At 54.3% G+C, this 1009374-nt stretch overlaps 383 protein-coding genes and 1 non-coding gene across 384 annotated transcripts; 200 read left to right on the top strand and 184 right to left on the bottom strand.

Annotated features, from left to right (window-relative positions):
- Positions 1-2079: 2079 nt before the first annotated feature.
- Positions 2080-4260, top strand: BGZ61DRAFT_350357 (putative glucoamylase GMY1; the record flags this gene model as incomplete). The annotated part of the gene is made up of 6 exons (XM_046240219.1): positions 2080-2317; positions 2368-2589; positions 2652-2799; positions 2850-2923; positions 2990-3109; positions 3158-4260. 6 exons carry the CDS (start codon positions 2080-2082, stop codon positions 4258-4260), a joined length of 1905 nt encoding a protein of 634 aa, XP_046105588.1.
- A 569-nt stretch (positions 4261-4829) lies between these two features.
- Positions 4830-6542, bottom strand: BGZ61DRAFT_419002 (alpha-soluble NSF attachment protein). The gene is made up of 4 exons (XM_046243452.1): positions 6357-6542; positions 6126-6249; positions 5721-6027; positions 4830-5654 (listed from the first exon to the last, which is right to left on the bottom strand). The coding sequence occupies exons 1-4, from the start codon at positions 6387-6389 to the stop codon at positions 5234-5236; spliced, it is 885 nt and encodes a 294-aa protein (XP_046105587.1). The 5' UTR covers positions 6390-6542; the 3' UTR covers positions 4830-5233.
- Positions 6543-6765: 223 nt separating this feature from the next.
- Positions 6766-7820, top strand: BGZ61DRAFT_225722 (uncharacterized protein). Its single transcript, XM_046238162.1, has one exon. It carries the CDS (start codon positions 6921-6923, stop codon positions 7497-7499), a length of 579 nt encoding a protein of 192 aa, XP_046105586.1. The 5' UTR covers positions 6766-6920; the 3' UTR covers positions 7500-7820.
- Positions 7821-7833: 13 nt separating this feature from the next.
- Positions 7834-8377, bottom strand: BGZ61DRAFT_477302 (phosphatase inhibitor-domain-containing protein; the record flags this gene model as incomplete). Its single annotated transcript, XM_046248878.1, has 2 exons — positions 7834-8108; positions 8170-8377. The coding sequence occupies 2 exons, from the start codon at positions 8375-8377 to the stop codon at positions 7834-7836; spliced, it is 483 nt and encodes a 160-aa protein (XP_046105585.1).
- A 666-nt stretch (positions 8378-9043) lies between these two features.
- Positions 9044-11307, bottom strand: BGZ61DRAFT_531835 (uncharacterized protein; the record flags this gene model as incomplete). The annotated part of the gene is made up of 2 exons (XM_046253779.1): positions 9044-10713; positions 10770-11307. The coding sequence occupies 2 exons, from the start codon at positions 11305-11307 to the stop codon at positions 9044-9046; spliced, it is 2208 nt and encodes a 735-aa protein (XP_046105584.1).
- A 166-nt stretch (positions 11308-11473) lies between these two features.
- Positions 11474-12566, top strand: BGZ61DRAFT_450319 (uncharacterized protein). Its single transcript, XM_046245722.1, has 3 exons — positions 11474-11662; positions 11788-11894; positions 11954-12566. The coding sequence occupies exons 1-3, from the start codon at positions 11624-11626 to the stop codon at positions 12414-12416; spliced, it is 609 nt and encodes a 202-aa protein (XP_046105583.1). The 5' UTR covers positions 11474-11623; the 3' UTR covers positions 12417-12566.
- Positions 12567-12786: 220 nt separating this feature from the next.
- BGZ61DRAFT_350034 (uncharacterized protein) lies at positions 12787-16522 on the bottom strand (the record flags this gene model as incomplete). The annotated part of the gene is made up of 3 exons (XM_046240195.1): positions 12787-13709; positions 13763-15874; positions 15925-16522. 3 exons carry the CDS (start codon positions 16520-16522, stop codon positions 12787-12789), a joined length of 3633 nt encoding a protein of 1210 aa, XP_046105582.1.
- Positions 16523-18413: 1891 nt separating this feature from the next.
- BGZ61DRAFT_531832 (uncharacterized protein) lies at positions 18414-19317 on the bottom strand (the record flags this gene model as incomplete). Its single annotated transcript, XM_046253778.1, has 2 exons — positions 18414-19086; positions 19142-19317. 2 exons carry the CDS (start codon positions 19315-19317, stop codon positions 18414-18416), a joined length of 849 nt encoding a protein of 282 aa, XP_046105581.1.
- A 2297-nt stretch (positions 19318-21614) lies between these two features.
- BGZ61DRAFT_477297 (chaperonin 10-like protein) lies at positions 21615-23317 on the bottom strand (the record flags this gene model as incomplete). The annotated part of the gene is made up of 8 exons (XM_046248877.1): positions 21615-22072; positions 22126-22223; positions 22284-22365; positions 22414-22597; positions 22654-22857; positions 22912-23016; positions 23067-23150; positions 23273-23317. 8 exons carry the CDS (start codon positions 23315-23317, stop codon positions 21615-21617), a joined length of 1260 nt encoding a protein of 419 aa, XP_046105580.1.
- Positions 23318-23641: 324 nt separating this feature from the next.
- BGZ61DRAFT_477296 (uncharacterized protein) lies at positions 23642-24214 on the top strand (the record flags this gene model as incomplete). Its single annotated transcript, XM_046248876.1, has 2 exons — positions 23642-23661; positions 23785-24214. The coding sequence occupies 2 exons, from the start codon at positions 23642-23644 to the stop codon at positions 24212-24214; spliced, it is 450 nt and encodes a 149-aa protein (XP_046105579.1).
- A 2033-nt stretch (positions 24215-26247) lies between these two features.
- On the bottom strand, positions 26248-26592 carry BGZ61DRAFT_309705 (Plectin/S10; the record flags this gene model as incomplete). Its single annotated transcript, XM_046238795.1, has 2 exons — positions 26248-26499; positions 26554-26592. Coding segments are annotated over 2 exons (291 nt in total), but the record flags the coding sequence as incomplete, so codon positions are not given.
- A 351-nt stretch (positions 26593-26943) lies between these two features.
- On the top strand, positions 26944-27780 carry BGZ61DRAFT_531829 (telomere stability and silencing-domain-containing protein; the record flags this gene model as incomplete). Its single annotated transcript, XM_046253777.1, has 1 exon — positions 26944-27780. The coding sequence occupies one exon, from the start codon at positions 26944-26946 to the stop codon at positions 27778-27780; it is 837 nt and encodes a 278-aa protein (XP_046105577.1).
- A 389-nt stretch (positions 27781-28169) lies between these two features.
- Positions 28170-28722, bottom strand: BGZ61DRAFT_531828 (cytochrome c oxidase, subunit VIb; the record flags this gene model as incomplete). The annotated part of the gene is made up of 4 exons (XM_046253776.1): positions 28170-28204; positions 28262-28325; positions 28383-28495; positions 28671-28722. The coding sequence occupies 4 exons, from the start codon at positions 28720-28722 to the stop codon at positions 28170-28172; spliced, it is 264 nt and encodes an 87-aa protein (XP_046105576.1).
- Positions 28723-28897: 175 nt separating this feature from the next.
- BGZ61DRAFT_450303 (uncharacterized protein) lies at positions 28898-29627 on the top strand. The gene is made up of 3 exons (XM_046245721.1): positions 28898-29103; positions 29174-29189; positions 29286-29627. The coding sequence occupies exons 1-3, from the start codon at positions 29041-29043 to the stop codon at positions 29519-29521; spliced, it is 315 nt and encodes a 104-aa protein (XP_046105575.1). The 5' UTR covers positions 28898-29040; the 3' UTR covers positions 29522-29627.
- BGZ61DRAFT_450299 (uncharacterized protein) lies at positions 29628-30340 on the bottom strand. Its single transcript, XM_046245720.1, has 2 exons — positions 29938-30340; positions 29628-29887 (listed from the first exon to the last, which is right to left on the bottom strand). Exons 1-2 carry the CDS (start codon positions 30256-30258, stop codon positions 29759-29761), a joined length of 450 nt encoding a protein of 149 aa, XP_046105574.1. The 5' UTR covers positions 30259-30340; the 3' UTR covers positions 29628-29758.
- Positions 30341-31049: 709 nt separating this feature from the next.
- On the top strand, positions 31050-35425 carry BGZ61DRAFT_418987 (uncharacterized protein). Its single transcript, XM_046243451.1, has 3 exons — positions 31050-31481; positions 31538-35075; positions 35128-35425. The coding sequence occupies exons 1-3, from the start codon at positions 31273-31275 to the stop codon at positions 35170-35172; spliced, it is 3792 nt and encodes a 1263-aa protein (XP_046105573.1). The 5' UTR covers positions 31050-31272; the 3' UTR covers positions 35173-35425.
- Positions 35426-35492: 67 nt separating this feature from the next.
- On the top strand, positions 35493-37048 carry BGZ61DRAFT_225371 (uncharacterized protein). Its single transcript, XM_046238159.1, has 2 exons — positions 35493-35847; positions 35927-37048. The coding sequence occupies exons 1-2, from the start codon at positions 35694-35696 to the stop codon at positions 36781-36783; spliced, it is 1011 nt and encodes a 336-aa protein (XP_046105572.1). The 5' UTR covers positions 35493-35693; the 3' UTR covers positions 36784-37048.
- BGZ61DRAFT_225377 (uncharacterized protein) lies at positions 37048-39177 on the bottom strand. Its single transcript, XM_046238160.1, has 3 exons — positions 38752-39177; positions 38536-38597; positions 37048-38477 (listed from the first exon to the last, which is right to left on the bottom strand). The coding sequence occupies exons 1-3, from the start codon at positions 39043-39045 to the stop codon at positions 37313-37315; spliced, it is 1521 nt and encodes a 506-aa protein (XP_046105571.1). The 5' UTR covers positions 39046-39177; the 3' UTR covers positions 37048-37312.
- Positions 39178-40642: 1465 nt separating this feature from the next.
- On the top strand, positions 40643-40971 carry BGZ61DRAFT_450294 (uncharacterized protein). Its single transcript, XM_046245719.1, has one exon. The coding sequence runs from the start codon at positions 40762-40764 to the stop codon at positions 40936-40938; it is 177 nt and encodes a 58-aa protein (XP_046105570.1). The 5' UTR covers positions 40643-40761; the 3' UTR covers positions 40939-40971.
- On the top strand, positions 40643-42461 carry BGZ61DRAFT_576308 (uncharacterized protein). Its single transcript, XM_046256219.1, has 3 exons — positions 40643-41063; positions 41110-41417; positions 41525-42461. Exons 1-3 carry the CDS (start codon positions 40960-40962, stop codon positions 42298-42300), a joined length of 1188 nt encoding a protein of 395 aa, XP_046105569.1. The 5' UTR covers positions 40643-40959; the 3' UTR covers positions 42301-42461.
- A 160-nt stretch (positions 42462-42621) lies between these two features.
- BGZ61DRAFT_350513 (uncharacterized protein) lies at positions 42622-44070 on the top strand (the record flags this gene model as incomplete). The annotated part of the gene is made up of 2 exons (XM_046240240.1): positions 42622-42694; positions 42779-44070. The coding sequence occupies 2 exons, from the start codon at positions 42622-42624 to the stop codon at positions 44068-44070; spliced, it is 1365 nt and encodes a 454-aa protein (XP_046105568.1).
- Positions 44071-46077: 2007 nt separating this feature from the next.
- Positions 46078-47194, top strand: BGZ61DRAFT_505735 (class I glutamine amidotransferase-like protein; the record flags this gene model as incomplete). Its single annotated transcript, XM_046251842.1, has 2 exons — positions 46078-46728; positions 46799-47194. 2 exons carry the CDS (start codon positions 46078-46080, stop codon positions 46973-46975), a joined length of 828 nt encoding a protein of 275 aa, XP_046105567.1. The 3' UTR covers positions 46976-47194.
- A 1268-nt stretch (positions 47195-48462) lies between these two features.
- On the top strand, positions 48463-50433 carry BGZ61DRAFT_225341 (uncharacterized protein). The gene is made up of 3 exons (XM_046238158.1): positions 48463-48654; positions 48733-49837; positions 49954-50433. Exons 1-3 carry the CDS (start codon positions 48652-48654, stop codon positions 50271-50273), a joined length of 1428 nt encoding a protein of 475 aa, XP_046105566.1. The 5' UTR covers positions 48463-48651; the 3' UTR covers positions 50274-50433.
- Positions 50434-50592: 159 nt separating this feature from the next.
- BGZ61DRAFT_493441 (TIP49 C-terminus-domain-containing protein) lies at positions 50593-52137 on the bottom strand (the record flags this gene model as incomplete). The annotated part of the gene is made up of 3 exons (XM_046250652.1): positions 50593-51796; positions 51847-52073; positions 52129-52137. 3 exons carry the CDS (start codon positions 52135-52137, stop codon positions 50593-50595), a joined length of 1440 nt encoding a protein of 479 aa, XP_046105565.1.
- A 1316-nt stretch (positions 52138-53453) lies between these two features.
- Positions 53454-56334, top strand: BGZ61DRAFT_225315 (uncharacterized protein). The gene is made up of 2 exons (XM_046238157.1): positions 53454-53765; positions 53831-56334. Exons 1-2 carry the CDS (start codon positions 53646-53648, stop codon positions 56207-56209), a joined length of 2499 nt encoding a protein of 832 aa, XP_046105564.1. The 5' UTR covers positions 53454-53645; the 3' UTR covers positions 56210-56334.
- Positions 56335-58559: 2225 nt separating this feature from the next.
- On the top strand, positions 58560-61465 carry BGZ61DRAFT_225289 (uncharacterized protein). Its single transcript, XM_046238156.1, has 2 exons — positions 58560-59269; positions 59327-61465. The coding sequence occupies exons 1-2, from the start codon at positions 58755-58757 to the stop codon at positions 61194-61196; spliced, it is 2385 nt and encodes a 794-aa protein (XP_046105563.1). The 5' UTR covers positions 58560-58754; the 3' UTR covers positions 61197-61465.
- A 2412-nt stretch (positions 61466-63877) lies between these two features.
- Positions 63878-65283, bottom strand: BGZ61DRAFT_350642 (glyceraldehyde-3-phosphate dehydrogenase; the record flags this gene model as incomplete). The annotated part of the gene is made up of 3 exons (XM_046240253.1): positions 63878-64080; positions 64142-64826; positions 65155-65283. 3 exons carry the CDS (start codon positions 65281-65283, stop codon positions 63878-63880), a joined length of 1017 nt encoding a protein of 338 aa, XP_046105562.1.
- Positions 65284-65923: 640 nt separating this feature from the next.
- BGZ61DRAFT_450279 (uncharacterized protein) lies at positions 65924-66849 on the bottom strand. The gene has a single exon (XM_046245718.1). The coding sequence runs from the start codon at positions 66518-66520 to the stop codon at positions 66044-66046; it is 477 nt and encodes a 158-aa protein (XP_046105561.1). The 5' UTR covers positions 66521-66849; the 3' UTR covers positions 65924-66043.
- A 2666-nt stretch (positions 66850-69515) lies between these two features.
- Positions 69516-71375, bottom strand: BGZ61DRAFT_225213 (uncharacterized protein). Its single transcript, XM_046238155.1, has one exon. The coding sequence runs from the start codon at positions 71124-71126 to the stop codon at positions 69723-69725; it is 1404 nt and encodes a 467-aa protein (XP_046105560.1). The 5' UTR covers positions 71127-71375; the 3' UTR covers positions 69516-69722.
- A 5-nt stretch (positions 71376-71380) lies between these two features.
- Positions 71381-73253, top strand: BGZ61DRAFT_389076 (ubiquitin fusion degradation protein UFD1-domain-containing protein). Its single transcript, XM_046242795.1, has 3 exons — positions 71381-71681; positions 71742-72068; positions 72123-73253. Exons 1-3 carry the CDS (start codon positions 71679-71681, stop codon positions 72939-72941), a joined length of 1149 nt encoding a protein of 382 aa, XP_046105559.1. The 5' UTR covers positions 71381-71678; the 3' UTR covers positions 72942-73253.
- Positions 73254-73436: 183 nt separating this feature from the next.
- BGZ61DRAFT_477279 (uncharacterized protein) lies at positions 73437-74081 on the bottom strand (the record flags this gene model as incomplete). The annotated part of the gene is made up of 3 exons (XM_046248875.1): positions 73437-73506; positions 73563-73844; positions 73921-74081. The coding sequence occupies 3 exons, from the start codon at positions 74079-74081 to the stop codon at positions 73437-73439; spliced, it is 513 nt and encodes a 170-aa protein (XP_046105558.1).
- An 809-nt stretch (positions 74082-74890) lies between these two features.
- BGZ61DRAFT_531813 (uncharacterized protein) lies at positions 74891-75495 on the bottom strand (the record flags this gene model as incomplete). Its single annotated transcript, XM_046253775.1, has 3 exons — positions 74891-74945; positions 75004-75270; positions 75341-75495. 3 exons carry the CDS (start codon positions 75493-75495, stop codon positions 74891-74893), a joined length of 477 nt encoding a protein of 158 aa, XP_046105557.1.
- Positions 75496-75725: 230 nt separating this feature from the next.
- BGZ61DRAFT_587799 (uncharacterized protein) lies at positions 75726-76676 on the bottom strand (the record flags this gene model as incomplete). Its single annotated transcript, XM_046256504.1, has 2 exons — positions 76307-76676; positions 75726-75873 (listed from the first exon to the last, which is right to left on the bottom strand). The coding sequence occupies exons 1-2, from the start codon at positions 76480-76482 to the stop codon at positions 75726-75728; spliced, it is 324 nt and encodes a 107-aa protein (XP_046105556.1). The 5' UTR covers positions 76483-76676.
- Positions 76665-78340, bottom strand: BGZ61DRAFT_450271 (uncharacterized protein). The gene is made up of 3 exons (XM_046245717.1): positions 78056-78340; positions 77080-77763; positions 76665-77025 (listed from the first exon to the last, which is right to left on the bottom strand). The coding sequence occupies exons 1-3, from the start codon at positions 78208-78210 to the stop codon at positions 77004-77006; spliced, it is 861 nt and encodes a 286-aa protein (XP_046105555.1). The 5' UTR covers positions 78211-78340; the 3' UTR covers positions 76665-77003.
- Positions 78341-78798: 458 nt separating this feature from the next.
- On the bottom strand, positions 78799-79287 carry BGZ61DRAFT_477276 (uncharacterized protein; the record flags this gene model as incomplete). Its single annotated transcript, XM_046248874.1, has 1 exon — positions 78799-79287. The coding sequence occupies one exon, from the start codon at positions 79285-79287 to the stop codon at positions 78799-78801; it is 489 nt and encodes a 162-aa protein (XP_046105554.1).
- Positions 79288-80851: 1564 nt separating this feature from the next.
- BGZ61DRAFT_225128 (uncharacterized protein) lies at positions 80852-81979 on the top strand. Its single transcript, XM_046238153.1, has 3 exons — positions 80852-81116; positions 81169-81402; positions 81466-81979. The coding sequence occupies exons 1-3, from the start codon at positions 81045-81047 to the stop codon at positions 81841-81843; spliced, it is 684 nt and encodes a 227-aa protein (XP_046105553.1). The 5' UTR covers positions 80852-81044; the 3' UTR covers positions 81844-81979.
- Positions 81980-83949: 1970 nt separating this feature from the next.
- BGZ61DRAFT_450266 (uncharacterized protein) lies at positions 83950-84917 on the top strand. Its single transcript, XM_046245716.1, has 3 exons — positions 83950-84115; positions 84173-84341; positions 84413-84917. Exons 2-3 carry the CDS (start codon positions 84201-84203, stop codon positions 84707-84709), a joined length of 438 nt encoding a protein of 145 aa, XP_046105552.1. The 5' UTR covers positions 83950-84115; positions 84173-84200; the 3' UTR covers positions 84710-84917.
- Positions 84918-85569: 652 nt separating this feature from the next.
- BGZ61DRAFT_450265 (uncharacterized protein) lies at positions 85570-86084 on the top strand. Its single transcript, XM_046245715.1, has one exon. The coding sequence runs from the start codon at positions 85612-85614 to the stop codon at positions 85945-85947; it is 336 nt and encodes a 111-aa protein (XP_046105551.1). The 5' UTR covers positions 85570-85611; the 3' UTR covers positions 85948-86084.
- Positions 86085-87088: 1004 nt separating this feature from the next.
- BGZ61DRAFT_531807 (uncharacterized protein) lies at positions 87089-87702 on the top strand (the record flags this gene model as incomplete). Its single annotated transcript, XM_046253774.1, has 4 exons — positions 87089-87160; positions 87209-87261; positions 87319-87608; positions 87671-87702. 4 exons carry the CDS (start codon positions 87089-87091, stop codon positions 87700-87702), a joined length of 447 nt encoding a protein of 148 aa, XP_046105550.1.
- A 908-nt stretch (positions 87703-88610) lies between these two features.
- Positions 88611-89938, top strand: BGZ61DRAFT_517264 (uncharacterized protein; the record flags this gene model as incomplete). The annotated part of the gene is made up of 1 exon (XM_046252325.1): positions 88611-89938. The coding sequence occupies exon 1, from the start codon at positions 88724-88726 to the stop codon at positions 89936-89938; it is 1215 nt and encodes a 404-aa protein (XP_046105549.1). The 5' UTR covers positions 88611-88723.
- A 1047-nt stretch (positions 89939-90985) lies between these two features.
- Positions 90986-92512, top strand: BGZ61DRAFT_587793 (uncharacterized protein; the record flags this gene model as incomplete). The annotated part of the gene is made up of 4 exons (XM_046256503.1): positions 90986-91217; positions 91278-91837; positions 91886-92347; positions 92401-92512. The coding sequence occupies 4 exons, from the start codon at positions 90986-90988 to the stop codon at positions 92452-92454; spliced, it is 1308 nt and encodes a 435-aa protein (XP_046105548.1). The 3' UTR covers positions 92455-92512.
- A 1058-nt stretch (positions 92513-93570) lies between these two features.
- On the top strand, positions 93571-95445 carry BGZ61DRAFT_493435 (chaperonin Cpn60/TCP-1 family; the record flags this gene model as incomplete). The annotated part of the gene is made up of 3 exons (XM_046250651.1): positions 93571-93678; positions 93734-93875; positions 93929-95445. 3 exons carry the CDS (start codon positions 93571-93573, stop codon positions 95443-95445), a joined length of 1767 nt encoding a protein of 588 aa, XP_046105547.1.
- Positions 95446-96515: 1070 nt separating this feature from the next.
- BGZ61DRAFT_450259 (uncharacterized protein) lies at positions 96516-98016 on the top strand. The gene is made up of 7 exons (XM_046245714.1): positions 96516-96639; positions 96781-96829; positions 96922-96932; positions 97123-97306; positions 97368-97441; positions 97496-97544; positions 97600-98016. The coding sequence occupies exons 2-7, from the start codon at positions 96827-96829 to the stop codon at positions 97738-97740; spliced, it is 462 nt and encodes a 153-aa protein (XP_046105546.1). The 5' UTR covers positions 96516-96639; positions 96781-96826; the 3' UTR covers positions 97741-98016.
- A 1-nt stretch (position 98017) lies between these two features.
- On the bottom strand, positions 98018-98827 carry BGZ61DRAFT_225041 (cell-cycle control medial ring component-domain-containing protein). The gene is made up of 2 exons (XM_046238152.1): positions 98625-98827; positions 98018-98564 (listed from the first exon to the last, which is right to left on the bottom strand). Exons 1-2 carry the CDS (start codon positions 98733-98735, stop codon positions 98064-98066), a joined length of 612 nt encoding a protein of 203 aa, XP_046105545.1. The 5' UTR covers positions 98736-98827; the 3' UTR covers positions 98018-98063.
- A 344-nt stretch (positions 98828-99171) lies between these two features.
- On the top strand, positions 99172-101187 carry BGZ61DRAFT_350435 (NOL1/NOP2/sun family-domain-containing protein; the record flags this gene model as incomplete). Its single annotated transcript, XM_046240229.1, has 1 exon — positions 99172-101187. The coding sequence occupies one exon, from the start codon at positions 99172-99174 to the stop codon at positions 101185-101187; it is 2016 nt and encodes a 671-aa protein (XP_046105544.1).
- A 579-nt stretch (positions 101188-101766) lies between these two features.
- On the bottom strand, positions 101767-104802 carry BGZ61DRAFT_493432 (uncharacterized protein; the record flags this gene model as incomplete). The annotated part of the gene is made up of 2 exons (XM_046250650.1): positions 101767-102344; positions 102396-104802. The coding sequence occupies 2 exons, from the start codon at positions 104800-104802 to the stop codon at positions 101767-101769; spliced, it is 2985 nt and encodes a 994-aa protein (XP_046105543.1).
- A 1871-nt stretch (positions 104803-106673) lies between these two features.
- On the top strand, positions 106674-108168 carry BGZ61DRAFT_450252 (uncharacterized protein). The gene is made up of 3 exons (XM_046245713.1): positions 106674-107016; positions 107121-107302; positions 107357-108168. Exons 1-3 carry the CDS (start codon positions 106875-106877, stop codon positions 108110-108112), a joined length of 1080 nt encoding a protein of 359 aa, XP_046105542.1. The 5' UTR covers positions 106674-106874; the 3' UTR covers positions 108113-108168.
- Positions 108169-109683, bottom strand: BGZ61DRAFT_450249 (NADP-dependent oxidoreductase domain-containing protein). Its single transcript, XM_046245712.1, has 3 exons — positions 109257-109683; positions 109027-109150; positions 108169-108976 (listed from the first exon to the last, which is right to left on the bottom strand). Exons 1-3 carry the CDS (start codon positions 109317-109319, stop codon positions 108264-108266), a joined length of 900 nt encoding a protein of 299 aa, XP_046105541.1. The 5' UTR covers positions 109320-109683; the 3' UTR covers positions 108169-108263.
- A 724-nt stretch (positions 109684-110407) lies between these two features.
- BGZ61DRAFT_493430 (uncharacterized protein) lies at positions 110408-112391 on the top strand (the record flags this gene model as incomplete). Its single annotated transcript, XM_046250649.1, has 2 exons — positions 110408-111406; positions 111465-112391. 2 exons carry the CDS (start codon positions 110408-110410, stop codon positions 112389-112391), a joined length of 1926 nt encoding a protein of 641 aa, XP_046105540.1.
- Positions 112392-112911: 520 nt separating this feature from the next.
- BGZ61DRAFT_350429 (uncharacterized protein) lies at positions 112912-115417 on the top strand (the record flags this gene model as incomplete). Its single annotated transcript, XM_046240228.1, has 6 exons — positions 112912-113026; positions 113086-113109; positions 113161-113212; positions 113267-113281; positions 113338-115242; positions 115300-115417. 6 exons carry the CDS (start codon positions 112912-112914, stop codon positions 115415-115417), a joined length of 2229 nt encoding a protein of 742 aa, XP_046105539.1.
- Positions 115220-116564, bottom strand: BGZ61DRAFT_450246 (uncharacterized protein). The gene has a single exon (XM_046245711.1). The coding sequence runs from the start codon at positions 116328-116330 to the stop codon at positions 115689-115691; it is 642 nt and encodes a 213-aa protein (XP_046105538.1). The 5' UTR covers positions 116331-116564; the 3' UTR covers positions 115220-115688.
- A 794-nt stretch (positions 116565-117358) lies between these two features.
- BGZ61DRAFT_477259 (acyl CoA binding family protein) lies at positions 117359-118351 on the bottom strand (the record flags this gene model as incomplete). Its single annotated transcript, XM_046248873.1, has 3 exons — positions 117359-117914; positions 117973-118270; positions 118336-118351. 3 exons carry the CDS (start codon positions 118349-118351, stop codon positions 117359-117361), a joined length of 870 nt encoding a protein of 289 aa, XP_046105537.1.
- Positions 118352-119326: 975 nt separating this feature from the next.
- On the bottom strand, positions 119327-120536 carry BGZ61DRAFT_450244 (ribonuclease III domain-containing protein; the record flags this gene model as incomplete). Its single annotated transcript, XM_046245710.1, has 1 exon — positions 119327-120536. A coding segment is annotated over one exon (1075 nt), but the record flags the coding sequence as incomplete, so codon positions are not given.
- A 94-nt stretch (positions 120537-120630) lies between these two features.
- BGZ61DRAFT_531792 (mitochondrial ribosomal subunit S27-domain-containing protein) lies at positions 120631-121194 on the top strand (the record flags this gene model as incomplete). Its single annotated transcript, XM_046253773.1, has 4 exons — positions 120631-120756; positions 120806-121011; positions 121071-121120; positions 121172-121194. The coding sequence occupies 4 exons, from the start codon at positions 120631-120633 to the stop codon at positions 121192-121194; spliced, it is 405 nt and encodes a 134-aa protein (XP_046105535.1).
- Positions 121195-122594: 1400 nt separating this feature from the next.
- On the top strand, positions 122595-125187 carry BGZ61DRAFT_477256 (armadillo-type protein; the record flags this gene model as incomplete). Its single annotated transcript, XM_046248872.1, has 4 exons — positions 122595-122717; positions 122982-123932; positions 123985-124611; positions 124660-125187. The coding sequence occupies 4 exons, from the start codon at positions 122595-122597 to the stop codon at positions 125185-125187; spliced, it is 2229 nt and encodes a 742-aa protein (XP_046105534.1).
- Positions 125188-125648: 461 nt separating this feature from the next.
- Positions 125649-127142, bottom strand: BGZ61DRAFT_450235 (uncharacterized protein). The gene is made up of 3 exons (XM_046245709.1): positions 126763-127142; positions 126214-126627; positions 125649-126161 (listed from the first exon to the last, which is right to left on the bottom strand). The coding sequence occupies exons 1-3, from the start codon at positions 126880-126882 to the stop codon at positions 126000-126002; spliced, it is 696 nt and encodes a 231-aa protein (XP_046105533.1). The 5' UTR covers positions 126883-127142; the 3' UTR covers positions 125649-125999.
- A 400-nt stretch (positions 127143-127542) lies between these two features.
- Positions 127543-129850, top strand: BGZ61DRAFT_418947 (phosphatase 2C-like domain-containing protein). The gene is made up of 3 exons (XM_046243450.1): positions 127543-128365; positions 128463-129470; positions 129532-129850. Exons 1-3 carry the CDS (start codon positions 127668-127670, stop codon positions 129638-129640), a joined length of 1815 nt encoding a protein of 604 aa, XP_046105532.1. The 5' UTR covers positions 127543-127667; the 3' UTR covers positions 129641-129850.
- Positions 129851-132323, bottom strand: BGZ61DRAFT_418946 (voltage-dependent anion channel-domain-containing protein; the record flags this gene model as incomplete). The annotated part of the gene is made up of 10 exons (XM_046243449.1): positions 129851-130286; positions 130355-130584; positions 130639-130681; positions 130741-130999; positions 131103-131252; positions 131320-131327; positions 131398-131567; positions 131625-131664; positions 131722-131821; positions 132127-132323. 10 exons carry the CDS (start codon positions 132321-132323, stop codon positions 130122-130124), a joined length of 1362 nt encoding a protein of 453 aa, XP_046105531.1. The 3' UTR covers positions 129851-130121.
- A 1191-nt stretch (positions 132324-133514) lies between these two features.
- On the top strand, positions 133515-134419 carry BGZ61DRAFT_477252 (uncharacterized protein; the record flags this gene model as incomplete). Its single annotated transcript, XM_046248871.1, has 2 exons — positions 133515-133769; positions 133853-134419. The coding sequence occupies 2 exons, from the start codon at positions 133515-133517 to the stop codon at positions 134417-134419; spliced, it is 822 nt and encodes a 273-aa protein (XP_046105530.1).
- A 1301-nt stretch (positions 134420-135720) lies between these two features.
- BGZ61DRAFT_531786 (Up-regulated during septation-domain-containing protein) lies at positions 135721-138890 on the top strand (the record flags this gene model as incomplete). The annotated part of the gene is made up of 3 exons (XM_046253772.1): positions 135721-135876; positions 135941-138736; positions 138795-138890. The coding sequence occupies 3 exons, from the start codon at positions 135721-135723 to the stop codon at positions 138888-138890; spliced, it is 3048 nt and encodes a 1015-aa protein (XP_046105529.1).
- A 3334-nt stretch (positions 138891-142224) lies between these two features.
- On the bottom strand, positions 142225-144772 carry BGZ61DRAFT_224709 (T-complex protein 11-domain-containing protein). The gene is made up of 2 exons (XM_046238151.1): positions 144688-144772; positions 142225-144457 (listed from the first exon to the last, which is right to left on the bottom strand). The coding sequence occupies exon 2, from the start codon at positions 144280-144282 to the stop codon at positions 142333-142335; it is 1950 nt and encodes a 649-aa protein (XP_046105528.1). The 5' UTR covers positions 144283-144457; positions 144688-144772; the 3' UTR covers positions 142225-142332.
- Positions 144773-148070: 3298 nt separating this feature from the next.
- BGZ61DRAFT_224686 (uncharacterized protein) lies at positions 148071-149201 on the top strand. The gene is made up of 2 exons (XM_046238150.1): positions 148071-148709; positions 148839-149201. Exons 1-2 carry the CDS (start codon positions 148239-148241, stop codon positions 149043-149045), a joined length of 678 nt encoding a protein of 225 aa, XP_046105527.1. The 5' UTR covers positions 148071-148238; the 3' UTR covers positions 149046-149201.
- Positions 149202-153044: 3843 nt separating this feature from the next.
- On the bottom strand, positions 153045-153656 carry BGZ61DRAFT_224612 (uncharacterized protein). The gene is made up of 3 exons (XM_046238149.1): positions 153500-153656; positions 153337-153446; positions 153045-153283 (listed from the first exon to the last, which is right to left on the bottom strand). Exons 1-3 carry the CDS (start codon positions 153500-153502, stop codon positions 153130-153132), a joined length of 267 nt encoding a protein of 88 aa, XP_046105526.1. The 5' UTR covers positions 153503-153656; the 3' UTR covers positions 153045-153129.
- An 86-nt stretch (positions 153657-153742) lies between these two features.
- BGZ61DRAFT_450222 (transcription initiation factor IID, 18kD subunit-domain-containing protein) lies at positions 153743-154699 on the top strand. The gene is made up of 2 exons (XM_046245708.1): positions 153743-153954; positions 154016-154699. The coding sequence occupies exons 1-2, from the start codon at positions 153894-153896 to the stop codon at positions 154420-154422; spliced, it is 468 nt and encodes a 155-aa protein (XP_046105525.1). The 5' UTR covers positions 153743-153893; the 3' UTR covers positions 154423-154699.
- A 351-nt stretch (positions 154700-155050) lies between these two features.
- Positions 155051-156154, bottom strand: BGZ61DRAFT_350499 (orotidine-5'-phosphate decarboxylase; the record flags this gene model as incomplete). The annotated part of the gene is made up of 1 exon (XM_046240239.1): positions 155051-156154. One exon carries the CDS (start codon positions 156152-156154, stop codon positions 155051-155053), a length of 1104 nt encoding a protein of 367 aa, XP_046105524.1.
- A 2493-nt stretch (positions 156155-158647) lies between these two features.
- BGZ61DRAFT_450219 (uncharacterized protein) lies at positions 158648-160449 on the top strand. Its single transcript, XM_046245707.1, has one exon. It carries the CDS (start codon positions 158884-158886, stop codon positions 160273-160275), a length of 1392 nt encoding a protein of 463 aa, XP_046105523.1. The 5' UTR covers positions 158648-158883; the 3' UTR covers positions 160276-160449.
- Positions 160450-160907: 458 nt separating this feature from the next.
- On the top strand, positions 160908-162474 carry BGZ61DRAFT_477244 (TIP49 C-terminus-domain-containing protein; the record flags this gene model as incomplete). The annotated part of the gene is made up of 4 exons (XM_046248870.1): positions 160908-161051; positions 161107-161874; positions 161938-162269; positions 162342-162474. The coding sequence occupies 4 exons, from the start codon at positions 160908-160910 to the stop codon at positions 162472-162474; spliced, it is 1377 nt and encodes a 458-aa protein (XP_046105522.1).
- Positions 162289-163296, bottom strand: BGZ61DRAFT_224539 (uncharacterized protein). The gene has a single exon (XM_046238148.1). It carries the CDS (start codon positions 163000-163002, stop codon positions 162496-162498), a length of 507 nt encoding a protein of 168 aa, XP_046105521.1. The 5' UTR covers positions 163003-163296; the 3' UTR covers positions 162289-162495.
- Positions 163297-164007: 711 nt separating this feature from the next.
- On the top strand, positions 164008-166168 carry BGZ61DRAFT_531779 (uncharacterized protein; the record flags this gene model as incomplete). The annotated part of the gene is made up of 2 exons (XM_046253771.1): positions 164008-164314; positions 164475-166168. The coding sequence occupies 2 exons, from the start codon at positions 164008-164010 to the stop codon at positions 166166-166168; spliced, it is 2001 nt and encodes a 666-aa protein (XP_046105520.1).
- Positions 166169-166997: 829 nt separating this feature from the next.
- BGZ61DRAFT_350393 (dynein associated protein-domain-containing protein) lies at positions 166998-171022 on the top strand (the record flags this gene model as incomplete). The annotated part of the gene is made up of 2 exons (XM_046240223.1): positions 166998-167393; positions 167447-171022. 2 exons carry the CDS (start codon positions 166998-167000, stop codon positions 171020-171022), a joined length of 3972 nt encoding a protein of 1323 aa, XP_046105519.1.
- Positions 171023-171438: 416 nt separating this feature from the next.
- On the bottom strand, positions 171439-172272 carry BGZ61DRAFT_531777 (signal recognition particle, SRP19 subunit; the record flags this gene model as incomplete). Its single annotated transcript, XM_046253770.1, has 1 exon — positions 171439-172272. One exon carries the CDS (start codon positions 172270-172272, stop codon positions 171439-171441), a length of 834 nt encoding a protein of 277 aa, XP_046105518.1.
- Positions 172273-173016: 744 nt separating this feature from the next.
- On the bottom strand, positions 173017-175333 carry BGZ61DRAFT_224404 (uncharacterized protein). Its single transcript, XM_046238146.1, has 6 exons — positions 175091-175333; positions 174605-174814; positions 174503-174550; positions 174156-174441; positions 173283-174052; positions 173017-173223 (listed from the first exon to the last, which is right to left on the bottom strand). The coding sequence occupies exons 1-6, from the start codon at positions 175169-175171 to the stop codon at positions 173116-173118; spliced, it is 1503 nt and encodes a 500-aa protein (XP_046105517.1). The 5' UTR covers positions 175172-175333; the 3' UTR covers positions 173017-173115.
- Positions 175085-175995, bottom strand: BGZ61DRAFT_224454 (uncharacterized protein). The gene has a single exon (XM_046238147.1). It carries the CDS (start codon positions 175871-175873, stop codon positions 175298-175300), a length of 576 nt encoding a protein of 191 aa, XP_046105516.1. The 5' UTR covers positions 175874-175995; the 3' UTR covers positions 175085-175297.
- A 1294-nt stretch (positions 175996-177289) lies between these two features.
- Positions 177290-179754, bottom strand: BGZ61DRAFT_493416 (uncharacterized protein; the record flags this gene model as incomplete). Its single annotated transcript, XM_046250648.1, has 5 exons — positions 177290-177932; positions 177998-178525; positions 178590-178747; positions 178794-179567; positions 179644-179754. The coding sequence occupies 5 exons, from the start codon at positions 179752-179754 to the stop codon at positions 177290-177292; spliced, it is 2214 nt and encodes a 737-aa protein (XP_046105515.1).
- Positions 179755-181435: 1681 nt separating this feature from the next.
- On the top strand, positions 181436-182487 carry BGZ61DRAFT_531774 (CDP-alcohol phosphatidyltransferase-domain-containing protein; the record flags this gene model as incomplete). Its single annotated transcript, XM_046253769.1, has 3 exons — positions 181436-181607; positions 181668-182044; positions 182095-182487. 3 exons carry the CDS (start codon positions 181436-181438, stop codon positions 182485-182487), a joined length of 942 nt encoding a protein of 313 aa, XP_046105514.1.
- Positions 182488-183184: 697 nt separating this feature from the next.
- BGZ61DRAFT_493415 (Cupredoxin) lies at positions 183185-185379 on the bottom strand (the record flags this gene model as incomplete). The annotated part of the gene is made up of 6 exons (XM_046250647.1): positions 183185-183419; positions 183486-183711; positions 183777-184353; positions 184413-184910; positions 184974-185153; positions 185212-185379. The coding sequence occupies 6 exons, from the start codon at positions 185377-185379 to the stop codon at positions 183185-183187; spliced, it is 1884 nt and encodes a 627-aa protein (XP_046105513.1).
- Positions 185380-186880: 1501 nt separating this feature from the next.
- BGZ61DRAFT_576240 (uncharacterized protein) lies at positions 186881-187818 on the bottom strand. The gene has a single exon (XM_046256218.1). It carries the CDS (start codon positions 187477-187479, stop codon positions 186967-186969), a length of 513 nt encoding a protein of 170 aa, XP_046105512.1. The 5' UTR covers positions 187480-187818; the 3' UTR covers positions 186881-186966.
- Positions 187819-188562: 744 nt separating this feature from the next.
- BGZ61DRAFT_350598 (putative iron transferase) lies at positions 188563-189816 on the top strand (the record flags this gene model as incomplete). Its single annotated transcript, XM_046240247.1, has 4 exons — positions 188563-188718; positions 188782-189221; positions 189278-189476; positions 189529-189816. The coding sequence occupies 4 exons, from the start codon at positions 188563-188565 to the stop codon at positions 189814-189816; spliced, it is 1083 nt and encodes a 360-aa protein (XP_046105511.1).
- Positions 189817-191442: 1626 nt separating this feature from the next.
- On the bottom strand, positions 191443-193239 carry BGZ61DRAFT_517230 (uncharacterized protein). Its single transcript, XM_046252324.1, has 2 exons — positions 192251-193239; positions 191443-192200 (listed from the first exon to the last, which is right to left on the bottom strand). The coding sequence occupies exons 1-2, from the start codon at positions 193119-193121 to the stop codon at positions 191602-191604; spliced, it is 1470 nt and encodes a 489-aa protein (XP_046105510.1). The 5' UTR covers positions 193122-193239; the 3' UTR covers positions 191443-191601.
- Positions 193240-193581: 342 nt separating this feature from the next.
- BGZ61DRAFT_450203 (phosphatase 2C-like domain-containing protein) lies at positions 193582-196408 on the top strand. The gene has a single exon (XM_046245706.1). It carries the CDS (start codon positions 194045-194047, stop codon positions 196010-196012), a length of 1968 nt encoding a protein of 655 aa, XP_046105509.1. The 5' UTR covers positions 193582-194044; the 3' UTR covers positions 196013-196408.
- Positions 196409-196547: 139 nt separating this feature from the next.
- On the bottom strand, positions 196548-199241 carry BGZ61DRAFT_350125 (heterokaryon incompatibility protein Het-C-domain-containing protein; the record flags this gene model as incomplete). The annotated part of the gene is made up of 5 exons (XM_046240202.1): positions 196548-197439; positions 197497-198716; positions 198782-198942; positions 199034-199061; positions 199125-199241. 5 exons carry the CDS (start codon positions 199239-199241, stop codon positions 196548-196550), a joined length of 2418 nt encoding a protein of 805 aa, XP_046105508.1.
- A 2002-nt stretch (positions 199242-201243) lies between these two features.
- Positions 201244-202451, top strand: BGZ61DRAFT_477231 (uncharacterized protein; the record flags this gene model as incomplete). Its single annotated transcript, XM_046248869.1, has 2 exons — positions 201244-202010; positions 202061-202451. The coding sequence occupies 2 exons, from the start codon at positions 201244-201246 to the stop codon at positions 202449-202451; spliced, it is 1158 nt and encodes a 385-aa protein (XP_046105507.1).
- A 344-nt stretch (positions 202452-202795) lies between these two features.
- On the top strand, positions 202796-205300 carry BGZ61DRAFT_389009 (uncharacterized protein). Its single transcript, XM_046242794.1, has 4 exons — positions 202796-203653; positions 203707-204015; positions 204070-204537; positions 204589-205300. The coding sequence occupies exons 1-4, from the start codon at positions 203004-203006 to the stop codon at positions 204845-204847; spliced, it is 1686 nt and encodes a 561-aa protein (XP_046105506.1). The 5' UTR covers positions 202796-203003; the 3' UTR covers positions 204848-205300.
- Positions 205301-206508: 1208 nt separating this feature from the next.
- Positions 206509-208760, top strand: BGZ61DRAFT_493408 (uncharacterized protein; the record flags this gene model as incomplete). Its single annotated transcript, XM_046250646.1, has 4 exons — positions 206509-206586; positions 206668-207114; positions 207172-208243; positions 208306-208760. The coding sequence occupies 4 exons, from the start codon at positions 206509-206511 to the stop codon at positions 208758-208760; spliced, it is 2052 nt and encodes a 683-aa protein (XP_046105505.1).
- Positions 208761-209424: 664 nt separating this feature from the next.
- Positions 209425-211075, bottom strand: BGZ61DRAFT_450195 (uncharacterized protein). The gene has a single exon (XM_046245705.1). It carries the CDS (start codon positions 210754-210756, stop codon positions 209692-209694), a length of 1065 nt encoding a protein of 354 aa, XP_046105504.1. The 5' UTR covers positions 210757-211075; the 3' UTR covers positions 209425-209691.
- A 1791-nt stretch (positions 211076-212866) lies between these two features.
- On the bottom strand, positions 212867-214022 carry BGZ61DRAFT_477227 (uncharacterized protein; the record flags this gene model as incomplete). The annotated part of the gene is made up of 3 exons (XM_046248868.1): positions 212867-213101; positions 213160-213426; positions 213733-214022. The coding sequence occupies 3 exons, from the start codon at positions 214020-214022 to the stop codon at positions 212867-212869; spliced, it is 792 nt and encodes a 263-aa protein (XP_046105503.1).
- On the top strand, positions 214017-217127 carry BGZ61DRAFT_450190 (pyridoxal phosphate-dependent transferase). The gene is made up of 8 exons (XM_046245704.1): positions 214017-214543; positions 215139-215614; positions 215688-216051; positions 216113-216125; positions 216179-216302; positions 216357-216436; positions 216496-216726; positions 216793-217127. Exons 1-8 carry the CDS (start codon positions 214447-214449, stop codon positions 216809-216811), a joined length of 1404 nt encoding a protein of 467 aa, XP_046105502.1. The 5' UTR covers positions 214017-214446; the 3' UTR covers positions 216812-217127.
- Positions 217128-217206: 79 nt separating this feature from the next.
- On the top strand, positions 217207-218356 carry BGZ61DRAFT_450187 (uncharacterized protein). The gene has a single exon (XM_046245703.1). The coding sequence runs from the start codon at positions 217662-217664 to the stop codon at positions 218148-218150; it is 489 nt and encodes a 162-aa protein (XP_046105501.1). The 5' UTR covers positions 217207-217661; the 3' UTR covers positions 218151-218356.
- A 52-nt stretch (positions 218357-218408) lies between these two features.
- Positions 218409-220315, bottom strand: BGZ61DRAFT_224196 (uncharacterized protein). The gene is made up of 2 exons (XM_046238145.1): positions 219932-220315; positions 218409-219245 (listed from the first exon to the last, which is right to left on the bottom strand). Exons 1-2 carry the CDS (start codon positions 220221-220223, stop codon positions 218668-218670), a joined length of 870 nt encoding a protein of 289 aa, XP_046105500.1. The 5' UTR covers positions 220224-220315; the 3' UTR covers positions 218409-218667.
- A 3185-nt stretch (positions 220316-223500) lies between these two features.
- BGZ61DRAFT_350932 (centromere protein Chl4/mis15/CENP-N) lies at positions 223501-225033 on the top strand (the record flags this gene model as incomplete). Its single annotated transcript, XM_046240284.1, has 2 exons — positions 223501-224886; positions 224917-225033. 2 exons carry the CDS (start codon positions 223501-223503, stop codon positions 225031-225033), a joined length of 1503 nt encoding a protein of 500 aa, XP_046105499.1.
- An 84-nt stretch (positions 225034-225117) lies between these two features.
- Positions 225118-226450, bottom strand: BGZ61DRAFT_531760 (uncharacterized protein; the record flags this gene model as incomplete). The annotated part of the gene is made up of 3 exons (XM_046253768.1): positions 225118-226070; positions 226132-226309; positions 226385-226450. The coding sequence occupies 3 exons, from the start codon at positions 226448-226450 to the stop codon at positions 225118-225120; spliced, it is 1197 nt and encodes a 398-aa protein (XP_046105498.1).
- Positions 226451-227217: 767 nt separating this feature from the next.
- BGZ61DRAFT_224159 (ribonucleoside-diphosphate reductase large chain) lies at positions 227218-230252 on the top strand. Its single transcript, XM_046238143.1, has 3 exons — positions 227218-227331; positions 227384-227541; positions 227597-230252. The coding sequence occupies exons 1-3, from the start codon at positions 227313-227315 to the stop codon at positions 230090-230092; spliced, it is 2673 nt and encodes an 890-aa protein (XP_046105497.1). The 5' UTR covers positions 227218-227312; the 3' UTR covers positions 230093-230252.
- A 2286-nt stretch (positions 230253-232538) lies between these two features.
- Positions 232539-233357, bottom strand: BGZ61DRAFT_224149 (uncharacterized protein). The gene has a single exon (XM_046238142.1). It carries the CDS (start codon positions 233254-233256, stop codon positions 232771-232773), a length of 486 nt encoding a protein of 161 aa, XP_046105496.1. The 5' UTR covers positions 233257-233357; the 3' UTR covers positions 232539-232770.
- A 1235-nt stretch (positions 233358-234592) lies between these two features.
- On the top strand, positions 234593-235837 carry BGZ61DRAFT_531758 (uncharacterized protein; the record flags this gene model as incomplete). Its single annotated transcript, XM_046253767.1, has 6 exons — positions 234593-234673; positions 234721-234904; positions 234964-235001; positions 235055-235087; positions 235138-235713; positions 235766-235837. 6 exons carry the CDS (start codon positions 234593-234595, stop codon positions 235835-235837), a joined length of 984 nt encoding a protein of 327 aa, XP_046105495.1.
- A 775-nt stretch (positions 235838-236612) lies between these two features.
- On the bottom strand, positions 236613-237588 carry BGZ61DRAFT_350545 (RmlC-like cupin domain-containing protein; the record flags this gene model as incomplete). The annotated part of the gene is made up of 2 exons (XM_046240242.1): positions 236613-237354; positions 237422-237588. 2 exons carry the CDS (start codon positions 237586-237588, stop codon positions 236613-236615), a joined length of 909 nt encoding a protein of 302 aa, XP_046105494.1.
- A 5752-nt stretch (positions 237589-243340) lies between these two features.
- BGZ61DRAFT_493400 (uncharacterized protein) lies at positions 243341-243962 on the top strand (the record flags this gene model as incomplete). Its single annotated transcript, XM_046250645.1, has 2 exons — positions 243341-243400; positions 243471-243962. 2 exons carry the CDS (start codon positions 243341-243343, stop codon positions 243960-243962), a joined length of 552 nt encoding a protein of 183 aa, XP_046105493.1.
- A 2233-nt stretch (positions 243963-246195) lies between these two features.
- On the bottom strand, positions 246196-246689 carry BGZ61DRAFT_450167 (uncharacterized protein). The gene has a single exon (XM_046245702.1). It carries the CDS (start codon positions 246670-246672, stop codon positions 246439-246441), a length of 234 nt encoding a protein of 77 aa, XP_046105492.1. The 5' UTR covers positions 246673-246689; the 3' UTR covers positions 246196-246438.
- Positions 246690-249411: 2722 nt separating this feature from the next.
- On the bottom strand, positions 249412-250193 carry BGZ61DRAFT_224026 (uncharacterized protein). Its single transcript, XM_046238141.1, has one exon. The coding sequence runs from the start codon at positions 249916-249918 to the stop codon at positions 249451-249453; it is 468 nt and encodes a 155-aa protein (XP_046105491.1). The 5' UTR covers positions 249919-250193; the 3' UTR covers positions 249412-249450.
- A 2232-nt stretch (positions 250194-252425) lies between these two features.
- On the top strand, positions 252426-255194 carry BGZ61DRAFT_350845 (AEX-3 domain-containing protein; the record flags this gene model as incomplete). The annotated part of the gene is made up of 2 exons (XM_046240275.1): positions 252426-252818; positions 252879-255194. The coding sequence occupies 2 exons, from the start codon at positions 252426-252428 to the stop codon at positions 255192-255194; spliced, it is 2709 nt and encodes a 902-aa protein (XP_046105490.1).
- A 1058-nt stretch (positions 255195-256252) lies between these two features.
- Positions 256253-257822, top strand: BGZ61DRAFT_450162 (uncharacterized protein; the record flags this gene model as incomplete). The annotated part of the gene is made up of 1 exon (XM_046245701.1): positions 256253-257822. A coding segment is annotated over exon 1 (1337 nt), but the record flags the coding sequence as incomplete, so codon positions are not given.
- Positions 257823-258032: 210 nt separating this feature from the next.
- Positions 258033-260762, top strand: BGZ61DRAFT_223987 (exocyst complex component Sec6-domain-containing protein). The gene has a single exon (XM_046238140.1). It carries the CDS (start codon positions 258239-258241, stop codon positions 260495-260497), a length of 2259 nt encoding a protein of 752 aa, XP_046105488.1. The 5' UTR covers positions 258033-258238; the 3' UTR covers positions 260498-260762.
- On the bottom strand, positions 260658-265352 carry BGZ61DRAFT_450160 (uncharacterized protein). Its single transcript, XM_046245700.1, has 5 exons — positions 265059-265352; positions 264838-264989; positions 261789-264778; positions 261127-261733; positions 260658-261057 (listed from the first exon to the last, which is right to left on the bottom strand). Exons 1-5 carry the CDS (start codon positions 265084-265086, stop codon positions 261028-261030), a joined length of 3807 nt encoding a protein of 1268 aa, XP_046105487.1. The 5' UTR covers positions 265087-265352; the 3' UTR covers positions 260658-261027.
- A 798-nt stretch (positions 265353-266150) lies between these two features.
- BGZ61DRAFT_223957 (uncharacterized protein) lies at positions 266151-266836 on the bottom strand. Its single transcript, XM_046238139.1, has one exon. The coding sequence runs from the start codon at positions 266667-266669 to the stop codon at positions 266319-266321; it is 351 nt and encodes a 116-aa protein (XP_046105486.1). The 5' UTR covers positions 266670-266836; the 3' UTR covers positions 266151-266318.
- A 278-nt stretch (positions 266837-267114) lies between these two features.
- On the top strand, positions 267115-268637 carry BGZ61DRAFT_531751 (uncharacterized protein; the record flags this gene model as incomplete). The annotated part of the gene is made up of 2 exons (XM_046253766.1): positions 267115-267263; positions 267377-268637. 2 exons carry the CDS (start codon positions 267115-267117, stop codon positions 268635-268637), a joined length of 1410 nt encoding a protein of 469 aa, XP_046105485.1.
- A 5000-nt stretch (positions 268638-273637) lies between these two features.
- On the top strand, positions 273638-274374 carry BGZ61DRAFT_223944 (uncharacterized protein). The gene has a single exon (XM_046238138.1). It carries the CDS (start codon positions 273797-273799, stop codon positions 274250-274252), a length of 456 nt encoding a protein of 151 aa, XP_046105484.1. The 5' UTR covers positions 273638-273796; the 3' UTR covers positions 274253-274374.
- A 1215-nt stretch (positions 274375-275589) lies between these two features.
- Positions 275590-276449, bottom strand: BGZ61DRAFT_531750 (uncharacterized protein; the record flags this gene model as incomplete). Its single annotated transcript, XM_046253765.1, has 3 exons — positions 275590-275811; positions 275880-276135; positions 276286-276449. The coding sequence occupies 3 exons, from the start codon at positions 276447-276449 to the stop codon at positions 275590-275592; spliced, it is 642 nt and encodes a 213-aa protein (XP_046105483.1).
- Positions 276450-276453: 4 nt separating this feature from the next.
- On the top strand, positions 276454-277009 carry BGZ61DRAFT_223927 (uncharacterized protein). Its single transcript, XM_046238137.1, has one exon. It carries the CDS (start codon positions 276625-276627, stop codon positions 276934-276936), a length of 312 nt encoding a protein of 103 aa, XP_046105482.1. The 5' UTR covers positions 276454-276624; the 3' UTR covers positions 276937-277009.
- Positions 277010-277698, bottom strand: BGZ61DRAFT_223926 (uncharacterized protein). The gene has a single exon (XM_046238136.1). It carries the CDS (start codon positions 277548-277550, stop codon positions 277083-277085), a length of 468 nt encoding a protein of 155 aa, XP_046105481.1. The 5' UTR covers positions 277551-277698; the 3' UTR covers positions 277010-277082.
- Positions 277699-278199: 501 nt separating this feature from the next.
- On the top strand, positions 278200-279098 carry BGZ61DRAFT_450152 (uncharacterized protein). Its single transcript, XM_046245699.1, has 2 exons — positions 278200-278456; positions 278512-279098. Exons 1-2 carry the CDS (start codon positions 278384-278386, stop codon positions 278973-278975), a joined length of 537 nt encoding a protein of 178 aa, XP_046105480.1. The 5' UTR covers positions 278200-278383; the 3' UTR covers positions 278976-279098.
- Positions 279099-279660: 562 nt separating this feature from the next.
- BGZ61DRAFT_477209 (uncharacterized protein) lies at positions 279661-280398 on the top strand (the record flags this gene model as incomplete). Its single annotated transcript, XM_046248867.1, has 1 exon — positions 279661-280398. One exon carries the CDS (start codon positions 279661-279663, stop codon positions 280396-280398), a length of 738 nt encoding a protein of 245 aa, XP_046105479.1.
- Positions 280399-281551: 1153 nt separating this feature from the next.
- On the top strand, positions 281552-282007 carry BGZ61DRAFT_531749 (uncharacterized protein; the record flags this gene model as incomplete). The annotated part of the gene is made up of 1 exon (XM_046253764.1): positions 281552-282007. The coding sequence occupies one exon, from the start codon at positions 281552-281554 to the stop codon at positions 282005-282007; it is 456 nt and encodes a 151-aa protein (XP_046105478.1).
- Positions 282008-283155: 1148 nt separating this feature from the next.
- BGZ61DRAFT_450147 (uncharacterized protein) lies at positions 283156-284100 on the top strand. Its single transcript, XM_046245698.1, has one exon. The coding sequence runs from the start codon at positions 283329-283331 to the stop codon at positions 283800-283802; it is 474 nt and encodes a 157-aa protein (XP_046105477.1). The 5' UTR covers positions 283156-283328; the 3' UTR covers positions 283803-284100.
- BGZ61DRAFT_223879 (uncharacterized protein) lies at positions 283842-284230 on the bottom strand. The gene has a single exon (XM_046238133.1). It carries the CDS (start codon positions 284128-284130, stop codon positions 283882-283884), a length of 249 nt encoding a protein of 82 aa, XP_046105476.1. The 5' UTR covers positions 284131-284230; the 3' UTR covers positions 283842-283881.
- A 512-nt stretch (positions 284231-284742) lies between these two features.
- Positions 284743-285277, top strand: BGZ61DRAFT_223892 (uncharacterized protein). The gene has a single exon (XM_046238134.1). The coding sequence runs from the start codon at positions 284850-284852 to the stop codon at positions 285159-285161; it is 312 nt and encodes a 103-aa protein (XP_046105475.1). The 5' UTR covers positions 284743-284849; the 3' UTR covers positions 285162-285277.
- A 1452-nt stretch (positions 285278-286729) lies between these two features.
- On the bottom strand, positions 286730-287449 carry BGZ61DRAFT_477206 (uncharacterized protein; the record flags this gene model as incomplete). The annotated part of the gene is made up of 2 exons (XM_046248866.1): positions 286730-287360; positions 287427-287449. The coding sequence occupies 2 exons, from the start codon at positions 287447-287449 to the stop codon at positions 286730-286732; spliced, it is 654 nt and encodes a 217-aa protein (XP_046105474.1).
- Positions 287450-287618: 169 nt separating this feature from the next.
- Positions 287619-288697, bottom strand: BGZ61DRAFT_223902 (uncharacterized protein). The gene is made up of 2 exons (XM_046238135.1): positions 288246-288697; positions 287619-288131 (listed from the first exon to the last, which is right to left on the bottom strand). The coding sequence occupies exons 1-2, from the start codon at positions 288489-288491 to the stop codon at positions 287793-287795; spliced, it is 585 nt and encodes a 194-aa protein (XP_046105473.1). The 5' UTR covers positions 288492-288697; the 3' UTR covers positions 287619-287792.
- A 1624-nt stretch (positions 288698-290321) lies between these two features.
- Positions 290322-291606, top strand: BGZ61DRAFT_477204 (uncharacterized protein; the record flags this gene model as incomplete). Its single annotated transcript, XM_046248865.1, has 3 exons — positions 290322-290923; positions 290979-291386; positions 291441-291606. The coding sequence occupies 3 exons, from the start codon at positions 290322-290324 to the stop codon at positions 291604-291606; spliced, it is 1176 nt and encodes a 391-aa protein (XP_046105472.1).
- A 1560-nt stretch (positions 291607-293166) lies between these two features.
- Positions 293167-295785, top strand: BGZ61DRAFT_450140 (uncharacterized protein). The gene is made up of 5 exons (XM_046245697.1): positions 293167-293317; positions 293365-294740; positions 294828-295280; positions 295333-295449; positions 295521-295785. Exons 1-5 carry the CDS (start codon positions 293239-293241, stop codon positions 295590-295592), a joined length of 2097 nt encoding a protein of 698 aa, XP_046105471.1. The 5' UTR covers positions 293167-293238; the 3' UTR covers positions 295593-295785.
- Positions 295786-296424: 639 nt separating this feature from the next.
- Positions 296425-298735, top strand: BGZ61DRAFT_223751 (chaperonin Cpn60/TCP-1 family). The gene is made up of 6 exons (XM_046238131.1): positions 296425-296604; positions 296720-296786; positions 296852-297060; positions 297125-297715; positions 297771-298408; positions 298491-298735. Exons 1-6 carry the CDS (start codon positions 296580-296582, stop codon positions 298581-298583), a joined length of 1623 nt encoding a protein of 540 aa, XP_046105470.1. The 5' UTR covers positions 296425-296579; the 3' UTR covers positions 298584-298735.
- BGZ61DRAFT_223769 (uncharacterized protein) lies at positions 298568-299612 on the bottom strand. The gene has a single exon (XM_046238132.1). It carries the CDS (start codon positions 299521-299523, stop codon positions 298888-298890), a length of 636 nt encoding a protein of 211 aa, XP_046105469.1. The 5' UTR covers positions 299524-299612; the 3' UTR covers positions 298568-298887.
- A 1677-nt stretch (positions 299613-301289) lies between these two features.
- Positions 301290-303315, top strand: BGZ61DRAFT_223723 (histidine phosphatase superfamily). Its single transcript, XM_046238130.1, has 3 exons — positions 301290-301509; positions 301602-302057; positions 302117-303315. Exons 1-3 carry the CDS (start codon positions 301455-301457, stop codon positions 303022-303024), a joined length of 1419 nt encoding a protein of 472 aa, XP_046105468.1. The 5' UTR covers positions 301290-301454; the 3' UTR covers positions 303025-303315.
- Positions 303316-304070: 755 nt separating this feature from the next.
- Positions 304071-309952, bottom strand: BGZ61DRAFT_350889 (uncharacterized protein; the record flags this gene model as incomplete). The annotated part of the gene is made up of 2 exons (XM_046240280.1): positions 304071-304289; positions 304358-309952. 2 exons carry the CDS (start codon positions 309950-309952, stop codon positions 304071-304073), a joined length of 5814 nt encoding a protein of 1937 aa, XP_046105467.1.
- Positions 309953-311553: 1601 nt separating this feature from the next.
- On the top strand, positions 311554-313382 carry BGZ61DRAFT_517197 (uncharacterized protein; the record flags this gene model as incomplete). The annotated part of the gene is made up of 4 exons (XM_046252323.1): positions 311554-311828; positions 311941-312044; positions 312523-312843; positions 312900-313382. The coding sequence occupies 4 exons, from the start codon at positions 311554-311556 to the stop codon at positions 312950-312952; spliced, it is 753 nt and encodes a 250-aa protein (XP_046105466.1). The 3' UTR covers positions 312953-313382.
- An 851-nt stretch (positions 313383-314233) lies between these two features.
- Positions 314234-316986, bottom strand: BGZ61DRAFT_517196 (uncharacterized protein; the record flags this gene model as incomplete). The annotated part of the gene is made up of 6 exons (XM_046252322.1): positions 316970-316986; positions 316556-316915; positions 316261-316497; positions 315915-316202; positions 315610-315861; positions 314234-315556 (listed from the first exon to the last, which is right to left on the bottom strand). The coding sequence occupies exons 2-6, from the start codon at positions 316865-316867 to the stop codon at positions 314234-314236; spliced, it is 2412 nt and encodes an 803-aa protein (XP_046105465.1). The 5' UTR covers positions 316868-316915; positions 316970-316986.
- An 803-nt stretch (positions 316987-317789) lies between these two features.
- Positions 317790-318613, bottom strand: BGZ61DRAFT_477195 (eukaryotic cytochrome b561-domain-containing protein; the record flags this gene model as incomplete). Its single annotated transcript, XM_046248864.1, has 2 exons — positions 317790-318403; positions 318466-318613. 2 exons carry the CDS (start codon positions 318611-318613, stop codon positions 317790-317792), a joined length of 762 nt encoding a protein of 253 aa, XP_046105464.1.
- A 1131-nt stretch (positions 318614-319744) lies between these two features.
- Positions 319745-324088, top strand: BGZ61DRAFT_350659 (uncharacterized protein; the record flags this gene model as incomplete). Its single annotated transcript, XM_046240254.1, has 7 exons — positions 319745-319847; positions 319920-320635; positions 320690-320887; positions 321279-321612; positions 321678-322054; positions 322106-322507; positions 322562-324088. The coding sequence occupies 7 exons, from the start codon at positions 319745-319747 to the stop codon at positions 324086-324088; spliced, it is 3657 nt and encodes a 1218-aa protein (XP_046105463.1).
- Positions 324089-324557: 469 nt separating this feature from the next.
- Positions 324558-325693, top strand: BGZ61DRAFT_450128 (uncharacterized protein). The gene has a single exon (XM_046245696.1). It carries the CDS (start codon positions 324572-324574, stop codon positions 325208-325210), a length of 639 nt encoding a protein of 212 aa, XP_046105462.1. The 5' UTR covers positions 324558-324571; the 3' UTR covers positions 325211-325693.
- A 3663-nt stretch (positions 325694-329356) lies between these two features.
- Positions 329357-332689, top strand: BGZ61DRAFT_531738 (uncharacterized protein; the record flags this gene model as incomplete). The annotated part of the gene is made up of 3 exons (XM_046253763.1): positions 329357-331086; positions 331157-332255; positions 332312-332689. The coding sequence occupies 3 exons, from the start codon at positions 329357-329359 to the stop codon at positions 332687-332689; spliced, it is 3207 nt and encodes a 1068-aa protein (XP_046105461.1).
- Positions 332690-337108: 4419 nt separating this feature from the next.
- On the bottom strand, positions 337109-338382 carry BGZ61DRAFT_223571 (uncharacterized protein). The gene has a single exon (XM_046238129.1). The coding sequence runs from the start codon at positions 338267-338269 to the stop codon at positions 337214-337216; it is 1056 nt and encodes a 351-aa protein (XP_046105460.1). The 5' UTR covers positions 338270-338382; the 3' UTR covers positions 337109-337213.
- An 11209-nt stretch (positions 338383-349591) lies between these two features.
- BGZ61DRAFT_350691 (uncharacterized protein) lies at positions 349592-357498 on the bottom strand (the record flags this gene model as incomplete). Its single annotated transcript, XM_046240258.1, has 4 exons — positions 349592-350242; positions 350294-354870; positions 354923-357252; positions 357368-357498. 4 exons carry the CDS (start codon positions 357496-357498, stop codon positions 349592-349594), a joined length of 7689 nt encoding a protein of 2562 aa, XP_046105459.1.
- Positions 357499-359353: 1855 nt separating this feature from the next.
- BGZ61DRAFT_418848 (uncharacterized protein) lies at positions 359354-361734 on the bottom strand. The gene is made up of 6 exons (XM_046243448.1): positions 361529-361734; positions 361344-361413; positions 361205-361285; positions 360789-361139; positions 360302-360727; positions 359354-360244 (listed from the first exon to the last, which is right to left on the bottom strand). Exons 1-6 carry the CDS (start codon positions 361537-361539, stop codon positions 359645-359647), a joined length of 1539 nt encoding a protein of 512 aa, XP_046105458.1. The 5' UTR covers positions 361540-361734; the 3' UTR covers positions 359354-359644.
- Positions 361735-363494: 1760 nt separating this feature from the next.
- Positions 363495-364339, bottom strand: BGZ61DRAFT_223455 (uncharacterized protein). The gene has a single exon (XM_046238127.1). It carries the CDS (start codon positions 364115-364117, stop codon positions 363668-363670), a length of 450 nt encoding a protein of 149 aa, XP_046105457.1. The 5' UTR covers positions 364118-364339; the 3' UTR covers positions 363495-363667.
- Positions 364340-365856: 1517 nt separating this feature from the next.
- BGZ61DRAFT_576182 (triose-phosphate transporter family-domain-containing protein) lies at positions 365857-367736 on the top strand (the record flags this gene model as incomplete). The annotated part of the gene is made up of 4 exons (XM_046256217.1): positions 365857-365987; positions 366046-366113; positions 366169-366800; positions 366865-367736. 4 exons carry the CDS (start codon positions 365857-365859, stop codon positions 367249-367251), a joined length of 1218 nt encoding a protein of 405 aa, XP_046105456.1. The 3' UTR covers positions 367252-367736.
- Positions 367737-367954: 218 nt separating this feature from the next.
- On the bottom strand, positions 367955-368592 carry BGZ61DRAFT_493385 (ribosomal L27e protein family-domain-containing protein; the record flags this gene model as incomplete). The annotated part of the gene is made up of 3 exons (XM_046250644.1): positions 367955-367980; positions 368026-368362; positions 368530-368592. The coding sequence occupies 3 exons, from the start codon at positions 368590-368592 to the stop codon at positions 367955-367957; spliced, it is 426 nt and encodes a 141-aa protein (XP_046105455.1).
- A 311-nt stretch (positions 368593-368903) lies between these two features.
- On the top strand, positions 368904-369154 carry BGZ61DRAFT_531732 (uncharacterized protein; the record flags this gene model as incomplete). Its single annotated transcript, XM_046253762.1, has 2 exons — positions 368904-369052; positions 369124-369154. The coding sequence occupies 2 exons, from the start codon at positions 368904-368906 to the stop codon at positions 369152-369154; spliced, it is 180 nt and encodes a 59-aa protein (XP_046105454.1).
- Positions 369042-370179, bottom strand: BGZ61DRAFT_223294 (uncharacterized protein). The gene has a single exon (XM_046238126.1). The coding sequence runs from the start codon at positions 370077-370079 to the stop codon at positions 369282-369284; it is 798 nt and encodes a 265-aa protein (XP_046105453.1). The 5' UTR covers positions 370080-370179; the 3' UTR covers positions 369042-369281.
- A 930-nt stretch (positions 370180-371109) lies between these two features.
- BGZ61DRAFT_531730 (4-hydroxyphenylpyruvate dioxygenase) lies at positions 371110-372366 on the top strand (the record flags this gene model as incomplete). Its single annotated transcript, XM_046253761.1, has 1 exon — positions 371110-372366. The coding sequence occupies one exon, from the start codon at positions 371110-371112 to the stop codon at positions 372364-372366; it is 1257 nt and encodes a 418-aa protein (XP_046105452.1).
- A 396-nt stretch (positions 372367-372762) lies between these two features.
- On the bottom strand, positions 372763-374227 carry BGZ61DRAFT_350030 (Ssl1-like-domain-containing protein; the record flags this gene model as incomplete). The annotated part of the gene is made up of 2 exons (XM_046240194.1): positions 372763-373591; positions 373656-374227. 2 exons carry the CDS (start codon positions 374225-374227, stop codon positions 372763-372765), a joined length of 1401 nt encoding a protein of 466 aa, XP_046105451.1.
- Positions 374228-374972: 745 nt separating this feature from the next.
- Positions 374973-376369, bottom strand: BGZ61DRAFT_223249 (chitin synthase III catalytic subunit). Its single transcript, XM_046238125.1, has 5 exons — positions 376177-376369; positions 376074-376109; positions 375808-375992; positions 375659-375752; positions 374973-375603 (listed from the first exon to the last, which is right to left on the bottom strand). Exons 1-5 carry the CDS (start codon positions 376204-376206, stop codon positions 375061-375063), a joined length of 888 nt encoding a protein of 295 aa, XP_046105450.1. The 5' UTR covers positions 376207-376369; the 3' UTR covers positions 374973-375060.
- Positions 376370-378035: 1666 nt separating this feature from the next.
- On the top strand, positions 378036-378937 carry BGZ61DRAFT_223239 (uncharacterized protein). Its single transcript, XM_046238124.1, has one exon. The coding sequence runs from the start codon at positions 378356-378358 to the stop codon at positions 378842-378844; it is 489 nt and encodes a 162-aa protein (XP_046105449.1). The 5' UTR covers positions 378036-378355; the 3' UTR covers positions 378845-378937.
- A 4484-nt stretch (positions 378938-383421) lies between these two features.
- Positions 383422-384157, bottom strand: BGZ61DRAFT_477183 (uncharacterized protein; the record flags this gene model as incomplete). The annotated part of the gene is made up of 2 exons (XM_046248863.1): positions 383422-383911; positions 384072-384157. 2 exons carry the CDS (start codon positions 384155-384157, stop codon positions 383422-383424), a joined length of 576 nt encoding a protein of 191 aa, XP_046105448.1.
- Positions 384158-384796: 639 nt separating this feature from the next.
- BGZ61DRAFT_350405 (uncharacterized protein) lies at positions 384797-386719 on the top strand (the record flags this gene model as incomplete). Its single annotated transcript, XM_046240227.1, has 5 exons — positions 384797-384846; positions 384927-384992; positions 385045-385527; positions 385581-386293; positions 386349-386719. 5 exons carry the CDS (start codon positions 384797-384799, stop codon positions 386717-386719), a joined length of 1683 nt encoding a protein of 560 aa, XP_046105447.1.
- A 350-nt stretch (positions 386720-387069) lies between these two features.
- BGZ61DRAFT_223168 (uncharacterized protein) lies at positions 387070-388091 on the top strand. Its single transcript, XM_046238123.1, has 3 exons — positions 387070-387202; positions 387271-387594; positions 387731-388091. The coding sequence occupies exons 1-3, from the start codon at positions 387162-387164 to the stop codon at positions 387822-387824; spliced, it is 459 nt and encodes a 152-aa protein (XP_046105446.1). The 5' UTR covers positions 387070-387161; the 3' UTR covers positions 387825-388091.
- Positions 388092-388189: 98 nt separating this feature from the next.
- BGZ61DRAFT_223131 (uncharacterized protein) lies at positions 388190-389336 on the bottom strand. Its single transcript, XM_046238122.1, has 2 exons — positions 388676-389336; positions 388190-388613 (listed from the first exon to the last, which is right to left on the bottom strand). The coding sequence occupies exons 1-2, from the start codon at positions 389036-389038 to the stop codon at positions 388359-388361; spliced, it is 618 nt and encodes a 205-aa protein (XP_046105445.1). The 5' UTR covers positions 389039-389336; the 3' UTR covers positions 388190-388358.
- A 125-nt stretch (positions 389337-389461) lies between these two features.
- Positions 389462-390109, top strand: BGZ61DRAFT_350789 (AP complex, mu/sigma subunit; the record flags this gene model as incomplete). The annotated part of the gene is made up of 2 exons (XM_046240267.1): positions 389462-389530; positions 389609-390109. 2 exons carry the CDS (start codon positions 389462-389464, stop codon positions 390107-390109), a joined length of 570 nt encoding a protein of 189 aa, XP_046105444.1.
- Positions 390110-390253: 144 nt separating this feature from the next.
- Positions 390254-390926, bottom strand: BGZ61DRAFT_450084 (uncharacterized protein; the record flags this gene model as incomplete). The annotated part of the gene is made up of 3 exons (XM_046245695.1): positions 390553-390926; positions 390423-390493; positions 390254-390370 (listed from the first exon to the last, which is right to left on the bottom strand). Exons 1-3 carry the CDS (start codon positions 390794-390796, stop codon positions 390257-390259), a joined length of 429 nt encoding a protein of 142 aa, XP_046105443.1. The 5' UTR covers positions 390797-390926.
- A 288-nt stretch (positions 390927-391214) lies between these two features.
- On the top strand, positions 391215-394634 carry BGZ61DRAFT_477178 (uncharacterized protein; the record flags this gene model as incomplete). Its single annotated transcript, XM_046248862.1, has 2 exons — positions 391215-391286; positions 391344-394634. 2 exons carry the CDS (start codon positions 391215-391217, stop codon positions 394632-394634), a joined length of 3363 nt encoding a protein of 1120 aa, XP_046105442.1.
- Positions 394635-395997: 1363 nt separating this feature from the next.
- Positions 395998-396724, top strand: BGZ61DRAFT_450079 (uncharacterized protein). Its single transcript, XM_046245694.1, has one exon. It carries the CDS (start codon positions 396192-396194, stop codon positions 396513-396515), a length of 324 nt encoding a protein of 107 aa, XP_046105441.1. The 5' UTR covers positions 395998-396191; the 3' UTR covers positions 396516-396724.
- A 653-nt stretch (positions 396725-397377) lies between these two features.
- BGZ61DRAFT_531720 (diphthamide biosynthesis protein 3) lies at positions 397378-397687 on the bottom strand (the record flags this gene model as incomplete). The annotated part of the gene is made up of 2 exons (XM_046253760.1): positions 397378-397440; positions 397490-397687. The coding sequence occupies 2 exons, from the start codon at positions 397685-397687 to the stop codon at positions 397378-397380; spliced, it is 261 nt and encodes an 86-aa protein (XP_046105440.1).
- Positions 397688-398373: 686 nt separating this feature from the next.
- Positions 398374-400658, top strand: BGZ61DRAFT_493379 (ABC transporter transmembrane region 2-domain-containing protein; the record flags this gene model as incomplete). The annotated part of the gene is made up of 4 exons (XM_046250643.1): positions 398374-398886; positions 398941-399156; positions 399206-399879; positions 399932-400658. 4 exons carry the CDS (start codon positions 398374-398376, stop codon positions 400656-400658), a joined length of 2130 nt encoding a protein of 709 aa, XP_046105439.1.
- Positions 400659-400957: 299 nt separating this feature from the next.
- BGZ61DRAFT_223080 (uncharacterized protein) lies at positions 400958-404050 on the bottom strand. The gene is made up of 5 exons (XM_046238121.1): positions 402764-404050; positions 402138-402452; positions 401578-402087; positions 401510-401523; positions 400958-401237 (listed from the first exon to the last, which is right to left on the bottom strand). Exons 1-5 carry the CDS (start codon positions 403693-403695, stop codon positions 401107-401109), a joined length of 1902 nt encoding a protein of 633 aa, XP_046105438.1. The 5' UTR covers positions 403696-404050; the 3' UTR covers positions 400958-401106.
- Positions 404051-405251: 1201 nt separating this feature from the next.
- On the top strand, positions 405252-407215 carry BGZ61DRAFT_450071 (Alpha/Beta hydrolase protein). Its single transcript, XM_046245693.1, has one exon. It carries the CDS (start codon positions 405375-405377, stop codon positions 407085-407087), a length of 1713 nt encoding a protein of 570 aa, XP_046105437.1. The 5' UTR covers positions 405252-405374; the 3' UTR covers positions 407088-407215.
- A 316-nt stretch (positions 407216-407531) lies between these two features.
- Positions 407532-408984, top strand: BGZ61DRAFT_531716 (cryptococcal mannosyltransferase 1-domain-containing protein; the record flags this gene model as incomplete). The annotated part of the gene is made up of 2 exons (XM_046253759.1): positions 407532-407823; positions 407876-408984. 2 exons carry the CDS (start codon positions 407532-407534, stop codon positions 408982-408984), a joined length of 1401 nt encoding a protein of 466 aa, XP_046105436.1.
- A 399-nt stretch (positions 408985-409383) lies between these two features.
- Positions 409384-411007, bottom strand: BGZ61DRAFT_350793 (uncharacterized protein; the record flags this gene model as incomplete). The annotated part of the gene is made up of 3 exons (XM_046240269.1): positions 409384-410027; positions 410092-410428; positions 410498-411007. 3 exons carry the CDS (start codon positions 411005-411007, stop codon positions 409384-409386), a joined length of 1491 nt encoding a protein of 496 aa, XP_046105435.1.
- A 1662-nt stretch (positions 411008-412669) lies between these two features.
- Positions 412670-414634, top strand: BGZ61DRAFT_531714 (uncharacterized protein; the record flags this gene model as incomplete). The annotated part of the gene is made up of 5 exons (XM_046253758.1): positions 412670-412938; positions 412997-413594; positions 413649-414182; positions 414235-414538; positions 414597-414634. 5 exons carry the CDS (start codon positions 412670-412672, stop codon positions 414632-414634), a joined length of 1743 nt encoding a protein of 580 aa, XP_046105434.1.
- A 954-nt stretch (positions 414635-415588) lies between these two features.
- Positions 415589-421732, bottom strand: BGZ61DRAFT_349951 (uncharacterized protein; the record flags this gene model as incomplete). The annotated part of the gene is made up of 2 exons (XM_046240184.1): positions 415589-416160; positions 416212-421732. 2 exons carry the CDS (start codon positions 421730-421732, stop codon positions 415589-415591), a joined length of 6093 nt encoding a protein of 2030 aa, XP_046105433.1.
- Positions 421733-425146: 3414 nt separating this feature from the next.
- On the top strand, positions 425147-425905 carry BGZ61DRAFT_493374 (necrosis inducing protein; the record flags this gene model as incomplete). The annotated part of the gene is made up of 2 exons (XM_046250642.1): positions 425147-425373; positions 425422-425905. 2 exons carry the CDS (start codon positions 425147-425149, stop codon positions 425903-425905), a joined length of 711 nt encoding a protein of 236 aa, XP_046105432.1.
- A 762-nt stretch (positions 425906-426667) lies between these two features.
- On the top strand, positions 426668-428008 carry BGZ61DRAFT_450061 (acyl-CoA N-acyltransferase). Its single transcript, XM_046245692.1, has one exon. The coding sequence runs from the start codon at positions 427034-427036 to the stop codon at positions 427865-427867; it is 834 nt and encodes a 277-aa protein (XP_046105431.1). The 5' UTR covers positions 426668-427033; the 3' UTR covers positions 427868-428008.
- An 80-nt stretch (positions 428009-428088) lies between these two features.
- Positions 428089-429195, bottom strand: BGZ61DRAFT_450059 (ribosomal protein S7 domain-containing protein). Its single transcript, XM_046245691.1, has 3 exons — positions 428897-429195; positions 428650-428833; positions 428089-428587 (listed from the first exon to the last, which is right to left on the bottom strand). Exons 1-3 carry the CDS (start codon positions 429034-429036, stop codon positions 428270-428272), a joined length of 642 nt encoding a protein of 213 aa, XP_046105430.1. The 5' UTR covers positions 429037-429195; the 3' UTR covers positions 428089-428269.
- A 142-nt stretch (positions 429196-429337) lies between these two features.
- Positions 429338-429804, top strand: BGZ61DRAFT_531709 (S25 ribosomal protein-domain-containing protein; the record flags this gene model as incomplete). The annotated part of the gene is made up of 3 exons (XM_046253757.1): positions 429338-429368; positions 429402-429716; positions 429779-429804. The coding sequence occupies 3 exons, from the start codon at positions 429338-429340 to the stop codon at positions 429802-429804; spliced, it is 372 nt and encodes a 123-aa protein (XP_046105429.1).
- Positions 429805-432059: 2255 nt separating this feature from the next.
- BGZ61DRAFT_450054 (uncharacterized protein) lies at positions 432060-432824 on the bottom strand. Its single transcript, XM_046245690.1, has 2 exons — positions 432630-432824; positions 432060-432562 (listed from the first exon to the last, which is right to left on the bottom strand). The coding sequence occupies exons 1-2, from the start codon at positions 432780-432782 to the stop codon at positions 432425-432427; spliced, it is 291 nt and encodes a 96-aa protein (XP_046105428.1). The 5' UTR covers positions 432783-432824; the 3' UTR covers positions 432060-432424.
- A 1247-nt stretch (positions 432825-434071) lies between these two features.
- BGZ61DRAFT_450051 (mitochondrial carrier domain-containing protein) lies at positions 434072-436162 on the top strand. The gene is made up of 4 exons (XM_046245689.1): positions 434072-434452; positions 434709-434730; positions 434846-434922; positions 435083-436162. Exons 1-4 carry the CDS (start codon positions 434417-434419, stop codon positions 435878-435880), a joined length of 933 nt encoding a protein of 310 aa, XP_046105427.1. The 5' UTR covers positions 434072-434416; the 3' UTR covers positions 435881-436162.
- A 104-nt stretch (positions 436163-436266) lies between these two features.
- On the top strand, positions 436267-436862 carry BGZ61DRAFT_517168 (uncharacterized protein). The gene has a single exon (XM_046252321.1). The coding sequence runs from the start codon at positions 436464-436466 to the stop codon at positions 436824-436826; it is 363 nt and encodes a 120-aa protein (XP_046105426.1). The 5' UTR covers positions 436267-436463; the 3' UTR covers positions 436827-436862.
- A 2162-nt stretch (positions 436863-439024) lies between these two features.
- On the top strand, positions 439025-440047 carry BGZ61DRAFT_222750 (uncharacterized protein). The gene is made up of 3 exons (XM_046238119.1): positions 439025-439224; positions 439281-439629; positions 439691-440047. The coding sequence occupies exons 1-3, from the start codon at positions 439173-439175 to the stop codon at positions 440031-440033; spliced, it is 744 nt and encodes a 247-aa protein (XP_046105425.1). The 5' UTR covers positions 439025-439172; the 3' UTR covers positions 440034-440047.
- A 443-nt stretch (positions 440048-440490) lies between these two features.
- Positions 440491-441377, bottom strand: BGZ61DRAFT_531705 (uncharacterized protein; the record flags this gene model as incomplete). The annotated part of the gene is made up of 2 exons (XM_046253756.1): positions 440491-440988; positions 441057-441377. 2 exons carry the CDS (start codon positions 441375-441377, stop codon positions 440491-440493), a joined length of 819 nt encoding a protein of 272 aa, XP_046105424.1.
- A 535-nt stretch (positions 441378-441912) lies between these two features.
- Positions 441913-443897, top strand: BGZ61DRAFT_531704 (uncharacterized protein; the record flags this gene model as incomplete). The annotated part of the gene is made up of 2 exons (XM_046253755.1): positions 441913-442263; positions 442323-443897. The coding sequence occupies 2 exons, from the start codon at positions 441913-441915 to the stop codon at positions 443895-443897; spliced, it is 1926 nt and encodes a 641-aa protein (XP_046105423.1).
- Positions 443898-444566: 669 nt separating this feature from the next.
- On the bottom strand, positions 444567-451005 carry BGZ61DRAFT_493367 (uncharacterized protein; the record flags this gene model as incomplete). The annotated part of the gene is made up of 9 exons (XM_046250641.1): positions 444567-445631; positions 445747-445922; positions 446092-446383; positions 446994-447346; positions 447397-448043; positions 448095-448320; positions 449165-450423; positions 450545-450761; positions 450855-451005. The coding sequence occupies 9 exons, from the start codon at positions 451003-451005 to the stop codon at positions 444567-444569; spliced, it is 4386 nt and encodes a 1461-aa protein (XP_046105422.1).
- A 1367-nt stretch (positions 451006-452372) lies between these two features.
- Positions 452373-453530, top strand: BGZ61DRAFT_531700 (3-ketoacyl-reductase; the record flags this gene model as incomplete). Its single annotated transcript, XM_046253754.1, has 5 exons — positions 452373-452711; positions 452771-452936; positions 452994-453080; positions 453182-453274; positions 453373-453530. The coding sequence occupies 5 exons, from the start codon at positions 452373-452375 to the stop codon at positions 453528-453530; spliced, it is 843 nt and encodes a 280-aa protein (XP_046105421.1).
- Positions 453438-456298, bottom strand: BGZ61DRAFT_222642 (uncharacterized protein). Its single transcript, XM_046238118.1, has 8 exons — positions 455867-456298; positions 455536-455706; positions 455121-455482; positions 455003-455064; positions 454372-454952; positions 454053-454314; positions 453915-453999; positions 453438-453864 (listed from the first exon to the last, which is right to left on the bottom strand). Exons 1-8 carry the CDS (start codon positions 456092-456094, stop codon positions 453579-453581), a joined length of 2037 nt encoding a protein of 678 aa, XP_046105420.1. The 5' UTR covers positions 456095-456298; the 3' UTR covers positions 453438-453578.
- Positions 456299-456530: 232 nt separating this feature from the next.
- On the top strand, positions 456531-458310 carry BGZ61DRAFT_587693 (UPF0553 protein c). The gene is made up of 4 exons (XM_046256501.1): positions 456531-457335; positions 457402-457556; positions 457609-457966; positions 458020-458310. Exons 1-4 carry the CDS (start codon positions 456924-456926, stop codon positions 458190-458192), a joined length of 1098 nt encoding a protein of 365 aa, XP_046105419.1. The 5' UTR covers positions 456531-456923; the 3' UTR covers positions 458193-458310.
- On the bottom strand, positions 458311-459297 carry BGZ61DRAFT_450033 (DNA polymerase delta, subunit 4-domain-containing protein). Its single transcript, XM_046245688.1, has 2 exons — positions 458625-459297; positions 458311-458575 (listed from the first exon to the last, which is right to left on the bottom strand). The coding sequence occupies exons 1-2, from the start codon at positions 459069-459071 to the stop codon at positions 458405-458407; spliced, it is 618 nt and encodes a 205-aa protein (XP_046105418.1). The 5' UTR covers positions 459072-459297; the 3' UTR covers positions 458311-458404.
- Positions 459298-460667, bottom strand: BGZ61DRAFT_505662 (WD40-repeat-containing domain protein). The gene is made up of 4 exons (XM_046251841.1): positions 460611-460667; positions 460523-460559; positions 459905-460450; positions 459298-459847 (listed from the first exon to the last, which is right to left on the bottom strand). Exons 1-4 carry the CDS (start codon positions 460611-460613, stop codon positions 459477-459479), a joined length of 957 nt encoding a protein of 318 aa, XP_046105417.1. The 5' UTR covers positions 460614-460667; the 3' UTR covers positions 459298-459476.
- A 268-nt stretch (positions 460668-460935) lies between these two features.
- BGZ61DRAFT_450029 (uncharacterized protein) lies at positions 460936-461757 on the bottom strand. Its single transcript, XM_046245687.1, has 2 exons — positions 461203-461757; positions 460936-461141 (listed from the first exon to the last, which is right to left on the bottom strand). Exons 1-2 carry the CDS (start codon positions 461532-461534, stop codon positions 461090-461092), a joined length of 384 nt encoding a protein of 127 aa, XP_046105416.1. The 5' UTR covers positions 461535-461757; the 3' UTR covers positions 460936-461089.
- A 427-nt stretch (positions 461758-462184) lies between these two features.
- Positions 462185-463357, top strand: BGZ61DRAFT_349940 (Septin-type guanine nucleotide-binding (G) domain-containing protein; the record flags this gene model as incomplete). The annotated part of the gene is made up of 3 exons (XM_046240183.1): positions 462185-462305; positions 462410-462972; positions 463025-463357. 3 exons carry the CDS (start codon positions 462185-462187, stop codon positions 463355-463357), a joined length of 1017 nt encoding a protein of 338 aa, XP_046105415.1.
- A 3624-nt stretch (positions 463358-466981) lies between these two features.
- Positions 466982-468492, top strand: BGZ61DRAFT_493366 (family 72 glycoside hydrolase; the record flags this gene model as incomplete). The annotated part of the gene is made up of 2 exons (XM_046250640.1): positions 466982-467266; positions 467338-468492. The coding sequence occupies 2 exons, from the start codon at positions 466982-466984 to the stop codon at positions 468490-468492; spliced, it is 1440 nt and encodes a 479-aa protein (XP_046105414.1).
- A 169-nt stretch (positions 468493-468661) lies between these two features.
- Positions 468662-469649, bottom strand: BGZ61DRAFT_450023 (uncharacterized protein). Its single transcript, XM_046245686.1, has 2 exons — positions 469092-469649; positions 468662-469039 (listed from the first exon to the last, which is right to left on the bottom strand). Exon 1 carries the CDS (start codon positions 469634-469636, stop codon positions 469352-469354), a length of 285 nt encoding a protein of 94 aa, XP_046105413.1. The 5' UTR covers positions 469637-469649; the 3' UTR covers positions 468662-469039; positions 469092-469351.
- A 1129-nt stretch (positions 469650-470778) lies between these two features.
- BGZ61DRAFT_222459 (uncharacterized protein) lies at positions 470779-472975 on the bottom strand. The gene is made up of 2 exons (XM_046238117.1): positions 472342-472975; positions 470779-471935 (listed from the first exon to the last, which is right to left on the bottom strand). The coding sequence occupies exons 1-2, from the start codon at positions 472780-472782 to the stop codon at positions 470910-470912; spliced, it is 1467 nt and encodes a 488-aa protein (XP_046105412.1). The 5' UTR covers positions 472783-472975; the 3' UTR covers positions 470779-470909.
- Positions 472976-473077: 102 nt separating this feature from the next.
- On the top strand, positions 473078-474241 carry BGZ61DRAFT_477149 (uncharacterized protein; the record flags this gene model as incomplete). The annotated part of the gene is made up of 2 exons (XM_046248861.1): positions 473078-473531; positions 473799-474241. The coding sequence occupies 2 exons, from the start codon at positions 473078-473080 to the stop codon at positions 474239-474241; spliced, it is 897 nt and encodes a 298-aa protein (XP_046105411.1).
- A 2153-nt stretch (positions 474242-476394) lies between these two features.
- BGZ61DRAFT_350739 (citrate synthase-like protein) lies at positions 476395-478440 on the top strand (the record flags this gene model as incomplete). The annotated part of the gene is made up of 2 exons (XM_046240264.1): positions 476395-476826; positions 476908-478440. The coding sequence occupies 2 exons, from the start codon at positions 476395-476397 to the stop codon at positions 478438-478440; spliced, it is 1965 nt and encodes a 654-aa protein (XP_046105410.1).
- A 377-nt stretch (positions 478441-478817) lies between these two features.
- Positions 478818-479711, top strand: BGZ61DRAFT_531691 (uncharacterized protein; the record flags this gene model as incomplete). The annotated part of the gene is made up of 2 exons (XM_046253753.1): positions 478818-478889; positions 479358-479711. 2 exons carry the CDS (start codon positions 478818-478820, stop codon positions 479709-479711), a joined length of 426 nt encoding a protein of 141 aa, XP_046105409.1.
- Positions 479712-479949: 238 nt separating this feature from the next.
- BGZ61DRAFT_450011 (MRG-domain-containing protein) lies at positions 479950-482656 on the bottom strand. The gene is made up of 4 exons (XM_046245685.1): positions 481956-482656; positions 480666-480937; positions 480496-480611; positions 479950-480446 (listed from the first exon to the last, which is right to left on the bottom strand). The coding sequence occupies exons 1-4, from the start codon at positions 482358-482360 to the stop codon at positions 480274-480276; spliced, it is 966 nt and encodes a 321-aa protein (XP_046105408.1). The 5' UTR covers positions 482361-482656; the 3' UTR covers positions 479950-480273.
- Positions 482657-483737: 1081 nt separating this feature from the next.
- BGZ61DRAFT_222322 (uncharacterized protein) lies at positions 483738-484532 on the top strand. The gene has a single exon (XM_046238116.1). The coding sequence runs from the start codon at positions 483830-483832 to the stop codon at positions 484370-484372; it is 543 nt and encodes a 180-aa protein (XP_046105407.1). The 5' UTR covers positions 483738-483829; the 3' UTR covers positions 484373-484532.
- Positions 484533-484651: 119 nt separating this feature from the next.
- On the top strand, positions 484652-485692 carry BGZ61DRAFT_222317 (Cnl2/NKP2 family protein-domain-containing protein). Its single transcript, XM_046238115.1, has 3 exons — positions 484652-485193; positions 485254-485549; positions 485619-485692. Exons 1-2 carry the CDS (start codon positions 484897-484899, stop codon positions 485512-485514), a joined length of 558 nt encoding a protein of 185 aa, XP_046105406.1. The 5' UTR covers positions 484652-484896; the 3' UTR covers positions 485515-485549; positions 485619-485692.
- On the bottom strand, positions 485503-487061 carry BGZ61DRAFT_450003 (uncharacterized protein). Its single transcript, XM_046245684.1, has 3 exons — positions 486316-487061; positions 485805-486222; positions 485503-485753 (listed from the first exon to the last, which is right to left on the bottom strand). Exons 1-3 carry the CDS (start codon positions 486614-486616, stop codon positions 485705-485707), a joined length of 768 nt encoding a protein of 255 aa, XP_046105405.1. The 5' UTR covers positions 486617-487061; the 3' UTR covers positions 485503-485704.
- Positions 487062-488053: 992 nt separating this feature from the next.
- BGZ61DRAFT_350822 (guanylate kinase) lies at positions 488054-488696 on the bottom strand (the record flags this gene model as incomplete). The annotated part of the gene is made up of 2 exons (XM_046240271.1): positions 488054-488317; positions 488370-488696. 2 exons carry the CDS (start codon positions 488694-488696, stop codon positions 488054-488056), a joined length of 591 nt encoding a protein of 196 aa, XP_046105404.1.
- A 636-nt stretch (positions 488697-489332) lies between these two features.
- On the top strand, positions 489333-491523 carry BGZ61DRAFT_531685 (transcription initiation factor TFIID subunit A-domain-containing protein; the record flags this gene model as incomplete). Its single annotated transcript, XM_046253752.1, has 2 exons — positions 489333-491213; positions 491269-491523. The coding sequence occupies 2 exons, from the start codon at positions 489333-489335 to the stop codon at positions 491521-491523; spliced, it is 2136 nt and encodes a 711-aa protein (XP_046105403.1).
- A 998-nt stretch (positions 491524-492521) lies between these two features.
- Positions 492522-495107, top strand: BGZ61DRAFT_449998 (26S proteasome non-ATPase regulatory subunit 3). The gene is made up of 3 exons (XM_046245683.1): positions 492522-493191; positions 493261-494591; positions 494649-495107. Exons 1-3 carry the CDS (start codon positions 492921-492923, stop codon positions 494790-494792), a joined length of 1746 nt encoding a protein of 581 aa, XP_046105402.1. The 5' UTR covers positions 492522-492920; the 3' UTR covers positions 494793-495107.
- A 1132-nt stretch (positions 495108-496239) lies between these two features.
- Positions 496240-498297, top strand: BGZ61DRAFT_531683 (uncharacterized protein; the record flags this gene model as incomplete). The annotated part of the gene is made up of 1 exon (XM_046253751.1): positions 496240-498297. The coding sequence occupies one exon, from the start codon at positions 496240-496242 to the stop codon at positions 498295-498297; it is 2058 nt and encodes a 685-aa protein (XP_046105401.1).
- Positions 498298-499116: 819 nt separating this feature from the next.
- On the top strand, positions 499117-500906 carry BGZ61DRAFT_449995 (acyl-CoA N-acyltransferase). The gene is made up of 2 exons (XM_046245682.1): positions 499117-499925; positions 500008-500906. Exons 1-2 carry the CDS (start codon positions 499206-499208, stop codon positions 500800-500802), a joined length of 1515 nt encoding a protein of 504 aa, XP_046105400.1. The 5' UTR covers positions 499117-499205; the 3' UTR covers positions 500803-500906.
- A 44-nt stretch (positions 500907-500950) lies between these two features.
- Positions 500951-502127, top strand: BGZ61DRAFT_221862 (uncharacterized protein). The gene has a single exon (XM_046238112.1). The coding sequence runs from the start codon at positions 501098-501100 to the stop codon at positions 501941-501943; it is 846 nt and encodes a 281-aa protein (XP_046105399.1). The 5' UTR covers positions 500951-501097; the 3' UTR covers positions 501944-502127.
- Positions 502128-503771: 1644 nt separating this feature from the next.
- BGZ61DRAFT_477138 (ATP synthase protein 9 mitochondrial precursor) lies at positions 503772-504391 on the top strand (the record flags this gene model as incomplete). The annotated part of the gene is made up of 3 exons (XM_046248860.1): positions 503772-503883; positions 503999-504318; positions 504386-504391. 3 exons carry the CDS (start codon positions 503772-503774, stop codon positions 504389-504391), a joined length of 438 nt encoding a protein of 145 aa, XP_046105398.1.
- Positions 504392-505919: 1528 nt separating this feature from the next.
- Positions 505920-507144, bottom strand: BGZ61DRAFT_222129 (uncharacterized protein). The gene is made up of 2 exons (XM_046238114.1): positions 506182-507144; positions 505920-506122 (listed from the first exon to the last, which is right to left on the bottom strand). Exon 1 carries the CDS (start codon positions 506923-506925, stop codon positions 506203-506205), a length of 723 nt encoding a protein of 240 aa, XP_046105397.1. The 5' UTR covers positions 506926-507144; the 3' UTR covers positions 505920-506122; positions 506182-506202.
- Positions 507145-507836: 692 nt separating this feature from the next.
- Positions 507837-510799, bottom strand: BGZ61DRAFT_388851 (ribonuclease H-like domain-containing protein). Its single transcript, XM_046242793.1, has 5 exons — positions 510333-510799; positions 510082-510281; positions 509673-510006; positions 509434-509621; positions 507837-509380 (listed from the first exon to the last, which is right to left on the bottom strand). Exons 1-5 carry the CDS (start codon positions 510693-510695, stop codon positions 508039-508041), a joined length of 2427 nt encoding a protein of 808 aa, XP_046105396.1. The 5' UTR covers positions 510696-510799; the 3' UTR covers positions 507837-508038.
- Positions 510800-513155: 2356 nt separating this feature from the next.
- On the top strand, positions 513156-514851 carry BGZ61DRAFT_350849 (glycosyl transferase; the record flags this gene model as incomplete). Its single annotated transcript, XM_046240277.1, has 2 exons — positions 513156-513465; positions 513527-514851. The coding sequence occupies 2 exons, from the start codon at positions 513156-513158 to the stop codon at positions 514849-514851; spliced, it is 1635 nt and encodes a 544-aa protein (XP_046105395.1).
- Positions 514852-515664: 813 nt separating this feature from the next.
- On the bottom strand, positions 515665-518584 carry BGZ61DRAFT_221799 (VID27 cytoplasmic protein-domain-containing protein). Its single transcript, XM_046238111.1, has 3 exons — positions 518424-518584; positions 517014-518134; positions 515665-516962 (listed from the first exon to the last, which is right to left on the bottom strand). The coding sequence occupies exons 1-3, from the start codon at positions 518440-518442 to the stop codon at positions 515712-515714; spliced, it is 2391 nt and encodes a 796-aa protein (XP_046105394.1). The 5' UTR covers positions 518443-518584; the 3' UTR covers positions 515665-515711.
- A 458-nt stretch (positions 518585-519042) lies between these two features.
- Positions 519043-521287, bottom strand: BGZ61DRAFT_418735 (uncharacterized protein). Its single transcript, XM_046243447.1, has 4 exons — positions 521109-521287; positions 520412-520935; positions 520263-520355; positions 519043-520214 (listed from the first exon to the last, which is right to left on the bottom strand). The coding sequence occupies exons 1-4, from the start codon at positions 521203-521205 to the stop codon at positions 519291-519293; spliced, it is 1638 nt and encodes a 545-aa protein (XP_046105393.1). The 5' UTR covers positions 521206-521287; the 3' UTR covers positions 519043-519290.
- Positions 521288-522571: 1284 nt separating this feature from the next.
- On the bottom strand, positions 522572-525619 carry BGZ61DRAFT_350559 (frequency clock protein; the record flags this gene model as incomplete). The annotated part of the gene is made up of 2 exons (XM_046240244.1): positions 522572-525261; positions 525319-525619. The coding sequence occupies 2 exons, from the start codon at positions 525617-525619 to the stop codon at positions 522572-522574; spliced, it is 2991 nt and encodes a 996-aa protein (XP_046105392.1).
- A 252-nt stretch (positions 525620-525871) lies between these two features.
- On the bottom strand, positions 525872-527149 carry BGZ61DRAFT_221741 (uncharacterized protein). The gene is made up of 2 exons (XM_046238110.1): positions 525987-527149; positions 525872-525937 (listed from the first exon to the last, which is right to left on the bottom strand). Exon 1 carries the CDS (start codon positions 526881-526883, stop codon positions 526173-526175), a length of 711 nt encoding a protein of 236 aa, XP_046105391.1. The 5' UTR covers positions 526884-527149; the 3' UTR covers positions 525872-525937; positions 525987-526172.
- A 2814-nt stretch (positions 527150-529963) lies between these two features.
- On the bottom strand, positions 529964-532644 carry BGZ61DRAFT_221646 (BPG-independent). The gene is made up of 4 exons (XM_046238109.1): positions 532402-532644; positions 531779-532131; positions 531332-531713; positions 529964-531277 (listed from the first exon to the last, which is right to left on the bottom strand). The coding sequence occupies exons 1-4, from the start codon at positions 532430-532432 to the stop codon at positions 530451-530453; spliced, it is 1593 nt and encodes a 530-aa protein (XP_046105390.1). The 5' UTR covers positions 532433-532644; the 3' UTR covers positions 529964-530450.
- A 446-nt stretch (positions 532645-533090) lies between these two features.
- BGZ61DRAFT_531674 (RNA polymerase II transcription mediator complex subunit 9-domain-containing protein) lies at positions 533091-533513 on the top strand (the record flags this gene model as incomplete). The annotated part of the gene is made up of 1 exon (XM_046253750.1): positions 533091-533513. One exon carries the CDS (start codon positions 533091-533093, stop codon positions 533511-533513), a length of 423 nt encoding a protein of 140 aa, XP_046105389.1.
- A 235-nt stretch (positions 533514-533748) lies between these two features.
- On the bottom strand, positions 533749-535055 carry BGZ61DRAFT_350561 (tubulin binding cofactor C-domain-containing protein; the record flags this gene model as incomplete). Its single annotated transcript, XM_046240245.1, has 4 exons — positions 533749-533952; positions 534018-534680; positions 534758-534918; positions 535007-535055. The coding sequence occupies 4 exons, from the start codon at positions 535053-535055 to the stop codon at positions 533749-533751; spliced, it is 1077 nt and encodes a 358-aa protein (XP_046105388.1).
- Positions 535056-536234: 1179 nt separating this feature from the next.
- BGZ61DRAFT_221606 (uncharacterized protein) lies at positions 536235-536711 on the top strand. Its single transcript, XM_046238108.1, has 2 exons — positions 536235-536440; positions 536496-536711. The coding sequence occupies exons 1-2, from the start codon at positions 536340-536342 to the stop codon at positions 536629-536631; spliced, it is 237 nt and encodes a 78-aa protein (XP_046105387.1). The 5' UTR covers positions 536235-536339; the 3' UTR covers positions 536632-536711.
- BGZ61DRAFT_221550 (uncharacterized protein) lies at positions 536643-537387 on the top strand. Its single transcript, XM_046238107.1, has one exon. It carries the CDS (start codon positions 536792-536794, stop codon positions 537341-537343), a length of 552 nt encoding a protein of 183 aa, XP_046105386.1. The 5' UTR covers positions 536643-536791; the 3' UTR covers positions 537344-537387.
- Positions 537388-537431: 44 nt separating this feature from the next.
- On the bottom strand, positions 537432-538043 carry BGZ61DRAFT_531672 (uncharacterized protein; the record flags this gene model as incomplete). The annotated part of the gene is made up of 1 exon (XM_046253749.1): positions 537432-538043. One exon carries the CDS (start codon positions 538041-538043, stop codon positions 537432-537434), a length of 612 nt encoding a protein of 203 aa, XP_046105385.1.
- A 493-nt stretch (positions 538044-538536) lies between these two features.
- BGZ61DRAFT_477128 (glycosylphosphatidylinositol-N-acetylglucosaminyltransferase complex, subunit PIG-Q/GPI1) lies at positions 538537-540868 on the bottom strand (the record flags this gene model as incomplete). Its single annotated transcript, XM_046248859.1, has 5 exons — positions 538537-538845; positions 538906-539000; positions 539047-539508; positions 539559-540684; positions 540734-540868. The coding sequence occupies 5 exons, from the start codon at positions 540866-540868 to the stop codon at positions 538537-538539; spliced, it is 2127 nt and encodes a 708-aa protein (XP_046105384.1).
- Positions 540869-541760: 892 nt separating this feature from the next.
- Positions 541761-542633, bottom strand: BGZ61DRAFT_449962 (mitochondrial distribution/morphology family 35/apoptosis). Its single transcript, XM_046245681.1, has 5 exons — positions 542374-542633; positions 542283-542320; positions 542156-542229; positions 542012-542102; positions 541761-541957 (listed from the first exon to the last, which is right to left on the bottom strand). Exons 1-5 carry the CDS (start codon positions 542412-542414, stop codon positions 541953-541955), a joined length of 249 nt encoding a protein of 82 aa, XP_046105383.1. The 5' UTR covers positions 542415-542633; the 3' UTR covers positions 541761-541952.
- A 160-nt stretch (positions 542634-542793) lies between these two features.
- BGZ61DRAFT_587666 (uncharacterized protein) lies at positions 542794-544416 on the top strand. The gene is made up of 2 exons (XM_046256500.1): positions 542794-543127; positions 543181-544416. The coding sequence occupies exons 1-2, from the start codon at positions 542936-542938 to the stop codon at positions 544288-544290; spliced, it is 1302 nt and encodes a 433-aa protein (XP_046105382.1). The 5' UTR covers positions 542794-542935; the 3' UTR covers positions 544291-544416.
- On the bottom strand, positions 544396-545694 carry BGZ61DRAFT_449960 (galactose mutarotase-like domain-containing protein). Its single transcript, XM_046245680.1, has one exon. The coding sequence runs from the start codon at positions 545478-545480 to the stop codon at positions 544458-544460; it is 1023 nt and encodes a 340-aa protein (XP_046105381.1). The 5' UTR covers positions 545481-545694; the 3' UTR covers positions 544396-544457.
- Positions 545695-546376, bottom strand: BGZ61DRAFT_449958 (uncharacterized protein). The gene is made up of 2 exons (XM_046245679.1): positions 546186-546376; positions 545695-546112 (listed from the first exon to the last, which is right to left on the bottom strand). The coding sequence occupies exons 1-2, from the start codon at positions 546209-546211 to the stop codon at positions 545770-545772; spliced, it is 369 nt and encodes a 122-aa protein (XP_046105380.1). The 5' UTR covers positions 546212-546376; the 3' UTR covers positions 545695-545769.
- A 138-nt stretch (positions 546377-546514) lies between these two features.
- On the bottom strand, positions 546515-549090 carry BGZ61DRAFT_449957 (ferric reductase like transmembrane component-domain-containing protein). Its single transcript, XM_046245678.1, has one exon. It carries the CDS (start codon positions 548592-548594, stop codon positions 546639-546641), a length of 1956 nt encoding a protein of 651 aa, XP_046105379.1. The 5' UTR covers positions 548595-549090; the 3' UTR covers positions 546515-546638.
- A 683-nt stretch (positions 549091-549773) lies between these two features.
- On the top strand, positions 549774-550378 carry BGZ61DRAFT_531667 (Ctr copper transporter family-domain-containing protein; the record flags this gene model as incomplete). The annotated part of the gene is made up of 2 exons (XM_046253748.1): positions 549774-549818; positions 549875-550378. The coding sequence occupies 2 exons, from the start codon at positions 549774-549776 to the stop codon at positions 550376-550378; spliced, it is 549 nt and encodes a 182-aa protein (XP_046105378.1).
- A 1417-nt stretch (positions 550379-551795) lies between these two features.
- On the top strand, positions 551796-552279 carry BGZ61DRAFT_531666 (uncharacterized protein; the record flags this gene model as incomplete). Its single annotated transcript, XM_046253747.1, has 2 exons — positions 551796-552185; positions 552262-552279. 2 exons carry the CDS (start codon positions 551796-551798, stop codon positions 552277-552279), a joined length of 408 nt encoding a protein of 135 aa, XP_046105377.1.
- A 277-nt stretch (positions 552280-552556) lies between these two features.
- On the bottom strand, positions 552557-554159 carry BGZ61DRAFT_517127 (CDP-alcohol phosphatidyltransferase-domain-containing protein). The gene is made up of 3 exons (XM_046252320.1): positions 553619-554159; positions 553179-553555; positions 552557-553118 (listed from the first exon to the last, which is right to left on the bottom strand). Exons 1-3 carry the CDS (start codon positions 553743-553745, stop codon positions 552723-552725), a joined length of 900 nt encoding a protein of 299 aa, XP_046105376.1. The 5' UTR covers positions 553746-554159; the 3' UTR covers positions 552557-552722.
- Positions 554160-554652: 493 nt separating this feature from the next.
- BGZ61DRAFT_221444 (uncharacterized protein) lies at positions 554653-555867 on the top strand. Its single transcript, XM_046238106.1, has one exon. It carries the CDS (start codon positions 554784-554786, stop codon positions 555636-555638), a length of 855 nt encoding a protein of 284 aa, XP_046105375.1. The 5' UTR covers positions 554653-554783; the 3' UTR covers positions 555639-555867.
- A 71-nt stretch (positions 555868-555938) lies between these two features.
- Positions 555939-556790, bottom strand: BGZ61DRAFT_449950 (uncharacterized protein). The gene is made up of 2 exons (XM_046245677.1): positions 556393-556790; positions 555939-556335 (listed from the first exon to the last, which is right to left on the bottom strand). Exons 1-2 carry the CDS (start codon positions 556679-556681, stop codon positions 556097-556099), a joined length of 528 nt encoding a protein of 175 aa, XP_046105374.1. The 5' UTR covers positions 556682-556790; the 3' UTR covers positions 555939-556096.
- Positions 556791-557198: 408 nt separating this feature from the next.
- On the top strand, positions 557199-563943 carry BGZ61DRAFT_531662 (uncharacterized protein; the record flags this gene model as incomplete). The annotated part of the gene is made up of 3 exons (XM_046253746.1): positions 557199-557806; positions 557858-558003; positions 558056-563943. The coding sequence occupies 3 exons, from the start codon at positions 557199-557201 to the stop codon at positions 563941-563943; spliced, it is 6642 nt and encodes a 2213-aa protein (XP_046105373.1).
- Positions 563944-564041: 98 nt separating this feature from the next.
- BGZ61DRAFT_587657 (heterokaryon incompatibility protein-domain-containing protein) lies at positions 564042-566406 on the bottom strand (the record flags this gene model as incomplete). Its single annotated transcript, XM_046256499.1, has 1 exon — positions 564042-566406. The coding sequence occupies one exon, from the start codon at positions 566404-566406 to the stop codon at positions 564085-564087; it is 2322 nt and encodes a 773-aa protein (XP_046105372.1). The 3' UTR covers positions 564042-564084.
- Positions 566407-567552: 1146 nt separating this feature from the next.
- Positions 567553-570158, top strand: BGZ61DRAFT_350398 (uncharacterized protein; the record flags this gene model as incomplete). Its single annotated transcript, XM_046240225.1, has 2 exons — positions 567553-568405; positions 568519-570158. The coding sequence occupies 2 exons, from the start codon at positions 567553-567555 to the stop codon at positions 570156-570158; spliced, it is 2493 nt and encodes an 830-aa protein (XP_046105371.1).
- A 2-nt stretch (positions 570159-570160) lies between these two features.
- BGZ61DRAFT_350200 (uncharacterized protein) lies at positions 570161-572185 on the bottom strand (the record flags this gene model as incomplete). The annotated part of the gene is made up of 2 exons (XM_046240208.1): positions 570161-570962; positions 571020-572185. 2 exons carry the CDS (start codon positions 572183-572185, stop codon positions 570161-570163), a joined length of 1968 nt encoding a protein of 655 aa, XP_046105370.1.
- Positions 572186-572891: 706 nt separating this feature from the next.
- BGZ61DRAFT_449938 (40S ribosomal protein S20) lies at positions 572892-573597 on the top strand. The gene is made up of 3 exons (XM_046245676.1): positions 572892-573022; positions 573121-573344; positions 573413-573597. The coding sequence occupies exons 1-3, from the start codon at positions 572981-572983 to the stop codon at positions 573495-573497; spliced, it is 351 nt and encodes a 116-aa protein (XP_046105369.1). The 5' UTR covers positions 572892-572980; the 3' UTR covers positions 573498-573597.
- A 197-nt stretch (positions 573598-573794) lies between these two features.
- BGZ61DRAFT_221384 (uncharacterized protein) lies at positions 573795-575962 on the bottom strand. Its single transcript, XM_046238105.1, has 4 exons — positions 575821-575962; positions 575613-575753; positions 575360-575553; positions 573795-575309 (listed from the first exon to the last, which is right to left on the bottom strand). The coding sequence occupies exons 1-4, from the start codon at positions 575864-575866 to the stop codon at positions 573951-573953; spliced, it is 1740 nt and encodes a 579-aa protein (XP_046105368.1). The 5' UTR covers positions 575867-575962; the 3' UTR covers positions 573795-573950.
- A 1368-nt stretch (positions 575963-577330) lies between these two features.
- BGZ61DRAFT_587652 (uncharacterized protein) lies at positions 577331-578460 on the top strand (the record flags this gene model as incomplete). The annotated part of the gene is made up of 5 exons (XM_046256498.1): positions 577331-577520; positions 577699-577934; positions 578033-578107; positions 578218-578359; positions 578419-578460. The coding sequence occupies 4 exons, from the start codon at positions 577331-577333 to the stop codon at positions 578323-578325; spliced, it is 609 nt and encodes a 202-aa protein (XP_046105367.1). The 3' UTR covers positions 578326-578359; positions 578419-578460.
- Positions 578461-579798: 1338 nt separating this feature from the next.
- Positions 579799-581671, bottom strand: BGZ61DRAFT_531655 (cytochrome P450 family protein; the record flags this gene model as incomplete). The annotated part of the gene is made up of 5 exons (XM_046253745.1): positions 579799-580480; positions 580535-580767; positions 580819-581270; positions 581322-581472; positions 581606-581671. 5 exons carry the CDS (start codon positions 581669-581671, stop codon positions 579799-579801), a joined length of 1584 nt encoding a protein of 527 aa, XP_046105366.1.
- Positions 581672-583222: 1551 nt separating this feature from the next.
- BGZ61DRAFT_418702 (Frag1/DRAM/Sfk1 family-domain-containing protein) lies at positions 583223-587050 on the bottom strand. The gene is made up of 8 exons (XM_046243446.1): positions 586713-587050; positions 586429-586596; positions 586049-586381; positions 585854-585980; positions 585688-585729; positions 585543-585627; positions 585439-585484; positions 583223-585388 (listed from the first exon to the last, which is right to left on the bottom strand). The coding sequence occupies exons 1-8, from the start codon at positions 586801-586803 to the stop codon at positions 583392-583394; spliced, it is 2889 nt and encodes a 962-aa protein (XP_046105365.1). The 5' UTR covers positions 586804-587050; the 3' UTR covers positions 583223-583391.
- Positions 587051-587097: 47 nt separating this feature from the next.
- Positions 587098-588926, top strand: BGZ61DRAFT_517116 (U3 small nucleolar RNA-associated protein 6-domain-containing protein). Its single transcript, XM_046252319.1, has 2 exons — positions 587098-587388; positions 587463-588926. Exons 1-2 carry the CDS (start codon positions 587299-587301, stop codon positions 588558-588560), a joined length of 1188 nt encoding a protein of 395 aa, XP_046105364.1. The 5' UTR covers positions 587098-587298; the 3' UTR covers positions 588561-588926.
- A 5136-nt stretch (positions 588927-594062) lies between these two features.
- Positions 594063-597536, top strand: BGZ61DRAFT_350799 (uncharacterized protein; the record flags this gene model as incomplete). Its single annotated transcript, XM_046240270.1, has 2 exons — positions 594063-595412; positions 595596-597536. The coding sequence occupies 2 exons, from the start codon at positions 594063-594065 to the stop codon at positions 597534-597536; spliced, it is 3291 nt and encodes a 1096-aa protein (XP_046105363.1).
- A 412-nt stretch (positions 597537-597948) lies between these two features.
- On the bottom strand, positions 597949-598526 carry BGZ61DRAFT_531651 (mitochondrial large subunit ribosomal protein-domain-containing protein; the record flags this gene model as incomplete). The annotated part of the gene is made up of 2 exons (XM_046253744.1): positions 597949-597999; positions 598053-598526. The coding sequence occupies 2 exons, from the start codon at positions 598524-598526 to the stop codon at positions 597949-597951; spliced, it is 525 nt and encodes a 174-aa protein (XP_046105362.1).
- A 452-nt stretch (positions 598527-598978) lies between these two features.
- Positions 598979-600358, top strand: BGZ61DRAFT_349836 (eukaryotic translation initiation factor 3 subunit 6; the record flags this gene model as incomplete). The annotated part of the gene is made up of 2 exons (XM_046240179.1): positions 598979-599383; positions 599444-600358. The coding sequence occupies 2 exons, from the start codon at positions 598979-598981 to the stop codon at positions 600356-600358; spliced, it is 1320 nt and encodes a 439-aa protein (XP_046105361.1).
- Positions 600359-600954: 596 nt separating this feature from the next.
- On the bottom strand, positions 600955-606887 carry BGZ61DRAFT_531649 (putative 20S cyclosome subunit; the record flags this gene model as incomplete). The annotated part of the gene is made up of 3 exons (XM_046253743.1): positions 600955-603489; positions 603541-604001; positions 604049-606887. The coding sequence occupies 3 exons, from the start codon at positions 606885-606887 to the stop codon at positions 600955-600957; spliced, it is 5835 nt and encodes a 1944-aa protein (XP_046105360.1).
- Positions 606888-607165: 278 nt separating this feature from the next.
- BGZ61DRAFT_418692 (uncharacterized protein) lies at positions 607166-611806 on the top strand. Its single transcript, XM_046243445.1, has 5 exons — positions 607166-607843; positions 607896-607922; positions 607973-608961; positions 609014-610766; positions 610820-611806. The coding sequence occupies exons 1-5, from the start codon at positions 607274-607276 to the stop codon at positions 611621-611623; spliced, it is 4143 nt and encodes a 1380-aa protein (XP_046105359.1). The 5' UTR covers positions 607166-607273; the 3' UTR covers positions 611624-611806.
- A 183-nt stretch (positions 611807-611989) lies between these two features.
- BGZ61DRAFT_531647 (uncharacterized protein) lies at positions 611990-612792 on the bottom strand (the record flags this gene model as incomplete). The annotated part of the gene is made up of 3 exons (XM_046253742.1): positions 611990-612540; positions 612593-612652; positions 612705-612792. 3 exons carry the CDS (start codon positions 612790-612792, stop codon positions 611990-611992), a joined length of 699 nt encoding a protein of 232 aa, XP_046105358.1.
- A 2020-nt stretch (positions 612793-614812) lies between these two features.
- On the bottom strand, positions 614813-614901 carry BGZ61DRAFT_t106. Its single transcript has one exon. It is a non-coding gene; the product is annotated as a tRNA-Ala (tRNA).
- Positions 614902-615341: 440 nt separating this feature from the next.
- BGZ61DRAFT_531646 (uncharacterized protein) lies at positions 615342-616824 on the bottom strand (the record flags this gene model as incomplete). The annotated part of the gene is made up of 2 exons (XM_046253741.1): positions 615342-615877; positions 615924-616824. The coding sequence occupies 2 exons, from the start codon at positions 616822-616824 to the stop codon at positions 615342-615344; spliced, it is 1437 nt and encodes a 478-aa protein (XP_046105357.1).
- A 1559-nt stretch (positions 616825-618383) lies between these two features.
- On the top strand, positions 618384-620240 carry BGZ61DRAFT_350978 (GatB/GatE catalytic domain-containing protein; the record flags this gene model as incomplete). The annotated part of the gene is made up of 1 exon (XM_046240292.1): positions 618384-620240. One exon carries the CDS (start codon positions 618384-618386, stop codon positions 620238-620240), a length of 1857 nt encoding a protein of 618 aa, XP_046105356.1.
- Positions 620241-620714: 474 nt separating this feature from the next.
- On the top strand, positions 620715-621416 carry BGZ61DRAFT_477102 (uncharacterized protein; the record flags this gene model as incomplete). Its single annotated transcript, XM_046248858.1, has 1 exon — positions 620715-621416. The coding sequence occupies one exon, from the start codon at positions 620715-620717 to the stop codon at positions 621414-621416; it is 702 nt and encodes a 233-aa protein (XP_046105355.1).
- Positions 621417-621813: 397 nt separating this feature from the next.
- Positions 621814-623043, top strand: BGZ61DRAFT_531644 (uncharacterized protein; the record flags this gene model as incomplete). Its single annotated transcript, XM_046253740.1, has 1 exon — positions 621814-623043. The coding sequence occupies one exon, from the start codon at positions 621814-621816 to the stop codon at positions 623041-623043; it is 1230 nt and encodes a 409-aa protein (XP_046105354.1).
- A 206-nt stretch (positions 623044-623249) lies between these two features.
- BGZ61DRAFT_531643 (uncharacterized protein) lies at positions 623250-624209 on the bottom strand (the record flags this gene model as incomplete). Its single annotated transcript, XM_046253739.1, has 1 exon — positions 623250-624209. One exon carries the CDS (start codon positions 624207-624209, stop codon positions 623250-623252), a length of 960 nt encoding a protein of 319 aa, XP_046105353.1.
- A 1146-nt stretch (positions 624210-625355) lies between these two features.
- Positions 625356-626982, bottom strand: BGZ61DRAFT_587640 (uncharacterized protein; the record flags this gene model as incomplete). Its single annotated transcript, XM_046256497.1, has 2 exons — positions 625356-625991; positions 626314-626982. The coding sequence occupies 2 exons, from the start codon at positions 626980-626982 to the stop codon at positions 625431-625433; spliced, it is 1230 nt and encodes a 409-aa protein (XP_046105352.1). The 3' UTR covers positions 625356-625430.
- Positions 626983-627534: 552 nt separating this feature from the next.
- On the bottom strand, positions 627535-628054 carry BGZ61DRAFT_531641 (cytochrome P450; the record flags this gene model as incomplete). Its single annotated transcript, XM_046253738.1, has 2 exons — positions 627535-627950; positions 628024-628054. 2 exons carry the CDS (start codon positions 628052-628054, stop codon positions 627535-627537), a joined length of 447 nt encoding a protein of 148 aa, XP_046105351.1.
- Positions 628055-628522: 468 nt separating this feature from the next.
- Positions 628523-629711, bottom strand: BGZ61DRAFT_576072 (uncharacterized protein; the record flags this gene model as incomplete). The annotated part of the gene is made up of 2 exons (XM_046256216.1): positions 628523-629280; positions 629345-629711. 2 exons carry the CDS (start codon positions 629709-629711, stop codon positions 628523-628525), a joined length of 1125 nt encoding a protein of 374 aa, XP_046105350.1.
- Positions 629712-630647: 936 nt separating this feature from the next.
- BGZ61DRAFT_493330 (Tannase/feruloyl esterase) lies at positions 630648-632246 on the bottom strand (the record flags this gene model as incomplete). The annotated part of the gene is made up of 2 exons (XM_046250639.1): positions 630648-632180; positions 632217-632246. 2 exons carry the CDS (start codon positions 632244-632246, stop codon positions 630648-630650), a joined length of 1563 nt encoding a protein of 520 aa, XP_046105349.1.
- Positions 632247-633705: 1459 nt separating this feature from the next.
- On the bottom strand, positions 633706-636556 carry BGZ61DRAFT_221128 (uncharacterized protein). The gene is made up of 7 exons (XM_046238104.1): positions 636340-636556; positions 636071-636269; positions 635929-636002; positions 635776-635856; positions 635297-635631; positions 634265-635181; positions 633706-634199 (listed from the first exon to the last, which is right to left on the bottom strand). Exons 1-7 carry the CDS (start codon positions 636387-636389, stop codon positions 633813-633815), a joined length of 2043 nt encoding a protein of 680 aa, XP_046105348.1. The 5' UTR covers positions 636390-636556; the 3' UTR covers positions 633706-633812.
- An 859-nt stretch (positions 636557-637415) lies between these two features.
- BGZ61DRAFT_449914 (NADP-dependent oxidoreductase domain-containing protein) lies at positions 637416-639027 on the top strand. The gene is made up of 6 exons (XM_046245675.1): positions 637416-637731; positions 637789-637867; positions 637922-638065; positions 638131-638244; positions 638307-638501; positions 638585-639027. Exons 1-6 carry the CDS (start codon positions 637573-637575, stop codon positions 638878-638880), a joined length of 987 nt encoding a protein of 328 aa, XP_046105347.1. The 5' UTR covers positions 637416-637572; the 3' UTR covers positions 638881-639027.
- A 693-nt stretch (positions 639028-639720) lies between these two features.
- BGZ61DRAFT_576066 (uncharacterized protein) lies at positions 639721-640464 on the top strand (the record flags this gene model as incomplete). Its single annotated transcript, XM_046256215.1, has 4 exons — positions 639721-639875; positions 639936-640098; positions 640157-640269; positions 640335-640464. The coding sequence occupies exons 1-4, from the start codon at positions 639754-639756 to the stop codon at positions 640462-640464; spliced, it is 528 nt and encodes a 175-aa protein (XP_046105346.1). The 5' UTR covers positions 639721-639753.
- Positions 640465-641770: 1306 nt separating this feature from the next.
- BGZ61DRAFT_587637 (major facilitator superfamily transporter) lies at positions 641771-643570 on the top strand (the record flags this gene model as incomplete). Its single annotated transcript, XM_046256496.1, has 6 exons — positions 641771-642255; positions 642317-642501; positions 642574-642749; positions 642807-643015; positions 643068-643237; positions 643295-643570. 6 exons carry the CDS (start codon positions 641771-641773, stop codon positions 643552-643554), a joined length of 1485 nt encoding a protein of 494 aa, XP_046105345.1. The 3' UTR covers positions 643555-643570.
- A 565-nt stretch (positions 643571-644135) lies between these two features.
- BGZ61DRAFT_576060 (uncharacterized protein) lies at positions 644136-645723 on the top strand (the record flags this gene model as incomplete). Its single annotated transcript, XM_046256214.1, has 3 exons — positions 644136-644234; positions 644306-644548; positions 644716-645723. The coding sequence occupies 3 exons, from the start codon at positions 644136-644138 to the stop codon at positions 645721-645723; spliced, it is 1350 nt and encodes a 449-aa protein (XP_046105344.1).
- A 1546-nt stretch (positions 645724-647269) lies between these two features.
- Positions 647270-648490, top strand: BGZ61DRAFT_449911 (GPR1/FUN34/yaaH family-domain-containing protein). The gene is made up of 2 exons (XM_046245674.1): positions 647270-647591; positions 647647-648490. Exons 1-2 carry the CDS (start codon positions 647338-647340, stop codon positions 648206-648208), a joined length of 816 nt encoding a protein of 271 aa, XP_046105343.1. The 5' UTR covers positions 647270-647337; the 3' UTR covers positions 648209-648490.
- Positions 648491-648601: 111 nt separating this feature from the next.
- Positions 648602-649041, bottom strand: BGZ61DRAFT_477089 (uncharacterized protein; the record flags this gene model as incomplete). The annotated part of the gene is made up of 2 exons (XM_046248857.1): positions 648602-648792; positions 648852-649041. The coding sequence occupies 2 exons, from the start codon at positions 649039-649041 to the stop codon at positions 648602-648604; spliced, it is 381 nt and encodes a 126-aa protein (XP_046105342.1).
- Positions 649042-649741: 700 nt separating this feature from the next.
- BGZ61DRAFT_493325 (uncharacterized protein) lies at positions 649742-651680 on the bottom strand (the record flags this gene model as incomplete). Its single annotated transcript, XM_046250638.1, has 3 exons — positions 649742-649953; positions 650009-650981; positions 651045-651680. The coding sequence occupies 3 exons, from the start codon at positions 651678-651680 to the stop codon at positions 649742-649744; spliced, it is 1821 nt and encodes a 606-aa protein (XP_046105341.1).
- A 980-nt stretch (positions 651681-652660) lies between these two features.
- On the top strand, positions 652661-653730 carry BGZ61DRAFT_531629 (ClpP/crotonase-like domain-containing protein; the record flags this gene model as incomplete). The annotated part of the gene is made up of 2 exons (XM_046253737.1): positions 652661-653040; positions 653154-653730. The coding sequence occupies 2 exons, from the start codon at positions 652661-652663 to the stop codon at positions 653728-653730; spliced, it is 957 nt and encodes a 318-aa protein (XP_046105340.1).
- A 661-nt stretch (positions 653731-654391) lies between these two features.
- Positions 654392-658391, bottom strand: BGZ61DRAFT_493323 (uncharacterized protein; the record flags this gene model as incomplete). Its single annotated transcript, XM_046250637.1, has 4 exons — positions 654392-656199; positions 656276-656639; positions 656714-658191; positions 658247-658391. The coding sequence occupies 4 exons, from the start codon at positions 658389-658391 to the stop codon at positions 654392-654394; spliced, it is 3795 nt and encodes a 1264-aa protein (XP_046105339.1).
- Positions 658392-659121: 730 nt separating this feature from the next.
- BGZ61DRAFT_449906 (heterokaryon incompatibility protein-domain-containing protein) lies at positions 659122-661409 on the bottom strand. The gene has a single exon (XM_046245673.1). The coding sequence runs from the start codon at positions 661311-661313 to the stop codon at positions 659214-659216; it is 2100 nt and encodes a 699-aa protein (XP_046105338.1). The 5' UTR covers positions 661314-661409; the 3' UTR covers positions 659122-659213.
- Positions 661410-662075: 666 nt separating this feature from the next.
- On the top strand, positions 662076-665121 carry BGZ61DRAFT_349954 (uncharacterized protein; the record flags this gene model as incomplete). Its single annotated transcript, XM_046240185.1, has 2 exons — positions 662076-663635; positions 663691-665121. The coding sequence occupies 2 exons, from the start codon at positions 662076-662078 to the stop codon at positions 665119-665121; spliced, it is 2991 nt and encodes a 996-aa protein (XP_046105337.1).
- A 298-nt stretch (positions 665122-665419) lies between these two features.
- Positions 665420-665851, top strand: BGZ61DRAFT_349992 (mitosis protein DIM1-domain-containing protein; the record flags this gene model as incomplete). Its single annotated transcript, XM_046240191.1, has 1 exon — positions 665420-665851. One exon carries the CDS (start codon positions 665420-665422, stop codon positions 665849-665851), a length of 432 nt encoding a protein of 143 aa, XP_046105336.1.
- Positions 665852-667485: 1634 nt separating this feature from the next.
- On the bottom strand, positions 667486-668002 carry BGZ61DRAFT_531624 (uncharacterized protein; the record flags this gene model as incomplete). The annotated part of the gene is made up of 2 exons (XM_046253736.1): positions 667486-667922; positions 667990-668002. The coding sequence occupies 2 exons, from the start codon at positions 668000-668002 to the stop codon at positions 667486-667488; spliced, it is 450 nt and encodes a 149-aa protein (XP_046105335.1).
- Positions 668003-668775: 773 nt separating this feature from the next.
- On the bottom strand, positions 668776-669831 carry BGZ61DRAFT_477083 (uncharacterized protein; the record flags this gene model as incomplete). The annotated part of the gene is made up of 5 exons (XM_046248856.1): positions 668776-669002; positions 669062-669152; positions 669377-669579; positions 669650-669762; positions 669803-669831. 5 exons carry the CDS (start codon positions 669829-669831, stop codon positions 668776-668778), a joined length of 663 nt encoding a protein of 220 aa, XP_046105334.1.
- Positions 669832-671327: 1496 nt separating this feature from the next.
- On the top strand, positions 671328-672984 carry BGZ61DRAFT_576056 (ankyrin repeat-containing domain protein; the record flags this gene model as incomplete). Its single annotated transcript, XM_046256213.1, has 1 exon — positions 671328-672984. The coding sequence occupies one exon, from the start codon at positions 671328-671330 to the stop codon at positions 672843-672845; it is 1518 nt and encodes a 505-aa protein (XP_046105333.1). The 3' UTR covers positions 672846-672984.
- A 3707-nt stretch (positions 672985-676691) lies between these two features.
- Positions 676692-678498, bottom strand: BGZ61DRAFT_449900 (uncharacterized protein). Its single transcript, XM_046245672.1, has one exon. The coding sequence runs from the start codon at positions 678417-678419 to the stop codon at positions 676854-676856; it is 1566 nt and encodes a 521-aa protein (XP_046105332.1). The 5' UTR covers positions 678420-678498; the 3' UTR covers positions 676692-676853.
- A 373-nt stretch (positions 678499-678871) lies between these two features.
- Positions 678872-680437, bottom strand: BGZ61DRAFT_350203 (lignostilbene dioxygenase; the record flags this gene model as incomplete). The annotated part of the gene is made up of 1 exon (XM_046240209.1): positions 678872-680437. One exon carries the CDS (start codon positions 680435-680437, stop codon positions 678872-678874), a length of 1566 nt encoding a protein of 521 aa, XP_046105331.1.
- A 585-nt stretch (positions 680438-681022) lies between these two features.
- Positions 681023-683439, top strand: BGZ61DRAFT_576055 (uncharacterized protein; the record flags this gene model as incomplete). The annotated part of the gene is made up of 5 exons (XM_046256212.1): positions 681023-681110; positions 681271-682549; positions 682608-682891; positions 682971-683255; positions 683402-683439. 5 exons carry the CDS (start codon positions 681023-681025, stop codon positions 683437-683439), a joined length of 1974 nt encoding a protein of 657 aa, XP_046105330.1.
- BGZ61DRAFT_493319 (cytochrome P450 monooxygenase) lies at positions 683417-685201 on the bottom strand (the record flags this gene model as incomplete). The annotated part of the gene is made up of 6 exons (XM_046250636.1): positions 683417-683609; positions 683671-683837; positions 683895-684005; positions 684056-684409; positions 684449-684906; positions 684970-685201. 6 exons carry the CDS (start codon positions 685199-685201, stop codon positions 683417-683419), a joined length of 1515 nt encoding a protein of 504 aa, XP_046105329.1.
- Positions 685202-686640: 1439 nt separating this feature from the next.
- BGZ61DRAFT_531617 (isoprenoid synthase domain-containing protein) lies at positions 686641-688118 on the top strand (the record flags this gene model as incomplete). Its single annotated transcript, XM_046253735.1, has 6 exons — positions 686641-686798; positions 686862-686927; positions 686997-687346; positions 687410-687656; positions 687717-687750; positions 687819-688118. The coding sequence occupies 6 exons, from the start codon at positions 686641-686643 to the stop codon at positions 688116-688118; spliced, it is 1155 nt and encodes a 384-aa protein (XP_046105328.1).
- Positions 688119-688728: 610 nt separating this feature from the next.
- Positions 688729-689280, bottom strand: BGZ61DRAFT_587625 (uncharacterized protein; the record flags this gene model as incomplete). Its single annotated transcript, XM_046256495.1, has 1 exon — positions 688729-689280. The coding sequence occupies one exon, from the start codon at positions 689278-689280 to the stop codon at positions 688759-688761; it is 522 nt and encodes a 173-aa protein (XP_046105327.1). The 3' UTR covers positions 688729-688758.
- A 62-nt stretch (positions 689281-689342) lies between these two features.
- BGZ61DRAFT_531615 (uncharacterized protein) lies at positions 689343-691415 on the bottom strand (the record flags this gene model as incomplete). The annotated part of the gene is made up of 1 exon (XM_046253734.1): positions 689343-691415. One exon carries the CDS (start codon positions 691413-691415, stop codon positions 689343-689345), a length of 2073 nt encoding a protein of 690 aa, XP_046105326.1.
- Positions 691416-693916: 2501 nt separating this feature from the next.
- BGZ61DRAFT_349896 (cytochrome P450) lies at positions 693917-695216 on the bottom strand (the record flags this gene model as incomplete). The annotated part of the gene is made up of 2 exons (XM_046240181.1): positions 693917-694153; positions 694206-695216. The coding sequence occupies 2 exons, from the start codon at positions 695214-695216 to the stop codon at positions 693917-693919; spliced, it is 1248 nt and encodes a 415-aa protein (XP_046105325.1).
- A 1822-nt stretch (positions 695217-697038) lies between these two features.
- Positions 697039-699164, top strand: BGZ61DRAFT_477074 (uncharacterized protein; the record flags this gene model as incomplete). Its single annotated transcript, XM_046248855.1, has 2 exons — positions 697039-698695; positions 698779-699164. 2 exons carry the CDS (start codon positions 697039-697041, stop codon positions 699162-699164), a joined length of 2043 nt encoding a protein of 680 aa, XP_046105324.1.
- Positions 699165-700240: 1076 nt separating this feature from the next.
- On the top strand, positions 700241-701328 carry BGZ61DRAFT_449895 (Mss4-like protein). Its single transcript, XM_046245671.1, has 3 exons — positions 700241-700600; positions 700666-700826; positions 700878-701328. The coding sequence occupies exons 1-3, from the start codon at positions 700444-700446 to the stop codon at positions 701016-701018; spliced, it is 459 nt and encodes a 152-aa protein (XP_046105323.1). The 5' UTR covers positions 700241-700443; the 3' UTR covers positions 701019-701328.
- A 412-nt stretch (positions 701329-701740) lies between these two features.
- Positions 701741-705739, top strand: BGZ61DRAFT_587622 (uncharacterized protein). The gene is made up of 3 exons (XM_046256494.1): positions 701741-702147; positions 702213-702724; positions 702776-705739. Exons 1-3 carry the CDS (start codon positions 701854-701856, stop codon positions 705567-705569), a joined length of 3600 nt encoding a protein of 1199 aa, XP_046105322.1. The 5' UTR covers positions 701741-701853; the 3' UTR covers positions 705570-705739.
- A 1-nt stretch (position 705740) lies between these two features.
- On the bottom strand, positions 705741-709856 carry BGZ61DRAFT_449892 (CHAT domain-containing protein). The gene has a single exon (XM_046245670.1). It carries the CDS (start codon positions 709789-709791, stop codon positions 705901-705903), a length of 3891 nt encoding a protein of 1296 aa, XP_046105321.1. The 5' UTR covers positions 709792-709856; the 3' UTR covers positions 705741-705900.
- Positions 709857-711289: 1433 nt separating this feature from the next.
- Positions 711290-712674, top strand: BGZ61DRAFT_449890 (uncharacterized protein). The gene has a single exon (XM_046245669.1). The coding sequence runs from the start codon at positions 711433-711435 to the stop codon at positions 712528-712530; it is 1098 nt and encodes a 365-aa protein (XP_046105320.1). The 5' UTR covers positions 711290-711432; the 3' UTR covers positions 712531-712674.
- A 307-nt stretch (positions 712675-712981) lies between these two features.
- BGZ61DRAFT_531609 (short-chain dehydrogenase/reductase SDR) lies at positions 712982-714063 on the bottom strand (the record flags this gene model as incomplete). The annotated part of the gene is made up of 3 exons (XM_046253733.1): positions 712982-713471; positions 713534-713942; positions 713991-714063. The coding sequence occupies 3 exons, from the start codon at positions 714061-714063 to the stop codon at positions 712982-712984; spliced, it is 972 nt and encodes a 323-aa protein (XP_046105319.1).
- Positions 714064-715142: 1079 nt separating this feature from the next.
- Positions 715143-716410, bottom strand: BGZ61DRAFT_477068 (uncharacterized protein; the record flags this gene model as incomplete). The annotated part of the gene is made up of 6 exons (XM_046248854.1): positions 715143-715231; positions 715296-715395; positions 715466-715858; positions 715933-716021; positions 716076-716258; positions 716329-716410. 6 exons carry the CDS (start codon positions 716408-716410, stop codon positions 715143-715145), a joined length of 936 nt encoding a protein of 311 aa, XP_046105318.1.
- Positions 716411-718131: 1721 nt separating this feature from the next.
- On the top strand, positions 718132-720192 carry BGZ61DRAFT_531607 (uncharacterized protein; the record flags this gene model as incomplete). Its single annotated transcript, XM_046253732.1, has 5 exons — positions 718132-718304; positions 718361-718430; positions 718483-719384; positions 719437-719621; positions 719681-720192. 5 exons carry the CDS (start codon positions 718132-718134, stop codon positions 720190-720192), a joined length of 1842 nt encoding a protein of 613 aa, XP_046105317.1.
- Positions 720193-720303: 111 nt separating this feature from the next.
- BGZ61DRAFT_449889 (uncharacterized protein) lies at positions 720304-721903 on the bottom strand. The gene is made up of 3 exons (XM_046245668.1): positions 721420-721903; positions 720985-721360; positions 720304-720936 (listed from the first exon to the last, which is right to left on the bottom strand). The coding sequence occupies exons 1-3, from the start codon at positions 721466-721468 to the stop codon at positions 720354-720356; spliced, it is 1008 nt and encodes a 335-aa protein (XP_046105316.1). The 5' UTR covers positions 721469-721903; the 3' UTR covers positions 720304-720353.
- Positions 721904-722740: 837 nt separating this feature from the next.
- Positions 722741-723386, top strand: BGZ61DRAFT_531606 (uncharacterized protein; the record flags this gene model as incomplete). Its single annotated transcript, XM_046253731.1, has 3 exons — positions 722741-722914; positions 722968-723096; positions 723153-723386. The coding sequence occupies 3 exons, from the start codon at positions 722741-722743 to the stop codon at positions 723384-723386; spliced, it is 537 nt and encodes a 178-aa protein (XP_046105315.1).
- Positions 723387-723961: 575 nt separating this feature from the next.
- On the top strand, positions 723962-724306 carry BGZ61DRAFT_449886 (uncharacterized protein). Its single transcript, XM_046245667.1, has one exon. The coding sequence runs from the start codon at positions 724129-724131 to the stop codon at positions 724291-724293; it is 165 nt and encodes a 54-aa protein (XP_046105314.1). The 5' UTR covers positions 723962-724128; the 3' UTR covers positions 724294-724306.
- An 81-nt stretch (positions 724307-724387) lies between these two features.
- Positions 724388-725988, bottom strand: BGZ61DRAFT_388757 (uncharacterized protein). Its single transcript, XM_046242792.1, has 3 exons — positions 725611-725988; positions 725076-725552; positions 724388-725026 (listed from the first exon to the last, which is right to left on the bottom strand). Exons 1-3 carry the CDS (start codon positions 725908-725910, stop codon positions 724541-724543), a joined length of 1263 nt encoding a protein of 420 aa, XP_046105313.1. The 5' UTR covers positions 725911-725988; the 3' UTR covers positions 724388-724540.
- Positions 725989-725990: 2 nt separating this feature from the next.
- On the bottom strand, positions 725991-728099 carry BGZ61DRAFT_587616 (uncharacterized protein; the record flags this gene model as incomplete). Its single annotated transcript, XM_046256493.1, has 3 exons — positions 725991-726678; positions 726741-727779; positions 727835-728099. 3 exons carry the CDS (start codon positions 728097-728099, stop codon positions 726429-726431), a joined length of 1554 nt encoding a protein of 517 aa, XP_046105312.1. The 3' UTR covers positions 725991-726428.
- A 1982-nt stretch (positions 728100-730081) lies between these two features.
- On the bottom strand, positions 730082-731575 carry BGZ61DRAFT_493311 (peptidase S8/S53 domain-containing protein; the record flags this gene model as incomplete). Its single annotated transcript, XM_046250635.1, has 5 exons — positions 730082-730341; positions 730411-730611; positions 730666-730801; positions 730893-731228; positions 731282-731575. The coding sequence occupies 5 exons, from the start codon at positions 731573-731575 to the stop codon at positions 730082-730084; spliced, it is 1227 nt and encodes a 408-aa protein (XP_046105311.1).
- A 2824-nt stretch (positions 731576-734399) lies between these two features.
- BGZ61DRAFT_531602 (uncharacterized protein) lies at positions 734400-734788 on the bottom strand (the record flags this gene model as incomplete). Its single annotated transcript, XM_046253730.1, has 2 exons — positions 734400-734629; positions 734680-734788. 2 exons carry the CDS (start codon positions 734786-734788, stop codon positions 734400-734402), a joined length of 339 nt encoding a protein of 112 aa, XP_046105310.1.
- Positions 734789-736441: 1653 nt separating this feature from the next.
- Positions 736442-737535, top strand: BGZ61DRAFT_493310 (uncharacterized protein; the record flags this gene model as incomplete). The annotated part of the gene is made up of 4 exons (XM_046250634.1): positions 736442-736525; positions 736595-736824; positions 736882-737228; positions 737291-737535. 4 exons carry the CDS (start codon positions 736442-736444, stop codon positions 737533-737535), a joined length of 906 nt encoding a protein of 301 aa, XP_046105309.1.
- Positions 737536-738117: 582 nt separating this feature from the next.
- Positions 738118-738769, top strand: BGZ61DRAFT_449882 (uncharacterized protein). The gene is made up of 2 exons (XM_046245666.1): positions 738118-738183; positions 738262-738769. The coding sequence occupies exon 2, from the start codon at positions 738394-738396 to the stop codon at positions 738628-738630; it is 237 nt and encodes a 78-aa protein (XP_046105308.1). The 5' UTR covers positions 738118-738183; positions 738262-738393; the 3' UTR covers positions 738631-738769.
- Positions 738770-739018: 249 nt separating this feature from the next.
- BGZ61DRAFT_449880 (S-adenosyl-L-methionine-dependent methyltransferase) lies at positions 739019-740900 on the bottom strand. The gene is made up of 11 exons (XM_046245665.1): positions 740777-740900; positions 740657-740692; positions 740487-740583; positions 740380-740402; positions 740296-740314; positions 740118-740240; positions 740038-740060; positions 739937-739974; positions 739746-739883; positions 739271-739690; positions 739019-739218 (listed from the first exon to the last, which is right to left on the bottom strand). The coding sequence occupies exons 1-11, from the start codon at positions 740807-740809 to the stop codon at positions 739188-739190; spliced, it is 981 nt and encodes a 326-aa protein (XP_046105307.1). The 5' UTR covers positions 740810-740900; the 3' UTR covers positions 739019-739187.
- A 532-nt stretch (positions 740901-741432) lies between these two features.
- BGZ61DRAFT_220854 (uncharacterized protein) lies at positions 741433-742126 on the top strand. Its single transcript, XM_046238103.1, has one exon. It carries the CDS (start codon positions 741540-741542, stop codon positions 742008-742010), a length of 471 nt encoding a protein of 156 aa, XP_046105306.1. The 5' UTR covers positions 741433-741539; the 3' UTR covers positions 742011-742126.
- A 667-nt stretch (positions 742127-742793) lies between these two features.
- Positions 742794-744848, top strand: BGZ61DRAFT_349868 (kinase-like domain-containing protein; the record flags this gene model as incomplete). The annotated part of the gene is made up of 4 exons (XM_046240180.1): positions 742794-743622; positions 743675-743974; positions 744028-744409; positions 744461-744848. 4 exons carry the CDS (start codon positions 742794-742796, stop codon positions 744846-744848), a joined length of 1899 nt encoding a protein of 632 aa, XP_046105305.1.
- A 921-nt stretch (positions 744849-745769) lies between these two features.
- Positions 745770-747245, top strand: BGZ61DRAFT_531598 (uncharacterized protein; the record flags this gene model as incomplete). The annotated part of the gene is made up of 1 exon (XM_046253729.1): positions 745770-747245. One exon carries the CDS (start codon positions 745770-745772, stop codon positions 747243-747245), a length of 1476 nt encoding a protein of 491 aa, XP_046105304.1.
- BGZ61DRAFT_449871 (uncharacterized protein) lies at positions 747076-749246 on the bottom strand. Its single transcript, XM_046245664.1, has one exon. It carries the CDS (start codon positions 749054-749056, stop codon positions 747557-747559), a length of 1500 nt encoding a protein of 499 aa, XP_046105303.1. The 5' UTR covers positions 749057-749246; the 3' UTR covers positions 747076-747556.
- Positions 749247-751286, bottom strand: BGZ61DRAFT_449870 (uncharacterized protein). Its single transcript, XM_046245663.1, has 2 exons — positions 750779-751286; positions 749247-750727 (listed from the first exon to the last, which is right to left on the bottom strand). The coding sequence occupies exons 1-2, from the start codon at positions 751189-751191 to the stop codon at positions 749467-749469; spliced, it is 1674 nt and encodes a 557-aa protein (XP_046105302.1). The 5' UTR covers positions 751192-751286; the 3' UTR covers positions 749247-749466.
- A 237-nt stretch (positions 751287-751523) lies between these two features.
- BGZ61DRAFT_531595 (uncharacterized protein) lies at positions 751524-754044 on the top strand (the record flags this gene model as incomplete). Its single annotated transcript, XM_046253728.1, has 3 exons — positions 751524-751537; positions 751585-751721; positions 751775-754044. The coding sequence occupies 3 exons, from the start codon at positions 751524-751526 to the stop codon at positions 754042-754044; spliced, it is 2421 nt and encodes an 806-aa protein (XP_046105301.1).
- A 316-nt stretch (positions 754045-754360) lies between these two features.
- On the bottom strand, positions 754361-759119 carry BGZ61DRAFT_349831 (DNA replication ATPase; the record flags this gene model as incomplete). Its single annotated transcript, XM_046240178.1, has 7 exons — positions 754361-756136; positions 756569-756653; positions 756841-757217; positions 757271-757466; positions 757516-758369; positions 758419-758850; positions 758958-759119. The coding sequence occupies 7 exons, from the start codon at positions 759117-759119 to the stop codon at positions 754361-754363; spliced, it is 3882 nt and encodes a 1293-aa protein (XP_046105300.1).
- A 1026-nt stretch (positions 759120-760145) lies between these two features.
- Positions 760146-761006, bottom strand: BGZ61DRAFT_477053 (uncharacterized protein; the record flags this gene model as incomplete). Its single annotated transcript, XM_046248853.1, has 1 exon — positions 760146-761006. The coding sequence occupies one exon, from the start codon at positions 761004-761006 to the stop codon at positions 760146-760148; it is 861 nt and encodes a 286-aa protein (XP_046105299.1).
- Positions 761007-763691: 2685 nt separating this feature from the next.
- BGZ61DRAFT_449858 (uncharacterized protein) lies at positions 763692-764778 on the top strand. Its single transcript, XM_046245662.1, has 3 exons — positions 763692-764049; positions 764149-764233; positions 764313-764778. Exons 1-3 carry the CDS (start codon positions 763987-763989, stop codon positions 764345-764347), a joined length of 183 nt encoding a protein of 60 aa, XP_046105298.1. The 5' UTR covers positions 763692-763986; the 3' UTR covers positions 764348-764778.
- Positions 764779-766580, bottom strand: BGZ61DRAFT_449856 (uncharacterized protein). Its single transcript, XM_046245661.1, has 3 exons — positions 765504-766580; positions 765074-765454; positions 764779-765016 (listed from the first exon to the last, which is right to left on the bottom strand). The coding sequence occupies exons 1-3, from the start codon at positions 766126-766128 to the stop codon at positions 764985-764987; spliced, it is 1038 nt and encodes a 345-aa protein (XP_046105297.1). The 5' UTR covers positions 766129-766580; the 3' UTR covers positions 764779-764984.
- A 1038-nt stretch (positions 766581-767618) lies between these two features.
- BGZ61DRAFT_220484 (uncharacterized protein) lies at positions 767619-768722 on the bottom strand. The gene is made up of 5 exons (XM_046238102.1): positions 768434-768722; positions 768324-768382; positions 768157-768265; positions 767983-768070; positions 767619-767912 (listed from the first exon to the last, which is right to left on the bottom strand). Exons 1-5 carry the CDS (start codon positions 768524-768526, stop codon positions 767806-767808), a joined length of 456 nt encoding a protein of 151 aa, XP_046105296.1. The 5' UTR covers positions 768527-768722; the 3' UTR covers positions 767619-767805.
- Positions 768723-768846: 124 nt separating this feature from the next.
- BGZ61DRAFT_388736 (uncharacterized protein) lies at positions 768847-770558 on the top strand. Its single transcript, XM_046242791.1, has 3 exons — positions 768847-769062; positions 769110-769193; positions 769248-770558. The coding sequence occupies exons 1-3, from the start codon at positions 769035-769037 to the stop codon at positions 770294-770296; spliced, it is 1161 nt and encodes a 386-aa protein (XP_046105295.1). The 5' UTR covers positions 768847-769034; the 3' UTR covers positions 770297-770558.
- Positions 770559-770980: 422 nt separating this feature from the next.
- Positions 770981-773420, top strand: BGZ61DRAFT_517068 (uncharacterized protein). Its single transcript, XM_046252318.1, has 4 exons — positions 770981-771361; positions 771431-771564; positions 771622-772694; positions 772748-773420. The coding sequence occupies exons 1-4, from the start codon at positions 771316-771318 to the stop codon at positions 773127-773129; spliced, it is 1635 nt and encodes a 544-aa protein (XP_046105294.1). The 5' UTR covers positions 770981-771315; the 3' UTR covers positions 773130-773420.
- Positions 773380-774547, bottom strand: BGZ61DRAFT_350558 (uncharacterized protein; the record flags this gene model as incomplete). The annotated part of the gene is made up of 2 exons (XM_046240243.1): positions 773380-774427; positions 774528-774547. The coding sequence occupies 2 exons, from the start codon at positions 774545-774547 to the stop codon at positions 773380-773382; spliced, it is 1068 nt and encodes a 355-aa protein (XP_046105293.1).
- A 678-nt stretch (positions 774548-775225) lies between these two features.
- On the bottom strand, positions 775226-776251 carry BGZ61DRAFT_449850 (CHD5-like protein-domain-containing protein). The gene is made up of 3 exons (XM_046245660.1): positions 775963-776251; positions 775728-775914; positions 775226-775662 (listed from the first exon to the last, which is right to left on the bottom strand). The coding sequence occupies exons 1-3, from the start codon at positions 776047-776049 to the stop codon at positions 775292-775294; spliced, it is 645 nt and encodes a 214-aa protein (XP_046105292.1). The 5' UTR covers positions 776050-776251; the 3' UTR covers positions 775226-775291.
- Positions 776008-777502, top strand: BGZ61DRAFT_220436 (uncharacterized protein). The gene has a single exon (XM_046238101.1). It carries the CDS (start codon positions 776340-776342, stop codon positions 777369-777371), a length of 1032 nt encoding a protein of 343 aa, XP_046105291.1. The 5' UTR covers positions 776008-776339; the 3' UTR covers positions 777372-777502.
- Positions 777503-778566: 1064 nt separating this feature from the next.
- On the bottom strand, positions 778567-781360 carry BGZ61DRAFT_576022 (uncharacterized protein). The gene is made up of 5 exons (XM_046256211.1): positions 780720-781360; positions 780309-780611; positions 779875-780249; positions 779529-779605; positions 778567-779482 (listed from the first exon to the last, which is right to left on the bottom strand). Exons 1-5 carry the CDS (start codon positions 781002-781004, stop codon positions 779044-779046), a joined length of 1479 nt encoding a protein of 492 aa, XP_046105290.1. The 5' UTR covers positions 781005-781360; the 3' UTR covers positions 778567-779043.
- A 201-nt stretch (positions 781361-781561) lies between these two features.
- Positions 781562-783292, top strand: BGZ61DRAFT_493296 (aspartic peptidase domain-containing protein; the record flags this gene model as incomplete). The annotated part of the gene is made up of 3 exons (XM_046250633.1): positions 781562-781747; positions 781810-782905; positions 782961-783292. 3 exons carry the CDS (start codon positions 781562-781564, stop codon positions 783290-783292), a joined length of 1614 nt encoding a protein of 537 aa, XP_046105289.1.
- Positions 783293-786199: 2907 nt separating this feature from the next.
- BGZ61DRAFT_350625 (transmembrane amino acid transporter protein-domain-containing protein) lies at positions 786200-788276 on the top strand (the record flags this gene model as incomplete). Its single annotated transcript, XM_046240251.1, has 3 exons — positions 786200-787105; positions 787268-787430; positions 787519-788276. 3 exons carry the CDS (start codon positions 786200-786202, stop codon positions 788274-788276), a joined length of 1827 nt encoding a protein of 608 aa, XP_046105288.1.
- Positions 788277-791517: 3241 nt separating this feature from the next.
- Positions 791518-793058, bottom strand: BGZ61DRAFT_220181 (GTP-binding protein rhoA). The gene is made up of 5 exons (XM_046238099.1): positions 792695-793058; positions 792517-792544; positions 792139-792336; positions 791921-792055; positions 791518-791785 (listed from the first exon to the last, which is right to left on the bottom strand). The coding sequence occupies exons 1-5, from the start codon at positions 792760-792762 to the stop codon at positions 791624-791626; spliced, it is 591 nt and encodes a 196-aa protein (XP_046105287.1). The 5' UTR covers positions 792763-793058; the 3' UTR covers positions 791518-791623.
- Positions 793059-796592: 3534 nt separating this feature from the next.
- On the top strand, positions 796593-797775 carry BGZ61DRAFT_493293 (uncharacterized protein; the record flags this gene model as incomplete). Its single annotated transcript, XM_046250632.1, has 2 exons — positions 796593-797048; positions 797098-797775. 2 exons carry the CDS (start codon positions 796593-796595, stop codon positions 797773-797775), a joined length of 1134 nt encoding a protein of 377 aa, XP_046105286.1.
- Positions 797776-801339: 3564 nt separating this feature from the next.
- On the bottom strand, positions 801340-801977 carry BGZ61DRAFT_220164 (uncharacterized protein). Its single transcript, XM_046238098.1, has 2 exons — positions 801482-801977; positions 801340-801425 (listed from the first exon to the last, which is right to left on the bottom strand). The coding sequence occupies exon 1, from the start codon at positions 801938-801940 to the stop codon at positions 801605-801607; it is 336 nt and encodes a 111-aa protein (XP_046105285.1). The 5' UTR covers positions 801941-801977; the 3' UTR covers positions 801340-801425; positions 801482-801604.
- Positions 801978-805033: 3056 nt separating this feature from the next.
- On the top strand, positions 805034-806040 carry BGZ61DRAFT_517059 (uncharacterized protein; the record flags this gene model as incomplete). Its single annotated transcript, XM_046252317.1, has 3 exons — positions 805034-805401; positions 805620-805762; positions 805856-806040. The coding sequence occupies exons 1-3, from the start codon at positions 805130-805132 to the stop codon at positions 806038-806040; spliced, it is 600 nt and encodes a 199-aa protein (XP_046105284.1). The 5' UTR covers positions 805034-805129.
- A 422-nt stretch (positions 806041-806462) lies between these two features.
- BGZ61DRAFT_531578 (CobW/HypB/UreG, nucleotide-binding domain-containing protein) lies at positions 806463-807338 on the top strand (the record flags this gene model as incomplete). The annotated part of the gene is made up of 2 exons (XM_046253727.1): positions 806463-806632; positions 806690-807338. 2 exons carry the CDS (start codon positions 806463-806465, stop codon positions 807336-807338), a joined length of 819 nt encoding a protein of 272 aa, XP_046105283.1.
- Positions 807339-807397: 59 nt separating this feature from the next.
- On the bottom strand, positions 807398-810043 carry BGZ61DRAFT_418608 (uncharacterized protein). The gene is made up of 2 exons (XM_046243444.1): positions 809825-810043; positions 807398-809769 (listed from the first exon to the last, which is right to left on the bottom strand). The coding sequence occupies exons 1-2, from the start codon at positions 809928-809930 to the stop codon at positions 807446-807448; spliced, it is 2430 nt and encodes an 809-aa protein (XP_046105282.1). The 5' UTR covers positions 809931-810043; the 3' UTR covers positions 807398-807445.
- A 61-nt stretch (positions 810044-810104) lies between these two features.
- BGZ61DRAFT_418605 (WD40-repeat-containing domain protein) lies at positions 810105-812022 on the top strand. The gene is made up of 2 exons (XM_046243443.1): positions 810105-810943; positions 810994-812022. The coding sequence occupies exons 1-2, from the start codon at positions 810257-810259 to the stop codon at positions 811963-811965; spliced, it is 1659 nt and encodes a 552-aa protein (XP_046105281.1). The 5' UTR covers positions 810105-810256; the 3' UTR covers positions 811966-812022.
- Positions 812023-812033: 11 nt separating this feature from the next.
- BGZ61DRAFT_220111 (peptidyl-tRNA hydrolase PTH2-domain-containing protein) lies at positions 812034-812995 on the bottom strand. Its single transcript, XM_046238096.1, has 2 exons — positions 812616-812995; positions 812034-812544 (listed from the first exon to the last, which is right to left on the bottom strand). Exons 1-2 carry the CDS (start codon positions 812953-812955, stop codon positions 812228-812230), a joined length of 657 nt encoding a protein of 218 aa, XP_046105280.1. The 5' UTR covers positions 812956-812995; the 3' UTR covers positions 812034-812227.
- Positions 812996-813407: 412 nt separating this feature from the next.
- Positions 813408-814569, bottom strand: BGZ61DRAFT_531574 (glycosyl transferase family 64 domain-containing protein; the record flags this gene model as incomplete). Its single annotated transcript, XM_046253726.1, has 2 exons — positions 813408-814161; positions 814280-814569. The coding sequence occupies 2 exons, from the start codon at positions 814567-814569 to the stop codon at positions 813408-813410; spliced, it is 1044 nt and encodes a 347-aa protein (XP_046105279.1).
- Positions 814570-816113: 1544 nt separating this feature from the next.
- Positions 816114-817160, top strand: BGZ61DRAFT_449826 (P-loop containing nucleoside triphosphate hydrolase protein). The gene is made up of 3 exons (XM_046245659.1): positions 816114-816359; positions 816457-816562; positions 816632-817160. Exons 1-3 carry the CDS (start codon positions 816220-816222, stop codon positions 817136-817138), a joined length of 753 nt encoding a protein of 250 aa, XP_046105278.1. The 5' UTR covers positions 816114-816219; the 3' UTR covers positions 817139-817160.
- A 161-nt stretch (positions 817161-817321) lies between these two features.
- Positions 817322-821666, bottom strand: BGZ61DRAFT_350043 (uncharacterized protein; the record flags this gene model as incomplete). The annotated part of the gene is made up of 6 exons (XM_046240197.1): positions 817322-818565; positions 818617-821070; positions 821120-821369; positions 821416-821464; positions 821518-821546; positions 821601-821666. 6 exons carry the CDS (start codon positions 821664-821666, stop codon positions 817322-817324), a joined length of 4092 nt encoding a protein of 1363 aa, XP_046105277.1.
- Positions 821667-825285: 3619 nt separating this feature from the next.
- Positions 825286-826403, bottom strand: BGZ61DRAFT_493287 (uncharacterized protein; the record flags this gene model as incomplete). The annotated part of the gene is made up of 4 exons (XM_046250631.1): positions 825286-825546; positions 825619-825897; positions 826036-826248; positions 826308-826403. 4 exons carry the CDS (start codon positions 826401-826403, stop codon positions 825286-825288), a joined length of 849 nt encoding a protein of 282 aa, XP_046105276.1.
- A 765-nt stretch (positions 826404-827168) lies between these two features.
- On the top strand, positions 827169-828080 carry BGZ61DRAFT_531569 (uncharacterized protein; the record flags this gene model as incomplete). Its single annotated transcript, XM_046253725.1, has 1 exon — positions 827169-828080. The coding sequence occupies one exon, from the start codon at positions 827169-827171 to the stop codon at positions 828078-828080; it is 912 nt and encodes a 303-aa protein (XP_046105275.1).
- A 573-nt stretch (positions 828081-828653) lies between these two features.
- On the bottom strand, positions 828654-829474 carry BGZ61DRAFT_493285 (uncharacterized protein; the record flags this gene model as incomplete). Its single annotated transcript, XM_046250630.1, has 2 exons — positions 828654-828849; positions 828909-829474. 2 exons carry the CDS (start codon positions 829472-829474, stop codon positions 828654-828656), a joined length of 762 nt encoding a protein of 253 aa, XP_046105274.1.
- A 2213-nt stretch (positions 829475-831687) lies between these two features.
- Positions 831688-834256, top strand: BGZ61DRAFT_517051 (uncharacterized protein). Its single transcript, XM_046252316.1, has 4 exons — positions 831688-832054; positions 832127-832236; positions 832293-833377; positions 833449-834256. The coding sequence occupies exons 1-4, from the start codon at positions 831908-831910 to the stop codon at positions 834126-834128; spliced, it is 2022 nt and encodes a 673-aa protein (XP_046105273.1). The 5' UTR covers positions 831688-831907; the 3' UTR covers positions 834129-834256.
- A 48-nt stretch (positions 834257-834304) lies between these two features.
- On the bottom strand, positions 834305-836301 carry BGZ61DRAFT_388701 (cytochrome b2). Its single transcript, XM_046242790.1, has 5 exons — positions 836028-836301; positions 835425-835969; positions 834899-835359; positions 834621-834829; positions 834305-834567 (listed from the first exon to the last, which is right to left on the bottom strand). Exons 1-5 carry the CDS (start codon positions 836173-836175, stop codon positions 834404-834406), a joined length of 1527 nt encoding a protein of 508 aa, XP_046105272.1. The 5' UTR covers positions 836176-836301; the 3' UTR covers positions 834305-834403.
- A 222-nt stretch (positions 836302-836523) lies between these two features.
- On the top strand, positions 836524-837754 carry BGZ61DRAFT_449819 (dihydrodipicolinate synthase). Its single transcript, XM_046245658.1, has one exon. It carries the CDS (start codon positions 836598-836600, stop codon positions 837732-837734), a length of 1137 nt encoding a protein of 378 aa, XP_046105271.1. The 5' UTR covers positions 836524-836597; the 3' UTR covers positions 837735-837754.
- A 639-nt stretch (positions 837755-838393) lies between these two features.
- On the top strand, positions 838394-840142 carry BGZ61DRAFT_418590 (major facilitator superfamily domain-containing protein; the record flags this gene model as incomplete). The annotated part of the gene is made up of 5 exons (XM_046243442.1): positions 838394-838596; positions 838654-838757; positions 838811-839274; positions 839336-839668; positions 839723-840142. The coding sequence occupies 5 exons, from the start codon at positions 838394-838396 to the stop codon at positions 840140-840142; spliced, it is 1524 nt and encodes a 507-aa protein (XP_046105270.1).
- Positions 840143-840613: 471 nt separating this feature from the next.
- On the bottom strand, positions 840614-841885 carry BGZ61DRAFT_477024 (uncharacterized protein; the record flags this gene model as incomplete). The annotated part of the gene is made up of 3 exons (XM_046248852.1): positions 840614-840722; positions 840883-841288; positions 841375-841885. The coding sequence occupies 3 exons, from the start codon at positions 841883-841885 to the stop codon at positions 840614-840616; spliced, it is 1026 nt and encodes a 341-aa protein (XP_046105269.1).
- A 661-nt stretch (positions 841886-842546) lies between these two features.
- BGZ61DRAFT_517046 (uncharacterized protein) lies at positions 842547-844524 on the top strand (the record flags this gene model as incomplete). Its single annotated transcript, XM_046252315.1, has 2 exons — positions 842547-844318; positions 844384-844524. The coding sequence occupies 2 exons, from the start codon at positions 842547-842549 to the stop codon at positions 844496-844498; spliced, it is 1887 nt and encodes a 628-aa protein (XP_046105268.1). The 3' UTR covers positions 844499-844524.
- Positions 844525-845055: 531 nt separating this feature from the next.
- Positions 845056-846322, top strand: BGZ61DRAFT_219953 (regulator of chromosome condensation 1/beta-lactamase-inhibitor protein II). Its single transcript, XM_046238095.1, has 3 exons — positions 845056-845293; positions 845349-845697; positions 845750-846322. Exons 1-3 carry the CDS (start codon positions 845101-845103, stop codon positions 846195-846197), a joined length of 990 nt encoding a protein of 329 aa, XP_046105267.1. The 5' UTR covers positions 845056-845100; the 3' UTR covers positions 846198-846322.
- BGZ61DRAFT_477022 (nucleophile aminohydrolase) lies at positions 846306-847401 on the bottom strand (the record flags this gene model as incomplete). The annotated part of the gene is made up of 5 exons (XM_046248851.1): positions 846306-846424; positions 846476-847081; positions 847133-847183; positions 847281-847300; positions 847358-847401. The coding sequence occupies 5 exons, from the start codon at positions 847399-847401 to the stop codon at positions 846306-846308; spliced, it is 840 nt and encodes a 279-aa protein (XP_046105266.1).
- Positions 847402-847682: 281 nt separating this feature from the next.
- BGZ61DRAFT_449813 (uncharacterized protein) lies at positions 847683-849408 on the top strand. Its single transcript, XM_046245657.1, has one exon. It carries the CDS (start codon positions 847973-847975, stop codon positions 848915-848917), a length of 945 nt encoding a protein of 314 aa, XP_046105265.1. The 5' UTR covers positions 847683-847972; the 3' UTR covers positions 848918-849408.
- Positions 849409-849613: 205 nt separating this feature from the next.
- On the top strand, positions 849614-851413 carry BGZ61DRAFT_449811 (galactosyl transferase GMA12/MNN10 family-domain-containing protein). The gene is made up of 3 exons (XM_046245656.1): positions 849614-850242; positions 850302-850729; positions 850779-851413. Exons 1-3 carry the CDS (start codon positions 849948-849950, stop codon positions 851007-851009), a joined length of 954 nt encoding a protein of 317 aa, XP_046105264.1. The 5' UTR covers positions 849614-849947; the 3' UTR covers positions 851010-851413.
- A 1109-nt stretch (positions 851414-852522) lies between these two features.
- BGZ61DRAFT_531558 (uncharacterized protein) lies at positions 852523-853409 on the top strand (the record flags this gene model as incomplete). Its single annotated transcript, XM_046253724.1, has 2 exons — positions 852523-852776; positions 852836-853409. The coding sequence occupies 2 exons, from the start codon at positions 852523-852525 to the stop codon at positions 853407-853409; spliced, it is 828 nt and encodes a 275-aa protein (XP_046105263.1).
- A 2133-nt stretch (positions 853410-855542) lies between these two features.
- BGZ61DRAFT_493279 (uncharacterized protein) lies at positions 855543-856205 on the bottom strand (the record flags this gene model as incomplete). The annotated part of the gene is made up of 1 exon (XM_046250629.1): positions 855543-856205. One exon carries the CDS (start codon positions 856203-856205, stop codon positions 855543-855545), a length of 663 nt encoding a protein of 220 aa, XP_046105262.1.
- A 120-nt stretch (positions 856206-856325) lies between these two features.
- On the top strand, positions 856326-857229 carry BGZ61DRAFT_219887 (uncharacterized protein). The gene has a single exon (XM_046238094.1). It carries the CDS (start codon positions 856447-856449, stop codon positions 856900-856902), a length of 456 nt encoding a protein of 151 aa, XP_046105261.1. The 5' UTR covers positions 856326-856446; the 3' UTR covers positions 856903-857229.
- A 1289-nt stretch (positions 857230-858518) lies between these two features.
- BGZ61DRAFT_449805 (uncharacterized protein) lies at positions 858519-858998 on the bottom strand. The gene has a single exon (XM_046245655.1). It carries the CDS (start codon positions 858739-858741, stop codon positions 858547-858549), a length of 195 nt encoding a protein of 64 aa, XP_046105260.1. The 5' UTR covers positions 858742-858998; the 3' UTR covers positions 858519-858546.
- Positions 858999-861454: 2456 nt separating this feature from the next.
- Positions 861455-862798, top strand: BGZ61DRAFT_349955 (uncharacterized protein; the record flags this gene model as incomplete). The annotated part of the gene is made up of 1 exon (XM_046240186.1): positions 861455-862798. The coding sequence occupies one exon, from the start codon at positions 861455-861457 to the stop codon at positions 862796-862798; it is 1344 nt and encodes a 447-aa protein (XP_046105259.1).
- Positions 862799-862927: 129 nt separating this feature from the next.
- Positions 862928-863932, bottom strand: BGZ61DRAFT_219873 (uncharacterized protein). The gene has a single exon (XM_046238093.1). It carries the CDS (start codon positions 863792-863794, stop codon positions 863057-863059), a length of 738 nt encoding a protein of 245 aa, XP_046105258.1. The 5' UTR covers positions 863795-863932; the 3' UTR covers positions 862928-863056.
- Positions 863933-864445: 513 nt separating this feature from the next.
- Positions 864446-866887, bottom strand: BGZ61DRAFT_449801 (ASST-domain-containing protein). The gene is made up of 2 exons (XM_046245654.1): positions 865915-866887; positions 864446-865866 (listed from the first exon to the last, which is right to left on the bottom strand). The coding sequence occupies exons 1-2, from the start codon at positions 866537-866539 to the stop codon at positions 864911-864913; spliced, it is 1581 nt and encodes a 526-aa protein (XP_046105257.1). The 5' UTR covers positions 866540-866887; the 3' UTR covers positions 864446-864910.
- Positions 866888-867067: 180 nt separating this feature from the next.
- BGZ61DRAFT_219729 (alkaline-phosphatase-like protein) lies at positions 867068-869385 on the top strand. The gene is made up of 5 exons (XM_046238091.1): positions 867068-867678; positions 867742-868214; positions 868266-868755; positions 868809-868930; positions 868983-869385. The coding sequence occupies exons 1-5, from the start codon at positions 867288-867290 to the stop codon at positions 869331-869333; spliced, it is 1827 nt and encodes a 608-aa protein (XP_046105256.1). The 5' UTR covers positions 867068-867287; the 3' UTR covers positions 869334-869385.
- Positions 869386-870489: 1104 nt separating this feature from the next.
- BGZ61DRAFT_531552 (NADH-ubiquinone oxidoreductase B18 subunit) lies at positions 870490-870913 on the top strand (the record flags this gene model as incomplete). Its single annotated transcript, XM_046253723.1, has 3 exons — positions 870490-870520; positions 870591-870715; positions 870794-870913. 3 exons carry the CDS (start codon positions 870490-870492, stop codon positions 870911-870913), a joined length of 276 nt encoding a protein of 91 aa, XP_046105255.1.
- A 1992-nt stretch (positions 870914-872905) lies between these two features.
- BGZ61DRAFT_219794 (transmembrane amino acid transporter protein-domain-containing protein) lies at positions 872906-874996 on the bottom strand. The gene is made up of 3 exons (XM_046238092.1): positions 874670-874996; positions 873055-874612; positions 872906-872982 (listed from the first exon to the last, which is right to left on the bottom strand). The coding sequence occupies exons 1-2, from the start codon at positions 874874-874876 to the stop codon at positions 873368-873370; spliced, it is 1452 nt and encodes a 483-aa protein (XP_046105254.1). The 5' UTR covers positions 874877-874996; the 3' UTR covers positions 872906-872982; positions 873055-873367.
- A 5898-nt stretch (positions 874997-880894) lies between these two features.
- BGZ61DRAFT_219710 (uncharacterized protein) lies at positions 880895-882551 on the top strand. The gene is made up of 2 exons (XM_046238090.1): positions 880895-881581; positions 881943-882551. The coding sequence occupies exons 1-2, from the start codon at positions 881004-881006 to the stop codon at positions 882184-882186; spliced, it is 822 nt and encodes a 273-aa protein (XP_046105253.1). The 5' UTR covers positions 880895-881003; the 3' UTR covers positions 882187-882551.
- A 3404-nt stretch (positions 882552-885955) lies between these two features.
- BGZ61DRAFT_449783 (uncharacterized protein) lies at positions 885956-886409 on the top strand (the record flags this gene model as incomplete). The annotated part of the gene is made up of 1 exon (XM_046245653.1): positions 885956-886409. A coding segment is annotated over exon 1 (254 nt), but the record flags the coding sequence as incomplete, so codon positions are not given.
- Positions 886410-887642: 1233 nt separating this feature from the next.
- On the bottom strand, positions 887643-889318 carry BGZ61DRAFT_517032 (uncharacterized protein; the record flags this gene model as incomplete). The annotated part of the gene is made up of 4 exons (XM_046252314.1): positions 888827-889318; positions 888629-888759; positions 888470-888537; positions 887643-888137 (listed from the first exon to the last, which is right to left on the bottom strand). The coding sequence occupies exons 1-4, from the start codon at positions 889129-889131 to the stop codon at positions 887643-887645; spliced, it is 999 nt and encodes a 332-aa protein (XP_046105251.1). The 5' UTR covers positions 889132-889318.
- Positions 889319-890285: 967 nt separating this feature from the next.
- Positions 890286-891093, bottom strand: BGZ61DRAFT_219642 (uncharacterized protein). Its single transcript, XM_046238089.1, has one exon. It carries the CDS (start codon positions 890919-890921, stop codon positions 890451-890453), a length of 471 nt encoding a protein of 156 aa, XP_046105250.1. The 5' UTR covers positions 890922-891093; the 3' UTR covers positions 890286-890450.
- A 552-nt stretch (positions 891094-891645) lies between these two features.
- On the bottom strand, positions 891646-892419 carry BGZ61DRAFT_219640 (uncharacterized protein). Its single transcript, XM_046238088.1, has 4 exons — positions 892300-892419; positions 892093-892199; positions 891988-892004; positions 891646-891913 (listed from the first exon to the last, which is right to left on the bottom strand). Exons 1-4 carry the CDS (start codon positions 892315-892317, stop codon positions 891810-891812), a joined length of 246 nt encoding a protein of 81 aa, XP_046105249.1. The 5' UTR covers positions 892318-892419; the 3' UTR covers positions 891646-891809.
- Positions 892420-896729: 4310 nt separating this feature from the next.
- On the top strand, positions 896730-897245 carry BGZ61DRAFT_477007 (uncharacterized protein; the record flags this gene model as incomplete). The annotated part of the gene is made up of 1 exon (XM_046248850.1): positions 896730-897245. One exon carries the CDS (start codon positions 896730-896732, stop codon positions 897243-897245), a length of 516 nt encoding a protein of 171 aa, XP_046105248.1.
- Positions 897246-897757: 512 nt separating this feature from the next.
- Positions 897758-898781, bottom strand: BGZ61DRAFT_219593 (uncharacterized protein). Its single transcript, XM_046238086.1, has one exon. The coding sequence runs from the start codon at positions 898625-898627 to the stop codon at positions 898157-898159; it is 471 nt and encodes a 156-aa protein (XP_046105247.1). The 5' UTR covers positions 898628-898781; the 3' UTR covers positions 897758-898156.
- A 1655-nt stretch (positions 898782-900436) lies between these two features.
- On the bottom strand, positions 900437-901690 carry BGZ61DRAFT_219602 (uncharacterized protein). Its single transcript, XM_046238087.1, has 2 exons — positions 901019-901690; positions 900437-900962 (listed from the first exon to the last, which is right to left on the bottom strand). Exons 1-2 carry the CDS (start codon positions 901506-901508, stop codon positions 900673-900675), a joined length of 780 nt encoding a protein of 259 aa, XP_046105246.1. The 5' UTR covers positions 901509-901690; the 3' UTR covers positions 900437-900672.
- A 538-nt stretch (positions 901691-902228) lies between these two features.
- On the bottom strand, positions 902229-904164 carry BGZ61DRAFT_587566 (uncharacterized protein). Its single transcript, XM_046256492.1, has 2 exons — positions 903593-904164; positions 902229-903490 (listed from the first exon to the last, which is right to left on the bottom strand). Exons 1-2 carry the CDS (start codon positions 903912-903914, stop codon positions 902367-902369), a joined length of 1446 nt encoding a protein of 481 aa, XP_046105245.1. The 5' UTR covers positions 903915-904164; the 3' UTR covers positions 902229-902366.
- On the bottom strand, positions 903812-904525 carry BGZ61DRAFT_587565 (uncharacterized protein; the record flags this gene model as incomplete). Its single annotated transcript, XM_046256491.1, has 1 exon — positions 903812-904525. The coding sequence occupies one exon, from the start codon at positions 904523-904525 to the stop codon at positions 904052-904054; it is 474 nt and encodes a 157-aa protein (XP_046105244.1). The 3' UTR covers positions 903812-904051.
- A 209-nt stretch (positions 904526-904734) lies between these two features.
- Positions 904735-904963, top strand: BGZ61DRAFT_449757 (uncharacterized protein). Its single transcript, XM_046245652.1, has one exon. The coding sequence runs from the start codon at positions 904785-904787 to the stop codon at positions 904944-904946; it is 162 nt and encodes a 53-aa protein (XP_046105243.1). The 5' UTR covers positions 904735-904784; the 3' UTR covers positions 904947-904963.
- Positions 904964-905483: 520 nt separating this feature from the next.
- On the bottom strand, positions 905484-906985 carry BGZ61DRAFT_449756 (globin-like protein). The gene has a single exon (XM_046245651.1). It carries the CDS (start codon positions 906938-906940, stop codon positions 905675-905677), a length of 1266 nt encoding a protein of 421 aa, XP_046105242.1. The 5' UTR covers positions 906941-906985; the 3' UTR covers positions 905484-905674.
- Positions 906986-909179: 2194 nt separating this feature from the next.
- Positions 909180-912212, top strand: BGZ61DRAFT_531544 (uncharacterized protein; the record flags this gene model as incomplete). The annotated part of the gene is made up of 4 exons (XM_046253722.1): positions 909180-909350; positions 909532-909766; positions 909820-910243; positions 910295-912212. 4 exons carry the CDS (start codon positions 909180-909182, stop codon positions 912210-912212), a joined length of 2748 nt encoding a protein of 915 aa, XP_046105241.1.
- Positions 912213-912523: 311 nt separating this feature from the next.
- On the top strand, positions 912524-913870 carry BGZ61DRAFT_587562 (uncharacterized protein; the record flags this gene model as incomplete). Its single annotated transcript, XM_046256490.1, has 4 exons — positions 912524-912602; positions 912736-912943; positions 913001-913178; positions 913370-913870. 4 exons carry the CDS (start codon positions 912524-912526, stop codon positions 913868-913870), a joined length of 966 nt encoding a protein of 321 aa, XP_046105240.1.
- Positions 913871-914712: 842 nt separating this feature from the next.
- On the top strand, positions 914713-918254 carry BGZ61DRAFT_575992 (uncharacterized protein). Its single transcript, XM_046256210.1, has 3 exons — positions 914713-916243; positions 916292-917088; positions 917173-918254. Exons 1-3 carry the CDS (start codon positions 914802-914804, stop codon positions 917865-917867), a joined length of 2934 nt encoding a protein of 977 aa, XP_046105239.1. The 5' UTR covers positions 914713-914801; the 3' UTR covers positions 917868-918254.
- A 1735-nt stretch (positions 918255-919989) lies between these two features.
- On the top strand, positions 919990-920675 carry BGZ61DRAFT_449749 (uncharacterized protein). Its single transcript, XM_046245650.1, has 2 exons — positions 919990-920226; positions 920278-920675. The coding sequence occupies exons 1-2, from the start codon at positions 920002-920004 to the stop codon at positions 920506-920508; spliced, it is 456 nt and encodes a 151-aa protein (XP_046105238.1). The 5' UTR covers positions 919990-920001; the 3' UTR covers positions 920509-920675.
- Positions 920676-920779: 104 nt separating this feature from the next.
- On the bottom strand, positions 920780-922582 carry BGZ61DRAFT_531539 (uncharacterized protein; the record flags this gene model as incomplete). Its single annotated transcript, XM_046253721.1, has 1 exon — positions 920780-922582. One exon carries the CDS (start codon positions 922580-922582, stop codon positions 920780-920782), a length of 1803 nt encoding a protein of 600 aa, XP_046105237.1.
- Positions 922583-925770: 3188 nt separating this feature from the next.
- On the top strand, positions 925771-928348 carry BGZ61DRAFT_531538 (family 4 glycosyltransferase; the record flags this gene model as incomplete). The annotated part of the gene is made up of 8 exons (XM_046253720.1): positions 925771-925878; positions 926001-926386; positions 926435-926715; positions 926768-926970; positions 927076-927419; positions 927469-927491; positions 927542-927668; positions 927715-928348. 8 exons carry the CDS (start codon positions 925771-925773, stop codon positions 928346-928348), a joined length of 2106 nt encoding a protein of 701 aa, XP_046105236.1.
- A 1780-nt stretch (positions 928349-930128) lies between these two features.
- On the top strand, positions 930129-931443 carry BGZ61DRAFT_350304 (uncharacterized protein; the record flags this gene model as incomplete). The annotated part of the gene is made up of 3 exons (XM_046240216.1): positions 930129-930374; positions 930504-930603; positions 930650-931443. Coding segments are annotated over 3 exons (1140 nt in total), but the record flags the coding sequence as incomplete, so codon positions are not given.
- Positions 931444-933680: 2237 nt separating this feature from the next.
- BGZ61DRAFT_350616 (Psf3 protein) lies at positions 933681-934276 on the top strand (the record flags this gene model as incomplete). Its single annotated transcript, XM_046240249.1, has 2 exons — positions 933681-933722; positions 933779-934276. 2 exons carry the CDS (start codon positions 933681-933683, stop codon positions 934274-934276), a joined length of 540 nt encoding a protein of 179 aa, XP_046105234.1.
- Positions 934277-934474: 198 nt separating this feature from the next.
- Positions 934475-935387, bottom strand: BGZ61DRAFT_219522 (uncharacterized protein). The gene has a single exon (XM_046238085.1). The coding sequence runs from the start codon at positions 935276-935278 to the stop codon at positions 934781-934783; it is 498 nt and encodes a 165-aa protein (XP_046105233.1). The 5' UTR covers positions 935279-935387; the 3' UTR covers positions 934475-934780.
- A 109-nt stretch (positions 935388-935496) lies between these two features.
- On the bottom strand, positions 935497-937539 carry BGZ61DRAFT_531534 (uncharacterized protein; the record flags this gene model as incomplete). Its single annotated transcript, XM_046253719.1, has 2 exons — positions 935497-937209; positions 937276-937539. 2 exons carry the CDS (start codon positions 937537-937539, stop codon positions 935497-935499), a joined length of 1977 nt encoding a protein of 658 aa, XP_046105232.1.
- A 1479-nt stretch (positions 937540-939018) lies between these two features.
- On the top strand, positions 939019-939739 carry BGZ61DRAFT_449734 (uncharacterized protein). Its single transcript, XM_046245649.1, has one exon. The coding sequence runs from the start codon at positions 939196-939198 to the stop codon at positions 939499-939501; it is 306 nt and encodes a 101-aa protein (XP_046105231.1). The 5' UTR covers positions 939019-939195; the 3' UTR covers positions 939502-939739.
- A 558-nt stretch (positions 939740-940297) lies between these two features.
- Positions 940298-941939, top strand: BGZ61DRAFT_575972 (uncharacterized protein; the record flags this gene model as incomplete). Its single annotated transcript, XM_046256209.1, has 4 exons — positions 940298-940499; positions 940652-940933; positions 941048-941200; positions 941253-941939. The coding sequence occupies 4 exons, from the start codon at positions 940298-940300 to the stop codon at positions 941855-941857; spliced, it is 1242 nt and encodes a 413-aa protein (XP_046105230.1). The 3' UTR covers positions 941858-941939.
- A 1464-nt stretch (positions 941940-943403) lies between these two features.
- On the top strand, positions 943404-945051 carry BGZ61DRAFT_531533 (glucosidase II beta subunit-like protein-domain-containing protein; the record flags this gene model as incomplete). Its single annotated transcript, XM_046253718.1, has 2 exons — positions 943404-943502; positions 943567-945051. The coding sequence occupies 2 exons, from the start codon at positions 943404-943406 to the stop codon at positions 945049-945051; spliced, it is 1584 nt and encodes a 527-aa protein (XP_046105229.1).
- A 695-nt stretch (positions 945052-945746) lies between these two features.
- Positions 945747-946143, bottom strand: BGZ61DRAFT_476989 (uncharacterized protein; the record flags this gene model as incomplete). Its single annotated transcript, XM_046248849.1, has 2 exons — positions 945747-946091; positions 946141-946143. 2 exons carry the CDS (start codon positions 946141-946143, stop codon positions 945747-945749), a joined length of 348 nt encoding a protein of 115 aa, XP_046105228.1.
- Positions 946144-947562: 1419 nt separating this feature from the next.
- On the bottom strand, positions 947563-948829 carry BGZ61DRAFT_449729 (uncharacterized protein). Its single transcript, XM_046245648.1, has one exon. The coding sequence runs from the start codon at positions 948745-948747 to the stop codon at positions 947638-947640; it is 1110 nt and encodes a 369-aa protein (XP_046105227.1). The 5' UTR covers positions 948748-948829; the 3' UTR covers positions 947563-947637.
- Positions 948830-951506: 2677 nt separating this feature from the next.
- BGZ61DRAFT_531531 (uncharacterized protein) lies at positions 951507-954288 on the top strand (the record flags this gene model as incomplete). The annotated part of the gene is made up of 2 exons (XM_046253717.1): positions 951507-952010; positions 952057-954288. 2 exons carry the CDS (start codon positions 951507-951509, stop codon positions 954286-954288), a joined length of 2736 nt encoding a protein of 911 aa, XP_046105226.1.
- Positions 954289-954704: 416 nt separating this feature from the next.
- On the bottom strand, positions 954705-955082 carry BGZ61DRAFT_531530 (RlpA-like double-psi beta-barrel-protein domain-containing protein-containing protein; the record flags this gene model as incomplete). Its single annotated transcript, XM_046253716.1, has 1 exon — positions 954705-955082. The coding sequence occupies one exon, from the start codon at positions 955080-955082 to the stop codon at positions 954705-954707; it is 378 nt and encodes a 125-aa protein (XP_046105225.1).
- Positions 955083-957729: 2647 nt separating this feature from the next.
- BGZ61DRAFT_531529 (uncharacterized protein) lies at positions 957730-959314 on the top strand (the record flags this gene model as incomplete). Its single annotated transcript, XM_046253715.1, has 3 exons — positions 957730-958217; positions 958261-958792; positions 958838-959314. The coding sequence occupies 3 exons, from the start codon at positions 957730-957732 to the stop codon at positions 959312-959314; spliced, it is 1497 nt and encodes a 498-aa protein (XP_046105224.1).
- Positions 959315-959697: 383 nt separating this feature from the next.
- On the top strand, positions 959698-961108 carry BGZ61DRAFT_505576 (P-loop containing nucleoside triphosphate hydrolase protein; the record flags this gene model as incomplete). Its single annotated transcript, XM_046251840.1, has 2 exons — positions 959698-959838; positions 959885-961108. 2 exons carry the CDS (start codon positions 959698-959700, stop codon positions 960707-960709), a joined length of 966 nt encoding a protein of 321 aa, XP_046105223.1. The 3' UTR covers positions 960710-961108.
- A 566-nt stretch (positions 961109-961674) lies between these two features.
- On the top strand, positions 961675-962154 carry BGZ61DRAFT_476983 (uncharacterized protein; the record flags this gene model as incomplete). The annotated part of the gene is made up of 1 exon (XM_046248848.1): positions 961675-962154. One exon carries the CDS (start codon positions 961675-961677, stop codon positions 962152-962154), a length of 480 nt encoding a protein of 159 aa, XP_046105222.1.
- A 469-nt stretch (positions 962155-962623) lies between these two features.
- Positions 962624-963040, top strand: BGZ61DRAFT_531527 (uncharacterized protein; the record flags this gene model as incomplete). The annotated part of the gene is made up of 1 exon (XM_046253714.1): positions 962624-963040. One exon carries the CDS (start codon positions 962624-962626, stop codon positions 963038-963040), a length of 417 nt encoding a protein of 138 aa, XP_046105221.1.
- Positions 963041-963185: 145 nt separating this feature from the next.
- On the bottom strand, positions 963186-965182 carry BGZ61DRAFT_219395 (major facilitator superfamily domain-containing protein). Its single transcript, XM_046238084.1, has 6 exons — positions 964787-965182; positions 964517-964737; positions 964278-964462; positions 963846-964230; positions 963617-963791; positions 963186-963567 (listed from the first exon to the last, which is right to left on the bottom strand). The coding sequence occupies exons 1-6, from the start codon at positions 965060-965062 to the stop codon at positions 963313-963315; spliced, it is 1497 nt and encodes a 498-aa protein (XP_046105220.1). The 5' UTR covers positions 965063-965182; the 3' UTR covers positions 963186-963312.
- A 5268-nt stretch (positions 965183-970450) lies between these two features.
- BGZ61DRAFT_476981 (uncharacterized protein) lies at positions 970451-970819 on the top strand (the record flags this gene model as incomplete). Its single annotated transcript, XM_046248847.1, has 1 exon — positions 970451-970819. One exon carries the CDS (start codon positions 970451-970453, stop codon positions 970817-970819), a length of 369 nt encoding a protein of 122 aa, XP_046105219.1.
- A 962-nt stretch (positions 970820-971781) lies between these two features.
- On the top strand, positions 971782-973705 carry BGZ61DRAFT_449721 (uncharacterized protein). The gene is made up of 3 exons (XM_046245647.1): positions 971782-972219; positions 972269-972370; positions 972417-973705. Exons 1-3 carry the CDS (start codon positions 971859-971861, stop codon positions 973376-973378), a joined length of 1425 nt encoding a protein of 474 aa, XP_046105218.1. The 5' UTR covers positions 971782-971858; the 3' UTR covers positions 973379-973705.
- A 443-nt stretch (positions 973706-974148) lies between these two features.
- Positions 974149-975488, top strand: BGZ61DRAFT_493260 (xylitol dehydrogenase; the record flags this gene model as incomplete). The annotated part of the gene is made up of 5 exons (XM_046250628.1): positions 974149-974438; positions 974512-974742; positions 974811-975115; positions 975171-975248; positions 975421-975488. 5 exons carry the CDS (start codon positions 974149-974151, stop codon positions 975486-975488), a joined length of 972 nt encoding a protein of 323 aa, XP_046105217.1.
- A 1267-nt stretch (positions 975489-976755) lies between these two features.
- Positions 976756-978286, top strand: BGZ61DRAFT_388644 (pyridine nucleotide-disulfide oxidoreductase-domain-containing protein). The gene is made up of 2 exons (XM_046242789.1): positions 976756-977291; positions 977351-978286. Exons 1-2 carry the CDS (start codon positions 976869-976871, stop codon positions 978173-978175), a joined length of 1248 nt encoding a protein of 415 aa, XP_046105216.1. The 5' UTR covers positions 976756-976868; the 3' UTR covers positions 978176-978286.
- Positions 978287-979055: 769 nt separating this feature from the next.
- Positions 979056-980842, top strand: BGZ61DRAFT_350372 (major facilitator superfamily domain-containing protein; the record flags this gene model as incomplete). The annotated part of the gene is made up of 6 exons (XM_046240221.1): positions 979056-979649; positions 979705-979912; positions 980001-980207; positions 980255-980389; positions 980438-980647; positions 980703-980842. The coding sequence occupies 6 exons, from the start codon at positions 979056-979058 to the stop codon at positions 980840-980842; spliced, it is 1494 nt and encodes a 497-aa protein (XP_046105215.1).
- A 452-nt stretch (positions 980843-981294) lies between these two features.
- Positions 981295-983032, bottom strand: BGZ61DRAFT_493257 (Alpha/Beta hydrolase protein; the record flags this gene model as incomplete). Its single annotated transcript, XM_046250627.1, has 3 exons — positions 981295-981520; positions 981568-981754; positions 981829-983032. The coding sequence occupies 3 exons, from the start codon at positions 983030-983032 to the stop codon at positions 981295-981297; spliced, it is 1617 nt and encodes a 538-aa protein (XP_046105214.1).
- Positions 983033-983507: 475 nt separating this feature from the next.
- BGZ61DRAFT_350699 (pyridoxal phosphate-dependent transferase) lies at positions 983508-985311 on the top strand (the record flags this gene model as incomplete). Its single annotated transcript, XM_046240259.1, has 6 exons — positions 983508-983616; positions 983666-983842; positions 983898-984219; positions 984273-984364; positions 984412-985190; positions 985249-985311. 6 exons carry the CDS (start codon positions 983508-983510, stop codon positions 985309-985311), a joined length of 1542 nt encoding a protein of 513 aa, XP_046105213.1.
- Positions 985312-985363: 52 nt separating this feature from the next.
- BGZ61DRAFT_517008 (fungal-specific transcription factor domain-containing protein) lies at positions 985364-988293 on the bottom strand. Its single transcript, XM_046252313.1, has 9 exons — positions 988115-988293; positions 987946-988043; positions 987477-987893; positions 986795-987425; positions 986649-986746; positions 986257-986598; positions 986092-986172; positions 985862-986032; positions 985364-985802 (listed from the first exon to the last, which is right to left on the bottom strand). Exons 1-9 carry the CDS (start codon positions 988184-988186, stop codon positions 985532-985534), a joined length of 2181 nt encoding a protein of 726 aa, XP_046105212.1. The 5' UTR covers positions 988187-988293; the 3' UTR covers positions 985364-985531.
- Positions 988294-989114: 821 nt separating this feature from the next.
- Positions 989115-990465, top strand: BGZ61DRAFT_388629 (Pyruvate/Phosphoenolpyruvate kinase-like domain-containing protein). Its single transcript, XM_046242788.1, has 4 exons — positions 989115-989467; positions 989525-989924; positions 989989-990150; positions 990212-990465. The coding sequence occupies exons 1-4, from the start codon at positions 989306-989308 to the stop codon at positions 990412-990414; spliced, it is 927 nt and encodes a 308-aa protein (XP_046105211.1). The 5' UTR covers positions 989115-989305; the 3' UTR covers positions 990415-990465.
- Positions 990466-991497: 1032 nt separating this feature from the next.
- On the bottom strand, positions 991498-995602 carry BGZ61DRAFT_575938 (uncharacterized protein; the record flags this gene model as incomplete). Its single annotated transcript, XM_046256207.1, has 8 exons — positions 991498-993670; positions 993719-994336; positions 994386-994584; positions 994630-994734; positions 994784-994897; positions 994943-995156; positions 995207-995513; positions 995571-995602. The coding sequence occupies 8 exons, from the start codon at positions 995600-995602 to the stop codon at positions 991588-991590; spliced, it is 3672 nt and encodes a 1223-aa protein (XP_046105210.1). The 3' UTR covers positions 991498-991587.
- Positions 995603-996651: 1049 nt separating this feature from the next.
- Positions 996652-997874, top strand: BGZ61DRAFT_531516 (uncharacterized protein; the record flags this gene model as incomplete). The annotated part of the gene is made up of 3 exons (XM_046253713.1): positions 996652-997155; positions 997211-997381; positions 997443-997874. The coding sequence occupies 3 exons, from the start codon at positions 996652-996654 to the stop codon at positions 997872-997874; spliced, it is 1107 nt and encodes a 368-aa protein (XP_046105209.1).
- A 643-nt stretch (positions 997875-998517) lies between these two features.
- Positions 998518-1001181, top strand: BGZ61DRAFT_575936 (kinase-like domain-containing protein; the record flags this gene model as incomplete). Its single annotated transcript, XM_046256206.1, has 1 exon — positions 998518-1001181. One exon carries the CDS (start codon positions 998518-998520, stop codon positions 1001179-1001181), a length of 2664 nt encoding a protein of 887 aa, XP_046105208.1.
- A 514-nt stretch (positions 1001182-1001695) lies between these two features.
- Positions 1001696-1002890, bottom strand: BGZ61DRAFT_418523 (uncharacterized protein). The gene is made up of 2 exons (XM_046243441.1): positions 1002319-1002890; positions 1001696-1002197 (listed from the first exon to the last, which is right to left on the bottom strand). Exons 1-2 carry the CDS (start codon positions 1002769-1002771, stop codon positions 1001838-1001840), a joined length of 813 nt encoding a protein of 270 aa, XP_046105207.1. The 5' UTR covers positions 1002772-1002890; the 3' UTR covers positions 1001696-1001837.
- A 950-nt stretch (positions 1002891-1003840) lies between these two features.
- Positions 1003841-1005756, bottom strand: BGZ61DRAFT_350971 (cytochrome P450; the record flags this gene model as incomplete). The annotated part of the gene is made up of 8 exons (XM_046240291.1): positions 1003841-1003891; positions 1003946-1004331; positions 1004379-1004545; positions 1004597-1005104; positions 1005168-1005252; positions 1005303-1005394; positions 1005445-1005481; positions 1005535-1005756. The coding sequence occupies 8 exons, from the start codon at positions 1005754-1005756 to the stop codon at positions 1003841-1003843; spliced, it is 1548 nt and encodes a 515-aa protein (XP_046105206.1).
- Between the last annotated feature and the right edge of the window lie 3618 nt (positions 1005757-1009374).

Genomic DNA, 1009374 nt, shown 5'->3' with positions numbered 1-1009374 from the left:
AATCGACAAGATGCAATCGGCAAGATGCAATCGACAAGCGAACAGGATTCTGAGCACGGATCACCTTGAGCGCGATGTTGCCTGGCGGACGCCTGGGTGGCGTTGGATTTACCCGGCGTTAGACCGAAAAGCACGTGACATCGCGTTCTGATTTCCTTTATTAAGGCCGCGCCGAAAATTCTCTGCATTCCTCTTTTCTTAACATATCACGGATCTGTGCTCTGCGATCCTCTGCTTAATTGTCAGGGTCGATTGCTTTGCAACTCGATAACTCCATGGAGCCATCAACTTGTTATGGTGTCAATCATCCTATCGACAGGTCCAAGAACAACGGGTCCTTTGGCTGCCTCATTCGTCGTCGCAAGACGGCTTGAGTGTCCGTAGCTGGAGGTACTAGAGACGCTATATTCCACCCCCCTTTTCCGAGACCGTCGGTTGGTGAGGTTGGGGAAAACCATGGTCTGCCTACATTCCTAGTATCGTGATGAAAATTTTTATGTTAGAATGAGCGTGTTGGTGTTTAAGCGAGGGACGACGCAACCTCCAAAGTCAAAATGGGGTGAAATCTTTGCTCTTGTCGGCTAAGCAGCCGAAGGTATTCGGGCCTATCTCTTTCCGGTCATGTCTTCTCCGTGTCATGATGCATCGCTCTTCTGCTGGCCTCAGCCTCGGGAGCACGATGTCACCCATCGCATATCAGAGGCTTGCCAGATCGCACGATCTGCGGGCCGTTTTCTGGCCAGGGGAGACTCGAGTGCGGAGGCTAGCGGAGTCTTGCAGAAACATACTGCTGAGCACGGCCGTGACGGATGTGATGGGCTCTGCATTGAGCCAGCATTTGCGTCGGTCGCTAAAGACTTACATGCTGGCGAATAGCGTCCCTGGTAGTCCCTGTGAACCTTGCTTTCGGCTACTTTTCGTAGCATCATCACGAGGTTGAGCAGCAAGAAGGAGTTAGTTGCTTGGTCGGTTGCATAACTTTCATTCCGCTCAGACTCGCATGTGCTAAAAGTTGGAAGTGCTGGAAGCGATGGAAGCGCTGGAAGCGCTGGGCCAGTACGGTTAAAGGCACCTGCATTCGGTACTACTACCCTTTAATTAGTTGTAAGCCAATTGCCATTCATGAACAGAACAATGAGGTTCTGCTGAAGACAAGCTGGCTCATGCCCCTATCCCTGCCTGTCAGTGTCATCTTGTGTTGTGTTGTGTTGCGTTGTGTTGCAGTCGGTGATTTTGCACGCATCCATCCGTCCACGAGTTGAGGTTGACTTAAGGAACCAACCGCGAATGTGGGGAGAGCGTCGGCGGGAGGATGCTCTTGCATCGGCATGTGAAGGGAGGCTTCCCCCACACTTCCGCACTTCGACACTTCCGCACTTCGACACTTCGACACTTCGACACTTCCGCAGCCGAACATGGATGTACTTGGTACCTTCCCTTCAAATGCTCCCTGCATCTAGGTACATGCTACCTAACTTACGTGCTACTGCCTTATACAGGCTGCTATAGCCCTCTGCAGCTAAGCCGGTGCTCCCATTGCCGTACCATTCACCCCGGCACTCCCATCATCACCTGGCTTCCTTTGCGCTAGTGCCTTCTTCACCACGAGGCGCCAGGCACGAGACCCAAAGAGTAAACACTCCGAGTAAAACATCGGCCCGAGACGACGGGAGAAGACGGTGCACCAACGACGAGGGTTTCTATGCCCACGATGCCCCAGAACCTGTATTAACGACGCCGACACGAGCCTTCCTCGTTACGACAACCCCGGGAATTCGCCAGACGCCATACCCTTCGGCCTCTTCTTCCCTGGTTCCAGCTCGGTGGCTCTTCGCTCATTCGGCCCTTTGGACCACACCTTCCTGGTCCCCCATGGGGCCTCCGCGATTTCCTCATTAGGCTGTCACGACGACCGGAGCCGAGCTCTTTCCTAGGCCTCTCCGCCAAGGGCAAAGGATATAAAGCGCCATCATGGAGCTCCTCAGCCATGCAGTATCATCCCTCTCGCACAACTCCTCCTCCTCCTCCTCCTCCTCCTCCTCCTCCTCCTCCTCCTCCTCCTCCTTGATTCAACCGATCATGTACTTCTTCTCGTCGGCTCTGCTGCTTGGCTCTGTCGCTCTTCAGAGCGTCATGGGCCTGCCAAGTTTCAACCAAGAAAGAGACTTGACTAAGAGGGCTGTGGATGACTTCATCAACTTTGAAACCCCCATTGCCCTTCAGCAACTCTTGTGCAATATCGGGGCCAGCGGCTGTCACTCGTCGGGTGTTGCCTCCGGCATCGTCATCGCTTCTCCAGACAAGCAGGACCCAGACTGTAAGTAATAACTCGCTAGGGAAGCGTGCTATTTAGCTAACAACCCGCAGACTTTTATACTTGGACCCGAGACAGTGCCCTCGTCTTCAAGTGTATCGTCGAGAGATTCACCAATCAATACGATGCTGGTTTGCAGACACATATTCAAGAGTACATCGTGTCCCAAGCTAAACTCCAGGGTGTTTCCAACCCGTCTGGATCTCTGTCAGATGGGTCGGGTCTGGGGGAGGCCAAGTACAACGTTGATATGAGTGCCTTTACTGGAGGCTGGGGTGAGTTTGTTCTCTTACCGCCTTTTCTGCTTCATGAAGGATAAATACTGATGTCATTCAAGGTCGCCCCCAGCGAGATGGTCCCGCCCTTCGAGCCATTGCCATGATTGGTTATGCCAAGTGGCTGGTGAACAATGGCTACACTGCCACAGCTTCAAATGTTCTATGGCCAATTATTCGCAACGATCTCAACTACGTGACCCAGTACTGGTAGGTTACTGCCCTTCCTAATCGGCCGAGCACTCGTCTTACTTTGATAGGAACCGAACGGGATTTGACTTGTGGGAAGAAGTCAATGGCAGTTCATTCTTCACCATCGCTAGTCAATATCGAGGTAAGTCTCACCCAACGCGTAACATAGAACCATATAATCTGATTACTCTGTTAGCCCTTATCGAAGGCAACACAATAGCTGTGCAGCTTGGAAAGTCTGGCGACTCGTATTCTGCAATTGCGCCTCAGGTTTTGTGCTTCTTGCAAAAATTCTGGTTACCCTCTAGCAATTATATTGATGCTAACAGTAAGTCTTGTTCTATTGGCTCCCCTAAACCATGTCTGACCATCACAGTCAACGTCAACGACGGGCGGACAGGCAAGGACGCAAACACTGTCCTTGCATCCATTCATAACTTTGACCCAAGCCTCAACTGTGACGACGCTACGTTCCAACCATGCAGTCAGAGGTCACTCGCCAACCTCAAGCAAGTCGTCGACTCCTTTCGTTTCTACACCATCAACCAGGGCATCTCGGCAGGAACAGCCATCTCTATTGGCAGGTATTCCGAGGATGTTTACTACAACGGCAACCCATGGTATCTGAATACTCTCGCCGTTGCGGAACAACTCTACGATGCCATCTACGTGTGGAAGAAGGCTGGCTCCATCACTGTGTCGGACACATCGCTGGCTTTCTTCAAGGATCTGTCCAGCAGTGTTTCAACAGGTACATACAGCAGCAGTTCGGCCACATACACGACTTTGATAAACGCCGTCTCGACTTATGCAGATGGATTTGTCAACATTGTCTCCAAGTATGCCGCAACAAACGGGTCCTTGGCTGAGCAATTCTCAAAGAGCAACGGCACGCCCCTTTCTGCAGACGATTTGACCTGGTCCTACGCTGCATTTCTCACCGCGGCAGCTCGCCGAGCGGGCATCGTACCTCCTTCATGGGCTAGCGGCGCCCCATCGGTGCCTGGGACCTGCCAGTCGACCTCGATTGTTGGGTCCTACTCGTCAGCCACTTCCACATCGTTTCCTACATCCCAAACGCCCATCTCTGGAACAGTGACCATTCCATCACCAACAGGAACGGGATCCTCAACGTCTTCCTCTGCTACCAGCTGCGCCACTGCGTCTACAGTTGCTGTGACCTTCGACTCCCTCACCGAGACCCAGTATGGGGACACCATCAAGATCGTCGGCAGCATCGCTGCTCTTGGCAGCTGGAACACCAACAACGCCATTTCGCTCAGTGCCTCGGACTATACGTCCGCGAATCCCTTGTGGAAGGTCACGATCTCACTCCCCGCTGGCCAGTCGTTTGAGTATAAGTACATCAACATCAAGGCAAGCGGTACTCTAGTGTGGGAAAAGGACCCAAACCGCAGCTACACGGTCCCCAAGACGTGTGCCACAACCGCAACCAAGAACGACAAGTGGCAGTCTTAAGTTCCAGGCTGGGGGTCCGACGAGGTTCTTGTCTTGTCTCTTGATTTAGCCTTTCCTTGTCCATGACCTTCAACCTTGACGGTTCAGACCCGCTACAGCTTCTTGACGTAATTTACTGCAGCCCTCTCCTAGGGGAAGCAGAGAAGCGCCGTGGTCCATCGGTCAGGTCGCTCTGTTTCCCTGAGGAGGAGTCTTGGGTTCGATTCGATGCTCGACATAATTTCCCTCGCCGAACGATGCCGCACGACGCCGACCGACGCCGAACTACGAGTTGCAACCGACCGACCGTCTGATCCACCGATACGACAAAAAAAGAACACTTGGATGCTATGGGGAATCATATATTGGCTTAAATACTGAATCTGAATAAAGATAACCACTATTTTTTTCTTGCTGTTCTTGTTCTCAGTTGGTGGTTGGTTCTACTGTTTCTTTTCTTGTGTCTCACCTTGGGATGATGAAGTTGGTTGGTGGAATAGTTCCCTCTTTAGGATTTGGGATTCATCTGGGAGCATGTATTTAGCCACCATCTTGAGCTCTAAAATGATTTTTGTGATTTCAATACCATTGTTCGTTGCAGTATTGCGCGTTGTTGACGAGGTTGCTTTGGCTGCCCTTGGGGCTATTGGTCCCCAATTATCCTGAGCTGTCACGATGCTTCTAAGTTTATTCAACCCGCAGTTCCTTGGCAACGTGGATAAAAATATTAAATCACTGAACGATTTCATTGTTGTTCATAATGTGATTTATCTATGTGCGACCCATCTTCCGATCCTAAGGGGATCAATCATTGATGGGCAACTTCAGTTCTCTCTGCTCGGCCCTTCTCTTGACCATCAAGACAACGAACAACCTCCCAAAAAGGCAATTCCAATACTTTGCTTGCGTGTGATATATTCCAGTTCCTTTGAGCCATCCATTCATTCACTCATGCAATAACTCCTCCCAACATAGCCCCACCGCTGACACTCGTTTACGCAAACTCGTCGTCGTCCTCGGCCGCCTCGATGGAGTTCTTGATGCGCACCAGGATCGTCGTCTTCCACTTATCGAGCTTGCTGACCTGATCGAACTGGAACAAGCGGTCGGCGAAATCCTCTTGAGACCTAGCCTCGATAGTCTCGCACAGGTCGACGAGCAGCTTATGCTCGCGCTGGGTGGCGAACGAGGGGTCGATGTCCCTGTACTTTTCGAGGGCGCGCTGGGTGGCCACCTGGTCGCCGTTGGCGAGGTGGCAGATGCCGGCCTTGAGGAGGTAGTCCTTGACGCTATACTTCATGAGGTTGTTGCTGATGGACTGCTCGGCGACCTTTTCGTAGTTTTCGATGGCCTTGTAGTAATCACCGTCGATTGCAGCGAGGTCGGCGACCTTGAGCCAGAGCTTGTTGGCTAGGCTAGAATCGAGCGCGTCATGTCAGCCACGTCTGCAATTTGTCAGGTCCCAGGGTAAATCAACTCACGCTGCGGCATTGTCGCCCTCGTACCAGCCAGCAGCGGCCTCGTAGCACTCGAGAGCGGCCTTGTTGTCGCCGAGGTCGACCTCGTACAGCTCGCCGAGGTTCTCCTTGTGGGAAGCGGCGCGGCGGAAGTTGCCCTTGGCGCAGTAGCGGTCGATGGCGACGTTGAGGCAGCGGGCCGCAGCCGGAGGGTCGTCCTTTCGGTAGGCTTTGAAGGCGTCGACGAGGCTGTTGGCGGCGTCATCAGGCTCCTTGAGATTCTGGGTCTGGACCTGAGCGGCCTGCTCAAAGGCCTTGCCAGCTTCGACGTCTGTGGTTGCAAGGCGTGGTCAGCTCCGCTCCGCTCGGTGGGAGGACAGCGCGACAGAGAGGCGGCGGAAGGGGGGGTGATTAGACCATCTCACGTACTCTGCTTCTGCATCTTGAAGGCGTTGGCGGCCTGGATGTAGAGGTCGGCGGCATCCTGATACTTCTCCTCTCGGCCGCCGAAGAAGCTGAAGCCGCTGCCGGCGCCTTGCAGCGTCTTCTGGGCCTGCAGACGGGGCTGTCAGTCGCCGTAGGTCATGGCCGGAATCCATAAGCTGGCGGGAGAACGTGGAATGCCAAGGTGGGGGAGGGGTTGGAGGGGGGCAAACGGACCTTCTGGAGCAGGGCACGAGGATCTTGAGCCATGATTGCTGTGTCTAGGCTGGTGTTGTAGGTGATGGAGGGCGAGGAGATGTGGAATTAGGGGCGGCGCAGAGGCGACGGTGTTGTTTTGGGTGATGTCTCGACCACGTCGGATAACTTCGCAGGGGAGTGTTGGCGGGCTGAGGTATGACGACGAGCGCCGCCTGAGCCACGCTTGGATCTGGCTGGCAGGCCAGGCGGCTATGGTGGGGTTGAGGGCGGTTGGCGCGGAGGGAGGCGGAGGTACCAGGGCCTGAGTTAGGGGGCTTGGGCGGCTTCTTCAGTGAGGCACCCGCTGTAGCACCGCTAACCACCCGCCCGCCACAGTGACCAACCCCGCCTTGCAGCTTGCCAGGGAAGAATAGAATCCATCGTCAACTCTAAATCATAGCATCACATCGCCATCGCCATCGCCAACACTACACTCTCGCTCAGACCCACGACCGTCTCCTTATTTGAAGGTGGGGGATACTAACTGGCGCTCTCACCGCAATATCCCATTCACGGGTATCCGCCGCCGCAAACTCGCCCACAATGGCACTCTGTACATCCTGCCGCCTCGCCCTCCGCCGCTCCATCACCAACATCTCACGCACGCCCCAACACACCACCACCCGAACCCTCACCACCAAGCCCCTGGCCGCCTCCATCCTCTCCAAACCCTCGTGGTCCATCCGCAGCCTGCTCCCCTCGTCGTCCTCGGCCGCGCCAGAGCCCATCACGCCCGCGCAACTGCACCACCTCCTGCGCCTCTCCGCCCTCCCGCTCCCCGCCACGCCCGAGGCCGAAGCCGCCATGATCTCCACCTTGCAAAGCCAGCTGCAGTTCGTCCGCGCGGTCCAGCGCGTCGACACCAGCGGTGTAGAGCCCCTGCGCGCCATCCGTGACGAGACGCCCGAGGCGCAGGCGGAGAATACGGTTGGCTTGGCGGATCTCGAGGACGTACTTGGGCGGGAGGCCCGCGTGGGCCATTACCAACGGCCAAAGAGGGTACGGGACAAGGTTGAGTCGGAGGCGGAGAAGTGGGATGCGCTAGGGACGGCCTCGCGGAAGGCGGGTAGGTATTTTGTTGTTCAGAGCGGGAAAAAGCAGGCGGCCGAGGGATCGGATTGAGTCGGACGACTTTGTTTGTGGGATACATCACTTGTAGAAGGCGTCGACGATCCGAATGCATGGATATTCAGGATTCCGGGAACACGGATTATACCCCATTGTACAACAGCTGCCGTGGAAACACTCCCTATGCCGAATATCGAATTGTATCTATCTATAGTCATGATGCTCGCTCGAGTCCTCGTCTGCAATGGTATAAACCGCCTGTCGCCTGTAGCCTGTCCAAACACCTCAACAAAACCGTCCAGCAACACTTTATGCTTGATTATAATCATTAATTCCCCTCTTTTCAGTCTTTACTTTTTTGGTCCGAGTCCGTCAATCCTGATACCTCCTAAGACTTGGTCCCCCCAGCCCCATCTCTTGGTTTAGGCTTGGGCACCTTCTCGTAAGCATTCGGGCTCGGTGCTCTCTTTTCCTTTCCCTTCTCGCTCTTCCGTCCTCGTCGGTGATCGTGGTTATGACCATGTCCGCAGTCTCGTCCCTTGTCGCCCGCTGGTCGCGCACCGTCGGGCTGGGCGTCGGAGTCGGAATCAGAGTCGGATGAGTCTGACGAGGACTCGTCGCTCGACTCGCCTACTGCCTTGGGTCGGTGGTAGATGCAGCATACTATGTTCCAAATCAGATTAGAATCCTGCTGGCTAACTGCAGGGTAGCAATCGTCGCTCACCTTTGGAACTCTTCCGCCCGAGGCCCTCGTTGTCTACCACGTCCTCGGCCCACTGCACCGCTCGGCCATTGGATTGGTTCGCACCGCGCAGACGAAGAACTCGCGGCGCCGGTGTGCTCGCCTCGGGCTCAGGGGCTTTCGTCGCCTGCTCCGTCTGGGTCTGAGACGGTGCCGGTGCACTCTGTTGTTGCTGCTGTCGTTGGGACATGACGGATCGGTGAATCCCTACGGCCCTGTGGAGAGGAGGGAGGAATGGCTGTGTTGGCGGTCGGTTGGCCTGCTCCGTACTGTAATTCCTGTCGCTATTTTCGAATGCTCGGAGCCGGTGCTGTCTAAAACCACACTCGTGATGATAAATCAGACGCAAAAGGGCAAAAGAGTGTCGTCTGAAGTTGCAGTCGGTTTGGTTGGGTTTGGAGGGGCAGAAATTCTGGGGTCGCTAAAGCTGCTAAATAAGTTGCCCCGCGTATCATGACCTGTCGGTAACCTGACATGCAGGCAGGCACCAGTGGCGATCTCACATGGGACAAAGTCGCCACGGAATCTGGGAATAGAGATAGTCCTTTCCATTTCTGAGCAACTTGTAAGCGGTATCTATATAAGTCTAGGCACTTCTATGCTCCCTCTTCCATTCCCGAATTGCCTCTGCATTGTGGCACATCTTGTCAATCAGCCGTCTGGCTTGTGTGGTTGGACCACCGAAACAATGTCAGGCCAGACGAATAGTCGTGTGTTGGTTGAATGGGACAAAAAGACGATTCGGAAATATTCATGAGTAGTTTTTGTCTTTCGTCACAGGGTTGTTCGTACAGTCTATCTCTATATAGTACATAAGTGTCGTTTACATTGATCGGTTAGTACATGTCCAACATCCTCAGTCCGAAGCTGAGCGTCGCTCCTCCTTGGCCTTCTTCTTCTCTCCCTTCATGCTCTTACGCGGACGGCTTCTCTTGTGTTGCGCCAGCACCCGCGGCTTATTATTCAGCCACCCGTTGATGGGCATGCGTGAATCGATAAACCGGCCTTCGGGACTGAAGACGTCGACAGCTGGCCAGTTGGGCTGCGCAGATTCCACAGGCTCTTCGACAATCGTCTCGTACCTTGGCTTGTCCACCGTCTTCTTCTTCGTCTCCTTTGAGTCCCTTCGCTCGCTGATGAGGGCGGCAAAGGGATCAGAGCTTTTGCGTGGTTCTTCCCACTTCTCCTCGACGAATCTGACTCGGCGCACTCGGCGCACAGGGGCCGCGGGAACATCGACATCTCGGGCTCGCACCTGGGCGACCAACTCGACATATCCAACACCCTCAATCAGGATGTCGGTCGACAGAACCCTGAATGGCAGGCGATCAACCTGCAGCCCAACTGCACTCTTCCTCGTCAAGGGCCCTGCCCTCCTCCTCGTCACGTCGTGGTTCAGCTTAAACGTCCCGGCGTGCTTCATTTTCTCGCCAATGCCATCCAGGGCGATGCTCGGGACACCAGGCGACTGCCGTATCTGCTGCTGGAAATCGATAGCTTTTTCCGTCTGGGTGAGGTGCTCTTCCAGAGGCGTAAAGTTGTAGGCCAGGAATACCATGTCGGGTGTTTTGGGGGTGATGCGAATCAGTCCTCCGCCGAGAATCAGGGACTTGCCCGGCTTCAGTGAGATTTGCTCAGGCACTATTCGCTTCTTCATGATCAGAGACTGTTGGTGCTCCTCCTTGACGAATAGCTCCAGGTCGCTCCGAGCCAGGCCCGGCAAGTCGATTAGCTCACCCTTGCCATTGCCAAAGGGAACTCGGATTGGCGATGCGGTTGTGCCAGGCAGTGACGAGACGAGCGGCATATCGGGATAGTTCTTTGCAGGTTGGAGAGGCGGCAGCAGATCCCCAACATCCACATCCTCCCAAGGGTCGGCTTCGTCCTCTTGTGCTGCGGCCAACTCTGACTTGATGGCGCCCCGGAAAGAGGTCTGCTCCGCATCCTTAATAGTGCCCATCCTACCCTTCGGGAAGACAGCCTCAAACAGCTGACTCTTCCCAACGTTGACCTTGCCAACCATCCAGCCCGCGCCTCCCCGCTTCCAGATATTGTCCTTTATATCCTTGGTCCACCACGCTCGCTTTGCACTGACGCAGCTGACGTTGCCCAGACGCACCCGCCCACCAAGACGTCCCAGCGAATCTCGCAGCACCTCCCGCAGGTACGGCATCATCGAATCGACAATTTCCTTAGTCGGGCCGAGCAGGTCGCTCCGCGTGATGATGAAGCTCAGCTCCGTCTTGCGATCCTTTATGTACTTGCCCGCCCGCGAGCGTCGGTTGCGAGTTCGCATAGGGATGTCGCCCAGCAGCACGTTCAGCCGCGGCAGTAGCGACATGGGGAAGTCGGCGGCGTCGATGATGTGGTAGATGTGGTTGTACTTGTGCGGCGACTCCTCAATCGTCTCGCGCAGCGACTCGACGGTTGGGTGGTGCATAGGTACCTTGGCTGTGCTGCTGGTCGTGCTATAGTTCTGCAGGTTATGACATCGGTCGCATATAGGCTGCTTATCGGGTACAAGTGCTGCAATTGCGATAATTAGTTGGCGTCATGTCTGTCATGCCTCGAACAGAACTTACCAGCCATGGCAGCACCCTCCGACTCTCCAGTCGGCAGCAGGATCGAAGGGTCAAGTCCCAGCTCTTGCAGCTTGCTGGGGTCCATAGACTTGAGCGCCTCGTCCACGACTCCATCTTCCTCGCTCTCGTTGAGCTTAATTTCAGAGACGCGGGGATTCAGCCATTTCCTCACCCTCTTGCTCTCCAAGTCGAAGTATCCGAGCAGCTCCGGGTCGCTGGTCTGCGCAAAGGCACCACAGCCGGTGCAGTTCATTGGGAGTCTCCTCTGGGGCAGAGCATCTTTGGACGTAGCCTCTTCTAGGCTGGGCGTAGGCGTCGGCGTAGACGTGGGAACAGGCGCATCGTTTGTCGTCGCTTCGGTGTGGTTCAGTCGCGGAGAGTAGACGGCCGGCCGCGGGGACGCAGCTAAAAGAGATGTCCTCCAGCGGGCAGAAGCTCCCACGGCGGGACACAGAAACAGGGGCACGCCAGTAGAGGCAGAAGCCTCGCCGATGCTCAATGCTCGGTTGAGCCACCGCGCTGTCAAAGCCCGATGCATTGCGTTTTCGTTGTCGCAACGGAGACGCTTCAACTCGAAAGTCTGGTCGCTAAAAAAGTGTCGGTCCAAAAATTTCCCACTTACATGGAAGTACCTGGACTCCACGGCGCGGGACGCGACAAGGCCCCTCCATCGAGGGCTCCACTCCCACCGAGCCCGGGTCAACGTTCGGCCCGCTAAACCTCACGCAGCGGTCTAGCGGATTTTCTGGGTCCCCGGCTCGACTTTTCGAGGCGTTGCGACTGACGAAGAACGGCCAGAGCCTCAGATCGGGAGAATTGGCAACGCCGCTTGGATTGGCGCTCAGCTTCTCAAAATGAGGTCTCTCGGAGAACGGCTAAATTTGCTTCGCAAGGTACGTCAATTGACTCGCCAACAGAACCGTTGCCCCCGCGTAGAGCAATGCTAACAGGTCCCACAGAAGGTAGAAACTCCTCGACACCAGGCCATCACCAGCTCCGTCATGCTCACGCCTCACAGCTAATCAACGTACGATGCGGCCCCGGTGCTGCAATCCTCCCCGCCGAGGTTACTAGAATCCACCTCGACTTCGCCCGGACCTTAAATGGAGGCCACATGGGCGCCAGGTCAGTCCAATATCGCCCCACGATATCCAACCTACAAGTCTAACACCGCCGAACCACAGGAAGTTCTGGCTCGAGAACCTCCCCCGACTAAAGTACCACAACCCCTCGATCCCCATGATCGTCAACCGCCACACGCAAAACTCCCAAAAGCCCACCCTGTCCATCTTTCTGCGCAAGCCCGACGCCGGCGCCGCCCCCGAGCTCCGCAGCCAGCCGGCCTCGTCACGCGACAACCTCTCGCAGGTGCCCACGCCGGACGCCGACGAGCGTGTCGTCACCATCGACATGACCAAGAAGCACTCGTCGCACATCCTCGAGTTCATCCTGGCTGAGACAAAGGCTGTGGTCATTCACCCCACCACCGAGGAGATCCGCGAGCTACAGGAGCTCGAGGCCATGCGCAAGCAGGCCGACGTCGACCGCGACCGTGTGAAGCGCTTGCGCGAAGAGAAGAAGCGTGAGGAGGAGATGCTCAAGCGCGCCCGAGCTGCGGGCGGCGTTGCTGAGGAGGAAGAGGTGTAAAAGAGGAAGTGAGGCGAGGCTGTACAATAGACCTGTATTACTCGGTGCCATATATCTGGCAGTGTACCAGTTGGGAACATGAAACCAATACCATCTACATTGATATGTTTCACACATCATGCGGTTTTAAACGTCCCTGAGAGGCCGCACGTTGAATCCTCTTTCATCTCAAGTCTAGCATTGAAACTCTTACACGATGCTACAAACATCCCTTCGCAATATACTCTCGCCAATGGGTATCAAGCTAACCCATGAAGTTGTCCGCACAGCCCGAATATCGGATGCATATCTATCTATATCTGCAGCCCACGGCCACCCGGTCAAAACTCCAATAAAATAATGCCAAGTCGTCATGTCGTCAAGAAAACAGTTATTTTAGTCCAAACCCTTCGCTCTCGTGAACAGCTGTCCACAGCATCTTCTCCAGCTTCTCCTTGGACTCATATCGCGACAGAGACAAGAAATTAAAACACGTTCTAGCCATAGGAAACCTGGTCGTGTCATCCCCAAGGCAGGAGATCTTGATAGGCAAGAGTGCGGTACCCATGGCAGGGATTCGGTCGCTGCCAGTGATGAAAAGGAGCAGCTTTCGCTGGTCCTCGGGGGTAGCGGCCTGGAATGTCTCCCAGAACCAACTGATAACAGGTTCAGAACCATCTGGGTTCTTGCTACCCCAGTTATCATACTCGGCTACACCTCGCAGAGAGGTGATGTCGAGTTCTTCGTCGGAGCCTCGTACAAGGAGTTCAATCTCCTCGGGCCGGAACAGAGACAGTGCATTGCCTCCGCAAACGGTGTAGAATCCCCGTTTGAACGGCTCGAATTGTCGCGTCACAGCAACATCAAGAATGTACCTCGTGTAAAGGTCCACGTACTCTCGTCGATTGCTATTCGTTACCGGTATGCGCTCACCCCCAGGGCAGAGGGGAATTTGGACATTGGTGCCGTACTTTTCCGTTTCAATGACAAAGTCGAGACAAAAGGTTACCTCTACATCTCCCTCGAATTCCAATAGTTGTCGTAACCCACGAGCCAATCTTGGACGGTATTCGGCCAGATCTTCGAGGTTATAGCGCATCGCTGGCCTAGGATGGGCGGATGCGCCCGTGCCATGCGTAGGGGCAGACGCAATGAGCTTGCGGAAGGCAAATGGTGGGAGAGCCACATCGAGAATGGTTGAGTTGTAAATGGCCAATCCCATGACTACACCAACCAAGAAGAATTGATCCGAGGTCTCGAATGCGTTCGGGTTGAAGTAACAGTACTGCGAGTCCTCGTCATACAGAAACATCCCTAAATAAAGGGTTAGTAACAGCCTCAGCACTTCTTCAAAACTCTGTTCTTACCATGATCGGGATTGAAAACCTCTCTGACGAGGAGGAGGAACCATTCCTTTCGCAAACCGCCAGCATCTACACCCTCTTCGCCCTTGAAGACGATACGAAGTCCTTTCTTGATGTCCTCACTACCGCTGCCTATAACTTCACTCACAGCCTGGAGACTGTCATCAACCAAGCAATCTCGTCGCACGTCGAGCACCAGAAACTGGTTGACACTTCTACGACTCATGATACTGTCAAAGAAAGCATCACGTGCTTTGCTCTGCATCTGACGACGAGCATCATACTCCAGGATACGGTTCTTGGCCCAGATGCTCAAAAGGAAGGGGTATTGGCAGAAGGAGAACTTGCCCCTCCTTGCCTCCCAGTTCTCAAAGTCAGCCACGAGGTCAGCGTAGTCGATCATCGAGTTGTAGAAATCGCTCGTTGGAAGCATCTGCCCCTGGGCATAAACCCCATCTCGAACGGCACCAAGATTATCATTGGCGCTCGACGACCCCTCGTCTCCACGTCGCACATGAGGCAGATTGTTTGCCGCGAACAGCAATGCCAGGAGCCGAGACGACGCCTTGATCTGCCAGTCTTCACTATACGCAATCTTCTTGACAGATTCCTTGGGCTTCTTTGACGAGCTTGTTGGGCCAATTTCGTCATATAGGTATGCCCCTGACCGACCCTCTTGCATCTGTGGGACAAGACCAGCAGTTATGTCCACCTTGACAACTTCTGGTTTCTTCTCACTTTGACGCAACAGACGGTATGTGAGAAAATCCGATGCCAACTCTTTGGTCTTCGCAAAGCGTGCCAATTGATACTTTGCAAACCAGGTAATCAGTTGGTTGTGGCACTCGATTGACGAGTTCGACATCAAGCCGAGGATGCGCTTGATGATTCCTGAGTGTTGGCCAGATAAGGGGCCGGATTCCGGCTTAGTGGATTTCTTTGACTGGGAGGCTTCCTTCTCTGCGGCAGAGGACTCGGTGTCAAGTTGAAGTACTCCGCGGAAGTGTTGATGATCTCGATGTAGGAGGGGGTTTTCCAGAATAATAAGGAGGAAGCGCAAATCCGCTGCGTCTTTCAAGGGTCGTCCTGGTCGCTTAAGGAGCAGTTCCGTTGCCTTGAGTAAAACCCTTCGGCAATGGTCCTGCGCGTGCAACAAGTCGCGCTCAACCATCTGCAGTTCTTGGTCGGTTGAGCCTTTGAAGTCCTCTCCTCGAGACAGCTCCTCGTAAACATTAAACCACCCTTCTGCAACATTGGTGACCACGGAATACCAGCTGATTACGTCACTCCAGTTAATCTGAGGAGACCTGGTGCTGACAGATGGCTTAACAGGACCAGTTTCGCTGCGAATTGGTGGTGTCTTTATAGGAGGCGCGACTTCTTCCTGCCCGCCAGTCCACCAAGTACCATTCTCGGCAAAATCACCCAGAAGCAGTAGCTTGGGGTCAAGATCCCACGCTACAGCATCTGGATTGGGTTGTTCTCGCTGGTCGCGCGGCTCTCGAGATTCATGTACATCTTGGGGGACTCGAGGTGGTTCACGCTGTGGAACCGGTGGAACAGATGGAACCGGTTTCCTTCGAACCGGTTCGCTTCCTACCCTCGAAGTGTGTCGAAGATGATGAGCCATAAAGGACGAATTAACACACTCGAATGTACCGAAACAGGCAATTATGTAATCCTCCAGTGGCTTGAAGATCCTCTTAGGGCCGTCGTCGGGACTCCTCGAGAGTGATCTCTGGTGTGCTCTCGGCTTGTCATCGAATGATCCATATTGTACCAAAGGTCTTTCCGGGTATGACGTCGAGTGCGGTCGTCTCACAGGCTCCGAATTCATGCGCAAAGGGTTGGCTCGCAGGGTTGGCTCTTCGTCGAATAAGTGCTGAGATATATGTATGGAAGGCGATGTGCCGTACGTGACACCGTTTTGGCCTGCATCTGAAGGTCTGAGCCCATGGTCATTGGCTTGTATTCGGCTGCCAAAAGAGAGCATGTTTCGTGGAGCGGTCGGGTTCTCGGGGGCACGTGCCGGCGTGGAGCCAAGTTTCCTGGTCAAGTGTGAATGGATGCATTGATGGACCAGTCTTCTCGTATGTTCGACCGAAATGTATTGAACTGGGTTTGACATTAGTAACAGATCTTCACTTATAATGAGAGAAGCGTACCTCGTGATGGAGCTGGTTGGGCGCCGTTCGACGGACCCTGGGACGCATCACGGCGCCATCTCGACCCTCCACTCCCTTGACTATCGGCGGTCTGCCGTTCCAAGTCATTGACGGTCATACAAATGGTGCACTTGAAGACCTTGAGGTCCCTCGGCCACCGCACGAGCGACCCGCACGTCATGCAGTTCCCAGTCGCGAAGTCCTTGCTCCCAGCGGGGCCTCCACGGGTGTGCGTCTTGGTGGTCGGTCGCGGCGGCGGCGGCAGAACGGCGTCATCGTCGACGAAGCCCAGGTCGGGCGGCAGCCCGCCGACGGAGCTCTGCCTCTTCTTCTTCTTGCCGCTGAAGAGCGAGGGAAAGGGCTGGCTCATAGAGCGCGAGTGTTGCGGACGGCGGGCCTTGAGGCGCGAGTGTTCGGCGTGGAAGTCGGCGTCGGAATCGCTGGAATCGGCGTGGGCATTGGAGATGTCGAAGCGGCTGCCGAGGGATGGGGACAGCGTCGCGGATGTATTCAGGGCGGAGTGGTGAATGCGACTGATGAGGTCACTGGAGGAGTGGTTGCTGGGTTGGGACCCACGACGACTGGACCAGGGAGCCATTGCCACTGATCAGGACCTACGTCACGGGACGCTCCTGGCCTTTGGTGTTTTGACTTTGGTCTCGGCTTCGCTTTCGCGATGCTCGGGTTGAGAGTTGGTGATGGCGATGGCGACAGCGGCAGCGGTGGCAACTGCACCGGGCAGGGCTCCCTAGATAAAATAAAATTGCCCAAAATTTATCCAAGACCAATTCCGCCTCGTCAACGATTCAGCTGTTGAATAAGCCGAAGCTGACGCCCGGGGGGCAATGAAAGAAACAGCAACGCCAAAGACGAACGCAGGGACAGCTGTGGCTGCGGTGGTGAAACACAGCCCGAATGCTGGAACTGGTAATAATGGTCGTGTGCGACAGACGTAGTCTCACACTGGCAGCACGCTGTCAACCGTACACCACTAATAGGACGCAGTATGTACAGAGTACGCAACGCGAGTCGAACACGTCAAATATCATGTGGCCGGGGGGGGGGGGCTTTGGGAAGTTATCTGGCTCCCTCCCGTTCACTCCCCTGCACTTCCCAGATCAGCCCAGGCGCTGGGCATACGAATCGAGACTTGGCGATGCGGTGGCGGACGAGCCTGGAGCCGTCAGTACTGATTACACCGCCAACAAGGGGGGCCCGGGAGTTCCAGTGGCGCCGCAGGAGGAATGGCGTAGCGGCAATGGACAGTTGGGGATCCGGATGAACCAAAGACGGCAAGTCGTGGCACGACAGAGACGAAGCGGCCGATAAAGAACGAAAGAACGAGCCGTCGACTGGAGATGGAGATGGAGATAGTGCCAAAATAGAGGTCGCTGTGACGTCGCATCTCGTATTCACGCTGGCCTCTTCCCATGTTGCTCACTAACGCAACCAGGGCTCTGTTAGCTGATACCGGGAGGGCGAATCACGGCCAAGGGGGACTACATATGTGGCCGCCGTGTAGGGAGCATCGTCGAGTACCTACGGAGCACAGTATCTCTGGCTGAAATGCACATCTCCATGGGTACCTGATAATGGATTCAGGTCACGGCGAGAGAAGAGCGGCGGACAGCGGGTCCCCTACCCCTTGGACACGGCCGTCAATGCCAGAAAATGCCTAAGAAAATGCCAATACCAATGGAATCTCATGGCCAATGCAATCAATACCAGCGGCCGAAGTTGGCGGCTGCGTGCCCGAACCCAAATGAACCAAACGGCGGGAGACGAATGCAACCCACACGGCTATGTATTAATTAACTTATTAGTTTGCTGCACGGCTTACCGTCCATGATTGTGCCTTGCCTGAGTACCGGTACCTGATGCTAATCCTAATCCAACTTCCCACCCAAGTCCCGAGTCCCGAACAGCGCTCCAGCTACCATGTAGCCCCCGCAATCCCCCAAGTTGCCGGGCTGCCGGGCGAGTGCCAAACACGCCAAAATGGTACCTTGCTGCCAATGGTACTGGCCTGCAGCAGGCTGTCACCCAAGTTTAGCCCCGCCGCGGCGCCAATGGAACGGTTGGTGGTTAATTAGCTCCCGTCTCCAAGGTACCCATTGTTGCTGGTGCGGCTACCCTATACCGTTCGGGTTTTCCGGAATCGACGTTGGATTGCGGAAGCATTCATCGTATCGATGCACAATATCCTGTTAAACCTCGTATCGGCTACTTAAGTATTGCTAGTTGTCTAGTTTATTTTTTTAAACCTCGTGGCGTGTGGCATCTCATGTCTCAATGAAGCGTGTGCTTAGCTGAGAACGTAAAAAATCGGGATTGCTCGCAATTGATTCCCAGAGATATATCATTTGTACCTTACAACGCCTCTAGTCGAAAACAACATTCCAAGGCCAAAAAAAAGGGTAAACACTAAAAGGTAAAGAAAACCTGCCCCAATCCCAAATCGTCCGAGTCATATCAATCGTCATATCATCTCATCCCCGGAGCAGCCCCGCAAACTTGGGCCTCATGTCCATGACAGCATCAAAGTCGTTGCACCACGAGCTCCCGTCTACACCGACTCCTACCAACCTGACCTTGTCAGATGGCGCCACCCCCGTCCGCGTCGTCCCATGCAGACACAAGTCGAACTGGCCCCGGGCGATTTTCAACTCTCCCCTCAGCTCTGCCATGCGCTGGCCCTTGTCGTTGCGCAGCTCAAATGTGCAGACGCCGTGGTCGAGCTCCACGGGGCTGGGGTTGTGCATCCGAAACGTTACCGCGATGCCGTCGTCGCCCGAGCGCGACAGCTCCCGCAGAGTCACCCGCGGGCCCTTCATCGCCTGGATCGCTATGTCGAGGTTGTAGTTGCAGTGCGCCGTGAGGCCCAGGGCCCGGATAGTGCACGACCCGTTCTCGAGCTGGAAGTTGGTGTCATCGTCAACCATGATGCTCCGCACAAAGGCCCGATAGATGGCCATGTCTGTGATGGCGATCCTCTGTTCCTGTACTACTATCTTGGTCCCCCAGAACCCCGTTCGAACCTCGGGAAGTGGCAGCTTGCCGAACGCGAAGCCATTGAAGGTGAGGTCGAGGACCATTGGACTGATGGTGCTGTTGATAGGTCCGGTGCCGGTCACGCGGCTCTCGATGGTGAGGATGAAGGCTCTACAAACACAATCAGCCTACGATGTTGGCCGTCGAACCGAATCACCGTGCTTACCCATCTGAAACATAGGCAATGCTGATCCTCGAAACCTCGAGCTTGGAGGGTTTGACCAGGCGTTGGAGGACGGAAGACATGATGCCGGGCGGTGAGTGGCCAGGAATACTACTGGTTTCGGGTCGAAGGACTGGCCGAGCATATTCCTTGAAGAGGGCTGAGTCGGCGACGTTCATGATGATAATGCTGCTGCCCTACTCGAGGGCCGTTTCTCGGCGATTCCTTGCGATAGGCTCAAGGCAAGGCGCCGGGATGCCAATTGTACGAGTAAGATAAAGGAGATGAGGAGACTGCGGTTGGAAGGCTGGTGGCTCTTGAGCGTAGCATATGCGTGACAAAGTGACCTGAAATAGAAACAAGAGCAGGCAGCGAGGCGGTGGAAGGGCGAGATGTAGGTGCGAGAGCGAGCAAGAGAGCAAACAATCGAGCACGCCAAGTTAGAGTGAGATTCAATGTAGGATCATCTCAGGAGGATCTGAGCTGAGCTCGTGCTGATGGCCGTCTTGATATATGCCCTGCCTCAATCCCCCGATACCCCAGCCTGCAGGCAATCATCATCCACAAACCCACACACACACACGCAGATCACAGCGACTAACAGGCCGCGGGAGACTGCTCACGCGGATCATCTTCCGTCGGGGCGGCGCGGACCAAGAACGGCTGTGCCAACGGGCGCACTGCACATGGCATGGTGCATCGTACGCCCAGGCGCGGCACCATGCCGCACATGACAGCGACATTTCCCGGTAGCTTGAGGTTCATCATGCACCTCGGGCGGTAAGGAGACGATAATCAGTGCCCGAGGCCTCAGGATGCGCCTTGCGTGCAACGGCTGGCGGCCGCGGGAATGCAGGATGCTGGAGCGCTGAATGTGGTGCAATTCCCATGGAACCAACAAGACATGGCGGCTGGCATGGGCCAAGATTCGCGTGCAGGTTGATGGTGGGGCTGACTGTGTTGGACTTTGGTCCAACTGCAAATAAATGTGTCCGGCTGGACTGAGAACAAATGTGATCATCTCGTCTCATGTCAGCTCCATGGCGGCTTAGACGTTGGATTAAAAGAGGTGGGCATCGAATCGACATGTCGCTGCAGTGAGACTGAGGCTGAGTTGAGTCCCACAAAGCCAAGCCCATCGGGTTACTACCTAATAACAGACCGCATCATCTAGCATTTGCATCATTCTCACAAGTCTGATTCGTCGCCTGGTGTCTGACGGAGGCTTGATACCATTCGAGTTTGTGCTAGGACTCTTATGGTAAAATGCTTGCAACCTGTGGTACCCGTATGTGGATTTAACTGCTTATCTGTCCTATTAATATTAAACCGCCACCTGTACACCTGCTATACCGAAAAGGCCATCGAAATGGCGGACTGATGTGCAGCGTCGGTGCAACGTCAGATGTATCCCATTCATACTGGCCAAGCCTAGACTTCATATAATCAAAACGAACTATTCCTGGCAATCTCAACACTGCTGCAAGACGCTGGGTGGGGGCTGTATCATGAAACCAACAATTACAATTCAGGAATCAAAATGCGGACTGACATGACCTCTATACCGATGCAGGTTACTATAGGCTGGGAGGCCATTTAAATGGAGGACATCCCTTCGTACGATTTCTCCCTCATCCTATTACCACCATTAATCTCCTTTCCCCCCTTTAGCAATAATGCCTCTTACCAAATGAAAAATAGCAGAACATACTACTGCTCAAGGCTATATTAAAAATAATGGCAATGGACCCTCCACAGTTTATCTCGAACGATCCCGCTTCCTGGCCTTTGCCGCAACCTGGGTCTCGAAGGCACTAATACAGCGCGTCTCCACTTTTGACGGCTCCGTGATCAAGGATCCGTCACGGAGGTCGAGGAGTTCCGGCCCCGCCTTTCGGGCAACCCTAGCCTTTGGTATAGCGGCTTGTGGCTAACTCTCAAGTTAATTGCAGGCTGGCCATCCGCAAAGGGACCACACTTGCAATATACCCGCTAACTAGTTCCAACGTGTTTCCTCCCAATCTTCATCCTAAAGATCACTAGGTCACATTTGAAGAGGAGCATGAACCGGGTGCCACCTCTCAGCGACTATGACAATTTTCCTTGCCTTTATTTCCTTTCCCGGTGATGGCGGGATGCCTATTCCGTTACTGCTTTTATTGTCAGGTCTCAAGGAGAAAAGCTGCACAAACCCGTATAGAATGACTTGACCTGTTTGGTGTCACGATTGCGTTCAACTGTGGAGCATAATACGCATTTCATCCCAATACCATTCATGTCCAATCTAAAAATACTCTGTAGTCTACCTCATAACCCTCGTGCATGTACATGAACCATCGCCGCTGAGATTCGATTGTTGTACGGTAAAACCGTGGCAGGCTGCTTCTAGTCAAGGCAGCCATCAGTGTGTGTAGTAGCCACCAAACACCATGAATGAAGGTAGGTGAGTGGCCAGGTTGTTGCAGGCTGATAGCCCTTATTCGGTCTTCTCGGCGGCCTTCTCCTCTGCCTTGGATTCGGGAGCGGGTGCATCCTCAACCTTCTCCTCAGCAACCGGAGCATCCTCAAGCTTCTCCGCTGCGACTGGGACTTCCTCAAACTTCTCCTCTGCGGCTGGAACTTCCTCGACCTTCTCCTCGGGAACAGAAACGCCGTTGACAGGCTCCTCAGTGACAGAAGTGCCATTAGTCTCAGCCTCAGGGGCAGAAATGCCGTTGGTCTCAGCCTCAGGGACAGAAACGCCATTGGTCTCGACCTCGGGGACAGAAACGCCGTTGGTCTCAGGAGTCTCGTCCTCAAAGACAATAGCGGCCTTGATGGCAGTCTTGTCCTTGATGCTCTGCAGGGCCTCGCCGAACTGCTCGAGCTTGAATGTCTTGTTCACAATGCCCGCCGTCTTCACCTTGCCGGAGTCGAGGTAGTCAATAGTGGCAGCTACGTATCGCAGTTAGCACCAGAATAATACGGGGAGATTATTTACGACTTACGGAACATGTATGTCTCTGAGAATGACCCCAGAATGGTAATCTCGTCACCAAAGATCTTGGATGGGGGCCAGGATACCCGGTCGGCGTTGGAATAGACACTAGAGTGGAATCAATGAGCACACGGGCGCTACCATCATGAATGCGAAGCCAAGACATACCCGTAGACGACCAGAGTGCCGCCTCGTCGGACATAGTTGATGGAGTCCTCAAGGATACCGACCGAGCCAGTGGCCTCAACAACTAGGATATGTCAGCACCGAGCCAGCAATTTTCACCTTTAGAACTCACCGATATCGAATCCATAGGGGTTCTCCGCTCTCAACTTGGCAAACTGCTTCGCGGGGTCAGATCGAGAGAGTTCCAGATATTCATCCGCGGCTTCAAGGCTCTTGGCCAAGTCCATCTTCAGACCGCCAGGAGCAGCAATGGTGACCTTGCAGCCACCATTCTGTCGCAGGAGCTGGGCAAGCATCTGGAGTCTTGTTAGCGAAGGGCGACGTGGACGAAGAGTCAAGAGCAAAGACATACCAGACCAGTGGGACCAGCACCAAACATGAGAACGTGTGAGCCCAGCTTAGGGCGAATCTTCTCAAGACCGTGACACGCACAAGATGCGGGCTCAAGGAGAGTGGCATCCACCCATGAGAGGTTGTGGATCTTGAAGACCTTGGCCGCGGGATAGGCACAGTATTCGGCGAAGCCGCCGTTCATGGTGACACCGTGGGCATTGAACTAAAAATGTCAATATTGTCACTCGGAACTCCGAAGTGGAGATAGATTACTGACGTTCTCGCAGAGCAAAGGCTGTCCGCGTCTGCAGTAGAAGCACTCATTGCAGAGCTCACTGTTGTCGGCAGCGACACGGTCACCAACGGCGAAACCCTTGACATCCTATACAGTTGAGTTAGAGACGGAAGTGAGAAGCACATCAGAGCACCAACCTTGCCAACGGCAGCGACCACACCGACAGTCTCGTGTCCGGGGATCAACGGGAACTTAGCGATGAATTCACCCTCGTGGATGTGCTAGTAGCACTGTCAGCCCCTGGCTTCCAAAACGTGATCAATTTAATGAGTAATCACCAGATCTACCGTCACGGGTTAGCTACTTAAACACCTTGCTTGCCCGAGAGACAGTTTCAACTTACCAGTTCCACACACACCACAAGCCTTAACCTGAACGAGAACATCATTGTCTCGCATCGACGGCAAGGGGACTGTCACGATGGAGAAATCTTCAGGCTTCTCATACCTGGACACGTGGAGACGATGTCAGCAACCCAAGCACGCAAAGGACTAAGTGGTCTTATCTGTCGAAGCGGAGCGGTCATGGGAATACAAACGTGGGGCGACCCTGATAGATAGGTCGGCCACGTTTGTATATCTAGGGTGGCCAGTGCCTACTAGAAGGGCAGACGTACCGGAGAGCCTTCATTTCTGTGGGAAGAGAGACCATCTTTGGCGGTTGCTTTTTGCTTAGGAGGGATGGCTTGGGGTTAAGAGGTGGAGGAGAGGGGATGGAAGAGAGAAGAGATGCGTAAGTGAGGACGGATACGAGAGGGTGATGTTATGACAGATGCTGACGATGAGTGTTAGACGGCAAGAGACGAAGTATCACAGGGCTATAGAAAGCCGAGAGTCCAAGCTTACTGTGTCTTAGAGGAGGGAAGCCGGAGATGAATGAGAAGAAGCGAGAACGAGAGGGTTTGGTCGAGGAGAGAAACGGAGAGGGAAGGAAGATGACTGAAAGGGAGCGGGTATTTCAACACATGGGAACCCAAGCCGTCCCGAGGGGAAAAGGAAGCAGATGGACCAGGACCCAACCCAGGGGCTCCCGCTCTGCCCACGCTGCGACGTCCACCGGGCCACCGAGCCACCGAAGGCGACAAGACGACATGCCGGGATTCCCAACAGGTGAAGAAGCCTCGATCTGCCTGCTCCAGACCGTCCCAAGCGAGGGGTTCGTGCTGCTCCCCCCACCCACGGACAGCCTCCGGGAGACAGCTACACCAGTAGCAGGTCAGCGATCAAAAAGCTGCCCAATCTTGGCATCCGCAGCGGGTGCTGGAAGCGGACATGTCACCTCATGAGAAGCTCAGGCCTTCTTCCCCAGGCCACCATGGCCCTATCCCCTGATCCCGTCGTAGCCCTCGGTCCTTTCGACCGTCGTCATGGGCACAAAAGGGGGAAGGGGTTTGCCGGCAACCAAAGATTACGGGTATTCGTACTGTACCCGTCGACTCAACAACATTATGCTTCTGGGGCTGTAGTCGCCTTCAAGAGCCGGCGTCTGTTTTGTCTGGGCTGCCGCACTTGCATGGGAAAGGCGAACCTCCCGCCTCTGCCCCCCGCATCAATGACGATGTAGCTACATGGAGGTGGGTGGCGGATGGGTACGACTGCAGCTCATCGACCGTCCCATGGGGAAATCCTTGGCTCGGATTCACCGAGAGGGAATAAGGGAAAACGGCAACGGGCAACGGGCAATGCAGAAGCGTCACCAACAAAGCCAGGAATCCCAAGCCAGGAATCCCAGGCCAGCGAACCCAAGCCACCATACACACACACTTCCCCCGGCCACTCCAAAAGCGGCTGCGCCTACATCAACACCCGAGCGGCCGTCGACCGTTGCCCGTTTGCTCCCAAATAACCGGCCGATTCGACCTGGGTTTGCTGCTCCCCGGCGCTGTGAGTGGACCGGGACGCCGCACCGCCATCCGGGAGCTGGCCTCAGCTGGGTCGACGATATAAACCCGGGCGAGGTGAGCGTCTTGGGCCACGGTACGTATCAAACAGTGCTTCTCCTTTTACCGAATTTACGTGCATTGGCGACGTAGCCTCAGCTTGTCCATGTCAAGTTGCCCTGGTCGGTGGCGCTGCAGGGGTCGGACTCCTCTCACCGAGAAACTTGCCGGCATCCCATCATCCATTTTGTAACCTGACCAAAACTGTGTCGAGGTGAGCTGTCGCCCGTTTTGCGCATTTGTTGCTGCGTCTGCATTATCACCGAGCAGCAGACTTACGCTGCGGCCGCCTGCGCCTGAAGTACAGCTCAACGAGCTGCAAGTCCGGCCAACAATTCACCGTCGACACACCTTGCCAGACCTTGGATGGCTCCCCAGCTCCCCCAGATCCTTGGCCGTAGAACATGCCGACGGCATGGTGATGAAACCGTCGCTCCCCGAATCTCGAAAATCAGATGTAAAATACGGTCCCGGAACGGATCCGCGTCTTATCTCACACGGTCGTGGCTCCGCGAAAAGAACGTGTTTGAACAGAGCATCTGACGTAAGAGTCAAACCACCCGCTCGATATCCATACTGTATTTGGATGTGGTCAATTTGCGTTGAATTACCCCGAGCTTCACCACCACCTGGAGCCTATCAATCGGGACCCTCAATGCAACCCCGTCACCTTGTTTATCACCCGACATCACTTCCAGAATATTCTCGCTCGCGAACCCTGTCGCTGCGAGCCTCAACAAGTACACAAGTACTGGACCATACAGGTTTACGGACGGACAGGTTCCGAGATGAGTGGCATCACGCATGGGCTTCTCCGATGGTAAAGTGGGTTCCCCGAAATGGCACAGACATGTTTGGCATGCCATTCACATATAGCTCGACTTTCACGCGATTCCAGAGCAATTATTCTCGTTGACGGCAAAATTGACCTTTGATGCAAATGATTTCCGAGGATCTAACCCTCAAACTCCCACGGTGTCTCCCACGTAACCTCTCTTACGAGCTGAACCATGGTGAAAATTTGCCCTCCGTTTTTAGAGTACATGTCGATACCGTTTCGCCATGCATCTCAATTGTGCGACCACCTAAAGGAAATGGATTCGTTTAAGAAGGGGGGGCAGCGCCACGGCCACGGCCGAATCCACCACGGCTGTTGAAGGTGTTAGCATCTCGCACTTACACAACTCATGTATTTTCCAGGATAGGGAAACTCACAACTGAGGAGCAAACTCGCCGGGAGCACCACCCTCCTTGCCCTCGCCAGCCTCACGTCTTCGGTAACCGCCCTCGCGGTCACCACGGTCGCCACCACGGCCACGGCCGCCAAAGGGCCTTCGCTCGCGCTCACCCTCGCCGAGCATGCCACGGGGAGGAGCGTGCGATCGTTGTTGCTTGATGTGGGTGGCAGGAACGATCTCAGCGGGAAGGTGGAGCCATTCGCGGAGGTAGTCGAGGCCCTCGGGGGTCAGGGTGTAGTAGTAGTATTGCCACGAGAACTGAGTCTTGACATAGCCGCGGGAGTTGAGCGACTGGCAAGCCTTGATGACGAACAAGTTCTTGGTGTCGATATCGGGGTGCTTGGGAAGGTTGAAGTCCTTCTGGGCAACGAGGACACCCTCTCGGAAGAGGTACTGGCGGGATTGTCAGTCTCAGGCAATTCGTCACGTTCGTCGTTCGGTATTTACCTCGTGGATCTTCTTGCGGTCGGCCTTGGGGATCAACATCGTGGCGGTTGTGCTGCTCGAGGGTCGATGTTGGAAGGTGGCAGTTTTCGGAGGGACGAAGTCAGATCTCGAAATGGATAACTTTTGTGGGCGGAAACCCTACATTGAAATTCGGCGTAGCGAAGTGGGGTGGCTTGTGCGGGCTGTGGCGGGCTTGTCACGTGCCGATAAGAGACAACAAGGTATCTTGCCTTTGTGTGGCTGGTACCTTGTAGGCATCCGATGAGGACCCGGTGGGTTACCCGTGCTACTTAAGCGCGAACCCCCCAGCAGAAGGAACTTCGTCGCGCTCCAGCTCAAACATTTCAAACCAGATCATCTTCCCTCGAATACCCACGGTCCCGCGAAATAATGTCTCCACGCAACTTGAACGTGCTGGTTACCAGCTTTGCGGGTCTTGGCCTGCCCCCTACCTTGGTCCTCCCGCTTCCCTCATCAACAACCATCAACCAGCTGCGAACTCATATCGACGAGCGATTGCCAACTACCCAGTCAAGACTCATCATCACGACTATTTCAAACAAACAACTGCCTGCAGAATCAGAGATCCCCATTTCAGACTACCTATCGACCGCCGAAGATGACTTCTTGTCGTTGCGACTTGCCGTGCCGCTCTGTGGTGGCAAAGGTGGTTTCGGATCCCAACTGCGAGCCGCTGGTGGCCGTATGTCATCAAGGAAGAAGAAGAACCAGGAGGATCATGGTTCAAGCCGAAACCTTGATGGCCGACGCCTGCGTACAGTGAACGAAGCCAAGGCGCTGGCGGAATATCTCGCCATCAAACCCGAGATGGAAAAGAAGGAGAAGGAGAAGCGACGTGAGCGATGGGAACAAATCGTTCAACTATCGGAGCAAAAAGAAGCCGAAATCAAGTCTGGCAGCAAGGGGCGCATTGACGGCAAGTGGGTTGAAGACAAGGAGGAGAGCAGCGAGCGGACGCGGGATGCGGTTCTGGCCGCCATGAAGGCCGGCAAATACAAGGACAACCTTTTAAGCACATCTCACGACTCCAATTCTACGCAACCAAGCAACAACCAGTCTGGCTCCGATGAGGAGAAGGGCACTTCATCTCATGAGTCGACACCTCCACCAGAGGAGAAGAAGGTGGGAAAGGGCAAGGCGAGGTCATTTTTCGGATTTGACGAAGACGATGAGTTTATGAGTTCAGATGACGATGCCGAAAACTAGTGGTGGATGGAGCATTCTGACCGTGTCGGGATTTCGTTCATAATGAGAGGGCGGGTCAAACCGGCGACAGGACAAGTCGGCCAATCGCGACGGTCATTTTTGGGATTACGGCGCAAGGGACCCTGGGTGTTTTTAACAGTATGGATTGCCAGCGCTTCCGAGGAATAGTTCACATGATACCAAAACATGTTTTTACAGAGCACACATGACCCGATGCATCCACTTTAGGCTCACAGTCAGGCGGCTTTTGAGGCACAGTAACACAGGCGATAACGTAGCCAATCTGGTTGGGGGGTTGTCTACAGTTGGTTATGCAAGTGGTACAATTGCAGCGCGTCTGCTCTGTCTCATCTAAACTCCACTACTCCTCCAAGCGCTACATACCCATCTTAAGCGTCCAACTTGACGGGGAAGCTACCAGCCTCTGCATATTGCGTTAGTAATCGTCCTAAGAGGGGAGTGAGTTCAGAGGGGTCCATACCGCGCTGCTCGTCCCATCGTGTGTACCAGCCGGAGGGGCACAGAGATCGGTAAGCGTGCCAGAACTAGGTCTCAATTAGCGACCAGTGGGTCAATTGGCGATAGTTGTAGTCGTCGCGTACCTGGCGGCAAGGAGCAAAGTCCTCACCCTTGGCGATGATGCACTTGTGGTAGTCGACGTAGTTTTGCCAGCAGTGCTTGGTCTGGTTCTGGTTCGGGAAGCGGGCGTCGGTGCCTAGGAGAGGTTAGAATGGGCGATTCCAGGCGACGAGAGTGCAATTGAGCGTCGCTCGGGCGGCGGGTCGTCGTTGACGGTCGGTGTCGTGGGATGGGCTTACCAGCTGCGCGGAATTGTTAGCCTCGGGTTCAAGATCAGGTCATTTTTTTGACAGAGGGATTATCAGCCATACCAGTGACGAACTTGAAGGGCTTGGTGACAAGCTCCTGACCGTCGTCCGACATTGTGAATTGATTGAAGAGTTGGACTTGAAGAGGGGAGATTTCTCTGGGAAATGACGGCGCGAGATGGAGCTCGGTGCGTTGGATGGGAGGTTGATGCGTCGACGTTGTCGGCTCGAATCAGGTGGTTCGATTCCGGAAGCTGGATGGGTGCCTGAGGCCGTCACGGGCCAATGGGGTAAGGCACCCACCGCAATTGGTGGGTCTGATTGCAATTGCACATCAGATGTTCGGCCAACTCCAAACACTCCCTCCAAGGCCGACAATTTCCAATTGAATCATCACCTCTGGACCTCACACAGACCCTCCCCACTCATCAAGATGCGTTCTACCGCCGCCCTCCGAATGTTCAGGCAGACGCCTCGCATGCTGCGACCCGTTCCCGTAAGTACACTCCCATGACCCTTCGAGCCTCGCCCTTGGCCGAGCACCGCGCTGACCGGATATCTTGCAGAAGGAGGACCAGGCTGGTACGTAGCCCAGAGCCCCATCGACGCTCATCGAACGATTCGAAACACGACGACAGACAAGGCCACTCAATGGAAAGCTAGCTAACCCGCGTCAAGGCCACACCGTCTCTCAGCGACTCCGAAAGCTCAAGCAGATCCCCCCGGAGCTGTACCCCCTCGGTAATGCGACCCGCCGCTCCATTGAGCCTTTTCTTGTGCTAATTGCCTTCTCAGCCGTCGTCGTGGCCTTTGCTCTGGGCGCCGCCACCTACTCCATCAGCCGCAAGTTCCTTGTCGACAAGAACCTCCGTCTTGCGCGACAGGGCCCGTCTGCCCGTGCTGAGGAGCACTAAGCTTGTGCGCGGGGTTTCGGGAACCTGCTGGGATTGTCTGTCCATTAGCCGTCAGGGAGCAGTGTTGTATATGTCAAAGAAGAAGAGCAGGGTGTTCAATCAAGCATAACTCTTGAAAATTTCCAGTGATGTGTTTATAGCTCATGTCCAACCCCCCAGTAAACGTGATTTCAATGCCTCAAAACGCCCTCGCTATGCCAACGTACAAGTTAACACGAAGCCCCAATTCCCATTCCATCACTCAGGTTTCGGTCCCGCAACATCCAATCCCTCTAGTCCTTGCATGGGGTCAGGGCCAATATCTACCATGACCTTTGCGTCATCGTGACCATTGTCCTCGGCGGCGTGTTCGGCCAACCACCCCTCCTGTAACTCTGTCAGTACTGAGCGCATCCGCTTAAAACGAGCAAATGTACCTTCTCCCAGACAGCAGTCTTGCTACCCAAGCCCTCGTCGGCACTCTTTGGTGCCTTAGCTTGTGAGACTTTGAGGACTCTCCCGAAAAGCTCCGACTGATCCATATTGTTGATTGCCTCCTTAGCATCCGCCGCATCTTCGTACTCGACATATGCAAAACCGCGATGAGGCTCTGCAGAATTCGGCTTGTCCTGCTTTGGGACCTTGACTTCAACGATCTCTCCGAATGGGATGAACGCATCAAGGACATGGCTTTGCGTCGCCGTTTGAGAGAGTCCACCCACGTAGACCGTGGCTTTCCAGCGATTGGCGTCTGTCATTGTCGTGTAAAAAGTGATCCGAATACGGTTAATAAGAAGGTCGTTATTTGGTTTGTTGGCCGCAGAGAATCGTCCTCCAACTCATTGTAACTCTACCATGAGCTCTCAGGCTCCAAGCAGTGAAATGTTCCGTGCGAGTTCACGTGACCCTGTAGCCAGCGCCACCTCCGAACCACACCAGAAGTTAGCTCTCCATGTAAGTCACGTATTTAGCTTTGAAGTCCAGTCTTTTGATGAAATATATTACCTAATTAACTTTTGTATTAATTTCAATTGACAGGTTTATATCGAACATGAGGCGCCAAGGCACCTTGATTGAAAGCTACTGCCAAGAATCCCTCTGAGGCAGTAGTACCTACCTACCTATAGAGTCTATAGGACACCAGGAGATGCAACAACTGATATTTCCCCGCATATATTGAATCATGGAGGTGCAATTGAGATCATACAAGTGTGGCAATTGCACTGAGCTCCAAAATGGCAATCTACTTCTCGAGGTGGATGTCTTCACCTATCTGAGAGTACATGCTTGGCAACGATCAATGACAATACCGAGCAGAAATCCCGGGTATTTTACCCATGCCAACTCCTCGAAATCCCCAAGCAGAAATCTCTCTCAATCAGCCCATTAAGAGAAGACCGAAGCAACTTAATCAACAGGAGGAGAATATCGACAGACGACAAGACACGATACCCAATCACGTGATGCATGCCCCACCCTCCCTTGTCACTCAGGGGGCACGGACATGTTGGCGTCGATAGCTCAGGAGTGTGGGAGGATAGCCTGCAATCTGGCATCATACCTCTCGGCTCAAGACACCTTTCGCCCTCGCCCTGCTTCGCTCAACATTGAAGCTTCTTCTCCCGGGCAGAGGTAAGAAGCTTCATAATCTTGCCTGGCCGTCCTTGAGTCAGCGCTGTTGGATTTAATCTTCACCAAGCTCACCGCCATACGCCAAAACCTCCCCCAATACTTGGCCACTTCGTCGCACCAATCCCCCCGCCATCACCATAATGGTGCGCCTTCGAGATATCCCCCGAACGGCCGCTTTCGCCTGGTCGCCGGACGCCGGGAAGCCTTTGTTGGTAACCGGAACCCGTGCCGGTGCTGTTGATGTCGACTTCTCCGACGAGAGCAAGCTGGAAATCTGGGATCTGGCTCTCGATGACCAGCAACAAGGCCTAGAGCTCCAACCCATTATCAGCATTACCACCGAGTCCAGGTAGACATTCAACGCAATCGCATAGCTTTAGGACTGCCTATTAATCCATGCCCCAGGTTCTACGACGTCGCCTGGAGCCCTCCCGACGATGACCACCCGAACGGCATAATTGCCGGTGCCCTTGAGAACGGATCCCTGGACATGTGGGACGCCGAGAAACTCATCGATGGAGACTCCGATGCCTTGATCTCCCAAACTGTGAAACACACTGGTGCGATAAAGGCTCTACAATTCAACCCCATAAAGCCCCAGATCCTCGCCACTGCCGGCGCCAAGGGCGAGCTCTTCATCTACGACGTCAACGATGTCGCGAACCCCTTCCGGCTAGGAAATGCTCAGGCCCGTTCCGATGACATCGAGTGCCTCGCATGGAACCAGAAGGTTTCTCACATTCTCGCAACCGGTGGATCAGGAGGATTTGTTACGGTGTGGGACTTGAAAACTAAGAAGGCTTCCCTGACGCTCAACAACAACCGCAAGGCCGTCAGTGCCATCGCTTGGGATCCCAACAATTCGACAAAGCTTTTGACCGCAACTCCAGATGATAACACCCCCATCATCATGCTTTGGAACCTTCGAAACTCAAACGCTCCCGAGAAGACCCTTCAGGGCCATGAGCAAGGTGTTCTGTCGTTGTCCTGGTGCCAACAAGACAGTGAACTCCTCCTCTCTTCTGGCAAGGACAACCGAACAATTGTATGGAACCCTCTGACTGGAGAGCGTTATGGAGAATTGCCCGAGGTTACGAACTGGACTTTCCTCACCCGTTTCAACCCCCACAACCCCAACCTGTCGGCAACAGCCAGCTTTGACGGTAAAATCACTGTGCAGACACTACAAAACACCAACCCCGATACTTCGAAGGCTGCGGCAGAGAAGAACCTGGATGACGAGGACTTCTTCCGAGCTGCCCAGGATCAACCCCAGGATGCTTCATGGTCATTAAGCAAGGCACCCAACTGGTTCGAGCGACCCATTGGTGCGTCTTTCGGTTTTGGAGGCAAGCTTGTGGTTTTCAAGGCGTCTCCTTCCCAGGCTGGCCAGAAGCGGTCGTCCAAGATTCTGATTTCCAATTTCTCTGTTGATACTGAGGTTTCCTCGGCCACCGAGAAGTTCCAGGAGGCCATGGTCTCCGGTAATGTGTCTGCCATTTGCTCGGAGCGAGTTGAGCAGTCCAAAACTGAGGAGGAGAAGGCTGACTGGAAGGTCATGGAAACTCTTGTTGGAGACAACCCTCGGGCCAAGATTGTTGATTATCTTGGCTTCAGCGAGGAGGAGCTCGCCAATGGAGCTAAGGAGACAAGCGACGACGAGGAAGAGGAGGAGGATGACGACGATGATGATGACGAAGAAGATGATGATGATGAGGCTAAGCCCGAGGTTAAGGCTGAGGAGAAGAAGAAAAAGCGCCTCTCCAACTTCTTCAGTGGAACTGAGAATGACGATGGTGATGACTTCCTTTCCGAGCTCTCCGCCACCAAGGGCGCCAAGACCGACAACCCTTTCCACCTACTCAGCGACAGTGATACTTCTATCGAGAAGACCATCACAAAGGCGTTGATGTTGGGTAACTTTGCCAAGGCCACCGATATCTGTCTGAAGCAGAACCGGATGGCCGACGCATTCCTTATTGCCAACTGCGGCGGTCAGGAGCTTATAGACAAGGTTCAGGCCGCCTACCTCGCCCGCAAGAGTGGTATGCCCAGCTACATGCGTCTCCTTGGGTCCGTCATCAACAAGAACCTCTGGGATGTCGTCTACAATGCCGACTTGGAGAACTGGAAGGAGACCATGGCCATCGTCTGCACCTTCTCTGACCCTACCGAGTTCCCAGACCTATGTGAGGCGCTGGGCGACAGAATCAACGAGCAAGGACTGCGAAAAGACGCCTCTTTCTGTTACCTCGTGGGCTCCAAGCTCGAGAAGGTTGTGTCCATCTGGGTTGCTGAGCTGGAAGAGGCAGAGCAGGCTGGCATTCAAGAGCCCTCTGATGACTCGACCTTTTCTGTTCACGCCAAGTCGCTGCAAAACTTCATTGAAAAAGTCACCGTCTTCCGCCACGTCACCAAGTTTGATGATGGCGAAAAGGGGCTGACCTCGGATTGGAAGCTGGCGACTCTCTACGACAAGTACACCGAGTATGCCGATATTCTTGCTGCCCATGGTCAGTTGGAGGTTGCTCAAAAGTATCTTGATCTTCTGCCGTCCACCTATCCCGCAGCTGAGCTCTCCCGGAACCGCGTCCGGTTGGCGACCAAGAAGCCTGCCCCCCAAGCCAGTGCCAGAGTGCCTGCATCGTCCACCCGGACAACATCGAGGGTTGCACCCACGATGGGATACCAAGCTCCTCAGCCTGCCCCAATTGCGGCTGCTCCCAACCCATACAGTGCCCTCAGCCAAACCCCCGCTCAGCGTGTGACCACCGCATCGCCGGCGCAGCAGTACATGCCCCCTGCAAACCCTTACCAACCCCAGGGTGGCTACTCGCCGCAAATCGGTTACCACCCCCCTGCTCAGCCTGGGTTCATCCCCACTGGGCCTCCGCCGATGGCTGGACCTCCTCGGAACTCGACTCCCCTGGCGCCACCACCGCCCAAGGCCAAGAGCACTGAGAACTGGAATGATGTGCCTCTCGTGACCAAGGTGCCGTCTAGGAAAGCGACTCCCAGCGTCGCTCCCATCACCAACCCTTTCCCGGGCCAGCCTCAGGGTTCGTCTCTGCCTCCGCCCCCGGGCTCGGGTCCTTACGGTCAGCGAACTGGCTCCACGCCGCCGCCGCCGCCGCCCAAGGGACCGGCGCCTCCTCGAGTCCAGTCTCCCTTGGCTGGCCCTCCCCAGACGTTCCAGGCACCTCCTCAGTCGTTCCAGCCTCCACCTCAGCCGACAGCTGCCCACAACCCCTACGCACCTCCTCCTCCCGCTGTTGGGGCCGGCCCCGGCGTTATGCCGCGAACGGCCTCGCCGTACAACGCTCCTCCGGCCGGGGCTCCGCCTTCCAACAGATACGCGCCGGCCCCCTCGGCACAGGCCCAGTTCAATCAACCATCGTCAATGCCGCCACCTGGGAACCGACCTCCTCCTGGAGGCTCATTCGGTGCTCCTCCCCAGCCGTCCGCTCCTCATAACCCGTACGCGCCAAACCCGTATGCCGCTCCTCATAGTCAGCCCACTGCGCCGCCAACTGGACCTCCTACCGGTCCTCCCCCTGTGAACCGGACCGGTCCTCCCCCTGCCGCACCCTCACAGTCAGTGCCGCCACCACAACCAGCTGTTCCCCCACCCAAGGCGAGGCACCCGGCTGGCGATCGATCACACATCCCCGCCAATGCCCAGGGGTTGGTCGATGTTCTGAGCCAAGATATGCAGCGTGTGGCTTCCAAGGCACCTGCTACCTTTGCGCCCCAGGTCAAGGACACACAGAAGCGTCTCAACCTGCTCTTTGACCACCTCAACAACGAGGAGTTGGTTCAGCCTAACACGGTCGAGCAGCTGACACAACTGGCCTTGGCACTTCAGTCCAAGAACTACGATGTGGCCCACAGGCTGCAAGTTGAAATCCAGCGGGACAAGACGGAAGAGTGCGGTAACTGGATGGTAAGAAATGTGCCCTTTTCCGATAATACATGGTTACTAACCCGAGATATAGGTTGGTGTGAAGCGATTGGTCAGCATGAGCAAGGCTACTCCGTAGACGGGTGTCATGTCATGTCACAGTATGTCGTAATTTGAAGTGGCAAATGGAAGCATTTCCGTAGCCATAGGAGTGTTGAATAGTGTAGCTCAGGCAGTATGACAAGGGATGACTCACGAAGCACACCTATGCTGAATGACAACTAGACTAGAAAATTATATGATGAAATGTGTTCGCCCGTGGGTTCGTACTGTTATCGTGCGTATTGTGTCGTGGGTGTATCGTGGCAAGGTTCGAAAACAGAGTCAACCCGTGTATACAGAAATGCCGCATGAAACCATTGTCAATGGCTATTCTCATGAGATCAGGGGGCTCAGGCTATTTATTTGTCTATTCTTTTCTGTGCCGAGGTGGTGGTGCCGTCGAAGCCAAATTCATGTCTAGGGTAGGTGGTTTGCGGCGAAGTACAGAACGCACAGGTTCAACGCTTGGACCAGCTGTCAATCCCACCCCGGCATTAAACACCACATCATCGTCACTCTGAGGTGCAAGGTCAATCGCCAACACCAACACCACCCACCATGACCGAGACCACCCTCAGCCCCGAAGATGCCGCTGCCCAGCGCGCCTCGGAACAGGCTCGTCTGCGCAAGGAGCGTCGTGAAGCTAAGATCAAGGCTGGCGGCTCTGCACGCCTGAACAAGATCACTGGCGCCAGCGGCGGTGTCCCTCGTGGTAGGTTGCCCCATCCCCCCAAGATCCAGATTCGCTGGATAGCTTCAAATGTAGCGGTCTCTAATATCTGTTGAAATAGACTCAGAGCCTGCGCCCGCATCCTCGGCAGCGGCGTCTCCGGCCTCTACCCCTGCCCCCAAGCCCGCTGCGGCCTCGCCGTCAGGACACGCAGACCCCGACGAGGTCGACATCTCGGAGCATTTCTACGAGCCCAAGAAGGCGGCCGCACGCAGCGCCCCCGCCGGCGGCCCGGCCATGTCGGAGGACGAACTCCGCCAGATGATGCTCGGCTTTGAACGTGGCACCCCCGGCGGACCCAGCCCCGGCCCGGGCACGCCTGGCAACCTCGAAGAAGATCCCATGATGAAGATGATGTCCCAGTTCATGTCCGGCGCCGGCCTTCCCCCCGGCTCAGCACCTCCATTCCCCGGCATGCCTGGTATGCCCGGTATGCCCGGTATGGGTGCGAACCCCTTCCAGCCCCAAGCTGCGCAGTCCTCGACCTCTACCAACATCTGGCGCCTGCTACATGCCCTCGTTGCCCTCGGTTTGGGCTTTTACATTGTCCTCCTGACGCCTTTCAGCGGTTCTAAGATTGAGCGCGAGCGCGACGCCCTCCCCATCACCACACCGGACGACCCCTTCAGCACCCCCGTTGGCGCCACTGACATCAAATCCGAGCTCGACCAGCGCAAGCGCCTCTTCTTCTGGACCTTTGCCACTGCTGAGACGCTGCTCCTGACGACACGCTTCTTCCTGGACAAGCGTGGCCCGCCGCCCACGGGCATCCTTGGCACGGTTATGGGTTTCCTACCCCAGCCGATCAAGGGATACATCGAAATTGCGTTGCGATATGCGAGCATCTTCACGACGGTGCGGGGCGATATGCTGGCGTGCATTTTTGTGCTGGGCGCGTGTTCGTGGTTCAGAGGATAAGGGGATAGACAGGGAACGGAAGCATCATAGCAATGGAGTTATGGGTTGGAATTTGCGTATTTGGTGTCCACGAGATCCTTGTCGTGCATGTGAATGTAATATGATACATTCATTACGCCCCGAGTCTGGATTGCCTACGTTGGTGGATTTCTATGAATTAAATGTCAGAGATTCCAAGCCCGCAGTGGATGGCATGAAACGCCAGACTAAGATGAGAACAATAAAGCAACTTTTATAAGGGTATGATGGTCATCTCGAAGACTCGACAACAACAATTGTGAACCCCAGGCGTTGGGTTATAAATCTAGGACTAGCTGATTTGAAAGGGCTATTATGATAACGCCTCGCGAATATGTCGAGACAACTACGATTCGCACAGCGAATAACAACACTTATTAGTGTTATGAATTACACCTCTAAAAAATCTCGCTACATCTTCCTCTACAAATGACAATGGGTATCCACGGTTATCTAATAAATGGCGACCCAACTCCTCCGAGATTTATGCTTCCTTCTAAATGTATCCCATCTATTTATCCATGACCATCTTTAACAACCGCCCAAACACCCCCCTTACCCGGTCTGGATTCTCCTTGACGCACGTAAAGACAACGGCCGTGCTGGCAGCAAACACCACCGTCTCCCGCCACTGCTTGTCGAGTGGATACTTCCGTGGTAGGAAGGTAGCCATGGCGCGAGGGGCCATGAACATGGCAATGTCCTTGCGGCGGCTTGGCGTCTCGATGAGCATGCTCCAACCGCAAAGGAAGCATCCGGTGCCGACGCACAATCCACTGTCAATGCGCTGGCGCCAGGGGATGGAGTCCCCGAGGAGGAGGGGCCCAAGGCGCGTGCGGGTTAGGCAGACGCCGTAGTAGAAGAGCGTAATGAAGGTGCCGAGGAAGGTGGCGGAGCGGCAGGATGAGATGATGGCACGGATGATGGCTTTGCGGGAGGGGTTCCGCAGAGCGAAGGCGAGGGTTAGAGGAAGGTATGTGGCCATGGACCACTTCCAGGCGCGGAAGAAGCGGCTCACAGCGTGATACTCGCATGAAGGACCACATCCCATATGGACCATCTCGCAGGGGAAAGGGATCGACGCTGCAGGATCGCCCCAGGCTAGGGGCCATTTGAAGTCGGCACACATGGCCTGCAGCAGGGGCGCCTGTCCTGTGTCTTTGCCATACTGCAGCTCTCCACTTCGACAGCGGCGGAGCGCCTCAATTAGACGCGAGTCGACGGAAGCAGCCGAGGTGATCCATTTGTTGTAGGTACGAGGAAGGGTTTCAGGGGCGTAGAACCAGGCCCACATGGCGAGGCCAGAGGAGGCAGCAAAGGCAAGGGGGTCGATGAGTCTAGACACGCATTGTTCGGTCCGAAGGGAAGTCAGCGGATTGTCGTGTAGAGTGATGCCAGGGATGACTAAAAAGCTTACACTGGTCCACTTGTGTGCAGCCTGGCGAAGGGCTTTACGCCGAGCCCAGAGATCACCAACGACAACGTCGAGGGCTCGAGCAAGGGCGAATAACGTCAGGTCCAGAGTCCGGCCAGCGAGCTTGATCGTCTGCGGCCGGGCATCTGGAAGCGAGTCTGGCTTGACAGGCAATGTTTCTGTGTATGCCCGGCTCTCATATGTGTGGAGGAGGCGAATGCCATACCACGCGGCAATGAAGGTTGATAACCATCTTGCAAGTCTGATGGAGCAGCTGTCAATACGAGGCGGAGTGAAGCTATTACAGTGGGAGATCTTACCTTAGTCGGGCTGCCTCACTGAGGCTTTTTGCAGCCTTGTCAATGATGCTCTTCAGAGGTTCCTTTTGAGGCAGGTTAGCATGGGAGACCTGTCAAAGTGAGAGCTAGTGTCCTGCAGTGCCGCACCGGCATCCGGAAGACTGCCGAACCAGGCGGGGTGGCGCATGTGACAGGAGTCCATGATGGATTCTCGAAAGGGGGGGAGGATGTAGTTACCTGTAGAATGGTGCTTCCACCGGCCAAGACGGCGCAGAAGGTTGGGAACCGTTGTAAGTTGAAGCCCATCCGCACAATGTGTTTGGCGGACTTGGCGAAGGAACCGTCCTCGGGATCCGGAGATAGTTGGGCCCGACGCCTCTTTGCAACATACTGAAGGACCAAGGTCAAAAGCCGTGGGCCAACCGCAGTGGCATATCCCAAGAGGTATGCTCGGATGAGCGGGCGGAGGATTTCGGGGACAGCGTCGAGACTCAGGGGTCCTCTGCGGGAAGGACGCACAGCGAGAGCCATGACGAACTACCTCATGCGGTGGTGGCCACGAGCAGGACTACGGGCCTGCGGCCGGCGGGAAAGGGGCCAGGTGATGGTAGAATGGGAAGCAATGGACAGCGTTGGGCTGATGTTGAGAGTGGTTCCTGAATAAGGCGGAGCAGTCAATAAAACACGGACGCCCTTGTCGACGGATGGGTGAAGAGGGTGTGAAGGCAAGGACAAAAGGAAGTCTGTAGGGGTCGTGGCAGCAACGGGATACGACAGCATGGCTGCAGTGGCAGATCAGACAGGGATGTGCCTGAGGAACTGGATGCAGTGGATGGAGGTGGCCGCGAGCAGCAGCATCATCAGAGAGACAAGCACAGTGGGACGATGGAGGATGGACAATGGGCGATTCCAAGGCGATTCCGGCTCTGCCCTGGCTGGGCTGCAAGTGAGTGACAGACAGCCCGGGAGTTGGCGCAGAGGAGTTTGGTTCGGGACGGGAGTTGTGGGGACTAATGCCACGAGCCTCGGCATGGCTCCAAGGTTGCGAGACGGCGCGTGAAAGTCAACATGACTCCAAATCCACAGGACCACAACGACATGGGGATGGGATTTTCGTATGCGGGACGACGCGGGAGACGGATCATCTAAGCGGGCAGGGGGAGGAGATCGTTGGCCACCCCCGCGAAAGGTGCCCCGCGGGATGCGACAGCCCGGCCGCATCGATGAGGCACGTCTGGGGTAGACGGGGACGGTGGCGATGGTGGTTTGATGCGGACATGACGGAACTCGCGAATCGGCCGAGGGAGGGACGAACAAGTGGAGAACGAGTGGACTGACCTACGATGTATCTGTAGGATCTGAAGAAACTGGAGAAACTGGAGAAACTGGGTGTCCTAATTTCGGACGGGAAAAGATGGTGGAGGGGTGGGATGAGATGAGATGAGGCTATAGCAGAGAACAAAGTTAATAGGAGCAGGCGGTGGGAGGCACGAGACTCGGGCGAGACGCGGATGATGACCGAGTTGACGATGCGCTGCGTTGATCAGGGGGCCCCGGGGCAAATCTGGCAGGGCGTCTGGGGTCGGCAAGGGTGTGTAAGTGTGTAAAGGAGCGAGCGATGTTGGTGTCGGTGTTGGTGAAGGCGTGTGAGTGAATGTGCAGATGGTAAATGGGAATGAATGAATGAGTGAGGCGAATGCGGATAGTGGACGCGTGCTATCTCAGCTGGTTGTTTCTTGGTCCGGGGAACCAGACGGCGACCCATCATCCCACTTCTACTTCTGGGGCTCACTAAGACGGGCGGGCAAGTTCCGCTGGAGAAATACCGAGCTGCAGGAATTAAATCAACGCAGAAAGGAACAATGCAGGAAATCAATTAGAAGTTAGAGAACAGACAGGGCCCCACGTCGAATTTCGGTGCTTGCACGATATTCGGCTCGTTCTCCTTGTCGTGGCGGCGCACCAACTTGGATTGTTCCCAGGTACCTGACTTTGCTGGATGCCCCCCCCTGGTTCGTCTTGAACCGTAGCGGGCCGAAGTCGTTGGTCACGAGCGGGTCACGAGATGAAAGGGCGTCCATGAGACGGTCGGTCTAGAAACCAGGTAGACGCTGCAGCTTGACCAAGGGATTATCTGTTTCTTACGCGTGGACTTCAAATTCTGCATCGGGGTTCTGCAGTCTGCGTTCTGCGGTCTGCGTGGCAATGCTACCCGAGTCTTTCTGACTGTCATGCCTCTCATCTTCAATGCTACGGAATGACCTGGACTTGGAGGCTTGGACCCATCAGCATCAGCATCAGCATCCCTTGGCCGCCTCCACATGCACGGATCGCACGTCCACTCCTGCCTGGTCGGCCTCTAGAGCTGCAGTCCTCTCTGTAAGAAGGCAAGCAAGGGAAAAAGCTGGACTGGGACACTCGTAAACTGGAGATGGCTATGCCGCCATGGTGGCGGATGGACGTGCGCCGGAGCTAGATGGTAGTCGCAGCAGGTTGTTGGTTGTTGGTTGTTTGGATTCCATGACAGCTGAGTCGCAAAGTTTCGCGCTGTGTGTCGACTCGCAAGCATGTGATAGCCCACTAGACGCATATCAGGGTTTTGGTGCAATCCACCGTTAGAGCCTCCATGCCAGTATCGGGCGACCCGGCAGGGCGTGGCTGCCAATCACAGGCGGCGCTGGGGCCCAATGACAGATGGACCAGACGACCTGGTGCAGCCTGCGTTGCACTCTGTCCTGACCGGCGATGCAATCGATCAGGACCACGACCAAGAGGGGCGGCGTCTTGCAGGACGGAGGTCTGGGGGGGGGTCTCGCTGAACGATGCAGGTGACCCAGGCGGGACAAGGGCTTTGGGCAAGGTGCATCATGGCCTGCGTACCGTGTACACGAGACCAGGTACCGGTACATGGACACATGGCCGGTTGGCGCTGGAGAGCGCTGGAGCCGCCCCCGTCACTCCCCTGTGGACTGCCCCGTTCCGCATTCTAGCGCGGATTAGCGTGCTGCAGCGCCGCGTCCCGAGGTACAGTACCTGCTCCCCACCTTGTTCCAACGTCGCCCTGCGGTGCTGCAACGTCCCTGTCCCGCTGTGGCTCTTCCACCGTCGCCGCCGTCGCCGCCTCCTCCACAACTCACACCTCGCCCACCACTACCACGACCATTACCACGACCACTCGGCCATCTCGACCACACACACACTCTTCTCGCACGCACTCCCGGGCTTGACCTTGACCTTGAATCTCCCCGACACCTCCTCCTCCGCCTCCAACGGGCCCCTCCAGCCGTACTCCGTACTCCGTACCCAGCAAAAAGAACCCGCCCCGAAGCGCAGCCTTGCCATTTGCCTAGGGATGCGGACGCGGGCACAGGCAGACCTGGGCGTGATGTGAATGCACACACCTGCCTCTGCGCATGCGCCTCAAGCCCCGACTCCCTCCTCCTCTTATTCTCGACGCTGGAGCCCTACCTGCGTATCCCCCTCTCACATTCTCCCAACTACCGCTGCGGCTACTGCTTCTTCTCCTGCACGTCACCTCGTTCGAACACTCCTCTTTCTTCTGAGCCCTCCTTCTCCCCGCATCGAGCTCGTGCCCTTGCTCTTTCGCTTCTTGTTGTCGCTCGAGGTGCCCGGTCCTCCAGCAGCCTAAAAGAGTCCCCCGTCGCCAAGAGGCCAGGACGACCCCACGAACCGCGAACCACGTCCCACGCCTCCCGCCAACTTCGACTTCTTTCAGCCTCCCCCCCAACAAACTCGTCTTCAAGTCCCGCCATCTTCCCCAGTTGACTCCTGCTCGGGGCTTGTGGCCTGTCTACCGTTTCTTGCCATTGCGTGCGCCCACGTCGGTGCTTTGTCGCTCCCACGGATTCTACCCCAGTCACGGTTTCGCAATGTGCTAGAAGCACCAAGCTCCCTCAACGAATCTTCGTGTTTGTGGTATTAGCATCTTCAATCACGACTCCAACAAAGCCGACAACGCCGTCGACAAATTCTCCGCTTCGAACTGCTGTCGCTGGTGTCAGCATCGCCAAATACAACGTCTAAGCCAACCCTTGACTCCCTAAACCACGCCGTCCTACGAGACTTCAAAATCCCAAAGACGCCCCCATGCTCGCCGTACAACAGGCTCCGAGGATGGGTTCGTCGCAGCCGCCATCCGATCCCTTCTTGGCCTTTGGCTGTATGTACCTGCTTTTCCACTCCCTATACTTTCTAGACCCTCCTTTCCCGTTCGATCCGAAACTAACATGAAGTGCAACTCCAGTGTCGGTTGATCCAAATCAAGAACCTCCCCTCCTTGACCCCCCGGAGCCCGCTCCTGGCGCTCCCCTCCTGTCCGACAATGACAACAAACTCTTGTCGTCCTTTTTCGAGGACATGACCGCCGACCAATATAACATGCCCTCCTTCGGCGAGGGCCTCAACTTCACCGACACCTGGCTTGACTTGCCGCCCCAGTTCATGGGTTCTACTACCTCGTTTGGCCAGCAGCCCGGTCCTTCGCTGGCCTCACCTCCTAGCCATGCCCTGACCAACGGCTTGGGTGATTTCCACGGCCTGATGCCCATGGGCTCCAGCATGATGCCACCGCCGCCACCGCCGCCTCTAAGTCTACCACATTTGGAACATAGCCACACTCCCGACGACGTCCTCAACGCCGCAGCTACTCTCCTCCAGAACGGATCCGCTCAGCGACACACGGCTAATGGTATCGACCCCACGTATTCTCGAAGAACGATCGGCCCTCCCGTCGGCCATCTTCGACACCAGCCTCTAGAAGAGTTCCGAGAAGATAACCGGCGAAGTCTTGGAGGCAACGAGGTTGAAAACACATTTACGGAATGGGTGTTTGGGTCACAAGAGAGGACGCAGGCCCAGGTGCCGCCCCCGCCTGAGTATCAATGGGGCTCCGATTCCAACTTCAACCACATCCAAGGCTACACTACACACTCGGACAAGGAAACCTCCGAGTCGATTGCGAAGGAACAGCTCAAATACCTCGAATGCTTCGAACCTAGCGCGAGCGCGGATAACACGAGACCCAGCAGTCCCAATCATGGGCAAACGACATCTCAAAGTCGTAACCGTCCAGCGAACGTAGTCAAGTTGCAACAAGAAGCCGATGCCCCGCCACGAAAGAGACGGAAGAGCAGGACCGGGAAGGAAATCCCCGATGATGAGGTCGAAGAAGACACAGCTACACCTAAAACTAGCAGACGAAGAAAACCCAAGGCCGAACGTGGGGGCTCCACCTCTTCGCCACCTGTCGACGAAACGACGACTGGGAAGCGACGCAAATCAACTGTGAATGGATCCAAGACGGCACGAGAGAACCTCTCAGAGGAACAAAAGCGGGAGAACCACATCCGGAGCGAGCAGAAGCGAAGGACACTGATCAAAGAGGGCTTTGACGACCTTTGCGAGCTGGTTCCCGGGCTCCGAGGCGGCGGGTTCAGTAAGAGCACGATGTTGTCGATGGCTGCAGAGTGGCTGGATGAGCTGCTCAAGGGCAACGAAACCTTGGCCGCCCAGCTCGCTTCGTTAGAGGGCCGGTGAGGAGTCGACTGTCAAGTGCATCGGTTTGGTAATGATGTCTTGTAACCTATTATATACCTCTCTCGGCGATCTTGGAACGGGTTTGATTTGGTCGGACGGAAATTCCCCGGGGATGGCAAAGGCGTTGATGGATTTGATTTTGACGAGATGGACACAAGCTGCCACAGTCATGGATGAGAAGTTGCTGGAATCATTGGATCCCGGAACAACAGACACGCGATGTAATGATGGGACTGACCTCTTGTGGGACTAGAGGTGGTGGGTATGTCGGATGCCACGGATTGGTGTATGCCGTAGCAAATAGCGATACGAGAAAATGCGAGAATGACTGATTGGAGATGTAAGATTTTATTGAGCGAGGTGTTTGCGGGGCAGGCTTGCTTGACGATTGGAAGCCACTGAAGCAAGCAAAGTGAGACATTGATCTGTTGGATCTTTGCTGTTGGGTGTGTTGGCTGTCAGTAGTGCTGACTGACTACTGACTGGTAGTGCTCCTCGACGACTGTAGGCGCTCTGTGTTGTCTCGAGTGGCGGTTTTGGTGGTTGGTGAGCTGCTGGCTGACGGCTGATGAATCGTGAAACGGCCACACGGCTAGCCAACCTCAGAGCCAAGCCCATGCACTCCGAGAGTATGATGGCATCAAATCCTCCAGTCTTGTCAAGGGGTGAATGTGGCTTTTGACTGCTTGTCGTCCGGTGTCAATCGGCTACGGACAGAAAAAGTCTTGGCCGACCCCTGTCATTGAGCTTATAAGGGATATACTACATATTCATCCGAACCCTAGGTACCTAGGTAGGTAGCCAAGTTTGGCTGTCTATCCCACCTCGTCTTCTGCATTCGTGATACGGCTCACCAGAAGCCCCAAAAGCCCCACGACGACCCGCCATCCAGAAACTCGGGAAGCAGGGCACGGCATCCATGGCTTGTTTCGAGTTTGGCCATCAATTTCGTCTCATGTTCCTCCAACCGCCCTTTCCCCCATTAATGTGACACTGAACCCTTGTGACGTCGGGGAACATCCTGCGCCTTGTCCTGCGCCGCCAGCACCTGCGAACCTACCGATGAGAACTCTCAGGGCTCTAGTAAATCCCGGCGAACAGGCGCACCGGCCACGGCCAGAGAAGTGACCTTTCGCGCGCGGCAACTCTCGCTGTCCACCCGAAGGCCGAGCGGCTTCGTCGCACCCCCGAGACCCGGGTCTCGGAGAGTGGAGCCCGGGACGGGACGTGGCTGCTGGGCTCACTCTACATGTGAATACAGAGCTGCGACCCTTGTTAATTAACGTGACGACGGGGGACGGGGCGAGGATTGGCGAGCCGCAATACCGGATTGGACATGGTTACGCGGGCGAGGAGGGATTGATAATCTGCCGCGTCCCTCATTGGACGTGTTTACGCCTGCGAGCGAGTTTCGAGTCCTGTCCTGTACTTGCTTAGCCGTGCGGAGAGGCGCAGTAGTACGCCGGGACGAGGCGTTTGAGCACGTTTTTGAGCACGTCTTTGAGCATGTTTTTGAAGTGGAAAGCGATCAGTTGGCTGGCTCTTGGCCTGGTCGGCTTCGCGGAGTAGGGATGATGAAGGGGGTTGAGGAATCGGGACTGGGAATTGGCAATTCGCCGTCAGTTGGATTGCGGTGGCGGATGAAACTACGGCGCATATATAAGAGACGCCGGGTATGTGGTGGTGACGTGAGTCGGTTCTTGAACGACAAGAGCTTTGACAGTTTTCGATTTGAGTTGTCGTTGTTGTGGTTGACTGGTCCCGCCTTTGTTCATCTCTTTCTTGGCTTGTTCTTGAGAGAGCCTTTGAGATCTGATCACATAGGGATTGAGTTCCTCTGTTCCTCTGTTCCTCTTAGACAGGCGTTCATTCCTTGTCCCATTCCACCATCCAGTCACTCCTTTAAAACCCTCGACGCTGGTCGTTAAGCTCGCTCTTTCCCGTCTTCATCAAACCATCAACACCATCGCCAGAAGCAACCCTCAACCTCAATACAAAACCAACAAGATGCAGTTCTCGGCTCGCTCCCTCGTCAGCACCATCGCACTCATCACGAAAACCTTCGCGTCCGCAATCACGCCTCGCAGCGATGACGGTATCACGGCGTACAACAGCACGTGCGTAACGCCGGGAGCCGTTCCGGACATTCAGGGCTCAGACATTCGCAACGTCGGCATGATGCTGTTCCGGGCCTTCGACATGGTTGACGTCTTTGGCACGCTGGACCCCCTGCAGCTGCTGGCCTTGACGGGCCAGCAGTTGAACCTGTACCTCATCGCGGCGAGCCTCGATCCCGTCACCACGCAGCCGTTGACCATGAACCCCTTCAACTCGAGCTTCTTCCCCGTCATCCAGCCGACCAACACCTTTGACGACGACCTCGACCTGGACGTCCTCATCATCCCCGGAGGCCCCGGTGCGCGCAGCAGTGACCTCCAGGCCGAGGTCGCCTACATCAAGAAGATGTTCCCCAAGGTCAAGATCTTCATGACCGTCTGCACGGGAGCTGGCGTTGCGGCTCAGGCGGGCGTGCTGGATGGCCACATGGCCACGACCAACAAGAAGGCGTGGGCCACGATGACGGCCAAGGGGCCCAACGTCAACTGGATCACGCCGGCGCGTTATGTCATTGACGGCAAGATCTGGACCTCGTCAGGTGTAAGTCAATCTTTTCTTCTTCCCTATTGCTCCTCGCTAGTGATAAAAACACGATGCTAATAGCCACTAGGTCACGTCCGCCCTGGACCTTGTATTCAAGTTTATCGGGACCTACTGGGGTTCCGAGCAGTCGGAGACGATTGCCACCATGATGGAGCATGTGCCGTTGGCGGCCGATGAGGACCCGTTCTCTGAGATGTTGGACATTGAGCCTTCGGCTGTCAAGCCTTGCAAGCAGTCCTGCTGAGCGATGGACTAAGACGAGTACATGTCGCTTTGCTGCCCCGTATGCCACGATGGAGGTATCTGTAAGGAGCCACGAGACCGCTTCCCGCTTGTTCGCTGTACATTATTCACATTATCGAGACGCGCGGATCGTGCCGGGGTCGTAGAACATTTAGACGTAGAAACAAAGATCCTTGATGGAATTGAATAGACTTTTTCCCCCAGGCGGGACCAAATTTCCAGAAACCCCCGGTGAGGTGTCATGAGATGTGGACCAGCCGTCGTGTACACGGACTTGGCAATCCACTCAGTCAAGAATACTCCGCCTCTTCTGGCGGCTGGGCAAAACCAATAACTGGACTTGGGAAGCGAGGCCAAGAAACTACTGAAGAAACATGAGAGTCATAGCCCACGTGCCGAGAGAGAGTGAGGGACCGTTGGTTGCCCGTCTGAGCGATGCTAATTCTTTCGATTCTTGCGCTGGGAGCTGAGTAGAAGGCAGCGAGGCGTCTATGATATTGCTCATCTTGTAACCTTGCCATTTACTGACCGAATAAACAACAGCCACTCGTTTCGCTGTCGACCATGGATGGTGAGAGAATCTGTTAGTCAGACAAAGGCATTGGCTGGATTATCCTTGCCTGTCTTGCGTCATGTTGAGTGGAAACTAGCCCAGCAAAGCACCATGAGGACTGCCCTCCATGTTTCGGTCCCGGGCCCAGATGGAGACATGGAACATGCGACATGCGGACTTGCAGAATATGTCACTGCTCAGCCTCATTGCTGTCGACCATGTCCGCTGAAATGTGGTGATAGCCCGACTTGCGTGATTAGGAGATTTGGATGACCGGGTTCGTTATTTTTAGGGGCTTGAGCGGTTTCAGTCTTATTATTTAAGGTTTTAGCGCTATTGCTCTGTAGATTGCGGCCAAGATATATCGCCACTCTTTCATCAACCACTGAGACTGATACTTCATTATGTGTTGATGAGAGAGGGCCACCCTCTAGAGACAAGCAGCATCAGCAGCCACCTACGGAATCGACAACTCGCTCGCTCCCAAGCTGGAGATGGCAAAAGCTGGGACGAACCAGAATTGCTTTGACGCCTCCACCCACGACACGGCCGCTGCGCCAAGCAAGACGCCGTCGTCACCTCCAAGCGATCGTCGCACCACCCGCCCAACCATAATCGCCCCCTTGTTCTCCCACGTCCCACGCCAGCATCGGCCCTGTGCTTCGCCCCGTGGCGAGGGAATCCTGGCTAGAGAAGCCGCCCGAGTTCTACTCGTGGCCGTTCTCCCAGCGGGCGGTGACTACTAAGAATGGCGCTGTGTGTATCCGTCCTTTCCGTGTATTCGGCGTCATTCCCGCCGGGGGTCAACACCACTGATGATCGACCAGGTACGCGTTAGACTTGTGGACATGTCCACTTTGTCAACCTGGGGGGACTAGGGTTCCTCGGGAGTGCCCAGTAGGCGTTATTTCAGCCCAGCTTGATTTGCTTCGAGGGAATTGCGGCCATGGCTTCTTTTCGAGCGTCCAATTCTTCTCTGTCAAGGGTCCATCTTCCTCTCACCCGAGTCCCGTTTGATATCGCCGGTAATGATACTCCTTGACTGAGATCCTCACAACAATCCCGATAGTATCTCGTCTCATCCTACATACCTGAGACCTCTGGGTTGACGTTGGGACTTTACCATGGTAGGATCTAGTCTTCTCTTCTCTCCCTTTCACCTCCCAAAACATCCCACTGAGCTTCGCTAACACGCAGCCTTCCAGCGTGATGATGAAAGGTATCCCACCCTGGTCAGCGGCCCAGAAGGTGCGAATGCGCCCGAGGTTATCACGACACCACAGCCTGACTTGGAGGGACGCGACAAGGTCGTGATCGAGACGTCGCCTGCCGGCCTGATTCCCAAATTCGACGATGCTCAGAAGGAGGTTGTTGTGAACATGGATGCTGGAGGAGACATCAGAGGCGGCGAGGCTTCAATAGTCACCACCACCACTACCACCGCCGCCAAGTCGCGCACATGCTGTGGCATGAAGCGCCGTAACTTCTTTATCGCCCTCGCCGTGCTCGCTGCCGTACTGGTAGCCGCTATCGTGGGCGGCCTCGTCGGTGGTCTACGCTCCAACTCGGGCTCAGACGACAGCAACGATAGCTCATCACCGACCTCGACAAGCACCGGAGCCGTGCCGAGGAAAACGGGACCGATTGACGCCGATGAGCGGTGCATGGCCGCTTCCATTGTCACCGACGATGACAACCAGAATTCGCAGGTCTTCTACAACGACCTCAACTCTACCGACATCTACTACCGGCGCATCCACGACGACGAAGGCACCGACGCCTACGCCCTCGATCTTGACATTGAGCCCAACTGGGGCGCGCCCATGGCCGCTGCGGCTGGGCTCTCCTCGTCGTCCATCGAAACTCGCCTGTACTATGTCATAACATCAGACAACGAGACCCAGATTGCCCAGGCCGTCCTGAATTGCGGCAGCCTCGATGCCGACGACGACGAAGACGGAGATGATGATGATAGCAGTAGCACCAGCGGCCCTTGCTCCGTCACCTCCAACTCCATCATCTCGACCAACGTGACCAACGGCGTCCACCCGGACACCAGGCTGGCGGCGCTGCGTCTCAGCAACGACTCAATGCGTATTTATTTCCAGGCCGGCGGCGCCAACATCTGGGTTCTGCACGACGACGACGACGGTACGTGGACTGGGTCGAATCTCATCGGCAATGTTCGCGAGGGTTCGTCCATTGCGGCGTCGGCGGCCAACGCGACGGCCCTGCACGTATTCTACGTGTCTAATTCGACCCAGCGATTGCGCTACATTGGGTACTCTGATATTCTCGGCGCCGATAATGGTATGTACACGGTTCTCCCCGCAATGCTTCCTATACCTAAACTCCCTCCTTACTCCCTGGGGCGTAAGAATTGGTATGAGGCAATGAATGAACTCCAAGTCACTAACCCCTTGCAGCGGAAGATATCGACGAGAGCCCTGGCTCGGGATGGTCAGCCAGCGCTGCATTCGCGACTACTTATGTCCCCCAGTTCGAGTCCTATCGCCTCTACTACACCAACCCCTCAACTGGCACCATTGTGTCCTACTTCCAGAACACTACCACGCCCTGGAGCGTCAACCACAACGACAACTGGGGTGAACCAGACAGCAGCATCGCTGCCGTGGCGTTCGAGAACCAGGTCCGCCTCATGTACTTCCAAAACAGCACCCTCGTCATGTCGTCGCAAGATGCCACCTCTTGGGACACGCCCGAGGAGGTGGGCGGCGAGGCATGATGTCAGTTATTAGTTGTGCAGTATGTTGGGACAAAAATAATGGGCGTTATTTGGCTGGGCCTTCTTTTTGGCAGTACCAAAGTGGTGAGAAGACCACTGTTTGATGTCATGAGCATGGAGCAGCGACTTGCATAACGGGACTACCCAGACATAAGACATGTACAAGCTTTTGATATCCATAGAAGAAGAAGAATCACTGGTTCTGTGTTTTAGTTTTGACGGACCGTCTACGCCACTATTTCGTATGGTACAAATATCCATCACGTCCGCCATTGACCATATATCCGTTTCCCAAACGCCAGGCCTGCTCGCCGATTATTTAACTAAGATCCATCTTCTCCTCGCCGTTGCCGTTGGCCGCCGCCGCCGCCGCTTTGCCCGCCACCGTAAAGTCTACCACGCCGCTGTTGCTAATCAGTCGGTTCTCTGAATCGGTGACAAACTTGACGCTTCGGGCCGGGTCGTAGAAGAGCTTGAAGCTGCGCTGCACATCATCGACGGTTACCTGCTTGGCTTTCCGCTTGGCCGAGACGAGCTGCGAGGTGCTGATGAGATTGCTGGCGTACCGGAGGCCGGCCTCCTGGCCAATCTTGGTGAGAAGGGCGAGGGCGTCTGCGTTGACGTCAATCTCCTCCTCCTGGGCTCGGATCGAGAGAATCTGCTTGATCTCCTCGGGGTTGTAGGAGTGTGTGTTGATGATGACAACACGGTCCAGGAAGTCGAGCGGCAGACCGTGCGGGCTGCGGTAGTCGGTACCGCGGATGCGCGAGTTGCCCCGGTTGCTGGCCATGATGACCACGGGAGCTAGGTCGTCCTCGAGGGCGCGGTTGATGTACGAGAAGCATTCGATGTCGAGCATGTGCACCTCGTCGATGAATAGCACGCCGGGAACGATCTCGGCCTTGCCTTCCTCCTTCCACTCGCCAACCTTGGTGTTGATCTGGTCACGGATCTCGCTGCGAATCTCTCCCGTGTCACCTGAGAAGAGAGCCAGGAAGCCCTGGGTCCTCGAGTTGATAACATCAATCTCGTGCAGGGTGACGGTATGGACCACCTCCTTGCGCTTCTGCAGCTCGCCGTCGGGGCACTGGAGGAACTTGGTGTCGACGCCCATGGCATCGTAGTCGCGCGACCGGGCGTAGGATCGGCCGAGCTTGGTAATCTTGCCCGAAGACTTGTCAATCGAGATGATATCGCCGGCCATGACGCGCTCCTTGGTCATGGCGTCAATCATCTTGCTGCCCATGTCGTAGACGGCTTCCATGTCGGTCGTTTTGATGGTGAGCTTGCCCTGCTTGGCGCTGCCTGTGACGCTGCGGTCAATCTGAATCTCCACAACCTCTCCCTCCATAATCTCGCTCTCCTCCTTTATTCGGACGCCGATGGATTTGCGGAAAGCTTGGGTGAGGGCTTCGGTCTTGGACATCTCGAGGGAGAAGATTTCGGAGGACGCGAGGGATGTGAAGGGGACGTCGGGGCCGAGAGACTGGGACATACCCATGGCAATTGCAGTCTTTCCGGTGCTTGGAAACGATCAGCGCACGTTGAATTGGCACAATGGCGATGAACATACCTGGGAGGGCCGGCGATGAGGACGGCTCGGCCCGCAATCTTGCCATCCTTGATCATCTGCAGGATGACGGCGGCAGCCTTTCGCGCCTTCTCTTGTCCGACGAGGCCTTGAGAGGCGGCCCTAGGTTCTAGGGTTGTAGCATCGACGCCGAGTCCACGGATGTGAGAATGGGCGGCGATGAGGTTCAGACCTCGAAGGTCCTTAGACTCGGACACGGTCATCACGGGCTGGGGGGCGCATCATCAGTGGGTAGTCGCGCGCAGGGGAGGATGCGATACTTACAGCAGCCATCTTGTCGCGTGTTGCGCTCACAGGTTGGCCGATATTTGAACGTTGGGGAGCGAGGCTGTGGCAGTTGTAGGAATGCCAACGGAGAATGAGGCTGGAGTTTCGAGCTCCCTGCTTAGGTATGCGTACCTGCCTTGGTCGAAAAAAACATGCGCGCGCGCCTAGCGCCTCTTTATGAATCTGCCTGCGCCACACGTCAAGCGCGCACACCGCCTTTGAAGTGGGGCGTTGAGAGCTTGGGGTACTTGCTGCGTGGTACCCTGGGCGTAGAACTGGGGAGAGCTGAAACACCCTGTAGTGGTTGCGCCTTGGATAGAGGCACCTGGTACCAGCTTACTCACAGCTGACTCTGAGTCCGTGTGTCCAACAAACTTATGGTACCTATTCATGAATGTGCGATTGCACCCTATCGCGAATCGTGCGCATCAATTTGCTAGGCGACCAGGTACGAGAGCGATGCAGGGCGACGCCCTACTGCGAGGCTGTAAGAGATGGTTGCGGTTGTATTGCATCGTATCCATTATATCGTACGCATCATGATGGCAGGTGCAACTAGCCTTGGGCCTTTCCCGCGGTGTACCGAAGCTGTTTCTCAACCCACGCGCGCGCTCTGAGCCCATCTTGGTTGGCTGTGAGATTCATACTAGCAAGGAAGGCGGGGCTTAATAATGGACCCTTCCTTCCAATGTTGTTGAACCAACGCCCAATCTTACCGCCTTCCATTGCTAGTGATCCAAGCTGCGTCAATCGAGATCCATTATTTGGTTTTCGTTTGCAGCTGCCTGACAGGTGTACAGGCAGAGCCAGCAACCAGCGGGCATTGTTCAGCGGCTCGCGGGAAGCCGCATTTCCGTTGTTTGCTATCTGCAAACCACAACCAAACGCTCTGTGTGTCGTTCACTCGTTGCTTTTTTCCCTCCTTTCAATCCGCTCCCATCCACCCTCCACCCTCCACCCTCTACCCTCCACCCTCTACCCTCTACCCTCTACCCTCTACCCTCTGCCCTCTGCCCTCTGCCCTCTCCCCGAGTCTCCTGCAAACACGCGTTCTGCATCTTCCTCCTTCCATCGCTCCTACCGCTACCGCTACCGCATCCATCGCGGGCTTTCCCTCCCTACCTACCTAGCTTGAGGTAGTTGCGCTAGGCTGTCCGGTCGCGCCCAAGGTATCAACGGTCTTAGGGTCTCAGGGTCTCAGGCTTGAGCGAGGCAACTGATTCCTTCCTCCCGTGCGAACGCCTCTTGATGGCACTTGGCCCAGGATTGGTCCCCTACTCCATATCTTGTCTCACAGTTCCCCTCACTCGCGCATGCTTTCGCGCTCATCTGTGCTGCTAGTGCCGTGATGGCAGGCCAGAGTAGGCGCAACAACGACTACGGTCGGCAAAATACAGGTTTCTACGAACGCCAAGAACGCCGCGAAGACCGCGACCGACCCTATCCCGAACGTAGCCCATATCACAGCCGCTCCCCGCAGAATCCATATCCCCGCCGGAGCTCAGATTACCGGAATGATCGAAATCGCTCCCGAGAAAGGGACATACCCCCGAATGCGCCACGGGAGCCATCCCACAGATCTCCCTCAAGGGGAACACCTACAAAACCTGGCAAGGGCAATATGTCGGGACATGGTGGGTAGCAGAATTCTCGTGCTAGAATATCCAATAACCGAGAACTAACAGCACCAGGAACACAGAACACACCCAATGCAGACGCGGCCGCACCACGCAACACCGGGATTGGGGGTATCAACCCCCTGACGAATTTGATATGCGAGAAAGTGTCTTGGATGCAAAAGAAAGAAGAGGCACAAAGGAGACTTACGAAACTGCGAGCCGACCATGCACGGTCGAGCATGAAACATGTGGACTTTCCGTCCGTCATGGACATGTTCCAAAACCAGATCAAGACGGCCACTAATGAGCTGGCCCAGTGCAACAAGTCGATAAAGGGAGTCGATGAAAAGCTACAGTCCCAGTTTGGCCATCTGTCCACAAACCAGATACTGTCAAGTCTAGCTGGTCAAGCCGATGCTCAACACAAGCAGGAGCTAACTAGGGTCGAGTCAATCAGAAGAGACTCAACAAGGAGCGAGCCCACTCAGAGAGACTCAACACACAACGAGTTAACTAGGAGAGACTCCACAAGGAGCGAGCCAACTATGAACGAGCCTACCAAGAACCAACCTCCCGAGAACCAGCCTACCGTAAGCGAGCCAACCAAGAGCCAACCAACCGAGAGCCAGGTCACGGACGTCGAGAAGCAGCCGGTGCAGTCGGGAACATCCACCTCTGAGTTGCTCAATCTTCAGCTAGATAATAAGCTCAATGAACTCAAACGCAAGTTTGACAGTGATTTGCAGGAGCTGAAGACTCAGTTTGAAGCCACTGGTAATGAGAGGAAACGCCTTGAGTCTGAGAACCAAGAATTAAGAAAGAGTCATGATGAAATGACTGAGAAACTTCAGCAATTGGAAGGGAATGTCGACCAAATTGAGCGCAAGACTGATGGTGGCGTCGCCGCCGTGAATCTGCGAGTCACGGCAATGTGCGAGCAAGTTAATAGACAACTGGACGGCATGACGACTGAGCATCAGCCTAAATCTGAGCATCGGCCCGAGTTTAAGCATCAACCTGAGTCCGAGCACAGTGTGTCCGATACTCAACTCAAGGAAGCTATCGAACAGCAGGATGGCAAGATCGCAGCTGTCTACACGCGAATAGGCTCTGCTCTCATGGACATCGCCGATTTTAAACAGGGATTGCTAAGCCAACTTGAGGAATTGAGAGAATCTGATCTGAAGCTGGCAGGGAAAATCCCCGATATCTCAGGGTTGAACTCGTCTGTTTCGGACCACGGGAAACGCATCTCAAACCAGAAGACCACGCTAGACACCATGATGGCACAGATTTCCTCATTAAAGTCACTTGTGTCAGAAAGTCCTCGTGACAGGATACAGCAACTGTTTGAGGATGTCTCGGCAATTCAAAAACGCTTGGACGAGGACAGTGCCACCACAAACGCCAATCCTATGACAGAGGAAAAGGTGCATGATATTCTCAAGTCAGAACTCGCCAACGCAGTGGAAAGACTGAGCGACCCGAATCCGATGACGGAGCAAAAAGTTCGCGACATCTTGAAACCGGAACTTGCCAACGCAGTCAAAAACCTGCCCAAGCAGCACACTCCTAGCGCCGAGTCAAACAACATGACCGAGGAAAGAGTACGCCAGATTCTGAAGCCGGAACTCGCCAGTGCGATGGAAGAGTTTTCCAAGGAAACCGCCAGTCCAGGGTCAAATTCTGTCTCAGAGGAAATCGTGCGTGAGATCTTGAGACAGGGACTCGCCGACGTAAATGAAAGGTTGCTCAAGAAGGAAGTGACTGGCGCTGGTGCTGGCCCCGGTGCTGGCGCTGGGTCAAACGTTATGACCGAGGACAAAGTGCGCGAGATCTTGAAGCCCGAGCTTGTCAGCGCAGCGAAGAAGCTGCATGAGTCGGTCAACGGGCGCTTAACCACCGTCGCTGATGGATTGGGCAAATTTATCGATAAAGAGAGACAGGCAAGACTGGAAACTGATGGCAAAGTTAGCACTCTGGCCGACAGCATGTCGTCACTCCAGAAAGCAAGAGATGAGAGCAAGTCGTCGACTGACGATGTCTCGTTATTCCGGAAAGCAGTTGATGAGGCCAAGGCGGACCAGGAAACGTGGAAGAATTATACCAGTAACCAGATTCATGAGTATGGCAGGGAAGTTGAGGGGCATAGAAATAGTCTCTCAACCATAAACAGCCAGGTGGAAGAGCTTCGCGACGAGCTCAGACGAGGATACGAAGGTCACCAGATGCAGCTCGTGCACCTCAGCTCATGGATGAACACGTTCAACACGAGGCGGATGTACAATGAGATTGTAGCGCATCTGAACGCAGCGCAGCCGACAGGAGCTCATCTTAATGCCCAGTTGAGGACGCTCTCGGAACGAATAGATGGGCTGGAAAACCGGGAGGATGAGGGTGGTGTGAAGAAACGCAAGGGACTGAACGGAAACACAGTGGTGGTTAACAATAGCCGCTGAACGGAGAGGGTAATATAGGGGGCTTGTCTTGAAGGTGGAGCTAATAGACTTGCTCTGGCGATGGTATATTTGAGAAAGCAATCCGAGATGGAATTCGAGATGGACGTATACGATGGAGAGCTTGAGTTGGGGTTGGCGTTGGCTTGACAGTAAGTCTCTTGGTGGCTCTGTTGAGAAAAAGTTGAGGAATGGAATGGACGGACGGATTTGGCAGGCATGGGATATACCCCCAGGACGAAGGCCATGGACATCAAGGCGTCTCGTATGTTTGTAAGACTGACCTGGCGGAGTTTTGTATTTCGGTGTCACGATCTGTGCATACGGTGGTGATGTACGGAGTAGGATGAAGGGGGGTTCGGGCATTAAAGGCGAGGTTTGGAAGCACCAAGTACTGTAAGAGGGGCAAGCTGTACTTTGCTACCCGGTAAAGCATTGCGTTTTCCAAGACAAGTCCCCAACTTGAAAGAGTCGCATGCGTGACTGCTGCACGTTTCGGAAAGAGGCAGTGGGCGATTCCTTGAAGCGATGGATTGTTTGTGAGATACGTAGATGCTGTGAATGGCAACACCCGAGGGAGCTGCGCGAATGAAGTTTGATAAGAGAGTTTCCGGTGCAGACCCAGCACAGAGTGAAAGTACAGCATGGCACGTGGGGACACGGGGCATGTCAGGGTGAAGCCGGGGTGAATGGTGAGGGGTTCGTGGCAAAGTGGTTGTGATTTATAGACTAGGGCGGGCTGAGTGAGAGAGAGGTGAGACGGGAGAAGATGACGATTGGGAGAGGCGGATCACGAGTGATGGAGGTGAGGACAAAGCCGTGGGGGACGAATACTTAATGAACAGCGCACGACTGAAATGGCGGTGTTCTATCATCTCAGGAAGAGACAAGGGTATCAGGAGGAATAGAGTTATCTGTAGGACGATGGCAGAGCAGAGAGTGAGTTAGTCTTTGTAGTTTTTCTTTCTTTGGTTTGGAAGAATGATTGAACAAGCAATGATATCGAATGGATGCACACGGAGCGACGAGCCCAAAGTTCCTCTCACCGGTTCCTTCAACACAATCTCTTTGTCACTCCAAACCTAATCGCGGAGGCGGTTTACGGTGCACCCCGGCCAGTTCGGACAATTGGCATTATACATGGGTGGGATGCATTGTTGCGGATTGCTTTGTACAACAAACAGACAGACAGACAGACAGATAGATAGACAGACAAACAAACAAACAAACAATCGCTGCATGGGCTGGAAGTGTGCTGCAGCGAGCAGCCAAAATGGGCATCGCGTAAAAGTGACGTGACAATAAGGCCGTCCCCAGCGGCGCGCGCCGCATCCGAGGGAAATGGGGTAGAAATGGGTATGGAACTGGCGTGGAAAATGGTGGTGGAAACAGACGTGGAAACGGAATCCATGGGCAAATAAAACACCTTACGTACTGTCCGTGGATCGATGGATTCGACGAGGGCCGCTAAAACCCGCCAAAACCCGCCGCCACTGTACCAACTCACTAAGTGCCATGGCAGTTCGGGGACAGATGTTTGGGAATCTGGTAATAGTCCGGAGGTCCAAGGTCCAAAGGGCAGATCCACCGGCATACAGTAACTACCGCGACGGACGTATCCCCACTGCAGCGCTGGCTGGCATCGCTGGAGTATACCACTACGTAGGCCGGAGTTTGCCCCTGTAGCCCGCCGTAGAGCCCTGCCAAGTCTGCTGTGCTTATGCTTATCCCCCTTGTTCCCGTCGCAGTCTCCAGGGAACATAGGTACCTACCAGCACGCTACTACCACTCAGCCAGGCCAGGCCCAGTCAACCACAACAGCACAACACCACCACCGCCGCAAACACACGCCTACGCACGCACGCACGCACGCACGCACGCACGCCCTCACTGCCCCGTCTCCCTCCCTCAGGCTTCGGTTCCCTTGGCTTGCTCCACGCCCACTCCTCCCACTCCCCTACTCCCACTACTCCCAATCGCACTCCCTCGCCCACACGCCGACACGCCGTTCCTCCGCAAACGAGCCTCCATCTCCCGCCTCCTCTGCCCGTCGCACATCGCCATTGTCGGGCCTCGGACAGAGCTTTTGGGCTCTGATCCACTGCCTCCTCTCGGCGTCTTTCAGCGCCCTCCGCGACCCAAGCCCGACTCTCATTGACGACGTGCCGGTGTCCCTCCGCGGTTCGCGCTCCGCTTCTTTGTTCCGCCAGCTGCCCTCACTCTCTTCTCACCATCGCCATCACCTTCGACATCAACCATCTCTGGCGCGTCCGCCCCTGCGACTTTCTCGATCATACTTCCTCCTCCTCCATCTCCAACACATCGCGTCTCCGCCTTCGCGTTTCCCCCCTCCCTATCGCGCCATCGCCACCGCCTCACCACCGCCCTCGTCGCCAAGTCGCCAGTCGCCTGCGGCATCCTCGCCCATTGTCGTCGCGTCCCGGCATCCCTGGCTGCTCTGCGTCCCCCGCCGCGTCGCTTGCCTCACCCAACAGCCCGATCAGTCACACCCGTCCTCGTCCTCCCGGCATGCCCACGTCCACGAACAATGGAAGCTGCGGCGAAAAAGGTCCAGTTGCTCACCCAGCGCATCTTGCCCGAGAAGCCCCATCACCTGTCGTACTCCCCCGACTGGCGATACCGCATCCCTGCCGACGACCACAAATCCAAACACTTTGAGGAATGGGAAAACCCCCGTTTGCAATACACCACCCTCGTTTCAGAGGCAGATCGTGGTGTCCTCCTTACCAGATCCTACTACGACATGCGTGTCGAACCCCACAAGCCTGTCCCGAGAGAGGTCAACATCCTCTCCAAGGCCGGTGGCGAGAAGAAGAAGCTGTCTCTCAGCGACTACAAGAATAAAAAGACCCCTGGTGTCACCTCCGAGACCACCCCGGAGCCCCCAAGTTCCAAGAAGCGGGATCGAGATGTTGATCGCGCATATGGAGACTTGAAGCCCCTGTCCGAGATGAGGAAGTCAGACGCCTACCGTGGAAGGGAAAACTCCCATTCCATCGATCCAAAGCCACTAAAACCTCGCGAGAACATTGTTGATATGAGGTACGCCAAATCAATCATGCTCCAAGCCCAGGAGCCTCCCTCGCTGACCAGCAGTAGGCTCCCTCCGAAACCACCCACGAAAGCGTCCCTCCCTCCCCGACCCATGTCGCCGCCAGACAGCAGGAAGCGCATGGCCGACCCCGATGATGATCACCGATCGCAGAAACGTTCACGACCAGACCCCAGTCGGACTTCCGACGACCGGTCGCGATCGCGCGACGAACCCCCACGTCGCAAGGACCGAGATTCGCTCGCGCCTTCAGATTATCCTTCTCAGCGGGACTCCAAACCCTCCGCATCGTCGTCGCTCCTTAACGGCCGGTCCAGTCTGAAGGGCTCGACAGCCACCGCCCGTAACCCCTCGCCCGCGGGACGCGCGCGCGGCGATTCGCTCAATGGATCTCGCCCCAACGCCTCGGGCACCGCAAAGAACACCCCCACCAAGCCCGACGCATCTTCACGGCCATCAGTCCCACCCTTGTTATCGCCGCTGCACTTGAATCTGGATGGCCGCGACGGCGCAGATCGGGTGGAGAGGAGAAAGGCACGCGAAGACGCCGTGGACGGCACAAGGCCAACAAAGCCCAAGAAGCAAGAAGAGCCTCCTCGGATTAAGAGAGAGAAGTCTCCATTGCCGGCTCGAATGCCCCCGCTGCTATCACCCACACTCCCACCTCTGTTGGAGGCCGAACTGTCCAAACGAGTGAAACTGGACGCCAAGTTGGAAGCCAAGCTGGACACCAAGCTGGATACCAAGTCAGACGCCAAACCCCGGGACGACAAAGATAGGGAGGAGCGAACCGAGCGACGGAGTGAAGAACGCCTTAAGGAGGAAAGAACCGCCTCCGCGACGGCTAGGAAGGCGCCTGTGGAGCAGGATGAGGATGATTCGGGCGGGAAGGAGAAACGGAAGAGTCTGATTGTGACGCTATACATCTCCAAGCGCATCAGACAATCGGTCAAACGCTACCTTGCATTGCCACCGCGAAAGGAACCATCACGACGAGAACGATCCGTCAGCATAGAGCCACCACCTGCGCAGGCAAAGAAGCGTCCCGTCAGCACGACCGAAACGATAGTGGATTCAATATCCGTCAAACGACCGCGAACATCGTCCATGTCTGCATCATCTCGACTCCCACCCCCTCCCTCGACCCCTTCCAAGAAGGGCACCACGGCGATGTCGCGAGTCAGCTCCAACAACTCCCAGGTCCATACTCCTGGCGATCCAGTCACGGCGACTCCCTCAGCGCCTGCATCTTCAGAGCGGCCTCTGGTTAATGGCACAGATGCCCCCCGGGCGGACAAGGCCGAGATCCGGGCCAACTTCGATAAACAGAACCGATACTCTAACATGGGTCGGCGCCTCAAACATAACGGGGACGTGGCGATGAAGCGGTCCAGCCAAGCTAATGGCAGCGCACAACACCGTGAATCGGGCGTAAAGCTGGGCTATGTTCTCACTGTGGAGAGTATCATCGCCTTCATGACAAGCTTCCAGGCACTCAATGTGGGCCGTGGCCTTTCTGGAAAGGCATGCGACCCGGCGAGTTGGGAGAGTCTGTTCCCGTTGATGGAATTCCTGCAAAAGGAGATGCGGCGACTTGACATGCGGCGGTACCAGCCGCTGTACGCCCTGATTCTGATGCTGCAAGCTGTGTCCGTTGAGGAAGTGGTCAAATGCTACGGTACCTTTGAGAACCCAGCTGCCCACATCTCCATCCAGGATCTCATTCGTCATGAACGCAACCGAGCTCGTCTCTGGCCTCTCGTCCGCGAGGCCAACGACAACATCGAATCATCTTCCCTCCGCGCTTCGATAAGCCCATGGTCTTCCCTCGACGAGATCTCCGGTGCCTCCATGCGCATTCTCCGCCACTGGTGCGCCGACGAGAACGTGGACTGGTCCCCCGAAGTTACCCTCTAGAATCGCGGCGATGACGGTGGCTCGGAAAGCCACACAAACTAGACGGGGCCCTCCCTGTCGGGGCGTGTCCCGGTGTTCTACTAGCTCACACACACTATCACGACGAAAGAAGACGAAAGAGGCTTCACATCCATGTATTATGACTACTACTGCTACCAACACCATACCGCAGCCACATCCTCGTCGATGCCGAGAGCATCTCGGAGGAATCAAGCAGCTCGCCGACCCAATCGATCTCCACCCTGGCTGTCAAACGCTGGCAACAGTCCAACGATATCCAGGTCTCAGATGCAACAGGGTTACCACATGAGAGCTTGGAAGGTAGTGGTTGGAACCAGGACGCAGGACCCGGCTCATACTGACCGGAGGCGTTTTTTATTCAATTTTTGTCTTTTGCTTACCATCGACATCATCAATTGTGCTTTGATTTTTTTCTCGACATTTGTTGTCCGGCTTTAGCCACGAGACGTTGTACAATGATATCCCCGGATCAAACGGAAACCGTTTATTCGTTTTGCTTTTAGGGGACAGGGGAAAATGAGACAGGGGGCTCGGAAGGGCAAACTAGGATCCAGGAAGGGAATATTGGTATATGGTTATCCAGTAGGGCCGCTGACGGGAGGATGGGAAAGGATTCCGAATTCAGGAGACAGGTACCGACAGAGAGAGGGGCAGAGAGAAAGAGAGAGAGAGGCAGAGAGAAAGGAAAAAGAAGAGGTCGAAAGAAGCAAATGTGAACATGATCATATTCATCCACGTGGAGTCCAAGAGTTACTCGAACGTGATCCGGCCAGAGTATTCCCATTAATGAAGGCAAACCTTGTCACCAGGGGCTGGAACCTGAGACACAGTGCTGCTTCTTACTTTAGCTTGGCTCATAATAATCGATGAGCTGAGCAGGGTTGGCGAATGGCAGTTGGGGTTGAATTGAGAAGGCCGTCTTTTAGTTCTGACAAGAGTCCGTTCCGTGAGTGTCTACAGTCTGTATCGAATCGAATGTGTCTGCTCAAAACCAGTCATCAAGATCTGTTTCTCCCTCCTTAAAGCCAATGACCCAACAAGACGATCGAGGAATGATGTGTCTGGATAGTGCTATACTCCGCCGCCGACAATGAGATGTGTGTTCTATTTGCATTGGATACACGACAGAGAGATTGGACTATACCAACAAGTAGTTTTCTTACGCAAACAAACAACATGCCGTATTATAAACAATAAGAGGTAATCTTTTGTAAAGTAACACAAGGCAAGAAAAGCCACCCACCAGCTACACAAGGATTGCTAGATCTCACCTTGATAACCACACGAAGTCACATTCATGCTTTCTTAGCACTTTCTTCTTCCGTATCTAATCTCCTACAAACAGGTATAGTAAGATAAATGTAACCTTGGAAAAAAGGTTAACATTTAGTGGTTGCAAACAACCTCCTTCTCGACTTTACCGATGCACTCGCAATGTCACTCTACAATTGCAAAAACATGACCAATCCAACAAGTAGACAAGATACGAGGTTGTAACGGCTTCCCACACAGGGCACATCAAAGAAAGAGAAAGGTACAGTGAACTCATACAATATCCAGTCTTCTAAATGTGGGTAGCTCGCCGCGAGCCTGTGCAAGATTTACCATTACGTGGCGGTAGCAAGGTTCTCCGGTGAGGGCTATTAAAGCGACTACCCAATGACTTGCAAACTCCGCAGTAATAATGAGCGCACCATAGACCAGATGGGGCGGACCTATCTTGGCTGTGATAAGGTCGCTCGTTGCTCTTACAAATGGCTGGCGCGATACTTATCTTATGCCATGATGGGCTGAGTAGCCAGAGTTTTTGAAACCAATGAACAGTGTTGCAGAGAAGGCAGGGATAAGGAGTATGCGTTGAAGATCCCATTTGTGGCAGAGCTTGTAAGCAGTTCTACCAAGGTCGAGTTTCTTGAGGCAATTAGACGCTTTCTCATCGCGAGGAAGGATAATGAGAGGTTTTAGTGCCAATCTATACCACCAGTCTTGTTCGTATGCACTACGGTGTAGGCAAAGCGGTACGAGACGCGAGGATGGGCGATGGTAGAAAGGGAGATGGGCTGTGGCGAGGAATTGGAGATAAAAGCAGAAGTGGAAGTGAAAGCCATATAAAAGGACGGGTGCAAGAAGTGATTGTGATATAAGACGAAGGAATCAAAAGCATTTATTGTACAATCACATCTGTTTTAAGTGGTATCATTGGGGGCTTTAGAAGTGCTGTCGATTTCTACATGCTCCCCGTGCATGTTGGGAACGTGAGGAGGCATGGGAGCTCACAGCCTTGCCTATCATCCACGTCACAGGAAGCTTAGTCTACATCTACAATAGAGCGCAACACAGTCAGGCACGGACAAAGCCGCCATGTCACAAAATACATAGGACAAAGTCTCATATAGGAGGGATGGATCTATTTTTTGTCCACGGCTAGACTAACAGCACTATGCCTAGCATGGAGGCCGACGTAGCTAGGAGAAGCAAGAACTCGTTACACCCTCCTCCGGACAATCTCCCAAGGTGAGGATTTGGTATTTTTTTTTATCTTGGTCATTAACAACGCACGCAGCCAATGTATGGTGGCATTCGGCGGCGGCGAATTAGGCGTTTTGCTTTCTTGGTGGTGGGTTGGTAGGTGAGTGTAGAGCCCCGTAAGCTATTTGCATTTACAGGGAAGCATCGACCTTGGCAACGTGGGCCAGGAGGTCGAGGACACGGCGGGAGTAACCCCACTCGTTGTCGTACCAGCTGACCAGCTTGACGAAGTTGTCGTTGAGGGCAATACCGGCCTTGGCATCGAAGATGGAGGAGTTGCTGTTGCCGTTCAAGTCAGAGGAGACAACATCGTCCTCAGTGTAGGCCAAGACGCCTGAGAGAAGCAGTTAGTATAATGTTCCAAATAATAGTGATGGGAAGCTGGGGAGACTAACCCTTGAGGTCGCCCTCAGCAGCCTCCTTGATGGTGGCCTTGATGTCGCTGTAAGAAGCACCCTTCTCAATGCGGACAGTCAGGTCGACAACGGAGACGTTGGCGGTAGGGACACGCATGGACATGCCAGTGAGCTTGCCGTTGAGCTCGGGAATGACCTTGCCGACAGCCTTGGCGGCACCGGTGCTGGAGGGGATGATGTTCTGGGCAGCGCCACGGCCACCTCGCCAGTCCTTGGAGGAGGGACCATCGACGGTCTTCTGGGTGGCGGTGTAGGAGTGGACAGTGGTCATGAGACCCTCAATGATGGTGTACTTGTCGTTGATGACCTTGGCGAGGGGAGCCAGGCAGTTGGTGGTGCAAGAGGCGTTGGAGATGATGTCGGCGCTGCCGTCGTACTTCTCGTGGTTGACACCCATCACGTACATGGGGGCATCGGCAGAAGGAGCGGAGATGACAACCTTCTTGGCGCCACCGACGAGATGGGCCTTGGCCTTCTCGATGGTGGTGAAAACACCAGTGGACTCGACGACGTACTCGGCGCCGGCCTCAGCCCAGGGGATCTCCGAGGGGTCGCGCTTGGAGTAGAACTTGACGGTCTTGCCGTTGACGACCAGGTCGGTGCCGTCGTTGGCGACGGTACCCTTGAAGACACCGTGGGAAGAGTCATACTTGAGCATGTACTCCTGCGAAGGGGGAAGATGATGCGTTAGCGTCGACGATCTAGCCAAGAGCTTGTCATGGAGGGGCAATTGGAGCGGGGATGGAGGGGCAGCAGCGTGATTGCAATTGCACTCGAGGCATCGTGCCACGCGTGACAAAGGCCATCAGAAACTTGTCCCACCTCGTGTAACGAGATGAATATGCGGTCGGGGAGTGGCGTGGTGCCAGGTGGCAGGGTGGGAAGTGGTGGTGTGATGATATGACATGTAGGCAGGAGAATGGAGGGTCGGAGACGTCGGGGTTCGCGTCGATCGGGCTCCAGGCGGGAGAGTTCGTTGGGAGAAGACTTACAGCGTAGTGAGGCTCAATGAAGGGGTCGTTGACGGCGACGACCTCGATGTTCTCGAGCTCGGCGGCGTTGCGGAAGACGATTCGGCCAATGCGACCGAATCCGTTGATGCCGACCTTGATGGGAGCCATTTTGACGATTGTAGCGAGGATGGTTGGGACTAGAAGCGAGGAGGCAAGAGTTAGATTTCCCGATTGACCTGATTGATTTGATTGATTTGGTTCAATGTGATGACGATGGAGGTCCGAGGGGGGCCAGAAAAAGCAAGGTGAAGTGGTGAGGGGGTGGGGTAGTCAATATTCATGATGCTGAGCTGGGAAGGAGGGGGACCTCGCCGAAAGGAGGGGCAATCGGTGTCATGGCGTTTTGGCGTCTGGCGTTCTTGGTGGGGATGCAACGCAGCGCTGCGTTAGGTAGGTAGCGTAGCGTTGCGTAGCTTGGTCGCCAACAAAACCCAAACAGAGCGAGTGGGATGCCATTGGGGATAGACACAGTGGGATAGTGGTGGTGATAAGGGCAGAGAGGGGGTGCAGGTGCAGGTGCAGGTGCAGAGATGGCAGCGAGGGAGAGAGTGAGGGAGAGCGGGATAATGGCAAGCTCGCATCGTTCTTCTGTCCATCCATCTATCTATCCCTCTTTAGAGGAGAGAGAGACAGAGGAGGACCAAGACAGACACAAAACCAGGCAGTGACGTACCAGAAAGGATGATTTGTTTTGGATGATGAGTTGGTATGAGGAGGGAAAGAAGAAAAGAAGAAGAGAGTTGGACGAGGAGGAGGGGAGAAGAAGTACATATTTCATTTCCACGGCCGGATTATCAGCCAAGGCCAATCGCCCGCTGTTCTCCCGTCACCCCGTCACCCCGTCACCTCGTCACCCTTGGCCACTCCGTCACCCTTGACCACTCCGTTGCTCCCGTGTCTTGTCGTCTCGTCCCAGCGGCGCCTCAGCCCAGGCGAGGGGGGGAGAAAGAGGTGAGGAGTGGAGCTTTGCGCCGGACGGGGGGGTATGTGAATGAGACAGATGAGGGAGCAAGCTACCTAGCTCGCAACCAGGACCAGAGAGCAAACGGATCGGCCGAGGGAGGGGAGGGTGTGAGAGGGTGTGAGGCACATAACAATCTGGATGAAGTGAAGCTAAGGCGGCTGCTTGTATAATTCTCAGTGGCATTGGCAGCAGCGTCAAGGAGCAAGCCAGCCAGCCAGCCAGCCGGCATGGGCTCCGTATCTTTCGGTGGACTCTCTGCCTCTCTCTGCCAGTCTCCTGTTGGCAATCAAACGGGTCTGGGCCTTGCTGCGTGGACGTGTTACCATTCTGTATTACTCGACGATGGACCGTGTGCAATCTCAACAAGGCAAACGGCGACATCCAACGTCAACAATCCCGCTCACCCGCTGTACGTGCCGCGTCTAGTTGCCCTTCGCCCAGAGAGCTCCCAAAACCCGTCCGTCCATCCCCCTCAATGCACATGTATAATACCGTAAATAAAAACACACACGCAGCACAAAAAAAACGGGCCGGGGGAGGGCGTGTGAATCCCTTCCGTCGTCATCACCATTGCCCCTCCTCCTCCTCGTCTCGTCTTCTCATACAAAATGCACTGACGCGCTGCTGCTTGTGCTCTGACATGGCCCTATCCCATCCCATGCAATGCGCCGATGGATTGCCCCTCCTTTGCCAGCCCCGCCGTCGCCATAGGGGGGGGGGGGGGGGGGGCTCGAGAAAGTGGGCGGGAACATTGGTGGGGTGACTTGGCAGGCCAAAGCAGAAGATAGTACATACCTCACGCATCTCAAGCCCCGCCACCGCCGCGACAGGTACCTGTGGCAATCCCTGTCCGGTTGGGAGGCGTCAAGCTGGAAACGGGAGCGACAAGAGCCCGAGGGGCAGCGGGATATTGATGAGTCGCATCGACGTGGGTGGCCAGTGGACAATCAGCGTGGTTGGTTGGAACTTGGTGGCCGCATCATGGCAGCATCAAGGTCGATAGATCCACTGGACCAGAGCGCTCAAGGTCCAGCAGTCAAGTTCCGCAAAACCTAACATCATCGACTTTATCAGCCCAGTTCTGTCAGTTCAGTTTCGACTCCGTGCTCCGTAGCAGTCCCAGGGATCCTGCCAACACCCTAGTAGAGCATGCTCCCTCCTTCTCCTGGTCCTGGTCTCAAGTCTTCACGAGCCCCGGAACCTTCGCCGACTGGACCGCCCGCGCTCCGATGCGTCGGTCAACAGATCTCAAATCTGCGCCTCACTTCCTGACTTCCTCACCTCCTCCCGCCTTGCCTGATGTTCGTTTTCTGACCGTCTCGACCTCGTCTGTGCTCAGCCCTTTATGCCTGCCCTTCCCGCCCGCGCCCGCTGCCCGCGCCAGCGCGCCAAAATCTTCCCTCGACGGGGATCCAGGCCCGCAGGTCCCCCCATCCCCGGAGCTTTCGCGGGACTATCGTAATCCGCACATTGTTCGCAATCCGTACAGTCACAGCTCTTACGTGTCGTTGAGGCAGTAACAAGTAATGGAGGGGATAGCAGATGGGGGGGAGGCTTTTCTTTGGATGCTACCTCCTCTACCGTCCTTACCGTCCTTGCCGCCCATGAAATTTTGCATTTTTTTACGTTTGCGCTCTTATATCAGGGAATCATCACGGCGGCCCGTAGCTCCTTGGGTCATAGGTGTGTATCTCTCTTAGTGAAATCCGGCCTGGCCTATCTCGACCTAGCTTGCGTTGCTCATGTTTGTTGCGTCTTTTTACGCAATGCCAAAAAGATGGGCGGGGCAAGCCTCGTCCGCGGGGGTGGTCTAAAGCCACAAGCTAACGGTACCCTCACCTCTCACCTCGCCTCGCCTCCAACAAAGTGCAAGTTGGGTCAAGCTAACACCGGTGGGCTCCGTCAGATTTTCCAAGCTTGTCTCTGCAGTTCCAGCTCGAGCTCGAGCTCCAACAAGTGAGGGGGCGTTGATATTCGCTAGCGAGCCGAGCGTCTCTTTTTTTTCACTGGCGTATCACTTGGCAAACTGGGTGGGTGTACGGAGCAGAGCCCAGCAAGGTACCTTCCATCAACTTAGCTCCTCACCTGTAGCCTGATCAAGGCAAATGGTGAGGCAGTGAAGATGCAGGGAGGGGAGTGAGCAGTAAAGTGAGGCGGCTATAATTGCTGGGCTCTGATGCGATGACTCTTTCGCCTCTGCTGAGAAATCGAATGGCGAAAGCGAAATAAACAGAGCAACTTCCCAGCCGGGCCGACACAGGCTCGTTGACCAGGCACGGGCTCTGACGGACCGACTGTATTCGCAGGCCTTTGTCCGGACTTGTACCAACCAAGAATAGTAGTCTCCGCGTTGGTGACGAACATTTCCAATCGACTCATCCCTCAATTCGATTCGCACGGGAGAACATGTCCAGAACGAATCTCAGCTCATCCGCTTATCTGGCGTGGTTTTCAAGGGCCCCCAGTCCCAGATCGAAGCCCCCGGCCGATTCCCCCTACACGCCTGGTCCGTGGTTTTGGCGATGGCCTCATGGCAATCTCACCGATCCTCACCTGAGCGACTGGCCTGACCTGACCTCACCTCGTCTCACCTCCCCGGTCTTGACCGGGTCTGACCGACTCTGGTCTGATATTGACCGCTTCGCATCAAGCAGAGCCTCCTAGCTTTTGTTCATTTTTATTTTTATTTTTATTTTTACCAGGTACTTACCAGGTATCTGTTGCGTTACTCGATTGATTGGTGGCCGTCATGCGTTGCCTGCGACCGTCCTCTTCTCCAAAAACCGAAACCACGATCCTGACCACCCATTCTACTATACACCTTACACTTACACCCAGTTACATAGTAGTTGCAGCCCTGTACGGGCGCCGCCTATGCGTTTTTCCCCATTCTCCAACTCCCCCAGCCATTCAATCCGTCCATCCCTGTCGCCTTCTCCGATTCAGCCCGCTTGCCGCCTCCCACGGTAACCGTTCGGCTACGGGCCACCCGTGCCCCGGTCCCCGCTTCACGCTCCCGGAGCATCACGGGTCACGGGCTTGGGCCGGCTCAAGCCTCGCCTATGAAGTTGCTTCTCCAGCCTTCCCCGGCTTCTCAGCCTCCTCCCCATCGCCCGGCCTTGCCCGGCCCCAGCGGGATCGGGATCCCCAGGAACCAGATGGCGACTAAGTGCCCGCTGGTGCCACCTTGTCGGCTCCCTAGCTCCCCTCGTCATCCACGAGGATCCTCCCGCGGCACCATCATGCAGCATCGTGACCTTGCTGCACCCGAGCCGCCCAACGGCCGTCCAAGGGTCGCAGCCATCTGTGTCATGCATTCACTCTCTGTCGTTGTTCTGTGGGTTCTGGACGCGACCGGCTCCACACGCCGTCCAGAGTCGCGTCTCCAGCTTGTCCTGCTTCAGCCACTTGCCTTCTGGCCGTCCATGTACACATACACTGGTTGGCCGAGCACCCATGCTCCAGGGCCACAGCCAGACATTGTTAGAACACCGTTACACCGTTTCCGGCCGTCTCACGACCAAACCCGGCCAATCCCTCCACCGCCCGCACCATTGCTTCTCCGTTGGCTGGTCTCGTGTGCTCACACAAAGGCCCCAGCCCGCGGCGTCCACTCCCGTCCCTCCTCCACAGCTCGGAACTCGACCGACCCCTCTGCAAAATACCCGGCTTCCTGCCAGGCCTTCATCGCCGCCCCATCAAACGGTCCCTGCTTGGCGCCCTCGTCACGCCCGTCTGTCCACCGGAACTCCCACATAGTTCCCGGCTTCACCGCAATCTGGTCGGCATCCGCATGCACTGTTTCCGGTTCGACCCATTCCTCCCCGGTCTCTTTGCGATATTCCCGGACAAGCAGTTCCCGTTCTTGATCGTAAATGTCTTCGTAGTCCCGGCTGAGCAGTTTGTCGGCGGCTTCTGTGATGGCGTCGATCGATTCCTTTACCCGTGCCTGTTCCGGAGTCTGGCTGCTTTCGCCATCCACCTCCATTCCCTCGGCACCCTTGTTCATCTTCTTGAGCTTCCACTTAGGGATCTTCTTGGTTTTGGGTTGGCTCTTGCCAAGCCGGGCCAGCGCCTCGAGAGGTGTCTCGGTCCTCTCCAAGCGGAGTATTAGCGTCTTGAGAAGCTCCGACACCAAGACTTCGTCGTCTTGCATGCGTTGCTTCCGTGCCTCTGCCTCACGTTTTGCGTGCGCATCTGCCGCCTTCTTCATCTCCTTTTTGCTGAGTCCCTCCAACCAGCTGTCGTGAACCGCATCGGGATCTCCTGCCTTGCGCACGTAGTTGCCTTGCTGATCAAATTGGCCTTCCTCCATTTCTGCCTTCAAATTGAAGGCTTCCACCTTAGGGGCATTCCTCTTGAGTCCACCTGCGCCAACCTCTTCATCCAAACCCTCCTCTTGGAGCGCGAGGTCAACACCCACCTCGTCGTCACTGCTGCCCAGTTCGTCTAGTCGGATTTGGCCTCCGGTTTTGCTGCCGAGATCTTGACCGTCAATATCCTCGACATCGAGGAAGCGCACATCCTTCTTTTTGCGGCCAGACTTATCAAAGTCGCCATTCTCAGAGGCTGCCTTGCCTCCCTCATCATCGTCATCCACCGCAAACATGTCGTCGTCGTCGTCATTATCATCGCCACCAGCCGCTTTTCCAGAGGAGACATTGTTGGCGTTGTAGTTGTCCAGTTGATCCATAATGTTCACGTTGCCCTTCTTACGACCCTGAGCGCGAGCATTGATGTTCTCATTGTCTGAATCACTGTCGTAGCCGTCGAGGTTCACAGCACCTCGCTTCGTAGCGCCGGTACCGCCAATGACATCGGCATCGAGAATCGCGTCGTCTTCTCGAGCATCGGGGGCCAAGATCGAGGGGTTGCGGACGTCGAACTTGGCCCGCTTGAGGTCGGTCATCTCGTCGTCGTTGTGATGGGTGCGCGCAAAGTTCTCTCCGGCTCGCTTGGGCCGCGCCGCAGAGTGCCGTGAAGCCATGTTCTGCGTGGAGCTCTGTGAGATTGTAGATCTCGGTTTCCTTTGGGTGAGTCGAATTCTCGTCGATGTTGATGCTTTGATTCACCAGCGCATTTGGATTTCGTGACGGAGCTAGGTTTGCCTCGAGGAGCTTGGACGTCAACTGTGGGTAAATGCGCTGCGCTGGTTGGACCAACCCTTTTTTTAGGCGGTCACCCTCTGTAGCCTAGGGACTCATCCCCTGAGGCGACTTATTAGCTTCCAGGCCTGCCAAACTGCGTCATCCAAGAGCTGCCTTTTGCCTGCCTCCACCCCCCACGTCGACCTCTCTGGACAACTTCAACCTGCATCGCTGGAGCTCTCTCCATCCAACACTGTACAACCACCCACCACCAACGACCAACACCCCGCATCTCAGCCAAATCACAGTATCCAGGACCATCGCTGTACCTGTCTACAGCATCGCACACAGCATCCACAGCCCAGGTCCTCTGCAGACCGCTAACGCATCCACGGATCTCACCCCGCGATACCACACGATCATCCACTCTACACCCATAGGTCGCCGTCAACATGGTTCGTCGCCATGCCGCTATCCCATAGACTCCTGGACAAAGCTAACTCGTGAAAATGCAGTACTCCGGCTTTGGCGGCGGCGGGTTCGATCCGTCTAACCCGGATCACCTCTACAACATGGCTCGCCACGGACGACGACCCATCGTGCAACGCTTCGACGAGTACTACCGATGCTACCCCCTCATCATGGCCCCTGGGTCCGAGCGACCAGAGCTAAACTACGGCTCTAAAATCATTCTCCCTCCCTCCGCCCTCGATAAGGTGTCGAAGCTCCATGTCCAGTGGCCTTTGTTGATGGAGATGATCAACGGGGAGAAGGGGAAGCACTCACACGCCGGTGTGTTGGAGTTCATTGCCGAGGAGGGCCGAGCGTATATTCCGCAATGGGTGCGTGTGGTCCCTCACATACCCGAAGAAGCTCTTCCGACTGACACTCGATAGATGATGGTGACGTTGGGCATGGATGTCGGAGACATGATTCAAATCCGAACCACCTCTTTGGAACTTGCCAAGATGGTCAAACTTCAGCCACAATCCGTCAACTTCCTTGATATTAGCGATCCCAAGGCTGTCCTCGAAAAGGCCTTCCGCAACTTTGCCACCCTCACCAAGGGTGATATCTTCAACTTTGAGTACAACGACGAAGTGTACGAAGTTGCTGTCCTGGACGTCAAGCCAGAGACAGAAAAGATGGGTGTGAGCATGATTGAGACCGATGTTTCGGTTGACTTTGCCGCCCCAGTAGGCTACGTCGAACCTGAGAGGAAGAGTGGCACGAGCACTCCCAGAAGCACCCGCGGCGGCGTCCCTGCCGGAGGTCTCCTCCACAACCAAGGCACCATGGCCCAGTCCATCAACTACAACGCCATTGCCCCCTCGGTCACCAGCAACGTGACTAACTTCCTTGGCGGTGGACAGAAGCTCGCCAAGAAGGGCAGCAAGAACTCGACCCCCAAACCCGCCACCCCCGTGCCAGCATCCGAAGACACTCCCAAGGTCCCTCAACGACGAACTGGTGCCCCTGCAGCGCTACGCCTGCCCCCCAACAAACTGTTCTTTGGCTATGAGATCAAGCCAGTCAAGACAGATGCGGACAAGGAGAAGGAGAAAGAGAATGCCAACCGACCAAAGTTTGATGGGCAAGGCCAGACGCTCCGCGGCGCTGTCAAGAGAAAGGGCGACGGAGAGGACAAGTCAAAGGCACCAGAGAAGAAGGGCACAAGCGATGGGAATCGGCTGGACGGCCGGCGGCCTCGGTAATGGGTGACTCTTTTCTGGTTTCGATTGGCGTTAGGGAGACATGGGAGATCAGTGGGTTCTAGTATGGCAGATAGGCACGATCAACAGCAAAGGGTAGGCTCCGGTTGGCAGTTTGCTCAATACATTTCATCCGCGATTAAGAAACAAGGGCTTACGATTTGAATATCTGTAACTACAATAGTGAGAGGGTAGCACAAATTAGAAATGTATAATCAAGACTCCGGCTAGGTCTCTAGGGTAGGTAGTTTAGACGCAGGCAAAGGTTCACAAGCCAGCAGCTGGAGTAGGTAGTCAAGGTTAACAACCGAAGGATAAAATACGTCTTTATACGTAACATTCTTCTTGGTCACTTTTGAGATTCTGTTGGTCTCTGTGAATCAAGTTGGCTTCATCTGGGCTCTACTATGGAGCTACCCCACGCCTCTACTGATCTTGTGTTTAAGTCCGTTCATCGTCAACTCAGCACACAGAGGACTGGGTTCCATCTAGTGTGGTTTAAAGCATAGCCTCATCATCCGTAGCCAACCAAGCCTGAAACTCCTCCCCGTTGTTCTGAACCGTAGCACTGTCATCAAGTCAGCAGGCTTCTTCACTCTCAAACAGCCGTGAGGGAATGCATACCTTCGCTCGCGGCCAAGAGCGTTGGCGTTCTCAGTCTTGACAGGGAGAAGAGCTTTCGTGTCCAAGTCAAGCTTGATCTTCTTAGTTGGAGTCTCGAGAACCTCATCTTCCTCAGTTCCCTCGTCGTCCTGATCGACAAAGGCCTTGGACTTGGCTTGCTTCGCAGGCGTGCGGCGCTTCTGAGGGGCAGCCTTCTTAGGGGTCGAGGCAGGGGTGCCCTGGGACTCGGCTTTGCCATGGCGGACTTTGAAGTCGCGCATGACGGTCTTGGTGAAGTGCTGCCTGTACCGGTATTGATTAGGTACCTTGTACAATGCAGGCTGGAGAACAAGCAGTCAGAACACAAGGGGGGACTCACGAGATGGCATCCTGAGTGAAGTGGTAGTTGAGATCATTCATGATTGCGTGAACCTTGGGCCAGTTGTGGCGCGCGCGGTCAGTCTCTTGGTTGCCGAGGATAATGGCGAGACAGAGGTCGCGCTCGGCGTTGGCGTGCCATCGCTTTTCGTTACCAGGCATGGTGATGGTTTGATGAGTTAATCAGCGTACTGAGAAAGGGAAATGGGTAAAGCGAAGTCGAGTTGGAAAGTGTGTGTTGTAGTAGGAAGACGTTTGAGGTGTGTGGTGGGTTTGTGAAAGTTGGAAAGATAGAGGTGTAGGCAGGGAGCCAAGATTAGGTGTAGGTAAACTTAGGGCTGGGGGTAAACAAGCCGAGAAAGAGAGAGCAGGGTGAGGGTGAACTGAGAGTGAAGTGAACGGGGGGAAACAAACAGCATTGCTAGAAATGTGGTTGCCTGCTGATTAGGGTAAGTTAACAACAGGTTGCGTGCAGCATGTCTACGTTGCTAGGAGACGAGGGGATGAGGTGCAGCCACTTAGGCCTAAGAAAATAGCATTCATTATGTCTGGGATTTCAACTGTACTCCAGGCTCGATATTCTGCCTTGATCGATCTTATCAAGGAGCTGAAGAGTGAATCTATCGAGAGTTGGTGGTTCTAGGGACGCCTACTTCTCCTCCAGGGTTCTACAATATCCAACTTCACATGGCACTCGGAGCTATTGGGGTTTAAGTAATCACGGTGGCATTCTCTCAATCCCTCAAATATCGTAGACCACACACTATGGTTCCGTTCGTAGCAAGTAAGCAACACATCGAAGACCAGGCCAAGATGTGATATCTGGCTGTCCTCATGTCCACGGTAACCGTATGTTAATCCCACTCTCCCGTAGTCTCTCTCCATCGATGCCATATTTGTCCCGTGAAAATGTGATGTGGATCTCCACCTTCAGTCGTAAACGGAGGGTAGGTAATCAAGTCGACTGGGACTTAGATCTCAGCCTCCATTTCCACGTACTCCTCGGCCTCCATCTCAGGCTCGACCCTGTCCACCATGAGATAAGCAAGCGACCTCAACACGAGAACCAAAAATAGAAACTTACTTGGGGGTCTTCTTGGCGCGCTTAGCAGGGCGCTTTGGAGTAGCAACCTGCTCCTCGTCCGAGTCGACCTCCTTCTTGAGGTTTTGCTTCTCGTCTTCCTCGTTATCAGCCTCGGGAGAAGCCATCGCCTTGCCCTTCTTGGCAGGAGTGGCGCGCTTGCGAGGGGTGGCGGTCTTGCGAGGAGTAGAAGTAGCGGAACGAGGTCCACCAACAGCGGCCTCGAAGCCGGTGACGTCCCGAGCCCGTCGCAGCTTCTGAACGTGCTGGCTGAAACCGGAGTTAGTGGGTGTTTACAATCGCCATGATCGTGAAATAAACAAGACAGAGGATGAAGTACTTGACAGCGTCATAGGAGTATGTGTATCCCTTCTTGCGAAGCTTCTCAGTCACACTTGTGATGGTCGCCTTAGTTGCAGTGGCCTCCTCGATGAAAGCAAGGAGGAGGTCGCCATGGGCGGCGGAGTCCCAACCACGACTTGGCTTTGCAGACATGATGGTTGGTAGAGCGTGCAAAGTAAAAGGGTTCAGTGGATGGGAAGGTTTGATGAAATATGTGAGGTGTGAAGATGTGTGGAGATGAAGTTGGAGTGTGTGTGGGTGAAGGTTGAAGTGAAGGGGAGAGAGGTAGTGGAGGTGGACGCGAAGGTGAATAGGTAAACAAGATCTGCTGGTGACTGGCCAGTGACAAATAACAATCTGAAAAACAAAACGCATCGAGCAAATCAAACATGACCATACCGAAGGGCAGACTCAGTAAACGTGTAATTCATGGCCTGGAGGTCCTGCATAACGTTGACCCAATCCTGAGTGCTCGGCTTGATGTGCTGAAACAAACAGATGAGGATATCCTCATGGACGTTGGCGTCCCACCTCATAGTTTGACGGCCAGCCATGGCGTGTTTGGTGAAGGAAGTGATGGTATTGCAGGTGATCCGATAACAAGGGAATGAGGTGGATGAAGAAGTGAGGGTTGTGATTGACTTTGCGGATGATGGAGGATGAAGCTGAGGAAAAGGGAGGAAAGCAGAGACGAAAGATGAAAGGGAAATGGCTTAGGGTGTGTATTGAGGGTCAAATGTTTGTGTTAAAAAACAGAGAAGCTGAGAAATGAGCGAGGAGTGACGAATGAGAACAGAAACATCCAGGCAGTCAACTGCCAGTTGCCAGCCAAGCACGGCGCGCGTCGCGCCGCAACAACACAGGAAGACTTCCCAGCTGCCTAGGAGACCTGCAGAACTCGCAGGGCGGAAGAAGAGATACACGAGCAAAACAAAACCACAGGAATATGAGAGTCTCGACATACCGGATCGCCTCCCAAGTGACGTTGAACCCCTGCTTCTCGAGGTGGTCGATGATGGCATCCCGCATCTCCTGGCTTAGACCTCCGCTCGCCTGCGCGGCCGAAAAGAAGCCGATTCCAAGCTCCATGAGGAACTCGGGCTTGTCCCAGACAGTGCTGCCGCCGGGTCTTCCAGGCATGATGAAGTCGTTGAAGTGGTTGCGTTGTGCGGTTTGGGTTTGTGGTTAAGGGGTGGATGGTGCTGAGGAAGGGATGAAGTGGTGTTGATGAGGAATGAAAGGTGCAAGGCAGCCGGTGAAAGAAGATGATCGGGGTGAGTTTTGCTGAGTTTGGAGTTGAGGGTCACCATGTTACTGAGTGCTCTGAGTGTTTGTCGCCTGGACTGTTTGTTTGCCAGTGCCAATAAGGTCATTGCTAGCTTCTATCAACCCCATGCACAAAAACATCTGCACTAATACCACTCGTCCAACCCGCTGCCTCGTTACCTAAATCTGTGAACTCCAAACAAAGACCATTGTTGTTGATACAACCCGCTCCAAAAGGGCCCAAAATATCGCCCAGAATCTCACAGCATATACGACGAGGGCCTCTTGCTCCGTGCGCCAACTAATTGCTACAGCAAGAACAAGTGATGTACCTGGCTCAAGTTCAGACATCAACACCCACTCCCAGGGATTGGAATTCCATCAAACTGCTGGAATTACGCCTCTCCATATGAGAAACTAGAAGAAGTCAGAACGTTTGGTCTTCCAACCCATAATGAGCATAGTACTTACTCGGAAGGAAATGGATCTGTTGGGCCACTGTGTGCAGCAAGTGCTAAAACAGCCTCATCATCCAGTTCCTCCTTTGTGTCGTCCGGCGATGAAAGTCGTTGTCGTTTCGCATCAGGTTCCTCGCCTTCGGCATCAAGATCATGCACTCGGCTTAGAGACTCTGGAGGAGCCGCAGACACATCGATTGGCTCAACAGACTCTTCGCTTGGCGGTTGACCTGAAATGAGTTTCGGATCTTCTTGTAGGGGTTGTGCAGGTTGTTGAGGATCCTGAGGTTGCTGACCCTGGAGAGGATGAAGATGGGGAGGATGCTGAGGCAGCTCAGGTTCATGAGGCGGGCTGGGGAATGTCATAGGCGGGCCAGCTAACGGCTGGACCATCGGCTCAGCGGTCAAAGATACCGGAAGTGAGAGAGCAGTGCCAGGCGGAGGGATGGGCATCAGAGATCCAGGATCGCCAGAGATATGAGCGCCAGGATGATTGGTGTCGGGGATCTCGGGGTCAAGGCCACCCATTATGAGCGCACCCTCTACTGGAACCGGTGGTTGCTTCCTAGGCCGGCCTCGCCCAGGACCAGGGCGACGTGTGATGGGGTTCATCGTTGGATCGTTCTTCCGTGAACTTTCGCCGGTGCCATTAATCTCGGCCTTGTTCTGGGCCCGGCGGAGGCCTTGGAAGTGTTGACTGATCCCATGTTAGTCAAATGTTCATTACATCCAAGTGAGAGCTGAAAAATTAATAGAAATAGGTGACGACTTGTGAGTCGGGTTGTTGTCGGGTTGGGGTTGATCCGGGCATGAGGTCACGGATAGTGAAGATCAACAACACTTTGAGGTAATCTGACAATGCTCCGGTTTAGGTTTCCCAGTCTCTCGCCAGCTGGGGATAAGAAGGTAACATGGGCAAGAAGACGGAACATCCAGTTGTGTCTGAGAAAAATAACAAGATCGACCTAAGAGAGGATAGAACAACTTACCGACATCCTTCATTAGTGAAGCCATATCCCAGAGTTCTCATGTGATTGCCGATGGTGGTCCATTCCGCGCCACTGATGATACCAATGTTTTTCACCGACAAAATGGTAAAAAAGAGATCTTTGTCTGCCCTGTCATTCCAATTCTTGTTATTCATGATGATGGATGCTGGTGGGGTCGACACGGAGAAGAGGCACGAGACCCAAGGCGGGACGAGGTTAGAAGCTGTTAAGTCGACGGCTCGATCAATGGGAAAATTGGTAGTGAGAAATTGTTAAGGGAGCCGCTGCGGTGGGAGGTTGGGGACATTGAGGCGCCAGGTGGCTCGAGCGTTTCACTGCCTGGGGAAGGATTCGGGGGACGGAAAAAGTATGGGTCCGGTTGTCTGGTTGCACCATCGTTTCCTTGCCTGGAACATGGTAGTTCCAGCAGCTTCTGGCTCGGCTGTGGTCAATTACACCATGGCCGGTCCCGTAGGATTTGTCCCGGAACTCAAAGGCAAAGGTTGGCTTTAATTATGACTCTCCGACATTGGCCATTCGCCTTCGATTTACACACGGAGGGAAGATGTCTCGACTTAGCCGAGGGTATGCCATGGATTACCCGGCAGGGGCGAGTGAGTTGGACTACAGATTCAGGGCCAAGAGAACGGCGAGAAGTGGAGACCCATAACAGACGGTGTAGAAACGGGCCCCCAAACGGCAACTAAACGGAATGACGACGGTGACTCGTCAGTGGAGCATCATTAGCAAACGCCAGGTCGTAAGCAAGGGGGCGCCGGGCCAAAGAAAAACCGGGGCGCAGCATCCGAGGGCCAGGGCGCGGCAGGGAGACAGGGAGGGAAGCAATTTACGAGGCTCACGTGCTTTCGTGGTGACTTGGCGGAGACCAGGCAACACAGTGTCCCACCAAGCTTCGCGCCCGTCGCGTCTCCCGCCCACTTCGCCCACTTCATGTCATCCCCTCCATAATCGCCTCCGGGCTTGGGGGGCATGCGGCGACCATAGATGCGGCCGCGATGCATCTCAATGCGTGTAATGACTCGTCTAATCCAGGCTACGAATTTTCCTGGCGTTCGGGACTCGTCTGGTGGTTGAATTGCTGCTCGTCGCTCCAGCCCATCACCGCCTCCATGGTTCGGACAGCAGCCCATTCGACATGCTTCAGAGCCACCCCTCAGCTGAGGGTCAGAAGCAAACCTCGGCGGATCGGCTGCATGGCGTAATCTCTTCATTCTTGAGACTGATTTAGCGTCGTGTCCTACCACCACGTCCTTGCACTCGTTGCCTCTTGTCTCCTTGCGATTGAGGCAGACATGGTTATGATCCGTCACAGGGCTTTGGCTTGCTGCATTGTCCCAACAGACGCAGGGACGTTTGACCGCCCCTCCAGCCTTGTGATTGAAAAAAGTCCCGTCGGCCTCCTTTCAGCTTGAGCTCAATCGCAAAGCTCGAATTAGCTGGGCCAATAGGTGGTGTCGGGCTTTCAAAGTGAAGCCATGAGGCCAGGTGTGGCATATCGCTTTGGCTGCCAACGAGTCCACCCACCCACCATCTTCTGGCCTGCCTTTTGCAGCGTTCAATACCCGGCCGCCCATGTAGGTAATTCGTCGGTGGCCCGCGAATGAGTCACACGGGTTTCACTCCATTCCAGGCTTGCCATCCCTGTCGAAGCCCGCCTTAGCTGCCATGCTCCGCCAAAATATTCTTTGCAAGCTTTCGTCGGCGCAACTGAGCGACGTGGGCTCGGGAAGCTCGGGGCGCTTTGGTTGGATTTCGGCAATGTCCCAGAGAGAGTGTCTGATCCCGCGGCCGCTTCATTCCATCGCTGGCAGCCCCTTGCGACGATTGAGTCTGGCCATGTCTCAATGGCTTGACAAGTCATCCCCATTGAGACTTTTGCAGCGCAACGCATGCAATGATGGCCCTGCGGAGCGGACCTGCGGCGAGCCGCTGTAGTGGTTGCAGCATCTCAACTCCCTAGCGAGCGGCAGGGGGGGCGGTACAGTGGGCCTATGGGCCGCTGGAACCCCCGTGGATGGTGCATGGTGGAGGGTTTTAGCGGGTTTTAGCGGCGGGGGCGAAACCTCTTTACGCGGTTCTCGCGCCCGCCGCAGCCCCTCGTCGCGCCCCATTTCTCATCCGTCATGGGAGGGATCTCCCAAAAGCCAACAAAAAAGTCGGTAGCACCAGGCAACCACAGGCATCATCGCCATCCACCTCAGACATCTGGCTGGCTGGCGATGCCAAATGGGGAGTTTGGCGAGTTTCTCGGAGGCCCAGGCCCTTGTAAACGCCGTCCACACTGTCCCTACACCCCTGCCACTCCCCCACAGACGGTGACAGGAACCGGCGATGCGTATGGTGGCAGGAGCAAACATGCTCACATATAATGCGAGGCCACCCCCCTTTGGGCCTTGAGACTATTCCTCCGTGCTCGTCCGACTCTCCTTTTCCCACTTGCATCTCCCCTCGTATCACTCTCGGTCTCGGAGCCTTTCACACATCCATCCTGCCTACCTATATAAATCCCTGGCGTGCTCCCGACGCCCTCCCGCCAAACAAAAGGCCCTTGTTCAGCTCCTCGTCCGCCTCATCCTTCTAGCCAACAACGCAACGAGCCACATCCCTCTCTCTACACAGACTCCTATTCATCCATTCAACCCTCCCGCTATCCGCCATCCGCCATCCATCCATCTCGGCTGATCCACACCAAAACGACCTTCGACCGTGTTCCACCTTGTCGCCCAACGCCTGCCTTGCCTGAATTCACGCTGATTCACAATATTCAAAACCTACTCCACCGTCTCGGGCCGCTATTTCATCTCCCCCCCTCCGCTGAGGCATCCCCAGTTGCCTAGGGCTCTATGCGTATTTAAATCGCATCATCCCCTCTTCTGCCTGCTTCTTCAGCCTCGTGTCATTCTTCCTATCATCCTCTCCCGCCAGCCACCTCCATCTTCGTCAACTCAAAGCCTCGTCTGCCATCATCATGACTCCCAACAGTGAGAACGCCATGGCTCGCTTCCTTCTGGCCATCTTGAACCAGAAAAACCTCAAAGACGTGAGTCCTCTTACGTCTTGACTGCACCTGACCTCTTCTCACTCTGCTCTAGATCGACTGGAACCAAGTCGCAGCGGATCCTGTCCTTATGCAGCCCATCACAAACGGCCACGCTGCGAGAATGCGTTTTGCTAGATTCCGCACTGCCGTCAACGGCCACGAGCCGCAGAAGAGAAACCGCACCGCCGACAAGTCTCGGGTTACCAAGTCCAAGAAGCCCTCTCAAGCCAAGAGGGACAGCCTTGTCAAATCAGAGTCGGGCATGAGTCTTTCTTCTTATGCAAATGTTCGTCCGGGATCTCCTCCCAAGATCAAGCAGGAGCATAACCAACCTGCTTATCTTGCGCAGTTCTCTCCCGCCTCGACCACTTCTCCTTACCTCACCGACAACCGAGACGACATCAACCCTCGATTTCTCACACCCTGCAGCGATGACATGGCTCATGGCCTGTCAGTGAACCCTGCTACTCTCGAAGACCTCCGACTCCGAAACGGCTTCGGTCCTTCGATGGAGTGTAACCAAGACTTGATGCCTCAGCCTGGCCACGACCACATTAGCTTGGCTCAGTCTCCCTTTCATACGTTTGAGAACGCCTACGACCTGAGCAGCTACAAGACTGCAGGCGATTCCCAGAGCCCGGCTGCTCTGGACCTGACTGGCGTCCATTCTCTCGCAGACTTCAGCCCAGAGTGGGCTGATCACTTCGCCGATAACCACCCATTTTGATACCCAACAAAAAGACCACGAATAGAGGATGGATAATGTAAAAAACCGGGGATATGTTTAGAACGTTTTGCTGTTATGACTTAATGACTACGGTTCTGAAGCTGGGGTTTGCTTGCTTCTTGTTATCTCTTGGTTGATTTCTACTTTACTTTCTGATCTCGACGATGAGTCTCACCCGTCTGTGTGGTTTAAGAGCTCTCGAAACAGGGATATGGCACCGAGTTTTCTATGGACGTACTGCACGCTGCAGATTGTACACTACATAAGCTATTTCAATGTCCCAATCTCGTCTTCCTACTGTCGTGGCTCATTCGATACATCGCTCGTTTGTTGATATCAAATACCAATCCTATTGCGTGATAGAAGGGAGACGTTGGAACCATTGAGATAGGCCTCGTGAAGATGAAATGGCCATGGTGACATACTCCTTGGAAGGGGGCGGCGGACGCTTAGAGGTAACATTTCCGTCATCTGCCGAAACAAGCAAGCTATCAGCAGTTCAATGTCCTCCTAGATCGGGCACTGTTGGCTTTGGGCTCACATCCTCTGCTGTGGGAGTTGGTGGTCATATCTGCTTCAGGTCCAGGAACGAGGCAAAATGCAAAGTCATTGCTCACGAAGTGCAGGGTATCTCCTATTAGAGTAGCTCCTCTGGCCTGCTGGGCACCACTCCTTGCTTTCACGAATCGGAAACATTCCTCTTTGGGAAGGGGGTGTGGTTCGCCTATGGTTCGCGTGGTTTGCCCATGGTCACATGTACTCCTGAAGGCAATGAAGAAGGAATACTGGGTCATTGGATAGTTAGGCAGAATATTCGCTATGCTTGATTCCATGTAGAGTCAAGATGACTACCATGGATCATAGTTGAGACGAAGCAAGAATTAGTAAATCTTGAGGGCTGTTAGAGTTGGTCATGAAACTCCTGGAACTCTGCCCTTGCTCTATGGCTCAACCCAGGATCTGGAAATAGCATTTGGTATGAGACCTAGTTAGAGACTAATACGCATCATAGAGTATCTTGATCTGTGTTTTTCTCACTCGCTTCGCCCTTTTCTCGCCACCCCGCTTTAGGCAGCACGGCGACACGGCCCCACTGCGGCCCCACCCACAGGTTTCCACCCCGAAAACGGATGGGTCCGTATTATCCATTCGGGCCGCCGAATGGCGTAGCCTCTGCCCTACAGCCATTACAAGTAGACTTGTCTCAATGTTCTCTAAGGTTTTAATTACGCAGGCTCTTAAACGAGTCGAAGTCTTGCAAAAACCGAATGTGGAGAGGCTAAAGGTGGTCTTGACCTTGTTGTCATTTATCGGGGTCCATTTGTCTAGCTGTGCCTTAATTTTGGCTGAGTCTAAGAATTCGTCTACTTTACCTTGGTAAAGATAGTTTGCACATGTTCATGGTTGATTCAAAATTGCTCTTCTGCTTTGGGAAGGTCTTCGGGCTGGGGAATATTAAAAGTACATGGAAACCCCTGCCAGAGGCCTGGAGTTGACGGTGGGTCATGGTCCAATACACTGCGCTCACCAAATGCAGCTTCGTCAAAGAGCTACCAGTTAAGCCCTTGGGACTCTCACTCAGGGTGGTAGGAGGCATTTGGTACAATGTGTTGAATGGTTTGGTAGTTCAGAGTTGGCTGTTTGCCTTGGATTTTGCCCATTGACATGGTGTCCCTGAAGCAAGAAGAAGCTGCAAGAAACTTAGCCAATGATAATTACGAAATCGAGCAAAGATTCAATAAAATTTCAAGTTAATGGCTCAATCCCTTTACAAAATGATTTCGTTTAGTCCTGGCCAACTGAATGGAGCAGTTTGAAACTCCTGGGAAGGTGACTGGCACTGGCAGCAGCTGTGCGAGAACAGGAGACCATACACTCGCTCGCACTGGCACAAACGCGGGGCGCTTTTTTTGTTTTATTTCAATGAGGACAATGTCCCATCCTTTCAAGAAGTGAGAACCCCCCCGATTGGTCTCAAGCAAACAGTCAAAGGGGCGCGTTGCTGCCGTCAGGCACCCACTCGCCGTTTTCATGCCAAACTAGGCGTTAACTAGCCCTTTGCAGTCCATGGCAGCATGAATTATTCACTGCAGCTTGAAATCCCCCGCTTCCTTCATCTTTTTCGCCTCGCACTTAAAACCCAACCATTCGATTTGTGAGCTGCAACCCAACTTCCCTCCGCTTTCACCATTCATCGCACATCACTCGCCACTCGCACCCGCCAAGACTGCACTTTTTCAATCCCAATACAATTGTTGCTCCTTGCTGGCAGGTCCGTTTCTTTTTCGTTCCACTCACCTCCACGCAAGCTTTCTGACATCTTCTCCAGTTAACGACTTGAAACCACCCTGAACATCATGTCTGAGCCCAAGAAGGAGCCTACCGCCGCCGAGGCTATGCTGTTCTTCAGCATCGTCAAGAACACCAAGAACAAGGCGGACGTTGACTGGGAGGCCGTTGCCACGGAGCAGGGTTTCAAGAACTCTGAAGTTGCCAAGGTACGCACACATGTTTTCGCATTCTCCTGGTCAACCACCTCCCACATACTAACTCCTCGCTTTCTATTCAGGTCCGCTTCGGACAGGTCAAGCGCAAGCTGGGAATCTCTAGCGACGCATCTACTCCGGCCCGTACTCCTACCAAGAAGGGCGCCGCCTCGTCGACTTTGACTACGCCATCCAAGGTCGCAAAGACCCCTCGGGGCAAGGGCAAGCCCCGCTCCAAGGTCAAGAAGGAGGAGCCTCAGTATGAGGACGCTGACGATGCTGAAAAGTCCTATGTCAAGGCAGAGCATCAGAACGAGAGTGATGGGGAGGCTGACGAGCAGCTTCGCTCTGAGATGTATGCCAAGGTGGATCCATTCTAAAGTCTAGAACCGAGGCGTGGGCTACGTACGGGGTGTGCTGTATTGACTACCTCGGGACAACGCATGTTTTCTGGGCTTGATGCCGTGGATGCTTGAGCCTTAAGAGCGGCGGGCAGTTGGGCATTTCGGATACAAACACATCCACAGGCACAATGACTAGATATCTCACGGTATTAAAATCGATATCGACGACAGGTTAATTGCTGAACTATGTGGTTCCCATTTTGCGTATTCTGTTCTGTGAAAAGTTCCCCAAGTTTGTCGAGAGAATCGCAGCGTGTGGCGGCCCTGCCAAGGATGCATGCGCCTTGAGGGCTTTCTGAGCTTTCACAGTGCTCCAGGATTCTGATGCCAGACTTCAACTGCCCTCAGGTATGGGGAGTTTGTCGTGGCGGTTACCTGGCTCTCTCTCATTTTCATCTCACCTGCTCCGTCAAACGGCCATTCATCCCAGGCACTAGTGCCAACACTTCACTCACTCACTCTCCATTCACCGAAACCGCAGGCCACTGCAGTCTTCTTTCGGCGTGAAACAAAAACGGATTCTGGGAAGCGAGCTCCCTGTTTGCATTCGCCACATTTGCTCTCATTACTCTCCACCTCTTAAACCTCTTTTCTGCGCTCCCCCATCTCTCTTCTCTTCTCCCACCCACAACCTCCACATCCTCAGGTCACTCAACCATCAGAGTTACCAAGACTCACTGTCACCCATCTCATTCCATCTTCGTCATCTATCTTGAACATATCGAGTATGTCCTGGCTTCCCCTGTCGCCCACTCGAAGCTAATCATCTCCAGTTCACCATGCCTGCCAAGAAGGCCGCCACTGCTTCCGCCGACGGCGAGGCCCCCATCGGTCTCACCGATGGTGAACTTCGCTTCATCAAGGCCATCTTCGACAACATGACCCAGAAGCCTGACGCCAACTGGGACGCTGTCGCCGCTACCCTCACTCTCAAGGACGCCAAGTGTGCCAAGGAGCGTTTCCGCCAGATGTCTGTCCGTCACGGCTGGCGCGAGCAGAACGCCACCGGTGCCAGCCCTCGCAAGGGCAAGGCCGCTTCTGCTGCCGGAGGCGACGCAAAGGTCGCCAAGAAACCTCGCACCCCACGCAAGAAGGTCGTCAAGAAGGATGACGACGAGGACACTGACGTCAAGTCCGAGGCTGAGGAGGAGGTCAAGAAGGAGGTCAAGTCCGAGGACAAGGATGCCACCATGGACGAGAGCGAGGAGTCTTAGGCTTGTACACGTGGGATATCTATGCAGGACTCTGTTCCCTAATGTGGTTGGGGTGGACGACCTAGTTATGAACATCTGGTTCATCTAAGCATGGAGGATCGCGATCGTATTCATCACGCATAACATCAGAAGACGAGAACAAAATGAGACTTGTGGACCTCTAAACCATTCTTCTAATATTTCCACTAGTGCCTGGGTGTGCTCATGGTGGCCAAGGCCAGTCCAGGGAGAAGGTAGAGCATCGCCGCCACCAGCTGGGGCACCGCCTAAACAAACGAATAGCCTCTAAATCCCGGGAACAGGCCACAGGCCAGTAAGAACTTTCCTATTCTGCCTGATCAAATCCCGAGTCTCCGTGCCTGCTCTTCAAGTAGGGCTAGGGCATTACTGAACATCAGAACCGTCTCAGGTTCCTGCGAACAGATGACGCATCCCTCCTCTGAGGTGGCCATCAACAAAGCCTTTGTCCCCATAACCGTGACTGCCTGGAAGCAAACAGCGACGCCGACTTGGTCTTCGAGCGGGTTCACTATTATTAGCTCCTTTGCTTGAGAACCAGCCTCAAGTATGTCCAGAGCACCTCTCCCTTGCCTCTTTTACAGCACAACACCACTGCAACACTGCCCAGGAACAGCACACAGAATATCCGGTCCATTCATCTGAGCAACTGGTGAGTAGTAAATTTCCGTCTCCGTCTTTTCATCTCTTCTCAAGTCCATTTTCCCGCTCATTGGTCGAGGTCGCCTGTCTTTGGCGCTGAGTGTTTGGCCTAGTCCTCGCTTCCCCGGCAGTGACCACACGGTCCCGTTTGCTTCTCCTTCACCTGCAGCTCAGTCTCAGCCAGCCCTGTGGAATTAAAACGCCCGTGTTTTCTTCCTCGCGCACACATTTTCTTTTTTCTATCCCAAGTCCCCTTTCGTCTTCCACCCTACTTCCTCCTCATTCATCCACACCCACCTCACTGTGATCACTTCCTGACATCCTTCCAGCTCCCGACGCACACAACTCATCACAGTAAGTAACCTTACCTTTACTGACTACCTTCGACCTACACTGTTTGGCTTTTGCTCTTTCTCTTTTTTATCTCCAGTTCGACTAACTCCTCAGTCACTCATCCATCCAGTCTCAGACATCAACCAAAATGTCTAAGCAAGAGCCTGCCGACCAGGTCAAGTTCCTTGTGTCTTGCATCGGGCATACCAACAATGGCCGAGTAAGCCAAGGCGCCCTCACCTTTCCTGGGTTCTGCTAACCAGGTCAGCCCGACTTTCAGGCCGTCGCTGATAACCTTGGCATCGTCTCCAAGGCAGCCGCGTAAGTACCACTCTGCCCATCTCTATCCCAGATATCATACTGACACAATCCAAATAGCCAGAAGCGATACGAAAGAATGCTGAAGGCCCATGGCATCAAGGCCGGCGGCCGCACCAACACAGCTGCCAAGGAAGAGTCCACAACCGGGTCCAGCAACGGGGAAACTGTGTCCCCTGCGAAGCGCAAGGCCAAGGCTCCCGCCGCATCGCCTGCAAAGAGGCGAGCCCGAACTACTCGCGTCGCCAAGAAGGAGGACTCCGATGAGGAACCCAAGCCCATTGCCAAGGCAAAGGGCTTGAAGCAAGAGGAAGATGTGACTCCTGCATCTCCTACATCATCTCTGAGTGGTATGTACTCATGGCTGTTATCCAAGGTGTCTTTGCCACTAACAATTGTTGCTCTCGTACAGATGCGCCTCCTTCCGACGAGGAGGAATCCTAAATGGCCAAGCCGGCGTCTTGTGCAGAACGACACCAAGGGCCCAAGGATTCCAGCACAGCAAGCAGGAAGGGCCACACTGCATCTCACGCAAAACCTAGCGTGAACAACACGATGTCTCTGGGTGTCTACGGATATTCATGGTTTATTAGCTCATGATCAGGTCGCGACGTAATCAGCTGGTGACGCTTGGGGATGGTCGCACGACTCGCAGTTCATACTTCTACGAGATAGCACTGAGATTTGATTTGAAGAATTTGCATCACAGAATCATGGCTAGCCTTTATTCGTCTCGTGAAACACCCTCCTCAGCCGTGATCATTGTAGCCTTAGCCATCCCACACAAATAGCTCCCATAGAGGTGAGAAGATTTGCCCTAGTACATTTCTAGCAAGATCCGGGGAACCAACGGTCACATTCGTCATTCCTCTCATATGGCTGGTCGACCGCCAGATCTCCAAGAAAGGAAACATTCTTCCCCCTTCATCCGCTCGGCTCCACAGTCATTCAACATCTTCCTATTGTCGGGCGCTGGGGTTGCCTAGAATGGTTGGCGCACGCGTCTGACTCCTATTCTTAACGCTCGATTCAGAACGCCCCGAAACTCACACGCAGCTCTGTGTATTTATGCCTGCAGCGCGTGGCTCATTGTGGCTATTGAACAATGGACCTGTCAACTAGCTACAGGCGCCAACGTCTATTGTCAACAAGATGCAATCAACTTGGCTTCATGGTATTTCTACATTACCGGCCTTGAGAGTCAGTATATATTCTTCCTCGTCACTGCATCACAGTCAGGCCGAATTACCAAGTAGCATCTCATCACAAACATCTCTCATCTCTTGATCCCCTCATCACCGCATTACTTCTTCTATTCCATCCTAGTCTCCTTCTTGTCAGTAACGCAGACTGTCCCTGTCATTGTCGATCACCGACCTGCTTCATCCAGCACTCATTGCAGCACTGCATCACGGACTCATCGTGGGAGGTTATTTAATCTGCCGATCTCCCAAGACCATTAATCATGCCTTTTCCACATACGCCCACCTTGCCTGCAGGTCATTTTAAGGAGAACATCCCGCATATCCCCGTCTCCGGCTTGATCACTCCTCCCGACTCTCCCATTGAAGAATTCATCCCCAGATGCGAAAAGAAGCATGCGGACTCCAGCATTCATGTCGCAGCCTCTGGCCCCAGTATCGTCATCGAATGTGGCACTGCCTACCCCGTCAGTCAAATTCGCGTAATGGCGACTGAACTGGAGTGTGCTCGCGACAACGGAGAGTTCCCCAGCACGACAGCATCGGCCATGGACACTCAAGCTGTGATTGAAGACTACGGGCGTCTCATGCGACTCCGGCAATCACGTGGTAACCAGTCTCTTCCCGCTCCCGAGTCTTACAAGCAACTTCGAGTTGAGATCGCCCGCCGAATCAAGGATCGTGATGCCTCCCAAGAAGACACGAAGACCGATGCAGAAGCAGCCCGAAGGGTCAGCTCCTACCTCCGCTCCGTACAACAAGAACAACGTTACTTCGATGCTGCCAATACGATGCTCCAGCGACGAGGTGTCTCAAATCCAACACAACTCGATCTTGATAACGTCAGCGAAGAGCTATGTTCGATCGTGGAGCAGACCATCGAGCAAACGATTTCGGATGCCACTGGCCCCCTTCGGTTAAACGTGGGTAACCTTCACAACGAAAATGCCGACTTCAGGGACCAGAATAACGCTCTCGGTCGCCAAATCGACATGCACTATCGTGTTCTTGAACAACAAACCAGGACCAACTCTGCTTTGCTTTCCATGTTCGAGCCCCAGTCCAAGAACATCACCTTGACTACTGAGAATATCCAAGCCTCGGAAAGACAGCTCGCAATCGCCACCAAGAACAGCCAAGCCATGGAAGAGCAGCTCACCGTGGCTGCCGGACTCACGAATGTCCTCTCGCAGGTTGTCATGAACCTACCAGGAGCAATCAACCAGGTCGTCTACACGGCTGTCCAACACCAAACCCAGGATTCATTCAAGGACATCTTAGAGGCCCAGCAAAAGGTCATTCTTGACCTCGAGACAAGATCACGAAAAATTCAAGCGCTGGCTCGAGAAGTGGAAGCCAGCAGGATTCAGATGGCTGGTCGGGGGCAGGACCTTGGAGCAAGGTCACAAAGACTCGGGCGAAAGAGCAAAGGAAAGATGAGGAATATGGTGAACAGGGTATTTGGTTCTCAGCGATGATTTGAGTTGGGTGGATAGCATAGCGTTGCTTTCAAAAGCGAGCCTTCAGAAATACAGCATGATTATTCCCGTGGCCGGTTGTCCAGACACCTGCAAATGCTGACTTGATGTGATGCGAAGTGGCGACAATTCACATGCATCATTGGATGGAGACCTACAAAGGCGGTTGTTGCTATCAGTCTCGAGTTGTCAATGCTGGGCTAGTGGGACAGCTATTACAACCTAGGCAGATGGCTATCACAAAGGGCTGCAGGGGGATGCAAGAACACTATGTTCGGAGAACATCTCTTTAGTCAACCAGCCAAATGAGAACAGTGGCTATGTGCGGACTGCTTCTGGATTTGCTCTTTGGAAGGTTTTAGAGCCTAAGGAAGCAAAGGCAGCCAAGTGTTGCGGAGTGTCGTCAACACCAAGGCGTCCCCAATCCCCGAGCCTCACTTCCTCTCGGGCGTGTGCAGTCCAGCTCGAGAAAACCCTGCACCAAGCCCTACCCGAGCACACTTTTCAGCGCCACAAGATGCTTCATTTTTGTGTTTGTGGTGGTCGGCGAAAAAAAATCTGCACTGGTGCGTTGACAGTCGGCGGCCAGTTGCCAGCTGTCAACGGTCCGAACGCCCCTGATTTGCACCGCGACTACAGCTGCCAGTTTCTGTTCCGGGCGATTACCACATTCTGAACGGCCAATACAAGTGCAGAAGCGAGAAAACGCCGTTTGCTCGATCTCCCAGCCCCCTCCCGCGTGCCAATTGCGCTCTCAAGTCCCGTTCACTTTATGGTGTTTCTTGAATCTCACTTCTGCCCGCTGTGATTCTCCCCACCTTCACACTCACAACACTCTTCTTGTGAACACATTTTTCATCAACCGCACACAATCACCGTCTTGAACACTCAAGTCGTTGATATCAAACTCCCTCAAACAATCTCAGTAAGTACCTCCCTCTCGCTCAACTCACTTGGCCCGGCCAAGACCGGCCAAGTGAGTGAGATTGGCATGTATCAGACTGACCGTTTCTCAGTCTCATCACTTAACCACTTTCTACCGTGAAGATGGTTGCTGGGTCTGCTAAAAAGACTCCTTCGAAGGGCAGCCGCTCGACTGCCCAGGTCAGACGTTCAGCTTCCAAAGCTCTCAAGAACGATGGATCTCCCGTCAAGACTCCCGGCTCCCGATCCGCCAAGAAGGCTTCTCGCGAGTACAATTACACCAGCCGCCTCCCCACTGAGCAGCAGCGTCGTGAGAATGGCCGAGTTCCCGGACGCAACTTGATCGTCTGGGGTCGTGAGTTCTCCCCTTCTTTGCCGCCCTTAAAAGCCCTGCATCCAAGCTAACACGGCCCAGGTCCTCGCATGGCGGAGAAGCTTTTGCTCCATCTTCAGTATGAGTGCTCTCGTCACAAGATTGAACTGCCCTGGGACAGCATTGCGCATCGTCTGCATCCCGGGTCCACTGGTGCCGCTGTGTCCCAGCATCTTGGCCGCCTCCGTCGCGAGCTCACCGCCGAGGGCCATCTGGTTCCTCCCATGCTCCAGCGTCCTGGAATCAGCGGTGCTGTCGATCCGGATATCCGAGGCTTCGTCCGAAAGGATGATCAAGGTGAAGACAAATTTGCTACCCGACCTGTCCGGTTTTCTGAGAAGCATGATGACCGACGCTTCAACCTCCCTGATGCGTTCGATGTTCAAGATCATCTCCCGACCGCCTCCTTTGAGGAAGAAGTTAAGTCAGATGGTGAAGATCTTCCTGAGTCACCTACTCCTCAGCAACGCCGCTCTCGGGTCCCAACTGGTGGCCTTTATCAGTACACAGAACAGTCGTCTCCAACCCATGACCAAGACTATGAGGCCAATGAGTTCAATGACCGTGTCTTCGCAGTGCAATACAATGGCATGGACATTGATGTAAGTGGCCCTCTTTCTGACAAATGATCGGACACTAATCAAGAGCAGGGTAACAACAAGAGCGAGACGGAAGATGAGAACATCTTCACCAGCCCAACTGCCCGCCGACACCATAACGTCGTCGACCCCAACTTTCAGGCTTTCTCTCAAACTTCCATGTGCACTCATTTCAATTCCATCCCTCAAATGGGCACCCAGGAAGTTACCCCTCAGCCTTTTCCAATGGCGTGCCCCTCTTCGATTCAGCTCCCCCAATCTCACGATCCCGCAACACTGTCCAAGTCCATCTTGCAGATGAACAACATTGGCGCGTACCAACTCAGTCCTTGGAGTATGTCTAACGCCGCCTACCAAAGCCCTTCTTTGGAAGCACTACAGACCCACATGATGTTCCAAGGCCAAATGTATCCGTCCACCACATCTGAGAGTTCATCCGACCGTCCCTCAGCAGAGGAGAGCATGCTTAACGAGGCACTGGCTTCGACTGGAGCCCATTTCAACGATCTCATGGTTTGTTCAGTCACCCCTTCCAGAAGTTCACCATCTCACTTTTTTTTTTTCAGATCCACCATGCTGCGGACGATCTTCTCCCTGATATCTTTGGCACCATGGCTTGAACTCTTTGAGTTCCATGTCCTTTCATGGACATCTTGCGACATCGTGTTTCCGTATCACTTAGCCTGAACGAGGCATGTATAGATTGGTAAAGTTACCCAAAAAGAAACACACAACACCCCTAGCACCATCATTTTTGTATGGTAGCTATCATGCATCACCATAACACCCAAAAAAAGAGAAAAAAGTAAAAGTAAAAAAAAAATAAAAAAAAATATCACGCTTTGGCTCAGACAAAGGAGCTGCAAGCACACTTGGCTTTTGACTTCACAACAGGTTCGGTAGGTGTTTGACAAGGCGCTGGAGGCGTTGGGGAAACCAAAAGGCTGCTTCATGTTTTATTAGACAATCCAGAGTATCAGACCAGGTGGTCGTGACGCAGGGTCTTGGTTTTGAGGCTTGGAATCATTGGAACTAAAAACCCAGATCGAGATCTGGATGGAAACGAGCGTTGGACAGGGACATTAGGACAGGGATGGTTTGTGCGTTGATGTTTTCGTTTTCTTCTCGGACTGGACTTGGACTGGACTTTGCTATCATAGAACGAGCCGTGCACAAGACGCTGGCCAAAATAAACCAATCCATCTACTTCATGAAGCTGTCTCCAGATCGGATCGAGCCAGCGATGCAGTCGGCAATGGAGTTCCTGCACGTTAAAGCATGCTGATGCGCACGACCAGGGCTAATGCCTCCGAACCCGGTGCATCGGACGCAAGCAACGAACCCCAAATGGGGCATTTGTCAGACGGACCCACGCAGAGCGACGCTGGAGAGGCTGGACGACGGCGGTGTCAAGCAGTGAACTTCGTCCTCGGCTATGGCGACGGTAATATGCTCCATCACGCAGATGTCGTTGGAAAGGAGTAGAAGTGGTCGGGGCCGAGACCACGATGCTTTAGGACTAGCGTCGCTTCTGGGTGGATGTTTTGCCGACGCTCCGGCAACAATTTTTTTGGGGCGGGAGCTTTCTCCAGTTTTGCCATCATATCAACTTCCTCCCTCTCGCCCACCTCCCACGGTATACTTCCGCCTTTGTCCTCCTCCCAAAGACGAAAGCACGCGAGTGTTCTCCTTTCGTTTTTGTAATTCCACCCCTTATACCCCCATAATTCACAATCATGCAGCGTGCATTGAGCTCCCGGGCGAGGGCCTCTGTCCTCTCATCGGCTGCCACTAAGTACCGGGCCGGAGCTGGCCTCGGTCAGCAGCTCCGATTCGCGCACAAGGTAAATTCTCTAGCAATGCAATTTTTATTCAATCGGCCTCTAACATGCTTTACAGGAGCTCAAGTTTGGTGTTGAGGGCCGTGCCGCTCTCCTCGCTGGTGTCGATACCCTCGCCAAGGCCGTTGCCACCACCCTCGGACCCAAGGGCCGAAACGTCCTCATTGAGTCCAGCTTTGGCTCCCCCAAGATCACCAAGGGTTCGTACAAGTGCTCTAATATTCCATGGGCGAGGTTTCCTAACTGGTAATAGATGGTGTAACCGTCGCCCGTGCCGTGACCCTCAAGGACAAGTTCGAGAACCTCGGAGCCAAGCTCCTCCAGGATGTGGCCTCCAAGACCAACGAGGTCGCCGGTGACGGTACCACCACCGCCACTATCCTCGCCCGTGCCATCTTCTCCGAGACCGTCAAGAACGTTGCCGCCGGCTGCAACCCCATGGATCTCCGCCGCGGTATCCAGGCTTCCGTTGAGGCCGTCGTCGAGTACCTCCAGAAGAACAAGCGTGACATCACCACCAGCGCCGAGATTGCTCAGGTTGCTACCATTTCCGCCAACAGCGACGTACACATTGGTGCCATGATTGCCAACGCCATGGAGAAGGTTGGCAAGGAGGGTGTCATCACCGTCAAGGAGGGCAAGACTGTTCTGGACGAGCTTGAGGTTACCGAGGGTATGCGATTCGACCGTGGCTTCGTCTCCCCCTACTTCATCACCGACACCAAGTCCCAGAAGGTTGAGTTCGAGAACCCCCTGATCCTCCTGTCTGAGAAGAAGATCTCCGCCGTCCAGGACATCATCCCCGCTCTTGAGGTCTCCACCCAGCAGCGACGACCTCTCGTCATCATTGCTGAGGACATTGAGGGTGAGGCCCTCGCTGTCTGCATCCTGAACAAGCTCCGTGGTCAGCTCCAGGTTGCTGCCGTCAAGGCCCCCGGCTTCGGTGACAACCGCAAGTCCATCCTCGGCGATCTTGCCGTTCTCACCAACGGTACCGTCTTCACCGATGAGCTCGACATCAAGCTTGAGAAGGCTACCCCCGACATGTTCGGTTCCACTGGCTCCATCACCATCACCAAGGAGGACACCATCCTCCTCAACGGAAACGGTGCCAAGGACAGCATTTCTCAGCGCTGCGAGCAGATCCGTGGTGTCATTACCGACCCCACCACCTCTGAGTACGAGAAGGAGAAGCTCCAGGAGCGTCTAGCCAAGCTCTCTGGCGGTGTCGCCGTCATCAAGGTCGGTGGCTCCTCCGAGGTCGAGGTCGGCGAGAAGAAGGACCGATTCGTCGATGCCCTGAACGCCACCCGCGCCGCCGTCGAGGAGGGTATCCTCCCCGGTGGTGGTACTGCCCTGATCAAGGCCTCCGTCAACGCCCTGAACGACGTTAAGACTTCCAACTTTGACCAGCAGCTCGGTGTCAACATTGTCAAGAGCGCCATCACCCGCCCTGCCCGCACCATCATTGAGAATGCTGGTCTTGAGGGCTCCGTGATCGTCGGCAAGCTCTCTGATGAGCACGCTGCCGACTTCAACAGGGGCTTCGACAGCGCCAAGGGCGAGTACGTCGACATGATTGCTACCGGTATCCTGGACCCCTTCAAGGTTGTCCGTACCGGTCTCATTGACGCCAGCGGCATTGCCTCTCTGCTGGGCACCACCGAGGTCACCATTGTCGACGCCCCTGAGGAGAAGGGCCCCGGCGGCCCTCCCATGGGTGGCATGGGCGGTATGGGCGGCATGGGTGGCATGGGTGGCATGATGTAAAACATGACAATGAATGATATGGACAATGTATAAAAACCGCTGGACTGGGTAGCGGCGCACATGGTGTTGCGTGTTCTAACGGGACGGATCAAGTGGCCTCACAATCTCCCCTCTACCACTTCTTTACGACCTTGTCTTCATACCCTTTGCAGATTTTGGCCGCTTGAGCCCTGTATAGTAGCACTAACGGTGTAGCACTAGAAAGGAAAAAAAAAGATGAAAGGAAAAAAGAACCTTGTACAAGATTAACAAACATGATTTCCTGTTTGAGGGTGATGGGGGTTAATGTGAGCGTGAGCGTGCGTGGGTAGTGTGATTATGATGACGATAGCGATGGCGATGATCGCCGTGTGCCTTGTTTATTATTTGTTTTGGAGTATTACCATTCGCACAACCCCAAATCTCCAATTCCACAGCCTGAATGATATAATTCTATCACTAGATCAACTTTACAGACAGAAGAGAACAATAAATAGCAAGTACATTTATGAGCTATTTGATAATATAAAATCTTAGGCACCGTCGCTGTAGCTGCTGCTTCAGTCTTTTTTTCTGGTGTCATCACGTTGTGGTTCCTCAGCCCCTTCGACTTGGGCGGCCCTGCAATCTCTACGACAACCCGCAGAATTTCTCAACAACCCTTGTTCAATCTCCAATCGCATCAGGGTCCCTCTTATGGTATAATTGAGGCAGATAGATGCAATAGTGCCTGCAGCGGCTAGATCGGGTTACCTGACAACGGTTGTGCTATTAGAATAGTAATATTTCTTGTTTTTTATATTGGTGCCTCCCAGGCAACGGCAACGGGAACAGTGCAAGCCAGTGGTTCGCAGCGGTGCTTGCATTGCATACGCTGCCTGACTGACTGATTGATTGATCGATGCCTTGCATTAATCAACTGATGCCTTGCAGACCGACCCAGAATGCTCCCTCCGAGAATGACACTTTGTCAACCTAGGACGAGCCACACTTGACACGCACGCTTGGAGAGTCACGTGGGGCATCTCACGGCCAACCCCACCATCAGGAGTGGTGTTTTTCTCCCGCAAAAAGGCCCCGCCTCTCTCATAGCACCGCCTAATCCGCCCAACCAACCCCCAACCAAGATACATCCACCACATCCACCTCCACCACCTCGTCCTTGCTCCCTCATCGCGAACCTCTCCAGGCATCCTCTCTCAGCCTTTAATTCCGGTACGTCCCCGCCTCGCTCCCGTCCCGTTCCCTCTTCTTTCCCTTTCGTCTGCACACGTCTCGGTTCTGTCCGAACTATATTGTCCCGCCTTATCTTCCCCTCCTGCCGCTGCGACAGCTAATAACAAGCTCCCGCTACAGCCCACCCCTCATCCCCAAGATCCGTCTCCTGACGTAGACCGCAACCATGGTAAGCTCAGCACCACCGCCACCCGCGATCCTTTCTCGTCCCCTACCCCCTATCTCCTATTCCGCTGTTTCTCCGTCTAACACTCGTCACAGTCTCAATCCGGGTTCGTCCTCCCCGCTTCCTTTTCCTCCTCCTCCTCCCCCCTCCTCCCCCTCCTCCTGCACCTCCGACGGTTCCCCCTCCTCTCGCCAGCCTCGACGATGACGGCGCCGCGGGGCATCCAACTACTAATGGACCACGTCCATGGCCACGGCCACCGTGGATCGGCGCGCTAACCCGCCGGCGCTCTCCAGTGCCACCGTTTCCCAGGAGTGTCTCACTGCCTACAACGACCTGAAGCTCGCCAAGAAGCTCAAGTACATCATCTTCAAGCTGTCGGACAACTACAAGGAGATTGAGGTCGAGCACTCTTCTGAAGAGCCCGACTGGGAGGAGTTCCGCAACAAGCTCATCACGGCCACCTCCAAGAGCCGATCGGTATGTCTGCCAACAACACTCATAATCGCCATGCACCGCCATTTCTAACCCCCCACAATAGGGCGCCGTTGGCAAAGGTCCCCGATACGCCGTCTACGATTTCGAGTACGAGCTAGCCTCTGGTGACGGTATCCGGTATACAACCCCCTCTTACTCGCCAAACAATTACAGCACCTAACCATCTGGTAGAAACAAGATCGCCTTCATTGCCTGGTCCCCCGATGATGCCGGTGTTCAGGTAAGTCGCCCGCGAACCAGTGATTACGCAGCAACCGACTGACCCGCCGCTACAGCCCAAGATGATCTACGCCTCTTCCAAGGAAGCTCTCAGGCGATCACTCACCGGTATCGCTACCGAGCTGCAGGCCAACGACCCCGATGACATCGAATACGATACCATCGTCAAGACCATCAGCAAGGGCCTTGCTGCTTAAATGCACCATCACACAACTCTCCAGACCGTCGTTTTCAAGATGGCATGGAACTGAACATACTTTGGGTCACCTCCGGCGTCAAGCTTGGGGGGCCAACACGAATGATGTAGTGATGGCTGTGGAGAAAGAAAGGGGGGAGGATGGACGTCCTTCCGGGGTGTGTCTATCGGGGTTTCTTCTCGGGCGGATACGTAAATTTCCAGATTTGCCAGCCCTTGACCATGTACCGTAACCAGGGAAATAAATACACATACGGGTATGTGGAACTTATTGGCAACCTGTGTCGTCTATTGTATTCTTCATCGTGATGCTTGCGTTTATCATTATGGGCTTGCCTGGCTTGATTGCCAACTTGACTTGAAGAGGGTCGACAGCTCCTCCGCCTGCGCCTGGTCCTTCAATCGCTGCATCAAGAAGCCCTTGAGATCGGACCAGAACTCTTCCGTCTCCAACGCCGCCGGTCCAGTAGCCGGGGCTGTCGGTGCCGCCTCAGACTCCTCTGGCGGGATGGCCGCCGCTCCCCCAATCACCATGACCGAAAAGTCGATGGCCATGTCTGTGTCCCCCAATAGATCCTTGAGGACTTTGCTGTCCGGTACCGGCTTCTTGTTGTGCAGCAGCTTCATCTTTGCGACAGGGATTCTCGTCTGGGCCAACACCTTGGACTTGATGTCCAGGACGGATGTGTCGAGGGGTTGGGAAGTGAGCTTGATGTCGAGGGGCGGGTTACGTAGGGACTTGAGGGTCACCGTGACACTTCGTTCTTGGCCGGGGGCGAGCTTCGAGGGCTTGCTCATGGGCTTTGGCATCCGGGGGAGGATATACTAGATCATACATGTCAGAATAGGAGGACAGGGCAGCGGGATGGGGCAAGAGCGTCATACCGGTGGCCGAGCGGGGAAGGACTTGGGGTCTTCCACATGATTCGCAGAGAGCTTTACGGGTCGCGGGTCGAGCGACGACAGGAAGGTCTTTGCGAAGCCGACCTCAGCCATTATGGACAATGTTGCGGGAGCTTGGTGGAGGCGGGGTTGTACAGGAGGAACAGCGTGGCGTAAGTCCAAGTAGCAAGAAAGACTTGGGTTGAAAGTCGACAAGAGCTGTCTATATGTATAAAGACCACGACGAAATAGCTATTAGGAGGCGCTAAACGATTGCTTCCGAGACACAAACCTTTGTCATGGAGCTTCACGGTCGAAGCATTGGCGTAGCTCCACGCTGCGGCGGGCGGGACGCGGGTGGTCACGTGTGGCGGGGCCCGATACGGAGTTCTACCGGCTTATCGGGCCGCTGCAGGCCTCGCTCGAAGAAAAAAAGTTTCGGCGGGGCGCCTCTTCTTTTCCTAGGCCAGAGACAAAGTCGAGTCGGGCAAGTTTGTTGCTTGATCTTTTTATACAACTCCCACGAGTCGCCTCAATCCATTCGTTCACAATGGGTGTCGGACGACGCATGAAGAAGCAGGGGCCTCCCCAACCCCTGTCAGAAGAGCACTTTGCCAAGCTCAAGCGCAAGGCCGGTCTGCCTGCCGATCCTGTTGTCGCAGCACCCGAGAGGAAGAAGCGGAAAACCAACAAGTCCCAGGAGGCCAAGAGCAATGGCGCCGCTACGAAGAAGTCTGCGACCAAGAAGACGAACGGCGCAAAGCCCGTAAAGGACGAGAAGGCGACGACCGCGCCCAAGGCGAATGGCAGGTCGAAGAAGGCCAAGGCCCCGGTTGTCCTGGAGGATGTCTCCGACGAAGAGATGGACGATGAGTTTGACATTGAGGATCTGGAGGACGCCGATCTGTCCGACGGTGGTGCGGGCCTAAAGGACGATTTCCTCGAGTCTGATAACGAGGACTCAGTGTTCGATTCGGACGAGGAGGGCGGCAAGGGAAGGGCCATGTTCTCTGAGGACGAGGACGAGTCGGACGCCGAGGAGAAGCTCACAGCCGCCAACATCGCCGGTCTCACAAGAAAACTAGATGCCCAATTGGCAGAGGAGGCCGCTGAAGCTGAGGCTGAGTTGGCCGAGGCCGCGCTGCAGACCAACATCGACGGCGACAAGCCCCATATTCTACAAGACGACGATGAGGACGACGAGCTCAACGCCACAGCCAGCGCCCTCCTCGCCCCCGACCTACAACTCCTCCGAACTCGAATCACCGAAAACATCCGCGTGCTCGACGACTTCGCTAAGCTCTCCGAGGACGGCCGCTCCAGGGCCGAGTACACAGCGCAGCTAATCAAGGACATCTGCGCCTACTACGGCTACTCCGAGTACCTGGCCGAGAAGCTCTTCAACCTCTTCACGCCCCGCGAGGCGTTTGCCTTCTTCGAGGCCAACGAGTCGGCCCGCCCCGTCGTCATCCGAACCAACACGCTGCGCACCCATCGCCGCGATCTCGCCCAGGCCCTCATCAACCGCGGTGTCACCCTCGAGCCCGTCGGCAAGTGGTCCAAGGTCGGTCTCCAGGTCTTCGAGAGCAACGTGCCTCTCGGTGCCACGCCCGAGTACCTCGCCGGCCACTACATCCTCCAGGCCGCCTCCTCCTTCCTGCCTTGCATGGCCCTCGACCCCCAGGAGAACGAGCGCGTGCTAGATATGGCCGCCGCCCCTGGCGGTAAGACAACTTACATGGCCGCCATGATGAAGAACACTGGCTTCATCATGGCCAACGATCCCAACAAGGCCCGAGCCAAGGGTCTGATCGGTAACATCCACCGCCTCGGCGCCCGCAACGTCATCGTCTCCAACTACGACGCCCGAGAGTTTCCCAAGCCCATGGGCGGCTTCGATCGCGTCCTGCTCGATGCCCCTTGCTCAGGAACCGGCGTCATCGCCAAGGATCCCAGCGTCAAGACCAACAAGACCGAGCGTGACTTCATGCAACTCCCCCACATCCAGAAGCAGCTTCTCCTCGCCGCCATCGACTCCGTCAACCACGCCTCCAAGACCGGAGGCTACATCGTCTACTCGACCTGTTCCGTCACCATCGAGGAGAACGAGTCCGTCGTCCAGTACGCCCTCAGCCGCCGCCCCAACGTCCGCCTCGTCGACTCCGGCCTCGCCTTCGGCAAGGAGGGCTTCACCAGCTTCATGGGCAAGAACTTCGACCCTTCCGTCCGCCACACCCGCCGCTACTACCCGCACACCTACAACGTCGACGGCTTCTTCGTCGCAAAGTTCCAGAAGTTCGCCGCCACCAGCGCAAAGGCTGCTGCCGCCCGCGACAGCTCCGGCTCTTATGTCAACAACAACGCCGCCGAGGTCGTCGACCGCACCCCCATCACCGACGACGAGGATGGTGCGACCGGCGATGACTTTGGTGGCTGGGACGATGATGAGGACAAGGAGTACATGGAGAAGGGACGACGAAACGCCATGCGCCGGAGAGGTCTGGATCCCAGGAGTAACGACAAGAAGGCCAAGGCCGCCAAGAGCAAGAAGCCGAGTAAAAAGTAGACAAGTAGATACCAACCGGGATGTCATCATGGGTCTGTTTTATGTCGTTTTTTGTCACCGAAATGTCGAATAATAGAAAGGAAATTCAAAAGCACATCTTACGCCGCACAATGCCCAAAAACGCCGAGAGAAGTAGATGTGAGGAAAATACCGTCTTTGCTTGCAAGTCATAAAACATTTCGTTCATCTCGTCATTAGGCTCCCTTTCCTCCTGGAGCTGTGTTGCCGCGTCCCTCCTTTTTATCTATAATCGCGAGTCCCAAACCCAGTTCCTGGCCCGTCTTTCATAGAATACATACATGATCACATCATAAAACCGATGCCGGTAGCCCAAACAATAAAAACACAGAACATAAAACCCCGTCCATGCCATGGCGTATACCGCACAAAAGGCCAAAACATAACCACTACCCTTTGGTATCCAGCCGTGGTATCTCCATAACGACTGTTGCTGGTGACTGACATATGTGACGTATTGTTTATCCACAAAAGTTCCGATCCGGTGGTTGGCGTATTACAAAAAGATTCGCAGGTAAAACAAGGTTGTGAACAGAAGAAAGAATGTTGAGTGTTGCCGGCTCACACGGCCAAGTCGTCGAATTGCGAGACGAGTTCGCGGATTGTCCATCGCCAGGCTTCGCGATCTCTGGATCCTCGCCCGACCCATTTCTCGCACTTCTTCCGCCATCTGTCTTCTTCTTCGCGCTGTCTCCTGACAAACTCAGGACCAACGTCGAACTCTTCTCCGACAAGCCAGTCATCCTTGACGTCGCTGACTCGTCCTTGCACGCCATCGTCGTCGGCGGCGTTCTCCTCGAGGTCGGGGATATCCTTAAAAACGTCTTCATCTGACTCGAGCGCATCGAAGCCATCCATAGGGTCGCTCAGATCAGACTTGGGCTTGGCAGGTGGGTCAAGCTTCAGCCAGCACATGTTTTGAGGGTCAAAGACCATCCCGCCAACAACTTGAACTCCCTTAGTTGCGCTGATGTTGGTAATTAATGCAGGTCGAGGAGTCGATGCAGCCTCCTTCTCGCGCATCACGTTCGAGACCGGTGTCTGGGTAGGTGTTGAGACGGCAGCATCAAAAAGATTCAATGCATTCTCATTGCCTTCCCAGCGAAACGTTTCGGCGTTGTAGTACATCCCATTCACCACTATGAGATTGTTAGTATGAGCGTGATCAATATCTTCCATGGGAGACTTACTCTTTGACTCCTTTCCGCTATTGAGATTCGCGATAAGGTGGGGCTTCAACTGCTGCGATCGCTTGTGCTTTTTTGAACGTACAGTCGCTTGAGGGAGTGAGGTGTTTAGATTATTGCGGATAGAAAGCTGAGCGACGCGCTGGCTAGTGAGAGGAGCAAGCGGGCCACTGCTAGGGACTCGTTGCGCCAGGGACGTCTCGCGGGCAATTCGGCTCGCTGCGGTATCGCGGGCAAAATGGGGAGTGTAGCTTATAGGCCGAGCAGGAGTCTGAGGTGTTATTGGTGATACAGTCGAGGCTCGATCGGGAAGCACATTTTGGTACAGCTTATTTCGCAAGGCAGCCTTAGGCCCGGTAGTGATAGGCTGCTTCAAGAATTTGGTCTCGCTCTCCTTGGAAGTAGGGAGATCATCAAAGGCGTCCAGCTCATGGCCATCACCAAAGTTCTTCTTGTTCTTCGGCTTGCTCAATCGTTCCCAAGTGTCTGCGGCCACTCGGTATCGGTGGGGACTAGGGGATCGCATGGTTGATCTTGAGATAGTACGCGAGTTCGGTCGAAGATCAATGGAGTTATCAGAGTCATGACGACGGAATTGACGCAGAGTCTTGGAGGCTACGTGTTGTGATTGCGATTGAGATGCTCCAGCTGGTAGGAATGGCAGCGGCGGCTTCCTGGATGTTGCTGGGCTGTCCGTCGTAGATGGTCGTTGACGCTCGACTGGTGTCTTCGGCCGCACACCAGAGAGCGGTCGGTTGCTTTCCGACCTGGAGGGCGGACGCTCATTGCGGAAAGGGATCTGCTTGGCAGGAGAGTTCATTGCCCGGATAGCTGGCAACGAGCGCTTCTGTTTCAGAAGCTGAGCGCTAGTTGTAGTAGGCTCAGTGCGAAGGGAGCTGGTGGACGTCCTAAGACCAATCTCCCTCCGCCGAGGCGTTATCGGAGGCAGGCTGTGGGATGGTGAGGGTGTGGTAGGAGTAGGAAGGCTCGTCACCGACGACTGAGTTGAATGGCCCAGTCGTGATTGTGAGCGTCGGCTTTTGGTCATGGGGCCGCCACTCTCATACACAGGCTCAAGAGATGTCGAGTGTGTCCTCTCATGATGATTGAGCCGAGGTATCCGTGTTGAGTTGACTGGTTTGTTGGTAAAAGTAAGAGACACAGCCGCCTTGGGTCTTGCCGGACTAGCCGGTCGCGTTTCCTTAACCTTGACATTTCGATGAAGAGTAAGCTTGCCCGAGTCGAATACCTCGCCATCGCCAAGGTCAAGTCCGTCAAGGAAGTCCGGTTTATCGGCTTCGGCAGGTTCGGCCTTCGTTTGGGGGACCAAGGGTTCCTCAGAGATTCGTCGTGGAGACCTGCTCTTTCGTCGATGCTGGAGTCTCTCCGAGAAGTTGACGGGCCCAGTGGGGAGCACGAGTCCTTCAAAGGTTTCGTCTTCACTTTCGGCTGTTATCGAGCTCGAGACACTGGGGCTGAGAGCGGAGGCTGATGAACTTCTGTTAGATCGGCCATCACGTCGCGTACCACCATATCTCGTACCAAGGCTGCCCTCTCCCCAGTCCAAGTCGTCGGTGTGTGTCGATGGGGTCTTGGGGATGTCTTTTCTCGTAGATAACTTGAGTTTCCCATCTGATGGGAGTTCCAGGTCCATTTCAAAGTCGTCCTCGGTGTTGGCGGTTTTGGTGTCCCTGGACGGAGTGGGAGGGGTTATGAATGACACCGGTTTGGGAGGTTGGCGGCTTTTGGAGACCTTGATAGTATCGCCGCCATCGCCGAAGAAGTCATCGTCATCATCCATATCCTTGAAGCGGTCCAGGTTGATGGCTGCAGAAAGGGTGCTAATGGTACTTGTCGTAGATTGAGTCGACTCCCTTCGGTTGTCCTGGGAAAGGGAGGCTGATTTGATGACCTTTGTCGGACTGGCCTGGATAGAACCACCACTAACCTGTCGCAGGCTTTCGGGAAATTCGGTGTGGTGCTTCTTGATCTTGAAGCCCTGGGAAATGTCGGGCAGCTCCATGTCGTTCTCCCAGTCGTCTTGAATGATTTTCCTGATCTTTCTTCCACCCAACCGCTTGATGGTACCGCCCATAAGGGCAGATGTGGGGACATTTCTAGGTAAAGGGATGCCAGCATTCTGCGCAGCAGCGATGGCGTCCAGTGTGGATTTCTCGTCATCTCCTGGGATATGGACCTGTCTCTCCTCCTCGCCTTCGAGCTCAGATCGCAGAGACAAGTGCGAGGAAACGGAATCTCGGCGTCTTGAGGGTGGTCTGGACGAGACATTGGTAGCACCTGTTGGGCTCCGGAAACTGAGGTCGCTACCGTCCACCACGAAATCGTCGTCGTCCCAGTTCTCAATATCATCCTCCACCGGCTGCCTAGGTTTTAATCGTAGAGGCTCCATGGTAATTTGTGTGTTTGGTGTCGCGTGTGCGGTTTATTGTTCAAGTCCAAGAGGCTGCAAGGGGTTTCGATATAGACACCACTGGTTGGACGTGATGTCAATTGCGAACAGTCATTATTGTCAACGTTGACAGTTCCCCACATACACCAGCATCTCCCCCAGGCGTGAAACCGGCGTGGGTGGGCAAGGCTTTGGCGGTTGCAGAGACAAGAGAGTGTAAAGTGTTCCGGTTGGAGATTTTCGATCCTGCAGCTCGTGGTGGTTCGCGGTGGGTGTAGTGGTTTGGTGCGGAGAAGCGACTCCAGTAGGGCGTGTGTGTTGTCGCGGCGTCGCGGGAACAGCGTAATGTCGGGCAGCAACGAAGAAAAGCAGAGCGAGCGCGATGTCTTACAGGCGAAGTCTTACAGGCGATAGCAATTGCGTCTGGGAGCAAGGAGCAAGGAGCAAGATTTTTTCCACGCTGGGTGTTTGTGTGTGTGTGGGAGAGAAGTGACGTGCGAGATTGATTGCGAGGTCAGGAATGCGGTCGGCGGATTTGGATGGAGGTTGGTGAATGGTGGATGTGGATGGTGGGTGGTGGGTGGGTTGGTTGGGTTGGGAAAAGAAAGGCTGGGGTGGTAGTGCGCGTGGCTGGTGGCGGTTCCTGCTAACTAATAAGGGACAGGTCGCGGCCATGTACCTAGCCAACGAGCCCTGTAGGCCTACGAACAGCGGCCACTGCAGGTGCACAGGGCCCTGGTCGCACCGCTAGTACCGCTAGTCTGCTCCTCGTCCTGCAGGGAAAAAACTCGGAGGCCGGGATAGCGACCGCCCGCACGTGACGTCGTCTCACCTCATGGCACTCTAGCTTTCTAGTGTGTCGACAATGTTTGCTTCAGGGGAGCTGCCCGATTGGCTGGCCGCCCTAAATATCGCGCCAGTCTTTACCACGCGTCATAGTCGCGACGGGGTACGAGCTTTTTGTCCATCAGCCCTCCGCGGGCCGACGCTTGTTTCAAGGAGGACGGGAGGAGGACGGGAGGAAGAAGACGGGAAGAGGAAGCGCAAGAGTGGGAGAGGTTGGTTCTTTTTAGGCCGTTTTATTCATTTCCAAGTTGCCAATTTTCCTGTCAGCTACTCATGAAGTGCAAGTTGGGGTTGGCCTTCTAGTTGTATTCCTTGAACTCGCTTGTCGGGGTGCATTTTCGTCCGTATAATTGCCACGTTATTGAGATATGCGGGTTCGCGTTTGCATTGTTCATGCGAGTGCCATATCTGTAGGGATCCCCGCTGCGAGTGAACCGGCCGTCCATGGATAGCCCAGCAGACGATCTGTCCTGCACGCTCGTATCCATCGATCAGACTCATCCAAGAGCCCGAGCCAGGATTTTGGGTGGATGATTCTACTGTTAGGCGAGCCCCAACCCACTGTAGCCACTCTGTACTCGGCCAGCGTGCTGCGCGAGCCACTGAAGTGCCTCTAACCGGGCCGCTATGTGGGTGTCTGCAGGCTGCAGCTGCCAGCACTTACACACTGGACCCTTGTGCACAGGGTGCGTGAATGTGCCTGAGTGCCTGCCTGCCTGGTGCTCTCGCAGCTGCTGCCTCAGCTCTGCCCATATTCAAACTCCATCAGATCACTTCATTAAAAGACGACGCCTCACTTCATCAAACCCGACGAGCGTCTTTTCCCTCGAGGCTCCATACCAACAACATCACCTCATCCTCCTAGCCTCTTTCTGCGCCCAACCCACTGAGACCCTGCGGATCAATCGGAACCCACATCGATCACCACGGCCCTCACGCTCACGGCCCTCGCGGCTCACACCCCTCCTGTTTCTCTATTTACACTGCCTGAACCCTGTTAAATCAACATTCATTCCTTCCAACTCTCGGTGTCCATCCTTCCAGGCCCTGCTCCCGACGCCCATCCTCCCTGCTTCTTTGGTCGCTCTGATTATTCCGTCATTGATCCGTAGATCTGTCATCATCCCTCGCCGCCAGGCTGAATCCGTCGTCTCATCCAAATCATTACAATCCTTTGCCGCCGCCCTTGGTCATCAACCGGGGCAAATCAACAAAAGCATATCCCAATGGCCCCAACAAGGATCTTGCGATTCGCTCGCACAGATGACACGTCTGCATTCGTGCTTCTGCAAGTCACACCCAAGGGCTCACGGGCCTTGGACCTCAAGCTGGTGGGCACTGAGGGGGAGGCGCCATATACCGTTTCATGCAAGTCATCCCCCCTCCATCACGACGCAATATCAGATCCCGGTCCGCAATTTGCGGCACGCACTGACGTACACTCTCCGGCTTCAATCTAACCTCTCGTGTAGTGAAACAAGATCGAGTATCTTCACTCAGAGTCCAGAATTGTCCTGCTTCAGAGTCGGAATGGCAAGCAATTCTCGAGTCGTTGTTCAAGCAGGAACCGCTCCCAGATATCCAAGCGACGGCGACAGTCCAAAGTGAAGCGTCGATATCAATCACCATCCGGAAGGAGACCCAGGGTATTACAGTAAGAACACGATGCCATCTTTCTGAAACTCAGCTCAGGTACTAACCGTTTTAGCAACGCCTGGGCGCCATTGCTCTGGAGCACGATCCCGATGAGGCCATCGAATTGTTCGAGTGGTGCGGGGCCGCCGTTGAGGCTTCGGCCGCGGGCAAACAGGACGTCGCCGACTTGAGAGTCAAATCGCATGACTCGGAGGCTGCTGTAGCCCAACTCAAGTCCCAGCTCGAGGAACTGATCCAAGCTAAGGACAAAGATGAGACAGTGTTGCTACAGAAGTTCCGGGATCTTCTAAATGAGAAGAAAGTCAAGATTCGCGAGCAGCAGCAGGTTCTAGCAACTAGTTCTTTCAATGCTAGTCATCCGGGCTCCTCCCAACCATCTCAGCCCCCTGCACCGACTCGGGCTGCTGAGCCAGCAAAACCAGCTCGGAAAGCTGGTCAGTCTAGAACTACGAAAAGAAAAACGCCGCCGTCGAAGATGGTCAAAGAGGAGTCTGAGGATGATGCTGGTGTTCAGGCAATGGACGTCGACGTCAAAGAAGAGGTGGAGGACACTGATCCTGGAAACACTACGGAGGCCACCGCATCCGGAGCAAGTGATGAGGATGAGGATGATAATAATGATGATGATGACGACGATGATCCTCCGACAAATACCATGGAATCAACTTCCCAGCGTCGGGCAGAACCCCAAAAGCTACCCGCTAAAAAGGGAACAGATGCGCCTCCGCCGAGGAGAGACCTACCTTTTAACAATAAGCCGGCTCTAGCTCCTGCGGGAAGCGAAACCGATTCCGACGATGAGCTATAAGCTGCATATTTCACATTTTCAGCCGTTAAGCGGGCATTAGTCATTTTTATGGGATGTGTTGTATATCAATATATTTTGCGGTGAATCCTAGTATCACAGCCCCCGACTCAGGTGCTTGTCATAATGCATTACATCGAGTTTGGCCAGACATTTAGCTCCTGTCATCCTCGGCAAACTTGTCCTTCCAGAACCCACGGAAGTGATGCTGGTCACCCAACTTGGAGATCTCAGCAATCTCCTCCTCAGTCAGCTTGAACTTGGGCAAGTTGGCAAGATATCCTTCGAGTCTCGACGACTTGGAGCTCGTTGTAAGAGCCACAACGCCCTGGTCAATGATCCATCGCAGACCGACATCAGAATCCGTAACTCCATACTTCTCTGCCAACTTCTTCCAGTAGGCATCAACGGGTCCGGAGCCCTTGGCGGTCACAATCGGGGTTAGGGGACCGTAGGACGAGACAGCGATGTTGTGCTTCTTGTGAAAGGCGACAAGGTCACCGTGCTGGAGATAGGGGTGATACTCGATCTGGTTAATGGCAGGGGGGATCTTGGCAGTCTTGAGGACAGTCTCGAGCTGCCCCTGGAGGAAGTTGGAGACGCCGATGGACTTGGCGCGGCCAGACTCCTTGATGGCCTCCAGGTCAGCCCACTTGGCTTGGAGCTCCTCGTCGGTGTCGGCAAACCAGCCGCCGTGGATCAAGTAGAGATCCACATATTCAAGATCGAGCTTCTTGAGGGAGAGGTTGAAAGCTTCCAGCGTGTTCTTCTTTTGGGTGGCGCTGATCTTGGTGGTGACAAAGAGCTGGTCCCGAGGGACTCCAGCAGCCTTGATGGCGGCTCCAAGCTCTTCCTCGTTACCGTAGACTAGGAACAAAATCAGTGTGCGTTTCTCAGTTACACTTCGGTCAGCGGACCTTCTGCGCCGTCCAAGTGACGGTATCCAAGCTCAATTGCCTTCTTGGTGAGCTCGATGATCTCGTTATCGAGGGGAGCAGAAGCGTCGTCCTTGTATCGGGCAGTTCCGAGACCGTATGCAAGCTATGAATACATCCCAGTTAGCTTGATTCCGATATCTCAATTTAATTTGCTTGTGGTGTCTCATGTCGTGTTGGTTTAGCATTTCATTTCGAGGGGGAGACCTTACCACGGGGATCTCGTTGCCGTCATTGAGCTTGACGTGGGGGATATCTAGCGGGGTTCCGGCCATGGTAACGGAATTCGAATATTAAACTGGAGAGGTCACACAAATATTTCTCTCGATCTGTGAGAGGTAAAAGTTTGGTCCCTAGGCGGAGTTTTATCGAGGCAAGTTTGAGAATAGAGTAGAAGTAATGCAGCGCAAGAGTGGGATGTTGCGTCGTTTTAAGCAGACCCGCTGGCATTGATGGGGTAGCTAACTTGCAGCTTGCGAAGCCGGGCGGGACAATGCGGTGATTTGTCACCGAGATCGGGCAATGGACGTCGGAAACGGGACGAGCTCTCGGAAGCGTTGCTTCTTCTTGAGCTATACCCTGGACCAATCGTGAAATAGTTTATCCACAGCCAGCAGTCATTCAGCGACATAACATTGCCTCCCCTCATGAACAATTATGTGCATAGTATGGTAAAGCTACCACCACTACAGCGCGGATGAGAATTAACCTTCCAATCCTGTCCTGTAAATTCGCTTATCTGGAGATCTAGTAAGAGTTCGATGCGAGAATAGTTCAGCACAGATTCGGGAATCCTTCGGAGCTCCGGCCGGCTTCACCCACCCCTCCATCCCACTTCCGACGTCATTGTCTAGGGTAGGAAGCACGCAAACGGCTTGCATGCCGAGGTAAAGGTGGTGACGACATCAACCATCAAGATGGCGACCCGATTAAAACAACATCTTGAAAGCCCAAGAAATATGCGAGATCCCGATTGTATATGCAGGTGTTCATGTAGGCATCATGTGTCGTTGTTCTCCTATTTTAGCAAACTACTTGGACAGGAAGTGCGCGGCCCGGTACCGTCTGACATGCATGAATCCAGTTACCGGGGGACCGCCGGAGAACCGAAGTGGGGTTGATGGAACCTCCGAAGAAGTGATGTCGAAGACGGCGATGCTAACCGTTGTAATGCGACACCGTGAACTTTCCGCGTGCTAGAGTATGTAGCGCGGCACGGAGTGCTTGGTCATCTTCGTCATCCATCACCAATATATTCCACATGCTTCCCTAAACATATCTCCCGCCTATAAACTCGCCGTTGATGCTCTGCCGTGCAGCGCTCCGTCGAGCTGTCCCGCGTTCTCCGAAGATCCGATTCACAATGGCCGCTCATCTCTCCAACAGCGCATCGGCGCCCTCGTCTTCATACGAAGGCGCATCGCTTGCAGACTTGCCCAAGTCGTGGCACTTCACCGAATCGCTCCCTGCGGACGCTCGCTTTCCGACACCGGCCGACTCTCACAAGACCCCCCGAGACCAGATCAGACCCCGACAAGTCCATGATGCAATGTTCTCATGGGTGCGCCCCGAAGAGCAGCAGAATCCCGACCTCCTCGGGGTCAGTCCGGCTGCAATGCGCGACCTGGGAATAAAGGCTGGCGAAGAGAAGACAGAGGATTTCCGACAGTTGGTAGCTGGCAACAAACTATATGGGTGGGACGAGGAGAAGCTTGAGGGCGGGTATCCTTGGGCGCAATGCTATGGAGGCTTTCAGTTTGGTCAATGGGCTGGCCAGCTGGGCGATGGACGAGCCATTTCACTGTTTGAGACTACAAACCCTGAGTCGGGAGATCGTTACGAGCTGCAGTTGAAAGGCGCGGGTTTGACGCCGTACTCTCGCTTCGCAGATGGGAAAGCTGTGCTGCGATCCAGCATCAGAGAATTCGTTGTCTCCGAAGCTCTCAACGCCTTACGCATACCTACCACCCGAGCATTGTCGCTCACCCAACTGCCGCACTCCAAAGTTCTGCGCGAGAGGGTCGAGCCGGGTGCCATCGTCCTACGGTTTGCGCAGACCTGGCTTCGACTGGGTAGCTTCGATATCCTCCGCGCTAGACAAGACCGTCCTATGATTAGGAAGCTGGCCACCTACATTGCCGAGGATGTCTTCGGCGGCTGGGACAAGCTGCCCGGCCGACTAGAGGACCCGGAGAACCCGACGACCTCGCCTCTTCCGAAGCGTGGCCTGGCCGCTGCCGAAACCGAGGGCCCCGATGAGGTTGCAGAAAATAGATTCACCCGACTCTACCGGGAGATTGTGAGGCGCAATGCCAAGGTGGTTGCCAACTGGCAAGCGTATGGCTTCATGAATGGTGTGCTGGTAAGTTTCCCCGAGGTGCTAGGGCCTAGAGATAGAATACTGACTGGACACGGCATAGAATACGGACAACACTTCCATTTATGGATTGTCGATAGACTTCGGCCCGTTTGCCTTCATGGATAACTTCGACCCAACGTACACGCCGAACCACGACGATTACGCACTCCGATATAGCTATAAGAACCAACCTACGATCATCTGGTGGAATCTTGTTCGCCTGGGAGAGGCTCTGGGAGAGCTGTTTGGCATGGGCGCAGACGTTGACGATCCGACCTACATCAAGGAAGGTGTCAAGGAAGGCCAGGAGACAGAGATTGTTGCCAGGGCAGAGAAGATCATTGCGCGAGTCGGCGAGGAGTACAAGGCCACGTTCTTGGCAGAATACAAGAAACTGATGACCGCACGACTGGGACTGCAGAACTTCCAGGACTCTGACTTCGATGTCCTCTTCAGCGAAGCACTCGATACCATGGAGGCCCTTGAGTTGGACTTCCACCACTTTTTCCGTCGCCTGAGCTCAATTAAGCTGGGGGAGCTGGCTACTGCGGAGGCAAGGGAGCAGACGGCATCTGTTTTCTTTCACAAGGAAGGGCCACCCAAGACGGTCGACGAGAACAACGCGAGACAGCGACTGGCCAAGTGGCTGGCGAGCTGGCGAGAGCGAGTCATTGAGGATTGGAGCGAAGCTGACAACATCGTGTCGGAGGCTCGGGAGAACGAGAGGATCCAAGCTATGAAGCAGGTGAACCCTAACTTCATTCCCCGAGGCTGGATCATGGATGAGGTTATACGACGCGTGGAGAAGGAGGACGACACAGAGGTGCTGGACCGTGTCATGCACCTTGCCCTTCACCCCTTTGAGGATTCGTGGGACGGCCAGACGATCGACGGCGTTCGATATGACGGCGACAGCGAGGAGGAGACTCGGTGGACGGCCGATCCTCCCAAAACCGAGAGGGCCATGCAGTGCAGCTGTAGCTCTTAGAGCAGATACACATCACAAGAATAGAGAAGCTCTCCGCTACTCGAATGCTTCCCTCAGGAATGGAAAGTCTACATGCTTAATGACTGGTGAAATGTAACGACCGGCGGTAAGAGGCAGCGGTCATGGAGATTGTGTCTCTTCCATGCTTCCATAATCGGCGTTTGGTTTCTCTGGAGCACAAGATAGAGGAAGACTCGACTGAAGCAACAGACCTGCCGAAGCAGACCTGCGCGCAAGCTCACCTACAATAAAATGTGCCCGATACAATTTAATTGAAGAAGAAAGAAAAAACTCAAGCTCGGTCGATCCGCAAATTGCAGCAAAGACTCTGGTGGAATGCGGTGTGGCCTCAGGCATCGAGAATTTGATCCTGACCAATGGGAGATGATGTAAATTAATCGCGGACTAGCGCCACTAAATCCATCACCCGAACAGCAGTTCCCTTCGAGACGTCAACGATTGAGCACATATTCGCCGCACGGCAAGCTACGTCCATCTCCTTCACCGTCGAGGCGACACGATGCTCCGACAATCTCTAGCTCGTTCGGCTTGGCGGACGAGCCGGCGGGCAGCCAATGTCTCGCGGGCATTCGCGACGACGATCCAGCGACCGGCCGAGGTGGAGTTGACAATTGGTGAGCATCTTTGTGTACCCAGCCATTGACCGTCCGACGGGGGGCTAACTCGACGGCAGATGGAAAGAAGGTGTCGATTGAAGGTATGATTCGATGATTAGAGTGTTTGGAAGCGGCTTCTGACTCCATTGCAGCCGGCTCAGCCCTCATCCAGGCCTGCGAGAAGGCGGGATCAACAGTCCCGAGGTACGTGGAGATTGCTCCGACGTGTTTTTGACGCCCTAGCTAACGAATGTCTAGATACTGCTACCATGAGTACGATACCTCCGACCGTTTTTTTCCGACCGAAATATCGCTAACCCTGCCCCCAGGAAGCTCATGATTGCCGGTAACTGCCGAATGTGCCTGGTCGAAGTCGAGAAGGCCCCGAAGCCTGTGGCCTCGTGTGCCTGGCCCGTCCAACCCGGAATGGTCGTCAAGACCAACTCTCCCCTCACTCACAAGGCTCGAGAGGGCGTGATGGAGTTTCTCCTCGCGAACCACCCCCTCGATTGCCCCATCTGTGACCAGGGAGGTGAGTGTGATCTTCAGGACCAGTCCATGCGCTATGGCGCCGACCGAGGCCGATTCCACGAAGTTGGCGGCAAGCGTGCCGTCGAGGACAAGAACATTGGCCCCCTCATCAAGACGTCGATGAACCGATGCATTCACTGCACCCGATGTATTCGATTTGCCAACGATATCGCCGGAGCACCGGAGCTCGGCTCCACCGGCCGTGGAAACGACATCCAGATTGGTACCTACCTCGAGCAGAACCTCGACTCGGAGATGTCTGGTAACGTTATCGACCTTTGCCCCGTCGGTGCCCTGACCTCCAAGCCCTACGCGTTCCGAGCCCGCCCCTGGGAGCTGAAGCACACTGAGTCAATTGACGTCCTCGACGGTCTCGGCTCCAACATCCGTGTCGACTCTCGAGGTCTTGAGGTTATGCGTATCCTACCCCGCCTCAACGACGATGTCAATGAGGAGTGGATCAACGACAAGTCCCGATTCGCCTGTGACGGTCTGAAGACTCAACGATTGACCATGCCCCTGGTTCGCCGGGAGGGTCGATTTGAGGCTGCTGACTGGGAGGAGGCTCTGGGTGAGATCTCTCGTGCCTGGCAGGTGAAGAACCCCCAGGGCAACGAGTTCAAGATCATTTCCGGTGCCCTGACCGATATTGAGTCTCTGGTTGTCGCGAAGGATATGGCCAACAAGCTCGGATCCGAGAACCTGGCCCTGGACACCCCCACTGGTAGCCAGCCTATTGCTCACGGTATCGACGTTCGATCTAACTACCTCTTCAACTCTACCATCTGGGGTATTGAGGAGGCCGACGCTATCCTGATTGTTGGTAGCAACACCCGACACGAGGCTGCTGTCCTCAACGCCCGTATCCGAAAGCACTGGCTCCGATCCGACCTCGAGATTGGCGTTGTTGGCGAGACCTGGGACTCCACCTTTGAGTTCGAGCATTTCGGTGCTGACCACGCCTCCCTCAAGAAGGCTCTGGCTGGTCCCTTCGGCAAGAAGCTCGAGGCCGCTAAGCGCCCCATGATTATTGTTGGTTCCGGTGTCACGGACCACGCTGATGCCAAGGCATTTTACGAGACTGTTGGTGCCTTCGTCGAGAAGAACGCTGCCAACTTCCGAACTCAAGAGTGGGATGGTTATAACGTTCTCCAGCGTGAGGCCTCGCGTGCCGGTGCTTTCGAGGTCGGTTTCACCACCCCCTCAGCCGAGGTTGCCGAGACCAAGCCCAAGTTCGTCTGGCTCCTTGGTGCCGATGAGGTTAACGAAGCCGACATTCCCAAGGATGCCTTCGTCATCTACCAGGGCCACCACGGTGACAAGGGCGCCCAGATCGCCGACATTATCCTCCCCGGCGCTGCCTACACCGAGAAGGCCGGTACCTACATCAACACTGAGGGCCGAGTGCAGATGACCCGTGCTGCTACCTCCCTGCCCGGTGCTGCCCGAACTGACTGGAAGATCCTCCGCGCTGTCAGTGAGTTCTTGGGCGCTCCTCTGCCTTATGACGATGTCGCCATGGTTCGGGACCGCATGGTTGAGATCAGCCCTGCCCTGGCCGCCTACGATGTTATCGAGCCTGTTGCTCTTCCCGAGCTCAGCAAGGTGCAGCTTGTGGATCAGAACAAGGGCGCCAAGGTCAGCGGCGAGCCCTTGAAAAAGGTTATCGAGAACTTCTATTTTACAGACGTTATATCGAGGAGGTATGCTACATTCTATATACATCTCTCATCTAATTACACTGCTAACCCCCTACCCAGCTCACCGACCATGGCACGCTGCTCGGCCGCCAAGGCTACTGGCGACCCCCGAACGAACTTTATGGCCCCCGGTATGGAGGAGGATAGGCCCATGGGCCAAGTCGAGTACGGGGCGTGAAGAGGGGGCTGTAAAAGAATAGAAAGATTTCCTTTTTGCGTCTGGGATGTTCGTAGTGCTTGTACATATAGGACGTCGGGCTGGAGGGTGAAGGTAAATAAGTTGACATGCTGGTCCCCCCCTCGCGGCGTGAACGTCTTTAAATCAACGCATTTTTACATCATCTTGTTCTCTTTCGACCATTGGTGTTATTCCAGCCTGGTAGGAAGTACCGTCTCTTCTTTGGGGGCGTCTGATACTTATGGGGCGCGCCGGATTGCTTGGCGAGTTCCTACTCAGCCTCGCGCTCCAGCTCTTTCTTGAGCGCTTGCTGGTAGAATTCACGGCTCTCCTCGATAAATTTATCGTAGCTTTCCAGCTTATCGGCGCCTGCCTGCGCGGCCCGGAATAGCTCGTTGGCTGCCCATTCGCGTGGTGAGCGGGCGATGATACCGGTGACGAAGTCGGGTTCCGGGATGAGGGTGATGTTGTAGTCTTGGGCGGGATTGTGCGGCGCCGTCATGTTGTTGATCATCTCGTCGAGGTCCTTGCGTTCCAGGCCGGGAGGAGGGTCCTGTATCGTGCCTGCGGGAGGCAGGGCCTCCTGGCGACGACCATTCTGGGCGATGCGAGCACTGTCGCGAACAAACAGTTTCAGGAGGTTTGACCGGACAGCAGTGGAGTGGGAGTCTAGCAGAGCCAGGATCTCGCGCAGCCGGGCGATGCGGGTGGCCGGTGGGGTGTATGGCGCGGCGAGATCGGACTCGATGGGGACGAAGAGGCCGCCGGCGAGGAATAGGTCGGGGATGATATCGTGGCCGGCCGGATCATGTTCCGTGCCGGGAAGACCACCCGCGAGGATGACCGCCGGAGGAGCGGCTGCTGCGGTGGTGGGAGCCTCAGAGTCCGGGATTTGTGGTTGAGGCTGCGCCATGGCTGCCTTTGCCGAGAAGGGATGCTGGCGGTTCCTCTCTGTAGCGGGACGACTACGCGCGAGGCATGGAGCAGACGGGACGGAAAGAGGGCTGACGAAGCACTAAAACACTGCGCCTAAGCCCTGCCGCCTTTGAATGATCGTCAGGCGTGGTGGCGGGTGGCGGGTGGCTTGTCTTGAGGTTGTGTCGCGTTGCAGATTGATTTCCTGTTTCATGCAAGTGCGGCGTTGAGCGATGGTCGTGCAGGTGGTGGTGGGTGGGCGAGTCGATGAGAGTAGACGAAGCGCCCCCGGCTGACCGCATTGGTACCTGCATTTGCCCTGTGGCTCAGTGGCATGTGGACGAGGCCGATCACGGGAGGCGTTGGGTTTTATGGCTGAGGCAGAGAACGATGGTTCGGAATTGAGGCGCGTTTGGCTGAACTGTTTGGCGTTGGGAGGCGCGTCGTTGACTGCTGCTTCACGGTGCCTGGAAACATGAATCGACATCACTACGCCAGGCAAGCATGACAGAACAAGTGTATTGTACATGAGATCTAAAAATAAGTAGGTGAGTGCTATCATGGTATGTACCATCATGTCACTATGCAAAAAAATTGGCCCCCTTGCCTCTAAATCATGAACTGTAATCCCTTACTCCGAAAGCGCCGTGGCCAAGTCAATGCTGCGGTCCCCCACTGGAGTTATTGGGTGTATTGTAACGACCAGTTGTCAGTTGGTACTGACCTGGCCGGGGCACCGTCCCCAAAGTGCTGGCAGCCCTTCCATCTGTTGTATATCAGGGTTAGATGGAGAATAATACGTGAGGCGCATGCGGTAGTATGTTGCGATTTAGCCTTTCCTCTGGTAGCTGGCACGGCCAGAAGAATCGTGGGGGAAGGGATGGGAAGGCCATCAAGGGATGTGGCAGTTTGCCATTATCTCTGTCGACGATGCCCCCTTGAGACGGATTATCCCCCCATTGCCTCCGTCTCGGGGTTTCGCAATCTCTTGCGGGTAGGCGGCCGTTATATCGTGCCGGAAGCTCATCATCGGGATGGGAGAATATTCCGGATGTACTCTCTCACAAGCTTGACGGCGGCCCTCACCAGGTCCTCCAGCCGTCGGTCTTTGCGCTTTCGCATCCATATTAGAACAATGGCGAGGATGACGAGGTCGGCAAGGAGGTGCTTCATCACAAGCCATGCCAACCAGTTGGCCCAGGCAGGGAAGCTGCGTTCCTTCTTGGCGCGCCACTCGCGACCTGTAGTGATTTGTTCCCGCAGCGCTGCCACCTCGGCCGACATGGTAGTGAGCGCCCGTTCCACCTTGCGTTGCCAGCGGCTACCCCTCTGGATTGGGTTCTGTCCTTCTAGCTCATCCTCCAGGTCCATCTGTCGTTGGGATTGCAGCTCAGCCTCGTCGTGCTCGCTCATCGGACTGATAATTTTCATGGGGCCTTCGGGGTCGCTTGCGTTGTCTTGATAGTGGTGTGATGCGGCCGTGGAGCGGTTAGCTTTGGGGGAGGACATGGAGGAACTGGGGCTGTTGTGTTTGATCTGGTTCCAGACGAATTCGAGCTCATCGACGAGCTCCCTCGCGTCCCTATGACAAGAAGACATGTTAGTTACCGGTCACTAAAGATCGGAACAAGTCTGCTCACGGTGTTGTCGCATATCGATGCATGGTGTCTATTAGGGCCTCGATATATCTCCTCTTGGATTCTGTCCGACTGAGGCCCTTCTGCATATTCCACGCATCCCACTTGTCCTTCTCGCGTTGGAGATCGTCTGGGGTCATTCCGGAGGCGGAATTCGGGCGTTCCATGACACCATCGACGTCGCCCTCCATAGCCTGCTTGTAGAGTCCATAGAGACGGAGTCGGTCGGAAGGAGGCGGTCGTGAGGCGCCGGTCTTGGGAATCTTCTTGACGGTGTTGAGGGCGTGGACGAACACGCGATCTGGTGGTCAGACGTCAGCAATGGCCGGCACGGCGAGGGAGGCTGAGATGATTAATTAGACTTACCAACTGAGTCGGCCATCTTGAATGATGTGACGAGCCAACACCCCGCGGCTCCTCAGATGTAGTCGACGAGTTGTGGCGACACTCGTTGGATCCGGATACCCTTTATCGGGCCCTGGGCCGTCCGAACCGCGGCTTGGTGGCCGAGACACCCCACTGGCCGAGCTATCGCAGGGGGATTGATTAGGCGCTGCGAAGATGCCGGAAACAACAACAAAGACAATGCAGTTATCCCGTGCGCCTGGCTGAGCGGACCTGCAACTCCATGGAAAAGCGCTAAATTAAGGTCCAACTGAGGTGCCGGCGAGAGAGCAGAGAAGGTGGCGATGATGATGATGATGGTGGATGATGGAGACTAGACGGGCGACGACGGGGGTTGCCAATGGGCATTGCGGAGGCCGTGTCCGCTCATCGGCAAATCAATCGACTTTGACCTCGGCGCGGCGCTGGAATTCGGCGCGGTCCAGGCCAGGGCAACTAACTTATGTAGGCCGGGGAGCTGCACCACACTCGGTAATTACACGCGACAGCCACTGTAGCTTCCGCTGGAAACGTCGCTGTCATCGCTGTCATCGCCCTGGATGCTACCCACCACCACCACCTCCACCACCACCTCCACCAGCTTAGCACATCCCCTTGCGCGGTGACGTCCCGAGACACGTGAAGCCGTGACAGACGATGAAAAACAACCCGACCCCTGCCATTTCTCCATGCTTAATTTCCAGAATGCCAATTCTGGTGCATCATCGTTTATTCCCCCGCATTTTTTTCTTGACTCGCTCGACCGAGGTGTTTTGAAGAAACCTTATGTCGGTTGTGGCATATGACAGATCTTCATAGACATATGGGTTGCTTCTGTTCTTGGGATGTGTCATGTTGCATTGCATTTGAAATGAGGTCGCAGATAACTCGGCATTCCTCAAGGAAACACTCGAAGAAAACACTATTCTACGGATACGAGATTTGAGTTTAAATAATTTAATGCACGTGGTCAAATTGCTGTTAATGCACTATTCAGTGAGGCACACGCCTAGACACCGAAAATTCGGGTATCAATTGCAGCCAGTATTCTAGTGTACATGCATGGTTTCTCGCAATGCTCGTTCCCTAGGACCAACCATTGACGACCTCATTTTGAGACATGGTTCCCCTTTGCTTCCTCCAATGCCTTCTGCGTCTCCACAAACGCTCGTTTTTTATCCCCATACAGCGTCATCAGCTTCTTGTTCTGCAATGCCATCTCCGCCGCTTTCTGGCCCGCCTCCTTCTTCTTCAGCGCCGTGCCCACGCCTAGATACTTGTCCTTCTCTCCCCATCCGTCAAGATAAACGCCCACCGAGTACAATGGCAAACCGAGATTCTTATCCTTTTTGTCTTTGTTCGGCATGTCTTCGTAACGTAGGTGGATTCCCTTAACCACCAGAATTTGTGCAAGGCGTTCCTTGGGTGTCACGTCCTTAACGCCAGTTCCCCCAGGTGCCATAGGCATATTCCATCCGCCTAAAGGAGCCGACTTGTTGGCTTTCTCTGCTTGCTTGATTTGATCCTTGATTGTCCTGCCCCAGAGCGACTTGAGCCAGGAAATGACAGTGGGGAGGCCATTGATAGGGTCAGAGAGAACGACTGCAGCAACGAATGCTTCAAAAATATCGCCTTGGATTTTGGTGATCTCCTTTTCTTTCATTTTTGACAGAATCAGCTCCTCCATGTTACCCATATCCGCAGGTAGGCGTGCTCGTTTCTCCATCTTGTACTGCCTAAAGTATCCTGCCAGCGTGATGTTGCGCACAAGTTGCTCTCGGACCTGGGAGCTTCGTCCCGGCGAGGCGAGGCCAAACGTCTGAAAAATTAGGGCCGTTGCAATCATCTCGATGTATGCGTCGCCAAGCCACTCCAGGCGCTCATAGTTGGGGCCATGGCCAATTCCAGGGTGACTGAATACTGCAAGCTCGAGCTCCGGGTTTGAGATCTGAGGTAGTGGTGGTAATTCAGAGGAGATATCGGAGGATGACCACGGCGTTGCTGTGCTCAGGTCTGGAATTGGGAGTGATCTTGAGCTGGGTTCACCATGGTGCCGTTTTCGTTGACCCTGGTCTTCGTCTGCACTTGAGCTCGGGCGCTTGCTCATTTTAAAGGTTGGGTGTAAATGATGTACTGGTGTGGTATAAGACCTGGTTGGCAGATTTGAGGTTGCAGAATTCATGAGATTTTGGACTGAGGCTCACCCGCTTCCGAGATCTTCGGCTGGCGTTGAGGGTCGCGACCCACCAGGAAACAGCATGACCAATCAGGACCCGCATGCGCGACGTCGGCCCAGATGCTTCAAACGTCAATCCGACGTCGAAAAAAGTTGACGGAAGCACATTTCATGTCGACAATGCTAAGATGAGTGTCCCACGAGCGCGAGTACTGGATTTGATGAAGGTGATACGCCCTAGACCCGTTCTGTGATGCATTTTCTGACTGCTCCAAGGCGCAATGCCAGGTCTTCGCGACATCATACAACCCCCAGGGTGTCCGAATGGGCAATAAGATCCTGCGACAGCGATTGAAGGGCCCGGCGATGGCTGCATACTACCCGCGGAAGACGGCGACGATCAAGGACCTGAAGCGCGAGTTCGGCCCCGTCCTGGCAACCTGGGATGAGGGTGAGGAGGATCGATTCGAGTACATTGAGGAGTAAGCGTGGATACAGCGGATCTTTGCAGAACGCCGACAAGCTGACCGTTTGACAATAGACTCAAGCTCCGTGGAAAGAGTGCACCCAAGAAGAAGACGGGTCCCCCAGGTATGTCCAGCAGCTTTCGAGGGCCAAGGCCAAGATCTAACAGCCCCGCAGCTCCCACTACCAAGAGGCGTTGAGGCAACCAACACCCACGGCGATGTGCCTGATTCGAACGATTGGTTCTTCGACAATACCTATTGCATGCGAGAAGCGAAAAATGACTTGGGAATCGTGCCGTTTTGTGGATGTACGAGGACGAAAGGGGAAGCCTGGAAGCAAGAGACGCTCCCAGCGTGGTTTTCCATCTGTGCATGTAAAACTATTTGTACCATCACTCAGCACCTAGCTCTACATGATGTCAATATACCGGGAATCTGTGATTCGAATTGCATCGTGTTTGAGCAACGACTAGGTTGAACTGCTCGCGTGATGATGGAGGGATCAGCCGTGGTGTGTTCGGTTGATTTGCACCACCTTGGTGATGAATCCCCGGAGAGCACCCACATGATTAAAGTGACACGGAATTCTCATCGCGAGCGCTGTTTAAGCGCATGATTCTCAAGCGGAGAGACATAGCCCTAGCCCAGGTAATTACCTTAGGTATTGAGAAGCAAGTAATGCCCCTGGATGGGACAGAAAGGATGGGAAGGAGTCGATCAAATGTGGTTCGCCAGTCTTTAACCAATCCCGTTTTGGATTCTTTCCCTTTCGAACACTCGGTCACTTAAATGCTTGCGCCGTTGCTTTGGAAGTGCTTGACGGACGCTGGATTCTTGCCCTTTCGTTGCACATCTCGAGTGGCCCTGTTCTTTCTTGCCACCTCGGAGTGAAGTTTTAGCCACCTACCTAGGTAGGTAGGTAAGGTACACAAATAGCCTATGTAGGTATAATTTGCAGGAAGCTCGGCTCGCGTGCTCTCGTCGTACTGTCCGTACGGCGTTGCTTAGCACCTCCCACGTACCTTACCTAGGTTGTGTACGTGAATCAACCCTTAGGTGCCTACCTAGGCAGGGCACCAAGAACACCATTTCCAGTTAAAAAGGAAAAAGGTGGAACCTGAAAGACCCCTAGGATCATTGTATTTGTTGCGACTGTCTACCTAGGTACTCATGGTAGTAAAGCAACTAGGAACGCAGCTGTACCACACTGCAAAAGGAGCAAACGCATTCTCAGCCGTTGCTCACTTGCTTGCCAGTTGCCCGCTCCGTCAGATGCAGCTGATGCATTAGCGCATGTGCCTGTCGGTCTTGCTGCACCTGGTTCGCGGTTCCTTCCCCTCGTTTTTTCTTGCTTGTTCCTGCATTGGTGCGTGTCAGTGAATAACTCTCGCCTCGGCCGCCAACCTCTCCCACTTCAACCCTCCACTCTCCATCTCCTCGTTTTTCTCTCTCTTCCACCCAACTTCACGGATTTCACTCCAACCACACTCACTCTTGTTGACCAAATCGATTCCTTCTTTACGTCGAGCCTCGATCATCTTATTCTCTTTCCAAACCTAATCTTTGGTTCTCCCGTTTCCTCGACTTGGTGCCTGACCATGTCAGCTTCCGAGGCCACTGGGTCCCCTCCGCCAAGGGTCATCCCCATCCCAACCTGTGTTCTTCAGGAGGACAACCCCAAGGCGATCGAAGATTCGCCATTGTCATCTGCATCTACTGGCGTAAGTAACCCGCATATTTCCTTCTGGTTTTCACTCGATGAAACCTCTTCATTCGCTACCCTGATGCCCTCCACGGCTTTCCCTTGCCCCAGCAAACCCTACAAGGAGAAACGCTCACCATAATAAAAGCAGGATTCTAGAGCCAGTACCTCGATGAAAAAGAACGTCACTGCTCTGGCAACCTCGAAGCTGGCTAACCAAGGATTGCCAAAGGTTGACCTTACCCTTTCTAGTCCCTTTCTAGTTTGCTGATCCTGATAGAAGATGAAGATAAGTCATGAGACATCGGCCGCCGAAAATCGCTACCCGATGGACAAACTTCTTGCCAAGCTTTCAGAGCAACAAGCCGTTCTGAACCAACAGAATGAGGCCTTGAAGTCGGGAGACGACGACAACTTGTACACGAGGGTCCTGGACCATGCATCCTCGAGCAACTCCCTTCCCATTACGCCTGCTACGGATGTCTTTCCAAGCACTACCCCAACGACGCGTCCAGCAAGTGCCACACTCGAAGAAACTCGCTGTGACAACGACGAGGTCCTCCGCCTCAAGCTCCAGCTCGCACAGGCTCAGAACGAAATTTCTAAGCTTGACCAAGAGCTTGCCCAAACTCGGTCTGTCAAGGCAGATTCCGAATGCGGCTTTGGACTGCGGGGTGCAGCACCAATCTCGCGCGACAGTGCTTGGGGACCGCCCGAGGATGCTCAGTCAGATACTAGTGATGCTATGTCGTCCACCACGTTCAATCGCACCAGGGGCATCTGGGGAAACCCAAAAGGCTCGTTTGCCAACATCACACTACAAGCTCCAGTGCCCGAGCCATCTCCGGGCAACTGGTTGGGAGGCCGTGGGTTTAACCAAGCCTACTCAGAGCCCAATGGGGCACCCTACCAAATGATGGATGGGTATCGAGGTGAGCGCCTCACACCTGATCCTGACATGGTGCGTTCCAACGGCGGTCGTCGTGGAAACCGCTATGAAAGCCGTTTCAACTCCCCTCAGCCGTTCAACAGTGGATACGGAGGTAGTTACAACAACGCCGCCGGTCAGTCAGAGTTCATGGGGAATCCCATGCCTAGTGGACCCATGAATGTCCCCCAGGGAGTTGGACCGATGGGAATGGGCATGTACTCACCTTACCAGCCTCAGCCCGTTGGGACGCCTCTGTCTCCCCACGCGTCTGAGTTCACTTCTAAGGTTGCCTGGAAGAATGAGGTGAGCACGATTCCAAAACCCAGGACATGGACTTTCCACTAATGAAGAACAGGCCGGAGCCCCTGAGGGACAGACCTACCTTCCACCAACGGAGCCACTCAACTACCGCCGTCTGCTGGACCGCAATGTCAACTGCAACTGGAAGTACATCGTTGACAAGATCGTCTGCAACAATGACCAGCAGGCATCCATCTTTCTGCAGCAGAAGTTGAAGGTTGGTACTCCTGAACAAAAGTACGAAATCGTGGAGGCCATCGTGGCCCAAGCCTATCCTTTGATGGTCAATCGCTTCGGTAACTTCCTGGTGCAGCGTTGCTTTGAACACGGCACTCCCGAACAGGTCATCAAGATTGCTGAGGCTATTCGTGGAAACACTCTGAGTCTCTCTATGGACCCTTTTGGCTGCCATGTCGTTCAGAAAGCCTTTGACTCGGTCCCAGAGAACTACAAGGCAATCATGGTCCATGAACTTTTGCGTCGAATCCCCGAGACAGTGATCCACCGCTACGCTTGCCACGTTTGGCAGAAGCTCTTTGAACTCCGTTGGACAGAGTCTCCACCGCAGATTATGAAGTACGTCAATGATGCGCTCCGGGGCATGTGGCACGAGGTGGCCTTGGGAGAGACTGGCAGTTTGGTCGTGCAAAACATCTTTGAGAACTGCTTGGAAGATGACAAGGTATGCTTTCTTGTTCCTGCCAAATTTCAAAACTAATCCGTCTTCTAGCGTCCTTGCATCGAGGAAGTACTCGCCAACATCGACATTGTCGCTCACGGGCAGTTTGGAAACTGGTGCATCCAGCATGTCTGCGAACATGGAGGCCCCCCCGACCGTAGTCGAGCCATTGACCATGTCATCCGGTACGCTGCCGAGTACAGCACCGACCAGTTCGCCTCCAAGGTAGTTGAGAAGTGCCTCAAGATTGGCGGTGCTGAGTTCCTGAGTCGCTACCTCGACCGAGTCTGCGAGGGACGCCGAGATCGTACTCGCATTCCGCTGATCGATATTGCAAGCGACCAGTACGGCAACTACCTAATCCAGTGGATTCTCAACAACGCAGCCCCACAGCACCGCGAGATTGTTGCTGCGCACATTCGGAAGCACATGGTGTCTCTCCGAGGATCCAAGTTTGGGTCCCGAGTTGGTATGCTCTGCACCAACCACGCGGTTACCACTCGCCCCGGTCCAGGTGCTGGGCCTAGCATGAGTGCGCGCATGGCTCCTGGGCCTCGCTACGGTGCCAGCTACCGTTGATTTTCTGGACTATTGACGGTTCAAGTCCAGGGCCTTTCAAGCTCCCGCGTGAAATGGCAACCAACCCTCTCGACCTTTGTGCCTCTATCCTTTGTCACCATCCCATATTGTCGGGGACTCCCTATCTGAATTCGCCAATCGTTCGTTCGTCAAGATCACACAGAACAAACCAGAATTTGTCGGCCTTTCTTAGAAACATTTTCCCACGCAAGTAATTTACAGATCACACGTCATCCTACGCTCAGCTGGCTACTGCTTGTTTGGGTGCATTGGACACATCATGGTTATGGATTTTGCAATATGGAGGAGGCAGCAGACACTAATCACCACAAGGAGGATTCTCTCTGGAGGAAACACAGTTTGCATCTCACACCCCATGAACCATTAATCTCATTAACCGAGGAGGCATCCCTTTCCAGGACCAACTTCAGTTAGCCCGCGGGCATTAGTGTTTTTGATTCTCGGGGATGGATGGGAGGATTGAATCACAGGAAACGTGTATGTTGTTTTGGGGCACGGCGGCGGAGAGTAGGTTAGGGAAGTTGTTTTGTTATTTAGCCACGACGCATTAATACAAGTTTTGCTTCTTTTTCCAATATCTCATTCTGACGGGTGATTAATTTTGTGATATCCATTATCAGGCTCGGGTTGATGGTGAGGTGGTATTCGGGAAGGGCAGAACGATTGTGTATGTGCCAAGTCTACAACATCATGAGCCGACCGAACAACCCAAACGCCATTTACGCCACTGATTCAAATATCTAGTCACCAAGTCCTTCGTAGGACTGATCCTTCGCGGAACTGGGATCTGCTCAGGCAGCTCCGGCGTGGGAGGAAGTAGGGGCATCGTCATCGACGGGGGGAAACTCGCTATCCAGAGCCTTGGGAACATCGGGAAGGACTGGAGCAGATGCAGCAAGATCCTTTTCCCAAGGCTTCCTCGGTACAGCTCTCGCACCGACGGGTTTCACGGCCTAAAGCAGAATTAGAGCTGCAAGTGTACTACGAGGATGGTCGGGAACTGACAGGATCTCTGATAATGGTGTTGGGAATCTGGCGGATGCCTGGGACGGGCTTCCCCTCTTGCAGCAGCTTGAGCATTTCGGCGAAGCCCATGGGGTAGTTGGGTTGGTCCCCAGCAGATTGGGCAGCAGCCTTGCGATCAACGTATAGGTCAGCCTTAGGGGCGGCCTGTTGCCAGTCGAGAGCCTCAGCTTGGGGTCCTTGGGTGGAGCTGCCTCGGCGGTGATATTCCTCCGGGAGGACATCCGGAGGCTGGCGATCCGGTTGCTGAGCGACCCAGGCCTGGTAACGGGTAAAGTCGATGGGGACGCCGATGCGCTGGGCGTAATAGAAGACTCGGGCGTGGATGGCCATGTCGGCGAGAGAGGCGCCGGGGTTCTGCTTGCCGGGTTCACCGAGGATGGCGTAGAGACCGGACTATGGATGGCGGGGTGATGAGTACGAGGACTGGGATTGGCGAGGATGAGGGTGAGGGCGAGAGGAAGGGCGAGAGGGAGGGCGAGAGGGAGGGTGAGGCATGAGGATTGTTGCTGAGAGTTGAGTCGTTCTCACCATGAACATCTTGTCCTTTGTCCAAGGGTACGCATCGAAAGCTTCAAAGACGGCACCTTCATCCTTGAGGGCGCGGATGCGGTCTGCGCCGGAGAGGGCGGCCGGTGGGGGTTGGGCCATTTCGGGGGTCTGGGTATATACTTGTTGTTGGGATGATTAGGAATAGAAGCACATTGCCGACGTCTTTTGTCTCAATGAGAGCTGGATGACTGAGTTGGCTAGTTGGATGTGTGACTTGAGCGACTGTGAGTGACTGAGTGACTGGGGGGTGTGAGGGGTGTGTGCCGGGTGTGAATGGAGCTCCGAGCAGCATGTGAGAATCTGGGGAGACAGCTGCATGGAGCATGGAGGGGAAAACCTCGGTAGCGGCACGACGCAGGATGCAGGACGGGAGGCTCTGGCAGTCAGAGGACGCAATCATTTTGACCGTGTCGGCGGGCTCACGTGCGACAACGGAACGGGAACGGGAACGACGAGGGATTCCGTGATCAAGTGAGCGCGGGCGTGTGGTAGAAGGATCGGGATTTCTCGGTGTAAGCTTAGAAGCTTACACGGCTGGCTTTATATATATATATTTTCACGCCGCTCCTCGCTCTGATTGTCGCGATAATGCTTCCCGCCGTGATGAACAGAGCTGCGATGGCACGGCACCAAACTCCCTGCAGCTCCAGTGTCTTTTTAAGTGCCGGCCACTAACAAGCCGCCTGGACTTTCAAAGCTTTCCCGCTGTAGCACACGCCATAGGCCGGCCGGCGCCCCACCTGCGTCCTGGTCGCAATCAACGGTCAGTGCAGCCACCTGCTTCTCCGACTGCCCCATGTCATCGCCGTCCCGCCGTCGTAGCAGCTTGGACTTCTCACCACCGGTCTATAGGTCTTGGTCCTGCGTCCCAAGCCCTCGCCCCGATGAATCGAGCCGCAGTACGGGCTTTCCGGACGACGTCGCTCTCCACCATCCGCGCCCTCTCCCGCACGACATCTCGCCGCGGCTTCTCCATCTCCCTCTCGCTCGCCCAGGCCAAGGCCAGCGCTCACGTCAACGCCAACACCAAAGCTCACGCCCAGGCCCAGGCCACCGCCCGTCGTCACCTCGCCTCGGGCCATGCGCCGCTGAGGTCCTCCATGTACTTCCGTCGCCTCCCCGTCGCCCTTGTCTCTAGCATCGTCGTTGGCTACGGCGCCTGGTACTCGTACAACACCGCCGCCGGTGTCGCCCCCAGTCCCGCTGCTGTCTCGCGCAGCCTCACGTCGACCGCCGCGGATGGCCTGCCCACCCGCACCGTTCTCGTTGTCGGCGCAGACGAGCTGAGGCAGGGCACCATCGTTGGCGAGGGCCCCATCTCCAAGACCACCAGCGACGACGGCCGCCGCATCGTCGAGATGCTCACCCCCGATCAGGCTGATCACAAGCTGCGCAAGCTGGAGCAGTCATACTCGGTCAACCGTGGCCAGGGCGTCACCCGTTACGATATTGTCCAATTGCCCAGCAACGACCCCATCGAAGACGATCATGCCGAGAAGATTGTTCAGGTCCCCAGCCGCGCTGCTGGCGCCGAGACTGACAACAGCGATTGGATGTTCTGGGGTGTCTTTGACGGTCACTCGTGAGTATACCCTTACTTGTTACCCATGTGGTATCTACAAAGAAATATAGATACTGGTGGTATCTAGAAAGAAACATATATACTGACCCAATCGTAGGGGATGGACCACCTCTGCTACATTGAGAGAGAGTCTCATCAGCTACGTCGCTCGGGAGCTAAACGACACATATAAGAAGGCCAAGGGCGCCGTTCCTTCCGAGGAGGACGTCAATGTGGCCATCAAGACTGGCTTCAACAATCTGGACAACGAGATTGTCCACAAGAGCGTAGAGAAGGTTTTCAAGGCGAGTTCCAAGACCGTCGCCGCCGAGCTGCTCCAGCCTGCGCTATCTGGATCCTGCGCCCTGCTGTCATTCTACGACAGCCGGAGCAAGCTTCTGAGGGTAGCCTGTACTGGCGACTCTCGTGCCGTCCTTGGACGTCGATCAGAGTCTGGAAAATGGACCGCCACCGCCCTCTCGGAGGACCAGACCGGTAGCAGCCCCTCAGAAGCTGCTCGTATGCGCAAGGAACATCCCGGCGAGGATCATGTGGTCCGCAACGGCCGTGTTCTTGGAGGTTTGGAGCCAACTCGTGCTTTTGGTGATGCAGTCTACAAGTGGAGCAGAGATACCGCCTGGAAGTTGCGCGAGAGCTTCTTCGGACGAAGCCCCTCGCCTCTACTGAAGACTCCCCCTTATGTCACAGCCGAGCCGGTTGTGACCACAACCAAGATCCAGCCCGAGAACGGCGACTTCCTCGTCCTGGCTACCGACGGCCTGTGGGAGATGTTGACTAACGAGGAGGTTGTTGGACTCGTGGGTAAGTGGATCGAGACACAGGCCAACGCCGCAGCTGGCTCCCAGTTTGATGCGGCGTGGTCTAAGATCTTTGGCTCAGCAAAATCCCCTCTCCCCGTCGAGGAGCGCAAGGAGGCGAGCCCCGATGGAAACAAGACCCCCATCCGCCTTGCGCAGTGGGGTATCGACCCTCAAGCCAAGGATCGCTTCTTGGTCAAGGACAAGAACGTGGCCACTCACCTTGTGCGCAACGCTCTTGGTGGTACCAATGACGAGCAGGTCTGCGCCCTGCTCACTCTACCGTCTCCCTTCTCGAGGCGTTATCGGTAAGCCTATTCCCTTCGCAACTACTTGTGTTGCCATTGCTAATGTTGACATCTTCCCCAGTGATGACCTGACAGTTCAAGTCATCTTCTTCGGCCACGGCGAGAAGACAGGCGAGGTAACGGTAAACCTAGATGCGACGGCCGCCGAAGACTTGAGAGCCAAGCTATAACTGAGAAGCAGTCGCCATTCGGCAAGTAATTGGTCAGCGAGGTTAGTTTCGAGGCGTTGTGGGGAAACATGATTTCTCTCTGTACGAATAGACGGCAAAGACGACGTGGACCGGCTTATACTAGACAAACTTGTGTGTTTGTGTTCCTGAAGAACAGTTGATTATCTGGCGACTTCGTGGTGGGACCGGGTTCTGGACTAAGATACGAACTTATTTTTATACTTCCAATGTGCAATGCTGCTGCGTATGCTTCCATTTCAGGCTATGCTGAACTTCTATATGCTCGCAAAATGTCTCAACGATTAATCCTCAACGCCACCGTGAATGCGACCTAGTATCTAAATCCATCACATCTTGCCTCGGTCTTCCAAGCCACCGTAGAAAACCTAGTATGTACATGAAGTTGCTGTGAAAGTGCAGATGAGTTCCCTGCGATGCACGCAATCCACGTGCAAAACCAAATGGAAAGGAACAAACAAGTCTAAATGTCGTTTTTCGGCCAGAGAAGCTTCTTCGTCTTGAGGCTCCACAGCATCCTCACGAAGACGCCAATCCATACACAGATAATGCCGATGGTCATGACGCACGCGAATATGTGCAGGCCATTACTTTCGAAGATGTCGCCCATGACACCAGTTGCTGTGACCTGAGTGGATGCTGTCAGCGAACGAATTACAATATCAAAGTAGAAAAATGTTGGAGGCCAGTACATACCAGGGCGGTGTTGGGAAAGACAAAGGACCACCAAGTCATCTGGAAGGGCATCCTGCTGCCGGGTCGGGTGTACTTCCAGAGGGAGCCGACACAAACAATGAAGAACCACATAGCGAGACCCCAGAGCCAGAGGCTGACGAGGACGCAAACAACCTTAATGATTGCGGCTACGTGAGGGGTTCCCAAAAAGGCCGGTGGCATAATGGACTCGGCTTGGCTGCCAAGTTGCGCTAGGGAGGGTTAGCTGTGAGATGTTGACGAGGTGGATGTGTGTGTTGACGGACCTATGCCGGCAGCAGTGAAGCCGTATGGCCCTATTGACATGAACTATTGATTTCGTTAGTGATGCTGGCATGGCATTGAGTAGGCTTCTAGAGTGAGCTTACAATGCCTGGTCTCTGCGTATCACGGGGAAGCTTCTGCGTCATGAGACGGTAGATGAAGGCGGCAGAGATCATGAAGGCAATGAGACATCCAGTGCCCTGGAGAGTGGCGGCGCCTAGGGCCATGGCCGTGGGGTCGAGTGAGAGGGTCCGTCCGGATCTTTGGGCGGCGGAGATGAGATTCGCGGCGAAGGGTGCATTAAGAAGGAGAGGATAAGCGGGAAAGACCCAAGTTGGAGTCATCGTGTGGACGGGGAAGACGCTGTTGATGGATGTTAGCGGTTATGGTCGTTAGAGCAGTCATGATGACAGTAGCAAAGTGCTACCAGGGACCGAGGGGAATAGTGAATGTGGACACGACGTACAGCGTTGACCAGAGAATGAGGTAGAGACCAGCACTGGCGCAGACGCTCACAGCAGCATGGATCCAGAACATGATCTCCATGGTGCGGAGGAGCCAGGGGCCGGAGCTGGGGATCCCGTACTGACAAGTGTTGATCATGATGACGGCGATGCTGGAATGCACGTCAGCTTACTGGGACCAACCAATCATATTCATTAGTTATATAGACAAGGACTCACGATACGAACTAGAATGAAGGGACATATTAGTACCTGTCTAACCGAAGACTAGCAATTATGAAGCGGGGCGAGACTTACAAAGGCTGGGATGAAGAGAGATTCGAATTGGTCGGTGAAAGAGCGGGTGAAGGTACCGGGGCGTAAGCGGAATCGGATGGAGAGCAGCACACAATTTCCAATGAAGAGGACGGCGTTGAGGAGGACAAAGAAGACGCCAATGCCGTGGATCCATGGGTATTTCCATTTCACTGGGCGAGGCTCGGTTAGTTTGGAGGAGAGGATGGGATGGCAAAGGGCGATCTTACATGCATGAAGGATGTTGGCAATGCCACCCGTGGACATGGTCTGTAAGAGTTGACAGTTAGCCACGGGGATCTGGTCAGACCTAGTTTGAGAGCTCACCATGGTGAAGTAGGTCCACTGGTAACACGCAATGCGGTCTCTGATGCCAATCCTGTGATTGGGAGACGCCTTCTCGGCGCTGGCCATGACATGATTTAGACTAGACGACAGGCTATGCCCATGATTCAAGCCATTGGGTGTCCGGGAGCCGTTCTCAGGGAGAGGAGGTCCCGTGGCGACGATGTACGAGGGCCGTTGGACGAAGATTGGACGGCGCGTGGCGGCCACCAGCGCGGGGGGAGCTGCAGGCGTAGTGGCTGTTGTAGCGGCTGCCGTAGCACCGGAAGATGACGCGAAGAACGGCGGGAGGTTGTCCTCAGACGGCGACTCGTAGCCATTCCCAGCTCCGGCGCCGACGCCAACGCCGACGTCCACACCGGCGTCGGGGCCGAACTCCGGCTTCACCAGTCTATGGCGGGCGGGGGCCATTCCGGCGGCGGGCCGTCAATGTCCTCGAAGCGGCGGGCGAGCAGCTTGCAGACGCAGTACAAGGCCACGAGCGCAGCCTCCTCCATATGCGAGAAGGCAATGTGGAAGTAGACCAAGTACGTGACGAAGATGATGTGATGGAGGATGAGGGTGCCAAAGTCGGAGAGCGGCATGGCTGCGTTAGCCGGGGCTGCGTCTCTGGGGGCCCTAATCTGCCCGGGGGCCGGAGTAGGACGGGCGGAACGGCAGCGAAAGCGGGCGCCAAGGTGGATTCTGCTATGGAAGGGTGGGAGCGGACGAATGCCGGTTGACGTGTGTATGTCGCAGTGGTGGTGGTGGTGGAGGTGAGAGGCGAGAGGCGAGAGGCGGGATGGAGGCGAGCGATGCGTGCGTGAGAATGGAAGGATGAATGGCGATAGGAGGTTACGGCGCTGTTGGCGCGGGAAGGACCATGAAGCGAGAGATGCTGTGTCTACCCCTCATGCCCCTGTAGACCCCTAAAATCCTCCCTAGCAGCCCGCGGTTCTGTCTGTCTTCGACTGCGAAAAAGCCTTGGTTCTGTTCACAACTTGAACGTACATCGGTCTCTCCGCCTCTCAGCCCGGCACTAAAACCTCCCCTCGGTCCGCAACTCCAGCGTCCCGACCACCGGTGTATTGGCCGGGATAATAACGCCAACGGTCCCCCCACTCCCGCCTGCAGCACCAAGAACCCAAGAACCGCGGTGACGTCTTTGCTGGGGCTAAATTGCCCCAGGCTAGGCCAGGGATGGAGCCGGCATCTTTGAATTACAGCAGAGGCGGCCGCCAGTGCTCAGAGCTCCGCGGCCCACCCGTGTTTATATTGTGTAAACACCAAGCCAACGGTGTACGCCCATCCGTCTCTACCTAGCAAAAATACCCAGGCATATTTGACCTTTTTTTCTCTCCGATTTTGCCCCTTGTCGATCCTAACCGCAACGTGTCGTACCCCGGCCCATCAAAGTAACATGGAGATTGAACCCCACCGCCCCCCCAAATCCCCACCATTATCCGCATTCACGTGATTTCCATAATGCCACCTTTGAGATGCGTATACGGGTTTCCACGGATGAACGCGACACGTAGAGCAGGGAGATCTCACCAACACCAATTGGATCAACGCTGAGTCGTAGCTTCTGCGTCGCCGCTAGGTTACTCCAAGGCTCGAAACGAGCCCCTTGCGCCGTCCCTCGCCGACCGGAGCTCCCTCAGCGCGGCTGGACCACGTTGACATAAACCGACACCACCGGGGAGATACCGCGACCCAACCCGACAACCCATCCTCAGCTCCTAGCAGCATGAACCGATAGAAACGGACCCCCAGCTACCGTCGCACCTCCCGAAATGTCCTTCACACACGCGCCCGTGACCCGGCTTGCGGTCATGGGTCTCGTCGCGGGCTCCATCCTGGCCAGCATCCTCGACGTCAAGCACTACTTCTACATCCTCATCGACACCCACATCTGGCGCTACCGGCAGTTCTGGCGGCTGATGACCTACCAGCTGTGCTATGCCAACTCGTCCGAGGTGCTCTTTGCTGCCATGACCATCTACAACTTGCGCATCATCGAGCGCATGTGGGGTTCTCGCAAGTTTGCTGTAAGCTGCTCCCGCGGTGTTTCACTTGACAACCAGCTCCTGCAGTTTCTGACCAAACGTGTCGCTAACAACTGTGTTCCTAGTCTTTCCTCATTGTCTCATATCTCCTCACCGCCAGTCTCCCCCCGCTTGTCATGGTTGTCCTGCGGCCTCTGACTGCTGGATGGTTCAACTACATGCCGGCAGGTCCGACTCCCATCATCTTTGCGATGCTGGCGCAGTACCACGCCATGGTGCCGCACATGTACAAGTACCGCGTTGCCACGTCCGAGGCACCGCCAACAAACGAGCCATTTGTCGGGCTGACCTTCTCGGACAAGTCTTACAAGTATGCCATCGCCGTCCACCTAGCGCTGCTACAGTGGCCGGGCTCGCTACTGGGGGCCGTCATTGGCTGGGTGGTGGGATACTCGTGGCGGGAGGGACTCCTGCCGGCAGCGTTGGTACGCTGGCGAGTGCCGGGCTGGGTGGTGGGGCTGAGCGCACAGAGGCGCAGCGCCGAGTTCGAGGGACTGAGGCGGCGACTCGAGGGAGAGAGCTCGGCCGTGACGACGGGCGCGCAGGGAGCCCAAGGCGCGGGTGATGGACAAGCTGAGCGGAGGAGGACCATGGGGCAGCAGATTTACGACCAGATGCGAGAGGTGCTCTAGCTGGAGCTTGTGCGGAAAGATAACGAGGACGAAGTACGTATACTTACTCCCCATCGACGGTCCGTCACATAGCGGGAACCAAACTGCACGGGATGCGCAGTGTGTCCAACCGCAAGACTCTGAGATAGGAGGACGTATGAACTGTCTTGACCGACAAAGTCAGATGTCGAGATCAACAGGTCCGGACCCTCCAAACCGCACAAACGCGGGCGGTCGGCTGGACTCAACGAATTCAAAACTTGGTTGTTTATAGCTGGTGGCGTTCAGCCTTGTCACGCTCAATGGTCTTCACCTGCGTCTGCGTCTCTGCGAATTGAATTTGGACGCGAATCTGGGTCTGGTGCTGCATGTATGTGAGATGACGGGGGGACGCAATGCCAAATGCCGGTCATGGGGGGTTGTCATGGCAAGCCACGGCACCGCCCACTCCTCGCAGTTGGACGTCAGCTGAATCGACAGCACGCACAGAAACTGGCGGTGGATGTCAAGAAGGACTGAGCCGCACGGGCTATAAATAATAACTTCCAAATTGAAAGCACGCTTAGGAGTTTATGGAGGGTATGGAATCAGCACCATTCGTCTGATGTCGGCCGGTGCAAAATAGTTGACAGGCTCCGCCACGAGGAGGAATCTTAGGCCCCTAATTTGGGCTAGCCGGCTGCCGCAGTGCCGCCCATTTCGAACCATGCCAGCGGGATTTGCGCAACCAGTTAGGCGTCGTGGAGTCGTGGACGCACCCGTCCAGGGCAGTTCCCCCCAGCCTCCAGCGGTGGGGCCCACTAATCACATAGAGCTGATGCACACTGCAGCACCCTGCACGCGCTGAAGTAGACGCCGCCCATCTCGACCTCCACGAACTTGGGGATCCACTATCCCAAATGGACTTGTCGATGGACCTCCTTTTCCCTTTTACTTTCCTCCTCCCTTTCCTATCCGGCTTTCCACTCTCGTCTGCACCCGACCTCTCGCGCTTCACCTAGATTACGTGCTTCCGCCGCAGCTGTTCACCCTCTGTTCTACTTGAAAAGGACCGTCGCCGCGCAATACCGTCACCTCCCAAGGCCCCCCCCCCCTGCGCGGCCCTCGTGGGCATCCCAGCGCCTACCCGCCTCCTTTGTTCAACCCACACCCCCCCGGTCCCTCGAAGCCAGCGCGAAGCCCACCAGACATCCAGAGTCTCATCCTCCGACCTGCCCCCGTCACCTATGGCCCCTGGAGCGAGTTCCTGAGCCGACAACTGCATTCTTTTCCTTGTGTGATGTGTTGATGACTACGATAACGCGACATTGAGCTCCGCAGTCATGAATGTCTACGCGACGGCCGACGCGGGCCCCTACGACTATGCCGACCCCAGGCTGTCGCCCACTGCTCCGAGTCCCAACGGCAAAACGCTCGTCGAGGGCTACCGAAAGGACATCCTCACGGGCTTCGAGCAGGACCCTCCGCGATTCAATCCAGTATGTTCGAGCCTGCGCCGTCGAAGCACACGAGCCGCCGAAGCAGCACTGACAGCCTTTCTAGATGAATCCCGATCGCACCCAAAGTTCGGCCCTCGTCGACCTCACGGACCCCATCCAGGTGCATCTGCTCACCGAGACGGCCCTCTCCGACAGCAAGCAGTATGAGATCCTGTCGCAGGAGGAGGTGGATGATTTGAAGAAGCAGTCCCAGTCCCTCAGCCAGCGGGTGGACTCGACCCGAGCCAACCTGACGATCCAATCGAAATACCGCGATGCCGCCATCTCCATGGCCAGGCTGTACTCCCCCGGCCGTATCGATGGAAAGCGAAGGAGCTTACTTGGGCGGCACAGCGGCGACCAGACCCGTGCCAGGGAAGCAGAGGCCGAGAGGGTGGCTAGCGAACGAAAGTGCGAGGAGCTTGCGTCCGAGCTATTCAACCTCGAGAAGCGCTTGATGGAACCTCAGCGTCGCCTGCTTGAGCACACTGCCGGTATCCTTCAATTGACACACAAGGCTCCCAAGAAGAAGGGAGCCCCTCCGCTAGGCCAACAGCCCCCCAACGGTATGCCCGGTAGTCCCGAGAGCCTCTACACCTACAGCCGCAACAGCATGGACCAGGCCGCCGAGGGCAACTACTTGGACGAAAGCCCGTACCAATTCGACCCACTGGACGGTCTACAGACGCGGCAGCCTCACCAGAACCCCCTTGAGATCCCGATCAAGTCGCCAATCCGGGAACAAAATAACCAACTTCGAGAGGAGATGGAGCGGGTGCGCGAAGAGAACAATCATCTTCGTAACGAGACGGATACTCTAGTCCGGTCCATCTCAGATATGGAGGTCCGGCTAGAAAACTTGAACGGCTCGTTGCGGGACGCCATTGTCCGATTCAACCCTGCCAAGAACGATGACTACTTGGATCCCCCTTACGGAATGACGGAGAACATGGAACCAGGCGATTTACTCAAGAGCCATATGGACTACCTCGAGACTGGTCTCTTTGCTATTCAGGCTGAGCAACAGGAATCTGCCAGTGGCCAAAACGGTAGCGAAAAGTTTGGCCAACGTATCGAGTCATTGAACAGACATATCCGAGAGGTTCTCCTCACCGTCGACCCGGGTTACCCCGCTGCTCCCCATTCGTCAGAAGCCGATATCGAGGACCAGTTTGCTTACTTGGAGGACTCGGTGCGCGCAGTGGACTCGGAGTTGGAGCGGGCTTTGGACGCCACCAACATGGGCTCTCTGCGGAACCAGGACAGCGACCAGGTGGAAACGGTCTTGAGAGGCCTATGGGATATTATCCAATCAGGCTTTGCAAGCATCAAGCAGCAAAAGGACGAGCGCCGAAGAGCTCGCATGGAGAAGGGTCTCGATGATGAGGAGGGCTCTGACGATGAGTTCGATACCGACGAGCCATACACCCTGAGCGGCTTCTCTACCCGAGTTCAGTGGCTGTACCGACAAGCCACCACGCTCAAGGACCAGAAGATCGTGCTGAAGCGACAAATCAAGCAACAGCGAGAGCTGAACAACAAATCCGATGCGGAGAAGGACGAAGAGCTTGCCAGAAAGCAGGAGGAGATAGAGGAAAGCCGAGTACTTGTCTCCCGGGCCGAGAAGGACGCCATGGACGCCCAGACTATGCTCTCCGAGGCACTTGAGGATCTCGAGCATGCTCGAGAGGCGGCCGGTGCTTCGAATTCTGCCCACGAAGCGATTGAAGCTCGCAATATCCAAATTCAGGAGCGCAATGCCCAGATCGACAAGCACTCTGCTCTTCTCCAGGAGCGCGATGCTCAGCTCCAAGAGCGCAATGCTCAGATTGACGAGCACGCTGCTCTGCTTCAGGAACGCGATATTCAAATTATTGAGCACACGGCTTTGATCCAGCAGCGTGATGCTCAGATTAATGAGCACACGGTTCTGATTCAACTACGTGATGCCCAAATCGACGAACACACGGCTCTGCTCCAAGAGCGTGATGCTGAACTTCAGCAGCGCGATGCTCAGATTAACGAGCATACTGCTCTGCTCCAGCAGCGCGATGCTCAGATCAACGACCACAGTGCTCAAGTTGAGGAGCGCAATGCCAAGATTGCCGCTCTAGAGTCTGATTTACAGGAGTTGCAGGCACACGTGGCGTCAGCAGAGTCTAGCACTAAGAGCAGCCGGGCTATGTTGGCGGATGTCGATTCTACGATTGCGGCCCTCAACGCGGAATTGGACGAGGCTTCCCGATCAAGGTCGGCGGCTGAGGCATCTATGCAGAAGCTCCAGAAGACGGTGGACGCTCAGAAGGCAGAATTAGCCGAGAAGAAGAAGATGATGAAGGTGAAGGAGGATGAACTGGAGCTTCTTAACATGAACCTTGCGGAGATCAAGACAGAACTCACCATCGCTCAGGCCGAGCTGGACGCCGCTTTCGGAACCAGAGCAGAGCGTGCTGCTGACGTCGCCGCCATCAAGACAAGCGGCGAGATTGTCAAACTCCAAAACCAGATCACCAGGCTCAAGAATGAGCTCTCTGGAACTGTCCAGGAGCTAGAGGACGTCACCAAGGAGACGCTGGGTGCCGAGCGGGAGAAGATCGAGCTGGAAAGCAAGCTGGACGATGCCTTGGCAACTAAGAGCTCGCTTGAGGGCGAGGTGAATGGTCTGCGCGAGCGTTTCGAGGAGGAGATGAGCAAGTCCCACGAACGCATCACAAAGCTACAGGAGGAGCTAGACAACGAGCGCCTCAGGGCCGTGCCCGGCCACGGTGGTGGCCGGATCGGAGCTGGCGCGTCGTTGCTCAGCGAGCAGTTCAGATCCACCATGAGAGAGGAGAGGAAGAAGTTCCAGGAGGAGATCAAGGTATGTTTTGTCCCCAAACTCAACTGGAGCACGACAGATGTGCTAACAACGATTGCAGGAGGAGCGTTCCCGAACCCGCAAACTCGAGGAAGAGCTTACTCGGATGAAGCGTGGTCAAGGTGCTCCCGCCAAAAGCCCCTTGAGTCCTCGATAAGTAATGACGGCGCAATTTGCTTGGTCCTATTTTGGTCACTGACCCTAGGGGCGAGGAGATTCCTTGAGGACTGTACACTATTTCTTCTTCCTCCAGTTGTTGGTGCTCTTTATTTCTTGTTCTTCTCTTCTTTGGAGCTGCGTGAGATATCATATACATGGGAAGGCCGCCTGATCCAGCATCTTGACGTCAAGACCGGACGGTAGCCGGGGGGAGTTGGTTTTTTTTTTTTTTTTACTTCAACTTGTTGTACTTGGGGGTACATACCAGCCACATTGCGGGAGCTTTTGTACATGGGCGATGGACCACCAAAAAAGACTCAGGGAAATGGGAGTCGAAGAGATATGTTCCAGGATGGACGAGAATGATGAGTGTTAGTTCTGATGGGCATGGCATGCACGGTGGGGAATAGACATGACGCATTATTATTTTTGGATTCCTTAGAGCCAGGGTTTGTTCAGAGGTACTATTACCAAATGCAAACATTGCCAAATAATAACAACGAAAACTTATACGCCATCGCTTGAGTCTCTTTTGACTTTTAACTCTGTCGTAACTCAAAGGTTCTGCACTCTTAACCAACGTGGCTCCATTTGACCGAGCGACGTTTCTCCAGGGAGTCTTGAAGCAAGGATCCAGGATATTTTCTGTAGATGTCTTGTGATGTGCTCCCCTTTCCCTTTTTCTAGACCAGAGGCAATGTTCAGCGGTTGCTCAATGGTGACTCTTCGTTTAGGGAAGGGCCTCTACAGCCTTCGTAGCTAGGTTTCGACACCCTCTAAGTTTCCACATCTCACTTACCCGTCCCTTTATTTTGGATGTCGGGTGAAGATTTATCTTCTTGTTAGAAGATGATGAAATTGTGATGTATTGATGATTTAGAAGACAGAAAACTGATTTCTCTTTTCCGGATCACTTCATGTCGTTGTCTCCCCTGGCCGTGTCTCGGTTGCACTTTGGGAAAGGTCACAGAAAGTTCACGAACAAAATTTAACTAGAAAGCTCAGACCAGGAGCCATTGATTGATCAAAACACATATAAAGTACATCACGTTATTTTGAAGGTCTCGAAGTGATAAAAAGCCAGCTTCATTCGGCCATGGGAGTTCTCATTGACTTTGTGGTTACTCATAAAATAATGATACCTTGATGAACCGGAGAGACACTATGACCATAGCAACGCAACTGCAAATAATGCAGGTAAGCCAGCATACAAACCTCAGCGCTACCGCCTATTAGGGCTCTTTTAGCTTTACTCAATTCTGTCACAACTCAGTTCACAGCTGGAGCCTTTGGCGAGCAGAGAAGTCCAGGCCGAGCCAAACCTTTAGCCTCGAGGCGTGCTTGAGTCACAAGGTAACATTCTTTGGTGACCGCTTCCTAGGACGAAAGCCTCCGCCTATCCGGGTGCGCACGCCAAAGGGAGAGGGAAAAGAAAATTAGGCGGCAAGTAGGCAAACCTCAACCCAAAAGGCATGGCGCAGCTCAGCTGAAAGGGGTTCACTTCTGAAAAGGTACAAGTGTGTGTTACTGTGACTGCAGGTGCAAGCATCCTGTACGAACGCAGCGCTATGCAGTGGACGCAAGGCGTGTCATGCATGGTGAACTCAGCTCGGCCATGTTAAAAAGCAATGAGCCGCGCTTACTCGGTGTGGGTTGTGAAACAAACACCCACCCACCCCGTGGAGAGAAACTTGTCAGTGACTTGGCGATGTGATGTGTCGTAGAAAAGTAACCTTGGTGAGAGTCGAAGAGGAAAAAGAAAAGAAAGTGCTGAGATACGCATTGACGGGGGGGGAGGGGTGTTTATCTTTACGCACTGGTGAGATATCTCTTGCACGGCATCCGCCTGCATACGAAGTACCGATTACATGATGACAACACTCAATCCCTCATTTCAAAGAGCACAAAATCCCACGAGGCTGAGACTGAAAACACCCCCAACCTTCCTAAAACAGCGACGTCGCACGAACCATCGGTGTGCGTGCCCATCACCGAGAGATCGTCAGGGCTTTGCACCGTATTCGGGTGACGTCAGGGAAACCCCCGGCTGCCTTCGGATGCGGACCGGCCGGTCGGTGCAAATGACGCTGCATCGGCAAAGATGAGGTCTATTTTTTTTGGGGGGGAGCTGCGTTCGTCTTACCTAAACAGAAAATGCTGGTGGGCGGGCGATGCTTCGCCGTCCCCCTTGCCGGAGACGCCGGTGCGCGCCGGCCGGGCCGGGAAAAGTGGATGCGGCGTGTTGGGGCGGTGCCACATCACGGCGCCGAGTCGAGCTAAGGAGGGGAATCACAGCCAACACCTGCACACCGTAGTAGCACTACTGTAGCAAACCAGTCACATATCATGTGTGTGTGCGTATGTATGGACTACATTTGGGCCGAACGGCGGGCGGGCGGAAGTCCCATATGCAGAGCCAAGGTGGTTGGTTGGTTGCGACAGCAGCACTCGAGACGCGTCTCGAATCACCAGTAAAAACATTAAGAAGCCGAAGTGGGTAGCAGTAGCGGTGGAAGTAGTGGTAATGGTAATGGTAATAGTTTAGTTAGTCTAATTCCGATCTCTAATGGCGCCCCATGTATGTACAGAGTTGCGTGTGCATGCGTGTGTATGTGCGTGTGATAATGTTGAGTGTGACGGACGGGTGCTAGTGTGATGCATGTCTGCCCGCGTGTGCGATGGTGATGTGAAGTGGGTGTGCCCAAAAAAGCCCAAAAACCCTAATTCTTCACTCCACAGCAGCCCAATCCCAATCACCCAAAGGAAAAAAAAAGGTCTCGGTCATGACTCAAATCTTACAACGCAAAAATACCCTGCGCCATGTATCAGGGGGTTTCATTCTCCTGCCGTCCCCAACCATCCATCCTGAACGCCGCCGAGGGACAAAAAACAAAAAGGCAGCCAAGTCGGTAAGAAAAAGCAACAAGATGTGACGCGGCAGAGGATGAGTGAACCAGTTAAAAAAGCAAACCCAACCAACAAACAAATAATCGAAAAAAGACACCGAAAATGCAAAGCTATGAATGCAGGGTTTGATCCTGTCCCAGCCTGTCTAATAATCTCCGCCCCTCCTTTTGACTCTGGTTGCGAGAACGGACGAGGTGTTCAAAAAAAAAAAAAAAGGGGCGGTGTGTGTGTGAGAGTGTGAGTGGTGCGTGTGAGGTTGTAGTTCGATCCAGCCCGGTAGATGTGTCTCTAGGATCGAGTCCGACGTCGCGATCCATGCGAAAGATAGGCCAGCTGGGGTATTCTGCCGATGACAAGGAAATGACGATTCTTCCGAGGAGGTCGCCACGTGGTGCCGATATCCCATTCGTATTGTAGAGTCGATATTAGAAGAGTGTAGTAGAGGTGAAGTGGAGGTTGCGAAGTGTAGTTGTTGGTGAGTCGCTGGACGTGCTGCCATGCCTGATGTAACGCAGCCCGATGAGATGCCCAGTTTAGTCCATCGACATGTCGTCCTCATCCACATAGGCCATGCGAGCCCAGATTCTCCAGTGCACAACGCCCACGTGGGCAATGCGAGTAGCAATGTCTTCGATTCCGCCCTCCTGCTGCCCCACGCGAATGGCGGCATCCAAGTCTCGATCTCGTCCAGCATCCAGGCCACGGTTGTTGCTCGGCACGCGGTTGCCTGTGGCGATCGAAAACAGACACACGCCCGAGAGCGACTTGAAGTAACGGACCCGCGTGGCCAGTTCCGCAACGAGTCGGATGCGATAAGCCTCCTCGACCTCCTCGAAGATGGGCGATGTGATCTTGGAAACGTTCTGGGTGAGCTTCTCTTCGAATGCGGGAAGCATCTCGGAAGGTGCGTTGGTAAATCGGAAGATCTGGAGTGCCATCGATGGTGCCATGGCGCGCCAGCGGTCGAGGTTGTGGAGGTCATGAGGAGCCTGCTGGAGAAGAGCCACGAGCGAGTCGCGCAGATTGCGTGCCTTTGTCTTGGACTCGTTCATGTCGGGAACCATGTAAGAAGGCATAATCAGAGAGGATCGGGGGGACGAAGAAGCGGAGCCAGCGGAGCTCAGGGCAAGGCTCGCCGGCCTGGAGTGCGAAGGAGGAGTGTTGAAGTTGAACTCGTTGTTGATCATCGACGGCATCAGGGGCTCGTCCTCCGAGGCGTGGTTAGAGAACGCAGGCGTCGTGTTGAACCGGGCTATCCTCTCCAAGTCTTCGTACATACGCATGCAAACATCCAGATTAATAGCGTCGAGGATATCAGACCTCACTCGGCTCATTCGGTCTTCGTCGAAGAAGAAAGTGCCAGGAAGGGGCTTATCGCCTGCTGAAGGCAGCATCGATCGTGAGAGACCCTCGAAGAAGATACCCATGTCTCCAAAAGCCGATGAGGTCGTGCCTCCATTGCCGGAGTACGTCCTGGCGGCGTCACGGTACCAGGGCTTCGCATCCCCGATATCCATCTTGCGGTTCCGTAGTTTCTTCATCAGGAACTTCTGCTCAAAAGCAGTCGTCTCCTCGATCAGAGCAGGCCGCAGGCATCGAATCTGGTGGTTCGCAACGTCCAATTTCATCGCCTCCAGCACACTCAGCAGACTGCGCATACCATTGACCAGCTCATCAACGTCGTTGTTGCGGTTGCCGCTGCTTAATTGGTTGTACATGGAATCCACCCACTCGTCCCGCATAGGTGCGCAGTGTGATTTGAGCACACGCGAGAGCCACAGGGCCAGCTTCTCCAGGTCGGCGATCCCTTTGTGGAACTGCTGCATCAGAAGCTCGACATTAAGACCCTCGTCGAGAAATTGTCGGTCCCGCTGGGGTACCAGAGTCTGAATAATGTCCTTGACGGCCTTGAGAAGTTTAGGAAGGCACCAATCATCTTCCATGCCGTGCTTCTCGTAAAAGCTGGATCGGTCCACGATAAACTCTACCAACTGCTCCTTCAGGGCGGTCCAAAAGATGCTGGCCCGGTCGTGTTTCCTTCGGCCCTTGTCGCCCTCCACATTCGGTCTAAAGTGCAGCTCAGGGTCAAAGTTAATATCGTGTCGGAGTTTGGGGTTGTTGATAATCTTGGAGACTTCCAGTTCACTCAGGCTTGACCTGGTTACTGGGGGCTCTAGGGGTTGATAAGGGGCGGGAGATTTGCGGCCCTCAGGGGCAGGGCTCGGTGTTGATAAGCCATCAGCGGAAGGCTCCCTTGAGAGTGGTGCGGCCACGGGGCCAGTGGTGGTTTGTGATGGGTCGTCGCACCGGCGCGGTGAAACTTGTGATGTCTGTACTGTCTCGTCCTTTTCATCCTCGGTGGGTTTTCTCTTGACCTCCTTCTCAGGTCTAGTCGCGTCACCCTCTCCATTAGGTCCTGGAGCCGAAGTGGACAAATTCCTCGATCTCTCGACCGGTCCACCAAACCCCTGATCCGCCGTCATTTTGCAAGTAGCGACTCGGTGTTGACGATGTCTGTGAAAAGTCCGGACAACTGAAACAGTGATTTGAGTGTGAGATTGGGTTCTCGTTAGGCAGGTGGGAAGAAAGAAGTAGGTTCCCAAGTGGAGGAGACAGAAGGTTTACTCGTCAAAGGCAACTCGAGGGAGTAAACTAAGTCTATTGAGCAACAGTCAGCAAACGGGGAGGGTTCTAGCATGGACCAAGGCAAACTTGAAATTTGAGGGGTGCGACATGGCAGAAGTCACGAGCGGGCGGCCAGCTGCATGAGCAGTCGGTTATGGACTGCTGCGTTGCGCCTGTGCGGGTACGCAGTGGCGGGATGGATTGACCATCCGGGGCTTGTGCGATGGGGGGCGAGATGTAGGGAAGCGTCAGGGCTTGCTTACATGAATGCAATGCGAGGAAGCGTGTCCAAGGAATTGCAGCAATTAGCGGGCGGGACAGGCGGAAAGCGTCGTGTTCGCCGTGGTTTCTATTGCGAGAGCCGGGAACAAGGGAAGTCGGGTGTTCGCCGTCGATGTTAGCCCGAGGGTAGGGGCGCCGAGACTTGTTTGCCTGCAGGAGAAAGCCGATGAGGCTAGGTCCGGAGTCGTGCTTGCGGTGGAGAAGGGTTCGCGTGGTTCCTTAGTGGCAATGGGTGGTGTTGAGGTACAGCGCGATGCGTGAATCCGGAGTTCGTGGTTCGTGGTTGGCGGTTGTGGTTGGCGGTTGGCGGTGTTGTTGGTGTATTATTATACTCGGGAGCCGGGGGGAAGGGCGGCGAATGCAGTGCAGTGTGGTGCGAGAGCGAGAGTGCACGACCGAAGCAGATGGCGAAAGAGGACGGTCAATCTAAGAGCCCAGACACGAAAACCAAAACCGGGAAAGGAGAGGAGATGTATGAGAGAGCAATGAAAGAGGAGGGTAACTGTCGCAAAGATCTTTTTCCAAGAGGGAGTGGAAGGAGGGAAGAGGAAGGAAGGGAGTGGGAAGGCGAGGGAAAGGGGGCAGGATGGTCTAAGCAGGAGCGCGGAAGTTAGATGGATGGATGACCGTCCCTCAAACACCACACTGACACCGACGCAGACCAAGGCCCGAGGCGAGTAAGGGCCCTTCCACACTTGGGCTTGGGAGCAAAAAAAAAAATTAGGGACGCCGAGCCCGGCATAGTCGTGGCATGACACACAGTACGTACTCTGTAGCTAAATCCCATGGATGGGTAAGGTATAGCGCGGGCCCTGCGACGAGCGAGAGACCCCGTCCAGGGCCCGCGCCGGGCTGATCGCCAGGTACCTCGGGGGTACTCGGTACGCCCAGCATCGTCGCTTTTGCAGTGCACTACACTACACGGACACGCATGCAGCGATTGAATGATGGTGGATGGGAGGGCCCTGAAAGGGGGTGTGAGGGCGTGGGTGGGCGTGTGGGCAGTCTGTGTTTTAGTGGGTTATGGTGGTGTGTGGGGGGGCGGTGGGTGGGTTACAGGGCGTCCCGGGTACCTTGAGTAGTGGTTTCTAGCACAGGCGTGACCTGCAAAATCCAGGGCGATGCGTGTCGCTGGTGTGCGCTGGTGGTAGCCGCTGGCCGCTGGCCGCTGGCAGTTTGCCGGGCAGTTGCCCATCCCGCCCGCTGCCCCCCCCCCCGGGAACCCCAGGGACCCGTCGCCAGATTTTAGTCTGTTCTTCTGTCTTCTGGGTCCCGGTCACTTTCGATGGCGCCGAAGGAGACAAGGCGAAGGAGCCCAGCGAAAGTAGGTGGCCACCAATACCACCAAAACCACCGCCACCCGGGGCGTACGGTAATGAGTAATCTAACAGTGCAGCACGCAGCGGGAGCGGCAGCGACAAGCAGCAGGAATAGCGGGTAGCTAGCGATGAGGGAGTCACTCACTACTCACTTCACTGACTCCTTTCTTGCTCCCGCATTGCATCGCAGGGCAGCAGAGGCGGAGAGAGGGAGCATCGTGGGCTTGGTCTGGTCTGCCAAGGGAACGGACCAACCGAGGCATTGCGTTGTCTTGACCCTGCCCTGTACGTATTGCGTATCTGGCGGGACAGCAACCGAGAAAGAGCACATACCCTACCTTACGTATGCCCTTTGGGATCAAGCGGACAGGCGGGCATGCAAATGTCCTTGTGATAAGCACGTGTCTCCCATCGAATGGGGTCAGCATTAATGGCATGTCGATGAGCGATGGGCGATGGACGATGGCGATGGGCATCTCCACATTGTGGCCCCAGCTTGTCCCAGCTTGTCCCAGCTCGTCCCAGCTTGTCCACAGTTGGAGTCGTCCCCAGCAAGTTCCCCCCCGAAAAGCACGCCGCCAGTCGGTGCGGCATGGCATGGTTTAAGCTTGCCCTTGCATACCTCCAATTCAACAGAGGGACAGCCGACAGACAGCAGGTACCTGGCTCGGCGAGGCGTCAAGGTCTCAAGCGGAAGTACCCCGCGGGTACCTTTTTCGGCTCCATCACGTTGGGGGCCAAGACCACCGGCCGGGTTCAGATCCGTCACATTCACGGTACAGTGGCATTGGGTGGCACTCCAGCCCGGCAATGGGCTACGGACGAGATTTGGTTGTGGCGGCGGCATCAGCGACAGCATTAGCAGGATGCAGTAGCAGCAGTAGTCGCAGCAGCAGTAGACGAGACGCCACGGAGAGGAGCAGGATGGAATGGACCAGAAACCAATAAACTCAGAAGCCCAGAAACACGACAACCCAGCACCCTCCATAGGAACGGACGGCACCTTGGACCTTAGACCTTTTCGGGGCTTCCCTCAAGAGCCAAACCCTTCATCCTCATCCAATCCATCTCCAAGGGATCCCACAGGATCCAGGGACCTCCCCAGGGCGTCCAGGATTACCAGGGATGGACCCAGCGGTGCCAGGGGTGAGAACCGTCAGGGGGGGGAGGCGACTTTGAGGACCCATCAGCCGGCGCCGCTGATCTAGAAGCGGGCCAGAAGCGTGCAGAGAGCGGAGTTGTCGCGACTAATGAGCCGCCCCAGGCTTCGGCCGCTACGAGCTACTTATTGCCCACCTGTGAGGTCACTTGGGCGGACAACCCAAAAGTCTCGAAACGAGATTGGCGATGACGCTGGCTGGCAAAACCCGTCCGTGGGGCCTAACCCGTCCCAAGGCCGCGTGCATTGCCCGAACGGGGGCGGCGATGGGGGCGGCGGCGCAAGACGCAAGACGACGTAACAGCGGCTCCGGGGTGGAATGAGATCTCGCCTCCTCAAAGCTGCAAGAGGCCGCTCGGTTCTCCTTCCCAGCGTGCCACCTGTGGGCATCCGATTCCGCCACCACCACCACCACCACCACCACCTCCTCCGCCATCACCACCACCTCCTCCGCCATCACCACCAGCCGTCGCCCAAATACATCATCAGCTTGTCCGGTGTACCTGCCCTAAGGAACGCGGAGCACGCTGCCTTTCGCCACGGCGCATAGGTTCAGCGGTCGTCTTCCGATGGGAGGAAGCATGGGGACATGATCCCGGGCCCCGGAGAGGAGCGAGGGGGACGGGGGCGTTGGCATGTTCAGTGTGTCGTGCCACTTTGCTCCCGAGACGAGACGCACCCAAGCAACACCAGATCGCAGCTTCGAATGAAGGGTAAAAGTCTGGCCACCCACGGTCGGACCCAAACAAGCGTAAGATGGTGCCCTGTGGCGCTCCGACCGATGGACGAGAGGCCGAACCCGCCCATCGCTGGCGGGCCAGATCCCGGCCGCGTGGGAACTGGGAGCTGGGCGCTGGGAACTGGTTTGGCAGAAACGACCGCCGGACCCAGTTCGACCCAGTTCGACCCAGTTCGACCCAGTTTACTACGCACGTATCGCGCCTCATGCCTCAATGCTTCATGCCTTCACGCCTCACGCCTCACACCTCGTGCCTCACGCCTCGTGCTGACGAGGGTCCTCACGATCTCGTGCTGGTAGGTCGGCGCCAGGTGTATGGTGTGGAGCCCTTTTCGGCCGGGCCGGTCCCCTGTAGTTGGCAACGGCAGCGTCGCAGCCATCCAGGTGAGCGGTGCAACGCGGTGGCGGGATGTGGGAAGGGCATCCCCCGATGGGATGGAGAGCGAAATGTCCAGGGCGGCGAGAGTCAGGCTCAGGATGTTCGGTGTCAGGGTGAACGGTGTCAGGGTGATCCAGGCTCGGCCACGCCTCGCCCATCCATCAGCGCTGGCCCCTCCATGCGCGTGCTGGCCCGGGTCCAGGTCCAGGTCCAGGTCCAGGTATAGTTGCAGTGACAGCGAGAGCGGCGACAGCAACCCGACGTCAGACGGTGGTGGTGTCGTGGTGGTGTGGTTTTTCGGTGCTTTGGCGCTTGGGTTCTGTAAGTGCTGTGGCCCTCAAGGAGTCAAGTTGGGGGCCCTGTCTGTCAGGTGCAAGGCAGGGAGGGACGAATCGAGCCTCGCCAAAGTGGGTTTTGTCTCTGTCGGTCCTCTTGTGAGGCTTGACTGTCTTGTCTCTGGTGGTTTTGTTTTGTTGTTGTCTCTCGCCGCTCGTTCTGGGTCGAATGCTGGTCAGTAACTTGGCTAATTAAGTTAGTTAGTGGCAGGTCACCGACTCATCAGGGAAATGCCCTCGCTTGCCATCCCCCATCCTGTCCATGTGGCGCTCCCACGTCCATCCCCCCAGCTGTCCACAATGCCTTGGCCCCTCCACACCATCGTCGACAAGACCGACCTCACCGTCTCTCATGAGTCCCATCCAGGAACAGCCAACGCATCGCTGCGACTTTGGATCTGCACCTAACTTGGGCCGTAATTGTTTTTTGCTGCACTGCGCTACGGTGCACCTGCTGCACTGCCCAAAATGAGCGTCATTCGAGGCCCTCTCGGCCCTTGGCTATGACTCTTCTGGCCGCCGTAACCGCAGTGCCAGCCGCATCAGCACCGCATTGGATCGTACGCTCACGACGCTATCACCCACTCACGCCTCATGTCATATGCCAGCACTGGCCAGCTCAAGCCAGCTCAAGCCGTGGTCCATCCACACATACATTTGGTCGGTACACCTCATCCCAACCCATCCATCCTTCCGTGGCTGAGGTGGACGTCGCATCGTCATCGCCCTCCCTCCATGCTCGTAGTCCAGCACCAGACCGACCTTAGTCTAACTATTCGTCTTGCATACATACGTAGTACGCATACACGGGGGCACAAAGAGACAAAGAGGATTCTAGGCGCATGGTTGCAAGCAGGCCTCCTCGAAACTGTATGCAGCACAGCCAGACAGCAGAAGTAGCTAGCATCTGCGCCTCTGTCTATACGCTCTGTCTTTATCCACGCCTCCTGCATCCTCAACAATAATAACAGACATACATGCACACATGCACACACTACGCAAGCGCGCACGCACGCACGCACGCACACTCGTACGTCAGTTCTACGCTGTATCGGGAGGTATGCTGCCATTTAGCCTGGTTCCTATAATGTAGGGCACATACTTTGTAAACAATGGTGCATGAGTAACTCCCACCCCCGAACTTCAGCGCTGATGACTCTGTCCTGTTTTGGTTTCACCTTGTGATAAACCTGGAACCCAAACCAACTAAGGATGGCTCCCAGTAGCGACGGGAACAATCCCCCATTCTGGCTCAGTCTGGCTCAGGCTTCAGCGTAGCTTCAGCCGTAGCTTCAGTCGTAGCTTCGGGGCTTCAAAACACAGACCCCATCCCCCGGTGCCTCCCTCGCTGGCCCCGTCGCCGCCTGGAATGTTCCAAAAGCTGCAATGTGCAATGATGACAGCCCATCCACCGCGGCCAAGATTCATCCGCCCTTTCGCCTCGTCCGTTCAGCTGGAGCTGGAACTGGAGCTGGAACTGGAGCTGGAGCTGGAGCTTCGCCGCTGGGACGGGAACCTCCTTTCAGCTCGGACTCCCCAGCCACACACGATCGGGGCTGCGGGCAATCAGACTCAGACTCAGACTCGCAAGCTCACGCTCACGCTCGCATTGACATGCCCGGAAACCCTCTTCTCGGACTACGCTGAGGTCATTCTTGAACCTTCGGATCCGCCCAGAAACAATAAAGTCACCCGCCCACTGAGCGACTGACCCAACCGCTGCTGACACACTCTGTGCGACGCCTCATCTCCATCTGCATCTCCATGATCCCACACGACCGGCATATTCCCATGCCAGATTGGACCCCAGAATGTGGAGATAACGCCGTAGCATTGCGACTTCGCCCTCTTCTATTTTTGCCCCGAGCCTCACGCTCGCCACCAGCTAGCTAACTTCAGCCCCAAAGCCTTCGCTCGCTCGGTGAGGTTCATGACTGGATACCCGAAAGTCCCAAGGTTAAACGGTCAGGAGGCCACCCTTTATTATTCACCATGCTGCCCTGTGCTGGCTGGGTACCAGGTAATAAAACAAAAAGGCTACTGGCCCAACCATGCGGCCGGGGCCGGGGCGGAATGGCGATAGCGCCATGCAAGGCCCCAATACGAACGGGTCCCTTTTTTTATGATTTACTGGCAACCCTACCTCGCAATGCTGGCGCCTCGTCTACCGAGTGAGTATGGAGCACTACCAGAGCGTGTTTTCGATAACGTCGTTACTGCTGGGTCTGGGGTCCGGCCGGTCTATTTACTAAAAGGTCGCTCGGAAAACAGGGCGAGAGTGTGATGAGACAGAGCAAAAAGGGCCGCTTGCCACATTCGTCTCCATTCCTAGTCCTTGCTCCCCTAATGTTAGTATTTACCAGTGCCATGCTGGTGCTGAGGCTGATGCTGATGCTGATACTTCGGCGAACCCTTCCGTCATCCTTCGATCCATCGATCCATCTAGCAATACCCCGGGCGCCTTATCACTTGCGGGCTCTCTGCCTCTTCCCCGACGCACATTCGCATCCTTCCATCGGGGGCCACAATTCGTGTACCTAACCTACTACCTACTGTACGGAGCAATTGGTAAGTTACGGATCCCACCACCCGAAAAGGTTCCCTCGCCTTTCCCCCTGCCTTCATCCGCCATCCGTGCATCCGTGCCGTTCGTTCACCTGAGTCAACCACACCTCATCTGTGGTTCGCCGCCGGCCGAGGCGCTTAGCTTTTGCATCCTCTGTCTCCGAAACTTGCCTTTTCATGTCAATTTAACTTAGAGCCGTTGCGAGTCAGAAGACCGCCAAAAGAGGGGCGAGAAACTCAGTGCCGTCGGTGCCCCACGATGCGGGTTTACGGATGGACCCTCGTTGCGTCCACTCTCCAGGAGTCCAGCTCCCCTTGCGCCAACACCAGGCCGCTTGCCAAGACCAACACCCGGCTTTCGGCTGGCAACACTCGCTGATGGCTCGGAGCAGAGTCAGTACACCCTCTACCACGGGGTATGTGGGCTGCCGATTGTTGCTCCTCGTGTAAGTGTGTGTCTGTGTGCCGTCCGCCAATCAATGTGCGCATCCAACTTCGTTCGAAAGGGTAAGAAGACGGATCCCTGAGGCCTTCTAGTGTGTGACAGCGTCGACTTGCGCCCAAAGCACTTGGACTTGGTCGCTTAGTTTCTTGGCTGCTCTTCCTCATTCCAACGTCCATCCCGTCCCGTCGGGTTCCCATTGGTATGAAATACGAGTTTGAGGACGGAGCAAGCTAAGGAGGGTTACACATGGGAGGAATATCTACAAGCCATTCGGGAACCATGCGATCGATCCGTTTGTGAACCCCCAAATTTCTCGCATAGACTGTTGTCTACCACCCTGAGCGCCGCAACTATCCTCACTTGAAACACCCAATGTTGTTGCATCCCTCGCCCAAACCAACACCTCCAGAGCTATTCCCACGAGTGATCCGTGAGGAGAGGGTCCAATGGCCCCTTCCGTGGTTTCATGACATTCTATTTGGGGCTGCATCAATAGATGCAAAGGAGAAAGACGTCGAGTAGCCCCATCCCTTCACTCCTTCATTCCCTTCAATAGCTTCAGCTTGTTTGCGGTTTCGCCGCATAATAGCTCTGTGTACAATGTAGGCACACCCTTGCAATGTATTTCAGTCAATGTCAAAGTGGTCCCTTTATTACATGCTTGACACGAATCGTATAGCCTGGGTTACCTAACCTGCCTGTAACATGCTCAAGACTCGCAGGTAATATCAAGGGAGCCACGAACAACAGTATTATGAGACGGTGTGGGAGACACACTTCCCATGATCAAGTCGCATTGATCCAAGACACAACTCACGGGCACTGGTTTCGGCAAAACATCGAATACATATTATTAGTGGTGAGGTACACTCGTCCTTTGACATGTAATATTCCCATGCATCGCTGCTTGTTCGTCCAATATCGATTGCGGGTGCAATTCGTCATTGTCAAACCGCATTCGGGCTTCCCGGCTTGACACCCTATCCCTTGGATCCCTTGGCCTACTGGTCACAAATGATATTCATCAAACGACCATGGGTATCGTATTTACCCCTCCAACGGAGTCCAATCGTATCGGCCCTCCAGGCAGCAACCAGCAGAACAACGCACATCACTCGGGCGTCTCGGCCAGCCGTCGGAGAGCAAAGCGCAGACACGCACATCGAGCCGAACCAGATAGCTTTTCGATATTGGTTCGTGGGACGTCGGGTCGAGGCGCTTCCGCTTTGGGATCGCGGCAGGTCGAGTGTGACGCAAACACAGCTCGCGGGCCGTCGTTTCTAAAGACGCAGCTTGTTAAGCCGACATCCTAGCATGCTCCCGCACCTACACCTCAGCCGAAATGAGGGCCTCGGTTATGAAAACAAATCTTCGTGAACCATGTCGCATACGCCTAGCAATCGCCGCCGCCGTCGCAAGTCGGCCACCTAACTCCCGTCTGTCGCGATATCTTAGGGAAACGTTTCGTAGGGGTCGCGGAATCTAGTTAAGGAGGATGGAGACCTGGATTTTGTCAGCAACTAGAATACGACATGGATACGAGGCCGGACATACAGCCATGAGGACACAGCATATGCTTATGAAGGGACTTAATCGTTCCCCTATCCTTGCGCATTTCCAGAAGATTCCCATCGCACTAGACCAGTTAGCTATTTGCGATGCATCGTGGGCGAGGTCAGCATAGCATACCCATCCTTCCTGTTGTCCATAATGCTCGGGGCGAAGTGGTGGACGTAAGAGCTTGTGCAGATGAGCAGCAAGAGGACGAGGAGGAGCGACTGGAAGTTGAAGAGGGCCGACTGCGGGAGCTTGTCAGAGCTTTTTGTCTAATCGGTAACAGCAGGGAGCATACCATATTGGCAACCAACGGGGGGATCAGTCAGTTGGAGAATTATCGGCGTCGATTTCGTTCGTGGAAGACAGCTTGTCGTCGCGGAAGTCGAGGCGGCGCGCGCAAGACAGCTGGTCTAGGACCTCGCTAGCCTTCCACCACGGGCAGGCAAGGTGTGCTTAGGGGTAAAGATTCGCCGAGCCGGGACGTGCAAGGGGTGACGTCTGGCCCCCCACAGGCACATGCCGCCCCCACCAAGCCGGTTGAACCTCAACCGTCACACTGAACGTCGGTCCATTTCAGCCATCCAAACCACACCTTGCACCGGGTTTAGAGCCATCCAAAGCCCCTCACCCGAATTGATTCTTCTTACGGATTGCACGCGCCGCTCTTGCGACGCCCCGGTCGAGTCAAGATGGAGCCTCGAGCACGTGCCGGCAAGAATGTCGGCAAGATGAACTTTAGCCACAACGAGCGTATGCTTGCTCCTCCCGCGATTCCATCCCAGAAGCCCCATTGATCTGACAACTACCGCAGTGGCGCAGCTGCTCTACGCTCACGGCGACGTGCAAAACCCCCTCCCCGAGACGGTGCGAGTCCTCGACGAGATCCTCACCGACTTCATGCAATCAATCGCGTTCGAGGCGACGCGCGCGGCCAACTACTCCGGGCGGCAGAAGATCAAGTACGAGGACTTTGAGTTCGCGTTCCGCAAAAACCCCGCGTTCCTGGGCAAGGTGCAGGAGGTCTTTGAGAAGCAAAAGGAGATCAAGAAGGCGCGTGAGATTCTGCGTGACGGCGAGGACGAAATCATGAAGGATGCCGCCGACGAAGAGAAGCGCCGCGACAAGCCCGATTCCCGGGCACCGAGGGTCGAGGAGGAGCTAGGCGAGGCCGATGACGATGTGGAAGCGGAGGCGGATGCCCTGGGAAAGAAGCGTTAAGCGTTGGGACTATTTGTTTCTGTTTCTCGGGTGTTTTAGGCGGTGGACATGGCTCAGGCGTTCTGGATCTTGGTTTTCGGGCAGGGCACAACATCTAGCCCTCAGTGGCATGGAGTCACAAGTTACGGAAATTGCATCGGCATTCATAAATCATAGAGTTTAAAACGACATGATCGATCCCCTACGGCAGCAACTCCTCATAATTCGTCCCCATGTGGGTGGAGTCTCTACCGAGTTGATCTACCGCCAAAGGAACCGGCCCTGGCCAGGGCCGGTTCCTATGCGTCCAAGCGCAGTCAGAAACTGCGGGGAAGACTGCAGCTTGTTAAATCGGGTTGGGACTTTGGCGATCAAAACGAGGCAAGGGGAATGGTATCACCAAGAGCAGCGAGCAGTTTGACTTTGACCCAGTAAAGGGACAAGCATGCTAATACATGCGGGTATATTGGTATATTCCCAACGCTGCGCAAAATACGGAGGACCAAAGTGATTTGAATACCATACCGAATCTTCGAGTCTTCTTCCTCTCCCTCTTAGTGTGCTACTTCCCATCACACTCCCGCGTAAATCATGAAATTCCGCTAGACAATTCGCCGCCCCCATCTCTTAATGTCACCAAACCTGCAAATCACCGAACACGCTCCGTGTAAGCCTTCCACGCCGCGGAACGATACCTCTCGGCCTCCTCCTCCGGGTCGCTGGCCTTGATGATGCCGCGTCCGACAATAGCAATATCGGCGCCAGCAACACCAATGATCTTCTGCGGGGTGTTGTACTGCTGACCCTTTCCGTCTCCCTGAATGGCGGCGTCCTGATCCTCACCCTCGGGGGGCAGTTGGCAGCCAGGGGTCATGTGGATGAAAGCATCATCGGGTTGAGTGTTGAGGGTCTCCTGGGAGATGAAGCCCATGACAAAGTCCTTGTGCTCTCTTGCAGCCTCGACACAGGCCTGGGTGTACTCCTTGTTCATAAAGTTGCCCTGGCTGGACATTTGTGCTAGGATGAGGAGACCCCTCTCGATGGGAGCTTCTTCGATGCCGGGGAACAGAGAGTCATCGCCCTCGATAATAGTCTTGACGAGTCGTGGTGAGTCGGCCGCCTCGTATTGCTGAGTGACAGTAGTGGTAGAAACGATACTGCCCTTGCGCCCGTTGTTATCAAAAAGAGGAACATCCGGGGTCCCATCCGTCCTTTCAGCATCGGACTGCTCGCTGTCCTCATCGGCGTTGCTTATCGTAGGAGTTCCGACAGTGACAGAAGTCTTGACCTCGTAATTGCGGCGCTGGAGCCACCTGCTAGCAGCGTTTTGGAGAGAGGTGACAGAAGCCTTGCCAGGAACCATGTTGACGTTGGTGATGTGGGCCCACTCGATGATGCGGGCAGCGCCGCTGGTGTACTGCAGTTCAACGGTGTTTCCAATGTCGCCAAACTTGCGATCCTCAAAGATGAGGAAACCATGCTTTCGCGCCAAGGAGGCCAGCTTGGCACCGGTACCGGTCTGGGGGTGGAAGTCCCAGCCGGAGACCATGTCGTAGTGGGTCTTGAGGACGACGATGCAGGGGCCGATCTTGTCGGCGAAGTAGAGCAGTTCGCGAGCGGTGGCAACATCAGCGCTGAGGCAGAGGTTTGATGCCTTAAGGTCCATGAGCTTGAACAGGTAGTTGTTAAGGGGGTGGGTGGCCGTCTCGGAGCGGCTGGCGAAGGTCGCCTTGAGGGTGGGATGAGGCGTCATGGCGGGAGCGGATGGGGGACGATGGCAGAGAGGATGAGCAGAGAGGAGAGGCGGAAATATATAGAGAGCGCGAGCGCGAGTCAACAAGGGGAGGACGGTCGAGCGGCGGATGGATGTCGCACTCGTCGGGCTAGTTTCAAACCCGAACGAGGACACGAAGTGGCGGGAGGTCACAAGCGGAGGAGGGGTAGACGGACGGTAGCTGAGCTGAAGAGGGCGAAGGTTGAGACAAGACGAGACAAGACAAGACAGCAGAGTCTGTCCTCGTGCCGCGACAAGCTCGATATCGATGGGGAACGGAAAGGAGGATACCGAGAGCGGCGACAGCAATGGGAATGGAGAGGGACGGCGAAGGACGGCCTCGGATCAGGACGCTGGCGGAGATGGCGAGGGCGAGGATGAAACCCGGCGGCGCGCGCAGGACCGGGGGAAAATGGTGAAAAAGTGAGAAGTGACGCTCCACTGGCCCGCGAATGGTTCCGGATGGTCCTGAATGGTCCCGGGTGGTCCTGAATGGCCCGGCCGGCTTAGAGGCGACAAGGCTAGACGGCGAGGCGCTGGCAAAGACTCAAAAAGCAGCAAATCCGCAGGGGTGGCGCTTTATTAGAGCTTTTGCGAGGAGGAGTTACGTGGGTTATGTGGGAGGTGAACCCCGCCAAGGGGAGAAAACCCACACTGAATCCCAGCAATCCCAGTAATCCCAGCAATCCCAGCACGGTGACGACGTGATGGTCGCACTTTCGGCAGGCCAGGGTAGCGGTCCGTCCCCGATGGGGGACACAAAAGCCGCAATTGGACCCCCGAGGCATCCACAAATCCCACTTTCAGGTAGCCTGCGGCCGGCAGACAACTCACGCCTGCGAGACCGCCGCCTGGGATATCCTCAGATTGTGGGTTGGGGGGGCGGGGAGCCTTTGGAGAGGACCGCTCAGTCACGTGTGTCCCTGTAAGTGGTTGCTTCTTCACCTCACCACCACTGTCACTGCTTGTCACTACCTTACTCACTCCTCTTGATACTGCCCTCCTGCACGCCGCGCACCAGACGCACATACAACACGCGCACGAGTAAACAACTATTGCCGAAAGCCGTACCCAACGAGTGTTGCTCCAGCCCACTGCAGCAGTCGGAGGCGCCGTTTCTGTCTGATATCACTTTTTGCCCATTGTTTTTTTTGGTTGTTTTTTTTTGCTTCTCTCCATCCACTATCGTTTTGAATTGGGCCAAGTAAGCCTCACCCTGGCCATTTCTGGACATGATCATCATGTATGTCATTCGTACTTGCAAGTGCAGAGGCGGACTTCGCATCGTATCGTGTCGTGTCCTGAGTCGCCGTGTTCCATCGCGCTCACGGGAAATGCAGCACTCACGGGTCAGCAGCCTCTGACACGCCTCTTGACTTCTGCCAGCTAGAGTTGTCAATCCATGACATGGCCCTGCCAGTCTGATATAAAGTTATGCGGGAGCTCCCGTTTGATGTTTGCGCTGCCGTGTTCACTTCTCTGACGGTGACTGGATCTGCTCGGATCCGCATTGACTACCTATTATTATATCCCCGGTCACCCTGGTGCGGGTACCTTGCTTCTAAAGGTGGGATGGATGTGGGATTGCCGGATGTTGGTGCATTTTCCACACTGCTTACCGCTAAGCTCATGACCCCTACCAACCTGCATGGTTACAAAGGCGCTATGTATGTATGTTCGTCTGCGCCGTCCCAGCCATGAGGTTTTCGATTGCGGTGAGGTTTGGTGCGTTTTGCTAGCTTGCCGGCGACTCAGGTCATTTTTTTCAAGCCGCCGGGCTCATGATAGTATAATTCGGATTACCCTCCAACGAGATACTCTCCAAGGCCACTCACACAGCCAGTTGCCTCACCCAGACTCTGTTGTCTCGCAATTAACACGGCTCACAGCTCGAAAAAGATTGGACGAAAGCCAGGCCCGGGGGTGGCTGGGCTCGGGAAATAACACGGAGATGGGCCTCGCCACTGGTTCGGAGGTCGCGGCGGAACCGGCAGTGCGAGTTCGGAAGGTCGGAGGGCGCACTACACACCACCACGCACCACTTCGCACCACTACGCACTTTTCTCTCACTGCGAAAAACACGGCCCAGTGAGCCAAGAGCTGCACCTTTGGTCCCTCCAGTCACACCTTAACCCACCCTTCCCACCTTTTTTCGCGCCCACCAAACAATGCGCCGTTTCCATTGGTGTCGTCAGCCTTCTCCCCGGCCCTCCAACTGGTCAGCAGACGGCCGGGCATAGCGAAACCGGGGGTCAGGAGCTCGACATGGTTTAGAGGCTCTGGGAGTTCCCTCAGAGCCTCTCAGATTCCTCCCAGCTGGCTGAACGGGGTCCACCCCCACTGGCCTTTTGCCTTCGATAGGAGGGTTCCCATCAGTTCTTGCTTCCTGTGAGCCTGTGAAATGATCGCCGCCTAGCCGGCTAACGATTCCACCGGCTGCGGCTGCGGGGTCCACGCAGATGGTGTTGGTGGTTGCTCGTCGGTTGCTACTGGTGCTCCTCTTCTACCAAAGCTCTCACTCTTCTGCATTTTTCTTCCGTTGCTTAGCTCCAGTTCATTCGTGTCGTCGATTCAGTCTTGTTCGCTGTGACGAGTCTCCAAGTCCTCTTGCGCTCTGGTGATATTGATATCCTTGTAGATCAGTCAATCACCCCCATCCACACATTTCACTGCAACGACAAAAGCCCTCCCAGAACAACGCGGAAACCATGGCTCGGGAGCCCGAAACCCCAACGCCTTACAATGACACCCCCCAGACTCCCCTTGCAAAACTCGCCCCTTGGGAGTCTGTTGAAGAGTCTCGAGATCACCTGTCACTTCCAAATGCTCGGTCCCCCAACATGGGGGCGTCAAAACTGAACGAGCCGAGTTTTGACGACTTCCGTCGCCTATCTTTAAGTCCTGCTGCGAGCCCGCTTCTCGAACCCATACCTTCGGGGCGTTTTGTTAGCCCCGGCACGGATGCACAAATACAAGAACAACCTTCCGGGTGGAAGAAGTTCTGGATCAGAAACAAGCCCGCCATCTGCGTTGCGCTGTCACAATTATTCGGGTCCTTGATGAACCTAAGCGCTCGCCTCGTCGAGCTCGAGGGCAATGGCATGCACCCCGTCCAAGTTCTCCTCCTCAGACAGCTCATTACCTCAATATGTTGTTCGATATACATGTGGTGGATGAAGACGCCCGGCTTCCCTTTTGGTCCCAGGAGTATTCAACATCTCCTGGTGTTCCGAGGCGTGTCTGGCTTCTTTGGTATTTTTGGTGTTTGGTATTCGATGATGTACATCCCTCTGGCAGATGCTACCGTCATTACCTTCCTTGCGCCGGGAGTTGCGGGACTCATTTGCTATTTCGTCCTCAAGGAACCCTTCACTCGACTCGAACAGCTTGCGACTCTAGTGGCCCTCATGGGTGTGGTGCTGATTGCAAAGCCAGTCTCCTTCTTCTCACGTTCGACGGACGAGGAGGCAAGTGAAACTCCTGATTCAGGAATTCCAGGTGGCGACCATGTTGCAACGGCCGAGGAACGCTTGATCGCCGTCAGTGTTGCCCTCTTTGGTGTACTGGGAGCCGCTGGTGCTTTCACAGCTCTTCGAACGATTGGAAAGCGAGCGCATCCCTTGATTTCCGTCAACTACTTTGGCGTCATCTCCACCATTATCTCGATAACCGCCCTGACCCTCGCACCTGTTCTCAACGTTGATCAGCCCGGACTCAAATGGATCACCCCGTCTACCGCCAAGCAGTGGTTGCTTCTTCTACCCCTGGGTCTGATGGGCTTCATCATGCAGTACCTGCTGACAACGGGACTTGGGTCAGACAAGTCCAACCGGGCCAATGCCATGATTTACACTCACATGTTGTTCGCCGTCAGCTTCGATAGGTGGGTGTTTGGACACCGGATGGACCTAATGAGTGGCGCGGGATGCACTTTGATCCTGGGGAGTGCTGTTGGTGTTGTGCTGATGAAGAAGTCTCCGCCAACGAAACCTCCGTCTGACGATGAAGAAATGCTTGGAAATCTATTAGGTGAGTCTGAAGGCTCACCAATGCTTTTGGATGCAACTGGGTCACCTGAGGAATTGCGCATTTCTCGATAGAGGATAGATAGATATTGGGCATAGGATTCATAAATGGAGTCTGGGTTGGTTTACATCGGGATAATATATGGGCCATTCTGAGGCTATGAGTACAGTCGTTTGCTTTCTTCTCAAAATATCTTGTGAAGCCTGTAATCTATCATTCGCGCCCGCCATTTAATAGCGTGTCTCACCAGGTGGTACAGGAAATACTGACTTTCGGACCACCTAAAAATTCCAGTCGCTGCTCAACCTACTGGGCGGGAAACAAGATATCCAGGAAAATTGAAAATAAACCAGGCACCAAGTACACAATAATAATAGGAACAAGACTAGAAACGTCCCTATACTGCGAAAGCTTTGAGTTACTACTCGATTTGGCCGGATCTATAGGGTAGTTGAGGCGAAATTTGGGAATTTCCTCCGCGTCACGTGAGGCGCAACGTAGCGCGAAGACGCGCATGGCGAGGCGACTGCAAGCAGGCGGACTAAGCTACGATCGCAAATCTTTGGGAGTTCAAAAGCTGCAATTTCAACAACAACAACCCATCCTCCAACGTTCGATCCCCGAGAATCGCCGAAACCTATCGCATCCCCGAATCCGACCAGATACACACCCTCGTTTTCGACGACATCGGCAGCCTACCGACAAGATGGTCCAGATCAGCGAAGTCAAAGGCAACAAGCGAGACAATCGCACAGCTGCCCATAGCCACATCAAGGGCCTGGGCCTCAAATCAGATGGATACGCAGAGAAGCAATCCGGCGGCTTCGTCGGCCAAGCAGGTGCTCGAGAGGTAAGGTTGGAAGCGCTATTGGCTGCTTGTTGGTGTGCTAACTCGACCCGACCAGTCCTGCGGTGTTGTCGTGGATTTGATTCGAGCTCAGAAGATGGCCGGCCGAGGTGTCCTGCTGGCTGGAGGTCCCGGAACTGGAAAGACGGCGCTTGCACTTGCGATCAGCCAAGAATTGGGAACCAAGATCCCCTTCTGCCCCATCGTCGGTAGCGAAATTTACTCGACCGAAGTCAAGAAGACGGAGATGTTGATGGAGAACTTCCGAAGAGCAATTGGCCTTAAGGTGCGGGAGACGAAGGAGGTCTACGAGGGAGAGGTTACAGAGCTTACACCCGAGGAGGCCGAGAACCCCCTCGGTGGCTACGGCAAGACCATCAGCACGCTGCTGATCGGCTTGAAGAGCGCAAAGGGCCAGAAGAAGCTTCGCCTGGACCCCAGCATCTACGAGGCCATCCAGAAGGAGCGCGTCTCCGTCGGCGACGTCATCTACATCGAGGCAAACACCGGTGCATGCAAACGAGTCGGACGATCGGACGCATATGCCACAGAATTCGACCTCGAGGCGGAGGAGTACGTGCCCATCCCCAAGGGCGAGGTCCACAAGAAGAAGGAGATCGTGCAAGACGTCACGTTGCACGACCTGGATGTGGCCAACTCTCGACCCCAGGGTGGCCAGGATATCATGAGCATGATGGGCCAGCTGATGAAGCCCAAGATGACGGAGATCACAGAGAAGCTGCGCGGGGAGATTAACAAGGTCGTTAGCAAGTACATCGACCAAGGTGTGGCAGAGCTGGTTCCCGGCGTTTTGTTCATTGATGAGGTAATGTCACACTGTTTCACGGCGAGACGGCAAACCATGGCTAACCAACCCTCTGTTTGATAGGCACACATGCTTGATGTGGAGTGCTTCACCTACTTGAACCGAGCCCTGGAATCGCCAATTTCCCCCATTGTTGTCCTGGCCTCCAACCGGGGAATGTGCACAATCAGGGGCACCGACGATATTGTCGCGGCCCACGGTATCCCCACCGACTTCCTCGCGCGCTTGCTCATCATCCCCACCACCCCGTACGACGCCGAGGAGATTAAGCGCATCGTGCGGATACGCGTCTCGACTGAGAGCGTTGCCATTACGGATGCTGCCATCGACAAAATCGCGGAGCACGGCGTCCGCATTAGCCTTCGATACTGCCTGCAGCTATTGACCCCCGCAAGGTAAGCCCCGTAGCCCAAGGGCGAACCCCCTGAATATCCTCCGAGACACGGCCACTAACGAGGCGGAAACAGCATTCTTGCAAAGGCCAACGGCCGTTCGCAGATTGACATCCAGGACGTCGCGGAGTGCGAGGACCTGTTCCTTGACGCCGGCCGCAGCGCCGCACTTCTTAGCACCGAGGCTGGGCGAGGCTACCTCTCCTGAATGGAGCGGTGATAGGTCAGGTCATACAATGGATGTTGGTCCGGTCCAGGCGGCGCTAGGGGGGGAGAGACGTGTCATAATTACCATTTTAAAGGCTGCGAAAGGGACTTTGAGTGACAAAAAGTGTTGTGTAATTTTGTTAGGAATACTACAGAGAGGTTCGGCGTCGGGCTGGGAGCTAGCTGTCTTCGTTGAAGCAGCAAGAAATGCCATTGCAAGCTCCATCTCTTTGGTTGATCGATGTCCCTTGCCAGCGTCTCTAATAGGTATCTGTGGCCGGGGTCTCATGCTTCTCTTGGTGGATTTCTCTTGTCTCCCTCTACGCGCTGCTGCACGCCCCGCAAGAGTCAAACCTCCGGCTTGTTGTCTCCCCCAGATATGACGATGCAATCCACATCCCGCGTCCCATTTCCCATCTCCCACGGCCCACACGGGGAAAACCAACCACCACCGCACCCCGTCCGCCTTCCGCAACGCCCATCTAGATTGCTGGCCCGTCCATACTTGAAAGAAAAGTCTGGTTTGCATCACGTGAGAAGTGTTAGCCCCAATTTCGCCGCGGTCATTGTCTTTGTCCCAGCGCGCCGAGCATTCCAGCACTGGCACCCTTCAGCATTCCGGCGGGCATTGTCGTCGTTGTGAGAGGCTGGTCAGCGAGGGCGGCCCAGGCAAGACGCGAGCGCTCCAAGAGAAACAAAAGAGCCGATGGGGACCGCGAGGGTCGGACGATCATATATCATGGCCAGTGTGTTACTTTGTTTTCGTTAGCTTCTGTCTTCCTCTCGCCTTGTTCCCCTCTGGTCCCGGTGTCGGCCATCGCTGCTGTCTTTTGTTGTTGTTTTGCTGTTCGCCACTTAATTAGTTGCTGCGGACGGGCGGACGGATCAGCGAACGGTGCAACCACCAACAAAGCCCCTTGCCCAGTGGCTGCTGCGACTCTGCCAGCAGACTCCCGAGACATGTAAGGGCGTTCTCCACGGTCCAACCTTCAATCAACCCCGACCGACCGACTGCGTTTCCGGGCACGGCAAGTGGATGTGAGTGAAAGAGGCGGAGTAGGAGGACGTGAAAGAGAGAAACAAAGGCAGAGAGAGACGAAAGACGGCCACAAAGGAAAGAGGCAAAGGAAGAAAGAAGACGAAACACCCTCCGGGGATGGACGGGCCTTCATGCGCTGTCACAGGATATGCTTGACATACAGCATTCTTTCATTGTCCTCTGTCAGCTTGTGAATGGGGAGCCAGCTTCATCACAAAGCCCACCGCAGCAATCCAGGACTCACCGCGAATATCGCCACGGAGCGAACTTCAGCTCCCACTTTCTTTCACCAAGGCTTTGTCCGGCACGGCGCTGTTTGGCTTGGCCTTCATATCACCCCCATTGGATCCACGCCCACCCAAGCTCTTTCTTTTTCCCTCCACTCGCACTTATCACTCCCGTCGATAGCCTACTCTGCACACCGACCGGGGTGTAGTGTAAGTTGGCGTTCGCCCCTGTCGATTCGCTTTTGAATTCGTTTGCCCGCCGTTCAAAATGACACAGGTCATCTCCTTGGTTGCGCCCCCCAAGGCAATAACCCCGGCCCACTCCTCTCCCATGGAGCTCGACGACCATGACGGGCCCAGGGCCTTTCGAGCCGCGACCGACACGCCCGACTCTCCAAGTCCTCGCACCGTCGACCTTGCTCGAAAACGTGCTGCTTCCATCAACACGGCCGAAGCCAATTATGCCAGGTTCGAGCACCTCAGGCTCAATACACCTACCAACATGAATAAGGACAGCCCCCGAGATCACATCTGTCTCTGCACCCCCGCTCCCAAGATCCCTAGGCCTCGAAACGGTGAGTCCAGAATATTCTTTGTTGTTATTGTTTTTGTCGTGGTCGTTATCGGTGCCCCCGCCTCATGCGTCGTGAAGACCCAAACAGCTCGATTTGAGCGACCTTTGATGTCGCGACAGCAGCTCTCCAAACTATGCTTCCAGGACTGACACTATTGCAGCCTTCATCCTCTATCGTCAGCATCACCAGGCTCAAGTTGTTGCGCAGAACCCCAACCTTTCTAACCCCGAGATTTCCAAAATCATTGGGGAGCAGTGGAAGGAGGAGTCTGACGAAATCAAAAACAATTGGAAGGGCTTGGCCGACGAGGAGAAACAACGCCATCAACGTCAATATCCTGATTACCGATACCAGCCCCGACGCGGTTCTCGTGCCCAGGCGAACCGGCCAGGGTCGTCTCCCGCCGACGACGGGGGACGTTGTCCAAAGTGCAACGGGCGCTCCATCGCGACCCCCCGAACGCCCTCCGCATCGTTTTCTACCCCAACGGCAGCAAAGCCAACAATGAACCCATACGGCCCTACCGCCAGAGGGGACGAGCCCGAAATGGCCCACCGGGAAAGCACCGGCAGCATGCCTCCAGCTCGACTGCGATATCCTCCCCAACGGCAGAGCCCCTATGAGGTGGATGAATATGAACTCGAGTCGCCAGAAATGAAAAGGCGTCGTTTCAACAGCGGGAGCTATCATTCGGTGTCATCGCCGGGTATGACGCCAGGGCAAGTAACGCGTACGAGTTCCATGGGAGGTCCGTCAGGCGCCATGCGGCACTACGCAGCTGCTCCCTTCCCCGAGCCAGGCAACCTGCCGAGATCCAAGTCTGGTCCTATGCCTCCTCCTCCGCGACCATCTATGTCGGGGCCATGGCCTGAGCAGGGCCATCACGCCGGCCGGCACCACTCATTTGACGAGTCGCTCCGCCTCCCCCCTCTACAGACATCGGTTCCAATGTCTCCGTCGGTAGCGGGAGAGGTCGATATCCGGCAAATCGGAACACCTGTCGCTGGCCTTGGCGGACCGAACACACGCGACCCTCAAGCTAGAAGCGTTGAGGCCATGGTCATGTCCATTCCTTTCACTCGAAAGCTGGCAGTGCTAGCTAGAATCAGTCAGCCCCTGGCTCCGCCCAGACCCGGGAGCCCTGGAGTTGAGACCCGTGGGGCCGTCATTGCAGTTGAAGGGCCCAAGTCCAAAATGGTCCAACAAGTCGGACAGGCTGTCGAAAAAGCTCTCCTGGCATGCGACCAGTATAACGTGAAGACGTGGACGAATCACTCGACTCAGGAGCTGCACGGCGATGAGCCCCATTCCGACCCAGAGGGGGCATCGTCGGAATCGCAGAGCTTCTTTATGTCGTACTTTCGGACAATGTTGCGCTGGCATGAGAAGTCACGAGAAATTGTCAAGCACATTATTGGACCGAAGAATAATGATGCTGGCGACATTCCCCGGCGAGGCTCTGGAGAGTCGAATTCCCCGGCAGAGTCTCTTGGAAACCCGGCATCGAACATCCCCGTGGCGCTGCTCAAGGAAGGATTCAGTCTGACACTGTCAGACGTGTTCGCTTGCACCACGCCAATTGCCGATGCATATGCCCCGGTTGACCACTGGCAGTGGATGGCGACTCTATGGCGAGGGGTCATAGGCCCGGATATGGTGGTTTATGTCAAGCCCAGCGTAGAGGATGAGATTGCCAAGCATGGAGCCGTCCATGTTCAGAAGCGTCCAGGGTTGATGGTTGTCCGGGTGCCGGTTGGAAGCGACCTGGACGAAGCTACAGAGCGCAGAGTCGCTTTCGAGGTTGTCGAATGGCTCCGAGGAGGGTCATATAACGAGGGATTTGGCAAGACGTGATGACGATTGGAACGAGAAACTAACCAGGGAGGCGTTGGGGAGCTCATGCTATCATGTACAGTACGTTCGGACGTTGGCGAAATTGCTTTTTGTATTTGAGGATCTGGCGACAGTGAAGATGGGAGTTTTAAGGCAAACCTGACATTGGATAATGCTTCATATGCCGAAATGAGACACACATATATCAATATCATGGAATTGGGTATGATACCTGGCTGTGGTTCGGAGTGGATGGATGATTGATGACTTGGATGACTTTGATGGCTCTGGATGACAGGGGTGGAGGAAGACGCAATATGAAGGGTTGGGAATCATGACTCTTCCAAGATTTCCAGATAGGTACTAGAAATTTCATGAATAAAGAAGAGAATTGGTGGCATTCTGATCCCCAAAAGGCTGTCTTGAAGGTAAATGATTGTCGCATTGACGGAAACGCGTCGTCGTGAGTTGCACCTTGTCCATATTTGCCTTGGATATGAGGCTCAAAGAGCCGCTTCAGTCCCCACTCGTTGCACTGCAGGAGCGCCGAGCACGGTACCTAATAATTAAGGGATTCAGCGCCCCCGCCCCCAGCTAATTGACGGGATGACAGCCTGGAGCTAGAGGGAGCCAGTGCCGCCGTCGCGTTTATCCGAAAAGGGAACGCGTTGACGGGGTCAAGACAACAGCACTACCGATGGGGCTCAGGAGCTAAGCTCAGATCACAGGGGACACAACGCTTCATCCGCCAACAAAGACAACCACGACAAACCGCGACCGCCACAAATACCATCTTTATCCCAACTGCCGACGTCGGCACGATGCCCTACGACCTCGACCGTTGCTCATAATGCCGGATTTCAAGCCTGGCCAGACGGTCCAGCTCTCCGATGGCCGCAAAGGCACCGTCCGCTTCGCGGGCCCTACCCACTTCCAAGTCGGCGAGTGGGTGGGCATTGAGCTCGACGAGAAGACGGGGAAGAACGATGGCAGTGTCCAGGGCGAGCGATACTTCGATTGTCCCACGGGCTATGGCATGTTTGTGAAGCCCATGATGGCCACAATCCTTGCCCAGGCCCCGACACCGAGGCCTGCAGCGGCGAGGAAGCCCGCTCGACCGTCGAGCTTCAATCCCGCGGGTGGCAGGACGTCGAGTGCAGGGGATACGGCATTGAACAGGCGGAAGAGTTTGAATGCGCCGAGCCCGAGTCCGGTGCCTAGAGCGCGCCCGACGAGCATAGCAAGAGTAAGGGGCAACTCTTTGTCTCGCAACCTGAGTTCATGCTAACTCCTGAATAGTCTCCTACGAAATCGCCTACGAAACAGCTCAGTGGACCCCCAAGTGCTACTGTTTCTCGAACAGGAACACCCTCCAATGTCCGTGTACCATCTGCTGGCTCCAAAACTCGCCCAAGTTCGAGTGTCCGGACGTCCATGGGCCCCCCAGCTGCACCAGCTTCTCGCACACGACAGGCCTCAACGTCATCAGTAGCATCGAGATCAGGCACGACAATGACTCGAACTGCAAGTGGCCGCATGTCTCTGAGTGGGCCACGGTCAGCGCCCCGGCCGGAATCCGTCTCCAGACGACCTTCAGCGGATTCAGGCGGTGGTCCCGGCTCATCTGATAAGGACGAGAACGAGATCCTATCACCTCAACCAAGAAGCCCTGTTCTCGCAAGGACGAAGGCGTTGGAGAGACTCACAGCTGGCCCTCCATCGCGTTCAGCCACGCCAGCTGCGAAGAAGCCCGCTGCGCCCACCACCACTCGCACCACCGGAAGTACAGCCGCGAGCCGAGAGATCGAGGACCTAAAAGCGAAACTAAAAGTGCTGGAACGGAAACGAACGGAAGACCGGGACAAAGTCAAGCAGCTTGAGAAGGTTCAAGGGGAGAGGGACAAATTCGAAGGCATCATCCAGAAGCTCCAGCTGAAATACCAACCTCAGCAGCAAGAGAATAACGAACTTCGAAAAATGCTGAAGGAGGCCGAGCAAAGGCTGGAGTCAATCGAGGAGATCCAAGCTGAGCACGATACTGCATTGGAACTGGCCACTCTGGACCGTGAAATGGCCGAGGAGACTGCCGAAGTTCTCAAGGTTGAGCTTGAAGCACTACAGGAAAAGACAACAGAGTTGGATCTGGAAGTTGAGATTCTCAGAGAGGAGAACGAAGAATACAGCAAGGGTATGTCCCCCGAGGAACGGGCTAGCACTGGATGGCTGCAGATGGAACGCACAAACGAGCGGTTACGAGAGGCGCTCTTGCGACTGCGGGACTTGACACAAGAGACGGAAGAGGAACTCAAGGACGAGATCAAAGGACTGGAGGATGAGCTGAAGGAGTTCAATGCCATCAAAGAGGAGTACACTGCCGCCAAAGAGAAGCTGGAGCAATCGGAAACGGCTGTCGAAGATCTCCGTCAGCAACTCGACAACGCACTCGGGGCCGAGGACATGATTGAGGACCTCACAGAGCGGAATATGAGCATGGCTGAACAGATTGAAGAGCTGAAGGCCGTTATTGACGACCTCGAGAGCCTGAAGGAAATCAACGACGAGCTTGAAATCAACCACGTTCAGCATGAGAAGGAAATGCAGGAGGACCTCGACTTCAAGGACGCTGTCATCACGGAGCAAGTTCGACGAGCTGGCCAACAAGAGGAGACACTCGAGGACATGGAATATACTCTGTCAAGATTCCGTGAACTCGTGACGAGCCTGCAGAGCGACCTGGACGACATGAGGGCATCTCAGGCTGTCACTGAGGGAGAGTCGGAGAAGCTCAACGACCGGTCGCGTGCCATGATGGATCTTAACATGAAGCTTCAAATCTCGGCTTCCAAGGCGCAGGTCAAGACGATTGACCTTGAGCTGCGACGACTGGAGGCTCAGGAAGCAGAGCAGCATCTTGACATTGTCAAGCTGTTCTTGCCCGACACCTACAAGGAAGATCAGGACTCCGTTCTTGCTCTGCTTCGCTTCCGCCGGCTGGCTTTCAAGGCAACCCTCCTGAATGGCTTCATCCGAGAGCGAATCAACGGACAGCCCCATCCTGGACATGAAGACGACGTCTTTGCTGGATGCGACGCTGTGGACAAGCTTGTCTGGGTATCCAACATGTGCGACCGCTTCGTCAACGACATGAGCCATTGCTCAATCGAGCAATTCTCTAAGTACCAGAATGCACTGCATGAGCTTGAGCCAGTCGAGCGTGCATTGAATGTATGGATCGACGGCTTGCGCCGAGATGAGCTCAAGGAGAAGAAGTGCGCAGACGAACTCCAGCGCACCATCGCGTTGCTGTCTCATCTCGCCGAGGTTCACATCTCAGGCGACTTGTCCAACTACGCTGATGATGTGTATATGAGGATGTTGGTTATGCAGAGTCACCTTGACTCAGCGGCGTCCACATTCAACACTCTGCGAGGTCTCGTGCAGCGAGTGGTTCCTTGCGAGGGCGAGGAGGAAGAGCTCGCGCAGCACTTTGTGAAGAAGACGGACCTGGTTATTACCCAGACTAGGGGCACCAAGGTCATCGCCGGCAAGGCTGTGCGTGCGCTTGAAGACCTTAGGACTCGGTCTCTCTCGTTGCTGCCGGAGACCATGGATGCATTCGAGCAATGTGGCAATGCGACACAGGAGCTTGCACACTTGGCACGACAAATTGGTCTTGGCTTGCACGATCTTCTCACCTCGGACGAGAGCAGAACCGAGCCCTTCAATTTTGGTGAGGTGGCCAACGCGATCCAGAAGTCTGTTCTTGCCACCAGCTCGTTGAACGAATCCGACCTCTTCTCTACCTATCTTTCCAAACTACGAGCCCTTACAACTCAAATCACCGACCTGGCTTCGCTGGCCACGGATCTCGACCAGACCCAAGAGTTCGACGTTAACCCAGCGCCTTGGAAGATGCGATCCCGGGAACTCAAGGCCCTCAAGACTGTCCCCATCGACGCGGAAGACGAGCTCCGTCGCGTTAAGGAGGAGCATAGTGAGGCTCGCCGCGCGATTGCTCAGCGCGATGAGCATCTCAGCACGGCTGTTCTCAAGATTGAGACGCTCGAGTCCAGGATGCGGGATGCCCAGGCCAACATTGAGCGCATCACCGAACTCCAGAGCCAGCTGGAGGCCACGGGCCAGCAGATTGGCAGCCTCAAGGAGGATATCGAGAAGCAAGACCGTGAGCTCAAGACGCTCGAGTCGGAGCGCGACAAGTGGAAGAAGGTTGCCAGCGACAGCCGTGCCTTTGCCGACGGTGCGGACCAGGCCGGAGCCAAGGCTGGCCAGGAGCGCGCTGTCGCCACGGCACGGGAGATGGACGCCCTCAAGGACGACATCGAGAGCCTGCAGTCGGCGGTGCGGTACCTCCGCGAGGACAACCGCCGGGCGCGAACATTGGAGCAGCACAACTACGACTGGCTCGCCGAGCCGCTCAAGAAGCCTGTCAATATCACGGAGCAGCGCAAGGCTCTCATCGCCACTGAGGGCAAGGATGTCCTTGGCGAGCTCCTCAAGATGGCTTCCTCAGCCTCGGTCTACGACTACTCCTCGATGCCGCTGGACAAGCTCGCCTGGAAGCCCGCCCGCTCCACGCCACAGTACCACGCCGCGAAGCAGGCCGAGGACTACGCTGCCTGGGCTGGCTGGAAGGACTCGGTCCTCCAGAAGGTCGACGTGCTGCGTCACCAGGCCGGCGCAGACCGGCGCAAGGCCACCGGTCGCAGCAACCCGGCTGCAGCAGCGGCGGCGCGCCTCCGCATCAGACTGGCCGGCGTAGACGGAAAGGTGGTGCCGGGGAGCGGCCGGGATGTGCAGATTGTTGGATCGCGCGAGTGGGAGGCTCTTCAGGGTCGCCGGGTGCAGGCTGTATGATGATGGAAAGACACGGGCGAAGACCAAGCGCAGCGAGCGTAGTAGCTACACATACCCCATTTTGGTCGACTTGTACTTATGGTGCTTGTTTGTTCTCTTTTCACTTCCTTCCCCTACCTAAGTAGATGTCGTTTGTTGCACGAAAGCGAACAGTATCAATCCGCAGCAGAACAAAGCTTGTCAAAATACCCTCCGCAGATGGGGGCTCTTTTTGTTAAATTTCTTAATTCAACGTCTCCCTGTGCTTCCCCCGTGAGTGGTCATGCCCGATCCATGGTATCTCTTGGTTCCAGAACCCTTTCATGCCCGATGCCGGAAATGCGTCACGATGTTTCCACCTTGGGTGCTGATATTTGCATGTGTGAATGAACAACAGCACCCATGTAACATTATCAACGTCCTAATCCTAGAGTTCCCTATGCCCGGGCCTTGCCCTTCTTCTCCTTCTTCTTCTTGCCGCCGCCGCCGCCTCCGCTGCTGGTCTCCTCGGCACCACCGCCGGCCTGGGCGCCCATGAGCGCGGCCATGGGGTCGGCGCCGCCCTGCATCTCCTTCATCATGTCCTTGAAGAGGTTCTCGGAGACGCCGCCGCCGGTCATGGCAGCGCTGAGGTAGGGCACCAGCTCGCCCATCTTCCAGCCGCGGGGCACGGCGGGCTTGGGGTAGGGCTTGGACGGGTCGGGCTGCAGCTGGCCGCCCATGCGGACGCGCAGGCCGGGGCTGTCGACCGTCGTCGGGTTCTCGCGCAGGTGCTCGGCGACGAGGCGGTACAGGTGATGCTTGTTGTTGATCAGTGTGCCGGGCGTCTTCTTCAGGCCGACCTTGACGCGGCCCGGGTTGGCCCAGTCCTTGGGGTGCACCTTTTCCGGCTCGAAGAGCGTGGGCAGGCGCAGGCGCGAGCAGGCGTTTGCGATCTCGCGGGCGAGCGGATCCTTGACGGCGAGCGAGGCGGGCACGCGGCGGCCCTCAGCGCGGGAGCGTGCGGCGTCAAAGTAGACGGGGTAGAGGCACTGGAAGTCGGCGTAGGCGGTGCGGTCGACGGCGGGCGGGAGAGTTGACGTCTGGGGCATGCTGGCCGGGTTGAGGATGTGGGACGCGGCGGAGGGAGTTGGAGTGGACACGGCCTTGGCAATAGCGACGGGATCCGGGATGCGGCGCATGATGTCGGCCTCGTCAAAGTCATCAATGTCAGCCTCCTCGGGGTCGGAGAGGTCGCTGTCCGAGACCTCCTCTATCCGTGGGTGGGACATGATGATGTGGGTGGAGGAGGCGAGGCAGGGCGGTCTTGGATTGCGGGCGTATGTTTCGTGGCAGAGGTCGAAACACGAGGGCGGCAGTGAGGTCGTCGAATGGAAGGAGATTGAGGTGAAGTCAAGGTGGAGGGTTGGCTTGAGTGAGGCTCAAGATGGGACGGGCCAGGTATTGGATTTCCCGTGAGGATGGTGGGGTTGGTGGGTTGGCACAATAGGATGGAAGGTGGAGGGTGGTGGGGGTTGGCAGGAATCTGTCAAATTGTGGGGTATGTCAACCCATCTTAACTAGATGATGCCATATATATTTATGCATCAGATCCAATACAGCCATCATGGACGCATCGAGAGCCGCTCACATCGAGTTGGCAGTCAAGAAATCAATTACAAGCGAGCTATTTTTCAGCTCCCCTGGTCGACGCCTGGTCGACGCCTGGTCGACGTCTGGCCGACCGAGCCTGAGTAATGAATGGATTGGCGTGGGACTTTGATCGTCCCAACCATAATAAATCAACCACGCAACACGGACGACTTCCTACTCCCCTCGATATTCGCCAACGCCCTTAGATCAGCTCAATTTGATCCTCCTCGCATGTCATCTCCTCTCATGTCTGTCATAGATGACCAGCCAATTCTCTTCTGTTAGCGAAACCACCACTTGCACCCTCAGATCTCTAACGCGCTCTGCCTCCTCTCCTCCTCTCCTCCAAGATGGAGACGTGGTCCCAGTCTCGAGGCAAGGCAAACCCGCTCGACTCTTACAAAAATGCAACCACCTATACTAAAGCTATGTTTTAAAATGTTCAAGGAGGTCATTGGACGTTTGGGTGTCCCGCTCCACGATTAGTTCTCGCGAATTAGGGAGTTCTTAAATTTGGTTCCCGGCGGATGAGCATCTACCGGGAACCTGCAATACGGGTGGCCGCACACACCGTCCCGGAAACTAGGGCACTGTAATTCTTGTTAGCAAAGCTGCCAGGACGTAACTACATGCATTAACATCGACTTACATGGTGGCCGTAAATGCAGTCCTCCACTTCGCAGTCCTGGCCCCGTGTGCACGGGTTGAGTCGAGATAGCATCGCCAATGCGCGGATTTCTTCACGTGTGGGCTTGTAGTTGTGTACGAAACAGCAAGTGTCGATCTTGGTACACGGGCCACGGAGATAATGGTTGTTGCACAGTTTGTTCTGTTCCTTGCGTCGTTTTATACCCTCCATCACTTGCTGGCCCACCGAGATTGATTCGTCAAGGCCTCGCGGGCCAGGGCTCCACGCTGGTGCCGCGGGCGGGACCGGGGCTGCCTTCTTTGCGGGTTTCGGTGCTAGGGGGATGACCATTCGAGGCGGTGGGCTGGCGGTAGCCATGACGTTGGCATAAGAGGACGAGCTGGCCGCCGGAGTCGAAGCGGCAGTGGTCGCCGGGGTGGCCGTAGTCGCCGTGGTCGCCGAGGCGAGCGGCGGGGATAGGGAAGCGTTGCTCGCGGCGGGCGTTAACATACCTGGGGCCGGATTCATCACCGCGGGTTTAGGGAGCGATATTGTTGTCGATCTATCCACAAGCTTGTTTTGGCGAAACAGGTCGCTGCTAAATCTTTCAATGTTGACATTGGTCTCCTTGAGCTCACGCACTGTTGGGTAGCCCTCGAGCACTGAGACTCTCTGACGGGAAGCCTCATCCGTCAGGATCTCGTCCAAGAAGGGTGCATACCCGGCATCGTGCGAAATACCCAAGAGGATCTGTTTACAGTTGTGGTTCTGCAAATGCCATCGGGTGGTTTCTACAATTCTGCGTCAGCATTCCAATTCCCCTCATGCTCGGGCACCGTCGACAGGTGGGTGATTGGATAACAGCCATCTCAGAATAGCTTCCTTGGTACACACCTTTGATTTTGGAGTCGGCTCGTTCCTTGCCGTAGCCGACGTCAATAAAGTCAAACGAGGCCTTGGCCTGAGTAAATCCTAACGTAAAGTCCTTGAAGTCGTTTGAGGTATCCACGGAGAGATCGCGGACCATGGCCTTGCCTAGGCCTGTGACGTTGGCGACTACTCGGGCCACAATCTCCAGCTCACCGGCGCGCTCGCCAACATGCTTAGCTACTGCGGCCCGGAGGGCATAGGCGGCCCTTTTGCCACCCTCCACTCGATCTTTGATCAAATGTTCCTCAAACTGTTTTGGAAATCGGTCAGTCAGACAGCTGGTAGCCTGAGCTGCAACGACGAGAACGTACCAGGAGGCCATCGCCATCTATCAAGATCAAGACGTAGGGGTTACGGTTCTGGTACGCTTAGTCTTCTGATGCCAACAGGGCAGGATAAAGACCCAAGTCTACCTTCAGACCATCAATGTCTAACTTCAGACCGTCATTCTGGTTCGTCATGTATTGAATCTGAGATTCGTATTTCTGAATGCGCTGCTGGAGCTCTCGTCTTGACGTCGTTGCATCTTCTAGGTCGAGCTCGGTATCGCGCAGGCGCTCGTTTAGGCGCACGTTTTCTTGTCGAAGGCCGGTCTCGACATCTTGAGCGTAGACTAGAATATCCTGGAAGGTGGCGAGCGGGTCATGTTAGCAGCTGACATTGCCATGGATCGCGAGGCATCGACGTCGATGGATGGACATGGATAGAGAGAGATAGAGACAAGATGGACAATATGGAGAGACAAGGGCAAGACATGGAGCTGGGAAGGAGCCGCGGACAGACCAACATGCCGTCCGGGCGTGTGGGTGTGGGTGTGTGGCTGCGGGAGTGGGCGTGTGCGAGCGGCGCATGTTTATGAAGCCGGAAACAGAAAGGAAGCGTGAAGCCTGCAAACGTACCTTGATCAATTCGCTGCTGCTATCCTGGTACACTTGCAGCGCTCGATAGCGCTGGATCAAGTCCACGAAGTTGGCCGTCATGATGGGGGCCAACTAAGTTGGGGATCAAAGCTAAGTGTGGTTCGTGGTGGTGCGTGGTGGTGCGGATGCGTGTGCGTCGAGCGCCGTGGAATGCGTGGGTGGGCGGGCGGCGTGCTCCTGGATAGCTTAATCAAGCAAAACCTCGTCGGAGATGATGAATAAGAAGGGTAGGATAGAGAACCAGAGGAACCAGTCGGCGGCGAGGCGGGAAGGCAATATAACACGCGCCGCGTTTGCTTGGAGCGACGCCTGGGGAGATTCAGGTTCAGGTTCCAGGTTTAGGTGCAGTAGGTGTAGGTGCAGGTTTAGGTCCAGTCCAGGCCGATGGCGCCCGGGGGGGGGGGGGGGGGGGTTATTTGGTTGCGTCCAGTTCCAGTCCAGTGTAATCTGCGGGCGGCGTTGCTTAGGTGGCGTTGGCGCTGGCGCTGGTTCCCTGCCAAAATCTCGTGGGCGCAAAAGAACCCTTTCAAGCTTGAGAACACAACAAAAGAGCGCTCTCTGCCTGCTGGGAGGGGAAAGCCTCAAGACGGGCTGACCAAGAGAGAGAGAAAGAGTCGTCCGTATCCGGAGAAAGCCCGGCGCTGCACTGTGCTTGATGTTTTCAGCCACGAACGCACAAAATAACTGCGTGCAGGAAGTGTACCTATGGAGAGAAGAGTATGTGTCAAACGGTGGGAGTGCAAGACATGCGAAGCCGAGCATGTAAAACAAGGGTCTCTTTCTCGTCGTGTCGGTGAGTCTCCAGCTTTTTTTTCTCTCGTCTTTTTTTTTTAGTCCCTCTTTCGAGGCGGACCAGGGGTTAGTTACACGAGGTATCTTCCAGGTACCAATTTCCAAGTGCCGACGTTCCACGGCCTGCTGAGTGGATCAATCAATTGGCGGGAATCTGTGAATCAGACACGGCAATGGGCAACGGACTCTTGCATTCAGTGACACGGAAAGGCCTCACTTTTTATGCAAGACAAGCGGCGCGATGTGAGGATTGGCAAAACATAATTTTAAAAGACTAAAATTAAAAACTAAAATACGTCTTCTGAGAATTAAAACAAGCCGGTTGAATGACATGGGGAGATGTGAAGCAAACCTGGGCGCTTGCGCAGTACATCCGCAATACATGCAGCATGGCCTGCTGGCTTGGCGCTCTAAAATTGATGATCGTCTCAATTAAAAGAAAAAGAAAGATCCCTGGATCCACCAGTCCGTTTTCAGCAGCAGCATGGATTTCAATCTAGACTAGAAGCACTGGATTTCTCGTGGCAAGGGGAAGGGCCAGGGAGAGACAAAAATAGTCGCGTCAGGGCCATGGGCCTGAGGCTATGGGACCTTTCTAATGCTTGCATATGAGTACGTAGTACAGAGAACCACGTAAACACTTGTAGATGCCTGACGGCAGTTGGGCACGTGTTGAGTCCCAAACATGAACCCTCTGTCTTTCTCATGCCGATCGGCGCGGGGAGCACAGGCAGAAGCGACAGAAGTGACAAAAGCGACACGCTCTCTGCGTACGTCTCCCAACATCAGATGATAATGATGCCGGGTGGTTTCGCTGGGTGCCAACGCCAGCAATGCGCCTCGGGCCCCTCCGCCGCTGTGGTTCGTCCCCCACAGCCCCTGTTGTCTCAAGCAGTCTCAGCGGCCTCGGCGCCAAGCTCCCTGTCGCTAGCCCTGGGGAAGCGTCTCAGCAGAGCCACTCAGCGGCCTCATGGCGCCAGGCTCGTCTCGACCGTGCCTCGACCCGTCTGGGCTTGGCTTCCATCATTGATGCGAAATATCTCAAACGACGCACATCAACACGGCGGCAGGGCTGTCGGCTCTTTCTTTGCCAGGATGATCGGGCGTGAGCTCCGTAACAGATGGACACGAAGTGACGAGTGTGACCGTTTCTCTCTCACCCTCCCGCTGCCACCAACCACCGCCAGCCACAACAGCGCGACGGCCGTCATTTGGCGTTGCTTGGTTACATCACCTTGCACAGCTTCGCTGGCTGCCCGACTCGCTACCGCCGACTATTTGCTGAGGCCAAGCACATGCAGGCAGTCATCATTCACCCATTGGAGCGAGTTGTTGCATCCGAGCCCAGTGCTCCAAGCGCTGCCTCATTCCAGCCTCAATCCAGCCTCAGAGTACTCCCACTCGCCCATCCATGTCCCCCGCTTGTTGGTACTGGTTCAACATCTGCCACACAGTGTCATCCAAGTCCCCTCCGAAGAGCCACCCGAAATCATTGTCTGTCCCCGTCCCGACTGCGCCCTCCATCTCCCCTCCCATTGCTGGTGGCGGAGCCATGTCGTCTTGTACTGCGTTTAGATCATTGTAGATGAGGTCTCCCGTGGGAAACATTGGTGCCAGCATCGCCAGATTGTCTGCCGACGGCATCATCCCCGCTGCCATGTTTGACGACGGAGCCTGGGCGTACCCAAACGTGCCTCTCGATTCCAACGAAAAGGTTTCCGGCGTAGAATCCGTAGTGATTGATACGCTGCTGTCGGTACCGGGCTTCATGCCAGTCGAGGGCGTGTGGGAGCTTCCGCTGTCTGCGGGATTAGAAATGGCCGTTTTGAACCGCGCCACTATGGCTCTGAGCACTCCTTGCGCAGCCCTTGCTAAAGGATTACGCTCCTGCATTGCCGAAAACCGCTCAATCGTCCACTGGAAATGCTGTAAAACGCTCCCCGTAAGCTCGGGGTGCTCGTGCGGAAATAATATGTAGATTGACGCAATCAACACGATGGCATCAAAACTCCCAAAGAAGAGCAAGTAACTACGAGCCGAAGTTAGTAAAACTAAATCCTTCACGTTTACGGATCTTAGTTCACAATGACTCACTTTCTCCATGTATCGGGAGGCAGGCCTTGATACGTCATCTTCTGGATCTCGAGCATTCGCAGACTGGCCTGAATCGCCTCCGCCCGGCTCCCCTTCCGGTGAAAGACATATGACCGATGTAGCGCCATCAGTCCGAACTGGTGCAACTGAGCAAAGTAAAATCTAGACGCCTGGAGCCAATGCATGTCTGGCTCGTCGTCCCATTGTGTGTCAGGTTCATCCAGTCGGAACGCAGAGGGGATCTTGTCGTGGAGGTCTAGAATACTCTGATGAAGCTTATCGACTTTGTCGAAGTCCTTAGGCCCAGGTATATCATTTTCTAGGTTCCGGATGGCCTGTAAAGGCTTGGAGAGCTGGACATTCCAGAGGATCCGCGTAATTGGTGTCGGCCGTTCTGTCTCACCACGAGGAACCACCGGCGTCTTGGAGCGACACGTTGGTATTGGTGCGTCGATAGGGGGCGTAGGTAGTACTTGATTCCAATCCACAGTTCCTGGGCGTCCAAGGATAAGAGCACAATTGATGTCCCTACCAGTTACGTTAGAAGGTCTTAACACAATTGGACGAGTATCGCTATCGACGGGGAGCTTACCAGATGGCAAGGAGAGTGTACATCTTCCTCCGCCGTTGAATCAACCACTGATTCTCAAGGATGCTCTCCACACTTGAGTCTTTGGGTTCGGGGTCGAAGTTATCCCGGTGCATTCCTAAGTCTTGGGCGTCACGTATCGCCACAGAAATTGTATGCCACTGATAAAAGTTAACGAGAGCTTTCAGCTCATGAGGCCCAACTTACCGCCTCGGTAACTCTAGCTGTATACTTGAAGAACGTTGCCCTCAAGAACTGCGCCTGGACGGTTTCCAGTGACATATGTTTCTTTCCGAGGAGGTCGACGATGGCCGCCCCCGTGTCACTGTACTCGGCCGCCAAGTCCTCAAACTTCATGCTTCCCATGTACTTGAGTGAATCAAATACCGGGTCCGGCCGCTCTGGTAGTAGCAGCAGCGCCGAAGCGATCATCTGGAATAGCACCGCGGGAAACACCCTGAGGTCCGGCGAAAGTCCTCGCGGTCCAGTGGTCGACAAAACTGCAAATGGGAGATTGGTCCACTTATCGAGTTGCTGGCGGAAAACGTCGGGGTCAATGGAGGAGTACTGCCAGTTGAGGCCGCGCATATAAATCTCGACGAGTTTGTCGATGTAGATCTTAGCTGGCAGTTGACGAATGAGGCTCTTGTACTTTTCCCTCAGCGTGAAATCATCGCCAAGTGAGTTGTGAGTAGAGGGTTTAGCACTGGCGGAGGAGAGAATATCCCCGTTAGCCGTCTCAATCTGCTTAAGGAAGCCCATAGTCGAGACGTCATTTTGGCCGTAGCCCCAATCTGCAGCCCTGGTCGAAAAAGGCTCGTGACTTTCGCCGCCAGGAGAACCCTCTGAGGATGTTACCGGATGATTCCTGACCTGCTGCTCCTGAGGTTGTTGATGCTCCCGAGCTGTTGGAGCGGAGGTCTCGTAGGTGCATGCCTTGTTCCTTGACCTGCAGTTCTGACATGGCAGCTCGCGATCACACTGGAGGGATGGAAATCAGCAAGCAACCTTGGTATGCACAGGGCTATTTAACGCGGGTGCATTCCGCCTCACGAACCTTTTGTTTCCGCCGATGACACTCTGTGCAAGATATCACGATCCGCCGCCTCTTTCTTGGGGGCTGAGCACGAACGTCTTGGCCGTCGCCAAGCTGACGTTCGGTGACCATAACTGCCGTGTGTTTGTGGAACTTCTCGAAAGACAAAGGTGGGGACTCTTTACATAATGGGGTAATTGATCGATGAACCGTGGACCAGTTTGGGACTGAGAACTGGCCAGCTTTGCGCCGTTCTTGGTTGTGAAAGTGTCGTAGCCTTTGGATGAAGTCTGCACGCGGAGATATCGGAGTTGACGGTGATTGGGTGGCAAGGGACAGAAGGAAGCCTAGCAGGGGATTGGTCTGGACAGCCCTGCCGCAGTGACGTCGGCCTGAGCTGCAGATGGATCACATCAGCTTAGACAGGGAATACGAAAATACATCTTCAACGCGCAATCTAGCTTACAATAGGCGAGGATGAAAAGAGATGGGGAATTTGAATATAGTGCTTCAGGCAACGTCACTGAAAACAAAAACCCGACGTTTCCACCACCATCCTGCCCTTGCTACGACCATCACCTGGGATAAGAAGACTTTCATCCTGCCGTGTGGACCGGACTGTTGGTCCCCCGTAGCAGTCCACGAGACGGACACAAAAATGGAAGCAATGGAGAGAAGGGGTTCATGGCGTGGTGTGGTGTTGTTTCCATACAGGGTGATTAAGCTGGTGACTTAATGGGCCAACTTTCTGTGCAACTTGGAAACACATGCTTCTCGTAGAAGGCCGCGAACAACGCTTAGATCCATCCGGGACACCGAGGTTATGTTGGTCTCGTGAGTCGATATCGCCCCCATTCTCAGACGCAAGTTGCCCGAGATCAACTGAAAGGGAGGTAGATGGTCTGTTATCTTGCTCGGCGGCCGCTAATGCCTATCAATCAAGCTGTGGTCGCTTTATCTCTGCGATCGACTGGACTCGGCAGGTGGGTTAGCTTGAACGTATTGACGCCAAGTCCACGGTATTAGTGTGCACCAGTTCATTGCTCAATCAATCTACACTAACGACGTACACACATCTGTCCGCGTACTCCGTGCCCATTCCCAGTCATCTCCCAGCATCCATCGTGTGCCATGTCCCAATCGTACGTGGCGCCTCCAGGTGCATGCTGGCATTTGGAACAAAATCAGCCTCCCGAGTGGAGTCGTCCCGCGGTGATCCTGGTTGACAATTTGCCCCAATCCAAGGGGTGAAGAGTAGACCGGGTCCCAAATTTCCGCTGACAGCGTGCTGCTCCAGTGACAATTCGCACCTGGACACCCCATAACTCACACAGGCCAACTCCCTGAGGCGGGCCGCTAGTCGTCCCGATTCTACCGAGCGCGATGCCCCTGCCATTCTTGGCGGAGGCACCACGCAATAGAAATGCGAAAGGGCAGGCGCGCTCAGCAAGCCAGGCTCCTGCTGTCCAGCTATCGCTCACTCTCAAGGCCAGCGTCATCTCGGAACTTTAACCCACCACCTCCGCCTCCACATTGCGCACACTCAGCTGCTTCTCCCCGTCCCTTTTCTTCCTTCTTATCCGCTCCTTCGCATCCCACGTGTTGTTCCCTTTCTTCCCTCTCGCCCGACGCCTTCACTCCTTCTCTCGCCTCGCCGCCTCTACCTCCGTCTAAACGACACCCTAGCAGCCACCACCGAGCCCCTGACCCTACGCTGACAGCTCGCGACTATCTCAGCCAGAGGTCCATGATAAGACTGATTAGCTATCGCGACACCTGAACACCATCCACGACCCCTCAGTCCTCGTGCAATATGCCTCAGCGACAGACCAGAAGACAGGCCTCCAAGGCCCGCGACACGCCAGTTTCGTCCGATGAAGAGCACGACATGAAGCTCAACGGCAACGGCACCGCGCACCACGCCTCGGATGCCTCGGGCGACGACGAACGCGAGAACATCTTCCTCTTCTGGCCAAATATCATCGGTATGCCTCAACCGTATCTTCATTGCGCCGTTTGCATTCGCTAATGACATGTGTCCCCAGGCTACTTCCGAATCGTTCTCGCCATCGCGTCCCTCTACTACATGCCCCTCCACCCACGCACGTGCACTGTCCTCTACAGCGTCTCATGCCTTCTCGACGCCCTCGACGGCTATGTCGCCCGTGTCTTTGAGCAATCCACTCGCTTCGGCGCTGTTCTCGACATGGTGACCGATCGCTGCACCACTGCATGCCTCCTCGTCTTCTTGTCGTCTGCCTTTCCCCGCTGGGCCATCATCTTCCAGGGCCTGATTGCCCTCGACCTGGCCAGCCACTACATGCACATGTATGCCACTCTCGTCGTTTCGGGTTCGGATTCGAGCCACAAGAACATCGACAAGAGCAAGAGCTTCGTCCTGAACTTGTACTACACCAACAAGGTACGTCTGATTCCTTTCGAGCGTCCCCGCGGGTATCTAACAACGTGTAGATCGTCCTTTTCGTTTTCTGCGCCCTGAACGAGGTCTTCTTTATCGCTCTCTACCTTCTCTCCTTCTCATCCCCTCTCCTGTCTCCCCACCTGATCAAGACGGTCGAGAAAACCAGCGGGGAGGCTCTCCAGCCTGGTGTTCAGGTCAACACCTCGATTCTGCGACAAATTTTCCCTGACCCCTTCAGCGCCGCTGCTCTCGAACTCGCCCGTGCCAACAAGATGGATTCTTTCTGGCCCTGGGTCATTGCTGGAATTAGCTTCCCCATCATGTTTGGCAAGCAGATCATCAACGTTGTCCAGCTCATCAACGCCAGCAAAGGCCTTGCCGATGTCGACATTAAGGCTCGCAAGGCGCAGGGTCTTCCCAGGCCTAAGCCCAAGAAGGCTTAAATGCCCCGGATTTGCTTGATCCATAGGCAACATGCTTCACAATTCGCAGCATTCAGGAAGTGAGGCAGCCACAGTTCAGTGACCCCTATCTCGGTCATATTCCTCGAAGCTACACCTCAGTGGCAGGTTGAAGGCATGCAAAATTGCCAATTTTAATTTAAACCAATTTTCGACCAAGTCCCTTCTTCGACAGGACGCAACAACTAGGGACTTTGTTTGGGTGGATTTGGATCCCCTGGCTGCATGGAACGGCGCAAAGGGGCGAACTCTATGGGTAGGGTAGGGGAGATGATGAAAATAACCGCAACTGGTTGATGGCGACATCCCCGGATAATGGAGAAGGATGTACTGGGATGGAGGGTTATTAATCATGGAAATCTTTCATCGGATTTAGCGGGTGACTTAGACTTCAGTGTACAACATAGCTTTGGTTCTTTTGTCTATATCTTATTTAATTGTAGACGACGGATGTCGGACACTCGCTGGAATTGAACAAAACTTCTTATGCCTTTTAGCAGCTCACACGGAGGCTTAATTAGGATATGATGAAATCAAATGTGGTAAAGTTACAAACAAAATATTATTATTAGAGGACCAAACTAATCATGATGAGCTCCAGATAATAAATCCAGAGCCGTCCTTTTCATCCTAGCGACATTCCTTATCCCGTCACATCTCCCTCGTTCACATGTTTCCCTTACAATCGCGCTGCATTCGTACCAGTGCCATCTGTCGTAGTGACAGTCTCATTCTGGCCAGTTTGGGTCTGCTCCTGAGTCTCAGGACCGGAGTCGGTATCAATGATTCCACGGCCAAGGAGGCCGGGACCGTCGTCCACAACGGTGGCCATGCCGTACCAAGCGACGACGCAGACACCGAGAATACCAGCGACGCAACTGAAGACAAGGGCAACAATTCCGCGGGGAGTAAAACTGCAAAACAAAAGGGTCAGCGCCATGCGTCAAGGATGTGGAAAGGAGTTGAGGGATGTTACGAACCCAGCAGGGAGTCTAGGCGGGGGGACGTTCTCGCCGGTGAGATCGAGGTAGTCCTTTGTGTTGCCGGCAGCGTTGCCCGTGGTGGCCACACCGGCGGCTTTGCATGCCTCAAGATGGTTGTCGGGGATCGTGAGCGTCTTCTGTAGCTCAAGCGGGTTCTCGACGAAGGTGGCGATGAGACCAGAGACGACATGCCACTCGATATGGCAATGGAACAGCCAGATACCTAGAGTGAGGGGCGGTTGGTTAGCAATGAACAAGGGGCAGCGGGATAGGACTGGCTCCACAAACCTGGGTTGTCGGCCTTGAAGCGCAGGACAATGTTGCCATTGGGATAGATGACGAGGGTGTCGCGGCGCATGGGGGTGCTGGGGAGATCCTTCTCGGTGATGCCGGAATCCTCCCAGATGCCGGCCTCCTCCTCGGAGCGGTAGACGGCCTGGAAGGCGTGGCCGTGGAGATGGAAGGGATGGCGGCCAGAGTCAAGGTTGTTGACAACGAGCTGGACGATTTCGTCCTTCTTCAAGACAAAGGAGTGGGTGTAGGTTCCGTAGACGGCTGGGTTGGTGGCGTCGTCGCCAGCAGAGAGGGCTGTGTACAGCGTGGGGACATCGGCGGGCCTGTAGGTGATGTTATTGAAGAAGGCATAATTCTGGCCGTCGTGGAGGTTGTCCATCATGACGTCGAGCTCAACGATGCGATCGGGCTCGCCAAGAAGCTCCATCTTGTCGTAGGGAACCAGCGTCATGTCGTCGAATGGGTCTAGGCTGTCCACGGTGGCGGCCGCAGGGAGGTCCTTGCTGTCATCGTAGACGAGCCAGCCGGTGGAGTTGTAGTTGAGGTCATCGGGGAGGACGTCGAAGAGGGTCTGGAGTGAATTATTAATATTGCCCAGCGCATTGAATGGAGTATGTTTTGGTCACTTACAGTGTCCATGCTGGCGACAATGGGGAAGTTCTTGGACGTGGACTTCTTGGTAGTCAGGAGGAAACTAACTCGCTGAGCAGCAGAGATGTAGATCATGTCGGCCTCAGCTTCCTTCGTATAGATACCATCAACTTCAACAATGCGCATAGTGTGGTCCTCGAACCAGAGATATTGGCCAGCAAAGGCTCCCATATTAATAACGCGGAACAGGTAGGTGGTGTCCGGTTTGATAGAGATAGTGTGGTTCATGGTCTCGTTCATGAGGGCATTCTTAGGCACAGGTTCGGCACCAGAGGGGTTAGACTTGACCATGAAGAGCTTGTGGATGAGGTAGGTCATCTCGTCGTGGTACCAGTCGGAGAGGGTCAGGACCAGCTCCTCGTCGACCTTGTCTTTATAAGGGAAGTCCTTGTCATGGATGATCAGAGGACCGCGCAGACCGTCGGGGTACTGCGCGCTGGTGTGGGAGTGATACCAGTATGTGCCAGGCTGGGTGATCTAGATGAGAGAGTCAGAACGGCTGAAACCTCGAAACTCGGCGTAGTATCAAGGTCGGCTTACGGTGAAGTTGTAAGTGAAGGAAGAGCCCGGAGCAATTGGGCACTGGGTGACTCCAGCAGGGCCATCCATGTGGTTGGTGCCATTCATGTAGAGGCCGTGGAAGTGCAACGAGGTGGATTGGTTGCCCAGGTTGTTGTGGGCATGGATAATGACTTGATCACCAACATTGGCCTCGATGGTCTGCAGAAGCTGTCAGTCGCAATGCAATGGAGAGCAGCAAATTCAAGTAGGCGCCTACTTCGATGGGCCATTTCCCGTTTATTCCAATGACTGGACGTTCAAATGCTCCGTCTGGGTTGGCTCGAACCCAGCCGATTTTGAAGTCATATGTGACGGTGGCGGCGGCGACGAGCTGTGGGAGTGCGAGCAGCGAGGCTGCCACGCAGGGCAGGAAGCTCGGGAGCATGGCGTTGAGGTGCAATTGAAGGGCGGGGGACGTCAGGGAGAGCAAAGCAAAGCTGAGCAGAGCAAGGCAGAGCTACGTCGACCTCATCAACACAGATGGGAGAATGGGAGGACAAAAACAAGATGGGAGAAGGCCGGATCAGATAAGACTGAGAGGAGCGGGATGAAGGAGGCGGAACTAAAAGATGGTGGCGAGCAACGAGCTAGCGGGCAGGGGATTTCTGTAGACCGGTAGCCAGCCTCTCTCTTCGCCTATGGAAAACCGAGGATCAGGTAGGGCGAGAGCGAGAATGAGATGGAGGGATGGGACAGGACTGGACAGCACGGGACAGAACAAGGTGGGACGATGAAGCGAGAAGAGCGATGGTCCGGCGGCCAACAAGTCACGAAGGCGGGCTGGTGTACATGGATTTTGCACTTCAGATGTACCGGTTACTTTGCAGATTTGATTGATAAAAAAGAAGCCATGCCGAGGAAAGCGCCCGATGGAGCCCCCATGTTCCAGGTCATGGTTCATTCTAGTGCGAATAGCTACTTGGAGTTATAGCTGAGGTGGGAGTGGGAGCTGAAGGGTGTGCAGGGGGGGGGGGGGGGGGAGCGCGATGCCGGCGTACGAGGTGAAAGCCGAGAGAGAGAGAAGAGAGTCAGTCAAGAGTCAAGAGTCAAGAGTCGAGAACTTCAACGCCACGCGCCATTAATGCCTGGGTAGGTACCTACACGAGTAGCTTCGATACGGTTTCCAGAGGTGGAAAAGATGTTCAAGCTGTTGCGCCGTGGCTAGCTTGCAACACCTCAGTCGAGCCCCGCGGTAGGCGACGAGCGTGTGTGGTCCCACGGCATCTTTTCATCTTATCAATCGCAACCTCTGGGGGCGTGTGATGCAGGGTGCTTTTGGCGAACGGGAGGGAGGTGGTGCCATAATCACGAAGCTGAGCTATGCTAATTAGGTATCGTGGCTGCTCTTGGTGATGGTGGTTGTAGGTGTCGTCGTCGGTGTCGCATCACAGTCTGTCTCTGCCCTGTTCTAAAGCTTGCCGTCTAAAGATTGTCATCTGAAGCTTCCCATCCATCTAGAGCTTGCCGCCTAGAGCTTGCCGTCCCCAGAACTCTCGCTCCATGCCGGTCTCGACGTTGAACCAGTCCCGTGCCAAGCCGGGACACCCACCGAAAGCGAGATGCAATGAGATGCCCAGGCGTCATCCAGGTCTGGGCGATCACCGGCGACGGGCCCCAAAGAAGTGGATGTTTCGGGGGATGATGGTGGGAGGGACCCTGCAGCTCGAAACCTTCCAGGGCGTTTTCGGGGCGTTTTCGGGGCGGTTGCAGAGGGTCCTCACGGCACGTTAGAGCCGAGCAGTGCCCACTTCCATGGGTCTAGTGGGGGGCTCCATCAGCAGCATCACCACTAACAGAACCGTTATGACAAAGGTACTTGTCGACGTGCAGGTGTGCGCAGCGCTCCCGTACGAGTTAATTCGTGATAGCCTTCAACCTTTAGAGTAAGGTTTGCGCATACCGTAGAAGGTTGTCGGGTGGGACTTGAAGCGGTTTGAGATTGATTTGCAGGGGAAAACAAACACGAGACAATTCATCTCCGACGGTTGCTGCGGTGGTGTGGGCCGAACTGCTCAAGCTCGCTCAATGTTGCACGGCATGTGTGCAAGCCCAACTCGTAAATCCGATGAATCCGACGACGTGAACGACACACAGAAACAAATATCAAGACGAAGACGACCGACCGACCCAGACAGAAAAGTGCACAACTTGAAGGGAACGAGGTGGTGGTCTCAGTGGGTGGTCTCGGCCGGTCCCCTCCACTTTCACCCCGTCTCGCGGTCCACTGGGGGGCACGCACGAGCCTCCCCGCAAATACCTCGAACCAGAACGTGAGTGGCTGTAGCGAAAGCCCCGATATCCCGATATGCGCTGCGGCTGAACCGCCTGCTCGTCGCATCCTTGATTCCCTTCCTACGCCTGGATTTGCTGCACTTTTGCAACTACCGGTCTCCGAGCCAGCATGGCGACCAGGGCGACCAGGGCGGCTCGACGTTACCCTGGCTTCCTCCACTCTGGCTCCATTCCTGCTCGTTTTGTGTGGCATTTGTTCCCTCCTCAAACCACCTCGGCCGAGGACGCCTCTACCTCCGCATCCACTAACGAGGCGGGACGGTGTCACTCCCTCTGCTCCACGCTTGGACGACAACTGGGAGACTCAAGGTGTTGCCGGCCGCGAGGGAAGCAGCCTCAAGCTTGTATTAAACACAGCCCGCCTTAGCTCTCTCTTCCGCCCTCTCTTCCGCTGCCCATCCATGCCGTCTGTGGCTTTTTTCCTCACTAGGCTAACAATGCTCCCAAATCAATCTCGTCCGCGTCGCATGACCACTCGGTGATCCTGGAGTCGTTCGATCGGCGCGCCTGTTGGGCTCCATCCGCCGTCTCGTCTCGTCTCGTTTACGACATAGCATGTGCGCCACATCGGTCGTTTCTCTGTTACGCACTGCCCGTTTTGTCCTTCTCGACGATCCAACTACTACCGAGTAGGTTAAACACGGTGGTGCGGCCTGGGTCCTTGCCTGCTTCGGCTGCTCTTTTACATGTGCTATCCTCAGCTCCGGTCCCGTTCTCGCGACCCGCCTTTCCAAACCCCGTCAACCATGACACAGATATTGCCGTGCGGGAAATAAACAATAAGAAAATTGTCCCCGTTGCGAACATCTCAGCAAATGCATCCCACGTCGCCGGCAATTCCTTGCCGAGCGCTGCCCTTGCTAGCGGTTGACTTGAAAGCCACATCCAATCCCTCGCAGCTGAGCGTTGATCGGCCGCTTCCCAAGACCTGGTCCGTCGGGGTCACCCTAGCAGTAGCGGTCCTTGTGCTTCATGTTTAGTCTGATAGTCTGATGTACTGGTACCGACGAGATGTACTCGGTACCAGCGAGATGGGTCGTCACCGCACACCCTCTGGAGCTTGCTCCGATTATCTGATCCGCCGGCTGCGCTTCTCCTGCTCCATTATCAGATCCGGGATAGCTCGCCATCAGGCAAAAGCATCTTCATCCTGCCATTCCCCCATCCCTCCGTTCTTCCAGAGCTTGTAATCGCATCCTCGCTGCATTTCGCATTCGACCGAATACCTCTCTTGTCAAGGCATTGAGCCAAGTCGACAACCGCAACACCCTTCGCCATGGCTGTCGATGTCTTTGCGGTGCCCGTCTTCCTGGTCGTCTTCCGAGAGACCATTGAGACCGTCATTATTGTCTCCGTCCTGCTCGCCTTCCTGAAGCAGACCCTCGATGGCCCCAATGGCGACGTCAAGACTTACAACCGTCTGAGGCGCCAGGTAAGCTTCCTCCCTTCTCCCTCTCATCAAGCGCCTGTGGACTGATCAATTATCCGTCACCAGATCTGGCTCGGCGTCGGTATCGGATTGTTCATCTGCTTGGTCGCTGCCGCCGCCCTCATTGGCGTCTTCTACACCGTTGGCACCGACCACTGGGGTCGGAAGGAGTTCTACTACGAGGGCGCCTTCAGCCTCTTCGCCGCCCTCATCATCACAGTCATGGGCGCCGCCCTCCTGCGCATCGGCAAGATGCAGAACAAATGGCGCCTCAAGCTCGCCAAGGCCCTCGAGTCGCCCATGAAGCTTGGCTCGCAGGGCTGGTTTAAGAACTTCTGTGAGCGCTATGCCATGTTCGTCTTGCCCTTCATCACCGTCCTTCGTGAGGGCATCGAGGCTGTAGTATTTGTGGCTGGTGTCTCATTCTCCGCCTCGGCCAAGGCCATCCCGCTGCCTACGGTTGTCGGCCTCATTTGCGGCTGTCTCATCGGTTACCTCTTGTACAAGTAAGTGACACAAGTTCCCAACCAACTCGTCAATCCGTCGCTGATAACACCATTAGGGGTGGTTCCACCGCCAAGCTCCAGCTCTTCCTCGTCGCCTCCACTTGCCTCCTGTACCTCGTCGCCGCCGGTCTCTTCTCCCGCTCCGTCTGGTATTTCGAGAACCAGAAGTGGAACGAGTACGTTGGTGGTGAGGCTGCCGAGTTCGGAGCCGGCGCTGGCTCGTATGATATCGACCAGAGCGTTTGGCACGTCAACGTATGTGACCCTTTCCAACTCCCAGCTCGCCGTCAAATCTAACCTAGAAAAGTGCTGCTCTCCCAACGTTCCCAACAACGGCGGCTGGGGCATCTTCAACGCCATCCTTGGCTGGACCAACTCGGCCACCTACGGCTCTGTCATCTCGTACAACCTGTACTGGCTCTGCGTCATGATTGGCTTCATCGTTATGCGATTCCACGAGGTCCATGGCCACTATCCCTTGATGAAGGCAAAGGCTGCTGCCCCTCCTCCCGCCCATGCCGACGACAGCAGTGAGAGCCAGGTCGCTGCGCAGACCGACAAGAATACCACCAACGAGAAGACGACTACGGTTTAAATTGTAGGACGACGCAATGACAACGGGGTGGTGGGAAAGGGAAGTTGAGGGAAGAAAAGTGCGTGAAGCGCAAACGTCTAGGGTGGCCGCTTTCTACATCTTCATGAGTCCATCTAGTTTATTTTGAATAATGCACTGACAAGCAAGTCTTGTTTTATATCACGTCTCATTTACGCCACATCGAACATGACTCTAGTGATATTTTTAGTATTCATCAAGGCGAAAATGTGACGATTTCATTGATACACAATCTTGCTTTCAAAGACCACACAACTTTCTCGGCACCAGGCCAAAAAAACCCAAGTGTTCAAGGAATACAGGCCACCGAACGCGAGCAGTTCAAAGTTTTCCAGCTTACTGATCGGATTTAATATCCACGGCGCTCAACATGGTCCCCGAACGACCACTATTTGAGATTGGAAATCAAGAACAACTGATTCCGCCAAAACCCAAAATCATATTTTGTGTTCTAGGTGCCCAGACAGTAAACTGCAAAGTCTCGGAAAACACCTTCAATTCAACTCGATCTTCTTTTCCCGGTTCATTCATCTGGATTGTGCTGACTTAATTGTATGACTAGAAGCGCCGTTTCTTCCACATTAGTCGACCTCGAGCACGATACATGTCATGTAGTGGGCTTTTCTTTCAGCAATTCATCATCTTGGGTGGCAAGCTCCAGACTGCAATCTACAAGGAAGTATTAAACGGTACCGCATGACCTTGCTCTCTGTAGGCAATGAGGAATAACCTTGCCCTGAACCATTACCTATATAAAGGACGTTTCCCCGTCACATTGGGAGGCCAGTATCCAATCCTGGAAAATGTCTTCCTACCACCACACTTCAATACATCATGACTTCGGTGATGTCAATTATCTGCCAAATTCTCCGCAATGCAGCGCTCCCGTAGCAGAAGCTGCAGGTGATACAGAACAAGTTGCCACCACAATATAGAGCATCCCCATGGCATCATACATGGAACCGGGGTCGACGAGGGCACTGTGCGTTCGTAATTTCTTCTACTAAATGGGTTGCTGGGCCTCGCTTGGTTACAATCCACCAGGATTGGATAGCCGACCACGAGCCAAAGGATCGCACTGGCCATTGTTGGCAACAACCTTGTCCAGAACTAGAGGGTGTAAAGACCCGTTTCTTCGTCAAGTCGAGAGGCCATTCTCTAATCCTGGAAAACGACATCTTCTAACCGCCGCAACACTTCAAGGCATTCTGGCCTCGGTGGTGCCTGGCCCCATTATCCGCGAGGTCCTCCATAAAGCAAAGAATTGCCCGAGCTATATGCCGAAAGAAAAAAAACTGGCGTCACAATATTGAATGGGTATACGATGTCATGTCGGCAGAAGTGCTCATGAGCCCTAGCTTATTTCGGTGTTGTGATAAAAGGCTTGACGGACAACGGGAGGGGACATCATTGGGAAATTTACAATGTATTCGATTATTGTGGTTCGAAGATCTTTTCTAGAATTGGAAGTCGGCCTCTTGATGATGAGAGATATCAGTCTCTCTTGTATTACATAGCTCAATATGAGGTCATTCTCTGCAGGAAGCAAGGTTATGTTAATCATGTTGAAGCTGGAAGTGTAATTGAAAGCGTTACGTCAAAGTAAGTGTGCAGCAACCGTACTGTGCGACCTACTATATGCTCTGGTTCTATGTGTAGCGTTAAAATGTGTGATCCTATTGTTGTAACTACCACATGGCTTTGATCTATCTGATAATATTGAGCAAGTTTAAAAACCAAATATCGACAGGCAAGTCTTAGGTTATATCACGCCTCAGGGGTCCAATCCCAGGCTTCAGCCATGAACATGGCTTTGGCCATCTTATCCACGTACATTGCCCCTTCGTACCGAAGCCGCTGGTCGTTGGCAATGGCCCTTGTAAATTCAAAAGCCTTGCCCGGGCTCTTGTCGTCATTGACGTCACTATTCTCCCTTGCAGTTACCCACGAGACCTCAATCCGGCGTCGCTCCCAGTCAGCATGGGGCAGTGCAATGACATTGGCTGACAGCATGGTGCGCATGTACCCCATAATAGGCTCCAATCGTACTCTCAGGCCACAGTTTGTGTGGTTCTTATCGATTTGGTAGTTAGGACACTGTTGAAGTGTCGATAACAGCTCTTCGACCTCGACCATGGCCGTATCTGGGACGGAGTCGAGGGATGTGGGACCAAAGTCGACAAGGAAGAGAAGGTTCTTGGCGAGGAAGAACTTGAGCATCTGGCCTAGTTGGAAGGAGTCACATGCAGCACTGGTATCGTAACCCAGTTTACATTGTCTCTCTCGAGACGAGAAAAGTGCAAGAAAGTGACGTTGTACTGACGCGATAGTGTTTAGGATACACTCACGCCGGTACCGTAGCTCTTCTGTACTCATGTCAACACGTTGTTACCTGCCAAGGACCACCGATTCTTACCCTCAATCCCATCTGGTAGATTCCACCAGACAGCGGTCAAATCCGAGTCGGCACCGGCATCGTGGAACTCACTCCACAGACTGGACCCTCGCAAGATCAACTCCCGCGTGGCCTGGTGAAACCGCAGAGGCTGTCCCAGGAGCCACGCGACGAGGGCCTTTTGGCGAAGCGCTTGCTCCGTGTCAGTGGGCTTGCCGTCTTCACCTCGAAGCGGTTTCCCCGTTGTCAGAGGCCACTTGAACTTGAAGTCTGTGTTGAGGGCGCGGCCGACACCGCTGACGCAGTCGAAGCGGTCAGCCACAATAGCAAGCGTTGTGACATGCGATATGGTCGCCCGCGCTGTCTTGGGCGGCCGCTGGTGCATAATGTTCAAGATATCCTCCATGACGTTCTCACGGCTAGCCGCCTTGGTGGCCTCATCGTCGTCAGCGATGGGGATCCAGGGCAGGTCCCTTATATCCGCCTCGCTGGGCTTGATCTTCCTCTCAGCAAGCTTGTCATGGGCATCCGAGATGAGCCTAGCCTCTCGGAACTGCGAGTTTGAGAGCAAGTTTGAAAAATACTTGGAGTGCTTCCTGAGTATCGCTAGACTCGTGCGATACGCCACCCGGATCTTGGGCTTCAATGCCGACGCAGGAGGCGGCTGAGTACCGGCTTTCCTGCTGGCAGCGAGCTGCGCCTTGCGGGTCCTGTTCAGGGTAGCGGCGGAGGTTTCAAACGTCACGTCCAGGACGATATCGCCGGTAGGGTCGACGTCTATGGTCCGGGGTAGGTTGCTCGCAATGGGCAGATTGCTTGTAGAGGGCAGATCGCTCGTAGAAGGCTCAGACGCATCCGCATCGGCGGGTGCAGCAGCTGCAGACTCGCCCATTTTCCAGGAGAGGAGACTTCATAGACATGGAAGATCAGCCCAGACGCCGGCCACGGTGGTTCTCTGTATGTCGCGGGTTCCCGTTTGCTACGGCTGGTATTAGGAGGCGGCTGATGTTGGAATCGAGAGCATCATCACCGCCTGTGCCACGACCACGAAGTCCACATCGGATGGAATGGATTCTCCACAGCGCGCGGGGGTACGTACCCCCGCGGCCCGCGGGGCATGGAACGGGGCGGAGGGCGATCAGGCAGTGGGTCGTTGTCCCCTACAGGCTTCTGCGTAGCATTGTAAGTGTAAGTTGTAGGGCTATAGGGCTTACAGAGGGTACCTGCACCCGCTGCACGTCGCTGTAAGGCTCCCGCCAGCTGTCCACTAACTGCTGCGGCAGCCTGCAGTACAGACGTCGGCTTGAGCTTCAGCGACTACGCCGAGAAGTCGGGCCCCTGAGTCCCGGACCCCGCGCCGTAAAATCACCGTTGGTTGCGCAAGCGGCGCTCATTGGCTGCGATGCCGGCCTCATGAGCCTAGCTACGGCTCCACCAAGGAAATCGTTGTCCATTGTCGTCACCGTCAACCTCCAAGCGCCGCCAACCTCTTCTCCTCCACGGCGCTGCTCAGAGTGCTTCACGAGGACCGTCGCAGCGTTTGCAGAGGCCCCGAGGCGCCTCGATTGACCCGTGACCCGTCTCTCACCGTCTTCGGTCTTCGCTCCCGCAGCTTCGCCCCGACGCCCGTCCGCTTTCCCGCATCGCACATCGATCCGACGGCGACACCCTTGCCGATTCTCCCCTCACACTCCTCACTTAACAACTTGCCCTATGGCTCTGGACAGCGGCATCTGTGCAGCGCTTCCGTTTTGTCAGGGTCGCTGATGCCCGAGGCCACGGCTCTCCTGCTGCACGAAGCATTCACCCTCGACCATGGCCCCGTTCGCGCGTCCCTCGGTAGGATTCGCGACCATCCTTGCGGCTCGGATTCCGAACCGGACCTCTCAACTTTGTGCGGCCTCTAGTTCTCTCAACGCCCGTTTGGGCCGACCCAATGCCAGTCTCTGTGCGATCCGCCGGTTGCAAACCGTCTCAAAAGCGAGCCTGCTCCCGCCATCCGCGATAACCCGTGCGACACTCACAGACTCGTCTGTTGGGCCATCTTCGTCACGAAGCCGCAAACGACCGCTCTGTCTGACCAACAGGCTCACCCCGCGATGCATCGCGGTGCACACGCGGCGGAATTTCCACACCTATTTCGTCACCCATCTTCCGTCATCTTCCGTCCACCCCGATTCTCGTCTATCGCGAGGCCCCGGCCACAAGTTGCCGCGCGATGCCTCGACCCCTCACACTCCGAGTCCCGGGTCCGCTCCCGCCGTCGCCCCACCCTATATTCCGTCCACTCGAGACCTGACCGTTGTGCGCATTCCCATGCGCCGCGCCAAGCACCACCTTGGCGTTGCAACAGATCGAGGAAGGCGTCCATACAATGAGGACAGGGACCAGGCCGGCACAATCAGCCTCCCGGCCTTCGCCAAGAGAGCTCCCCGGAGTGTGCAGCAGAAGCCCGGAGAGGCCACCCCTGCGGACAGCGCCCTGGGGGACCCCCAGGTCTTCTACTTTGGCGTCTTTGATGGCCATGGAGGAACACAGTGTGCTGAATTTATCCGGGAGGAGCTGCCTGGCTATATTGAGAATGCCTCAAAGGAATTTGGTCTCCAAAGCAGCTTGCGCAAGACGAAACCTGGCCGAGAGCACTCCCAATACCGATCACCACCCAAGGCCCCATCTACAAAGGACACCCCCGAACCCGTGCAAATGAAGGGCCCCGAGGAGGTAAAGAAATCCATGCCACCGACGAATCCTAGCGCCATCGTAGAGAAGCCAGTCCACGGAGAACCAATCCACAGCGCAGTCTCACCACCCGCCGAGGTCACGGATCACGCGAAAGCGATCCAGCTCGAGAAGGACTTGGTCAAGGAGTATAAAGACACCATTGGCGGCTACTTTAGGCGCTTCTACCCTGAGCACTTCGTCCTGTCGAAAGACGGTCCCAAAGAAGACGGCGACATCACGATCGAATCCGTCCTTACCTATGCCTTCCTGCGTGCCGACCTTGATTTTGTGTCGGCCCAGGCCCAAAAGGTAGACCCCGACGACTCCCGGGTGAGCGATATCCCGCTGAACAACGACGAGATCCTAGGTGTTCCCCACGCGACACCCTCGGGACATGGAATCGGCGGCAACACGCGCTTCAAGGGCGGCTCGACAGCGTCCATCGCCCTCATCTCCACGCCGACCGCCGCGCCCTTCTGGCACCCGGCCGCGCAATCCACCCTCCTCTGCGCCCACGTCGGCGATAGTCGCATCCTCCTTTGTGACACGGCCACCGGCCTCGCACAGCCGCTCACGTCGGACCACCACCCGAGTAATCCCACCGAGACGCGCCGTCTCCGCCGATACGCCCCCGCCGGGTCCATGGTGTCGGGCGACAGCTTCGGCGAGGAGCGCATAGCCGGCCTCGCCAACAGCCGCGCCTTTGGCGACATGAAGAGCAAGCGCATCGGCGTCTCCGCCGAACCCGAAATCACCCGCGTTGAAATGGGCCCGGCCCAGTACTCGTTCCTTGTCCTCATGTCCGACGGCATTTCCGGCACCCTCAGCGACCAGGAGATCGTCGACGTCGTCAAGGAGGCCCGAACCCCGGAGGAGGGCGCCCGCAGCGTCGTTGCTTATGCCACCGAGGTCTCTTCCGACGGCGACAACGCGACGTGCCAAGTCGTCCGCCTCGGTGGCTGGGAGCGCCGCTCTGAAGGCGGCCTCGGCAGTTTGGGCACCAAGGAACTTCGCGATATGCGTAGAACCGAGTCGTTGGATCCCAGACGTGGGAAGCAGTGATGGGATGGCCATCGCCGCAGCAGAAGCAGTTGAAAGACGCCGAACCCCCCCCAAAAAAAAACAAAAAAAAAACAAACACAACTATATCCTTTCTAGATCGGGCATTGGGTCTCCTCTGGACAACAAACCCGGGGATTCCCACACGAGCGTATAGCGTGTGTCGTATATTCTAGCATTTTCTTTTATTTGCCTATACTTGTCTGTACAGCATGGGATCGGGAGTTAGGAGCGAAAACCACAGCGTGCGGCTCAGGAGAGGGTCGATAGCTTTCAGAGAAACATATCTGCCTGTTCAGATTTTGGAGAGCCATTCACCGGGTTGAGCTTGTGACATTTTATCATGTACGAGGTGTGACTTATTGGTTTTCATAGACAAACTTGACAATTGAATACCCTCTGGAAATTTCTCTTTGTGCTGGGTATCGTAGAAGCCGTTTACTCATCATCCAAGACCCGATACCAACCTGACGATCCTGATACTCCCATGTCCACAATGTCAAGACGAACTGACGCACTTTACACGAAGCCTATGTACTTAGTATCGGCGTCCCTGGCCAGGATACTGGTTCCAGGACGGGGGATCCTGGTTGGGAGGTTGTTGCCCGTATGGGGGCTGTTGCCCGTATGGAGGCTGCTGTCCGTATGGAGGCTGCTGCCCATATGGAGGCTGTTGTCCATACGGAGGTTGTTGTCCATACGGAGGCTGTTGTCCATACGACTGCTGCCCATACGGAGGACTCTGGGGAGGAGGGGCTCCATATTCTGGGCCTCCATATCCTGGTCCTCCGTATCCCGGCCCGCCGTACTGTTGAGGAGGAGGAGGTCCCTGGGGGGCCCATTGTCCGGGCGAGGGCGCACCGTAACCTTGAGGTGGGCCTTGGGGACGGCCGCCGTAGCCACCGTATTGGGACTGCTGTGGAGGAGCGTTGTGCCCGCCTTGGGAGGGGCCTTGTTGCGAGTAGCCGCCGTCAGAAGAACCATACGAAGGGTTTTGGCCGTATTCGAAGGACGCGTTGCTGGGAGGCGCGGGCTTGCTTGATAGGTATCCCGAGGAAGGGTCGCCGTCCTTGCCCTCCATGGCACTGAGGTCGCGGGTGCTGATCTGAGACCACAGCCCGCCAGCAACCTTGCCATGACCGCCAAAGCTGGTGTGGGAATGACCACAAGCGCCACCAGCGTCGACACTTCGCTTGTCACCCGATTTAAGGATGTGGTTCTTGTGGTTCTTGACAGACTCGGAGGAGAGGAGGTGGGCGAGCTCGTGGCGGCGAGGGTGCTCGTCGGCCCACTTCTTGACAGTGGCGTACATGTCACGCTGGATCTCAATATTGTTGCTTCGAGCAGCCGGGTGGTGAAATGCGCGGATCACATCGTTGACGACTTCGTCAACGGGGACCGACGGGTTCTCCCAAGCATAGAGAATTCGACTAGTGCTGGTCAGCAAATACTTTTTTCTGTACAGGTGATATCCGTGTAAAACTCACGGGACAACGTATTGAAGAATCGTGGCGGCGATGCGACCAGCACACGAGTTCAGGATATTTGTGAAGTGGTCCTTGGACAGCATGGAGTGAGTTGGATCAGAGCATCGAGGGTTCTCCCAGGGCTCCAACTGAGACTTGGCACTGGCGGTGATCACGCCGGAAGAGCCATCCTTCAAGGCCTTGGAGACTTGTGTAATGATGGGCCTGATGAAAGGGGCGAGGAGGCCGAGGATAAAGGCCGTCAGAGTCTCACTGATTTTCTCCAGAAGGCTCTCTAGACCGGGAACCTTGGCGATGCCCCGGCTGATGGCCTTGACGACCTTGTCTCGGAACTCGAGGATGGGGTAGATTTGGCCTGATACCTTGACGGGGTCAAAGTTGGGGCTCATACCAGGAACAACGTTCGCATTGTCGCGGCTAAGGTCGCGGCTCGCTTGGCGGTTGTTCTGCCGTTCCTGAGCTTCAGAAGCAGCCTGAAGGCTCCTTGCCTGAGAAGCGAATCCGTCGCCGACACCGGGCAGGTTGCCGACTAGAGAGATGAAGTTGGTTGGTGCGGAGAATCCGAAGAAGCCTCGGGAAGAAGAGGCGCCGCCGGAAGAGCCTTCGGCGTTCTTGAGGGCGATGTCGACCTCATCGACTTCAGCCTGGGTGAAGGCGTCTGTCGCTTCTCCAATGACGGAGTGCAGGAAATCTACGGCTCCGAAAGTGCCAGTGACGAGAGGGTAGACGTGCTTGCCGTTGAGATTGATCTCGGTCCTTGTTCCACAATGAGTAAAGACGGAGTTGTAGCCAAGCTCGCGCAGGGCAAGCTCGCAATAGTTGCTATGGGCACTGAAATCCTCCATGCAGTGCAGAGCTTGTCCCAAGCATCGAAGGGCTTCACAGAGGTCCTCTTCCCGCCCCTGTTTGGAGCCGCTGGTGTAGAGTCGACCAAAGTGGATGGATCTAGCGAAGCTGTAACGGAGATAACTGGTGCTAGTTGCCCACTGGCCACTCTCGTTGGCAATGTAGTTCTTCATTCCTGTTCGAGGATCGATCTCCGTCTCGATTGGTTCAACAGGACCGCGAAGTCGAGGATCGAAGGTACGGGCATCGAGGCCGTCTCCGTAGCCGAGGGGGTTGTCGATGTGTTCCTCTGGGCGATAGACACCCAGACGCTCTTCGGTCACTTCAAATTCCTCGGTAGCATAGCCAAAGGCCATGAAGGACATGACCCAAACCTTCGCCTGGTCAACTTGACTGAAAGATCGAGGGCGTGCCAGGAAGGGGGGGACAAGGGCCTTACCAAGATACGAATGGTTGCGGCATTGACGCCCTTCAGACTGCCGACGTCGACAGCCTGGGAGTAGTCTCGCAGCCAATTGCCAAAGTAGGTGCGCTTAATTAACATGGAAGTCCATTTCTTGCCGTGAAGAAACGCGATGGTCTCGAGAATATCTTCGATATCTATCGCGGCGCGATCGATGTCAGCATGGTGCGTTTTTGGGCGCTTGGAGAGGAGGGGGAGAGGAGGGGGGTAGATTGTTGAGATACGGACCTCCATGACGCCAATTGTGACCTTCAACCTAAATCGCGCGCGCGTCAGCAACGAGAAGAGCTCTGAGCGAGCACTGTAGAGCAAGACGGACCTGAGAGATGGAGGGGATATTTCCGGCGCCAAAGGCTGAGGCTTGACCGGGAAGCAGGATGAGGCACACTGCGAATAGCAGCAGCCAGGAACCCCGCGGTAAGGAAAATGACGGCATGACGCAGCCCTATAGCACGGACGGCGGCAGATGGGCAGCAAGCAAGCGGGGTTCGAGTCCAGTAAATCAGCGGTCGCAGTGGTCGCAGACAACGCAGCGCAGCGCAGCGGAAGGGGATCGGAATGCGAAAGGGAGGGAGGGAAGACGTCCGGAGGTAAGAATCGGGAGGGAGAGGAAAAGGGACAACAAAAGTAGTCAGTCGCGCGAGCGAGGGCTTCAGCTAGACTGGGTACCACTTGATGACGGGATTGTTGTGGCTGACCTGCACCGCGCCCAGATTTGCTTTATTAGTTTGGGCTGCATAGTAAGAGGAGTGCCCCGCCAGGCCTCCAAGGCTCAGAGGTTCACAGGGCACAGGGCCAAGACAGCTCAAGCGTTCAGGCGTAGTAACTTAGGTTGCAGCGCATCGCAGTAGCAGTCTCAGCTAAGCCAAGAAAAGACGGGTTTGGTCATCTCTGCCGTTGGGTTGCCTTGGGCTAATAAGTTACTTGGTTACCAAGGGAGCTGCCAGTTTGAGCACTCCATCAACCGAGGCACTATGGTCAGAATCCGGGATGCTCGTCATCGGCGACTTATTCTTTGTGAGATCAGTATACAGTGAGGCATGATCTGGAGTCGACGGGGATCCATTGCCTTGACTCTCAGTGGTGGATGCGATCTGGTGATTACTTGCACCCACCGCCCTCGACTGCCATTAACTTCAAGGTCAATCGCTGAGAGATTGGCTGCTGACTTGACCGCGGTGAGTGGCGACATCACAAGCTTACGAGCTCCCTCCTCTGGCACACACAGGAACATGTTTCCACCAAGGTTACTAAGCATCTAATTAGACCAGGCCGTCTGGTTGGCGGGAAACTAGCATATGCCTGTTGCCTGTGTCACAACGCTTGCCAAGCAGCTCGGCCATGGTGGCTTGGAGTGATGCGGTGCAAGTCAAGGCGAGCTGCGCCGATAGACCGACAGCATCAGCCAATGTAGGCGTCCGCTGCGGCCTGCCAGGTACGCGGTGGGCTGACGACGGCCTAGGATCCGACCCCGAGTATCAAGTCACTGCAGGATACTTGCGCAGATCTCCTTGCAACAAATTTCGTGGCATGGAGTCTTTGACCGTTGGAGGTTGAAGACCGACCCGGCACCTCCGAGAACCCCGGCACCGACGCACGTTCCCACGCCTTGTTGTCAGTAGGTATTCCTTATTACTCACAGCTCCGCTCGGGACTTGGACTTTCCGATGGGGCCAGTTTTTGATTTTGTTTACCTAAGTTACGTAGTAGGTAATCTAGGTAATCACGTCAAAACCCGCTGGGCCTTCTGGATTCGCTGACGCATGAATTGATGATTGATTAATTACAGTCGCAAGGCCGCCAAGTTCCAACACAGGCCCCAAACCCTAGCTAAAGAGGCACCTAAACGCAAGTGCGCGCGGCCTCCCGAAGCCCCCTTTCACCGTGTCGTAGCCTAAACCATCAGATTAGACCACCCCCGAGGCTGCCATTTCTCTGCGACAAGGGCCATGGGCTGTAGATGCCATGAGGCCATGAGACTAATCGCCGTTCTCTCATTGGGATATCTGTCAATCATCCTGCTGCTCTTTCCGGCAATTCCCATACTCCCGGACCTTTCCAACCCGTAGATACCATCCGTGTGGCCTGTTCTGTGGTCATTATAGCGCCACCTGGTCGCTAACACGGAAGCGGAGGATCCTCATTAAAAAAAATCCCCCCAAACCCCTGCCGGCCGTCCCGCCCTTCCGCTCCTTCATGCCCATCCATTGTCATTATAACTTCCCAAGAGCTGGCGCCCAACTCTTTTCTTCTGTTTCAATCGCTGTCTGCCCAGCGTTCTTCTGTCCCTCCTCCCCCGTGCTTGCATCGTCCTTTCCCCGGCGCCGAAGTGCCAGCTTCTCCCGGTCGCGTCCTGTTTCAACGTCGCATGCAATTGCTTCCGCGTCCATCTCCGTCCGACTGCTCCGACTGACGCCCCTCCCACCGCTATCTCAACCATGCCTGCCAGAACGCTGCCAACCTTCACTCGCGCTGAGGTCGAGTCGCACAACTCCAAGAAGTCCTGCTACGTCACCATCGGCTCCAAGGTCTTCGATGTCACCGACTTCGCCGAGGACCACCCCGGTGGCGCCGACCTCGTCTACGACTACGCCGGTCGCGACATCGAAGACATTCTGAAGGACTCGACATCCCACTCTCACTCCGAAGCCGCATATGAGGTCCTGGACGACTCCATCGTCGGGTTCGTCATCTCCGAAAAGGCCGTCACTGCAAATGGAAATGGCAAGGCCAACGGCAATGGCAACGGAGCTGCCAAGCAGGCCAACGGCGATGCCGCCATCGACGACGAGAACAAAACTGTCCACCCTCGAACTGGCATGTCTTGCGAAGAAGACTTGAGCAAGGACACCGACTATGACAACGACTACAAGAGGCACAAGTTCCTTGACCTGAGCCGTCCTCTCTTCCCTCAAATCTGGTTCGGCGGCTTCAGCAAAGAGTTCTACCTCGACCAGGTCCACCGTCCTCGCCACTACAAGGGCGGCCAGTCTGCGCCTCTGTTCGGCAATTTCCTCGAGCCTCTTTCCAAGACCCCATGGTGGTTGATTCCCACCGCCTGGCTGCCTTGCGTTACGTATGGCCTCTACCTGTCCTCACAGGCCTATGACAACCAGATGTACCCCTTTATGTATTGGGTATGCGGCATCCTCATCTGGACCATTGTCGAATACGGCCTGCACCGGTTCCTTTTCCACCTCGACTAGTAAGCATCATTCTCTGTTCTCGTGCGAACTTTATGCTGACCCACTGTAGCTATCTCCCTGACAACCGTGTCGGTATCACCCTTCACTTCCTGCTCCATGGCATCCATCACTACCTACCCATGGACAAGTACCGACTCGTCATGCCCCCGACCCTCTTCGTCGTGCTTGCGACCCCGTTCTGGTACCTTGCCCACACCATCATTCCCTACAGCTGGCATGCTGCCACCGCTGTCTACTGCGGCGGCATCTTCGGTTACGTCTGCTATGATCTTACACACTACTTCCTTCACCACCAGAACCTCCCCTTGTGGTACAAGGAGCTCAAGAAGCATCACCTTGCTCACCACTTCCTCGATTATGAGCTCGGCTTTGGCGTTACCAGCAAGTTCTGGGATAGCATCTTTGGCACCGAGCTTGATTACAGTGTGAAGAAGAACTGAGACTACCTGGATATCTCGCACGGACTCGGTTTTGGCACCAATGAGCTTTAATTTGGAGATAGGGTACATATTTGTTTCATCGTTAGGGTGCTTGAAATTGATGGGAGTTGGGGGCACCAGAGCAGTCATGATTAAGGAAGGTAACGAGCTTATGCCGGGCGCAGGGCATTTATGACCACAAATCACTATCATAGTTTTAATGCTCTAGATTGTACGCGTGGCGGGACAGCTACTTTTGGAGAGATCTACATAATAATCCCAACTTCTTTCCTCAATTACATTACTCCGTGCATCGGCCTCCTTTATCGTTATGCACATGCTAGCTGGTTGGTGATGGTCTGAGTGTCTGTGGCGCATCACGTGATATCACTTGTGGCTTAGCCTAAAACCTTGTCGCGCATCAGGCATCATCCATAAAACCCCGACACTCTGCTCGGAACATCCCCATCGCCGCTCAACTCGAGTGAAACATCACACTTAGGCTAACTCGGAAGCCCTGCCAGGTGATTCCAGCTTTGAGGATCCCAGAACTCACGCGACGGCATAGACACTATGGCTACTCTCGATGTGGAGGCGCTCCTTGACGCCACGGCGAAGGATACCGAGCAGAAGATCAAGAGTCCCACCGATGATCAAACGAAAGACGACAAGTCCGACCGACGGGACAAGGACCGAGAACGTGACCGCGGTCGAGATCGCGACCACGACCGTCGACGCCGTGACCGCCGAGAGACCAGCCAAACCCGAAGCCGACGAGGCACACCCGATGTAGGAACTCCTCGAAGCGACGCTGGCAGCCACAGAAGTAGAAGGAGAAGCAGAAGCCGCGATGACGAGCGCCGTCACTCACGTCGAAACAGAGACGGCGATTATTACAGAGGCGGACGTCGGCGTTCGAGATCCCGATCTCGGTCGCCGCACGGCCACTACCGCCCTCGGGAGGACCGCGACCACCGCGACCGACGAGATCGCCCGGACCGCCGCCCCCGCGAATATGGCCGCGGCCGGGATGAGGATCGCCGAGATCCAAAGCGTGAGGCCACACCCCAGCTTACTGAAGACGAACGGGATCGTCGCACTGTGTTTGTCCAGCAACTTGCAGCGCGCTTGCGAACTCGCGAGCTGAAGGAGTTCTTCGAGAAGGTCGGCCCCGTCAACGAGGCTCAGATCGTGAAGGACCGTATCAGTCAGAGATCCAAGGGGTAAGTCTATTCGTAAACATGGCATCCTGATTTCTTGCTAACAAGTCACCTAGAGTTGGTTACGTCGAGTTCAAGAACGAAGAATCCGTTACCCAGGCCCTTCAACTCACTGGACAGAAACTCCTAGGTATTCCTGTCATTGTTCAGGTGACAGAGGCAGAGAAAAACCGACAGGCACGCAACCCAGAGGCTGCTGGGCCTCACCCCAACTCCATCCCATTCCATCGCCTTTACGTTGGCAACATTCATTTCAACGTCACCGAGCAGGACCTGCAAGCCGTGTTCGAGCCCTTTGGCGAGCTCGAGTTTGTACAGCTGCAGAAGGACGAAAACAACCGAAGCCGCGGTTATGGCTTTGTCCAGTACGTCTTACAGGACCCACCCACCTTTTGCTGTCCCAGCTAACATGACAATAGGTTCCGTGATGCAACCCAGGCACGAGAGGCGCTAGAGAAGATGAATGGCTTTGATTTAGCCGGTCGTCCTATCCGCGTCGGCCTTGGAAACGATAAGTTCACCCCTGAGAGCACTGCCAACCTGTTGCAGAGATTTTCCGGCCAGAACCAACAGTTCCAGGGCTCCGCCTTTTCTGGCTCTGGTGGACGTGGCCCTCAATCCTCCGCCTTCGACCGGGCCGGAGGACGAGACAGTGAGAAGACTGGTGGCGCCAGCGCCCTTGATGACACCGATGTCGCTGGGGTCAACTTTAACAACTATAGTCGCGATGCATTGATGAGAAAACTTGCCAGGACCGACGATAGCAACACCAATGGCAATGACGAGCGACAAGTCCTCAAACCCAAGACAGAGACCAAGCCGCTCCCCGTCAATGTCAACATGGCAAGCCGCTGTGTTGTGCTCCACAACATGTTTGAACCCGAAGAGTAAGTTGCCAGATAACACGCTTTGAAGAACACTACTGACGCGGATTCTAGGGAAGAAGGTGACGAATGGGTTAAAGAGCTCGAGGATGACGTTCGTCAAGAGGCCGAGACGAAGTATGGACATGTCGTCCATATTTCGGTCGACCCAAACTCTACGGGAGACATCTATCTCAAGTTTGACAAAGTCCAGGGCGGCGAAAATGCTATCAAGGGCCTCAACGGCCGATACTTTGGAGGACGAATGATCGACGCGGCGCCTGTTGTAGATGCCGTCTACAGCAGTTTGTTCTCTCGTACTCGGGCAATCTAAGCTAATGCTGGCTTGTCGACACTGCTATTTAGGACCCTTCCAGGTTAGCAGTGTCTGTCCCAACTGGCGGAGGCGCCTGACTAAGACCGTGGTTCAACAGGCATGAAGCCTTTGCTTCCTCCGAGAGTACGCAATCTCTCATCACGACTCACCAACAGAACCGACAAGACTCGGCCCTCATCCCGCTACACGGAAACAGCCGAGCATCCCCTTCTTAACCCTAGGTGTCGCAGGTTCACTCACCCGTCACACTGGACGCCGCACACGTATACCTGGATTCACCTTCGAACACTCAGGTCCAGCACTCGTTAAGTGCAAGTTCCCCCTGCTGATATATGTACCATAGGATGGCCCTCCTCCCCTTCTGGGGAAATATGTGGCAATATCCCATAGTTCTACCACTCTGTCTAGATAGTCATGTCACTTTGTGCAAAATAGATTGTGTTGAGCGAGCGTCGCAATGTTCTTGATGATGTGGTGCTTGTATTGTCTATGATTGTAGAATCTGGGTCATGTTACTAAGGCCCCGCCAAATTGATGACGGTACTAGGGCATCTGGGTACACTGTGACGAGTCCCCAAACGGCGAAGCCTTTGAACACTCTGTAAGTTCAACGCCCCTTTTGTTATGAATCGGGCGCAGGGTTAAACACTGACATATCTATGGACTCAGCCACATGGCTGCAACTGGACAATGTCCTGGTAGCTAGCAAAGTATTGATGAACAAGGCGATGCAAGTTTGAGAAAAAAGTTCAGTTGAGAAAAAGGGTTAGATTTTAGCTGTCTCTTGCTTTGACAAAGGGGTCCTCGATGACAAATATTACAGATGGAAGAGCAATTGCCTGGTTGGCGAGTTTTTGGCCTCCATTCATCTCTCTTTCAGATACTTCTCACCTTGAGCAACCACGTGCGTGTGTGTTGGTTGACTCATGGTGAGGGCGAAGTGAAGTGGATGCGCCGTGGACCAGTTGGCACAATATGTGCTCCCCTTTCGCCTCCTCCTCCGTTGTTTAAATGCCCATCATTACTTGTGTACTCGGAGAAGTGTACTGTATCCTGTTCTTGAATCTAGAGTATCAATAGTGTCTTTCTTTGTCCTGGATCCTGCTCAGGGGCTCTCGCGGGGAATTTGGCATTTAAGGCATGTCTTGTTTGCATTCAACTGCTTCGAGTTATTCGATCTTGTTCTCGAAGACAGATTATAAGTGACTGTTTGTAAGAGTTTATCCAATAAAGCCGAGCCCTGCTCAAACGCACAACTCCTGAGCCCCAAACGAACGCCCGTTTGCTGTCCGCCTAAACCGATTTGGTCGATTTCTCAGTGTTTCTGTTTGCGCAACTGGCCCAGTGGATTTTTGACTAGCCGGCAGTGGTATTTCGAATCCATCGCACAGAAAAGGGCCCTTTGATTTCTGCTTCTCATAAGCACATCTCGCACTTCTCACCTCCCCCTCACCCACTCTCCCTCTTCACCAACCACCCACCCTTAGTCCTTTTAATTTACCCCCCCTTCACGCAGCTGCCTCTGGCGTCTTTTATCCGGGACTAGAATGAGTGAGAGCCATCACGACTTCACTGAAAGCGATTCTAGAAACCATCAACTTCGGTCGCGGTGGTCCTCGAGTCCCGACTACAGCGAGAGCACCAGCTCGCCGGACAGCATGTTGTCCATCAACTTCTCAACCCCTTTAGCAGGGGCTGCTCGCTCCGAGAGAATCAAGCAGATGACCAACAACCATGTAAGTGCTCTCGCCGTAGTGCCCTTTCTCAGGCAGAAGCATCTCTCTTCTCAAGAACCTCTCAAGCTGACTCTCCAACAGCCCGCCTTCGCCAAGGCCCGAGTCTCGCAGGAGATCCTCGTCAAGCTACAGACCTCGCTCCGTCGCATGCCCGGCGTCTCATCCAAGGAGTCTAACGAGATCATCTCGCAGCTCCAAGAAGTTGGCCAGATTATTAGCCAGGAGACTAGCCAGCTTGTTGATGCGCTGATGAACCTGACTCTCGACCAGGAGGACACTGACAAGGCCATCGCGCGCATGAGCATCGAGGCCAACCTCACCAAGGCCGAAGCAGACGACCAGGCGCAGACTATTAGCAACCTTCGCGTCGAGCTCTCATCGGAGCGGGACAAGCGCAAGGAGGCCGAAGCTGAGGTTGGCAAGGTCATGGAAGACCTTCAGACTCTTACTCGCGACTTTAAGTCGTACAAAGAGAAGGATGCCAAGTCCGAGGATGGCAAGTCTCCAAGACGCGAGGAGATGATCAAGGTCAGTGGCAATCCTTGTGTGCGAGCACCCTCCACAGAAGCTAATGATGGTCTACAGCATCTCGAAGACACCATTAATCACCTGGAAGGGCAGGTGAACAACCGCCGCTCGCTCTGGGTCATGAAGCACTCGAGTGCCGAGTCTGTTGCCCGCGCCATCGGGACCATTGCCGATTCCTGTAAGGACAAGGAGGTTGTCCAGAAGACCATCATGTCGCTGCGACCTGACGCTCGAGACGAACCCGAGCCACGAGACTCCAAGAACCTCTCGCATGTCTTCACTGACATGGCCGCTCAGCCTCCTCGTCCTCCTACCGGCTTTCAGCCCACCCGCGCCGCAGCCTATGCTCCTCCACGATTTGGACCCTTGGCTTCTGGGCCTCCTCGAGCCGCCTCGACGATCCCTTCCGATCGACGACACCCAGTCCACTGGGCGCCACCTACTCCCGCTCAGTCTCGCTTCGGAAACCACCCAGGCAATGGAGTCGGGCCAGTTGGCGGCTTTGGGCGAGCTCCTTCGCGTCGGGGCTTCCAGCACAATGGAACATACCGTGCCAATATCCCGGATCAATACTCTCAGCACATGCCTCCCACCGACAAGGGCTTTGGCCGTCCTGAGAGTGCATTCGGACAGCGCCGAGAGTACTATCCCACAACTCCATCTGCGACCCGCGGCAAGTACGGCCGCTTCCGCGATCCTATTTCCCCTGACTACGCCAAGGCACAGTCCACGGCGCTCGCTAGCCGCGGTGCCTTTCCCGGCCCTCTCATCCACATCACGGAGATGACTGTAGCTGCTTGGAACGAGCAGATCATGGAGCTCTACACGGTCATTCGCACCTTTGTCGAGAACAACGCCAATGAGCCCAGCTACACAGTGCCCTCTGAGCTCTCCCAGACTCGTCTTTGGCCCGTTCTCCTGGCGACCTACTACCCTCTTTCAGAGGCCGAGGCAGTCTCCTACCTCGAGTTCCACCTCAAGGATGAGAGTTCCAAGTCGTGCCTTGTCACCCGAGTCCTTGTCGACTTCATTGTCAACCGCGTCTGGGTCCCTCGTGCCTGGTGCGGCGCCGACACTGAGGCAACCTATGGCCTCATGGACATTGAGAAGGACCTGGAGCGAACTCAAGGTTTGCATGACTCCTAACCCTTTCGAATCATCTTTAGTTAATTGCTAACACCGTATCTCTAGGTCAACCATCTTCCCACCGCCAGCCAATCCTCGACCGCCAAGCCGGAGTCATCGACTCCATCCTGAAGCTCGACCAGTACACGCCGTTCAGCAAGATGCGCATCGAAGAGATCACCGAAATGATACTGAACATGATCCAGCCGCTTTTGAACGAGGCCGCCAACCCGACTGGAACATACCACGACCTGGAGCTGGTCTCCGCCACGGCATGGGCGTTGTCGTCTCGCATCCTCAGCAGCCGCCTGACATTCGACTTCCGCTTCCCCGAGGTTGGCTGTCGCTTCTCGTGCCAGTCCATGATCCCCATCTGGCCCAACATGGATCCCATGGAGCTGCAGGCCAAGCACTGGCGAGTTGCCCTCGTCACGACACCAGTTGTTACCTGCCGCAACGACACAGGCGCCAACATTTCCGCCCACTCAGTCGCCCTCGCGGATGTGGTCTGCATGCAGTAATGTGGGTCATTGATATGGCATGCTTCAGCCATTTCGGCTGTCCTCAGACTCATATAGTCGGTTGTATCTTCAAGTCCACGTACCCGATCAAGCAAGCGGACTTGGCGGCCACACAAGTTTACCTGGGACCAGATTCACTGATATGCTAGGCCACAGCGATTTTCGGGATCGGGTTTCTCATTCTACATCGAATTCTCCACGACACTCCATCCGAGTCAGCCAGGAGAAATGGGCACAGGCGTTTTTTGTCTTTCGCATTTGCGTGTCGCGCCTCATCCCATCTTGTATCTGGCTCAAGCGAGGTTAATTAGGACCAGGAAAGGGGTCGACAGTTTCGCATCTACACATCATTGGTTTTTTCTTTTTATTGTTTTATGCTTGGGGATATGGATAAACCAACCCACCAAGCAAACTCGCCAGGAAAGAACACATCTTTCGCTTTTATCTTCGCCAATGGGGATAAAGAGGGCAGGGGTTCACTGGACGAGAGGATACTAAACAAACAAAAAGGCAGGGCTTTTAGGAGCTCCTTGGTAGTTATGACAATCTCTCTTTGATAGAGATAGGAGCTCTCTTCTTCTGCTCGGGGGATCAGCAAGGATAACTAGTCAAGCCTAATAAATGAGGTTATTCAATGAACAGTCACTTCTTGGCGATGGTAACGTTGTTTAATGGTTTTCAAATGAAGTATCTATCTTCTTCGCGATTCTGTTTAACTCGCGAGGTCGGTTTCCCGTTTCCTGTGAAGGAAGTCCCGTGAGGGAGTGTCTACTGTAACTGAGTCCAAGTCCCTTGAGAAGTGCTAATTGCGCAGTGCCAAGAGCCTTGAGCAATTGAGTCCGTGAACGCCAATCCACCATTACAAGCCCCTCATAGTAATACAAAGAAAATAAGGAACAAAAGTAGGATAATACATGCCGCCTCATGTGGTTTAGTTGCGGGAATGGCTGCGAGATGCCGAGCGGCTTACCGTCTTGCGGTCGAGGCGGCGCACCACAGCGCCTAGGACAACCTTGAGGATGCCGTCAGCTGACAAGGACTTGCTCCTATCAGAGGCCGTAGAACTCCAGGTGACGGTGTCAACCATATCGCGGATGCCAAGATCGGCGAGGTCATCATCGAGTTCCTTCAGGGCGGCGCTAGCTCCAAACTCGGTGCCAACCTGGAAGAATTGGATGCCGACCTGGTGAGGAGGCGCCTCGAGCTGGTCTAGCTTGCGGGCATGGTGGACAATGATGCTCTCAGGGTCATCAGTCGGGCAGCCATCGGTGATAACGATGATGTTGACTGGTTTGACCGTATCCATGCTGTCCGGGCGACGGGCGATGCTGGCGAGATAGGGCTTGAGGATGCTCTGTAGACGGTTGCCGGTGGGCGTGGCACCGCTAGGCCTGACAGACTCGAAGAGACGTTGGACTTGGGCCGGATCGCGGATGTTTGTGTAGCCATTGGGAGCCGTGTAGGCGGAGCCGGCGGCACCAGACTTGTGGTTCAAGAAGTAGATGTCGATGCCGTCGGGATCGTGCGAAGTGCAGATCGGGGCGATGGCTTTGAGGGCATCGCGGACCTCGCGCCACGAGCGGCCAGCCATGGAGCCCGAGTCATCGATGACGAAGACGGTATCAAAGGTAGAGAGGAAGGCGTACTTGTCCTCGGCGGACGTGATGCTGGCGAGACTTGGCGAAGGTGAGGCTCCGCGGCGGCCAACGGAGAGGTGGCTAGCTGAGGCTGAGGGGCTAGGACCGGCAGAATATGCGGGAGGGGCTTCATTGGCTGGAAGTTTGAGTGTTGGTAAGTCAAGAACCGAAGCAGAAGCTGCGAGGTCAGACTTACGAGTTGCGGACGATGGGTCTAGGAAGGGGTTGTTGAGGTTCCAGGAAGCGCTGTCGGTGTTGACATTTCTAGAGTCGATCCGAGAGGGTCTCTCTGTAGCCTTGGAAGATGCTGGACTCTTGCTGCGGGAGAACTTGCCCCTGAGGCTGCCAAACATTGACATGATTGATGGTGATGAAGTTGAGGTTGAGTTGTATGAGCTGCGAATCTGTGGATGTTAGGCAAGAGATTCTTCCCGTGCCTGCTGCTTTATGTATGTGATGTTCTTTCGGAATGTGCGTGTGACAAAGACGGCGGGGGTAGTGTTTCGTGATCAACGGACGCCGAACCTTGATCGTTTGTGTGACTGTGGCGAGGCGAGACTTTGTTTGACAAATACAATAAACGAGAAAGTTGTTTGCGTGGCGGCTTTTCTGTGGTTAGAGTTGCCGAGTGTAGGTCTAGTGGAGATGGCTCTTTGTGTTGTGTTTTGAGACACATTGAATCGATCCCTTGTGATGTCTTATATTCATTCGTACAAACTATGTCGGCTAGGATCGGTAGAGAGCCCGCCCTGGGCGAATTTAATAAGGCATTCTTATGGCTGATTTTCAGTCATGAGGCTAAAACGCTGTGGTATGTCCACTTTGTTGATACTTGAGAAGGATGACTTCGACAAGAGATGATACATTCCGCGTGTGGGGGCCAAAAGGGGCGGTTCGCATTTCGCCCGTAAGGCGGACTAGACTGCGGTACAGTAAGAGTGCCCCTGCTAAGCCTCCGCCGCCTTGCGCCCCCGCATCGCCGCCTTCTAGCCACAATATTTTTCTCCAAGCGCCGGCTGTGGCTGGAATCAACCAATTAAACCAAGGTACGATCCAAGGCAAACCGCACCGCCCCAATGCGAGCTGGAGTGAACAACGGACCGAATGAGAACGTTGTTTGGTGATAGAGCCCAGTTCGATCATCTGAGGGGATGCAGCCCTTTATATGGTGGCCATGCTATGATGTGTACCTACCACATTTCGACACAACGGAAGACCAGAGGCAGCCATCGCTGAAAGGTCATGACCTCGCCTCTTTGAAAGTTGAGGCCACCAGCCGCTGGCATTGTGGCGAGAGGCGAAACTATGCGCCAGAGACTCGCCCAGAGACCCTGCCCGCTTATTGCCTCATGCGACGTCGTCTCGGTTTCGTCTGAGGCATAATATGTGTACATGCCTGGTAAGAGCAACGCGTCAAGGTTTAATAGCACGAAAGGAAGGACCTTGCTGCATCCGTACGTAGTCATGTAAACTAAGAAAAAGGCTTGGGACTGTGCCTTTGTCCTCTTTTCGTGGTACTGCATGGAGAATGCGCCGCTATGTGGATGCGGATGGAGTTCATGTGAACAAAGTGGATTGAATTTGGATTTTCCTGGGGCGTCTAGTCCGGGCGCAATGGAGAAACCCAGGATTCAACTTCGGTGTGTCGTTTAGGTCACAATGGTGACAGTTAGGCCGACCTTGAAAGTGGCCTTGGTCTATCCTGCTCACCCTCTCACCTTCTCAGCCTCCCTCAAGTCTCCCCACAACTTTCCCTTCAACTGGAGACCAACGGGTGACGGACAGGTCGGAGTGGAATGGTGGATCGCAGCCCAACACCGAGTCTCCCAGGTGTAATTTCGCATGCGCGAATAAAAGACGACCGTGGGACCCCGGGCCCGGAGACACCGTTGCGGCTTTTTAAGGTGAGCACGGCGAGCCTGGCTTCTGGAAACATTCCACCTGGGCGTCGATGTGACGCCATCGCCAACACGACCAGGCACCGCAGCGTCCGTGAGTCTGATGATTTGTTGCCCCCGTCAGCACGTCGGACCCCCGTCTGGTCCGCGACATCGGGTCCAACCGGGCTGCGTGTCATCTTGCTCCAGCAGCCTGCGGGCCGTTTCGTCGTTTGCTCCAGGTCTAGCCCAGGTCTACGCAAGGGCTGTTCCAGAAATCAGAAATCCCAGCGTCAGATATATCTCCACCTTGGGGGAGGCGGCTCGCCATACGAGGGCCAGCAATTGCTAGTTCGGGGCATTCATTCGCCAGGACTGCTTCCGCGGGTCGTCCAAGGGCCTTCCAAGGGCCTTCCAAGCTCGTCCAAGCATCCAATAGACGGATCACTGCGAACGGAGGCGCCCCTCAATGGATCCCAAAGTTGGGGCCAAAAGGGGTCGTCGCGTCCGCCGGCGAGAGACGGGAAGAGAAGGACGAGAAAGAGGCATGGCATTTATTTCCATGCATCATGGATTGCTTGCTTCGAGCCTTCTAGAGGTTCGTGCGGTTTCCTAGAACGGTCAAGGGGCCGGGCCGGCACCTAGATCCGGGCATGGCCCTGCCGCCGGGTTGGTTTATGCGAGTTATCGTGGGATAATAGCTCCACCTGGGAACGTCCACCGAGTGGACTAGGCCACTTTGTGGGTTTTGAAGGTTTCGGGCACAGCGAGTCGTGTAGCTCTGTTGTTGGCCGGGAGCTTGGGGCCAGCGCTGGGTTGGGTAACAACTAAACAACAGGTGAAGACGAAGGTGAGAAGTCAGCAAAATGCTCAATATCGTCCTACCCCTTCGGGTTATGCAGTGGCGATGGGCGCGGGCGTTTTTGCATTACGGCTGTGGATTGGTGCTGCCGTGTATCCGCACACGTTTGTTGTAAAAGGTCATTCGCTGGCTGGCCATTGACAACCAGAAGCGCAGCTAAGGAGCCACCATGTCGTGCCCGGATGTGATTGATGGGGCCGCGCACGCAAAGACCAGCCCGCACGTCACTTGGTTGCCCTCCCGCAGGTCCCAGGTGAGACATATGGATAGATACAGGCGAAGGTGTAACCCTGTGAGACAAAATCAGGAAGTTGCGGCATCTTTAGGGGAGGAATCCCAGCTGACTTGGTAATTGCCAAGAAGGAGAAGAAGAAAAAATCATGTCTCGTCACTGGCTATAGTCGTCGTGGCCGGTTTCGGGCAGCTAGATACGAACGACGAGTAACATGTCGAAATCCGATGTACGGTGAGGCGGGAAAAAAGGATCAACGTTGGTCCCTCCCCCCACCCCACACTCACACCCCAAAAGGAAGCAGAATGGTCTCGGTCACCAACAAAGCCGTGGGCGGCCTGTGACAATCGGACCAGATAGGTACCTGGGCTGAGATATCCAGGGGATATGCCCCAGGATTGCCGCTGCAGAAGTGAGCGGGAGAGTGGACGGTGGGTGGAAGCATCGGAATAGCGGCGTGTTCTGGGCGTGTTCTGGGGCGTCTGTGCTGGGCCTAGATTCCATCGCCATCCCGTCAGCCCAGCCCAATGTCATGGAACATGGGAAAAGCTCGCCGCTGGTGAATCCGGAATCGTCATGCCGTCCAATGCAATCCAATAACAACCAGTCAGTGCTGGGATCGCTGCTGCTCCCAGCTCGCCGCTCATTGCTCATTGCTCACTGCAGAAACACTCACAGACCACGTAACAAATCCCAGCGCTTCTGCACTTCTGCGCTCTGCGGCGCCGTCCCGGCCCCATCCCCGTGCAACGCCCCCGACAAGCCCATTTTGCACTTATATCCAAGGCCCCTTTCGACCATCCCAGAAGCTTTTTCCCTTCTCCCTCTCCTTCTCTCTGTGAACTTCCCCTGGTTCTATCCCGTTCCTCTATATCTTCATCTCCGATCAAAGCCTCGTCTGGCATGATCACCAGTCCCCGCTCCTGCTCCTCTCTGTCTCCCACCGAGCATCTTATCTAAACCATCTCTTGTCCTCAAGATACGCGAGGCAGGATTTTTTATTTTAAACACGTCGCCGACGACAACTCCACCTCACTACATCCCGCCTTTTCAAGCTTGGCCTTGACCCCTCTTCATCATGTTCGGTGGCCGCAAGTTCTCCATCAACCGCCATACCGGTGCCCCTAAGACGTTGGGTGCTCGTCGCTTCAGCTCTGGCGAGCCCTCATCAAGCGGTCAGCCTCACCTTTCCTGCAGTTTTGGGTCCCTCTCCCGCTCTTCTTCCAGCTTGGCGTTTACTGTGCTCTTCCTGTCCCTCCTGTCTCACCTCCTTCCCGCGACATTCCCCCTCCCCCACTCTCCCGCTAGCGGATTTCGTCGAATCCTTGGGCATCATGAGACGCCTGGGGAGGGATCTTCGACGCCCAACTGACCCCGAATTTTCCTTTCGGTCAGCTTTTCGCTCTCCGCCTTTTCGGCCTGCCCGCTCCTGCCCTTACCCAGCTCCAGCCTGGCTACCACCCATGGCTCCTGCCCAGGGCTACGGCTACCACCCAGTGCCAGCTTTCTGGGGCGGCGCACCTGCACACTTCCCCTGCACCACCTTCCTACCCTGGCAAGCCGCTGCACAAACCCCTCCAGCTCCCCCCCAGCTCTTTCCTTCTCCATCCAACGAGCTGTAGAGCTCCCTTGACATAACGTCATCGTCGGCATTCAGCCCTCAGCCGCATCACACGCATGCCCGCCGGTCAACACCACAACTGCACTTCACATCCTAAATACGTAGCTTAACCATTTTCCACACCGAGCGGTACTAATGCTTTTCAACAGAGGTCCAGTCCAAGGTCCATCGCCAGTTCCGTAACGCCCACGAGGGTCACCAGCCCCACGCCGGCCTCGACGCCTCCCGATCATCCACTGGTGTCATCTGGTGCACTGAGCGCGCCTCCGAGTATGGCTTCCTTGAGGAGCCCGATCTGTGGGCCAACCTGGGCCAGGGTGCCCCCGAGGTTGAGGACGAGATTGCCGGCTGCTTCCCCCGCCCCACGACCGTCGATGTCTCCATGGCCGGCCGAGAGTACGGCCCCACTGCCGGTATCAAGCCCTTGAGAGAGGCTGTTGCCCACCTCTATAATGAGATGCACCGAAAGGGCAAGGACAGCCAGTACACCTGGGAGAACGTCGCCATTGTCCCCGGTGGCCGTGCTGGTCTCATCCGAATCGCCGCCGTCCTCGGCAACTCATACCTGAGTTTCTTCTTGCCCGACTACACAGCTTACAACGAAATGCTGAGTCTCTTCAAGAACGTGGGTTTGAGACTTGGCTGAACATGCCGGGGAGATTTCCCCCTGCGACTAGAGTACTAATCAAACCACACAGTTCGCCGCCATTCCCGTCCCGCTGAACGAGAGCGACGGATACCACATCCACCCCGACAAGATTGCCGAGGAAATTGCTCGTGGTACTTCGGTCATCCTGACCTCCAACCCCCGCAACCCTACCGGCCGTGTTGTCGCCAACCCTGAGCTCGCCGAGATCCAGGACATCTGCCGTGGCCGCGCCACCTTCATCAGCGACGAGTTTTACTCCGGCTACAACTACACCAGCAACTGCGATGGTTCCACCATTTCTGCTGCCGAGAACGTCGAGGACGTCGACGAGGATGATGTCCTCATCATTGACGGTCTCACCAAGCGCTTCCGCCTTCCCGGATGGCGAATTGCCTGGATCTTAGGCCCCAAGGGTAAGCTTGCACAGCCCAAATGTCATTATAGAAGAGTTTCACGCTAACAGTATCTGAACAGAGTACATCAATGCGTATGTCGTCGAGTTTCCCCTGGTTAACATTAATGTAACTAACAATTGTGAAGTATTGGCTCCTGCGGCAGCTACCTCGATGGTGGTGCCTGCCATCCCTTCCAGGAGGCCGCTATTCCCATGCTTGACCCTAGTCTGGTGGCCACTGAGATGGCTCACCTCCAGGCTCATTTCCGGGTACGTGCTTACTCGAAGTTTCCTAGTGAGAAGGCGTGACTAACTGTTTCATAGGATAAGCGTGACTACGTCGTTCGACGCCTGCGCGAGATGGGTTTCGTCATCAAGTACGTGCCCGACTCGACCTTCTACCTGTAAGTTTACTCGCCCCTGGACGTCTGTGATGCAAGTGGCAGAGCTAACCATGTCGTAGTTGGTTGAACCTGGAGGGTCTTCCCGAGTCTATTGCCGACGGTCTCAACTTCTTCCAAGCTTGTCTCGAGGAGAAGGTCATCGTTGTGCCCGGTATCTTCTTCGACCTGAACCCCTCGCGCCGTCGTGATCTCTTCGACAGCCCCTGCCACCACTTCGTACGTCTGTCGTATGGTCCCAGAATGGACGTACTGAAGATGGGTCTGGACGGAATTGAGCGTGTTGTCCACAAGTAAGTTTTCTACCCTGGCGACTTGCGAACCACGGCAAGGCAGAACAGCAGCTGACTCCCGCGTAGGCACAAGAAGACCCTGTAGGCGAGATTACACTTGACCCGTTGTTTCCAAGCGCGAACCGACACTTGCCTGAGAGAGCTGGGAGACACGGTCCCCAAATTTCAGCCACCGGTTGTCGTGATGGAAGTGTAAAGGTGTAGATGTGAAAGGGGAGTTTGTTTATAGGCAGAATCTATGGCGATGTAGACCGGGGAAGACGGGATAGCAGCTTTTTTGCAAGCTGATCCCCCCGGGATAACTCACTCGAGCTAGATGATGTTTGATGGCTCTTTCGTTTTAGCCGCATTGCAGCGCAGGGAACACGGCGGGATTACGAATTAAACCGACTATTACTCCATTTTTCTATGTTCTTGCCTTTCTCGTCGTACAAGTTCCCGTGATAGGTATTTGTCCGTAGTCATCATTGACCCCTGCTCATCTCGCCATCGCCCCGGATCGTGCTGGGCAGCCCTAGATGCATCCCATTACGAGAACTGAGACTATGCACCTATCAAAGCTGTCCATTGCTAACGCCCGGCGATGGCATCATCCATCCCGCACCGTAGATCTGGCCTTGCATCCCGCGTCGATGCCACGGCTCCCACTCCATCCCCCAATATCCCTCCGCATCGTGCATATGTAATCACCCGTCGGCAGGGTCTTTTCCGAATTGGGCGTGGGGTTTTTTTTTCTCCCACTCAGTTCTCCCACTCAGTCTCGCTCTCCACACGCGCCGTTTGTGAATTACCACATCTGGATCTTTTCTCAGCGTCATTTTAACCTACCAGCAGGGGCTTGCGGCTTTGGACGGGAGGAATTGAAAGTCCAATTGGGTGGTATCTGGGCTCAGATCCGTGGGTCGGAAACGGAGATATTGGCCAGACGCTCAAATATGCTCGCGCGCATCCCACGCTGCTCTGTCACTCTCAGGCGGCTCATGAGCACATCACACACCGCACCACCACATCCAGCAGCTTCCGCTTCGGGCTCGCCAACCGCCAATATGGCCGATCAGGGCGCAGCAGACAAGGCCCAAACCGCCGGCCACGCCGCAGCTAGTCAGCAGGAAAAGGTGCTCCCGCTGCCTTTGCCGCTGGAGAATGGCAGCAGCAGTAGCAGCAGCGCAGACGACAGCGGCAAGGGCGATGGCGTGACGACGCTACGCGTGGGAGAGTCACTCCGCCTGGACGCGATGGGCCCGCTTGTCGTTAACAGAGATGGGTCCATGGCGAGAGTGGCAAACTGGACTGGCATGACGGAGAACGAGCGCGAGGCCACGCTGCGGCTACTAGGGAAGCGGAACCAGCAGCGGCTTGAGGCCCTGAGGGCAAAGCGGGATGCCGAGGAGCCAGCTGGCAACGGGAGTGTGGGGAAGGACTGAGGATCGCCATGGTCAAGGACGGTGCGACGAGGTTGATGAAGCGCTGCGCTACACCATCGAACCTGTATCGTAAGGGACGTGAGGTGAAGATGAAAGTATTGGCCGAGTTGAGCAGCCTGTTGACGGCTCGGTTCGACATAGAACTACTAAATTGTACGATATATCGTATACCCATTGATATCATTGCAAACAACCAAAAAAAAAAAAAAAAGACAAGAACCTGCCGTGTTACCTGTCCCACCACTCCGAGAACTGTTTCTATCGGTCGCTCTCGTAATGCATTTATCCCCATCCGCCACACCAGATGATTCCCATCGCCTTCCTCATCTATGCATGATATGGGCAGCCTTCAAGGCCAACCCGGAGCACATCCGCCTGGGGTTATCCAGGTCTTGGAATTCAATCAAACGCCCCGGCCCCCCCCCCGACCACAACCCATACAGAAGAACGCCAACCCCCCTCCCCCGTCACAACACATTGTCGTCCATATATTTCGCGGGCCAACCGTCAAAGGGCATCATAGATCCTCCTTCAGCGGCTCCGGTTCCGAGGCGGCCTTGGCCTTGGCCTTGGCCTTTTCGACAGTCTGCTTGGACGCAGCGAACTCCTTCCACATGGTAACGATCTCATCGTTTCCTTCGTTCTTTTCCACGAGGAGGTTCTTAAGCCACTTGTTCTCCATCTCAAGTTGCTGGACCTTGCTCTCGAGAGCGGAGACCTTGTCGGTCATCTCCTTGGCGGACTTCTCCAGGGCCTGCTCTCGCTGCTTCTTCTTAATGCGGAAGCGGGCGGAAGCGGCGGTGTTGCGCCTCCGCTTGTCCTCCTCGGCGGCATGGCGGGAGGCATCCTCAAAGTTCAACGCTCCGGAGCCGGAGCCGGAGCTGACACTGGCGCCACTCTCGGACTTGCGCTTCTCGGCAGGTTGAGGAGCGGTAGACGGGGCATAGTGAGCCTGGTGATGCTGGGTTTGGGGCACCTGGGGATAGGCAGACGACGGGTTGGCCTGCATGGACTGGAAGTTCTGGGCGCTGTCCGGGAAGGCATTCAAGGGGGTAGAAGGATAGGCGTTGGCAAAGTCGGGGAAGTTGAAGTCGCCTGCCATCGTGGGGTGGTTAGCGAGGGTCTTGAAGACACAACAGTCATGACAAGAAGTGAGACTGGTAGAGTTGACAATAGGGAACTAAAGAATAGTCGACGTCGAGGTAGCGGGCCTGGAGAATGGAGACTGGGGAAGATTTGGCCCATCTTGGGAAGCGGAGCTGGTAGAGGACAGGGGGGGCTCCCGATGTCGTGATCGGTGTCGGCAAATCACGAGATATTGCACCATAGGCACCATCCCCCCATCCAGCCATTTAGGTTCATCCTGCTGCCCCAGCCGGGCCACACTTGAGCGAGCCTGCATACTGAGACAACTCTGTCCCAATAATATAGGCCCCCGGCGCACATAAACGAACAGGGTAAATCCATGGGTGGGGGATGGGGTGAGTTGAAGGAGTGGTGCAGTTCATTGCACTGTAGACCAGCCCAATATGCATGTTCCCCTACATGTCCCTCGGCCGTCCACTTGAGCGGCATTGGGCATGTTGGTAGATGGCAAGACGCGAAGCAGACCGCCAAAGCGAACTCGCTCGTGTCAATGCATTGCAGCTCAGGCAATCTCATGATGAATCAATCATCCAGAGAACCTTTCATGACCTTTGTTGATCATGTTTCTGTGCAGGAGGGGCCAAGATGCATCGAGTGTGACTGTGAGTTTGAAGGGAACCAGGAACCTAACTTACCCTGAATGAAATCGAGGCTGGAGAGATCTCCCATAACCGATTGAGCGGGAGTCATGTCCTCGGTGGGAGAAGCGCTCGCAGGAGCAGTCTCGCCCTCGACCTTGGCGGCATGGGCCTGGTAGTCGGTGTTTTGACCAGTCTCAAAGTCGAAGAACTGGGTGTTGGTGAACAGGGCGAGATCCTCCTCCATGTTGAAAGGCTCCTCCTGGCCGGACTCCTGGCGGTTGATGGCGTTGAGGTCCCGGAGGTACTGCGACACGTTGGGGCCGCGGCGGCCGTTGTAGCTGGCCATGATGAGATGAAAGGGTTGTCGTGAGCGAAAATTCGACTAGTCGGCGGTGACAATAATTCCCCCCAGCAGAAAAAACCCAAGTCGGTCCTCCTCTTGTTGGCGAGGTGAAGATTCAAAGACCTCGTAGCAGGTCGACGGTAGTTGAAGCCGGATGCGGCACCTGGGCAATCACTCACGCCGTCACTCAATAGCGAGGGAGCGGGGTTTGTATGGTCCTTCGCGGGACAAAATTTGTTACTGGGTCAGAGGCGAAAAGGCGTGACTCGAAGGGCGACGTCAGCAACAGCGGGCGATGGGCGGCACTGCGGAAGTCGTCGAGGTCCGTGGAAGTCGTCGAAGTCGATGGGCGATTGATTCTCTGCGGATGAGAAAGGTCGAGATGGGCGTTGCGAGAAGTGGAGGAAGAAAGAAACGTCCACGGCGAGTACTGGGGCGGGTTTTCAGACAGTGGATGCTTGTGTCGAGACTCGCGAGCCGATTGCCGCCGAAGCCATGGGGCAGTGGTACATGCTACAGTGGGCAGTGGGCAGTGGGGTTCTTTTAGCGGGTAGGGCGCGTCGTGGTAGCGTTGCGTGGGTGGCTTTGCGATGAGCAGTGGATGGCCACCACGGCGGTGCGGCTGTAGCGGATTTAGTGGTCGGGTGCGCGTAGTCATCCCAACATAGGTAGGTTTGCCCACGTACCTAGGTAGGTAGTGCCACCCAGTGTCATCACAGTGCACCGTCCCACGTCCCCAGCGAGGAGGAGGGGAACGCCCGAAAAACAAACCACGAGAAAACAAGCGCAGAAGACACATCCGACCCAGAGCCGGCGAAAGCTACCCAATCAGTGTCTGGCCGGCTCAGGAGCAGTGCTGATGCCAGTGAGCGTCAGTGGGGTACGCCCCTCCCACCATAGAGGGAAATACCGCTGACTGGCCCCGAACCGGCCTCGCATCCAGCGCTGCTTAACAATCAGCCCATGGAATCGTGGAATTCCCGGGATCCCCTCCATTGCTCCTCCATGCTCCTCCATCGTCCCCCACGTCCATGGCACACAGGTCCCTGTGAGTTGTAGCTACGTAGTACTCCTCCCTGTACCTCTCCAAAAGCAGTAGAAAAGTTATTCCCTGTCGACGTCAACTTGCTGCAAGATGCGACTCTAGACCTGGCCGCCGACCGTACCCGGACCACTCGTACGGACAGTGTGAGCCAGATGCGACGTAGCAGCGCGTCTGGCTGGCTCCATCTCTTCCTATTGTCGGTGTTCTTCCGAGGGACGATCGTGAACAAAGGGGAGCTCCACTTGGCTCCCAAGTTAGGTCATGCACAGTATGGAAAGGTCACTCAGCCAAGGTCCTTTGACAGCCGATCTGCGACCCGCGCTGAGTTGACGCTGTGATGTCTGTCTGCAACCGCATGCTCACTAATCAAGGCGGCAAAATGGTCGGAGCGAGTATCTAAATAAGACTTTACGCGAAGATTCTAAATAAGCATTCCCAATTGCCCATATTTACTTTCGTGTTACAACCCATTTACATTTACGAGAAAACGCTTTGCCAGTGCAGCGAGTGTAAACAGCCGTGGCTCAGAGGGAGTCTAGCCGCGATGCCAAGACTCGGCGGTAGCGTGAATCCAGTGCCCGTGGCGAATTCCTTCGGCGTCGCCAAACTTTACCTCTAACGCAATAACGTTGGGATTTCCGAGATTCCGGGCCGGCCACCAGCCCTGAATCGTGCAGCCGATAATTCTCGCACACACAACTTTCGGGATATTCTCACCGTCATTTGAAGTGCAAATGTCCGGACGATGTAAATTATATCGCACCAAGACACACCTTGTAGTACGAGGGAGAAAATGTCACAACGGTGACGGCTGACACCTCGCACAGTGTGAAGTACTTAGCCGTCAACAGCACACTTCCAGAAAGAGTCACCAGACCATCGCTGGTGAATCACAATGAAATTAGGCCAGCCCATGCACGCATGTATGTCCGTGACACCAGCCCCCTTGTACCAGGCGCATGCAAAGCCGCCATGAGGAACTCTTCGTGGTGGGCAGTTAACCAGAAGAGGCGTGGTTGCGTGGGCGGTGGCTTCGTCGTGCGTCGCTGTGCGCTTCAATCCCCCGACTGATTAAGAGACCGCATGACAAAATCTCACCCCACTGGCCAATAGCCATCGCCTGAGCCCTCCAACTCCCCGAGAAAACGGGGCCCCAGCCTCGGCGTGGATGGACGCGGGCGCTGATGCCAAAAGCAAAGTCTCCCCGGCCTGTGGTTCCTCGCTTATTAGTCTGGGGGCCCGCCTCAGCTCGCGAACTCCCCGGCTCGTTTTCTGTATATTGTACGTACAATATTGCAACCTCACCAGAGCATCTGCTCGCTCCAGGAAATGTCATTCGTATGCATCCCACGGTTTCCGTCACCAGTTAACAGTAGCCTGTCACCCGCTATTCACACCACTAGCACACCACCCCCACCCAATTTTCTGCCTACCGTCCAGACCAGTCGGTATTCGCGCATCTGCCGGCCGAGATCTGCACCTGAGTTGAGAACGTCATCGCCCCTGTTATACCACTGCGTGGGGGGTGGACCGAAGTTCTCCCCGAAGTCTCGCTCGATGCAAAATCAATACCCTGTGCAGTCGTGGGCTTGTCAACGAGTCGGCCTCGTCATCGGGGAGTTCATCACCAACAGCAGATGGAGCTGTTGGGCCCTGGATAACTTAGGCGTCTCAGATATTTCCCCTGGACGTCTCCGCCCAACCGTCTCGTCTTTCCAAAGGTAGCATTTGATTGCCATCAGAGTGGGGTCACTGACGACCAGGAAATTCAGGATTAATCAAGTGCATGGAACGGCCGAGTCATACCATACCTGAACCCAAGTCGTCCCACAGCTAAAATGGGGTAAAACGGCGTGGCCTTCCTCGTCACTGTTTACGTCTACAGAGCCCTCGGGGAGATCCTCATCGAGAGCTTGAAGCGACAATACGCACGGGGAAGGCGGCTGATCACATGACTAGCCGCTACTCCACCGAGTGTGGCCTGTGCATTAAATCCGTAGCGCCCCTCGGGTCAAGTGCGGCTCAACTACAACGCGTCTCCCGCAATTAGAAGTGTCGCGTGTAAACAGTGTGAAACCAGAGGGACGTAATTACTCTCTGTCCAAGACGTCAAGCCGACTCTCGACACCCGCCCAGCGGGATATTCCTGTGGATTGCCATCTCAGCCTTGCCAATCACGCTTTGTTACCCTCCACGCTTTTTGATTGATTTTGCCATCGCGGCCAGCTCTCAACAATGGCGCGTATTTCTGTCCCCACCACAGCCAGGTTGCCGTCTACACTTCGTGTCGACTCTGCGAACCCAGCAGTGCAGAAAAGCCTTAATCGTCTATCTCGTGAATCACTTATCACGCTCGCGCTGGATTGGCTCGATGATGGGAGTCTCCCCAGTGCCATCCCCTATCTTCAAAGGGCAGGCGATGAGGACGAGGATCCAGATGACATCTACCCCCCATGCCAGTCTCCTGACGAACTTCATCAACTATACCTGGAAATGCAGCAGCAGAAAGGCTCAAAACGCGATGTAATTAGCCGCATACTCGAAGGCGACTGGCGACATGGCTTGACGCTGTACCAACTGGCCATGGCCGATCTCGCCTACTTTGAGCAGAATCCCACCTCCCAAAAGTGGTCAGCGTATCAGATTCTGCCTCTATTGCCGCCATCCAGGAATGCCGACGACGAGGAAATTCTCAAAGTTGATCGAAAGAGTCTCGCCATCCCCCGGTTTCACCCGTCGACATTTCTCCAGAACCTCCAAGACCAGGTTTTGCCCGATGTGAAGACCCATTATCAATTTCACCGACCTAAGGATCTACCTGTTCTGATCCTGCGAATTTTTGTCATCGACTCACCATACGCCACTAATTTGGCCTTGTCAAGCCGAGACGGATCTGGCACTGCTGCAAACTTTGATTCATCCCGGACCGTCTACGTTGCGTTCCCGGATGGCGCCCCTGCTCTTTATGTCACGAAGTCTCAAAATACCGGTTCCACCAGTTCGGGCGAGTCCAGGAGTCTGCAAAGTCTGATCGTGGATGGAGTTCCCAAGGCCCTCTCTCGTCCTCGGGAACGGTACACTCTCAAAAGTAGCAACCTCGTGAGTCGGAATTTGGAGGCCATCCTTGAGAAGAAGGGATCGGGGCGCACGAATTGCGCAGGTGGAGGTTGGAGCATCTACAGCGATGAGAAGAAGAAAGAATCGCCCCTGGATACAGTGCTCCCTACGCCGCCGCTCTCCAGAGAATCATCAGATTCAGGTATTGGCCAAAAGCGGGTGGCGGAGTTGACGCCAGTACAGCGGGCTGCAAAGCGCGCAAAAGTGATGGCCAAAGCACGATTTGGAGACGCCGGCATTGTTACAGATGGAAAGGGTGTTGAGAGGGTCGACATTGTGTTGCAGGACCCCTTTCCCTTACTGCGAACGCTTGTGGAGAGTGATGATGAGAGGAATGCCGATCAAGCCAAGGACGGTAACAAAAAGGCAAAACGCCGACGAAGCAAGATCGACGCAGTCATTCAAGAGGCAAATACCTCCGGCGATGATGATGCTGCGATGGAGGACGCAGAGGGGTTGCATGCATGGACACCAACTGTCAAAATCTCGTTTCAGGGCACCCACGTGTGGGCTGGTGTGCGGCAACTCGTAGAGGCCGGGATAGTCGACGGTGAACGAATGCCCGGATGGATGACAGGGGAGGATGGAGTAACAACAGGAATTGTCAGGCATGGCAGGATACACGGTCACAAGGGCTCCGGGATGACATGATGGGTATCGGATCTAAAATGGCGTCTATTCTGTCTCCTTTTCTCTTATTGATACCCCGTGACGGAACGTACTCCCGTCCAAATGTCAGTTATCTTCTACTCCAAATACCGCCACCGTGTTCCGCCATGACGCCTCACACACCTCCTCGACGCTGACCTCCTTAATGCCCGCCACAATCTTGGCCACGCGCTCGATGCTGCATGGCTCGTTGCGGCCCTTGACCATGGCTCCCTCCTCCCACTTTTCCTTCTTGACCACCTTGAAGCGGTCAGGAACTTCGGGCGCCCTCTTCTGATTCTTGGGCTGCTTCTGCTTCTGCTTCTGCTGTTTCGGCGCTGTCTCAGGGGCAACAGCAGATCCGTTCTGCTCTGTTTCTCCTACGGGCTTGTCCTTCTTCTCAATCAAGTACTTCCAGCCCTCGTGGCTCGGTCTGACCTCACACCAGGGCCCGTCCGTCTCAATCATGAGCCGGTCGAGACTAACCTCCTTGACGACGGCACAGTTGTCACCCGTCTTGAAGCTGCAGCCGTTGATACCGATGTACAGTCCCAGGTCCATCAACTCCCGCATCTCCTCGGCTGTCCCAGTGAAACTGTGAACAACGCCACCCTTGTCGAGCTTCTCCAGCTTCTCACCGAATGCTTCCTTGAGCAACCGCACGAAGTCGGCATGTGCAGCTCTCGAGTGTAGGAACAGGGGCAACTGGGGGCTCAAAGAGGCGGCGACTTTGAGCTGAGCGGCGAACGAGTGCAGCTGGATGGCCTTGGAGCAATAGTGCAGACGGTCGTAATCGAGGCCGAATTCGCCTATGGCGACTAGGTGCTTCTTATCTAAAGTCCGCGCTTCGAAAATCAAAGTGTTGAGGCCGGCAATGAGCTTCTCTGTCTTTTCAGCGTCAGGGGGATGCTCTTCGGAGACTGGCGCTTCTGGGTCTGGGTCGCACGGGGTTGTATGTTCAGACTCGTGGGAAGGACCGACAGTACTGAAGACTGCACTGCTACAGGGGTGAATGCCGGCAGTCGCAAAGACAGTCCCGGCTAGGTTTGTAGGTGTCAGTCGACAATCGTATGCCGGAATAAGTAACCGGAATAAACTCACGATATTCGTCTGCGAGCTGGAGAGCATCGCGAGAGTTGCCTAGGTCAGAGCCCGTGACTATGAGTTTCGAGCAGCCGACTTCGCGGGCTCTGCTGATGACACCAGCGAGGTCGTCGGGGTGCCGTTGTTTGCCGTGATATCGGCCTCGAAAGATGGGATCTGACAAGTTTATGCCAATCTACCAGACGCATCTCTTGTGTAAGTCAAGGAAAGTCTCCACATTTGGGGTTGGGTCATAGACGTAGGCACGCACATCGATGTATCTGGGCTTGTAGCTTGAGGCACTCTCAGGCTCAGAGCCCGACGGCACTGAAGCCATGGTCATGGATCTCAGATTTGCAGTTTGGGATCTGAAGCAAAGATTGTGGGTTGGGGCTCGCAGGAGAAGCCTTCTCAAGACCATGGGTTCAGCTTGCAACAAAGGCGCTTGAGTGGCTAACAGGCAGCAGAACCATCGGATTGTAAGAGTCACACAGGCCCTGTTCGCATTGTTCGCATTGCTCGCTTATTGGTTGTCCCTCCAGGCACGTCTCCATCCGTTCTCAGTCACGATTACGAGTGGTTGGCCCGTGGATTCACCGCCAAGCCTGGACAATTAATAATTGCATCTCCACTCACGTGACTGCGCGCGCCAGTCCCATGCCAGACCCCGCCACGATCCATGCCCATTGACCAGGGGACGCGGCGACGCGATATCGGAGCAGATTGTTGAGGATCGCGGTTTCCATGGCGGAAAGAAGGAGTTACGACGAAATCCGATGCTCTCACCGAGTTCTAGAGCGTAGAACGAACCCGAACGAACCCGTCTGGAGCCACTGTCGGGAGATTGTTGCATGGGCGGGCGGGCGTTGCCTGAGGTTGCGGGCTTGGGACTTTAATGGATTTCCTAATGCGCTTGGATGTTGTCGCGCTAAAAATTGGCGTCGCGTTCAGAAGACGCGCCTCCCATAAAACCTCCCTCGACCATCCTGTCAAACCTGCATCCCACATCCCCTCGACAAACTACTGCAAACCACCTTGGACAACCCCCCATCTTGTCTCAAGAGCCTCAGATCTTCCTTTGGAAGCCGCTTTGTCTTCCAGCTACTCCTTTTAGTAGGGAAGAGAGCCTTGCATCAACCTGCATCCGGTTCATCCCGTCCTCCCCACCTCCCTATCAATCAACCCTCACATCCTCCGCCATGTTCGTCAGAAAGCGCGGTATGTATCTCCTTAACCCGAGTGCGCTTATTTAATGCTGACAGCCGTCTAGATGGACGCCAGGAGCGTGTCCAGTTCGACAAGATCACTGCCCGTGTCTCCAGGCTGTGTTACGGCCTGGACGTTGACCACGTTGACCCCGTCGCCATCACCCAGAAGGTCATCTCAGGTGTCTATGGTGGTGTAACCACTGTCCAATTAGACGATCTCGTAAGTCCCAGACGGCCTCTAAGGCTCCCTCAGTTGACTGACATGGATGCTACAGGCCGCAGAGACTGCTGCGTACATGACCGTTACGCACCCCGACTACGCCATCCTTGCGGCCCGCATTGCCGTCTCCAACCTCCATAAGCAGACTAAGAAGCAGTGGTCCGCTGTTGTCAGCGACCTCTACCACTATGTCAACGAAAAGAACGGTCGATTGTCGCCCATGATCTCCAAGGAGACCTATGAGTGCGTCATGCGACACAAGGAGGAGCTCGACTCCGCGATTGTGTATGACCGCGACTTCAACTACCAATACTTCGGTTTCAAGACTCTGGAGCGATCTTATCTCCTCAAGATTGACGGCAAGATTGTTGAGCGACCGCAGCACATGATCATGCGTGTGTCTGTTGGCATCTGGGGCGATGACATTGAGCGTGTCCTGGAGACCTACAACCTCATGTCCAGCAAGCTGTTTACCCATGCTTCGCCCACCCTTTTCAACGCTGGTACCCCTCAGCCCCAGCTGTCTTCCTGCTTCCTGGTTGACATGAAGGAGGATAGCATCGAGGGTATCTATGACACTCTCAAGACGTGTGCCATGATCTCCAAGATGGCTGGCGGTATCGGTCTCAACGCTCACCGTATCCGTGCCACTGGCTCTTACATTGCCGGTACCAACGGTACCTCCAACGGTGTCATTCCCATGCTCCGTGTCTTCAACAACACTGCTCGATACGTCGACCAGGGTGGCAACAAGCGACCGGGTGCTTTCGCCATCTACCTCGAGCCCTGGCACGCGGATGTCTTCGAGTTCCTGGACCTGCGCAAGAACCACGGCAAGGAAGAGGTCCGCGCCCGCGATCTTTTCCTAGCCCTTTGGATCCCTGATCTCTTCATGAAGCGGGTTGAGAAGAACGGCGATTGGACTCTGATGTGCCCCAACGAGTGCCCTGGCCTTGCCGACTGCTACGGCGAGGAGTTCGAGGCCTTATACGAGAAGTACGAGAAGCTTGGCAAGGGTCGCAAGACCATGAAGGCTCAGAAGTTGTGGTACGCCATCCTCGAGGCTCAAACTGAGACCGGCAACCCCTTCATGCTGTACAAGGACGCATGCAACCGCAAGAGCAACCAGAAGAACCTGGGCACCATCCGCAGCTCCAACCTCTGCACTGAGATCATTGAGTACTGTGCCCCTGATGAGGTCGCTGTCTGTAACCTTGCCTCCCTGGCTCTGCCTTCGTTTGTCGACTACAACGAGGGCTGCTACGACTTCAAGAAGCTGCACGAAGTCACCCAGGTCGTTGTCCGCAACTTGAACAAGATCATCGACGTCAACCACTACCCCGTCATTGAGGCTCGCAACAGCAACATGCGCCACAGACCCATTGGCGTTGGTGTCCAGGGTCTTGCCGATGCCTTCCTCGCTCTTCGCATGCCCTTCGAGTCCCCTGAGGCTCGTGAGCTGAACAAGCAGATATTTGAGACCATCTACCACGCTGCCCTGACTGCCTCCGTGCAGCTCGCCAAGGAGCAGGGCCCCTACTCCACCTTTAAGGGCTCTCCCGCTTCTGAGGGCATCCTTCAGTTTGACATGTGGAACGTGAAGCCCTCTGACCTTTGGGACTGGGAGACTCTCCGTGAGCAGGTCAAGGAGCATGGCCTTCGCAACAGCTTGCTCCTCGCCCCCATGCCTACGGCCAGTACTTCGCAGATCCTAGGCAACAACGAATGCTTTGAGCCCTATACCTCAAACATTTACCAGCGCCGTGTCCTGGCTGGTGAGTTCCAGGTTGTCAACCCCTGGCTCCTCAAGGACCTAGTCGATATGGGCTTGTGGTCTGATGCCATGAAGAACCGAATCATTGCCGAGGGTGGTTCCATCCAGAACATCCCCAACATTCCCGCTGATATCAAGTCTCTGTACAAGACTGTGTGGGAGATTTCCCAGCGTCAAGTCATCCAGATGTCTGCCGACCGAGGTGCCTTCATTGATCAGTCCCAGTCCCTCAACATCCACATGAAGGACCCTACCATGGGTAAGATTACCAGCATGCACTTTGCTGGCTGGAAGCTCGGTCTCAAGACTGGCATGTACTACCTACGCACCCAGGCTGCTGCCGCTCCCATCCAGTTCACTGTTGATCAGGAGGCACTTAAGGTTGCCGACAGCAACGTGGGACAGGCCCGAACCTTGAAGAAGCGAGCTCCTCCTTCCGGAACGAGCTACATGTCCTCCCCATCTGCGGTTCCCCGCGGCGTGGCTGCTGGCAGGAAGGACGGCGTCTCTGGCAACTCTCTCAACCCCAGCGGGATGCCTACTCCTACCCCCACGCCTCCCCCGGGCAAGGCGCCTTCCATGAAAGCCGATGTCGAGGAGGGTGACAGCCCCAAGACTCTCCCGACTGAGCCCACCGAAAAGATCAAGGATGAGGAGCTGAGCCTCAAGAAGAGCAACCAATCCGAGGACCAGGACGAGGACAGTGAGGAGCGTGAGCGCGACATCTACTCGGATGCTGTGCTGGCCTGTAAGTTGCCAAAATCCCGTTTGATATGAGACGACAAACGCTAACCAGGTTTGACAGGCTCCATTGAGAACCCTGAGTCCTGCGTTATGTGCAGCGGTTAAGTCGCAATATGTTATCCAGGCAGAGAATGTGTATAATGATGGTCGATGAGATGAACACGACGACATGGGTCAGAAAGCATGGTATGATTAGGTACAGAATGGTAATGTGGTCTGGTCTTTTGTTTTGCTATTGAGGGCATATCGGGGGTTTGGCATTGATTCCCTTTCGGCATGCCTGTGATGGAGTATTTTGTGAGGACAAACCTGGCCGTTTGCTGGGTTGATTGGTTTTGTGACATTTCTGAACGTCAGGCTACTTTAGATATTTGATTAGTATTGATGCTTAAGCGTCTCCCAAAAAGACAACGGTTGTTCAAGTCTATTGTGTCAGTCAGTGAGCAGTCGCGGTGGTTGGGATGGATGTGCAAGTGTAGTGGGCTGCCTCCGCTAAGATCTAGAACAGTGAATTCCCAGCCTCTGGACCGCAGCGGAAGAGCGAAGGCATGAACGCCAAAGCCGTGACGTGGTCGAGATTTTGGGAAGAGTTGAGGGGGTGAGACACGCATTAGCCAACGGCAGCCCGTCGGGTGTAAGGCCTCGGCCGTTCTTTTGGCGCGGTGTGGACCTGGACGTTCTCTGGGCGCCATTTGGGTGCAGCAATCTATTGAGGCTGGTGCAGAGCCGAACTGGACCTGTCGAGCTGAAAAGGACGATCCAACCTGGGGCTAGCCTTGCGTGCACTCTAAGTCCGGCTCCCTCAATTGCCCCTTGCCTAGACCTAGTTAGACGGCCAGGCACAGATTTCCACTTTCAGAACGAACGGCGGCTTGTGTCAAATGAGAGGATCATAGGCAATGGGCGGTGTCGCCAAGCAGAAGCAGCGCTGTCAAGAGGCTGGTAGTTGAAGGGAGGACAGATGTGCAGGTTGGTGAGACATGGCAAACAGATGGAGATGGCCGGAGAGCGTGGATAGGTGGATAAGTGCAGCAGTGAGAGTGATGGCCCGGCTGGCTTGGATGGAGGTTGCACAGGTGAGGCCCACGACAGGAAATGGTGGCACAATTGCGTCTCGAGTTAAGTGGACGCAGTTCGTGCAACAATAAGATGGCCGTTCTGTTTCAAAGCAAGCGTCCGATCTTTGTCGAGGTTACGTCGCAGTGGCGAGTAAGTGAAGGGAGTCAAGAAAAGAACCCAGCCACATTGATTGAGCTGAGTGGGCTATCAACTCGCTTGGGACCGATGTGGCGGTCGCCAGTTACACCCATGACAGCATGCGAAGTACTCCGTACTTGCTGCGTGACATATGAGGTAGCTCGGATGACTTGACGGTAGAATGACGACGGGATACGCGAAAGTTTATGACCAACAACAAAGTTTTTAATTAAACTTGGTGGGTTTAGTAAACAGCAAAAAGATGAAGCCGTTCACGGCGGACAGCATGTAGTGGTGTAGATCGGAATCATGGTCAGCGGAAGAAGTAGACCAAAACAGGTAGCTCAGGGGCACTGGACTTGGCGTCACTTACCGGCCGGGCTGTACATACAATGATTGCGGTGCGAGTCCAGAACCTTTCGGTCTCGTAGCGCTGTCGCGTCTAGGTCCAAGTCGGTCTGGCCTTTCGACATGATTATGATGAGGGAGAATGGGGCCATTCACCTGTGGGCGATCCTATGACATCAACTCCCGCCAGGTGGTCGGGCCCCAAATCCCTGTATTCCGTGGCTTCAGTGGCTCTCAGCGCCTCTCAGTGGCTCCCTTGCCCTGGCGAAGCCACCCGCCACCAGCTGAGCAGGGGGACGAAGGCCAAAGGCCCAAGGGAGGAGGGGTAGAGTGAGTGTGTGTGGGGTGCTGCGTAGTGGGCGGAAGTCCAGCGCATCTAGTTTCGAGCAGATGAGGATGCAGACCTCATTCAGGCTGGTATGACCTCCACTTGCGGGGCTGGTTAATGGAGAAAGCAGGTACTACGTAGGTACGTACGCAGTGAGCAAGCAAGAAAAACAAGTGACGAGGGCCGCCAAGCGCCGTTGCAACCGAGAAGCAGCTGTGCATCCATCAATTACGTCGGAGGTTGGCTCGAGATGGGACACAAGCATGGATGGAATCTTGGATCGAGAAGTGTGCCAGTCGCATCGGGAGGTCGGTGGCCAGGGAACCGGAAGAGGTGGGTCTGCAAAAGCAAGCTCAGTAGAGGGGAGTGGGGTAAGCGCATCCAGACACCCAGATGTCCAAGGAAGGGAAAGTTGAAAACTGGTCCATTGTCCAATCGGACAACGCCGTGCGATCATCGGCCGACAACAACTGAGGTCATCATTGAACCTCGCTGCAGCTAGGCGTTGTTGGTGCTGGCTTCCAACTGGGGCCCTGGGCTCTGGGCCCGGATTGATCGACCTTCATCAATGCACTCACTGGTTTACTTTGCTCTTGGCTACTCCAACTCGTGGCCATACACGTGTTTACGGCTGGGAGAGGCCGGGAAGCGGGCGGGTTAGTGGGCAGGGCTGGCAACAATCAGGTTAGTATTGCCTGCTGTTACTGGGCTGGAGAATGGTTGCTGCGGCAGGAATCACACGCTCGTCATACCATTCCTTCGTGCCTGCTTTGTGGTCGTTGTCGAGCGGCAAACGAACTAGGTTTCTAGGAGTAGGTACTCTTGTCTTCCTACCTACCTACCTACCCAGGTAGCGACGTTGAATTAGCAGCCCAGTGGTGTGCATGCAGCCATCCCCGGCGGCCTCACCCGCTGCAATGGGCAATCGCCAGCTTGCTCTTTGGGTCTTACACCGCCCACAAGCCGTCTTTTTGGTCCAGGCTAAGCTCCGAAGCTTCTCAGGACGCTCCTCAATGAGAATTTTCCGCCAGACTCCGTGATAGATTGGGACCGAGAGACCAAGCGCTCCAGAACAGGCAAGGACTGGTGTTCCGTAGCGGCCCATCGTCCGATGGCCCTGGACAATTCTCCCTAGCGTCCGGTGGCTAGTGGGGTCTCCGATTTGGCGATCTAGTGTGGTAGTATCAAAGCCGTAGGTGCATGAGGTATCGATCCAGCTTGCTTCTGCTTCTGTCTCTGCTTTTGCTTTTGCTTCTCGCTGCCGGCTAGCTTCCTCGACAGCCAGGCATTGACAAACGTGCATGCGTTGCGTGGCTTTCTGCATGGCCTTTCACATGGCCTTTCACATGGCCGTTCGCGTGGCAAGAGAAAGAGGCCGCCTGCGTCATATCATAGAACGCATACCACTTCGCGCAGAGAGCTCTGACGATTGTTTGTAGGACGAACTGCTTACACTACTTGACGGTGTATTACTGCTAGTAGAGCTTAGTTTGAAGGCTCCAAGCGGGCCCTCGATCGCGGCTCTTTTGCTTTCCACGCCTTGATCTCATCCTAGACACCCCCATCTACTATCCCCGATCCCCAGACACCATCCACACCAGCCCCTGCGCTCATCCATTTTCCCCGTAGCCGAACTACGTAGTAAGTACATGGCCTTAGTACCCTTCCGCAGCTGGGCAGGCATCGTCCACTCCCATCATGTCATACCTAGCCAGCGTGGTGGGTATGCAACTCTAGCGTGTGGCTCTCCAAGGATGTCTTGCTACCTGAGCGACGGGCTGCTCCCGCACCTCCCTGCCACTACACGCAGATGGCAGAGATGATGTAGATGCAGATGAGCATGGCGGTCCATCCCATGTCGTACCTTCCCTGGCAGACCGCAAAACCTAAGGTATCCCGGCTTGCCTCCACGCGCAGTTGGCAACTGGCAGTTGGCAGCTGGCAACCAGCCGCCGCTAAGCCCTCCCGGCCGGTTGCTGTGCTCCTTCCCTCACGCCTTTAAAACACCTCGCCCACCCTGATTCACCACCGCCTCTGCCTTCAAGATTTCTTCTCTACACCTTCATAACTCACCTCATCCACTCCAAGCCTCGTCCCCAACCAGCCTCGCTCCGTCTCACTCTCACGAAAGGACCTCCCTCGTTCGGTCGCCTATCAATACCAGGTAAGCTTCTGCCGCCCACCCACATTCCTCCTCCTCCTCCTCTCCCTCGACTTCGTCCCGCCCTTTCCCCTCACTCTCCCTCGGAGCCCAACCCGTTTCTTGTTGAGCCTTGGCACAGGGATGTTGGTACTCATATCTCATGGTTCACATCGTGTTCCCGATCACTGGGCGACCGTCTGTTGCGCTCTTCGTCGCTCGGCACCTCCGTGCTACGTGTGGAACCGGGCTTTGGTGTGTCTCACGCAAACACCATGTGCCTGCAATTTTCATGCCTCCTGTATTTGGCCTTCTTTTATTCCTAGGCCTTCTCCTCTCTTCTGGCCTTGAATCACTCTCTCCCACCAACTCCCCTACCTACCCAGTTCGACCTGTCGTCTCGCTCATTACTCAACCTTCCACCCACATTCTTTACTCGCCAAGACTCCCACCCTCAAGACTAACATAACCACCCAGATTTCGAATCATCTACGAGTTGTGAACGAACCCATCCTTCAAAATGAAGTCCATTCTGTTCGTCGTTGCCAGCATGGCTACCGCCGCCATGGCCCAGAGCCTCAGTGACCTTCCCGCGTGTGGTGTAAGTTCCTCGCCTGATATTCATCATCGCCCCTAACCATCGTCCAGCAAACTTGCGCCAACAACATGCTCGGCGCCGATAAATCCAGCGAGCTTGGTTGCGACACTGGTGACATTGCCTGCCTCTGCACCAACAAGAACTTCGTCTACGGACTCCGAGACTGCTCCGGTGCTATCTGCAGCGAGAGTGAGGCTTCTCAGGTTGTCAAGTATGGCATCGCGATTTGCTCCAGTGAGACCACAGCTTTCCCCAGTAATGTCACCATGCCACATGACTAACGCCCATGACAGGCGGTGGTGTCTCCATCACCACCAAGAGCGGCTCCACTGTAAGTTTAGTCCGACAACTAACGACCAACACATTCTAACCTAGACTGTTCAGAAGACTGAATCCGGCAACTCTAAGGGTGCCTCGGTGAGTATCCCGAGTGTCCTCTTCTGCACTATCTCTAACCCAAAAAACAGGCCACTGTTTCCACTATCTTCAGTACCATCACTTCAGATGGTTCCACCATCACCAGTGCCGTTTCCACCACCACCCTTGGCGGTGGCAGCGGAAATGACGACAAGAACTCCAAGTCTGGAGCTGAGGGTTCCGGCAAGGTCTCTACTTTCACCAGCGTCTTCACCAACAGTGCTGGCGAAGCTGTCACCACGACTGGCGAGACTACTCTCGGCGGCTCTGGCTCTGGCAAGGTCTCTACTTTCACCAGTGTCTTCACCAACAGTGCTGGCGATGCTGTTACCACGACCGGCGAGACTACTATTGGCGGCTCCGGTTCCGGCTCCAAGTCGGGTGTCATCACCACCACTGTGACCTCTGATGGCTCCGAGATTGTCAAGACTCTCACCCAGACCGGCTCTACTAAGACCAAGTCGTCTGGCTCCGAGGCTTCGGCGACCGGTAGTGGGTCTGCTTCCGGATCTGGCACCGGATCTGGCACCGGATCTGGCAGCGAATCCACCGCTACCGCCTCTGCTGGCTCCAGCTCCACCGAGTCTGGCAACTCTGGCTCGGCCAGCACCACTTCTGACAACGCTGTAAGTTAAAATTTCCCGATTATCTTATAATCCGTCACTTACACATTTCTAGGGTATTCCTCAGATGACTGCGGCTCCTGTTGGCGTCTTTGCCGCTGCCGGTCTCGCTCTTCTCCTCCTCTAAATGAGGCCGTGGTCACCCACATTTGATGTTTTTAAGTTGCACATGTTTGATACATAATACCCGCCTGTACCTCCAATATTTGGAACCCTTTTATCATATTCCTTAGTGCAGGGGCCCGGCATCCGGACAATCTTCAGCGCAAGGAACGCGGAAAATGAGGTGAATGAACATGGAAAGGTCAGGTCTTTTGAGGGTTAATGATGCATATGGTTTATCTCTCGTCTTTCTAATGGAAAATGATGAAATTCATGACAGTGGATGGGGATCTTTTGGAAGGACTTTTATGTGGTGTGGAGGCATTGACATGGTGAGGATGAAGAGGCAACTCTCGTGATGTCTTTCTGGCATCGCATCATTTTCATGTGCTCTGGAAGGGACGTTATACCCGTCCTACGGCCTGGCCTCGGTGGGCGACTCTACTTCTTCGCTCTCCTTGGAGAACATTAATAGATAATTTTGGCACACAACCTGTATAACTTCCTGGTGCCATTGGTGAAATTGAAATGAGCAACGATGCAGAATTGACATATGAAACCGCTCGATATACAGCACGCCCCGCCGTCCCGTCTGGCAAGTTTCACTGGAGGCGAGCAAGTTTCCAGAGATTATCTTGTGATGTGTTTTATTCTTCTAGATAGCTAGGCACAAGCTCAAGCTCGCCGCGCCTGTGCAGAATTCCCAATAATCAACGCTCCTGTTAATATAAAAGCTAATCAAGCACATTTTCCCACCCGATTTCAACGCCGACGGTACACAGGCACAAACTATTCAGTGTTTAATTCATCATAGACTTGCCAATCTCACTCTCCCAGTTCTTGGCGCGCTCGAATCCATTGGCGTGGCTTTGGTAGTCGTAGAGGGCCTTGGCCACCTCCTCCTTAGAGTTGAGGACGAAGGGACCATACTGGACGATGGGTTGGTCGAGAGGAGTACCGGCAATGAGAGCAAGTCGGGCGGGCTTGGAGGCACCAGCGTCAACTTCAAAGTGGACAACCTCGCCCTCGGGCTCAAAGACAATGTTGTGGAACTGCTCGACAACACGGCTCTGACCGTCCTTGCCAACGATGACATCGCCCTCGAGGGTGTAGGCGAAGGCATTCCAATTCTTGGGAAGGGGTTGAGTGATCTTGCCACCAGGGCGAATGGTAATATCGAGGATCCAAACGGGGGTATAGGCAAGGTCCTTTACTGAGTCGATTCCGTGGCTCTGACCGGAGATGACCTTAACGGTGACGCGGGAGTCGTCGACGTCGACGGTGGGGATCTCCGAGGCACGGAGGTCACGGTAGCGAGGTTCGCAGGCCTTGAGCTCCTGGGGGAGGTCGACCCAGAGCTGCAGGCCGACGTTGGCGCTGCCGTCGGGGTTCTGGCGGGGCATCTCGGCGTGGACGATACCGCGGCCGGCTGTCATGAATTGCAAGTCACCAGCGGACAGGGAGCCCTTGTTGCCGGCGAAATCTTCATGGTCGACACCACCCTCGAGGAGGTAGGTGATGGTCTCCTGGCCACGGTGGGGGCTGTGCAAAGGTACGGTTAGCCTCTAGTTCACAATTAAGGGGGGAGAGTGGTTCAAGGAGGACATACTGGTCAGGGAAGCCAGCGCCAGGCTTAATAGAGAAGTGGTCGAGCATGAGGAAGGGCGAGAAGTTGCGCAGCTGCGGCGTGCCAATGGAGCGGCGGACGCGAGCACCAGCGCCTTCGGCCTGCTCGATGGCCAGGATGACCTTGCGGATAGCTCGCTGGGAAGACATTTCGGTTGCGAAGAGGTGATAAGCTGGGTGCTGATCTTGGTTCGGGTGGTTGGTGTTGTCGGCCTGGGTGGCGAAGGGGAAGAGGTTGTTTGCGATGGTGTAGTTCTTTACAAGCTCAATGGCAGTAGTCGCGGTGTCTTGAAGTTGATGCTGGAAGAGGAGTGCGGCAGCCAAAGCAACGAAGACTGGGATGAAGATGTTTCTGAAAAGCGACATGGGAAATGTGACGGTGGGGACAATCGGGTATTATATATTGATGGGGGACTGGCAATGGAGGGTGTGAGGGGTTGAGGGGTTGGCGTGATGCAAGGCTGTTGCTACTGGATGGGAGAGAGTTCTGGAAGAGAAAACCTGGCGTTAGAAATACGACGAAGCCGGCCGGGCGTCGCCAGCGCCAGCGCCAACGCGCGCGGCCATGTTTGAGGGGCCACAATTTGGTGACGATGATGGCGGGGTGGAGGTTTAGTCACAGTTACATCAGCAGCGCTGACAGTGCAAACAGGAGAGGGTGGCCCGAGCTTCGTGCTGCTTTGGGCGGCCCAGAGGCTGATTCAACCGAGTCAACCGTTGCGTAAGGCGGCGCTAGCGACGGAACAGGCATGCTCGTGGGGAATTACTAAGGGTGACGAGATGGTTGGCTGCGGGTGCTTACCGTCCATTGAGACTGGAACTAGGGGGAAATGCTTTGAGGGGAATTTGTCAAGGTTGACTTGGGGCTATGGGTCCATGGGTGGTCGTGGTCCCTGGAAAGTGTGTGTGCAATGACGTCGTTGTTCCGGGACACTGAAGGGTTCTTTTCAAGAATGATTCTCAAGAATGATAGCTGTATATTCCAACCATGACATTTGTGAGTTGAGATTGAGACGGTACTCACTTTACTTGTTGACACGATGAGCCACACACTTACAACTCCATTTACCCAAGGATAAGACATCCGAGTGGACAACGAATTTCGACCGCCAGCTAAAAGTATTGGGGTCGAAGAGGGTGTAAGCACCACGCATTGACTTATCGTTATCCGACCTGGGAGCTACCAGCCGAGAAGTGCTAGCCGGGTTGGATGAGAAGGCACAATTACAGTCCCGACGTCAGAGATTTGAGCTCTGTTGAATATCCACACTCCTTCAACACCACATTCCTCGAGCGTCCTTCCGTCGTCGTCTACTCCCAATCCCTATTTTCGTTCCAACAATGCACCCATCTACACCCCAAGGTTATCGTTTAGAGCTCTCTCTCTCAATCGCCCTCCTTTGGAACTCCTCTCATTGGCTTCCATAGTTCCCTCACACAACCCAACCGAGATGCGTCTAGTCCAACTAGCATCCGATTCACGGGTGAAGAAATTCCAATTCATACGTCAGAAATACCACGTACTCAGCACACAAAAGCGAATAATCGGATGCTTATATACGAGAACGAGCACCAGCGGCTACTCTGGCACGATGTGTCCCATTCATCCGGCAAGCCTCGGGATGCGCCACCATGCACTAATCATTGGAACATCGAACATCATCCGTGCGTGCAGTAACATGTGCTGAGGCGCTCTCTGAGTGTTGAACAAGCAAACCTCGGTCCAGTCGATGGGTCTGCTATAAGTAAATACCGGGAGCCACTCCCGAGATCATTTCGCCGGAATACGTCGCATTGCACAATCCAAGGAAGCAGGGGTGCTTCCCTTAAATGGTAACGCCCAGCTTGCCCCCGATGAAAGCTGCCGAAGAAGCCATCACCGGAAGCACACGCGTCCGGAGACACGACCATAGATGTGCCCCTTGGACCCTCCATCACGCGGCCCCAGATACTCGCTACCAGAGACCCAAAAGAGAACCAGCCCGGATATTAAAAGGGGTGGTTAGAAAGAATGTCACCCCATCGCCAGGCGAGCATCACTCGCCTATTCGATGGCCCAGGGGTACCCTTCGGTTGCCTGTGAGCGTTGATCAACACCATGATAGCCCCAGGATCGCCAAATCTAAAGATCACGACAAGAGAGATGGTTCTCGCGAGCGATTTTTGTCAACGGCTGAAACCCAAGCAGGCAAATTGCAACCGCATGCGTAGTTGATCTAAGCTGCTTATCGAGGGACAAGTCAGCTAAGCCCCGTTTCGACTACGACTGCAACTGAGCAACAACGGCGATGTTGCTCACGGTTGCATGGTCCCAGCGTCATGGTGGCCGCACTTCCGGTGTGAATCAAACCTCATCAAGATTCTAGTCGGAACATATCACGGCTGCCTCGATTGCATTGAACTCAATGCTACCATACGGCCCCACGGGAATCATCCAGTTCCATCCAGATTCGATGCCGTAGATATGAGGAGGGAGGCTTAATCAAATTGTCAAGCCTACTAGATCACACATATGATCCTGCAACACTCGTCAATGCAGCTTCTTCAAGTCTGCGGTAGGTGAGACATCGAAGCCTCCTCGGAGATTCATCCGAGCGTAACATGGCACAGAGTCAAAACACCATGGTTCTCACATCAATGTTCCGGACACTGGAGCAGGCGACGTGGTGCTGGTTTATGGTTGAAAATCCCCCTCGGTGACGATAGAAAGGGTGCTTGGTCTCATTACCAAGCATGGCGACTCGAAGGCTTCCCCAAATGTGTCACCTCTGCACAGCGACCAGAGCCAAGACAATTCTCTACTCGGCGGCTCTTTTCTCAGGGTCAAGATTTCGGAGATGAGGAATGCTAGCGCCTCAAAGATGCGCGAGATCTAGATGAAGCTAATCTCTCATCAATCCAGCAAGTCAGCTTAATCCAGACCGGCTGTGATATCGACTTTGACTCAAGAAGATGCATACGGCGGGTGAAGGAGGTGTATCCGATATGGACGGTCTCGGATCGGGCCCATCCTGTTCGAAACGGATGCGGTTATCAAACCAACAAGCTCGGGACGGCCCTCGACACTCTTCAGCGGGCCTTTTGTTGAGTCCCATCGCATCATTGCTATATGTCGCGGATGCAACCCAAGGAGCCACGAGCCAATGCGCGAGGCGGAAACTAGCGGAGAGCAGTGGCGAGCTCCATATCTGGCGAGCGAAGGCGGGATGGATGTGTGGATGAGGTGACGGCACGTCGCCCAACATGCCACTACGTATTATTATCTGATCCAAGTCGGGTCTGTTGCATCGGCATGAAGGATCCAACGTTGAGGGTCGGGCATTGAGCGGCTCGGAGATGCCCAATTGGCTTCATCAGGGAGCTTTGGAGGGGACGTGTTTGATCCCTTGTCATGGCGATCGAGTCTCGAGTCTCGAGTCTTGAGTCTCTGACATGTGAATGTGGCTGGTGAGTGGGACCGGGATTGACACGGCAGGGAACATTAGGTGCGTCTGCCACGCTAACACGCTAACAGGGGAAGACGATCCGCACGCCGGCTGACGGGCATCATGGCCCTTGCGGTCAATGGAGCGATTCGATGAACGTGATGGGGCAAAAAGAAACCCCATTGAACGGGAGTTCGCTGCCCTAGACCAACGAGATCCAGAGGAACGCGACGCTCCGGGGGGGAGGTTCTTTTTTTTTCGCTTGGCTTCCGAGGCCATGTGTTGAGCTCGTGTTTTCTCGTCCATGTTAACCGCGGCAGAAAGCCTGCGCCAAGTCGGCAAGGGGCAATTCTCTTATCAGTGGTTTAGACTCCCTCGCCTCCAGAGTATGTGCCCAAGCCAGCGAATGCGGGTGGTTCTCGATGCTATACGGCGCAAGCACGGGCCGGCAGGAAAACGATGGATGGACAAGAGGAATCCGGCCGGTTTTCGTGCTCTCTGATACCCGACAGGTTTAGCCAGGCGCGCGACAAGAGGTTGATCGGCAGGTTGAGAAGCAGGTGGCGCAAGCTCTCATCTCATTCATGCCGCTATTATCATGGATCCCCTCGTTCCCCTTAGCCAACTTGGTCATCAGGGTGTGAACGCTACAGTACGACGTACAGTACAATCCATGCATGATATGCGCTATATACTATCCGATCCCATCCAGCATGGACCGGCGAGGGAATGTCTTTGAGACGAACCGGTGCGTGCGGGCTGCATGGAAGATAAGCCGTATTAACCTGGAGACGCACTGACAGCCACTTACAGCCACCGATCTTACTCTGCGCACACGCGCAGGCGCACGAGCATCCGGAGACACATTCTTGGAATTGTAATAATGACGATCGATGAGGAGGAGACGCGGATGCTGCAGCCAGACCGCCTTGGGTACCCTCCACGAGCCATCCGACCAGGGGGCGTCGAGGGAGGCCACGGCATGTAGGAGTATTACGGGACACCGAACCATGGCAGATGGATGGTGTTATCCTCCAATTGACAAACCGGCGCCACCCTGGATCAGGACAAGAAAGTAAGAGGCGGCGGCCAAGTCCCGTCCACATTACTCGAAGGGAAATCCGACAACCAGGTAGGGCTAGGCTGGTGTGTGGTGCGCCAAGGGCCAAGGCGCGGCCAGGGCATGGAGGCTCTACAATCTACAATGTACAGTGAAGGGTGATCCCGTGCTTTTGGACATGGCTCCGAGAGCGCGGTGAGACGCGGACCAGGTCAAGCAACAGGCGAGGCGAAGGTCAGGAGGCACAATATGAGGCAGAGTCAACATGGTGATGGGATGCGATGTAGGAAGCAAAGCCCACTCGAGAGCTACATGGAGCTACCTGGAGCCACTGAGAGCCACTGGAAGCAACTAAAGAAAGCAGTGGGAGCCACTTTCACATGCCAGATCAACAGGGCCCTCTTCTGTACGCCCTGGAATGGTGCGGCTGAGTGGGCCCACGCGCTCCAGCGCCGATGGTGTCACGGCAGGCCAACAGCACCCCACCACCATCAACATCACCATCTTCATCATGATGATCCATGGGAGAAGATGCTGTGGCTGCTGTGGATGCTGTGGATAATGTCTTTTCTCACTCCTTCGCCATCCCCCACCCTCTCTCCTTCCCTCTCTCTCTCACAAGCACAAGCCAAAAAGCGACAAGAGGCACAGCCGCTGTCACAGGCACAAGGCACAGGCACACACAGGTACCGACTCCGACACCCACTCCGACCTTGACGCCGACACATGCACATCCAAGGATTCACATGCACATGCCAGCGGCCAAGCTCTAGAGCACGGCCTGGCCTCCCTCCTAGATGCCCACGGCATGCCCCAAGGCGACTGTTGCGACGGCATCCGCGCGGACCACGCCCACTCACGCCCACTCCCGTCCAAGGTTTCCCTGATAAAAAATGTACGTAGATAAATACGTAGATTCCCATCCGGGTCCGGGCAGCCGGTCAGGCTGTGGCGTCCCACCACCTCACTTCAAACACACCTTCCCAACTCTCGTTCCCTTTTTAGCCTCTGCTGGACCCCATCTCTCCCGTTCTCTCTTCTACTCCCACTGCTCCTGCTCCTACTCCTGCTCCTGCTCCTGCTCTGTCTTCTTCTCTTCTATCCTACCTCCTCCTGCTCCCCGCCTCATTCAGCCAACACCATCATCATCTACTCCCTCCTCCACCACATCGAGCCTTCCCCCTTCCATCGACTACTTCATCTGCCCACCTCTATCAACCTACCTACCGATCCTAGGGTACCTTGCTATCTCCGCACACCCATCTCTCCTCCCGTCATCTTGTCGTCATCCATCACAGCCCGACAGCCCGGCAATCCGACAGCTCCTCACTCAGCTTATCCCAAGCTCCTCTCGTCTCCGAGATCAACCCTCTTCTCTCCCCCGCAACTCCGTCACAAACCACAGCAAACATTTATCATGGCCTCTCCCCAAGTCAATGGCGATATCCCGAGCTCTGTCTCTTCCGCCTTCCTCCAGGTACACCCCTCCCAGCTATCGCGCGCGCGAGAAATGGACATCCCAATGCTAACCCAGCACGTTGCTCTAGCACCTTCTGAACTACCCCGTCATTAGCGACAGTGTCGACACCTTCAAGTCCAACGAGTACGGCCAAAAGTCCATCAAGCTCGGCGACGCTGCCTACCAGACCTTTGCTGCTCCCGTCATTCCCTGGTTCGCCAAGCCTTACCAGTATGTCTCGCCTTACGTTCAGAAAGCCGACACCCTCGGCGACAAGACCCTCGACCGCATTGATGAGAAGTTCCCCGTCGTCAAGAAGCCCACCACCGACCTCTACAATGACACCAAGGGCCTGATCCTCATGCCCTACACCAAGGGCCTTGAGGGCAAGGAGCACGTCCTACAAGTTTACACCAGCGAGTACAAGAAGAACGAGCAGGCCGGACTTGTCGCACACGGCAAAGCTGCTGTCACTACGGTCCTTGTCGTCAGCAACGAGACCCTGTCCTGGCTCAGCAGCTTCCTCCACGCGAAGAAGACCGAGGCCACTCAGACCGTCAACGACAAGATCAACCAGTAAACGGGCTACCCTATCTATCGGTTACGCATAAGTTGACGACGGCACCCATTGAAAGATATATATATACCCTCCCTTTTCTTTGGTTTCTTTGGACTTTTCTGGCCCTCTACCCATCTCTCTCTGTGTGCTCCCCGCCAGGGGTTTCTTTTGGTTTACGGCGACGTCGCGAACGGGCCCTTCTACAATGGAGGGCAGCGGGCCTGTCTATATATTCAAGCGTCCAGGAGGGCCTCCCTTCTCCTGAAACGTTGCGTTTCTGTGGCTTGTCTTCCGCTCATAGCGTTCGAGATCCTTATCTGCTCCCGCCGAGCACTCTACTGCCAATCTCACCTCACGGCGTGACGTCATCCGCATCTTCGCGGGCAGCGACGGCGCATTTGGGGGCGCGCATCTTGGAGTCTTGTGTGCATGCAGGTGCGGCGACGAATTTTGGTTTTCTAAGGAGAGTTGGTTCCAACCGTGTTTGGTGAAAGATGTGTGACAAAAGGCGCTGTGTTTTCTCTTTTCTAGCTCTTTTGTGGCTGCATTATTGGATGCGCTGAAGATAGGAGCTGAGATTGGCAGACGATGCGGATGACGAAAGACTTAAAAACGAGAGTTAATAGATTTCTTGAATTGTTTTGTGAGCCTTTTTGTTGTTATGTTTTGTCTCTAGATGCGTTTACTGTGCGACATAATGAAGTCTCTCCAATAGTGACTTGATGGAACATGACCGTCATGTCGAGAGCAACATCTCAAAGTGGGGTATTGAGTTTGCTAATACTAGCATGTAAGCTCCCCAACTACATCTAGTGATAATTGCGAAATCTTAAGGAGTGTTTGGCCAGTCATGCTGGGTTTGGGAAAACCTGAGTTACACTGGGCAATGGTCCCGTCGCCACATTCCTCTTCGTCCCCCATCAAGCCGCTTCGTCGAAACCCTGTGTGTTGATGTGTTGGTGGATGATCTAGCCAGGTCTTGCTCGCATGTTCTAACTTTTCTTGAAATTCCATTTCAAGCAGACTAGTTTCATCCGTCGATGTCATTGTTGACTGGCGCTTTGTTTCTCTCTTCGCAAATCGTCCGTGGCGCACAGAGAAGAGGCCGGGTTCGGTCGTTATCTCGTTCTATTTTGGTCTATGGCTGTGTAACATGAAGCAATGAGCTATTTAACTTTAGTTCTAGATATCATGAGGGTTGTAAGGTCGGTCGGGACGTCAGAGTCATCAGCCATCCATACCTGTGCTTGATGGAGCGGTGTTGTTCGGTCTTCGGAACTCGGCCACCATCGGGATGGTGATTTGCTTTACAGCCCTCATGCATTTACCTCATCTGTGCTTTCTTTTCCAGTGGGAGCACTAAATAGCGTATTTGCTTGTCCCATCCTGTCATGAGTCTCCACGGAATATCTAGTCACAGTACCGAGTGTCATGTTTTATGACAATATTATCAACGTTGTGGGGATACAATTGCCTGCTTCTCTTTTATACCGCCGGGGCGATATCTTCATGTGAATAAAACACCTAGCGTATTCCTAAATTGTCTTGGGAGACTTTTACGGATAAGTGGCGATAGACAGTTAAGTCGCGCTATAGGGTACTTGATGTGAACATGGTCTTTAGCACGTATTCTGACGTTTGTGCCATGTCACATATATTACAATCGTGTATTGATAACTCCGTATAGCTAGAAGTGCTAGCCTCTGTGTTGTGTCTTTTCTTTTCATATGGTCTCCAGTGATAGTGGTGTTGTTCCTGGGTAATATGTTGGATTGGCGTGCCAACATACCACGACAACATCTAGTCAATGACGCAATGGGGTTAATAAAGAACCTATCGCCTTTTATTGAGCATGGCGGAACTATTGGGGAAACTATCAGCACTGGATCGTGTTGGAATGACGCATTATGGTGAGACAAGTAACCACAAAACCTGGGTGGAAACACTCATTATGTGGAAGGGTCTCGATATCATCCCAAACAGTCAACATCCGTGACACCGTCAACGATACAAAAAGCAACGTGCCAGTTCTAACCAGGTAGATGAAACCCAAAGCATCGCCACACTTCCACGGGCTACGCGGAACAGGGATACTGCACGTACATAGTTACTATCATATTGGTGGGCTGGTTTGAATATCAATAAATGCACACCATATAGCGCACCGACCAGCTCGCCAGGTTATCCTGTCATCGTGGCAATCAACCAGCATGTGGGACATGGCATCAGTTGTTTAGTAACCCCAGATCGATAACTGGCAACCGCTTTATTTACATACAGGGGCTGGGCAATATCGGATGACTATAGGGCATGGAATTATCTGGGGTGGTGCTTCAGCCATAACAAGATGTGCGACATGCTACGTTGGACGATCCCGTTTGCGTAAGGACAAGGAGACGGAACAGCTTGAGTGCCGGAAGCGTACAGGGCCGAGATCATAACTAGTGAACGGCAGAGCAGAGACTTTATTTGGAGCACATTAAAGACACGGACAAAGTCAATCGGTGACACACGTTGTGTTGTCGGTATGGGCTGGGAGCCGGATGTAAGACAAGGGGGATGAGTCGCGACTCGCGAGACATGGAGGGATGACTCTCGGATGGCTGGTGCCTGGTTCGACGACTTGACTTGTCAAATGCAAACGGCCCAACAGCCAAGACGATCCAAGCGTTATCTGGGCCACGAGGACCGAGACTCGGGTTGTAGCATATAGAGAGAGAGCGGAACGCATGCAAGGAGTCGAAGAGGAGAAAGAGGAGAGTGAGGAGGGGAGAAGGGGTCCGGGCGTTATGTTAATTACTTTTAAGGCCAGGGAAGGCATCGGACATCTGAGGAGATATCGGAGGGAGCGCCGAAGAAAGGAGGATCGACGGATGACAATGACAAACCCGGCACAGCAAGCGAGGTGTTGAGATAGGGACGGGCGCGGATTGGACGCTTCTGGACGAACAAGGCCCGATGTATCGATACGGGCACAACGTAGTGAATAGGCTTGACTGTGTCGAGCGAGCAGTGTAACGCTGAGTATGGGTTGGGTGTCATGGGGTGCTTGTTCTGTCAAATCCCTGCAAGCCGTTTAATTAAGACGCGGATCACTGGGCTCTCCGGACCGACGAGGCAAGATCCTACGACGCATGTAAGCTGGGCTGGGAGTGGTACGTAGTACGGCGTAGAATGCGGCGTTTTTCTTCTTCTTAGTTTCTTCCCCCTGTATTCGACAGGCAGAGTGGCAGATACCAAGAGCCCGATGGTGCCTTGTCTCATCGACACCCTCGCCGAGTGCCAGAACGTACAATTCTCGGATGGAGTCTCCGTAACAATAAGCAGGCCCCAATACGAACGGACGACAGAGACAGAGACAGAGACAGAGAGACACGGCTAGTAAGAAGAAAAAGAAAGAAAGAAAAAGAAAAAGAAAATGGGGGAATTAGCGGCGGAGGCGGATCGTGAAACCGCCCGTGTGGCTTTCGGAGCCCCGATTTAATGTCTTTCTGTCAAACGAGAGGTCTGAATTCTTCAGCCCGATGGCGATCCCTCGGGGGAGCGAGGTCTCAGAGGAGCCACTCAGGTTGACGGGATCGGAGGGAATGGAGGAGGCTGGTGGTTGGGCGTGCTGGTGACATGGAGATGGTGGTGATGGGATGTGGATGTGATGGAGAATTCTGGAGACGCGCGGGCGCCATCTCACTTCTGAAACGCCGAGGCGAGGGAATATCGAACTGCGTTTGGGTGTGGCCGCCCTCCTGTTGGTTGTTGGCTGTTGGTACATGATGCATGGTACAGTACCGACAGCATGGTGGTGTGGCCGGACAATTTTGCAGCTTCTGATTAGTTGTGCAGAGTGCATTGCAGAGTGCAGCAAAACACAGTGATCATCACATCCCGGATGCCTCCTTGCGTACGGATGGCGCCCGACGTGCCTTCAGATGACGGTACTGTATGGCTTAACAATCAACTCAACGGGACGCCGGCATGGATCATGGGTTGGAACGGGAGACAATCCCCTCCGTGAGTTGAGAGTAAGGCAGTAGGGCTTGATGATCTTGGGGGATCCCTCCCCGACTTACAGGGGAACCCATCGATGAACTGGTGGCGCTGGCGTTGGCGTTGTCAGGCTACTGCGTGTTGATGCACTCACTCTACGCAGTGCAACGCGCGCACTCTGATGGCCCTCAGCGGGCCAAATTACCGAGGCGAGGCGGCAAATAGGCTCGACTGGCCGTCGGCTGCGCTATAGATTCGCCAATTATTGATGACGAAGCCAGCCACGACGCGGCTCCAGAAGTCGAGATACGAGATAATTAGATATCATTGTTTTGTGTGTTGGACGATGCGTGTCCATACTACACAGTCATGCACTTGCATACCTACAAGTGCCTACCTAGGTACTACCTAATGCAGGGAAGGATAATGCACCCGCGCACGGATCTTCGACTTTGCCGATCCGTCCAGTCCGTCATTCCCTCCATCGCATCCCATCTCCTCTCGTCTCCTTTCCCCTCCCAGCTCGCCATGCCACGGCAATAAACGTCACTCCACTGCAATATCAAGACCCTGGGCTCCTGGGGCCCCTGTAACGGGAACATGTCACTCGTCAAGAGGTGTCACATCCCACTCGTGGAACTTTTCACCTTCCACCATGTAATCGCGGGACGGATACGGAACAACACATGGTAGAACGCCCACGGTAGAACATCCATGACAACCTTAGTCCTTCTTCTGCACCGAGAAGACTACCTACTACGTAGTAGGTTTGTACAGTACATAGAAGAAATGCACCGACCTCCAATAGCGCCCCACGCAGGAACGACTCGGTCGTTCCCCTCTCAAGCCATGATCCGATTCTCGACGGATGGCGCACCTTCTGCAGTGTTTATCCCACAAATAGTCACAATGGTGCCTCCCCTGACCCCCATCGGTGCACCGCGATGGGCCTGTGGCTCGCCCAACTTCCAAGGCCTTCACACCGGCTTAAATGGGCATTGGACTGTTTCTCCGTCTCTTTTCCTAGGCCCTCGGTGACGGCTGGCGGGCTGGCGGGCTGGCGCGCAGGCTTGGAAGTCTCCCGGCGCACGGCCAATCGACCGCGGGCGATGTCGTGCTGATGATGCTGAGCCAGTGCATATACATGCATGCATAAGCCAGGGTGGGAGTGAGCGGCCTAAGTCCTGCATCTTCCTGTCCTGTTCCGTCTTGTCTGGTGTCCAGTGTCGTGCATTCGGATGAATGGCAGCCATTGCCTCTTCACGACTGTCACCTCAAATCATGCGCTCTTGGCTGAGATCCTTTGGGCGAGGGGACATGCAAGGAGAGCACGTTGGTTGCGCACTCTTCCTGTTTCGTTTCGTCACGGCCAAGGGACCCTCGTCGATCGTATCCGACAAGAGACCAGGACGGTAAGCCGACGACTGTTATTATCACATCTTAGGTAGTAGCACAGCGTAGTTAAGCAGGGGGAGACGGGACCGCTTTGGTCATATTTTTGACAATGAGAGAGAGTCTCCATGTCTCACATGAGGAGAGCACTTCTGACAAACGTGACATACCTCTCAGCACAAGCACAGTTGGCACAATAGTGGCTACGGCAGCTTGCCGGGAAGTCCGATAAAGCCGAACAAAGAACGGGTTTAGAAATGCGGCCACGTTCTGGACGGTTTCTGTCAATCTCGTTTGCGCGTTTCTTTTTTGTTTCTCCTCGGCTCTCGTGTTCGGTGGAAGTTGATGGCGTTCCTGACTCGGCTTCACCGCCAATGTAGAAGCTGAATCTAGCCCAGTAGCCCTTGTGCAGAGACAAGTTGAATATGCGGCTTTTCTTCTTTCTCGTCACCCGCAAGCCGACGCCCAACCATAATGATGATGCTTTCTTTTTTCCTCCTTGCTTCAGCGTGTGGTGGTGTGTCTGAGATGCTGGTTTGTCACAGAACCAACACAGGTCTCTCTGTTTTGGACCCACCACCGGCTCACCTGGATGCATCATCGGCAGAGACAATTTCCCCCGTTGGGACCGGGTCTTGGTTTCCGGGATGGTGATTGGCTGCGGTGGGACCACAATTTTGCGGCCGGGGTCAGGAGGTGGGGGCTAGCACAAGCATCCCCTGTAGCTTGCCATGCGATGGAGGATGGAGGAAGGGCACGCAGGCAAAACAAGTCGTGACGATGGGCGACGAGATGGAGAGAGAGTTGCGATAAGGCCAAGAAGAGAGAAGCAGAGGTTGGCGGAAACGGGAGAGACTTAAGCTTAAGGGATGGGCCGTGTAAGTTTACAGAGTTACCAATCTGAGCTACATGGATTTGCCTCTGTCCCAATTCTGGCGATGTTTTCGTAGTACGGTAGGACCTATCCAAATGCAAAGCCAAAGCCAAAGCCAGAGCCAGAGCCAAAGCCAAAGCCGGAAGCTTGGAGGTACTTGCTTGGTGCTTGGTGCTCCGAGCTGAGGTCTAGATGTACTGTACCTACCATAGAAAACGTGGCTCGGGAAAAGGGTCCCAATCCCCGCCCCCGGTTACAGAACTCCTTGGCTCCGACTGAAGCCGCCCAACCAGCGACGCCCAATCGTCGCAAATGGCCGCAGAAGGACCCAGTAAAAAGCCGTGCTTCAGAGGCCCCCGGCACAGGGGCGGGTGCGGCGGGTGCATGGACCCCCGGCTAGGACCTGAAGGGTAAGTACCTCTCCGACTGGAGGCCAATGCAGCTTGTGCCTGGGTACCTACGGGTATCGGGGACCATGCCGCATGCGGGATCAGCGTGCATGGCGTTGTGTACCCGCTACTTTTTTCGCCTCCCCGCTGTGCCATTTCCCCTGAGATGGGTTTGGGACTCCTCTTTCCCCTCCACCCACGTTCGTTCCCGGTGGACACACAGCGGGCATTCAGCTTCCCACCGTCAAGCCCCCGGGCACCACAAGCACCGCAAGCACTTTCAGTTCGCCTCTGCATCTCGGCGTGTCCGGCGCCTGGCTTGTTGATATGTGATTTTCGGTTGTTTCCCAGTTAGTTACCCAGGTGGAGAGGCGCGGGCACCGTCTATCTCGTTGTGCAATGTGTGCATGTTAGCTCTCTGTAGCGCGTCTCCTCCAAAGCCCGCGCCCCCGCCAGACCGTTGGACTACTGTTGTAATTTATCCGTAGGTAGCACTATGCACTAAGTGGTAAATATTTACTACGTAGTAGCACAAGTCGAGGACTCCCCGGGCTCGCTCTCACTCTACTGCTACGTACGTAGTACTGTGCTTTGGTCACCCACCAATTTGGGCCATCCGCCCCCGGTAAATGCGCAATGTGCCCCTGATGGCCCTGGGCGCAAGACCCCTGAGCCAGAGATACGTATCCATATGATTTGGGTGCAGTGACGCTGTACTAGTAGTATGTACGCCTGGGCACCTAGTGAAAGATTACGGGGCCCTGCGTCTGTCTGTCGGTATTTAGGTCTGTCTAGTCCGGAGGTGGGCCAGCTCTCTAAGATACCTGAGGTAGGGAGGGAGCTGCTAATGTAGGTACCTGCGCCCTGGCCCCGGTTGCTAATACATACTAGGTACTCATGTAGCTAGCACCCCTCGCCTCTGCTCGCCCGCATCAGGTTCTCTTTTCAGAGGCTTCACCAGTCGACAAATTGCCCGAAGACTGCGCCAGCTCGAGCCGACTCGTGTCGCGCGTGGCCACCCCCTCAATCCTTCACAATTCTCCCAGGCCCAGACCCAACGTAGACCTAGCAGGGATCGAGCAGGGCCCAGGATCCATGACCCAAGCCCTGGGGAACAAGCGTCCTGCAAGGGTCACGCCCCCGGCATTCCCTATCGTCCAGGTACCTACCTCCTACCATGTACGTACTGTAGGTGTTAATTGTATCTCGCCCGGCGCCCGTCTCACCTTGTCGCAAGCCTGGCCTGTCCGTCCGTTCTGGTGGTTCCGTCCCTGGTTCTTCACTCATTGTCTCATTGTCCACTGCCTGCTCCGTCGTTCATGCCTACCTATACCTAACTTTCGCTAGGCCCTCTCAGCCAACTTGCGCCGAGACGACAAGTACCCCAGTACCCTGAGCTTAGTCCGTCCCTACCTTAGGTTAGGTAGGTACCTACTTACACTCGCCTTCCTTGCCTTGCGCCTGTCTCATCTTGTCTCGCTTTTCTTGCTGCCGCATCCTCTTCCTGTCTCCACTCCCCTCCTCCACCTCATCCCCTTCCCCCTTCACCTTCGCTTTTACTACTACCTTCTTTCTTCCCCTCACTCCCACCTACTTGCTTTCATTCTCTTCCTTTCCCTGTTCGAGGTCGGTCGAGTTGCGAATGGGCCCCTTGAGAGAAGTGTGAATGATTTGCACATTCGCCTGAAGAAGCAAACGCCTACAGCTGCAAGAGTGCGACACCCAGCTCAGCTCCTCCAGGAGACGACGCCTCCGCCGCCAGTAACTGCGGTCCCCTGACGATTCACAGCCAACTGCTGCCACGACGAAACCGACGACGAGCCAGCTTGCTCCCAGTTGCCCAACATGCCTCCTTCTCTGAACACCCATCCCTCCTTCACCCGTCCTCGGACCAGCGATCGTGATGGCCGGCCCAGCACCCGCGACCAGGGCGCTGACCAGAACCTCCTGATTCCTAGCCGCACCTCTTCGCTGCACTCGCGCATTACACAGCCCATTCCCTCCACCCTCAACATCAAGCCCCAGGCTCGCACGCCCAAGACTCTCACCCATGCTTACATGGTGTGTGGTGTTGGCCGCGAGCCCTCGCAATGGGTCAAGGCTCCCGCTCCCGCTCAGGGAAAGATTGGCCACATGAAGGGTGCCGTGGGACAGTTCTGGCTCCCTGAGATTTTGGGAAGCAGCCCTCGTCTTGAGCAGGACAACGAAATTGCGCGTGCTCTTCACGCCGCCATGCGCGTATGTTTTTACTCGCACCGTTGATTCTCTGATAAAGTCACTGACCCGAGCTTCCTCTAGGCATGCTTCCCCCACGACGTCGAGATTTGCACTGGTCGAAGCCAGCCTCATTGTGTCCACCACGCCTTCGTGCTTCAGCAAGATTCTTCCCATACCCTCTATGGCATCTGCCTCCGCGTCTGGTCTCGAGCCGACGAGAAGAGGGCCGAGACTATTCGTGACCTGCGCAAGCGCACCGAGAGCGACTTTTACGATAACCCTGATGAGACCTACTGGATTCCCTACTGCTTGTCCTTCCTATCCCGGTACCCTCTCTACAACCTTCTGGGTGATTACCTGCGAGGCATGTGGATTCACTGGAACAAGGCTACCAATCTCTTCCACGCTGAGGAGGTCTCACGTATCCTGAGCTTCCCAGCTCCCCGCCTTAACGACTTGGTTCGAATTGACATGAAGGACTATGCTCTTTGCTACCAGTTCCCTTCATCGCCCACCGGGTTTCAGAACTTTGCCATGTGGCCACTGTTCAACTGTCTGTCAATCCCCAACATTGTCGGTGTCATTGAGGCCGCCATCTCTCCCACTCGCCGAATCATCTTCGTCAGCCACTACCCGGCTATGCTGACCATGGCCGCCGAGACCGTTCGATACTGCGTCCGAGTGTATGAGTGGAGCGGTCTCTACGTTCCCGTTGTCCATGCCCGCCATGCCAAAGAGCTGGTTCAGGAGCCTGGCCCATACATCCTCGGTATTACTGTCGAGTGCCGCTCTCTCTTTACCGCGCCTACCGATGCTCTTGTTGTCGATCTCGACCGCAACTTCGTCCTGACCTCCAGTCCTCCTACCGCCCTGACCCCCGGCCAGCGCAACAAGTTCGTCACCCGTCTTACCCAGGCTCTCAATGGCGATGTTACCCCATCGGGTGTTCCCCCTCACCTCCGATCTGCCTACGGCGGTGGCAAGCTTGTCCCTGCTGGCCAGATCATCGTCATGCGTGGCGAGGTTGAGTCTACTCAGGACCCCGAGTGGTGGAACCAGGACTCCGTCATGGCTGTCATGGATCACGTTTGCGAGAAGCTAGGACGTAACACCGGCATCAAGGCTGTCTTTGGTGGATCCGTCAAGAAGCCTCTCATGACCAAGGTCTCGATGCGTCACCTCAATGAGATTGTTCGCGAGAGGAACCAGTACTCTCGGGATGCTCTCGAGGCTTGGCAGGACTTTATCAACCTCAAGGGTCGCATGGACACAGAGCTCAACAAGGTCACCAAGCGCAACAACTACCTTGTCGAGGAGTTGGAGAGCTGGAAGCAGCAATTCCTCAAGTTCCAGGCCTTCGCTGAGCAGCTCACCAAAGAGACTCAGGACCTCAAGGTCAAGATCGAGAACCACAAGAGAGAGAACCGTCGCCTTGCGGGTCTCATCGACCAGCAGAAGGATGACAACGCCCGTCTTTCTGTCCGCCTCACTGGCACCGAGAAGCAGCGTGATGACGCCCTTGAGGCTCTTGTCCTGCAGCAGGAGATTGCCGAGGAGCTCGAGCGTGAGCGCAAGAGAAACAAGAAGGAACTTTCTCAGCTCCAGCACACCAACGTCACCATTCTCCGACAGCGTGATGAGGCTCGTCGTGTTGTTCTGCATCTCCGTAGCCTCATTGGTGGTCAGAGCCACCACATGGAGCACCTCATCCACTCCCTCACTAAGCCTGATGACTTGGTTCAGGAGATTGAGGAGGGCTACGAGGAGGGTGAGGGTGATGCCGAGATGGACGAGGAGATCGCCCCCGAGAACGACAACCGCATGCTCAAGGCCTCCACAGGCCGGAACAGCAGCAACAAGCGATACTCGGCGTCGAGCTTCCGAGATGTTGCCGACCGTCATCTGAAGGACAAGACTGATGCTATTGCCCACATTGTGCGCAACATTGCAGAGCAGTGCCAAGCTGCTGTTGAGGGCCTTCAGCTGGCACAAGATGCGGAGTTGAGGGGGAGTAGACGGAATTCTAGCCTCTCCACCGCCCAGAGCGATGACGGCCACTCCGTCGCAACGTCCGAAACTGGTGATGACAGTCTCCTCCAGCCTGCGTCCGGGAGGGCGTCCAGTATCCCTCCCACCCCGGATCTCATCCCCAACCGGAGCAGCACGGCGATGTCTTACGCCTCCACTGCCACTACGCCTGAGCGTTCCAGTCAGCAGTACAACCTCCGAGACGAGATTCCTACAAAGATCGTCGAGGATGATGAAGAGGACTTCGAGGATGGTCGAAGTGACAACGGACGCATCACGCACGAGACCAGTGTCGTTTCCAAGCATGCCGAGTCCCTCATGCACCGACCGTCCGGCGCCAGGATCAGCGCCCTCGGAGGCACCCGCTAAGGTCGTGCTTGCACAAACCATGACGGGAGGACCCATCCCAAAGACTTACGACGATGTCATAGACGGCATCCCCATACCCTTCCGAAATCATGACTGTTGAAGCGGTCAATCTACGTCCTGGGCACGACGTCCTGCATCACTATTTTGTTTCATCTTTCTGTATCTTGTCTTCGGCGGTGGCTTGGATTAAAATCTGCGGACTAAGGCGTTCATCTGTCTCCTTTTTGTCTTATCATTACCATTTCTCGAAGTGTCATTGTGGGCAGGCTCGCTCATATTCGCCTCAAGCCAGGCACACTATTCCCCATCATGTTAGTATATTCTGTTGAGAAGATATGTGGTTCAATTCACGTCCCTCCTTTGCTCGGCTTGAAGAGCAGTGAGTCAAAAGAACTCTTGTTAAAACTAATATGTCCATCTTGTACTGTGCAAAGTGATGGTCACCATTTACGACTTAGATGTTGTAGATTCTAAGTCAGATATCTTTGCGGCGAGTTAGGGTCTGATCAGAGAGCATCACTAGAAAATCATCATGTTCACTCTGTATCAAAGTTACTATTGATTTAACATACTCGGAGGTGCATTCTTGGTCGTAATTTTCCACTATCGTTTTATTCTTATACGGAGGGCCCTTTTAAAAGTCTTATTCATAAGAAGTAAGTTCTAATCATTAGGTTAGATAATAAGTACACTAAGTACTTTCTGATTTCTATAGGCCCTAAAGGATAGCAGGCTACAGCACACAGCAACCGCTATATCCTGATTAGCAGCGTACTACTCCTGAAGTTACAGCGGCCGTTTAACGAGACTGTGACAGCTTCATGTATCTCAGGTAACCGACAGGGATAAATAGATATGATGTTACTAGTGCTTGGACAAGACTTTTGAAAGGGCCTCCGTACTTGGTCGAAAACAGTGGTGCCGTTTGAGCATCATGCACCACCGTGCGAACAGTACCTATGCCTGTACTCCGCACTTGTTCGATAAGATAAGCAGCACGCGCCACGGCCCCAGAAAAAAGTTGAGAGCGCGGGTCGCAAGAAATGGCAGCGCAACTCCTCCCACTCCAATCCAACACCAACATCGATATCATAAATACGTTTCTTATCAATCTTTATCCAACATGGCCGACCCATTATTGACGTCACTTTGCGCCATCTGCCACATCTCGGCACCCAAGTACAAATGCCCCCGTTGCGACATCCGTACCTGCTCTCTTGCCTGCATCAAGAAGCACAAAGCCTGGTCCGAATGCACAGGCGAGCGCGACGCCACGGCCTACGTTCGTTCCTCGAAGCTTCGAACACCCGCGGGCATCGACCACGACTATAACTTCCTCCACGGCATCGAGCTGTCTGTGGAGCGCGCCGAGAAGCTCCTCGTTGGAGAGCGCGCGCTGGTGCAGCAGGAGGAGCTGCGGCCGTTGACTGTCCAGGAGATTAAGTGGAAGCCTGGGCACGATGGGCGCAAACGCAAGGTCCTTGTGACGAGGGTACTGAAAGAGGCGAAGGGGAGGGTGTTCGAGAGGTTCCTGTCGCAGCGGCTGAAAAAGCTGAACATCAACATTGTGTGTGCGCCAATGGGAATGGGAAGGCAGAAGGAGAACCATACTACGCTGAATCGACGAAGCGGGCGCATCAATTGGCAGGTGGAATGGATGAGCTTTGAGGCCAAGGGTGAGACCAAAGACGGAGTCAAGGAGGATGATATGGACGAAGATGACGAGGAAGAGGGACCGGGCAAGGTGCGATGTCTGTCCAAAGTCATGGATGACGTCCCATTGTACCAGGCATATCATGCAGCGCTGGAGGAACAGCAGAGGGTCAAAGGCCAGCACCCGAGGCGGTTGACGCGAGGCGGGCAAGACCATGCACAGGACCCATCAGACTCGGCATGGCCCAGCGCATCATACGCGTTACAGGACCCATTGACTCGCACCTGGGCAACCTGCCAGGGCGCCGGCATCGAAATGTGGCCGTCAGAGAAAGACGAGGCTCAAAAACGTCGCTTCCAATTTTTCCTGGCCAAGGCGCGGACACGGTCGGACCTCCCGTTGAGCGTAACACCCCTCCAGTCAGAGGACTGCTTCCGCGATATTCTCACCAACACCCGAGTCCTCGAATTCCCGACCGTCTACGTGCTGAACGAAAACGAGACGCTGCCTTCAGGCTTTGTGCTAGGGCCTAAGGACGCTGTCGCTCCGCAGGGACCTAATAAGAGGAAGAACCCACCTGGCAGGAATAACACCGGCAAGTCGGCCAAGAGGAGGAAGAATGGCGGAAATAATCTTGAAGAGGGCGAAGTTAACAGCGACGAGGAGGGAGGACAGTCGGGTGAGGAGGATTACGGCGGCTCTAAGGGTGTTGCGCTGGAGGCAGGAGATGTGATTGCGGAACAAAGCCTGGGCGAAGATGACGACGATGACGATGACACTACGAGCAGCTCGGGGAGCGATAGTGAGTGAGTTGAATCAAGGGATGCGAGAGATACGGAACCAGTGCCACGAGTATTGGCTTGGTGAAGAACAAGGAGCTGGCTGTATGATGAAGCAAACAACCTGTATAGAATGTAATATGATACCCATAGAGTCAGGGATAGAATTAAAAGAAGAAAGTCTCGATGATCAAATGTGTTTATTTGTTATTCCTACTATGGTGATAGTGTCTTTTCAATGACCCTCTTTTCGTTGCTGAAGATGGCTGTATGCGAGCGTGTGAAGTAGATCCGGTGGCTGTGCTAAACTGTGCTGGTGGGGAAGGTTGGGCTGGAGCTGCATCAGCCACAAGTCTCGGGACGACCTCCCTGATACTCCCAGTGTCCCTGCATCCTCATCCGACCACAGCATGTTCCATTCCCCAACAAGACTCGCTACACTCGACGACGCTTCCTCTCCTACGACGATCCGAATCTACCTCCTGGGAGACGCATTATATCCGAGGCACCGCCACACCATGGTCTGATTGGGGCTCCCTTTTCCACCGTCGCATGGTTCACGATTCCCCGCCGCCGACGCCGCCGACGCCGCCGACGCCGCCGCCGCTACGATGGACGACACACCCGTGCCTAAGCTCGCGGAGCTGCTGCGGCACCCCGAAGACCTCGACAAGATCCCCGCGCTGAAGCTGGAATTCTCGCGCAAGAAGGGTGCCGTCGACAGCCAGCTGCGCAGCGGCCTGCGCGAGCAGCTCGAGACGACCCAGTCGGGCATGACGGGGCTGAGTGACGGCCAGAAGACGGTCCAGGCGATCAAGGATGAGATGATGAAGATCGACAAGCTGTGCTCCGAGTCCCAGAACATGATCAAGGACTTTGCCAGTATCAACCTCGTCTCCCAGGCCCACCGCAACTTCGGTGCCGTCGAGACGATGCGCCTTAACCTCGAGACCTTTGACGAGCGCGTGTCCGTCGTCGAGAACATGCTGAGGCAGGACGACGAGGACAACGAGAACATGCCGAATCTGCTGCCCTGCCATTACGAGCTCACCCAGCTGCGGAATATCAGAGACGACGCCATGGAGCAGATCCAGCGAGCCGATGACGACAGCCTAGAGTCGACGCTCGAGGACTATTTCTCGCGCCTCGACGAGACCATCGACTGGTTCGACGAGCACGTGGGCATCCTGGCACTGAACCTCATTAACCTCGTTGTCAATGACAACAACGGCCTGGTGGTGCGGTTTGCCGTGGTGATGGAGGCCGAGGAGAAGAGCGATCTCAGGGTGTTGGCTCTGCAGGATGCGCTCAAGGACCACAAGGAGATGGCAACACGTTTTCAGAGCATCACGGACGGCGCCAAGAAGGTCCGCGGCTACAAGGAGAAGTTCCTCCAGGCCATCAAGCTTAGCGCCGAGCAGCAGTTTGACCAGGCGCGCGAAGAATTCCTCGACGACCCTAGCAAGCTTGAGAAGATTATGAAATGGTACTTTAACGACCTCAATGCCGTCAAGATTGGCATGACGCCCCTGATGCCCAAGAAGTGGCACATCGGCAAGACATACGCCGACGTGTACCACCAGCTCATGCACGACTTCCTCATTGACATGGTGGACGGCTCCGAGGCGTCGTCAGCACACACGCTCGAGATCGTCGGCTTCCCCGACAAATACTACCGCAAGATGGGCAAGATGGGCTTCCGCCAGGAGGAGCTGGTGCCGCACGTTGTAGACAACCGCGAGGCGGAGCTGGTGCGCGACTTCCGCGAGCTCATCATCAAGTTCCTCGACGAGTGGATCGACCGCATCTTCGCCCAGGAGACGAAGGACTTTACCGACCGCAACATCGAGGGCTCCAACCTGGACCAGGACGAGTACGGCTACTTCCGCACCAGGAACCTGGTGGCCCTCTGGCGCATGCTGCGCGAGCAGGTCGATGCGGCCGCCAACTCGCAGCGCGCCGACGTGGTCGAGGGTGTCATCGACGCCATGTTCACGCGCCTGCGCAGCCGCCAACAAGCGTGGCAGCGCATGCTCGAGGATGAGGCGGAGCGCTACGAGACGAACAAGGTGACGGAGCTCGACGGCTTCCAGGCGCTGCAGGACTGGCTCGTCGCCACGGCCAACGACCAGATCGCCTGTATCGACGACAACGAGGACGAGGGCCGCCTCGCATATCTCTCCAGCTTCCGCCGTATGTACGAGGCCAGCGTCACGCCCGCCTACATCGACCGCGCCGACAACGAGGTGAACGCCCTGCGCGATGGCTATGTCGACTTTAGCACCTGGTGCATCAACCGCTTCGCCCAGCTCATTTTCACCGTCGACTTCGGCACCGTCATGCCCGACTTCTTTACCCCCAAGTGGTACACCAGCACCGCCATGAAGCAGATGGTCGTCACCTTTGAGGAGTACGTCAACGACTACCGCCACGTGCTGCACCACTCGCTCGTCGACATCTTCATTGAAATCTTTGCCGACGAGCTGCTCGTGCGCTACCTCTCCGCCGTCCGCAACAAGGGCGTCAAGTTCCGCCGCACCGACCCCTTCCAGGACAAGCTATTCAACGACATCGCTACCGCCTTCGAGCTCTTCGGCAGCCTGCCCTCGCCCGAGATCGGCGCCTCCATCAAGGAGACCTGGCGTGTCACCGAGAATTTCCTACGCCTGCTCACCGCCGATCGCGACGCCGTCGCCGACACCTTCGCCTCTTTCAAGCTGACTTACTGGGACCTGCAGATCAGCTGGGTCGAGGCCGTCCTCCGGTCGCGAGACGACTTTGAGCGCAGCATGCTAAATGCCGTCAAGGCAAGGGCCGCCCAGATGGATGTGGTCCGCGGACCAGAGACCATCATGGGACGAGTCAAGTAGACCATGATTTAAAAGACGGAGAGATGACGGATGACCAGAGGAGACGAGAGGGACAGAGGCATGAAAGGTATAACGGAGAAATGGTGACATGTATGATACGCCAATGCGTCTCTTTAGCGACTAGAAAGAAGTCTTGAAATTTATCCAAAAACATTGAAACATTCTACTATGTCGTCTTAATCCCCTTCTAATCTCACGGGCGCCGTTTCTGGTCCCAGAGAGGGTGCTCGACTATAATTACCAACATTTCTCTCACCCGCACCTTTCTCAAGTGCAAGAATCGGATTACATACAACATGCAGAGTGAAAGAGTTCCTCCCACAATAAAACAACAAGGACACAGGGGCCGTGGCAAAGAGGGGCTTTAATAGTGAAACAAAAAGAAAGGGTGGTTTCGCTGCCCCAAGACTATCGAACAAGGTGGCCTTCATCGAGATGCAGACAAGACAGGGTAAGGAAATGGATGAGATATGTAATGGTGGTCCTGCCTTTTCCTCCAAGGTGACGGGGCTTCCAAAGGCAATGGTTCATTAAGATTGACTAGCCAAGTAGTTTGCAGCCTGCACGGGGAAATAACAGTTAGCTTCGGTCGGAATAGCGGGAACCAAAACGGTCGAGGGGCCACAAACCTTGTTAACATCATAGTCGTACTTCTCCAGCGCGTCCAAAGCACTGTCTCGCTCGTAGCCCATGCTGGTGAGTCGCTTCAGAATGGGATCATCCTTCTGGAACTCGTCCTCCTTTGGCTGCGCAGGGGTGGTCGCCTGGTTGTCGGTGGTCGCAGCAGCTGCGGCCGGGGCGCTTCCGGAGTCAAATCCCGAGAAGATGGCATCCCAGTCGTGTGCCTCGGCGGTCTTAGGCTGGGGGCCGGTTGCAGGGGCCGCCGGAGCAGCGCCGGTTGAGCTTGCCGAGACAAAGTCGAAGCTGCTCTCATTGCCAAATGCTGTCGACTCGCTCTTAGCCTGGCTGGCAGGGGGGCTGCTATCAAAGACGGGGTTGAAGTCTTCCAGGCCAGATCGAGAAATGTTGGCAAATTCTTCATCTCCAGAGCCCTCCTTGGCATCCTCAAGGCCCTCGAAATCCGAATCGAAGTTATCAAAGGCGCCCTTGGATTGAGAAGCGTTTGAGGGAACTGTCTGTTTAGGGGCGACCGCGGGTTCGACCGATCCAAAGATGTCATCAACGGCCGTCCTCTGAGTGTCAGTCACCGTTGCTGGCGATGCTGGTTGTTCGGTGCTGGCTGACGTTAGTCGTCGCTTCGGTGAGCCTTCAGGAGTAAATGTTCACATACCTCTCCTTGGGATCAGATGGGAAGGTTGACTCCTTGGTTGGCGCGAAAGGAATCGGCTTCGTTTCTTCAGCGCCCAATCTAGCTCCACCTTCAGATGTATCCGTCTCGCCGCTGAGCTTGGTAGGGGGCGACACGGGGGCAAAATCGTCTTCGAATCCTCCTTGGTCGCTGGCTGAGTCGGAGTCGGAGTCTTCACGTTCAAGCTCTGAAATAGGAGGGAACTCGGAATCGAAAGCGGAAGCGGCCTTTGTGGTATCAGGGGTTGGCTTAGTCTGAGTCTTGGCTGTGGTGAAGGCAGCAAAGGCATTCTCGAAATCCGCCTTGGCCTTGGCCTCGTCGACAGTTCCGAAAGGATCAGCAGACTCGTCGGCATTAGTAGCCCCTGTTGCGGGGTTTGGCGCACTGTTGCCGTGAGCCTCGCGCAAAGCATCAGCTGGGGCGACATTTCCAGTCTTAATTTCAGGCTTCTCTACATCATCGCCAGATTGAACACTCAAGGGGCTGTTCATAGAAGCAGCGAGATCGCCAGGAATGGGGGTTGATGAGCCATGAAGCGGGTCATCAATACGAGATGCAGGAGGTGACACCTGACGGGAGGACGACAGCGACTCCGTGTTGTCCCCGAAAGGCAGGAAACTGGAGCTGATCTGTCTCGACTCTGGGGGGGCGGGAGGGTCAATAGAGACGGTTGGCTGACGGCTGATAACAGGGGACGAGGTAGGAGGAGTCGAGTACGAGCCGACACTGGCAGAGGAGGCGCCAGTGTTCTGCGGCTTGAACAAGGCTGGGGGCGGGGGAGTGCCAGAGGTGCTGCCCGAGAACGAAGGACCAAAGACGTCGTCGAACGACTTGTCCGAGATGTTCTTGACCGGAGGAGATGCGAATGCTCCCATGATGTCGGTGCTGGCTGTGCGCCGGAAGAAAGGGTTGTTTCCACTAGCAGTCGAGGCCGCAGGGCTTGCGACTTGGGCTGACGTGGAAGCCGGGGAGCTGGTGTTGACCTGACGAGACAGATCCTCGTTGCTCTTGACGAGTTCCTCGGACTCTGTCTTCAATTTGTCACGCTCACCCTCAGTTGTAGACAGCTGCTTCTTGTTGATAGCGACAAGTCCCTTCTGCTGCCGGGCTTCCAGTTTCAACTTCTCGATCTGAGGCTTGAGTTGGGCGATCTCTCCATTGACAACCCGGATGCGCTCCTTCAGATTCGAGTTCTCCTGCTGGTCTTCCTGCAGGGATGCAAGAACCTGCTGGTGCTGGGTCTGGGTGTCCCGATAGGTACCATCAAGAGCCATGCATTCGGATTGCAACTTCTGGGTCTCAGCACGGGCAGTCTTAAGCTGCTCTTCGAGAGCGCGAGTATCTTGTGCCTCCTTTTCGTACAGGGTCCGAAGCTGGGCAAGTCGCTGCTCAAAGTTTTGCTTCTGGGACGTGGCCTGTGTCAGTTCGTTCTGCGTAGTAGTCCGCTTAGCTTGGACATCCTGCATCTGCGTTGACAGCGAGCTAATCTGATTTGAGAGATTAGCAAGCTCCGTAGTCTCCCCAGACAAGTTTCTGCTAGCCTCGGGGTCATTATCTGCGAGAAGATCCTCAGATGCAGATGTCGGTTGCGGCTGCCTTGTGCCTGAGCCACCCGACCCTCCTGTAGGCGTCGTGGTCAAGCCTCGGCCAAACGAGGATGACGGGATAAAGGGCTTGAATGAAGAACCACCAGCAGATGCTGCCCGAACGGGAGAGGATGGGGTGAGCACATTCGAGCCAGCGCCGAATGGATCATTGGCGTTGGATCCTCCAGTCGACATGGGGGCTAGGGCCGGAGCTGAGGGCACCGGGCTCGGTGTGGAAGATTCCAGGCCAAACAAGTCGTCAAGAGCAGACTTGGGCTGTGGAGGGGGCGGTTGTGCCACGAGCGGCGGAGCGTCGAAGGCCGAGGTTGCGGTTGCGGTGGGTGGGCGAGCCTGGTTTCGGAGGCTGGGGGGGATCAAGTTGAGTGGAAGGGTGCTTGGCAAGGGCACTGAGCGACCTCCCCTTTGTTGTCGGATCAAGTACATTGCAATGGCGAACTGGTCACGAGTAAGGTGTCCCTGAGAGTTGGTGTCTGAGAGATCCCAGATCTGGGCCAGGGTGTCTTCGGGTAGACTTGACTGGCTGAGAAAGGGAACCGCTTCCTCGCCGGTAATAAAGCCCTTGTTCGTCTTGTCCAGGTCGGCATAGATCTGGTCGAACCTTGCCTTGTCGGCCGCGGTCACTACCCAGTCGTTCGCTCCGGTAGATTGGGGAGACATAGTAGGGGGTCCAAGAGGGACCACTCCGGTGCCTTGGGGAGACATGGGAGGACGTCCGAGAGGGCTGCCAGTGCGCATCTGGGCGGAGCCGCTGACTTGGCGTGGAATAGCAGAGATGGTAGGACCAGTTGAGGATTGACGGGATGCGGGGCGTCGGGCGGCGGCTTCGTAGAGCCCGGCTGGGAGAATGCTGGGCAGAGCTCGAAGAGCACCAGTCTTCATGGAGGTGAGCAAGTGCATAGCAATGACAAACTCGGTAAGAGCCAGAGCACCACGCTGCTCAGTATCAGCAAGCTGCCAAATCCGTCCAAGGATTTCGTTGGGCAGGCCTGATTTCTCGAAGATCTGTCTGGCCTGGTCGCCGGGTAGGTGTGCTCCGCCTTGGAAGCCCTGACGCTCGAAGAGGCCGGCATACTGAGCGACCTTCTCTGGGGTCAGCGGCGGGATTCGGATGGGGCCACCGGTGCTTTGGGCCTGAAGGGCGGCGGGGGGAGGCGGCGAGCTGATGGGCACTGGTGGAGGAGGAGGAATGCCTGCGGCCGGGAGAGGGGGGGCGAAGCCATCGAATCGCGGAAGGGGGCCTTGCTGGAGAGCTATTTCGCGTGTGGGTTCGCGGCCGGCTTGGGCATGGCCGATGAGTCGGAGGACGATGCCAAAGCCAGCTGGGGTAAGGAAGCCCCGATTCTCCCGGTCAGCAATCTGCCAGATCTATAGCAAGTCGGTTAGTTCGGGGAGGCTAGAGTGTACGAGTTATAACGTAGACGAACCTCGCCGAGGACGTGGGAGTTTAACCGCGTCTTGTCGAAGAATTTCACGGCGACCTCGCCGGTGACGACGCCAACATTATCGGTGTCGGCTTGTCGGAAGAGTTGGCCATAAGCTCGCTTCTCCTCGGAGGAGAGGTTTAGGTTCGGCGCAGCTGGAAGAATTCATAGTTAGGCACGGTGATGAGAGAGATGGATCGATGAGAGGAGAGAGTGTGAAATACCAGGCTCAGTAACTGCATCGGCCGCCATTGTCGCGCATACGAGCTCCACGTAGCTCTGGACAAGGAGATTGGGCCTGGCGGCGTCTGGCGGGAGGACGGGTAGATACGCAGCAAGTCTCGGTCAAGGGGAGAGGTCGCCGGTGGTGGGAGATGGGCGACGCTGGAACGGCGCTGGAGAGGGACGAGAGGCGAAGCGGCACGTGGAGCTGTGATGGTGCAAGATGGCGATAAAGTCAGGTCTCAAGAATGGAGATCACCAGCCTGGTCGTTTGGGGGGGGTTGGTGTTGTTACCTGGAGACGCCAATGGACCAACCAGGAGCTGGAACCGGGGCGGATGGCGGACGGCGAGTGGGCCTCTACGCTGGGGCCTGCTGGGGGCCGAGCTCGACGCTGCAGCAGTCCGCCCGCTGAAGCATCGCTGAGAGATCACTGGACTGGCGCTGGGAAGCACAGTAGCAGCCCGGGGAGCTCCTGAAGCTCGCTAGACGTCCGGGCGTTCCTGTCAGTTCGTGCCCCCTTTCCCCAACCCTCAGGCGCCAGAGGTCAAGAACAAGCCACAGAACAGCGTCTCCGAGCGGGATCTCCACAATCCCGCGGCGGCAACCTTGTTCAGGCACGTCAACGTCATCATCCATCAAATGTCTTAGAGCTACATCTACCTAGGTAGGTACCTATCAACCGGGGAACGCAGGTATAGGATGACTGCGTCGTGGATGATCACTTTATTGAAGCGTCCTCGGCATTCCGGGGAAGGAGACGGCAGGTGACAGATGCAGGAACTGACACAACCTGCAAGGTCTCGTTGATGTCCAGCCACGCACGTCTGGTCCGTGTCACACTGCTCAGACATATCACTCTTTGCCACACCTTTGATCATGACGACTGCGTGCAGAGGGGCTAGTCCGTGCTATATTTGGGCAGCTAATTGACCTCCGATCTGTAATCAAAGAGACATGAATACACATCGGCAGCCCTTGGAGAGTAATTCCAAATAATGCGGTAGAACCCGCTCGAGACAATGGGGATCATAGGGTCAGGTTATTAAGGAGAAATAGCCCGGCCAGCGCTCAATTCGTGACATAATCAATAAGGTTGGTCTTACAGCCGGGAAAACATCATGTGCACTGAGTGCAAATATTCCGTACACACATCATCGGCCACCATCCATGTGACTTTTGATCCTCCACAGATGAGACCAACGGCAAGGACAAAGTACATATTGCAAATAAATGTTTTTTACTGTCTCCTCATTCCGATTTTCAATAAAATATCACAGCATGTATTTTTTTCCCATCCCTGGGAAATTTCAATCGTTGAATATTAGTTGCAAGCACCTTCGGCGGCGATGGCGAGGTTGCCTCGCTCGCGGTCGCCGCACTCGGGCTTTTGGGAGCTTGCGGGCGCCCAACATTCAAGGATTCCAGGGGACATGGAATGATTCGATAGGTTGCTGATGAATATAACATGATTCCATGCAATGCTTCACACAATACCACGTGCTTCACACCCAGCAGTGGATCTGGACCCTTTGCACTTGTGGCTCGGCAACCAGCAACCCTCCATCGCCCACCCAAAAAGACCCAAAACGGAAAAGAACCAAAACTCCCCATCCCCGAGGTGGATTTGAAATCGTCTCTGCAGCTCTCGTTCGCGGCGCTTGATTACACAATCGTCTCAATCCCCTCAAGGTCCAATCTCCTCGCTCTATCTCTGCCTCACGTCTATCCGCGCGCTCCAAATTAGGACACCGGACCGCTCCCGACGTCGGATTCGCCGGCCTGCCCCTCCAAACTCCTTCCCATCCGCCCTCGCCAGCACGCATTGCAGAGCTCCGTCGTCACCGTCTGCAGGATACGCCGCACATAAAAAGACGTCATCTTCCCCCTCCCCCGCCAACGCGCCCTCTCCTCCGCTCGTAGCACATACATAAACGAGGCTTTGTCCATGCAAGCCCTCGCCCGCCTCTCGCGCACATCCTCCTTGTCGCCGACTTCGAGAACTGCCCCGCTGCGAATAGCTTCCCTGTCCCGCCATCTCTCAGTATCTGCGCGCAACATGGCTCCCATTATCAAGGAAACCGACTACCTGGTCATTGGCGGCGGCAGCGGTGGCCTCGGCTCCGCGCGCATGGCCAGCGGCAAGTACGGCACCAAAGCCATGATTATCGAGAACAAGCGACTCGGCGGAACCTGTGTAAACGTTGGGTAAGTCCACGACCACACCCCGCTCCCGTGAAACCTCCTGTGAAGCGTCTACGGGCGTCAACACCTTGACGTGCATAAGGGTCTCGCTGACTCACACCGCTTTCGTAATTTAGTTGCGTGCCCAAGAAGGTGACCTACAACGCCGCCGCCCTCGCCGAGGCCATCCACGACTCCAAGGCCTACGGCTTCTCCGTCCAGGAGACAGCTCCCTTCGACTGGTCGACCTTCAAGACCAAGCGCGACGCCTACATTAAGCGCCTCAATGGCATCTACGAGCGCAACCTGGGCAATGACAATGTCGAATACCTGCACGGATGGGCTCGCCTGCTTTCCAAGGACCAGGCTGAGGTCACTCTCGATGACGGCTCCAAGGTCGTTGTCAACGCAAAGAAGATCCTCATTGCCGTCGGCGGCAAGCCCACCCCTCCTCCCCAGATCCCCGGCGCCGAACTCGGAATAAACAGCGATGGCTTCTTCGACATCGACACGCAGCCCAAGAAGGTTGCCATCATTGGTGCTGGTTACATCGCCGTCGAGTTCGCCGGCATGTTTAACGCCCTCGGCACGGAGACTCACCTTTTCATCCGCCACGATACCTTCCTCCGCAGCTTCGACCCCATGATCCAGGAGTCTGTCACAAATGAGTACGAGAGGATCGGCGTGAACCTGCACAAGCGCTCTCAGGCCACCAAGGTCGAGAAGGACGCCAACGGCAAGCTCACCGTCACCTACCGCGACGATAGCGGCAACGAGAGTGTCGTCTCTGACGTTGACCACCTCATCTGGGCCATTGGCCGCACCCCCGAGACCAGCGGCATTGGCTTGGAGGAGGCCGGCGTCAAGCTCCGCGAGTCGGGCCACATCGTTGTCGATGAGTACCAAAACACCGCCGTCGATAACATCTACGCCCTCGGCGATGTCACTGGCGAGGCCGAGCTCACCCCCGTTGCCATCGCCGCTGGTCGTCGCCTGGCCCATCGCCTCTTCGGACCCGCCGAGTTCTCTTCCCTCAAGCTCAGCTACGACAATATCCCGTCAGTCGTCTTCTCCCACCCCGAGGTTGGCAGCGTCGGCATGACGGAGCCACAGGCCATTGAGAAGTACGGCAAGGACAACATCAAGGTCTACAAGACCGGCTTCACTGCCATGTACTACGCCATGATGGAGCCCGATCAGAAGGGTCCCACCAACTACAAGCTCATCACCACCGGCCCCGAAGAGAAGGTCGTCGGCCTGCACATCATGGGCCAGGGCAGCGGCGAGATGCTGCAGGGCTTCGGTGTCGCCGTCAAGATGGGTGCCACCAAGGCCGACTTTGACAGCTGCGTAGCCATCCATCCCACGAGCGCTGAGGAGTTGGTGACGTTGAAATAGAAAAATGGAAAAGAAGAGATGGATAGAGGGAGTTTGTTGGTTGGTCATTGGTAAAATCATGTTTCGGGAGGGACGGTGGCATTATGAAGACGATGGCAGTAGGGCGAGGACCATATGTCTAGATTCACGGCTAGAATAATGCTATATTGATCACATACCACGTCTCAACAGCTCTTGGCTGGAATGAATTGGGGCACAGCAAATATCTCCAGGATCAAGGGTATCGTCGGAACGCGTGAATCTCCAACTGTAATATTATGGATATAACCATGGAAACACTACCGCATCCGTGGTCACTCGTGTTCTGCCATGCATGCCACTCTCGATGTCGAAAATGAGTGTGCTCTGATTATTTCAATGCGGAGCCCAACCGTCGTTCGATGGCCAGGGAATGTAGTGAGCGTTGCAGCACGACGCAGCCAAGCAACGGACTTCAGTGTTAGGAGGTGGTAGCATATCCTCTATGTCACTCGATTGCAATGTATATAACTTACTTTTTATGAGTATTGTAAAGTATTGCCTGCGATGGGATCCTGTCAATGAAGCTCCTCTGTTGCTGCTGCTTTATCGTCGCTCGTCCAAGGCTGACGGTCATCGAAGGTCTCACTAGTAATTGAAGCGATCAGGATGCCATTCAGCTCCTACCAATCTAACACAACAACTCCATATCCATCTCGCACGCATGGATCCCTCAGACAACTCCATTCTCACATCACATCATGCCCGCCAACCTTGAGCTTCGCTATCGTCCAATTCCATACCCATTCTAAGACGTGCAAGGTCTCACTATGTCCCCTCTTACAACATGCCACTCCCTGTCCTTATCATCACACAAGCCTTCCTGCCACCCTCTGCAACCGTCCCAGAGCGGCAATGCCTAAAGGCGCATCTACCCGCGCTTTTCCGAGCGACTGCATTCCACCGTCTCGGACAGCCACATGTGTTCACCTCCTGGATGATCACAGAGACGCTCTATCGGGGCCGACGTGCAGGCTCTGGCCCAAGCGTCGGTGATACAGATGTTGTGTCAAGCAGGTACTCGTGCATGGGAAGACGGGTGACGACGTGCGGCGGGGTTTGTGGATAGCAAGAGCCGTGTACGCCGCTTTCCATCGGGAGTGAATTCACACATTGAGCTATGACGATAGGGAGGATATTCGTGGGGGTTAGCTAGAGTCTCGGCGGCTTCGCGGGTGTTGGGTTGAGGTGCAGATTAGCCTGCCGCGACGACTACCGTGTCTGTTGGTATGGATAACACAGCATTGGATGTTTCATGGATAATGCCGTTTTTTCGTAATGCTTGCTGTATACTTGGGGGTCAGTAACGCAAATATCGGAGAGGTTATCGTCGGAAGTTGTGGAGCACCACTGAACCGCGATTGTTGCTGATGACCTGTTTAGCAAAAGTCACAATGAACCAGCACCTACACGATCCACGATCCAAACGTGCCCTACGTTGTGTAACCCAAAAGAAACCGTACGAAAAAAACACTCCAGTCATATGAGCCTGGTTGGTAGGTTGGTTGGAAGAGGAGACATCTGTCGATTAGGCCAACTTACCTACCCTGGAACACATAAATCTCGCGCAACTCACGTGAGCGAAGATAAAATATGTGGTCTCTCTGGTTGGTAGTCCCACACTCAACATCATCACCAAGGTCCCGTGAGCCATCACGCCGCTCAACACCCAAACTCAAAGTTCCAACGAAGAGAGACAGTATCGTGGGAGGAGGGGGGCGTGTGCAACCAACGTTCGGCGATTTGCATGTCATCAAAACCCTGGTCCCCTTGAGCACTAGAAGGCTGGGCTCACGAGTTCCTGCAGGAGCTGCCTGTCTGGGTCAAAAGACTGGTCACATGGAGAAGCAGCGCCCACAACCGAGACATTTAGCGCAACACTCAGACGCCACCTCCGCATTTTCTCCAGGAAACCCAAGACCCGAAGACCCAAAGAGTCCCGCTGCCATGGCCCCAGGCGGAGAAGTCAATGGCCTCGCTGGGGAACTGCTGGGCTACGCCAACTAGACGCTGCTGCCAATCACACAGATCACCCGTGACCCCCAGGACCGACGAAATGAGATTGCCGACACGGCTGGTAAGTGAGGGGGAAGGCGATGCCAGAGGAGCAGCAGCACAGCACAGGATGGGGGGACAGCTGCACGGCGTAAGATGCCGTCACAGAGCAGGGCGGACAGGCAGGCTGGCTGGCTTTGGGGTCTAGACTACCACCCAGGAGGATCGTGTCCGCAGCAGATGTTGCTCGCTACGCTGCGTGGGCGACAGGCGACTTGGCGCTGACTACAGATGTGACGACGGGACATTGGCAGTTAAGCGCCGCAGGACAACAGAGCTGGGTCGGTTCCGCGTCGCCGGGTCGGTACCACGAACCTAAATGAGAGAATTGTCCATGTTTGGTCTGCGAGACATTGGCCAGGTAGTTCAAAAGACCGAAGAGAGGCCCCGTGGCCCTCTCGTCCAGAGTAAAACGCCGTCGCGTTGGAGGTGGCAATGGCCGAACAGACGGGAGACAAGCCACCACCGAGACACCCGGCGCTATTCAAAAACCCGAGGCCGTGGTCCATTGGACCCCAAGACCCCGAACAAAGAGAGTTCCGCGGCGTCGCTGCTAATGTCGTGCGCCACGCAGGCTAGGCAGCTCAGGTAGGGGATCTGACGGCACGCAAATGAGCCCTTGGGATTTGGGGATTTTTGCATGCTTCGTTTACACGCCGCGTCTCCAGGTGTGCCACCAACCCCACGGCGATGCTGCAGACGCGAGGAGACAGGTCAGGTCGGCGGTCGGCGGCCACTGTCCAAACCTCAGTCTAGCGTCGGTTCCAGTGGGGTTCTAGGGTTGGTCAATCCGGGGTACACGGTTGCAGCCCGTGATTGGCTGAGCGGCCCGTTGAGAGCCGACGGCCTAAAATACTTGCCTGCGAGGGACAAAAAGCCCTGTACATTGCACGTAGCACAGTGTAGCAGTGCCGCTTGGTTGCAGCTAGAGCCTAGACCGCGAGCGAGCTGCGATGCAACGATAGCGCTGCGGCGTTGCCTGTTGAAGTCCTGCTCGCCAAGGCGGGTTGGCCAAACGAGGCGGTTGTGCAACCTGACGAGTCTTCTTTCAGCCGCTGAACCCCCTCTTCGAGGCTGATTGTCTACTTGGCTGCTTGGTGCAGCGTCATGGGAGTGGCATCTCGGAAGCGGCCCTTCAGGTTGCATGCTGATCAGCCGACCCAAGCCACCACGCACAACGACTTTTGGGGACTGTACAGTGCCTCATTTGGAGAAGCAAGGTCGATAGTGTCGACGGTTGACGGTGACGGTGGTTATCAGCTCTGAGGCGAACCCCGACAAGGAACATGTACAGGCGGCAAGCCCCTGAGAGCCTCTCCTCCGTACGGACAACGGACATCGGACATCGGCCAACGGACTACACATCACGGGCTACGGACGACAGATTACACACTACGAGAGCACCGCACGCCCTCTTTTCCCCAGAGCGCGCAGCTGCAGCAAACATTTCCAGGCCCAGGTCGCGCACAGACAGACCTGAAGCCTCTAGCGCCTAGGGAAGCCGAACAGCATCGGCCTCGGCCTCGCCCTTGTCATCACCCATTGTGCCATACCCATGCAGGGTCCCCTGCGACCACAGGAGGTTTTGTTTGTCCAGCGTCAAGGACCCCCCCTTCCCCCATCTCGAATCCCTCGCGCCCCTTTTAGACGAGGATGTGCCTGCGCAGGAGGGGCCAGCAAGCGTCGTTTCGGCCGGCAGCCTGCACGATGTGCTCAGCGGCACTGACGCCCGCCGCGGTTTGGACAGATAAAGGCAGCCCCCCGTTGCAGTTGCACCGTTGCGAGAAATGCGGGGGAGGATTGTGACATGTCGAATCGGCTAAGCAGGACAGCGTGGGTAGAAATGACACGATGCTACGATGCTACTCCACGCCCGGCAAGAGGCAAAGCGTCGGCAGCGGCAGGAACAGAGATAGGAAGAAGTAAAAAAAAGAATCCCCCCCTTTGGCTGACACTAACAGTGGACTGCGCCTGCGCCTGAAGCCCCGAGCCCCCAGCAAGCCCCCGGTGAGGCTGCACCAAAGTGTAAGTCAAGGCAGCCGTCAGTGTAAGTGTAAGTAAAAGTAAGCGTACCTAGGGAGGTGCTTGGCAAGTGTACTTTGTAAGTGTACTTTGTAAGTGCAACCAACCGCCGCAATACTGCAGATGCAAGGACCACTGCAGAATCTGCAGAATCTGCAGTCCAGAGCCTAGAGCCTCGAGCTTCGGAACCATTGACCAACCCTCGTCCCCTGTTGCGATGCACCTGCCTCAGATAGGCACCGTCATCCATGGCCTTGATCCCGCCCGTCGTTAGCCCGTCGTGGGTCGCCCGCGTTCGCCAGTCCCCTGGTGGAATCCTCCCCTGGACCGAGAAGCTCAGGGCAGCCCGGAGATCAAGGTGTAGACAGCAGCGCGGCCCGGTCAGTGGCCTGCACACCAGGTCAGAGCCGGGCGTTTAGGTCCACAGCGCGCCCAGCGTACGTAGGAGGTTGCATTGCACCCAGCTGTGGCTCTTCAGTGTTGGCTTGTTCTGCCCTGCCCTGCCTGCCGCTGTGGCGAAGCGAAACGGAGCGGAGCGATGGGATGGGCGAGAGGCGAGAGGCGAGCGTCTCCATCCCTCCCGCTCCTACGCTACCGTTACCGGCCGGCTATCTATCTCAGGGGCCATCAGTCGAGGGTGACCTTGGATACGGGCGGCCGCGAAGGCAAGCAAAGAGATCCGATCCAGGCGGCAACGGTGGATGCAGGACCCTGATCTTCCGAATTTTCCTTTCGCTTTTCGTCTAGTGACTCAGCCCAAGGCCGCGAACGCAGCGGAGCCATGAGGAGGCAAAATATGGCTTTTAAACAAGTCAAACCTACAGAAGGAATACCCACCTAAAAAACCTTCTCAACTTTGTGGCTCATCCCTCAAGTCGATGATGTCGTCCGTGTCCGGGGGCCCAATCCTCGTATGACACGGCACTTGGAGGCGCATGTAAGCCAATCAACCTCCCATGCACCCGCCCAGGCGGCTTCGTCGGAACCATGCGGCTGCTGAAGACAAGACGCGAGGGCAAGAGATGAAAACTTGGATAGAGATAGTGGGTGGATGGATGTAAGGCATGGGCTCTCGAAACGTGCTCTCGGCGACCCGAGCCCGTCAATCAATCACTCAATCAAACGCAATGCGAGACAATCATCCCGGGCCACCCGACGACCACGGCGTCAGCGCTTCGCCTCATTGCGTGAGGATACAATCGCCAACCAGGATGGCTATTCGCCGCTGGGATGATGAAAAATCTCATCGCCATGGCATGATGCTGCATGCTCGTGTGAGATGCCCCACTGCGATTGAATTTACTCCCCATAACACAACCCAATCTCACGATGGCATCAACTCGCCGAATCTTGGTGTCACCTCAACCTTTGACCTCAGCTCCCCACCCGCCTGCAGAACCACCTCCGCCTCTCAGCTCTCAGTCCCCTGGATACGTGTTAGCTTGGCCCTGTCAATGTCGTCACTCCAATCGGCCGATCCGTCTCCGGGCTCCATCTGTTCTCTATCGCTCCACGCCTAAAACCGAAATGAAGCTTGGCTTTTGCTGGCGTCCTCAAGCTTTGGGGCAAGCGTAGTTGAGGACGACAGGGGGGAAGCTGAGAAAGAAAAAAAAAATTCCCAGCCGGCGGCCTGAAAGCCTGTCAGAGAGCTAAGAACGAAACGGGAGGGTGTGCCATTAGATTAGGAAGCACTAGGCCCCAGTGGAAGGCCCCGGACAAGACCACAGGAGACTATTTGTCGATCATACCAAATTGGGCGTAACGCTAGTCCATCCATGGGTCGACAACCATGGGCTGAGCCCTGTCCAGGAGGCACTCTGGGGATATCTCTTGGCACCCTCGATAACGGCAGGGCCAATTGTTGGCTGTGGGCCTTTGTTGAACAAGGGGACTACGGAGGTTAAAAAAAAAAAGGAAGATTTTTTTTGTTGGCCCTGTCTGGATCTCACTGTCAGATCATGGATGTCGTGCAGCGAATGAGGACACGAGGCCAACACAGGCGACCACACCACTACCTCCCAGATCAGGCTGTGAACCGTTGTCTTGTCCAAAGCGGCTGGCTGACAGGTTTGCTTACTGGTCCAGGGCTCTGCAGCAGGCTCTGCAGCAGGCAGGCTGGTTGGTTGCCTCTTGCCTCCTGGCGAAATCTATTCCTCGCCGTGTGACTTGCATGAGCCGCCTTGCCGACGTTGAAAATCTTCATGGATTGTAGTTGGCTATGCAAGGTACCAGCAAGCGAAGAGACCGAGCCCGACCAGAGAGTTTGTTTCTTCATGTCGACCTGACATGTACAGTAAAAGGACCCGCTAGCTTCGATGACAGCTGGACATGCCCTGCTAGTGGCATGCTGGATTTCTGTCAATGACGATGTTCTGCGGAGCGGAATCGCACCGATCTGCTTTGGCTCCTGGTTTTTTTTTTTTTTGCTTATTTGTCACTTTGCTTTTGCGGCATCTTTCAACCTACATACAGTAGCGCAAGTGACGAAGATGGACTAAATTTGGTAGCTCAGTTGTCTGCTAGCGCAGTTGACTACCGCCAGCCAGCCAGCTAACCAGCTAACCAGCCCGTTTCGGCGCGTCCCTGTATGGCGTTCATTACGACCCGTCCAGGCCTTTGTCCATCTTGACCTTAAAGCCGCCACCTCGTTGCCGCACGGGCGTCGCAACGAATAGGGGCTGGGGCCAAGGTGCCACGGGTGCTTGGGCGGGAGGGTGAGGTGATCAGTGAGCCCACCACCACCAGACGTCCAGCTGCCTCTCACAGCCCACCAGACGAGCCCCGCATATCGTGTCCAGGCCTTTCCCGCGCCTCGAACCCTCCCGCTTGCACTGGTTCGTCTCGGTGCATGCGCCTCTCAATAATCTGTTGTTTGAGGGTGTTGTCCATCGGTCAGCCCGGGATGAAACCCCGTTTGCCAGCTCTGTAAGCGCAGCTGAGAATCTTTTCCCGTTGCGATGGTTCTGACGGACGCCCAGGGATCAACAAGCGACGAAAAGTCTTTCTCGCCGTGTGCCTCGTCATCTCCTTTGGGAATTACAGGCTCGCAACTGTGGACGAATCCAGTTCCAGAGGTCGCCTGCTGAGGTCAGCTTGCCCATCCACACCACCAAGTAGTTCGCGTGCCTGGTGGTGGTTTCGTATCACCGATGCAGTCAGCTGCTGCAGGTTCACCAGATCGTCCTGAGATATGCCCGCCGTGTTCCCAGCTGCAAACCCTTCCGCACCCGCACTAAGGCAAGAAGCGAGGCCGATGCTCCCGAACTCATCATCGAGACCGTAATCCGTAATCAAACCAGTTCCTGACCGGACCTGGGGGAATGGATCCAAGCCATGGCCGCCGACCACAGTGTAGTAGGGCTTGCCGACGAGGGAGCTCCCTGGTTCCCGCGTGGCCAGTGCACTGGGCTAGCTTGAGATATCCCCTGCCAGCTTCTTTCGCCTGTTCGTGACTTGCAAGCCATGGAGCCATGGAGCCACCAACCAACAACGATGTGCTTTCCCGTCCTGGGAAGAAGCAGCCCATGGTTCGCAATTTTTGACCCCGGCATACCAGCCAACCTGGGCTGCAAAACGAGGCTTGACTTGGTCCAGACTTTCCAACCTGACCACGCGCGGTCTGGTTAGAGATGCTATAATAGTTTGTCCATAGTCTGGTGCGAAGAGGTCGCACAGACTATAATGGCTTCGGCCGAGGACCCTGCCGAGCTTCGCCATGGCCCATGGGATGACTTCCTATCTGGGCCGTCCGTCCGAGAAGGAACCACCCTATTCCCGAAGTGAGATGCACATATCTGAGAATTCCTGATGACTGATCAGGGAGCGTGGGGGGCTTCTCACCTATCCGGCTGTCTAACCGATAAGTCCTGGGCCTCCTGGCTGATATTAGCCGATGCGCACCATATCTCTCCGTCTCGCTTGCGGGCGCAGTGGTAGAGTGCAAACCCACATACTGGCTTTGGGGGTCACGCTGATGCTAGACCTAACACCTTGGTCTTGGGCGATTGACTCGGGTGTGGGGGGCAAATCCGGCTCCGTCTCCCCTTCGGGAGCGGGACCAATTCAACGTTCCTCAACCATGATGGTGATGCCTACTAGCATCGGTTTCTATCAACGGCAATCCCGTCTCACGTTGCCGTCCCGGCTCAGCCTTGCACGGCATTCCTCTCAAACCTATCTCGGAGATGTATCCTATCCGGACTAGTCCAGACATCAAATGCTCACCAAGATCACTAGACAGGCTCAGGGTCTCAGAGTCTCAGGGTAAGGATCGGCAGCTGGGCGAGCTCATGGCTGGAGAACACGAAGCTCTTGCAGCTCTTATCGTCCGGCACCAGCAATTCGTGGAGGTTATGGATGCTTTATCTCGGGCATACGCGGTTTATTCGCGGCGGCGCTTGTGAACTCCGCCGTAGCGTCGATAGCACCCGGGGGATCTTGGACTTCGGCAGAACGCCGCATCAATGCAGTCTGCCTCCCGTTTCGGTGTTGATAGAGCCCAGGTGAAACCCGGGTTTGGCGCCCGCGGTGGTGGAAGGCACTTGACTGCAGCGTTGGTGATGCCATTGGCCTAGTCTTGCATCTGTACCCGTCGTTCGTCAATCCAACCCGCCCCTCCTCCCGAGAGCGTGGTTGGTAGAATGATTTATGGGGATCTCGGCGAGTTGCGTTCCAGATGACGTTACATGGTAGGTAGCTCTTATTTTTGAATACCCGTGATGGCCTGGGGTGACACGAACACCCTGCCTCAGACATTTTGGCGTGGGCGGCCGCTCCAAAGGCGTGATGTTCAGTCACACCCTGTGCAACAAACGCCATTTGGGGTAATGATAATGCCTTTGGGGAGGCCCTCTGCGTCGCCAAGCGCACACGTCTCAAGTTGTAAGGCGACGAGTCCGTCTCCGCACCAGCTCGGTAGAGGGCATGTTGGTTGTGTCCTGGCCATGACAAGGCACGGGGCGCCTTGCTGCAATGCCATGCAGCTTGATCCTCCCACGTACGCTATCTGGCCCCTGGCAGGGGATGATGTAGGATGATGGTGTGCTCTGAAAGGTCGACGTAAAGTCGTTTCGATGCTGGCCGGCATAGCAGACTCTTGCCTGCCTGGACAACCCAATGCTCACAACAAGCTGCAGTGTGATGGGTGCAAACCAACCTTCCAGGTTGATTAGTTGCTTGAAGAGGTTGGAACTTGAGGTCAGGTGGCAGTGTTTAGGACCAGAGGGAGTTGTGAGGGTGTGGAGAGGCGAAGGCCTCTATCATTTGCTTAGCGCCTTTCCTACCCCCGCCTCCGAAGCAGGTAAAAGTGGAAGAAGACTAGCTCGGTTGGCTAGCCTCTCGGAAAAGCAGCACCACATGGCTCGTCATGCGGTCGTTGTCGTCGTGATAGAGACAGAGCCTTCGCTTTCCCATGCCATGGAAGTGGTGGGTCTGAAGTCTGATGCACAATATTGTCCGGTCGAGCAGGGGCTGAGGGGATTGGTATTCTACCTGACACACGAATCGAGGTGGCGTGTAGTTGCTAGTTGAGATGATCCATCCATTGATCCCTTGCAGCTGAGCTCTTGAAGCACGGCAACGGTGCGCAACCATACGAACCGAATCCTGGGCCGTTGGCCGTTGATGTCACGGACATTCGTGTCCTGGTTGCCATGTCTCAATTATGTGGTGAGGCTTGGAAAGGGCTCATGGGGTCCAGACCATCAGATGCTGGAGGCATTCTGCCTTTGATGTCATGTCAGGCCATATTTGCTTTATCCAGGGGACATGTAAAACTGACTGTCTCATCCATGGGAAAAGTATGATTCTCACGGGGGAGGACGAAGTGGCAATGTTGAAGAAAATTCCGTCGATGATCACCAGAGAGTCAAACCAAAATCCAGTCTCCTGGCCGCGCGTGTTGCTGATCTTTCCGACGGATCGTCAAGAAATCCCTCTGGTGGCGAGGATAGCTGTAAGTCGGCCTTGGTTGTCAACTTGGTAGGTAGTACGGTGCATATTGAGGGTGCAATGGTTGCTACTAAGGGATGGTGGCTGGCGTTGCGGACCATCTTGGCAGGTCGATTGTTTACAGGACATTGGTTATTTGGTTTGGGGTGCAGGACGGCCACCAATGAAGTGACGGAGCTGGTGCAGGAAGAGGCAAAGGGCTGTACTGCATCTACATTAGGCGGTTTGATCTTGCCCCCTCTCGGAATTCCCTTCTGGGGAGGGGTCCACACAGCCCCCGGGCCGTGTACCTGATATGATGAAAGGAAGTATGCAATTCGGCTGCGCAGTTGCGAAAGATGGCGTCACTGAGACGTTCTTCGCTTCAGTCTTGGATTCCGCGCGTGCTTGCTTTTGGGGGCGTAAAGCTTCCAGAACCGTCACTGGGGGCTGAGCTGGCTGCAGGCCAAAACTGCCAATGAGAGTCCTATCTTGGCTGTGTTGAAAGGTTGCAGTTGGATGTCTTTGGATGGCGGCAATGCAGCAAAGACAAGTGATGGCTGGCATGGGTCTTGAAACCCGGAGACACACACACGCCGGGTCTTGGAGCTGAGCACGATGCCGTGTGAGGCACGGGTTCGCTCTCGTATCCCCGCTGGGCCTCGCTCTAAATGTTTTACGGCATCCGGATCGGCATTCGCCCTTGCACTGAGATGTGCAAATTCGTCAGACAGAGACTGGTTTTCAGGCTCCGGCTGGGGCGACGAAGACTGATGACGGTGGCCTCAAGACAACTCAAGACGCAGCACCTGGCCGCAGTGGACACTCCGCAGTGGACACTTGCGTGCAGTTGTGGAGTGGCGAGAGTGGGGTCCCTCCAGGATGAATGGTGGAGGTTGACAGGGAGGGGGCTAGTGGGGGTTAGGGGGATGGAGCAACCAACCATTCCACAAAGCGTCTAGCTTTACTGGAGAGACACACTAAACCTGATGCGTTCCGGATGTGCCGCCCCCTGTGCTGCGTTTCTGCCTCAGGCTCACTGTCTCAACCAGTGAGCCGCCCCGTGCTGTGGCAGGCTCCGATCGGCGTCCATTCCATCTTCCAGGCGAGCAGAAGCTTGGGCTGCAATGAGTGGGTACCTAGCGAGCGAGGAGAGAGGAGCAGCACAGCGCAGTGCAGCACAGCACAGCACAGCACAGTACAGCGGCACAACCAAGCGCCCGTACATCAATCATACCAGACTCCTGAGCGAGGGAATTGGACTACGGCTGCTGGTGGGTGTGCGCCGCTCGTCGCCGGGCCCCAGGCAGAGGAGAAGGTCACACTCACTGAAGAAATGCAAGCAGCAGGTCCGGTCCGACGAGGAACAATTGACAGTGGACACAGGAGCAGGCCACCAGCGAGCGAGGCTCACACCACGACCCGTGAGGAGCGTGGGAGCGTGGGAGAAGACACGGGGAGGCACGGGGAGGCACGGAGAGGCACGGGGAACGACACGCCCTCTGTGCAGTGCGCGGTGCAGCGCTGTGCGGACACTGCCGTACAGAGGTGCAGAATTGCACGGGCGAGGGAGGCAGCGGAGGCAAATATCTGCCCACCACCGATGTCGCTGTGGTGTTCATCAGCCCAGGCCCCAGCCAGAATCTCGGCTGATGCCCTCGCGGTGGAATCCGGGACCCTCATGGCGCTCAGGGCCCTCAGTCAGCTCCCGTCTGAGTCACCTCATCCGCTCGCTTGAAATGGGCGAGTCGTCGTAGACTATGAGCAGAGAGGGTCGAAGGGCCAGCAAATTTTTCTTTTCATCTCGGAGTTCGTACTATGACGCCCAGTGAGCCAAGCCGCGCAGCCAGCGGGCCTAGAGGGAAAAAAAAATCACACGCCAATGTCTGGTGTCTGGTGTCTTGAGCCGTCTGTCTGGCTGTCTTGCCTATGGCCCTCTGGTTAGCTGGGCTCTCTCGCTGCTGGCCCTCTCAGCGTCCAGCGTCGGCCTCTGGGGGGCTGCTTCTACTGGCTGCTGCTACTGGCTGCTGCTGATCCTCACACGCCTTCGCCCACGCCTTTCACGTCTTGGATTCAATCCACGCCTCATCCCATGTCCTCGCACCCTCCCTCCAGTACCCCCACCCCCCTTGGATGCCTGAGACACCCAGGCGTGCTTGGTGGCACGCCCTCCCATCCTGCTCATGCACCCACCGGGCGCCCCCCATGAGCCATCCAGAGGGCGTGAAGGCGTCAACAGGCGTGGGCGCTGGTGGACGGCGTGGACGGCGTGGAGGGGGGTACGTACCTTACACACAAAGAAGATCCTTGCTGGCGCTAGTATCGCTGCAGGGCATGGGCGGGGCTAGGCCCATCCTTGCCGCCCTCACCCTGCTCCGGCTATGGAGCTACTCTGGTTTGGGCGGGCGTGGGTGACCGTGGTACCCTCCTCCACATTTTATTAGGCAATGTACAACTAGCGCCATGGCCGTCTTGCAACTGATCATCAACCAGGCTGTGCGTGCCCGGTGGGTGAGCAGAATATACATAACCCTCCTCTGCCCTCGACCTCCATCCTGCTCCTCTCCACCATCACCACCTTGACTCCTTCTTGCCTCTGCAACTACCTCTTTCTCTTTTCGAGCTGCTGGCCTGCCTGGATACGAGACTGTCTTCAGCTTTGCAACACTGCCTCTACACTTGTAATCTCTTCACTCTCGTCCCCCACCTGTCTGCCTCTTCGCCTCGCCCGACGAGACGAACAACTCTGCCTCGAACCCACCACCTGATCAACTGTCTACCTTGGCTTTGCCTGGGTCTTCGACTTGATAAGGGACGCAAGAGATTTCTTCGTCTCTGACTCACCCTCACTCTTCACCACCACCAACAACCAACATCCACCCGACGCCGCCATGGATGACTGGACTCACTCCTTCTGCCTCGCTTGCGACAAGCAGGTTCACACTGCCAGCGATGCCTACTGCTCCGAGTCGTGCAGACTAGCCGACTTTGAGAAGACGTCGACCCCGAACTCCCAGGCCAGCTCCCCTGGCTTCACTCCTCCTGGCTACCCGTGGACGACTCGGTCCGCCTCCAACGCCGGCTTCTTCCTCTCCCCCGCCTACGACTTCACCAACGCAAAGCCTTATGGCAATGCTTCTGTACAGCACCAATCCTCCAAGCCGACTGGCACCGAACAGTCGACCCGAGTCCTCACTCCGTCGAGCTCACACAGCAGCCTCTGCTCCATGCAGAGCACCTCTACAACCGGCGAGCCGGGTCAACTGTCCGACAAGACGAGACAAGAACTCCGAGCCTACGCCGTCTCCTTCGAGCAAGTAAGGCTGCAGCGAAGACGATCATACTAGAGGTCACACTGCTCCATCACACCTCGATCGAATCACAACACTCATATACCCCGCGTCACACTCGACCGACTTGATTTTTTAAGACTACACAACTCACTTGGCCCATGACACATGGACACCACACCACACATTACACATCCACTTTTCTTTTGAACAATCTGTTTGTACTAAGAAGGGCATTACACCGGAGCACTGCATACCAAAAAAAGTTTGTTTTTCTATTTTTCATTACGACTCCTATCTGTCGACTCGCTGGGATCATCTGGGCGGCTTTTTTTGTCCATCATCATGGATTGACGGGATACGGGAGCCACAATGGGCATCTTGTACCAAATACAGGCTGGAGTTGACATCGCATGCTGTTTCAGAGCATGGATTACGGGAGCAATTGGAGCTATGGGAGGGAACATCATGATATCTGGGATACGACATCGTCTAATCCGCCGAGGGCGGGACGGATGCACACATTTTTGGGAAACTTGCGACTATGGCGCACGGGACGACTAGGCACAGCAGCCGGTCTTTGGGATGTCTTTGGGAGGCAATGCTGCACTGCTTTGGGGCCAACGCCTATGGGTGATTGGCCATGTTGACAGGAACCACGGAAGACTGCATAGCATAGCATAGCATTAGCATAGCATACTATAACCAAAGACTTTTTTTACCCTCAGACCAGACAATGATGATCTCGCACGCTCCATCGCCCCCTTCTCTCGCTTGCTCCCTCGCTCCATGGCTGCACGGCTCCAAGTAACCCCATACTAGCTTAGCCTCCATGCACCTTAGCTAGCCGTGGGATTTTTCAGAAACTGTCAAGGCACTTGGGGGGCATCGCTTTCCGACGGAGAGTGTGACTGGGATGGGCCTCGCCGGGGTCGGAGGACACTCACGCCGGACCCAGCGGCAGCAGCCAGCCGCTGTGGCTCCACGACCCGCGGCCTGCGGACTGAGGCAGGCGGAGGGCAGGAAAGTTCCACCTCCCCCGTCAAGCGTTCGGCCTGGACGACGGGCTAGCGATGCGATGCGAGCTACGACGGAGGAGACGGAGGAGACGGAGGAGACGCGGCTTGAAACTTAGTTTCGCAATCCGTCTCTAGATGAGGCAAACCCACAGCCTGAGCACGACAGCATGAACAATGCAGCATAATTTGTAATTACCAACCTAATTAGCAGGCATTCTCTGCACTCTACCTAATTAGCTCGTGGATGCTCAGCCCATTCACGCCTGTGAACCACATTCACAGTTACGTACGGAGTAGCAGCCAAACTACCTACTCACTCTGGTGTTCGGCCACCTGACACAGAAGGCCCATGGCGATTGATGGGCCATTGCACCACCAGCCGCGGGCAATGGGCCCACGACAATTCCCGCAGCACCACCAGGACATGCCATGATGCCACCAGGCACAACGATAACCGTCGCCCCCCCACAGGTCCCTGGTCTCTGGAAACTCCGGCCGGCACTGCATGCAACCTGGGGCCGGGCCTGGGCCGCCCCCAAGTCGCCCTCTCGGGCGACAACTTTGCATCTGGTTTCCCCATCATTATCATCTGTCCCGTTGCCCGAATTGGAAGGCCGGCGTTACTGGGGATGCAGCGACTGCAGCGACTGCGACCACGGGTATCGTCTTCCTGGTGGATCCCCCCCCCAAGGCACGCTAATTCCCAGGCACACATCTGCACTGGGAGTGTGAAGTACCGATATTATACCATCATGCTAATAAGAGGGGCCGTCGTCGTCTCCTCTGCTGCCAGCGCATCTTTGTTTGGGAGATCAGCAATGCTGACTTGGTGACTTGGTGACTTGTTTGGTAATAAATGTGGATATCGCTGCCCCCCTGGCGAACCACAGACTCGGCACGCTGGGCGGGTGTCTAAAACACTGACACTGACACGGCAAAATTTTCGCTGGCAACGCTACCGCAATACGCATTGGATGAGCGCGGGAATGGAGGCGGAAATTGGGCATCCGATGTTGCGTTCTGGCGACCCGGCGACAATCGCTCATGCGACGCTGTTATGCAATCACGACAGTGACCATGATTGATCCCGCCGCAAGCGTGGGCATGGCGTGCCGGTAGCTCTGGATGGTCGGCCGAGAACGATGTCATCGTCGGCGGCATCCGTCACTCGGAGAAAAAAAAGGTAACTACCCCAACAACACGACCTTATTCGCAGCCTGGGGCGCTAAGCAGCCCCCCAGAGACACAATGGCAGTTTCGGCAGATCCTCAGAGCTCGCTCGGCAGTGATTATTAGGAACTCAAGTGGGCTGTTTCAGCGAGAGGGGCCCCGGCAAGAGACGAATATCTGCCCATGGATCGATGAGATCGAGGTGGCTGCTTGCAACTGTCCATCCCGAGACGGCTTTGGCAGGGCGCTCCCGTCTTCCCTCGACAATTACTGTCGGGACTGCCGGGCTCCGGACGTCGCGAGCCATGCATAGGGGTCGCTGGGTGACTCTGGCGAAGGGGCTTGCTCGGCCTGCTCCGTGTCTTTGTCTTGGAGAGTCTATCGTCATCTCCCTAACGCTATGCAATCATGGCACGGCACTTCGATCAGGGGATTCTTACTCTGATCGTGTGCGTTGTTCTTTGTCACCTTGGACTGGCATCATCGATTTTGGATGACCGACTCATCTGCACCTGTCTGTTCCGGTTGGACACGACGTTTCGTCATCGAAAGACCAATGTTCCAGATCCTGGCATGGAGAAGAAGAAAAAAACGAAGTCTCTTCCGACACTCATTCCAGGACAGCCCGCCACTGCCACGAAAAGTCTCACGTACCCACTGGCAGCAAGACTTGGTTTCTAACTATTGATGGGCTTTCGTTGCTTCTGTGTATGGCAAACACAGGCAGGTTCTTCACAAGTCGTGTAACCAACACATCCCAGATCTACAAGGGAGCCCAAAACCGGGACACCCGTGGATGGTTTCGAAACAGAGCACGCCCCACGGCATGTCCCCAGCTCTCCCTTCTCGGGCGCTTTGAAGGATTGATTGTTTGGCAGCTCGCCCCCTCCCGACAGCAATCTCAAATGCATTGGCGAGCCTCGGCTCCCCTGCACCACCAGCAAGGGAGCTTTGCCTGGCTCATTGGCTTTGGGCGTGGTTTCACCACGTGGATCATCCCCTCCACCATTTTCCGCGGCTGACGGTCCGAATGGTCAAGGTTAACGCCTTCTTACCTCAGAACTTGCTCTGCACTTGGTGAACAAAGCATGATACTGTGTACAGTACTACCTAAGCCCAGTTAGGTTTCTCTTTGTCCTGGGATCGAATGCAATACCCACTTTGATAGTTGGGAACCTGATGCATGGAGCCGTCTAAAACCGGACCCTCTGGCATACGCAAAAGCTCTTACAGCTCAGTGCCAGTGACGACGGCATGTTGTCCCCCCTTTGGACAGTCCAATGGCAACGCACTCATCGACGGCTTTTGCCCCTCTCTCTCGACCCATTGCGGAGCGGCAGGTTGCCAATTACAACACATGCCGCGTGCTGGGTGAGGTCCATTGACTCAGTGCCGCTCCTCTCACTTCGCTGGCACAATTGGCCCAACGCAAGTGCGACAATCGCCTCGCTCTCTTGGATCATCATCGGTGCTTGATCCCGAACCGTGAAAAATCAGAAACCCTTCGCCTACTCGCGGAAATTCGTCACACTCGATGTCTCGAACCATTCTGCGAGGGATGCTTGCCTCAAAGCCGAGAGTCCTCGGGATGTGTCAGCCACGATGTCCTTTGGCCATACAGGACAGAGTCCACGGCGTTCGCGACCAGCCTCGAAAATTCCTGTCAGCAGTTGTTCCACTTGGGCGGTCCAATAGCATTGCTTTGAGAGGACGCAGGTGTCGTCAGCCCAGAGTTAGAGCTGTCAACATCGCTCGTGGCGGAGCCGGCCACGTTGTATTCACTCATGTACGAAAGTTCCAACACCACACAGCCTGATGCTAAAAGAGGAGGGCGGTTGGATCGGTAAAGATGGCGTCCATTGACAGGCGTCCATTGACAGGCGTCGATAGACGAGTGCCACCAAAAACATTGGCCTCCTTGCTTCCGCCTTTTCTTTCGCACGTACCGGTTTTGGAACGATTGTGCCTTTGTTGCTTTGTTTCGAGAGTTGGCCACAGTACTGACCCGCCCGCTCGCGTCTTCCCGGCATCAGGGAGCCGAGGGAGAGCTGTCCAATGCAGGCGTTGAGAGCTTGGCAGCGGTCCCTGGGATTGGAGTATCATCCTGGAGCCTGGTGCTACACGATCTAGAACCCAGCAAATGAGCAGGCCAGCCTGTGCTCGTAGATCTTGCTGCACGTCTATGCTTTTTCTAACCTTAGGGACCAACTAACAAAGGCTCATGTTTCGAGACTCGTGTTACCCTTACAGGAGTTTGAGGACCCACTCCACTTGGTGAGCACTGAAAAAAACAAATAATTGTAAGACGAATTGCATAAGGAGGCAGCAAGGCAGAAGAGAATCTCATTTCGGCTCTGCTGGTTTCCATGTCTTGCGGGCGAGCGTTGTCTCATCAGGCATGGGAATCCGCACAAGGCTGACTTTGGGTACGGCGTGGCTCTCCGTTTGACAAGCAGGAGCAAATTGCGATGTTGTTTTTTAAACTGGGGTATTGGGATCCGCTACTTACCCTGTCGGATTCCAGATGCCAAAGGCAAATGTTTCTTTTTATGACGCCTTGTTTCTTTTTCATGCGTGTTGACGCATTGTCTCATATGTGTATTGATGTAGGTCCCGCATTGTCCTGGGTCGGGTAAAGGTCAAAGCCGACCGACCACCACACCCGGGGAGCCGGAGGGCCGTGAACCGGGAAATGGCCTTTTGAGACGTGATTCACAGCGGCTACTGACCAGATTACGGCTGATTCATTCTGCCTAAGAATGGCCTGACATGGGAAGAGAGACGGTAGCAGGCTCAAAGCTGAAGACACGGGAGGTCTTGTGGAGTTCGCACGTAGAGCACTCGGACAGCTGAGAGAGGGAATGCAACGCCTCGTCACGCCTCGCACGGAGCGAGAGACCGCCAATTGGTCTTTCTTCGCCTTGTTGGGCACCACCGTTGTCGTCGCTCGGTGATCTGGGTGGTGCGACGGAGCAATTGGGATCGCGATGGGATCAGCGATGCCCCGGCCGAACGGCGCCGACTGGGGACACGAAGCGGACGCTGCGGTGCTGCCCGGCCCTTTTCCTTTGACGGATCCTCTGACGGACCGTGGACCGCAAGCCGTGGTCAAAGACGGGGGGACAATAGGGCATCGTCTACCCCACGGAGGCGAATTGGGGCGTTTCACTCCGGGGGGGGGGCGGGCGTCCGTTGTGTTGACGAGGAAGGGGGGCGTCCGTCTTGATTCATTCACCTCGAGGTGTCTTCGCCGACCGATGGGCTGTTCATACGTGGACGCCCCTCACCGGAACCGGGCGAAGTGAGCCATTCTTAGGGTGGCAGCAGTGAGACGGTTTCTGAGCCGGAGAGACTCAATGTCGCACCAGCGCCAGGGACGACGAATTTTTTTTCGCTTCACGCCGCTGGCTTCCTGGGCCGTCCCATCCCCAGGTTCCTAGTCCCGGGGCGCGGCGGCACCGGGCGGGAATCACTTCGGAGGGAAATGCACCAAGTGGTTACCGCAATTGGTTACGATCGGAGAGGGAGGCGAAAAAGGATGTGGAAAGTAAGATGTCAAGCGCCGTTGGGGCGGTTGTTGAGCACCATCCGTCCATCCCAGGCGGTTTAGGGTTTGACGGCAGAGGCCTGGACCCGGGACTCTGAGACTGACTTTATTTACTAGCCGGTGATTGAAGGCTGTGGCGACAATCTGATTCTTCCCGACCTGCATGATGAGAGTTGAGGCCGATACTCCGTAGGGCCTGAGTGGATGGTGTCTGTGATGTTCCTGGTTCTGGCATTGAATCTTGGAGGTTGGCAGCCGGCGTCCGCTGGTTCACCTCGCTTCCAAGAGATTCCAGCGCCATGCTCTCTGACGAGATGCAGCATGCAGCCCAGCCGCCCCTGGCTCGCAAATGTAAACAGAGGCTTGATGGATGTGTATCGCGATCAACCTGCATTGACAGGCTGCAGGCTAAAACTCGTCTTGATTCGCCCCCCTCCACCCCGGCCTGCTCATTCGCTGATCAGCGAGGATGCCCAATGTTCCGCGGCGATGGTAGCCGTGGGTCAACTAAGGCAAGCCGGCAAGCACAAGTGCCTGAAAAGAAAAAAAGGCCTCGTACATTGTGCACTGCCGTCAGCACCAGCAGCACTGAGGAGGGGTTGCAGAAGTGTAAGTTGCGTACGTAGTAGTGGTACACGCACACGCAAGCCCGTTCACGACAGGCCAGCAGGGAGGATCCTCGATGGAATGGCACGGAGCGATTCAGGGCGAAGCAGATTGGTAGCTGTTCACCTGCGAGGAACCAGATAGAACAATGCCGTTTCACGATGGGCGCTGACGTGGACGTGACGGTATCCAACAGCATGAGCGTCGGGCAATGGAAGAGTGGAGAGGGGGAGGACGTCGTCGAGGTGTGTCGACGTGCGATTCGAGGACGAAGAGTGGACGAAGAGAGTGGAGAGAGTGGACAAAGGAAGAGAAGGGGTGTGTGGACTGCGATTGGCAACCTCCATGGAGTAGGAGGGAAATCTCTGCGTCCTTGGCCTGGCACGGGCTGCCTCAGCTGGCGAACCGGGATTTTCTCTTGCGGATAGAGTACTCTAGCCAGCAAATGGATCGTGAAGCTGGGTTCGGCCCCGTCAAGGACGGCAAGGACGGCCAGGCACCCGTTGAGATGGGCGAGATGGGCGAGATGGATCCTCTAGGATCCTCCAGAATCATGGAGGAGCCTGGTTGTATTCGCGGGAGCCGGGGCCGGGAATCCGATTGGATTTGCTGTTAGCGGGATCTACCCGTGCGGTCCGCCCGGTTGGATTCACCCATCACGTCGTAGTAGGATGGCACCTCCAACTCAGTTTGCACCAAGCGCACAATCGGTGGGTGCTGGCACGCAGTAGTCGTCGGCACAATCATCAGGATGCGGGCAAGTCTTGGCTTGGGCCTGATGGGTCTGATGCGCCAAGTTGGTCGGGTTTGGGATGGGGACGCTTGCGCTGCGTTGCGATGGAGAGTGGACTTTCCGGGGAATCGAGCCGACAGCGCGGATAATAGCACCATGTGGACTTCACCTGTGTCCGTTTCAGTGGATGCCAAAGGCCAAAGAAAAAAAAAGGACCAAAAAAAAACATTAAATTTGCCGAGCTGTAATGTGACACTCTCCTCCACTCCCCCTTCAGCTCTTAGTTGGAGCTTTGCGAGACAGAGACAGCCTTTGTTCACAAGTGCTGAAACGCCGGTCAGAAAGCTCCGCTCCGATCACGGCGGCATCCAACACCATCACGGGCCTCTTTGCGGATCGATCTAACGCTGGTGGTCCGGTGCACCGTAGCTAGCAGGGCTGTGACTTTTGGCGAAACGGCCCAAGAATCGCTGGTAAAGCTCGCAGGGTCCAGAGGATGCGCCGTAGCGATGGAGTGAATCTACGTGCAGACTAGACGTCCGCTGTGGCAAAGAATGACTGCAGCGAGTTCAGGTGAGTTGACTGGAGATGGCTTTGGCGTGTTTGGGAATTCGCATGGACATGATAGGAAGTCAGGGTTTTGTTACGTAGTCAATGTTCCGACTGTGTGTAGTCGATTCAGGATCTGTTGATTTCAGTTCATTGAGGTCGTGCATGAGGAAGAATAGGAGGGGATAATAGTAGAGAAGAACAATACAGAAGAATACTATGCATGAGTGCAACGCCCAAGTTGTGAAATGCATCACAAAGTTATGGCCAAACTTGGGCTTTGAGGTTCAATGAAGCATCCCCGTGTGAAATGGTGATCAGACGTGCCTCCTCTCCGCGCCGAGTGAATCATGCAGCTTCATTGCTTTGAATAGCGTAGACATCAGCTGAATACAGGGGCGCTGCAGGGGCGTTGAGTAGTGAATTCTCCGAAAATGAAAACATTGCCTTGAATCTTGGTGCTTGTTGTGAGTGCGTTGTGAGAGCGTTGTGTCCCTGTTGGGCGGCGTTTGCAACGCAACACGCCTCGCTGCAAACGTCGATGGATTTTGCTGCCTTCTATTGACAAGCCCACGGCTTCTGCAAACGCAAGCCTGCAAGTGTTTGAAATGCCCTGAGGCAGGTAAAACCCACAAACTAGGAGAATTTCCCAAACGCACATCGAAAAGGCAACGCAGGTGCAGCTCCTAGCTCTCCCTTCCCACAATACCCAACATCGTTACCTTGATTGCGGCATTCTTCGGCAACATGTCAGAACAAACCATGGACGGCAAACGCGCCCTCGACCACGACCGAGACACCGAGTCCAGTGACGCCAAAAGAAGCAGAGTTATCTATGTTGTCGAGTCGCCAGGAGGGACACTTCGGGAAACCAGTCCTTCCAGAGTCCGCCGAACATGCGCTGAGCCGATCAGCGTCGACTCCAACCCACCGCACCAAGCTGTCAATAGCAGCATCGCTGTCCGCTCTCAGCTCCGCGATGAGCTCAGCCTGCTGTCTATTGAGGAGAAGCTCCGCAAGGGCATCGCCATGAGCTTGGAGAGAGAACGAGCATATGAGAGAGCCATTATCAAAGGCATTGAGCGTAACCCCAGACTCAAGTTCAAGGATGTCCAAGATCTCGAGGGGAGCCTGTTGACCATAACTGGAATGCAGAAGGTTGCAGACCTTGCCTCTCACCTGGACTTGCCCATTCATCCCGGGCTCCTCACAGCAGCCGGAGCCACAAAAAAAGACGACGTGAATGAGGTGACCGTGGACGAGTCGATGGAAATCTATCCTGGGAGATTTGATGGGGTCTCGATGCGCAAGGCAGTTATGGGCTTAAAATTTCAACAGAGGCTCATCATGTAAGGCCGATTTCTACCACCATGGCCTTGAGCCCAATGCTGACATTGAGATCAGGAAACGATCGAGCGAGCGCCTTCAAGCGATCACAGGGATCTCCAATAGTAACGCGTTTACGCCTTTTGACACCACATTCAAACCTGGGCGCATGATCATGCCGGCTGAGGAACCAAACCCAAAGAAGTTTTTCTTGGGGCTCAACTCTCCTCTACCCCGACTCTCCCCGCAAGAAGGCCTGCTCGCCTTCCTCGAACATGCATCTCGCAAGAACGGATACAAGAAGCTTGAACTGAGCTCGCTAGTTTTCAAGAAGCTAGAGCAACATCACATGCAGAGTCTGGATGACCTCGACCATCCAATATTTGGAGCCAACAGAAGGGGACTGCGGGCACCATCGGACACTGGTGATATACTCATGAGCCTTGACGACAAGATCGGGTCCATTTCCTTGTATGAGACCAATCTGTACGTTTAGTGAATCATGGCACGAGATGACGGAACTTGCTTACATATGAATAGAATCGATGAGTCGACGGGTCATTCTGGCACATGGATCTGGTTTAAGATCACGAAGCCATTGTTCTCGATCAAAGGGAAAGCGCCTCCTCAGCTGAGACCGATGCCACAGTCTTGGGTCGTTTTTGCTATCCCAACGTTGCAAGTTATGAAGACCAAGGACGAATAGGATCCTCCTCTCCTCATTTCAACTCCCGGACACGGAACCAACAAGCAGAAGCCAGTACCAACAGCCAGCCTGGGAAACTTTGAAAAGCTGAAGCTCCAAAACTTTCTGGGCCCGACTCGCCAGCTCGCCCTCTCGTTCATGTTCAGTAAAGACGGCACCCCGAGCTTCTCGTGCTCGGCCAAACCGAAAATAGTTACCCAGTGGATACCAAGGAACTTTCTATGGCTCGATGATGTTGAGTGCTATGTACGTTCGGACAGGTCTCCGGAATCGTGGTGGTCCTCGTTGGACACGCCTGCAGAGCGGAACCAGTCTCAATGGAGTGAGATTCAGCGGGCCATGACCAAGTTCTGCTGCTCGGTAGAAGTCAAGTCGAAACCTGGAGTTGGGTGGGTTGAAATCCCTGGGATGGAGGCGGGTGGGCCGACAACCAGGGCTGGATCTGGGCTTCGATTTGAGGTCCCGAACAACTAGCAGCAGTGCGAAGGCGAACGCAATTTGGGAGACCTGAAAGGTGACCAGGACTTAACATCTGCATCTGCAGTCGAGGCTAGGGGGCTGGTGGCTTCGCTCCTGTCCGCTTCTTCGCATTATGTTACGCTGTGCCATTCAATGACATACTGCTCGGGTTTTTTTTTTCAAGGAGTCAAAAGTGCCATAGAAAGGAACGGTGGCCATCAAATCACTAGAAAATTAGATACTCTTCAGTTGGCGAGGTAGTTGAAGGTTTCGTAGAAAGGAATCCAGTTTCAACCTCCCAGTGTTTTACATGCAATCTCCCTTGACGCGTTAAACAGATAGAAGATGCATAAGGCGGGATGGAACACAGCCCACAGTTCGTACATGGCGATTTTGGACATTGTGGAATGGGTGGAGGCTGAAGTTGTACCCAATTGATCCGAACTCAACATACTCAGCCTAGCTTTATGGCACTACGAAGCTTCGCAATGGTCAAGTATCCTTTGTTTCTGGCCATCGAAGTCGCCCCTGTACGTGACTTAAACATATTGGATCGTATGCAAGTTTTCATCGCTACTCCTGGGAATGATCCCTCATTCCAACCAGAGGAAGTGACACATTTCCAACCGCAGCATTCCATCCCCCCCCCCCCGGGTGCATGTCACCACACTCATGCTTCTGTTACTTAACCATGTTCCTAGCGCCAGATCGATTCTCCACCTCGAATGATTGCACTCGATAAATAAAGGTTGCTCCTCAACGCTCATCTACATGCGCTAAGTTGCAAAGTCTATGTTTATATAGACGCGATATTTAGAGCGCGACTAGTGCCGCTGGCGGACTCACGACAACCCCGTCATCTAAATGAATACTTGGAACATGGGAAATTTCATGTCCGCCTTTTTGTCACACTGTGGCGCTTTGCATGCTCGAGACGGTGAGGTGGCCGCTCACTACCACCTAAGACATACACTGTACTACACTGTACGTCTGGTACGTACCTCCTCAAGACGGTGTAGACCCGAGAAGTTGTCTCTGTGCAGCCTTCTTCGTACATGTCCCGAGTCACTTTGCTTCTCCTCCCCCCCCCCCCCCCCCCCCAAAAAAACTCTGCATCCGTCATCTTCCAGCCAGGCTTCCTTTGCATCGCGCCCATCAAGCGACGTCGCAGACATGCGAGTCTATTGTGTCCTTTGTGGCAGCGTTGTTGAGACCGAGACTTCAGATACTTGGATGGGAGAATTCCGGGCTCGTATGCTTTCGATCCACGCCGCCAGAACATTTCTCACTCGTTAACAGTGTACACCGAGACCAACAAATATGACCAAGTACGAATATCTGGAGTCGGAACACTCGACACGAACCAAACAACAGTCCCAGCGGATCCCAACCGGCGCTATGATGATCGAAGCCCCGATCGGGGCGCGATCATCGATGTCAAGTTGTGTGTTTCGCAGCACCACCACACCGAGCGTATGAGTCTGAGAGAAAACAATATCGCTTTCTGGGGATTCGGATTCCATGCCGCTTGTTGGGATCTTCTAACGACGGTTCGCCAGCCCTCTTTCGGAGATCTTTTCTATACGTGCTTGTCTATGCCAGTCTCATCATTCGGCCTCTTAGACTGGGGTCATTCCTACGGCGGAGCCGCCATCCGTTTGACAGATGGATTCTCGACATTCCACACGCACCTAGAATCTCGAATGTTGCAAGAGCCGGTAAGCTCTGGCATTCGATTTGATCCTATGAACATCCCTGGTCTCTGTCGTCTTCTAGAAACCTTGGCTCCTCCCAGTCGTCAAGAGCGTGCCCGTCTCACGATGCCAAGAAATTCGAGAACACGTCTCGCAGGCAGTGATCTGTTTAACTCTCTCCCCGCAGAGATTCTTTGTAAAATCATCATCGACTTGCGATCGCAAGATGTCCACGCTTTGAGGCTTGCTTCGCGAGCGTGTGCCAATGTTTGGCTTCCTGAGGCGTTTTGGGCGTCAAGGTTTCTCGAAGATGGAGAGTGCCATCACATATTCGAGGCTCAACATATCAACTTCAAATCCTGGGAACAACTGCACTTTACCGTCAGAATGGTGTCGCAAATTTGCCCAAATTTGAAGAATAGGAAACGAATTTGGGAACTGGCAACACGTCTTCACGACCAGCTGGCCGACATGCCGCATGTTCCCTGCATGGGCCGTCCTCTACACGGATACTTCGAGCGGGCTGATGAACGTGATAAACTGGCGTGGCTTACCGCTAGTCGCGGGCTAAGAGGCCCCGGCGAGCCTTTCCAAGATGGTTGTCGGGCCCTGCGAAGTCGGAAGGTCCATATCCAGACGCGCTCTAGGGTTACGAAGGTATTCGTCTCGTTTTGTCGTCTTCTCGGCGGCGATTTTATCTGCGGACTCCGATTCGAACAAGAATACGGACAGAACACAAGTCTAGGCTATATTCGTGCCGACCGAGAGGTTCCGATAACCTTTCCAGCGTCACAGCCACGCGGATCGGCTTTCACCATTTCCGAATTTCAATTGGCGCTTCACTTGGAGGGAGTCAAGGCAATCTCTGTGTTGACAGACGATGGGGCTTCCTCTTCTTGGGTTGGCGACCACGAAGGCATTCCAAAATGGTGTTTGGCAGATGTTCGAGGGACCATCTCGACTCTGAAAGGAGAATTTGACGTCGGTTTCCCTTTCTCGTTCCACCCCCTGTCCTAGTTTCTTTAAGGGAGTCGCTTATGCATAGGACTAACACTCAATGACCTGTAGGCTTTCAAACTGCTGTCTCTCAGCATTTCCACCCATGCGATGTCGCGTGGGGATACCGTTGGAGATTTTCCCTTCCGCAACATTTGCAATTGGAGCCACAGTGTTCCCCCAAAGCATTTTCTATTCAGTAGAGCCGACTACGAAGACGAGTCCATAATGTATATGGAGAGCTGCAAACACCTCTCAGCGATTACCTTTGGGGGTTCAGATGGACAAGACCTTTCCAAGCTTGTCGAAATTGCAATGTGCTCCTTTGGTGTTGGTTCTGTTGCCGGATTCGAGTTCGTTTATAACGATTCCAGCCGTCGATCGTTTGGCCGCCTAGAACCACTTCCCCTTGGATTTAACCTTCAACAAATACCATCTGAACCGGAAAGAGTTGTGCTCTCCATCGATGGCCCTGGTGGAGAAAGGATTGATAATATCCAGATTCAACGAGGCGTGGCGGTAAAGGTAAACGGATGCCGTGTCAATCTGTCACTTCGATAGACTAACGATAGCGCAGATGCGAACTAATCGAGGGAAAGTGGTATTGTTTCCGCCACCTCCCTCTACCCATGCCGATTCTTGGGAGCCGATTGAGTCTCCAGGTCGTGTTATCACAGGGTTTTATGGAACGGAAGTAAGTTTTTTCGCCTTTGTTAAGATATGAGCGTGGGCTGCGAACTGCACTGACAATAAGCCAATCTCAAGGGAAACTACTTGGACAGTTTCGGCACAATCTCTATCAACCCGGGGGTAATGGATGTGACAATGTTGGTATGATTTAAGGGGTAGTTTGCGGATGGAGAGGACATGTATCTAGTCTTTGGTGGGATGAACAGTCTCGACGATAGAAGCAACCAGAAAGAAATTCTCGGAATGAGAAGCTAGTGGATAACTTGACTGAAGTGATGTGAAGTGGTACCACTACGTGGGTGGCGAGATGGAGTAAGCGTTGATTGTGGGTGCCTAGACGGGTTTAGTTGGAAACAGGCTTCCATTTCTATGTTTACGGCATGGGACAAGATGGTGAGACGATGAATGGGGTCACTCGGGGAGCACTCGGGGAGTAAGACGGAGAGAAAGACGGAGAGAAAGAAAGACGGAGAGGAGAGAAAGCCAGTGAGACTGAAAGCTCGGTGTGCGGGATCCGAAGTGCTGCGGAGGAGGCGCGGAGGAGCTGGGAGCTCGGGACCCGAAAGCTAAGCTAAAACCCTCCGCCCGCCATATCGCGGAGATGGGAAATCTGGCTCTGCTCAAACCACGGCGGGCATTGGCACACAATTACCCCGTATTCGGCACATTGCGAGGTGTTGATCAAGTTATTAGGTGCCGTCTAAGTTGGGTGCTTAGCATCCCCTTCGGACTCCGTGAACAGCGTCGTCTCTGTGGGGGACCGCAGCTACAGTGGGAGGTGTACGTGCCCTTTCCCTCTGCTGTGCCTAATTGGCCGAACTAGGTAAGCGGCGGTCATGGGGTGCTCACCTCCGGGCGGCGGCGGGGCGGGTTAACATTCCACCAGCCAAAGCCAGCAGGGCCAGCACTTTGAGCCTCCCCGCCAAAAATCCCCCAAAAATCCCATCCACCACTGAACTTTTCTGGTGCGCGCCCCTCAACGGTCCCTCTCCACGCCCCCCGAAATCTGAATATCCGAAATCTCGTCCATTCTCGCCCTGACTGCCTTGTGGCCCAAGTCGCCATTGCGTTGCCCATCTCCCGGTCAAGGTCCATCTCCCTCGAGCCGAAATCTCCAACGCGACTTCGCCCATCATGCAGGCTCCGGTGGTGGTTATGAGTGCGTCCATCCCCCCCCCCCCCTGCGCCCCTGCGTCTGCTCCTCCAAGCTCCCGCCTCGGGGCCTCCGAGCCCAACCCGATGACAACCTCGAATACTGACGCATTCCCCCACAGACACAGGCGGTGGTGAGAGACAGACCGGCCGGAAAGCTCAGCTGTCCAACATCGCCGCTGCCAAAACGTGCGTCGTCCTGCCCTCCTTTTCTACCCCTCTCGTCGCGTGCCTAGCAGCTAACGAGCTTCCAGAGTCGCCGATATCATTCGATCATGCCTCGGCCCCAAGGCCATGCTCAAGATGCTGCTCGACCCCATGGGCGGCATCGTCCTCACAAACGATGGCCACGCCATTCTCCGAGAAATTGAGGTGTCGCACCCCGCCGCTAAGAGCATGATCGAGCTCAGCCGGACACAGGACGAGGAAGTCGGTGACGGAACTACCACCGTAATTATCCTAGGTTAGAGACACCTCCGTTCCCCCTCTCGCCTCCAAACCCAGCATGTCATGTTAACAGCTCCCAGCTGGTGAGATCTTGGCACAAGCTCTGCCCCAACTCGACCGCAACATCCACCCCGTCGTCATCATCTCCGCTTTCAAGCGCGCCCTAAAAGACGCCCTCGTCATCATCGACGAGATCTCCCAACCCATCGATGTCGACGACGACAAGGCCATGTACCAACTCATCTCTTCGTCCATCGGCACCAAGTTTGTTTCGCGGTGGATGGATCAGATGTGCTCCCTTGCCCTCAAGGCCGTCCGAACGGTGACATGGGAGGCTGGCAACGGCAAGACTGAGGTCGACATCAAGCGGTATGCCCGAGTTGAGAAGGTTCCTGGTGGCGAGATCGAGGACAGCCAAGTCCTTGACGGCCTGATGCTGAACAAGGACATCACACACCCCAAGATGCGCCGGCGCATCGAAAACCCCAGAATCGTGCTCTTGGACTGCCCCCTGGAGTACAAGAAGGGCGAGTCGCAGACCAACATTGAGATCACAAAGGAGGACGACTGGAACCGCATTCTTCAGATCGAAGAGGAGCAGGTCAAGGCCCTGTGCGAAGCCATCATCGCCGTGAAGCCCGATCTCGTCATCACCGAGAAGGGTGTCTCCGGTGAGTTCTCCCACCATAACCCCCTGTCCATGGTCCGATTACTAATTTGACGCAGATCTGGCTCAGCACTACTTCATGAAGGCCAACATCACAGCTCTCCGCCGAGTGCGAAAGACCGACAACAACAGGATAGCCCGTGCAACTGGTGCCACCATTGTAAACCGTGTCGATGACCTCCAGGACTCGGATGTCGGCACCCAATGCGGTCTATTCGAGATTGAGAAGATCGGCGACGAGTACTTCACCTTCCTCACCAAGTGCAAGGACCCCAAGGCCTGCACGATCCTCCTCCGAGGTCCCTCCAAGGACGTGCTCAACGAGATTGAGCGAAATCTCCAAGATGCCATGGGTGTGGCGCGAAACGTCATGTTCTCCCCCCGGTTATCCCCCGGTGGTGGCGCTACGGAGATGGCCGTCTCTGTGAGGTTGAGCCAGCTGGCCAAGAGCATCGAGGGTGTGCAGCAGTGGCCCTACAAGGCCGTAGCGGAAGCCCTCGAGGTCATCCCCCGCACCCTGGTTCAGAACGCCGGCAAGAGCCCCGTCCGTGTGTTGACGGATCTGCGTGCCAAGCAAGCTGAGGGCAAGAGCTCGTGGGGTGTCAACGGTGACACCGGTGCCATTGCCGACATGAAGGAGTACGGAGTCTGGGAGCCCCAGGCCATCAAGCTGCAGAGTCTGAAGACGGCGATCGAGGTATGTTTTCCGCCCTAACCCAGGATCAACCCCCACATTCTGGTTCTTGTCTGGAACTACGGTATACTAACCGAAGTCTTAGGCCGCCTGCCTGCTTCTCCGAGTAGATGACATCTGCAGCGCCAAAAAGATGCAGGGCGGTGCGCCTGGCGTCGGTGGTGGCGGCGATGAATAAAGAGAGACGAGAATGAGGGGAGCTAAGCATGGTGGCAAGCATAGGAGCATCGGGATGGTTTAGATTTGTGTTGGGACCAGTCATACCCCCTGTACTAGCCGAAGAACCAGAACATAGACAAAAGGGCCTGGGGCGACTGCCCTGGGGTTTTCATCTGCCAGGATGAAGAAATGGGTATCATTGAAATTACCTCCCGAATCAATGGTTGCCTAATCGGCACAGTCTCCTCCTCATGGCCTGTTTTACAAATATTCTAGTGGTGACCTTTTTGTGGGCGTATGCGTGAGTGTGAATCGGTGTGTCTCTAGTCATCGTCATCATGAATAACGAGACCTGCTGGTACCGCGGTCGCCGTCGGCTTCTCCTCGCCTTCCTTTGTCTTGTGGTCCGTCACGGCGGTGTCCGCCTCTTTTGTGTCACCTCCGACACTACTATCTGGCTGTTCACCGACGGGGAATGCTGTGGACGCCTTCTTGTCAGCACCAGGGGCAGGACCTTTTCCCTTCTTAGCCTTGCGAGCCTTCATCTTTTCTCGCTTCTCACGGTTCTTCCTCGTGCGCTCTTCGTCCCTGCGCTCGCGGTCGGTCTTGTCTTTTTCAAACTGGACATGGTCCTTGTCGCGCTGGAGGTCCTGATCCATCTCGCGCAGGCGCTCATACTCGCGACGGCGACTGGCCTTGTAGACGTGGAACTCGCCGGAGCCGGCGCCAGCGGAGGATCCCTGGACGTTGGTGACGATCTCGGGGGGTGGAGCGCGGCCGGCGCCGACGAGAGCGCCAGAGGATGAGTCGGGGACACGGATGTACTGCTCGGGCTTCGCGAAGAGGGCGTCGACGTTGGCGGCCTGGGCGGATACGGGAGTGAGGGCGCGCTTCTTGGTGGGACGGTGCGAGCGAGGGTCGGCCGAGGTGGGGACGGATTCCGGGCCCGGGGCGGACATGGTGTGAGGCGGGCGGGCCGGGAGGGCGGCTACGGAATGAGCGGAGGAGAATCGAGGAACTGGTGAGGATGGGCTGAGGGACGCGTGAGGCCGGGAGCGGGAGTGGGCGCGGATCAGTTAGATGGGCCGGGGATGGCTGAGCGGATGGGCACGCGGGGGGTGCAACGCGTGACGGGGTTTATCTAAGGAGGTGCAGAGTTAAAGGCGTGTACTGTGCGCGAACACGGAGTTGTATCGAGGTTGGTTGCGGCGAGTTGCGTTGGACAGTCGGCAGATGTGGTGTTGAGAGGGTTGCACGTGAAGGGAAGGAGGGAGGAGGATAAAAAGATGATATGTGATGGGCGCGGCGGAAGGAGGGTGGCATAGGGCGACTAAGCGCGCGGCAGTTAAAGTTAGTGCCAGGCACAAGTCAACTTGCCAAGTTCCGGGATGAGCCACAGCCATCGCCACAGCCACAGCCACAGCATCACAGGGGACTGGTCAAATCAGGGTTGAGACCCCCTGGGACGAAACAAATGACGTGCGCCGAGATGTTTTGTTTCCCAGTATTAGGCGAGGAATTAAGATGGTGGTTTCAATATGTGTGTGTAGTATGTACCAACTAGGAGTGGGATTGTCGGGTACAGGAGATTCTTCGGGAAACGTCGGCCAGATAGATGCCAAAGCAGCGAATCACTTCGAAATCACACTACGCACAACAGTCAGGAACTGCAACGGGTAAAGAGATGCGGAGGCGGAGAAGCATCTGGAGAGAGCGGCCAGAGAAGAGGAAAAGAGACAACGGCACGGAGGTGTTGCTGGTTTAGGCGCTGCTGCACCCCAGGATTGGACAAGTGCCATGATGGGATTTGCTCGTTGGGCCCGGAATGGCATGATTCTCGCCCACCATCCTCGCTCTCTCGTGGCTTGGCCGGGAGAGAGAATGCACGGTGGACATCCATGTCCGAAGCTATCGCCCAGATCGCCAGATGGACCGTCAGGCGACGGACGTTTGGAGGGCCGGGATGTACAGATGGGCCCATGAACGGATGGGCCCATGACAGATGCGAGTGTGAGCGAGTGTGAGCGAGTGTGAGTGAGTGTTCGCGTGTGTCCCCCATACATATGTAGATTCCCCCCTGGCCTGGTGGCCCCATGTTATAGGCCCATTGCCCCATACCAGCCATACACACGGAGCACTCCCATGCCATGCGACACCACCGCCAGATGCGATTGCAGATTTTTTGTTTTTTTGTTCGAGCCAGACGGATGGCGGTCGACGACGCCATTGGCTGCGTTATCACGCCCCTAGCAAAGCGCCGGGGGCAAGGAGAGAGCTGAGGTGGACGATTCCGGAAACATGGGTGTTTGCGTCAAGGCGACAATCTGCACAGTGTGGATTCTCCGTGCAGCGGATTCGTCGAGCGATCAAGGGTGGCCAACGAGCGACGTCGGGATTACACAAGCAGCCGTGCGCGCGTGCCTGCACTTTGCGCCTGCGCTTCACCACTAATAAATCCATCCCGCCTTTGGACTCGTCTTATTTCCACTTACTTGGACAAGCTACTTACCTACCTACATATTACGGCAATAATTACGCGGCATTGATGGCCGCTGACTGACCCAACTACCACGCGCACCCGCGATTGCCACCACTAAAAGAAACACCCTGAACACCCTGAACCGTCCGCTCATCATCCGCTCTCTTCTTTGCGTATTGATTGATTGCTTTGTCAAATACCACCTACCCCGCCACTACTCCCACTACTCCCACTGTTCCCAACACACTCTCGACAATCCACATACCTACATAAGGTACCTCTACAGTGCTGCCGCTGCGTCACCTCTACCAAGCAAGAGAAACACCACTCGCTACAAACAAACGCCTGCAAACAGCCCTCTACAAAACAACCCTCTACAGCAAGAAACCGCCCACACGCATTCCGCCCAGCATGACAAAACCGCGGCTGATCATATTAATCCGCCATGGACAATCCGAAGGAAACAGTACGCCTCGCTCTCCCTTCCCACTCTTCCCTCTTTGCCTCCCCTCGATCCTCCCCGAACCTAACCTCTAACCTCTCGCCTCTCCTCTACAGAAAACAAAGACATCCACCAGACCATCCCCGATCACCGGGTGAAACTCACCCCCGAAGGCTGGAACCAAGCCCACGACGCTGGACGCCGACTTCGCAAACTCCTCCGCCCCGATGACACCCTTCAAATCTTCACTTCTCCCTACCGCCGCACCCGCGAAACCACCGAAGGCATCCTCTCCACCCTGACCTCTGACGATCCCGGCCCCTCTCCGTTCCGCCGCTCCAGCATCAAGGTCTATGAAGAGCCCCGCCTCCGCGAGCAGGACTTTGGCAACTTTCAGCCCTGCAGCGCCGAAATGGAACGCATGTGGCAGGAACGTGCTGACTACGGCCACTTCTTCTACCGCATCCCCAACGGCGAGAGCGCTGCCGACGCTTACGACCGCGTCAGCGGCTTCAACGAGAGTCTCTGGCGCCAGTTTGGCGAGGACGACTTTGCCAGCGTCTGTGTTCTCGGCAAGTACCCTCTTCCCCCGTGCCTCTTTCTCACATTCTAACCAGAGACCCTTTCACAGTCACTCACGGCCTCATGTCCCGTGTATTCCTCATGAAATGGTACCATTTCACAGTCGAATACTTCGAAGATCTCCGCAACATCAATCACTGCGAGTTCCTTAACATGCGCAAACAGGACAACGGCAAATATATCCTCGAGAATAAGCTTCGCACCTGGTCTGAACTGCGTCGCGAACGCAAGGACAAGGAAGAGAAGGACAAAGACAAGGAGAAGGACAAGTCAAACCTCCCACGCACAAAGACTTTCGTCGTCACCCGGCGCTGGGGTGGCTGTCCGAACGGGTGCAACCACAACGGCCACTACGTCAAACGTGATGACCTCGAGGTCCTACGCCAGAAGGACAATGAGACGGCTGCTCCTGGTAACACGGATGTCGCTCTCATGCGGGTTCGGAGGTCACGACTGCACCAGTCCACGACCATTGAAGCCCAAGCCAACGGCGAGCAAGACGGCGTCAAGGGAGCTCCCGAAATAGATGTCAGCCAGCTTCACAATGGACAGGCCTGCTCCTTTCTCAACGGCAGATCCTCGTCTGTAGATCTTGAGCAGAACACTGAGCCCCCCTTCCTCCACACTGGCCGCGATGGAGGCGGTACCTACTCCGGTCACACCTCCGCCGCTGAAACCGACACCGACCTCTCCGAGGACGACGAGCTGAACCTCCACCGCGTTGCCTCCCTCAATGCCCACCACAAGAGCATCAAGGACACCGCGGTCCAGGAGTCCAACGGCACCACACCAAACCACTACATGGACAAGCTGGCGTACGCAGACGAGAATGGTACCGGCGAGCCCCGTCGGTCTAACCGCCTCGGCGACGCTTCCCCGGAATCCTCCGAAGGCGATCCCGACGACATCGACCAAGCCGAGAAGGAGGACCGGAGCATCCAGGGCAGCGTCTACTGACATGTCGCTCGCTCTCTAATGAATAATGGATTCCTTGCAGGAATATGCTGACGACTCTCCTTCTTTTTTTCGGTTCGTTTTTGTTCTGCTTCAACGAGGAAAAGGAATCTACTTGGACGACTCTCTCAAAATGGAATATGAGATAGACTGTGCAGGCATGGTTTTGGGGGTAGCATGTTACCAGGTACCCAATCGGCGTTTATTGTCTTCACTCTACGAAAATGGCAACATACCTAGATCATGACCATAGACATTTGATGACATTCACGAGTGTACTTCCCTTGATTCTTTGCAAAGCATTATTTGTTTTTGGGTGAAATAACCAACCGGTAATCCATTTCACCGCCGCTCCCTTCCGCGGCGTCTATCTAGACGAGATAACCCTATCCCATTGCCGTTTCCACTGCCAAGTCCAGCAGAGTGCGTTCCTCTCCAACCAGCCTTTCATTCAAGAGGCAAAATGCCTCCGCCGCTCATAAACATATGCAAAAGTAACTCCGAAAACCCCTTCCTATTCCACGATGGCCGTGTCCTACCGTAAACAAAGCATAGTCCAAAAGACATGATGCTACAGAATAAATAATAAAATCGATTGTTGCCCAACGGCATCGACATAGTTCCCATCCCTGGGACCTTCGTTCTCCTCAATGTGCAAATTCAACAATAAAACACCGGATCAGATCAAAGGGATTGGAAATGAAGAGAAGAGAAGAGGTGGGTAAAAGGGGCCAAGATAAGATGTGTATCGTAGCGCATGAGAGGATAATTAACCGCATTAAAGCCCACGGGAGTCTGGTAAACGGGGTGACTTGCACATCCGCTCAATGCTGGTCTTTCCTGTGATCGTCGTTCCTCGCCTGTTCGTGATCCGTTCAAATCTATTCTAACATTGCGTCTTCCAAAAAGAAACCTGGGGGTTGTAGGGCTGGGTATAATGGTGTCGAGGGAGAAAACAACCCACCAAACAAAAACGAGGATTAGAAAAGCTGAAAGAAGGGAATATCGCATGAGGGTGCAGGTCTAGACATAGTTCGCGAATAGTCCCCTTAAAAGAATTTGGACATTGCCCTGCTGAGGTCGATAAAATCGACCGGTTTCGTGACATAGTCGCTAAATCCCGCTGCAACACACTTGTCTTGCACGTCCGACATGACGTTGGCGGACAACGCGATAATGGGCATCTTGGGGAACCGGGCGGCTTGCTCCCACTGCCTGATTTCGCGGCAAGCTTGGTAACCATCTTTGCGAGGCATGTGGAGATCACACTGAAAGGAATAGTCATTAGTATACTCCATCTTTGCAGTGAAATACAAGGCGGGAGGGGGATACTCACCAGAATGAGCGAGTAGTTTTGATGCGGCTTGGATAGAACCATGTTGGTGCACTCAGCCCCATCTTCCGCGATCTCCACATCAACGCCAATCTTCTTGAGGTACTTCATAAGCACCTTTTGGTTGACAGGGTTGTCCTCGACCAGCAGCACCCTGTAGCCCTTGTTGCCCATGCGTCGCTCAATCTCCAGGTAGCTAGCCTTCTGGTTCTCGACCATCTGCTGCGCCGTCGAGCGGTTTCGGTCGATGCTCAGGTCTCGCATCTTGTTGGGGTCGAAGATGACAGCAAACCGGGACGGCTTAACCGGCTTGTAAATGAAGGTTACCATGTTCTCGGAGAGAAGCCGCTCGTCTTTGGCGTCGGCCGCCAGCTTCAAGACAGATTGCCGCTGCACGGAGTCAGAGAGAACCACGATTGTTGTCTTGTCAATAGTTTGCGTCTTGGTGATTTCGTGCATCAGCGAGATGATGGCTTCGGCCGAGGGCAGGTTAATGACAATGTGCGTGAACCTAATAGGGTCGTCGCCCCCAATCAACGTCTGAGCCTCCTCCACAGTCGCGAGTGCCGTGAGTTGATGCGGTACATCCTTCGGTAGGGTCATCTCAATGTGTGCAGTTGTGGCTTCGCGGCTATGGAACTGGGGGCAGATAATCAGGATCGAATACATTGGCGGTCGGAAGTCTTCGGGTGACAATTGGTCTGAGAGCGCAACATTCGTGCCAGGGGAGCTTCGGCCTGAAGGCATCTCCAGTTTCATCTGAGACAAGTCTTGCCCACTAGCCTTGGCAGCCTCGCTAAATCGAGCCAGGCCTGTAGCCACTGATGTTGCGGATGACCGTTCAGTAGCCTGTGATCGACTAGAACGCACAGATGGGTTCGAGCTCCCCGTCGATATAACAGGCGAGACGAACTCGGTATCGGGGCTTGGAGTTGAGGTCTCGGTGGCAAGCAGGTGCTTGGGCGGGGGCAGCGGCTTGATGTTTCCGGGCACGTTCCCTACCATCTCTGGCCTCGGAGTGAATACTGAAGTGTGCTGAGGGCTGTTGGGGAGATTTGGTCGATCATCTGTTGTTGGAAGCGCAAACTTTGCCGTGAAGGTAAATGTCGATCCCTTGCCGGGGATAGCTTTGCCTTCCATTTTGCCGCCATGAAGCTCGGCGAGTTGTCTTGAGATGACCAGACCGAGACCACTACCACCATGCTGGCGGGTACTGCTTCCGTCAATTTGGCTAAATGGCTTGAACATTAGTTCAGCTTCTTCTTCGGAGAATCCACGACCGGTGTCCGTGATTGCAAACTCGAGCATAATTTCGTCTTCGTCCACGTTCGTTCCCTCCTCAGTGTACACCCTGCACCGACTGAAGACCTCGCCCTCCGTGGTGAATTTGATGGCGTTTCCAATAACGTTCAATAACACTTGACGCACTCGGACCTTGTCACCCTTGACCCAAGCAGGCACATCTGCTTCCACAAGGTAATTGAGCTCCAACCGTTTGGCAATCGCCATGGTCGAAACAAGCTCGTTGACATCCTCAATGAGGGATCGTGTGTGGAACCACTCATATTTCAGTTTCATCATGCCGGCATCAACCTTTGACAGATCGAGAATGTCATTAATGATCATGATCAAACTGTTGGCGCTCGTCTGAATGGTGTTCGTGTAATCGAGTTGCTCTTCGTTCAATATAGTATCTTGGAGGAAGCTGACCATGCCCGAGATACCAATGAGAGGCGTTCGAATTTCGTGAGACATGTTGCTGAGAAACCTGCTCTTCGTCTCCATGGCTTCTTTCAATTTTGTCTCGAGAAGCTTATGGTCATTGATGTCCGTTGCCGAGCCAAAATAGGAACTGGCGCCTCGGCCAAAATCAATTGTGTCGATCTCTACACATCGAATAAGGTGCCATCTGTACTCCCCAGCCTTCGACAGCAGCCGGACTTCGGTGGTGTACGAAACTCTCCCGGCACTGTCTTTCGCAACTTTGATCACGCCCTTCCGAGCTAGTTCGGTGAGATCAGCCGGCCATTCGTACACAGAACTGCTACCAGAGCTGCTGTTCCGAGAGAGTGACTGGTGGATGGAGGGTAGAGTGTCTTGGGTTGTATTCTGCACATGAACTGTGCTGGTCGAGGTCGCTTCGGAAGACACAGATTCTCGGTAGACGCTATTTCTCTCACGCCTGCGACTCGGAGAGATGGGTTGGGTTGTGGGGATTCTACACTTTGCCAAATCATCAGGATGTACATAATCCATGAATCCGAGGCCGAGTGAGTCTGGAAAGCTTTGGCCCGTGTATGAAAGCCACTGCTCATTGGCAAATGTAATGCCCTCGTCCTCGGTCGCAGTGAAAATGATCTGTGGGATCAAGTTTGCCAACAAACGATGCTTAGCCTCTGAGGCCTCGATTTCTTCTTGGCGCGCCGCCTTCAGCTCCGCAATGTGTTGATCGTGGATGTCCATGTATGATCCGAGGAACTGCATAATAACGCCCCTTTTATCCTTTGATGCGACCGCTCTGGCATAAAACCAACGGTACGTGCCATCAAAGCGTTTGATGCGAACGGTCCTAGAAAATTGCTCTCCAGTGCGGACGGAATGGCTCCATGCTTTCAAATAATCGTCACGGTCATCGATATGAAGACTGCCCCAAGGGTCTGCAGCCAGATCGGTTACCGTTTGTCCTCGATAGGATAGATAGCGACTATTAACCCAGACGATCTCGCCCGTTTGCGGCAGGGCAACAAAGACGTGGGCCGGGAGCGAATCCAGAATAAGACCCTTCAACTTATCGGATGGAGGGGGCATATCGACTGCTCCAGTTGTAATTGAGCCGCTCCTAGATGGCTGAGGGAGAGGTGGGGGTCTATTGTTGAGTGTAGAATTTGGAGGCAGAGATTGGAAGGTAGAGGCGAAATCTGCTCCGTACGAGTGCAACATTGTGTGTCCGTGGCGAGAGAGTTCTTGTCCAGACTTCGCTGAATCGGTCGAGTTCCTGGCAGCTTCGTCGATGCTGATGGCGCCTGATGCTTTGATGCTGACTTCTTGAGCATCTGGTTGCGCCGACCTCTTTATCGAAGCTCCGGCAGGATCATCGATATTGCGGGCGGTCTTGTCAACAGAAATCGCAGTATCAGACACGTCTGGGAATGATGAAGCGCTAACCAAACGAGATTGCCGCTTTTCAACGGGCGAGTTCTCTTTGGACCCTCTCCGAGATCGTTGAACTCCTGGACCAAAGGATTCCTGTCGAGCAGGTATCGCCCTTTGTCTGGCACTGAAATACCCCTCCCCTTGCGAGATGCCACCTGGGCTCGGAGTTGGATGTTGTCGCTTATCGGCAAGGTAATTCATCGAGCCTTGTTCCCACCCAGGTGTACCAAGAGGAGACACGGTTGCGCTCTTAGATACGGCCGAGTAATCACTCGGGCTTGTCATGCTCCCAGCGAGGGATTGGTGAGGTACAGGGTCATCGGGAGATAGGAATGCCATGTTCTCCAGCGCACGTCCATCAGCGGCGACTGCACCAAACCCGGCCGTCTGTGGTCTTTTACGCTGCATTCCCGCCAGTTCCGTCTCCAAGTTGGTGTAATGACGGCAAAGGGAAAAGCTTGTTGCCATGTGTGGTGCCAGGTGCTCGAGGGAATGCCGTAGGTTTGACGGATATGGGATAATCGGGCTCAGGATAGATAAAATGGCGATTGGAGCAGGTCTGTCTTTCTTGACACTATCAGGCGTGTGACGACCACCTTCTCCCGTGCCAGGGGGGCATTCGTACTTGGCCCAAGAGTTGGATTTTTGCTCAATCACAGTGTTGTCAAGTTTAAAGAAATGAGTTGGTTTCGACAAGAGGACATGAGACAACGGGATGTGAAGCACAGTCCATGAATTGTCAACTCCAATTGCTTCTGGGGGAGGCATCCCGCTGTAGTCACTCGTGCCTGGGCCGGGATTAAAGGACTCTTCGTCAACCATGGCGTCTGTAAAAAATGGGTTCTCTTTCGGGTCGGCGCGGACGGCGGGCGAAGGGGCCGGGGATTGTGACCAGGGCGACGGGGGTGCCTGTTCGAATTCTTCGTACTTCGGGGTCGGGGGCCTCGGCCTATCTTCTTCCAGTCGGCTCTCCAGGCGCGAAGCTATTGCCCTTGCTCTTTCTCCTGAGTGAGTTTTGCTCCGAGTGGGCACACGAGAGGCGGTGGCCACGCTGAAAATAGACGATAGTTTCGAAAACGATTCGGACCGCGGCCTACTAGTCTGCTTACTCGATGAGTCGGAAGCGTTGTCTTTCGAAGTAGACTTTTGTTGGTTGACCTGCTCGGAAACTTGGTCGGCAAGATATGGGTAAGTTCGTGTGAGTGCAATCGTCTTTCCACGTTCAAGCACTCGCATAACGCCGCTATGGTCGATAAGGGGGTCTGCTTCATAGTCAAGGGCCTGCAAAACAGGTAGCATACGGCCCTCCCCTTCCTTCTCGGCCCTGAGAGGGGCTTCCCAGCTCGGGATGTGTTGTTCATTAGCATCGTGCTCATCAAGAGATGTCTTGTTAAGCGGGGCATAATCATCCGATGACGCTTTCACGAAGCGGCTCGGTGGCAAGTTACTCTGGCTCCTTGTGAGGTAAGAAGGCCGGCGAGAGGGCGCGGGTGACCGATCCTGGGATTTCTCCTTGTTCTCTTCATAGGAGGTGAAGGAGTGGCGACTCAATAATCCGGGCCGAGCAGCAGAACTAACCTTGAGCGTGTCATCGGGGTTTGACATGATGCCCTCGGACCGACCCTGGTCGCTGCTGAGGATGACACTATCATGACCCTGCTTTGCCATGTATCCGAGGCTCAAGTCATCTTCCTTGTGCTCGTTGTAAGTGGCTTTCTGGCCCCATGGGACATTTTCGATGTCTGTTGTATCCGCTGGTACTGCCAATGTAACACGCTCAGCCTTGTAGACATCCTTCATAATCTGAACAACCGTGTTCCACCACGCATCTAAGCCAGGCTCAGCAGTGAGCATCAGGGACAGATCGTAGAGGTTGGGATTAGGGAAATCAATGTTGTCGGGTTGCGGCGACATGAAGGATGGATTGAAGGTGAAGTTGGAGGCGGGTGTCGAGTTTCCAGAAAGCACCTTGTCTTGGGCACCCATAACCATGGACTCAAACGAGGGGAAATTCGAGGGACGTGGGGCGCCAGTCGGAGAGAGTGTGGTGAAGGGTTTGTGCAGATACGAAGGTATGAAGCCGGCGGGAGCCATCCTAGGGAAGGGGTATGATGGAGTGCCAGCAATAGCTGCAGGAGTCGTGGGACCACGGATGGTAGCGCCAGACTCCGTGGATGTGGTAGTCAACATGGAGGTTTGAGGAGGTGGACTCGACAGTCCTTCCTCGGGGATGGGTGACACTCGAGACTTGTCTCCTGGACGCGGCAATAATCCTCTCGCAGATAATTCCCGTCGCTCTAGGTCCCTGGCCAGTCTTTCTCGATACTCATTGAGCTGCTGCTGCGAAGATGTTAGACCCGGGCCTGCATCGCTTCCAAGGTCTGACCGTCGGGGACTTGACGGGGTCTCATATGAAGCTGCAACGGGCACCGTTTCCGGGGGCATGATCCATTCTCCTTCCTGGAGGGCGGGCGGAGGGCTGTGGTCGACAGGCCGTGTCTCCATTGTCCTCATGTCGAGCGGTGAAATTACTGGAGCATCTAGAGGCGTCGTCGGGAGGGGACTCGGGAGGGGACTCGAGTGGCGATCCATCATTGCGTCACGCGCCATGGCCGTCGCATTCGGAGTCGCAGTCGCAGGCGCAGGCGAAATCGAAGTCGGCCCTGGCACTACACCTCCATCTCTGACAGCAATCGAGGACAGCTTCTGGGCGGTTAGGAACAACGGCTCGGCGGCGTTGTGGTTAGCGAGGCGGATCGGCAAGCAGAACTGGCGCGTCGTCGAGGGCGGAGTCGAAGAAGCCGTGTAGTCGTCGGCAGGCGAGATGGGACTTGGCATGCCTCATTCAGAGAAAGCGAGCGCGGTGGCTGAGAGACGGGAGGAGGAGTATGAAGACCGGCCGCATGCGCAGCGGGACGTGGGAGGAATACGGACGTCAGGCGTTGGGCGAGGGATGGAAAACGAAGGCGGGCGAGACGGGGCAAGCAAACGGGGCAAAGCAGTGGCAGGCTCTTTCCCTTTCGCCTTCCCTTCCGCTTTTCTTTTGGGCGGAGGAAGGTTAAAACGCGGACGTGGGCGTGTACTTTGGTTCGCTGGAGGAGGTGGCGGCAGACACGGCAGACAACGGCCACGGAGACTGTTGAAGCGTAAGAATCGGAAATGTTCGGTTTCGACAACTGGGCTCTGATCCGCTTGTATCTATCCCTGATGTCCCTTTTGGGAGGGGGCCGGAGAATGAGATGGTAGTGGTGGTGGTAGTAGACGTGGTGGTGGATGTGGTGGTGGGTGAGAGTTGGCTGGCTTAGGTTAAGGTAAAGCCAGCCCTGTCCAGTGGTTGTTTCTGCTGGGCCGGGGATCACACAGGGGGCTCTTGGAGGCTCTTGGAGGGCTCACAGAAGGCACAGAGGCAGGAGACAGTTGGGGTGCAGTCAAGCGTCAAGTTACTTTGGCAGCAGAGGGTCACGCAGAGGGACGCAGAGAGACACAGAGACAGGCCAATCTTGGATGGCCCGTTTGTTAGAGCGGTCCCCGTTGCCCCCGTTGCCCCCCATAATGGTAAAAAGGCCCATGCTCGTGGGAAAAGTGGACATGGACGGCCACAGAAATGGTAGGACAGGACGAGGGCTGGATGGCGATGGTCTGCGATGACGTAGGTGAAGGGGGCCACCGAAAAAGCCACCCCGGGCCAAAAAAGCACCCTTGGCTCGTTAGCCAGGTTTAGCCATCCCAGTAGTCGCCAACCCAGTCGCCGACCCAGTCGCCAACCCAGTTCCAGCAAGTTCAGCTACACACTGTCGCCGTCACGCACGTCATTCTGCTCTGACTGTGCCTCACGCCTGCAACGGAGGCGTCGTGGTGTCGCGATCCCGAGTCGTACAATAAAGGGGGCCCATCGCCCTTTCGCCATCACTCGCTTTGTCTCTCTCGCCGCGAGCCAAACAACACGGCGGCTACGAGGAGCAGAAATACACCCCGGCTTGGTGGAACAACAAAAACACTGTATTGGACATTAGCCTGCAGATTCGACGGCTCCCTGACGTAGGTCGATGGCTCCCCTCCCCTGCCTGGCAGGTTCTGCCAACCCGGTTGCCCCCCCTCGAACGCCTCCTTTGCAACGCATCGGGTTCCATGCCAACTCCACCAAAACCCGCCCTATTACCCTACGATGTGTTACTGTACCAGCATGCCGCAATGCATCAGCGCCGGCCTGGTCCAAGTGCTGCGCGGCCGTCCCTAGCATGCCGTTCCTTCGCCCGGTCTATAATTACAAAATTACGAACTGGGCCAACGGTGACTGCTCCGTCTTTGCTACCGGCACTACGTAAGTACATGGCACGGGTCGCACAATGTGTCCCATGTACAATGTCCGTTCCTCGTGCATTCGGCTTCTGCACGCATTCGGTCGTAGTCCCGGAACTTCTTTGTTGCCGCAGAAGCCAAGGCAGTGATCGGCAGACGGGCTGCACCGCTGGATACTCCGCTCGCTCATCCCATCCACCATCCACCTGCCAAGCTACGGACCTTCCTAGGTTCCCCGGTATTCGTGCCTCGTTTCCGTTTTCTTCCAGCCTGCTCTCGGCCGTGGTAATTATAGCTTCGTTGATATTAACCACAAAACATCCCTCCGAGCACAGCCAACCCAGGGCGAATCCTCGTGCTCACCTCCTCCTCCTCACCATGGGACTCCCCTGCTACGCGGGACACTGCGCGCTAGACCCTAGAGCCCGCTGAGGAGTGCCAGTCCACCTTCTGACCTTCCCTTCAAGATCGGCGATCTCTCTCTCTCAGGGTCTTCACACCACCCACCGCAACTCAGATTTCGATGGGCAAAGACTCTGAGGCGCATCGCAATATGATATGCTCTCAGGTGCAATGGCACGGATCTCCGCCGCTTGATCATGAACGTCATGACTGGCATTGACGCCAGCCGCCAGCTTCCTCATTCGTCCCCGGCTCTGCCAAGCTGGGTCGGGCTACTCTCGACGCCCAATTGACATCATGCTGACTCCTCTCAGCATCTGGGGGCCATCGCCATCTGTTTTTCGTCAAATCAAATTACATCCTGGCCCCGGCGGCTTTGACCTGGGCAGAGATTAACTGCGCGTGCCCTCCTCTCCCTAACCCTTCACCCCTTCGTCCTCACCGACAGCAGAGCAGTGCGATTTTGGCATGGCATCCAGTGGGGAAGTCTTTCCTGGGGTCAGCCCTCAATTTCATTTTCCAAAGTACGGACGTAGCACAGATTGGGTCTCGGCGTCTCGGCATGCCACGCGCCGTCATGGACAAGACGGAATGGGGCCGGGGAAGCGACCAGCCCCTGCTCGCTATCCAACCCAGTTTGTTCTAATTTGCTTCCCTGCTTCCCTGCTACTCACTTACATACCATACCTAGCATCTGTTATTGCCACCGCTCCACCGTCACCCGCGGCCCTACTACGTGCGTAGTACCGGCTGTCTACGTTGTTGGATCCAGCGCTCTCGAGTTCCAAGCTGTCAAAAAGGCTTGATGTTGGTCGACACCGGCTACGCAACAATGGGTCGAGTCAAAGCGCGCGCGCTGGCGTCCGTTCCGCGACGGGCACACTGCACTGACGATAGAGGGATTTCTCTCCCCGCCGCCCCCCCACTCTGACGGGCCCTCGAGTAAACACGTTTCGGTCCTGCTCAGGCACCGGGCTGTATTCGTACATGCGCAGTATTATTGACTAGCACGTAGACAGAAAAAAGTGCTGCTGACGAGCTACTACGTCAAGTCAGACATCAACGGGGTGAAACACTTCATCGCACTGACTGCTGTCAGTAACGGGTTTCGGTTTCAATGTCTCGCGTCGTGCCCTCACCGTCGCCTGAAGCAGCGGCCAGTTTTGAAGTTTCGCCCCCCATGCATGACGTCTTTGCGTCCTTGATACGCGCCGTGACGTCAGCGGCGCGCCACCGAGATCCTGGCCAGATCCAGGTTGGGAAGCGGTCACGCAGGGCGACACGTGTCCAGCCTTGCCTCTAAAAAGGAGGGCGGATGACCCGAGAGCGGACCCGGCTTCGGTGTAGGGTAAGTTGGAAGTGGGGACGGCACCGCACCGACAAAGTCCAACAAATTGCTTCTCGTCATCTTCAGGCCCTGCTATTCGAGAAGCACTCTAGATGGCAGGGATCGTCGCCTCCGACCTGCCCTACGCGGCTCTGCTCGCAGGCATCTTCCCGGAAACTGTGGCTGGAAAGGGGCCGGAAGGCAATCTGTTAGGGCGGGGTCTGTGTTCGCCCACCCTTGATGCTCGTCAAGCCTGGCCGAGACTAACAAACTCACACGACGTTCCGAAGAAACCGTGATTTGCTGACCTGGAGCTTCCAAGCCCCCGCATTCGGCGCCCGCCCGCCCTGGAATGGCGATTGCCGGGTTTAGGGATGGATTATCGACGGGCCGTTGTTCACATAGCAGCCCCGGTGAATATGGAATCCCGACTTAGAAATACATGGGCATACAGAAGGTTGACTGAGGAAATTTGAAAACTGCAATGGAATCTAAGTAGCACCCTACACAGTACACTCTCTAACCGACCAAATAGTGAAGGTAAGTAATAACGGCCTCATAGGAGCTTTCGCCTAGAATTTGTTCAATAGTATTCATTGAAGTGTATATTAGGAAAATAGTAGCTGAAGCATGATTTGTAGGAGTATAAGAACTAAACTAAAGTAGATCCCTTAAGTACTAAATGATAGCGAAGGGCTTTAGAGCTTCTCATTCTCATCACCGGCCTGCACGAAGTCCTGGCTTTTCATCTGGTTCGCCTTGACCTCCTCCTTGGTGGGCTTTTTCTCCTTGGTGAGCTTGCCCTGCTCCTTAGTCGGCTTGCCCTGCTGCTTGGCTGGCTTGTCTTGCTGCTTGGCTGGCTTGCCCTGCTCCTTAGTCGGCTTGTCCTGCTGCTTGGCCGGCTTGCCCTGCTGCTTGGCTGGCTTGTCCTGCTGCTTGGCTGGCTTGTCTTGCTGCTTGGCCGGCTTGCCCTGCTCCTTAGTCGGCTTGCCCTGCTGCTTGGTCGGCTTGCTATCCTCCTCCTTCTTGTTCTCTTCGACCTTTTTCTTGTCCACCACCTTCTCCTTCTCCTTCTCCTCTCCCTTCTCCTTGGGCCCTCCCTCTGTCACCTTGCTGCTGCTTTTCGTCTTATCCTCCGCCTCATTCTTCTTGCCGGACTCGGCAGCCGCCTTGTCGCCTGTCTTTTGATGCTGATCGTTGCCCCAGAGTTGGCATAGAATTTCCTTCTTCTTCGGCTTACAGCCAAAAGATTCCCTCCACCCCAACGAGTCTGTCAGGGGCGCCCAGGATTCGATGCGATTGGGTGGGTTCGGACTCGTGTTGAGCTCTTGGAGCAACGTTTCATCTTGTTCTAAGGAACAGTATTGCTTGGACCGCATCAGCCAGAACATCTGGTCGTCGGTGAACTGATGGTATCCCCGCAGCATATTTTCCTCGCGGCCATTCACCCGGGTCTTCCAAGCTCTGTATGCCATTTCGTGTCCGTAAGTATCTGCGATGACCTCATCCGCAACCTGCTTGCCGTTGAGATTGTAGACCTCGCCATTGACGTCAGTCACATTGATGAAGTTGTACTTTTCCTGGAAACAAAGCTGGCGGTAATCAAACTGGACTAGGTCTCCCTTAGTCATCCAGCTTTCGAGCTTGCCGGTCGACGAGAACATTCTGCCCTGAGCGTCAAAGGCATGTGCCATCTTTTGAGCCATGATGGTGCCGAGGCTCCCATAGTTGACGTAAGCGGGCATTCCTGGATCCATCATGGGCTTCTGTAGAATGCCCGCTGGGACGACTAATTTGTTTAGTTCCTGCGAGTAGTAAATGTCGACGTCGAAGGTGTTCTTGAACCACTTGAACTTGTTCGGTGGTCGGTGAAGCTCCTTGCGCCAGCTCTCTCGAGTATGCAACGCCTCCAGCTCAAGGTAGTCGTCCGCATTGGACCATAGAGAGTCATTCCGAGTAGGCTGGACTAGAGCCCCGACGTAGAAGTTCTTGATATCGGACCAGTCCCGCAAGTTGGGGTTCTATCCATAGATGATTAGCAACAGTGAGATGAGGGGCTTAACCGGAGACTTACCTCTTTTGAGAATCCAGCCATGATGTCCATGCTCTTGGCCTTTTCGATAGCCCTCTCCTTGGACTTGGGATCCATCCATTGTGTCTCCTCAAACAATTTGATGTACTGCTCCTTGATGTTCTGGAAAATACTCTCGGCAAGCGTCTCGGCCTCCTTGGAGTAAAACTCTTGGGCGTACATACTGCTCATAACGTGACCGAAATGCTTCGCCGCCCTCTCGGTACATTGTTCATTTCTCGTTGAGGGAGACTTCTGCCGATATAGTTAGCAGCATTTCGTAACAAGAGGGGACACATTCCACATACCGTGCCATCGATTTCTCTCAAGATGTTGCGGTAATCCTCTACGGTCCAATGCTCGAGGAGGTGTTGAGTCTGAAGGAAGATTTGCCAGACAAGGTAGGCTCTCACAGCGCTCTTCGATGAGGTTTTGACGATGCCTTGCAGGTCTGTCCAATAATGAGGGAACATAACCTCGGTGTTCTTGAGGGATGGGCGAGACACCGTGCCTGCCTGGTCACGAATAACGTCCCCAATCATAAGCTCCGGGGCTAACTCCGATAAACGGTCGACTGACATCTGGGCAGTGGTTCCCTTGACCAAATGTTAGTGGGTTCTAGTCAAGATAGAGAGATGGGAGATGATAATATACCTTGCCCCTCTGCCAGGCTTGAACAGTAGGTGCTATGTCAAGAATCCGGCGCTCCATCTTGAAGACCTGCTCAGCTAGATCATTATAGTGATGGGCCCGCCATTGCGACCTGTACGCCCGCTTGAGGACCGCAGCAATGATGCGTTTGTACTCGTAGGCAATTGGCTCAGAGTCATAGAGCTCCTTTCGTGGTAATCCATTGCTGATATAGGGCTCCACACCGATTGCCATGGCGGACTATTACAATATGTCAGCAGTAATTCGCCAATATTTAGTTAGTTTGATATTGACTCACGGTGTTGAAGACTGATTGCTGAGGCGCGAACTTCGCGAACCCCCAGATCTGGTAGCGGGCCATAGCGAGAGTTGCGTTCCGAACGATTCTACCGTCAGAAATATCTAAAGGAAGGGATCCGTTCACCATCGGCTCAGGGTTAGTTTCGATATCCTTCCCAAACTCCTTCTTCTTCTTCATCTTCTTCTCGTCGTGTGGAGGATCATATCTGCTGAAGGCGGCGTGAACTTTATCGGCAATCCTCACTGCGGGCTTCAGCTGGTATGTTTCAGGAGGATTATCGTGCATGCATGTTTTATAGTATCGTCTCATGAGGTCAATGGTGAACCTGTCTGAGTATTTTGGTGGCGGAATCTCAGACTTAGGCGCGTTAGTATGAATGTTTCCAACTTTGACGGGGGAGGGGTGTCCTACTCCGGGTTGTCCACCCAATATATCGTTCAAGGTGAGTCCGATGCTCCTTTTCATCATTGCCGTCGAGTTCACTTTCTGCATAGAGTCGAATAACTTCACTACGTCCTCATTTGGGTACATTTCTTGAGTTCTCTTGCCGTAATGTCCGCATGCAACTTCACACAACACTGGTAAGCAACATGTCGAGACAGTGCGACAGAAGGGAGGGACGCGACTTACATTCATGCCAATTTTCGCACGGATCAATGTCTTGGAAGTTCTCAGCCATGTTATCGTAGAGATTCATGGCGGCACTATCGCATTGGCTTGTAAGACAGTATTCCTTCCCATCAAAGGTGCTGCTCTGCCCTTCGGCCACTAAGGCCATGAAGGGGAGGAGCGGCAGCGCTCGGACAAGAGCCTTGCCGTGCATAGTGGTTGGTTTGTTTAACGTGAACTGGAGTTGGAGAAGATGCGAGGGGTGGAATAGAGTTGGAGAAAAAAGTGAGTGGTATGTTGTGGGTTGGAGATGGTGAGTTGTAGATGAGTGAAGGTTGGAAAATAATTCAGGAAGGCCAAGAGCGCCTTGTATTTATATAGAAGAGGAAATCAAGATTTTTTCCTGGGCCAGATGTATCTCCGATAGATGGCCTACCACCTTGAAAGCTATGAACCTTCACGACCCTTTTAAACAGCAAAGCATCAAAGCAAGAAAACTAAGAAGGTCCGGGAGATAATTTAGCGACCCTTGCGTCACACACCCTTCAATCAAATAACGAACTTTCCGGTTTATAAACTGTACGAGAAGGACCTTGGTGTCTCTCTCGTGGTCAGTTGAAAATCACGTTAGCGATGGCGCCTTGAACCCGAGCTTTTGTTTCTGAATGCGTGGGATGATCCCCACGAGAACCAAGAGAGACAGCGATCCAGTAGCCCATAACTTCAGCTTAAGGACGTTTTTGTTGTAGTCAGTGTCGACAGCGCTGACGACTGTCGCCAGGAGCAAAACAAGGACCACGTACCCGCTATAGCGGTGGTACTTCCAAATGGACTTGGCGTTGTGCTCGCCGCCGTAAAGCGCTGGGGTTGCCCACATGGTGAAGCCGACAAGGTACTGCAGCAGGAGGACGATGCAGGAGGTGACGCCAAGGTACCCGTGTAGCGAGTGGAAGTGGGCGCCATGGCTAGCAAACTTGTTGTACTCGATTATGGTGACGCCAGCCACCAAGAGGAGAAACGCGACCAAGTTGAGCGAGGCGTGAATGCGCTGGCCGATTCGCTTCTGTTCGGCAGTGTGGGTGGGCTGTAGGGTCAGGATGGACTGGACCAGCGTGAGGATTGCTAGAGACTGCGCGAGCGGGTGGCCGGAGAAGAGTATCAAGGGCTTGGTCAGCACGCTGGCCCAGATGAGAACGACGAGAAACAGAATGCCCATCTGGGCGAGGATGCCCGTTCCTACACACGGGGGACATTAGCTCTGAGGGGTCTTGGCGTATATCACGACGGTATGAGCGTACCGAGAACTAGGTTCCTGAACATCGGGACGCCTTCCTCTTGGGCAGCATCGCCGGGTCGACCGAGGAGCGGTTCAGTCTCGCGCTGCTCGGCGCCGTCAGACTCGATGTCTGAGTATCGACGCTCGGGGACGCCCGTCGCGCTCGCCATCTTGAACGTAGTAGTGAGGGGGGGAGCTCCTCGAGCTGGGTGGTTGAATGTTACGAATCTCGCCCTGCAGCGATGAGGCTTAGGCCGACAGACAAGGCGCACGGGCAAAACAGAAGCTGGATTTCGGAGGTATTCGCAGGGCAATCAGATGGTGATCGCGTACTAGGAGCGAGAGGTGGAAGCGGCCCGAAGGTGTAGCGGCCCGTATGTGTTTGCAGAGACGGATTTTGGGACAGAAGAAGGGAGTCGTACCAAGATTACAAATTCACCCACCGGCAATTGTCATGCTAATAAGACGCCCACTTCTCTCCCGTATCAATCGCATCCCCAAATCTTCCGTCAGGTACGTCAGAGATGACCGGAGAAACCTGAGAGCTTCAGCCTATCAGGAGCCGCCTTTTGCAATCCGAAGCGCGAAGCGCGGGGTAGCGTCGAAAACAGGCATTCACCATGACGCCGGACAATTGCGCCACAGATCGAGGCGGAATATCTATTACTCGATGGCATCGAGCACATCCATTGTCCGTATCGATAAGATCCCGTTCGGCGTTCGGGGCTCGGGAGAGGGTCACGCGAGTCGATGCATGCCATTGCAGGTGGCTCATTGCCATGGTCGTCTCTCGCCCATCTGTTGCCCGCGGGGCTCCGACAAATGCCGCAGCTCAACCACCAACAGGTTGCTCAAACCACATTTCCCCAGCTTTTCTTCCTCGTCTGGAATCCTTGGGAGGACCCCAAGGTAGCATTTATACTTCAACAACCTCTATGGCACCCAATAGCAACGGCAATGTACGGCCCATCCGAATTAGCGCCTGTCATGAAAACTGTCCGTCGTGGTCACGACACGGCGGGATTGGCAGCGGCCCTGCGCCGGTTGGTCGTAGGCGCCGCCGGCCACCGGAAGTGGCCGAGATGACCCCTCCTCTCCGGCGCCGGCCTTTCAGGTGATGCTCGCGAGTAATAGTTATGTGATAAAAGATAAGGATTCGTCAATGAAGCCCGTGGTTTACTCGCGCGTTGTTACACTACACGCTTGGCTAGACTGTTTAAGAGTAGACTGACACCCTGTTTTCTGAAAAACCTAAACCTCATTATTGATCCGAATATCCTCACCGTTCGCACTCACTCACTATGGCTTCAATTGCAGACGAGATTGAGTACAAGCTTGACGCTGTCAAGGCGTCGTCGCTTGCTCCTGACGAGATTGACCCGACGTTCCGATCAACATGTATTGGTGAGCCCCCTCCATTTCTACCCCACGTTGGATGTTGAGTCACTAGTACTGACGGGGGGTTGTCATTTATAGATCTGATTTCTGGTACACTGGGAGGCAAGATCCTCGGCTTCTCAGATCAATGGTTCGCCGAGGCCGCAAACCTCTTGACTCCTACCCCGCCTATCCGGCAACCGGGTAAGATGGTCTTCACAGGTGCTTGGTACGATGGCTGGGAGACCCGACGACACAACTCCGAGCCCTTCGACTGGGTCATCATTCGGTTGGGCGTGGCCTCCGGTACAGTCGAGGGAATCGAGGTCGACACGGCCTTCTTCTCGGGGAACCATGCACCGGCAATTTCAGTCGAGGGCGTCTTTAGCCAGGACGATGACGAGGTTGTCTCATGGCAAGGAGGCCGGGGGAAGTGGGAGACCATTCTCGGGGTTCAAGAGGGCGGCCCGTCACAGCGTTTCGGCTGGAAGCTCGATGCGCCAACCCGACAGCAGTACACGCACGTGAGGCTAAACATGTATCCCGACGGCGGTATTGCGCGGTTCCGCCTGTTCGGACACGCAGTGCCCGTCTTCCCCGACAACAAGGACGCCGTCTTTGACCTCGCGGCAGCGCAGAACGGCGGCGTTGCTGTCTCCTGTAGTGACCAGCACTTTGGCACCAAGGATAACCTCCTGCTGCCGGGACGGGGCAAGGACATGGGCGACGGTTGGGAGACGGCACGGTCCCGCACCAAGGGCCACGTCGACTGGACCATCATCAAGCTCGGGGCGCCTGGCTACGTCGAGAAATTCGTGGTGGACACGGCGCATTTCAGAGGCAACTTTCCGCAAAAGGTGGCCATCGAGGCTATTGAGTGGAAGGGCGAGGGAAACCCGTCCGCCGAGGCCGAGGGCTGGGGCGAGGTGGTACCGCCCAGTAAGACGGGCCCAGACCAAGAGCATGATTTCACCAGCTCGGCCAAGGACGCTGTGGGAACGCATGTCAAGCTCATCATGATTCCCGACGGTGGAGTCAAGAGATTGAGGGCATTTGGCAAGCGAGCCGTATAGGTCAGACTCGGTGCCTGGCAGTAGCTAGTACTGTAGCATATTAGGCAGCCAAAATACGGTGGTCTGGTGGGCTGGTTCGCCTTGAACGGAGACCCATTGCGTCACATACAGCTAAATCCCTTGATCATGTTCCCGTGCCTCGTCATCAACCCCAAACCAGCCATGTCAGCAATTTAATCTTGACGACACGAGGCCGCATTTGAAGGGAGCCTGGATCACCGCCGGTCAATGGGCTGGTCAATGGCTGAACCGGAAGGGAGATGACGGCTGGGTGTGGCGAGCACGGGCCCATTGTGGCTTTACTGCGCCCAGCATTCGTCCCAGGGAGGCGCCAGCTCCAAGCAACACCCAACGCCGGAACGTCTATTTCTCCATATCAGACAAGTGGGTAGGACGCCCTCCACGACCACCACCTCGCACGATACCACCGCGGCCTTCGTTTCCTCCACGAGACAACACATCGCGAGCCGCATACCCCCGTCTCCAACGTCACTCCGCCCGCGACCCCCGAAAACTCCCCTCACGCGCGAAATTCCATGAGCCAGATCCGGTGTCTGGCTGTGCCCCTCCTTCCAGCATGGATCTAGGAGATTCCACCAGCGACGACGGCTTCCCGAAGCCCCGCGTCCTGCCGTCGGATCTTCCCAAGTCTTTGGACGACCGCCGACATGTTCCAGTCGATCTCATCCCCGAGACGGAGATGTACGATGGTTGGCAGGGTTAGTGCGGCATCGCCACTCCACCCATTGCTTGCGAACATCCACTGACGTAGCCGGTTGCCCAGGCCAGTCGCAGTTCCTCACAACGCCCGCTCCGGCGAAGCCCCTAAACTTTGGCAACCTATCGCTCAACGACAACAACTTTGATGATGACGTTCCAGCGGGACCCAAAGATAGCGACACGCGATTACTGGAAATGCTTGCTGCCCAAGCTGCGCACCAAGCCGGTCCCGGCTTTGACGACGAGGACGAGATCGCCAACAGTGAAACCCTGACCGACTCGGAGAAGAAGGATAAGCTTCAAAAAGCCCTGAACATGGCTGCTAGCAATGGTGATGTTGAACGGATAAAAAGGCTCTTGGGCGGACGGGGCAAGGAGTACATTGATATCAATGCCGAGGACGAGGATGGAACGCCACCCCTCATCTATGCTAGCTGCTTTGTTAGTTCTTCCGTTTTCACCCCCTAGGCCATACGCTGATATTTCGAGTAGGGCCACGAGACCGTTGTACATGCGTTGATCAACGCTGGCGCAGATGTCAACAAGCAGGATCGGAATCAATGGACCGCTCTTATGTGGGCCATGACGAATCGACACAAGGGCATTGCGAAGCTACTTTTGGATAACAACGCATCTTCAGATCAAAAGACGTCATCAGGGCGGACGGCTTTTGATTTTGTTCCTCCGGATAGCGAAATGTCATACTACCTCCACGACAACGGCTATAATATTGGAAACGCGGGTGTCGTTGATGACTTCTACAACCCTGGCTTCTCCCAGGACCGATTTGAGGAGGAGATGGCAGAAAACGAGATGCGAAGGCGCTTGATGATGGAGAGCGCCCGAGATCTCGAGGTTGACTTGGGCAATGTGGGCATGGACGATCAGCCCGAGGTGCGTGCCAGACCCTTTGCCTTTCTTCCTGACAGGTTGTACTAACATGACCAGCCGGTTGATGATTTCGAGGAGGAGCAACAAGAATTTGACTGGAGCCGGTGCTTGCACGACCAAATGTTTGTCTTCCAGGAACACGAACTGAATCGGATCCTGGACATTATCATCACCAAAATGACACCCCAAAGATCACCATCGCAAAAGCCTGTGCCCGCAAACATGATTTTCTTGAGTGCGAGGTACGCGCATTATCATTCAAGTCCAGAGTTATTGGAGAGACTCTTAGTTTCAGCCATGGACTATATCAATGATGTGGTCGAAAGATTCCAGTGGGATATGACAATACTGGCTTTCTGGATATCAAACGCAACTCTCCTACTACACTATCTTAAGAAAGACTCCGGACTTCTTGAGGCGACCTCTGAGTTCCAGGCACAGCTCGCCGAGCTGATCAACGAAATCTTTATCCTGATCGTCCGAGATGCAGAGCGACGTCTGGATAAGGTGCTAGATGTGGCTATGCTGGACCACGAGACAATTCCTGGATTCGAGGATATTACGTTCCAGAATGAGTGGAAGCTGTTTAAGCGAAAGGCACAAGTCAAGGAGGAGCCGATAGAGAAGCGATTCCGTCCTCCATCGCCAAAGCAGCGAGCGAAGCCTGCACCGCGAAACGTTACCTCTCTCCTCTCCTCCACCTTGTTCGTGCTGGACTTGTACGACATCCACTCGGTGATTACGACCCAAATCATATCTCAGCTTCTCTACTGGATCGGGGCTGAGCTCTTCAACCGAATCATGTCAAACCGGAAGTATCTAGCGAGGACCAAAGCCATGCAAATCCGCATGAATATTTCAATACTGGAGGATTGGGCCCGTACGAACAACAGGCAAGCGGAGCATTTTGAGGGAGGAGAGACGCGTTCATCAGGGGAGACAACGATGGAGGCTGCTCGGAGACACCTGGCACCTGTCATCCAACTGTTACAGTGGCTCCAATGTTTCTCGTCCCTAGACGCGGACGATCTAGAGGCGTTAGTGGGCACACTTCAGCAGCTGAAGAGGCTCAGTCCACAACAGCTGATGCACACGGCCAATCACTACAGGCCCGAGGTGGGCGAGAAGGGGCTTCCGAAGAGCGCAATGAAATACCTCGTCGCCATTCAAAAGGAGGCAACACTTAAGCGAGATCGACGACGCAGTGGAATGGTGACACCGCTGCCAAAGTCGGGTCAGGACAGCAGTCCGGTTACGCCCGTCAAGAGTCGGTCAAACGGCAACGGTCTAGAGACGCCTGGGAGCGTTCCCGGCTCAGGAAGCCCTCAGCAAGACGACTACTCAGACGACGACGATGCACCGGAGCACCTACTACTGGATCCCGCGCTGATGCTGCCTTTTACACTGCCATCGGTGACTGACATGCTCGTGTCATACGGAGCCGGGTTTGGAGGCATGAATCGAGAGCGGGAGCGGAAATATATTCCGACGGTACCCCCGGAGTTTCTGGAGAAGCTCGAGGTGACGGGGACACGGAAAGGGCCTATGTTTGGAGAGGCCGACTGGGAGAATGAGGAGGTGTGACAAGGAGCCGTGACAAGGAAGCTAGATAGTGGCCATGGGAGGTTGCCCGATTCAGGGGGCCTCGAGAGACGGCGCTGGAAAAGACGGGAATCGGCTTGACACCTGACAGCCTCCACCAAACCGGGACCCGAGTCACTGCCAGCCACGAGCACAGGGTAAAAGTGGACATGCATGAGGCAGGGCGGACTCCTGGGCGCCACCACAGTGAGGCGATTCGAGAGGCCTGATAATATTACGATGCAAGCTGCAAGGGACCAAGGCTTGGGGCAGCCGGAAAGCCGGGCCAGCTGGGGGATGCAAAAGCAAAATTGACGGGGCGGCAGGGCGCCGCCGGGACGGAAGCGCAGGTCCGAGGCAGATGGGATTGGACAGCTGGAGAGGCGGAGAGGCACGGACGAAGAGAAAGCAGACGAGATAGACAGAGGTTAGCGTTGAGATTGAATAGCTCAGCATGAGCGTATTGAGGGGAATATCTGGCCCACGATGCCATTCCCATACGCACCCAGGCCACCTTGGTGCGTCCCAACGATGCTTTTTTGTGACGGCGATGCAGTAGTGAGTTTAGGAGCGGCGCCCCGGGAGGGAGAAAAGACGTGGTGGGAAGCACATTGTTGGATGATTCGCACCGCGCCCGCCGAGGACGCGATATCCGGCCGCCAATGCATGCACTCAACAGTTGGCGTGTTCCAGCTGGGGCACAACGCACCGGGAGACAACGGCGTTGCTTCTGGCGGGTGCCGTCTTCCCTCCTCCCGAGGTCCCCTGATCCATGCCGCTTTCTCCCCCAGCGACTCTCCCAAGTGGTTGGTACACAGCGTCCCAGAAGGGGCTCGCTGGCTTGTGATGGTATGGGGGAAAGAGGAAAAAAAGAGAGATCTCACCGCCCCTCCCACCCCTTTCAAACGAGAAAAAAAATCCACTTCCACGCGATGGGTGGATGAACGGGGGAGAACCGGGGGCGGCACCAATCCCGGGGCATTTTCACGACGATGTGCTGGCGTTGAGCTGCCACGTCAGGGCATTGGCTGGGGTTTTCGCAGAGACCCTGGACCTAATACGACATCTGGGGAGGAGCGGGAAGTGCCAAGTTTGAGGCATTCGGAGTTGTGCTGTACCGTGTAGCAGCCCAACACGAAGGATTACACCGGGAGCCGGGGGGTCGTGGTGGCAGCGGTGGTAGGCATGTGCTCCTGGCGTCTGTCTCCTGATGGCTTCATGGCTTAGACGAGCTGAGGGCTTTTCGGTTGATTTTTTTTCTTTCTTTTTTGGCTTCCATTGGCATCTCTGGTGGTCCCTGGTCTCTTCCCTGGTCTAGTCCATTTATCCCAGCTCTGGAACCGGGGACGGGGAACCGGTCTGGGGCTTTTGTGGCTTCCTCGTTTCTTCTTTCACATTCCGCCACTTCATCGTGTTAATACTTGGAGGAATGATGGGAATGATGGTGGCTAAGGCACCGACGCTCAACATGGTAAGGCGCTTGCGATTAGGGCAGATCCTTTGCCAGGCCGGTCACAAGGCGGAATGCGGACCACTAGTTCCCATCATTTAGTGTCAACAGATGCCCGCCCTACACACTGCGCGTCCAAGGTCTCGTGATGAAGACAGTGAGACAAGCAGAAGGGGAGCAGGGGTTTTCCGTGCGGTTGCGGCATGAACTATACCGATTGAGATCCCCCTACTTATACCTACCCTATGTGTGTTTTTTTAATCTGCCCAGCCTTGCGGGGGAGATCGCGATCAACATGGCAGATAAATTGAGGAGGAAGATCGGAGAGAAAATCTGTTGGGGATCTGGACCAGTTCGTTCACCACGGCATGAACATATTTAGGGTTCCTGACCAAACATCGGTTCGGTAGTTAGGTTACCACGGACAAGCGAAGTCGAGATAGGAAGACTCCAAGTGGGGCGTCAAGACTCCCGTAATCTCATAAAGAGAACGGAAAGAGTACGATGATGACGAGGAAATAATGCTACAGTAGCACCAGCTAAAAAGGAAAATGCCATGAGGTCAGAGACAATACAGAAGCGGCAAGAATGAAACAAAGCGTAGGAAACTTTGGGCTTGGTAAATGGCAAGATCCCGGTAATGGCGTTGACAGAGACTTTTTTTACCAGCCTGGAATGGCGGCGAAAGTAACCCAATGAAAAGGTAAACAAAGAGCTTGCCTAGGCGATGTGGTTAGGTTCTCCCTGCCACGCTGACAGGAAGCATCTCGATGTACCCCGGCCGGCTAGACATACATGTAAACATTACACGCAGGCAATGGGCTGTCGTACGTGCATAAGACGGACAAACAATTCATGTAAACACGAGGAATTATGTACTCTTCCCCCAGCTCTGTCTCACCCCCTCGATTTGCTTGTCATGCCGCAACTGGAGCGAGCTCATGTACGTCTGCATGTGTGTGATTGTCCCGCGTTTTGTGTGCGCAGCGTGTGTGAGTGGTGGTCTCTTCTGGTTCGAAGATGGTGTGTCCAAGGTGCGGGTACCTTGCAGACCTTCCCGGCCTCCCCCCCGCCCCCCCTTCAGGGCCCATGTGCCACAGCTGCGGGGCGTCCCCTCCATCGCTTAGAGAGTCATGATAGGCCGCGAATGTGGCAAAAGCGGGCGTCTTAAGCTGAATGAAGGGATGCGAGGGAAAACATGGGAAAAAAACTGCCATGGACTAATAAAGTTAAGGCAAGGCGGAAGATACGCCAACAAAGAAAAAACTAGGACGGGGTGGGTTGGTGGAGGAGGGGCCCTTAAAGGTAGTGGCGCCGAATAGAATGGTGGACAGCCCTGAATGAGCACATATATACTTTCCAATAGAATACAAAGGAAAAGTAAAAATAGAAGCAAAAAAATCCCGCTTCCTATAGGGTTTTTTTTCTATTCAGATTAAATTTCACAAACAATTTTACGAGGAAGCTTCTGATATTTCGACGTGTCGGTGATTTTTTAGGCGTGCCCGCGATGCTCAAGACCCACGACCCACAAGGCCAGGGCCAAGGCGGGAGACGCCCGCTTTTTTTGCTCGGCCTCTCTTAACAACTCGGTTATCTAGCTGTGAAGGCTTTTCCTCTCCCTTGCAGAGCCGGAGGTGACGGGAGCAGACAATTTACAAGTTTTTCTAGTGCCGGTATTTGTGTGGTGTGGTTGGATCGTCTAAGTGCAATGATGTATTTAGCGAACTAAACAGGCCGTAGGCGCTCTTTGTCAGGTTAGTCCAGTATCGCCACATGCTGTGTGATGTTTGTGTGCGTGCCTTGCATCTATCTATCCGTCCACCTGAGATGGCGATATGCGGCAGGGACATGACAGTCGCATTAACATTCGATAGAGTCGTCCCGTCTCTCTACGTGTTCCTGCTGTGCGTCTCCCTCATCCCATGCGAATTGTATTTCTTTTTTTCCCCCTTTCTTTTATTCAGGTGACTCAGGCTTCCCCCCTGGTTGGGTGCCGATGCGGTCCGCTGTGTGCTGAGCTGTTCTGTGCTGTGTCGTGTCCGATGGTGTGTGAGTGGTGGTCTGGAGTGGGGACCCGGCTGCGCTACGGTCTACGTACAGGCCGGCTACACTTGGTACATGGTTGGTTTCCTCTAGATGCAAATGCCTCTCGGCCGCCGGTATGCCACCGTACGTATGTATCAAGGCGGGCGAGTGCGTGCCCATTGACCGGCCTGAGGATGGTACCTGGGAAACTCTGACCGGGTAGTGACGCGTGCGTTGCGTTGCGTTGCGTGCGTGCGTGCGTCGATGTGTTGTAACTGACACCAGCCAACTCGCGGTGGGCGTGATCCAATTGTGAGGTTGCGAGCGGCCTGTGCAGCCCCAGCCCGACGTGCTCCTGTTCTGGATGGACGGACGCACCTATTTTCTGGTAACATTGCGGAGCGGTGCGGGTTGCGGGTTGTACTATGTAGGTGCGGTGAGAGAAGAGAAGGGACCCAGACGTCACCTGTCAGGCTCGCAAGCAGCCATAACGGCCTCAATGGCCAAGATATCCCCGGCTGCACTGTGATTGCACGTTGTTTGTGTGGGCGTTGTGCCAGTTTGCCAATCTGTCAGTTTGTCAAACGACTCACCGCGAGGGCTCTTTCACCGTCTGTCTTGGCTCATGTCTTCCCATCGGCGCCGCATTTTCGCCTCTACCCACTCGCACGCCGCCGCTGGCCAACTGGGCCGCGGTCCTGGGCCAGACTAACAACCAAGACCCATGTCAACCCATCGACGTCGGGAGCGGTGGGTGATGTGGCTGTTGCTGGATGGGCACGTCTCGTTCGTCACGCTCGGGTTTCCGTCTGCCAGTCCACACTTCCGCATCCACATCCGCATCCACCTCGCTCGGCCTTGTGGGTTGGGGGGCACGGGGATGGGGGGCCGGACTAAGCTGGCCTGGGCCTCTGCAGCTTTACAGCCTTGCAATTGGCATCCCTAATAAAGCAAAGTAAATCAGGTAGCAAAGTGGTGGTGCTTGGTATATGTATAAGGCACGCTCGGCGGTCGCACGCTCCACCACTTTCTTGGACCCCGTCTCTACCAGTCTTCCTTTCCTGCCGCATCTTTCTTGCCTCATCTTTCTTGTCTCACCTTACTTTTGGCGTGCCTGGCTTTGATTCCCCATCTAGAAGCGCCTGCTGCGACTGGTGTTAATGTTGCCTCGGTTCTTTGATTCAGATTCACTTTCAGATTCGCTTCCCGACCCTCCTCCATTGCTTTGCTCGCCAAACTGCCCCATCAGCCGCGCCGCCTCGCCTATCGTTCTGGTTCCCGGCCGAGCACCACAAGATTGCCTTGTCTCATCCCACACCATATTGGGCCGGTGCGAGAGACCTGACAGCACGCTTGTCCGCGAGTCCCGTCCTCGGCCTGAGTCCACTCACGCCACTGCCCCCGACTCTCCGCCCTTCAGCTCCTTCCGATAAAGAGAGGAGCCACCAGTTCTTTGTTCCAGGCCCCTTGGTTCAGAGACTGCCCCGAGTGACTCAGGTTCTCATCAACCTCCCTCGGGCTCGCTTTCTCTATTTCTTTCGCCAATCCCTCCCCTTTCTCCTCGTCTATTCTTGGTTCCGTGTCATTGTGTGTGGCATTGTTGCATTCCTCCCTTTCAACTTGGCTTTTGCAACACCTACCAGGGTCTCACCGTCTCACTTACACGACCATCACGACGCCTCAACCACGACTACGAACAACACCACTGGCCATTCAGTCCGCATTCGACCGCTCTTGGTCCATTATCGGTCCACCGACCCCATTCACACCACATACACAACTAAAGAGACATTATGTTGCCCAACAAGTTCCCCAGTTCCCGACGAGGGAGCCAGTCAACGGTACGCAGAGCCACCTTTGGCAGCGATACAAGTCTAGTGGCGCTGCGATACGAGAAGACGGTGCAAGCTGAACCTCCCATCCCCTTTGTCTCGCGAAACTCGATCCGCTCATCACGCCGGCCCTCGACCTCATCGGCCTCTTCTCACCATTCACACCATTCACACCACCCCATTGTCGTGGCGCCTCCCATGTCCGCGGTCTCACCGCCCACCGAGGAGCACCCAGCCCTGCGCACCTCCACCTCGGCGCCGCCCTCGCCCTCGCCCTCGCCCTCGCTCTCGGTTTCACCCTCACCACGGGTGTCGCCCACGATTACCGAGGAGTGGAAGCGCGACTCGGGCGTTGCACGAACCAATTCGACATCGACGTCGACAATCCACGAGGAGGACGACGAGGACGAGTGCCGCGAGCCAGCTGGCGGCAAGCCCTGTAAAAATGCGAGCGCAGCGACCCTGGTCATGATGCCGTCCCCCGTATCGCCTACGGGGCGACAAATTAACCACCAAATGGAGGACCCGTTTATGGACGAGAATAGCATCACAGCGGCACTGACGTCTGTGTGCTCCATGTCGACTGTGTCATCCATCGTGGCCAGCGCTCGCTGTCCCACGCCGCCGCAAGCGTCCCTCTCACCAACCGCGGCGACGCCTCCTCAGCCTATTCCCACGTCTGCGCCCAAGGCCAAAACCCCGTGCACCCCGTGCTCGTCGGCCGCCGCATCGCCGCCGTCCTCCTCACCGTCATCGCCGCGGTCGTCGTTTTCGTCTTCCCCCCGCAAACTTAAGGGTATCAGCTTGCGGTCAGTGTCGCGCTTCAGGGCACCGAGTTTGACGCAGGTCCTAGCGCCCATGCAGCCCCTGTGGCGGGGCTCCGAGCCCCAGTCGCCAGCGTCCCCAGCGTTTCCAGCGGGCTCACAGGCGACGGCCACAGAGGGCTCAGGGGCCCCAACCGCCCCCACCGCCGTCCCCGGCACCTCGAGCGCTAGCGCCGCCTTTGCTAGTGAGGAGGCTCCCACTACCGCGCCTGCTACCGCCACAACTCGGTCCAAGCTCACCAAACAGAAGCAGAAGCACGCGCTATCGTCGTCTCCCAAATCTCCTTCCCGCTTCTGGCACAGGCGTGATTCGGCCTCCACCTCAACTACCACCCACTCAGCGGACCTCCAACCCTTTATCCCCCTCGACATCTCCATCCCTAGCGACAGCCTCCTCGACGATGATTATTTCCTAACCTCCGTCTCCTTCTCCAACCGCGGCAGCATTATGTTTGGTGCCCACGACGCCCCGGCCATCGACGCCAAAACTCCTACTGAGACTCACGATACCTCTTCCCCTGACCACCACGACGGACGCACCACGCCCACGGTCGCTGCCCTGTCGCTCACGCCCACTCCTACAACTCCCGCTACTCCCGCGTCGCAATCGCTGGCGCGCCCCAGCGTCGACACGGTCGACACCGACAACGATGAGAAATATACCGAGGCCGCTGCGTCTCATGGCGGCTTGATGTCGCCTCCCGACATTCGCGTCTTGGCCGCCGACGTGGAGAAGGAATCTCAAAAGGTGAGATCGCTCTATGATGTTGGCGATGGCTCCTTTGGCGAGCCTGGCTCTAGACGCTCGTACTGCGAGCGCCTCGAACCGACTCCCGAGGCGCCGTCTGAGGACTTCGACAATGACCCGTATGATTTCCTTGATGTCCCGTGTTGCATCCCCGAACCGTATTTAATGCTGACTTGTTCTTCTCTGTAGCGCTCCAGAAAGTCTAGCCGCTCAGGCTGTTCCCGTATCTGGAAGTTCTTCGTCCCTTCACTACGATCTGCCCAAGTCGCAGCTTGAATACAATGATGGCCTGGAGGACTGGGAAGACCTGGAGGGCGCTCGCATCGATCGATATGGCTTCATTACACTGCCCCCGCCTCCTGCTCCGAGAGATTCAGCCTCGGAATCTAGGTCGTTGCCAGGCTCGCCAAGAAAGAAGCGCAGCGTCCTCCAGAGGCGAGACCACACCGGCCTCTCGGTGCGGCGCATCCCCTCCAGGAAGATGTCTGCTCGATCACTCAACACGCAGGCATCCGAGATGTCGGTGTCGCCGTCGCTGAGGTCGTCCAGATCCGTTATTCGCCAGGCCAGCAACCTATTGCCACACAACCGTGATCGGCGATGGATGGATGAGGCGGGAGAGATGCTCAACACAACTCCCAGCCTGCAAGATATTGTGGATGAGGTTAAGACCGAGAGGCTTAACGACGTTATGAAACGAAAGGAATTAGAGAGATCTGAAAAATGGAGGAGGATGGCCAAGGTCGTCAACAAGGACGGCCAAGGTCAAGGAATGGGATTCGAGTTCGACGTTCAGAACCCGAAGCTCATTGAGAGAACGTGGAAAGGCATTCCCGACCGATGGCGGGGAGCTGCTTGGTGGTCTTTTCTTGCCACGAGTGCCAAGGAAAACAAGGATTCTGCAACCGAGGAGGAGATCGTCGCCGACTTTCACAAGCTTCAGCTACGGAGTTCACCAGACGACGTCCAGATCGATCTGGACGTCCCCCGGACAATCAGCCGGCACATTATGTTCCGACGACGATACCGTGGAGGCCAGCGACTCATGTTTCGCGTCCTTCACGCCATCTCTATATATTATCCGGAGACGGGCTACGTCCAGGGAATGGCATCTCTGGTAGCGACGCTCCTGTGCTACTTTGATGAGGAGAAATGTTTTGTCATGGTCGTGCGCTTGTGGCAACTCCGTGGGCTTGCTCGTCTCTACCGGCCGGGTTTCGAGGAGCTCATGGCTGCCATGAAAGACTTCAACGACAATTGGCTCAACAAGGATGTCTCCAAAAAGCTGGTATGTGTGACGTTCTGTACAATGACACCGAATCAGAAATGCTAACACACCCACAGGAAGAGTTGTGTATCGACACTACTGCGTACGGGACCCGATGGTACCTCACGCTCTTTAACTTGTCGATTCCCTTCGCAGCCCAGCTACGAGTGTGGGATGTGTTTCTGTTAATTGGAAATGACTCCTCCACTCCCGACGACTCCTCTTTAGAGCCTTCAAAGTCCGACGCTACTATGGCTCCGAAAGTGGGCGAGTACGACGTCCTGCACGCAACGAGTGCAGCACTCGCCCAAGCACTACGCGAGGTGCTGGTAGATTCGGATTTTGAATACGCCATGAAGGCATTGACCTCATCGATTCCGATCAAGGACGAGGATCTCCTATTAAAGGTGATGAAGGCAGAGTGGAAGATCCACCACGGCAAGAAGAAGGGCTAGCAAGCCTTCCTGCCATCTACTACACCCTGACGGGCACGACTTTTATTTGTCGATTGATTCCGATTCCATTTGTACATGATACACGAAGCAGCTTCACGAAAGGGATAACCCTGTGAGTTGCTTTGTTGTTGTTTTGCGAACCGCTCGATACCGCCATACCCCCCTTATCCCTCCCTCAAGCTACGGCCTCTGAGGAACCACTTGCCTCGACAGGCGCTCTTTTTCTTTTGTTAGCTGGCTCAAGGCTACATCATGGATGCGAGAGTGAAGGAGTTGTCTTTTTTGTTTGGTGGTTTTCGTTTGGGGCCATGGAACTTAATTCTATATACCCCCCTCCTGGCAAGATGATTTTATTTGTTTCCCCCCTTATCATTTGGTCTTTTTGGGCTTTGCGAGTTGGGACGAGATGATGCGGCGGACTAGTGCATAATGCGCAGTGCACGTGTCGATGTTCAATGAGATGGAATCGAGGAATTGTTGATAGTAGCGCTCGATTCTGATGACGAAGTCGAAAATACCCGGGGTGTACTGTGTTGTTGGGAGTCGAGAGAGCCAGCCAACTTGGCCTGGAGTACATGAATGTACATAGTGCATATCGCATACCTACCACCCTACCTATTTACCTACCTGCCGACCTCCTTACCGAGGTATAATACCACCAAAGTCGCGATTCGTCGATCATGGCTCAACTCATAAGTTCCCGATTTCCGTGATGAACTCGCCATGCTGATTTCGTGAACTGGGTCGGAGTTTCGGATGATCTAACGAACTGTTGGGGTGTCAACAAAGAAGGCGAAGTAACATCGTTTAGAGAATGGCTTAAGATGCAACGCAAGAAATGGCTCGATCGAGGTTGGAGTCGGCGAGGGGAAAACAGCCTCATATACTCGGCACTTGTTAAAATGGCACACTCGGGAGGGAGGATGGCCAGGGGTCTCCAGACCGAGGTACCAACGGCAGATAGGAAGCCGGATGGAGTCTTGGCGAGTTTGTCTGCAATTGCCACTTTCGGCAGGTCTCCGGAGCCGCAGGCGTTTGTTATCCTTTGGCCCCGTGCTCCGGAGGCCCGCTTTGCCGACCGGGGCCCGGACGACGCGGGAGAGCGAAAGCATCCCGGCCGTTGTGGCGTGACGAGGTGCACGGCGACTGGTTGGTTTCGGTGCATGCATGGCGCTCCAGCGGGCTTGTGGTTAGATTGAGTTTTCGGGTTTCCTTTCTCTTTGTCGTTTCTGTCATCGTGTTTGCCTATTCGAGACAGCCCGCCAGTTCACCGTCCGGGATCCTGTGGGCGTGGGGTGTGGCACGAGCAGGGGGAGGGGGGGGGGCGCGAGAGGAGAGAGGGAAGAGGCGAGAGGAGTAGACGTGCGGCGTGCTTGGTTTCTGATGCGCTTGCATCTGCGTATGCGTATGCGGCTGGGTGTCGCGTATGCGATGTGACGGCTTGGCGATGGACGTGATAAGTGAGTGAGTGATTGTTTGTGGCGCTCTGGCGCTCCGGCGCACACCCCGGTTTCGGGGCGACGTTCCAGTTTGGGAAAGCATGTGCTGCGAGGGACGGCATCGGCGAGAGGGGAAAATTGGACAATATTGTTAATAATGCGCGTGGTATTACTTGGCTTGCGGTAGTTCTGTCGTCCCAGCCCGGGATACGGACAAAGGCTTTTTGGTGTGGTGGTACCTGGATTGCCGGCCTGGGGTCGGATGGGTTGGGTTCCGGCGGATGAAACTTCCCATGACGTGGTCCTGACAGTGGTCCTGATAGTGGTCCTGATAGTGGTCCTGATAGTGGTCGTCTTGGCTGTGGGTTTATCCTTCTACGAGGTTGTACAGAGAGAGAGGTACAGAGAGGATTTGACTTGGCCCCGATCCCAGGCGTACAGGTTGATACCCTGGTCCCTCCAGTAGTTCGTTCGTTCACCATCTATCCGTACATGTCGTTCATACACAGTAAGTTACACACTTGCACACTTACACACTGACATACATATTCGTACATCCAGAATGCCTGCAACCGTCATCCAGATTCACACACATTGGCCATGCCATATCCATCTCCCGGCATCAAAACCTCGCAGTAAGCCTCGCCTACACGCCACACTCACACCATCCCTCCACTCGCACACACACACACCCACACGCATCCATCCACCCTCATTCATTCATCCATCCCGTCTCCGTCTGCACCCACATGCCGAGTAAGAGGGGGGTAGGAAAACTCGGTAGCCGTCTGCTCTCGGGGGTCTGAAACGACGCCCACCTCATTTCCCTCTTCCTGCTCCCATCCTGGCTGGCCACTCCCTTGTCGTTCAAACACATGCGCATACAGCCCTATATCCAGCCAGGAGCCGTCTGATTGTTCTTGTCTCTCGGTTTAGTAGAGCTTGGCATACAAGTATACAACACCAGCTAGGGCTGAGTACTTCGTGTAGAGTACGGACTAATTAATCACCCACAACCCCAACAAAGATTCGTCGTTGGTTGGTCTCTACCCGTGGACCATTGCCGGCATCCCATCCCATCCCATCCCAGCCCCTTCGTATCTGTACTTCACCAGTCGAACAAGGGCGTCGGGCTTTGGCTTTGGCCTTGGCCTTGCTACAGTACCAGCATCATGACGCCTCCCGCGTGGCTTCTTACTCATGGCCCTTTTGTAGATGCACCATTGCCATGTGTGTGTGTGTATGAAAGTGTGTGTGTGGACTGGCGTCCCGAGCGCGTGTACGTAAAAGCCGAAACCCACTCCAAATGCCACCATCCACGACGCCATATCCATATGCACAACATGCAGAGCCGACACTCTCTCCATCACACCGACCCATTTCGATCCCCCCCTCCTCCGGCCTCCCGGTCCAGCTGGCTTTCTGCCGCCCCAGCCACCTCTGCGCCTGTCTGAAGACGGCAACTCCAGCACACTCTCTCTGCATGGGATTCGATCCGGCCACTGTGGCTTGCGCGCCGTGGGCTGGCCTCCTGCTACCACGAAGAGTCATTGGATGGAAGCGCACATACAACTGCAATGGCTGTCCAAAACTAGCAGCTGCCGATGCAACCTGGCCGACGGCCTCGAAACAGACCGGTTTCCATGACCCTCTCGACGAATAGGCCTAGGGACATGTGGCAGCCATCCATTCCGCATTGGCTGGCCACTCCAGATGCTCTCATCCTTTCCTCTGCGAGGCTCTAGAGTACACACACACACACACCTGTCTCTAGCAGCTAGTAAGTCCAGACATTTATACAGATAGCGCATCTTATAGATGGGTGGGGGTTCAACTCGTAGGCATACACAACAGGGTCTGATTATCATTTGTTTCCAAAGCTGTGACGCCTTTTTTCAGGTATGCCCATTCAGGTCTTGCCCGCAGGGTATCTTGTCCTAGTTATCCAGGGAACCGTTCCAGCCGACTCTCTTCCCACCCCCCTCTCTCTCTAACCCTGTCTTTGTCCAGTTCCCCTCAGCTGCTCTTCCTGTCATATCACATGTCCAAATCCGTGTCCATGGCTCTTTGTTGTTCCTGCTTCCAATAGATTTCCTTGATGGTTAGACATATATGTAAAATAAAAGCAACCCTTCGCACTTGCTCGCCGACTTCTAGTCCTCCAGTCGAGTTATAGGACCGTCCCAAATGAATAAAAAATCAATCCGTTTCCCCAGATATGCGCCCACCAGCTCTAGCTTTTAAGTAAAACGGCCAATAGCAATACAGATCAGATTCAGAATCGAAGTTTGGTGTCAACCTGCGAAAACTCGCTTGCCCCGGGGGTTCAGATGAACCGCACCGAGCGTCGTCCCTGGTGCTGTAAATCCCAGGATGTGACCCCCACATGGCTCATAATGTTCCACTGCAAACCACATGGTCTTGATGAATATCCGAGACATGATCTCTCCCTCTGCGATGAAATAAGATTCCGTCATAGTTGGGCACGGAGGTCTCAGATGGTTGCCGACATTTCTTGCGAAGTCAAGTGGTCGCGTGGGGCTGAGTAATGACCGGGACGCGTCCATAAATTACGCCCCTGAGCCCTCCCCTGCGCCCTCACGCGGTGGCGCCGTTCCCTCAACTCCAACCGGCGCTTTGGACTCGGCCGGGGGTGTCCGTCGAAGTCGATGCTCACCTTCGTCGGTGGCGTGTGCAGGAAGCGAGTGTCGCGATGGCGGTCGGGGCTCCTCCGACAGCATTGACGAGACCGAGTGCTTCTGAGATTCGCTTCGGTCACTGCCCACCCTGTCCTGCAGCAACCCTGGGGTTGAGCTACGTATCGGCGACATGCGGCGCAGGGGGCCTCCGAAGCTCTCTCGGCGAGCGCGCCCCGGCCCGGAAGATCGATAGGGCGAGAAGTCGCTCCTTTGGCGTGTGTGGCCGCGCCGTCCGCGCTGGGCAGGATTCGAGAGTCCGCTCTGGACAAACGGCGGAGGGGATCGAAGTCGGGACTCGCCTCGAGGTGGAGAAGGAGCTGGCTGGTGTTGCCCCGTGGCCTTGCGCTTTCTGGGAGTCTCCCCTATAGTCACGGAGCCACGTTAGCCTACAGAGAATCTCGCTTTCTCTTTGTCTTGGACGAACCGGTAGGGCTTCCCGGTCGGTTTGAGCTGTTGCCGGCCTGCGATGTTGGTGGCTGCCAGTGGTGGAAGTATATTGACGGACTTGCTTGAGACTCCGGTTGAGGAGGTTGAGCCTGTTGCATGTGCGGATGTGTTGCCATTGCCGGGACTCCGCCGTGTGCGGGTTGTGGCACATTAGTGTTGAGGCTTGGGAGGTTCGAGGCTACTCCTACAGGACGTCCCATGGTCCCGACCACCGTCTGGCCTCTTGGTCTCGTCGGCGGCGATCCAGGATACGCGTATCCGGGCGGTGCAGGTGGGGGTACCGGAGGGAGGTTGTGGTACTGGCCGGGGGCTGCGGGCTGGACCTCTCGCTGGTGCTCTGGAGACATGGCTCCTTGGGGAGGCATGAGTTGAGCCCGGGGGGGTTGCGATTGGGGCATGAATTGCTGTGTCCATTCGAGGGCGACCTGTGAAAGGGCTCCCCCGCTGCCACCCATTCCGGCGAAGACCAAGGGGACCATTGCGGGAGGGATACCACCGGACAGAGAGGTTCGCAGCATGTCCATCTCAACCTTTCGCTGCTCCAGACGCAGGCTCTCCTGCCTCGTACGCTCCTCCTCCTGTTTCCGCTTGTCCTCCTCGGCTCTGGCTTGGAGCCAATGCTTCATCGGTTCCTCGGCGCCCTGCCATTGGGGGGGCGGGGCTGGGAGTTGAGCCCAGGAATCTCTCTGCTGGTGACTAGGGCCCAGTGAAGGAGGCGGCGGAGGCGGAGGCGGTGCATGATGCGCCGGCGGAGGAACGCCGGTGTTCGGAGGCTGCTGTGGAGGTAGTGTCATGGCTGCCGGGGGAGGCAAACCACGGTGAGGAGCCGACATGGGCTGGGTTGGCGGGCTATGGCTCCGATATGTGACCGGCAACGACTTGGAGATTGACTCTTGGTAGATCAAGGGGGGAGAAGGTCGAGAGGTGGATGGCGGAGTCGGCAGGTCATGGACGGACTTGTAGCCGTAAGTTGGTGGCTGCTTGACGGTAAGCATCGTTGTGTGGCAGCTGGGCTACACCAGTGGGGACATGTGTGGCGAGTAGGAATTAATGTTTTATCTCAGGGTGCGTTATGGGGTTCGCGATGAAGTCTCTTTCTGCTCGGTGAAGGCAAACAGATTCAACAGAACAGGTTGGGGAGAGGATGACAGTTCAAGATGAGAAGAAGTGTGGTGGGAGGCGGAGGGTTGTGTTGGGGTGAGAAACGGAAAGAATGATGAGTCAGGGTGTTGAAGATGTTGGTGGATAAAAGGAAGGAGGAGCAAGGCAGGTAGGGGGAAGGAGGGAGGAAGAGGGAAGGGGGAGAGCATACGAGGTGGATGCGGACGCAAGCTTTGTATAAGACGAGAGGATGCGAGCTAGATGTGACGGCCAGCTCGAGAGTTGTGACGGTCGAAACAGGCGGGGCGGATGGAACCAGTTGACAAGCAAGGTCAAGCTCATTTCATGGATGCCTTTGCCACATGGCACGGAACATGGGCGACGGAAGTGAGCGTGGGCGAGGAGGTAGGTGAGCGGGAACGAAAAGAACCAGCCACAGAAGCAGGGACGGAACAGAGAGGTATAGTGGCAGAGTATAGTGGCAGAGCGGCGGAGAAAGAAGTGGCAGTGGTGGTAGTGACAAAAGAGGCACACCTCACACCTCAGACAAGAGGCACAGACACACAGGCACCCACTCCAACGCAGGTACCGCCGGCGTGTATAAACGGGCGTCTGTGATGTCGATGGAGACGCAAGCCTGTCCCAGAATGGACGAGTCCTGGGCCCAGTTCCTCGCCTGAGCCGGGACGGTGACGGAGACGGAGACGGGGATGGCTGCGGAGCCCAGGGCTGAGCCGTCGACCTACAGCTCGGGGGCCAGACGAACGAATGAGGTGGAGGAGAAGGAGGAGGAGGGATGTATGGAGTATATGTGGGAAGAAGGAGGGAGGAGGAAGAGGGAAGGAAAAAGACTGGGGAGGAAGCTGAGGATCAGCAGAAGTACTATGTGAGGTGTATGGAGTACACGCACTCACTCGCAGACGCCCACACACGCCCACATGCATCATCAAGGGCCGCCGGCGGCCGAGACGTCTCCGCTTGGGTCTTGTCTGGGTCTTGACAAAGGCCAGCCAGCCAGGCCCGGGGCCGGGGAACATGAGAACAAAGGCCAAAGAGGTCAAGGGCCAAGCAAGAGCCAAGGAGCATGGACACACAAGGGCTCCCAAGGATGAGGGCTCCCAAGGATGAGGTGAGGACAGCGGAGACAACGACACAACGACTCAAGGGCGGCCAAGGGCCACCAGGTCAAAAACCAAAAACCCGGGACCATGCTGGAAAAGGTGCAAGCCTGCAAGGCCGATAGAAGATTCAGGCAAGGGCCGGTGCGGAAATCGTGCCAGTGTGGAGAAGCGAGTGTGCCTGGATTATTTCACTAGGGTGCTGGATGGAAAGCGTGTATCAGAAGAGATTGACAGATTGGGCACGGTACGGCCACTAACAGCTAACAGCAGCCGGGACGGGTGCGAATGGGGGAGGGGGACTGGCCAGTGGCCGGGCCTGTGGTGTCTGGCCTGTAGTGTCTGGCCTCTGGCCCGTAGAGTCGGCGAGGGCGACGGGGGCACATCATGACAGCAATTAGTGACTGGAGCTAAGGTCGTCGTGCAGAGAAGGGCGAGCAGAGTGGCTGAAAATGAACAAGATCCCAGTCCCCGAGAAGCGCGTGAGTGGTGTGTGAGAGAAAGTCACCAACAAGGGACGTGGGACTGAAGGTGGGAAGTGGAGGGGCCACGATGAGCCAGGGGGGAGGGTGTGTGTAAGAGGTGTAAGAGAAGTGTGAGTGAGCCTGTGTGTTTATGTGCGCGTGAAAGTGTGTGGATGGGCTTCGCGCGTATTATGTGCCGGATCGGTGCAGCAACTACTGCCGGAGCATCAATTCGACGGGCGTGAGCGTGTGCTTCGGTGGATTCAGAGTCTAGAGGGAAAAACAGCACGCAAAAAAAAAAAGAAGAAGAAAAGGGTACCTACCTCGACGGATGGATGGGCTTACTAGCAGCAACTATTGGGCCTGGAGTGATGAGGCGGGAAGCCTTTGAGTGGCTCGCGTGCTCGGTCTTTCTGGACTGTGTTTAACTATCGAACAAAGCTCCTCAGTCCGGCAGATTCGGCAGATCATGATCGATCAGAACGTCGTCAATGGCGTCGTCGAGTTGAGATGGAGGGGAGTCCAGACGAGAGCTCTGCAAGCACCCATCCCCGTCATCATGACCCAGGATGGTAATCCAGCCGCACGCGCCAAACGACCTACAGGCTGACGAGTCTTCTGGGAGTGGCAGAGAAAATCGGCCGCTTATTCATATCCCCTCTAGTTGCTCGTATTCATCTGTCCGTGGTTGATTAAATTTTTCTTTTTCCCTTCTCGAATCCAGCAGCACCTGGCTAGTCGATCCTCCTAACCTGCCAGGGTTTGCACGACCACTAACCCCGGGATGAGTGAGAATTTGGGCTGCGTGGGATTGGTCGCCAGCCTGGGGCTCGGCCTGGGACTGGACCATCAACCTTGGTTGGAAGGAAAGAAAGAAAAGATCCATCGCCTATGGTCCAAGGGCCATGCAGGCAAGGGCCGGCCTGTCGGCCAGGGTTGTGGTTAATCGCCGCGCGGGAAGTGGGCGTGGATCTTGAGAACCACCCAAAACGTCTTGTTAGAGCCCGCCTCCATGGCACGTTAAGCTCTTTGTGGAGCTTGGAGGGGGGTGAGCGTGCGTGTGTGTGGGTTTCCGTTCTGCATTCTGCCATTCTACGCGTTGCGAACAACAAGGCGTACTACGTACTGCGTGGGTGTGAGTAATAAGTAATAATAAGGGTGCCGAGGAGTGTAAGTGCGAGTGCGAATGAAGTGTGGGAGTGGCTGGCAAGCAAGCACATGGATACTACGCCATGATATGTGGCTGGGCTCTTTTGGCATCGTTCTTCCTTCTTCTTTCTCTGCCGCCTCGCCTCCACCTGCGCCTGCCTTTCATCTCATATCGTCGCCAGGTCATCTCGACCAGGCTCTTTCCGTCCGGTGCAATGAGTATGATACAGTATCTCAATAAGTAGGTACTGCCTGCAAACCTACCTGCCTCGCCTACCTTATTAGTTTCCAAGGTAGGCAGCTGCCCCGAACATTCCCAAGTGCCAACCTCGCGCTTCAATCCATCCATCCATCCACCCACCCACCAGCAACGACGGCGGCCAATCTCCCTGTGCTGTGTGTCGCTCAGAAGCAGCATCATCCATCGTCATCACCCGTGATCCGGCGCCACAGATCACTCTCGCGTAGCTGGATCGTTTGCTAACCCCCCCTAGCCTGCGGCGCATCAAGGCCCGGCTTGACCAAAAAATGCATCCCGAGAAGCCCTCTCTCCGCACTAACACTAAACAGAGGTAAGCTTTGGCGGCTGAAGTGACCCAGACAAATTGGCCCCTCCCAGACGATAATCCCACAATGACGGCCGGGACATGACCAGCCTGATCGTCAAACCAGGCCCTAGGCCAAGCCACCCAACTTGATCCTCGAGGGAGATGGATCATGGCACCCCACGTCGCCTGGCCACTGGGCCCCACGATGGCAACTTACCCGTCCATCTAACGGAAACGGGTGCGCGTGGCCCAGGAGATGACCGTAACTCTTGTGCCTCATTTGTCGCTTGGGCTGGCCGTTGGAACCAGACTTCGCTGCTGGTTCGTGCGTGATTGGGGCAAATCATCTCGACTCTCTGCCGTTGTATTAGTGCCGTGCCTTTTTTCCGCCCCCTACTAGCAGCCGTTCTCTTCGCTTAACATGGCCTTAAATCCCCGTCCCATTCAACTACCCGGCCATCTCGTCCTCTTCATCAGAGTCGTCGTCATCGTCATCACTGGGCAGGATGAGCCAAGCCGAAGACTCCACACCCTTGCCACCCCACTACACATTCTGCGACACATGCGCAGTAATGTACCTCCCGTGCCACTCAAACCGTTGGAGCTGCCGGGAGGCGCCAAGGTAGTCTAGACTACCAGAGTCGTGATGAGCAACTGTGGCTTGATTCGGTAAGCTACCATTCTACCTTTGCAGCCCTGTCCACGATCCTAGCCATACCCTACCGAGAGCCTTCTCTGTCTGTTCACAGTCTCAATTGCAGGTCGGCACAGTCGCATTGGCTCATCGCCGTGTTTGACCATCTGCAAGGATTGTGGACCATGGCGGAATGGGGTATGTCACGCCGGAAGGGGGGCCGAACTAACAATGGATAAATTAGCCCTTCCGAAGGCCTCGATCAGACACAGGCGCGGATGGCCACGATCTCCCCGGAGAGAAAACCAGGCGGGTGGGAGATGTGTCTTAGACCTGCTCCAATGCAGTCGACGCGACTCGTAACGTGGTTGGGCAAGTCCCAGAAGCGGGATGCTTTTTAGCAGCAGCACTGTACCTAACCCAGCTGATGAACCCGAGAGGGTCGTACAGAATGGATGCCGACATGACAAGAACCGTCCGGCCTTTCGTCTTATCTTGTCCTTGTCGAGTCCTGCGCGCCCTGTCTCGGCCCCCGTCCCCGGTCAACAGGCAATGTGCAAATTACACAGATGTAGGCGCGCGCTCACCCGAACGCGCCAGCCACACACACTCATACACGTCGATGCCATCAAACGCACGCACACATGGGCGGAACGGCTGACGAACCTAGCGCCCCGAAATCTGTCGGCGGTTGACACACCATACGGTTGACACACCAGAGCAACACAGCGTTCGCGTCAACCTTCTGGCCCGCCTGCTTCCCTGTCTACGAACACAGTAACCACTGCGCCGCTGGCTTTTAGCCAAGACATGCTGGCTTTCTATGCACGTACAATAACCAACGCATTTGACCTCGACATGCGGCCTGCTCGCGCTGGAGCCCACTTGCGTCGTGAGCCGGACAATCCAGCCCAGTGTCAGATACGACGATGTCCACGGGATGCAAGTTCTATCGACCAACTACCCAGAAGGCGTCTAGGAGATGCCTTGTGGAGCATCGTGACAAATTATAGCCGAAGGCCACGACGAGACGGAACATGTTAGCCTTTGCAAGACAGCAACAGCTTCACAACGTGTCTCCAGATCAAAGACTGAAAAGCTTAAGCCTACAGGGGTTCTGGTCGCACCAAGCCCAAAATAGCACGCAATGTTGTTACCGCAGTCGTCGCCTTGTCTTGTCTGCCGGCCTTTGGGTTGGCTTCCTCCTCCTGCTACCACCGAATGGACAGCTGACCTTTGCCTCAACTTATGGCCAGATGACCAATGGCACATAACATCACACCCTTGTCAGATCTCGCAGTGTGCATTCAATCGTTTCCGCCAAATACATATTTTACCTCGTTGGCCTGAGCTCGACAGATCAGCAGAAAACTACCTCCCTGTGAACCTGAATTTCTTCAGGTAAGTTAATCAGGGCCAAAAACGATACGCCAGGGGCGACGGACTCGAACCGAGCTACTCAACAGGTCAATTTGGCACTTAGCACGAGACGAGATCCCTTCTTCTCCTTGTCAGGCTCTCATGGAGCTCGATGTGCGTCGCCAACGCCAACGGCCAAGCACATCAAGCCCTAGTCTAGAGCGCAGCAGACATACCTACATACAAAGTAATCGGCGCTCTTGGACTCGGTCATAGTCTCGGTCTCAGCCCAAATCACCCGTTGCATACGTTGCTAGGTATTTACACATGCAATAACCTCAATCCGGGATGTCCTGTCCTGCTCGACAGAACCCATTGCGGATACGCATGCTTGTTCTGCTGGCTGGATAAGCACCTACCAACCAACCACGGTCTGGTCACGATCCAGAAATTGATTCACCGCATAATTTTTGCTGCCCTGAACCGCTGAGAGCTGAAATTAACATGAACTAATAATGCTGACTGCAAGGTAGTTAATGTACATGTGTCTCCAGGCGATCTAGTACTGGGACTAAGCAGGTGATGCGGGCACACCCCATCCGTCACTTCCCTAATCCTTCACGTCACATTCATAATAAGGCAATGGCCCACCTTCCAATAGCTTCGAAACCCTCTCAGCCATGCTGCTGGTCCGTTGAAAAAGGCCATTGGTTACCTTGACGTCAACAGACGCGACGATGGTGAATTGCCGTAGCTGGGAGGGATACAATGTTCAATTGGGTTTGAGAGGAAGGTACGGATAAACACACTTGTGATGTCTGCTGTGGCGACATTCAGGGCAGCTCACCCCACCAGAGGTCCGCTAACCGATCAGCCACTCCAGTCCGCTTCCTCAGCCCAGCAGCCCAGCAGCCACAGTTTAGAAGAAGTCCAAACCCCAACCCAACCAATGTACGAGGGCGACCAGCCAATCAGGGCGGTCGTGTGTGAGACGCACCTACCACCTACCACGATTGCTAGTAGCAGTACACTGCTTCCTTGGGCGCTGTGCCCTGTGAGAAAGTACCGATTTGGGAGGCACTTGCTCCCTCAACCTTGCACCCGCTTGGCAGCAGGTGGCAAGGGCCTAGGTACCTAGGTACTTAGCAAGCCCGGCTGAACCACCCCCATGTCGAAATTAGGACATCTGAAACACGATCCCAACCCCTCTTTCTTTCTTCTTTGGTCTGTTTTTCTTTTGCCCATGGATGACCGTTGCTGGAGCCGTGTACTCGTACTTCGTACGTCTTCTTCACAGTTCGTACTCCGACAAGGTGCAGTACAGTACAGTCCTTTTGTTGCCCTCCCCAACCCCAGCCCCAACCCCAAATCCAGAGACCACCCACGGATGACGACGGGATGAACGAACCCATGAGAACCCCATGAGACTGCCCCACGGAAGAAGAAGAAAAAGCAACGCTGGCGTACGACTTGCGTACGACTTTCCGAGGTACCCAGGACCCGCGAGCAGGCTCCAGCGTCCCACTTCTTGACTTCAGCTCGGTCGGCGTCACTTGACGCTGGTCGCTGACACGCGAGATGCTCTGCCTTCACTACGCCTGCAGGACATCGTCCCCCTGTCGTACCCCAATCGCCGAGAGCACCAATCGATTAATCGGGGAACTTGTTCGTCACACCAGCCTCATCCTCACAATCGCCCGCCCGCTCACTCTCCGCGGGCTGTATGTAACGTCAGCTGCACCGGTCCTCTCCCTCTGCCCGGTCCCAATGGCTCCGATATCGACTTTGGCACCGACTCGTCCGCTTCTCAACCCGCTATCCCCCGGCTAGGATGTCACCAGGCTCTCACTCGTCCCGTACCATCTTCCGTCGCTTTCGTCTCCCAGGGTTGTCGTTACGTCGACTTCTCCCCCGCTTGTCCGCCATCAGGTCGTGTCACGGAGCGTTCTAGTGCTCGATCGTCCCGAGAGCAAGAGCTTCCATCAGCCATGGAAACTCTGTTCCCCTCGACTCGAGCCTCGAGCCTCGAGCACGATACGCCACGCCTCGTCTCATGAACCTCCACCCGTCTCTTTTCAACTCTCCAACCGTTTGGGGCGCACTTGAGTTAGTTCCCTACTGGTGGCCAATCGGTCCCATCATTCTTAGCCCGCTAGAGTAATTCGACTCAACGGCCAGCTCGGCCTGTGGCTGGCGTGGCCATGCATCTCGCCACGCATCTCGCCACGCACCCCGCTCGCCGTCCATCCTCTGGCTTTTTTGCCGTCTGCGTCTGCATCTGCGACAAGGACATGTTATGTTGTGCTGCATCGTGCTAGAGTGCGACCGGCAAGTGTCGACTCGACTCTGGCACCAACTGCAATCGCCGTCTGTTGAGCGGTGAGCCAAGCTTCTTTCTTGCTGTGGGGGGTTCAAATCTGGACCGTCATGGCCTTCGTCCTCGCCCTCACCCTCATCCTCTGCATTCATTACCACTTCTTACTTTGACCAACCTATACCATTTCAGATGATTCAAGCATCTTGACCGAGGTTACTAGACGTCACCAAAAAAACACCCCAGTCTGAAAATAAAAATTTAGAGCCCCACCCCAAGAGAAAGACGATCACTTGGCTCGCCAACCACGCCCCTCCAACACGTACGATTTCACAATGCCCCCGACGCCCACCCGTCGCTCGGCCTTGGTTGGTGCCCGTCCAAGGCGATAGATCGGCAACTAGCCTTAGCGACTAACCCTCGTGGTCGGCCCAAACCAGTGGTACCCTTGTCGATTCTGGATCTAACTCTTCCGATCTTGGGGCGGGTCCAGACTCAACCTCACTAACGTGGTGGCGCCTCTCCAGCTCGCCGAGCCGGTGGTAATGAAGAGAATTAATTCCGCTCTCGCCCAACCTAAAGGGAGGTAAACCGCCACAGCCTGCCTCCCATCTCCGGCGCATCCCACCGATGCTAGTGTGTTGTCCACTGCATTGGTCGCATTGCAACCATGAAAGTCCCCCTTCGGCTACGTCTTGGCGTCTCGGAGTGTCCTACTTCGTGCTGCAACTTCCCGGCACGATAATCCCCCACGGTTGCGGAGAGGTCTTTTCTGTATCGTGCTACACGAGCATCACATGGCCGGCTGCAATATACTTCATGGGACATATAGTAGATTCTTAAAAGCATGGGTGCTTGTCTCCCGTCTACTTCCAGCGCCATCGTGCCGACGGGTCCCGACTTTATCGCAGTTTGCATTACGTCGCCGGCAACCTCATTTATCTACACTTATGTCATTGTGTCGTTGGGGATGAGACGTTAGTGTTGCAAGGCCCAACAACCGGACCTGTGGTTGTTGAAAGGTGTGCTTAGCGGATGAACTAATGCATGAAATAATTCTTTTTAATCTTTACAGGTTACGAAGTATCGTTCCGTCAAATGGCAAGCTACTGATATTCAGCTAGACTCTGGTCGCAACTTGGTTAACACCCACTCAATCACATTCGGGAGTGGTTACGGTGTTGTTGCCGTGCTGTTGTACCATGATCCCCAAGGCCAAAGTTGCAGAACATACGCCTACCCTACACGAGCTTTCTCATCGGCTTCGCCTCAAGCTTACATGGGAATGGCACGCTGCATTGGACGAGGGGAAGATGATTAGACCCACGTTGCTGGGCTGATGCCCGACACATGGGGGGTTTTCTGTCAATCGAAGACATGTAAGGGCCTGCTCGTTTGTCTAATCAAGCCTCTCACATCGCATCGTGTTGGCCGATCCAGATCAGCACAACCCCTGCTAGGCCTCTAGCATTCCCCAGCCCATCTGCCCATCACCCGAGAACCCACGAGGCCCGAGAGTTGGAGGCACCCTATCACGCAGTGATCGGCACGCGAGGCTGCAACGGTCGTTGAAGAGGCTCCTCTTGCACTAGGGTCCGTTCCCATCCCCAAGAGGAGTGATTCTTTCACCCCATGATCCAATTACAGGACAAATGCTGATTGCGTCGGGAGTAGTGGTGGCTCGCGTGTGATAAGTTGGCCTGCATTGCTGACGCTTTGTGATGCTGATGGTATCGGGGTTCGGGATGACACTGATTAATCTATTATGTAGCCCTCGCTGTCACCCTTATCACCTGTGGCACCCATGACCAGCTTCGCATCGTGGAGCGTCCCGACGAACCACTCGGGATACACGAGGTGCTGTTTCGAGATGGATCCTTCGGACTTATCAACCACCATGCAAGCCCCGCGGAGGCAAAGAACCAAGGAGAAGAAAACAACCGAGCAAAAGCAACGAGCCAAGGCGAAGAAGTTGCCACCAAAGACGCTTCTTTTGCACCCATTACTTCATATACCCTGGTAATTTCCGGCAATGCCTGTTCTCAACCTAGCGTCTTGTGTCAATTACCGCACTTGGAAACCCTCCCTTCACGGGTTGCGTAAGTGACGGGACCCACGGATCGCTCACGGACTGCTCACGGACTCTTCGCAGCCTTCAATTGGCAAAGAGAAAGGGCTCGGGGCTCATACTCGGAAGCTATTGCAACCTTATAAGACGCCCCCGGTCAGACCCTATTGCCCTCTGCCCGGGCGCCCGCGTCATCTGGTCGAAGTTGCAAATTTTCCGGCCTGAAACCCCGTCCCTCCCTCGGGCCTCGTCGAGTTGTTGGTCCCATCCCTTTGTCCTCCTGCGTGGTCCACGGATCGCTATCCGGTGTGGTTAGACTGCTTGTTGTTGGCTTGCCATTCTTCAGCTGAAGAGCCCGCATTCTCCACATGACAGTTGAGCAAGACCCGGCTTCCCAAGCCTTTCCCAAGCCTACTGCGTACCAAGGCCCTTTTCAAGCCGCCCCCATGAAGATTCCACCAACCCCTTCCCCTCGTCAGCCAGGGATCTAGCATCTAGTCCCGTACTCACCGGTAATTCAGCTCTGCCTGCGTCGGGAAGCTCGCTCGACATCCCCCCAGTCGGCGTGCCTCCCAGTCTGCCACATTTCATCCTTCATCACTTCCTTCATTTCATCTCGGACATAATATACTCAACCGGTGTGCGCTGACTGACAAATTTGGGTACGCCAAACGGCCGCTAGCGCCGCCATCTCCCATGGGGTGTTTCACGCTTCTCAATCTAGTTGCTCGGTATTGTCAATCAAAGCTCTAGCTCATTCCTCCCCCGACACCCCAGCGAGTGTATCAAGATACGGACGCACAGCCGAGCTGTTGAGGACGGGCGCGTCTGTGCAGGCTCCACTCGGCCGGGTCCGCTGGTCTAGCGCCGTCTTCCATATATGTAAGTTCCAGGCGAAGACCGGAGCCGACTTCAGCCATCCATGTAGTCTGTAATTATTGTGACGCGGTGGCGAAGTTCATGGGTTGGTGGCTCACGAGTTCGTTCACAGGTGTAGAGAGATGTCTGCCCATTCCATACATTCGCAAGTGTTGAGCAAGAGCTTTGGAAATCCTACTAGTTCATCAAGTAAAAAGAAGACGCTCCTATTTCCGAGTGTTGCTGTATCTACCAGCAACGCTTTCTATGCCAAGTCGTTGTAGTAAAAGGTATCTTGCGTGCCGTGCCGTGCCCAAGAGGCTCCTCCCGATCCGCATTCGTTACTCTAACTCCTTCTTCTCGTAAGGCTTCGCTGTGCAAGTCTCTTTGCTGAGAGTAACAAGAGCATGGACGGAAACACCATGCCCGACCCATCTATTTATCCTCATTCACCATTGCTGCGCCTCCCTTGCTGAATAGGAAGAAACAATAGAAAATCAAGACCCGACACCGCGCCCGTTCCTTCGATCCTCCTCTGTCCCTTTTCCCTACCTGTCCTAGCATCAAATGTCGTCTTCGCTGTCCCGGAAACACATGTGCTTCGGTTGCTAGGCGCCATCGTGTCTCGTAAAACGATGAAATGTAATGTAGTGTGATGTAAATTCAGACAAGACAGAGACGCCTTGTCAAGTTCTCTCACCACCTTAGTGGGGGAATATTCTGTCCTTGAAGGACGAACTCTGCGAGGCCAGGCTGTTGCGCTTAGTATCATCTCTGCTGGTCCCGTAAGGCGTGTTCTCCGTGTTCTGAGTGTCGTCGGCGAGGCTTGTTGAGCTCTGTCGCTGAGGTCCCTTCTTGGTGAGCAAGCCCCTGGTTTTCTCGCTCGGGGCTCGCTCTCCTGTAGCAGAGGGCCTCTCGGCATTGCTATCGCTGTTCCCCCGGGTCTTGGTTAGCTTCCGGGGTTGTCGCTTGTGTGAATTCGTTGACGAGCCGTCTGCCAATGATCCGACGTCAATTGAGCGGTTTTCACTGGAAGTGCGGCTCAGAGCGAGGTCGTTTACCGAGGGCATGCTGTAGGATGGATTGTCCCGGATTGGAATTGGTGGCGACCCCGGGTGCTCCTTGGTAAACATGGGACTGTCCTTCGCTTGCATCGCGTCTGGGTCGAGAGGTTGGTTGAATACTGCTGACTCTTGCATTGGGTGTGGGACGTTTTGAGACTGCCGGTGTTTTGTCGCGGAATGGGATACAAGCGGTGGACGTGTGACCGGGGGACTGGGCCCATTGGATTCGGCTCGAGGAGTCGGCCTCGAAGCTGGAGTAGTTTGAACAGAGTCTTGGAATGTCACCGGTGACTATAGCAGTTAGTCGGGTCCCTGATTCATTACCATGAGGTGCGTGCTTACTTCAGGGCTGAGATACGCATCCAGTTTCTTCTTCAGCACGTCGGATCTGACAGGTTTGGCTAGATAGTCATTCATGCCAGCCGCAAGACACTTCTCCCGGTCCCCTTGAATCGCCGAGGCAGTCATGGCAATGACTAAGATATTCCGCACCGCATCCAAGGGATCTTTCCGAATCAGTTTCGTTGCCTCGTAGCCATCTAGGACGGGCATTTGAACGTCCATGAGGACGATGTGATATGGCTCCCCCTCGTTGGCCTTCTGACGCAGGGCTTCGACTGCCTTGAGACCATTCTCATAGGCGACGACGCCGGAGTATCCCAGCCGCTTCACGTATTGAATGGCAATCTTTTGATTGATAGGATTATCCTCGGCGACGCAAATGCGAACCTCTTCCTTGGGGACCCGGGAAAAGTCGAGGTAGGGATTCGATGAGTCTACCTGATCCAAGTGTGATGCTGTCAACGAATATCGATCAATTGGAGGAGGAGACTTTGACTGAGCGTCTCCTGCAGTAACGTCTGACTTGGCTTTTTCGAAAGTGACCGTGAACCAAGCCGTTGTCCCTACAGTCTCCTCGCTCTCCAGCCGAATCTTGCCCTTCATCATCACCTCAATGAGGGATTTGCAGATGCTGAGACCCAGCCCGCTTCCGCCATACTTTCTTGCGGTACTGGCATCCGCCTGGCTGAACGGCTGGAAAAGTTTTGCCAACTGTTGTGGTGGAATGCCGATGCCAGTATCTCGGACCCAGAAAGTAAGCGTGGCATGCTCTCTCGTCTCCTTGTCGAGACGAGAACCGATGGTGATCGAGCCATCTTCCGTAAACTTGAGACTGTTCCCGATAAGATTGCCCATCACTTGATGAAGTCGGATGGGGTCGCCATAGATGAGCAAGGGCGGTAGCTTGATGTCCTGAACAATCTTGACATTCTTCTTCGAAGTCTTTTCACGGTTGCTATAGGAAACCGCCCGTACGACCTCACGAACCATATCCTCGGGGTTGAAGGCGATTATGTATAGTTTCATCTTGTCAGCTTCCATCTTCGAAAAGTCTAGGATGTCGTTGATGACCGTCAGCAACAGGTCAGCAGAAACGCGGATGGAATCGGCCATATCGAGTTGCTCCCTGTCCAGTTCACTATCCCGGAGCAGCTCTGAATTTCCAATGACACCGTTCAGCGGGGTTCGAAGTTCATGTGAGACGTTGGCCAAGAAGATTGACTTGGCCTTGGCAGCTTCCTCGGCCAACTTCACATTTCGTTTTGCCTCCGCTTCAGCTTTCTTTGCCTTGCTTTCTGCTTCAACAGCCTTGGCAAGAGCACGCTTCTGGACTGCCACCATCGATCGATTCTCTGCTGAGATCTTCTCGACATTTTTCATAGAAAGTGCATTCGAATAACTGATACCGATCTGGTTGACCAGAAGCTGCAAAACAGTAACGTTGCGGTCTGTGAAAGCACCAGGTTCGCCTTCGAGGTACAAGACACCGAGGAGAGACTTGGTTCCGTGGGAAATGGGGATGGCAATGATGCCTTTGCCAACGGGATTTCTCTGGAGCCATGATCCGTTGACGTTCCCGAACCTTTCATCAGTAATCAGGTCAGGGACAAAGACTGTTTCCAAGAAGCGTGTGCAGTAGAGGACGACATTCTCGGCGATCAATGACGTCCCCGATAACGACAACCCTGGTATGTGTGCTGAAGCACCCTTCTCAGGATCGCCACTGGCTGCGACACTCCATGAATCCGAGTCATTCTCTTGAACGACAATTGCAGCGAGCGTTGCTGAACCGCCACAGGTTTGCAATATGACATCGCACATAGTCTTCAGAAGCTCGTTGACCTGTAAAACAGAAGAGATGACTTGCGATGAAACAAGGATGGCATGCAGGTCGATCATATCGAGAGCAGGTAGTCCGGCCCCGGCTTCAGTCTGCATATTCATAGAACCCCGCCAGGCACCGATGCGTTCCCCTCTTAGATCAGTCATGACGTTGGAGGGTATTTGGACCAAATCAGCACCGTCCTCAACATCCGCAGCCCGATACTGAACGGAGCCTGTGTCGGCGACAAAGTCGGTTTGCACACCCGCCTCCATGGTTCGATGGCTTCGAGTCGGTCCATGCAGCAACAAGCTGTGCTCCTCCTCGATTGCCTTAGAGACGCCGTTGGCGCCGAGCTGTCGGAACAGTCCGACAGCCTCCAGAAGTGCTGCACGAGCTGATCGACGTCCTTTTCGGCGGATGAAGAGACCTGCCATAAGATAGTTGCCAAGTGCTTCGTCAAAGACGGCATCGTGTTCAGCCGTATGATCTAGTGCATGCTCATAGTGCTGAATGGCGGCTCCGTGGTCCTTGGAGAGCTCTGCAACTTGGGCCCGTAGAAGGGTTGACCACGCAAAGTAGTTGATGTCAGAGACAGTCGCCCATTCGTCAATCATCTTGATAAAGGCCTGCAGCTCCTTGATCACCTCCTCCACCTGAGAGGCCAAACCCTCCGAGGGAGTGCAGGGATCCTGTATCTTCCGAAGCAACTGGCCAGCCTGAGCCAACCCGTAAAAGAACAAAATAAGCCTGCTATTCCGAGCCGACCAAAGCATTTCTAACTGGCCAATACAGCCCTTTCCAATCTGAATGGCACGCTCATAATGACCATAGAGGAAGAGAGGGACAATCTCAAAACTTTCATAGAAGATGATGGACCGGTTGCTTTCTTTTTTGCAGCCCAACAGCCATTTCTTGTATGCCAGGGCATTGTGTGCCTCGTCGTTCATGACCTCGAGCGCATCTTTGCTGTTAGTCTTGCCTTGAAGCGCACGCGCGAGCTGTCTGACGGCAATCAGGACCGAGCCGCCCCGAGAATCAAAGTACCAATTGGGTATCTCCTCACACCCGTACTGGCAGAAGCCCTCGAGGTCTGCGAAGTTCTCGCCGCTGAAGAACTTGAAGATGGCGAAAATCCCGTAACTGAGGATGGTCGATATCCGATCGCCGGCAACAGAAGCATACTCCACAGCATCCTCCATCTGTGCTAGTATCACAGGCATCGTCAAATGGACATGCCCAATGCACATCGGATAGAGCATCAGACCACGGGCTAGAGAAAATGTGTCTCGAGATTGGTATAACATCTCCTGAGCCATTGAACCCAGATCCACCGCGAATTGTGTCATATTGAAGCGGGCCATGGCGATCATGGAAAAGTAGAGGAATCCCATGCCGGATTGGGGATATGGGCCTCGAGTCAGATGCATCTCTATCATCATGAGTGTGAGGTGGTAGAATCGTAGACCATCACTCCACCATGCTGCACTGATCGTCTCGGACAGGACAGCCCCGATGGACGCGATGCCAGGGTCATTCGACAGTTTATCGGTGACTAGACTTGAACGTTCTATGCTCTGTATTTGGACAGAGAGCTTTTCGAATCTCTCATCGCATTTCTGGAGGGTCGGGTTGTCATCGATGGTGACTCCGAGGGAGATTAAGCAGTCTTTAAGGGAAACAAGGGCTTCCTGGGAGTTTCCATTTTGAGTGTAGATCCTCGACTGCAAAACATATGCCGGTGCCCTGTCGAATGGAGTCCTGGCGTTGTCAAGAATAATGCTGATGGTTTCGTTGGCGCCTGTATAATGCCCCATGAACAAGTAGCATTCAGCAGCTCGAAGATGCAGCTGCATTGTTTCGTCATACGATGTGTCTTCTGTCTCGTCGGACCAAGGATTCTCCTGGAGGAGTGAAACCGCGGTACTATAGAATTTCGCAGCAGTTGGTCGGGCACCGTTCTCTGTGGCTTCTTCCGCGCACTCTGATAGTAGCTCGCGGAAGTGACGGCGGACTGGAACACGTCGTTTGATGATATTAACAGCCTCGCAAATATGAGAGGCAGTGCTCGTCCGTTGCTTCGCCTCGACGGCGTAGTACTTGTGGAGGGTCTGCGCAATGATAAAGTGCATCTTCTGAGAATTGCACTCTTTCAAGGCAGCGGAAGCGTGGATGTAGCGGTCGTGTGCAAATCGGAAGCGGTCGTCGGTCTCACTGGGTACGATGATGTATGCTTGGATGGCGGCCTGAAGACCGGCGATAGTCTCCCCTTGGGTGTAGTTCTTCAGAGACAGGAGTGTGCAACACTTGCCCGATTCCTCGTCTTGGTAGTCGAACTCTCCGCTCATCAAATGGCAAACCACTTCAAAGGAAAACGAGCCGCCAATAAGAGCTGCCCACGCAAGTAAGGTCCGAGATGCCGGGGGAAGTTCATTAAGCCGGTGTGTTATGAAACCAGTATCGAGGACATCGTAATCCTTCTCGCCCTTGAATTGCTCGAACAGTCTGTCCAGGTCAAAGTGCCACTGGCTGTCTCGATAATCGTACCATATGCACCGTTTTCGATGGCATGCGCTCAGCATCTCTCGCATATAGAATGGGTTTCCTGCCGTCTTGGACTGGATGACGAGGGCCAGCGAATGGATTTCTTCTTTTGGCCGACACAGCGTTGTCGAGACGTATTGGACAATGTCATCTTCAGAGAGTGGGGACAGTGGTATATGAGTGACCCTCGGACTGCTTCCATGGGGGAATTCTGACAACACAGTTAGAGAAAAGGCAGATTGTGAATCCTTCACTTAACGTACCATCCGACTCGGCCGGGTTAATGATGCTCTGTATCTTCTCTGGCGCGAGCTCCTCCGGTCGATATGTCACAATGATGACCATCTTCATCCTTGAGGCAATGATTTGGGAGATGAGTTCCGAGGATTCATCGTCAGCAAAATGAAGATCGTCCAGGCAAAAACAGATGAACTTGTGCGCCGTAAAAACCCTGAGGACATCCAAAAAGATGTTCATCAAACGCACAGTTTTGGTAGAAGATCCGACACGAAGGATATCTTGAGAGGATTGAGAGGCGATGCTCGGGTTTCGACCAATGGGCCCTGGGGAACTTCCAGGAGATGAGCCACGGCGCTTACTTCCGGGCCGACTACCGCCTCTGTGCGCGAAGTGCTGGGATGAGGAGATGGACCGGCCTACAGAAACTTCTGGTGGACCAAGGAGAAACTCAGGAAGCCCTAACACGCGGTGTAGCATCGGCCATACTGGGCGAATGAATTGCTTCAGGGTTTGGTGGAAAGGGGTTTCTGTGTTTCTCTCGCCCCAGACTTGTTTGAATAGGGACGACAGTAGCTTAAGCAGCGGCCCAAAGGCTGTTCTCCTTGCAGTATCGAATTTTGCCGTTGCACAATATCCTCGTCTCCGGGCTTCTGCTAAAACACTTTGGACGAGGAAACTCTTTCCAAGGCCACCGGCACCGGCAACTGTGACAACCTCGCAGTAGTCACGCCGGCGAAACTTGGCAGAGCCCAGTTGTCTTGATAGGCTCGAAGCCGAAGATTCAACCATGCTGTGGCGATTCGGGTCGGTGCCCACGCTTTCGACGAGGCTGCGAGTTTCGATTGAGATGGACTGGTGTCTTTCCCAAGGCCTGACTGGTCGAGGGAAAACGCCTGATGGCGATGATGCGATTGTATCGCCTGAGATCGTCTGAGTGTCTGAAAAGAGGGGATGTAGGTTGCTCTTTGATGACGGTTTTGGATCAGACGCAACAGTTTGAGTAAAGGATCCGCTTCGACGGTTGGTTCCGTCTAAGGAGCTCGCTCCTTCACTAGAAATGTCGTCAAATGGCGCCATGTCATTGGATAAGCTAGAGCCGTCGGAGAACCGATTCACCCCCCCTTTGAGGTTCATGTAGTGGCCTTTCGCAACGCGGTCGACAACCTTGACAAGTTCCGCACGCTCACGCTGTCGGCCAATCATCATGTTAGGGAGCATGAAGAACGAGGAGACATCATTGGTTCCAATCTTCCACTCCTTCAAGGCCAACCAATCTCCGTCAGCAAGGAACTGGTGAACCTTGACCAGATCATGACGAAGCCCGCTCGCTGAGTGGTACCGCTCAGAAACATTCTTGGCTGTACACTTCTGGATAATCCTTCCGATGACGTCTGGGATATCGATTCGTACGGTGGATACATTCGGAATCCTACGGCCAAGCACTCCCTGAACTATGTCGAGCGGGGTCTCGCCATCAAAGACAGGCTTCTGGGTTAAGATCATCCAGAATAAGACGCCGAGGGAGTATATATCGGTTCGGCTATCGGGCTCTGCCGGCATTCTCCCAGTCTGCTCGGGGCTGAGATAAAGCAGTTTGTTTTTGGCACCGAGCTCCTTGGACAGTGTCGACCAACCTGTGCTTGTGAGCCCATGCTCAAAGGATCGGACTCCAGCACCAAATGTCATGATTTTCACCCGGTTCTCTTCTGCATTGAAGTGGAAGGCATCGCTTCGGATTTCTCCATGGATCATGCCAAGGTTGTGGTGGAGGATCTCGAGACATTGGGCGGCGCCGATGGCGAAGTCGAGGAAGTACTGTAAGGAGATGGGATCCTGCAACTTCGGTTCGTTCTTGCGTCCGGATGTGAATGTTTCTCCGACCCTGCGTGCGCGGTAGAAGGCCGGGCCCATATCAAGCACATCAATCAGATAGTTGTGGCCAAGGTATTGGTAGATGGCGACGATGACAGCTGCACGGTCACCTGGGATCGGACTGAGCCTGAATAGGTCAAGAGGCTTCACCATATGTTCCCCCTTCGGGTCAGACGAGGTCGACATGTTCTTGGCGATATTAAAGGCGCGCTCTTCGCGGAGGGCATGGTAAGAGATACGAGCCACGCAATACTCCTCTATGTAGGGTGTGTCGGATAGGTTGGAGGGTGACGAGGGTTGGGGGATCACCGCTGGTACATCCATGCCCTCGCCGCTTGGGATAATGCCCGTGATGCCCATGGGCTCCGAAGGAGACGGGCGGCCCGAAGGCGCCTTTGAGACGGAGCTGGGACTGGAGGCATTGTGTGACGACGTTGAAGAGGCTGAAAATGGTGACACGAAGCGGGTGCCGAAGACATACCTACCACAACCGAATAGCTTAGCAAGGCTGAGTCGCAAGGAGGGGAGGGGAGGAGATGAGAGATGACGGGGGATAGAGGAAGGCCTCGGAATCGTTCTGCGAGAAGTAAACTCACCAAAAATCGTAGGTGGAATGAAAGGGGAGTTTGGATTCGTCCCAAGTGTAGCCAGCTATCTGTCGAAGGCGCTCATGGAGTCGAGGCGGCGGATCGAGGAGGTCATCGGACACGAGGGCCGCGCCGTCCATATTGAGGCGCAAACAGCGGGCAGTGGAGGAGTCGGCGTCTGCGTCGTCGGCGTCGGCAGCAGGGCTGGGGCGCTCTAGGGCGCGGGCATTCGCATTCAGTCAACCGTTATCCAGGCCGGTTTGAAGCGCCCATACTGGGAGGTCGGTTGGTTCGGGTAGAAAGGGTGGTGGACAGTCGTCGGAGGGATCGAAAAGCGGAGGGGCGGGCCCAGAAGGAATACCGGGTTTGACGCGGGATCTGGGGCTTGGATGCTGAGCGCGGCAACGGATGGAGCTCTCGTGAGATCAGACACGCGGCAGAGGCGGGGGCAGGAGGCAGGAGGCAGGAGGCAGGTCGGTGGCTCGACAGACTGCAGGCAGGGCACGAAGAGCGGAAGAAGAGGCTGAGGCCCGCGGCGAACCGTTGGGTTGTGGTCGACAAAGTGGTGATCAGAGGTGACCGCACGTCCGTGGTGGCCTGGTGGATTAGCAGGCGGAACCGGTGGACTCGGCGGATTGGCGGCGTGCTGGTGGAGTCCTTTTTTTTTGGCTCTGGTGGGCTGGGCTGGAGATGGTGCCGAGCTGATGACTTGACTTTTACTTGACAGAACTGGGCTGAACTTGGTTGGATTTGGTTGGACTTGGCGTAACTGCGTCGGTGTTTGCGGCGTGATGGGGATGGCATGGGATAGGATGGAAGTGGGAGCCGATGACAGGGCAGGGGCAGCCCGTTGGCAACTGCCCTTCCACGGCATCCCACGTTTCTGTTCGTCCCAACTACAACATAGATCAGGGACGTGTCACCCCCCACTACGTTTTCGCCTGTAGATCAAGGGTTTTTTTTTTGCCCCCGGGGATTAGACATGTACGGTTTCCCTTATTAGGCTTGAGGGAATAGCCACAAAGAGCTGGCGATGGGCTCCCTAATTCACGCGGACACCCTCAGCTCCCAGAGAGGGCGGCCGCCCCATTGCCCCGCGGCCTGGTGATACAACGGTAGTTTGCAACCTCGGAAAATATTGTAAAATCGACACCAGGCACGCCAGGAGCACAGCACAGACCGAGTCTCCAGTAACGACACTCACACTGATAGACGATCGCACCAACAAATTTCGTCTCCACTGCTGCTCACACAGCCTTCCGCACAATATCACATTGGTGGGCCTCGCCGACGATACCGATCTTCTCCATCGCTGACCAAGCCTTTTTGTCACCCTCCAGCTGGAGCTTGCTATTGCTGCTCCGCTGATTTTATACCTGTTTTGGGAAGGCTGGGGATGCAGACAACTTTGTCATGTTTTCGGTGCAATCAGAGCCTGTACATGATTCAACTCCTCCGTTGGCTGACCGCTTGGATTATGACGTTCCCCGCTTGTCTCCGTTGAGTTTGGCTTCCCGGGGATCCGACTTATTACTCGCGTATCCTGGAGCCGGATGATTTCATTTCGGCTGTTGGGCCCTGTGGCGTTGCTGCCCGTTGACGGGGCGCTTGCCTATTTGCATCATTTTGATAATGGCTCAATCTCTGTGTGATTTGACAGTATTACGGGCAGTCAGAGAAGCCAAATGCTGGCCTCGCACATGTTTGGCTTGTTCTGGAAAGAACACGAGTTTACGCATCCGCTTCGCTGTCGTGCTGCACTCCAGCCTCATCATCCACAGGGCCCGCCAATCGGGCTGTCCCTGCAGACATGCTCACCGTGGAAAATGATGTAAGTGGAGGCAGGGGTCATAAACAAGGTGGCCCCCCAGAATGGAAGGTCGGTCGAACATATTCCCGATACGATAATTACCTTATCTTATCGGACCCTTCACCGCGATACTTAATCCTTATCCGATTCATCAGCACCACATGAAACGACGAAAACGAACCAGGTTATGGACAAATGACATGTTGATGGATCTGATGATGACATTATTCCCGACACAGTTTTATATGTGTGGTAGGAGAACCCGTTCATTCATCTAATCTTAAGAGAGGGGACCCGGCTCTATCCTCTATCATGACCCGTCCTCTTTGGGCAACATTTAATTTCCAGATCCTAACGCGTCACGTGCCAACAGCATATCTGTTTCCCATGTACCGCTCATACACATAACCTCTAGCAAAGTATTCCGTAACACTAGATTGCCTACTCGTTTTTTCGCTCCTTGTCTCGCCTCCCACTTACTTGGTGTGGTTGGGGAGTCCTTGAGGGGCGGGGAAGACGAAGTTCTGCATCAGACGCCTCTCGGTGTTCTGGCGGCTGTTGACGAAATCGGGGTAGTTCAGGGTAAGCTCGACAGCACCGTTGTGGATGGCATCGACAGCCTCCACTCCGAGCATGAACGAGTGGTCCTGGTTGCCGACCTCGTATCGCCAGCTGCCGAATCGGCCACGGGAGTAGATGTCCATGTCCAGGAGCTTGGGCAGGACCTGCTTGAGGACACCTTCACGCTCCAGGGTAGGAGTGGGGTAGCCGTGGTCGAAAGCACGGTGGTAGGTGGAGATGATCTCGTCCTCCGGGAGGATCATCTCAGTGTTGATGAGACCCTGGATGCTGTCCTTGAGGATGTTCTCAACATCGACGGGCTTCATCTCAGACTGGGAGATCTCCAGCATGATGGACCAGTAAGGACCCTCCTTGGGCTCGTCAGAGGCAGCCTTCTCACCGTTGGCCAGGTAGAGGGTAGGCAGCTTAACATCGTCCTGGGGCTGGTTGAAGGGGGAGTAGTTGGAGAAGATGGTGGCTCGGTAGAAGTTACAGTTGTCCTCAGGGAAGTACAACTAGGCATATAATTAGCAGGGTTTCCTCGGGTCGAGGAATCGATATTTTTGGCTTACCCAGCACTTGTCACCGATGCGCTCGGGGCGCTGACCACGGATACCGACACCAATAACGTGGGTGGTGGAGTAGAAGAGGCCCTTGGTGAGGGTCATGAGCTCCTGGTTGCCCATCTTCTCGGCGAGGTGGTCAACAGCCATGGTGTTGATGAGCTTGTTGTATCCAACGGTGGTGCCGTCGGCGAAGGAGACAATCTTCTTCTCAGCATCAATCTTGGTGACCTCACCGCTCTTGCCGAAGCGCTTCTTCTCCTTGGGGAGGGTGTCGGCAACGGCGATCCAGATACCACCAGTTCCATCACGGGCAGGGAACTTGAAGGTGGCGTTGGGACCCCAGTTACCGGCAACCTTGTTCAGGATGACGTTCTTGGTGACGGTCTTGACATCGGGAGCAGCGACACGCTCACCGAGCCACTGGCATTGCATCTAGAGAGACTAGTTAGCTGCTGGTTTTGGGCACTTGTTTTGGAAGGAGCCGTGGATTTACCTTGGTGGTGGGAACAGCCCAGACCTTGTAGTTGTAAGGACGCATGAAGATGTTGGCAACACCCTCACCGGTCATACGCAGAATCCACTCGTCGAAGTTCTTGGGCTTGGTGTTGGCAACACGGCACTCGAGGGCAGAGTCAATGAGACCGTCAATGCACTTGACCTGGTCATCTTTGGGGAGCATGGAGATGTTGTTCTGGAAGGGGTAGGGAACCCAGAGACCCTTGTAGCGAACGTAGGAGATACGCTGGTGGGTGTACCAGTCCTCCTCCTTGGGGAGAGCCTCCTCGATAACGTCGTCGAAGTACTTGTAGTGGGAGAAGATGACGTGACCGCCGACATCGTAGAGCTGGAAGACGGACAATTAGCTTGGCTGCGACGACAATGGAGCGAGCAGACGGAATGATAACTTACGAAACCCTCGGGGGTGACATCAGTGCTGGCAAGACCACCGGCCTTGTCAGAGGAGTCGACAATGAGCCAAGAAGGACCGTCCTGGAGAGGTGGTTAGTCGTGTCCTGACCGCAGTTGGGAGCTGGCGGTGAGCGCCTACAATATGGTTCAGTCGCTTGGCAGCACCGAGACCAGTAGGTCCCATGCCAATGACGAGGACATCAACGTTTCTGATTCGGGGAGCATGGTCAGCAAATGCCACAGGCAACACCAGATGTGTTTTTTTCCTTTTCTCGGCGACATTGACGGTCGAGCGAGGACAGGAAAGGTGACGGGGCAACTCACACGTCGGCCATGGTGGGGGAGTTGCTAGAGAGCTTCTGGGAAAGGATCTGAGAAAGGTGTAAGCGGGAGAACGCGCAGTCGCCGAGGAGTCGAGCGAGAGAGCATGTAATAAAGAAAGGTGAAGCTTTACAAGACGGCGAGTAGACAGCGAGTAGATCAGCGTCCGATGGTTGCTGTAGATATTGTTTCGGTCGCTGGTGCTTCCGGGAGGCTGGCGGGAAAAGGAGACGGTGATGGATGGTGGGGTTAAAATTATTTTGGAGCCACCAGGGGGTTGCGAGACCGCCCCACCCACTTGGTTTAGGTTGGTTTGCTTGGTTTGCTGCTCTATCCCACCCAAAGCGCCCAGAAGCCGCCCGTCTCGACGCCGCCCACCCCTCCGACTTCAGGGGTTTTCGCACTGGCTCCGGATGGCGGGCGGGCGGTGGGCAACGGTGATACCTTGTGTCGTCCAGGCAATCTAACAGGTACGAAAGTACCTCCTTTCATCAGATCCCGCCCTGCACCTGGGCCGCTGCGACAGCCGGACGGCGAGAGAGTACGCAACACACAGAGTGGTTGGCCCCGTTTGGTGGGGATTTACCCCCCTTCGCGGCGTCCCGCCCCTCCAGCACCTCCCCATCCGCAGTCTGTCCGAGCGCTGGATGCCCTGTCCCGCCCCGGAGAACTGCCAGCGAGTGGCCGGGGCTCCAGGATAGGTACCTGAGGTGGGCTGGCGGGCTGGCAGAGCAAGTTCTCGAGGGGCTACCCATAGCTTCCCAGTGCCTGAACACTGGGGCGCTAGCACATAACTGGCACTGAGCCACGGGCGGAAGCTTGGCTGTTTTAGCGCCTGGGTGGCTTTCTTCGCCCTGCGCGCTCTAGGCCCCCTAGCGGCGGGCCTGTTCTTCGATAACCAGGGCTTTCGTTACTGTGTGTCCATCACCTTGATGTTGACGCCGCAATTGTGCCCCTCCAAAACCCATGGAAAGCCAAGACAATTACCGACCAGGAACCAATCCGGCTCGATGCATGCGTTGCTGACGGCTTATCAGGCACTTTCTTAAATTGAAGATGTTGTTCAGCCGCTCGATAGCGGCTCTTCAGCTCTCAAGAGGCTGCGCGACGGACCGGGTTGATGGCCACTCGGCCTCCACTGAGAGCTTTGCCGTAATTTCCTAAGATGAGGCCCAATTCCAACTCTGGCACGGCTAATGAGCTACACCTCGTTTTTGGCAGATGCTGCGTTGATACGAGCAAGCCCAGGCAAAGTCGTCTGAGGCGGACAGCGATCCCAACGTCCTGTTTTGGCCACGTTCCTCAGACATGACCCGTTGACTCGCCACAATGCGATATTAGCCGGGCCGTAGCTTGGTGGTCCACGGTTAGAGGATACTGTTAAGAACTGCCTTGTTGGTGTTGGAGCTCGGGCGAGTTGCTTGAGGCTGATGTGTGTTCCAACGGTTGCACCCGTGTTCAACGTCGTCAACTGGAGACTCGCACGCATGGAGCACCAAACCAAACAGAGGCCAGACTGTCCTCCTACAAGCGCCCTGGACGGACGATCGTGTCCCCGACCCGCTGACGGTCATCTTGCACGCCGCCTCTGGGTGGTCAGCCAGAAAATAGGAGCCGGTGACAATCACTGCTACTCGTGCCCTGAACAACCTGGGCAGGGGTCCTCAGATGTGTGGGTGGGGAGCAGTCAGAATGAGCTTGGCGTGGTAAGCTTTTTTTTTTCTGAAGTCCCAACTTGGTGCCCCCAAACTGGTTACGCCACCACGCATTGGGGCAACACCATTGAACGCCATACATTAGGGAATTTGGAACAGTCAGCCCAAGTTTGCCCTCACCGGCCTCCCTTTATTGGCATCCCTCTAGTTGCCAGCCTCCCTGGTGCCAGGCAGCATTACTTCGTAATGAATTGGTGATTGCAGCCTTCGTTGCTGCGGCTCATCGCTCCGGAAATCCACTCGACCACAGCTGTAGCAATCCGTCCGAGATTGAATACATAGAAGCTTCGTCAGCACCATCCGAGAGACGTCAGAGATGCAGGGGCATTGGGAGGGATCAATTGGGCTTCATCATCTTGAAGCAACCCAAGCTCCACCGCTTGTTTAGCAGACCGCAAATGCTTCAGGTCTGAAACGCGGATGCAGATCAAAGATCATCTTTCCGTGGACGTGCAAGCATCAGCATCGAAAGCATGTGGTAGGGCGTGCCGGCGTGGCAAGGCTTCGTGGGCCTCATGGGGTTGGGGCTCGGCGCTCGTGGCCATGAGGACACGATGCCGCTCTGAGCATGCGGTGCCAGGGGGTGGTCTAGTCGCAAGAGGAATTCGACATTTACCTCTAACGAACACAGCCTTGTCTCACGGTGTCTCATGCTCCAGGTATGGACGTTCTGGCGTAGGCTCCTCCATCTGGGCTCAGGGAGGTCCCGACCAGAGTGGGCGAGATGGAGAAAGGGTCGGCCTCCCCTGAAGTACTGGTACTTTGACACCGGGCCTACGGTGTGCATAAACCCGGCGTGGGAATAGATAGATGCCTCACCCCGGATATCGGGGCAGATGGGACGAGATGGCGCCTGGCTTGTCGGTGTGTATTCCATGCCATGCCCAGGCGGAAGCCAAATCTGGCTCGGACATCGGGACGGGGAACGGCAGTGGCAGCGGGAGGAGCGTCGCCATGGCCTAACTTTTGCGGAGGGAGATGAACCATGTTTGGATCTGAGATTTCTGGACAGGTTGTAGCCGAAGTAGCATCTTGGACCTCCCAGCCAACACGAGACTGCGGCGGTCGGCGGTCGGCCCAGGCTCGACCTCGCTTCCACCTACAATACGATAGCAGACTATCGATTCGGTCGATTCAAGCTGCGCTTGTCCTTCTCTGGAAAGGTACTTTAACGCGTGCGATGGATACGACTCGTGGCAAAGCAACGTTGATGGCTGCGCTTGACCTCACTGCCTACCAACATAGCGCAACACGACCCTGACCCTGGCGCCGCCCCGATAGATGGACGGGAGAGCCCCAGAAATGCAAAAAGATTCACGCTCGGTCGGGCCGCTTTTACGAGGCTGGTCCAACAAGCTTCAGCCCAGTCCGTAGCCGTGCCGCCTTCGTACTGTACTTGCAATCGTGCTACGCAGATTGTAACACGCACACGCTGGCATCTCCACAAACACGAGCTCTTCCATGGCTGTGGGAGACGTCCATCCAAGGTGCCACGGCCGCCCGCAAGGGACGGGTAGAGAGAGAGTACGGGCACGCTCGCATTCCCTATCGGCACAACAGATCGGTGGGACCGAGCGGCGCCTTGCTTGGTTTCGACGCTTCTAGCCTGGGTAGATCCCATAAAAAGGGGTTCCAGTAGCGACAAAGCCACCACATTCCCCCCGATCTGACAAGCCCGGTGCCCAGTTATGCTGAGTGGGACGCACTCAAGTTCTCACCCAGCTGGAGGCATGAGGTACAGTGCATGTACTATACAAAACGGGGACTGGCAGCCACGGCGCGGCGTGAGATGCATACCATGGTAACTCTCCTTATCTGGTGACGGCCGAAAGGGCGATCTCCAAACGTGGGTGGATTGATTCGCCAGGCTTGGATCCTGTGCATGGATTCCCCTGAATCGACTCAGGAATAATCTGGACACGGTTGACCTGGGCCAGTAGTCAGTACCAATACATACTATCTACCTGGCCTCTTCAGCCTTTCCCCCTTGGTCCTCCCGCCATACCCCCCGTCGGCGACCCCCTGCACGCGCGTCCAGCGGCTCGTGTCCACAGCCCCAGGACCCAGGGGGCGTTGGTACCTGTACCTGCGCCAGTCGATTGTTCGTAATGGCGAGGCTCGGAACGTGTGTGTTCGCGCTCCCTCGCCGCCTCTCCCTGGGATGCAGCTGAGTTGGTCTGGAAGTGCGATGGTTGTCCCCTCCACGCCGTGGCCTAATTTCCAAAGAAAACCCTTTTTTTTTAATTGCCGCTCCTCACCCTGTCCCCGAGATCATCCCTTTTCACTCTTCTTCACTTCCTTCTTCTCCCTCTTCCAGAACCAGGGACAGCTGTCTTGCTCTTTTGTTTCTCTTCACATCGACTCTTGCCCTTGCAAACCGACCAGCTAAGCTTTTTGCTCGCAAGATCGTTCTTTTCCTTTCTTGGGACGAAGTCTCACCAAGGCCCCGCCAATTGCATATTTCGGCACCCCTCGCTCTTTTTCGCTCCCCCCTGCTAGGACTCGGCTGTCCGTCCGCTCGTTTGCGCGTCTAAAATCTGTCTTCAGATCTTCTTATCACGACCATAATCGTTTCCACCTTCCACCCTCACCTCTCCAACTCAACCAGCAATCGCCATGTCCGGTGACGAAAAAATCCGCATCTCCGGCGAGACGCCGCGAGCCACCACGCCCGTTCTCCCTACGGTCAACCCCGGCCTCCAGAAGCCCAAGGGTTACTCTGGCATTCACCCGTCCCTCTACGTGATGTGAGTGCATCCTGACAGCGACCTCGCGACGGGCGCCCAACTAACGAGCTTTCTGCAGTTGCTGGATTGGTTTCAGTTCTTCCGTTATTCTGTTCAACAAATGGCTTCTCGATACCCTCAACTTCCGTACGCTCCATCGCCCGATCCCCGAATTCACCGTTCCTTGCTGACCCCAATACAGGCTACCCGGTCATTCTGACGACCTACCACTTGACCTTTGCGACGATTGTCACCCAGATCATGGCTCGATGCACCACCCTCCTTGATGGCCGAAAGACGGTTAAGATGACTGGTCGTGTCTACCTGCGCGCCATCGTTCCCATCGGTGTCTTCTTCAGCTTGAGTTTGATCTGCGGAAACCTGACCTACCTCTACCTCTCGGTCGCTTTTATCCAGATGCTCAAGGCCACCACACCCGTTGCTGTCCTCATCTCCGGCTGGGCCCTGGGTGTTACGCAGCCCAACCTGAAGCAGTTCCTCAATGTCTCAGCTATTGTCGTCGGTGTCATCATTGCCTCGATTGGAGAAATCCATTTCGTCGTAATTGGCGTCTTGTACCAGATTGGTGGAGTGGTCTTCGAGGCTCTGCGACTCACCATGGTCCAGCGTCTCCTGAGCTCCGCTGACTACAAGATGGACCCCCTGGTCTCTCTGTACTACTTCGCGCCCATCTGCGCTGTCATGAACGGTGTCGTTGCCCTCATCTGGGAGGTTCCCCGATGCTCCATGGCGGAGGTCTACAACGTCGGTCTGATCACTTTCTTCCTCAACGGTCTCTGTGCCTTCATGCTCAACGTCTCCGTTGTCTTCCTTGTACGTCAACTCCCCCATCCCAGGTTAAAACCACGGAATCCAGAGAACTAATGGAACCCTACAGATTGGCAAGACCTCCGCTGTTGTCCTGACCCTTTGCGGTGTCCTCAAGGATATCATGCTGGTTGCGGCCTCTATGGCCATTTGGGGCACCCAGGTCACCCCCCTCCAGTTCTTCGGTTACTCCATTGCTCTTGGTGGCATGGTCTACTACAAGCTCGGCTACGAGCAGCTGAAGGGCCACATTATGGATGCCAACCGACAGTGGGCTGAGTTCGGTGCTCGCAAGCCCGTTCTTCGCAAGCTGACTATTATTGTCGCTACTGCGTTCCTGATCTTCACCCTGTTTGGTGGACTGGCTCCCAGCTACGCTCCCGAGTATGACCCCTCCAAAATCCACAACGAAGTTGCCAATCGATTCGGAATTAACAAAGACTCGCAGAATTCATAGCCCTTAAATACTGCGGCATCGATGAAATCTGAATGACTTCAGATACGCCCCCGAGGCGTTGTCTCTACTAGGCGAACGGGGATCTAGGGACGTTCTTTTTCTTTATCAAAACCTTGGACCGCTTGTTTGCGTGCATATTTTACGTTGACTAGCCGCACTTTCTGATGGATTGGAGACTTTGAGGCATTCTGCTTGACGGAAGGATGGAGGATAACGACTGTAAAGCCATAAGAGCTGGTTCGCAGTGCGCGAAGGTCCGGGGTGCATGCAAGGACCTGCATCACGATGGTCTAATCTGATGGTGTACTTTAGAAGGCGTTTGGCCATAGACATGTAGAAACGAAATGGGCAAAACAACGAACAACCCAGCGTGTGTCACATGAATACATTTAGGATTCATTCATGAAATTTGCATTGGAGTGAGTAGACATTGTGTCATAAGCCCCCAAGGTCTATCTTCCGACCGCTGGAGAAACACCCGCAAAGCAAATCCACCCCTGTCCTTTTGCTGGGGACGACCAGTCCGGTTCGCGTCGACTTTCTGTCACCAACAGTCACGCGGTGAGGAATCGGATTTTTGTAAGAAACGTTCATATTGATTCCCATAAACCGGGGTTCCTTAATGCCAATCGATGCTCTTTACATCCCGCCAACTCCCTAACCGTGATGGAGAAACGATTTTTTAAAACTCTGTGCAAAGCGGTTAGTCCAAGTCCACAAAGACCAATTCTGGAGCAGTCCAGCTCCGGAGCTCAATGACGGGGGAAAACGTACTGAGAGGGGTGAAGAACCATCGGTTCTTGCCGCTGGTGTATCGGTCCTCGAGCACCTTCTTGACAGTCTTCTTGGCGTCCTCGCGCTGAGACACCTCCTTGAAGGTGTCGTTGGAGATGGTGCCCTTGAGGCCCTCGAGCTCCAGGGTGTAGCGAGTGGGCATCAAGTGGTTGTAGTTGACGACCTTGATGAAGGGCTTGATCTTGGATCGCTTCTCCTGGCGAGTCTTGGACATGCGGCGGGTGATCTTAGAGGGGTAGCGCTCAATACCGGCGACCAGGGCGTGGCCGAAGGGATGAGGCTTGTTGCCGTTGTCAACGGGCTGGATGATGACAACCTGGAGAGCAATTCGAGTCAGCTTTGTGTCCTTGAACAACCGGTGTCAAGCAAAATCGTCCTCCCATCTCCCGTCCCTTTGGACGACACACACACACAAATCCGCCAACACTATATTGTCCGGAGGCGCGCAGCTCGAGGAGGTCAGGGATGTCGCAAGCGTCGTACCTTCTTTCCGGCGTATCTGCCGCGAGTGATGATGGCGACTCGGCCGACCTTGAGGAACTTCATCTTGTCCGGCGGTTGTTGTCGGAATGTACTGAGTGAAGTTTGCGTCGTCGTGAACCGTGATCGGGAATTTGGTGCAAAATTTGGGGTTTGTGGGTTGGCAATTTGGGGCAAGCGAGTCGCATGCGTGTGGTCACGTGGTACGCTAGTTGGCGATGTTGGCCCGTGCACGACGACCTCGAGAGGGCCGTCTCGGAGCTCATCGTGACCCATCGACAACTCTGGCAGCGTATTGGCACTTTGGATGTTCGGTCACCACCCAAAGCACACCAGTTTAAGTCTATTCCTGCAAGTCTTTTGAGACTTCCAACAAGATGCCTGCCGCTCCTACGTACATTATTTCCCGCGTCGCAGACCCCATATTTGGGGTCCTGATTGGTCTCTCGGCGGCTGTCACGAGAATCAACCGCGAGGAGAAGGACAAGGGAAGGACCACTGATCAGACGATCCAGGCCGGCCTACGGTATGTCGATTGGAAACCTCGCGGGCGAATTGAAAACCCTGAAAAAATAGCTGATATTTTGGTGTCTCTAGCCGTGTTGGTCTATCCTCCAAATCCTCGTAGCCTAGATGTCCTGCCGTCCAATGCCGACATATACATCGATCGAACAAGTAATTGATTTCCGATCATTGCCTTGCTTTGCCGGCACTGCGTCCGGTAATCCTTCTCTACGCAACCGTACACTATCCATTTATTCGCCAAACGATGGGCCGTACTCCTTCTTCATCGCCTCACGAACGATCTGCCCACATAGCTTCGCCGTGGGATTGACACTGACAGCGAGCCCCTTCGCAATTGGGTTACCATACCGACCACCAAGGGCGAGGTCTCTTGATGCGGCCTCCTCAAAGTCCAACTTCTCCCACTTTGATTCTGGCAGGCTGTCATCCACGTCCAACGAGCGATGTAATAACAACTTGGCCGTCTTCAGATACACGGCAGCCCTCTGCGTGTGTGCCATGGACAACGTCCGAGCGACTTGGGGAGAGATGGGACTGGCCAACGATGGCGGTGAGAGGAGTTTAACCGAGGTCTCCATGTCCGTGAGTGCCGTTACCGCTATTTGTTTCTTTTCTGCCGCATCCAGATTCTCAATCAACGGCATTGGATTGTCTGGGGTTTCGGAGAGGAGCACGGCGTCTCCATAGAGCCTCCTGAATATTTGGACTCTATTATTTCTCGCGCTGGCATAGTCGGGGTGCTGAGAAATGATGTCTTCGATGGCAGAGAGACACTTTTTATATCCATCTATGGCAAGATCCTTGCCTTGGTCAGGCCCAGGCCTCATGAGCTGAGCCTCGATCTTCTGGATTGTCCGGATAATTTCTCGCTCTTTTTGAACTACCCTCTCATACACACCAGGGTCTGTGATGTTTGGGTCGCGAGGCAATGAAGAGTCGAGAACGATTCCCGTGAGGGGATTTGACTCAGGGTCTTTGATCTTCTCGAGGATGTTGATGTCATGCTTGCTCAAGGCTACACAAGTCATGATGAGATTGGGGCCCCTGGTGGCGATTTTGGATTGAAGCACGATAAAAGGAGTGTCGAGGGCAAAGAGGGGGTTTGTCTTATGATCGATGGGCCAAAGAAGAGATTTGTTTCAATTGAAGCTCTCCCGTCGACAAGAGTTGTTTCCTTGAAGAGTTAAGTGTGTGTGATTATGGGTTGTCCGCCGGGGTGACGGGGGACCATGATAGATATTGCCTTTGATAGTCGCCCCAGTGGGCAACTCGGCTTCCGCCTGCAAAGGCATGGCACTCTCGGTCTTCAGCGGGCGCCAATCCCGCCTCTGCAGCGGTTTTCCGATTTCCCCAGATTGCTTACAGTTCCGCAGTCCGCCATAGGGTCTGCCGCTGGAGATGGTGGACAAAGCCGTGGTGGCAGCGCGCGGCCATCGTCGGCTTCCCTCGGATAGCGCCGCCACAGACGCTCGGCCGGGGCCTTTCCGCCTCACAACCTCTCGCCCAGCGTTCCGTACTACCGCCGCCTCAATCAAGATCGCTCTAGGGAGTGACGGGCGGCCTGAGATGCTTTCCGATGATATCAGACCGGGCGTCGTCTGACGCAGATCCCCACTCGTGACCGGGCTGCTCGGCGACGGGGGCTGCGGGTAGAGCGCCAGATACTCTCTTTGCCGCCGATGCTATTGGGCCGCGCAGCATAGCTCACACAGCCATGCGCCAGACAGGGAATCGTTGGGATCGCGGCCGCTCGATGAGACTCGGGCCGTTGGATGCCTTCCATCGCGGAGTCTTTCCGGGCACGTTCCCAGTTCGTGGCCCTGTCTTGGCATCTCAATATGATGCTTAAGCCGGCCTTGTCGAACTCTCTTATTAATACCCCAGGTGTCGTCCTCTATGGAGGCCTGATATCTCACATCATCACCTCCTCATCCACATCCACTTCAAGATACCGAGTCTTCCAATCTAATAGACTATCATCCCTCTGTTCTCCTCTTCCAGGACTTTACAGAACCTCCCTTGCTTAGAGATTGATATCCATCATACTCTTTTGTGTCAATGACCCCTTCTGCCATCACCGACTCTCCTCCCCAGCGGGCAGCCCTTCCGGCAACGACAGACACGCAGCAGACCAATCTCGCCGTCCAACCCCAAGGAAACTTCTCTGGCTATGACCATGTGACGTGGTGGGTTGGCAACGCAAAGCAGGCCGCGTCCTACTACACGACCCTCTTCGGCTTCAAGACGATTGCCTATAGGGGGCTCGAGACCGGCAGCCGCTACTTTTCCTCATATGTCGTGACCAACAACGATGTCCGCTTCGTCTTCACCTCCCCCCTGCGCTCCGAGGCGTACTTCCCCGACGATGAACCCATCTCGTTCTCGGACCGGAAACTCCTGAAGGAGATCCATGCCCACCTCGAGCGACACGGCGACGCCGTCAAAGACGTGGCCTTTGAGGTCGACAACGTCGAGGGCGTCTACAACAAGGCTGTTGAGCAGGGTGCCGTGGCCGTCCAGGGCCCCACGGCCTCCAAGGATGCCGCGCATGGCTCCGTCACCACGGCCGTCATCTGCACCTATGGAGATACTACCCATACTCTCATCTCCCGCCAGAACTATACTGGCCCCTTCCTCCCGGGCTTCCGCGCCTGGACCAAGGAAATTGGGTCGTCCAGTCTCCCGGAGGTGCCCCTGGCTCGCATCGACCACTGCGTCGGAAACCAGGGGTGGAATGAGATGGTATCGGCCTGCGCCTTCTACGAGCAGTGCCTCTCCTTCCACCGCTTCTGGTCTGTTGACGACTCGGAGATCTGTACCGAATTTTCGGCCCTGAGCTCCATCGTCATGGCCTCGCCCAACAACATCGTCAAGATGCCCATCAACGAGCCGGCCCCAGGCAAGAAGAAGTCGCAGATCGAGGAGTACGTCATCTTCAACTCGGGGGCTGGCGTCCAGCACATTGCCCTCCTGACGCCGGACATCATCACCTCGGTGACAGCCCTGCGCGCCCGCGGCGTCGAGTTCATCAACGTCCCCACGACCTACTACGACACCATGCGCAAGTGCCTCAAGTCGGAGCGCCGCAACTGGGAGCTCAAGGAGGAGTTCGCCACTCTCGAGCGCCTCAACATACTCATCGATTACGACGAGGGCGGCTACCTCCTGCAGCTCTTCACGAAGCCGCTCATGGACCGCCCCACCGTCTTCATTGAGATTATCCAGCGCAACGACTTTGACGGCTTCGGCGCCGGCAATTTCAAGAGTTTGTTTGAGGCGATTGAGAGAGAACAGGCCGAGAGGGGCAACTTATAAACAAGGCAATTGCCATTGAAGTACGCGTTTGGATCTGGCATGTGAGTTCATGTTTCCTGGAGGATCCAAACCGATAGAGACGGGATGAGAAAATTGTTCACCGTAATGACTCACGATGAGATGTCGTCTATTGCACCGCTTGGTCACCATGACTACCTATTCAAGCTGGTATTGGGAAGGCCATACGCCCCCAAAGTAAAATTCCAAAGAGTTCCCCTTAATGCGCCGTGCACAGCCGTCTCCTACGCTACATGACATGAAAGTTGTTCGTTACAGGCTGGCTATAAAGCTCCAAGCCCCAGTAGTAATGCTTTTTTCCCGGGTATCCCGTCCTCATTCTCCTTCTCCCTTTGTACTCGAACGTGTATCCCATATCTCTCGTCTTCATACTCGATTCTAGCTCATGATCACATCCCCGTTGGTGTGGCCATTGCCATTCACCTCAGTCGACGCGGCCGGGGCAATCTGGGTCTTGCTCTGGCATCCTGGGCAGTTGTGGATAACCTCGTGGGCGAACACATCGCAGTCGATGCAGAAGTGCTCCTTGCACACCTCGCAGGCATAACGCCCGCTCTCGCTAACACCCTTGGCCGCCGGACGGGCAGAATCGTCCTTGGACTTGTCGAGGCCTTTTGTCTTGGGCGGCTCGGGGAACGGTGCCAGGCAGGAGAAGCAGGCGGCGGACTTGGCAGCCTTGGCCCAGGAGACCTCGACCCAGTTGCGCAACGGGAAGAGATGGTGGTAGGACCGCGCCAGATGGGTGGACAGGATGAGGGTGAGGCCGCAGGAGGGACACTCTGCGGGTAGACGGCAGACACGGGAGCCGCAGCGGGTGCAGAGGTATCCTTCACGGAAGGGCTTATTGTGGCAGGCGCAGTAGCTCGTGGTGCCGTCGGGGGCGAGCGTACGAGACGGGAAGCCCATCATGAGCAGGCTGGCAGTACTGTGCTCCTGGGTCCGCGTAACGGGAGGCGTCGTGGCGGCCAGGAAGAGCTCGCGGTAGTGGACCTCGTCCATGGCGATGTTATACTGCGACTCATCGCCGGCGTTGGTGCGTGAGCAGAGCTCTGCGCAGATGGCCACCTGGGCGGAGAGGCCGACGATGGACACCCGCATTCGGTCGGTGATGAGGTTTCCAATCGTCTCGTGGATATCGCCGGGGTCGCTAGACAGCAGAGCGCCGTAGATGATGAGGACTTCTCGCGTGCCGTGGGATGGTGCATGGCTAGGTATTCTGGTCAGCATGCACGATCGCCAAACGAAGCAGATGGGACAACGGGGACACGTACAATAGAGCACCTCGACACATCTCCAGGGCGTTCTGCAGACTCGGGTTCCCCTGGGGGTCCTGATTCTCCAACCCCTTCAATCGCTCCAGGTGTTCGCTCGGGTTGCCGCCCACGTCGCTGATCCGCACGGCGACTCCGTCACGCATGCCGATGATGCCTAGCTGCGAGATGGGGTTCTGCTCGAAGAACTCGCGGACGAAGGCGGCGGCGTAGTTCAGGGTCAGGCGGTAGCGCGTGGGCAGCAGATCCTTCTCGGCCATGGCAAACGACATGTCCAGCACAAGGACCAGGTGACGGATGATGCCTCGCTGCAGGGGCGTCGTGTCCCGCAGCAGGCGCTTTCGCTTCTCGGCCTCGAGGGTCGATAGGTTGAGGATGCCGTCGCCGTCCTCCTCGGGCAGGTTCGTCTCCCATGTACGCTTCGACTTCTCCCAGGACCGCGCGGCATCTGCTTTGCGGCCGCGGGCAGATTTTCCCTTGGCTGCCTGGGGGTCGCCATCGGTGACTCGATGGTCCATGAGGTCGTCGTCCGACATGTCGTTCTCGACATACTCGCCATCGGAGTCGGCCATGGTGGGGAGGGTCTATCGCGGTGTCGGGTTCGAGCGGTGCGGGAGCGACTGGAGCGGGAGCGACTGGAGCGGAGGAGTTTATCGGCCAACGAGTGCGTGATAGGCGTGTGCGAGTTGAAGGAACAAAAAGAAAGATGGTGACGGAATAAAGTAACGAGGCTGCGATAAGTATTCACAGCCTCGTGGCGCGATCCACCCCAGCAGGCACCGTTAGAACACAGCCAATGGCAGAAGCGCTAAATTCAATGCGCCCCAACAGCAAACAACCACTTGCTTAGGTACCTTAGGTAGGTAGGTACCTTAGAGAGAAACTTGCAAAGTCACATTTGAGTAAAGCCGCTTTCTGATATTCACACGCCATTTATGTGAAGGTAGTTTTGAAACTTCGTTTTGAATTACTCGAATCTATCTTCGACTTCCATATGTATTAGTCGCTCAGCCAGGGTATACTACGAAGTCATGTCTAAACTAAATCACCTAATATGTACAGACTGGCGGGCGATGAACCCGTTCCAGTATGTAAAACACAGTCCAACAAACGCATCTGCCAATGGATCCTTCCACGAGGACCATGGCCATCTCCACCATCCTAACAATAGTCGTATGCAAGCATCCTCGCACAAATACCCAATTGCCTTGTTGCATATAGGCCTGTAGGTACCAAAAGCGAAAACGATGCCACCCCGTTATGCTCCTTCAAAATCATTTCCGTCAACATGTGTACGTCGTTCGACCGTTGATAGTCGCCGAGCAAGAGAGAGATATCGAAACCAGAAAAAATACGCCACCATCCCAAACGCCGTTCCCAGAAGACTGACAATTCGGCACAGCTTTTAAGGATAGGTGCTGGTCTGCATTGGCCAGTCATCTTCGGTGATACTGGACCAGAAGATCCAGATCATAACAACGGACAAGAGGGTAAAGAAGGTCTGGAAGAGAGCTCCGTCGATCTTGCCGCTAGTACCGTCACAGATATGCTTGCTGATGACGTAGTTGAAGATTTGGCCGAGGGCAAAGAGAACACCAGCGGCCGTCAGGTAGATCATGGGGCGGGTCTCGCCGAGTACTCGGATGACAAGGATGGCCTCGAGGACGAAGAAGGCGACGAGAAGGATCAGGGGAACCAGCTGATACATGACGTAGAGGGCAATGTTTCGGTTCGGGCTCTGGTAGCTGCTGTCCCAGTAGCCGGTAAACTGAAGGCCGGTGTCGAGAGCGATGTATCCAGTGCCGATGAGCAAGACACCAGCAGAAGCAATGATCAATCCCAGAGACATGGGAGTGCCATCGTCAATAATCTGGTAACCGACAACAGCATTCAGCATCAATATCCAGATGGTTGCAACAATCATGCCAATGTGAATGGCAGAGAAAGCCTACAAGTTGAGTGGTCAGCGTAGGAAGTGATGCGAGGTCAGCATATACACGTACAATTCGGACCGTGCTGTCGAGGGGGAATCCGCCAACAGAAAAGATTTCACAGATGCTGATCATGATGTAGCCGATGAGGAACAATTGCATTTCCCTAGAGCGTGTGAGTCAGGGACAAATATCACAGAGCGGTGAGGAGATGTGCATACCTTCGGCCGACAGCAGCCCGCTTCCTCTCTGATCGCAGCACCAAGAAAATGGAAGCGACAATGGCAAGACCACAGAGGACAATGGAGCCGATGTTCGCCAAGTGGCGGCCACCGCTCAGGGAGATGCCGGTGAGCTCACATCCTCCCCAAGACCCAGACTGGTTGTGGTTGGGAGAGCTTAGAAGCTGTGAGGTTCAGTCAGTCGGTTGTTCCAGGTTCCCACAGTTTCGTCTCCGCCTAGGATCGCGGTTTCAGGGCACACGTACATTGCAGACAGGAAGGGTCGAGTCCTTGCAAAAGTCCTGCAACACGAAGTGTTAGCAAACAGCGCTGGAACGCAGGCAGTAGTGGCGTCGATGAGAGGCGTACGTTGAAGTTGCCAAAGTCGGTGGACCCCATTGTGATTGCTGATGCTTGAGCTTGGCGAGTTGATCAGGTTTGCAACCACAATTGGGGGGAGGCGAGGGCAGTCGTCGAGTCGGGTGAAGCGCGCAAGGTCGGGGCGATTGACGTGGGAAATTGAGATTTCTCGATGCCGGGTGCGCGTCGCGGACGAAGGATGTGATGGAATTGAGAGTTTCTTTGCGCTGCGAGCTGCTGCGTTGCTGGGTCGTCGTTGGGGTGGTTGGTTGCGGCCGAAGCGAAGAGGCGTAATTTGGCGGCTTGTGCTGTCCTCTGGGCTGATCGCTCGCTAGCGGAATTCCCCACGTCCTTCCCGCTTTCTCGTCAACTTTCGTCGGTCGGCGGATGCAAGAGCAGATGATTGCGCGTCGAAGAGTCGGATTCGAGGGTTCGAGGGTTCGAGGAGTTGAAGCGGATGGCGGTCCTCGGTTGTGGCGCGGCGTGCAGAGGAGCGAGCAGAGGTTCGTCGCAGGCTGTGGGTGGCGGGTTGGTGAACCACAGAAGTACAGAAGGGCGAGGTCGGGTGCGTCGTTGCGGTGGGCGCTGGGCAGCAGCTAAGCTACCTTTTACATGCAGTACGGCAGCCGCAACAGGCTTTGAGCGCTGTGACTGGGGTTTGCCGAAGGCGGCTGGCCAATATAACACTGAGCATTCAGCACCACCCAACCCACCCCCCTCTAGGGATTTCCGGGGGGCCTGGTAGTGGCACCCCCCTGGAGTCGGCGGTCTTTGGAGGTCCTTGGGTACCCTCGACGCCCCGTTCGCCGCGTTTGGGTGCCCTGGGCTGGCGCCAGGTACCTCAGATGGCCCCCGGCCTTGGCCCTGGAGTGTGGCCCCACTGCCTGGAGCACTGGATCCCCCCTAAGGCAGGAACCAGCGCGCTGAGTGGCTGCGGTGGCGGGCCAGCCGGCCGACGCTAGGGCCAGGCCCTCGGCTGATTGGCCCTGTGCCGCCTGATGGCCGGGCTGCGTGAGATTGCTGTTGCGGCATGAGACAGTCTCTTCTCTTTTTGTGATCCCGTCTCCAAGCAGGTCATTCTGCGTCTCTCCCACCCCAGAAACGACCGGTTTCTGCGCCGGTCGACGCCTTTCCGAGGTCTGTTCACGCCTTGGCTAACCTGACCGGGGTGTCGAGGTTTCGAGGGCCGGGGGGTTGGACGCTGGTCGTGATGGTATGATGTTGGATGTTCCCAGACTGACGGTCGTGACAACGCAACACGAGCGTTGTCATGAGCTACAAGTTGTCGATGTGGCGGCGCATCCGCAATTGCTTCCCCCGGGGCGCTTTTGCAAGCAGGTATTCCATCGCTTCTATTCTCTGGTGTGCCCCGAGTTCCACTCCTCCAGTAGAAAGGCCTTGCCGGGGTGAGACCCAGGCAAGGTTGGGAACCCGGTTATGCGGGTGATTTTTGGTGTGTTTATGCATGATGAGCTGGATGGGATGAATGGACGGGCTGGGCTCGCTCGATTCTACTCGAAGAATAGCACGGGCTGGCGGGTTTCTTTGGCTTTGGAGGCGGCCCCGGCAGCCTGTGACGACTCTTCCTGGCGCACCCATGTCCTCTGTTCCCATGCCGACCTTGCCAACCCTGCCGATGCATCACCGGCCGCAGCCTTTTCCGCCTCATGGTGTTCGTGGCCCTCCTGCGCGCCTTGCTGCATCTTGCGCGTGCTGTGCTTACTTACAGTCATTATGCGGCCAAATCAACGCAACGGCACCGTTTGTCGATTGCCCCATCTCAAGCCAGACGGTGGGAGATGGATGGGTGGGTGTGTCGGCGCGGGACGCGGGACGCCGCGTTGCCGTTTTGTTTCAACATTCCTTTGCGGATATTATGGCCAAATTACGGTCTTGGTCTCACGGCCTTGGCAGGGCACCCAGCGTTCAATGCGGCCCTCAACTTGTCCAGGAACAGCCTGCTTTCATCCGATCCTCTCCTCCTCTCCCCCTCCCCCTCCCCCTCCCCCTCCTCAGCTTTGCGTACTACATTGACCTGGCCCTTTAATGAGCCGCCCTCCCTCGCCTCGACACGGATCAATCACCCGCGTCCATTCCTTGGCGTGGATCCTCGATTGTTCGATTGCCTCTCTCTCGTTACATCGGCCATTGTCAGCCTGGTTTTCGCTCACATGGCCACCCGTCGTCAATGAAAAGCAATAAATTGGACCTTCAGATTCCCCCGGAATGTCCCACCGGCGTCCAGACCTCGCCTCGAACCCCGCCAACGCTCAACGCCATCTCAGCGAATGTGTGTACGGATTGTACGAAGTCTTACGAAGCGCGTCTGGAGTCTGTGCAAGCTCCAAGCTCCCGCCTCCAACAACTGCAGGGCAACAGGGGATGCCCCAGATGTTTGGACTGCGCTCCTCCTCTAGCACAATGCCCACTCGGGTCATCTCAAGCTGAAAGGTTCGGCCGCCCGAAACGTGACTCCTCTGCTGCATCCTCAGCTCTGGGACGCCCGCATTTTGCATCTTCTCTTGGTTTTCAACCCAATTTGGGCTTTCTTTCTTTAGGCATTGCACAAGATCGGGGGCGCAGCACGTTACACAGCCTATCCATGTCGGTTCCCGTCACTTACACTCAGCTTCGTAGCACTTTGTCCACAGCATTGAACCGTGATCAGCATCGCTAAGGTAGCCACGTCGATGGCCCACTTTCTAATAATTGCCCCCTTCCTTGCAACGGGCTAGACCCATTCGACACGGAGGCTGGTGCCGTGCCCTGCTCGCAGGCTCTCGGACTTCAAGCTCCCTTTAACCTTGGCAAACATTGCCAGGTTTTTCCCCCAGTTGTTGATGTCAGGTCTCACAGCAGCGCATCATCGATGCGCTGGGGTGGATGCGAGGGCATCGTGGAGGGGCTGCCTCCTGCTGCCGATCTCCATCCAAAGGAGCCCTCTTCGTACGTGCATCGCTTCAGGATACGCCGTTTCAGCCACGCTTGATGCCTCGCTGGCCTTCCGGTTGGCTAATTCGTTGACCAATACCACCACCTCTATACCTGCCTCGGCGCTTACCTGAAGCCATGGTTGTTGCACCTGTTGGATAGTTGTTCGAGACTTGGAGCAATGTTTCGCCTGTGGTGTCGCTGGCTTTGAAAAGTATGCATAAAAAGGACAATATCTCATAACATACGCCTGCAAGTTATACATGCAAAGCATGCCCTCTATTGCCACTACGGCCGTCTTTAAGACTTGGTCTGCAAGCCATTGAACATTAGGCCAGCCCCGTCACGATCTAGTGACAGATCGTCCGTGGCGCAGGCAGCCCAGATTCGCCGCTTTTCCTGTGACATGTGGCTATGCTCATACAGATACGCGGAATCGGTAACGATCAACAAAGTCACGTCCCACGTCGCCCAATCTTTAAGCTCACTTCTGCGACGACACGTGGAAGGGTGTGAGGAAAGCTGGCCCATATGACCAAGTGATATCAAGTTGTTATTACTTTGCCACCTGTCAAAAGGGAAGTGACAAGGACCATCATCAATTGTCATACGCAGCACGCGACCGTGGTGGTGGTCCGCAGTCATCCACCCCCAATGCTTAAGTTCGAGATCGGCAAAGGTGAAACCGTCCCGACTCTCCATGGATGGTGGGATGGAGGAATAAGGCGTCATTGACATTCTAGGATCGTTTCCTTTACTGGTGTCAGCCTCAGACACACAAAGGGATGGCCTTGGGCCACTATCAAGGGGTGGCTCCTTTTCCATCGGCTCGGCATTCGATAGAATGAGACGGGCAATCATTGACAGATGACCGCCATCTGTCAACACCCACATTCCTATTCATATAAAAATACCATTGCCGCTTTACCAACGTGCATTACACGACGTCTCTGGTTCTGGGGGTAGTCATGGTCGTCTAAGGCCCGACAACGACGTGAAACTATGGGTGCTGCCGGATGCATTACGAGTGCCAAGGTCTATAGAAATCCGTAAGCATGACTTTGCAACGAAATACTTTTGGGTCGATTTCCCTTGTGGTGATGCGTCTACGCAGTCGAGTTAGTTGGTAGAGTATTATGCTGAGAGAGTTTAGTCTCTGATCTCCCAACTACTTGATATGCCACTCGATCAAGTCGGAGGACACTTGCCTGTGTCTGGGAACTGGGTTGGCTTTAAAGAGGTCTTGCATCCATTTCTTAGTCAGGACGGTGCTGAAGAATGCTTTTGAATACTGGGGTTAGCCTTGCTGGTTGTCTTGGTCTAATTTGCTCGTACCCTGAACTATGTTCGTTGGAATGATTATCCTAACATCAGCTAGCTGTGTCTCAACCTACAAACTAGCTTCTCCGAGGGCATGAGTCCTACCTGTGTATATTATCGGTATGCCCTTGGCACAATACGCGATATCCATCGCGAGAGGGTTCTCGCTGCATTGAGTAGTCGTTCTATGAGGTTTCGTGATACCTCGTTAAGTAACGTCTCGGGTGGGAGAAGCGATATACCTCTTTCGGTCACGCGTGGGAATATCACAGTACCACAGGTTATTTTAGTTCTAACTCGGCATATACAGTCATTCTTGCCGAGGGCGTTCTCCATAATAAATGGGAGAAGAGGACAAGCATCCCCACCCAGCATCCGGAGTATTGTAGGCAAGAGACACACCTCAACTTCCTGGCGGTGCAGAATAATCCGCAATCGACGGTTTGGCTACAGGTACCAGGGTGGTGCCAAATTTCCTCTTAGTCGAACAAGATGCACATTGAGTGACGCTGTGAAGCATGACTACAGAAGGATGGGTGGACGAGAATCACGAGAGTGTACATAAACTGTTTTTATGAATAGGTGGATGTAACGGCAGACTTTATTGTTCTACTTGCTTAAGATCAATGTCAAATATACGCTTGACTTGGCATATTCGAACATTCTCTAGAGTTTCGTGTCATAGTTAAGTGCTACGAGTTGGTTGTTTGGTGGAGAACTTTGTCCATTGACGAGCTCAACTTGCCGTCTAAGCCGTGCGGACCCGTATCGTTTTGTTGGATTCGGTGATAGCTAGCGTGCTCGGCCCCGTCTAGTATACTTGAGTTATGGGGCACTGGTTTGATTTTGGCGTGGGGTTCTCTAGAAAAGGTATGTGTGGTGAGAGGCTTTAATTCGATTCGCATACTGTCGGCATTTTCTGATACAGAATAACCACGACCGTCATCCAGGAAACGGTTCAGATACTCATGCAATTGAACATATAAATTGTCCTCATATGAGCTGATTTTATTGACCCAGGACTCTCTCTTTAATGGGATGTTGTCTCGATGGCAACTTCGTATTGTGGTCTAGGGTAAGTAAGCTGTGGTTAGCCCCCGTAGTCTTGTGAGGATGCAGGATGCAGTGGAGGAGCATGAACTACGTAATGTGGCGGCCAGGCTATGCAGCCAATTGGCTGTGAAGTCTTCTGGACTGTGACTTATATTTCCAACCAAGTTTTTTGGTGTGGATGATTTAAACACTATGTGGGTTAACCTTGCTTTTCCCTGGTAATCAGGCAGTTTCCTTCTCGCATTTTTGTCCGATGTAATTTCGTATCCGCCACCATTGTCGCCAAATGGGAGATAGCTGAAGATTGAGATGGGCATGATGAAACCGCTTGTCAGTGGTGGGAGGATTCTGACCCTCCAAATGCCTGATAGTGGTCAAATTCATGCGCGGTGGCGTAGCATCACTATTAGTGGAGACAGTTGAGTTCGTCAACATCAGAGCTGTGGTAGGCCAGCGTCCTTAGTGGGATGCGACAAAGGGTTCAGTTCAGCGAGATAAGAAAGACGGGAGGCGGAAAACAGGGAACCTGGAAATTCAATTCGCCCCCCCTCAACCGCTTTACTACGTATGTAGTTTCTCCCGGCCACTTTCCTTATCCATCTCCCGCAAGGAACTCTGAAGCCCTGGGCCCATGGAATCGCTCACTTGGTCGCTTTCGGCGCTTGGAAGCCAATTGCGCGCCCGACCAAGATCCCTCCCTCTCTGACGTAGCCGGCCCCCACCTGAGATCCCAGGCCCCGCAACCGGCGGTGGTTTCGGGCGCCGTTATAGGCGGACGGCGGACGGCGGTGGAGCGATAGGCGCCTGGGACCCGCCCGCCGGGGGTTGCGCCCGTTCGTCGCCCGTTCGTTCGCCGTTGCGTAGGGGCCCTTTTGCGTTCGTCGGGTGCTCTTTCGGACGGTGGTACTTTGGAGTGACTTGTATCTGCGAGCAGCGTGTCAAGGCACCATTGTTTTATTTCCCGGGGGTCTAGGAGTCGGGCCTGGAAGAGTCACGAACCTGGAGAAAGTCAAGCTTATGGATTCTGGGGTTGAGGAGTGGGTGATGTCACACCTATTGTAATACGGGGAGTTTTGAACGTCCCCCAGGAGCACCTGTTTTAATCATGTGAACATCACTCAATATACTTACTGAAACGTGTATTCGAGGCACATTTCCTGATGTCAAATATTTCGTTGTCTGACTCTTATCGTCTCCCAAACACGTCTCTGTCGTTTCACATATTGTAGTGTTGTAAGTATACCCTTGAAACCGACTGGGGGAAGAAGATGTTGATTAAAGAGACCCGGTTATGGAGATTCACCACTGAGAACATCGTTTTGGAGGGCTCTTCCTCGTCCCGAGATTAACGCAGACCCCCTCTATGTCCTGGCCAGATAGACAAAATATCATGAGAGAACCGAAGCCAAGGAATCCTCCAGGCACCACCCCACACTGAACCTGTGCTGCACGAGACCCCCGGTCCTCCACTGTAGTTAGTGGAGCCCATCAGCAACTTCAAGGGAGGGAGGACGGGGAATAGTGGGCTTTCAGCAGCCCGTAAAGTGCATGTTGGTTATCAGGTATCAGCAGAACGAGCCCCTGGACGAGAAATTACGACCGCCCGTTCCATCGGGTCGAGGGGAAAGGGAGAGACGGATTGGTTGATTCAAGGCGCCCCTGAGCTCTGCTGGGCGCTGCTTTTCGTTGCTTACAACAGCGGTGCGGCTGGGCTTGGCTACTGGGCTTCGTACCATCTCTACTACACACCCACTGTGGTGGTACATGTTAATTCAGCTGGGACGCGTTGCAACCCCTAATCTGACGCGGGCGCGGCGCTGCTGAATCCCTAATCCGCGACCCGTCGTCATCCGTAGGGAGGTAAAAGTTGATGCCGACCTGGCCTATCCGGCTGCGGCTGCTCTTCAACTCTCCAACTCTCCAACTCTCTTCTTCGCAACGCTCCCTGTCTCACCCTTCAGTCAATCCTTTCCAAGCCGCGGTGTCCGCCCGGCCTTTGCATCCTGCATCCTGCATCTCGTGCCTCATCCCCGCGCGTCTCCTGACCCGTTTCCCTCCACCCGCCTCGACATCACTTGCGCATGCTCCCGCCCCACGGAGTGCCGTCCGACTGAATCCTGTGTCATTCCCGCCAGTGGTCATCTGGGCTGTCATCTGCGTGCCCTGCCCAGCCGCGTCTAGCCTCCCCGTACTGCCTGGACGCCTGGACTGCCTGGGTTCCCAGCCGAGAGAACGACCTATCTCGTTGCGCCTGCTCCCCAAGCGACCGACCGACTTGACCTGATTGACGACTCTTTCCCGTCCGCGTGGAACCGATCTTCTCACTGGCCCCTCCCCATTGGATTGGATCGCCTTGGAGCCATCCCCATCCCGCATCCCGCAGCCCGCGCACGGCGCCCCTACCGCAGCACGCCAACGCCTGTCGCCTGTCGCCTGTCGCCTGTCCACAAGGTCACTGCCAAGTACCAACCCAGCTGCCCCAGATTGACGTGCCTGCCTGTGCCTCTATCTCCCGCCCTGGTGACACGCCCGCGCTGAAGCCGCTCAACCACCACAACCAGGCCTGTCTCATCAACTGACTAAGGCCGCAAGGTACATACCGGGCCTCAGCTAGGCTCGCCGTCAGCCAGACTGCCAGACTCCCACCAGTCCCTGATTTGGGATTATTCCCCGTCCCCCGGCCCATCACCCGACCCCATCTTTTGCCCTGTCTGCGTTGGCCTCCAGGTGCCGATGACCTCGCCTTCTCTCCGCCCTTCCCTTCTTCCTCTTGTACCCTTCACATCGTGTGCAGACGGGCGCTGCTGCTTAACAGCCCCAATCCTCCAAAATTCCTCCTCCAAAGCCATCTCGTCTCCCCTCCAACATTCCCCTGCGGACCCTTCCTTCGCGGCCTAATCGCGACGACCATCCCTACGACTCCGACTCTGCGTCGACGTCATCGCTCTCGTCCCGCAACGACGGCGACCACGATCACAACCACGATAACCATCACCACGCCTCGTCGTCTCGGCCCCAACAGCGCCGCCGACGCTCCGGCTCCGGCTCCGAGTCGTCCTGGACCGATACCGGTGATATTGGCGAGCAGCTCGCCGACGACGATCCCCTTCGCCTCCAGCTCTCCAACGAGCTTGAACAGGAGCTACTGGCTGGCGTCGACCGTCGACACCAAAAACATCACCACAAAAGGGTGAGGATCCAAGACAACCCCCATCACCATCGCCGCTCCCACTCGCGGCCCGCCGTAATTGATAAGGAGGCCATCGAGGTTCCCAACTTTACTCCTCGACGCCCTTCTCGCGGCGAACGCTTAATCGGTGCCATCATGTCGGGAAGTACAGGCTCCATCCATGGCCTCACTGGCAAGGCTTTGATGTAAGGATTAGATCTACACGCCATCCCCACCTCCTAGTTTCCTTGCTGACCAGACTTTTCTCCTCCAGCTACTTCACCAGTATCTTTGTTTCATTAGGCGTTTTCCTCTTCGGTTATGATCAAGGAGTCATGTCGGGCATTATCACGTATGCCTTCACTCCCCATTTTATAGGAGCCATTGCTGACCCATTGCTCTAGCGGCCCATACTTTATGGACTACTTTGGCCATCCTTCCAAAGCCTATGTAGGTACCATGGTTGCTATCCTCGAGATTGGTGCCTTCATCTCTTCCTTGATTGTCGGCCGCGTCGGAGATATCATCGGGCGACGAAAGACCATCCTCTATGGCTCGTGCATCTTTTTCGTGGGTGGCGCTCTCCAGACCCTCGCCAACTCTATGCCCATGATGATGCTCGGCCGTATCATTGCCGGTCTCGGTGTTGGTATGCTCTCTACCATTGTGCCCGTCTACCAGTCCGAAATCTCCCCCCCTCATAACCGAGGAAAGCTTGCTTGCATTGAATTCTCCGGAAACATCATCGGCTACACGACCTCTGTTTGGGTTGATTATGGCTGCGGCTTCATCGAGAGTAATATGTCGTGGCGTATTCCCCTGGGCATGCAGTGTGTGATGGGTGCCCTCCTGGGCATTGGAAGTCTTGTCATTGTCGAGTCCCCTCGGTCAGTAAATACTCTGTCGAACTTGAGTAGAACCTACCAACTAACGTACCCAGATGGCTCCTCGATAACGATCATGACGAAGAGGGTATGGTTGTTATTGCCAATCTGTACGGAGGCGGTGACATCCACAACCCCAAGGCCCGTGACGAGTACCGCGATATCAAGATGGACGTCCTTCTCCAGCGCCAGGAGGGCGAGCGATCCTACGCCGACATGTTCCGCCGGTACAAGACACGAGTCTTCATTGCCATGTCCGCCCAGGCTTTGGCTCAGCTCAACGGAATCAACGTTATTTCATACTACGCTCCGTATGTCTTTGAGTCCGCCGGCTGGGTGGGCCACGACGCCGTTCTCATGACTGGCTTCAACGGAATTACCTACCTGATGTCGACGATTCCCCCGTGGTACTTGGTGGATCGATGGGGTCGCCGACCTATTCTCCTCTCAGGTGCAGTGGCAATGGCCATCTCACTTTCCTGCATTTCGTACTTCCTCTATTTGGACGTTAAGTGGACACCTCGACTGGTCGTTTTGTTTGTCATGATTTACAATGCAGCATTTGGCTACTCTTGGGGTCCCATCCCCTGGTTGTACCCCCCGGAGATTCTGCCTCTGAGCATTCGATCCAAGGGTGCCAGTCTTTCGACTGCCACCAACTGGGCCGCGAACTGGCTGGTTGGCGAGATGACACCCATTCTACAAGAGTGGATCAAGTGGCGGATGTACCTTGTCCATGCCTTCTTTTGCGTGGCCAGTTTTATTATTGGTAAGAGTGACACCGACTTCCTTTCATATGGACATGCTGCTAATAGACCATCAAGTCTACTTCATCTACCCAGAGACCTGTGGTGTCCGTCTCGAGGACATGGGTTCTATCTTTGGCGATGCTAGCACCGTCATGGGCACCCCATCGGTGCATGGAGATACGGGATCGCTGCTGAGAGTTGGCTCCCCAGTCGGATCTTCCCGAGGACTCCTGGGTCCTTCGGCCATGATCCCCGGCCTGTCGCTCGATCCCGCGTCCATGGATGATGACAACAAGTCTGGAATTCAGACTAACGGTGGAGACGACCGAAGCGTCCGTGGGTGGCTCTCTCGAGTTGTTGGGAGAAACCGCTCGGATAGCAGCGGCAGCGGTCAAGGCCGATATGCGCCGCTTGGACAACAGGAGGACGGCCGTAACAATGACTGATGCGATTATCTTTGCATTTGGGCCGAATAGAGGGTTAACTTTGCATATAGATGGCGCACGAGACGGTCAATGTGTCGCTAGTGTGGGATCAATGTACAGGCAGCGACGGATTGGATTAAGTTGGCGTGTCGACACAAGGCACACGCTGTTGGAAATAGAAACGAGCGGACTGCCGCTTGATAGATGCGCAAACAGGTGGCGCCAAATGACAACATACGGTAAGTGGGACGAAGAAGCTGTGTTTACGTGGGGAGACATGATTTTAGACTGTATTGGGCCTCAGATACGGCAAACGGCTCGTGCTCGCTGGTGTGTACACAAGTAATAAGAGGTTCTCAACCGGATACGAACAGACGGCATGGAAATCATCAGGATTCAATTATTGGCAGCTTAAAATCCTTGCACGAGTTAATCTGGATGGTTTCATTCACGATCACTTGAAATGTGTGTCAATTGTTCAGGGAGCAAATCTACAGATACATGGTCCGTGCATTTTCAAATCCAATTGGCTTCACCCGTATCCATGCTTACAGGTGCATCACCACTCTCAGCCATCAACACTCTTTTGGTACAGCCATGGCCGCCAGCATAGAAGTCGTGCACGCCTACCGGAACCTGTACCGGAGCCTGCTCCAGGCAGTGCAATACGCATTCCCCGCGCGGCTGATAGCGCGCAACCAGCTCCGCACCGCGTTCCGGGAGCCTGGCGCCGTGTTCAACAAGGAGGGCATCCGGCGCACCGTCTGGTTCCTCCAGTGTGCGGCGAGAGAGAGAGGCATGGAACACATCATCCTGAAGAACCTCCTGAAGGTGCAGCAGCGGAGGGGGTTCTCGAAAAAGGGCTGGAGGAAGTCGTTTCATGACAGCAAGACGCAGTGAGTTTGATGTTACGCATTTTCTTTCTTTCTTGTCTGCATTGATAATGGAGAACTGAGACTAGATGAGGAATATCGGGTTCTGGATAATGGAAGAATGCACAGGGCTAAGAACCGATGACTGACCGGCTCGCAGAAACCCTCTGGATTTTGAGATGAAGACAAGATATTGGCATTATGACATGACAGTTGCAATGCTCAATAAGACCATGGGACTGTGTCTGCGCTGAACGCTCCTCAGCTATTCCGAGAGGGATAAGAGAAACGGGAAACCACCTCGGCCTTCGATTCGCAATCCGGAGGACGGACCCGACCTACCGCAACGTCCATGGAACGCCTTGAAGGTATGAGGTATGGGGGACACTTTGTCTCTACAAAGGTGCCACAGAAAACAATCCAGTGCAGGCAATTGGTAGCCAGCAAACATCGCGACTGCACGGCGTTTGCGATGGCTTGTGTATTACATGTATCACTATTGTGAGGAGAATCGTTGACTGGGCTCAGTACGGGAAGAGGGACTGGCATTGGGACGACACGGCAAGTCCAAATATGTGGTTGGCGTTTGAATACAATCTGAGCCGGGAGTTTCCTTATCCTCCAAGAGGCCATGGTTCTGCATTAGCAGTAGATAAATTACAGGGCAAGGGCAAGCCAAAAGTACAGTCGAAGCGCCACGAAGCCGCGTAACGCCCCAAAGAATCGCAAATTATACATCTCTCCACAGTCATTCCCTGTATGTCTCGGTTTCTAGAGCCAGGCGCCTTCTACTCGTTGGTCGGCAAGTTGACGTCGACACCGAGCTCTTGGAGGAAGACGTCGCTTAGACTGCTGCCGTCTCTGCCGTAAATCCAGTCGCCTTCGGCGGTGTCCTCCTTGTCGCCCTGGCCTTCGCCCATAAGGCACCAATCGTAGCGCTTTGGGCCGGAGATGGGCGAAGACAACCAGATCTGCTTGTTGGGGGGCTGTTTGTTGATGACGTAGGTGCCCTGGTCGGGGAAGCTGATGGTGAGGACGCCGGCCTGTGTTCCGGTGCTGGTTAGCCGAGGGAAACTGCTGTGAATGAGAACGAAGCTCGACGAACCGAAAATTCAACGTCAATGTCCTCCCGCGAATCCTGCAGCTCCTCAAATCTGCCGACGACATTATCCAAGTACTCGTCGGCGAGCTCGTGGTACTCTGCGTCGGATAGCTCGACCACAGCGAAGCCGGTCGTCTCGGGCTCGGGTGTGGCCTTGGCGGGATTCTCCGTGTCGGGCATGATGCCCTTTTCGCGGGCCGGCGACGTCGAAAAAAAGCTCCGCAGGGAGACGGCGGCACGGGGCGCCAGGGCGATCGAGGCAGCGGGAGCGAGGCGGGAGGCCAAAGGCGAGCGACAGAGAGTGGTGGAGCTTCGGAGCGCTCTTGAAGCCATCCGGGAGGCTTGGGTTGCGGCGTGGCGGGACATGGTGGGCGAGGAGACGGAGCAAACAGGCGTACTTGGCAAGTCAATGGTCTGAGGACGAGGCGATTTGGGAGGATCGCATTTGATGCAGGAGTTGAAGGTTGCTCAATTGTCGTCACCACAAAACGAAAGAGAAGGTAGAGGACGGAATGGATCAAGCTCCCCGCGGCGGATGGAGCTCAGCGAAGTGTAGCGCAAGCAATTGCAACTGGGGAGCCTTTGACTGGTCCGAGCGTCAGAGAGCCAAAAATACAGGGCAAGGTACGTACCTCCCCGCCAAGTCGGTCAGTTCAGTCATGTGCTGCGTGGTCATCGCCCAAAGCTGCCCCACCATCGCCATCAACCCTCGTTCGCATCGACTCTCACTGACCGCGGGCGACTTCTGGCACGGCAAAACTGGGGGATGACGAACCTCATTCCTCGACCATGATTAATGCCTTCCTGGTCTTCAATGGCCAAGGTCAGCCTCGCCTGACCAAATTCTACACCCAGCTGGTAAGCACGCTCATTCTCAAGTCGCCCTGGCTCTGATCGTCTTTCTTCTCCTTCCGCGCCTAACCGCCGCTTTATTAGGAAACGAGCATCCAGCAGCGCCTCATCTCCGAGATCTTCACCCTCGTCTCCAACCGTCCCGCAGGGTCCTGCAACTTCCTCCCGCTGCCACCCCTGCTCGCTGCTTCGGGCACCTCCCACACTTCCTCGGAGGAGCAGAACGATGTCCCCTCCCTAGTCACCTACCGTCACTATGCGACGCTCTTCTTCATCGTCATTTCGACCTCGACCGAGTCCCCCCTGGCCCTCATCGACCTGATCCAGGTCTACGTCGAGGCGCTCGACAAGCTCTTCGAGAACGTGTGCGAACTCGACCTGATCTTCAACTTTGAGACGCTACATTCTACGTTGTCGGAAATGATTATAGGAGGCGTTGTGATAGAGACCAATTTAGAGCGCATCGTGTCTGGGGTTAAGGCGCAGGGAACTGTCGCTAAGCGGCCGGTCAATGAGGGACGGGGGCCGTCAGGTCTAGGATCAGGCCTGGGTATGGGCGCCAACTTTGCCTGGTCCGGGAGGTGATGGATGACAATATCATCACGGAGAGTATACGGACGTCCTGAGGGGCGGATAAGATGGCCTATGAGGCGAGATTTCCATACATATTGCGCCATCATGGGGTATAACACCGGACTCCAAATCTTGACAATAATATACATATAGACGTTTCTATTTCGACTCTTCTTCGTCTTTGGGTGGAGGCGGGGGAGGCGCGTCCTTTCGTCGCTCGTATCGCTTTTCTGGGTCGAGTACTCCGAAGAGGTAGTTCGTCTTCCGTCGGATCTGTGGAATCGTCAGCGAAATGTCTACCACGGTGTTCAATAAAAGGACTGACTTCTTCGGAGGGCTTGTACTTCTGCCCCCACCATTCGAACTCCGAGTAGAACAGGATCCAGACGAGCGCCGCTACATAGATGTCAGCCGAGGAAACCGGGAGGCTCTGGGTTGCGCGCGGAGAGACCAACCGACAATGGTGATGAGTTGGGCGAGCTTGACGCCCTTCTCCCATCTAGGAGACCGGCTCGCAAGCATAATGCGCCGCTTGTACTTCTTCTCGAACCGCAGCTGCTGCTGGACGGTAAGTTCCTTGAAGTTGGGCGGCCACACCTTTCGCGCCTTGTAGGGATTGTTGACCACCGACAAGGGCGCCCTTCGCAGTAGGGGCCCTTTTGCCGACGCGGCCATACGTCGAAAGAGTGTCGGAAACATTGCGATCGGGTAACCGGCCTTGCCTCTGACTCAATGGCAAGATGAAGCTGCGGAGAGTCGTTCCTGTTCTAGAAGGTGGCCGTGACGCATGAGTCTTGAAAAGTGACCCACGACGGGTTGTAACGCCACAGCACCGCCTCGTATCGTAAATGCACTAGCCACATTAGTGCACATCCCGCACGCACGTCTGGCGCCTCCCACTATTGCCCCGCGATTTTCACCCCTCCGAGTCCTCTCAGGTCTGACTCCAAACCGTGACTCAAAATTTCCCAGGGTGGAATTCCAAGGTATTTATGAAGTGTCCCTTCCTCTGCAGTGGGAGATCGAACTAGAGCGAAACTAATACCAATTTCTTCGTAGCACCGCAGACTAGTCGGTTCTTGAAGCAATTCCGGTTACGGCGTACGAGACCCCAACCATGGCTTCAACAGACTCCGTTCCCCAAGCCATGGAGGCTTTGACTATTTCCAAGACCAAGGAGCTTAAGGGCGTTCGTGCAGCCGTTACTATCCTTTGATGGACATTTTGAACTGACCTTTCACCACAGACTGAGAAGCGTGACTCCTTGATCGCTATCGAAAAGAAGTACCAGCAGAAGTGGCAGGAGGATGGCGTCTTCCAGCCCGATGCTCCCTCGACAACCGAGATCCCCCTCCACTCCATCTCCGCCGCCGAAGTCCGAGAAAAACACCCCAAGTTCTTTGGATGCATGGCATACCCCTACATGAACGGCACCCTGCACGCCGGCCACTCGTTCTCCGTGAGCAAAGTCGAGTTCGCCGCTGGTGTCGCGCGGATGCAGGGCAAGCGGGCCCTGTTTCCCATGGGCTTCCACTGCACCGGTATGCCCATCAAGGCCTGCGCTGACAAGCTGGTCAACGAGATCAAGATGTTTGGCCAGAACTTTGAGGGATACAACCCGGACGAGGAGGTTGCCGAGGAGAAGCCCGCTGTGAAGCAGACCAAGGAGGACCCCACCAAGTTCACCGCGAAGAAGGGTAAAGCTGCTGCCAAGACCGTCAAGATGAAGTACCAGTTCCAGATCATGCAGGCCATTGGAATCCCGACCGAGGAAATCCACCAATTCGCCGATTCCCAGCACTGGCTGAAGTACTTCCCTCCCCTGGCCAAGCGCGATCTGACCAACTTTGGCTGCCGTATCGATTGGCGGCGATCTTTCGTCACCACCGACGCCAACCCTTACTACGATGCCTTCGTTCGATGGCAGATGAACCGCCTCAAGGAGCTGCAGAAGATCAAGTTTGGCAAGCGATACACCATCTACTCGATCAAGGATGGCCAGCCTTGTATGGACCACGACCGAGCTGAGGGCGAGGCCGTCATGCCCCAAGAGTACACTGCCCTGAAGCTCAAGGTTCTCGAGTGGGCTCCCAAGGCGGCTGAGGCCGTCCAGGGCAAGACCCCCGAGGGCTCCAACTTCTTCCTCGTCCCCGCGACCCTGCGACCCGAGACCATGTACGGACAGACGTGCTGTTTCGTTGGCCCCAAGATCACCTATGGTGTCTTCAAGGTGAACGACACCGACTACTACGTCATCACTGACCGAGCTGCCCGCAACATGGCTTACCAGGGCGTCTTCGCTACCGAGGGTGTCATTGAGAAGGTTGCTGAGATTGCCGGTACCGACATTGTGGGCACCCTGATCAACGCTCCCCTGTCTCTGCACACAGAGGGCGTGCGTGTCTTGCCCATGGAGACCGTGCTGCCCACCAAGGGTACTGGCGTCGTTACTTCTGTACCCTCCGACAGCCCTGATGATTACGCAACTATCACCGATCTCGCCAAGAAGGCTGACTATTACGGCATCAAGAAGGAGTGGGCCGAGCTGGAGATTTTCCCCATTATCCAGACTCCCTCGTATGGCGACCTGTGCGCGCCGTTTCTGGTCAAGAAGCTCAAGATCGCTTCTCCCAAGGACACCAAGCAGCTGGAGGAGGCCAAGGAGCTGGCTTACAAGGAAGGTTTCTACCAGGGTGTCTTGAAGGTCGGCGAATTTAAGGGCGAGAAGGTCGAAGTTGCCAAGCCCAAGGTCCGACAGCAGATGATTGATGCTGGGGACGCCTTTGCCTACTCGGAGCCCGAGCGCAAGGTTGTCAGCCGATCTGGCGATGACTGCATCGTGTCCCTCATGGACCAGTGGTACCTGGACTACGGTGAGGAGTCATGGAAGCAGACTGCCCTGAAGTGGGTCGAGAACGCCGACGGAAAGGGTCTGGAGACCTACACCCCGGAGACCAAAAACGGCTTTGAGAGTGTCCTGAACTGGCTGAACCAGTGGGCTTGCGCTCGCAGCTTTGGTCTCGGTTCCAGACTGCCTTGGGACCCCCAGTTCCTGGTTGAGAGTCTGAGTGACTCAACCATCTATATGGCCTACTACACGGTCGCCCATTACCTCCACAAGGACTTATTCGGCCGCACCAAGGGTGTTGGTAACATTGGCCCTGAGCAGATGACCGACGACGTGTGGGACTACATTTTCTGCCGCCGCGACCTGAGCGACGACATCATCAATGACTGCAAGATCCCCAAGGAGACCTTGGAGAGCATGCGACGTGAGTTCGAGTACTTCTATCCCCTCGATGTGCGAGTTTCCGGAAAGGACTTGATCCCCAACCACTTGACGTTCTTCCTGTACGTCCACTTGGCCGTTTTCCCTCCGGAGTATTGGCCCCGTAGCATCCGAGCCAACGGCCACCTGATGTTGAACGGCGAGAAGATGAGCAAGAGTACCGGAAACTTCATGACCCTGAACGACTTGACGTCCAAATACGGTGCTGATGCGTCCCGAATCGCCCTGGCCGATTCCGGCGATGGTGTCAACGACGCCAACTTCGAGGAGGACGTTGCTGACAACAACATCCTACGTCTGTTCAACCTGCGCGAGTGGTGCGAGGAGATGGTGCGCGACCAGGACCAGCTTCGGGCTGGGGAGGCCAACCCGTTCCAGGACGCCCTTTTCAACAACGAGATGAACGAGCATGCTCATGAGGCTATCCAACAGTACGCCAACACCAACTACAAGCTGGCCCTCAAGGCTGGTCTGTATGAGCTGACTAGCGCCCGTGACTTCTACCGCGAGGCCTGTGCTGCTGCCAACATTAAGATGCACAAGGACCTCGTCCTCCGCTACATTGAGCTGCAGGCCCTGTTGCTGGCCGTCGTTGCTCCTCACTGGTCTGAGCACATCTGGCTGGAGGTCCTGAAGAGGGAGGGCACTATTCACAATGCCCGGTTCCCGGAAATCGGTCCCATCGACGCTGGCCTTTCCGCCAAGCGAGATTACGTCCGCAATACTGCTTCTAACGTCAACTCGGCCGAAGGCCAGCAGCTGAAGAAGAAGGCCAAGGGCAAGGAGACGTCATTCGACCCCAAGAAGCCCAAGAAGTTGACCATCTTCATGACGGACAAGTTCCCCGCATGGCAGGCCAAGTATATTGACCTGCTCAAGGAGATGTGGGACCCTGCGACCAACTCGGTCAACGATAAGGAGCTGAATGGCAAGATTGGCAAGATGGGGGAGATGAAGAAGGCAATGCCTTTCGTTCAAGGCCTAAAGAGACGCCTGCAGTCCGGCGAGCCCGCCAGCGTGGTCCTGGAGCAGAAGCTCGCTTTCGATGAGAGGGAGACTCTCCTCCAGATGGTGCCTGGTCTGACACGAACCGGCGGCCTGGTGGCTTGCGACACTCTGGCTGTCGAAGAGGGCGGCAAGAAGGCTGTGAACCTCGTGGATGGCAAGGAAGTTGAGGTTTCGGCACCCAATGCCGGCAACGCTGTGCCTGGTCAGCCCAATTTCTTCTTTGAGAACGTGGAAGTTTAAGGGTTGTGGGTATGAGAGGGAAGGCTAGACCTATTCGTACACACATGAATTGTAGATGAAAAAATAGGGCATGGATGATTAAGTAGACAAGGACCTGCTATGACACAGTATTATGTAGAGAAGATTTCAAAATCGCGGAATTGTGCTACGCTGTAATGACCATGTCCATGGTTGACAACACGGCTGTCTCGGATGCAGCTTGGGGGTTGGAGTTTCGGATGGGCTGCATTTGCCACAGGTGGTCGGTACACCCACAGGTTTGAAACATACAAAAGCTCGTAATTCTGCATCTGCCGAAGTAATGCAGCATCGTGTTGACATTGTGGCGGCTAATTGGAATGTTTTCCCATGTTGTAGTGCGTTGCCCCAGCCACGGATGATGCACGAAACGGGCTGCGTCACCCAATGAATGAATGATTGGGGACTGCCGCAGGTGTGGTGGAAGTTTGTTTGTGGGTGGTGGGTGGTGCTTACAATGCGGTGATGTTAGTGCGCAAAGGTGGTTGGGGATACTCTGTAGGCAACCAAGTGTCAGGGTTAATGCCGTTTTGTGGCATCCGTATCTTCCCGTGCTTTGTACTCAGTTCAAGATGGAAGCGTCCAGGCCATGGTACCTTTTTTTTTCTTTCTCTCTCTCATCGTCTTGGTTAGTTTGAATGCTTTGATAACGAAGCCGCTATAAGCGAGCAGTGAGCCTGAGAGTCAAGCCACACCCTGTCAAGCGTCAGTGCTGATTCCCAGATAGATCAAGAACTAAACAGATTTAGGGCTGAATCTGCCTGGTTTAGTCGAAGCGATTCCTCAACGGACTGGCGGTATCTGGACTGAGGTATTATCCTGTCCATCCTATTGGCCTGTGTGGAGGCCGGTGAAGGCTGTAGCAATCCTTGGCCGCGATGGGGTGCTATGACGCAACATGTCGATTGGATCAAGGCTGTCCTAATACACTCAAGTCTGGAACTGACTTCGCCCAGCCTCCCTGGTGCACTCAGCCCCGTTATCAGAGTTCTCCGAGTGAGGGGCATAGATGGGCTGCCTCAGAAAAGCCCATGGCTGGACCAATGGTTGGACCAATGGCGCAGTCTCCGGAGTGGCGAGCCACAGTCTTGTTTTCGTCGCCCGCATTGCCGCTGCTGAGCTTTCGGATAGCGCCGTTCCCAGTTGCTGGCTATTATTGGGCATTGGAACTCGGGATCCGCGACATGTACTAACGGTATGTACCATGCATGACTGCATGTACGTCGGTGGTCGGGTCGGGTGGGATGATGCAAGCCACCCGTTATCATGTTGGTGCGCGGAAGCCGGCCAAGGCGTGCTTGGAGGCCTGGGATAGATATATAACTTGTCAATAGTTCCTCCGACTCTGGAAGTTGGCTTACAAGCATCTTCTCTTCCCAACTCTCAAAGACTATCCGTTCTGACACCCGAAGCCATTAAAGACTCATCTTCTTGGCCTCGTCTCTCGTTTCAACCAACATCCTGAACGCAACTCCCACAACACTCCCACAACACAACACATCCACTCTCTAAAACCCTTCTCAACACCAACAATTCACCATGCGTTTTTCCCACGTTATCGCTCTCGCCGGTGCCGCGACCGCCTACGTGGTCCCTGTCGACACCGTCACCGGCGTGACTACTCCCGCCCCTTACAGCAACTATACCACTGCCACAGTGTATCCCGTTGTACCAACCTCGAAGAGTAAGCCAACTCAAGTCTTTCCCTGTTGTTTGGATATGAGGGCTAACAAGAAACAGCACACCCCTCCAACCAGACCACCACCCCTAGCGCCCCCACCACCACCACCACTCCCACTGGGGCTCCCCCCGTCACTGGCGGCGCTGTTCCCCAGAACACACGCGGCTCCCTGGCTGCTCTGATGGTTCTTGTTGCTGCAGGCCTTGTTGTCCTGTAAAGATGAAGTGATGGATTGAAGAAGTTATGAAGTGATGTGCAAGAGAAACTGGGGCGGGCCGGAATACAATACACAAGATATCATGGTCAGATCGTTCGGCATATGACTGGAAGCGGCTGGTACAGGATTCCCCGGGGCAACAACGCCTCGCGACATTAATAATAATAGTATATACCCATAATCAACATAATAATTTCTCGCACTCCACAAACTGTGCCTTCATTCGAGTGAAATGGCATCAAGTTTCGTGGATAAATGGTACAGGATCGGAGTGATTTGTCACGCAAGATAAATTGCAATTGTGTTTCGTACCATCTTCTTGCTGTTCGCTATGGACGGCAGGAGTTACATGTGACGTTCCTGCTCCCCTTTCCATTCAATACAGGGTTAGATACCTACCTTGACTCGGAGCTGAATTTGTTTCCATATAAGGGTATATCGATTGCCGCGACTTCAGCCGAAGTACCGAACTCCTCGTCATGTGCCTCGAGGATATCCTGATGTGCTATGCTTCGTGGGCTGACTGCAAAAGTCGCTCGCTAACGTCTTGCTATAGCAGACTAATAGTCCTCTCCTTGGTATTCGTACCCAGAGCGCCGAGGCGATATCCAATATTATAAAGGCGTTTGTGATTTAGTAAATGCACTCTCGGTTGGGTCTGATCCCTCAGCACATGCCCAACAATTTTTCAGGGCAAAGGCGGGATATTCGTAGGTGCAGACTCGAGGTCGAAGCGAAATGCCACTGGCAAAGACTCTTTGTTGATAGCGGAAGTCTCGGGGAGCTGGCGCGACTGTTCAAGGTCGGTCGTGTGCGACTTGGGGTAATCAGGCAGCGATGGGAACTTGGCCGCCGGAAGCGCCAGAGGAAGGAGGCTGTGGCAAATCATCCTAGAGGGTGTTAGGTTGGAAAGGAATGTCAATAAATTGAAAGACTCACCAGATCAAAGATGACGCGGATCATCAGACTGCAGCTGGGGCAGACGGCAATGTCCTGCTCGTCAAGCAGATCGTCGAGGGCAATAGAGAACTTGTCGCCGCAAGGACAGGGGTAGTGGTAGACCTGCATGGCCTCGTCCCAGGTCATGTCCTCGATTTCGATTTCATCGTAGATGGAGAGGTTCTCGTCGTCGGACATTTTGGCGGCGGGATGCAGTCGTCTCGGGGAGTGAGAGTTGGGTCGTGAAGGCCGTGTGACGAGAGATGGAAAATATTGCCCCGCGATGCGACGGCAAGAAAATCCGGGCCTCCCCCCACCAGGTGTGGCGCATGAGATGTGATTGCGGATAAGAGAGGAATGTGGCTGGTGCACATCCGGGGTCGCGTAAGTGTGGCGGGTGGAATTCCGGGGCAGACGCTCATGCTCCACTGTTAAAGGTCTATCACATGCCGACGGGAAGGAGTTGAGTGTGGGGAGGTGCTGCCCTGACCTGCCCCGGACTCGCTTCGGCCGAGGGAGGAGCTTTGGGACGTCGACTCACGAGCCAGTCGCAGGAACAGGGCCAGAACCATGACCACCGCTGACAGCCATGTAGCTCTCCAAGCAGCTTCTCTACCTTACCCTTACCGACTCTCCGCCCTTCTTCGCCAGATAGGTATCATAGACGCGGTCCCCCGTCGTCCTTTCCTTGCCGGTTCTTGGGAAATCCGCTTCCCGATGCGCCGCTCGTGACGTGACGTGACGTCGTTGCACCCCCGGTTTCAAACCACCACCACTTCTCTCACTAACATCACCACCGCCATCGCCATCGCCATCGCCACCGTCCACTCTCAATTCCACCACCCCGCGACCTCCCGGGCCCCTTTCGCACCCGCGGCGCCGCCATGGCCTCGCAGTCGAAACTCTCCCTGCCCGGAGACCGCACCCTCCGCGGCCTCGTCTCGCGCCTCACGGGGCTCTACGTCTCGAACCGCACCCGCATCTCCCGCGCCGTCTGGATCACCCTCTTTCTCGCCCTTGTCAACCGCATCCGCCATGCCATCTCCGAGCAAAAGGCCGCCTCCGTACGCGAAGCCGCCAACCGCGCCGCCCGCCGCGGTACCACGTCGAGCGGCAGCGAGGAGACGCCTCGGAAGAAGGTCGAGCTGAATCGCGACTTCTTCCGCTCCCTCCTGCGCCTGTTGCGCATCGTCGTCCCCGGATGGCGCAGCAAAGAGGCCAGGCTGTTGATGAGCCACAGCTTCTTTTTGGTGGTGAGGACACTCATCAGCCTGCGCGTCGCTGAGATGGACGGTGCCATCGTCAAGGCCCTCGTCAAGGGCAATGGGAAGGAGTTTCTCAAGCGCATCGTCTGGTGGATGCTGATTGCTGTGCCAGCCACATTCACCAATTCAATGGTGAGCATCGCAACCAACCCAACTTGATTTAACATGTACTGACCCGCCCACTAGCTATCATATCACCAAGCAGAGCTGTCGCTGAAGTATCGGACACGTCTCACGCAGAACATTCACGACAAGTACCTCTCTAATTTGACCTTCTACGGCATCTCGGCGCTGGATGACCGAATAAAGAACCCGGATCAGTTGATCGCCGTCGATGTATCCAAGTTCTCCAACAGCCTCGCCGAGCTCTACAGCAACCTGGCAAAACCCATGCTGGATATGGTGAGTTGACTCCTCCACCATCCTGCGCATACCTGCTAACTATTGATAGACCATTTACACCTACTCTCTCTCCAAGAGCGTTGGTGGCGAGGGTGTCGTTTTCATGTCACTCCTTGTGCAACTCTCGGCAAACGTCATGAGGGCGCTGACCCCGCCATTCGGCAAGTACGTCGCCGATGAAGCTCGGCTCGAAGGAGAATTCCGCTTCCAGCACTCGCGCCTCATCGATTACAGCGAGGAGATTGCCCTCTACGGCGGTCACAGGGCAGAAAAGGATACCCTCGACAAGGGCTACTTCACACTCATTAAGCACGTTAACCACATCCTACGGCGGCGCTTCTACCACGGCTTCATGGAGGACTTCGTCATCAAGTACTTTTGGGGTGCCCTGGGTCTGCTGCTTTGCAGTGGCCCTGTATTCATCAAGATGCCAGGACACATCGTTATGAACATGGGTGATCGGACTGAGGCGTTCGTAACCAACCGACGCATGCTCCTGTCCGCCTCAGATGCTTTTGGCCGCATCATGTTCTCTTACCGGGAAGTTATGGAGCTGGCAGGATACACGTCTCGCGTTGCCACACTCCTTGATGTTATGGACGATGTGCAGTCAGGCCATTTTGAGAAGAAGCTCGTCTCGTCATCAGGCACCGAGGGCAACGAGTCGGTCCTCAAGGGACGAGGAACAGTCCATGAGAGCAAGGATATTACCTTCATCGACGTGTAAGTGAAATCTCGTGCAAAATGGTTACGCATACTAATAGCAACTCACCAGGCCTATCATCTCCCCCAACGGTGACGTGCTTATCAAGGCTTTGTCCTTTTCCCTGGAGCATGGCGACCACCTCCTCGTCGTTGGCCCCAATGGGTGTGGCAAGTCCTCCCTGTTCCGCATCCTCGGCGGCCTATGGCCCGTCTATGGTGGCACTGTTCACAAGCCTCCATTCCATGCCATCTTCTATATCCCCCAACGGCCCTACCTGTCCCGCGGCTCGCTCCGCCAGCAGATCATCTACCCCGACTCACTGCGCCAGATGCGTACCCGCGGCGTTACTGACGCCGACCTGCTTGCTATTCTCAAGACGCTTGGCCTCGACCACCTCGTCGACCTCTACGAGGAGAGCTGGGACGCCGAGGCCGAGTGGCGCGATGTCCTCTCAGGCGGCCTCCAGCAGCGCGTCGCTATGGCGCGCCTCTTCTACCACCGCCCCCGCTACGCTATCCTCGACGAGTGCACCAGCAGCGTCACGCTCGACACGGAGAAGACCATGTACGACACGGCAAAGGCCCTTGGTATCACCCTCATGACCGTCAGCCACCGCCGCAGCCTGTGGAAGTATCACACCCACATTCTGCAGTTCGATGGACAGGGTAACTACGTCTTTACCCGCCTCGATGCTGACCGCCGACTGAAGCTCGAGGATGAGCGTGAGGAGCTCGAAGTTCGCCTGCGACAGGTGCCCGAACTTGAACGCCGAATTGCCGAATTGACAGCTGCATGAGAGAGGGAAGTCTTTTGGCGAAGAGGAAATACGAAATAGAGGTACCGAGGAGACGTGCCATGTATTGTCGTGCCATCTGTACCAGTGTAGAATAGTGACGTAACTTAGTTCCAAAGCAAAGCGATATCCTTCCCCCTAAACTTGCCCGCATTTCTAAGTCAACGGATTTGATTATTTTATAACGAAGAGTCTTGCTTCCCTGGCCTCTGTCATGTTTATCAGGAACAACAAATAAGAGATTGGTGTTATCTGCTATATTCGTTCCGTATCCGTTTTGTTCCTTTCTGCATGCTCAATATGAACATCCACTGACATCTATCAACACCACCCCAATCCGAAGGGTATCCAAAAACAAGAAAATGGAACAATTGTACAAGGCCATAAAGTTCAGTATCACCCCAACACCATATCGTAACAAAGAAGAGTCATTGTCGTCATCGTTGCCCATTTAGCTCCACTCCTCCTCCATATTATCTGGGTGGAACTTGCAAGTCTCCTTGTGTGCGGTATTGTCGCCTGCTATAATTTCTCGGTGGTTTGCACCGCATTCATAACAAAATTGGTACTTGCAAGCAGGGCCTGTTGAGAGTTAGTTACTCTCGCTTTGAGCGCTCACGACACGGCCGACTGCCTCATCAGCGTCCACCCGTGCAGTTGATGTTGTGCCGCCGGCTCCAAACATTGTAGCACCCCCAGCAAAACTCGCACTTGCACTTGAGACCTGGAATGGTTGGGTTAATGTTCTTGAAATGTAGGAGGGAGAAGCTGGTGCAAGAACCCACCATTTAGGAACGGGGCAGGCTTCGGGGCGCAAAAAGGGAGGACTCGGGTAGAAATTATAAGCAACTTACAAGTCATGTGTGAACTGTAACAAGTGTTAGCTTATCATATTACTATGAAAATTGGGGGTTGAACTTACCAGCCGTCGTTTTTCTCAATTGCCCATCCGCATCCAGGACACGGCTTCGTCGTTGAGCTAACGGTAGCTTCACTCTGTTGCTCTTCCCTCTTCCGCCTGGCCGCGATCTTGCGAACCAACTCGGCAGCTTTTCTAGCCTGTTCCCTCTCTTGCCGGGCTCTATCCTCTCGGCGACGCATCTCGGCCTGCTCATCAGCTAGCATGTTCTGGGCCATGGCTCTGTCGGCCTCGAATTGAGCTCGCTGAGACTCTGACCAGGCCTCATTCTCTAGCTCGAGCCGAGAGCGGAAGTTTTCAGGGTCAGCGAGCAATTGGTCGTATTCTTCACATGAGAGATTCTCGTGCCAGGGAGCGTTGTGGTGAAAGCAAGAACGATGGCCGCAGTGTAAGCAAGTGACGATGGGTTGATCTTCACCCGATTCGTGGATCTGCCCAGAGCCGCAGACAGAGGTACACCAGACGAAGTTATCGGCTTCTGACATGGCTGCACGGAGGGCCAATGTCTCGTACCTATCCTATGGTCAGTCCTGGCTCACATAATAATTGTTGGGTGAATATACCTCACGAAAGTCTGCTTGTTGGCAAAGCGCTGGATATCAGCATACTCTAGTAACTCGCGACACTCAGGACATCTAATTTCGGTCCAGAGTTTGCTACTCATATCTGACTCAATAGACAGCTGAATACATTCAAGGCATGTAGTCGGTGAATGAGTGCATGAGGCAGTTATCGAGAAGCGAGGGAAGAATCCCACGCCCTTGGTCTCAGTGCAGACTACACACTCTAAGTCTCCTACCACGGTAGTGGCGGGCACCCGCTGACGTGTCACGATGACATCTGGAGTATCGACGGCCCTTTGATATCGTTGGCCAAAGCTGGGAAGAGGGAAATATCTTAGTATCATTGTATAAAATAAGTATTGCAGGCAATGGGTTGCTAGATGAAGATGAAAAGACCAAAATTCCACAAGGGGTATGTTCGACAAATGACACGGAACACGACATGAGAAGAGAGCACATTTCAGAAAACTTCAACTAGAAGGTTCCTGGCATGATCGAGACTTGGGTTGGGGGAGCTTCGGGGGACCTACCGCAAATCATCAGCTACTTCGTCTTCAGACTGATCCAGTCGGCGGAGGTATGCCACCGTCATGGCTTGGTCTCGCTGCTCAAGGAGGGCAACGTACGGGTTAATAGAGCTCGATGAAGAGGCAGGGGGCGTGGTGTTGTGCTGAATGGCCACGTCCCGCGGCTTTGGGGTCGCCTTGGGGGGTTCCTCCAAATCGTCTACATCCATGTTCGTGAGATTTAGGATGGATGCTGAGATGGGAGCATATCCACGTCGGCGCACGGGCGCTGGCTCTGGGGGTGGTGTATCGGGTGTGGTGGTGCTAAAAGAGGCGAACTCATCGTCATCCAGGAGCGCCGGGACATTGTAGCGAAAGGCTGGTGGTGCCGATTCTGGAGAGGGAGCCGATGGCGCTTGTTCCTGGGTGCTAAGTGAAGGAGCAAGAGTGATAGACACCTCTTCGCTGGATGATCTTTGAGATCTTTGAGATCGTTGTGACCTCCGTGACCGGTGAGACCGAGTCTCAGAGCGCGTGTCAGAGTTGCCCTGAGACTGAGTCTCTGCCAGAGGCTCCGGTGATGCCTCGTCTTCGTCATCATTCTCGCGTCGCTGCTCCTCGTCCGTTTCCTCGTCGTCGACCAGCCAGATGGAATCATCGTCGTCACCGAAGCCGGCCATGATGTTCGGGTTGATGCGCCCGTAAAACCCCCCGTTAGCCAGCATGTTGTTACTAGGTGGCGAAGAGTCAAGGTCAGGAACGACCGTTGTGTTACAGGTGTCAGAATTCCGAGGATTTGCGTCTCTGGTAGGCGGTACTTCGATTGGGGGTGATGGTCGGCGTTGGGTCAATGGAGCCGTAGGAGGAGGCGGCGGAGCAGGAGGGGCGATAGTGTGATATCTTGTGTTGGTGTAGGTGTTGGTGTTGGTGTTTGTTGTAGATGTGTCAGTAGTAATGGTTGAGTCGTAGTCGGGAGGCGGGTCTGCAGGTGTGGCTGGCGCCTTCTTCTTGCGGAATACGGTGCTCGCCCTCTTCTTGAAATTCCGGAACATGTCTTGGCTGAGCTACCAAGGCAGGAAGGAAACGAAGGAGAGCTCAAGAAGAGACGAGGAAGGGAAGGGAAGGAAAGAGAAGGGAAAGAGGGGGAGCAGAAGGAGAAGAGGGGGAGGAGGTGGGTGAGGTGGGTGACGGCAGGCAGGAGAGGCAGTCTGCTACAGAGCGGGAGCTATGAAAGCTGTAGCTGAAAATACAGGTGGGTGGAGCAGGCGTAAGTAGATGTAAGCCACGCTGCGAGAGTGTCCAACACGGCACCGCATAAGTAAAGGAGCCAGAGCATAAACAATGTGAAGTAGAGTTAAAGACTGGAAGCGCAATGCTCGAGGCTTGGGTGAACTCGATCAAAGGTACTTCGTGGGTTGGTAGGAGGAGAAGGGGGACATGGAGAGTTGGGGGTTTGGTCAAGATTTTGGGTGCAGAGGCGGCTTAGCTGCCTGACAACAACGCCCGGAAACGCATGATACCTTGGCCTCGCACTGGTGACTGACTGAGCCATGACGCTGGCCAGCTTCGTGCCCTACGGGTCTGGGAGCCCCTCAGCCTCAAGCCTTTAAGCCTCCAAATGGAACCTTGGCCGCACTTCCAGCGCCGGTGCGTCCTAGGTACCTACTACGTAGTAGGCTTTTTCCCTTTCGCTGCCGGCCACTCCTAAGTTAGTTGACATCCTCCCTGGCCAATGCTTGGAGTCCGTGACTCAAGGCACTCGAGGTCGAGGCACTCCAGGCACACTAACACCGCTGCGGCAGGCAGGCGAACCGCTGGAAGCTGCCATCCCCGCTCTGGGCTGACGCCTCTACCATCCAATCGCAGTGCCAATTGACAAGAGGACTCTCTGGGCTCCCCAGCAGGGCGAACCACGCTCCACTGGCCGCCCGCCTGGCCATAGCGGTCGAGATGCCTTGCATACCAGTACTTCGTGGTACCGCCCAGGTGCTGCGCCCCCAGGATCTGTTTTGGTGCAGTGCCTACACACACGCCCGTATCCTCGCCCGCTAAATGCAGGTAGCGTGGTCCACTATTAGATCACTCCACAACCCGGAAAAAGCCCCGCGTTGTACCGGTACCTTGGTGTTGGCTGGAGCTTGGACCCCGCGATAGCTTGTACCAGCCTAGGCACCTAAGGTACCTACCTCCAGTTACCCAGCTGGCAACATTGTCATGACATGTCAAGCGAACGAAAATGCCTTGCGACCCAGTCCGCCCAGCACGTCGCTAAAGCGAGCCGACAGTCCAGAAATCGTACAGGCAACTATCCGCCAGCTCGGCTGTGTGATTCTCTCAGGGGGTCCTTATCCTCGAGGTGCTCTCTATTCAAGGGGACGAGGCTAAAGTTCATGATACTCCTTGTCCTACGTTGGTACCCACTCAACCTTCGACATGACATCACCCCACGCAGAGTCAACAAGGTGAACCCATTACATCCGACATGGTTTATACTCCCTACTCGGTTGGTACTCCGTACATAATTCGTTTGAAAGCGACTCGCATTCAAGCCCAAAAAATATATATGGATAGCAATTGTGCGGAGCACCACCCGGATCGAGAAGGTGGTGTTTTGAATGAGCAGGTGACCTTAATTTTGTCGTACTTTCGGATGATTAATTACACACGTGCCGACTCTGCGCGGGTGCGAAACCCTCTTCCTTCTTCTGCTTCCTAGTTACGCGTCGCGACAATGAAGGGGAAAGAACTTTTCACCACGCAGATTGCTGCGGTACGCCCCAAATCGAATCGCAAACTGTGGTCAAATCTCGCAATCGTGGGCCTCGGGTTGCTTTGCGGTATTAACTTTTTTCTGCGGTTTTCAGACGGGTCGGTCGACACGGGAGAGGCTCGCAGCTATCCAGGAGAATCGCTCCAATGGAAACCATGTGGTCAGATCATCAACCACGAGCTCGAGTGTGGAGAAATCAAGGTTCCCATGGATCAATTTGATGCAGTCAATTCTGCTAGCAAGACTTTCAACATCCCGCTCATCCGCCTTCGAGGCAAAAATGCCACGCAGAACCTGGTTGTGAACCCCGGAGGCCCTGGTGGCAGCGGCTTCAGCTTCATGTACCGCAGGGGAGAGCAGTTGAATCGCATCGTCGGAGAGAATTACCACATCCTGTCATTCGATCCCCGAGGTGTCAACTCATCACAACCTCGTGCGTCTTGTTATCCGACCGCGGCGATGCGTGAAAAACACGCCTTGGATTTGGATGACGATTTGGTTGGCGACAGCGCGAAACGTTATGCTTGGACACAAAATTATGTCAAGACATGTGAGGAAAACATGGGCGAGCACGGCAAATACATCAATACCCCACAGACAGCAGCCGACATGAACAGCATCCTGGACGCCGTTGGCCAGCAGGACATGGTGTATTGGGGTTTCAGTTATGGCACCCTGCTTGGCCAAACTTATGCTTCGCTCTTCCCAGAACGGTCCAAGAGGATCATTATAGACGGCGTCGTCAACCAGATTGAATGGTATACGTCGCTCCTTTTGCAAGACGACTTCACTAATACTCAAAATGTCCTTGATGGCTTCTTCGACGAGTGCATGAAGTCACCAAAGACGTGCGCTTTATCAGGCTTTGCCGACACCAAAGAACAGCTGCAATCTACTGTGGTCGACTTTTTGCGTGGCTTTGAAAAGGACCCGATCGCTGTCTTCGTTAACACAACGACGTATGGAACACTCGACTATAAATCCCTGTGGATCAATGCAGTCTTCGCCCACATGTACAAACCGTCTACTTGGTTTGATTTTGCGACTCGGCTTGCGGAGATGATGCGTGGCAACGCGACAAGTGCTTTTCTGACATACAACACTAATAACCCTCTCGACTTGACGGACGAGGCACTTGATGTTGTGATGCTCAATGACGGGATATCAGGCCCAAAATATTGGCCCCAAACTAGGCAGGAACTGGTCGATCTTCTCTCACCTCTGGATAACTCGTCTTCGTTTGCTTTTTCCGCGAACCAAGGATACTATGCCAAGCAGCAATGGCTCATTCCACGAACACACAACTTCACGCCACGCGACCGCGTCGAGACTGCCCATCCGTTGCTGGTGCTCTCAACTACATACGATCCAATCTGCCCGCTGGTCTCGGCAAAGAACGCACAGAAGACATTTGTTGGCTCGCGACTGGTTGAAGTCAAGGGCTACGGCCATTGTTCCGTGGCAGTTGTATCCGCGTGCCTTGCTCAGCATGTGCGCGATTTCCTGGATACAGGGAAATTGCCCGAGGAAAATACGACATGCGAAGTAGACGAGCCATACTTCCAAGAGCCGGAGTCAGAGGAGGTATTGTTGGCGAAACTGTCGGCGGCAGAGGCGGAAGTCGACCAGATCCGTGCCGCTCAAGCAATGCTGGCTAGCCAATTGCGCTGGTAGGAGCCGTTTCAGGAAAGATGGCAGTATATAGCATCAAGTGAATTGATATTTTATCGGAAGGATGTCATTATATGTTATGAGCATCGCTATTTGCACCTAGAATATTGATCGATATTTGAATTATGTAGGAAGACACGAGGACACAAAGTCACAAAGAACAGGCTGGTTGATTGCCCCTGCGCCCGGAGTGCGCCAGGTTAAAACAACATGGCCAACCCCTCCATTTTGCGTTCTTTGGTGTGTTGGTTCTGCAGGCTTGCAGGGTCTATGGGGATCGCCTCAACCAATCGTCATGAGCTGGTGAAAGCAGGGCGCCTAGGACACATTGTGGTTCACAACACCCAAGACATACAATCTCCTACCTGGCCAATCCACCACCACTCTTCCCTGGCCTCGATTCTTTGTTCGGCACTCAATCAGTCAGTTTCTCGTCGGGGTCGCACAATGCGTCGCAAGTTATGGCTGCTATCAGCGCCTGTCGCGCTCTTCCTCTTGCTGGCGCTAGGTCTATATCTCGACGGCGACCAGCTCCGCCGCATTCCATTGCCTTCATTCACGGGTGCAGGTTCTATTGCGACAACAAATCACACCCAAGAAGCTGGCGAAAGCACACATGATGCTGGCGAAAACACCCACGACTCTGGCAACACCACTCAGGAAGCTGGCAACTTCATCCAACATGCTAGCGACATCACCAACTCCAGCAAATCGTTTAATGAAGATGTTATCAAAGACGGTATGATAGCCTCCACTCACTCCAGAAATCCAGTGTAGACTAATCGCCACAGGCATCATATTACCAGCGTCTAATATCACATCCTACATTGACGCCATCATGGACAACCAAGCGCATAACCTTGCGCGACTTCAGTGCCCAGATTTGAACTCGACACGCTACAGTGACCTGAAGGCAATCGACGAGGGCACATCAATCGAGTATTTCTTTGCACTGGACCTCCGCCAGTGTTTGACACTCCTGCCGACCCTACTAGGCAGCATCCTCGAGGCAATGCGCTTCCTTGGCCCGAGGCGATGCGCGCTATCCATCGTTGAAGGTCACTCCCCAGATGGTACCTATGATGTCCTTACCGCCATGAAACGAAATATCGAAGAACTTGGTGCTAGTTACTTCTTTCAGCCGTCCGCCATAGACCCCTCAAAGGGCGATCGCATCCAGAAGCTTGCCGAGCTTCGCAACTTGGCCCTTCGGCCCTTGATTGACCACGCCGACCGAGTCACGGACACGACCACTGCCCTCTTCCTCAACGACATCGCTATCTGTGCCGAGGACATTCTCGAACTGCTCTTCCAGCGCACTGCTTTGGGCGCGAAAATGACTTGCGCGATGGATTGGACGTACGTCGGCCAAGACCCAACCTTTTACGACGTTTGGGTTGCGCGTGGTATCAACGGCGACTCGTTCTTCGAGATCCCGCCGGACGGGAACTGGAATTCGGCCTGGAATCTCTTTTGGAATGCCGAAGAGACCCAGGCGCGATTCTACGGGAACCGTCCCTTCCAAGCGTTTTCATGCTGGAACGGTGCCGTCACGTTCGCCGCCAGCATACTTACCAAAGAGGGCTTGCGTTTCCGCAGAGCAAACAAAGAGAAGAAGGAGTGCGAACAGGGGGAACCACAGCTGTTTTGCAAGGATATGTGGTTCCACGGCCTAGGGAAGATTGCCGTGATACCCACTGTGAATCTGGAGTATTCGGTGGAAAAGGGTGAGAAGATAAAGAAAGCCAAGGGCTTTGTGTCGGATCATGTCATGAGGCAGGACCTTGACGGCGATAAATTCGAGTGGGCTGTTGAGCCACCTGCAAAGGTGAAGTGTACACCAACTTGGGATCATCAGTTCTGGAAAGCATGGAACGAAACCCTTTCAAAAAGGAAATGACGCGGGAGGTATTTAAAACAATATACGTGCACCAAGGCTCAGGCCCTAAAACATTAGAGGATGTATCAACACCCGTGTCTTTGTACCAACGCAGGGCACCTGGGCTCTAATAGCAATATCACATGGTTGATTTCCGTAGGCTCTCGATAGCATTGTGAAGAATAAGGGCAATTTGATTTACCCTAATGGTCGCTCTACATTAGGTTCACAAAAATATCAATCCGCATCCAGTCTATCTGAATATGACGCATCATCCATCGCAAAGCTAAGGGTAGTGTAGCAAATCCTCGTCTGCTGTACCTTACAACGCGGAAAACATCAAAACAAAATCGGGACAACTCATCATCATACCATCAACGCAATCAGCATTGCCAACACTGGGAGGGTGGCTCTCCCAACTTATCCCCATCGAAACTGCGCCGTCCAGCTATCGGGCTGACGCTCGCTCTTGGCGTGGAAGAGGTGTGACACGATTGTTCTCTCCCCTTTTTCAGTAAACGCTTTCCGCTTCTCCTCATCTCCCCAAGCTACAAGCATCTGCTGCTTGCGTACCACCATGGGTTCTTTGATTGAGTCCTTCTGCCCGATCTGCCGCATGTACAACGACGGCACAACTGTGCACACGTTGAGAAGACGATGGTAGAGCTCCTTCTTGGATGGGGGCGGGTCCAACTTGGCCAAGTTGAAAGCCTTGCGGTTCTGCAATATGTTGCGGCAGTCCAGGTTCTTGAGTGAGTCAATGAACTCGGGTGATCCGTTGAGATCGCCTCCAGAGCTCCACATAATGTAAGGGTTCAAGTCTAGGTAGAAATGATGCGTCGACACTTGCAGCTTCTCGTACAGCTTCATGGCCGGCCACACGCAGTTTTCGTCCATTTGATCATAGAACCATCCAAGCTTATCTTTCTTGCAGAAAACTTTGAGGATTCCCGATAGCTCAATCGTCATGTCCTTGCGTCGCCGTTCTCGCACCGATCTGAAGGGTGGCGAGCTTAATAGGGCATTGTACGCCTCAGCTGTCCAGGTTCTGACAGAGAAGAGATCTGCGTAGAATTAGTTATTAGAGTTCGTTATCAATTGCGAGAGAAACGGCACGAGGCAACATACCTCTCTTAGGCTCAACAGACATCTGCATGCTATTCTCAATGAAACTGACGACTTCGGTGTATTTGGGGATATCACTGTATAAAATAGCCTGGAAGATATTGTCGTGCAGATATCTCAGGATAATGGACGCGATGATATCTTCATCCGTCTCGGGAAACGAGGAGGCATGAACAAGATCGGGGTATTGGTGGAGGGTCCTCTTGAACTTGTTGGCGTCTGCGGTTCGCTTTCGAGCAATAGTCAAGACACTCTCAACACCTTCAGCGTGGTCCTCCAGCCATGGATCCATAAACTTTTGAACCCAGTCCTGGACCAGCTCGACCAGTGCATCGTATTCCTGTACTCATTGGTCAGCTCAGCTCGCGATGTATTGTCGCCATGGTGGCAAGTGGTCAGAAATACTTACGCGACCAATCTCCTCAGAAGTCAGATCTTTGCGATAGGGCTGAAGACTAAAAATGTGCGATTGGGCATCGTTGAGTTGCTCTCGGAGGGCGCGGTTCTCCTCCCTCGACTTCTCTAAATCGCGAGCAAGGGACTCGGTGTCACGCTCAATGTCGGTCATGCCAGAGTTCAACGATTGCTTCATCTCGGTGATGCGCTCGGTGGCACGCTCAGCCTTTTCTTCGGCAATCTGCTTCTCGGTGATGAGGGTGTTGATCTTCCGGGAAAGGTCTTGGGCGTGGCGACGCAAGCGCGTGTTCTCCTCGTGGACCTTGGAGGTTGTATCTTTGCGCCGGGTGAAGCTAGATTTCTCGTAGCCTGCGGGCAAGTCATCTAGCTCCTCCTCCTCCTCGACGGTAGGTTGGAGAGTAGATTTCCGGGCTAGCGGCTCCTGATGGGTGAGGGCATCGCCAAAATCCTCCAATGACGGGAGGTCAACCACGCTGGCACTGGCGACTGGGTCCAGGTCCATCAGCATGTTTCGATCGACGTCTCGGTCGCTGCTGCCCTCGAAATCCTTCTCAGAGATGCTCCTGGTCTTAGGCTTGCTTCTAGGCGGAGGGCCCATCTCCTTCTCCTCAAAGCCGGTGACGGCATCGATATAGTTCATCTTGGACCGCATGTCGTCAAGCGGAATCTGGCCTTGGCTCGAGCCGCCTGCCATGTCGTCCTGTGAGCGGGGCACGGGCACAGGCACAGCTTTGGATTTCGCGTCGGGCTGAGGATCAGGTTTCTTGGTGGGTTCGGCAACGGGTTCGGATTTCTCGTGATCGACGATGGGCTCTTTAGCAGGAACAGCAGGAGGGTGCCCGATCTTCTTCTTAGATTCGGCCATAGGGGAGGATGTGTTGGTGGCAGGCAGAAAGTTGGAGGGCAGATTTCCGGATGGGAAGGGAAAGTACTTCAACAGGAACAAGTGGTGACAACACTGCACAGCCAGGAATTGGAGGGAGGCCTGGGAGCTGAGCCAGCAGAAAGATTTGTATTATGCCTCGCTGCTGGTGAACGAAGAATGAACCTAGGTACCTACCCACTGTAGGTATTCCTTGCGAGAAGTACATGTACCTTGAGCAGCCGGCTGTCCCTCACTTGACGGCGGGTGGTGCTCTCGAGCTCCCTAGCCCGAACGATGGACCCGCATTCGCCCTGTGGTTGCGGCTGAGCGCGGCCCACATCTCGACCATCCACCACCATGTGCGGAAGGGTGTGGGGAGGGACATGGGGGAGGGGTGTGAGCCCCCAGGGCATCCGGCACCTTGTGAGGCAGAATCCATAGCTAGGACCATAACACAAGTCCTAAACTAGCCTGGTCGTACTCCGTACTATTCATGGCATCCGTACCTAGTGCTATGTAGGAGGCTAACATATGTATCTATGGCGGCCTGGGCTAGGTAGGAGGTGGGCTGGCGATAGTCTATTCACACCCCGTGGATGCCTTGTCTGGCTTTGCTTCTTGTTCGTCCACTGAAACCGCCTGGCTTCGCCTCGTTCAACCACCACTTTGGAGGCTGTAGGTCGCCAGTACCTATCTACCTAAATTTACCTCCTCCCACTCAATCCCACCATCCATCCCACGCAGGCAGGCAGCCCCGCGTTGTGACTTCCACGGCGCCAAACACTGCACTACCCACGTATCGCAAGCCCGCCCTACCATGTCCCCGACGTATTCGGTTCCTACCTACCTGGGTGAGGGGCAAAGCCAAGGCAGGAAGGAAGGTACCTTTTCGCTTGAAGAGGTACCTCAGGTTGGAACTCGGATACTTTCACATCAGCCTCCCAAGCCGTCTACTTACTTCTGCATCTACCTTGAGGTGGCCTAGGCTGCCTCGTCATTCACCTATCCCTCATTCATAAGCCTTTCGGGCGCCAATTACCTTCCACACCCATCTTCCTTCTGGATATTTCGTCCATCTCTGCTCTCCGGTCTCAAGCCGTCCCTGATTTCGTCTCTCGCAGGCTTCGTACTTGACAGCCACTCCCCACCAAAAGAACGACGGGCCTGAACCGAGCTGAGCTTGACGCATACGCATACGGGAAGCTTGAGAGCTGCCTACGCCAATCCTCATATCTCTCCCCCGCGTCTCTCCGTCCCACTCTCGAGTCTCACCTGCATTCATCTGGACCACCAGCTAAAATGGAGTTCGAGAAGCTCAACATCACCGACCGCAAAATCATTGTCGGCATCGACTTTGGTACCACCTACTCTGGTGTTGCATGGGCCGAGACCCAGCGCCCCGATCGTCGAACTGCCATCACCACTTGGCCGGTGAGCAAGACCATCCGTGAGGGCGAGTCTTCGGACAAGGTTCCCACCCAGATCCGATACAATGGAAACGAGATCGAATGGGGTTTCTCTATCCCCATGACTGCACCCCCGGAAGAGACGATCAAGTGGTTCAAGCTGTTTGTTTGCTTCTTGGCTCCCCCATTTCTGGTCATACCAAACTGACTCCCCTCGTAGTGACCTTGACCCTTCCTTCAGAGCCTTAGCTCAGGGCGTGGGCCAGGCTATCGGCGCCGATGGTGCTCGCGGTGGACGCAGTGTCGACACGCTCGTTAGTGACTACATATCTGCACTTGGTGACCACCTCATGTACACCCTTCGTGAGAAGCTGGGTGACAACATCGTGCAGAGCACTCCTCTCGAATTCGTCGTCACCGTTCCAGCCATTTGGAGTGACCTCGCCAAGGACAAAACCAAGAAGGCCTGCCAAGCCGCTGCTGCTCTCTCTGCGACGAAGCAGCCCGTTCACTTGGTCTCAGAGCCCGAGGCTGCCGCCATCTATGCCCTTCACGGCCTTGATCCCCATGGCCTCAAGGTTGGCGACACCTTTGTCGTAGTCGATGCTGGAGGTGGCACTGTCGATCTCATCTCCTACACCATAACCGGCCTCAAGCCCATTCTCGAGGTGCAGGAGGCAGCCCCCGGATCCGGTGCTTTGTGCGGTTCTACCTTCCTCGACATGCGCTTCAAGAAGTATCTCAAAGCGAAGCTAGGCAAGGAGGAGGGCTTTGACGATGAAATGTTGGCTGAAGCCACAGATGTGTTTGAGAAGAAGGTAAGTTGAAGCTAAACCGGCCATTCCTCATTTTAATACTAACCTGCTCCCCAGATCAAACGCCAGTTTGCATTAAACGTGGGACCTGATGAGACCTACACTATTCCTATGGGTGGTCTCGCCAACAACAAGGCTCTTGGCATCAGCCGTGGTCGTTTCTCCCTGAAGGCCTCGGATCTGCAAGGCATTTTCGAGCCAGTTGTGCTAGAAGTCATCTCACTTGTCAAGGAGCAGATCGCTTCGAGTAACGTGCCTATCCGTGCCGTCCTCTTGGTTGGTGGCTTCGGTGCGTCCAACTACCTCAAGGAGCGCCTCCGCAACGCTATCGACAAGAAGATCCAGGTCATGCAGCCTCCCAACGCCTGGCAGGCGGTTGTCCAGGGTGCCGTCATGAAGGGCTTGGCCAACAGTGCTCCAGATGATCTTACTATGGTCAAGATCAAGAACCGCAAGGCCCGAAAGCACTATGGTACTGAGTGGCGATCTCGTTACGACGAGAAACTCCACTCGCACCTCAAGAGCAAGCGACAGTGGTGTGGTCTTGATGGGTGCTATAAGATCCACGCTATGGAGTGGTTCATCCAGAGAGTAAGTGTCCACGCCACAACCACTTAAACCATCTCACTAACAGCAACCATAGAGCGACCAAGTCTCGGAGAACGAACCGTTCTATACTTCGTTTGTTTGGACCGGCCTGGTCAGCCAAGGCCGCATCCGTAAAATCAAGATGACCATCTACAGCGACCAGACGATGCGTGATGCTCCCATTGTTCGTGACGACAACGTCAAGATTCTATCCCACGTCGAGGCCGACGTCAGCCACATTCCCGAGAACCTGTTGGCGAGACGGCAAGGTTCTGACGGCCAGTGGTACTATGAGCTTAGCTGCAAGATCGAGGCGGTTTACCTCTCCGCGTCGACAACTTACACGCTTCTATACAACAGTAAGTCCAAGCATGCCCTAAAGTAGTATACCTACGGCGGCGCTAACACTAGACACAGACCAACGATACAACACTGTGACTTGCGAATACGTCTAGACAAGCACCGAGTGTCTGAGTGTCATGTTTTGTTGATTTACTGGGGGTTTTGGGTTGTGATAAGATAGATTGACAGCTACGAGGGGAGCCCTGGTGTCCATTTTGATGTATTTACGAGTGAAATGATACCAATTCTTTAACTTGGGTTAAGTCCATCTTCATGGCCAACGCTACCACGCAGTCTGATTTACTCAAATGGGTTTGGGATGCATCCCCAAATTTCCATGAATCGAATCCGCACAAGATTTCCCACGTTGGAAAGAACCAAAAGTCGGGCCTTGAGTTCGGCCTGGTTGTACTTGGGGTAGTATTAACTGGATGGTTTACCTGTAGAAATAGCAATACTCTTAATGCGAGACCCAAAATGGGTGGCAGTTTACCAGATCCAACCATGCAAGACGCGACGAAACCAATCCCAGAACGTCAAGTGATCTCTTTTTTCTAGACAATGCCCCTCCAAAACTAGGTATACATAATATCGCAGGTATCCAGAACACCAAGCTGCAGGAAGAACGCAAACAAAATAAGAGAGCACAAGAAAGCCAGCCCGTGTCCATCATCGAGGGCGGCGAGGTATCAACACATCCCGAACCCCCCCGTTTCTCCATCGGGGGGAGGCGACCAACTTCTCGCCAACCAAACATCCCTCACACTCTTTGTCCCCCTTGTCCCAGTCTGTCCCTATCCCCGTGCTCAGAATTCCCCCTCCCCTGTCCATGTCAAGCTATGTGCAAAGCGGTGTGCTTGCCGCCTTTATAAGTTTCAACAAAAGGAATAAGATAAAAAGGCCGCGGCAAGAAGCGAAGATGAAGTGAAAGGAAATCAGGCACGGGTTCCTGCCCACCATCATCGAGAAAGGTTGTGAAGGGATCGCGACTCCATCACTCCCGAGCCCGTAGTGGCGCCGGCTTCGAAGCCGACATTGTATCGTCCAAAGTAAGCCCGGAAGTAGTCCTACTCCTCGTCCAAGCTGCTCATCCCGGTGCCTTTGCTGGTCTTCTTGCCCAGCTTAAGCATGCTGAACCTCTTTCGCACACTGTTCTTCTTGGTCAAGCCGCCACCGGCTTTTTCGGTTGGCTTGTCATTCAATGGCTCAACATGAACCTCGAAACTCCCTCTACCACCGAAGCCCCCGTGATGGTTGTCATGATGCTTGTCCTCGAGAGACTGCGTTCGGAAAAAACTATGCCGTCGGTTGTCTCTGCTTTGGGTATTGCTGAAAGAGCGGCTGCGGGTGCTTGATGTGTCTACATCAACAGCCTTCTCCTCCGGCTCAGGAGGCAGGTCGAGCTGCATCTTCTTTCCGCCCAGGAAGCTCAATCGTGCACCTTTTTGTCGCATGGAAACTGGCCTAATTACGGATGCCTCCTCGGTAGTGACGCCATTAATTGGTGTCCCATTGATTGGCTGTCTGGGGCTCTCAGAATGTGACGCCCGTTTCCATGTCGGCGAAGGGGTGCTCGTCTCCCGTTGCGGTTGCGGAGGGGCGAAGTACGCGATCTCGGGGGCAAAGTTGCTCTCAAAGACTAGCTCAATGATTAGTTACTGAAATCCAATCCACCAGGTGTCAAACTTACAAATCTGTAGCTCCTCCTGATTGCGGCTAAGGAGCTCATTTGAACTTCGAGAAAACATTGCCAAGCACCTCTTGATCATGATGGCGTGGTCAACGAGCGCCATCTTGACAGCACTATCTTGTGGACTCAGTTGGACTTCTTCTACCTCCTCATCGTCATCCTCGTCCTCGCCATCTTCTTCCTTGGGCTCCGGAAGCAACTGGCGATAGCAAGCAACACTATTCTCCGAAGTGAGGTTGACTGAAACGGTCACAGCATCGAGTAATAGCTGCGCATTGTCATAGTCCCCGTCCGCCACGCGACGTTCGAGAGCCGTCATCTCTTGCGTCTTGCGTACGATTCGCTCCAACGCCGTCTCATGCGCATCAAGCCTGACCTCCTGGGTATCAACAACTTCGCTTCGTCGAAGGATCGTAGGGAACGGATCGGCGGTGGTGAACACGACCTTTTCAGCGTAGTGCTCCTTGACAGGGCCCGCCGTGCTACGTTTCGTGGAAACGGAGAAGCTCTGTGGGTGTGAAGATAGTAGGAAGTCCCGGATCACTTGTGGAACACGCGCTCGCTGGAATACCTGGTGAGATGGATCGCGGTGAGGCGTAATAACCGAGATGACCAAGAATTGTCCCTCGACATCATCCACATCGCCACCGGTAACAATCTGGGCTGAAGGGTATTGCTCTTGCATGCGGTCGGTGAATGCAGAGGCTCGCTCGGTAGGTGACCCCTCGTAGACGTATTCCTTGTCTCGAACATTGGCAGGGAAGCCCAGTCCTTTGTAAGCAACCTTGAAGTACTTGGGAATGAGCTTGTCGCTCTTGGAAATCCTTTCGTAGATGGTCGCAATGGCCCGCTCAGTCCTAGCCAGCTTGGCAAAGTCGAAAGTGTTGGTCTCGTATTGTGCTTGCAATTCCTTGTAGGCTGCCAAAGCATTGCTCCAAGACTCCCCTTCCTCGAAGTGTTTGATCATGTCAAAATAGATCCTCTCCTTGCGCTCAAACTGGGTCTGTGCAGGGAACGAAGGATCGGGAAGAGCAGGAGTTTGGATGACAGGGTCCCATTCGTAAAGATCGGCATGAAGACGGAGTGCCAAGCCGGCTTCCGCATGGTTCTTCGATTCGGCTTGAAGCTCTGCAAGTTGATGAACATATCGGACAAATATCTCCTCCTTCTGCATGTCGCGGAGGAACTCCATGAGCCGGAGTCGGTTGATGAGATGTGTTGCTTCGCCAGTGCCGTCGCTGCTGTGAACCGCAACCAGAAGATCGAGGAACTCGTCAAAGGTCCCAATAAGTTCGCGCACAGCAGTGTACAGCGGCTCGTCCGGAATATCTGCAAGTGGTTCAAAGCGTTCCAGAAGCTCCCCGATGAATAGCTTTTGCAGAATGCTCTCGGTCAATGGCTTCTCCTTGAAAAAGGCATCCAGGCAATCGATTGTTTCGGTCTGGATGACAGACAGGTCTTCGCTCAGAGTCCACTCGCTGACAATCATGGTCTGGAGAACCTCAACGGCCATTCTCCGAAGGCCTTCGTGCACACTCAAGCAGAGCTCGACAATCGGTGCGACGAGGGTCGGAACATACTGAACTTGGTAGCCTCCCATCTTGGCGAGGCTATATCGAGATCTCTCATCCACAGTGGTCTCCCAGCCAATGGCCTCCCAAGTCCTACGCAGGAGATCCGCGCCATGCTCCCGGACATCGCCAGCAATTTTCCACACTGCTCTTCGCTTCTGCTCCGGGAACGTCTCTAGGGCCAGTGATGTACTGCCCACAAGCTTGAGCAGGGTTGTGAAAAACAGTTTCCACAGTTCGGTGTTGAAGCTCTCTGCATCATCAGGATCAGGGAGGAACGAAACCAGCATTATGCTAGCTAAGTATTGAAGCGTACGCATGATCGACTTGTGGTGGTGAATATGTACACTGAGCCATTCTAAAGGGTACGCCTCCCCTTTCAGAACGCTCATTTGCACTCGGAGGAGGTTCTCTAGAATCGTAGTAAGGTCATCATCGGCCAACTCAACCTGCATTCCAGAGGAGGTGTTGGATATAGCAGATAAAACAGCGGAAAGTTCGACCAATGCTTCGTCAAAATGAACGTCATCGGTAATAGGTTTTGCAGGGAATGGGTAGGTAGATGGAAACAAAAGAGATAAACGTCCTCTTGGTCGAGGAGGTGCATCGAGTATGAACAGGTAAGAGTCGATGATCTTGGGGACGTGGTCGGGAATGTTGGACCCGAGGTAGTCAATCTGACTGGCAAGCACAGAGCAACACAAGCGGATCTGGTCTCTCCATTGATCGGTAAGCTCGGGGGCGTGGCCCCAGTGGGGGGTGATCCATCGAACAGTGTTGGTGCTAAGGGCGGACTTCTGATCCGGATGGGCAAACAGGTCTAGCTTGCCGTAATTCATAATAAGAACGAGCTTATACAGGATGAGCTTGCCCTTCACGTCGGTACACGAGTCCATGAAGTCGATTGCAATGTGAAGGATTTCCTCCGTCGTCAGGAGGCCGGCGAGCTCTGGAAGCCATTGATGGAAGTGCTGCACGGCCAAGGTCTGGCTGCCCACGAGGGCGGGGGCAGGGTTTCGCATCATGGCATCGAGAGCCTTGAAGATTGCCCGGAGATCGCGCGTAAAACCAGTGGTGTTGGAGGTGATTCCTATTCCAGCCTCCTTTTCCTTTTGCTGGCCTCGAGCGTGTGTGATGAATTTGAGAATATGCCGGACAACCTTGAAGGTGGCTCGCAGCTTTCGGGCAGTCTCTGGGTGAGTAGGATTTTGAAGAAGTCGGGTGAATGATCGAACCAAACAGGAGGTGGCGAATGGGTAGTTGAACTGGGTTTCCGCGTATTGATCGACCAGGGGTCCCAGGTTGAATCTTCGGTCGTGAACAATACCCAAGACTCTAACCAGGGCCGTAAAGACCAGGTCTTCGTACTCATCATTGCCAGTGAACTCTACAAGAACGCCAAAGAGACTGTCCAAGACGTCGTTGAGCAGCTTGACCACTTCAATCTCGGGGACGAAGATCAACTGCCGCAGTACTGATGGGACATCTTCCCGGGGCATCTCTTTCCATTTTAGAAGCCCCAAAATAACCCTGTCTTGTGAAAATCGTGTGCTGCAGAGGTATGTCTCCACACGCAGGGTGGCAAGTGGACCGGTAACGTCAGCCGAATGCTCACCCTTGCCCCGAGGACTCCATTGGAGAGATAGATATCCTCCCTTTCCAGAAGGGCCAGGTTGCGTCGTCGAGGTATTCTCGTCTATCTTATAGAGCAAGAGACCATGTAGACCGTCACGGATAAAGGCCTGGTGATCCCAGAGCGGAATATGGGCAACGGCGAACGGGGGGTTGGGCATGTCAGAGAGAAACATGACCACATGACAGTTGGAGACATCAACTAGTGCCAATGACAGACGCAAGGTCTGCCCCCAGGATCTGCCTCTCTCCGTCACCAGCGACTTGAAGGTAGTCAATGCCTCAGTGTTGGATGACGTGTAGATGCAGTTTTCTATCCGTTCTCCAGTAGTCTTCCTGACTTCAAGAGTGATCTGCAGGTTGGCTGCGTTCAGATTGGTATGCATGGATATCGCACTCCCGCCGTATCGGGACAGGAGGTTCTGCTTGGCGAGAACTGCATCGTTGAGGGTGAGATAAATGTCTGAACGAGGCTTCGTGGGTGCTCCAGAGAAGCCCATTTTGCTCGTCTTGGAAATTCCAGAGAGCAGAGTCGGTGTGGCTTTGATCAAGGAGTCTGCGTCGCCATGATTGAATCCCCTTAGCTGGACCTGCAACCGTTCCCCTCTCCTCGATTTCTCGAAGTGTCCTGTCGGGTTATCCAGTAGCTCCTTAATCAGAGGTTCCCAATCATCGCCGGCCTCTTTCTCAATTACAAACCTTGGTGATTCCGCCCAAATACTCATAACATGTTCAACCTCCTCTTGCTGCTTCATGATGGAGTTGAGCCTCAACATACCAACTCCAACGGCACGTTGTGACATCTGGACGGTTTCTGCCGGGGTTCCATTCTTCGAACCTGCAGTACTCGGGGGAAGATACCCTTCTCGGCTCTCCATTCCGTTCGTCGGTGGTCGCTCGTCGTCCTCGGTCAATGAATCCAACCGCCCTACTGCCGGAGAGCCCCTGGAGTAACCCGAACGCGAGGTCTTGCCACCCCACATCATGCTTCTCCTAGAAGACTTGCCTCCACCAGAAGACGTTGGCTTCATGGGTGAGCCTGGATATGCAGCCTGAGCAGTCCCTGATCGAGAGGGCGGTTTGGCGGCTGCAACCGGTTGGGAGGCCATGACCTTGACCACCAGAAAGAGTTCGGACTCGGCAGATGGAACGTCACCGACATCCTGCGAGGACAGATCGGTGAAAAGGGTCCGGGTCGGGATGTGCTTGGCCAAGTTTCCAATGGAGCCGCCAGGGGGTATCGCAATAGAAAAGGACTCTGAGAGGGAGAAAGGCTTGTCGTGAGATGGTTTACTGACAAGGTACATGAGGAGGGAGGTTTCCTCGACTGAAGCTCCAGCAAAACCCTTGACATCAACCATGAGGTGGTGCAAAGCTGTCAGTTCAACGGCTGCTTGCGGAGGCTCGTCCAAAAGACTCATGATTGACTGCAGTTTTGTGACTTTGACGATACAATCGTCGGCCGTGAGGATTCGGCCACGAGCCTCAGGGTCTCGGACTATGACTTCGCCTCCGCAGAGCTTATTCACACTAACCAGATCCCAGACGGTTTGTTCTCGTAATCGTTCGTATTCGTGTGCGGTGAGGACATTGTAGAGAAATTGTTGGCGGTGGAGGTTGAGATTGCTGATGAGTTGAGAGAGCTGGTCCAGGCGGCCATATTGCCGAGAGAGGAGGAGCTGGTGAAGGTTGGTCGAGTGCCATTCTCGCAAGCACGATGCGATTTCGTCTATCAAAGGCTCCGATACAGACGTTGGAGTCTCGTCTCCAATCTTCAGCATCGGGACAGGGGCTGCAGGGCGTGGCGCATCGGGGTCTCTCTTGATGGGGATGGACAAGCTCCCCAATGTTCCATTAGGGAGTTCTTTGAAGGGGGTTCTGCCCTTGCTCGAGCTCGTTAGCCGGTCCCCATCCTTTCTCTTTTTGCGCGATGAGCCGTTGGTAACGCCGCTCTTAGCAGAGTCGCTTGCGGGACGGAGGTCGGCGGTTGTGTGTGTGGCGCCGTCACTCGTCACGTCGTCGTCTTCGTCGTCGTCGCCATCTTCGGACTCGCCAAGCATCTCGCGGACCTCGACACAACTCCTGGGGAAGATTCCACTGAAGACGCGAGCCTCCAGAGTCTGACCCTTGACAGAGGTCAGGCCGGCCAGCAGACTGGGGGGGGCTACCAGGTAGCCTCGCAGCCAGTTGCCGTCTGGCGTCTCTTCGATGATGTAGAGCTCATCGCCGATTTCGAGCGGGAGGTCGGCCGGACTCGAGGCTGGGAACGGGTAGGTCGCAACGGCGAACGCGATGCGGGGGAGAGGCTGCCAGGGCATTGAAAGACACAGAAGTCGGCCTCAGTTGGACGAGGGTTCTGTAGACGGAGGAGTTGAGGCCCCCGCAGTTGGCGTGGCCGAAAGGCTCGGCGAGGTAGAGGATCGGCTATTTCGAGGCGTGGCACGGAGCGGGAGAGGGGGAGATGTGGACGTGGCCGTTGGAGTGGGCGTTGAGGTTTGGGGTTTGTCGAGAAAGCCGGGAGCGAGGGACGTGTAGGTTGCTTCGACGATGCATCAAGGGTCGTGGCGCGATGAATGGAGAGGGGCGGCCGCGATAGCCAATTGCGGGAGCATGGATGGGGGATCCCACAGCAGGCAAGTTGGAGAAGGAGAAAAAGCCAGGGTACAGGGAGAAAGTACACGGGGACAGCGAGCCAGGCGAAGGACGAAAAAAGACGACGCTCGCGTCTTGAGCTTGGAGGCGTTGAGACTAAGGTTGGCAAAAATTCCAAAGTCCGTTGCACGCCGCTCTCTCTGGCCGGCCGCCGCAAAACCAAAAACCCCTGAGCAAACGCGCCAGGCTCTGGGGCAAGGCAAGGGTGTTCTAGATCGAGGGGCGGCCTCAGCCTTTTCTGTGGCCGGTAGCCTGTAGGAGGCGCGGTGGGAGGTGGGAGGTGGGAGGGGAGCGTTTTTGCGCCGTCTGCGGTGGCTGGTATAGGCTGGTCAGGCTGGTTAGGCAAGGGATTAATGATGATGATGATGATGATGATGATGATGAATGGGACTCTGGCATGGATCGAAACACAGACACACAAAAACCACTTCCGCCAGCCCAGAAAATATCGAGGTCACGCTTGGGAAGTTGGGGGTCTGAGTTTGAATCTGAATCTGAATCACGGCTGGCGCCCAACTCGAGACGTTGGCATGGCAAGATCGACGACAAGGACCCAGTACATTAATTAAGTTAGCATGTAGTAATTTGCCCAATCCGTCTGCTCATGCGACAGCAATGAATTCTGCGACGACGGAACGAAAGCAAAATTTCCACGTCCTTGTCTGGGAGCCTTGCCTTGGCTCCTTGCTTTTGGCTTCCTGGTCATGGCCCGCCAGGACTTGATTGCTTTTCCCTTTTTGGGCTGAAGGGGGGGAGGGTTCCCAGTGCTGGGCTACGTCTGAGATGGGACACGAAGTGATTAGGCACATACAACTAATTACTGCAGACAGGAGGCGATATTAATTAGATGCAGAGTACTCCATACCTGGATAAGAGAGCCACCTGGCTTGTAATCTAGACCCTGCAGATTAGCAGCGGCCCGCACACCACGCCTCTAAAACGTCCATGATCCATGCTCCGCGATGCCTGCTTGCCTGCTTGCCTCCATCCATTGTGCTGTAACGTGCGTGTGCCATTGCAAAAGTGTGCTGAAACGAGCCCAACGCGCTGCTTCATCTGCTGCGGCACCCGGTATCGCGGGCCGCCAGATTGGGCTGACACGCTGTCGACTCTCCAGGGGCTGAGGGATGGCTCGAGCCAGATCCCGCGCTGTCCGGCGTGCGCCAGCACATCATCGCGTGGATCAATACGGAGAATATCGCTCTTCATCTCCATCACATCCAGTGGTTATACACAATGGTGTCTCAGGGTCCCGCATCCCCAGCCCGTTAAACGCCCAGCCCGTTGAAGGCGGGAGGGAGGGGAGGCGGGAACTTACAGCCTTCTCTTTGTGGCGACATTCCAACCAGCCCGTAACTTAACTTAAGTGCTCTCCAGCCACAGCCATGACCACCACCTCCCGCCCTCCCGCAAACATTAGCACCCATTCGCCGTTCCCCATTCCCCAGCCGCGGGCGCCAGCTCGTCATCGCGTCTGTACCTGCATATATCCCCAATCCTCGTGTCTTATAGGCTCCCTCCTCAAGTGACGGCCCTCTCTACAGGGGTCCAGCCGCTGTGCAACGACCAAAGAGGCGGGTCGGCCACCTTTTGATTCTCACTCAAGTTCCATCGCCAGCCAACCACCTCAACTCGAGCATTATGTCATGGGATATACGATGGATATGCCTCGTATAGTGCAACCCAACCCAGCCCACGGCTCTAGGCTCTAGCACCGCACGTGCGCCAGCATCACCAGAATTCTCGTTCCCTCTCAACAGAACAAAGAACAGAAGAAACCCCGGCAGCAACGCCGCTAGTCGACGTGCACTATATTCTCCACCCACGGCAGTGGCTCGTCCGTGCCGCACAGCATGGGCGGACCCCGAGTCTGTGCAACTGCTGCACGCACTGTCTTAAACGCCTGCATCATCATTGCGCCTGGGTGCTGACACGCCTTGGTGCCTTTGTTTCTATAGGTACATCTCACCACCCGTTTTCGCCTTCTCACCCTCAAACAGTCGCATGTAAACCACAACACCTTCAAGCCGAGCATATCCGACTCCACGGATTTCTCCGGATTTCTCAGCGACGCACACGTATACATACCTCCATTTGGCATTCCCATTGTCTTCTCCATTCACACATCTGAGACAATGTGCCGCTACCCTCCACCGTCAACCCCATTACCCAACCAGTTACTGAGGTCTCTCCTGACCAATGCCTAGGCATCATGTGCGGCCATAGGTGCGGGGTTGTTCGTAGAGGTGGGATTTTTGCTCCTTTATGGCAGATATTACAAGGTTCCTCCGGTATCTTCGGAGAGTTGTCTGTTTCAGGCTGGCCAATATCACGCTCTCATGACCTTGTCTACCCAAGCTTCGCAAGTTACTTCTCGGAGTTATGGACGAATCTGCCGCCTCCTCGATATTTATGTATGCAGTCCTGTAGATCCTAGGTATCAATCATGCCTCCTAGATAATATTCCGTCCATGTATAGCGAGTAGGCTAATGATTCGCTCCTTGAATAAAGCAGGTGAGAGAACCTGACAAATCCCTGATACCTCGCCTATAACCAGCCCGCTAAGGCCCCCACTGCCGACGCTCTTCCGTCTTCACATATGACTTACCGCTCGTTTAAACCACAAAGTCCGCTATCAGTCCATAAACGGACGTTTCTAGACCATCACGGCTCTTCGCCGGATACCCCACACACACCGCGTGTTACATCGCGGCCCTAGCTAGCGGTCCAATGTTCCCAATTAGGGAACTTATACCCACGATAACCACGCCGCGGCCGGAAACCATTCAAGATCCGCCAATCCGTGGCCGCGATGCCTTCATCCCCACCGGCAGTGCTCAGGGGCAGTGACCCAATGGGGCAACAGTATACCACCACGGTCCGAGTTATAAGGCAGCTGTCTCTCTCAAGTCCCGAGTGAATTCTGTATTAGTTCACCGACATCACGGAGTCTAAGTTTACAGCGTCTTTATAAACAAGCTCGAGTCCTGAAGACTTCCCATATCTGAGGATTAAGAGGCCAGACTAGCTACCACTGTCATCTTTATTCTCTCAACAACCTGACCCTTGCGTCTTCAATATGGTTCTCATCACTCGACTCATTTCTGGCCTGGCCATTGCCGCCACGGCTGTCTCTGGCGCTGCCATTCAGAAGCGCGCTGTCATCGACCATGATGCGGTTGTCGGTTTTGCTGAGGCCGTTCCTTCCACGACCGCTGGTGCGCTGTACCTGAAGTACAAGCCTTACCTCAAGGTCTTCAATGGTTGCGTGCCTTTCCCGGCTGTTGATGCGGCTGGCAACACAGGGTAATATGCCTCCTTCATTCATTATTGCCCAAGACTAATCGTTCGCAGTGGTGGTCTGAAGACGACCGGGGACTCTTCTTCGGGCTGTTCTTCCAGCACTGGTCAGGTGTATGCCCGTGGCGCGACCGTGAACGGCAAGTATGCCATCATGTACTCTTGGTACATGCCCAAGGACTCCCCTGCTTCGGGACTGGGACATCGCCACGACTGGGAGAACGCCGTTGTGTGGTTGGACAGCTTGAGCACGTCGGCGAAGGTTGTTGGCATGGCTGTTTCCCAGCACGGTGGTTATGATACTTCCAGTACCGGCACCTTCTCCGGCAACAGCCCCCTTGTTGGATACATCAGCTACGTTGTGGTCAACCATCAGATGATCTTCACTGACACCAAGGGCGGCCAGCAGCCCCTCATTGCTTGGGAGAGCCTGACTGATGCGGCCCGAACTGCTTTGACCAACACCGACTTTGGATCCGCCACCGTTCCCTTCAAGGACTCGACTTTCTTGTCAAACCTTGCCGAGGCCGCGGTCTAGAGACCCACTCTCAAGAATGATGATGATGTGGGCAGATGACGTTTTTGGGGTCAGTGATTGAGCTGGTGGTGTAATTCGAGACGCGTGGACGACTTTCCATCCTATCCCGGGTGGAGACTTCAAAGTTGGCCATGTCGTTTATGTTGAGAATCATCGGTGTTGTGGACGATGGATAACTCGACCCTAGCCAGCGGAGGTACCGTTATACTTAATTTTCAACGAGCAGCAATCTAGCTATGATATTATGCAGCAAACACTTTCAACGCGATGATTAATATCCATTCGCTTAAGGATTCCCTGGTGTGCATGCTCAAGTTGCGTGACTAGGGTCTGGTTCGGGATACTATAGATGCTGCGTTTCGAACTACGGCAAGGATTTCTCAAGCCACCCACGTGGATCCGGGTGCGAAACGTTTGGTTTATAATCATACGTACGTGGGAGTAACGTGGTTTAAGGCTATTGCTCCGGGGTTGACACACGTTGTTCGTGTGGACCAACGAAGTGCAAATATGGGTTTTCTTCGGTTGCCATCAATGTGACAACCCAACTGCCGGAGACAGACATCGTTTCAACCAATTTCCACCCAACCATACGCCTGGTATGCGACAGTAACACATTTAGTGATAAACGCCCTGGGTAATGCCGTATGTTCGTCAATTGGCTGGAACGACAGGGTCGACGTTCGTGACAACGCACTTACCCTGTATCAACAAGGTGTGCCCCACCAACAATCGTCGCTAGCCGGCAGCGGGATCCTCATGCATCCCATCCGCCTAAGAAAACAAGTTGACAACGGCCCACGCAACGTTGACTTCGGTCAAGATATGCGCTCTGCCTTCCATTTTTGGCTTATCGGGTTTCCGTTGCGCGAACTGTTCAACCGTGGTCAATACGTTATCCCTGCCTCCTCTAGAGCTGACTGTTTCCGTTTGCACTTTCGTCAAACACAGCCTCGGGCGTAGTACTTAAGTGACTCTTGAATCCCACATCACCAACTCTTCGTCCCCATCCTAGCCATCATCTCAACGGGATACAAATACCACAGATCCCGCGACTTCAAGTCCGCTCGGACTCACCGAGTCACATCATATCACATCAAATCACGTTACATCACCGAACTAGCAACTATGGGTACCCCGTTCATCAACTTCATCGGGCCTAGCAAGCTTGATGGGTTCCAGCGAGGCGCTCCGGCTGAGGCGCAACCTGGGACCATTCCCCGAACCTTCCTTGAAGCGATGGAGGTCCGGGAGGCGGTCTTCGTCGGAGAGCAGAATGTTCCCGCTGAGAACGAGTTCGATGCTGACGACCCGAGATGCTGCCACTGGGTTGTCTACGCCAGCGTCAACAAGACAGAGGAAGCTGAGATCCGCGACGAACAGGGCAATGTGGTGCAGCCGCGACGCAGCTCAACTCGTACCACACCCATTGGAACCATCCGTCTCGTTCCCTTCCCTCACGAACCGCACCCCGACAATGGCGGAGAGTACTGGAACGGTGTCCTGAACGGCCCCCGGAACGGCGAAGTCGTGCCGCGGAACAGCAAGGTCCCCTCAGTCGTGCCCGCAAAGACGTTTGGCATAGACCGGGCTACGACCTATCATGACGGCAAAGAGCCATACGTCAAGTTGGGTCGCCTTGCTGTCCTCAAAGAATTCAGAGGCCATCGCATTGCTGGGCTGCTTGTCAAGACGGTTCTGAGCTGGCTCAAGTCCAACCCGACATATTTCAACCCGAGTATCATGGAGTTGGGCCTTGAGCAGATGGGTGCATCGGATGGAAAGGATGTTCCGAAGTGGAATGGGCTCATCTGCGTCCATGCACAGAAGCAAGTCATCGGCGCATGGGAGAAATGGGGATTTGAGGTGGATGAGGGCATGGGCGAGTGGTCGGAAGAGGGCATGGCCCATGTTGGGATGTTCCAGCGTGTGACGGTGGATAGCCCCCCCGCCCGCGTCTAGGGCTCTTGATCTTGCCGAGGATCTTGCCGAGGATCTTGCTGATGAGTTACGGTGCAACGAGTTTTACGAAGAGTCTTACGAATAGTCAAGAAGAACGATGAACACGTACGCAATGCCAAATAGTTGACGCGTAGTCCCGAGACCCCTTTCATCGAGTCCATTGTGTGACGGCATTTTCAAGTCCGGACTAGTCACGAGAGCGAAGTGATCGAAGACATTAATTGATTGAACCATTGATTGAACCCTCAGGGAGCCTGACTTTTTTTATTGAGACTCTAGAGCCACCTAAGACAATCCATAGCCGCGTTCCCAGACCCGATGAACGCAAAATGCAATTCTGAAAGATTCCGGAACCACGCCAAAGCCGCAACCACTCCAGTCATGAAACCACCGTTGCACCTTTTATCGGTTGCTCTTGGCCACACGCTCCAACTCGTCCTTCTTCTTGATAGCGTAAGAGTTGCTGGAACCCTTGGCGGCGTTGATCAGCTCCTCGGCAAGGCACTCAGCAATCGACTTGACGTTGCGGAAAGAAGCCTCGCGGGCACCAGTGGTCAGGAGAGCGATCGCCTGGTTGACCCGTCGAAGAGGAGAAACATCGACGGCTTGTCGTCGGACGGTACCGGCGGAACCAATTCGGGTAGAGTCTTCGCGGGGACCGCAGTTGACAATGGCGTCGACAGCGATCTGGATGGGGTTCTGGTCGGTCATGAGGTGGATCTAGCCCTAAGTGTCAGCGCGCTGCCACAACTTCCAAGATATTCAGAGCCGGTTCAACGTACGATCTCGAAGGCGTGGGCAACAATTCGGACAGCCATAAGCTTCTTTCCGTTGTTGCGGCCGTGCATCATCAGCGAGTTGGTCAATCGCTCGATGATCGGGCAGTTGGCCTTGCGGAATCGCTTGGTGGCATATCGGCCAGCGGTGTGGGTGACGTAGACGGGGTTTCGCAGGGAAATGTAGTCACTGTCGCGTCGATTTCAATCAGCAAAGGCTCGTCGTCCGAGGGTGTCTTGATGTCCAACGTACGTCAGGGAGATGTCGCGGACCTCGACATCGTAGTCCCACTTGTTGAACAACTTGACGTTGCCAACCTCCTTCACAACATCCTTGGGAAGCACCTCGTAGAGGGCAGCGTTCTCGACCTCGATCTCACCGGCGTCAGACATGTTTGCTGTTGCAGTCGTGGATGCTGGGACTGACGGGGACTGCGGTTAGTACTGGATGGCGAGATGGTATTTTCGTGAAGTTGAAGGTGGGCTCGGGTTAGAAGGGTTGAAATTTTGGTGGTGTCCCACCGGGCGAATCAGAATGCGTCAAAACTAGGTACGTACCCACCACTCCAAATCTTAGGGCTCGGCTGCCCTGGGCGAACTTCGGCTGGGGGCTAAGGTGGGAGGTTCTTTGGATCGCATCACCACATTTTCCTGTTCTGCACACTCCCGTCGACGACAGCACATCAGAGACAAAATGGTATGTGCCCGGATGCCCTCACAGCGACGTACGATGAGCGTTTAATTGACCCCGATCACAGGCACCCGCTGCTGGAGCAAAGAAGCAAAAGAAGAAGTGGTAAGTACGGACGCACCGTCGTCGCCGACATGGAGACTTACGCGCAACGAAAGGTCCAAGGGCAAGGTCAAGGACAAGGCCCAGCACGCCGTCATTCTCGACAAGACCACTTCCGAGAAGCTCTACAAGGATGTCCCGTCCTACCGCCTCGTCACCATCGCCACCCTCGTCGACCGAATGAAGATCAACGGTTCTCTGGCCCGCCAGTGCCTTGCCGACCTTGAGGAGAAGGGCATTATCAAGCCCGTCGTCACTCACAGCAAGATGAAGATCTACAGTATGGCCGCCCTTCTGTGCCCTACAGGCGAAGCGTTTCCCGGATGCTAACACACATCGCAGCCCGTGCCGTTGGTGGTACTGACTAAACGCCATGAACGAAAAGATTTGAGTCTCACGATTTTGCGTCTGGGTGATCTGGACGATAGACAGATCATAGGGTCGGCGGGTGTTGAAAGGCGAAACAAAGCCTGGTTGGGACGCTTTTCATGTTCGGTTAACAAAGGGACCGGAATTGCTTTAGCATGGCAACGGAATGAAAGATCTTCAAATGACCACAACCGTGTGCCCTCTCTGTGTGTGTGATGCATGATGTATGTCGTGGTTGAGTTGTACCTCTTCTCTATGCTCCCGTGCCGCGCCCAAGTTGGTTGGACGTTGAGTCAATGCTGTCCCATGTTGCGCTTGTCGTCGCCCTGTACTGATCCTGCATGGATGTAGTACGTGGCATCTGGTATCGACTTGGTATCGACTTGTCTAGTAGCAGGTACATTCTTGCTAGGAAAGCAACCCTAGGGATGTAATATTATCAAGCCTGGCGATGTTTGTTTATGACAACAGTCTTGTCAACGTGATTGTCAATTATGAGCTGCTTCTAAACAACTACTGTTGCAATGGTCTCTGTCTGGCCTGAATGCAACCAGGCAAATTCGTGCCGTTGAGAGTTCTGCATTACTCTGCACCTGTATGCTAGTAAACAACTATTGTTCCTATAGTGCCGTCGAGACCAGGCCCTCCTTGTATGTGACGAGATCATTCCCTCCTTTTCATGGGAGATGAATAAATGACTGCGCCTCTAGTAAGCGATTATGGCATGTATACACAGAGATATGAGGTGTAAAATTTGCACCGTACTTGCCCCCATTTTAATTAGGAGGCTTTGTCGTATACAGTCACTCATCTGTCGAGTTCTAACAGCAACTCCTCCGCCACCACTTCTCCAATCCATGATGTGCCCTGTTTCAAGATGTGGGCCACCTATGAGCCATAGTTCCTCGCGGTTATGTTCTCCTGGCAATTTAGATAGAGGAATACACAAAATTGGGAAGCCGGATATGCTACGAATTTTGGAAAGATGGGGTCGGCTCTTTCGCTAGGTACTAATGAAGAACCAGCCTGTTCGTCCCAGCCGACGCCGCTTTCCAACTCTGACCACTACCATCATTACCCACGCAACTGTTATAATCAACACATCGCGCAAGGCTGTACCACTTTCTATAGATACTCTAGTCTCGTCGCTCGCAACCAGTCAAGTCAAGTGCGCTCATCAAGATGGCGAAAACACTCATGTAAACTCATCGTGGTAGGATTGGTTGACACCGTGATCCTACACCATGGCAAATTATCCAATTAGGGCGAGTAACACGTCACAGGGATATCATTATCTGCAAGATTTATTACTTAGATTATTGAATCAACCATTCAACCAACATCTGTCGGTCCATTCATGGCACTACCCTACTGTCGAACCTACCAACCACTGGTAAATATTAAAGGTGGCAGGACCTGTGCAATTTTCTGACTACGAGGAGGCTGCAGGCGTGATACCCGAAAACCAATTGTTGTTACATATATGCTCTACGATAGTTCGTCTACAGCCACGCAGATGGCCCTTGGGGTAACTTCATTCTTCCTATACACCGTCGCGGATTGTAAGACAATTTCTCCTGAATGGACATCAACAAAGAATCCATCCTCCGTTGGTTTGACGTGCAGTGTGATAATTCGGTTAGTAAATATTTCCAATTCCACGTGAATAACGCCATTCTTCGAGGCCGTCAACGGGTAGCTGTACTGCGCAGACTAGTGTAACACCATGGAGCAGCTACTGAGACCAGCGCCATATTTGCTAATTTGACGAGATGGTGGGATATATCAACAACTTCCTCGCCTGGTTCTGGTGGATCGTGCTGGTCATAGTCAAAACAGCAACGGCTATCTCAGATCTGTGCTAAGGAGGGTTGATAAATTTCAAGATCATGTATGGCTAATCGTGGCCACATGTGCATGAACCAATGAGGGAACCATCTTAAAGAAAATGGGGATGTCGTATTTGCCAAACACGGCTTATCCCTTGTTTCCAAGAACTGGACCTTTTTGCGAGTAATGATCCTCTCTCATGATGGCAATTCAAGTTGTTGGCGGCATATTCGTCGGCATTCATTTGCGGGGTACGTACTTTTTGTTAGTGCCTCAGGTTTAAAATTCGGTAAGTTACCGAGCTGAAGCCCTAGAGCCAGAGCACAAGTGAAGAACCGATCAGACTGTACTCAGTTGCACCTTCGTAAGAGCGCAGAGAAAGGATTGTTTCATCATGATTAACTAATGTCACCCAAAGCCAAGCCTAGGGTCGAAGCTGGGCCATCATGATCCATTTATACTTGTGCAGCCAAGTTCGTTCCGATGTGGCCCAGAGAAGATGCAGCCAGGATGCACGATATGCGCTCTAGCCTTGACAGGATAGCCGCTCGGTCAACCATGCGGCGGCTACAGAGTATCCATACGTGCGTCGGTTATCCGGGCGACAAATAACTCACCGCATGGCCATGGCGACATCAATTGGAGACTAGAACGTCTCAAACGAGTTTGCGTCAGTCTGGACGCCTCAATCTTTGGGGGTGGAAAACTGGAAAGTGGATACTGAATTTCCGACGAGGCCGTTATCTCATAGGCCAACTGTAGATCGGCACAATCCTCCCTCTGCAGGGTTTAGAAGCCATTGAGATCCTCAAATGCGATGTATCGTACATAGTAGAGAGAAATCTTCGTTCGGACTACGTACATCCCCAGGCGGGTACCTAGGTAGGTAGTGAAGAAATTGATTATTCTTCGGACAAGGCCAGTACACTAGTCGATCAATGACAATCAGTTACTGTTCCCGATAAACGCTATCGGGTCGGGTGTTCCGAAGTACCTCTAGAGATAAGCCAGCCCAAGGAAGAAAAAAATTAACCGATACGTATACTGTATGACAACAAGTGTGTCGTACAGTACAGTAGGTAGGACAAGCACAGGACAAGTGTCTTTTACCGAGGCCAACGGCAACCAGAAGATTACGAAGGTACATACTACATAGTAGCTTATTTTAGGGAACACGAAGTGAGGCGCCAGTGGTGGCGGATTCGGATTTTGACTCGGTTCAAAGGACGGGGGCCGGGGCGTTAGAAGGCGTCAGAGACTCCGGCAAGCAGGCTTGCAGTGGCACTTGGCCAGGGCAGGTCGCGTCGGCCGTGAATGGCCCCCGAAGCCCCCTGAAGGCTGACGGAGAAGAGCGTTTTAGCTCGGCTCCTGTCTCCTCCCTTGCGGCCGGTGGACCCTAGGGGCCAGCCAAGGCGCGGGATTATGGACATGGAAGGAGAATGGAGCGCTGGGCCGGAACGCTGGCGATGGACATCAAATTTTGCATGTTCCGTCCTTTGTATCCACCCTCCATGACAGTCTGGCGGGAACACTTGCTTAGGCTGGCTGGGGATAAATGTAACCATTGATTCACGGAGGAGCAGGCTCTGGTCTCACAGATAGGACAACGGGGGGCGCCCATGAATTGTGCTTGTTTGGTTTGCTTGCTTTGCCTAGGTTCATTGATTGTTTTATGGCCATGGGCCAGCAAGCAAGAAAAAAAGAGCAAAGATGGATGGACGGTGAGACGCCAGCTACCTTATTGCCGGGGGCCAACGGGGACCAGATCCAATGACGCACGCACTGTGGGAGGATCCCCAAAGAATTGGTGTGGGTGGGTGGGTGTGAGGGAGGGAGGGCGCTGTGACCGCTGAGACCGCTGAGACCGCTACAGCCACTGTGGGTTTTTTGGGGAGACCCGACGGATGAACGTTGGCTGGGGGAGCTCAGAGCTGTAGATTTTTATCAGGAAAAAGGGCCGGGGGTGTGTCAGCGACGTGGGCACCGTGGTGGATGGCCGCATGGATGGTGGATGGATGGATGGATCTAGGGAAGAGATACTTGAGATATTTGACTCGTGAGCTCTAGGATGGATGTCGAGACGGACAGACCGTAATGGATGGCAAAACAAATAACAGGATTTCCGGTATCTTTTGCCCCTTTAAAAAAAAAAACAGAGTGTCACAGTGTGCGGCCGTTGCCCTATTGCCTTCTGCCCTCTGCCCTCTGCCCGTCCAGCCCAATCCAATGCGATTCAGTCCAATCCAGTCCTCAGGCACGACCGACGGGTCTAGGTCTCGGCGAGCGACAAAAAATCGGGGTGAACCGGCATCTCTCATCTCGCAGCCGGCTGGCGGCGCTGGCCCAGGCTTGCCCAGGTTGGACAGGCTGGCCCCAGGCTTGGTTGGACCCCGGAGGCCCCACCCCACGCACCCTCGGCGGGTTCTCACAGGCTCTCACTGCCTCTCGCGGGGCGCTGGCCGGTTGCCACAGGCTCACGCACCCTGAAGCGCACCCCTGTGATGTGGGAGCCTCAGGCCGCCACAGCGCTGTTGCCGTGGAAGAACTGGAGAGAGGCTGGGGGCCCAGCTCCCTTTAGCGCGAGCCGGGAAGATTCGCTCTCAAAAGCGCCTCTCCTCCAGATCCGCCGCGAATTTTTTCCCTCCCCCCAAATACCTCCCACCCCCCGTCGACGCTGATTTATTTCGCTCGACTCTCCCACTCCTTCTTTCTTCCTCCTCCATCTCTCCATCTCCCCTCACTTCTTTCTTTTCAAGGGAAAGTTTTTGCACAGCCGTCATCATGTCTGAGCAACCCCAGAAGGTTTTGGGCATGCCGGTAAGTCTACAGTCCGATCCTCCACCGCAACGCCTCGAAATGCCGCGTTCGCGATAGCTGTTCATCCATCGCCTGGAACCTGTTGGACTCGATCACAAGCCTCAATTGGCATCGCTCGACCAGTCCGAGGTGCCTACCGCACCTCCGAGCAAGTTCTAGCCATGTATGGCTGCTATCGCGATGCCGCTGCTCGGCCGAGCGAAAATGGAGCACCTCAAAGTTTTTCGGGTCAATGGCTAACGTGTCTTTCTTCCAGCCCTTCTTGGCCGACTTCTTGAGTATGTCCCATCACACACATGATCGTTGCATGTCAGCACGGGGATGACACTTGTCGCCTCGTGTTCGATCTTGCTGATGTCAACAACCACGACCCGATACTAATACTCTCTATAGTGGGTGGTGTTTCCGCCGCCGTCTCGAAGACCGCCGCCGCCCCCATTGAGCGTGTCAAGCTCCTGATCCAGAACCAGGTTAGTAGAAGCCTCATCTGAAGCCTCTTGCCAGTGTATTTTGGTTGCATTGGAAGTCGGTGAGAATTCTCACTTTCTCGCTTGCTGTCACGTGCGACCAAGCCTCACAATAGCTTCGGTTTTTTTCTCCACTGTGAATCAACGCTGACAACCCGTTCAGGATGAGATGATCAAGCAGGGTCGTCTTGACCGCAAGTACAACGGCATTGCCGATTGCTTCAAGCGCACCATGGCCGATGAGGGTGTCATGTCCCTGTGGCGAGGCAACACTGCCAACGTCATCCGATACTTCCCCACCCAGGCCCTGAACTTCGCTTTCCGTGACAAGTTCAAGAAGATGTTCGGCTACAAGAAGGAGAAGGATGGCTACGCCTTGTGGATGGCTGGTAACCTTGCCTCCGGTGGTGCTGCCGGTGCCACCTCCCTCCTCTTCGTCTACTCCCTGGACTACGCCCGTACTCGTCTTGCCAACGATGCCAAGAACTCCAAGGGTGGAGGTGAGCGTCAGTTCAACGGTCTCGTTGACGTCTACCGCAAGACCCTCGCTTCCGACGGTATTGCCGGTCTCTACCGTGGCTTCATGCCCTCCGTCGCTGGTATCATCGTCTACCGTGGTCTCTACTTCGGCATGTACGACTCCATCAAGCCCGTCCTCCTTGTCGGCAGCCTCGCCAACAACTTCCTTGCTTCTTTCGCTCTTGGTTGGGTCGTCACCACTGGTGCCGGTATCGCCTCGTACCCTCTTGACACTATCCGACGACGCATGATGATGACCTCCGGTCAGGCCGTCAAGTACAAGAACACCCTCGATGCCGCCCAGCAGATCGTTGCCAAGGAGGGTGTCAAGTCCCTCTTCAAGGGTGCCGGTGCCAACATCCTCCGTGGTGTTGCCGGTGCTGGTGTCCTGTCCATCTACGATCAGCTCCAGGTCATCCTCTTCGGCAAGGCCTTCAAATAAGCGCCTTAGCCCTCACATCTGTATAGAATCGGTGTGTATTGGAGAGGTGGGGATGGGAGAGACTTCCGTCTACTAGCGTGACACGGTGTCCGCTGGTTGACAAAAAAGGGCGAGATCGAAGTGCAGGAAGAGGGAGGTTGTAACGGATACCCACAAGTGGTTCTCTGCAATAGTAGCTCTTCGCGGGTTAGACTGGCATAGGCATGGCGTCTTTTTCTCATCTTGCAATGCCTACCTTTCTAGGTCGCTGTAATTTATACACCCAAGCAATTTCCCTTGAGACCGTATCTGAATCTGTGCCAATGTTTTGTGACACGCTCCAATTAGTCGACTCCTAATAATTATAGAGACAAGGTAATGAGAAGCGTACATGAGGTCGGTCTCATCATATCCAGCGAACTTCCGCTCGAGATTTGGGGTTTGAGGCCATCGCAGAACGTGTTTGAAGTTCGCACCGATGACTAAGCCACATATGTCCGTGACCCCTCCAACACGACGCGATGCCACCGACGATGCATAACGCGTCCAAAGCTCAAGAACACACCTTGTCCGATCTCACATGAAGTGAGTTTGCCAATCCACTATGCCGCCAAAGAAGACCTCAACCGCTGGCCGTGGCCGACCTCAGGCGACGAGCAAGAAGCCCTCCAAGGCTGCGGAGCCCGAGTCCAGCAATCCTTTCGAGTCGTCGGACGAACAAGATCAGCAGGAAGCTACGCCTTCACGAGAGGTGCACATGGTGGAGGACGAGGAACCGGAGGCGGACAAGACGATCCCACGGGACCTGCTGACGCGGCTGCTGCACGAATTCTTTACCAAGGATGCGACCCGGATGTCAAAAGATGCGAACGCAGCGGCGGGGAAGTACTTTGATGTCTTTGTGAGGGAAGCCATTGCGCGAGCAGCAGCCGAGAAGGAGGGTGGGTTCTTGGAGGTGGGTAACTAAACGAGTCTGAGGGACAATGGAGAGACTGACTTGTTCAAGGTCGACGATCTGGAGAAGATCTCTCCCCAGTTGCTGCTGGATCTTTGAACACCGGGTGCAACTAGAATACGAACTACGAGCGTCGAGTTTCGTATTGGCCTACGTGGACGAGATCATCGTTTCGGTATGGAAACCTGGAGAGCGACACTCTTGGCGTTTGGGAAGCTAAGACCTTATAAGACGATGATCTAAGAAGCCCACGATACGAAACGCGAACGGGACTGGGAAGGCCGCATTAGAAGTGATGGGACATACATGTGTCTTCAACAAACACCTGGATCTGCCTACGTACGATGAGGAAGGGATTAGCCCCAAGACCCAACCTCGTGGGGCGATACCAGGGGCGTTTCTGGGCTTGGGTGTGAGAACAAGATAACCGAAGAATTTGGTTCCGCTCGTGTCTGTTAGTGGGAGTGGCCTTCCAGGACAATGCCAGAGGTGTCAAATGATAGAACACTGGTTGGTTTACATGGCTAGCCATACTCTTGAAAGAGTCGGGCGGCGATAGCTAAAGGTTGAGTTCTGGGAGATGCCAGTGTTTGAAAGGCCCCTCCTCGTCATGACAGCCTTGCCCGAAGCGGCCTTGGATTGTGGTCCATGTTGAATGGAGACGGGAGAGTGGGAGGAGTTGAACAGACCAGACGCTGGGACGGATGGAACGCGGCGCGCCTTGATTAATCTAAGGACAACACCACGAGATATTTGCCGTTAAATCCGGTCTAGCGGGCCCGGATAGTGACAATCAAACATGGCTGAAATCATCGAGATGGTGGCGATGCATGGTGTGACGAGTTCATCCGAGCACTTTAATCCCATCAGTTTGCATGGCGCAAAGCGAGACCAGGTGATGATGCCAATCAGGCACGTTGGATTGTGATGGGACTGGCGGCTCAGTTTACTTGTTTCGAGGGGCAGTGACCAAGTGATTGAAGACCGCTTCCAAGCTAGAGAGGTTGCATCGCGCTGTTTCCAAAGGTGTGAGACGAGTTCTTGGGGTTCTTGGTGCGAGACGGATGATACCTCGCCAAGGCGAGTGTGGGAGGCCCCTGGTGCGCGGCGCAAGATTAGCTAGCTAACAACCGACGGATTGAAAAATTAATGGAAAAAATAATAAGATCGATGATGGGATTAGATCCGGGCGACGTTGCATCCAACGAAGTAGCTCGACTAGGAGCCGAAGTGTGAAGTGGGAAAAATCTGGGGGGCTGCCGTATCCGAGCGATGCGACGCCAGAAGGGGTTGGGCTACTACCTAAGGACAGTTGCGAAACGAGGCGCGTCTCGCCCGTGTGCGAGGCTCGGGACTGAGGCACATCCGAGAAGGGATGAGACCCCTGGCCGGCCGAGACGAGACCCGAATGACGCTTGAGCAAGGGCTTTAATCGACTTTTGCTCTCGGCTGCCAAGTCGTCCGGTCAGTAATACGGAGTCGAGGCGGATGCGATTGTGGCCGGCGTCTAAGTGCTGCGACCCCTGCTGCACGTCGAGATGATGGGTGGTAGGTTGAAATGGGAATTCAAGATGGCAGCTGCGGAGAGCCATCGTCAGCCTTGTTGATGACGATTGCGATGCATCCTAACTCTGGGTTAGAATTAATAAAAAAAAATAAAAAATAAACAAAATCTGGCGTCAGGTCAACCTCTCCAACGTTTCCAACACACGCAAGAGCATCACCATCGCCGCCTCCTCCACCGCAGCCGCCGTGTCATGTCTCGTCGCCTGGCGTCCAAAACAGTGGCCGAAGCCGATCCTTCAACCCACGTTTCACACGCCTTACCATCGCTCTCCCCTCTCCGCTCCCACCCCCAAGCCTCAACTGTCGCAGGCCAACGTGAGTGACAGCCGCCAACAACCCCCCCGTCGCTTGCACACACGCCCAGCCGGCCTGGCCCTGTAGCCGAGAACGGCAACTCCATCTTCCATGGTGCTTCAGATGTGCTTCGGAGCAGTGTCGCCAGAGGAGGGCCAGAGGAGGGTCGACCCAATGTTTGTTGCAGCCTCGGGGCGATCATGCTGCTGGTTTAAATTCATGGCGTTTCCTGTTGTTCTGCCCTTTGATCTTCCCATCCTCCAAACACTTTCACACCACAACGCCGGTTTCCTTGTCGTCTCCCTTTCTTTAATTCTTCACCCGAATTACTTTCATTACCTATTCTCTTCGAACAAAGGCTAGTCCTTTAGAGCGCGAGTCGCCTTTTTGTCTTTTTGACTATCCGCTTCAGCAAGTTTTTGCGTCACCGTTGACCGGATCCCTCTCACTTCCATCACCATCACCATCACCAAGATACCCATAAAAACAACAAAAACCATGTATTTCTCTTCTTCACTCATCGCTCTGACCCTGGCGGGCGTCGCCCAAGGTATGTTGACCCTCATCTTCCTTCCACCCCCATTCACCAGACTAACACCCAAGCAGCTCTCAACGTCCAGGTCGTCTCAGTTGGAAAGTCAGCGACCAACCAAACTGGCCTCAAGTTCTTCCCCGAAACCATCACGGCCGAAGTTGGGTCCATGGTGCAGTTCCAGTTCTGGGTCGGCAACCACACAGTCACTCAGTCCAACTTTGACAACCCCTGCATCCCCATCTCCAACATCAACTCGAGCATCAAGGGCATCTACTCAGGCTACCAGCCCGTGGAAGCGAGCGCGAGCAAGAACATGATTCCCACCTACACCATTAATATCACCGACACCAAGCCCCTCTGGATCTTCTGCAGTCAGGCTACTCACTGCCAGGGTGGAATGTCAATGGTGATTAACGAGAAGTGAGTCCATCATACATGCCTTCCAAGAAACCCCATGACACAGATGCTAACACTTAGACAGTACTTCTGCCAACGCTTCCCGGTCTCTGGCAAACTACAAGACCCTCGCCGAGTCCGCCACCGGCTCTAACCTGATCCCTGGTGAAAGCTCAGGTGACGGCAGCAGCTCCGGCGGTGATAACAGCTCTGGCGGTGACAACAGCTCCGGTGGTGGCAGCAGCTCCGGAGGCAGTGGCGATAGCACCAGCGGCTCTGGCTCGGATTCCGCCATCCAGACTCCCGGCACGACGCCAACCGCTGGAAGCCCTGCCGCTACTGGCTCTACCATCGTCGCTGGCGCCGCAAGACTCTCCTCCCCTACTACGCTATTGCTGGCCATGGCAGCGGGCTTCCTGCTTCTGTAATGTGGGGACGACGAACACGGGATTCTGCTAGAGCGGGCTCGGGAAAAGAACCGTTAATAATATTTTGCCATTTTTGTCTATATGTACCGCTGTTCGCAGCGTTTTTCTTTGTCTTGGGATGGGCTGGACACTCTGCGCGGGGAGTAGTCGCCGAGGTCTTGGGAAAACCCCATTTGTAACTGAGTTGGGAAGTGGATAACTTATGCACTGCATTACTTATTACTTGCATTGAATTTAGAAGAACCGGACTAGAGGAACCGGAATACATCTTCTCCAAAAATCGCATCTAGCTTGCTGAAACCCTTTGTGTGGTCCCTTCTTCTTCTTCTTCATGTACGCTTCTGGTGGGGACGCTTGAAGGGTAGACAGGCAGACAGACTGAGTGGATTGGATATCCAAAAATATACTGAAACTCATCGCTAAAGCCTACGAGACCATTGTAACAACCCAGTCACCGCTAGACCGTAGGGACTGTCCTCTTCTTCCTCCCGTTTGCCGCTGGGGCGCACAGCTTCTTGGGCTCCTCCTTCTCCAGCCAGTCCTTCTCCCTGATGATAGAGCCAACTTTCTTGTACTTCCTGCTGTTGGAAAAGAAGTTGACCCAGTGCAGCAGCGCGTTGTGTGCCTTTAGCTTGGCCGCCTCCAGCTCCTGGACGCGCATGGCGGCGAGCTCCTTCTCGGTCCAGTGGGCGTCGATCTCTGGGTCGTCGAGAGGCATGTACATAAGCTCTATGCCGCGGAGGTCGGCGTTGCGGTCGTCGGCGAAACAGCCCGTCACGAAGGCGCGTGCGGCATCAACGCCGGCGAAACCGTGGTATGAGCCGCCAGGACCGTAGATACGGCGGCCATTGGAGACATCGTAGATGGTACCGTTGAGGCCGATATAAAGGGGCTTCTCGGGGTCGGTGCCGTCGAAGGTGGCGAGCTGGTCAAGGGTGAGGTTGATGGGCGGATCCTGCGGACGAGGAGATGACATGTTAGCCTTTAAACTCGCAAGTGCCATTGATCCCAGGGTGACTCAACTGGTCCCTTGAGAATCTCCTTCCAGTAGTCGACGGTCATGTAGGTGGGCTTATGCTTCAGTCCCCACCACCAGCTGTCTCCGCCGCTGATGACATAGCTGAGTCCGCAAGATGCCAATAGGAGGAAGGTCAATACCCGAAGGATATCAACCCAGGGGTTGTACGAATCGAGCTCCTCATCGTCGATGTCTGTAATGACCTTCTTGCCCTTCTTGAGTGGGGTCTCCTCCGTCTCCTCCGTTTCCTCCTTCTCCGGAGTCTGCACCTTCTGTGGCTCTTCTTCAGGCGCGGGCTTGCGCTGTCGTACGGTGGAATCTGCCATGGCGTGAAAAGACGGGTTTCGAGAGATAGGAAGATGCGAAAGAGTGGTGGGAAAAGGGGAGATATAAAGACGGCTAGATGGAGCGATGTTGAAGCGAAGTGGCGTGCCTGGTAAGATGGCTCTCGTGTCGTGTCTTGAGCTTCCTTCGAATATAGGTACTGTGTCAAAGCTTATCGGGCCTTGGAAATTCCTTATCAATCCATACACTCCGCTGGAACGGGGTCAGCGCAATTGGAAGAAGATGGTTGGACACAAGCTAATATACTTACGGCTGCCGTGCATTGGCAATATTCAGGGGTCAGGAAGAATGGTGGAGTGGCATCACATGACGTCGCGTCGCCACAGCAACCTCCCATCGCCTCCCAGCGGCCTTGGCGGCGGGATGGTGTAAACAGCCAATATTAGGCCAAATTCACTGCACCACCTCAACACGCCGACGAAACCACACACACCATTGCAACCCACGATTCTGCCCGATCCACACCACGCATAACGAAACCTACATTCAACCCTCACCGGATCGATCTCTCTCACAATGTCCGAAACCCCGAGCCTGCCTGGTTCTCCAGGCGGCCCCCTCCAAGCCGCAACGGCGGAGCGCGTCAACCAGCAGCGCGAATCCATCTTCTCCCACCTCCGCAGCGAATCCCGCGACAGCTCAGTGCACGATAAGATCAGCCAGTTCAACAACCTCAGTGTCTCCTTACAGTCAAAGCAACTCGAACGCAAGACAGCCGATGCCGCCCTCAAGCGGGCGATGCTCGGTCGCGAGGAAGCCGAGACTGAGATGAGGAGGTACAGAGACGAGGTCAGGGTCATGCAAAAGACTGTCGAGGAAGGAAAGGATCGCGAGCGAAGAGTTGGCGAGCGTCTCGAGACGTTGATGGTGAGTTACGCCTGTATTTATTCATTCATACCCACCTGCAATACTAACTGACCCTTCAGGAAAACTACGGCCGAGCCAAGGAGACACACGCGCACACACAAGCCCTATGGGAGAAAGAAATTCGACGAGCACGAAAAGAGACATTCAAGACACAATCATCCATTGTCAAGCTACAAGAGGAGCTCAAGTCAGCCCGCGGCACTCTCAAGATGAACGACGAGAGTCTGAAGCGCGAAAAGGAGAGGAGCAAGGTTCGCGAGCAGGAGGCGTTCACAGCACGTTATCAGATTGTCGGAGTCCAAGAGCAGCTCGAGCAGGCCCTCGAACAGATCAAGGTTGTGGAGCAGGAGCGCGATGCGTTCAAGACGGCAGCTCAGAACGAAGAGGTTGCGCGTATCGCTGCTGAGGGACGGCTCCCGCTCCCCGTCGCGAAGGACGCTGATGATGAATTCGCCTCACCAAAGAAGAAGAAGGCGCCTCGCGTATCGCTGTCGACAATGGATATTGTATCTTCAGCAGCCAGCGAAGCTGAGATCGAGGAGCTAACCACACAACTGCTGTTTGAGCGCCAACGAGCCGACCGCGCGCAGGACATGGTCGAATTCCTGCAACTTGAGTGCCAGCTGGGTTGCTGCCCCTGCGTCAAGTCCAAGACCCCTCCTCGCCGGAAGCGACGTAGCTCCATAGGCCTCGAGGGCCCCAACGACAAGTTGCCGAGGTTGGACAGCTCAGAGCCCCAGGAACAACGTGCCCCAACTCCTCCTCGTATTGAGGAACCCCAGGCTCAGCAAAAGGTTGAGCCCCAAGTAGAGGATGAGCCTCAGCAACAAGAAGTTGCCCCTGAACGTTTGCAGCCCAGGTCCAGGAAAGAGCCTAGGCGGAGCACCATCTTCTGCCCGAAGGAGGGCATCTTCCGCACCGTCTCTGAGCAAGAAGCGGAGGCCTTGGAGGCACGGAACCGAGCGGAGGCCGAGGAGGAAGCCAACATTGAACAGGAGACGCGCGAGGATGCCCGCTCCGAGGTTGAGTCTGAGCCCGTTACTGAGCCAGCCCCAGAGGACGCTGAGACGCTGCCCCCATCGCCTGACGACGAGAGAGAGCGAAACCCTCGCATGTACGCCAGGACTCCCTCAGTGGAGCCGCCGTCCTTTGCTCTTCTAGCCCAGGAACGGACTTCATTGGCCTCGCTGCTCAATGCCCCCCATGGCCACTCTGTCGGCGATGTCCACACGGCACCCATCCCGTCTATCCCCACCATGCCCGACGTGGCCACCGACACCAACACACCCGCCGAAGCCGCTCCGGACACCCGGCCCCACACCTCTGCGTCCTTCTACACCGTCACCACTACGACCTCGGTGCCACTCCATGACGGTGCTTCCCGATCAGACTCGTCCTTCGCCGAGCGCCTGCGTACGCCTTCCCACGGAAACGCCAGCTTCGACCTGTCCAACCCTGCCCTGACGCCGACCATGACCCGCGAGCAGGCTCTCGCCAAAATCCGCGAGCGTCGTGGCCGCGCCCGTTCTATAGCCCAAGGCACCATGACGCCTCGCCGGAGGATGGTCGAAGGTGTCGACCGCAGAGACATGAGCGCACCGACGGGCACTGTTGCTGCTACGAAGAAGCGGTAGAGCCCTTAGTGCTGCTATATGACGCCCTGGACATGACTTGACGAACCCTCTCTCTCAATCCTCTCCTCCTTTTCTTTTCGTTTGGAGTACACGCCTAAAAAAGATTGAGGCTATCTCATTTTGCTGCAACTGGAACTTTTCCTAATGCTCGGTTCCTATCGTCTAGCATCGTTTTGCGGTTTTGGGGCTCGGCGAAGGGGGTGTTTTTGCTTTTCGATTTCTTGAATCCGTTCTGCTTGTTGGAAAAAAAGCTCGTGCGAACTTGAGCTGGAGGATGGCTTGATTCACCACTGAACGGCGATAGTTGACTTGATTGATGATGCATTTGATGTATGAAAGCTCGAGTTTTGTCTCTTGGGCCACGACGTAATGGTGGTGGTGGCCTTTTGTATAATTTTTGGGTTTTTAGCAATGGCATGCACAGTACATACCGCATAAAGTTAACATGGGACTTTTACAACATCTGACGAGCCTGTGTGCGGTGTGACAGTACTTATGATGACGCCGATATGTGGCCCTTGGGTGTGGAAAATACAATGGTATCGAATTCAAAACGGCTTATGTCCTATATGCTATATATCCAAGACCTTCAACTCCTGTGATGATCTCTCCATGCCCCGAACACCCCTGGCTGGCGCCGCAAATGCCAATGAATCGAGTTAGGGCGCCTCAGATGCCGAGGAATCCTCTCGCCATGTTGCGCCCAAACTGAGAGGTCACGGCGTCCAGCTTGACGGCGACGAGGACGCATTCGATACCGCTCTTGCCACCCTTGGAGCCCTGGATCCGCAGCCGCCACTGGCCCGTCATGACGGTCCACTCGTCGTCGCCTGGGGCGATGCTGCCGTCGGTCCGTCGGCGCTTTCGCGGGTTCGTCGTGAAGGCACCGCCGATACTGCTGGCGGGGGAGTCGACGGCGGAACCGGAGTTTATCACGGGCTCTTCTATGTGCTCCTTGCCGTCTAGGACAATGGCGGATTCGTGGTCGAGAACAATACGGACAAGGTCCTCGCTGAGCGGCGTGTTGCCCGGGGTCGGAGGCTGAGAGCCGGCGCCGCCCGAGGCCATGAGGAGGCCGAGCGGCTGGGTTGTCGGAGGGAGGTTGAGCTTGGTCGCAATGACCTCAAAGAGCTTCGCCACACGAGCCTTGGTGTCTTTGAAGAACTCGGCTTTGGGGACGCCGCCAATGAAGTGAATCTTGGTCGTCTCGCCGCCAATCTCCAACACTAGCTCGGCCGGCTTCTCGTCGACGTAGGGCCGCGCATACTGCACCCATCCGGCGCCGGGCTCGGGGCCCTCGTGGAGGACACTTATACCGCTCTTTTGGACATTCTCCAGCCGCAGCACAATCTCCTCGCGGCGGCGCGCCTGGTTGTAGGTGATGGCATGGGGGATCAGGCGCTGCTCAAGCCCCTTGAAGTGAAAGTAACGGGCGTCGCGTAGCAGCTCCTGCCGGTGGATCTCGTCACGGATGTGCACCGGGTAGCCACGCAGCAGACTTAACAGCTCGGAAAAGGTGTCGGCGCTGCGGTTGGGGACCGACGGCGGGAGAATCGACGGCGGGCGGATGAGGCCCTCGCGCTCAAGTCCCGGGAAGAGGTCGTCTGGGCGCGAGAAGAAGACGGCAAAGCCGAGGGAGAAGTAGTTGGGCGAGTTGCCTGGGTCGGTGAAGATATCGCGGGGGATCTGGAACTCGCGGTGGCCGATGGTGATGAAGATGCTCTCCTCGTACAGCTGGGAGATCAGCTTGGGCACTGGCGGCAAGCTCTGGTTAGTCGAGGCCCATTGAGGGAGCAGGATCAAGGAGCGACAAACGGCTGTAGAACTGCGCATCGGAGAACAGCCGCACAAAGTGCGTGCCGTCACGGGGCGAGACATGGTAGCCTTGCAGATGCAGCGAGATGTCGCGGAAGATAACGGGGTCACGGTCGATGTACAGCGTACGGAGCGATGAGCCGGTCTCGTCGCCATTCTCGGCAGCGGCACGGAGCTGGCAGAGGAAATATTGCGAGAAGTAGGACGGAGCTGCAAGAGAGTTGGAGCGAGTCAGCGGGAGAGCAGCGCTTTGCATTGCGATTGCGGTTGCGGTTGCGACGTTGGGCAGCGCAGTCCTCAAGCGACCGAGGACCGGAATTCCAGTCGGATAGAAACGACGGCCAGCGCCGAGAAGCCTCGAGGGAGGAGGAGTACGCACCATCGGAGGATAGAGAAGCGCCCGAGAGCTTGAACAGCTCGCTGCCGATCTGGATGGGGAAGACGCGCTCGTGAGGAAGGATATGCGGGATGCGAGCAACGTTGGACTCGGACAGCGGCTCGACGGACGCAGCCACGGACACGGCGCCGGCCTCGGAGGACGCCACAGACACCATTGCGGGCGAATTGAGCTGGCGGGAGGACTGAGCGACGCTGCAGATGTGAGGGCGGATTTGCTTCGGTGCAGCTATTTCACGTCCGCATCTGGCTGCCGGTTGCGCGGAGACGCCATTCTTCGGCGGTTTTGCCGTCGTGTAGCGATGTGAGAGAGGATGCCGCTATCAGCTAGTGAGCTTTATAGTGGCGGTAGTGGGTTTCGGGTCGGAGGGTCCAGCCTAAATCCAGCCTGCACGCCACAGCTCAACGTCGTGGCTGGTGGAATAATACGAGAATAGTCGCCATCTGTCACCGGGTGTGTAGTATTCTCCGACCGGCAAAAGATAAGATCTACTTCATCAACTTGATAGGTAACTCATGTCGCACAGTTCTTTTCCCTTTTCTGGTATACACCCCAATGATAGTCATCTCGTGTGATATCTATTCTCCTCTTGACAGCGCCTCATGGCTGGCATTTTTTATGATAGATACATCTCCCACCCATTTGCGTATGAGACGGTGTCTTGGTTGGTATGGTGTTTCCCCACCGGCTCGCTCAACCACTAGTTGTCCCGCCGTGATCAAATAGCATCAATAGAACCCAGACTTGGTCCTCCCTCTGAGATCAGTTGGTGGCTCTCTTAAATCCCCGTTCTTTGTGATGCGCAGTCATTTCTTTCTTCCCTTGACGTATCTCTGAGCCGTTCATCGACTCATCAACTCAACGCCGCCCCGAACAATACCCACCACCGCACCCGTCTGGATGGCCTCGCTAGCACCACCGGCTACTCTATGCTCAATGTTCGCCAGGCCATCCAGCCAGGTGATCATCACCTCGGGGCTCACTTCCAACTTAGTCAGCTCCTCCGACAACGCTGTGATAATGTCAGCCAGGGCCAGGCCTTGAGAAACCTTGAGCGCGTTGATAGTGTTCAAGCAGCTCGTCACATCAGATGTGCCGAGAAGCGTTGATACAATCTCCTTGATGGAGTCCGGCGGAGGCGCGGCGATGCATGTGTAAATGGTCTCCGTCGTGATGGTTTCTCGCTGTATCTCGCTCTCGGGGATCTTGGGTGCATCCTTCAGTCGCAAAGGGGTGCCTGGATTGTCTGTTAGCTAAATACCAAGTAACGGTGGCTTATGAACTCACTCGATGCGTGGCACGCCTGTAGCACGTTCAGGGCTCTTCGCATGTCACCCTTGCTCAACTTCACCAGGGCATCCACCGCCTCGCCTCCAATGTTCACCTTCTCTTCCTCGACGACTTTGTCCACCAGACATCGGATATCGGCCTCCTTGAGCGGGCTGAAGCGGAACCGCGTACATCGACTCAGCAGCGCGGGGCTCAGCTTGTGTGCATAGTTGGCAATGATACAGAAGCGCGTGTTGACCGTGTACTTCTCCATGATACGACGCAGGGCCATCTGCGCGGTGCTTGTCATGGCGTCTGCCTCGTCGAGCACGATGAGCTTGAAACCCGCCAGGGCGCCTGACTTGCCCGTAGGTCCGCCCATGGAGAAGATCTGCTTGGTGCTCGCAAACGTCTTGATCTGCTCGCGCACCACGTCGATGCCGCGGTCATCTGAGGCGTTGAGCTCAAGCACCATCTGGCGGACGTTCGCGGCGCCGTAGATGCGCCGCGCGAGGGCGAGGATGGTCGAGGTCTTGCCAGTGCCTGGGGGGCCGTAGAGGAGGAGGTGGGGGAGGCGGTTGGAGTCGACGAACTTGTTTATGGTAGCGAGGATGTCTTGATGGCCTGATACGTCGTCGAGAGTGTTGGGGCGGTACTTTTCGATCCTGGGAGCAAGTCAGCGGCGGTACATAGGCCACATCTCTCTGTTTCCATACCATGGCAAGCTATCTTCGGCCTCTACAGGCAAGTTGGCGGCGCTCCGCTTGCCCTTGGTTGCTGAGGCGGAAAAGAGTATGTCCTTGGAAGGGCCGGGCCCATCAACGTCCATCTCATCTTCAAAATCCGACATGTTGGCTTGTGCAATATCCGTGGCAGTTGACAACAGAGACGAAGAGTTCAAGTGTGGTTTTTTTTTTTTGGGCGGTGCTGTGTGCTCAATTGCTAGAGGCTAAGGTGAGGTCATGGACGTGGCTGAAGACGCGTCCTGAACCGCGTCTGAGCGTGTCGGTTAATTAAGACCCCGGACGACCCAGACTTCTCTCTTAATGGCTAGCAACAACCCACCTTTGGACAACATCAATGCGCCTCAACTTCGTAGGTACGTACAGCGATTTCTTTCCCAGATACCTCGAGTCCTACCGTGCGCTCACAATGACTACTTTTCGGGGTAATCCCTACAAGCCCTCGGCGTGAAAGGTGCACAATCCCTCTTCTCTTTTAATCCCGAGGATAGATCTTCGCTATTGTGCTATTGTTAGAGGTGCGCCTCCGTCATTAACAATGTGAAGGACAACGGCGAAGACCCTAGGAGAGATAATACACATCATGCATAAGCTCGCACCTATGTTTTTCTATTAGGGTTAAATAAGTAAAGAGCAGCCAAGGTTCTTGAATCTCAATAACAAGAAGGGACAGAGTACATTATGTCCTGAGAGAGTCCAACATCACAACTACCTATATAGTTCATAACTCTACATCACAGCCATGTCGCAAAGATCACACTCATCCTACCCACAGCCAAATGCAACGCCTATCATCACCCCTATATGTGCATTAATAAGAAAATCTAAACGCAATATGTCTGCGAGACGGCCAGAACTGGAGAAGGATACAGCGCCGTCTCATCTCAACATTGATCGTCTCATTTCGCTTCAAGTTGAAAATGATTCGTTCCCAAGCCCACAACCTCAAACAAGATCGGGATAATAGCCACGGCAAACCAAGCAATTCCTATACAACATTAGCATCTGGTGCAAAGTACCAATATTCACAAAAGGGAACTCACCGGTATAGATGATGAGCTTTGTCACTACCTCGACGTCGTACCGCACGCGGGGTTTCACCAGCAGGGAGAACATCTCCTTCTCGCCAAGCCCATCCTCTTCGGTTACGACAATCTCAATCTGATCATCCTCGGCCACCGGTGATGCAGTAATATCGTCATTGCTCACCATCCTCTCATACTCACTCGCGCGGGGTGGTTGCGATCCAGAGGCAAGGGCACCCTTGCCGGAATGATCTTCATGAGTAGTCTGGAGCTCCAAGTTGCTTGACATGCTCCTCAGGCTGCGGTTGCTACCAACGCTCTCGCGCCGTCTGCGCTCACGGTATGCCAGCGTCTCGTACGCATCTGCAGCGCTCTGAGGGCCAATCGACACTGATCGACCTCGGGTAGTGGGATATCGGATACTCTCGACCATACGGGGGAAATCCGAGGCCGTGGGAATGAGGGTATCTAGGCGGGATCCAGGTGGCACAGACTCGTACTTGCTGGCGGGGGTGAAGAAGCGTCGGGGCATGTTCACACCAACCTGCTCGAAGATGCGGAAGAGGTGAGGAAGGAGTTTGAGCAGCAGTGGCTTCATCGTCTCACGCCAGGCAAAGATGACGAAAACACCAAACACGATCCTACCCACGTAGGTACTCCAATCCAGGTGCTCAATATAAACGGGGCTTCCGCCATGTGCGTGCGTCGCCCACGGATCTAGGGCAATCTTTCCATACGTCCAAGTGCCAAATTCGAGGCCGATAACAACGCCAGCAAAAGCGACGCTGTCATCATAGCAAGGACAGTCATCTGCGGGCTCCGGATGGATGCGCACGAGAACCAGAATGATGAGACCCGCCACTACAGGAGCCAGCCAGGAGCTTTCGTGCATGTACTGATCCAGTGGGGGACCGCAATAGAACTCGAGCCAGGCGATAGCAGCGCCCATGATAGAGCCAACAATGACGTCGAGGAAGCCGTGCATGCCGCAGTAGAGACGACCGAAGATAATGGAAATGGCATAGAAGTAAGACAGGGCCTCGAGGGCGAATGTCGTGGTCGCCGGAAGGGTGTTTTCGGGGCTTCGCAAGTTGAGGATCGCCAACAAGGCGACGGAAACGGCATTGGCGCTATGTGTCGACGGGAAACCATATTCGAGGGCAGCGGAGCCAGACATGGTGATGCGGTGCAAAGGCGGGGAGAGCGGGCGGGGGAGTGAGTAGAAGTCCTTGACGAAGCCAGTCCAGAAAACGCCGAGCGCCAGAATGTGGACGAGTCTAGAGGAGAGAGTTGTCAGTGTCGCCGTCTTCAAATCTGATTACGCGCTGCAACGGCGGGTCATGAATGGAGGCGCAACGCAGCGTATTGCAAGTTGAACCGATAGATAAAGTGACCTACCCTTTGCCAAAGGCGGCATGTCCGCACCAGAAGCATATGGGCAGCCCGATCATGAAGAAAGTATGGGTTCCTAGGTTGGCGGTAATGGCAAAGTAACTATCGAGGGCGGGGGTTCGCATCTTGTCCTGCATCCAGGCGAGGTACGGCGTCTCCATTCGGATCAGGGGCAGCAGCTGCTGGCGCAATGAGTACCGCCATTTTGGCAGGGCGCGTTTGTCTGTGAGGGGTGACAAGACATGAGGTTAGCAAAAGCGCCTTTTCCTGGAGGGGAGGCAGAGGGAGAAGAAAGAGTAGTCGGGAGGGTGCTCACAGTGGTCGAGGCTCCTCAATCCAGCGTCGGGCATCAGCTCGCCATCCTTGGCCGCAACAGCTGCGGGAGGGAGAGTGGCCGTCGTGGTGGCTGTAGCGGTGGCCGTTGCACCGGCGGCGGGCGAGTGGGCATCGCCTCGCAGTTCGCTCATGGTGGAAGGGCGGGAAGGACACAGAGGAAGACGAGAGATGCGACGAGTCTGTCAATGGCAGAGGCAGAGAAGAGACGACGCGGGACAGATTCGACGAGAGAACATCGAAGTTTCAGGAGCACGTGGGGGAAGGCGGACGGTTGGCGGCGACGGCAGCAGCAGGTGGAACCAAGCGCGAACGGGGAAGGAGCGAACGGCGTCAGGAGAAGCTTCCCAGGCACGGAGGACGAACGTCAAACCTAAAAGGCGTGCAGTGGTTTTGACTTTCAATATCGCAGCTCGCACAACCGGGCACTGCCTAGCACTGCCCTCTGCCAACTAAGCGCATCACCAGCCCTGATAGTGATTCCTCTGCAGACCGAGGGACACACGACCAAACCAACGCAGCATTTGCGCTTGCTTACTGCTGCTTACTACCTCCACAGCCGAGGCGAGAGCGGACTTTGCTGCTGAAGCGACCTGTCCGTGTCCTTGGCCAATGCGGTTTATTACGCGGATGCCGCTCGCTAATTGCAGTCCTTCGCAAATCCCTGGCTGGTCCCCGGAATTCGTTCCTCCAGATGCTCCGGCAGGAAACCTACGGCGGAAGGATCCAATCCCTCTCAATGTACTACTCGTACATCGGTCCTATCAGCCTTCAGCGGCAGCCCGCGGCAGCCCGCGGCCAACTCCAGGGGGGGTTCAGTGAAGAGGTGGCACTACTACGTAGTACACGCCGTCAGCCCTCACCAGCGCCCGAAACAGGTATTCGACTCCGCACGATGACATTTTGTGAACCCTGAACAAACCACCATGTCGTGTGTACGAAGTGCAGGGCCTCCCCATTAAAATTGGATGCTTGGCGCGGATGTTCCCCAATCGAGCCGCATCCAACCCAAGCGACCAGACCACAATGACATGCACGTATACGAATTGAGGCATATTGGCAGTCAGGGTAGGTAGCCGCATCATGCTAGCCGCACGTACCAGAAGCCAATCTATTTACCTCCTGGCCAAGCTGAAGACATCGAGGCCGGGGCAAGGCGTTTCCAGGCTGTCTTCATGGATCTCCCGTAGACGGCTAAAGTAGCGAACGCAGGTACCCAGCTTTAGGGCAGCTGTTAGTGGACTCCAGCGGGTGATCCACTAATAAGGCCTGCTAACTTATGAGGCTAGCCACTAATAGCAGCCCCAGTTCCATCTGCACAGAGCTGGAGGACAACCTGGATCTGGAAACACCATCGCAATACCAGCTCACTCTCAACCAGCCCTGTCAACGGCCATCAACACTTGGTTCTGCTGTCTATCTCTCACCCCACCTGCCATCACGCGTCCATCACGTTGCCTTATCCGAGCTTCCGCCCTCCACTACCAATCCCCTTCACCCAATGGCTCTCGCTGGCAAACACTGCGCTATAGTCGGGGCCACCGGCATCATCGGCTCCCATATCGCCCAAGCATTCGCCCGCCGGGGCGCCGTCCTCTCCCTTCTTGGCCGCTCGGTTCTTGAATCCCGCCCCCGGCTCGAGCCCCTCCTAGCGCCTTACCTCCCTCCACCCTCGTCCCCATCGCCTGATACTCTTCAGGGTCGGTCCAACAGCAATATTCCGTCGGAGCATCGCTTTATTCGCCTTGATGTCTCTCAGCGCGAGAATATCAAGGACATATTTGCGGGGCGGAGTCAAAACGATGTTGGTTTCCTTCGCCTTTCAATTTTCAGTGACATGGTTCTCTATATATCCTGCGAAAGCATTGTCAACGAGTTGACTGACCTTTTGACGCAAAGGACCAAGATGCCATAGTTGGCCCCGTTGATATTCTCGTCAACTGTGCCGGCATTTCTCAGACGTCCTTTCTTAAGAGAACATCAGAACAAGAACTGAGCGACGTTCTCGAAACCAACTTGATGGCCACCATGCTGGTATGCAAGCATGCAAAGCTCCGTCCTCATGGTAAGCCATGATTCCAGCCCTTTTTCCCTTGCGCAAGCTGACTTACACCATCACCAGGCTGCATCATCAACGTGTCCAGCCTCATGGCCACCAAGGGCGGATCCGGAGCCACAGCATATGCCGCCTCCAAGGCAGGCGTAGTCGGTAAGTAAAGGTTTTTCATAAGTCGTGCCTATTCTCCTTTTTATGTGATTGTTCCCACATTTACTGTACAATGGCAAAAAAACAGCCTGACATCCTCCCAGGCTTCACTCGTGCTCTTTGCCGTGAGCTTGGCCCTCGCTCCATCCGCGTCAATGCCCTGCTTCCTGGTTGGGTAGCTAGTCCAATGTGGGATCGTAAGTCTGCCTCGCCCCCTCATAACTGATCTCCAATACCCCCAAAACCCCCTTCATCCGGAAGGGCCGATGCTAATGTACACAACACGCCGGTTTAGATCTTAAGCCAGAATTGCAAGCAGCCTTCCTCAAGGATACCCCCTTAAACCGCGTAGGAGATCCAGAGGAAATTGCCGAGGCCGCCGTCTTTCTCGCCTCAAACGCCTTCGCCAATAACTGTGTCCTCAATCTCGACGGCGGATTGAGTGCAGCCTGATGCATCTATCCAGGAATGCACAATATCGTCTCTTCTAGACGTAGTAAATCAATCATCAATGACGATCGCGCCACCGGCGTCCTCCACTACCACTACCTCCGCGCTAGATTCGGCAATCTTAACCTTCTTCAGAGGTTGCCCAACGTCATCGGGATGAGATCGCTTGAGACTCTTCGGCTCAACCTCGACAACGGCATCAGTATCGGCGGTGGCTTGGCCGTTCTGCTGGCCGGTTCCATTCGTCTCAACGGGCTGCACCTTCTTCGGTTTCCGTGGAATCTGAGGCGTATCCGTGAATGTGGCTTCGATGGGCTTCTTGTCGGCGTCAAGGTTCCTGCTCTTGTTAGCCACCAGTACGTGTCTCTCTTGGGGTCGGGCACAAACCCTTCTTGGATATTGATGACGATGTTGACAAATGTGTCATCGTCGTCGTCATCAATGATGGTCAAAAACGAGTCCTTCTGGATCCCTGTATCATAGTTAGACAATCCAGAAATATGTGTATCGGATGGGGGTTCTCACCAAGATCACTCAATTTCTTGGGAAGGTTGTCGGTTTCGTCGAAGTCGTACAAGATACCAACATCATTGTTCACGACGAACTCCTTGTCTTCAAATCCCAGCTTAGCCTTGATGAAGTATTCCACGAGGTCATTGAGAGTCGCCCGAGACAGGTCTACAACGACGCTGGTGTTGTAGACACTACAGACTGGGCAGTCAGGGTTCGGCTCTCGAGACCTATCGGGAGCAAGGAGGCGCGCCGAGGCGAATGGGGTCAAGAAGACCTGTATCATGTTAGGTGATGAAACAACGCGACGTCTCGAACTTCAGCAGGAACTTGCCTCTTTCGACTGTGTATATTCGCCCTTCAGCACCTTGAAGGACTGCAGGACGCAGAGGCCAGCCACAATCGCATTCGCAGTGGCAATGGCAGGGATAATGTTGCCAGCCATCTGCTTAATGTCGAAACGCGACTTGCTCTCGATGCCAAAGATTGTGGAGCGAATGTTGGCGCTTGCGGCAACAAAATCAAGAGTATCGACGTCATCCTTGTCGAAGGTGATGATGGGCTCCGGATCCTCAGGGCGTTTGTTCTTCTTGAGCTCAATAATGCGCTTGCTAAGCCGATCGAGGCTGTCGTTGAAGGCAACGAGGCTCTCCTCGAGCGACCAGGTTCGCTGGTCATCGCTAAGGACCTTATCCTTCAACGCCAGAGCTTCGGTAGCTTCCGACAAAACCTTCTCGTACTTGAGAGGCTCTGGTGCCCTCCGCGACTTCCACATGTCTTCAACAGAGCGCAATCTTTCGATGTCGCCGTTGAAGACCTTGTCAAATAGCATCTGTGAAAACTGGGGTGTGCCCACAGCATCTCGGATCTTCTTGAGGGCATCCGACTCCTTCTTGAGCTCTTCAATCTCTTGGGCTATTCCCACTTAGTTACTTGCATGGTAAGAATATGCTCGATGAACTCACCATTATCACCATCCGAGGTGTGATCAAATGCAGTTTGATCTTCGCTGGTTCCGAAAATTTCGCTGGAATATCCTGTCAGCAGACGCCTCTCGGGTTCACGGATGGCTTGGGTACATACTTGAGCAGATAGCTCTTGCCCCAGACAATGCAGTGGATGGGCTGACTGGGGGTGCTCCGAATGGTGCACACAGGGAATGACTTGGGCGTCTCCTTGGGTGTGCAATCGTAACACGCTGTAACGCCTTTCTTAATCACCTGCGCCTGGCCGTTAAAGCCGGTTGTACCACTCTCGATGAGTGGAACATCGGCAGCCAAGCACATCTTATTCACGTGTCGTCTGGCCTCCAGGTTGTCGAGTGCGTTAAAGACGATGTGGAATTCGCGGAACCACGAGACGGAGAACTCAGTGTCCTTGATGTTGGCATGGTGGGCCACAATCTTGACGCTCGGGTTGAATCGCTGCGCAACCTCTTTGGCGACCTGCGATTTGTTAACGACCTGGTTCATGGCGAGACCTGGCCACCAGTACGTACCAACGCCTTGGACTTCTTGATATGCTCGTGGCCGAAGAGGAACTGTCGGTTTAGGTTGGAGAGATCGATGGTGTCAAGGTCGACAATGTGGATTTCGCCAAAGCCGGTCAGCACCAGGTTCTTGAGGAGCTCACAGCCAATGCCGCCAGCACCAACCATGAGCACGCGAGCCTACACAAGCATCGTTAGTTCCAAGGACGGAATATTTGGGTCGAGTCCCATCATCGAGTCGGAGAATCAGGATCGTTGGTGAAGATCATCGGGGTGGCGTTGCGTGTGTTTGGGCGCGAGAAGGACTCGGTTCGGGGGAACAATGACTAGTTGCACGTACCTGCTTCACTGAGGTATTCAGAGACGCGCCGAGTGACTGGTTATTGTATCCATCGCGCTTCATGGCGGGCGATCGTCGCTGCGGGATCTGGTTGGGCGGAACAGGCTGCAGAGGTTGTTGCTGGAGTTCTTGAGGGGGCTGTTCGTGCTGCTGATGTTGCTCTTGCGGCGCCGTAGCCGTAGCCGTAGGTGCAGGCTGGGCCTGGTTCGCAGCGCTCGTCGCATCCATGGTGGACGTAGTCGTAGTCGTCGTCGTCGTCTTTACCACTCGATGGGCACAAAGTGCGGGTCGGATGAGGGTATTAGGAGGGTTGAAAGGCTGCGCGCATGCGGTCGCGAGATATGCAGGCAGGGAGAAGTGATCGCGCGAGGTGCAGCCGAGTCCTGGTCCTTGTTGCGCTTGCTCACAGTGAAGGCAGCAGACGTAGTGGACGTAGTGGACGCAGTGGGCGCTGTTTCTGGTGGGAGAGAGCTGAGACGCAGGCAGCAGCCAATGGCATCCACGCACGGTGCCGCGGATCGACCAACCGGGGCCGGAATAGTGAGAATGCGGCGCGCTGATTGGTGGCCTTGTCAGCCTGGCCGCTGGCTCTCCGACTCTGGGCCGTTGTCAACAGGTGAGCGTGGCCAGCCTGCACGCAAACGAGCCCAGCATGCCGTGATGCATGTACTATACAACAACGGCGGGGGTCAATTGGCTGCCCTGCAGATCGTTTCGACAGGGTCTTTGTTTTTTGTTCATTTGTGCCCACGGATTCGCCCTCCTTCTCCCCATTAAAACATGGTCTTTAGACCCTCCGGCCTTCCAGAGCCAGGCCCTTTGTTTTAGATGCCCTAGCCACTTTGACCGCGGGGTTGCCCTGTAATCAATGCGCCTACCGCCTTGTCAGTTTCGCGCCCCACGACAAGATATTTCTGAGTCAAGCAGTCGAGACCACGGTCGCTTACAGATTCAGTCGCCATACTCGCTCCCTCATCACTCATTGATAAATTTTCCTGACTTGTGTCTCTTTTCCAAACATTTCGTAGTTGCTCCGTAGGCTCAAGTCTTCTCAAAAATGTCCGACGACGAGGCGGATCCTGAGCTGCTTGAGCTTCTCCGCCAGCACTTCCATGGAAAACTCGATGTCAAGGCCGAACCTGAGACAGGCGTCCTCGAAACCGTCGAGCATGTCTACGACACCTGCATCGACGTCGCCATCGACATGCGTGCCTCCAAGAACGCCGCCGAGGCCATCTACTCGCAGATGCAGGAGAAGAGCTACTCCACCGCTACCTGGTCGGAGCACGAGCTGCACCCGCAGACCAAGGACGAGAGCACCGTTGCCTTCATCTTCACTATGGACCTGTTGAACTTCTCTTTCTGGTCCGAACTACCCGATGACGAGAGGTTTGCCATCGAGTACCGCGGAAAGAGATGGACTGGGTATTGGAGCTTGGTTGCGGCGCTTCAAAGGGCTCTCGAAGAAGGTCAGTTGCCACGTCGCATGATAAACCATTCTTATAGTTGACATGGACTTTTATTCGGGGAGCAAGGCATCCCCATTACAGATCCTCAGTACTGGAACGATGCAGATAAGTGCAATTTGGAATCAATGAGGCATGTGTTCCGATCATGCACCGAAGAGGAGATGCCTCTGCTCCAAGAACGCCTCGACTGTCTGCGCGAGGCCGCCCAGGTGCTGGACGAGGTAACTCTACCGACTTCTATTAAATTGAAGCCACTTTGACACCCAAGCTTAGCGCTACGACTTCTCCATCACGGAGCTTGTGACTGCTGCCGACGGATCAGCTGCACAACTCGTCAACTTGCTCGCCGAAGACTTTGACTGCTTTCGCGACGAGCATCAATTCGAGGACGGCAAGATGATTCGCTTCCTCAAGAGAGCCCAGATTCTAGTTGCCGACCTGTGGGCTTGCTTCAACGGCGAGTCCTATGGTGAATTCCACGACATTGACAAAATCACCATTTTCGCCGACTACCGCATCCCCCAGATCCTTATCTCTCTTGGCGCGCTGTACTGCTGTCCGGGTATTGCAACAGCTATCAAGGATAAGAAGATGATAGAAAGTGGGTCGGCATGGGAAGTGCAGCTGCGTGGTAAGTGGACAGTCGATAGAAGAGACGAGACGACCGAAACTAATACGTAGCAGCTTGCAGCATCTGGTGTGTCGAGTTGATTCGGCGCGAGATTAAGCGGAAGCACCCCGATGCCCATGTCAACGCTATACTGATCGATTTCTTCCTCTACGACAGTGTGAAAGAGCAGGAGGCTGCTGGAAAGGAGGCAATCCCACACCATCGAACGAGGAGCATCTGGTACTAGGTACGGGTGGGGTGCCAAATGACACAGAACCTCGACACTCAACACTGGCCACGCGAGGTTTAGCATATAGACATGATGCTTTGAATCCAACCACATCGGATTGATAGAATAGTTTAGTACAAAGACAAAGAGCCTCGCAGGCAAACAAATCCTCCAGCTTCACCCAAGACGCCATAGCTCCCCAGACCCAATCACATTCATTAGACCAAAAATCATTGCCCCACGGTTGACGAGTTGAGAATCTCATCCATATGCGCAGTGTCGATGTTCTTGACGTTCTTGTTCTCCTCCTTAAGCAAAACAGCCAGAACCTCAATAGGGGGGCTCAGGCCCAGACGCTCAGCTCTGTGCCATCGCTTCATGCGAGGCATTCCGATGCAAGGCTGTTGATGTTAAACAACATATCAATGATGGAATCAATGGATGGCTTACCCCATATTGTGAGCTCACGTCGAAATACCTCAAGACCTTCTCCTGCAGCGACAGACCCTCCTGGTGCACTCGTGGGGAGCTCCACTGGCCCTCGATGGATTTCCAATACTTCTTGATCTGCGCATCGGTAATTTGCTCCGCTCGCACCTCCACTTCCGACTTCTCGGGTGCTGCTTCTATCTCAGGGACAGCCTCGTCCTCTTCCTCGTCTCCCACATCCTGTTCTTCGGTTTCCTTGGTCTCAGGCTCGTCGATGATGGCCGTTGCAAGCTCATCCTCCTTGGTTGGCTCAGGGACTTCAACATTAGCCACTGCCGGAGAGATGATGGCCTTCTTGGTATCCTTAGGCACACTCTTCGTCACCTTGTTGGAAAAGCTGAGAAGCGTCGATTGGCCTTTGGCAGGCACTCCTCGGGCACCACCAATAGATCTCCGGGTCGTAGGCATCTTGATGGCAAGGGTGTGAGATTAATAGAGTAGGTAGTAAATATCGATTGTATGATCCAGCTTAGGGGAAGGTCGGTAAAAGCGGATAAGATAATGATCTGTCTCGAAGAGAGATTGCCAATATTGGGCCTGTAGATGGTTCTGGGATGCGACGTTGACAGCCTGTGATGATGAACGCTATGGTCAGCAACAAGGTATGACGGAGGTAGGAGCCCTGACTTTGGCGGGGCAACGCGAGATTGGAGCGCGGTCACGTGGAATTTCACGCTTCTCCTCCTCCAAGGCAGCAACCAGTGCGATGGGCCAGGATACTCGCACAGGGGACCAACTTGTGTGGAAATGATTGCAAAGAGGGCGAAGATTTGGTTATGAGGGACAGTTAGTGGTGTCCTTTTATGACGTCTCTTAAATACCGGTGGCCTCCCGATAGAAGGAAAGACTGCGGTTCGCTCCCGCTGTGACAAACATCTCGCTTCTCACCGTCTTCGGAAGCCATTTCACTGTCCACAGCGCCTTGTCTGTCTCGCTGTGCGTAGCAACACAAGCATTCCGCTCAATCGACCACACTTTGACCTTTCCATCCATCGAGCCACTCAGGAGAAACTCGCCAGTGTCGCTCCAGTCGACGGCTGTGATCCATGAGGAGTGACCGGTCAGGTTTCCGATGTGTTCTCCGTGCTTCATATCGTACAGTGCGATGATGCCAGCGTCACCAGCTGCGGCAAGACGAGTGTTTCCGGGCGAAAACGACACTGTCCGCACCGGTTTCGCAAGGCCTGCTCAACAAGTTGGTTAATCTCGGCTTGACCGACTGAAATGGGGGTGCCGCTTACCTGACAATGAATACAAGACACGTCCTGTGTCATTGTTGAAAATGTAAACTGCTCCATTCTGGTGACCACTAGCAGTGTATTTGCCATCCCGGCTCAAATCCACGCACATGCCGAAACTTCCAGATCCAGGGCTTCCGGTCTCGTACTCTCGGATCTTGGGTTTGTTCTCATCCACAATGTTCCAGACGTTGACTCGGCCATCGTTGGTCGTCGTAGCCAGATACTTGCCGTCCTCGCTCAGCGCCAACGCCCACGCCTCACCAGGCTTTGCCGAAGGTCCGGTAATTTCGCCATTCAAACTCCATTCGCCGGTGTCCTTGTCCACGATCCAGATCTTCACCTCACCTCCGAACCCAGCGCTGGCAGCAACGTTGCCAGTACGGGAGGTACAGACATGGTGGCAGCCTAGTTTGTGCGCGTCGGAGATGGACTGTTTCAGAGGGAAAGAAGGGTCAGTAGAGTCGTGAATGTGCAAAGTCGAGGATCCACTGCCTGAAATCACAGCCTTTGGTGTTGTTGCCACGGCGAAGATGTCTGTGATGTGGGCTAGGAGCTGTCAGTAAGCTTCGCTTCAGGCGCTGTCTCCCCGCGGCGGCGGGGTAGTCAAGGAGGACGAACCGTTATCCACGGTGTGCGTGGTCAAATATTGTTTGGACTAGAATATGTATGAGATGGAGGCATAAATCCGGGCTTTACGTGTGCTTACCATTGCGGGCGCCTCCTAACGTCTCTCAGATATGACGTTGTGTTAAAGTGAGAGATTCTAAATGCGACAAGTTGGTGGGGCATTTTTGAGGTCACCATTCTTTCAAGGACGAAAGTTGACCAGCAACGAATCACGACTCAAAGACAGCAACATGCTTCGTTTTAAAGGCTTCAAGGAGACTAAAGACTTTTTATGGCGTACTCCATTTCTTTCGTCCAAACATGTCACAAAAAGGGCCTGTGGTCTCGGGAGGGGTAGCCAGGTGGGAGGTGTGGGCTGTTCGAGAGGATAATTACAGTCACAACAGCCGTCTTTATGGACACAGTTTTTGGTAGTCATCAGTTGGTTTTTGTTTTGACAGTATTCATACAAGGCCCAAAAGAGCCCAAACGCCCATGGTATGCACGATCCCGTGGAGATTATACAGACTGTTTAATACAGCTGTTGGTAGAACCTCGACGTCTCTCTCCTTCTCCCGCTTAGAAGGGCTTTTCTTTCGGGTAATCCTGGCGCCAGATTCTTTTCATCTCTGCATAATATGTCAGCGTCGGTGTCAAAGACAGACAATATATTCTGGTGTCAGGGTTTACCTTCCAGGCAGGTTTGGCATAATCGGTGTGTTCGCTTGATCTCGCCGCAACCGGGACACCGGCAAAGATGGTTCACATCCTCCAGCGCCTTTCCAGCCATCTGTCTGTGTCTCTTTCTTGAGTGGGAGACCTTGTTTTTTGGCACAGCCCGCAAGAGGCCTTCCCAGATATCATCGATAGTCGGTAAGTTCAGCGATAGGCCGGGAATCGCAATCGACAGAGTGGGGAAGAGCTTCTGGGAGAACTGGCGGAAGGAGAGAGTCGCCCATCGCGATGAGGCAGCGAGGGTCGGGGCAGAGAGTCGAGGGAGAAGGGAGGCTGAAACGGCAGCCATTGTGACGGTAACAAGGAAGCAAAAGAATTGCTTAGTGCTATGGAGAGATTTGCGATCGATCCGAGGCAGGCGCGTGGGCGTATGTGGGAGACTCGAGACAACCAGAATATTCTCAAGTCGCAAGAACAGTGCCTCGGTGCACAATTGCGTGGTTGGTGAGCGGTGGGGAGTTCAATTCCTCTGTCGCCGGGTCTCGATACTCTGTTCGCGTGAGGCGTTCCAGTCGTCAAAAGTCTGAAGGGCAGTCTGTCTTTCCTCAAAGTGCCGATGGGCCAATCAAGAGCTATCTCGCGCACGGACTGAGACTGGCCAATAAACAGCTCGAAACGCGCCTTCCCCCTTTCTTCCGCCCCCTGTACCTCCCTTCTAGCACGGAAATTGTTGTCTGCTGGTGGCAGGAACAGCCCAGTGCCCAAAAAGTTCCCCCTAGGATCCATTTGACGCCGCCTCTCCCATCCTTCAACTTGCACCTTGCTGCTCTTTACCACCGTCGCCTCTCCCGAGCCAGCTCCTCGCGATCGCGTGTTCCTGCTGCATCGACCACCCGTCTTTCTTGGAATACCCGAAGACATTCGCATCTCCAGCTTCAGCTTCACCTGTACAGCTTCCCAAACCGCAACGACCAACTGTCCCTCGACACCTCCTTCAAGATGGCGACCGTTCCTCCCAGCACCATCGCTCCCAAGAGCCATGTCGGTTTCGACAGCATCACGTCCCAGATTGAGCGCAAGCTCTTGAAGCGTGGCTTCCAGTTCAACGTCATCTGCGTTGGTAAGTAAACACGTCGCCGCTCTCGCCCACCGCTACTGTCATCACCCCATCAGCAACTAGCCGCGTGTTCATACTCGTGTACTGACTTGCGTTCGCGCTTCCAGGCCAAACTGGTATGGGCAAGTCCACCCTGATTAACACCATCTTCGCTTCGCACCTCATCGACTCCAAGGGTCGCCTCCAGCCCGAGGAGCCCATCCGCTCCACCACTGAGATCCAGGCCGTGTCCCACATCATCGAGGAGAACGGCGTCCGATTGAGACTCAACATCGTCGACACCCCTGGATACGGCGACCTGGTCAACAACGACCGTTGCTGGGACCCCATCGTCAAGTATATCAAGGATCAGCACTCCGCGTACTTGCGCAAGGAGCTCACGGCACAGCGAGAGCGCTACATCCAGGATACTCGTATCCACTGCTGCCTCTTCTTCATCCACCCCTCGGGCCACTCCCTGAAGCCTATCGACATTGTTGTCTTGAAGAAGCTTTCTGATGTCGTCAACGTCGTTCCTGTCATCGCCAAGGCTGACTCCCTGACCTCTGAGGAGCGCCTGGCCTTCAAGGAGCGCATTAAGGAGGAGTTCTCTTTCCACAACCTCAAGATGTACCCCTACGACAACGACGAGTTTGACGAGGAGGAGCGCGCCCTGAACAGCCAGATCAAGGTATGTCTTGCCCATAGTCCATGACAGTGACCTGTTACTGACCCAATGACAGAGCCTCGTCCCCTTCGCTGTCGTCGGGTCCGAGAAGTCGATCATTGTCAACGGCAAGCAGGTTCGCGGCCGACAGAACCGATGGGGTGTCATCAACGTCGAGGATGAGACTCACTGCGAATTCGTCTACCTGCGCAACTTCCTCCTCCGAACCCACCTCCAGGATCTTATCGAGACCACCTCCCAGATCCACTACGAGACTTTCCGTGCCAAGCAACTACTGGCCCTGAAGGAGAGCAGCGCTCATGGTGGTGCCAGCAGCCGGCCCATCAGCCCCGCTGCTGACCGAGAGATGAGCCGAAGCTCGCAAAGAATGACGATGAACGGCTACTAAGCCGACGGTTGTGCTTGAACTTTTGCTGGCGAGGGAGCAATGGCGTCTCTGGGCAGCAGGGTAGCCCGCAATTCTTACGACTCTTCATCTCTCACGGCCTCAGTTACAGCAAATAGTACAGGCCTTTCCTCGTTAACCCCACCAGTCGTCACTCCTGGCGGGGGAAACTGATACGAGAGCCTTGTCTTCGCATTGAAAGACGCGCTGAGGCGAGAATATGACAGGAGCAAGTTATTTGAAAAGGAAAAAAACGGGGTGGTGGTGCCAGTGAAGCCACATACCATTAATATCTGGGTAGCCAGACTAGCGGTATGTGACCTGGCGGCATTCTTGACCACCTCTATTTCAGCAGGACGCCTTCACACTTTTTTGATTTGTTTTAGTGTTACCCCCAGAGTGTTCTTTTTACCATTTTCCATGCTTTAATCAGATCGGTTACCCCATGCTCTAATAGAGTATTAGTTTCTTTAGGTTGCCTTTGAATCCTCTGAAGGGCATAATAGGCGAGTGTTTTCGTGTCAACATTCCAAATCCCTCTGATTGTTTCGTAATGACGTGAGTTAAACTCGTTGCGCGGAGTATCTAGAGAATTATGTCAGGTACTTCCGATATCGTGTTGTAGGATGGCACCGCTAAATCGCAAACGGGCATGACGGATGTGTTTGTCAAATCCGGGGACTAATTGGGCTGTCAGTTCAGGTATTAAGTTAGTTGATGGCGGAAGGGCTGAAAGTGACATCACACAGCTACATCTAGGAGTTGGCCGGGATTTCGGAAGGCCAGACTCTGGTGGTATAGGGTAGGAGGTTCGTCTGTAAATGACTGACTTGTTGGTCATCTGTTAATACCCTGTGCGTGCCTACTGCTGTGGTTTAACTTATACTGATTCAACCCGTTTTATCGGTATCAACTATTGTATCGTGTTTGTTACGTTAGGTGCGCCCTTCTGGATATATTGTTGGGGTGGTTCCTCCATGGGAATCGTGGACACACAAACACAAGTCGGTCATGCATCAAACCCCACTACTAAGTAGACCTTAACGGAGGTAGGCAGCCTCAATAAAGGTGTTCTATCTCGGGTATCGAGCACAGCACGAAATCAATGAGACGCGTAGAATATCAACGGAGGCTTGACATGTGTCGGCGCTATCATGCACATTCAACGTGCACGGTTAAGATCGAACAGGAGTGTTTAGTGTCAAGCGCCGCGCGGGCCAATTAATGATCGGTAGAGGCACGTTAGTGTGCAAGGGAGAGACAGCCAGCTGTCTTCAGAAATGCTGGCGCTCGACGGGGCGTGGTTAGCTCATTAGTACATAGTAGTACAAAGACAGGCACGCATCGGTAGGCCTTAGGGCATTTGGTGGTCTCATCAACCTCAAACACAGCATCTCGTCCAAAGTTTGATTCAGATAAGGAAGGGACATAACTGAGCTGGAAAGCACCAGCCGTGGGGAACCACCCCTGGACGGCCTTGTTTCAACGTAGCATAGGAGAGGGCGGTGACGACACAGCTGTGGACGGTTACAAGTGGTACGGGACAAGTACGCGCTCACATTTGACTCTCACAAGCGTACACTGATCATGTAGCCATTACGATGATGGAAAACGGAGATGGGCAAGACGAGAGACGGAGTGATGTGGTTTCATCGTCGCCCCCTACGAGGTATCTCGGCCACAATCGCTCGAAAGGGAATACTAGAGTGGAACCAGACCTTGCCAGGGGCACAAGATCTGGAAAGCTGCCGACAGGGGCATGTTGAACAACCAGGACCGATCACAAGGGGGGGCCTTGTAGAGACCGGCCGCCCGCGTCGGGGATGGATGCCACAATGTGGCTGCCGTTGCAGGTATGTCCTAATAAGACGCAGTAATAAATCGTTAGCCTGAATGCCAGGTTTGCCAGTCTATTGGGAGGCGTCAGGCGCTCCCATTGAGTGCAAGAGGCGACACATGTGTAGAGCGGGTATCATGCCACAGAAGGTGGACAGCCTTGAAGTTGGTCTGCTAGGTGAGAGCTGTGTGCGGCGCAAACAAGATGGAATTCGGATCAAGCGACAAAGAGGAAGAGGACCAGCCTAGCCCTTCAGCGGCATCCTCCATCACCCTCGAGTCTCGCTTCTGCGGCCTTTTTTCTGTCGTCTCTAGGGCATTCACGGGAGAGTAGAAGGCCACATCTGGGCTGAAGGTCATTTCTGGGCTATTGTCCATGGCGTATGGACTAGGGCTAGGGCGACGAGGGCCGGTTATCTGCCGAGGACTAAGAGCATTGACGTTAATACCAAGGCCTCGTGATGAAGCCAATTAATAAGTTGTTGGTATCGGTAAGATGATGATAGTCTTAGGGGAGACAACGAGACATTTCTTGGCTTCTAGGGGCTTGTCGTGCGACCGAAGACCAGTGCAAGGGAGGACGGGGTAGATGCGGTGATGAGCAAGTGGCCGGTGGTTCCAAGAAGTCGATGGTTCAGGTTCATTATAATTAACATGGGAGATGGAGATTGACCCGTGGTGCTCATGAAGGCGCAGCTCTGGTGAGGTATCTCGCCGAGAGACCGGGAGACTGGGATAGCACATTGGTGTGTCTTGGAGCGTCTTGGAAGAGTCTTGAAAGGACGGCCAGCGGTCTTGGAAGAGGCTTAGGAGCGGCACAGACGTCTTGGGCTCTTGGATTTCTGGAAGTGAGGGTCGGTGAGTCGGTGGACTGGATGGGGACAGTGTGGGAGAAGGAAATGATGATCCATGCTGTGTCCCATGGCCAAGACGGGAGAGACAGGGAGGGGCGAGTGCCACACCTTACTTACAACGTCGTAGCATGCTTGGGTCTAATTTCACTTCGTCCGACCCGTTCCTGAAGAGAACACCCGCGCGACCTGAGGGCGTCGGCGCTACTGCAAGGACGGGGTCCTCCTATAGGTACCTACCTACCTTGGCTAATAAGTGAATACCATACGAGACCGACCTCTCTTGGGTGCTGGGCTCCCGGCCAATACTTGCCCACATGGCCACAGCGCTTGATCGCTTTTGCGGCAAAGCGCTCCATCATGGGGTCGTGGAGCCTGCCGCCTGCCTTACCACGGGCTGCTACCGAGTCTTGGCTGTTCCGGACCCCCGCCAGTGGCTCATCTCCCATCGTGCCTACCTTATTTGAAGTTGCTCACCCGCTGTTGCACTCTGATTGTCTCGCGTCTCCAGACCCTGCGCAACTTCCCTCGCCACCATCGCTCATCCTCCTCCCCGACGTTCCTTTTGATACTCACCCACACTCCTTCTGCTGTTGCTTTTACCCGGTCCTCGGTTTGGCTGTGGTTTTTTTTTCTTCTCGTCGATCCTTCCATACGCGATTCACTGCGCTCATTCTCCCTCGCCGGCTTCCTGCCCTTCCGGATTCATCACCTGCTCACTCGCGCTCTGAGTTGAGGCGACGGTGATTCATTACGCACGCGCTTCTACACCACCCTTTTTAATCGGCTACATCTTGGAATTCTGCGAGACAGAACACCAAAAAACCACTAATCACCATGCTTGTAAGCCGCTAATTCCGGCGACATGCGCGCCATGTTGGATGCTCGGTGGAACACTCGGCCAGGCCACTAACACACCTCCCAGATCAACGCTGCCCTCATGGCCCTCGCGGCCACGGTCGTCAGCGCCGTCACGCCCCTCGAGATCCAGGGAGCGGATTTTGTCAACCCCAAGACCGGTAACAAGTTCCAGATTGTCGGCATGGCCTACCAACCCGGGGGCAGCGCTGGCTACGACCCCGAGACTGGAAAGGACCCCCTCAGCCACAAGGACCAGTGTATGCGAGATGCCGCCCTCATGCAGATCCTCGGAATCAACGCTATCCGTGTCTACAACCTGGATCCCGATATCAACCACGACGAGTGCGCCAGTATCTTCAATGCTGTGAGTGACATCTCGAACCTTTCCTCGCCTGTTCGCAGGACTATTGGCTAATCAGATATCAACCAATCAAGGCTGGCATGTACATGATGATTGATGTCAACTCTCCCCTTGTCGGAGAGTCTCTCACTTCTGACAAGCCCTGGGAGAGCTACTACATGCAGTACCTAAACCGTACGTTCGCCATTGCGGAGGCTTTCAGCAACTACCCCAACACCCTCCTGTACTTTTCTGGCAACGAGGTCATCAACAACATCGCGACGGCTGAGTTCGTCCCCCAGTATCTCCGTGCCGTCACCCGTGACCTCAAGAACTACATCAAGAACAACATCGAACGTCAGATTCCCGTCGGCTACTCCGCCGCCGATGTTCGTGAGGTCCTCTGGGACACCTGGAACTACATGCAATGCTCCGAGGATGGCGACAAGGATGACATGAGCCGTGCTGACATTTTTGCCCTCAACTCCTACAGTTGGTGCGGTCCTGATGCCACATACGAGACCTCTTCTTTCGATGTCCTGACTGCAGGCTTCGAGTCGTCGTCTGTGCCCGTCTTTTTTAGCGAATACGGATGCAACACGCCTAAGCCCCGTTACTGGAATGAGACCCAGGCCATGTACGGTGAGAAGATGACGCCCGTTTTCTCTGGGGGCGTTGTTTACGAGTACACTGAGGAGGACAACAACTACGGCCTGGTTCAGATCAAGGACGACACTCTCCAGATCCTGGGCGATTTCAACCGCCTCAAGAACCAGTTCGCTAAGATTAACTGGGAGGATGTTCAGTCCCAAGCCCCCAGTAAGGATACCCCTAAGGTCCCGACTTGCAAGACCAGCCTGATCAAGGAGGACGGCTTCGACACCAACTTCACTCTCCCTGTTGTCCCTCCCAATGGTACCCAGAAGATCATCACCAACGGCCTCAAGCCTAAGCCCAAGGGAAAGATCGTTGACATCTCGGACTGGGACGTCACTCTCACTGTCAAGGATGCTGACGGCAATGAGATGACTGGCCTCAAGGTCGTTCCCCTCAAGGATGACGAGGTTAACCACGCCGGCAAGAACGAGGCGGACACTGGCAGTGAGACCACGGCGAATTCGACCGATTCGTCATCATCTGACAACAGCACCAGCGACAGCTCGGATGATGCCAAGGACTCTGCTGGTCTTATCCGACCGATGATGTGGGCGGTTGCGGTTCCCCTGGCCGCAATGATGTTTGCTTTGTAAGGAGAGGATAGAATTGTTAGCATATTCGTCGCGAAGGGAAAAACTTGAGTAAATGGACTCGGAAAGAGGGTTGAGAGACGGGGGGGAAATATACGTTGGCGTGTACATGATACCAGTCGGCAGCACATTCTGTTTTGAACTGAGCCTTTCTTAGCTACTAAACCTGACTTTTAATCCATCCTTTGATTTGCCTCTTATTCGTGACATGGCATGAGCTGTGAATACCCCCCAGAGCTTGTTCGTCTCTCTACACTGCTACAGCCCTCTTACACGTTCCACGGCATCTCACTTCTTGGTGCCCTTCTTGGGACCGTTGCCTTTATCCTGGCCATTGGATGGCTTCTTATGGTCGACCTCCTCCACGGTACTTGAGCAGTATGGGCTGGTGGCACATGGCAGGCAGTAGTCGTGAGAGTTGAGGTCACAGGCACGGCAGCAGGCCGGGCAGCAGGTGTCGACCAAAGGGAACTTGGTTTCGGCAGTCATTGTGTGGTGATTTGGCTGTCGTGTATGACAAGTTGTCGTGTCTTGCTTGAAGAGAGATTGTCTGAGAGATGTTGGTGGATGGAGCGTGACGGGTGAGATGGAAAGAGACTTACGTTGGAAGTCGAGGAAAGAGGGTGCGGGATCTTTGCACAGAGAAGTGGTATGATTGCGTGTCTTTGTGTGTGTGTGTGTGGTTGAGTCTCACAGTGGTGGTGGTGGATGAGAGCTAGAATACGAGGGCCCTGGGGTTCGCTGGCGAAGGACAAGTTGCTCTGGGTTATGCGAATATATGTATGTCTCGTGCCCCCGTCTGAGAGTATGTACTTGCGTCTCTTGACAAAGGTGGTCAACGACGCAGGTATGATGGTTATGGTTATCGCGATGGGAAGAAATGAAAGGTTGGATTGGGTTCTCGGCGCCGGAAGAGGGAGGTGAAGTAAGGATTGGGGACGGGAAACTCTTGCCCTGCATGGACCTTGAAAGCCTTAGTTTTTATATAGAGGTACCCAAATATACACTTTTTTTGCAGCCCGTACATACAACATCCAACGGGTTGCGTTTGGGTAGGAAAACGGGAAACAAGGGAAACAAGGGAAACAAGGGAACCAAGGGAAACAGGCGGGAAAAAAAGCAGGGCGCCAAACAACGCACATCCCATCCTATCCGTCTCTGTCTCTCCCCCACCCTCTTTTCAAACGGCAGCCTCATTCTTCTTCGCGCCCCCCCCCCCCCCCCCTTTTCTTGCCTCTCTTGCGCTTCTTCCGCTTTCAAAGGGCCACGAGAAAACGCCCATCGCCCGCCTCGCCATGCCGTCTACTGCACCCGTTGATGGCCTCAAACGGCGGCGGCCCTCCCGCGGCTGACCTACCACCCACGTACCTACATACCCACGTAACCTACCAACGCACCTACCTGCTTCGTGCCGGGCCCCCGCAGACCGAGCGAGACCCCGTGCCGAATCGCAGACGCCGCTCGTAGTGCGTGTCGTGCTTGTCATGCTTGTCGTGCTTGTCGTGCTGCTGCTGCTGCGCCCTTGTTGCGGCCTTGCGCGGGTGCGGGAAGCGGGCCATGATGCCACCGCGATGGGCTCGGCAGGGGTTTGTTTGGCGCGGCCGCGGGGGGCGTGTTGGGTTTTGGGGTTTTGGGGTTTTGGGTCGGGTGGCGCGGTGTCATTGTAATCGCAGATTGGCACCCAGTCGCGTGGCAGAGGGACGGCCGTTTGGAGTTTTACCTTTCAAGCCAGGGGTACGTTGTCCTTGTTCGTTGTTCGCCGAATCGGCGAGCGTTGGGTGGTGCACTGGTGACGGCACCGTTGCCGTATGGGCGCCTCTTCTGTCGGTGTAAGTGGGAGGCGTCGTAACGCAAGACATGCTTCCAACGGGAATCATGGTATGGGATGGGCCAGAGCACCCAAAAAAAAAGGAGGCCATGCCACCTTGGGAGAATGGCTTCGTATTTTCAAGCTGGCCCTTGCTGCATTGGGTCGTTACGTCGGGTAGTCATATCCACGCACCGATGGGCTGGTGGGTTGAAGCGAGGCCTCCGTTCGTATCATGATACGAATATCCAACTGCCCATGGCAATAACCAACGCCCCGGTTGTCCAGACGCAGTCATCATCATCAATCACAAAGGCTATCAGTTGTCAAAAAGGAACAAGGAAAAAAAGGAACAAGGGAAAAAATTCAAGTGTCATCAGGTAATCTATTAGCTTTCTCTCTTTCGTCGTAGCTGACATACTACCATACACAGCTTCTTCGACCGCTCAATAGTCGAAGGCCTTGGAATTCCCATCTCCTCCACCCGTCCCGTTCTATCTTGCAAAGTACAGTACCACATGGTCACCGCTCAGGTATCCTATCTGCACCTGCACCCGCTTTCTACGCCAGGACACCAAATATGCAGCGTGCCCAGCTTATTTTTTCATGCCATTTAAGCCTGGAACTCCTGGAGCTTGCTCTCCTCCCACTTGCCCGGGACGAGGGCCAGGGGCACGATACCAGAAACGTGCATCTCAGGGCCGAAGATCTTGGCGTTGAGGCCCAGCTCCTGGGTCGCGGCCTTCATGTTCTTGAGACCCTCCTGGTAGTTGGGGCCGGCACGACGAACCCAGATCTGGACGCTGTGCTCGATCAACTTGGGAGCAAAGTCCCGGAGAGCGCGGATGACACCCTTGAAGGTGCTGGCGACGTTGGTGAAGTTGGCAATACCACCACCGATGAAGAGAACCTTGCCCTTCTCGGCCTTGGGGGCGCGGAGGAGGAGGTCCAGGACAGTGCGGGCGTAGTGGTAGGTCTGAGACTCGGTGGGAGCACCGGAGTACTCACCGTAGTTGGCCAGCTCGTCGGCGAAGCCAACAGAGGCGATGGCATCGGCGTAGACGACCGAGGCACCACCACCGGCGACCAGGGTCCAAATGCGGCCCTTGGGGTTCAGGACGGTGAGCTTCAGGGAAGCACCAGTCTTGGCATCAAGGTCGGCGATGTAAGCCTCCTCCTTAGTGAGCTCACGGCCGAAGGGGGCAGGGAACTCCATGGGGGGACCAGCATCGATGCTGACCTTCTCGCCGGAGGGGGCGATGTTGGTAAGACCCAGAGCAGCGGGAGATCGGGCAATGGCCCACTTGACACCGCACTCGAAGTCGGCAGTCTGGTCCAGCTTGGCAGCAAGATCCAGGAAGTGAACCTCAGCAGAGGTCTTGTCCTCGTTGGGGATCACCACCAGGGGGTTGATCTCGAGGTATGTGAACTGGCAGTCGACGTAGACGGCGTAGAGGCGGGTGATGAAGTCAACGAGGACATTGTGAACACCCTGGGGCACCTTCTTGAGGAGAGTGGCAGCAATCTCCTCGTTGGAGGGGTACTCGGCGAGGTCAACGGGGATCAGAAGCTTCTCAGCCTTAGCGTCGACATCTCCAACATCGACACCACCCTCGTGGGTGAAGAGGATCCAGTCGCCCTGTACACACAATCGGATTAGTAACAGGCCCAACGGAAACCCGGAAACAACTTGACATCGCGGCTGAGTGGGTTTGGCGGAGCGTTCCGATCTTGGGGCAGGGTTCGTTCGGTTCGGAGGGATCTTATCGTGGCATCCGCTCGCCCGGACCGGTAGAACAGTGATTACCGGCAGCCGTTTGAGGGAGCCCACAAAATGCACCCAGTCCATCTTGCAAACGCGAAAATGGCGAATACATCTTTCCCGCTGGCCCCCTTTCTGCAGGATCGAAAACTTCCTCCTCTCCATTGCCTGGTTTCAGGTCTTGGGTTGGGGGACAACTCAACTCAAGACTCCATCTGCACGGCGCAGAAACCCAAACCCAACTCGACAACGACGAAGCAAAGAGGAAATATCAGCAACTTACATCTCGGACAGAGTTGATGTTGATGTAGTACTCGGTGTCTTGGGGGTGAGGAACAAAGGGCTCGACAAGGAATTGTCGGAGAACACCAGCAACGTGCTCAACCTGCTGCTCCTTGCCGGCGCGCTCAGCAACCCAAGCCTTGGCCTCGGGCCAGGTCTTGTTGAGGCAGAGGAGACCGCTCTTCCCTCGTCGCTTGATCAACTGATCGGGCTTGGCGACGAACTTGGCGCCGGGCTGGAGGAGCCAAGGGTAGGTGACCTCGGCCTGGTTCAGGATGTCGCCGACGTTGGCATCCTCAGCAAAGTGCAGCGAGGCCAGGCGGGTGGGGGGGTTGTGGGTGGTGGAGGCGGGGAGAGGGCTCGGCTTGATGACGGGAGCACGAGTGAGGTGGTAGTTGAGGATGGCCTTGCCGTCGGCCTCGAGGATCGACTTGGCGGACATTGTGGATGTGGATTACGGGGATGAAGAAAAGGTAAGTTGGCGGAATGAGCGGGCGAGTGTCTGTCCTGTCCCGGGTGGTTCTTGTTCAATTCTGGAGACGAGGGGAGAAGTGTCAGCGGGTGGGCAAGCGCCGAGGATGCGAGTTATACGCGAGTGCGTTGAGGGAGGGAGAGGAATGATGTTGAGGTCGACGTTGAGGCTGAGGCGGAGAGACGTGATGCGAAATCGAAGGTCAAGTCGAAGCTGAAGCTATCCAGACGAAAGGCGACGAGAATCACGACTCGCCGTGGGCGCAATGGCAATGGTGGTCCAAGTGGACTGGACGGTGGGCAAAAGGCGGCGGGGGGAGGAGGGGAAGGGAGCTCACTCACCAGTGCACAAGCTCGAGCTGGGCTGCGACAACGAACTGCGAGGGATGAAGGGGAATGGAGACAAGAAACGGGAGCCAAGGGAAGTTGATGATGACGGGAGAGATGTCGCAGGAGACGGAGCAGAAGGGGGAGATTCCAGAGGCAGTCAGAGACGGACGCGGACGGGACGAAGATGGAGCCGGCAGCAGCTTAGGTTGTCTCTCGAAAAAACGAAGCTCCCAGGATTTGGCGCCTCAAAGGGGATTGAGACGGTGGGCGAATTGGGGTGGAGGGGCTGGCTCATCCCCATCCATCCCCAGCAGAGCGGCCCCCAGCAGCCCAGCAGCCCAGCAGCCCCTCGCTCACCCCCTGGCCCCTCCGCTGGTGGGCGGGCGGTCAGTAAGTGGGTTGGGCGTGGTGGCACTGGCGCGTGTGCCTGGCTGGGACCCTACCTGGCTGCTGGGGGCCGCTGTTCTGTTGCTGGGGCTTGGCTGGAGCACGCGCACCAAAACATTTTTGGGGCACCCCTCCAAAAAAAAAAAAAAAAACCGCTGAGGAGGCGGTGGTGAGCTGCAAGCTGCCCGCGACGAGGTACTCCCCGAGGTACCGGTACCTACCGACCGCCGCGAGAAGGATCCCCCAGCTGTTGAGGACCAAGTGGACCAGGGCGCCACACGACATTCGACACTCGACCACCACCAGTATCCCGCCGAAAACCGCAGCGACCGCCACACGCTACACGCCGGCCAATTCGCCCCAGCCTTGCCTCTTCGGCGCCGGCTCGCAGCGAGAATTTGCTTTGGGCTCTTGGTGTTCCTGTATTTTTTGTTGTTTGGTTTCCCTGGGGCTCGGAGGCGGTCGTTGGCCAGCAACCAAAGCTGGTTGAGCTGGGGTGTCTGGGTGACAAGTGGGAACGACGTGGAAGGCTGGGGAAAGCTAGCCAGAAGCCTGGCCCCTCACCACAGCGGTTCCCTGTGCGACTCGTGCGCTGCAGCCCCCCGAACAAGCTTCTGGGAGACAATTGGAACTGGAGAGAGGCCCAAGCTCGGGCTCGGACTCCGTGGCAGCATGGCACCGGCGTGCACTGCACCCCAATGGTTCTAGGATAGATCCGATGGCATGTGTGTACTTCCTTCGTACTTCGGCCGCTATCCGTCGGCAGCCTGCAGAGTTGTCATGATGCAGTGCTCGTCTCAGCCACAAGCCTCCGGAGGTGCCCCGATGGACGGCCGTTGTACTCGTTGGCTTTCCAACCCTCCGACCCTGAGCGGGCACCAGCACAACCCTCTGCCAGTGAGCTGACAGTGGTCGAGTAGTGCTCGACAGTGGGTGGTCAGCGGCCATTGGATGCCCCTCACCCTAATCCACCCCCATCCACATCGATCCTCCAGGAGCTCACAGCCCCGAGTCCGCAGCCCAAGAGTGCCGGCAGGGCACGGAACAGGACCTGATCGTGGTGGCCGTGATCCATCCGCCATTGCCCATCGGCCTCCGAATCTCGGTGGAAGTGGAGAGCCAGAGCGATAAATTTATCACGCTCTGGTGCAATGGTGGAACAGACGGAGCAAGAGAAGCCAGTAGCTTCACATTGATGCCTTTCCTAATTCCCTCTCCCACTGTTTTGAGCCTTTTCTGCTCGACAGAGTTGTAATTGACTCTATTTCCTTTCTTGGCACTCCAAGACGCCGCCGGCCTCCGTTCGGGTGTCCCACACACCCCTTCGGACCCTTTGGAGGGGCGGCATGGCGATGTCATGCTATCTTGCCGATGCCGCGGATGCCATGGTAGAGCCATGGGAGCCATCTGACCAACACGAGACGGTCCAAATCAAAGAACCGGGCTCCAATTGCCTGGGGGGCTGACTGGATTACCCGGGGCTGACCAGTTGGGCTTTGCACTTTGGCAATAGGGGCTGACGACATCCTGTTGTTGGCCTCGGTATTTTTGGGGTGACGATCCGTCCTTCAGATCATTCCAGATGGCGTTTGCAGACGGCCAGGGCTGGCCTCTCGCCCTGGAGCGGCTGTGGTGGGGGGAGGTCCGGCGCGCTGCCGACCAATTGCCCCGCCAAGTACCGGTACTTGGGATACTTGGCGACTCGCGGCGCCGTGTACTTCCAGACATTCTTGACGCACGACGAAGTGAATAGGTACGTACTTTCGGACGCAGGCAAAAAGTCGGACAAGTTTCAATGCAAAACCACGGGACATGGGTGCCTTGGTACGCTCCTGCATCCAGCGTCACTGGCGCCGCCGGGCCATGGAATTCAACAGATCAACGAAAAAAAGAGGACCTGGGAGAAGCATCCCCAAAAAAATCCTGCCCCCAACTAGTACCTAGGCGACGCACGCCCGCCATCCGCTGTTGAATTGGGATTCGCCAACAACCGCAACCTCCGGACTATCACGCACGGTACTTTGGCCTTGTTAATCTCCAACGGATGAGCATCTCAGGACGGGAAACCAAATCGCCTTTGTCTCTCTCCGCGTCAGAATCGATCAACTGATCCCGCAATCAATCAACCTCCGACCGGTAAGTTGCTTCTGCTCCGGCTCCGACTTGGAGGGGCGTTTTACGTACCTGGTCCAGTGGCCAGTGTCCACCGCCGATGCACGGGAGGGGCCTGGCACTTGGGGCAGCATGGGGGTACCGCTCTGGCGTTGGTTGGCATGCTAGAGGTACAGTATGCTGGGCGCCGACCCACTAAATTCTGTGGCGGTAGTGACCGCTCATGAGTCCCCTGGCGCTCCCCTGGCGCTCCAGCTACCGACAGCTCCCTCGGTGCCAGTGAGCTGCCCCGTGCTGCGAGGTACCTCCCCTCCATCCCTCACCCTTCTCACCCTCACCCCCCCTCCCCCAAGCCCACCCGACCTCACGCCCAATGCCCGCGCAGCCTCGTCCAGGTCAACGAATGGAACCCAGCTCACCCGCCCACCACCAAGCCCACCACCACTCGCTCCTCCCTGAAATCTTGTGCACCCTCTCCCGCTCCTTCCCTCCCCGCCCTCGTCATTTCTTCCGTTCATCTAAACTGAGGCCCGTCTTTCCAACGTTTCCATCCGTTGATTCTGCCTCCTCTTTTCCCCCTCCTCATCTTCCCTCCTGCCCCTTTGCCTAATTCCTCAGAGCCTCCACCTCCGAGCTCAGAGCGTCTCTCGTCCTCCTTCTCCCAGCTGCTGCTGACTCCGGTTTCTTTTGCCGTCACTTCAGCTCAACCTCTACTCCTCCCCCGCCCACACGAACCGAGCTCGACTCTTTCGCAATGGCTTCCTCCGCCACCAACCTGTCGGCCAACGACAAGATCCAGCGATTCCCGGCTCCCAGCCGGCCGCTGAGCCCTCTCCCCGAGCATGCCCTCTTCACCGACAAGACCCGATGCTTCGTCTACGGTCTACAGCCCCGAGCCGTCCAGGGCATGCTGGATTTCGACTTCATCTGCAAGCGCGCCAAGCCGTCCGTCGCCGGCATCATCTACACCTTCGGTGGCCAGTTCGTCAGCAAGATGTACTGGGGAACCAGCGAGACCTTGCTGCCCGTTTACCAGCAGGTTGACAAGGCCATGGCCAAGCACCCCGACGTCGATGTGGTCGTCAACTTCGCCTCGTCGCGAAGTGTCTACAGCTCCACCATGGAGCTGATGGAGAACCCCCAGATCAAGACCATCGCCATCATTGCCGAGGGTGTCCCCGAGCGAGTAAGTTGATCCCGCCGACTCCAGAAAAAAAAACTCCAGAAAACCCCCCCCCACCATAGTAGCTAACCCCGGCTTTTTTAGCGAGCTCGTGAGATCGCTCATGTGGCTCAGAAGAAGGGTGTCACCATCATTGGCCCCGCCACTGTCGGTGGTATCAAGCCCGGCAGCTTCAAGATCGGTAACACTGGTGGCATGATGGACAACATTGTCGCTTCCAAGCTCTACCGCAAGGGCTCCGTCGGCTACGTCTCCAAGTCTGGTGGCATGTCCAACGAGCTCAACAACATCATCGCCCAGAACACCGACGGTGTCTACGAGGGTATTGCCATTGGAGGTGACCGATACCCCGGTACCACCTTCATTGACCACCTTCTGCGTTACCAGGCCGATCCTGAGTGCAAGATCCTCGTCCTCCTCGGTGAGGTCGGTGGTGTTGAGGAGTACAAGGTCATTGAGGCCGTCAAGCAGGGTGTCATCACCAAGCCCATTGTCGCCTGGGCCATTGGTACCTGCGCCAGCATGTTCAAGACCGAGGTTCAATTCGGTCACGCCGGCTCTTTCGCCAACTCTCAGCTCGAGACTGCTGCCATGAAGAACCAGAAGATGGCTGAGGCTGGTTTCCACATCCCCGAGACCTTCGAGGAGCTCCCCTCTCTCCTCAAGTCTGTCTACGACAAGCTCGTCAAGGAGGGCACCATTGTCCCCCAACCCGAGCCCGTCGTTCCCAAGATCCCCATCGACTACTCTTGGGCCCAGGAGCTTGGCCTCGTCCGAAAGCCCGCTGCCTTCATCTCCACCATCTCCGATGACCGTGGCCAGGAGCTCCTCTACGCTGGCATGCCCATCTCTGATGTCTTCAGGGAGGATATTGGCATTGGTGGTGTCATGTCTCTTCTGTGGTTCCGCCGCCGTCTCCCCCCCTACGCCTCCAAGTTCCTCGAGATGGTCCTCATGCTCACTGCCGACCACGGTCCCGCCGTGTCTGGTGCCATGAACACCATCATCACCACTCGTGCCGGTAAGGACCTCATCAGCGCCCTGGTGTCTGGTCTCCTGACCATCGGTTCCCGATTCGGTGGTGCCCTCGACGGTGCCGCTGAGGAGTTCACCAAGGCTTTCGACAAGGGCCTCAGCCCCCGAGAGTTCGTTGACGGCATGCGCAAGGCCAACAAGCTGATCCCCGGTATCGGTCACCGTGTCAAGTCGCGAAACAACCCCGACTTGCGTGTTGAGCTTGTCAAGGAGTACGTCCTGGCCAAGTTCCCCAGCCACAAGCTCCTCGACTACGCCCTGGCCGTCGAGACCGTCACCACTTCCAAGAAGGACAACCTGATCCTGAACGTCGACGGCTGCATCGCCGTCTGCTTCGTCGATCTCGTCCGCAACTGCGGTGCCTTCTCTGCCGAGGAGGCTGAGGACTACCTCAAGATGGGTGTCCTGAACGGTCTCTTCGTTCTCGGCCGAAGCATCGGTCTGATTGCCCACTACCTCGATCAGAAGCGACTGCGCACTGGTCTGTACCGTCACCCCTGGGACGATATCACCTACCTCCTGCCCAACCTGGCGGAGGCTGGTGCCCCTGGCGCCGAGGGCCGAGTGGAGGTCACTCTGTAAACGAGTGCGTAGGATGCTAATGAGGATGAGGAGGGATCGAGACAAGGCGTCTGTGCATTTGATGATTTAGTGCCACCGGCCTGGAGACGGGAGGAAAAGCGGAAGGCTGTATGAGAATTCCCGATACAATGTAACTAGTGCTAGGAGGCCACAAGATAGCTCTCCAAATTACTCGTTTGATCACTATAGACATGACATGTTCACGGTTATTCAGATGATTTGATTGGTCAATTGTTTTCAGCCTTATGATGTATAGTGACTTGCTAGCGCCGGCTTTGCCCTTGATCAAGCCAGGTCAGGACCAAAACACTCAGAATGTACCCTTCGAAATGTCTTCCAGGTTGTGCCCACGTCACTTCCCCTCGTAAATGACGACAATGGCGCGTTGGATGTGCCACAATGCATTCACACTCTCAGCCCTAGTCATGCCCGCCGCCGATGGAGAATGGGTGGGTGTGGAATTCGGGGACCGAAGCATCATAATCCCGGGCAAGGTCTCGGACCCCGACAATGACGATGCCCATCACATGAGAAATATCTGACATGTCCAAGGCGACTGAGTAACCCGAAGAAGCCTTCGTCATGATGCCAATCACCCAATGCATTTTCCCTCGCCAGAAGGCGTTGTTCGGCGTTGTCCATGGAATTCAATTGGAGGCCCAGGTGCAAGTGGGAGGTCACATGACGTCGTGACGGGGCGGAATTGTCCGCGTCCCGCAGAGGCTTGGCATCAGTGGATTTTGTTCGGCTGCTTGGCTGGTGCTGCTTTCTACCAACGACCGACGACGAAGACGACGACTGACGACGGCGGGTGTGCGCTTGCGATTCCCCTTTTCCTACCACAGTACCTTAGGCGTCATTGGGAGTAAGACATCAATTGACACCCGCAACGACATCCCTCTTACATACCTTCACAGGCTGTGCTCAACCGCACCGACCTCATCACAACCCTCCCACCTTCGAACACACCATCACCACCACCACCACACACTCCACGCCCCGGAACAATGTCCTACTTCCGCATCACACTCCACCGCTCGGCAATCGGCCTGCCCGAGCGCACGCGCGGCGTCCTGGCCGCCCTTGGCCTGCGCCGCCGCATGCAGACCGTCTTCCACCCCGTGCACCCGCAGTTCGCCGGTATGATCCTCAAGGTCAAGGAGCTGGTGCGCGTGCAGGAGGTCGACCGCGCGCTGAGCAAGCAGGAGGTCAAGGCGGAGCGCACGCCCGACAAGGGCTTCTACGTTGAGAAGGCTGTGCCGCGGCTATGAGCTGACGGATGGGGAGTCTGGAGAAAGAATACGACGGGCACCAGGATTTTGGAGAAAAGCTGGCATGATAGAACGATAGGAGGATATGGGACCAGAAGAACGTTGTACCATACTGTAACGACATCTGTACAAAAGACGGGGCTGGTTAAAGCGGCGCCGGCTTTGTTGGGAAAGTATTAAAACTACCACAATCACAATGCGTCAAACACCACCTCATTGAGCTCAAGGAGGCTCGGTTTCGACTGTCTCATGTCCGTGTTATCACCTTAAGAAAGGTCTCCTATAAATCAACTGACTAGGAAAGACAAAAGAGGTACAAATCCCCCGCTATCCTACATGTGTGTAGTCCTTTGTCGTTTACCAGTACCCGAGACCTCGCAACAAGTCATGGCAATTGACTCAGCCTTCCACCGGCCAAAAATATCTCTGGCGCCAGGCAGTCACAGTTTCACCACTTCTCCTTGGCCCTCTGTCACTCTTGAAGTGGTAGCTGTACGGCATCAGTGCCAATACCCGACAACAAAATCAAGCCTCAAAACACCATCCTTCCATCTACCAAGACCTAGAAACTACGGGCCTTGTCGATATACTCCTGAGATGGGGTCTCGTACTCGTTCACAAAATATGTCTCGCAGTTCTTGCCCAGCCAGACGGTGAACTTTCCAACCTCCTCCCGAAGTCGCGATACTGATTGCTGGTCCATGTTTGTCTGAGCCAGGAGTTCGGGGAGTGAAACTGGCAATCATGAGTTAATGAATACGCCCAGATGGCAGCAGACACATACCAATCAGTCGAGCCAAGTGCTCTGCGCCATAGACGTCACAGACACCCTTGACTTCCGAGTTGTCATCTGCATTATCCCATGACTTTCGCACATCCATGTACTGGTGGCGCTCAAAGCTGGAGGGAGGTCAGTATAGGTGATCCACTTAACGTGGTGCGGGGGATCAGTACCGGTAGAGCAATATCCTGCTCAGAGCTTTCTCGAAATACTCGCGGAAGCCCGCAATGACCTCCTCCAAGATGTCCATGCTGGCGGATCCCTCCTCTCGTTGAGGTTTCTCATGTGCAAGGTAGTCCTCAAGAATCTTGGTGACGGGTTTGGCGTGGGGGAGGGGAACCAGCTGGTTGTTCTTGGTGATATTCTCCCAATCATCCACAAGCATAGCTTGGATATGATCGGGAACTGGAAGATTGATCATCGGCTTGCTATGGAAAGCATCCTCCTAGTTGAACGATTAGAAGATGTCTCAAAATGTTATGGCCAGAGGAAACGGGGAGTGAATGAATGAAACTCGGCGAGCCGCTTGGCTTCTGAGGGCAGGATAAATATGTTCAAGCTTGAAATTGGGGGTATGCAGCTACCATCTCAATAAGGGACCGTGATTGGGGCTGCCGGTTTGCAGGGGGCCGAGGGCCCTTGCTGCTCTTTGCGTGTGGTTTCCCATGGCTGACCTCGTCGTCCAGCGGCCAGGTGTAGCGCCCGTCATCCAGACTTCTGCCAGTGGCTGTGACATAGCGATGACCATCTTTCGGGGGCTGTAGAAGATGGTCGTGTGCCACACGAAGTCTTGCCAGTTTGGCCCCTTTTGAATTCCGGGAGCCCGTACGGACACTTGATGCAGGTGCACGAGAAGAAGCTCCAGAACTCGAGGTGCGAGGGCGCTTCGCACTCGCAGACGGTCGGGAGCGTGTCATGATATCGAGTTGGCGGGTTGGGATAGTAAGGAGGGACAGGAAAGGCAGAGGGGAAAGGTTGGGTGTTTGTGTGAAGTCAGGGACGCGGGGTTGATAAAGGAGAAAAGAAGGAATATGGTATGTCTCGAGTGGATGAGTGTCAAGGCTGTGGGGAGGGAGTTCGCAGAGGCGTTTCCAGGGTGCCAGCTGTTGGCGTTGGGTAGAAGTACTGGAGTGACAGCGCATTCTCAGAGAAACGGCCAACCCCGAATCTCGACACTGTGGAAGGGAGCCTTGTCCCTCCACGAGTTTGCGACAGCCTGCTAAATCGTACCCCAGGCCATGGCAGGCTTTGGCAGCGAACTCCGAATACAAAGGAGCGGGAAAACACGACTGATTAGTGTAACAGGACACTCGGCTGTCGTTCGGTGAGGCTGTCGCCCCTAGAGACGCCCTTTTTACCACCATCCAGGACTACCAGGAGGATTGAGGTCTCGAATTCGGTCAAGTCGGCCAAGAAACGCCATAAAAAAAAGCAAGACAAAGAAAGAATAGCAATGTTCTCACCTGTTCGAGTTCCCAGTCCTTGCCTCGTCGTCCACCCCGACCCCCTTGAACGGTTGCGGAGCCAGCCCGCTCCTCGCTCACCCTTGCCGATTCAGCGCCGCTGCGGAGGCCCTTCTTGGGCAGCTTCGTGCTCCTCTGCATGTTATGCTTGACCTGCGCGTGAAGCTGGGCTGCCAACTCCTTGTGCTCGTCGTCAAAAGGGCGAATGCGGTCCACAAGCACCCAGTCGTCCCAGGTGTTCTTCCAACCCTTGTAGTGAACCTTGTATCGGTACCCGTCGCTAGGCTTCTCCCCGGGCTGCACATCCATAACCTTAGCCTCGTAGAGCATGTCCATGTGAAAGCACAGGACTTTTTCGTCCTTGCTGAACGGCGGCGGTGCCGGCTGCTGGCGTGCAGGAGCCATGGCGATGCTGGCGGTACTGGAACCACTCAAAAGAGGCGGTGTGCAAAAAGTAAGGAAATGCGAAGGTGAAGGGGCGTCTGTGATTGGCGCAGATACACTCTGTGATGGGATGTGAATGAGTTTGCAGTTGGTGGTGAAGATTCAGGAGAGAGTCGTCATGGGATGAGATGAAAGGCGATGCGCGATACAGTGTTGCAAACTTGAGGCACAGTGGTTCGCGTTAATGGACCTGTAGGGACTTTTCTCGTCACTAACGCGACGCGACTCCCTTGGAAGGTCCGGTACCTGGCTGCCAGTCGCTGGCAGTTGCCCACAGCTGACGGACCCCGATATTTTTCTTGCGTAGGTATTCCCGATAAGAAGTGGGTCGATAAGGTCACACGCGAGAGCGAGCCTGGAGGTACATGCATGTAGGATTGTACCTACCTTAGGTACCTACCTGGCGTCACCATCACCCCGCTGTACTCTAGTGACCTCCTCCCCTGAAAGAACACGGCTACCTCAGCTTCAGCACCTACGGCAGGTAGCTGTGTACCATCCAGACCCCAACGACCCCTCCATTACCCCACGACCCGCCCAACCGATGTCGCAGCAACAAGTAGTCAATTGGCCATGCACATAGAAAACATTTTAGTCTGCGTCACGGAACTTGATCTATTTTCTCTCCTTCAACTCCGAGGCTACAGAATTGAACTCAATGAAATCGACGGCAAATTAAGTCAATTCCCCTTGATTAGGTTTGGGAAGACTCTCGTGAGACGAAATAAGTCGGAGGAACCAATTCTCGTGAGCTACATTGTACCAGAATTGAACGAGTGGCACCAGTTCCTCAAGGCGAATAATTTTGAAGATGTTGACGAAGAAGGGACCGATATTGGACCAACCAAGGTATATTTCAAGCGATTCCGACGACTGCAAACTGAAGTCCGAGAACATCTCAAGGGTCGATTGCCTATTTACGTGGTCCCGACCACATATATCTTTCTGAGCAAGCTGCCGCTCAACCCCAACGGAAAGGTTGACAAGCCAAATCTACCTTTCCCCAATATTGTCCAACAGACGGAGGACGCCTCGGATGAGGATCTGAAGAGGTGGGAGTCTCTAACAGAGACGGAGCGCACTATTGCCACCCACTGTCTTCCTCACTGGTGCGACCGACTTATTGGGTGTCTACCTAATCAAGGACGTCTTGGAACGCACCAGCCGCGAGGTCAGGCCGATCGCTCACGTCCGAAGTGCCAAGGATCCCAAGGGTGCCTTTGCCCATCTTCGCCGTTCTCTTGAAGGCTATGGCTTTTGGAAGGATGAATGGACGACACGACTGAGCTGTGTCATCGGCCATCTGTCGAAGCCACAGCTAGGCATTGAATCAAGTGTGTGGGACTCCCTTGCCCAGGAAGTAGACGTGGTCATTCATAACGGCGCCACGGTGCATTGGGTCAAGAGATATGCTGATATGAAGACTGCCAATGTCTTCTCCACCGTTGATGCTATGCGGCTCTGTAATGAGGGAAGGCCGAAGACATCTATCTACCTTTGTCAGCTCCACTAGTGTCCTGGACACTGACCACTATGTCAACACGGTCAACTCAGTCCCCGTCAATCACGTTTCGCGCGTCGTTGTGGCGTCTGCTCTCAACCCTCTTGCCGGTGGTGTGCATGTCGCTCATGTGACCGGCCACCCTCGCCTTCGTATGAACGAGCACCTCTCTGCTCTCGAGTACTTTGGCTACAAGATCTCAGAAGTGAGCTACGACGAGTGGAAGGACGAGCTTGAGCACTATGTCTCTGCAGGTAGACAGGAGAAAGACCAGGAGCAGCACGCCCTGATGTCCCTGTATCATTTCTGTACCAATGACCTCCCCGCGAACACTCGTGCCCCTGAACTCAACGACAGGAACACTGTCAAGATTCTCAAGGACGATGCTGAGAACTGGACCGGGGTTAACGAGAGCTCCGGATACGGAGTCTCCCGAACCGACGTTGGTCGATTTCTCCATTTCGGTTTGTGACCTGGCCTACGGGCAGGGGTCGACCTCTTCCCGAGGTGAACTTGTCCCCAGCACAGCTTGAGGCAGTTAGAGCCGTTGGAGGTCGCGGTGGCGGCGCTGCTGGTGGTGGCACGCTTTGATTTAGAGGGTTTCTAATTGGCTAGTATTCGGTGTATTTACGGTTTCACAACAAAAGCGAATGGATGTTGATTTACGGGCTCACTTTCAAGTTATTGGGCTAGTACAACCATGTAGTTGTAGTGTGCAATTTCAGAATTCAGATGTGCATGTTTGAATGGCTACTTGTAGGATGAGGAGCAAATTGCCGGACCTAGATTATACGTTTGCGAATCTTTAGCACTGTCAAATCAGCCAAGGGTTAGCCGGTAGCACAGTGTGTTAATTGGTGGGGCACTTAACGCGTCGTTACTCTGACCGCGTCTGTCAACTAATTGTCAAATTCGCCTCATCGACGATCACTCGATCTCAACGACCGTTGCAACTTGACCACTTTCTCAAACCCACCAACCCCTCTCGCGGCGATTATGGCACCTACCGAAGCCGAGCTCCTCACCAACTACCTCATCCAACCCTCGAGCCTAACCTCCATCACGACATTGGACCAGTTCAAGGCCCTGTTCCCGCGCCCGCTCCAGGCCTCGCCCCAGGTCCGCTCGCTCTACCGCGACCTTCAGGCACAGCGAAATGCAGTGCTGGATCACGTTGCGGCGGACATCGAGGCCGAGGTGAAGGGTGGAAATGCGTTGCGCAGAGAAGTCATCCGCGCCAAGAGGGAGGCGGCGCGAGAGGATGTGGACGGCGAGATCGAGATGGAACGCGCGGTTCGTCATTCCTGCTACATGCTCTTGTCTCCCGAAGGCTAATGCTAGCCCTCACTGCAGCTGTTCGGAGAGGTGTCAGGGGCCAAGTCTGCCAGGCACAACCTCGCCTCCATCATCCCGGAACTCGATGGCGCAACCGGCGCGCTCGAGACTGAGATGCAGAAACTTGCGGAAGAAGAGGCAGCACTACTCGAGTCGGTAAAGCAGACCATCGGAGGCCTCAGTGATCTACGATATGGAAAGTTCGCCAACGGCGATATCAAGGACGAGATCATAGACGGACTAAAAAATGTGGAGGCGGCTTGCGAGGGTAAATCTTGATAATCAGGGTATTACAATGCTCTTCCTACAACAAGGTGCGTACAGGAATAATGAATAAGATCCTGACCCAAGTATCCCAGGCTAACACGTCATCACCGCATAAGACGTGTCCCAGCAGTTTCACCCAGTCACATCAAACAACTTAAAAAGCATTACATTCGTGGCACCCATCCGGGGGCTGTGGATGTGTTTATCGGCGTCCAGCGTCGCGGTTGGCCTGGCCCTGCATGCGGTTGGACCTGTTTGATGTTAGCGCGTTGGTCATTAATGCAACGGACATGGTAGCTCACATCATGGTTCGGCTGACGAAAGAGACAACCAGCATGAACAACCAGTTGGGGACGAGGCCAAAGGCCCACATGACGTAGCCGAAGGGAACGGCGATGCCAAGCTCGACGGCCTTGCCCTGGAAGGGGTGGAACCAGCCAGCCTCGAGGAGCGTGAACTTGTCCTTGGTGCCAGTCTCATACAGATTGACAAGGTCCTCGCTAGTGGTGGTAGTCATGTTGAGCCTCTTCTTGTATATATCGATAGGCGCCGGGGAAGGGAGCATCTCGAAGACGTAGAGGTTGGAGGTGCCAGTGGACCAGGCGTTGCAGAGGATGGGCTGGTCATCGCAGTTCAGGTAGCCCATGTGAGGAGCCTGCTCGAGGAGCGCGAACTTGGCAGCGGTCTCCTTGAACGCGGTCTCGACCTTGTCGCATCGACCTGTGGGTGTCACCTTAGCTCGGGTCCTAGTTCAATGCAATGCGCCAGTTCAAAACCTCGACGCGAGGGACGAGGCATAGTGGAATGTCATACCGTAGCAGGTCTTATTGCGACCGGAGACGAGAACCCACCACTCCTCGGGGGTGGTGGTCTCAGGGCCGACGGGCTCGTAAAGGGTCTGCTGCCAGTTCTCGAGGGTCAGGGTGGATAGCTTCATGGCACCGGTCTTGGCCTCGAGGGCAGCGACGGGGTCGTAAGAGCCCGGGTTGGGGATGTAGGAGCCCATCTGGCCAATGAAGTCCTGGAATTGGGCCTTGTACTGGTCGATGGGAGAGTCCTGGGCGGCGGCCAGGGCGGGCAGTGCCGCGACGAGAGCGGATGAGGAGAAGCGCATGACGGGCGATGTGAGAAGACGGCTGGGCGGGTCAATATGGAGGGCGCCTTTGAAGAAAGATGGATAAGAGGAAGGGAGAGGGGGAGAGCGAAAGATGAGTGATGGAAGAGCGAGTTCGTGCAGAGAGGATGGAGGTCGAGGGTGGATAATAGTGGGTGGAGTTCGGAAGTGGAGGACGGGATTCCGCGATGGCTCGTTGGGGAGGAAGTGGGCGGGAACAGCCGAGGGACACGGGGGGAGAAACGTACTGACCACGGCAACTTGGGCTTAATTGGGTACTACAACTACGACGCAGTAGGTACCTAATTACCGACCGAATGGGTACCAAGGTAGGTAGGTAGAAGACGAAGGAAGCCAGAAGACAAGGCAGCAGAGAAGACGTGCGGGTGGAGATGAGGCATGGACGAAATTGGCCAGCCGGGGAAAAGCAGACCCTTGCCGCGACGTTCGTTGGGGACGACGTGTTTCCGGGTGCAAGCTTACAGGCTACCGCTACTCTTTCCAAGTTTACACGGGCAATTCCAATATTGCCTGATTACCCGGTCAAGTAGTGGACTCCCAGCCCTGTGATGGACGTGATCCCGGCTCGCCAACAATTGAGTGTACGAATACGATACGACTGGCCGAAGACGGTTCTTTGTTCATCATTATCAATGTTGACCCATTCACTAACTTAGTATTTGGCAAACTCCGTTCAATGATGTTTTGCTCTGTCTGGCAGGATGAGTTCGACATCCATGGCCCGTCAGCCAATCGTTACACGAGCCATGCGCATGTTTCCAAGCCGACCATCTTCTAGGGTAGCGACTTGTCTGCGGCACGCCCCGTTGGACGCGGCTCCCTTGCTACCGTCGCTGATGCCACCTACTTCATATGTACTGCACTGCGTAGGGTAGGTTGGTGTTCTCGCCCCCCGGCCATCTGCAACGCGGTGGTGCTATGGACAATCAGAAGCTGCTATGGAATAATTCGGGCGTGCTCCCCCGTTACCAATCTTGCCCGGAAGCAGACTGCCCCCCTGACCCCTACCAGACCCCTACTCTGTAAAAGTACCTAGGGTTCTACACGGATAGGTCAAAGCTGAGAACAAGCTCATCAACCCAAGGCCCCGGACTGTGTTAGACGGCTTTATTAGACGAGCAGCGACGTTACGGCCACTGACAACCAGCCAGTGACGGGTTGCCATGGCCCGTTCCTGGTCCCACCACGTTTTCCAGTTGCCCACATTGCCCACACAGTCGGCCCCTTGTCCCTTTGTGTCATCTTCGACGCTTCGTCGAGTGGTACATGTTGGAGCACAAGGTACGGATGCCATGAATAGTACGACCAGGCTAGTTTAGGACTTGCGTTATGGTCCTAGCTATGGATTCTGCCTCACGGTGTGCCGGATGTCCTGTCCTGAGCCTTGCTAGCTAATGCCCTGTGGGCATGTGTGTACTAGGGCACCCTAACCTCTTGATAGATAAAGTTGTCGAGGGTATTGTACGCAGTCTCAAGGTCTTCATTCACGATGATGATATCGTGAATGCCGGGCGTCTTGGAGTACTCGAGTTCGTTGACAGCCTGTGCAAGTCGCTTCTGGATACTCTCCTCCTTTTCGGTTCCGCGACCACGCAGACGAGACTCGAGGGCGGCGGTTGAGGGCGGCGCGATGAAGATGTAGCGAGCAGAGATGGTGGACTGCTTAATCTGCTTGACACCCTGTACGTATATCAGTTAGCCCCAGACAACAGCATCAAGTGTGCAAACAAACCTCCATCTCTATGTCCAGGACAACGAGCTTGCCCTTGCTGCTCTGCTGCTCAATGGTCATCTTGCTGGTGCCGTAGCGGTTGCCGCCGAACTTGGCATGCTCGACGAAGCCGTCCTTGGCAATGAGGTCCTCAAAGGCCTCCATGGATACGAAATGGTAGTCCACGGCGTCGCTCTCGCCTGGGCGCGGGGCGCGGGTCGTGTGCGACACAGACAGAGCGAAGGTGTCTGGGTGGCGGTCAAATAGCATCTTGTACAGCGTGCCCTTGCCGACGCCCGAGGGCCCAGATATGACGATGGGGCGTCGGTCGGTCGGGAGTGAGGCCATTGTGCGGAGGTGGATGTGGCCGGGCTGGTGAAATGCCGTGAAGATGCGGCGGGTAGAAAGAGTGTGGGGGCGAAGACCGGGAGGCATGAGCAAGGAAAGGAGAAAGATTTGAGAGGCACCTAGGTACGTGGAAAGATAGCGGTGGAGAGGTGTTAAATGGTGGGTACCTTAGTGGCCTGGCTACCTATAGAGGTCGGGAGACTAGGTAGGTAGTTCGTCCATCTTGCCTTAGCGTCAGCCCAGGCCACTGGTCCATCCTGGTCCCCCATGTGGATGCTGAAGAAGCCTTCTCCCCATAGACGCTCACAAGGTGACTGGGCCCACCAGGAACCTCTCTGGCTCCGGGCCGGCTAATGTTCCGCATCGCGCGCGCCTCTTCACGCTGCCTGCCAGGCACGCCACCAATTGACGAACCATCGTGAACCGCGGTCGAAGCTGTATCAACCAGGCGGCTGTCTAATCCTGAAACCTTGTCCGTCATAATTCTCTTGGCTTGTTCCATATATTTATCAAACCCTAAGCTTGCCTGTCGCCTGGTCTCGCAGTTGCTTGCTCGTGTCCGTTCCCTTGTTTGTCGACGTCCCATACCCAGCCGCATCAACTTGTCTCATCTCCATCTGACTCAAAGTCGACATCATGGACAACCAAATGGGCCAGCAAGCCCAGGGCCAACAGCCCCAGCAGCAACCTCAGCAGCGACCGCCCCCCATGTACCAGCCATCCCAGATTCGAAGCCTGCCGACTCTCAGCGAAGAAGAGAAGACCAAGTACGAGCAAGGCCTACAGGGCCTCTGGAACAAGGCCCACAACTCGGCGCAGAACAGCCCGGAGCACCTCGCCGCCAGACAGAAGATTATCGAGTTCTCTAGGATGCTCATAACAAAGATCCAGCAGCGCAGAGCGGCGCAACAGCAACAGCTCCAGCAACAACAGATGCAAGCGCAACAGCAGCAGCAGGGACAGGTTGGACAGCAACAGCAAGCGCAACCCCGTCCACAGCCAGTACAGCAGAATGCCGCCGCGCAAGTCGCAGCCCAGGCGCAACCTCAGCAGAACGCCGCCGCTGCCGCCGGAGGGGCTCCTAGACCAAATGCGCAAGCCGCCGCTGCCCAACGAGCGAAGATTCCCGACCATATCATGAATCACGTCAATAAAATGACATTCCGTGCGCCGGCACAGATCGTCGAAAAGTCGGGAGCGGAGGCTTCGAAATGGGTCGAGGAGATCAAGGAGCGATATGGGAGAGCGCTCATGACGATGGAGAGCAGCAAGCAAAAGGTAGCGCAAATCGACAAGCTCATCGCCGACCGTGCCGCCGCTGGCAACCCTTTTAAGGAGGAGGAGCTACGCCAGTTGCAAATTAGGAAGGAGCAGCAGCTGAAAGTTCATTCCGATGCCCATAAGTGGGTTGATAGCGTCAGGAAGCAACAGGGCAACCTCCAAGGAACCACACAAGCTGCTCAAGGAGGAGCTGCTGCTGCCCCTCAGGCAACTCAGCAGACCGCCCAGGCGAATGCTGCTGCTGCTGCTCAAGCACAAGCCCAGCAAGCCCAGCAGGCTCAGCAGGCTCAGCAGGCTCAACAAGCCCAGCAGGCCCAGCAGGCCCAGGCAGCCCAGGCACAGGCGCAAGCCCAGGCGCACGTACAAGCACAGAACAACGCTCAGAACGCTGCTCTGAATGTCACCCAGAATACTCCAGCACCCGCGAACGCTGCCGTCGAGGCTGCAAAGCAACAGATGGCCGCTGCGAACCGAGCCTCTCCTGCTGCTGGGACGCCGGCTGCTGTACAGGCACAGGCGCGTCCGGCGCAGAGCACTCCCCAACCCGGACAGCAGCCTCAAGTCCAACCCCAGCCCGTTATTAAACAGGAACAGCCTCATCCTACTCCCATCAACGCCGCCATTGCCTCGGCGGCTACCCAGGGGCAGGTGGGAACTCCTACGCAGGCGGCGGCGCGAATCCAGACCCCTCAACAAGCCGTGACTCCTGTCACTGCTAGTGGACCAACTCGAGCCCTCAGCCATTCCGCCGCCATGAATCTTGCGAATCAGAGGGCTACTAGCACACCGGGTAGCGCTCCTGTACCGGGCCAACAGCCCAACTCCGGAACACCTACCCCAGCCGGTCCTACAGTGAATCAGAGTGTAATGGCCTCTAGCATCCCGCAACAACAACAACAAGGTCACCCGCACGCTCACCCTCCCCAACCTCAACAAACAAGCATGCAGGCAAAGATGCCCATCCCCAAGCAGCTGCCGGAAAAAGCCACGGCCGTCCCTCAAGGGGTGACGGTTGGAGGAGGCGTCAATACCGGACGGCCAACCATGTCGCAGGGAAGCGGCACTCTGGGAGGCGTCATGAACCAGCCTCCGATCAACAGAATCCCAGCCTACAACCATGAAGCCGAGGGCGATCACGTGCTCAGCAAGAAGAAGTTGGACGAGTTGGTCCGACAGGTTTGCGGAGGATCTGGCGAAGGACAAGATGGAAACCTCCTCACGCCCGAGGTGGAAGAGGTATGTCGCCTCGATTCAAAGTGCAAATAGATGGAAGAAGACTAACTTGAGACAGAATGTTTTGAACATGGCGGACTCTTTTGTAGACAGCGTTCTCCACGCCGCATGCCGCAACTCCAAGGAGCGCGGGTCCAAGGTACTCGAGATCCGAGATATCCAGCTTGTCCTCGAGCGCACTTACAACATCCGCGTGCCTGGATACTCATCGGACGAGCTGCGCACTGTCCGCAAGATTCTCCCCTCGGCTGGCTGGATTGCCAAGATGAGCGCCGTCCAGGCGGCCAAGGTGATGCCTGGAAAGGGCGAGTAAAGTTCAGAGGCCGCTTGTGAAGGGCTGATCTTCGATTGGTCACTGTAACTGCGAATATGGGATTTTTTTTTTGGGAGATGGCGTTGGGAGTACACTCGGTTGAAAAGGGTGGTGGTACTTGGTGGAGCAACAAGCGATATCCTCGAGAGAAAGCGATAAGAATTGCACTTTGGAGTTGGGAAGGCTGTTGCGGTAGATCAACTGGGTTCAGTCGCAGCAGGTAATGAACAGAATTGACGGCCCTTGAGGCTGGATTCATATAAATGCGCACGTGCACATGAACTTGCACATTCCCAATAGAAGGCATTGGAAGCCGAAACATGGCTGACCACGACCACCGTGACTTGTAAGTCTTGACATTACAATGGACGAACCATATTTGCTTGAAGAAGAAGTCAGATCAGGTCTTGAACTAAATTTGTTGGCGTTGAGAGCAGACACGCGATCACCATACGAGCACATGCAGCTAGTTATTTATGGTGGTTGCACATGTGTTGCGATGCCTATGGCTCGCATGGACGCACATGTTTACTAGAGAACGGGTTAAGTAGCTGGTAGGCCACCCACACATGGAGTGGAGGGACATGTACTTAGTAAACAATGCCAAGATATGGTGGAGAAAGGATGATACGCCTAATTGAACTGAGTGTGTATTTCAACCACCTACGATAGATAATGGGGGTTGGTGATAGCGAAAGTAACCAAACCAAGAGTCGCTGAGGCGGATGCGCAGCACAACGCCTCTAGGTACCTACTTGGTACCTACAGAGGATAAATTACGTGGTTGCTGGGTCCCAAACCCACTGACTCGCTGGGTGCTTGGATGATGACCGACCCTCGCAGGCAACATCGAAAACGTCACTGCTGGGGGACCCACATAGCAGCATCGCCTTAACAATTTCGCCTTCGCTCCGAGACGACTGGGAGGTACTCGGTACCTAGCCCTCCTGCACCCTCCCGCCCTGGCGCCAGGTACCCCCATGCCTGGCCCTGTCGCCCGCCGCCGCTCCTGCTGCTACCGCTGCTGCTCCGTGGCCCAGCCCAGTCCCAATGTGTGAGCTTCGAACCTTCTTGCACCTCCCACGCATTCAAGTCGGACTAATCCACTGCAACCTCGCATCACCACCACCTCAACAACTGCAACAACTGCAACAACAGCCCGCAACAACGCACCTCGTGCTGTCCTTTCCGTCGACGACCTCCTTCCCGCTGCAGCGCGCCCGGGTTCCTGCCCTCCTCCTGTCCTGAGCTGTGCCCTAGTTGTGCCACGCAGACGCCGCGACGAGCCGAAGCGCGCTCACCTCCACGGCATATCCCCCTTCTCTCTGTCATCGCCACCGGCAGACCCAGCATCTTCCGTTTCTCCGTTTCGACGCACACACACACATACCACCGCCATGCCCGGCAAGACGCCACAAGGCAACGGGAAAAAGCCCGTCGAGAACGGCCTCCGGAAGAACAAGGACGTGGAGATGACGGATGCCTCAAAGTCCAAGGGCAAGAAGGGTGCCAAGGACGCCGACGAGGAGATGACGGTTGTTGTGCCTCCTTCCAAGGCCTCGAAATCCTCCAAGGCCCCCGCCGACGCCGAGGGCGATGTGTCCATGGATGAGGACAAGACCGATGACGGCGAGGCCAAGGTTGACCCCGTCGTGCAAACTGTCGCAGGTGAGCATCAACCGGACGGCTTTGATCGTTTGATACCTGGCAATGGCTAATCCAGAGTTCCGTACACAGATATCAAGAGCAACTTTGCCCTGTTAGACCGCGCCGTTGCCCTTTTCGATGCCAGATTCTCCCTCCGCGCCCTGCGGTCAATCTCCATCATCCGCAAGCGCCTGACACCCGATATCATCGCCCAGGTCATTGCCGATACCTTCCCCGCCACTGTCGCCTCAGGTAACATTGCCAAGCAACTCCTCCTCGCCATCGGCCGCGAGAACGTCCCCCTGGGCCGCCAGGGAGGATCTGAGATGGAGGTCGATACCGACCCCTCCAAGGCCGCTCCCAAGAACGGCTCCAAGAAAGAGAACAAGGAGATCATCCCCGAGACTGACGTCTTCCTGGGAATCCTCGTCCAGGTTCACCTCTTCGACTCGAAGCAGTTCCAGCGCGGCGCCGAGTTCTCGCAGTACCTGTCCGACCGAATCCAGACCTTGAACCGCCGCACGCTCGACTCTCTGTCCGCCAAGGTCTACTTCTATTACTCCATCTTCTGCGAGCACATTGCTCCTCTGGCTCCTTCTCCTCAATCTCCCGTCGTTGCCATCCGACCTACCCTCCTCGCCGCCCTTCGAACTGCTGTGCTTCGAAAGGACGTTGATACTCAAGCCTCTGTCATTGTCCTACTGCTGCGAAATTACCTCTTGACCTCGCACATCAACCAGGCTGACCTGCTCGTTTCGCATACTCAATTCCCCGAGAATGCCGTCAACAACCAGGTCGCGCGGTTCCTCTACTACCTCGGTCGCATCCGTGCTATCCAGCTGCGGTACACCGAGGCTCACGAGCACCTCACGGCAGCAACTCGCAAGGCACCTTCCAGCAACTGCGCCCTGGGATTTTCTCAGACGGCAACTAAGCTGCTGTTGGTGGTTGAGCTTCTGATGGGTGATATTCCCGACCGGGCTACCTTCCGACAGCCAACTATGGAGATTGCCCTCCATCCCTACTTCCTGCTGGTGCAGGCTGTTCGCGTCGGAAACCTGGAGGACTTTGAGACGACGATCGTCGACCACGCCGACACTTTCCGACGCGACGGTACCTACAGCTTGATCTTGCGCCTGCGACAAAACGTCATCAAGACCGGTATCCGAATGATGTCGCTGTCCTACTCGCGAATCTCGCTCCGAGATATTTGCATTCGTCTCCAGCTTGGTAGCGAAGAATCTGCAGAGTACATTGTTGCCAAGGCAATCCGTGATGGTGTAATTGAGGCGACCCTCGACCGAGAGCGAGGCTTCATGAAGAGCAAGGAGGTTGGCGACGTCTACGCTACTCGCGAGCCGGGCGAGGCGTTCCACGACCGAATCCAGGCATGCTTAGCTCTGCACGACGAGAGTGTGAAGGTTTGTACCCCTGGACTTTTCTGCAGTGATACCAAACTAACTGGACCCGTTTTCTAGGCTATGCGATTCCCGATGAACCAGCACCGCCTTGAGCTCAAGAATGCCCAGGAAGCCCGAGAGCGCGAGCGCGAGATGGCCAAGGAGATACAGGAGGGTGATCTGGACGATGATGATCTTGGTGGAGACTTTGACGGCATGTAAATTATTTATTGTGTCACTACAACTTTGGGAAGCTTCTTCAGTGCTCGCTCTGAATCTTTCCACGTGCTTTCGGTACCGGGGGGTTTGGGAAGGGTTTCTCTTGGCTGTAGGTTCTACTAATCATCGGCTGGCACCCAGAGAACAGAGGGCCAGAGGGCTGTCTTCCGTCTTCCGGGGTATTGCGATAGAGAGAGGGACGGATTGGGGGGTTGCCATGGCATAATCGGGGTCCCCCAACGTGTACTAGATACTGGCAAGGGAGATTGGGGACAGGAGGGAGAGAAGTGAGAACATAAATTTCGCTTTGAGTTATTACAACATTTTGCTGTACTGTGCTGTGCTCTTGATGTGTGTGTGTGTGTGTGTGTGTGTTTGTGTGTGTGTGTGTGTTTGTGTGTGTGTGTGTGTGTATACTTGTGAGTTGAATGAACCATGCGCTCAATACGCCTGAATGTGACCCAACTTTACTGATCCTCGCAGTTCCAACGTAGTGAGTGTTTCTTTCTACATGTTGACAAATGCTGATAGAAGCTATTACAGTTGACAATGCGCGCATTTTAAACGCTTGTGAGCGATGAGCATCCCGACCTCCGGATCTCGATTCCTCTGGGCGGATGGAATATGCATCAACCAGCACGACGACAAAGAGAAGGCAGGGAAGGTGGTCCGTATTTGACGACCAACACCAACACTTGTCGTCTATGAAACCAACACCAACAAACATCCCTGCAGCCTTTTCGACGCCATCGTCAACTTTGCGCCTTTCCATCGACATGCTGCATGCGCGTGGGGTCAGTAGGGGTCACTACCCGCGGCTGCCTAAGCCACCGTCTCCATCCACAGGCATTCACAGCCTCAACTCACAGACCACCACAATCAGCCTTGCGCCATGACGATGCTTCCCCAGTCTTCCATCTACCACCCTTCCATCTACGACCACCAACATCCTCTAGACTCTAGCGGATATTTGCTACTGCAGCCACCGTGACAACCTCTACGGTGGAAATTACGCAGTGGTTTGCGAAGGCTTGCAAAGGCTTGCAAAGGCTGGCGGACGACCGAGGCGAATCACAGAAGCCGACGCTTGTGTTTGAGTTGGACCTTTGACTCACCGGCGCTTGTCGTTGTCAATGCTGGAGTGCGCCCTGCGGTTGACATTGAATCGACATGCTGCAGCTTGGCCGACAGGGCTCCCTGCCAGTGCGCGTCTCCACCTGTAGGGCTGGATGTCTAGTCATTCAGAAGGATTGAAGACATATAAGATGCCATCAGCGAGACAGACGGTATCGATACTATTCATGACAACACTGGTTCAGTAGAGAACAACAGCCAGTTGAGGACACCCATCGTCGACATCATCTTGACATCATCTCGACACCACCTCGACCTCATCTTCTGGACTCTCGACTCTCAGCTCTCGACCCTCCGCTCTAGACCGTAACCAACCATGGGCACCGCTACACAGCTGCAGCTCGCAACAAAGCCATCCATATCCATACAAACAACCACGTCGAAAGATGCACCATCATCAACCCCCTCCGACGAGGTCGACATGGATCATGCCATCTTCCTCGCCGAGTTGTGCAAACGAGGCCTCAGTGACCTGGACACCCGCCTGCCAAACTTCAACCCGTCCCATCCCTACACTGCAGACGAGATTATCAACCTCCCGCTTGACCGCCATCGCGTCTCCGATGCCCTACATGACCTGCCCCGGCGGAAATCCGGCCGGCACACCCTCGCCGTCGCCATAGCCTCTCTCATGTACCCAGTGCACGAGGGCTCTCTGGCATCCATCATCCGCTACGAGACCGACCGTGTCCGTCTCCGGGGCTGGGCCGCCCTGCAGCGACGATATGACATGCTGCAGGCCACCCGCCGCAACGGCCACACCTCCTTTGGCATGACGGGCGGTGCGGCCCCGGGTGTCCAAGCCCCCGTTTGGGCTGCCCGCATCACCGGTCAGGGTCGCTGGGATCCCGTCAAGAACCCCATCTCGCTGAACGGCGTCCAGGCCATTCCTATGCCCGTCCAGGTCTCCCACGAGGCCGATCTCGCGCCGTTCTTGGGCCACCTTGAGAAAGGAGGTACCTTTGAGCTGGATGATACCAACCAGGGCTTCGAGCTCGACGAGGGACGTGGCGAGCCCTACTACGGCGTCAAAGGTGCCGAGTTTCGCAAAGGTGTTGTGTATGAGGATGGGCGAATGGACCTGTGCAAAATGGTGGTTGGACCGGACCACATTGGCAAGTTGATGGACAGCCTCCGGCCAAATACCTTTGTTCGGCATTTCCTGCTGGGAAATAACATCATCGGGCCCGTTGGTGCCCGCGAGGTTGCCAACTTCATCGAGGATCTGCCAGACCGCATCGACACCTGGTACCTGGCTGGTAATTGCATTGACGGACCCAGCTTCCGGATCCTCGTCGACGCCATGGTCCAGTCCGATGCCATCACCAATGTCTGGTTGAAACGAAATCCACTGGGCTCAGATGCCTCGGAGGACATCTTCCGTCTCATCACCGGCGCCAAGAACCTGCGGACTCTGGATCTTGATCAGACCGAACTGAGCAACCGGGGCGTCGCCGACCTATTCACCCGTCTGGTCGCTCATGAGATGCCCGAGGGCAGCAAACTTTCGCTGCAGCACATCTACATGAACGGCAACGGAATCTCAACTGAGGCTGCCCGCGCCATCGGGGCATTCCTGGCGTCCCCCCATTGCGGCTTGACATCCATCTACCTGTCGTCGAACCCGCTCGGGGACGAGGGTGTGGAGGCTCTGGCGGCTACAGTTCCCAAGGCACCGTATCTGACTCGACTGTTCTTACAATCGGTTGGAGTCAGCACCAAAGGTGCCATTGCGATCTGCAAAGCCGTCACCGGTCACACCAGCCTCGAGAGCTTTGACCTTGGCCAGGCCTACACCACCTATGATCTCGGGCAGGCGTACAATTTCATCGAGGACGAAGCTGTACCGGCCATCTGCGAGCTCATCACGACCAAGAGCCGCCTGGCGTACCTCAACTTTGGGCACTGCCCCATTACACCCCCGGGGCTCAAGACTATCTCTGAGGCGGTCCTTCAGAGCCCAACACTCGTGTACTACACGGCGTACTCGATCCTGCCGGACCCGACTCTCACCCCGGCGACCTTCAGGCCCGCTGTCGACACGCATCTCGCCGACCCGACAACCCGCACCAAGCCGCAGATCGAGCTGGACAAGGCGGTTCGTGATCATCAGGCTGCCAATGTACAGGCCCGGTATGGCAAGGACATGTCGTTCACCCGCTTCATGGAGGAGGAGCGGCGCTGGCTCGTCAGCGACCGCGTCGACGTCCGCAAAATCGACTCTGTGTACCGCAACCGAGACGCGGGGCTCGCGCGCCGGCGGCTGATGACGCTGGTCAAAAACTGGGAGGAGGGCGACGAGACGCTGGACCGTGTCATGAATGCCCAGGCTCCGACCTGCTCGCTGCGTCGACACGGTAAGATAGTGGTTTGACAAGACGATGCACTTGATCGCTGATGTTTGCTGGATGTGTTTTGTGCACTTGTTTTAGTACCCAGTTAGTGGTTGTTAGTGATCGCTTGGCACCAGATTGAATACAGCCTTGTTTGCGACTTGTAAGTTTCTCCTTGGATATGTGGTGAAGTTGGAAGGAGTAGCTACCCCTCCAAACTTGCCGTTGAAGTCGCAGCCCACCCACACGTGACAGCGCACCGTGATCCAATGCTCCGCGTCGCGAACCCGCCCATCTCGCCATTTCGTAGCCTCGCGCCGTAACCTCGAGTGCTCGCTCTAAACAGAACAATCCTTCGAGGACCGCTGAAGCCCAGTTTTCCGTGCAGCCCGCGACGAACACATACCTCACTGCGCGCAGATGCGCTAAGCCGTAGCAACCTAAGTCCCGGCTGTGCGCCCCGACTGCATCACCACTTCCCGTGAGAGTCGCACCTCGCATCGCGCTCGAGAGTCGACTTCTGCTACCCTGCATCTTGACCATGCCTCAGAAGCGCAAACGACCCGACGATCCCCCCACCGCACCCGCTCTTCCTCCTGCTCCTCCTCCTGCTCCTCCTCAACCTCAGCCGCCGACTCCGACCCAACCCCCCGTCGCGCGTCGAGCGACGCGTCACACGCCCGTTCAACCTCCACCGATTCCACCTTCATATCAGCGCCTCACGCCGTCGCCCAACATAGCGACCGCAGCAGTGCCAATAGCGCCGACCCAGCTCCCAGCAGCCGCCGCGACAGAGCAGCAGAAGCGAAGCCGCGCCCGACCCGCGCCGGCCCATCCTCAGCCCGCGCCGCCTCCGGCCTCGCTCGCATATCCGGTTCACCAGCCGTCCGCCCCCGTCCTGCGATGGGCCCCGCCTGAACCCTCCGGCCAGACAATCCGGCCTGCCGCCATGGGAAGCCTCGCCACAGCCCGCGGTGCTGCCGTCCGACCGCCGTCCGACCTCGTCGCCCCGGAAATCACATACCACGTCCCCCAGGCGCACCCGCCACCGTCGCATCGAACTTCCGCCCTCGTCCGGCCTCATGGCCCGTCCGCCCCGCCTCCGAGGCTGCTCGACCGGCCGCCGCCCATGACCGTCACCCCCGTCTATCCGCCGAAGCCGCCAGCTATGCCGTCTCAGCAGTCGCTACCCCCACCGCGTGCGGACCGAACCATCGACAAGGTTGTGTTCGGCAACATCTGCTTCCGCACCTGGTATCCAAGCTACTATGGCAAGGAGGTCCTCGGGGATGCGTCTGGAAACTCCGGCAAGGGCGGCAGCAAGGACACTGGCGGCAAAGACCATCCAGGTGGCAAGGCATCGTCCCGCAAGGACCGTGATCATCCGCCAATACTTGAACGTCTCCACGTGTGCCCCAGCTGCTTCAAGTACTCCAAGGAACTTGTAGCTTGGTGGGGACACGTCCGCATGTGTGAGCGGCAGGCCTATGTGCCAGGCCGCAAGGTTTATGTTCACCCTCGCGGCCGTCGGAAGGTCCTGGTGCCGCAAGATTCCAAGGCTCCCGGAGCCAAGAAGCGAAGGGGAGACGGTGGAGTGCGATACGTCGAGGAGATTGTCCAGGACGACGGGGAATGGAGTATCTGGGAAGTGGACGGTGAAAAGGACGGCGTAAGTCTACGATCTATATATTATGACCACAGCTTACAGCTGCTCTACGGCAATGCATGGCTAACTTTTGTCGGGTTCTCAGCTCTTCTGCCAGAACCTCTCCCTTTTCGCGAAGCTATTCCTCGATAACAAGTCGGTTTTCTTCGACGTCACGGGCTTCAACTACTTCCTATTAGTCTACACACCCCCAGTTAAGCCACCCTCGACCGGCGCGACCGAGGACCATCCCCCAACGCCGCAGATCACGGGCTTCTTCTCCAAGGAGAAGATGTCATGGGACAACAATAACCTCGCCTGCATCCTTGTCTTTCCCCCCTGGCAGCGCAAGGGCCTAGGCGCCCTGCTGATGGGAGCCTCCTACGAGATCTCACGGCGGGAGGGCATCCTCGGTGGTCCCGAAAAGCCCATCTCAGATCTCGGGAAAAAGGGATACAAGCGCTACTGGTCGGGCGAGATTGCGCGGTGGCTCCTTGGCCTAGGGCTCCAAGAAGCCCATGCTGGTCATGAGGTGCTTGTGGACGTGAACGATTGCAGCCAGGCGACCTGGATTCACCCCGACGACTGTCTATTGATCCTCCGGGACATGGGCGTTGTAGAAGAGGCCGGCATGGGGCCTGGGAAGCTCGAGGTCAAGGAACACTCTGACGAAACTGCAGTGGAGAAGGATGAAGGAGGAACGCCTGCCGGGGAGGAGGCGGACAAGGTCGTCAAGATGGTGCCGCGGGTGCGCGTGGACAAGCAGGCAGTGCGCCGGTATGTATCGGAGCACCGGATCAATCTGGAGCGGACGTGCGATGCGGATGGATTTGTGGAGGGCTACGCAATCAAGGCACACGAGGTCAACAACGAGGAGGAAGACGATGAGGAAGGGAATTAAGTACGCGAGGGCCCTTGGGGAGGACGGTTGGGATTGGGACGCAGGCCTTATATGATCATGATACCCCGCTCTAGTTAATTGAGCTCGACTTCTACAATGACAACCCCTTGGGCTGATGTTTGTCAAGTACCAGAAGTGTTGTTGTGTGCGGCTGGACGGGCAAAGTAAGAGGGCACTCCTGAAACTGGAACATGCTCATTGTTAAGTCCTCGAGGCTAGAGAGAGAGGCTCGTCGTCATGAATTGGTCCTTGTGCCTCTCCCAATGCCTCCCGGCGACTCGAGGCTACCGCCATCATGCCAGCTTTTGGAGATGCCGCGGCTCTAGTGTTGCCCGCCGCACCGGGGGATACCGCCGGGGCCGGAGCCGACCCGGAGCCATTGACTGCCCAGACGGACACAAAACGGGAGCAGACACCGGGGAAAGCGCTGTCGTCATGGCCCTCAGGCGCCTCCGAGCCCCGAAATGATAAACCGGCACTCTGGGCACCGTCAATGGCTCGTTTCCTGCCGTTTCTCCTTCTTCCCATCGTCATGGCTCCCGCCCGATGCCGCTCAGTGAGCTTCCCAAAAGTGGAAAGGAGCTTGGACCAACTGGGAGACGCTTCTCAAATTCTCACCCGACGGTTCTGGAGTCGTCCGCCAACCCGAAATTACCCACGTCGCACGCCCCCCTTGGGCCGAAAATTTTTCGCCATCCGTCTGGCGCTGGCGCTCCCGCGCTTACTGCCTACAATTGAAGGCAATCCCAATCTCGGCACCGCTAGAAGCCCCCAAACGCCACCGCTATCGCCACTGAGCGCCGAGCACCTGAAGCCTGAAGTGAGAACATCCTCTGCAGTGCTATGGATGCACCGCAGATGGGGTTGGAGCTGGTTACTGGGGTGCTGGTGTGGTTCAAGTAAGGTTGTCCGAGTTCTCCTGACTGCATACTTTACAGTGCGGAATCTTATAGACCGCACATGCCCAATGGGTGATCCCGTTGGAATGGCCGAGCCAGCGACAGTTCCAAGCGAACTCTGCCTCTTCACGAGCTTGATGCCTGGTGACGGGACGATGCCTCGGGCCCAATGGCTTGGAAACCCAGTTGAAATCGCATGTTTTCAACCAATCCATCATTCGAGTTGCTCATCGAGGTGTTGAAAGACCACCTACACCAGCCAATGGCCAGGAATACCGTTGACATCGTATTGACAGAGGCCAACTCTCTCTGAAACTTTCCAGCCTGGGGCTGCGCGGCTGCGTCATTTCGACGCAGCCAGGCGTTGATGCTTTTACTGGTCATCGTTCCCTCCTCTAGCATGCGGCCTGGGGCAACCACAGTTTGAATTCTAAACTTATCGCACGGCCTCCCGGCGTCTGTGGAAAAATTTTCGTGGCCCGAAGGCCCGGACTCCACTGTAATTTCCCACGGTCATGGTCTCGGGATCGCCTGTAGGTCGGTTGTCTCGTCTCTGGATTGAGGAATATATTCAAATCAGCCGCGTTGTGATCGATATCAAAGAACACGGTCAAGGAGTTATGGACATGGAGACATTGCCCACTAGGGAGTAGGAATATGCCAAATAGCTCTCGCATCGCTGCTGGTCTGGGACACCCAATTGAGTCGGAGCTTGCTCGGGGTGTGCCGTGAAGCTACCACCGAGCAAAAAAGTATCACAGGCATGTGCCAATATGCTAAGTGAACATGACACTGTGTGCAACTCCCCACCTGAGATCTGGTCGGCGGCTGGATCACGGATCATGGAGAGGATCCGCCGCTGTTCGGAGACAGTCATGCACCAAAGGGCCGGGGAACGCTGCGACTCTGGAGTAGAACGACCTTGAATCTCAGGAATCATCTCAATATCTTGATGCCAGGCTGGCCCTGCTGGACCTTCGCCTTCGATCCACCCACGTGGAAGAGTCGCCCTCTGATTCGTCTGCGCCTTTTGGTGAAGCCACCAAGTGGGGGGCTGTACTCGTACTGTGAGGTACTGTACACACCTGTTGTCGTGGGGGGTGTGCGGTATGCGAGACAATCTGCCCGTCTTTGCTGGCCAAGGCATCTGATACTGATCTGGTCGGATGCTTTTTTGGGGGGCCTTGGACAGCAACAAGACAATATGTCCCAAAAAATTTCCGACAGAGGGCTTTTCATATCGTCCGTGCTGCGAGAGCTGTACGGACCGTTGCATCTTGCTGCTGCAGTTATTCTTTGGCCGGTCTTTCTGTGCTCGTCCTCCGTCGGAAATCCGGTAGTGCCGTGGTTGTCGGTCCTGGGCGTGCAGCAATCCATTGGGCCCGCTGCTCCTCAACACCCACTCGTGTTTGGAGTGGTAGGGGTCCTCACTCTTCCGGCTCTGTTCTGCCCTTTCGTACCGAGATTTCTCTCAATGTTGCGCGTTCCATCACTGGCCACCCCTAGCTGGCATCCATCGGCGGCCTTCTCCCATGATTCATGGTCCACCCGCCAAGCACGTCCCCGTCGACTGTAAAAGCCTCAGGCTTTGAGTTGCCCCAGAGCAATCACGTCCCAGCATTCTCGCAACCGCCTCCACCCGACTTCCCCCGGATGGCTAAACAGCCAGTGTGAAGCTCACCCCCTTGCCACATTCTCACCAGGCCGTACTCCCTCGGTTTCCGGCCTCTTTGCGTTGGTTTCTTGTTGCGTTGGCCCGCTCCAGGCCTCGTCCTCAATTCTCACCCGGTCCTTCGCCTCCCCCGTGAAAATGTCTCGTCCCGATTGATTCATTGCTCCCCTTCCTTCCAGCGGTGCCCCGGCTGACACTCCCACCCCCTGGCCCTGCCCACTTGAGTGGGCCCACCTATTCTCACTTTCCTCCCGGCTCCAGACGCTTTCTCTCTTCCCTTTTTCTCCTTCCACTGCCGTCCTGTCTCGTGCTGAGCTCCGTATCTCTCTTCTTTAAACCTCCCGTCAGCCTCTTCTCTTCGTCACTCATCAACCATCTCCCCTCACACAACCATCACAATGGCCTCCGCTCGTGTCTTCACCTCCCGCCTGGCGTCCCAGATGGCCGTCAAGGCCGCTCGCCCTGCTGTGCGTGCCCCCATCGCTGCCGTCAGCAAGCGAACCATCACTGGTAAGTGCTCAGATGCGGCAAAAATTTTCCTCGGCATTCCGGGCTCAATTGAGCTCTCCCGAGCCCGTCTGGATCGACTTCCAGTTGGGATCAATTCGCTCACACTCAATTCAAGGCCAGACCATGAAGCGCCAGCAGGCCTCCACCCTCCTCCAGGCCACCACCCGCAACGCCTTCCAGGTCCAGCGCCGCGCCTACTCCTCCGAGATCGCCCAGGCCATGGTTGAGGTCTCCAAGAACATTGGTATGGGCTCTGCCGCCATTGGTCTTACTGGTGCTGGTATCGGTATCGGTCTCGTCTTCGCTGCCCTCATCAACGGTGTTGCCCGCAACCCCGCTCTCCGTGGCCAGCTCTTCTCTTACGCCATTCTTGGTTTCGCTTTCGTCGAGGCCATCGGTCTTTTCGATCTCATGGTTGCCCTCATGGCCAAGTTCGTACGTCAACACCGCATTCGATTCTCGTCGTTTCGTATCCGGGTCAAAACTGACAATTTTCTTCCAGACCTAAGCTGTTTCCCAGCCAATTAGGACGGCTCGTGCCGAATGATCGAGTCAGTGATATAGGGGGGACTGCCGAGCGCAGTATGTCATGCAGGGTCCTGAAGACCTGGTCATTGGTGCACTTGCCACCAGCTTGCACGATAGAGGGGAGGTTGCCTTGTAATAGACGGGATAGAGAACTGGGAGGGACGTTGGTCATAAGAACGTCTCTGTGGTAGAGTTTGGGAAATTCTGCGCAATTCCTCCCAGGGACCGACTTGTAAAATAAAAAGCCTCATTCATCCCGACTCTTCCACCACAGCAAGAGATTTCTTTTTTCAACATGGAAGAGTGTTTGCCAGCTTGATAGTGACGCAATTCAAACCGCATCTTATCGATTGAAAGCTCAATTGACCTTCAATTGATAACACCTGTAAGACTGCCAAATCGCTCAGCTGCATGTGGTGAGGCAATTGCTCTCGAGCTCCCGTGGGCCGGTGCCGGGGAAAGTTGGCGCCTTAGCCGAGCTGGCAGGCACTTGCGCTGCCACTCACTCATAACCGAGTTGGCCCGGCCGCCCAGTAATTTCGTGCTCGAGCGCTTGGTGCAACAATCCGCACAATGAGGCGGTCTACTGGGCGCCTGAATGCCTGTCTTTCCAGGCACGATAAGGCATCGAATCTTGGTTTGAGGAGAAAGGGCCCACACTGTGCAAAACTGGCACCCGCTAGAAAGGCTTCTGACTCTGGGACCTAGCCCAGTCCAATAGGAGGCAACGTATGATAGGGAAGGTCCGGGGCTTGAAGGTGGATCAAGGGAATGATTCTTCGGCCAAGGGGGGAGATTGTGGAGCTCTCGTCAGGTATGTAAGGAAAGAGAAGTCCCCCCGGGAACATGGAGACGATCTCCTGTGGCAGTCCTAATCATCAAGCGTGGAGTAAATACCGGGTCGAACCAACCATGCACCAGCCGATTCAAAACTCCCGGGCATGATAATCGACTGTTGAAGGGCGATTCGACATTGTTACGCACTTCCATGCCAACTGGAAGTGGTTAAAATACCGATAGGGGCAGACCAGACCGTGCCCTCGACGATGTGGTCAATCTATGCGGAATGCAACAACAGCCCGACAAACGCCGAGAACATCAGACAATATTCTGGATGAGTCGCGAATCCGTCCAACCGAGATGAACGTGTTTCCGAAGAGAGCTGCCGAAGAACCGATACTTGCACCGAGCAAATTCCGGAAATATTGTGTTCAAGTGAATACTCCTCCGTTGACCAGAAACACACACAGCTTGATCGAGTGGCGAGGCGACGGTCGAATTGCATAGGGCGCCACTGACACAGTGGCGGCACTTGCGTAGAACTTGATATCAACTGGACGTGATTTCCTTTGGCAACTTGATAAGATCTCGAGAGTGGCTGCCTCAGGACCGAGTCAACGAGGTGAATTCAAGGTACAAGGTTACCCGAGTGAGGAACTTGACCAAGAAAGAGCTGCTTTCGTCGAAGAGAACATGGATCTCGAACGGTTCCTTTGGCGGAACCCACTGATCCAGGTAGGAACCTCACGTTCTCATCGTATTGGAACCCATCCACGAGGGTGCATGGCGATGTCCAAAACGCCAATCCATTGGATCCAACATGAAGGGTCGAGCTTCAAACGAGGCTGAAAGACTTATGGAATCGTGTAACATACCGAAATAGGACAGGGCAATGCCCAGTGATTTACTTGTCAGGCGGGACAGTTCAGTACTGCTGAAGGTCAACATGTGTCTGTTTGATCGCTTGTGTTGGATCGAGTCCATACTTACCTTCTCACCCTCAGTAGCGTGTTAGGAGGTCCACTCTGCTCCACCACAGCTCACGACAACGATGGAAGAAACTCTCCCTAGCGCCGCACGACCTAAGAATCGACGACCGTTGATCAATTGACACAACTTGACAAGGACATGACAATAACGAAGATGGAGAAAAACAAAAGGAGAAATAGGAGGTGCCGATGAGGGTGGTCCCCTCACCTTCCCCTCTTTCGAAGTCACATGACCGGACAGCCACCACACCTCCCAACAAGGACATTGTGTCACATCGACAAGGGGATTCGGGAAAGGACGGCCTGGGGAAGAAAGGAATTGGTACCTGTGCGATGCGTGGCGCCCGGGACGGGGACGGCAGCGGCAGGAATGACACTGTAGCATTGGTTCTGCCTTGAGGGTGTGAAGGGGCAACCTGGCCACGCTGCCCGGATGGCACGACGTCGACAGTGCCATCGACTGATGGGAGAGGAGCGCGCTTTCAATGCCAGGGCGCAGCTCAACCGGGCCGTCCGGGAGAGGGTTTCGCCAGGTGTTGGGGGAGTGTTGTGACCGTCTCGCGTTGAAGTAGGAAGACGGGCGGCGAGGTCCGATCAGGTCGGCAGCTCTGCGAGCACACACGTCTTTGGGGGATTCATTGAAGGGGAAAATGGTCACGGTTTGATGAGGGAGAGGAAAAGAGAGGAATGTGGGAGGCCAGCTTGGATTTAGAGGGGATGGGCCGCTTGGCTGACACCTTCCCATTCCTGCAATTGGCCACTCGACCTCGGGATGCCGCTCGAGGAATGCGGAAGGCGCGTCAGCAACTTAGCCATGTAATTAACCACCTGGTGATTCGTCCGGGAGATGAAAGCGGCCGGCCCCTTTGCCTCCTTGAGGCAGACTAGGATGCCGCAACTTGGCCAATCCTCAAGCTGAGAAATACGACATTCTCCTCGGCTGGAGCATCCTCCCCTTTTCGAGGGCGCTGAGCGAGCAGGCACGCGACTGTTCCGACTCAAATCGCTCTCATCGTCGCCTAACGCCGGCAGTTGTACCTTCGAGGCGGGGAAGGGGCTAAAAATCTGGGGTAGTAACGCACAGCCCTTCCCCCTTGCTGGGCGGTGGAGCCCTTCCGTGCAGGCCGGGTGAGACGGCCAATGTCCCGCTGGGCCACTGCAGAGCCGCCCTCTGGAAGAAATCATGCCATCTCCATGTACGTGTGTTTTCGTCAATTATCATGTTACGGATTCTTCGGGCGACTTGCATGTCCTCGGAGGCTCGGACCCTGGATACGATGCATGGTTGACTTCCCCTCCGTTATTCGTGGTGACAATTGCGACTGTACACGCGCTCTCCGTCTGCCATGCCTCGCAGCCGAAACGATCCCCTGTCAGTAATCCCTCAGTCGCAGGTGGAAATAGACGAAATAATAATAAAACGACAACGCCACGATTGGGGTGTGCATCCCATTTCGCATAACATAACATGAGATGTGATTGAATGGCCTATGTATGAAAAAGAAGAAATATGACAATGTGCTAAGAGGTTGGCGAGGGACGCCCATTTAAATGCCCGGAATTCAGGGCAAGGTTTTTCAGAGGACGGGTGCAATGCGGGAGAGAAAACTCAGAAGGGTTGTAGAGAGCGACCGCAGATGAAGGCTACTTGGAAAGCTTGCTTGTAGTTATTGGGTACGATACGTGATTGTGTGTTGTGTTGCTACTAAATATTATCCCTTCCGCCACTTTGGTCTACTCGATAGGATGTTGACCAAGACTGTAATATTTCACAATGGACCAGAACCAGGGTGTCGATTCATATTTGATTGACAATGCAAGACTCCTCGTGCTACCGCCGGAGCTACCCGGTACCATCTCACTTCCGGAACGTTGCGCTGCGTTCTCCCCTGACCGGCGGCGCCTTTCGCGCGCCCTTGACCGCGGCATCCGCAGACTTGGAGTATGGGTCGAACACCTTCCTCCTCCCCTTTGCTTCCGCCTCGCCGGGCTCCCGTTTCGCGTGCATCACCGAGCTGGCTTTGCTGTAGTCGAACGGCACCGCATCGTACTTCTTCTGCTTTTCCTCCTGTCGCTTGACCTTCTTCTCCTGTTGTCTTGTCTTGCGTGCCTTCTTGGCTTCTTGCCGCTTGACTAGTTCTTCGTCGACTCCCTCGTCCTGAGCCTTGCGTTCCCTCCGGCGCTCCTTCTTGCTCTTTTTCCGAGGCTGATCTACAATGGAAATTACACCGTTGTCCTCTTGCATATCTTCGTCGCTCTCCTCCGGGGTCTCTTCGTCGCTTGAGCTGGAGTCCTCTACAGCTTCTGACTTTCGCTTCTGTCCCCTCTTCAACGTAAATTCCCCATCCAGAGCTTCCTGATCTTCACCGTTGCCAACCAGAGCCTCCACCGCCACGGGCTGTGCCTCGGCGGCGGCATTCTCCTCGGTTGGTTCATCGTATTGAGCGTCGCCCTCAGCCTGGCCCTGCTGGACGAATCGCTGCCAAGGAAAGGGAATAGTGTCCTCTTGATTGTCGGAAACGGGTCGGGTCTCCTCCCAGCGAGTGCTGATCGGCATATCCCCAAATAACTGTGACCGGGTCAGTCTGCTGACCGTGACCTCCCCATCAAGGTCTGGCAACTTGGTAGTTTGTTTAGCCACTCTCGGCCGGCCGTTTTTTCGTACTGAATCTGGCGCCATAGATGTAAAGAAGTGAAGCAAGCTGGGCCCTCCTTGAGCCTTCGCCTCCTTGACCTGTTCCCAGATCTGGCTGAACCGTGGCCTCGCCAGGGGTGCACTCAACGGTAGGAGACTGTGGAGTGCCTTGGCGTCTGGTGGGTTGATGCGTGCAATGTCGGCAATGCTGTGTGTAGAGAGGACATAGTTGGGGCTCTCATCCTCCTTTCTCGCAGTGTCATCTCGCCACTTCCAGAGGGCCTTAAAAACAGCGAACTGCTCGCGGTCAAAGGCCAAGTGGGAGTTCTTGAAGACATAGCCGTACCAACCCCGAGAACCTTCTCCAGTTTCTTCATTGTAGCCTGGGTGTTCGTGGCGAGACAGCGAGAGCTCTTTTGATCGTTGAAGGGCACGCTCGATGTAGTTCTTTTCTGTGCTGGTCGAATCCGACACAGCTACGAGATCGTTTCGTACTCGGTCATAGATGTAGAGAAGATAGTGCGTATCGGAACGAGCGTAATACAGCATTTCCTCAGGAATAGGTCTTAAAGGATGTGAGTCAACTGATAGGCTTCGAAGTGGACAGCCAATACGTACCGGATTCTCCAGTCTGCAAGTTGATATTGCTTGTCTGCGTCGAAATCGACAAACTTGGATAGTAGGAATGCCAGACTTCTCCCAGAGTAGAGCAACTCGCAGGCGAAGAAGGTGTCGAACAGTCCATTAACATAAAGGCCGAGGTCTCGCTGCAGCCAAACCATGTCCATGTATGCGCCATGGAATACCTGGCCGAGGATTAGTTTTTGAGAGCTATTGTGCTTGTTGTTCAAACTTACCTTGACAATACCAGGGTCGGCGAAGACCTCGTTCAGTACCTCGAGCTTGTGTCGCCAAGGCTGCAATGTATCGACAATCCAGTCCTTGTCGCGCGTGCTGACCTGCATGAGGGAGACAAGGCCAACATAGGTTCGGTAGTCGTGGTGCTCCAAATCCACGGCGATCTCCTTTGCCTTCTTGAGTTCCTCCAACATTTCGAGTACGCCTTCGTATGTGTCGACCCAGGTTGCTTGTGTTGTTTCCACTGGCTGATACATGACAGGCTCGGCTGTTTCGTAGACTGGCTTTGGATACTCCATGCGCGAAATTTCGGTCTCGTAAGGATGTCGGTATCTAAGGTGAGCATACCTGGTCAGCGATCGGTTTCCGCATTGAAGTATTTCGTGCTATGGGTGAAGGTCATCATACTGCAGCGTGCCGGTCTCGTTGGGAACCGTGACAAGGCTCTCTTCGAGAGACTCCTTGGCATGTGGCTTCGATGTGAGGATTGGCTTCCACGGGGAGGTAGGGAAGTTGTCGGGCGATCGCTCGAACAGGATTTGCGGTTTGGAGATGTTGGCATTTCGGATAACCTTGGCTGTTGACTTGGCCTTCTTGGATTTTGTTGCCTGGTAATAGTTAGTGATAGTAAGACTGGGAAGCGATGGAATAAGGCCTACAGAGTCTGCCGCGGGAGGCTCCTTTCTCTTGACCAGCCCTGTGTACTCGTCCATGGCCGTGTCGGCCTTTTCGAGGACGGAGTCAACGACGTCGACGACACCCCGCCAGTTCATCTCGATATCCTCTGCATCCTCTATCTTAGGCGCCTTGATGTTACAGGCCCTACCAGCGGACTGGAGCAGTCGGGTAGAGAGTTCCAGGATTCGCGCCGACCTGTCCTCGAGTTGCTGGCCAACTTCGGGGTTGACGGTGCGCTGGAAGCTGAGGTCCTCGGCAGCGATGCGATTGACGGTCTTGACGGTAGAGACAAGCGCCTTCTGCACGCTCTCTTGGAGCGACTTGAAGTCTTGGGATGGCTCCATGGCGGCGAAGAGAGGTCGCGCGTGCGCGAGGAGATGACGAAGTATTGATGGTTCGCGCTTTGTCTCGACTTTCTCGAAAAATTCCCATGGATAGCAACGACGGCCCCTCTTATCGATAAGATAAGACTATCAACAAAGCCCCTGTCGCATGGAGCCCAAAGATGCGTGAGGAAGACCCGAACGTGACCGGAATGAGAAGTATGCAGTCAAGAAAAAAAAAGCAAATGAACGAAAGCATTGAGAGGAAATTTATTGTGCTTTATCCTAAGATTTTATTCGTGAGCAATGCCATCCGCACACAGGTTGTTTGCTACCTGCTCACGCGAGTACAGCCCAATTCTAAAAACTAACCACACACGTAATGTAGCAGTTTAGGGGAAACCATTTTTAATGAGGCTAATTCTCAGTATTTTATCCCTCCTCATACCGAATTTCTACTCATTTGATTTTACCACATTTAATAACAACAATGGTAGACGTTAAACTTAAGACTGCGCTCTTAAACTGCGCGTTTAGGTTGGGCACAATGATTCAGCCGAGGTTTAGGTGAGAAGATTTATACCCCATGTGCCAATAGAAATACTCTAATTTATCATGCAAAGTGCTGGCCAAATATGCCTACTTCAAGGCCCTATGTTTATGTGCTTTAGGCTGTGTTGCTTGTATTCTAAGCCAGCCGGGACCTGCCAGCCTCACAACGAAGGAAGTGACACACGGCGGCAGCCCCTTCTTCAATGATTTAGGGATAAGAAGTTGTGAGATTTGGGATCGCAGTGGAGGAAGTAGGAACAGACACAAAAAACGAGCGCATGAGGGTGCATGGGTGTCTTGGTTGTGGCGACCGGAGGACGATCCCGATTGTTGCGTTTAATAAGAGGCGGATCCCATGCACAAGCACTTGCATTTGCAGGCGACGACGAAAAGCAATCTTTGGGCCTTTGGGCCGGCCAACTGCCTGATCCCAAGGCAAACATGGTCCTGTTCTGGAGTTGGATTGGTTGGCTGGCTGCGTGTATTTCAGCCTGTTTCACCCGGCTGGCTGGCCTCGCAATGGATATCTCACAGCGGAGTAAACGGGCCGGCTGGCTCCTGGCACCTCCAGTTGTAGGTTTGACTGAATGATGACGGGGGGACGATAGCGCCACTAAGGTAGGTAGCTCATGCAAGTAACAACGAGGGCACACTGCTGTTGCTTTGAACATACCCCGTTGATCATTTCAATTAGGACTTTACGGCGGCACTTTGAGTACATGACGCCGAGAACGTGGCGATCCGATCTGAGGCCGGCCTCACTCCCGGGACCAACTCCGGTGCGGCCCATGGGGCCATGCGGAGAGCTGCAAGTGCTGGGCTGGAGAAGCAGATAGATGCAGTAGAGCGGAGAAGCACCTGGGTTGTAGATTGACCTCGCTTGCAAGCATGATTAACCAGAAAGCGCAAACCGCTGTTGCTGACTGGTTGGCACCCCGTGGATAAGTGACAGGTGCATGATATCATGGACTCAAGTTGGGCGGATGGTGCCTCCATTCCGGACCTGGGGGTGGTGCGAGGTACCTGTACTTGGGCTGCAACCGATTCGTCTGGGAGAAGAAAACGGGCCGGGTCGTGAGCAGTCAGATGCAACTCTACTGAATTAACGCCCGTCCCGGGAAGGATGGAAGGGCGGGAGGAAGCGATTGATTGATTTGCGGTAATATTGGAGGCGATGGTGTGCTGTTCACGTGGTTGGCATTTGGTCTCGTCCGCGGTGATGCCGTCCGTGTTGATGTTGTCCGTCGATAGCGAAAACCTGCTTTGCGTCTTGTGTTAGTACTGAAAAGAGCCAAACAGTCGTCATTCATTGATAACTACCTTACCTTACCGACCTAACTTAGTCGTTTGTTGACGTGAGTGTACCGTACCAAGGTACGTGGTAGGTAGCTTGCCCCTCCTTCTCCCTTCCTTCCCGCTATAGCCCTCCGCGTCTCTTCATTTGTCCCCTCACTTGTTGCTCCTCCAAGCCATTTTCGTCTGTAGATTCCTCCCCCTACAACCCTCCCCGAAAGACGGCACCAATCTGCCTCTCCTATTCCGATACCAACACTCATCCCCGACAAAATAGGTCGTTACGTTATCCGAGTCGCCCGCTCCGCCCAATCACCCGGAATCGCCTGATAAACCTCCCGCAGTAGCGTCATCGCCGCGCTGGTCCAAGGCCCAAAGCTCCCTGCGCTAACTGCGAACTCCACTGCTGGGGTGATCTATCCCCTGCCAGCTCCCGCCTTTTACCACGCAGGCTCGTAGCTCCAAGCCAGCTCCCTGCCCCTCCACGGACCACAACCGCGAGCCAGCTCGTTACGCGGAGACCAAGCTCCCTCCTTTCTTCAACCCGTCGTCCTTCGATCCTCCAACGGAACCGGGAACCTGTCTCGACTCGGACGCTCCAAGACGAACCACAGCGCTCCTCCATACACCCCCAACATGCCCGGCACCGTCAACGAAGGCGACCAGGCCGTCCCTGGCCGTCTGCTGCTCCTCTCCAACCGCCTACCCATCACCATCAAGCGCTCCGAGGATGGCAGCTACAGCTTTTCCATGTCGTCTGGTGGCCTTGTCACTGGCTTGAGCGGCCTGAGCAAGACCACCAGCTTCCAATGGTATGGCTGGCCCGGTCTCGAGGTCCCTGAGAACGAGGTCGACGGCATGAGGCAGCGCCTCAAGGACGAGTACGGCGCTCATCCCGTCTTCATCGATGACGAGCTTGCGGATCGTCACTACAACGGATTCTCTAGTAAGTCTAGCCACCGAACCCGCCGATATTTAGAAGCAACCCTAACCGGAAACTCGTATAGACTCTATTCTCTGGCCCCTCTTCCATTATCACCCCGGTGAGATTACCTTCGACGAGTCGGCTTGGGCCGCATACCAAGAGGTAAATCGCCTTTTCGCCAAGACCGTCATCAAAGATGTCCAGGATGGCGATTTGATCTGGGTCCACGATTACCACTTGATGCTTCTACCTCAAATGCTCCGTGAGGAGATTGGCAACTCAAAAAAGAACGTCAAGATCGGCTTCTTTCTGCATACTCCCTTTCCCAGCAGCGAAATCTACCGTATTCTGCCCGTCCGAGAAGCTCTCCTAACAGGCCTCCTCGACTGTGACCTTATCGGCTTCCACACCTACGACTACGCTCGCCATTTCCTTAGCAGTTGCTCTCGTATCCTCGAAACACCCACGACCCCCAACGGTGTCGACTGGAACGGTCGATTTGTGACCGTCGGCGCCTTTCCCATTGGAATTGACCCCGAAAAGTTCGTTGAGGGCCTCAAGCAACCCAAGGTCCAAGAGCGAATTGCCGCCCTCAGCCGCAAGTTTGAGGGGGTCAAGCTCGTTGTTGGCGTTGACCGCCTCGACTACATCAAGGGCGTTCCCCAGAAGCTGCATGCCCTCGAAGTCTTCCTGACTGAGCATCCCGAGTGGATTGGCAAGATTGTCCTCGTCCAGGTGGCCGTTCCCTCGAGACAAGATGTGGAAGAGTACCAAAACCTACGTGCTGTGGTCAACGAACTTGTTGGTCGGATCAACGGAAAGTTCGGCACCATCGAGTTCATGCCCATTCATTTCCTCCACCAATCTGTCTCTTTCGACGAGTTGACTGCCTTGTATGCCGTCTCAGATGTCTGTTTGGTGTCTTCGACACGTGACGGCATGAACCTCGTTTCTTACGAGTACATTGCCACTCAGCGTGACAACCACGGAGTGATGATCCTTAGCGAATTTACGGGTGCTGCACAATCTCTCAACGGCAGTCTCATTGTTAACCCGTGGAACACCGAGGAGCTTGCCAACGCTCTCCACGACGCCGTCACCATGAGCCCCGAGCAGCGCGAGGCCAACTACAAGAAACTCGAGCGTTACGTCTTCAAGTACACCAGCGCTTGGTGGGGGGCCAGCTTTGTCGCTGAGATGACCCGCCTCAGTGTAGATAACGCGCAGTCCAAGACCCTTCGCAACGTCTCCGGCGCCGTCGTGTCCCTGGGCCAGAAGGTGAAGCATATAACTGAAGAGGCCGGGAAGACGGCCGGGAGTGTGTTGGGCATTGGCCACACCGAGGAGCCTGAGGAGACGGAACCCAAGGAGGCGAAGGCCGAGGAAGCGAAGCCCAGCGACGCGTAGCCCGGTAACTACGACCCGCGGCCCTTTCAGAGGGTCTGTTCGATTGGCACATGGATATGAAAGAGACGAGTACACGAGATTAGGTTATAGCGGTCATGGTCTGGGTATTTGGATTTTGCCTTCAAAATCACAATGGCGCACTCGCAGTCGCATTTGCACACCACTCACTCTCTGCTCGTGGGATACATGTCGCTTGCTTCCATGGTTTGTGACTTATGATATGTGAGAGTCACACATGTGGAGTTGATGAATCGCACTTTCATAAGGGCTTGATTGTAGTTACTGCATCCTTTCATCCACTCGTCGTCCATCCGCCCACAATGCTCAGACTAGCCGCGGAGCCTCTGGGACAAATTAGCATGGCGGGTTTGGTCTGCAACTTATGCTTGACTAGAATATCTATTCATTCCTACTTAAAACTCGGATGTTCATAAATTCAGGCCGTTGCGACGGGGGTGCCTCCTTCGGCCTACCCTAGCTCAAAACTGCAACCATCACCCCCCTTACCAAATCAGTTACCGCCATCACTGATACCGATGGAGACAAACATGATCCATGAGGGAGGAGGAACAAAACAGACATTGTCGCATAAAAGAAACATGGTACATCAAACTGACGGGAAGGAAATACCATCAAGAATTAACCTCCAAACTTCACTGCGACGTGCCCTTTCGCAGCTGGTATCTAAGCAAAACCAGACTGTTTCCCACACCCCATGTGTAGTAACAAAATCGAATTCAAAGTTCACCAAACTCCTCGTCGGCTGAGCGTTATGGTATATGAAGCCCCTGGTATTTCTCTCGTTAACGCTCAATTCCACCGGATCACTTGCGTCCTCGTGGCAATGCATCGCGGACTGCTTAGAAAGGCGAGTCGACGATGTCATCCTTTCCTAGCTTGTACCGCCCACTCTCTTGGTTTCCGATTCTCCCCGATGATCTGCGTCCATCACTGACGCGAATGTCGCCGATGATGCTCTCCCGGGTAGGCTTCCTCAGACTCTGCTTGGCAACCATGTTAACCTCATTGGGCAGCGCCACGATGACGTTCTTGTCAGAGCCGAACTTGAAATCGTCGGCCTTGACCTCCTCTTCGTATCTCTTGATTTTGTATGGTGCCTTCATTCCCTTGAGAATTCTCTTCAGATTCCACTCAATGATGTAAGGGCCAGTGGCAGTGATGATGCTCGTCTCCTCGGCTCCCGCTCCAGTGTTGAATTTGGCGGGTGTAAAGGAGACAGACTTGCCAGTCTCATGGTAGAACTGTGCCACATGCTCAGGAGTAAGCGCCAAACGACGGGGATGAGGCTTGGAGTCGGCAGCGAATCCCTTCTCGAAGCCGAGCTTGCCTTCGTTCTTGCCAGACTTTTGTTGAGCATCAACGAGCAGGATGTAGTTGCGAGTGGTACCCAAGATCCAGCGACCATCGGCAGAAACGTCCATACCAACAATCGGGTCACCTAGAGCTGGAAGTTGCGACTTGGCTCGGATTCCGAGGCGATCAAAGAGGCGAATGTCTCCCTTGTTGCTTGCGACGGCGATGTAACCCTTCTCTGTTGTGGCGAGGGCCGAGAAGTCGTTCTTGGAAGCGTACTGCTTCATGTCCGAGTCGACGAGCTTTTGACCAGACAGACGAGGATCGATTCGGTAAAGGGCGTTGTGGGAGACACCCAGGAAGGTCTGCTCAGATGTCATCTGTGCAAACTTATTCTCAGGGGCAAAGGTCACGACGGGAATGTCGTCGTGAACCTTCCACTCGTCCACAACCTTGCCGTATTCAAGATCCATGCGGTACAGCTTGTTAGGGTCGATTTCATTTTGGAGAATGAGGTCGCGATCCTCGCTGTGTAGCATGACCTTCTTGGGGTTCATCAGCTTGCCGTTTGGCGTGGTGACCTTTGAAATGTTGGTCGCAAACTCAAGGCGGTTGTTTTCTGTATGCTTGAAAACGCCAATCTTGGATCCACGGACGACGAAGGATCGGTCGTGCTTGTAGCCAACGGCGAGCTGGGAGTTGACCTCGCCATCGGCATTCCTGGGGAAAGTGCTGTCTTCATCCTCATCAGAGTCATATTCCTCGTCCCGCGCACGATCGTCCTCAAGCTCCTCCTCCTCCTCCTCCTCCTCCTCCTCGTCTTCTTCCTCCAGATCCTCCAGAGGAGCATCTTCCATGTTCAAGTCTCCAAAGGCATCAAGAACGTATTCGCGCTCCTTCTCTTGAATTTTGGCCCATTTGGTCTCGTTCAACTTCTCCCAAATGGCTTGCATGATGGCCTGCTGGAACTTCTCCAGGGTTGGCTGATCCTTGAAGCGGAGTAGCCACGATCTCGCAGTGCCATCACTGCTGAAATGGTTGAAAACGAAAGACAAATACTCAAAGTCGAACACGGGATTGAAGTCGGCGACGACTGGAGTCCCAAGCCATGCCTTTTCCGTGCTCTCAATCTGCAACCAGTACTCCCACTTGCCAACCTCGGAAACAGTTGCGATGATGGTATCGTCCACCATGACGAAGTGTCCGGGCTCAGGGTCGAAGAGGTGAAGTTCAGCAGTGACGGCAGCGTAGATCTCGATGGCTTCTGGTGGAGACTCAGCGTCGGGTCCTGCTAATTCAGGCACCTCGATTTCCTGCTCGGGAATGGTGACAGGCTCCCGCTTGGCGGCCGAGTTGGCCTTACTCTTCTTGGACAACATATCGTCGACGGATTCGATCGAGCGAGAGAGTATCGGGCTGTGGATGGGACTGGCGGGTGGGATCGGGTCTTCTTCTTGGAACTCGAACTGTTGCAAATCGTGGGCCGAAGCGGTGGTGTGCGGCATTCGATACTTGCGCTCGTACTGGCACTCCTGTGCTACTCTCACGAACTGCTGGACTTGGGCCGAGGAAACAGAGGGATCGCAGACAAATTGGTAGATGTCACCAGTATCACCGCTTAGATCCTTCCAAGCGAGGACTTTATCGCCGTCGTGCCTGATTTCGACTCGGAAGTGTAGGGCTTCGTCGAGCAAGAAAGTCTTCTCGTCTCTCTCGGAAGCAAGAGCGTCGATTTCGGCGTCGTCGCCCTCTTCTTCAGCGAGAAGTTCAGCCTCGCCTTCCTCAAAAACGCGCTGGACGACGAGCTGGTACTGGAAGTCTTGGTTGGTGCGGCGGATGCGGATGGCCGAGTCTTTGAAGATGAGCTCGGAGTAGCCCTTGGGCGAAAGAGGTCGTACGAGGTAGAGTTGGCCTTGGGGGAGTTCAATCAGTGCTTCCTGGGTGCTTGAGCCAAAGATGAGTTTGCCGACTGCGGGGGAGGCGTGTTAGCTTATATTGTCGGCGTGACAGATAGATGGTTGCACGGAAATGGGCAGGAGGAACAAAGAAAAAGGAAATGAGGAGAAGAAAACGGTAGATGCGGTGGGAAAGATGGAGCTGTCAAGCAGAGGCGCAGCTTCCTAGGTTGGCTGCAAGCAAGCAGCCTTCTTTGGAGTTGGTGGACCGGCGCCGGGCGTTGGTGACGGGCGTAGATAGCCAGGTAGGTCGATAGGTGCTGTGCGATGGGGATCGGAGGGGAACGCGGGGCAAAAACTTACCATTCCGGAGAACGAACATGCTGACGAGTGAAGGAGCGATGGGCAGACTGTCGCGGCTTGCGGGAAGGAGTGTGTGCTTCGCTCAAGCAGTCGCAGCGCTGTTCATGAGGGATGGGGGAAGGAGGAGAGAAGGGAAGGCTCGAAGAAGCCGACAATGATGCTTGGTAGTAGGTACAAGTATGTCGCAGGGCAGAGGCCACCAGGCAGGGTAGTACCTGAGGCAAGATAATTGATTCAGGGTCCTCCAACAAGGTAGGCAGGCGGACAGGCAGGCAGGCGGGATGAGCGTTGGGTGGCGACGGGATGATCAAAGAACCAGGATCAAGCACAGTTAGGCTAACAGGCGGGAGAGACAAGGTGCGTCATAACAAACCGTGGCTGCCTTTTGTGTACTTTTCTCTAGCATGGTTGGAGGGGTGAAGGGGGGAAGGGGGGGAAGGAGGGGTCAGTTTCGCCACAAATGACGGGTGGCGCTCTGACTAGAGCAACCAGAGCAACCCGGTGGTGCGCCACACTTGTTCGGCTATCTGCCCATGGACACAGGACCAAACTCTCACTCTCACCGACCTGTTCTGGAACTCCACCCACTTACACGGTTACACCAGACAGATGTCTTCGTCTACCTACGGGGTAAGGTTGCTGTATTTGCTCGTCATTGGTTGAAGGCACATGTATTCTCTTTCCGTTATTGGCATAGTATTTTTGGTAATTTATCTGAATTCTGCCAAACAATGTCCGAAATATTAGTCTGTGTATAGCTATACTAGCGAATCAATCTCAATGCTATCACATCACAGCTGTCGCAAAACTCTGTATCGCTCTCGAAAGCTACCCTCACAATGAAGTAAAAGAATTCAACATATCCAATCAGAGCTCGGCGGGCTTTTGCGCGCGGAGACCCTCCTCAATAGGCTCGCCAGGAGCTGTCTCAGCGCCCTTTCTCGAAATGCCAGCAAAGTCATCGGCAACCAGTCGAGCAACGTTCTTACCCATCAAGGCGCTTGTCTCCATGGTCGAGATGAAGCTCTCCATACCGGATGTGTAGTAAACACCATCACCAACGATGGGATCCTGGAAGGTGACCCGAGGAAGGAGGATGGGGTACGAGTAGAACCAGTGCGGGTAGTACCACGAGATAGGCTTGACAACTGTCTCATCATCCTCCTCCCCATTGGCACCAACAAAAGTATCGGGAATTTCTGTTCCCAAGAGCTTGCTTAGAAACTCGGGAGTCACGGGCTGGGCAGAAAAGATCTTGTACGCATACTCCAACTTCCCAGTCTTGGGGTTGACCACCGTTTCCAGGGTGCTAACAGAGTAGAATCCAGTGCTACCAACACCGTCCGCTCCCTGTTTGGGCTCTTCACCCTCAGCCAGTGTCGTATAGACGCTACTCGGGGCTTTGCTTCCGAACCCGAGCCCAAAGAACTTGGCATCGAGCTTCAGCGGTGAGGCGAATAGGGTGACATGGAGCTTCGTGTAAGGGATCTCGTCAATTTCGCGGTGGAGTATCCCTTCTTCAGCACTGATGTGGCTGAATTGCCAAGGGGATGCGACAATGACGTTATCAAATCCAACCGCATATTCGTCGGGAGAGCTTGATTTTACACCGCTGTCGATTGTTGAAATGAGGTATTTGGGTGAAGAGGCATTGGTCTTCTTCTTGATCGTCGAGAGGGATGCTACTGATGTGTTGCGATACACGGATGCTCCGCTTGCGCGCACCATTTTCTCGAAGATTTGCCAGTTGCCGCCCTGAACCGCGACGGCACCATCTGTGGCAAAAGATACCTGTCTGAGGATTAGCGTGGGCGTTGTGATGCAAAGGGATTTGCCTACCATGGTCTCCAGACCGTGGATATAAGCCAAGTTGGAGGCATAGTTGACTCTTGTCGCAGCTTGCAAAATGTCACGACCAAATCGAGCATCGATCTGAAATTGTGTTAGTGGGGATGTCCTTTCTAGATAGCCTCCAGTCAAAGACAAACATTGTTCTGAGCGAGGAATTGCTCTCCAGTTACCCCGGTAGCATCCAGTAGGCCAAGTTCGAATGCCTTCTCGGTGAGTGACTGAAATGGGAAATGCGGCGCCTCGTACATCTGCGCGAACTTTCCGACGACGCTCTTGACGAGCTGAACCGCCTTGTACGGCGCCAACCCATATTTCCACCACATCTTCGCGACATCCCACCACCACGAGGCACCCTCGGCCGTCTCAAAGACAAACTTCTCGCCATTCCAAATAGCAGTGATGGCGCCTTTCTCTTGTGCGTGGGGCTCGCCAATGGGGAGGTTGAATTCCTGGCTTGCATTGTACAGGATGTGGTTGATGGTGACGAAGATGGATGCACCCAGCTCAATCGGCTGGGCGGGTTCATCGAAGGCATCGACCGTGAGAGTGCGGCCACCGATATGATTCGTCTTTTCAAAGATGGTGATGTTGATAGATAAGCCCTCTTCCTCGGCATATTTCTGGAGGTGGTACGCCGCCGAGGAGCCCGCCGCGCCAGCGCCTACGGCCTCGTGTTAGCATGACGCGATCGATAGTGGCATTGGGATGTCGAATAGTCTCCAAGTTTCGGATCAAGGTGAATAAAACGACCACGAGTCGATGGGGAGAAGAATACGACCCAGTACATTGGTGACATGGCACGATTCTGAAAACAAGCCATTTCCCAGGACATACCTATGATGGCAACATTCTTGACCTCGCTAACGCCGTGAACGGGAGCACTGGCAATGGCACCCAGCAGGGCCAGGCAAGACCTCCAATAAGGCTGCATATTGAAGCAAGGGAGAGACAAGGTGCGAAAAGTGATTCCCGAAAGGGTAAACCGTGAGCATTGACGAACTGTCGAAGCTCTCCGGGTCTGACACAACATCGAGGATGACGCGGGCTGGAGGACGAATGGGGTGACGTATGGTCACGTGATGAAGCAACATCTCAGGCCAAGCCGCGCATCATGAAGGTGTGTTTAACTAACTCCTCCATGCAGTCGACGACGCATCAAGGTATAAGTAGCGCCTCGCTTATCATGTGCGTTATTTAAAATTCCACAACAGGTTATTACAAGTCCTGCCAGTGTGTGCAAGCCCGCAGACATCAGACTGGCTGATCAAAGCCCAAACAGCGCGTTAGCAAACCACAGCAAAAGCGTACGCAGCAGTCTTTACCCAATATCGGTAATCTCAATTCCAGAGTACATATAAAGAGGAGAAAAATAAGCTAGAAAGCACTACATCACAATGATGATAATGTTCATAAAGTTATAGGGAAGACCCGGTTATAGACTTGTAATGTGGAGTATAAAAAAAGGAACAACTACTAATTGAAACAAAATGACGACTAGGTGTAGTGCTGACTTCTTCCCTGGTGTCGCTGTGCTACCGGAGCGAGATATTTTGGACATCTATAAGAACCAGTCTCGTTGTGCACCCGTGAGAGAGTCAACCATTTCGCCAACACTAAAAGGCAGAAGTACTTTCTCTGTTCATTCTGGGTATTTTGAAGGGAGTACACTGTTGGCTAATTTTACGACTCGAGCAGCTGTGTGAATTGCCAACGGCAGAGGAGCCTCCCTGTTCCAAGTACTCAAACGATGACAATGTTTCTGGTTCTCAGCTGGACAAAATTACAAAAGATTAAGCACGCACGTAGTTCTAGGTTTGTCTGATTATTACAGACAAAATATCCTGTAGAACAATGGTTGATGTAACCACTAGTTAATGCCTTCAGATTCGCTTCGCTCTTCGCCACTATACAATAATTCTTCATGTCTCATCATACATATCAGGTATGCGCTTTTCCAAAATTCCCGAGAAGTTCCATTACCACCTCTCCGCAAGCGAATATGTTAAAAACACAAGGGCGAATTGGGCACATCAAGAACCAGCCCGGAAAACCTTATCCTTCCTACCACCAGAACACCAAGCAAAAATGCAAAAGGGCCTTCCCACACTATGGATAATAAAACCTCGATCTTAGATAGGAGGGTAACGCTGAAAATAGGGTCTGACAAGACCGATTGTCTCCCCAAAGATATTGGAATGCTGTGTTTTAATGACTCCTCGTCTAGGAGTTCTCGCTTATATTCGAATTTTGTCGTAAAAACGTAAAGAAATGTAAAATCGGAGAGTGTTCTTGGCCATTCAAGGGCTCTCCTCCTCGCTGGTACTGTACCCACTCATACTTCCCCCAACAGTCACAGCGGATGTTCCACCGGGGGAAAGCATCCTCTGTGCAGAGGTACTCTTACTACCTTCGCGAGCTGTCCCCGCTGCCGCTGCAGCACTGCTGGAATTTCGTCGTGTGGTAACTCGGCTTCGATTTGGCAACCCTAGGGCGTTGACATTCCCACTCGTGTCATACATGTTGTGCTCGCCAGGGGAGTCGTCTGGATCCTCGCCGTCCTCGTCACCGCTGCTGAGGTCGACCCCATCGGGGTAGTCATCGGGTTGGTGGGGGTTTGCAAGCTGGCTCATCATCTCCTCAGACGATTCAAGATCGTCCATGGATTCAGAGGCAAACATGTCATCTGTCGTGGACTCATCGGAACTGAACGGCGAGATGAACATGGCTGGGGGTGGGAGAGGAACTGGGTGAAGACGCTTGATCCCGCCAGAAACATACTCGATTCCCATGGGTCGAATTCCGCGGTGGGGTGTCATTCTGAAGGCTTGAAGGTCAGGCGACGACGTCGACATGGTGGTTAAACGACGGATGATCCCATCGGTCGTCTCATCCGACCCTGGTTGCCGATGTGATGTATCCGTTGGGATTGCATCTTGTTTTGATCGCTTTGTAGCGACGACCACCATGAAGTGGTCATCTGGTCGAATACCACCAAGACCACAGGGCTCCAGGGGGTGAAGTTTTATGTATTGCTTCTCGGTTGACCAGACCAGATCCAGTTCGACATCGCTCAACTCTTCGGCCTCATCGGCGGTCCATTTCGGTGTCCTTCCGTTATCATCCATGTTCATTTCCGAACTGGATCGTAAAAAAGATCCCCTGTCACTCAAAGGCCTGTCGTTGATGAAAGACCCAGAGTATGTTCTTCCAGAAGGAGAGCGATTGGGAAGTGGTTGTCGATGTAAACTATGTGTGGTTTGGCTGTCTGTAAGCATATTTGGTGAGGTGGAAACATCTCCTGGGTCGCCTGACAAATCCGTGCAGAAAGGCGCGCCGCTGTAATAGATGATGGCGCCGTCATGGCGACGTTTACGCCGATTCGACGTACCAGAACCGCTCATACCCCAGCGAGAGTCGTCAACATTACTTTCCTCGGGAGGCCCAACAGATGAAAGAGTTTCGTCCATGGAGGTTGAGTAATCTCGTTGCGCAAGGATCGGCTTATAATGGAAATTTTCAGAGAAACTGGGTACTTGTGCGCCGAATTTGGATGCTTTCTTGGTCGAGCTTCCTGCGTGAAAGTCGTCATCCGCTGAACTAACGGCCTTCTGACGCTTGCGTGTTTTCTTGTTTGAATCATCAGTATCACAGTTAGGGCTCTGCTGTGAATTGTATCCAGAACTGTCGCTGCTAAACTTAGTGCCTCGGGACCCGCCTCGCCACCGAATCTTGCGCCCATCAGAGGACAATTGGAATTTCGAGCTGAACTCAGAGACGGCTACTCGAACAAATTCCGGAGTGACGTTGATAATATGGAGCTGAGCCAGATTGCAGAGGAGATTCAAGTAGACCCATCCATCGGCGTCAGCCTGGACAGGGGCGGATGCCATTGGCGGTTCCGGTAACAGTTCCGGGGGCGCTAAGCCAAGGTGGCGAATGTAGTCCATATTTTCTGATGGAATTTGGGCGCGGTCGGGATCCAGGTCTCGGGGCCGTGTGGGCCGCTGCTCTGGTGCTGGCGGTGGCAAGGGTGGAGAATGATTTGCTCCGGAGCCGCTGCCGCTGCCGCTGCCATTGCCACCGGACTCTGTCTGATCGCCGCGGGAGTTGGAGGCAGATTCATTATCTCTTGACTGACTCTTCTTGCCCGAATATCCAGATTGTTGCTCCAAGGGGAGGATTTTCGCTTCACGGGCGGGCTCTGATTGAACGCATGGTGACCGATCTAGTGCGGTTGGTGCCTGGGGTTGTACGTCGACGGTGATGGGTGTCTGCACCGGCTTGCCCACGTGTGGTGTAAGTGGTTTCTTTGGGGCATGGCGACCACCAATCTTTCCAGTAAAGAGATGTTCAAGACGACGAACAACGAGTTTCTTCCTTTCCCTCTCTGTCATGATCATGTGTCGTGGATAAAGACCTTCAGGAATGTCTCGCAAGTAACTCTGGACCTTTTTCTCATTTGCATCTTTTGAGCCCATCATCATGGGGCGAGCGAGAGATGTACCAGACTTGGCGCCGATAGACATGGAGGCGTACGCAGAATCAGCGTGTCTGAAGTAGGAGTCGGACGTTGAAGGTGCATGCTTCGACATAGATCCTGATGCAGAGTACATACGATCGCGGTTTGCATGACGAGATGATTTCTTGTTCCTTTGCGAAGATGATCCGCTCGGGGAGCTTCCGAGGCCGGCGGCGAAATCTCTCAGCGTTGCCTCGAGTTCTCTTTTTTTCGTATTAGGTAGACCGTGAACCTTGATCTCGAACAGTTTCTCCTTTCTGAGCATGTCTGGGCCCAATTGCTTATACCGCTTCAATTCCTCCTTTAAACGTTGGATTTCGATGGTTAGGTCGTCGATGACGCTTCGGTAGTCGTCTGCACTACTGCTTTGGGCCGTCTCGACTTTTGGCGGGGCCAATTGGTTGCCATAGGTATATGGTTTCTCCTCATTGGACGAGTCTGACTCTTTCTGGAAGAAGGGAGGGTCAACTGGGATCGTATCAGCCATCATGTTTAGGAGAATTGATGAGACAATCCTGTGTTTACCATCCATCACAGTGTTGTCGAAAGTTGCTGTTGGGTTTTCGTTTGACTGATCAAACCAATTCTTGGGATCACTCGGACCGGTATCATGGCTCTCGCTTGAAGAGTTTGGGCGAGGGAATGTGGGCGTCCTCTCCTTTGCCAAGGGAGAGCCTGGCCTAACTCGATTAGAGGCATCGCGGGCAAAGAGCTGGTGCCGGAGAGTCACAGATTGTGAGGGCGGGACACGTCGTGGAAGAGGGTGACCAGTTGGGGCGGTTGTGGGTGGTTGAATTCCGTGTGATTTTCCTTCGGTTGAGGACATGGTCCTAACATAGACGTGAGTCTGAACTTGAGGTTGAAAGGGTGACTACTGTCATTATCAAGCAAAGCTGTTGAGAGAGCTTGTCAAAACGGTTTAGACTAGCCTTAGTGCATATAAGCACTGGATTTGGGTAATGACGTAGAGCTCTCTTAGTGCGACGAGATTGCTACGAAGAATAATGTTAGCATGACCAACAACATGATGGCGAAGAATCAAGAGTTTCAAAATGATATATGTCTCCATATATCAAGCGGGGTTGTGATTGGCCAAACACTGCTCATCGATCGATCGATCCAAGCATCAAATTGTCATATGACGCTGATGGTGCTGTGAGGGGAGTGATTGAGGAACCTAAGAGGACACTCACAGGAAGGGGGATAGCGTTTGAGCCTCAACGTCTACGAGCGTCGACGGTGAATTTTCGGGGCGGATTTCTTTCTGAGATGATCTCCCTGGTGGTTGGTATCGTCCTCAGGCTATGTTTGGCGACGTGGTGACGGCAGTTTGTTTTTCTGGTCGACTTTGAATAGAAGCTGGTCGTGCGTGGGAGCTCTCACGATCGCGACAAGTCGAGGAGTGAAGTAGGTGAGGGTGTAAGTAGCCGAGAGTGAGCCCGTAGCCGGATATCGTAGAATGAGAACTGGGGAAATGGCCAAGAGGACGCGATGCGAGCGCACGAAGGTGTTCGGGCGTCCGGGTGCCGGGTGTTCGGGCGGTCTTGGGCCCTTTTTATCCGTCCACAAACTGGGTCCCAGAAGCTGTGAGGCTGTGGATGAGCTGCACGCTGCAGGGCGGGCTGGGGAAATGTTGGTGAGTGCTCCGCGGATTCACCTTGCGGAGCTTGCTGGGTGAACCACGTCGATGAGAGTTCGACCCGGGTCGAGAGTAGTCGGCGATGGCAGGGAGGGACTGAGGTGGTGGTGAGGCGATTTGGCTGGTGCAAAAGAAGGAGAGAGGTGGTGGTGGGGGTGATGAAGATGGCGATGCAGCGAAGGTATAAGAGACCAGGGTATGGGGAACCGGGAGGCCAGTGCGATGCGGTTCGGTCACTGTAGTCACGGTGGTGTGGCACGGAGTGGCACTCGAAGACGTGGGTTCGCTCCGGGCGGGTGACGATGCAGGCTGCCGTCCTTTCACAAACGAAGTACGGTATTGTACAGAGGAGAACGAGCGTCGAGCATGCGGAAGCGGGAAGATAGCGAATAAACCCAGGGCGGGAAACGGGAAACGCCAAACGCCAAGCGCCCACGAGAATTTCCAGCATCTCGCATGGCGCCCCCCCAGAGCATCGCCGGGGCGCCGCATCGCGAAGAGCGAGGATGGGGCCGGGGGATGGGACGGGCGTGGAATGAGAAAGCCCGATCGAACGCTCAATGCCCCGATTCCACGGCCGCTGAGTTCGCTCATGCGAGTAGAACGCATCGGGGCTACAGGCCTGACAATAGGGACGTCCTCCAACGGTGGCCTGGCGGCGCTGCTGGGCGCACTCCCGGTGGTGTCGGTGCTGAGGTTGCGTCCCTTACAATCCGGATGCCATCGTCGATGAGTCTGGGCGGTTTTGCTGCAGCAGCTGGCTAGGTGGTCTTGTCTTTGGCTACGCCCACCCCAACAATTCCTCCCAACACTCCCTCGATTCCTCGATTCCTCGATCCCATCGCTCGTCGCTTGCTGTGGGGGCTGATACACCGTCTCAGCTAATCACGAGCCCGCAAAGCCCATGGACGTATCCGGCCCCTGTATTCCAGTCAGGGACCCGCCCAGCCTGCTAGGTTCCTCAGGGCCTAGGGACCGAGCTTGCCTCCGTCCAGACGACGACGTCGTACCGGACCTCTCATGGCAGCCGGAGCAGGGCCACGCCGATCTGGGATTTGGCCCGTCATCGACACAACCACCACGCCAGACGCCGGACGCACCGCGACCCGGCGTCCCCAGCGGGCTCAGAGGGCCCAGAGGGCTCAGAAGGCGGCCCTCGGCGATGTCATCCTACATTCCCCCCCCGTAGTTTCTCTCGGCTTCGGTGGGGCTGCCGCTTTTGCCGTGACTTTTATCCCACCCTTTATTTGTGATTGTTCTGGACGGATACATTGCACATAGACGGATCGGAAGTCGTCCTTGCATCATCATCACTTGTTGTCCATGGTCTGTGTGGCCCGTTGTCCCTCGAAGCCAGCTTTGTTCCGACGAGGCCTCGTCCGGCATCTCGATACGACCGGCCATCTCGATGGCCTCGGTGCTTCCCCAGGAGCAGAGGCGCAAATCATACCACTCTTACGTCAATCCTGCCCGGGGACACGGGCATATGCCCTCTGTGCGTGCAGAATGACAACTGACCCCTGGTAAGTGGCTTGTCCCAATGCCGCCTGTCAAGCAACAGCCGGGCAGTGTCAGACAGTCAGTCCCGCCCTGGTGACTGGCCCCTTGGCAGTCCAGCCGCCAGTCGGTTCCGCTCTGCACTTCGACCTGTCCGAAAAGCTCAAAAAGCTGTCTGCTGATTCTCTTCCGATCCCACTGACGCGGCTTGTCTCGGATCGAGCAAGGTGCGTGCTGGCATGGCATGGCATGGCATGGCATGTGGGCCATCTTTGGCTGACAGCCATGCCCACATCCTTCAACCTCTTCACCACCCATTCTTTTCCTCACCTGGATGTCTGCTAGGGGCTGTTCAGGTGGGTACGGTAACATAAAAGGTCCCAAGACCCCTTGAGCTGTCCCTGACTGAGACTCTGCATGCGGTCGATCCCTCCCCCTTGGGACACTGGAAATGACGTCGTTTCGCGGGGGTTCCTAAGGGTCTGCCCACACATCCATCCCGGGCCTTGGTTCCCCTCATTCCAGCACCTTCCACCCTGTCAGCCTTGCAGACGCAGAATCAACGAGCATGGAAACATCAATGATTGGCATTTTCAAGGAATTTAGACGGCAGAACCAAGGTGTAGTGTCTGCTGGCTCTGCCCACCAAAGCGATGTCTCCAGTGGTTTCCGCTTCTCGACCAGGCCTTCCCAGGACCCACACCAGCTCCCCAGAGCCCCACGATCATCACAGTTCTTGCTTGGTAACCACGATGACTGAGTCCCCAGTGGGAACAGTCAGCCTACAATGCAATGCATTGAGGATGCCGATCGATTCATGGTACCACATAATTGCTATATCTCCGTCGGATCTATACGATCTCGCAGCTTCTGGCTCTCCCATTGGGTCGTCTCCTAGTCATGTCGATTGCACGATTAGACTATGCCCTGATGTCAAACAGGCGCAGCGGTAGCTCGCATCGCGCTCCCGTGGCGTGGGAGGACCCTTCATGCAGCTGTGGCTAGGGTCTTGGCCAACCTGGTCAAGGGATTGTCAACGACGTCACCGTCCGACTGGTTCCATATTGTCTCTAGAAGCTCATGGCCACCACCGACCGTGGGCCCAGTGTCTCCCGACAGGTTTTGGTTTGTCCATCTCATGATTCGCATCCCATTCAGTCCAATCCCAAGCGGGGATACCCCCTGTTGCCTACTCGGGTCAGTCTGTGGAATCTGGACCCATAATCTGCAGTCCTGCTTACTGAGTCCGTAGGCAGTATCCGTGCCGTTTTTGGAGTTCTGGCCCTTAAGTTAGCAGCACGGCGCGCGCCGTTGCCATTTGCTTTGTAGGGGTTGGCCTAATTCGCGCTGGAGACTAGGCACCGAGAGGAGGCCAACCAGCAGGGGTCCCACTTAGAGATGCAGCGAAGCGAAGCGGACTTCCGAATGGTTCACTCTCAGCTTGAAATAAAGCCGGGAGTGTAGCGGCGAGTTGTCACTGTTAGCCCGGTGGGCGGTGCGCACTGATGCCCCATCGCCGAGCGACGACCAGCGAGTGGTGAGCGACGAGAAGGACCTGATGCGCAAGTTAAGCCTACATCTTGCTCCTTGAGTTGTCCAGTGTCAAAACTGCTTCTGTTATGAGCAGTGAAATTCCAACTCCTGGACTTTTCTATTAACAGACTAGGAACTACAACCATCCCTTCAGCCCCGCACCGAGGTCTGTTTCCCACCATGTCAGCCAACTCCTCGCCCTTGAAGCCCGCCCGAGCAGTCCAGCCCCCGCGTCTTAGTTCCCAAAGAGTGCCCAAAGAGTCGGCCCTTGCCACAGAAGCCCCGCTCCATAGCTAGGGTATGGCAATGCCAAGTACAAGTCTTCGTTCGGGACGTTGGATGGCGAGGTTCCGATTTGACAGTGGCTTGGCATGCCTGAGATCTGGACCGGGATTCCCAAACACTATTACATCTTCCTTGACTGCGCCTCGGTGAAGGGCCTCTTTTCTTATTTCAGTAGACCCCGATAGCGTTGCAAGACATGAATGAACACAAGATCGCCCAATCGTATCACGGTGACCAACTATTGAACACGTCCCGTATTTGGTTGGGAATTCTGTTTCGGTATGCCGTTTTGGTCAAATGTATTCGATTCTGGGCGTTGTGGTTCGTTCTTTGGCAACGGGAAGCTAGCCGTGCGTGTGCGGTTGCTGCAGTTGAAAAAACTTCACAAAATCCCGTAGGCGCAGTAGGTAGTTAAGTGTTTCTTCAAGAGACAACGTCGCATGGTATTTAGTTACAAGTAAGAACCGAGCGCGTAGAGTACGTGAGAAGATGGTAATTTTGGCATCTTAATTCATAGAGAGTCTTGTTCCTTTTTATGTCTCTAGGTCTATCCTCAGTCGAGCATGTCTCGTCTATCCCTAACCGCCTCAACTCCAGAGTCGCCTGCCAACTCACAACACAACGCACAACGCACAACGCACAACTCGCTCCCAAAGTCAACAAGCGACAACCAGCCACTGCTACTATAATAGCTAAAAACAATTTACTCGGCATTGCGCTTGAGGTCCTTCTCAAGGAGAGACTTGCCAGTCATCTCCTCGGGCTGGGGCAGACCCATGGCAGCCAGGATCGTGGGAGCGACATCGCCCAGAACACCGTCGCCCGTCTTGAGGCTCCAACCCTCGGGGGCGTTGGCCATGATGAAGGGCACCTTGTTGGTGGTGTGGCTGGTCTTGGGCTTACCGTCGGCGAACTTCATCTCCTCGGCGTTGCCGTGATCAGAGGTGATGAAGAGGATGTAGCCCTCCTTCTTGCAGCCATCGAGGATCTTGCCAATGGCCTTGTCGGTGGTCGCGCAGCCGACAATGGCAGCCTCGTACACGCCAGTGTGGCCAACCATGTCAGGGGGGGCAAAGTTGTTCATGACGAAGGGGAACTGCTGCTCGGCGAGACGCTTGACAACCTGGTCGGCAACGCCATCGGCGGACATCTCGGGGGCAAGGTCGTAGGTGGCGACCGACTTGTTGGAGGGGACAAGATCCTGGGACTGGTCTCGGGTCTCAAGGGGGAAGACCTTCTCAACACCGCCGTTGAAGAAGAATGTGACGTGAGCGTACTTCTCAGTCTCAGCAATGTGGACCTGCTCCACGTTCTGCTTGCCCAGCCACTCGGCCAGGACGTTGCCCATGCGCTGGGGTGCGAAGGCAACCTCGAAGGGGTAGTCTCCCTTGTAAGAGGTCATGGTGACCAACCTGTCGAGCTTGGGGTAGGGGAAGTCGGGGAGGACGGATTGGTCGACACCGCCAAGGACCTGGGTGATCTGGCGGACACGATCCGATCGGTAGTTGAAGAAGAAGACAATGTCGTCATCTACAAGCACTTGTCAGCTCATATCGAGCACGAATTAAACTCGGGGGAGCTTACCCTTGATACGGCTCTCCTCACCGCCAACAATAATGGGGGTCAGGAACTCATCCTTGTCCTTGCTACCGCCGAGCTCATATCGAGCCTTGACAGCGGCAACAGGGTCTTCAGTGGCCTCGCCCTCACCCAGGACCATACCCTTCAGGGCAAGCTCGACTCGCTCCCAGCGCTTATCACGGTCCATGGCATAGTAGCGGCCGACGACGGTGGCAATCTGGCCAAGACCAATCTCGGCAAGAGTCTCGACAAGCTCCTCCATGTAGCCAGCGCCGGACTTGGGGTCGGTGTCACGGCCATCGCCGAAGAAGTGGATGAAGACCTTGGAAACGCCGTACTCCTTGGCAGCCTTGACGAGGGCGTAGAGGTGGGTTTGCTTAGAGTGCTGTTTTGGCGGTGTAAGTGGCGTGTTCAGATGGAAGGATGATATAGGAGCAGGGGTGCACTTACGACACCACCGTGGGAGACGAGACCGCACAGATGCAATCGGCCATTGCCAGCGGCAGCAGCCTCGCAGGTCTTCTTGATGACCTCATTCTGGCTCAACTCGCCGTTCTTGATGGTCTGATCAATTCGAACGACGTCCTGCCAGACGACACGACCAGCGCCGATGTTCAAGTGTCCAACCTCGGAGTTACCCATGAGGCCCTCGGGAAGCCCTACCGCCAGCGACGAGGCATCGAGTTCGGTGAAGCCGTTCACGTCCTGGGAGAGCTGGTCCATGACGGGGGTTTCGGCAGCGGCAATGGCATCGCCATTCTTGGGGCTCTCGTTGGAGGGGATACCCCAGCCATCAATGACGACTGTTCGAGTGCAAGAGCACCATAATTAGCCATGCCAGCTCAAGATTCACAAGCATGAAGCAGATAACAAGGACGTAATCAGGCCGGGCCAGCTTCTGCGGCGCCTGGAGCGCTGGATGGGCTGTACGAGGCCGCTGAGGCGACGGACCGCGCTGGGACGCGTGGGTATCGCGGGGCAAGGCATTGGGAGAAGTCATGGTAGTGGGGGATGTGATGTTGGTGGAGGTGGAGGGGGGATGGAGGGGGCGGGGCGTTAGAGGGACGACGTACTGAGGCAGGCTTTCTGCTCGGTCTTGGACATGGTGAGTTTGGTGCTTTCTCGGTGAAGGGGATAGTGAGGAGGAGAAAGAAGAAAGAGAAAAAAGAGAAAAAGGGACAACTTGAGGGTGCAGTGAAGGAAATAATGCGTGATTTGATGGGCCCAGACAAGACGGACGATTTCACATAGAAACACGTTAGATGTGGTGGGGGGTTATGTCATCGGCTGATAGCAGTTACCATCAGGAGGTTTGGGATTTGGGAGTTGACACTGTGCTCAGCGGCAGAGGTGCACCCCGACACCCACCGAGCGATTGCTAAAGATTGCTAAACCACGGTGCAGACACAGTGCAATTACATTCTGGCGCGCTCACCGAGCTGCCCGTCCACCCAACAACGGCCCATCGGCCCAATCGATCTCGACCATTTTGCCGCCATCTTCGATAACATTACGGAGACGCACGCATGCAAGGCTGCCGACTCTCCACCCGGCTGCTTTCCCCGGCCGCTCGATTTTCTCCAGTGAACCTGGCCTAACGATATTACACGTGCGACGGCTTGGATACGAGCAGACGCTTTGATTTGAATCCAACAAAGAAACGTTCCATTCTCTCAACCCCGGCGTCGGACGAGCCCTCCTCCTTCCTCTACGCGAAAGCAATACGCCGCCGGGCGAAGCGAAACGCACCAAAACCCCGACGATGGCGTCCTCCACTGTGCCGCACCCGCTGGCCCTGCCGTCCACCTTCTCCCCCGACACGCTCGACGCCCTCACCGAGCTCTCGCTCGTCCTCGCCAAGGTCCGCGCCGGCATCCAGTCCTCCTCGGGCATCACGACGGAACCCGCGCCCGGTGGCGGCGCCGGCGCCCCTGGCGGCCCGACCCTGTCCTTCAAGGAGGTGCCTGGCGCGACGGACGGCCTGAAGCACAAGCTGCAGCGAGCCCGCGCCCAGGTGCGCGCGTTGCCGGACATGGACCGCACCATCGGCGAGCAGACGGAGGAGATCAGGGATCTCGAGACGCGCATCCGGACGCAGAGGGCGCTATTGCAACGGCTGAGAGATGAGGCCGCCGGCAGGGAAGGGAAAGAGGAGGCCGCAGGGGGGGATAAGATGGAGTTGTAAGGGAAATGGCACAATATTGGAAATGGCGTTGGCGTCAGTGTGGGCATTTTTAGGCATGGGCATTCGTGACAACAAGGAAAAGCGCTGCATCGTACAACGGAGTTATGGAGCACCATTGAGAAGATCAAAAAGGGGGTGTCATTCTATCGCGCTTGGCTATGAACAACTTGCCGTCCCAAACACCAAATTCCCATAATCGACAAAAGCATAATGTATAAAAGGGATCTGGAATACCTCACCGGCGCGGGATGCCCAGTTTCTTGAGCGTCTCCTCCACGCTGACACCCGGCTGTCCTGGCACCACCTTTCTCCAAAGCTCGTCGGCTAGCATTTCATCCTCAGCCAAGGTCGCCCAGTTGGGACTATGGTCAGCCTTGAGCCACTTGAAGTCATCCACCTGATCCCACTGGTTTTCAGTCGATTTCTCGGCCTCCGTCACCTATCGTTCAAGTCAGCTAGTGGGCACGCAAGGGCGACGTAGGATATGACCAGGGCAACACTTACGTATGCAGCGGGAAGTGGCGCAAATCGCATGCCCGAGCAGTCCTCGATGATGGGATGGCTGCCGCAGTGGAGGTAGATGTCAACATTGCTGCATTCGTGAATCCGGACCTGTCTTGAGATGATGACTAGGATGCTGTCCGACACGCCCGTGATGTGTACGGGGCCGTTGACACGACCGGCGACGACCAAACTCTTGGAGATGTTCTTGATGGCGAGGCCAGGGAAGGGGGCCCCATGGGCGGTCGGGATGGACATGTCCACGATGCACCCGTTCAGCTCGGTTAGACTTCCCGACGCGGTGGCCCGGGCAGCAGACGAAGGGAGGATGATATGGAGGCCGGAGTGGTTCGATATGCCAATGGTCTTGGCGGCCGAGAAGCTGGGCTTGCGGAGAGGTGAGTTGCTAGGCCGGGCCATTTCTTCGTTATAGTTCTTGGTCTTGGACGGCAGCTCGCTTAGGGTGTCCTCTTTGGGTGCCTCGGGGACACTTTCGGCAGTGGGCATTGTGTTCTTACGGGCGAGGCTGCCGGGATTCAGGCGCGGGTCGTTCTCGGGAGCCCCCATATCGACGTGAGGTGTGTTGGTGCGGCGGAACTGGAACCGCGACTTGGGGGTGATTCTGACAATGGTCTCATTGAGCTTTTCCTGTAGAGTCTTGATGGCCTAGAGGTTGGAAAGCGTCAGCAACGACACTGAGAGAAGATAATACAAATGAGATGTCATGAAACGGAGAGTCGGACCTCTGAGTACTGTTTTCGGTCGTAGGATGGGGTGAAATCGGCGGCATCGGAGACCTCGTTTTGGAGCTTGCCGATGGCTGCGAGGATGTGATCAATGGCTTCCTGGCGCTCGCCGGCTACATTTGCAAAGGAGGGGAGCTCATCGACGAGTTCTTGTAGACCTAGTGCAGGAGAAAAGGATCAAATATGAGACAAATGCTCAATCAGAGAAGAGATAGGATTATCCAGGCGTAGGCCTTGGCCACTCACCTGCCACACTGTCGACAAAGTGGTTGTAGAAGCGCTGCTTGGGGTCCATGCTGCTCTTTCGGCGGAAGAGGAATGGGTGAGCGGCAGCCCACTGGGTGTCAGTCTGCGTTTGGGCTTCCACGGCAGACATGGTTAATATCGGGAGTCTCTTTTATTGGAATCACTGGGTTTTCGCTCTGGTTTATAGAAGCAGGTAGAGCAGGGCGAAGCAAGGCGGAGGAGGGAAGGTGAGATAAGTAGGTAGGTATGTAGGTATAGGTGAGTGAGGATGGATGATTCAACAGGGCACACGATGGCAATGGCAACAGCAGCAGCAATAGTAGCAGCAAGTTGTGTTACGAGACCAATGCAAACTTAATGTATGGGTATATAAGAGGTATGGAGGAGGAAGATGGCGGTGGTGGTGAAATAGGAGCAGGAGAAGATTGGGGAGAGAGGAGGAGGAGCAGGAGGAGGAGCAGACAGACGGTGTTTTACAGGCAGATGGGACGGTACACACACACACGGTCTCGACTCACATATGATCAGAAAATGAGCCGGACACAAGAGTGGCGGCGGCAGCAGCAGCAGCAGGCGATGTTAAAATGCGACCCGTTTCCTCGTCTCTCGCGTGCAGCTACTTGTCGTCTTTGGGCGACAAGGGAAATGGGAAAGCGACGAAATGCACGCAACTCGGGTGGCCCGAGCAAAGCCCAGTGACGTCAATGCCACCTGATGGCGTGGGCGCGGCGGCGGAGAGAAGAGAAGTGAGACGGGGCGAGAGAGACGAGTTCCCGGGGGAGTAAGTTAAGAAGACCGGGGGCAAGGGTGGTTTGGTTTGTTGCGGCCGAGATGATGTGTGGACGGGCTGGGGTACGTTGGTGGGGAGGTTGATGGGTGGATTGATGGGTGGACGTGAATGTATGGTGGTATTCGGCGGGACGAGCAGCGGGGGGAGGCGTGGTGGTGTGAATGCGGCCACTGCGTTTTGTGTGCGCGCAGGAGGGAAAATACCGGTACGTGAGACAGGCGACGATGGGGGATGGACAGCGCGGAAACGTGGAGATGTGGATGTGGGCTAACAATGGCCCTGGCGGCGTGGTGTTGTCGCCGCAGAATGGCACCACCTAACCACCGCCTCATTCCAGCCGGCCAAAAGTGGAAGCCTCAGCTTGGGGCTACGACGCATTCGTCCGCCTGCAAGTGAGCATCGTCTCGCGTTGAACGTCAGGTGGAAGACGAGACGGGGCGTTCTAGGCCCTTCTTTTTTTTCTTTTTCGTCTGTTCCGTTTGTTCGTGTGATGTCGATATGCCCATGTCCTCTGCTGATACCTACGGTGCCTACTGAGTCGACATGAGCCCCCCCCTTTCTGGAGAGAATGAACCCGGCCGATTTTCCTCTCTTGGGCCGATTGGGAGCCTGGTTATGATGATCGGGGAGTTTGAACGGGATCAGTGAGAAAGCCCATCATCCCATCCCAATGGAAACCAGCGGGTGACACGGTACAAGGCTAGCAGCCCGTCGTGGCGTCACTGTGCCAGTCCGGTGTGCGCCTGTCTGCGCGTGGCGACTGGGCCATCGACGCCATGCAGCGCGGGGAAACATCGCGGATGGCGGGATGGAGGCGGGATGGAGGCGTGTTTGAGGGGGTGACTCTGGGGATGCGGGCGCTGCATCGAGATGTCGAGGTGTACAAGTTGTGTGAGTGGTTGAGTGGTTGAGTGGGTGGGAGCATTTCGTGTCATTCGACGAGGTCGGTCGAGTTGTTCGGCTTCCATCGAACCAACAAGCCATTGCCGGGGATAATGGATAATATCCTTGGTACCTACATAGGTAGCAAGCAGTCAGTTGCTCACGGTACCGTCCAGATTCCTAAACTGCTGACCGACCTCCATCCCATTGCAAAGCACTCTTCGTCTTACGCATCTTCCAGTGCGGTTGGCGCGCAGTCGACGAATATCCCCGGTGCCAGCAGCAGGGATCTTGCCGTGTCAGGGTTCAGAGTCTCATTGACTCCCGTGCAACCACACCAGGAATGGCAATCTCAGCCATTAAACGACAATGGCCAAAAGTACAGTGCAATTCTGCCCAAGTATACCCTCCACTTCCACCGGCGATCCCACGGCCCGATCCTGTCATCGAGATGCCAGTGTCATTCACGCATTGCTTCACTGGGACTGTTCAGAGGAAACCCTCTCGATCTTGACACCCACCACATCGATTTCTTCCCTATTTCACATTTGGCCTGTCATTCTTCTAGAGTTCAGGCCCAGGCGAGCCAATACCATCCATCCATCCTCGATTTCCTGAATCTTAGACACCGGTGTTTTGAACCTGCCGCCCAAAATCCACCATAATCGTGCCATGTCCCTTCTGCAAATCCACCATTATCGTTCTCGTCCTTGAAAAAAAAAAAACCACTGGTTATTCCATAGACGACGCTCTTTACGAAGATTGTCTCTCCTTCGCCTCTTTCGAGTTCTTCTTCTTCTTCCATGCTTGGAGCTGACGTGCTTTTGCCGCACGCACCCGCGCGATTCTATTCTTCACCCGCCGCCGATCTCTCGCCGTGTTGATTTCGGCGTAGTACAAGGGGCTCAGAAACTCGCCCATGATCCATTCCGTGAATTGTTTGTCGCTCTCGAGAGTGCGTTCTATCTTCCGCCAAGTCGTGGAGAAATTGGGGGTGGTTATGTCGCCGTTGGGCGTCGTCAGTATGAGTTTTGGGACGAGCATCGGATCTTGAGGTGACGGCTGGCAGGGCTCTCTGATGGTATCCTCGACCACGGCGATAGTGGCGCGCTTTGGGATTTGAATCGAGGGCCGCAGCGAGAAAAGGGATTTCGTGATGATCTGAAATGGTGTCTTGCTCCCGAGGTTGCCAAGGACTTGAAGCTTCTTGGGGAGACGAGCCATTCCAGCTGTGGCCGACATCACACGATGAGCGAACTTGTACGCCTTTCCGATACGGCCGCTTGATGATGGGTATGATTTATCGACATGTGCCGTCGTCGTGGAGGTCGTGCCTGCAATGGCCCTAGGACGAGTGGCTCCCATCTTGATGACTGTCGAGATGGTGGGCACTTAGATTGCTTGCAGATGTTGAAGTTGTTTGCTGAAAACGGTTTGCTTGAGAATGGGAAGATTGAAAGAAGAGAAAAGCGGTCGGGTTGAGAACGGGCTGGCTTCAATGTGACAAGCATGAAGGGCCGTTGTGGTGCCTCTCACATTCATCTCACCTTCACATCATGTTCCTACAAGTGGATGCGGAGACTCGCCATTTCGAGTGGAGACGATGAGTAAACCCAGTTAGGCATTATTCGACATAGTCATTGTTATGCTGAATTGTTGTGCTCGAAAGAAGCCCTCTATTCCTTCGTCTACTTTGTTTGATACCTTGGCACATGAAGCAGCAAGCCCCAAGAACAACCTGCACCCTAATTTAGCACACTTTCACTTTCATTTCAGAATTAGCAGAGATGAGAAACAGCACAGTATTTGCAGATATACACTGATTATTCATTAAACTGATTACCCAATTCTATTCACTTCATCTAGACCTGCCAGCATTCCCAGACCCCCGTCGTCCCCCATTTGGTAACGGTGGAATGTACGGCATTGGAAACCGCTTTGTTGTCCGTGGCTCCTCATTGAGCGCCCTCCACATCTCCCATATTGTTGCTCTTCTCGCTGGCAGCATGCTGTATTGTAGGCTATACAAGTTCTTTCGATTAATAGGCGGTACAAACATGCCCGTCAACAAGCAGAAAAATACCCGCGGTGATAGGTAGTGTTTCCGAATGCGGTTGGCCATCTGGAAGTACTGGTTGAACATGGCTCGAAAGGTCAACGGGATTGACTGAAACACGTGAATTAGCATCCGTTCAGGTGCGCATCTTGACACACTGAAAAAACCAACCTTGAGATAGATGACCGAAGTGGGCGGTTGATTAGAAGTATTAGGGCTGGTTTGTCTATGAATGTGGGTATCTCGAAGTTCAAAGCGAATGCCACCTGTCTCGGTTAGTCGATTTCCTTGTCAAAAGCTGGGATGTCCTACCAGGCAGTCTTCGGGGGTCTTTGATCCTCAGCATGAGCGCAAATAACGGGAAGTGATTCAAGCAAGACAACAGGGTATCAAATCCGGCCTTTAACGAGATGATGACCATCCTCGCAATGGCAAAGTTGAGATAAAAGACGGCAACGGTGGGGAGGAGAAAGAAGAGTAGCGTGAAGAGGATGGTGCCGACAAGGAGCTGATCCAGGTCGTAGTCGCATGAATCGATACGGTTACGGAGAACGTTGTGCTTTTTTCCGCGGAAGAGATGGAAGAGGGATTGTAGGATCGTGAGTTGCCAATGATATATGCGTCCTGATGCCAAGTAGAACGAGTAGATGTGGATCGTCAACGCTGACAGCATGTCGGAGAACATGGCTATAGGCATGCTCGCTCCTGCAAAGGACGAGAAGCCGATGAACCACACCATTTGTGGCAAGGCTGGAGTTAGAGTCTCGATACAACCTGGCGACACGGTTAGCTACTGGATTGCGGCCCGCAGGATCTCAACTTACTTGACCAGTAATCAATGACCCAGAGGAATAGGTCACCGAGAAAAGCCGCCAGCTCGCCATTGAGCTTGAGGCCAGCTGGCCAACCCATCAGCCACGAAATACTGCTCTGGAGGGCCTCGACCGTGTAAGAGCAAAGCAGATCGCTGATCTGGTCTGCCACCCAGTCCGCATTTTCAATAATGTACGAGCCAAGGGCGATGCCGATGATGACATCGTTGGCAACGAGCCACAAGCTGTTGTAAAATCGGATGTAGTCAGGGTGGCTTGTCGTCACGCTCGCCCAGTTGCCCTTCCGTTGCCGCAACGTTAGGTACTGCATAGGCCAGTAGCAGAACTGTTGCAAGCGGATTTCTATCTGTTGTGCGGTTGCCGATATGTCCTTCAGAGCGGCATAGCCAGGTTTGACTCGAAACTCGAGGAAGACGAGCAACATCTCAGCCATCATGCGGTGACCCATGAGCAATAGAATAAAAGCCTTGCGCAGGACAGGGAAGAGATAGACCGTAAACCACGTCCACAACTGCAAGATGACATAGTTTCTCATAGTTGTGGCTGATTCGACCACTCTCTCAGACACACTAAGACTTCGTCGTGGTCTCGTCCCAATCCGCCCGACGTTCTTCTGTAGCGTTTGCTCCAACTCCCATGACCAGTTGACTTGGTTGACAATCTTCGGCAATGCCTTGTCGCGGGCAGACGGTACTCGCTTGAAGATGGAATGCTGCCTGAGCTTCTCAACCAGTTTGCGCTTCTCCTCCTTTAACTGTATATCATGAAATTCGTCATCCGGGTCTGGTGCTGCGACACCACCTATCGAGGACCGGTCGCGTCCAAGCGCAAGGGAAATGGGGTAGAGTGAAATGTATTGCATCCCTTGCGGCCTGGGTCGATCATAGAGAATAAGCTGAACACTGGCCGCCTTGGCGCATGTAATCCTCGGGGCTCGTTGGTTAGGACTGGTCGTCGCGCAAAACCAAGATGGATCTGCAACGCTCGGATCGGGTGCGTTGGAAAGGCCTAAGACATGCATCGAAGAATGGCCGCATATTTCGTAGATTCGGTTTGGGGGGTGAGGTTCGCTGCGGAAGAAGGTGCCAGACCGAAGGTGGAACTCGGCATTGCGAGCCTAGCAGAGGTCAGTAGAAGCTTAAGACAATGGTAAGACTGTGACTTACATCAACATCGTCTAAGATGGCCACGACAAAGACATCGAGAGTCGAGTTGCGCCACCCCACTACGACCCCAGGGCGATCCGACCTGCGAATGTCCGTCGGCCAGAACACTCTCATCAACCCATCATGCTCTACCATGACAAGCAGTGGTACTGGTTGATAGATTCGCACTTAGAATGAACCCCGCCGCCGCAGCTGCTCTCGCGCAGAGACGTTTATACCTGGTGTTCGTGGATGCTAGACCAATCAGCCCCAAGTCAAAACCACAACCACAACCTCAACAGGACATGTCGCGAGCGTACCAGATGCGTCTCTTTTCGGGATATTAACACGGTCGGGGTAAAAATGGCGAGAAAAAGAATGGTTAGGCCAGCGAAACCTTTTGCCGCGCGCGCCTGGGTGAAGGGAAGCGTCAGTCTAAAAAGTCGCTGGGATCGCAACTGGCCAGATGGCCTCGCACGATGGGTCACTCACAACAACTCCGTTTTCCCAAGCAAAGATGGCAAGTTCATAGAGGCGAGTGACGAGGTCCCAGCGCGCAGTGGTGTAGCCAGCTACAAAGATAGCGAGCGTAAGGACGGAGAAGGGGTGCATAGAGCGTTATTCCTTGTGGCAGGACATGGACATGCCAAGCCGTCGGGAGGTGGGTTGCCGGCGGGACAAAAGGCGGGATATCGTCTTGGCCGCAGATCGGAGGATTTTGCACGAAGCGCACGACGACGCGCCAAGGTGGGGGGATCGCGACGTAGTGGCGGGTGAGACGAGGTCGGCCGTTGCGAGAGTCGGAGTCGGGGCGAGGAGAGTCGGAGCGAGGAGAGTCGAGGCGATCGCCGGTTCAATGTCAATGGGAGGATTGCATTACCCCTGCATCAGAGCTGCTTGCGTGGATGGTTCATGGATCCAATCACCAATCCAATGCTAGCTCGAGCGTCAACGACAAAAAGTGGGCCACCGAATGTCGCTGGAATCACGTGGCAGTTCCGAGGTATTCGCTTGTCGCATCATGGGCATGGCCATGGCCGTATTGTCATGATGTGAATGAAAGCTGCCGGAGGGAGATTTTTCTTTTATTGATGTGATGAGGGGAAATGATTATTTGATGGCGTGTGCATGGTTGAAAAAAAAAGTCTCTGATCCGAACCCCGAGTGTCCCGCCGGACAGGAAGGCCCCAATATTCCTGGGTTACCCAGAACGCCTTACTCGCCCAATGAATGCCAGTATCTATTCTGGGGAGTTGTTAGAGACGGGGGACGCATATGCATCGGGGGATTTCAACTCACTTTTGGTTCCCATGTGTTTCACATCATTGTCTCTGTTGTCCTCACGGGCATCGTCCAGCAGCTTGTCGATGCCACGTTCCTTGAGAGCCGCCTGTCCCGAGCCGTTAGTTGTCGTAACACCAAACTGTCCTCACTCAGTCTTACGTGAAGGCATTTTTGATAGTCCTTGAACAGGCCCGCGCATTCTTTGTTGTCCTTTTCCTGTCCCCTGAGGTACTCTGCCACTTGTCAGCATGTGGGATCAAACACTACGATGCGAGGAAGACCATACTCTCGCTGTACCACTTCAAGAAGCATGTATCATAGCGCCTACGCAGGTTAGTCGACATTGGTTCGCATGAGAGGACTCGCTTGTGGCATACTCTTTCACTTCGTTGCATTCCGGGGCGAGAGAAGCTGACATGGTGGCGATGATGTAGTTGAAGCTATGAGAATTCTAGCGCGAAGCGTCTCGGAGGATGAGAAGACGCCAAGGCCGCGTCACTCCACTACCTAAATCTGACAGCGACACTTTGAGAGGTCGCCACACCGACTCAGGGGCAAATGTCGAAAGAATATACTGGCACTTTCAAAAACGATGACGAAATTGAAGTCGCAAAATATCCTTGAGACCAGACCCAGATTCGACTTTGACTCGGGTTCGGGGACGTGCAAGGTCCGCCTCTCGCCTCATTGGCTGTGGCGCATGCGCAAGTCCAGCCGTATGTGATTCGCCAAAGCTCCTTCCCCGCCATGCGCAGGGATGTTCGCACTTGCGCAAGCCCCCAACCACTGCCATGCTCAGCGCGTCTAGACGCGACATCCACCAAAGGCCCCTTGGTGAATTCAACTCCTAGTCAGGTAATTCCGCAAAGCCGGTCGCCTTCCCCGGATTCTTACACGTTATACATCGCTCTCGGTTTTCGTATTTCATTTGTTCCGACCATGGCACCGCCAGCCAAGAAAATTGAGCAGGCGCTGCTTGATGGGACCTACGAAGTGTATAGCGAGGCTCCCGATGACACAACGGTGAACAAAGTCCGAAAGCATGTCGAGGAGAAACTCAGCCTGAAAGATGGCTTCTTCACCACCGGCAATTGGAAGGCAAAGAGCAAGACTCTCATCAAGGATCGCGTTGTATGCTTTGACCAGCTTCACAGGATGCGTTCTCTGCTAACCACTCTGTCTAGGACCAATTAGTAGACGGATGGGTCCCGGAAACCAAGGAGGAGTCTGATTCTAACGCAGGCACTAAGCGTCGCTCCTCTGCATCTACAGCTTCCAAACCCAAACGCCAGAAACGTGCTCCGAAGCCGAAGAAGCTGGCCAAGAAGGTGGAATCAGACCTGAGTGAACTCAGTGAGCTAAGCGAGCTCAGTGACGAGGAGAAGCCTCAGCCTAAAAAGAAGGCCACGGCAACTAGCAAGGCGAAGAAGGTGGACTCTGATGAAGAGGATGACATGGCCAAGTCCGAAGATCCAGCTCCGGATGCTAAGCCCGAGCCTGATGTCGAGGATGTTGAAGAAGAGGACAAGACCCAAGGGGGGGCGGATGACGAAAGTAAACCGGCTCCTGCCGAAGAGAAAAAGACTCCTGTGGTCAGGATGATGCCAAATATCACACTCGGCGAAGAAATCAAGGATGAGGAGACGGGCACAACGAATGACGTTGATCCCATGCCAGTTGATGAGGAAGACGAATACTCCGATGTCATCGACGAGCCGGTTAAGCCCAAGCGCAAGAAGAAGGAGAAGAAGGAGAAGAAAGAGAAGAAGGAAGCCTCCAGCAAGCCGGTCAAACCATCCAAAGCTGCCAGCAAAAAGACATCAGAGCCCGACGACCCGCAGGAAGCTGAGATCAAGAAGCTCCAATCCCATCTCATAAAGTGTGGCATCCGGAAACTCTGGCACATCGAACTGAAGGAACACGGAGGCGATTCACGCGCCAAGATCCGTCATCTGAAGAAGATGCTCTCAGATATCGGCATGGATGGGCGCTTCTCGGAGGCCAAGGCGCGCGAGATAAAAGAAACTAGGGAGTTGATGGCGGAGGCAGAGGCTGCTCAGGAAATGAACCGCTTGTGGGGCATGGGGGGCCGTAGCCGGGCGAGCCGAAGCAAGAAAGCCGAGCAGGAGGATGGGAGTGAGGCGAGTGGTGGTGAGGGCGAGGTTGGCGGAGAGGGCGAGAAGGGCAGTGAGGGTGGAGGTGATGACGAGGATGAGGACATCACGTATGCGGCAAGGCGGAAGAGGGTGCAGGCCGAACTGGCCTTTTTGGGAGACGACAGTGACTCGGACTAATTATGGCGTTCATGTTCCCCGGGTTGCTTGCTAGGTTGGCGTGATGGTCAAGTTCGGAGTCATGCTATGTATCACGGATGCTCTTGTACAATACTACTCAACGAATGTGACGATTTGAGGCTTTTGATTTGACATGTTTGAGTATGTGGGATAGATATGTCCAGCAATTATTCCGCCCACGCCTTGTAGACAAACCTCGCGCCAAACGACTCACCCTTCTTCACGACCACCATGTTCTTCCACTCGGGCACGTTGCAAGCATTCACATATCGGCCGGGTTCGCAGCAGAAGCCGCTCCGGGATCCGCGGGCAGCCTGGCCCTCGATGGCGGGGACGTCGATGTATTTGCCGGTGTAGAACTGGAAGGCAGGCTCGGTGCTGAGAACCTCGAGGTGAATGCCGGTCTTGGGGTGGTGGGCGGCAAGGTTGAGCTTCAGGGGCTCGTTGCGGGTGTCGATGACGACCGAGGACGGGTCGGTGTTGACGATGAAGCAGTTGTCCACGTTGGGCTCCAGGGGGCCGAGAGTGAAGGGAACGTTGCCCTCGATTCCTGCGTAAGGCTCGATGCCGCCGACGGGGATGCTGCCGTCGTCGAAGAGGAGGTTCTGGTTTGTAGGGAGGGTCACGACGGTGCCCTCGATGGTGGGCTCGCCACTAAGGTTGAAGTAGGAGTGGTTCGTCAGGTTGATGATGGTCTCATCGGCACCACCCACGAGCTTGGCCTCGTACTCCATGGAGAGGATAGTGGCCTCCTTGCCGTTGACTTTCTGGGTGCCGGTGGTGTAAATGATGGTGGCCTCGACGGTGCCAGGGTATCCCTCATCGCCATCCTCACTAAGGAGCTTGAATGCCACGCTCTCTCCGCCCTGGAGGCCCTCAATTCCGGGCACCTCGCGAATACCAACGGGCGTGGGGCCGTCCCAAACACGCTTGCCCCAGCCTACAGTGCCGCCGTGGAGGTGGTTGGGGGCATTGTTGACGACGAGCGGGTATTCCTTGCCATTGAGACTGTCGATCTTGGCGCCCTTGATGCGGTTGGCCCAGCGGCCGATGGTCTCACCAAAGTAGGGCGTGTTGTACTTTACGTAGTCGTCGGAGGTAGGGAAGCCCTGAACAATATTGGTGCCGTTGACGACAAAGGACTGAATGATTGCGCCGAGGGGGAGCAAGGAGATGGGAGCGTCGGCCATGATGGGGCGGGGTGTGAGTGACGTCGGCGATGTGGGGAGACAATAGAGGGGCAATGATATCCTGGCGTCAGTGTCGAGGTGACGATTCACTAGAGATGGCACAGAGAGAGAGGAGAAGAGGAAGAGATGAGAATAAAAAGAAACTAAGCATGAGACACGACATCCATCAAATAATATCCCGATGGTCGGAGACGCGGTGAGGTTTTAGCCAGTCGATTCGGACGCTGGAGTCAACAGCGGGGGGGATAAATTGCCATGATGGAGCGGCCGGCCCCATCGCGACTTCAGGCTAATTGGCGTGGTAAAACCTGCCGTATCCTGCACATGGGCCACGCCGTTGAATTGCACGGAATCCCACATCAGCATGGACTATTCGCTCGCACGATAGTACGACGTCTGGCACCAGCTGAGTACCAAGGGACGGGAGAGCTGCGGGGTTGCGCCCAGCGTGTGTGGTTGCGGGGCTTCTCGTCATGATGGGATTGGCATGACTCCATGACATGACGCTTTGGCATGGCTTGAGTGGCGCGGTTGCAGCGAGCTCACCGAAGGGGCTGCAGCTTGTGGTTGGCGTGCATGGATGAGCTATCTGTGACGGGACGGCGGATCGATTGCCGCCGTACTCCAATGAACAGTTGGGGGTTAGCTCGAAGGGGAGCAATAGGGAGGTGGTCGAATGGGCAATGGTAGAGGGATATTAATCACCTTGAAGGTGCAAACATTGAAGCCATGTTGGGTCGGATCGAGTTGGGAATATATCCAAGCGGGGAATGTCGCCCAGCAGCCAGGTCGAGTTACCCATAGCTCCACTCGCGGTAAAATGTACCGAGTAAGTATAGCCCAGCGGATGCGGAGTACTACTATCTCGAGCTACTTCCAGAGAGCGAATAATGAATTCAGGAGCTTCGGATTCTTTAGTTGCCGAACTTGACCAAAGCAGGTAAACCTAATACGATGGGAAGCAGACGTCTGACAAAGCAAGTGTCAGCTCTACATTCAACTCAGATGCAAGATAGTGCACTCAACGCCAAACTCCCGGTGAACTCTCAGATGACTCGGAAATTTATGTAGTCAATTTAATGTGCAACATGGTGGTATCTCAAAAACTATCCCAAAACCAAATTCATCAATCCTGACGTGCCTTTTTGCTCCAGTTCATTACCACTCTAACCGGTCGTCACAGACGAGACTGACATCAAACCGCTCATCGCCCTTCCACACCTTGCTCGCTGAATTACATCCCGCAACGATCGTCCGCAGATCGCTCACCATGCTACCGGGGCCACTGGCAAACACTGTTGTAGGGCCTCGGATTGTGCTGGAAACAAACTCGTTGACCAACTTGCCCAGTTTCGGGTGTCGGTCTTGGTCTTCTTCGCCGTGGCCCGTCTTGGCCACTGGCACGTCCGTACCGCACTCGCATCCAGCATCATCTGAGGCGGATGACGATGAAGAACTGATCTGCTTCGTTTCCGTGGTGGTCTCGTCCTTCTCGAGGAGGAGGGGGCTACTACCAGCATCACGCGTCGCATAAATGCGGATCTTCAGGTTCAGGGCTTTTTGGGCCATGCGCAATAGGTCCATCTCCTCGCGAACCCATTCGGCGTCGGCGGCATGGCGAATTGCCCAGATGAGCTCGAGCTTGCGGTCTCGGGTGACCGGTGACCGGGCAAGCTTCAGGAGAACAGGGAGCACGTAGGTAATGCCGGTGCCTCCAGCCACGCAGACGATGTTGGTGTCGAGGTTGATGTTGTCCATGATGGTTTCGCCGTATGCGCCAGTAAGGATGACGGAAGTAGTAGGCTCGCCTCCAGTGCCCTGGGCTTTGACTGCGGCCAACTCGGTGATCTTCTTGGTCTCACCCTTCTTTGCTCTCAAAATGTAGGAGTGCTTGACCATGCCCTTTTCCACAACCGGCGCATTCAGGGGGGTAAAGGGGTGGGATTGCCAAATGCTGCTCTCGGTAAAGCATAGGTAATAATGCTGGCCAATTGCCCAGGGGTCCTGGTTGTTTTCGAGGTCGAGACGGAGGACGTCTCCGTGTTCCGAATCAGGGAAACGAGTGATAACGGCCTGCGCCGCTCTGAAGCCCATGGTGCCGGAGGGCAGGTGGTGATAATGGAGGTAGGCGGTTCTAAGGAAGCGGAAGCCGCGGTCGATGAACCAGAACAGCAGAGAGGGCAGAAGGAAACACTTCAGCTGCTTCCAGTGGCCCCAGCAGGCGCCAATGTAGACCATGGCCAGGACATAATGGGCCTTGCGGAAGAATTCGTAGCCGGTCAGTCGGATAGCCCAGGGGGTGCTGAGAATCACAAGAAGGGTCAAGAAGAACATGGCGACGACGCCCCAAATCATATAAGTCTGAACGATCCACCCAAGACCGACAGACGGCTGGGGCTGGTAAAGTCGCATCTCGACGACGCACCAGCCAATGGTGTGAAGACCACCTTGGGCGAAGATGACATATCCCAACCACCGATGCAAGAAGTTGAAGCTCTGATAGGGCACGCCCGTGATGAGAGAGAGGATTGACTCTCGGCTAGACAGCATTATAGAAAGCGGCGTCAAGGCATAAGCCAGCACGCCGATACGATCAGACCATGGGCCGAGAGTAGAGCGGGTGTTGTAAGTGCCGGGCATGTCCTTCACAGGAGTAATCCACTTGCGGTATGTGAGACCAACAAAACTCCAGATGGTCAAGTAGCCCACTAGCGAGGCGAGGATGACGACTTGGAGACGTGTAGTGCGTCCGAAGATGGAGCGGACGGCGTCGGGGAGGAAGTACTGGCGAGTGGCCGCGCCGATTGTGCGGCGGACTTTGGTGAGGCCGGCTTTGGGGCTGAGCTCGGGGGCGATCGGCGGAGACGAGGCCCGGCCGATGTGTCGGTAGATGGCCCAGACGAAGAAGATGCCGAGAATAGTGGCCCATAAGATAGCTGAGTAGAGCATGCTAAGGTCGTGAGCATAGTAGACGAGATCGAGGTACTCGCATGAGCCCGCGTCGTTGGTGCAGGGCAACGCTCGGTCTGCGTAGCCCCAATGCGGCTCGAGGGTTTTGGCCTCGCTCATGTTCTGGATGTGGCGAGCACCCAGCTCGTGAAGGGACGACGCCATGGCGACTGGAAGATGGTGTCGGATGTGCCTTGAGCGCTTGGAGGGACGCAATGGGTGACGGTGGGCAAGCCAAGTATAATGGTGGCAGTGGATCGTGACGGGAATGAGAGAGGATCAATCCAGCAACCACAACATACTCGCACTTACACTCGTTCTCACGTACACACTCGAGAAGTAGGAGAGATGAGTAGCAAACTTGCCGTCACCAACGGACGTGATGCCATAGAAATAAAAAGAAGGCGACTGGCCCCCTCGCCAAGAGCCCACTGGGAATCCCATGCCGCCATGCTTGGCCGGCTCTCCGCACCGGTGCCCTGGGACGGAACCAGGCCGGATCGGGCAAATGTTTCCTATATACTTGCTCACAGTCTCCACGTTGAATCAAGCGACGTCGTAGCGGAGAGACGGTAATGAGACGAGGGCGGGACGAGAAAGTGAGGGCCGAGTCAGGATGGGTCAGGATCAACCGCGATAGCTACGGAGTAGACGGGCCAAATTGGGGTAAAACTGGTGAAACTGGTGAAACTGGAACCCAATTAGCTCCAGCGAGCTCAAAACTGGTCCCTAGCGGTTCCGATGAGACCCCCGTGAGCAGAAATGAGCACGTTTTCCCGGGGTCCGTCAGTGGGACCGTTGAGCTTCAGGTCCACCGGCTCCGCACACGAGCTCTCGGCCTGCGACAAGACCATGTCTCGGCCGGGTCTCGACGAGCAAATAAATCAGTCTTTACTCTCTGAATTAAGCTTGATCTTATTAAAAACCGCCAGATCCTCGGTGGCGTCCGCCTCTGCCGCTACCTTATTTTCCTCCCCCTCCCCCCTGTCCGTTTCGGTGGAAACGACTCAATCGTTCTCACTCCATTACCCATCCATCACATATACGACGCGATTCATATTGGTCTTGGCATTCGGTGGAACCCCTTGCGACTATCCCCTCCACTCTGCCGGATTGGGATATGGACCGACAACTTGCTCAGACCCTATAAACCCGCTCACCCACACTCCATTTGAGCCGTCCTGCGAGGGGCGTAGATTCCATACGAGGGCTTTGATGAGACGACGTTCTGCTTTTTATTCTGCTTTTTGTTAAGTAGACTCGACTTGAGCTGTTCTGTTTCTGGCCAATCCGCCCGACTTTGGACCACACATACGATACAGACAACTCCCTCGATCCGCCAAGATGGATATGACCAGCGATAGCAGCAGCGCCGACTGCAAAGTCAACGTACGCCTCCTAACCGCAAGCCACCACGACTATACTCCAGCTAACCTCGCTCCTAGATGCTCTGGAATTGGTACACCATCGATGCCTGCTTCCTCACAACATCATGGCAGATCCAAAACGAAGGCATGATGGCCGCCACCTGCATCGGCGTAATCCTGCTCGTCATCCTCGTCGAGTTCTTCCGCCGCATGGGCAAGGAATACGATAACCTACTGCACCGCCAGTTCGAACGCCAGGCCACCACGCATGGCACCGCGCTCGCCGCTCAGGGCTGCACCGGCGCCGTTATCCCCACGCGCCAGACCATCACCTTCCGCGCCTCGCCGCTGCAGCAACTGGTGCGGGCCGTTATCCACGCCATGACCTTTGGCGGCGCATACATCATCATGCTGCTCGCCATGTACTTTAACGGCTACATCATCATTTGCATATTCATCGGCAGCGGCCTGGGCAAGTTCCTGTGCGACTGGTTGGTGGTCAGGATTGACATCGAGGGGCTCGACGACGGAGGACACGGAAAGTCCAAGGGCATCGAAGAGACGACTGTTTGCTGCGGCTGAGCTGGCTTTGCTGGTCAAGATTTCATCTTTACTTGACGACTGAATGAACCGGAAGCGCTGCCAGTCGGGTTCTCTGTTTTTGTTTAAATTGTTTGGCGATACCCCTACGCGAAGAACTCGGAATTCTAAGGAGACAGCTTCAGCTCATTAGAGACAGCACTGAGCTCCTTGAGTATCTAGTTCTGAAGCGATAGCCTTTTAGTAATACGGGAAGGAATGGCAAGTGCATCGACGGAGAGAGGAGGCGTTGCATAAAACGAGCAGCGAGGCCAGAAATGGCTTGAATTTACCAAACCCACTCCTACATCGCCAATAACCCTGCATTAGTTGGTCTTGATATATCCAAAAGTTCACCGTCATGAAGTCCTTTGAAATCATTCCAACATTATAAAAACCATTAACAAAGGCCCAGACGCTGATTGCAGCAAGCGTCATCCGAGGTGCCGAGAGAATGAGGTGCGGTGACCTCCCAGAGTACAAAAGCTAAATAACAAGCTCAAACCGGCTCAGTAGACCCTATTTTAGATGCAACTATAGCTCTAGGCATTAAAAATATGTTGAAACTGCGCACGTAGGACCCGCTAGTCCCAGCCTTCGGTATGCTACTCTGTGACCTGTCAAAGCCAAATCCACTCAAGGACTCTACCACCCCCGCAGAACATCTTAGTGCAGCTCGGGGCCGATCTTAGATCGAAACCCATGCGCAATGTTCCGGCCCGGTGGTTTACAGGTTCATAAATGGACAGTGTCGTGATTGGAGAAGAGCTGCGAACTCGTCCGCCAAGGAGGCGTCGCTCTGCAGTGGTTGCGGAGCCCATGCCTGCATGACAAACTTGCTCATACCAGCTCGCGAGTCGTTACCCTCCAAAAAATCATGGGAAAAGAGTCGTCGTTTTCAAAACCAGAATGATTGATAAAGGGATCAAGGCAATGTCGAAGGCTTGGCCAGAGGGGCACAAAATGGAGGCCATTTCCAGATTACCGGGGCCATGTCTGGCGTTTGATCCGCGGAACAACGTGTTCTGGTGCAGAAGTGGCACTCTGTCATCTGCCTGCACTAAAAATGAACCCGATAACAATATGCTCAATCACGCTCTAACGCCCCTTATGAGGTGAGGTGGTTGTTTCAAGGCTGTTGTCGTTATTATCAGGGCGGCCACGCCATGTATCAACCCAGTGTCGCCAGGATCGCGCGACGATCGGGCCAGGATCAGCCTTCATTGCCATGACCATCTCAGAAGCGAGCTGAGTATACAACAAGCCTTTCAGCTTTGCTTCATTCTCTTCTCCAAAAAAATCTCAAAAAAGTTTGCAGTGCATCATCATCATGTCTTTCTCAAGTTCGTTTTCGACATCGTCGTCATCTACCTCCAGCTCTCCCCTACTCTTCCATCATGTCCAACCCCACGGCGACAAAATGGAGAGCGAGCTGGAGATTGTTAAGGCCTGGTTCTCAGTGCTAAACGACTCGGAGCGGTCGGAGGCTCTGTCTTCCATCGCAGAGCTGCCGTGCCTCCGAGAAATAGAGCCCTTGATCCAAACGCTTAAGGAGCGCAAGCGGGATCTGTGGCGACGGCAGGAAGAGCTCATCATCCAGCCACCAAACAGGATGAAATGGGTCATGCCAGTGTTCCCCCGCAACACCCAAGACCCAAAGTGGGCGGCCAAATGGCTGAGGGCCCTGAGGCTACACAAGTACGAGAAGTGCTTGTCGGGGTTGTCGCCAGCGCAGGTTGAACGGCTGAACGACGAAGACCTGCAGGAGCTGGGCGTGGACACCGTAGGTGCCAGAGGGAAGCTTCTCCGAGTAAGTTTTTTATACTATAACCGGCATGCAGCAGCGCCCGGTATCGTTAGTCTGCAGTATTTCTGACCCCAGACAGGCCATCCAGAGTGGTTGAGCATCGACGATGCCACTGTACACAAGAACGAAAAATAACGACAACACACATTCAAATGCATCGCTCCCTACGAGCACGACGGCGCAGGCGTCTCTAATTCAACTAGCGGGCGTATTTGGGATTTGAAGGGCTTGGGAAATTTACCTGGCTCCCATAATTGGAGTTGCACGGAATCCAAGTGGTTGTTTGGGATGTGATACCACCCAACAATCTTGACAATTCCCCGGATTTCGTAGATATGGGAATACATTTATACAAAATACATCATTGACTCATTCGCCTTAAAACCAAGCTGTTATTTCTAAATATGCTACTCCATGTCATGATGATCATTTTAGCCATTTCGCACCGCGAACGCTGGGCTTGCAGAATGGTCACGATCTTACCCTACATTCTAACCCATCCTAACGAACTAAGTCTAGTTGTTTCATGATCAAGGGCGATCAAGGTGTCTTAGCCTTGGTCTTTCGAGGAAGACCCTTCTCCTTTCTCGCCTTAATATCAACGTCGGCGAGTGATCTGCTGGCCTTGACGAGCTGGACAATATTGAGAAATTGCTTGATGGCCATGACCGGGAAGCTGGCTCTAACCAGAACCCACGGCCAGAATGAATCGATCTTATTAGCACGGGCAATTTCCAGTGCCGCGGCGCTGTAAGGGTTCAGGAATAACTGCTTCAGGAGTGACGTGTTGACAGCACCGGACTGGGCGATGTCTCCACCCGTCGTCTCCCTAACATCCTCGAGAAGCTCAGACGAGATGGGGGACGACGAGAAGGATACAAGATAGAGAGCGATAAAGAAGAGCTCGTTGAGAAAACAAACGATAAATAAGACGACCTAAACAAGAAGAATCAGTTGGCATGCCACAATCATAGTCACACATAATCGGTGGTGTACCTTGTTAGAGTAGTACAAATTCAACAGCCAGCTCTGGCTTTTGTCGATATTCTTATGGCTCGACTCGGCACCTCCCACGACCAGAGTGGCATACATGTGGATATAGTGGCTGGAAAAGTCCAGGGCGATGAGACCCTGGAAAACAACCGCCCATCGTGGGAAGGCCAATGCCAGAAAGACCAACAGACATGATGTGGTGCAGCGGTCCGTGACCATGTCGAGGACGGCGCCAAAGCGCGTTGACTGCTCGAAGGCTCTCGCAGCGAACCCATCGAAGGCATCGAGCAGACAGGACACACTATAGAGCACCGAGCAAGTGCGGGGGTGTATAGGCATGTAATAGAGTGAGGCGATAGCAAGGACAATCCGACAATAGCCTGCCGGTAAGTACCGTTAACAAAAGGAGGCGTGTATCGGATGGGATGAGGAAAGCAACGTACCGATGATATTGGGCCAGAAGAGGAAGATATTCTCATGAGTAGTTGCGTCCGACTCATCCGACCCAAGGTGGTTAGAATTATTGCCGTTCATCTTGACCTTGTCGTACTCGCTGACCGATGTGTGCATATCGCTCGTTTCCGCGTCCGTCCTTTTAGACTGGGAGGTTGATTTGATGGCTTCAGAGTTGCAGGACCTGCTTGCGACGTCGAAGATTGGGATGAGGGAAGGTCGATGTGTTCATTTGATCATGGTGAGAGACTGTGAGACGGTCGTGAAAAGATGACTAGGGTAAGATGGTTTGGGCTTCGAAGTGGTTGATCTGCATAACCGAGCGAACCGAACGACTGATGACGGGCGCCAAGAGGCTCCAGATAGAATAAGATGACGTGCCAAACGTGGCTAAAATAAAAAGAAACCGCGCCTGTAAGAGTGAATGAGTGGATGAGGGACTGCAGGGGGGCTAAGGATTGGAGTGGCCTCGTCGCTCTAGCTTGATCCTCTGAAACCACTGTACATCAGATCACACAAGACGTGTTATTCCGACAACGAACTATCATCAGACCATGTCAATTCCGTCACAGATTTAGGTGATCCAATTTCCAAGATTAAACTCCTATTATACTTGTTAAAATACCAACGAGAAAGCTTATGGGAACAGGTACCCGCCCGGTTATGGACCTACAGGAGCCACCCGGATTGTCTATATTTAGGGCGTCTCGACATGCACTCTCTGAAACATGCTGCAGCCACCTGGTTGGGTGGGTGAGACGGTTTTTGGATACTTGCCTCTCAGTTTTCAGAGGAGGTAAGGCAGCGGAGATGGCTCTGACAGACTACCTGATGGATCCTGGCGTTGAGGTGGGAGGCTTTTCTCCGAATGGAGGAGAGGCTCCTCAAAGGTAATACCATGTTGAGTTGAATTAACCCAAGCCGATACTTAAGTAGGCACAATGAACCAACTAATTAAGCCACATGGAATGGATTATCTGCGGAGGTGACGGCGGAGCGTGACACCCTGGTGGTGCAAGCGCACAGGGCGGGCCGCAGCACAGGCACCTCAACACGCCTACAGACCTCCAAACCACCTACAGCTCCAGGTCCCTTCATTAGCTCCCACGCCGAACAAGGCGGTTCAACTCCCGCCCTTCGCCCGCAAGGATCACGATGGCAGCCGCGTCACCCAAGAGCACTCCGAAGCGCAAGCGTGGCGACGAGCCATGGATATCGCCCATCAAATTCTCCTTTGAACCGCCGACCGCCTCGACCTCGAACGATGGCAGCAGCAGTCCCCGATCGGCCGTCGCTCACAAGTTCCGCGGCCTCGCCCTGGAAAGTGGGGGCGGGGCAACCAGCGACGACAACGATGCCATCGAGTCGCTGAGGAAACGCCAGAGACCGGATGATTTGATGCTCGATGCTCCGCAGGCTGACCCTCCAAAAGTCGATGATTTCGTCGCCTTGGACGGCAAGCCTGTCCTGTCGTTCTCGCTCGCCGCCTCCGCAGCCACCCCGCAAGAGGAGCCCGTGAAGCTGGCTCAGCTGCCGAGCCCAGACGGCGGCCTCAACCGGTCATACCCGTCCATCAACCGCTTAGCCGACTCCAAGTCGCGAGTCAAGAAGAGAACCAGCTCGCCGCTGCGCTTCAAGAAGACATCGAAACATCCGGACGAAGACGACGACGACTCCGAGATCGAGATCGTCGACCCGGTAAGAGCCGCCCTGACGTGGCACGAGGATGAAATCACCATGTACGACCCTGAGGACGAAGATGACGATGGCACCGGCATCAACGGCATCGGATTCAAGCCCACACCCGCGCTGGCCCATGCCAGAACCCTGAAGAGGAGGCAGCAAATGGCTGAATACCGTAAACGGGAGGAGAGCGACGCCAGAGCCAAGCGCAGCCAGCGACGCCGCGGAGCCTCCGATATCGCCACCGGACCGGGTGAGAAGTCTCCGTCAAGGAAGGTTAGGTTCATTGACGCCGAGGCCCAGAGCATTGCTATTACCACGGGATAATATCATGTGGGAGGGCTGAATGGGACTACCTGCCGGGAATTGTGTGGTTTTGGTACAGGGATTGGGGTTAGGCGGCGGCACACTGGCTCCTGGCGTTTTGTTTTTTTGTTCCAGCTTTCTTTTTCTTCCTCTTTCGACAGCATCTGCGCTGGTTGATACCTTGGTCTTCCTTGGTTGGGACGTTTCTACAGGTTATCTGGTGTTACTTGGTCGAGAACTATGGACGGTAACTTGTGATTCCACACTACTCCCTTTTATACCCAGTTCTTCAGAGAACTCTCGGTTCTGGTTTTCTTTAACGATGAAATTTTGATTTTAATGAGAAAGTTCCTAAACTTCTGTCTATCCTGTGAACCTTGCCATATTGTACAAGGGAGTTTGTTCGTTTCCACGGCTGTGGCCTGGTGGATGTCACACATACTCATACATGATAATACAAAATAGACCCGGTATCGAGCTCACCAGAACTTGTACCACGGCCTTTCCGCGGCTTTTCGCTCGGCCTCTAACCGCTGGTGCTCCTTCCTTGCCTCCATCAGCTTCTTTGCTTGTTCCCTTCTGTTTTCCGTCACCACTTCGATCTGTCGCTTCATCTGTCGGCGCTCGACCCGTCGCAGGTACTGGCAGTATTCGTAGGATGCCATGCTCCCGAGGACGAAGAATCCGACGGCCCAGTTGGCAGCCTTGGTCGCATTTCCTAGGAATGGTTAGCATGGATGCGGGACGCTGGAGGGGTAGGAGGGGTGTCTCTCGCCTTGAACCACAAACTTCAATCCTCCCAGACCGGCACCAGAGGCAATTCCGGTGACGAATCCCTGGCGGGCGCAGGGCGTGTTTGCAATGTTCGCGAAGTCGTCCTTCTTGATCATGCCCACAGCCTCTGTGATTGTCGGCCGCGCATTCGGCTTCGTCGCTCCATTCTCGGTAGCGGCTTCGTTCTCTACCGGCTTGGACCAAACGTGCAGGGTCTTTTCCCCGGGCTGAGGTTGCGATTGGGGTAGCAGCTCTGGCTGCGGTTGGCCATCCTCCTGTGTCGGGGCCATTTCTGGCTACCTGTGCTGCGCAATTGGTATCATGAAAGGCGGCCGAGGTCGCTTTTGCAGAGCCAGCTCCCACATCGGCCGATCAATGACGCTGAAAATGGTGTTGCCGGCCTGGGCCGCTGGTGGTCCGTGCACCGACCCTCACGCCCTCAACACGCTGACGCTCAAAACCCATTAAACTATAGTGGGGCAGGAACGAGTGTGTCGCGCTGCCCTGGACTGGACGCGTTTATACGCGTCTCCCAGTCTACCAATCTGGGTCAAGGCTTTTGATGCCAGGCCCTTTCTCACCGGCGTCGCCTCCGTAACCTCCGCAACACACGAAACCCATTGTTGATTTTCGCCCTTTCCCAATTCGATCTCCACCTTTACCTTTGACGCCGGAAACCATTGCGCCTTTGTATTGCTCTTCTCATGACGGCTGCCGTCGTTGTTCGAGTGTCCCGGGCACAATAACTCGAAACCGTCTACTCCATCCCATCTCCTCCCACTTCATCCCAGGAGAGGATTCCCCACAATGCCCAACACAAGCCTCCGTCGCCCGCAAAAGGGCTTTCGCCGTGGAGGCAAGACTGCCTACCATGGAGCCCGAACTCGCACATTCGCCGCTTCCTCTCGGACAGAGGCCACCTCGGCGGACGAGAAATGGGAGCGCACGCGGCTCGCGCACACCATCGACGAGAACATGGGCTTCGCCCGATACGAGAGCGGCAAGAAGAAGGAAGGCTGGCTCGTCAACGTCCAGCCCACATCGCTCGAGGACGACAGGATACCCAACGGCCGGTCCGCTCTTGACTGCTACTTCATCGAGGAAGATGGCTCGACATTCAAGGCGACAGTGGAATACGACCCGTACTTCTTGATCGCCGTGAAGAAGGGGCACGAGTCCGAGGTGGAAGAATGGGTCAAGAGAGTCCCTGGAGACGGCGTAATCAAGTCGATTCGTCGAGTTGAGAAGGACGATCTGAACATGCCGAACCACCTTCTTGGTTACCGCCGAACATTCATCGAGCTCCGGTTCGCCAACGTCAACGACCTGCTGGCCGCGAGAAGGGACATCATGCCCATCGCGGAAAAGAACAAGAAAAATATGAATGCAATGGATGCGTATGCCGAGGTCGCGACGTAAGTACAAACCCCCCATCTCAAACTATCAGTGTCTAACACATCATACAGCGCCAACAACGGCAACTTTGACCTTTTTGACGATTTACGAGACGACGAACGACACATGAACAATTCTATTTCGGATGCTAGCGACTTTATTGTCGACATACGAGAATACGATGTTCCCTACCATGTACGAGTAATGATAGACTTGGGTGAGTGCTTCCACGCCAGATCTGTTGGACTAGTCGCTGACCCGGGCTACAGATATAAGAGCTGGAAAATGGTACTTCGTCGAGGCCAAACACGGCGTAACGAAGATCTACCCCAGCGAAGAGAGGTCGCTTCCAGCAGACCCTGTGGTCATGGCCTACGATATCGAGACGAGCAAGCTGCCTCTAAAGTTTCCCGACGCTGCCACCGATCAGATCATGATGATTTCGTACATGATTGATGGGCAGGGTTTCCTAATCACCAACCGCCAGATCATCTCCGAAGACATTGGCGACTTCGACTACACCCCAAAGCCCGAGTACCCGGGCCCCTTCATGATCTTCAACGAACCTGACGAAAAAGCTCTGATTGAAAGGTTCTTCCTTCACATCAAAGAAGCCCGTCCAACTGTTATCGCGACTTACAACGGTGACTTTTTCGATTGGCCCTTTGTGGAAGCTAGAGCAAGTGTCAACGGTATCGACATGTACCATGAGATTGGCTGGAAGAAGGACAGCGAGGACCAGTACAAGTGCAACTACAGCGTGCACATGGATTGCTTCCATTGGGTCAACCGAGATTCATATCTACCTCAAGGTTCTCGAGGTTTGAAGGCTGTCACAGTCGCAAAGCTCGGATACGACCCCGATGAACTCGATCCGGAGTTGATGACACCCTACGCTAGCGAGAGGCCACAGACTCTTGCAGAGTATTCCGTTTCAGATGCAGTCGCCACATACTACCTGTACATGAAATATGTGCATCCTTTCATCTTCTCTCTATGTACCATTCTTCCATTGGGTGGCGACGACGTCCTGAGGAAAGGAACGGGGACCCTCTGTGAGATGTTGCTCATGGTGCAAGCATATCAGCGGGAAATCGTGCTGCCGAACAAATACATAACTCCAAAAGAGGCGTTTTGGGATGGCCATCTCCTTGACTCGGAAACCTACGTTGGCGGCCACGTCGAAAGTATCGAGGCTGGTGTTTTCCGGGCAGACATTCCAGTGGACTTTGCTGTTGAACCGTCGGCAGTTGATGAACTTCTTGACGACCTGGATGCCGCTTTGAGGTTTGTCATCACTGTGGAAGAACAGAAGTCCTTTGACGATGTGGAAAACTATGAGGAGGTCAAGGCGCAGATCAAGGCAGCACTCATGAAGCTCAGGGAGACCCCCAATCGCCACGAGACACCTCTGATCTACCATCTCGACGTTGCCTCCATGTACCCCAATATCATGACCACCAACCGACTGCAACCCGACTCGATGATTAAGGAATCTGACTGCGCTGCTTGCGATTTCAACAGGCCAGGAAAGACTTGCGATAGGAGAATGCCTTGGGCATGGAGAGGGGAGTATATCCCGGCAAAACGAGACGAATACAACATGATTCGACACACCTTGGAGAATGAGAAATTCCCTGGAAAGTACCCCAACTCCCCAATGCGTGCGTTTCAGGAGTTGAGTGCGGATGATCAAGCGGGTCTTATACGGAAACGCCTTCAGCTGTACTCGCAAAAGGTCTACCACAAGATTCACGACTCCACCACCATCGTCCGAGAGGCAATCATCTGCCAACGGGAGAATCCCTTCTACATCAATACCGTCCGAGACTTCCGTGACCGTCGATATGACTACAAGGGTAAGGCCAAAACTTGGAAGGGGAAAACAGAGTCTCTCAAATCTTCCGGGGCACCTCCGAACGAGGTCGACGCCGCCAAAAAGATGATCATTTTGTATGATTCCCTACAGCTCGCTCACAAGGTCATTCTCAACTCCTTCTACGGATACGTCATGAGAAAGGGATCTCGCTGGTATTCTCTGGACATGGCCGGCGTTACTTGCTTGACTGGAGCCCATATCATTCAGATGGCTAGACAACTCGTCGAACGCCTTGGCCGACCTCTGGAGCTGGACACCGATGGTATCTGGTGCATGCTTCCAGCGACTTTCCCCGAGAATTTCTCATTCAAGCTCAAGAACGGAAAGAAGCTCAACATCTCGTACCCCTGTGTCATGCTTAACCATCTCGTCCACGCCAAGTTCACCAACCACCAATACCAGACCCTGGTTGATCAAAAGACGTTCAAGTACGAAACTCACAGTGACAACTCCATTTTCTTCGAAGTCGATGGTCCTTACAAGGCCATGGTTCTCCCCACATCGAAAGAAGAAGACAAGAACTTGAAGAAGAGATACGCTGTATTCAATGACGACGGAAGTCTGGCTGAGTTGAAGGGTTTTGAAGTCAAGCGTCGTGGTGAGCTAAAACTCATCAAGATCTTCCAGCAGCAAATCTTCAAGTTCTTCCTTGAGGGAACCACACTGGCAGAGTGCTACACCGCTGTAGCCAAGGTTGCCAATCAGTGGTTGGATGTCTTGCACAGCAAAGGTGTAACTTTAGCAGATGAAGAGCTGATGGAGCTCATTTCGGAGAACCGAAGCATGTCCAAGACCCTCGAGGAGTACGGCACCCAAAAATCAACCAGTATCACCACTGCCAAGCGTTTGGCGGACTTCTTGGGTGAGCAGATGGTCAAAGACAAGGGACTGAACTGCAAGTTCATTATTTGTGCTCGGCCCAAGAATGCTCCCGTCACGGAGCGAGCCGTCCCTGTTGCAATCTTTTCCGCGGAAGAGAGCGTCAAGCGAACCTATCTCAAGAAATGGCTCAAGGAAGATCCTGCCGATACGGACCCTCGGGCACTTCTCGATTGGGATTACTACCTTGAGCGTCTAGGCTCCGTCATTCAGAAGCTCATCACCATTCCCGCTGCCCTTCAGAAAGTTCGCAACCCTGTCCCGCGAGTTCCTCATCCCGATTGGCTGCAGAGGAGGATCAATATCAAGGAGGACAGGATGAAGCAAAAGAAACTCACCGATCTCTTCAGCAAGGGCCCGCTTGAGGACATCACGAATCGCAATGGTCCTCGAATGGATGATTTGGAAGACTTTGGTAGCAAGCTTCTAAAGCCTAAGCTCGTTAGCTCGGTCATTGCTGCTTCTCAATCCGCACCTACAGTTCAAAAACGGAAGTCTCCAGAGCCTGCCGAGAACCTTGACCCTATGGCTGCGTTGCCAAAGATTATGCCAAGCCCTTCGGATGACTATCCAGCGTTCTTGGATTATCAAAAACAGAAGTGGAAAATTCAGAAGCAGGCTCGCATTCGAAGACGACAGCTTTTCGGTGACCGACGAGGTCAGGCGGGCAGCAACATCCAGCAGACTTTCATGAAGCAAGCTCATGTCACTTACATGAACACTTGGCAAGTTTTACACTTGAAGACAACCGACACACCTGGAATTGTCATGGCATACGTCTTGATCGACGCCAAGATTCACACGTTGAAGGTCAACGTACCTCGTCAAGTCTTCCTCAACCTAAAGGGCAAGGACCTGCCTGATGTCGAGGTCGATGGCTGCGAGGTCGAACAAGTCAACTACACGTTGCCCAATGGTCACCCATCAAGTCACCTCTTCAAGCTCACTGTCCAGGAGGATACATATTTCAATGAGAACGAGAAGTTTTCACTCCTTTTCAATCATCCCAGTGTGGAGGGAGTGTACGAAAAACAGGTGCCTTTAAATATCCGGGCTGTACTGCGGCTTGGAAACCAGTGCACCATCGACGAAAATCAGCACGCAGTGCTCGGAAAGGGACTGGAGCAGGGCTTCGATCTTTCTGGTCTGAAGCGTCCAGCTAAACCGCGAACATATCTCGACACATCCCTTCTGGCTTACATCTACATCTCTCACATCACCGCAGGCGAGCGACAAATCTTTGGAATCTTCTCCACGACCAGCGATCAAGCACACGTTATTATTCTTCAGAAGAACAAGGATTCTGGACAAGATCTCCCAAACATCACCAAAATGTACTCGCAGATGCTTGCCAAGCGATCTGAGGAGGCTGCTGGGACGAACTGGCAGGATTGTTTCACCTACCAGGAAAAGCTCAACATTCGTATCACGCAAGTAACGACACGAAGGAAGGCTCATCTGGAGATCGGAGACGTTGTCAAAAAGATGCGCAAGGATGAGCATCGACCACAGATGTTGGTTGTTCAATCATCCCAGCGCAAGCTCCTCGTTCATGATGTCCCTGTCCTCGGGGATTTCCCTATTCTGCCGCTCAAATACGATGCCGCGGACAGCTCTCTGCCACCGCTGGGCTGGCAGTCTGTTATTGCTCGTCGTCTTGTTGGACACTACCTTGGCCTTGGATCGTGGATCCTGCATCTCACTGCCTTGGCACGATATGGCGATGTTCCTCTCTGTAACCTTGAGCTTGATGATCCTCGGTTCTTGATCGACATCGCCTATGCTCGCCGACTGCAAGCAAATGGCGTGGTTCTCTGGTGGTCTCCTGGGGCCCGCCCAGATCACGCTGGTTACGAAAGGGATGATATTTTGGGACCACTTGACACGGTCAAGATGCCAAGCGTCAATAACCCAGGAACATTCTCGTCGGTATGCATAGACATTGACGTCAGAAACCTGGCTATAAACACCATCTTAACATCCTCCCTCATCAACGAACTGGAGGGTGCCGATTCTGTCTCATTCAACCCGTCTGGCGGGGACGACTCTGAAACTTTACAATCAGAAAACGCCTTTGCCAACGCAGGCGTGCTTGTCCTACGAGAGATGGTCAAGGCATGGTGGGCCGAAGCGTGTCGAGGAAACACCATGGCCGATGTCATGGTGCAGCATCTTGTCCGCTGGGTGGAAAACCCTGACTCTTTCATGTACGATCGAGCATTGCATTACTACGTGCAAATGATGTCCCGCAAAGCCTTCCAACAACTCATGGCCGACTTTCGCCGCGTGGGCTCTCAGGTTGTCTTTGCCAACGCTAACCGACTCATTTTGCAGACGACCAAGGCGGAGGTTGGCAACGCGTATGCGTATAGTCAGTACATCATCAAGTCAATCAAGAGCAAACCCCTCTTCCACTTCATCGACCTGGAGATCAAAGAGTACTGGGACTACTTGGTCTGGTACGATGAATTTAACTACGGAGGCAAGGCATGCCAGGAGGTTATCGAGGCAGACGAGCAGAATCTCGAAACCGTCATGCACTGGCAAATGGCGACATTCCTCCCCATGCGACTGCAGCCGACTTTCCAAGACTGGGTAATAGAGTTCATCCAGCTGATGCATCACCTCAAGAGGCCACAGGGCAATGATCCTGATTCAACGCCGCGTCTCACCCAACTGCCAAACCGCGGCTTGGAGAATCAGGAGGGCCAGATCATTCTCGGCAAGGCTTTCGAGAAGCCTCTCAAAAAAGCCATCCTTGGACTCATCAACAAGCAAAAGCGCGAGCTGCTCCATCCAGAGCTCGCTGAGGACTACTCGTTCCCTAGCCTCCCAGGCTCGCATCTCGCCCCGCGCAACCCCATTCTTGAGCTTATCAAGTCGTTGATGCAAGTCCTCTCGCTTGACAAGAACATCACGCTGGAGGCTCGTCTCCTCCGTAAGGAGCTCTTGGCCATGTTCGAGATCCGCGAGTTCTCCAAAGACGGCACTTTTGCGAACCCCTCTGAGAGCCTTCGCTTGCCGCAACTATCTTGCGATAGCTGCACAATGACACGCGATCTAGATTTGTGCCGCGATGAGGACCTTGTTGGTGAGGGAGCAAACTGGCGCTGCAATTTCTGTGAGACCGAGTTCGATCGAGTCGCGATCGAGGAGAAACTGTTAGGTTTGGTTGAAGGATGGGTTGTCGAGTGGTCCACACAGGACTTGAAGTGTGTGCGGTGCGGAGCACTGAGGCTGAACGACTTTATGGAGCATTGTACTTGTAGTGGGGAGTGGAAGGAGGTTGTGTCGAGGGCTGAGGTGAACCGAAAACTGAGTGTCATGAAGAGGGTGGCCAAGTTCTATGGTCTGAGGATGTTGGCAGATGTGGTGGAAGGCTTATACCAGGGATTGTAATGGAGTTACGGGGAACGCATGGAAGAGGAGTTTGAGCTGGTATCAACGGGTCTTATAATGAATCACACTTGAAATAGAATCAATGAATGTTTTCGTATCAAGAGGGCTTCCCCTTGTTCTAAGGCAGCCGGGTTGTGAGATCTACACCAAATTAACATTCTCCAGATTGCTCGCGTCCCATTTGGGGGCTCCGTCCAGGTAACAATCCCCTATAAGCCGAAATGCCACACCCTCCATGTACTGCGGAACTTCGTCCCGTCGTAGGATGTACGGGCAGAGTCCTCCTGTAAGAATATAGATCCTGTCACCTATCTCTGTCTGCGGCGGACCAAGGGCCAGGGCCCCTTCTTTAGTAAGAAGGATGCAGTTGCCAGGGCCGGTCTCCAGTGCTGTGCGATAAACCTGTTTGACCCTCCTGTCCCGCCACGCGTCGTCCAGAGTTGGTATAGGTTTCTCAGCGGCCTTGTCTTCGCAATCCTGGCATGGTCGTTCAGTCGATACAGAACAGTGGGCGCACCCGCCCATGATCTCGGAGATGAATTTGTCACGGTGGCGTTCTGCAAAGTATTCTTCTTCCTCAACCCGGCTGTCAATGGCCACTCCAGTCATTTTTGCTAGCAGGTAAACCAGGATTGCCAGATTAGGATCGTCCCAGCCTCCCTGCAGGCGAACATGATTGTTTTGTTCCATGACCACGCCGAAGCAGAGGATCCGCCCAATGGAGTCGAGGCGGTGTCGATATATGTCGTAATCCCAATCGTTGGGGAAAAGCTTATGCCTAGCAGCTTTAATAGCCTTGATGATTTCAATCATGTTGGACAAGTCCGGGGCGAGAGGCTCGGACACGTGGTGGATTGTGGTGCAATATTGTGCTGGTACCTTGAGGCAGTTCTCGACTTTTGTGTAATCTCGGAGCCGAGGGTGGTAATAGTCGTATACCATTTGACGATCCACAGAACTCTGAAAGTCCAAGTGGAAAACTCTACTGGAATAGATTTCGCGCCGGGAATTGATGTCCACCGGAAATTCTTGCTCACGCTTGTGGATGGTCCCTTTCAACGTCACCTCCGACAACAAGGCCGCATCCTTCGCTAGTTTGCTGTAGTACTCGGAAGGCTTCATGGATTTAGGGGGAAGGCCTGGCGTCTGAACTGTAAACCTCATGTCTGAGGCATTGTGGCACAGCCGGATTTTCCATGCAATAGTATTGGGATCAGGGGGAGCGAAGCCATCGGCCCAATTCGGTACCCAGGAGGGAAGGTTGTCTCTCGACTTGGCGGCAAGGTCCGCCGAAGTTATCCAGAAAATGCCTGTCTCGTGCATGATCCTGATGACAACTTTGCAGAATAGAGCTGCAACTGAAGTAGCATAGTTCGTCTCGATGTCAAAGGCCTGGGTGGTGAGGTTCCCGAGGAGCTGAGAGAGGGCATATATTTTATCCCTGGGCTCTGACGATTGCCGATGGCGAAATGTCCTCAGCAGCCAGAGGAGGGGGCTTCCTAGTGATCTTTGGAAGTATCCCAAGTCTTGCATCTTCCCGATGGATTCGTACTGTTGAAGGCGTCGCAGCTCGGATACTTTCTTGACCTTTGCGACTAAGAGGTCAAGCACTTTCGTGTGTTCGCTTCCGGACGGTGAGAGCTTAAACGAGCGTGATTCCAGCTCTTCGACAACGTTGGATAGTAGGTCAAACGGTATGATGACTTTTCCGTACGTGAGCTGAAGCTCGCGAGCGACTCCGACCTCTTGGGTGATCCACATGCGATCCCACCAAGGAGCAATCACGAAGGCGCGTAACCATTCGAACAGATGGCGAAGCTTAGGTTCCATTCGTTCCGTATTGTTGCTCGAAAATAAGTCGACGTTTTTTAGCTTGGCATGGAGAGAATGAGATGATAGCGCTCTGATCAAACCAAACATGCACAAACATCTCTCGTGGGGTGATAGTTGAGCCGGTTCTTTGGATTCTAGCAGCGCGAGGGAGTCACGGATGTGTTCCCAAGAGTTATCGTTATTTACTGGAAATTGAAGGGTACTTGAGGCGGCTAGCTTCTTCAACTGAGAATTGTAGTTGCGCTGACTCCGGTCGAGGGAGTGGCCAACATAGCCGCGGACTTCAACTGCCCAACGGAAGATGTGATGCATGACATGGACTTGCTGACTTTTGTCGTCGATATCGTCCTGGTTGATACACAGAGCATCCACCCAGAGTGTGATGTGGATGTCTGGTGACCGGATGGTGCGCAACGCAAGATCGAGATTGACAGTGATGCCTTTGACGGTGCCATTGACAACGATCTCCTTGATAGCTACAGGACTTCCCCATGTATACGAGAGCGCAATGTATTGAAATGACTGGTCCGCCTCAAATAGTTCTGCCTCGAGATCATCGTCCCAGTTTCCAGGACGCAACTTGAGGAGACGGATGTGGTCTTCTGCGAGCCGGGTGTATACCAGAGGCATCGTGGAGTGTTGTGAGATGTGTCTTGATTAGACTGAGAAGAATTCTCTTCCATAAAGACGGTTTCGAATATGCATGCAATCCAGAGCTGGAAGGGATGTTGATGGATATATGAAGCGTGAGCGAGTATCGATCAGAGTGGGGTTAGACCAGCTCCGAGACCTCTCTCAACCTGTCCCAATTGGTACACTGAAGGCAGTCAGCCGCGTCAAGTGACCTGGTGTCCGGGGCCACGGCATTTTTATTCGTGCCAAGTATTCAATACTCAATTTAGGCCATGAACAGTACTGCAAGTTAAGTTGAGGTACAAGGCCATGACGGCCACGCGTTGAGGCTTGGGATGGAAGATGGGAGAGGGGATGCCTGGTGATCTCCAGGCAACAACGGCCAAGTCAGGGAGTGGCCGGGAACTTGCCCTATGTTCTGCACCAACGGCGACGGACTCGGTGATGTTCATTTGGAAAATATAAATATCAATTACCGCGCATGAGTGAGCTGGATGCCGATTTATCTGCGGCATTGTCTTTTATGTAGTTTGGTATCTGAGTACTCCGTACACTCAAATGAACCTAGGCTTGAACGCGCTCTCAGTTGTCTTTGCAAAGAACCTCGTCCCAGAGACTCTTAGTCTAGAGTTTAGTTTTGGGGTTCTCTCTAGCTATATTCCTCCCATAGCTTTTCTCAAGAATTTGGGAAATGTTAATCCCTTCAGCCATCGTTTCCCTGCGATAAGCCGGCAGGCTGGCGGCGGACCAAGTAAGTGGTCCGCATGTCGGAAGCCGCCGGCATAATAAGGCAACGGCGCCAAGGTGCAGTGGTGCTGCCTGCCGTCGTAAGCTGCCACAAAAAGTACTCAATCGGACCTGCCATTTCCAGGCCGATCCCGGTTCATAGGCCAGAGCGGCTTCGACTTCTTTGTCTGCTCAATCCGAGTCAACTAAAAACAATCAACTCGCCCCTTCGGCTCCGACGCCATCCAAGCCTCAATCGAGATGCCTCGTCGACGCCTCAGGGCTCCGGCGCCCACTCATACAACTTCCGGCGACGGCCCCACAAGCAGAAGCCCGATGCCGTTCCAGTTCCCGTCGCCGTCGCCGGTGTTGACTCCCGGGCCAATCCCCGTGCCGATGCCAGTGCCCATGCTGTGGATGGACGCCTCATCCAAGGCCGATGGCGCAAACGACGCACTTTTCCAGTCCGCGGCCTGCAGTTTCAACTTCGAGCCTTACTGCCGGGCGTCTGCTTTGCCCAGTCCCGCACCTGAGTTCTGCCTCAACGACTCAGAACCTGACTCACCCGCGAATGCGAATTGGGTGTACCGTCTCGGCCCAACCAGAGCCTTGAGCACAATCAGTTGCGAGACAGCGCAGACCTCGTCATCGGCCGGCTCGCTGCTTTCTCCCGTCCAGACCGACCGGAGTGATACACTGACTGCCCGTGGCAGCCGGTCCAGAGGGCCAAGCCCTTTGGGACGTCGCAGTCGGACCAGCACTGACGACAGCTGTACGGAGCCGCTGCTTTGCCTCGGCCCCCGGTGCGTACAGACATTCACTACCGAGGACGAATTGAAAGCACACGTTGAGGCTGTCCACACCTATTCATGTAACTGGGCTGGCTGCGATCAACCGAGCTTTGCTTCTCGTGATGGCTTGATCTGGCATGTTAAAGCAGAGCATCTCCTCGTGTGTCCCTCTCAAGGCTGCACAGAATCCTCATTTCAAAGTATTCGTCTTTTGCGGTCGCACATGGATATATCCCACTCCAAGGCTGATGGTGGTGTCAAGGAGTGGCAACTCACACCCACACTCCCTGATGACCACGCGTCGATGCAACACACCGACTCGCCACAAGACGTGAAACCTGTGCCCGCCAAGGAAGGAAAGGCCCCCGAGGGCTCGGAGCAGGCCATTTCTCAAATGCTCCCCTCCGTCAATTTGGCCAAGACGAAGTACCAAGACCAGCTTAGACGCGTGCTGGAGAAGCGATCTAAGAAGAATGCCGGTAGGTTCACCTTGCCGCTTCCTCGACCTGAGGAACGAACCAAAAGGCAGAAGTATCGCGGCGTCTCGGTCTGCAGATACTCTGCCGTTTGCGTATGAAACTGACCGTTAAAGGGACGCCAAGATCCGCAGACAGTCCGACCGACTTGGTTCGGGGTAAGGCCTCGAGACTCGTTGAAACGGCAAGCTTTCCTCTCGTCTACGAGCACGCCATCCTGCCATTCCTCTCCGAATTCTTACCCAAGTGGGTGGGTAGCCGCCATGTAGTTAGTGTCATGAGAGGCAAAACCTCCCAGATGAGGCGCATCTGCATCATGACGAGGCACAAGATCTCCCGCACCCGTAAGATGATAATCGTGCGCCACGTTCAGGATCTCCTTCCAGAAACATTCCGTCGCTTCGTTTCCTTCGTTTTCTCTCTGGGCGAAATTGATCGCACTACATGGGCTAGAGGCTTGAGTAGGCATCAAATGGATGATATCTGTATTCCCCGAAACCCCTACTTCTTTCGAAATCCCTGCATGGGCGACAGCATCGGCATATGCGGCAACGGCACCTTTGAGGATAGTACCGCCACTTTAGGTCCCAATCTTATTGTTGGAGGTGGCAGTTATTGGCTGGGAAACTTCCATCCTTTCCTCGACGCGTATCAACACCTCCAGACTGTGGTGGTCGAACATCCCTCCCTCCAGGATCGGGGGCGCTGCATTGCAGAAGGTCACGATGCTATGTCGCAAGAAGATAGCTTCAAGCTTGGCAACCTCGAGGTGACCTCTGGACTCAACCTTCAGACGACTCGAATATCTCATGATCCATATTGGGAAGAGTGTGACAAGGAGCAGCCTTTGATAGTTACCGACTGGTCACTCATCGCTGCCCGCACCTCCCATGCCAACCTTCTTCGCCGCTTCCCATCGGAGACCCAACCACTTCTGAGGGAAACTCCCATCACATCCACTGGAGTTGTCATTCCTGGGGCCTGCGTCACCTCAAGTGGCCGTACGTCAGGTCATCAACGTGGCCAGGTTTGTGAGATTCCAGCATATGTCAGTGGGGATGAGAACGGCACTCGGAAGGCCACAAGAGAGTGGTTCATAGAGGAGCCATACCCTTGCGATAATGAAGAGGAATGGATCCGTGGAGGAATTGGTGTTGAGGGCGATAGCGGTGCGGCCGTTGTTGACTCCAATACACATGCCCTCATTGGACACCTCTGGGGTCGCAACCGTTACTGGGGACCTGGGCCGCGACATACCTTCTTCACTCCAATCGCGGATATCTTCGACGACATCCAGGAGAAGTGTGGGCAACAAACACGTCCCCGGCTTCCACAGCACCGCGATGAAGCAGATTGCTTTCCGCCATTTCCATCGTGCCGACAGTGCTACGACCTGCGTACCTACCTGGACAGCCGAAGGAGTTCACGCATGTCACTACAAAGTATGATCATGGGCAAAGGCGATTCCGATCAGGACCTCACCTCTATTGAGGCTGTCTCGGAACTAGCTACGCCGCGGGACTACCATCGCTTCGTGGGTGTCGAGGAGACGGGTTCTTCCTTCAACGTCAACGGCAGCTTCTGCCCCGGAACCCCGGCTATAGCTGACATCAAGAGCCCGTATGCAACGACACTAGAACTCGACGACCCATACGTCACGGAGTTTGCTGCCCCGGAGGGTCTTCGGAAGAGAGGGCCCATATTCAGCACCAACTCAAGCCAAGAGAGGCAAAAGAGGCAGAGAGTGGAGGAATGATATCAACCAGGGAAACCTCCGCGAGCCATCTTCTTCGCACGAGCATCGCGACGGTTGTGGTTCGCTCGCGAGCCCTTGTTAGACTCCTTGTTCCGCCTGGCAGCCTCGGTCTCTTTCTCACCAGTCGGTCCGGCGACATTGCCTCCTCTTCCGCGACCACGACCCCGCCCTCGGCCACGGCCACCTCCTCTTCCACCCCTGGATGAACCACCGTCGGCTTCACTATCTTGATCTGGTGAAGGTTTCCATGAGGTCGCCTCCAGTTGTGTTTGCTGACCGCTGAATGCGTACTTCGCTTCTAATCTTCGTTTTTGTTGTGGGTTTCTCGTTAGCATGACTGCCCATCCTTCAATGGTCTCGTCCGTCATGCCAGTCTCCTCCCTCAGCTTCGTTCGAGGACCTCCCCTCCTGGTAGTGGCATCGCGATCAAACACCTTTGCATCCATCTGGAATGCCCGGAACAACACCTCCTCATTGCCATCATTTACACCGTCTGCCTCGTTGTTGGCGGCATCAACTGTACCGCCCACATCGGCGGCGTCGTACGTATCGTCACGCTCGTCATCATCCGAGTCAAATGCGGCGAGAGCAGATAGAATGGCGGCCTTGTTGGGGGCAGTTGATTTATCCTTGAGGATGTCATCAGCAGTTTGGGTGGGATTTTTGCCAAATGATAATTTAGAGGTATCGAGTGCAAGCCGGTCGAGCTCATCATCGTCGAAAACGTTATGGCGAGTCGGGATATGCGGTGGGGTTGGACGAGGTGCCAAATCTGTGTGTCGCCTTGGTCCAGCATGTAATGATCTAAAAGGAGTTAATGATGTCACACGTGGGAAAATCTTGAGGAAGTTGGAGGCATACAGGAGCTCTGTGCGATCTGCGTTGGCGAGATGAGGTGGTAGAGTCTCACTGAGCAGATTCGCAACGACTTGTTCAACGTCATCTCCGTATTCGTCCAGACACTTTGCCACGAAACCAGCTCCCAAATCAGGAAATAGATCCTGTACTTGTGTGATCTGGCTCATTCGATGGACGTGAATTTCCGCTTCCAGATCATGTTGAGTCTCCTTGTTCTTGCCCTTGCCCTTGTCTATCTTCCTCCGCACGAGTCTCTTCGGCCGCACCATGGCTCCCTTCTTAAAACTCTCCAGTGCAGTGATCCGGTTCTTCAAGTTTTCCGTTGCAGCACCTGAATCCTCTGCCCTTCTCTGCAGTAATTTGAGTAAGGGTGTACTTGTGACTAGCTCCGGAACGAGTGAGTCGTTGACATTGAGAGGACCAGTCTTGTGGGCGTCGGCAGCCGATTTTAAGGCATACAACTCATCATTCAGCATGGCCCATTTGGGGGGTTCAGCGTCTACCAGTCCCACTAGGCACAAATATGTCGTGGTGACAATGACTTTGCGCAAAGGCGGGTTCATGACGCGGAAGCAGGTGACAAGGCCGTCGAAGAAGTCGGAGCCGGCGAGGGCGAGTGTGCAGGCATCAGGGGAGACGTGGAGCAAATGGTTGAGGCGGGTGAGTTGCGACTCGACGAGGTTCAGGTCACCCTTGATTCCAGAGTCGAGATGGGGAATGAGAAGCTTCTTGAGAGAGGTGAGGGAGGATCCAAGGATGGTGGAGTGTTGGCTGAAGAGCTGGGAGATGAGCGGCGCGGTGACTCTCCGGGGATAGATCTTGGCCAGGTCGGCGAGGAATGGAAACGCGAGGAGTTGAGGCTGAGGCTGAGGCGGAGGAGAGGCGGTGAGGATGCGAGATGTGAGTTGAAAGACGGCTATCATCAGCAACGTCGAGTGCGAGCCCAAGGAAGCGGTGCCAGCTTCAGCCGTCTCCTCGGCGAAGGAGGCCAGAAAGGCGGCCACGGACTCATCCTTGGAGACGGCGGCCTTCAGGTCCGTATCAGAAAGCGCCAGCCAGGCGTGGCAGAGGGCAATCCAGGCGGCGAGGAGGGAGTCCCACTCGCTGGAGGAGAGGTGTTGTCGCCATGCGGCCTTAGGGAAGGGTGCGAGGGGGGGTAAGTTGGGCATCTTGGCTGCGATCTGGCGAGCGATACGGCGACGTGATATTACCCTCAAAACCAGCACCAGGGACGGGGGAGGGACGATTAAAAAGAAAGGGTGTTGGGGTATGTGTATTCGAAGCGGAGTTGGGCGAAACAATTGGCCGTCTTATAAGCCATTCGCCATGGTCGCTATCAAACCAAGTAAACACATTTGGCCATCGCCGGATGAATCATAGTGGATGCTCCTGGTCGTCCCCAGGCAGGGCAGGGAAGCTGCTTGGTTGATTCGCCTCAGCCTCCGCCTGCCAAATCGAGGGGCATAAGCTTGGGGACGGACGGAGACGGAGGTACCTCTGCGCGTCAGCACGGGTGATTTTGCGGGGAAAGTAAGAAAGGTACATTGCTCAGGGCAGCTATGGGAAAACCCATGCTCAATAGCGAACCTACCTAGACACCGGGATTGACAAATTACACAAAATAAACCTCGATAATATCACTCGGATCATCATATGACTCGCACTACTCACTCTCATGGCTTTTGCCTATGAAATTGGCCATGTACCACCTGCGAAGCTCAGAATGAACTGCACTGTACCATCGACGAATCCCCCGCCAATCAGAACCCCTCAAGCACCAGCCGCGCCAACCCCAACTTAGGACTAGCGCCGCGCACACACAAGCCCTACATTGCACTGGCTTACCCCCACCAAAAAGTTCGCGACAATTGCCCATCTATTTTTCTTGCTCCCTCTCAACACCCGCCTTCATCACTTTGCCGAAACGTCGATACCACACGTTCGAGTCTTGAAGGTTGCCCATCATGTCTTACAACAAGCCCGAGAAGGACCTTGGCGATGGCCCCGTACGTTGCTGCCCCCTAACCACCGCTCTCTCTCCCGCCGCCGGGGGAGACGGTTCGCAAAATTCGAGATTCCACGACCGACTAACCCCCCGATGCAGAAGAGCCACAAGATCCGCATCACCCTCTCCTCTCGCAAGGTCCAGGTCCTCGAGAAGGTCTGCACTGAGATCATCGAGCGCGCCAAGAACAAGGACCTCCGCGCCAAGGGCCCCGTCCGCCTGCCCACCAAGACCCTCAAGATCACCACCCGCAAGACCCCTTGCGGTGAGGGTTCCAAGACCTGGGATTGCTTCGAGATGCGCATCCACAAGCGCCTGATCGAGTACGTGACACCCCTGGAGCTGTGCTCGAATTTTCCCCGAGGATCCTGGACTAACTGTCGCGCTACAGCCTTAACGCCCCCACTGAGGTCGTCAAGCAGATCATTGTCAACATCGACGCCGGTGTCGAGGTTGAGGTCACCATTGCTGCTTAAGGGATTGGTCTTCGTGCATAGCGTGACCGGGAATGATACTCCTGTTTGGTCAGGCTGCGAAGTACCCGGTTCAGGTAGACAAAAAAAAAAAAAAAAGAAACGGTCTGCAACCGAAAATATCCGTGTTCCAATTCCATTGTGATGTCGATATTGTGGTCCCAATGCACCCACGATATATTGCCAATTTTGTCATACGTCACAGTTCCAAGTTCGAGACCCAATATGGAAGGCATGCCCTCGTTCCTGCGACTAGAACATCTTATTCAGTGCTCGGTCCATCAGTCGAGATCATTTATCCTAGGTACCTCCTGCGAAGGTGCATCCGAGCCCTACATCCCATGACAATATCGTACTCAACGCCAGTTAATAAATACAACCCTGGATCTATTTCAATATTCAACGCCAGTCCCTAATTCTCTCCCTCCTCTTTTTGTCGTTTTACATATGCGCTCCTCATAGGTCCCACACTGTACATTCCCTTGGTGGCGGCAACTCGGGCATCAGACCGTCCTGGAAGGTGCCCGTCTGTGCAAATGACATCCATTGGGCCTTAGATTTGCTATCGTATTGATCCGCAGGCAGTTCAGTGTCCTGAGTGAATCCAGGTGGCCCATCAGGGAACCAGATCCGGCGCCAGGTACCGCTAAGCTCGCGAATCCCAGGTATGCCATCCTCATAGATGACTGGCTTGCCCTTGAACATGGACAGACGGCCATCCATGCCCTTGGAGCTGTAACTTTCAATTGGAGGATGCTGCTTGCTGCTACCGGGTGGATAAGGGTTGCTAGCTTGTCCTGGAGGGTTCTGGGATTGTTGCGGCTGTTGCAGCTGTTGCGGTTGCTGCACAGCGGGTGTCGGGTTAGAAGGCTGGTTGAAAGGGTTATTGGCCTGTTGCTGGTTCGACTGGTTTTGTTGGCTCTGCTGTGACGCAAATCCATTTTGCTGTTGCGGTTGCTGGGCTTGGGCGAAAGGGTTATTGTTCGCTGGAGATGGCCCTTGTGTCGTGGATGCGAAGGGGTTTGACGCTGCAGGCGTTGGCTGCTGCGCAAACGGAGATGCGCTCTGCGCCGGTTGCGCAAATGGGCTGGGTGCGTTGTTGTTCTGGTTGGCGTTAGTGGAAGCGAATGGGCTTGCTCCTTGGTTTGTCTGCCCGGAGGTTGATGCAAATGGGTTGGCTGCCGGAGCATTATTTGCTGCCGAAGCAAAGGGACTGGCGTTGTTGTTGGTATTCGCTGACGCTGCGAATGGGTTCACCTTCTGGCCGAGCTGACTGGGCTGGCCAAACGCGTTAGATGGGTTATTCGGTTGCGAAGGCGCTGCGGGCGATGGAGCCCCAAATGGGTTGGGTTTCGCGCCCAGAGCTGAAGGCTGGCCAAACGCTGAAGGGGCCTGCGATGGTTGACCAAAGGGGGATGCTCCTTGCGCTCCCGCTTGGCTAAACGCAGAGGTAGGTTGCGATGGCTGTCCAAATGAAGGCGTGCCGAATGGGTTGGCCTGCTGTCCTAGGGCCGAAGGCTGTCCAAAAGCACTGGTCTGCGGAGCAGAAGCTCCTCCGCCAAAGGGAGATGTGTTGTTGTTGGTCGCAAAGGGATTCGAGGACTGGGTCGAGGGGTCGGGGACAATCGACTTGGGCCTCTTTCCGACCAGGAATTCTCCAAAGGGGGCTCCCTGCGTCCCTTCCCTGCATATATCTAATCGATTCGGGTGTTTGTTCTCGGCGCTGGTGAGGAATTCGACGGCATCTAGGGGGCTGCGGACAGCATTCTGCATCTGCTGCTGCGCGTTGGTGTAGAGCGCTTGTGCTTCGCTCAGCTACGCCAGTTAGCAATCGGCACCTCAAGGAACCAGCTCGGGGCACTCACAGCCTGCTGTTCACTGCCTGAAGCCTTTCCCATCATGAAATGAAGCCGCATCTCCTCAAAACTTTGTTCTCGCGGGTATCCTCCAAACAGCTGCTCGGGGGTGTCTCGCCCAGGAGCATACGCTGAGAGGATCCATGTTGGGGTCTCTGTTGTGAGGTCTCGCTCGATCGCTTCAGTGGTAATGGCGTATTTTTCTGTCGAGGAGTTAATGGAATGTCTCGGTTGCGTGAGGCTCGTGTCGTAGGATGCGTACCAGCCAGGCTTTGAGTGCCTCCTCCCGCTCCGCCGAGGGCTCCGAAACGATTCGACTGGGGCTGATTTCGGTTGTTGGAGTTGTAGTTATTGTTGTAATTGCTGCTGCCCCCTGGGTTGGTGTGTTCAAATCTGCAGCTACCTAGTTCAAGTCAGTGTCAGATTGCTGCCAGGCATATGACGAGGCGGTGTCGTCAGAGTCTACTCACTGCCGAATCTGCAGTTGCCCTGCAAGAAGAATTTACAGAGCGTCATCCTGGGTGCTGGGTGTCCCTTGGCCGGGATCTGGCGAAGGGATTCTGGTGTCGCCGAGATGGGTGCTAGCACATTTCGAGAATCGGATTGGTCTGCAGTGAGGCGAAAGTGCGTTGGGAGGTTGAATGAAGGATGATGCAGTTGCAGGAAACAGAAGCTCGACCTGAGCCAAACTGCAGCCAAACGTCAGCCTTACCAGCCTCGTTGGCGGGCTGAACTTTTAGGGGCACATGGCGCTCTGGCGGGGCGCAGCTTATCGCTGAAATCACCTGCCAGCCAATACCTCGCGTCACTAACCACACCACCAACAACAGCCCCCTGAATGCGCCTGGCTACCAGCTTCGATGGAGGACGGCCTTTTTCTGCCACTGGTGTCTCCAGAATTGGACATCTGGCTCGTCGATCTCGGGAGCGGGTGATTGAGGTAGCAGCCAATGAAGAGCCAACTTCAAATGCAGCCATTGATAGCGGCAGCCTCACCAAGGTGCATACATGTACAGAGAAACGCGGATAAAAAGAAAAAAACACAAACAGATTATGACGAGTCACATATGCAGTAGTACATCTATTCTTCTATTCTTTGTGCTTGATGCAGGATCGAGGCACCTATTGAAAGACGGGGCATGGTCTGCTGCAGCCACAATTGTATTGAGGCGCCACTCCGTGCGTCGGACGCATATCTCAATGAAACGCCAATTCTTATTGTCTCCCGGGAAATGACGGCCTATATCTGCCTAAAATACCATTTGTTCAAGAATGATCCGACGCCGAGGAGGCTGTTGATTGGTAACCGGACCGCCCGCCGAAGGCTTGTGCAGTAGTAGTTCCATGGCAGCCATACATATGCGTGAAGTTACAGCGGATCCCCGCCAGTGTTGGTGGAATGAATCAGAGCTAGGCCAGTGAAGAAGGTCCCTGGTCCAAGGGCGACTCAGACCTCAACGCAGCCACTCATTAATATAAACATTACACGCTGTGTTCTAGGAATATACGGAAGTTATGGGGCATTTGAGTGATCGATATTTGCAGGCTTGCGACCGGTCGGCTGTCGCTCGGTCAGGTATATGTGCACTGCAGCCACTTTGACCCTAGCTTGACCTTCAGCTCACATCTCTTTTATTATCGTGACATTGCTGTTGCAGCACCACCAGCAAAGCGACAAGACATTCTTTAACGGGTTCCTTGCCACATTCACTGGTATTTTACATAGCGATGAATTCAACTTGTCCATCCCATCACTATCCAATGGTGTAGGTGAGTAATTCAAGTCACTTGATCCCGGCACATGAAGCTTGGAGGACCGCGGGTCATCGAGCTGAAGGTTGTACCAGGAGATGAAGCCAGCTGTCAGTTACCACGTCTGGGGTACACACATCGCTATCGCGGCAGATTCACTTCAGGAGCTTACCATTGGGCAATTGGCAAGATCTGCCACCAAATAACCCAACTGGTGCAGTTGAGCTTATGCGGACAACAGCTACGGTGTGGCTAGCGTACGCGCCGGATGGACCCGCAGTAAAGTGCTCCGGCGGTCGCCCCGGCCTCCGCCCCGGCCATGGGGATGAAGATGCCGGGAGTGCATCCGAGAATCTCCTCACATACCGAGAATGCCCCGAGGATTTCAAGTTCGGGTCGTTGCCGAAGTCTATGGCAAGTACTTATATTAATTGACGTCTTCCTCGCCTCTATACCTCTCCCATCTTCATCCCTTATCTCTCAAGACAAAAGTCAGTCATTCCTTAGCATCCTCTCCTCTGTAGACCAGTCATTCCAGGCAATCGAAACTATAAGTGAGATACATCATCGCTAATACTCGGATCTTCTCTGCATAGTGTCTAGCAACATCGTTCCTCTTACCATCATCAAGGGCGCCGGCCAGGAGTTCATCCCCCTCCCCAATGGCGAGAACGCAACCACGGCCGACTTCCATTCTATCCGGACCAAGACTGCCGACTCCCCCAGTCACTTGACTTCAGGATTCTATAAGATCACGGCTGGCCCTGAACGACCCGCGTCTTACACTTTCGAGGAGACCAAGTATGTCCTCAGTGGTCAGATCGACGTTTTGGTACGACCCCTCTACACATCTAGATTGCTTCTCCAATCCTCCGAAATTTATGTCATATCAATATTGAATAGTATTAATGATTTCGTTCCATTTGATAGGACGAGGCTACCGGAATCACCCACCACCTAGTCCCAGGAGACTTCGCTTTCTTCTACGTCGGATCCAAGGTCAAGGTTTGTCAATTCCTGGCTCCCTGCCACCCTCCTCTCTGTCTTTATTTTCCCCTACCTTTTGTGTGACAAGCAATAAAGCTCCATCGTTTGACATTTTGCTCTCCTTCTAGTTCTCGACCAAGTCCAACGGTTTGGCGTTCTATGCTGTTACTCGACCCGTTCGAACTCCCCACCCCAACCTTTTGGGCCGAGAGGAAGACGTGAAGTCGAGGTTGTAATATATGAATAATGATAAAGAAAGTTCATTTTTATCTAGCTCAACTAGAAATTAGTAAATAGTCATTGATGACAGACAATGCATGCGTTATTACATTTATTTAACACCCTCCTGTGCACAACTGGATGAGATCTTTAACCACTATTACATCTTCAATTCAGAGAAGGAATAACTCGACATGGAGATTTTTAAATCGCCCTGCAGGTAGTTGTTAACGTGCTGTGACTCGGAGTCTATCGCGAAAATGGTGTTTCCCTGCCGTACCTCCCCGCGTTTGTTTACGGTCATCGGCGCCGGAGCCGGGCTGGCCGCCACGGTGGAGCACTTCGGCCGCTCACGTGGTCGGAACCTGAGCCGGCCGACCGACCACTAGAGGAGCAGGCCTTTGCAGTAGTGAACTCCGAACGCGGCTTGCGGCGAACCTTGAGGCGAGACTACAATATATGACAGGTTCCCCATCCGTTCTCCGTTGGTCAGGCCGTTCAGTACTCGGTTTTGATCCACTAGGAAGATGCGGAATGGTATCCGGAGCACTAGGAGTTTGTCAAATTCTGACGACGCAGCGCTCAGGCCGTAGTAACGGGGATCGACGGATCTATGCAGGTGGTATCTTCCCTTAAACTTACCCTAATGAGTTGGTGGACTATGTCGCCATTTCTAAGTGACAGTCGCCTTAGCTAGTCGGCATTGTGCCACTTCCTGTTTTGTCCCTCAGAGATGATCTCACGTTGTTTTGAGACTATGGTCTGGTCAAACTGCCAAGTCCTGTTTTTCTTATTTCTTAAAACCCTTGTGCTACATGGTAAGATGCGATGAACTATTTAAAGTGTCGCGTCTTTGGTTCAAGCAAACGTGCTGCTGGCGTGTCTAGTGGGTTTTCAACTTGAAAAGGCATATCCCGGTATGATAGGTAGCGTTTTGTCTATTCTAGTACCCCACTGTTCGGCCAATTAGTTCGTTGTCGTCTTCTTCTTCCGAGAATTTTAGGTAAAATGTCGACTTATTCACGTTATATGATGTATCTGGACGGACAAGCCACGAGGAGGGGGAAGCGTAATGGAATTCATGTCCAAAGGGAGGTTGGATTTCCGGTAGAAGCGTAAATAGAGACGCCAGCAAAAGAGAGGTCAAGTCTTGATATACGTTGACTTACCTTGATAGCCGCGGGTCATCTCAACCTTCAGGTATGAACTTTGGCCATGCTTTCCTAGCCACGTAAACTCACTTTCACTGTGCAAATGGATATTCAGGGGTGCGGATACCCTGCGGCTACCCTCCATGCTCTCCAAATCTAGGTCTCCCTTTGATAGGGTTCTTGCAGACTTCATCAAAATTCCACACACTGCACTCAATTTATGGCCCTCATGCCAAATAAATCAGTAGACATAGAATCATATTTCTCTACTTCTCTACTGGAACTCGGTCGGCCCAGGCGGTGGGCTCTGTCGTCGTCTTGGCTTGGCGTTGAACCCTTTCACGCCTCTGCCTTGCGAAACTCGATCATGGCACCGTTCTTGGCACTCGTAAATGTGTCAACCAGCTGGAATTCTGTCGTCCGGTGTCGACCCCATTCGTTGCTCGGCTTGCCCTCGCCGGGATCCTCGATGCCAACCGCCCTCCGCATGTCGTAAAGATACATGGTTCGCGCCAAGGTGTTGGTCATCTCCACGTATGCCAGGCCTTTGCCGATGCATCCTCGAGGGCCGACACTGAAGGGGCAGAAGGCACTCTGAGCAAGCGCGACTTCCTCCTCGGTGGTTGGGCGGCCGGTCAAGGGGTTCATAGCTCCAACGAGCCACCTTTCGGGCACGTAGTCAAAGGGCGAGGGATAGTATGCCTCATTATGGTGGATAGTGTAGTGCGGAGTGCCAACCACAGTTCCCACGGGGATGGTTTCGCCATCGATGGTGATGCCACCGGGGAGGACTTCACGGGGGAGGACGCCACCAACGGACGGAGAGAGACGCATAGCTTCGTCAATACATGCTCGGAGGTAGGTGCAGGATCCCAGAACCGGACCGTGGCTGATCTCTTCAACGTTGCTGAACTTGGAGCGGATCTCATCTGTTACAATCTTCAAGGCACGAGCGCTGCGGGTGAGGTAGAAGAGCGTGGCCGCCATGGCGGTGGAGGTAGTGTCTGATCCGGCGATGATGCTGTTGCGAATCCCGTTAGCAGGAAACTTGCAGTCATTTCCTTGTGTTACTCACAGTAGATTTGACTCTCCCCAGAGCTCGGGAGTGCTGAATCCCTGACCAGTCTCGGGGTCACGGGCCTTGAGGAGGTAATAGAAGAAATCTCGGCGATCCGTCTCCTCGCCAAGCTTGGTACGCTCCGTCAGCTGTCCCTTGCTGTAGGCCATGTATCTGGCGCGGCCTGCAGCGAGTCCAGGGAAGAGGACCTTGTCGAGCTTAAGACGGTCGACGACGGGCATGGTTCCACACTGGTACTTGTCAGTTCAGGGCTCTGCTCAGATGCTTCCAAATTCACTTACAATCAGGTGACGGGTTGTTGCGGCCTCAACTAGGCCGAGTGCGAAGCGGTTCTCGGGGCTCTCGAGCATGTGGAAGGCCTTTCCAAAGCTCAAGTCGCCAAGAATATCCATGGCCAGGTAGTTGCACCAGTCGCTCATGTTGCGGGGCTTCGACCAGCCCTTGGCTTCGGCGCCGCCGTCCTCGATGCCAATCTGCTCGCAAAAAGTGCGGACGTTGCCCAAGATGTAGCGCTGCATCTCCTTCATGGCGCCCTCGGCGAAGGCGTGGGACAAGACGCGGCGCTTCCTGGCGTGGAGCTCCTTGTCCCGGGTGTTGTGGGTGTTGGCCGCGGGATGCACAAACGCATTGTAGAACTCGGCCTTGCGGACGTTGGAGCGGAAGCCGTAGATGTCCTTGAGGGCCTTGTTGGAGTTGAAGGCCAGCGAGTTGGGGCCGAAGCGGACGACCTTGCCTGGAAGCAGCTGTTAGGGCCGGACGGGTTCAGTTTTGGGGGGGAACTCACCATATTTCTCGTGCAATCTCCAGAACTCGAGGTGTCGGTCGCCCTTGTAGGCGTGGTAAAGCTGGTATCCATCTGTAATCTTGGCGATAAAAGGGCCAGGGTACTTGGCCAGAGGGTGGAAGAAGACTCGATACACGATGATACCGAAGGTCTAAGAGTCCCAGTCAGCGATCAGTCCTCCAAGATTTTATTCCACAACCCAGTTCCTCCTCCATTTTTCCTTTGCTTCATTTTCCTTCCGAGAACAATAGCTCAAACTCCGAAGGGTGATGGATCAGACTTACATAGAGTACCCCTCCTCCTGCAATGAGCCCCAGCCACATCCACAGATGTCCCAGATCGAACGCCATCTTTGTGTAAGTCGTCTTTCCCGGCGATGGATATCGCCAAGAAATTAAGAAGGAAAAGAGGAACAGATGGGAGAAGACCAAATCCCCGAGAGGGAAAAATAAAAGACTAATAAAGCCGTTTGCTGTGAGCACAATGTAAGCCCCTGCCCTCCCTCTTTCTATTATGTTATGACGGCCTGGGGCTGCTTGCAGGTGGCCAGCGGGCGTCCAGCGGGCGTGACGCTCCCAATCGGCTTGCAGCGGCAGAAAGCTTATCGATTCTGGACGCTGACGGCCCAAGTGCCGAGGCGGCTAGGTTCGGATTGGAAATCGCGGAATTGTGACGCGATGGATTTCTAGACGTAAAGAAAAGATCGTGGGGACAAATCGGGGCCTCGTGATTGGGGAATTGGACGTTCGTATAGCTGTTGTGCGACGGTAGTATTGCTGGGGTTTTTTGTGGATGGATGAGGTTGATCTGCGACAGAGGCATCTGGAAGAGGGGCCGTTTAAATGGAGGGAGGGCATTCCGCTGCCAGATTGCACCACTGCGAGGAGCACAATCTCACAGCGACGGGAGAGATAGCTGGCGGTGTAGTCTCGAATTCCTTTGTTGCGCCAGCTGCGCCAGTTGTGGCCGGATACTTTGGGTTTTGCTTACGCCGTGGCTCGTCTCATCAAGGTCATCTGCCCGTTTTGACTTCAAATCCATGCCGGAGCTACCAGAAGTGGTGAGCATGTGCCAACCCTGAGACCGGTCCAGTCGTTGTGTCGTCATCGCCATCTATTGCTTTTGTATTTGTTTTCTCGTCTCCTCTTCTCATGCATCCGTCGTGTCGTTCCTGCGGCCGGGACTCTCGGTCCAAGATTCCAGATCCGTCGGCCGATCCCTTCATCTTGCCCCTCTCTGTCCCCTGCACCTATGCACTCCTCTCGCTCTCCTCGCCGCCTTCGACCGAGCCTCAGCCGTGCGGCGCCATGCCCGCCCCGCGGAATCAATAGCCCTAGGTGGGCTGCCAGCTTTTGCGCGTGTCGTCATTCCCGACGGTGTGCGGTTCTTGCCGCTCGTAGTGGGGCTGCTGTCGGCCGTCGTGGTCGGGGTGGGGCTCCCCCAAGGGCCGGGTCTTACGGAGGCTTGCTTTTGGCATCGTCCTTGTCTCGATGAGGCCCGATCTTGGACAGCTTCGGCGAATGAGGGCCATTTCGCAGTTGAAATGGTGGTCAGCCGCTATTAAAAGACTGTTATCTACCATATGTGCACCAGGTTTCTAAGCTTACCATTGTATCAATAGCCGCTACAACCCATACTAGATTCAAACACGACATGTGACTTCCCACAGCCCGTATTAGGATAAATCCAAAACTAGGAAAAGATTTATCAAACAGGATAGGACTAGAAATTGCACGAATAACCGTACAGGCTTTACAAATCCGAGAGAAAGGGTGCTCAGGTTAGGATGTCCAAATGGTTGGCGCTTACCCTACACCGCAGTTGACGGTTGTGCCACTTCCACATTTTACAAAAATTGTATCCACTTGCAAAATGGTTACTTTGATCCAGAGCTCGTCGTTAAGTATCCAAAATTTGTACATATATATTGAGATAGATTCGAATATACAGTTCGTAGACTATCACGGTTATACATTACCCGTATAATTGATTATGAATTATTTCGCACATGAAATCCTCCTATCCTCTTGCTAAATCGACCGCGATAGCAATAGAAAGAAAAGAAGAAACCTAGGCAGGGTTATAGTACCTGGGCTCATCGAAAACATGGTATTTGTGATCTCTGACACCCTCACCGCGGAACATTGCGGGGAACTTCCAGCCCTCAGGGACTTGGTCCTCGTCAACACGACGATCGCGCTTCTTCTCGGAAAGGGCCTCAAGCTCCGCAATCTCGTCGCTCGACTTGGGGACCTGGAACTTGACCACCTGCAGTTCAGTGTCGGTGATGGACCCACGGCTGACTCGCGCATAGCCCACGCGCTTCAGGCGCTTGTAAAGGATGTACTCGCACCATCGATCCCAGTCAGATGGGTCCACATCGTGCATACCCGACTTCTCGCTCACATACGTGTTGTAGTTGCCCTCAAGAGGGTCGGTAACCAGGTAACTGAGCAAGAACGCAGGTCGAGGGCTTGAGCCCATGAGATCGGCGAGATAGAGGGACTGCAGGCGTCTGTCCTCGGGATCCTCCTCCTGTCCGGAGTGGAATACGAAAACATCGACTAGCTGTCCGTACACATTCAGCGTTGCGTGGATCGCGGGGGCAAGCTCGCCAACAGGGCTCGGCAGGAGATGGTGCTTGGACTCGACAATGGGGAACTTGGACAGGAGGGCGGCGCCCCAGGTGTGCTTGTTGGGACCTGGGCCGTAGTCGACGTACATGCCGAGTTCTTCAGCAAAGAACTGGGTAGTGTCCCGGTTGCCCATGATGATGCGCTGGTTATCGGTCTCAAGGAGACCAACGACATCGAGCTCGAGCTCCTTGATGAGGTCACGGATGCGATGCTCGGAAGACCACATATCATTATCGAGAGAGAAGTGTATCGTCCAGATGCCAGCAGTTAGGATCCGCTCCTCAGGGTGATATGGCTTGTAGTCGTTGGTCGGGAAGCGCTTGAAAGCGGCACACAGAAAGAAGATGTTGACGATGAGAGTGGACAGGCCGAAATATCTCCTCTGGTGGATCGATGGATTCCGCTTGGGTTGCTGTCGGTTGAGCCTAGAAGAGTTAATTCCATGGACACCTGCTCCAATGGACACCACCATCGTCGTCATGACCCAATCCGTATGTTCACGAACGAGCGCACCGCCGGGAACAAAGGCATAGGCGACGACCCAGACATGGAACAATACCAAAAAGTTGTAAATCATGAACCCAAAACCAAACGTCTTGGCGGGGCTCAACTTCGCCGCATGAGAGAGCATAGGCACAGAAAAGGCCATCAAGTACGCTGCTATGGCAAGCGCACCAGAGTATCCCGTCCAATGGCTGAAGCAAGTCAGGGTCGCGGCTCCAACACTGCCGACAATGAACACAAGCCAGCTGCTTGCAACGTTTGGGTTCCAGAGTCCGCAAAAGAGGCCGAGAGACATAGCTCCGACAGTAAGCCAACCATGGGTGGAGGAGAACGGGCCACGGATGGGGTAGCCCTCCCAGACCCAAAGAATCATGGTGCTGGTATCCGAGAGGAGAGAGTGAAGGCCGAAGAACAGCCCGCCAATGCCGATAGAGGCTAGCCAACTCGATTCGCTCTTGCTCGGGCTCGTGTAAGTGCCGATCGTCAGGGGTGCCTTTCGTGTGAAGCGGAGAACTGCCAGAACGCCCAGGAAAAGACCAGTTCCATTCCACCCGCCATTCCCAGCATGCATTACGGGCCAGATGGGGTTGTTGGTCCACCAGGCATATTTGACAGCGGAGGACATGATCAAGCCAACCATCCATCCAAGAATTTTCGTCTCGAGACGGCCATCGTGAACGGACTCGGTGTACAGGGTGCCAACCCAGCCGAGGCACGCCATGACCACCCCGAAACCCACGGCAAAGAGGCGAAGAGTGGGCTCTTCCACGAGATACGCCGCGACGCCGACAAGAGACAAGAGGTGAACATTTCGGAGGTTATTGAGGACTAGCAAGCGCACGGAGCGAATGGCTAGAAGGGAGGGCGAGATGGTCGTCAGGACGAGGACCTCGTAGCCCGAGATACCCATGTACCAGAGAGGGAAGTCTACTCCACCATTAACCAAGGCCCATAAATTATGTCTCGAATTGACTTACACCAAACCAAAACGCCGAGACTGGTGAGGATTGACCAGAAAACGAACTAGAGTAGATTAGCAGCCAAAAAGAAAAAAAAAGCAACTTGCAGGACTAAAACTTACACCATGGTAAACATCTGCAGCAACATCGAGAGCCTGCGACCAGGTGAAGCGAAAAGCCAAAGCGCCACCGGTTGCTTTTTCCTTTCTGACGAGGGGGTTAATTGAAATTTTAAAGGGAACTCATGACATCATGGTATATACTTACTCCTTCTCGAGCACTGCGGATGAGGTGGGATATCGAAGCTCACTGCGAAGACTTAGAACGGTGCTCCTTCTTGACAAGTATATTGTGAACCAAATGTATGATAACAGAACCAAAAAACAAGCCAAAAACGAAGAAAAAACATTATTCTGGAAGTCAATGGACGTACCCATTGCCCACTGCCCTGACATCCCGGACCGTAACCTCCAAGGTGTCAAAGTCGAGCGCCGTAACGGCATCGAAGGCAACATCGAACAGAATCAAGGACCACTCGAAAAAGGCGTACGTCGTGTAAGCTGAGAGGATCCACTCTGTTAGCGGGGTTCGCGCAAACCACCGGCGCATTGTATGATGGATGACTTACCTCCGGCAACGCGATGGACCTTGTGTTGGATGAAGTAGTAAATCATTGGTACGAGGGTGCTGAAAAACCCCGTCGCAAGGTATTTGCGATACCTGACTGCGCGCGGGTTGGGCGGGCTGAGAGCGATGCAGCCGGTGGTCCAGGGTAGCGTTGCAACGAGGTACGAGATCATGAGGATGTCGTGCCAATCGTGGTCGTCAGTGGAGGTGATGAATGTCCAGCCGCCACAGGTCAGGGTTCGGAACACACCCATGCCGGCGACCAATGCGGGGAGCCTGGTGCCGCGCCTTCGCGTGAGGAGATACCAGAGCCCGACGAGGGCGAAGCGAGGGCCTGCGGGGGTTAGGAAGAGGCATTGGCGAACGGGGAAGCTCGCGCACCTGATGTAATGGCAATGAAGAACTGAAAGAAGGATCGCTCGGGGTACCGGTCGCCAATCGTGGCGGAGACGGAGGGGAACCATTCTTGCGGGTAGCCGTAGAACTCGTTCTTGACAATCTTGTGGTAGTGCAGTGACATACCAATGACCAAAGCACTCAGGAAAGCAGCTACAAGTAGAAGGGGCCTCGTCAGCTTCCATTGTGATCCGGAGGTTCCTGCGACCACGAAGGCACCGCATCGCGACGAAGGCGACAAAGGCGACGGGAGTATGACGACAACTTACCATAGGCAGTGGTCGTGTGCACCCAGCTAACCCAGCGGGCGCTGAAGCTCAACACGATGCCAGTGTCTTTGTCTTTGTACCTAGACGCCATTTCGACACAAAAAAAGGGCAGAACAAACACTCTAAAACACCGTCCGGGACATCCGGGAGGGGGAATCGAGGGAGATAAAGAGTAAAGTACAGCAACACGAGTGGAAGTGGTGAGATCTCGGAGCAGACTGACGGACCTCGGACTTTCACGTTACGCTCTGCGATGCAATTGTGCCAAGTGTGGGGCCCAACAGGGATGAGAACCTTGAATTTAGCGCTTGCGGCTTGAGCGGCGTGGGCCTGTTGTGCCAGACGCCCCAAAGTCTCCGGCAGCTACGGAGCTTGGGAGCCCCCAGAGAAACTCCCAGGCTACGTAGCAAGGCTGAGAGTTGCCCCGCAAAAAAAAAAAAACTGTCTGTCAGCCTCGCGAATCGCTGAAAAGTCAAAGAAAACTTCATCCCGAGTATCGACCGTTACCCACCGCGCTTCAGACCCGCCAACCAGCAACACTTTTTGGGACACGAACTCAGGACAAAGAGACTTTGCTAAAAAAATCATGGCAGGTGTCACTGAAAAGGCGAGATTCTATCTCGAGCGCGCGGTGCCGCAGCTGCGAGAATGGGAGGAAAAGGACATCTTTTCCAAGGTACGTCGCTTCACTCGCTGTCTCGGCCGTTCGCCGTTTTCGGGGGTTGCCAGCCGCTGACAGTCTGCTTGCAGGATGAGATCCGCACCATCGTCCAGAAACGCAACGATTTCGAGCACAAGGTCCTCTCGCCGGGGAACAAGCCCTTCGACTGGTCTGCCTATGCGAAATGGGAGCAGTCGCTCGAGTCTCTCCGCAGCAAACGCTGCAAGCGCCTCAAGATCCGCCACCTCAACTCTGCCCACGCCGGGCAGGGCCGCACCCTCGCCATATTCGAACGAGGTGTCAGCCGACACCAGGGGAGCGGCGAGCTCTGGAGGGAATACTTGGCGTATGCCGCCAGCGTCAAGGCCGCGAAGCGCTGGCGCCGCACCATGACCAACGCCCTGCGCATGATGCCCACCGACCCCGAGCTGTGGGTCATGGCCGGTCGACGGTCGGCGCGGAACGGAGACATGGCTGCCGCCCGAGGCTTCTTCATGCGAGGATGCCGCTTCTGCACGACGGATGGCACGCTGTGGCTGGAGTATGCGCGGTGCGAGATGGAATGGCTGGAGAAGGTGGATAAGAGGAAGGAGGCCAAGAATGGCGGTGATGCGCTCCGCCCGGACCGAGTTGAGGATGACGATGAGCTTCGAATTGTCGACAGCGATGATGAGGATGAGGATGGCACAATGCTTCCCGAACCCTCCTTCACGCAGGCCAAGGTCATCGACAAAACTTCGGTCAAGAAACTCGAGTCCAACCCTGCCATGGACGGTGCCATTCCGATGGCCATTTTTGACATATCGAAAAAGCAAACATTCTTCAATGCCGAAGTTGCAGAGGCCTTCTTCAACATGTTCGCATCATTCACCAAGGTCTCCGTCCAGCCGAGGATATCGCAGCACGTCCTGGATGCACTGGACCAGGCGTATCCCAACCACCCATCCACCTGCAACGCTCATATTCGCCAGCCCGTCATTGGAGTCAGCCCTGTCACCGCCGAATTCCCCAAGAACCTCAGAGAGGTGCTGGCGCGTCTGAACAAGTACCTGGAAGCCACGACCAACCGGGCAGAGCTACAGAAGAAGACTGTGACGTGGATTGATGGATACCTGGCGTTGGAGAACTTGGATGATGGTATTCGGGCAGTGCTGGAGCATACCAAGAACAAAATGGGGTCCACGTAGGAGCCCGGTGACTGCAGCGTGGATTGATGGGTGTCTGGCGTTGGAGAACATGGATGAAGACATTCAAGCGTTGCTGAAGCATACCAAGAATAAAATGGCGGCCGCGAAGGCGACTGGAGACTGGAGTAGAGAAGTTCAAATGATTACTCCCTAATGCAAATCAACGCAAGCCATCCCTGGCCCCTGAAGTTTATAGTGGTCCGTGGTCCGTGGTTCAATCCGATCCGAAACGTGGGATGGTAAAATGCAGGTAAACTTCACCACTGATGTGAACCCCATGTGGTGGTGGAACTGTGGATATTGGACTGGGATCATCCTATTTGTATCGAATACGTGGATTTGTGATATTGATTAGAGCTTGCGCACCTTGGGTTCATAGCAAAGGTTGTGAAGAAATCGGTGATTATGCGTCCCTCAATGATCAGGGGGTATGTGGCTATGTACCATTGCAGTTGAAAACATCATCGTGCTGACTGTCATAGTGAAGAGGTGGCTGCCAATAATCCCTGTGGCCTAATACATGGCAATCCATGTGGTGGTTGCAAGTCCGAGCTCTCGTGAAGGGGGGTGTTCCAGCGGCTTGGGATTGGAGTTAGGGAGAGCCGCAGTGGGGCGCGGCATCAGCCAGCTTACAAACCGAGGACTACTGGACCAGAACCACGGAAGGAGAGGAGATAAAAGGAAAGGAGGAAGGCAATCATGCACATAGAGAGTTCTGAGACCGCTTAGGGAGAATCCCGATGATTGTACCCAAGAGTTAAGTACAGCAAGTCATCTGGTGAAAACAGAGTGGATCGTCCCATCTTGGAGGGGCGCTCTGTTCTGTTAGCCCGCAATCCATGGATGTGCATTCGGAGGAGGCGGGCTCGCCCTGGCGGATGGCACCATGCGTCATGGATGCACGGCCGACCTAACAAGCTCGGCGGCACGCTGGTGACATGCACGCCACGACGCGACCCTTTTGCACAAAAGTTGCTCTAACGAGACACTTGCTGGTGTGGGAGCACGCAGTTGGACGTAACGAAGGGCAGGTGATATGGCCGGAATACCACATAACAGCTTGGCTGGGACGTGAGCAAAGTTGACAGATGGTTTGCCTCGTGTCCATGCAATTAATTTCTTTGGGCTTGAAGCGGCGCCGTACTGGAGACGGGAGATGCTTGGCCGGGGTGAGTGATTCAGGTCCTCGTGAGACTGGCCTTGGGCTTGGACAGACTGGGGAGTCAGAAGCGACTCCTATGCATTCTCCAAACCACCCGATGTAAGCATAATTGCTTGGGGCACCGCCTTCGACGTGGTCTGACCTGCGACGAGCTCGATGCTGGAGAACTGGATTCGGTCGCGCTGGATTTGCAGCTGCCCATGGGTAAATGAGCAGATACCGAAACCTCGTCTTACGGGTCGAATTCACGAGAGGGCAATGAAATGAGAAATTAGGCTTGGGCGTGTGATAACCCGGCCAGATGCTATAGGACTCGGCAGTGCGGGTCGTGGGATGGACGGATGTCCTTCTCGGACCACATGCCGAGTGGGTGTCAATAGTTGGGGATTGTCCTTCGAGTGCTGCTGGACACGAGCGAGGTCATGTTCAGTTTACCCACAGGACCTCAGACGTGCTTATGATGCCGTGTTGATCAGGATGGGTAGGAGAAGGCGCCTCGGGACGAGACAGATCTGCAACCTCGCAGCTTGCGTTTCAGGGATTAGTGGTCTCGACTGACTATCGGCCAGCGAGGAGGTGCGGTACCCCAGCATCAGATGTGACCGGGGAAAAGCCTTGCAGTCAACCCGCCCGTGAGTCGCCACCGACAGCTTCTCCATGTGGGGTGAGTGAACAGGTAAGGGAACGGGTTGGGCGTTAAAAAAGGCGCGGTGAAGAGCGAGAGGGGGGTAGATGTGGGAGGTGGGAAGTGGAAGTGGAGGAGGAGGAGGATGAGGATGGAGGGGTTGGGCCACCACCTGGACAAAGGCAGAAGCAATATGCACAAGCTCATGTCCAAAGATAATGAAAGCTTGGAAATGCGGACAAAACCTGTCAAGAAACGAGACCAGCGGGCGCTTTGGGAGCAGGCCGCAAGCCATCAACATAGCACAAGCCAGTGGAGGACGAAAGTCAGTAGCGGCCGTCGAGGAAGATGGTCGTACAGGGAACAGGGCCCGCCAAGTCACCCGCGTGGTGGGCGGTGATCTCGGGCGCTCGGGGGGTGGATGAATGAGCGAGCCAGCCAGCCAGTCAGTCCAGAACGCACCGGCGTCGACCAGGCCGCGGCCACGAGTGAATGGGGCCAGCTTCGAGGCAAATCGACGAGGAAGACGTGAACCATACAGGGTGCCCGGCAAGGTGGCTCACGAAAACCTTCTTCTGCGCGGATCGAGTTGTTGTGGATGGATGGATGCCTCGTGAGGTGTACGGTGCGAAAGGTGGAGGGATGAATGGATGGATGGACGGATGAACGTGGTCGAACGCAGTGTCCTAGCACCACCTAATAAGCAGCGACAATAGCAGCGGCAGTAGCAGCAGCGCCAGGTGTAATGGCGGAGAATTTTTCGTCTCGTTACCTGAACAAAAGGGTCCCGTAGGTTGGGTACTGGAGGTAGGTAGGTAGGCATTTCACACATAACTACCCCCCTTCCCCCGTTTCTTCTGGCTGCCCATTTTCCCACACATTTTCACCCTTCAGACGCCTGTCCTCCCCTTCCCCTCGCTCGTCTTTCATTTCCCCTTGTTCATTTCGACGTGTGTTGCTGTCGTGTGTCGTTTTCCCCGTCGCCCACTTACATGAACGGTGCCCGTACGCTCGGTTTAGGGGGTGCCAGGGCCTGTGGGCGCGTGTTAATGAGTGCCGACGGGCGGCAGCAGGCGCGGCGACGCAGCGACAGCTTGGCCAAGATGGCGACGACAAAAACTACGGATCCGGCTTGATTCTGGACCATTTCCCGACCGACGACGGATTCACGACGACAGCGAAGGGTGCCTGCCTTGACCGATTCTTTGGAGGCCCTCGAAACGCCGCTGCTTTGGCCATGACGACCTGCCTGACCAGGATGGCATCCACTCGGGAAGCCCCAGTGGATAGCCTGCATCAGGCGCCACCACAACAATCCCCGGATTCAAACCTGACCGGCCTGCGCACTGCGCCCCTCGACGAACGGAGGCCAGGACTCACGCATTGTTAGCGGTGGCAGATTTCACGGCATTTGCCCACCGAACAGCATGCACTTTTGAAACAGAATGGAACGGACACGACGACATTGCGAAAGGGAGCGAGGGAAACGCTGTCAATCAACGACGGGGAGCGGGCGGCCTATCCCATGGATCTCGTTCACGGCCGTCGCCCAAACTCCATTCACCAGGGTTGTGCTATTGGCGGGGCCGCTGCAGGCGCCATTTTCGCTGGGCCGCCCGGAGCGGAACCTGTCGAGAGTCGCCATCCCATCGCCCACCACAGGGGCTGCCTTTCCGGGGGTCTGTCTGTCTAGCCCAGTGTCGACCGATTGCGGCCAAATCTGAGATGAGCCTGCACGAATGAGTGCGCAGCAAGCGCTGCGCATTTCCAGCGGGTTGGCGACTTGTCACCTGTCGGCGTTGCGCCTTGTGCGACAACAGCGCTTGTGCCGGGTTTGATGGGGGGCGTTATTCGTCTGGAATAGATGGGCAAGTTTGGCTGGCAGTGAGTTTCAGGCTCCTATCACTCGACGAGATGGCCCGAGTACCCCCGTCTCTTGCTCACGTCAAGAGGGCTGCACCGTTCAATGAATTTGGTTTTGTGATCCGTCGAAAACAAGATTACAATTCATCTGCAGCTGCGGCAATCGGCGGAGCACTTTGGCTGGCTATCAATGCCCGCGGACAGCCGGCAATGTTTCGGACACAAGTGGATAAGCATCTCACAAGCACCACGCAAGATGATGGTGCAAGTCCCTCTGATCGTCCATCTCGGTTTACAAGACATCACCGCCATTTTCAGCAAGCCTTTGCCGGGAGGTAACGATACTGTATCGTCGCATGTTATTTTGACACTCGGCCCCAGATTTCTAATCACGGCAGTTCGAGGCGCCCAAGGAATAAAGTTGGAGAAACAGACGATGCCGAAATGCTAACGCATGGCACCGAAAGCATGCTGTTGGAAGCAAGGAAGAAGCTTCAAATGCATTCCAACATCTTCAGACGCGTCAGAGAGATGAAGGGGGCGGGATTGAAGTCCCTTGGCACGCCTCCTTCCCCATCAACTGCGACATGCATCTTGGCCGCTTCTGTCGGTGATTCGGATGTGGGAGCGGATGATAGCAGGGCAATAAGCATGCATCCTTGGCATGTTAGGCGCTACAGCGTCCTATAGGTGCTGTCACTAACTGCTACGGCAACACTACTATCGGACAGCTAACGGACAGCTCTGATTGGACAAGGACCCACTCGGTTAGCTGATTCCTAAGCGACGCTAGGCCGGGAGCAGGCAAAGCAAGGCCTCAGCCTTCAGGCAAAGGCATTTCACCGTCAGTCGCTGAAACCAATGCTAATTCAGACGAGCATCCGCGCGCACTCGACTCGACTCGCCTCGCAGTCATTCGCCTCAACGCGCCTTAGGTAAGACCTCGCCTCTCATTCATTCACCTCCGACGTACCTACCGTCCGTCCCTGCACCGTCCATCGTTCCCCAGCCGCGGATAGAGTTGTCCATTTGCGCTTCTTCCCCGTCCCGTCCCCCGTCTCGTGACGCCTCATCAAACGCCCGTCGCCCTCCCTTCCCCCTTGGCCCCAGCCCGCCTGCCGGCCCCTTGGATGGTCTCAGCGCTGCGCGTCTGTCAGTTGATGTGGCTCTTGGACGCCGCTGCTGCTCGGTGCTGCTGACCTGGCACGAAAAATTCTCCCTCACTGGCTCCCTACCACACCCAGAAAGGACCGACCCCAGGACCCAACACCCAAGCCAAAGGCCAAAGGCCCGTGAAAAAAGCATAGCACCAAGGGGCTCTCGCTACTTGCTATTCGCGGCTTGGAACCTGCTGGGCGCTGGTCACTCCGTCGCTGCTCGCTCACTCTTCGCCGCCTTCGCTACCGGTACTTCCCTGCACTGCCACTGGTCCGCTGGCTGGCCCTCTTTTTTCCCTCGCCTGCTACTGCTACGCTGCGCTGAGCTGCCACGGCGCGCTCTTCCCTCTGCCGCTGCCCTGCACTTGCACTGCGCGCTGCCTGAGTCCCTCCTTCCTCAGCACCGACCACCCACTTCCAGCCGCGGCCACGCCCACGCCCACGCCTGCGCAGAGACAAGCCCCCCGACTCTCTCTGGTCTGGTCCAGCCTGCCTGCTGTCTTTTTTCCCACACCACTCTCCACCACCCACGCCGCGACGCGACTTGTCCATCACCACCGTGTCACTGCCCATCTCATCTGCCCGTCCCCCATCCCCATCCCCATCCCTAGTCCCTGGCGCTCCTCCATGGAGGCTGGTCGCGTGCCTGCTGATCGCTAACGTCGCCGCGCACACAGCCTGTTGGGCCGATCGCCATGAGCGCCTGGATGAACGACGCCGTCCCCAACCACAATGGCAACGGCTTCCCACACATGAACGACCCCAACGCTGCCGGTGCCATGATGGATCCTTCCGCTTTCATGGCTAACCAGGCCCAATTCAATCCTGCCCAGTTTCCCAATCAGCAGCAGATGGCAGCCGGAATGGCTAACGGCCCCGGCCCCATGCGCAATGCCTCGCCTTCTTTCCAAAACCCCGTCTATCAAACAAACTCGGTGATTCCATCAAAACGCCCTCGTCCTCGCGAAGACAGTCTTGCAGGCTCGCCGAGACAGAATCCCGGAATGGTGCCGACGTCGCGTTCCGAGACGCCACAACAACAATCCTTTCCTGGCTTCCAGCCCGGCGCGGTATCTCAGCAGAACCCGGGCCAATTCTCCCATCTCCAGCCGAACGGCTCAGCCAACGCGAGTCCCTCTCCGATCATGGGCAATCAAATGCGACCAGGTAGTGTTCCTCAGAGGGTCGCGACCGCGTCGCCGCATCCTTTCTCGCCGAGCGCGCAACAGTTCGCCCCTCAAGCATCGCCAATCCCCTCCGAGCACGGCACTCCTCAGCCGAATCCATACATGCAAAACATGCCTCAGGGCTTCAACCCGAACTTCGCTCCATCTCCTTCGAATGCGCGACCGTCGCCGAACCCGAACGCGATGGCTGGTGGCCAGATGATGCCGCAGCAGATGGGTCAAATGCCGCAACACATGGCTCAGATGCAAAACAGCATGTATCCGCCTCAGATGCAGCAGGCTCAACAGCAGCAGCAGCAACAACAACAGCCGCAGCAAGCCCAGCAGCAGTCTCAACAACCTCAACCGCAGAACCCGAACCAGCAACAGCCGACACCTCAACAACGCGCCCAAGGCCTGACCGACCAACAAAAGATGGCCGCCTACCAGATGCGATTGCAGCAGCAACTTCAAGGCAATGCCCAGATTCAGGCTCAGATGCAGGCGCAAAACATGGGCCGAGGGATGATGCCTAAGCAGCAGATGCCTGGTATGCCTAATGGGCAGATGCCGCAAGGAGCTATGAGGCCGCAGCAGAGAGTGATGGCAAATGTGAACCCGGAGCAATTCATGAAGAATCTGTCGGCATTAATGAACGCCAAGGGTCTTCCACTCGATCCTAACCCGATGGTGGGAGACCGTCCCGTGAGCTTGATGGTGCTCTTCCAGGCAGTCCAAAGCAAGGGAGGCTACAAGCCCGTAACGGCTGGTAATGCGTGGCCTCACATCGCTCAGATTATTGGACTGCCACCGCAAATTCCCACAGTTCCCCAAACGCTGAAGCAGATTTATGAGCGCAACCTGTACAAATTCGAAGAGGTATGGCTGGCTCAGCAGAAGCAAAGGATGATGCAGCAGCAACAGCAGCAGCAGCAACAACAACAACAACAACAGCAGCAGCAGCAGCAGCAGCAACAACAGCAGCAACAACAACAACAGCAGCAACAACAGCAGCAACAGCAGCAGCAGCAACAGCAACAGCAGCAACAGGCTCAAGCCCAGGCACAGGCACAGGCCCAAGCTCAAGCTCAAGCCCAGGCCCAAGCACAAGCACAAGCACAAGCACAGGCACAGGCACAAGCCCAAGCCCAGGCTCAACAGGCTCAGGCGCCTCAACCTCAGCAACAGCAGCAGCCTCCGCATCAGCAAAATGCCAATATGGGACCGCAAGCAACACCACAGAAGCAGATGCAACTTGGCCAACATATGAACCAAGGCCCCATGGTGCAGCCTGGCCAACCGCCGCAGATGCAGCAGACCCCTATGAAGCAGATGCAACCAGGCCAACCTCCCGTGAACGGCTTTCCGACGCCTCAACAAGCCAACGCGGTCATGCCAGGTCACAACCGGAACAATTTATCGCAAGTAATAGATGCATCTGGCGTGAACGAATTTGCTGCCCTCTCTTCCCCGGCCCCGCGCCGGATTGGAAGTATGTCCCAAAGCGATGGACGCCAGGCTGCGGTACAACCGGGGGTCGCCGTTGAGCAGCGAATGCCACGCCTTGGCCCCCAGTCAGACCAGTACAGCCCATGTTCCCGCGAGCTTTCGACATATGGAGGAGTCGACCTGAGCGCATTTAGCAAGCTTGGTGCTGAGCTGGAGAGGTGGAAACCGGACATTCCTCCGATTCAAGAGTTGGGCAACATCGATATCAGTGCCCTTACCCGGAGCTTGCAAAGTGGAATACACGGCGAAGTTCGCCTTGCCCTCGACACCTTGGCTGCTCTCTCTGTTTCTCCCAACCAAAATCACTTTCTTCAGCTCAGATACTGTGATGATCTAGTTGACGCGCTTATCGAATGCGCCGAGGACCAGGTCGACATGTTGGCTGAGCATACTGTTGAAGTCTCCGACGAAATCCAGCTGACGTGCTACGAGGACGTTGTGAGGGCTTGCCGTATTGAACGATTCGCGGTTAAAGACATTCCCGTCTTTGGTACTGCGGAGTACGAGCTAGATCGCGCAGTCGACAGGCTAATATGCGTCACGACTATTCTTCGCAATGTCTCGTTCCCCGGTGACCAAAACGACAATCACGGCGTGCTTGCGGATGAGCTTGTCATCAAGTTTATCTGCGTGCTCATCCGATACCTCGGAACTCGCACCATGCTGCTACGGTCGCAGGCCAATACTCTGGATCTGATGAAGGATCTTGTTGTTCTCCTTTCCAATATTGCTGGTTCGGTGGAAATACCCGGCCGTGAACAGGCCCTCTGTCTTTTGCAATTTCTCCTTACGTTTGCCCCGGCCCCTAACCCTACGATCTCTGAAGGCACACTCTACTTCACACCCTACGAGCCTAGTCTTCATGCTTACCTGCCTCACGCCGTTGATGCTTTGGCTAAGCTTCTTGCTCGTGATGAGCCAAACCGAACCCACTATAAGACTGTCTTCGCTCTGGATTCTAACAGCACTCCGGCTTACGAGCTTCTTACACGGGCGTTTGCCCTCGCCATCTCGCCGTTGCCCGACAAGGGCAAAGAGCGCAGCCGACCATCTAGCTTTCCCTCTCTTGTGGAAGTGCGGAAACCTTTCCTGATGCAAGGACTGTTGTCCGCCGAAATCCTGGCTTCAATAGCACCTGGCCATGATGCTGGCGTTGCTAAGGCTTGGCTGACGTGCGGAAACGGCCTCGCACACACTCTGTATAAGATGATCCGGGAGCTCAGCCAGCTATACGAGCAGCCTCAGGGTCATGGAGGACCTCGCGCCCCGCCTCGAAAGGACCCAGAGCTGGTGTACATTGTTGTGGTGACAGTCTCATTGCTGAGGAGACTAGCAGAGAAGTCCAGAGATCCCAACGATCTGACATCGTCCCTTCCGGCAAATACCGTACCGGCACCACAGGCCCTCCTTGACTCGTTGTCCATGCCTGCGCCGGAGTGGGCCAAGGATGATGTTCTCCAACAACTCACAACCTTTTTCAACCTGGGCAAATAATTTGCCAAATTACATTCGGGGTCTATTCTGGATTAATGTAGCGATGGCTGACTTCAAGCTTGTATGTTAGTGTTTGTGTGAAAAAATGGGAATGGTGCGCGGTCATTTGAAGAAGCGTATTCTTCACCTTTAGACTTGCATTCTGGAGTCGATGGTCTTGGGGTGGATGGGGTTTAACAAAGCTGCTCTTGCGTTGGTGTATACATGATGTGGAATGTAGGAAAAACCAGGCTTCTCCGAACGATACTATTTTTCTGGTGCGCCTTGAATTACATGTATTGTACATTTCTCGTAACCCAAACAAGTGGCGGGTCGTCAATATGGTACAGTTTTACAGCTAGGATATAAGTTTGAAGTGACTTTCGTTACGATCCCTCCCAGCGAGTCCCTGTTGGGCCATCCATCTCTTGGTCTAGAATCCTGTCTGAAGCATCCAATCTAAGGCCTTCTCGAAGTAATTTCCCTACATCTGCTGTTAGCTGACGTCCACGGACGTTGGCCTGGGTTATCTCTCACCTTGATCTCGATTTGCTGCGTTGTAGGGTTTAATCGGATGTCCTTTCGCTGAAGCTCCAACGCGACTGTCAAATCTTCTACCAATTTTGATCGGTCTCCGTCAATCTTCTTGATGAGGATAATACAGCGGTTGCCCCCCGACATAAACTTTCGATATATAGGGAGCTGGGCGTAGGGCGTGCGTCGGATAATGTAGGGCAGGGCAGCAGTGAGCTCCTCTTCGGTCTTGGTCGGTGGAGGCACAAAGGGACGCTTGATTGGGCGCTTCTTCTCGTGGATTTTGTTCCTGACGTTCGGGTTGACGGGCGTCTCAGACGGGTTCGGCTTGTATCCGGCATGTGTCTTGAAGGAGGCCGGGGCGATCTGCACGGCGGGGAGGAAGGAGCAGCGCTGGGCCAGAGGTGTGTGGAAGGCAGGCTTCTGGAGAAGAGCCTGGCGCCCCGTGGAGAGAACCCGGGGGAGAAGGAAGCGCATGGTGAGAATCGAGTGTCGAGGGATGCGAAGATGCGGGGTGGTGAGGTGATGCGGTCGTGAGATTCGGAGGACGGTAATACAAACGGCTTGGAGAGAAAAGCCGAAAATACAAACAGAGAAGGGATACCCAATTGGTCTCGTTGGGGCCGCACTCAACCCGTCGTACACTCGCCTGTCGCGCTCCCGAGCTCCAGAAGTTGAAGCTCTCCCATGAAAATCTCGGGATCACATGACATTTGACCTTTGAAGAGCCGGTAAATCCCCGGCAGAGGCCAAACCCCACACCACTTGTGGATTGGCGAAATTCACCAAAAATCTGCCCCTCCATCAATCACGGCTTCGCTTCGCCTTGCGTCTTTACCCTCGCGACGAGCCCTTTCTCTCGACGACCTCTGACGACCTTTGACGCAAGCCTCCTCGTCGAACCCGGCCCGATCCGAAATCTGCCCACCATGGAAGAAGTTCTCTCCGGCGTCTCAGCCGACGGCTCGTCGATCATGCCCAAGATGGCACCGCACCTGAGCCGACACCTGCTGTTCCCGTTGATCCAGTTCGAGGAGCAGAAGGCGGAGGAGAATGGCGACGACGCAACGGCCAAGCAGATACTGTCCGGCAAGATCAAGCTGCTCGAGGACACCAACATGACCGACTACGTCGCCACGCTCTACTGTGACTTCCACGGCGTGGCCGACCCCCCCGCCGAGTACATCAAGAAGAGGCAGGAGGTCCTGTCGCAGCTGGAGAAGTACGAGCAGGCCACGGCTAAGATCGCAGACCTCTTGACCCAGGACGAGGTCGTCAACGGGCTCCGAAGCGACAAGGTTGCCAACTTGGAGTTCCTCAAGAACTCGCACGGCGTAAGTGGATCGAGTCCCGCGCGCCCACAGGCTGTGTCGCTGACGGGGAAAAATATCTAGGTCACCATGGAGATGGTCAACGCCCTCTACGACTTCGGTCAGTTCCAGTTCCGATGCGGCCAGTACGAGCCCGCCGCCGATATGCTCTACCAGTTCCGAGTGCTGTCCACCGATAACGATAAGGTCTCGGGTGCCACCTGGGGCAAGCTCGCCTCCGAGATCCTTCAGACCAACTGGGAGTCATCCGTCGAGGAGCTCAAGAATGTGAGGGAAGGCATCGACACCAAGTTGTTCAACAACCCCCGTGCCCAGCTCGACCACCGAACGATGCTGGTCCACTGGTCTCTCTTCCCCCTCTTCAACTATGAGGGTGGCCGCGAGCCCATCCTGGAGATGTTCTTCTCCGCCGCCTACATCAACACCATCCAGACCTCCTGCCCCTGGATCCTGCGATATCTGATTGCCGCCGTCATCACCGGCCGCAGCCGTGCTCGCAACAGCTCCCTCCAGCAGAAGCAGATGAAGGATGTTATCCGATACGTCCGCCAAGAGGCCTACGAGTACACCGACCCTATTACCCAGTTTGTGAACGCCCTATACATTGCTCACGACTTCGAGGCTGCCCGCGAGGCTCTCCACCTGGCCGAGCAGGTCTGCCGCAGCGACTTCTTCCTCGCCTCGTCTGCCGACGCCTTTGTTGAGGCTGCCCGACACCTCATCTGCGAGAGCTACTGCAAGATCTTCAGCCGCATGAACATCCGGGACCTGAGCGCCAAGCTCGGCCTCAACCCCGACGATGGTGAGAAGTGGATCGTCAACCTGATCCGAGAGACCCGACTGGACGCCAAGATCGACAGCCAGGACGGCACCGTGGTGATGAACCACCCCCCCAACAACGTCTATCAGCAGGTGATTGAGAAGACCAAGGGTGGTTTCTTCAGGACACAGGTCTTGAACGCTGCCGTCTCGAAATAGAGCTCGGCGGGCCCTTGACGGGCACGATGAGTGTTTTTATGACAACTCAACTGGGGCAACACAATTCATATGGGGGCCTTTGAGGAGCTCTCCGCCGGATGATCGGGTCTCCGCTGCTTAGAGTGGCGCGCTTTTCTTGCAATCTAAGAGACTGATGATGATGATGACGTCGACAACAGCAGGAAGCAGAAGGGGGAAGGGGCGGCGAAAGCAGCGTGGCTAAAGGGTCCAATAGTGGCGGATAGAAGCCCTGTATATCCCCAGTGATGCGGTTTGCATTGCATGGCGTTCTCGGAAAAGGGAAGAGGCAAAGGGGGGATAATGGAATTTACGTGATTGTTGAACTACATCATCTATTCGCCTTGCTTGCCCTGTTTCCATAGTGAGGAGCCCTTCATGACGGCGGTACATATCCAGCATATCCAGCACGTTGACGATGAGAGTCACATTTCGATTAGTCTTGTATATTCCGTTATGTCATGGCTCGTAAACACATTTCTATACGCCAGCATTCCTCCTGTTGTCCTTGCCGTTTGCTCCCGTCACGGCTAAGACCATCGTCTCAACGCCAGACTGTGCATGCCGGAGAGAAGCTCCTATTGCTCACCCTCACGGCCCGCTAGCCACACCTTGCCCTTGAGTCCCTCAATGACGCTGTCCCGCATCCACCACATGTCCTCCTCCTTTTCCGGCGCCCCCTCGGAATACGTGTCTTGAGCTCCCGCATCGATGGTTTCCTGGCTATCGTAGACGTTCGGCTGGACGAGGCGGTCGCGCACGGCGCCCCATTCGAAGAGCAGGCGGGCACCCTCGAGGCGCTCGCGGTCGGTGCCGTCGACGATGCCCTTCTCCATCTCCAACCGGGCGTCGATGGCGCTGCCCGTCTGCTGGGATTCGTCTCCTCGCTCGAGCACGACGGCCCGCTCGGCGTAGCTGATGCCGCGGAGGCGCTCGAGCTCAAAGATCCATTCAAGGGGTTCCTTGCCCTTGTCGTCGCCGCCCAGGGCCCGGAGCGTGGATGCAAAGGCGCCTTCTCGGGGCGGCCGCCTTCGGAGATACAAGCTCTGCGTTTCCTCGAAGGCAGTCCTGACCTTTTCGTTGGAGAAGTCCAGCTCCACGTCCCAGAACTGGGGTCCACAGGCCGTGGAGAGGCTGGCGATCTGGTCGAGGGGCGGCAGGATGCAAGGCGCGGTGCGGTTGAGAACGGGTTCGGTGGATGTGTTGCTCTGCATCTTGATTTGCACGGGTACGGAAACGGGCTGCCCTGTGAGAACATCTTTGGTGACGAGACAGCGCTGTTCGGCGGCGAGGACCCAGAAGTGTCGAAGGGCTTGAAGATGGGCGCGGTTGTCCATGACGTTCATCGGGAAGATGGGGTAGAAAGATACCAACAAGGCAGCAATGGCCATGTCACTTGACCCAAAGGTGGTTGTTCCACATCCTAGGAAGAGAGCACCGACGGCCAGGTGAGCGGCGAGATGAGATCCGTATGGAGTGTCGGGATCATCGCGGCCATGTAGCGCACGAAGGCGTCGGAGAACAGGAATGTCGCCCGTGCCGGCCATCACGATAGAAGCGGACAAGGCAAGAATGTCCTGGCACATGCGAGCATTGGTTCGAGCCAGCTCTTCGTCATAGGGGGCAACGCCCTCTGGGTGGGAGCTGGACGAAGATGGAAGCTGGGTGATGCGCATGAATTGATCAAGATAATGGAGTAGTAAGTCTCGGACCTTTGGAGAGGCGCTCCCCGAGAATCGAAGCGCGGTTGCGAAGCAGAGACCTGCTACGATGCTGAAGAAGGGGAGGTCCGTAGACCGCAGCTTAGTCGTCCCATGAAGCTTGTAGCGATGGCGGTAGGGGGCTGGGAGACTTTTGTGAATCCAAGCAAACGTGGGCTCAATCTTGGACCAAAGGATCAAGTTCTTGGCAATCGTTCGCAGCATGAGAATGTCAGGGCGTACATAGTCAAATTGCAAGACCGAGTCGGGGACATCGATCTTACGTGCCACAATCTGATCTTCAGATTTCATGTATATGAAGGTAATAGCCATGACTGCGCCGGCAGCAGCACGGTCCAACACATGAACGATCTCAACATTCTTGGTCGCCGTTGCGTGAGTGATGAGTTTCTCCGTGAGCCTCATATCGTGTAGGCCCTTCAAGTCGTTGCCCTTGCCCAGGTTGATGAAGCCGAGGGCAAACCCGGCGGCTAGGCGGTAGCATTCGCTCCTCAGAGGCTCTTCCTCGTCTTCTTCATCAACATGCTCGATCTCGGAGAGCATGATTTCGCTCATACGGCGGTGTTGGCTATTGGCATACAGCAACCCGATGCCCATTATGCCAGAGGTTTGTGTTAGCGGTGATAGATTTAGCTCAGCTGCGCCCCTTGGCAGCATCCGAGTGGCATGAACTGAAAGGAGACGAGTGATGAGAGAGTCCATTGTGCCCATGTACGAAGCAGCAAGGCCTAGCAAAAGACCAATCGATGTCATGGTGTGCTTGGGCGTGAGATACTTGAACGCGACCCATTTCGCGACGTCCTTCAAGTGCCCGTTCAGCCCAAGAGCTAGAAGGAAGCCAGCATGCCGATTGTTGAGCTCCTGACCTGGCTTGTTGTACAGAATCCAAGATGTATCGATGCCCTTGGCCTGGGGGGAGATTGCTAAGCCTGCAGCAACACCTTGGTGGAAGAAACCCCAGCATACTTTCTCTTCCGTGAAAAGGGTCTTGTCCACTCCCACAGTGACATTTGTTGGCTTGACGATACAATTGAGGTTGAACCCGCTAATGTGAAATTTCTGCGTTATCAACGGGAACCGCAGGCTGTAGTACAACAGCGCTCGCCCTGCTGGGATTGCTAGGGTCCCCGTAGCAATTCTAGACACGAGTTCCTTTTGCTTTTCCAGGTATTCGCTTTCGGACCAGCTTGGGTTGTGATCGAGTCGAACTAATCTTGATTTGTGGGTAGACAGCAGGTCCTGTGCCTCATTCAAGCGGCGGTCGTCTTTGAAGAGAGCACGGATAACGGCTTGTCGTTCAGTTCCCTCGCCCTCGTCGTAGCCAACGTTGTTTGTTTCTTCCACACTTTGACAGAGCAACTTGAAGTCCCAGGTTGCAGTGTGCGTTGGTGTCTAATTTGAATGGTCAGCGAATTTCGTAAGTCACGGCTAAGGTGGGCATACCAAAATCTTCGCGGCCGTAGGCTTCAGGCACTTCCTAGGAGTAAGGATGAGGTTGATGTCGCTTCGATTTACCAGTTCTAGGAGTTCCTTAGACCAAGACGATGGGGGATGCGGCTGGCATAATGATATGGCATCCTGTAGAGGCACAAGCACAGCTTCTGGTAGAGTGTCCAGCACAAAAGGTGTTATGCCAGAGTCACGCATTGCCTCGACCATCTGAGGCGCTGTTGTGCTCGACTTGATGAACCTAAAAAACTGCTTGAACATGAGAGTCCTCGGCAGTATTGGCTCCCATCGCTTATCTTGGCACTTTTCGGTTTCGGATAACCGGGTGCTGGCGTAGTATACGTCGGCTGGAGTGAGATGGTGCACTTTGCGGTCCCCAACGAGACGTGACTGAATCCAATCAATGACATCGGGTCGCACGGGTGGTTGAGGTATTGGCGGCTTAAGATCGAGGTCTGGCAAGCCGTTAGTTTCATCCGACGGACAAGATTGCAATATATACCGAAGTCGTGACGTTGGTCGATGTCTTCTTGAATCCCTAATTCGTAGATTGAAGAAAAGCCCTGCCACCGTAGCCATCTGGCAACTTGACACAAGACAACGCGAAGATCAGCTCGACCCGGAGAAGTGAACTCGGGTGTCATGATATCCAGTTTCTCTTCCTCGAGGAGCAAATGGAGACCCATGAAGATATCCACCGCAACCTTTCTCCGACTCTCAGAGGTCTTATTCAAGGCTGTTGGCATGTATCCCGAAGACCCAAATGCCGCCTCACCCAGAGGAGACACTATGTAATTCTTGGCGAATCTAATGTGCCGTGAGATGAACTTTGTAGAGAAGCTTTGATTTCCTTGTGGGGACATGGAATCATCCACATCCTCATCCAGAGCCCACTCCCAGCCTCTATTCATCATCCAGATCGGGCATCCGAGTGAATTGGACGTTTCGCCAACCTCCATTGCTTTCCAATCCTCCGAGTCTCGAATGGATCCAAATGAGCCAGCAGGTCGCTTTTTACGAACGGGTTGACGGGTCGTCGGAAGAGGGCTGGAATCCACGCGACCAAGGTTGAGGAAGAAGGAAAGAAGCAATATTACAACGGCAGACCACTCCATATTGGCAACCGATTCATCTTGGCTTGCCATCCATTGCATGCAATGAAGCCATCCCGCCGAGATTCTCTCCCCTAGGGAGTGTGGAAGAATACTTCGACAAATGTCCAAGACCTTACGGACCTGAGGCGATTTTGGTTGAAGTTGAATTAGGAGTTGATGAAGTCGACCCTCAGCATCGACGACATCAATAACGCCCCTTTGCCTCGGGTGGCGAACGCCAACTATACTTCCATTACTGAGATCAATAATCTCTGACTTTCGCTGTTTGACATCGCGATCAATGGCTCTTCCACGGAACTGCAAGCTCCTTGTGTTGTCGACGAACAGCAGAGAGAGGGAAATTTTCGTGAGCTCACTCCACGGTGCCTGGGTGCTTAGTTCATGTCGGCCATCCATCGACTCAGAAAGAATGAGAATGGCAGATTGATCTCCGTCAACCAGCTTACAGGAATCGACCACGTTCTGAGCACGTCGGAGGTCTATCACTGTAACTGACACAACAGGTTCTTCCGATGTGTCCTTTCTCGCAACCTTGGCAGCCAGATCGAGTTTGTGCTGGATACCCAAACCCAGTGTGATTAGTTGGAGTCGTTTTTCGGTGGCGTCTTGAATGCCGATTAAAATCTGGCTGCGGTTGTATTCATCAATCGCAAATGGAGGCGCTGTGAGAACGAAGACCTTGGATTGATTGCGCGCGGGCTGGTCGGTGGTTGAATATCGAACATTGGAGTTGTCCAATGGCACGGTGGTGAGCTTTGTAAAGACAATCTCGTGTTGCAACCCATCAAAATCATGATCGTCAAGTCCCATGTTGTGGAACCCCTCGTCAAGGCCATCGTCAAGAGGTGCCTCCAACAGACTGCTCAAACTAGGATGAATCTGGTGGCTGTAATTTGCGCTGAGCCGAGCATGGTGACTGCCCTGGGAATCATGCCGTTTGGATACCGCGTGTCCAGAAAGTAGGGGTTGGTCGGCGAAGACCGATCTTTCGTGTGACGCGGACAAGTCTGCTCTTGCCAACATGGAGCTGACGCGGCGAGAACTCCTCCGTGTGGTATTAGCACCCTCCTTGTCTTGCTGCTCTAATGATGAGACTAAATCCAAGGGCTTCTCGAACTTCTCGCTCTTTCTTTGTCGCTTCCCAGGAAGCGGTGCCCCAAAGCTCTCTCGGAGGTTGGGCTGAACTGGAGTAGAGGGGCCACTGGCAAAACCTGGTTGCATCGAGCTACGACGCCGCGCAGCTTTTGCCTTGGCATTCTTTTGCCGACCAACAAAAGGGTCCTCGTGCTTCAGGTACGTCAAGCGCCAGATGTTGTAGGAACTCGTTTCGCGATTGATGGTAATTCCGATTATCAATGGCTGGTGCAGTTCTTGGCCTGACGCGCCTGGAATCTCGATTTCTTCAATGTGGAGCATCTCCTCGGCCGGGTCAAGAAAGGGAGGTTTCTTAAATGCGTTTCTCCTGAGTCCATTCGTTTTCAGTGGCTCCTGGTCGGTTACAACTAAGCCTAGCTCCATCAAGGGGTCTGTCAGCGCGATAAGTCTGGGCCATCGTGAGGCGGGCTGCTCCAGCGGCGCTTCCCAAAAGTCATCCAGAGTAGAACTCAGTCTAAGGGGAAGTGCCTTTGGCTTGTTGAGACCCTCGACAGAAAAAGCCGTCTGTTGCGAGCTGTTGAAGGCCGTCAGCTGCGACGAGACGAAGGAGTTTGGTGGCACTCGCGGGAACTGAAAAGAAATCGGCGCCACGCTCTCGGCTCGCAGTTTCCGCTGAATAATGATACCAACAGGACCGGCGAAAGCTGACTCGACTTCAAATGGCATGTGGACGATGTGGTTGGTTCCAGCGAGGAAGTATATGTGCGCCTGGGTCTTGAGGAAGATAACGAGTGCTTTCGAAAGCGTCGGCCGCGTGCTGGGTTTTGTTTTCGTATCACCATTCTCGGTCCCGTCATCTTCGGAAGCTGGGAAATATGCCAGGAGGGCCTGCGTAATGGGCTCTTTCTCGAGATCGAACTTGAACGTCTTCCGGAAGATGCCTCCTCGACACCAGACCACACAGCGCTCCGTTGTGAGGAGCTCATCCTCAATGCCGCTCTCCTCTCTCTCGTCTGTTAAAATATCCCACGTGTAAGAGGTCGCAGGCGGGTTCGCGGGGAGCAACTGTTCGTCGATGGCATGTTGAAGCCCTGCTGGCTGATGCAGTCCCAGGGACTTCACCGACGCCATGTTCTGGTGGGCGCCATAGGCCGCTCGCAACGTAACGGTGGGTCGTGCAGGTCTGTCACTATAGATCCGTGGCTTCTGGGGGAAGATCGTATGCTGTCGGGTTCGAATAGCTGGGCCGCAACGCTGGAGTTGAGCCGCGTGTGGACGCGCTTCGGTTTGCACGTCGAAATGCAGTGGGATGGATGGTGGGGCGCACGCTCCAGGCGGGCGTGTGGGCGTGGTTGTGCGGAGCTGAGCTCGTGACGTAGCTGCAGGTACCTCTGGCGCGCCACACTTGGAGCTGTCATAGCTCAAACGCGGGTACCTGAATCAAGCTTCAACTCTTCTACATCGTTGCATCCCCCGGCTGTGAGAATCCCCAGCATGACCTCAATGCTGCTGGCGCAATGACAGACCAGTCGCCGAATCCCGGCGATACACAGGAGCGCGAGCTCGAACCGCCTCAGTCCCAACCCGAGCTACCACACGAACACGCCGTGACATTCTCCGAAGACGAAGGCGAGACACCCGACCACGATGCGCCTGACAACACCGATTTAGAGGCCCCAGCCCAAGAGCCAGTCACCGGAGCGGACGGTGCTGGCGAAAACGAGGGGGTGGCGACCAAGAACGCAGTTGACGCCCAAAAGGAGCCTGTAGGCGGTGGTGATGGCACTGCGGCGGAAGTGGACGACAGCCAAGAGGACGAGGGGAAGACGAAGGAGACAGAAGAAGTAGATGCTGAAAAGGAAGATGAAGACGCAGAAGAAGCAGATGACGATGTTGAGGAAGAAGAAGAAGAAGAAGAAGAAGAAGAAGAAGAAGACGACGACGAGGAAGAAGACGATGATGAAGACGAGGATGATGACGAAGACGACGAGCCGAGGCTCAAGTACGCTCGCCTTACCCAACACCTCGGTCCCCTATACCGCAACGGCGATGCGACCAGTGCATTTCTTGTCGCTGGCGACAAGATGGTTAGACCTGCTGTGATACCCTAGCTGTATTTCCATACTGACTGCCTCACAGATTGTTGGAACCCATAACGGCAACATTGTGAGTTCTTCCTCTACCGCCAGGCCACCCTCTGTCTAACTCGAGTCCAGCACGTAATTCAACTCCCCATCTTCCAATCCTTGAAAGTCTATCATGCGCATTCTGCTTCGGTCACCAGCATATCAATTTCCCCTTTCCCGCCACCTCTACCGACCGACAAGCCAGAGGCTCCGCCGCGACTTACAGGACCTGCAGCCCCCAGTGGCGCTTCAGCTCGACAGCCAGAGTCATCTCCGGCTGCAGCATCGAGGAAACCTCGTGAGCGCTTTCAGATCCCCAAAATCCCATCAAATGACATTTTCGTTGCGACGTCATCAATGGATGGCAACGTGTGCGTGCAGTCACTTGTCGACATGAAGGACGTTCAACTGCGCAACTTTGCTAGGCCGGTCCAGTCGGTGGCGTTATCCCCCGAATACAGAACCGACAGAACATATCTATCAGGAGGAACGGCCGGCCAGCTCATCCTTACTGTGGGTGGAGGTCCCGGCCGAAGCACTTCGACAACAACCGGCAGTGCGGCAGCCACCGCCTCGGGATGGCTTGGAAGTATGGGTATTGGCGGCAATACAGGAAAGGACACTATCCTTCATTCTGGCGAGGGAATTATCAGCACGATCAAGTTCTCTCTCTCTGGAAAATATGTCGTGTGGCTGAACGAACACGGCATTAAGATTATGCGATCCAAGCTCCATCTTGATAACGCAGATGCCGAAGATGCATGGAAGCGTATAGGCCATATTGATCGACCACAAACAGAGGAATGGGACACCATGGCTAGTGTCTGGAAGGGCCGCGTTGAGTGGATTGATGAACAGGCCGTTGAATCAGATGAGTCAGAACAGGGCCCCCTCGACAAGCCCGTCTCGCCGGCCACCGAAAAGCTGAGGGAACAGGCTGTCTTGGGCAAGAGGAGTATCGAGCGACTTCTCGTGGGATGGGGTGGTACAATTTGGATCATCCATGTCCATCCTGGAGGTGTAGGTGTGGGACGGAACGTGGGAGAGAAGACTATTGGGCGGGCTGAAATTGTCAAAATGTGAGTCTGCACCCTCCCAAGTATGACCGGACTGACAACCTAACGTTCACAGTCTACGCATGGATTGCATTATTTCCGGCATTTCTTTATATACCCAGAACTTGTTACTTGTGCTTGCATATTGTTTACCCGACGAAGACAACGAAGACGAGATTCTCGACGTGTCGCCAGTCAAGACGCATAAATCTCGACTTTCGACAACATCGACAGGAAGCGAACCTGTGGGGGGTGTCCGCCGGCGCCAGAACAATCAGCCCCCTGAACTACGGCTTATCGATCTCAACTCCCAAGCCGAAGCCGACAAGGATGGGCTCAGTGTCAGTCGCTATGAGCGACTTACATCAGGCGATTACCATCTGGGAGTGTTACCTGCACGCAACGCTGCCTCTGCCGTTGCTTCAACAAGAGGAGCCCTCGAAGCCCTTGCCGGGCTTGGCTCGGACATGTGGAATGCTGCGATTAATCCGCGATCACTCTTCAGCTCGGGGGCAAGCATCCGCAGCAGAGAGAGTGGCGATGATGCAGCTTCAAGTATGAGGGCCGGCAGCACGACCGGGATTATCCGTCCTGGGACCAGCAGAGGTGGTGCCCCATCGGTGCATGCCGGTCTGGTTAAGCCAGGAGTCAAGGTGTTCATTCATAGCCCATACGACTGCATTCTTGCAACGAGAAGAGACTTGGGAGACCACCTGGGATGGCTCATGGAGCGCCAGCAGTACCAGCGTGCTTGGGAGCTCATCGACGAGCACCCCGAAATCGTGACTACCTCTGTCGAAAGAGGCAGCGATGCAGGTCCTCAAACCCCATCGAAACCGCAAGAGGCTGCTGATGACTTTTTTGATGACGAGTCTGTCACAGATTCAACTCCTAGAAATATGTACTCCTCAGTCGAGCGAGAGAAGAGGCGGATCGGAGAGCTCTGGATTCAAGAGCTTATTGAAGAACAAGACTGGATCTCGGCTGGCCAGGTCTGCGGCAAGGTGCTCACAACTGCCGACAGGTGGGAGAAATGGGTATGGACCTTTGCGGGCGCCAAAAGGTTTGAGGAAATCACGAACTACATCCCAGTAGCGCCTATGCGCCCTCCTATCCCTACAACCATATATGAAGTTGTCCTGGGTCACTATCTTCAGACCGACAAGCCCCGATTCAGGGAGCTACTTGAGCGTTGGCCAACAGAGCTCTTTGACATTAAAACCATCACCACTGTCTTGGAGAACCAGCTCAAATATCGAGATGTGCGGGAAGATAGCATCGATGAAGGAGAGAAGGGCCGGGACTGGCGGATTGTCATGGAAAGTCTGTCAAGACTCCATGAAGCTAATGGGCGTCAACGAGAGGCACTCAAGTGTTACATCAAACTCCATGATGCAGACTCAGCCTTCCGCTTGATCAGAGACAACCACCTTGCCGATGCCGTCGAAGATGACATCCCTAGCTTCATCGGCCTCAGGGTATCACCGGAAGACCTGGGCCAGATGACAGAAAGCGACCTTGAGGATGCCACATCCGAAGCGATCACGCTCCTAGTTGATGAGGCTCAGCATGGTCTCTTGCGCCCGGAAGTGGTTGTGGAACAGTTGCTCGCCCAAGAGCTGCGCCTTTACATCTACTTCTATTTCCGCGGCCTTTGGAAGGGTGAAGGCATCAGGGAACACATGGGAGAGAATTTGGACCGACTGGTCATGGACAGCCAGTCTCTGGTGGACGGCTTCGCCGACTTGGCGGTGCATTTGTTCGCGACTTACGACAGGACGCTACTGATGCAATTCCTGAAGATTTCTATTTCGTACACTTTTGAGAAGGTTCGTTGGCCAGAAGTGAACCCTGCGCTGCGAGGAATGCTAATCAGACCCAGGCTGTCCAAGAATGCGAGCAATTTTCATACTACGACGAGCTTGTGTATCTATATTCGAAGACCGGGCAGATGAAACGCGCGCTCTATCTCATCATCGACCGCCTCAAGAACGTCAGCAAGGCCATCGAGTTTGCCAAGGAACAGGATGATCCTGACCTCTGGGAGGATCTCCTCAACTATAGCATGGACAAACCTAGCTTCATTCGTGGCCTGCTTGAACAGGTCGGCACGGCCATCAACCCGATCACGCTCGTGAGGCGGATTCCAGAGGGTCTTGAAATCGATGGCCTCCGAGAGGGCTTGACTCATATGATGAAGGAGCATGAGATACAGTACAGTATCAGCTCTGGAGTCGCACGGGTCCTGCGCAGTGAAGTTGCCGCCGCACAAAACGATCTTCGTGCTGGACAGCGCAAGGCCATCAAGTTCGAAGTGGATGTGCACTCCACGGAGCACATAGATGTAGAGGTCAAAGACGTGCCCACCGACCCGGAGAATCCGGAGCGGAATGCATCGCATCCCGTCACAGACCACGATCATCGGGTCCCTCAGGTGGGGCACTGCGCGAGGTGCCATGAGCCCTTCACCGAGTATGAAATGGAAACTTTGGTGGGATATGCGTGTGGCCACGTATTCCATGTGAGCCACTTACTAGAGATGTTGCATGGAGGGAAGAAGGTCGATGTCAATTTGGGAAATGGCGTGGAGGAGGGGAGTCGATACTCGGTGGGAATGAAGGTCATGCGGGCGCGGTTGTTGAAGGATAAGGTTAGAGGAGGATGTCCAGTTTGCCATGTCAAGTAAGAGCGAAGCTTCATCATTCATATAGGCGTCAAATTGTGTATAGCGTTAACGGATACCAGCTCTACAAGCATTCACATAGTAGTCTTCCCCCATGAATGATAGGTGACTGACACGCTGAACACAAAGCACAGACACGCGGTTGAAGATGGACCTGGTTCAATTTCAAAATGTATCTCAGTACGAAACTTGATTATTATTCCCATCTCAGAGGTTCCCAAATGCGAAAATCAGAACCCTGTGTACCAAGCTACCCCTTTTGGATCTCGAGAAAGATTGCCTTCCAAATCGCCTGATCTGACAACCACGAGCCCCTATCGTAAACACATACGGGGGGCTCCGGTTCGAGAAACAGGTAGGGATAGAGCATTAGAAGAAAATGGCAACGACCATGCCGGCAACACCAAGGATGGCGGCAGAGAGAGGGTTGGCCATAGTGGCGGCTCCAGTGGCAGTCGAAGTGGGAGTGCCCGAAGCACCGGAGGGCGTCTCGCCATCAGTAGCAGTCGGGTTGGTTCCGGTGCGAGAGTGCGAGGCATTGTCCGAATAGCCATCGGAGGGCTCCGGATAGGCGCTGGACGGGTTTCCAGACGCGTAAGTGGCGGCAGTGGGTGTCTCACCGGGCACGCTTGGCTGGCCACTCTCGCCAGGGCCAGTGGCTCTAGGAGGAGGGACAGAGTAACCGGGCTGGGAGCCGCCGGCGGGAACGCTCTCGTAGGGGACGGACTGGCTGGGCTCGTTCTCCCCATGGACGGAAGTCCCGTGTTCGGCTTCGGCGTACGACGAGATCTGACCTTCGCCTGGGACGGTGGCAGCAACGTCGGTCGGGGCGGGAGGAGCGCCGCCACTGACAGAAGTAGAGACGGAGCACGCGGTCTGGTGGACGATGTTGCAGACACTCCAGGTGAAAAGGACAGTGCCTACGGTATTGTTAGCCTTGAAAGCATGGTGCTGGCGGTTCGTGAGTGTTACCTTCAGAGGTCGTGAGTCCGGACTCCTGGGTGACGGGGGGCAGAGTGGAGGAGCAATCCGCTGGGAAGAAGTCAGCAAGGACCAGGAATAATTGAACCGGAAGTATCCATACAGTACGCAGCTTCGGCAATAGTTGTCGAGGCAAAGACGCCCAGGAGTGCTACAACACTGGCGAGGGCGTTGATCTTGAAGACGGCCATTTTATCGGTTGAAGAAGTCTGCTGTGTGGTCTGGTTAACGACTGAGGGGGGCCAAGAAATGCGTGACGAAGTAACCAAAGGGCCCTAGATTAGGGGAAAGAGAAAGGAACAAAATGTGAGAGTCTTGACGAGCAACGCTCGCCGAGTGTTTCTGAGGAGGCAACTCGTGACGACCGAAGAGAGTGGAGCGGAGTGCACACACGTCGCCCCACGAGATGAGCCTTGAAGTGGAAGAGGAGGAAACAAATCAGCAATAGGAGGTCACGAACCTTGATAAGTATCTTGTGTAGTGTGGTGATCTTGCGAGGGAGGGATCGCAGGTCGTGACAGTCCGATGCGCACGAGGTGGTTGCGTATGGAGGAGAGAAAAAGGGAAGACGCCGAAGCACGAGAGGGATTCTAGTGATAAACAAAGGCTCGGTAAACGACGGGACCTAACCTGCGTGACAATAGTACTGTCAGTTGGCGAACACTCCAAACCAGCTGGCAACTGAACAGCCCCTATTTTCCAAGGCAGCGGGCGATTGGATGGGAAGCGGGGGGCACTGGCTGAAAAGTGCGTGAATCACCCAGCACAAGTGCCCTTTTTCTCAACCCACAATGAACTTGCATTGAATTAGGCTGGTCTGCTCCAAGTATAAGGGAGAACGCAAATGGCACAGAGTGATGAAGCTGGGGTGCAGAGGAGTTGCACCGGTAGGTGACAGCGGGAGGAGAGGTTACTGAGGATGAGGCGCATCAGGACAAGGATAAATGACATCAACATACCTTCAAAAGACAAGTGATTCTTCGCAAAATGTTCCCAAGGAAATGATGAATAGAGTGAAGCGGGAAAAGAGAGCAGAATAGAACACGATGCGGTCGATTTGAAGGAGCAAGTCGGAAACGTTCCGGCTTTTCCTTTTTCAAGCGAAGACTCTTACTCCCGCTCAAGCTGCCTCTTCTCACACTTGGTCTCTCGTCTTTGACCATGTGTAAACAAGACCCCTGAATGGGTGAGTACATGCAAATTTCTGCAGGCTGTGTAATGCCGCAGAATGATCGTAGCACGTTGCGCCAGCGGCCGTATCTCGCAGGAGAGGAACACAACACAAGTCCCCTGCCACAGGTTAATTGGCCCTTTCTGCGGCCCTATCTTGGTTCAGCCGTCCGTATGCAGGTCGAGTAACCTTCAGCGTGTTTGATGGCCAGCCATTTCCTTCAGCCAGAGACATTTCACCGCGCAGGCTTCCCATGCGGTGCGAATGGCTAGCCTCAGAATCATGTTAGCCGCCCCGAAAACGCCGCCCTCACCGGATACAACCGACTAACACGTGTCTGCGCGAGGCTTCGTGTAATGTCATATGGCTCATATGGCCGTTGCTCAACGTGACTAGCCGATGTCGGCACTGTTGACCTGCCAGGAGGCAAACTGCATCGTCCAAACTAAGGGTGGCATAAGCGAACATGCAGCTTTCCAGTGCAAACACTCTGCCTCACGACGCTTCTGGGGCGACGAGCTTAGATTCGATCCTTGATGTGCCGTGATTTGGCGCTGTAGTGCTCTTACGGTGCATGCCCCGTGATCACATTTCCAGGGGCTTTAGATTCGAGTGGCAGCTGGGGAGACAGTCCACGGCATCTCGTTTGATGTTGTCTTTGACTAACATGGAACTCAGAAATAACATTTTCGAGGCTCACCACCGTCAATCTCGCTTCTACGCTGCCTTAGGATTTAAGATGACACTGTTTTACAATGGTCTAGCCCGATAGATTGTACGTTCGGGGGTTTCGCCAGTGCTACCAAGGCCATTTGACGATTTTGAAGCATCGCCAGCAATCCTGAGGTTGAGGTACTGAGGTCATCCCGGATAAGTATGGCGCTGCCAAAATGTAAAATAAAATACAGGATATCAAGAGCTCAAGGGGATTTACGCGGAACCGGAGAGAGAGAAATATAGAAAAGGATTGAGCGGAATGGAAATGGCAAAAAGATGCAAAAAGAAAGGATAAGTATAAGATGGAATTAAACCACCACAGTTGGACGAACAGGGAATCGAACCCTGGACCACTCCCAGATATTCAGACGAATTATGCTAAGGGAGTATTATACCACTAAACCATTCGCCCGATTGGATGTCGATCGTTGCCGGAATTGAGGGATATATGTGTAGTGGGTCGGGAGAATTCAGATTCTCAAGGAAATGTCACCCTTCAGCAGCATCACGAGGCGCTCGAGTAGACATGTACAGCTATAAGCACAGCCCAAGCTACAGCCCGCGATGTTAGCACCTCTTTTCAATTTCTCATGGCCTGGAAATGTAACCAGCGATTTCAGAAATGCATTGCCCCCGGATCATCATTCGGATAGAGCAACCTGCCGACGTTCGTCTCTATCATCCCAATAACCAAAACGCTAATAAGAGAACAAAAAACTGAACGTATTTCCCCGTGGATATCGACCGAAATGAATTAGAACAAGAACATCCATAGCGCATTCGTCTGAAACTCCGTCGCCTCGAACGAAACCTACAATTCAACCTCCAAAAGGAATTCCAACAAGAAGCGAATTACTGAAGGAACCGGGCAAGCACGGTCATGCCCCCGACGTAGACGCCTCCGTAGACGAGATATTCTTGAGTATCATGGGTTGTTGCCGCCGCCAGGTTGAACGCACCCGTGCTGAATAGGACCATGCAAACGATGGCTCCGAAGAGGATCACAATGGTCATGCGCCCAGCAAAGTCGTGAATGACAGGAAAAGCAAGTAGAGGGCCAAAAATAGCCGTGACAGCCCCGATGGCCACTTCTTGGAGCGGGCCCCGATGAAAGAGCGGACCTCGATCAAAAATATGTCTATGGGCGGTAGCCAATCTGTTCGGGCCATGCCCAGGGCCACGCACCGGGCGGGGGACTTGGTCATCTGGAGCCCGCTTCGCCACGGGTGGACGAGGTTCCAACAGGACGAGATCAGGTTCGTCGAGAAATCTAGTCTCGGAGTCTGCGATCGGTCTTTTTTCTTCGAGGAAGGCCTTGTAGTCGCGAATCTCATTTTGTGTTGGTGGGGGCAGATTCTGGACGTCTTTGAAAGAGGCGAGAAGTGTGTCTAGACTTGTTAATATCGTGGAGGACTGAGCAGAGAGTCAACTCACTGTAGGTCTGAAGCTTTTGGGTAAGCTGTGAGAAGACCCTCGCTTTGTTCAGGTGGAAATCGTGATTGCTGACTCTCTCCTCCCGTTCAGAGGCTGGAAGTGGAATTCCGGCTTGTAGTCGATTCAATGAGTCAATTTCGTCCATGTCCAAGAGATTCTCTTCAAGGACAGTAATCTCATCTTGCAAAGACAGCAAAACCCGATGGTTGATGCACTCGAATCGGCGATACATGGGCGTGATAGGCGCCCCTCCTCCCAAATCGTCTGTCAGTTTTGCCGCCAACAAATCATAGCCGCTCAAGGGTGGCTTTTCTGCTCTAGGTTGGGGAAGCATTGGGTTCGGGGGATTCATTGGGTTCGGACCAACCATCGGGTTTGGAAAGTGAGGGGGTTGAAAGTACGGGAAAGGACCATTTCCCCGGGGAGTCTCTGGTGCACCGTAGTTGTGAATGGGGTACGATTGTGGCAAAGGATACTGCCCTCCGAACTGAGGATCAAACGCGGGTAAAATTTGCGATGGAGGCTGGCTTGCAATAGCGTACTCGGGGAACTCTGGGCTCCAGCTCAGATCAGTCCTGGAATCAGCTTGACGTTCCGAGAAGACGTCGTTGGGAGCGGTGCTGGGTACAGAGGAAGAAAGTGCTGGCGAGATCTGGGGGCCACGGCGCCTGGCTATATACTGGCTTGCGTCGTGAGCAGAAATCCGCATGGGATCTTGCGTAACCATGGGGAATTCTGATTCAGACAGATTCAGAGATGTTGGTCGCTGCGCGCCTCTTGGTTGTTTTCGGAATCTGGGCTCTCGTCTTTCCTTGGGTGGGTTTGCGTCGTCTTTTTGGCTTGCGCTGTTTGAGTTGGCGGGGCCATTAGCATCCGTTGGGGACGTGAGGGAACCAGGCATCGAGGAAATATCTGGTGACGATGATCGTGTAACAGCGCCGTCTAACGGTTCCTCTTCTTCCTTGCAGGCCGCCCCGATGGCGGTAAGGGGCCGCGAGCGATGCGACTCGGGGAATTTAGAGGAGATGTTTGGGGAAGAGACCGGCCTTGGTTTGGAAAGCGACGGCCTCCGTCTCCTGATCGCGGTGTTTTCTCCCGTGCCTACGTCCCGTTGTGAAGGAACATCCACCGTTCCAGACATTACTTCCAGTTGGTTGAGTATTGCCAAGGACAGCCTGATAGCGGACCTGGTATCTTGCAGAAAGGTTGACTTGGGTGATACCGTGACCCCATATACTAAACAAGAAAGGGCCTGGAGCAGGAGATGGTTAGTGACAAGGGTGGTGTGCTGAAAGGCGAGTAGTGATTCACGTAGATGAGAGAGTGTGGTCCACTGTCGCTGGGTATCGCAAGATGGTATAAGCGGCGGGTGGACTGACAAATAGGAGGACCTGCGCCAGGTGTCGAGGAATCGATCAGGCGACCCTCGCCAAGAAGCAATAGTGCTCGAGAATGAAGGGATGCGGTAATATACAGCGGTGCTCAAAGCGAGTACCAAAGGGAAAGAAATCAGACACCAAGAGACACTCGTCTCGTCACGGCGCAAAGTGACAGTGGAAAGTGAAGCATGGAAAAGGGAAGCTGGGGGACAGAGCCTCCTTCAAGCAAGCGACACGATAACTCGTCATCCGGATGACACGCTTCGGCATGTGTCAGCTCCCCGGGCGGAGGCCCTCTTGCAGGCGTCAGGATTGGACGCCCGCTCCGGCTGGCATCATGGGTTGGCAAAGTTGATGGGCGACGAATGGGGTTTGGCGGGATGTGTCGTGGTGGTGTGGTCGACGGGTGACGATGCACAGTGCTTTCACTGTACCATACACTCCCTGTCCCAACAGTCAGGGGCGCAGGCCGCGCTTGCTGTTGTTATCGACGGCTAACTCACAAGGAAGTACTGTGTGAACACGCGCGGCATTAACACAGTACGATGACATGGTGAAGCCATTTGCTCCGGTTCCGCATCGCCTTGTTGTTCGGGTTTTCTAGCGGCCCGGACAGTCCCGCCAAACGTTAGAGGAAGCTCCACCAGAGCTCTTCACTTACACATTTGCGACAAAATCTCGAGCTCGCCCGATCCTTGTTGAATCGCTGCTTCGAAGATCAGAGCTGGCCTTGGGCGCGTCGAACCCGACCCCAATCGTCCCAACTCTTCCCAACCGCGCGATGCGAGAAGCCTCCCTGCAGGCCACCCGCATTGTCACCACCTGCAATCGTCATTTCGCTGCAGTAGAGCACACCACCCTCCTCGAACCGATACGGACCCAACACACGCCCGTTGCGCCTCGTCCTGAGCCTCCATATTGACCAAAGACCGCGGTTGTGGATTAATTTCGGCCCGCCGTATCGTCTGCGTGAGCAGTTGTATCAACAAGACGGCGTCCAACCACCGAGCGCCACCTTCGGCTCCTCTCCCAGCTTCCAGACCGTTCGATATTTCGCCCACACCCCCGCGTTGAACGCATAATGACGCGCATCCCAACATCCGCGCTCAGCAGATACCTGCTCGGTGGGCAATTATCGCGACGCGGTTGTATCGGTGCGTGTCAAGTTTTGAGGCAATCGGCTATAACACGGTCAGCTGCGTTGGGATGCTGCCCAGTCAGGTCGTTCCACGCTGCCCCCGAGGTCTCTGACCCCACTCCACCCGCACAGCCGGTGCCTCTACGCAAGCAGTTACGGGAAGAGGCAAAACAGGCGAAGAAGCAGGGAAAGAAGAAGTCAAAAGGGGACTCTCAGACAGTCGATGGTTGGGAGTTGACAGTAGGCATCGAGATTCATGCCCAGCTGAATACATCACGCAAACTGTTCTCACCAGCCGTTACATCATTCAACGATGAACCTAACACCCATGTCGCACTTTTCGATGTCGCCATGCCGGGCAGCCAGCCTCTCTTCCAGAAAGAGACTCTCGTCCCAGCCCTACGCGCAGCCTTAGCTCTCAATTGCGACATTCAGAAGGTCAGTCGCTTCGACAGGAAGCACTACTTCTGGTGGGACCAGCCATCCGGTTACCAGATTACTCAGTACTATGAACCGTTTGCCAAAAATGGCCACATCACCCTCCTAGCCCGAGATGGAATCTCTCCCCAAGATGGTGAGAGCGTGACTGTGGGGATCGAGCAAGTCCAGCTTGAGCAAGATACCGCCAAGACACTGGCCCAAACAGACAACATTCACTGGCTAGATTTCAACCGAGTTGGTGTACCGCTCATCGAGATTATCACCAAACCCGAAATGCACCACCCTCGCACTGCGGCCGTTTTTGTCCGCAAGATCCAGTCATTGCTGAACACAGTCGATGCATGCGTGTCCGGCATGGAGACGGGAGGTCTGCGAGCCGACGTCAATGTGTCCGTTCGCAGGACTGACGGGACCGACGTCTCCCTTGGCACTAGGACCGAGATAAAGAACCTGAGTACCATTAAGGCAATTGAGGATGCCATTATCTCTGAGCGAGACCGTCAAATTCGCGAACTCGAAGCTGGAGGCTCCATTGCTAGCGAGACTCGCGGTTGGAGCATTGGCGCAACAGAGACTCGTCGACTGCGAGGAAAAGAAGGAGAAGTGGACTATCGCTACATGCCTGATCCAGACATTGCACCTCTTGTCATTGGCGACGATCTCGTGAGCCACCTCCGAGAGTCTCTTGCCGTGTCATCGGATTCAGAACTTGACACATTGATTTCCTACTTTGGTCTCACGTCAAAGGATGCGCTGTCTCTCGTCAACCTCGAGAATGGAGCGCGTGTGCAATACTTCTACAAAATACTAAGGTCTCTTGAGGAAAAGCTCGCTGGCGACCTCCCCGGGGCAGAACTTCCAGACATTAAGAGCTACGCCTCGGTCGCTAGAAATTGGATCATTCATGAATTGGGTCGTCTAACTACATACAAAGCAGGCCCACTTGCAGCCAGAGATCTTTCATTTACTCCGGAAGGAGATTGCGAACAAGTCCCCGATTCGGACCTTTCGCAACTGCTCTACCATCTCATCCAGAAGCAAATCACCGGAAAGGTTGCAAAAGAGCTCCTATTTTCCATTTACTTCAAAGAGATTGAGGGAGGAGTGACTCAAGCGATCAAGGACAATGATTTGTGGTTCAAAGAGATTTCCCAGGAAGAATATGAGCTTCTCGCCGACGAGGTCATGGCCAAGGAGGAGAAAGTGCTCCAGGAGTTTGTCGGATACACGAAATTCCCCCAGGGGAAGCTGATGTACCTCGTGGGCAAGCTCATGCGGCTCGGGCCAACCGAGGGGATCGTCCCTGCAACCGCCGAGAAGGTCCTGAGGGCCAAGGTCGACCTCCTTCGACAAGGCTGAATCGCCTCCCCTGAACATTCTCGTCTCCTTCATAGCACAGCCCCTCATGTCACTAAACCACCACTTAGGTGCACCGGTGTTACAAGTCATCTGTGGTGTATTGGCGCCTAGTTGAAGAGACCTTTGATTCCGAGCCCCCTGGACCATTCCATCGTGAATGTATGCAAGTGTACCGTAGGTGTTACGGCTCGCGTCACTCTCAGGCACAAACAAACACCAGAGCAAACATATAAGGAGCTGATATCACTTCTGAGGGTACCCACCCCTCGGCGGAATTATGGAATGATTTTCGGGATGTCTAACGGAGCTATTGTATTCGTTTGCATCACTTCTGTCAGGACCAACACAAACTCACGGATGTCGACCCTGATCCCAATACCAACTGAAATCCCAACAGCATCACTCGCAAGCGATGCCTTTTCCACTCCAAAACCATTGAGTAACCATACAGTTACTACTCCCCCTTCGGCCCCCATGGCCCAGTATCTATCCGATGGTACTATTGCCGCTATTGTTGTAGGGGGGACCCTGACTTTGGCAATTGTTGCATTCGTGGTCTGGATATGCATCCAGCACAGGAAGAAGATCTGGAAGACGCATAGCCCAACAATTCTTCCTACACGCCTAGTTCTCCCAGAAGAGACACGAGAATTACCCGAAATTTGCTCCCAAGCGGATCGCACCAAGTCTGCGTCCTGGCTCGCGTATCAAGATATTTGGGACCCGAGGGAGACTTCATCACAAGGTGTCCGATCTCCGACACCAAAACCTGCTCTAGCAGAGGTGAAGAGTTATACCCGCGCCCGGCAACGGGCTCAATTGTGCAATGTTGGAGGAAGAAGACGGCCTGTTGCTGAGTTGCCAGGCTCGGAGATGATTTGGGTTCCCACTCAGTTGAATATCTCACCGATGTCGCCGATTTCTCCGACAGACTCGATGGCTCCTAAAAGCAGGCTTGCCAGCCCGATGTTTCACCACCCGCGGTCCGGGCCCAGCTTACGGCCCAGTCGCGAGGATGGAGTCTCAGACCTTCCAAATGCTGCGAGTCAGATCAGCAGATGGCACCCTCGCCATTCAAGTTCTCCTCTCGATACCACGCCAAACGGCAGCTCGAGAAATATTCCCAATTGCGAGACAAGGTCCGAGAGGGAGCGGTTCAGGATTTCGAATGATTAGAGGCGAGATGCGTGTTGGAGGTACTTCGGAGGCTTTTGAGACAGGGATGATGGGCCGATGAAACGTGGGGTTGTATGATCGCCGGGCCTCAAACAAGCTTAGAGCATGTTCGATTTTCCTGATAAACTCTCGATAATGATGGGATGAGAGGGGCAGGAATCTGCATTTGTCCATTTCTTTGCCTTTTGGTGAGATGTGAGAATTCGAACCTGTATTGAACGTAGAACCGTCTTTCAACACGACTTTGTGTGGCGCGTGTACCCAACTTTTAGCGAAGCTGTACTTTGTCGACATACCACAAAGAGCTTGCCCTCTTCGACCAGACTCGCGAATCTTGAAGCCGTGTCGGCAAATTGAGTAGGACTTTTTGAAGCCGCCGATTCCTCAACATCTCAAGATGAAGCAATTATCACTGTCGCCTCGATGTTGGCTTCTGATCGGGATGTTGGTGCACCGACCGGTCTCAGCGCTTGCAGGATGGAAGAATGAGGCAATCTGTTCCTGGAATCCAGTGACGCCGCTGCTCGAAAATCGCTTCTGCGAGCTAAATCGGGAGACCACGACACCAATCCCGCGACAGAACGAGACTGAAAACGAAGGGCACGAGCTGGGTTGGAGAGGCCCACACGGATGTGTCGAGGGCTTTTGCTTGTACTCAAACCCAGGATTCTACGGTGGCAGAGGAATCGTAGCGATTACTCTAGAGGTGCATCTGCCGACGCTGAAGGGCCTGCAATCACAACTTCGAGGCCTTGATGCCCCGTCCTCGTTCCACGTCGAGGAAGTGCCCGGGAAAGGGCTCGGTGTGATAGCAGATCGCGAACTGAACAGAGGAGAAGCCGTCATGCCAAGACCTCCAGCGCTCCTCGCACACAGGCGATTCTTGGAGGACCACGCATCCTCGGAACAGCAACACGCCCTCCTCGACAAGGCCGTCACCTTTCTCCCCGCAGAGACTGGGAAGTTGTTTCTCTCCCAGATGGCTCACCTCGGCGGCCACCGCGTCAACGACATTCTCATGACGAACGGCTTTCAAGTCGTTCTCGGTGGACCAGATAGCCACCACTATGGGAACTACCCCGAAATCTCGCGACTCAACCACGACTGCCGGCCGAACATGGCTTACTACATCGACTCCGACTTTGTCCATCGCACCAGAGCGGTCCGGAAGATCGTCCCGGGCGAGGAGCTCACTGTGACGTACCTCGACCCATTCCAGGACCGGGACGCAAGAAAGCGTCGCGCCCACAAGGCCTGGGGCTTCGATTGCCAATGTCTGCAATGCAGCCTCCCTGATGCCCTCGCAGATGCCAGTGACGCACGATTGCGGCGGATCCGTGTGCTGGAGGAGCGCATGGAGAACCTGGAGAAGCACCTGACGATGGATGACATCCGTGAATTGATGAAGTTGTACAGAGTGGAACGGCTGGAAACTAAGCTTGCTGGGGGGTTGACATTGGCGGCGATGAATGCCAATTTGCTAGGCAGAGCAACTGAGGCGAGAGAGTACGCGCTGCGGGCAGTGGAGGCGGGCATCATCGAAAGGGGTGAGACTGAGGATGTGAAGTCAATGAGATTGTTGGCACAGGATCCCAAGGGGCACTTTACATGGAGAGGGCGTATGTGACGGATAGTGAACCCAACCAAATACCATAAGATTAGCTAGGGACACATGCCTAAAGCAGATTGAGTTGAATAATATACCCCCTTGGGAGTCTTTCGTTTCTCATATTCGTGGGAGTATTGGGTAGTAAATTTCTGAACAAAGACAGTCTAGCAGAAACACCCTCACCAGTTGCCAAGTCTCGCACGATGTCTTGAATAATTTGTATTTCATGGCCCAGGGCGTTGGCCAGGCTCACCCCCAGGCCTTAGCCCTGGTTCCGTTTGGAAGTTGTCATACTTTGACGGGGTAAACTCATAAGTAATATTCTCTCGTTCCCTCAGGAAGCTGTCGACGCGCTCATCCTTGCTCCGTCCAGCGGCAACATACGTCGTCCGCGCCATCTGCTGCCCGATGGCAAGATTCGACTGGTTCCTCATCTCCATGTAGTCGACGCCGGACTGTTCTGCGCGGCTCATCTGCGCAAAGGCACCAACCATGCACAGCATGACAACGAGGGTGGCAAAGACGCCGTTGGACATGTACATGGGGTCCTTCGGCTTGCCATCACGGGCATCGTGCCAGCGCTCCCAGTCTTCCCAGGTGGCATTTCTGGCTGCGTTTCCAGGCTGATGGCGCCATGACTTCTCGGCGTAGCGGACGTTCTCGTTAAGGGTCGCGGATCGGCTACCTGTCCACCCGACGCCCTGGGTATCGTATAGACTGCGCTTGGAGGGGTCGCTGAGGAGGTCGTTTGCGGCGACGATGAGGCGATAGCGCTCGAGGCGGGTCGCGGTGGGGATATGATGGACGGCAGACGCGTGGCCATGCCTATCGGGGTGGTAGAGCTTGACGAGCTGGAAGAATCGGTGTTTGGTGTATGGATCGGATTGTCGCATGGCGAAGATATCGTAGGGGGTCGGGTTGGAAGTCTTGGGCCAGTCCGGCACGTCGTCGTGCGCCGGACCACCGCGGCGGTTATTGTTTACGGTGGCATAGCTGCGGCGACGGTCGTAGGTCAAAAAGCGAGATCGCGCTGTCGATATTGATGTCGATTGGTATGGTGATGGCGAGGAGGCATGGAGGGGCCGGGAGCTGAGAGATGACGTCGATGATATCAACGAGACGTACGGAAGGCCGGGAAGGGAATTGCAGGAGCAAAGAAGAACGGTGGACCTGGTTAGCGGCATGGTTGTAGTTATAATGGACAATGGAAGGCCAAGAGCCGGGAGTGCATGTTTAACGGTAGAAGATATATCACAGTTCGGAGGGCCGTTGACGGCGACGGATGAGCATGTTGGAGCAAGAATGCCGGCCCCATCACGCGACTCGGTCGGCAGTGGAGGCCAATTGACGCACCCTGGTCCGTTTTGGGCCGGCGAAGGTCTCCACATAACGGTCCCATTTGGGGATGTGACACAGCACCGTTTTTGAGCCACTTCCAGCCACAGGTGCTCCACCGTTTTAAACCAGCGTTCTAAACTGTGCCCTAGAAGAAGGAGACGAACATCGCCATCCCGTATCATTAGCATGCGCATGCCAGCATCTTACCAAGCATGAGCAATCCCGTTTCCCAGTTTGGAATATTCGTGCATACACGAATCTCTAAATGGGCTCACTGCTGCTCACTAATACGACAAAACTCCTTCAACCCCTGAACGGCGGATGTTAGCGGTTGTGTTCGATGTACTTGGGAACTCCATCCGGCGTGAGATGCAGTGCATCGGAAATAAAACAACCACAATCGTTATGGACTATCCAATCCTGTCACATTGGGACACTGCGTCATGTCCCACAAAGAGGGGCAAGCTGACATCGCCATGATCGACATGGACAGACCAAGTAAATAGTCGAAACGGAAAGCTTCAATAGTAGGACGAGAAGGAAACAACAGACCCTTGCATAAGACCTGGGGAATTTAAAATACGAAAGGCAGGTGGCTGGCCAGCGTCTGAAAAGGTGTCTATGTAGTGATCTTTCAACTTGGTACGGAGTATGGGGTTGTGGTCTTCAACCTGTGCAAGCAGGCTTCAACCATCTACTTTTGTGGCACTATAATGTCCTGCTAACCGTGTATATCTTCATTATTTTTGATCTATCCTAAACAGCTGGGGATTCCGTTTTTTCCCTCAGTTGCATCGTGTACTGTGTCATGGCAGTGGCGTTCAACGCACACTTCGCTGAGCCAGTTTGCTCAAGCTGAGAAGAACTCATCTGTCCTTGATGCGAGTAATTCATCCTCGAATCTAGTAAGCATTTCCTTCCAAAATCCACTACCATGTACTGCTGCTCTTGATGGGGTGGTTCTGTGATGAGAAGAAGTCCCTTCATGGAGTAGTGGCGGGTTATTGGGGAGCTTCGGATGTTCCAGGTAATCTTGAGAATGTTTCAGTGATTTGAACACTCAAGCTTCAAACCACATCTTCGTCACTTCCTGGGCCATCTTCGCTGTCACTGTGCACCCACATCTGCACATCTTCCTCGTCCTCGTTCTCCCTCCCAGTTCGGCCCGTCCTCCGTCGGCGTTCCATCACCTCACAACACACACCCAGCGCTGTCCGCGCTGTCTCGGCGATCGCCTCGTCGGCGTCTCGTGACCGACATCCACGCAGGATGGCCTCGATATATGCACCCGCGCACGCAAAGAACAGAAATTCATGCGTTGAATGTGCTCCACCGGCTGCCCGAACGCGACGCTCGAACATTTCGATGGCACTCATTACAGCATCGCGTAGCTGCCGCCAACCCGCGTCGTCTGTAACGGGGAAAGCCTTCTCCTCCAGTTCACTAATCAAGTTCAGACATAACGATGCCGTAGCCTGACGCTGAACAAGGGCGAAGTGGCCGTGGCCCTGAGTACATAGAGCCGCACACGCATCAGTCCCGACCAAGTTGAGATCGGAACTGGTCTCCACGCTATGGCCCTCGACCGCCGGGGGGAATGCCACCGGGGGGTTATTCGGAAGCAGTGCCTAAATCTCCATGCGCATTTTGCAGGAATAATAGTATGCCGGATTGGTGGCGGCCTAGTCGGCAAATGGCCCGTGGAGCGCAAGCACGAATGGTCGTGTGAATACATCCAAGAGCTTGATCTGGAAGTTGGTGGGCTTTTTAATGGGATGCAAGACGCCCAGGAATATGCAGCAAGCCGTGTTTAAATCTGCTGCGAGTTGATGGCTTTCTTCGTGGGCTTTGTCCAGGAGCGTTGACGAGGTGCAGAATCCGCAGTCGAAGTCGTTGTGTTCGTGCCAGAAGCACCTGAACAATTGATGGAGTAAAGAGCAAACGTTTTACTGAGGTCGAAGATGCGCATGTGTTCATAATGCCTAATTCTAGGTCCTCATCTGTGATGCTGGAAGGCGGTGCGCAATCATAGCTCTCTGGCGAGAGAGGAGCGGGCAGCCATTCGTCAAAGCACCGCTGCAGTGACAGCTCGAGCATGGTCGCCCACAGCCGTCGGCGAATCTCAGCTTCCTGAACTGACATGTTTGGGAAGCAGATGCGCGGTTCTCGATGCAAACCCATCTGGATGCCCACACGCGTCAGGTCATGATCTCCAGGAAACCATCCAGAGCCAGTTGGAAGCGTGTGGTGGTGTGTATGTCGCGCCAGCGCGAGGAGACACATAATCTGGGCCATGTCCAAATCCGCACGCGAGCCTGAAAACATCCTGCGCGCAAGCCATTGTTTCCCATAGGAAATCCAGCCGTTGGACTGGTATCGCAGCGAAGTACCCTGCACCCGTTCCAAGTCGTCAACGGAGCGGCTTAGACAAACGCAGGATCCGAGCGCCATGGCGATCATCAACTTACACGCAAATGGCTCGTCCTCGTCCACCGTCTGTGAAGCAGGGCTTCTCCAGAATCGCTCGTACTCGCGCGTAAATGTTGGAACGTGTAATATTCGTAATACCGACTCGAAAGTGTTGATGTAGGTGTCCAGGAGCAGGGAGCAGGTCGGCATCGGACTCGTCGTGCAGATACGTCATGTCCACGGAAAACATATCCAAATCATCAACAGCTTCGGGGAAGATCGGCTTCAGCACAGACTGGGAAAAATCCAGCTGCGAGAATGCTTCCTGGTGTATGCGGTCGAGTCAAGCTGCAAGGCTTCCGTCTACCCGCGCCTGGGCGACATGGCCATGAACGATGCATATGCATGCATGGGTGACGGCTGCAGCAATATTGCGGATCAATGAGCGTTATTGGGCTTGAACTCTAGTCAAACGTGTCGGGATACGCATACGGGAGGCAGTTTCTCATACGACACTCCCACGCTGGCATTTCAATTGGATCGATGAAGCCGAAAGAAGAAACCAATTCGAGATAAGGAGCATTTTCGCTGCCGATAGCGGCTATGTGCAATGTCCCCCTTGACAAATACAAATACATATTCCATATCCTATGTAGGATATGGGGAGTCGGCTCCACGTCTGGCCCACCTCCCCATGGCATGTCCATGCCAGGCATTCACCGTTTGGTGTTTAGTTATGTTACACCTGCTCGGCAACATCAGTTACTTGTACACGGCAATTTTCACGCCAGTCTTATTGGATGGGCCGATCCGCATCACCGCAGTGTACGGAGCAGGATCCCGCGCCTCGATGCGTCGATAAACCTTGGCAAGACGAGCCAGCATGTATGCTGCTTCAGTCTGCACCATCATCTGGGCCGGGCACCGTCGGGGCCCTCCGCCAAACGGCAGGAATTCCCAAAACACACGTCGCCCCTCGAACCGTTCCGGCCGGAACTCCTCGGCATCCTTGCCCCAGATCTCCGGGTCGCGGTACATGACCGTCTTGCTAATCGAGACGACGTCTCCCTTGCGCACAAAGAAGGGCGCCTTGGCGTCCCTGCCACCGCCCACAGGCAGGACCGTATCATTGAGGCACATTCGAATCTGCGTGACATTGTTGGGGGTCAGGCGATGAGCTGTGAGTTCAAGATTAGCGAACAACTGAGAACTTGCGAATGCGTCCCGTCAGACGGGAATAGAATTACTCACTCTCATTCAGGACACAATTGAGGTATTTCATGTGGTAGAAATACTAAAATAATACTTAAAAAAAAGCGATTTAAATTTAATTAAATTGATTCTTAAGCTGGCAAATAAAATTAGAAAAGCTTATAAGTATATCTTGAAATTCTGAAGTTTTTATATTTATAAAACAAGTTAGAAAGTTTATTAAGATATTCTTTTTAAAGAAAAGTAAAATACGATTATTATAGTATCTACTAGTTAATTAAGTTAGGTATACTTCTACCTGATAAACGTATAGGCTCAGAAAACTTGTTCACTTCTGACAAAATGGGGTTTTGGGGGTTTTATTATCAAGGATAAGTTATCAGACATGGTGTATACTTGAAACTATGTGGGTAGTATGCATATTGGTACTTTTGCAAACCTGGACTATTCGCTCTGGGTTTATATCGTTGAAAGCGTTGACCGTTGTACCCAAGTTGCATCCAACCAGTTCGGGGTGCATGTGCATGCAAACCATCAACTAGAAACGGATGACAGCCTTGATTTCTTCCTTGTTAGTAAATCGTCGATATGCATCCGGCGCTTCCTCAATCCCAACCACACTGCTGACGATGAAGCTGGGTCTTGCTATCCCCTCGTTGATAAGCCGCACAAGCTCCGGTGCCACCAGTTTCACATCCACTGGTCCGATTCCCCAAGTCAACCCTTTGTAGAAGAACTCCGAAATGGGAAATTCAATGTGGGAAGGGATATGTGTTCCTGTACGGCTTTCGTCGAGGCCATCGAGGTTCTCATAAACGCCAACTCCACCCATGCCTCCATTATACCCAGTGACGGCGACCATGTTCCGGATGACAATGTCGGTTTGGACATCGAGTGTTGCATTGACTGCCTCGAATCCCACTGCATCAATCGACCGTCGAACACCATCTGGCTCCAGGGCCAAGATTTGTTCCACCGGGTCGGATGCAGTAAAATCGATAGGTATAGCGCCAATAGAGGCCGCAAGTGCTAAGCGTTCTGGAACGTAATCGACCACATACACTTTCGATGCACCGCGAATTATAGCAGAATGTGTGGCAAGGAGGCCGACAGGGCCTGCGCCGAAGATGGCCACTGTGTCGCCACTCTCGAACCCAGCAAAGTTGAGAGACGTCCAGCCCGTGGCAAAAATGTCACCGACGAACAAGTAGTCGATTTCCCGAGTGGAATTCAGGGTATCTGAGTCGGGGATCGGGATCAAGTTGTAGTCGGCATGGGGAACACGCACGTACTCAGCTAATTGCCACGTAATGCATTAGTTTCAACACCGTATAACTGAGAGGAACTCGAGGCGACTTACATTGGGCGCCACCCAACTGGGTGGCGTACCATTCCATTTCCTCCGGTACCATTGCGAACGAGGCAGTATGCACTCCATCTGGAACGACGACGTAGTCCCCCACCGAGACTTCGTTTACTGCGTTGCCGATGTATTCGACAATCCCCATGGCTTCATGGCCAAGACTCCATGCTGCGTCCTCTCGGGGGGAGTATCCATTGGTGATATGGATGTCCGTTCCACAGATACCTGCGTATCGAACGCGAACGAGAGCATCGGTGGATTCAGTAATATTCGGGACGGGAATGTCCCGAATTGCAACATTTTGCAATTCTCCTTCCCACATGACTCCCCGCATGGTGGAGTTTAGTGTCAAGTTGCGTGCCATCATTTCAGATTGAATGATACAAGTTGGGTGACGGTGAGGGTACTGTAGGAGGAGAAGAAGTTTTATGATGCGTTGAGGTTTCTTGCCTTTGATCAGAAGCGGCTTGGAGGGGTATTTATATGCTGCGACTTCTAGTTGACAAGAATCACGCTGGTCAAGTTTTATTCTGCCGAAACTTGCCAAGGCCGGAAGGGGCTCGGAGAGCGAAAGACGGGACCGGGCTTGGGATGATTGTACACGCGGCCGGAGGTGGGTAGTTGGTAGTCCTTGGTTGTAAGAGCGGAGAGGGGGCGCAGCAAAGTCAATGTCTTGCTATGCCAAGAACACTAGCCCTCGGTATCTCAAGCCATTGCACAAGTTAAATGATTTCGAGATACGGGATGACGTTAACTCCGAGTATATGTTCTTGGCTACTCCGATGACAAATAGTATCTGGATATGGATCCTAGGTAATGATCGCTGCTGGTTTTGCATTTCTTGTATTTCTAAGCATGTGGAAACATGGCGCCGATGCTTTCAACGTCAAGACTTGTTTAGCTCCTCGGTTTCCCAGTGCAACGGTCAGGGTATCAATGCATACACGGGTCATGGGTTTGTATCGGCAGAACGGTCAGACGCCAGCTGAGAACTCCGGTCTACATGGCGATGCGGAATGGGACGGTGTATGCTTGGGTGGGATTGTTGAGGACTAAAGGTTGTCGAGGTTATAGCACCGAACTCCAGACTCATTTCAGCGTGCCATGCATCAATGCCTCGATTATGTTCGGATGTTAAGTTTTAGGCCTTGCACCAAGATGTTTAAACTACGAGTTAACTTGCCGTGTTGTTCTCATATTCCTAGGCTTCACTGGGAGAAAGCAACTTGATGGTGGGACTACTCCCCTTGCAGCGTGTCTTGCATTCGTTCTATCTAGTAGACCACCTTCCCTGGAGTGCCTAAGCCTCACCAGTACCACACTCGAAGGATTCTGCTAGTGCGGGATCCCCCCCTTTGTACAGAGCTTCCAATGGCCAAGGGCACAAATTACGTCGCCGCACTGTCCCGTCGGTTGCTTCACTCCTTGCAGGTAGGACCTCTGGAGATTCCCCGTCCTCAACCCATCTGACTAAAGCCTGAAGAGTCTCTCCTGGAAATGGACCGACCCCCAGATAGCAGTGCTCCACGCCTGGAGCCTCGAAGTGCTTGAAGAATGACCTGACATCTGGGTCTAGGGCCTCAACCCGGCTGTAGTAATCCGTGGTGCCCTTTGAGGGAACAATCTCGTCCATTAGGCCGTGCCAGGTAATGATCTTCCCGCCAGTTGCCTTGAAGGCGCTCAGGTCAGGATCCGAAGTACCAATGATTGAAAGATACTGCTGCGCGCTAGCATGGAAGAGGCGCTCGAACTGCTCCTGCGTCGACACAGAGTCCAAAGTGAAATCGGGATCCCTGTCCACGAATAGGCGCACCCAGTCATATCCGATGGGATTGGGAGCCCCAGTGCAGTTTTGGTTGCCCGTGCAAGTAGTGACAGCCAAACCAGTCGCCACAGTCAGGGGGCTGCCGGGCGAAGGTCCGAACCAAAGTTGCTCGCCCGACGAGGACTGGGGGCCATTGTATGCGCTTTCAGCAATCTGCACCCCAGCCGAGGTGATATCAAGAGTATCTCCATCCTCACAGGTGACAGTGGTACCGACAATTGAACTATAGTTGAAGTTGCATAGCCATGGTGCAGACAAGATGCCATCCTCGGCGCCATCATCCCCATCACACGCCGCGACTATGGCGGATGATATCGCGTTGAGTTCGCATGCGCTGGGGTAATAGCTGAGATTGTTCATCATCATCTGCGGATACACAGTAGCGGGGAGCATTCGATCCCAGTTAATCCCCGGCGCAGCAGCTAGGATGCCGTCGTACGATCCTGGATATCGTTGGGCAAGCATAAAGCCTTGCCTTCCACCTGTCGAGCAACCATTCCAGTAGCTGTATCGAGGCTCAGAGCCATAAAAGGTTGTGGTCAAAGATTTGCCGAGCACCGTCATATCGAGTAGGGACATTGACGCAAAGTTATGCAAGGCGTACTGGTCCACATTGAAGGGTGATACCTGGGCCCAGGGGGCTGTTGCAACGCCGAAAGATCGATCATGCCCACCATCTGTGGCCACGGTCGCGTATCCCTGCGATACTCCAAGCGCAAGTGCGCCGCGCTGGATTTCGCCTCCCGCAAAGCCTCCACCACCGGTCCCGAGGAACCTCCCGTTCCAGGAATCGGGAAGCCAGATCTGGATATTGACAGTATCGCCTTGTCCTGGGTGGGTGTAACTGATGCTGACGTTGCAAAAGTTGAGAGACGTGAGGTTTTGGGGATAGTGCGAAACATATTGCTCGTCGATGTTGCGGCTGAAGTTGGTCACCGGCACCGCTGTGAGTGACTGGACCTCAACGCCTGGGGCGGTGGGATACGGGATCAGGCTTGGGTTGCATTCCTGCGAGACTGCTGTCTTGAAGCTTTTAAAAGCTACCAAGAAATGAAAGAAAAATTTAAGATGCATTTCTTCAACGTTTGAAGTGTTTTGATGAAGTGTTGAGTATAAAGTGCGATGTCTTAAGTTGTAAATGCAAAATGATGTCACGAAGCTACGCCATCTTTATAGAAAATCGTGAAAAGGCCAGTCATTCTCTCGTTCCTATATTTCTCAAAATTAAGATACAATAAATCAAATGTGATCAATGCTTAAACTCTACTCGAAGAACACATTCGTCGTCAGGCTCCCCAGTACCTTGTTCGGAGTTAGTGGTACCCTGTAGGATGGAACAAACTTCATTCATTCATATCCCAACTTAGGATGACCCCCTGATTAATTCACCTTGCGTATGGTATTAAGTTTGCCGCGGCTCTCAAGCCCACTCTCTGGAAATCAAAGGGTCTCAACTCCCGGCGATGGCCGATGGCCGTTGGCCGTATTGCAGAGCCTGCTTGGCGTCCCGAGCATATTTCGGGTCATTCGTTGCTCAAGTCCGTGGCCCCTATGTTGCCCTCGACGCGGAAGATTCATTGAGGCCTCCAATTGCATGAACACGCGTCGAAAACCTTCTGTCATGACGATCTGTGACATCGACACGCTGTAAATATCCAGTCGCAAAGGTAACCCATGTCGATCATGTCCGCCCCATCTCCACCACTAACTTGAGCATCTTCGAGTCAGCCAGAGGCGGTGAATAGTACATTGCCCTGGCCATTCGTCTTGATATGCCTAGTAATGGGTCAGCCGAGTGGTCTCTGGCGTCGTGGGATTTCGCCATTCCGGGCCCACTTACAAAGTCCGGGCCGTCCCCACTTTATCGGGGTAGTGTAAGGGGAATTTGGCAACCGAGACTCCGAGAAGCGCAGATTCAGTCTGATGTCAGGCGATGTATGACGTGTTTTGAGCTCAAAAGGATCCGCGGGATCTTAGCCAAGGCTTCAAGTTACTCACCATGGTATCCAGCAAGGAGACCGAATTGCAGAGGTGGCAGGCAACCTCACTGTGCCGTCTCCACAGCCGGTACGAACGGACTTAAGAGGTCCTGGCTCACAAGCATGACACTGCGGAGAGCTGGAGTTACATTGTCTCATTCGAAATGGGACTGGAATCGTGCAGATTCATGCGTGTGAGCTTGACTACAGATGCTGATACACTATTCATCAAGTCTACACAGTTGTCATCCATCCTCAAGACCCAAGTAAACCATTTTTGCCATTTCCGATTCAGGTTTCGTTTCCTTCGCCGACCCCTTCCCGAAGCAAACCCCAAGTTGAAGAATCCAAACAAGTCGCGTGACTTGGCCGGTCAGATCACCGGCCTAAAGGTACCGGTTGGACAAGCATCCAGAAGACAAACCGAGGATTGACGCGTACATTTGACTGCCCGGGGTATTGTCGTGCAGGAAAGGGTGCTCGCGTTGAATATCAGCCAGGATGCCTGTCGGGTGCCGGCGGTGGGAGCATGAAGCAAGGAAATCCTGGCTCAAATGTTGCTTCGACAGGAGTTTAGGGCCTCAATTTGTGTCAACACGTGAATTCGAGGCTGCAGTACATTGAATTTGAATGTATCATCCCCAAGACTCATATTTTGAATCTACAGCTGGGACCAGTCACTGGAGCCAGCTGTATTGCTGTTCACACGACTCAACTCCTCAAGGTCTAGACCCATGGCAAGTAGGGCATCGATATCGACGTTGAACGGTTGCTCAAGCCCCGCAGATTGATGATCGGAAGAATCTACCGTCGAGATAGAAGTCCAGTCTTGCAAATGTGTGTCTTTTGGTGGTGGCGGTGGTGCTGTCTGTGATGTACTGCTCGAGGCTCTTTTCGTGTTTGTGGCTTGGTCTGACATCCGACAATAGTCGAGAAGACTGCACATCTCTTCCGCATTTGGATGAGATGTCATCTTTACGGGGAAGGTAGGGTTGACTAGAGATGCTGTCGCCTCTGGTTCTGGGTCAAATGCTGATAAGAACTCTTCCTGTATGTATTTGATGGTCGAAGTCAGCAGGAGTGCCTAGTGTTCATACGTGGGGAAACACAAACCATTCGGCGGTAGTTCTGCCAGCGGACAGGAGCCTCGCGAAGGAATTGGAGTGTCAAGTCGTACATTCGACGAGAAGTTTCTTGGATTGTAACATCGCGATGACTCATAAACAAACGATGAGTAACACCGGCGCACACGGCACTGTACCCCAGAAAGCTCGTGAGACAAACTCGCTTCCTTAATAAGTATTGCAATAACAGCGTTAGTTTGACAGCATTTTCTCGGCTTGCCAGAAGTGTGGACCGAGCAAAGGAAAACGGCACAGCTTCTTTCTGCGATGAGAGAACCCGAAGGGTGAGAAACGGGTGGTTGAGTATGCATTGGCAGGTGAAGTAGAGAGCGTGAGAAAAGCACAGAATACCCATGGTCTCCGCTGTCGTGCCGTTTTCCGCTGCTACCAAGCTTGTTTCGTCTAAGACGGTGTCGATGCTGGCCCAAACGAGCGGCGAACACGACTCAAATGTCATGAGGGTGGTATTGATAGACGCGAACTCACTGCGGAAGTCCCACGGAGGGTAGGCATGTTGGCATGGGGCTGACCTCAAGCTGTATTTCTGAACCCTCCCCAGGGCGGACGCCACAAGAACGAAATGTCCAGCTTGGTCAATATCTGCGGCACTGTTGGTCATGCTGTGCAAAGATGCTAGCTTGACCCCTGTGCGGTGCCCGTCTGCGTGTTGCGGTCCTGTAAGCTGCTGTGGTAGTTCCAGGGTGCAATCAGTGTCCTGGATAGCTGGTTTGTGCTGGGGGGTACAAGAAACTAGACGATCTAGTAGGTAGACGGACCAGAAAGTCCAGCGATGTTCCGCCTGGAGCCACATTGGCAGGGCAGGATCGGGCTCGGAGGATAGATTCAGTGCTTCTGCGAAGCGGACGGAAAGACCTATTTTGACCCAGCCACGCTGATTCTTGCCGGCTACCCCCATGTCAATAATTTACAATTAGCTCACGGAAGATAGAACGTCAGGTGTGTGGTTGAGGAACCAGTGAGAAGGAGAAGTACAGGTCAAATAGGAACCGCGGAAACTTACCTGTGAAGTCTATAACAGCCAGCATATTAACTGCCTGGACTGTGTGTACATTCATGAAGTCATCCTGGCTGAAGACTTTTTCGTGAATCTCACTCCATCCTGTGTCCGCATAGCTTTCGACTGCTTCTTCATGGCGTCCTTGGAAGCACGGCTCTTCAGAGAACCTGCAAGCTGTCGCCACAAATGCCAGCAGGAGCCAGCTGGGCAAGGCGTTTGCCAAGAGGCGACGTCTGAAGCTTTCTTCCGTGAAGTAGTAATACGGTTGGCTATGGCAATACTGAAAGTAGGTGTCCGTCAGGGACTCAAGTAATGTTGGTGACGGTAGCGACGTGAACCTGTGACGTTGAGTTGATCTGGTCAGCTGGGGCTAAGGAAGAGATGTGGGCAGCCTGCATGAAGTGGCAACTCGTGATATTAGCGCGATGCAGCAGAACTCCCACTACTTCGCGACTGGAGAAGGTGTGAGGGGAGAGCCATACGACTGTGACGACGCTGAGGTAGATGGCGTTGTCCAAGTGCGACGCTGGGTTCGAGGCGCACCCATAGGAAGGAAAAGGTTTCTATCAGTAGCAATGTGTCAGTTAGCCTCTCTCATCTCATTCCGTGTCTCGTGCCCGATAAATAATACGTACCCCCTCCCAGTGTTATTCAGCAAGTTCAGTTGAGACTCGAGCATGGCAACTCTGGCGGACAAGGCTGCATCTTGCTGTGATCAAGCTGCTCAGTATGTATTCTCCCCACGAGAGAAAGGACGATAGGGATCATGCTACAAACCGAGCTCATTGAGCCAGCATCTATTGATGCAGACACTGTTCCGTTAGGGTATGTTGTTTCGGGCTGGCGCTGTTGACGAGACAGAAGCGGGCGCTCTCCATCAACGGAGAATGAGAAATCACCGTAGGTACACGTTTGCTTGAGGCGGGCGCAGAACACACAGGTGGGCCGCTCGCCGGAGCACCGTGTTTTCTTCCGCCTACAAGAGGTTTGTATGGTTAGATCAATCTGTATTTCTGGGAGCCGGACGTGGAGGCAGATGAGAATACCTGCAGTTTTGACAGGCCTGTCGAATGCGCTTTGCCTCTCTTTCGCTCATGATGTATCTTTCTGGGCCAGAGCAGTATTGCAGATTGTTCCCGTGCCCATCAAATAGACATAGAATGTGATCCAATATCGGGCAAGATCTTGAGCTGAGAAGCGGGGTTTGAAAGGAGGAGACAAATTACTAAGTCCAACCCAGTGCAAACTAAGTTACCCTGTAGCTGGTCTGGATTACAGAGTACTTATTTCTCCCATGCCGGCGTCAAGTGTGAAGCTAGAAAAAGCAAATGGCCCGTGCATGGGACGCCGCTCGTGTCAAGCACGTGACCGCAGCGGATCGATGCCACAGACTCACTTCAATTAATGATACATGTTACGGTTACTGGACAGGGAAAATTATGAGTTCGAGTTGGAGTTGACTGAGGTTGACGAAGCTCAATGCAATTGTAACCAAACAGGTTTGGTTAAAGACGGTATCCACATGGTTGGCTAGTGGAAACAAGCGCAGCTGGCGTAGCCCATATTCGTATCGAACCATCTGGTGGATACTGCACGGTCAATCCGATCGCAGGGATAGTGTTGAGTGAGGGTGTATCCCCAATCCGATGATCGTCTTGATCTGGGATACCTCCAGCCACTTCTTTTCTTAGGAGGGGTTTTATGCATCCGGATATTGATATATCAGAGTCTTGTGCAAGTATAATCGTTCCATCGTCCGGCCTTCTGAGGTGTATTTGGAATAGGTAGTCCGGATAAAGTCTCGCCTCTACTTTTCAGGGATCATGCATGCGCTAGTTTTCTCCGTGACGCTTTGAGTGGCCATTAATCAGCAACGGCCAGGCCTCCAAGAACCCTAGGGAGGCTCTTTCTGCCCTGTCGTGCAGAGAAGATGAGAACCTAAGAAGACGCTAAGGCATCTACAGTATAGACTATCCTTAACCGTGCCCACTTCCCGTGCCCACTTCAATTTACGCTTTGGAGGTCATTTAGTCCAACGCTTGACGAGTCGACCAAGGAGTTGAAAAGGACCGATCGTGCCTTCTAAAACCGTACCATGGACTTAAGGCGGCGTTAGGCTTACAACCGCTCGGACAGAGGAGAGAATCAATCGTCATCAGAAGATAATCGAACCTATTTAACTCTCGGGAGCACACTCTTCGGGACTTATCCTAGCAATTTAACATATTCAGCGCCATCTGCCAAGCTTTCCCAGCCCCCATTCAAAGTGAGACGCAAAAATGGTCACGACACTTCCCTTTGCCGACATTGAAGTCAACACCCCTGGCTTTGGTGCCATGGGCATCAGCTCTGGCATGGGGACCAACCTGAGCTTGGAGGAAGCTGAGCCTGTTCTTCTCAAGGCCATCGAGCTGGGATGCACATTTTGGGATACGGCTGTACGTTTGCCGACGTCCAGTTCCTGCAACCGACTCTAATGACAAGCGCCATCTTAGGTTGTCTACCAAGCAGGAGTCAACGAGAAGCTGCTCGGCGACTTCATCAAAAAGCACAATGTGCGCGACAAGGTTTTCCGTAAGTACCAAAAACATGACAAAAAGGAACTTGAAACTCACTACGTGTTTGGAGTCGCCTCAAAGTGCGGCTTCGACATCTTTGGGGGAGGTGGACGTGTCACCAACTCGGCGTCCCATATTAAGGAGTACATCGAAGGGACGATTGAGAGACTCGGTTTCGCGCCGGACCTTTATTACCTGCATCGCATGGATCCCGGTATGTGAACTGAAGCGTAGTCCTACTTTCTTCAACGAAGCGGTCATCTGACAGTGTCTTCCTAGATACGCCACTCGAGGAGTCCATTGGAGCCCTCGACCAGCTTCGTAAGGAAGGCAAGACTAAATACATCGGTCTGTCGGAATGCTCTGCCAAGACACTTCGCAAAGCAAATTCAAGTAAGAGAAGAAAGTTCACCACCTGTATGTCTCGCTACTGATACCTGGTCCCCAAATGTTAGTCGCCAAGATCGACGCCGTTCAGTCAGAGTACTCTGCGTTTGAGACATTACATGAGACGAATGGTGTTATCGATACCTGCAAAGAGCTGGGCGTGGCATATGTTGCATATAGCCCCCTTGGCCATGGGGTGCTTGTCGATGACTTCCAGTATAAGAGTCCCGATGACTTTGCGCCAGATGACTTCCGTCGCACCTGTAAGTTTTCCCTTGCCCACTATCCCCACAATCTACCAAAATATGTAAATTACGGCGTTTCTAACCTTTGGCTTGATATGCAGCGCCCAAGTTTCAGGGAGAAAACTTTTACAAGAACTTGGCGATTGTGGAAGAAGTTAAGAAACTTGCAGCCCGAAAAGGGTGCACTTCGGCCCAGATTGCCCTTGCTTGGGTTGCTGCTCAGGGGATGATTGCTATTCCTGGCACGATTAAGCCTAAGCGGCTAGAGGAAAATTGGGCATCTAGGGACATCACTCTGACGGAGGAGGAGCAGGCAGAGTTGCGAATTATCATCGATAAGACCAAGCCTCATGGGAACAGGTTCGGTCCTGACCACGAGGCTGTGATTGATCACTAGAGTTATGATAATATAGGTGGTTCCATCTCTGGTGCGAGGAAAGTGCATCACACAGTATTGCGTGGTTTCTCGGTATCCCATTGCGAAATGCTATCATGACCTATATTCTGAATGTGACAGTTAATTCCAGTAGAGCCTATGTTTTTAGACGGAATGCTTAAGCCACCATAGTTATGTTTCCATATCGTTGACCTTTAGTCAGTAGACCCTCTGACATCACTAAATGATGTAGTGTAAGAACGCCCCCAAGGATTATGGATTTGTCTTAGCTTAGCATTTTATCCCGGGTGGCGAGGAGTCCCAACCATTCGGCTTCTTTACGCATTATACTTTCTTACTCTCGCATATTTACTCGTGTAAAACTGATGCGGAAGGTAAAGGGGCTTCGTATTAGATCTCGGTTTGAAAATTCCGCAATAGGCAACTCGCCTGATCGTTGAGAGCAGTACATTGATGATCTCTGAGCTACATCCCGGTCTTAGTTCTTGGCTACACGCTAGTAGAGGCGCAGCAGGCCGTAAACCTGGGAAGCCACATCGGTAGCCAATACCATCGAACTACGAAGGACCATTACAGGTCGAGCAGCGGAGATAAGGGCTTTGATTGGAAGCGTATTAATCCATACGAGCTGACAAATATCGTCAGTAGCATAACCAGTTGTGTTTTAGAGTGAACTCTAAGTTGATGAACGCGTGTTTTGGCGGGACATTGCTGGGGATACCGGGACTCTCACGGGTCCGTAAACCCCGAAATGAGTACCTTTGACCGACAGTGAGATCTTATAAAACCGACCAGTGATGGCATGCTGTGCTAGTTCCGGTCCTAGATCATCAAATCAGAACACAGATCCAGCACCGATTTTCTACCATTAAAATGAAAGGTCATACTTTGCCCCTACTGTTCGGCTTGATGTTTGGGACTTCTCAAGCAATCTCCATGGTAGATTACTCCCCGAGCTGTCGCGTTGACCCTGACTTTGGACCTTGGTATTTTGAGTAAGTCACAAGAAGCATCACATGAGTAACTTTCAGAAGCTGACATTCTCTTTCACGCAGGCTGTTGAGAAACAATGAGGATCCGACGACGACATCCACCTACACCGATTTCTTTGCCCCCAACGGGAGTTTGATCGTCTTGGGCAGCGTGGCTACAGGAGCAAACGCGATTCTAAGTGCGAGGGCGGCCATGTTACCTGCCGATGGTTCGGTTCAATGGAATGTGAGTTTACAGTTATGAGTAACCCCGCGCCTTAACACGCCCGCTGACGATGCCCAAGCACTTTCCCAACAAGACTGTCGTGGCCGAGGAGTCGGCAACGGAAAAAACTTTCCATGTCTACGGCGTCATGCAGTCAGTCACCACCGCCGACGGCAACTGCTCGACAACTTAGTAAGTTTTGTGAAATGCTCTGACATATCCTCTTCTCAAGACATGCTATTCTAACAAAAGCATAGTTTCCAGACCTTGTTCACCGTGGCAAAGGATCCAATCACCCGCCGCGCAAATCTTGCCCTCCAAGGTGGTGGTCTCCTGGCCTACGATGGATTTTCTATTGAGTCCTCGGACGATCCGTGTACCAAGTAGTCGTGCTATGTGGCGGGAAGGGGGAAGCGTGAAATGGCCAGCTGCTCGCCTTTTTTGAGTTGCTCGGCATGAATGGATACATTCGACTGAGGCTTGAGCTCTATGTACGGCGGTCCTGTCATTACCAACCACCCAAGTTAGAAGCCGAGCCCTCGCCAACCAAGCTAGTTAGAGTAGAATTCTAGGCCGGGATTCCCAGTCTACAAGCTTCGTTAGAATTCTCATAATTTCACGTTTCGACTCGTGTCACACCATGCATTGCTCAACTCTGAAATACCGGACCGTTTTGAGGTTATCGGGAAGAGTGGGCCCGGCTCAGACCGCGCCAACACGGCACCAACGGAGTGGGGACGGGTCGGGGTCATTTGTCGAGCGCCGACCTAGCAGACGAGAATGGAATGGTCAAGGTGTTGCAACGAGGCATGAGCCCCCCCGTGAGCTACCAATGCGATGGGCACTTTTACTGTTCCAATCCGGGGTAAGAATCTGGGGGAGAGGTCTGCCGAAGGTCACAACGGGCAAGGTTGGGGCCGGACCGGCGGACCGGCGGCGATGTTGAGTTCATGCTGCTGTAGCTTATCGTACGGAGTGGCGCAAAGTCCTATCAGAAGGAGATGCTTCACGGGCTCTTGGGGAGACTCTTCTCCGTCCACTCCGTCGGTTCCGGTCTCGGCCTCCACAGTTCCCAGAGACAACATGTCCAGCACACTACCGGCTATCCTGTCTTCACAGCCTCCCCAGACCCCAGCCGGTACCTCCTACGTGGTCCACGAATCCTTCTCCCACGGCTTGAAGCTTATGGAGAATAACAAATCATTAAATTTCCCCGCACCAAGTCGTACAGGCGTACAGGGGTGGCAAGTCCGGGGAAGACCACACTAGGTTTTGCCAATTAGTGTCATGCGGAGGCGTCCACTAGGTAGCGCTCTCTTAGCTGCCCAGGCCATCACTTGCTCGTCTTCCAATGCTTCCCTAGACCCATAGGTATACGCATGTATCGTTCTGACTAATGTGCCATGTCTGTAGAAGGAGGTATCTGCATGCCGCTTAGTCTACGTACAAGCGTAGTCCGTACAGGTTGGATTTCTGGACAACTATAAGTGTGCCCCGCTCTCCCATTCATCCAGCTCTTTCATCCCTCTATCTATCCTCTTCTGTATTCCCAGACTTTTGTTATCCGCTCTTCCAAAATCCGAACAAAGCTCACCTTGCTTCCTGATACACCTCATCCTCATCCTTCGTTCCTTTGGGCCTGAGCGCTCCCTCCATCCAACCGCCCTCCTTGTCTTATCTCAGACCTGGAACCATGATGCCCGACGAAACCCAGAAAAAGGAACATGGCGGCATCCCCACGTCTAGCAAAGGCATCGAGGTGGAGTATTCGAGCGATCCTGACAGGAGTGGCTTCGATCAGGTCTCGACCAAGAAACTCTTGAGGAAGATCGACTGGACGTTGATTCCCTTCCTCGCCTTATTGTACCTGCTGTCTTTCTTGGACCGAACCAACATTGGCAATGCCCGCTTGGCTGGAATCGAGGTCGACCTAGGTATGGCAGGCCTCGACTACAATGTAGTACTGGCTGTCTTCTTCCCATTTTACATCGCTTCCGAAATTCCTTCCAACTTGGCCATGAAGAGATTCCGTCCTTCAATCTGGATCCCATGCATCATGATCGTCTGGGGCGTCGTTTGTACCCTCATGGGCCTTGTTACGAACTATGCTGGCCTCTTGGCATGCAGAATGGCTTTGGGTCTGGCCGAGGGTGGCCTATTTCCAGGCATTAATTACTAGTAAGTGTACATAACCTCCCTTCCGCCCCGAACTCTCGTGGTGGTCTGACCGGTCCATCAGTATTACCCTCTGGTATCGTCGGCACGAGTGCGGTTTCCGCATGGCGGTTTTCTTCTCTGCAGCGACCGCCGCTGGTGCGTTCGGCGGCCTTCTTGCTAGGGGCATCGTGGAGATGGACGGTGTTGGTGGCAAGCCCGGCTGGGCATGGATCTTTATCCTCGAGGGACTTGCAACGCTCGCTGTTGGTAAGTCAGGTTCTCCACTAGCCCAAATCTCCCACGAAATGACTGCTGAATGCTGAACAATATTTTGTACAGCCTTTGCCGCCTTTTTCGTCATGAACGATTATCCTTCTACAGCCAAATTCCTCACCATCGCAGAGAAAGAAGAGGTCACTCGCCGGCTGGAGCAGGACAGATCTGCGTTAGCTGAAGAGTTTGACATGAAGTATTTTTGGGATGCCATTAAAGATTGGAAAATTTGGGTACACATGGTAAGATTTACTTGGGACATCCTGCTACATGTGCTTGGTGCTGACTATATCGTCCAGTTCATCACCATTGGCATCTACACCCCTTTATACTCCTACTCCCTGTTTCTTCCTACCATTGTCCGCACCTTGGGTTACAGCAATGAGACGGCCCAGCTCATGACCGCCCCGCCTTACGTTGTCGCTTGCGTAATCTGCGTTGCGGGCGGCTACTTAGCCGATCGCCACGGCCAACGTGGAATCTATATGATTGGCTTCGGGTTACTGTCGTAAGTTTGTCCCTCTCATTTTTAAAACGCAGGCGCTTACTTCATTTTACAGTATCATTGGGTTCGTCATGCTCATTTCTACACACAATAACACGGTGAAATACGTCGGATGTTTCCTCGCTGCAGCCGGTGTCTTCCCGAACGTTCCCCAGGGTGTGGCCTGGAACGGCAACAACATAGGCGGCTCGGTCAAGCGAGGAGTCGGTATTGCGATGCACATCGGTAAGCCCTACCCCTACGTGACGAGGATGCCAGAGTGGTTGGACTAACTCGATTAAGGCTTCGGAAACCTGGGGGGAATGATCGCTGGCTTCATGTTCCAGGCCAAGCACTCGCCTCAATTCTACCCCGGACACGCAGCTGTCATTGGGTTCCTCACCATGTCGTTGATAGGTTCTATCTTCATGACAACTTACCTGCGACGGGAGAATGCCCGGAGAGACCGAGAATACAAGAGCCCGTCAGAGTATACTGCGGAGGAAATGGCGGCAGAGCGTGGCAAGGGTGATGATGCTACGTTTTTTCGGTACACCATTTAGGATTCTTAGTATAGCCAAGTTCCTGGAGAGTGCCGCTTGCCACTACGTTCCCCGCGACCATTTAATTTCGTCAAGTCAAGTCTCTTGCCACTCGCATTAACGCGGTAGCAGACGCTGTCCTTCAAGCAGGGTGCACCACCGGCTCTCAAGTCGCAGTTCTGTGCGAGCCAACGGTGGATGCCACCATTACCATGCTAGCTTTGATGCATATTGGAACTGTATATGTTCCCCTGGATACCAGCTTGCCAACCGCACGACACGCGGGTATGGTGCAAAGCTGCAGACCAACCCTGATCCTGTCCCACTCTGCGACCGAGGAGCTGGTCCGCGATCTTGGCAGAGAGATATAAGCTCATATTCGACAAGTACGCATCGATAACATTGCCGAGTGTGAGCAGACCGTGACCTGTGCTGTTGGGCCAGGTGCTCCCGCCGTCTTGCTGTTTACCAGCGGCTGAACGGGTACGCCCAAGGGCATCTTTCTCTCGCAGGCCAACTTCGTCAACCATCTCGCGTTGAAGACAAACTTGCTGGATATCGGCCAGGAGACTGTTCTTCAGCAGAGTTCTCTTGGCTTTGACATGTCCTTGGTGCAGGCCTTCTGCGCCCTTGCCAACGGCGGCCTCCTGGTGATTGCTCCGTCCGAGATAAGGCGTGACCCTGTCGAGTTGACCAGACTGGTGAGCCGTGAACGCATTTCGTTCACAATTGCCACTCCCTCCGAAGAGAATACCTCGCGTGGCTGCACTAGGAAGAGTCATTGCTTAGGGAGAACACGACTTGGCGCCATGCCTGCATGGGTGGCGAGCAGGTCTCTGAGCAGTTGAAGAGTGAACTACGTCGTCTCGGCTTGTCAGGTTTGAGATTGACCAACTGCTATGGGCCAACCGAGATCACCGCTGCGGCTACTTTCCAGACCATTGAGCTGGAAGATAAGCAGGAGTTCAATGAGGAAGCCGGGTTTGCTGTGGGCAAAGCTCTTCCAAACTACTCAGTATGTATTCTCGATGCGTCGGGTCGGTCGCAGCCTGCTCAGCACACCGGAGAGATCTGCATCGGGGGTGAGGGAGTGGCACTTGGTTACTTGGACCTGGTGGATGAAACAAATTGCAAGTTTATCAAGGACATAACGACCAAAGATCAACAAGCAACAGGTCGAAGGTGTACCGCACCGGTGATCAAGGACGGCTGATGGCTGATGGAACTCTCCTGTGCCTTGGTCGTCCGGAGGGTGACACCCAGGTCAAACTGCGCGGTTTGCGCATCGAGCTCCGGGAAGTTGAATCAGCTCTTCTTCAAGCTGCGGACGGTATTCTTTCTACCGTGGTAGTCTCCCAGCGGGGAGATGTTTTAGTTGCGCATGCCACTTTGTCTCCAGGCAATGATGATGTTGGACAGGAAGAGTTGACCCAAGTTCTTAGTCGACTGAGGCTGCCGCAGTATCTCATCCCAGCTGCAATTATCATCCTCCCTACGATGTTAACTAACTCTAACGGAAAACTCGACCGCAAGGCCATCGCTGGTCTTCCTCTTCCTGAGAGAAGTTCCGCGGGGGCTCAAGAGAAGACGACGATCCGCCAAGGCGAGCTCCGGCTACTTTGGGAGCGAGTTCTCCCTGAGACAGGAACAACAAGTCGCATTGGCCCATCCTCTGACTTTTTCCTGCTCGGCGGCAACTCACTGTTGATGATGAAGCTCCAGGCCGCAATCAGAGAGTCCATCGGTGTGGCCGTCTCAACGCGAACTCTCTACCAGGCCAATACGCTCCGGGAAATGGCACGGCGCATCGATGAGCAACAAGAGGCGCAGGCCGACGACACTGAAAAGGAGATTGACTGGTCGGCGGAGACTGCGATGCCGAAACAATTGCTGGCTCAAATCCGAGACCTTGCTGCACCAGCGAAGAGCCTAAAGTCGGCCAAGTCAGATGGGATTGAGGTCTTGATGACTGGTGCGACAAGCTTCCTAGGTGAGAATCTCCTCCAAGCCCTGCTACAGTCACCGGTGGTGCGCAAAGTGCACTGCGTCGCAATTATGGCCGACGACCGTCACCGAGTGCCCGAGGATGAAAAAGTCAAGTGCTACAAGGGAAGTCTGCTCTCGTCAACTTTGGGACTTAACACGGACGAGTGCGAGAGTCTGGAGCAAGCCGAGACACACCGACGATGATCTCTGGTGGAGTTGGCTCGGTGAGATTTCTGCATCCAGATATGGGGAGAAATTCGGAATATCAGATCCCGTACCCTCTACTTACACATTTCCTTGTGGATTTTAATGCCCAGCCAGTCTTACCATTTACTGACAGCTACAAGACGAACCACCATTCGTTGCACACCATATTTTGCATCTCTGTATGGATCCATTCACTGACGTGGAATTTGTTCGACCCACTCAGTGTGCGATGCGAAGATGCTTCTTCTGGCCGGATGATTCGGAACACGATCGCCACCGTGGCTTACACAGCACTCGTCCTGATAATCAAGACAAACCCTTATTCTAGCCACAGGTGCGCCCATGCATCAACGATAACAAAAATTCGGTAACCCTTAGAATGGCTGGTTCATTTCTGACGTTACCGAACCTCCATCCGAGCGAGTCCCGAGGATATCATGACCGGGAATAGCGCCGGATGTGATCGTCGCCGCCATCGCGTGGTAGGCGACGCCACGCGGAGCCTAACGAGCCGCAGCTCGACTAACAAACGTCCATCAGAAATACGACCTTCATTTATGCTTCCCCTCACTGGGTCGGCTTTCCTTGGGGTAAAGAGATCTTGGAGTCGCCCATGGGGAAGAACCGTGAGGGGACTGACATGGGGAAATAGGATGGGGCAAATCTCAGCGCCCCATGATACCATCATCCTTCGGCCCGTTGCTATCTCTGACTCCAGAGAGGATTACCTTTCTTCTATATCCGAGGCAAGGAGTGGATCATTGAGCGGAACACTTTCCGGCTCATTCGGCCAACCCGTCTCCACCGATGTCATATCGACCCGCCACTACGAGATTTTTCTGAACGGTTGGGGTTTTGTAGAGCCTCCAGTTGGGGAAGCTCATGGCCCATGCTTGGGCATATCCAGTTTCCTTGTTTCCACAGTCTGAGTACATGTTGAACCTCATGACCACCAGCGACTTGACCTCGTCTCAATTGATCTTGGGATCGTTAAGTTGGAGGTTTCTCTCTCTGAACGCTGATCCCGAGTTCCAAGAGAGAAACACCCGGATCCGTAATCTCTCCCTGACTCAAGGAACCAATCCCACTCACGGTTTACTCACCACATGGAACGGACGGGAGACCCTTCCCCCAAACTCGACGTAACGAGGCTTGCTCCTGACGCTAGCCATTGGTTCCGCACTCTGCGAACCGCCCCCATTGCGGCTCCAATTTGCCCCATACTTCATGCCGAGAGATCCAGGTTATCCAGGTTCAACGCCAACTCCGGCCCGTCATGCCATCTCAACCTCTCCACATTGACTTTTGAGGTGGGCTTCTCGACCTGTGATGTAACTCTAGCCCCGTGGGTCATCATTACCAATCTGTCGATTCAGTTGCCATCGTGCCATTGTCAATCCCCCCATGGCCACTGCCGACTTGGGGGAGCCTTGCCACCCTGTCATCATGGCCCATGCCATGGGGCATTGGGGAGAGATCCACTCTGGGCGGGGTGGAAGAGATATAAGAATCTGTAGAATTCTCAGTGAATGCGTAAAATTTCGGGTTGTTGACATTGTTTTCTCTTTTTGATACCCTTACCTCCTCGTCTAAGCGAATACCCACCACAAGATGGCATCCAACACTCCCTCCAATGGCGCAAGCACACCGACTCAGTTCAACGAGAAGCAGGATATCGTTCACCCTTGTGCGCACTGCCATCATCATAATGAAGGCAGAACTCCTGTTCTCTCCAGACCCCACCAGTCCATGGTGTCCCAGGTCTTGAACCCTCCGTACTACCGAATTGCCAACCCAGGTCCATTGGGTCTAATCAGCTTTGCTTTGACCACATTTGTCTTGGGCCTATATCAGTGCGGTGCTGGGTATTTTTTACCTCCATCTTTACATATTTGTGCCATCTGCTGACACTTGGTGTAGTCTTCCCGGATCTAACCCCATGGCTGGTGTTGGTCCCGACCAAGCCATCTTTGGTCTGGCTGTTTTCTTTGGTGGCATCGCTCAGTTCTTTGCCGGTCTCATGGAGTTCCGTGTTGGCAATACATTCGGTACTACTGTCCATTGCTCTTACGGCGCCTTTTGGCTCTCATTCGCCATGTTCTTCGTTCCATCACTGGGTATCAAGGACGCATACAAGGGCGATGATCGCGCCTACAGTTTTGCCCTAGGCATATTCCTCATCCTATGGTGCTTTCTGACGCTCGTTTTCTTCATCGCTGCGCTGAAGACAAACATTGCCATTCTTGTGGTCCTTGGCTTCCTTGTCCTGGCCTTCCTCTTCCTCAGTTTGGCCCAGTTCCTCTCAACAAGCCATCCAACTGCCGCCATTCGGATCAACAAAGTCGGTGGCGCCTTTTCTGTTATCTGTGCTTTTGCGGCTTTCTATGCGGGTAGCGCTGGTATTATGACCGAGGATACGACCTGGGTGAAGCTGCCTCTGGGAGAGATTAATGTTCGGTCGATGAAGACCAATATGGCCTAGGGTAGGAGGTAGTTAATTGTCGCCGTACAGTACCTGTCGACATCCGCTTTCCAGCGGGTTAATTGATGAAATATGAGATAATGCGGTAAGACATTTCATTGTACAAATTTAGCCAGGGCTGAATTTGCATTATTTTAGTAACTCAGTAACTGGAGCTGAACGACTGCCGAATCAATGTGCTCTTTCGCGTCCCGTTCAAGGCAACGCGGATGGATGAAGAGGGGTACTCCGTGCGAGTGATTGAGTGATCGCGAATATTAGGATCAATACGTCAAATGAGGCTCTTAATTGAAATACCATAAAATACCCAACCCTCAATGCAGATGCGACCTCAAGCAGCAGCATATCATGGACATGGCCTTCATACATACGATGGTGCATCAAATCTTCATCTTACATTTTGCTCTTTGCTTGATCGACAGCTCCCTTTACCTTGCCTTTCGCTTGCTCTGCGGCTCCCTTTGCTTCACCTGCCAGCTCGCTCGCCTTGCCCTTCGCCTCGCCTCTCAATTCGGCAGCCTTGCCGCTGGTCTTTCCCTGTGTGACTTCCTGCACGCCGTCCTTCAATTTGCTACCGACGGCCTCTGATTTAAATTAGCAAATTTGCTGTTATGTGGGGGGATGTGGGAGAGGAATAGCTCACCGGTTGCATTGATGCCATCAACAAGCTTGTCGCTCACGGCGCGGTCGACGGATTTCGCGCCATCTTTAATAGCCTCGGTAGCCGTTCGGTTAAATACGAGGCTCGTTGAAAATGCCCGGGGACTTTGCCTGGCGATGATCCGCGGGATCAGAGTGGCTTGGCGGATAATGTTCTCGGTGAGGAACGACATTGTAGCAGACGTTGGGGTTGATAATAGTGATGGATTTGCCGGTTATGAAAGAGTTGATGTTTGGCAGGAAGTATTGATTTGATCCCAAAGGTGAGGAATTAATTTGTGTTGTCATGTGAGAACGTAGCGGACGTGATATATGACGGGTGGCCGGTCTGTTGACTTCTTCATGACATCATGACAACTAGGCGCGGGGCAGAAACTCGTAGCGGTACCCGCACGTGAAAACGAGGATGCAGTAATGATGACACCGGGCATCATAGAATTGGGGGAAACCTGCTAACGCTATGAGACCCGGCAGATCGCCGAGGGGTCTGTGGCGTATTTAGTACTGATGAGCAAGGTGCATGGCGATGCTCATTCGGGTACTGGGCGGCGGAATTGTTGCTCCAGCGGCGGAGGAATCCTTGTCAACACCAAGCATGGAAGCAGTTTTGTGAAAGTGCGGTGTGTCTAATAAATGACGATCTTGTGACTACACAGATCCAGTAGATAAGTTAGCACTTTGGGGTTCTGGAAGTCCCAAAATGAGGCCGTAAAACATGTCTCAAAAAATAGCCTGCTGCTGGTCTAGAACGGCCAAACTAGGCCTAGGCAACATGTGAACAATCATGATTCATAACAACATTTCAATCGTAAACCTTTTCCGTAGTGAACTTCCGCTTTTCCACCTTACTCTATTGGCGTTGTTGCCACTTACTCATACCACGTCGTCCGTATGCGCCGCTGGCAATGGACGACCGGACGACCGGATCCGTCGAACAATGGGGTCCGTCGAATCTCGGTTACCTGTTTCATCAGATAATTCACAGACCTCGTCCGCAGATGTTCCCACTCTGCGGTTGATGATGTTGTCGATACGCAGCCGAGGCGGGCCGGAGTTGAGTTTCATGCCATTCTTGGGTGGCCCGGCTGGAAATGGTTAGTATCAAGGAGAGGTGAATGTCCTGCTTCGAGGGATGCTTACAGAGCAAAAGATCAAACAATTTGACGATGACGGGACCCCAAACCGTGACAGCAATAATTTGACCGTAAGACCACTTATTCGCAGCAAAGCTCTCGGCTGTGATGACCTTGGTGAGTGAAATCATGTACAAAATATTAACCACGAGATATGCCACCTCCAAGATTCGCCAGAACCAGCGCTTCAAAATGAGACCCCGTCGTCTCCTTCCCCACGATGGGAACCGACCGATGCGATACGTTCCAATGCGCATGTGTTGTGCGACATGATGTTTTCGTATCGTCCAAGCGAACTGATCGACGATCAACACGAGAATGGCGATGGTGTCGAGGCATAGGAAGACCATTTTATAGAGAAGTGGGTTGGGGAAGAAGCTGAAATGCAGGCCATCGACACCGGCGGTTGCAGCACAATAGGTTCGTGGACTTGGGTTGTAGCCACAGCCCTTCAACCGGCTCTGGTCGCTAAACAGCTTAAACGCATCTTTAAAATAGATCTTTTGCGTCGTCGCGACAACGGCGAGCAGGTATTCTACGAAGAAGCCCAGGAACGTGTGCCAGTTCCGAATGCCCTCGTGATGGAGGCAGATCTGGATGAGGAACATGGGCAGCACGCCATTCTGGCTGACGTGATAAGCCACGGCTGCGTTGACGACAATCTCCCCCCAAAAGGCACCCTCCTGGGAGTTGACGACGATGGCAAGGATGGAGGCAATCTGGACGGCAAAGACGAACCAGCATTGGGCTTCCTGGAACTCGACCAGGGTCGTGGCGATGGCGATGCTGGTACGCGACATGCCGCCCGTGTCGCGCCAGATCATCGACTCAATGCGTGTTAGACTGCGCTGGAGTTCATTCGCCTTGGGCTTGGCTTTGCCCTTTTCGCCCTGGGTGACGCGGACCCAGAGGGTGAAGCCCTTGGTGAGGATGTACAGCGAGGCGGCGAAGCAGACCTGCAGGACATACGAGATGAGGACCTAGAGGAAGCAGGAGTTAGTCTCGGTCGGCCTACGAATCGAGGACGAATGCCGGGGCCTTACACCTGGTCCGAAGATGTCGGGGTTGATCTCGGCAGCTAAATCCGGGCAGAAGCTATCCATGGCGTCGAAAATCTGCTGCGCGCTGGATGTTTTGGAGAGGCGGTCGATTGAGGAGTCGCAGGCCTTACTCAATCCATCGTGTTCACAAGCATCCTGAGCACAAGTGACGAGAGACTCGAGCACCGGGACCGAATGGAAGCTGGACAGGGTACCAGAGCCCATTATGGAACTGGCATTGCGCTCTGCCTCGTCGCTAACATAGTAAAAACCAGCATCTTGGGTCCAGTAGGCAATTGAGGCGAGAGCCGCACAGTTGTAAAATGTCTCGAGGGAGCTGAAGAAGTGCTGGGAGGTGTTGCAAGCGAGCGTGCAGTCCGCCACGCCGTCGACTTCGCAGCCCGAGTGGAAGAGCAAAATCTCCTGGCCGCCCTCGATGCTGGTGGTGAAGAGGTCCTTGAAGGTGACGGTCGAGTCGGTGCCCGAGGTGAGGGTCGCAATGTCGTTGAAGGGGAAGAAGTCGGACGAGCCGTCGATGCTGTCGCGCAGCAGCACGCGGATTGGCGTCGCCGAGACTGTGGCTGACGGCACTACCGCCACCAGAGCCAAGGACGACGAGAGCGATGAGGTCGTCGTCATATTGCAATGGGGTGGACGTGCTGGCAATGGAGGAGGGGGCTGGGGGAGATGACAGATTCGTCTAACAGCGGACTAACACGCCCATTCCCTTGAGATTGCAGCCCTATCGCGGACTGTTGAACCCTCGAATCCTCGCTCATACGTCTGGGCGGTCCACCTACGGCGCGGGAGAGGAGGATGCCAAGTGCTCAGGAGAACGCAACCGTGGCCAGCCCGCGGAGCACACCAAAGAACAATCAAGGAACATCTTCCCGTGATGAGATGCTACCCAGTTAACTAGTGGAGGGGTCCGCTTATTCACCGGTGCCTTGGCGCGATTCCCCAGAGCGGCAGGGGTTCTGGTTCGTGCTGAATCGTGCAGAGGACGAACGAAATGCCGGTGTGGACGCCAAAGCTTGGCATCTGATCAATCCCGCATGGAGGCTTTGCGGCTGCTGTTACAGTGGGGGCCGTGAGGCGCTGGCTGTCGCAGCACTCGATCAGTCTCAGTGGCGTGCATCTTGGGGGACAAGATGTGCAGACATCGCGGGTTGGGATGGGATGGGCGAAGGCGAAAACATTCCAGGGCTCCACTTGGAGGTGCGCTGTAGGCGGTCAAGCAACTCTATGATAGATCGGTGTTGGCGGGGGTTTATCCTGATGCACAGACGAAGAGTCTACCTACACTACGGGAATCAAAATGGAAACCGGCGTGCAACATCACCAGCCTAACAAGAGTGGTAGGAGATCCAAATTTGCGGTGGTGTTGCGTCTTGGCCATCCTGTTGTCTCCTCCCGCTCGCTGTGTGTTTCTGTCGGCTTAATCCAGCTGCTTAATCCAACCACAGCTCGGCAAACAGTCAAACACTAGACCGACCAAAGCCGACGCGGGCCCCGACGTCATTCCTCCAAGCTCGGCTCAGCAATTGACTTCTCTCTCTTCGCATCCCCTCAACACCACGAAACCAAGTCAACCTCCGCGCAACTCCCAGCCGCCCGCCATGCCGCCGCGCCTGCATCCCCTCGCGGCGTCCCTCCGCCCGCTGCGGCGCCTGTACTCGACGTCGGCCGAGCCGCTGATCCGCGTCACCAACCTGCCGGCGCCCAACAGCGGGCATATCCGCATCCTCGAGCTCAACCGGCCCGCCACCCGCAACGCCATCTCCAAGGCTCTGCTCGCCAGCCTGCGCGACGAGATCGCTGCCGTCCATAGCCAGTATGCGCCCAACGGCGATGAGCTGCCGCCCGTCAAGCGCTTCGGTGGCGCCGCTGGTGTCGATGAGAAGGGCCCCACGCGGGCACTCGTTGTCGCCAGTGCCGTCGATTCGTCCTTTTGCGCTGGCGCTGATCTCAAGGAGCGACGAGGCTTCTCACAGCAAGAGTGCGTTCCCTTTCCTTTTTCCCCTCCAATCAATGCCTACTCCAGCACCTCCAGCTGCTTCCGGCCACTGTTTGCGCTTCAATGGCCTCCTCGTTCTAACCTACCCTCGTTAGGACTGCCGACTTCTTGACCACCCTCCGCGGAACATTTTCCTCGCTCGCCAGCCTGCCAGTCCCGACCATCTCCGCCATCTCCTCCGTCGCCTTTGGCGGCGGCCTCGAGCTTGCTCTTTCCACTCACTTCCGCGTCCTCTCCTCCAACGCCGTTGTCGGTCTCCCCGAGACCCGCCTCGGCATCATCCCCGGCGCCGGCGGCACCCACCGTCTTCCCGCCCTCATCGGCCTCTCGCGGGCACGCGATCTGATCCTCACCGGTCGCCGCGTCGCCGCGCCCGAGGCGTACTTCCTCGGCATCGCGGACCGCCTCGTCCAGGTGGTTCCCGAAGATGAGCGAGACGTCACCGACCTTCTTCCCCAAGCCAGGAAGGCTGCCCTAAGCGAGGCGGTCCGACTCGCCCAGGAGATCTGCGAAGGTGGTCCCATTGGAGTCAGGGCGGCATTGCAGGCTGTCTCGTGGGCGCAAGAGGAGGTTGAGAACAAGATGTACGAGCGTGTGGTCAACACCGAGGATCGGGACGAGGCGTTGAAGGCTTTCCAGGAGAAGAGAAAGCCCGTCTTCACTGGCCGATAACGTCTTCAGACCAAACTAAATAAAAGCATTTGTAAATAGTACCATTTAAATACTATTGATGATATAATACCCTGGATACTGGTACCTTTACAATCGTATCTTGTCTCGTCGAAAAGATTCTTGACATCATGCTCATAATTCCACACGACATTCGCCATCAGGTTCATAAGGTATCATTCGTATCATGTCATCTATTGAACTGATCAGATGGGTATGTTGCCGTCCAATGCCATCATCCCAAACTCCTGAACACGTAAATAATGTCCTTGCCCAGACATCCGCAGAACACTCTCAGTCCAGTTCTTGCTATTGCTAACATGCATACATCGGCACCAATCCGAACATTCATAATGCAGTGTCCACCAGTTCTTCCGCCATCTTGCGCTTTTGCATCATCTGTTGGAGCCGCAAATCTTCTGTGAACTACTTCCAGATGGGTGGGGCTGTCTGAAAGATTGCCCGACCAGATTCGACATAACGGGCGCGATGAAGGTTTGGCTGTAAATGCCCCATCCCTACTCGTTCCGTCTGATCAGCTGGTGGACGGGAATCAGCGAGCCAATTAGGACTAGTTGTTCAAGGTATGATGATGCCCAAGAGAGCCGATGAGCCCAGCATTGCTGCCATCAGGCGTAAAGTCCGAAGCACATCCTCTCGACATTTAGTCCATCTTTTCGTCCACATAAGGCGGTGGCATGTCTTCGCTCGTCGTGCTTGGCTGCGGCGCCGGCTCATTGTCAATGACCTCAACGTCTCCATCGGCATCCGTGGCCGGTTCATTCTCGGCTTCAGGAGCCGGTGTCGGAACTCGTCGCTTAGGAACATCCACATATGCATCCTTGTCGTTGTCCCGGACGTAACAAAGGAAGTACGGCTCGCCGCTGGTACTCAAAGACGCCAGCACCTCGTCCGTGCTGGGGTTCGCCTCCACGTTCGAGTCGTTGTACTTTCGCCAGACGTTCCGCTCAAAGTCATGGATCCAAACCCAATAATGGCCAGATGTCAAATGCCCTCGATGGCAAATGACCGCGTGGAGGCGGTACGGGATATTCTTAAGCCCGGAGTAGTGCTGCTCCAGCGCTTCCTCCCGCTCGCGCAGTTCTGTCGTCATCATTTCCCTCACCTCCGCTTCCGTCATCTCAATGCCTGTAGGGTTCACGAGTGATTCAGGGATAGTATCCTCCGTTTTCTGTGGATTGATGAGGAGGAAGTCATCCTCGACGGGGCCATCAAAGTCCCAGTTTTCCTCGACAAGCAACAGAGGATCATCAGCATTCCCATTCTCGACCGGAGCCTCGGCCGTTGGTTCAATGATATATCCAGAATCATAGCCCTCGAGGAAAGCCCCGGTCGCGGGGGCCAGCTCTACTGCCGCCTTCTGCGACTTGAGGTCAGATATCCGGTTGGCAATCATCCAATTCTCCACCCGTTGCTGAAATTCGGGAGAATCTTGAGGGGCATCCATGTATCGATCCAGGTATAGAGTCTCCGGAATGTCGACCGGATTGCCGTTCTTGCTCCCCATCGACTGCGAACGCTGAATGAGTACGTGCAGCACAGGTGGAAGTGTCTTGATGGCGGTGTATCGAGATAATTTGCTTTCCTCAATGATCTGCTGGTCAAAATTACGACCAAGAGCATCGTAGAGGGAGCATGTTCCTTCAGCGGCTGGGAACGCAGTGATTGATCTGTCGAAACTGACTTCCTGTTGATATGTCTTCTCGTCGAACTTCTTGGTGTAGTTAATGGTTGTGACAAAGAATGTCTCCATGATCTTCTCCAGTTGAATGCCGGTCGACTCGTCAATAGAGCTTGGTTCGATGGCAGCTTGAAGACGGTTAAGAATGCTCCCCATCACCTCCTCCACATCCTGCTGATCAGTGCCTGAGGATCTCTTCTGATGCTCCAGTGCAGTGAGAACCTTCTGATCAACGGTTTGGACCTCTTCAGCATCGAGCATTTTAACGTCAATGCTCTGCTCTCCCCCATCCTTGACATCATCTACCGCCACTACTGTTGTGGCCGGCTCAGAGCCCTTGGGATCGTGCTCAGCTTTCTCTTTCGAGGTTTCGGTGTCCACTACTTCGACCACGGACTCAATCACCTGAGGCTCCGTTGTTGCAGGCGATTTTTCGACTTTCTCATATGAAAGGTCGGAGTCTTCGTCTCCTTGTTCAACGAGCGTCTGCGAGCTCACAGTGCTAGCGGTCTCGATAGAGTCGGGAACAGGGGTTTCAATGGCATTGACCATTTCCACATCCTCAGGAGTATGGGTTGGGGGCGCAGGCGATGGGCGGGCCGGCAAAGGCGGGGGCTTGGGTGCTGAAGATGGCTCCGATGTCTGCTTCGAGTCGTTGAGAAGTGTGTGGGTGGATAAGAGAACAGCGTTTGCTAGTCGCTGGGAAGGTCGGGTGGCAACTTTATCAGACGTTTCTAGATTGACAAAGAGCTCCGAAAGCTCTTGTGCAACTATTTTGTGTCAGTTTTGATTCAAAGGAGATGGGCATGAAATTGTCCTTACAGGCCTGGGCGACCACGGCTTCACCACGATCCATCTGCATCTTGTTTCCGCCCAGCAGTCGTGCTTTGATGCTCTCATCGTTCAAATCGAGCTTGAATGATTCATAATTGAGGGCGATGTCTCGAACTGGCTTGACTGTGAAGAGATACTGAAGAAGACTGTTGAGGTAGCACGTGTTGCCAATGTTCTCCAGTCCGACGGGCAAGTCGTAATTGACCGGGCGGTCTTGGGTTGGTAGGTTGCCACTGCCGCCGGACACAGCAATACCGTTTTGCTGGCGCATCTCGTTGACGGTCCATTTAAGGTCTATCGAGTTGGTGTGGTCTGCAATCGCCTCCATTGCATCGAGGTAGGTTGCCTTTTCCTCCTTGCTGCTGCTCGCCTCAACCTAAATCGTTCGTCAGCGTCTCTAGTAACAACCATGGAAACTGCCAGAAGTTTCATAGCGTAGGATCAACTTACCTTGGCTTTTGCTGCGTCTAGCGCCTCAGGACCGAAGCCGCTGGAGCCGACGAGGCCAAGTATTACCTTGCTGGTAGCCATCGACATTTTTCCATCAGCCTCCATCAAGAGCGTGGCTTGATATGTATCGTCCGTGGATGCCTGCGCGATCAAAAGAAGCATGGACCTGGCAGTCGTGGCATCGCCGGGGTCCTTCGCTAGCTTTTGTCTGAAGGCTTGAATCAATGCGTCCGATGCGTAGTTGTTCGGGGGTTGAAGGCCCAGAAAAGTCAAAGCCTGCGAGACGAGTCCGTCGTCGTCGTTGGTGCTTTGCTGCTGAAGTTGACTCTCAAATACGGATGACTGGGTCATGGCGTAGTCGGAAAGTTGTTCGTCATTGAGATCGTTCGCAATACCCATCAGGGCCTCAATCAGGTCTCTTCGTTTACTCGGCACTAACTCCCACTGTCGCTTGTACGCATTGACAATCACCTCCTTTGGTTGGTTCGGTAGCACGCCAAGCAGTTTGTACCGCTGAATGTTGACCAGTGCATTTTCTTCGATGTTCAGCACTTCCTGACACTGCAGGTCTGCGTGGAGAACTGGCGTACAAAGCTCCGCCGTTGGCCCTGCTTTATGGATGAGGCACTGAACTTCGGCCCTGACGTCCTCTAAGTACGCACGATAAGTGCCGATCTCAGTGGTTCCAGAAGGGCCGCCAGGAGGAGATGGGGATGATGGAGTGAAAGAGCCTTCGTCGATACCATCAGATTCTTCCACTTGTTCTGAGAACTCCAACTCCCGGAAGATGCGAAAGCAGCGCGGGCCGAATAGGACGGCGAAGCGCTTGTTTCTCTTGGAGATGCTCCTGACATCTTCTGGCGTGACCGCCTCGAGGAGATTCTTCAAATAGGTGTTCAGATTCTGAGGAGCTTGATACGCCCAGTCATCTGTCGCTGCACCATAACGTGACGGCTCCTGTTCTTTCGCAATGTGTAAAGCTTCCAAAATGGCGTCTTGGTCTCGGAGAAGCGTAATCCACCATGACGGCATGCGAGGTTCTGAAACTTCGAGGGTGACTTGAAAGGTACATGGGGGAGCTGAGCAGACGAAGTTCTCTCGAGCGAGCAAAGGGTAGTACTTTGAGGTGTCCTTGGCGATGATGGGGTCCGACTCCGATCCAACCCAGACGAGATGATGCCAGGGAAACTGGGCGTCTCGCATCGGCCACTTGGCTTGTTTCGGATTGCATATATCTTCGCAGCGCGACTCATCCCAGGCCATCTTGAAGACAAAATGAAAGTGGCAGTCCAGGCACACTGACGAGAGGACACGAGTGGAGGGCGTGGAGAAGCTCTGGTTGCCGTTTATCACCAGCCTATGGGGATGTTGCCAGGCGTATGGAGCATCTAGGTTCGCATGTCGTGCTCGCTCGAAGAGATCGCAGGTCGTGAAATCGTTATGGACAAGCTCGTATATCCATCGTGAAGGATGGCATCCTGGAACGGTGGAAAGTCAGCGGATTGAGCACTCCCTTGGACAAATGGGCCATACCTGGCATGTCCCTGCCTGGGGCGAGATTCATCTTCATGGGGGTATTGTTGCGAGGGACAAACTCTCCAGGAGTCGTCCCTGGCAATGCCGCATACGTGCTGCCATCGATGTCCTGCTGGGACCGGAGGTCGTATCGGTTGGCCATGGATACGGCTGGCTGGCGGTGTAATCCTCTGAGTAGTTTAGGGGCGACGGTATTGAAAACGCAAGATAGAAATAGCTGAGGTGTAGTGGCAGTGCTGGATCTACCGAAACGCTAAGTGTAGGAGGCGACACTCTTCGACGAAGCGCCACGAGGGAATGCGTGAGGAGCTTCCCTGTCTATCGCAGGATCGATCGGATTTTCGAGCGCAAAAGGGTCGTGGGATGTTTTCAGAAAGATTTGGGTAGTATGGAGCGTTGGAAGAGATGCTCGGGTTTGGAATGGTGTGGAAGAGCTAAATGTAACCGGTGATGCTGTCGATGGTCGAGTCGAGGGGTGCCTCTCTCAAGCTGAGGCTCATTTGACCATAGTTTCCGTGCCGATGTTCGTGGTTGAAGCGTCAGGTGATGGACAAGGCAGCCGTTTAACAGAGGACAAGATAGGCAGCCTGTTAAAGGTGTTGACGTGGGCGCTGGTGGCAATTTGACGACCTCGCTGACGCAACCTTGGTGATGACGGAGCTCAAGCTCCCACCTCGAACCCTGTCGTGATGCGGGAGCCGGCGCTTGTTGGCTGAGTCAGCAGCAACTTTTGGCGGGCACCTGTCAGCGCCTCTTGGTGCACGACTTTTTGGTGCAACGACTGGAGGCTTGTCAAACCACCACGTCAAAATGGTGACGGAATTCGGTTTCGGTTTCAGCTCATATTTCCCATCGTTCAACATTTCAGGGAAAAAAAATTTTTAACTCGATCTACGGTTACTTCTCCTTCGACTGCACCTTGACCCCATGTATCCCCCCGCCCTCCATCCTGGCCCCTCGGCGCTTACACGAAAACCAGCTCCTGTTCCACCAGCTCACCCCGCTCCAACAGTGCTACCGCTTCTCCATCCATCATTCCCTCAACATATGCCTCCCCTAACACGAGGAAATTCTCCCCCATTGGCCTTATTACCAAGGGTGTACTGCATCCAAACACGACACAAATCATGTCACCGGTTTGGACCTGTTCCTCGAGCGATCCGCGCGTGTTGTCCGGTGCCCACCCCAGGTAGCCCTTTTGCGTGAACATCAACCGTCTACCGATCCCGGATCGATCAGCCGCCAAAAACACTTCGGCGTAGTCGAACTCGGAGGCTTCCTCTGGGATCAGATCTGTGAAGTATTCGCCCAGACACTTGCCACCCATCTTCATCTTGTCGTGGACCTTGTTCCACCCCACCCATCGGAAGTAGTACGCTTCTTGATCCTTCATCCATGGCCACCCCAGAGACTCAAACTGCCCAAACGCCGAATCGTATGTCCTGGGCAGATTGAGTAAAGCGCTATGTCGCTCACTGACATGCTCGCCATTTGAAACACGCCCGAGAAGCAAGGCGCTGTACAATGCTTTTGGCGTGTCGCTATAGATGCTTGTCCATGTTTCTGGTTGCACAACCGTTGTTGTGTCCCATTCAAAATGGCCACGCTTGCAAGCCCCGAGCCCACACACCGTATCTAGAATGAGCCCTTGGCATCTAAGCAGCTGGCCACCAGTAAGAAAGGAATATTGAGGCCTTCTTTGCCCGTCTGCACAGTAAATCGTCTCTGGTCGAGGCTCTGGGGTGCCAGGAGTCCAAAACGGGCCGATGAAAACGGACTCCGGCTTGGAATACCGGAGTCTGCCTCGCCAAGTCCAGTCTACAACCCATGAAAGCGTATGAGCGCTACCCCAAGGGTTAGCTTCTCGGAGTGGCTCCAGGTTGCCGTAGTGTTCGATGAAAGCAACGGTAGTTGCGCGGAAGATCTCTGCTGTCGACTTTGAGTATTTGCAAACCAGCCGTTGTACAATAGCAGGATCCATCATCCCAAGAAGGCCAAAGACTTTGTCCTTCTCATCACGACTTTCAGATTTGGCGAGTTCGAGGAGCTTCCTCATACCTTGCCGCTCTCCACCCCTGACTTCGTACTTACTCAGTGGTCGTAGGTCCTGGTGGACTAGATGAATGCTGGCTGTCGCCCACCGCGGGTCTGAACCAATATCCTTATTCTTCACTTCGCTCTTCAACAGCCAATCTTTAGCGGCCCAAATTCCCCCATGATACAGAGTGGAAATGCCGTGAGTGAAAGTTGACCAGTCCAGGGTATGCCCCCCGCACTTCAACACGGTCGAGTTTGATCCGAGAACCAGCTCTTGAATAATCCACAATCGTGACCAATACGGCCGCTTCATGAGACTGTTGAGGCCATAAAATGCAGAATTACCAAAGTATGTTGGATTCGTTTCCAGTGAATCTGATAATTGATCCTTCTCTTCATTGTTCAGGCGAGCGAGGCCACATAGGAGATGCATTCCCTGATCGGTGTCGTCTGCTGCTGGTCCCAACCATGCGATGACTGCCCATGCCTGGGAATAAATCTCCCGCATCCTAGATACTTGCTCCGCGGTTTCATTTTCGTCGAGTTGATTGATGCATAGTGCGTCGACCCACAACTTGTACTTGTCTGCAAAGCGTCCTTTGTCTACCCTCAACTCGCGCAGTGCCTCTTCCAAGTTTTTTGTCACCGTCGTCTCTTGGCCGTTGACAATGATCTTTCCCGCGTGGTCTGTACCCCAGACGTATGATAATGCCGCAAAGTCGCCCCAGGAAAAGCGAAAGCAGTTGCGTGTTGGAGTGAAGGAGCCCATTGAACGAGTCGCTGGAAGTCGACTTACTACCTTGGCTCGCTGGATGGATGCCCATGTCGAGATCAACCAGCGTCTAGGTGTACTCGGAGACTCGTATGAGTGAAGGAACTGGCGATGGACGGGTGTTGTCTCAGTGAGAGAAAATGTTTCTAGAGAACAACAGAGGACGTCGTTCTCAAGTTGCGGATGTATGGTGATCAAGCGAAGCTCTCCTTCCGCCAAAGGACGGTAAAGGACTCCCTGCGAAATGCTGCCCATTGCGTATCGCCCTAGACAGTCCTGTGCTCAGTAGCATGTACTGTTTTAATTTCGATGTGTCTGTTTCATTCGTACGCAGGAAGAAATATTCTGGACGGTCTCCAGCGCAGGGCTGCACCACGAGGGAGACTCAACCAACCACCAGTCCGGAGGCGGTCAGCTCCAGTTTCTTCTGGCCTGACTCTAGCGTCTGGTCGGACAAAGTACGCTGGAGGCGCTGAGGAGGCGCTGAGGAGGCGCTGAGGAGGCGCTGAGGAGGCGCTGTAGGAAAGTCAATTTTAGGCATTTAGCTTGAACTAGTGGCAGCCCGCCGCAGCCCGTCGCAGATCACCACAACGGCCTAACCCCGCGCCATCTTTAGAGGTGACCGATCTCATAACCGAGTCACAACGCCCACGCTTTATTACTTCCCTGGGCTTTCGGGAATGTTGGTCAAGGCTGGTCGAGTACACTCGCCGGGATTACTTTCATTTATTTCGTATTTAATAGTGGTATCACTCTAGCAGCTCATAATGATGCTACCAGACCAGTCAAGTGAGGCAGTGGTGCCTCTAGGTTGCTCCCAGGGCCCTTCTACGACGGCAAAGCGACCAGCGTTTCAGACGCCGGAACGAACACAGCCGGCATCGGGATCACCCTATAGCACTTAACATCCACATCCTCCTGTGGATGGGAATTAACGCACTCCAATTATCTTGCCATCTCCCAGTTCGCCAAGCAAGCTTCTGGACTTCCACTCCGCGACTCCGCTCGTACTCGACCATGGCCGCAAGCACGAGTTCGCGGCGCCTCCGCATTGGTGTCGATGTCGGCGGCACCAACACTGACGGCGTCATCATCGACCCTTTCCAGTCTGCGGCCCAGGATAAAGGTATTTTGGCCTGGCACAAAGCGCCCACGACAACAAATCCTAGCCTCGGAATCAGCGAGGCCATCACTGCCATGTTCAAAACTGCGGCCATCAAGACCGAAGATGTAGCAAGCGTGACCATCGGGACGACTCATTTTGTCAACGCTGTGGTCGAAAGAGATGCTGCCAGGCTTTCTCCCGTGGCCGTCATTCGTCTTTGTGGACCGTTTTCCAAGCACACACCTCCATGTGTGGATTGGCCTGACGACATGCGCGAGTTGATCCTCGGACACTATGCCTTATTGAAGGGCGGATTGGAAGTGGATGGACACTTAATCTCCGATATCGACGAGAGTGAGATCAAGACACAGTGCGCCGTTATCCGTGAGAAAGGGATCAAGAGCGTTGTAGTTATCGGAGTTTTCAGCCCCATCGATACTGTTGAGAGACAAGAGGGACGGACGGCGGACATCATCAAAGCAGAGATCCCAGGATGTGATGTCGTCTGCTCAAAGGAAGTCGCGAATCTTGGCTTCCTCGAACGAGAAAATGCCGCTATTCTCAACGCATCTATTCTACCATTTGCACGCAAAACGATCCGGTCATTTCACGAGCCCGTCAAACGACTTGGCTTGAACTGCCCAGTCTTCATTACGCAGAACGATGGTACCGTGCTGTCTGGAGAAGTCGCTGCTCGACTGCCTATTCGAACATTCTCGAGCGGTCCTACGAACAGTATGAGAGGAGCTGCCTTTTTGGTACAGGGTGAGCCGAACGAGTCCATGATGGTGGTTGACATTGGCGGCACGACTACCGATGTGGGAATTTTGCTTGCAAACGGATTCCCCCGTCAACAAGCAGCCTATAGCAATCTTTCAGGCGTTAGGATGAACTTTTCCTGCCCAGACATCAAGAGCATCGGCCTCGGCGGAGGCTCCATTGTCCGGAAAGAAAATGGTCTCTCCATCGGTCCAGACAGTGTGGGATACAAGCTCCCCCAGGAAGCTGTTGTTTTTGGTGGCAAAGTCCTGACTACAACTGACTGTACTGTTTTGGGGAACCCGGACGCCAAAATCGGCGACCCTGAGTTGGTCAAGGGTGCATTGTCGGAAGGCGAGCTCATAAAGTTTAAGACGTTGGTGAAACACAAGCTGGAGAAGGTCATCGACACCATGAAGACTTCGATTGAAGACATCCCGGTTCTTCTGGTAGGAGGAGGCGCGGTCATTGCCCCAGATGAGCTCAAAGGAGCGAGTAAAGTATTGAAGCCGCAGTGGTCCCAAGTGGCGAATGCCATTGGCGCTGCCATGGCAAGAGTCAGCGCTGTCGTTGACACGATCAAGTCCACTGAATCACAGACAACCAAAGAAATCCTCGAGGAGGTCAGTAATGAGGCTATCGAGAGAGTAGTCAAGGCTGGAGCCGCACGCTCATCCGTTTCCATTGTGGAGCAGGAAACCCTGCCGCTTCCGGTGAGTCCAGCAGCAATCTTCAACCTGACAATGGAATCTAACCAGTGTCACATAGTACGTCGCGAACAAATCCCGGTTCATCGTTCGTGCTACTGGCGACTTTGACTTCGCTCGAATTGATCCCACTCCGGAATTGGTTGATGAACCAGTAGAGCCAGGGCAGGAAATGGACAAGTACGAAAAGATAGCGAAGAACAAGAGCTCTCATCAGGACGTTGGCGAAGATATCGACATTCTTGCCTATCGGCCCAATGTCAAGGACCGCGTCTGGTCCATCTCCGAAACCGACCTAAACTGGATCGCTACCGGCTGCTACATCCTAGGGACTGGAGGAGGTGGCTCTCCCTATTCATCAATGATCCGAATAAGAACCCAGCTCCGCAACGGGGCAACCGCCCTCATTATTAGTCCAGATGACTTGCCTGACGATGCCCAAGTTGGTTGCGGCGGAGGAGCAGGCAGCCCCACCGTGGCAATTGAGAAACTCGCCGGCGACGAGCTTCTTGAATCTCAGACAGAACTTTCTAAAATCTGCGATAAAGCGGCGACACACATGATTTCGGTCGAAATCGGCGGTGCGAACGGTCTCGGAGGGCTGGTTTTGGGTTGCAGCACGAGCATGGACATTCCTACCGTGGATGGAGACTGGATGGGTAGAGCATACCCAACAAAATGGCAGACTACGCCCGTGGTCTTCAAGGAGCGTGACACAATTTGGTCTCCCATTGCTGTCAGCGATGGCAACGGAAATGTGCTCGTCATGCCGAAAGCGTCCTCTGATACCCACGTTGAGCGCATCATCCGCGCTGCTCTCAGCGAGATGGGGTCCATAGTGGGAACTGCAGACGCCCCAGTAACAGGGGCAGAGACGAAACGCTGGGTTGTGGAACACACGCTCTCTCAGTCATGGAGAATTGGCCGAGCAGTGGCAAGGGCGCGACAGGAGAACAGGGTCGACACCGTGGCTGAGACCATCATCGACGAGTGTGGAGGTCCTGGGGCAGGCAAGGTTCTCTGGAAGGGGAAGATTGTCGGCGTGGAGAGGACGTTGAGGAACGGCCATACCTATGGAGAGTGTCTCATTGAAGGAGCGGATGTGAGAGATGACGGAGTTGACGCGACTAGGGACAAGCCTGCACAGTTCAAGGGCCTCGTCAAGATCCCGTTCAAGAACGAGAACATCGCTGCTCTGCGTGTCCACCCCGACCGCAAGGAAGAGCTGCAGGAGGATGTTCTCGCCATTGTCCCCGATTTGGTCAGTGTTATTGACGCGCAGAACGGAGAGGCTGTGGGCACGCCCGAGTACCGCTACGGATTGCTGGTGATTGTGCTGGGCATCTCGGCAAGCGACCGATGGACTGGGACGGAACGGGGCATCAAGATCGGAGGACCCGAGGCTTTTGGGTTTGAACACCTGAAGTATGCACCTTTGGGCAAGTTTGTGAAGCCGAAGAGCGTGATTGATGAGTTCAATGAATCGTCTTAGCGTTGTTGCGGGCTGTGAATAGTGGACAGGCCCTGAATGACAGTGCACACCAGAGAGAGATAAGCTTCGTGTGGTTCGTGCAGCTCCGACAACACACCCTGCAACGCGAACCTTGAAACGCGAACCCAGCAAGGTATATGCCGAGGTTTAGCCGGCGCCGCCTGAAGACATCTGCTGCAGTTTGTCGCCCAAGGCAGTTCAACCCCACCATCCGTCGAAACTCGTCATCGCAACCGACTCGCACCGACAAGAACACTCCCCAGATTCGCACTCCCCAAGTCCTCTACAAACTTTTGCCATGGGTTCCGTCGTCCTCCCGCATCTCAACACCGGCTGGCACGTCGACCAGGCCATCCTGTCCGAAGAGGACCGCCTGGTCGTCATCCGCTTCGGTCGCGACTGGGACCCAGACTGCATGCGCCAGGACGAAGTCCTCTACAAGATCGCCGACAAGGTCCGCAACTACGCCGTCGTTTACCTCTGCGACATCGACCAGGTTCCCGACTTCAACCAGATGTACGAACTCTACGATCCTTGTTCTCTCATGTTCTTCTTCCGCAACAAGCACATGATGATCGATCTGGGTACTGGTGACAACAACAAAATCAAGTGGGTGTTGGAGGATAAGCAGGAGCTTATCGATATCTTCGAGACCGTCTATAGGGGAGCAAAGAAGGGACGTGGTCTCGTCGTGAGCCCGAAGGATTACTCTACCCGACATCGTTACTAGATAACGTTTTGACTGGGAAAACGTATGTCTGGACTGGTTTTGGGCAAGACAGAGGAACCCGCCTGCAACTTAGGGCTATGCATTGATTCCCAGGTGTGCAGGTGAGGAAGTTTGGGACGCTGTGGTTTGAGATGGCTCACCCACCATGGGGCTGCAGTCGAGCAGTCGAGCAAGGCAATATTGCGCTCGGGCCGACACAGTTGCGCAGCTCTACGAAGTACATGAAGCAAAGTTGGTGAGAAATCCTGTGCCTTTACAGTCACTCGCCTGATAAGATCTAATAAGAAATGAATAGCTGGTCCTCCCAAGCTTGGAGGTCCCGTTCACCACACGTCTTGTTCAATCCATCGGATGCGCCAACTGGCACCCTGTAGGACCAAAGAATTCAACGGAATTCCAAGGTGACGTAGAACTGGGTATCATAGCCCCTAACCAATATTCGTGTGCATCGAGAAGGGCGACAATGCTGTAGAGTCCAGCTTCCCCGACTGGCTAGACAGGATAGGTCATTTCCTACCAATGCCCATGCCAAATCGCTGTAGATGCCGCCAGCCAGGTTTAGCACGCGCGTAGGAGAGATTTTGGATCAGGACCGGTCGGATCTATCACACCTTGTGTACCTACGCGAAGGGGCAAGCCCTTTCCCGAATCCACCATCCCATGAAGCGGTGTCGTATCTGAATTAATCCATGCCGTTGAGACGAAAGGCGGCCCAGGTGGTAGCCTCCGGACTTCAGTCCTGAAGACCGTCACTTTCAAGTACAAGGAATCGATGTCTAGTGATGAGTTTGCAGTAGTCGCCCGCTCGATAGCTCTATTTGTCACCCTGCTTTTCTTAATTCGTGTGGAGAGACGTTTGTCGCAAAATAGTTTGAACATGTTGTTGCCGTTAATGGGAGTCATTTCCGACAATTTTAATGATTAACGGGGAAAACCAAAACCGCTGCAAAAACTCCTTCCCAAGAGACTAACTAGCTTCATGGTGATGATGATGTCCCAAAAGTCCGCCAAGGCTTCTTATCCGGGCCGTCACTCGATCCATAAGAGGCCATTGGCAAAGTCATGATTGCAGCCGACCCACCCTACACTTGTCGGCCATCCCCCTACGCAGCCCCGTCATGCGGGATGTACATTGGGAATATCCAGCCTAACGAGGTCTTGCACTCACCGACCTGTCATGGCCCACTCGTATTCTCCCTTGACTGCTCCCCAAATGTCATGGGTGAGAGTCTGGGGCTCGAACAGCAAGTTCCATTTTCATGAAGGCATCAGACTCCGCTTGTTGGCGTGCTGGCTTGTTCAACAACTCTTGGTTTCTGAGCTTGATGGACATCTTTGGAACTCATCAAAGATTCGACTTTCTCTCGGTTGCTGTCAGGTACCGGAATGCGAGGGATACATCCAGGCCTCCCTGAACGCCGGATTGAGCAAGACTACATCCCATATCTGCAGCTATGCTGACGGAAGCCCTGATGACAGCTACAAGTAGCTAGGACAGCCGCCGGTTAGCAAGATCGGAGATCAAGAAAGTCACAACCCCCTCACCACCTTACAGTTGCTATCTAGTAGCTGGTCTGCCCTCTTCACTCCCGTTGCGTGTCAAAGCCCTGACAGTTGCGAAGCGGACAGGAGCGTCACTCAGTGGCAGCTGAAGCAACAAGGCGAGTCGGGGCTAACGCTTTGCATGATCCAGTAGCTCTTGGAACCTTGGTATTCCCAGAGAGAGTCGTGGAAGAGCCCATGGTTTTGCTTTTGCAAAGACTGGAACTCCCTGGAAGCGGGTTTCGCCTCTCGGCTAGGGCATTGTTGATTCGGGCGGTCGTAAGGGGGGCATTGGTGATAATCTCGTGGGAAGGGTTTCGGAGAGAGGATATCGAGGGTTTGAGAGGTTGGAGGGGCTCGGGGTTCGGGGTTCGAGGGTTCGACAGGTTCGAAGAGTTTGGTATTCGAGAGGTTCGAGGAGTTCGGGGTTCGAGGAGAGGAGTTCGACGGGTTCGGGGTTCGATAGGTTCGAGAGGCTCGAGGAGTTCGGGGAGTTCGGGGGTCTTTAGAACGTATACGTATGTGTTTTCTAAAAGAACTGAGGTTAGAACCTGAAGTGGACTGGTAGGAGGGCGGCCTAAGTCTGCTATAAATACCGTCAATACCCATGACTGAGACTGTGGTCTTGCGATCTTTGGCGCTCTAACATCAACCACGTTCCCGTGGAGAACATCTTTGGCCGTCAGTCGCCGGCACTTGGAAGTTTCCTATAGATGATAACCTCGGCCAGATCATCAAGTGATGGTTTCCCATTGCGGGAGGGAAGCCAGTGGTAGTTGGCCGCCTCCTGCCTCCCTGAAAGATCGGATTTGCCGCGGGTCCAATGGCTCGAGCAGTCTCAGGTGTCGGGGACTTTATGCTGGCAATCCTAGATCATAGCCCTTCCCGTCAGTGCTAAGCAGCTTTCGGTGGTTCATATTGGGAAGATAAGATGTGTGACTTGTCACTGTCAGTTGCAAACATCGTCAAAGATCAGGAGTCGACGATCAGCAGCTTACCTTCTGTCGCCACTGGCTTCCCAAATGTGTGGAGGGAGTTTCTAACCGCCCGGTAACGGTGAAGCCAAGTGGTTTTATTCTGCCTCATACGAACTCGTGTCAGCGATCTGTTCCATCTAGAGGCATTTCGACGAGTCTCTCCATGGGGGGTAGTGACATCAGAAATCTCTCCCCTTCCAGTTGGTAGATCGGCAATGGGCTTCGGTCTTCACCCCCCCGCCTCAAGTATAGTTTATCGATCTGTTGGCTGCTCGTAGTGGTACCTTTCGTTTCGGGATTCGTGGAGTTGTTCAAGATGCCGCTGGGTGAGTTTAATGCGATGGAAGTGGAAGGTGTCTGAACTTACTAGAGATGTTGATTTAGCCAGAATCAACCCTTCAACAGCTACCGAATGCTTCGACGCTTCGACGCACCATACGCTTGTGATTTGAGTTGGGTTGAATGATGTGATTCTCGTCTGCTCCCCATGCTGGCAAGCTTGATCCTTGGATGACCAGCAAGAAGGTCCTGGCTGCTTTGCTGTGGTCCAACAGAACGGTCTCGAGTGCTCCTATCTCTACCGTTGAGCAGCTTGGCTGCTCTAAGGCATTCTGGGAACACTGGTGCTATCTCTAGGCACGAGTCAGAGTTAGCGACTGCGTACTGGATGTGTTTGGTATCAAGGAAATACCTCTGGCCCCTTCCAAATCCAAGCGGACGTTCACGGTCGAGTCTCGATGGTCGGGGCCCTTAGCTCGGTGTCTGCTTAGCCTAAGATGAGTCTGGTACACGTAATTAGTTGTCTAGCTTCACTTGGGAGATCTCTCCCTGGAGAATCTGGCTGGTCTCGGATTCTACGAGGTCTAGCTGACTTCCTTGTCGGCATCACCGACCAGTCACGACTGGGATGACCATCCTGGCCCGCATTACTCCTCGAGGTGTAGAAGCGTTCGAATACCAGCCTCAAAGGCTAGCTATTCACGGTAGTCCTGTGGTGGGACGATACCAACAGCTCTGTCGCGTCGTGGTGGTCGGGTAAAGACAGAGAGGGGGGCGGGGGTCTTGATGGGGCAACTGGTCGAGTATCGACGATGATAGGGCTTCGAGATACATGTCGATAGGTATGTATTGAAAGTAAACGGTGTTTCTTAGACTGATTCGCTGGAGGTGATCCGAGGAGGGGATTGTCGGTGATTCTCTGGTTGGGGACTGCACAGGGGAGATTTAGAGGTTAGCTGGACTGCGCACTCATTGCCTCTATCCAGATTGTAGGGCTCACCTTTGGAATCCGCATGCACTTGTATTGCTTTGATGAGCTCAGGATGCTCTGGTGCAATTATTCTGGAAGAGTTGTGTAGCTGTTCAGGATGCAGACCGCGTGGGCCACTGCACCTGGAAAAAAGAAGCGCCAACACCAAGGACTGGATCTGACCTCGTTCCCCTTCCACCACTGCATTGCATTGCTAAGATTTTAGGCTATGAAAGGAGATTCAAGCCATTTGCCATCCCACCATTACGAGCACTGATGTCTACGCACCAACCAGAAGTGTAAAAGCCCCTACCCCCCTTTCCTTTGTCTTCGCATTGTCGAGCCAGAACACGAACCAAAGCCAGAGGTTTACAAGCCCAAGCGGTGGCAGAATCAAAGCGAGTGATGGTGTGTTCTTGTGCTGTCTGGTGGACAACGATTTCAGGTCCGGCTTTGGGGGGTGGCCTTGGCCAAGACCAAAGGGCCCAGGGCGCGGAAGAGCAGCACGGCTGTGCATGCGAACACAACGATGTCTACAAATCCCGAAGCATGCTAAAATGAAAAGAAATTCTACAGTAGTGATCATTGATGATGCATTCTCATTCTGCAGACATGTCGACACGCGTCAAGAGGGAAGACGGGGCTTAAGAGACCAAGGAGTTCGATTTCAGCACAAACGCATTTCATTTCGCCATCTCGACCGAGCCTTTATCACCCGCCGTAGGAACAGAACGTCTTCGGGTGGTCACAGAAGGGAGTGTTGAGTTTGTAGACCTACAGCTAACAATCACAATGCTGGCCATGGAGTTGGGATGCCACTACGAGGGGGATATGGGATGTTTTGAATGATGGTAGAGGTGATGAACTGAAACCAAGGATCACGATCGTACTCACGAAGGTTTTTTCGACTCACTAAGGTACCTAGATCAGCACGTAGTGCTCGTAGGGTGGAGTGGAGCAAGATGGTCAGCGAGGAGGGAGGGGAGAGGCCTAAGGCTTAAGTAGAGACGCGGCTGGTCCAGGGCTCAGGGGCTCGGACACAGAGCAAAGCCACCCAACCCATTGTCAATCCTATTCAAGCACAAGGGATGCACTAGAACTATTCGGGCCTTTGCCCTGAGCGTGTGCCTTCATAGGTGAGGAGGCTGGTCAGGTGTTTGTACCCAGAGCCGCCTCCTTATTGGAACACGCCTCGTTTCTGGTTGTCCTGCCACCTCGCCCGAATAACAGCAGCCCGAGTTGATGCCTCCTGTGTGTACCCACCTACAACAGCTGTTTACAGCTCTCTGTTGTTTGGGCCCCTCGAATTTCTCTCACCTTTTACACGGGCGAGCACCTTTCTCGTCACCTTTCTCATCACCTTTCTCGTCACCTTTCTCGTCACAACACACTTCGAAAACATCACCGCCTTGGATCTATCTAGGCTGGCATCAACTTCATCCGAGCCGTCTCTCTCGAGACTTCTATCTCTTCAGAGCCCCTCAGATCCTCAACTCGTCATTGAACCATCTCGACTTGGTGTTATAGCCCTTCCCCTTCTCGACGTCTGCCCGACGTTTTCATTTCTCAACACTCGGCCTCGATCTGACCCCAAAACACTTTCCAGCATACGTCCTCGCGCACACCGTCTTTCATCCTTTTACCCCTTTCACTCGAGAACATCAGCGTCTTCATCCTCTTTCAATCTCAGCAAGTGGTCGTTGCTACCATGGAAATCGACGACGAGGCCGAAATCATGCTCAAATCTGTAATTCAGCCGTGTTTCGAGGCTGTTACGCTCGTCGATACCTGGGACGTCGACACCCCGGACTCAAGCCTACCTGTCCACGAGACGTTTCCATTTTTCTCGAAATTCCCCAACGAGATAAAATGTATGGTCCTCGAACAGATGCCGAGAGTTGATTTACTCAACATTCGTTACACTTGCAAGATGTTGAGTGAACTTGCATTGGACGCACTGGTTACGCGGGACTCAACGAGGAGAGCCCCACAGTTCCTGTGGTGGGCTGCCCTCTTCGCTACCGATCAAGAAGGCGTCAAGATGATCAAACGTTTCAACACACGCAAGGTCAAGGCGGCCAGTGTCAATACAATTTATTGTACCAAGGATCGTTACTGCACCGCCCTTCACCTTGCGGCTGCCAGAAACGCCCTCCCCATCGTCGAAGCCCTACTCGAGATTGGGGCTGATGTGCATGGCACATCACGCAACCTGGAGTCCATCCTGATGGAAGCGCTTGGGCCTCGGTTTGAGATTTCTGGACATCTCAGATCCATGATCCAAGACAAAGCCAGTCTAGACTGCATTTTGCAGAGTTCGTGGCAGCCACTCTTTGTCCCGGCCGTGCTTGGTTCCTATGGCGTCCAGAAAATCTTGCTGGACAAGGGAGCCTCTGGTTGCTTGACGTCGCCTGTCAATAAAAGTAACTTGCCCGTTATCGGGAGCTCTCTTTTGAGGCCCAAGCCTGGCTCGATGTTACTTACGCTACTCCATTTGCCGAGCATACTGGTGGTGATGAGCGTCATTTCCCTCGAAGTCAGTCACCGTCTACACCTGGCCAATTTCCAATGCCCCGGCTCTGGGTTTACGCCTCTTCATCTGGCTGTCCTGAACGGGAACCATCGCGCGATCGGATTTATGGTCGAGCAAGGATGTGCCGTTAACGCTGTTGACCGTTCGGGCGGATCCCCGTTGTTTCGAGCCGCTGAGATGGCCGCAGCCCACCCTCGTGGGGACTTCCGCAAAAAGGCCTTCGAAGCCCTTGAGGGCTTGGTCACCTGCAACGCCGACCTCAACCAACATCACGCAGGAGTCCAGGGTGAGACTGTGTTGATCAGGTTGGCTTTTCTGGTTCGCCACCACTGGAGACGACGCCACGCTGATATCAAACGAGTCATCGAGTATTTGATCCGGTCTGGAGCCAGTGTCAACGATCGAGACAATTTCGGTTCCACCATGTTGAGCGTCTTCTGCAAAGCGGTCAAGGCATCGAAAGGGAACCGAAGTATTGAGGCCTACTTCTTTCGACTGGTCAATGTCTTCGGCGCCGACCCCAACTTACACTCCATGCCGCCCGCCGGGAACGTAACCCGGAGCCTGGTCGGAATGTCCATTGAGCTTGACAGCATCCACCGATTCACCACTGCCCTCGACCAAGCCGGAATGAGACTTCTATCTCATGAAGTCGATCATGTTTTCGATCTCTACGTACGTGTCGCGCACTAGAACTCGCGGTACGATATCGTGGGGCACCACGGAAACAGCCTCAGTCAACAACAGGTCGATCGAGCCTTTTCCACTCTTCTGACCACCGACAAAAGAGACGGCGAAGAAAGGTTTACCACCCTCAGAAACAGGTTTTCCGCCACCGGAGGGTTCGAGTTTATCTTGTGGTCGCTCATTCCCTCTCGTTCGTGGACAGTTACCAAGCTTATCAAGGCCATTGTGGCAGAGGATGTTTTCAATCCCGACTACGTCAACTCCCAGAAAGGGTTCCTCCATTTGCTGGTGGAAAAAGTGGAAAATATCAATTCCAGCGAGCGCAGCGAGCGCTTAGCCATCAAGTATATTGATTTTTTCTTGCAAGCTGGCTCATCGTTGTTGTTGAAGGATGGCAATGGCCGCACACCACTCGATCTCTTGAGAACCTTCTCAACAAAGCGTCCAAGGTTGGAGCGTTTCCTCGAGAAGGAGATGGCTCGCATTCAGGGATAGGTGTTGAGAGTTGAGAGCAGGCGGCTCGCATGTCGCGGGCAAGACTCCGCAACTGATCGCGGAGGTGGTACGCATGTACGAAAGGCCTGCAACGAGCAGGCAAACACGGATTGAGTCGCTTTGGAACTGGTATTTCAGCCTTGAGGGGAACGTGGAGGTGGTACGCATGGACAGATGGCTTGCGACGAGCAGGCAGAGAGAGGTTGAGTCAATTTGGAGTCAGGATTTCAGCCTTGAGGGCAACATGGAGGTGGTACGCAGATGCAAAAGGCCCTGCAACGAGCAGGCGAACACGGGTTGAGTCGGATTGGAACCGGAACTTCAGCATCGACGGCAACAGGTTCATACGCACTGAAGATTTGCAACGACGCACGAGGGATGGGCGGATAGTGTGCTTGGAAAGTAGTTGCCAACCCTTGAGGACAGATGGACGCATTCATCGCGACGCTGGAAAGGGCTGGCGGCGAAGATTTGAGGAGAGCTTGGAAAGTAGTTGCCAACCCTTGAGGACAGATGGACGCATTCATCGCGACGCTGGAAAGGGCCGGCGGCGAAAATTTGAGGAGAGTTTGCACACATGTATGGAAAGACGGATACTTGCTACCATCGTCTTGAAGGTTACTACTAGGAAATGATTGCTATCACGACTTGTGCACTTTGAGTGACTTTGGGCTGTCTCTAGGGTTCAAGGAGAGTGAAGTACTGCATTGACATCTCTCGTCTACTAATGAACTGTATGAACGACGTGCTATGTTGGTAATTATCGTGACTTTGGGGCTTGGTGTTGCAGAACACATTTCATACGCAGCAGGGAGTCTTGCAGTCGTGTGCTGCCAGTTGGCACTCGAGAGCGGGGATTTCAGACGACTCTAGTCTACGAAGCAGCGTCTTCTGCCCGGAATCAAACGACGAGGCAAGCTGGGGAGCAATGGGATTTTGGAATCATTCTTGTGCGTTGTGGCCCTCCTCGGTGAACCAATGTGGACCGAAGGCTTTCAGGGCTTGACCCGCCACAGCAAACGGAGGGGAGCTTTTCCCCGTGGGCAATAGGGCGTTTGCATGTGCATGTGCTCCGCTTCAAGGTGAGAAGACGAGGCTGCTTTAGGCTGATGTCCTGTCAGGTGGCGTGGCCGAAAGGGGGTGGTTGGAGCATGGCATCAGCCATTGTTGCCTTATTGTGTCCCGTGCTGGGAGTGGCGAATAGCCTCAACGTATCTAGATGCGGAAATTGGATGGTCTAGTACTGTTCTATTGTCCTCGTGGGCTCTGTTCACTAGTGGCCCCGGTCTCCGTCTTTGTGCTGCTGTGTGGCGCCTCCCCCCTCGTCCTTCTCGATCCCTTCATGTAATGTTCCTTGGAGGGTTACGGTTGAAGTTCTTTGTACCGACCTCACAAAGCACTGTCTTAAATAGTGAAGTAGTAAAAAGTTGTGTCCTGGCGAGGCACGGAAGAGGAAGCAATCTTTGCCGTGCGTGGATCGACGGGTAGGATCCTCCGCGCCAGGATCTGGTTGTCTCGATGACTCCCCAATGAAAAAAAAACACCATTGTACAACACTAGAATGCTCTGTTGCACGGAAATTTTGCGCCTCTCTTGATGCTTCGGTCTATTTCCAGCCTGCTGTGGTGGGTGGTGCTCTGGACGCCAGGTGGTAGTGGCCTGGAGGGGCTTGGGGTGGCAGGCCACCTCCCCAAACCTGCCAACAACACCAACAATCACGACGACATTACCCACACTCCCACGAAAGAACCCCTTCTCAACCAGCTTTCAGTAAGCCCAAAATTGTATCTCATGCCACAGATTCGACGTGACAGGTCTTGCAAGCACTTGGCTGTTGCTAATTAAAATTCCCGCCACAGAGACCCAAGATTAAGTGCTTCTCGATGCTCCCAATGTGCCCTTCTTTTCAGAACGCGACGCGATACGCTCGACAACTTCGAACCGATTACCCGAAGAAACGACAAGTGCGGCCTCTGCTTAATGTGTGAGCTCCCTTTCATTCTATCGCCGAGAATATTCACCTAGGAAGGGGGGGGGGGGGGGGGGGGGTTCGTTTTGCTACTTCCACCAGAGAGCCGCAGATTCCTCCGAGCCTTGGTATACTTGGCAGATCCACATGATGCTCTTCCAAGGGCGCTTTGGGATTATCTGCTGGATTTTCTGATGCCCTGGGCTCCATTTGTCTTTCAGGGGAAAGACAGGTGTTGCCTGGCGAGAGGAAGGACGAAGGGGATCCGACCAGTCTTCGCCAAGAGACGGCGAGAACATGCAGGCTCCCGAAGATGCCAAAGCCCTTAGCTGGCTCTCCATCGTCTGAAGACTGCCCTGATCATCCCTGGCAGAACTGGTATGTCCGTGGACCTCGCGTGAGAGAAAAACACTGCTTTGAACTTCATCGTCCCCTCACTGACCAGAGACACTGCTCTACCCAGCTTAGGTGATTCGACCAAAACATTTGTATCGACTGCTCGATACCAAACATGATCTCTCTCGAGAGACTGACGACCAAGAACTTGAGAATGCGGGCTTGATGGGGAGTGTTGGCTTGTCACATCACCAGAGCATTTCTGCCAGGTACGTTGGCCTGGAAGCATGGGCTCGGCGTCATGAAGAATCTACAACTAAGAGAGTAACAGCAGACTATATTTCAAAGGTTGGCGAGTCCGTTGGCTGAACGATCTACACCAGGTTATGCGTTGTCTGGTTCTACACAGATTGCTAACATATTTCGGGCTCAGGCCCTTGGCAGATCGCGATGACGGCCAGGTACGACGACGAAAACGACAAAATCCCTCCCGATACTATCAAGATCGACAACCCCCTCCGTATAGAAGATTCTATGAAGAAGAAGAGCACGCTCAGCCGGGGAGGAGAAGGAAAGACACCATCAGGCAACTTGCCCACGTTAAATGCTGGCCGCCGCCTCCAGTCCTTGACGCCGCACAAGGGCCAGTTCCCAATCCAAGGAGCTCAGTACGCAGACATCCGAAATCACGAAACGAGGCATCGCTGCGACTGTGAGACCGTGGCTGGTCTTGATGGAGTACGTCTCACTCAAGCCGACAGCAAGCGTTAAAAGGGTGCTGACATCAGAGAGAACGGCATTGCGCGGTGGCTTCTGACCAACGATTCCATCAACGATTCGGCTGGACTTTCGAACCCTTGAGACGAGCTGATGGTCCAACACGTTCCACTCCCAAGAGGCACACGAAGAGTTTCGGTTGAAACTGCAAGCCGATATGATTGTTGTTTTCGGTCAAGATGTGGGAAAGATTGCGTCGCAAGCAGCGTTGGCCCAGATCACGCTTCCACTCGTCCTCCAGTCGTCTTCTTGGGGCATGACATTGTCGACTGAGTGCTAAGATATCTCCCATTTTTTTTTTAATTCTACGGATGTTGTTTCGCAGGCAGCTTGAGACTCCATGACCACCGAAAGACCATTGCAACTAACACTGAGTACAGAGTTGGCAGCTTGCCGACGTTCCTGATCATCCGTAACGATACGAGCTTTTACAACACCTAAGCAAATGCGTCGCCATCCCTACTCAGTGCCCACTCCGCCAAAACCCCAGCACTTTCCTCGAGCTCGTCCCTACATGCCATCAGCCATCGCCAGTGCGCCTCCGTGTCGTCAAATTCACGAATCCACTCCTCACACCATGCGTCCATATCCTCACCGGCCCAGCCAGTGTCGCCCTGTCGCTTCGTCCTTTCCCAAAGATCCTTCCACTGCGTTTGACCAAGCCTAAGCAGCGCTACGTCGGCATAACTAACTATGTCAAAGATGCCCAGGCGAGAGCAGGGCATATGCCTCAGGATGTGCTTTATCTCGCTGTTGTATTCCTGGGGTGCTCCAGCTCGTACGGTGCTCAATTTACCCCAGCCGCTGTTTAGTTGATGGGAGAGCACGGCGAGTTGGATACGGATGAGATGTTGGATCCAGTCGAGAAGCACTTTGTTCAGACATTGGCGGCCATTCTCCCGCGCAAAACAGCGATTACACCTCGATTCGTTCAGAAGCGACTCGGTGATGTCCCTGCTGTCCCAAGTTTGGCTTCCACCTCGGGTACCCGTGGCTGTGACAGGTTTCCAATGCGGATATATCCCGCCGAATCGAAAGTCCCGGATTTCTTTCCAGCAGGCACATCCAGGGCAGCGCACCATATACAAAGTCCAAGGCTGATCGTAGGCATTTTTACGATAAATTCGGAACAATGGTAGTGCGACCGTAGGACGCTTGCTTTCCAACCAGTTTGAGAATCCTGGGAACCATCGATCCAAGTGGTTTGCGAATGCAACTTGTCGGCTGGGAACTATTGGCAATTTAGAGGTACCGCCGTATCCATTGGCCCTCGGCTTCAACTGTCCTCGGAGATATCGACACTCATTGCACCTTCGTAGGCGGCGCTTATTGCCGCAGCGCTCAAGTTCGATAGCCAGTGCGTTTTTGTCGAATATTTGTAGTTTATGGGCTGTTGTGACCTTCTCGAATTCCGCCAGGCTCATCCCCTCAAATTCACTGATTCCACACCTTTTGTAGAGCTCGAGTGTGGTCGCCGAGGTGACACCAACGAAGCCCTGCGAACCTTCGCCGGCCGTGACACAAACGAAGTATCGTTTCCGGAGCGTCTTTTCGCTCAACGAGGCCGCTTGGGTCTCACCATTCCGCAGATGACGTCTCAGTCGGCGTATGTGCCCATCAGGCTCCCAACTAGTAATCGCCATGGAAGCCAAAGAGCCGGGAATTAGCTTCCGATAACCGAGTCGTAGGACAGAATGGTTGTCGAAGTACTGATGGGGAAGGAGGCGGAGACAATCAGTGCATGCCCAGCGTATCGTACTCCATTCTTTTCCATCCCATCCTGGGCTGAGGTGATTGTCTCGCGAGCGAAAAACGGGAGAAGGTCCACCGTACTTGTCCAAACTTTCGAGAGCCAGCAGTCTTTCTACAAAATGTTTCTGCTTCGGTTCGATAAGGCAACGGAAATGGGTGCTGGCTTGGCTGATCGCAATGAGACTGATGGGGTCGAGCAGCCGGACGATGGAGCAGTGGAGTTCTGTCGGCAATTCCTCCAAAGACACCATTTCTGGCAGCTGTCGCAATAAGGTATAAAATAAGGAGTCGTAAGGAACGCAAAAGTGAATTGCTCATTTATGTTCTTTTCTATGTTCTTCAGAGCTGGCACATGGACTACGGCTGCTTACTGCGTCGCGCTACGGTGGGTGAGTCATCCGGAAGAGCAGGGCTAAGCGGATTGCGTACCTGTTCATTTTGGCCTGTGTAGGTACTTCAGTTAAGTTAGACCGAGAATGCTGGATTTCCCTTTGTGGCTGAGTGATGCAGCTGACATTTGCATCGCCCATGATCTCAGAGCTAGATTGCCAACATCATTCCAAGCTGCGAATGGCCCTCTCTACCAAACAAGCAATGATAAACGAGAATGTGAGACGAAATGGAAATTGATTTGGCTATCATAAGCGACAAAATGGATCATTTGCAGTCTTCCAAAAAGTCAATTGAAGATACCCCGTCTGTCTCAACCCAGCGGTTCCAATGCGCCCTGATTGCTGATCTTGACCTCAGGAACCTCCCGAACCATGCTTACCCACTCTCCCAGACTTGATGCATCAACCCAGTTCCCATGAATCTGTGCCTTTACATGCATAGGAAGCTGGACGATGGCAATCGGCGTCTCAAACTCCTTGGTGTCAAGAATAACCAAGTCATTGCGATTGGCGTCACGCCTCTCGATCATGGCGATGACCCATCCATCGCCTTCCGGTGCATCGGCAGAACGAGGAATGAAGATGGGCTCCTGCACGAGGGAGTTATCGCCGGCATAGAACCTGCGCGTTTTCCCAGTCTTGTGATTGTGCATAGCCAGGCCGTTGAGGCCGTGGAAGAGGTTCTTGCCCCCGTTCGACTGAGTGGGAATGAAGACGTTGAGGAATACATACTCGGTTTCCTTTGTCATGAAGCGCTCATCAATGCGTGGGAATTCCGATGGCACGTCCAGGATCATGAGCGGGTCTCGAACCTTGGTGCCAGTTGGTTGAGTCAAGTCAATCTCCCAACGAACAAAGTCGGCCTTTGCATCTGGTGCAGGCATTCTCCCATCATCTGGAGGGAAGAAAGGGAACGCGTTATCATGCACGCGCGAGGACTCAACGTAGAGTTTGGCGTCCTTGCCCTCCCATGCGCCTCCCGTGTGGATCAGCATGCTGTTCTCCCACGAGTAGACCCTGTATTCGCCTTGTTTCCAGCCCGTGGGAAGCGGCGTGGTCTTTCGTCTGGGAACGACGATAAATGTGGCTGGGAGGTTATAATCCCAGGCCCAATGTTGCTTGCCAGCCTTCATCCGTGCCACGTTAGCCTCGAAAGGCCAAAGCAGAAGGACAATCCAGTTGGGCGTGATGACACAGTCATGAATTGGGGCGCACCATGGCGACTCAACCCATTGCTCGTCATGCTTCTTTCCATCTTTGTCGAGGGCGTAGATGACAATGTCCTTGGTTGCGAGGCCTTTGGCTTCGTAGCCAAAAACGACCAACTCGTCCGAGTACGGGTCGTATTTGGGATGAGCCGTAAAGGTCTTGGCCTTGACCTGGTTCTTGAAGGGATCGTGGAAACGTGTTTCGAGTGTATCTGGGTCGACGGCGTAAGGCAGCCCGCCTTCCTTGAGTGCTAGCAGATGGCCGGCCCAGTAGACGAGGTTTGTGTTCGCAGTTGAGTCAACGGCGGCCCTGACGCATGGGTGGTGCGTGAATGGGTTGCGGTAGAGGCCGAAGAGTGCCTTCTGTGCTCGTCTTTCAAGCATGTAACGTTCCGTCTCGACGTACTTCATTTTCATATCCACGCGGCCATTGCGAATTCGAAACGCCGAGATGTTGCCATCGCCATCGAGGGGCACGTTGTTGGGATGGGGAGGAACAAAGGGGTCGCACATCACTCGATAGAAGGTGCCATCAATAGCGGAGGGGATTTCTCCCAAGACCACAAGGTCGGCGACTTCACCTTCGAGTCGGCATGGGGAGTCAGAGCCAGCCAGGTCAAAGGCGACAGGCCACTTCGAAGTGAGGTTGTGGTACTCGGTAGCTGACATGGTCAAAAGAGTTCAAATATCAGTGGTTTTGAGCTCGAAGTCACAGTCTTTGAAGTAGGTAGTCTCGTTCATTCTCTTGAAATATATGGTCCTGCCATTGCCTTTTATCCTCCTCGACTGGCGGGTAAAACCCACATTGGCGATTCCACGGTTCAAGGCTTTTGAGATTCGAGACGCATCGGGATTCACACCGCAACCTCTCTCGTTTGAAATGCTGGGGTCATAATTGGCTGCTTCGACGAACGGCAGTTGAAGGGTCCGTTCATGCCGAACATGTCAAGCTTGGAGTAAACCCACCCGCGGGGCGGACTATTCCCACCTCCTCTGTGGGGTTTTCTTGGGCGCGTATAATTGGACAATCGCACAGATGGATGTAACAAGCAAGAATTAGAGAACTCTCACAGTCGTAATTGCTATCCTGAAGGGGGATAGCCCATCAGGCCTTGCGGGGACCCCGCACCTTGATTCTGACGTCGATTCCGAATTGCCTCTTCGACTCCCGTTTCGGACGACTATCGATATGCGGTCAACATAAGCCTCGTGAAGCCGGAATCGAGCTTGCCTACAACATCTTACAGCGTTATCATGGTAGAAAATCGGAGAGCTTATTCTTGCTCAGTTTGTCCCGCTGCGTTTGTGCGTGGCGCTCACCTTCGCCGCCATGAACGAACTCGTACGTGCAAGACGCAGCCGATTGCGAAGACACGCAAAACTAATATGGAGAGGCTCAGACACAGAGCAACGGCAATTCAAATGCCCATTTTGTCAGAGTGAATTCACAAGATCGTACGTTCCCCCATGCAGTGACTCGCTTTGGTCTTAACCCACACAAGAGAACAATAGGGATTCAGCCCGTCGACATTCCAAGACGTGTGCGAGGAAGAATGGACAGCAAATTCCATCTCCGCTAAAAAGAGGCCGGAAGTTCCAAGCCTGCGATCCTTGTGCCCTTTTGAGGGGTGCATGCGACCGTGGCCAACCGTGTTCCGGCTGTTTGCATCGGGAACGTACTTGCACGTATTCCCGAGTTCCCGGCGAACAGTCCCAGTCGACACCTCAGCAACCAAGCCGGGATGGAATATCTCGCAAAGCTTCCGCTTCTATTTCAAGTTTTGACTCAAACAGTACATTCTTGGACACGAATTCCAGCTGCAGCGTGCGATTGACAGAGCCCAAGATTACAAAGATGTCTTTCCTCCTCCGCTACACTAATCCACGCAACAACACCCTTCAAGAATACTTCAATTCGTCTGCTGCGAGTAGAGAAGGCCTCAACGAATCGACTGGTAGCAATCAAGATCTTGACAGCTTAGAACCAGGCCTTCCCGATTCCGACGTCTACGGCATCCTTGATACCTGGTTTTGGGCTCACTTGGAAGACAGTGGCTCATTTGAGTTTGCCGAGAATGAATCACTCAGTTCTTTCTTGACTTTCAACACTCAATCCAGAACCGCCCGGGAAGGCACCGTCCAAGAAGGAACATCCCGCCAATCACATTACAAGGACTGTCAAGTGGAATTGCGGATGACCGAGATTATATCGGCGCTGAGATCAAACTCCAGCGATGAAAGCTCGGCCGATCATGAAGCGACAGTCTCAAAATCAGCCGAGCTTATATTCGCAGTGGAAAAAGTTGACGAATTCATCCAATCGTACTTTGAGAATTGGCATCGACATTGTCCTATGCTACACCGGCCGTCATTCAATCTTTTGACCGCTTTCACTCCGCTTATAACCGCCGTCATTCTCGTCGGGGCGATATATTCCTCGACTGAAAGCGCAGAGGCAGCGCGGGTTTGTCTCAACGCTGCAGAAAACTATATATTTCGACACGAGGCCTTTCGACGGCTCCTCGATCCACCTTCGCGTACGACATCTATCCTCGGCATTGAGCCACTCCAAGCGGGGTTTATCATTTCCATACCTCAACACTGGGACCATCACCGAGACTCACGACACAGAGTACGACTTCATCGATACGTGGATATCATCTCAGCTAGCCGCCACCTTGGCCTCCCAAAGCTGAGACACGACAATACCAACTTGGATCGCGGTTTTCCGTCAGATGACTCAGATCATAGGGCATTTATTAAAGATGAAGAGGGTATAAGGTTAGTAGAGATATATAAAGGTTTATTTATCTCATTTCTCACGATATATTTGACTCAGGTTGATGACCTGGATCTTTCTCGTAGACTCATCACACACCATTTTCCACCGAACGCCTCCACGATTGACCTTGAGCGAGATGACGGGTAGCCTTCCGTGCGACGAAGGATTGTTTTCAACGCTGAACTTTGAGCCTCAACAAGAAGAACTTTGGGTTCAATCTGTCTCCAAAATTCCCTCTATGGAGCAAGGAGTACGTTTGTTAATGGGGGATGACTGGGGCGACAACTCCGCTTCTAAATTCGGCCAGCTCAACCATCTAGACCTTTTTATTCTGATATCCGGTATGTTGAACTTGTATTGCTTTTTTTCTCTTGTCTCCGATTCGACACCTTGCAACCGCGCAGAAACTAACTTCTGAAGCTCTCCATGAAATCATCTTCAATGCCAGCGTAGCTTGCACCCTTTCAATTAACAAAACACCCTTGGAACGAGCTTTATCACGTTGGAGCCTCCTCTGGGATCTACGCATAGAGCAAACCGCGTCTTCACCCACTAGTTCCATCGGCTTCTTTCAGCATGCGGACGAATATTGGTCGTTAGCCAAGCTGATGCTTGAAGAACAAATGCCGTTGGCCAAGGAGAGTGAAGGGGAATTGGATCAAGATTCTATGGCTGAGGTGAACAGCTTCATCAAGCGGTTTGCTAGTATGAGTGTATAACAAACTGGCATTCGAGTTTGAACGATCTTGCATCATGCCATGCTTCTCTCTAGACATCCTCACTAATGAGTGATATTCCACCACTCCTTGCTACTCTTAGCCTTCCACTTCCAAGCAACTATTTAATTGTAGGCTATTATGGCAAGCTCAGACACTACGCTTCCCAGTAACTTTGACTTTAACTTGTCCGATCGCAGCCGTGCCAAATCTGGGCTGCTTAGGATAGGCAAGAACTCTTTCGCAGTGTACAGTGACATCCTCTTTTGTAGTTTCAAAAAGATCCATGTCAAATGAGGATACAATTCTTGCCAGAGTAGTATACATTTCTGCGTAGGCCATTCTTCCATGGGATTAGCGCCCGTGTATCAACGACTCGTAGAATAAATTGAGAATTAACTTACTGAATGCCAATACACTGCCGACTCCCCTTCGTAAAGCTCACAAGGTACTTCTGCAAGTTTATTCCAGATTCAGTTGCTTTAATCCATCGTTCAGGATCAAAGTTGAAGGGCTCGGGGAAAATGCTCGGATCTGTGTGGACATAATAGGTTGATTGGCTGACCGGTGTCTGACGTCTTGTCAATTACGAAATCATTTGCATCGTGCAATAAATTTATGTACTTACGCCTGCTGGAATGAGGTACTCCCCGTATTGTAAATGTTGTTTTGGCGAGACCCTTGGTAAGGGACCGATAGGCCCGAACGAGAGGCGCAAAGCCTCATTGACCACCCCATTCTATAACGCATGTCAATGGCTTTCTGGAATGAATGAAGGTTAATACTAACCAGATATGGAAGGGGCTCAAGCAGTGACAGCGGGAACCAATTTATCTCATGAGCTGGCAAAGCAATCAATTCTTGCCGAAGCTTTGTCAAACATTCTTTCTGGTCCAGCAGATAGAACATGGCAATGCTGAGAGCTCTGGCTGTAGTTTCTGTACCCGCCAATAAGATAGCAGTCCCCTCATCTACCAGACGGCTTACTGATCTCTCTGCAGGTGGGACATGAGAGTCAATTAGCGTTGACAGCATGACTGAATCAACCTGTTCTCCCTTTTCCTTGTTGGAAGCAATATTAATCTGAGTTTTGATGTCCTGCTGAAGAAGAGTGTACCCTGTTAAGATTAGTAAGAATGTTCGCTAGAACCAGAGTAGTGAGTTCCTCAGAGTTGCAACCACAGTAGGGGAAAAACGGGCCAAATGAACAAACGAGGAGATTGCCGTGACTGCTTCAGTTGCGAATATTCTAAAGTCCGGGATATCCAAAAAGTCAAAATGAGAACCGTACAATTTACGACAGATGATGTCGCCCGTCAACGCCGAAAATGCACGGTCGAGACTGACTGTCTCTCCGGTAGACATGAAACGCTCCAGGCGCTGACACAACTTGTCAACACGCTCATGGATGATCGGCTCAAGAGACACGACGGATCGTTTAGAAAAGTACTGATTCAAATAGCCCCGGCGTGCTCGATGGAGATTGTGATCAATGGTGGCGATGGACGAGGAAGGCATGCTGAATGACCCCACAGTCAACGCGTCTTTGTCCACTATTCGGCTTCCGCCAGCATAGATAGTACTGTAGTACGATAGGTCACGGATATAGATTACGTTCGGACCGATGCGTACGATGGGACCTTTGCAAAGCTAGAGTTAGCGCCAACTGGTGACGGGTTCGTGGGCATTGATAGACAAATTACCATATTTGTTGTGCATCCGGCCAATCTCCCACAGATATTGGCCATCTTGGATGACATCAAACCAGAATTCGTAAAGTCGACTGAAAGCGGCAAGCTTTGGACCAGGAATAGTGCCAAGAGCATGCAAGTACAAATTATAAAGGCCCTGGCCAAAAATGTACACGACAACGAGCGCTAATGCGAAGTACAATACTAACAGGGGTTGGACCCCCGTCACGATAGAGTCGGGCATTGTTCGTGTGATGATTGAGAAAGAAAGTGATGTGTGGCTTGTATTGGTTCGCAATGGATAGACTGATCAAATCCAACCGAGCCTGTGCACTAAGCATAAATAATACTCTCGCCCGTGGTCTGCTGTCTGGAGAATAAACTTACAGCCGTATTACTCCAAACTCGGAAAATAATTTGATGTACCAATGACAATCGTCTTATTGGCTAGAACAGGCAGTGTGACTTGAGCCAACGCATCTGTCCGGCCAGGGTTCTTGCTTTGGATCCCTTTGGCCGTGCTAAGGCAGCTCAGAAGTGCCGAACCAGGATATGAACGAATGAGAGAAGTCGATTGCTATAGCTCGGAATTTCTCGCTAGGTTTCACTGAAAACCCATGAATTCATAGTATAAACCTTCTTCTATCAGTCCCTATACCCAGGGATGATGTGGAGAGGATAGAAGTTGGCCTGCCTTAGTGTAATCAATGGGATTAAGCGATGTCAGTTGGGCAGCAACGTCCAGGCAGGAGCGCGTATCTCGGTTATGTAGCTACCTATGTGCTGGATCGGTTGGAAGTAACGGATTCTCAAAGAAGCTAAGAAATGGCGTCGGATCACCTTGACAGGGGATTCGCCGAACAAGGCTTCTAAACGATAGGGGAGAAAAAGACTCAGCGAACTATTGATACCACTTAAGTCAGCCGATGGTAGAGGTGCTAGCCATTTCCCGTAGTACATATAACTATGTAATACTGTCTAGAGCCTCATCAGTTCATTCACGGCCACGATTAAGACACAACAGTGATGTTCGTTAGGCCGCTTGTACGCGCATTCATGTGACCGCTGGTACTTGCACCCAGAGCCGTGTGGAGTGTGTACGCCCAACGTGCATCTGCATGCAAGTAATAAGTACATCTACGCAGATACGAAGATAATTGCCTCATAAGTATTGTTATCCACTTGCGCTGTCGGTCTGTGATAGACTCGGTCAATCAATCAGTGCTATGTAATTCGGCAGCTATCTAAGGTTCTAGACGAGACGTTACCAGCAAGTTAGCGGCACACAGCCCCGGGTGATGGTATGACGATTTCACGCTAAATGGGATTGCAAACGGGTGTTGCCGTTATATTGCATGTAGCTTGTTGGTCGTAGGGAGGGACGCGTCAACAGCACGACTCCCTATCGCGGAAAAAGGCCGAGTCTTCCATGTAAACCGGGGTCGCAATGGCCTGATCCACGGGACGAAGCTAACTGCCGAGAATCAACGTCATCAAATGGTATCAATTATGTACTCGCGGGGTTTCACCGTAAATTGCAAGCTTGGATGTTGACTAGTTAACGGGTGGTGCCGCATTTTCCAAATTTCGACCATTCTTGCTATTTTCTTGCAAGTACGACTCTGCAAACTTTTAGGTCTGAATATCTTGAACAGTCTCTGACGGAGTCTCTTCCTTGACACAATGGAAAATAAACTTGAGAAAGCCGAGGCGTTGAGAAATCAACGCCGCGGCCAAACCATGAAGCTGCCAGACTTGGCGAGCTGGTTTTCCGAGTGGCCGTCGGATGCGAGCGAGCACCAAGAAGAGCTCCGTCTATTCATCGGTAAGCAAGCTGAGAGGTAAGACGGTTGTTTCCCACCTTGAAGCCGTACATGACGGGCTTGTGGTTAACAATGCTTCAGTGTGATTGACGATGAAAGAAAGATACGTGGCGTCAAAAAGTGTAACTTTGCTTGGTTCACCGCATTGTGAGTTCATACAAAAAGCTCCTGGCCTTCTTCCCCCTACTGAGGTGCTTTCTACTTACGCTTCGGCAGATGTTATCGTGAGACAGGATGGACCGATCTCCAAACTGTAGCACTCTTTGTCCTCTGGATCTTTGTTTGGGACGACGAGATTGACACTGGCGAGTCCGCCTACTCCACGGATCTCAATCTGGCTCAGACCTACAGACAACAATCACTCGACTTCGCTCGCTGGTGTCTCGATCAACAAGAGTCTAGCCTTCCCCCATTCCTTGCCAAGTTCCCCGTTGTATCTCGCATCTACAAAGGATTGCTCCGCTTCTTCTGTCAGGGCACGGCCGACGAGAAACCAACTTGTTCCGTTGCCTCGATGAAACTTTTCCAAGAATGGGCGTTTACGCTTCGCACCCATATGGATGCCAGTAAGTCTCATACATATCCCTGATCAATCATCGTCAATTTCTGGTTCTAACGGATTTTGATAGACCAACTTTCTCGCCTATTCAAAGAAGTCGAACGATACATCACTCAATGCGGCATGGAACAAGAAGAACGCAGTGCTGGCAAGGTCCCTACTCCAGACGAGTATATGGAAATGCGCATGGGCAACTCCGGGGTTTACATTGCTTGTGCCTTTCACGAATACTTTATCAAGTCACACTTGCCCCAATGGTTGATGAACTCAACAGAGATGACCAATCTCTGGCGCTTGACGAATATTCTTCTAGTGCTGTAAGTGTTTGTCTTCGTTTTCTCTTCGTCCACAGTTACTAATCAGAGGCAACCCTACAGTATCAATGGCATACTGTCTCTTAAGAAAGAAATAGTGAGTGACCACAACTTTCACATATTCAGGTCGTGTCTTCAGAAAGCTAATTCCCTGCACGTTACTAGGTGGAGGGCAACATTATTAGTATCATCCCAGTCAAGTTCCACGCCAATGGGAATTCCGGCCTTAATCAAGTCGTCGAGGAGGCTCTGAATGATATCAAACTTGAAATGAAAGCGTTTGACGAGACCGCCAGCAGTCTGAATAAGCTAACGAGCGATGGTCCCTTTAATAAGCAAACAATGCAGTTTGTTAGCTATTGCCGTAGATCGGTTACTGGAACTCTGACTTTTACGATGAGGTCAGATCGTTACAGGGTTAATGAGTACATACGGGAAGATGGATCTATGCACATTGTTCTGTAGATTGTAGGAGATTACTAGGGCTTAGCTTATGGCCTAGGCTAAGACAGAGGCAGTAAATGGGAGGTATGAAGGAACTCTAATAAGGCGAGGCAAAGGAGGAATGGGCCGATCAGGGTAAGGATGGGGAAGGCAGTGGCTCCAGGGTAACCTAATTCACAGAGTTTCCTGTTCGTCAAAATTGTATTGACTTCTAGGCACGGATGATTTTGAACTTGTCGATTGGATTGGCGATAATCTGTCCGTCTCACTCTAGTCGCATTCTAAGTGTCACGACCTTGGGCGTTCAAGTTTTGATAAAGTGCGGTCTCGGAGACAAGCTAGCCCCACGGCTAGGGCCAGGGAAGGGCTGGGAATATGCCCACCGCATTCATAGAGGGATATTCCCTCAGCTTCCTCAATAGAACCGCCGATCCTTAGACTCTGACTTGACGGATGCAGCGGATGCAGCGGCAGTTCAACAAGCTGCAAGTCCTACCCTAGATGAGGTGTGACTGGTGGTCGAAATTGCACCCCTGTCCGCAGCACAAGAAAATTACCCAGGCCAAGGATAAAGCACAAGTAGCTTAGGATTGAAGATGAAAAATGCAAATTAGAACACTCTAGGTCCGTCGCTAGCTTCTAGCTGCATAGAGCCCGGCGTCTAGCTCTGAGACATGATGCGGTCGCTTCTACGTCCCGCAGAGCGCCTTCTACGATCCTCGTCCCACTGAGTGCGACTTTGCCTCCGAACTCTCTCCTCCTCGTCATATTCACTTTGCCTGTACCAGAAAAGCAAGTAGCTTGCCTCATCCTGCTCTATTTGACGGCTGGACTCCGAGATCCACTCTTGGCGGCAACGCTCCTCGTTCCACCGCACGACATAGATGCCGTCCCACCACAGGAAGACAACAAAGGCAAAAAAGGCAAGCTGAGCACCAAGACAGGCGAAGACGACGTGCGAGTAAATGTTGACCGCGTTGAAGCCGTAAGCTTGTTCGGTGCTGAGTGGCACAAACGCCTCTTCGCCCCAGTCCCCAGGAAGAAAGCGGTGCCACATGTAGGCGCTCCAGCAATAACAGTTGTTAAATATACCGCTTGTGGAAAGGAACACCAAGCCTAGACCCAAGATGGAAAAGAAGCCGTCCTTGAGCATCACCAAGACGTACAGGGCGCGGTCACTCATCCCGAATGGATTTCTGCTGTGTAGAACAGTGGTGCACGCCACGCTGACCAGCCAGCTCACCGTCACACCCAAGACCCATGTGTGTCTGCAGCTCCAGCCCTGGGCACGGCATACCACATGATTATGAATGCACCCACTGCACTGACGGCCACGGGGAAGGTCGCGAGCAGAAAAAGAAGCCAGTTTGATCTGTAGTCTGCGTGGGTTGTTATCGAAACTGACCGGTACCCGATTTTCCACGGCCGGTACGTGTAGATGGCGCCTAGTGGTTGTAGCCAGGAGAAATAAGCATTCCAAGAGGTATCGGGAAGAAGCTGAACCACGTCGTAGTCGTCTGCGATGATTTCGGCTTGACGCTCGGTTTGCCGTTGTACAAGGCGATCCCCTTGCCCTGTGGCACGCGGCTCTCCCGGTGTCCGGCTCCCGGTGGCATCCCATGACGGAGGCTGAAATTGCGGCCTGGCCGACATGGACGGGCCGAGTAGAGGCGCCTTGCTGCTATCGCCGTGCAGTGGCGAAAGTGTCAAGAGCGGCGTGCCGGTGTCAGTACTACCAGATGCGCGGTAATAATCGTCTCCTGGGTCGATCTCCGACGATGCACGGTGGCCGCGGGGTGACTGACGGACGTGACCCGGTAGCGGTCGGGAATCGGATCTAGGTCGCGCCATTGACGGTGGAGAAAGAGGGTCTATTTCCGGAGAAGAGCGAGGGATTGCTGCACTGAACTCGCCTCTGAGCCAGGAAGATGGCGTGCTGGCACGAGCACTTGGACTGTCCGTCAGTGGGTGCAGATGCTCGCGAGACGTCGTTCGCGCATGAGCTGGCTTCATAGGTGGTGAGAGAGGGAGAAGTCGAGGACTCGTCTCTACTGAGGTGCTGGGCCCCAGGACTGGGCTGGGGAGAGTGAATATAGGTTGCTGGCCCGTCTCGCCCTCTCTCTGATCTTCTGACGTCCGCTGTCCCTGTTCTTGTTGCTGTCGTTGTTCCTCTTCGTCCCTCACCACATCCTCACGCCGTATAGCCTCAACCACCCTCTTGACGAAACCTCGCATAATTGTCAGGCACGTACGACGGCTGGTGAAGGTGCCGACGGTGTTGCTCAGCAGGGCCAGAGGCACCAGCCACATGAGAAAGACTGCGCTGCCTATGCGACCGCCCGGCTTGCTGGTGTTACCGCCGCCGACATCGTCGTAGAGGGCCGCCACGACACCGAAGACGTAGACAAAGATGGCTAACAGCGTGCGAAGGAACTCGTTGGTGCGCGCGTCGGCCAGCTCGCGGGCGCATTGTCGCCACTCATGCCATGCGCCGGGAGATTGCTCTGCGATTTGTCCAATGCGACCAAGTCGCTTGAGCTGCATCTTGTAGTGTATCTCCGACCCGATCATCGCTCCGCTGATCTCCTCGAAACCTGCCAGCACTGTGGCAATGATCCGGGCGCGGTCATGCGGCGAGTGGTATTGCAGCGAGTCGTCATGTGGCGAGTCGTAGCCAGCGCCGATGCGCAGCCGCCGTAACCATCTGTAGACATGCGGTAGCCACAAGGAGCTTGCCGTCTGATTGTCTGGAGGCAAGCACGCGCTCAAGCCGATGGCGTACAGACGGCGCCAAACGTACATCTTGTGAAGGACGCTCCAGAAGCTGTCGATGGGGTCACCGACGGCGTGCACCACTGTCATGAACCGGCGCTTGTCAATGGGGCTCAACTCGATGTTACTCAACAGGATCACGACGGGGATGATCCATGTTGTTAGACGCGGGACTGCATCCCAATAGAAGGAGTGGCTGCCGCAGAACTCATCGCAGCCCCGTCTCGTCACCACCATGTTGTCCTCTGTGTTGGCAAGCGTGCCGTTGGGGAGACGCTGGAAGTATTCCTCTGTATCATATAGTCTCGAGAAGTTTGGGTCCACGCGCTGTCGCGTTGTGATCTTGGCCACGCATGTTGGCCGGTCCCATTTGTCTAGATGCAGATCGTCGCAAGCTATTTTCGTGGAGCAGTCGATGCCGGGGACAGGGCTCACGCCAGAGTCAACGCCGATCGCTACACCGGAAAGAAGCAAGCCAAATATGATGAACCTAAGGGTGGGCCTTGGGGAAAACTGTCTACACAGCGCAAATATTTGCCTGGCCATCGTTGGATGTGGAAGCAGACCTCGGGAGTGCACTGGACGTGAACTAATGTCGATTTTCTCAGACATTCTTACGGTAGCTACGACATTTGGATGGCGGCGTCTGCTTATATGCGAAGAGAGGGGTAACACAAGGCATCCGGAGCGTCTTCCTCTTCTCCTCGAGAGCTGGCCCGGTATTGGACACCGCATTGGTATTCCAAGCTGGGCTGACTTCCGAGGCTCCGAATGCGCGTGTGTGTGCCTTATCAAAGATGCTTATTGGAGCTCGTATCAATCACCACGCGATAGTTTAAAAAGGCTTGCAGATGAGCTGAATCAAACCCTGATGTGATAACTACAGATTGAGTCATGTCCGCGGGTAGAGACATGAGCGTCCTTATGGAGACTTATGGAGACGTATAAGAAGCCGCACGTGCTCGAGAGCACGCTTCCAAGAGGGCAGAAATACTCAAGCCAATTCAGCCGTGTCAGCTTTCCATGCCACGCACCTGCATCTCGTTTAGGCCAAGTGACAATGCAGCGCCTCAATCACAGGAGAGGGATTAGCGCCCTCAGTTTCTCAAACTTCCTGGCCGCTTTCAGGAGAAGCAAGGTGGACACAAATATTCACACAAAGTTGGTCTTTCGACTGAGAGCCTCCTTACCAAACACCATGAAGAGAGGGTGCTGTCAATACAACTTCGATGGTATCGTACAACAAAACACATGGCCATTTTTACCGTCTAGAATCGGCAAAATAGCGTTGCAGGGGCCGCACCAGGTCACATAGCAATCGGCCAGCACCACCTTGAACATGGTGTTCTTGAGGACCTTGAACTCTTATGGCCAGTAATCACAATTATAACCAACCTTCTCCTAGGTTCGGAGACTCATGGTTTGACATCTTGGAAAGCCAAATTTTCGGCGGTCCCCAATAGTCTTGGCATGTGGTTTCGTCATGAGATGGCCGCGGCGAGAGCAGTAGAAGAGACAGACTGAAGGAAGGAACCTAAGCAACGATGACATTGTAATAGTAAGGCGGCAAAGCTCAATCTTAAATGTAATATTAACGGCTTCTTATAAGAAGGCTCCGTTTCTGATGTGCGTGCCGTTGTGCTTCTTGAGACCACAGCTAGTGCGAAAGCTGGGGCTGGGGTCGGTCGGGCGTCATTGCCGAAGGGTGAATCTCAACTCCAAGCGATGTCGATCTCAGGTGCAGTTGGGACTTTGGCGTATCCCTGGAGCGGAGCTTTTGTGATATATTAGATGTTACCTAGATCATACGCAATTACTAAAAGTAGATTAGGCTGGAGGGAAGTCGCCTGTCTTGGAGTTCGTAACTCTGAGCGAAGTCCCACATATACCCGTTTCAGGTAACCCGACTCTAAACATACGACCTCGTATTGGAACTGTTTCTCAGCTGAGAAGGATCAACAGCAAAACATATCCGTGCGCTGTTAATGATGCCGTGAAATACTATATATAGTACTACATGAGCGCGGATCTGCGTGTTTCAGGTCCTGTTAGCGTAGTTGGACCGGTAATGTTGTATCCCCTATACCCACAATGACGGGGATATTTCACCAAACAATTAATGGACCATCATTACTAAGCCTAAACGTAGAGGTTATAAAGACACCCAGACATCTCCTTCAAGGCATCCTCTATTATCGACATCACACTCCTCAAGATCACACCGGCATCTAACCAACCATCACGCCTAACTTCGGGAGTACACACAAACCTACCTCAAACCCACACGATGAAGGCTTTCTTTCTTTTGACTATTCTGGCTGGAGTTGCTCTGGCTCACCCTACGAGAGACACAGTACACATTGAAGGAGGATGTTGGGTTGATGAGGACGGCAAGTCACACTGCGACAACACTCCCGTAAGTCACCTTGTTTTTGGCGAGAACCCCATAACTGCTCTATGGTAATCTAACTGGCAACGGTAGGTATGCACGGAAAACAACGGTACGATGGTATGCATCGCGAAATAATAGCGGAAGGGTCTGGAGCATCGGTTGAGACCGATCTACGAAACCACACCTTGCCTTCTACTTGCTTAGTCAAGCTTACGAACGTGTTGGAAAATTGAGAGACCTGATCGAGTATCATTCGGCCATATGAGTAAGATCCATGGGAGAGTAATATATACTCAGATAAAATAATCACACAAGGCTTCTGAGTGTTCACAAGATTTCCGCTGCACGTCTGATCAACACCAGTACCGCCAGGGGTGCGAGACGTGGGAAAAGCTCGGGTCTCTATCTCTGAGACATAAAGCTTATGAATGACACAAGCCCACTTCGTGTGTGGAATTTAGCCTTTTCTATTCTCTTTCTCATGAAAGGAGTTCGATTAGCCAGCGTAGACATTCCATCTCTTTCGTTTCACTTGCGAGTAAGACCTCAAGATGCACAAGGTGCCTTTCTCTATCATTAGTCTGGATTCTGGCCAGCATAGCTTTGTTCAATTTAGTTTCCTAACTGCTATGGATGATTGCAGTGGAATCGGCGCCTATGTCAAAGCAGGCTCATTTAGTAAACGAACGTACTCCTCCTTCCATCCGTGGCTTCTTCTCTTGATCTTGATAGGAAATTCTCGTTGGAAAGCAAACCACTGGGTCTTGGTGTTCCAAGGCCTCTCTGGACGCACAGGTTCGGCATCAAAATGCCTGAAAAACTGGGCGATGTACTTGTACATTTCCACTGTGGCAAGATGTCTTCCCACGCAACTTCTACTCCCCATACCAAACTGCTTTGTTATTAGTACAATCCGAGTGAAAATGAGAGTGTGTTTGACTCACGGTTGTCAGGAGGGAAGTCTGTCGCTTTATTCTTTCCACGTCTTCAGGCCCCTGCGCAATCCACCGCTCCGGGCGGAATGCATCAGCATCAGAACCGAAGATATCTTCACATCTATTCATGCTTCGTGGGCTGATGCCGCAAACGGAACCAGGAGGCACGTAATAGGGTCCAATCTGGACCCCTTCTGCGGGGGCGTATCGAGGAAGCTGGTACTGTATGGAAGGATGCAGCCGAGTACTCTCGCAAACAACCGCAGACAGGTACGGTAAATTCTCTGCTTCCTTGAATGTGATTTCGCGATGTTGCTTGTCCAGATCCATGTCTTGGTACGCCTGGTCGATTTCTTGTTGCAGCTTCTGTTTGGCTTCCGGGTTGGTGATAAGGCTCCCAAGAATCGCGAGGATCCCGATTGTTGTTGTATCAGCTCCTGCTCCAAGGATGTTCACGCCCTCGATCATGACGTCTCCTTTTTTAACAGGCAGCCCCTGCGGGTCTTTGGCCTCGATGTAGTGTTGGAGCATGTCTCTGCGTTGGTCATGTTGCAGGCCATGCTTCATTCTCTCTTCCACTCTCTCTTCGAGCCAGTCCAGAAAAATGTCGAATGCGTTCAATCGCTCACCGCCGAGGGTTTTGACAAACCACTTTGTGACGGGATTATTGATCCAGAACATTTGAAAAGGCACATTTCCCATGTTTGCCATGAGGTAAAAACCGTCGTGGATCGACCGAATGATTCCATCGACATCTTTTCCCTGTTCCAAAAACCCAATTGTACCCCCCATCGCTAACTTTCCAACGACATCGAAAGTGAAGTAGTTTGCCCATTTGTCCATGTGGACGATTTCTCCTCGATCCGAAAATTCCCCAAGCTTCCTGATATTTAGGTCTAGGACGTCCTGCACCAGGGGTTCCATGGAAAGAATTGAAGTCATGGAATAGGCCCCGGAGACGCGCGAGCGGAGATGGCGGTGGACCTTGATATCGGTGGCTGCGAAGAAGCTCACAGTCATATTGGGAACGATCCAAGAATCGTACCATTTTGTCTAATGCCGCATTAGCCAATTGCCTGACGAAACTCGGTTCTGGAAGCTTGGCGCATTTACCTTCAAGACCTGCTTGCCGTGGCCGTATAGGTTCTTTAGTCCGTGTTCATCCACGAAGCTAACTTCACCTGGAGCAATACGGACGACCTTACCATATTTGCGATGAAGCTCCAGAGTGTCGTCATGCCAAGTTCCCCGAAAATATTTGTGGTTTCGCCAGGTGTGACTGAACTTGGCCAAGAACGGGCCTGGAATGCGGCGGAGTGGATGGAAAAAGGTGTTATACAAGATGTCAAGAAAAAATAAACCGGTTACTATCAAGGCCACATTCTTGGCTGTGAGAATGCTGACAATTATGTGCAGCGTCGATGGTCTCTGGGCCTCGTTGATAGGAGCATGGAAGGCTACCGGCCACCACTCGGAGAAAGTATTGTTGGAAAGCATTTTGTGTTCTGAATCAAATACCTGAGGGTTCTGCATTAAACAAAAGCCGAACACTTGGGCCCAGCATGGCCATATATCTAGTCCAGCCCCATCTCAGCAGACCGCAAGAAAGACAAGACTGACGTAGGAAGGCGACCATTCTCCGGCGTTGACTGCATCACGCTCTGCATGCCTGCACTGTGAAAGTGTCGTAGAACAAGTCCACAAAGTTCCCATTCTAAGAATCGGGGCTGAGGGGAGTGAGTAGGAGGCGGGGAATATCCCGAAAGGCGTAGTAGGAGGAGGAGGTCGGGGGTGGGGAATTTCCCGATGTACCCCGTGGGGAAGACGGCGTAATTTACTACATCTAATTGGCCTCCCCAGAATGCAATGAGATACTAAAATAGTCAGAAGGATTCATCGGTGGGAAGAGGAAAGAATAAAGACGGTGCCAGAGAAAGCTATTATGAGGCCCCGTGTGTCTCAAACTATTAAGGGGATGAAACAACTCCGGTGACATTAGCCGGGTTTGACGCGGTACCGCCGGATGTCCGTTTATTGGTAGCATTGCTAGAGCTCGCGGACGAGCTGTCATTGATGCCGAGATGAGTGATTCGAATTGCCGCCTCAATGAATCCCTCGGGACCACTGCGACCCCGCCTTCGCCACTAGTTTATGGCAGCTTGCTCGCGTCCTCGGGACGATCTGTCTAGGAAGCATCTCTTCCCCGCAAATAGCTCCCTGACTTCGATTGCTACGGAGGGTTCTGTATACCAATCCTCAATCTTTGCCCCTGCACCACTGGCCGCTGTATCTGCGACGACCTTCTCATTACTTTGCCATCTTCTGTCGTCCGCTGTTGAAAGAACGCCGCGTTACGAGATGGACCCTGCTAGCTCGCCGGTAGCGTTCCGATGCACCATCTGTTCAAGCCATTTCAATAGACATGAGCATCTTCAACGGCACACAGCCACCCGTACGCAAACCCTGCCCTTAGCCTCTCGCATTGGAGACACTACGAATCTTCATGTCACTAACTGATGTCTTTCCAAAGACAACGGTAACCGCCCGTTCAGTTGTACATTTTGCGCTGTGAGATTTACGCGTAGGTCAGTTCCCATCGTCATGCAGTGAGGAGACGTCTGGACCTCCCGGATTTTTGCGTTTCACCACTCTGCCCACGGTGGACTAATCTGCAAGTAGAGATACCTTGATACGGCACTGGAAGACCTGCGAAGCTCGCCTAACCGCTGGAAATGCGATCCCGAAATTATCTCCACGAAAGCGAGGAAGAAAGCAAAATGCTTGTGATCGATGCGCCCAGATGAAAATGAGATGCAGCCAAACATTGCCATGCAAAAAGTGCATGGACCGGCACCAGGAATGCACTTACAATCGATTCCTGGATCATGTGGATGACCAGGCAATAATCACATCTCGCGAAGACCCAGAACACCACCAACAAGAGAGTCCGCCGGCCACAGAATCTGATCCCGACTTGGATACTCAACAAACTACCTCCGAGGCAGACCCATTGCCTTACTTCACCCCTATTTCCGAGTCGGACACGTCAATAGGTGTCCTGCAAGAAGCTCCAACATTTTTCCCTCTTGACCAACCTCTGGGTCCCTTGTCGATGCAAACCGAATCAACGGATTTCCAGTTGTTAACATGGGTGCCTGAAGGGCTGTGGAACGTCTACGATATGATAACTCATCCCGCCTGTCTTCCCTCACCGTCACCGATGAGCCCCCTGAAGCTTTCCTTCTTGGCTAAATTTACGTCAACTAGAGGCATGGCAAACTCGTTTGACTGTGGTAACTCCACAGAGCGCAAACAACTCATGTTAGCCCTCGCTCCAGCGGCACCAAATGATTTGTTAACGCCGGAGATCAACGATGATCTGGTGTTGCGTAGTTCGCAGCTTCAATGTGATTTCACATTAGAGCAGGACTTGCACCCTACCGATTTTGAGCATACTGCCACCTCAACAAACTGGGTTGAATGGGTGAAGGATTATTCATCAAGAGATTCAGTCCAAGAGTCTGCCCTCTCCCAAGGCACTGGTGGATTGCGCGAAGACTCTATTCATCCACTCGAGCTGAAGATGCATGAAATCGTTCTCGGCATCCAAGAACATTGGCACGTCAATTCCATTGATAGTGCAAGCTCGCCAGGATGGACGCCAATGACGATGATGCTGTGCTATCGCTTCTTCTCGCCTGTCAATCTTGACAGGTATCTCGTCTCTTTCTGGTCCTTCTGGCACCCCAACTGGCCCGTCTTTCACAAGCCTACCTTCGTTGCAGCTCAGAATCCAGCTCATCTCCTTGTTGCAATGGCTTTGATTGGCGCATGCCTCACAACGAACGAGACCGATCGTGACCACGCCATGTTCTGGATCGCCGCGGTAGAAGAGTGGGTGTTCTCGGACGCTAACTTCAGCGAAGATCCCATTCCCGAAACCGACAAGGAGTTCGATGAGGTGACAGTTAGGCTGCGTTTGAATGCCATTCGAGCGGCATACTGTGTTGTTCTTCTACACTCCTGGGAGGGTGGCGAAGATCAAAAGCGACGTGCGCGGAGAACTCGCTTTACGCAGGTCATTGCCGTGGCCAGAAGCCTCCCCCTTTCTATTGCAATACATGGCGATTTGCGAAGGTATACAAGCGTTGATGACATGCATCGAAATTGGAGAAATTTCATTTTAAAAGAAGAGCTCATTCGGACGGTGACTTATGTTTTCTTGCTCGACATGGGATATGTCATCTTCAATAACACACCTCCGCGAATGGTGATATTCGAACTTGACATCGGATTAGCATGCCCAGAGCCATGTTTCCAAGCTACCGATGCAGAAACATGGATCCTTAGTGTCAAGGCTTGGTCGGAAACCTATGTTGGCCAGAGGCAACCCTCAATGTCGAACATGATGGAAGCCGTGATGAAAGAAATACCAACTCAAGAGGAGTGGAAGATGTTGAAACAAATGAGCTCACTCAACTTCTTTACTCTTGCTTCTGGTAAGCTTCTTGCCCTTGAAAAGTGCCCAACGCGTGATAATTCAGAGAAGACATGTCGGGCTGATAGACTGATACACATGCAGCTTTCCACAGCCTAATATTCCACCACCACGGTGGACCTACATGTTGGAACCAGGCGTCTCTAATCCGACATGCTCTCAAAAATTGGAGGCAAGCTTGGCTGAGTCGCGAGCTATTGGGAAGCCTTCAAGAGCTGGAACATGCCGTACTATTCGATGCGTGGAGGAAGATTGGCTTCATGCGATATGCGATGGAGTTTTGGTGTCTTGGGTGTATCGTGTACAAGCGAGCGGAATACATGAGAAGTCTGAGACGCGACTCCAACCAAGGACAGCGGGGAACTTTTAAGAAGGGGTTTCTGGAAGTATACGACAACTCGGACATGGAGCAGGTCCATGAATTGATCCTTCGTTTTCACGAAATGAACTTTGGGGTGGACATTTTGTAATAACAGACAGTGGCTTGATCCAGATACCACGGTAGAATGATTCCGTCACTAATCCCGGCTCCTTTTGTCGTAATTGTCACCGTGCCTATCAAAATGAACTGATGGATCGGGAAAATCCCCCCAGAGACTTACGGATCCCCACCACAGCGGGGGAGGGGAAACTGACGAGTGCATATGCATGCACAAGCACTAGCAGTCTCTGTTAGGTACACTTACCAACACTAGAGGCTTCATCTTAAGTAAGTTGGACCAATCTCCCGATCTCGGTCTTCTTCCGTCCGCGGCCCCGTCGCTGCTGAGGGCTCAATCACTTGTATCTATGAAACAACTTCCCAGGCAGTCTTTGGATAAGAGCTCGGGAGTTTTATTTCCTCGTCACTAATGGGTGTAATTGACGCTTCTCCGCAGCTCTGGAATATGTCCCTATCGCTCGTCTGGATTTGATATGCTGCTACTCACCGAGGGATTAGCGGCCTTGACCTCGCCAAACCCTTCCGACACCTGAACCAATAGCGTAGAGAGCAGCCCACACAATAATTAGGTTCTTAGGTTCTTGGTAGAAAGCTTTTGACTTAAGACGGGTATAATAGGTCTAACTATCCCGGAAATTCCAAGAGTTTTGGAAAACGGACAGCCATATTTCAGAGCAACAGCAAATGGCCAGCCGCGGGCCCGGGGCCAACTCCAGTTCTGCATCCTGAAGTCTGGTTTACGCTGCACAACATTGGGACCAGTATGACGCTTGTCATCATCAACGCCATTTCCAGAGTCGCTTTCTTTGCCCCGAAGCGGCCGACAAATTTCCCACGCACTGTGCCAGTTTCGGTGCTGCAACCCTGTAATTAAGCCCGTGGCGCAGTAATCCAGGTTGCGGGGTTCTTTATCATTCCCATGTTGCTGACATGTCACCACAAATAATAAGCCAGGGGGAATATCACGCCGAAGGGAAATGATTGAAGTTGATAACCCTATCTGTATCTATGAATAGATTTGGTGGGGTGTTGTATGGGGGTTTGCTGCGGTTTGTCCATGGGACCTGGATTTAGTGTCACAAAAGTGCCCAGTTGATTACCCATCCAGGAGTTCCTGGGCGGAGTTTCGGAGTCCCATTTAGGAAGTGGGCGATTGACCTCGAGTAATTATATCTAGCAGCTTTTCAATATTTGATGCTTCAACAAGTTCTTCCTTTCCCACATTCTCGTAACCAACTGCCTGGACTGTTTATTCTGTTACTTTGTCCCATTTCGCGCACTTTGCTCCCTCGACTCAATCATCTGAGATGGCCACCACCGAGACGAAACCTTCACAGACCTACGAGGCTGGCTGCCACTGCGGCTTCATCAGCCTTTCCGTCATACTCTCGCCGCCGTTTCCCGAATATGTGGTCACCCAGTGCAATTGCTCCATCTGTCGTCGTGCGGGATACCTCCTAGTCTGTCCGTGATCTAACTCGCCGCCTTCCTAAGCATAAAATGATAGTCTTTGCTAATAAATATTTCAGATCCTCTTCACGAGGCTGTGACCTGGCACCACGGCTCCGATACTCGCGTGGGGCGCTACCAGTTCAACACCAAGACTCGCGATCACATGTTCTGCCCCAAGTGCGGTGCGAGCATTGGGATTGACTTCAATCACAAGGAACCGAAGTCATATGGAATCAGTGTATGTGAATTTCTACCGCAAGTCAATACGGCAAGGCTAATGACCACCCAGCTACGGCAGTTCAACGACGTTGACTTGGATTCCGTCAAGTACAGTCAGTTTGACGGAGTTCATCTGCTGAAACCTGCTATCGATTTGTCTGGGAAGCAGATAAATGTGGAAACCGGAGAGGACGTCCCGCCAAGTGCCTGAAATTCGAAAACAAGGTCATGATGCATGAAGTTAGCGTTGGCGTTCGAAGTAGTGGTGCATGAGGGTGGTGTTGAGGTGGACGGCTAGCTAACAGCCGATGCGCCAGTTGGAGGCTGGTGAGACGGTCGGATATCAACTACCTTGCTAGCTTTGAGCTGAATTGATTTGACATCGAGATCGCCCGCAATGATCGTCGTGAGATGCATCGTGGGTGGACTAGAGCGGCAAGCCATGTACGCATGCCGCATGGATGGAGGAGTAATGATCTCCCAACTGTGGCAATTCAATACAGGGACGTGGCTTCAACAAGGTGGGCGGAATGGAGTCAGTTCTGGACGAATTCATCACCCATTCCGCCTAAAGCTCTACAATAAGAGTCTCCAAAAAGCCATCATTATTTGGCCGAGCACCCCAATGCATCCATCTCCTCTTCTCATTGACATCATATCTGACAGAAGGATGAAAACACCGACAGCATCACGCAACAATTAGCGAACGTCATCACTAAAATGGGGCTCTAGGGACCTGAAAACAAGCTTCCCCTGCTAAACGAAGCCCGCTACGCGGCCCCAAAACTCACTGCTGCAGATCATTCATAAGTTGGGCTTAGCGCATCCGGATTGGTGCAGCTCCATGCCTGTCGCTCCCGGGTAATCGACGTCATTGACATTGCAGCTTGGTCTCAATGATCGCATCGTGCTGCCGTCAATAATTTTCAGCTTATTTCTTTCCTCCCTTTCTCACTACTCTTTTTTGACTTTCTTCATCTTAGCCCAGCTATCCTGGGCCAGGCTTCGAGACACTTCGCTCACAACTCCCACACGGGGCCATCGTGATGAACGCCGAGCAGACCGTCGTGCCCCCGGGCGGCCAACATTACAGCGCCCAGAACCGTGTGCCCAACATCCAAGAATTCGTTCAGTCGCTCGACCGCCAAAAGAAGGAGCGCGACGCTGCCATTGACGAGCAGTTGAAGCAGAACAAGGTCCCGGCAGAGGCCAAAGATCAAACCAACGCGCCCGATCCTAAGCACAAGACCACTCGCAAAGTCCGAGATCCTGTCACAGGAAAGGACGTGGACATCCAAGATGCCGACACTGACTTTGCAGAGGCCGTGGACAACCCTAAGGTAAGTAATTCCAACAGAACAGCCGAACTGCCGTGGGCAGAACAAATCTGACTTAAACCGGACAGTTGTCCATCCCGAACACCAATCTAGGAAAGCCAGCCACGACCGCGACCTCATCGAAGCAATCTGGTGAAGAATACCGCTACGCTCAAGATGTCACGGCTCCACCAGAAGCTGAAAAGAGCTCCACGTCGGACGTCCCCATCCGTAGCGAAAAGACGTCGGTCCTCTTCTACAAGACGCCTTCGGTCAGCTACGAACCCATGTTCGGAATCCTCGAGCAGCGGGCCAATGTGCTCTGCGCCGGAATCTTCTTCGGAATCGTCTTCTTGGGCAAAATGTTTGGCGGTCGGCTGTTGGGACTTGTACCCTTGGCCTTATGCGTTGCTTCTGGCGTCTTTCTTTGGGCCAAGGACTTGATTCGCCAGGGCAGAGACTTGGAGTGGGCAAGCGAACAGGAGCGCGGTGAGACGGCGACGGCGAACCTGATTCCGGAGTCCGTCGAGTGGATGAACACGATGCTGGGCATTGTCTGGGGTCTTGTCAACCCAGAGATGTTTGCTGGCGTCGCTGATACGTGAGTTGAGAGCACCACCACTGCAAAAACATTGATGCTAATGGAAAATAGTCTCGAGGATGTCATGGCCGCATCAGTCCCTGGTATCATCGACAATGTTCGTGTGGCAGACATCTCTCAGGGCAACAACCCTATCCGAATTCTCAACATGCGAGCCTTACCCGACTCCCATGTCCAAGACATCAAGGACGAACTGCATCAACAAAACGAGAAGAATACCGACCCGGAGGAGCTAGCGGCTAATGAGCAGGCTGGCTCCTTCTACAACATGGAAGTCTCGATCGCGTACCATGCCAAGCCGTCCGGTGGGGATATTGCCTCAAAGGCACGCAATATGGGGATGCAGCTCGTGTTTTATCTCGGCATCAAGGGACTCTTCGGTGTACCCTTGCCCATCTGGGTTGAATTGATTGGCCTCGTTGCTACCGCTCGAGTTCGCATCCAGTTGACTCCCGACCCGCCATTTCTTAAGACCTTGACCTTCACTCTGATGGGACTTCCCAAAGTCCAGGCTGGGTGCACTCCAATGATAGAAAAAGGCGTCAACATCCTCAACCTCCCTCTGATCTCGAACTTTGTGAACTGGGCTATTGGCGCTGCCGCATCCATGTACGTGGCTCCCAAGAGCATGACTCTAGACTTGAGCAAGATGCTCCAAGGTGACGACATCAAGAAGGAGACACTCGCGCTGGGCGTCCTCTTCATTCGAATCCACAAAGCCATCGATCTCAGCAAGCAGGATCAGCGTGGTAGCAAGGGCGGAGGCTCAGATCCGTACATTACCATCAGTTGGAGCAAATTTTCCAAGCCCCAGTTCTGTACTCGGGTTATCCAAGACGACCTCAACCCGGTTTTCGAGGAAAGCTGCGGACTTCTTGTCACTAGTGACCTCCTCAAGGCGGATGAACAATTGTCTGTTGAACTCTGGGACAGCGATCGCTCGTCTGCCGATGATGTTGTCGGCAAGGTCGAACTCAGCATCCAGAAGCTGATCCAGCACCCTGGAAAGATGTTTCCTCAGGTCTCAAAATTGAGGGGTGTCAAGGCAGAAAGTGAGATGCCGGGTGAGCTTCACTGGGAGGTGGGCTTCTTCGGCAAGACGCAATTCCGCAAAGCCCTACGCACCGACGGAAGGGATCTCAATCTACCCAAGGAGCTCAGCGATAAGCCCGAGCTCCAGGAAGAGAAAGGCGCTATCGATACAAAGGAGGAAGATGATGTCATCCACACTCCTCCTGACCCATTGTGGCCCTCTGGAATCCTCAGTGTTGTTGTCCATCAGATTGTTGGCCTTGAGCTGGCTAATATCAAGGGGTCGGATGGCAAGAGAAAGGGCAAGGAGTACGAGCCGGCTCGACCTGAAGCTGGTCCGGTAAAGGAGGAACAGAGCAAGACGCTTCCAAGCTCCTATTGCACCATTTTGGTCAACGATGACTTGGTTTACAAGACCAGAACCAAGGTTGTGTCTTCTCAACCAATTTTCAATGCGGGAACCGAGAAATTCGTTCGAGATTGGAGGTCTTGCATCGTCACTGTTGCTGTCCGTGATTCTCGGAACCGACAGCACGACCCTATTATCGGCGTGGTGCCTCTCAGACTTGGAGATATCCTGCAAACCAGCAGCGAGTCTACTCGCTGGTATCCTCTCGATGGAGGTATTGGATTTGGACGAATCCGTATCTCTGTGCTCTTCCGCTCCGTCGAGCTCAGGCTTCCACCTCCTCAGCTCGGCTGGGATATCGGCACTTTCGAATTCCTACCCGATGCTATCACCACCACCAACTATGCGCCATCGGAGAAAGTCAGGCTTCGATTGCGCACCGGGGGTTCTTCTGCGAACATGAAGAAAAATGCTTCTGTCCGCGAGGGCGATGGAATCAAATTCGATATCAGCGGTCACGAGGATGGTGGACAACTTCGTCTTCCTGTTCGCCACCGTTACAGCTCGCCAATCTTCTTCGAATTCTATCCATCTGGCAAGCGTAGCCCTGATGCCTTCGCCGCACTGTGGCTGCTGGAGTTGGTTGATGGAGAGGAAAGGGAATTTGACATTCCGGTATGGAAGTGCAACAACGCCTTGCGTCTTTCCCAAAACTACATCACGCAGGAGAACTTCCACTCCATCCCCGATTTGGACATAACAGAGATTGGTCGCGTCCGATTCCGGGGCAGGTTCTCTGCCGGGACGGACACTGATCACATCAAGTTCGTTAGCTCCAATGACACCCGCGAAACAATCGAGGCATGGGAGGCTTGCTACTCCGAAGGGGTACGCCAGCAGGAAGTCAACGCCGAGGTTCCTGCAGTAATTCAGAAGCTCCACGATGAGTCGTTGACTCAAGGCCGCGATGTTCTCGCTCAGGCGGACAAGAAAGAGAAGGACAGGTGGTTGGCGAAGGATGGTACCGATTGGAGTGGAGCTTTCGGACAGGATCCATCTACGATTATGGCCAAGCGAGACGGCGCTCCCAATGACAGTGAGGAGTACGATGATTTTGACGACGACAACGATGATGATGACGACCCGGACCTCGGAATTCAGGATGGTGATACTGATCCATCAATTCCATCCGAGGACGGCCGCACATCCATTGACAGTCAAGCAACCGGCACCACGAGCGGGTCACAGAAGAGCAGTGGTGGCAGCAGCCTGAACCCGATCAAGAAGTACAAAGATTACAAAGAACGCAGCCGGGATCTGCATCGAAAGCACCGTGGTTTGATGCAGTGGCGCCCGCTGCGGAATGCACAGTTCGCCAAAGACGAGGCCATGTTCGCGGTTCGCAAGGTGAAGAACCTTGGAGCGCTCGATGGACGGAAGCCGGATGTTGAAACGGAGGCATAAAATGGGTGATGGGTTTCTTTTGTTTGGGCTTCGGGTTTGGTTGTGGCTTGGGGGTTCAAGGAGGGGTTCGAGATTGACGAATGACGCAGAAGCAATACCTATGAATAGTTATGTTTTGTATGATTACGAGTTTCTCTGACCCCAATTCCCGTATCAGCCATTTAGTGTTCACCTGGCATCTATCCCACCACTAACTTCCAGATGTGGCGATAGTCTGGTGAGTTGACAGGACGCCCGTCAGGACAATACTAATACACTTGAGATCCCATGGGTCAAAAGTACCACCACCAGGGTAAAGATGTTATATTATCTTCTCCAAGTCGATTGCAGACTACACCCCAAAGTGAACATAGGGAACCCAGTCTAGCGGTTCACGATCTTCGTCGTCAGCATCACATAGCTCAACATCCCTTGGCAACCTTGTCTCTCTCTGGTCCCTCTGTGCCAAGACCTTATCCTCCCTCACCATTGCAGTTCCAGCTTTCGACGGTGCATCAAGCCAGCGATTTCGAATACACCTGCTTGCATTATGCAATCCTCGACACACTGATTCATCCGTCATGCCCCCGTCCCGTATCCCTTCGTACGTAATTCTCGTCATATCCACACACAATTCATCCTTGACCTCCCACAGGGTGCCAATAACGTGTCGAAATCCAGCCAGCTGATATCCGCTAATCAAGTGGATGCTCTCGTCAACGAACTTCTCATCGTTGATCTGACCGGTCCCACAAGCCGACAGGTACGCAAGAAAGGGCGACCGTTCGCGAACATTTATCTCCAGCAGAGTGTCTACCGTTAGTTTGCCATCCTCCAAGAGCAAATAGCTCTTGTCTGTCTTGTCATGACCAGCGTGGCCAGCAAAATGAAACATTTTGCATTCAGGCAAATGGGAAATAATGTCTTGCTTTCGCCGCCCTGGCTGGATGGAGGCAAATGAGAGGGTTTCAAACAACCTCTGCAACATGGCCACCTCTCTAGTTGCAAAAGGCAGCCTCGTGCTGTTTTGTGTATGTTCCATGGAGACAAGCAAGGCTTGGGCCGGTACTAGTTGCGTCGTGCTTGGACTTGTGCGTTCCCGGCTGTGTATGATTGCCTTGATGGATGTACTGTAGGATGACATGACCCTATCTAGCACTGCCTCTAGAGAACCCTTTTTATGGTGCCCGGCAGCATGGAGAGGAAATTTGCTGAGAGGGCCTGTCGGGATCCACCATACATGAGGCCACTTGTCGTCAGAGGGAGCATCAGTAAATCCCAGAACGTCCAGAACCGGGCGTGTAACAACTTCCCACAGCCACTCCAAAACTTCGAGACTCTTGAGGTCCCTTTCTAAGGTCCAATTTGTGAGACTTTCCATTTCGAGCTTAGGTAACGGGATAGAGCGTATTTGATGCTGCTCAACGAGAATAGCATCGCAACGAAACACGCTAACATTGATGACGACAATAGGACCAAGCACAGCAGCAGCCTTCAATTCCGATTCTTTTGGCGCAAGCAAGAAGTCTTCGAATCCAGCTTTTGTACGAATCTCAGCGAGAACGTCATTGATCTGATCATGCACCTCACAACGCCGATCTGTTCGAGCCTGCCCTGACGGTGAGTCAACCCCATCGAGAGAGCCATTTTGTGGAAGTAGCTGCTCTAACTCGCCCCTGAGACCGTTGAACTTGTGTGCCAGATCAGGGTGATTTTGTCGTAGATCTGAAACGTCTGTTCTCATTTCCTCGATCGATGTTGCCAACACACCTCGACCTTGTTCGAGGAAGCTTAAAGCAACTGCGGGCGGCTTTCCAGCGTGAAATGCCGACGCTGCGGCATCGGAGGCAAGGCCAACTATCCGACTGAGCATATGTTGTTTATCGGTATTCTCAAGCGATCGCGCGACCAACTCAGGAACAAGGTTGAGAGCAAAGTCTGAAGCTTGATAGGCCTGTTTCCAATCTGAAATTGTTGCGCAGTAGTCCAGAACATGTCTAACGGCTTCGATTCGATGGAGCATAGTCGACATGGGTCGTCGAAGAGCGGACTGAAAAAGTGAAATGGCCTCGTGAACGTCTTCTAAGTCCCCTGTTTGGGAGTATCTTTTGCCAAGTTTATCCCCAAGGTTGGTGAGGAACATTGCGCGTTCAGGGTGGTCTTCCGGAGTTACGTTGACTGCCTTTCGCCCGGCTTTGATGGCATTCTCGATGTCTTCCGCAGTTCTTGTTCTCGAGTACCGGTCGCTGAGCCTGTTTGCAAGGTTGTTGAGCCTCATGCCCTGTTCAGAGTGACCCTCTGGAGTCAGCTCAACTGCGTTCTGTCCGACTCGGATTGCCTCTTCAAGGTCGGATAAATCTCCTGTCGTCAAATATCTTTCGCCGAGTCCGTGTCCCAAACTGTTCAGAAGAATCGCCCGACCAGAGTACTCCTCTGGAGTGAGATCAGCTGCTTTTCGGCTGAGTTCAATAGCTTCATTGAGATATTTCAGATCCTTTGTTCGTAAAAACATGTCCGACAGTGCATTTCCGAGATTATGCATTTGTGTCGTTTGACGAAAATCGTCTTCCGGTGTCAGAGCTAGCGCTTGTCGATAGGTCTTGATCGCCTCATCGAGATCTGCCAATGCTCCAATGGCAAGATATCTATTGCTAAGTCGACTTCCAAGGTTGCTCAGATATATCGTGTGCTGAGGGTTGTCTTCTGTCGTCATATCGACTGCTTGGCGGCCGATTTGAATAGCCTCATGAAGGTTCTCAATGGCTCCTGTTGCTAAGAATCTCTCGCTCAGTCTAGTTCCAAGATGTTCCAGGCGAGGTATCCGGTCAGAGTGATCGGCTGGGGTCATGTCAACAACTTTGCGACCGATCTCTATTGCCTCTTGGATATCCGCCAGAGAGCCTGTTCTGGAGAATCGTTCCCTCAATTGCATTCCAAGGCCATCAAGGCATGCAGCCTGCAGGGAGCTGTCTTCTGCCGCCAGACTGATCGCTTTGCGACTGAATCTGATCCCTTCTTCGAGGTCCTCTAGATTTCCGAATCTTGAGAATTTAATGCGAAGGGAGTCCCCAAGTGCATCCAGCCTCTTTGGCAGGCGAGGATGATTTTCCGGAGTATGCTCGACCACTTTGCGTCCTATTTCGATCGCTTCCTCAAGATCTGCTGGATCTCCCGTTCTTTGAAACCTATCTTCAAGTCGAAGTTCAAGCCTATATAGTCGCTCCGCCCAGTCCGGGTGATTCTGTGGCGTCAGATTGACGACCTTTCGACTTGCCTCAATCGCTGAATTGATGTCTTCTAGAGCTCCCGACTTGACAAATCTATCGCCAAGTTGAACTCCAAGGTTGTACAAGCGCTCTGCGAAATCAGGGTGATCTTCTGGTGTCAGATCAACCACTTTTCGACTAATCTCAATTGTCTCGCTAAGATCCGCGAGCACCCCTGACGAAAGGTATCTTTGGTCGAGGCGAATTCCAAGAATATTGAGGTTTTGAAGCCACTTTGGGTGATTTTCTGTCCCCATCTCGAGCACTTCGCGTCCAATCTCAATCGATTCCCCAATATCTTTTAAATCTCCCGTTCTTGAGAATCTTGTTTCCAGTCGTATGCCAAGTTGAGTGAGACTCGTTAATCGGCGGGAATGGTCTTTCATGACATGGACCACGCTTCGCCCCACTTCAATGGCCTCATCAAGGTGTTGGGGTGATTTTGTTCTTTCGAAGCTCTTGTTGAGTAAAGATCCAAGGTCACTCAACCGTTCTGCTAGGTCGGGACTGCCTCCCGGTGTCAAGTCGACGACTTCCCGCGCGACCTGGACCGCCTCATTCAGATATTCTACATCGCGTGTTTTCGAATACGCCCTGATGAGTTGATTTGCAAGTGTATCGAGATATTCCGCCCGATCAAGATCATCTTTTGGCGTCAGACGGACCATTTCTCTCCCGACTTGAATAGCCTCATTAAGAACTGTAGAGGATCTTGTTATTGAGTAAATCTTGCTCAGACGATTTTCCAGCATAAATAGAAGGTCTGTACGATTAGGACTGTCTTCTGGTGTCAGATCGACTGCTTCTCGTGCGGCGCTGGCAGCCTCATCGAGGTATTCGATGGACTCTGTTGACTTGTACATCCGACATAGTTGGTAGCCAAGATACGTCAGGCATACCTGCCGGTCCGGATGGTCTCCTGGTGTTTTTTCGACCGCTTTCCGCGCAAGTTTGAGAGAGTCTCTAAGCCCGGCCATTGTTGCTCATAGGTGCGTGTTGAGGGGTGGAAATTAGGCACCCTTCGGTAGTAGGTATTGTTGTCAGCTCATGCCGTGGATAAATTCCCGCAGATTTCCCCGCTTACTACGAAGGCACTGGGAACGGTTTATGTGACGACACGGTGCTCTATTAAATCTGCATGCATATAAAATAGAAAATTCGCCGTGGTTTAATCACAAGGGCAAGGACTTTTAGTCGCCGCAAACAAGCGTAATTGCATTTCGTCCTTCGATGCAGAAATGGAGCCCCGATCGTAGGAGATGTTCCGTGTGCAGATGGATATTCCATATCGCAAGCCTGTGATTAATGTGAAACGAGAGCCTACACGGTGCCGATCCTCAATATTGCTTGACTCGTGGTAGAGAGTGGACGCCATAGTTGAATTTAACCAGACAGTCATACGGAAACTCATCGCCAGATCAGGGTTGTCAGACAGCCTGATAGGGACTGTTGGAATCTGACCTGTTATATAACTGACGATCTTACGATATCTGGAACGGCTTCCAGGCCGGCTGCTAGGAATCCGGTCTGGACCAGGCCTCAGGGCCCAGCTGCTAGGAATCCGGTCTGGACCAAGTCCCAGGGCTCCGGCAGGTAGGTCTTCCGGCCTCAGACCTCCGGACCTCGGGCCCGGAGGCCCCCGGAGGCCGACCTCATCCTCATCTATAAAGACCGATCCCTAGCCCTTCGATAGATAGAGAAATCAAGCAATTCCATCGTCACTAAAGCTGTCTTATCCAATCCATCCTTTGTCTGATAAGGGTCGCAACGGATACACTAGTCAACTGATCCTCACTGCGAGAGCTCACGGCCTATCGGATATTTCACTCTGGTGTTTCGGGGACTCTGGTTACTTCCACCGATTGTCGATTTCACTTGTATCATATTTTATTCGACAAGACCGAGACCAAATGTACACATGCCCCAAGAGTTACTCCGGGCTATTTTCATTTTTGTGCATTGCCTAAATGTGACTCCCTTTGCAGTACGAAGTCAGCCCGTCAAGATGTCACGTTTTCGGGGAAAGACATGGGGCAAACACGTCAAGGAGTTTGCTATGGGTGTGCAAGCATTAAGCAAAGAATTGGAGCTAACAAGTGGGTGGAAATTTCTTTCAAATGGGGCTTATCATAACCCGAATACTGACGCTCAATCATTTAATTGAGATGTCAAGGCTGCAAGGCTTGAAGACGTCAGATAAGGTATTTGACAAGATCCAACGATGAGTTCTGGCTTCAGGAAAGCACTGACAACTATAATTTCCGGTTTGAATTGTCCAAGTAACCTGTGAACTTGCGAGATAAGATTTTGAAATGTGTCCTGTGAAATAGGTAGCCAGATAACCGTCGTGAACGGTTGATGGTCAGAGCGAAACAAAGGGTAAATTAGGGGCTGGCGCGATGGATCCACGCCACGTGACTGAGACCCGGAGCTTAACCACCACCAATACAATCTCTCCCCGTTCCATTCCACAGCACAAGGCAGATGCTGCGTATCCTTCTTTATTCGATCTTCTAACAAATGCTCCTCCTCCTTTGATATTTGATTTACTTGGGGGCACGATTCTCAACTTTCTTCTGATTGCGCCGTGCTCTCCGCACATCACGACTCACGAAAGCATGGAATTCAACGGTGGAAACAACCGCGACGAACTCCTCAAACCAAGGAATCTGCCCTTGCAGGCAATATCCCAGTATGAATCAGCTTCGGATAGCACTGGATATGGGGATTTCTTTAGTGGGGAGCCGTCAACGAGGAGCCAGAGTCCAAGCGAGGCCCAACCCAACGCGTCAAATGCTGCGATCACTCCCCGTGGACCGAGAATCGCCGTCATGTTGAGCGCGTCGCCAAGTCATCATGGCTCTTACCGAATCGGAACGGCGGATGGAATATCAACAGAGCCTGTTATTTCCGACTTGACACCCAAAGGACAAATGAGAATGCTGGCGGCAACGACGTCGGTCATTCCACAACTAGGCCACAGTCCAACCAGTCACGCGAGTGCAACATTAGGCATCTCGTCTGCTGGACCCAGCCGCAGTCGAGGGAGACCAAAAGGATGGAAACCAGGCATGCCCTACAGTGGACATGCAACCAAGCAGCAGCTCGCTACAGCGGCAGGATCGCGCGAAGCCCGGCTAGTTAAGCAGAGGCCTTCACTTAATGGATTCCCAAAGCGTCGGGGTCGACCGCCAAAAAGCCCAGCTCCACAACCAAGAGATATTTATTGCAAAGTCAACGCGCCATTCGTCGCATTTCTTTGCGAATGGAAGGGGTGTAAGGCCGAATTACACAATCTGGATACCTTACGACGCCATGTATATGTGGTTCACGGTGGCAACAGCAAACGAGTTTGTTCATGGGGGAAGTGCGGACGAAACGAGACACCTCACTCGTTTGATCACCATGAGGGGTTCAAGACACACATGGAAGAAGAACATTTGGTGCCTTTCGCCTGGCACGTTGGCGACGGACCGAACAACTCTAGCGGACTCGAAGCAACGGAGAAGATGAGCGTGGAAGATGATATCCCGGATTATCTGAAAGACGAGGATGGAAACCAAGTGACCCCTTCCGTGAAAGACCAGCAGTTAGAGGATGTCGTCACATGGAAAAATAATCGGCGCCGTTTGAGGGAGCTACTCATAAAGCGGGATGAGAATCTACCGGATGAGACTTCGGAAAATAGCACGGTGGAGGAGGGCATCGCGTTATGAGGTTGTACCTACTTGAAGGCAGATTTCCCCGAAGCGCTCGGCGTCCAATCCGACGTCTAAAGCCTGGTCATCAATTGGAGGTTTGATAGATAGTGTTAGTATTGTAAGATTTGGGTACTGAATGTAATTAACAATTTCGACGTCCCCCTCCTATATCATCAAGCCGTGACATCTAGCCCTAAGCCCAGCTCTGCAGATTACTGAGCAGTATTATCCACCAGAGGTATATTGAAATCATAGACTTCAATCGGACGGTAATAGCGAGTCAAATACCGCGTGTGACACGAAGTCCTCTCATTCTAAATGTGTAGAGAGGGTGGATGGACACTACTAGCTTATGAAACAGGAACCATGTATTCAGACACTCTAGCAAGTTGACCAAGGCTCTTGATTTAATAAGACAAGCTACCTGAGCCACCCACCCAACGCATTGAAAATTGCATATTGGCCTTTAAAATCCCGCGTCGCCTCCCAAGACAGCCACGACCTCACCAGACATGTATGTCTTTGTAGGATCCGCGATATCAACGTAGTGTGGTGCAACCTCAGCCGGCTGCGCTAGGCGACCGATCAACGAGTTTTGCGCCGCAGCAGCGATATGCTGCGTTGTGAAGCCCCCGGTAGCGAGGAACGGGGTGTAGGTCAGAGGTGGAGCTACACCGTTGACTCGGATTCCCAGTGGCAGAAGCTGCTGGGCCAGGGAGCGGATGGTGTGAGTAACAGCCGCCTTCGAGGAGCCATACAGGACTGATGTGGCGACAGGGTGAGCGTTGAGGCCTGAGGAAGTTACAATGATGCTTCCACCAGGCGTCAGAAGAGGTACAGCTGCGCGTGTTAACCACAACGGTGCGAAAACGTTGACTCGATAGATTTGCTCCAGCTCCGCAGTGTCAAATTCATGAATCGGGCGCCAGTTAGGACCCTGCAGATTTCCGGCATGACTACGTTCTGTAAGCTCACCGCACATAGCTTAATAGGTCTGGTTTACACGATGAACACTTACCCGGCATGATTCACGAGGATATCTAACCCACCAAGACGCCTATGAGCCTCGGTGACCAACTCAGCGCAAAAGGCTTCGTTGGCTAAGTCCCCAGGAATACGCTCAATCGAGAATCCCTCTTGCTCCACGAAGTCGGAGAGTGTCTGTGCGTCCACTTCTTCCGAAGGAAGGTAGTTGATGGCAACTTCAGCACCTTCACGAAGGAAGGCAATTGCGATAGATCTTCCAATTCCGGAATCACCTCCAGTAATCAGTGCCTTCATGCCTCGCAAGCGGCCACTACCGCGGTAGCTTGTTTCGCCACAGTCAGGAGGATACTGGAAGCTAGTATGAAGGATAGGAAACCCCTGGGGAGGTAGCTCCAACGTCTTGTTCGCGAAACGGATATTTGGGTCAATCAATTCCACGGCTGTAGATTTGTTAGAGCGTCAACAAAACCAATTCAGAATAGACTGACGAGGAGAGGCACCACGAGCTGCAAAAGCTGTACCCAGCAGGAGGGCTGCGACAACAGAGAAGCTCCCAATCATTTTGACAGGCACGGAAGCCCAAAGTTTGCGAGACCAAGTAGTGTGTGTGTGAAAATGATTTAACCTTAGAGGAGAGGTGGTTGCGGTTCTACAACTTCAATATTTATTTCATTCTGTTGCGAGCGATCATGTATTTATATATACATCGTCTTCTGTTTTCCGCGTATTTGGGATTCATTCTCGACAGCCTCCTACGCTGCATGTCATATCAAGTCCGAAATCCGCGGAGCTGACTTAACTGGGCGGATTTAGCGATTACATGTCAGGCCCGAATCCGCGGAGCTGATTCAACTCGATGATTGAACAATTGCCTTGTTGTGGTTCCTTGGCATCAGCATGACCACGATAATTCACCGCCGTAAGACAAATGCTAAGAGCTTCGCCACCAGGTGCATGCTGGTCATCAGGCGGTCATCACTGCGTAAGGTTATGTCCAACTATGGACTGGAGGGGTCTTCATAAGAGGGATTTGAATGGAAATTATTGATCTTTACTAAATTGAGAACATCATTACTATTTTTATGAGTCTTAATAGCTGGCTCAGGGTGGCAAAAGCGTGTCGGTGGGAATTACCTACGTCGCTAGGCGTCATACGTTCATGCGTAAAGGCGATGCCGCCTGAACGTACGGCTTACGCACACACGGATTCCACTGTCAATAATTACCCACATATGGTAGGTACGGAGTGTCCCTGATATCAGTGAAGAGGACAAGGAGCGAGGAATACGCCGGGGATTGCAAGGTTCCGCCAGAATTGCTTAACAGAACCAAGCAGCCAGAGCCAGCTGTCCTACCAGCCATTAACGCCAGAATCGCAAGGCCTTTTACGGAGTAGGTTGGATGACAGATCACAACGGCACCTATTCATTATATGGAATCAATGGTTTCGTCAAAAACGTCCCTTAATATATCTGCAGTATGTCTATGATCGCACACAACGAAGGATGGCTCACCATCCACAATAGGTGGGCCGACTTTCCCAGTTACAGGTCATTGGCAATTGTAGCACTATGATATCCCAATACTCGCTATTCCACTTCATGTTTTAGTATCATAGAAACATAAAATGCCACCGTAATTTAGAATTTCTTCAGTTTGCCCTTGTCATCCACGTCGTATCCGTAGTTTTGGATCAAATCAACTGCCAACGCAAAAAACGCGAGACTCTCTGTGTATGATGCATTAGCACAAAACCAATCACTTTACAGCCTCATTGCGGATTCAGTGCATACCAGCGTTTCCTATGTCCTTCAACCTGACGCAGTTCAGCCAGCCGTAACTGTTGTCCCCGTCCGTGTCAGAAGTGTCGCCGCCGACAACTGTGTGCGTGAGCTGCGAGGCAGACAGAGTCTTGGTCAGTCATCATTCCAAAAATGAGTTTGGATAGTATCTATGTGCGTACCTCATGAAGGAGAACGAAGTCTGGCGTATCCAGTAGGTCAACTTGAGCCGGCTTGCGAAATCGTAGCAAGAGGATCATCTTGACCCGCGCGAGCGCTTCCGTATGCGCAGCCTTTTTGACGTGGTCGAGGTCGAATATAGCCTTTTGCTCTATGGCAGTGTCAAAATAGTTTTGTCGGAATGTGATAACCTCAGGTGAGCCTGGCTGCCAGGGCTCACCCGGCTTGCCCTTGCCCGGCGATGTGACTCCTTGCGTCGTAGTATCCGCGTCCTTGAAGTCCAATATGGCAGCGCCATCTTCTACCGGTGTGTCCTGGACTGAGTCCTCCCAATGGACGTTGGGCTCCGTGACTCCTGTCCAAGGAACGATATGCCTTGCGTCGCAGTGGATTTGCTATGAACAAGGTCGGGACATGTGAGCACGCATAAGGACAAATACCAACGTGGACAAGATGAATGTGCTCTTACCAAGTCAAACTGGTCCCTGTCCTTTTTCCATTCCGTTGACCAGTTATCTACGTCGACCCAGACGTATTTACGTATGGCATCGTAGTGTGCTAATCGCATAAACATTAGCTACTCAACTAGGTTCGTGCTGGAACCCTACTAACCGAATAGTGTGCCCGCTGTGGCTACGTCGTCGTTTCCAAACAGTCGCTTGGCCTGCTTCAGGATGCGGTCGTCGGGCTTGTTGTTGGCATCTTCGATGTACGGTCGCAATACACCCGCGACCAACTCTGCCCGCTTTACGGCAGCATCCGCATAGAACTTCACTTGGTTATACACCTCGCCCACTAATGCGCTCTATTAGCAATGATGCACCTGGTAGAGTCAGGGAGGGGAAGTGTCAATCTGTGGACTTACCGCAGCTTCTTTTGTCGATGACAAGGCGGTTACCCGCAAGTGCGACCTGCACCAGGGCAAGAAAGATAAAACCTTTAAGCATCATGAGATTGAAATGAGGTTAAGTCTTCGCCGAAAGATTTGTTAAGGCGCGATCTCTGGTTGGAAACTCCAGGTCTTACTTTCTCAACTGCGAAAGGCGCTGAATGTATAGGAAACGGGTGCAACAGACTTGACAGTGATCTATGGACCCCAAGGCTCCTCGCCTGATCAACTTCAGCTAAATTTGAGACATCCCAATCGAAGGATTCTTGAGTTGAGGCTTTGTTTACAATCCCAAAGGCCACGCACTGTGGACAGATTCAAAAATAGCAACGAAGCGAGTTAGTTGGCCCTCCATGGAGTGAAATATCGTGTAAATTTTGGAGTCTATCCTGCAGTTGGAGTTGCTGTTGGTGGCTGTTCCATGACTCTTTGGATTACATCCCGTGTTTATCCAGTGTTGGTAAGACAAGTTCTACTGAAAATGGAATGTGCCGAGGGCTATGGATTGCGTTGCATTTAGAATCCGCCCCATCCTTCACGCAGCTACCAACAAGCAACATTGGTGTTCAGACCAACAACACCTTTCGCTATTCAGGCGAATAAGAATGACTCGAATCCATGTGCACATATGGCCTAAAGGACAAGTACCTCTTTGTTTTCGTATGTCAGGTGGAGACCTGGGATCCTTTTGACGCAACTTCTTGAACCAGCTATTCGCGTGCATATTGAATCCTTGTGTCGCATTGCCACTCTTGCGGGGCGCAGTTGACAACAGCCTGATATCCCCTGTAACCGACAAGAGCCAACTCCACAAACCTGGCGCTCCTATACGGTGACATGCAGAAAATGAAACGACCGAAAAGATAAGGAGCGACCAACAACTCCCGTATGCGTTGGGAGGGTGGGGGCCGGTTTCAGTGTCATGTGGCAGCAATGGCTTCAGCCGTCGTGCCATGGAGGCTAAATTAAGTCCTAGCGAGTCACAGGGCTGTCCACTAAATTTAGGATTCTAGAGTAAAATAGTGTTAACCCTAAATTATGTTTAAACTTGTCGCTCTGCCGCTCGTCCGCAGGTTTACATGCGCCTTCCATCTTCGTATTATCCTGGCCAAAAAACCAGTGCAGGCACTTTTTAGCATCCTTTCAGGATCCTCGTGTTGGTTAGATCGTTGGTAAGTCCTCTGTAGGATTGCGCTCGAGAGAATTTAGACGATATTTCTTTTTGGCAGTCTCCGTAAGGCCGAATATGGACGTCTATCTTGGTGCAGGCTTCTAAGAAAGCCCTATCAAGGCATCTGAATTTGATGAGATCCGCCTATAAGTCTAGTAAAGAGTTTCAGGACAATACGGATGCTATTACAACGCTTTGTCAACTTGAATAGTGCAACTCATTAATTCGCAATCTTCTGAGGCGATAGTAACGAAGCCCGAACTCCTGAGTTCCATAGGATCATGCCAAGTAAATTTCGCTTTTACCCCCGGTCATCCCAGCCCCTGATCTCACCAACACATGTGCTTTACAAGCAAGGCTGTGCAGCAGAGCCTACAGCACAGTGCAGAATCCTTCTAAAATATCTACAGGTCATGAGACTTTTATGACTATACGATGGTGGTGTCAAGATGGACGTACAGCTCTTGCGCATGGCCTAGTAACATCATCGATTACAAAGGCTCGCACATTCCCACTCCACTGCAGGGAAACAGACGCAGGCCAAAGAGATCCAGTCACACCTATTTACCATCATTGAGTCAGAGGCAACTGTCTCACTGCAAGTCAACATGCTTCTGCAATATTCCCTCATCGTTTTACTTTCATCCATCACCTCGTGTTTTGGCCAAAGTGGCACACCCACCGAAACAGGTGTCGGTGAGCTCGGTATTCTGGCTATTATACCCACTGCGACCGGTCAAATTGGTATCAATCCAGTTGATATCCCTGATCCAGAAAGCTTGTACGTAATTATCGTCGAACACTTGACACAAAATAACACAAGCTCACACCTCAAAGTTCCGCACCAATCGGCGTCGACACCCAATATCTTACAGAGACAGTGGCCGATGGCAAAACAAGCACAAAAGTGAGTCGACTAAAATTCTCATCTCAAGATCTTACCTACTGACACGACTCAGTGGATTGGAGTTGGTGCCGACTTCGGTATTGCAACAATCACCACGGCAGGCGCAGATGGACTGCCCCAAGAAACAACCATACCTAAAGGTTTTAACGTGGTTGTCAATGCTGAAGGAAAAGTTGAGATTACGCTGAGCCAACTCATCAAAGATCAGCTCGCCGAAATTGCACCTCTGGTACCAACTTGCCCTTCAACAGTACGACGAGACTGGGATCCCAAGAGCCATCGACACGTTGAGAAACGGGCCGCCGATATTGACTGTATTCAGAAGCGGACTGTCATGTTCACTAACGAATTCCGAAAACGAGCCTTTATGGTCCCCCAGATGATGAACCTCAACGAGGACATAGCCATAGCCTCGGGGAATGATGCCTTCCAACTGAGCCGAATCAACCGGATGATGGCGTTTACGCCCGAGGGAGTTGTCAGCAGCGCTCTTGCAGGCTCCGAGGCCTCACTCGACTCATTCCTGGTCGCTGTCGAGTCCGCAGCGTCGGGTGTCATGGCTTCATTCGCCTTCTTTATTGGCGCTGTCGACATCCTTGAAGATCTGTGGAAACTCAAGGCAGACCCTCAGCCCATGCCCTTCTTCAAAAGTAAAACTGACACAGAGGAAGAATCCTGCCCAAAGTTGAAGCTCGCTTGTGCCGGACAGCGCTGCAGAGGACAGGCGGGTGTGTGTACCGGCGAATGGAAGGGCTGCAAGTGTGGAACGTCCTCCGTTATGGTAGGGGATGTTTTCTTGTACGACAATGACTGGGCTGTCGTTCAGCAGATTATCAAGGACTTCGATATCGACAGTGATCCCAGCGATACCAAGGACATCCCGGACCCCACATGCAGCTCCACCAGCGGTGATGAGAACAACCTCGCCAATATGGAAACTGACTTTTGGAAAGAGTATATCTCCCTGAGTCCATGTTTATGCCAATTTATTTCTAACTCTAAAAAGGCTGCTGGATAAGGTGTGCGATGACAATTCGAAACTGTCCAGTTCTTTCGACAAGACAATGAAAGCATCTGACTTGGGTCTCGACTCATATGAGAACTGGACATTCGACTTTAGCCTACAGACCAGTGGAGATGAGGAATGTACTGGCTACAGTTGCGCTGATGTGTTTGGAAAATTCTCGCAGTGTATGTTCAATAACATTTATATACGCTGGGATAAGGAGCTACTGCTAACAATTTAATAGGCTCTTATGACTCTCACACCAAGTATAAGACGGGTGAGCTGAACCTCGACTGTGGCACTGTTAAATATGCTATGAACGAACCCGATGAAGAAGCCCCAGAAGAGAAACCAAAGACGGCTCTGAAGATGCAGAACGATAAATGCTACGGACGAGACGAATTTGGTGATCATGGCGACATTGACGAATACTGGGTGCGCTGGTATTCCGGTTGGGCTTGCGGTGGTACGGCACTCAACACAATCAAGGCTGGGCAACCCGACACTTTCATCAACACCTATACGACCAACAATGACGTACCCTATCAGTACAATGTATACTGGAAGGACGGGTGCGAACTTGAGACAGGCGAGACTGAGATGTATGCCTCGAATCCCCTCAACGAGAAAAATCCGGGACACACCAAGTGCCAGGAGATTCTTATTGATGACTATAAGAGGTGCAACAATGGAGGAGTGGGTGGTAGTATTGAGGCTGGTTGCTTGGTATATGAGTTTAAGGCTGAGAAACAGTAAAACTGGTTATTAGGTTTAGTTGTGTCAGTTAGTGGGTGGCCTAGACTTGTTGTTGATGAATTTCAAGGGTGCTATATCAATTTTAGGTTCCATAATTCTGAAAACAAATTGCTAGCTAAGGGACCAAGTCTACTATTATTATAAACGTGCAGCGGAGTCGCCTATCTTAGGAGGCCAGCCGGCCGATGTCTGATATAGGTACCACGCATAGTGGGGTTCTTGAGAACTCCAGGCTCCTCATTATCCTCAAGCCGGAATATCCGGTTTGGCGCCGTTGACTCTGTCTCGGCCTTGAATGCCGGCCAACCGCGCGGGCGAACGGTGAACCGCGGCTCAACATTGGCCACGGCCTGCCACACCTCAGGTCTATCAGGATTGACAGGTATGTCAACCGTCAATACACCAGCTAACCTCTCACCAAAAACAAACGGATTCGCATTATCCTGTACCGTAGTTAGGAGGACTCGCCAGGAAGGTTCGCTCGTGTCCAGCCATAAGTTTACCGAGACAAGATTTTCCGCTCGGTCCAGTGCCTGACAACAATCTCGCCAGCGGGACAAGACGGCGTGAGCCTCAGGGCTCATGTACTTCTCCCAGCGGATAGGAAGGCGAATGGCGAGGTGAAGATGCTTGATGTCGTTGAGCAATGGCGAAGGGTGAGAGACTGCGAAATTGTTGAGGGTTTCCAGATCGTGTATGACAAAAGTCAGAGTATTGCAAATAGATGCGCGGCATTCAAGATATCTAGCAGCATTCTAGCAATCGTTCCAATTAGAGTGTGATGGAGCTTACAGTTGCCGACAAGCCAACAGCATTGAAAGAAAGGGGCTCCATGGAGTCTGCTTCGTGGACTGATAGAGCTCCTCACACTTCCAGCAAGGTCCCCATGACGACATAAGGCGTCGCCATATGAGTGGATCTTCAATGCAGCTGCTGTTGAATTTGGTGCATTCGTCCATGAGGCTATCAGGTCTCGTGTGGTCCGTGACGCATCTCGCCCGCACGTAACGGCGGTTGTCTTGAAGCACGATGTGTTGGGAAAAGCCTGCGTCGCTCCACAGTTCCTGAAAGATGGCGTTTCGAATCTCCAATGGAAGCTGCATTATCGCAGAGCCGCGTTGAGGTTGAGTCTTTGCATCCATGGCCTCGAGGTCGGGATACCGAGTGCCTGTTCGTTGTAAGCAAGGTGAGGTCATGGGCATACACTTCCAAAGGAGGGTTGCTAGCCTGGTCTGAGTCGAAGTATGACTTTGGAGCGGAAATCACGAAACTTCATTTTGAATCAATGATTTTTGGTTAAATTTATCGCTTGAGTTGGGCAGCACCAGAAAGACGAGCAGAGTTATCGATGCTATTGCATGGTGATATTGTCGTGACGGAATGCGAACAGGCGGTCACGGACGGCAGAATGTCTCCTGCACCGCCCCGAAGGAGCTGGAATAATGGTTGCGTCCTGCAGTGATGAATGGCAGGGTGCTATTTCAGACCACCGCAGGAGCGAATACAACCGTGGGGGCGGGATTATGGTAAGGATTGGAGCGGTTTGTTGGTCCTCTGCTGCACTAAGCCAGTCCTCTTATTAGGCTGGTACGAGGGCAAGAAAGGTAAGGCTTGACTGGATTCTTGCCTGTGGGGTTGGATCGACAGATTGAGCAGGTGGCACGGTAATATTTAGAGAAATTATGGTTCACAAAACGAATCTCTATTTGAGTTGTCACTTAGCAGCCTTGGGTGGTAGTGAGGAGGAGAAACATTACGGTTCCGTGGCCGGTTTCGTTCATCAGACGGGCCGATTGCCCTCCACGTCTGAAGGGCCTGTGCCCATCACCGGCTAAATCTGGGATAGCTGATTTACAGTTGATGCGAATGAAACATAGGCCCGTCTTATGATTGCCTGACCATGCTGTCGTCCGCTCTGACTTAAAATGATCAATTGTCGCCACTGCGCAAACAACTATATCGCAAGCACCCGTCGTAGTCCGCTACGCGCGAGGGCCTATTAGATCGCATGGATGCAATGGCTCGGGGTGCGTTCGCGACAGCATTGACAGCTACCATGCCGCCGAACAGCTTTGTTTCGCCGATGAAACACAAGGGCTGCGGAAACAGACTGGGGATGAAGTCCAATTGCTGCCCTGAGAGCCCTGAGATGGCTTTCAGGGCCATAAAACCGCGTTTCACCCCTGGCCCTCAAAGGCCCTATCTAGACCAGCATCAAAGCGGCGATGCCTTAATGCACCCGATATTGTTTGTTGGTGTTTTAGGTAGCTCCTTGCTCCAAACATCGTAAGCGCTATGGCACCACTGGACAATTTACTCAACACAGTTCCATTACAGATTCAACACACTGCATTCTTGAAGTGGAAGAAAGTAATTAGCTTAAGATGGTCAGTTGTTGATTGACATCAACCTGGGATCCGTCCATGCGGTATATATTCGTTCGTACATCCACCCTTGATTCAACCTTTACCTCCCATCGGTCGCTCAGTTTTCCCTTCACCCTCATTCACCACATCCCAGCCCAGCCAACCCTCATTCAACATTCACAATGCAGTTCAAACTCCTCATCATCACCACTGGCATCCTTACCGCCTCTACCGTGCAGGCCGCGGTCAATATCACGGATATTATTGGCGACATTGGCGACATATCTTCATTAGCTGGCGAGGTAGTCACTCTCTTTCAGAATCTAGACATCACGACGATCATCTCATCAGCACCTGTGAGATCAGCCAAAGCAACTCCATTCAGAGGGAAATGCTAATCCTGCCTCAGAAAATCATCGAGAACATTGGTCAGATTGTGGAAATCATCACCTCGGATGCCGAAGCAATTAGTGCAGATAACGGCACCACCTCATACAGCACAAGCGACGAGACGGATGCCTGCGGTGGTTTAGAGAAGGTATGAGAGCTGTTAATTATCCCGTTCCATTTCCAATGTTAACTATCATGGCATAGTTCCTCGAGTCGGTCGGTCAGATTGCCGATGGCGTCGCCGACAAGATTGACATCGTCTCGGGCACTCCGTTCAGCGGTGCTATCGGTGGCATCATCACTTCCGTCAAGGATGGCGTTGATGACTTCGGCAACAAAATTCTTGACATTGTACCTTCTTGTGATAACTCGACCTCGGCGTACAGCCTGGAGAGCGTGGGCGCGTCATTTAACACATGCCTTGAGAAATTGTCTTGATCGAAGATTAAGACCATATCGCCTTCATCTAGCTACAATTTGATCTGCTGGAATTCTTGAAAGCACCCCGGACGTGTAGTTACTTGTTGCCCACGGGCTTCAGACGTTAATAAGGCCTAATGTAAGCCCTTGTATGAAAAGAATCATGTAAAAATATAAAATCTGCCTCATTTGGAGAGACTACTGTGTTTAATTCTAAATTCATGCTACATATTGGCAGAATTGCGAAAAGAATCTGCTCGACGGCCTCGAAATTTAGAAGCTCGAGTCGGGCGCACCCAGGCCAGCCGCCGGTATCGTCGCCTTGAACCTGATGCAAAAAGCGTATATTTAGGTAGATCGCACCTATTTCATGTTCGTAACTCAAAGCTGCTAATGGTTCTCAGTAGGAGATTCGATTACGCCAAGAGAAGACACGGGTGACCCATCCGACTTGTCCGACTGATAGCATCCTGGGATGACTACTGTAGCGTTTGCTAGGGGATGTCGGGATGCATTCCCGAGCTTGGTCCGCCATGCTACAAGTGGGGTAGATAAGACGGCGACTCGACCATCCAACTGCCAACTTGTGCTCGAGCGTACCTCTACCACCATCAAAAACTTTGTACAAAATGACAACATGCTTGGCTACTCTCTCTACCATAGGAGGGAATTCTTGATAGTTCCGTCATCGAGGGTCTTCGTCGAAGCGAGGCGTTGGAGCTAGCTGTTCAAGGTATCATTTGCCTTGGCCCTTGGGACGATGCTGCAGCATGGGCATCACCCGGCGATGTTGAGGGATGGCATCTCTTCACCCCGCGGAGCCACAATCCAGACATTGTCAGCGGTAGAAAAGAAAGGGACCTGGGTAGTGTTTAGGGATGCTCTCCTAAGTGGGGCAGGTCATTTGAAGGGCCGAAAGAAATAACGCGATAAATAGCCCCAGGTTCTTACTCGTATCCCTAGTTGCGACGGCGGTGGGGTATCTAGAGACCTCGTTCACAGTTAGGCTCAAGACTTTTGACTCATATTGTATTAAATCAAGGCATAGATATTAAACTCTAGCTTATAAAATAATGAAAGGCCCGAATCCAACCTAAGAGACTAGATTATGAAATAATACCTACCTGGGCTTTCTATTTTCTTCCAGAATTTCTAACATCCAGCTGACAACTTCACCTAGCCAGTGAAGCTAAAACTTCAACAAGCTCCGCTTCCGTCACTGAGCTAGCGTCGGCAATATCATACATCGGAATCCCCGACGTGTCTGGTCTGAAGATAAATGTGCCGTCATAGTCATCAAGCTGTGCGTAGCCCAAAGTCGAGCCCCCAAAACCAGGACTGAGTGCACATAAGAATGCAGTAAGATCTGGCATCGGGCATATTTTGTCAGGATAATTCTGCTCCAGAGTGACTTTTCTGGTGGCGATTTTTAGGGGATCTTCCAGGCAGTTGAACCCTAGGAATCTCTTCTCTAGGCATGTCCCGCCCTCCTTTTTCAAGCCTGCCAATGGGTACTTGACTCCTTGGGCCGTGTGAGACGGCACCACTGTGAAATTTGAGAATGCTGTGAAGTGATCGAAGACGAACTTGGCCGCCTTGGGGTTAAGAGCGATATTAAACTGGTTTGGAAACAAGTTTACGGAAAGATCGCAAGAGCCCTTTTGAACTATTAGTATATCGTTCCAACGTGCGGGTTTGCGTACTTACCGCTTGTAGATGGCACTTCACCCTGTCGGCGACACCGCTTTGAATAAATCGCTGGAGAATTGCCAGCGACGAGCCTCCAAAAAACTGGACACTGGTTGAGTTCTTGATTGTTTGGCATAGCGCGTCGTAATCAAGAGGGCGAACTGAGCTTCCTTGGTTCACCATTTTTCTCTCTGCTCGTTCTATGCAGGCGCTGTACCATGACTTGAGGCTCTCGACTCGCTGCGCCAGAGGCTCAGTCATGATCTCTTGATGGGACTTGAGCTCCTCTTCGCTGCGAGATACGAGCTCTTCTTTATGGTGAAAGTTCAGATTCACTGGATTCTGGATGCCATCTAGGCTCTCCAGGTCCATTAATACCTCAACCGGGGCATTCGCCCAACCAGCCATGCAAGTGACTTGATCCCACGCTGTGAGACGTCCATGCAAAATGGCATCTTCTTTTGGGCCATTTTCAGGCTTCACTGCCAGTCGAAGCTAAATGTTTTGACGCATCAGCGTCTGAGGGAATTAACAAGCTTTGGGATAAGCTTACCAGCTCTCGGTCTTGTGCACTTAGTCCATCGATTCCATCAAGGTCAGCCTCATTTAGAAGACCGCCTAAAAGCACTTTAAACGACCTTCCGCGTGTAGGGAAGTGCCGCTCTATAAGTTTCAGGCACTGAACGCGTTGCTCTCCGGTCATGGTCAGTCCGAGAGAAACCTGGCGAGGCTCCAGGATCCAGATGACGCGCGTGTCGGCCCTACCGGCCGTTGCTCGCATCAAAGCCAGAGCAGCGGCCGAGTTGTCCGAATCGATGGAATCATTGTAGTATATAACGAGTTTTTCACTCATCGTGTCTATTTAGCTCCAGATGCTTTGATGTATTGATGCGCAAGGCGGCTCTTGTGGAGTTTTATGTGTGGTTTATGTGTGGTGCAATGGGGAAAAGGGAAGATACAAGACTAGGCACCCGCTCGCAGATCAAGTGGCTGTGCACTGCCACCGACCGCTTCGCCACACAAGGTTGACACCGTGCAAATGTAAAAAGCGAACCATTGGCCGGCCGGCGCCAAACTGCCGAAAAGTGCACCACATCCGGTTCCATTTGAGGCGGTTGGCCGATGGAAACTCGATAGGAGAAAATACCTTGGCTATGCTGGGACTGTATCATCTCATGTCACGAACATCATTTGGTGAAACGTGCATTGATGCAAATCTGACCATTGTTCCCAGAAGTTGAATTTCGACACTAAATCTTAGAACCAAGATATCTCTTCCAGCCCATAATATTTCTCTCAAATTATTTCGCACATACCCAATACATTAAAACATCATTTATACCATCAGCCATTCCCATACCTCCTTCATAATTAAATGCAACCGAAAGCGATGGCCCCAAAGGCAACCCCATAATGCCACAGGTTTTGAACCGCGATGGGGCTAGCGACAGATGTGGCATTTTTGCAACTGTAATCATCAGGCAATACACCTCGGTTTTTCAGTTCGTCAAAGGGCGTGCAATTAAAGGCAATAGCTTGGGATGGGTTAGGGTTTATTGTGAACTCCTCCAGGACCTTTTGGGTGTTGTTCCCATCGGCATGGTTCTCCATGAAGGATTCACTACGTAGTAGGAAATATCAGTCAACCACAAGAAATCCAAAGGGTAGAAGAACGAAACGCACAAGAAGCCGTTGGATACGTTGACACGGGCGATGGAGATCCTAGACAAATTGGTCTCCGGCCAGTACCACACTCGCTCGCTGCCAAGGTACTCGGAGCTCAAGTTGAGGTTGTCGCAGGAAGAAATTTCCAGGTCAAAGTTTGACCAGTTGAGAGCGGCCTGAGGTAGCTTCACGCTTTGGAGACCGTCGCTGTTGAGAAGTTTTAGTTTTGTCAACTGATCGAACGGGAGCTCAAGGTCCACCATCGCGTTATCTGATTCCATAGTAAAGCTCCCAACGGTCAAGTTCTTCACCGAATCGTGACGCTCGAGCTTGGTGACGTTGCCTTTAAGCACAATATTGTCGATATCCACACTGGCCGTCCTGGATGTTCCAATAGTCACGGCAATGTCGCTGCCAGAAACCCAGAGCTCGGGAGCCTTGGCCCAGCCGAAATTGATTTTCTTGACGTTAGGGAGATTCTCGCCTGAGATGGTAATGCTCGACTGGTCAGCGGTGCCATTGGCACTGATGGGATAGCTGAAAAAGCTGTCCACCGATTTGACTGCCGCAGCCCAAAACGAAACGGTGCCGTACTTGTTTTCCCCCGTGAAGCCTTCAAGACCTTCGTGCTCCATGCTCGTGAGGTTTGCTGCTTCGAGTATAAAGTACCCCAGTCGTGCGAGCTTCGTGATATCCAGGCGCTTGAGCTCCCCAAGGCGCTTTAGGGACACAGAGCCCTGGACTACTTCAAGTTTCGGGAAGCTAATCTCCTCGAGGCCTTGAAAGTACCAAAATTCAATGGCACCCCCGACTTTCGTAAGTGTGGAACTGGAAATCGAGAAAGCGGATGGGATCTCGCAGTCTTCCCAAGCTTCCTCGCAGCCGGAGTGAGTAATGTCACCTTGGATTTCCTCAACACCATCAAGATTGATGGTCTCGCTCAAGGCCTTGGCGAAACCCAGGTTTCCGCTGATTATCGTGCAATCATTTCGGACCTCGATAGCATCACTTGCGTCTGCAATCGTCACGTTGGTGCACTCGATTGCCTGGACAACTCCTACCCAGTTGGTCAGCACACGCTCCTTTGTGGATCACCAGTTGGGAATACTGACCCAAAAATAAAACCAGGAGCCCCATGGGCCCGAAGATAGATCGTAATTGTATCATGATGGTGGATAAACGAGTGACTGTGCCAGTAAATGCGGCGATTGTAAAACTGAAATGAAGCACAGCTTCACGCTCTTCCCACAGAAATACAGGAGGGAATAAAACAGGATCTCCTGGGAAAATATACGTGTGCAGAATTTTTTGTCGGAAGGACTGTGATACGATGTTGTGATTCTTGACACCCTTGTTCGTTCGTGTTCTTGAGTGCATGGTTACTCAGCGTCAACAATGTATGAGATAATTGGCACGCACAGCAGAGTGCTGAGGTTTTTGTCTAACTACCCCTGAGAACGAAATCCGGTCCCTTGTTGGCTAGTGCAATGGCCAGAAAACAGTTAGGACCCAGTCATGCATCTTCTTCTTGCTGTGCTGGGAGCGTATTTTCGCGTATGACTCTGGCCATAACCAGACCCCTGCAGGGTGATCCCAAGTAATTTCACAGCTCCAATAAACTGCAAACACAGGTCATTTAAGTGGAACGAACACTGCACCACATGGATATTCTCGTGCATCCATTGTGTTACTGACGATAACGCGTTAAGCTGCGAACAAGCCGACTGCTTGGCGAATTTGTAGAGAGCCCACAATCGCCTCCATTCAACCGAATTTCGGGTCGGATACGAGCCTGCCGATCTTGTCCAAACCCGGGAAATTCCAGTGCGTTGCTACTACCCAACCTGTCTCGGAGTGATTGTGTGGAGAGGCTCCTTTTTGGATGTGAGTTTGAGACACAGCCCGCGAAAGTTTTGCCCATCACAGGCCGAAGAGTTGCATCTGATCTGTTGCGCTAGCTAGCAAAAGGGAACGCTTCACAGTTCCATTCTCGATCCTGTTGCTGCTATTTTGAGCCCAAAGATGGAGGCGATCTGAATGTGGAGAGGTGGGGCGTTAGCTGGGGATTGATTTGCGATGCACGATAGGCTTTACATCGCCAATTACCCAATTACCAATCCTTTGTTAAAAGAAATCCAAACAAATTCCAGCCTCAGATTAAGTGCGTAATATCGATGTAAAAAAAATATCGCAAAGGTCTTGGCAGCATTCTCTTTATATCTTCCAATGAACTACTTGACGAGATTGCCTCCTTATTGCCAGAAGTTCGCACTCCTCCCGCTTTCAACGGCTTCGCCATGAAGTCGCCAAGTATCCCTAAATACTATGACTCTACTATTGCAAGCCTTAGTAATAGTAACTCAAGACAGACTTGCAGCTTATTGGATCAGGTAGTGGAATACCGAACTTAAATTCCTACTTACGAAACTTTATTTCTAGTCGCTTGTGGCAGATCAAATAGTTTGGGTTCTATGTGTTTGGCAGTTCTACCTTGACGGATATGCATTTTATTGGAAGCTCACTAGGACCCTTGAAATACACACCACTAGACTCCGAAGGGCATATCAGATCCCTGGGCCCTGGGTTGGCGCACATCACTCCACACAGGATAATGTCCATATCAATCTCAGGGCTTCCAGGGTAGACGTAACGAACTGGGCAAAGGCCCCAGGCCGAACCGTCGAGGTTACCCTTGTCGGGAATCTTCATAGGCTGCTTTACCTACCCTCCTGCAAATACCAGTGGACACGATATTTTCTCGGTACGGTACGAGTGCTGACGTGGACGATTATGAGAGATTTGACTACGACTACTAACATGGTGACTACCACGGCCATGAGACTAAGTTTTGAGAGTTACGAACTATATGAGGTTAGGAATCTTGAGCAGGATGTCGAATCTAAAGACCAGACGACCTTGAATTTATTGCTCTCTGCAGCGTCGGCTAGGAGAATAGCCAATCATTTATTGACGGGCGCTAAATATATAGGTTCGAAAGTACACACATTCTCATAGCTCAGGTTGTAGTGGGCAAATCTTCAAGCGTCAATTTAGGTTTGCCTTTAAATCACTGTCGGTAAGAATTTTACCGACGCGAACACCCTAAACCAGTTCAATTTTGTCGGGATCACGACCAGAACTAGCCGCTATTTATGGGGAGAATAATCTTCAATTTTCATACTGTCTCTAAATTGCAGATTTAACGTTCACTTGCATCTAGGGTTACATTCTCGACCAAATGCCAGTGCAACAACTGATTCCCTCTTGATCATCAGACAAATCCAGCTTCAAACTTGACATGAGAAGATAGTGCTCATCTTCGAACCCAGATGGGAATATCGCGTGGCCACCTTTATCGCTTAAGCGTTGCCGTTGTAAGAAACCAGGTTGGGGCTGCCGCTCAGAGTACCAGTAATGCGGCCAGTGGTGCCAAGGGCCTTGATGCGGTTGGTGACGGCAGCAGGGGTGGTGAGGCCCTCAAGAACCTGGAGGTACAGAGCGAGGCCAACAACATGGGGGGTAGCCATGGAGGTACCGCTGAGGCTGGCGGTAGCGCTGTTACCACCGATGTAAGAGGAGAGGATGGAAACACCAGGAGCCATGATATCGACACCAGCTCCTAAATATCAAAGAGAGTCAGTCCTCATATTTCATTGCAAGAAGAATTTAGAGGTTTAGGAAGACTAACCGTAGTTGGTGAATGAGGCAGGGCGCCAGCTGGAGTCGATAGCACCAACGGTCAGGGCGTTGGGGGCGTTGGCAGGAGACTGGCTGGAGACGGGCAGAGGGTTGCCAAAGTCATCGCCATTGCCAGCAGCAACAACGGACAGAACACCCGAGTTGTAAGCAGCGTTGATAGCGGTAGTCCAGGTCTGCTGGGCGGGGCCGCCTAGTCTTCTTGTTAGTTGAAGATTCATTGTGCATAATATATGAGATGACATACCAAGCGACATGTTGATAACAGAGCGTCCCGTGCGTCCCTTGGAAACAATATCATCAACAGCCCAGTTGAATCCAGACAGGATGGTGGAAGTGGAAGCCGTTCGGCCACTGAAAACCTTGACAGAGATCAGGTTGGTCTGTAAAAGGTGGGGTTAGCCTTGATCTTCCCTTCCTTTCCGTATTCCAGCCGAGGCCCTGTGTTTTCTTCCATAAGAGAGGAATGCTTACCTGCTTAGCGACTCCGTAGGTAGAGCCTCCGATGGTTCCAGCAACGTGAGTTCCGTGACCCAGGGTATCGGTGTGCTCTCCGCCAGCGGCGTTGAATCCAAGAGTGGCACGGCCACCGAACTGAGTGTGGGAAATGATGATACCACTGTCGACAACGTAGGCATAAGAGCCAGCGCCAGCGGAGGTGTCGTAGATGTAGCTGGTTGAACCCGAGGTACGGTGAGAGATCGTACCAAGGCCCCAGGTGGAGCTAGACTGAGTGGTCAGGGCACGCTCATCAAGCTCCGGCTCGGCATCAAAGAGGTAGTTGATGTAGTCTGGCTCAACAAAGGCGACCTAGGTTTCTTGTTATTCAGGTGTTCGTTTGAAAACCACTTTCGAATACATACGTCAGGGCTGGCCTTGATCTCAGCAAGAGTCGCCTTGTCGAACTCGCCGGAATAGGCGTTCCAGGTGCTGATGTTGAAAGTGTTCTCAACACCAGCAGTGTCACGCTTGGACAAGCTGCGACGGTGGACATCGGCAACCCAGTTCAAGTGAGATTCAACCTCGACACCGGCATCCGCCTTGAGGGTGACAATGTACTTGCCAGGCACGACGGCGTCATCTCGCTTTGTGGGCGCGGCGAGGGCAGCAGGGAGGAAAGCTCCCAGGAAGAGGGCAAGGTTGCGAAGGCTAGCCATTGTGAATCGTTGTCAAGACTCCAAGAATGCTGAGTTGAGAGGATGATGAGGATGAAGAACTCCAGAGACCAGCACAAGCCGCCATCTTTATATATTTTCGCAGTCAGTTCAATGAAGCCTATCGTAAGACCAATACTACGCGATTTCTTGGCTTCCATATCTTGCGTGACGATGCAAAAGGTTGCGCCTTGGTTACAAGAGTCTGTCAGCTTCCTAAACAGTCTGGCCGTCGGCCGACAGATCCGAGCAAGGAAGGTAGTAGGTCGCGCGAAAGGCTATCGGCCATACTATGGCAAAGCCAAGGCTGGCCTACATATAGTGAGTGTCGTGATTGAAGAGGTACCGGTGAATTAGCGCGGAAACGCGGTTCCCGAGCGCTTCGATGGAAGGCATTTTGCTAGTCTGTCCTGTCAGAATTCTCCGCCGAGCTTTAACCCTACACCTTATGCTTAAGTCAATTCTACTATTCTTCCACCGGTGCTCGGCGCGCGGACCAAAGCCTATTGAGTCATTGAGTAGTGCTGATCGTGCAGGGAACGATCGCGCAGGGGTATCACGGCCCATCCGGGTATCGCGCAAGGCTGGCTACAGATTAGACCAATGCGGACGAAATAAGGTCAACATTAGTTCCTCGAATGATCAGCACTCGCAATACCCTTGAGCACTTGCGAGCTCCTTCTCCTTTTGAATAGCGGATGCGGAGGGCTCCGCCACTCTCAAGTGCCGCTGGGACTAGGATCGGGACAAGCCCTCCAAAGCGGCAACGTGCCCCGATTGCCTCAACGGGAGCAGCCAGTCTAGGATAAGCGACTGCAGATCCGGGTAGCATGCAGTGACTCGGATCCAACCGAAACAGTGAAGGATAGTCAGTCTATACCCCACAAAGTGAGGTGAGGTACTCGGCGATAAATGTCCTGTTGCGGCCATATCACCTGCTGCGCATGAGCGGCTTAAATCGTGGGCCTATCATTCCAAAACATGGATGATAGGGTTAATTACAACGTTATAGTACACCCGAGCAGGGGTATTTAAACTCTTTATTGGCCCTTTTGTTACATTTACCGCCGTATCCCCTGGATCATCAAAGGTTCCATGCTAATCGTACTCTACGCCAATTGAGACCGCAGTCCGTTATCTCTCTGCATCTAAGTCTGCATTTGGTCTCTAGCTCGACATTTCTTCCTGCCTATAATGCCACCTCACTAGGATATTTCATCATCCTCGGTAGATTATCCGGCGAAACGGGTGTCAATCTGATTTCTTTCGCCATTTCCGGTTCATTAATAATGTTGAGGCCACCACTCCTTTATTAATCCAAAATTCTGAGCGTGTTTCTCCCAACCATCTCGTCGCTCCTGCGAGTCGGATAGACTTGAGGCCGGTGCTAATCAGTATAGCCTGGCCCTAAAGTCTTGGCATAGTCGCTAATCATGGTCAGCAGCACACTGGGATTCTCCAAATGACTCGTGGCGAACTGAAGGTGCTCACCCAGACTTAACATGATTCTCTAAAAGTTCCTGTCGAGTTCATCTGTGAAATACTCTCCAACACTGAGTTGAATTTGTTGATTCTAGTCTTGTGGCCCCCGAGCAGCTTCATCACTGAAACCGGTTGACCAACTCGACCATGTTTGTAGCACCACCTTGGAGAACTGTCAACGTGGGGTCTGACAGCAATCGTTGCCTCGAGTGTTTGGGCCACGTTGGATATCGTGATCTCATTCACTCGCTCAAGTCACTAATTTCAAACATGAAAATCTCGATTCTCCTAAATGGACTGTACACATGCCGAACGTACGCTTGCAAGGACATAGGAAGAGCTTCCTATCATTCGTGTAGCGTTAATCATACAAAGCCAAAGTAGCAAATGACACCTCATCTATGGGATGCCGGCCACATCTATGCTTTTAAGCTCTTTCTTGTCCCTCCAGAAGAGTACGCTCTCAACTCCAGTCAAAGTGTGGTAGTTTAAACCAACTGCAGGAATTTCGGTGCAGAAATGCAGATAGCATGAAAACCTCGCATCACGTTCAATCCAACAAGCAAGACCGTTCCTAGTTTCTCCTTCTTCAATGGTCAAACAAGGGATGAATGTATACCCTGGCTCTAACACACTCACAATAAATAAGAGGAAGGTGATTAACAGCAGACTGAGTAGGGGTTGAATGACGTACTTCGATAGCCCAACCCTATTTGGGCAGGTCGCAGAAGGTATTTGCTACCGTTCTGTGCTTGTTCCAATCCTCCATATCCTGGTGGACGACCTCGACACGTTCGGTTTCGGTAATATTAGGTGCAGTGATTGCAATTCCCTAAAGGTTTTAGCCGCAAGAACGAGATTGCAGTGACAAATAAATAAGATCCTACCTCGCCATAGCTCCCATCAACTTCAATACGCAAATTAGTATCAAGATGACTTCCAGTATCCGATGTTTGTTTTTGAAATGAGCGGAAATATCTAATTCAGTTATGAATCCAAACTTAATCAGCAGGCTGCAATAGCAGACGAAGTGCAGGCCGATAAATACCTAATAAAAATTGCACAGAATTTAGACACTACGCCAAATATAATCTTCAAGACAAAGAGACGATAGGTCCATCTCTTCCAGCGTGGGAATTGGCTTGTAGGGCTCGCTGATTGCAGCAATTTCCATGGACGAATCAGACGAATTAGTTTTCATGCCACCAGGCTCTAGGACAGTGATATGAACACCCAGTGATTTGACTTCCGAAGAGAGAACGGAAGAGAACCCGCCAACAGCCCATTTAGAAGATTGGTAGGCACACAGGCCGTGGCTACTCAATCTTCTACCAAGCGAAGAGACCTAGAGAACATGACCTAAACCTTGCTGGCGTAGGATAGGGAGCACGGCTTTTGTGATATAGACGACGCCCAAAAAGCTGGCATCGACTTGAGCCCGAAAGTCATCAATTGCAATGTCCTCCGTAGCAGCTAGGTTGGCGTATCGAGCAGTATTGACGACAACATCGTTTCTGCCAAATTTTTCGTGACCAGCCTTAGCGACATCGCAATTGTTCGTAACGTCGAGAGTCACTGAGAGGATCCTATCAGAACCATATTTGTCGACTAGTTGTTGAAGTTACTGGGGCTTCCGAGCCGCCGCAATGACCTCAGCACCATCTTGGCGTGCTGCATCGACGATAGCAGGCCGAGACCGCGAGAGGATCCCGTAACGAGCCAGACTTGAGACATGATAGGATTTTTTTGGTACTGGTGAATTAGCGGTTTATGACAGGAGTAGAGATGAGAATGATTAACAACCTGAACCGTAAGAGACGGGCGAATAATATGTACTATGTACTGGGGAGTTCGCTAGGAGGAAACCCATCGCACTGTGTCACACTTCCATGGATCCCGACTGGGTGCACCTGGCGGGTGGGTGGACCATGGGCGGATCATGGGTGGACGACACGCTGGTGCTCTGGTCCGCACGAGGCGGAGAATATACGAAGTTAGCAAAGCGTATGATGTAACTATTGCTTGGTGTTTCGGGATTTCCTTGGTGTGGTTTTGCGACTGTTTCGGGGGTAAGGGTATGATTTACTGCTAAGGCCGGTACGTGCATGACTTGACGCCATTCCATACACCGCAGGAATACGCAGAGCTTCAATCGACCTCATGTATGAGTTATTACGTAGTAGAACCTTTTCAAGACTTCCGCTAGTCTCCGCCTTTGATATAACAACATTGGCTGTTCACAAAGCCAGTCATCACTACCGGTTATAGTCATTAGTGCTTCTGAAACGTCGAGGTGGTGAGTCTAGATGCTGCTTGTCGCTCAATGAGCAAAGTCATGGAGGCGGAGCAAAACCGCTGGGTGCGGCGACATGCGGCCGTGGTCATCATGGGAACAATTCCATACTAACTACTCCACCCTGAGATAGCGTGAGGTCTCCGCATTGGCCTGCCTGTTTAGGCGGTTGAGAGGAGACGGTTGAGCATGAATAGTCTCAATGCTCCATGTTTACACTTGCTAGACTACTTCAAATGTCTGACTTCACCAAATATAAAAGGCCAAGCTCGTACCATTGCACATTTCCTTCACATCCTCTCACGCCACCATCAAATCAGCATCTCATGTCTCATTTAAATTCTCGACTTAAAGAATCTCGAAATGTCACACGCAATTGCTCAATTTGCTACAAAGGTGACAATTATCAGGGCTAGGCACCGGTATTGGGGTAGATACCGCCATATTACTCGCACAGCGAGGAGCCAAATCAACGCTTCGAACGTTTTTGCAGATGGCGGGTTCCCTGAACAAGCCGCTGATGCTACAAGCAAGCATGGCCTCAGGGGTCCAACTCGGTCCACCGCAATAGACTAGGCAACACGAAATCTCAGGATCAACGAGCTCCAGCCTGGCGTGAGAGAAACACATATGTACACTTTCTTTCAGAGGCCTTCTTGTATGCGTAGCCTTGAATGATTTGTCTGTGGAGCATTATGTATTCAGAGGAGGGCTCGACCGTCTCTGATAGCTGTGCTGAGCAGCTTCCGAAATCGATGATACAGACCCCTAAACGCTGTAGCTGCAAGGATCTTTCCATGAAGCTTTCAAAAACGGGACTCTCAATACCAAGAGCCTGAGTCATTATGTGATATACGTCGTAATTTACTACGTCGTTTTTATTGGGCTACAACAAAAGTACACTCCGCTAATTCTTAGTGTAAAAATGGCCTGTCATAGTGGTTTTAGATTCGGATTGCGGAGTGATTGCGGGCTTGATTGCGGAGTTTGGTATTGAGTTCGGACGGGGGACTCTATAGTATCAGGAGAACATATAAAAAGGAAGCTTGGTCTAATTGTACCCAGCATTTTTTTCATCTACCAAGGCAGCCATCATGACAGTCGTAGCCGTAGCAGGAGGTACCCAGGGTCTCAGTCGATCGATCGTCGACCAACTTGTGAAGCACAGCGAATACAAAGTGCTAATTTTAGCCGCAAGTTAAGCGGCCTCTTCCAGAACCCATCCAATCTATGGCTAATAGTGGTAGCCACAACCACAAGTCGAGGAGGAAACAGGCCTGCCCGTTATTGAGGTGAACTATGGGGACGAAGATACTATTGTTGAAACTTTGAACCAGAATGGCGTCGAAATTCTCATCTCAACCATCAACGCCATGGCAGATGTTCAGCCTGAGCTTACCCTGATGAGGGCAGCCAATCGTGCCAAAACACGGAGGTATATTCCCAGTTTCTTCGGAAGCTTCTGCTACCAGGACAAGTAGGTTGCCTATCCCAGTTAACAAAGTCACACGTAACTAAGCATGGCCATTTACAGACATGGAATTCTTCCTACCGTCAAAGCCAAGCTCGATATCCGTGAAGAGCTGTCAAAAATGACGTCTCTGGAGTACACTGTTGTTTACAACGGATACTTCCTCGACTACTATGGAAACGGGACTGTTCCCTCCTACCTACAGATTGTTCCTGCAGTCATTGATATGGCAAATAATGCAGCCGCAATCCCAGGATCAGGGAACACGCCGGTAGCATTCACCCACACGCTTGATATTGCCAAATTCGTTGTGGCATTGCTGGGTGTCGACTCCTGGCCCAAGGAAAGTTTTATCATCGGTGACAAAGTCACTTGGAACCAGTTTGCTGAACTTGCGGAGAGTGTTAAGGGTATGTATCGGTACCATTCCCAAGCGAGATTTAAGGCGCTCTCATTAACACTTACAAAATAGGACCATTCAAAATCAGCCATGACCCGGTCGAACTGTTACAGACAGGCCAAATGACAGAGCTTCCTGGGCAAATCTCGCTGTATCCGTTCTTCCCCAAAAGTGGTTTCCAATGGCTCTACTCACACTTCGGACTTTGGTTTGAGAGTGGAGAATTTGATCTTAATCCACCGCAGAAACTGAATGATGTGTTCCCAGACATTAAGCCAATGTCGGTGAAGGATTTCTTAGAACGGTCCTGGAAATAGTTTTGCAACTCATATTGCCCACAAGACGGCTCGGAAGAAAAATACCTAAACCTCAGGAGTCAGATGTTCAAGTGAAGATGTGTTTGAAACATCAGCCGTCTGTCGTTCACGCGCAGAAGCAACCGGTCAGAGTAAGCTTCCTGATATTACGAATAGTAGTCCTCCAAACCCCGTAGTGTCAGTCTACACCTCATCCGCAACTTCATCCCCAGTCTTTTATCGGCCAGAGATTGAGACACCAAATCACACTTTGACATAACATCCGACCTTGGACTCATGGACTCCGACCTTCTCCAAAGAGCATGCACGCTAGCAGAGCGAAGCCCATTTCGGGGTCTGCTTGGAACACGTTCTGAGTTGAAACATCGTCCAGGGTAGGTGTTTATGATACCGATGATCATAATTCTGGGCCTGTGCTTTAGGCCCAATCGGGCATGTGAATTATGTATATCTGCAGCCCCCCTCTGATGTGATTGGCGACAGTGGGATTCATCCGGAGTGGAGAGTGAGGCTGTGCTCAGACCTCCTCGCCAGATGCCATCTGATAGCTGCTGAAACGACCCAGTCACCAAAAACGTGGCACGGGTGTGGTTTCTCTGTCCATGTGCTGAGGGATCCTTGCCCACACTGGTGGGGGCGCGATGTACAGTGAGTGACAGGCGTAAGCAGCGTCGTTTCGGCATTGATAACGACCCTCTAATAGAAGCATACTGATTGCTTCCATAGTGGCCCGGTGGGGAGAGTTTATGGCATAATTGGCATTTCTAGTCGCGAGACAAGAGGCAAAGCTTGGTAATCGACCCGTGTGTACGGGGAATATGCACGTTGGGGAACCCATGGCTCCAATATTACGAAAAGATGTTGCACTTCCTCCTCCACCGTTATCGTCATCAGGAACATCGCTACAGAGTATCTGCTGGAGGTGTCGTAATCCCGCAACCTAAGGCTCAAAACAGTTGGTTATTTCCGCCTGTTCCGGGGCCCCTTACGCACTCTGGCGCTGGCGTTGGCGCTGGTCCAAGGGGGGCTTCGAGAGATGACGAAATGTCCGCAACCCTGGTCGGCGAGCCGCTTCGGGCCATTCTTGATTTCTAAGACGGCAAGGCCAAGGGATCTCGGCGGACGGCTCAGCCTCAATGTGCCTATGCGAATGCCATGCTTCTTCCGGTTGGGACCGCCATGCTCCAACCCGCCAGGGAGGGGCCGCCCATCGCGGCGCAAAGGTGGCGAGACGGACAGGCGATGCAAGCGACTCGGCAGGGGAGCCAGGCGTCCGTCCGGTGACTGGCCGACCGGGTTACAGGCGACTGCCCGCTGGACGACCACTGGAACGATGTCATTCCGGAGGGGGGACGTGCTGGAGGGACATGGGGCGGGGAAGGGAAGTGGGCGGCCTACACAAGCTTCGGACAGACTAGCGAGCTGGTGTTATGGACACTCGGGCGGCTAGAGTTTCACAAACCAACGGTCAACAAGGCCTGTGGATGGAAATCGCGGAATAGAAGCTCAAATGGACGTGAAATATTCAACCTGTTTCCAAGAATCCCTCGCTCGCTTGATTTGCAAACAATTTGTCATGCTTCATGTTAGTTACGCCGCTCTTTGACTAGGTCTCACAACACTGTTCCTTCTGGGTCGCCGCTGTAATGCCCTCACTCAGGCTTCCGGGCGTAAACAACATGCCTATCGATAGATCAGTACCACTCCCCAACCATCGCTGCCCAACTTGACTTACATGGTCCAATAACCGTGCAACCTGCGGTCCCGGATCTCCCTGCGCACCGCGGCACAGCAGGCGAGCACCTCCTCCTTGGACCAGCCGGCCACGCGCGTGAGCAGCGCCAGCGAGAAGGCCTCGAGCCCCATGTCCAGGTTGACGCACTGGTAGCGGCCGATCTCCTTGAGCTTGGGGTCGCGCGGCCACGAGCTGAACGGCCACTTGAACTCGCGGTGCACGATGTCGACGAAGCCCGCCTGCTCGATCGTCGGGATGCCCTTGGCGATGCTGCCGATGGGCCGCCCGATCTTGACCGACGCGTCGTACAGCGCCTCGTGGTACTTCCACACTTGCGAGTCCTTGGTGATGGTGCCGTCGTCGCAGCCCATGGGCAGCGAGAGGTCGGCAATCTCAAAGTAGCCGCCTGGTTCGAGGGCGCTGGGTGGAGCTCGTCAGCGGGAGCCCTGGTCTTTCACATACATCAATCTCTTACTTGTAGGCTTTCTGGATCAGCGCTGGCACATCGGCAAAGCAGCCAGCCATGCCACGGCAAAGGATGAAGTCGAACGGGGTGGACCAGGTCCACTCCTTCTCCAGATCGTCAATCTCGAATCGGCAGTTCGGTGGAACCCTTGGCAACGCTTGTCAGAATGATGAAGAATGCTCCAACGGTAGTCTTCTCACCAGTGAGGTTGGACAGGGCTGAGGTCAACTCCGATAACCTGTAGCTCTAGTTAGTCACTCCAACCCCTTGTCTATTATGCAGGTTCTCTGGAACCTCGTACCTCAGCCGCTGGGTGCGATTCAGCTGAAAATATGGTTAGCCATGACTTATCACGTCTGGACATCAAGATTGAGAGGTTACCAAAGTCAATCGCCCATAGCCCGGTGCCAGTGCCGATATCTAGGACACGCTTGGCCGTGGAGGCCCCAGGGCTAAGAGCCAACTCTCCATCGAACTGGATAGTCCAGATCTGATGTTGCAAATCTAGAACCGCCAGTTAGTGCCGGAACTCTTCCCAACCTAGTTGCCATCAACCTACCAAGACGCTCGTTCTCTTGCTGGTTGAGGCAAGTCTGGGGTCAGCCGCTAATCGAATCAAGGATAGCCCTCTCGATCAACTCACGTCGTCGTTGGGAAAGTTGTACTCTTAGCGGGTTTTAAACGTTAGCCCGACTGCGCCCCGAAATGTTGAACTTTGATGTTGGAAAATGAGGGGTAGAGAGGACGTACTCCCCTCACTCATTGAGTGATACCTCCGGCCATTTTCATGTTTGTGCTGCAAGATGCTGGATCGGAGGGATGCCAGTGAGGACTCCTCCTCGAGGCGCTGCAGTGCAGGTGGTGTCAATAACGCGGGTTCTTGGTAGGCTACGCTGTTGAAACTACGTCGTGCAACATACCACGCCCAGGGCTGAGTCGGTGTCTTCATCCGCCACCTGCGAGTGGGAAACTGAATTAGCACGCAAAGCCAGCAAGCCAGCCAACACCATTGCGGGTCAGGGATGTCACAGGCGCCTCACAATCAGGGGAGCTTGATTCTCGTCCCGGCACATGGTTGGAGGGAACGTGCAGATGTCGCCGATATAGAGGTGAGGGCGTTCACGATGGAGAGGACGGAATACGGGAGCAAGAGACGCATCAGGCGTTTTCGCGTGTTGGTCGGGAGTGGGCCCGTGGCTTCTTTTATACCATACGTTTGTCCCCGTTGAAAGACGTCCGGACGACAGGGGGTTTCCGCGCGTTGGGTGCGGTTTCGCTCCAGTCCCTGGTCGGCAAGTGCCCCGACTAATGCAGTCCCGCGGGCAGATAGGCTCAAAGATAGATGCATGCTGGATGTGAATAGGGAGAATCAACATCAATAGGCAGATGATATCGTTTTTCTGTCTTCTCTTTCTGACGAGGTACGGAGTAGTAGGTATCATGATGGATGGATGCATGCCCCGTCCCAAATCGCTCGCCAAGCAGGTATCCGCGGAACCCATCGACCACAAGGGAAATTGGGCTAACGGCCCCCAGTCCGTCACGGCGGCAGAAGAAAGTTCTTCGGGCGATGGATGGCTGGCCGCCATGCCGAAGCTGGAGGAGAGGTAATGCAGCAAATAGCGGCAGCGGGCCGTGAGCCATCTTCCGCGGCCTCCTGGATCGCTCTGGGCTGTGGGAATAATGCATCCCTTCCCTAGGCCGGCCCTGGTTCTGGGATTGATCCAGGTCCCCGTCCAGTGACTCCAGTCCGGTCTGGCATCGTGTTCACGGCTGGCTGACAGGCACCAAGTAGGTACCTAGATGGTGAGAGTCGTTCGACAGACCCTGCATCCCCTCCCTGTCGCTCTTCCGTTTCCTCTCCTCTCACTTCCCCTCTCCGGGGTTGGTCGACGAAGTACTCTCCTCCCACATCCCAATTTTTTTCTCTTCTCCTCATCGATTCATCTCGACCAGCGCTCTAAGTTCGACTGTCAACGCCTCGCTCTCGCAAAAGAGGCAGCACGTTGCTTTGTCCACTCGGGAACTGACCACCTATCCGAACGCCTCGCCCAAGGCCCAGCAAGTCCGCTCTTAGCGCACGGCGAACCCACCGACTTAGCGACTGTCCGGCCTGAACCCCCGCCCGCCGACCCCCCCGCTCCACTGCAACGGATCCTCCCATCATCCATCATCCATCATCATCCCTCGCCCAACACAGCGCCCCTGTCAGTCAGTCGCCCAGCGGCACCTGGGTCCGGGTGTTCAGCGTCCAATCTTCGGTGGCGGCTCTGAGCCTTCGCCCCGAGCCCGAGCCTAACGCTGAGCCAGAGCCACGAGGTGGGATGCCCGCAAGGTGAGAGGCCGCTGACCGACCTGGAGCGAGCGCCCTAGAGCCCTGTAAGTTAGGCCTGGAGCCCTGGGAGATCAAGATATTTTCCATTTTCGAGGAGAAGCACAGGAGAACGAGTCGCTGCCTCAGGCACCCGTTTCTTCCCAGCTGCCGCTCTGTCCCGTCCCATTCCCATGGCCCATTCCCCGTCCCAGCTGTGTCATTCCCAGACTCCGTCCCAGACTCAGTCCCAGCCTCAGTCGTCCAACGGCAGCGCGGCTCCGGCTATTTCTTCTCTTACTTCGCCGTCGTTCCATTCCGCTTCGCCAACCCAGCCTCAGTCTCAGTCTCAGTCTCGGTCTCGCTCCGGGCTTGTGTCTGCGCCTCTCTCTCTGGACCAAGAGCCCCCAAGCTCCCTCGCCCTTGCGACTCCGACGTCGTCATCTCCTGCATCGTCTCCCCCGTCGTCTTTGTCATCATCCTCACTCTCACCCTCGCCGTCACGCTCCCGCTCCCGCTCCCGCTCGCGAACTCTCCCCCTCCACCTCCACCACTTTCGCCCTCACCTTCATCTCCATCTCCATCACAATCGCCATCCAAGCGCCCGCGCAACCGACATCGACCGCCCTCCTCTGCTCCGTCGAACATGGACCCGACTGCTTGACCGAAATAAACCCGTCGTTATCCCCGTCGCCCCCGTCGCTCCCGTCCGTCCCGTCCACTTTGAATCCCCCAACAACGTCGCCATGCCTCCCTCCAAGACCTCCAATGGCTCCGGCGGCCAGGTCAGCCATCGCCTGCGCAACTTTTTCCGCATGAACACTGGCAGCAGCACCGGCAGCGGCTCTAGCGAGAAGGAGAAGGATAAGACGCCAACTACCGCATCCACCCCCGATGCCGCATCCAGCTCAAAATCCTCCCGCCATACAAAGTTCTTCAGCAACACCGTCGGTCGCCTGCGTGCCCACACCGTTGCCAGCGAGGGTAACCAGCTCGACGAGGCTATGAGCCCGACTGCGCACGCGAACCCTTACTTCGCCCACCAGGGCCAGCCCGGATTGCGTCATCACAACGCCGGCTCCGTGCCCCCAAGCCCTCCCGATACCCCGACCCTCAAGATCCAGGGTCCCGACGGCACCAATGCGGAGCAAGCCACCAGCGAGACCAAGGAGGAATTGGCCCGGAGGCTGAGGAGGGTTGCTAGTGCCCCCAATGCTCAGGGTCTGTTCTCCAAGGGCGAGGCTAATGGCGACCGTCCTGCCACCGCCGAGTTGGGAAAAGACCCTCTCGTCGCCAACGGATCCCTAGGATCTCTCGGCCTCTTTGAGTCTAACAAGGCCAATGCCGCAGAGACCAAGGCGCCGCCTACCACCAACGAGGACATTCTCGCCGCTTTACCCGCCCCGCACACTGCCATGGCCTTCCGAAGGACCTACAGCTCCAACTCGATCAAGGTTAGGAATGTCGAAGTGAACCCGTCAAGTTTCGACAAGATTAAGCTCATTGGCAAGGGAGATGTCGGAAAGGTCTACCTTGTCAGGGAGAAGAAGAGTAGCCGCCTGTACGCCATGAAGAGTATGCGCACCCATTTCGTCCAACACATCTGAGCCGTCGCTAACAGCCCCAGTCCTGAGTAAGAAGGAAATGATCAAGCGAAACAAGATCAAGCGAGCCCTTGCCGAGCAAGAAATCCTGGCGACAAGCAACCATCCTTTCATCGTCACCCTCTATCACTCGTTCCAGTCCGAGGATTACCTCTACCTATGCATGGAGTACTGCAGTGGTGGCGAGTTCTTCCGCGCACTCCAGACCCGTCCCGGAAAGTGTATTCCCGAGGAGGATGCTCGCTTCTACGCTGCCGAAGTGACAGCCGCTCTCGAGTACTTGCATCTGATGGGCTTCATCTACCGTGATCTGAAGCCAGAAAGTGAGTTTGCTTCACTTTGCGGATAAATGCAGCTGCTGACAAATTAACCCCAGACATTCTCCTACATCAATCTGGTCACATCATGCTCTCGGACTTTGATTTGTCAAAACAGTCCGACCCTGGTGGTAAGCCCACCATGATTGTTGGAAAGAACGGCGCCAGGACGGATGCCCTCCCGACCATCGACACGAGATCATGTATTGCCAACTTCCGCACCAACTCATTTGTCGGCACAGAGGAGTACATTGCGCCGGAGGTCATCAAGGGTAGCGGCCACACTAGTGCTGTTGACTGGTGGACGTTGGGAATCCTCATCTATGAGATGCTCTACGGAACCACACCCTTCAAGGGCAAGAACCGCAATGCCACTTTTGCAAACATTCTGCGGGAGGATATCCCCTTCCCAGACCATGCTGGCGCGCCGCAAATCTCCAAGTAAGCTTCCCCTTGACCGAGAGTTTCCGCCCAAACCTAACAATCAAACAGCTTGTGTAAGTCCTTGATCAGGAAACTGCTCATCAAGGATGAAAACCGCCGATTGGGAGCTCGAGCCGGTGCTTCGGATATCAAGGCGCACCCCTTCTTCCGAACGACACAGTGGGCTTTGATCCGCCACATGAAGCCCCCGATTGTCCCCCACGCTGGTCGGGGTATCGACACGGTCAACTTTCGCAACGTCAAGGAAAGTGAGAGCGTCGACTTGAGCGGATCTAGGTCGATGAACCTTAAGGGCGTTCCCTTGGACAGCGGGCTGTCAACGCCAGGTGGAGATATTGCGGACCCGTTCCTCGAGTTCAACAGCATCACGCTTCATCACGACGGAGACGAGGACTCGCATCACCATCACAACATCTCAAACGACCACAGCCCTTAAATGCACTTAAAAGATGAGGCCGGGAGAGGCGTCGCCTGTGCGCTTGGCGCGAATCAGTCTAGCCCTGCCCACTCGGCGGACTAACTAACCAACCACCACTTACATGTATACACGTGCGACATTATGATTTTGGAATTATTGTATCGGGGCGCCTGTTTGTCGTGCATTTCCAACATCATTCGAATCATAGCCACTCCTTTGGAAGAAGACGAAAGACGGGCAGTCGGCCAGGGGACGGATACGGAGCGAGATGGGCGGAGGCAGCTTGGCTCCTAGCGCTTGGCAGGGAAAGCCAATGGAGACGAGAGATGGAATATCGAGGAGGATTACGCTCAGCATTCATGGTTGTGCTGTCAAAATGGCGTCGGTCTGGTCTGGCGTTTCGGGAAGAGCGGGAAAGAAAGCAATGTTATGTACAGTCTTGACCAGTCCACGAAGTTGAAGAGCACGTGAGAATCTACCAATAGAGCAAGGGTATTGTCTTTCCACTCTGAAACTGTTGGTGTGCGTATTTTGGTGAGCGTGAGTGTCGCGTGGGCTATGTGGAGCTTCTTATCGATGGGTTGAGGTCAGATGGACGCTCGCACATGACCAAGTCTCAACACCACGGGCACCGCGCTTATGGAGGCGCAGGGCACATCTGCCTGGTTGGAGTCTTGGGGTCTCACATTTCTCACGTCTGGGGCGCGTTTTCTTGTAGTAATTCTTAAGGAGGGCCTGGAGGACAATTCCCATGATGAAGATACGGTGCTCATGGGATCTTGATGGTGTCTCGGTGGGAGGTGGTGCGTCGACTCAAAAACGTCGTCTGCCCGGGTTAATTCCTCACTTGTTCTGTTTCATCAGATTCGATGAGACCTTTTCCTGGAAGACAACGTTAACGCACTAACTCAATTGTCATTTTTTGGGCGTCTTTTGCTCATGTCGCGACATCAACCAACCCCGGAGCCACGGCGCCGGTCCTCACGGCGCCGGTCCTCGGAGCGGGGCGGCAACGGCCCCGATACGATGCAGCCGCGGCCGTATCTCGTCGAGTGGAGCGCGCAAACCTGTCGACAACGAGGGGTGCTGGACGTCGACGAGCTGAGGGAGGAGATGGGCGCGCCGGAACGACCGGGCTGGAGACGGCTGGTTATCATGAGGGGGAGCGAGAGCGAGATGGACTTGGCCGTGGGCTTGGAGCTGGCTGAAGGGAGGGGGCGGAGGAGAGCGTCTGGATGGGCGTGGGAGTATCCTGAAATTGAGACGAAGGCCGACACTGAGCCGTCGAGTAATGGTCGAAAGGGTATCGAGGAGGACGGCCCAGAGAGACGGATAAAGGAAAAAGGCATCCGCCTCTGCCGCGCCGCCCTCTCGACTAACACGCGCATCCCCATCCTCCTCCTCGACGGCCTCCCCCCACAGACACCGCACCGCCCTCCCCGCCTCTCACGGCACTCCCACCAGCGCCGACAATCCAGCGCCAACCGCCCCCCGCGCCCCGAGAACACCCCCGGCGGCGCGTATCCCCCGGAGCGCTCGGGGCTGGAAGACGCGCTGTGGGACGTCCTCGGTGACGGGCGGCCGCTGGAGTCGGTCCTCGCTGAGCTGGCGTATGACGCTTGGCTGTTTGCGCTGGACTCGCTGCCGCCGCACGAGGGCGATTCGGTGGAGATTCTGTGGGCGTTGGCGCAGGCGCTGGAGAGTAATGCCGACACTGCGAAGAGCATGGAGCGGCGTGGTCTCGGAGTCGGTCCTGATGGTGTAACTGCAGCAGACTGGACAGCTCTGGCAGAGCGTCTTCACCGCCGAATGCATCTCTCCGTTGCCTTATCCCTCCAGGTAACGAAGCAGCCTCAGGAACCGTCGCAGAAGGCCAACTCCCGCAGCCTCGACCGCATCGCCTACCTCGGCGGGCTGCTCTTCCCGGCCACCGTCGTCTCGGGCGTGCTCTCCATCGAGGGCACGTACGGCCCAGAGGGCTCCGCCTTCTGGGTCTTCTGGCTCGCGGCGGGCCTATCGTCCATCGCGGCCCTGCTCATCATCTACGCCGACACGCTGCGCACGCTGGACGTGTGGATGGAAGTCGCCGCGGGCGAGTTCGCCGAGGGCCTCGACGCCGCCGACGACGGGATCCAGGCGCTGCGACACCACCGCCGCCGGCGCGGCCAGCAGCAGAACTTCCAGACGGCCGGCGACGAGGAGCGCGGCGAGGCGAGGGTCACGACGGCGGCTGATGGCGGCGTGTACGTGGTGCAGCGCAGGGGGGACGGGACGAGTGGACGCGCGTGGCGACGCAGGGAGTTGGGATGGTTGGGCGCGGTGAAGAAGATGAGCGGGTGGTACATGATGCGAGGCAGCCCGGGGATGGCGTTCAAGATGCCCGGTTGGGAAGAACGGGTGGTGGACTTGTGGTGAGATGTATAGAGGTGGGGATAATACCAGTGGTGTGTTTATTAGATGAGGTTGCATTGCGATGTTGCTTTGGTTACAAACTAGATGCAAAGAGCCAGCCAGCCCATTCAGGAGAGTTTTTCAGTACCGCGAGGTTTTACATGTCCTCCTTTGCCCATTATCAAATCCAGTCACTTCACATATACAGTTCCACCGTGATACCTCGGCCGTCTCCTGACCGGTACATAACACAGCCCGATGATGGTACACATTCGCCCCCGCTGCTCGTCAAGCTCCCCATCGTCCATTGTCGTAAGCGCTTCGTTTCCCTTCCCTCATACCCGGTCCACGCTCGAGCGGCGGTTGCCCAGGCCAATCTTCTCCTTGCCGTCCATCCACGGCCGCAGGCACTCGGGCACCGCGACCGTCTTGTTCTCCTCGTCCCAGCCGTTCTCCAGCAGCGCGGCCAGCACGCGCGGCACCGCGAGCGCCGTGCCGTTGGCCGTCCAGGGGAAGGACAGGCGGCCGTCGATGCGCGTGCGCGTGCCCAGCCGCCGCGTCTGGTAGTCGGTGCACAGGCTGGCCGACGTCACCTCGCCCCAGCCCTCGCGCCGCGAGGGGAAGTGGGCTTCCATGTCGACCTTGCGCGTGGCCGAGGCGCCCAGGTCGTGCGTGGGCATGGCGAGCACCCGGCAGTAGAGGCCGAGCGACGAGAGGATCTCGGTCTGCATGTCGAGCATCTCGTCGAGGACCTCCACGCCCGTGTCCTGTTCCGGGGGCGTCCATGCGAACATCTCGACCTTGGTGAACTCGTGCACGCGGTACAGGCCCTTGGTGTCGGCGCCGCGGGCTCCAGCCTCGGCGCGATAGCACCGCGAGACGGCGACTCGCTTGAGGGGCAGGTCTTCCGAGTCGATGATGGTGTTGGCCTTCATCCCGGCGAGGGCAATCTCAGACGTGCCGGTCAGACACATCTCGGGGACGCCTCGATCAATATCGGCGGCCGACTGCGCAATCGTGTACACCTGCTGGTCGCCGCTCTCATCCCGGGGCTGGAACCCGCACGCGGCGCCGATGTGGCTGTACACCATGCTGGGCGGCGACACCTGAGTCCAGCCGTAGCGTGTGGTGACGGCGAGGGCGTACTGCACGAGGGCCTGCTCGAGCTGGGCGGCCTCGCCGAGGAGGTAGTACCAGCCCCAGCCGGACGCAGTGGCGGCGCCGGCGAAGTCGAACAGGCCCAGCTCGGAGCCGATGTGGACGTGGGAGCGCCAGATCTTGTCCTCGGGCGACTCGGGAAAGGTGGGCGGGTCGTTGATGTACGTGAGCAGCTCCGGCTCGTCGCCGCGCGGCGTGTCGTCGCTGGTGAGGTTGGGGATCTCCAGCGCCAGCTCCTCCATCTGGGCGACGGCCTGCGCCTCGCCCTTCTCGATGACCGACAGCTCCTGCTTGAGCCGGCGGGCCTCGTCCTGGATCTGCTCGCGGCTCATCAGCCGCACCTCCTGGAGGTCCTGGTCATCGCTGCTGGTGGCCGGGTTGGCGAGCTGGCGCCGCAGCAGGTTGGAGCGCTCGCGCAGCGTGCGGCCCTGGCGCTGCAGGTCCTGGAACTTTGCGTGCAGCTCGACAATCAGCGCCGGGTTCTGGGCCTGTCGCTTGTAGTTGCGCTCGATGCAGGTGCGCTCGTACAGCTCCGGGTTCTGGCGGATGTGCTTGATGTCGACGATGGGCTTGGGCGCCGACGGCGGGCGCTTGACGTCAGCGAAGCCGCGGCGCAATGCCGCGTGCGCCTTGGGCTGCAGGTTGCGACACCGCAGGCGTAGCAATGTCCTGTTCATTGTGCGTTGCGGGCTCAGTGTGAGCTTCTCATTGCCCTGGGGTGAGCTTGACGTCGCTCCAAGCTTTGGTGGTGGGATGAGGCTCAGAAAGTGGGTTATGCAATTACCCGATCCCGCTCCGATCCATCCCCGAGATCATCGTGAAGCCGTCGCAAAGCGCCCGCAACAACCGTTGAGCCGGCCCATTCCTGGTGCGGCCGTTGACAAAGAATCGTTGCAAAAGGGGTATATTCGTAGACCAGGTCTAATACATTTCTATGTTTTAGTCGTTGACGCCGTCCATGTCCTTTCATCGTGGAGGCTTTACTTCAACAACGTGTCTCCGTGGATATCTTATCCATCGGCCGATTGCGATAATCACGCCACCCATTGAGGTCCAGCTGTCCAATCCTCACAACCAATGGGCCCATTTACAGATATCCCCAGGTCCCCAGAGTCCAGGCAGTGTGATGTCCCCCGCCACCTCTCGCGTAGCCGCCCGTAGTCACGCTCTGCCGTTGCTGAGCCTTGACATCAATGTCGTTTGGTCGAGACGCTCCGTTGGCGCCTTGTTGCAGCCAAATCTCCCGATCAATAATGGCCATTGCGGGCATCTTCAACTGGCATAGCAAGCTACCTCCAGTCCATGGTCCAAGAGAGTGTAGCACACGGAACTTTCCATGCATTTGCGGTGGTGCTTCCCGATAACGTGCCACCTTGGCCTCGATATGATCGGGCTCAGGACGGGCATCTGCAGGACCACGGGGTGTAGTTTCTTGGTCATCGCTAGTCTCGGACGGCGATGCAGAACCGTCTCCTAGTGGCGAACTGCTGGATCTCCGTTGCAGCTTGGGGTTTTTGCGTAGCTGGTCCACGCCCTTGCCGGCAACTGGCGCCCATCCTCTTTTGTTGACGATGGCCGTCACATCATCAATGATTCGCTGCTTGAGTCCCAGGATGTTGGAACTCCCTCCTATGAATATAATTCGGGACATGCAAATGGCCCGCACGTCCAATGGCAGTTGTAGGAGATGTTGGTAGACAAGCAGGTGAATCGGGAGCTCATGGTCATCGAACGTCGTCTGGTCCACCGAAGGATCGAAAAATGTGTCGTCGCAAACCTCGGCCAGCTTCTCGAATGGGATTTCCAGTGTCGATGGCGGGTTTGTTGAGTTGATGGGCACGTTGGCCACGCCTATCTGTAGTACGTCCTGTAATGACTCTGCCTCGGATTCGTCTTGTTCCTCGACGGTTTCCAGCTGGGCCGAATCTCTTTGGGATGACTTGGATGCGGATGGTCTGCACCACATTAGACGGCGTAGAATATCGTCGCATTCATCAAAGCTAATGGCTCTTGTTTCGTCGTCGGTGTGATTTCGCCGCATCAACGAATGCACAGCCTTGTAAAGTGCGTCCAAGAGGAGCCTCCCTCCTCTGACACTCCGCGTGCTTTTTACTTCACGATACTCGTACACACTAGTCACGACAGTCTCAGCCCAGCCGAGGTCGATGACCAGGGCTGAGCGGACACCCGCAGAGACGGCTGACGTGACCGAGGAGGCCATGAGAGAAATAGTGGGAGACTGAAAGCGGTTGAACATTGTGTCCAGTACGGCTGTCAATAGGGGCACTGGCACAGCGGAATCCAACACAAGACCCAGCCTCCTAGGCCGAGAATCGATGAGCAGGTATCTAAGGTCTCACATGAGTATTTAGTGAGACATGGATGAGAAGGAAACTTACTTGGTGAATGCATCTCGTATCACGCGTTCGAGGTTATCCTGGCAAAGCCCCAGGTCGACATCCCGCAAGTCGTAGCGCCAAAACTCATGCTCTGGCGCCCAATCCAGCCCAGCATGGCGCCTGGGGGCCTGCCAACTCCTGAAGTCGCCAACGCGGCGCTGGTCCTCGGGGCCGCACTGCAGCGTCGCCTTAGGGCTCGAGTCGCCGGCGAAACCCGCGCGGATGTGCCGTGATCCCAGCTCAATGACGACAATGTCATCGTCGGCGCGGATGGTCGACGGTGAGCCGTACGCAGATGCGATGTTGCGGCTCGGGGTGTGGGGTGTGGACGGGCCCGGGGGGCCTTGCGTAGGCGCTGAGCGGATGCTGGCCACGCTCCGGTGAGCAAGAGCCGGTCCTGCGCCAGAGGCCATGGCCGCGATGCAATAGTGCGGCCGTTTTGCTTTTGTAGCGTTGCTGGTTCAGGAGGTTGATGCGACGCCTTGGTTGCTCTCCTGCTTAGGCTTCGTGCGCGTCGTTGGTTGGTTGGCCAAAAGTGACGTCGGCGTTTGGAGCGCCGATGCACCGACGCAGGCGTTGCGTTGTGCCAAAGCCTCAGTGCTCTGTGCTGTAAGTCAACAATTGTCACTGGCTGCTCCGTAACCCCAGTGACGCGGGGCACCTCGTGAACCTACATGCAACTTCAACCCGCTCACATCTCAACCAGTGCGAAACAACCCTGCCCTGGAGGCTGCATGCGCTCCAAATGGGCATCAAAGGGTATTGTCTCTCCTTCCTGCTTCTATTTATCATTCTAACCCTTGCAGAATCTATGGCGAGATCGGCCGTGGCACGCGAGTCTCCCTGTCAAGGCTCGCTGCCGACAGCTTCGTGAACGAGGGTCGCCCACTCCGACTTGCTGTGGATATTGCCATTTGGCAATTCCAGACTCAAGCCGCTCGAGGTAATTATGGCTAGCCCTTGGATGCTATTACATTCCTTCTAATCATACTCTAGGTGGAACCAACCCCGCCATCAGAACCCTCTTTTACCGTCTCACCCGCCTCCTCGCCACCCCAATCGAGCCGATATTTGTCTTCGACGGACCTAATAAACCTGTGTTCAAGCGAAACAAACGATCTGGGCGTGGAGATGGTGTCGCCACTGCCCAAGCGAAAAGATTGATCCGATTGTTTGGCTTCACTATCCACGATGCACCAGGAGAGGCCGAGGCGGAGTGTGCGCTCCTCCAACAACACGGCATTGTCGATGCGGTGCTCAGTGAGGATGTCGATACTATCATGTTTGGGTGCACGCGAACGCTGCGCAATTGGTCGGCTGAGGGGAAGGGCTCCAAAACGCCTACCCACGTGTCCCTATACGACGTTGAGTCAATGAACATTAGGGAGTTAGGGCTAGGCCGAGAAGGCATGGTACTTGTTGCTCTTATGAGCGGCGGTGACTATCTGCCAGATGGAATCCCCGGCTGCGGTGTCAAAGTGGCATGTGAAGCTGCCAAAGCTGGCTTTGGGAAGTCCATTTGTCGATTGAAGGCATCAGACAAGGCTGGCATCCAAGCATGGCGAGAATCTCTGGTGCACGAGTTGAGGACCAACGAGAAGGGATTTTTCAGGACAAAACACAAGGCTCTAATGATACCCGAAGACTTTCCCAACCTAGAAGTCCTTCGTTACTACACCCATCCAGTAGTTTCCCCCGAAGCCAACCTCGATGCAGTTCGCGACAAGTTCAGCCGGAAGCAAGATCTTTATCTCGAAGACCTGAGGGAGTTTACGAGGGAGACGTTCGATTGGGACTTTCGGATAGGGGCAATCAAGTTCATCCGTGTTCTCGGCCAGGCCCTGCTTGTCAAAAATATCCTCCAACAACCCGAGGGTAGTCACGTTCAGCGGATCACAGGCAGCAGATCCCATTTCAGCACAGACAGCACTCGGGAGCTTCGTTTATCATACGTTCCACAGGACATGGTCCCCATTGATCTATCCAAAGAGGTGGACGAAGAAATTGCATCTGGCCGAGGTGGATTGGCGCTGAACAGCGATGACGAGTTCGAGGCACCGGTTGATGGTATGGAAACAAACGGATCCAAGGCCATCGTAGGGAAAATATACGATCCCGCGAAACCTGATCTCGCCTGGGTCCTAGAGGCTGTTGCTAGGCATAGCGTGCCTGCTGCTGTCGAAGAATGGGAGGCCGCAGAGTCGGCCAAAGCGGCAAAGAAGGCGCCAGCCAAGAAAAAACTCACCAATTCCAAGAGCAAGGCTGCTAGTGGCATGCCCTCTGGTTCTCTTGACAAATTCGTCCAAGTGACGAAACTAGGATCCAAGGATACAGCGGTCCTCAAGGTCACTAAGAAGGATACTGGACCAGCAAAGCCGAGCATATCATCACCAACTCGGGCGTCGACATCACGACGGCTACGAGTGCCATCTCCGCTGGAACCTAGTAAGCACTCCACGCCCGAGGCTACCGCCATCCTGGCCAGGCAGAAGACCCCTTGGACACTTGCCAGCTCACAAGCGACGCCTAGAACCCGTGGTCCTCAAGGTGCCCAACAAGCGATCATTATCCCATCTAGTCCGCCCAGCCCGGCATACTCAGTTTCCCCCTCCTCTCCTCGTCAACCTCGTTCCCGTCAATCCCCGTTCCGTTCCACCCTTGAGTTGCCTGAGTCGGTTCGCTCAATATTGTCCTCGGGTTATCCTGCGAAAGGGGTGAGGAATGAGCGGCAGAAGTTGAGCGATGTGAAGACTGCCGAGAAATCGGCCAGTTTGAGAGGATCTCAGCCGACTAAGATGAAGCAATCATCAATGGACATGTTCGCTACAAAGACGGCCAGACCCAGTGCGAGCCAACCGGTCATGCCAAAGCCGTCGACAACCCGACCGGTGAAGGAAAAAGCCGCCTCACTACCTATCACCAACTTTGACGACTCTGATGACTTCAGCGGCTTCGAGAGCGACTCCTCTGATCTCGAACCCCTCTCCTCCCTCATTTCCCGCGCCTCGGCCTCACCGGGCAAACGCCGCAAGGAAATCCTCTCCAACACCCGAAGTCCCAGCCCCGGCCCAGCCCCCGTGCGGAAGAAGAAGTTGCTCGTCCCGCGGACCAGCGCTGTGGGCTTCTTCAAGGAGATCGAGGTCGACTCTGATGAACACGAGGACTGCATCGCCCGGGAGGCGGCTTCGCTGCAGCGCAAAGGCAACAGAGGGCGAGTGGCGCGGATGAGCGAAGTTGAAATTGTGGACTTGACGCAGGATGATTAACAACGAAACTCAAGGCATTGGTTCTGGAGTTCTTGGGGACAAGGCGTTTAAAGGGGGGTTCCCCATCAGCATGGATAATGAGCATTTTGTTGTGGCATTTTGACACGGCTGCGAAATGGACATAGAATATGGGTTCTTGATATATAAATTGTACACATTTTTGGTATCATTCCTTCGTCGAGTTAGTATTTATACAGTTGTAGCCTAAAGTCGGCGTATCAGGGGTCTTTTTTACGCCTATCCCGCCGTTTTATATCCAACCGCTCTTCCTTCTAATTATATATATCCCATCTTTTGTTCTGTCTTGGAATGCCGCCTATGTGCCACCCATGGCCATATCAGGGTCCACTTCGGTGCCCAAGTCCCGCTCCTCGAGGAACGTCCTACCCACGAGCTCGTCGGGAAGATACGTCTGGCGGACCAGGCCATCGCGGTAGTTGGGCGGGTACTTGTACTCGGCGCCGTAGCCCAGATCGCGCATCAGGCGAGTCGGGGCATTGCGCAGGTGGAGCGGCACGGGGAGGCTGGCGACGCCCGGTTCGCGCAGGGCAGCGTATGCGTTGTTGAGGCCGCGGTAGGCGCGCGTGCTCTTGTTGGCGGCGCACAGTGCCACGGCGCAGTGGGCGAGAGGGATGCGCGCCTCGGGCATGCCGATCTGCTGGGTGGCCGTGTAGGCGGCGGTGGCGAGCGGGAGCAGGGTGTTGTCGGCGAGGCCCACGTCCTCGGAGGCGATGACGACCATGCGGCGGGCGATGAACAGCGGGTCTTCGCCGGACTGCAGCATGCGGGCCAGGTAGTAGAGGGCGGCATCCGGGTCATTGCCGCGGACTGACTTGTGGAAGGCCGAGATGGTGTCGTAGTGCTGGTCGCCGGCGCGGTCGTACACGAGCGTCTTGGTGAGGGACGCCTTGATGTCCTCCTGCGTGATGCCTTCGCGGGTGGTGAGCGAGAGGGCGAGCTCGAGGAGGTTGAGGGCGGTGCGGGCATCGCCGTCACTGAAGCGGGCGAGGTATGAGACCATGGCGTCGTCGAGGAGCGGCGTCGGCGGGTAGACGGACGCCTCCTCCTCCAGCGCGCGCTTGAGGATGCGCACGACGTCCTCGGTGGTGAGCGCCTGCAGGGTGAAGGTGCGGCATCGCGAGAGCAGCGCGTTGGCGACCTTGAAGGACGGGTTCTCGGTGGTGGCGCCGATCAGCGTGACGGTGCCGTCCTCGACGGGCTTGAGGAAGACGTCCTGCTGCGCCTTGTTGAAGCGGTGGATCTCGTCGCAGAAGATGATGGTCTTGCGGCCCGTGAGCGCGGCGTCGTTGATGGCCTCCTGGAACAGCTTCTTGACCTCGCCGACGCCCGTGCTGGTGGCGTTGAGCTCGATGAAGCGGCTGCCGACCATGTTGGCGATGCACCGCGCGATGGTCGTCTTGCCCGTGCCCGAAGCACCCCAGAGGATCATCGACGGCACGCGGTTGGACTCGATCAGCGAGCGCAGCACGCCGTTGGGGCCCACGAGCTCCTGTCCGCAGACCTGGTCGAGCGTCCGCGGCCGCATGCGCTCTGCCAACGGCGCTGAGCGGTGCGTCTTGGTCTTCTTCACCACCCGTCCGTCCGCATCCTGCTCATTCTTGACAGCGCCGGGAGTCGCCTCGCCGTCTCGTTCCTCAGCCGTCGCCTCCAGCTTCACGCGCAGCCCAGTTCCGAACACGGCCCCGGGGCCTTCCTCGAACGTCCGCTTCTTGCCTATCACGGGCTGCAAGGCGCCATTGACGGGCGTCGTCGCCACACGGCCGTCAGGGGCGATTTGTCGCTTCGGGGCGGGCGTGGAGAAGAAGGTCGACGCGGAGCGCTTCTGCGAGCCGGCGGCCTGGGGCGTCTGCGTCTGCGGCGGTGTGGGGTCCTTGTCTTTGTCGAAGATGAAGCTGGTGCAGCCCGAGTCGAGGTGGCTGTTGATCTCGGACGGCTTGACCGGCTTGTTGCAGATGGGGCAGTCGACGGCCATGATCGCTTCGTTGGAGGGGGGAAGGAGGCACAGGGACGCAGAATTGGTCGAGCTATGTGCTATGTGCGTGATGTGCCATCCAAGGTGCAGGCGTGGCCCCTTGCATCAATAGCGTAATTGTAGTCGGGGGAGTAGTTGGCGTGGAACGCGTCGTAGGTGAATTTATCTCGGAGGTATGACGCGCTGTCACGCCGTCACGCCGTCGGGTTTAATGGCAGTTGCCACTCAGGCTAGCGCGGGGGACTGCCGTACAGCGGGCCGCTCGGTCCCGCAATATCGGCTCTTGTTAGACGGACATGTCAAATACTTTATCAAAGCAGTTGAGCTTCAATATAATCTGAAGAGATGATATTCATCCTCCTCTTCATCCTTGGTCCCTAACCATCATTCACATTTTTATTCACAGTAATAAATTAGGCACTCACATCACACAATCCAAGCAAAACTTGTATCAAGGTCCATTGTATTGTCCCTAGCAATCATCATTTACTCTCCTCTCCGTTTCGTCCACTCCTTTCCTCAGCTCCAAACCAAATCCTCCATGGTTCTCCCCTTCTCAAAAAAAATCATCGTCAAAAAAACGGCTCTCCAGCAATGCATCCTCCCCAAAAGTAAGCTAATCACAGCTAACGACCGGTCCACCCGCCCATACCTAAACAATGCACCAAAACGCCGATCCGTGCTACCACTCGTGCTGGCATATCCCTCCATCGTTGAGGGTTTCCCTCTGTCGCATATACTGCTCCCTTGGGTTCAGGGGGCTGTTGGTTGCAGTTCCCATTTCGATTTGGGTCTAAGCTGACGTCTTCAATGACCGCACTTTAGGAGATGACATGCTCGTGTCGGCCTTGCGCTTTCCGAGCAACGACTCAGGTGGCCGTGTAATACCAGGCGTGCTCTCTCGGTCTTGTGTTGCCTCGGCGTGGCACGAGGCGTGATATGCCCGGTTGCCTACCAGGACGGCATCCAGCCACACCCACTCCTGCGCCGTGTCTAGCCACTTATTCTCGAACCGATCCTGGCAGATCGGGCACACTGTATTGATGCCCTTGGACGGTTCAGGAACGGGAATATACTTGGGCTTCGCAGCCTCTGCCGCTGCCTTGACTGCCTGTGCCGAGGCCTCGTCAGGGGCGGGAATGTGGTCCGCATCAACGACTTCTCGTGACTTTACCCAGTCCTGTATCAGGTTAGCTACACCGTCTACAGTGAGGAAGGAGGAGTTCGACTTACATGTTGGTCAACATACCAACTCCGGTGCATGCCCCTCTTCTCGGCCTCATTGCTTCGTTGATGAACTCGGAAATGCCAGTCCATGTGAGCCGTCTTCTTCTTCCTTCCCTCCTCATCCGTCTTGAACCGTCGGCCACACTGGGTACACGCCGGTCCAAGCTCATCATATAGACGGGAAAGCAAGGACGGATGGAATCTAAAAATAATTAGTGTCATATACAGAGGAACTGCAGGCTACGACTTACGGTTGCTTTAGAGCAGCAGCGTTGACTCCCCTGCCCGGTGCAATGTCAAATCTCATGAGGCCAGCGGCAGCCTTGGTAGAAGCCAGGATACTCGCAATGTTGGCAGGCAATATCGATGCCGGAGGCGGCGCGACTGGGGGCGCTGGAGGAGTGGCCGCTGGCAACATACCAGCCAGCCGAAGCTGGTCAAGCAACGCCAACGGGTTCGGTGCCTGTGCCGGAGCTGCTGGGGCTGGTGAGGGCGCCGGGGCCGCAGCGGGCTTCGGTGGCTCGGTGTGAGTCGGCGGTGGTGATCGGATAGCCACATTAGCATACGGAGGGGTTGGGGTTGGTGTCGCATTCTGCGGAGTCGCCGACTGTCTCGCCATCAAGGCCGCCAACGCACCCGGTCCCAGCAGCGAGTCGAGCGTCACGCTCCCGATGGCCGAAGTCGCGGGCGCGGGCGAGGGAGTTACAGCCACCGGAGGTGCCGGCGGTGCCTGGGGAGGTACGGTTGCAGGCGTAGGGGTAGAGTTCTGGGCCGAGAGGCCCCTCATGTTTACGGCAGCAAGTTCAGTTACTTTGTTCTTAATGAGCTCGAGCTGGTCCGGCGGCAAGCTAGTGCTTTGCACAATGCCTTGGAGGTCCAGGAGGGCTCTTAGTCTGTTCTGAACACTAGCATCATGGGGGTTGTGCGAAAATTCCGCCTTCGTCGCCACAATCAGGTTCTGAATGTCCTTGCTCAATGTTTCTATGCTTATTCCAGCAGGTGCGACCGGTCCAGCGGCTCCATGCACTCCTGCATACGGAGGTTGGAAAGGCGCGGGGGCTGAACCAGCAGGCTGAGGGGTTGAGTGAGGGGGATAGAACGGGGCCTGTGGTCATGTCAGTGCGAGTTCAGATACGTCATCGGGAGGCGCTCACCTGTTGGCCGGGGAAGGGTGAGTTGCCGTTCTGGGGTGGGTATTGTTGCGCTGGGTATCCCTGTGGCGCGCCATTGCCTCGCATTCCGGGAGGTGTGGGAGTATCACGATGCGGCATGGCTGAACGAGCTCTGCCCGGCATCATCCCTTGCGGAGGCATGCTTGCAGCTCGTGCTCTCATGAGCGCATTTTCAATCGGGCGCACCAGCTCATGTGTGAAGACAGGTCGGCTATCCATCGATCCAGGAACGGGCTCCTTCCAGGTCCTCAACATCTCCTCCATCTTGCGACGGACGGGCTGGTCGACCACAGCATACGACTCCATGAATGTCTTGAACAGGTTGCGGCCAAAGTAAAGGGTGTACGGAGTGCCAACATTCTTGACGATCGAGTCCAGCACATAAAGGGCGGGAAGTTTCTTGTTGGGTGGTGCCTAGCGGAAGCGTCAGCATTACGACTCTTTGTACGTTCGTGACGAAGTGAGAGAACAAGGGGCCAAGAAAGGCTCCGAGGTTTGGACGAGTCGATAACTACACCTACCTTGAGGATGTGCTGCTGCAGGGCCTCTGCGATGGCCAGAGCGTGCTCCGTGTTTTCTCGCGCAATTACTGTCAGGTTGCTGATTTCGAATCGCATGTTGGAGGAGAGGTCCTCCAGGGCGAGGCGATAATCCTCCGCCACTTCGGCAGAGTCAGAAGACATGGTGGTGGATGTCGCTGGATAATAAAGGGGAAAGGGGGGTATGGACGATCTGTAGAAGATGAATGCAGAAGGGATGTCTGTGTTTGGTGCGACAATGAAAAGTCCCCCAGTTCAAAAAGCGATAAAGGTGCTTTTCCCAAAGCAGCCAGGACTTTGACGGACGATGGCACCGCGAGCACGGTGCAATGGAGCACGTTCTAATCTGGTCAAGTTTATTCCAAGAAGCCTCCTTCCTGGCGCGCACTGCCTCCCCAGTCTAGCCCCAGCACCAGTATTTTCCCAGATCAAAACTTTACGGACGCCGCGATCAAGCCCCAACAGACATGGACCCAACCGGTCTTCACCACGAGTGCGCGCAACGTATCTGCAGTCTCTAGCGTACTGTCTCGGTCGATACGGATGGCTCTGACGGGCCTGACGGGCGTTTGATCGGGTTGTAGAGTCGCCCGAGCGAGGTGTCGCGTGTGGAGAGAACTGATCGGAGGCGACGGACGCGGACTCCCAAGGAGATGTCACGTTACAGTGTGCCCGGCTTTGGGTTGAACGGATTCTTTCGGGGATGTTCACAGGTCTAGTTGGAGCTGCAAAGGGGGTGTTAGGAGTTCGCCGGGAGTGTGGAGAGTTGATGATCTGGAGAGGGTGCAACAGCTTCTTCAAGGCGTCGTTGGAGATTAGACGGTAGCGCCTCACGTGACTCATCAGATAAATGTCACCTTGGTACGTACCTACCTTTGCACCTCAAACTCATTCGCATTGTCATCAGTGTCACTGACTCACTGTCAAGGTGAAACGAAAGAAAGTATAATGAAAAAAAATTCTGTGAATATGAATACAAACGATTGTTTTGGATAGTTTGAACTAAAAACATCTAAGACGCTCCCTGATCCGACGGGTATTCCGCTAAACGTACAACCAAACTCCATTAGTGTTCCAAACGCCCACTTCCGCTGTTTCCTCCGCCTAATTGCGTGATATCCTTTGTTGAATTTGTAGCTATTTGAATTTCTTTGAATCTCTTGGAATCTCTTAGAATCTGGACATGTGCGCTTCCGAGTACCTGCTGGTGCGGGAGTGTATGGGGTGTAGAGCAGTGTCTGGGCGTTTGACCTCGGGGACAATGGGACTTCGTCGGTCCCACTCCTCCTCGTCTCGCTGGCCGCGGGAGTAGGAAACTGGAGAGTAGGCAGGGTCGCGTTCGACATCGTATTGTTGGTGAGCTTGAGAAGGCATGGGCGCGCTGATCTCTGGTCTTGGAGACCTTTCGGTAGCGTTGTGGGACTTATCCTTCTTCCAGAACATGGACATGAACTTGGACTTGGTCTTCTCTCCCCGGAGCGAGTTGCTGCGGACGGAGTACTGCTCCTTGTAAGAGGATGCGGCCTGGCTGGGGGCCGCGAGAGAACCTTCGGAGCGGACGACGCGGGCGCTGATGCCGTTTGCCGAGTCTCGGAAGATGAAGGAGCAGACGATGTTGATGATGCCAAATGTGATGGCGAGGACTCCAGCAGCGAGTACGAGGCGCCAGAAGGGGAGGCCGAGCTTCTTGGAAGAGTTGGCGGGCTGGTTGAGCTTCCCGAGGATGTTGCAGCCGATGAGGGCCATGGCGAAGCCCAGCCAGGTGAGGCCGGACTCGTCAGAGAGAACGGGCCATGTGCGGCGAAAGTAGGACTTGGCGATGGGGAGTTCTGAGACGGCGAGGAAGACGGCGATGTTGCTTGTGAAAAAGAGAGAGGCTGCGTCGAAAAAGAAGAAGCCGTTGGATGTGTCGATCTTGATGATCAGGGTCCAGCACGCAACGGCGGCGGTGATGAGCGTAATGAGGGTAACGGCGCGGAGGACCTGGAGGATTATCATCCCCGGTCCCCGGATAGAGTCGCCTTTGAACATGTTCGGTCGTGAAAAGAAAGGTCGTCGGTCAGAGAGATGGCGCAGGTCTCTGGGGCGGTTAGACAACATGTTCACAAGCCTGCAAGAGAAAGGTCCTTACCAAAGAACCCGGTAGTATGGCAGGGATATTGTTGGCGTAGGCGTTTTTGTAACGGTTGTAGATGGAAGTGGGAGGAAAACGGTTGCTCGTAAATGTGTAAGTGAGAAGTCGGAGGTCAATGAGAGAGTTAAGTACGATGGAGCCAGTCCACAGAACACGAATGGGAGAAAGAAGTCAGCAATGAAAGAAAAGAGAAAGGAAAAGAGTGAACAGTCGTTATTTTAGGCCATAGACACCATTGTTGGGCTTTGAATAGATGCAGAACAATCAAGAAGAAGAGGGGTCACAATGTCAATGAACAGCAGCCACGCATTCTTTAATAGCAAACAGCCACTCAGGCGCAACAATCACAACACCCATCGACCCGCATCGCTAGGGTGAAGAACGCACGAAAAAAAAGTGAGCCGGGGAAGCCCATCCCTGTCGCAGCACGCAAGTGAAGGGGAGCGAGCATGGAGAAGGGCGACGAGGAGGGCGCGTCGCCGTTGGATCGAGAGGGTCAAGGGGAAGCGGCTTCGCCATTCGCTGTTTCGAGTTGATGGGATGGCTTGCGGGAGGCGCTGGAGCCCAATCAATCCCGCGGGACGGCCTGGCAGCCGGCGGAAGCAGGAGGAACACAGAGTCTGAACGCGCCAGCATTCGGCCGTTTCATGGCCTGCGTGTGGTCTCGTCGGCTGCGGGCGCCTTTCACGACGAGACGAGGTGAAGCGCAGCGCATCGCAGCGCGGACACGGCGTCGTGGGGTCGCCCGGCCGGCCGCAGGGTCACTGGAGCCCAAGCCCACTGCCAGCGCCAGCGCCTACAGAGAGCGCCGCCAGCCCAGACGAGCAGCAGCGGAGCCGGTGCGCCGACGCCCAATGGATGCATGGCGGTATCGATTCTCTGCGAGCAGGTCGCGATTCTGCCAGGTTCTGGCCGTCGCGGGGCTGCATCATTGGTGACTGCGAGCTTCTCAAGACTGGGGTTTGGGGGAGGAACGATTGGACGTCCGGGCACCACTGAGAGGGTGTTTCAGCGAAGGGCCTCGGGCCTCTTCAGTGGGCCGGACGTGGGAAGTTCAGTGGACCGTCCGCCTCCCGGACAGCGCCAAAGGGAACCGCCCACGTGGAGACTTCCAGGCTCATGCCACTGAGGGCCACTGAACTGGACTCAGCGCCGGCACTGGGGCTCTGGGGCTTCAGGTCTCTAGCCCGCTGGAGAGTCGTCAGTCCGACATCCAGCACTCCAACATCAAACGAACCATGCAAGGATCAGTCAGTCTACACAAGCAGCTCACTCACTGCCGATTTCACTTATTACCTGTCCGCTTCGTTTTCTGCAGCGATCCTACACAACCATGTACCGTGATGGTTTGAGGTTCTGCCTTGTTCCCAGATGTGCCAGATGGAAAACCAGCACTCCAATGCGTTAACAGCACATCGAAGATCATTCATGCCATGCTTCATTCTCTACAAGATACAAAGTACTCCATTATTCAACCGCCCGCTGGCTCCATCATCCCGTCAAAGCCGCAGAGATCGCGTGCCCAATTGTTTGAGGTCCGGCCCGGCCACGATGTTTCGGCCGTCGTCCCACTCCAAGCGCCGTCTTCTCTCCGTAGCCGCGAGACTATTTTGGACGTCCTTTGGCGGCCCTCGGCGCGTAGCGCTCAGGATAGCCGCAGCTGGCCCAACTTCAGCCGACCACTTCCCAGACCCGCAGACGATGTCACGATGTCTCTCATGGTCGACTATTCTGGGCCGGAGGTGTTTATTTTGGGATTGTGTCTAAGTTCTTGGGGACTCATTTGACGCGTTCGTGTGGGGGTGAGAATCACCCAAAGGCAGCTCTAGGTTACTCTCACCGTTCCCAAGTCCAGGAAACGTGGCTTAAGAGTGGCATATTGCATAAAATAGTTGCATCAGAATTTGTCTGGCCTAGGTGCCGAACGTGCATTTGACTCTCGTGTTCGCGTTACATATCATGTAGGTGCTGTTCCAGACCAGGCCGCCGACACCTCCTCAATTCGACTTGGTATACAACTTTGCGTCCTTGGTCTCCTCGATCAGGTGCTTCGAGCAGTAGTTGCGCGATCTCTTGTCATGCCTGTTCGTCACACTACACCGGACGTTGCTCTGGCTGTCGTATTTGTCGTCACATTGACGGAACTCGCCTTTTCGGGCGCAGCCGCACGAGTACATGATGTAGTCTTGCGTACACATGCTGAGGCCGCCTCACGTCGGGATCTGCACAAGCCGGTCAGTGCATGTCGTAGAGGCATGGTCTGGAAACCATGACTGTGATGTGATGGAGTGGCTTGCTTCGATGTCACCGTGGGCGTTGTCCAACCCGGGCTGTGATTGCAGTTTGGGGTTGGTCTGGGATGGGGGATGGCAGATGCAGATGGATTCGTCCACTTCCCCTGATGGATGATTGTGATTGCGGAATCCTGATTTTGTAAAACAATGCAAGACCCGAGGTGAATATTTCTAATCGCGAATATGGGCGCAGACAACAACTGCTGATACGTCGTGTGATAGATGAGGAAACCCAGCACGGCACGCCCGAGAGGCTCCCAGTGGGTGCGCGACGTGGTGTAACAGTGGTGGATCACACCGATGGCCAAAAGATACATGAACCTGTGCGTGGCGGGCTAAGCAAAGCCAAGTACCAGGATGCTCCGCCAGAAAAGCGAGGCCATCATGTTCGCCCAACGCCACCGATCCGATTGGCTCCCTCCAAACCACCAAAAACGCAGCGCACCGCCTCCTCCAAAGATCCGAGTTTGTGACTACTGCATCGTCTCTCTCTCTCTCTCGCCCTCTCTCCCGTCTCCTGCAGACCCTCAACGACCGACCGCTCCCACCGTCCATCACCGCTCTCCCGCACAACCCCGTCACCATGGCCCGCGGCAACCAGCGCGACAAGGCCCGTGAGGCCAACCAGAAGAAGCTGGCCTCCCAGGTGCGTCTACCGTCCCTCACCCCACCGTTGATCGGCCAGCGGCGCCCCGGTCGCGCACCACAGGCGGAGAGCTAACGAAGTGTTTTTCGGCGACTACAGAAGAAGGGCAACAGCATGAGCGGCACCGAGATGCAGCGCGCCAAGGAGTCGGCCGCTGAGATCATGCGCAAGAAGCAGGCTGCTGGTAAGATGCTCCTCTACTTGCTCCATTCCCTGCCACAAAGCGAAGTGTTTGTCGCTGACGTGCGCCCTTCTCTCAACAGCCGAGGCCAAGAAGGCCGAAGCGGCGGCCAAGTAGTCGGTCGCCTTGGACGAATGCTGCCGGTTTTGCTCGTGGGTACACAACGGCCGTCGACTCGGTCGCCGTCGAATTTGATTGCGTACGACCGGTCAGACAACATCACGAGATGGATGGACAGATGGAGGCGCAGAACGGCGCGGACAGCACGGCATGACCATGACTTATACAACGATTATGCGAATTATTCCAGGATAGCAAAGGCGAAGCGGTGCACGGATTTGGGTTGCCTTAGACAAGAAATACCATAGACGCTTAAATGCACCTTGTCGCGATGCTGCTCGTCTCAACTTGTCCTGTGGCCATGTCTTCACGTGCAAATACGGTCCATCATAATGGTGATTGGGAGCCAGCTAATGCAGGCTACGCAAAACAATGGGTCATCAAGCCGGTCGCAAATTCATTCACAAGCAATATAATTTCAAACATGGAATTCATCATATTAATTCGCCTAGAGACTCATACGAGCCAGCCATATGCACCTTCATACCCGTGAAGTGTGAACCAAAGCCCCCCAGACTATTCGCGTAAGTTACGACAAAGAACTCTCTAGATACCTTTGTATAATAATTCACCACCGATCAATCCTCTTACATTCCGCGAAACCAAGCTGACCCCCAGTATAGACGGCACTCGGTTACATAGCACCCATCTTAATAGGCAAAGCGCCTGCCAGTTATGTTAGCACCAGCACGCATCAACGCGGTGTGAGTGAAGTAGACTTACCAGAGATGCCGCCAAAGTTACCAAGGCCTTGGACTTCAGCAGGGAATGAACCAGCCTGGCATGTTACGATGCAAGTGCAGCTACCGTCACCGCCCATGGTGCCCTCGCCAGGTGTAGCTGCTTCAGTACCCTCTGGTGCGCTGGCTGTGGACGCGGGAGCCTCGACAGGCGGCGCGGCAGACTCAGCGGGAGGCGCGGCAGACTCAGCGGGAGGCGCGACAACGGCAGATGACGCAGCCGGGTCGGTGATGGGACTCTCAGCGCCTGTGCCCTTCTGCTTGATAGCAAGAGCCTGGAACATGGCCTGGGTCTTCTCCGCGGTGGGGTTGATGGAAAAGGTCATGCCCTTGCCGCAGTGGCCCATCTGCTTGCAGTAGAACCCTGGTTTCTGTTAGTGTTTCGTCGTTGGTATGCTGAGAGGTTGACTTACAGAGAGGGGTGTCGACCATGACTTGCATGGCAACCTGGGGAGGCGGCGACACGGTGTTGTTGGGGTTGGCCATGAAGCCCGAGTCCATGCCGCCCTCGAGGAGGTCGCAGGGGGTGTCAAAGGCAGACTGGGAAACAGTGTGGTTCTGGGAAAGGAACTCGAAGACGACAGTGTCTCCGATGGGGATCGAGTTCAGCTGGTCAGGTTGGTAAACAAGGCCACCGGGTCCACCGACAGTGACGGTATGAGAAGCAGCAGCTGCGGGTGTCTCAATGACCGTGCCAGCGCCAGCGGTAACGGTCTGGGTGACGGTGACCTTCTCGTTGATGGTGGTGGTCTCGGCGCCGTTTCCACCGTTGACCCAGATGATGATGACATTGGCTGCGGATCCGCCCTTGTCGTTCTTCCTACCTCGGCCATCGCCGCCCAGGTTGATGTTGATACCGTCGCCAACCACGATGCTATCTCCGCCGCCGCCGTTGTTGTCATTGCCCTTGCCCTTGTTGTCCTGGCTCTCCTCGGGGTGGTCCCGAGGCATGAGCCAGGCGGCGTTGGGGTCGCGGACAGAGAGGGCCATGGTGAGAGGGGCCATGGCGGCCGTAGCCAAAGTAGCTGAGAACTTCATGTTGCTGGTGGAGGTGGTGGGGTATTAGAAGGGTTGTGAAGCTTCCGTGTATGATGAATCCTGTCAAAGGATTATAGAGAACTAATCGATCTAGCGATTGTGGCTTCAAATGTCGAGGGCCTGCTCGTGGAGTGGAATCAAACAAAGAAAGGCGTCGGGAAAAGAGCGAAACACGCAGGCAGTTGTATGAAGAGATGGTCAAAACAAGTTGATGCTTCTCGGGCAGAAACTCGGGGACGACCTGCGACTTATATCCAAACCCATCTTCAATCAGCCGGCGTCGCAGCGCCGCCCGCCCAGGCCCGGCTCCAGCACGACCCGCGAAACACGACAGGCACGGCTCCGCGTGCCCCTGGGGTGGCCAGGTTCTCCTTCGGCTGTGGGAACTCCGAGCCAGTAGCACGGCGCTGCGACGGGCTAGCGATGCGGGAGAGGTTGCTGTGACAGATTCGTCTCGGGTCGTGTTTGGTGTAGTCGCCCAGGACCCTGGCCGAGACCCAAAGCGGCAAACGCCCAGACAAGGGAAACCCGCTTACAACTCTTCATGTGGCACTCTGGCCGTGAGGAGGCCGCCTTCAACCATGGCAATTGGCCATGCAGTGAAGCCTAATTTTATTTCCATCTCTATTTCTGTCGCTGGGAGCGATGCATGCGCTTGAAGCCTTATTACGCAGTAAGTTGGCCGCTTCGGAGACCTGTGCTGGCCTGCGCTGGACAAACAGAGCCTGGCCGCTTCTGTGGCTACAGCGTCGCATCGGCTGCTCGGTAGCCCCGTCTCAGCTATCACCGCCCTTGAGCTAAACCAAAAGGCGGGTTAAAGAGGTCAAGGTCTTGGCATCTGATCTACAGTGGCTCAAACCGCCCGGTGACATCGCGACCCTCTTGAAACTCTTCTCCCAACGCACCGCCGTGCCGTCGCAGGTGTTTGCTCAGGTACCAGCACGGGGCTTTGGATTGGCGTCTTTTCCATTGGTCTCACCACCGGCGATGAGCATCTTGGCTGCCTCAGTTGAACATGCTTCTCCTTACGCTCACATGGGTTTACCTTGTTTCATTTCATGATGGACTCGATGTTGAGGGAAAATTTGCAGTCCAATGCGCCAGGAGTCTAGGAAATCATAGGGTTGTGTTGATAGTTGACGTCCATTATGACTATAGTAGCCGAAAGCAAATTGGGCGACCGCCAGGCGACCATTTTCTCGCCCTACCTTACTCGAGCAGCTACTACGCAGTACTATATTTGCATGGGCAAATCATAAATGGTGCCCTACTAGGCGCCCATTCATCTCAATTAAAAGCTTGACTAGCCATAAACGTAGCCGAGCGGTAGCCAAGAAGCCCAGAATGCTGCCTCTCGGATTTGAAACGAATCCCCCGCACAGCAACCACTTAACGACGATGCCCCCAGCCACCTCAATGGTCACGGTTCGCGCAACCGATCAGGGAGAGGCGCTCCTGTTTTCCGCGTTTACATTTGGTTTGGCCTTGGTGGCCGCCTTGACCGTTCTGACACAGCTAGGAGAGTGACGGTGTTTGGCGCAGCCGAGTCACCCGCATCTGAGACAGATCTTGTCGCAGCCCATTAATTCGGTCAGATCGGGTAGATTGACACCCTTCGCAGCAGTCCCTCGCGGCTTCTGTTCATCCGATGCTCAGCCCCAGCCAAGAAGACATCGGTTACGATTGCCGACTCTGCTGGGCCTGCTGTTGTCCCTCAAACAGTCCCGTGTAATATCCAGCGTAGTACCATGACATGAGGAGCTTCTTGAGGTTTTCATCTTGCACTGGAAATGTTAGAAAGACCCGTCTGTCAGTGCTTGTCCTGTGTCTCTGGAACGACTGTATTCAACATACCAGATCCTAGAACCGCTTGCACTGGGAACGCCCCCAGGCCGCCGTTGGGTCCTTGATTCAAAGGCCCATCCTGCATGGCCGATGTTCCCTAGACTGTATTAGAGATTTTGACGGGAACCAGAGGATACGATCATGTTTGATCCTCATAACAATGCAGGGAGAAAGAGCACCTACCTTTTCGTCCGCCTTTCCCTTGTCAACCACACGTGGTCCTCCCGCAATCTCGGTATCTTCAAGTGATTCTTCGGGTTGGTCACTTTCAGTTTCCGGCTTGGGTGTGGTCCTGCAAAGATGATAACGTCTCAGTCGCATGTCTCTGTTTCACCGGGAACGGGACTGACCGGTTCTTGGGTTCCAAATCTCTCACACTGCCACCCTTCGCGTGGATACTATGGTATTTCTGTATGGTGGCGTTAGTTAATTGCAAGGAGCTGGGGGAAAACGGATCTACCTTGTACTCCTGCAAGGCCTCATTCCAGGAGTCGATCAGGGCCGAGTCATCCCAAACCTCCTCGTGGCTGAGATCGTCCTGGTTTCCACCCATTTTGCGGACTCGGGGGGTGTAGAGAAGACGGTAGTCGGGGTGAGACTGGTTGTGAAGGTCACGCTCTGACAAGCTCCGAGCCAATCCTCAGCTTGGTTTACCTCAGGCAGTGACAGTGATCGGCTAGCTTCCTTAAGCCAAATGGGGTACATAAGACGGTGATGCTGACAGAAGGTTTATCTACAAGCTAGCGCCTCGCTCCAGACAAATCGTGAAATAAAGGAGCCTTTCAATGCGCCGTCGCCAGGAACGTCAAAGTTGGTCCTCGCGATGAGCGTCTGGTGGAGGTCCCTGTAAGATGACTCTCCCAGGCACTCTTTTTAGTGGACCGAGCGCTGAGCAACAGCGCGCCCACGTTCCCCCACCACCTGCCGATAAACTGATAGTGGACCCTCACCGCCCCTCGTAGTGCGGCAGAATCCCAAATTTTTTCTTCACCCACGCTTCGCTTCCCCAGCCGCCGAGCTTTTGCGTACCGATTGACAACCAATCTGCAACAATCGACACAATGGCTCCCGAACTAAGGAAACGAAAGTGTAAGTGTGTTCGCGAGACACTTGAGTGCATATACTAACAATCTTAGCTATCCCCGAGGTCCAAAAGGCCAACGGCGCCGCCAAGGCTGAGAAGCCTGCGCCGAAGCCCGCGCCCAAGGGAAAGCGTAAAGGTGAACAACCCGTTGACTTGACCACAGCCTCATTCGCTAACAACAGCCCAACAGCCCCCGAGGATGCGTTGCCTACGTCGCCTGTGTCGCTGAAGAAGCAAAAGTCTGTCAAGAAGACTGCCGCCGAAGCAAAGCCCGCGAAGAAGCCGGCGCCGAAGGCCAAGAAGGCCAAGCAGCCCAAGCCTGTCGAGGAAGTTGTCGAGGAGGATACCACGATCGAGGTTCCCGATGTGTCCGACTCGGAGGAGGATGGGGGCAAGGAGGTCCAGGCTCTCGTGACCGCGCTGGATTCAGACGACGAGGATATGACTGAGGGCGACAATCTCTTCAAGGAGGGACAGGATGTCGGCAAGATCCCCAAGGTATCCAAGGACGTCGAGCAGGCTGCGAAGGGCTCCGATAACACCGGTGTCCTCTACATTGGCCGCATTCCCCACGGTTTCTACGAGCACGAGATGCGACAGTACTTCGAGCAGTTCGGCACCATCAACAAGCTGCGACTGTCGCGAAACAAGAAGACTGGCGCCAGCAAGCACTTTGCCTTTGTCGAGTTCGCCGAGGCCACCACCGCAGAGATTGTCGCCAAGACCATGAACAACTACCTTTTGTTCGGACACATCCTCAAGTGCCGAATCCTTCCTAAGGAGCAGGTGCACGAGGAGCTGTTCAAGGGTGCCAACCGACGATTCAAGGCGGTCCCCTGGAACAAGATGGCCGGCAAGCAGCTTCAGAAGCCTCTCACAGAGTCCGCCTGGGCAGACAAGGTCACCAAGGTGCAGAGCAAGCGAGCCAAGAAGGCTGCGAAGCTCAAGGAGATTGGCTACGAGTTCGAGGCCCCCGAGATGAAGGCGGTGCCCGCGCCCGCACCCATTGAAGAGAAGGAGGCCGAGGTCAAGGCCATCGAGGCTGCATCTGTGGAGGAGGAGGAGGTCAAGAAGGTCGAGGAGCCTGTCGAGGCTGTTGAAGAGGCCGTTGAGGAGACCAAGCCAGAGGCTGAGGAGGAGCCCGAGGTTGAGGTCAAGCCCAAGAAGGCTGCTCCCAAGGCCAAGGCCGCCGCAAAGGGCAAGGCAGCGAAAGGAAGGGGCCGCAAAGCCAAGGCTTAGGGTGCTTTAATGTTCTAGGAGTCTACAGCGATCTAGGGATACGGAAAAGTCCATAATGAAAGTTGGGCGTTTATTTTTCACGAGAACCGGACAAAATTTTCCCCATTGTGAGGTTGTATGTACGCACATAAGCGAACCCATAGCACCCATAGAAAATTGAGCAAGCAACAGGATTATGAAAGGCGTTAAATGTTCTACTTCGCGGGTCATGCTGAAAAAGCCATGGAGAGCATGGTCCCGTTCAATTATAAGACGTGCGAAGGGTAAAATATGTGAGGAAGAAGAAAAGACTCTGAGATTGGTCGGAAAGCTGTAATGGTTTTGGGTCGTCTAAGGACGCTGACTCAGCTGCCCCCCACTGAGCTTCAGCTGGGATTCACGACTAGGTAGGTTACGAAGCATCCACTCGTCGCGTTACTAGGATTGTCTGCCTCGTACTCTCAACGAATATTGTAAAATTAAAACCAACGGCCATGGATCCCGTAATGGCCAACACGTCGGTCTATTTTTGTAGACTCTTACGTCAAAGCATGTAGTCGCGGTAATACGACGTCGAAGCGGCAGGTGTTCGCAGCGGCGTCTCGCTCAGCCCACATTGGACCAAGTGTATCCATGTCACTCCTGCAAGCAACCACATCAGCATGATTGTAGACACATGTCATGTAAATTTACAGGGCTCATTCACAGACACTCCTCGATTATTCATGTCGTTTTTAATTGAGGGTGATGTTTAAATAGAAACAGAGGGCAACCCAGCGCAATCATACTAGACACCCATTCCCAAGCCGACCGGACGTTGCGGTGCCGACCGACCCCGACGGCGTTGAGCAAACGCCCTAGAGCCACTGGAGCTCGCTAAATTCCACCGTCTAGCAGCCTCCGTTTCTCTAACCCCAGCTGACGTGGTGGACTCTCGACGCTCGCTCGCAACCTCCCAACGCCGACGCGCGCAACGCAACGCTCGAATCCGGAACCGCTGCGGACGCTGATGCTGCCGCCTGGCGCTTCGCTCTCTCACAATGTCTTCCACGGCTGCGGCGGACCCGATCCAGGCGTCGAATTCAGGTGCGTAGACCCCCCGCTCCCTGCAATTGGCAGCTGAGAACGTGTCCTGATGGGTGTATGCGTGCGCAGGGTCGTCCAAGAAGAAGAACAATAAGAAGAAGAAGAACGCAAACAAGAACAAGGACTCCGCTGCGGCTGGTAATGGAGATGCCAGGCAGGAGGCTGAAAACATCGACGATGAGCCCGAATCGCCCACGCAGCCGGTGCGTGTCCATAACATCCCTAATATCCATCTACGCGCGCTGACAACGAGGCCCCAGGACTCACCCGTCGAAAGCGAGCACCCCGCCGCTGAGAGTAATGGACATGCAGTAGAACCGAAGAGCAACGGGCTCCCTGCCCCGACGACCGATGGCGAAAAGACCGACGACTCAGACACATCCGCGAAGCTTGAGGCCATGGGCAAGGAGCGAGAGGCTCTGCGGGCCGAGGTCGAGCAGCTACGGAAGCAGCTTGAGAGCATCCAAGAGTCCCACGGCAGCGAGGTCACGCAACTCCAGTCGGATCTCGAGGAGAGCAACGCCGCCAAGGAGAATGCAGAGGAGCAGTACCAGAACCTCCTCGGGCGAGTAGAGAAGATCAAGGAGACCCTCAGCGACAGGCTACGGCGAGACAAGGCGGAGCTGGAGGAGGCCAAGGAGCGGGTGGAGGAGCTGGAGGCTCAGAACGAGGAGCTCCAGAATGCGGCCATGTCATCCGGAGACGACGTCAGCAAACTCAAGGAGGACCTACAAGATGCGACGCGGGAACTCAACACCCTCAGAAGCCGCAACAACCTGTCGGCACAGAACTGGGGTAAGGAGAAGGATGAGCTCGCGCGGACGGTCCAGCACCTGAAGGAAGAGATGGAGACGACGGCCAACGCCATGGGCGAGTGGGAGGTCATCGCGATGGAGGAGCGCTCCATCAAGGAGACGCTGAGCGACAAGGTCTTGGAGCTGGAGGAGCAAGTGTTCGCCCTGAGGCAGGGTTATGAGAGCGCGACCGCCGAGCGGGACAGCCAGAACACGCTCATCGACAACCTCCAGAACGCCCTGCGCGAGATCCAGGACGCCCGCAAGAAAGAGCTGCGCGAGATGGTCGAGACGACCGAGGAGCAGGTCCAGGGTCTGAAGAAGCTGGTGCAGGACGCCGACGCCCGCGCGGCCGAGGCCGAGGCGGCCAAATCGTCTCTAACTACGGAGCTCGAGCGGACGGCGCCGTTTGAGAAGGAGGTCAAAGAGAAGAACCTCCTGATCGGAAAGCTGAGGCATGAGGCCATCGTCTTGAACGACCACCTCACCAAAGCGCTCCGATACCTCAAGAAGACGAAGCCCGAAGACAACGTAGACAGGTTAGTCATTCTCCCTGCGTCAGCTTCACACGTCGCCTGCTAACTTTACCCAGGCAAATCGTCACCAATCACCTCCTCCACTTCCTCACCCTCGACCGCGGCGACGTCAAGCGCTTCCAGGTCCTCCAGATCATGGCCGGCTACCTCAACTGGACCGACGAGCAACGCGAGCAAGCCGGGCTCGCGCGACCAGGCACCTCAACCAACAGCCTCCGTCTGCCCATGTCGCCCTTCCACCGCACACCAAGCTCGCCGTCCCTCAACACCGACGTCTTCTCCGAGCCCACCTCGGCCAAGGACAGGGAGTCCCTCGCGGACCTGTGGGCCAACTTCCTCGAGCGCAGCGCACAGGAGGGCGCCGGAGAGGCGGCGTCGAGAAAGGGGAGCACTGCTAGCGTAATCACCGGCCCTCCGAGGCCGGATTCTAGGCATTAATGTTGAATGAGCGTTGGTTTCGGTTCTAAAGACTATGTAAAGTCGCAGTCGCAGCGGGTATAGGAATGTCCGAGCTTGGTTTCAAAGGTGGAAGCACTAGCGACGGTTGATGGACGTTCTGATGGTTCTTGAAAAAAGACTACGTCTGCAAGAGGAGTGGCAAGACGATTAAACTATTGATGGGCACGGGAATTCTTTGTACGAATAGGTTATCTTGACGATTGGGATAGCTACGGGGGGCACTACTACACTAACTACCATCAGCCGACGCCGGCTGCAATGGCTGTAACACATTCTGCGCATACGAATCTGCGTCCCTCGTGATGGTCTGGATGTCGATGCGGTTACCCAGCGCATCGTTGACGCCTTCTATCACCTCGCGCTCCTCCATAATCTCAGACATGAGGCGCACCTCGTGGGCCCAGTACGCTTGGCTGCGCGAGCGCAGGTCCTCGTCCCGCAGCGCCGTGTTCTTAACGATGCCCAGGGCGCTCAGCTTGCTGCGGACGAGCAGCAGGGTGCGGTTGGCCATGTCGACGCGCTGCGCGACGGAGGGCGGCTCGACAAAGGCCCGGTTGGTCGACGACAGGTAGAGCAACCAGGCGAGCACGGCGTCCAGGGCGGCGACGGCGAGGAGGCGGTAGACACGCAGATCCCAGAAGAAGAAGTCGATGTCTGGGAGCCGCAGGGCGCGGGCATTGGCCTGGTAGTTGTAGGAGCTGACGAGCCAGACGTCCAGGGCGGCAATGACGCAGGCGCCGATGGTCGCAAGGGAGCGCCACTGCCCGCCATGACGGCCGGTCAGCGAGGACGATGTGACGACGGCGATGACGACGAGATTTGCAATGTGCGGCCACAGCAGCGCCGGGAGTGCATAGTAGAAGTAGCTCTTGGGCTCATCGGCGGAGCAGAACGGACACCGGGCGACCACCTCGGGGCCAAACTGGAAGTACAGCAGGCGGCTCTCGAGGTTGACGAAGCGGGCGCGCAGGCGCTCGTCGACGAGGGTCAAGATATTGTGCGGCCGGCCGGCGGCGACGCGGTTGAAGAGCACGTCGACGGGGATCTGCAGGCGGCTCTGGGTGGCGAGGAAGAGGTTCTCGGGCGCGAAGACGGGCAGCGTCTTGACGAGGCAGGCCAGCGCCAGGCCACCGAGGAGGGCCAGCGCGAGGCGGATGGGCGGCGGGACGGGCTGGATGGGCGCGCTGCGGGCGGCCGAGGCGGCGCGCAGCGAGCGGTAGTACGAGATGGCCTTGGGGAGCAGCACGGGGCCGAAGAAGAGCACGAGCGAGCGGATGCTGTTGGCGATGCGGCGGGACGGGTTAGCACAAGGTTCGCGGTGTAAGTTGCGGACGGCGCAGGGGTCATGGGCGCCGGCTGCCGGCAGGAGGAACTTACGAGTCCCAGGGGATGGCCATGATGACGACGCCAAAGCGGTTGTGAATGAGTGAGTCGTCGTGATTTTCAGAGGTCCGTCGTCCGTCGTCCGTCGAGGTGGACACGGTTGTAAGTTGAATCCCACGAGGCTGACAACGCAGCATTTAATACCGTCACCGCTGGCCACCTACGGAGGAATCAAGGCACGTAGCGCGCTAAGAACAAGGCTGCCAGCGCCGGGAGAAAGTGGGGTCGCGACGCAAGTGGGGCCGAGGGCTTCTCTTTTCTTTCTTCGCCAGCTGCGAAATTTCTCTTCTCTTTTGTTCTTCTTCACTTCATTCCTTTCGACAGCAGCCGTCGAGGATCAACATTCCACCACACGCCAGCCTCTTCTTCTCTCTTCTACACATTCTACTTATTTGCTGCCTTGGCCATGTATCGCCAGCTCTACAGCATAGCAAATCACAATGGTTTTCCCTCTGTCCCGCCTTCTCTCCGCCGCCCGTGATGTCTCTCAGCTGGCACTTTCGAAGCTTTTCCGATTCTTCTCTCTATGGTCGCAAAAGTCAAAAAGCATGCCTAGATCAATCCCCAAATACCCTGCCAAGGGTTATTCTCTGTCGTGTTACAAAGTCTCAGCATCAGCAATGAAGAACTTTGCGTCAAATTTTTCAACGAGATACACTCCCTCATCACACCTCGTAGACTGCTTTGTAATTGGTCTGGTCAAGCAATTTTCCATTCCATGCGGATGCCTACGTATCTGCTATGTACATGATGCCCATCTATAATTCCTTCTTTTCTGTGGAAGTAGCGCCGCCGCTCTTCTTCTCGGCCGCGGGCTTGGCTGCAAGAGGAACCTCCTTCTGCTTCGAGCTCATTGCCAGGCCGATGATGCCCATGATCAGGTCGCTGAACAAGGCAATGACGCCAGTGCATGCCAACTGCCATGAAGCAATGCTGACGCTGCCGATGGGCGCGCGGGGGAACGACAGGATCCATTCGGCGTAGTAGGGGAACCAGCCGTGCGGCAGCCAGAACATGGGCTCCGTGGCGTACCAGAACGGCAGGAAATATTGCGGTGCTCGGGTCAGCACCAGTCGGACTCCCGTCAGGTAGGTGTCGAACTTGGATCGCGCGGCTTCCGTGCTCTTCTCTATGCGGGGACATGTGTCAGTCTTTGTCCACCTCAACATGCGTATGTTCAGTATTCCCACGTACTCTTGTTCTCCAGCTGTTCCAGCAGCTTATCATGCTGCCGGCGCAGCTTTGCCCACCTTGCAAATTCGTCCTGGCTGCTCGTGGCGTTGAGGTCCCGGCGGACCTTGAGGTAGTCGGCCTGGAGCTTGCGCTGTTCGCCGGCAGCCTTCGAGGTCGGGACGGGGAGGAAGTTGATCAGCGTCCATAGCTGTAGGAAGTTAGCAGAGCGCATATCGAGGCAGAGCCGGGACAGTACCAGGTTGTTGATGGCGGTAGCTCCGATGGCGTTGATGACATTGACCACCACCTCGACGACAAAGATGGCGACGAGAAGGGAGGGCATTTCGGCGGTGGGGATCGTTGACGGAGATGCTAGGAAATAAATTGCCAGCTACTATCGCATTGCGCGGGGATTTCGGAGATCGCGAGGCTGCAGTGTGCTCGTGTGGTGCTGGTGGTGATTTTGGTGGTTTGCCAACGTGGTCTGGCCATGTCATGCCCCGACAGATTGCATGGCCCCAGCTCCGCCTTGTCAACCCCTCCAGAGTACGATCTAGGCTACCCTATACCGTTCATTTTCATCCTCTACGCAACTCAATCAGCTCATTTATTGCTCACCCATAAGGAAAAGATATGTCTAGAGCACTCGACAAAGACGTCAGGGAAGCTCTTAAAAATGGAGATCATCAGGCAGTATTTGACGAAATCTCCACTGTCCTGACACATTCGTCTGCTGAGCTACTTGAAATTGAGATGCTTGGTATGAGCCACATTTTCGATCCTACCACAACCATACTCCAAGATGGCAATGCCATTGCTGTCCCTAAGCTGCGACTAGTACAAGCGTTCATTATCGCACGTCAAATATTTCTAGCCCATGTCCGAGGCAAGCGAAGGGGATCAGACGATGCGATATTGAGAGCAACTGCCGTCATCCTACTGATGGACCCAGAATATCTGACTGCCGCCAACGTCAGGAAGAGCCTCCTGCAAAAGATGATGCAAGACGGGGATGATGCAACGAAAAGTCTACAGAACGAGAAGCACTTCGTGGATAGCCTACTCACAAGTCGCCTACATCGCCACACCAAATCCCCAACACTGTGGAATCACCGTCGTTGGTTGATGGACCAGTTCAAGACAGGAGGAGTTGAAGTAACCGCCGAGGATGACATCAAGACAATTATCACCACATCAGGGGAACGACATCCCCGCAACTACTACGCTTGGTGCCATGCTCGATATCTTATCAACACCTTCATCTTCCCGTCGCTCGCACACGAGCAGGCACTATCACGGACAATCACGACGATCAAGCAATGGTCTTTTGGACACCACGACGATATCTCAGGCTGGCAATTCCTCCTGTTCCTGCTCCAGAAGCAGCAGACGGAGGCGCAGCCGACGTTCCGCAAGACACTGCAGCTCGCCGAGTCATTTAAGTGGCGCAACGAATCAGTCTGGTACTTTCTTCGATACGTCGTGGCCTCGACACATCTCACCGATGACGACCGAGAGGAGTTCACGCGAGTACGGACGGCGCTCTGGGAGACAGCTGCGAAAGATAGCCAGGAGAGGCACACGCTAGAGGCCGTGCAAACTTGGCTCTCTCATCAGGACCAGGGAGTCAGCGCTGGTGACCGGAATGCGGTCGTCAGCGGATAACTGAGACTGACTCTAGTATTCATATCCCCGCGTGCTCGGGGATAAGACACCACGGGGAGCTCTGCCACAAGACTCAAGCCCATATTTAGAAGTGAGGCGTAGCATCTGTCGGTGAGGAATGCCAATGGCTTACAAGGGCCCTCGGCGCCAATCTCATATAAATTAAAATGAAGATCTCCCAACGCCCGTGGAGCGCACTGAATACCTACAACACGTGCGGCCCCGAAGCCCCCCTTTTGGACATCCTACGGCTACATAGTTAAATGGCCGGTAGCCGGAGGAAGATTCCTTATCTAAATGACGACGAACAGGTAGCTTTGGTTCCAGAAATTGGGCGGCGATTCGGGTATGGCTGGCGTGGCGGGTTGATCAACGGGCTAGCGAGATGGTGCTGCACTGAACCGAAACTACGCAGTGGGCGTTGAGATCGGCGGCAAACGGCGGTTTCTGAATCTGGGGTTGCGTATGCTTTTTCGTCAGTTTTTTAATGTGATCCGCAGTGGGTTGAGTCAATTCTTTGTCTGAGACGAACGGCCTGCTAATGCGAGGGAAGTAAGTGTTCAGGAGGCGCAGGATGAGATGGATCGTGGTCTAGAAACCCAATGCAAATGTCTCGAATCTCCATGAGAGATATGGGCTTATGCTTCCCTTGTCAAGCTAATTGGCGTGGCTACCGCCTCGTCTCAGGTACTACGACCAATGTAGAAGAGCTGCCAACGGACCGAGTTCCAGAGACAGGCTTAATTAATTGCTCTTCGCTGCGTCGTCTGTAAGGCTGCGAGCAATCATGAAACCGAGAAGTGCCCACTGCCAATTGGCGCTTGTCTTTGATTATTGATCCTCCGATATATTAACGCTGATCCAATGTCACCAGGCATCGCCCCTCTTGTCCAAATCGGTCCTGACCTGCCCGGCCGGTCGTCTCCTTTCGTCTCCTCCCCTCCCCCTCATTTCATACGAAGGAGTTTGGCGGGTGTATGCCGAACGTCATGGCAGGGTCGCGATCGACAGGGTTTTCTCTCTTGACCGCCGCTGACACCTTGTTCAGCCTCCGACGGTTCGTGTTTGGGGGTGCCCGAAACTGCAAATTCGTGGGTTAGCCTTTGCTTTTATGCTTGCCACCTTATCACGCCGCAGCTCGATCCGCAGCTCCGGGAGCTCCTTGACCAGTCAACGACTGGGGATCTCAGACGTAGCGTCTGTCTGTCGTACATGCCGACAGGCACGATGAACCACCCGTGATATGCTAGTTACAGGTCGCATTTGCGGCAGACTCGAGTGAATCGGGACCCTGATCTGATCATCCCATGTCGTCTCGTCTCACCTCAGGCCAGCGGCCAGGGCGGATGGCAAAGGGGGCCACCGCACCGTCGCATTGAGCCGATCAAAGCAACCGACGGCCTCAAGCTGGCCCGGGCACTGCGGGATCCGAATTGGGGTCGCGATACGACAGCATCACGTACCAAAATACCAGAACCATAAAAGGCGGAGCCCTGGAAGCCCTGGAAGCCCGGAGGATGAGCTTGCGGGTTTTACGGGCGTTGAGGATACCGTAGTGTCGCGCCATGCTCTGGGAAATCTGACAACGGGACTTTGGACGCAAATTTGATGGTTGGATATGAGCCGTCAGCACTTCGCATGGTGGCGTTCTCGCCCAGCCCATCTACACGTATCAAAGGCCATGACTGGATCGCTCATCGATACATTGGATAAGCTGCGTGGGTTTCCAGTGGGAGCCATGGACGAGAGACCTGGCCGCCAATGGCCTGCGCGAGGCCGGGATGTCGCTGAGACAGGGATTGGCCAGCCCGCTAGCCATGAAGCCCGATCGTCCCTTTCGGCTGCTCGCTGCTTCTCGTCGACGGAGCGGCGAGTAGGTGAATGGCATTGGGTTTAGCACGGGTGGGCCGCGGGCATGGTGCCAGGGGTTGAGCTGCAGGGGGAGCCCAAGGGCTTGTGAGCTTCCCCATTGCGTTATCCCCGCTGGAGCGTCACTGTGGAGCGGCCTTGGCCTCGTGGTGGGAGCAGACGAGGGCCTCTCTGGGGGCCGGCTGGAGTGGTGATGGTTGGTGATGGAGGTACTTCGTAGGATGTATGCCCAGACGCTTGCTCTGATTATTATTTCATTGAGCAGGTACTGTGACACAGCAGACTCACAGCTGGCGATCGGCCATGCCAGGTACGATGAAAGGCACAGTCGAGCGGGCATTTGTCTGCTCCAGTAGTACCCCGTGCTTGCTTGCGTATCACATCAGGGGGAGTGACAGATGCATTGTCTGTGGCGGCTCAACAAAGCATGTCCCTCCACATAGATGACCTCTCATATCCACCATGACACTTTGAAAAAAGTCCGATGGTGGGAGGCTGAAACTTGGATAGGAGCAGACAAAGGGCAACAGCAATAGCACCAGCAGAAGAGACGATTTTTCGGCCGATACTGCCGCACGCGCCATACTTTGAACAGCCCCATGTCACGTCCTCGGTCCTCCAGTCGGCGGCGCACCGTAAACTCGCTCCATCCACCATCATGACAAGGGCGCTCCAGGGACTCCCAGGCCAAGGGGGCCCCCAGTCGACCACCCAAGGGGCCTCGACTCTCATGGCCGCAAGCAGCTAGCGACCAGCCCGAGCCAGCTCGAAGCACGAGCGGCGGGCGGCGCACCCCTGCGCGAGAGATGAACATGCGGTGGGCTCGTCCATTCACGGCCGGTGATGGGCAGAGCGGCCCCCTGGCGATACTCCAGATAAACCCATTAGCCCCCCGGAGCGGCGGCGGGTCAGAGGGATAACGGGCGGGCTGGTTGCGGCGTCTGGCGAGTCTGTGCATGGCGGCTGTCTCTTGTGCCTCCTCTTGACCTCTGACTGACAGATAGACTGACTGGCATGCATACTGCAGTGCTCCAACGCAAGCCATGATGGAGCCCGTGGGGCCTCTACCCCTGAGCCTCTCGGTCTCGTGTCACCGTGGTTGACTTGTCGCCCATCTCGCCGTGCTTGTGTCTCGCAAGTCATGCTCTCCCTGCGTACGCCCCCCAAAGGCCCAGGAATCCAGGCTTTCAGGGCACCGTCCATCGCCAACCGGCAATCGTCATGGGCGGCCATGGCACTGACGCCACCAGGACGCTTCCCCCAAGGGCCCCCTGGTCTGGTGGTAGCTCCAGCACCAGCTCCAGCCGTTCTGGGCTGGACGGTTGACCGGGATTGTAGCGCGCCTTGGTACATACGCAGTAGCGCAGCGGACTGGACGATTTGCAGCAATCTGGAGTGAGTGCTCCGTACCTAGATTTGGCGGCTGGCTGTCTCGCAACCGTTCTCGCAGCTGGTCACAGGTGGTGGTCGTAGTGGTACCCTTGTGTAAGTAGAGCCGGGTCCCTTTACACCCACACCACTCTTCTCCTCGCTCACCACCACCTCCTCCTCTTCTTCACATTCATCCTCTCTCTCCCGAAACCCCCCCTCTTTTCTTCTCCTCTTTCTCCTCATTCTCTGCATATTCGCCACCTCCTCTGCGTGTCTCGTTTCGTCTGCTAGCATCATTGCATCTCTTTGTTTTTCTTGCTGCTTGTTTCTTTTCCCTCGCCTTTCCAGCCCCTCTCCACATCGCGCCCGCGCCCTCGCCCTCGTCCCGACCATCCCGGTCCCTCGTTCGGCCTCTCGATCCCTGACCGTGGCCTACCTGTCTGTCTATTCGGAGGTGCAGGTGCATTCTTAAAACAGGACGCCCAGCCCAGCCCAGCCCGCGACCGTCCGCATTCGCCGCGCTTGTTGTTGCTTGTGCTGTCCACATACGCTGTCCACCTACGCTTTTGCTTCGCTTGCTGTCTTGTCTGTTTGCATCTACTCGGCATCCACTTGTGTCGTGTCGTGTCGTGTCTCCTTGTTCCTCCAGGGCGATGCCGGCCTTATAATCTCTAATCCATAATCCACCGCGCCCGTCGCTTGTGCGATCGAGGTTTTTGTCTCTTGACTCGCCTCGCCTTCTCTGACTCGCCTCGTCTCCTCCTTTGTTTGGATCTCCATCGACGGGCCCGCACTAAAACAATCCGAGACGGGTTGACTTCACCAGCTTGCGTCACCACCGGCCGTTTCGACTTGTCCTTCCAGTGGTCCACTGGTATATAATCAACCTGGATCCGCCGAGGAACCTGGTTGTTGAGGACGTTTGATCCTCCTCACCTCGCCAATACAATATGCGTCCAGCCGTTCTGTTAGCACACCTGGCACTATGGGCCTCATCGACACACGCCTTCTTCCCGTACGCTCCGAAGTGGCGTGAGGAAGCCGAGAATGAGAAGCGTTCACACTTACCTGGTGACAACCGGAGGAGCATTGATGGAAAGGACCTGCGTTTCAATATTAAACAGAGGACCGCTCAGGTTAGTTGCACAACAGGTCCACCAACATTCTGATCCTTGCATTAACCCAATTGATCCTACAGCCCAGCCGATCAGTATCCGAGAGAGCATACCAAGAGGCAGCTCGATTAGCAACCAAGTATGCTAGACGACACCTCCCGAACGCTCCTGGCGACAATTCCCTAGTGAAGCGGAACAATGTGTACGAGGTCATGCAGGCTGACGATCCCGACGGCAAATTGAGTGCTGGGGTTGACCAGGATGGTACCGACTACTCATACTTTGTTGAAGTCGAGATTGGTTCCAAGAAGAAGACGATGTATATGCTCATCGACACAGGCGCTGGTTCGAGTTGGGTCATGGGCTCAGACTGCGGTAGCGATGCTTGCTCCATGCACAACTTGTTCGGACCCAGCGACTCGGATTCTCTCAAAACGTCCACCGAAGCCTTCTCTATTGCCTACGGATCCGGCAAGGTCAGCGGCAAGCTGGCCACGGACACGTTCAATCTGGCAGGAATGAGCTTCCAGTACCAATTTGGCCTCGCCACGACCACATCGGACCAGTTCGTCCAGTTCGCCTTTGACGGCATCCTGGGTCTTTCCCTCAACACTGGCGCCAACGAGAACTTCCTCGACACCGTGGCTGCGTCCAACGACATCCCCAAGAACATCTTCTGCGTTGCCCTCAACCGAGCCTCTGACGGCACAAACAAGGGCGAGATTAGCTTTGGCAGCACCAACAAGGACAAATTTACCGGCGACATCACTTACACTTCTCTCGAAGAAGGTGACGACTGGTCTATCAAGTTGGATGATATGTCTTACGACGGAACCGGAGCCGGCGTTGGTGGACTTCCTAGCTACATCGATACCGGTACCTCGTTCATCTTTGGCCCTGGCGATTCCGTTACGAGCCTCCACAGCCTCATTCCGGGAGCTTATAGCTCGGACAACACCACCTGGACTGTCCCTTGTGACAGTGACAAGAACCTAACCATTGGCTTCTCTGGTGTCAACTACGTCATCTCCCCCAAGGATTGGATCTCACCCAAGAGCAAATCGGGAACTTGTACCAGCAACATCTACGGCCATGAAGTCGTCAAGGGAGCCTGGCTTCTTGGAGACACCTTTATCAAGAACGTCTACGCCGTCTTTGACAAGGACGAGCGACGTATCGGTATGTCAAAGCCGGCCCAAGAATCTACCTGAAGCAATTACTAACTGGATAACAGGCTTTGCCAAGAGCTCCATTACAGACAGCTCCAGCAGCGAGACGTCTTCGTCTTCGTCGAGCTCTTCTGGCCAGGCGACCAAGACGACGTTTCACGCTGAAAGCACACAAAGCACTCATGTGAGCGTGCTCCCTGACACCACAGCATCCGCAAAGGCAGACCTAGGCCTTGGCAAAGAAACAGTCGCCACTGACACTGCTACCGCCGAGCAGAGCAAGTCAACCAGCGACACCAAAGACTCCAAAGACTCATCAGCACCCACTGGGCCCCTGACACAGGCCCCCTACGCATTCACTTTCTGTATAGTAACATTATTCGCCCTCTTGGCCTAGATGGGACCAGGCGCGGCACTACACTCTTTTAATACTGCTTTACGCATGCATTTTTTCATCTGAGGAGACGAATACATCATCACCGGCGAAACCCACACTAGATCGACGCACGACGGTGTTCGTGCTTGGACATGTTAGAGAGCCCTGATAGACACGCTTTGTTGGAAGCCGAACTCCGGAGCGAGCAGAGGCTAGGATTGTTGGAACCGGTGGTGCGACGTGGAAGATTACATTGACATATATATGATACCCAATTCAGGGGTTGGTGGAGGACAACGATAGACATGGCCGAGCTGTGAAGAACAAACTCGAGGCCGAAACAGGCCCGAGAAACGAAGCCGTGCCAGATGGTTACACTTTCTACAACAAAGAAGAATGTTTAAACGCACACATTGCGTTAACCATACTTGATTAGATCCTTGCCGTTATGATGAAATGTGATATCAGACTTCCAGAAGGTTAGCTCAGAAGCTAGTATCGGTCCGTTCCGAAGAATGCTCATATTGCCGCCCCGTTATACCTCATCGTTGCACAGCCGAAACCTAACTTGCTCATGTGATGGGCAACTGCTTAGTTCTACCTTGTGTGCCAGGTTGGCTAGAGAGCCTGTGACGTTGCCCTCCGTATTACGTCCGGCATCAGTCACTCTGCAGCAGCAAGTAATAGTCGCCGAGTTGAAGGATAGTCCAAAGACTGTTCCACTGACAATCAAACGTCACCAATCACGACCGCAATCAAACACACAAACCATCGTCATGGGTTCACCATCCGAGCACCTTCCGCCCAACATCTTCGGAGGTGCTACGTATCAAAGCTCCTCTAGAGGCTACCGGGCTGCCTCAAGCTACAACCGTTGGCCATCCCGCAGTGGCGACAGAATGCCACTCCATCTGCATGATCACTCTACCGCCCAGCACAACCCATGCGGACACATCGAGCTGGTACTCCGCGTTTCGGGCCGCCACCTGCTCGTAGTTGAGACGAGGAACAAAGTTACCGTCATGGCGTGGCTTTCTAAGGATACCACGCGACCTACCGGGTGCTATAGTGGGATCTTTCCGGGTACAACACAACCGGCCACGATGTTTTTTTTACTGCTCTCCCGGATCAAGGGTGTGACTTTCTGTGAAATCCATGACAAGTTGGACGATGGACAGATTGGCCAGATCCTGGGGCGATCGACTTCCTCTCCCAGCTACAGGCCCGTCCATGGGAATGTATAGGAGGCTTAGTTCTCGACGACAACTGGGAAACTAAGCTCGGGGCGATGGTTGACAAGACGTTCGGCAAGTTGCGAGCCTAAATTTGTGGCCGGAGGGCGAGACAGTTCCGTCTCTCAACATAATACGACCGCACTCGACATACGTATACGTGAATTCGGCGCAGATCCTCAAGCATGTTGGTCTAATACGCATCCATGAGAAGCTCGCATATATGTGGGACGTGATCCCTCGCCTAGAGACCTTCGTAGCCATCGTCCCTACGCTCGCCAACGAGCTGAACAAGGTCAAACTGCGGCTTGCCCACAGGGACCTGCGCTTTGCCAATCTCATCGTCGAAGTCTCTTCCAGCAAGATCATAGGCGTCCTAGATTGGGAGTTTGCGGGCATCGTGCCGTTCACCAAGTGGAACCGAGGCGGACGTCCGCCAGGACAATGCGGCGTTGGCACACGAGAAGTAACAGCGGATGCGGCTCTTCAACCGGCGTTGCAGGGAGAGGCATGAGCATGCACAAGTGATTGCCTAGTTCGGAGTCTAGGGAAGCAGACGGTCGACACTCGTACGGACTCGTACAAAGAAATTGAATCATGTTCAGTGCCGAATAAAATATCGCTGGCGGTCAGGAAATCCCTGCACCGCTTGAAACTATAGCTATTCGAACTGGCTTTAAGGATTAGATAGTACATTTCGTTGCCAGAGAGAGTGTGACCAATAATTTGATAGAGCATCACACCACAACCCTCAACAGTCCCCCATCTTTTCGCGTTGCGACGTAGCTCAACGCGTGTCTCGGAAGATGGCAACTCCCGATTCCGCGGGACAGGTGGTAATAATAGCGAGACTTGTCTGGCGAGCTGTGGAACAGGCTGCCCCAAAGCATAAGGGGGAGATAATGTTACCTACGTCCAAAGCCCCTGTTTTTCGCGTCACTGTCCAATCAGTTGAGACGCAGTATACCTGGTCATGGCTGGGGATGTTTTCCAGAACAAATAAGGCATCATGGGTGGTGAAGATGGGGAAAAGGGCGTCTGGTGAATGTCTATTCAGGGCTGGATATGGGGGACAAAAGGGGGTGCCACATGCCGGTCAGCTGCATGCCTTTGACATAGGTACAGTACATTTCACGCTACAGCACTGGGAGCTTCAAAGTCTTACACATGTCGAGCTCTTTCAGCTTGGCCTGCTGCTAAAACAGACGGACCCGCGCCCCTGCATAAGTGAGGCCCCATATGATGGCCCCCTTTAGCGCCATCGCCAGCCGCATACTGTACGAAGTACGATACGGAGTACGAAGTACGAGCGCTGAAGACACATCAGCCTCCCCTGGACCCGCGGATTACAGGGTCCCCTTCAGTGAAGCTTCAGAGGCCAAACTCCCACTGTGCCAAGCGTCCGTCCACTGAACCCCCCCGGCGCCCGCCCGCCAATCCCAGGCCTTCCCATCCCACGACCCTCGCTGCGGCTTGCACGGGCTTTGTGCTAACGCTGCCTTATCCGGGGGGCCAAGGAGTGACAACGTAACGCAAAACGCAACGCAACGCAATCAAGCGACTCCCGCATATCGCCCGCGATACCGTCCTTTGCCTCGCAGCCCTCCGCTCGCCTTCTCCCCTTCTCCATTATCCTTCTCTGCTCAACCCGGGGGAAAATGTGCACGCGAGTCCCGGCTGCTGCTCCCCTCCGACAATGACGCAAGCCAGGAACAATGGCGCCGCGAACCCGCACGGCGAGGACCGCGGCCTCCTGAGCTCCCGCCTCGACGACGACGACGACGGCTACTTTGGCATCGGCGATGATGACGACGGCAGCAACGGTAACGGTAACGCCCTGGGCATTCATCCGGCTGCCAAGGGCCCGCCGCCCGCCTACGACGACGCCCACGCGCAACCCCCGAGGACGCCGAACCGAGTCCGCTTCGACCTCACGCCCGAGATCGTCGGCGTCAGCAACAGCGATGGCGCCTTCGCCACGCAGGGCCACCGGCGGTCCATGTCGGACGGCTCCATGGAGATGGAGGAGCCCGCGAGCCCCGGCCGCGCCCACCGCATGCCGCTCCTGACGGACATGGAGGCGCCGAGCGTCGCCCTGGCCAACTCGTTTGGCGACGCCGAGGAGCGTGCCGAGAACGAGCTGCGCCGGCCCAAGTCGGGCCTCAAGTCGGCCTTTATGAACATGGCCAATTCCATCATCGGCGCCGGCATCATCGGCCAGCCCTACGCCATCCGCCAGGCGGGCCTGCTGGCCGGCGTCGCCCTGCTGGTCGGCCTGACCGTCATCGTCGACTGGACCATCTGCCTGATCGTCATCAACAGCAAGCTCAGCGGCACGAGCCACTTCCAGGGCACCGTGGAGCACTGCTTCGGCCGCACGGGGCTCATCGCCATCAGCCTGGCCCAGTGGGTGTTTGCCTTTGGCGGCATGGTTGCGTACGGCGTCATCGTCGGCGACACCATCCCGCACGTCCTGAAGGCCGTGTGGCCCGAGCTACCCGGCGTACCGGTCCTCGGGCTGCTAGCGAACCGACAGGTAGCAATTGCCGTGTTCATCATGGGCATTGGATATCCATTGACGCTGTACCGAGACATTGCAAAGGTGAGGATCGCCAGAACAAAAAGGGGGGGGGCAGTCGAGCAGGGGGGAAGGGATTGTCTCTTTCACAGAGGCAGCTTTTGTCCCTGCGGTTCGAGATGCTCCCGCTCCCGCCCCGCTCTCTTGCGTTAAAAGGAATGGACTAATGGCTTTTTCTTGAAATAGCTGGCCAAGGCGAGCACCTTTGCCCTGATCGGCATGCTGGTCATTGTTGTCGTGGTGCTCATCCAAGGCATCCTCACGCCCTCGTCGCTACGAGGCTCGTTTGGCCACGATGAGCTCCTAATCAACGGCGGCTTCTTCCAGGCGATTGGAGTCATTTCCTTTGGTAAGATTTCCGGTCCTAGTGATATCCCCGACTACAACGGGTGGAGCTAGCCGACGTACGGACATAGAACTCGACTAACAACGAACAGCCTTTGTCTGCCATCACAACTCGCTGCTCATCTACGGATCGCTCAAGACGCCGACCATCGACAACTTCTCGCGGGTGACGCACTACTCGACGGGCATCTCCATGCTGGCATGCCTGATCCTGGCGCTGGGCGGCTTCCTGACCTTTGGTGACAAGACGCTGGGCAACGTGCTCAACAACTTCCCGGCGGACAACACCATGGTCAACATCGCGCGGCTCTGCTTCGGCCTCAACATGCTGACGACGCTGCCGCTCGAGGCGTTTGTGTGCCGCGAGGTGATGCTGACGTACTTTTACCCCGACGAGCCCTTCGACATGAAGCGCCACCTGCTCTTCAGCACCGGGCTGGTCCTGGCCGCCATGGTGCTGAGCCTGGTGACGTGCGACCTGGGCGCCGTGTTCGAGCTCGTGGGCGCGACGAGCGCCGTGGCCATGGCGTACATCCTGCCGCCCATGTGCTACATCAAGCTGACGACGCGCAGCTGGCGGACGTACATGGCGTACGCCGTCGTGGGGTTTGGCTCCATCGTCATGGTGATAAGCGTCGTGCAGGCGGTGCAGAAGATTGTCAGCAGTATGTTTATTCCTCTCCCACGTTGCCCGTTCAGATCCCCCCGTCTCCCCATCTTTGCCCTTGGCATACATGTCCTGTCATCTGCGGATGCGCAGCCGAAATGCCAAGGCGCGCACCTACACTACTTCAGGGCGTGGACTGACACCTCGCGATCAGATAAGGACGGGTCGGCGCAATGTGTATAAAAAAAGAGCCGAAGGCCGACGGATAGACACAGACCCTTGCCGTGACAAGAAACATGTACGATTATATTACAGGGCCCTTGTACCAAAAGAAAGCCCAGCCAGGGTGGGTGGTCAGGCACGATGCATCTTGGCGTCGCTTTGTAAGTCAAGGGCGGCGGCGTGGGCTAAAGACAAGAAGATTAGAGTCTTTACACACATGGGATCACACAAAGACATGGGCCGGAGCTTGGCGTGGAAGTAGATGGGATCTTTGGACTGGATAAAAAAACCCTCTCAGGACTGCGTTTTGGGGTCGTTGCGGATTTGTCGCGGGAGCAGCTTGTATGAACTGTCGATACTACGACTACCTATACAACTGCTGCTGCTACTAGCTAGCGACTTGTTTGCCATTTATAGGCATTTGCCATTTCTTGTATAGACACTTGGACGATTCAGCGTTCCCTCGTCGTTCGTATTCGTCCCCTTTCACCGCTCGATCTCCCCCATCGCGGCACGGCCTGACATGACCTGTTCCTCACCCGACTGTGTGTCCTCCGAGTGGCCCACCGAAGTTACCAGCCGGCGACGTCGCCCCCTCCCAGCGGTTCTCGCGCCGTCGGAGTCTCGCGGTTTCGGAGTCTCTCTCGCGTTGGCTCTGCTCTGCACGCAAGGCACGGCCCGCTGGCTTCTCTTCTACCCATACACGTGTGTGTCACTAGACCTAGCTATGCGGTCCATTTGAGCAAGGCCCTTGGCTGAATCCTTGCCCACCTCTCTCTCTCTCCCGCCTTCAGCGCCGCAGAGTTGGACGTAATGTGGGCTTCCTCTTCCTGACCCCCCCGCGTGACGACGAATCGCAACGGTCGGAAAGCCGCTACGTACTGAAACCCCCGCTTCTGGGTGGTGGTGGTGCGCTCGTGGCCGCCCCGCCGCAGGCTGTAGGGTACGTAAATTGTTCGAGCGAGCGAGCAAGGCGGCGGAGGCGTCTGGGAAAGGAACGGGCCTTTATTACACCTGACCCTCCTTTCTTTCCCTTCTTCTTCTTCTCTTTCCCTCCCTCTTCTGTTTTCTCTTCCTTTCAAGTGCCCATCCAACGAAGACGACGATATTACACATCACCAAACACACTAGACATACCCACCACAACACAACACACAACACACAACACACAACACCACTAACATGGAGCCCCTCGTCAACTACCACGGTGCGACCTGCCCCAAGTGCAGCGCCTCCATCTCTGGTGACAGCAAGGACTGCGGTGCTTGCGGTGCCGTAAGTATTCCCTCTCCTCTCTCTTCCCACATCCATCTAGATGAAGCCCTATTCCCGCACTCTTCCATCCTGCTCCTTTCCGTCTGCTCCCCTTGGCCTCAGTCTATTCCTGTCGTTGCAGCCGACTCTAGACTAACCACTCAACGCCGCTCTTAGCACTGCCCCGTCTAAGCTAGCCACTCTGCGGCTGCCGGCGGCCAACGCCGATGATGCGCGGAGCATCTGCCCTTGGCCTTGGGGGAAGGGCTACGGAGCGGGGATACCAGTAGTAGTTCATATGGGAGGCTGAATTCGTTGCGTTGTGTTGAAGAGGTGATGGATGGAATGGGAATGGCCACTTCGGTTGGCCGAACTATGACATCGTTTGTTGATGAGGTTCATGTGATTTTGCTTACTTAGCTGTTGCACTCCTTCATTCCACCTAGTCTACCTCATTTCTTCATTCACTCATTAAACTACCCATGAATGTTGATCCAGTTGATCATCTTGATCAAGTAATACCGTATGATAAAGCCCATCTGCCATCTGCCATCTGCCATCTGCCATCTGCCATCTGCCATCTGTCATATCCTCTCCATCCCCGCCCGAGCCGCCCACCGCGAACGTGACACTCGCCATGACACCTCTGCCCCTCCCCCTCCACGATAGCGCTCCCACCTAACAAAGTAAGATAACAAGCCCCGTCCCAGCCTCAGCCCTCCTAGGCGCCTCAACCTTCCCTCACACGATCCGGAGACATAACCTGTACTGCCACATAGGCCAACACAGTCAGCCTAGGCCTCGGCTCTGGCGCCGCCCCGTTTACAGCACTGCCAACCACTAACTCGCAGGTACCTCTTGTGACGTGGGATGCGGCATGGAGGCCGAAGGACCCCCGGGGATTACATCGCCCGGTCTAGCCGTCAGCGACCGGTGGCCTCAAGTAATACGCCCATGTGCAACTGCGAGTGGAACGAGTGGCACATGACCCCAGAATCGGGCCAAGGCAGTCCTCGGCACCAGAAGTGAGAAAGGGAGAGCAGCCGGACAAAGGGTGGTGCGACTAGGCAGGATATGCGGAGTTGCTAGAGCTAGGCCCTGAGACGTCATAGATGGATAAGCTGAGGCACAGGTAATGTCACCGGATAAGGGATAGCCAACACTATAATCGAGTCAACCGTAGATCGGGAGATGGGCACCATAGAGACTCATGGAAAGACACAAACGACTAATCCATAGTTGGACTGATGCTGATACACACCAAACGTCTGTCGTTGATAGGTCATTCACGACACAAACACGAAGATAGACATACACTCGCAAGAAGCCAGAACGATCGAGATTATGACGGCAAAAAACAACAGAGATTAAACAGGCAGGCCCTACGCAATAGATGTCCCATCTCCATGGTCTAAGTAACGGTTCGAGGCTTCGAGAGAAAATGAAAAGATTTATCGCCTGGCCCGGCTCGGTTCCCCCAGCCGGACCCCGTTTCCACACACACATACTCGCGCGCAACCAGTCCACAAGGGCCTTCACTTCTCATCTCTTCCCCATCCTTCCCTCGTCAGCCCAGACGTCTCCAGTTACTGGAAACGAGAGGGAGACAGCAGTTAGAACCAGAGATAGAGACAAGGTAGAGAGACCGCCCTCATCCTCCTCCTCGGCTGCCCCAACACAAAAAAACATCTGGCCCGCCGTCCCCATACGCAAATACGCAGAGATACATAAAACAAGGTCCCGCTCGCCTGCCACTGGTAATAAGAAAAATGACGAGGTATCAGGCAGCATGAAGCCCTCCCCCGCACAGCCCCCTCAGACCCCCATCGTAGAGATCAAGAGGAGTCGATGGTCCTCGCCGAGGAGAACCATCAGCCCGACAGGGGATTGGCGAATAAGCTGATGGACCTTGGCATGAGCGAGACGATATCAAACTCCAGATTCCGAGAAAACCGATGCACATCGACAGCCGTCGCCATCTTGACTGCCGCAAACCCGTATCATCTGAACAGCCGGGGTCAAGTTGAGGTGAACTAGAACGATGATGGATTACCACGCGGGGGTCGAGCCGAACAGGTACGTGTGTGTTCCGCTCAAGGGCACAATGTCCCCATTTACAGGACAAGGCACTTGTGCTTCTTGCTGCCGCTGCGACCTTGGCGAGACAGGAGAGCAGCGCGGGTGGCGTGCTCGAACACCTCGCGGACACCCTCATTGGTCTTGGCAGAGCACTCGAGGTACTTGTAGGCGCCAATCTTCTTGCGGATCTCCTCACCCTAAAGACATGATGTGGTTAGTCATGGTTCTTGATTTAAGGCGACTTTGGTGTTCCCTAGTGCTTGGTGCATGTATATATGCACGCCAAGCGCTGCGTGAATGTAGCCTGGGATGGGGTTGGTGGGTATATTTACCTCCTCGGGGGAGACGGGCTTCTGGCTGGTCTTTCGGAGCTCCTCAATGATCTTCTGGTCGTATCGCAGATCCTTCTTGCAGCCAACGAGGATGATGGGGAGACCCTGGCAGAAGTGCAGAACCTCAGAGATCCACTGCGGTTGAGGCACGTGTCAGCAAAGGCGTTATCCCAAGGGAATTCGGGGCGTGCAGCTGTAGCCGCGGCGGGTGATCGTACCTTCTCCTGGACGTTGTCGAGGGAGTCGGGGGAGTCGACAGCGAAGCAGATTAGGATAACGTGGGAGTCGGGGTAGGACAGGGGTCGAAGACGGTCGTAATCCTCCTGACCAGCTGTATCCCATAGGGCCAGCTCGACGTGCTTGCCATCGACCTCGACATCGGCGACATAGTTCTCGAAAACGGTGGGGACGTAGACCTGAAGGGAGAGACAGAGTCAGCGGGAGTGATGATGGGGGTGCACGTTGTGGTTGTTGGGCGATGGAGTGAGGTCGATTGTGAAGGGATTGCGCCTCGAGATAGGCGTCGTCATGATGGGGCCGGCGATTCAACGGGGGAGATCGGCGAAGAGGATCGGGGTGATCGAGCCAATTCTTACCTCAGGGAAAGTGCCCTTGGAGAAGACACTGCAGACGAGTTAGTATTTGATGGATGGATGGGGATGGTGACGGCGAAGGGCGGCGGCCTCTGCCAAATGCCAACATCCAGCCTTGGATGGGCTGGGCTGGCGGCTGGGGAACGGGGGACGCCGACGGGGGTGCTTCAGGCCAACTCACATCAACAAGCAGGTTTTACCGCAGGCACCATCGCCAACGATGACGAGCTTTCGGCGGATCTCAGCCATAGTGTCTGTTTTGGAGGGAATGGAGATGGAGATGGAGTGGTGAGCGGTCGGAGACGAGAGTGTTGCAGAGGTTGCGTTGGGTTGCGAGATGGGACGCGAGCGGCGGCTGCGGGTCGATGGGGGATGGGATGGAGAAGGAGGAGGAAAGTTGGACGCGGAAAGAGGACGTCAGAAGGGGGTTTGGTTTGGTTTAGGTCAGGTAGCGGGAAGGGGACAGGGAAAAAGGTAAGGCAGGCCCAGGCAGGCAAGGTACGAATAGGCAAGGTGCAAGGTGCAAGGAGTAAGGTGCCAGGTGCAGGTGCAGGTGCCAGGTGGTGACTGGTAAGTTAAGGGCCAAGGCAGGTGCTGGCTGGGCTTGGGCTTAGGCCTGGGGGGCTGGCGTTTGGCGAATGGACAAGGTTGTTGGGGAGGGAGTGGCAGCGGCCAGAGAACGCAGAGGGAGGGCGGCGCAGTGACGCCGAGGGAGGAGTACTTTGGGGAGCTTGAGCGGGCCCAGTGAGCGGCGCTAATTCGTACTGTGTTTCTGGTTGGTACGGTAGCAGCAGAGCAACAGAGAGCAATAGACGGGAGCTACAGCCAACAGCCACAAGCTTCAACCCCTTGTGACAGACAGCTGGTTGCGGACAACGATGTGAAATTGCCTGACAATGACGAGTCCTATCGACAACAAATTGTTAGCACCTTGGACCGCCAGTCTCCAGCACTCAGAGGCCTCCCCGAGCAGGCCAGGAACCGAGACAGCGGTGCGAAAAACGGGGCAACCAGCCAGCCTGACCACGGCAAGTGCGTGCGTGCGGGCGGCGCTTTGTTGTTGCCGGGGCTGCGATACTGGGCCCTGGCTTGCGGCGGGTGGGTGGGTGGTGTTTTCCCCTTGGACCAGAGGCTGGCAAGCTGCGCACCTGAGGTTGGGGGTGGGTGCGAAGGGGGAGGTACCTTTTTGCGGGCGGCGCCACTCGCGCGGTACCTGGCTGTCCCGCGACACGGAGGACGCGAAAGGGGGGGGCCGCGTAGATGGGATCCTGAGGCAGCGAGCGGGCGCGTGCCTGTGCGTGGTCCTGAGTGGCAACAGGCGCTGGTCAATCGCGGTGGGTGCACTGTTCGCCGAGCAATTAGTGGGGGTGCCCAGTGCGCGCACAGTGCTGTTCCAGGCCCCCGGGGCTGACGCCAGGTACCGGGGCCTGCAGGACTCGACGAGGTACCGACCTAAATTACCGAGCCTCCGCTAAACTTTCAGTGGTTGTTTGGCACCTGGTTGTGCTGCGGTGCGCTGAGCCGTCCCTGTGGTTTGCTGCTGAGGCGAGCAATGCAGGCAGTGAGCGTCCGGGGGCCAGAGAGGCCTGGGGCAAACAGTCACAAACACTCCGTCACAGGCGGTCAGCCAAAACAGCAGTCCGTTTGCGAACGCTGCGCTCGCTTGTTGATGCCGAGAGACGGGGGCGAAAACAGCTAATTAGCGGATGATGACAAGATGGATTCGGTGGAGAGCTGGATCAACGGGCGAAGATTGAAGGGGTCGGTGTTGATCGCCTTCACCGCGGTTGCTGTGATGGTTTGATTGACTGGTTTGATTTGAGGGATTGCCTCAAGGGGGGTTGTTTGTTGTGGTGCGAGATGATGGCCTCTCCAGCAGAAGTATCCTGGCATCTTGTCTTTATACCGCCTGGCGAAGCCCGCTGAGTCTCCCCGTCAGCTCCAGGCGGAACCCTGGAGTCAGCCTTTGGCGTCGGCAGTTGCATTGTCTGCCTTCGCATGGGCTGTCCTAAACACCACCGTCTGGACGCGAGGCTGTGACAGCTGCCTCCCTTCACGCTGCGGCTTTCCATCGGCCTGACGTGTAGCGTTGTGTCGGTAGTCCTTGACGGTCCACTATACAGTCCTGATCGGTCCATGCTGGTTCTAGAGACTCCTTCTTCCAGGCGTCCTCTGCCAGCTGTTCGCGAAAGCGAGGCTCTAGCTCCTTGCCTCCGGGGCTGAAACCCGTGGCTCAGCCTGTGTCATTCGGGCAGGACGACACTAACCAGCTCCATCCGTCATTCGTCGGCATCACACCTCGATACCACCGGGTGTTCTGGCCTGTCCAGCTGGGAAGGGATCTTGCCTTGAGATTTCCACATGGGATCCGCTATCTACCACCAACAGGCAGGTCGTGAGTGGTCATGGCACAAAAGGGGACGGTTGATTTGCTCGGTGTTTGATGTTGACGAGCGACCCTGTCTCCAGTGGTTACGTATCCATCCCTATCTGGCGTCCCTCCGATCGTGGGGATTCGATGACGGTGGAAAGATGGAAGCTGTACTGACAGCTTGCCACGCGCATAGTGTGTGTTATTGCCAACCTCGTTCAGACTCCCGTCCAGGCCCATTACACCTTGTCCACCGCCGCTAGCGTCCCGATGTCCTGCCCTAGTGGACTGTCTCCGTTCGCTGTGGCTTTTGGTGTTTTTCCTGGTGCTGGAGTACGTATGTGTCGTACTAAATACGGAGCGTGTTACGTAGCGTAGCGCCCGAAGATGTGAGGTGAGGTGATGGATGTCGGCACAAGCTCTGGCCCATGGCATAGAGCCATGTCCTGCATGCACAGTCCTGTCCCAATGCAGCACCAGTCGTGGTCGCCCAGTGAGACAAGGCCGGTCAGCATTCGGAAAAGTCCTACATCCGACCCGAGAGTCTAGGACTCATGTACCAAGTTCTGGGCATGTCTAGAGGACTGCCAAATCTGCCTGAACTGGTCATTATTCTGGCTGGCACCATCTATCACTAGTATTCTGGATAATGACACCCAGCCTAGTATTCCGCGTCATGGGTCCCTGTGTTGATTGATGTGTTCTACCGTTCTCGGCGCGCCAGCTTCCCGTACTTCCGCTTTCCCAGGATGGCACAGGCGTACGTAGGTAGTGAACCAGATATTGAAATGTTGATTTCCCATCTATTTTTACTCTCATCTCAATTCCATCCCTCTGCCCTTGTCTTTGGGAGGGAGCCGTTCCGGGTTGGTGACCGAACCTTGGGTGGCGAGCACGTGCTTATCTCGCATCCCGATGCCGTTGCGAAGCCTCTCAATGGGATTGCGCCAAGGACTGGTACAGCATTGGCAGGGTTGATGCAGACATCAGGTGCCACTCGCTTCCTCTTTTTTCTTTTTACGACCAACAAGCTATCTCCCGTGCAGCGTACGGAGTACCACCGACGACATGGATGGTCAGAAGGCATTGTTCTGGGTACCAAATTTCCCGGATTCCGGATCTTTAGATGCTTCCCCGATGCGACGCCAACATTGTCTGGACAACAAGGGACACAATGCTCCTCACCGAAACCAATGGTCCCAGCCTGTGTTCTGACATGGTGACGCTTCATATTTATAGCATCGTCTTGACAATTGACTGAATGCATGGCATCTAGCGAGTGAGCTTTCATTTCAGGCTGTTTGGTTATTTCCCGAACTGAGCTACCGGCAAGCTGAAGCCCCTTTTCAATCGAATACTGAACAAAATGAAAAATGAAGAAACCGAAGAACATTGGGAAATGACCTGGACAACCCTAAAAGGGACCAACATCTCTGATGCTGAAAGTGAAGCTATCACGTCACTAAGCTCCGAATGTGGAGTCCTGCATAGTGACAGTGCCCAGTACAGTGTAATGCATATCTCGCACATTATGCCACCACGGCTAGTTCCGTGGTACCATGGCGAGAATTTCGAACTGGTCGTCAACTCCACCACGAAATCCATCACCACCCCTCGTGACAGCTCGGCGCCAGCACCTCAATTCCGCCCAATGGGTTGCTAGAGCTCACGAACCCATTCCACCGCCGATCGCCGATCCCCTCCCACCATGCAGAAGCTCGCCAAGCGGGTCGCCCAGGCCCAGCGCCAGGCCGGTCGCCGTGCGCAGAAGCAGGCACAAAGCGAACACCAGGGCTACAAGCTCCGAAACCGACAGGCCCTACGAGGCGCCGTAACTGAGGTCCGCGAGAACCTCCTCGATGCGCGCCGCGCCCGTGCGGAGGACTGGGAGATGGGTCCCATTGCCCCAAAGCGAGACTTGGGCTTCAACGGCTATGGCATGTTTGCCGAGAGCGTCCGAACCGATTGGTCCAACTATGGCCTGTATTCACCACGCCCCGAGGTTGTTCAGAAGAGGTGTGCCTGGGCTGGTGGACCTAAGATGCTCAATCTTGAGGTTCAAGACCGTGTGGTTATCCTGGATGGCCCCGACAAGGGCAAGATTGACCGCATCAGGTCTATCAACCTGCAGTCTGGCCATGTGACATTGGAAACCCACCACCGAGTATGTCTCTTTACTTTTATATTCGTCTTGTACTAACACATTTGAATAGGCAATCTCTGCTGGCATGTTTGGCAACGACAGCCGTTCTGCGCCCATGCCCCTTTCGATTGGCTCAATTCGTCTCGTATACCCCATCACCAACCCCGAGACGGGAGTAACCAAGGATACCGTCATCAACCAGCTCAAGGGAATCCCCCCGAACATGAAGTCTCCAAACATGACTCTCGACCGATGGGAGAACGGAAAGAAGTGGGATCGTGTGGTTCCCGGCATCAACGTCGTAATCCCCTGGCCCGAGGTACATGTCCCTGAATATACGACGCAGGCTGCGGATACCATTCGCGAGCAGGTTGAGGATCGAACCTTCTACTACAGCCTCCTGTCACCTCCCATGCCCGAACAGGTCCTGGACGAGCTGCGCAACAAGTTTTCCAAGTTCCGAACGCGCCACGAGGGCTGGTATGTCCAGAAGAGGGAGGCCGACGAGGCGGCCAAGAAGGCCCGACAGGAGTCAGTCTTGTCCATGCAGACACCTCTGCAGGAGTTCCACGCCATGCAGCGTGAGCTCCGTGCGGCTCAGGGCGAGCCCGAGCTCACGGACGAGATGCTGGAGAAGCTTGGTGCTGTCATTGCCCAAAAGAAGGAGACAGCATTCAAGAACGCGGGCGTATCGGAGGTTGTGTCTGCAACACCAGATTCGACACCACCCTCTTCAGCACCGCAATGAACCCCTCAATGATGCCCTTGGGGACGTGTTTTACGGCGGCAGATGTATCAGGGAAGGTACAATCAAGTGTAATTATACATGTGCAATTACGATGTACATCACGAGGCGCAAAAATAGACGCAACATTTCATGTCCACTGACTTCTTTTCGCCTGTGTTGTATCTAAGCGGATTGACTTGTGACAGTCCATATTTTTCTTCAACACGCGCCGTCCTTAGCAGATAAGGCTGAACCGCCATCGACGCCTAGCCCCACAGATGCAGACATCATTCTGTTGGCCTCAACTAACTGGGGCAGTGCCTCAGATATCCCAGCTCGCATACACTGGCTCCATGGTTCATTCATGTCCGCATTTGTTGTCCTGGCCCTTGTTTGGTCTTCGGGTAGGGGGCTTAGCCGCATCCCCTTTGTCGATCGAGCTCTGGATCAAGCGGTCTTGGAAGGATGATGTGTCGTAGATAAACTGCGTGAGCATGGAGCTTCCGCCGTGTGTTCTATGACGAGGTTTAGTAGGTGTGTCCTTGAAAAATATGGGACTATGCAACGTGCACTGCGTAGCCATCAGTGGTTGATTTGATGGAAGTTGAAGAAGATGGCATTTTGGGGAAGAGGGACAGCAGGATGTTGAAGCAAGACAATGGATTGTCAAAAACGTAGACTTCGAGATGCCACCAAGAGCTCGTAGGTAGACTAATAAAGCAGTTCCAATATGCTTGATGGCGAAGGATTATGACTTCAATGGGGTAGCTTGGACAATGTGCTCCCGGACAGGACTCTTTATAGCAAGGAACACACACACATGCCCGCTGAGGTACACATTTAGACAGCATATTCCTGATTGAAGTTGGGGTAAGATGCTACATCCCGGAAGCCCATTCGGATGCAATGGGTTGAATGAGTGACTAGGTCAACTTGATGGTCAATGTCCACCACCTCCAAGCCCCCGATGTATTTTGCTAAGCTATCACTGGGTAGTCCGAGTTTGCTAGCTCGGTGTGGTGCATTTCATCGTCCAATCATGTACCTCTTGTTGAGATGTGTCTCGGTCTCTCGGATTTCCTCTTCGGGAGACGAAGACCTGCAAGTACATGTGCCTATTCCTATTTAAGTTGACTTTTTAGCATCACGCATTGGTAAGAACCACGAGACACGCTGTAATAAACAGGGACAGTGATCACGGAGAGATTTAGTGGAATACAAAGATTCAAGGCCTCCGCCTTGATGCGTTCTTGGTACATCTAAATGTACAACCAGGTTGTAAGGGTGGAGAAGCGGCTGAGTTCTGGGCCGCTCAAAAGTTGTCAGTCAGGTATAAAAAAAACATCATACTGAAGACGGTCTTGACCGAGACAGAACTGTGTGAATAATGACTTCCCTTGTAATGGGGTGACGGCTTCACGAGGCTACGACTTCAAACATAATTGACTCGATGTCGCTCAATTTTCCTTCACCGCTTTGTGAACTGATTAGCACATGGAAATCCTGGGCGCGTTCCGTACGACTAGAAATAGAAGCGAGGCTGGATGCTGTTTCTATTCGTTTCTTACTGGTTGAGAGTCGATACTTTCTTCTTGCTTGAGAGCGGTCGGGTAAAAGGTCGACTGTCCGCCTCTGGTTCACTATGGAAGTGTAAGCCACTAGTTGCAAGGGAGCTCGTATGGTGTGGTATTAGGATCGGACTGGGGCGCTGTGGATTTGAACGCCTGATGGCAATGGCTTTAAGCTATCTGTCTGGCCGACCTCTACGGTACGATCCAGAAATGTTAATATTGACTGGGTTGCGCCGCTGCTAGAGGGCCTGGTGTTTCCTGCCATTGTATTTGTTTCAATTATCGCTGGACCGATAAATGTTCCTATCAATTCACTGACAAGGAGCGCTTGAGAAAATTACATTTCGCCGACTTGGGAAGTATCCGCGGCGAAGGCTCATCCTTAGAGGTATGATATGGTGATATGATGTGAGTATGGAGTTGGGCGTGCATAGTAATGAAGAGCGCCAGGTCATGTAGTGTGAGCTTAACTGAAGAAATATGTATCGAAATGTGTGTCGAAATATTGGGGAGATCTAAGTGGGCTAATTTAGTGGATTGGGTGAAGATCTTCTGATATATTCTTCCTCATATCTTTACACTGAACCTCATAGACAACCTACCTTACTCTATCTATCCGCCCTACAAGTAAGCGCATGAGACGCAGATATACGGGCTGTGTGCAGAAATTACTCATGCAACTTATAGCTCTTATTGGGGTTGGCCCGGCCTGCACTCCTCGAGCACTATGTTAAGCGGACCTGGCGGAGCATGTAGTAGAGGAACTGTGCGAGTATGGGGAACTTCCGGCTTGGATTTTGCGAGGGGGTCTAGGAGATAGTCATTTCTCTGAACAAGAGACAAATATGGGACATACTGCCCAAGGTCGCTCGTGGTAGGCTTGGCAACTGGCTTGGTAAAAGCTGACGAGGATATCATTTTGGCGTGTGAGATTGTGAAGGAGGGACACTTATAGGAAAAAGAGAGTATTCTTACAGAAGAAGCATCTCCGTATGGATAGAACAAGAATGCCAATAAATTCTTGGCAGGCCTCTTTATAACAAAGTACATCAACACATATGTCCAAATTGAGGCGTCCTCTCAGACAGACACAAGGCAGCGGTACGAGGATACTCAGGATCTAGCTTCTGGGGTAACATACTGCATGGTAGCCAATGAATTGGAGTCATACTGAATTAGCTGGAAGGGGTTTAGAGCAGGACGTGTTTAGACAGCACACAAAGTGTGGCAGGATTCTGCAAGATCCTGAGAACCGAGAGGGCGCCTCATCTATTGGACCCCCAAGGCAGTTGCACTAATGGGCTACATCGGACAACGCCCTGGAAGCTCAGGTAGTATTAGGGTGCGCCACGGGTTCCCTTCATGCGCCGCTCGTACCGAAATATAGTCTACCTCTAGGGGTTGTTCGCACCACATCTTACCTGCAGAGGCTGTTGGCTAAGGTGGATGATGTGGCAGCGTGATTAGAGGGTTATTCGCGAGCTGACGGGAGTGGATTGATCTTCATAGGGGATTTTGAACCGCAGTCTGGACCAGGGTCAATCCCAGGGCATCATCTTCTACTTCGGCTGATGATGACGGTCTAGTGCCCTGTACACACCAGCCTCATGCATACCGACATACTTTAGCGCCTCGCCTCGTGCATGCACACCTGATGATGACTTGTCCGCACCACATCCGCTTCTCAGCGGCCAGGCTTATTGACATGGCAAGAAAATTGGGGTTTTATTGTGTTCTGAAAAAGAAGAAGGAGCACACGGTGTGTTCTCAACTCAAGAAAGATTGATTGACATAGCGGATCCCTGAGCAAAGTAATTGGATAGAGTTTATGGATGGCCTTCCGCGTACTTCCTACTTGCACCTCCACGCCTTACCGCACAGATGCAGGCCATATTTTGTCTGTCTGCCACATTCTCAAGTATGCTAAGCGCCGGGTATATTGCCCTCAGTGTGACTTATAGCTTTGCTGTTGTGCCATCCTGGGGTTGTTGGGGGTAGGGGCTGGCACCGCCTGTGCTGGCCGAGCCCTGGATCAAGCGGTCTTGGAGGGAGGACGTATCGTAGATGAACGGCCCCAGCATTGAGTTTCCAACTTGGAATCTAGGTAAAATCTCAGTGAGTGAGTTCCTGAAAAGATGGACAGGTCGAGAAAATACTGTATGTGGCCACGGGTGGTGGGCTCGGCGGAAGTTGAAGAGGGGGCATTTTCCTAGAAGCGGCTCGAGAAGATGGATGTTAAGGTGGTAAAGGTCACTGACGGAGAGCCAACAACAGAGACTTCAGAGTGATAGGAACGGTTTGTAGGGGCAGATTGATGATGTAGGGAGGCCTGAGGGATGCTTTGGAGAGAAGAGACGTGATTTGGATGGGACGAAACCACTCACAAGGGGATTGGGATGTGCCTTTTTATAGCAGGGAACTGGGCGTGATTGCACACATGACGAAATCAAGGCATCCTCTTGAACATGGGAGAGGAAAGACCTGGGAGGAGGGATATGATTGAGCTTCTGCGGCACGACTTTGAAAGTCGGGACATTTCCTGCTACTACACCTTGCCCCCCTCCCTGTCTTAAAGATCCACCCCGCTCTGCAGTCGCCGTCGGCATGCCCAACATCCAATCAGAGAACTAACCTATCAAGCCACCTTTGGAGAAAGTAGTTGTCATTGGCCTAGCAGGTTTGAAAGTGAGAAGAACGAACGAGAACGGCTGCATACATATCATTTTAACCTCCTATTTCCTATTGCGGCCTAGCCCGCCTCTCGCCCTTCGCTCCTGGCGCCCGTCGACCTCGGGCTAGGCAATGGGGTGTCATGCATCGGTTTGTGAGCCAACGCTCCTCAAGATGTCGCGGTCCAGTGGTACTAACCTATACTGTCTACGTGTGCGACAACTGGTTTGAGGCCCGGCTAGGCTCTGGGAGGGAGATGGAAGCTAGGAGAGAGAAGAGGAAAGCTTTGACTTGCGTAAATGCACACTGTCTGGGTAATTCCTCGCCTGTCTGGATTAATCGAGGCTGCACGTCTCTAATTTTTTTTCTGTCTTGCTTGTTACCTACTCCCTACTGCTTTCTCTTCCTGCTTGCTTCCTTCTCACCCACTCCTTTCTAAGCCGCTTTTGATCAACGCGGTTGGAACACCTGTATTGCCGCCTGGCAAACTTGGAGTTCAGGCTAGGGTCTTGATCAGCCTGGTGGAGCACCTGCATTAGCGCCTGGAATCCCGGGTATCGACAGTCATGGTTAGACTTTGCGAGTACTGTAGTTTTGGTGGAGATTTCACTCAGGCTCTTGTACACAGGACGTACTTGTCGGTCCTGGCTTGCAACCTAGGTACCCGTAGCACACCTCGTGCGAAGGCTTTGACACCTCCTCACCCCCCCTCGAATCGCATTTCTGAATGTCGGCGAGCGGATTGCATCTGCACGCTCCCTTGTCTGACGCTTCAACATGGATGCAGCTTGTCAGGATGCAAGGTTATCCGCCCTGTAAAGTACCTTCTCTGTCCCATTGACCTCCAATTCCAACCAGCCCCCCCGGCCGTACGCGTTTGCCTTGTAGGCCATTCTGTGCGGGTAGGAACCGAGCTGAGGTGGGCAGGGGGTATAAAGTAGATCAAAAGATAATTTTCCCACAATAAGTGCGTGATTGAAGAAGGATTTATCGAATCAGAGTATCACCACTGTTGCAAGATATTTGCTGAACGTACATAGGAATGCTATTGTCCACTTGTCTAGCATTTTCCCCAATGCCATTTTTTTTTTAGTAAGCCATTATTTCATCTACTACAATGCACTCACGTCCCACGATTAAGGCGCGAAATGGAAATAAATGCTACTGTAAGACACACAAGCGCACTGCCCTGATATTGCTATATGTTTTATACGGCGATTTTAGATTGCACTTGTTGGAGTGAATTTTTAATTTGGTCCACCGGGCCTCCTCTCTTAACACGAGCCTATCACTCTCCCCGACACAGGTTCTCTGGTGTACTGTATCGCACATATCTAGGGAGCTCCAGCTCACGACTTATATCTTGGCGTCGTTTGTTTTGTCGTGTGATGGCTTTGGCTCAGGAGCGGGAAGCTGGCTGTCACCCGCTCCTACTGATGAGCGTTGGATTAAGCGGTCTTGGAGGGACGAGGTGTCATAGATGAATTGAGCAAGCATTGGGCTGCCACTTTTGAGTCTGGGTAGCCGAAAGGGTTATTACACATACATATTCGGAGTTTCTTTGAAGGGATCAAGCAGCAGACTGACGGGTTCAAGTCATTGGTGGTAGACGAAGAGGGCTCAGGAGAGGACGCCATGTTATGAAGGACGTGAGGAGACGAGGCTGTGCTGCTCGGACCGCAACGATGAACGCACGAGATGGCTGGAAATTGTTTAAACGTGTGGGTAATGGTCAGAAGAAGGTGGATGGTCTGGACTAAACGGAGTAAAGGAGGACATCATGGACTCTTTATAGAGAACTAGACAGCATGGTCGGGTTTCGCTCCCGCCCAGGAGCGATGTGCATTTTTTGGCACCCTCCCACCAGAACTACACATTGAAAGGTTGGTTGCTGCAGGGCGGCCATCCTTGGAGACAACAAAATGCGGATCCATCCAGTGAGAAGTTGGATGAGATGAGATTCAGCTCAGACGCGGCAACTGACCGTTACGACAAACGCCTTTTTGACTTTGTCCCTCTAGGCAATGTCCATATCCCTGGGGAGTATTTCTCCGGCAGTTACCTTGATTTGATGTAACTTCCGGGGGAAGTGAGCCGCATTGAGGCCTCTTTGGTACCTCTGTGACAGGTAGGTAGGTAGTCATGGTACAACAAGTCTTAGCGTGGACGAAATGGGACGAGACCAGGGACTCTGGAGGGGCCAGCTCATCGATGGATCCCCACCAGCGAGCGTCACCGTCTCTACGGATGCTGCAGGCGCAGGTGACAAACGACATGCTGTGGTTGTGACTGCCGTGCATTTAAATAACGAACTGGGGATCCGCCTGCTGAGGCTATACCGTATGTGTTAAGCTGTAGGGTTGCCCGCTACCCGCTACCCGCTGCGGCTTGCTGCTTGCTGCTTGATGCTTGCAACCCGTCGACCTAATCTAAAGGGACCACAGACTCGAGTGTCAGGATCGCCACTGAGCGAGACCTGCGGACACTGACGCCCGCTCAGTCGGCTGGCCTTCGCTGCCTGTAGCGCCCCTCGGGTTCCGTCTTCACTGATGTATCATCTTGTTCAAGCTTGATCAAAGCTCGGCACTTTGTCTTCGCTTGTTGGGTGCAGCGGGCGCACTCTTCCATACGTCGCCACATCTGAAGGGTGTCAATCAGCTGTGGCGGGCTGTGCGGCAAAAGAAAAGCGGCTGAGTGTTGGGTCATTGTGTATTAAGTTGGAAAACATTGGATTTAGGTGAGCATGACACAGGACGGGACTGTGTTGATACGAAACGACTGTGGCAGAAGTTCATCTTAATCCGGACAAGGCTCAATAGAGAGGCGGCTTGATCCAACAGCGGGCTGATTCGGCTGTGACTTCAAACGGCGGTGACTTAATGTTGCGCAGTTTTCATTCAGAGCTGCCTCAGCCAATCATTAAAGAGAGGCGCAATGGTCAGGATTTTTGCCCCAAATGAAAATAAGGCTGCCGCCATCCCCTCTGCTTATAAGGCTCAACCTGCCGGGCATGGAAAAAGTAGACAGTCCGTCCTTGGCTCACTCTTGAAGTGTCTACCAAGCCCTCAATTGACCTTTATTTCTCCTCCTTTTCCCGCCCTCTCCCTTAATGCGACGTATCGTATACAGGTAACATGGCACATCATGATTTCAGCACTCCCGGTTTTTCGATTTTTTCGTGTATTGCACCACAGAGTCAAGGTCAAAAGAGAGGGCACGATGATTTCATGAACTATGACGACCCTGGTAGCTCGGGCAATGAGTCGGCTCCGCAGAAGAAACAGAAGACAGGAGAACTCGACTTCCGATATAGTTGCCCGTACCGAAAACGATTCCCCGGGATCTTCAACGTGCGGGATCATCAGACATGCGCAACGCAGTCATTTTCCAGCATCACTCTTGTCAAGTAAGTCTCTAACTTGAGGACTCGCAAATACTTCGGCACTTGCAAGAGTTCTCAAAAACCAAGACCCCAGCAGTTGACTTGATTCCTAGGCGCCACATAATGACAACACATCAATTGCAGAACGCTCCGACCGTATTTCAATGCTATTCTTGCAACCAACTTATGCAGTCTGGTGATGAACTTTCTGTACATACCGAGCTATGCGGATGCTCCAACAGATTGTTTCCAGCAAAGATTACACTTGGAATTGACGATCATATGGAGGGCAGATTACGAGATCGTCGAGCACGCAATCAAGTTTTGACATGGGATAAGCTCTGGGAAGTCATTTTGCCCCAAGAAGATACCGCACCGTCACCAGGTGAGATTAATCCCTGCGCGTCCCCAGCATGAGTTCCGTGTTGGCGGACGAGGGGAGCACTGCGACCATGTACCTGGCTAACTCATCCGGCAGAGTTTGAGCCCGTTACCGAGGGCCGCGAGGCGATGGAGAGATTTTTCGAGGTTTTCAATATAGATCCGAAAGTTGGCGAAGTTCTGGAAAACATGTTGGCCCGTCCGAGGTCGCTGTACGACTTGAGCACTCTGCTTGATGTTCTCAGCGGAGATACTCCAGAGGAACTAACAGAATCTCCATAAAACAATTGCCATCACTTTTACGCGACTTGGGCAATGGTTAGGTCCCGGGACACCATATGTAGGGTACCGCAGGAGCGAGTAGCTATTAATTAAATACTATTGACGAGACATGTAATATATCCTCTCATTCAGGACCGGAGCTCTCCACTTTTCCGCCTTCGGCCGGCGGCCGGCGGCGGCCCGGGCGTCACCGGGACTGCCCCGCACTACGCACCCCACCTCATCCACTTGGCTGCGGCAAGTTCCAGCTGGAGCAGCTGCCCGCCTTTGAGATAAGACACATCAACCAAGCTTTTTGTACGAGCTCAATTCTCCTCTCCCAAACATCTCTCCGCCAGTCTAACCGCCGGCCGATTGCTTCTTCTCCTTCTTCCACAGCTTCGATCTTCTTTATTCCAACCAACCCCCCACCGACCGCCAACATGTCGCACTCCCATGACGGCTCTGCCCCGCACTCGCACGAGTTCAACGCCGCTGAGCATGGCCACTCGCACGAGATCCTGGATGGACCGGGAAGCTACCTCGGGCGCGAGATGCCCATCGTCGAGGGGCGTGACTGGTCTGACCGAGCGTTTACTATTGGCATTGGCGGGTTGGACTCTCCTCTGTGGTTTTAGGAGGCTTGGTTGGCTGACAATGACATCAATAGCCCCGTTGGCTCCGGAAAGACGGCCCTCATGCTCGCCCTCTGCCTCGCGCTCCGCTCGAAATACTCCCTCGCCGCCGTAACCAACGACATCTTCACCCGTGAAGACGCCGAATTCCTCACCCGCCACGCCGCCCTCCCCCCGCAGCGCATCCGCGCCATCGAGACAGGAGGCTGCCCGCACGCCGCCGTGCGCGAGGACATCTCGGCCAACCTCGCGGCACTCGAGGACCTGCACAGAGAGTTCGGCACCGACCTGCTGCTGATCGAGTCCGGCGGCGACAACCTGGCGGCCAACTACAGCCGCGAGCTGGCCGACTTCATCATCTACGTGATCGACGTGAGCGGCGGCGACAAGATTCCCCGCAAGGGTGGGCCGGGCATTACGCAGAGCGATTTGCTCGTCGTGAACAAGACGGATCTGGCCGAGATTGTCGGCGCCGACCTGGGCGTCATGGAGCGGGATGCGCGCAAGATGCGAGAGGGCGGACCTACCGTGTTTGCCCAGGTGAAGAAGGACGTTGGCGTGGACCACATCGTCAACCTCATGCTCAGTGCGTGGAAGGCCAGCGGTGCTGAGGAGGAGCGCAAGAGCAAGGGTGGCCCTCAACCTACCCCTGGACTCGAGGCATTGGAGGCATCGGCAAAGTAATCCGAGTGTTGAAAGTACGGGCTTACAGAGACAGACGAAAAGTAACAAAAGAAGAACGCCTTTTATTTGCATCTAAGGTATACCTATGTGTCATCATCTATGCCCGGTCATTCCATCATCATGTCACCATCGGTCTGCTGTTCGCTAGCCTCCACATCAAGCAAGTTTCCCTCGACGGCCATGGCGTTCCTGGGCCACACCCGCTTGTACAGACTGACACCGATGGCGTCTTGAGGGTTGATACGCCCATCGAAGGTCGCCTTGAAGTAACCGTGGGTACCCAGCGGCTCCTTGATGTAACCGCTGCGACCACGCTTGGTCCACATGGGCAGCGCCTTGAACCACTCCACGTCTTCGCGGTTGAAGAACATGTACCGAATGGTGACAATCTTCTTGTGGATGTGGTATGGGTGGCCAGTGAGGATGATTCGCTTGGCAATGACACGCGAAGTCGAAGGCGGTACGGCAGTGCCAGTACCAATGAGCGACAGGCCAAGGTTGGGGCCGTCGTCGCCCTGAGATTCCTCTGGGCTGTTCTTCTTGAAGAATAGAACTGGCACGGATCCCCATGTGAGGGGTCCCATAAAGGTCGCGATCGCTGATTGACCGGGGTGCAGGTACCTGCAGTACTTGTGGACGTCGTTGGGCGTCTGGCCCGGCTGCGAGAACAGGGGCTTGATAGCCAGGCGTCGGGGTCCGCACTGGGCAATGATCTCCTCCTTGGCCTTGATTGACTTGGTATAATCTGAGCTCAGGTTAATGAGATAGTTGACCGCCGTCTTCTTGTGCTCGTGTCTCAGGAGAGAGAATAGTGTGAGAGGGGCCTTCTTGTTGTAAGTCTTCTCCTGGACCGGGGAGATGCCCTTGATGTAGATGTGCACGCGGGTTCCAGGCTCAACTCCGCCCACCAAGGCCTCGCGGGTCGCTCGCGATTGCGATGACCGGTAGTCGGGGATTTGCAGCAATCGCCTCCACTCCTCGGGCTCGTACGCGCGGTCTTCTTCCTGTTGCCAGGGACTGCTTCGCAAGCTCTTCAGACCACGATACTTTGCTAATCGATCTTGAGCGAGCACACCGGGATGAAGTTCAATCTCATCAGGGAACTCCTTGTCGTCTTCAACCTCGTTTCGCTTTCCGGCTCGGTACTGTGCAAGTTGCTGAGCATCCTCCTCCTCACCAGGTTCCTGGATCATCTCCGACTGGGGATACTCGGAGGGCGCACCCTCCGTCGCAGGGGCAGGAGCATATCCTTCAAGACCATCTTCAGGGCGAGCCTCATCCTGATCGTCCTTCATCTCGAAATCCTCCATGTCTGACTCAGAATCGGAAACATCCTCCAAGTACCAGGCTGACTGGTAGTTGGAAGTACCCTTGGGGACCTTTTTCTTGATTTTCCGTGCCTCTGCTTCCTCATCTGAGAAATAGTGGTGTTCGTCTAAAAGAACACCCTTCTTAGGCTCGGGAGCTGCTGACATGGCAACATCATCAGCATCGCCATCCATCATGACCTCCTCAGGTGCGAGGTCAACCAAGTCATCCTGGTCCTCGGTGGGTGCCTCCAGGATCTCCTCGCTCTGCTCAGCATCGATAGTCATCTCCTCTCCCTTCTTCTTGACATGCTTGGGTAGAGGGGCGGCCACAATCTTTTCGATCTGGAAAGTTCCCCAGTCACCAACCTGGATAAGACGATCGGCGTTCAAGCCCCTGCCCCTGACGACACCCGTGACGATAGTGGGGTCGGAGTCGGAATAGGCGAACTTGATATCCTCAGCCAACATCCAACTCCGGTCTTCCCTCCACCTCACACCCTTGGGGGTTGTGCTGCATAATGATCGGATGAGGTTGGAACACTCCTGTCGGTTCTCGAGGCTGTAAATCTTCTCCTGCTCGGGGTGGAAGTGGGTGATGAAGGACTTAAGTGAGCCAACAACTCCCTTATGTTTGGCAGGTTCAATCTTGTCCAGACCTTGAACAAGGGTGAAGAGTGTTGACAGACCCTGACTCTCAACGCTGCGCAGAATCAACTCGCCGAGTTCATCAACCTCGACAGTCGGCGACAGAATCACAATGACAAAGTCGGCGACTCGAGCAGCGTCAAGACAGGCAGTCAAGTCGCGCTCCAAGGGGATATACTGCAACTTCTGCTTGAATCGCTCGACGTTGATCCGGAAGTTGCCATCCACCACCTCGTCCTCAATATCGACGCTGCCGTTCAGCTGTCGGATTGCGGCCTTGGCATCTCCATCGGCGCAGAGGGGCAGGACGGCGACGATTCTGGGGGCACCGTCTCGGCTGGCAAAGATGGAAGTACCCTTGAGGTGCTCCTTGTGCTTGGAGAGGCGGGCCTGTTTGGCTTGGTTTCGACGATCGAACTTGGACATGACTTGCTGGTGGATGGTCTTTCGCTGTCCTTTCTCGTTGGGAACACGGCCTAACCAAAATTTGTTAGAATTAATGGACAATACAAACATACGACAAAAACGTACCCTTGGCCCTGTCCCTCAACTCATGCTTAGACGCCGCCTTGGACTTGAACGGCTTGTGGCTAACCTTGGTGGTGGGCCGATGCGAATGAGCCACGGGAGTCGGCATCTTGCTATCAGCGCCGGCTTTGAATCGAAACGGTAACGAAGCCAGATTGGATAGTACCCGGGAGACGCACGAAAAATTCCGGTTGGCGCGAAGTAGACGTTGGCGATGGCAATATCAGCGATTATCGAAGGCGGTCATGGCGGGGTTGTGGTTATCCAGAAATTTTTGTGTGGGCCGCTATCGATAAGGAGAGTGGATTCTGCCGCAGCCAATCGAGTCCCGGCGATACGCCTCTTTGCATTCGGCGCTGGAAATTTTGTCTGCTGCCAATTCGATCCGCGATCCGCAATCCCGTCTTCACTGCGAATCGACTGCGAGACGACAAGATGGAGGTCGACACAATTGACGAGCCGATCACCAAGGTGCGCGAAAATGGTGCCCTAGCTGTTGAGCGCACGCGGACGGAACTCGTCCCCCGCCACGAGCGCGAGAAGATCCGCCGCCTGAGGGAAGCCAACAAGGCCTACGGCCGCGGCAAGAAGATCAACACCAAGACCATCAAGGACAAGAAGCTACGCACCAACCTCAAGCGCCTCGAGGGCAAGTACCAGGATGCCGCCCTCAAGGCCAAGGACGCCGAGATCCTGCTGGAGAACACCAGCGGCTTCCTCGAGCCCGAGCAGGAACTCGAACGCACGTACAAGGTCCGCCAGCAGGACATTGTCGACGACGTGGCCGTCGACACGGCGCAGAAGCGCTTCGACCTCAAGCTGGACGCCCTGGGCCCGTACAACTTCGACTACTCGCGCAACGGCCGCGACCTGCTCCTCGCCGGCCGCAAGGGCCATGTGGCCACCATGGACTGGCGGGAGGGAAAGCTGGGCTGCGAGCTGCAGCTGAACGAGACGGTGCGCGACGCGAAGTGGCTGCACAACAACCAGTACTTTGCCGTGGCGCAGAAGAAGTACGTCTACATCTACGACCACAACGGCGTGGAGTTGCACACCTTGAAGAAGCACCAGGAGGTGTCCCAGATGGAGTTTCTTCCCTACCACTTCCTGCTAGCAACCATTGTGAGTTTTCACCGACCCGCTCCCTATCAACTGACCACTGACAATGCCAGGGCGCCGTGGGAATCCTCAAATATCAAGATACCTCGACCGGACAACTGGTCGCCGAGATCCCGACCCGATTAGGAGCGCCCGTCTCCCTCGGACAGAACCCCTACAACGCCATCCTGCACGTCGGCCACCAGAACGGTGCCGTGACGTTGTGGTCACCCAACTCGCAAGAACCCCATGTCAAGCTGCTGGCACACAAAGGACCCGTGCGGTCACTGGCAATGGACCGCGAGGGCCGATACATGGTCTCGACGGGTCAGGATCAGAAGATGGCAGTGTGGGATATCAGAATGTTCAAGGAGGTCAACAGCTACTACACCCGCCAGCCGGCGTCATCAGTGGCCATCTCAGATAGCGGTCTGACGGCCATCGGATGGGGCACCCAGACTACCATCTGGAAGGGCCTGTTCGACAAGAACGCCCCCGTTCAGCAAAAGGTGCAGAGCCCATACATGGCGTGGGGCGGTGAGGGCAAGCGCATCGAGCGAGTCAAGTGGTGCCCCTTCGAAGATGTCCTCGGCCTCGGCCACGACGAGGGCTTCTCATCCATCATCATCCCCGGCGCCGGCGAGGCCAACTTCGACGCCCTCGAGGTCAACCCCTTCGAGACGGCCAAGCAGCGCCAGGAATCCGAGGTCAAGGGCCTGCTCAACAAACTGCAGCCCGACATGATCGCGCTCGACCCCAACTTCATCGGCAACCTGGACCTGCGCTCCGACAAGCAGCGGCGCGAGGAGCGCGACCTCGACGCCGCGCCCGTCGACGTGGCCGAGGAGATCCGCAACCGCGCCCGCGGCAAGAACGGCGCCCTCAAGAAGTACCTCCGCAAGCAGCGCAAGAAGAACATCATCGACGAGAAGCGCCTGCGCGTCGACGAGCTCTGGAACGAGCAGCAGAAGCAGAAGGAGAAGAAGCGCCAGGAGGTCGAGGAGGATCTTGGGCCGGCGTTGTCGAGGTTTACAAAGAAGGAGTAGTGCTAGATTTTTATAGAAATGCGAATAATACCCCTGACGAACATCCGTGTGTTTCTGGGTGGCCTCTCTACGTGTGCGTGCGACGGTCTGAGTCAAGACTGGTCCTTGTGTCAATAAACGCCATGGCGGCAGGCCGATCTATTTTTTCCCAGTATGCTTTTTGGATAACCCAGCCGGGTCCCTGTCTATGTTCAACTCCCCATATGATACACCCAATCCATCGTCGCATCATACCCACGGTATTACCCCCGTGGCTCATCCCCTACAGCAGCTTCAGGCCACCAGTGACCTGGTCGACGACACTCCGCGGGGCGGGGCCGACGCCCAGGACCGTCATGCTGCCGGCTTCGATCTGGGTGCGGCCGGCATCCTGGATGACCTCGGCGGTGAGGCCCATGCCGCGGGCCTTGCGGGACAGCTCCAGCAGCTCCTCCTGGCTCTTGATTTGCACGGCGATCTTGGCCTGGCCGTACTTTTCCCAGCGGGCGAGCAGCTTGCGCTCGGCGGAGCCCTCGGGAGCCCGCATGAGCTTCTTGTAGCAGGCGAGCGTGGCGTGGGAGCATTGCGCGGCAATCTTGCCTGTTGGGGGTGAGGATGTCAGCGATATGCTTCTGCATGGTGCGATTGCACGGCAGCTGTCGAAAACGAACCCTTTGTCATGCCCAGATCCGTCCGTACCACCAAGACCAGCTTGCACTCCTCGCCCGTGTCCTTGACGACGGGCTTCTCCGAGATCTTGAGGCCCTGCCTGCGGTCGGCGTCGGCGCCGTTGGCCCAGTTGGGCGCGTGGTCCAGAATGGTGTCGTCCTCGTCAATGTCGCTCTCGTCGCTCTCGACGGGGTCGTTCAGGTTGGCGCGGCGCTCCTCGGCCAGCTCGGGGGAGATGACGTAGCCGCGGGTGGTGAAGACGCCGAACATGTAGCCCGCGATGATGGACGCAAAGGCCGTCCCCAGGACGATGCCCGTCTGCTGTGCTGAATCGTCATCCATGGCGGAAGATTTGTGGTGGGGGGATATATGCGTGGGAGTGGTTGGTGTATTTGGACGACTGCGTTGACATATTCGTAGTGGCGCTGCGGGTATCACGTGCGGCGATGGCTTCTCGACCGTGCCCCAGTTTCACAAGCTGACAGGTGAAAATCGACACTCGAATATGACGTACGTTCCTCAGTCAATTGCACATTTCTCAAACTACTTGCACATTGATCAGGACGACACAAACGAATAGATAGGTTGATGAAAATGTGAAATCTATTTTTCATGTAAATTCCGTTTATTCGCGACAGCGCGAAACATTATTCAAGCTAAATCATACAGACTATAGGTATAACACGTCTCGTACTCCTTTATTCTAGACCTTCATTCCGAAACTCTTGCCAAACGCCAACAAATGTCCAGTAGAGCTCTTTCGTTTTTCAAACAGGAAAATCCGCCCCTTGTCATTACATTACAAGCACACCCTTCTGGATGTGCGCGGTCTCGTCGATCAAGGGCATGCACTCGAAGATCTTGGCGAAATCGTTTAGGCAGCGGCTGCGGGCAGCCAAGTGGCCCTTCTTGGTGCTGATGCCCTTAGATGGCACAAAGTTGACGTACTTTTCGCGGCCCTGGACAAGCAGCGGGCCGTCGCCGGTCAGGAGCGACTGGACATAGTTGAGGGCAATGTCTTCGCAGTTGAATCCCTCATCAACGTAATCTCGGATCTCGTTCATGGTTGTTTCGTTGGCCGAGTAGTACTCGAGGAAGGAGATGTGCGAGAAGCACAGGTTGGTGAGGACCATGGAGTAGATGTCTTCTTCTGCCTTGGAAGAGCAAAAGTCGTAAGCCCAGTTACCGTAAGCATCGACGGTGGAGCAGCGGGCGAGCGCGCCAGTCAGACGGTGCTGACCGAACTTGCGCCACGACTGGAAGACGAACTCGAGATCCTTGGGGTGGTAGTAGACATCGTCGTCGGAGAGGAGGATGGCCTGGGTCTTGTAGTCGGGGTCGGGCCAGAGCTTCTCGTTGAGGCTGTTGCGCTTGGACACGCGGAATCGCACGGGGACGCCATGTTTGGAGGTGTAACCGTCGGGGGGCGTGGCCTTGAGGTCGTTCCAGACAATGACGATTTCGAGAAGGGACGGGATCTCCTCGCTGAGGATCGCGTGCAGAGTGTCGTTGAGTTCCTTGGGTCGCTGGTAGGTTTGCATGGCAATGCTAGAGCGGGAAAAAGTTAGCGACCACGATTCTGGGACGGGACGCGCGGGCCAAACGCATGCGACAGCTCTAATGACTGGAGCCTGCGTCGAGGGGCGGGAACGGGGAGAAAACATACGTAAACTTGTCATTCATCAGATGCTTGTACTTGTCCTCGGCCTTCTTCCAGATCTCTTGCACGCCCGACTCGTTCCGGCTGGCGCAGGTCGGGATCTTGGGCAAGAAACTGCCGATGACCTTGGGGAGGACCTCGCCGACATTGGTGAGACGGGCCGTGACGATGATGAAGGCGACGACACAGGAGAAGGCGACGAAGACGGTGGCGATGCGGCGGAAGACGCGCGACTTGACGAAGCCGAGGTGGTGCTTCGCCTTTTCCAGGTAGATTTCCATCTTGCTGGCGGACATGTTGGGCGTGCCTGCGTAGGAAGATCCGTTGCTCTTCCCCAGCATCATTGCTCGGCCGAGACTTCTGGCGGCGGTCAGGTGACTGAGTAGGTGACCGGGTCTAGGAAATTCGATGGGCGATTTTCCAGGGGTAGGGATGTCGGGGAGGACGGACGGCCGTGTAATCTGAGTCGCCTGCGTGTGCCCGCGAATGCCCGCGTATTCTGTACTGCTCGGTCGGTCCGTGTCTCGTCTGCAAGCCGATGCTTAATCGCTGCAGTGCGTCATTAGGGCCGCCTCGCAGAATCGGGGTGAGCCTTAGGGGAGAGGAAAAAGAAAGGTCCACAAGGGAAGAGGGGAGAGGGAGAAGGAAGTCGAGGTGCGCCGCGAGGTGGGAGAAGAAAAGGGTGATCCTGGCAGAAGAACAAGTCCGAGCTGCTAAGGAAATACGAGAAAAGAGGCGATGCAATTCCAGGCCCTCCCCTTCCACGCCAAGCCAACTCGCGCATTAACTGACCTATCCTCTTTTGCGCCTTCGCCTTTGCGGATTTGCCAATCAATTAGCGGTAACCCCTGAGCTACGGGCCAACAGAGCAATGGCCGGACAGGCCGTAAGCGGGCGGGACAATTTCATGGAGATTCCAGTGTCCCATCGGTGGTGCACCGCCGTTGGGTCCCCTTGAGTCCGCTTGAGTCCGCTTGAGTCCCCTCGAGTCCCCTTGAGATGCGACGCCGACTTTGCAGGCGCGGGGCTAATTAATTGCTAGGCGTCCTAACCATCTTGGCCATCCTGGCATGACTTGTTGGCCACGTTTCTCCCATTGGAAGAGCCGATATCCCGAGTGCTTGTGGCTGGGACCGAGAATGGCTTAGTCAGGGCCGCCCCTTGAGGCCCTTGAAGACGCCATCCATTCATGCTCCAGCAATCAATGCCCAGCGGTGACACGTTCTGTCAAGACACAGCCACACAGGCTAACCCTGACGAGGATCCGGCGAACCCTTGCGCCACGAGAACGGGAAGTGGGCGGGTCGAGGCCATCTTGGTGATAGTCATGGAGAGAGGGCGGACGATAACGCGTAATCCTTTTGACGCCGCTGATGAGGCCGACGATGGCCTGGGGATCTCGATCTGGGGAATTCATTAAACCTGGGAGAACAGGAAAACAGGAAATCCTCCGCTGATCGCCGTCAGCAACATATGCCGAGCCATCACATCAATGGCTGCTTGGCCAAGACTGCAGGAATGATATCCTGGCTATGTACCCAGTCCAGAAGACCAATATAGGGGACCAAGAAGTGTGGTCAGCCCTTTTCCTGCCAATCCGACACGCTGTCCACTGTCGCCGACCGGCCCGTGGCGCTGCAGGGGTGCAGGCCTTGCAGCAGCCAAGTCCAGCAAGCCAGGCCACCCGGATCACTCGGGATATTGCGCGGCGAGATCTGATGGGCGGTCGTCTTGGCGTGATGGCGTGGGGTCGAGTGGCTGCTGAGCGGCCGAGTTGCAGCGCCAAAAACATCCCGGTCGCCGCAGCGCCCACTATAACCCGCTAACTCGCTGACTGGCAAGTTTATCGCAACGACAGCCCTACGGATACACTCTACACTCGTCGTGCGACCAACCGCCAAGGCTCGTGCAAAGACGCACGACATTTGATTTGATATTGCTGCAACATGACCGCCAACCGGGCCCTCATCGTCGCCCTCTCAGGCTGCTCATCCAGTGGCAAGACGACCCTTGCCCGCCTGCTGCGGGACATCTTCCCCCACACCTTCATCCTGCACGAGGATGACTTCTACCGCCCGGAGGAGCAGTGAGTGCTATTCCCGTCTGTCATACTGCCATACCACCAACCACGCAGTCAGCATATACTATTACCGAGTAATTAATTAATTAACTTACCCTCCCAGACTTCCCTCCAGAGATGGGCTCCTGGATTGGGACTGTGCCGAGGCCCTCGACATCCCTGCCATGGCTGAGTCCCTCGCTTACATCCGCGCACACGCAGCGTTCCCCGTACGTCTCACACACCACTGCAAAACTCTCGTATAAGCCCTGTAACTCAAATCTAACTCCACGCAACAGCCCACCCTCGACTCCAAGGAGGACCAGAACTCTGTGGGGAGGTGTCCCGTTGCGGACTCAACCGTCCAGGCGCAAAAGGCCAAGGTCGCCGCTGCCATCCCCCCCGACCACCCCCTGCGCTCTACCCTCCGCTTGTGCCTCTTCGATGGCTTCCTGCTCTACTCGCCTGCCGTGGCCGCTATCCAGCCCAGCCTCGACATCAAGCTGTTCTTGCGAGCCTCGTACACAAAGGCCAAGGCCCGCCGCGAGGCTCGCGACGGCTACGCGACCATCGAGGGCTTCTGGGCCGACCCGCCCGGGTACGTCGACATGATCGTCTGGCCGAATTATGTCAAGGAGCATGCGTGGATGTTTGAGGGCGGCGATGTCGAAGGCAAGTTCAACGAGGATGTGCTAGACAAGGAGGGCATCAAGGTGCAGAAAGAGGCGGACATTGACGGAGACATCAGCAAGACGCTTGAATGGACTGTAGATACCATCCTCGAGGAGTTGAAGCATCGCGTATAGATCTGATATCGATATCCTGAGAATATAGACCGTGTATTTGCTGACGTGCGAAATATCCACTACCACGGTTCACTGTTGTCGACCCCCACTTCATGTTTATCATTCCATCATTACCTCCTTAGACGACTCGCCGTGTTTCAATATCGTCGCCTTTCCTTAACGCAGCTCCACCTCCACCTCCACTCAATCTACCATCGTCTTGGCCTCCGTTAAGAACCTGACAGCCTGCTCCGCAGCCTTGGTCATCACCTCCTCCTTGTTCACCCCGCCCTCGACCTTGGCCACAACCAGGCCGCCGACCTGCACCGTGCAGCGGTACTCGCGCTCGCCGTCGCTGCCCTCTATCACGTCGTACATGTAGTGGACCTTCTCGTTGATGGCCAGCCTGCCGAGCTCCTCTTTCGGATGCTGCACGTGGACCTTGTCGCGGATGATGCGGTCTAGGTATGGCAGCACGGCGAATTTATGAAGCATGGCCTCGCAGGCTTCCATAGAGCCCGAGTCGACCCACACAGCGCCGAGGAGAGCCTCGAAGAGGTCGGAATAGAACTTCCTCGCGCGGAGGCGGGCCAGCGAGGCCCATGGGTAGTGCGTCCCTTTCTCGAGCGCCTCAACAATGGGGGGCCCCAGTGCTTCGAATCGCTTTGACATGGCCGCCTGCTCGATTCCAATAGCTGGCATCGCATGTCGCATGAACTTCCACAGTGGATAAGTGACGTCTCGCGTTCCGATGCTCGCATCATCCTGAGTAACGGTCTCCTTCTTCTTCAGGCCGTGCTGGAGGCCGACGAACGCCAAAAAGTCTCCGTTGACCATGGCCGTCTTGATCATGTGTAGGTGAGAATGAGGCAGCGCGGGCTGCACGTTAAACACCTTCGTGACGATGATGTAGTCGAGGATCGCATCTCCAAGGAACTCGAGCCGCTCAAAAGACCGCCAGTGGGTGTCGGCCGCGTACGATCCGTGGGTCATGGCCTCGATCAACAGTGACTTCTTCTGGAAGGTATACCCGATCAGTTCCTCTAGAAGCTCCAGGGAAGGCGGAAGTTCGACGTCGCTAGTAGCATGGTTAAAGAGAATCGCTCGTCCTTCTTTCTCATCGAACCAATCGATTTTTCCGTCTGCATCTTCCGCGAGAAACACGGAGATGCACTTCAGAGCCTTCGGGATCCCTCCGTCTTGATAGGAAGCCCCAATAAGCGCCTCCACCACATCTGCAAGGGTTTTTGAGGGCAAAATTCGTTGCGGTACCAGCGAATCTTGCTCGAGATTGTCGTCTACATAGATTGGCCTCCATTTTTGGCCTGTGAATGGTTTGGATAGAACAAACTTGGACAAGCCGGTGTCGACCGAAGCGCCCAACAACCGAGAGTTCGAAACATGTCGATCTTTAAACCACGATAGATAACCTTCTGGCCACCGCAAGTCTAAAGCTGGTCAATACAAGATCGTCTAGATGCGCCTGGGATTATACTCACGTTTGGCGGATGCCTGGACGACGACGCAAAATTTCAGGATCGAGTCTCCGAGAAACTCGAGTCTCTCGTAGTCAACCGGTTCAGATGCGGCACGAGAGCTAATCGCCTCGAGCACTCGTTGCGGATTGGTAAGACCGATTGGCTTCAGGATGCTCTCCGACAGCTGGGTTGCAATTATCAGGACCTCCAGCTCGTGGATCACCGACGGAATCAGCATGGAAAATTGGGCAAACCGCTTCGGAATGGTGTCCACAGTCGCCCATGACATGGGGAGAACCCAGGTATACGGCTTCGAACTAGTCAGCTGCTTTCTCGGGTCCGAATGCATGCGGTGGAGGAAGTCGGCTCGTCGTGTCGTCTTCTTAAGGGTGAGGTATGGGCCATCCTTGGGCGCGGCTTCGTACTCGTAGAATGGGTTTTGCACTTCCTCGATCGGCGGTTTGGATGGTATGATGCCAGTGTACTCGAACGGGCATTTCGACTTGTCCCGGACAAGGTATGGCATCTGTATCTCATGTATCTGAGGATCAAAGGGGACGGATCTCGCTTGATCTTTCTTCAAAAGGTGCTTGTCATTGGAAGAAAATTTCAGCACATGCGGGCGGTCTTCCACTTCCCACCGATGCGCGAAATGCAGGGCAAGGAGATCTGATGTGTGGTCTGGCAGGGCTGCCGCTTCGTCATCCGAGCACATCCGCCCAGGACCGAAACTGAGCCCCCATTCAACGCCCCATTCGGGATAGATCTTGATGGGCCGAGGTTGGTCGATTTGAACTGGGAGGGTGATGTGGTACTGTCCTAGGCAGTTGCCAGACTCGTCATGAAAGCTCAGTGGAAGAACCCATTTCGTCTTCGCTTCGGTGCCTTGCCAAACCTGGGCAATCTCCTTCCACGGGTTAAGTGGTGGTGCATGAGTCTGTGGGGATATTCGCTCTTCCGGAGGTCCGTCCTTGATCGGGAGAAGGTTTTCGTTTATCAAGCCAGCCTTGTACAGGGCAATGTATGCGTGAAAGGCAGCCTCTTTCGTCGCGTTCTTCTGCGACATCCATGCTCGGGAACTCTGCGCCTGGCGTAACTCTGGCGGCAAGAATGATGGCAGTAGCACCTTAGCTGTGACTGGTGAATCGTCCTCGTGAGAGACTCGATGGATGATGTAATCGGGTCGGCAGTCGATGAACTCTCCCTGTGATAGGACTCGGCAGAAGTGTTCCAGGTGTTGCTTGGCAGAGTCGAGATCGAGTCGCGCACCGGTGGACTCTACCACAAATGAGATTGAACCCGTGCTCTCCTCCTTCTCCAGCTCCTCGATACGGCGCTGCTCCTCCTTGTCCTCTTGGTATTGCTTCTTCATTTCATCTTCCAGGGCCTCCCATTCAGGCGGGCCCTTGGCGGACCGCTCGAGGAGAAGTACCAACTTGGACTCCTTCATCCGAGCTCTGCCACGGCGCTGAATGAATGACTTGAGGTTTGCTGGCTTGTCGAAGCAGACAACCAGGTTGCAAGCGGGGATGTCGATGCCCTCTTCCAACACGCTGGTCGCTACGAGCAGATTGATCTTGCCCGACCGGAAATCCTGGAGTGCGGAAAGACCCACGTCATTTTTGAAGTCGTAGACATTCTTGGTGCGAGTATGGAAGTTAGAGGTGCCGACCATGGTTTCAATACGATACTTCTTACGTATGTCCGGGAACGTTGCTAACAGGTCAGTGATGATGGTAACCGTAGCTCGCTCTTTAACGAATAAGATGCCGACCACGTTGTCTCCAGCCGATAGTAGCACCTTGATGAGAAGTCTGACTTTCTCAGAGAGGTCGGAAGATTCCGCTGGGGGGATTAGAGCCGAGTTTCGTGCAACTTTGTGGAGGAACCGAGCGAGATAAGTCTTGTTCTCGTTCTCCAACCCGCCTTGGCCCGCCTGTGCCGATTCAATGCGTTCCTCAAAGTCGCCAATGGCCTTTGAGATGTAATGGTCGACAGCCCAGGGACCAAGCTCGCGGAGTATTTCCTTGGCTCGACCCCAGAACCCCTTCATCTGGTTTTGGGTATAGGTATCGTACTTGAGTATGGCCTGACGAAACTCGCGTCGGCCTCTCTCACTACCGTCAGCGAGAAGTCTGAGCATCTGCGGGTCAGTCTTGATGTCGATGCTCTTGTGCACCAGACGCAAGGACTTCATAATGGCAGTGTGCTCGGGATACTCGACGGATTCATATTCCGAATAAGAGAGTTCCGGCTTGTTGACACACCTCAGAAGCTCGTCCCTATGCAGCGTCGGGGTGATGCAGATGGCGTCCAACGTCGATTCGAGCACCTTGATGCCTTCGAGATTTGATCGCATGATGGGACTGGCAGTCAACCCTAGGATTGCTGGTACCGAAATTTTGGAATCTTTTCTGGGGTGATAGAACTTGTTCATAATGCTGCAACCAGGGGAGTTGCGAACGCAGTTGTGGGCTGACAGTTCATGTTAGAACAGCTACGGGCGGGAATTGGGCAAACGAACCTTCATCAATCACCAAGAGGGCAAGCATGTCCATATTGACAAAAGCATGAGTTAGTGCATCCAACAATACCTGAAAGGTAGAGACAACGATGCGAGTTCCGTCTAAGATGGTGTCCCATGTATCCCGGGACCAGCTATCGAGCCCTTGATTGCCAGTCAGCACCTTGATGGGAGCCGCAGAGTTCTGGAGTCGAATGACTTCGCATTGCTGCTCGCACAGGGAGATAGTCGGGGCAAGAAACCAGACCATCTAGAGTTGTCAGTGCTGGGTTGAGAGATTCGGAACGAAGGCTTACTTTGTCAGCGGGACATTTCTCTAATTCGGCCTTTATGCGGAGCACGGCACTATTATCCTGGTCATGTTCAATTCGACCACCATTCTCTCGGGAATAGCTTACACTTGTGTCTTTCCGCTTCCCGTGTCCATCTACGCAAGTCAGCTTGCACTATCACACTGGGTCTTAGGAAGGCTGCGACCTACAGCAACAATAACATTCCGCTGGAGCGATTGGTCCAGCATTTCCAGCTGGTACGCCCGGGAACTCATAATGTCCGGAGTCGCGGCCTCAGGCGTGGGCTCAATCTCAGAGGCAGGCTTGATTCCTGAGGAACCATCTGCGGCAACGACGGAGACGGTCTCAGTAATAACAGGAGCTGGCGATGGCGCCTCGTCACCCGGCGGGTCATCCACGCCCGAGGACTCGGAATGGCCGACTCCGCCGGGCGCCGGGAAACGTGGAATCTCCATCTCAACGTCGTCACTCGCCATTCTGGCCTGGAGCGATCGTCCTGGGGCAGCGATTGCGAGGGTGCAACGGCGATGACTCAACGGCTGCCTAGACGCTGGTCGCCTGGTCCAGGGTGGTGTTGCGGCGATTTGCGTCGCCGTGTCTGCTCGTTCAGTACAAGCGGGCAACTGGGTGAGTCGCGCGCCGACCCAGAAGCAAGGGCCGATGCCGGGGAACTTGCGACGCGATGTCAGAATGAAGCAAAAGTTCCTCGGGGACGCGTACGGCCTACGAATCGCGGCGAGTGTAGGTGGGAAATAGGCTGCATACTCAAGAGTCAACCACGAGGCCGGAGCCTGCTAGGGCCTGCAGCGTGGTGCAGCGTGTGAAGCGGGTGCAGCGTGGTGCAGCGTGTGAAGCGGGTGCAGCGTGTGCAGCGCGGAGGCCCACCATGCTGTTGGCAAGACGCGGCGGTTACTGACTCGGGAGGGTTGAAAAAACTCCACAGCGTCGGAGTCATCTGATGGGAATATGCAAAGGGCCTTCCGTCATTCCGAGATGCCGTGCTCATGGTGCATTCTGGCCTTTGTTAAGGGACAACTCGCATCAAAGAGTGGGTTGTTGTTTGGTGTGCACAGTCCGCGCAAAGCCCGCCCGCACCCACTGTCAAGCTGCCCCGCGTCAGCACTAGGTACCTAAATTTCGGTAGTCAACAAGATCCCGGATCACTGAGTGTAACCCACGGTGCCCAATCGACGTCAATGGACTCGCCAGCGTCGCACGGAACTTTCAAATTAGGAACGATCGACGTGTTATGCTGGTAATTAATTACTCATCAGGGAGCTATAACATGGGTGTGTAAGCTGTTCCGAGGATTCAACGAGAGGAGTGACATCTCCGTTGCAGGTTTAACCTTGCAGAGCAATGCCCGAGAACCACCAGCTTCCCCGGAAGTGCGGCACTGAAACCAACTCTAAAAATACCACGTTATTCCGAGACGCAGCCTAAACTCACCAATTTCTATTTCCGCTGTTAGGGCCGAGTTTCTGCAGCCTTAAGTTGACATGTAGCTGAGCGATGCGCTTGAATTGAGATGGGCCAAGGTTTAGCTTTAGCTTCTAAAGAATGCGCATTTTCAGGATTTTGGTTCTTATACGTCTCTATTCTTGGATAAAGGCTTCTATCCAGGACGAAAATTTGTATCATGCCTTTATATTCATTGAATATTTTCAATGAATATGAATCAATGTAGTTCTGCTCTTGGACTCAAAAAGATGTCTTGTACGGGTGTAGGATTTGCTTTGGGTCAGTTGCTGTCTTGCTCAATTATACTACAGTGTGCTCATAACATAGGCAGCATTTTTAAAAGAATTGAAATGGTATGTTATAGTGGGTCTACAATAATCCTACTGTTAGGAATAATTACTGCCTATCAAATCTAGGATGGACTGTTCGTGCAAGACCCACGTTTAGGCACCAGCTGGCATACCAACGATAAGACTTCTCTTACAAAGCATTACGTAGACCGATAGTCTCTGATAGCCTCGATTTGGATTTCAAAGCGGATTCATTGATAGACTGTGATCTACCCCGTCACAGGAAACAGCATAATCCGCCCTACGTTTGTCCTACAGGACGGTGTGGACACCGGCCAGACAAGTCCTATGTAAACGTGCATGAAAGGGGGGTCTCGTTGATCTCTCATCGCATATTTGTGCTGCAAGTGACCAGATTGTCCTCAAGTGGAATGTGATTGGTAGTTGCATAATGTATCACATTTTGGTTCACCTGGAGACATTTGTGGCCCTGTTCAGAGACCGGAAACAGGTCATCTGGATCGGTCCTCCCTACGCAGGCCCGACGGCGGCCGGAAAGTTTACTCTGATCTCCATCTAAAAATCCCGTAGACCCTGATTAAATGGGAGTAAATCAATAGGTTCACATTTCTGAGATTCTCATTTCTCCTCACTTGATGTGACAGATCAAAGTTGAAACCATTTCGTGGGAGTACATTACGTACGGTAATCTACAAAATAAACAGATCAGCACAACTCTGCTTCCGTAGTTTCCGCTGCCGCGGCTTGGCGTGCATGTCTATTTTTCCCGTGCCAATACTCGGCGTGGCGTGGCGGGAGAAACTCAAAAGGTTTCGGCAGTTCCCAAGCTGAGACCTGAGAAGAAGTTGGCAGGATAGAGCCGACCGGTTCTACCGGTTCTGTCCCTATTTTGGCTACCCATAGGAAACCATGACATTTCCCAAGAAACTCAACTCAAACGCGCCGTATTGTATAGAAAGTAGCGATCAAAAATATTCGGGGTATATTAACCTCGAAACGGTCTGTGAAGTTGTGTTGCTTCATATCTACTTTTGAACACGCAACCAACAAACATTCTATTACAAAGACCGATAATTCCGCTTTCATGTTTGGTCAAACATTCTTTTTGGGCTTTCTAGCTCTATCCACTCGCGCCACTGCACGGACGGACCTCCCACAGTTGAAACTGCCATGAGGTACCTGGCAGGCTACGCCCTACCCGAAGGACCCCAAGGTATATGGGAAATATCACAAGATATGAATCATGGCCGTTTCTAACACAATTTCAGATCTACCTCTTTAAGGATATTCGCTTTGGTGATCAGCCCGAACGTCTTGGTGCCCCCTCGCAGTCAAAATCGCTGAGCGATGAGCTGCAAAATATCACCAAGAGCACCAGTTGCATTCAGATCAACCCGGACCAGATGAGTAACCCTCCAGGAGGGAAACATCTTCTCGGAGACTCAGAAGGTGCAGAACTACCCGAGAGCGAAGATTGCCTATGCCTCGACATCTATGCACCTGTTTAGGAAACTTTACGCGTTCGACCCTGATGCGCAGCAGTTGCCAGTGGTCATCTGGGTCTATGGACGAGGGTTACATGCCTTTGACAGTAAGAATCAAGCAGACCCACTCTACACAGGGCAGTCGCTTCGCAACATACGCCAACATATTCGCGAGGGACTTCAGCCTGTATGCACTAAAATCAAATCTCGTCCTCTAAATCCTCGGTCTATTATACGAAATGATTTATTTACCGTTATTCCATCCAATCTCCTCAACTAAGAAAAGATATTTTATACCGTTTAGAGTCATCCCCCTCGCTCACTAGACGATACGTAGAAGATTGGGAGAACATCCGAGATCCTTAAATCAGGTAATTGGGCACAATCGTCTGATTTCTATTCAGCTGTAAATTTTACATGATTTATTCTTTCACAAAGAACCAAAGGAAGCACGCGAAATCCCGGCATTTGATTGCATCCCGTAGATATTTTTAGCACCAGAGTTAAAACAGGCAGGAAATTTCCAATGGAACATGCCGTGGGTTTTATCTGGCATGTGTTCGCCACACTGGCTTTTTGGTAGTAGAGTTTACTATGATGTGTTGTGATTCCTTGTCTCACTCCCAATTCCTCAGTGCCTCTGCAATGCTGGCACACTTTTCATCGTTCCCAAATCCTGGATTAGGCTGCGGGTTGGCCAGGGCCTCCTTAATCGTCGCTTCCAGAGTCTGAGCCTTCAAATCCGGCCACAAGTCTTTTGCATCCAAGTATCCCAGAAACTTTGCCTTTTCGGGAAAATTATCCCCTCGAGCCCATGCATTGTAGGCATACTCGAGGATGACTTGCGGCCACAATTCCAATTCATGCCTCTCAACCGCCTTCTGCACTTGTTCCGATGTGACCACCATAATGTCTGCCTTCTCTCCGCTGAGACGCTCGACCAGTTAAACAACGTCCTTTTGGTTTGTAATCTCCCCATATGCGAAAACGAGGCTGTTGATAGTCCGAGAGTCACCAATAATACGTGCAACAAATCGGCCAGCGTCGTCAATGTGAGTGGTAGCGCAAGGTGCTAACCCTTGGTCCACAAAGAAGCTTGTCGAATAGAGCGCAACATGATTGAGTTTCTCGGATCCGATACGGGGAATCATCACCTCGTGCCAGAAGCCAATGTCAATGACGGTATACGGAAGGTATATCTTCTTGAGGTGGTTGATAACGTCTTCTTTCTATGTGGCCATTAGCTTGGCCTGGTGATGGATGGATCTAAAATTCCAAGAGCAACCGAACTTACCCAGTCTCGGATCAACATGACTCCTTTTGGCGGTGATGAAGTAACCCATGCGTTCGGAACAAAAGCGCTTTACTCCAGCCTTTAAAGCCGCACTTGCCAGAGGTATCTGATCCAATGTGCTATCGGGAGGGAGAATGCAAATAACGACATTTTGGCCAGTCAGGGCTGATACAAGGTGTTCTTGAGACCCCTGCAGGTCTGCAGGCACAGTCTTCACACCGCGTTGACGAAGCGCTGCAGAGGATGCCTTTTCAAAAGATTCAGGGCGGATCAAGGCAGCGATTTCCTAGGAGTAGATTGACAGTCAATAATGTCATCAACTCAGATCACTCTCATTAAACTCACATACTCAGGGGTTTTCGAGTTGAGGAGCCCAGGAACGCCACTAGATCCAATTCGCCCTGTGGCGCCGACAATAGCTACCTTGATTGGAGTTGGCATGATGTAATCTTTGGATTTGGATCAAAGGCAGTTCTGGAGGCCGGTTGCTAATAAAAAGTGTTACCAACGTTGCTATTATCTCAATTCTGAAATTTTCACTATTATAACATGACTGAGAGAGCGGTACACACGCCCATATAGGATCCGGAGATGTGCAGTCGAGCTTGTTCGGGCCAAGGGAACGAACCACTACCCGAGCCCGATCGGTCAATATCTTGCAGAGAGCCATAACACATGAGAATCTCAGATTCTCGAGACGGGGACTACAGGTTCCGGCACAAACCACCCGGTGTCCAGTCAAGATGGCCCACTGACTTCCCGTCACTCCGCGCACCCCGCGCTGGCGTGCGTCATCCGCGGATCGCGTGGCCAAGATCGCGCGGCCAAGATCGCGCGCCCAGGAATGGCAAGCAACTTATTCCGGTTTTTTATGAATCTAGTTATAACTAATACCGACAAAGACAGGTAGCTAGGTAATTAGAAACGCGGGGTAGTGCTCCTCATAGGATGCCGGATGGTGGCTCCGCTTACACTGGGGTGGACTATGGGTTGTATCGAGCGGAGACCCCCATTTACCATGGCAATGTCCGTGGCCGTTCTTCCATCTGGATTGATCCAATCAAGTCATGCAGATTTCCCCTTCAAGGACTCTTCTTTACTATTTATTTTCGGGGGTGCCGTGTTTCGAACAACAGGCCAACTCATTTTCACCTATTAGCCCGTCCATAACACCCTTTCAATATCTTCTACAAGTCCCATTCAAACATGTCGTCTAAAGATGCCAACAAATTGGAGCCGCCAGCTCAAGGTCTGGTCAAGAAGCATGTGTCTGGGAAAGTCGCCATCATCACAGGCGGCGCTCAGGGCCTGGGGGCAGCAATCGCAACCTTTCTGGCTGCGAATGGAGCACAAGTCGTCATCGCTGACATCAACGAGACTGCTGGCAGGAAGCTTCAGCGAGAGATTGGCGATGATGCAATCTTTACGAAGTGTGATGTGACACAGTGGTCAGACAACTTGGAACTTTTCCGACGAACCCAAGAGAGATTTGGCCACATTGATATTGTCGTTCTCAACGCCGTCGAAGATCCAGAAGTAATCCTCGCCAACGATCCCGAGACGCATTTTTACAAAGAAGCCAAAGCCCAAGTTCAGTACAACTACTTGGCTAATGAGAGAGAGAGTGGCTCCAAGGATAGCCCCTTCAAAGCTCCAACGACAAAGATCTTTGATGTCAACATCACTGGTTACATGTACGGCATGAAATTGGCTGTTCACTACCTCAGCAAGGCCAAAGGAGGTCGCATTGTGGTTATTGGATCATCAACTTCATACATGGCTATTCCAATCGAACCTCTCTACGTGGCGTCTAAGCACGCAGAGCTTAGTCTGGCTCGAGCTACATCACATATGTCAGAAGTCCTTGACAACGGGATAGCCATTGGGTTCGTGGCACCATTTCTGGTCCGAAGCCCCTTGACTCAATACGTTGTCGATCTTGAACACCTCAAGCGAAATTGTCCCTTGAGCGAATTGGAGGATGTCACAAATGCCGTTTCAATTCTTCTTACGACTCCAGCAGAGAAGGCAAATGGGATGAGCGTGGCTATTTTAGGACAGACATTAACCGAACTTGAGGGCGTGGTTAGTCGAACACTGCAATCCCTCTTGTTCTGAGAGTAGGGATCGCATAATCAATTTTGGCCTTGAAGATAGTATCGTGCTGATCAAACTAAAAATTATCAAAAGCGTTGTGCCATCGTGAAATTTACTATCAGTGATATTTCTGCAAAAGAAATAGGCTGCGTCATTATCCCTACAGTCCTTGAGACTACTTTGTTGTCAAAGTAAATATCCGTCATCATCCATGTCCTTAAATTTCTAGTAGTCCTAATTCACATTGCGCGCATCTCTACAAAACGAAACCATTTTTTGTGCCCGTCCTGTTGATATCTTCCCCCTCCGCCTCAACTTGATGGTGTCGGTTAACTCTTGTTTTATGGCGCGTGCAAGAACTATAAGATAGCTAGCATGGCTCAGTCCAAAGAATACCGAACTGACCCGGAGGGGACTATCCTTAAAAGTATGTTCAATGAGTTAGGCAAGTCATTTTACATTTACTTCTCCACAACGTTGGGTAGAGTGGCACTCGACTTTGATGCTTGGGATACTGAGCCTCAGAATTCACTAAGTAAGTATTCGAGTACAGACGCAGCCATCATTCTTGCCTTGCTAATTGTAACACTCACTTTAAGCACACATGCCTCCATCGATTCTGATAGTCTCTCCAGTGATGTACTTTGAGTCATCTCCGAGAAGGAAAGCAATAAGAGCTGCAGCCTCCTCAACCTTTCCGAGCCGCTTGATAGCGTGTGGAACTAGCACCATCTCGTCGGTATATCCACTCTCGGCTAGTTGTCTAAACATCGGGGTCTCAATTCCGCTTCTGTAGTATATTGTTAATACCGACCAAGTGAGAAATTTCAGGGAGTGTGTTTTACTTACGGGCAGAGAGCGTTAACCCTGATCTCCTGAAGGCCAACCTCCTTTGCGGCTGATGTCGTAAGAGAAATAACAGCGGCCTTAGATGCCGCGTATGCAACAACTCCCGGGCCTGCCCTAAGTGCAGCAACGCTGGAGGCGTTAACAATACTACCGCCTTTGTTCATAACAGCAAGCTCAGATCTCATCGAGTACATAGTGCCCGTCAGGTTGATCGACATAAGTCGATCCCAGTCGTCATCCTTGATGTCGACAAATCTGGCAGTATTGTTGTGCAAAATACCTGCAAAGTTGACGGCACCATCGAGGCCGCCAAGTTCGCTGACGGTTCTCTTGATCCACTGGTCCACATTTGTAGAGTTGGCGACATTGACAATTTGCGTAATGAATTTGATACTGGGGAATTTCGATTTGATTTCGTCGGACAATTCTTTCAGCTGCGGTTCAAGGACATCTGAAAGAGACAGAGACGCTCCCCGCTCCGCAAGATAAATAGCAGTGCCTCGTGCAATTCCCCTTGCTGCACCCGTGATGGCGATGACCTTTCCGGAGAATGGCTGGAATGACATTGTAACAAGTTTTTGAGTTCAAGAGGAAGACTGAAGATATTCTGTAGAATATTGTGAGGCTGCTGATACATGATTCGGAGGCAGAATAAGAGTCTAAATAAGGAAACAAGCTCGGAGTGCATACACTACTTCCCAGGTACAGCGCCACCCCCGCAAACACCGCGATCCCGATGCCACGGGCCCCACTACCGTGGAATCCGCGGCGTACCACTATGAAGCCTTCCTGCGGTAGTTGTGCGGCTCAGTTACGACGGCGGCGTGTTCATGTTTCCATAGAGGATTGGGTTTTGATGGATCATGGCTGGATCACCTGCCCCTCAATTGGTAATGTGACCGGCGTCTCGGGGAGTTAATACATTCATGGTACATCGGATGAATGGCTCGTGAAGGTTGGTTGAGACTTCAGCTCGGAGCGTATGTGCGGATTTCAGCGGTGAGGATATTTGGCAGTATTCATGACGCAATTCTTCATAGTTTCAAAGTATGGTGGGATATCTTCGGCTTCTTTTCTCGCCCACCCGAATGCCTTAATCAGAAATACCACAAATGCGATCTAGTAAATTGGTACAGGATTAACGAGAATATACCAACACAATAGTAAATAACTAAACAATTTGGAGTAATGAAAGACTTCCCTACAGTTTAGTCTTGATCCCACCCGTAACTCATCGTTAGCGATTGTGAGAGGATATATGAATTCAAGGAGCTCATCAAACATTTAAACTCCGCCAACAGCTCCTGCAATGGCACGGGCAGCACTCGTGGCTGCAATGCCGGCTGTATGGTTTGTTTCCGTCACCATTTGATGCTGGTACACACAGATGCCAGTAAGAGCGGCCATCAAGGCCCACTGGTAACCTATCTCTGGGATGGCTCCACTCCCCATGTATTGAAACTATCCAGCATCGTGCATGGAGGATGAGAAGCTTTTAGCCCCTGCGAAAACAATAGCAACCTCTTTTCCGTCACTAGAAAATCCAGAGCGGATCTACGCGGGCGTGCTAATACCAGATTGTGGCGGGTACCCGTTTCCGTATTGTTGTCCCGTGTGGCCGGGATATCGTGGTAGGTAATCGCCGTTTGTGTTGGTCCCAAACGTACAAGCTTCCACCGCAAGCTGGACTTCCAAAGACTCTTAACTTCATTGCCCTCGGACCGACACCACTCAAGCGACACAGAGGGGCAAGAATTGACATACCCCACCATCAGGATGAAGGAGTACCGTACTTCCGTCATTGAAGATTCATATCTCATTGTTACTTGACAGAGTATTATGCCCCCGTTCGCTACTCCTGGAAGATCGATAGTAAACTCGTGGCCATTTCTGACGATGTACGCCATCGGAGAACCTTCAATGTTTAGCCAAGGATAGAGACCGTACAACCGCCAAAGTCCTCGGGCATGCTAGCGGAGTAAATTAGTTAAGATCCTATGTAGAGACTCGAATGACGACTTTAGACCATGATTTAATCCAAGCCATATGGAAGCTTCGAGGGAACCTGTGGTTGATTTGAATGTGAGTGTTAGAGAAAATGTTAGATCAAACTAAAATATCAACCCAATTTTCCAAGATTCCTTTCATCTCACTTTGCCACTTTCATAAATATAACAAGGCACAACTGGACAGCGGGCACCGTGGTAAATTCAGGTTGGAATCGCCGACACAATCCTTGTCCTGCTGAGCTAGCATTCGGCGGCTCCTCATGCACCTAGCCACCGTACTGAGCAGGTGCCCAGCCAGTTGAAGTTTGACGAAAAATAAAACACGGCCATCCTAGTATCTTGAGTTATTTTATCTTGTCGCATTTTTCTTAAATTCGGGTTGCTTAGGTTAGGCGTTATGAGACGGCGGATGAACAAAAGTTGATGCTCTGCTGCCCGTAATCCCATGCTTACCTAGGCAAGAAGAGACTTATTCCTTCGCATCACATGTCAGCTTCTAGAAGAAGCCACAAGGTTACATCAGCTCGGCAGCTTAAATCGTCGCCAACAAGTAGAGGCAGCGCAATGACAATCGTGATGGTGGAAAAAAGTGCGACCGAAACCGCGGGGAAACCACACCAAGGATTCGACTCGAACCTACTGTCGGACGGTCCCCGTCTTGCGAGAATGCGGGGAACCCCATGTTCCACCTTTCTCAACCCCCGGGACTTAATTTTTGTAAAGTCGGCGCCTCTGACGCACCTCGCACTCCTGTTCACATCCTATCAAATCTACGCTCTACAACTGCCGAGCCTGGAACACTTCTGGAAGCAATACGCGACGCTTCTAGACTCGCCGCAGCGGCATTGGCAACTCCCCAGCATTTCGCCCTGTCGCCTCCACTGTGGAGGTGCTTGTAGGGCGCTCCAGCAGCCTCCAGCAGCCCGTGCGACCCCCACAAGCCGTTGGCCCGTTGCCCCAAAGACAGGAGAAACTCACATCCGCCGAAATATGGGCTCGACAGACCCCAATGGAGGCGGCAATGCCAACGGCGACGTCGGTTTCGGTGCAAATGGATACAGCTTCATTCCCTACGACCAGCCATTCCCACAGCTGTCGCGCAAGATCAAGGCATGTACGGTGTGTCGCCGCCAAAAGGTACGTCCCCTGAGTCGTCCCCCTCACGATGCTGCGAGGGAACATCACGAACTGACACTGTGCCCTGCCCAGATAAAATGTCTCATGGATGACGCTGGTCCACCTTGTCGCCGATGCGCCGAGCGGAACCTGGATTGCATCCTGGGCAAGAACTTGCAGACCATTATTGATGAGAAGTCGCAGTATGTCGCCTCGTGAAAACGCTACTCTGACAATAGAGACTGATGATCCCATACAGGTATCTCGACGCCGTCTTTCAGGACCTCGAACAAATTCACGGTACTCTTCGAGCCGTTGTCGAGAGGGTCGGCCTACCAGAGCCCCATGCACTCCAGTCGCTGTCTATACGCGACACAGCGAGGTCACCCAACGGCCGCGATCCCCATACGGGTTACGAGAACGGCAATGGAAGTGGCAAGCGGGTGAGAGTGTCCAGCCAGGACAGCTACGGTCCATCTTGCGACAACTCGCCCAAGATCTCGCCTGCGGACGAAGCCAACCTCCCCCATGTGCCCATCCACTCACTCTACAGACTCACCAAGCTCCAGGCATTCAGGTCCCCAGATGGCCCCGAGGAGCGCCAAGGCAGAGCGATAGACGACTTCATATCCCGTGGTGTCGTTAGCTTCAGCGATGCACAGCGACTCTTTTCCCTCTATCGGGACCGCCTAGATTCCTTCATGTATGGCGTGGGGTGCCGTTACCAGTCCCTAGACGAGCTACGACAAAGGAGTTCTATCCTCACCGTTGCGATCCTTACCGTGGCTGCACTCCACGACCCAGCAGCGAACTCGATATACGGGTTATGCAGGTCCGAATTTCGCCGCATGGTAGAGAGATCCATCTTCGATCGCCAGGTCAATCACGATTACCTCCGTGCCATGTGCGTTGCTTCCTACTGGCTCAGCGACATGTCTTGGATGCTCTCCGGACATGCAATTCGGCGTGTGACTGAGGGCAACCTCTACAATATCCACACCCGAGCCCAGGAAGAGCAGAGCGAAGAAGCTGCTGATGGCGTGAGGCTGTGGTATATCCTTAATATCTGTGACCAGCATCTCGCGACGCTCTACGGGAGGCCGGCCATCGTCCATTCAGACACGTCTATGAAGGGATGGGAAACATTCTTGGAGTCGCCGATAGCCAATGCCGAGGATACCCGACTCGCGAGTCAGGTAGCCCTCCTTAGCATCTTTGGGAGCATTCGTGAGCTGTTCGGTCCAGACACGGGAAAGCCCATCCCTCGGGCGTATCTGCATCAAATCGCACATTTCAACAAGCAGCTCGATAATTGGGTTAGCCACTGGTCTGTAACATTACAAGGTGAGTCCTAGAAACAATCTCCGACGTAGAGCCATATCTTCAATGGGCACCGGGCTAAAATGCATTACCAGAACGATATGATCACATCGGCGGTTTCCCGCGCAAAGGAGTCCAACTCCACTACCATTTCGCCAAACTACACCTCCATTCTCACGTCTTCCGCGGCCTTTCGAGCGACAGTCCCATTCCGCACTACTTTCTCGACTGCACTGTCGCAGCCGTCTCCGCAGCCACCTCTACCATCGAGTTCATCCTCACTGACAGCGACGTCTCCGCTGGAGTAGTCGGAATGCCCTCCTATCTACACTGCATGACGGCGTTCGCATGCATGTTTCTCACTAAAGTCGTCACTAGATACGGTGGCGACTTGATTGAACTGGACCGCGTTCGGGACCTCATCACCCGTCTTGTGCGCCAGTTCCGAGCCTTGCCAGTTGGGAGGTGGCACCTGGCTAATCTGATGGCGTCGGGTTTGGCAAAGATGGCCGAGACTCTGGACCCGAACCGGGAGGAACAGGCAAGGCAGTGGGCGGCTGAAGATGTGGCAAACCAGCATACCAACGGGACTCTGGATCAAACACCCAACCTCTTCGGCGGCGAGGCATCTTTCACAGGAGTCGAGGGAGACATGATGTTCAACTATGCCATGAGCTTTGGGCTGTCACCGGTGTTTCGCTTTGACCCGAACAGCATAGGTGTGGAAGGTCTTCAGGAGTACCCTGATGTTGACTACACTGCGCCGAGAACTTAGATAGTTTAGGAACGAGATTGTTTCCTGCCGAGAGCTAGCTTGTAATTCAATCAGAATTAAACCCCCGTGCTCTGTTATTTACCGTTACACTGGGGGACTTCATTGGAATGGTAGACCATAAATACAATGCTTCATTTCTATCTATCAATCATGGTAAATCTATAATTTCGCAGGATGGCTATCGTACTTCCAGCCAACCCCGTGCTTTGAACATATACATAAACGAAAAATGCAATACAGCTATTAGTCACACCTGACACTTAGCCCCTCTCCATCTATAGCTTTGAAGCTCGCGGCTTCTTCACAATAACGTCCACTTCCTGGTCGTCGGAAATAACCATGTGGTCTATATCTCGAGTATTAACTAACTTCGACGTCGCTTCTTCCAGGCTCGTGATGCCGCAGAGTCGCATCGAGGTTTCGATTTCATCCTTAAGTACTACACATAGACAGGTCAGCGCGGGTGTGAAATGAGTTTGCTGTTGGTCTTACTCTGAGTGAGATGCTCTGCGCCCTCTTGGCCGTAGACTAGAGAGTAGAGATAAGGTCGGCCAATGCCCACGGCAGTAGCTCCGAGGGCGATGGCCTTGAGAATGTCGGAGCCTCTCTCGAAACCACCGTCGACGTAAACTTCCAGGCTGCTAAACACCTCCGGGCATACCTTTCTCAGTTCTAGTAGAACGAGGATACTAGCTTGGGACCTAAGCATTCGATAGTTAGCAAACAGTTTCCTCCCTGATTTCAAGTGAGCTGTCCCGCGTTTGACTTACCCATCCAAAGATCGGCCGCCGTGATTACCCAAGAGCACACCATCCACGCCGTAGCTAACTGCCTTTTTAACATCCTCAGCGGTCTGCACACCCTTTAGTATAATGGGAACTCCACAGGCGTCGCGGATCCAAGCTAGATCCTCCCAGCACAGGGATTTATCAATATACTGGGCCATCAAACGACCGAGCCCGCTCCCCTTCTTGTCCTTGCTACTCTCGCCTCCGCTTATTGCTGATTTGATTTTGACGGCTTGGGCAGCTCGTTCGTCGGCTTCTCGCTTGCCGGGCACGGGGGCATCGACGGTGACGAAGACGGCTTTCACGCCGAGGTCTTTGGCCGTCTTTAGGAGCTCGATGGTCTTTTGTCGGTCTGAGTTGACGTAAAGCTGGAAAAAGAAGGGCTGGTCGGGAGGAGCGGCTGAGATGATGGATCGGAGAGTATAGGAAGCGTTGCTCGAGATCTAGTGCGTGTTAGTGGGTTTCATATCCTTAGAAAGTTGAACCACAGGGTGACATTTTGACTTACACATTGGATAATACCTTCATTAGCTGCAGCGCGAGCTAAGGCTAGCTCGCCATCTGGGTGCGCCAGTCTTGCCATGGCAGTAGGAGAAATGAAAAAGGGCGCCTTGGTCTTGTATCCCAGAATACTCGTTTGGTAGTCGACATTCAAGACATTTCGTAGAATCCGCGGCCGGATCATGACCCTCCGCACGAGCTCCTTATTTCTGGTATGTGTGACCAAATCCGTAGCCGCCGACGAGTAGAACGCCCATGTTTTCGGAGTCAGTGCCTTTGACGCCGCAAGCTCAAAGTCTGGCGCGCCGATAATTGACTCCAGGTCGGGAATCGAGTTGTCCTCTTTTGTTATCACAGGCTGGGGCGCGGGCGGTGCGACTGGCGCTGCTGTGATGATTGCCGGGGCAGCCTGAGCAGCTTCGACGGAAGTCCCGGGAGGCGGTGCCTGGAGCAGGCCGATGAAGCTGCCCTTGGGCATTTCCTGGAGCATATCGGGGGCGTGGGCTTCGTCGAAGGACTGCGTGGCGTCGGAACCGGCGCACTTTAGCAAGACTATCACAAAGACTTAGCGTTGAACATGGCGGACGTTGAAGGTGACGGGGTGGCTTGCCGGATGGTCCTCCTGGGTGCTCGTCGACGAAATTGGTAATATCCCAGACTTTTGAGTGCACGGCAATCCAGCAATCCGACTTTGACTTGTGCTTGTTGAGGTCATTCAGCGATATCAATGGACTCTCCTTGGTTGTCATTTCGGTCATGGCGAAGACGCAGGGTTCCGTGTAGCGGCAGTATGAAATATGCGGTAGGGACTGGGCGTCTGCTACTACGACAGACACGTTTGCCCGGCGAGTTTTCAGAAAGAGACACAGAAAGAGACATCCATTTTCAGATAGCAATTGGCAGGATCAATGAGACGACCCCTGCGATAGCTCGCCAGACACCTGGAGCTTTGTCCGTCGAACGGTCCACGCCAGTTTCCGTTTGCGGTTAATCCGGCCTGGCGCGGTCCCCACATCGGCCGGAATCGCCGGTGCATCGGGGGAGATGTTCGGCGTCGACCAGGATCTCCTCACTTGTTGCATCACCCCGCACGCGAATGTCACGATGCTCGGTGATACCATGTACGTAGATCCCGGCCGAGAGTCCGATACGATGAATCGGGGATGGCTAAAAGCACTCGATGAGACCCCGGATCTCCTCTTACACCCTACTACACCATCCTGACATCAAGCCTCTCTTTCCGTGTGTCTGCATCTACATCCCACCACGAATTACAACGAATTCCTCTCAATTCCTCACAAATTCGATAATATTCATCAAAGAACTCGCCATGCCTCGCAGCACTATTGCCGCCAAGGCCAAGCCGCTCCCCCATGGCGTCTACACCCCCGTCGTTACTCTGTACAAGGCCGGTGATCCCGACCAGGATGTGGACCATGATGCCATGTACAAGCAGTGCCAGGCCCTTGTCAACGCCGGCATGCACGGCCTGGTCTACCTAGGGACCAACGGCGAGCTTGCTCTGCTCACTGCTCCCGAGCGCAAGGCTATCCTCGACACGGCGGTGCGCGCATTAAAAGATCTAAACAAGGCCGGCTACCCCATCGTGGCAGGCATCTCTGCGCAGTCTACAAAGGAAACCATCATGAATGCCAAAGACGCGGCGAGCGCGGGTGCAAACTTTGCCCTTCTTCTTCCACCTAGTTACTGGGCAAAGGCCCTCTCAAGCGATGCCCATCTCTCTTACTTCCGCGCAGTCGCCGATGCTTCGCCCATCCCGATTGTCATCTATAACTTCCCAGGTGTCACGGCTGGCGTGGACCTCGACTCCGACCAGCTCACGGCCTTGGCCTCCCACCCCAACATCGTGGCCGTCAAGCTCACATGTGGCAACGTTGGAAAGTTGACGCGTCTTACAAGTAAGTTTACCCACGAGCAGTTCGGAGTCTTTGGTGGAAGCAGCGACTACCTGCTCCCCACGCTACATGCTGGCGGAAGCGGCTGCGTCACCGGCATGGGCAACATTTTCCCGGCATCTACCTCCGGCGTGTATGATCTCTGGAAGGCTGGTAAAATTCAAGAGGCCAAGGACTTGCAAGATGATGTGGCCAACGCCGAGTGGGCCTGCAAGAAAGGCATTGCCTGCACTAAGTACGGTGCTTGGTATTATCTGGGACGTGGTCTGGGTCTGGTGGACGAATCAACTTGGGAAATGAGGCAACCCTATCAACCTCTCGGAGACGCCATGAAGAAGTGGACTCTGGAGACCTTGGGCGTGCTAGAGAAGGCGGAGAAGGAGAGGCCGTGGAGATCATAGAAGCTACGTATGTGTACGACAATAAACCAGTATATTAAGTTTGAGTCTGTGTACTAATGACCTGTGGTGTAATTCCTGCATTTGCCTCCTTCTTGTTGCCACGTCGGTTTCTCGTTTGTGTCGGTCCCATGCTAGATACCCGTCTCGCCCTCACAGTAAATCATTAGACAGAGCAAGCTTCAACATCCACGGTGAAGACAGACGATCTCTATCCTTATCTGAGCACCTACTTGCCGTCATGACACTGAACAAGGTCAATATCTGGAGCAGATTCACCGACATGTCGGTCCTAATTCCCCCGCATGCTACCCCGACTGTCTGTGGAGCTCTGCCACTCCCCAGTGACTGGACCTGGGGTAACGGGGATACCGTAGTCCTTCCCGACGCTATTACCGAGAGGACTTCATCGGCCGCAAGCCCAATATGCGACCGCTTAAAGCTCCGTGTTATCCGCAAGCGAGCGTCATACGCACTAAAGCCCGGCGCTTCGTCCGAGTGTCTGGGGTAGGAATTTACGGGGTAATGGAGTCCAAAGTTGCGGGGAAGTCTCGACCCATACTTATAATCCAAGGTGGCCGACGACCCGTTAAAGGTAGACTGGACTCTCTCAAGGGAATCTGGTTCATCATCTTGCAACAATTGCCGGGTACGAAGGCAGAATGGCAGACGTAATCGACAAGCCCCAATTGGAGGAGGCCGAGGCCGAGAAGCCTCGCCACATCGATCCCAACGATTTGCCACTCCCGGACGAGCTGGCCCACTTGAGCAGAGAAGATGTTCAGAAGCTTGAAAGGGGTCTGACCCGTCGACTAGATATGACTCTGATGCCTACTGTCTTTCTCCTGTTCTTGTTGAACATCCTGTGAGACTCCCCAATCAAAACATGTTGACTTATAGGCAACTCTAATTCAGAAATCAGGGATCGGAACAACATTGCGAGTGCCAAGATCGTTGGTCTCCAGGAGGATCTCGGCATGACCAACAATCAATACAACACAGCTCTCATGATGTTCTATATCGGATGTATGCGATCTCGCTACTCCCAAGGTCATGACTCTCCTACTAACAAATAATAGACATCATTACTCAAATCCCTTCAAACATGATCATCGGCAAAGTGCGCCCATCGTACTACATCTGCCTGGTCACTTCTCTATGGGGTGTTGTCTCCATGTCCCAGGGCTTCGTCAAGAACTTTGGCCAACTCTCTGCTCTCAGATTCGTGCTGGGTCTTGTCGAAGCCCCCTTCCTGCCCGCCGTCTTCGTCGTCATGAGCTGCTGGTACAAGCGCAGTGAGCTACCGCCTCGCATTGCTATCCTCTATGGAGGCAACATGATGTCAGCTGCGTTCTCCGGGCTTATCGCGGCGGGCATCACCAGCCGCATGGATGGTGTTGCTGGACGTGCTTCTTGGTCCTGGTTGTTCATCATCGAGGGTTCAATGACGGTTGTCATTGCCATACTGTTGGTGCCCATTCTCACGGACTACCCACTTCAGAGCAAGCATCGCTTTATCTCCCGCGAGCTCCAGCTCATTGGTGTAAGTAAATCCTAATTCTTGTGCATTCTTGAGATTGTTGATGACCTAATGCATTCAACAGGAATGGCGCATCCGCAAAGAGAACGCGGGTATCGTTGATGAGGACCCCGAGTCCATCTGGTGGGGATTGAAGCAAGCCTTGATCGACCCTAAGCTGTACATGTTTATTGTGCTGCAAATGGCGCTCATTACTGCGCAATCTTTCAACAACTTCTTCCCCTCCATTGTTGGAACTCTTGGTTACGGAAGCACGGTGACGTTGCTGTTGACTGCGCCTCCATACTTCTTTGCCTTCATCGTCTCCTTGGCTATCTCGTTCCATGCCGGCCATAAGAAAGAGAGAGGCTGGCATATTTTTGTGCCTTTGACATTTGCGATTCTCGGAAACATCCTGGTAAGAACCCCGAATCCTACACAAATCGTCAAGGTTGCTAACCCAAACTCTCAGGCCATGTTCGTGCCTTCTACCGGTGGTCGCTACTTCTCCATGTTCCTGTTAACTGCTGGATCCTACGCACCCTACAGTCTTTGTGTGAGTTGGCTGAGTGCTTCGCTCCCCCGTCCACGAGCAAAACGTGCCGTCGCGCTTGCTATCGTGAACGTGATGGCAGCTGGTGTTGCACACTTCTACACCGTATACATGTTCCCAGACTGGCAAAAGCCCCGATACTACATCGGCGGAAGCATGATGGCTGGAGCGTGCTTGGTTTGCGGATGCATGGCCATATTTATCAAGTACTACTTGAAGGGACTCAACACAAAGCTGGAAGAGGAGGAGGCACGAGGTGGACTGAACTATAGCCAGATTATCGGGTCTGGTAAGGGCGGTAGCGGAGACGCCATGGTATCGTTTAGATATGTTCATTAGGTTAGACATAAGCGCCAATACGCCCTATGCATTATCAACAATACTATTAAACTTCATGCCATCAAGTCTTGAGACCAAACTTATCTAAGGCTTTATTACCTATCCTGCTTGATGAATTCAGAAGTAACTCGACCAGCAGGTGAACTAAATATGTATAATGACTGTAGAGGAACAAGGATCCATTCAGCGCCGCAAATCCGGCCAAACAACACCAAGTGCCATAGAACACAGCGGCCTACAAATCGTGATGTTAGTAATGACATTAACCTGTTCTCCATGGACGCAGCAGAAGGTGGGACGGTGAAAGAGCCTTACCATACAGCATGAGTATCTGCATAGCCGCAATAGCATAGTTTATGTAGATGTCTCCACCGCAGAGGGTCGCATTTTTCAATGTATCGCAATTGCCATGTATATCGCAGAGATTAGCATTTTCAACCTGATAGCAGCTCCCTTTGCTGGTTGTGTTTGTTAGGTAATGAGATACACCCCATAACCAAAGCCGGCCAACGACGATGGGAACGCAGCCATGGGAGTGAACTTGATGAAGGATTTGTAAGATCCAGTATCACTTCCCGTGCTGGATATGCAATATAAGGCGAAGAAAAATACGACAGGTTCCGACACCGACATTAAGATTGCACTCGAAGTCTAACTGCAGAATATGTGAGTTAAGTTTTGTTAATCGTAACCATGATGCCGATATAATTCAAGTACAGGGAGTTCAAAAGAGTACCTACATATTTGTACTCTCTTTGATGACACGGTACATACTCATTGCAAAACTTGCAAGTATAGGCCCTGTTACGAGAAGTATCACAGCCATGCCTAGACATTGACGGATATCCGAAGTTGACGGACGCCGCGGTCCGGTCAGAAGCGAGTCATCCAGTGTTGTCTCTTGTGCCACAGCGTCAGGGAGCTGGAATTTGATGTTTCTGGGCTGAGAAGGGGGAGGCGTTAAAGCAGCCTCATTATCTGCTGCATGAACTACAGCGGGTAGTATGTCATCCGCAGGGTTTTCGTCAACATGCGAGTTTCCAGGCATTCCAATGCTGATCGATGAATAGTTGTCGATATTGGTGGTAACTCCTCGACGCCATCTCTCAATGAGATAGTCACGAGAATTAATCGTCGAAAATGTTCCTTCGGGGAGTCCCGAGTGCCTGATTCGACGATTGGGCAAATATGCTCCCGTGAAAGCGTCGAGGTTTCGTGGTACGAAAATTCACCGCGGTCGCGGGTTGGCGTGTCTTGGAGCTCCTGATCCTCCCTCTCTTGCTCCCCCTGGGCTTCGCGTAGCACCTCGAGAGTCTCAGCTATGTCCCTTCCTTGCATCAAAGTAACGTTTTGCATAACAATTTGGATGGACGCCAGGTGAAACTGAAGCCGCCGATGGAGGTCTTGAATTCGGCGAGTGAATCGAAAATTGGAAAACGGGCTGGAAAGGGACGGCCCAACCGATTCACTGGCCAGCTGCGTTTGAAGCTCCTCGAGGCCATTTCGAATACCGTCAATAGTATTCTGGAGGACTTGATCTTGATTCAGCGGCGTGCCACTGCCTGTAGCTCGGCCAGAGAATTGAGACCACTTATCTCTGAGCCGGTCTAGCACGCGAGATGCCAATACCAGATCGCCTTCGAATTCTTTGAATTGAGCCGGTGCGTTTCTGACCCAACTGATCAGGCTGTGTGTGAGATTTATGAGAAGGACGATGTCGCCGACTGAGAAGCCGAATGACATGGTTTATAGGCATTTATTGAAGCTGGGTCTCGGTTTATCAGATGAGGTGTAACGTACCGAGTGGATCTTTAGGTCAAGAACAATTAATCCAAGTTATGCGTTTTGTGTTTGCCAATTGCCCATGGCCTTGAATAAACATGAAAAGTCCAGGGGTGTCGCAGCGTAAGCACAGTTTTGCACCACTAGAAGTCAACCTTGGCCCGTTTGGCCGTCTGAAAGGATTTTCAGCTGAAAGTTTTATAAGGCTGAGAAAGCAGCTAGCTGTAAGAGGGCTGCAATGCGAGGGGCGCTTGCATATTCGCTCGACGAAAGGAACCACCATTGGCTATCTAGACTGCAGTGCTGAATGAGGAGTCTTGGCCCTTGGAGGAAGGATCTCCTTGCAGGCGCCCAAACCCGTAAAAGAATTAACTGGTTCGATTATTGCACGATCTGCTGCAATTGACCACAGTCTTACCGATAAAGACATTGCTCCGCCACGCCTACAAGCAGCATAAGTACGCCCCTTCTTGAGTAACCGTTGGATTCTTCTTTTCTCTGAATGTCGCTGTTTTGTACTTTGCCTAATAAAGATCCAACCAATTACTCCGTACATCCGCCACTATCACCAGAGTACATTATCTTTATTTTCTTTTGCGCCCGACGACATCTCTATATCGAAATGGACAGACATGACAGCACGATACAATTACAATCCAGGTCCGACACGCAGCTCCTAGATGTAGATGCAGAAGACAGACCTCGGGATAGAAGCAGCACAAGCGACGCGGATGAAAATAGCCATGAGGTCAGAAATGAGAGCCCGCCACGACACGCCCGAAATGTTCTTGGGGCTTGGGGCTTTGAGATTTTTATGCTACTCTGGAGCATCGCCCTTCTACTAGCCATCTTCTTCATCTTGATGCGTCATCGGCGGAAAGAACTTCCCAACTGGGGCGACACCATCACCATCAACGCCCTCGTTGCCGTTTTAGCGACCCTTCTTCGCATCAGCATTGCATTCGTTGCCGCGGGAATCACAGGACAGGCGAAATGGGATTGGATTTCCCAGCGATCGCGTCCCGCCAAGGACATGCAAATATTTGACGACGCCTCTCGCGGCGTCATTGGCTCCCTCAAGCTCATACCTCTCGTCTGTTTCAAGATGCCGCTAATTCTAGGCGCTGTCTTCATCACCGTTTTCTCTTTCGCCATTGGCCCTTTTTCCCAGCAGGCCATCCAGACTTATCCATGCTCTCAGCTTAGTCCTGAACCCGCCACCATTGTGACAGTCAACCGAGAGCAGGCCCAGAAAATATCGATGTCGGATAATCATCATCTACTGGCGATTGACTTTGGTTTACGCGTGGCCATTCAAGATGCTCTCGTCAATCCATCCAACGACTCCAACATTGGGGCTCTGTTTAGCTGCCCCACGGGTAACTGCGAATTTCCCACCTACGCCGACAAGAAGGACTCCCCACGAGAGCAATTCATCTCTCACGCCAGTCTAGGTATCTGCAGTGGCTGCTTCGATGTAGGAGAGCTCGTTGTAGGCCCTATTGTCAATGCCTCAGCAAATACTACCGAGTTCCGCCTCCCTATACCGCTCAACGCATACGAGAACAAGAATTCCACCGCCATCACCATGTACCACGACACGTTTTCAACACCTCTGGCCATTAAATCTAGAAACCTCTCCTGGGCCCAAAATGTGACAACGATTGAGATGCAAAACCGGGCTCGCTGGGCCTTCGCATCCTTCTCCATCCTCGCCGCGTCGCAGGGGTCCTGCAAGACAGTTGACCATTCTCTCAAGTGTTCAAAACCGCAGGGTTATGCCGCTGCATCATTCTTTCTCTACCCTTGTATCAAGTATTACAAGGGAAGCGTAAAGAGCGGAGTTCTCACGGAAAAGGTGGTTCGTGATGTTCCACTACGACTTCAACGAGCTAAAGAGGTACTCGGAGCGTCGCCTGGGTCTGATCCTGACGACTGGAAGGGTGTACAGGTTCCCTGTGCAGTAAATGGTACCCTCTACACTTCGGAGAACATGTCGACTGCCGCCGCCGCTCTAGGGCCTGATGCTGTGGGTACTGTTCTTGCTCACACAGAAGATTGGGCCAGCCAAAATCTGAGCCAAGTAACCAAATATGTCAACATCACAGCCCCTTTGGAGTGCATTTTTGAGCTAAGTGGCTTCTCTAATCGAGTCCTTGCCAATTACTTTTACTCAGAGCTCGAGTCTTTATGTCCTCGAGTGGGTGATGTGTTGGAATGCGATCCCTGGTACCTAGCCGCCCTAGCACACAATGGCACTGCCAGTTTTGCAACTGTTGATGAGGATATCACCTCTTTGGCGTTACGCATGACAAGGGAACTCAGACTTCACGGCCGAGGCCCTCATCAGGACATCGCGGGGGCTGTCAAAGGTGATGCTTTGAGGAATGCAGTGTGTGTTCGTGTCGAATGGGCATGGCTTGCGCTTCCAGCCGGGCTGTGTGTCTTGAGTATCGCAGTAGTAGGTTGGACTTTGGTGGATGGCCTTCGCCGAAGAACGGGGCCGTTGTGGAAGAACTCGATCCTTTCATTGATGCTTCAGAACCAACCGGGAATAGGCGCAATGGGCCTTGATTACATTGAAAAAATGGCAAAGGGGCTGCAGATAACTTTACAAGCAAGAAGGGAAAAGAGCCCTTTTCAGATATCTTCTAATAGAAAATAAGTCCCACCGCAGGCTTCGTGCCTGTTGAGTTTCTCAGGCCGCTGGAGTACGGTGGCAAATGCCCAAAATCCAGCTTGTATACCTAATATACCACAGCTCAACTACACTGGAAGCTACGTAAATAAGCTTCTTATATGATTTATCATCTTCTATACTGATTTTATCGCTATTCAATACTCAATCGGTTGTATCTTAGAATTGAATACTAATGCTCAAAGTGATGGACTGTAAGAAGTGAGCACACTAAAGATTAGAGGCTAAGTGTGCTAGAAGTTAAGGGTCTTATAGTAGTTATAGAAGGTACCTGTGGTAGGAGTTTAGGGACTAAATGCGCTAGAAATTAGTGGCTAAAGGTGCTAGAAATTAGGGGTTTCCCATTTGGACCTTTTCCGCACCTCGTCCAATGTGCCACCGTACGATTAGCTAACTGCAGCACGGAGCCTCTTCGCTCAGTTCCAAGACGTGAAGCATTGACAGTAAACAGAGTAATGACACCACCACTTCTAGCATCATGCAGCTTGCGTTCCGCGCGGCCGCGGCCGACGATGCCATGGAGCTGTATGCAAGCGGCTTCAACGCCTGGAACCAGCTCATCTTTGAGCCGTCCATGATTGAGGAGGAGCCAGATGACCTCCACGTCTTTACAAAAGTTCTCGGCGCCCAGACTATCAGTCGGCCACTCTCGCATCTCTGCTATACTGTTGGTACGCAATGTTTGGACGGGCTTAGTAGTGCTTTGGCTATGCTGATAAAACCTAGTTCATTGCGATGAAAGCAAGTGTCTCGCTGGGTCATCTCCGAGTGCAACCATCCTAGACGCCGGTGAAAAGGACATTTTTGATCACATACATGCCATCTCGGCGGATGGTGCGATTCTCATTGCCCAAGACCCGACAACTGGAGACACTAGTCAATCCATTGCAAGATATCCGTCCGCGAGTGCGTGGAAATCAGGCATCGATGGTAGATCGTGGCCTTGCAAGTCCCCTGTCAGGCAGATGGCCGCCTACGACGCAGGGTTCGTCATCTTACACGAGGACGCATCAGTATCCACACTCGGAGATGTTCGTTTCGGGGACTGCTTGGGCCGAGAAGTGGACGAGTCGAGGTAGGCCCCTATCTCCAGGACAGTCAAGAATGCCTCGCTTACAGATCATCAGTCCCGCCGATGAGCCAGGTGTGGTGTCCGACCTCGGCGACCTCGGAGAGCCCGTCAAGAAGGTTGTTGCAGGCGGCTACAGTGTCGCTGCGCTGACGGAGGGAGGAAGCCTATATCTTTGGGGCGCCGAGTCATCGGGTTCCCGTAGTCGACATCAGACGTTTTCCGACATTACTAGGATTCCTAACTATGTCGAGGTCGATAGAGACAAGGACGTTGAAGATGTTGCCCTTGGGGAGTCTCACGGGATTGCCTTGACAACTGACGGTAGGATTTACGTTATTGGCGACAACAACAATGGTCAACTTGGTGCAGGGAGGGATTTCACAGGGATTGCCAGCTCTTGGACCAAGGTTGAGTTCAAAGCTCCAACCGGGTGGAAAGTAGTTGGCGTCGAGGCGGGGCTGAGGTCGTCATTCATCCTGACGGCCAAGTCGAAACCCATATAGCATCAGACCCATGGCACATACACCCATACTACCGGAACGAGTTCATTCAGCCTGTATGGCCCACTCTATTGTACATGCCGTCGCCTAGTACCCAGCCGCGTAGACGCTTCATAGACTCGTAAGATAATCCTCAATCTCTTGAGGAGTCAGCTTTCTGAACCGGGGGCCAACAGCTCCCTCAACACCATCAATACCCAGAAGGTGGTCCGCAGGAGCACCGACGATGCCTGTATGTGTCAGCAACGGAAATCATAATGTCAAGCCCAAGAATGTCTTACCGATCTCAATAGTATCACCATTCATCTCGCCCTCGATGTTGTCCTTCAGGGTCAGGAGGGCAATGTGAATGGCATCCTCGAGCTCCAGCTCCTCCGAGTATCGCTTCTCCAGGAAAGTCTTGGCCTTGGTGGCGCTCTTGCCGATGGCCGTGGCCTTCCAGGGATAGTAGCTGCCCGAGGGATCAACCTGGTACAGCATAGGGCCGCCCTTTTGGACGCCGCCAGTCTTCTTGGTAGGCTTCTTCACTTCACTGTCATCACTGTCGTCGGAATCCTCCTCCTCCTCAGGCTCGATGCCCTCGTCCCATCCAGCGACCAACAGGCTCACGCCGTAGGGTCGGACACCGGCAGACTGAGTGGCCTCCTGCATGACACGGGCGACATCCTGCACCAATATCCGGGTGGGAGGGTACTCGTTGTAGATGCGCTTGTAGCCGGTGTGCGAGACCTTGCGCGCGCGGTCCACCAGGATTCTGTAGTCGGGTCCCATGCCGGAGTACACCATACCGATGTTAGGAGTGATGTTGCTGATCTTGGACAAGGAGCTCTGGTCGGCGAGGGGCGAGGATGACTTCTTCTCGGTGGCGAGGACGATACCGTTCGTGGCTATCCATGGTCAGCGGCAGTTCGTCCTAGAATGTCCCGTGCAGCGCGAACCTTTGATGCCAAGGGCAGTTATACCCTGGTTGACGGCGTTGAGGGCATACTCTGTGGACACAGGTTAGTTCCGCTGTTGGTGTCTATCGCAAGCGACCTGGGAGCCCTATGAGAGTTCCCGATAGCCTAAAGCCGAGGGTCTGCATACCGATCTGGACCAGCTTTCCGCTATAACCTTGTCAGTATTGCTGCCGCATCACCGCCACCGTCATCGGGGCAACGCACCTGGGAGAGAAGGTCGTGAGGGAGAAGGAGTATCGGTCGGCCATGTTTGCGAGTCCTGCTGGGAAGTGCTCGACGAGGGGGCCGGGTGTAGAATATCGGTGCGGGACGGATTGGTGGTTCTGAGGGTGACAAGGGATCAAGCAAGCAAGGCTGCAACTGGAGCTTTGGTGTTTGGCCAGCAGCTCCCGCCTCTCCAGGCACGGCCAAGCTGCGCGTCAAGCTCGGGCGGCGGCAGCTGGCTGTGTCGGGGAAACACATTATCCGGGCCCGGGCTACAAACACGTTTGTCCCCACACACACCCTCGCCGATTCTTATTCAGCACAGCCATCATCAGTTTCTCGGCAGGTTCGGTTGAATTCCTGCGCCCTGTGGAAGGCTGAGCTGGCCTCTTCACCATTTCCGACATGACCTTGGCAACCTGGTCCCTTCCCCGCCATTTTGCACTCTCTCCCTCGCTGAGTCTGACCGAGCTTGCTATTCTACATGTAGGTTGGGCCTGACAGCCTCATTGGGCCATTGTGACACAGCTACGACCACGCACCAGATCTCTTCTGTTGGCAGCTGCTATCCCCTTCTTTGTTTTACCATCGCATCCACAGGCATCTTCTCTGAACATGGATAACCCGACGTGGGATTGGTCCTCGGTTGGGGACAGCTCATCCCACCAACCTCAACCCGACGCGACTTCGGAACCGACGCACCGCCGACCGCCGCCAGCCCAGCCAGAGCAGCCGCCGCGTCCTGAGCCTCGAGCTGCGCCGAATGGCAGACAGTACGGTCCTCGCACATGTCGCATCTGCTTCGACACGGAGAACCCCAAGTTTCCGACCGAAACTGCCAGCACTTTTGGACTCCCCGCCTCGACTCGGCCCACATACGCTTCTGATGACCCAGAGCTAGGACGACTGCTTTCACCATGCAAGTGTAAGGGATCGCAAAAATATGTCCACGAGGGTTGTCTCAATGCTTGGAGACTAGCAAACCCTACTGAAGCAAGGAACTACTGGCAATGTCCGACTTGCAAGTTCACGTACCGAATCTCGCGCCTCAGCTGGGCGTCTGCCCTGAGCAGCAAATGGGCACAGTTCGCCCTCACGTTTGTGATTCTCGTGCTGGGCATCTTTGCCCTTGGTTTCGTCGCCGACCCGTTGTTCGATCTTTGGTCCGACCCCATTGGGACCATCGGCGAAACTGTCACAAGCGTGGTATCAGATATTGAGGCCTTGAAACAGCCCCCGTACCAAGAGCCTACATCGTGGGCGGAGCACTTTGTCAAGGGCTTTTTTTCCCTCGGCATTGTCGGGCTGGCCAAATCCATGTTAGCAATGTCGCCCTGGCACTGGTGGAACCTTCGAAGCAGTGGTCTTATGAATACTACTGGCAGACGACAGGGAACTGGAAGGGCGCGAGTTGAGAACATCAGCCTGATCTTTGTTGTCATCGGGGCTTTTACCTTTTTGATGGGTATCTGGAAGGTCGTCAAGGCTCTCAGCGCCCGTGTACTCAGCAACATCAGTGACAGGGTTGTCGACGTGGATGAGGACGACAATGACGACTGAGTCATTCACGAGTCCCATCAAGAGTAAGAAAGAACAATGATGATCGCTTTGTTATGGTTTCCGCGAGAGCAGATGCTCAACCGTGTGCTCACTCGATGAATGTTATGCACACTCTTAAGTTGCCTCGAACTCGCTCCTCCGCGTCAAGTCAACTAGTCTGTGTGCAAAGATTTACGCTCTGCTTCGCCTTGACTAAGGACCGTTTTGGTTCCTTACTCGTCGGCCTGTATGAGATTATCAGTCACAAGCTACGCTTCTGGATTCCTTCGGGCGTCCAAGAGCGAATTCGGGTATCTGCTAGGTACACACCAGTACAAAGCTGTAAGCAGACTGCCCAGTGAATGCCTGATACATTCTATTTCGAGAATAATACACCATGTTACCGATATCTCAGTGTTGTCTTGCGCTCGTGCCACATTGACCTTCGCGTCCATGGGCTTCCCCTGGTTGTGGTAACAATTACGCCTCATCTAAATTGTCTCAATATAAACATGTCATTATTTTTCTCCCATTGCACTCGTAGTAAATTTCTGGAACGACAATAGCGGCATCTGGAGTGACCTTTCACATCGTGGTTTCACCGATCCGTCGCTCCATGTCTTCGGATATTTATAGGTCCGACACCGAGATGACGTTCGTGGTTCCTCATATCCCCTGCAGCAGTATGCGACCCATGTGGGCCGCATCGCGCATGCTCGTGCTGGACCGAAAGGCCATCTATCAAGATTGTGCGAACGATGGCTCCTTGATCCCTCCAACTCTTTGCTGGTTTCCGCTCGAATTGTCGCTCTTTTCCTCACACCGACTCCGGCCTCCGACCTAGCCCGCCGAACCGAACCCCAGAGCGCTTCAAGGTCGCACAGAAACCAGATCGTCTTCCCGCCAGGAGTCGGTGCTTTCGATTCTCCTTGGTTGCGACTTGCGATTCCAACGCCCTCACGACTTGAAAATCGATGAGGTGACCCCGTTACCGAACCCTAAGAAGACGCGCAGATCTAGCACTGCCCTCGAGGCTGTCCGCTCAGGCAAAATGCACTTCGCCTACCCTCCTCGCAAAGACTCGAACCCCCCACCATTCCGACCTAGAACTTCGAAGGTGCCGCTGTTGCGACCGAGTCGCCTAAGAACTATACTCTTGCTCCTGCTGACCATTGTTGGGTTCTTGTGGCTTCTTTCCGGTCCGAGGAAGGAACCTCCATATCGCGAGCATGTGCCCTCTGGGAACCCGCCCGTCGTCATCTTGACCGTCGTGGACCCAACAAAGTACAGCGATGAGTACCTGAAGACGATAACAGACAATCGAGAGCAGTACGCCGCGAAACATGGTGAGCATCGCATGGAATTTTCGTCTACCGTGTCGCAACTTCTGACCCGGCGTTTGTAGGCTACGTGACCATGATTGTAAAGCTATTTGACTACCAAACCGACGGCGCCCCTCAATCATGGGCCAGAATCTTTGCGATGCGACACGCCCTTTCTTTATACCCTGAGTCCAAATTCATCTGGTTCCTCGACCAAAATGCCTACATCATGGAGTTGGACGTGTCCCTGGAGGACCAACTGACGGACACGACGAAGCTGGAGGGTTTGATGATCAGGGACCGGTCCATCGTGCCGCCGGACAGCATTATCAAGACTTTTACTCATCTGAAAGGAGATGACGCTGCCTTTATCATCAGCCAGGACGAGGCCGGGCTTGTGATAAACAGTTTTCTCATCCGCAATGGTGACTGGGCCAAGTTCTTTATTGAGACATGGATGGACCCTCTCTACCGAAGCTACAATTTCCAAAAGGCTGAGAGACACGCCTTGGTAAGTTCTTACAGCCCCATCGAGACTGGACTTTCTAACTCTGCCGCAGGAACACATCGTACAATGGCATCCCACGATCTTATCAAAGCTCGCCCTCGTGCCCCAGCGCACCATTGCCTCGTACGGCCGCAACAAGGAGGGCAACTCGTACCGAGACGGCGATTTCGTGGCCCTTCTGATAGACTGCCACCCAACCGGACCCAACAGCTGCGACAAACAATCGCAATCCTACCTGAATCAACTGCGGACTAAGGCCGCCGCGGCGGAGCAGAAATCCTAGACGACCCACGACGAGGCATTATGGAAGGCGGGAGTGAAATTATGGCGTTTGAGACTTGGAGCATCTCCGGCATGGAGGAAGCGAATCTATGTAAATCTCTTGGCGTTATCGGACTGTTCCAGGATATTGGAAAGCATGAGGGCGAGAGACGGGACTTTTGGGGCAGATGGTCTTCAGCGTTGCGTCTGGGGAATCGGTGGTTCAGTGCCATTTAAGACGAGGGCGACAGCATTCAAATTTCTCACGAGGGAATTTTATATTGAAGAACAAAGTGCTCAACTATTGACGTACTTAGCATTTGAGGGACGTTTCGTTTTATTTCAGGCTAGATTATGACAGTCAGCTCTGACTGGTGAGTTTGAATGCAGAAATGAGCCTGTTCAACTAGCGAGCAGGCGTCTTCAGCCGGGCGGTTGGCCACGGTCATCCTGTGTGTTACCTTTGTGCTTCTTTGGAGGTTGATTCTGCTCCTCCGTGTCAAATACCAGTCTCGTAACTCCTGGCATACTTTGAGGCCTAACTCTTGGGCTGGATGCCTCGAGGCCGAAGCGTAGGTGCTCTCGTTCAACATCTTCTTAAAATCGTTAGAAGTCACATCGTGGTTCCGAGGCGCTCGGGCTGCAAAAGGGAACAAAAAGTTGCCGTGGCCATGGATTTTCTCGACGCTTGGGTGTCAATTCCTAGATCACGGAGTGGCTTGAGGGGTTGAGTCCCGGTTGATGTTGCACTGACCGGACATGAAGAAATGAGGCGATTCCCAAAGTCGCGAAACGAAACACCCCGTAACTGCAGCCGCAGGTGCTCTTAAGGTCGGAGTTGTGTTACTTTTTCTCGAATCAGGCAGCAGGGTCCCGATTTTAGAGACAAGACACGGTGTTTGCGCGTGTTTGTTTGTTTGCGTATGGGAGTTGGAACACTGACCCAAGAGAGCGCTTCCTTTTGATCTGCATACCTACAAGGGGTTAGGTATGAGTAGGAGTATTGCTATTCGCACACTCTCAAAATGCTACTCGCACACTTAAGTACAACAATACACCTATTAGTAAGTTTAATCTGAAATTAAAGAAGTTTTATTCTTAGTGTTTATTCTTTAGGTCTTACTGTTTTAATTTTATCTTTCAATTTATTTTAGGGTAGAAACTGGAACTCTAAGATACCTAAGGCCGGCGTACAGGCCAGGTACATTACCTACTTATGTACGATTAACATTTTGAACGTGTGCGAATAAATACTCATCAGTGGTTAAAGAGGGCACACATTCCTTCCCAGCGTATTAACTCCCTGTTCTTTGGGTGGTCAGCCTCCTTTACAAGCCTCAGCCTCCAACACAAAAGCCGCGCCTTTCACAAGGAATCACGACACGTGCATTCTGTTTGCTCCAGACCTACTTGACAGCTGCACCAGCATTCTTCGTTTCCTGCAACTTCTCATCAACATCACCCCAGATGCAATCCCATCGGTCGTTTTCTGAACTCAGTCCTCAACCAGATTCAGCAACCAGAAATCCTCAACGATGGCCGACTCGAACTCTACACCAGCGCTGTACAAGCTGCCCTTGGAGTTGGTTTCTGCCATCAGTTCTTTTTCCGATGTCTCAAGTCTGAATTCCATTTCCAGAGCCTCAAAGGTCTGCCGACAGCTTTTTGCTCCGTATCTGCTTGAGAAAGTTTGGTTTGACGGTTGCCAAGCCTCCCTCACATGCCTCTTGCGCGGGTTTCTCCTGAACCCAACCGATGCCCCAGTTATCGGCCTGAGGAATCATATCAAGTGAGTTCATCTTCAATCGCCCCAGCTCCTCCGTTTCATTATTTAATACAAGTTTATAGATGCGCGAGCATTATTGTTCACTCGAGCCCCGCCACCTGGAGAAAAGCAGCCAATTCCTTCCGAGAAGTTGAGGGACTGCCGATGCAGATTCTTGATTCAATCCAGTTGATGGGCAACCTTCATACTCTGGCTCTCGATCTCGAATCGCTCCCTATCGATCAAACAATAGACCTAGCCAAAGCCTTGGAATCGACAGTGCCGTGGCGACTTCGACACCTTAGAGTTGCCTGCCACAGGCTGCTCGGCCCGGCTGTCATCGAACATTGCTGTCCCGACACGCTCAAGATTCTGCAGATGTCCGAAAACACTGAGTCTGAAGAATATGCTGCTGCAGCCAAGCATTGCAAGGGACTCGAAAGGCTCCGGGTCTACGCCGAGTCCAGCCACTGGTGGTGGGCCTCCTTGGAAAAAATTACCACACACTTTGCGCACCTCCAGTGGCTGGTGTTTTCTGAATGCCGACAGTATTATTTTCATCATGATCATGACCGAGGCATCCTCATTTCTGATGAGTCTGTTTATGTCAGTATTTATCTGGATATGGTGGCTCCTTTCCTTGCCTGGCCCGTATAATGAAGATTCTTCGTACGGGTGATCATGTATGATCCATGTAGAGAGCAATGTTGACTAACCACCGCATACAATAGGATAGGGCAATCGGCAAGTTAGAAACTTTTCTTAAAAAAATGCCAAAGCTCCGATATTTCGCCTTTTCACTAGGGCTAAACCAAGTGCATGATCAAATGCTGCACCCGAATGGGGAGGACGGATCTCCAGGTGTGTTTTACGAGGCATTGATCGATCGGATTAGCAATGCCCTGCCAAAGCTTCGACAGCTGTGGGTGGTGGTTGGATGGTCGAAGATGTGGAGAGGAGTCAGAACAGAGGACGGTGAGGCTATGTATACCGAATATGAGTACCTCGATGAGGCTACTCACTTCAATCGGGTATTTCCGGTTGGACTAGGTGATCAGTTTGGGGAATCATGACACATTTGTTATGAGAGGACGAGTGATTCACACAATGATGGAATGTCGCATGCCATAAGGCTATTTTAGGGATGTATTAGGCCTAATGAAATCGAATAGTCAATCAACAGTCATCTGTCGGGTTTGTGAATATGTCATCAAGTCCTTGGTCCGGCCTGTCAATCCCACGATTGACAGGCATAGGGTTGGGACCGGTCCCAAGTCAGCCTCTGCTGTGAGAGTTTAATGCGGCGCCGTTGTAACTGATGAGGCCAGGCCAGTACGAAATGCGATTTTTCTTGGTTACGCACCCGATCGTAGTCACGAGAGGCGAGCCTCTTGCGTGTAGCCATATCATGACGACGGTGGCCTCCACGACATGAACATGAAGGACGAGGTGCTTGTCAGAGTGCGCGTGGAAGCTTGTCAGACGCCAAACGTACACGTCATTGCGGTTCATTCGCAAGTGCAGACGTGACACTGGAGCAGTGCGGCACCGCGCAATCCGGAACGAACCCGCTGTGTGCTGGTGGTGATGTGTAACAAAGCGTCACGACTCTAAATGCCGCCCGCGTAGATACTGGCTTCTCTCGCGCACCTGTCTCCACGCGCAATATCCCCAACTACGGCGCACACGACGGCCAGCACAGTCAGCATCGCAAGCAGCGCTCTCCCTGCCATCAAAGGATCAAACGTCCCGGTCGACTAGCCCAGGGACCACGCCAGCCGGCTGCCTCTTCCGGCGGCCTACAACCGGAGCAAGGTCAGGGCATCATCTCGCTCCAAGGACCGCACCGCGCCGTCCGAAGCCCCGTCTCACGAACCAACCACTCGCCCTATCGCGGGTTTCATCTTAAGTGGGCGCTCTGACCAGGTTCCCCAGATCTCGTCCGACGGGCTTCGAACCGAATACTCTGCGACTCGGTCGTATACGGACGAACAGGTCAGAGTAACGCGTTTTTCGAACTCTTTCAGCTTGGCTGAGACAGCCGTTTCGCCTTGTCGGCCACGGTTCCATTCGCATCCCTCGTCGGGCGAGTCACAGCTCACCACGAGCAGAAGCCCACCTGGTGATCTCACAGTGAACACCGCCCGTCAGCTGATCTGACCAGCAGGCCCCAGCGCGTACGCAGTGTCAAACCTACAGTGCCGAATGAATGGACAAATGCAGGGACAACAAAGCAGTGTAAATTAACAAAGAATCGTAGTCTTGTTTCAAACGACGCGCGGCGGGATGAACTTTGCAGTAGGTAAGTTACTCCGTTGACCGCCTGCAGTTCCAGGACTTACAGTTGGCTGGCATGTGAGGCGCGTCCACAAAGAAACTTCGCCCAGAGCCTTACCGGCATCTGCTGTCAGGCCCCAGGGGCGGCCGCAGAGGGGTGCATATGCGGTGTCACTCCTGTCGAGCTGTGTGCCCCATCACATGGAAATGATTGGCTGGCGGTTGGGGAAAAGGCAATCACCAGCTGATGGCTGCAAGGCACAATGCTACCTGGCTTACACCACCACCATCCGAATAGCCGACGAACAATCAAGGGCACCAAGGAACATGTAACTTAGATGAAGGTCAAAATGCCACAATTTCTGTGGGCTTGTTTCTTAAGTCTATACTGAGAAGTGAAGAAAGCAAACGCGTTGGTTCTGTCTTTTGGTAATCATGTCCTATTTCATTTCATTCATAGCGAGTGGTCACCCCCTATCCTAGGGCGGCGCTTTCGTGGTGAGCATCCCTGCTCTACTGGGCCAGAACCTTCTTTCCGGAGCCGTAGGCAATGTTGGTGACGTCGAGGTTGAGTGCCTTGGTGGATCCGAGGCCACTGGGGCACACGGGCTGGTTGGAGACGGCAAGGTTGACCGCGCAGATCTCATCAACACCGTACTTGCAGATGTCGTTGGCAATGTTGTAGAGGCGGTAGTTCTTGGCGACCCAGCTGTTGGGCTGAGCAAGGCACGAAGACAGGTAGTTCATGCTGTTGGCAGCCATGAGAGGCAGCTTGCCATCGTCGAGCAGGTCCTGGCACTTGCTGGGGTGGACAGTCTCGTACTGCATCTCGATGCCACCGCCCATCTGAGGATCCTCGGCAGCATGCTTGCCGAAGCCGAGCCAGTTCCAAGCGGCGTAGGAGATGTCGAAGGCACCGCCGGACTGGTCAATCTTGAGCACGTAGATCTTGCGACCTTCGTGTGAGAGCTGAAGGCAGATGTCGTCGCAGCCGACAGAGCTAGGCCAGTAGGCAACGTGGTTGGTGTTGATCTTGCATCCAAGGACTCCGACGGACGACCCGTACTGGTCGTGAGGAGTCATGGAAGCAGTTCCGTAGCCGCGAGGGGCGAGGGCAGCGGCCGAGACCATGGTGGCCGAGGCGGCGGCGAGGATAGCGGTGAAGGAGGCAAACATTTTGTAGGTATTGGTGAAGTCGAAACTTTGTACGGTTGAAGCGTGTGAGTTGGTTGAAGTTGTAAATGTCTAGAGGCTGGCTCGACTTGAATTCTCAACGCACGGCGATGAGGAAAAAGTTGGAGAGGGAGTGTGTTGGTTAGATCACGGATCTAATTCTTGGGTTGGCGCAGCCGAGGGAGTGACGAAGAAGAGAGAAAGAAAGTGATATCGTGGTGATATCAAGAGAGTGTGTGTTGGGATGAAAGAGAGACTGGATCCAGACGGGGTGGACGCCGTGGTCTTATATAGATGGAGAGAGGGAGAGCATCTCTGGGGATTCGTAGGGGGGTGGCTCTCTCGACCGGGGGAAGAGCTACTTGCCCAAGCTACCGGGGACAAGACAAGATCCAACCGGCTGGGGCCCGAAGTGTGTGGCCGCGGGGAGTGGGCAGGGCTGCAAAGTGCATACATGCGCGGGTCCAGCGAGTTGGACCAAAGAGATTCCAGGATGGTCGATGCCGGGCCCCGGCACATGTCACTTCGTTGCCATTTCATTCCACCCGTGCTCAGTTGCCAGTGTCCACTGCCCAGCGGCAGCCCACAGTGTCCAGCTCAGGGAGTTTGTTTCCGCGCCGTCATGTTCCTGAGAGCCAATGTGGAGCCTCTCGGCGCCGAGCCGATGGGACGGGAGTTTTGCCGGGGTCGGTTGGGATGAAAACCGCATGGATTCCCGGCACACTAGCCAGTCGTTGAAAGCTGGTTCGGCATGGCGTCCACTGGCGTCCTCGGGCGTCCTCTAGCGCCTGGGCTGGCCTTGTTTCCCCTGGCGCTGCCCCTGGGCAAGGAAAAATGGCTCACCGTCCAAGCGCGCCTAAGCCAAGATCCGCCTAGGGCTGGCTTGAGGTTGCCACGATTGCGATGGCTTCCCTGGTCCCGCCCAGGCACGGTGCATTAGTCAGGGACCCGGGAAACGCACACACTCAGAGCCTGGCAAACGGGGGACGTAACTGGTCCATCGGGGACTGCGACTGGGCTGACCAGGTTTCATCTCCCGGCGAGGGGCAGGAGAGGGTGTGGTCCTGCGCCTGAACATGTGGCAGCAAGCCAAGGGGGTGTGCTGCGGGGAGATTCGCAGATGGCAGGGCTGTGACCGAACTGGCACCCCTGCGCGCACATTGCCTCTCGATGGATCGTCTGTCACCGCGCCGATTCCGTAGTCACCGAGTAGTTGCGAGAGCGGAAGCGGAGGGCGAGGAAACGGCGGAGAAAACTCTGCCACGCGGCTGCGGCTTGTGGGAGGGAGGTTGAGGAGCTAAGTTAGACGCTGACACTGTACGCACGCAGGTACCCCTCCGACAGCCCTCGGCAGGTCACACCAGATGCCCCCGATGCCTCAGGTTGCGCGCCGTGGAACCGTGGAGCCGTGGAACCGCGGAAAGACGCCAGAAGATGGCCGAAGACAATAGCTTCCGTCTGTCAAGAGGAGGAGCTAACAGTTCATTCGCATCTTGTGCACTGTGGTTGAGCCCGGCGCCAAGGCCATTGGGAGCGGCAGATGTGCTGGCCAAATTGCGATGGGGATGCGCTGATCACGATGACGGGAGTCTCATTAAGGTTGTTTTGCGGAGCTGCCAGCTGTTTCATCTGAATGCCAACAAAGAGTCCATTGTTTTCTCCTATTTGTCTTATCAAAGGGAGATGCAATCACAAACCCAAACATGCAGAAACAGAAACAGAACCAAGGGCCGGTGCCAGCGTCAATACCAGCGCCTGAAAGACGCACCAAGCCACGTACCAAAGCACAGTGTACTTCTTAGTTCTGGCTCGCATCACAGCGGCCGCTGCGAGGTGTCACCGCCGTGTGAGGGTAAAGTGTCTCCCATTGTCTCAGAATGGGGGAGTTTATTGCGTTTCCGCCCTCCCGCTCGGGCTGCCTTGCCGCCCAGATGGCTTCGTTTGCTTTTTGCTGCGCTGGCCGAATCAACCTGATGCCTTGTGACCAGTTCTCCTGCAGCCCAGTCCAGCCCAGCCAGTTGGTGAATCACTTGGCAACCTCCGTTGCCTCAGCTGGCTCAGCTGGCCCAGCAGTCAGCCATTCGTTTCTTTTTCTCATTTGTACTGTACGCAACTTTTTTGTAAATCACCACATCCCGCATCTCGGGGTGCTTACCTGGTTGGGCTCTTCTCCAGCGCCTCGCCCCTCACCGTGGCTGCGGCTCCGTGAGTGCTTATTTTTTTGGCCACGGCGTCAGCGTAATTTGCCTGAAAAACAAGGTGTCTGTTACCAATTTTCTAGGTCTCGGAGACAAATGTGCGTGTGGAACTACCCTACACCACTCAAGTTTCTTGGACTTGCCCACTATCTCCACTCACACTTCTCTCTCTCTTTTCTTCCGACATCCCGGGCCTTGCGCCGTTTTCTCAGGTACCAGCTGCGGAAAGAAAATTCTTTTATTTTCGTCGTCATTGGTTGGTACCTGCCCCTCCTCATTGGAAGCCCGTGGGATGCAGCCACTTCCGGCGGATGAGGCACCGCCATCACAAGGTGTGCCATACTCTTCCTTTGTTTGTGGTAATGAAGCAAGCCTTGTTCCACATAGCTGAATACAGTTTCTATTATTGTCAACAATAATGCAAACAAAGGTTAAGGAGCTGACGCAAATGTCACTCACGTACTGGCACCTCACTTCCACGAGGCCTGCTGAATGTCATTAGGCATCATTGACAAGGTCGTGGTCTCCACTAACACCGCCCTTACTTCGGACGTTGCATCTTGTCGCCTTCTGGAAATCCCGCTTGCCTAGTTTCCTCTATTCTCTTTGGCGAGGTGCAGTAGCTCCAACTTGAAAGCCACGAGCCAGAGAATACAGACTTTCGATCAGGTCCTCCCTCTCTCAACAATCCCCGCCGTCTGGCTCCCCACTTCCGTTATCTAGCCGTCCAATACGCCCACGTCTTTCAGCAACCGACGTCTTCTCCATGTGCGTAACTCCACTTGGCCCTTCGCAACGGAGCCGACCATGTCGAGTCAGTTCCGTCACCGACGTTCAGGTGACTACTGTGGATCCGCACCGTTTCCCACCGACCGGCAAGAATCCTCTATATGACTCCGACGGAACATGTTGCGACCAGTGCGGTCTAAGAATCCACCCAGTATGGTTTCTCAGCCGAAGGTATTGCCTCCATGATTCATGGGACTCTTCCTCAGCTTTTAGATCTCATGCTAGATGAGTCCGTTCTACACCTATTCATGCAGAGTGAAATCTTCTCTCCGGCAATGCAGAGACGTTGAACTGCCGAACAATGCAAGGGACGACATCGGGGCAGATCTTCCTATCTCGGACAATGCCCATCTCCCGCGAAACGTCCCCACGTGCCTGTTTTCCCTGCACTGTGTCGCCATTGAACTTGTTTGCCGGGCCGTACGTCGGAGAATGATGATTTCCTACCACTGTCGTAAGTCATTGATGCAACCACTTCAGTCAACCTTTGGGTCGATATCGGGATCCCCGTACCGAAACAACCTCGGATGTAAGCCTGTGCAGTAACGCGTGAGTGTCATGGTGGCGCCTTCGACGTGGCAATAATTCCAGCCCGGGTCTTGCCCAAGCAGTGATCTAGTTTGATTCGCAATGCCAATGCCCCGGGAGTGGTATAATCACCCTATGTAATAGAATGTATTTGGTTGTGTATGGGATTGCTTGTAGTAAGTGATTGGAGAGTTTCGAAAACACAGGTACGACCTTGGTGGTCGTATACTACTTTCCATATCCTGTTAACTTCGGCAGTTCTTTTCGTATTGCTATTCGTGCACAGGAATATTGCATCCGCACCTACAAGCCCCTTGGCTGAACCTCAGGGCAAACTAATATGCCTCGTATGCGCAATGAAACCCTTGGACCTTAGACTTGCCTTGAGAATAAATTAACCTGAGAAAAATCCTAAATAAAGCATAATCATGAGGGAATAAATACTAATTAGTTTTCTATAAAATATTTTTCCTAAACTGCTTTATTAGGACGAAAGGAAATTATTAGCAGTGTTGAGATATCTATGGTAATTATGGGTGCAAGTAGCAATAGATACCTATCCTTGAGTCGATAACATAATCGTCATCTTGTCCTGATGATGCAGGAATGGAATTGTCCTCCAGTAAGACAGTCTCCGAATCCTGTTGACCACATTGGCCATGGTAGCCAGGTATGGCATTCGCAATTGAAGATCCATCCATAGGCTTCCCTTGAGGCCATCATCTGGGTATGCTGTCGCACAAAGATGACTAGGCGCCGATGAGCTGGATTCTTTGTAACTCTCCTCCTTGACAAAAATCTCCTCCTCGACAGTCGTGTTCTCGTCAGGAGTCATCTTCTTCTAGAGTTCCATTGCCTCCGCGAGCCTTGCCTACTTGTCTTCCTCCACCAACTGCTTCTCAAGCCGCTTCTCACTGCGCTGGCGGAGAGGGACCAGTGGCAAACTTCGGGTGAAGCGATTCTTCAAGGTATCTTTAAAGCACGGAAGCTGCCTCAGCTCCTCGACGTCGCAGACAAGCTCTAACACCCCCAACAAGTTCACGGTGGCCTTCGCAAGTAGGAGCACGCTTTTTTGGGGTTAAATTTCGGTTTAATCTAGCGTATCTTGATGCGAGTACATCACAATCATTGACATTTCTCCGGTGATGGGCGGTAATGATGGGCACAGTTCCTTATTAATCCTTCGTGCACAACCTCTAAAACTCCTCAAGCTGACTTCGAACATTCCACCACCAGCCACCCACGGTACACCTCCAGACTCCGCAAAAGGGGTATTCCGTGCTTGGGCAATCTACCAGCCCGCTTGACTGTTTTTCCTGCTGGACAAAGACCTCGTGTGAGGATGGTCAGGGCCCGAGGGACACGCCCTCAGAAGAGGGGCCGAGATAAGACTCTTTGGCTAGAGACCCGACACCGACCAACTAAAAGATCCGACGGGCCGCGACATAGACTCAGGAAATAACAGTAACATAAAATTTCCATCAATATGTCTGATCTCAAGTTTCAGATGACTATTATTCTCAGATTTAATACCCTGGAGTTCGGCGTAGTTGGCTTAGATATTTTTGCTACAGGGTAGCAATCCAAGGTGAAGGACCCCTCCGAGAAGCCCCACGGCGGTGGGCTCGGTGAGAGCTGGCGATAATCGATAAGCTGCTCGGCCTAAAAAAATTTCCACGCAGCATCCTCAACTAAACCCATCCGCGATCCGCGAACACACCACCACCCGACGCAACAATGGCGCCAATCGCATCGCCCGAGCGAGCGGCTCTCAAGCACGAGAAGAAGTTGAAGAAGGAAAAGAAGCGCGCGCGCGAGGAGGACACCACCGCAGATGGCGAGCGAAAGCACAAAAAGTCCAAGAGCGTCGCTCTTGAGATTGCCGCCGAGGCTGTCAACGGCGACCTGAAGGCCGACAAGAAGAAGAAGAAGAGCAAAAAGGATAAGCACGCCGAGAATGGCGTGACGGAATCCGAGAGCGCACCTGCCGACGAGGAGACGAAGTCCGAAAAGAAGAAGAGCAAGAAGAAGAAGAAGCAGGTCGAGACCGAAGAGGCTGCCCCCGAGGAGGCAGAGAAGAAGAAGAAGTCCAAGAAGTCCAAGAAGGAAACCGCGGAACCGGAACCCGAGGCTCACTCGACGCCTGAACCCAAACAGGATTCTCCCACCGACCCCGATGCTATGGACGTCGACTTTGCGATTCCGGCCAAACCCTCCAAGTCTGCGATCCACCAACCACCCGACATCCCCGCGAACCCCCAGTTCCCCTTCTTCACCCAGACCGTCTCTCTCTACGTGCCTCTCTACCCCATTGGCTGGGCACAGCCCGTCACCAACTGCCAGTACCAGCACCTACGACACTTGCAGAACAAGTACGTGCCGTCGCTCCGAGGCGTCTTGCTGGACTACAGGAATGTGGCGTTTGGTGAGAAGCCAAGCAGGAAAGGCGCTGCTACGGACGACGAGTCGCCGGCAACGGTCATGGCTAAGGATGAGGCTGCTGTTGGTTTCGGCTGGATCACCGCTGATGTCGATCTCTTCGTCCCGAGCCGAGGTGCTTGGATGGAGGGAAGCGTCAACCTCCAGACCGAAGGACACATTGGCGTCGTCTGCTTCGGAAAGTTCAACGCCTCAGTCGAGGCCCGAAGACTCCCCCCGTCCTGGAAATGGGTCCCCAATGAGTCTCCCGAGGCACAGGGGTTTGAAGAGACTGCCTCCGTCATCACCTCCGATGACCACGGCGTTGTTCGACAGATCCACAGCACCGGCTTCTGGGTCGATGGCAGTGGCGAGAAGATCAAGGGCAAGATCCGCTTCCGAATACGCAACTTTGACGTCGGAACCAGCGGCGAGACCAGCTACCTCAGCTTGGAGGGAACCATGCTGGACAAGCCGGGCGAGAAGGCGGTCGTCGCCGAGGAGGCCCAGACGGCAAAGATGCGCAAGAACACCAAGGGCGGACAGATGCGACTGAGGAGGCGCGTACCCGAGTTTAGCATGACTCGGTTCGATGTCGACGAGGAGCAGACCCAGGATGACGAGGTGGCCAAGCGGGAGGTGTTGGCGGTGAGCGAGGATTAAAGGCACGGCATGGAATTCAAAAGGAGCCAGGAGTTGTGTGATACCTTGATTGATGAGGAGTAAACTGTTACTGCAAACGGAGAGGCATTCTTGCTCCATCCAAAGAGCTATCCATGGAGCGCGTCCATCAAAACTAAACTGACATAACAAAAGAGAAAGCAACCATAACCCAACGCCGAGCCTTGTGACGCTAAATCTACCCATAAACATTCGCTCGCTAGCCTGATGCAACAACACTTCTACAACAATCCTCGCGGTTCACGCCGCCGCCCTCACCATGGGCTCCCACGGCTTGGCCAGGTTCCACAAATATACTTCGCCCACCGGCTCCTCGCCCAACTGCTTGACAAAGATGTGTTGGAACAGCGGCACCGATGAGAAGAGAGGTGCCACTGGGGTCATGGATGTCCGGTCCCAGCCAACGCTGAGGCCGTCGGTCCAGGCGGGCTGCTGAAGAAAGGCGTCGACCTTTTCGCGGTATGCGTCCCAGTCGTCGGCGTGGTCGTTGACGATGACCTGGAACCGCAGGCCCTGGATGTCAATGGTGATGCGCTGGACCGTGTTGGGGAAGCCGTGCGAGTACCCGCTGCTGAGGATCCACGTGTAGTCGGTCTGGTCGCCGTTGCTCTCCCAGTCGTACCAGACCTGCGTGCCGCACTCGGAGAAGTCGTTGAGCACCAGCCTGGCCTCGGCGTCGAAGCTCAGCGCGCAGTGCTGCGAGGCGATGCCGGGGAGCGACGGCAGCACGACGTCGCACGTGGCCGGGTCGGAGCCGAGCACGAAGGACCCGGGCCGCTTGGGCGCCTTGTCGAAGGACAGCTGGATGGCCTTGGCCGGCTTGCTGGAGATGAGGTTGGGCAAGCGGGAGGCGAGGATGGCCGAAGAGGCCGTGGGCACGGCGCGGAAGTCGTTGGAGGGGAGGTGGGCTGCTTTGTCGGCGAAGGAGCCACGCGCCGTTGGGACCAGCCAGGCGATGACGTCGGAGGGGCTCGACATTTTGAATAAGGGAATAATATGGACCAAGGTATTACAAGGAGTAGGGTGGGTATATATGGTGATGTCAAAAATCAGACAGGCGGCGAAGTAGTAATGAAAGTTGCTGCAAAGAGTGGCAGAGGGACGAGCGAGAGAGACTGTCCTCGGGTATATATATCAGATCGACTCAAACGAGAGAAGTCGACGAGCTGGTTGGTTCCGTTGGAGATGGAGCTGCAGGGCAATGAACTAAGAAAACACGATTGAATAAGATGGTTTGATTTGAGAGTTGACGTTCTACACTGAGGATTTATAGCCTCTGGGAGCGCTCCAGACAATATGTAGCCCTGGTGCGAGGGTCGAGGGTTGCCGCGGACAACCACCGCGTCCCCATCCCGCACGCGTCGCGAAAACACATGACAGACGACAGCCAGAGACGACCCCAGCGCCCGCCCGACTCGCAAACACCTGTTTCGTCGGGGCATCGCCATGTTGTGGGCGCGGCGTGCGTTGGCCAACGGCGCGTGTGTGAGCGCGGGAGCGTCGTGGCCAATCGTTTGGTGTGGACCCGTGTAAGTTGAGCGTAAGCGGCCGCCACCGAGGCCAGCGAGTGTCCTGCGCGACGGCAGCGTTGCGGGTGAATTTTTTTTTATTTTTTATTTTTTATTTATGGTGGGTTTGTGCTGGTTCCTCTGGACGAGACGGGCGATGCAGAGTGTGGGCGATCTGCGAGCGGGATTTGACGTGGCTGGCCGGGAGAGGCGGTGCCAAGAGCGTGGTGATGCCGCCGGTCGAGGTTGTGCGTCCAGGAAAGGCAACGGCTCGTCGGCGCTGGGACTTGGATGCATGAGTGCGGGATGCAGAAACTACGTGGATGCAGTGGCGAGCCGGCATTGCTGTCGACTTGGTGAAACTGGGAGTTGGGTCTCGTGAGCTCCGTCTAACATGCAGGCTCTGGCAGATACAAGTCGACGTGAGCAACTGCCGCCATTCGCAAGCCCCTTGACCGAGCGATAGGAGAGAGACGACGGATTCGACCAAGTGTTTTCAATGCACATATGAGGTATGAGTCACCGCGCAAAAAGATCATCGCTGCATAATATGTTGTGCGTCAAAGCATGTACAAGAATCAAGGTATCATAGTTCTCCCGCCTGCTCATCCCGGTCCTCGCGCGAGGCGTGGACAGCCTCTACGACGGCCACCTCTCGTGTCCTGGTCAACACGGTGCCGTCCTTGTCGAAGCCCGCCGCGAAGATCCGGACATGCTCCCCGAATTCCTGCAACCTCTGCGCTGGGATGGTCACGCTTGTCTCGAACGAGACCTTGCGCGCGTCGCCGACCTTGCGCACGGAGCTGGCGTCCGCCGAGTCTCCGTCCTGCGCGTAGAACCGCCACAGGCTGACCTCCGTGTCGCCGTTCCAGCTGACGTAGACGCTCGTCTCGGAGCCGTCCCGCAGCGCGACGATGGCGGGGACCTCCTTCGGACGGCCCGTCCACTCGAACCGGAAGCCGCGATAGCTCTGCACCGACGCCCCCGTCTCGAGGAAGGCGTTGAAGATGGGAGTCCCGTCGGCGCTGAACTCGGTCACGGCGCCTTCCTGGCCCCAGTTGACGAAGACGTTGCCGTTGGGGAGAACCTGCGTGTTGCCTTGGGACTGTGCTGAGAGGTTATCCGGCGAGATGTACGACTGGAGGACTAATGAGGAGTTGTTGGCGTGGTTGAGCTGCACGATCAGCGCCCGTGAGTGAGTGTGTAGCGTTGCCTGGCTCTTGTCTTTCTGGCTGAAAGTCGACGCCGAGTTGTCAAAGAACGAGATGGTCTCGATCGTGCCGTCGGCAGAGCGGTTCAGTAAGCGCGCATCGTGCTGCCAGCCAAAGTCGAGGCCTGGCGATAGCTCAAAGGTGGAGCGATCTCCTCCAAGCTGCCAAATAATGGAGCCATCGCGGCCGGACAGCTTATAGATGGTGCTTGTGTGCCGGGCCGAGATGAGGTAGTTGCCTTCGTCGTCCTTGTCGATGCTGTTGAGGTGAAAATAGTCCCAGGCATCGGGTGCGTCGAGGGCGGCTCCTGAAGGTAGGGGAGCGAGACTGTCTGATATGGGTCAGTATGGCTTCGAAACTCGGCCAACAAGAGTCCTACCAGCTGGTGACACAATGTCGAGTGAGTGGACCTCAAAGATGAGCTCGCCCGTCTCGATATCAACCTCCTGTAGGATACTATCGACAATCCAATTCTGTCCCTCAGACCCTCCATACGCAGTTAAGTCATACGGAACTGGGTTGTAAATCTCAACTAGCGCTGTCTTCTCGTTGACGATTCTAAGCTCGTGTAATGACGGGATCTTGTTCGTCAAGCTCTGAACCTGCGCAACTGGCCGGTACTGGTTGTCCAAGATTTGAAGTGTCCCATGACCCCGTCCGTGTCTTGAATCGATCGTGCCCTGAAACGCCTGGAGAACAGGCTGACCCTGGTATCTCGTGGCCTGGAAGTTGGCGACGAATCCGGACAGGTACCCCAGGCTTGACCAGACGAGATCGCCGTCGTCGCGGAGAATGTAGGCGGCGGGCTGCTCGGGGAAGACCGCTGGGCCTTTGAAGCTCGGGTACGGCGTCACAAAGATGAAGCCCGGCGAGATGTCGTCAGTGGCGGGAATGGTGATGTTGAGGCGCGGCGGAGACAGATCAGGGCGGGAGCGGAACTGCCATTCTGCGCACGCACATCCCGTAAGGGTCGCGAGGACGGAGACGAACCCGGTCGGCTTCATTGCGTTGAAGTTTGGGAGAACGATTGAATGGCGAAGGGAAGTCCCTTTATCTGGTCACTTACTTTGCGAAGGAGTAACTACTGCAGTCTCCCTTCACCTCACTTTGGAGGGAGACGTAAGGGAGCTACGCCCTAGCCTAGGAGTGAGGGAGGTTCCAACAGCACGCCATCGCCGGCCTAGTCAATGGCGCAAATTACCCCATGCATCCCCATGCATCCCCATGCAACTACTATATCTCTGCCGTCTGAGCGATTGCGGCGGGCGTTGTGCAACCGCTGCCTTTGCTGTAGCGTACGTACGGCGTGGGACGTTGACTTACAAAAGGGTTGTAGGAGGATCGGTGATGGAGACGGAAACGCGCGGCCGACGTGCTCGATATGGGGGTGGAGACAGGGACCCGCTGGAAGCAGCACAAGAGCTGTTAGTGGGTTGCATGTGGCGCGGGCTCTGGCACTAACATTTGCGCCATTGCGGAACCAATTGCGCGAGTGCCAGGGCTGCATGACGTTCTCATCGACGCGCAGATAGCTCAAGGGTCTTGATGAGTGCTGCGAACGCTTCAGGATTAATACCGAATGGCAGCTTTTTAACTCTAAGACTTTGAGTTTCAGGTCGCTTTTCTCGAGGGAGAAGGGTTTCCGTGTATTGATTGATCTGCAAGGGAATTTGCCCAGGGAACTGTCACCGCCGACCCGACTGGCCCGTGGCAGAGACAAGTGAGCATCGCAACTTGGTTCAAATAACCAACATGCGGTACTTGACGTGGCTACGGCCAGCTTGCCTAGTTGGCTCAATGCTGGCTGCATCGACAGCAGCTTTGCCACCGCAGCCGCACGATCAGATACTATTATCCGGGGAAGATGCATCGCCCGATAGCCATGGCAGTGAGACACCTGCGGACACTACCGGCAAGTCTAGCAATGGCAGGAAGAACATTGTCTTCATCCTCACCGACGACCAGGATGCCGTGATGGACTCTGTCTCCTACATGCCGCTATTGCACAAGCACATTGCCGACCAAGGCACCTCATTCGTCAACCACTTCACCACCACTGCCATTTGCTGTCCGTCCCGCGTCTCGCTCTGGACTGGCAAGCAGCCTCACAACACGAATGTGACCGATGTTAGTCCTCCATATGGTAAGCATTTCTTATCACACTGCATTATCGGTGTCGCTTGAGTAGCATTGCTAACCTACCAAGGCGGCTTCCCCAAGTTTGTCTCCCAGGGCCTAAACGACAACTATCTCCCCGTCTGGCTGCAGGAGGCTGGCTACAACACCTATTACACAGGGAAGCTGTTCAACGCCCATAACATCTACAACTATGACTCGCCGTACCCTGCGGCATGGACCGGCACAAACTTCCTCCTGGACCCGGGCACCTATTCCTATCTCAATCCCATCTACCAGCGCAATCGCGAGGCACCTGTGCGACACCATGGAGAGCACACGTCAGACCTGATTGCTGGGTATGCTCGCGAGCTACTCGGGGAGGCCATTGACGCCGAGAACCCCTTCTTCCTTGCCATTGCACCCATTGCACCACACTCCAACATTGACTTCAACCGCGGCGGTGGTGCGCCTCATATGACCACTCCAATCCCGGCCAAGAGACACTCTCATCTCTTCGAGGGAGTCAAGGTCCCACGGTCAGACAACTTCAACCCCGACTCGGTATGTGTTCTCTTCTAGCGCTTGCTGGCCTTGTTGCTCACATACACACAGCCCAGCGGTGTGAGCTGGATCCGTAAACTGCCCAAGCTGAGCGAGTCTTCAGTTTCATATATCGATGACTACTATCGTGCTCGACTTCAAGCATTGCAGGCAGTCGACGAGATCATCGAGCAAGTCGTCACTCAGCTCGACGAGGCTGGCCTGCTCGACGATACTTACATCATTTACTCCTCCGACAACGGGTTCCACCTCGGGCAGCACAGATTGCCCCCCGGAAAGGAATGTGGCTTTGACGAGGACATTCGAGTTCCTCTCTTCGTGCGCGGCCCAGGCGTAGCTGCTGGCTCCGTTGAGGATACCGTGACAACTCACATCGATCTGGCCCCGACGATTCTCAAGCTGGCCGGAGTTGAACTCCGCCCTGACTTTGATGGCACCCCTATTCCAGTGCAGAAGGATGAGGCTAGCATCATCAGACACGAGCATGTTGCAGTCGAATATTGGGGAATGGCGCTTGCAGAGGGTGAAACGGGGGGGTTCGGTTTGTTCACCCTTTGTCGCATGATAATGTCTGGTTGCTGACAGATGCTACAGATGGAAAAGGGCAGTATGTTATCCGAAACAATACCTACAAGGGAGTTCGTATAGTCCACCAGAACTATGACCTTTACTACTCGGCCTGGTGCAACAATGAGCACGAGCTCTACGACATCAAGGCATGTTCCCCTCATTCCTAGACTATGCCGAAAATTGTTAACATCGTATTAGAAGGACCCAGGGCAACTGAACAACCTCGTTCGCGGAGCAGGAGCCTTTGGCCCCGAACACTTGTCCCTCCTCGGGACCAGCATCACCCGGGTAGTTGACCGTCTAGACTCCCTCATGCTGGTGCTAAAGTCATGTAGAGGTAAGACGTGCGTAGAGCCTTGGAAGATTCTGCACCCACAAGGTGATGTGGAAAGTCTACAAGATGCTCTCCAGCAGAAGTATGATGGGTTTTATCAGCTGCAGGTCAAGGTTCACTTTGATCGATGCGAGGATGGATATATTGTCGACGCCGAGGGGCCTCAAGTTGGCTACCAATACCGTGATGGGTTGGAGTGGCATCATTGGACTTAAATGAGGTCTGCTGACTGAAGATCTTATCTTGTTTAGAACCTACGCCATGTCGTTCTACGCCATGTCGTTATATGGACATCTCTCCATCCTAAGGGTCCTGGAGCTACACATGCCTAAAGATGGGGCGACGGTGTATGAAAAGTTGAGCCCAATCACTCAAGGGCCTCAGATGAAGTGTTAGACAAAGCGGCCTTGGCATGCTCCTGTGGATATTATTACGAACAACTGGTGTTGATTGTCTTGGCAAAATAGAAGAGTTTTCATAAGAGTGGAGTGTCCGGGACCACCGTTGATGATGTGATGACTTGAACCACGACGGGTCCACAGGCGCTCTGTAGACATAACATGATGGATCATGTGCTGACGACACATGGCCTTGCTCATGGATGTACTGTGGTAGTTCCATGTGCTCTTCACCGTACCAGAGTGGCCTCGGCCGTGATGCAGGTCCGAGATGGCCTCAAAAACCTTGACACATAGTCCGGATATAATGCAAGGTCAATGCTTCAAGAATGGGACGACGATTTGTCTGTTTTGAGCACCTTGCACCGTCTGGTGATGGAGATCCAGGTTGCCCCTGAAGCTTCCATCGCCTCTTCCGGCCCTTGCTCGTGACGACTGGGGTTTGAGACTCAGCTTTGGTAGGAACCCGTAGGAACCCGAACACGGCCAGAAATACCCCGCTGATCAAAGTAGAAGAACTCATGGCCCAAAATACCTAGTTACGGTAAACGAGTCGGGTGTCTCATCGCCGTCGCCCATGTCATTTTGCATTTCAGCGAACTCATGTAAGGCCTTGGAGTGGCTTTGCTGGGTTAGTTGGACCCACCAACTGTGGCGTCGCCGTGAGATCCAAATTGGCACCCGTGCTTTTCGAGTTCAGGCAAGGCAAATCAATGATTTGAGATCCGAATGGACACTGAAGGCATTATTTTTCAAGAAATCCCCTTTTTATTCCGGGAGGATGCTGTAGAAGTTGTTGATAAAGGCGCCGATTGAGCGTGGTAATTCACGGCTGCTCATTGGACACGCCGGCGTGGCAGCCATAATTCCAAGGCAGAAATTCGGAAACTGCCGACCTTGACCCGAGGAGCATCTCACGACAGCTCTGCACATCAAGCAACCTCACATCTCGAAGCCCAATTGAACCCGCAACATGGCTTCCGACACTGCTTCCGAGCCGCGGCGTACGTCATACCCGCTGGATTGATCCCCAGCGCCAATTTCCCCGGTCTCAATCGCTAACTCCCGCCGCAGAAGCGACCCGCGAGGAGATGCGCGATGCCCGTCTCCCCATCGCCTACCGAGACAGCTGCGCCCACCTCCTGATCCCCCTCAACAAGTGCCGAAGGGATACGTGGTACGCTCCTTGGAAGTGCACGGTAAGTTTACTGCTGGGCTGTGCGGTTGCGGCCGCGCCGCCTACTCCCACGATTCCGCCGAGGACAAAACGCTCACAGCCACGGGATGGTCAGGACGAGCGACACGGTTACGAGAAGTGCCAATACGTCGAATTCAAGAAGCGAGTCGCCAAGATGGACGAGTTGAGGGAGTCGAAGGACGGCGCGCGATCCAACTAGACGGGCTTGTTGGAGCGTGGCGGCCGGCCGGACGGATTGTACATATACAACTGTGTAAGGAATGGGAATAGAGGCTTCCACCAAGACCAACATGCGGATCCAAGCGGCGTGAAGCGTGAACCTCTGAGTTGGTGCGAGATGTGTACTAACCGTAGGAATGAGTTGGGATGCCGTTGGGAGCCACACGGCAGGGAAGGGAGGCTCTGCGTGAACGGGTACGACCCATTGGTCCAAGCAACGACAAGTGATATCACCTGGAGGGACCTCCCAGGGTACCGACGACAGCCATGTAGGAGGAAAGATGATATTCATTGATCGAGCCGGTTTATCCCATCGAAATGCCCAAGCAACGAGGAAGTGGCAACAGCTGGAACGGGATTCCTCACGAGCGGGACGCCGACGGGAGCCCAACACCGATGACGAAAGGGATTCCACGATGGACCAGGTTTCTCGTCGAAGTGATATCAGCAGCGGGGACAAAAATGTCGGAGGACGACCTTGTCAATAACCTTGAACGGAACCTGGATGGTTGGGAAAGAATGTGACCAAGGCAGACAGGCATCATCGTACGAGCAAAGTACTTGTCGGGAACCAGCTGCAGTTCTCTACTCAAGTCCCCGACCAGAGCCGCACGAAATAATGGAGGCTCTGCATGGACGACCAGGTTCATCCAGGCGAAGGACTCGTGGCATCAAACACGCCAGCGTTCACAGAGTCGATGCATTGTCAACGAGACGCCGATGGCAGCCGCAGGACGGTGAGGGAAGCACGATTAGATTGACCAAGTTGACGCGATCGATGCCCATTGCAGAGTGCCTTGCGATCAAGACCTGGAGGGAACCGGACGATGGATATGGCAACCCAAGGCCTAAATGACAGGGTTGATGTTAACTATGTGCTAATAGTTGAAATACCGAGAGGGTTTGAACAGAGCCTCTTATGAATGCCCCACTGATGAGAGCCGCACAACGAGTAAAGGGAGCGCATGGGTGAGATCACGGGCTGTTTTTTTTGTGGATTGACAGGATGGCGATGGTGGGACGCCCAGTCAATGTTGAATAGCGTCGCAATCGTGGCCATACAGATGATGAGTCTGCCTGGTCGATGACTGATGATATCCAGTCCTGGCATGAATGCGGCCGAAACCAATTAGCGACAAAAGCAAGACTGCGGCATCGGCCCTGTCTCAGCGTGGCATGAATAAGTATATAATAAGCACTCTCGCCCGGAATTTAGTCTAGCGGGATCGAAACAGACTCATCAGAGATCGTGCAAGCTGACTAAATATTGTGCGAGCAACACTACCCATATATCCCGTCTCTGGCTACAATGGATGAACCAGGTCGGGTCAACAGCCATGGCCACCACCGAGGTATACCAGCGCGGTTAGAACATTGACTGACATTGCTTGAGGATCGACACCCACCAGCCCTGGTGCAAAGGGACCGCGTTAAGACGTGTCCAAGCTGAGCGCGCTCCGTCGGTAGAGACTTTGACGACAAGGCTGGTGACGGAGTCTCTTGGCCACCGGGGCTCCACCCCTTTGATGTCCGTTCTGCCAGGAGGTAGTGCTCCGTGCATCGTCATCCTCGTCATCCTCATCGCGGCTACCCGAGGTTGAAGGAAATGGGAGCAGATCCATCGCTCAACCCAGGTCAATCTGGGCGAAACTGATCGTCATCGCTCTGTTAGTGTCTCGGCAGCCCCAAGTCACCATCCGAGTCAACACAAGGACCACTTTAGGGAATCCCGGCGCAGCCGAAGAGAAAAACACATCTTGCCAAGCTCTCGTTTCACCTCGGTTCGGAGAAAATGAAAAGCTTTCATGGCAATAAGTCGCTTGCAGAGGATGGAACACACAGCCAAATCCATCCCATGTAAGTCGACAGACGTGCTCTCCGACGGGTGGCTTGCTTTGGGCAAATCCGCATCGGGCCACTCGACGTGATTATCAGATCAGATCCACTCGCTTGGATCCCCTGGCCTTGAGGCTCTTTTGCGGCTCCTTGGCGGCTCCATCCGATCCCACCAGATTGCACCTAACGTCAAGGCGTGAAACTGACCCACCACTTACAATAGCCGGCATTAGCAAACTCTTATTCAACGACGGTCCACAATTGCCATATGAACAGGCATCTCACCTACCGCCGCTCTCTTGGCACTGCCAATTCGGTCACTTTGTGGATTTCCGACTGCTCTGCGGAATGCCTGTGACCCAATTGTTGCAAGAACGCCTGTGGGTTACACTGAACAGTGGAGAAATGGCACAACACGACGACTGGGCACAACGATGATCGTGTGGAACCACTATTTGAATTCTCTTATATAACACTTTGGTCGGAACCCGACCGAATGACACATATCATACACTAGTAAAATCGCTCAGTCTTGGAAATGGCTGTGCGCAATATCTCAGGGGAAAATAGGAAAAGGCCGGTGTGCTAAATGGTAGGCTCAGAACAAGGCGTTATCGCCACAGTCAAACACGCCCTGCACTGAACTGTCATCGGAGTTCATGAGGTCGATGAGCTCGGTGACCGAGGACCACAGGCCGGCACCGTTGATGAAGAGGGAAATGAAGATGAGGAAGAAGTTGATGCAAGCCAGGGTGGTCTTCTTCCATCCGTTGAACTTGACATCCCAGTTGATGTGGAGCCAGAAGATGGCGCTCAGGCCAAAGGTGAACCAGGAGATGGTGGTGGCGGAGGCAATGGACAGGATGGAGTCGAAGACCGGGATGGCGTTGGAGAGGAGGAAGCAGAGGACCCAGAAGACGGTGACAATGGTCATCCAGATGGACCACGAGCGGACAGTGTTGGCAGTCATCTCGTGGGTCAACTTGGACCGCTTCATGACCTCGACGTAGACATACTTGATACCGGTGTGGCCGAAAGCCAGACCGGTCGAGAAGACGGCGGGGAGCACAATGCCGTATGCAATCTGGGCGGTGACGTGAGGAGCAGAGCCCAGGGCAGGCGAGACAGTGTACTCGCCAGCAAGGCAGTAGATTGCAATGGCGACGATGGTGTAGAAGCTAATGGACGACACCTCGAGGCAAGCCAGGGCAAAGTTGAAGTCGTTGACAGGGTCAATCATCTCAGCCATGTACGAAACGAAGTTGATGTTTCCGGAGTAAGCGTAGCAGATCTTGAGGCAGGCGTTGAGGCCCTCGCGGAAGCTAGGCTTGCCGACAATGAGGATCTCCTTGTCCCAGTTGGGGGGAGCATCGGTAGGGTTGCTGACGCCCAGGCTGATCATGACGATGAGGGCGGCGGCGATGACACTGATACAGCAGGGCAGACCGCTCTGGGAGACGAACTTGGCGGTACGGGGCGCGCAGAGAACCCAGCAGCCGAGGCAGCCGATGCCAATATAGCCGACGGTGCACAGCGAGTGGCCGGAGATGGTGTTGAAGGCGATGGACAGGGTGACGGAGGCGGAGGCGGCGGTCATGATGACCTGGATGAGCAGACCGATTCCAGCAACAACCTCGAAGGTAGGACCTCCGACTACCTTGGCCATGTCGACAACGTTGAGGACATGCTGGTGGCGGCTGTAGAACTGCTTGAGTTCGAAGGCGGTATACCATGAGAGGCATCCAATACCGATGATGGCGATGATGCCAGGGATGATTCCAAAGACTTTGAGCACGCCAGGAAGCGACAACACGCCCAAACCAACTTGATTAGTGAGCAGAGCCTGCGTTTTTATCACCGTTAGCTCTATTCCTCTCTATCTCGGGGTGTTGTGGCTTACGAAGACGGTATCCCACTTGGTCATGGTGCGGAAGTTTTTGCTGCCCTCACCACCACCAAAGCCATTGTCCGCAACTTTCCCAGACCGCAGATCGGGACCAGTGGCCTTCTCATGGTCAATTTTGTCTTTGCTGTCGGTCTTGCTTGAGTCGAAGCCATGGTCAGAAGGGTAGATGGCGTTGTTCGCCTCTTGTGGGTAAGCAGCCATGGCTGGTAATTTTGGAGTTTTGTTCACTCAGTGTTTAGGCACAAGCTTTATATAAGGACACTCTTAGTTTTCTGACATGAACTTTATATAAGGTCTGTCGGGATATTTGTTGAGCTTATATGTGTCAAGGAGGGAAGAAAGTATATTTGATGGAGGGGAAATAGATGAACGAGGAGGGAGGAGATGGAATTGAGGATGGGAAAGATCGACTGTCTGAATGTTGATGAGGACAATATATATATCAACAATGTTGAGGAGACAGGGAAGAGGCACGGAGAGCAAGAGTAGGAGCAGGAGAGAAGCTCGGAATTCCCTCTCGCCGCTCCACGATGATCCTGGTCCACAGACATTCTGGGGCGGTGTCCCTCTCCAGGCGGCAAACCCGTGAGCGCATCTCCATTGCCCTAATCGGATGACTAGACCATTTCAAATGGGGTAGAGGCATTTGCACCAGAGCAATCTCCCCATGGTGGAGCGACGCGGAGCGGGACCCTTTGGCACAAAATCGGGGTAGCTCGGCCACACGGGGCCCAAGGAAAACGGGGGACCGTCTCCTGGATAACCTTGGGGCGACATGGAGATGGTGGATATGCTTCCTGGGCTGGGCATTGTATCTCGTCGAATTGGTCGTGTCAGGTCATGGAGCCCCAATGAAGATGCCGGAGCTGACTCTGGAGAATGGCTGCCTTCTCCATGGGGTGAGGGACGAATTGGACACGAGAATGCGAATGACCCGTGGGGGATGGGACAGGCTACTCCATTCCAGAAGCTGTGATGTTACGTACTGGGACGTGTGCTTGGCCCGGGCCGGCCGTCATCCTAGAGGTTTGAGTCCGGTCCGGTCGAGCAGAGGCCGATGGTCTTGGACCTCTATTGCCAAGTGTCTGCTGGTCTGTCTGTCTAATATGCTCTTAATCTTCACCATTGACTGTTTGTGTCTCCCAATCCCCCTCAGAGTCGAAGTAGGCGCACCCTCGCTGTACAGTGACGGAAGAGGCGTCTACTGACGAACGTCTCTGGCGGTGGCGAAGAACTCTTAGTGCAAGGGTGGCAGACGCAAGCTGGCGGAGCCGCACGCCGCCTTGTGACGACGGCGCCACGGCGGCTCGGCGGCGGTCTAAGGGTCTTGTGGTCGTTAGAACAACGCTATCCGAGGCTGACGGCGGCCCATCACCTTTGGCCACTAGACCCAGGGGGGAGGATCGGGGTGGAGCTGCGGCGGAACAAGGCCTGACCTGGGATCTGGGACGCGGCATTGCTTTGCTGAGACGAACGAGACTGACGTTTCTACCATTGGCTCGGGAGGGAAAGGTCTCTCCCGTCGGACGCAGAGAGAAAGGGATCCTTCGCCCACGGCCCAACAGGCATGATCTGGCAGCAGCCAAGCTGGCCACGCATGACGAATTAACGACTGTGCGTTCACGTCCATCCTGGTTTGCCTAACTGGGAACAAGCGACAGGGACGGGGCCAATGGCAGACGCACGGATTGCCGCGAGACAGATCCATCAAGGCACGGGGCGGGTAGGCCAAGGCGGACGAAGGGAAACGGGCATGATGAGAAACGCCAGAGGTCATTTATTGTCCGCCAAGCTGATAACATGTTTCTTTGTTTGAGGATGCCTCTAACAACCAGACGCCAGTGTCATTAGTTCTTCTTTAACCTCGCCACCGAGGCCCGGGGGAAAGTCTCCTGTAGTTTAAGAATTGACTAAGACATCCATCGCAGCGACTGTGGCCCGCGACTCTGCGGCCCCTGTCCCTGTCTCCGTGACGTCTTTCTGGCGCATATACACAGCGGCTATCCACCATGTGCATTGCAGAGCGGCCACCGTCGGCGCCAAGGACGACAGTCACCCGCTTCTAGTCGTATTCTAGAAACAAGCCGGCGAGGTGCGAGTGGGCCGGAGTGGGCCGGCTTCACCCCGGTGCTCCACCCGGAGACCCGTTGTTCATCCTCCGTCGACGACTCTCACGGCTCGACGGCGCCAAGCCGACCACGGGTCCGCCGTTGTCCGGGCGTGGCCCGACTCGTTCGCAGCATGTCCGCCAAGGCGCTTTCTCTTCTCTGGTGGTGTTCCGGCGGGGATTTGCTGCAATCCTAGAATACCCGATGGCCCTTGGCACTCGCTACGCCTCCATGGGCCATTCGTCTGGGACACTCATGATGGAACACCATATGGGACGTCATGACACGTCGATTCCAGCATCGCCTCCTCTCCAGGATTGTTACGTACTACGCCCCGTCTCCCCATGGGACAAGTGCTATTGCCCCAGGTCATCGCCCTCAGGGGCTCCCGCTTCCCCATGGTGAAGATGATTCCTCAAGCCTTGGCTTGCCTCACGACGCAACTTGCACAGCAAATGCGTCGCCCCCATTCGCCTGTGAAGATCGGACCCCGAGCATACCGGAGAAATATATGGCAGGTCGACGGGCCCGTGCCGGTGATGGGTCCGCGAGGAGAGTCCCGTGCCGAGCGGTGATGCCGCCTTTCATCTTGACCCTTTTAGGCGCGGCCAAATAATATCGTGGTACCACCGCGGCATCCCCCCAGATCCCTTCTCCCTCCTCCGCACGCCTCACCGCGGCGTTCTCGCCGACTCGCATTCAACCCTCAGCCTTGCCCAAGACACGAAGTACCACCTAGCTTTTCGCAGCTGCTTCTTTGGGCAAGCTTGATCTTGCTCATCGGCCACCCGTCTCTATCTCCCGTCTCCCGTCTACTAGGGGCAGAGCAGGCCATTCCGGCATCCGCTGCGGCTCTGTCCAAGAATGCCGCCACGAACTAACTCTGTTTTGGCCTGCTACTTGATGCCACTTCCCATCTCATCCCTTTCACTGTCTGCAATGCTCGAGAGTATGTTTACCGCGCAGTACGCTTTCCGATGGCACAACCTAAGAGACCCGTGCACTATGACCCATACAGAACCTTGCTCCTACGAGGAAGGGCCTGCGGTATTTTGTGCATGAACTTGTTTGTGCTTGCTAACAACTCCGCTCCTGGAGGAGTCGCGTCATGGATTGTTGGTCACGATCTCCTCATCGCTACAGCTCTCACACCTCAACGCCAATAAGGTTCCTACATCAAAGTCTCTTGACAGTATCACTCGGCTCTGCATCCCCTTCCACCCTAGGGCCGCAAATTTTGAATTCCCCAGGGGTCAATATCACCGTCACACCGTCACGCCTACTACGGGCGGAACTTAGCCGATCCTCGCGTTAACATCCTGGAGTTGCCAAGTCATCATCGACCCGTTACGGCTCCGCTGCGCAACTCTCATTACGTACATTCGAATCCCTCTCAAAGTTGGTTGCCAATTTATGCGACCTTGGTCGTCCGCGGTATAATGGCATTAGAGGGGATGTATGGGGCTAAAAGATGCCAAGATGACTCGTCACCCGAGTTTAAAAAAGTGTCCGCTTCACTACTGCTAGCATTGATGAGGACAATCTACAACCGTGCCATATATATGACGTCTAAAGTACTCATCTTCTCGACCATCTGACATAAAGCATTGTCACCGCAGGTTGTCATCAATGCGACAGGCTAGGTCTCGAATTCTGCCGACAACCAGGACCGGGTTCTTCGGGACCTTTTTGACTCGATACAGTCGACTGGGTGGGCATTACAGGGTCTGGGTCTATAAACAACATCGTACAACAACCGGAGGCCTAAAAGGCCCTCTCTTGGGCATCGGGATGAATTGGAGAAATCCGAACGACTCCGATTAGGCTGAAAGCCGGTCGTACCCGGCCTTGGGCAGCTCTCGGATCTCGACAGACGACAGTTTCACCTGAGACAAGTGTTCTGATTCCTCTTGATGAGGCAGGGCAAACAAACGGTAATGATCGACAGCGAGGGTACTTGACCCCTCATATTTTGGAACGCCCAGGACATCTCTCGCCAAGTGCAACACCTACATGCTTCTTCGACAAGAGAGAGCACATCGCTACTTACCGAACTCCCAACAATGCCACTCTACGCATGCCATGCACTCCTTTTCGCCCATCTAGAGACGATCTAAGATTCACAGCAACCTTTCCACTCAACCACATCTCCCTGGCGAATGCCAGGAGTTGGACTGTCCTGCACTTCCGAGGTGCATTTAAACTACCGCTACTCTTTGATCGAGGCAAGTTGATGGCTTCCATGTGATATACCAAAGTTTTCCACGAGGAGTTGTTGATATTGAACGATACTGGTAGTCACCTCATTCCCGCCTAACCAAACCCGCGCTCCTTTCACGATGTCATTTTGACAGAGAGGAGTTGCACACGAACGGATTTACGGCCGCATTCTTTGTTCCTGCAGGTTTCAGTAAAGCATTGAAGGCTGCCGAAGCCTTCCCAGCTACGGTATCCCGGGGTGATTGTTGCTGAGTATTCCCTAGTCTCTTGTTTCACCTGCATCGATCGATTCCCAGTTCTGTAAGTACGGGGCGAACCAGATTGCTTGCGTCCAAGCTGCCTCGTACTTGATCACATCCTAACATTCTCCGAGTGAGGTGATACTTCCTCGGATCACTGGTGACTGGCAGTTGACCATTCTCTGAAATCCTTCACTTGCTACACTATACTCCGAAGACTGGACGAATAGCCTGCTCATAGTACAGTTTAACAACCGTTTGCGGCATTGGATACTCGTAAAAACTTACCGCGAGTGGAAAAGGATAGCCGCTGTATCCAACTGGTCCTCACAGAATTCTTTTTTGCGTATTACCATTCCATCAACGTTGAGACGGTCACCTCTCGGTATGTGCTAACCCCAATGGAGGAAAAACTCGCAGAGTTTGAAGAATTCGGAAACGAAACAGCACTGGGCAACACTGAAGCTTCTAATAACTGATGGAAGATGATGAGCTTCATGGGAAAGAGGCCGAAAATGTACATGTACGATCGGGAGGATGATTGCTATGGTTCATGGGAGGTTGGCAATGTATTCATGGGTAATTTCCATCACAAGAAATCTCTTCTCTTCAGTTAAGGCGATCTTCAGGGCGTGTTCAGTGTCCCCATTCGTGGCAGATGGCGGGGCGACTTCGCTCCTTCCCCTTACAACTCGATTCGGCTCCTTCTCTATTTGTCGCAGCTACAGATCGTACTGGAAACGTATTGTCAGGATTCCGTACGAAAATTTTGAGGATTGTTGCCCAGCTTCACTATCGCATATCCCATCGTTTCCCGCCCAATTCGCCTGAATAATCATGGACGTTCCGGTGATGTCGTTTGATGACGAACTTGTGGCTTGGTCGTCATGTGACCCTGATGCAGAAGACCTTTGGCCAGAAGATGGCCCTTCTTTCTGGCCTTCGTCCTCTACCGAATCACCTCCCTCGCTCTCGCCTCCCTCAACTTCTGGTGATTCTTCTTTCCCATCGCCTGCCACGCCATCATCATCGGCGTTGCAAGTACTGCCATCGTTGCTTCTCTTAACTCATGAAGAGAAGGTTTTTCCTCTCATCTAAAATTGGAAGTCTTAGACCTTAGACTCATGCACAACAAAAGATTCAACTCGACAAAACTAAATAAAATAAATACGTAAAAATCCAAGAGAATAAATACTAAGAGCTGGTATTTTAAATAATAGATAATTATCAGTATAATTGAAGAATGTATTCATGTGTGCGAATAGCAATACTCATTTACATATGTGAATCAGTTGCTAATCGTCCCTGAGAATGGTAAGCGTCAAGAGGTCTAGGGTAAGTCATTTGAGCCTCAGGCCACCGCCCTGAGTGAGACATTCCTTCTAATCTTACGATTCATCTTACCTCATCATTCAACCCAACGTCAACTCCAGACTCACTGATCGAATTGCTAGGGCTCTCGGCAATACGGCTGTGCAGAAGTAAGCTCCAGAAAGCTCCAGTGCCGCGTGTTGCTTGTCGTCGAAGGTTCAGAATCGGATGATCCGAGGATCGTGAGTTGTGAATACGGGAGCCGATCTCACATTGTCTATGCTTCATCTGGGTTTGGCAATTGACCTGGATTTTCAGTAATCTGATCTCGTTGATTCCATTTGGATTGGGTTGATAGAGCCTCGACTGTGGGACCTCATCGACTGGTCGCGTCATCTATCAACCATCAATCATCTAAAACATCCTGAACACCCACATCCATCGCCAACAATGGGTTCCTCGGACATTGCTCCGGCTACAGCGCCTAATTGGCTTGTTCCAGCTTCCACAGCCTGCCTCGGCGCCGGAATCGCCTTCTGGCTGGCGGCCTACGTCTTCATGATCCGTCGTTCCCTGGCCACCAAAGCGACACCCGCGCCTCTGCTCGCTCTCGCGCTCAACCTCTCCTGGGAGGTTGTCTACGCGTTTGGAGTATGCGAAGCGCCGATAGAGTTCTTCGGCTTCACACTTTGGCTACTTCTCGACATCCCGGTGCTGTATGTCACGCTCAAGACGGCTCCTCGCTCGTTCGCATCGTCGCCTCTCATCGCAAGGAACATCCCATTGCTACTAGGCATCATGTTCTTGTTTGGTCTGGTCGGCAACGCACTATTCGTCTGGTGGTGGCTGAAGGAGCCGCACCGCGGCTACGGCATCAAATGGGGCAAGACGTGGAAGGGCCGCGAAGCGCGCGACACTACCGAGTTGGCCTTTTGGTCGGCTGGCGTGGCGCAAATGACCTTCAGCATCAGCGCCCTGGCTATGCTCCTCCAGCGAGGACACTCAGGCGGACAAAGCTATGCAATTTGGTGAGTCTTTCTAAGATGCAATTATCAGACTTTCCGCGTTATTGCAAACCTCGATTGTCCAAGGGGGTGTCTGCATCGACATCTCTACGCCTTTTGAGCTATCATTTTGAGCTCGCTTGTTGCCCCTTTTCATTGGATACAGTTTGTCTGTCTTAGTTGTTTGATCCACGGAGAATGGTGCTCTACTGCAGTTTGCGTGTCAGGTGTTGTTTTCCTCAGCCCAAAGGTGGCGAGCCAAGTGGTCTGGATTACACCAGAAGCACAGCCGCACACATTCATGATGGATGCAGACGGCAATCCCGCTACACCCCGAGCCCCCACGATATGACGCCTTGCGCTGACTACATGTTATCTCGCACAGGTTTTGTCGATTCGTTGGCACTCTCATGGGACTTCCCGTGACTACTGTCTTGTTGTGGTGGTATTGGCCGGAGGCTCATGGCTTTGTACTCCATCCTCTTGGCGTCTTCATCATCGGTACAGCAACTTGTTGTGACATTGCCTACCCGTTTGTGTTGGCACACGTTCGATCAACGGAGCGGATCCTCCCCGACGGAACTGTGGTGGCTGGGGAAGAGAATGCCAACGACAAGAAGCGCCAGTAAGCCATTGAATGGATGCGCCATGCAGGGGCGACACACCTGAATGGGATGAGTATGGGTACACACACCTGTCAGAACTCAAATGGAACCAGTCTTTGTTGAGCAGTGATAATTGATATGGGAAACGGTAGTCGGCATAACCAACTGCCGTCTCACGTCAAGACGCGAAGCAACGACGAAAATGTTACAAACAGAGTCACATAAAAAAGCAACGCCGGCGGGGCCAGACCAACAATTAGCGGCGGCCGCTCAAGGGTGATGTGCATGGCATGTTGGTTGTTGGTTGATGCTGGACTGCCGATGCAACGCAATCCAGGCACCCAGTAGCGGGATCGTGATCTCACGAACAAGGCAAGGCCTAGGCGCAAAAGGCAAGGGATAGCGTAAGCCCTCAACTAGCTACCGCTCTCTATTGTCGATCATGTGGGACGTCAGCCCGGCTAGTGTTTATGTCCTTCGCTCAAGACGGAAGACTGTGGCGCTAAGTCTATTATCGTGTGTTGAGGGATGATTGAAATCTGCCTAGCGCGCCACGGGACTGTCACTGGCTGTTGGTTGTGAGGGTGGCTTTAATGATATGTCACAAATCCGGCAGATGGAACCCTGAACTGGCCGCTCTTGCAGAAAGCTAGCGGAACATGGTAGTTTTGCTCCTTACTTGATCCGCCTTGCACATATACCCTTGAAAGCGAATTACTTGAGCTCTGGGGTGCTGAGCCAACTCACACGACTATTACTTCTCACTCACGGCGAGCGGAAAAGGACGGTCGTCGTGTCCAACCGAGCTCCTGGAGCTCACACGTAGTGTCATAATTTGAGCACTGGGTCGGGTTCTCCTTGTAGAAGAATTTGGAGCTTGATGCCGTACTGGGAGATGGTTATGTTGCAGTCTATTGATCGCGAATGGGGAGGTTCTTAGTGGGGGAAACTGTAGGCGGGCGGACATGAGAAATTTGATGGTTGTGGATTCACAGGAAGGCCAAGAGTGGCCAGACATTGGTTGTGGCGATGAAGATAATTCGATTGTCATTAAACACTGAGTAATACCCATTATCTTGATCTTCGCAATTGCCTGCTTTGCCACGGCTAGAACGAGCGTGGGGACGCGTTCAGTATCTCGGCGCTGGTCACGGCGGACGATACGACCCTGTTTTTAGCGTTGCAATTCGACCCAGTTCCTTCATTCACGGTAAAATATCCCATTCCTATCCAGGTGGTGCATGTGGATGACCGTCCCTGGGATGTCGTTCGGGGATAACTTCGAGGCTTGGTTTCTTTGTTACCAAAAGGCGGGAGACGCGGGGGATTATACGATTAAATCCTAGCACAAATAAAATTGAGTACCGTACCTAGACTGGTCTTTGAAGGCCGTACGGGCTGCCGCCATGTTGTTGGCTTGGCCTATATGACCACGAGTACAGGGCCAAAGTCGGACAATCAAGCGTCGTGTAAATATCCCCCGCACCGAATAATATGGATAAAAATTGACAAAGTGCCCCATTATTTAATTATGAGTAGTTATTGCGATCTAAGTACAATTATGGTCTACGTATAATTATGGTCTCCAAAAGGCAGACTGCTGCGTTGACAAGTCGCATTGGCAATCAGCTGCGCTGTGTTATCCCGCCACACACACACACGGAATCGCAATTGGTAGCAAAGGCCACCCCCATGAATCCACATATTTAATCCTTGTGAGCTGAATACCTGTCACTTTATCTGCCCTATTCTCCTATTAGGGCAAGATTCGGGCACAAGCCGATGACGATGGGTGCCAAATGCCGTGAGCAGTGGACAGGGCTGCAGGACGGGAAGCTAGACAAGGGTCGGGACACAACCAACAAAGTCTTGGCCAGCGCACTGGCAACCACACGAATAGATCACTAATCTATAATCTATCCGTCAATCAACGACTAAGACAAATGGCGTTGGCTACATAGTACTAGTCAGATAGTCCCAAGCTGTCGGTAACGAAGGAGATAGGCAAACAAACCTTAGGAAGTGGGTTAGTGGCACTGATCATCGGATGAAGCCAGTCGAAGTGTCTTTCAGTGCCCCAAGGCTGCAGTTGGCGGAAGTACTATTGATTCAATACGTCGTGGCTTTCAAGTCTGCACTCATGTCTCAGAGCCATTTGAGTCAGCTCTTGGCGTAGTAGCAATTTGGGAGAGTTTGCTAGTTCCGCCCTATGGGATTCCTCAAAAGAAGCGAATAGACTTCGCAATGCCACCCTTCCGAGACATTGCTTATGGCTTTATCAGCCAGCCACGAACCAATTCATGCACGTAGGGACAAACAGCTTGGCACGCAATAAACCGGAGTAACAATAGGACGCCCAATAAGTTCAAAAGTGAGGCGGACAATGCTAGAGAACGCCATACAAGTCACATGTTCAAACACGGGTGCGGGTGCGGGTGCAAGCATCTCATGCCGGGGGTCCCATGATAGGCCGGGGGCCTAGATCGTGGAGTACTATGTAGGAAATCTTGATGCAGGCTGGTGGCGGCGTCCATTGTGGCATGAGGCCTTGATCACGTTTCGGCCAGGCTGACTTGGGCCAAGCCGCCCGTCTTCCAGCATCACAACATGCGGTGGGTGGGCGGTCGTGCGAGATGGCCCGAGGGTGAGATGCGCGCCTCGGGGTGTGAAGCCATCCGCGATCGCCGATGGGTGGTGAGTCTATGCTCGGAGCGAGTGGCATCAGGTTCCGGGCCTCGCGGGGACAGGACAAGACGGCTCCGGATCAGAACACGCGTCGCCCGTTGAGGAAATGCTCCTTTGGGCAAGCGGACACCGAGGATGTTTCTCTCGTCAAGTCCCATTGACCCAAAGGTGGGCAGTTTGACAAGGAACGTAGAATTTCGCCTGGAGCGCAATGGGGTGTGGAAGTTCTGCAAGTCGACCATTTAGGAAATAGGACTCGGGCGTGAGGGTTTGACGCCGTTTGAAGTTTGACGTGCAGGGGGCTTTGCGAATAGGCGGGGGTTTGCAGGGCGAACGAGATGCAGTTAACCGGGGTTCGTGGATCTTCTCGAAGCGATCCCATCGGCCCTTGCTCGCGTCATCTCGGCGATATGTCATGGATATCATGGATGGATGAGTGTGAGGATGCTTGGCTGTCATGGATATCGTCCGGATAATTGTTCACAGGCCTCGTGTTGAGTTGCACCGGAGCCCACAAGTCCGGCGTTTAAAGAATCGCCCTAAAAGGCTCTGGAGCCCTAGGAGCCCTGCAGCGCCCTCGCAGCGACCCTCGTAACGCTTTCGGCGCCGTGGTCCAGCGACGTGGATTCTTTTTTGAAGCTGTTGACCGAGCAGTTGGCGCACTTTTCCACCTGTCAATGCCCTTCCATGCACACCCCCTTCAGGGCATCGCAGGCCTCCCAGGCGTACTTTCAGTCCACAGGACCCCTAGGAACCCCCGAGACGCTGGAGACGTTCGAGACGTTTCCCGAGCAGACGGTTTGGCATTGACATCTTGGCGCCTGGACGAGTGGCCAGGAAACCCTTGCACCACGTCCGAGTGAGGCGGGTTTGGATGTCCGAGCCCTCGCAAGCGTAGCTCTCAGTAGCCACCTTACGACTTGTCAAGGCTGCGCCACGGACTACGTCGGTGAAGTCGCCAAACACAGCCGACGGCTTTGGAACCGAGCTTCGATGTCGCACGACGGTGGCCAACATGGGCAACGGTGGCCTTGCTCGCTGGCCGTGCGTTGGCTGCGACGGCCGCGAGCGTCCCTGGCCTTTCCGACGCTGCCACCTCGGTGAGCGACGACCTTCAAGGGACTCCCCAGTAGGACCGTATGCAGGGTTCGAAAACCGGTGAGCGGTTCGTTGTGGGGTAGACGTCTTCTAGACGGTGATGGGTGCAGTCCACCAAGTACTCCATACCAACCATACAGTAAGTCCGCCATGTCACACCAGGGGTCTGGCTCGCCTGCCCGCGCAGCCGGAGCTGTTGGCTGCGACGGACTGCAGCCTCCATCCGGGGCATCCACGGCCCCTTGAAATGCCAAATCTCAATCCTCATGTCATGGCTTCATTTTGTGCTCACCAACAGCCAAGACCGCAGTCGCACCCGGCACTTCTGCTGCGCAATGGCCGCCACAGCAGTAACTAGGGGAGCACGTCAACGATGACCCCTCTCACACCTTACATCCCACGCCGGACCAGGTTGGCATCGTGACAGAGCGTGGGGTTTCCCGGTCACACACGTGGAATTGGCGAGGGATGAGGGATGAGGGATGAGGGATAATTGCAGGTGCCTCCCACGGGCCCTCGGTGACGGAAAGCTCGCATGATGACCCGAAATGACGAAATGGCGAAACCATCCCTAAATCATCATGACGGAGCATTGACGACTCGGAGCAGAGTCGATTGCTTGACACATCAGGAGGATGCGGAGCTCGCCGTTGTCCTGGGATATTCCCTCCTCCAGTTTGCACCCCCATCAACTCCCGGCCAAGTATCGTCAAATATGACCCACGCTGTTTGACACCAGCACACCCTCCTCTGTCAAGGGCTGGCACATGCGAGATCCGATGGGGAATCCCCTCTTCGAGTACTACCAGCCTTTGAGGCTCCCACATTGCACGTTGGGTCACACAAAAGTTAAAGTGCTGTGGCAGTGAGGCATCCTCGTAGTAATTACCTGCCCCCTACGGACGGTGCTTCGTTCGGCCAACTGATTGCTCACTTTGACCACCAGCACCAGCACATACCACCCTAGCCAAGGTACTGAGACAAGGGACCTTTGTGAGGGAGCGCTTGCTAGCATCACCTTCCCCAAAATGAGCATATCAACCCAACTAGGCCTGATGTGGCAATTTTTAGAGGGTTCAATATTCGAACATCTTATCTCATGTGCAAATTTCAGTGAATGACCTCTGGATATGCGGTCATGCTCTGGTGTAGGAGGGTATGCCGTGTTGGTGATTGGAGGTTGCGGAGAGGCGGTCGGCGGCGAGTCCCTAATTCACAGCTGCAGGTCTAAGTTAGTGACAGTCCTCAGAAGCCGGAGTGTTGTTTCAACGACACATCGAATGGGCCATCATGTAATACCACACGCAATCTGCCGGGGAGGTGTGTGGACAGGGCGAACAACCGACGACGGCATGACCGAGTGCTCGCTTCCGGAAGGCAATTGTAAAAAGGCCCTATGGGTTGATAAGAAAGGGATCAAACGTGTAGGGCTGTTTGTCTCACAGTGAAATTCCTACAAAGTGGATTCTGGCTGTAGATGCAAGCAGGGTACATCAGGCGATTGACTGGGGCGCTGGCTTCAGCTGGTAATGGCAGGCCCATTTGTTATCATGGGGCGCGGTCCAGCTGGCTGGTAGAGATACAGGCACTGATACTCGCGGCTACAGATGTATGATATGATGTGATAGCAAAGATTAAGGTTTAGGAGGGGGAGCGAAGGCGTAGATAATGGGAAACGAAGCATCTCCGGATTCTTATCAGCGCCAAAAGGAGGCAAAGAAGTGAGGGATGCTTGTCCCTAAAGCCGTCAATGCAACCAAGGCGATGCCCATGAGACATCGACCCCCATCCTCCAGCCCAGTCATTACGATCATCCGGCGCCATCTCCCACTCACCCCCCTCCTCAGAACACCAGACCGCCTACCCACGTTTACACCCCACGTTGAGATCTCCGGCGCGCAGCTCTCCCCACCGGCCGAGATTACCTCATACGTTGTTTTCGTACGTGACACAATCGCAGCGCAGCGCACACGCCCCCTTGGCGCGCAATCGCAATCGCCATCGCCATCTCGTAGCCGGCGAGCGAAGCCAGCCGGTGGCTGCATCTCGGAACGGGTCGATGGCAGGCGGGCTGTGGTAATTGTCCGACGTCCCGATGCGAGCAGGTGGCGCACGTGTCTCATCCCACGGAGAAGTGGACATGATCGGGATGAACCACTGCGCTGCAATGGTGGTCCATCACAGGACGGCACCTAACTACTCGGTAGTCTGCTATGTATGCAGTATACACACCGCACACGCTGCACCTACAAGCCGTGCATGCTGTTAGGGATGTCACTTTGACTATTGTGGTTGCAGAGGTTTTATGTGTTTAGCCGCGCTTCCCAGCACAGTCTCGCAAAGCAGGCATTGAATTAGCAAAGCGTTGTTGTCTCTCATCTCACCGTCGCTGGTCAACTTTTGAGGCCCCTAACTAGACCTCATCGAACGCGCAACAATCAAGGTTTTGCTGCCAGCCACCTAGGAGCAAGAGTAGGCCGCATGGGTAAGTCCGACTCCCAAGGACGACCCGCCAAGTACCTACGTGTTTGACATCGCTGTCGCCCGCCAATGCCCGCTGGACCCATTTGCGAGTGTTTTTCTCCGACTTTTCTAGTCCGTGTTAGATAGCTACCGTGAACCTCTCCCGCCAGTCAGCGTCCACGGAGGCGTCGGAGCGTCGGAGGGGTTCCAAAGACAATACCCTTAGACGGTAGCCCGAACTGGGCCAATGTTGGCGCAGTGGCGGCGGCGGTGGCGGCGAGTGAGACAAGGGCTTGTCTGTAAAGAGTGAAAGCAGTGCGTGGGGGAAAGAGACAACTACCGTAAAGTCCCCTAGCGGCAGCAAGTAGACGAAGAAAAAGCAAACACGACGACAAAATCCTTGGCCACGGCTCCCTACCAAGGACGCGCGAGACGGAACGAGTAGGGCTGGCGGCGCGCCGCAGTAGCGTTGGCGGAAAGTACAGGGGACGACGACGCCCTGAACGACAGGAGAAGCAGCAGCATGGGTATTGACAACCGCCAGAACTTGTTGGACCAGTGGGCGGGCATTGGGCAGATTATTGAGATGATCGACCTCCGTAGGCGACCGTGGGACGATGAATGAAGTCTAGTGGATCGAATCAGGCCGCCAGGAGAGACGGTCTGGGACAAGGGGGACAGGTGAATTGGCATGGCAGGGTATGACAGGGCCTCGCAGGGCATGACAGGGCCTCGCAGATGGGCGACATGGCGTACATAGGCGCGGTAGTCGATGGGAAAAGCCAGGTGATGCCATGTGTTCAGGTGTCTGCATCCCTAGTAGCTGTCTGCATCCGCAGCGTACTACATCCTCTGTACGTCCGAACTGTGCTGTAACTCTACGGCGCATGCGTCTAGGTTGTCGAACCGGGCAGCGTTGCAACCCTCTGTAGTTGTTGGTCGACGTATAATAATTTTCGGTCGTCTATATCGGCAGACGGATATAGGTGAAGCTCGATCATTGCTATTTCGAGACCCCCGACTTGTCTCTGGCGTATGCACAGACTCAGACACGGACCGCGTCGACGTCTCAGAGAGTCTCAGGCGAGCCTCATTTCATCTGCGCAGTTATCAATCTCCATCAGGAGACGCATCGTTGCCATGGTCATCTCCTGGCCGCGTCGTCCGCTATGATCGCCATCCGCCATCTGCTCGAGAGAGCAGCGGCTACTGCACCCTCGCACAGCACCCACCACATAGCCTCGCAAACTAGCAACGAGAGAAAGCATATTGTAAACACAGCTCGTCAGCTAAAATCGAAGCCGCCCAAACTCTCGCGAAGCAGCATGCTTTGGCAGCCAACCAAGCCCTCGACGGCCGGCACTGGAGGCGGGGAGCCAGGGGCCAGGGTTACAGGGCACGAGATGCCGCCACGCGTCGACGGCCAACGGGGATCCATTCCAACCCACCGGCGCGCAACCCAATCGCAACAGCGCTGTGGCGATCCAGCGGTGGCGAGCGGTTGGACCGGCGACCTGGACCTCGTCACGTCGCGGGGAAGCTCTCTTGTACGGAGCCTCGTGTGCTGGGGATTGCGTTTGGGCAGAGACGTAGATATATGCCACCGCCCAACAGTCACGACACCGCGAATTGAATCGTCCGGCGGGGAAATGCAAAAACGCTAGACTGCCTCAGCGGCGGGAAGCGGGAGAGCGTCGCGGGCCGAGCGGCTAGTTCCAAACGCCCTCCGCCGGCATGCCTCTCTCGTGAACGGTGATGCCACATCGCTAGCTGTACGACCCGGCGGTAGCGGCGTGTAGGATTGCGAGCGGCGATGGTTCCTGACTCGACGTGCGTCCACCAAGGCCCACGAGACGTCATTCCATGGGGCCTTGCAACTGCTAAGGCGACCCGGATGGCCTGGCGGAGCGCATAGGGGTGTGTTTTCTCCTTGGGCATGCGTACTCGCTTGGTGTTTCCTCGATGGGTCTTCCGCTCACCGTTCACCGCGATGATGCTGCTGCCGCCGGGGGTTGGTGATACGAACCAGACGCACGCGTAGACTACACATGTAATGATGCCAAGGCTTTTATGTGCAAAACTTTGCTTTCTTTATCTCTTTGTATTTTCCCTGCGCCGAACAGTATGTGGTAATCGTACCTGTCTGTGGTTCCAGTCGATGGAGTGTAGCAAAAAAGAACTAAGACTACATGTAAAACACGGAATGATCCAAGCCCTGAACCCCAAAATCTTCCTGATCCATCCCAGTTATGTCGCCATGGTGTGGCAAAACGAAAAAACGCCATGCCGGAGAGAGAGTACAGTGATGGGAAAGGCAACAAGCCCCCCAAACAAGACCGTTCCCAAGCCATCAATGAGTGCCCTTGATCCCAAATGCCCATTTCCTTAGTCCATGCACCCCAAGAAAACAAAAGGAAAGAAAAAAAAATCGCGCCAGTTGCCCCCCTACCAATACCGTTCTGTCTCATTCCCCCACGTCCCGAGGCTTGATCACTGGGGTTGCTTGATCCCATCTGTCATCCGTCCGAACCTGGACACCGGGACCACGCCATGGCCTGTGGGCCGAATCCCACGGCGGCCGCGGCCATCCCACCATGCGAGCGAGCCTTGTCGTTGACCGCCCTGAGGCTGGCTGTGGCGTCCAATGCCGGCCCAGGAGGTGTCGTTTGGGGGCGGTTGAATGAGGGTGTCGTGGGCCCGGATCTAAGACTTGAGCGTCGCTGGTTTCCCTGGTGCTAGTGGCTGCTGGGCCCGCCGTTCGCTCTTAGCCCAAATCCATCGCCCATGTTTCTGAACCCCAGTTCACACCACCGTTGATCGACGCCCGACACTCCGCAGGCCTCCCTCCGTTAACTCGATGTTGCAGAGCGAGGAGAAGTCGTGTTGTGTGAGGGGCAGGTTTGCACCCAGAGTACCAAGTCTTTATCCGTTCCAAACCCACCCAAAAGGAAAAAAAAGGAAAAGGAAATATCATGTTCCGCTCGCGCCCTCAGTCAAAGTCTCCAGATTTCTGGTGTCATTTTTTCTTTTTCTTTTCGGTTTCGGTTTCGGAGCGTCCGTTGTCGAAATGTAGGTAATAAATAGTCCGTCCTGCGTCCGCCGTAGTCCCACCCTCCATCTCACCGGCTATGGTGGGGTCGACGGGTGGAAGGACCCTCAAGTGTGCAGGCCGGCGTCGGTCCAGGAGGGTGGAAGGTGGAGAGGTGGAAGAATTCGTCGTTTTTGTCTCAGTTTTCAAATCGCCCGGGAAAAGGTGGATTCATGTTATGCTCGAAATCGACATGTGGGGGGGTCCGCGTCGGGACGTGTCTTAGCCGCTTCGTTGGGTATCATATCGCAGGTCGGGTAGCGGCGGAGAGCGTAGAGGGTCGAGATATTCCGACCTGCGCGGAGGGACGTTCTCATTGTGCCGAGAGCTGCGGAGTATATGACATGCGAGATTCAGGTCGCTGGATGAGCTTGGCCCAAGGATGGGTGCTTGGCTGCTGACGTTCGCGGCATGCGGCTGGATGGCTAGTCAGTATGATGTGTCGCTAACGTCTGGCGGCAGATTGAGCCCGGAAAAGAATTGGGACATACCACAAATGTCATCGCCCCTGAGAGAAGGTGTTAGCAACGAGTCATTCCTACACATTGCAGTGTGCTTCCATTGTGGATGAGGATGGGGATATGGTTCTGACTCACCAGTACTGCTTGCTCACGATGGTGGGGGGACACCTTCGCTCAGTCTCAATATACTTGGGGCACCAAGACTCTACCAAGTGGTAGTGGTGTTGGCAGCTGAGCTCCTTCTATGACATCGCCATGTTGTTAGTCACGATACTTGAAATCCCTAGGCTGCCGCTGGGTCCGGAGTCTGTGCCGTGGTTCCAATGAGGTGGTCCAACTTACATAGATGTAGTTGCACATGATGGAAGAGGGGAGGGTTAAGTCGAGTAGAGAGACGAGTGGTGGAAGAGATGGAGGATGGTGTATGGAAAACGTGAGGCGGTCGAGACCAAGAAGGTGGGTGTTTGGTGATATATAGTCTCGCGGAGCCGAGAGGAGGATGGTCAAGGAGGAGTGAGCATCAAAGCAAAATGTCTGTCAGAACCACAGCAACGGCAACGCGGCGTCAACGTCGGCAGGGCCGGGGAGGTCGAAGCGTATTTAAAAGAGCAAAAGGCGAATCCAGAGTAATGGTAATAGTCATTGAATCCCAAGAGACGGGGTGAGAGGGGCCGCCGCGTGCTCTGCCCGGGCCCCAGGTGTTTATAATAAGGTCAAAGGCGTCGAAGAGCGGCGAGCGCCCCTCCCAGACCCCTGTCGACAGTCCACTCTGGCAGACTTTCCCAGGGCCCGACCAGGGCCTAAAGCCAGAGAGATACAGGCAGTCAGGACGGTACCACTGTACGTGTGCGAGACGCCCCGGCGGCGGAATTGACGGGGACTGGACAAGGGGGGGCGTGTCGAAACTTTTGCGACAGCGAGCGAGGCGGAGACAGGGGTCTGGGGTTGAGACCTGGGGGTGTGACTCAGTACAACAATACGTGAAATACATGCAGCTGGCCGAGCAGTATGCAACTTGCCCGAATCCACGGTGGTGACACTGGGTGGCCGTGTTGCAATTTGGCGAGGAGGAGCCTAACTAAGCCCTCCCCCCCCCCAAGACCCAAGGGACTACGCTTGGAGGGAACACACAGGCCAGCCTACGCTCCTCGCAACCTTCGGCGTCGGCGAAGAGAGGAACGGAACAGGACCGATCCATTGGGTCGAGACGGGTCTGACAGATGAAGACGAAAAAAACTTCATTCGACGGAGGCTTGGTTACTGGTTTACGTCCCTGACTGACCCGCTGGCCCGCCCGGCCCCTCAGGCCTTTTTCACATGATGATGTTCGAGGATGAGGGATGAGGGATAGGGATGAGGGTGCAACCGGCACTTCGGCGGGTGACGGATGACGGGTGACGGATGATTTATCCAGACTCGGGGGATCTGTCACTCGCGCTCAAGAGGGGGAAACGGGACGTCAAGAGGGGGAACGGGAACGGCAGTGGTAACGGGCACGAACAAAGGATGGTAGTGTCATGGTTCCCGCTACGGGCCGTCACAGAACCCACGACGGCCTCTAACTCTGACAGAGCGAAGTGTGACACACTGGGCATCGCTCACATATCGGCGTCTATCTGCCAAGTAGCAGTGCAGCGACAGTAGCAGCGGCAGTGACAGTAGCAGTCACGGTAACAGTGCAGTGACAGTACCGTGACAGCGACCTCCAGTTTAGACCCCGTGTATCAGGTACTGTGCGAAGGCAGCCAACGAGTCCAAGTCCTCGCCTGCCTCGTCACAGTCACAGTCACCGGCGGGCGAACTTGGGCTTGACCTTGCAAAGTCGGCCATGGTGGCATTGCCTAACCAGGACCGTCGGAGCAGCCATGACGCCAATGCGGCTTTCATCCCACCTCTCTCTGCCTGACCGTCTCGCAAGCCTCGTCGCTTCTCCGTCTAGTGAGGGAGGAGGGAGGTGAGAACCTTGAGGGCCTCTCGAAGAAGACCCTCGCTCCTCCATCCATCGTCCATCAACCATCCCCACCATCGGTCTTTAGAGAACCCCAAGCAACCAAGTTAATCGACCACCATCAGCACGTCACCACAACACAACACCACCTCGACCAAAGCCACCCTCACCTCCCAATGGCTCGCCCATCCGAGTCACCCTCCAGTGCTTGATGCCCATGGTGATTGGGGGCCGATAGCATCACCCGACTAGACGGGCCGCCGGGCACGTGGGACCGCAGCTTGGTGCTTGTCTCGCAGACTCCCAGTTCACCGAGAGCCCCTCTTTGGATCGACATGCTGCCCTTCCTAGACGGTACAGGTACCGTACACCACCATCTCTACGTAGTAGACCACCACGCAACTTCTTCACCCACGGCAATGGGACGCCCCGGGCGCATGGCACGGATCATGGAGCATGGAGGAAAACCCTGGAGATCCTGCGCTCTTTCGTCCACGCCCGTGCCTCGGTCGTCCTTGACCGAAAGCCCGACGCCTTCGCTTGACACCTCGAGTCTCAAATGGCTCGCTCGCTTGGGCATTCATTTCCCTGTCCAAAATGAATGTCCGTCTCTCGTAGCAGTAGCAGTAGCACCGCCTGCAGGCAAAAATTCTGCTCTGGCCTCCGCTGACTGACAACTCGACAACGAAACGGGGTTGCCGGAGCTGCTAAATAAAGACGGAAACCGGGTCACCGACCTGACGTACGCAAGACGTGATGGGCTTCTGCTCCTGCATCAATCAATGCATGGCGATTCGACACTCACTCCAGACTCCAGCAAGACAGAGAGAGAGAGGACTCTCGGATCCCCCATCGCCCGCGCCGCGCCCCGTCGTCTAACTGCAACCTAACTGGATGTGTTCAATAAACGCGCATCGTCCCGTTGGAGCGACCGTTTTCTCGCGCCCAGGCTACTCTGTATACCGCTATACCCCGTCCTGTCCCGTCAACCTCAGCCTGTCATGTCCGTCTCCACGACGGCCGGGTTGGACCTGGGGCCGGCCACAGACGCGTCTGACCCACTGGAGAGTGCCAATGATGGCGTTCCACTGTTCCAGACGCAGCGGCGGACCTGGGAGTGCTGGGATTCCTGGGATCCGTATCCATGGCTGTGGCCGCTGCACCAGTGACGCCATCTTCGTAATATGCCCGGCGCCGCAGGCCCAGAGCGCCAAGTACCGTTAGCAGTGGCAATCGGCGGAGCGAGGAGGGAAGCCTGGGCGTCCGTGGGCTGCTCGTCTGCCTGTGCAACGAAAGCCCGAGGCCAGAAGCCGGATTCTGGGCTCGTCAGTCGGTCAGATGCATCATGGCCTCGGCCTCGCAGAAATCACCCCATCCACGCGAGCTGGAAACGATCAGCAAAAAAGCTTCGCCGCCCTGCTCCACCGCACACGTGGGTAAAACTGCCGACGGCTCTCAGAGTGTGGTCACTTGCCAGGCTGCTGCTTAGCCCGGCGTTAGTGTGGCCGCTTCCTGTGCGTCGAGTGCATCCTGTATGCACTGCAGACAGCCGAGAGCTCAGCCAAGGCAGCCCCAGGTCGGCGGTGCGATGGCTATCAATCAGCGAGTCGTTGCTGGGTGCTCCCCGCCTTGGGGCTGGGCGTCTCAGGTCGTCTGGTGGACGGCTGGTTGATGGGATATGGGATACATTATCTAGATTGTACAGGCGACTCAACGAGACCAGGACTCAATAAGACCAGTACACCGACGAGCCCATCCATCATAGCCCTCGTTCGACACACGCTGCATCCTGGATGCTCACTCGCAGGTCACGCACCCCAAACGGGCTCAAACCACTGGACCGGCGAAAGAATGACTGACATTTTGCTGCACTGAGCCCGCAGGCGTCCATTCGATTCGGCCGTCGCAGCCACGTCGCTTTCCCAATGCAGGAACCGGTGAAGATGCATCGACATGGCTGGACGGTTTTGACCCGGGTCCGCCTGCGGGTCAGGATACGCATTCCACCAATGGGCTCCAGCTTCTGCCCCGACATACTACGTATCCTCCTCTCTTCAGCATTGGTCCGGGCTTGGTTGGTGTTTACGCATCCATCTGGCATCATCACGTAACCAGGCTGGGACCTCCTCGTTGCTGCGATATTCATTAATTTATTCATTCACTCAACCCAACCCAGCCCCCGACCACTTCCACTGCTCCACCAGAGCCACCAAAGACAGGAGGAAGAATCTGACATCCAGGGGAAAGAAGGGAGGCTAGAAAAGAGCTAGAGGCTCGACCCGCCGCCGAGGGCGTGTTCTGGAATAATTTCCCCCTCCACCCCATCCCCACACTCGCTCGCGCCGTCATCGCACCCCTACCACACCGCTACCCAATCAGCCCTGCAAAATCCCGAAGTCCAGCGGACCAGCCCTCTTGGTGTGCTGCTACGCAAGTACGCGGGTTGTGGCCGGTGGTGCTACGCAGCAGAGCCGGCCAGCTTCCCGCCGCTGATTGGAGACGGGGGCGCTTTGGAACGAGATTAGAAGCCCAGCTGCCCTTTTCCGCCTTTTCTTCAATCTACATAGTACGCAGAGGCGTAACAGCGGCAAACTCCCCCGAGCAAGCCATCTGAGCCCGGCGGAGTCCTAGTGCAGAGGCTGGAGACGCCAAACGCTGGCTTTGGGTTGCTTTATTCGACCTCCCCCTTCGGGCGCGGGCCGGCCGATGACATCAAAGCAGGCGACGGCGCTCCTTCATCAAACATCTCTAATTATGGTCCTGTCATCGGCGTCGCAACTCGAAGCCATGTCATTACGTCTTTCTCCCACCGAGAGTCTAGCTCATGTCCACCTTGTCCACCTTGTCCACCTTGTCCGGCTTTGGCTACCTTGTTGGCCACCTTGCCCACCTTGCCCACCTTGGAGTGTCACAATCATCGACTTCAAGGGTCACCGAAAGCCAAGGGTCACCCAAGGTCACACCTACCCAGTCTAGGCCAGCACGACCCGCCCTTGGCGCACTCGTAGCCAATCACCGGCGTCCCAGCTTCGTGTCCTGGCGTTCCCAGGACGAGGGCTCGGGCCTCGGGATGTTCTGCTTCTGGCATCATGGCCCTGGCCGATGCTTTGGATCCCTTCCACTACCCTTAGGACCCTTTGCAAACGTGTATTTGAGCCCTGGTCTGAACCTACTGAATCTATCACTTATCAGACGGGGCTCCCAGACCGTTTCCCCTAGACGAAGGACCCAAAACGTCGCTTCCCGCAAAGTCTGCCGACTCCACGCCGACGCTGTGCCGGGCTCGTCCTGCCCTTATCCGCACGCCTTGCAGTCAAGGCGCGAGAATGGCTTCAGGTAGAGGTCTAGGACCCCCAGCGTCGAATTGATTGTGCAGAGCGCCCTGTAGGGCCCTGTAGGGAGTGCAAGCCACGCTGTAGGCGGTCGGCAAGGCTAGGGGGATTTGCACCCTTACTGTAAGAGGTTGGCAAAGAGCATGCATAATGTACCGACGCTGCAGGCTTCTTTCTCGGTTGCCGCGGCGGTGCTTCGGCAAGTACCCATCCAGCAAATCCAGCTGCCGGCTCTGTCAGTTTCAACTTTGAGCTCAGCAACGGTACGCATTACATTGCCTCTCTCAGTGGAGCCGTTCTCTTGCTGGAGTCGGAGGGTGATGTGGTTACCGACTTACAGTTGGCTGTGCATAAATCCACCGTCCCCACGGACCAGGGGGTTCGTGGGAACTCATTTGGAAACATTGCTTTTGACACCGCTCCGAACCCACGAGGAGCCCGTCCCGATGCCTCGTCCTCCCATGCCTCCCATGGGGGGACATGGGAGATCAGGATGCTAGTGTCAACTTGAAGCCGCCACGAACCGGGGCACGGTCGGCCCTAGCAGGCAAGCCATCGACTAAGCTCCGAGACACGATCGGCTGGGAGGAGACAACAAGTGAGAGAAGATGAATAGAAGGTTGGCCGAAAGTTACTGCGTGGTAACGAGGACCGGGGGGGGTCTGGTTTCACGAGATGGGAACCGTCGCCATACTACCCTATAGCCCCGATGCCGATAGGGATAGCTGCAGCAACGCGGCCGAAGCGTCAGAGAATAGGCCTCCAGCACGTCTGTTTTTTATCTGATAATGCTTGGCGAGGGTTTGACAGCAGACGGGCACTAGGCTAGTTGATGCAGACCGCTCTTTGACAGCCAGACTAAACCCACACAGCGCCTGGAGTATGCGAGTCTGCAGCATGCAGCTGGAGAGACTGCAATTCACGCAGGGCCATATTGAGACGGCGGAGGCCGCATGCCGCCCATCGGCATACCCCAGACTTCAGAGTTTTCTTGCTCGTTCCGCACCGTACGTCCAGTACATCCAAGTGCCGCTCCAAGCGCGGACGGGAAGCGCAGGGCCAGGCGTTCGGATTCCGCTCGACCAGCAGCTGAAGACCCGTCAGCTCGGATTCGCGATTCCTCTCTCCACACGGCGATTCGCAACCAACCACCCCGGCGACTTGGCGAGAAATGAGCAGGCACGTACTGCGGGAACGGCCATTTGCCAGAGAATTGCCAGACACTGCCGTGGACGCTGGGGCGGCATCTCCTCGCTTGCTGCCGGGTGTCTGCATTGCCGCTCTTGACGACGGACCCTCGTCCAGATTGCACCAGATTGCACGGTACACGGCTAATCCAATGGCCGTGATCCAATGGCTGGACCGATGATTCCGACCTCAGCCCTGGCATCGTGCCGGCCGGACGCAGCGCGCGCAGCTGGTGTCACCAACTTCGAATCGGATCGACGAGGGGCGTATCTCGCGCAAGACGCAGCGTCAATAGAGTTTCCCACGGTGCCGGAGCGATGGTCCCGGGGCACGCGGACCGTTTAAATGGCCCAAAGAGGGCAGCAGCTCGAATACTCGAACCTGTCCGGGTAAGGCGTGCGGATGGTTGAGCGCCCATTGAAACCTTGATACCGAAGAAGCAATTTCTGGGGGCCTGTGGTTCGATGCTGCCTGTCTGTCTGGCCCAAGGGCGTCCGGGGTTTGATAGTCGCTAGTCGCGCCCAGAGAGCCAGAAGGGGAGGCCTTGCTGGGCCTTGCTGGGCATCGCTGGGCCTTGCTGGGCAGCATCGCTCGCCCTCCTCGGCGGCGGCGGTGGTCTGGGGCAGTCTGAAGGATCCTGGGGCCGCTCTACGCTGCATGATCCCAACTTGGAGCCCTGGGCTAAGCTTCGGCGAAACAACCTGGCCCGTCTTGCACGTCTAGAGCGGTCGAAGACTCGAAGTCGTCCATCTCGCGTGCGCCGTGGGTACGGCCTTCTCCGGCGTATCCAGAGGGACCCGGGGCTCTGGGGATTGCCTCCAGGGCCAGAAATCGACATGTCGCGAGCAATTACACAGGCGTGAGCCGCATCGACCAACCCAACAAACAACCGAGTGACGCGTCCCAAGTGCAACGTCGGGGTGCTGCTGTCGAATAGGGGCGTGTGTTTTCGACCCTGGGGGTCAGAGGTTTGGCTTCAGATGTGAGAAGCCCATGATTCCGAGGGATCAGCATATGGACTATGCTAAGCGTCATCCCGAGCATCATGACGGCCTCGGGACCCCTCCTCTCGAGGCGTGATCCCCGCACGCGTCCGAGGCACGTCTTTAAACGTTTCACCAGATACTTGGAGGGTGCGCGGCGTTATCCCCTCCTGCTCCTCCGCTCCTCCGTTCAACTCGAGGCTGAGCTTCAAGGATTGCGGAAGGCCTGGGGCAACCGTCTCGCGAACCGGCAACTCTCCCTCCGCTAGGGGGGGATCGGGGAACCGTCCTGCTGGAATGGCGAGACAACATGATCTGGTAGGTACCGTCAGGGGAGAAATTCGTAAAGTTATCTCGTCTCCTAATTGCTCCCACTACGATGGGGATCTCCTGCCAGGGAAGGCGCCTGGTCCTGGCAGCCCAGTCAACCCGGTCAACCCAGCCAGCAGGGACGTGCCTTTGCCGCCGTCTTCTGACTTTAACCGGTGGACATAGCAGAAAACTTACGACCGTCGCTTGCGGCTTCTTCTTGTGTAACACAAGGTGGATGAGGGAGGGGGGTAGAAAGTATGTATTGCCTGGAATTATTGAGTTTGATGATCTACAAGTCGTTGTACGACCGAGCTCGGAAATTGAGGCAGGGCTAGCCGCCCATCGGCTTTTGGGTCGGGCATCAAACTTGCCACACCAAAAGATGGTGCGTAGTAGTTTTCCCGACGGCACGGATTTCCTCCACCTGAGGGCCGCACTATGTGGATATGAACCAGGGAATCCGAGTCCTGGGTCAACCTAAAATTCATCTACCGTCCAGGTGGAAGCGGTGCAACGCCCCAACGCCACCGGTACTCCGGAGTTTCCGTCGATGCCGACATGACCCCTGCTAGTTTTCTCCTTCTGCTTCTGGACGCTGAACGAACGCCCTGGGATTTGGCTTCAGTTGCTGGTGGTCGTCGTTGCACTGGATGTGGTTGTTGTTGTCGTCGTCGTTGTAGTTGTTGGGTTGGATGTAGTTGTTGTCGTCATCGTGGCTGTAGTTGTTGGGTTGGATGTATTCGTAGTCGTGGACTTTGTGGTGGTGCTCACACTCAACGTCGTCGAGTCTGTCCGTTTAGGCATGGGGGTGGGCTTGGCTGTATTTGAGCAGATATCCTGGGTGCATTTGAAGACTCCTGAGCCCCAGGTCTTTGCTACATCAACAGCCACGAGCTGTTGGATGTAATAACCCGGGTGGAGGTAGTCACGCCACAGCTGCTACATGTTAGTTTCAACGGCTTCTCAAAGAGGCATGGAACCAGAGAGGTGAACAAAAACGTACGCAGGATCTGCCATTGAGGTGAACGCATGCCGAGTTCGGCGCTCCGAATTTGGTCGGATTTTGAAATGCCGCCAGGAACGCGGGCAGAGTGTCAATCGTCCGGACAGTGGCATCTGGGTGCGAGCTTGCGAAAGCTGCAACGCTTCCTAAAAGTTGCGAGTTGAAGTTATCGGTTGCAGAGACGAGCTTGTTGTAGGATGAGGCGTTCAGTCCGAAAAAGAGAGGCGTCAGGTAGAACGCTGATTTATTTGTCAGTGTATGTCCCGGGTCCAATGATGGAAACAACAAGACTCACGCGGGGCTGTCAGGAAGATGAAGTTTCGGACTCCCATGGCGTACAACCTTTCGACTTGCTCCATGTACCGCTTCATCACACGTTTGGATATATCGGGTGTATTGGGATAATCAAGTGTGTCCCTGAGGTCTTTGACGTTCAGCCACATTGCAGCAATGGAATTCTGAGCTGTCCACGGAGCCCAGCTCGGCGCAGCGGAGAGAGTCTTGTTGAACAGCTGTACCTGGTTCACGAAGTCCACCCTGTCGCTTAAGAGAGGCTGGGGCGCCAACAGCGTCTTGTCGATAGGCGCACCACTGGAGGCAAAGTTGTACAAGAAGACGGATGAGACGTTGAACTTGGTCACCAAAAGGCCGACCCAGTTCTTGCCGCCGGAGGAGGTTCCCCCGGGTAGGGGTGGGTTGCCAATTGGATTCTGCTCCGATGGCACAGGGCCGTTGATTTTCCACAATGTCCTGGTGTACGAGTCACCGCTGTTCAAAGTTAGCATTGGGATGGGAGATTGTCAGGGAACGGACAAAGTGAAGAGGTAGGTACGGTCTGTCGCCAATGTCGAGCTGGTGGCGAAAGCGGCCAGAGCCGTGGCGATGACTGAGAATCTCATGATAGCCCTACAAGACGTCGCTGCGAAATACTGGGGAGCTTCTACAGCTTCAGATCGAGAGTTCTGCCCGTCCTTATTACATATACTACGGATGAGCCCCTTTCTTAGCACTTGTGCCGTTTCCTGCCAGCCCTGAATCGAACAGGTTCTCGACCAGGTGGCGTTGCGAGGGAGATCGTAATGCTCGCTGAATTAGAACCAGTGGAGCATCTTCAACCCTCTGGCTTGGAAGATTATTGGATCTCCCGTGGCTGTGTACCCAGTTTTTGCTCCTTGACATAGTTGCCTCCATTTGTTGGAGGTTGCGGAATGTTGTGGGTGGGCCACATAGCTAGGTCAGATGAGTCCCTGGTTTGGTGCGACAGAGGCCTCGATCCATTCCTAACGGGCCTCTGGCATGCACCTGACTTCCCTGGTAACTGCCGTGTGTAGCAGCTGAAGAGGTATGGCGACAGCGTCACGAAGGCGCTCATTCGCACTTCTTCACGTAGAAAAGCCTGAAGTTTGCTTTCCCTCTACCCTCCACCTGAATTAAATGGCTAGGGCTGAAACCCAATTATAAAGAAGATACTCAAACGAAAACGACATGCAAATAACATATTAGTCCTCAACTAGAATCTGGCTTTGTGGTGCCATCGTGATTTGAAATGGCTACATTAAGGATAGTTATTGGGACCGTGGCGCTCAAGAGCAAGTGTTTACCAACACTTGACCATCAATAACTGCTAGAGCTAGCCAAGATTCCTAGACATCCAACAAGCCCTCGATTTCGCTTCGCAACTCCACCAGATGCTTTGCCAGTGCAAGCTCCTGGTCCCTGAACGCCTGGTACGAAATATCGACGACACTCGCAAACATGGACGCACTACCTCCACCTCCACACCACCGCGCAGTCGAGCTCCGCAGGCGCGAGAGAAACTCCTCGGCGACTTGGATGGTCAGGGACATTTGCAGAAACGGAGACGACTCAACTGCAAATGACCCAACCGTCACATCGGGGAGCTTCCAGAACCGAAACACGGCGTCCGAGCCCGTCCTGGACAACTCGGACTGGACCAGGGTGAAGACCTTCTGATACATGTCCAAGAGCCGCGTGTAAGTCGATAGGATGAACATGGAGTTGCCTGGATCCGAGTCGTCGATGGTTTCGGTCGCCTCGGAGGGCGGCTTTTCGAGAATGTCGGCGACTTTCCGTGTCAACTGGAACATGTCGTCAATGGGAAACCCACTATTCTTGAACCTCTCATCGGTTGGCATTCCCAGAGAGGGCCCATTGCGAGCCGTCTCCAGTGACGAAGGCAAGGCCGACGAGAGGTCCAGAATCTGGGCGTTGATGTCGGACAACTGCGCCATCCAGTGAATCGTGGGTGGTTCCCTGATCAACGGTGCAGCCTCGACACGGTCGGACAGTTGGATCTGCCTCGGGCGTTGTTTCGTCCGGGTGCGTGGGCGCTTGTCAGGGCTGTCGTGCGCAGGTGCACAACCTATTCTCCTTAAGGGTCCTTGGAGGGCCACAGCCTGGTGGGCAAGGGATCCGTCTGATGGTGGCAGCAGAGGCCCTGGTGCGACCGGTGGGTAGGCGTCGGCGGACGAGGTCGGCTGCGGGTCCCAGGGAGAGTCGGCAAAGACACTGACGGGAGGAGGAAGAGAAGAAAGAGGAGGAGGAGGAGGAGGTTGAAGAGGTTGAAGGGGTTGAAGAGGTTGGTGATGGAGGCTGAGTTGGGGGACGCTGCTCGGGAGCCCGGGATGAGATAAATACTCAGGCTGGTTGGGAGCGAATAGCCCCAGCTGGTCAAAGGTGAAGTTGAAGTCGCCGATTTCCAGAGCAGGATCGGGTGTGACCAGGTGACTCTTAGACTCCAGGCCGCCTGAATGGGGTACTATTGGCAGTGCTTCGGCAACACGGTGAGTCCGTGGCCAAGACGCTCAAGACATGGGCTCTCTCGGGCCTGGGTTAAGGAGGCACTTACCCGCGTCGGGTGAGACAAGGCTGGGATCGCTGTCGGTCCGCCGTCGCTTCGGAGAGCGGCACCCGCTGGAGGCTGATTCAGAGACGGGAAGTTGTTGGTGATGATGTTGAGTTTGTTGTTGCTGCTGCTGTTGCTGCTGCTGTTGCTGCTGCTGTTGCTGCTGCTGCTTCCTGTACCGGAGAGAAGGACTCGACTTGCACTCCGTCTTGAGCCGGAGACAACGCTCGCACGTCTCGTCGTTGTAGCGCTTGCAACTGAGCTTCTGTGCGTGACAGCGATCGCAGGCCTTGCGGATCACGGTCTCGGCCATGGTCATAGCCATCGGTTCGGGGAAGGGCGGGAGAGGGGAGACATGGGAGAAGGTTTAAGAAGTCGACGCCGAACGGGCAGAGACAGATGCTCGCTTTCTGCGCGTGGCGGAACCTGCTATTGTTGATGCTTGAGACATTTGCGTCCAGCTCACTTGCTGGGTTCGTATGGTAGGCGAAGGGCATGCATCGAAGGGGCGCGGACGACCCTGGCCGAGGGCTTGCGCGCTCCCGATTCTGCACGCTCATCACCATCACCTCGAGGGATCTTGCATTGCGGTGAGACATCAACCATGGGCTCTCCTATTCCCTGAGTCCGACTGGAGCGAGTATCTTCCTGCAAGGCCTCGCCTAAGCAGGCCTCGTGCTGCACGTATCCCTGAACGAGGCGGTTCGGATCTGGTCCGCATCCACAGGGTGAGACCTGGGTGGTTATGGGAGCCGCGACCCAGTCCAAGGGATCGGCATCGATAAGCACGTGTTGGCTAGGGCTTTCACGTTGTAGATGACACTGTCCTAGAAGTCGCAGGTTTCGATAGCTTTTCTCTACGAATAGTTGAACACTCGATATGATCAGTTCAAAGTCTGGACCGAGTTGGTCCAACACACTGACTTGGTCGGCCATAACGGGTGTCTTACGTTTAATCACCACACATAAATAACCTGGGGGCTTCAAGAAGCGGTGGCGGCTCGTCATTTTCTCAAGTTGCCCGACTTGACGCCATGTGCAACACGAACAGACTCGAGCAGACGCTGTACTACCCCAGGGCCGCCTTGGAGCCTACTCCGTATAAAACAGAGCTGAGGGGCTGGAAGACTGTGAAGCCGAGACATGACTCGCTCCAGGGCTTCTTCACCGTAGTTTGGGTCTAATTCTGTCCGAAATGTGTCGGGATGGTTATAAAGCCGTCAAGTTGGCTGGGGCTGATTGGTTGGTGTTTCGCGTATTTGGCGCAGAGGTTGACTACCCGTCCCGTATGCAGCGAGCGATTGGAAGCCGGGATGATGTGGGTTATCGGAGAATGAAGTGCATGCGAGGTCTGTAATGATTCGAGCTGTGTCGAATCTTGAACTGCCATGCAGGTTTAAGACACCGATCCCGGCTGTATGCGACATGACCGCACCCTTAGGACCGGTTATAATTGCGAGAGACTTGCAATAGGGCTTGGTGATCCATCGTCTGTGCAGAAGGCAACCGTATCATGTATCATGTGAGGGCGTTGTAGTTTTGTGCACTGGTTACAACATGCACATGAGCCAATGCCCTTTTCATCACCGCCGGCTTGCACGTAGCCTTGTGGACATGCCTTTGAGTCAACACTGGCTGAGGGCTCGGAGTGGCGTTGTTGTAAGCGAGAAGGCGTTGAGACATTGATGGTGGCGTACCCATTATTTCTTAGTGTTGCATCAAATTGGTAGAAACGAGAATATACCTTAATTAGGTCCTGTTCAACAAAGCACAGAGCTTCATCAGCGTTGATTCGTTGAGGGCGAACCCCTTGGGCGAAGGGAAGCCCTTATTCCTTGGTGTCTACGTACCCGTTGGTAACATGACAGACAACTCACGTTGATAATGCAATCAATCAATCATAAAGAACTCTCTATTGGAGCAGGGTGGTATCTAAGATAGTCCGCTTGATTCTATGCTCGCATGCATTCATAGCTCAAGCAATTCCGATGATGCCAAACGCCCCCAATGCAAACAGCCATCAACGGCCCGCAGGGTAATATACACAAGCGCAAACATCCGCTTTTCGCCTATAGTCCTCTCCCTCTAAACATCGCCAGTCTTGAACAGCTCCAGGTGCTGGCGATCCCAGGGAACGCCGCGGCCCTCGAGCCACGCCCGCACATCGACCATCCAGTCCTCGGGCCCGCACACGTAGTACTCGGCGGTGCTGTCGCCGAGGTGCAGCAGGTCCTCCTTCTCGAGCGTCTCCAGGTTGATGCGGCCGGTAAAGTCGTAGTCCTTGCCGGCAACGTCGCCGTCGCGGAGTTGCGACAGGAAGATCTTGGCGCGGACGTTGCTGTGTTGCGCGGCCGTCTCCCGGACGTGCGGCGCAAAGCACGACGAGCCCGAGTGCTGGGCGCCGTGGATCCACGTAATGGGCCGCGAGCCCGTCGCCGACTTGAGCACGGCGTCCTGGATGGAGACGAGCGGAGTGGCGCCGACGCCGGCCGAGAGGAGGACCAGCGGCTTGGTGGCGGCCTCCGTGTTGGCCGGGTCGACGAAGAACTCGCCGGCGGGCGGGCTGAGCTCGACGACGTCGCCGACGTTGTACCGTCTGTACAGCATGTTGGAGATGAGGCCGTAGACCTTGCCCGAGGCGATGTCTTCAGCTGGCGCATTCTCAATGGTGTCTTCGAGCTTGACGCTCACGCGGTAGTGGTTGGCACCGTCCTGGGGCGCCTCGCTCAGGCTGAACTGTCGGCTCTGCAGGAGGCCGTCCAGCTCCGGAATGGGGAGCTGGACACTGACATACTGGCCAGGGAGGAACGTGGGAAGACGCTTCCCGTCGACAGGCTCGAGGTAGTAGCTGGTGACACGCTCGTTCTCGGCCTCCTTCTTGGCGATCTTGAACTTGCGCCAGGTCTGCCAGTCGCCGGCGGCTTCGTACAGCACCTTTTCGCGGTTGATGAAGATGCCGGCAAGCTGGCCGTAGGCGGCGATCCACGCCTCCTTGATGTCCGGGGTCAGGGCGGGGCCGAGGATCTCGCCGAACGCGGCGACCAGGTATTTGCCGACGATGTCGTACTGCGCGGGCTCGATGAAGAGCGAAACGTGCTTCTGGGCAATGCGCTCCACGGCGTGCTGGAGCCGGGGCAGGTCGTCAATGTGCTGCGCGTAGGCCAAGACCGACCTGGCGAGGGCGGCCGGCTGCTCTCCCGTGTGCTGGGCGCGCAGGGAGAAGTAGTTCTTGAGGCTGGGGTTTTCGCGGATCATGTTGCGGTAGAAGGTTGTAGTGATGGTTTTGCCATGTTCCTTGAGGATTGGCACGGTGGCCTTGACAATGGCAATCTGGGCTTGTGTCAGAGACATGTTGAGTAGATCTGTGATGCAAATAGTGCTGGTGATGATGTGGATTGTTCTCTAGACGACGAGGTATTCACGGTCCTTATATACGTCGTCTGAGAACCACTCAAGGCCCGGCAAAAGACCATTACGCACTATTCTGCAGTTGCCAGCATCATGCCATTGCACAATGGCGGCGATGTCCTAGCTCGCCGTTCCGAACATCGCGGCGGGATGTGTGCTTGAACGGGTCGTTGCCCAAGGTCCAAGTGGATGGCCTGACGTCTGGGCAACACATCTCCGCGGGGAAGTCAATATGGGACCCAGCCTTTGTCAGCCGCAACGCATGGCTGACTTGTGTATTACAGTGCTTAAGGCGCAGCTCGGTTGCGTTGCGAGTCAGACCGACGGGAATTGGATGCCGTCTTCAATTTCCCGGGTTGTGGTTGACGTTGTTGCCAAAACTGCAACATAATCTGCATCATTTTCCTCCTGGACGGGGGTTCAGCAAACAAGCACCAAGAGATTCGCCTAAACAGGCAATTGAACAGATAAACGCAGAGAGCGTGCGGAGAAGCGGAAATGCCAGGAACACGGTCTATTTGGAGTCAGCCACGGGCCAGGAACCAGGGTTTGCTTGACACACAGTGGGCTGACGTTGCCACTACGAGACTCGGACCAAGCCGGGACACAGAGGATTGCTCGGAACTAGAGGGACGGCCCTAGGTGCCGGGTTTTCAGGCTCACATGGCCAACAGGGGCAAAGGTGAAATACGGAGCGCTGGGGCGAATCGGGGCTCAGGAATTCATAAGCCATACTGTCGGAGATGTTTAGTTCTGCTCTGGGCCACCGGGTGGAGGATTTTTCATGCTGTCAGTGGGGAACGGCGGAGCGGAGGATCCGGGAGAGTGAGATGCCGCGGAACACGCATAGCGAATACGCGGCGAATGGCCAATTGGGACTCAGATTTTGGAGTGTTGGGACCCAATGGTGGGCGAACCCCGTGGAACGGAGGTTCATCTCAAAGAATAACCTCAACATCTCCCATCGGCCGCGTGGCCTAATGGCTAAGGCGCTAGATTTCGGTTCACCGATTTCACCAATTCTCTAGAGATTCCAGGTTCGTTCCCACCTCTCCATTAATGCTCTGCTTGAGCACTAGCTGATATTCTTCATTAGGTTCGACTCCTGGCGTGGTCGTTTATTTTTTTCTCTGTATTTTTTTTTATTCCCGTTTGATCATTATTTTTTTTATCTATCTATATAGTGAGTCGGGGCTTTCCGGTCTTTGGGGATAAAGGTCATCTGATCGGATGCTTGCAGCCACTAGGGCTAGGATTGGTGGGTTCCTTCAACAGGAAGTGCTGCATCGGGTAGGACCGGTAGCCAGACCTACTGGGGCCATAAATTGGGAAGGTCTCGGACAGGACCTTCCAGAGGAGCAACACAAGCATCATCCTCCTAGCATCTCATCTTTTTCAATTGACAGTCTTTTGACCTATCCTTTGGTGACCTATTAAAGATCCATTTGATCAAACGGTATCAGCTGAAAAAGCTATCTACTTTGCCCAGCTACCCGATTTATCCGGACCCCAAACCTGACCCTTTCCGACCCTTCCGACACAACACTATCGCAGTCATCACAGCTCTGTTTCTGGGCGGGTTGTGTGTTCTTAGTGTCCTCTGCTCACTCCCTCACTCAATAAACTAGATTAAAGAGAGATCTCTATAGAAAATTCCCTTAGGTCGTAAAATTAAAGAAAAATACAGCCGATATCGCGAAATTTAAAGTGTACTTGGAAGCAACATAGAAAGCTATCCCCCAGGACTTTATTCGGGGCCTAATAGAGTCAATGCCGCGGAGGGTTGAGGCCTGCCCCAAGGCCAGGGGTTGGTATACAAAATATTAAAGCCACGCCTCTAGGGGTTCCAAAAATGTAGTTACTTTATTGTAGCTAGTCTGTAGCTTGTGGAATTGGTATCTTTATTATGTGTATTCCGGTCAGGGTGGTGGTGCGAGGGGGCTGTTGCAAGACTTGTGGAACCCCACTTTAGGTAGCCGGCTGCTGACAGCTGACAGCTAGCAGCAACGCACGTTTTTGCCCAAATACGCACGGTCAGTCCACCCTAAAGTAAAAATTCCAATGCTAAACCCTTGATAAGAATTCTTCCAAAGTCAACCTACTTAGAATCCCGGTCTTTCTTGGGACAGACCATCAGCCTTCTTCCTCAAACTTCCTTTGGGCGTGCCCTGAACTAGGAACCATGCCGCCTAGTACCATGTCACGACCAACCCGGCCTGGCAGCTCGCGCCGGGAGAGTCTCACTAACTGGCTCAGCCGCATGCACCACATGGGTTCCGAGATAGACGAGTTTCTGGAACTTGTCCAAAAGGTGGATGAAGAAACCCAGGATATCCTCAGTTTCCGCTGGCATGTGAAGACCACCCAGCAGGCGCAGGACCGAGTCCTTCGGAACTATTAGAAATTTGTCCAGGTACGTTGTTCACACCACTCGTATAGCTAATGGATCCGATTCCATCGTGTGGGCCATATTTCCTCGGTCCGAGATCCAGTATGATTAGGTTCCCATCTCCAGAGCTAACAGCTAAACTCAGACGACTCACGCCCAAGGCGAAGATATCGACATCGATGATGAACGCGCCAAGAAACTGTGCTTTCCCGAGGACCACCAGCAGCTCTTCAAACAGATTCGTGTGTTCGTCGGCGTTGCTCTTTGGAAAGCGGCTCCTAGATCCAAGGCAGACGATGTGATCGGTTACAGTACCCTGATGTCCTACCGCCAGCACATGTGGTTTTGGATCAAGCGAACCTACTCGGAACTTGGACAAGGTCAGTAGGCGATTGTCTAATGGAACCCAAGGTGAAGCTGACATAAATTTAAGCACCTCCTCATTCTGCCCAAGTCTTCAATCTTATCACGCAAGTTATGAAGAAGTATCTGAAGACGAGAATGGGCCAGCGCACTGAGAAGCCCAAGGCACAGCTTGGAGTAGCGGAGTTGCTGCAGCTTATCGACACGGATATAGCTTCTACCCCCTGCATCGAGTTGGCCGAAGGAATGCATATTGCGTGGCTCCTTGGCAGACAATGTGCACTGCGACCTGGATCCATCGGCGTTCAGCAAGTTAATAAGGCTGAGATATACGACCATCACAACACACCCTATCTTGCGTGGAAGGACATTAAGATCACTCGAGGAGATAAGCCTGGAGTGTTTGATTGTGAGGTTACTATCCGCAACCTGAAGGGCAGTGACTCTAGCTATGCAGAGAGCGGCAGGCCTCTTGAAAATCGGAAGCTTATCTTGTGAGTCGCTTCCTTATCTCTATATACCTTCTTGACTAATGAGTACTACAGTTTCCTCAAGTCCCCGACGCAGACAAATAACCTCGTCTTGTCTTTACCTCATCGACTTCTGGTTGCAGCCCTCCGTCGTAAGGCTATCGTCGGAATCGAGTCGGTCGCTGAGCTCTTGGACGGCAATATTCGCCGCATCAGATTTAAGGATGAGTTTTTAAACTTACCTATTGCTCTTCGAGGTACCCCTCGTGGATTAGATGTCATTCCTGACCAGCCAGCTACTGTTATAGCTCTTTCAGAGTATCTGCAGCGACGAGGTGAGAATCTTGGGTACCCAGAGCCCATTACTTTTTATGCTATCCGTCGTCGTGCTGCAACCAACTTCACTGAGGTCTTTGGAGCGGACAGTGCCCGGGCCATTATGAACCACGATCCAGATACCCGAATCATGGAACAGCACTACCTCGATCTCTTTCGAACAACCAATATGACTGCCGCGGCTCTTGGCGAAGGCGCTCCTGCCGAACAGCAGGAAGAAATGAACGAGCAAGCCAACTACCTCGCCCTCAATCGGCTCGGTCCCCAGAGAGTGTCTGAGATCTACGGAGCCCCGCTCAATGCAGCTGTTCGCAAGCTGATCTTGACCGATGATAAATACTGGGAGATGGGTACCACTCGAGAGCGAAAGAATCGGGAACGCGTTCTCAGAAGAAGTGCTCTGCAAAGCTTGATGGAGATAGCCCATCAGGAGCAAAGCGACACCATGACTGTTCAAGAGATGAAAGAACGCAAGCAAGAGGTCATGGAAAAAATGACGCTGTTCAACACGAAGCTTCTGGAGATGGCCAAGAAGGCTGCCGAAACAGACCTAGGAACCGGTTCAGTTGGTGACGTCCAGTGTGATGAGGATTTTGAAGAGATTCACTCCGACGTTGAGGATGCAGAAGCCGACGCTGACGACCAGATGGAAGCTGGAGGGTCAGTCAATGTCGATGAAGAGTCATTTCTGCCGCAAAATGCTACCGACGAGGAGGGTGGCTATTTTGAAGCTGTTCGCTACACGATGAACCTACTCTACGACAACTCACTCAACGAGTATAGCATCAAGCAGCGCGCCTTTTGCCCCCTATGTGTTGACGACGACACTGTTGATCAAGAGGCGAAGCAAAAGCTCTGGGCTCCCAACCACATCAAACGACACATGGACTCCATGTTCCACACGGACTATGGTGCCTTTCAGCGCCGCGCTGAGATGGTCAAGGCCGATAATGAAGCCCCAGGCTTCGTCTGCGAGTTTTGCGTCCTCGTCCATCCCGAGGGGTGGGAACCTGTCTACTACCCCGGCTTTAGTCAACTGAATCGCCACATCAACGATTCGACTGCCAAAGGGCTGCGACGGATGCAGAATAAACCCGAGGGCTTGGATTTTGAGGAAAGATCCGCCAACCACGAAACTCGAAAGGAAGAGGCTGGATGGAACCGGGATGACTTCAGAGGTGACAGAATTGTTCAGGAGAAAGAGAAGCAAGAGCGAGTGGTTCGTGCGCGACGCAACCTGGCCCTCGACCAGCCTGCTTTCAGATTCACTGATGAAGCCGAACTTGAGGCTCCAATTCCCGTTCCAGGACAGCCCGGTCTGTTCTACGGCTCGTTCAACCACCCTTCCGAAATCCCAGAACATATGGCGGGGGTTCTCAGCCTCGGCCCGATACCAGGTACCGAGCTGGATGATGTGGATAACGACGATGGGCTTGGGCGGACTCGAGCACGAATGCCTAAAGTCCCCCTCACTCCCTATCAAGCGGCTGGAATCACAATCGGGCCAGTGCCAACTGGACCAGGCCCTACGCGCTATGATGACATTCCGCCGCACCAGGCTCACATGATCAAGAAAGTACCATTCCCTGGTACGGAAGGCAACCGGGAGAAGGATGGTCTGTGGGTGAAACATCGGCTTCTTGCTAAGAAAGATTGAGTAGATACGAGGCTGTCGGGTCCCTTGGGGACTGTTTGGTGTGGTGCGGGCACTTTTGTACGACTGGAGCAACGAGGGAACGCAAGATAATACTTGGTGCATGATACTTTTAAAGGAACCCTAAAAATGAAACAAAAAATCTTTCTTCTTAAATCATTCCAGTGACATGGGCATCGAAAATATAATCTGTGTGCAGAGAAATGATCTTAGCCTTGAAATGTGCGGTCTAACTGTTGAGCTGCACAAGCACCTGCTGCCAGCTGCCAGCTGCCAGCTGGGTACCTTAGGCATCTATTGTGAACGCGTTTGACATGCACCTCCCTTCCCGCTTCACCTTCACCTTCACCTTCACCTTCCACATCACAGGCTCCCCGCTCCTCTCGGGTACCCGTATGTACCCCATATTGATATCGCTCTTGGTATCCCTCCTAGGATCCGGATCTCTCCTGGTATCCGGATCTCTTTGGTATGCCTCTTTGGATCCGGACCTCTTAGGTATCATTATTCTAACAAAGATTATTAGTGTTGACTATGCCCCGAGGAAGGAAGGGATCCCAGCAGGGAGAGCCCCCAGAGCTCCCGGATCCCGACACTGATATCCTTCAGTCAATGAACTGGATGGATGTAGATGTCGCCTACCTAAGTGCAGATAACCGAGCTCTTCACAACAACCTTGGGACCATTGCCCGGCCCCTGACAGCGGTTCTTCAGGCTATCCAAACTCAAGCTGAGTGAGATCATACCTCTCATCCTCTTGTCTACCCACTCAAGTCTAACCTATCGTACAGTACTCGCACTCGGTCCCAGTCAGTAACCTCCCGACGGTCTGTCAACACTGAGGAAGGAGAAGATGCCAAGGAAGAGCTTGAAATGGAGGATAGCTCCCAGAAGCAGTTGGCGTTCCGGAACCAGTTGAAAGAGTATGTAGATATTATCAACAAATACCACCAACTCTGGATTCAAGATGTCAGTACCATTCACAAAAGATAATAGAGGTACTATACTAGGGGCACACTCCTTATGTCACCAAACGCGCCAGCCCTGCTACAAAAGCAATAGATTTCTTCGTCCACCTTCGTGATGTCTATATCCTCGAAGAGACAGAAGGTTCCCAGGACCATCCCATCGTCTAAATCCTCGCCTCGCTCACTCACAAGTCTGAGGTTATTATGTATCTCCACTTCAATAAAGAATACAAGGCTGGCGCCGAACGCCAGAAGAAGTCGTCGCTAAAGGGAAAGGGCAAGGACAACGACAACGACAACGCGGTCGAACCTCATACGCCCCGTCATGTTTCTACAACTACTAGCGCGGTTGATGCTACGGACCGATCATCCTATTCGCCCTCTGCGACTCTCTTTGCCTCTGGTGGCCGGTCGGGGAGACCGGCCGTGCTGGGAAGCGCGACGACCTCTGGAACCTTAGGACGTGGCACCTTGGGACGAGGACGGGGCTCGAGTCCCTTCGACTTTCCGACTCGTGGAGCGCTGGCTGTGTCGGGCTCTGGTTCCAAGCGACTTCGTCTCAGCCGACGAAGCGGAGTTGTTATAAGCTCGGACTCGGACTTGGATGAACATCCTGCAAAGCGCTCTGGTGCCTCTGTTGCTGCGGGCGATAGTGACGACGATGATGATGATCTTCCTGTCTTGGAGAAGTAGATCTCTTGAGATCTTGCCATCGGTCGGTTCACGTTCGACACCTAACGGTAGATAAGCCACAGCTAATAGCAAGTGCGATGGTACGAATGTTGAGATGGCATGACTGTTAATAGGACTGATGATGAAAAAGAAGCACGAGAAAAACCTCGGTGTATGACTCTTTACTACAGGGCCCCGGAAAAGAATACCAAAATGAATCTTCTTTCTTGACTCGAGTCTTGTATGATGGCCCTCGACCCTGTGACCCTTAACTGTGAACTTGCGCTCAGCCTAGGACCATTAACCTACGACCCTTAGTCTGGCAAGCTGTTGAGGTGGGATCCCGCTAAGATGGGATCTTGGGACGCAGCGATCAATTGCCCAGCAGCCAGCAGCACGGCAACTGTGGACTTCTGCTGTGGTGCCAGTGCCTTGTTACTACCTAAGAGACGGTCAGCTGGTGATGGAGGCTGATACACAGATGCTACTCTACTAAAAGCCAAGTGACCGAGAGAAGGAAACTGGAGTGAGGATGGGCTCCAATGTGTAATATGTTTGGCTTATTTTTCATACTGGTTGGTGTTTGCTTTGAAATATCCTATAAATTAATGGGCGCATTTTCCTCCCCTATTTGCAGAAATCAATAAAACCCTCACCTTCCAACCCCAACTTTCGCACGAGATCAACTACCAACCCTTCCCAGTGCGACCACACAACACCACGCCACCTTCTGGTGTGAGACCTCAAGGACGGGGAACCTGTATCATTAGAGCCTCTTCTTCTAATTTCTCTTCCTTATTATTCTATTCAGGTTCCAAGCCCCTCGTGGCGGCTCTTTTCTTGACTGGGCCCTGGAGCAGAATCACCACCCACCTTCAGCAACTCGACCATACCAACACCTTATCGCACCCTCCCTCCTCCAACATCCATCCCTTTGAGACAACCGTTCAACATGGAAGGACGAAAGTCTGGAGAAGGCAGCTCGGGGCCAACAAATCCCAACGCCAGCAAACGGAAGCGGCCCCAACCGTCTGACAAAGGCAAAGCAAAGAAGGCAGCAAAGGCCTCCGTACGGAAGAAGCATCCACGAGAGCAGAGACTCAAGGGAACCCAGACAACCCGGACGCTGATTTCTCGTCTGACCAGCACCCGAGGAGGCACCCAGTCTGCCACGAACTCGTCCGGGGGCGAATCTTCAGAGGATGAGTCGGCCAGCGAGTCCAACGACAGTTCCGACGATGAGAATGGCCGCACTAAGAAACGACAGAAAGACACACCCAATACCAACCAGGAAGCTGAAGAGGATTGCATCATCGAAAGCCAAGACGATGACACAGCCGATGAGGATGCCGTCCAGCCGCCCCGCAGGATCGTGGACCAGGAGCGGGTTCAGGAAGAGGCAAATGTGCCAGGTATAAAATTACCGGTAGCGGTCGGAATAAACAACGAGGATGGGGACCCTGTCGAGGTTGCCACGCTTGGTCCCTACGACATGCGAATCTGGGAGAAGGGTGTGGGCGACGCGGCCAACAATCGATTCTTCTCGTTGAGTCCACCTGAAGCAGTCCGGATCCTGACCGAGACGATGGGAACATTTTGGATCGTCACCAGGGCCTGTTCGATGATGAGCATGTCTGGGACCCAAACTGCTGTTGAGGCTCGACTTGGAGTGGAAATGCCATCCTCGAATAGCATGCCCTTCTCTCGAGCGTTTGTGGGATTCTCGGCTCATTTGCTAGCAGACGTCTATATGAGCCCCGGCAAGGCTGGAAGCGTTGGATCAAAGGTCGTCAAGTTGTTTGATGATGCAACTGGGGTCCAATTCAAGACGGAACCTGGATCAAAGCTGTGCGCGGGGAATTTGATTTGGCATGAGAAGTGTCTGGTCCCTACAGTTATCGGGACTATCAAAAATCTCATCGAGTACGACACACCAGAAGCGAGTGACAAGGATGCGAGGGCGGAAGCCTGGGTATTTCTTGGGCGTGAGCATCGTCGGTCCCTGAAAGGTCTTAGCCCTATTCCATACGGCTCCTGTCTCCCATCACCTAATGGAAGCAATCAGCCAGATATGGGTTGCCTCTATCGGGATGCATCAATAGACACACACTATATGCTGCAGTGGCCGCCACTGGCTGTCTTGAAGGTGCCTCGTGAGATGCTACGGATCCTTCAGCAATTTCTGTCTGCTCATCGCAGGGACCCAATGCCACTGAATCTGGCTGTGGCGGCAACCATCATCTATTTCGACTTAAAGAAGAACGATTGGGAACCAGAGGGATTTGTCAAGATTCGAAAGGGGCCTTCTCCGCCTATTCACCCTCCACCTCTAGGGGTTTTTATCATCTATTTCCCCCACCTTCTCAGATTCACGGAAGTTCGACGCCTCACTAGGTATATTCACCCTGCTCGTTTTGCAGCGCACAACTACATGCTCGACAGGGAATCCGAGATAAAGGCAATGGCGGTTGACTACGATGGATTGGATGTTGTTGCTTTGGCGGCGTTGGTTGCAAAAATACAGTCTACGTCGGCAGAAGTACCTGCAACCATGCGGGTCCCACTCCTACCTCAGTCTATGCCAGGTTCCCAGATGGTGTGGCCATTAAGCGTGACGAGGGGAGAGCCGCCATCTGACGGGCTCTCAAATCTGTGCCTGCTCAACGACATTCGAGTCCTCGGAATCCCGAGTTACCACAAACGGGATGGGAACCACATGCAGATGGTGGGGCTTCCGATGAGGTGGGCAGTCAAATGGGTGCGATACAATCGCCAGTGGCAACGAGTGTCAAAACAGCCTGCTTCTGCCTTCTGGCACCCTGAGAGAAAGGCCAAGTTGGTTTCCTTGACAGGACCCTTTCCGAAAATTGGGCCTGTATTCGCAGACCTGGAACCTGCCCTTCTAGAAGAGGAGAAGGTGCCCGAGCCACAGGGCTCCTGGGAATGGGATGACCCGAGCACCTACCTGAGAACCTTGTCACTTGACGGCATAATCGACAGGCGGCTCCGTGAAGATATTGCGAGGACCAACACTGCTCGGCTTCGGGTCGCCCTGGGCAGTGGTGCGTTCCCTTCGGACCTACGATTTGATGAGGATGATTGGCTTCTCCACTGGGCAGGAATGGGATCCGCCGTGACAAGAGCTGCTGCAAACAACCAACTTGGGAAGATGGCCGCTGCTCCTATCATCTGGAAACCACAAGAACAAGTCGAGCCCCGAGTCGTAGTGGACTTGACGGGTCCCGAGGAAGCACAGGACCCATCCGCCTGATGGGCCTCAGAGGAGTTGAAGAAGGAGGTGATGGTATCTCTCTCATGTACAGGGGTCCAACCACGACTTTACGCAACTATCAGAGAGCTTCTTGAGCCCGGTGACCCAGTGGGGTTGGTCACCCTCTTTCAATACCTGCAGGACCTTGCCGCCGAGATCTTGGGACCGCTTCAGCAAATCGTTGAGTTCGTCGGTCAGGATGAACATGGCGAGGCAAAGCAGGAAGAGATTGAGAAACTGCTACCCCGAACGGTATTGAGATTCTTTGGGGCTATCGATTTTGATGAAGGGATGCCTCCGGATACGTCGCAACATTGGCACGAGTTTACGAAGAACTGGACGGATCCCGAAAATAAGAAGATCAGTCAATTGGTGAGCATGATGATAATGTTTTGGGGAAATACTGGATCCTGGAGCGTCGTTAAGCCTGTTATGGCTTCACTGATGGCTATGCCAAACATTGAGGGAGCATTGAGAGGAGGTCTTCGAGCGTGGGACCTTGCGACGGTGGATATGGACGTGGTGTTGGCAGAGATCAAGGCCAGTGAAGAGGCGAAGAAGAATGCGGAAGCGGAGTCGGACCCAAACGCCACCCAGGAACCCCGACCGAGACCTGACGGAGAGTCTGCCCAAATTATGACCAGTCCTAAGCCATCTGGACAGGGAGTTGCCGAGGGAACCGAGACGGAGGTTGGAGAGGCTGTGGAGGGGGGAACCCTGCCAGGAAAGGGTGTTTCCAAGGATTGAGGATAGAAGTTTGCTGCGAAAAGGGTTTCTTTGTCTGCATTTATCTGGGGTTACGTCTCCCTTACTGGGAGGCATTAGAATAGTCCTGGGAACCAGCAGGTCAGTATTGCTGAGTATTTGGGGTGATGGTTATGGGTACGGTGCATCATGCTGAGGGTGTCGGTACCGTTATTAAGCAGGACGTGCTTACTGCTGGGACGGACGAATCGAAGGCAAAGGCAGAGATAGGTTCCTGGGAGTTATTTTTGAGAATACCGTCAACGCGGTATATAGATGCACTGGGTCGGGAGATATTACAGATACATCCAGTAGCACACTGCATACAAGTAGGCGCAAAAGTCGTTCATAAGTGTTTTCGCCTGCCTCACCAAGAGCTGCAGCAGTTACGTTGGTTGTTCGGAAGAGATCAAGTTGTGCCGTTCCATAGTTCAGGTGTCTGCGTCGTGGCTCATAAGGGCACAGGCGATATCAGCTCTAAAGACCTGTTGCCCCAACACCCCAAACACCAAATAGCTTCCAGGTCATATAACAATCTCAGGTTTGACGGAGGACGGTGAGGCGGTCAGGGTGTGATATCCGCAGGGAGCAGTCGAACTTGTATCCCGGTTTCCTCAAACGTTTCTCGCTTGACCGTCTGCTCGAGGGGCTCATCTAGGTCTTTGCGGCCCTTAGAGAGGAAGTATTCACCCGTTCTCTACCAGCGAATGAGGAGTACTTTCGACCTCGCGACATCTATCGACACAGTGTCACAGCTGATAGAAAACTGGCCGGAGAAGTAAAGTATTTTGTCTATGGAGGCTATCTTGATATTCCAGAACCTATCTAAAATAATTATAGACATCAGGTACCTGACTCAACGTGCTTGGATCTCGCCCACTTACCTCGGATTGCGCGGGTGCGAAGCGTAATTAAGCCTTTGGTTCTTCATCTCCGCAGACTTTGAAGGAGCGCAGCTAAGGAGGGCAGAACCTTTCAATTTTACTTAGAGGATGCCTGATGTTTTCGAAGGGAGCCATCTGAAGGGAGCCAAATGGGACAGCCACAATTTCGCTCCCGGTAACTTAGTTGTCCTGGCTACAAAGCCCGGGTCATAAACAGTGCCCACGGCGTCTGGTCGGTCACAGGCTCTCTTGCGAGCAAACTGCTCGCGACACGGCTTTAGCGAACCTCGTCGTTCGGGCTGCTTATCGCCAGCGACGCCGCATTGGGGAGGTGCTAGCATTGGAGATTGAGCTGGCGGTTCGATGAAAGGATAATAAAGCAGACACAAAGACCGGGAAGTATAAGACTTAGACCCTCAAATAAAAACGCCAAACGCGTGTTTATTTGAGACCTCTGGTTCTATTATCTAGGCCTGCATTTTGATGACAGTGATAAGGTATCTAAGCTGGAGGATAGGGTCATATAGCCCACCTATCGAGCACTGGTGGAGTGGACGCTGGCGGAATAAGATGGGTATAACTACATATACAAATAGCAATACTCTTTACCAGATCCTCTTGAAGATAAGAAAACTCTAGACTTTAGATAGCAACATGCGCTTTTGTTGGTATTGCTCTTGACCGCCCAGATTTTGTTTGAGGCAAACACGGATGCTGGCGTGCGTGGGCTGTCTGCACCCGCCGACACTGGCCTCACGTGCTGACTGCGTTTGCGCCCATTGAGATCAATCGAGCCTTTGTCATCTGTCAATACTTATTTTGAATCACACTTCAGTCATCCAGGTGACAGAAGCTTCCTCTTCATCTTCCGTCCCTGAATCCTGGTTTCCTATTTCCAGACCCCGAACGAGTACCCATCATGCCTGGCTTCCGCAATAAGAGAGGGAACGAAAACCCCGAGCCTAGCCAGAAAATGGAGCTCATAGACTTCCTGACTGATATTATACAGTCCTTGTCTGGAGAGCCAGGGAGCACAATTGATCCGGAGGCCGTCGCCGCTAACATCGTGAAGCGTTCAAAGGAGAGAACGCTCCAGAACATCCGCGAGATGACGGCGTACGTTGACAAATTCTAGTCTTGCAATTTCTTGATCTAGATCTGGCCTGTCTACCTTGCTCAAAATTACTCGTCCATTTCCAACTCAACCCCCTCGTCTTTTGGCCTTGTATCCCCAGCTCCGAGTTCTAATACGGATGGTACTTAGGATTATGGACCGTCTCCGGTTGCGACTTTCCCCCTCTTCAGAACCCACCAAGACTGAGAAGAACCCAGCGGATTTCGAAACCGAGCTTGAGACAGAAAACGACCAAAAGCAAAGGAAGAAGATGGAAAACCGCGAGCAGGCGACCGTGAGAAGCCAGCTGAGGCACAAACACTGGGATTATATCATCGAGTTCCATCAACGGTGGATGGACGATGTGAGCAAGACAAAGCAACTGAAAACTTGACCTAGCTAATCATTCGGCGAGGGCTCTATGCCCTATGTCACTCTTCCATGCTTCGAAAGTGGCAGCCTTACTGAAGACATCAAGAATTTCTTCGGCGCCATTTCAGCCTCATTTGATGACAGTGGACTTGCCGATGACCATCCAATTCGCGGTCGCATTCTCTCACTCAACGCCAAGTCTCAGTTCACTCTCTATCTTGAATTGAACGCACAGAATAAGAAGAGCACAGAGGCCAACAGCACTAAAGGTTGAAGGAAGAATAGATATGAGACACCAACCTGCTCTTGAGGGGCCATGTGGTGGCTTGGAGTACTTGGGAGCCGCCCTAGCAATTTGTCGTGGAGCTGGATGACTGCGATGCGATGGTGCGACGCGCTGGTAGATCAATGGACTACGAGATAAAATTTGGTTCATGGCCCTGTGCACAGGAACCGCGGGATAAAAGAACATTTCTCGTCTTGCTATGTTTCCTAATATATTCATGACTCGGGGCTATTTAAACTACAGGATTCATCTTTATCGTTTACGGTTTACCTCCATTCGGCTTATCCCCATCTGGGGGCCCTCCCGGACCCCCAAAGTTCATCCTCCAATACGATTCGTTGTACCGGGACTGCATCAGTCCATCAACCGACCGACAACCTGGGTTCCAGTGATCATTTTTGCTGCCAAACGGCCACATGGCAATGAAGAGCACCTCCTCGGCCGGGCATGGCTGTGGCTGCTTCCAGGTCGTCCAGCTGAGCTCCTCCATCAATCGCTGTACCACTGTTCGACCGATCCTGGCCGCCTGCTGCAAGCCTGAGTCGTCGTCAATATCAACGGCCTGGTAGTTACTGTTGCTAGCAAGGGCGTTGGATGAAGCGTCGAAGATGAGTTCTCGGACGGAGAAGAGGGTGCTGCAGACATTCTCCATCACGGTGTCGATAGACGTAAATATCAGCTCGTCTTCGGAGCTCCACTCCTTCCGGGCTATTGTCGCCGGTCGGAGGAAGTGGTTCCTGCATCGGTCGATACCGTCGGCGGTCCTGTTAATCTCCTTCCTTTTCGAGAGAGTAATGTCTTCCGGCAAGGGTGCGGCGTCAAACCAGGTCGCCGTGATGGTCTCGACCTCGTCAATGAAGTATTGCCACGGGAGCGACTCAGACGCCATGGAGCTCAGCCTCTGGGCAAACCGACTCACAATGAGATCGATGACACCCTGCCAGTTGACTGTAAACCTCCGGGGCTGAGTCACTACCTTGGCCAGGTACTTCTTGATGGCCCTCAAGTCATCCAGGCTAACCGATTCGAGGCGCACAAGATCAGGCCGGTCGATGTCGCTACTCGTGATGTTGACTGGGAAAAACAAGGCCGATACCATGGATGAAAAGTCAAATCGAATTCGATCGCCGAGCCCGTTGTAACGCTCCCCAACGGCCCTCACCCATTGGAAAGCATCCAGATACTCATCGCCGACCTTGTCTTCTGGCATCATGGTCCGCGTCATGCTGATGAGGTCAAGTCCGTCCTTGAAGTCGCAGTAAATGACCTCAAACCCAGCCTCCATGCGCATCACGCCGTCGAAGCCCCAATCGCCTACCAAATCGCAAAGATCCAGGGCGCGAGGGTATTCGTCAAAACCAGGCTGGTTATGGTTGGTCGCATTCTCGCGAAGGAGAAGGTCCTGTGAGTCGAGCGTGCCCATGGTGGTCTTTCCAGCGCTCGTGCCATCGATGTAGAGCAGCTTCAGATCGCGGTTGGCCTGATACGTCTGAAGATATCCGCGAGTGTTCTTGTTCTCATCATCACCATCACCGGGAGGGCCACCACCGGGGCCGCCTGGACCACCACTAGGACCATGGCCGTCATGGCGGCGTCGCAGCTCCTGGCGAGTCTCTTCATCTCCGGAGAGAGGCTTCTGGCCATCTGAATCACCATCCCGTGGCGGCGGAGGCGGTCCGTTAGGATCATCTGGATCACCACCACCAGGAGGCTTCGTGGGAGGTATTCTGCGAGACGTGCCCTTGTGTGAATGAGCAAAGCCCTCGGCATGCTCGATCTCGAAAGCCAACCACTCAGGTCCCGTTGGCACCGTGTTATTGCGATCACCGTGGAAGACCAACGTGCCCCGGGGCATCACGGCCGGGACGAAGCCGAAGCCATTGTGGTACAAAGAAGACCCCCATTGTCTGCCTGCAGAGTGGATGGCGTTGAAGATGCGGTTCGCGTTCTCTTTGGAGCTCTCGTGTGTTGGCTTGATGGGCTTACCAGATGGGATGCTGGTAGCGCCGCTCAGCGTGACGCCGAGAGCTAGCAGCAAAGCACTGGTAGTTGAAGGAATCATGGCGGTTAACCCAGAAATGAGCAGTCAAGCAATCTATTGCGGAAAACTCCTTGCGATCGGAGAGAAATCACCTCGAGGTGGAATTTCGTATCGTCGTACGCGAATCCGTTGTCGTCGTCAGCCGCGCGGCCAGCCCGCTCGGAGACCGATCTTATCCGCGATCGGCCATTCAGCAATCTCGCCAACTGTAGATTGATAAGCGCCAGCTGGCGACAGCTGTCCGTTGAACAACTGCGGTTGAAGAGCTGGATTGAAGCTGTTCACAACAATTCACGCCAAAATATTGCCGGCGCAGTGTCTGGGTCACCAGGGAGGAATTGAGAAAGGAGGAGCCAAGAAGCGGAACAAGTCTCCTGTAGAGCGCTCAACAGCATAAGACCCGAGATTTGAATTTGGTGGAATTGTCATGGCGCCCACCATCATGACCACTGTCATGACGTGTTGGTGTCGCGAAAAGTTTCGCGAATGGCTTCAAGAAAAAAGTCCAGAATGCAACAGCCAGAAATTGAGCTGCGAATCGCCGATCGATCACCGCCACGTGTATCGACCCACTGCCATTGAAAAAGGGAGGTCATTCGTGAAAAATGAGGTGCGCCGCCCAAGCGTAGAACATGGGCAATGGATGGGGCGTGGGGTCGGTCGATCGTGGGTTCCACCTCCACCACAGCTCGCTCGCGGCCCGCGGAAGCATTTCCTAGTGCGCCATGATAGCCTCTGCTGTCGGTTTTGACATCAAACACCAACGGCTCATGACGGGCGAAGTGGTCTTGTGTCCGTGGGGTTTAGGTCGGTGAAGGAGAATCTCGTCATGCTGCAAGGCATCCAATCGGCATGGCCTGGGAGGCACATGGCGATGCTGGCAGTGGGATGATTGGGCGCGATGCAGCAGGGCCCAGCGTCAAGGCGCAAAGGACGGGTTGCTCGGCAGACACCTCAGCGCCGGACAGCGGTGACTCGGTGAGCTTGCATGCGTGGAGGACGCATCATACGATGGATGGTCCGGAGCCACGGTTTGGCTGGCAGCTGACCGGGTAGACGAAGCCACTGGGTCGTACGAAACGCTGTACGTACCGGCGGACCTGCGATGATTTGCTCTCCGGGAGGGCACTGCAGAAGGAAATGCGATGTGTCGTTGCTGGGCTTCCTGGTTGATGTCTGTCATGTGCAACGCATGCAGGCTGAAGGATGAGCTGGGCCAGATAGGAGGCTGTTGAGACCTGACAATGACCATTCTGTCCTGCACCTGGGATCCCTGAGCCGAGAGTCTGATGCTGCTGAATTGAGCAGCTGGAAGCAGAAACCCTTGCGGGCTTCTAGGTTGAGGGGACGAGCAGTGGGCAGCCTGGCAATGGCAAGGGAAAACCTACGCTCCTCCCATACCTCCTCTTCCACCGCGGGCCTGCAGCGTAAGGAAACTGACGTACATTTATTTACTACGGATCACACAAAAATACACCTGCATACTGCATGCCTATAATTGCAACGGGCCAGCACGACAGCCCAGTCCCGAGGTAGCAGGCCAACACATCCACAGCGTCCCAGCTGGCAGCCCCCGGGCGGTAAAGTAGCTTCCGTCGCATTTTCCCCGGGCGGCCCCCCTGGATGGGATGCGACGCCCCTGTGGGACCTCCCCGGGCCCCCGGCGGCGCAATGCAGTGCGTGCAGCGCGGGGTTCGGGTACGCTACGGTCTATGGGGGCTTGTAAATTTAGGTGGGTGGGTGGGTGGACCGTGGCAGCGCAGTGTGGTCACAGTTATGGACGGCGTGTGAAGTAAAGGCGACCGCATGCCGTGTTGGTGTAATTAACTGCAGGGTAAATCATCACGAAAGAACAAAGAAGCTCTCCCCTAATTCATTTACGCTTTTCACGGAAACCTCGGGGCGGCCGAGGATTGGCTGCCGCTGCCATATCGCACGATTGGGTTTGGTCTTAGTCGCCGTCCAACTCTGAAATGTACCACCCGATGATGCTGTGGCTGCTGCAACCCCTCCATCCTGTGGCCTCAAACCGGTCACGCCCGTCCGCTTCGCCGTGATGCGAGCGCAGCACGCAGATGCAACCAGGGCCCTCCGCCAGGCACGCCCGTGGCACCGGGAAAAAGTCGTTGACACGCACATCCGCATCCCAGGCCAAGATCGGAATTGGCTCCCAACACTCGCAATTTGCACTTAGGTTGTGCCTTGTGATCTCACAGTGCATATCCAATATCAGACCACCTCTGCATCGCCTCGCCGCGCCTCTTGTATCTCCTCGTCTTGTATCTTCTCGTCTCGTCTTGTCTCGTCTCCCCCATCAAAACGCCCCCTGCCTCTCGTGATTCAACGAGAAATCCCACATCTGCATCGCCATTGACCGAAATAAACAACAACAAAAGACTGATAACTGCAACGGCAACCCAAACCTGCCCAAAACACCACCCGAGCATCATCAGGTGGTCCGCTCGACACCCTACCGCCTCTCCGGGGACCCAATCTCTCCTCCCCCGAACAACGCCCCCGGGCGAATACCTTGCAATACGGGCTGTTGTCCAAGCACCGCTCAACGTGACCGTCTTTTACCAGCTCCGCCCGTCTCCGGCACGCCACCCGTCTCCTCACCTTGCGGCAGCATCGTCTGCTCACCTCGTCACCTCGTCTCAAACCCCACGCTCCCACTTGTGGTGCTCGCCTCCCTGTCTTCTGCCTTCGCAACCCCGCTCGGTGAGTGTTTCCCTATGCCTCCCTGTCGTTTCCACTGTTCCAGTACCACGCTTTACCGCCCTATACACCATACCGCCACCCTCTCCCAGTATTCCTTGCCCCTTCCGTACTGACCCACGCTGACGGGCTGACTAGGGTCAGCATCTTGGGTCCATTGCCTTTACATCTGCAGATTGTCGCGGCTGGACCTTGTCATTACCTAGTCCCCTGACCGGCCCTCGCAACCCCCAATCTCTTAGTGTAGCCATCGCCACAGGGGCCCCTCTGTAGACGCCGCTCCAGCTCCACTGCTCTTTCGATACCGACCTCCTTCTCACCACCGCCTTTTGGTTGTATGAGTTGTCTGACCAGGGCCGAAGACTATTTCTTTCGACTCGGCCACCCTCCAGTTGAAGTTTGATGTCCTGAGTATATCCGCCGACTTCTCCAGTCTCCCCTCTCCATCTCACATTATACCCCCCACCAAATCAAAAACATCCCCCGCAGTCATGACACCCAACCCGGTCCGCAAGTTCTCCACGGGAGCCTCCTCCCATCGCAAGAGGCAGATGAGCCTTATTGTCGAGAAGGAAGGTCAACTTGGAGCTTCTCTTACCGTAAGTTGTACTCTTTTATGAGTCCCGTCCACCAAAACAGTCGCTGGCTCAATGGCTGGCTCAATGGCTGGCTCAATGGCTGGATCCCTCCCTCACTCAACAAGGCACTAACATGATACCAGACCCTGTACCTTGGTATCTCAGCTGTCTTTGCTGATGACCACACCGCGGTCGTTGCCCTCGCTATCCACGATACCACATACCTCCTCGACTTTTCCGTCAAGCACGTCGCCCTCGATGAGGACCTTCGTGAGGGCAATGATCTCATTGCCGACCACATCATCTCCGAAGTTGAGAACTACGAGCACGAAAACTTTGTCAAGTTCATCGGTGCTGGTCTCCCAACCTCGCTGAAGTACATGAGCCCTACCCTCTGCTCACGCCTCTGGCTCGAGCTCGACATCATCCCTGTTGTCCTCCGACCCGACTCTGAAGCCAAGGAAAAGAGCTTCTGGGATGTCAAGCGTGTCGATGAGCAGGCTGACTCCATGGTCCGCAAGTGTATCCTGTAAGTTTTCTCAACTCGTAACAATTCTCTTGCTGACCAAGTGACTAGCAACTTCGGCCCCTCATTGGTTCCTCTGCTGCAAGTCGGCTGGAGGGGCATTGTCCAGACTGATGCTGGTTTCCGAGTCCACCTCACCACCGTTGGAGACCACAAAGCCACCTGTGGCCTTCCCACATGGAACACCATGCAGGTTTACGCCCACAGACTCCGAGAGAAGAAGACCAAGGTCGCCTTCTTCAGCAGCACCCCCCAGGGTGGAGGTGTCGCTCTCATGCGCCACGCTCTCGTCCGTCTCTCTCGTCTGCTAGGCGTTGACCTGGTGTGGTATGGTACGTGATATCCAGAATCAACCGCAAAAGGCTGTGACTAACAATCTCTCAGTCCCCAAGCCCCGACCTGGTGTCTTCCGAATCACCAAGAATGTGCACAACATTCTCCAGGGTGTCAGCCACCCCGACCAGCGCATTTCCGCTGAGGAAAAGGCTTCCATCACCGACTGGATCGAGGACAATGCCAACAGATACTGGCTTTCTGAGGGTGGTCCTCTCCGTCCCCCGGAGGAGGGTGGTGCCGATGTCATCATCGTGAGTTGCCTCAAACCCCCAGACCCCGGATCTCCACCAAGAATCCGGGGTAGCGTCTCGGCAAATATCCAGTCTCCACAAGATGATGAACTGACACTAAAATAGATCGATGATCCCCAAATGCCCGGCCTCATCCCATTGATCAAGAAGATCACCCCCAACCGCCCCGTTCTTTACCGATCTCACATCCAGATCCGAAGCGACCTCGTCGCCATCGAGGGCTCCCCCCAGGCCGACATCTGGAGCTTCCTCTGGGGCAACATCCAGCATGCCGACATGTTCATCAGCCACCCCATCCCCAAGTTTGTGCCTCTCAACGTCCCCCGCGAGAAGGTTGTCTACCTTCCCGCCACCACTGACTGGCTCGATGGCCTGAACAAGCCCATGAACAAGTGGGACACTGGCTACTATGGCCACATCTACAACCAGCAGTGCCACTCCCAGCGAATGTATGTTCTATGTTACAAGTGCACTATTGATCACAGCTAACGTTGGCAGGACTCCCCTTGCTTGGCCCAACCGTATGACTTGCTTCCTCCCGACTTCCATCAGCTGCTAACCTGAACTCTAGGCAAGTACATCGCCCAAGTCGCCCGATTCGACCCCGCCAAGGGTATCCCGACCGTCATCGACTCGTACGCCGAGTTCCGACGCCAGTGCGACAAGGCCGGCATCACCGATGTTCCCCAGCTCGTTGTGTAAGTATGTCCCTGATCATTGACAAACACTCGCTGACTTGGCTAGCTGCGGCAACGGCTCCATCGATGACCCCGATGCCACCATCATCTTTGACCAGACCATGAACCAGCTCGAGACTCACTACCCCGAGCTTCTTCCCGACTGCAGCGTCATCCGCCTCGAGCCCAACGACCAGCTCCTCAACATGGTCATTGCCAACGCCCACGTCATCCTGCAGCTCTCCACCCGCGAAGGTTTCGAGATCAAGGTGTCCGAGGCCCTCCACGCCGGTGTCCCCGTCATCTGCTCCAACGAGGGCGGCATCCCGACCCAGGTCAAGGAGAATGTCAACGGATACCTCGTCACTCCCGGCGACTACAAGACCGTTGCTGGCCACCTCATGAAGCTGTTCACCGACGAGGAGCTCCACGCCAAGATGAGCTACGAGGCCCGCACCGGCGTCAGCGACGAGGTCGGCACTGTCGGCAACGCCCTTGGATGGTTCTACCTGGCGGCCAAGTTTGCCGAGAACGGCGTCAACCCCGGCCTGCCTGGCAATGAGAAGTGGGTCAACGACATGGCTCGCGACGAGGCCAAGATCCCCTACACCGAAGGCGAGAACCGCCTCCCCCGGCGCTACACCCAGAAGGCTCCCGAGGCACCAGCGGAAGAAGAGGAGGAAGAGGAGGATGACGAGTAGACCATCTTAAACTTCGGTATGATTTGAACGTAGAAGCGGATAGATGACTTTTGGGATTTTTGGTTCGGTAGAATTGGGGACGGATTGTTCATGATCCATGACTAGCTATGGTCGGGACGAATTCCACTCAACATTAGTTTTAGCTACGATTATGAAACGCCACAATTTAAGTGGTTTGATGATTTAGACTCTATTCTGCTCGTTGAGTGTTGGTGGTGAACGAACGCTATGCGATGCATCCAGTCCTAGGCGTGTTCTGCCACAAAGGTCGGCCAAGGTCAGCCTCACCATGCGGAGCCAAATCCAGTCGGAAATTCAAATCAAGCTTTTCTCGAGTTGCCTCAGGCATCTATACAAAGCTGTTGGTATAAATACCCAAGGATCTACCCTACTCTTGTGAGTAGGCGATGCCGGTAGGTAGGATGGATGACACTTCAATCGCAAACGGGGGCCCTAAACCCCCATCAAAGTCGGGAATCTTCCTCAGGTCCACCAGCTCGAGAGTCAGTGGGCCGGTCGGTTGGCAGCCGCAGCGCATATCGCAGAGATCATAACACAAAGAGCCAATGATGAGACCAAACCAAAAGTATTTCCAGCAAGAAGACAAAGCACTGTCTTGAGCGGTCAACTTTGGTTGAATTGGAAACTGAGGCACCATGGGCGATACAAGTATGTAGGGGTCATTTAACATCATCGGGGGCCCTGAACCAGCCTCAGAGCGTCGGTTTGCATCATGTCCACCCACTTTTGCCAGAATGAGAGCAAATGATAAGACTACGCCAAAAGCATTCTCAGCAAGTATAGTGGGTGTGCAAAAAGTTCCAGCAATATGCCCAATTTACACCAAGAGGGTCAGCTTTTAAAAAGTAATAAAAGCCTACCCAATAAGAGGATTTAGAAATAATAAATAAAGATAAATAAATAGAATAAAAATCAGCCCATACCATTAGCGGTAAACTTTTGGTTAGATGGGAAACTGAGGCGTGAGTTCTGATTGCCCTCATAGCTGAAGCTACTCTAGTTCTAATAGACAACAAAACACCAGGGACGGCCGTTAGATACCCTCAGTTCTCTTCTATCACATGTCATGGTAGTGGCCAGCGCCTACCCCTTACCAATATGATCGGGACAGAAAGAACAAGAACCATCGTGGTTAGCGAGATCTTGTAACGAAATGTACGATACAGTGTCGGTGGTGAAGCGGGTGAGCTCAACGAAGTCAATGATCAACATTCTCAACAGTTTACAAACGGAAAGATACGGAGCTGGCGGGCCCTGGTTCACAGAATGCACTTCCCCTTGCTCCATACGCGATACGTCGTCACTTGATGCTCTCGAGAAAAGAAGCAGGGGCGATAATACGACGGCACGCCATAGGTAGTTAAGGTAGTTAGCATCTGCGTACCTACCTCCCTACTTGCACGAACGCTTAGGGGGTTTACCATCAGCAGGTGTCGGCAGGTGTCAGGCACCCAGACGCACACTTGGCTGGGTAGGTACTTCTCGATTATTCTCGCTTCTTTTCCAATCCAACGAGGAGGTGCGCCGGGCGGCTGCAAAAAACCACCAGCAGTCTTGCTCCCTCAGACTCAGCCCACGATGACTTCGTTCTTCCATCATCCTCTTCCGTCTTCCACCGGTTCCTCTTACAACTAGGATGCACTTCTTTGCCAGCCTTCCTTGACCTCTCAGACACCTTCGTTTGACCCACCTTCACTTGTCCTTCGCTCTCTCTCATTCTGCGAGTTCCATTCTCCTGCTCCGTCTCTACCACCCTGGCTCTGCGATGGCTTCCGCCCCAGACATTCCACCCACGGCGTTCGTGGAAACGATGAATCCCGAGCGCGCGTGGATGCTGGCTGAGGTGGCCAGAGAAGAAGCTGCCCTGCCTCCAGTGGTGGTGAAGAAGGAGAATCTGCCGCCGCCGGCCAGTGGAGCGAACTGTGCCCCCGTGGGTGACGCGTCGTCGAGGGCCACGAGGGATCGTGAGAAGACGCACCAGATGAAATTGGTATGGAACGACTCCGTTGAAATGATCAGCTCCCAGAGGCAGCTTTTGACGTTGAGTACGACTCTTTTGCAGAGACCGAAGCCAGGCACCCAACTCCTGAGGGTCCGCCTTCCACCCGTCAACAAACCTCCAGTCTCGTCGAAGCGCTCGCACGCCGAATTCTGCGAAGAAAGAAGTCACAAACCTGCGCTCCCTCTATTACCTCCAATGCCAAAGTTATCAGACATCCCCTCTCTTGGTCCCGGTTAGTTTAGCAACCATGCTATGCGGTTGTGGCTAACCCCTGGAAGCACCCAAACCCAACGAGCACACCAAATACCTTTTGTCTCTGTTGAAACACCGCGAGCTTCATCTCTCTCTGTATACTCGCCAACAAGATGGAAAAGGTTGTGGCAAGCTCTACAAGATCCAAATCTCGGACGCATGCCTGGTTCAGCACGAGACATTGTCGAGCCACCCGTGCACCCGAGTGCTCCCCCTCACCTCCGGCGACCCTGACACATCCATTGTTGAAGGGGTGATTCACCGGTCCGTGGAAGGAGAGTTGCTCGAAGACGTGTGGGCTGGTCTATCTTCGCAGATGAAACGCCACTACGCCCGGCAACTTCGCAAGATTGTGGATGGCATGCGAGGCGTGGTCTGCAGTGATGGACGGGGCTCCGTCCAAGCTGGAGAGTACACACTCTTCCTTGACAAGCACACGAACCACACCTACTACGCCGTTCGTCGATACACATCTCCAAAGCAATTCATGGCTTTTCTTCTGTCCTCGTTCTATAAGACTGTTCCGAAGAAAGTCGCCCTAGCATTTATTGCACCACTCAAGGTCAAAGGCAGGCAATTACTGTCGCACTGTGCTCTTTGCCCAAAGAACATTATTGTGAATGAGGGGAAAATTGCGTGGATTCTAGGCTGGGATTGTGCGGGTTACTACCCCGGATGGTGGGACTATGTCAAGTTTTTCGAGGCCCGGACACGACCAGAGAACCTTGACTGGTATGATTATGCGGGGGAGATTTTCAGTGCTGAGTATCCTCTTCAGCTGGTGGCTTACCAGGGACTGACAAGATGTCAGCAACTTTGAGTTGCTTCTGGATGAGTGTGCAGGGCGAGTTGAACTGGACACATTGGGACTTATCGGAGTTGGACCACGGCTCTTGATCCGTAGTACGTTGTGGTCGGTTACAGAGTAGGATTCGCAGGTTCATCCTTGCATGGCTTGACTCAACTCTTGTATTGCAGGTGCTCGGCGCACTATACACGAGGTACTCACAGACACATGGCGCCTACATGCGTCGCTTCTATGCCTCCCTGTCTCACTAACTCGAGACTGTCTAGTTCTCGAATCGCTTGCCTACGGTGCCCCAGTTGACGACGTCCCAGATGGCGCCAAAGTACTCAGCCTTGCGGTTCTGGTACTGGAGGTAGTAGGCGTGCTCCCAGGCGTCGATGCCCAGGAGGGGCTCCAGGTTGCCGGTGACGGGGTCTTGGTTGGGGCGGGTAACGACGCTGAGGGTACCCGAGGTCTTGTCCTTGACGAGCCAGGCCCAGCCGGAGCCCTGGATACCAGCGAGAGCAGCGTTGGTCTGCTTCTGAAGGGCCTCGAAGGAGCCAAAGTCCTCGTTGATGGCAGTCTGTTCATTGTCAATCAATTGTGTCTGGTATGCGGGGTTGTCTGGAGGGTATCTAAGGGAGGTTGAAGAGACGTACTAGGAGCTTGCCCTCGGGCTCACCACCACCACCCTTGCCGTTAGGGGCGAGGTTCTCCCAGAAGAGAGTGTGGTTAACGTGGCCACCACCGTGGAAGTTGATGAGGGGAGCCTGGGCGGCAGCAGCCTTGGCATCGCCCTTGGCCTCGGCCTCGGCGATAGCCTCGAGAGCGGCATTGAAGCCGTTGACGTAGGTCTGGTGGTGCTTGGAGTGGTGGAGCTCCATAATCTGGCCGGAGATGTAGGGCTCGAGGGCACCGTAGTCGTCTAATGATTGCCAACACCATGGTCAACAGCTGGCATTTGCGCTCAGAGCGAAGTTCTCACAGGACAGGTCGGGCAGGGTAGCCTTGCCACGGACGAAGGTGGTAGAGGCCATGGCAACCATGGGCTTAGCAGCACGGGCGCGGAGGCCGGCGCGCAGGGCGGGGGTACGCAGGAGGGAGGCCATTGTGATGGTGATGGAGTGGAAGCTATTCAGAAGTGGGGGATTCGTCAGTCAGGTTCGGCAATGAAGCTAGGCGTAAGAAATCAAGTTGCCGATAAGGACTCAATTGACGCGGCACCACGCTACAGGATTTGGGAATAGAGATTGATGGTGGGAGGCGACGGGTCAGTGAGACATACTGGGAGGACCGGGTTCTGCGGACTTAGGTGATGATGTCAAGAGGATGGAAGATTCGGAATTCTGGGAGTGTCCGGGGAACTGAATTGCCGAGCTGCTTGTGTGATCTCAGCGTTTCGTCATTCGCTGGGAGCTTGGACCAAGATGTGGCTTAGATCCCGAGATGTGGCTGGTGTGGGGGAGATGGAGTGCAACAGTATAAAAGCGAAGGGGTTGTTAGCTTATTACAGGCTCTTCAAAATGGCTCAGTTATTGGATATCTTGGGTTTCCATTCAGTTCATATAAAGCATGCTTCTCGTTTTTCAAGGTGACCCATGATATGACATCACCCCTACCCAGCCCTCCGTTCATCCATGCTTATTAGTAATTCTAACCCCGAGGCGCGAGAACCCACCCTCACATGGCTTCTGAACCACGGCAAGATGGGAGACAAGGCGGTTCGTATAATCGCAGTTAACGCTCGGAGCCGAAAGGAGCTCGGGAAATGTGTATTAATTGATGCGTTTTGTTCGGTCGTCCGCCCGATCTCGGAAGGCCGAGTAGTGGATACCTCGCGTTATTCCAGAATTCCGAAAGTGCCGACTAGAGAGGGAAGAGCTGGCGATGGGGATGAGTGGCGCGGATGATGATTTGAAAAGGGAAATACCACGGAGACATCTTTATAGTGATGATCTGCTTTGCAGCAGAAAGAAGGAGTGTGCAGTTCTCTGTGTTGAGGGCATGGTCGTGACGGCACTGATAACAGTGAAGCATCTTCTCACTGACACAAATGGCCAATAAGCTTCCTATAATTGCCAATGTGCCTCAATGACGACCGAATGTTACTCTAGGGTAAGTGGCAGGCCGGGATTATGTCATCGGCACAGTCGCGTCTCCGCGGGGCATCAACGCGTCTTCGACAAAGTGCCCCTCCACCGCCAACAGCACCATCGTCATTTCCGACACACCCAGGCCGGTTGAGCGCAAAGGCCAAACAAAACCTCACCATGTCGTACTACGACATCGACTCCATCCTGACGGATGCGGAGGTACGGCAGCCATCCCCGGGTTGAACCGGCGTCTGACAAGAAGAAAAAAACTGTAGAAAGTCCCCTGCCAGTTCGAACTCGACGTCCCCTACCTCGGCCACCTCGACAACTCCACCACGGGCCTCAAGTCCGGCACGCCGCTCTCGCTCCCGCTCTGGCTCGCCGAGATGCTCGCGCTGTCCACGCTGCCGGACGACTCGGGCGCGCCGCTGACGCTCAACCTGCCGCCGTGCCTGTCGAGCGCCGTGCAGGCCGCGCTGGCCGCCGACCCGCGCGCGGTGCCGATCCGCGACCAGTCGCCGCACTTCTACGGCGTGGGCGTGCGCATGCTGGACCTCTTCGAGGAGGCCGCGCTGGCCGCGGTGCTGCGCAAGACGTTTGTCGTGCGCGCTGCCGACGTCGGCCTGCACGCGCGCAAGGCCGACGAGGGCGTGGGGGGCCAGGGCGAGGAGTTCCTGCGCGGCTTGGATGAGTGGGAGAGGGGCCTATTCCGGCGCGGGCATGAGGGCGTCAAGGGGGCCAAGGAGTGGGCGGAGAAGGTGAAGAAGGCGTGAGGGAAGTGAGATGCGTGCGTGTGCAGACGCAATGCAGGCTTGGTTGTGGGGGTTTGTTGCGTGGGGGACGACTTGATACCCTTGATTACTCGATACACGGCATGATGATGTGACTACGACAATGTAACAATCATTTAACATAATCCTTAACAATTGACACACGGAGGGCGCATGATAAGCGGCCATGGCAATGCAATAACGCGACAATTATTCAGCCGGTATCACATCAGACCAGACAAAAGATGGGGGTTCAATGTGTGCATTTTCCAGCACATTGGTGTTGCCAGCTCGAGACTCCTACGTCTCGAGCCAACTAGGCGCGGTACTCATACATCCGCTCAGGTATCTTCCAACCGAACGACATGCCCGGCATTTCCCAGCTGCCTCCAGATAACCCCATTATCACTCTTTCTTCGTCTCGTCCATCCCAGCAAATATACACACGTATGCCAGCAAAAGCCCGGGATGTAACCCGTACTTGACCCGGGCTTCACCTCGGCCTCGTCAAAACGCCATTCTCTTTCCTGTCCCGTTCCCAAAGTCCCAACTCCTCGCGGAAGTCGATGTCATGTACAAGTAAACCAAAAGGGACTCTTGTTTTCCTCTTTCCTTCCCAGTAACCCCGGTGGCCTCTTGGCCCCAGTATATAAAACCCACACAAACGAAGCACTTTCGATTCGTGTGATGTAAAACGTGAAGGTGACCGTTTCCGCAGTTGCGGTTGGTCTTGGATCTGACATCCCAGAGGGAGCAGATAAAAGTAAATAACGTATTCCCACCAGTTTCCAAGGGAGGATTAAACATGACTTGTATCAAAACACTCAGATAGTGACGCCAAACAGGAAAAGATAAAACCATAACGAAAAACGCCTCTTGAAAATAGGCATTAGGAGAGAAGGGGAAAGACAAGGCCAAACGTCCAGCCCAATCAAGAGAGTCGTGTCCACCGCTCTCTTGGGATGCTGGGCCAGTGGCCGAGTCATGTGTCGTGGCCAGGATCATAACGACCAAATCATAAATTTCGCAATAATTTTTTTGGGGAATTTTTTCTTCCTTTTTCTTGTTCTTTTCACCCGTCCCTTGGGATATGAAGTGCCTGACATGACCATGACCTTGAAGTCAATCATATGTGGAGCACACAAACTGGTGGAAACTGGTGGTAGTAAGACGAGCCAAGAAAAAGAAATCGCAACCCAAGATGAACCCAACTGAGGCCCAATCTAGACAGATCCCCACATCGCGTCTGAGACGGTGAGGGAAATGTCCTGGTACGTAGAGGGTGTGATGGTGTTGGAGGATGACAGATTTGTGCCATATACCGACGCGCCCTGATCTGAGAAGGCATAGTCGCCGTCTAGGCCGATGGGCGAGCCATCAGAGTAAGGCGAATACCCAAACCCGCCAGATGCGGATGAGATGGGTGCCGTCATACCAATGTCAGCGGCGGCACCCAACATGGCATTGTTGGCGTCTGCGGTGTCCACGGTGAGATCGTAGCGAGCAGCTTCCATGTCATATTGGTTCATGCTGCTACCAATGTGCGAAAACATCCCCATCGGGGTGTCCACCGAGACGTCGGGAACTTCAGCATCAAGCATGTCTGCGTCGGTATCATCTTGGTCAGGGCTGAGAGCATCTTGCTGGTCAACCTTGACGAGCTTCTCTTCAAACCAGAGCTTGAGATCAGCCATGGGGGGCCAGTCACCGCCGCCTTTTCCACCTCGCTTCTCATCATTGTTCTTATTCTTTCCGCGAGGAGTCTTGGGCTTGAAGTGGGTGCGACGAAGGTGCGCAGCCGCATTGTAGTAAGCACCGTACAGCTTTCCACTGGTGCAGGCCTTGCACTTCGAGAGAGGATTGATGGCCTGAACCTTGGAGGTCTTTCCGACGTCAGCTGGGTCGCGGCAGATGAACTTCTTGACGACACCCTCATGTTTGGCGTTGACATGTCGGCGAAGTTCATGATCACCTCTGAAACCTTCCGGATGCTCCTGGCACTCATCGCAAAAGACCTTGGGGTGCTTGGGGCGCTGGTAATGGTTCTTGTTGACGGCCATCTTGGGATCTCGTTTGGATGCAGCAGGGCCAGCATTGCTTGTGGCAAGTGGTTCCTCAGGCCTGGGGGCGATCGTGGTTGACTTTGCCTGCTGGATGATGCGCTCTCGAGCATCCTTGGCACGGCGTTCCAGAGTGGACGCAGTCGACTTTGTACTGGCACAGCTGGTGTTGGAGATGGATCGCTCCATGTTGGCAGAGACGGGAGAAGACAGGAAGGACAGTCCATTGGATGCTGACGACTCATACTGATGACTAGCACCAAGACCAAGCAAGACTTGTTCATGGCCTTGGGGTTTGCTGCCGGGGTAGTTACCGGCGTTGAAGGGCAAAAAGGAGTCCTGGGAGAGGAACGCATCGCTCTGGGACTGAGATGAGGCAAGGCGAGCCATGTCGGTGGCACCGATGTTGTCGAAGGAGCTGTTCTGGCGGGTCAGAGGGCTCGTAGTCTCAGCGGCGGATGACCCGGATATCATCGAGGGACAGGCGGAAGGGACTTGAAAGTTAAATTCATTGGGCAAATTAGGCCGCGATGAGAGGTAAGGCTCTGACCCTTGCTCGCCCCAACGTGCCAGAAAGTCCTCTGGGTCCAAACCGATGCCGAAGAGAGGTGTGTTTTCTTCGACACTGGGCAGACGCTGTGAGAGGCCGCCCTGGAGGGACTGATTTGCGGGCTCATCGTGAGAGGAGCAGAATCGGTCCAGGGCCGGGTGAGTGACGGGGCTGACGAGGGGAGCGACGGGGCCGACCTGGACGAACGGCATGTTGTTCTCGGAGCGATTTGAGATGCTGCGGCTCATCATGGTGGGGGCTGGGCCAGACTGCTGAGAGAAGGCCCGCCTTTGGCGTTTGGGAGCCTGGTATCTGACATCTCGATCCTGAGGGAAGATGAGGTGTTAGCTGGCGTGGGTGAGAAGTGTGGGAAGCGCTGTGAGAGAATTTACCAATGGTGAGACCATCTGGGTGGGATAGCTAATAGTAGACTTGGAGCGAGAGAGCACGCTGCTCCTTACACTGGGCACAGCATAGTTGGAGAATGAGAAGCCACTCTGGGCCAGAGGGATGCCACCAGTGACGGGGCTTAGTGTTGACGAGTCGGCGCTGAGTTGCTTGTCTTGAACGAGCTTCTCGAGCTGGGCGTTTCGAGCCTCGGACTCTTGCAGGCGACGTTGAAGCTCCTCGAATTTGGCGTCACTAGATAAATTCATGTTGCGATGCCGTGTTGCAGTGGTGAAGCGCGAGGAGAACAGGGCAGATGAGACGATAGGGTGAGATGGCAAAGTCTAAAGCGTGATAGCCAGGAGAGCGCTGGTTGAGGCTCCCTGATGGGCGATGCGTGGCGATCCGTCTGTAGACGGAGAAGGTACAGCACGTAGCGTGGATGCGGATCGACAAGTTCGTGTGAGGACGACCAACGATGGAGACTTGAGGCGAGGATGGTGGTGAGGACTGGTGGCGAGTCCTTGTTTAAAGCAAGGCGTTGTTTGCAGGTGGAGGTTAGTGGTATGGAGTCGACAGAGATGACGGAAGAAGAGAGGAGGAAGCTCAGAAGCAATGAGTTGGCGATAGGCGATTAAAAGTACGAGCCAGGATACGGCAAACAACGGACGGCCAGTGGTTTAGAACGAGGCTTCGAGACTCCCCACCGGAGGAGCAGGGGAGCAGGGGGGCCTGGTGAGCAGGGGTGTGTTGTTTATGGGTCTAGAGGCATGGGTGTGAAGTGTGAAGTGTGATGTGTGATGTCCAGGATGTGAAGAGTGTGTGTGGAGGAGGAGGAAGAAGGGTGGTCACAACTGGGATGGGATGGGGTTTATTAGTTGTAGCGTGTGTGGTGTGGTGTCAGTTGGATGCCTGGCTTCTTGTCTGGGCGCTGGTGGTGTACTTGGAACGGCGGAGGACGTTGGGAGATGCAGGGCGACGGAGGGAAGGAGCAGAGAAGAAGGGGTGGATGAGTTGGGTGAGTGGGCGAGTGGGCGTGAGATGGAGGACCACCTTCCAGGGGGTGTAAAGGCTGCGATGGGTGTTGAAAGTGGATGCTTGAAAGCTGATGCTCATGCTCAAGCTCATGCCGCCGTCGCTTCTTCTGCGTCTGCATCTGCGTCTGCCGCTGCACTGCGACGATGACGATTTTCGAGATGGAAGAAATGTGGGCTCGGCCTGGCTTGGCTGGCACGGGTGGGGTGGACCCGTTGCTGACCCCCGTGACGACGACGGCACCCACCAAAACACCACAAACACCACTGACACCACCGCTGGGCGCACTGAGCCACCACTCAGGATCCCACCGAGAAGACTGCCAGCACCCACTCCACTCGGCCCATCCACTGAACAAGTCCCATTCCACCCATCCCAGCGCCGCGGCTGCAGGTGCCCACACTGCCCCGACTCGCCCGATCGCGGTGAAGTGAGCGCCGCGGAGCGTGGTGGTGGGCTCTGGCCTGTTGGCATCCAACCTGGCCGCTCAGCCTGCGCTTTGTGGCGCCGGAACGGGCTGGCTGTAAACCGGGAGTGTCTCCAGCTTGTTCGGTGCCGCCAATATCCAATCCCACGAGGCCGTCTCAAACACGGGTCTGAGGCCTGGGGCCAAGGACTTTTGCCAAGAAAGGAAAAAAAAAAAAAAAAAAGACATGGAAACAAAAGGAAGGAAAGGAACCATCAATGCTCACGAGCCACGACTCGGCTCGCCCGGGCTGTGCGACGAGATCATGGCACGCTTCTTCGCTCGTTGTTGCTCGTGCTCGTGCTTGTGCTGAGGTGGGATCCAATAACGAAGCGTCGACACGCAGTACCGTGCGCGCATCGTAGGCTCCGAGAATGTTGTGCATCGCCGACTGCGGCCCTATTTCGTCCACTCTTCGACGCCGATGTCGATGCAGACACTCACATGGGAGCTACAGGTTTCAACCACATCTCGGATATGTTGTGACACGGACGAGACACGAGGACTCGGAGCCACAGACAACCGCCCGGACCCAAGGATGGGTCTTGTTCATTCCTCATTCCAAAACAGTCTCGCGGAGAGATCTAGGACCTACGTAATTGATCTCTCCGACGTCAAGGCTCCATCTCGTCTCGTCATCGTCATTCCGTCTACGGTCCGTGGCTTGCCCGAGGAACCGGGCTGGAGACTGGCAGAAGCAATATATGGAACCTCCGTGCCACCATCATAAGCCAAGCCAACTAACGTGGGTACGGGCAGCTGCTGGGCCACCCCTTACATGGCCTGTAGGAGTTGGAACAGCAGTCAACACACCAACCAGGTGGAAGATACAAAGCTGAGGCCCTATGTTGCAATAAAGATTAACACGTTACTTTTTAACTTTGCATTTTGTTGGAATTATTGAGAACCACATTGCCCAAGGGGTGGCCAACTAAGGGGGTGGCCTTGCCCAGACCCCGACATTATTGAGATGGGCTGCTTCTACATGCATTACATACGGTCTGGCCTGCACCTCTGTCGTCATCCAATCCCAAGCGCAGTTGACACGTCGCCGGCCAAGGAGATGGAGAGGAAAAAGCAAAAAATAGCAGAAACCTACAGAGTCTCTCGAAAGGGCCTTGTTTCGGGGAGTCGTGGATCTCAGTGACTCGGAAAGAGTGGATAGCAGTGGGCTCTCTGGGTACGGGGACAAGAGAAATGTCATCATGGCGCTTCTCTTCACATTTGGCGGGCACCAGGAGCCACCAGAGCGGGCACCAGAGCGGGCACCACAGCGGGTCGGACAATTGCATCTGCTCATCAACGCGCTGGGGGACCTGGCCATAGGGCCTTAAACCTCCAGACCCCATCGATCGGCTCATGATTATCATGCGCCTGGCGCTAGATCATTCAACGCCCAGCCGCACCCAGCGTGTCCTTGTCCGGCTGGTTCCACTCTGGGCGATTGGACATCTCAATGGGACCGGCCGTGGGATGGATCTTGGGATACGGCGAGAGATGAGAGAGTGAGATGGGAGAGCTTCCGAATGGCTGGCCTGCGCAGTAGAACTCTTTGGGCATGGTCTGGGCGAGGGCAAGACGATGATCCCATTTTCCCGTCGAAAGTGATTCGCCGTCTCACGCATGCCCGCCGTTCCAGCACGACCACCACCAGCTTTCATCAACTCCCGGACACAGCCCACAGGTCGTCGCCAACGAACCGAGCACCCTCTTCACCGGGGGCGGCCAGTGAGTTGACGTACTACGTAGACGTAGACCACTGCGCGGCAGCCACCTGCACGTTGACAAGGCCGGGGAACCAACCGACCGAGTCACATCCCACTGGCTTCAGCGGCTTCCTCCAAGGCGGCCGGGATCCTTGATCTGAGATGGAGGATCAGCACGCGGCTTCATTCGCCCGAGTCCGCCGCCAGCTGGCCGGTCAGCCTCTGGCCCTCTGCTGCCCCCATCCCGGTCCCATCCCATGCCCACTGCCATCTCACCCGCCGCCGCATCGACTAACACGCAGCGCCGCCAGACCCCTGCCACACCGTCTCAGCACTCCCGCGTGGAAAAACGAGGCAAGCACTCAGACGACTGGCCCTCGACGTGGCGCGGCTTCAGGCTTTCACACTGGACCCGCCCCGGTCGCCAGCCACGATTGGCTGTGCATGTCGTTCAGAGTGAGGCGGACAAGCATGGAGTCGCTGCAGCGGCGCCAGGGCAGAGGGCACCTTGAGAGAGACACCGCATGCTCTTACTCACACCTCTAGTTTGCGACTGACCAACTGACGCAGCACGCGCTGCAGCAGCCTCTGGGCCTTCTGGGCAATGGCTTCTGGGCGACGGCTTGTCGGTGTCGTACTTGCCGCGCTCGTCGTACCCCGTCCAGACCGTCAAACCCAAGTCCCCTGTCCCGTGTCCTCACATCGTCATCTGCGCCTGTGCCTGTGGGTCGACCATCGCCCGCCATGGGTGCAATTGAGTCCTAGTCGTTCACAGCGCTGGCAGTGCTCGCATCTCCAGCTCCTTTTGGCTCCGGGCACTCGCTGGGCGCTGAAGCACCTGCTTCACACCTGCTTTACAGTGCACTAGTCCACAGGCGCTGGTGCAGCATGCAGCATGATCCCGTCCATCTCCCAATCCCCAACATGCCGGGCACCGTCAACCAGCTCCCCAACGGCGGTTGCAACCCAAGCCAAGGGCCCGAGAAACCACCAACAATTGGAACACAAACCAACCTGGCCACCGATGAGACCCAAACCGAACCCAAAGGTCACCGACACGGCTCGGCACCCGCCAAAGATAGCATCACCTGCCGACGATGCCGCATCCTCCTCGCTCTCGCTTCATCCTTTCGCGTCAATCCGCTTGGTCCATCAAGTTCCACTCAGTGCCCCGTTACCTCGCTCCCTGCGTTGATCATGCCCCAAGCCATTCCGTGCCGTTTCAACTCCCTCGCCTGCAGATCTTCAAATATTCTCCAATCATTTGCTCACGTCTTCACCTCTCTTCCGGCTCAATTGCTCCCCCCACACCGTATTCAAGCCAAAACGTGTGAGCCAGGACGTGGTGGTACAGTAGATCTAGGCCCCGGTTTTGAATGACTCTTCCGCTGTTGGTGCCGCATTAATGCAGCTCGCAAGGTCTAGAATGAGACATCGTAGAGCCTGATTGAACGGATCTTACGTAGTGGCGGCAGCTAACAAGAAGCCACAAGCTCGCAGAGCCTCGCCCCTGGTCGCTTCGAGACGGCATCAAGCCAGCCAAGACAGCAAAGCCTCACCGAGCAAGGCCCCGATGGCGTACACCGCTTCATGTTGTGTTTTTTCCTTGTAGCTGGATGGTGCACTTTGTGAATTGCCCGAGGCTTCCGATTCGCCCCATCTAGTTCCTCCGCCCTCCAAGTGATGCAAAGCGAGCGGCGTATGGAGGAGCACAGCCTTCCAGCCTGCTCTCGCCGCTGCATCGCCCGCATTGTCCAACGTGCTGAGCACTGTACGCGCGGAAGACGGAAAGTCCCTGACTCTGTAGCTACCTAGGTAAGTTATCTCTAGCTGAAGTTAAGGTCGTGCAACCTGGTCGAGGTTACATGATTCGTCGGCGTTAGAGCTGCGCCATAGTCGTTTGTACCTGAGACTTTCGCCGGAATACCACATAGTTCTCACTCAAACTAGAACTCTGCTTCATCACGTTGCAACCCGAGATGTGTAGCAGCGCCCGGAACTGTCAGCTGTCTCCAGCGGCGACCTCAATAGGGCAACCAAGCTGACAATCAACTAGCGACGCCGGGATGTCCTTGATTACCATTGCGCTTTGAACCTCGTGGCATATTACCATAGCTCTTAGCGCAAGTTCAAAACTAATTAGAACAAAACCTCAACGGTCACCTGCTCAGGAACCAAGAAACGCCAGTTCCAACTGGGCATTTTGCTGTAGAAAGGGCCGTCCGAGCTCTAGGCTAACGGACCGGCGATGAGATCGTCAACGCATCAGGGATCTCGCATAGCTCCTGGGGTGAGGCCTGCGAAATCACCACCAAGCCATCGGTCGTTCGCGAGGACTCTAGGATCCTGTATGTCCGACACGTGTCTGGTGGCGACCCAAATTTCCTGATGCCGAAATTTGACGTCTGTTTGATCTAGTTGGGCGGGGATGTCCCTGGTAATCTTGTGCCTGTCTGTGTGTTTAACGGCGACGGTCGACACTAGTTGGCTGTTAGAGCTCGGAGACACTGGTTTGACTCCAGAGTCAACTATTTTAAGCCGGTGAACTATTCCTACGTGGCTAGCCAGCGGGGCCATATGACTCAATGTTGGCAACGGCCGTGATTGAGATGAGCGGAAATGCCGACGGACGTGACGCTGTGCCGGAGGTTTGAACAAGGTGGATTTCTTTTGTAAGCGCTTGGAGCATGGTGGATATTGATTTTGCACAAAGCCCTGATCGGGAGCTTGGAGCTCCGGGACCCCTTGCGACAAATGCACCGGCAAATCTCCGGCTCAGCGGACTAAGCGGTTCCTGGCAACTCCACAGCTCGGCCCATCATGACACCTCATCGCAACACGAGTCCACGAACGACCACTGGCCGGCCTCTTCGGGCGATTCCAACTGTCTAGCTCTATGTGAGCAGGCACGCCGCACTACGGCAAAATGCGCCGTTCGAATCTACTCCTACTGGCCGCGATCCAGCTCGCCGGAGCTCGTTCGCCCGGCTTCAGCATCCACGAGGACCTGCTGACGTTCCCTCAGGTGCGTGTGCTCCCCTCACTTCCCCTCCAACCGCGCCCAGCTGTGCCGTGCTGATGCGACCCAGTTTGAGGTTGTGTTTTCCCAAGAGTACATCACCGAGAAAGATGCGGATGCCATACTAGAGAAGCAGAGAAACCAGCCCTCCTTCTGGGCTGGGTTTGAGCAATCTATCCTCGAATACGAAGCTAGCCAGGCCAGCCCCGGCGCCGATGATGGCCCTAAGAAGGAGGAAAAGGAAGAGCCAAAGGAAGAACCAAAACATGAACCAGAGCAAGAAACAGAGCAAGAATACACCTATGAGCTCATGAAGCTACCTCCTCATCAATACCTCTGCTCGATCCCCGTTATTTACCCCTCCTCTACCGACGACAAGACAGCCAACGAGCTCGCCAAGGCCGAGGAGGCACGCGAGCTGAGCCGCGCGACCACAAGCGGATGGGACCTCGTCGCCGAGATCGAGGAATCGTGCCTGTACTTTATGTCGGGATGGTGGAGCTACAGCTTCTGCAAGAACCGCGAAATCGTCCAGTTCCACGCCCTGCCGTCCGTCCCCAACGGCCAACCCCCCAAACGCGATCCTAACACTGCCGCGTACGTGCTCGGTCAGACGCCCACGATCCCCGCGGCCGCCGCGTACCAGGCCAAACAGAATGGCGACGGCGCGCCGCCACCCGCTGAGCTGCAGGTTAAGGGTGACCAGCGATATCTGGTGCAGCGGCTGGAGGGAGGCACGCAATGCGATTTGACAGGGAGGGACCGTACTATCGAGGTGCAGTACCACTGCGTCCCGGGCTTGAAGAACGACAGAATTGGGTGGATTAAGGAGGTTACCATCTGCGCGTATCTCATGGTGGTTAACACCCCCCGTCTATGTAACGACGTGGCCTTCTTGCCGCCCGAGGAGACCCGAGCCGACCCCATCAACTGCCAGCTCATCGTTGACAATGATGCCACTCCCCCGTTGCTGGAACAGGAGAAGCTGTATGAAGAACCCGTTGCCCAAGAGAACAAAGCGACCCAAGAGCAGCCGGTGGCAGAGGGTGACGTCACCGAAACCCTCCCAGCGAAAAAGGAGGTCAACGTCGGCGGTGTCATCGTCGGCGCACGCAAAGTTCTCTCCGGCGCCGATGAGGTCGGCAAGCCCCCCGCGAAGCTCACGCCGCCCAAGAGCTACTTCTCCAACCAGGACACGGACGGCCAGCGCTTCATCGAGATGGTGGCGCAAGGCAAGAGCGCAGCCGACGGCGGCGAAGTCACCTCGATGAGCGACGAAGAGCTCGTTAAGCAGGAGCTGAAGCCGGACGTCGTCGCGGACATGATCAAAGAGATGCAGAAGCTCGCCGGCGTCGACAGCTGGAAGCTCGAGCTTGTCGAGCTGCCCGGCGGAGTGCGGGAGCTCCGGGGATACATCGACGAACCGGAAGCCGGCAAGGGGAAGGCGACGGATGCAAAGCCTGCGAAGGCTGCGGACGCTGGAGATTCTAAGGGGAAGCAAAAGGAGGAGGACGGGAGTGAGGAGAAGTTCTTCAAGAACAAGGATGAGTTGTAGGCATAGGGTTGTTGTATACTTACAGGCGTTAGGGCTGATGCATGAGATGAATACACAGAGGTCACAGTTCTCTCCGTGTCCCTTTCTTCGTACTGCTGAGTGAATAACACGCATTAACAGGCACGACATATAATGAGCCGGTCGGTAGTGAGGCCAGCCAAGAAAACATAGGCATCAGAGGTAACAGGGCAGGATTGTTGAAGCGTAGGCGATGATAGTATGCCTGGTATCATAGTTATGAACAGTTGGTGTAGCTGACCGAATTGCAAAGAGGTCTCAAGGTATAGGGTAACAGAACATCGAGTTCGGGAAACGCCCAGGATCCAAGCTGTTGGATCTTCTGGTGCTGGTTATGATGCATGGAGTGTTTCTATTCACAGGCAAAAGATATAGTTTACAATGCAGCATCCAATGTGCCTGTTATATGAAAGATAGATATCTCCCTGTCCCAAATGCACCTCAACATACTGCGTAGTTACACGTCTTGTTCTACGTACGGTCATTTCTTTTCTCTGGCATCTAAACCAACTCGCATTTCGTGCGTACAAACTTAGAGGGGATATATAAGGCGACACACCCATACTTGAGTTATGTATTAATGGATGGGGATAGACACTAAACATCTAGTTGTATATTACAACTCTGTCCAATGTACTGCCGGACGCTGATCTGTTCAAGCGTACCGAAACGATAAACTAAACTGTCTTAAAGCCAGTACCTGGTCGTTTGTCGACGGGGTGCATGGATGGGTTACTGTTCCGCCTCTGTAATTGGGTCGAGGAGACAGGGAGAAATGACGATATATCAATCGTTTGCGGACTATGATATGAGGGAGAACGGTATTTGTAAACACTTCCTTGCGCAAGTGATGCTTGACCTGAGAGATTGTTGACGTATCCCTTATCTGTATATGCCCTCTCGAGTTTCCTGAAGCATTCTAAGTTACTATCTCTCGACTCCTCTTCTTTGTCTCTTTGGTCATGATGTCGTACAGTCGCTATCTGAATGACAGTTAGTCCTAGCCGTATCATGGCAAGGTTCTGAATAATGTGTTCTCATAAGTACGGTATATTGTTATGCATAACGTACCATGGTATGCACCCTATTTTGAACGAAATGTCGGCCTTCGAACAGTTTCGACCTTTGTCTCCACAGCCCAGATATCAGTATATCACTGCAGGAAGCAGCAGTCAAACTAGTGACTGTGATATGACATTGGTTGCATGGTCTCCCGCCGTTAAATACTTTTGATAGAAGGGCTTAAGCGACAGCTCATAACTCTTGTGTTTCTTCAACGCCGCGGCACCAAGTCGTAGAGTGACGTATCAGATTGCCGTACTGTCCAATTATTCATGGGCATCCCGGTCCTTGCTCCTGATCCTACGGTAGATCCCCTTAAAATACCGATCTACGAATAGTGGGCACGCCAACTTACCACGAACTACGGGTACGTTCACGCTAACTGTTCTCCCGTGTCAAAAGAAGGCCCGTCGACGACGATGCAGTATCAATCAGCCGACGAAGAAGCACGGTGCAGGCATCGCAGGCAGCCCCCAAGATGTGGACCTGTCCGCTTCTAAAGACCGCCGGTTGCATGATGTTGATGCGAGGCCATGCAACGTCCGAAGAGGCGGTATGCAAACCCCAGCTGCAGACGGTCGATCCACTCGGTCGCATCTGCACAATAATTGCCGAGACTTAGGAGACGGAATTGGTCAGGTTTGCGAGGTGAGGTTGTAAGGTTGCAAGCGATGTCGTATCCCGTCTAGCCAACGAGCACACATAGTTCATGTTCGGGACGAGGTGGGTTAGTTCCGTCTCCTCAAAGTTCATGCGACAGCCATCAACTGGCTATGCGGACCCCCTTTAAAGCTTGGCTCAATGTGGCAATCGGCGGGAATGGCTGAGACGGCTCTCGACCGAACTCGTCCTCTGCCGCTCCTCGCGCGGGTCAGGCCGGGACTTGCGAAGCTTCGGGCCACCCACCGTACTACCGACCGGGCGGACCGACGCGATGTCAAGTGGATGTGTGGATGGATGTGTGGATGTGGATGATGAATTGTGGCGTGTGGATTGCAACGGATTGGTCTCACACGGCGTTAGTAATGAGAAGCTGGGGTCGAATGGTTTTGTGCAAGAACATGGCATCCGTCCTAGGGTCGCTCGTGTTGCTCTTGACGATGCAAGGGCTGAGCAGCTATGATTGTCTGGTGCTTACGGGGCCCTTGAAGCTTTGTCGGCGTTGCTGGTGATACTGCAAGGAGAACGATGTCGGTGTAGATTGGGCTTAGCGTCAGTGCCGTTTTTGCCCCTCCATACGTCAGCTATGACGGATGCTTTGTGCCAGTTGAACAAACGGTGGGGCGAAACGGAGGAGAGAAACGGATGGGATAAATGGAGGAGAGAAACGGATGGGATAAATGGAGGGGAGAAACGGAATGGATCGCTGAGAAGAGCGTGCCTGTTGGAGTGTGCAGTTCCGCCTATCTTATGATAGACCGAGGTAAAGAACCAGGCGATGCACTCTGAAACCAATTTGGAATGAAACCACCTAGTATTTATTCATTCCATGTCATGTCTCACAGTCTATCCTAGGAGGCTGAAGTCTGACCGCTCGTCGTATCCAGCAGAAGCCGTCTCCCAAAGAGTGCCCCTCAACGCATGTTGCTGGATCCAGCGTCGAGGGATAAGAACCTTTTTCCTGTCCCTATCTAGTTCATTAAAGTGACTGAAAGTATCAGCGAACCTGTTCCCTACGTCCATCAGGAGAACACGAGCAACGTTGTTGGGCCGAAGGTCGGTCCATGAGGAGCCAAACGCATCCACAAATACCAAGGTAAAGGGCACCTTGGCTTGGCTATCGGGTGTCGAATTACTTCTCTGGGTGTTGAGCGCTCGAGCCAAGTAACTCTTGACGTTTCCAGTCATCAGTAAATGAAACGAACTATGGCGGGAGATGACCACCGTCTCCAGGTTCGGATGGCTGGCCATTAACTTGAAGTTCATGACTGGGCTGCCCAGCGACAACCGACGTAACTTCGGCCAGCACGTGGCCCAGACCTCTGGGGAACCTGACCTGAAAGAGAAGCTATCGCCCACGCTGGTGAATTCTTCGAGGTTGACGAGGGCCTCAAATCCCGGCCGTAGAAGACGCATGAGCGAGTCCCCATCATGCGCGGAACTAACGGCCGCCAGCGGCATATTGATGATCAAGCGCCGCAGGGTCGGTGCAAGGCTGAGGAGGATGCTTTGCACGAGATTGCCAATGATTGAACCAGAGAACCCAAGATCGAGCATGTCACTGCTGGAGACGTGTCCGGGATGCGGAGCTGGCTCGTTGAAGTGGCGGGGCCACGGCCAGTTCGCAGTTGGAGCAGCCTCATCGCCTCGACATAGGCCCAGGAAGAGACTAGTGGGGCGACGAGGGTCGTCTGGAGACAGGCATTCTAAGGCTGCGGCGAAAGCTTGCGCTTGATTCAGGGAGGTTATGTGTGGGCAGGATCGCCACAAGAGCTTCGACGCAAGTTGCGAGACGCTTCGGCAGACGCGCGTAAGGGCGAGGAGGCACTTGGTGTTCTCATGGGATGACGGTAGGATCGCATCTGGATTACTGGGAGCTAGTGACTCGATAATAAGGAAGAGAAGTTCCTGGGGCAGCCTTGGCTGAGGGGCATCATTTGCGCGGGGTGACTCCATGGTGTTGGAATGAGGATATGGTTATGTTATCGTGGCCATCGTGCGGCAATTGAGCTGGAGTAGAGGGACAAGGAGACAGCTGACCGTCACTTACGGAGTCTCGGCGGCAAAGCCGGTCTACTATTGGAGGAGCTGGAACACAGGTGGCATCATTTAAAACGGTGATTTATGAAGGATGCGGAGCCGTGAGAGACCCACCGCTCTAAAAGCGGCACTCTTGAGCCGACGGAAAGGAGCCGGAGAGAGAAGCAGGAAACATGAAACATGGAGTCGTGCCAGTTCCACGGGCAATTGCATGACGGCATCCATGCTGACGTCGTTCGGTTCGTCTGGCCAGCATTGTGGTGAATTGCGTGCGTGCATCTCATCTCCTTTCTCCCTCGATCTCGACGGCAAACCGAGACTTCACACTCGAACCCACCCACTCACTCGGCCTCAGCCCCCAAGCCACGATGGAAAACCGTCGTTAGAGAATTGGCAGGCCAAAAAGCAAAGGAGAGAAGAAGCAAAACTAAAACCCGGAGATGGCCTCTCGTTGGCCAGGCCGGTGTGACGACATGGGGGGTTCCTCGTCGGGGGCGGGGTCCGTGGCCGGCTGCCGGGGGGCCATGCTCCCCAGGCCGGTGGGAGCGGGCCTGATTGGGCCGTGCTGGAGCCCATTTGCAGCGTCAGTGGTGATTGGAGTTTTAGAGTGGGTGTGAAGTGAGGAGTGTGGTAGGGAGGGGGGGCTTTCTCCTCCCTTGCTTTGAGGGCGTGCCAGGGCGAAGTTCCATAGCCGGCTGTGATATCATGGTTGGTCGGTGGTGGATGCGACTGTGATATGACGGATACGGAGCGGATGTGATGGGCGACGGATGACTGGTGCCTCCTCCGACGATGCCTAGTGGGAGCTGAACAACTGCCGACCGATGAAAATGCGGAAGCTGCAGGCTCCCAAACAAACAAACAACAAGACGACAGGCATAGGCCAGCAACTGGCTTGCGACGTCAAGAGCCGGCGGTTTGTATGGCTGGAATGCAAGCCAATTCCATCCGGGTCCTGGAAATTGTGCAGCTGCATCTCCAGTGGGTGAAGCTCGGACGGCCTATCAATAGGTGCCCAGCTGCTCCGCCCCACGGGAGGTGCCCACTGTACTGTGTCCCTGGAAGAGGATCAGCGCGCTGAGATCCGCGGGAGCACAGCGAACGGCCGCGCCCACGCACTCATCTTGCGGTACCTGGCGTGGCCCGCTGCGGCGCTAATGCACCCGGAGCACCCACCCTGCGCCGCCGCAGCAGCAAGGGTTTTTTACGGCCTCCACTTGCGCTCCCCCTAAAACGCTAAAGTTGAGCACCGCTGGGTAGCTTTCCCCCTGGCTGCCGCAGTGGTGGCATGAGACGCATCCGTGGATTGGACTATCGTCGGGACGGGCTTAGTTAGCAACTTAGGCAGCACGACGACTGCAAGCGGACGACGTTTGCACCCTCGCGTGCTGGAAGAAGAAAGCACATTCGTTTCGCACGTACTTTGGTATTAGAGGTATAGTGGGTGGTCCTGGTACGTATTACCGGTATTGCTGGTATTATTAGTGCCTGGTCCGTGGGTTAGATTGCCTGTCACCTCCTCCACACCTCATCATCCATTCCTCGCCTCCATCACTTCCTCCCGCTCCCTCCTCGCGTTTCCTTCCCTCCAGACGACTTGCTCATCCTAAGACATCCCGACACAACAAGACAAGATTGACGCTTGTGTCTGTCTTTGCGTCGCTTGTGTGTCTCTGCCGGTCTCACCTCGTCGCACTCGCCCTCCCAGTTCTTTTGTCTCGCCGTGCACTCTCCGTCAAGCCATCCTTCCCACCTCCCGCCCACTTCCGTCGCGCGAACCCTCATTCCAGTCCGCCCGCCTCACCAAACCATCGCGTCCCGCATCGCCACCAACAGCCCCCCGATTTCTCTTCGACATCTCTTCGATCATCGCCTGCCCCTCGTCGTTCTCTTTGCGCGTTCGCATTTCGCTGCTGCAGCCCATCGTTCGAGCCAACGCACGTCGTCGCTATCTCATTGGACACCATCCATCCCCTGGTCCTGGTCAGTGGCTGCAGAGGAGCTGAGACAGCAAAATCCATCCCCTGGAACTGCTGCTTCTGTCTGCAACGGCTTCGTGTTTCCGGTTCCTACATAACGAACCATTTTCTCCCTGTCATCATTTCCAACCGACTCAGACTATCTCGAGGCCAATCGAATTTGCCAAATCGTCAATCCATCAATTGCGGACCAACCGTTCCAGCCGTGGTTGACCGCACACCGCGATGAGGTAGAGGACCTCGTTGCTCTGCCGGTCTTTCCCGACTTCTACGCGACAACTCGATATGCTGTTTGGTCACGTCTATCAGCGTGTCTAAACGGACCCGACAAGACATCTCCAGATTTCCATCTGTTTGGACCTGTTAGGTTTAACACCTTGCACATCCATGTGATAGCTCGCTTCGTCCATCTCGGAACCGCAAACATCTTCCGCCTGGTGTCTTGAGTAACTGATCGAGTCGTCGACTATAATCTCCACCAATCTACACCTTGCTTCTTTTACACGGCGAACCGGCCGTGTAGGTAATTTTTCTCGATCCGACAGCTGGAACTGTTTCATTACTCTGCATTTGCGCTGTCTACACTGGCTGGCCCGCTTGAAGTACACTCATCCTCCGCAGCTCCCTATCGAAGAGCTTCTGGACTTTCTACCTTACAATAATCGATAACAGCCAACCAGCATTTCCTTAGTTACCATGGACTCATCTCAGGCCCACCCCTACGAGAGGTCGCGACCCTCCTATCCTCGCACCGCCTCTCGATCCTCCACCAGCACCACAAACACCCGAGTTACGTCTCAGAGCGCCAACAGCTCGTCCTCACAAATTGATCCCTCGACTCAGATGGCAGGCTCCCACGCAGCCCATCGCTTCCACAACACAGCTTGCAATCGCGTCTCGTCCCCGCGAAGCACACCCCGGGGGACACCCCGTTTGTCCAGAGAAGCCAGCAACGAGTCAAACCGACAGCAGGCTGTCTCGACTTTCTTACAAGAGAGGCTTCAGAAAGAGCGCCAGGTCGAGAGCGAAAAGTCGGCATGGTCTCGTGCCAATACCGACTTGAGTGCTTCCGTTGAACTCAGCCGGGTCAGTCATGGCTCGCCTACTAAGGGTGGTGAGTCTGATGTGCGCCGGCCGCAGTCAACAACTGGCACTGAGGCGGGCAAGAAGAAGGGCCTTGGTGTCAAGGATATGGAACAGGTAGGGCGCCCGCACACCTTCTTCAGTGACGCGCTGACATGATTAGGTTATTTCGAGTCTTCACAAGCAAAATTTTGACCTGAAGTTGGAACTCTTCCATCGCCGAGAACGACAAACCGTCATGGAGGAACGAATCGAAGGACTCGAGTCCGAAAAGACCCGAGTCGAAGAGATAAATGACAAGTTGGCGCAGGAGTTGGAGAAGCGTGACAAGGCCGTCGAGGAGGCTGTGGCCATGATTGTCACGCTGGAAGCCAAGTTGGAGCAGTTTGCCAAAGAACGCGGCATGGTCCAGCAGATCGAGACCGAGGGGCGATATGCCCTCCAGGCCATTGAGGCGGATTACGAGCATCCCGCCCCCAAGTTCAACGGTCCTAATGTCACCAAGCTTGAGGATGATGCTAAGGTCCTCACCCGTATGCCAAGCTTCCTCTCCGAACGCACCGAAAACACTGAGAACCTGCGGAATGTCTACCTTGGAGTCAGGGGAAGTGTTCTCAGCCTACCGCACGTCTCTGAGGGCGCCGGATATGCGGATAACAACCCTATTGACGGCCTGGCTAGCCCCAGCTTGAGTGTCTTGAGCGAGAGCTCCTTCATCAGCGTGTATGGGCAGAAGGGACACGCAAATGCCGTACCCGGTGAGGTCGATGAACCCCTTTCGCTGGATGGAGTCGATAGCATCCCTGGAAAGGCCAGTGCTATCAAGAGGCCCAAGACCTCAATGGCCAGGGCGGTACCAGCGTCCAACCGACATGCGCGCTCGAACTCGCTCACGAATACCAGCAAGCAGAGGGACTACCAGACCATCACCGATGTCATCGACCCAAGATCTCCATTGCAGCAGATTGAGCGTCTTGATCCTACCTACTCTCAGAAGAGGGCTGAGAACCGCCCTCACAGCCGGGACCAGGATAATGGAGCTGTGTTCGCTGGCCGCGCGGCTAAGTCACCACCAGCCAGGTCCCCGGAACGCAGACGTATGAGAGAGGAGAAGCGGGAGTCACTACGAAGAGTATTGACCGATGCTCCCGGTGGAGTTCGTCTACATGATCTCCCACCCACCCCTGACACAATCTCCACGTCCACATTGAGACGTTTCCAAAACTCCAATGACACTCTCTCAAGGCAGCCAACTGGTCAGCGCAGCTATGACGACTTGTCAGATGCGTCCGGTGACGAGAGGCAGTTCCAAGGAGTGCCACTCGGAGATATGGGGTTGAGTGCGAAGCCATTGGAGAAGGCAAGAGACCTGAACAATAGCGCATATTTCGAGACCCGGGCGCGAGCCATCCAGCGTCCTCGTTCTGCCGACGAGACTACAGTATCTAACCGCAGAGCAAATGACTGGGACAGCGACAGCGACGACTCTGATACCCGGTCGCTTCAATCGAGCCTCGACATCTGGATGCGCGAGAGCGCCAAGCCCGACACAACTGGGCGCATTTCACCGGATCTCTTCAGCTTTCCCAACACCACGTCCAAGGGCGGCTGGGCTGTGGATGCCATGTTTGGCCCTAAGATTGGCCACCCAGGCGGTGTCGCTACAGGTCTTGACCCTCAGAAAATCATCGACATGTTCCCAGTCCAGCCAGAATTGTTCTCGGCGTCACTGCCACCCCCACCTCCTAACAGGAAGTCAAGTCTGCTGGCTCAGACCGGGAACAGCCCAGGAAGGCCATCGACGAAGCGAGGCGTGTCTAAGGCTTCAGGCCGTCGCCCACTCTACGGCCGAAGAAACAGTGATGATGTTCAGACGCCTACTGAGCCAAAGGCTCAGTTGCAGCCACCTCTGCCGGTGCAGCCGCAAGCCGCTGAAAATAGAAAACATTACCCGCCCATTGCAAATCAGCCTGCCCGGAACCCGCTCACCAAGCTGTGGCGTCGATCTTTGGGAGGAGGAACATCGAGCGCCCCGCCAAACCCAACTGAGATGCCTGGGCCACCCCCAGAGGCTCCAAAGACGAATGCCGAGATGGGTGTCCCTTCATGGGTCAGTCGAACAGCTGCAGTGGAGGATGACAGAGACGGCGCTACGCCTCCGCCCATTATGCGGCTCCCACGGCAATCTCGTCACATGTCTGTCGACCTGAGTGCTATGGCAAGAGCCGGATCACAAGATCCGCAAACGCCGAGCACCCCGACGATGCCTGCTTATGTGGGAGAGTTGACGCCGGAGCACCCGATGAGTAGCCCGCGCGTGCCTTCTGCGACGGGCACTAGAAGAAAGTGGCTGCCAGCATTGAGGGCTGCAAGCTTCATGGCCAGAAATGGATAGGGGATCTGGATTGATTAGATAGCATGTCAGTGAATTGGAGGTGCAGATTGTACGATACAGCGGGAGAAGACAGGGGTGGAAGCGACAGGCATTGGATTGTATTATACCCAGGAAAACATTTTATTCTCGTGCCGGTTGCACAGGACGCCTGAGGGCGGAAGCAAAAGGGTTGGGTAGGATATGGGATAAGGATACGGCCGGGGGTTCGTACTGGCAGTATAGATAGATTGGTAGAATCAATTCACATTGACAATATTAGTATTTATATGTAAAGTGTTAAACCAATGGGATAGACGTGACATCTGTGCTCAATTTGTCCTATCAACTTATCTGACCAGTCCCGCCGGCCTCGGCATCGAACCCAACTTCGAAACATATCTACACAGCACCGAACCGAGTCTCGAGAGACCTTATATCTACACCCACTCCCAAGCGGCCGACGTACGCCCAACCCCCAAATCCCCCACCGCCTTCTTAAAGGCGGCGGGCGAGAGGTCGAGGTCATGGTAGGCGCAGCCGCCGCACCGGTCGACGACGGTAACCTCGACGGTGCCGGCGGGCCCGGCGACGCGGATGGAGCGGCCGCAGGGCTTGAGGGAGTCGTAGAGCGGCGCCGACACGGCGACGACAAGGTTGGAGTCGCTGTAAGTCTGCCCGCAAGCTCCCGTGCCGGCGCTCGGGTTGTACCACGTCAGGTCGCCGGCGGTGCGGGCGTGGAGGTTGGTGGGCGCGGCGTGGGTGAAGGGGAGGGCGAGGGCGAGGGCGAGGAGGACGGTGGTGAGGAGAGCGGACATGTTGGTTGTTGGTTGGTGTGGGAGTGTAGGGGAGTTGAGATGTATGTGTATGTTGAGATGCGTGTAAGTGAATGTGACTCGAGGTCAAGTGAGGAAGGCTTGAGCTGATCGTAAAGGAATGACTTGTCTTGATGATAATGGAGAGGAACCAATGCATTTATGGCGAATCCCGGCTGTATTTATATCTGGAAATGCTCTCAGCTTCATCCCTAACCAACGAGATTCACCACCATCTCTCCCCGCAGTCACCCTTCGTGATTCCCAACATCCCATCCGGTGGCACCCCTCCAGCGAGAACCAGCCGGGCCAACGCACAATGCGCACCGCAGAACCGCTAAACAAACGGACTAATCAGGGCAGGGCCCCGGGGGCGCCGCACAGGCGGGATGGGGATGCTACGATGTGAGGGTTGGTGATGGACGGCACCCACAGAATGGTGTTGGTGGGTTGGCGGTTTGGGATATGCTGTGGAGGCGGCGCCGGGAGGTGGGGCCGCTTCTGACAAGTGCCTTGCAGGGCGGTTTTGAATTGAGTGATGGGGTTGTACGTTGTTGGGAGTGGTTAGGAAGAGGATGACTGCGTATGGGTGCTTGTGCTTGACCAGGCGTTGGGGTGTTGTCGCCATTGTGTGGCAGACGCGAGATGATTCACTGGTAGATTCCATATTAGCCTCTGGAAAGGAGAAGTCAATATCAAAACAACAAGTAGATCCTTTGGTAGATTCCTGGTCGAGGACTTGATATGCATCTGTCTAGTTCCACGTGCGCCTGTCAACCCGTCTCAAAACCTGTAACTCTACATCTGACAGCCAACGTGCTGCAAAGCGCAGTGCCACTTCCAAGGGAATGCCAGTCTCAAAGTATGTAGCTCATACAGTCTGCTAATGCAGGCACTTCCATCTTGTTCCTGGAGGAGCTGACGTGTCGCGGATACCGTGACGTCGCACGGTAGACACACCGGGGAGCCGGCTTCAGCGGAGGATCGCACCACATGGTCTGGGTCGATTCCGAGAGGGTTTGGAATGAGGGGTAATGGGTGACATATGACTGTGGTAAGGCTGACTTCATGGATGAGCCTTCGTCGTCCACTGTTGTCTTGATGCTTCTCGTTTTCGTAGATGGGGCTACAAACTAACGAATTTTGATCGGACCTGATAGTGTGAACGAGCTGCCACTGCACATGATCAAAATTGAGCTAAGGATGAAGCTAATTCAAGTATGGCTTGAACTATGTATGAAACCGAGTAAAATACCGGTGAAGCGAGCAGCGAAGTCGGAACATGAAGTGTCCAGGGTGACTTGAGGCTGACGAACACATCTGGGGAACTGACTGACCTGTCAGCCAACTACCGAGACAACCCTCTTTTCTAGTGAACGTGGAATTGTCGGACCTGCATAAAATTCGGTGCAATGGATCTCAGTGAGATTCCCTGAGCCCGTGGTTCCTGGGAGCTGGGTAGGATCTGCTACCCTAGGAAGTGAAGCCGTATAATGTGGCTGATATGTTCCCATGATGGAGTCGCGTTGCAACACGTCGAATTCAGAAACACTGGCACGCTATAGGCCTGTGACTTGAAAGGGTTGAGTTGTATGGGGAGAAGGGAACTGCATGCGGAGGATGGTCGAGGAACCGTCATCTCTCCGTCATTCTTCCGCCTCCGCATCCAGCTCAACCCGTCCATCTCGCGTCACCTGTCTCTAACTCGAAGCCAAGGAAACACAATCCCGAGACACCTTCACATAGCCTTTTTCGTTCCTGGCACCCGATGCAAGGGGGACAGCAGAGCCATGGCGTAATGTGCAACCTGATCGGACGAACCAAACAAAAGAGAGTGCCTGGACACGAGAAGTACGCAAGCACGCAAGGTAAGCTGAGCCTCACCTACATATAATGAAACGCGGGGGCGGACTGTATCCATCTGCGATTGGATCGGCGCTCGTGTTGAAAGCCTCGAGAATGGGCGCGCTGCAGCTGCAGGTCGGGACAACTCGAGATGATATTGTCTCAGTGGAGGAAATAGCTCCCGGGTGAGGCACATCTTCGCGTATTGACGGATAATTGGTGCAAGGTCATTTTTATTGAATCGTCTTACTTGACTTGACCGGGTTATGACAGAACTCGAGGCTGATTGTCGTGCGTTGGTTTTACTTGGATCTCACCGGGATCACGCTCCACACCGGCGTGGAGAGCTCAATGGCCCGCATATGGAGCTGGGAATATCACAGGTGGCGTGTAAGCATTTGATCAACGCCCACGGATCCCCTCAGCTCATGGCGATGAGGCTCTCAGATGGAGTGCTTTGCTGGGAAATGTCAATCCACGCGACTCTATTCAAGATCATAACTTCATTGGTGCTTGTCAAAGACGGAAATCCTCGAGCATGTCGTTCGAGCTGAGATGACCCTTTGACTCCGCCATGACCCAGTCTATTGGAGGCGTGGGATTTCCAGCCTCATGGGGCTTCGTCGTCAGATTAATTGATGCCCCTCTCCGGTTGCTGCATCGGGTAGTGAGGACGGGAACACAGGATTGGCTCCACTGAATACGATATACTATATAACTGGCAATGGTGACGCCGTAATTATGTGGATAAACACAGTGCTCGAGGACCTGAACGACGTGACAGCCCATACGGACAGAGATCATCATGATCCACACCCTGCCGCTGCACCGGGCGGCGTACCTCGTGCTATGCCTCTTTTCGACTGTGTCTTTCGCGAGAGTCTTCCTTACCAGACGGGATGCTTTGACCTCCTGTCTCGCCGACGCCCGCGTCCCGTTTTCGGTCAAGAATTCGACCGAGTGGACCCAAGACACCAAGCCGTACAATCTTCGCCTGGCTTACACGCCAGCTGCCGTCGCCGTCCCGACGTCCATTGACGAGATCAAGGCGGCGGTTTCGTGCGGAGTCAAGAATGGTGTGCGGGTGAGTGCCAAGGGCGGCGGCCACGGCTATGGCTCGTTTGCCCTTGGCGGCGAAGATGGTCACCTTGTGATTGCGCTTGATCGCATGTATCGGGTCACCTTGAATGACGACGGGACAGCAACGGTGCAACCTGGGGCAAGACTCGGCCATGTTGCTGTGGAATTGTTCAACCAGGGCCGCAGAGCCATCGCTCATGGATCATGCCCTGGGTAAGCCATCCCTCGCACTAGAGATCATAAGCTAATCATGTAGTGTTGGCATTTCCGGCCACAGCTTGCACGGTGGCTATGGGTTTGCTTCACGAACTCATGGTCTCGCTGTGGACTGGTTGATCGGTGCAAAGGTAGTTCTTGCCGATGGCTCTCTTGTCCACTGCTCCGCGACCCAGAATCAGGATTTGTTCTGGGCGCTTCGTGGCGCTGGCTCATCCTTTGGCATCGTGGCGGAACTCGAGTTTGATACCTTCGAAGCGCCCGACAAAGTCACACCCTTCAGCATAGAATTGAATTGGAGTGAAGATGAGGCGGTCGTCGGCATCAAAGCCCTCCAGGACATCGCGGCAGATGCTTCCAAGGAATTGAACATGCAGATTTACATGGCGCCGGGAGGTCAGACCATTCAAGGCGTGTACTACGGAGACCAGAATGGCCTCAACGCAGCGCTTCGACCTTTGCTGGACGATATTGACACGCAGATCTCAGAGGCGAGCACGATAGGGTGGATTGAGGGACTGGAGCATTTCGCCGACGGCCAGGAACTCGACCAGACGTACCCTTACGATGCGGTAGGTTGCCATAGTCTGTTGGCAGACTGGACTAACACTTTATAGCATACCACATCATATAAGAGCAGCTTAATGACGCATGCCCTCACACAGGGCCAGATTGAGTCGTTCATGTCGGCCGTCTTCACGAATCTGAACGACCCCTCGGCCCGTCATTCGTGGTTCATCCTCCTTAACCTCCACGGCGGAGCCAACTCAGTAGTCGCAGAAGTGCCCCCCTACGAAACCGCATACGTGCACCGCGATAAGTTGCTCCTGTACCAGTTTTCAGACCGTGGGTCCGACGGCGTGTACCCTGAAGAAGGGTTTGCCCTTCTCAAGGGGTTCAGGGAGAGCGTCACAGGGTCGATGGCGGCCGGGGAGTGGGGCATGTATGCGAACTATCTGGATACCGAATTGGATTCCGAGACTGCGCAGAAGCTGTATTGGGGAGATAACCTGCCGAGACTGCGGCAGATCAAGGCCGCGGTGGATCCGGGTGATGTTTTCTGGAACCCTCAAGGAGTCCGCCCGGCAATATGATGTGCCCGGGATTGCAAGTGTTGGATCATGATTAAACAATGGATGTTCGTACAGACATGAAATTCGCCGATGAAGTGAATCAAGTCCCGAAATTGCCCGGAGCCGCCTCCAGAAGGATGTCACAGTGAAGGGTTTCAATTGTACTTGGGTGCCCTGACTCAGTTATTGGGAGACCCTTGGATGGCGGCGCCAATACTTAGGGCGATCCGTAAACTATCTGCTGGACTTTCAGGGGACCAAGCCAAGGGCGACATTAAATCCATCTGGAACGCCAAGGATATTGGATGGCGTTCCACAGATGCCATGTTTTGGACGCCGATTCGACCAGCCGCGTCGTCATTAAGAACACCCCGCGCCCACCAGCTTTCTCCCAGGTCACCAAAATGGATATCGACAACTGGCAGGCGAATAGGATCAGGAACAGCCGCTATCTGCAAGATGGGACGGTGAAGCCTTGGCCATGGGGGATCCAGGTCCAGATCCTCGGGGCAGAGGGCTGCGGGCGACACAGCGTGCTCAATCGGGTAGGTCGACTTCATGATGGCAACGCACAGAGCTAATGCGCAACAGATATGTCTGGACGAATTCGTCGAGAATTACAAGGTCACCTCGGGCTGCAATACTGCTTGCAAGCAAGCTCACATCCGCGGCCAGTCTTGCGACATCTGGTTCGACACTCCAGTCTCGTTGACGTCGTTCGGCGACGGCTACCCTCTCAGCAAGCAAGAGCACTTCTCCTGGATTACGCGCGGCATCCGAGACAGCGACGCTCTCATCCTGGCATACGACCTCTCAGACGCCCGAAGTTTCCAGGTCCTTTGCGAGTTCTGCGCTCGGTGCGAACTCGAGGGCGTTGGCGTCGCGCCCGGAACCAGCCTTCCCTGCCTAATCATCGGCACGAAGACCGACCTCCCGAATCAAGTCCACGTCGAAGATGGCTGGAGGTTGGCAAAGCGCCTGGGCGGCAGCTTTGTCATGTGCTGTGCCAAGGATGGCCAGGGGTTCTCGGAGCTGATCGAGGAAGCTGTCGGACCGGTCATCGAGGCGCGGACGAGACTGATGCGGGAGAGTGAGGATAATCTGGGAGAAGCCATTAGGCATCTCATGGCCCAGACAATAGTTCGACGGCCGAGTCTAAGAAAGAAGCTCAGTTTTCGTCGCCGAGGACGAGAGCCGGAACTCCGTCGGCCGGTGACGAGAGCGCGATGTTCTGGCGCGCCGCCGCGGTGGACAATGAGGCGACTGATTAGCCCGCCGCCTTGGGCGATTTCCAGAGGGACGAGCTCGGATTCGAATGAGAGTGACACTACTCTCGTAGAGTTATGTCCTCCGGAGTATCAATTACCAGTGGACTTGGTCGAGCCAGCCGCGACAGGCTGGGCACCGAAGTTTTGACGCGGGCTAGAAACATTTAGACACGGGACGGGACGGGACGGATCGGCGATAAGTGGAGCCCGACGGAGACGGACCCGGAGCGGGTCATTGAACGACCGGAGTCGCAATCATCACGTTGGGAAACGCCGACAGGGTTGGGACCCAGACAAGGACTGCAGGCAATTGCGGCGCGGGAATATGCTTTGTCGACAAGCTTGGAGAGTTGGGGTACGGCGCATTCTGGTGAGCGGGGTCTGCTCAAATTGGAGAAGTTTGGATTTGGAGATGATTTTAGTGCCCAAGGCAGAGAGGGCCATTTAATTTAGCCTTTGGAGCAGAACCGTCAATCCCCCGTCTTTCGGGACTAATTTAATAAATGCCACGGTATCGTTTGCGCGACGCATTAGTTGGTGGATGAATAGGTGAATGCGTCAATGATGTGAAGCCTAAACGGCTTCGTCGGCACAGTAACACGGACAAAAGTCCTCAAAAACTTTGCTAGTCCGCGTCGACGGCTAATCTCTCTTTGTCGGATTTGTCCACGTCCTCGTCAGCAAGGTTTAGCCCCCAACATCGCGGGCCTTGTTTCTCCTTCTGGAAAGCCCAGATGCAATCTTGCATGTCGGCTTCTGGTCAAACGGCCGCACTGCCGTGGATCCCGTCGAACCGCCTGTTGGGTGAGTGCCACTAGGGAAGCTTGGCAACCCATCCACACGGGAGCCCGGCGCAACTTCTGGCTGCAGGATTGTCCGGACAAGGGTTCGAGAAAGGGGGACGATCTCGAGCCAGAAGATGGGGGTTCGCTGGACGCGCCTTGCCCGGCTGGGACGCTGCGGGGGAGGACTCGTTGAGATGCTCGCCTGGGGTATACGAAATCGTGCAGGCGCCACGGTCGGCAGATCCATCGGCCGACGGGCGTCTTGGGATTGCGCAAGTCCCATTAAAGATAAGTTTGCAGGCTTGAGGTGAGGGGAAAGAGGGCGGCCATGTCAGCGCCGGCGAGATATCGAAGCCCTTTCGGCCTGACGTCCCGGCCTGCCTGCAGGATGATAGTCGTCATCGTATGCCATCCATCTCTTGGGCCGGTTCTTTGTTTAATCCAATGCCATTTTGAAACCCGCTTGGCGGACGCCGGTCAGATGTCACCCTCCGCCGGTGAGATGGATGCGACGCTGTGGTTGCGACGCTGCCCTCTCAACAAGCGACATTGCATTGATCCCAGGATGCGAGGGTTTGTCGAGCAGCGCGCAGGGTACATTGGATATGAAAAATCCCCGTCTGTGCAGCGGCGCATCCAAGACAATTGGAAGCCTCCCAACGCCCAGATTTTCGACATGGCGATATATCTCAGTGGTGAACTTGGCGTCAATCTTGATGTCGCCACTCCGCCCGTAGTCAGCGCTGTGGAGAGGGCCGAACAAGCATCACCTAGCGCTTGGCAAACAGCGCGCAGCGTCCGGAAATAAGCTTAATTGGATGTTTGTTAGTGCCGATGGCCAGAAACGAAATTGAGTACGAAGTACGTACTTGTGAGCTAAATCCGACTTCTCGAGGTGCGAAATTGTCAGACGAGATATCGCGAACGTGTGCCAACATTTCGTAAAAATAGACGGCGGGCTGCAGCATCTAGCTGGGAGGCTGCTTGGGGCGTATCAGCTACGCACCTGCCGGCTGACAGTCTGTCTGTCTCACAGTGACGGCAACCGAATAGGCGGCCCTCGGCCAAATTCAAAGACACGGGAAGGAATCACAGACAAAGAAATGGCTTCGTGACTGGGTGTTTCAGCCAGCCGGGCCGTCGTCAATAGAAACCAAGACAGGAGGGAACAAAGAAACCCGGCATCGCCAACACCACGAAAACCAACATCCACACTCGCCCAGGGCATCACAAATCAAAGCCACACGCTGCCACAACCGCCAGCCCTGCAGCCCGCAATGCTCGTCCATGCCGTCGCATCCGCGGCCCTCGCCAGCCTCGCAACCGCGCAGCAGCAGCACAACTACGCGTACCCGCCCATCCCCTGCGGAGCTCGCTCGCTGCCCGACTGCCCTGCAGACGCCTTCTGCGTTCCCGACCAGCCTGGTTCGGGTTCGTGCGCCTTTCGCAACACTTACCAGCCCTGTGGCGGCTTCACGATGGAGCCGAGCCTGTGCGGACGGCCCGCCGACGTGTGCGTCGACGACCCGCGTACCCCCGAGAGCTGCGGCATGGCCTGCGATGCCCCCGGGATCTGCCTGGCGCCCGAGCTGTCGGAGTGCGAGGGTGACCAGGATTGCCCCGAGGGCCTGTGGTGCTACGTGTGGGAGAAGAAGGGGTGCAAGGATGATGACTGCAGCAAGGTGTGCCTTTGAATCGTGGCTCGGAGACATGTGAAGCGTCTTAGACACACAATTGTGACTTGAGGTTCAATTTCAATTATAACCTGTTAACTTGCAAGGCCTTGTATCCAGTCTTCCCGTTCCCCCGTCATGGTAAGGGCCACCCGGCCCATGTATGACAAAAGGTCCCGTAAATCCCTGGGCCCGTTCCCGATTCGCATATCCCATGGCGGCATTAGACAAAAAGCACCGCTTATCCCATATATACAACATTTGTGCCACATCGCATGCAAGGCCCCGCTCGCTTAGACGGTGTATCGGAAGAAGGTAGCGTTGTCGCCACGGTCCTGCTCCATCTCCTTCTCGGCGCGGGTGTACTCCTCGGGAGCCTTGTGGGTGAGGTCGCGCCGGGCGTTCTCGCGGCGCAGGTACCAGGTCATGTAGATGCTGAGGATGCAGCTCATCGAGGTGGAGGCGAGCAGGGTGCCGTGGCCCGACTTGTAGTGGGGGAGATCGGACTTGCGGTAGACAAAGCCAGCGACGGCGCCGCCGAGGTTACCCTGTCCATGTTAGTACAAATGGAGGTCTAATGCAAGGGGTGGAACTTACGAAGCCGACGTGCATGGCGATACCGACACCTCGCTTCAGAGAGCCGCCGATGTTGTTGCCGTTCCAGGCGACACCCTGGGGAACGTTGGGGTAGATACCTGAGGTGACCAGGAAGCAGGCGACGTACTTGGCACCGTTGCTCTCGGTACCCAGAAGGATGGCAAAGCCGGTCATGCTAGTCTGGCTGTTAGCGCTGGGTTTATTTCTTTGAGGCTACTGGGTCACTCACGCAACAAGGCAGAATCCGATCATGTAGAGACCACGCTGGCCGTGCTTATCAGCAGCGAAGCCACCGCCGACGGTGAAGAGGCAAGCAACGACGTAGGGAGGGACGGTCATGAGCTGGGCCTTCTCGTTGGTGTAGCCGAGACTGGCGACAATGCTGGGCAGGAAGATGGAGATGGAGTAGAGAGGGGTGTAAATGCCAATGGTGATCAACATGTGGACGTAGATCTTCCAGTCCTTGAAGGCATCCTTCATGAACTTCATCTCAAACCTGTCGGACAGGACGGAGCGGTCTTCCTCGAGGCGGCGGATAACCTCCTTGCGATCCTTGTCGTCCAGGAACTTGGCAGTGTCGGGGTAGTCGTACATGACGAAGAAGGCCATGACAGCTAACTGGATTAGCGAGTGTCTTGCGAGTGTACGACATTGCACATACCGAAGACAAAGGTGATGAGACCCTCGAGGATGAAGATCCAGGCCCAGCCGTTGAGTCCACCAACACCGTCCATCTCCATGATGCCACGGGCGAGGAGACCACCGAAGGCACCGGCGGCAGTGGCGGCAGAGAAGAAGATGGCCATGCGGAGACCGCACTCGTGGCGCTTATACCACATGGTGATGCTGTTCGCGTTAGCTTCCTCACTCCACATGGAGAGCTGGCGGGATGTAACGTACTAGTAGGTGATACCGGGGAAGAGACCACCCTCGGAGAGACCCAGGGCCATGCGAACACCGAGGAGACCCTCGAAGCTGTGGACGGCACCCATGACCATGGTCATGGCGGACCAGGCGATCATGATGGACGGAATCCAGAGTGACGGGCGCCACTTCTTCATGGCAATGTTGGAGGGAATCTCAGCGGCGACGTAGAAGGGGAAGAAGATGGACACGGCGATCTGATCGATTAGCATTTCGAAGCATTGTCATCGACGGGGTTCATCTTACATTGTAGTCCCACTTGCCGGTCATGTCGAGATCTTCCTCGAGGCCAGCGAGCTTGGCGTTGCCGATGTTGGCACGATCAAGGAAGGACAGGAGGTAGAGCAGGGCGAGGAACGGCAGCAGACGGCTGTCCATCTTGCGGAGAAGGCGGCTGGTGGCCTTCTTGTCGTAGATTTCATCAGAGGCATCCTCGTGGAGCGAGACGGCCTTGTCGTAGTCGACCTTCTCCATGGACGAAGCGTCGTTGGAGACGGGCTCCGTCTTGTGTTCGTGGAGCATGATTGCAGCAGTTGTGTCTTCTTGTGATGAGAAGCTCACTCTCCGATATGAGGGAAGGAATATGGGAGGGGAGGAAGAAGGTTCTGAGTATGAAGCAGAAGAGGGAGGAGGAGGAGGAATGAAGAGAAGATGAGAGAGGAAGCGGATGCTTTGGTCTGGGGTTTCACTGTCGAAAGTCTGGGGAAGAGCGAGCCTATTTGAATGAAACTGGACGGGTCTGGGGGAGGTGGAGGATCAGAGTATGGAGTATACTTCCCCAGATCATGTCGGGACCGGACCAGGCTGTGGTGGCCGCCAGAAAGCGACTCCGCTCGTCAATCGTGTCGTATTGACCCGTCTCCTCGCTCACAATTGCCCGTCGCCGCCTTGTATCCTCTCCACTTGGCGCACGAACGGCAGAGGCTGCAAAGAGTTGGAGTCATGGCTTGGGTGGCCCTTGTCTCGTCGTGCCAGGGCCTGTCCACACCCCAGCCCACGCACATCTCTCCTCTCACACACACACTCACACCTCACTCTCACCCTCGCAGCACATGCTCTAGCGCCTTGTTGGCCTTGTCGGTTCTCCACACACACGCCTCGGCACCCCCATGCTCACCCGGACACACAGACTCTGCGGGCGACGCCTGGCATATTTCCCCACCTCGAGACCAATCGCGGCGACCCAGACAGCAATGGAGGTGCCATGTACGGGGTAACGCGAGGAGGGGAAGACAGGCTAGACAAGCCTGAGAGGGGAAATTCTTGCTCGAGAGGCTGCCAAGCGGCCGTGGCGCCGTCGTCTGCTTGGCGCACTGGCATTGTCGCTGCTGGCGTCGGCGAGTGTCACCCATCTCGCCAAGATCGTCGAGGCCCAGACTCGCCGCAACATTCGGCCTGCAAGGATGGCTGGTCTCGTACTTTGGTCCGTGGCGCTGCCCTGTTTCATTCCATGGACCGCTGCTGCAGGGATTCTTTTTGAGAGAAGACGGGATAGAAGGCCATGTGCGCCAAGTCCGGTATTGGTATTGGCACCTTGTTGTGCTCCGTGCCGTGCGGCTGCCCCCATCGCCAGCCGTCTCCTCCTCCCAACTCGAATCTATACTAACCAACATGCCAGGCGTGGGTCCGTCTCTCTCTAGGTTCGGCCTGGAACTCTTGAGCTAGACAGCGACACTATACTCACTACCTAGCCGCAGTAGGAAAGAGGTAAAATAAAAGTCCCGGCAGCTAGAGTAGTTTTGCTGCCGGTTGCTCGTCCCGGGCGCCATGTCGATCCCTCTGAGGATGCAATGCGATGCGATAGAGGCGCAACTTGGGCTTGACGGCATGGAGCTTGCATCTGCAGTCACAATTGTCGCTCTCGATTGAATGGATGCGTGGGTCCTTGCTGATACCGCGGCTGATGCCATGCATGTCGAAATCCCAATCCCAACGTGACGGGGGAAAAGCCACCCTCGTGGTGAGCCTCGTATCATGTTGTGGGCGGGAGCTGAAATCATGGCCTCATTCGGCTGCCAGCGAAGCTATCGTCTGGTACGAGATGGGCGGCCATTTCGCCTCCATCTCGTCGCTCTATCTCGAACCCCCATGTCTTGCCACAACCATCACCGCTCAACCACCCCAGCTCCTCAAATGCATGCGATGCCGTGCGTCCCGACGGAACAATGGCTCGTGGCATCTCGCGTGTCGCGTACATGAAGAGGGAGGGCGAACCGCATGTTCCATGCCCCATCTGGCGATGCGCTTCGGTGCCAACCCTTGGCGCACCGAGGCTTCTGCTTCCAGGCATCTGTAACCAAATCTAAAATCTGAACAATCTACCGTCCCCGCCAGAAGCGGCGCTGGGCAAAAGCTTGGACCGTCGCAGTCTTGGCCGCGGCGCATTCGAGATGAAGCCCAGATCCTCGGATATTCCACGACGATGGGGGTTGTGGGCGGCCTCAATGCCGTCACCGACGGGTTTCCAGGCCGTTGATTCGCGGCGCATCAACGGCTCCGGCTATCACGACAGCCGGAGGCCATCGGCCCAGCGGAAGATCTCTGTTTTGGATCTAGGCTGCCGGGTCCCTGCCTCCCGCGTCAGGGCTTGTGGCGATGGCGACGCATCCATGGCGAGCCTGGCTGCGAGGGCATGCCGGGGCGATCGGCGAGACGAGCTTGGGGCGCCACCACGAGGGAAACACGCGGCGAGTGCTTGATGGAGGGTGTGTGAGGAGGCGGCGCGAAGATGGCGACAAGAAAGAGGAGAAAATTAGGGGGAGACTAAGGGCTGGTGAGGGGATGTCGGAATGGAGGATGGAGGAGGAGAGATGTGGTTGGGGATCTTGGGACAATCTGGATGTCATCTCTCGACCCCAGCCTTGGCAGACAGCGCGCGCAAGATGACTCCCCCTCTCCAGGGCCCTTCCCACTGGGCGACAGGGGCCATTTGCGGGGGAAAACACTGGAGCAGCGCCCCACCGCATCCCTACGGCTGCTGTTTTAGGGGAGTCCGTCCTCCCTGTCCCGGGGCTGAGTCCAGCGCCCCAGCGCCCCAGTGACCCCATATCCCCCCAGCAGCCCCGCACGAGCCAGCGCGTCTTCAGTGGTCCAGCGCCGCCGGCTGACCACTGACAGCGCCGCGAGTCCCCCGTTGTCAGCGCGCTGCAGAGGGGGGGGAGCCAAGCCAGCCAGTGGCAGCGCAGCGCATCAGCCAACATCAGCCGGTTTGCCAATGCACGCATGATCCCACTGCGCGCACTCTGGCCGCGAGTCTCCATCCGAAATCTGGGGGAATAGGGCCATTCCCCCTTCCCCCTCCCCAGAAATCCCAGAAATCTCTCTTCCCCAGAAGGTCCACTGGGCGACGCCAGATTGGCAGATTCTGGGGAAAAGGGCGAGGATGAGATGAGATGCGAGAGATTGCTGATGCCCAGATGCCGTCCGGGCATGGTCCTGATCTGGCTCGCGGGGTGGCAGATGGTTTCGCGGCCGTTGCTTGTCAGTGTCAAGTGTAGATATCAAATCCACGGATGCACTGGCGTCCACCAACCATACGAGTCCTTCACCCACCTTTTTCCCTTTTTTCCCTCCTCTGGCGCTTGCTTACCCCCAAGCGGGGGACCATCACCCCCAACATTTGCTGGGATGGAGCAAACCTTACGTACTGGACTTGGGTGGCCAGAAGCCAGAGGGAGACCAAACCGGTGAAGAGCGAGTACGCAGGGTACCTGTCATTTCGCATAGGGCGTCGTGGCTCCGGAAGTACCTGCCGTCCTGGGAACAGCGAGCGGGGATGGGCTACCACGGATGATTTCACCATCATTCAATGGAGCCGTCCTCATTTGCCGTTTGCCGCCAGACTACCTGGGTAGGTACATAGCTAGTAAAGGCTTCAAGGTGGTATTAAAGGTGGCAGATAAGGTTAATATTCCCCACCGCCCTCCACCGCTCTCCACCGCTTGTTGTGTTTCCCCCACCGACTTTCTCTCCCTTCCCCCATATTTAAATGTGGACGGTGTGGACGGGTGCTTACTGTGTGCTGCTCATGCTCAGCAGGACAGTGGAGGCAGCGTTAACCTGCTCCAATGTGCCCGCAGCGAGAGTACCCAATCTGGAGGCAATCTGGCCTATCTCGCAGTCCCCTCCCCATCTCCCATCTCCACCTCCACTACTCCGCACTTTTACCCCAGCTGGCTAGGGACCCACGGCCAAGGACCCTCGACCAACAACCCTCATTTTCTCGCAGCAGGGATCTCGGTTCGCGCGCTGGCTTGTGCCGGCGTTGACGTTCTGGTACGTCGCGGCTTGGCATTACCAACAAGGCGTCTTTGGCTTCGTCAGCCCCGGCTTCCTGACTCTTGAATGGCGGACCGGGACTGCATCCCTGACTCTGCGCCGTTATGTGTGTACTACTACGGATGTACTAGTCCACCCTGGATGCCTAGGTAGTCCACCCTGGAAAGTCCTGGGATGATCTGAGTTCTATCCTCCATCTTCGGCATCGCGCGCCGCACCCATTTGCTTGGGCAACGAAGTACGCGGAGACTGGATTCCCTCCCCTGTTCTAGTCCTTGGTGACCTGGAACCAGAAGCTGCCAAAGGGTTGCATCACCACGTTTCATGCCCCCCCTCCATCTTCATCCTTCCCTCGTGCGCAATCCGCCTCTTTCGTATCCCGCCCACATCTTTATTCTGCTCGTGCGTTGAGTATTTTTTGGCGGCGTCCAATCCAGTCGCTCCCTCTCGTCGGCGTCGCCCGTCTGAGTCATGGATGTGCTTCCGTCCCATGCTTCTAGGGTGCTTCCTTTTCGCATCCACGCAAATTGGCTGGCTGTCGGACGGAGGGATGGCGCCGCCACACTGCGCATTCCTGCACAATCGTATGCCCGTCGCTGAATTTTCCTACGTGGTGCATCTTCGCGACATGCTTTGGGTGGTGGCCACAACGTGGCCTCGGCATGTTGTGTATGCGGACTGCCAGATCACATCAAGCACAGCCCAGCACAATTCACCCATTCACACCCTCCCGCATGAATCCATTCACACACACACACACTATCTCTGCATCTCACGCGCATACTCTCGCTGCACATTCCATGCTATGCCATGCTCTGCCACGCGACACTCTCCCATCCCATCCCGTCCTATCCGTCGCTCACCGGAAGTCTATTCTTGCCTCCGCTCCGCAAGTTTGCATGCGCCCGCAATGCATATGACTATCTACAGTTGTTTGTTATCCCATTCCGCCCGCCGAGTGTGTGTGGGCTCCTCCTCACTGGCCGTTTCTTTTCTTTTCTTTTCCCAGGTTTGCGTGGCCCCCGGTTGTATGTCGAACCACTTTTGCGACCGCTTCCCTCTCATGTGATCCGCCGCCTCCGGCATCCAAGTCACTCCCGACGGAGTTTTCAATATGTACAGACCAGGATCTAGAATCTCTCTTGTCTTGGGGGAATCTAGATTGTGGGGGAGATCCACCGGGTCCATACGGGCATTTTCTTTTGTATTACTGTATCATTACTACACCCGTATTTCCTCCCTGCCCATGGCTTACACCCTAGTTGCCACTACAGCCTAGTTTCTCACACCTCCTCATTGGTTCTCCTCATTTTGGCCTCACTCTTCCCCCATCCCTCCTCACTCAACAACCCTAGACACAACACCCCTTGTCTCTCCCCCTCCCTATACTTTAGCCTACACTAGCGAGCCGCCCTCAAGATAAGCAAGTTTTCAGCTTGCATACTAGGCATCTCCATCATGCCATCCTGAACGCCTCTTCTCATATGAGGGGCGACATGACTCTCCAAGTGCTCCAAGAATCTACCCCGAGGCTCACTTACCGCCATGTCTCATGGAATGCCACACTGAACCTTGGTTAAGTTCGGCTGTTGCCTCGACTCCTCCCCAGCAAACGTTCAAAAGAACGGAAACATGGAGAAACCTCCCCGCCCGCTCTTCCCTTCTTGCCTCCTAAGTGACGTTTCATCGGCCCAGATCTCGGTCCATCTTGTCGACGCCCGTAGATGTGCTCCCAAGTCCGTTGAGTCCGAACGCCAGCTTTCCCAACGATATTTCGGGGCGCCAGCCATTCAACAGCCTGCAGCATCGTCAGGCGCGCCTGATACGGCCGCACACCTCCGCATGTCCCGGATCCTTGGCAACAATCTGGTTCGGCACACGGGCGAGATGCGAACGACTCAACCATTCCATGCCCCAGGGGTGCCTCGCCGAAAGAGCAGGGACGATAGGCCGGGCTGGATGACGCCCTGGGCGAGTACACCTAGAAGCCACATGGCCTGATGCTGTGCCAGTATCAAGTATACGCACGGCGGCAATAAGAGGCGTCCACACCATCACTACATTCATGCACAACGTGCTAGACTCGGCAAAGTCCCGCCCTTAGAATCTGACGATGTTGCCACAAAACCAATGAGATACTATCAAATTTTCAGCTCACCACGTGGTTGATCAGATCGCCATCCGTGGCACGAAGCACTCGATGGAGCTTTTCGTGCAGTCTCACCCTCCACACACTGGGCGGAATCCATGTGTCATTTGACAATCACATACGGTATTGTACTTGCCGGGCGTGATAATGAGGCCGGACAAGTGTCTTTGGCGCATCTCGACTGTCTGTGGCAATCTGGCATGTTCAATCTCCCGTTGTGGTGCCAAGGTTTTGAAATTTCCCGTGCCGCTTCAACCGTTTGTGGACCGAGGTTATGCTCAAGGGGCACCGTGACTCGTAACCGAGTCTGTCACGAAGAATCGCTCTTTGTTCTTCAACTGATTTGATACTTTCTTCTTCAGTCTTGTTGGAAATCAAATTTGTTGGGTGTTTTGTTGTCACGCGGGCCTTGTGGAGGCTGTCTTTCTTCGAGACATACCGATCATTCATCTGGCATCTGGAACTCTGCCAAAAAGCTTCACGTATTAACAAGGACTACGAGTTCGTTTGATTGCTTGCATTGTATCCCAATCCTACAGCTTTAATCAACCTAGGGCTGGTATATGTTGGCTACTACCTGGTAGAGATTGCGAATCTGAAGCTACCTACCAACGCATCCTACCCTCCACGCCTACCCTGCCATCCCGACATGAGGTTCATTTCATCTTGCACCCAAGGTGTTGCTCATAAACATGTTGGTGGAAGAGTTGACAACAGGATGACTTCACGCGGCATATTCCGTCGTCGGAGTTTACGGACTTAAACCAAACTCAACATCATTCCACGCCGCCCGGTCGTGGTCCACAGATTGGACCTTCGACATGACACGATCCTTGCGTCAGATGCTTGATCTCCCGGGCCCCGCGACCGATACTCCGTCTCTAGTACGCAATGAGCTTCCAATTTATCGATAACGGTACGGCCAATACCCCGGACTCCCGACGGGCGATCCGTAGCCACGTCATGAAGGGCAGGAATCTGGGCAGAAAGATACAAGGCCGTGGTCGAAAGAACGCGCCGCCTCAGACGGATGAGTTCTTCGGTGATGTTCATCAGCCACATGAAGAGGAGCGTGGGATTATTGAGGTTGCCAAGGATGCTGCTGCACGGCAGGATGGGAGCAAACTCCTCTTCCCTGAGATCATTGCTGTAGACATCGCAACGTCTTCCAATCCCTTCGCGGGTAGCGAGTTCCAATACTTTTCATTCCCTATTCAGTTCACGCCGTCTATGAGGTACATGGTATACCAGTGTAAGTCTGGCTGACAACTTGAGGTGCATATTGTTAATGTCGCCCACAGTCCATTCAGCCGTTATCGATATCATCTATCCGCTCGCGTTCTGTCGCCCGCCCGATGGAATTGGCGCCCCTTGGTTTGAATATATGATATCCGATCAAGCCTGTATGATACTATCGTCCTCTATTTGTACATGTACTGATATATCTAGTCCTCCACTCCCTGCTCGCTATGACGGCAACTTACCTTACCCTCTTCCACAAACCTGGAAGCGAGACCCTCGAAGCAACACGTCACTTCTCCCAGGCTTTCCGGCTCATTAACCACAAGCTCTCTCAACCTTCCACCCCGAGTGACTCCACTCTCGCCGTCGTCGCTTCCTTCGCCATCCACAGCAACCTTATCCGCGATACTCCCCGCGGCTTAATCCACTTTGATGGCCTCCAGCGCATTCTCTCCCTTCGCCCAGGCGGACTGGCCTCATTGGGGGACAGTAATCGTACTCTTATGCATAAGATCTGTCGCACAGACATAGAGATGGCTCTGAGGGAGGGAACCCCGACTCGGTTTGGGCATATGAGGTTGACGATTAGCTCGTTGCTTGGGCAGACCAGGCGGCCACTCGTGTATCCACTAAAACAGATATGTGCCCCCCTGCGAAAGTTCACCGAGGAGATCATGGCTTTGTGTCGATGTCCTGGAAGGGCTAAGACGGTGGGGCTAGAATATCAGGATCAGATGACTCGGCTGTGGCAAGGGCTCCTGGATTTTGCACCACTTCGAGGCGAGAGGCCGCAGAACCCATTGGACGACCTGTGGCATCTAAGTCTTCTCGCATTTCTAGCCACTGTTGCCTATCCGGTAGAGTGCTTGCGGGATATTCATACTGGTTTGCTGTATGAGATGCTACGGGATCGGGTTGAGCGTGATGTACTGATGCCTATGGGCGCTGATTATAGCCCTCTTCGGTTCTGGGTCGCGTTTATGTATGGGTTGTTGGTATCGGATAAACCAGAAATATGTCTTGGTTCACATACCAGGACACTGGCAGGCGAGCTAGATTTTAAAAGCTGGGAGGACGCAAAGACATCCCTCCAATCATTCCCTTGGGTTGGAGTTGCGCATGGGAAACCGGGCAAGGAGTTCTGGGATTCAATGATGTCAGCTGCATGATAAATAGCAGCCCTTACGCCTCCCTAACACGATAGGCCAGATCCCTCTGACCAGATTGATCAACTATCATCAGTCCTTATTGTCCTCAATGAAAAGAGACCTTGTGTGTCCACTTGCATTGGATTTGCTGCACACTCTGTGGGGGCAGGCTCACACGAGAGGAAAAGAATAAACAATCGGGGGACTAGAACATTCGACTTCATTTCTTTGTCTCCGGTGCAGCCATCTTTTGGACGGAATAAAAAGCCCTCACTTGTCTAGGGTAACTTTGGTGTAATAGCAGACAGCCAAATGGAGAGAATGCTAAGAGCTTAGGACAATAGCGCCGGTTTTCTTGTGATATTCTAGTACAGATTTGGTCTTGTTTCTCAATCATTAGCTTCTCAGCTTCATGCAAGTACAACTGGAATCAATCTTTCCAACCTTTGTGGATTGTGCATCGTCCAGGGGTTATTGCTTGGGAGTAGCGGGGATCTACCGTAGGAGTTTTCGGGCTGACAGGTGTGGCTTGCCATTATCTGATACCGGGCCGAGCTCCGTGCCGTCGTTTGATGCATTGATCCGTCTCGGGCACAAGCAAGGCAATGTTCTTGAAATATGGTAAGAGATAATTTTACTCCTTGCTGAAAATCTAACTCAACATTTAACGACCAAGAGCTCCGAATATTTCTTCTATTATTAGCTATCGATTATTCGACATTGGCCTAATTCGTCGGCGACTGAGTCTAAGCAGCTGCCATCTATCTCATCTAGGGAACTTGAACTCCACCATGGACGCTCCTCTTCCAACGTCTAACCGTGCTGTCGTATGGACTGGTGCCAAGAAGCTAGAGATTCAGCAGCGGCCTGTCGTACCTCCAGGCGACCGCGAAGTATTGGTTGAGATTATTGCGACCGGTATCTGTGGTTCTGACTGCCACAATTGGGAAAGTGACAAGGTTTCGCGGCAGCTTGTCCTAGGCCATGAGTCCTCAGGCGTCATTGTCAAAGTCGGCAAGGACGTCACGAACAGGAATGTTGGCCAGAGGGTTGCAGTTGAGCCTGGATTCGCCTGTATGGAGTACGTAGGCACCGGCTCTAACTCAATATCCAGAGTCACGAGAAGATAAATCGAGGACTAATTGAAATACCAGATGTGAGTTCTGTGCGCAGGGAAAAACAAACATCTGCGCCGACCTCAAGTACTGCGGGCTTGACCCGACCGATGGTACCCTTTGCCAGTACGTTACTTGCCTTGCATCTATGACAGTACTCATCCCCGAGACCATATCATGGGAAGAGGCCGGAGCAATCCAGCCTTTGGCGATTGCGATACAGTTGGCACGACGAGCGGCCCTAAACATGCACCAGACCATGGCGATCTTGTAAGTGACTTGCGAATGTCCCTCAATGGTTTTTTCATCTATCCTTATGCCGAAATAACTTGTTGCAGTGGATGTGGCCCTCTTGGATTGCTCATCCTTGCCGTCGCAAAAGCCTATGGCGTCAAGAAGATCGTCATGTTCGACATTGAAGAGTCGCGTACGAAGTTTTCCCAATCCTACGGTGCAGATGCGGGAATTGTCACGGCCAGGAACGATGACCCATCCAAAGACTCCTTGGCATTTTCCCAGGAGTATGCCAAAGAAATAATCACCGATTATGATGTTGGGAGTGGCTTTGATGTCGCCGTTGAAGCGAGCGGAGCCGAGATTTGCGCCCAAATGGCCGTCTGCATGCTGAAGCAGGGTGGAACATGTTCGTGAACGAAAGGACTGCAAGCGCTGAAAATAAAGCTGATGATTTTCTGCAGATATCCAAGCTGGCTTGGGCAAGCCACTGACATCGTTCCCCCTTTTCATGGTCACCGATAAGGAGCTTACCGTTAAAGGTCTGCGATTCTCATGGTTTCAATGTGTGGCTTCTAGGAAATGCTAACTTATTATTCGATATAGGGACTGTTAGGTATACTCCAGGATGCTTCGCTGATGCCATCAGTCTCCTTTCGCGAAAGATGGTCGACCTAAAGCCACTCATTACTTCCACGTACCCTTTGACTGAAGCGGCAAAGGCTTTCGAGGCGCAGCATGCGAGGAAAGACATCAAAATTGTTATTTTAAACCAGAAATAGCTGAAACAAGAAGAGATTTGACATAGAAAGAGGTGACATGGACACCAGATGACCCTTTTGCGTCGCTTTGTGAACCTATCAAAGTTCGATATTCTCGCAGGCTTGACACTCATATGTCGACCCAGGGCTTTGGCTGGGCCTCGATCGATCAATTCCAAGTCGCTTGCAGGTTCTCGAATTTATTCACCTGAACTTGAAGACTTTTCACTGATGCCCATACGCGAAAATTGCGCTATGCGGTCCGGAATTAGGAAACGGCTTTTTTAACTAAAACTGACTGTAATTTGTGACTTTTTCACCAGTTAACCTGCTAGTGGCACGACGAGAGGAAGTTTTTGAGGATGTCGTATAATCTCGCTCCTGTCTCCTTTAGTCATAAATAAACCCAGAGAGAACTGCACAAAGCCACTGTCCGATTTCTAGTTCATTACTCTCGCCTCGAGCTGTTATCACGCCTTGCGCGCCTGCCTTCGCTCCCCATCGCCAGTGTTCTGTGTCCGAGAATTCATGCCACGGGGAGCGATATCAAGAACAGAGGGCGGAGGTCTCGGAGTTTAAAGCCGCTTCTATGCGCATCGGCATCAAAGATGCCGAAAAAGTGTCCACGACGAATTTGGATATGTGGCTGAATTGCCACATGCAGTCGTAACATGAATATTATCCTCGCCCACCTTCCAAATGCTGAGGCCTTTTTCTTATAGACTGATGAATTAGGCGGTCTATAAAAAACTTTCAAAATCCGAATTGGCTAGGAAATTAGCTGCTGATTATTCCGAAGAACGATAGGCGCATGGCGTGTGGCTTGCAAGGGTTACGGACCACCGTCCTGGCCGTGCCAGGTTTGAGATCATGCCACGTTGTATCAAGGGCTCATAATTACACTTGTTTTAGTACGACTACCCTCTTGTATATTCACCGTCTCTTTGTTATTCGTTTACATGACGCGTCCCGGTATCCTGAACATGTTCCACTACATATTACGCGGTAGGCTCTAACAGTGGGTCCTTCCATGCACGTCGCCGCGTGGCCTTATCTCCACCCGATGAAGGAGTTTTTCTCGGAGTTCAAACGGATCCATAACATGTCCAGCTTCGGGGAGAACACACGGTTCTTTGTCGTTGATTGAGCAGATACTGACGTGTAGTTAGTGGCTGGCGATGTGGGGACTGGAGTGTGGACATTCTGAAAGCTTGATTGGCTCTAATAATAGTTTTAGCATGTCACAGCTTCCGTTCTACGGAGAGTTGTTTTAATTCTCAGCCTACCCACTGCAATTTTAAAGCTGCATCTCCCTTATCCTCATCACCGCGTCGCCTGGTTGGCAGCTCATACCACCATTCTTCCCACAGCGTCCATCTAGACGCCGTCGTCGTATTAGCCATGCTCCGAGCTGCCAAATCCATCTCAAAGCACCGCTTTGTCGACGCGATTGTCGTCGGCGGCGGGCCATGCGGTCTGGCCGTCGTGGGCAACATCTTGGAGCAGAAACCCAAGGGAAATCAGCTTTGGGTAGACCCCGTGTTTCGAGGCGGTCGTGTGGGAGATCATTACAGAGAAGTGCCGAGCAACACAAAGGTCGACTTGTTTATCGGCTTCGCGACCGCCGTGGAGCCTTTCCGACAGATCGTCTCCTTGGCGCAGAAGCCCAATGCGATAACGGCGCTCGAGCGCTTAAAGCAGGACGAGGGTTGTGAGCTTGGCCACGCTGCCGATATGTGTTTGATGCTCACAGATGGCGTTGCTCGTCATTTCGATAACGTGCATCAACATTACGGCAAAGTCACCGCCGCCACTTTTGATGAGGTATGAGTGAATCGCATCCTGTCACCCCGCCAACTAAGCTCACACTGGTTTCATTACAGAACACCAAGCTCTGGACAGCTGTCTTAGATGGCAAAGACCACGTCGAGACACCGAAGCTTGTGCTGTGCACTGGCTCCAGCCCAATTGAAAACCCGCTCCCCATCATTGAGAAGCTTCCAGGGACCTTGGAGGTGGTGCATCTAGACATTGGACTCACACCGTCAGAGCTCGCCAAGACAATCAAGTCAGACGCCACAGTTGCAGTTGTCGGTGCCTCGCATTCTGCCATCTTGGTGTTGATGAATCTATACAACATGGCTGCAAGCAGCCATCCCCAGCTCCGTATCAAGTGGTTCACCCGACACAAGGACTTGTCTTACGCCGAGTATATGGACGGCTGGATCTTACGTGACAACACAGGCCTCAAGGGCCAGGCCGCTCAGTGGGCACGCGAAAACCTCGAGGGTGACGCTTTTGCGACCAGCCCTGTCAGCAAGGTCATGACAAAATTATGGACGCCCCGCGGCGAAGAAGACCAGATCTATCGTGCAGAGCTTCCCAGCTGTACACACATCATCCAGGCCATCGGGTACAAGCGAGATGCCCTCCCCGACTTGACTGTGGCTGAATCAGTCGATGCAAAGCCCGAACCGTTGGCAATTCAGCACGACGATCTTACTGGCCGCTTCTTCTCGAAATCCCCTACCAGTTCAGGCTCGAACGGCCGACAGCACATTCCTGGACTGTTTGGAGCCGGTATTGCTTTCCCAGAGCGCGTGATTGACCCGTTAGGTAATGTCGAACACGCGGTTGGCTTCTGGAAATTCATGAGGTTCCTCAGAAAGTCAGTCCCTCAATGGGTTGACCCATCTAAAACGGCATAGATTCGTTAGATAGACTTTGGCGTTGCAGGTTATGTTCTAGAGGTAATAGAAAGATCCTAGACTATTGAACTTCATGTCCCCGAATAACAAGAAGCCTGATCCACGAATGGAAGTTTGGCCGCCGATGAAATGTCGGCCATCCAATGAAGATCCTAGTTCATGTTCCGTTTGGCCATGTGACAAGGGGCAATCCATGAGCTCTCCGGGAATACGACGCTCACTTATTCACCGAACCCACTCAAGCAACCGAAAATTTAATACCGTTCGGATATCGTACGAGGCTCGTGAGCCACTTCGTCCGAGCAGGATATTGTATTCGCATCCGTTTAGTTGCGATGGATTTAGCCGTGGGTACGTGGTGGTTTTAACCTGCTCATTGTATCAAGGTTACGCAATAGCTCGGAGGCATTTTTGGCCTCCGAGATAAGGGTGATTTCCTCTTTAAGGAATAATTTTCCCCCGCAGATTAACGTCAACCGCTATCTCTCGTTGTCTAGTATCCCGGGGTGTCCCGACCGAACATGCTAGCCTGATAGACAGGCTTGTCAAATAGCGGAGCTTTTTAGTGCATTATCAATGGATGTGCTTGACTGCCCAGCCGGCCTTCGGAGGAGACCCGGCCGGGCGACCATCAGATGCTGAGACTCAAGGCAAATATGTGGTCGACTAAGGAGTGATCGCAGACAAGACAAATGTTAGCCGCTTGATAATATAAAGAACACAACCTTTGGCTTGCTAGACAAGTCCAAAGCACTGTCAGCCAGTCCTCATCAATTGTGCCCAGCACAATCGAAATAAACAGCCAGAAGTACCCGAAGAGCGAAATACAATGGCGGAAAACACGCCAAGTCTCAACGACAAGGCCGTTGACAACATCGCCATGACCGAGAAAGGGAAATTCACCGACGATATCCTTGAGGGTACCGTTGATGTTGCACCGGAATATTCCGACCAGTACTACAGAAAGCTCCGCTGGAAGATCGATCTGTGGCTGCTGCCGCTGATGTGGTTCTGTTATGGAACACAACAAGCTGACAAAACATCTCTCAGTGTGCAAGCCGTCTTCGGCATCCGAGAGGATACCGGCCTTGTCGGCGAGCAGTTCAACTGGCTGAGCACAATCTTCTACCTCTCCTACATGCTTTGCGAGGCTCCCGGCAATTGGCTGATGCAGAAATGCCACACTGGCAAGTTCTTGGCCACCGTCATGGTTCTGTGGGGTGTTATTGTTCTATGCGTTGCCTTCGCCAAGAACTTCGCCCATCTCATGGTCCTTCGTACAATTCAGGGAGCTCTCGAGTGTACAATTTCGCCGACGTTTATGTTGATGACAGGAGCATGGTACACTTCGCAAGAACACACCTTGCGATCTCTCATTTGGGGAACCTCTAACGCAGGCATGAATATTATTGCCGGTCTCAGCATGTACGGCATTGGCCTGCATGCGGAGAAGAACCCCAATGGCTTGGCCCCAGTAAGTCACCCTCACAAGACCCCAAAGATGTTAAATGTTAATTAAACAACCTCAGTGGAAAGGAATCTCATTCTTTCTTGGAACCTTGACTATCGTATTGGGCGTCCTGGTCTGGTTCATCTTGGGAACTCCCCGTGAGGTGCGATGGCTGAGTGAGGACGAAAAGCGTGCCGCTATTTCTCGTGTCATTGCAAACCAAACAGGATCCGATCGTGAGAAGCGGGAGGAATTTAAATGGGAGCAGGTCTGGATAACATTCAAAGGTACGTCAATCATCTGGAGTGGGTGACAGTGGTTGACACGTCCCCAATGGTCCTTACGCGAAACTTCGACTGACATATCGGCACATAGACCCACAGACTTACTTCTTTTTCTTCGTAACCATTATCAACGCTCTTCCTAATGGTGCCAACACCACCTTTTCAAAGCTGATCTGGAAATCATTTGGATTTACATCATTGGAGACACTTCTGAAGGGATCGACTCCTTACTATGCTTTCGGCATTTGCTGGTTCTTGACCGTTGGATTTATTACCTTCAAGAAACCAAACTTCCGATGTAAGTTCTTCTAGTGCAATCTGATATGCCCAATCTAACACTCGCAGTCCTCATGATGATGTTTTCACTCATACCTGCCTTTAGTGGAATGTTGGCCCTGTCATTACTCCCAACCGATAGCATGAAGTGGACTCGATGGGGCATGTATATGATGCAAGTGTTCGGCACTTTGCCTGGACTCAGTAAGTAATTGATACTGTTACGGGTCACCGTATCCGCTAATGATACAGTGATCTGGACCTTCCTGCCCTCCAATGTTGCAGGGAGAACCAAGAAGACGGTGACAGCTACAGTCCTCTTCATTGCATACTGTGTTGGAAACGCTGTCGGAGCTCAGATGTTTGTGGCTTCAGACGCTCCGAAATACGTTCGAGGTATCACTGCTTGCGCCATACTCTACTGCGTCGAATTCTGCAGCATGGGAGTGTGGAGATTCTACTGTGAGTTCTACAAGTCTGCCTGTTGCACTACAGGAAGGAACTAATCGAGGTTTAGACATCTGGGAAAATAGACGACGGGCCAAGATTATTCAAGAGCAGGGAATCTCAGAGGAAGAGAGTGAACGGCTTGGAAAGATAAATGCGGAGGCGGACATGACGGATCGGGAGAATATTCATTTCCGGTACAAATATTGAGTGGCTGGTAATGCAGATTGAGCACTATGACCCTGCTTGAATGATATTATAGGTGTGCGGGGTGTTCTCGTTTAGTTGAGAGTTTTCCTCAAATTTACTTTGCTCGGGAGTATTAATTCGATGTCTTTGTATCCGCCTCCTGACATGCTCCTCTCGCGGAATGGTGATCTTGATAAAAATGGGATTTTGTTGTAAAAAGAAAAAGCACCAGAGCACTACAGTATATTTATACTACATTTGAATGACTTCGCTTGTGCTTTTCCAGCATGGTAAACCGCTCCCGTTGCGTATTTATCCTAAGAAGAAGGTCGTGCTTTCGCAATACTAGTTGTAGTTTTTGAACCAGGACATGACTCTTTAGTCTTACAACCCTTTCCTTAGGTCAGTCCGTCTGTATTTGTAGAGTATAGTGAGTCTTAGTAGCTATTGAGGTCTCATATATTGCTTCTTATTTACAAACTTCTACCAGCGAAGACCTCCCCAATCCTCACAAGCTCATGCCATCGCTTGTCTTGCTGAACTTCAATTGTCGCTTGTGGAGTGGCCAGTCTCATTTCATCGACCGCCTTTGTGCCGAATTCGTAGTCCTCATCGTCATTCACGAAGGCAATCAGGATCTGGATCCAGTCTTGCATCAGGCGCCTCTCGTCGGGCGTAGGCCCGTGACAAATTGAGAAGCTTTTCAATGTAAGTGAGTGCGAGCGATGTGAATGGGAAATCCCTACTTCCAAAATGGCTTGTCCATTGCGTGCGCAACGCCAAATGACATGGGTGCTACTGTTTCGTCGATGAACGACAGACGATAGGCAATTTGATAGCGCCATGTGTTTCGAATGTCCACCCCGTTCGTTACAAGGTGCTTCACGAGGGCTCTGGATGGTGCGCGCACCTGGCCATCCGAGATTATTTGACCTGAAATGCGCCATTTGATTAATATGTCAACTCCTCAGCCACTTTGGGTATTTTCGCGTCAATGGGTTCCTCACCAAACAGCGTCTTCCACTCTTCCAGGTTATCTGACTTCAGCAATTCGTAGCACTGGAGTATTCGATCTGTAACTTCCGGTGCATAATAGTTTGATACTTGGAGTTGGAGGGCTTCTATTGTAGGCTCTGTCGGACCATTGTATGCAGAATACAATGTCTCCTCATTGAGCACTTCACCGATCAGAATCCGGTAGCCCCTGGCCTTGAACTCATTAGCAAACTCCTGGCCTTGGAGGTATTCAACCATTCCAGATTGAATAAATATTTCATCAGTGACAGGGCGGAAAGTATGTTGCTTTAGATGAGGAATGGCTTTCACGAGATCGAGCGCACTGATTTGCCGCAGGCTGGCAAGCTTCCCATCGACCGAAGAGGTTGCATCAATATTGAAATGGGCGCAGAGCTCGTCAAACTGCTCTTGGCCGTCGGTCAAAGACTTGGGTTGGGCTGGTATCGCATTCGAGTCCATGAAGATGCGCCGGAACAGGGAGTTTCCAGGTGCAGGCTTGCGAAACTCATAGAGCATTTGAGCCTCAACACTGTACGCACCAGCGCTGCGACCTGCGAGTGTGATGTTATTCGGGTCACCTCCGAAGAACGAAATATTGTCCTTGACCCATTCTGCAGCCATGCGCTGATCCCAGAGCCCGAAATTTCCACCCGAATCACCACCGCTTTCACTTAAGAGCGTCTGCCCAGCAAGAAAGCCAAAAACGTTCAACCGGTAACCAATCGCCACAACGATCGCATTCAGTCCACCAGTAGATATCATCTCTGTTGGGTCCATTCCAGGTTCTTGTGACGGATCACCCATTTGAAACCAGCCTCCATGTAGCCAAAGCATCACCGGCCACTTCTTTCCGTTATCATAATCCTGCCTGACAGGCGTCCAGATATTGACGAAAAGACAGTCCTCGCTGTAGGCACCAGAACCACCCTCGGCATTTCCAACGTGGAATGCTTTTTGCGGACACACTGCCCTGAAGCGGGTCGCATCATATGGGTCTCCATTAGCACCACCGTAGGTGTAGGAAGCTGGCAGAGGTCGAGGTTTTCGCCATCGGTGCTCGCCCGTTGGCGGGAGGGCATAAGGAACTCCAGCATAGCGACATGACTTGTTGTCAAATTGAAGCCCGCGAATTGTTCCCTTTTCGCCTAGGCTTAATTCGAATGGTGTTTCGTTGTATGAGATTGTGTTTCCCATTTTGGCAGCAAGCTGGGTAGTCACCAGTTATTTCGTTGAGTGTTTTAGTTGGGTCCGATGAGACACTCGGGATTGATGAGTCTCGGGGCTCCGACCATGAGGCTTTCTTTCAAAGTTGCCGAAAGTCCCCGAATACTGATGATAAAGAGGTCCGAGCCGTGCATCCGAGATCCGTACCGTAGGCGCATTGCATTAGTAACGTGAGCTCGTCAACTGTGGGCTCGTCAATTGTGGGCTATCAGGCCCACCAACAAGAGCACGCTTAGTTCGGATCTCCGGCCGATCTGCAGCTTCTCCCAGTTGGTGTGTCCCCAATTTCTACAAAGTGTTGCTGACCGACCGTCATGAATCGAGGCCTTGCTTGATACATTCGTCGTTGGATTGAGAAGACCCGTCAATTGGCCAACTACCGATCGTCATCCGAAGAATCAAGACAACCGACAAAATGGGCAGCATCAATCACCACCACGCGCCGATGGACTTATCACACCACATCAACTCTAAAAGCAAGGCTCGGCATCCGTCGCCTTTGAAAGATATTATCAAGTTTATGGGATATGATGGCATGGTTAGCTTGGCAGGGGGTGAGTTTGACAACCATTCAATCACATGCGGGGCTGAGGGTTTATGCAGGACTTCCGCATCCATCACTCTTCCCACTTGAGCAAGTGAAGTTCGATTGCCTTACACCATCGGCTTCTTTATCGAATGACCGAAAGGTCGGAAGCGCGGTGGTAGACCCGCTTAGTCTAACGGTCGGTCGGGGATCATCTCCCGGCGACCTCGACCTGACTCAATTTTTGCAGTACGGTATGGAACGTTGCGATGATATTTAAGGAACACCCGCGCTGACAGCGTAGTCCAGGCTCTGGATCTGGCAATCGTCAATTAATTGAGCTCTGTAAGGAACTGACGGAAAAAGTACATGCACCACCATGCAAGTATGATTCCGTTTTACACATAGGAAACACAAATGCTTGGGCAAAGGTTGTCGGTTTGCTTTGCGAAGATGATGATATAGTAATTGTTGAAGAATTCACGTATCCATCTGCACAAGCACTTTGGATTCCGTTGGGAATCAAGGCAGTATCTGTGTCGGCAGATACCGAGGGAATCCAGTCAAATAAGCTGCGGGACTTGCTCACAACCTGGGACGCAAAGAGCAGGGGAGCAAAGAGACCTAAAGTGTGAGTAGATTACCGTCCTCACCCCAATGGTCAGTTAGGCTAATATGTGGTAGGATTTATCTAGTTTCGGTCGGCTCAAACCCTACTGGAGTCACCATATCAGCACAAAGAAGAAGAGAGATCTATGATCTCTGCGTTGAGTTTGGTAATTTCTTGCCTACCTTTCATGTGAACACTACTGACATAAACCAGACCTGATCATTGTCGAGGATGACCCCTATTACTTCCTGCAGTATCCAGGATACCAGCCCTTGTCTGGTAAAGCAGTTTTCCAACCCAAGGCAACAAGTGACTTTCTGAAATCTCTTGTTCCTTCATTCCTCTCAATGGATACCCAAGGTCGAGTGATTCGCCTCGAGTCTTTCTCGAAGACCATATTTCCTGGTTTGCGCATGGGGTACTTCATTGCGAATCCGGTTTTCATCGAACGTTTACTTCGAGCCTCCGAAGTGGAAACGCAAGATCCTGCTGGCCTCAGTGAGGCATTTGTGCTCAGTCTTTTGAACCGCTGGGGCATCGATGGATATCTGACGTGGCTGCAAAACCTGCAATTCCAGTACCAGACCCGGCGGAACTGGCTGCTAGATGCATTCTATGCCAACTTCACTGTTCTGCCCGCTGCGGAGTCGCCTCTACCCAAAGCACAGGGACTAGTGGTGTGCATAGAGAGTAAGGCCGATGGAGGGTTGCGACCTGTTTTCAGCTTTGTGGATCCTGAGGCTGGAATGTTTGTGTGGACCAAGTTCTACTTTCAGGATGTAAAGCGTTTTTCAGAGATCGAAAGCAAGTCAGTCGAGGACCCGGAGCAAACCTTCGCTGACGAGTTATGGAAAGCCTGGGCTACAGAGCTGGTTTTATTGACACCGGGATCGTACTATCACCCTTGGCAAGGGGCGGACAAGGTCACTACCAAGGCACGAGGAGCAGAACCCCGTACAGCGCACTTCCGTTTCTCATTTGCAACACCGTCGGTAAGTCAGAAAATTTAGAGTGGCCCAATGAACTATAGACTGACTTTTCGAAACACAGGAGGAGCAGATCCACTCCGGCGTGGAGCGAGTGCGGATGGTGATATCTAAATACTGGGAATAAAAGGCTGCTATGGCCATTCATTGAGGCAACGCAGACAAAATTTACATCCATTCCCGTACCTTCACACATTAGCCAAATGTTGATAAGACACTCAACCGATTTATGATACCTGGTCTGAGATGCCTCAACCAATCCCGGAACTGTATAATGTTCTCGACGGTTGGCTAGAAAAAGCGATAGAAATCGTAGTTGAGTAATACACATTCATGTTAGTTATTGACTATGAACCCCAAGTATCAAGGAATTCCGTCCCGGAAGGTTCAAAATCTGGCAGTTCAAAGTCTGGCATCTGGAACATTGCAAACGCGTCAGAGATCTGCCAACGCTCCACTGAGTTCTGCATGTTCCTCCTGGGGTATTTCTGTAATTGTTCAATTATTGTTCTGCCCCTTGCTGCCCCAGTCCATGTCGCTTCAAGTTCTTTTAAGAATCGGATGCATTTCTCAATATCCTCTTCGATCTCTGTGCAAGGTTCTTCTTGCATCAACAGCCTAGTTCACTTTAATTAGCTTCAGCGGGGGAAATTGGGAGTCCGTATTGATCAACCCACAGAGTTAGACCTGACAAAGTCAAATAATGAACACAAAATGCCAAGTGGTGAGATGGCGGGACCAACTCACGTACAAGTTCTGCCGCGTTGATGCAACTACGAGCAGCACTTATACAATGTGGCAGAGGATCGATGTCTATCATCGAGGAATCCACATCACGGGCTAGTGTTCTACATCCGAGCTTTAGTCACCAAATTCTCATGTGGCTAGGTATGGGAGTCGTGCTGACCTGTATAAGTTTAAGAGTGACCCAGCGTGCACTATGAACAATATGACGCACATAGTCAGGTTTGGGCCACGTTCTAGGGTGCTATTCATCGATGTCAGCAAATAACACGGATTTGGGGTTGACTAGGCATCACAGATAAGGGTGGAATGGCACATAGGGACGTACTTCGCAGAGAAGCGGATTTCATCTGGCAAACTCGTCAACCACTCGTTCAGAGACTTGTCTAGCTTCGCAACCGATTTCATGTGCCGCTTTGCCCCCTCTGGAGTACCAAGGTCAGCCATCCGAGATGGCGAATGAAGGCTCTGGATTTTGCCTGATATGTGGCACAGTCGAGCAAACGCTAAAAAGCCCGAGAGTGGCAATGTTGAAGCTTGTCGATGAGTCAAGATTTCTGGGCGCCCACACGCGCCTTCAAGTTCATCATCAGCAACACCCATAGGCAATGCGCAGCGCCAGTCTGTGTCATGGGCCGCCATAGGTCGCCCGAGGCAAATAGAAATAACCCTAAAATGGTTAGGCCAGTAGGAGAAGTCGTGGGCAAATATGGTCAATACCTGTCAATGCAGTATATGCTCCACCATACACGTCTTGATATTTCCTGCTTCAGCATGTTCGGCGGCGAGTGCGTGGAAGATTTATCTCGCGTTGGCATCTAATTAAATAAGTCCGCCATCAGATACTTGGCATCGGAATTACTCACGAGACCGCTGAGGTGCATGCCAAGATCCTGCGCCGCTCGCACTGCCTGTCCTGCAAAATGCCAGCTCGTTGACAACGTGTTCCACCCAGCGCAGCACATCGACAGAAGCGCTAGGCATTGGACTCGTTCAAGGCTTGCCTCTCCATTCATCGTGAAGTGCAAAAGAAGTGCTTTCTCGTAATAATCCAAACCAGAAAATCGGGAAGGATTCCCGTCAGAAGGGATCAAGCTTGAGGCGCACGCACAAACTGCAAAAAAGACGGACAGGAACCTTTTATCGGGTGCCTTCTCCGTTCGTGTCGAGTTCATTCGCTTGTACTGTGCCATAAAGTGAGGTTTGTATAGAACTGGAAAGGTGTAGTGAAACTGGTCAAAATAAAGTCCAACGAGAACGTCGGCCACGTATTGAGGCGGGCGGCTCAGTTGCTCGGGCTTTGGTAAATACGGCAACTCGCGCCATTTCTGTCCATGGACGAAGAATGGGATCTCGAACGGGGGGTTGGCATCTCCCCAAGCTAGGGGGTCCTTTTTATTGCCGCCGTATACAGGAGACTCTGATTCCAAGGATTGTCCTGGCGTAATGCTTTGGACTGCTTCGACCAGCATGTTGTTGGTAGCGCCTCCGATGAATCTGCGTCTATGGTCAGCTTGGAACTTCGGCATTCACAGAATTAAAGCTTACCTCAACGCGCCATATGAATCAGTAACAAGCGAGCCAAACCTCCCAACAGTAGGGTCATCTGATGTATTCTGTCCGTTTGATTCGCTCAATTCATCCTCGATCTCTTCGTCGACGCTCAGTGGAGCAGGGGCATCAGTATCGGCACCCAATGCAGGCGAGAGAATGCATTCTACTTCCGACGGCGTGTCGACTTCCAAGTGCGCATCTAAAACTGTGGGTGCAACATCTCTAGGTCCTGGCAGTGATTGTAAGGCCTGAGCAGCTTGCTGTAGCTCCTCATCGGCCGTTCCGTGAGGCGATGGGATTTTATCCGTTGGCAGTGACTCAATCACCCCAACAAGTTGAGCAACTAAGCCTTCGAGTCTGTGGCAAAATATGTCTAACTGCTGGCATCGAGCCTCCAACATCATTCCATAGCTGTGAATAATTAGTGACTGTACAACAAGGAGATTCGCTATGAGTTGCTTGCTTTCGGCTGGTCGAGGCGTTGTCGTTGCTTCCTGGGTATTCACACGTTGCCTCTCGAGAACTGCAGTTATGGCACGGATTATTGCCATCGCATTTCACCTACACGGCCATATATGTGAGTTGCGGTCCAAAATTCCCAGTGCAAGAGTCGAGGAATTGCGAAAACTCACTTTCTTGCGACGGCAAGCTACACATGCTTGCCACACCCTAGCCGGCGCGGTGTCGCCTGGCTCCTTGGGCATTGTGAGGTGCAATGGATACAAACTCGGTAGAAAGTAATGCGATTGTCAGCACCAAAATTGAATCGCAAGATAGAGTCACAGCTCTTGCGGTCTTCATGGAAATCATGAATGTGTCACGTTTAACCGTCGGTGGCCGGGTGGAGTGTCAGAGGGACACCGAGATGCGGAGTTAACAGGCTAGCACGGGCAGGGCTCGTTCAGTGAGTGGAGGCATCGCCTTATCATGCTAACCTGACTCGCCATATTTAAGTCACTGTGCCATGGGGGAAGGCGATACCCTACTGGCTGATACAACCCAGACATCTTGAGGTTTGCGTCATGATGTGGTAGGCAAATGGCACTTGATAGAAGGGAGGTCTTCTGATGTAGTGTGCTTTACCGTTAGTCTTGACCCGGTCTGAATGCCAGGTGTTGGCCTAATTTATAATAAACATCCCAATTCATCGCGTTTCTAGATACCTTGAAATGGGTCTTCTTTGCTGTAATTAGCCTTTTATTTCGTCAACCAACATTCTTGCCAGTCTACATATTTTGCTGGTTGATACACTGGTTCTGTTGGTAGTCGAAACTCGGTCCAGTGTTCCAGGCTGCTCGATACCTCACCAATTGCGCCCATGTGTTGAGCCTTCGCCATCAACCAGCAAGGGACAGTCTACCAAAGATTGTAATTATTTTCATGTCGTGGATTACAAATTCGGATTTCCGGGTGAAAATTATGTCGCACACGTCCAACATTTCTATCGGATTCCTGAAGTTGTTCCTATCTACATGGTGGGTCGATGTACGCCCGCTGGCTTGCTCTAATCATTTGCCCCTCTCTGGCCGTTACGTAACTGATGCGGATCTCATCCGACAGCGGATGGTGCATGTCCATCCGGCCCGAGCTCCGGCCGGCGTCGCTTTGAGAGGGTGGAAGCACAATACACCTGTCCTAGCCGGTGGGAATGGCCATGATAACCGCTACTTAGCATGTGGTATAAAATATTCATACAGCCGCATTCACTACTAACAGTTGTACTACGAGCCGCTGCCAAGAATGATTGGAACCCCATGAAATCTGCCTGAAGGTACATCAGCTCAGTCCTGGAATCATCAGTACACCAAGCCCAAACCCCAAACATGTCGAATCAGATTGCCTCACCAGTCGTCAACCCTTCAGGGAAAACCCGACTACGAGAGTCGCTAGAGCGTGCAAAGGAGCGTCGTGGGCCGAGTGTAGGGCAATGGCTCGAATTCCCAGGATACACACTTGCAAGGACGATTGCGGCGCTGGGAGAAGACGTGGGTGCTCTCGATTAATGCCAAAAATCCTCGACCTACTGACAAATTACTGCGTAGTGGGTTCTCATAGACTGCGAGCATGGAAACATCGACGACCATAATATGTACCTCCAGGTTGGGGCAATCTCCTCAAGTGGAGCGTCCCCGATAGTCAGAGTGCCTGGAAGCGAGCCATGGATGATAAAGCGAGTGCTAGATGCAGGCGCTCACGCTATCATGGTGCCGATGTGTGAGACTAAAGAGCAGGCGGAGGATATAGTACGAGCTACAAAATACCCATCGGATAACTGGCCACAAGGATTGCGAGGCGCCGGCGCAATGTTTGCACCTGCAGCCTTTAACCAAACCGGACGGGACTACTTGTTGAGAGCAAACGACAACGTCATGATATGCGTTCAGATTGAATCTCGGAAAGCTGTTGAAAACGTGGAAGAAATTGCTAAAGTCGAAGGAATTGGTAATTTCTTGAAGAACATCCTACTTATAAGTGCCCGTTACTGACATTCGTGGCTTCTGTGCAGACATGCTCTTTATTGGCCCCAACGACCTCGCTTCCTCCATGGGATATTTTGCATTTGACCATGCTTCGATACCAGAAGTCCAGCAGGCAACCGAAAGGATACTTCAGGCTACACTCGATGCAGGAAAATACGCAGGCCATTTTGCACTGAGTGCAGAGATTGGTACGTAACGTCATTTGCCATCAGCAATGCTTTTGTCTGTGGAGCTAATTTTACTTGACAGCTGCTCAGAGATATAAGCAAGGGTTTCATTTCGTGAACTGTGGTGCTGATATTGTCGCTGTGACAGCCTGGATGTCAACGGAGATGGGGAAGCTGAAGGGTCTTATTCAAAAGACGCCTGTCACTGAATCAAACGGTAGCAAGACGAATGGTATCCATGCAAGTGGTGTGAGGGATGGCCTTGCAAAGCCAACGACAAAATAGAGTGTGATAGACCGAAAGTTGGTGGAATTTCACAACACGCGCACTCGCAATCACAGCTCGAGCTCTGAGCAATCTACGTATAGATGAAGTTAAGTAGTAGAAAACTTCCATCAGGCCTCCAGCAATTTGATAAGTCGCTCGTCTTGTTTCTTCTTGGCCGCGGATAACGGCGACCAACCATGACTGCCTCGAAAGTCTGGGGTCGCTCCTTTATCAAGTATCGTGCTGACAAGGGAATATCTTTGTAACTCTACAGTCCGTAACAGCGGCGTCCGATTTCCATACATGGACCCTATGAACAATCCCTGATCCGCAATCACAGGAAGCTTCCAACTCCCAGCAAACAGCGCTCGTATCCGGGACCACCAAGAAGGAAGACCGTTTACCTGCCAAGTTGAGCGTGGATCTTTCTTGGGCATTTATAGGTCCCGTAACGACAAGCGAAGCAGATGTGAATCTTCGAGAGAGTAGATAGCTTCTGAGCAACCCTACAGCCAGCACCCCTCCCGCAATCAGCCCCAAGTGCACCTTGCCTACCAGCCCTCAACGCCAAATCAACATCACTAAAGCACCCTTACAGCACCTGGCACAGCCTACAACAGCCAGCGTTCAGCGCACCGCACCGCGCTAAATCCAGAGGCCCAGCGGCATCTGAGCCCAAAGAAGACTAACTCCCCTTCTCGAAAGCATCAAACCACTCTAGAAATTGTCTGGTTTTTGAGTTCACAATCTGGCGCATGTCGAATGAACAGCCAGACCTGACAGCCCATTCTGCAGTATCGGTGAGGCGAGGGCAGATATCAACAGCCTTGTCTGAACGCTCCAGGACGCTTGTCGCCACCACCTTGAGGATGATGCTGTCTTGTCTTCCTGTGTCCCGCCTTTCAGAGTTAGCGACATATCTTTCAAGAAGGGTAAAGCCACATACGATCGGCTCAGAAGCCTCCGAACACATCATAGCAAAGAGTGGTGATTGCCCCGCTAGGTCCAACTTCTGCCAGCTCGTTTGCGTTCTTTCAGTTCACGCTGCAAAGCGTCTGGGTGTGAGCAGTGTTCCTGAGCCCTCATGTATATGTCTCAAAGTCCCGGATCCCTAGGAATCCGGTCTCAGGACCGGTGTCCTCAGCATCTCGAGGGTGTGATCACGGCCCTGGATAAATAGTTGGCTTCTACCTAAATAGATAGAGAAGAGGGATAAGACATTCCACCCGTCAACAAGCTTTTCCCACCGATCCATCCTATTTGATAAAGGATAAAACCCAGGAAGATCAGGGAAGCAGAGAGTGATAATCGTCCCCACCGAAGCTTCTTTCCAGCTGAAACGCTTTCACGGCGCTTTGCCGATTGTGCGTCGAGGAGAACGCGGACGATTCTTTCATGTCCGCTCTGTCTCGCCATAGAGACAGCAGTTCGCCCATAATCATCAATAAAATGTGGTTTCGCTCCAACGGACAAGAGGATGCCGACGATATCCTCATAACCATAAGCGGATGGCCAAAAAATCGGAGACTGACCAGAGGCGGATAAGGAGTCGACATCGATGTTTTTTTCTCGTGCAAGGATTTTCACAATGTCCGTTCGCCTTTTGAATGCGGCAATCCAGAGAGGAGTTTGACCTCGGCTGTTTTTTGTGTCTTTTGGGATTGGTTCCTGGAGTAGTTGTTCGATTCGGTCCACATCGCCACGCTCTGCTGCGCGATAGAAACTAGCAATAGAATTCCAACTCGGGTCGACAGTCTCAGGCGGAATCAGACGGCAAAGCAAACGAAGAGTGTCCACATTCCCGGAAGCAGCTGCAGTGAAACACACGTTGTCCGTAATGGCCGCAATGGTTTCGCTCCTGCGTTTTTCCAAAAATAAAGCCACAACCTTCCCGCATCTCTCGTTCCCAACCGTGGCCTTGAGGACGTCCTCGGTGATCTGGATATCGGCCCCGCGCTTATCGAGAAGCAGCGCCATTACGTCCTCGTTCCCAGCTGCAGCTTTAACGACATCTTGAGTGATCTGGATCTCAGGCCCGCACTTGTCGAGAAGCAGCGTCATTACCTCCCCTCCATAAAGCCAGTTCCTAGCTGCAGCTTTAATGATATCTTCAGTAATCTGGATCTCAGCCCCACACTTGTCGAGAAGGATGCTAAATACAGCTTCATCGAAATCCCTTGCGATTGTCATAACGATGTCCCCAGTAATCTGCATCTCGGCCCCGCGCTTGTCGAGGAGCAGTGCCATTACCTTCCCACCACTAGTCCAGTTTCCAGCTGCAGCTCTGATGATGTCCTTTGTGATCTGGATCTCGGTCTCGCACTTGTTGAGAAGCAGCGCCATCACCTCTACGCCGTTATGCATGTTCTTAGCCGCAGCTTGCACGGTTTCGTCGGTTATCTGAAAACGAATTTTGTTGGTGAAATGCCATTCAAGAAGTTCAGGGCCACCGTAGCAGACCGCAACTTCTTGGTGTGTGGCGCCATCTTTGTTTCGGGGCTTTCTTTGCGCTAGCTGTCTCCACTGTCCCGGGCTGAGAACACCGTATAAGTTGAACGCACAGACTACGAGGAGAATCGAAGGTATATCGGCTCTGGAAGCCCCGAGCTTGGTCGTAGTTTCCCAGTCTCTGTGAAGGGTCCTTGAATCGAATCTCTCAACCCACCTATGCCACCGGCAAAAGTGGGAAGATCGATCCTGCTCTCCAGATAAAAACTTAGGTAGAACATCGCGAAGTCGTATTTGCCTTTGCTCAGCGGCTTCTTGTGCATGTGCTGCCCAGAAATAGGATGAGTACTTCAGAAGCGGGGTTGGTGGTGCAATCTCGGCTGTTACTCCCATGATGTGAGAAAGACAGGCTTCTGCGACGATTGCGTTCACGGATGCCGCCCTATACATCTCCTGATCTTCGAGGAACTCTCTGACTGATAAGTGAGAGAACCGAAACATGTTAAGGGCGGAATCGAAATCAACTAGGTTGCAGCACAGGCCTAAGAGCTGGTCTCTCGAGATTGTGAAGGTGGATCGATCCCGAGTGAGGGACACAGCGACTAGAAAGTCGTCCGATCGGAGTCGTTTCCGGCTACAGAGCATCCAGCTGAGAGCATTCCTAGCTACTCGTCTGTCTGCCGTGGCCTCGAAATTTTCGATTTTGGAAAGAACCTCTTTGTATAGCTCTGCCAATGTCCTGGGTAGCCGTCCAAGTCTCTCAAGAATCGCCTCGTCAGTGCGATGCTGTTGAAGTGCCTGTAGTTGTAGGCTGGCCCAGCGGAACCTGATTTTGTTAGCTGTCTGCGACCACGCTGATACGGTGAAAACTCACATCTCATCCGCATTGGATGTGAGCTCGTGGATGATTTTGTTTTGCAATTCTTCCTTTCTCATACTGAACCGCAGCAGAGACCCATTGTTGACGAGGCGTTTTGTCTCCGAATGTACGAACAGGCCGATGTCGGCCGAGTTATGATTAGATGAGAGGTCCAAGTTGGGGTAGTCGACCAGTTTAAAGACAATGTCTTGATCATTCCGGCTTGACACGAAAATCTTTAACAGGCATGGAGAGGCCTTGAGGAGCTCTTCCAGCGGATCCAGAAGCATACCTCGAGCCGCCTCGTTGCATTCGTCTAGGGCGTCAATTACAACCGTCATTGTTGCGTCCTTGTATCGGTCAAGTAGTTTGAGGACCAGGTCTTTGCTTTCGCCAAGACAAAGCGGCCCAGCTGCGAAGGCGTCAGCGGCCCGTTGTTTGTACGCCTCGACTGTCGTTTCGAGAATTGATCCTCCGATTTGAGGAGTCGACAACTGTCTCGCAATACTGGCCAGTATCATGGAGGGATCAGAGCGTCCAGGCTCGGCCGGGTTGCGGGAACAGTAGAAATACACTGGAGCTGGGGTCTGGTTTCTTCGGAAAGCATGCTGGGCGTCCTCAACAACAGTGGACCTGTAGTTTTACAATTAGATCGGAATATCCCAAGTTGTTCCTTACGTACGTCAGCTTGCTCTTGCCGGAGCCTGGGATGCCGCGAAGCCATAGAATCGACGAAGCGCTTTCATTCTTCCACTTTAGGAATATTGGGTCCTGGAGAAGCCACTTTCCTGTGCCCTCTAAGACCTCACTCTTCGACTGTTCGTGGTGTTGTCTGTAGGGCTCAGGCGATATCCAATGTAATATCTTCCCTCTTTTTTCCGCTGAGCGAGTCAGTAATAGTAAGATATTCCGGACCGGAGATTTACCATCGAGTTGGTCCGTGATGGCGTTGAGAGCCTCGTCCCAGCGGTTTACCGGAGCATCGAAATGCTTCAGCATGCGCTTGACGTCGTCATGCATTTTCAGATGGGCTTCTGTGGTGTGAGCAGAGGTGCTTGTTAATGATGAGTAGTGGCTGACCTTGTAAATTGAAGTTGGTAGAACAACGGTCCACGCCTTCCTGGGCTTTCCCAATGGCAGTAAAAGTTGACTCCAAGTCGGACGGGGCAAGAACTCCATGTTTGAGAACGCGCTCTGACCGGATCAGTATCTAATAATAACAGCGATATGCGGACTCACTGAGAGTATTCTGATTGTAGTATGATTTTGCCCTGGCGAGATAACCCAGGATGGCTGCGTACAACTTGACCAACGCACGGCTCAGCTCATCTGCGGCGGGTGATGAAGAGTCCTTCAGCAGGCTTTCAACTAGAGCATTTCGGCAAATGTATTCTGCAATGTCAGCGGTGCTCTCGAGCAGCGTATTGTACGTGTTCAAATCCCCGACGGCGATCTGCTTAGATATTAACGTCACCGCCTCGGATGGATAAAGACCGTGCTCACATTCAACAGGAATCGGACACCCGCCCAAGGCAGAGCAGCGTGGACTGGATCGTACTGCACGGTAATGTCGCCTACTTCCTTGAAGTGAGAGACCCATTTGGCCACCTTGGCCAAAACGTCACGGACGATAACCTTCTCGCCATTCTTCCGCTTGAAGGACCACGACCTATCGACCAGGCATGCCCTCGCTTCCTCAGTCGCGGCGAGCAGCTCACTTAGCGCATTTTGCTTTGTCTCCTGATTGAAATCTATCTGAGATGTCAATTCCTCCCCGAGCGTGCCGACGGCGGCGGCCCAGAGGTCGTCGCTGCGTAGATGACTTGTTAGATGGAAGACCAAAGCGGAGGTAAGGTAGCCGAATTACTTCGTGGGGCGGAGGGACTTAGCAACATCCATCTCTCCAGGGAGTCCGCGCGATGACTGAATTCGTCGCCGGGATTGGTAGCAGACGATGTACCGGGTTTCGCCTTTATCGTCAAGGAGAGAAGTGGACGAGAATGTAGTGGATCAGAGATCAGTTCAGTTTTTGTTGTCAGGCAGCGTCTGAATACATGCTACTTCTGGGACGTGAGTGTGCCCAACTGTAACGTTAGGCACATCCGTTCTTGGCGCTTAGTAAGGCCGTTAAGTAAGTATTCAATCCGGCATTGCCTCGATTTACGCCCGCCTTGTTCTGTAGTCGCACAGGGTACCTGATTTGGTCTATTCGGGTGGTCAACGGGGATGCGGCAAGGTGAAAGAACTATCTGACAGGACAAGTGTACATAGCGTGAAGATTGAGAAACTTAATAGAAGGGGCAAAATAAGACTATTTGATAAGTTAAAATAAAAGGGAATGGATTTCCGTGTAGCGCAGGTCATCAATATTCCTCTCGGCTGCACAAGGTATCTTGAGCCGTGTGAGCGGAACCTCTGTTTGGCATTTCGTTCGAAGTCCGACTGAAATTCGATCCGAACTATCACTAATTAGAATAGCCAGAACACATCGCCTTGAATTGTAACAGTTGGTGTGCTCCGGGTGGAGGCTTGTCATACTTCCGGTTGGAGATTTCTCCGCATTCACAGAGCTTCCGCGGAGTCTCATGCATCCGGTCTCCCTTTAGCTGCCCATAATTTAGATGTCAATCATTTTGTGAGGTCTTCAAGGAGCACAATAATGCCCAATGGGAACGATGGCATTCCTAGACCGGGGAACTCGAATAATTGAGTCCCGATGCACGAGTTTCCGGCAACGCTTTTGAGAAGCAATGTAACCTCTGCTCGGAGAGAGGAAATCCCTCATCCAGGGAACTCGGAAGATTCATCCATAAGGGTGGGCGAGCGAAGGCGATAAATACGTCACTATCAACGAGCAAGTCACAATGATATAAGAGTGCGACCGGCAACAAGTAACACGGCCAGGCCTACGAAGAACAAATTGAAATGAACAAATTTGAACAAACAAAATGCTAGGCCAAACTGTTCTCAGCGCCGCAACATGCGTCATTGGCTTTGCTCGCAATTGCTGGTTTCCCCGTACTTTCTCCATAGCCCCTCAGCCCCAGGATGGAGTGGCTTCCTACATAACCAAGGGATCCGAGGGGCCTTGGGATGGGCCCAAGTCAAGCTTGATTAACTCGACCAATTTTGAATGGTGGTACTTCGATGCAGCCTCCCGCAGTGGAGATCAAGGAGTCGCCGTGTGGTTCATGAATTCGAACCCGGCTCGTTTCGGTCTCGACCTGCCGACATCTAACTGGTTCATATTTCACGCGCGCTTTGCTGACGGCGAGGGAATGGACTTGGTAGTCCCGGCCGAATCTGCCGTCATAAACACATTTGGTGAAGGCTCCACAGGTTTGTGGGAGGGAACAGGATCAGGCTGGGCCGGAGCAACGGATCTATCCAAGTTCACCATATCGTTTGATATGCCTGACAAGGGTATCACCGGGGTAGTGGACGTGACTTCGGTAAGTCTACCAGCCTTTTGGCCTCGTGCAAGTTTTGTTTTAACGAGAGAAACAGACTGCACAGCCCCGAAGTGCTATCCGTCTAGCTAAGGACTCGGAAGCTGATCTGATGAACATCGGAGGCATGGGTTGGGCCATTGGAGCTCCATCTGGCAAGGCCATAGCCCATGTAACCGTCGGAGACAAGAAAGTTTCATTTACTGATGGCCGTGGCTATCATGACCATGTAAGCCTTTTCTCCTCTGAAAGAGAACTAGACGCGACTGTTGCTAATACGCGGTGACTAGAACTGGGGCAGCAGCCTGCCTGCTTGGCTTAACTGGTATGCAATTAGTGCCGAAGTTGGCCCATTTGTATGGACCGCCATTGAAGCTTACAAGGGGGAAGAGGGAGGATACTTCAAGAATTCATGGTTGTCCCTGAATGGGAATATCATACTTGCAAGCTTTGACGAGGACAGCCTCTTCGTCCGCCCTTGGGGAAACGGGGCTGAGTATCCTCCGAAGGGCTTCGATCCACAGCCTCTGGGTGTCACCATTTCCTTTGACGCAGGGATCCACGGAAAATATGAGTTCAATTTGACTAGCCATGGCAATTCGCCTGGCTTGCCTATTGGCAAGGGCCTAGCTAAATGGTTCGGTTCAATCGAAGGCGGAAAGGTGGGCGGAGACAACTATCACGGAGTGGGTATGTTCGAATGGCTTGATCTTGCAATATAGGTACTGCATGTTAGTTTCTGGGTTTAAAATCCCCGAGAATTCTACTGTGTTAGAATTCTAGCGCTTTCAATCTCTTGCTTGAAAACAATGCTCCGTTAGCTGCAGTCCTGATTGTATCTTCTCCGACACCTTAGGATGCACAGATCGAACCATGAGAACCCCATCTTGTGACAATAGAAGAAATCAAGCCTGCGTTGCTTAATTAAGCACGTGCCTTCAGAATGTTTTCCATGGTTAATACAACTCCGGCACCTAAAGCTCCGGAACGTCCGCGTTGATAGCTTGGGATACGGGAGGCGGAAGAACCAGTGCCGCCTATAACCGGGTAGTACTTTAATACTTTAGTTTCATAGATTTTATTCGGCCCGCCGGAAATTACCATGTTAACCCCTCTGTGGGAACTACTGTTCCCATGGTCCGCCAGTTTCCATGCTATCCGTCGGATACTACCTCGCCCGCGGGCCGGGAGTCGAGTTCAACCCCGATTACAAGTAGTGTGATGAGTGATCAGGTATTATAATTCCTTGACCGGATCTCGGGAGAAGGATCATGACCAGAGCCTTTATAAGCATTGTCACGACATCTGAAAATTGAAATATTCCACCTAAGTATAGAAAAAAACCATTGGAGCAACGACGTCATAATGAGACTCAACCCCACCCAACTTACTCTTGCACTCTCCGTTCAAACTCTGCAGCGGGACATATATCCGCATATTCCAAACGACAGCGCTGCCCAAGCCAGTTGCACCATTCTCATCAAGCTTCTTACTGAGCTCTGGGCTCGATATGCGCCTGGCGATTGTGGCACGCGACCATTGCTGCGCTCTCTCCTCGCGCAAGGCGTCGCCCTCGAATCAGACATACGAGCAGCCTTGAGCCTAGAAGTCAATAGTGTCGCAAATGTTTCCGATGACGCTCCCTTTGACGAGCTAGCTCGTCGATATGAAGAAATTACAGATCGAATTGCGGCCTTGTCCCAAGAGCTTGCCAAGTCTTCGCTTCAACAGACACCCTCATTATTACGCCGCACAGCCGAGTGGGAAGCATCTTATTACAAGCAGAACATCAAGGCAACGGAGGAAGCGACGAAATCAAAATTCAACAAAGACAGCGAGAAGAGCGACACCAAGTCTGTTGCAAAGCCCACCCCTGGGACTCACAAAGCGGAGGATGACGTCGGAATTTCTTCCAGTGCCCTCGAATCTTTTCTTCAAGCTTCTAGATCCGACCCCACGCTCAAAGTGTCCAGCCTCTCAAGACTGACTGGGGGCCACGGGAAACAGACATACTCATGCGAGATCATCTCGTCTGAATCGAAGGTGGAGGAGCGATCCGAGATCGTGATTCGCAAAGCAGACATGGCTCCCATAATCCTGCGCTCCACATTCCGCATCGAGGAGGAGTTCGCGCTTCTGCATGACCTATCCACAAATACAGACTTCCCATGCCCTCGGCCTTTTGACCTTGCAAGTCCGGTGCCAAATGGTGTGGATGCGCCTTTCTTTACGATGAGTAAACTCCGAGGCGTTATCCCAAGCATGTACCTTGGGACAGGAAGCGTGGTGATCCAAGAAAAGACCGCCAAGGAGCTGGCACAACTACTGGCGCGACTTCACACATATCCCCTAGAAAGGTTTTCGGGGTATTTCAAGTCAATCGGCGAGGAAGTTGAGGATGTGAAACTTACGCCTATCTCGGAACGATACAGGAAAAGTCTGGACTCATGGGCAACATATGCCAAAGACGTCGAGCATTTATCATCACCATTTCTCACCTGGCTCTTGCACTGGCTACAGAGCCATGTACCTGATGATGACCGCACACCTGTTCTCAGCCATGGAGACTTTTCTATCCACAATATCCTACAAGTTGACGGGGATGTTACTGGGGTTCTGGACTGGGAATGTGCCGAATTCCTCTGTCCAGAACAAGATCTGGCATACATCCAGCCACTCTTGAGCAAGTCTTATTCATGGGAAAAGTTCCTGGACCATTACAAGGAAGCCGGAGGTCCCACTATCCACGAAGAGAACTTCCCTTTCGTACAGGCCTACGCGGTATTGCGCACCATGTTGGCCTTCAATCGAGCCAACCGGAATCTTGACGTTGGGGACAGTAAAGATATTCGATTTCTATTGACCGAGTACGGATATCTAGCTGCGTTTATGGGAATAGGCCTAGAGTCTACTTCCCAACACCCGAGCCACGAGGTCATTATGCCAGCGGCCTCAATCGATGTGCTCGACGAACCAGTCGCAACAAAACCTTTTGTCGAGAGTCACCCAGTTGTAAAGTCCGATGCCCACGGCCCTCAAACCAACACCTTCATGATTCGTGGTGACGACACAAAAATTCGACAACCTCCAGGACTGACACCAAATTGGCAGGAAAGCGTCGTTTTGGTTTGGTGGGATGACGAGCATAAGATTGGGGGCTTTCACCGACTGGGCCATGAACCCAACAGGCCAGCCGGCGGAGAAGCTATCATCTGGACAAACATTGTCACACCGGCCGGGATTTTTAAGCGTGTCCAGACCAATTCATTGCGAGAGGCCGATAAACTGGCGGATGGCGGTTTCGGGTCTGGCGATGATACGTGCTCGGTCGAGTACATTAACGGAGACCACATCTGGACGATTGATGAACCAGAACAGGGTATTACCGCGAGGATTGTCCATCGTGATACGGGACCCAATGTCGATTGTTTTCCCAAACGAGGGAGCATGGAGAAGGACTTTTCGACAGCTCATTTTGACATCCCAGGCAGAGTTACTGGCCAGCTGACCTTCTCTGGACACAAATACGACATTCACGGATTATCGCTCAGAGATCATGGCTGGGGAAATCGCGACTGGGGTGAGTCGGCGTACTCTCACCGATGGCTTGTTGGAACAGCTGGTGAAAACTTTTCTTTCATTGCCGTCAGCTGGCATGCAACAGTAAATGATCGGGTGGGCAATTTCGGTTGGGTTGTGCGGGATGGAGAAATAACTCTGGCAAAAGAAGTGGACATACTCGTCTACATGGAAGTTGACAGTTGTTCCACAAGAGGAGGGAGACTAAAAATGGTATTAACAACAGGGGAGAATCTGGACATTGAATGCGAGGCAGTGGCTGGTAAGGCGACTGTGTGTTGGCATCTTGGGATGGCATGTGTGGATAGGCTTTGTCGTTTCAATTGCAAGGAGAATGGAGTGGAAGGCTTTGCGAATGTTGAGAGCACGAGCAATGTGCAGTTTGGAATGAGGAAGCCCGGTAACTTGGTTGGGGGTGTTATTGAGAATGGCTTGACTGTGATGGAGTAGTACACAACACTTTTGTTTACTTCCAATCGACGGCTGTTGTATCTGATTGATGATCTCATTTATTTCTAGATCTCTGTGCTAAGCAAAAAGGTCGTATTTCCCAAACCGGAGGAGGAGCTAAGGAAGTAAGGGGGTGCTAGGACAGCAGGTGAGCTACTTAGGAGGCATCACGCTCTGTTCCCCAGGGTGTGTCAAGAACGTAAGCACCAGCTTTTTCCAGTGAGACCTCAGTGGAGCAATATTAATAAGGAAAGGTAAACTCAATGTCTTAATTGCGAACTTACAACGAATACATACTTATTCTCTATATGTGGTCCTATCCAACAATGCAGGGAACGTGTAGACAAATTCAAGAAAATTAGGAGAAGTCGCCAAGATTGGCGTCGAGGACGGCATTTTAGCTGCATCTGTCGCCAAGCACAAAGCATACACTATACCGCCCGTCCGACATAAGCACTGTCTTCTCAGGCTCTAGAGAAAACTAAGCAACTAATCACGCATCATCGCAACTTTTCTTCCAGAATAGGGCTACTAAGAGGTAAACTCGCCAACAAATAGTACTATTTAACCTTACTATCAACCCAATCTTCATCCCTTGCACTCCTCCCGGCATACCCAGAATACCGCCGACTCCCTTGGTCTTCCCACACCTTAACTTATGCATCCTGAACAGGACTCAAGTCGAGGTCTCGACGAGACTCAACGTCCTCCTTGTCCACCTCACCGTTCCTCTCCTCCTCTCGAGCGGCGAGAGCCAGGTAGATTCCGTCAACAACGAGCTGCACGACAAACGTGAAACCAACGATGTAAAAAGCGATGACTCCATTATAAGCGAATGGCCCTTTATATTCGGTGTGAATTCCAGTTGCAAAGGAGAAAATGATTGGCATTATTATATTCACAAGGGCCAACTCTTTGGGGAATAGAGGCTTCTTGCGTGAGTCGACGATAATGGCGTAGGCGAAGGCAAAGTTTTGAACCATGAAGGTAGGCCAAGGCATCAATGCAACGAGCCACTGTGATTGTATCAGAGTTAGTACTTGGCGTTTTGGGGAGGAGTATAGATGACAAGACCACTGCCTTTTTGGCAAGGTGGGGATAATTTGCCGTTGGGAAAGTCTCTCAAGTACTACTTACGAAGAAGTCGTTCAGTGCATGAGTAATTTCGACTGGCCGGTCGGGACGGTATGATGCAATCGCAAGGACAATGCCAGGCAGCATGAACGTCCAGATACCAGCGGCTGCTGAAGCCAGCTGCACTTGGTAAATTATATAGGGTATCCGAGGAACACGGCGGATCTGGTAGGATATCGCAGTGGAGAAGGGTAGATAGAAACCGCCTGCTATCATAAGAATCGCAGCACCTGCACGAATTCGGGTGGTGTGTTCTTGGTAAAAGTGGGCTACTTGCTCAGCGTCCCAAGATGGCTTGGTTGGAGGTATGAAGTCAGCAACGGCGAAAGCCATGATAAAGAAGATGCCGGATGTTGCGCCGCAGCAGGCACAATAGTATTGGATGGCGGTGTTGCTCAACAGCCATGATCGAGCCATGGCCTGCGAATAGAAGTTCAGGAAGCTGTTGAGTCCCATTTTTGCGATTTTCAGCGGCCGGATAGACCTGTGGTAGAGGCTTAGTGATGAAAGTAGACGCAATTACGACGAGAGTAGTTGCGTGGTTGAGATGGAGGAGCAAAGACCGATCAAGAAACTGGTCCACACTGAGAACAGCTTACTTAAAAGAAACTCGGCCCCCCTCTCTGCAGCCTCATATTTATACTTACTCTGTAGATGGACATAGTCATATGACGGCCGGCCGCTTCATCCGAATCATCGGTGACTGCCGAAGTCAGCTCACCATGGCGCCTTGATTCCCCCATTATGCTATCCATTAACTGCGGTGTAGTAGAGGTCCTATCGGCATTGAAGCATATCTTTTTTCCAACGTTGTCCTTGTTGAGGCTCGGTGCCGAGCTTCCCTTTGAAGTCAGGATTGTTTCGAGACCGCCTGTTGTTGATGCAATCCCCTGGGTCGGCCCCACCCCGAACGAGCCACATCTGCATCCGCCGAAGCTTTATGTTTAATCTATAATATTAATATTATAAATTAGTCCGGCCCTCGGGCTATCTCTCAATGAATTTTAATGATAATTGCGGGGATGTCATAGTTCCAGCTAGGTAATAAGCTTGTGTATGGGGAATATTTGTACCGTGGTAAAAATGGAAGGAGACGTAATGTGTGGGCAAAACATATGTACTAACATACCGTACATCAACACAGTGCATCGGCTCATATTCTAGTCATATTTACTGGAATCAATATGCGTAAATTAAAAGTGTCTAGCAGCCTTACTGTTTGACCTATTGTATCTTCTCGTACTGGGTGTGGCGCTACTGTGCCCTGATTGTTTGCAACTACTGCATGGCTTTGATCAATCTGATGATATTGAGTAACCTATAAAAAGAAACCCTCCAAATATGCGTGACTTGAGCTAAATTTGAACAAAAAAAATTCTACCCGCCTTCTGGACATTCCAGTAACACATTCTATAGCTTAAAACCGTCCCATGTTTCGCAATTCCTGATAACTCTACACCATCCAAATTCCCTTGATTCCCGAAGTCACCTGAACCCTTCCATACAATCTTGATGTTACAATCCCTCAGTTGTTGAGATCTCGGAACAACACCATCTTGGCTGGATCAGGGATAGACTACACCAGTATGTTAGCCGTAGCACCTTGAGAGTCCGGAAATGGTTGGCTTACCATGTGAGCGAACTCCATGTTAGGATATCGCTTCGTGCTGCCGATGACATTCTTGATCTCGTAGCGCAAAAGGAAATTGGCCAAGATCATCTTGATCTCGTTCGCCGCGAAGAATCTGCCAGGACAAGCGTGGCGCCCATAGCCAAAGGTGAGACTGTTTTGGCTAACGCTCACAAACTGGTTGAGAGCAGAGCCTTCCACAGAACCACTGGCTTTGGCATCCTGTCTGAGTCTGTAAAATCGCAGTGGGTCCATCTCATCGGCCTTGGGGAACACTTCGGGGTCGGAGTTGACTGCAACCGCTGGGACCTCGATCGTCACGCCGGCTGGAATTACCTGGCCATTGGAGAGTGTGAATGATTTCAGGACCTTTCGCTGGAAGGAAGCTGATGGCCAGTTAGTGAAAGTCGCTTCACTCATCGGATTCTCTTACCCATTGTTGCGGGGTGAAGACGAAGCGTCTCCTTCAGGAAGCTGTCCATTTTCTTCATCGACTGCAATGCGTTGCTGGTGAAAACGCCATCATGTTCTGCGAGAGCTTGCCGAGCCTCTTCGCGGAGCTCAGCCGCAAGTTCAGGCGAGGCTGCGACGTCGTAGAATCTGCAAGAGAGTTAGTCCACGGTCGTGGCGAGTGAGTAGGGAAGAACCGACGCGTTTGTAGCAGTCAGAGTGGTGGTGTGAATAGCAGCAAAACTGATTCCGAGCTGAACCTTGGCCATGTTGCGGCTATTCTTGTCGGGGAATTTCTCCCGCGCATCCATGATCCACTGAAGCATGTCAGTCGGCTTCTCGAAACCCGGATCCTTAGCAGCCTCTTCTCTGCGTTTGACAACAGGCGACATGAATGCATCAGCTTCCTTGATTCGCTGCTCGAGCTTCTTGACTTGGGGAAGACTGTTGGCCAAAAACGGGCGCTGCCAGGGGCGGAGACGTTGGACTGCACGCTGAGCTTCCATCACCTCCATCGTATAGTTGATGGCGGCATCCAAATACTTCTCAGTTCGGCAAAGCTCGGGACCAATGAACAATCGTCCAGATACCATAGCCACAACTCGGACAAGCATACTGTGGATGTTGATCTCTGTCCAATCTTGTCCGGCCGGCATCTCGAGGCTCAACGCTTCCCGAACCTCTTGGGCGATTGTGGGGTTGAGGTGAACTGATGGTTGTAAGCCAATGTCGCTGTTTTCCAATACCTAAAAGGATTTCAAGGGTATCATACCTAGTGACGGCGTCAAACTGGCCTTAATCGTGTGTGGAACGATCGGTACATATGTGTCGATTCGAGTGTACTTGGTTTCCATGGCCTGCGTGACAAGGGTGAGAAAAGCACCGTCTATCGTCGACACGAACATACCTCATCAACAGCGGCTTCCATGCTGACAATAGCATCCGGCAGCTTCTTGAGCTCCGGAAGAAATGCGGGAGATAAGACCACGATGGAGGAATCTAGTAGCTGTTAGATAATTCCTTGCTATTGAAGGGGTTGGGCTGAATACTTCGAGATGTGGTGATTCTGAACGCGCCATCTTTGAACTAACACATTATCAATTAGATGAATCGCAGAATTGTTGCATCAAAAACCTTACCTTTCGATACCCCTCGGTGTATAGCTTTCTAGCCCCGGCCAGGTACGCTTGTCTCCTCTTTTCCGTACTGCCTAACTCCTCCCCGATCATCGGAATCTTCCATAGTTGGGCCCTTTGAAGTATGTGTGGTACAACAACCGAAGCTAGGCAAAGAATCACGGCAGTAGATAACACGGGCAAGTGATCTAGGATCAAGCCCGTGAGAGACTGGGTTATCGCCATAGTTTGGTGGGTTGCGGTGGTGTTGTGGCTGTTAATCGGAGCGTGATAATAGAGAGCGAGTTATTTCGTACTATTGCAGCGAGACAAGTCTTTAAATCTCTTCAAGTCTTGCGATGACGCCGACTTATATTCTGATTTCTTCGGTTGCTATTAATGGGTTGCTATTAATGACTGCCTGGCGTTTCATCTTGGTCTGCGGTGTCTCATTTTAGCGTCGGTCTCGGTATCGTATTCACCCTTACTAAACACAAGGCACTCATTCGACCGATGATCGCAAGGACCCCCGGCCTGTAGATCTCAGGGCCACACTAAGTTGCTTGTTTGCCAATTCTAAGTGGAGCGATAGGAAACTAAGGTGTGGCTGGGGAAGGGTACGTACGTCAATGCCGGGTTTTACGAATAGTCCGCGATCCCGATCGGGTAACATGTCATCTGAGTTGTGTGGATCTGGCTTGGCTCCCTCCACCGCCTGACGCTTTGATATTCCCAGAGTTGACTGAGGACGCAATTTCATGACTCGGGAACGGTATTGATCTGCTTTGTTCGATGATCCGCTGCCAGTCGAGATTACGGACGTCTGAGTTACCTCCTCGGTCTCGGTTTCGCATCTCCACTCTTTTGTGGCACAGGAGGACGCCTGCAACCCAAGCCTTGTCATAGGGCGCACGGTCTGGCGCTATGTCTCAAGTTTGCGGCCGACGTGGCGGATTTAACATCGTCAACTTCAACGGCGATAACGATCGGGCTTGATGCTATGCCGTACGGCTGCATCCAACTATGAGCATCTGCCGGTATTGTTGCAACTCTATAGATTGATGTTAACCTATAACGCGCTATTTCCCTACATCTCAACTAGTGCTTGCTCTTATCCTCCGCTTGACCTACCTATCCTAGTAAACCATTCGGTGATCTTGACTCCGTCCTCGTGACGACAATAAGTTGCCAAGATTTCGTCACCACAGTAAGTGCTGGCAACATTTCCTGCTTTCATTGATCTTCAGGATTATTCACCATGTCTGGAGCGGTGTGCGGGGGAAAGTGGTGTGCACCCAAGCATTTGAGAAAAAGTATCAACTAGCTATCACATTACGCTACTCGGTGAACTGCGGATCCGAGAAGGTGGTTCCGTCTGTGCTGGAATGATGACGAGTCCACCTTTTTCTCTGCTTCGTAATGAGGCGATGAGAGAAGCGGCCTCTGATTGCCGAAAGTCAACGTTTGTGCTGTCAAATGGAAAATTGGGTTTCTTCTGAAGCGAATCAAAAGAAGATTCGCCACTCAGAGAATTCATATGACGTGGATGGACGCCCGCAGACTTTTCCAGCTTCAGCAGACGACTGGTACGAAGCAGAGCCGATCCTCTGGGCATTGATACCCTCCATCAAACTTAGAGGCGCGACTGGGCGGCTCTTCCACACCTCCTGGTCCCCCCAGCCGCTAATTTGTTTCAACTTCATCATGAGCTAAGTTGCATTTCCAATGCCAAGAGTTCTCTCCTTTAAGCTTCTATTCTAGGCTCTAAAGATGCAATCTCGCTTAAATAAGGCCTTGCTATGCCAAGGCGGCTACTGAAGCTGCGGCTGCCAACAGCGCAGCATCGGATTACGAGAATGGAGGTCATTGCGTATTCTCCAACCCCCCAAATGGAGACTCAATCGCCGAGGTATTCAAATTTGTGTCACCTTCTCTCGCCCCTTCATTCTCGAGAAGCGATACATTCACCTACCTTCAACTACAGGCACATTTAATATGATCCAAGGAGCCACCGTCATCATTTTCACCACTCGGAAATCGAATTCCACCTGCTCAAAAACGAAACTCTGGCTACTTAAATATTGATACCCATTAAAATTTAGGCAGTTCTATGTCATTACAATTGATGAATCGTATAGCGTGTCAAATGAAAGTTAAAGTTTGGGGCAGAAGTAGCATTCTATACGACATGGTTGTTTGGGCCAAACGTCCTGTCCTGCTCCTGACGGTCATGGCTCGAGTCTGGAGTTTTAGTTCAATGACACACAACACTGTGATGGCCTTGCCGAAGATCCGTCCCAACCCGAATGCTTTCCTACTCCTCTCGAACCTCCATCTACAATGATCGATGGATTCGACCTTTCCACAAGCTCTAGGGCATTGATGTTCCTTCGATACCCCTTCCGCAAGGTCCCACCCTAGACGATTCCAAGGCCGTGGCTTGTTCTAGATTTCCAATGAAGCTTCCCATCACCGACCAGCTTGTCGGTGTTTGTGTGATTCATGTTCTGGATTTTTCAGCGAAAATGATGGGCACTGCAAGGTCCCGTTTTGCTGTCGTTTGCGGCGATCAAAAGCCAGGAGTAGAGTATTCCTAGCACACCTACCGAAGTCCAAACGCCGGTGCATTCAACGCAGGTGCGGGGTCTGCTGGGCAGGCCAGTTTGAGGGATATTTTGCCAACTGTGACAAAGGAAGCCTTAAGTATGTTTGCCGGCGACCGATGCCGCAATACCGTGTCGAACCCTCAACAAAGACAACGTAGGCCGATCTGAGCGCTGTGGGTGCCCGAGGAGAGAACTACCGTCAAAACCAGCAATAGAATATTCAATATCGTAAGGAAATTTATAACGACTCCATTACTACTATTGTGCATCCAAACGTTTACTTTGATGCTTAACCATTTGTCCAGTAGATCATTACTATCTAGCCATCCATGACTCACGAGGGGCTGGGGTCCTGAACGTGATAAGATATGCGTCAGTATCTTAAGCGAAACCATATTATCTAAGATAACAGACTAGATAACCTACAATTGGCGAGCCTACAGTTGACAAGTGCTGAAGCTCTAGGGTACCAAATGGTGCCATGGTGCTGCAGATGTTAGTGAGTCAGAACAAACTATGACCTAGGATATGTGCCTGCGAATTCATTATTGGAATCTCCATCAAGTATATTCTGTTTCCGTGGCTCCCACTGCTCGTTTCTATTAATTCCCAGCCATACTAACGGGCAGCGCCCGGACAATCAAAATTCCTGGATGACCAAGAAACCATGACCCCCTTGAGTAGACTTAAAAGCTTAATCTTAGAGTTCTCGTGTTGAATCGAATCAAAAACCGATGCTGTTCAGGTCTTTTATGAATTTCGCCGGCCATCTCTTCAACACAATTGCGACGACGCTTGCGCCGAGCTCCTTACCATCTGCTAATAGTTTCTATTGCCCTCTCTATATACCATTTTCATCCTTGTGAGTATCGCGATGTTGCGACGTTTCAGTGTGACCAGGACGACATGTACCAGTGGCTTGTATTAACCTAATGTAATAGTACATAGGCTTAGAATTTATTGTAAATAAGAATGAGAAATTCTCTCATGGGGCCGACCGACTTTTCTGTGTCTATATCATCTCAGAACTCAAGATAGGAAGATGCGAAGGACAGTGCGGCGCAAAGAGAACCAGCAAGATATCTAAATGAAAGTGAGCGGTGGTATTGATTGTCAATGGGGATAAACGGTCGGTCTACATCGCATCACGCCCCGCTGGAATCAACCGAGCGCTGTCTGTCAGCGCCTCAGCAATACAGGAGGCCGGGATCTCCTCAACTCACCGAGGTACAACTGGAGCGTCATAAACCCTCGTCAG

The sequence above is a fragment of the Ilyonectria robusta genome, assembly GCF_021365365.1.
Source record: "Ilyonectria robusta strain PMI_751 chromosome Unknown BGZ61scaffold_8, whole genome shotgun sequence".
In the NCBI taxonomy this organism is placed as follows: Eukaryota; Fungi; Ascomycota; class Sordariomycetes; order Hypocreales; family Nectriaceae; genus Ilyonectria; species Ilyonectria robusta.
This window is presented reverse-complemented; position numbering and strand designations above follow the sequence as displayed.

Bases quoted from the DNA above. Each gene is read 5' to 3' on its own strand.
- BGZ61DRAFT_419002 (XM_046243452.1), bottom strand. From the start codon at position 6,389: ATGGCTCAAGATCCTCGTGCCCTGCTCCAGAAG. The intron at 6,028-6,125 runs GTACGTGAGATG...TTGCAACCACAG, and splicing joins CTTCAAGATGCAGAAGCAGA to ACGTCGAAGCTGGCAAGGCC. The intron at 5,655-5,720 runs GTGAGTTGATTT...GCTCGATTCTAG, and splicing joins GAGGGCGACAATGCCGCAGC to CCTAGCCAACAAGCTCTGGC.
- BGZ61DRAFT_225722 (XM_046238162.1), top strand. From the start codon at position 6,921: ATGGCACTCTGTACATCCTGCCGCCTCGCCCTCCGCCGCTCCATCACC.
- BGZ61DRAFT_450319 (XM_046245722.1), top strand. From the start codon at position 11,624: ATGAGGTCTCTCGGAGAACGGCTAAATTTGCTTCGCAAG. The intron at 11,663-11,787 runs GTACGTCAATTG...CACGCCTCACAG, and splicing joins GGCTAAATTTGCTTCGCAAG to CTAATCAACGTACGATGCGG. The intron at 11,895-11,953 runs GTCAGTCCAATA...GCCGAACCACAG, and splicing joins GGAGGCCACATGGGCGCCAG to GAAGTTCTGGCTCGAGAACC.
- BGZ61DRAFT_450303 (XM_046245721.1), top strand. From the start codon at position 29,041: ATGCGTTCTACCGCCGCCCTCCGAATGTTCAGGCAGACGCCTCGCATG.
- BGZ61DRAFT_450299 (XM_046245720.1), bottom strand. From the start codon at position 30,258: ATGACAGACGCCAATCGCTGGAAAGCCACGGTCTACGTGGGTGGACTC. The intron at 29,888-29,937 runs GTACATTTGCTC...ACAGAGTTACAG, and splicing joins AGACTGCTGTCTGGGAGAAG to GAGGGGTGGTTGGCCGAACA.
- BGZ61DRAFT_418987 (XM_046243451.1), top strand. From the start codon at position 31,273: ATGGTGCGCCTTCGAGATATCCCCCGAACGGCCGCTTTCGCCTGGTCG. The intron at 31,482-31,537 runs GTAGACATTCAA...TCCATGCCCCAG, and splicing joins AGCATTACCACCGAGTCCAG to GTTCTACGACGTCGCCTGGA. The intron at 35,076-35,127 runs GTAAGAAATGTG...CCCGAGATATAG, and splicing joins AAGAGTGCGGTAACTGGATG to GTTGGTGTGAAGCGATTGGT.
- BGZ61DRAFT_225371 (XM_046238159.1), top strand. From the start codon at position 35,694: ATGACCGAGACCACCCTCAGCCCCGAAGATGCCGCTGCCCAGCGCGCC. The intron at 35,848-35,926 runs GTAGGTTGCCCC...CTGTTGAAATAG, and splicing joins CAGCGGCGGTGTCCCTCGTG to ACTCAGAGCCTGCGCCCGCA.
- BGZ61DRAFT_225377 (XM_046238160.1), bottom strand. From the start codon at position 39,045: ATGGCTCTCGCTGTGCGTCCTTCCCGCAGAGGACCCCTGAGTCTCGAC. The intron at 38,598-38,751 runs GTAACTACATCC...CTGCCTCAAAAG, and splicing joins GTGGAAGCACCATTCTACAG to GAACCTCTGAAGAGCATCAT. The intron at 38,478-38,535 runs GTAAGATCTCCC...CTGCTCCATCAG, and splicing joins AGTGAGGCAGCCCGACTAAG to ACTTGCAAGATGGTTATCAA.
- BGZ61DRAFT_450294 (XM_046245719.1), top strand. From the start codon at position 40,762: ATGCTACGGAATGACCTGGACTTGGAGGCTTGGACCCATCAGCATCAG.
- BGZ61DRAFT_576308 (XM_046256219.1), top strand. From the start codon at position 40,960: ATGGTGGCGGATGGACGTGCGCCGGAGCTAGATGGTAGTCGCAGCAGG. The intron at 41,064-41,109 runs GTGTGTCGACTC...GACGCATATCAG, and splicing joins GAGTCGCAAAGTTTCGCGCT to GGTTTTGGTGCAATCCACCG. The intron at 41,418-41,524 runs GTACATGGACAC...AGCGTGCTGCAG, and splicing joins GTACACGAGACCAGGTACCG to CGCCGCGTCCCGAGGTACAG.
- BGZ61DRAFT_225341 (XM_046238158.1), top strand. The intron at 49,838-49,953 runs GTATGTACACGG...AACCCCTTGCAG, and splicing joins TATTCTCGGCGCCGATAATG to CGGAAGATATCGACGAGAGC.
- BGZ61DRAFT_225315 (XM_046238157.1), top strand. From the start codon at position 53,646: ATGATCGAAATCGCTCCCGAGAAAGGGACATACCCCCGAATGCGCCAC. The intron at 53,766-53,830 runs GTGGGTAGCAGA...CCAGGAACACAG, and splicing joins GGGCAATATGTCGGGACATG to AACACACCCAATGCAGACGC.
- BGZ61DRAFT_225289 (XM_046238156.1), top strand. From the start codon at position 58,755: ATGGAAGCTGCGGCGAAAAAGGTCCAGTTGCTCACCCAGCGCATCTTG. The intron at 59,270-59,326 runs GTACGCCAAATC...GACCAGCAGTAG, and splicing joins GAGAACATTGTTGATATGAG to GCTCCCTCCGAAACCACCCA.
- BGZ61DRAFT_450279 (XM_046245718.1), bottom strand. From the start codon at position 66,520: ATGTCGCCGTTTGCCTTGTTGAGATTGCACACGGTCCATCGTCGAGTA.
- BGZ61DRAFT_225213 (XM_046238155.1), bottom strand. From the start codon at position 71,126: ATGGCTTCACGGCACTCTGCGGCGCGGCCCAAGCGAGCCGGAGAGAAC.
- BGZ61DRAFT_389076 (XM_046242795.1), top strand. The intron at 72,069-72,122 runs GTGCGTGTGGTC...GACACTCGATAG, and splicing joins GAGCGTATATTCCGCAATGG to ATGATGGTGACGTTGGGCAT.
- BGZ61DRAFT_450271 (XM_046245717.1), bottom strand. From the start codon at position 78,210: ATGAATAACAAGAATTGGAATGACAGGGCAGACAAAGATCTCTTTTTT. The intron at 77,764-78,055 runs GTAAGTTGTTCT...ACATGGGATCAG, and splicing joins TTCACTAATGAAGGATGTCG to TCAACACTTCCAAGGCCTCC. The intron at 77,026-77,079 runs GTAAGTACTATG...GACTTCTTCTAG, and splicing joins ACAGATCCATTTCCTTCCGA to TTTCTCATATGGAGAGGCGT.
- BGZ61DRAFT_225128 (XM_046238153.1), top strand. From the start codon at position 81,045: ATGACTCCCAACAGTGAGAACGCCATGGCTCGCTTCCTTCTGGCCATC. The intron at 81,117-81,168 runs GTGAGTCCTCTT...ACTCTGCTCTAG, and splicing joins ACCAGAAAAACCTCAAAGAC to ATCGACTGGAACCAAGTCGC. The intron at 81,403-81,465 runs GTTCGTCCGGGA...TATCTTGCGCAG, and splicing joins GTCTTTCTTCTTATGCAAAT to TTCTCTCCCGCCTCGACCAC.
- BGZ61DRAFT_450266 (XM_046245716.1), top strand. From the start codon at position 84,201: ATGTCTGAGCCCAAGAAGGAGCCTACCGCCGCCGAGGCTATGCTGTTC. The intron at 84,342-84,412 runs GTACGCACACAT...CTTTCTATTCAG, and splicing joins AGAACTCTGAAGTTGCCAAG to GTCCGCTTCGGACAGGTCAA.
- BGZ61DRAFT_450265 (XM_046245715.1), top strand. From the start codon at position 85,612: ATGACCCAGAAGCCTGACGCCAACTGGGACGCTGTCGCCGCTACCCTC.
- BGZ61DRAFT_450259 (XM_046245714.1), top strand. The intron at 97,307-97,367 runs GTATGTCTGCCA...CCCCCACAATAG, and splicing joins CCACCTCCAAGAGCCGATCG to GGCGCCGTTGGCAAAGGTCC. The intron at 97,545-97,599 runs GTAAGTCGCCCG...CCGCCGCTACAG, and splicing joins CCGATGATGCCGGTGTTCAG to CCCAAGATGATCTACGCCTC.
- BGZ61DRAFT_225041 (XM_046238152.1), bottom strand. From the start codon at position 98,735: ATGGCTGAGGTCGGCTTCGCAAAGACCTTCCTGTCGTCGCTCGACCCG. The intron at 98,565-98,624 runs GTATGACGCTCT...TGTATGATCTAG, and splicing joins CCTTCCCCGCTCGGCCACCG to TATATCCTCCCCCGGATGCC.
- BGZ61DRAFT_450252 (XM_046245713.1), top strand. From the start codon at position 106,875: ATGGCCCCAACAAGGATCTTGCGATTCGCTCGCACAGATGACACGTCT. The intron at 107,017-107,120 runs GCAAGTCATCCC...CCTCTCGTGTAG, and splicing joins GGCGCCATATACCGTTTCAT to TGAAACAAGATCGAGTATCT. The intron at 107,303-107,356 runs GTAAGAACACGA...TAACCGTTTTAG, and splicing joins AGGAGACCCAGGGTATTACA to CAACGCCTGGGCGCCATTGC.
- BGZ61DRAFT_450249 (XM_046245712.1), bottom strand. From the start codon at position 109,319: ATGGCCGGAACCCCGCTAGATATCCCCCACGTCAAGCTCAATGACGGC. The intron at 109,151-109,256 runs GTAAGGTCTCCC...ATGTATTCATAG, and splicing joins ACGGCAACGAGATCCCCGTG to CTTGCATACGGTCTCGGAAC. The intron at 108,977-109,026 runs GTCCGCTGACCG...TTTTGTTCCTAG, and splicing joins TCACTTGGACGGCGCAGAAG to TCTACGGTAACGAGGAAGAG.
- BGZ61DRAFT_450246 (XM_046245711.1), bottom strand. From the start codon at position 116,330: ATGGCGCAGCCTCAACCACAAATCCCGGACTCTGAGGCTCCCACCACC.
- BGZ61DRAFT_450235 (XM_046245709.1), bottom strand. From the start codon at position 126,882: ATGGCCCAACCCCCACCGGCCGCCCTCTCCGGCGCAGACCGCATCCGC. The intron at 126,628-126,762 runs GTGAGAACGACT...CGCCATCCATAG, and splicing joins CAAAGGACAAGATGTTCATG to TCCGGTCTCTACGCCATCCT. The intron at 126,162-126,213 runs GTCAGTTCCCGA...ATTCTGCTTTAG, and splicing joins ACACCATTATCAGAGATCCT to GCCGTGAAACCCGTCGGTGC.
- BGZ61DRAFT_418947 (XM_046243450.1), top strand. From the start codon at position 127,668: ATGAATCGAGCCGCAGTACGGGCTTTCCGGACGACGTCGCTCTCCACC. The intron at 128,366-128,462 runs GTGAGTATACCC...ACCCAATCGTAG, and splicing joins GGTGTCTTTGACGGTCACTC to GGGATGGACCACCTCTGCTA. The intron at 129,471-129,531 runs GTAAGCCTATTC...CATCTTCCCCAG, and splicing joins CCCTTCTCGAGGCGTTATCG to TGATGACCTGACAGTTCAAG.
- BGZ61DRAFT_224709 (XM_046238151.1), bottom strand. From the start codon at position 144,282: ATGACGGCGGATCAGGGGTTTGGTGGACCGGTCGAGAGATCGAGGAAT.
- BGZ61DRAFT_224686 (XM_046238150.1), top strand. From the start codon at position 148,239: ATGGTGTGGAGCCCTTTTCGGCCGGGCCGGTCCCCTGTAGTTGGCAAC. The intron at 148,710-148,838 runs GTGGGTTTTGTC...TAATTAAGTTAG, and splicing joins ACGAATCGAGCCTCGCCAAA to TTAGTGGCAGGTCACCGACT.
- BGZ61DRAFT_224612 (XM_046238149.1), bottom strand. The intron at 153,284-153,336 runs GTATGCTATGCT...TAACTGGTCTAG, and splicing joins ATGGACAACAGGAAGGATGG to TGCGATGGGAATCTTCTGGA.
- BGZ61DRAFT_450222 (XM_046245708.1), top strand. From the start codon at position 153,894: ATGGAGCCTCGAGCACGTGCCGGCAAGAATGTCGGCAAGATGAACTTT. The intron at 153,955-154,015 runs GTATGCTTGCTC...CAACTACCGCAG, and splicing joins GAACTTTAGCCACAACGAGC to TGGCGCAGCTGCTCTACGCT.
- BGZ61DRAFT_450219 (XM_046245707.1), top strand. From the start codon at position 158,884: ATGGCTCGGGAGCCCGAAACCCCAACGCCTTACAATGACACCCCCCAG.
- BGZ61DRAFT_224539 (XM_046238148.1), bottom strand. From the start codon at position 163,002: ATGCAAACCAGACTTTTCTTTCAAGTATGGACGGGCCAGCAATCTAGA.
- BGZ61DRAFT_224404 (XM_046238146.1), bottom strand. From the start codon at position 175,171: ATGACGGCCAACTTCGTGGACTTGATCCAGCGCTATCGAGCGCTGCAA. The intron at 174,815-175,090 runs GTACGTTTGCAG...GCCACCTTCCAG, and splicing joins GCAGCAGCGAATTGATCAAG to GATATTCTAGTCTACGCTCA. The intron at 173,224-173,282 runs GTAAGTCGATGT...CAAGAATTACAG, and splicing joins ACTGCATTTACGGCCACCAT to TGCCCTAGTTTCCGGGACGG.
- BGZ61DRAFT_224454 (XM_046238147.1), bottom strand. From the start codon at position 175,873: ATGCTCGGCTTCGCATGTCTTGCACTCCCACCGTTTGACACATACTCT.
- BGZ61DRAFT_576240 (XM_046256218.1), bottom strand. From the start codon at position 187,479: ATGCCACACAAAACGAGCAGGAATGGAGCCAGAGTGGAGGAAGCCAGG.
- BGZ61DRAFT_517230 (XM_046252324.1), bottom strand. From the start codon at position 193,121: ATGGGCGAGTCTGCAGCTGCTGCACCCGCCGATGCGGATGCGTCTGAG. The intron at 192,201-192,250 runs GTAAGAATCGGT...ACATGAGTACAG, and splicing joins TCTACCAGATGGGATTGAGG to AAGAGCTACGGTACCGGCGT.
- BGZ61DRAFT_450203 (XM_046245706.1), top strand. From the start codon at position 194,045: ATGGCCCCGTTCGCGCGTCCCTCGGTAGGATTCGCGACCATCCTTGCG.
- BGZ61DRAFT_389009 (XM_046242794.1), top strand. From the start codon at position 203,004: ATGGCTACTCTCGATGTGGAGGCGCTCCTTGACGCCACGGCGAAGGAT. The intron at 204,016-204,069 runs GTACGTCTTACA...ACATGACAATAG, and splicing joins CGCGGTTATGGCTTTGTCCA to GTTCCGTGATGCAACCCAGG. The intron at 204,538-204,588 runs GTAAGTTGCCAG...CGCGGATTCTAG, and splicing joins AACATGTTTGAACCCGAAGA to GGAAGAAGGTGACGAATGGG.
- BGZ61DRAFT_450195 (XM_046245705.1), bottom strand. From the start codon at position 210,756: ATGTCAATGTTTGGCAGCCTCAGGGGCAAGTTCTCCCGCAGCAAGAGT.
- BGZ61DRAFT_450190 (XM_046245704.1), top strand. From the start codon at position 214,447: ATGTTCGGTGGCCGCAAGTTCTCCATCAACCGCCATACCGGTGCCCCT. The intron at 215,615-215,687 runs GTGGGTTTGAGA...CAAACCACACAG, and splicing joins TGCTGAGTCTCTTCAAGAAC to TTCGCCGCCATTCCCGTCCC. The intron at 216,437-216,495 runs GTAAGTTTACTC...ACCATGTCGTAG, and splicing joins CCCGACTCGACCTTCTACCT to TTGGTTGAACCTGGAGGGTC.
- BGZ61DRAFT_450187 (XM_046245703.1), top strand. From the start codon at position 217,662: ATGCTCGCGCGCATCCCACGCTGCTCTGTCACTCTCAGGCGGCTCATG.
- BGZ61DRAFT_224196 (XM_046238145.1), bottom strand. From the start codon at position 220,223: ATGGCCAGCTACAACGGCCGCCGCGGCCCCAACGTGTCGCAGTACCTC. The intron at 219,246-219,931 runs GTAAGTTAGGTT...CCACGATGGCAG, and splicing joins CAGCCTCGATTTCATTCAGG to GCGACTTCAACTTCCCCGAC.
- BGZ61DRAFT_224159 (XM_046238143.1), top strand. The intron at 227,542-227,596 runs GTAAGTCCCAGA...TGGATGCTACAG, and splicing joins CTGTCCAATTAGACGATCTC to GCCGCAGAGACTGCTGCGTA.
- BGZ61DRAFT_224149 (XM_046238142.1), bottom strand. From the start codon at position 233,256: ATGCAGAAAGCCACGCAACGCATGCACGTTTGTCAATGCCTGGCTGTC.
- BGZ61DRAFT_450167 (XM_046245702.1), bottom strand. From the start codon at position 246,672: ATGCGTTCCGCTCTCTCTCTATATGCTACAACCCGAGTCTCGGTCCTC.
- BGZ61DRAFT_224026 (XM_046238141.1), bottom strand. From the start codon at position 249,918: ATGATGCATCCAGGTGAGCCGGTGGTGGGTCCAAAACAGAGAGACCTG.
- BGZ61DRAFT_223987 (XM_046238140.1), top strand. From the start codon at position 258,239: ATGGACGACACACCCGTGCCTAAGCTCGCGGAGCTGCTGCGGCACCCC.
- BGZ61DRAFT_450160 (XM_046245700.1), bottom strand. From the start codon at position 265,086: ATGGCGGCCGATGCAGTTACTGAGCCTG. The intron at 261,734-261,788 runs GTATGTGAACAT...AACGTCAGCCAG, and splicing joins CCATCTGATCCCAAGGAGAG to CACCGAACAACCAGCATCGC. The intron at 261,058-261,126 runs GTTTGTGGCCCC...TTCCCCGTGCAG, and splicing joins ACGACTATGATGTTAACAAG to GCTGCAAACTACTTGGCTAG.
- BGZ61DRAFT_223957 (XM_046238139.1), bottom strand. From the start codon at position 266,669: ATGGGGAGTTTTGGTTCTTTTCCGTTTTGGGTCTTTTTGGGTGGGCGA.
- BGZ61DRAFT_223944 (XM_046238138.1), top strand. From the start codon at position 273,797: ATGGGCTCTCGAAACGTGCTCTCGGCGACCCGAGCCCGTCAATCAATC.
- BGZ61DRAFT_223927 (XM_046238137.1), top strand. From the start codon at position 276,625: ATGCGCACCATATCTCTCCGTCTCGCTTGCGGGCGCAGTGGTAGAGTG.
- BGZ61DRAFT_223926 (XM_046238136.1), bottom strand. From the start codon at position 277,550: ATGGCGTTTGTTGCACAGGGTGTGACTGAACATCACGCCTTTGGAGCG.
- BGZ61DRAFT_450152 (XM_046245699.1), top strand. From the start codon at position 278,384: ATGTCTCAATTATGTGGTGAGGCTTGGAAAGGGCTCATGGGGTCCAGA. The intron at 278,457-278,511 runs CTTTGATGTCAT...TGTAAAACTGAC, and splicing joins AGATGCTGGAGGCATTCTGC to TGTCTCATCCATGGGAAAAG.
- BGZ61DRAFT_450147 (XM_046245698.1), top strand. From the start codon at position 283,329: ATGGGCCATTGCACCACCAGCCGCGGGCAATGGGCCCACGACAATTCC.
- BGZ61DRAFT_223879 (XM_046238133.1), bottom strand. From the start codon at position 284,130: ATGCCGCCGACGATGACATCGTTCTCGGCCGACCATCCAGAGCTACCG.
- BGZ61DRAFT_223892 (XM_046238134.1), top strand. From the start codon at position 284,850: ATGGCAAACACAGGCAGGTTCTTCACAAGTCGTGTAACCAACACATCC.
- BGZ61DRAFT_223902 (XM_046238135.1), bottom strand. From the start codon at position 288,491: ATGCTGTTGGATACCGTCACGTCCACGTCAGCGCCCATCGTGAAACGG. The intron at 288,132-288,245 runs GTACGAGGCCTT...GCGAATGAGCAG, and splicing joins TGCTGACGGCAGTGCACAAT to GCCGGGGTGGAGGGGGGCGA.
- BGZ61DRAFT_450140 (XM_046245697.1), top strand. From the start codon at position 293,239: ATGCGAGTCTATTGTGTCCTTTGTGGCAGCGTTGTTGAGACCGAGACT. The intron at 293,318-293,364 runs GTATGCTTTCGA...ACTCGTTAACAG, and splicing joins GATGGGAGAATTCCGGGCTC to TGTACACCGAGACCAACAAA. The intron at 294,741-294,827 runs GTCGGTTTCCCT...AATGACCTGTAG, and splicing joins CTCTGAAAGGAGAATTTGAC to GCTTTCAAACTGCTGTCTCT.
- BGZ61DRAFT_223751 (XM_046238131.1), top strand. From the start codon at position 296,580: ATGCAGGCTCCGGTGGTGGTTATGA. The intron at 296,605-296,719 runs GTGCGTCCATCC...ATTCCCCCACAG, and splicing joins GGCTCCGGTGGTGGTTATGA to ACACAGGCGGTGGTGAGAGA. The intron at 296,787-296,851 runs GTGCGTCGTCCT...ACGAGCTTCCAG, and splicing joins AACATCGCCGCTGCCAAAAC to AGTCGCCGATATCATTCGAT.
- BGZ61DRAFT_223769 (XM_046238132.1), bottom strand. From the start codon at position 299,523: ATGTCCGCCCCGGGCCCGGAATCCGTCCCCACCTCGGCCGACCCTCGC.
- BGZ61DRAFT_223723 (XM_046238130.1), top strand. From the start codon at position 301,455: ATGACAAAACCGCGGCTGATCATATTAATCCGCCATGGACAATCCGAA. The intron at 301,510-301,601 runs GTACGCCTCGCT...TCTCCTCTACAG, and splicing joins TGGACAATCCGAAGGAAACA to AAAACAAAGACATCCACCAG. The intron at 302,058-302,116 runs GCAAGTACCCTC...ACCCTTTCACAG, and splicing joins TGCCAGCGTCTGTGTTCTCG to TCACTCACGGCCTCATGTCC.
- BGZ61DRAFT_450128 (XM_046245696.1), top strand. From the start codon at position 324,572: ATGCCATTCCCATACGCACCCAGGCCACCTTGGTGCGTCCCAACGATG.
- BGZ61DRAFT_223571 (XM_046238129.1), bottom strand. From the start codon at position 338,269: ATGCTTACCGTCAAGCAGCCACCAACTTACGGCTACAAGTCCGTCCAT.
- BGZ61DRAFT_418848 (XM_046243448.1), bottom strand. The intron at 361,140-361,204 runs GTAAGTTATCAT...TCCGTCTTCCAG, and splicing joins ATGTCACCCCCGAGGGTTTC to CTCTACGATGTCGGCGGTCA. The intron at 360,728-360,788 runs GTAAATCCACGG...TAGTCTCTCTAG, and splicing joins GGGCTGTTCCCACCACCAAG to ATGCAATGCCAGTGGCTCGG.
- BGZ61DRAFT_223455 (XM_046238127.1), bottom strand. From the start codon at position 364,117: ATGGAATACACACCGACAAGCCAGGCGCCATCTCGTCCCATCTGCCCC.
- BGZ61DRAFT_223294 (XM_046238126.1), bottom strand. From the start codon at position 370,079: ATGACTTGTGTAGCCTTGAGCAAGCATGACATCAACATCCTCGAGAAG.
- BGZ61DRAFT_223249 (XM_046238125.1), bottom strand. From the start codon at position 376,206: ATGGGGTCCACCGACTTTGGCAACTTCAAC. The intron at 376,110-376,176 runs GTACGCCTCTCA...TTCGTGTTGCAG, and splicing joins CCGACTTTGGCAACTTCAAC to GACTTTTGCAAGGACTCGAC. The intron at 375,604-375,658 runs GTACGTGTATAT...CTCAACTTGTAG, and splicing joins TCGACAGCACGGTCCGAATT to GCTTTCTCTGCCATTCACAT.
- BGZ61DRAFT_223239 (XM_046238124.1), top strand. From the start codon at position 378,356: ATGAAAAGCAATAAATTGGACCTTCAGATTCCCCCGGAATGTCCCACC.
- BGZ61DRAFT_223168 (XM_046238123.1), top strand. From the start codon at position 387,162: ATGTGTGTCAATTGTTCAGGGAGCAAATCTACAGATACATG. The intron at 387,203-387,270 runs GTCCGTGCATTT...CACCACTCTCAG, and splicing joins AGCAAATCTACAGATACATG to CCATCAACACTCTTTTGGTA. The intron at 387,595-387,730 runs GTGAGTTTGATG...ACCGGCTCGCAG, and splicing joins TTTCATGACAGCAAGACGCA to AAACCCTCTGGATTTTGAGA.
- BGZ61DRAFT_223131 (XM_046238122.1), bottom strand. From the start codon at position 389,038: ATGTCCCGCCACGCCGCAACCCAAGCCTCCCGGATGGCTTCAAGAGCG. The intron at 388,614-388,675 runs GTTCGTCGAGCT...ACCGGAACACAG, and splicing joins ACATTGACGTTGAATTTTCG to GCCGGCGTCCTCACCATCAG.
- BGZ61DRAFT_450079 (XM_046245694.1), top strand. From the start codon at position 396,192: ATGCGTTTTTCCCACGTTATCGCTCTCGCCGGTGCCGCGACCGCCTAC.
- BGZ61DRAFT_223080 (XM_046238121.1), bottom strand. From the start codon at position 403,695: ATGTTCCGGAATTTCAAGAAGAGGGCGAGCACCGTATTCCGCAAGAAG. The intron at 402,453-402,763 runs GTACGTTGCCCT...CCCTCTTCCCAG, and splicing joins TCATCGAGCTCTATTAACCC to CTTTGGCCAACGATATCAAA. The intron at 402,088-402,137 runs GTATATTCACCC...ACCATAGGATAG, and splicing joins AACAAGCAGACTTTCGTGAG to GTACGAGACATTGGCCCTCC.
- BGZ61DRAFT_450071 (XM_046245693.1), top strand. From the start codon at position 405,375: ATGAAGGGGAAAGAACTTTTCACCACGCAGATTGCTGCGGTACGCCCC.
- BGZ61DRAFT_450061 (XM_046245692.1), top strand. From the start codon at position 427,034: ATGGGTACCCCGTTCATCAACTTCATCGGGCCTAGCAAGCTTGATGGG.
- BGZ61DRAFT_450059 (XM_046245691.1), bottom strand. From the start codon at position 429,036: ATGTCTGACGCCGGTGAGATCGAGGTCGAGAACGCTGCCCTCTACGAG. The intron at 428,834-428,896 runs GTACGTTGGACA...TCGACGCGACAG, and splicing joins GTCCGCGACATCTCCCTGAC to TGACTACATTTCCCTGCGAA. The intron at 428,588-428,649 runs GTACGTTGAACC...ACTTAGGGCTAG, and splicing joins TTGCCCACGCCTTCGAGATC to ATCCACCTCATGACCGACCA.
- BGZ61DRAFT_450054 (XM_046245690.1), bottom strand. From the start codon at position 432,782: ATGTACCTTCGTAATCTTCTGGTTGCCGTTGGCCTCGGTAAAAGACAC. The intron at 432,563-432,629 runs GTACTTCGGAAC...TTGATCGACTAG, and splicing joins GGGCTGGCTTATCTCTAGAG to TGTACTGGCCTTGTCCGAAG.
- BGZ61DRAFT_450051 (XM_046245689.1), top strand. From the start codon at position 434,417: ATGTCTGAGCAACCCCAGAAGGTTTTGGGCATGCCG. The intron at 434,453-434,708 runs GTAAGTCTACAG...TCTTTCTTCCAG, and splicing joins AGAAGGTTTTGGGCATGCCG to CCCTTCTTGGCCGACTTCTT. The intron at 434,923-435,082 runs GTTAGTAGAAGC...CAACCCGTTCAG, and splicing joins AGCTCCTGATCCAGAACCAG to GATGAGATGATCAAGCAGGG.
- BGZ61DRAFT_517168 (XM_046252321.1), top strand. From the start codon at position 436,464: ATGCCGCCAAAGAAGACCTCAACCGCTGGCCGTGGCCGACCTCAGGCG.
- BGZ61DRAFT_222750 (XM_046238119.1), top strand. From the start codon at position 439,173: ATGTATTTCTCTTCTTCACTCATCGCTCTGACCCTGGCGGGCGTCGCC. The intron at 439,225-439,280 runs GTATGTTGACCC...ACACCCAAGCAG, and splicing joins CCTGGCGGGCGTCGCCCAAG to CTCTCAACGTCCAGGTCGTC. The intron at 439,630-439,690 runs GTGAGTCCATCA...ACACTTAGACAG, and splicing joins TCAATGGTGATTAACGAGAA to TACTTCTGCCAACGCTTCCC.
- BGZ61DRAFT_222642 (XM_046238118.1), bottom strand. From the start codon at position 456,094: ATGGATGCGACGAGCGCTGCGAACCAGGCCCAGCCTGCACCTACGGCT. The intron at 455,483-455,535 runs GTACGTACTGGT...AACAAATCGCAG, and splicing joins TCAAGAAGTCCAAGGCGTTG to GTCGCCAAAGAGGTTGCGCA. The intron at 454,000-454,052 runs GTGAGAACCCCC...ACTATGATACAG, and splicing joins CAAGAAATTGAGTGATCTTG to GGATCCAGAAGGACTCGTTT.
- BGZ61DRAFT_587693 (XM_046256501.1), top strand. From the start codon at position 456,924: ATGTCCGACGACGAGGCGGATCCTGAGCTGCTTGAGCTTCTCCGCCAG. The intron at 457,336-457,401 runs GTCAGTTGCCAC...TCGGGGAGCAAG, and splicing joins TCAAAGGGCTCTCGAAGAAG to GCATCCCCATTACAGATCCT. The intron at 457,557-457,608 runs GTAACTCTACCG...ACCCAAGCTTAG, and splicing joins CCGCCCAGGTGCTGGACGAG to CGCTACGACTTCTCCATCAC.
- BGZ61DRAFT_450033 (XM_046245688.1), bottom strand. From the start codon at position 459,071: ATGCCTACGACCCGGAGATCTATTGGTGGTGCCCGAGGAGTGCCTGCC. The intron at 458,576-458,624 runs GTAAGCCATCCA...TAACATCAACAG, and splicing joins ACGTGAGCTCACAATATGGG to CCTTGCATCGGAATGCCTCG.
- BGZ61DRAFT_505662 (XM_046251841.1), bottom strand. The intron at 460,451-460,522 runs GTTCGTCCTCCT...GACAGCTCCTAG, and splicing joins CACGCACACCGTGGATAACG to CCCACATCACAGACATCTTC. The intron at 459,848-459,904 runs GTAAGCGGCACC...CTTGTTGAGCAG, and splicing joins TGTCTTGTATTCATTGTCAG to GCCTTGCGAAACCGGTGCGG.
- BGZ61DRAFT_450029 (XM_046245687.1), bottom strand. From the start codon at position 461,534: ATGGCTGCCGTTTCAGCCTCCCTTCTCCCTCGACTCTCTGCCCCGACC. The intron at 461,142-461,202 runs AGGTAAACCCTG...GACATATTATGC, and splicing joins TTATGCCAAACCTGCCTGGA to AGAGATGAAAAGAATCTGGC.
- BGZ61DRAFT_450023 (XM_046245686.1), bottom strand. From the start codon at position 469,636: ATGGGATGTGCGTTGTTTGGCGCCCTGCTTTTTTTCCCGCCTGTTTCC.
- BGZ61DRAFT_222459 (XM_046238117.1), bottom strand. From the start codon at position 472,782: ATGTCCGCCAAGTCGATCCTCGAGGCCGACGGCAAGGCCATCCTCAAC. The intron at 471,936-472,341 runs GTAAGTTGCTGA...TTGTGTGTACAG, and splicing joins ACATCAACTCTGTCCGAGAT to GGCGACTGGATCCTCTTCAC.
- BGZ61DRAFT_450011 (XM_046245685.1), bottom strand. From the start codon at position 482,360: ATGGCTCCTGCACGCCAGCAGCCGGCACCGCCGCCGTTCAGCAAGGAC. The intron at 480,938-481,955 runs GTGAGAACATTG...TCGTTCAACTAG, and splicing joins AGGACTGGGAACTCGAACAG to GAGGATGCTTTCCATAGCAA. The intron at 480,447-480,495 runs GTATGTGTCTGC...CATGATTGCCAG, and splicing joins GCACTTGGCTCGACTGATTG to TTTCACTCCCCGAACTCCTG.
- BGZ61DRAFT_222322 (XM_046238116.1), top strand. From the start codon at position 483,830: ATGTCTTCTCCACCGTTGATGCTATGCGGCTCTGTAATGAGGGAAGGC.
- BGZ61DRAFT_222317 (XM_046238115.1), top strand. From the start codon at position 484,897: ATGGCACCTACCGAAGCCGAGCTCCTCACCAACTACCTCATCCAACCC. The intron at 485,194-485,253 runs GTTCGTCATTCC...CCCTCACTGCAG, and splicing joins AGATCGAGATGGAACGCGCG to CTGTTCGGAGAGGTGTCAGG.
- BGZ61DRAFT_450003 (XM_046245684.1), bottom strand. From the start codon at position 486,616: ATGCGCTTCTCCTCATCCGCTCTCGTCGCGGCACTGCCCGCCCTGGCC. The intron at 486,223-486,315 runs GTATGACATTCC...TGACACCCACAG, and splicing joins TCGCAATAAGACCTGCTACG to GTCGATGCGACAAGGTCGAG. The intron at 485,754-485,804 runs GTGAGCTACCAT...AACATCAAACAG, and splicing joins TTCGTCAGCCGAACCATGAT to GTCCAACCGCATGCAGGGCC.
- BGZ61DRAFT_449998 (XM_046245683.1), top strand. From the start codon at position 492,921: ATGCCCGGCAAGACGCCACAAGGCAACGGGAAAAAGCCCGTCGAGAAC. The intron at 493,192-493,260 runs GTGAGCATCAAC...TTCCGTACACAG, and splicing joins CGTCGTGCAAACTGTCGCAG to ATATCAAGAGCAACTTTGCC. The intron at 494,592-494,648 runs GTTTGTACCCCT...CCCGTTTTCTAG, and splicing joins TGCACGACGAGAGTGTGAAG to GCTATGCGATTCCCGATGAA.
- BGZ61DRAFT_449995 (XM_046245682.1), top strand. From the start codon at position 499,206: ATGGGAAGCCTCGCCACAGCCCGCGGTGCTGCCGTCCGACCGCCGTCC. The intron at 499,926-500,007 runs GTAAGTCTACGA...TCGGGTTCTCAG, and splicing joins TGGACGGTGAAAAGGACGGC to CTCTTCTGCCAGAACCTCTC.
- BGZ61DRAFT_221862 (XM_046238112.1), top strand. From the start codon at position 501,098: ATGCCAGCTTTTGGAGATGCCGCGGCTCTAGTGTTGCCCGCCGCACCG.
- BGZ61DRAFT_222129 (XM_046238114.1), bottom strand. From the start codon at position 506,925: ATGGGAAGGTGTCAGCCAAGCGGCCCATCCCCTCTAAATCCAAGCTGG.
- BGZ61DRAFT_388851 (XM_046242793.1), bottom strand. From the start codon at position 510,695: ATGGAGCCATCCCAAGACTTCAAGTCGCTCCAAGAGAGCGTGCAGAAG. The intron at 510,007-510,081 runs GTATGATGACCT...TGCTCACCTTAG, and splicing joins AACGAGACCGGCACGCTGCA to ATACCGACATCCTTACGAGA. The intron at 509,381-509,433 runs GTACGTATTGGC...ACATCCTTTAAG, and splicing joins CTTGCAGACTGGAGAATCCG to ACCTATTCCTGAGGAAATGC.
- BGZ61DRAFT_221799 (XM_046238111.1), bottom strand. The intron at 516,963-517,013 runs GCTCCTCTGGAG...GAGGAGGAGGAG, and splicing joins GAGACTTGAACATGGAAGAT to GAGGAGGAGCTTGAGGACGA.
- BGZ61DRAFT_418735 (XM_046243447.1), bottom strand. From the start codon at position 521,205: ATGCAGCCTTATTGGAGGTCTTGCCTGGCCCTGCTGGGTGCCATTGCC. The intron at 520,356-520,411 runs GTTTGTCTTTGA...ACACAATTTCAG, and splicing joins AATTCCTCGCTCAGAACAAT to ATCGATGCTCGATTTGGTCG. The intron at 520,215-520,262 runs GTAGGCAAATCC...ATCCTCAGACAG, and splicing joins TCCACGGTCTGGAGACCATG to GTATCTTTTGCCACAGATGG.
- BGZ61DRAFT_221741 (XM_046238110.1), bottom strand. From the start codon at position 526,883: ATGCTGGAAATTCTCGTGGGCGCTTGGCGTTTGGCGTTTCCCGTTTCC.
- BGZ61DRAFT_221646 (XM_046238109.1), bottom strand. From the start codon at position 532,432: ATGTCCAAGACCGAGCAGAAAGCCTGCCTCA. The intron at 531,714-531,778 runs GTAAGTGCACCC...CCGCCAAAACAG, and splicing joins TCGTCTCCCACGGTGGTGTC to CACTCTAAGCAAACCCACCT. The intron at 531,278-531,331 runs GTAAGCTCCCCC...AAGTGCTTGTAG, and splicing joins TGAGGAGAGCCGTATCAAGG to ATGACGACATTGTCTTCTTC.
- BGZ61DRAFT_221606 (XM_046238108.1), top strand. From the start codon at position 536,340: ATGAGCCCCCCCCTTTCTGGAGAGAATGAACCCGGCCGATTTTCCTCT. The intron at 536,441-536,495 runs GTGAGAAAGCCC...ACACGGTACAAG, and splicing joins GGGGAGTTTGAACGGGATCA to GCTAGCAGCCCGTCGTGGCG.
- BGZ61DRAFT_221550 (XM_046238107.1), top strand. From the start codon at position 536,792: ATGGATAATATCCTTGGTACCTACATAGGTAGCAAGCAGTCAGTTGCT.
- BGZ61DRAFT_449962 (XM_046245681.1), bottom strand. From the start codon at position 542,414: ATGTCAGCTTCTCTCGCCCCGGAATGCAACGAAGTGAAAGA. The intron at 542,230-542,282 runs GTATGGTCTTCC...GACAAGTGGCAG, and splicing joins CTTGAAGTGGTACAGCGAGA to AGTACCTCAGGGGACAGGAA. The intron at 542,103-542,155 runs GTAAGACTGAGT...GGCTCGGGACAG, and splicing joins ACTATCAAAAATGCCTTCAC to GCGGCTCTCAAGGAACGTGG.
- BGZ61DRAFT_587666 (XM_046256500.1), top strand. From the start codon at position 542,936: ATGGCACCGCCAGCCAAGAAAATTGAGCAGGCGCTGCTTGATGGGACC. The intron at 543,128-543,180 runs GTATGCTTTGAC...CACTCTGTCTAG, and splicing joins CTCTCATCAAGGATCGCGTT to GACCAATTAGTAGACGGATG.
- BGZ61DRAFT_449960 (XM_046245680.1), bottom strand. From the start codon at position 545,480: ATGGCCGACGCTCCCATCTCCTTGCTCCCCCTCGGCGCAATCATTCAG.
- BGZ61DRAFT_449958 (XM_046245679.1), bottom strand. From the start codon at position 546,211: ATGGCTTCAATGTTTGCACCTTCAAG. The intron at 546,113-546,185 runs GTGATTAATATC...AACCCCCAACTG, and splicing joins TCAATGTTTGCACCTTCAAG to TTCATTGGAGTACGGCGGCA.
- BGZ61DRAFT_449957 (XM_046245678.1), bottom strand. From the start codon at position 548,594: ATGGCGTCGTCCCTTCACGAGCTGGGTGCTCGCCACATCCAGAACATG.
- BGZ61DRAFT_517127 (XM_046252320.1), bottom strand. From the start codon at position 553,745: ATGCACACATCGGTCAGCGAGTACGACAAGGTCAAGATGAACGGCAAT. The intron at 553,556-553,618 runs GTACGTTGCTTT...ACTTACCGGCAG, and splicing joins CTTCTGGCCCAATATCATCG to GCTATTGTCGGATTGTCCTT. The intron at 553,119-553,178 runs GTACACCACCGA...CTTCTTGTTTAG, and splicing joins ATTTGTACTACTCTAACAAG to GTCGTCTTATTTATCGTTTG.
- BGZ61DRAFT_221444 (XM_046238106.1), top strand. From the start codon at position 554,784: ATGGCAGCCGCGTCACCCAAGAGCACTCCGAAGCGCAAGCGTGGCGAC.
- BGZ61DRAFT_449950 (XM_046245677.1), bottom strand. From the start codon at position 556,681: ATGGCCCCGACACAGGAGGATGGCCAACCGCAGCCAGAGCTGCTACCC. The intron at 556,336-556,392 runs GCGAGAGACACC...AACCATTCCTAG, and splicing joins ATTGAAGTTTGTGGTTCAAG to GAAATGCGACCAAGGCTGCC.
- BGZ61DRAFT_449938 (XM_046245676.1), top strand. From the start codon at position 572,981: ATGTCTTACAACAAGCCCGAGAAGGACCTTGGCGATGGCCCC. The intron at 573,023-573,120 runs GTACGTTGCTGC...CCCCCGATGCAG, and splicing joins AGGACCTTGGCGATGGCCCC to AAGAGCCACAAGATCCGCAT. The intron at 573,345-573,412 runs GTACGTGACACC...GTCGCGCTACAG, and splicing joins ATCCACAAGCGCCTGATCGA to CCTTAACGCCCCCACTGAGG.
- BGZ61DRAFT_221384 (XM_046238105.1), bottom strand. From the start codon at position 575,866: ATGACGCTCTGTAAATTCTTCTTGCAGGGCAACTGCAGATTCGGCA. The intron at 575,754-575,820 runs GTGAGTAGACTC...GACTTGAACTAG, and splicing joins GGGCAACTGCAGATTCGGCA to GTAGCTGCAGATTTGAACAC. The intron at 575,554-575,612 runs GTACGCATCCTA...ACTCCTCGACAG, and splicing joins AGGCACTCAAAGCCTGGCTG to AAAAATACGCCATTACCACT.
- BGZ61DRAFT_418702 (XM_046243446.1), bottom strand. From the start codon at position 586,803: ATGGCGTCTAGGTACAAAGACAAAGACACTGGCATCGTGTTGAGCTTC. The intron at 586,382-586,428 runs GTGCGCGAGCTT...TAACCCCCGCAG, and splicing joins CTTCATTGCCATTACATCAG to GCCCTCGCTTCGCCCTCGTC. The intron at 585,389-585,438 runs GTAAGTCAATTC...ATGGTGGAGTAG, and splicing joins TCTCGGCGTTTTGGTTTGGT to ACTTCCCTCTCTGGTACATG.
- BGZ61DRAFT_517116 (XM_046252319.1), top strand. From the start codon at position 587,299: ATGGCAGGTGTCACTGAAAAGGCGAGATTCTATCTCGAGCGCGCGGTG. The intron at 587,389-587,462 runs GTACGTCGCTTC...GTCTGCTTGCAG, and splicing joins AAAAGGACATCTTTTCCAAG to GATGAGATCCGCACCATCGT.
- BGZ61DRAFT_418692 (XM_046243445.1), top strand. From the start codon at position 607,274: ATGACAGACCAGTCGCCGAATCCCGGCGATACACAGGAGCGCGAGCTC. The intron at 607,923-607,972 runs GTGAGTTCTTCC...ACTCGAGTCCAG, and splicing joins GAACCCATAACGGCAACATT to CACGTAATTCAACTCCCCAT. The intron at 610,767-610,819 runs GTTCGTTGGCCA...AATCAGACCCAG, and splicing joins TTTCGTACACTTTTGAGAAG to GCTGTCCAAGAATGCGAGCA.
- BGZ61DRAFT_221128 (XM_046238104.1), bottom strand. From the start codon at position 636,389: ATGAGCGAAAGAGAGGCAAAGCGCATTCGACAGGCCTGTCAAAACTGC. The intron at 635,857-635,928 runs GTACGTATTATT...TGCTACTGATAG, and splicing joins CTGAATAACACTGGGAGGGG to AAACCTTTTCCTTCCTATGG. The intron at 635,632-635,775 runs GTATGGCTCTCC...TCAACGTCACAG, and splicing joins ACCTCAGCGTCGTCACAGTC to GTTCACGTCGCTACCGTCAC.
- BGZ61DRAFT_449914 (XM_046245675.1), top strand. From the start codon at position 637,573: ATGGTCACGACACTTCCCTTTGCCGACATTGAAGTCAACACCCCTGGC. The intron at 637,732-637,788 runs GTACGTTTGCCG...GCGCCATCTTAG, and splicing joins GCACATTTTGGGATACGGCT to GTTGTCTACCAAGCAGGAGT. The intron at 638,066-638,130 runs GTATGTGAACTG...GTGTCTTCCTAG, and splicing joins CCTGCATCGCATGGATCCCG to ATACGCCACTCGAGGAGTCC.
- BGZ61DRAFT_449911 (XM_046245674.1), top strand. From the start codon at position 647,338: ATGGCATCCAACACTCCCTCCAATGGCGCAAGCACACCGACTCAGTTC. The intron at 647,592-647,646 runs GTATTTTTTACC...CACTTGGTGTAG, and splicing joins CTATATCAGTGCGGTGCTGG to TCTTCCCGGATCTAACCCCA.
- BGZ61DRAFT_449906 (XM_046245673.1), bottom strand. From the start codon at position 661,313: ATGGGCAGCATTTCGCAGGGAGTCCTTTACCGTCCTTTGGCGGAAGGA.
- BGZ61DRAFT_449900 (XM_046245672.1), bottom strand. From the start codon at position 678,419: ATGGTGTCTTTGGAGGAATTGCCGACAGAACTCCACTGCTCCATCGTC.
- BGZ61DRAFT_449895 (XM_046245671.1), top strand. From the start codon at position 700,444: ATGGCCACCACCGAGACGAAACCTTCACAGACCTACGAGGCTGGCTGC. The intron at 700,601-700,665 runs GTCCGTGATCTA...TAAATATTTCAG, and splicing joins TGCGGGATACCTCCTAGTCT to ATCCTCTTCACGAGGCTGTG. The intron at 700,827-700,877 runs GTATGTGAATTT...ATGACCACCCAG, and splicing joins CGAAGTCATATGGAATCAGT to CTACGGCAGTTCAACGACGT.
- BGZ61DRAFT_587622 (XM_046256494.1), top strand. From the start codon at position 701,854: ATGAACGCCGAGCAGACCGTCGTGCCCCCGGGCGGCCAACATTACAGC. The intron at 702,148-702,212 runs GTAAGTAATTCC...TAAACCGGACAG, and splicing joins AGGCCGTGGACAACCCTAAG to TTGTCCATCCCGAACACCAA. The intron at 702,725-702,775 runs GTGAGTTGAGAG...AATGGAAAATAG, and splicing joins TTTGCTGGCGTCGCTGATAC to TCTCGAGGATGTCATGGCCG.
- BGZ61DRAFT_449892 (XM_046245670.1), bottom strand. From the start codon at position 709,791: ATGGCCGGGCTTAGAGACTCTCTCAAACTTGCGCGGAAAGCGGTCGAA.
- BGZ61DRAFT_449890 (XM_046245669.1), top strand. From the start codon at position 711,433: ATGGAATTCAACGGTGGAAACAACCGCGACGAACTCCTCAAACCAAGG.
- BGZ61DRAFT_449889 (XM_046245668.1), bottom strand. From the start codon at position 721,468: ATGAAGTTTCGTGATTTCCGCTCCAAAGTCATACTTCGACTCAGACCA. The intron at 721,361-721,419 runs GCTAGCAACCCT...TACAACGAACAG, and splicing joins CATACTTCGACTCAGACCAG to GCACTCGGTATCCCGACCTC. The intron at 720,937-720,984 runs GTAAGCTCCATC...GAATGCTGCTAG, and splicing joins CTGTTGGCTTGTCGGCAACT to ATATCTTGAATGCCGCGCAT.
- BGZ61DRAFT_449886 (XM_046245667.1), top strand. From the start codon at position 724,129: ATGCTGCAGCATGGGCATCACCCGGCGATGTTGAGGGATGGCATCTCT.
- BGZ61DRAFT_388757 (XM_046242792.1), bottom strand. From the start codon at position 725,910: ATGAGTGAAAAACTCGTTATATACTACAATGATTCCATCGATTCGGAC. The intron at 725,553-725,610 runs GTAAGCTTATCC...CAAAACATTTAG, and splicing joins GTGCACAAGACCGAGAGCTG to CTTCGACTGGCAGTGAAGCC. The intron at 725,027-725,075 runs GTAAGTACGCAA...ATAGTTCAAAAG, and splicing joins TGAAGTGCCATCTACAAGCG to GGCTCTTGCGATCTTTCCGT.
- BGZ61DRAFT_449882 (XM_046245666.1), top strand. From the start codon at position 738,394: ATGTTGCACTTCCTCCTCCACCGTTATCGTCATCAGGAACATCGCTAC.
- BGZ61DRAFT_449880 (XM_046245665.1), bottom strand. From the start codon at position 740,809: ATGTGCCGGGACGAGAATCAAGCTCCCCTGATT. The intron at 739,975-740,037 runs GTACGAGGTTCC...CTAGAGCTACAG, and splicing joins AATCGCACCCAGCGGCTGAG to GTTATCGGAGTTGACCTCAG. The intron at 739,691-739,745 runs GTAAGAGATTGA...AGCTCCACCCAG, and splicing joins CTGATCCAGAAAGCCTACAA to CGCCCTCGAACCAGGCGGCT.
- BGZ61DRAFT_220854 (XM_046238103.1), top strand. From the start codon at position 741,540: ATGGTGAGAGTCGTTCGACAGACCCTGCATCCCCTCCCTGTCGCTCTT.
- BGZ61DRAFT_449871 (XM_046245664.1), bottom strand. From the start codon at position 749,056: ATGAACAGGACATTGCTACGCCTGCGGTGTCGCAACCTGCAGCCCAAG.
- BGZ61DRAFT_449870 (XM_046245663.1), bottom strand. From the start codon at position 751,191: ATGGCCTCTGGCGCAGGACCGGCTCTTGCTCACCGGAGCGTGGCCAGC. The intron at 750,728-750,778 runs GTAAGTTTCCTT...GTGAGACCTTAG, and splicing joins ATACGAGATGCATTCACCAA to ATACCTGCTCATCGATTCTC.
- BGZ61DRAFT_449858 (XM_046245662.1), top strand. From the start codon at position 763,987: ATGGCCCGCGGCAACCAGCGCGACAAGGCCCGTGAGGCCAACCAGAAG. The intron at 764,050-764,148 runs GTGCGTCTACCG...CGGCGACTACAG, and splicing joins AGAAGAAGCTGGCCTCCCAG to AAGAAGGGCAACAGCATGAG. The intron at 764,234-764,312 runs GTAAGATGCTCC...TTCTCTCAACAG, and splicing joins GCGCAAGAAGCAGGCTGCTG to CCGAGGCCAAGAAGGCCGAA.
- BGZ61DRAFT_449856 (XM_046245661.1), bottom strand. From the start codon at position 766,128: ATGAAGTTCTCAGCTACTTTGGCTACGGCCGCCATGGCCCCTCTCACC. The intron at 765,455-765,503 runs GTAAGTCAACCT...AACAGAAACCAG, and splicing joins CATGGTCGACACCCCTCTCT to GGTTCTACTGCAAGCAGATG. The intron at 765,017-765,073 runs GTAAGTCTACTT...CATAACTGGCAG, and splicing joins TAACTTTGGCGGCATCTCTG to GCGCTTTGCCTATTAAGATG.
- BGZ61DRAFT_220484 (XM_046238102.1), bottom strand. From the start codon at position 768,526: ATGGGTGGAAACCAGGACGATCTCAGCCACGAGGAGGTTTGGGATGAC. The intron at 768,383-768,433 runs GTAGATCCGTTT...GCCACCATACAG, and splicing joins AGGCCTTGCAGGAGTACAAG to AAATACCATAGTATCCACGC. The intron at 768,266-768,323 runs GTCAGTCCCGTT...TCATCTTTGCAG, and splicing joins GATTTGGAACCCAAGAACCG to GACCACACCCAAGCCGGAAA.
- BGZ61DRAFT_388736 (XM_046242791.1), top strand. From the start codon at position 769,035: ATGGCTCCCGAACTAAGGAAACGAAAGT. The intron at 769,063-769,109 runs GTAAGTGTGTTC...TAACAATCTTAG, and splicing joins CGAACTAAGGAAACGAAAGT to CTATCCCCGAGGTCCAAAAG. The intron at 769,194-769,247 runs GTGAACAACCCG...ACAGCCCAACAG, and splicing joins GCCCAAGGGAAAGCGTAAAG to CCCCCGAGGATGCGTTGCCT.
- BGZ61DRAFT_517068 (XM_046252318.1), top strand. From the start codon at position 771,316: ATGTCTTCCACGGCTGCGGCGGACCCGATCCAGGCGTCGAATTCAG. The intron at 771,362-771,430 runs GTGCGTAGACCC...ATGCGTGCGCAG, and splicing joins GATCCAGGCGTCGAATTCAG to GGTCGTCCAAGAAGAAGAAC. The intron at 771,565-771,621 runs GTGCGTGTCCAT...ACGAGGCCCCAG, and splicing joins CCGAATCGCCCACGCAGCCG to GACTCACCCGTCGAAAGCGA.
- BGZ61DRAFT_449850 (XM_046245660.1), bottom strand. From the start codon at position 776,049: ATGCCCTCCCTTCTCGTCGCCATCTTTGTCGTCGAGGTGGTGGTCAAT. The intron at 775,915-775,962 runs GTACTGTCCCGG...AACTTCCTACAG, and splicing joins CTACCGCCATCAACAACCTG to CTATGGACGCTGATCAACTT. The intron at 775,663-775,727 runs GTACGTGGGAAT...GTCCCCGCATAG, and splicing joins GGAACAGCTGGAGAACAAGA to AGAAGAGCACGGAAGCCGCG.
- BGZ61DRAFT_220436 (XM_046238101.1), top strand. From the start codon at position 776,340: ATGTCTAGAGCACTCGACAAAGACGTCAGGGAAGCTCTTAAAAATGGA.
- BGZ61DRAFT_576022 (XM_046256211.1), bottom strand. From the start codon at position 781,004: ATGGTCGGGACGAGGGCGAGGGCGCGGGCGCGATGTGGAGAGGGGCTG. The intron at 780,250-780,308 runs GTAGAGGCCCCA...TATGCATGCCAG, and splicing joins CGAGACCGAGAGGCTCAGGG to TCAGTCTATCTGTCAGTCAG. The intron at 779,483-779,528 runs GTGAGTCTGCTG...AATAATAATCAG, and splicing joins GGCATGGCCGATCGCCAGCT to AGCAAGCGTCTGGGCATACA.
- BGZ61DRAFT_220181 (XM_046238099.1), bottom strand. From the start codon at position 792,762: ATGGCTGAGATCCGCCGAAAGCTCGTCATCGTTGGCGATGGTGCCTGC. The intron at 792,545-792,694 runs GTGAGTTGGCCT...ACTCGTCTGCAG, and splicing joins GGTAAAACCTGCTTGTTGAT to TGTCTTCTCCAAGGGCACTT. The intron at 791,786-791,920 runs GTAAATATACCC...TCATGTCTTTAG, and splicing joins AGCCCGTCTCCCCCGAGGAG to GGTGAGGAGATCCGCAAGAA.
- BGZ61DRAFT_220164 (XM_046238098.1), bottom strand. From the start codon at position 801,940: ATGTTGGGCATGCCGACGGCGACTGCAGAGCGGGGTGGATCTTTAAGA.
- BGZ61DRAFT_418608 (XM_046243444.1), bottom strand. From the start codon at position 809,930: ATGCCGACTCCCGTGGCTCATTCGCATCGGCCCACCACCAAGGTTAGC. The intron at 809,770-809,824 runs GTACGTTTTTGT...AATTTTGGTTAG, and splicing joins GTTGAGGGACAGGGCCAAGG to GCCGTGTTCCCAACGAGAAA.
- BGZ61DRAFT_418605 (XM_046243443.1), top strand. From the start codon at position 810,257: ATGGAGGTCGACACAATTGACGAGCCGATCACCAAGGTGCGCGAAAAT. The intron at 810,944-810,993 runs GTGAGTTTTCAC...TGACAATGCCAG, and splicing joins ACTTCCTGCTAGCAACCATT to GGCGCCGTGGGAATCCTCAA.
- BGZ61DRAFT_220111 (XM_046238096.1), bottom strand. From the start codon at position 812,955: ATGGATGACGATTCAGCACAGCAGACGGGCATCGTCCTGGGGACGGCC. The intron at 812,545-812,615 runs GTTCGTTTTCGA...CACCCCCAACAG, and splicing joins GGATCTGGGCATGACAAAGG to GCAAGATTGCCGCGCAATGC.
- BGZ61DRAFT_449826 (XM_046245659.1), top strand. From the start codon at position 816,220: ATGACCGCCAACCGGGCCCTCATCGTCGCCCTCTCAGGCTGCTCATCC. The intron at 816,360-816,456 runs GTGAGTGCTATT...TTACCCTCCCAG, and splicing joins TTCTACCGCCCGGAGGAGCA to ACTTCCCTCCAGAGATGGGC. The intron at 816,563-816,631 runs GTACGTCTCACA...TCCACGCAACAG, and splicing joins GCGCACACGCAGCGTTCCCC to CCCACCCTCGACTCCAAGGA.
- BGZ61DRAFT_517051 (XM_046252316.1), top strand. From the start codon at position 831,908: ATGGGCTCGACAGACCCCAATGGAGGCGGCAATGCCAACGGCGACGTC. The intron at 832,055-832,126 runs GTACGTCCCCTG...TGCCCTGCCCAG, and splicing joins CGGTGTGTCGCCGCCAAAAG to ATAAAATGTCTCATGGATGA. The intron at 833,378-833,448 runs GTGAGTCCTAGA...ATGCATTACCAG, and splicing joins CTGGTCTGTAACATTACAAG to AACGATATGATCACATCGGC.
- BGZ61DRAFT_388701 (XM_046242790.1), bottom strand. From the start codon at position 836,175: ATGACCGAAATGACAACCAAGGAGAGTCCATTGATATCGCTGAATGAC. The intron at 835,360-835,424 runs GTAAGTCAAAAT...AACACGCACTAG, and splicing joins ATGAAGGTATTATCCAATGT to ATCTCGAGCAACGCTTCCTA. The intron at 834,830-834,898 runs GTAAGTCAAACG...TCGAATGCTTAG, and splicing joins GGCGGCCGATCTTTGGATGG to GTCCCAAGCTAGTATCCTCG.
- BGZ61DRAFT_449819 (XM_046245658.1), top strand. From the start codon at position 836,598: ATGAGACCCCGGATCTCCTCTTACACCCTACTACACCATCCTGACATC.
- BGZ61DRAFT_219953 (XM_046238095.1), top strand. From the start codon at position 845,101: ATGCAGCTTGCGTTCCGCGCGGCCGCGGCCGACGATGCCATGGAGCTG. The intron at 845,294-845,348 runs GTACGCAATGTT...GATAAAACCTAG, and splicing joins GCATCTCTGCTATACTGTTG to TTCATTGCGATGAAAGCAAG. The intron at 845,698-845,749 runs GTAGGCCCCTAT...ACAGATCATCAG, and splicing joins CGAGAAGTGGACGAGTCGAG to TCCCGCCGATGAGCCAGGTG.
- BGZ61DRAFT_449813 (XM_046245657.1), top strand. From the start codon at position 847,973: ATGGATAACCCGACGTGGGATTGGTCCTCGGTTGGGGACAGCTCATCC.
- BGZ61DRAFT_449811 (XM_046245656.1), top strand. From the start codon at position 849,948: ATGCACTTCGCCTACCCTCCTCGCAAAGACTCGAACCCCCCACCATTC. The intron at 850,243-850,301 runs GTGAGCATCGCA...CGGCGTTTGTAG, and splicing joins GCAGTACGCCGCGAAACATG to GCTACGTGACCATGATTGTA. The intron at 850,730-850,778 runs GTAAGTTCTTAC...ACTCTGCCGCAG, and splicing joins AGGCTGAGAGACACGCCTTG to GAACACATCGTACAATGGCA.
- BGZ61DRAFT_219887 (XM_046238094.1), top strand. From the start codon at position 856,447: ATGAAAGAGAGACTGGATCCAGACGGGGTGGACGCCGTGGTCTTATAT.
- BGZ61DRAFT_449805 (XM_046245655.1), bottom strand. From the start codon at position 858,741: ATGGCACACCTTGTGATGGCGGTGCCTCATCCGCCGGAAGTGGCTGCA.
- BGZ61DRAFT_219873 (XM_046238093.1), bottom strand. From the start codon at position 863,794: ATGTCGAGCCCCTCCGACGTCATCGCCTGGCTGGTCCCAACGGCGCGT.
- BGZ61DRAFT_449801 (XM_046245654.1), bottom strand. From the start codon at position 866,539: ATGAAGCCGACCGGGTTCGTCTCCGTCCTCGCGACCCTTACGGGATGT. The intron at 865,867-865,914 runs GTAGGACTCTTG...GACCCATATCAG, and splicing joins CGACATTGTGTCACCAGCTG to ACAGTCTCGCTCCCCTACCT.
- BGZ61DRAFT_219729 (XM_046238091.1), top strand. From the start codon at position 867,288: ATGCGGTACTTGACGTGGCTACGGCCAGCTTGCCTAGTTGGCTCAATG. The intron at 868,215-868,265 runs GTATGTGTTCTC...ACATACACACAG, and splicing joins ACAACTTCAACCCCGACTCG to CCCAGCGGTGTGAGCTGGAT. The intron at 868,931-868,982 runs GCATGTTCCCCT...ACATCGTATTAG, and splicing joins ACGAGCTCTACGACATCAAG to AAGGACCCAGGGCAACTGAA.
- BGZ61DRAFT_219794 (XM_046238092.1), bottom strand. From the start codon at position 874,876: ATGGCTGCTTACCCACAAGAGGCGAACAACGCCATCTACCCTTCTGAC. The intron at 874,613-874,669 runs GTAAGCCACAAC...ATAAAAACGCAG, and splicing joins CCAAGTGGGATACCGTCTTC to GCTCTGCTCACTAATCAAGT.
- BGZ61DRAFT_219710 (XM_046238090.1), top strand. From the start codon at position 881,004: ATGGGTTCCTCGGACATTGCTCCGGCTACAGCGCCTAATTGGCTTGTT. The intron at 881,582-881,942 runs GTGAGTCTTTCT...TATCTCGCACAG, and splicing joins GGACAAAGCTATGCAATTTG to GTTTTGTCGATTCGTTGGCA.
- BGZ61DRAFT_219642 (XM_046238089.1), bottom strand. From the start codon at position 890,921: ATGGGATCAAGCAACCCCAGTGATCAAGCCTCGGGACGTGGGGGAATG.
- BGZ61DRAFT_219593 (XM_046238086.1), bottom strand. From the start codon at position 898,627: ATGCCAGGGCTGAGGTCGGAATCATCGGTCCAGCCATTGGATCACGGC.
- BGZ61DRAFT_219602 (XM_046238087.1), bottom strand. From the start codon at position 901,508: ATGCTAACTTTGAACAGCGGTGACTCGTACACCAGGACATTGTGGAAA. The intron at 900,963-901,018 runs GTGAGTCTTGTT...CAAATAAATCAG, and splicing joins CATCTTCCTGACAGCCCCGC to CGTTCTACCTGACGCCTCTC.
- BGZ61DRAFT_587566 (XM_046256492.1), bottom strand. From the start codon at position 903,914: ATGGCTATGACCATGGCCGAGACCGTGATCCGCAAGGCCTGCGATCGC. The intron at 903,491-903,592 runs GTAAGTGCCTCC...TACCCCATTCAG, and splicing joins CCTTGTCTCACCCGACGCGG to GCGGCCTGGAGTCTAAGAGT.
- BGZ61DRAFT_449757 (XM_046245652.1), top strand. From the start codon at position 904,785: ATGTGTCGGGATGGTTATAAAGCCGTCAAGTTGGCTGGGGCTGATTGG.
- BGZ61DRAFT_449756 (XM_046245651.1), bottom strand. From the start codon at position 906,940: ATGTCTCTGACACAAGCCCAGATTGCCATTGTCAAGGCCACCGTGCCA.
- BGZ61DRAFT_575992 (XM_046256210.1), top strand. From the start codon at position 914,802: ATGGAAGGACGAAAGTCTGGAGAAGGCAGCTCGGGGCCAACAAATCCC. The intron at 916,244-916,291 runs GTATATTCACCC...CATGCTCGACAG, and splicing joins GAAGTTCGACGCCTCACTAG to GGAATCCGAGATAAAGGCAA. The intron at 917,089-917,172 runs GTCCCGAGGAAG...TCTCATGTACAG, and splicing joins AGTCGTAGTGGACTTGACGG to GGGTCCAACCACGACTTTAC.
- BGZ61DRAFT_449749 (XM_046245650.1), top strand. From the start codon at position 920,002: ATGGTACTTAGGATTATGGACCGTCTCCGGTTGCGACTTTCCCCCTCT. The intron at 920,227-920,277 runs GTGAGCAAGACA...TCATTCGGCGAG, and splicing joins ATCAACGGTGGATGGACGAT to GGCTCTATGCCCTATGTCAC.
- BGZ61DRAFT_219522 (XM_046238085.1), bottom strand. From the start codon at position 935,278: ATGATCCTGGCCACGACACATGACTCGGCCACTGGCCCAGCATCCCAA.
- BGZ61DRAFT_449734 (XM_046245649.1), top strand. From the start codon at position 939,196: ATGTCGATGCAGACACTCACATGGGAGCTACAGGTTTCAACCACATCT.
- BGZ61DRAFT_449729 (XM_046245648.1), bottom strand. From the start codon at position 948,747: ATGGAGTCACCCCGCGCAAATGATGCCCCTCAGCCAAGGCTGCCCCAG.
- BGZ61DRAFT_219395 (XM_046238084.1), bottom strand. From the start codon at position 965,062: ATGCTCCACGAACACAAGACGGAGCCCGTCTCCAACGACGCTTCGTCC. The intron at 963,792-963,845 runs GTGAGTGACCCA...CAGCCAGACTAG, and splicing joins ATCGGATTCTGCCTTGTTGC to CATGACCGGCTTTGCCATCC. The intron at 963,568-963,616 runs GTAAGTTCCACC...TAACATGGACAG, and splicing joins TCGCCATGCACGTCGGCTTC to GGTAACCTCGGCGGCGCCGT.
- BGZ61DRAFT_449721 (XM_046245647.1), top strand. From the start codon at position 971,859: ATGAGCTTCCAATTTATCGATAACGGTACGGCCAATACCCCGGACTCC. The intron at 972,220-972,268 runs GTAAGTCTGGCT...TGTCGCCCACAG, and splicing joins GAGGTACATGGTATACCAGT to TCCATTCAGCCGTTATCGAT. The intron at 972,371-972,416 runs GTATGATACTAT...TGATATATCTAG, and splicing joins TATGATATCCGATCAAGCCT to TCCTCCACTCCCTGCTCGCT.
- BGZ61DRAFT_388644 (XM_046242789.1), top strand. From the start codon at position 976,869: ATGCTCCGAGCTGCCAAATCCATCTCAAAGCACCGCTTTGTCGACGCG. The intron at 977,292-977,350 runs GTATGAGTGAAT...GTTTCATTACAG, and splicing joins CCGCCGCCACTTTTGATGAG to AACACCAAGCTCTGGACAGC.
- BGZ61DRAFT_517008 (XM_046252313.1), bottom strand. From the start codon at position 988,186: ATGCCCAAGGAGCCAGGCGACACCGCGCCGGCTAGGGTGTGGCAAGCA. The intron at 987,426-987,476 runs GTAAGCTTTAAT...CCATAGACGCAG, and splicing joins GATTCATATGGCGCGTTGAG to ATTCATCGGAGGCGCTACCA. The intron at 986,173-986,256 runs GTACGTCCCTAT...ATCGATGAATAG, and splicing joins GAAATCCGCTTCTCTGCGAA to CACCCTAGAACGTGGCCCAA.
- BGZ61DRAFT_388629 (XM_046242788.1), top strand. From the start codon at position 989,306: ATGTCGAATCAGATTGCCTCACCAGTCGTCAACCCTTCAGGGAAAACC. The intron at 989,925-989,988 runs GTAATTTCTTGA...GCTTCTGTGCAG, and splicing joins TGCTAAAGTCGAAGGAATTG to ACATGCTCTTTATTGGCCCC. The intron at 990,151-990,211 runs GTACGTAACGTC...TTTACTTGACAG, and splicing joins TGCACTGAGTGCAGAGATTG to CTGCTCAGAGATATAAGCAA.
- BGZ61DRAFT_418523 (XM_046243441.1), bottom strand. From the start codon at position 1,002,771: ATGGGACTCAACAGCTTCCTGAACTTCTATTCGCAGGCCATGGCTCGA. The intron at 1,002,198-1,002,318 runs GTAAGTAGTACT...ATACAATCACAG, and splicing joins ATGCACTGAACGACTTCTTC to TGGCTCGTTGCATTGATGCC.